This window comes from Triturus cristatus, chromosome 4_1 (genome assembly GCF_964204655.1).
Source record: "Triturus cristatus chromosome 4_1, aTriCri1.1, whole genome shotgun sequence".
In the NCBI taxonomy this organism is placed as follows: domain Eukaryota; kingdom Metazoa; phylum Chordata; class Amphibia; order Caudata; family Salamandridae; genus Triturus; species Triturus cristatus.
Window position 1 is genome coordinate 1038579571 of NC_140585.1, and position 994396 is coordinate 1039573966.

Here is a 994396-nt window from a genome sequence, read left to right on the forward strand (position 1 = left end):
GACGGCGGCGTTCTTAATTTATGCTAGTGTTTACTGCGAGAAGTTTCCCGAGCGCTGCGTAGCCATATTTAAGTATATGGACGTTATTCGAAAGGCTCAAATCACAGGTACTGGTTATGCTTGGGCTCAGTATGACGAGGAATTTCGGGCCCGTATGGCTTGGGATTCTGAAGCTAAATGGGGCGAGTTGGATAATGACCTGTGGCAACATACCATGGGGGCCGCGCCGGGGGGTAAGACGATTTTTACGGCTAGTGGTCTGCCGCTAGTTTACCGGCCCTTTCAGGGAAAGCCCACCCGGGGTGGGGTGGGAGGCTCAGCCGCATCACAGACTGGGGTCGGGGCTTGTTGGGATTTCAACAAGGGCCTGTGCACTCGGGAGTATTGTAAATACAGACACGAGTGTTCTAAGTGCGGCAAGCGGCACCCTCTCGTCAACTGCTGGGGAGTTAGGCCATCAGGAGGGCAGCAAGCAGGTGCAGGGATGGCTGGCAGTGCGCAGCAGTCGCAGGGTGGACGAGGGGGTAGGGGCGCACAGGGTTCTGGGCCAAAGGGCTCCTACACCAATTAAATTGGATCGGCTACAGGATACTTTGGATGGCTATGAGGACTTGGTGGCAAAACAGATTCTTTTGGATGGTTTCAGGTGGGGTTTTCATTTGGGGTACCACGGGCCCCGGCAGAGACGGTGGGCGGATAATTTGAAATCCGCCTCAGAGCACAAGCTGGTGGTGAAGGAAAAATTGCGTAAAGAAGTGCATGAGGGGAGGATGGCAGGCCCGTTTGGAGAGTGGCCAGTTCCTAATTTGATCATTTCCCCTATAGGTGTGGTGCCCAAGAAAGAGGAGGGGCAGTTTCGGCTGATTCAGCATTTGTCATGGCCTGAAGGGTCGTCAGTCAATGATTTTATCGATGAAGACGCTGCTTCGGTGTCATACTCCTCAGTTGACGTCGCCATGTCACTGGTTGTGGCCGCGGGCGCAGCTGCAGGGATGGCAAAGTGTGATATTAAGTCGGCTTTCCGGCTGCTTCCGGTTCATCCGGACGACTGGCCTTTGTTGGGAATACAATTTGAGGGTGAATGGTATGTGGATAAGGCGCTACCTATGGGTTGCTCGGTGTCATGTGCTCTTTTTGAGCTTTTCAGCACTTTTTTGCAGTGGTTTTTCACGCACCGCACTGGGCACAGCTGGGTCACACATTATTTGGATGATTTCTTTTTTGTGGGCTCTCCGGGCTCTTCGGAGTGCCGGCGTGCGCTGGAGTCGTTTCAGGAGCTTATGGAGGAGTTGGGGGTGCCTTTGGCTCCGGAGAAAACAATGGGGCCGGATACTGTCATTTCATTTCTGGGCATTGAACTTGACTCAGTTGCGATGCAGGCTCAGTTGCCCGCGGATAAGAAATCCAAAATGTTGGTTTTGCTGGACGAGATGTTGGCACGACCGAAGGTGACGGTGAAGGAAATACAGGTGTTGCTAGGCCATCTGAACTTTGCTTGTAGGGTGGTGCGGGCGGGGCGGACTTTCTGTCGGCGCCTGGGCCGGGCTTTAGCAGGCCGGCACCTGCCTCATCATCATGTGCGCTTGTCGGCAGGGGTGAAGGAGGATCTGCGAATGTGGTCCTTTTTCTTGCACTCATTTAACGGGGTGCCTTTGGCCCGGGACGAGGATGTACAGTGGGATGTGCAGCTGTTCTCAGATGCAGCGGGCAGTGAGGGTTTTGGCATTTACTGGCAGGGGCATTGGTGTGCAGAGCAGTGGCCACAGGAGTGGAAGAATGGTGGGCGGAGCATTGCCTTTTTGGAACTTTTTCCACTTTTGGTGGCTTTGACCATTTGGGGCAAGGAGCTGGAACATAAGAGGGTGCTTTTCCGTGTGGACAACATGGCGGTGGTGCAAATAGTCAATAGACAATCGGCCAGGGATGAGCAGATTTTGAAATTGCTGAGGGTGTTTGTGCTGGGCTGTTTGCGCTATGACATTTCATTCAGAGCTTTGCACGTGCCGGGCGTGGACAATGACATTGCGGATGCTTTATCTCGTTCGCAGTGGGGGAGATTCCATGGGCTGGCCAAAGAGGCGGACAGGACACCGACCCCGATGCCGGAGCACCTCTGGTCGGTCGGCAACGCAGGGTGTTTCAACTGGTGGTAGGTTCCTTGTCGGTTTCCACGCGTACGGCATATACATTGGCATGGAAGGAATTTTTGTCTTCAGGAGCTTGTAGGAGGGAAGAGCCGGGGCGCAGTTCAGAGGATGTGGTTCACTTTATCCTTGACCTCATTGAGAAGGGTCTGTCACGAGTCACTATTGCGGGGAAACTGGCAGGGGTTGCCTTCATGGGTAAGCTTTTTTGGGGTTATGCCCCGTCTGCTGGGGAAATAGGACGCAGGATGCTTGAGGGTTGGGCGAGAGAGCGGGGTGGTACTGGGGTGTCCCGTTTGCCGATTTCCTGGCAGATGCTGGCTCGTTTGCTGGCTGTGTTGCCTGCAGTTTGCACAGATGATTTTGAAGTTGCATTGTTTTCTACCCTTATGGTTTCCATGTTTTTTGGAGCTTTCCGGGTTTCGGAGCTTCTGGGGACCAAGGTGAAGCGGGGTATTTGTTGGCAGGATGTTTTCTTATCGGACACAGGTGTACACGTTTGGTTGTCCAGTTCCAAAACAGATCAGAAGGGGGTTGGTAAAGGGGTTTGGTTAGAAGCAGGATCCCCTAGTTGCACATGTCCGCTGCGCTTGGCGAGGCACTGGAAGACGCTCTCAGGGGGGGATGGGGGCGAGTTAGTTTTTCAACACATAGATGGGGCGCGCGTCTCTGACTATCAGCTGCGTATGGTCCTGCGTAAAGGGTTACAGCAGTTGGGATTGGATGGAGCTCAGTTTGGGACACACTCTTTCAGGATTGGGGCGGCGACTGAGGCGCATAACCGGGGTTGGTCACAAGGCGATATAATGCGCTTGGGGCGTTGGTCATCTTCCTGCTTTCACAAATATGTAAGGGAAAATCCTCCTTCGGCGCCTGCGTCCACTGCTTTGGTTTGAGTCTCATATTTGTTTTTCCTTTCAGGTTCGGTGGCCGGGCCACACACGAGGGAATTGACAGTGTGGATTGTGGGACATTGCTTCGTCAAGTGGGCGCACGTTCAGGCGTGCAAAAGTTATTTTGGGGGGAGTTTGGGTTTCAATAGCAGCCTTTTTCGCTTGGTATGGAAGGGGAAAGGGGGTATGCTTAGGAGGGAGCTGATCCCCTGTTTGAATAAAGCCATGGTGAAGGGACAATGCCCGGATATTCTTTTAATTCACTTGGGGGAGAATGATCTGTGTAGTGTGAAAGGGGTGGTATTGTTGTGAGCCATGAAAAGGGACTTGGCGTTGTTGAAGGAGCATTGGGCGGGTTGTCATGTCCTCTGGACAGAATTGGTCCCGCGGAGGGTGTGGAGAGGGGCTTTGAAGCCCAGGGCGATTGATAGGTCACGGAGGAAGGTGAATTTGGAGATCTCCAGGTTTTGTCGGGATTTGGGCTTTGGGAGAGTTACCCACAAAGATATCCGCTTTGAGGCGGTAGAGTTTTTTCGGGGAGATGGGGTCCATTTGTCGAGGTTGGGCATGGATCTTTACTTGTTGGAGCTCAGGGAGGTCTTGTCTCGGTGCTTGAGTAGGCATAATCAGGCTCGTGGTGTTTAAAGCCTTTTTTGTTGGGGGGCAGAAAGAGGGGATGGTAGTTGCACCGCCCCCCTCTTTCTGGGTGGCGGGGGTTATGGTGAATTCTGGTCAGTTTTACCGGAGGTTGGTGGAGTTATTGTGGTTGAGTTGGGTTATCGACAGGGAACGGTTAGTTTGGTAAGTTTAGTTCTGTTACACAGTTTGGGGGCAGATAGCTGTAAAGGGGCAGGCAGGGGAGTTTTGGTTAACAGAAGGTTTGGATTTAGAGATTGTTGGGGGGTTATACAGGAGTGTAATGTTTTATATTGTTGTAATGTTGTAATGTACGGGCGGGGGCGGGCTCGAAGGTATTTAGGGGAGGGGGCGGGGGGCGGGGCTAGGCATGTTATATATTTAGTGAGGCCTAGTTTTGGAAGGCGTTTCGGTCAAGGATTTTAATTTGTAATGTGCACCTGTTTCCAATAAAGCGGCCTTTTACACACAATAATCTTGTCAGTGGCCTGCTTCCCCCCCTCCACCCCTCCCTCCCAAGGGGGGCATTGGGGGGGGAAGGCGACCGTAGGGAGTCCCCACCCCCGGGCAGTTTGGGAGGGGGTGTGTGGAGGGAGGGGTTTGCTGGCCCTGCGCGGCCTTTTTTGAATTTGGGCTTGCCAGTAGGATAAATGTAGCCCAAATGCAGCCCAATTATAGCCCAAATGTAGCTAAATGTTGCGCAGGTATAAATACCTTTGGCGCCCGCTCCCGGCCACCATTTTAGGTTTGGTGACCTGGTGGCCGGGAGCTAGGCTAGTGGCGTGTTTTTTGTTCCCACCCTTACCCCCCCTCAAAAAACACGTTGTTTTGGCCCCCCCCCCCTTTTTTCGTTGGGGGGCTGGGTTTTTTAGTGTAAGTTTTTCAGTTTTTTCCCTTTCTTGCTATTTTTCAGGTGTTTTTTGGGGACAGGTGTGCAAGGGGTTTTTGCTATGTTTGTACTTTGTCGCTTGGAGCAGGTGCTGTGCGGGGGTTATGGTGAATTCTGGTCAGTTTTACCGGAGGTTGGTGGAGTTATTGTGGTTGAGTTGGGTTATCGACAGGGAAAGGTTAGTTTGGTAAGTTTAGTTCTGTTACACAGTTTGGGGGCCGATAGCTGTAAAGGGGCAGGCAGGGGAGTTTTGGTTAACAGAAGGTTTGGATTTAGAGATTGTTGGGGGGTTATACAGGAGTGTAATGTTTTATAATGTTTTATATTGTTGTAATGTACGGGCGGGGGCGGGCTCGAAGGTATTTAGGGGAGGGGGCGGGGGGCGGGGCTAGGCATGTTATATATTTAGTGAGGCCTAGTTTTGGAAGGCGTTTCGGCCAAGGATTTTAATTTGTAATGTGCACCCGTTTCCAATAAAGCGGCCTTTTACACACAATAATCTTGTCAGTGGCCTGCTTCCCCCCCTCCACCCCTCCCTCCCAAAGAGATTTCTTTCTTGCTTTCTTTTTATTACGGCGCCACCCGCAAACCTGCCAGCGCGGAGCCACGCCTTCCTCCAAACGTCCCGCCGCTTCCCGGCAGCACAATGTTACGTCCCCCGCGGCGCAATTGTAAGCAACATCATGCCTGGTCTCATTGGACACTACCTGGGATCATGACTTCAGGCTGCCGCGCCGCGTCTCTATCGGAGAAGATCACTTTAAAACACCAAGATCATGAGAATGATTCTTTGGTTAGCCTCCTCAGCAGCCCACAGTAATGGCAGTAGTTAACAGTGTGTGATTAGCAGCCACTCTGGAAAACGTTGGTTTGAAAGTTAATTTACTTCAACTACTACGTGCCATTTCTACGTAATGAGATCTACACTCTGGGTTCATGCTAAAAGCAAATTACTTCCCGGCATTTTATCATGCAAACGGCTCCCAGTTAATCACTTGAACAACATTAAATAAAACCTCACACGCATAACTTTAAAACTAGACGGACACTTGAAGTATTAGTGTACTGTGCGCTGTAGTGGGCTCCTGGAGCTCGGGACCCCGCACCGCAGGGGCTGCGGGGGCCTTTGTTACGCCCCTGCTCATCAGGGGTAGTAAGTGTTATATAAATGCAATTACAATTTACCAAGGTTCCCCAGAAATGGATTTCTGAGTCTTAGATATCTGTGTGAGCGAGAAGGGGGGATTGGGGGAGCGAGAGAGGGGGAGAAAGAGAAGGCTTTGACTGTTGAAGAGAGGCTAGAGAGGGCAGGCAGGCAGAGAACAAGACAGATGGAGAGTCAGAGGAAGGCGAGAAGGAGCAGGAGGGAGGGAGTGACAGGAAGTGAAGTAAGAGTGTGTAGAGAGAGAGGGAGGGGATTGGGTGAGGGAGTGGGCTGAGGGCAAGGTGTGTTTAGGAACATCACAGGTTCTTGAAATGAAGTGACATCATTGAAGATGGAGTAGGTGGGAGAGAAGTGTCATGGCGAGGTGCGAAGAGAGATGAAAGAGGTGGGATTGGTAAGAGCAGAGGGAGCTGGAGAGTGTTCAAGACAATAAGGAATTTATGAAGGGAGAATGATGGGAGCACGGGAAGGTAATGTAAAAAAGGAAAAATATGGCAGAATATGAAAGACGGGCGGGATAAAGAGATGGGCTATAAAGGGGAAGAAAGGTGTGACGAAAGGAGCGGTCAGAAGAGGGTAGACATAAAGTGGGAGAGAGGTAGGCGACAACGTAAGGGAGTGAGTGATGGAAAAGGACAATGCAGATATAAAAATAGGAAAGGGAAAGAGGAGAAGATGAGGGTTCGAGAAGATGGTGAAGTGAGGGAGAAAAGGGGGCGAAGAAAGCACTAAGTAGAAACAGGACCAGGGAGAAGAAGGGTTCAGAAGAGTGATGAGCAGGAGATGTAAAGGGGGACAGAGTGGCGGGAAACTGGAATGAAAAAGACAAAAGGTGGAGACGGGGCAAAGTATGAAGAGAGCGGAGGTTGAGAAGATGGGGAAAGCAATGAGAAAAGGAGAAGCTAGTGAGACCATGTATGATGTCCTGGCTCGTTCACGTATGGAGCGGAGATTCTGGGAAAGTGAGGGGAGGAAAAGCGGGGAGAGCCTGTGAGCAAGGGAAGAGAGTCTGGAATGAAAAAGACCAGCGAGAACAAGGTGTCTAAGAGGGGAGAGAAAGATGTCAAGGGAGCAGGAGAGGGTGAGAAAAGCGCTTCATGCGAGTGTGTGAAAGAGCGGTAGATTGGGTCGACAAGGACAGAAAATAGTTCGGGAGAGCATCAAAGAAAAAGAAGAGATACCCCGATAAAGAAAGGGATGAAACATAGAAGGTAGGATGGTAGGTCTAAGGGGGAAGAGAGACGGTGACTGAGAGAGCAGGATAGAAAATGAGAAAGGGGAACGACAGGCTGGAAATTAAGAAACGCAGTGGTGATGGAGTGTTAGAAAGCGAGGGAGCGAACATGTAAGAAGGAACGAAGGAATGGAACAAGGACGGGTGACATAAACCAGGGAAGAATGAAGAGAGGATGTTTGGAAACAAGAACAGGGAATCTTTTGTAGGCAGAGCTCCTTAAAATCACACGTTCAACCCTATCAACAGACGCCATTCAGATCTTTCTTGCGGCGTTTACATATGATTACAGCACATAAATGATAGTTTTGGCCTGCAGGTGGCGATAGGCGACCACGTCCAGAAATTAGTTTGGGGATGGTAACTTGTCTCCGTAACATCCCCCTTTTGAGTGTGCCCAAAAGTGTGATAAGGGCCCCACACAAAGTTTGCGCATTTAAAAAACATTGTGTGGCAAGAATGGCAAAATTATGGGACAAGAAAATACAAATTATGGAGCATGTTGCCACATATACAATGACAATGTTCTTTTTTTATTTTAACACCAAAGCAATCGGCAAATAAAACAAGCATTGCTTAAAAGCGGATGGCCATTACTCTCAGCGAGTGTGTGCAGACGGAGTGACAGGCGCCGGAATGACGGAAGCCATGAGGGGCAGAGGTGCGAGCGAGGAGGCGCATGCGCGCTAAAATAAAATAAAAACAAGCATTGGCCGCGCGGCAGTGAAAGTGACGCGGCCACCGAAAGTGAAAGTGATCGCGATCGCGGGCTGTAAGGATGCCCGCGAGCGATGCACTTAATGAGCCATGACGAGACAGGAAAGCCAGATGGCGCCTCTGCTCGTAACTGCACGCTCTAGGCCACACAAAAAGCTGTGGTCGGCTTTTTGAAGCCCACTTACTAAAAGTCTCGCCAGAGCAGCACATGCGCTGGGTCAGGAGAGACCTAAAAAAAAAAAATGCCTTAAGCAGCTGTGAAAGCTCTTCCCGAGCTCCTGTGGCTGAAAGAAATACAAAATAATCTCTGCTGTTTAGAGCAGAGGGATTTCAGACTGCTGTGCTGAGGATGTAATGGTTGCGTCCTTGACACAGCAGTACCGCAGCAGAGGACGTTACGTCCTCGGCATGGAAAGGGTTAAAAGAGAACATGAGACTGGTGGAAGTTTGTCAGAAGAGGACACTACGCACCGCATTGCGAGTGAAATTAGTGATCTCTGTTTAGTGGCAAAAGAGCCCATCTCAAACCCATGCGGCATACTAATAAGCTACAAGAGGGGTTCAATCATGATTTCACCGTGGCTAATCCTGATTTGAGAATAGCACTTGGGGAAAAAGCCCAGAGAGCAGGCATTAATTACTGGGGAAGCAATATAAGGCTGTCATGCCTAAACGTTGGCAGAAGGTAGTTATAAGCGATCAGTGGGACTCACTAACTCAGGCAGCCCACGTGAAAAATAGCAGCCATTTTTGGGCCATCATCTCGGATATGAGACGCAAAAACCAGTTGGTGTCCCCGGTTTGCGGTCACATTATTAGCGAAGTATGGGAAATCCATTTTTAGAAAAGTTTGTTTCTTTGAATGGTATTAATCATAATTGTAATTCTTATCATTTATTTTGGAAACCTATTAATTATTTATCTTCCTAAAATATATCGTTCTCTACTTATTTATTATTATAATTGCTTTAGTCTCGAATGGTTAGTAGCTCTACTTTAATTATTATTAATAGCATATTTATACCTGTTTCTTCTCCTTCCCTTTTAATTTTTAGTAATACTATATTGTACCTGTTTAAATTTAATTGTTCTTTATATCTTTGCATTCTTATTGGGTAATTTTTTATAGTGCTATGTTTTGTATTGTTATTGTTTATTATAAAATGTAATAAACTATTTTGAACACTAGACAAGTTTATGCTGCCTCCACACATGGGGATATTTTGAATATTGATAGCAGGAAACTGGCAGATGTCAAGATAACTGTGGTTGAGGTGGAAGAGGCCATCTCACAAAGTGTAAGGGGAGGAAGCACCTGGACCAGCAGACAGTGTTTTGTTTGATTTCTTTAAACACAACACTGACTTTTTGGCCACTTTTTTGACTAACCTGTTTAGCAACCTCGCACATTCAGATGTACTGGCTTCCTGGCGTACCTCAACCATTGTCCCTATATTCAAGAAGGGCAACAGAGATGACCCCACTTGTTATAGGTCAATCTTGCTGATTGATACCACTGTTAAAATTTTAGGATGTGTTATATTATAATAGAATTCAAGAGTGGGCTCAAGTGGAGTCTATCTTGCATCCTTCTCAACATGGGTTTAAAAACAAGATAGGGACAATCGCGCAATGCGTAAATCTGAATTTGGTACAAGGCAGATACAGTGTTGCAAAGCGAATGCCCTTTTATCTGGCATTCATGGATCTAACGGCTGCTTTAGATTGTGTGAAACGACCCAAATGATGGCAAGTTCTGTTACTGTGGGGTTTGGATGCTTCCCCATTGAGAATTAGGGTCCGAATTAGAGTCAACGGTGATGTAACCAATGATTATAGAGCTCGGCAGGGGGGTTAGTTTATATTATATATTAGAGATTTGCACCAGTTTTTGGCACTTGTCACCAGTGATGTTCCTGTAATCAAGGGGGTCACATACCTACACTCTTATATGCAGACAAAGACGTGCTTATGGCCTGCATGCCTAAAGCACTGCGTCTCTTAATATTTGCCTGTTGAATTTATGGCCAACTGTGATTTATGCACTAATTTCTTGAAGTCACATATTATGGCGTGTGGCCCAAGATGTATCCATCTCTCCTCTTTGAAAGTAGGCGAAAAACGGTTGACTAGCATTAATAGCTTCCCATATGTTGTAGTTATGTTTTTTGCTTCTGGCGCTTGGACACCTGTTATTGTACATCGCTGAATGCAGTTTTCTAAGACAATTGGCTCTCTTCTCTGCCTTCCTCAACCCCATGGAGAGGGGCAATTGGCATCTGTGTTGCAGATATACAAAACTAAATATGTCCCTATTGCCACTGATAGAGCCAAACTGTGGGGGTTTGCAAATTGTGAAGCCATACAATTTGAAGAAAATTAATTCTGCAGGCGGCTTCTTGGAGTATCAATTTCCACCCCTCATATCATCAGTCACGAAGAACTTAATTTACAATATACAATTGATTTCATTCGGGTCAACCTTTAATATTTTTTATTTTCTTTATTAAGAATTCTACAAGTACAATCTCGTTAGTACAGCATGTTTACATCTGAAACGTAGCCCATATACCTGTACACACAGTGTTTAGTTCCCTACCCATCAACCTCCATCTGATCTTAGCACCCAACCCTTCCAGGCCTCTCCTCAATGGTAGGGAGACAAGGGCACCGTCTTGTACAAGTCCTAGTAGCACTTTTCCTCCCTGGCATTCAGTGAGGACATCCCATACCACCGCCCTGCCCCTCCGTAGCCCTGTCCGTGCAGTTCGGCCACCAACTCAATCTAGGTTGTATTCCCGGTATCCAATGGATTTAGTAACATGTATGACTTCAGAGAGTCCCAGATATCTCTCGGTCTGGAGGATGGCGGTATCAGTTCAGAATATATTGATAGCTGTTCCTGGTAATACATCAGGTACCTGATCCAATCTTTAAATATGGGAGCTCTCATCTGCATGCCACCCTCCGCTTGGCCATAAGCAAACCAAGTGATAAGTATCGTCTGAATGTGACATCTACCTTTTCGGTATAGCTTAGCAATGCCACAAGAAGAGTAAGCTGCAGTTGCGTGCTTATCATCTGGGATAGGGCGCTCTCTATTTGCATCCAATCTCTGTGGACTTCAGGGCACGCTCATGCTAAATGTAGGTAATCCGCTCCACACCAGTTGTACTTATAGTTACGGCGCAATCTGTAGCAATTAAGCCAGGTATGGGTGCAGTAAACACGTGTATGAATTTATAATGTATGGAGTCAGCTACTGCCAGTTATCTCCCCTGACAGCAGTAGGTCCATTGCTGATCGCGAAGTGTGGTGCCTAACTCTGCCTCCAATCCCGTTCTGCGTCTAATCCCTATATAGTGCATCGGTATAGTAGTGCAACTACATGGGTAGTATTTGGTGTCTGCAATAGCCTGTGTAAGGGGGTGAGTGTCGAGGGCTCTCGGGCGTAGACGCTTTGACATTATGTCTCAGCCGTATATAGAAAAATATCTCCATTGGGGATGGCGCCCTGCACTCGAAAAACTATTCTCGACTCCAAAATGTTCCCTCTCTATACATAACTCCCCATGCATGTACGTTAAGGAGCATCTGCTGGCACCCCGCCTCATGAGTCACTGGGAGTTGAGGGTGATGAGACAATGGCAGGAGAGGAGAATAACCCATGCGGGTATTCAGCCTTCTGGCCAGGTCCTGCCAAGCAGCTGTGGAGCAATATATGGTGGTGGCATTGGCGCCTCCCTCCTGCGAGCATGTGCCCAAGAAGGTAGTCATCGGTTTGGGAGCCATATACCCCTGCTCTATTGCTAAGTGCAGCATATGGGGGGTGGGAATGGAACCAGTACGTTGCATTATGTGCTTGAGCATAGAGAAAGTAGAGTACAAAATGTGGGACTTCAAATCCTCCCTGTGAAAAATGTCGCACCAGCACATTCCGATAGAGCCTGGGTTGTTTCCCGCCGCAGGTTAATCGATTAAATTGGGTTTTTAGTAGTTTAAAAAGGGTGAGACTAAGGGAATAAGGAATATTGATAAAAAGATAAAGCAGTTTGGGCAAGATGACCATTTTAATTAGTGGGAGGCGATCTGCAGATGACAGTGATATGGACATCTACCTTGTAATGGAGTCTGTCAGAGCCTCCATCGTGGTGTCATGATTAGCTCGGATTAGGGCCTCCCTATCTCTGGTGACAACTATCGCCAGATATTTAACCTCTGCATCGCACCCCCCAGTAGGAATTCTGGGGTATGTCAGAGTGTTAGGGGTAAGAAGGAAGATCTGAGATTATTCCAAATTAATCATGCTAGAGTGCGCTCCATATCTGAGGAATTCCCGCAGTATTGGGTGGAGGCTCACTTGAGGATTGCGCACATAGTGATATCGTCTGTGTAGAGTGACACCAATAAATGTCTGGTCGGGTATCGTATCGCATATTCCCGATGATGTTGCCAGAGTTTGGCAGCCAGGTGTTCCACCGCCAAGGCAAATAGAAGAGCGGACAGTGGACACCCCTGTCTGGTGCTGCAGGATATAGGGAAGTATGAGGAGCATGTCCTGTTAAGAAGTACTCTTGCCTTCAGCTGACTGTATAGGAGTTTCATCCAGGAGAGGAACAGTGGGGGAGTCCCATACGTTTCAGTATTTCCAGTAAATAATCGCATTCCAGGGAATCGAAAGATTTGGTGGCGTCTAAGAACACGACCACCGCAGCTAAGTCTGGGTCAATGTCCTGTAATAGTGAGAAAAGGATACAGAGGTTATGTGATGTTGCCCTTCCTGGTATAAAGCCAGATTGATCAGGCAGCACCAAAGAGCTCACAAGTAGACTAAGCCTGTTAGCTAGGACCTTGGCCTAAATCTTTAAGTCGCAATTTATCAATGAGAAGGGTCTGTATGACTCCTAGTTCTTCACCGCCTTCCCCGATTTAAGGGGGGATATTATTAGAGCTTCCTGCATGGTAGGTGGGAGAGCCCCGGATTTTTGGGCCTCCTCATATAGAGTCATCTGGACAAGAATGAGATTATCTGCATAGGTTATATAAAACTCAGCTGGATAATTGCAGCTCTTAGCTCATCTTCCTCAAAGGAAGCAGAGATAGATGCGTGTTGAGCTTCTGACAGCCAACCTAAGGTGACATCCTCCAGGTTGTCGTCTAGTCCAGAGGCTGAGATCTACGGTAAGCATAGACTGGAGAATGTCTGGAGAATATCCTCCGTATCTTTGTGTAAGGTACCCTCGGAGTCCCTGACCTCAATTATAGTTCGAGAAGTGAGGCTCGCGGACCAGTTGTGCCAGGTTGCTCTCCATCCCCATACCATCTAGCCCCACGAGATCTGCTGCAAAAGAGGCATTCTCTTTTGGAAGTCTTCTCATATTCAGATAGTATTTCTCTAAATTTGATCTTGGCATCAACATCCTGGGGACCTTGATTCCGTGTTTCAATATCCTTTAATTCATCCTCCATTTTCTCTAGGTTTCTGCATAAATCCCGCAATATACCTCCACCTTTGGCCATGCATAGTGACTTTGAAGGCCTTAAATACAGTCTACGTCTTCGAAATGGATTGCATGTTGCGCTGAAAAAGGAAAATGCTACTTACCCAGTATGCATCTGTTCTTGGCATGTAGAGCTGTAGAATCTCATGCTTTGCATAAGATCACCATCTAGTGTTGGGTCCGGATGTTTGCACTTTGTTTTTCTGGAAGACGTTTTCCCTAGTCACGAGGTAGGAGACTCCTCCCTTGGGTGATGGTGTGCATGGTCATCAGCTCCATTTTCAGATTGTTTTCCGCAGAGGGTAAGAGAATGGCATAGTAGTAAAGAATAGAGATGTCCATGCGCAAGTATGTGTAGTAAAACAGAGAAATACAGCAGCTACAGGTACCCGTGGAGGTGGGTGGGCGCATGAGATTTTACAGCTCTACCTGCGAAGAACAGATGCATACTGGGTAAGCAGCATTTTCCGTTCCAGGCATGTGAGCTGTAGATCACATGCTTTGCATAGACGATACAGCAGTGTCCCCGAAGCGGTGGCTGTAACTGTTGGAGTTGTCTGAAATAAAGTTTGAAGTACTACTTGGCCCACATTAGCTTGTTGTCTTGCTAACACATCTACACAATAGTGTTTGGTGAATGTGTGTGGTGTGGACCATGTTGCAGCTTTGCAGATATCAGCAATAGGGATATTCCCTAAGAAAGCCATAGTAGCCCCTAACTTGCAAGTGGAATGTGCTCTAGTGGATACTGTGAGAGTCCTTTTTGCTTTTTGGTAACAAATCTGAATACACTTGACAATCCACCTAGCTATTCCCGATTTGGAGATAGGATTGCCTCTGTGAGGTGGTGCAAAAGCTACAAAGAGTTTGGTTTTATGAAATTATTTTGTTCTTTCAGTGTAATACAAATGTAAAGCTCGTTCTGCAACAGAGTCTGGTTGAGGGAAGAATAGAAGAAATTCAACCGACTGATGTGAAATGCAGATACAACCTTAGGTAGGAATTTAGGGTTGGTACGAAGAACTACTTTATCTTTATGTAACTGGTAAAAGGGTTATTCTATGGTTAGTGCCTGTAGTTCACCCACTCTCCTCAATCAAATGATTGCAATGAGGAAATCTGTTTTCCAAGCAAGGAACTGTTGTTCACATTTGTGCATGGGTTCAAATGACGGACCCATTAACCTTGCGAGGACTATGTTAATATTCCATACTAGGGCAGGTGGAAATCTTGGTGGCATTACCCTTTTTAGCCCTTCCATGAATGCTTTGATGATGGGCACTCTAAATAGTGATAAGTGTTGCCTATTTTGAAGGTAAGCTGCTATGGCAGAAAGATGCAGTCTGATAGATGTATAGGCCAATGCTGACTGCTGCAAATGTAATAGGTAGCACAGTATGTTCTGTATGGAAGCATCAAGAGGGTTGATATGATTGTTATTGCAATAAATAACAAAATGCTTCCATTTGACTGCGTTGCAGGCCCTTGTGGTAGGCTTTCTAGCCTCTCTAATAATTTTCATACAGTCTGGTGGAAGGTTGAGATAACCAAACTGAGTTCAGGAGCCAGATCGCAGGCAGGGTTCAGCTGTTTGGGATCTGGGTGTTTGATTTCTCCATGGCTCTGTGTGAGGAGACTGGGAGTCAAATGTAATTTTTGGTGTGGTACCAGAGAGAGTTCCAACAGGGTTGACATCCCCATGTTGGAGTTACTAGTTTTAGCATGAGTGATGTTTGCCTGAGTGTCCGAACCACTCATAGAAAGAGTGGGATAGGCGGAAAAGCGAAGGCAAATATCCCGGACCAATTCATCCATAGAGCATTGCCTTTGGACAAAGGGTGTGGATACCTGGAGGCAAAGCTTTGGCATTTTGGGTTTTCGGGTGTTGCGAACAGGTCTATGTGAGGGACTCCCCAGGTTTGGAAGTATGGGTGTAGAACTTGAGGGTGAAGTTCCCACTTGTGTATTTGATACCTCTGCCTGCTGAGGTGGTCCGCAATCTGATTGTTGACTCCTGGGAGGTGTTCCGCTAGGCGATAAATGTTGTGGTGAATAGCCCACTTCCAGATGTCCTGGGATAAGTGGGAGTGTGTGTCCCCCTCCCTGTTTTTGTATGCAATACATATCTGTCATGTTGTTGGTTCGTACTAACGCAGCTTTGCCAGACAGGTGATCATGAAAGGCTTTGAGAGCTAGAAATATGGCCATGAGCTCTAAAAGTGATTGATGTGGAGCATTTTCTGCTGGCAACTCCACAGTCCTTGCAGTGTGTGTTGAAGACGAGCTCCCCAGCCAGTAAGGGATGTGTCCGCTGTTAATATGGTCTGTGGAATCGGGTCTATGAACGACTGCCCTTTTGATAGGTTTTGTGTGTTCAGAGAGCGATGAGTATGACCGTTTACCAACACTAGATCGGTTAATAGATCTTGAGACTGGTTCCACTGACTGGCTAAACACTCTTGAAGTGGACACATATGTAGCCTGGCGTGGGAAACTATCATGATGCAAGATGCCATAATTCCCAGCAGTTGCATAAACACTCAAGCCGGAAGTGACGGATTGGGTTGAAATTTAAGAATGAGCACCTGAATGTTTCAAATTCTGGCTGCATTGGGATATGCTAGAGCCTTGTAAGTATCTAGAGTGGCTCCTAGGTATTCCTGAACTTTGCTTGGCTGAAGATGTGATTTAAACACATTTACTGAGAACCCTAGCTGTTGAAGCAGCTGAATGGTTAGTGAAGTGTGCTTGCGACATTGCTGGTATGTGCTGGCTTTGATGAGCCAGTCGTCCAGATAGGGAAAGACATGTACGCTTTGTCATCTGAGATGCACAGCTACTACTGCCAGACATTTTGTGAAGACTCTGGGGGGAGTGGTGACTCCGAATGGGAGCACTTTAAATTGGTAGTGTTGACCTGCTGCCACAAACCTGAGAAATTTGCGGTGAGCCGGATGGATTAGAATATGAAAGTAGTCGTCCTTTAATTCTAGAGTAGAAAGAAAATCGCCTTTTTGCAAAAGAGGCAGTATTTGTTGCGGTTTTACCATGTGGAAATGGTCTGACTGTATGTAAAGGTTGAGTTCTCTGAGATCCAGTATGGGTCTCAGAGAGCAGTCCTTTTTTGGAATTAGAAAGTAAAAGGAGTAAAGGTGTGGAGGTGGTACAGGCTTTATGGCTTGTTTCAGTAGCAGGGATTGTACTTCCTGTTTGAGAAGGTCTAGGTGATTCAGTGGAAGTCTGTGTGACCTTGGGTGAATGTTTGGAGGAGCGTTGATGAACTCCAGGCAGTAACCAGAATGGATAATTTGGAGAACCCATTTGTCTGTTATTGACTGCCACTTTGGTAGAAATTGTGACAGTCTTCCCCCTACAGTTGTTAAGTGGTCGGGGGGGGGGGGGGGAAACTATGGGCAAGTCACTGTTTTGTAGTGGATGGCGAGGTACGTGTGTTGGAACCTCTACCTCTGCCATTGTTTCCTCTGTAATTGCCTCAATAGAAACCCTTGGAACCTGAGGGCTGGTTATTGCCCTTATAGGTGGATACAGTGTCTGAAGAAGTAGTTTTAGATCTGGCCCGATAAAAGGAGCAACAAAAGGAACCACGCCCTTGTTGAGACTGAAGTGCTCCCATGGATTTAGCTACTTCAGTATCTTTCTTCATTTTATCCAAAGAAGTGTCTAAAAAGGTGTTCCTTGTCAAAGGGTGTGTTTAACATGGAAGTTTGAAACTCCGGTTTAAACTCTGATATGCGAAGCCAGGCATGTCTTCTTAAAAGAACACTAGTGTTTACAGCTCTGGCAGATGTATCAGCAGCCTCTAGGGAGCATCTAATTTGGTTGTTAGAAATTAACTGCCCCTCACGAACCAGGTCTTGCTCCTTTGATTTGAGTTCTTGAGGGAGAAACTGGATGAGTTTCTCCATTTCATCCCAGTGTGCGCGGTCATAACGTGCTAGTAATGCTTGTGTATTGGAAATACGCCAGAAGTTAGCAGCCTGGATAGCTATCCTTTTCCCTGAAGCATCAAGGAGTTTAGACTATCTGGTGGTGGTGCGTCTCCAGTAGTCTGGGAGTTTGCCCTTTTCCGTGCATTAGAAACTATAAGTGAATCTAATGATAGTTGACCTTTTATGTATACTGGATCTGATGGGGCAGGCTTGTATTTTTTGATCCACCCTCGGGGTAAGGATACGTGCTCTAACCGGATCCTTAAAAATGTCGTCTACATGTCTGGTCATGCCTTTCAACATGGGAAACGTGTGTAGATTTTTGTGTTTTGTTGAGTCTCAAAAAGAAAGTCCTCCTCATGGGATTCTTTGTGCAGTGGGACTCCATGGTAAGTAGCAGCCCTACTTAACTCTACAAATCCTACACTGTCATCTGGTGGAGAGGGTTTGGTAGGATACATGTCCGGGTCATTATCAGAGGGAGAATCAGTATTATAGTCATCCCACACATCCCCAGGCTGATCGTCATCATTGTTCTCCAGTATTAAATCTTTCATAGATTCACATGCTTGTATCTTCCCCATAGTCATGGTGAGAGTCTCACGGTAAATGAGTAACTATAGCAGTAAAAGAAAAACTGCATAGAAAACCATAGGGAAGTATAGAGTTTGGTAGCCTATCATTATTTTGTGGTCCAAATGCCAGCCAATTAGCTATCAGCCCAGAGATCACACTCCTCAGAAGAGCCACCATACCTCAGATTTCCAACCGCCGTCGTGTGAGAAGGAGTCTCCCTGAGCCTTGCTCAGTTTGAACCCTGGTGAACTTTTGACCTGTCTTGCTACAGTTTTTTCAACTGGATTTGCGGCATTCTTTTTCCTCTATTTTCTCAAAATGTCTGAAGGCTCTAAAAAGAGGGTTTTCAGACCGTGCAGATCTTGTGGGAAGGCCAGATTATATTCTGAGGACCCCCACAAAGATGGTTTGTATTGCCTTCATCCCAAGCACGTTCCTAAGGAATGCAAACATTGTCAAACCTTCTCTGCTAAGACTCTTAAGGACAGAGAGGCTTGTTTACTGTTGTGGCTTCAGAAAAAGAAGGCCACCTCAGAGACCGATTCAGAGGATGACTCGAAGGCACACTTCTCTAAAAAAACAGATGACAGAATCTTCTGATGAGAAAGCAGTTTAAAAAAATCAGAAGACTAAGGACAAAGACGCTTCTTCCTCTTCATTGCCTCATACACCTCTAAAGAAGCCCTCAGAAGAGAGAGCTGTGTCGTCGGCCCTGTCGACGAAGACCAGAGTGTCCCCGGCACATATGCCTACGAAGATGTCAACGAACTAGACAACGACACCGTCGACGGCAGGATAGTCGACGACACAGTCGACGGCAGGATCGTTGACGACAATCGACGGCAGGATCGTTGACAACACAGTCGACGAAGAGCATGAAGACTACCTTGTAGACGACTATCCTGGTTTCCCAGTCGTCGATCCCGTCGACCAGAGTACCGTCGACAGCGACGTTCAAACCTCCGATGACAAGATCGCTGACAATGATCTCGATAAAGAGGTTTCTGCCGTCGACGGAGAAGAAGAACACGGAACATACCACATGGACTAAAATCTCGCCGCTTCCTCCCTTAAATCTTCTGGATATGCAAGAGTCGGAAGATGACGGACCATATGGAGTGGCCTACAGCCCCTCACAGCTGCAAATTAAAAGCCAGGATACAAACGAGGACGAATACCAGGAAGTGCAGGAAGAACTATTTTAAAGACCGCCCAGTATCCGGCTCCAAGAGATACGAGTCTTTCCAGCAATCATACGATTATGAGGAGGAAGAAGACACAAACCCTAATGTGAGAGAAGAGTCAATTTCCGTGCCTCTCTCGGTAGTGTCTGATTTAGGACACATAATTAATTACTATTATCGCCGTTTCCCGGATGCCAACACCTCTGCCTCTGCCACCTCAGGTAGATCACAGCCTGCAGCACAGGCTCCTGTGATTCAACCTCCACCTCCGGTGCAGAAAGTGCGCACTCCTACAGTAATTACGATTCGGGATGACTTCGTGGAGAGCGAAGGCGAAGAACAGCCAGAGGAAGGGGAACTTCTTCAGGATGATCCAGTGGGCGAAGAATGGGATCAATATGTCATACCAACTTCTCCATCTCCGTCGCCATCCCCGGCAAGCTCCCCGCTGGAAGACATCGGAGGATTCCACGACCTCATGGAAAGAGCCTCCAAGAGGTTTGATCTTCCTCCGCAGTGAAGGAAACTGATTGTTTCCTCTAGGACTTCTTCAAGGAATCATCCAGGAAGTCTATCAGAACGATCCCAATGAACAATCATATCTGGGATGAGGGTTTAAGGATCATGAAGAACCGAGCCTCGGTACCCAGAATCGAGAAAAAATATCGGGCTCCTGAGTCCTCCCCAACGTGCCCGATTGGGCATCCAAGGCCTGAATCGGTGGTAATGCAGGCGGTGCAGAAGCATTTTAAGAACCCGGCCTCTGCTTGTTCAGCTCCTCCCGACAAGGAAGGAAGGAAGCTGGATGGCACAGGGAAGTGCTTTGCAGTTATGGCAGCAGCTTCGATTAAAGCTTCAAATGCGCTGGCTCTTCTCAGCCGCTATAACAGGCAGATGTGGTCAGACATCGCACCACTTTTATCTCATCTGCCAGAAGACAAAACAGAAGAGGCTACCATCATTTTACAGGACAGGGCTAGGGCAGCCTCCGAATCCATAGATATAGCCATGAACATATCAGTGGCTTTCAGGCAAATGGCCCGAGCAGTGGCGCTCCGCAGACATGGTTGGCTAAAGGCTACGTCATTTAGGCCTGAAGTCCAGGCAAAGATTGTCGATATACCTTTTGATGGGGAGAATCTCTTAGGCAAACACATCGATTATGCCCTTCAAGGAATAAAATCTGACACAGACACAGCGAGAGCGTTAGGTTCCCTACAACAAAATAAGTTCCAGTCCTTTCGTAGAAGAGGATCAAGAGGCCAGTATAATCAGAGATCCTCTTTCCAATCTAACAGGTACCAACCATATCACCAACAGGGGTACCGTCAATTCTCCAGCAACCAGCAGTTTAGTTCCTCAAACACTTCCTACCAGCCCAGAAGGAAGCCTGCTGCGAGGGGGAAAATCACAGGACTCCAATGGGAGACAGTGAAAATGCCAAGGCGCCGACCACCTCGTCATACCTCAAGCAGAACCATTACCTCTCTCGCTTTTATCATCAATGGCTGTCCATAACAACGGACAGATGGGTACTGGACGTTATCCATTCCGGTCATACCCTAGAGTTCATACAAAAACCTCCGGATCGACCGCCTGTTCGCAGAAAGCAACAATATCTCTTAGCTCTCAAGGGAGAAATTCTGTCCCTCATTGTGAAAGGGGCTATAGAAGAGGGTCCGTCTCAACAGCGAGGGAAAGGATTTTACTCACATTTTTTCCCCGATTCGAAAAAAGCAGTCTTTCAAATGGAGGCAAGTAATGGACCAGAGAGGCTTGAACAAATTCATAAAAAAGAATTTGTTCCATATGCTGTCTATACCGAAAATCCTCCTGATGCTGCACAGGAGAGATCACATGGCATCTCTAGATCTCTTAGATGCCTATTTTCATATTCCGATTCACATCAAACACAGGCAGTATTTACGATTGGCGCCACTACCAATTCAAAGTGTTAGCCTTCGGCCTCATATCCGCGCCAAGGGTTTTCACGAAATGCATGGCGCCGGTTGCAGCGCACTTGAGACAACAAGGCCACCAGATATATCCGTATCTGGACGACTGGCTAATAAAGGGTGCATCATACCAAGACACCTTGCAATCTCTACAATGCTGCATGGATCTCTTCCAATTCCTAGGAGAGAGGCTAAAGCAAAAGCGTATCCTTCAGAAGAACGCACCCAAAAATTCTTAAGACTGACGTCACAATTACAAACAAAAAAGTCCACTTCAGTGAGAATCATCAAATCCTTGTTGGGGATGATGTCTTCCTGCCTCCCATTAGTTCCCAATTGCCAGCTACACATGCGACCCCTTCAATAACTACTCGACATGCAATGGGTGCAATCCCGAGGGTCCTTCGAGGATCGAATCACCATCACTCCTCAAATTCAGACAGCACTGTCATGGTGGAGGGGGGGGGGGGATCAGGGAGAACTTATCAAAAGGTCTGCTGTTCGAATCACAATGTCCCAGTTATGTCATGACAACAGACGCCTCACTGCGAGGACGGGGAGCACACCTCCAAGAGCTCGAAATACAAGGCCATTGGACCATTCAGGAAGCTCAGCTACACATCAACTTGTCAGAGCTAAAGGCAGTGTTCTTGGGCCTACAGGCTTTCCTTCCCAGAATCCACAATTTGCCTGTACTGGTCAGGATAGACAGTACGACGACTATGTTTTATCTGCTAAAGCAAGGGGGTACAAAATCAAAGCCCCTATCGGCACAAGCTCAAGAGATTTTGAACTGGCTTCTGCTGCACAACATCTCTCTGCAGGTTCAGCACGTTCCGGGAGTTCACAACACAAGGGCAGACATTCTAAGCAGATCAGCCAGTGTTTCCCACGAATGGGAGTTAGCTCAGGATCCACTCTTGCGAATATTTAGCTTATGGGGCACTCCATCTCTGGACCGGTTTGCAAATCACCACAACAAGAAATGCAAGCAGATTGCCGCAAGCGGATCTTGGGGAAATGCTCAGCACCTCCGCTGGACAGGAATGTTTGAGTACGCATTTCCCCCATTTCCACTGATCCTGAGGGTATTGCGGATAATGAGGTCAGAACCGTGCCGCTTGATTTTAATAGCCCCGGCATGGCCGAGAGAGTTCTGGTTTTCGGAGTTCCTCTAGCTGTCAGTGGCTCCCAGAGTGCAGTTTCCTTTGATTCAAGATCTAATCTCAATGAACGAAGGAAACGTTCTTCCTCAGTTGACATCACTGAATTTGTCAGCCTGGAACCTCATGAGCATGAATTTCATTCCTTGAATATCCCTCAGGAATGCCAAGATATCCTCTCTCAATCTCGAGCAGTTTCAACAAATAAAACTTACACAGCAAAGTGGAAGCGATTTTGCCAGTGGTGTTCCACTCAAGCTCTGCACCCTTTTCACTCTTCTTCAGAGCAAATTCTTCCTTACCTATTACACTTAGCCAAGGCAGGACTCTCCCATGCATTGGTCAAAGTACATCTTGCGGCTATCTCAAGATATCGCAGAACACCAAATTGTCCATCTCTTTGGTCTCAGAGGGTGATTAAGGAATTTCTGTAAGGGCTATTTAGAGCGTTTCCTCCACTTAAGCATCCGTCAATCCCATTGCAGCTCAACACAGTCCTGACGTAACTCATGAAGCCCCCGTTCGAACCAGTTCACAAAGCTGAATTACAGTTCGTTTCTTGGAAGGTAGCTTTACTACTCGCCCTAACTTCAGCCAGGAGGGTCAGTGAGATCCAGGCTTTCTCGATCGCAGAATCGTTTCTTCAATTCAAACAAGATAAAGTCATACTCAGAATAAATACCAAGTTAATTCCCAAAGTCCCCTCGGCTTTTCACTTCAATGAACAAGTTGTGTTGCCTACATATTTTAAAAAACCCATCTTCTGCAGCGGAAAAATCTCTGCATACACTGGACATCAAAAGATGCCTCAAATTCTATATCGATAAAATGAAATCTTTCCGAAAGACAAACCAATTGTTCGTGGCCTTTACTGGGCCCAGAAAAGGCTTGGCTCTGTCAAGGTCTATTATTTCCAGATGGATAACCTCTGTCATTCTTTATGCCATGAGAAAGCCGGAAAGCCTCTATGATCCAGAGTTCGCGCTCATTCAACGAGGAAGATGGCAATTTCAGCGGCATTGTTCACGGGAGTATCGCTCCCGGACATCTGCAGAGCGGCAACATGGACAAATGCGCACACGTTTACCAGGCATTACTGTCTGGACACAGCGTGGAAAGCGGATGCAGCAGTGAGACAAGCAGTTTACGGCACCCGTTTCACTAAGGTATTTCTCAGACCATATTTAACCTGCTATGTTATTTCTTGTTAAATTTTCCTCTTATGTGTTCCATTGGATGGTCTTACTATGCACGGTTGGTGTTTTCAGTTATGTTCCCAATGTGATATGCACTGAGACATACAAACTTTTCTTTATTATACGTCATTTTGGTATTCTGGTAATAAGAAGTAGAGCCCTAAGAAAAAAGGGTTCTATCCTGGAAATGCAACAATTTATATGTACTGCTCTCTATTCTGATACAAGCATGTGAATCTATGAAAGATTCAATACTGGAGAAAAAACGAGTTAGTTACTTACCTGTACACTATGGTTCTCCAGTATTGATATCTGTCATAGATTCACATGCGGCCCGCCCGCCTCCCCGTATTCTCAGGTAGACCACTTTTATCTCTAGATACATCCTTGGCTCACACTTGGGGCTGGAAATCTGTGGTATGGTGGCTCTGCTGGGGAGTGTGATCTCAGGGCTGATAGCTGATTAGCTGGCATTTGGACCACACAATAATGATGATAGGCTACCAAACTCTATACTTCCCAATGGTTTTCAATGCAGGTTTTTCTTTTGCTGCTATTGTTATTCATTTACCGTGAGACTCCAACCATGACAACAGGGAAGATACAAGCATTTGAGTCTATGAAAGATATCAATACTGGAGAACCATAGTGTACAGGTAAGTAACTAGTTTTTTATCCCCATTCCCATCACCCTGATTGTCAGGTGTGTGTGGTGGTGAGTGCTCAGGTGAAGTTGGCACAGGTATAGTCTGGGGTAGAGAAGGTGAAGGAAGAGGAGGAGGGGAAGGATTTGTCCTAACTGTTCTCTTCTTCAAAAGGTATGTGATATTCCTTTTCTGTAGCTGCACCTCTTTTTAAAGTCACTTTAGTGGTGCTATGTCCAATCTTTGGGTGTATAACCAGGATGTTTTTTTTCGGATCCAGTTTGTCGATTGGATCACCGAAAACATGTTTTTTGGGGTACTTCGGTATCTCAGTGTGTTTCGGCGCGATGGTTTCTTGGTGGGGGTTTTTGGATCTGAAGTTTCAGTGCCAACGGAGGTTGTTCAGTGCCAGGCTTTTTCTTCGGCTCTGAAGTTTTTGGTTTGGTGCCCGATTTGGCATGGCGCTTTTCGGAACCGAAAGTCTTTTTAGTATGCTTCGGTACGGAGCCGGAAGGCGGGGCTTCGGAAGCTTGTTCTCTGCGCCCACCGGGGCAAGAGGGCGCAGGTTGGTGAGGAGCCTTTTTCTTGGGTGGAAGTGGAAGGTGGGGGCAAGGTAGGCTGTGCTCCCGGTACGTTGTCCCTGCAGGATGTCTTCATCCTCATCGGAGCCATCTTCGGAAACAAAGATGTCCTCCTGTTCTTCACCAGCTCCGATGGGCTCGTTGCCTTCCTCCTCTTCTGATTGAGGTCCGAAGAGGTACGGAATGGAACCTGCTTGTTGTCTCTGCATGTCGCGTCGTTGGGCCCAATGATCACGAAGAGTCTTTTTGAAGCGGAAAGCTCGGCACGCGTCGCAGTGGTCTTCTCGGTGATGGGATGACTAGCACAAATTGCACACCTCGTGTGAGTCGGTGCGCTGGTATTTCGCGTGGCACCGAGGACAGAACTTGAAAGGAGTTCGTTCCATCGACTGCGAGTTGAACCAGGGGCTAGGCCCGACGGCCTACAACAAGCTCTCCGATCTAAATTTTCTTTAGGAATAACGAGCCGCGATGAAAGGGAACACGAACGGAAACAATACGGTTGAGTGTGAATGTGATACACGCCGAGAAGGATCGACGTCGAACCGGAGCGCAGTGAGGTACATCCGAACCCAATGGCGGAAAAAAACAACCTGAAGATGGAGCCGATGACCATGTGCACTATCACCTAAGGGAGGAGTCCCCTAACTTGTGACTAGGGAAAGCTTCTTCCAAAAAAAAAACAAAGTGCAAACATCCAGACCCAACGCTAGATGGCGATCTTATGCAAAACATGTGATCTACAGCTCACATGCCTCAAACAGTATTTTACCTCCTGGCGTAATTCTTCTCGGAAAGGGGTGTCTAGCACAACAGTATGGGGAAGCCTCCAGAACATGTAGGGAGGGGGAGTGAGGTTGCGATAGTCACAGGTAGACTGGGGAGTGGTCAGAAAACGTGCAAACCAGATGTCGTGCCTGTATTACCCAAGCGCCCAACCCCCTAGATATGATCCAATAGTGGAAATGGGACCAGCTTTAATGCATTGAGGAATAGCATGTGCCCTGTCTCCGAGGGTTGATGGGTTCTCAAGGCATCCAGTAGGCCATTATCTCCGATGATGCCTTGGAGGTGGCGCTGGGCATTGGTGTCGTGTGGCTGAGGGTGCGATCGATCCAGTTGTGGGTAAAGTGTTAAATTGAAATCACCCCCCCCCCCAAATAATGTATGTAGACCCTACATTTACCACCAGTCACCATAATTTAATGTAAAAGGTTGCATTGTCAATGTTTGGCCCAAAACTGTTTACTAGAGTAACCGAATGGGCAACCAATCTACCCAACATAATGAAGGACCTTCCTGAGGGGTCTTGCAGGAAGCCTGCCGTGACGTAGGATGTATTTTGTGTAATGGTGACGGTGCCTCTAGAGTACGCGGAATAAGAGAAGCAGCTGTGGGATGCCCAACGACTTGCAATCAGGCGTTCGGGCTTTTGTGAGTCCTTTGAAGCACGGCTACCTGGATTTTATGCCCATCTAGACAAGCTAAAATGTGTCTGCGTTTGCGTGGATCTCCATGGCCCAACACATTCTATGTCAAGAAATTGTATCCTGGGCAAGATGGATTATCTATCGGGTAGTGTATATCTCTGCTGATGGAGCCTCACCGGGTAGCAATCCTGGCTCGCAATTGAAAATTATGGGCATTCATCGTGCGGTACAACATAACTTCTAGACAAAACTTTTCATCCCCAACCCTCCCCTCTTTCCACAACGGCAGTCCAATCCTGCCAGAGACAGTGTCCCCTCCCATCCCCAGGGTTCCTACGGAGCCATCACCCCAACTTCCGGACCCCCTAATGGGATACCGGGAAACTATAGAAAGAGAAGAGTGCAGCAAACGTCAGAAGAGATAATGTCCTGAAAGGTGTAGATAGGAACATAGTAGGTTATGATGTTGCAGAGTGTCGGGGGAGAGAAGAAAACAGGAGAGAAGAGAAAGTGTAAGCGTAGCCATAGTAATGAAGTACTAGAATAAACAGATTTCCTTCGTTAGGGGTATCCTTCCGGAATAGCGCCACAGGACAAGGCTGGTCGTCCTCTATTGAACAAGGCCATCTGGGGCATCCAGTCAAGTTCCCATATGGGTAGCAGGGAGGTTTGTAAGTTTGTTACTGCAGCAGTTGTTGCTGTTCTTTAGGGGGCTTCTGCATATGGGAGCAGTCCGTTATTCCTGAAGTGGTGCATTCTAGCGGCGACAATGAGGCAATCTGACATTGGTATGAGACAGTTGAAGTTCTTGTTTTTTGACAGAACATGATTTCCAGCAGGTAGTCCCCATTTCTCAGCCCAGGGCATCTCCAAAGCAAGAGGTACTAGTCAGACCAGGACCGATAAGGGGGACGGGGATCTGGTCTCCAAGTTTCGTTCCGGCTGAATCAGGCTACACGGTAGTTGTCGCAAGTAATCTGCAACATGTTGTGGGTTGGTAAAAATTCCTGCTTTCCTTGGTGAGTGATTCGGAGGCGAGTCGGACACATGGCGTACATGATATTGGCCTGCTGGATTCTATTTTCTTTACCTGGAGACATTTCTTCCTAGCTTCTTGGACTGCTAGAGTGAAGTCAGGGTATACGGCAATGGTGTTCCCCTCAAACTCAAGCATATGTCTTTCCCTAGACAAGCAGAGTGCCGCATCACAGTCTCTGTAATTTAACAGTGTGGCCACAAAGGGTCGCGGTGTAGTGCCCAGAGTCGGTCTGGTCAAGAGTGAGTGATGAGCCCTCTCCACTATCAACAGCAAGGAGAAGGCATCTGATCTGAAAGTAGTAGTGAGCAGGCGTTCCCCATACTGCTCCATTTTCCCTGTATTGGTTGTCTCAGGAACCCCAAGGATTCTGATGTTCCTCCTCCGTGAGCGTGTCTTTAAATCCCTATTCTTCGCAGGGATGACCCTCATCATGCGTTCCATGTTACTAACTTGATCCTCCCTTCACGCAGCAGCATCTTCTATTGCAGGGATTCTGTGCTCGGCCTCTTAGATTCTTCCATTGTGTTTTTCTAGTTTCTGCACTATGGAGTACATTCGTGTGCTCATGGAATCCACCTTGGCCTCCATCGATGTGAGGAGTGCCTTTCAGTCATCCTCACAAGTGGTATGTTTCGTATGCCCTTCCTCTGCCATATTCTGTTCACTGTCAGTGTTGTGATTGCAAGCCGATTTACGTGGCTCGAAATGCAGATTTGCCTGTTGGCTCTCTGGCTTGCCCTTTTCACGTGGGATGATTTGTAGCAGGCAGCAATGCAGGGAGGTTGCGAGAAATTGGGGGCCCTTGTAATGTCACCTGGCTGCTCAGGTGCAGTCACCACTGCTCGCCGGGTAGGGGGGGGGCGGGGCGTGAGTAGGACGAAATATATATATATATATATATATATATATATATATATATATATATATATATATATATATATATATATATATATATATATATATATATATATATATATATATATATATATATATATATATATATATATATATATATATATATATATATATATATATATATATATATATATATATATATATATATATATATATATATATATATATATATATATATATATATATATATATATATATATATATATATATATATATATATATATATATATATATATAACAGAAGTTCTCCCCACAGTTAGCCACACCGGTCTTGCTGGAAAATAAGGATTTATTCACACAAAGGGCAAAAGTCTTGCCTTCCATCCATGACCGGCAGGGAGTTCTTCGCCCTTACGCTCCAGCCGTAGGTGAGCAGTAGTCTGTGCATGATGAGAGGATCACTGGTGTTTGCTTTTCACCGCTCTCTCAGTGGTCGCCATCAAGGAGTTCTGTGAGTGGCTCAGGCCCAGTAACTTGACCTGACACTTGTGCCCCAGCCGTAAGTGTCTACTAGGAATTTTTGCGCCCAGAGGGAACGCAGCACCCTCACTGTACCATGCACTACAGAACTGGAGGACGTAGATGCATATAGGGCAGGATTATGGTGTTTGTCGGCCCCGAACAGCAGGTGCGGCCATTTTGCAAGCTTGCCCTCTAGCGCACCCGCGCTAGACCTTTAATATTTTGGTTGTCAATCTGGAGTAACGAGAAGGCATCGCTGACTAGAGATATAACACTCAATTGCCTCTCCTGTGAGAACAGCCTCCGGACTCCCTGGTTGGCTTATGTTGAATCAGAAATGGGTAGAATTGGTATGCAGATGGCCTATGTTGAGCCAGATTCATGGTTAAGTTTTAATAAAAAGAAAGTAATATCAGTTTTTAACTTTTTAAAAACATCTTTATTTGCTGTATCTATGTTACTTTTATGGGCGAAATGTCACCCGACAAAAGTTAATTTTGTTTTTGGGTGCAGTCACTGTCTGATAACAATATACTGCCATCACAAAATAGTTTGGTCACCTAATATTGAAATCTTCATTGGGTAATGCTGTGTCACATTGCTAAGAAAGAACTTTATTTAATAAAGTATTTTTTGCATTGAAAGTTATGCATAGCTTAGTGGACACATGTAATTTCAGTAGAAACCTACTCATTATTTAGTGAAAAGAGTAAATGTAAAATCACACATTTAGGTGAAAACAATTTCTCAAAGGGGTAAGAAGGCTAAATAGTTTATTAATCTCATGTTTGTGATGCACAAGATCATTCAAGGTACATCCAGCATACCGATCATATCATCACAAGTTTCACTTCTACCTATAACTTTCTACCATGCTCCATTTTTCCTGAAAGGCACTAGCTATAAATAAAAAAACAAAAATCAGGATTATGTGAGAAAACAGTTTTGTACGTCACATTTCATTTTTACATACATTCATGCTCCAATTGTAAATACATTGCCAACACTGTAAAGAAAATGCAAATTTGATTTTGGCAGCACAACTCCTGCAAGACATGCACAAATATCACACAGATCAACAAAGTACTCAGTGCACCTTGGTAGACATTAACAGTGCGTTATCTCAGTTAAGGGTGTATTCTGGGATTACAATCATGATACAAGGCAAAAGCAAAGAGTCCCTGGTCCAAAGTTCACATTACTGGCTTCAACTTCATCTTCAGGATCTTTGGATAATAAAACCTTTTCTGCAAGTGTAATGCTATGCTTTAAAAGTCTTCCTTGTGCGGCAGCTTACACAAGGTACTCTGATTCCAGTTACTGTTCTATCCAGTTACTGTTCGATCTCCAAGTTTTCAATATTAAAATCCGGTTGCTTAAAACTGACAACTTCTTCATAGGTAAGTTCTGGAAAAAAAAGAAAACACATGAACATTTGTGTACTGAAAAGTTATCTGCAACAATTTGGATAACAGCCTATTAAGTTAATAAACAATACCACCTGCACTGTATTCATACCTCCTGGTGGGGGGAGGAGGGCTATTATCAATAAATGACAAATTTAAAGATTTGGTATGTATTTTCAAATTGCTATATTTGGAAGAAAAAAAAAACCATAACACCTAATATCACAACATTCCATAACACGGATAAGAATTACAAGTTTAAAGAAATAAAAACCCATAACTGCAATAGAATCTAGATATGCAGTCGCAGAATACAGTAACTTAGATAACGGTCACAAATTCTGGAATTTTACTCTGATCTGCCAAGCAGTGTTTAAAAAGTAGGCAACCAAGAAACAGGGGTATTTCAGTGCAGTAGCAAAGCACATATACATGACTTGCTCTTTTTACACTGAGGGCCCTAAACAGAAACCGCTATTTCCTACTGACATTGCGATAAAAAGGCCAGCCCAGTAGGAGATGAAGGATAGTTTATATCTCATTTTTGTTACTACAGACTGGGATCTAGCATTGCTCCACTTACTGGTCACATCAACTGCTAATACTCCGCCTAAATTTGGCAGAAATTGAACAAACTAAGAGGGTTTTACATGTTACCAGATAAGACTTTCATCCACTTAACTCTTGTAGGACAGACCGGTGTTGCCTCTAGACTGGAATGGGGTAGACTCCATATTTGAAACTCTATCCTCCTATACCTTGCACTTGCAACATGCCTATCTCTAATATAAAGTGCGTCATGAGAGAGCTAAACCTTGGGGAGGTCAAAGTTCTACTTTTGATGTGATTAAACTATAGAAGTAAACCGGTGCACTTCTTGGTAAGCCGATCTCTCGGAGTGTCTTTAAATACTGCTACATAAATGTTAGTCTACAGTTGTATCCACCATAGAAGGTCTCCAGTTGGGTTCGTTGACAGACACTTAAAATGTCTAGCTCCTCATATATTATCAGGGTGGATGTAGTTTGGGAAAGAGACATCAACCTAGCATGCAAAAATGGAAATGTACGATTAAAATGCATGCATGCAGACATGTCAGTGAAAAGCTACGGAACCAATCGAGACAGTGCCCAATTACCTTGTTAAAATTTGAAAGAAGCCACCAGTGTGTCATTTTGTAACTCGTCGTGTGACGCAGTAAGCAAAGGTGGTGGTCTTTTTTAAAACTGGCATCGGAAAACTTCAGGGAACTCGCACAATAAATATACTACCCCCCTACAATATATGATGCCACGCACAGTCTGATCAAACTGACCATTATCCAGTATTAGGGTATCTTTCATAGATTCACATGCCTGAATCATTCCCCGTCGTCGGGATGGGAGTCCCCGGTAAATAAACAAAGCAATGTCTCAGTAGACATATAGAGTAAGAGGCCCAAAAGGCCTTATCTTAGTAACATATCCATGTCCTTATGTAAAAAGGAACAAAGTTTGGCGATTAGCCAATCAGCTAGCACCACCCTCTAGAACCTTCCTGGAAGGAGCTCTAGTCCCTCAGATTTTCTACCGCACGTCGTGCTAAGGGAGTCTCCACTGAGCTCTGCTCATTTCTACTGAATTTCCAGTGTTTCTTGCTTCACATTTGTATTTTCTGTGAGGATTTCTTGGTTCTTCATGGCTGACACTCCGAAGAAGGGCCTTTTCAGGGCTTGTGCTTCCTGTGGGAAAAAGAGGATTCATGTGGACGACCAACAGAAGGACTGTCTCTACTGTCTTTATCCAAGCCACTCTTCAAAGGATTGTAAGGTATGTCGTACCTTCTCCTCCAAGACCCTTAAAGACCGAGAAGGGTGCCTCTTAATCTGGCTGCAGAGGCTTAAGGACAAGGATACTGTATTGTCCTCTGAGGAAAGTGTGGGCTCTTCCATCTCCTCTCAGTCCTCTCAGAAGCGACAAAGGGTGGCATCTCATCTTCGTCGCAGCCACCTCAAAAGAAGACGCATAAAAAGTCTTCAGAGGTCCCTGCTAAGACACTGCCAGCGACAGTTTCTCCTCAGGAAGTTCCACATGCCTTTAAGAAACCTACTTCCACCTAGTCGACGGTGGCTTCATCGACGAGGAGATCTCCATCGACGGCAGTCCATTTTACCTCATCGACGACGACAGTGTCTACTTCTGTCGCGTCACATTCCTTGACTACATCGACGACAACAACTCCATATAGTCGACGGCCGGTAAATCTGTCTCGTCGACGCTGAAAATTAAAAAGAAATAGTCATCAGCCAAGCTGCTGTCGACACTGCGATCGCCGACGACAGCATCGACGACACCATCGACTAAAGCTACCTCGTCGACATCATTGTCGACTAGGACACCGTCGACGACAGCTCCGTCGACGAAGCCTTCATGGTCGAAGACGTCGTCGACGAAGCATTCATCATCGTCTTCGACGACGACTACACCGGACGATGGCCTCGACGACGGCGTCACAACTTTCAATGATGCCGGTCCACACATAGTCGACGACTCTACCGTCGACGGGCCCGTCGACCGCTATGGACTCCGATGTACAAAGTACATATGTGCACCTCAAGATTACGAAACGTGCACTGACACCGGCCCCGACTTCACCTAGTAGGGTCCAACTCTTGCCTCCGGCTCAACTTTTGGAGGAGGAAGACTCTGACGACGGAAGTATGTTCCGTACAGCGACAAGTCCGTCGCAGCTCCATGTGAAATATCAAGATAGCTCTGACTATGAGGATAACGGACAGGAATATCAGGATGTTGCACCTGAGGACTATATGCAACCTCCACCTTCCATGGTTTTTCTGCCTGCGTCCCTGGTCTCCAGTTCCATATATCCGACTACAAGCAGCGGTTTCCAACGCAGGGTCCTTCTCCGATACCGGTTGTGCCTCCAACACCAAGGCCACGACCTCCTCCATTGGTTTTACAGTCTGAGCCCATCACATCACCGCCTCGTCTCACTACAGATGACGAAGATGATGAGGAGCATGAGGAAGGAGAGCTTCAGGATGCCCAATCTCATCAGGATGAATGGGATGACTACATTCTTCCCTGTCCTGCTTCTCCCGTTCCTACCACAGCAGACTCTCCTCCAGAGGACATTGGAGGCTTTCATAATATCGCAGAGAGAGCAGCCCAGCGCTTTCAAATACTATGCCCTCGCACCAACAGGATTGTTTCCTCTACGATTTTAAAGAGCCTTTCAAAAAGTCGGTTCGCTCGATCCCTATAATAGACTACATTTGGGAACAAGGCATAAAGATTATGCAGAACCCTTCCTCGGTTCCTCCAGTTTTGCCTCGGCTGGATAAGAAATATAAAGCGCCAGATACTGCTCCAGCTTGCCTCACAGGCCATCCGAAACCGGACTGTCATTACCCAACCCGCTCAGAGAAAGTCAAAAAATCCATCTGCTTTGTTGACTGCTCCACCGGATAAAGAGGGTAGGCGACTGGATAACATTGGTAAGCGCTTTTCGTCCATGTCTGCTTTGACAGTGCGTGCTTTCAACTCCTTAGCACTGTTGGAACGTTACAATCTGCAGATGGGGGCAGATATTGCGCCATACCTAGCGAACTTACCTGAAGAGTCGAAAGAGTAGGTAAAGAAGATCTTATTGGAGGGGGAAGAGATCTGCCTCTGAAATTATGGATTGCGCAATGGATATTGCTTCAACCGGATTTCGCCAACTAGCGGGCGCAGCTGTGTTACGTTGCCAGGGTTGGTTGAAGGCAACTTCCTTCAGACCGGAAGTACAAACCAAGGTACTAGACATGCCATATGATGGCCAACTTCTCTTTGCCACACATATTGATGAGGCATTACAAGGTATTAAGAAGGATACCGACACCGCTAGGGCATTGGGTACCCTACAATTCCGGAACCCTTCTTTGAGGCTCAAGAGGGAGAGGTCAAACATTGACTCGAGGAGATTTCCAACACTGATCTTCCTTCCCTTCCTCTCAGCAATACCGTTCGCAATATCAGCAGCGTCAGCAACCCTCCTCCTACACTAAATCTTCCTTTTGTGGCAAGGGAGGGAGACAAAAGGACGCCACTCGCCGGCAATGACTTTCAACTACCGCCGGTCTCCAACTCCTCTCTGCCCTCCAAAGTTGGAGGAAGAAATTCCCATTTTCTCACAAATTGGCAAGAAGTAACTACGGACCGTTGGGTTCTACAATTAGTTCAATTCGGACATTCTCTAGAGTTCATCCAGATTCCCCCCAAACCCCTCCCCGTGCTATGCTTCACAAAAATGTGCGTGCTTTACTCCTGGAGGTGGCACTCATGCTCCAGAAGGGAGCTATTGAGAGGGTTCCCCCAGGACAAAGGGGAAAGGGGTTTTACTCCCGTTTTTTCCTCATTCGAAAAAAGGAGAAGAAATGGAGACAGATATTGGACTTGAGGGATCTAAACAAGTTTTTGAAAAAAACAGTTGTTTCGTATGGTCACCATTCAGGAAGTGTTGCAGCTTCTTAATGCGGACGATTACATGGTGTCTTTAGACCTGCAAGGCGCCTATTTTCATATTCCAATACACCGCAACCACAAGAAATATCTGAGATTCATGGTGGCGGGCAGGCATTACCAGTTTCGGGTTCTGCCGTTTGGACTCAAATCGGCGCCATTCATTTTTACCAAATGTCTAGCTCCAGTGGCTGCGTACCTACGACAACATCACCATCAAGTCTTCCCATATCTAGACGACTGGCTCGTGAAATCACCCTCTCTAGAAGGCGCGTCCAGGTCTTCCAGCGCCTGTCTGAGGCTTTTCGATTGTCTGGGGCTGACGCTCAATCGGGACAAGTCCGTCCTTCAGCCTTCCCAGCGCACAAGTTTTCTGGGTGCTACCCTAGACACCATGCAGAGGAAGGAGTTTCCATCACAGGAACGCAAAGACAAACTTCATTCATTGGTGCTCCGTGTAAGGTCCAAGAAGACGCTGTCAGTGCGTCTCTTCAAGTCCCTACTCGGGATGATGTCTTCTTGCATCCTGTTAGTTCCGCACTGTCGCCTTCGCATGCGGCCTCTTCAAGAAGCACTGTCGGATCAATGGGTCCAGTGTACGGGGTCCTTCGACGACGTCATCCAGGTGACACCTGCGATCAAAAAGGCTCTACGGTGGTGGACTTGCACCCAGAACCTTTCTCACTGCTTGCCTTTTTTGCTTCCTGCTGCTCCACATATCACCACGGATGCCTCCTTAGAAGACTTGGGAGCTTTCCTTCAAGAACTACAGATAAGCGGAAAGTGGTCCCCTTCCGAGAAGGCATTTCACATAAATCTTCGAGCTGCGCGCAGTGTATCTGGTGGCTTTTCTTCCACGAATCAAAAACTCCCAAGTGCTTGTCCGAACCGACAATACCACGACAATGCACTATTTGAACAAACAGGGTGGGACTCGTTCTCTGACGCTCTCTCACGAGTCGCAAAAATTTGGAACTGGCTGCTCAGTCACAACATCTCTCTCCGAGCAGAGTATGTTCCAGGCGCCCACAACGTGTTGGCGGATTCTCTGAGCAGAAGACAGGCGGAATGCCACGAGTGGGAGTTGGATCAGCCAGTCCTCAACAGTATATTTAGCTCGATGGGGCACCCCTCTTCTGGACCTCTTCGCTACCCAGCAGAACGGCAAATGCCAACACTTTGCAAGCTGGCATCCCCAGCAAGGGTCTCTGGGGAATGCATTTTCGATCGCATGGTGCAACGTCTTTGCGTACGTCTTTCCGCCAATTCCCCTGATTCCCAGGGTTCTCCGGAAGTTGAAAGCGGAGCCCTGCACACTCATCTTGATAGCTCCAGCTTGGCCATGCCAAAACTGGTTTACAGAGCTTCACCTTCTCTCCCTGGAACCGCCGATCAGGTTGAAACTGTTTCCATCTCTTCTAACGCTCAACAACCAACAAGTCCAGCATCCGGATCCGGCATCTCTCAAATTATCAGCTTGGCTCCTGAGTTCAGAGAGTTTCAGGGTTTAGACATTCCTCCTGATTGTAGACAAGTTCTAGCTCGGGCCCGAGCAGATCGGACCAACAGAACGTATTCATTAAAATGGAAGAGGTTTTGTATCTGGTGCAAATCAAACAAAATACACCCTCTCTCTTCCACACCGGAACAAATATTGCCGTACCTTCTACATCTGGCAAAATCTGGTCTAGTGCATGCCTCCATTAAAGTTCACCTGGCAGCAATATCGCGCTTCAGGAGATCCTCTACACGTCCTTCTCTGTGGTCTCATAGGCTTATTAAGCAATTCCTTAAAGGACTGTTTAGAACATTCCCTCCAGTAAAACCTGTACCTCCGGCTTGGCATCTCAACACTGTTCTGGCTCAACTCATGAAACACCCGTTTGAGCCAATACACAGAGCAGATCTTAAGTATCTCTCCTGGAAGACTGCGCTCCTTCTGGCCCTTACCTCGGCAAGGCGAGTGGGGGAACTCCAGGCTTTCTCAATCCAAGACCCTTTCCTTCAATTCAAACAGGATAGGGTCATTCTTCTTACAAATCCGAAGTTTATCCCTAAAGTTCCCTCACAGTTCCATCTTAACGAGCCTATCGTGCTGCGTTCATTCTTTTCAGATCCGCAGACAGCGGCTGAGAAAACCCTGCATTCCTTGGACCTTAAGCGCTGCCTAAAGTTTTACATTGACAGAACGAAACCATTTCGTAAATCTAACCAACTCTTCATAGCGTACAGTAGGCCTAGAAAAGGGCTACCACTAACCAAACAAAGAATCTCTCGCTGGATCTCTTCAGCCATTACCTTCTGTCACCAGCAAGCAAGGCGTCCACTACTCTCAACGGTTCGTGCCCATTCCACGAGGGCAATGTCTAGATCCATGGCACTGTTTGCAGGAGTGCCCATTGTGGACATTTGTAGAGCAACCACATGGAAGACGCCGCATACATTCACCAAGCATTACTGCCTGGATACGGAACTCCTGAAGGATGCTGCAGTGGGCCAAGCGGGGCTCTGTCATCTATTTCATTAAAGGTGAGCCCTTTCTTTCATCCCACCATACTTCCCTTTTTACGCACATTTCTCGGCTGTGATTGTTGCCTCTGCTATGTCATTGCTTTTTGGTACTTTTTAATTTTTCACATGGATATGTTGTTATCTGTGAATGTTTATATGCTGTACCTTGCGAAATGTGCTTTCCATTGCTTACTAGTCTGATTCAGGCATGTGAATCTATGAAAGATACCCTAATACTGGATAAGGAACGCGTTACTTACCTGTAACTGCGGTTATCCAGTATTGGAATCTTTCATAGATTCACATGCAACCCACCCACCTGCCCTGGAAGGGCTCTCTTGGATCTCTCAGTGATACAACTACTTAGCACTGTGCTTACGAAAATCTGAGGGACTAGAGCTCCTTCCAGGAAGGTTCTAGAGGGTGGTGCTTGCTGATTGGCTAATCGCCAAACTTTGGTCCTTTTTACATAAGGACGTGGATATGTTACTAAGATAAGGCCTTTTGGGCCTCTTACTCTATATGTCTACTGAGACATTGCTTTGTTTATTTACCGGGGACTCCCATCCCGACGACGGGGAATGATTCAAGCATGTGAATCTATGAAAGATACCAATACTGGATAACCGCAGTTACAGGTAAGTAACGCGTTCCATACGAGTTGCAGGGTCTGAAGATGCTAGCAATGATATTTATTAGCACAGAGCACTTTAAATTTCACAAACTGCCTCAGCCAAGTATGCCCTCAAATTACCTCATATTTATTACACTGTGGTGGTGTAAAGGTATGATGAGACATGCCGATATCTTTAAAGATCCAGTGCGTGCTCGTAATCTCAACCCCATAATTGATAAAAAATATAAGCCTGCTCCCTCAGATCCAGTCTTTATTAAAGGACAGTTAACAGTAGACTCCTTGGTGGTCTCTAATGCCCGTAAACGGTCCAATTCACAGACTACAGAGGATCACTAGACCAGCCACCCCAACATATCTAACAGATAAGATCATGTTCACTTCTGGGTCTTGGCACACCCGCAGTCAGGACACAGTCCGACGAGGCGAAGAGCAAATAAGAGAAGACAAGGTACGGGGCTTCTCTATGCAGCCAGGATATAGAAAACAACATTGCTGTATAAATCATGGCTGTTGCAATCATGCTCCAAGTCAGCAGAGAGCAGAAGACACACCTCTATAAAGAACACAACATCATAATGCAGTAGCAGTTGACTTCTGCTCACAGAGCACAGTTACCTCTTCAATCCACTGTGAGTGTATCTTTGACATTGTAAAGCACTCTGCTGCCCTGTAGCTAGGTTTGTGCCATACAATACCACATAATCACATACTATCTTAAATTTAAGGAGCATGTCCATTTGCACGAATTGTCAACTACCTCCTCGGAGATGGATAATATCCAAGTCACCGAATTTGATTAAGGGTCCTGCTCTCACAAACACTAGACATTAAATCATACCCTTATACTAAGATTGTTCTTAATGTTACCAATTTAATTTTTTTATATAGATAAAAATCCATTGCTTGCAGCCAGCCCCATGGAAGAGTTTCGAGTTAAAGTTCCTTACCTTTCCATTCCTCTATGGTACGTTCTTTATTCTCTATTGACTCATCGTAGACTTCAGCCTCTGGCTCATCATCCGGGTCATGATACTGCAGAAAGTAAGGGTGGGCAAGAGCTTCAGTGGCTGTTATCCGCTTATCACTGTCCAATATGAGCATCTTCTCAAGAAGATCCACCGCTAATGTTGACATGAGAAAAAATCCATACTACTGTTAGTTCCATCACATTTCGACATTGGTTCAGAGAATTATGTAGTTATAAAATGCAACAACTAAAATATTTGGATCACAAAAATAAATTATATAATTCACCAGTCTACTTTTTAAGGAATAAATAGGCATAAGCAATTATTTCATACTACCTGTTCTAATTTCATTTGGGAGGTACATTTCAGACTGAACGTTTGATATTATTCTATCAATAAGAAACCAAATTAAGGTAAATCACATTTTCTAGCATTACAAAGATGATGTTTTTGATTAGCTAAAAGTAGACCATTTGCTGCTGCTCATCTGGTGTGACTTGAGCATCGCACTGAAAAAGAAGGGAGGAACATTTTTACTGTGATTTCAGTAAGTAAATCATGTAGAACGGATAATGCTACTTACCCAGTAAGCATCTGCTCTTGGCATGTAGAGCTGTAGATTTACATGCTTTGTATACTCCCGCCATCAAGTGTTGGGTCCGGTTGTTTGCAAGTTGTTTTTCTTCGAAGAAGTCTTTCCAGTCACAAGGTAGGCGACTCCTCCTTTCAGAGATAGTGCGCATGGGCATCGACTCCATTGTTCAATTGTTTTCCCACAGAGGGTGAGAATGGAGTTTGTAAAGGTAGAATAGAGATGTCCGTGCGTATGTATGCAAAGTAAGAAAACTGCAACAGGTATAGGTACGTGGGGAGGCGGGTGGGCGCATGTGAATCTACAGCTCTACATGCCAAGAACAGATGCTTACTGGGTAAGTAATATTATCCGTTTGAGGCACGTGAGCTGTAGATCACATGCTTTGCATAGACTATACATCAGTAAACTCCCAAAGTGGTGGCTAACCTGTAGCTGTTGCAGTTGTTTGAAAAAGGGTTTTAGGTACTACCTGTCCTACATTAGCTTATATGTTGCCTCGCTAACACATCTACACAATAGTATTTGGTGAATGTGTGTGGTGTAGACCATGTTACTGCCTTACAGATGTCAGCTAGGATAATTCCTAAGAAAGCCATAGTAGCCCATATTTTGCGAGTGGAATGCGCTCTAAGGGGTATTATCAAGGTTCTTTTCGCTTTAAGATAAAATGTTTGGATACATTTCATGATCGACCTTGCAATGCCCAATTTAGAGATGGGATTGCCTTTGTGTAGTGGCGAAAAAGCAAAAAAGAGGTGTTTTGTCTTACGAAAATCTTTTGTTCTTTCCACACAATATATTAGAGCGCTTCTAACATCTAGTGTGTGTAGAGCTCGTTCTGCTACAGAATCAGGTTGAGGAAAGAACACTGGTAACTCAACTGATTGATGTGAAAAGCAGAAACCACTTTAGGAAGAAATTTAGGATTGGTTTGAAGAACCACTCTGTCTTTGTGAAGTTGAAAGAAAGGCTCTTGTATAGTTAGTGCCTGGAGTTCACCAACTCTCCTTAAGGAAGTGATTGCAATAAGAAAAGCAATCTTCCATGAGAGAAACTGTAGTTGACACTTGGGCATTGGTTCAAAAGGTGGACCCATTAGCCTCGTAAGGACTATGTTCAAGTTCCAAACTGGTGCAGGTGGAGCTCTTGGTGGTATTACTCTTTAGTCCTTCCATAAAGGCTTTAATCACTGGTACTCCGAATAGAGATAAGTGTTGTCTGTTTTGTAAGTATTCAGCTACTGCTGCTAAATGCAATTGAATGGATGTGTAGGCTAATCCAGATTGCTGTAAGTGTAAGAGATAACAGATGATGTTTTGCACTGAAGCATCAAAGGGATTGATACCGTTACAGTATATAGCAAATAGTTTCCACTTTGCTGCATAACATGCCCTAGTAGTAGGTTTCCTAGCCTTCTTTAGGATATTCATACAGTCTGGTGGTAATTGTAAATAACCAAACTCTATGACTTCAAGTGCCAAATCGCTAGGTTGAGTTCCTTGGTATTTGGATGCCTGATTTCTCCATGGCTCTGAGTGAGGAGACTGAAGTGGAGATGCAGCTTTTGGTGTGGAACTACCGAGAGCTCAAGCAGGATGGTGAACCAAGGTTGACGTGTCCATGTGGGAGCTATGAGAATGAGTTTGAGGGATTATAGTCTCAGCTTCCGAACTATCAGCAGAATGAGTATGAGAAGCGGAAAAGCGTAGGAAAATGTCCCTGACCAGTTCATCCATAGGGTATTGCCTTTGGAGAGTGGGTGTGGGAACCTAGAGGCGAAGCTTGGGCATTTTGAGTTGTGGCAAACAGGTCTATGTGAGGAAATCCCCATTCCTGAAAGTAGGGAAGAAGAATTTGCGGATGAAGTTCCAACACATGGATTTGCGGTCTCTCTCTGCTGAGAAGGTCTGCAATTTGTTTGTTTTCTCCCAGGATATGTTCTGCTAGGAGATACATTTTGTGATGTACGGCCCAAGTGAGTGAGTGTGTGTCCCCTGTTTTTGTATATAATACATAGCTGTCATGTTGTCTGTGCGGACTAAGATAGTTTTGCCTATTAGGTGAGTTTGAAAGGCTTTGAGCGTTAGAAACTTGTACTTTAGAGTCCATGATCCTTGGATTGTGTGACTTTGTAGGTGAGCGCCCCAACCAGTTAGCGATGCGTCTGCTGTTAGCACTGTCTGTGGAACAGGGTCTAGAAAGGGCCGCCCTCTGGATGCATTTTGTGGGTTCCAACACTGCAGAGAGCGATGGGTACAGCCATCCACTAACACTAGATCGGTTAACTGACCCTGTGACTGGTTCCACTGACTTGCTAAGCATTGTTGAAGGGGATGCATGTGAAATCTTGCGTGGGGAACAATTATAATGCAAGACGCCATCATCCCCAACAGTTGCATGAATACTTTCGCTGGCAATGAATGGTTGGGCTGAAATTGAGTGAGAAGGGACTGAATACTGTGAATCCTGGCTGTATGTACTGGGAGATGCTAGAAGCTTTGTGAGCATCTATTGTGGCTCCCAGATAAGTTTGTGTGTTGGAAGGCTGTAGATGAGACGTCAACACATTCACTGTAAACCCTAGTTGGTGAAGTAAGTGAACAGTGGTTTGAGTGTGTTGGAGGTGCACTTGGTAAGTACTGGCTTTGATGAGCCAGTCGTCCAGGTATGGGAAGACATGGATGTGTGGTCTCCTCAGATGTGCTGCGACGCCTGCTAGACATTTGGTAAATATCCTGGGAGTAGTGGTGACTCCAAACGGTAGTACTTGGAATTGGTAATGATGACCCGCTATCATGAATCTGAGGTATTTGCAATGAGCGGGATGAATTGGAATGTGGAAATATGCGTCATAAAATCGCCCTGCTGTAGAAGTGGGAGCACTTGTTTAAGTGTCACCATGTGGAAACGCTCTGAAAGTATATAGAGGTTTAGTTCTCGGAGGTCTAGAATAGGTCTCAAGGAGCCGTCCTTTTTGGGGATGAAAAAGTACAGAGAGTACACGCCTGTCCCTTGATATTGTAACGGCACAGGTTCAATGGCTCCTTTGAACAAGAGAGGCTGGACCTCTTGCTGAAGTAGATGTAAATGTCCTGGTGACATTTTGTGAGAACGTGGCAGAATGTTTGGAGGATTGTTGGTAAGCTACAGGCAATAGCCATGTTGGATAATTCCTAACACCCATCTGTCTGTGGTGATAGATTCCCAAATGGGGAGGAATTGTGGAAGACGTCCCCCGACAGGTGTTAAATGATCAGGGGGAAGCGTAGGCAAGTCACTGCTTGTTGGGGAGGGGGGATTACATGGTGTGAAAGCCCGGTCTCAACCTTTGTTGTTGTTGCTTCTGTATCTTCCTGTAAAGAAGCACCTTGTAGAGGAAGATTGACTGTTCCCATTGTAGGAGGCGGCAGTATTGGACATGGTTTTCGACCCTCTACGGTAGAAGGAGCGAAGAAAGGAGCCCCAATTAGAGGGAGACTGCTGAGCTCCTATAGACTTGGCTACTTCTGAGTCTTTTTTTTATTTTTTTTTAATGACTTATCTACTTTGGGCCCAAAGAGATGTTCCTTGTGAAAAGGAGTATTTAAAATAGACGGTTGTACTTCGGGTTCAAAACCAGAAAGCCTCAACCATGCATGTCTCCTTAACACACTAGTGTTGATCTCTCTAGTTGCGGTGTCTGCAGCATCTAAAGCACATCTTATTGAGGAACTGGATATGAGCTTTCCTTCCTGGACTAAATCCTGGGCTTTTGCTTTGTGCTCATATGGGAGGTGTTCTAGCAACTGCTCCATTTCATCCCAATGCACCCCATCATAATTGGCTAGCAGGGCCTGGGTGTTGGGAATGCGCCAATGATTTGCTGCTTGGGCGGCTACTCGTTTACCTGAGGCATCTTAAAGTTTTGACTCTTTGTCTGGAGGGGGGGGGGGGAACATCCCCAGTAGTCTGTGAATTGGACCGTTTATGGGCATTAGAGACCACCAAGGAGTCTACTGGTAACTGTCCTTTAATAAAGACTGTATTGGAGGGAGTAGGCTTATATTTTTTTTAATCAATTCAGGGGGTGAGAATACGAGCACGCACTGGATCTTTAGAGATATCGGCATGTCTCATCATACCTTTAAGCATAGGTAGAGTGTGGCTAGCCCTTTGTGTGCTACTGAGGGTTTCAAATAGGAAATCCTCCTCTAGAGCTTCTTCATGTAACTGTACCCTATGATATTCTGCAGCTCTAGCAAGTAATTCTAGATATCCTACATTGTCGTGAGGAGGGGAAGGCTTTACGGGGTAAAGATCTGGGTTATCTGTAGGTGAATCCGTGTTATAATCCTTCCAGGGGTCTATCGGGAAAATATTGTCCCATCCCCCCATCATCATCATCATCAGGTGGTGGTGGTGAGTTAGTTGGTACAATCAGTAAATGATGCAAAGGTGGAGAAGTTGGTGTAGGGGAACGTGGTGAAGGAGGAGGTGGGGAGGGGTTAGTACCTACATTCTTCCTCTTCAAAGGAATATATTAAGGGGTGTCCTCGGACTGCATTTCTGAGGTGATTTAGTAAGAACATTTCCTGTATCTGGATTTATATAAAGTTCCTTTTGTTTTGGGTACTATTTGTGTGTTAGGGCATCAAAAATCAGATCCTGCAGCTTCAAAACAGTTTTAAGGTTTGGAAACCGAGGATTTCAGTGCCAGGGTATAATGACTTTTCAGCGCAGAAGGTTTCGGTGCCAAAGGAGGCTTTGTTTTCGGTGTCAATGATTTCGGCTCCAAAGTGGTTTTCGGCTTCGAGCCTGAAGGTTTCCGGCTCAGTGCCAAACTTTGGCTGACACGATCCTGAGCCGGAAGGCTTAGTGACGTGTTTTGGTGCCGATCCGGAGGGCAGGGAGTCAAACATCTTGTCGGTGCAGACTGTGGCCCGAAGGCGGGGGTGGGACCGAAGCCTTTTGTTTCGGCTGAGTTTGAGAAAGGGGCATTCAGTACTCAAGGGACGGTGACCTTGTGGCAAGTGGTCTTCCCTCTCGGAGTCTGATTCTGGAATGGAAACAAGTTCTTCCTCGGCCCCTTGTTTGTCAAATTCGTGCGCAGATCCTTTGCCGAACATGTCCGGGATGTATTTGAGGTTTTGACTAAGCATCTCTGCGCTTGTCTGGCAGTGTGCTTGGACTGGCGCTCGTCTGGCAGCGTGCTTGGACTGGCGCTCGGCTGGCGGTGTGCCTGGGCTGGCGCTGGGCTGGCGGTGTGCATGGGCTGGTGCTTGGCTGGCAGTGTGTGTGGACTGGTGTATGCCCAACGATGTGGGTGGATTGGTGCTTGGCTGGGGGTGTGTTTGGATTGGTGCTTGGCTGGTGGTGTGCGTGGATGGCGGTGTGTGAGAACTAGCGCTGGGCTGGCGGTGTGTGCGCACTGGTGTTTGTTTGTCTGATGGTGTGTTTGAACTGGGTATTTTCCAGGCTGTGTCGACAGGCTTCTGGCTGGTGGTGTGTGGCTGGCATTTGGGTGATGATGGGGAGACATAGGGTTTCATAATGTTAATTTTTATTTCTGGTTATCATTTGAGATTGTAATGTTTTATTTCACCTTTTTATTAAAGTGTAAAGCTTTTGATTTCTTGTGCTGAGATTCCCGCTAGCGGTTTCAGCACTGGTAGATTTGGAGTTTATGTAGTTTAATGTGTTTGGTATTAAATGGTTTTTGTACTGTTTACTGTGAACAAGTATAATTTCCCTGCATAAATGTGATTTTTGAATACGCTGCAATAGCATATTTAGTTTCTGTTTTATTATGTGCACAATGTGTTTTGTGTGTAGTTTTCTTTTGTTCTTTTCTGGGGGATATCGTTAGTGCTTGCTGTGTCTCTGCATAGAAGGCACTGGTGAGTCTAGCTGTCTCTGGCAAGTGAGTGGTATTGTCTTTCAATATATAGGTTTTGGTGTGCTTTGTATTGATTGACTTTTCCTTGTAGATTACCAGTAGTTCTACTTTCCGTTTGTAAAAGCCAAGTTTTGTTTATTATTTATTTTACACTGTTCGGTATTGTTCACTTATTTGTAAAGTTACTTTTCTTAGCAAGGATTATGGCTAGACAGGATTACCACGCTGCAGGTTGTTGATATGCTTTCCAAGTCATCCTCTGACCATTATTATGAGACTAGGGGGGGGGGGCGGGGGGGGGGGGGGGGGGAGTCCAGGGAACTGTGACTTGCATGGATCCCCCAACGTTCTCCTACCAGGATTCCCTGCAAACCTCAAATTTATCCCCAAAAATTACATTTGTCTCACATTTCTAAGTAGGATCACCTTGCCAGCGCAGTACATTTTCGGAAGTTGTATTATTTGCAGATTGATTCTTTGAGAAACTGCTCATTGCCAGATTTGATGTGCTAGTTTGCTTAGCGGGAATGATTTTGTACCTCTCCGATTTTTGAGGTAAAACATTGTGGTGGTGTTGTCTGGTTGAATCAAGACAGTCCTCCTGCGAATAAGTTTCTGGAACTCTTTCAATGCTAGAAATACTGTTTATTTCCAAGTAATTGATGTGTTTTATGGAGATGATGTTGTTTCACTGGCCTCGTATCTTCAGTTGTTGGTAGTGCGCTCCCCATCCGTTGAGGCATGCATCTGTAGTGATTGTCACAGAGGGAGTTGGATTTTTGAAAGGTCTGCCTTGTTATTTTGTTGGATGCCCACCATTGTACTTCTGCTTGCAGTTTGTGCGTAACAACCACTAGATCCTCCCAACTCCCAGTGGCCTGTGACCAGTTGTTGGAAAGCCATTCCTGGAAGGGGCGCATATGTAGGTGGGCATTTGTAATGCATGATGCCATCATGCCAATGAGCTTCATGACTCTCCTCACTGTCAGAGATGGACCCTTCTGGTAGAGAGAAATCTCTTGTTTGATGGCTTGTATCTTTTTTGTGTGTTGGGTAAGCCCATGAGAGTTTTGAGTTGAGTCTTGCACCTAAGAAGGTTTTTTCCCTTTCTGGCTTTGTGGAGGATTTCTTGTGATTTATTGAGAATCCTAAATTTTGGAGTGTGGATTGCTGTATGAACATGGTTGAGACATTTTTGTTTTGTGTCTGCTGTTATAAAGCCAATTGTCTAGGTAAGGGTAGACGTGTATTCCATCCTTCCGCAGGTGCGCCGCAACAGCAGCTAGGAACTTGGTGAAGACACGCGGTGTTGATTTTATTCCGAAAGGGAGCACCTTGAACTGGTAAGGTCTTCCCTTGTGTAGGAACCGGAGATATTTTCTGTGGTTTTTGTTCATGGGAATGTGTAAATAGGCGTCTTTGAGATCTATTGTTGCCATGTAATCTCCTCTTTGAATCTGTGGTTTTATTTCTTGGGAGTGTAGCCATTTTGAAGTGTTGCGTCAGAATGAATTTATTTATGAACCTTAGGTCCAGGACTGGCCGTAGCAAAAGGTCCTGTTTAGGGACTAGGAAATACGGTGAGTAGTTTCCTTTGAAAAGGTCTTGCCTTGATACCAATTCTATTGCTTGTTTTTTAAGAAGTTCCTTGATTTAACTAGGAGTTGTAATTTGAAAAACTTTATCCGTGGGGGATTTTTGGGTTAGTTCTATGCAAAACCCGTATTTTATCAACTTTAATATCCAATTGTCTGTGGTGATTTTTCGCCACTGTTGAAGGTATTGCGATATTGTGCCTCCCATTGGTGTGGTGTGTGGGTCTTTTTCAGTGCAGGAGTCAATTTGAGCCATTTCCTCTAGAGGGCTGGCCTCTGCCTCTCCCTCGAAAGGATTGTTTTGGCTGCTGTTACCTGCTTTGGTACCCTGCTTGTTGGTTTATTTGTGGACCATTCCCCAGGCTCTGTTGTTGATGCGACATTTGCTGTCTTAGAACAAAGGCTCCTCTTCCTGTGGGTGTTCTCCAGTTAAACCCTCCTCTTTTGAAGGTCCCCCTTTGTTGCAGGGCCCCCATGGCTCCTGCAGTTTCGTGGTCTTTTTTAATCTGCTGGAGAGATTCATCAACCTCCTTTCCAAATTGTGCCTCCCCTTTAAATGGTATGTTAATGATGGAGGTTTGCACCTTCTGTTTAAAATCGGATATTCTAAGCCAGGCATGGTGTCAGTGTGGTACCAGTGCACATTGGTCTGCTGGCTGTGTCGAGTGCTGATTTAAGGCATGTGGTAGCGGTGTTTTGGCCTTCTTGGACAATAGATTTTGCCCTTTTCTTGTCTTCCTCCAGGAGCTTGTTGATGAGCTCCTCAATATCATCCCATTGTTGGTGTCTGTACCTGTTCAGCAGGGCATTAGCGGTTACGATGCGCGATTGTGTCACTGCCTATTTTTCCATTTTTCTGCCTACCATATCCATCCGTTCGCTCTCCTTCACTGGAAGTGGTCCAGTGTTAGAGAGGGCGTTTGCTCTTCTCCTGGTCGTGGTGACAATGATGGAGTCCGGCACTGTGTTGCCCTGGATATATTTTAGGTCCTTTTAAGAGGGTTTGTTCTTCTATTTGACCCTTGGTGTTACACCTTTGCTTGAGGCTGGCTCCTTGAAGGCTTCTTTGTCTTGATCCAGGATCCTTGGCAGCATTGGTAGATTGTGTCCCCTTGTTGGCTAGGACTAGTGTCTCTAAGAGGAAGCATGTGTCCTCCTTTTTCCTCCTCGAGGGCGACCCCGAAAGTATCAGCTGATCTCTTCACTATGCCATTGTAGAATGCTAGGTCATCTGGCAGCGAAGCCTCTGAAGGATAACTGCATATCTCCTCCTCTGGGCTTTCTGTGTTGGTCATTCCATTGGTCCTCGAACGTTTCAGAGGCTTCTTCCTCTTTGGGTGCCACAATGTATTCTTCAAGGTCTTCATCGCGTTTGTTCAGAGGTTGGCGGTGACTCAAGGATCTCCTTCTTCCCCTTTGGCATCTTCCGTCCCTTCGAAGTCGACATGGTCCGAGTCAGCGACGGGAATCTTTGGAATTCGGAATTCCTTGAGTGACGCGTCGAACTCCTTCTGGAGGAGCGTCACCATTTCGATTTAGAGTTTTTTCTTTTCGACCTAGAGGGCTCTCTCGGTGTCGGAACCGGAGACTTTATTTTCCTGCTCGCACTTGCCTCTGGCTTCGAGGGTGGCGTAGTTCCCTTCGAGGGTTCGTGTTCGACCCTTGGACGAACTTCCCTTGTCAGCGTCCCTTGGTAGGGTTCTTTTTTATCGCCACTGGCCTTCTATTGCCTTTTTCTTCAGTATAGTGTCTGCCTTAGGTATTGCCTTATTATCGCGGCCCTTCGGTCCCGATGGATGTGTATGCTATCTTACTTTATACGTCGTCTTCTCGGTCTCCTGCGCCATCTTTTTGTGGGTGTGGGTTTTTTCGTAGTCTTCCTCCAGAATAGTGATGTCCGATCCTTCGTGTGTCGATTCTGCTGGAACTCCTTGGTCCTCTTTGTCGCTGGAGAGGCCTAGGTGCTTCAGGGAATGTTTCTTCGGTGCCTGGGACATTGTTGCATAGTGGGCCTCTCTCTGCTTTTGGCGTGTCCGGAGGGTTTTCGTCAGGAACACCGCTCAGGCCTCACAGTCCCTGTTCTTGTAGTCCTTGGGCAGGTAGAGGTTGCACACGTCATGTAGATCACGTTGTGCGAATTTGTGGTGGCACTCAGAGCAGAATTTGAAAGGGGTATTTTCCATGGCCCCTACCTCGCCATTTGTCGAACCATGATGTCCTTAGTATTGGAGATGATCTTGGGGTGAAGTTGTGTTATCTGGCTGAGAGGTCGATGTTCAATGTTTTTTTTTTTAATTAGAAATCTTCTCATTTAAGGGACTTTCTGAAAACTTCAAAAAGCCTCCCATCTTGCTTCCAGACCCAACTGCAGAAAAAATCTTCTGAAGATGGATACCACGCAAAACAACCTCCAGGGTGCCATCTGATGTCACACAAGGGGCGTACCTTGCACCAAATGTTGGTCGACGACACCCAAAAGAAAAAAGAAAAAAAAAAAACCCAACCACTAGATGGCACAATAATGCACAGCATGTGAATCCAGACAAGGATTCACGCTGCAAAACCCACCTTACCTAGTGACTAGGAAAGACTTATTTGAAGAAAAACAACTTGCAAACATCTGGACCCAACACTAGGTGGCAGGAGTGCAAAGCATGTGTATATACAGCAAACATGCCTCGAAGCACAAGTTACTACTTGTGCAACGACATATCTGTAAGAGACATTAGTTAGTGATAGATTCCTTACCTTAGAATATCCCCAGGCGTTAGACTGGATCAGGAAGGTTTTGCTAGCAGTACCCCTGTGCGTCAGTAGGGGGCGTCATGTGGCTCCGTGTCCGTCGCTGGCACCGTAAGCGCCGAGATTACATCACGGAGACTACTTAGGCGCCACCCATGCACGCGGACATCAGTTTTGTACACGACTTTCCGCACCAGGAACGCAGAGCCATGCAAGAAACTGACCACTGGTGCCATGAAACTAGGGCCCTGAAAGAGGGATGACCTTAACCCTAGAATCAGTTCGCAGAACGGGGAGGATGGGTGGGGCGGTAAGGAATCTATCACTAACTAATGTCTCTTACAGATATATCGTTACACAAGTAGTAACTTGTTCATCTGAAAGAGACACGTTAATGATAGATTCCTTACCTTAGAATAGATACCCCAGCAATAAACAACCCCGGTGGAGGGTCTGCGAACAAGATCACACCAGAAAGTCACGGAGGACAGAACGGCCAAAGAAGCCGTCTCTCCGGACTGGACTTTCAAGGCAGTAATGCTCGGTAAATGTGTGCAACGAGGCCCACGTAGTTGCCGGACAAATGTCCTGCAAGGGAACGTCACATCCCAAGGCAGTAGTGGCTGCAGTTGCCCTGGTCGAATTGGCACGCAGCCCCACAGGAGGCTCCTACTTAGCCAAGGAGTAACATGCCTTGAAACACAGAACGACCCACCGCGAGATGGGCCGTTTGTGCACAGCCCGACCTTTTTTGGCGCCCCACGTAGCCAACAAAGAGCTGGTCATCCACCCAGAACTGCTGTGTACGTGTCAGATAGAACGCGAGCGCACGTTTTGGGTCCAGACGGTGGAGCCTCTCCTCCTCCCTTGAAGGATGCGGAGGCAGAAAGAAGGTGGGCAAAGTGATGGTCTGCCCGATGTGGAAGGGCGTGACAATGTTTGGCAAAAAAGAAGGATGGGTCCGTAAAACCACCTTGTCCGGATACACAGAAAGGAAAGGAGGTTTAGAAGAAAGAGCCTGAATCTCACTCACTCGTCTGGCAGAGGTGATAGCTACCAGGAAAGCCGGCTTGAGAGTAAGAAGACGCGAAGGACAGGTATGAAGGGGCTCGAAGGGAGCTCACATCAGATATGTCAAAACAAGGTTTAAGTCCCAGTGGGGCATTATGAACGGCACCGGAGGAAACGTTTGCAAAATGCCTTTGAGGAAACAGTTAACAATCGGGGACTTAAAAAGAAAAGGCTTATCTGGAAGCCATAAAAAGGCGGAGATGGCAGAAAGATAACCTTTGATAGTACCCAGAGCAGAGCCCTGCTGGGCCAAGGAAAGAAGGAACAGGAGGACTTCGGAAAGAGAGGCAGAAAGGGGATACACAGTCTTCGCTGTGCACCATGCCACAAACTTGTGCCATCTGCAGTCATATACCGTCTTAGTGGCAGGACGCCTGGCTCCCAGAATGACATCACAGACTTTGGGAGGAAGATCAAAAGCTGTCAACTGCCGCCGCTCAATCTCCACGCATGGAGGTGGAGGCTGGACAGGTTCGGGTGGAGGACCGTCCCCTGCTGCTGCGACAGAAGATCCTCCCGAAGAGGCAGTCGGATCGGAGGATCGATCGCCATGCTGAGTAGCTTGGGATACCAGTATCTTCGTGCCCAATCCGGAGCCACAAGCATGACTTTGGCCCGGTCATGCCGAATCTTCTTCAGCACTCTGGGCAGAAGTGGTATAGGCGGAAAGGCGTACAACAGACCGCAACTCCACTCGCGCCAAAAAGCGTCGCCGAGCGAGCGCCGCCTTGGAAATTCCAATGCACAGAACTGATGACATTGCGCGTTCTCTTCGGGGGCGAATAGATCTAACCAAGGCTCTCTCCACTGCAGAAAGAGACCTTGCGCCACATCCGAGTGCAGATGCCATTCGTGATCCATCAAGCACCGGCGGCTGAGTTCATCCGCCCTGGCGTTCAGAGAACCTACCAGGTGTTGAACCACCAAAGTAATGCCTTGACGTTCCAGCCATGTCCAGAGGCGCAGAGCCTCCTGACATAGGGTCCAGGACCCCACCCCGCCCTGTTTGTTGCAATACCACATGGCGGTGATGTTGTCCGTGAACACCTGCACCACACTTCTCCAGACAGAGGGAAGGAATGCTTTCAGTGCAAGCCGGATCGCCCGAAGCTCCAAAAGGTGGATATGGAGCCGGGACTCCGCCGGAGACCAGAGTCCTCTGATCACCGCCTCTCCCAAGTGGCCTTCCCATCCCAGGAGGGACACATCCGTCACCACTGTGTGCTCCGGGTGGGGAAGGGAGAGGGATCTGCCACTGACCCAATCGCGATAAGTGATCCACCACTGCAATTGTCGTGCAGTGCCCTCCGAGATCTGGACATGATCGGACAGGATGCCCCGATGCTGCGCCCACTTCAGGTCCCACTGCAGAGCCCGCATATGCCATTTGGCATGTTGCACTAGCAGGATGCAGGAGGCCATCAGGCCTAGGAGCCGGAGGGCCATCCTGACTGAAACCCGGGATAGAGGCTGAAAGATCGGAATCATAGACTGAATATCCCAGACTAGCTGCTCGGGAGGATAAACCCGACATAGCGTCGAATCCAGAACCGCTCCGATGAAGGGGAGCTTCTGAGAGGGACTTGTGTGCGACTTCGCCAAGTTGGAGAACCCCAGCAAATGCAGGAGGTCGGCCGTAGTCTGAAGGTGGGTGACGACTGTCTGGGGCGAGCCCGCCATCTACAACCAGTCGTCGAGGTAGGGGGAAGACTGACACCCCTAACCTGCGCAGGTGAACTGCGACCACCGCCATCACTTTCGTGAACACCCGAGGGGCGCTGGTAAGGCCGAAGGGGAGCACGGCAAATTGAAAATGCTCGCGGCCTACCGTGAACCGCAAGTAACGCCGGTGGGCCGGCACGACGGGGATGTGAAAAAATGCATCCTGCAAGTCCAACGCTACCATCCAGTCTTCAGGGTTGAGGGCAGCCAAGACCTGAGCTAGAGTCAACATCTTGAACTTCTCCTTCCGGAGGAAGCGTTTGACGTTCCTGAGGTCCAAGATGGGATGCAGGCCCCCTTTGACCTTCTTGGGGACCAGAAAGTAGTGGGAACAACAACCACGTCCTACTTCTGGCTAAGGAACACGCTCGATGGCCCCCTTGGCCAAGAGGGCCGTAACTTCCTGCTGGAGAAGCAGCAAGTGATCCCCCGACATGCGGTGGCACCGAGGGGCATGGCAGGAGGGGGAGGACTGAAATGGAAGAGAATAACCCCCGCGGATGAACTGCAACACCCACTTGTCCGATGCGATATCGTGCCAGTGGTGGAGGTGGCGGCGGATCCTGCCACACACCTGCGTGGGGTGCGCCATAAAGCTCAAATCAGGAAGGTTTAGAGGTAGAAGCAGCGGGGGCGGAGGTGGACTGCCCCCCACGCTGATTCCCAGAGCCGCCCCTGCGGAAGCCACATCCGCGCTGAGGCTGGTTCTGCACAGGCTTGTTGAGGGACCGTGCCTGGGTGACCCTGCCTTGGCCACGAAAGGAACGAAACCCAGGAGTGGCTGGGATCTTAGTGGAAAGACCCAAGGACTTGGCCGTGGCCCACAACTCCTTAAAGTGCTCCAGCACACTGTCGGCCTTATCGTCAAACAGGCGAGTGCCATCAAAGGGCATGTCCATGAGCGAGCTCTGGACATCAGGCAAGTGGATCGCAACCAGGCGTGGCAACGTAGCGCCACCGTCGTAGAAATCGCCCTGCCCAACGAGTCAGCGGTGTCCAAACTACACCGAATGACGAACTTAGCCGCATCCTTACCCTCAGCAACCGCCTGCGAAAGCACAGCATGGACCTCCTCAGGACACTGAGGTAACACCTGAGCAACCATGTCCCACACCGCGTGGGAATAGCGGCCCAACAAGCAGGTGGTGTTCACCGGCCGCAGCCCACAAGCTGGCCGACGAGAACAACCGCTTACCAAACTGCTCCAGCTTCTTAGAGTCCTTATCCTGTGGAGCTGTGGGAAAGGCACTCTGCGACGTCGAGGCCTGGATGACCAGACTCTCAGGCGTGGGATGAGTGGTCAGAAACGCGGGGTCACCAGGCGTCGGGTGGTGACGCCTGGCGACCTTCTTATCCACAGGGGCCCCTGTGGCCGGCCGTGACCAAGTGCCCAACAGGACGTCCGTGAGGGCGTCGTTGAAGGGAACCAGTGGCTCTGACGAAGTTGACGCCGTCTGGAGCACCTCAGTAAAGAGGTTAGTTTTGAGGGCCACCGTGGGAAGATCAAGGTTGAGGACCTCAGCAGCCCGACGGAGCACCATCGTGTAGGAAGCGCCCTACTCCATTGTAGGTGGGGGGGGGGGGGGGGGTCGGGGAGGCAAACCCCGGGTCAGAATTGACAGAGGTCGCCGGCGTCCTCCAGATTGTCCACACAGTCCTGCTCGAAGTCACATTGATGAGCAAGAGGGTCCTCTGACCCCTCCCAGTCATCCTCCACCTCCGTTGCAGGAGGAACCGGTCACGGCGGCAGAGCCGGAGCAGAGACATACGGCGCCTTAAACGGCAACGGCCGGGGCGGCGCAGTCTACCAATGCGAATCCCAGGTAGGAGCTAAATGGTCCTGGAACCAGGGCAAGGGAGGAACAAACGGCACCCGATGCGGCACCAGAGGCGGAGCCGAGGGCGGCGCTGGGGTCGGAGCCGGCAGCGCCGTGGTGCCAGGGCCGGAGCCAACGGCGTAGGATCCTGTGGTGCTTAAGCTGGATCCGCCAGTGGCGCCGATGGGCCAACAGGATCTGGACACGGGTCCGCGGGGCCCGAAGGCGCGCCGGCGGGAGCCCGAGGCCTAAAAAGGCGGTCCATGGTGGCAAGAAACTCTTGCACCTGTTCGGGATTCGCCGTCGGACCCGGGTAGGCCGCAGGACTCCCAGGCTATAAGGGAGCCGCAGGGGCAGAACCCCTGTCCCCCTAGTCTACATCCGAGGACAGACGGGGGGGGGGGGGGGGCGGGGGGGGGGGGGGGGGGTTAGGGACGTCGGAGAGCAAACACGCTTCAACTTTTTATGTCGTCGCTTACTGGAATCCGAGGGCGAAGACTTGGAGCCCGAGAAGCGACGACTGCGGCCCCGCGAGCGGTCCCTGGACCTGGAGCGGCGTTGGGACAAGTGCCGGACCTCCAGCAGCTTCCGGCGCCGCTCTGTCAAGGCCTTCAGGGCCATGGCTCGACAGTCCCTGCAGGACCAGGAGTCATGTTCGGTCTCCAGGCAGTAGAGGCAAACATCATGGGGGTCCGCCACTGACATGTTGCGACAGCAGGCCCCACAAGACTTAAATCCAGGCATCCCTACGTGCACCAGGAGAAAAAAAGGAGACACAAAAATCTCAAAAGAGTTGTCAAAAAGTGACTAAGGTACGTGCTCTATCCGGATCTGCGCTTGCTGGCAACGAAAAAGAAAGAACTGACGTCAGCGCGCATGGGTGGCGCCCAAGTAGTCTCCGTGACGTCATCTCGGCGCTTACGACGCCAGCGACGAACACGGAGCCGCATGACGCCACCTACTGACGCGCAGGGGTACTGCTAGCAAAACTTTCCGGATCCAGTCTGACACCTGGGGATATTCTAAGGTAAGAATCTATCACTAACGTGTCTCTTTCAGATCATTATTTTAATCGGACTATCGCCAAAGCAAAAAATGCAGGCCTGACCACTGAAAAGGCGGAAGCATTAGGGAAGATACGAGCTTGGACTGCTAGACATAAAATGTAAGAAACAAAATACAAGAAATTAAAAATCCAGAAAATTGTGAATTTAACAAACACCAGAGAAAACAGCGGACATTTATTTTTAAATGGTATACAGGGGTCTAGTGCTCAGATTTACAGATAGCCAGTTAGGAAATTCTCAATTATTAGAAGAACAATCATAACACGTTCATGCCAATTTCTGAAGAAGAACTCCGAAACATAATATCTGACCAATAAGGGTTCATGGTCTTCATAGAGAATCTGACAAGATGTTCACACTACAATTAATTGACCCTCTCAAGGAAAAGTTTAATCTCATTCTCAGTTGGGGAGAGCCTGGTCTTATTTTAAAGAAGGAGCCATAGTCTATTAAAATCAAGGACGTCACCTACAAAAAACTCATCAGCTATAATGATTAACTAGATTTTTTTGGGCAATCTTCTATTTAATAGGCTCCGGGTAATTCTAGATACATTTCACAAAGACCGGAATGACTTAATTACTCTCCTTGTGAATATTTCCCCAGTAATTCCAAAAACTCAAAAGCAGTACTTCTGCACGCAGTGGGTGGCGCTGGCAGCTCCACACCAAGGTAGTAAGTGACAATAGGAGCTGCATATGCACCACCAAGGCACACTGGTGAATGTCGCTTTCGAAGGAGTGTCCAGTCCCTCACAGGCAAAGTCTATTGGCAAATTGGCTTGACCAATGTACCAATCTCTAGGCTGGGATCTTTTTAGGTGGGAAGAGAGTCCCTTCCACAGAATGAGAAGCAGGGAGTTTCAGTGAGGAATTTTGGTTAGATACAATTACCACCAGAAAAAGCATTACTGAAGGCAAGTAACTTTTTCTTCTGATTGATACTTCTAACCACAGATTCCTTCCCTTGTGAATGAATAACAAAGCAGTACCCACCCAGGTGGGGAGTCTGTATAATGGCTACAGGACTGAAAGGGCAAAATACCCATCCCAACGGACTGTCTTGATCTACAAGCCAAGAGAGGCAGAGGCGGAAAGGCATATAGGAGTTCTGAGTGCCAATCTAGGCACAATGAGTATTTAAGAAAGCCTTATTGGGAACTATAAGTGTAAAAATGCCAATATTGCATGTTCTTTATGGTGGCTAAAAATAAATAAATCAAGCCAGGGTTCTGCCCATTGCTGGAAAATGCCATGTGCCACCTCCAGGTTCAACTGCCATTCGTGATCCGCCAGGTGTAAGCAGATGAGTTTGTTCACCATGGTTTTTAGAGAACCTGCCAGGTGGTTCACAACTGCAGAAATATCCTGGCGAGTCAACCACTCCCAGCTGCGCTGAGCATTTTGACACAGGACCCAAAACCCCACTCTGCCTAGCTTGTCTGTGAGAACCTGTACTAACCTACCCTTGAATGGTAGGAAGGCTTTTAAAACCAAGCAGATAGTCTGCAACTCTGACACGTTGTTGAGGTGGCTTGCTATCACAGACCAGATTCCTCTGATCTCCACCTTTTTCCAGATGGCCTACCCAACACAGTAGTGGTGCGTCCGTCATCACTGTTGACTTTGGATGATGAAAAGAGGGGAGCCCACCACTGGCCCAATCACGGTATAGCAGCCACCACTTCAGCTGATTTGCAATCTCGTCTGAAACCTGAATGGAATCATATAGGTTCTCCTGGCGCTGTGCCCACCAGTCCCATTGCAATGCCCATGTGGGCCATCTGGATTGGTTGACTAGCAGGATGCCATAAATCTGCCTTAATGCCACCCTCACTGAGAACCAAGATAAAAGCTATAAAAAAAAAATAGGGATCATACACCGAATGTTGTGGGCTCTACGCTCTGGGTAGAAGACACACAAGCTGCACCGTATTCAGGATGGCTCTGATGAATGGGAGTGTCTGCACAGGATTCAGGTGTAACTCCAGCATGTGGATAGTGAACCCTAACTATGTTAGGAGGTTCACCATGATCTGGAGGTGGTCTACAACTGCCTGGGGAAAACCACTCTTCACTAGTGGTTCATGATATGGGAACACCGATCTAAGTAACCTCTGAAAGTGCCCTTTGACCAACACCATCACTTTTATAAGCACTTGAGGGGCACTAGTAAGGCCAAAGGGGAGGACCACAAACTGAAAAAGCTCCTGGCCCACTGTGACCCACAGAGAACGCCTATGGTCCACTAGACTAGAATATTGAAATACTCGTTCTGCAGATCCAACGCCATCATCCAATTTACGGGTTCCAGGGCAGATAAAACCTTGGGCCAGCGTGAGCAGTTTGAATTTGTAGCTCTGCATGAAGGTGTTGAGAGTGTGGAGAGCTAAAGTAGGATGAAAGCCTTCATCCTTCTCAAACACAAGGAAGTAACAGGAGTAACACTGATTTTTCCTACTTCCGAGACCAGAACCCTCTCCATGGCCCCTATGTGCAAAGGAGACTGAAACAGACATGCAGCTCTGTCAGCTGCACGGATGGGGGTGGAAGGTGAGCAGGTGCGGGAATAGCCCCATTTGAGAAGTTGGGGGGCACATGCGTTTGAAGTGATGGGTTGCCACCTTTGGAGGAAGTGCCTTATCCTGCTTCCTAAATGGTGTGTGCGTGCTGAAAAGGCCATACTAAAGTAGTTTTGCCGTTGTTGGGTGGTAGGAGCTTGAGCTGTATGTTGTCCCTCATGCCCTAAATGTAATCTCAGACAGCCACAGCCTACACCACGAAATGGCTGAGAAGGTTTTTTGACAAATGGAAGAGTTTGGCATTGGCGATATTGGAAACCCCTGGCATAACTACAAAAGGGGTACAAATGTTGAGGGAATTGCCTGGTAAGGGCGGACAGCACCAGTGAATGCACTGTTGCATGACTTTCCTTAAAGTGTAACAGCCATCAACTGGCATGTTCATTAAAGATGTCTGGACATTCCCAGAGAAGGCCACAGACCTCATCTGGGTGGGGCTCCGACGCATCACAATTGTGCGCATTGCCTGGTCCAAGTAATCAGCTGTGTTGATGCCAGACCAAATATATTTTGTTGCATCCCGGCTGTCCTCTATGGTTTGAGCAAAAGGGCCCCCTAAGTCCTTTGGAACTGCTGATGAGTTTTGAACAACCATGTCCCTAAAAGAACAAATGTAGCAGGCCAGGAGGCACTTGAATTGACAGAATGTAAAGGAAGGATGACAGAAGAGATTAGGAGTTTACCAAAAGTATCCATGCGTTTAGACTCTTGGTCAGGAATTATCACAGGAAAAGTATTAGGGTTGACTCTGCTGATGGATGCCTGGACAAACAGACTTTTTAGAGTAGGGTGTTAAGCCGTTAAGGCCTTGTTAAATGGCAGGAGAGGTTCAGTGGATACCTGGCCAGGCTGCAGAATCTTTGTCAGAACATTTGTTTTGACCTCCATTGTAGGGATCAGCAAGTCAAGGACTTCCAGAGCCCGTCGCAAAAGTATAGCAAAAAAGGCACTCACATCAGTGGCAGGACCAGGGAGTGTCTGATGAGCTGTCCAAAACTCTGACATTCTTTAATTTGGCATACCAATGGTCCCCATTGTATTGTAGGATGAATTTGTCCCCCTCATCATAGTTGTTATTGTCAGAATGTGAACCTAAAAAGGTAAAGTAAGAGCTCTACCGCATGGTACAAATCAATGTATCGGAGTCAATAGAATTGGCCACAGGCTGCGCTCCAATTTGATCGAAGCATGGCCTCAGTCCAGGTAGAGAAGATGCTGGGCCACTATAGATAGCTGATCCTCTACCAGCTTCAACACTACCATCTATATGAAAAGACCCGACGCTGGAACTTAAGTCAGCACCAAAGCCGATGCAGAAACTGAAACAGGTTCAAGAGGCACAGACCGACAGGGCCCGTATTGGAGGCCTCTACAGATAACTGGGCCCAAAGGAGGGCCAGAGGGAGTCTGAAGTGCTGAGACGTCGACAACATACCCAGAAATTGAGGTTGCATCACGATCAAACTCTGAATTGGTTCTTCAGGCGTTGCGAGTGAGACCGAGAGGCATGTTGATGCCCATGCACCCTCTCTGGAATTCAAGGACAACAGCAAGTGGCCGATTCCTGCCTAGATTATTTGTGCTTCTTCCTGGACTTACCTGAAGTCTTGAACCTCAATAAATACTTGCTGCAAGAATGCCTTTGGGAACCTGACTTTTCTTTCGACTTCAAACAGTCAGCGTGCAGTGTCTTTGGATATTTGGCGACTTAGTTTTTCACCTCACATTCCCATTTGGATTTAAAATTCCTCTGGGCACAGTTGCAGGCCCTGAAAGCGTGCTCTTACCCAAGGCCAGACAGATATACAGACATTGGTTTACAGCAGTCCCTACAAGGTTTAAACACTCTAGTTTTGGGAGGTTATGCATTTCCCTTGTACAATAGAAAAAGAAAACAAAATAATTTTGATGAAAGGATCATCAAAAAGCACTGATCTTGGTCCGTGTCTGAAGGTATAAAAAGAAAGGAAGACATCAGCGCTGCTGTGTGGCACTTATATATGGCCCGCTTTTCCTTGTGGGTCTGTGGTAAGGTGCACAACAGCATATACAGGCGCTCAGGAGAAATGCATTTAAGTTTCTGGATCCAGTCCGATGCTTGGGGGAACATTCACAAGGGGAGGAATCTCTGGTTAGAAATATCCATCAGAAAATAAGGATTACCGTGGCCAAATTCCAACTTATAGGAAGCGGGACAAGATCTACCCTACTAAAAAGGACACTATATGAAGTGGCAACGATACGATATATTAATCGATTCTCTTCCTTCATATCAACAATTGTTTTGGTAACTTAATTCAAACATGCTGGCAGACCATAGTGTTCCTTGGGTCTATATGAAAAAGAATTTGAGTAATTAACAGGACAGGTATTTTTAATGCAAATCAGGTATTTCTTCTGAAACCCAGTAGTTTTCATAACATCAAAGGGTCAGCTATCTGTCTCCAAATTGTTTTCAGAAAAAGTCATATGTGGGTGTAGGAGAATACTACAAGTAAATTATCTCTAACAGATCATGGGTAGGGAAACACAACTGAATCATGGTCTTCAAATATGGGAACAACACTCCCACCTTCAGTATGGTTATACATTTGTGATGCCATGCACATTTCTCTCTCAAAGAGCACAATTTTTGAAAAATGCATTTTTTTCGAACTGGCTCTCATATTTAACCCCAGAAAAACTGCATAAATTCAAAATGACAATCTCAGAAAACGGCCAAGATCCTGCAAAAATAGATTTGGGAGCTGGGCTCATATGATCTGGCCCTGCTCACAGTTGAAGCATCTTCAAACTTCACTTTATGAATATATCTCAAAAGCACGAAGGCTTAAAGTTAAGCATAATTTAGTAACATCGATCCTGATGTATTTGCCCAAGAAGCTAATCTAACTAAACCAGATTGGAAAATAATATTCATAGGGATGTTTCTAGCATGATCTTTACAGCTCAAAAGTATTGGAAAGAGAAGGCCCCAATCATCTTCACTAATTGGTTTAAAATAAACAATGGCTAAAACAGAGACTAGAACAAAACTATGCCAAAGGCATATGAGCATTGGACAAATATTAAAGAATATGAGGTAAAATGTGAAACATGTCACAGTAGCTTTGGTCAGGATTAATTATAAAGTGTAATAGGTAAAATCAGGACCTCAGGGGAGCATATCCTGCTGAAATCAAATTCTGAGCAAAATCACAGTCGCCACAAACTGAAGACCGCAATCTATACCCATTTAGAAAAACCTTTATGAAAGTAAAGAGAGAAGTTTGAGGTGGGAGGGTATAGAATGTGTTCAGGGGGAGGGAGCAGACATGTTACGCCAAATAAGCAGTCAGTCAATGTTCTAACCAGTACTAAGATAAGGATTATAAGGAATGTATTAATAAACGTGTCAGGAGCTATCTAAAAACAGACGTATGTAAATACAGGTATATAGGTCTACATCAAAAGGCTTCTTATAATGTAGACAGGTAAGCTACAAACTAGCTCAGCATCTCTTCTTTTTCAGATGAGGTAACTACAGAAACTTCTAAGCTTCCGAATACCACTAATGGGTTTGTGCGGTCACATTATGAATACTTACCAATCCCAGTTTAGAGTGGTTTGGATTGAGCCTATACATTATGTTGGTTTATTATATTGCAAGCTGGTGCATAAGGTCTCCAACTGCATTCTCCATGTCCTAAATACAGTTTTGTATGCAATTAATGACCTAATTTGTGTTATGTCAAATGTATATGAGGCATCACATTTATGTAATTCTTACCGAGTGGATTGGCACCACGGAATACTTCTTTCAAATCTTGAGGAGGCAAATGTGGCAAGGATTCAATGTATTTTCTAGCCTGATGAGGGAATACAAAAAAAAATGGTTAAATTCCATCATTTCAGCAACTAAGAGGCTATTTATAAAAGTAATTAATGTAGTTAGAGCAATAAATTCCAGGTTTTCAAAGTGGTTTAGCCTTTGCACAGCTCTACGCAAAGATTCCTTCTACGCAGCACTTTTGATAGTCTACTTAGAAGCAAGGGAAGCAAAGGCATGCTTACCTACCTTTACAGAATGGTTACTTTTATGAAAATTGGATGCATTTTATAATTTTAATGTGTCAAATTCACTGCATTACCTAATAAGGGCAGCATAACAAACAGCAAAACAAGATAAAACCTTGTGCTGGAAGCATCCAGACAAAAATTACAAATGAATCACATCACTTGTTATGATAGGAGACCAAATGTCAATGTAAAATGTATGGGTAAACACGTAGTCACAGTAGAAGCATCTTTTGAATAACTGCCTGAATAGTAGTTTTTGAATAACACCTTCATAGGAAACAGGCATATCATGCCCTAAGTGTCTGAAAATGGTCATTTAAATGATCTGTAAATGGTCTAGTTACTAGGAGTATATACTGGGCTTTTCAGATGCCAGTTATGTTGATTGGTACAATTGGTTTATCTTGCCCTAAAGGACTGCTTTTACTGTTGTGTTTTAGCGCACTGATACACATACAGAATGTTAGAGTTTTTTTTCCTTAACTTTGAATTTGTCGTTTTTGTGAGGTTTTTAATTTTGTAACTGCTTGTATGTGATTGATTTGTGTACCTTCTAGTTTGTTTTTATGCGGTCAGGCTTTGCCCTACACAAGAAAGCTGCCAACTATCTTTCAAAGTGCCATGCAGTGTGGAGGGGAAAGGGAAACTGGTGAGGGTGAACGGGAAATTATGATTGCGTGCATTATAATCAAGGAGGAAAAGCAAAAGGGTTTTGTCCTACTTAAGGTTTGTGAGCTAGTAAGGAAAAGTGGGACTGAGAAGAAAACTCCTGAAAGAGTAGCTGAATGTTTTTTGTGTAGTAAGAGGAGAGTTTTACATGACTGATCTAGCAAGAAGAATTAGGTTGATATCTCCAGAAGATATCGGAGAGAACCTAAAATGGACTAGCGCAACTAAGTCAAATTCCAAGGTTTTCATTTCCTGGCAAGATCTTAATCAAGTTTTGGCAAGCCAGGAAAATAGAGGCCTGTGGGCTACACATCTTAGTGGAACACAGTCTTGTAAATAAGGCCATGCAGGGAGAGGGAGGCGAATGCCACAGTCAGTGCCGCAAGGGCAGGTGGGAATTGAGGAAAACAGGCTTGTAGTGTTTTCCTTATATGCCAACATAAGAAAACGAAGCCCCCAACTGCTTAAATACTTCAGAGATAAACTGCTTAAATGCTTCAATTGAGGTAAACGTTTAGTTAGGGAAAAAGTCTCCATTGTGCGAAGACCAAAAGATGACAGTTGCATCTGTGCTTACTGCTCATAGGTGAACGGCAACAAGGGGTTATTAAAAATTGGACGCCGCGGGGAATATATCTCCCCGATACCTGCATGTTGTGCAAAGAAGTGCCAAGCATACACAGTGCAGGTCACTGTATCTGCATGGATCCAGGACGGGGGACCCTCAGAGTGATAACAGTATTTGGGGACAGTCATGTTTCTTTCAACAGCTTAAGACTGTAGGCGGAAATTGGGATGTACCTAAAAGATGATATGTTTGGCTAGAGCCACCAGTTATTAATGTTGCAATGTTGGAGCAGATAACCCGCCTTTGGAATAAGGTAAAGTTAACATAGTTCATGTAATCCTGGGTGGTTTATTGACCCACACACAACTAATGAAGATGTTGTGCATAGTTTTGCAGAACCAGGTCTTGAGTGGGAATGAAATGTTAATGAGCAAGTGAGGAAGAAAATACATTTTTAATACAGCTATTCTACCTGCAAGGGAAAGACGAAGATGTGCCCAGTATTGTGCATGCTGTTTAATGCTCTGCATTACTGGGACGTAATTAGCCTGAATGACGATGGCAGGGCCATGCTTTATCTGAATACCCAGGTAACGTGTCAGAGTATCACTGCAGAAGAGGGGATATTCTGATGCTAATTTAGCGGTAGCATTCGACCAGGGACTCATAATGGATTTATCCCAGTTTATCTGAAGCCTGAGAATTGACCACATTTAAATAGCTCTTTTACTATTAGGTCACGGTTGGCATTTGGGTGTTTGATATAAAGGCTAATTTTATCAGCATACTGTGATGCAAGATAGGTCTTCCCAGCAATACATGGCCCCCATTGGAGGATGATGCTCCTTAAGGATACTCATCAGTGGGTCTGTAGCAAAGGCTAATAAGAGTGGGGATAACAGCCATCGTTAACAGTTGCCTCTGGCTATAGCAGCTGGAGAGCATAGGAACCCATTTATCCTATATTTTTCTGTTGATTGTAAAGCAATTTGATTCACCGCAGAAACCAGGTCTAACATCCACCCTCGACAACGTGCCAAACAAAATCACATGACAAGGTGTCAAATGCTTTTTGAGCATCCAGCAACCGAGCAATTCCGGGAAAAGTCAGGATCTACGTGTTGTGTAAGAGCAAAGAAAGTTGTCAGATGTAGATCACCCGGGTATAAATACAGACTGTTCCGGTATGCCTATGCCCCTCACTAATGGGTGAAGTTGGCAATGATTTTGGCAAACATTTTTTGGTGAAGATTAAGCAATGATGAAGGTCGGTAGGAGATGTCCTCAGGTGATTTACTAACTTTGGGCAGTACAGTATCGTCTTACAGAAGGTATGGGGAAGTATACCTGATAAACAGTCCTCATTATACATCTCCAGAGATCTGGGGGCCAACATTTAGGCATATTGTTTATTAAATTCCACAGTTAGGCAATCAAGGCCATGAGCTTTCCCTCCCGCTAGAGACTTAATAGATTATTTTATTCCTTCAACTGTAATGGGGGGCATTAAGTACCTTGCGATCCTGAGCCTGCAGCCAGACAAGGGCTGCTCCTGCTAAGCACTCATCAGGGAAGGAAGTGGTAGGGTTCTCTGTGTTGTACAAGGCAGTATAATATTAAGCAAAAATAAATGTGATATCCTTTAATGTCTCATGTATGGTATCATCTCCAATCCGAACACATAATAGGTCTCTAGTATAAGGATTTAAAAGCCTAGCAAGGGTTTGACCAGGCCGGTCCCCCCTTTTATACCACCTTGCCACTGCATTTGTTACCCACATAATTCACCTCCCTAACCGCCGCCTCCTGAAATTTGAGTAATGTTACTTGGATTTGGGGGTATCGAAGGTTCTTGAGATTGGGAATAACAATGTTCTAATTGTTTCAGTTTTGTGTCTTGTGCATCAAGTGCGGTGTGCAGTGCATGTAGTAAGCAAGTCTGCTTGAATATGCAATTACCACAACAATCAGATTAAATCCTCACTACTACCTCGACGGTATGGATTTTCACTGACAATGCCTTTAAATCACTAATTGTATATAGTGATGTAATACCCACCATAAAAGCCGTTTTAGGGTCACGTTTGGAATAGCGTTGTGCATTACTTCAAAATGTTCCTTCATTAGCCCTGCTAGTACCAGACTTATATTTCTTCGAGGTGGTGAAACACCATGTAAAGAATAGTATTTTTGACACCTTCAGAAAATGTTGATGACAGGTGTTCAGAAAATCTGATTTGGGTCTTTCATTGGCGTATGCTGCAATAACAAGTATATCTACTCTTAGTGAAGCCTTACTGAGTATGCAGTCTACCAAACATGCCAAGTATCGGGTTAACACCCATGACCAGTTAACTAAACCTTGAAATTGTCTTGTGAACAGCATTTAATGTATAGTGTCCATTTGCTGCATAATTGTTTTTTTATTACGAGTCTTCTAATCGCCGTGATACTACTTCACTTTTCTGGGAAAGTAAGGTGACTGAAATACATTACTTCAGGAAGGGTCCATACTGCTAGCTACAGATGTGGATGGAAAATCCTTCCTTCCAGCACTGTCAGTACATTCATTTGAATTGGTACCTTCACTACATTGCGTTGTGCCATTTGCTTAAGATGAGAAAAGCAGATTTGGTTTGACCATCCCAGTGTCACAAATATGAGAACCATTTTGGATACCCTCAATTTGTTGGTTTATTACAGGAGGGATAAGTGGTATTTGATGGAAATATTTTGTACCAGCTTATCAACCGTGCATTCCCGTGACTGTGGAAAGAAGTGCCTGTATAATAAGTTTTAGCAATCTAATTTCTCTTATGGCAAACAGATCTATGTTTGCAGCTCCCCAAGACTTGAATTTGCTTTCTACTACTGACTGTTTCAACTTCCATTCTTGGGAGTTGTCCATCTATCTACTAAAGTAGCATGTGTGATTTCTGGCTAACCCAAGTGTGTGGTTTGTCAATTCTAATATATATATCTGGAAATGGCCCACCTCAAAGTTTATTGTACTACATTCGACGGGGTTTTAATATTGTGCCCCTGTCTTCTTGAGGTAGAACTTTGCTGTTTTATTGTGTATGAATATTTGCACTACTTTATTGTGTGTCTAACCTTGGAAAGCTGTCAAAGCTCGCAATATTGTCTTCAGCTCTAGGCAGTTTATGTGTGTTCAGTGCTTCCTGCAAGGTCCATTTCCCCTTATCTTCAGACTGCCCATATGTAAGCCCCACCTAAAAAACATGTGCTGCATCTGTTATGATGGCCTGCAGGATTGGTGTTTTGAGATGTCCTTTGTAGGTCGGTTCAGCTCCGATTGCAGAGTGCTTATAACTACTAGATCCTCCCAGTTGCCCATGTTCTATAACCACTAGTGAATTGATCTCATTTCTATACTTGTACTTGTAAATGACGGCTTCAATGCGGTTTTTACTGTTAGAGATTGAGAGATATAGTAAGGGCAGATCTAAGCTTGCAAATGCCTCCTCTCTCCTTGCCCTGGGAAGAGCAAGCCTAGTGTTCTCTGTGGGTAATTCTGCCCCTATGAAAGCTTTCATCTTTGCTGGAATTAGTGAGAATTTATATGGACTATGGAACCCATTTTGTACAGCAGAGTCACTATTCTCAGCTACTCCTTGGCATTGTTGCAATAAATCCGCCTTTATCAGCCAATCGTCTAAGTAGAGAGTAGCTTGGTATCTCAAATGAGTTGCTCCCACTACTCATAAGGCATGTATTACGACAAAAGGTATTTCTTTGAGCGGGTAATATATCCTGCTCATCACAAACCTGAGAAATCTCCAGTGTGCCAGATGCATGTGGATAATAAGCCTCCATCTCATCCAAGGCCGTCAAAATATTCTCCAATAAGGGGGCAACTCTTGAAGGGGTAGTTTGAATCTTTGTGTCTTGATCAAGTTGTTTACAAAGTGCAAGTCCTGTATAGGGCACAATGTTCGATTCAGTTTCGATATTTGGCAGTAGACCAAGTGATCTTCTGTGTCTCTTTACTGGGTTGGAATACCTTCTACTGCATTCTTTAATAATAATTCCCGTATTTCCTGAACTTGTATGTGATCTATTTTGAATCTTTGCTTCAATTTTAGTGCAGGTGAAGTTATGGACTCCCACAAGCTTATGTAGTTAATAATTATGCCCATCTACTGTTAGAGGTTGTTAGGGTGAGCAGGATGAGAGTCATTTAGCGTTTGAGGTAATACCTCTAGAAACTGACCTCCAGTTTTCCTTTTGCTGCCACCAGCCTAGTATTTTAAAGGTGTTTTCTGGGGGTTAGAACCTGAAACAGAGTTGTCTAACGAGGTCTCACTTCTCTTGCCTGTAATGCCCCTATTACCTTAGCAGTTTCATTCGATTTGGTCATGATATAATTATAGGCCCTGTGGAGAGGATTTAGAAGACTATGAGCACGAACTACACATGACAAATTCTTCTTGTTCCCCCTCTACATGTACTCTGTAAGTGTCTGCTGCTCTTATTATCACCTCATAATATTGCAAAATCTCATTTGGTGCGGATGGTCAACTTTCTTATGTTTATATTCAGCATCTATATTCGGACATGCTTCCTTCTTAGGTTTCGCCTTGCGACGCAACGCATGTGGTGCTCGCCTTGGCGAGACCTATTGTCGTCTGTTTCTCTGCCGAAGGGGGACAGGAGATATGCACGCGTATGGACAAGAGATGTGCACTCCGTACGCATGCACATCTCCTGTCCCCGCGTAGGGCTGGCGTTTGAACACAGCGTGCGCATGACGCGCTTTCACTTAACCTCCCTCCCCCCGTCCTCCTAGTTAGTTTCAGTGTTGTGCTGCTCCCGTCACGCTTTCACTTTCCTAGACCACGTGCCCAGACAAAACCCCGCTTCAGGGACACCGCGCTTGGTTTATTTATTTATTTTTATAAATACTGAGCGCGGCACGCGCTTTTGGGGCACCGCGCTCGTTTTTTGTTGCTGTTTTTTTCCAAGTTTAGGACTAAGCGCGGCGTAAGTAGACTCCGGCAGCCGGGTAATTTCTTTAACAGCATTTAATCTAGTCTCTGTGACCCAAGGCTGCAAATCACACTGACAAAGAACTAAAGCCTCTGCTTGTTGGTAACTCTCTTACCTGTGTGATATTGGGCTTCTGCCAGTAAGTAGCCGATTTTTAACATACAAATCCGGTAAGGAATATGCTACTTACCAGTATGCATCTGTTCTTGGCATGTAGAGCTGCAGATCTACACACTTTTGCATAGATCGCCATCTGGTGTTGGGCCCGGATGTTTGCAGTTTGTTTTTCCTCTTGGAAAGTCTTTGGAAGTCACGAGGTCGGTGACTCCTCCCTTGGTTCGTACTGCGCATGGGCTTCGGCTCCATCCTCAGATTGTTTTTCGCTAACAGGGAAAGATGGAGCGTAGTAATAACAGTGAAGAAACCCATGTGTGTTGTATCTAAATAAGATAGACTGGAACAGATACAGGTAGCCGGGGAGGCGGGTGGGCGTGTGTAGATCTGCAGCTCTACATGCCAAGAACAGATGCATACTGGTAAGTAGCATATTCCGTTCGAGGCATAGGAGCTGCAGATTACACACTTTTGCATAGACTATATAGCAGTTCCCAACCTTAGCGGCGACCACCGGTATCTGTTGCAGTGGTTTGAAATAGTGTTTTTAGTACAGCCTGGCCCACACTAGCTTGTTGCTTGGTTTGCACATCTACACAGTAATGTTTAGTGAAAGTGTGCGGTGTTGACCATGTAGCTGCCTTGCAGATATCATCTAATGGGATGTTCCCTAGAAAAGCCATAGAAGCCCCTATCTTTCTTGTAGAGTGGGCTTTAGGGGGAACAGATAGCGTGCGTTTTGCTTTGTGGTAGCAAATCTGTACGCATTTTACAATCCACCTAGCTATCCCTGATTTAGAGATGGGTTGCCTTTATGAGGTGGAGAGAAAGAGACAAACAATTGCTTTGTCTTCCTGAAAGGTTGTGTTCTCTGGATATAGTAAAGCAAGCCCCTTTTAACATCCAGTGTGTAGAGCCCTTTCTGCAACAGTTTGAGGTTGCGAGAAAAAAAACGGTAATTCTACCGCTTGGTTTAGATGAAAGGGTGAGATGACTTTGGGTAGGAATTTTGGGTTGGTACGTAGGAGAACCTTGTTCGGGTGCATTTGGAGAAAAGGTTCTTGTATAGTAAGTGCTTGTATTTCACTGACCCTTCTAAGGGAGGTGATGGCTACAAGGAAAGCTGTTTTCCATGAGAGGAATTGCAGTTCGCATTTATGCAAGGGTTCAAAAGGCGGTCCCATTAGCCTTGTGAGCACTATATTTAAGTTCCACACAGGTGAGGGTGGCACTCAGGGGGGAATTATTAGTTTTAGGTCTTCCATGAAGGCTTTAATGGCAGGCACTCTGAAAAGTGATAGGTGCTGTCTGTTTTGTAAGTAAGGGGCAATTGCTGCGAGGTGTAGCCGAATGGATGTATATGCTAGGTTACATCTTTGTAGGTGTAGTAAGTAGCATATGATGTGCTGTATGGATGCGTCTAGAGGGTTGATTGTGTTGTTATGGCAGTAAACAACAAATCTTTTCCACTTGGCAGCGTAGCCCGAATTCTAGGATTTCAGGAGCCAGATCGCAAGGTTGAGCTGAGCTGGGTCCGGGTGTCTGATCTCTCCATGGTTCTGAGTTAGGAGGCATGGTGAGAGGTGTAATTTTTGGTGTGGAACTACTGAGAGTTCCAGCAGCGTGGTGTACCATGGTTGTCTGGCCCATGTTGGAGCTACTAGAATGAGTGTGAGGGAGTGCTGTTGTAGCTTTCGCACCACTAATGGAATTAGTGGGAGAGGTGGAAAGGCGTATGCTAATTTGCCTGACCAGTTCATCCATATCGCATTGCCTTTGGACAATGGGTGTGGGTATCTGGCGGCGAAGCTTGGGCATTTTTTGTTTTCGTGGGTGGCGAATAGGTCTATCTGTGGATGCCCGCACATCTGAAAGAACGGGTGAAGAACCTGCGGGTGAAGTTCCCACTCGTGGATCTGCAGCGTCTGTCTGCTGAGCAGATCTGCCATTGTGTTCTGGACTCCTGGGACATGCTGGGCTAGGAGAAAGATTGTGTGGAATTGCCCATCTCCATATGCTCTGTGCTAGTTGAGAGAGCTGTGGAGAGTGTGTGCCGCCTTGTTTTTGGATGTAGTACATGGCGGTCATGTTGTCTGTGCGGATAAGGACTGCCTTGCCTAAAATCTGTGTGTGAAAGGATTTTAGGGCTAGAAAGATTGCCAGTAACTCCAGATGATTGATGTGGAGTAACGTTTGTTGCGGCGTCCATGTGCCCTGCACTGTGAGGTGTAGTAGATGAGCTCCCCAGCCGGAGAGCGATGCGTCTGTTGTGAAGATTATTTGTGGAACCGGGTCCAGGAACGGTCGACCTCTGGAAAGATTTGTGGTGTTCCACCACTGCAGAGAGAGATGGGTGCAACCGTCTACCAACACCAGATCTGTCAGTTGCCCCTGGGCCTGGTTCCATTGGCGCTATAAGCACTCTTGGAGTGGACGCATCTGGAGACTTGCATGAGGCACTATAAAAATGCAAGAGGCCATCATCCCTATCAGTTGCATAAACACTCTTGCTGGGAGGGAGTGTTGAAGTATGAATTTTTGACGCAAAGCCTGAATGCTTGCGATCCTTGCCGGATTGGGGTAGACAATGGCTTTTGAGGTGTCTATGGTGGCACCGAGGTATTGCTTTATGTGGGATGGTGTTAGCTGGGACTTTTGGTGGTTCACCGTGAAGCCTAGTTGGTGAAGTAGCTGGATTGTAGTGGCGGTGTGGTGTACACATTGGTTGTAGGACGCAGCTTTTATCAGCCAGTCGTCCAGATACGGGAAGACGTGAAAGTGCTGTCTTCGGAGGTGTGCCGCCACTACCGCTAGGCACTTGGTAAATACCCGTGGTGCTGTTGTGACCCCGAATGGGAGCACCTTGAACTGATAGTGTTGCCCGTCCACTACGAATCTGAGTTACTTTGTGGGCATGGTGTACCGGAATGTGAAAGTACGCGTCTTTCAAGTTCAGTGTGGTGAGAAAGTCGTTCTCGGAGAGGATCGGAAGTACCTGCTGAAGTGTTACTATGTGAAAATGGTCCGAATGTATGTATGTGTTTAGAGGTCGGAGATCTAAGATAGGTCGTAGAGTCTCGTCTCTTTTTGGTATCAGAAAATATAGGTAGTAGACCCCTACATTTTGCTGATCGTGGGGGACCTGTTCTATTGCGTGTTTTTGTAGGAGGGAGATCACCTCCTGTTGTAGTAACGTGGAATGTTCTTGTGACATTGGGCGTTGCCTGGGTGGAATGTTGGGGGGGGGGTGGGGGGGGTAGATGTGAGTTCCAGGCAGTACCCTGAACGAATAATTTGGGTCACCCACTTGTCTGATGTGATGGACTCCCAGATGTGAAGGACATTTTGTAGTCTGCCCCCGACCGGAGTGGGATGGTCTGAGGGGAGCAGGGGAAAGTCATTGGGTAGGCGGTGTGGCAGAGCGGGCGGTATTTGTTTTGCCTCTGCCTTTATTGTGATTTCCTCTATAGCCGCCTCTTGGATAACCTTTTGTGAAGGTGGACTGAGGAAGGGATTTGTAGGACGTGGACGCGCTATCTGAGGAGTAGCCTCTGCCCGTGCCCCGAAAGGAAGAGCGGCGAAAGGAGCGTCTAGGAGGGTGTGACTGTAGGGCTCCCATAGATTTCGCCGTATCTGTATCTTTTTTCATCTTCGAGGGCCTCATCTATGTTTGGACCGAATAAATGATCGAACGGATGGTTTAATATGGAGGCTTGTACCTCGGGTTTAAAGCCTGACACTCTCAGCCAAGCGTGTCGACGGGTCACTCGTGTTAATGGCCCTGGAAGCTGTGTCTGCTGCGTCTAAGGCACAGCGTATAGAGGTATTAGTTATGGTCTTACCCTCTTGGATTAATTCATTGGCCCTATTTTTATATTTTTCTGGGAGATGGTACATGATGGTTTCTAGTTTATCATAATGCGCTCTGTCGTATCTGGCCAATAGCGCTTGAGTGTTGGCGATACGCCATTTATTAGCTGCCTGTGACGCAGTGCGTTTTCCTGACGCGTCCAGGAGCTTTGATTGTCAGGTGGTGGTGCTTTGCCTGACGCCTGGGTATTTGATCTTTTTCTTGCGGTGGATACCACTAGGGAATCCAGTGGCGCTGGCCCTTTGATGTAGGCAGGATCTGTAGGGGCAGCTTTATACTTTTTTTCTATGCGTGGGTTTAGGACCCTAGCCCTGACTGGGTCTTTAAAAACCTCTGGTGCATGTTTTATTACCCCTTTGAGCATAGGTAGTATAGCAGTAGACCCATGTGCAGTATCAAAAGTGTCTAGGAGGAAATCTTCCTCTACTGGGTCAGTGTGTAGCTCTACCCCGTGATAATGTGCCGCCCTCTGAAGTAGGTGGTGAAAACCTAGTGAGTCTTCTGGTGGCGATGGCCTGGATGGATAGAGGTCATCTTGTGGGATATCTGGAATGCCTGGATTATTATAATCATCCCAGGAGTCTGGGGATCCTGTAGGGGTGGGGTCTTGTGGCACATCTGCTGGGTCGTAGTATGGGTCCCCCTGATCATCATGGTCTGGAGACGGGGTCGGAGAGCGATGAGGCAGGGGTGGAGAGGGTGGAGGAGGTGGAGGAGGCGGGGAAGGCACTCTGAAAGGGGAGGTAGCACAGTCCTTCCTCTTTGGAGGTGGAGCTGGTTTGTCCAAATGTCTCTTTTTAGAAGACAGTGCCAAATGTCCAGTTTTTGGATCCTTGGTAAGTGTCTTTTGCAAAGGATCCGGTGTAAAAAGTTCTTGCGACACTGGTTGTTCGGTCGGCGCCGACTGCTTCTTCGGCTTGTCTGTGCCGTGCTTTTTGGGAACCTCCGATTTTTTGTTCGGTGCCGAGACAGGCTTCGGCGCGGGAGTGTCGGTGCCGAGGGCCTTATGATGTTTTGTTGGCACCGAGAGGCTGGGTTTCGACACCGAGGGCTTTGGTGTGGAGCTCAGTGTCAAGGTAGAGGCCGATCTTTTCTTCGGTGCCGAAGGGTGTTTTGCGGCACCGCTGGCAGGCTGGCTCGAGCCTGAGCCGCCGGAAGGCTTACTTGGCTTCGTCACCGGGCCTGAAGGTGGGGTGTTCGAAGCAGTGTCTTTGGTCTTGCCTAGGCCCGAAGGCGTGACCGAAGCCTTTTTGGGTGTCGGCGCAGGTGTGGGAGGGGATATTTTACTCACGACCCTCTGCGGCGGGGTGATGTCCTCCACATCCGAGTCGTCTGCTTCGGAAGCACTGACGAGGTACTCTTCGGTGTGCTGGTGTCCCAGAGCTTCAACGTCGTCCCCGAAGATGTCGACTGGAACGGAGGTCGAGGAGTGCGCCATTTTGTGTCAGGCCCTTCGATCTCGAATAGTCTTTTTGGATCTAAAAGACTTGCAGGTGGGACAGTCTCGAGCCTCGTGTTCAGGGGAGAGGCAGAGGTTGCACACCTCATGAAGATCGGTGTGGGGGAATTTGGACCCACATCGAGGGCACTTCTTGAATAGAGTTCTTTCCATCAGCCGGGACCGGAGCCTGGATAGGCCCGAAGGCCGCCGTCGATGACTGGAATCGACAGTGCGAAGAAGAAGGTGATTGAGGAGATCAGTATCTAAACAATACCGCGGAGAGCGAGGATTCCGCTTCGATCGTCGAACTGGAATGTTCGGAACCGGAGCGCGAAGTATTACATCCGAGCCCGATGGCGGAAAAAACAATCTGAGGACGGAGCCGAAGCCCATGCGCAATACAAACCAAGGGAGGAGTCACCGACCTCGTGACTTCCAAAGACTTTCCAAGAGGAAAAACAAACTGCAAACATCCGGGCCCAACACCAGATGGCGATCTATGCAAAAGTGTGTAATCTGCAGCTCATATGCCTCGAACACTAAATTTAACACAGATGGATGTCAGACTCTTGAATCATTAACATGAACAATGATCCTGTCCCAACTCCACACTAGGAGAGCGTGAATGTTTACAAACTTCCAGAGCCGCTTTAGGCCTGTCCATTTCAGCTCACATTTCTATTTGACCTGTGGAACCTAGGAATTATTTGCTAGGAGGCAAGGCTAATGTCAGCTATTGCGCTTCATATGCTCCACCTTACTTACCACAAGAAATCTGGCAGTTAATCACCGAGTTCTCCGGTTTTGTCAAACGTGACCAACCCAGGTACTATCTAGAAGCTTTTTATGTTGGACTACCATCTGCCCCAATTGATATTATCCTCCACATCTCTGCACCTCCATTGGTGGTGTTAAACTAATCTTACCACTGTCAAACAGAATCGTACCACCACCTATCTAACTCATTACCTGCCAGTGTGATTGCGTCTAAATGCTTATTTCTGAATACGTTTCTTAACCCCTATATGCCCAAGCGCTGCATCAACATGTCGATGCGCCAGTCGGAGCCACTCTTGCACCTGAAAGCAGCCCTATAAAGCAGCTCTACAGTAGCAGGATTCTAAAGACCCTATCTTTAGATACCGTAACTTCTTTGTATTGCAACTATAAGCAGATAAGAGATGGCTCATGGCTCCTTCACAAAAACAAAATTACTGCACATGTCCCTCTTCACTCTTCAGGGGCATGTCCTCCTATAGGGGATGCACCTGGAAGAAGAGAATGTCCAAAACAGACTACATTAGCAGGTAGATAATGACAGCTTGAACTGGGTATGAAGAGACCATAATCCTTTGATTATTGGTGTATTATGTATATATTACTGAGACCACAACTCGAAATCTGGTTATACACTGCTACGATGTAGTAATGACGGGTGATCAGTTTCCCACTGTTGCTTTGTAAACAAGCATTTGCAATGCAATAGGTCTCGTATTTGCGAGAGTTTGAGCTATTAGCATTATAAATAACAATGCCTTTTATCTATGTAAATAAAAGGCAATGACATTTACAATGCCAATAGCTCAAACTTGCTTAAATACGAGACCTATTGCATTGCAAATGCGTGTTCTAGATGTCATTACAAGTGTCATGCTCTGCAATATCGGATTTGAAACTGTGGTTTTTGTAACTACTGATTAACTTTTTGATCCTCTACTTCCTCCTATGTGACTGGGGGTCTGAACTGATGCTTTTGTTTAGTTGACTAGGTGTTCTTTTGGCCTTGTCATTCCTAAAGGCTTAGGCAACTTACATACTGCGAATTCATATTCAAATGACTGCCTCTTTTTAAAAAGACTGGAAACCTCAGTGTGGAGAGCCCACTCTTCCTTTTTAGACTTGAGGAGAAAGCCTAGAGGAGCCCCGAAGACTTTCTAAGGACCTTGGTTTTTGAGGTATCTTGCTTGATATTGCATCCATCTCTCAACCTCCAGTGTTTTCAGTAATTGAAATCAATGCCTTTCAGCAACTCTTTCTCGGTGGTAGGTCTTTGGACCAGACGAGATAGGGTTTGGTGTCACCTTCTACCGACAGTCGCCACCAACACTGAGGGCTTTGCTTTTTGCAGTCTTTCAATTTCGATGAAAGGCTTTGGCTGCCACACCTTATGTGGAGACTTTAATTCCTTTTCTACTAAGAGCTTGGGATGAGTTTATGTAAAGTACAATAGGTTTAAGGCCCTTTGTCCAGGACTACGTGTTCTAAGAGGATGCCTCCTCAAGGTTGATTGAAGGTGTTCTCCCCTAGTCTCATAATATGCCGTAACATTCACTTCCTCGAAAAACTCTTTAGCCATAGAGATTTTCTCATTTGGCTTTGAAGTTTTGTCTGACCCAACAGGTCCATCCCTATCCAACGTGCAGAAATACAGTGATAACAAGTTTGTCTTTGTGCTGTGTAGTCTCATTTCAGCCACTGTAAGAGTACCGAAAAGGCTTTTTCATACACATATGTTCAGTTTACCTATGGCCCTGGTTTTACAATTTACCTAAAATCCGTGAGCAGGAGCCAAAACCAGGCCCAAAACATAATTTAATTCCATACCCATACTAAACTAAGTAAGCCCTCAAATTGCAGCCCACCCCCTCACCTACTCTCTTCCCCGGGAAATGTTCAATATGGAGATAAAAATATATCTTACACCAGTTTCTGAATATAATGGGCAAACAAGCACAGGCTTTTATTACAGTTCTGAAGAAAAGCTCATGAAATATTCAGATGCTTCAAAAGATCTTGTATATTAGCCGGGATCTGTATTTATCCACAGTAGCTTGGAAATGTGTGTCCAGAGGAGCATTTCTTTCACATCAATTGCTGAGCTGTTGATCTTTGCAGCTGAACATGTTCCATATACGTCGAGTTTGTGCCAGGAATTCTAGGGCTGGATGGAATTTTCTTCCAAGGTTCAGCTTTAAATGGAAACTCTAGCACTACAGAACAAGTTACTTACCTTCGGTAACGATGTATCTGTAAGAAACATTAGTTAGTTAGATTCCTCACCTTAGAATATCCCCAGGCGTCAGACTGGATCCGGAAGATTTTTCGTCAGCAATACCCCTTGCGCGTCGCTAGGCGTCGTCTGCGGCTCCGCGTCCGTCGTCGGCGTCGTGCGCCGGAATGACGTCGGAGTACTTAGACGCCGCCCTTGCGCGCTGACGTCAGTTCTTGTACATAGCTTTCTGCGCCAGGAACGCAGAGCCATGCAAAGACCGACACTGGTGCCAAAAATAAAATCTAGGGGCCTGAAAAGGATAACCTTAACCCTAGATGTCAATTCGCAGAACGGGGAGGATGGGTGGGTCGGTGAGGAATCTAACCAACTAATGTTTCTTACAGATACATCGTTACCGAAGGTAAGTAACTTGTTCATCTGAAAGAAACACGTTAGTTAGATTCCTCACCTTAGAATAGATACCCAAGCAATACCATCCCCGGTGGTGGGTCTGCGAACCAAGATCACACCAGAAAGTCCTGGAGGACAGAACGGCCAAAGAAGCCATCCCTCCGGACTTGGCTGTCAAGGCAATAATGCCTGGCAAACGTGTGTAGCGAAGCCCACGTTGCCGCCTGACAGATGTCCTGCAAAGGGACACCCCGTCCCAAGGCAGTAGTAGCCGCTGTGGCCCGAGTAGAATGGGCGCGCAGCCCAACAGGAGGGTCCTTTTTTGCCAAGGAGTAACAAATTTTGATGCACAAAACGACCCACCGAGAGATGGTCCGTTTGTGCACAGCTTTCCCCTTTTTAGCACCCACGTATCCAACGAAAAGTTGGTCGTCCACCTGGAACTGCTTTGTGCGGTCCAAATAAAAGGAGAGCGCACGTTTTGGGTCCAGACGGTGGAGCCTCTCTTCCTCTTTGGAAGGATGCGGAGGCGGAAAGAAGGTGGGAAAGGTGACAGACTGCCCAAGATGAAATGGAGTCACCACTTTCGGAAGAAAGGAAGGACGAAGCCGAAGGACAACTTTGTCCGGATGAACAGAGAGAAAAGGAGGCTTTGAAGATAAAGCCTGGAGCTCTCTCACCCGTCTAGCCGAGGTGATGGCTACCAGAAAAGCAGTCTTAAGCGTCAGCAGACGAAGAGGACAATTATGAAGAGGCTCAAAGGGAGCACACATTCGAAATGTGAGAACAAGATTCAAGTCCCACTGAGGCATTACAAAAGGGACATGAGGGAACGTGTGAGTAATGCCTTTTAGAAAGCGTGTAACTACAGGGGACTTGAAAAGAGAAGGCTGATCAGATAGCCGCAAGAAGGCAGAGATGGCAGCAAGATAACCTTTCAGGGTGCCCAGGGCAGAGCCCTGCCGGGCCAAAGAAAGAAGAAACAGTAGAACCTCAGAAAGAGGGGCGGAAAGGGGATCCACAGCCTTTGCTGTGCACCATGCCACAAATTTGTTCCACCGGCAGGCGTATACCGTCTTTGTGGAGGGACGCCTGGCTGCCAGAATGATATCACAGACTTCAGGAGGCAAGTCAAATGGCATCAACTGCCGCCGCTCAATCTCCACGCATGGAGGTGGAGGCTGGACAGGTTCGGGTGGAGGACCGTCCCCTGCTGCTGCGACAGAAGATCCTCCCGAAGGGGCAGACGTATCGAGGATCGGTCAACATACTGAGTAGCTCGGGATACCAGTACTTTCGTGCCCAATCCGGAGCCACCAAGATGACTTGGGCCCGGTCGTGCCTGATCTTCTTCAGCACTCTGGGCAGAAGTGGTATAGGCGGAAAGGCGTACAACAGACCGCAACTCCACTCGTGACGAAAAGCGTCGCCGAGCGAGTGCCGCCTTAGAAATTCCAACGCGCAGAACTGCTGACATTGCACGTTCTCTTCGGTGGCGAATAGATCTAACCAAGGCTCTCCCCACTGCTGAAAGAGACCTTGCGCCACTTCGGAGTTCAGACGCCATTCGTGATCCATCATGCACCGGCAGCTGAGTTTGTCTGCTCTGGCGTTCAGAGAGCCCGCCAGATGTTGAACCACTAGGGTGACGCCCTGGTGTTCCAGCCATGTCCAGAGGCGCAGAGCCTCCTGACAAAGGGTCCACGACCCCACCCCGCCCTGTTTGTTGCAATACCACATGGCGGTGGTGTTGTCCGTGAACACCTGCACAACACTTCCCCTGACAGAGGGAAGGAAGGCTTTCAGTGCAAGTCGGATCGCTCTCAACTCCAACAGGTTGATGTGGAGACGAGACTCCGCCGGAGACCAGAGGCCTCTGATCTCCGCCTCTCCCATATGGCCACCCCATCCCAGGAGGGACGCATCCGTCACTACGACATGCTCCGGTTGGGGAAGGGAGAGGCTCTTGCCCTTGACCCAATCGCGGTCCGTGAGCCACCACTGCAACTGCTGTGCAGTGCCCTCCGAGATCAAGACATGGTCGGACAGGTTGCCGTGATGCTGGGCCCACTGAAACTTCAGGTCCCACTGTAGAGCCCGCATGTAGGATGCAGGAGGCCATCAGCCCCAGAAGCCGCAACACTATCCTGACCGAAACCCAGGATAGAGGCCGAAAGATGGGAATCAGGGCCTGAATATCCCGGACCCGCTGTTCCGGCGGATAGACCCGGAACTGCGCCGAATCGAGAACCGCTCCGATGAAGAGGAGCTTCTGAGAAGGACTCAGGTGTGACTTTGGCACGTTGATGGAAAATCCCAGCAAATGCAGGAGATCCACCGTAGTCTGGAGGTGGGAGACGACTGTCTGGGGCGAGCCCGCCTTCAACAACCAGTCGTCGAGATAGGGGAAGACTGGAACCCCTGATCTGCGCAGATGAGCTGCGACCACCGCCATCACTTTCGTGAACACCCGAGGGGCACTGGTGAGGCCGAAGGGGAGCACGGTAAACTGAAAGTGCTCTTGGCCCACCGTGAACCGCAGGTAACGCCGGTGGGCCGGCAGGACGGGGATGTGGAAATATGCGTCCTGCAAGTCCAACGCTTAACATCTTGAACCTTTCCTTCCGGAGGAAGGCATTGACGTTCCGGAGGTCCAAGATAGGGCGTAGGCCCCCTTTGCCCTTCTTGGGAACCAGAAAGTAGTGGGAATAACAACCACGACCTACTTCTGAGCTCGGAACGCGCTCGACGGCCCCCTTGGCCAAGAGGGACGAAACTTCCTCGTGGAGAAGATCCAAATAATCCCCCGAGATACGGTGGTGCTGCGGTGGCATGGCTGGAGGGGTCGTCTCGAAGGGGAGGGAGTAGCCCCTTCGGACGATTTGCAGCACCCACCTGTCCGATGTGATGGACCGCCATTGGAGCAGGTGATGGCGAACTCTGCCGCCCACTGGCGTGGAATGGGCCTGAAAGCTCGGACTAGGAGGGCTTTGAGGCGGATGCTGCCGGAGTGGATGTGGGCTGACCTAGTCGTCCTCCAGAACCGCCTCGGCGGAAACCACGTCCGCGACCGCGCGCAGGTTGGTTCTGCGGCTGGTGACTAGGCGCACGTGAGGAGGCACCCCTTCCTTGGCCACGAAAGGGGCGAAAGGCGGAAGTTTGCGACCGCGGGGCCGAGAGGCCCAAGGACTTGGCCGTAGCCCGGGAGTCCTTAAAGCGATTCAGCGCCCTGTCCGCTTTCTTGCCAAAAAGGCGAGTGCCATCAAAGGGCATGTCCATGAGAGTGCTCTGGACATCGCCCGAAAATGACGTGGACCGCAGCCAGGCGTGACGTCTAAGCGCCACTGTGGTAGAAATTGCCCTACCCAGCGAGTCCGTAGTGTCAAGCCCACATCGGATAGCATGTTGCGCTGCATCCCTCCCATCGGCCAGAGCCTGGGTAAGTCGTGTCCGGACCTCCTCCGGACACAGGGGCAGCACGTCCTCCGCCGCATCCCACAGAGAATGGGAATAACGGTCCAAGAGACAGGCGGTGTTCAAAGACCGCAGGCCCAAATTAAGGGAGGAGAACAGCTTCTTGCCAAACTGTTCCAGTCTCTTGGAATCCCGGTCCGGCGGGGCGGTCGGGAAGGAGGATTGGGAGGTAGAGGCCTGGATAACCAGGCTCTCGGGGTAGGGTGTTGGGACAGAAAACTGAGGTCGCCCGGAGCAGGGCGGTGGCGCCTGGTGACGTTCCTGTCCACAGGAGGAACTGTGGAGGGCTTGGACCAGGTGCCCTGCAGAACGTCAATGAGGGCCTCATTGAATTGCAGCAGAGGCTCAGTGGAGCTTGCTGCAGACTGAAGCACCTCAGTAAGGACGTTAGTCCTCACAGCCACGGCAGGCAGCTCGAGCCCAAGGGCTGCGGCCGCCTTGCGCAGCACCACAGAGAAAGCAGCGCCCTCCTCCGAAGCCACAGTCGGAGGAGAGACGAATCCAGTGTCCGGAGAGTTATCCAGGCCACTGGCCTCCCCCAGTTCATCTGCCCAGTCCTGTGACATTTGAGCCTGAACGGCCATAGGATCCTCGGATCCCTCCCAGTTGTCCCCATCATCCGATTCCTGGTATACAGGAGGAAGGAGCGGAGCCGGGCGATAGACATAATGTGTCTCCAGCGGCGCCGAACGCGGCGTCCATAGACGCCGTATCGGCGCCGGGCCCGGAGCGGGGCTGAACTGGGGCTCGACGTCGAGCAGCGTCGGCGTCGGAGGTGGTACCGGTGTCGACGCCGGCGGAGGAGGCGTGACGAGGTCGACTGGCGTCGGCGGGGACGGGTCCCTCGGGCGCTTGCGGCATCGAGGCCGGAGCCGTCAACGGCGCCGGGGCCGAAGCGCCGGCAGGCAAGGCAGCCCAGTCGGGTCCGCGGGGCCCGAAAGCGCGCCAGCGGGCGTCGACGGCGGAGCCATGCTCCTCATGGCCGAGAGGAAGGCACTGACTTCCGCCGGAGTCGCGTCAGTCCCAGGGACCGGTGGGTATGGGGACTTGCGCGGCGCCTGCGGCTCCGCCGGAGCCGCGGGGGTGGAACCACCCTGACCCTCGGCCGAGTCGCACGAGGGGAGTCCGAAGAGCGGTGTCGCCTCTTGGACTTCTTGGAGTGCTTCGACTTACCCGAAGACTTGGATCCCGACGACCGATTATGACGTCGGCTGCGGCTCCGCGACCGATCCTTGGACCTCCTCCTGGACCGGGATCGAGAGGGGCACGGAGCCGAGTGGCGAATCTCGAGAAGCTTACGGGACCGCTCCAGTCTAGCCTTCGAGGTCAGGGCCTTGCAGTCCGAACACGACTCCGCGTCGTGGTCGAGGCCCAAGCAGTAAAGACACCGGCGGTGATGGTCCGTAACCGACATCAAGCGGCTACAGTCAGCACAGGCTTTAAAACCAGGCATCCTACCGGCACCGGAGTCGAGACAAGATCAAAAAGGATCGAAAAAAGGTTAAGCAAAAAGTGACTAAAGGGGTAGCTCTCCCGGATCTGCGCTTGCTGGCGCGGAAAAAAGAAGAACTGACGTCAGAGCGCGAGGGCGGCGTCTAAGTACTCCGACGACGTCATTCCGGCGCAGACGACGGACGCGGAGCCGCAGACGACGCCTAGCGACGCGCAAGGGGTATTGCTGACGAAAAATCTTCCGGATCCAGTCTGACGCCTGGGGATATTCTAAGGTGAGGAATCTAACTAACGTGTTTCTTTCAGATTCAGTGTTTCGGGGAAGAACACAAAGCATTTACCATGGTTTTGGATCAGACTAGAAATGAATGTTTTTTCCTTTCATCTCCTCATTACTTATATTGTGAAGGCTGTGTTTGGCACTTGCTATCTTTTTGTAAAGTGCAACAACACAGCTACTGGTAAGAGTAATCTTTTATTAAGAATGATAAATGTTTCTCAATTGTGTATGGTGCAAGTTAAAGTCGTACACAAATGAAAATGCCTCCATTAAAAAAAAACAAATTAACACTATTCAAAAAGCCCTGTAAACGTGTTTTTTTCTTAGTATCTTAGTGGAATAGTTGAACTTCTCAGTCACTGGCAATAACCCTGCCCAGATGTTTTTGTTTGCTGTGTCAATATAGATAGGAACCAATCGTATGCAAATCAGCTCGCACAAAAGGGGCAATGTCACCCGCACCGCCAGGCCACGCCTCCTCTAAATGGGAACAAACGCAACCTGAAATCAGTTGGGGCCTTCCTGGCTCTCATTAGGGGCATCTTGAGTCCTGCGACAAAACAAGAAGAGAACTACAAATGGGCATACCAATTCAACTTGGGGCATCTTCTGAGGCAAAACAACAATTTTAAAGATCGCCATGAACAGTGAATACCAGACAAATGGGCTCACTTATCAACCTATAAGGCACATCATCTATTTAGTACAGCCTTTTGGGCTCACCAAACAAGATCTTCACCAAAAGCTCATTGATGCGGACACTTTCACCTAAATGAGGAACATATCCATTCACAAAACAGTGAGATCTTCACAAGTCATATCATTGCCCATGTACGATACAGTACACAAGTGGTAATAATGTAAAAATCAGCCATTTCAGCATAACACTTTGTTTTTAATGCAAACTTTATTGCATTTGTATATAATTAATAGTATGCATTACAGAAGAATGACTTTCCAAGTAGCGAATAAAGACAAAAGGAGTCAATAGCATGTACAAAGTGCCATGAGTATGGCATCAAAGTCCATTCTCGGTCAAGCCAATGCAGGGAGAAAAACACTGATTAAGCGACATAAGCAACCTCCCACCTGGATCTAAAACAAATTTCAAAAACTCAACGTGTCACCTAAGAGCTGTCGCTCAGAACCGAAAGGGGGAGATGTACATGCAAGTGTGATGCAGTCTAGTTATGGACTTGGTAGAACGGGTGGTATTGGAGCCTCTACAGAACACACCAATCGGTGTTGGAAACATATGGACAACCTAGCTGTGATTCAGTGTCTACTCAGAGAACAGGATCGTGTACCTTAAAGCCCTCCAACCTCATATCCCATTTCATGGCGATGGACGATTTGTGCAGCCCCCTATATTCCACCTGCCTGAGGACCATACTTTCTACAATACCCCCCAAAATGAACCTCCTCCTGCCAGTCTTCTAGTTTTGGGGCCAATGGGGACTTCCAGCATCTAGTGAGCAGGTGGTTCGCCAGCAGTAAAGCAAATTCTAGGAATCTCACTCCAATTTGGGATCCTCTGGGTCCCGTGGGCAGTTCTACTATACAGTGTTCAATGTTATCCCAGCCGGCCTGTCCCGTTACCTCTCCTATTGCTCCCGCTATTTCCGCCAAGTAGTCTGAAGGTTGTGGACAGGCCTACAGCATATGAATCAAGTCTGCCCCCCTCCACTTTGCAACGAGGACATAAAGGGCGCCGTAGGGGACATCGGATTTTGTGAGGTATTATGCCCTGTGCAAAATGGAAAATTAATAAGTTTGAATTTTGAGTTGAGACACTTTTTTGGGGTATTCTAGCATACACGCCTATTCCTTTGTCTGAGAGTACCCTGGTTGTCAGTCTCCCACCTTTCCCTGAAGGATGTAAGTGGAGTCATGAGGTGGTCCTGGAGGCCCTTATATAGTCACAGCACTTAGTGCTGACCATGCCCTATCGTGTGCAAATCCCGGAGTAGCTCATGAGTTGAGGGCTCAAGATAGTCCGCTGTCCAATATTTACAAAAACAACAATTGATGGACAGAATGCAGAACAATGTCATACATTCACCCCAGTACAGAGATCTGGGCCTAAATCCATCGTTTTTTTGCTCACCATGCCATTCCAGTTTGAACCCAGCCATATGCAAATCAGTCTTGACCCTGTGCCCCATGGGAACAGTCCAGCCCGAACTGCCAAGCCAGGTCCTCCCTGGACTGGAAACAAGCATCCTAGGACCGGTTTCGGGCTTTCAGCCCTCGTCAGCCAGGATAGCTTGATTCCAGTGGCATGGAGAGCAAGGGACTCACGTCTGAGCATACCCTTCCCACTCGGGGTGACAAATGCAAAAACAACAATTGATGGACAGAATGCAGAACATTCGGGCTGGACTGTTCCCATGAGGCACAGGGTCAAGACTGATTTGCATATGGCCATGTCTAAACTGGGGTGGTGTAGTGGGCAAAAGAACGATGGATTTAACCCAGATCTCTTGACTGGGGGAGAATGTATGCATTGTCAGCATTCCGTCCATCATTTGTTTGTTGTAACGCTTTTCGCCCTAAGTGGGATGGGTATTCCCAGACGTGGGACCCGTGCTCACTACGCCAGTGGAGTCAAGCTATCCTGGCTGATGACGGCTGATAGCCAGAAACCGGTCCTAGGATGCTTGATTCCGGTCCAGGGAAGACATGGCTTGGCAGTTCGGGCTGGACTGTTCCCATGAGGCACAGGGTCAAGACTGATTTGCATATGGCCATGTCTAAACTGGGGTGGTGTAGTGGGCAAAAGAACGATGGATTTAACCCAGATCTCTTGACTGGGGGAGAATGTATGCATTGTCAGCATTCCGTCCATCATTTGTTTGTTGTAACGCTTTTCGCCCTAAGTGGGATGGGTATTCCCAGACGTGGGACCCGTGCTCACTACGCCAGTGGAGTCAAGCTATCCTGGCTGATGACGGCTGATAGCCAGAAACCGGTCCTAGGATGCTTGATTCCGGTCCAGGGAAGACATGGCTTGGCAGTTCGGGCTGGACTGTTCCCATGAGGCACAGGGTCAAGACTGATTTGCATATGGCCATGTCTAAACTGGGGTGGTGTAGTGGGCAAAAGAACGATGGATTTAACCCAGATCTCTTGACTGGGGGAGAATGTATGCATTGTCAGCATTCCGTCCATCATTTGTTTGTTGTAACGCTTTTCGCCCTAAGTGGGATGGGTATTCCCAGACGTGGGACCCGTGCTCACTACGCCAGTGGAGTCAAGCTATCCTGGCTGATGACGGCTGATAGCCAGAAACCGGTCCTAGGATGCTTGATTCCGGTCCAGGGAAGACATGGCTTGGCAGTTCGGGCTGGACTGTTCCCATGAGGCACAGGGTCAAGACTGATTTGCATATGGCCATGTCTAAACTGGGGTGGTGTAGTGGGCAAAAGAACGATGGATTTAACCCAGATCTCTTGACTGGGGGAGAATGTATGCATTGTCAGCATTCCGTCCATCATTTGTTTGTTGTAACGCTTTTCGCCCTAAGTGGGATGGGTATTCCCAGACGTGGGACCCGTGCTCACTACGCCAGTGGAGTCAAGCTATCCTGGCTGATGACGGCTGATAGCCAGAAACCGGTCCTAGGATGCTTGATTCCGGTCCAGGGAAGACATGGCTTGGCAGTTCGGGCTGGACTGTTCCCATGAGGCACAGGGTCAAGACTGATTTGCATATGGCCATGTCTAAACTGGGGTGGTGTAGTGGGCAAAAGAACGATGGATTTAACCCAGATCTCTTGACTGGGGGAGAATGTATGCATTGTCAGCATTCCGTCCATCATTTGTTTGTTGTAACGCTTTTCGCCCTAAGTGGGATGGGTATTCCCAGACGTGGGACCCGTGCTCACTACGCCAGTGGAGTCAAGCTATCCTGGCTGATGACGGCTGATAGCCAGAAACCGGTCCTAGGATGCTTGATTCCGGTCCAGGGAAGACATGGCTTGGCAGTTCGGGCTGGACTGTTCCCATGAGGCACAGGGTCAAGACTGATTTGCATATGGCCATGTCTAAACTGGGGTGGTGTAGTGGGCAAAAGAACGATGGATTTAACCCAGATCTCTTGACTGGGGGAGAATGTATGCATTGTCAGCATTCCGTCCATCATTTGTTTGTTGTAACGCTTTTCGCCCTAAGTGGGATGGGTATTCCCAGACGTGGGACCCGTGCTCACTACGCCAGTGGAGTCAAGCTATCCTGGCTGATGACGGCTGATAGCCAGAAACCGGTCCTAAGATGCTTGATTCCGGTCCAGGGAAGACATGGCTTGGCAGTTCGGGCTGGACTGTTCCCATGAGGCACAGGGTCAAGACTGATTTGCATATGGCCATGTCTAAACTGGGGTGGTGTAGTGGGCAAAAGAACGATGGATTTAACCCAGATCTCTTGACTGGGGGAGAATGTATGCATTGTCAGCATTCCGTCCATCATTTGTTTGTTGTAACGTCCAATATTTAGGCACATATTGAAGGATACTGGCATGTGTGAGGAATAGGGAGTAACGGAGGTTATGTGTGTGTATTAAATCCATGTGTATCAAGAGGATGCCATTCGCAAACAGATTCTCCCCCCCCCCTCCACTGTGATCCCTTCTCGTTCTCAAAGGTTCAATTCTTTTTTACGTTAAGGTGCATAAGGTGGTAGGGAAGCCTCATAAGGGTATATTGGGTGCCTAAGGCACCTGGACAGATGTAAATGTTGTCGCTAGTTTCCAATACATTAGCGCAGTGCACAAGAGCAACGTATGTGTGGGCAGCGTCTGGGCATCCGGGCACAGCAGGCGGTGCAGCTGACCACGCTCTAGTTGAGCAGCGGTATGGTCTATTTCGGAGAGGTTGCATCCAGTGAGCCAGTTCGCCAACCATTGCAGTTGCGACTATACAGTATACCTTGAAGACAGGGACCACCATTCCTTCGTTATCAGTTGGAAGTTGTAGTTCAGCTAAGCTGACTGTAAGGCGCCCCTGCCTCCACCACACCAGCTCAGTGTGGTGTTTGGGAAATCCCTGCAGGTACTTAGTAAGGTCACAAAGTGGTATAAGAGGAGCGATAACACACCATTTTAGAAAGGGCTAGCCACCCGGCCACGGACAGAGGCAACAGAACCCAGAAGGCTACCTGCCGTAATCATGTGTGAGAGATTGCCTTCCAATAGGTCAGGGCCAGCTTTACATCTATTTGAACCCCAAGGTACCGGAAGGTGCAAGGGGCCACCGGGATCTCGTAATCGCCAAAGTACAGGATGGGTTCTGCATGCGTGCCGGCAAAGGAGTATGCACAGGATTTGTCCACATTTATGCAGAGGCCAGACAGATTCTCATAGGTGGATAACAACTGGGCCATTTCTGCTTGTGTCTCCTGAATATCTTCAAAAATACAAAATCATGTCATCTGTGTAGAGTGATATAGTATGGACTGCATTGCCCACAGAAATCCCCATATGACCAGACTCCTGTCAAATTGTCTCTGCTTTTGGTTCGACCCTAATATGAAAATAAGAGAGGACAACCCTGCCTCGTACTTTGCCATACCATGTAGGTTTCGGATACGAGTGGACCTGTTTGAGCCCGAGCAGTGTAGAGTAGTTTGACCCACCTAATGTAGGCAGGAGGTATTCTGAAACAAGTCAAGGCTCCTGCCATGTAAACGCAATTTAAGGAATCAAAAGCCTGTTGAATATCCAGTGAAAGGCAACAGGCATAGGAGTATAGGTCCCGGCTTGCATCCATTATCTTGAACAACCGCTGTATATTCAGCGAGGTGTTTCGACACTGCACAAACCTGCCTTGGTCTAAATGTATCAGTTGTGGGAGCAACGGAAGCAACCTGCAAGGCAGAATCTTGCTAAGTATTTTATACTCAGTGTTCAGTATCAAGACTAGCAGTGGCGGTGCGTCCATTGGGGGCGTTGGGGCGTTGCCCCACTAAGCTGGACACAGCCCCAACGCCTCCAATGGACGCACCGCCACGGCAGCTTCTGTTGAATTTGAGTATTTTGCAGCCGATATTGCGGTCTGTGGGTGTGACGTGTGTGTGGGGGCGGGGCTGCCGCTGACGTGGATAGCGGCGCGCAGCAGTCCAGAGGCAGCAGACAGCAGTGGGCAATGGTGCGCATGTCATGTTTTGGGCTGTATTCTGCAATCCTGGCCCGAACATGCGCAGACGTGTGTGTGTGGCACTGAAATTTTGAGAGGGTGCTTCTCCTAACGCAGGCCCCCGGGTCTCATTATGGGCAGGGACTAACCCTGCTCTTAAGCCAATCCTGGCGCTGCTGGCACAGTGGCGCTGGTAATGCAGCGCCAGGATTGGCTGAGTCTATTCACCGCGTATGGTATGGCCAATCACACTGCGGCAATGTGAAGCCATGCAGTAGTGATTGGCCATTTCAGTCTCTACGCTGTTCGGCGCACCACGTCACTGCGCCAGTGCCTGCTGCCTGCCACACGAGTCGACACACACGAGACGACACGACCACGAGGAGTCACGACGAGTGGAGCGAGCACGACGACGAGCAGACGACACAGACAGTGCAGCAGCCAGCAGCGAGTCAGTCAGTTTTGACTCGAGTATGTATGGCTTAAGCTTTTGTATTTTTTTGTAATAATGTGTGTACAGTACAACACCGCGTAACGTGTGTCACCGAGCCCTCCTTCAACTGAGGCCCAGTCCCTGACCCTTATTTATTATACATGTAACAAGAACCCCTCTCTCTCGCCTCACGCGCATCAGCTCCTGCTGTAAAATGGAACCCGGGGGGCGTCGTGTGGCGTAAAAGAAAATAACTGTGAAAATTAATAATTCAACATAATCCCCCTGGCGTGCCTTGTGTGATAACTTATTAGGCACACGATGTATGTTTTCTTCTGCTTCTCTGCAGCTCTGAGCTGCACTGTACTTGAGACACGTTTGTTTCTTGTTTTTAACGGACGATGGGTGTCAGTCTGGGCCTCCGAGGTCTTGCTGGGAGCACAGAGAATGTTGAATTCTAATTCTTTAAGAGTTTTTTGGCACTCTCTTGGCTCTTCTCGTCAAGGTCAAAGGGTGTCGCCATTAGTGTACATTACTGGGACTCTAGCTTGCAGCAACAGCAGGCCCCGCCCTGGAAACTGCTGAATTACAGTACAGTCTCGGACTCGGACATTCAGCAACCGGTGTCACTGGGTCTTGAGGTGGCGCAATCTTTCTCTGCCATCCAATGAATGGACGCCACGAAGCAGAGAAATGCGCATTCAGCTAATAATGTCTTTTGTGCTTGTCCAAAAGACCGGTCATATATTTACCCGCCTTTCCATTTCATTCTTGCTTTATTCATCCCCATTGTTGCTTCCTTTCATTCTTATCTTCCATTTCTTTATTTCTCTACCACCCCGTGCCCCTCTGCTTCCCTGGTGTCGTAGAGACGGTAGTCTAAGCTGTTGCCGTCTCAGAGACAAGTTTGGTGTTTTTCTGTCCACAAAGCGCCCAGAGTACGGCTGTCGGCTCTGGACACATTCCGTTTCCTTATAATCAAGACCTGAAGCGTTGTCCTTGTTGGTATGAGTTGTAATGCTTTTTTCCTGTAGTGACAGTACCTTAATATTCCTGCTCTCGCCGTCATGACTGACCCCGGTGTCTGTCAGACCGGCCTGGCCCCTTCCAGATGATCTTTTCCACCTTTTATAAACCTGCTGGGGACGTTCTGGCATTTTAATTGATAATTCTCTGCTGAATGATAAAAATAACTGTCTTGCGATATTTCGGTGCTCCGACCTGCCTGCTTGATACTCGCACAGTCGCACTTAGCAAGCAACATCCTACATAATTCATGCTGATCAGTTGACAGAGGTGTACTGTTATGACGCGCAACGTTTTCCAAGAAAGCCTGTTCCCGATTTGCTGCGACTGAGGGCGGCATCCTCCCCGTTTCTACCGATTGATTTCAGAAAGTATGAATTCCAATAATAATCCGTCTCTCGAGAAGCATCCCACAAGTACATCTGTATCATCAGGATGCAGCAATATTTACGCGATTTATTTCATCTGTGCAAATCGATGACGAGGAGAGGCCTGAAAGAGGCCCAGTGTGAGGTACTCAGAAATGCATTATATCTCAAAGTCTGTTATGAAGCTCTGTGGTTATACTGAATAAGCAGCTACCTATGTTATATGACATGATCTCTTTATTACTGTAATAACTGCACTTTCTTCATTGCTTTATTAACCTTTCTGCTTTCTCAAATTTGCTTGAAAATGCACCATTTTTCCACTCTTTTTTTCCCCCCCTTAGGTTGTTCGGGCTCGCTCGCTACGCTCGCTATGCTGAAGTATGACAAACATTTTACGCCCCTTCACTTTCAAATGTCACCGTCCGCCACTGGAGACTAGGCAATATGAGGACGACTTCCATGGGGGATTCCCTAGCTTCAGCAAGGATGCCACTAGTGCTTTTCTGGTGGAAGAGGGGAGAAGACCTTGGTCGAAGGATGGGTTAAACAAATGTTTCTAGTTCCGGGATCCATTCAGTTTAGCACTTAAGCGTCCTAAAAAAAACGGACTGAGTATACACTCATAAGTTAATGGAGGTCCCTAGATTTCTAAGTGTTCAAGCAGATTTACAACAAGCATTTACAATGCAATGGTCTCGGCATTGTTAAAGTTAGAGCTATTGGCATTTCTCATAACCCCCACCACAAATCTTCAACACAACACTTAACCAGCACTCTTAACCCCCTTTATTCTCCCGATGTAGGCAGCAGTAGAACGAAAGCACCAGCTGGCAGAGTTATATATTTATATGGCGCGAACTCGCCCGGAAGTTATTGGAGCACTTTACATAACCCTGTATTTACATTACACATTCAGGCACGGGGAGATTTGGAGCGCCCCGCATGAGTGCCGGCTACATTACACATTCAAGCACGGGGAAGGATGTGGACGCGACCCCGAGGGACGAACTCTGGCTTCCAGCACAAAAGTCGGCAGTGTAGCCGACGGACAAAGTAATGATATAGCGTGAACTCGCCCGGAAGGTATTGGAGCGCTTTACATAGCACCGTATTTACCTTACACATTTCGGCACGGGGAGATTTGTAGCGCTTAACATGAGCGCCGGTCACGTTACACATTCAGGCACGGGGAAGGATGTGGACGCTACCCCGAGGGACGAACTCCGGTCTCCAGCACAAAAGTCGGCAGTCTAGCCGACGGACAAAGCAATGATATAGCGTGAACTCGACCGGAAGGTGTTGGAGCGCGCCACATAGCACCGTTTTTTCATTACACATCTCGGCACGGGGAGATTAGTAGAGCCTTACATGAGGGCCGGTTACGTCACCCATTCAGGCACGGGGAAGGATGTGGACGCGACCCCGAGGGACGAACTCTGGATTCCAGCACACGGCGAGGCAAAAAACAGGCACTCAGGCAGCATCTGAATACAGAGAGGCTTACTCCCAGAAGAAAACAAGCACACCACTGCCTTTCTCCGAGGTGAAAGCAGAAATGCCTCGGAGAAAGGCAGCGGCGTTTTCGGATTTGGGGGCGTGTTTCTCGAACACGCCCAGAAGAAACAAAACAAAAAAAAAAAAGACAAAAAACACGCCCCCGAATTGCAAAAAGACAGGGCTTGTTTGGAGAGACAAGCCTCTTCTCCAATGGCTGACCAGCATTTAAGAGGCCAGCCAATGGAGTAGAGAAGAGGGGCGGGTTCAAGCCCCTCTTCTCCAAGTCATTAAATCTCGCGAGCGAGACTGCGCAAGCGCAGCCTTCGCTAGCCGAGACCTAAAAAGGGGCTGCTGTTCAAAGGTTTTTCAGTAATGTGCGTCATCTCTTTCAAGCTTCTCATTCTGGTTGGTTTCTATACTTTAAAGCATGCCATGATTCACACAACGCGATACCAAAGGAGATGGACGGAGCGTTTGAGCAAATCAAACACTCACCCCCAGTCAACTAATCTGGGTTTAATCCATCATCATTCTTTAGCTCACTCCACAACCCCAGTTCAGACATGGTCATATGCAAATCAGTCTGACCCTGTGCCTCATGGGAACAGTCCGGCCCGAACTGCCAAGCCATGTCTTCCCTGGACCGGAAACAAGCATCCTGGGACCGGTTTCAGGTTCATACCCTCATCAGCCAGGCTATCTTCAATCCAGAGGCAAAGTGAGCAAGGGACCCACATCTGGGCATACCCTGCCAACTTAGGGCGAACAAAGCGATACCAAAGGGGATGATTCACACAACAGTCTAATATCTTGTGATGTGACTAGAAAAAACTTGCATGATATTCATTCAAATTAATGTTTAAACAGTTAGGAACTCACATGCTCCGAGGAGATTTTTTTCAGAAGCTCAGAACATGGTGTACCCACAATTTCCATGATTCTTTTTAACTGGTCAATATCTGCAAATGTTAAGGAAATCCAGCTGATGATGAAAAACACCTGCCTACCCGTTGCAAAGAAATACAAAAGAAAGCACTCATTGCACAAAGCATACTGTTGCGACGAAATATATTTGCAGCACATCAGTTACAACTTACTTTGCAACTAGAGGCTTCTGGAAATTAAATTGAGTCAATAGCAGCACGTAATGTGTTATAAAAGCCCAGTATCTTCTCTTGGCTCCACTAGAAAGCATAAAATGAGCATTATTTTGGAAGCTACTGGATTTATTTTAGCTCAAGTACGCTCCAAAGAACTTTCAGATGCCAGGCTCAATTAAATGACTCAATAAAAAAATGAAAGATTAACAGATAACGAGAACTTCAGAAGCAAGATGAACCATTTGCTGCTTTGCAACATGATTTACTTATTTTTTACCACTCTGTTTATCAATTTAACTTATATTACCCCCAAAATCTTGAGGCATCTTTTTTGCGACAAATGGTAATCTCGTTTACTGCTTACTTCCTTTTAAAACGTACATTTAATTCTGCTTCATCCTAAATGCCTAAAAGATTATCATTCCCAAAAGCCTGTCCCATAACCTTCTTTTCCTACATTGAATGTACACCTGGATTAGTAACACTTTTCTAGTGGTATTTTTAGTTAAAAATCAATCATAAAATCATAAGCTATTTCAATAGTCTGACTGTCATTCTCTTTTTTGCAAGGGTGTCTTACAGTAACTGACATCCAGTTGAAGACTAAGGGGCCGATTACAATGTCATTAGGAAAGTATTCCCACCAAATCAAGTTAGGAATGCTTTTCAAACAATTCGTATTCGGGGAGTCCTACCGACCAATTACGATGTGTCCAGATGCTTACGGGCTCGGTTCGGTCGGACTCGCATTGACTTCAATGGGAACCTGTGTCTGGAACGAAAACAAAGGCTCCTATTGGAAAAGGGGTGGGGAAAACCTAGCACCCTGGAGCGGGCACCCTACGGCGCCTGCCACATTGTGCATGGTTTATTTATTTTATTTGCAAAGTTTTATATAGCTGGGAAGAGGGGTCCCTTGGGTACACCCAAGGGCCACATTCGGTCGGCTCCGGGTGAAGGGGGACACGCAATGGCCCCCAAAAGACCGATTACGAAAGTGGTTTCGTCTCGGTCAAACCGATATGGAGCGGCTGTCTGAATCGGTCATCGTACTAGCTCGTTCAGAAATAGTCTCCATTGGGCAGTACGACTCGGCTCCGAATGACTGGCTGCCTGAATCCCATTCAGAACTGTTTCGGACAGCTTCCTTTCATTGTACTCGGTAGTCCGTGAAGGTGACCGATTCGGTATAAAACAAGGATTCCCGAATCGGATTTGAAAATACCGGATCCCATCCGGAGCCCTTCTTAACGACATTGTTATCATTCCCTAAATGTCACCAGTCACGTATCCAGCATTAACAGGCCCATTACTGTCTGTAGGTTCTACTTCAACCTATATATCAGAACATTCTTACTACTGTCAAGCCTACCCCACATCTCGTCCTCTTTAATATGGACGTCACAAAATCAATTCCCAATTACATAGGCTCTAAAAAGTTATAACACGGAAAGGAGTTCTAAGCAGTAGCATAGTTATAGATTATTAATTAATGTCTCTCAATCAGAATACATGTCACAGTAATGTTTTCTGGGTACATTTGCAAATGAATTTACTTTTACAATTCCATGACAATAACAACATTTTTCAAGAAGCCTATATCCAGTAGGGGCTTGAGTTAGTTCACAAGTGACAGTTGCGTGTTCCAAAATTATAGGTGACAAAGGGTGAAAAAAAAACCAGTATGCCTTAAGGTGGAGTGCAAGGGTAGCAGACTAACTGCTTCTAAAATGGCAGGATCCTGAACCTACACAGATGAGGAACCTATATCTTAATCAAAGACTGAGGTAGAACCTAACCTGTGACACAAGCCTCAAAGAAGCATCAGGGTACCAGTCGCATGTTGGCTGTCGTTTGTTAAACATTTTATGTCTACTATACACATGCTGCTTAAACTGTGGATAAACATACTAGTGAACTAATGCAAGCCACTACTTGATAAATTTACTGAAGAAAATTGATGTTTTAATTATGGAAATTTTAAAAGTACATTTATATTCAAATGTACCCAAAAAACACTGCTACTGTGAGTATATGTAACCTATTTGAATACAGTTTGTTAATAATCTTGAAGAACACAAGTGCTTTGGAGTTCTTTCTATGTTGTATACCTACCAGATCTGGGTTAAGGCATAAACACACACACCAACCGAACACGACCCCCCCCCCCCACCACACACACACGTCTAAGGGGATAATCCACACACCAAGTAACTTTATTTTTTGTATTCAAGACGTTAAAAGCTAATATTGGACACTGTCAAGCGCCTGAGGATTTCAGAGCTATAATTGCAAAACGCTGCACTAGGCTCAACTGATTAAGCCAACGCTGCCACCTCCAAAACCACTCTTCTGAAAACAAGTCAATTTTTCCATCTTTGGTTATTTATCTTGTAAAAGATTTGTATTATTTTTAATGATCCACAAGATTACTAGCTGTTCTGCAACCCCACTATCGCTTTGACGATCCCTACAAAAACCCACATGTGCCTCATTTACTTCTTTTCTCCATCTCAGAACAAATGAAGATACTCACCGTCTCTAATCAAACAACCAGTTTGCAACTCAGTTTACCAACCTGGCTCATCTACCCAAGTGGTTAACCTTCTATTAAATAGCTTTCTAACTTCTAAGCAAATTACATACATTACTCTATATTACTTATAACGTCACTCCGTCAAAGAGACCAATAAGACATGTTTGGTGCGGCACGGCCACTTGTGAAACCACATTTACAACTATTTACAACGCGTCACCCTCTTTTCCCTTAGAAGGGATCCATTAAACATCCAACCATTGAGTACATGCATTCTCCAGTGAGTGATTAAACCGTTTTTTTTGTTCTGCTGTCTTAGCTCCTTTAGTGTTCCGGCATCTTACCGTCCTAGAAGACAGGCGCAAGGATTTATTTTATTTAACAAATGAGCTGCAGTCCACCTCTCAATACCTTGATTCATCTTTGAAGAGCGGAAACATTGTTTGCTGACCACTACTGCATTCTCTTGACCTCACTTTCATCACCACCTCCCTCTATTTAGATTAACATTTATTTTAAATATTTGTTTAATTGATTTTAAGATTTTCTCCTTACAGTTAAAAAACACAGATGTTCCATTTTCCATGGATTTATGCTCTATCTCCTGTCTTCTGACCAACGTACATAGGTTTTTCCACAAACACAAATTTCCATCTAGCTACTGAAGAGTGAAATGTTGACCATTAACACATTAATCTCTAAACCAGGATACCCTTTCTCTATTGCTTTTATTTGCTTTCCTAATAAATGTCTGAAACTTCAGCAGTACCCCTTCATCTTATTTTTGATGTCATACTTTTTCACACCACATTTACTTTCTCACCAGGGTCACCATGAGCAAATGCACCCTTCTTTGTAATAATGCTTCTGGGGGCCAGTACCTTGGTCTTATTTTGTACCACAGTTTGGTAGGATCCAAAGATGTAAAAGGATCGTGATTTCAATGATACAGCTTTGTTTTTACTTGCATCTAAATATAAATTACTTCTACCCCATCTTGCCTATTCCTGTGGCACATTCACTGTTACTAATATTCTCAAAATGCAAAGTAACCAAAGGATACAATCGTTTCCTGGAAAAAGGGCCTTGCCTTTCAGTAGTTCTGCCATGATGCACCCAACGGACCAAATGTCAACTAAAGAGAAAAGAGAAGCATGGTCACTTTAATAATACACTGGGTATTGGAAGTGTGAAATTTTTGCTGCAAATTTTCCTCTAGAGTTACCGGTTTGATTGTAGTGCATCCAATTTAACATGATTTCTGGAGCCCGGTACCACCTTGTTGCTACATATCCAGTCATTTCATCATCTGTTTGTCGGGCTAACCCAAAATCTAAAATCTGAAGGACAAAAAGAGACAATTTCTTAATATTGCAAAATTTGCTGGCAAAAATTGAAAAGGTCAGATAGATACATATCATTTAAAAGACCATCATGCCCCAAATCAATGACAAAAAACAGCTTTAAAACAGGCGCTCTTAGTGATAAGCTTAATTTACAGTCCTTCTATGTGCACCTTATAACTTCTAGATCAATCTTTTAAGAGTCTTATTTGGCATAATACGAAGGTTAAAATTAATGACAAGAAGAATGTTTATGGGAATATGTTCCGTATCAACTTGCACCAGAATGTAAAAGTATAGTCAACCAAAAAAATGTAAAAGACAATATGATAAACGTACAGGTTCTTTAAGTTCCGCTTTGAATGTACTTATTTAATTAAATCTTGAGGGAAAGTTTCTTCTGATATGATGAAAGGTATTTATGGTACTAAAAATTGCACCTTGTGTAAGTGTTTAATTTCTCTAGGGGAGGCTAGAGAGAAATAAAGCACGGAACTTATTTCGGAATCAGATTTAGAATGTGTCTTGCCCATTTCTATTTGGGATACAGTATTGTCTCTGATTCACTCTACCGTCGCTACAGTCTGCTTTTTGAAATACTAAAGTTAAATAAAATGGTTCTAGACGATGCAGAGACGCCGCCCTCATTGTATTCAATTTGTTGGCAGAGTTAAACTAAGTCTCCCAAATTCCATTACTTCAAGGTTGGCTTAGATGAGAATATGTGGTAGTGCTTTGAGATAGATCAAATTCTTCCTTTCTAATAGGGAACAGGCTGGATCAATTGACAAGTACTGCTCAGAAAAAAGAAGCTTAAATATGAGGTCCCACAAAGATCTTCATAGAGACTTTTATTATTCAATGCTTATATGGCGCCAATGGACACCATGATAGAATCATTTAGGGTCAAAGTGATTTCCTATGCTGAGGACACCCAGATTATTCCATCCTTGGAAAAACTTTCAACCAAGTCAGAACAAACATTCAAATACAGTTTCTCTAGGGTCATACAGTGAATGAAATAAAACCACCTGCAATGTAACACAGACGAGTCAAAAATACTGATCTATGGGAAGAGTAACAATGTTTCTTCCTTTGACTTGTCGCCAGTAGAATTACAGCCTTCTCCGCTGCCGGTGATGGTATCCAAACATTTGGGAGTGAAGTTTGATTCAGATTTTTCTTTTCAATTTCAAAATTAGCTCAGTCACAGGAACTTCCTGGATCTGCACCCAGTAGATTAAAGAAAAATTGACTAAAAAAAGCAAGGATTGACTTGGCCACTAACCTCTATCTTGGATTTCCAAAAAAAGCTAGTAATTGGCCTTCACATGTTCCAGACTACGGCAGCTCGTGTAGTTCAGAAACTCCCCCACCATTCTTTGTTAGCCAACCACATAAAAGAATTTCGTGGCCTACCAGTACAAAAATGTATTCTTTTCAAATCCCAGAGTTTTACAAATAGACCCTTTTTTGGACAGCCAGGTTTAAACACTCCACTACAACCAGGAACTTGCGCTCCTTCAATTCTAACTTCTTTCACATTACAAAGTTCAAGTGGTAAAGGAAGGGTGGCAAGTCATTTGCTTTTTTAGCTACAATCTCCCCACTAAACTACCTAGGATAAACAACAAAGCCCTGTTCAGAAAAAAAACGAAAACATCGCTGATTTCCACAACTCAATTCTTTGGTCACTTTCGGATAGTTTACCTTTTACAGGCAGCACCGGGAACCCTGCCGGGTCGCTGTTTGTGCTATACATACAACTTTCATTTATTTATTCATTATAACAGACTGTTTTATTTTCATGTATCTCTATTCAAAATTAAAATTATACAAAAGGCTCTACAGTGGTATTGTGGTCTACAGAGCATGTGTTTATCTCTTAAAGAGCATGAATTTTGGAAGGAGGTTTGGCAGAAAATTGTGATCTCTAATGTGTCAACTCCCTTGTCAGCTATTAACATTTTCTCAGGTACAGCTCACGATAAATGGTCTCATCATCACATGAGAAGTACTGACATTCTGCAGACTGTTCTGAACTAGTCATGAGCCACCAGGACACAGTTTCACCACTTAATGGTTTCCTTCCCCTTTGCTTCTAACTGCTTGTCTTCCAAATGAAACAAAGACTTAAGAGACAGAGTACTGACTGAGCCTTATTGTTTATTATCAAAGGTTAAATGTGTTGCAAATTACAGGTATGCCCTACAGTGAAGAGTGAAGGGGGAGGAGCTAAACTACGTTATTTTCAAACAATTTCCAAAGAATCAATTTTCAAGAGAAATTACAGATAAACAAGTAGTTCCTTTCACATTCATGCCGGCTCTCACCTTAGTTTTATACTTTCACAGGAATGTTTTTATTGATTAAACATTCTCCAAGAGTGTGGCTGTAATCGATTCCTATATATGTGATACTTATCTACAATGCCAAAAGATATTTGTCTCTAACGTAATGCCTTCTAGCAAACCAGAAGACAATAATACTGCCACACAGTAAAGGTTTTGGAATCCCATGCTAGTTCTTTCTTACTAAACACTAATTTAGGAGAACAATAAAGAAAGGAAAAGAGCTAGTGTATGCTCAAAATATCTTGTCCTACAATAATATCTGTTCAAATTACATGAATTGCGGTGTCTCTGTGGAAACGTGTTAGGTATTCCACATTGGTGGATTTTCCTGGTACCATTGACATGACTTTTAGCAATCACCTCAACCCAAAGTGCGCATTGCTTTCTGCTAGGAAGTAACAAACGGACTTAATGTGTGCATTATTCATTTACAATGCACATATTAACTTACAATGCTAATCAAAACAACTAAATCATTTGGCTTTTGACTTATCTGACAAAACATTGTGACTCACATTGACATAGTGACTCCAATGGTGAAATCAACAGAATGTAGGTTTTAAAAAAAAGCATTTAGATAACTAATTCCCCTAAAGATGATGTCACAGATTGGTATCAAACAGGTTTAAGGTTACAGATGGATATCCTACTGCTGCAGGGTATACAGCAAGACTACATTATATATTGCATCAGAAGCGAATCTACGTTGAGGCAGGCAAAATTACCTAACTACATACTTACAGCAAAACGGAATACTGCCAGCAACATCAGAGAAGGCTTAACAACTTTGCTCTTGGACATTAAATATTCAGTACACAGAGTACATCTCAGAAAACAAAGTTTAATCGGAGAAAATCTGTCCGACTGGCAATGCTCTCATGAACAGGAGTTAAAAAACATGGCACAAAACATGTACTACTAAAAATGAGGCACTACTTCAGGAACTCCGTTTCAGACAAAGAAAAATGTGTCACATCCAGATTTCCTGAAAAGGTGCCTCTGGGAAAAACATTGAGAAAGACAAGCGTTTTCTATCTAAAGTACTGCTTCTGAAATGTGTTCAGACATGTTAGCATTCCGTGATCATCTTCCTTGCTCTGGCATGGGCCCATCAACTTTGATTTTCAACCCTCCTGCGGGGTAATACATTTGTTCAAGAAACAGCCACACAGAGAACCTTCATCTAGGCTGAAAGGCGTATTTATCAGAATTGGAAGAGCCTGGACATAATAATTTGGCTCTTAAAGTTTTAAAATGTGTCCAAGTGTGTTTACCTCTGTTCTATAAGATGCCTGGAGGCTCAAAACACCTTTACAAGAATGCAAGACCTTTTAAAAAGAAAAGAAATACATTTTATGTTTTAAAATTAAAGGCATGACCTCATTAAGATCTGATGTTAATTCATGTGTTGCCATTATGGCTCTTGTATACAGGACAGAGCGGGAATTAACTTAGCTGTGCTCATAACTGATTATAAAAATGATGTAAACTTTTTAATATCGGGGTATATTATTAATAGTGTGTTCCTTTTTAGAACACAAGAGGAGGTTTCCAATGGTAAGATTCCTTGCGTCATCTTGGGACTTTGTTGTGAAAGTGACTATTACTTTTCTCACTACTTTAGATTGGTTCCAGTATTTTCAGCTTTGTTGAATTTGCTTTCCCCACAGACAATGTAATACTCTAACTGTGCCTGGCACTATTACATAAGGGAACACTACATTTGTAGATCATTCATCTCACAGTACATAAGATATGTACTTTCTCGTCAGCTTCCAGAGCTACACATGATAATGTGCTAAATGCAAGATTTTTCTAACTGCACTTAGCAATTTTGCTTACAAATTATCAATAGAATAGGCCCTTGGCAGGCATCAAAGGCAGCAATCTACAAGCATGAAAACAGCAACTGTACTAGTCTTGGCTGATATTCCATTGCGAAAAATATGAGCAGTGGCAACATGCTGCTTTCATTGCATATAGGAAAATTCCCTGCAGTTTTGATTTTGAAGCCATTCACACTTTAAGGAGGAAACAGGGGATTTGAGAAAATTGTTTAGGGAAGTTTTATTACTTTAATTGATGTTCACCTAACCAGTACTCAATGCATGGATGAGTTAAACATATCAAACATACTTAGTGAAAGGTGGCGGCGTGGAAGTCTGCATTGGCTAAATATATGTCGGCCGAAGTGGTGGTGTTTCAGGCTAGGGGCTGCCCGCAAAAGCATGGGAAGATCTGGACCAGGTGGGCCACATACCAGGGCATTGACCTATCTATCTTTCCAAAATCAGTGAATCCAGACCCTATCGACAGACTTATCATTAATGACTCTCCAGTCTAATTTGCGAATTGGCCAGCGTGGAGACATGCCTATACGCATATATAGTGTCATGTGGTAGGTGCGGTGCAAGGGAGGGGGGGGGGGGGGGGGGGGGGGAGTGGGAGGGGGGTATGTTGGTTCGAATGTTTTACTGATCCTCAGGTACCACCCTCACCAGCAGCTTATGTACCTATAATCTGTATGAACATTGCTTGTGGGGGGTCCACCCGTTGGGTATAAAACTATCAATAAAATTTGTAGTAAAAAAAAAATATATAACTTAGTGAAAAATGCTTCGGTATTATTGAATGCTTTAAAAGATTGTTCTGTAACATATTCCAGCTGAATATTTGATTCTATGAGTTAAGGAACTGTAATAAAAAGATTACTTGCATGTCAAATTAATTGGTTCTGCAGCTTAATAACAGTCAAAGTATATTTGCTGAGCATAAGCCTACCGTCCATCCAGAATGTCTGCGTGTTACTGTAAAGAGACTACATTGATGTGGACTGGCACTCCATTATGCTGCACACCATGAAATTTCCAACAAGCATTTGCAATGCAATAGGTCTCCTATTTGTGAGAGTTAGAACTATTGGCGCTGTAAATGACAATGTCTTTTACCCTGTGTTTTGGTTTGGAGTGGTGTAGATGTATGTGGTGTGGAGTGGAATTATGTTGGGTGGAGTGGAATTGTTATTTGTGTAATAATGTGGGCTAGACTATTGCGTTGTGAAGTATATTTGTGTAGTGGAACTATGTGGTATGGTAAATTGATAGGGGTGAGAGCTGCACAGAATAGATAGAAAGAAAGCTAGAGAGGGATGTAACTGTCAAACAAAATTAAAAACATAAAAGCATATTACTTCTCAAACAATATGTGTGAACATAATATATTATTCCTTAGGCCTGGCACTGTTAACATGCAGAAAGGAACAAATTATGCAGTACTATAAACTACACAAAATGTGCTGTTTTATGCCACATAATTCACCCGTTATCAAAATTGGAAGTAGCCTAAGACTACAGCTCACAGAATGCATGTCATCAAATAAAAGCTCAACACTGGATTTATGTAGTCCTAAATACATGAAACCATTTAGCAACAGGAAAAAAATTCCTAAAATTAGAACATTGTAATGGTAACAGCGTGGTTTTCAACATAAATTATTTTTGTACAGCTCAATATGTCCCAAACGGACCATATTGTTCCATTGTTTCGGCGGGTTTATAAAAAATGTCAACATTGTATGATTTATAAAGGTGTACTCTACTTGGTTGTACCCCAAATGTGACACCTTGGCTGCTTTGTATTTGTTCCTTTTGCGCTAATAAATTATTTAAACACTGAGGTCAACTAAAAGTGTCAGAACTGGATGCAAATTTGGATGAGTGATAGTAACTAATAGGGTAGTTACTAGAGTAAGCGGTTCCTGCTGAGTATGTAGGTATCCCAGTCTGCACCAGTCTGACCCTGCTGATGAGGGTGTCGTGGAACACCGTAAAGAAGTTTTATATTTTTAGCCCCTAAATCGGTCCTAAAGAGCATAGTGGATTATTTTCTGTTTATGTGCAGCCTTCCATTAAAGAAACTGATGTGCAAACAGAAGCAGAGCTCTTCCAAGAACGCCTGAGAAGGGGGCGGGTGGACAACTAGTGCTGTCCGAAAAAGAGAGAATGAAAGAAGAGTTGTGAAAAACGAAGACAGAGTGGTAAAGTTGCCGCAGTAAAAATGAGTGTAAACATATAAGAGAAGGAAAAGACAAGAGGAAGTGAAAGTGTGAAGGAAAGAGAGAGTGATTAAGAGAGTGTAAGAGAAAGGGAGAAAAGAAGGCAGAGTATAAGACTTGAGAGTGAAGGATACAGAAAGGAGCAAGGGTGAGATGGGCAAGGATACTGTAGAAAGAGTGCAGAAAAGCTGACGAGTTTGATAACTGCAATGTAGGGTAAGTTTGTCAAAGTTGCATGCTTGCTGATTAAAACTGAGTATCATGTTTAAAGAGAATACCTTACAAACAGCAACTTTTACAGAAACTGTAGGTGTTGTAGGTTGGCTGAAATTTTAAATGCTTTATTTAAGTTTTGGCCTAGAGATACTGTTAGCGGTCTTGCTAATCTCATGTATTGTAAACGTTAATAATAAAAGTTTTTGAAAATGAAGTAGGTGTTTAATGGGCACATACGGTATATTTCTAAAATGTTATCTGTATGTAATGTGTCGCCTACAAACGCTTTATGGGTGAACAGCTAGCAGGGAGAGCAGTGTGTGGCAGATGGCAAAGCAGCCGAGGCTGCCCGAACACATTGTAGTACAATCATGGCAGCCAGAGGCAGATTATACAACGTGATGTGCACTGGTAAAAAAACAGCCTACATTCCTATGCACCCAGTTTGCACCAGTGCACGATGGGATTATTTCCTGGGGACAAGGTAGCACTAGAAAGCCGCCTCTTTCAAAAGCACATGGTTCTCTTTAGTGTATTTACTGAACTGTACTGAACTATTTTTCTTTGTTTAACAAAGAAGGCGAACAAATTCAGGGGACCAATACAAGTGCAATTGGCTCCACATGCAGGACGGCGAATTGTATCTTATTATCCGTGTAAACAAAACACTGGATAAGGAAAAGTAAGAATTGTGGTCTACTCGTTTACATGAAAATGTATTAATGCCCTCCACTGGAGGGGCTGGGGTAGAGTCAGTCCTATGACAGTCTTTCAGAGGAACTGGTGGAAAAGAAGTCATCTGCATTGCAGTGAGCTGTGTCAGGAGTCACACAGCCTGAATAATATGGTTCCTATTAATGAAACTTGTTTCTTTAAGAGATACCTGGTTAATCGTTGCAGCTGACTGTCTTATTTTCAGCACTGCAGCATTTTAATACTGTTTATGCTGCATAATTACAATAACCATGGGCATTAGCGCAATCTAGCACCATAAATCACAAATCATTTATTATATTATTGTAGAAAAACAGTTGGGCATGCTTTTCAGCGTGCTGAGAAGCTTATAAAAACGCTTCCTTTAAAACACAAAAACATTACAAAAACGCACAAGCAGAGCGTTAACAAATGCAAACATTGCAATATAGCGGACGGGTATTAATAATTTTGCAGCACATTCCAAAATTTGAACAATCTCTCAACACAGTCCGCTTCGAAGATAAAAAAGCAAAATATACATATAAAGCTTTAAAAAAAAAAATATACAATTTAAGCACTTGGAAATATGCCTTTCAGCGTGCTCAAAAGCACATTTAAAATGCTATGCTTATAAAAAAAAAAAAGCATTACTAATACGCACAAGTGCAAAGTTAACGCAAACAAAAACGAAAATGGAAAGATAACCCTGGATATTAGCGCATTTTGCAGCATGTTACAAATTCGAAACAGTGACCCCACACAGTTCGTTTGAATCAGAAATAAACGTATTGTGCCGTAAATAAAGTAAATACATAACAAGTTTCAGACATAAGTAGATAAATCAAAATGCCACACAACCAGTTTCAGCCCTAAGTAAATGAATAAATAAAAAAAAGCATGCAACGTTCAAAATACCAATTAAGCACTTTCAACAGTCGCTACAAACAGATCGTGCACATAGAACAAAGAAACATCAACAGGAAACAAAACCAGTGGTGCGCGCGCACCACAGAGGAGCGGGGGCGAGGGAGCGCGGCAGCAAAGTGAATGTGCGCTAATTATAAACACATGTTTAGAATTAAAACCAAATGCCGCTGCTGCGCGTAACAGACATTAATAGGCCATGGGCAGTTACATTTCTAAAGGAAGCTGGGACATGCACCCGCCTTTCACCAACTGCGTGCTGTTTTTTTAAAAAAGACGCACGCAAAAGCCAATTGCAGCCAACTAAAACAAAAGCACACGCACGAGCGTGTGGTCAGCTTTCAGAAGCCCCTACATGAAGTCTCGCAGAGCAGCGCATGCGCGCTGCTACAGGCTCGACCTAAAAATGACATTTCCTACCACATTCGATGTTATGCATGTACTACCTGTATTCACCGCTTCACCCTGGGAGGAACTCACTAGAATCTCTAAGTTATACCAGGGGACACTATTTTTTAATTGTAAGTAATGATTCTTTTGCAGTGTAATCATTGGCATAATCATGAGTGGCCTACTTACTGCCATCAATACCTGCTTGCTCTTCTACGACCTAAAAGTGGCGAAACAATAGACTTAAGAGCCAAGCAGTGATTAAATAAATCGTACACATGTCCAAAATGCTTCATTTGGAAGCCATCACCCACTTTTACCATTAGCAGCGCCAACTTCTGCAACAGCACCCCCTACTCCCCCCGCCCCTCCACTACACCACCACCTACCCCTACTGGCAGTCCTTACTGTCTGATTGGACACAGCTCAAAGTGATATTGCAGCAAGCAGGCCCACCTTCCTCAGAGAGGTGTCGAAGAAGTTCTGCCCAACATATTTTGAAAACAGATAGTCACCAAAAAGTGCATTTTAAAAACCAAATTTTCAATTATGTTTGCTAAAAAGCCATAGGCTCTGAAAGGCACTGCAAAAAGCCACTTATGAAATATGCCATTATTTTCATGGTCCATTTTGAATGTAGATCAGAGTAGATCCCAACACAAAGTTAGACGCATTCCCGTCACAACTTTATGGAATTTGTTGCAACTCTACAGGGTGGGGGTGGAGTATCCACTTAGGTGTGGTATTCAGTTGGGGAGGGGGAGGGGACGGACGGACACTGAGCCAACTGTCTTTTAGAAATAAAGTAACATGAAAGTCAAAGAGGCAGAAAGGCATTTGGGTTTGTTTGTTTGGGGCAGAGCACGAGAATTGAACTGCTTCCTTGGAACAGGGTCAGTCAGAGGTTCTTATTTCCATTTGGTTGATTCGGTTTCATTAGAGCTCTAAAAGATCCCGATGGCCTACAATGCACAGATTCACTACCTGCGGATTGTGTTGTACTGTCCATCCCTGGCACAGGGTGGCATGGCTCCCAAATAGGATGCCAGATATCTTGATTTTTGGGAAATGTTCTGGCACATGAATTGTGATGTGCTTTGACAAGCACAGGATTGAAAGCAATCTGATAGCTCCTGGCAGATATTATATAATGGCTTTTTGGACCTGGCGGTGAAACAAACTCTGATGGTACAAAAATGCTGCATACAAATGCCTCGTAACCGGGCATTCCAACTTTTATCCTTCTGGAGCCTATTACTATTAATTATAGTCGTATAGATCAGTGTATAAGAAATGTTACAAGGACAACAAGGGGTGGATTCACATGTCAACCATACAGGTGGTCAGTATAGTTTAAGAGTACTTGGTCTGGGTCAGCACAAACTCTGAATTTAAAATGTAACCCAATGGATTGGGGCTCTCTGTAATAACAAGAACTGATTTGAAACCAAATTAATCCTTTTTGCAACATTAGAATAATGAAAGTTTTGGGGGGGGGGGGAATACATATGCTCTAATCTATACCTTGAAATCTGCACGCAGTTGCTTGACATTTTATAGCTCACTGTATACTGCCACTAACGAAAGGAAGTCTCTGACAAAAGCGGTAACCCACTGAACTATTGACATTACATTCCCTTTGTGATCCGCATGGTATACATTCTTTGCAGCACAGCAGACATATTAAACTCTCGGCGCTGCTTACCATGAATAAAAACTCCTACTACACAAGACTCCGATCTCGCCAGGAAGAACGTTATTCACTGGAGTTTTCTTGCATTTTAATTGTTTCTGAAAATGTAGATGTTCGCGGCAGCTAAAGCCCCGGGCCCCCTTTCAAATTAAAGTAAATCCATGGGCCGGTCAATCTTTCATCTCCCAGACGGTTTTGGGATGAAGTCACATAGGAATAGAATACCACCAATATTTAGCAGCACACGGCTAAATCATATTTGCAAAATGCCATCAAATTTAAGTGAATGCAGCTTGAATGCATCATTGCCCCTCTTTCCTTCCATCTCCTGTCTCTCCCTTCATAAGCCCTGCTTCATCTTCTTTATCTTGCCCAAATTGTGGCCCTGTTTATTTTTCTCCCCTTCCCCCACACCATCTTTACATGAACTGTATGCAGCTTACCTTGCAACCAACCAGAAAATCTCGCATTGCTCTGATCCTTATACTTTCGCTTAGCTTATCCACGAAACGAGTGTTTCTGCTCCCGATAACACTGCATAACCTTGAGTGTTCGCCACTAGTCAAAGTGACCCATTGGTGCTCCGCATGTGGATGAGGTACAGTGAGGGGTTTTGATGCCTCCCGTTGCTGCTTGGGTTCCGCACAAGGCTTTCCTGCGCCTGCCCCTACTATGCCCGCAAAGCGCAGAACCCTTTGCCCGCGCCAGTTCAAACCGGCCAGCGCCTGTGACCGAGTAGTCGATTTGAGCAAGTGGGACCGTCCCCAAAGACCCTTTCAATGTATCAATGCCAGCTGTTCAGGCAGTTTCAGATCCACATCAAGAAGACTTATAGGCCACAGTCTTCGATATTTTTAGCACTACGGACCAATGTGCTGCTCACAGCCCCGTCCCTGCTGCGCTCCTATTCTGGGGACTAACCGTGGCTGTAATGTGCCCCCACCCCCTGGTCCATTACTGTTAACAAAATAACGGCCTGTGCTCACCTTGTGATAACCGTTTCTGCCCAATAGTAAACAGTGCAAGGGCGTTGAGATAATCACTCTCTACCGCGCTGAGCCCTAAATAATGCCAAGCTGGATTCTCCCCGTTTGAAATCTAGAGCCTCCTGGTAAATCTCGGGCTCTAGCAACTCTTCCGGCACCCGAACAACTATACCCGGTACGCCAAAGCATTAACCCATGGCTAAACTGTGCTCCCGTGACCTACGTTATTAACCGGAACCTTGCTGTTGTGCTTACCTTCACCACATGATGTCCGGAGACATTGTCCTCAACCGTTTCGGGGGCACCAGCGCCGCAACCGACCTACATTGCAGCGGCTGGTCATCCGAAGGTAATGCCGCCATCTTTTACTGAGCACTGCTGTACTCGCTGCAGGCGCTGGTAAGTTCCAAGTCGTGAGATCATGAGCCTTCTGTCCATCCATCCTCCCAGATCACATGAAAGGGCCATCCTTCAGGTTCCTCGCTGACATGCATCTCTCCTGAGCACGCCTCCATGCCGCTGCCCGCTCCTATTGCTGGCTCTCCTCCTGCCCGCACTTGCATCCGGCTCAGTGGTGCTCCCCCCCCGCCGGTTCTTTTACGCCGCAACCAGGGCAGTGCGCTCACTCACGCCATTGCCTGCACCTCGCAAACCACAAGAAAGTACAAAATGCATTGGCGACGGAATACTATTAAAAACAAGCACGGCCAAAAGTATACAAAATTGTTACCAACCGAGGGGCCTCATGTCTGCGTTGTGGCGCTTTCTACGATGGGCTCCAGGCATCAGGAGCGCCTCTCAGCCCTGCTGGGCACATCTCTGCACCTAGCAGTCCTCCGAGGCTTCTCGGCACCGTCCCGGAGACCTGCATCCTTTTTCTCCGCGCTGGAACAGTCACGTGGACTTGTGTGGCGTGGGGGCTGGTGCCTGAAGGTCTGGCAGATGGCATGCAATGCTGGGGGCTTTTTCTGTTTACATCCCACAGGAAGTTGGTAACAAACTGTCAAGAACATGATCCGGCAGTACACGCCTCCTGAAGATAAGTGCTTCACGACAGCCGTGAAGCAGACTATCCAGTCCGGATGGGCCGGACGAAAAGGGCGGCAACCAAAAAGGCTCAGTTCCAACTTGAGGCCAGCGTTTTACATAAACAATGACGCCAGCCAATGAAATTGAGGGGCGAGGCTTCAAGTCCCCTTCTGAAAACCCCTCATCCACAATATCTTGCAGACCGAGCAGCGCATGCGCGGTGCAACGCTAGGCGAGACCTAAAACCACATTCGTAGGACCCTTAATTGGGACTATCCACCACCTACAATCCAACCAAAGCCATAATCCAAGTAGGAGGTTCTATCACCCGATCGCCCAGTAAAGCTTGTTCCACTGGGAAAAAGCCACTCTTCAGACAACAGTCTACACTAGACACCCCCTACAGCGCCAGAGGCCAAAGAGTGGATGAACATGTGCTCTGTAACATAACAAGCATTGGCAAATCCAATAAGTCTCGTCTATGTAAGAGCTATTGGCTTTGACAATGTGTAATAGCCATTATGTACACCAGTCCTGGAGTACATAATGTAAGGAAGTCCTTGTGAAGTCCTTGAGTACCGTGTTTTTAAGAACTGTGTAAGAACGAGTCACCAGCAGCCCACATGCTTGGAGTTACTCACCTGAGTGTGGAAATAAAAGAAGGGGAAATACTGGAAATCGGGTGTTTGGTGATAAGTGCACAACATACCTTTGAGGAAGGGCGTAGCCCGAAACGCGTCAGGTGGCGCTGTGACCGCAAGATCTTCCCTGTGCTGTGTGTGCCTCCTGAGAGTGCCTCTCAAGCGGGGGCAACTCTTCCGTCTATAAGTTATTACACTAATATACTATACACTATACAATATATTACACTAATATACATGTATATAGTACCTACTGATATATGTTTATTACTATCCAAAGTAACTTTCAGCAACATTCGATAAAAAACAGAATTGAAGAAAAAATGGTAAGGTTCTAAACACATGCCTTTATCGTTTGCATGCAGCTCCTGGATGCGGGGCCAGAACTCACTAAGCTGTCTGACAAGTTAAAATTCTGGTCATACAGCTTAGTGAGATAAGGTGCTGGTGTGACAAGGATCTACGATCTGTATGTTGCATGCTGTGCTTTACAGGGGGCACAGACACCCTTTATGCAATTTTATGTGGAATCGAACCTTAGACTAGAAAGCACACAGATCTAGTTATTAATTTAAGTGATATTGTAGCCAAGAACTTGCTAGGCACACAAAGATCTCTGTACCAGGTGATACTTTGAAATGGATCCCGTTGTGACCAAATAAGTGTGCCAAAACAGATTCTATTAAATTTGTCTACTTGTCAAATTCTTTGGGACCGAGTTTTTAAAAATAATTGTATACGTTCATCCTTTGCCCTTTTGATTCCACACACTTTCTGCTTTTCGCGATTAATAAAACTTGTATTTGCCTCATGAGTGCTAATTTTAAAAATACGTCTTTACAAAGGTAAATGTGCTGAATCATTTGTTCACAACAGTGGCGTTTTCTTAAAGAAATAACATCAACAATGCCCTACATCAATTTATTCTTCTGTGAATTCACATAAAGCACCTTTACTGCGACTTCCTCTAAGCATGAACACCCCCGACACGGATATTCTAGTATTGACAAATGTTCAGGAGTCTTATATTGCACCTCTATGATAATCTACAGATGTAGCACTACTAAAGCAAGTTGCTTTTTACGTTTATTACTTGAAGGTAGACTCTGAAACTTCTTACTTCTTGAATTTGGTCTACGTTCTTGTCACTCTTTCTTCCTTTCTATCTCTTCAAATTACTTTTTTGTTTTCTCTGGCTTTATCGTATCATAACTCTTGTACTACTGCCAGGTTCATGCACTCCCAGATTGTGCATATATCTTGCTATCTAATATCAACAGATGCCAGAAGATAGAAGGATTCATCAACAGCTTAAGTGAATGCATAGAGCCTACTATGCCAGAAGCAGTGTACTGAAATAATTACTTACTATTAAAAAAAAGCCAAATCAATGGTCATCATGCCATTTGAGGCACGATGTGTGAGGACTCCCACAAAATATGGGAACAGGGCCTTGGTAGCTCCCAGGTGGCGCATGCTATGTGGCATATTCATCCAGTACCCGATTTTACGATCAGTGCCATCTATACTGGACTTTTTAAAATCCCATTCTTATAACAAAAAAGGGAACTACAAATCCTAGAACGATAAGAATTTCCAGAAGAGTCATACATTTCATAGTCTCCTGTCACATTTAGTTTAGGGATGGTTTTCCATGTGAAACAAGAAGTTGCCGGTTAGTTTTAAATGCACTAGACCAGTCAGTAAAACTTTTTGTTTTTTTAAAGTTTGTTTTCCCTTTTATGTTTTTTCAAATCTTGGAGGTTAATCAGGAAATTGGTGGAGAGGGCAGAGATTGAATTTCAAGCAAAACAATGGGCATGCTAAAAAGCTGCACTGCTCACAACAATGCGTCCCACTCCTCCACCCATTAGGTTTTAACACCACATCTCTAACTTCTCTCTATGTAAGGGTTAAGGAAACATCCTGCAGCCACAAACCTCATAACTTTTATTTTAATTTTTATGGCGCCAAAGGTACTGGAGCGCTTTACATGAGCACCAGTAAATAAACTCACATTCCTGTGTTTTTTTAATTCTGGGGCGATATGGTGATTTGCCCAGAAAATGCAAAGACTACAACCCAATTACCCACTCCCAGATCAGCAGCTCTTGCCAGAATACCTCATGCTCTCACAGAAGATTGGTGTGTCTTGGGGACAAGAGCTGCCGTTCATGCACTTGTACTGCTTTAGCCTTCCATCGTGGTTGAAAGGCATGCTTGAACGGGTACAGGGCATGCTGAAAGAGCTGCCGAGGTAAAGGTTGAATAGAGCAGCACCACCTGGCCAGGCCCCTATGAGTACTGCATGTCCGAGGAGAAGTTCTGGTACTGAAGGGGAGAAAGTGAAAAAGTGCTGGTACTAGGTGCCAGTGAATACCGGCCCATTTAAAGCAAAGATTCTAATTAGTACTAAAACATATAGGCAGCTACACAGCAGCGACGTAGCTGGGGAGGGAAGGGAGGAGTGGGGGGTGGGAGCGCCAACAGAATGCTGTGTGAATTTAAGCAAAATAACCTGGAGGGAACTTTGGGGAGGGGGTTATCAAATGAGTAAAATGATGTCAAACTGGGCGGAAATGAGGGTTGGGGACATGGAAAGTAGCCACACATCTATTTAGGTCTTTCCTGTTGTTGAAGAACCCGTTGTGTACAATATTTAGAGTGGCCTTTGGGTCTGCCCATTGATTAATAGTAGGCTTCGTCAGTCTCATTTCCTTGTTTCTTATTGGAGGGTTTTCATTACTAGTGTTTCTCCCCCCCCACACTGGAGCATAGCTTCTTTAGTATCATTTTGGCTGGTGATTTGTATCCGGCCATGGCTGAAATTAGGGAACTACTTTTTTCTTTTAGCGTTCTGGGTGTGTATGCGTTTTACATTTCTCTTCCCCATATGCTACTTTCTACCCCCACATCCTTGCTCCTCTGCACTGCTACCCCACAGCTAGTCTGTCATTACCCCCCCAGTCATCCCCATCGACTTTACTTTTATACGCTTCGACAGAGCAGCTGTTAAATTGACCTATCACTAACAAAATATATAGTATGCTTTAGACCTGCCCCTTTTAACCACTGGTTTTCTTCAGCTGATCTCTTTCAGCCATTGTCTTGAGACTTTGTCAATGACTTGTTGGCTCAGCCCAATGGAGACTTCATCAGTCACAAAATACTACTGTGTGTTTGGATGTATCTTTCCGCCTCTACTCAGACTGCTTGCACTGAACTGCATAAGACACTGCTTTATACTCTCTTTCCTCTCTTAACATTCCCCATCTTGTCATGCTATAACATACCAACACTGCATGTGTTATGGCATTTCCAGATGCGTTGCCTGTGCCAGTGCTTGTTTTTAACATCCCCCCCCCCCCCTCTTCCTTTCTGCTATCCTCCACAGCAGTGGTAACAGCCCCTCCCCTTGCTCGACGGCTCCCTAAACCCTCCCAGTCTTTTTTTTTATCATCATCATCATCATCGTTCTTTTTTGGAGGGCCCAGCAGCTGTAATTTACAAACTTGACTGCTCCTTTTTCGGCAATGCACTTTTTACATATATTTTTTTTTAATTACCACTACAAATTGCAGTAGTAAATCTAAAGTATGCATGCATAGATTTTACCGCACTGGGGCAAGCAATCTTATTTTTTTTTAGATAAAGTATAGCGTCAGCAAAAGCCAAAATGCCGACTAACTCCTTTCACAGACAAGACATTGGCATTTCTGCCAATGCTCGTTTAAAGATGGGAATACCGCTTGCTGCTGGACAAATACACCTCATAAGCAAAGAAATGCAGAAAAGGAATCAAGGTTGGCACGCAGAGCAAAAATGACCCACATTTTGAGGCCAAATTTTAACTACTCCTGTTAGGCCGAAGGAGGCCCTCATTTTGAGCAGTGATTCTGGCTCCAAGCACCGCTTACACTCTTGAAGGCTCCCAAAAGGCGATGAGAAAGCCTTAGTAGGATCATGGCTCAGAGCCAACTCACGCTGAGGGTGAGAGATGAAGCTCTTGGTTGTTTGCTGCCCTGAGCGAATTGGCCCACCCCAAGTTACTGTTCTGTCATCACCATTCAATATGAGCCAAATGCTTTTTCTTGGATCCTAGAAACCCTTGCTCTTTCTAGTTATACACGAGGAGGCATGCTCCAGCTCTTCCAGAATTTCATCCCAGACAAAGTCCACTTTCTTTATTAGTAGCCAATGAAAATAAAGGGTAGAAAAAGATTGTAGTGACGAGAAACAGTCCTGCTAGTACAATCTTCACAATAAAACGATCTCTTCTAAAAAAAAAAAAAAAAAAAAATTACAGGACTAACCAGCGATTTCTCTGCCTCTTAACAATTTAATAACAAAGTAAGCACCTGTATATCAGCTGCCCTGACAACATTGCACTCTACACTCTTGCTTGCTCCCTGTTCAACAGTCAACAAAGACTGTACTAGGAAACATCTGATCCAAGGTTTATTTTTTCTAACATAATATTTATTGCCATCTTGTGCTAGAGTAACATACACTAATTATGCAGTCTGTGAAATTGCTACTTATTGATGTACTTCGTCATTTCTAACCACAATCCCATCAGATTTTTACAAAAAATGTTGAGATGGATTGCCTAGTGCAACATGATGTCATTTTAGTAACTATGTTGTATGCTCAGAGATACTGTCAATAACAATCTGGTGGCCCACAGTGGTGTAGGAGAAAAATACGGCAGTGGCTAAACTCAAACTAGTTTATCTGATGATCTAGTAGGTATATGCATTAAAGTCTATCTAAAGTGCTGTTTTGGGTTGAACACTACGTATAATGCCAATACATGAGGTCACGTGATACGTGATTTGCAACCAGTATTCGGCTATTTCTAGGCTGTCCCAAAAGATATGGCAAAGCCAGCCTGATCTTCAAAGTATGTATGGCATCTCGATGTAGAGTTAGGGTACATCTTATGCAGTGTATTGGAAGCAAGGTATGCTCTAGGAGGGATATTGAATCACTTAAATTTGTGTTGGCTTTATTCTACTCCTTTCCTTTTTCTCCTTTGAACATCACTATCTTTCCTATTTCCTTTTTCGTTTGTTTTCACAGCATCAAGCATGACACTCTCTGAAATGACATGGATTCCCAACTAAAACATTTTTGACCAAATGTACAATTTTTCCTCATTGTGGAGTACAGTCTCATGACAATGCAGTTTACTTTGTCTTTTCCTCTGTTGCGAATTATTACCCAACTAAACACCTCAATTATCCCAAACATATTGTGGACTATTTTTTCATGTTGATCCCGGATTTATTTCTCCTCAACTGCTATTCCTTTCATCACTTAAACCTTACAATGTGTACTTGTCTGTAAAAAAATAATCATCAACTTTAAACAACTAACTTTCATCCTAAATCTCGATTTCTCCTGGAAGGACTTCTTTACTTTAATTTGCACTTTTTTACCCAGGTTCTCTAATCTTCAATCTGTCTTTACCTTGGCTACTTATCTTCTTTCAAGATTGCCCTTTCTGTTACATTTTCCCTTATCCTGCCTTTTGCTCCCCAAGCTACCTTTTTACTGCTCATTTTCAATCTTTCACTTTGACTAGTGGTTTTAAGCTTACACATGGCCAGGTCCTGCCATAACGTATTACCTCGCAGCCCCCCGCTATTACCTAGATCTAGTTGGTCATACTTGCACAATCACTTTTCTAATCCCATCTTCTCACCATATAATCTTGTAATGATCTTCCTCTTTGTTCACACTACCTTTGTCCAGTTTTCGCCTCGTTTTAAATATCTGGTCTTATATCGCTCAGAATTAACTCCTCCATGATATTATAACTAATGTTTTCTACACCTAGCATGGGGTGCCTTATTACTTATAACTATACTTTGGCAAAATCACTTCCTAAACAGAATGAAATGAAAAAAGAGAAATGGCAGTAAGCAAGAGAAGACTTGGGAAAACAGCAGAAACATCCACATAGGTCAAAGAAACAAAATTTGTCCATATGCACCTAAAGGCACTGTTGATGTATGTGGCTGAGCGGGAGCACTGGAAAACACAAGATTATTCGACTAGTAATTTTCTCAGTAAGAATTCTCACACGCACACACCTATACTGAGAAACAACATGACTTCTTGCAAACTGGGGATGTGTGCAGATGTGACTGGTACATGTTTGTACCATACACATAACATTCTCTGTGTACACGGTCCTACACAGCATACAATCCTAAAAATACATAAGCATGTGTATGTACATCCAAGTGTGCCAGCGGGATATGTGCAAGTGTGCCAGATGAGCAACCCATATATGAATTGCAAACAAATGTAGATCTGAAACAGATATACACATCGTTGGGAAATCCATTCTCAAGTACAGCCACATTAGTAAAAATAGATAGACAGGGAACAACTGTACTTGACTCAAAGTAAAACATTACACACTAACAAGTTACTGAACTCTTATTCAGACAAAAACAATTATCTTTAGCATAGATAGTATATGAATAGTATTTCAAGAGGCAGTTAAACTTTTGAACATATACATTCACATCCCCAATGGAAATGAAAAAGGACATTTTGTACTGGTTCTTCTTGACAATCTGTTGCTGTTCCAGGTGCTTGCTAGTACTCAAAGGAAAAGTTAACTTCTAGGCTCAGCAGCATTTACATTGCATGTCACAAATCGCTCACCAATTCCATCTAACTGGCACTGGTCTAAGAAATACCCTTTGTGGGTGAAAAGAGAATCCACTAGAAAGAATTATGAAACAATTAACTTATTCTTCTGATCAATAACTCCGCCACACATTCCTCCCCATCTGAATTAGCACCAAAGCAATGCCCCTCAAAAAGAGGTGGGTTTCAGGAGTTGACTGATACTAGGGCATCCTGCTATACTGAATAGGCAAAACAGTCCTCCCAGTGGACCAGAGAATCAATTCAATAGTGCCTAATGAAAAACGGACAACATCCGTTAGCTTAAATTTTTAATAATAATTGTTGCATCACAATGTTGTATTTTCGTTTTTCAAGAAATTCAAACTACGATTCCCAGAATGCAGTGTTGCTGATCTACACATTTCATCAATCCCAACGCATTTCGGCTGTGGGGCCTTCGTCTGGGGATAATCTACAAATTAAATATGGGCTAATGTTAAGTTTAATTTGAAAGAAGAATGCCACCGATGAATTGTCAGGAGAATCTAACTGGACCTTAATTGTGACCCACGTGTGACGGAAAGTATCGGTAAATGAGAGTGATCATGAAAATGTAAGCAAACCTTAACCCTCGAGTGGCGGGAAATATCTATGAAGAAATAGTGAATCTTCCAGTATTCAGTAAGTGAGTGTATACATCGACAACTAATAACGACGCGACTACTAAACATTTTTGAAAACGTGCGTTCAGTTGTGCAATTTAAAACATTGTTCCCCATATCGGGTACGCTTCGAGTCGCTTTCTGGTGTCTCAGGATAAATGAAGCTTGAATATAACAGTCATTCCTACTCATTTCCTCCGTAACGGGGTGTATGGGTGCCTAACACGAGTGTGTGATTTAAATGACGTAGTCGTGATGACGTTTGCCGTGAAGTTAGTGAAGATGAAAGAACGACTAAAGGCCTACTGGTGTATCAAAGTTATTCACTACGGGCTGAGTCCCGGAGCTCATAGTGTACGGTAAAGTTAATGTTAGCGCTAAGTGCGTATTAGCGTCACCTTGTGGGAGTTAGGGGAAATATGGGAACAAAACTGAATTTACGCGGCGATATGGTGTGATATTAATGGCAAAATCCTCTTTTTTATCACGAAATTCTGGCTAATGAATGTTAACTGAAACTAAACACAGATTAAACATTAGTAATGCTTGTGAAAAGCCTGATAAACATAATCAGGTGAAGGCTCAATGAATGTGGGTTAAGGGCCTAAACATGCGTACTCAAGAAACAGTTCATTCATTCCGTTGGGTTTCAAGGAGTTCAAATGGCTGATCCAACAGTTTTCTTGTTGCAGTAAAAAATTATGATCTCTTCCTTCATGTTTCTCTCTCGTTTACAAAATACAAAAATTCAATTGACTGATGTTATGACCAGCCTCAGTGAAGTGATTGGCTACTGTTGATTTCGTTTGTCTTGTTCCGATGTTGCTTTTGTGTTCATTCAGACGTATTTTTATTTTCCTTTCTGTCTGACCAATCTACGTTTTGCCACAATGGCATTTTAGCATGTAAACCACATTAGGGGTATCACACGTGGCGTTCACCTTTAATTTTATTTTGTTTCCCTTCATAGGATGGGTGATATATGGTCCCTTCATAATGGTGTTACAGTTGTTGCAGTTCCAACAAGGGATGGTACCTTTATATGTGGTTTGTGAAGGTAGATTAATGGAATTTTTTAATATTTCACCGTTTTTAACTACTTATATATGCGAAGATGGGTTCTTGGTCAAAGATATGGTTGAAGCCTTGTTTAAGTTTTAAGACAGACCAGTGCTTTTTAATGATTTTTTTTATCTTGATCACTCATTGTTGAATATCTGGAAACCACTGTAGTTTGTTCCTTGGTGGGTTTTTTTTGTGTAGGGAGTAGTTCTTTCTTGGTCTTTGTTGAGCATCGATTTTTAGCCTGCAGCAGTATTTGATCAGGGTATCCACGTGTTCTGAACCTGTGTAACATATTCTCAATCTGTTCCTTTTCCTTCTCTGGGTTCGAAACAATTCTTTTTACTCTCAACAATTGTTTATATGGCAGATGTTGTTTAAGAGGTTGTGGGTGAAAACTTTCAAAGAGAAGGGTATTATTTCCATCAGTTTCCTTCCTGTACAAGTCTGTTTCAAATCCAGTCCGTGTTTTGGTGATCTTCACGTCCAAAAACGTGATGGTTTGTTTCTGTATTTCATATGTGAATTGAATCTGTTAATCTACCTGGTTTAGTTTATTGAGTTGCTCTACGAATGCTGTTGCTGTGCCTTCCCATAGTATAAAAATTTCAATGAATCTTAAGAACAGTTTTATTTGGGTTTTTCATGGTTGTACTGACAGAATATTGTCTTCCTCAAATAGATTCATAAAAATATTTCCTTTTTTTGCTAGAAGCAGTTATCCTGACATTTAAAATAGATGTGGAATAGGGTGAATTCTAAGAGCTCCTTGAGAAATATTTTTAGCCCTTCTCCATATTGTGTGTGTAATAGTGCATGCTCAACCGCCTCTATTCCTAGTTGGTGTGGGATTGACGTGTATAGTGAATTCACATCTATAGTACATAATAGAATCTCTTCGTCTTCTGTGATGTCAATTTGATTGAGCTTAAAAAAAAAAAAATCAGTAGTGTCTTATATGTACGATTTCATTGCCAGGACGCTTGGTTGCAAATGACTATCTAAAAATTTACCCACTGGTTTGTGTAGGCTTCCTTGAGTTAACACGATCGGTCGACATGGTGGCTTAACTGGATGTTTGTGTATTTTTGGCACCATGTATAGGGTCGGGCTCCTGGGGTTTGATTGTATTAGGTATCTTTTAGCCTTTTCATTGACGATTTCTTCGTTAAAAGCTTTAAGGATAATCAATTGCAAGATGTCTTTAAACTGTTCCGTAGGATTCACGTCTTGTTTCAAGTAGGTTTCATGATCTGGTAGGTGCATTTCCACCTGCGCTTTATAGTAACTGGTGTTCAAAATAACAAGGGCTCCCCCTTTGTCTGCTTTTTTACATGTTAGGTCAGTTTTCTGTGCTATGGACTTTAGTATACCAAATTATTTTGCGGTGAGGTTTTTGTGCTTGGGAATTTTTCTTAAAGTTTAGTTTGGCTATATCTTGTTTTACTAAGGACTCAAACATGTCCAAGCTTTTATGACTTATTGGGGCCATGTATGTACTTTTTAGTTTTCGATCTTTCAATAAATCTTCTTCTTTGTCCACAGGTTTATTAATGATGTTAATGTCGCAATCTAAGTTGTCATGAGTTTGAAAGAACTGATGTTTAGTTCCAAACTATTGGTGCGAGTAGTGGATGCTGTTAGAACTGGGGGTCTCTAGTTGGCAGAGGTAGGTACCTTTGACCAAATAGGGACCCTTGCTTCTAAGTCAGGGAAAGGGGATTACACTACTGGATAACCCCTGCTCACCCCCTTGGTAGCATGCCATGAGCAGACAGGCTTATCTCAGAGGCAGTGTGCTAAGCATTTGTGAACACATACAGTAATACAGTGAAAACACTACAGATGGACACCACACAGGTTTTATAAAAGTAAGTATTCTTTATATAGAATTAACACAAGACCACAAACAACAAAAATCCACAATACTGTACTCAAAATTGACTTAGATGGTAGAATTAGCTTAGTTCAAGTGGTTGGTAAATGCGATACAGTTCTCACAAAAGTACCTGGATGCGTAACGCAAAAAAAACAAAAGGCTTGCAGCGTTGGAGATGTGTTGGTTCCTTGCTTCGGGGGAGACGATGGGTCACGCCTCAATGCTTGCGCATAGTGGGGGATGAGTCTTGATCCTTACCGGAGAGGAGGTGATGCGTAGATTCTCGTGCTGCAGCCCGGTTGCGATGCGGCAAGATGGCGCCTTGATGCGATGAGACAATCCGGTGCGATGCGATAAGATGGCGCCCTTGATGCAACGACGTTGAGATGATGCGACACGCCCTGGCAGCCTTGCGATATGACTGTACTTTGGAGCCGCGACAGGCCCTGTGGCAGGCCTCTCCGATAATGCGACGGCAACCCTCACGGTTGCGACGCGCTTCTCCGGTGAAGCAACAGCAGACAGCTGCGACGAAGGCACGCTTCTGGGAGATGCAGCGGCAGCACGCTTCTCCGGCGATGCGATGACTACAACTGCGGCGGTGACCCGCTTCTTCTCGGTGTATCGCGCTTCCAGCTCCCAGCGACACGCAGGCTTCTGTAGATAGAATTGCCAACAAGGAAATTCAGAGGGGAGCTGGTGGTGAAGTCTGTTGTCCCTGAGACTTCAGCAAGAGGCAAGCACAAGTTCAAGCCCTTGGAGAAATATTCTGCAAGGATGATGAAAGTTCTGTAAAAGTTCCTTCTCCCCGCCTTGGCAATGAAGACACCACTGCAGGCCAACCCAGCAACACAGCACACGGGCATGGGGGCAGTCCACTTCTACAGCTTCCTTTGGTTCTTCTCCTTGGCAGAGGTTTCTTCCTGTTCCAGAAGTGATCTAAAATCTTGGGGTTTGGGTCCCCATATTTATACTACTCTTCTATTTGTTCTCTGAAGGCAGAGAGGCCTTTGCCTAGTACAAACCAGTTCTGGTCAGTCTTTGAGCACTTTGTTTACCGGACTCCTCCTTTCCTTTCAGAGTGCAGGGCAGAGACATCATACACCACAGGAGGTGGAGCCAGCATTGTGGAGGGAAGGCACAGGTGCAACTACTCCCACCCATCTACATGCAGATCTTCCTATTCAGCCTTGTGCTGACTCACCCTCTCCCCTGGAATCCCCAGCCCCTGTCACTCACAGAACCAGACACACAATACACAACCTAGCAGAGGCAGGCTTGGACAGTTGAGCAAGAAAATACCTACTTTCTAAAAGTGGTATTTTCAAACACAGAATGTTAAAACCAACTTCACTAAAATATGTATTTTATCATTCTGAGTTCAGGCATACTAAATTCGAATTACTACCATGTTCCCTGAGCCAGTTAGGATTATAAGATGTAATAATCAAACTGCCCATTCTAGGCTATGAGGAATTGGTAGCCTTGCAATAGTGAAAAACGAAATTGGCTGTAGTTCACTATTAGGACATGCCACACACACCAGGGCATGCCCTACCTTATACTTACAATGCACCCTGCCCTTGGGCATACCATAGGAGTGTCTGATATGAAGGTAAGGGAAGGTTTAGGTACTGGCAAGTGGGTGCACTTGATCAGCATGGCAGTACCAGACTGCACATAGGCTCTGCAATGGCAGACCTGAGACACAATCCACCTCGGGCATTATGAAGACACGCCCATGGCAAGCAACATTAACATCTCCCAGGAAAGGATATGAACATGATTAGCTGAAGCAGGCATGAAAACTGGTAAATGCGGAGGTGCATCCAGAAAGGGCAAGGATATGCCAGCTTGGATAATTTGCAGAATCCGCTGGTCAGATGTGACAGAACACCAGTGTAGTGGATCAGGAAATGCATATTCCCCCATCAACCAATTAAGCCAGTCTTGTTGAGTTGCCAGGTAAAGAGGAGGAGGAAGAATGTTGCTGCTGTTGCCTGCTCTTTTCAACACTGCTTCTTCCTCTAAAGGCCCAAAAATCTTCCCAGTATGCTGGATGTGTTGCAATAGCCAAAGCTGGAAGAAGATGAGGCCCTGAAGTTAACATATAAACTCCTGATACCTCTGGTGGAACTGACATGATGGGGGAAGCTAAACCCAGGACAAACTCTCCAAGGTAGTGTTAGCTTTCTCGCTAGTGCTAGGCCCGACTGAAGGGCATATCCTTTCATGAGACCTGGACATCTCCAATTCAGTGGAGCGCATCTTGGCATGCCTGCAGATGAGGACACTGAAGTCCATTGCTGTAGAATCCAGGGGAGAGCTCAAGATCTACTTGGCTGTGTCCTGACCATCATGAACTGTTTGCACACAAGACACGAAGGTACATAAGTGACAGGGGTAGAACCACACATGCCATTTCCCAAAGAGTGTGGAAATAGCGAGCCAGAAGACAACAATCATTTACAGAGCACAGCACCAAGCAGCCAGAGGAGTAGAAGGAAAAGAATTCATGTTAACTTTAAATACAGAGGCTTGCACTACTAGGCTCTCACACTTGAGGTACTCTGCCAGGAACTTCTGATCCCCAGGTGCCTCATATAGGGCCTCCAGCAAATAGACAGCTAAAAGCAAAAGAAGGCTTAAATCAGGCTGCTAATATAAGGTCAACCAAAACCTTATTGCAAATTAAAAAGTAGAGGACCGAGGCTAAAGCATTTCCTATAAGCATATTAGTGTTTTTATTTCTTCAGTCTCAAAAGTTACCTCCAACACTTTTGCAGTTCTCCAAATTATTAAATGACGACCATGTGGCAAATCTAGGCCCGAATCTGGCAATGTATGAAAGCCATTGGCGTTTAATGAGTCAGAGGCCAGTATCAGTACAATGCAGGGGGAGTAAATTGTCTTTTTCCTCTTCATCATCTTCATTGTGTGGATCTGTGTGTGGCGCTTCAATGACATCAGAATCGGAGCTGAAAATGACTTACAGCCTCTGAATAGATTGGCACTGTGGAATTCATGTAGGGACGACCTGTTTGACACAAGTCCACACTTCAGTGATTATTTTTTTTTTTTGGTAAAAGATTTTATTAATTTTTCACACCCAGGGTCCTGTAGACCAACATTACACATATGACCAGCAGACGAAGAATCCCCCCTCAAAATACACATCAGGAGAAATCCGTTCCACTGCATTCCTACCCTACATCCCCCACCCACCGCCCCCTCTACCCCCACCCCCCCCCCAGTCAGTGTGCCCGCAGTAAGTCCTCAGCAGCTACCTTCCATCTGGCCTTAGGCCTGAGACGTCCCAGCTCCGGGCAAACCCCTGCTAGTATTCAGCCCGATAGAGAGGGCCCCGCCGTGACCTCCCTCCGCAGCCCTGTTCCCACCTGCGCTCCTCAACCGCTGCCCAGGTAGAGTGCAGATAGCAAGACCTCCATGAGTGTAACTAAGTGACCCCGTCCTGCAAGTACTCCCCCGTGGCCCCCACCGACCCCGTCCCAAGTTCCACTCCCCCCATCCACGTCTACAGAATCCCCATCCTCCACAGCCTCCACATTCCTCGTCTCCCAGGAGCGCAGCTCTTCCACCAACACCCCCCACGCCCTCGCCACATCCAGCGCCTTCTCATTAGCTGTCCGCCTGGCCATCTGAAGCCGAAGCGTCCCTTCGCTTCCCGCCCAGGCCGGGAAACTCCCTCTCCATCTCCGAAAACTCAGGCCGGGCTTGGCCTTTCAATGCAGAGTGAGCTCCCGCTTCGCTAGTATCAGCCCCAAATCGCAAAACTTGCTTGTGACCTTGGTGCGGGGGGTGTGCATAAACCACAACAAAAGGCAAGTCCCCATCTCCACCTCCAACTCACGGTCAGTCACCTGATTCAGACACGCCACCACATCCGCCCAGTACGAGCCCAGGCCCCGGCAGGACCAGAACATGTGACCAAAATCAGCCCCTTCTATGCCGCATCGCGAGCATGGCGACTGAGAGCCTCCAAAATACCGCAGAATTTTGACCGGAGTGAGGTAAGCCCTATGAAGGGTGTAAAATTGGATCAACTGGAATCTAGCATTGCGCGTGCCCTTCCAGGCCCGCCGTAAGAGCTGTGCCCAAGTCGTCTCAGGAATGGGCCTGCCAAGATCCCCCTCCCATTTACCCCGCAAGACTTCCAAGGGTGCCAGCCTCTCCGTGGACAACCGTCTATACAGACAAGTGATGGCCTTAACCGTACCCGCCGCCATAGTGACGTATTGACATCCCTGGGAAATTGGGGGTTCCGACATCCCCATCCTCCAATGCTTCTGGATTCCACGCACCAAGGCAGCATGCAAAAGGTAGTCCCCCCCGTGGTAGGTCATATGCCCCCTGCAGATCCTGGAACGACAGCAAAACGCCATCTCCGTATAAGTCCCCAATCATGTGCACCCCACACTCCTCCCAGTGAGCCAGGGCCGACCAATCCCCGCCGTGCGGGAGGGCCGTGCACATGCCCAACTGGATCTCCGGGGCATACGTCCGAGCAAACCCTGCCCTTTTCTGACTACGGATCCAGCACAGCCGAAGCGTGCGTTCCTCGAGGGTAAGCTGATCCAATCTGAGCCTTTGCCGGAGCACAATGAATGACAACACATGGCGCGGAATGACCCTATCCTGCGGACCCTCTGGGCCCCGAAACTCCCGTGCCACGGCCTGCGTCAGCCACTGCAGCTGCGCAGCCAAATAGTACCATTCAAAATCGGGGGCTGCCAGCCCTCCCGCCTCCCGTGGCCTCAACAGCGTCGACATCGCCACTCGTCGCCTCCCAGTTCCCCAAAAGAACCCTGTCATTAAGGACCGAAGCGTCTGGAAAAAGGCGGCCGGAATCCAGATCGGCAAAGTACGGAAATAATAGAGCAGGCGCGGTAGCGCTATCATCTTCAACAGCGCCACTCGTCCAGCAACCGAGAGAGGAAGGGTACGCCAGAACGCCATACTACCCCTAAGCCCCCGCAGCGCGCCCCCCACATTCCCCTCAAAAAGGTCATTAGGGGTGTGGAATATACGAAAGCCCAGGTACGGCAAACAGCCAGGCTCCCACCGCAGGTCAGCCAGCCCCAGGGGCTGCCGCGCTCCCAGCGACAGAGGAAACAGGCAGGTCTTAGTCCAATTCACCCGCAACCCCGACAAGCGACCAAATTCCTCTAGCAAAGTCAGAGCACCCCGGAGGGAATCCCCCGTATCAGCCAGATACAACAGGAGGTCATCCGCATACAATGATATGTGTTGCAGTTCCTCGCGCCACCAAACCCCCCCGTAATACTGCCCTTGCCGGGCGCGGGCCGCCAAAGGCTCCACGGCCAGCGCGAACAACAGCGGGGAAAGAGAGCAACCCTGGCGTGTGCCTCTCCCCACCAAGCACGCCGCCGAAATAGTACGTCCCGTACGGATCCTAGCCGTAGCTGAGCTATACAGCAGCTCGGTCCAGCGCACAAAATTATCACCGAGGCCAAATTCCCGCAGAACCCGGAACAAATACGGCCACTCCACACTATCGGCACACTTCAGTGATTATTTAGCGTAACATGAACAAACTCTGGCTGAAAAAGGCTTGAGAACCAGGATCAACACAGCTGGATCTGGTATGGATATCGCTGAAGGTGGTGGCAGATCAGATGGAGCAACAACCGGCAAGGCCTTCAGCAGAGGAGTGCAAGCACGGCCTAGCACCAGTGGCCAAGTGAGCATACTCTTAGTGGGGTCATTTGGCACCGGGGAAGGCCCCCCCGTAAGACCTTCGGCAGCATGGCCTCCCAAAAGGCAGCTACTTGCCCCTCGTTGACTATGACCAGGATCAACCTTGTTACTCATGTTGGGCTATGAAAAAGTTTCTCCCACTTCCCAGTCGCCTTCATGTGCACCAAGGAGTACAGTATTTGGAGTAATTTTTGGCCAACATAAACCAGACAGATTGTGCAATCTGATCGGTTTCTGATGAGCGTAGCATAGTGGGACGTCTGTAGTCTTCAATGGCGACATACCTGCTGCACTGCCAGATTACATTAGGAGGAATTGAAAAAAACACTTTAAAAAAAGTTACAAAAAATAAACTGTGGAAGTAGAGGGGAGGCACCTATATCTGGCTGCATGTTATTGTCTGGGTAGGATGAAGTCCTAAAGGAGGCAACCAGACCCACCTACAGGTGTGCATAAGATATTGCTAAAGTTACTCATTTCAGTATGGCAATTGGGAAGCTTCAAAAGAGAATGAATGTAGAATTATTCATCACGAGTAGAGTATGTATTTAGGTTTGAATGAAAATGCTACTACCCTTAAGGATAAAAAAAAAAAAAGGATTCCAATTTGCATACCCTCATGGGCAGAAGGCGGAGTAGCCATCTGCGAAGGCACCGTCCACACCGAAGAGGGAAAGCAGGCAAAACTCAAGATTGTTTATTAAAAGTAATCAGGATTTTGTTAAGTAGTAAAGGGAAGGAAAGGTGTAATTAGAAAGCCTAACAAGGCAACATCTGTAGTGGTATAATATTGAATATGCTACTTACCAGTATGCATCTGTTCTTGGCATGTAGGGCTGCTGACATTCATATCTGTGCATAGATCGCCGCCTAGTGTTGGGTCCGGATGTTTGCACGTTGTTGTCCTGGAAGAGTCTTCGAAGTATCCTGAGATAGGTGACTCCTCCCCTGGACCACAGTGCGCATGGGCATCCTCTCCATCCTCAGATTGTTTTTCGCCATTGTGGCAGTGATGGAGTAGATACAGAAAGTGATGACCATGCTGTACAGTAATTCTGAGAGCTGCAGCTGCTACAGGCGCCGGGGAGGAGGGTGGGCGATATGAATGTCAGCAGCCCTACATGCCAAGAACAGATGCATACTGGTAAGTAGCATATTCAGTTCGAGGCATGTGGGCTGCTGAATTCATATCTGTGCATAGAATATATAGCAGTACCTCCCATTAGCGGCGGCTACCAGTGCCAGCTGCAGCGGTCTGAAAAAGTTTTGAGAACAGCCTGTCCTACAGCTGCCTGCTGTTTTGATTGCACATCTACACAATAGTGTTTGGTAAATGTATGTGTAGTGGACCAGGTGGCTGCTCTACATATATCATGCAAAGGAATGTTTCCCAGGAAAGCCACGGAGGCCCCTAACTTACGTGTTGAGTGGGCTCGTGGGGGAATCGTTAATGTGCGTTTAGCTTTTTGATAGCAAATTTGAATACACTTAACGATCCATCTGGCTATACCTGCTTTGGAGATGGCGTTACCTTTGTGGTGTGGGGCAAAGGCAACGAAAAGTTGTTTTGTTTTCCTAAAGACTTTAGTCCTGTCTATATAGTACATGAGGGCTCTCTTTACATCCAGTGTATGGAGTGCTCTTTCTGCGACAGTTTGTGGGTTTTGAAAGAAAACAGGCAGTTCAATGGTTTGATTCATGTGGAACTGCGATATCACCTTGGGCATGAATTTGGGGTTGGTACGTAGTACGACCCTGTTGGCGTGAACCTGTATGAATGGCTCTTGAACGGTTAGTGCCTGGAGTTCACTAACTCTCCTCAAAGAAGTGATTGCTACTAGGAAAGCTACTTTCCAGGTGAGGAATTGAATCTCGCATGAGTGTAGAGGTTCAAAGGGTGGACCCATCAGGCGTGTGAGGACCAAGTTGAGGTTCCACATTGGAGCTGGTGGGTGGCTTGGAGGAATTACTCGTTTGAGTCCTTCCAAGAATGCTTTGATGGCAGGCACTCTGAATAAAGAGAGGTGCTGCCTGTTCTGGAGATAGGCTGATATTGCGGTCAAATGGACACGTATTGAGGTGTACGCCAGATTGCATCGGTATAGGTGTAAGAGGTTACAAATTATGTTTTGGATGGATGCGTCTAGCGGGTTAATGTCATTATTATTGCAATAAATGACGAACCTTTTCCATTTGGCTGCATAGCAAGCTCTGGTAGTGGGCCTTCTAGCTTCCTTAATGATGTCCATACAGTCAGGTGGCAAGTTTAGGTAGCCAAACTCTAGGACTTCAGGAGCCAGATTGCCAGGTTCAGCTGTTGCGGATCTGGGTGCTGAATCTCTCCATGGTTCTGCATCAAATGCGCGGGTTTGATCCGCAGCCTTTGATGCGGCACCACGGAAAGTTCGAGAAAGGTGGTGTACCATGGTTGGCGTGCCCATGTTGGAGCAACTAGGACGAGTGTCAGTGAGTGTTGTCTGAGTTTGCGTGCCACCAGCGGTATCAATGGTGCTGGGGGAAAAGCGTACGCAAATCTGCCGGACCAGTTCATCCATATTGCATTGCCCTGCGACTGCGGATGTGGGAACCTGGCGGCAAAGCTTTGGCATTTTGCGTTTTCGCTTGTGGCGAATAGGTCTATCTCTGGATGACCCCACTGTTGGAAGTACGGTTGGAGTACTGACGGATGTAGCTCCCACTCGTGCATCTGGTGGCCGTGTCTGCTGAGCAGATCCGCCATCTGGTTGTCCTTGCCGGGGAGGTGTTCCGCCATGAGGAATATGTTCCTCTGAATGGCCCACTTCCACATGCTCTGAGCCAGATGAGACAACTGTGGAGAGTGTGTTCCTCCCTGCTTCTGTATATAGTACATGGCAGTCATGTTGTCCGTCCGGATCAACACGACTTTGTTGCACAAGTGTACTTTGAATGCTTTCATTGCCAGGAAGATTGCCATCAGTTCTAGAAGGTTGATGTGCATCTTCTTTTGCTGTATTGTCCATAGTCCCTGCACTGTGTAATTGAGTACATGAGCTCCCCATCCCTGGAGAGACGCGTCCGCTGTCAGTATTATTTGTGGAACAGGCTCTTGGAACGGTCGGCCCTTGCAAAGGTTTTGTGGATTCCACCAATGCAGAGAGTTGTATGCCCGACCGCTCACCAACACTAGGTCTTTTAGTTGCCCTTGAGCCTGATTCCATTGACGTGCTAAGCACTCCTGAAGCGGGCGCATATGTAGTCTCGCGTGTGGGACTAGGAAAATGCAGGAGGCCATCATGCCTATCAGCTGCATGAACACTCGCGCGGGAAGGGAGTGTTGGGGTTTGAACTTGGAAATCAGCATTTGCATGCGGTTGATCCTCGCTAAATTTGGCTGAGCTGTGGCTGCCAGAGTGTCTATGGTCGCACCTAGGTACTGTTGTACGTGGGCGGGTTGGAGATGGGATTTCAGGTAATTTAGTGAGAACCCCAGACTGTAAAGAAGGTGAATGGTGCGGGACATGTGGCTGGCACATTGCTGGGCTGACTTTGCCTGAACAAGCCAGTCGTCCAGGTAAGGGTAGACGTGAATTTGTTGCCTCCGTAGATGTGCAGCCACAGTAGCTAGGCACTTTGTGAAAACTCTGGGTGCTGTTGTCACGCCGAAGGGAAGAACCTTGAATTGGTACTGCTGCCCTTGAATAGTGAACCTGAGATATTTTCTGTGTGAGGGGTGAATGGGTATGTGGAAATACGCATCTTTGAGGTCCAGCGTGGCCAGGAAGTCTCCCTGTTTGAGCAGCGGGAGGACTTGTTGTAGGGTGAGCATGTGGAAATGCTCTGAGAGAATGTAGCGGTTGAGGGGTCTTAGGTCTAGTATAGGTCTGAGTGACCCGTCCTTTTTAGGTATTAAGAAGTACAGGGAGTACACCCCTGTACCTTGCTCGTGGACGGGCACGACCTCTATTGCGCCTTTTTCCAGCATACTTAGCACTTACTGCTGTAATAGCGCTAAGTGCTCTGAGGACATAGGACGGTGTTTTGGTGGTATGGTGGGTGGAGTGGAGGTTAATTCTAGGCAGTAACCGTGTTTGATAATATCTTTGACCCACCTGTCCGTGGTGATGGAGTTCCACGTGGACAGGAACCTTTGTAGCCTTCCCCCGACAGGTGTTATGTGGTCGGGAGGAAGGGAGAGGGCGTCACGGTTTGTTCTTGGGGGAGGACCTGGTATTGCCGTATCCGCGTCCTCTACCCTTTGTGCTGGAGCCACGATATCCACCCCGGGTGTTTTTATCGTAGGTACTTTGTGTGTTGCCCTTGTTGAAGGTTTGCTGTGACCCCTGTCCTCTACCTGCTCCTCTATTTCCGGGGCGACGAAAGGAGCCACTCCGAAAGGACTGTGTTTGGAGAGCCCCCATGGACTTTGCAGTGTCTGTGTCCTTTTTTATTTTTTCTAGGGTGGTGTCAACCTCTGGTCCGAATAAGTAGTCGAGGTTGACCGGCTGATTGAGGATGTTATTTTGAACCTCAGGTTTGAATCCGGAGATTCGTAGCCAGGCGTGTCGTCGTAACATGACGCTGGTATTTATTGCTCTAGCAGCTGTATCTGCGGCATCCAGTGCACACTTAATAGATGCGTTTGTGAGGAGTTGTCCCTCCCTGATGAGGATCTCTGCTCCCTCCTTGTATTGGTCAGGGAGATGTTGGAGTAGGGTTTCTAATGTGTCATAGTGGGCGCGATTGTAGCGAGCTAGGAGCGCCTGGGTATTGGCAATACGCCATATATTAGCTGCCTGGGCTGCAACCCGTTTGCCGGAGGTCTCTAGCACCTTGGACTCCTTGTCCGGGGGATGAGCTTCGCCAGTAGTCTGTGAGTGCGCCCTTTTGCGAGCATTAGCGACTACAATGGAATCTAGAGGCAACTGGCCTCTAATGTACGTAGGGTCCACAGGCGCCGACCTATATTTTTTGTCGATCCTGGGGTTTATTACTCTTGCCCTAGTGGGTTCTTTGAAAATGTCCTTTGCTGGTTTAAGGACACCTTTCAGCATGGGTAGAGTTTTGATATTCCTTTCTGAGGATGCAAAAGTATCCATTAGAAAATCGCCCTCGATTGTGTCAGAGTGGAGTTGCACACCATGATTGGCCGCAGCACGTTCAATGAGGGCGTTGAATGCGGCAGTGTCCTCTGTGGGAGACGTTTTCGCGCCATATAGCTGCGTGTCCTGTGTATCCATAGGCGCACCCGGGTCTACAGGGTCATCCCAAGCCTGGTCAGGGTCCTGTTGGCCTTCAGGGTCCATCTCTCTGGGGTAGGGGACATCGTCACCCATGTAGTCCTCCAAAGCATCGGTTTCGGAGGGTGTCGGAGAGAAGGGCTGTGGATCTAGGTAAGAGGTATGGAGACGTTCGTAAAGAACTGGTTCCGAATCCGCTGGCAGCTTTTTCTTTAGCGGGATCCGGTAGGAGTCCAAAGGCTGCTCGGAAGATATTCTCCGCTTGTGGAGCATAAGTCTGCCGGTGTCGGCATCGATGATGTGGGACGGTGACGTCTCCGTAGGAGAACATTCGGCAGGTGTGATCCTAGTTTGGGTGACACGTGTCCTGATTTCAAACAGTTTGGGTGCCGTGGATAGTGGCAGTCCAAAAGTGATGTTGGGTATTGCTGGAGAAGCTTTTTGAGCCTTTTTCGGCTCGGAGCCCGACGTGTCCTGGAGGGTTGCCTTTTCTTTGATGCGTTGCAAGGACGCTGCAACTTGTCGAACCTGTAACGCCGACGGTTCTTTGGCGCCGAGCGGTTCTGCAGAGGCAGGCGTGGACTTCTTCGGGGCCACGGGGTCATCGAGTCGAGGAGAGGTAGTAGCTGTCGACGACGTCGATGATTGGGCCTTCGGTGCCGCTTTCGAAGCGATGTGCGATGCAGCGGCCATTTTGACCTTCGTGGCCGGAGCAGATTGTTTCGGTGCCGGGGGCCGAGGCGGCTTGGCGGTACCGATGGCCTTTTTCCGTGTGTCGGTGCCGACGTCGGCTGCTGCGAGTTCGGCACAAAAGTCCCGTTTGGTGCGGTCGGTGCCGACGGGTTTGGCTGGCGGCGAAGGTGTAGAGGGCTTCGATCCGACCAGTGGTAGTTTCACTTTCGGTTTCTGTGGAACCGACACGACTTTTGGTTTCGGTTTCGAGGAAGGGAAACCAGTCATTTTGGGCACTAATGGCTGTCGCTGAATGTCCGAGGCCGGGCCAGATGGCGGGGCCGAAGAACTGCGGGATAGGTCTTGGGTAAGGCCCGAAGGCGATCCCTCGACCGGAGCCATTGACTGACGCACTGGGATATCCTCCGTCTGTACGGGTAGGCCTTGCTCGTCACCGGAGCTACTTTCTTCGGCCCCTACGGCCTCATCGTAGTCTCCTACCTCGGTGTCGGCTTCTTCCCTGTGAAAGAGTTGTTCTTCAATGTCTTCCTATCCGGAATCGTGTTCGGAAGCGGGGCTGGAGGGTAGGTTTTCCACGCCTTCCACATCTTCGTCCTCGGCGCTGAAGATGTTGGTCGGGGCCGGTGCCGGTTGCTGCGCTTCAAGTCTCGCCGCTCCTCGATTCCGGAGAGTCTTCTTGGATCGGAATCGGGCACAGGCCATACATGTGGATTCGTCGTGATCCGGTGAAAGGCATTTGTTGCACACCGGGTGGACGTCGACATGGGGATATTTCGCATTGCAAACAGGACACCGCTTGAATGGTGTCATCGATTCCATCGTCGATGTAGGGTCGATGGTCGGATACGATGCGAAAAAGTTGTTGTTGTTGAAGTCAGTAAACTAACAAGTAACTGTCGATACCGATCGGGAACAGTACCGACGCGAACTAAAGGCCTTTTGGCCTGAAAAAAGTTTTTCCTAACTTGAGTCAAGATAAGCACATCCGAACCCAATGGCGGAAAAAAACAATCTGAGGATGGAGAGGATGCCCATGCGCACTGTGGTCCAGGGGAGGAGTCACCTATCTCAGGATACTTCGAAGACTCTTCCAGGACAACAACGTGCAAACATCCGGACCCAAAACTAGGCTGCGAACTATGCACAGATATGAATTCAGCAGCCCACATGCCTCGAACTTGGATGTCCACAATACTATTATGCCTAATAAGAGGTTTTGTGGAAAAAGTTGTTGACAAGATATCAAAATTCAATGGGAGGATAGATTTTCATATTGCTTTCTAACTTTTGAACTACAAAGTAATTTCACTTCTCACAAAATTGCTTATCTATGCATTAAAAGAAAGATGAAGATGGAGTTTGAATTGATTTAGTTTTAAGTCTAAGCTTCTCAGTATAGCAATTCAGTAAAATTACACAGACTTTTGGCAGAAGAAAACGTTATGATACATGCACACCACTGTTTTGACCACTGTGTTGACAAAGTGGTGTTTACTTCTTTAAAACCGTAGTGAGGCTTTTAAGAGCCAAGTCATCTTAAAGGAGCAGGAAAACAAGCTTGATAAGCTGCTTATTATATTAATCATGTTTCATTACAAAACTAAAAATGATTGAGAGAATCAGTTCTACAAATAAAAATATCCTGATGGTATTTGCTTTAAAAAAAAAAAGTTTCCAGGTGGTTGCATGTTCAAAAGGGTAGAGTACGCTCACCCTTGCAATACTGAAAGAAACCTCTGAATCAATGGATACTGGAAAGTACACTTACCCTGAGCTCACAGTCTTCGTTCACGGCTAGATTGCTAGGCTTTAAGTCCTGAATTAGAATAACACAACAGTGTCAGAGAAACATGCTGCTCTTAAATTACCTACATGCATCACACACAGACTACATGAGGAAAGGATGAACACTCAAGGTTGATAGTACTCATGTTAGCATTTAGGTAGCACAATTCCTTAGATGGCATTGCCAGTCTAATGATGAAGTTACAGAGTCCACAGATTAGTGCTACAACATGACGGATAGAGAGGTGACATGTTTAATAACATTACGATTTTCATGTACCACTCCATAACAGTGTTCCTGCTTCTCAGCGCTTGAAATGGTAATTGTTCTATTACTTAATCTAAGGGTACTCAATGTTTAAACCTTTGAAGGAAATCAGGCCTAGTGGGCCCTTGCCACAATTTGAACGTAGGATGTGCAAGCACAAGATTGGCCACTGGGGAGTATCTTCTCTCATCTACCCATTCCTGCTGGTCTCATAAATGTGAGCATTATAGCACTAGAGAGGCAGCAGAGGAGATTACATGAAATGTGCAAACAAGAGATTTCACTAATACATGGAGATGAACTTACTCGGTGGATAATCCCAGCTGAATGAATATACTGTTGGTAGAAAAAAAGAAAACATTTTACAATAAGAGGTAGAAAAACAACTCATAACATTTGTATTATGTAATAAAATACATTTTTGTCTGTTATTGAGGAGTAGGAAATTACATCTGTGGTCATTTATTTTCGTTTGCCTGTGGGTAGATATTACAGTATTGGTGAGGGTACAGAACATTATTCTATTGGTTCAAGTGGTGCATGTTGCAGGGCAATTTGGAACACCATCACAATGCAAATAAAAATAGAGCATCCCTGCCCAATCACAGAGTCATCATTAGGTACAGTAAGTTTGCACAGCGCTGTAATTAACGAAGGTTCAAGTATAGAATGGTAAACTTTAAGCAGGAGAAATTTACACCGGTCACACAAAAGTCCTGTCTTCACACACAGTATTAATAGTAAAGAATTTATCATTTTGTATTGCAACATTTAAAAGGCTCTTACTACCCTTTTGTGGGGGAATGATGCACTTGCCTGCCAACATGAGCAGAAAGCTACGCCATTCAGGGTATATGGCTGTCTTTGTTTTTTTCAATCCTACGTGAGAAGAGTTTCCATGTTATGCGTAATGACTATGCAAGCATCATGTTATGTGACACAGCCTTAATGTTGTGGTGGATGACAGGGGTGACCAGAGAAAAACTACGTTTGTGATATTCAGTAAACTGGCAGCTTTAAGCAGCTCTCCTTTAATGGTATTTCTTATAATTATAATCTACTTAGCTGGTCTTCATAGTTAAGTTAGCTGGTTATCATAGTCTACTTAGCTGGTTACTGCACAGAGGTGTGCATAATCATTTTGGCTGAAGCGTTTTGTCCTAATTTAGCAGCCTCTCAATTTCAAGGGAGAAACACTTAACTAAGAATTTTATCCTTTGCTTGGCTCCTAAAAATACACACTAAAAAGACTGCTTGCAAGAGTGACTTAGGAGTGTACAGGCCATTTTTTTCTTTACATCAATCAAGAAAAACGAGAGGGGCAGAAAACAGTAATGTTGAATGCCCCCTGTCAGCTAAAACGTCAGGGGGAAGCATGCTGCTGTAATAAGGAAAATGTTACTTACCAAGTAGACATCTGTTCACGGCATGTGGTGAAGTAGCGTCACATGCTGTGAATACTTCTGTCATCTAGCGTTTGGCCCGGATGTGTGCAAGTTGTTTTTCTTCAAATACGTTTTGAGTCACAAGGTTGTGTGGCTCCTCCTCCTGTTGGGAACGCTCAAGGGCATAAACTCCATTGTTTGAGTATTTTCTGTCATAAGGCGGGCGAGGATGGAGTGGTGGTATTTAGAGATATCTGTTCATGCAAAAGTGAAAGAAATGGAAAAATACTGCAACAGCTACAGGTGTCTGGGGAGAAGGGTGGGTGCATGTGAATTTACAGCACTACATGCCACAAACAGATGTCGACTGGCTAAGTAACATTTCCCGTTCGAGCCAAGTGTGGCTGTGGATACACATGCTGTGCACAGACTGTAAAGCAGTCTTCCCTAAATAAGCGGCTTATCTGAGGGTGTTGCAGTGGATTTGATAAGTGTATAGATAACTGCTTAGCCAACTCTGGCCTGTTGTTGAGCTAACAAATCTACACTGTAGTGATTTGTGAAGGTGTGTGATGTGGACTGAGTAGCTGCTTTGCATATTTCAGCTATTGGAATGTTCCCTAGGAAAGCCACAGGAGCTCGCTTTTTAGGAGTGGAGTGAGCTTTTGGAGGGATTGATAAGGTTCTCTTTTGCTTTAGCATAGCAGGCTTGTATACATTTAACTATCCACCAGGCAATACCTGATTTTGAAATGGCCTTCTCATTATGAGGATTTGAAAAAGCAACAAATAATTGCAGAGCTTTTCTAAATGGTTTTGTTCTATCTATATAGTACATGAGAGCTTGTTTGACATTATGTGTGGAGAACACTTTCTGCAACCAAGTCTGGTTGAAGAAAAAAAACACAGGGAGTTCTATTGATTGGTTGAGGTGGAATTGCGAGACCACTTTGGGAAGGAATATTGGATTGATGTGGAAGACAAACTTGTCACTATGTACCTGAAAGAAAGGTTCTTCTAAGGTAAATGCCTGAAGCTTGCTAACACATAGTAATGAAGTAACAGCAACTAGAAAGGCCACTTTCCAAAAAAGGAACTGGAGTGGACATGAGTGAAGAGGTTTGAATAGGGACCATTAGCCTAGTGAGAACAATATCAAGGTTCTATAGTGGTTCTGGGAGGTATTACCCTTTTGAGGCCTTCCATAAAGGCTTTGATAACTGGAATCTTAAAAAGATACATATGTTGTCTATTTTGTAGGTAAGCGGCCACAGCGGCAAGGTGGGGTCTGAGAATGGCCATACATTCCAGTGGTAGTTTAAGATATCCAAATTCTAGAATTTCAGGAACCAGATTGTAAGGTTGAGTGACCTGGGGTCTGGGTGGCGTATTTCTCCATGGTTCTGTATGAGAAGGTCCGACCTGATTGGGAGCTTCTTGTGAAGAACCCAAAATTTCCAGGAGTGTTGTGAACGATTGTAGACAAGCCCAAGTGGGGGCTACCGGAATGAGGGTAAGGGATGTTTGCTTTAAGAGGTGAACCACAAATGGAAGGAGGGGGAGAGGAGGAAGGCCAATAACCCTGACCAGTTAATTCATAATGCATTGCCTTTGGACTGAGGGTGTGGGTATCTAGATGAAGACTGGGCATTTTGCAAATATGTCTTATTGGGGAAAGCCCCACCATTGGGAATCTTGGCGGAGGACTTATGGGTGGAGTTCCCACTCGTGGACTTGTTTCTGTGTCCTACTGAGGCAGTCGGAAAGTTAATTGTCCGTTCCCAGAAAGTGTTCTACTAGTAGGTATATTTTGTGACTGAGTCTCCACCTCCAAATTTGTTGTGTGGACAGAGTCCCCCCCCCGTTACTGTGTCTGTGGTATTGTCTGTGCGAACATGGAGAATTGTTCCCACTAGTTGGGGAAGAAAAGCTATCGACCCTAGCTGCACAGCTAGGAGCTCCAAGTAACATGTGAAATCTCTGGTGTTTGGGTTTCAGTAGCCTTGGACGGTCACGGTTTGCAAATGGGCCTCCTTCAGATGAGGAACGCATCCATTATGATGGGCTCCTGCGGAACTGGGTTGAGAAAAGGCAACCATGCAATATCTTTTTGTTGTTGCACCACAGGTGAGTAACATGGGTGGTGGCTGACCAATACTAGATCTTCCCAATGACCCTCAGCTGGAGACCATTGCTGTGCTAGACATTCCTGCAATGAATGCATGTTTAGTTGTGCATGAGGCACTATTGCAATGCAGGAGCCCATCATGTCTAGAAGGCGTGTAACTGTTCTGGCTGAAACCTGGCAGTTTGTTTGAAATTGTGAAGGAAGTGTCTGAAAAGACTGTATTCTTGCCACGCTGAGCTAAGTCAACCCTTTTTAAGTTGAGAACTGCTCCTAAGTATGGCTGAATTTGTTGTGGGAAGAGGTGGGAGTTTGGGCTATTGATTGTGAATCCCAATTGGTGTAGAAGATGTAAAGTGATCAAGTGTTTTTCTTTGATAAATGGCGAGTGGACCTCTTGATGAGCCAATCGTTCAGATAAGGGAAGACATGAATGCCCTGCCTTCTTATTTGAGCGGCTACTACTTCAAGGCACTTTGTGAACACTGGAGGAGTTGCGATGGCTCTGAAGTGAAGTACTTTGAACTGATCGCATTTGCCAATTGACCACAAACCTGAGGTTTCGCTGATGCGGTGGGTGTATCGGGATGTGAAAGTACGTCTTTCAGGTTGTGTGATTATAAAGTCACCCTGCTATAGAAGAGGTATGACAGCTTGGAGGGTGACCATATGGAAATTTTCAGAGCAAATGTATTGGTTTAGAGGCCTTATATCAAGAATGGGTCTGAGAGAACCATTTTTTTGGGGGTATTCAAAAATATAGAGAGTACACCTCTAACTTGTTGTTCAGGTGGTACTTCTTTGATGGTGTCTTTGAGAAGGAGGGACTGCATCTCTTCCGTGAGTAGTTTTATGTGGTCTGGTGAGTTTGCGCAAGGTGGTATTGTAGGAGGTATGGTAGTTAACTCCAGCAATAACCATTTTGCATAATGTCCAACACCCACTGTTTGGAGGTGATGTTACGCCAAATGGGTAGAAACTGTTGTAAATGGCCCCCCAACATGTGTTTTGTGATCGAGAAGGGGGGGATAGCATGAGTGGCAAGTCAGGGTTTGGTAGATGTGATTGGGTTAGCTTTTGCTAGGGTCCCTTACCTCTCCCTCTTAAATTATATCCCCCATAGGAGCCTCTGGAATAACCTCTACCTGAGGGTGCATGGTTTTGCCAGTGATTGTATGTTATGGAGGTTTCAGGGAAGCCCGTTTAGTGCCTCTAAAGAAGGGCTTGCGGCAAAAGGGACACGAAAAGTGTATGTTTCTAGTGCGCCAATTGCCTTTGCCATCAGTGCCTTTTTTCATTTTAGCTAATATTTGATCTAATTGAGACCCAAGATGTTCTCTATCAAATGGGAGAACTAACAACTTATACTAAACCTCAGGTTTAAAGCCAGATATAAGAAACCATGCATCTAAGAAGGTGGCTTGAATTGATGCCCTGAGCAGCCATGTCAGCGGCATCAAGGGCACATCGGAATGGTAGAATTTGAAATCAGTTTCCCCTCAGACACTAACTAATGCCCTCTCTTATGGTCTTCTTCAGGGTGTACTGAAGGAGATTCTCCATTTCATTCCATGTGGCTCTGTTATAATTTCTTAAGAGGCCTACAGAATTGGTAATTCATCAGTGGTTAACAGATTATCAGGCAAATCTCTTGCCCGCTAATTCGACTCTTGCTCGCTTTGTCAGGCGGGAGGGGCTTCTCTAGATGTTTGGGAGTTAGCACTCTTTCTAGCTGTATATACAACAAGAGAGTCTGGTGGAAGCTGAAATTGAATGTAAAGGGGGGACAGAGGGGGAAACTTTATTTGTTATCTATACAGGGAGTTATCACCCGTGCACGGGCAGGGTCCTGGAATATATCCCAAGTGTATTGCACTATACCCTTTAGCATAAGGAGGTATTGTGTCGTGTGCGTTGTGGAGGAGAGTGTCTCAAATAAGAAATACTCCTCCATAGGGTCAGAATGGAGAAGAACCTTATACACTGCTCCTCTGGCAAGTAGCTCTTGGTAACTGGAGGAATTATCTGGAAGGATCGGTGTCTGCTGCAGGTTCAGATCCAGAAGTGTCCCATGGGTCTAGTTTTGGTTGATATGGGGTTTGGGCCTTCACCTTATAATTTCTCGAGGAATAGAAATGGAGACCCCTGTGGTGTGTATGAAAGGGAATCTTTATGTAAGGATCTTGGAGAATGTGGTTCCTGCATTGGCTGGACTGGTGATGGAGGTGCAGGTAAATGGCTGGTGGTCTTATCTGCTTTCTTCCTCACCCTCAAGACATTACATGGAGTGAATGGAAGGTCCAAAAACAAAGGCACCGAAGGGCAAGGCTCACGTGGGGTGAGACAGATCCGAGAATCACCTGGCAGAGATGTATTCTTCAACTCAATAAGGAAAATAAATAAGGGATACACATCCGAATAACAAAATGTAAATGTCCAGTATTTGTAAACCGCGAACAATTACCAAAAGGTGTCAAGGCGCTGGGGGCCCTAGAGAAGATTAAGCGAGCTATTGCAACAATACTGATGGTCAGGAGTACCGTAGGGACAAAAAGAGAGTACCGATGACTGTCTCAAACTTGTGTGAAGGCACACGTTCGAACCAGATGGTGGAAAGAAAACCATGGCGTTGATGCCCACATGCATTACCAGCAAAAGGAGGAGTTATGTAAACTCGTGACTCAAAAGACTTCTTCTAAGAAAAACATCTTGCACAGATCCGAGCCCAACACTGTATGGCAGAAGTATACACAGCATGTGTATCTACAGCCACATCAAGCTCGAACACAGAATTTACATACTGCATCTAACTATATAATCACCAAAGCGGTGGTTTCAAATCACTGGCAAAAAGGAATAGGGGATTTCCCTAACTGATATATTTTGCTGCACAATAAGCTGTTCCCGCTTGCACTCAAGGGCCTGAAGACAGTCTAAAGTGGTTCTTGAGGAGGGACTACACTCTAGAATGATTACATGACATGGACAATAAAAAGATCGGACTCTTGTTGGCAAGATGAGGATCCTTATTGTATTATGGCAATGCTCTAAGCTATGGAAGTTTTGGCAGGATAAACCTGAATAAATTGTATAGACAGTTGGGAACCTCCTGGAATTCTATTGGGGTGGCTGTGTGAAACAGAATGGGGGTCCGGGTAAGGTTCCAAAGATCTGGTACTCCTTTCAGTCTTAAGTGCTAAACTAGTCATTCTGAGCTACTGGTTTATGGGGGTTGAGGGACTGCCCCCTCTAGAACTGACTGAACGTGTTAAAACCTTGGCATACCAGGAATAAATGCCCTTTAAAAATGGATTCCAACATTGGCTCCCAACTTTTTACTAATATTTAAGAGACCCTGAATTACGAAGGCACTTCAGATCCTCCTTTCTGAGGTGGGAGAGAATACAAATGAAGAACAATCCTTTTGGTTTAGGAGCGAGTTCTACATGGACTTCCTCTTCAGCGCGTTCTGTTATTGGGGAGTGAAATAGGTGTTGGATTCTGTGGATGGAGAGGGCAGGGCAAGGGGTAGACCGTTTCACCTTTTATCTTTGTTGGCCCTCAGTGGTGTGTTCCATTAAATCAATGTAAAAGCTTTATTTATTGAACCCTAATTGCTACTCTAAGATGCTGTTATTTACTCAATTCACTAATAGGGATGCCCACTTTTGCGGCTTCTGTTTGCCCACACAATTTAGTCACTCCGTCAACAAGTTGTTGTGATGTTATAAAAGCCCCTAAAATTTGGCTGTGATTCTCAATTCATTTACGTGCTGAAATCCTTCAAAGCACTTTTGCAATTGCACAGACCAATAAGACGGCATTGCAAATAATGAATGCCTGAAAAAGCTCTGCTAAGCGGTGCTTGTACTCAACTAGATGACAACATCAAAGACTTTCAAGGGAACCATAAAGCACTTTCTGCAGGTTTTAATCAATACGATTAAAAGGGCTTTGTGTGCCGATCAGCACTTTCTGTACTTCTTGCTTACTAAAATGCTTTTTATTCTATCCTCTCTCGTCTTATTGGCCACACCATTTCCAGCTGTTCTGTTACTATATTCAATTGTCCAGGCATAGCACAAGAGGACGAGAATCAAACGAATCAATTAGCTAGCTAACTGGAAATCAAGTTGATGGAATTAGACACTGAAAGCAGTGTAGACTAACCACAAACTTATTTCTGAACTAGGTGTATGATTTACAATAATACTGTGTTGCCAGATTGGCACAACTACAAACTGTTTACCAAGGCAGCATGAAGGGAGACTCATGGCCACAAATTAGATTTAAGCAACTAATTTCACTAATGTTTTCAGTAACTTGCATTGTAAATAATCAGGACTGTATTTAATATGGAGTATGTTTAATGTGTACTGGTAACAATAAGGGGGGGGGTATAAAGCATACAATGAATTACTGTTACCAAATTCACTGCTGTTAATTTTAAATTAACCCTTGAAATGTACATGCACAGTAAACTGGTGAGGCTAGAACCTGTGACTCGGAATGTACACCAAGCTTTGCAAGATTTTACCAGAAATAGGAACGGTGCAAGTATTGTCCGCTTTTTAGCCAAAATAGAATTTCTACTCTCTGATTGGTTTCCTTTTACATCTCTCCTTGTGGAACTGCCAGTCCTGCATGTTTAACCTAGTCAACAAAAACACTGCTAGTGTGAGTTTATAATTCCAGGGAAAAAAATCACAAGGGCTTTGAGATGATCCATGGATTAATCCCTTCCCACCTAACGGCCTGTAGCTCACTCGATAGGAATGATATATTTTAGATGACACTGCTAGACAAACACCCATGCACCGCAGTGTATGCTAACGTGCTGCAGGTAACAAAGTCTCAGATGGATTCCAAAAACAGAAGCCACGAATTGCCTTACAAGTAATCAATCATTTAATTTTGGAGATAAATATCTATCCTCGAGAATGCATTACAGCATGTCCGTGTCATATATAGTCTGTGCAGTAACAAATGCAGCCCTAGAACATTGCTACATGGGAAATGCCAGAATTAAAAGGACGATCAAAATCAGCAGTCTAACACAGGTTCGTACACATCTGAGCTATGGCCTCTAGCATGCAACTAGACCCTTTTCCATAACACACAAGCAGCAAACTGCCAGAAAATACTCCAATTCCATGCTGGTATTGGACCTATGTTCTGCCATACCCAATCAAAGGCGCATCCTCAAACCATAAGCACAGTTCTACCACATTAAACAGTATCCTTCAACACCAAAGGACAAAATTATCATACATGAACAAAGTTATCGGATGTAACTGGACATATGCTTTACACTGGTAAATCTTTAGGATTATGGAGTCATCCAGGAACCTGGTACAGGAACTGTAGAAGCGAGAGTTGCAATTACACTTCAAAAATGGCATTTAAAAAACGTGGCCAATTAACTGAAAAATCTGATATTTTTTAACCCTCAAAATGAAATGTTAGAGAATAGATCTGCTTAGAGGGGTTTACTTGCACAGCGTTATGAAGATATTCATTTTGAGCCACAAAAAAACACAAATTAACACAGCTTACAAAAAATAGACATCACAAGTTAGTACCTTAAGTCCTCGAAGCAACTGGTATATAAGAAACTGTATATGGTCATCTGTTAACTTCTGGCACTTCACAATATTATTCAAGTCAGCACCCATTAAATTTGTCACAAGGTAACTGCAAAAAAACAAATACTTCCTTTAAAAGAAAAATAAATGCCATAACAGCAACTTTTTTTTTTTTTTAAATACATACGTCTGAGATCCTGAATGCAACGGACCTGAATACTGGACATATAGTTATAAATTAAATAACATAGCAAATTTATATAACGTGGCTTATCACCACTGAGGGTATCCAGACGCTGTCCATGGGCAGGGGGAGATTAAGTGTTTTGCCCAGAATCACAGCATGTTGAGCCAACGCCGAGACTTGAACCCGAATCCCAGTCAGCAGCTCGTTCTTCTCGGATGGTTTCTCACTCCCTCTATAACTCCTTTTGCCTATTGAACCACATAACACTTAAATCGGCTAGTGAAAAGTCTGATTTGGTGTAAATGCATCAGCTGGATGTATTTACAACAGGAAATGTAGGCTGGATTTCCCTTTCTGGAGAGTCATCAGCTGGATGTATTTACAACAGGAAATGTAGGCTCTATTTCCCTTTCTGGAGAGTCATCAGCTGGATGTATTTACAACAGGAAATGTAGGCTGGATTTCCCTTTCTGGAGAGTCATCAGCTGGATGTATTTACAACAGGAAATGTAGGCTGGATTTCCCTTTCTGGAGAGTCATCAGCTGGATGTATTTACAACAGGAAATGTAGGCTGGATTTCCCTTTCTGGAGAGTCATCAGCTGGATGTATTTACAACAGGAAATGTAGGCTGGATTTCCCTTTCTGGAGAGTCATCAGCTGGATGTATTTACAACAGGAAATGTAGGCTGGATTTCCCTTTCTGGAGAGTCACGTCTGGTAGTCTATTTGGATGATTCCATTTCCTGCAAACCTCACATGAATGAGATTAGCCCCCAAAAAGGAACACTTAAAAAGGCACCCCTCTTTGTATGTGCTTGTAGACGGCGAGGACTGGTGACGTCAGTCTGTTTAATAAACAGATCAAACCTCGTTTTCCAAGGTGGGTTTACAACCAAAAAATAAACTTAGAGGTTGAAAAACAGATCCCAATCACACCCTACCAGCATTCCCTCAGTTTTATGATTTGAAATTAAGACTCACTTGCGCCTGCATTTTATCTGTGTGCGAAAGTTAAGGGCTGCCATTCAGTGTACAGTTTTAAAAAACGCTTCGAAACACATGCAAAGGGTGTGGAGGACTTATGCTATTTAATCTGCACTGCAAGGGAAGGCCCCAGACAGTTACCTTTGCATACAGTGGCAATGTTGGAATGATTTTATGAATGACATAAGAAAATGGGCAAAGAGTAGATAGAAGACTGCTTAATCCTTACGTACACGAAAATATGTATTCCTGGTTGCAGATCTAGCCTTGATACACCCTCATCAGTTTGGCACTGCATAATGGCACTATCTTTTCATCTGCTCACAGGTCAATGGGTGGCAGTGGCTCTGGAATATGGCAAGATGCTTCTCAGCTGTAACTAGCTGATACAATAGAGAAGCTGGTAACTTGGGAACTGGAAAACTGCCAAGAGATGTATGATTTATTACAGATGATCTAGCTCATGAAAACATGGGCATGTACTCAGATGATAATCAATATTAGGATATGAAATGTTAAACACAGATTTAAAGAGTCAAGTTTGGGGACAGACCTTTTTAACTCCGCTCTCGGTGGAGTGTCTTGTCACAATATTGTTAACTTGGTTTACTCGACAACTTGCCCACCATTACGGTTATCAGCGAAGCTTACACAAGAGGAGAAAATAAAACACGACTCCTGGCTATCAAAATGGAAATAATGTTTCGAGTGCCAGAATGATTAGTTGGTTAACATGCATCCTCCAGCCATTTTAACAACCCAAACTAATTTTATTTTAAAGAATTTAAAAAAACAAAAAAAACAGGCAACATGTGCACACTTGGAATGCAATATTACTTACACTTCATTAAAACTTTCATTTGAAGTTGAAGGCGTAAACACATCCAGCAATCCTATCACCTGAAATAAAAACATTAATTAAATAACAGCAGGAAATCAGTGTGGTTATTCAAAGACCACTATATCGATATCCTAACAGTACACCTAAAAGAGAGGTAATTTTGTATGCTTGCGTTGGTATAAGATGCAGTCCCTTCATTTAGTACAGCTTATTGCTCCAGAGAGAATGAGTTACTTTGCCTTTAATGTATTAACGTAAAAAAATGATATATGAATATAAACACACAAACTTTACGAGTTCAGAATTACACATAATGAAAATTACAGACTAGCAGTTAGAGCGGAAACAAATGGAAAGTTGCTTACCTTTAAGACAGCTTCCTTAGTATTTGTTAAGTGACAAAGAATATTTATGACCATATGCCCTGTTGACGCCCCAGGAACCTTTGAAATCATCCCAAGTTAAACAACCAAAGCAAGATGCACAAACTTATAGATATTGGTTTAGATTTCCAAATTTGCAAATGTTCTATTTTCCTGCTCTCTTATGGATCGTCGTCTCTCTTTATGTCCCACTCACAATATTTTCTGGGTATTAGCACATTTTGCCGGTAGCGAAATAATCTATGTTATAGCCTTAATCCTTTGGCCTCTAGTTGCATAAATGTTATTAGAACATGTTGAGAGCTCCACTGAAGTGTTTCAGGGCTAATAATAGCTGATATAAGACATCTGCTTCAACATTCCAATGCTTGTCTTACTGTTTCTCCCTTTAAATTTAGAACACTCTACCCTCAGTGGATGGACTGTTCCAATAGAATGTAGCACTTTACAACGAGTGCTTTTACCACGCGGTAGGTAACAACGTGGTCATTACAAGACCGCGTTGTTACCAGGCGTGGCATTACATCGCAAGTCGTTTCAACGACTTGCGCTAGGTGGCGCGCTGGACTTAGGAATAGTATAAATTACTATTCCTACTACAGTTAGCGCAACAGCAGGGAAGGTGTTGGATTTAATATCCAACAGATTCCCTGGTGTTGCACGCCACCTAGCGCAAGTTGTTGAAACGTCTTGCAATGTAATGTCACGAGTAATAACTACGCGGTTGTTGTAACAACCGCGTTGTTACCCACCTGCTTGGTATTGGCAGCGTTGTAAACTCTGTTTCCTGTTCCAATAGCCTTATAGCCCTTCTTCCTCTAGTTATTTTGGTTGTTGAAGGCACTCGCACAGGTTGTAGGCGCTAGTCTGCTGCTCAGGTCTATAACTCTGGTTCAGCCTTCCACAACGGGTTACAGGGCTTCAGTAATACACGAATAGCACATTAATCTTGAGTTTGCATTTTACAAACCTCAATAATGGAGTCTAAAATGAATGACCTAAATATTGAGTTTACCTTTTATTAGCCAAAATCTCAATATTAAAGGCGAGGATAGAACACCAGGGTCCACCTATCCCTTCCAAGAATTCAGAGAGCAAGTTCCAGCCTTGGTCTGCCATTTGCGCAAGTTAAGATAATGTAGCACAGATTTTTAATTACTCCGTGCTAAAGTAATTCTGTGTTGCTTACACATTACCAAAATGTGCGCTTTCAACTCCTGAGAGAGAGGTGTGGTCCCCAATAGTAAGCCTTACAGCTTCCTCGACTTAGATTGAACAATAATTATTTTGCTCCCCAAATGAAAAACTTTCATATAGAACCGAATGGCTGTTTCTCTTAATTCAGTAGTGAGCTCCTCCAACAACCTTCAGCAAGCAGCACAGCCAACATAACAAATGGGTCTCGCTTAGAGAACTTCAAAAGCACCTTATTCTTTTGAGCGTCTAATTTGAAAGCATCATTATGCTAAGCTGCCCAAATGTTAGAACTGAGATAGGGAGCGAAGGCCTAACAGCAGCATCTCATCAGAAAGCTCTAAAAGGCCATCTGTTTGGAGGTACTCAATAATCCGCTATTAACCTTCTATAGTATGGGAATTGCCAGTAGAAAACTTATCAGAAACAAACATAGAATAAAATGGAAAACTCCCACCCTCCGTTAATGTTCAGCAAAACTGATATTAGTTGCATCGATGAGCATTCCCACAGAGATGGGTTCAGCCTGTGCTTTCATTTTTTGTGTATTCTTTGATAAATGGCAGATCAGGATACATTGTTAATACGTATAAAGGAAACGTTCATGGAGAAGCAATTAATTATCGACAGAGTTATGAGGTCAGATGGAGAGTATGCCCTATGTGGCGCATACCAGCTTTCATTGACAAATTTTGGTTGCACATCACCTTGCAATAAGGGCTTGCTGAGAACGAGCCAGTTGATCACCACCTTGGCTGAGTGCATTAGGATACAAGAGAGGGCCTTTTGAAAATGTAGAACTTAGTACCCTGGCAGCAATGGCTACGGTAATGATGAACAATTCAATTTGCATATAGGGGTAAACGCCAAAGTTTCTGGAAGAAGACAAGAAGGTCTATGCATTGGGAGGGAAGTAGATCGGGGTAAGAAGTGAAGTGGATGCAGAGACTGCGGGAAAACACAGGACCTCAGTCATTGATGAGTTGTAAATGTAGGGACATTCAGTGACATATGGCAGCTAAGCCATTTGATGTGTTGGCCTGGAGGTGTAGGCAAGAAAGTAAAGAGAGGAGGTTTGTTTAGCATCTGCATAGAAGTGGTAAGTGAAGCCAGGAGTAGGGACTGGCATGGTTAAATAGGTTTTTTCTTGTTCATTGGACTACAACTGCTTTATATTGTCATTTTATCTACTGGGACTCTAATGTATTGGTATTCACGATGTCACTGGAGATCATTGTCCTCGATTTTTTAGCTCTCATGGAATGACACATACAGAAGATGCATGTAATATGTATAGTGTAATTTCCTACAAAAACAAAAGACTGCCTCTGTAGGATAAACATTGCATTATATAACTGTCAAAGTCATTAATAAAGTGAGTTAAAAAAAAAAGTGCTAAGTGAAGCCAAAAGAAAAGATGTCACAAGGGGGTAACATAACGAGAACAGGGAAGGGCTCTGAACAAACTCTCGAGGGACTTCGACTGATAGTGGAGAAGACTGGAATGCTTCGATTGCCACATACACGTACGTTATCTTAAAATGCATTCAAATCAATTCTTTCAATGCTGTTGCCAAGTTTCTTCACTTAAATTGTTCAAATCAATATTTCAATTCATGGATGTATTGTGAGATTAAACAATATAGTTCCTGTAAAAAAAAATCTTAATCTTGTCCTCTAAAGATAAAGCACAAGTATGAACAGGAGATTAATACATAATTATATAACAGAAAGCTCTAACACAAGAAAATGTCGCATTCGAAAATGTCTCATTTATGTATATATGTGGCATTTGTACAGTACAATTGTAGACAAAAGGCTACATTTTTTTAAATGGGCTTGGCTTATTCGTTCCAAAAAACTAAGAGAAACCAAAGTCTAGTTATAACTACTCTTACGTAAAGTTATTTTAGCGTGGCCCTGTGTTAAAATGGTGTTGAATTATTTGGTCTCACACATTTTATCGATGCATTTCTATGGTTTTATTGTGGTTTTTGTACTCGAGCCTTTTTATATGATACAAATTTTAGTACCAATTAATGTTTTTAGCGATATTTCTTATGATTGCTATTTACGGCGACTGTGTTCTTATCTTAAGCATTTTGACTTAAAACTGTTAGTGCTGTCTTTTATGATTATTTTAATCGAAATAAAGACTCAATGATGATGCTGCTATACAGGGTCAAAGATGTACACAATCACTGATTGGAGGGGAAGCTAGGTTCTGAGAGTAGAGACACGTTATTAGTTTGTGGAGATGCAGCGTTCTTCAAAGAGGTGTGTCATCGGCTCTTTTACCGGTTTTATGTTTTTTAACAACTAAACATACCCCAGCATGCACATTCCATAGGTGTGCACAAAATATGTATGGTCCTCTTTCTGAAGCTAAATACATTTTAATGACAGCTAATAAAGACAATACAACAGATACTAAATAGGTGGGGGCATCTAGGTAGGACTTGTGACTGCAAATCGGCAAACAGGTGCCATTTATTAGCTAAGCCTCAAGGGGGCCAGAGCCGTGGGCAGATAGGGGTGGGGAAAAATAGAGGTGGGGCCAGATGCAATATCAAGTGTCCCATCTATTTATTCACCATTCCAGTGGCAGGCAGAGCTCCTGGATGCCTCTCTCCATTCTGTGGATGATCTCAAAGCCTGTGTGCAAATTCCCTGCCTGTTTCCAGGGCGTGGCTTTTCTATTATTTCCAGTCAAGTTGAGCATCATCATTCCTCATTTCTGTTTCAAACAGCAACACTATGCTTTCACTGCTAGCCCACTGCATAACTAACTACTCTCATGAAAGTAAATGAGGGCTTCAGAAGACGTCAATATTACTCACGTAGCTATTTTTAACAACAGCAAGGCTAGGTCTACACCTTTATTCCCCACCTTTCTTGCTTGGGGTCTACAGAAAGGCCCAGCAAACAGAATTTCAGGGTGTAAAAGTTAGCTTGACCTACAGCTTCGGCTAGGCAGCTTGTAACTACACTTAAGAACTTACTAGCTATGGGGCAATTCACACCATATGAAAAAATCCAGCACCTGTGTGCATACATTGAGGTGTCCTATAAAACAAATACAGTATACTTATAAGAGTTCCAGACCTAGATACTTTATAGGCATAGTCACACATCTTCTGCCAGTCCCAATCATCCACTTTTTCCTGGGCACGTCTTTAGTTCGTTTCTAAATTGTAGCAAGGGTGGGGAAATCCTGATGGGGCACAGGGATGCTGTTCCAGACCTTGGTACGTAAATGAAGAAGATGCGTTATTGTTATTTTTTCTCCACTTCGTCTCCAGTATGATGGGGTCCTGGCGGAGAGCATTCATAAAACCACAAGAGGCCAGGAGCACATCACCCAGATACACGTGGATGCTGGAAGGGAATGCTTGCAGACAATGCAGCTGATTTTGAAGATGGTGTGGGTTGGCAGGAGGGCAAATGGAGTTTTATCTGTGAGGGATAATGTGGTCTTATTTTTTCAGGCCATCAATAAGGTATGCTGTGGTTCGTAAGTACCTTAAGTGGAGTCGGGAGGCAGTTAAGTAGAGCATTGTTATCATCCAGGTCTAAAAGTAATGAGGTTTGAATGACAGTTCTGAAGTCGCTTTATGGAAAAAATGGCTTCACGTCCTTTAACAGAGACAGATGGTGCCCTGCAATCTTGGTTTTCTACACAATATGTTCCTTAATTTCCGTGTCCCAATAGCTTGGCATTGAGATGAACGTTGGAGTATGAATCCTTCTGGGTTCAGGTTGCTGACCATGTTTAGACTAGTTGTTGCTTGCTGCTCTTGGTGAACAGCAAAAATGCTATCTTGCGGTGTTGAGCCAAATGCTATTTTGCGGTGTTGAGCTTTAGGTAAGTCCTTCTAAAGATGAAGCAAAGTGTTTGATGTATTGGATCCCTGGAGCGGAGGAGACTTTCAAACAGAGTTGAGAACAGTCAGCATATTGGATAGTAGAGATGCAAAGGATTGAAGTTGGCAGGAAACAAGATGGACCCATAGAGAACTCAATGGGTAAGGAGCATCTTCTGGGACCTCAAGCTGCCCCGCTGAACAAAATAGTGTCAGACAGAGGTAGAAGGAGCAGTGGAAGATGCTGCCAGTGAATCCCATTTCCGACTTTATGGTTTGGATGAAGCTGGCGAGATCATGAGGGCATAATGTATGATTTGTAATGCGGCAGTGACTGTGCTGCAACATGATCTGAAGCCCAGTTGGTAGTCTGGGAGGAGACTGTTGGCACTGAGGAGATTAACAAGTTACTTACCTTCACCAACACACTTTCTGGTTGATACCCTAACTTCAGATTTCTCACCTTAAGAATACCCCCAGGTAATTAAGTTGCTAAATAGATTATAAATTCTAAAGCTGGGCCCTTCTGAATAAACTATAACCCATTTGATAACATGTTGGCAGATATTCTTTCCATCCCTCATAAACCTTAGTGCAACAAAAGTAGCTGCCTCTCTAAAGATAAAGAATCATGCCAATTTACCCAAGTAATAAAGGAATGCAATTAGCATTATACCAAACTAATAGTATATCGTCATGAACACTATTGTATTTAATAATCAATACTACCCATGTTCACTGCATTAATGGTTCTACTTTAGTTATTTACATGACCCCGTAATAAAAGGTTTGATGATGCTTCATAAGCAGTAACTAGAAAAACTATTGCATCGCGTATTATGTCAAAACAAATAAATAAAAAAAAACCCTAGGCTGCATCCGGAGAATCTTCTCAGCAACACTACTGCGTGCCAATAGGAGTTATGTAGCTCTGGGGTGACTCCATACAGCACAGGAAAGTAACTTAGCACAGCTGCGCACAAGCACCACCTCTGCAAGCTGACATCAGTTCATAATATTGCTTATTAAACAACCTCAGACAGAGCCATAAGAAAAAACTTCAGATGACTGAATGAAACCCTTAAGCTGTTCAGGAGTCGACTCCACAGAACAGGGACGTAGGAGGGTATTGGGCCACTGTGGCTAGACAGAGTATCTATTAGAAACCGCATTAACAAGGTAATTTGTTCTTCTGATGGATACGTCTAGCCACAGACTCCTCCCTTTAAAAACACCAGAGAAGTAACCCCCAAAGGCTGAGGGTTTGGGGAGGATTGGGGGGACAAAATGGGCCTCCCGTTGGTCCTAGCTGCCAAATTAGTATTGTTCCATTAACTTGTGCACCGAAACCCAAGCGAAAATTTGGCAAGATGTCCAGAATCACCACCCATTCTCCCCCCCCCCCCACTCCCCAACGGTGAATGCTGTTGTAGTGGCCTTGACCCTGGTGGAATGAGCTTGCAGGACAATCCATCCATCCATCCATCTTGACATGGTCTGTTTATGCCCAGCCTTTTTTTTGTGGTCCAGAGAATGCTAGAAAGAGCTGGCCATGCTCACAACGGTCCCTTGTGCAGTCCATATATAAAAACTTGCCCTTTAAGGGTCGAGCCGATGGACTCTCTCTTTCTCTTCTTTTAAATGGGGAGGCGTAAAACTTTCGAAAAGACGTTCACCTGGAACTTCAACATTAACTTGTCCACAAAGAAAGTGGTGAAAGCAAATTGCACCAAGAGCACCTGCAATTCACTCATACAGTACACAGGGCTCATAGCAATCAGCAAGACTACATCTACATCTTCACAACACGGGCCCTACACACAAGGCAGGTAATCTACTTGACCCCATTTTTTCGAACCTTGACGTCATTACCTGCCTCCCCTCTAAACCTATTACCTGGTCCGACCATTACATTATCGATTTTAATATCCTGACGAGTGTTATTGCCGGTCCATCAGTGCATATTCAGACTCTAAGACCGAATAGAAATTGGAAAAAACTCAAGTTGTCACAACTGAATCACCAGCTTGCTTTAACCCTACCCTCTCTACCCAACAATATTACTATCAAAGATGAAAGTCTAATTAACACATGGCTTTCTTCAGCCATTGATATCTGTCTTCCGGCCCGTAATGGAAAACAAAGCTTCACTCACCCCCCTGCTCCCTGGTTTAATGACCAACTCAAATGCGCCAAATCCAAGTGTAAGAAACTTGAACGCATATGGAGATCTGCGTATTCCCCCAACGATAAAGAAATTTATAAAATGGAACTTCGAAACTACCACTCCCTGTGCAAATCTGCCAGGGCAAACTATGTAAACACCTTTATTCTATCAGCCCAAAACCGCCCAAAAGCTCTTTTTAGAGCAGTCCAAGAACTTTCTGGACAATCAAACTCGCCAAAAGCCCCCTGTTTGGACACAGTCCAATGTAATACTCTTGCCGAATTTTTTACCGAAAAAATTGACCGTATCTATGCCGGTTTTGATGTCTCCCCACGAGCATTAGATATCCCTCCCAGTACACATCCTGACAACACCATCGCTCAGGATACTACTACCCCTGTTCCTCACACTTCTATTGACAAATGGGATCCGATCTCTCTGGAACTCTTTTTCAAACTCATAGCTAAAATCAAATCTGGCTCCCCACTCGATGCCATGCCTCCTCAAATTTTAAGCACCCTTGACATTCCCGTTCTTTTACCCATCTTAGCCCTCCTGAACGCATCTTTGTCGGAAGCCACCGTTCCTGCAGTTTGGAAACACGCCATGGTGGTTCCTCTTCTCAAAAAAACCAACGCAGATCCCAATAATCCTTCCAATTTCCGACCCATATCTCTACTCCCTTGTCTGTCCAAGGTTCTAGAAAAACACATTAACCTCTGCCTCTCCTCTCACATTGAGGCCACCAAATTCCTACACCCTTCCCAGTCTGGTTTTAGGGCTGTATTCTCCACCGAATCCACCCTCTTAGGTGTCACAGAGGCCATTAGACAACAGGTGGACAGAGGAGAGACGGTGGCGCTTATCCTGTTGGATTTAAGCGCTGCGTTCGACACCGTCTCTCATGACATCCTCCTCTCCACCCTAAAGGCCGCTGGTATCCATGGCATGGCTTTAGCCTGGATTGCCAGTTTTTTGTCCGCACGCACTTTTCAGGTCTTTTCCCCCACTTCTGTTTCCACCGTTCTCCCGTCCCCTCACGGTGTACCCCAGGGCTCTATCTTGAGCCCCCTCTTTTTCAATATTTATGTCAGTCCTCTCGCCTCTCTGGCAGAACAATCTGGTCTCTCTATATTTTCATATGCGGACGACACCCAAATTATTTTCTCTCTCTCTTCTAATAAACACGCCCCTACTTCATCTCTCCGATCTGGGCTCATCAATATTGCCAACTGGATGCAGACCAATAAATTAAAACTAAACGGCGACAAAACCGAACTTCTTCTATTCGGTCCTGACACCTCTCTCTGGGGCCCGAAGTATTGGCCTCTGCAAATGGGTCCCCTGCCGGCTCCATCTACCATGGCTCGTAACCTGGGAGTTACATTTGACAACCAATTGTCCATGAAGCAGCATGCTGTGAAAGTCTCAGCCATCTGTACTAATATCATGCGATGGCTGAGAAAAATAGCATGGATGCTGCCGTCAGATACCCTAAGAACTGTGGTCCAGGCATTAGTAACCTCCAGGTTAGACTATGGTAACGTGCTCCTCCTTGGGGCTAACAAGGAAGTAACATGTAAATTACAGGTGGTGCAAAACATGGCGGCTCGCCTGCTCTGCAATTTGCCCAGAACTGCCTCTGCTGCTGTTTCCCTGCGCAGCCTTCATTGGCTGCGCATCGAATCTAGAGCAAAGTTCAAAGCTCTCTGTTATATGCACCGGATAAAAACAGGCAACTCCCCCCTCTACCTCTCCACTCTGGTTCAACCGTACTGTCCTGTGCGTACCCTCAGATCCTCCTCTCTTGGCACCTTCTCCGTGCCACGTTTCAAACGCACCAGAGTTGGTGGTCGCTCCTTTTCCTATCTGGCACCATCACTCTGGAACACACTCCCTATTTCTCTGCGCTTTGAAACTTGCTACCTGAAATTCAAGAAGGGCCTAAAAACCTGGCTTTTCTCTGCTTAAACCCCTCTTCCATCTCGCCTCCCTGCTTCTTTTCCTCTGTCAGCGCCGGGAAACCCCCGGGTATCTGTGCGCTTTACAAACCCAAATATAATAATAATAAGACTACTTTGAGCATCAGTCTCAGGGAGCCACTCAAAAGGTGTGCACGTAAGACATGTCAACTCTAAGTTCAAGTCCTACTGCAGCATGCCGAATGGTTTTGGGGAAAAACCTGAGCCAGACCTTTGATAAAAACCATTAACAGGTGATTTAAATGGAGATGGCTTATGATGTAAACACAGAAAGGCGAGACAGGTTACCCTTATATGTGCCTACTGCAAGGCCTTGGTGGGCCATATGCATATTTGGCCTGCAGAGAGTAGGTATGAGGAGTACCACACCAGGCAATGAACTTCCTAAGCACCCACCACAGATGGTTTGTGGAAGGGCATCGAGTTGCAATGAAAATGGATTATTGCTGCAGATCATAAGCATTTAACTGGTGACGATCAATCACAAAATATGGAGACAGGTGCACAGGACCCTACCGCTGTTGTGGAGATAAGTTATCCACTCGAAGTTGTAGCCAAATTAGAAGGCAAATATTGAAGAGTTCAAGATGCCTCACGGCCATCATCATTGACACCCAGGATGGAGTCTGTAACATAAGAATCATATCAAGAATCTTCCAAACTGGCTGCAGGAGGAAAAGAGCCATCCAGAGCAGAAATAATTAGAGAAAGAGTAAAAATCTTGAATTGATCTTTCCGTAGAAAGACATTCAATAGGTGGGATGCAGTACAGACTTGAGGTCTCTGACGTCTGTTCGAGAAAGTAGCATGAATAGCATCCCACTCTACTCTCCAAAACCGGCACTAGCTCAATGGCATACCTTGCCAGTAAAAGCTGGACTTCTTGCACCAATATTGCAGAATTGTCTGTTAACAATTGCTCTGATGTGGGGCAAAAACGACCAAGGAAGGAAATGAAAGCCAGAGCGTAGCCCCTATGACTGATTTGCAGGACCCATCTATTCGAAGTGATGGATCACGACCAGAAGGATAAATGTCATGCCTGCTAGCTGCTAAGTATGGTCCTTTGAGGGCTAGGTAAAACAGCTCGGCAGCTGTTGCAGCAGGGGAGGAAGAGGAAAGCTGACCTTGCTAGTGTGAATAGCCTCGTCCTACCCCACAACTTCTGCCCGCATCCTGAAATACTATTGTGCATATTAGATCATAGTTGTACCACTCCAAGAAGGTCAAAATAATACTTCTGAATTTGGTGACCATCATGGAATGATAAAACAATGATACGCTATTGTCAACAACAATCCAAAATGGCCGCCCTGTTTAGGAGTAGTTGTTGCGCTGGATGCAGCGCACAGATCATGAAATGGACAGCAAGCGAGTAGCCAGGTAAGTACAGTCTGGGGGAACCTCTATAAAAATATTTAAAAAAATTAAAAAATAAATGAGAACGAAACAGACTCTGAGGTGCACTTATTTTTAAGCAGATGTGCTTATGTGATCATTCCAGATTTGCCCTCAATCACATTGCAAAGAGAGACGGAGGTTAAAGCGGGCCCATACGGTTTGCTGTCTTGAGTGGACTCAGAATGTGAATTACACACTCAATCAACAAATGGCAGATGAGAGCTGGTTCAAACTCCCTTTATGCCTGTATGCATTTCTTCATATTTTTTAATTAGAAGGGCCTGGCCCACAATGACACATTGCAGCCCTTAAAACGGTCACATTGCAACCCTTCAACCACCACAATTCGTCAAATGGGATGACTAGAGATAAAACCCTTAGCTACAAAGGTAGTCTGTTAAAATTCATGTAATAAAGTGCATGTTTGAATACTGTGCAAGAACAATCCATCATTAAAAGTCTAGTGGCTTTAACATATGCTTTTCATAAGTAAATCAGACCTACTGCATTTGTGGTAACCTTTCATAATAAACAGATCTGACCTACGACATCTCACATAACTTTTGTCAATGAACCTATCAGGCCTGTAGCCTTTAAATTTCGCTTAAACCTCATCATTTCAGGCCTACTATATTGAGCATAAGCTTTCCCGCAAGGCAACCATCAGACAGTGTCATAAAATTATAAATATGTACCAATTTATAGTTGGCAAAAGAAATTGCAATCCATTTACCAGGCCTAGTATGGTTTCTAACAGGGTAAATCTCCTACCAGGTAGGTTGTTTGAGAGGGTAAGCAACACCAAAGCCCTTGCCTACTATGGTAATCAATGAGATTCCACATAACAAAATATCGGTCTACAGCATTTTCTAATACTATAATAACAATCCATCTTCAAAAGCATATTGCTTTAGCAACTGCTTTCGCAATAAAGGATTCCTGCTGTCATTGTCATAACTTTCAATGATAAGATACGACAGCTTGCACCTGAAATAATTTTTCCCAATGAACCAATCAGGCGCGGGCCCCACTGGCTGTTTTGAGTGTTGTCTCTGCCACAAGGTAACTATCAGGCGTACAATCAAAATAATAAATACACACAGAATTCCAGATGGCACAACAGTATGCAACCCATCAGAAGAGAGGCTAACAAGGGTTATCATTGTGAAATCTTTCACCCTCCATGGTTTGTCGGACGGGCTTACCAACACCAAAATCCTATCACAATATGGTAACATGCAAGATTTCATACAACAAAGTACCCGTCTACAGCCATTAACACGGTCCAATAACAATACACCCTTGAAAGCCTACTGCATTTTCACAAAAATTAATGTGAGGACTACTATCTTTGTCAAAATAAACCCATCAGACCTACAGAATTTATCATTGGCTTGCCACCATAACCAACACTGTTCTGGTATACTGAGGATAAGCTTTCCCACAGGACAAAAACGGCAATGCAAGCAAGCCTCTTTTCAGTCCAATTTCACAACCTCTGCCTAATAAAATGCTGATCTCAAGGTAGTCAAAATGTGAGAAGAGCCAAAGCCACTCTAAGGAGTACTTAAAGTTATTTTGCTAATGGCTAAATAAGTTAATTAAGCACCTACACCATCAAGCCATACTTAAAAATGTAGCGATTTGATTGGTTAAGCACAATAATATCATGCACCGCTTTCAGTATTTGTGACCTTAAAGAGTCTTTGTACAGTACTACGTTATCTTTCTGCCTCTTCTCTAATTACTCAAGTTTCTCAAATCAAGTCACTTTTTAAATATTCATAAAATACAGGAAACACATAATGGTCTAAACTGAATTGCCACAGATCAACTCCAAACAAAACCTACCAACAAGCCTACTATCTACTGATGCAAGCTAAAATCTGCAAACAATTTATTGCCAGCAAGTGGATTTATTGGTTTTAAATGCAGACACATTTATGACACTAGAGGTCTTATTAAAGAGTGTGCTGCAGGGGTGTAACAGTCATATGCACCTGCTTTCTGCACCCCAGGAGTACTTGGTATTACAGAAGAGTCCACAGATGCTTCTGCAGTCCCTTCTGTAATACAGAAAACGCAGGCTCTGCACGTGTGCCAGCATGAAAGCAAGAGGGTGTTTCCTCATTTGCAGAAGAGTGTGGCGCCATGCAAACAAAGAAATGTTTTGCCTGTACCCCACATCATACTTTGCTCCTTGAAGCATGTAGTAGCGAACATTCCTAGGAAGGAAAGACATTTTATTAAAACCTTCAGCTCAAAACACATGGTCACTTTCTCAACCTGTTCCTGGGAACTAGTGTGACCCTTAAAAATTTCACTGTTCGTGCTGGAGAAAAAAATTGACCTAATATATCTGGTCACCATCAAAAAAAGTGTAATAAATGGTCTGTATTTTTTCCATAAATAAAACAGAGAAATTCACACATGGGCAACGATGGTGAGATCCCATGCAAGGTTAAACATAGACAGGTAGATTGGTATAGGTCAGGGACCTCTGTGTTGGCGTGGTGTTTTCACAGATCGTCAGAGGAAGCTTTCTGCAACAATTCAATGATTTTCCTGCATGCACCACTGTAGGCCTAATCATGCATAAGCCTCTTAATGCATAGAGAGTAACTAGATTTGGGTGTCATTTCCAATTACATTAGGTCAGAAGGGGTTGTAATATTCATTTAGAAGATGGTGTTATGATGGTGCTGAATGATGCTGCATTACATTCTGTATTCTGATTTGTCGACCTATGCAACAAATTGATCAACTTACGCTGACACTGTGATTTTCAATGTGTATTTTGGTATCCAAGGGTCCATTCGAGAGGTGAGCCAAGTCTAGTTAGCCCCGACTTTAGAGAGCAGACCCATGTTAGTCCGTCTCCTGCTTGGGACTTAGAATATTTTTGTCCTGAAACTTGACTTAACGTCATTCTCTTTGAAGCATTTGATGGAGTCTTCTGCCTTATATTGACTTACCATGCATTTTTACTTATTTTCTCCTTCTGCATTGTAATTTGATTTTTTAAAAGCTGTTCATTGTTTCCAAACTTCACTGGGCTTGAGCCTTACTGATTTGAAGGTTATTCCATTGACTATGTCGAATTATTTGCCATAAGGCTTATATCTGTAGGACACAGTACCTCATTTGTGCTTGAAGACCACATCGTCCCCGATCCTGCGTAGGTGCTTAATCTTAAGATTAAGAGATAGTCTCCTGTTTCTTCCTTGCCACACAGGTTATGATAATGATGAAACTGGCCCTCCACGTTGTTCATGAAACCTTTACTTATAGCACTCAGTCTCTTGTATGTCTTGTTGCACTTCTGAATGTATTCAGTATTTCTTGCTTGAATCATAATGAATTCATTTTATCACTCACGTATGCTTAGTTTGGTTTTACTTGCCTACCCAAGTACTAAAAAATAACAACAAAAAGAAGTCTGGGTGAAAAAAGATTATCTGATAAGACAGTCTTCAACAATAGCATTCAGAGTTCCTGTCAGGCTTCTCATACTCCCTAAGAAAATTTAAAGTTCTGTTACTGGAACACTGTTAAAAGGCTATGGCGTCATATTAACACCTATTATTTACTGCATTAAGATTGTTATGAAACACCACATCAAAAAAAAGTTACCGTGAAAAAGTACCTAATTAAGCATGGAATTCATACTTCCAATTTCTTTTTATAGAGTACGATTACTAACACTACTTGTTCAAGCCGAAACTGCCCAGGGCCTCAGAAGCTCCACCTATGAGCAATTTCACATGCCATGAGCTGGCCAGGCAGTGATTCCAGTGTCCTTTTGGAAATGGCTTCATCCAAATGTGTGGTCTTCCTTTTCGCTTAATGTGTACCTTTTACTAATCATCAAAGGGGTAATAAATGGTAGACCTACCAGTTTTGTTTCAGAGCTCAGGGTATTTTACGAAGAACAATATTCCCTATTTTACTTTGTCTTATGTAATAACCTCTTTGTTTTATCCTGTTCTTGATCTACTTAAGGACTTGTTTACACATTCTCTACAGCCCTATGAAAACCAGTTGTGTTCATATCTAAAGGTTGAGTGTTCTGTGTCATCCACCTTAAAAATGTAAACAAATTCTTGCATGTGACTATGGTGACGAGCATTGCAAGGAATTAATAACGGATTGTGATTTTGTAAACATTATAGATCCAAGATTTGGTAACATTCCATCTAGACAGGTACATATCTTTCCTTATGGGCATGACGTGATGTGAAAGACTAGTTAAGTGTGTACATTCGTTACTGGCAGACACTGCGTGACTATGATTTTGGCTCTCAGCTGTAGGATTATGTGTCCAAATTGAAAGATACAAAACAGGGTGATGGTGAGCGAATAGTTTAATCAGCGTTTTGGTATTACATCCCAGAAAGTTAGAGATGTTGGAATAATTTCTTTGCTCACAGTGAATCCGAATTGATATAAGGCCCTATGAACCATAAAGTAACACCTATTATATTGTTTAATTTTGTAAGAAAAAGCAAGGAACCTATATTTTAATAATAGCTCATCAATTCATCCATCTGGTCCAATCATGCTATAATAAACTTAACTCTGAATTTTTCGCTCTGGTTGTTTGGAGCTTCCCCGAAAGGTTGTTTGTCAAACCAAGAGATAGAGTGAACGCTATACTTCAAAAAGTTCAAGAGCATTTCCAAGAATTAACATTTAAAACTACCGGTCTGCAATTTGAACAAATCTGTCAAAATAGCATTGCAACAAAGGTGAAGGATTGTCTACAGACTGCCAAAACTCCTTGGTACTCGGAAGAACTAAAAATGCTACAATGGTAAAATTATGAACTAAAAGTAAAAAAATGCACAACCAATCGCCTAAAAAATAGCCATCATGGTATCAATATTGATAAAGACTTTACCTGGAATAAATAATTACTTCCACCGCAAAAGCCTATGGTAAGGGTTTTGTGTAGTTTTTACACTTAACTCCAAGTCCAAGACCAATCTGAGACCAAATAGAAGTTCTCTTAGAATTTAAAATTCAGAATGTTAGGAAAAACAGAGCGCTGACTGAGAACAGGTATGTTCATGCATCACTGGGTAGAGCATTGTCCAAAGATCATCCAGTTTTCGGAGTTCAAATCTACAACAACTGCAATAGTAAAAACTATTCTCCACAATTTATCTAACTGTGTGCATATCATCAATGTCTCACTATGTGATGGTGTAGTGTACACTCATTACCATACCTCTTGAGAAAGTCTTACTTAAATAATATACAGTTAATGTTCCATTGAATGGATCCCAATGTCGAGTAGGATTTTGGAGAAACTTAGTTTATGTTCAGCTTCAAATACATTTATAATCAACACAACCTTTAATTTGTTAATCAGGCTTTCAACCAAAGCATGGCAAAAATAACACTGTTAAGGAGAAAACACTGGACTCGGAGAAATGAGTCAAGTATCCCTCTTCAAATTGGTTCACCAAACAAATGGCCCCTATTAAATGGAACTGGAGTTATCCAAGAGTTTTTACTGCCAGCATATATTTAATATCTGCATCTAAATGTTGCCATTCATTACTTTGAGCTTTTGTATATACACCAAAGTATGCTACTGATACCAAACTCATTTTCAAACTCAGTGAGTCAGTTTTTGCCCTTGGGGGTGGTTTTACAAATATCAATAGATGAATGTACTGAAGTCAGAAATCTCGAAGTAGGTCGGGGGATGCAGAAGATGTAGATAGTGTTACTTAGCCTGTATGGGGCAATTAAATGGCCCATTTTCTAAAATGGACTCAACCACTGCTGCGTACAACTCATTTATTATTACCTAAGTTCACGAAACAAAAAATTAAATTGTCTTGTCTTCTTGGATGAAGCTTTCCTTTCAACCCCAAGCAGGAAAAGTTGGGAGCAGTCTTAAAAGCAACAGGATATCTATCCCATATAGCTGCTGTTATGAGAGCAGTAGTATGAAAGCCACCAAGAATGTTGGGCTGGCCTATGAACACTCAATCTTGAAACAAACAAAAACAGCTCAATAAACTTGGGATAGCTCAAAACATTAGGGTTATGCAAATAGGCTTTGTAGAAGGTAAAGAGTACCTGACAACACAATACCTTTACACTGGCTACAAATGGAAAATCTGGTTTGATTAAGATGCCTTTGTCATATTTAAAGATGTGTTTGAGCCTGCCCCATGCTTAGGTTTGAGGAAAATAATGATACCTCAAATTAACAATGGTTGCTCAACTCCAAAGGCTCTTCTAAAACCACCAAGGGAAAAAAACGTTCTTTTAACTTCAATATTTTATTATGGAACGCTAATACTCCAAGATTTGAATTGAACCTCCAGTTAAAAGAATTCAAAGTTATACTAAGACCAACCTTGTTTTCTATGTACCTGGTAGTACCGCAGCCAACAGGGTGCTCAGTCCCTATAGACACAGAAGCATTTAGTGCACTACAGAAACATGATCCTAAGATGACTAATGGGCCTCATTTTGAGTTCGGGAGAGAGGGACTCTGTTCCAAATGTGTTAGATGTCCTGTCTGCAGCATTACACGTGTCAGAGAGGATAATACACTTGAAGTGCAGCAGATGGGACAACCGCCACATTTGTGACAGAGCACTGAGCCTGCCGAACTCTAAATAAGTCTGTAAGCGCTCAATGCATTCTCATTAATTTCTAATGAACTCCCAAGGAGTTTCACATCAGAGATTTTAATTTCCAGTAATTTACCAGCAACTTACCTGTGATGTGGTCATGTTCATCACATTCTCAATCTTTCTATTTGTTTTGCTGTAGGTATTGATATACAGTCTCCCTGCTTTTACAAGTTCAATATCTCTCATGTGCTTCCACTTATTTTCATACAATGGATTTCAGAGGAGGTTACAAAATCTAGCAACAAAAATCACAATTCAGCAATAGCTTCACCTAGACCACTGCAAATCTTACATGCGTTTTGCTTTTTAAAACAGAATGGACTAGTGTGCTGTTTTAATCTTACTACTGGCCTTCCGTCACCAGTAATCGTCGGTCACCCCATGCCAACCAAGCTTCCTTATATTACTGTCTAGGAATTTCAGCACATAGTCACACAACGCAAAGTAATACGCATAAATCGTACAATACGATTTTTCGTGCTTCGGTGTTGGTGCTGTTCTCCGTGATAGTGGATTATCTCCCTACAATGCAATTTAACTGACGATATCCTGCACTAGTCCCGGATGCCTCTCTGTCCCTTCAATTAACTACATTAACAGACAATTCTGGATAAACTTTACTATTCAGAATAATTACAGGCAGCAATCATAATTCTTATGCTCCCTTTTGTCCGGATGATGACCTTCTAAGTCATTAAAGGTCGAAATGCCGTCGATAGACTCCAGTCTGAGAAAGATACTCATTGTGCAATGATATACATATGGACTTCTGATTTATTTATCCAGAAAAGTGTAGATGGGACAAGAGGAGGGGTGTGCTCTGGAGGAAGCCAAGAGAAGTGCTGTCATCGCGACTGCAGGACGAGGAGAAACAGGATGTCGCCAGATGACAGGAGCACCAAGGTCGTGACTGCGTGAGTGGAGGACATCAGACTGCACTCAGAGATGGGCAGCAGCCCACCGAAGGATCCATGACAGCGTGACACGCTCCAAGTTCGAGGACTGGCTTGAGACCAAGACACTGAACAGCCCCAACAACCCATGAGAAGGAGGTGCGGGGATCCAGACCTCATATTTTTCCCCAGGGTCTACTATACTATCAATTGGAATGCTAAAAGGGTGAAGAGGGAAAATACCTGGTGTGGCCCAAGAGGAGTGAAGGAACTCTTGGAAAAGTCAAATTGACATTCTTATCTATGTTTATTTCCATCCAATACCCCAAACCCCTGTACGAATATTACTAAGTGCACGAATAAAAGACATTTCTAACACTGGTCTGTGTCCCACCTGTCTGTTAGACTGTTACAAATGGTGTCAGAAGAGGGATTTCGGTCTCCGTAACAGGCTAAAGACATGACATAACCAGTTACCATGGATCAAATGATCCAACAATTAGAAGAAATTCAGAGACAGCACAGCAGGCCAGAACATTTATTAAAGCAGAGTAGGTTGTCAGAACTACATTTTATTAAGAAACTTATATGCTACATGTTATACAGGAAATGCAGGTCACGATTCATTTCAAATCTACGTGTTTATATGCCAATGCCCACATGCAGAGTTAAGTGCACACCATTACCATGTACAGGTCAAACAGCGAACAGTGCAGAATGACGAAATCTAAGCGAGAGAGAAGAATTTACTTACGTTTTCATGTTTCATATGCTTGAGTAACCTCAGTTCCCTGTAAGTTCTTCTTGCATGAATAAGTGACTGGAAGGGCCGCGAAAGCTTTTTCACTGCCACCTTCTGCCTCGTTTTGGTATCATACGTTGAGCTGCAGCAAAACAAATACGAAATAAAATATTGGTGATGTCAGAGCTTAGATCATTGACCTCTTCAATTCTAGATTTTAAAGCTAAATCAATCCAAATATAGTGTCTGCTAAAAAAACCAGCTTTTCAATCTACTGACTAGCTTTGCTCTTCTACCTAGACTCCTTGAGAATCCTTTTTTTCACTCTTCAGAGCAGGGAGGGATGGGGCAGTAGAGGTGGGAAGAGTATGAGACAGAGTTGGACGGAGGAAAGGAGTATGGAGCTGCAAGAGCATAGTGGGCGGAGGGTGGGAGGAAATGCGTTACTTACCTGTAACTGCAGTTATCCAGTATTGGTATCTTTCATAGATTCACATGCCTGAATCATTCCCCGTCGTCGGGATGGGAGTCCCCGGTACATAAATAAAGTAATGTCTCATTAGACATATAAAGTAATAGGCCAAGGGCCTCACCTTAGTAACATATCCATGTCCTTTTGTAAAAAAAGGACCACACTTTGGAGTAGAGCCAATCAGCTATCACCACCCTCTGGAACCCTCTGGAACCCTCCTGGAAGGAGCTCTAGTCCTTCAAATTTTCTATCGCACGTCGTGCTAAGGGAGTCTTCTCTGAGCTCTGCTCAGCTTTCCTTATTTTTGGATTTCCAGTGCTTCTTACTTCAATTTTCCTTCATGGCAGATACTCCAAAGAAAGGCATTTTTAGGCCTTGTACTTCCTTCGGAAAATAGAGACTTCATGTGGATGACCAAACACAAGGATTGTCTCTACTGCCTTTATCCGGATCACTCATTAAAGGACTGTAAGGTATGTCGTACCTTTTCCTCAAAGACCCTCAAAGACCGTGAGGGTCCCCTCTTAATTTGGCTGCAGAGGCATAAAGACAAAGAACAAGTACTGTCTTCTGAGGAAAGTGAGGGCTCTTCCATATCTTCTCAATCCTCTCAGAAAAGTCCAAGGGAGGCTTCTCCAGGCCCTTCGTCGCAGCCACCTCAAAAGAAGGCGTATAAAACCTCTTCAGAGGTACATCCCAAGGCTCTTTCAGCGAAGATTTCTCCTCAGGAGGTTCTGCTCACCTTCAAAAAGCCTTCTTCCACCCAGTCGACGACGGCCTTGTCGACGGTGGCCTCGACAACGAGGAAATCTTCATCTACAGCCTTGTGTGTGACCTCGTCGATGACGACTGTTTCAACTTCTGTCGCGTCTTCTTCATTATCCACGTCAACGACGACTACTCCATCGTCGACGGCCGGTAGGTCTGACAGATCGACGCTTAAGATAAAGAAGTCATCGTCGACGTCCAAATTACAGTCGACGCTACGATAGCCGACGAATGTGTCGACGACGACACCATCGAAGACTATTGTTATTGTTTCTTGGTCTCCCTCTCCCGCCCCAATGAATTGGATCCATCAGATACAGTAGCCAAAAGACACTGGGTTGTGGTAATCGCAACCTGAAAGAGGCTGAGAACTTTTGCTCGCAGAGGGCTTCATAAAAATGGATAGGTGAACTTCTTACCTAGTGAACTTCGATTGAAAGGACCTAACTTGCAAGGTGAAATCTTATTAAGACTACGTCAGAGGGACTCTATGGCTCCTGTGATGCAAACCACAGAAAGCACTATTCCCTAACTCACTGTCCTAATGTGCGCATCATACCTCCAGCTTGGCCATAACTAACTTATTGCAAATGGCTGTTTAAGCTCTGAGACCAGGAGAGAGGAGCCATGACTGATGCAAACAGCTAACATTGCTTTTAATGACATTCTTAGCATTTTTAAACATGTGAATCCTACCTTGTCACATGCTAGCTCAATTCTAGCTCTAGAGAGATCACTGAACCTCCACCATCGTTTATTGTACAATCATTCCCCATTAGACAGCAAATGAGGGCTCAAAGCTATATTTTAAAAGCAAAAAAGACACTTTCAGACCTTTAGCTTGAGCAGTAGTGTCACCCTCGGACATAAAATGAGTGCCCTGCATGTAATAGTACACTGCCATTCCCTATCATTTTATATTGTACTCCATGTTAAAAAGCAGAGATGCAGTGGGCGAGCAAGTACGATGCACAATCACATGGTTCTGTGCTGTGATCTCACCCACCATCTTAGCCTAGTGGTGGATGTATTGTGCAACAATTGTGTGGTCCAGAATACCTGACGGATCTGGGCAATCAAAATTGGCAGGGGAGTTCCAGACAAGAAATTAAGTACTGTGGACACATTGGTCATAGACTTAGCATCATATGATTGGGAAGCTACAGGTCGGCTAATTGTGATGATGGAATCGAACGCCATTTTGTTTTGAATTGAAAAGGGCAAACATGAATCGTCATCTTTGGAGGGGCAAGAAGTTGGGTGTCTTGTGTATTTATGAAATCTAAAATCAAAATAGAGAGGACCCCTCACACCATAGATATAAGCTCAAGTTTCAAGGGGCTACGTAATAATTCCATGCCTTTGTTTGCCACCATTGGATGGCACTTAAACTCTACTATTTAACGCAAATCCTCTCACTTGTATTCCACACATACTTACATAAAGATAACATTTGCAATGAACATTAACTGTACAAATAAACATTTGAAAGGGAACGTGAATCTGTACATTCGAAAACACATAAGACTATCTTTTTTGTCAATTGCTGTTTTCTCGCCCAAGTTATATCAATACAAAAAAAAACACAAATAATGTTACATAATTACAAGACAATATTGCACATCAATAAAGACTTTGAAACACCGAGACCACGAAGTCAAACAGTAACTTGTTTGTACATACATTTAAATGTGTTGCTAATTCGTCATGCAATAAAGTACCAACATTTATAAGTGTCCAACATATAACGTATTATTAAACAAAATTAAAAACAAGACAATATCTAAATAAGCGTATCCCGTGCCCTAGTATATTTGGGGGGGGGGGGGGGGGGAATACACTATGGGATTGGGGTACAACACAATAATTCAAATAAACATTAAATGAATAAACAATCAGCTCATTTAATCCTGTACTAATTTAATCCGTTTTGAAGGATGCCAAATTCTCTCAAATTCTTAAATTTCGCTAACGCATTTCGACCTTCTAGATGGCACTAAGTTTGTTAAAGGTCTTCCGCAGGGCATATAGGTGGAGGGGGATACTGTGTGTGAAAAATAAAAAATAAGTAAAGTGAGTTTAGGTGAATAAAATTAATGGGTTATTAATTACAAAGGGCGTCCCTGCTAAAAGTCATGCCTCAACTGAATTCAGTAACTGTCCCCCTCCATAGTTGTTCACACGGATCCTGGATTTTCCCATGGATTATCCTCACTTTCAAATACATAAATAGAAATGGGGTTGGGCGGGGCAAAGAAAGGATGGGGGAGGAAAGCTCTGTCGAAAGCTGTTGCCTTACATGCAATTATGAATGTTCCGTTTAATCATGACGGTAGAAGGATGCTTCTTACATTTTACTGTGGGGGCCTTGTGTGTTATGCAAATTACATTTTACATGTAGCACAACAAAGCAGGATATACAAATGTATATATACACAGAGAAGTTACAATTCAGAAGCACACTGTTCAGGGTGATGTTAAATTCTGATTAATGCCCACAGTTCATGTTAATTTAGACGCTGTGTTTGTATCTGCAATTTTTCGATGCATTTGGATTCCGTTTTTAGCAAAAGGGATTCTATGGAACCTCCTCTTGTTTCTGTGTTTGCCTTTGGGAGGTGCTGGTGGTATTAGGCTTCAGCCCTTATTTTATTTCAAAGCTCCAGAGGATATATGAGAATTTGCCTGCCAGAATTCTGTTTAATGGGTCGCTGACTAGGAGTTTTGTTATTTACAGAGGCACTCCGCAGGACGGCTCCATGTCTCCTCTCCTTTTATATTGAACTGTTCGCCAAGTTACTTAGAAGAGATGCTCAGAAAATTCCTTTCTGCTCCTCCCAGTTTAGTAATAAAACTGGGTTATATGGGGACGACCTAGTCATTTACACACCAGATCCCATTCAGAGTATCCCCAGGGTGGAAAGCGTGGTGGAGGAATTTGGGTCTCTATCAGGATATCTAGTGAATAAGTAAGTCAGAAGTGATGTGTTGGAATGGAGTATACTGGACAGGGGAGGCACAGTGGAGATTAAGTACCTGTGTATTGTCAACCCCCTGGAGGCAATACCACAGCACAATATGGGGAGGGTGTCGAAGGAGGTGGATGCATTACTCGTTAGATGGAAGAATTTGCCATTGACAATTGATAGGAGAGTGAATTTGATTAGGATGTTATTCTCCTCAAACTTACATATATTTTTTTAACTGCATTCGCCTTATTTCCCAGAATGGCTGTTCATAAGATTTGAGAAAATAAGTTTCATATGGGCATCAGGTGGATCAAGGCTAGCGTGGAAAAAGATTAGGTGCTGGCTTAGGAAGGGTACCCTAGTTCTGCCGGACCTGAATTTGTAATGTATGGTCCTTCATTTGAAAAACTCTAGGATGCTTTTTAGGTAAGCCGGATGGTTCAACCAGGTGGGGTGGGGGGTGGGGGGGTGGGCTAAATGCTAAAGATTTTAAAGGACGCGCTGAGCTTATGGTTCAGAGTCAGGAAGATCTTGGATACTGGTTATCATTCCGACTTTGCACCCAACTAGGATTCCTCGGGTACCCCAGTGAGTTTGAGAGATGGTTGGAGCCTCCCACTAAGGAGGGCTGGGATAGCCACCTCGGGGACCTGTTGGTAGTGCAGGGGATATTACCCCGGGAACTTCTAAGCACAAAGACTGGGGGCTCCTTAACAAGGTTGAAATATCTGCAGTTGTCTTCTTGGCTCGAGAGTGCTACTGAGGAGATGGGGGCACCTGGGAACTCGAGTCTACACTAAAGGATGTGCGACCTTAAAGCAAGGAGGTTACCAACTGACATTGGAAGTTTTTAGATGCCGAGGATAGTAAAACAAAGGCACGATATTCAGCATGGGAAGGAATCATCCAAGAGACAGAATTGCAACTTAGATGGCAAACCTCCCTGAAGTTATTGTTCTCTGTGGTTAAACCAGACAACCTCAAACAAAATCACTTTTTTACCAAAAAACAGATTAGACTGGACCCCTCAAAAGATCGCCAAGTTTGTACAGGAGCCGACCCCCAGATGTAGGATTGGTTTATTAAGAGCCAACGATGAGCATGCCTTTTTCACTTGTCCTGTGACCAAAGGTTTTTGGAAGGATGTCAAGAACGTTTCAAAGGATATCTTGTGAGTCAATATCAAGTTAAGTCTTGTGTTAGTTCTAAGGGTGGTGGATATGGCCTTGCATAGACTTCAGAGTAGAGAGCATAGAGGTATTTTGTTCTATCTTGTAGTTCTAGCCAGGAGAGAGATCTGTAAGCGTTGGACTGATCCAACTCGTCCATGTGCAAAAGCCTGGCTCAAAGCGGTACATTGGACTTGCTGTATGGGGTGAGTAAGATATGGGCGGATTTTTCCAGGTGGAGTGGTATGTTGGCTGCGGATTCGATAGAATGGCCAGTCCTATGATTACACTGAGGCGCCGCCTGGGTGATGGGACAGTGGATTTGGTTGCTGCAGTAGGGGCCAGTGCCCATGCAGCAGGTTAAGGGCCAGCTAGTATGCCTGAGTGTGCATAAGCTATGGTTATATGAGGACAAACAAGAAAATGACTGACCCCTTAATCTCGGTTTCTGAATTATGAAGCGTGCCACTTCGGTGGATGAGGGTCTCTGTATCCTAAATAAGGGGTGGTCTCTTAACTTGAGACATTCCTACTTGTGGCCATAGAAATGATAATCAGATCACAAACAAACATATACACAGATATATCTCCGAGACATCATACTTGGTGTTTTATGTGTTATGACATGAAAGTGGGTATTCAGGTCTGGATTTGATTGAGTCGTGTCCATCAGTACGTGCATAATAAGTTGACCTACTGCAATTTACGCCAAGAGGAACAATCACTCCAGTGCAGTGTCTACTTGAGGCTACTCACGGAGCCCAGTGCTCTTTGACATTCACAGTCCCTCCAGATCAGTGTAGCTAAAGTCACAGATGCCAGTTTCTCTCATATATAGCAATATACATGTATAGAATTGCCACTGCTTCAATGCTCCCATGATAAATGGCTGTTAGACTTCCAGAATCTGACGCATGGATGCCCATAACTGCGAGCACTGAAGGGCAGCATGTCCTTTTGGGCCACACTCCCGCTCTCGATAACAGGACGAATCTCATTATTAAAAATGATAGCTTTGCCACGTCTCCTATACTACTTCCGCACGCTCCCGGTGTGGATACCGAGCTCTATTTTCCGGCAGCTGCGATCGTTATTAGTCTCGTTCCTCTGGGGCACGGGACGGCGCAGAATTGCGATGGCAACTCTGACCCGGCCAAAGGACGAGGGGGGCCTAGTGGTCCCGGACTTCGAGTTTAACTATCTGGCGGCGCAGCTATGGATCTTTACACAGGAGGTGGCAAGAGTATACCGGGGGCCGGAGCAAGACAGAGAGGGAGGCACCCCTCGCCATGTGCTGGCGTATATCACGCTGCAGCAGAGGCTGGTTGTCGGAGACTTGTCCATGGAGGAACAGACGTTCAGGCAATGCTGGAACCGATCGCAGCGTCGAGCGGGAGTGCGGCGCCCGTATGCGCCCGAGATACCGCTGGGAATGGTGGCGGCGCTCCCGCACGGAGGAGATTGGTCGGGATTACAGGTGTGGGAGGAGGCGGGCCTACAAATGTTGGGCGACTTGTACGAGGAGGGTGCGTTGATCCCTTATCAAACTCTGCAGGAGCGGTTTGGTCTTCCGAGGGGAGATTACCTGATGCACGCGGCAGTGACTGGAGCGATACAGGCGCACTGGGGAAAGGGGCTCGCCAATACACCATGATGTCTGCTGACACCTACAAAGCAGTGGCTGGTCTGTACTCCAGAATGATGCGCGAAACCTTACAGCCGATGGCGGCGCTGAAGGCGAAATGGGAGCAGGATATACAAACAGAGATCCCTGACACCACGTGGGCGGGTATAGTGAGGAGGGCCAGGAAGAGCACAAGGAACGCACGCTTCCAGTTGATACACTTTTATATCCTCCACAGGGCCTACCTCACACCAGGTAAAATTGGAAAATATTTTGGAGTGGAGGATGCGGCGTGCCCTAGATGCGGTGCAATAGGAGCAGAGTTAGGTCATATGCTATGGGACTGCCCTCACCTGCGCGAATACTGGAGGGAAGTGGGCGGGACACTGGCTGAGGTAACGGACAGAGAATTGCAATATAGCAAGGCGGTCTGTGTCCTGCACTGGTTTCCTCACACGCCCAAGAACAAGACCGCAAGTAAATGTATAGATATGGGCCTCCTCTTCGCAAAGAGGGAAGTGACGAGACTCTGGAAGTCGAAGGTGGGCCCCACACATGGGAGGTGGATTAAGGAACTGCAGAAATGGGCGGCAAGTGAAAGTACACTTAGATACCAACTGGCGAGTCGTAGGTCAGATGATAGGGCGCTAGAGGCGGCCACAGAGTGGGAGGTGTTGGTGCAGGCCCTGAGCAGCAGCGCGGTGGAGGAGGAAGAGGAGCCCTCTGACCCTGATGATGATCCCCGGAACGTCCCAACCACAAATACACAGTAGATAGTCATTTACTTCTGATACGTACCCAAGACTACATATTAAGGCCGAGACCAGTCGTAGACGAGGGCACTGGAGGGTGGAGAGGGAGGGGGATAGGGACTGGGGAGGGGGAGTGACTGGGTGGGGGGGAGAACACTTCAACGCGGAACGCAGACATCCTCTAATGATATGAACAAATGTACAGGTTGCAATATGGTTAAGTATGATGACCTACATGTTATCGCTGCCCGGCCTCTGGGATGTGGGCTCACAAGCTGTGTACGGAAGCCTCATGGCCAAGAAAGGAAACTGCACTGGCATTTGCGGTGCAGGGTCATTATGTATGCAAGCTGCTTATCCTATTGTTCTGCAATAAAAACGGTTTTTCAAAAAAAATGGATGCCCATAACTGGATGCAACACTGTGTTCAAGGTGAATAAAAGTAAGACAGGGGTGCTAGTGACTGGGGACGTGTCTCCACAGGGTAAATTAGAAATCTATACATCAAGTTGACGCGGAGCTCCGTTTCAGGATTCCAACCACTACTGCGATCAAATTCTTTCGTTATTCAATTCAAACCTTTAAAAATAGCACAGGAATCCGAAGGCAACAGCCATGGCATCTTTCAGTATGGGTAACTGCAATGGAGTGAATATACGTTGCTACAAAGTCCAAGTCTCTTAATTAAGTCTTAAAAATATTGCTGCTGTGCAGGTTAGTGGAGCCTGGTCGACCATTATATCTCTCTAGTTCTCAGACAGCTCCTCTGGCTTCCAGTGAAAGAAAGTAAACTTTAAAATCTTGTGTGTAATTCACAAAAGTACTGCATGATAATAGTCAAGCCTTATGCACTACCCTGTTTGAATGCTGTGCCCATTAGGTCTGCTCAGTTTCAGCAATGAGTATGTTTTCAAAGACTACAAGTTGCGCTTATACTGCATTCCTAAGACGTTCTAGGAGCATTATGGTGTAATTCAAGTCTTTTGTCACTAGGGGGAAACCTAAATTGCTTGTTCTTTCACAATTGAAGACATATCTAATTTCTCAATGATGCCTATCCCGTAACTTACTAATACTCTCCTCTCCAGGATTCACTTGCACAGCTAGTGCAAAAAGGTCCCAGTAACAGATAACCACTCGACAAGAGGAAGGAGAAAATATTTTTAAAAAGTTACGTCCACTAAGGTGATAAGCAAAAGTTACATGAAATTGTCTAAACATCTCTGTACTGCAGTATGACATGATTTCAGAACTCTTTTTTTAAATTCCCCAAAAATTCAGGCTATACAAAACTCCTTACAGACTAGCCTCGTACCCACCTCGACCACACCAGGAACCTCGGGATAATCAATGACAACAAGCTGGGCACGTGCTTCCACACCCTCAGGAATATCTTCAAATGGACCCCAAGCAACACCAGAAAAAACGTCACCTGTGCAGGCTGAACTACAGGAATGCCCATTACATCAGAATCCGCAACTAACTCACCAGAAGTCTACAAACAATCCAGAACATGCCAGTCATACTTGTACTCAACCTTCCATACAAGACTCGCATCACACCACATCTCAGGAAGCTCCTTTGACTCCACATACACAAGCATGTTCAATTCAAACTCCTCACCCCCACATTCAAAGGACTGCATAACAAAGGCCTGTACAACCTGAACAACTGTATCTCATTCCCTCAACCAGCCAGAGTCCTCTGCTCAGTCGGACTCCAACTTACGCACATCCCACATATACACAGAAAGAGTTGTAGGTTGATCCTACAGCTAGAACCACCTCCGAGCATCCTCCTCACTACCAGAGTGTCACAAGAAGCAGAAAATTCCTCTTTAAGAAACCCCACCATATCCCCACACCCTCGAGACCAGGCCCATACATGTACTCAACATCAAGATTAGTTCACTGGCGATAGCGCTCTTTACAAATGCACACAAAAAGATATAAATGAATACAACAGCTCCAATATTCCATTGGAGTCTAAAATCAAGTTGGTGGATTGGCCTGGTAATTAGTTATCAGAACAAGTAATGGCAGTAAACGATAAAGAACTGCAATATCAAATATAAAGAAAGACAAACAGACTACGTTATGCTGTTCTGATAAATGAGATTTGTAAAAGGATTTAAAAACGGTTCTCTAAAACAAAATCCCACTATTCAGAGGGCTGAACATATTTTCCAGCTGCCTTTCTCTCTGAATGTTATTAAGTCATTATATGACTTTTTTTTAGACTTCCAACATGATTATATTTGCTATAGCTTCGGACTGTGACTAGTCTTCCCATTACAGTAAGTATACAAAACAGTGATGGATGCAATGCTTCAATCAACACAGCCATCAGTAATCTCTCGGGCCGCATCCCAATCCATCATTATTTTGCACACCATGTCAACTCCATTTAGACCCAGCAATATGCAAATCAGTCTTGACCATGCTTCAATAGAAACAAGCATTGGCATAGCCAATAGGTCTCACCTTTGGGATCTTGTAAGTGTTTAGCCATGCAACAGTTGCATAACTAAATACTTATAAGGTCCCAAAAGTGAGACCAATTGGCTATGCCAAGCGGCCGTGAAAGTGATCGCGATCAAACATCAAAGCGGCCGCAAACGTGAAAGTAAGCGCGGTCAAGCGCGGCGCGCGCACCCGCGCACTTGCACTGTAGCTCTAGGCTGGCCTGGTAGCACTTTTTGGAGCCCTCTCAATAAGTCTCGCCAGACCAGCGCATGCGCTGGGTCAGGCGAGACCTAACAGTCCAGCACAACTGCCAAGCCAGGTCCTCCCCGATTTGGAACACAAGCAAACTAGGACCAGTGTCAGCCTAGTTAGGGCTCACCAGCCGGGTACAGCTTTGTTCCAGTGACAGTGTGCACGGGACCGACGTCTGGTCATACCTGTTCCACTTAGGGTGACAATAAGTATATAAAACAGTGATGGATGGAATGCTTGAATTATTCTCAGCAATAGGTAATCACTCGGGCCGCATCCCAATCCACCGTCATTTTGCACACCACGGAACGTCAGTTTGGACCCAGCTATATGCAGTGACACAGTGTGCACCGGACCCACGTCTGATTTGCATACACCTGGGTCCAAACTGAGGTGGCCTAGTGTGCAAAATAACATTACATCCATCACTTTCTGTATACGTCTTCCTTACAGCGCATGCTTCACACTGGGTTCTGCTCTCTGTGCAGTACTAAATAAAAGCAGATTTTGCTTTAAGTAGCGGAAGCTCTTACTAAAAAAATGGCAGACTCTTGGTGAGTATTTTCTTTTTACTTTACAAAATCAATAGCCGTCTCCGATCTGCTTAAAGACTAGAAAAGCTGCCGAAAGGGAACGAACAAGCCATTAAAATTAGCCACACACAGAAGAGAGGTGGAGTCCAGTGAGAATGACTAAAGAACATAAGATGGAAATATGCGCAATTAGTTTGTCATTTACTTCATGCTTGCTTCTGGGACTTCAAAGTATGGCGCAGACGGTCGTTGAGCACGGCTGCCACATAGTCTGGCACGCTGTCTCCACACCTACTGATGACACGCAACTATGAAACTTTTAGTAATTCTATTTACGGCCAATAGATTGGGCTAGAAGTGGAGCTCGCATTCAAAGTGCTCAATGCTGTGAAAAGATGCAGACGCGGCCCAGCGTCTTAACTGTGCTATGTCAAACGAGGTATAAAATATTATTTTCCAATTAAAAAAAAAATAAAAATACCCTCAACTGGGCCGAGTTTACGTAAACAAATTCGGCCTGAAAATACATTCACACACTTTGGAAAGACCCAGGTGCTTTTGTGCCCCACGAAAGTTTTTTCTTCCAATGAGCGACAGTTGGTTATTCTTTAATACTGCTCCGCGTATATCACCTGTGTTTTTTACGCTCCCCATTAAAAAGCTACGTACAGTACGGGTACATGTTGATATACGCCAAGGTGAATTGTTAGCAAGTGAAATAGCACTCCTACTATAATTTGCTGCGTTTTCGATAAATCACTTTTTTTTTTAGACCTTCTGCAGCTTCCCACCGATCCCTTCCCATGATCCTCTGCGAATCATGGTGTCACGTGCTGTGCTCCAAAACCTGCTTTCCCGGTTGGTTTCCGCCCATTTAAGAAGATGATGTATGAGAACACGCACAGCGAAAATGTTGCTCCGCTTTTAATAGCGGGCTTGATTGACCAACGGAGGAAACCAATACAAATCCGAAACTGGAGTCACAACTGAACACATCCACTACAAGAGGAGGTGTTAAAGACGAACTATCACACCGTACTCTTGGGCAGCAACTCGTTTCCTGTGCATGGATGGGCGGGCGAGGAGGCACTGACTCCCTAAGCAGCCAACTCCCTCGGCCAGATGCCATGCAGTGACGCCCTCACGCACGGCTGCAGGCCAAGGTGTCCACACCGGAGTACTACAAAGCATTCACGCGCGCGCGCGCACACACACACACAACTTTATCGCACACACGGCAATAACCATGGAGAAAATCAAACACTCCAAAGGTCGAGTGTTTAAATGGCTATTCCACATCAGCAGCTGTCATTGTTGCAGTGACGCACCAACACCGCACTTACAGTAACAGAAACTCGAAAAACCCTCCGAGTCAGACCTGTAAACGAGCACACACACCACCTCACCTTTAAGAAAATAATACACCATGGGGCTGTCCATTCATAGCAATGTATGTTGAAATGTAATTCCCAACTTCCCAGCACAAGGGCGTAACCTGTCACGTATTACACCAAAGCACATGCTAACTGGATCATGCACTTTACTCAGACTGAAAAACAGGAAGCAGAGCAATACGAATGCCCTGCTGTGTGATTACTTCCAGAAATCTGAGGAAAGACTGTAGCTGGGAAGGGATACCGAGCCTGAACAGGAGGACCTGGTCACAATAAATAGAGAAAGCATTTGACTACCAGGAAGATCAATCAGGGGTTTATAGAGCGTGGTTACTGGCCCATGAGGGTCTCAAGGCGCTGAGGGTAGGGGAGGAGGGGAGCTGCTGATCCATCTGGGCGCAGGAGTTCAGTCAAAGAGCCAGGTCTTGAGATCCTTCCTGAATAACACCCAGCACGGCAAGGAACAGCGTGACAAATATTTCATTATTGGCAGAGCAATAAGAGGCAGCAGAATAGGCATCGAACTCACAACTCTTACCATTTTTTTTTAATTTTTATATTCTTATTTGTAGAGTTTTATATAGGGTGAACATGACTCTCGCTGGTATCAGAGTGCTTTACAATTGTTAGAGAGGATATAGTTATACAATGAAACACGTAGAAAAATTAGAATAAAGAAATACAAAATGCAGCAGCACTCCAAAAAGAGGGTGGTGGCCTTTCAGTGGTAAGACAAATAGATTAAATAAGACAATATCAAAATAATCAAGTGGTAAAAATGGGGTCATAAACTAGAACAGTACAGTCTGAGACAACAGCCTGGCTGAGGGTGGTATAATCTCAGTGATAGGACACCGGTCACAGGATGCTTATTTCCAGTCCAGTTCCGGCTAGATTGCTCCCATAGGGAGAAGGGTCAAGACTGATTTGCATATGGCTGGGTCTATACTGGAATGGCATGGGGAGCAAAAAAAAACGATGGATTTAAGCCTAGATTGGGTGGGATTATACCTGAGAAAATTGGCAGCATGTCCAGCAACCCGTAAATATTCTCTACTGATAAGGGAGGAACCCAGAAAAACACTGGTTTCTAGAGATACGAGCTTGAAAGACGGCATTAGCTGAAAATAATATGAACTTTGTGTGAAAAACGGAACTACAACTACTACGATGATCTGGGTTAATGGCTCTGTAACATGCAAGCAGTGGGCTCCTACCCACTTTCAAAGACATTTATAAGCTGAATGAGCATTCACATTGTAGACCACATAAAAAATATGAACAGGGCAATTACCCAAGCCGAACATCTAAAATGGAATAGGATATTCCAAGATAGAAAGGACTATATGCCATCTCCTGGAATTTAGTTAAACACTAGACACACGTAGATCAAGTGATTGTAACTAGGGTACTTTGGGACACTACCTGGATTCCCTGGACGGACGCCAGATCTGGATGGAGACCAACTTACAGGCTCACTACTAGATATTTGGCATGATATTTAAAGAAGACCACTACTTAATACTTACACAAGACACCGATTAAATAGAAGCTTTACTTTAGGATGACACAAAGCTGCCTTTCACTGATTGGAGTGAAGGAGATTGCAGAGTGAAATATAGGTTTGGAAAGAATCATGTAAAATTCGAAGTGTATGTATACAAAGAAAGGGACTATGGGGTTTTTTCCTCTCTCGGAGGAGTGGGAGGGCCAGCATAAAAAGGCCCCAGTGTAAATATTCAAAAAGTAGGATTGTGCTGTTCCTCTAGTGTCAGGGTTTAGAGAGTCAGAAAGACCGGAACCAACTGTGTTTAGAATAGGAAATCCCTATATTGGATTGTAATGCCCTCACACACTCTTTCAGGTGCCATGCTTCATCATTTGGGCTGCTCCTCGTTGGGTCGTCGGTGCAATACCCAACGGGCTCCCTATAATAGGGACACTTTACCGGAGATCTTTTATGCATGTCTCGGGTTAGGGTGTCCTTGTTGAAAAGTGTAGGTCAACATGTTTCTCGCTATAAGTTAATTCTACTTGCGATTCTTCATAATTGCATATATTTGATTACATGCCCTTGCGACCTACACTACGTGGAGATAACGACTCGCCCAATCAAATTACGCATATCCGAACACCAAAGTAATTTTCGGTGTCACAAGAATACGAAAATGTGTGCCCACTACCTGGAAGAAAATCACACACCAGACTCTTTGAAATGGGTAATTCTGGAGGCATCCCCAAGAGTATCCAAGACAAGTCTTTTTGCCAAAGAACAGAGGTGGATACATCGATTATCAACGAATGACAAGGGGCTAAATTAAAACATACCATGGAGCTCTATTAGAATCTAAACCAACCAGGATATTTACCCAGGCTAAATTGATATGATCCTCAGCACTCCATCAATTTCCATCTTTAATAAGGGCGTGCACCCGGTTTGCATTAGGTTCCAATTAACCAACAACACAGGGAATCCGAGCTTTAGATCAGAATAACACACAGAACAACAGTTGCTCACGCGCTGTAATAATCTTGGGTCAAATGTAGCAACCACCCCACTTCAAAATGGCTGTCAATTTAGATAAAAGGAGCCTTACTGTGATGTGTCCAGAGAATGCAAATTAATTCCACCTGAAAATAGAGGTTAGATTCCCCAACACACCACACAAAAATAGACAGGTTGCAAACAGCGCGCATAATACATTGCGAATAACATACACCCCAGGTAATGTGTTTATGTAAAAGGCACACACCATTCCAATATGGCCACCAAATACTAGGTCTTACACTGGGTGAGTGTTTCACCACCAGGTCATGCTGGCCCCACCCCCTGTCACATGACACACAAAGGGGATAAAACCTTGGTAGCCATTTACCTCGCCACCTCCCGGACCCGGTGGAGTGGGTAGGTCGTGGACGAGGCGATAAACACATAACAGTGAGTAATCTTAAGTGCAACACTGGGTTGACACCAATGTTAGCGTGAGAAACGTTCCCGCGCTGGTGGTGGGGCGTCGTGCAAGCACACCATTTAGCCATTTTTAATTTAACAACAAGAAGCGCACTATCCGGTAATTGCATGCAAGACCAAGTGCCCTAATTTGGCAGTAGCTGGAAGGTGACGACTCCAGCTGGCAGCGCGTTTTTTAATACCCTGATCTGCAGTATAAACCCGATGTAGCCGGCAAGTCTTTCATTTTAAAAGCAACCTGCCCCAGAGTCAGGGGTAGGAGGCATAACCTTGTATCTTGATTTAATTGAACAGAAGCTCACCCCTTATGCGTAATAGCGCTGCAAAACAGTTTTTTTTTTTAAATCCCCCCCCCCCATCTTTATGTAACGTGAGGTGCAATGCATTAACTGTACAGCAGTGGTTTAAGCCATGATCGGTGAAACGAGTCTTACGTAGCCGGCAACACTTTGCATCAAACACAGACATGCCCCGAAGCCGACATGGCTCAGCGCTGACTGCATTACTTACACTTGACAACAGCGAGGCTCAGATAAACAAAACGGCAGGAACCACAAGTTAGCGGTTACACTGCTCATCCCAGAGGAACTGGGTTCAGACCTTTAGCACACTCCTAACTCTCAAAAGTACGCAAAGCATGATACAACTATCCCCGGGGGAGTTGAGAATAGACGGCTTCACTGTCCCGTGTGGGAGGAGGGCTTCATTTACAATGACCGCTCAAGATCCCCAATGCAAAACAGAACAGCTACGGGCACCCCCAGGGGGAGCATGGAACCCTTGCAGTTAATACTGTGTGTCTTAATTAGATGTGATAACACGGACCCCGGCAACAGCCACCGGTTAGCGGCCAATAGAAGAAATCAATGCATACACTAGAAACGTATATAGATTGGTTTCAATCCTCTAATATAAATACGCATGCCAAATAGACAAGAACCACTACTATGAGTATCCTATGTGAAATAAGGATGGAGTGAGTCTTACATCAGATAAAAGAACGCTGGGGATGGCTCTCGGACCTCACTGGGTGGTGTTGGAGAAATTAAACGTAAGAAACCATATGATGTTGGGGTCTTGTGCTTTCATTTTGATCTTCATTACTCTCTTGTAGTCAGTTACACATAGGAGCAAAACCTTCTGCGTGACCCACCGGGTACTGTTGATGCCCGAGTACTCTACAGAATTGGGTGAGTCCATATCAATGTATCGCCGCTGCACCACTGTAGTCCCACAAGGGCAATAATTCACATTAGCTCACTGTGTGAACTCACCACTTGTTTTAAATTTCAATGTTTTTAGAAGTCCTCAAACGCAACAGCGTTCACTGCACATGTGTAATGATAATAAGTCAGGGTCACCACAAAGACCGCATCTGCTTTTGTTATGTACCATATCAGCCTCAATGATACCAACATTTTGTCTCCCATTACAGGTAGATCCAGGTCAAAACAGGTACACTAATAAGTAGATTTTTTTACTGTGATAAAATACGATACCACAAATCCTAGGTGTAGATAGTTTTTCCTTTCCGGTCCTGAAGAATCGCAAGTAGAATTAACTTATAGCGAGAAACATGTTGACCTACACTTTTCAACAAGGACACCCTAACCCGAGACATTAGGCTTGGGCGAGTGCCTTGTCACTTGTTTTTACTTAGGGTAGGAGACCCCCAGAATAAAAGTTTGTCCTTTTAGGTACTCCAAACCCTATTTTAAGCACCTTCCTACATCTACACGGTTCTGGCCCCCACACACGCACTTCACCATACGGCTGTTGGATAAAAGATCTCCGGTAAAGTGCCCCTATTATAGGGAGCCCGCTGGGTATTGTACTGCCGACCCAACGAGGAGCAGCCCAAATGATGAAGCATGACACCTGAAAGGGTGTGTGAGGGCATTACAATCCAATATATGGATTTCCAACTCTAAACCCCTGTTGGGGCACAGTTGGTTCCGGTCTTTGACTCTCTAAACCCCGACACTAGAGGAACAGCATAATCCTACTTTTTGAAAATTCGAAGTGTACACACTAGCATTTACTGTCATGGGATGAGAAAGAAAAAAGTACTTTCAAGTTAGAGATTGTATAATACAACCACTGTTGAAAACAACATTTCAGGAGAAAGCACCCTTTGAGAAGTGTCAGGACGTTTCCTGGAAGGGTGGGGTAACAGATCTATAAAAAAATAATGGTAACCTGTAATGCATCATCAAAAAGAAAATACCTGGAAAAATGAGAAAGAGAACGGAAGTGCACATTCTAGGCTCCTAACTGCCCACTCTACAAGCAAGACAATTCAATATCCTTGAAATGTTTTAAAGAAAAAAGCTATTACATACATGCTGTACAGTTAAGGAGATCTACTACACACCAAAGTGACTAGGTGCCACGGATATATACTTGGGGGGCTGCAGACAGGAAAGCAAGGTTAAGCATAAGTGGTGAACATGAGAAAGATTGATATTTACAGGAAATAGGCCCGAGGCCACAAATAAACTAGACTTCCCTATGCCAAGTGATTCCAAATTGGTACTACTAGGGATGAGGCTGACGACCGCAAGTTACATTTCAAAAAGCTAACCGATTTTAACCCTATTGAGTCTCATAGCCAATAGGGATGGAGTATGTAACTGGAAGAAAAATAAAAGGCCAACCACTTACCCCACTCCACAACTCTCACAATAGACAGGTGATGTTTGAGACTGATGGACATATAGGCATAGTCATGGAACACGTTACTGGCTAAACAAACAGGATAAGTAGGACATTTCTTAATATTTAGCAAGGACTGTTGAATTTTAGGGTAAAACACCAAACAGAAAAATTAAACGACCTACTCATCTTTTGGTCTTTAAAAACAGAAACGAAACATTTGGATATGATAAAAACAAGACAATTTACTAATATAGAAAACTACTGAGCATAAAGGTTTTTACTACATAAAAAGCCTTCTCAAATAGCTACCTACATAAGCCGTACCAACAATGAAAAATGGCCCTCAAATTAAACCTAGAATTTTAAATTTAATAACAATAATGTTGGTAATGATTGTAAAACAAGCACAGGCAAAGCCAATAGGTCTCGCCTATGCCAGAGCTATTTGTTTTGGCAAGGAGTTTAAGCCATGTTGTACACCACAGTGTGGCTGCTGTTCAGCACAGCTACAAGTGGGAGGGATGGGATGTGGTAGATTGTGGCGAGGTATGGTAGATTGGGTACAGGGTAGAGTGGAGTGTCGTAGATTTGGATGGGCAGACTGTGGCACATTGGGGTGGGCAGATTGTAGTAGGGTACGTTGGGGTGGGGTAGATTAGGGTACATTTGCGTGGGGGAGATTGGGGTAGGGTAGATTGCGGCAGGTTGGGGTAGATTGGGGAGGGGTACATTGGGGTGTGGTTGAGACTGAGTTAGAGAGAAATTGATTGGGGTAGTTGTAGTGGGGTTGATTGGGTAAAATTGTGGTGGAGTAGATGGGGTGGGGTATATTGGGATATATTGTAGTGGGGTACACTGGGGCAAATTGGAGTAGGGCAGTTTGAGGTAGACTGGAGTGGGGTAAATTGGGGTACACTAGAATGGGGTAGATTGGAGTGGGGTAGACTGGAGAGAGGTAAACTGGGGTAGATTGGGTGAGGTAGACTAGAATGGGGTAGGTTGGGGTAGATTGGAATGAGGTAGATTGGAGTAGTGTAGACTTTAGTGGCGTAGATTGGAGTGGGATAGATGAGGTAAACTGGAGTAGGGTAGATTAGGTGGTGTAGATCTTAGTGGGATAAAATGGGGCAGATTGGGGGAAGCCGAGCAGTAGCACATGGAGGAATGTGGAGTAGTGCAATGAAGATGGTGGAGCAGTAGTGCGATGAAGAGGGAAGGCAGCAGTACTATGAGGAAGTGGGAATATTATTAGGATGAAGTGCACGTTCCTCTTGATTATTATTAGCTGTCTAGACAATTTGTTTTGAGAAGTGTAAAAAAAATAAAAAAAAATAAAAAAGGACTTTTCAGCCCAGGGCACATTTCTCCCACTGCAGGTACACGTAGAAAAATTGAACTATCCAGTTTCAAATGCTTGGGTGCCGTTTTAAATGTTGGTAATTGTGTTAATAAAGCATATTCATTTAGTGTTATTTTTGTCTGTACATTAAATTTGTATTGCTCCAAGCGAACAACTGCAATATTGACAGATTCTGCTTCACTACACATCAGCTTCATTTCTTACTAGTCCTAACTGCAATGTCAAGAGAGCCGTTTTATGGTTCAGTTTCATGCCCATAATGCAACTGGCTCCATCTCCCACATATAATGTGTTGTAGTACAAGATAAAGCATAACAAATAGTTCTAGGAGGGTAGTGGTTGCTGGGGTATCCGTCCTACTCCAGTGTTAGGCTCTCAAAGTGGGAAAAAGTCAGTGGATAACAGTTGTATGAATCGTTCTTCCAGCACAGTCCAGTTCTCTTCCTAGTGTTCATGCAAATTATCGACTGTTGCAGGGATTCTGCTTATGCACAGAACTATGCACAGGAAACCAGGACCTCAGTGAATTGTGGTGTACCAAAAACTCACCTCAGAACCCAGAACCCCTTATCCGACCAGCATCAGTGTCCCATTCGTTATCCGATTTTATCTCGGTGGTCCCAATGTATAGACAACCCAAAACAAGCGATTTAGTGTATTCTCAGGAATGGTGGGAATCAGAAATACTTGTTCGTAATTATTCTCATATCAGTCCACAACAAGAGTACACAGAGACACGGTAAAGTTTAAAGAGTTTATTTTATAAACCTCGTGCCCTAAGATGCAGTACTTTGGCTAACATAAGCAGACAAATGATTATAATAAAAAAACCATCAGCATTGTTACAATACCACAGAAAATGAAAGGAGAAATCATAATAAAATGACAGTGGATTACAGCCACCTTCCTTTCGCTAGTAAACTAATATTATTATTAGACTAATAGAAGGTCTCTAGGCTTGAATGGGGAACCCCATACCGTAAAGATCAGCTTAGTGGAATCACATCACAGGATCAGTTATACTCTGCGACTGGGAAAGCTCTTCTTCCGAATGTGTATAAAGCATGCAGCCTGCAATATTAAAAGCACTCGATTTTCAGGTATTTGCAGCTGCGTGCGTGTTATGGCTAAATAGTGGGCCGATCAACCTGAACCCAACAACATGCACCGTCTAGCGACCCAGACTGTTTCTTTACACAATGTTCAGACCAAGGTCGCAGCTCACTGTTAGGGATGTGAACAACAGACAGTTCTCATGTGAAGCAGAGGCGAGCAAGCATTTCTTAATTAATAACATGTAACTACAGTGTCGTGTGCAAAAGCGTCAAGATGGCTTACTAACATCTAACGCGGTTGTGCTAACTTAGCAATGTACGTATGTAAATAGCAGTCCTCACTACACCCCTCCCTTGATCGGACCACTAACCAGTAGGGGCACAATTAAGGAACGCAGAGTTCAAGTTCGATGGAACGGAACCAAGGGCACAAATTGTGAATCCATATAAGGGCAGTGAAAAGCTCGAAGAGAAAAAAAAGAGAAAAAAATAACCATTTAAAGGGGAAAAAAAAAAATGTTATCGATGGATGCTCAATGAAAAAATAAAAGGTATTCCACATGAATTTGGGATGATGTCCAAGCTAATCCATCAATGTATAAGCACAATAAGTTGCAACGGCTCCCAAGAGGAAATCATTGGAACGTTCTGCAAAATTATCTGCCAGCCAGTTCAGCAAGGGGAATGAACACACATGGTCTTCCACAACTGGAGCCTCCAGTACCATCATAGGACAACTGGCGTGTTCTTCAAGATAACTTCTTGCCAATAATTCAGCTGCAGCCGATCCGATGTCCCAATTCCCTAGGACTCCATGTGCTGCTCCACAGGCCATAATCCGGACACCAGAACAGTCCAACTCATGAGCCACTAAGGGGCTCATCGGTCGATCATAATCCGGGACGGGGGAGACAGAGTTTGACAAGCACAAATCCAGAGCCCATTGGAACGGACACTCTAGGCAATGAAAGACAGGCTGTACACAAGTAAAGTAGGGAAACCAGAAGGACAACCCATAGGCTATGCTCAATGTTGCCAGTGGCAGTGTTCCATAGTATTCAAGCATCCGGTTACGAAGATGGAGCAGCCGGGACATGCTGTCGTGTGACGCAAGTTGTGCATCCATAGCGTAGTATGAAGACCAACAACAGTACCCCAGCCACGAGGGCGAGAATCAACGGGAGACCTCCGAAGACGCTGGAAAAAATAGAATGAAAAAATGCCGGGATCACACCAAAAATAGTTTGGAAGGAGGTCACGAGGCCGGAGCCCACAATTTTGAAAAAATGTGCCAGGCCACTTGTTGACAATGCATTAAAGATAGTCTGACTCAGGGCACCAAAATGAAGTGGGAGATCAGTGTTCAAAAGCGCTTGCACCTCGGTGCGCGTGTTTGCTACGTGAAGGACAAATGTTTCCCGGGATGAAGTCAACGCGACTTCTTTTTGAGACAATAGAGCCCTTATTCTGCTCATCTTGTTGAACTCTGCTTTCAAGGTTGGAATGGAAGGCCAGATGGACACATCGAGCCGTCCATGCGAGGGTGGGAAAAGGACGTTATTACAGCAGACTACTCTCTGTGATACAGTCACTATGTAGGGAATTCCCACTAACATCCCACAGCAAGCTTAATTATTTAATAGCAAATAACTACCGTTAGCCAGCAGCGTAAAAGACGGTGTTATAACTGGCACAGGGATCCCTTTCAGGACGCAAGCTAAATTAGGGGCGTGCACATTACATGCACCATGCAATTGAATGTGCCTACACACTACAGAGTGATCCGGAGTGGAAGTGCACTCTTCACCTTTTAAGTAAACCTCTTTTCCGTCCCTCACGCACCTGTAGGTGAATGAGAGTGACCAAACTTCATGCAGGAAGGCAGTACCTAGTTGTTCATATCTGCCTAGCGCATGTTTCATGCAGGAACTGAACTTAAACAGGGGAAACGGTAATGTGATTAACCCGTGGATAAGCCACACAGCGGAGTTTAATTCGGCAACAGAGAAAAGGTAAAGGTTCTAACTTTTCAATGTGCAGCAATGAGTATGTTGCATCTTTCATGGACATGAACTGTTTTGCAGTTAAATTAAAAGGAAGGAACAAAGATGAAGTATTCATGTAATTCCATGGGACTTTCCCAGCCTTTAACGTTTGCAATGTCCATGCAAACTGTATAATAGAATGCAATTGATTTTGACCATGATATAAAACAGACAAATCATCCTGCACAATGTCAACAGATGAAACGATATTGTCTAACGTATAAATTCTGGAAGACAGGGTGTTAATGCTATTATCTATAACGGCCAATACTTTCTCCATATTGGCTTGATCAATAGCTCGTAATCTGGATGCAGCTTCAATCTGTGAAAGCTTCCAGACTTCGTTATAAACAGCATATACCCATCTTTTGGACCTGCCAACCGCAGGACCCTTAGCAAAATCATTCAAATCTATTTTGTCGTTCAATTGTGATAAATGAAGTTTAACAGATGGTAAGGTGGAATGTTGCAGCCAAGATTGGCATACCTTCCCCACTGAGTAGGTAGTTACAGTAGGAGAGGATTCAAAACGGGTGTCCACACGAACTTGCGTATACCCCGGATTCAAATCCAGAAACCGATGTTGACAGGAATCGGAGCTTGTTTGCCATATTAAACACCATTCCGGATTTAATTTGGAAATATTGAAGGATGTGTTAGAAATGTATGACTGCAACGTAGCAAGGGACAGATCCGTATGAGTATCCCAATTAGGATAAGCACCCAGATCCGGAGTGGAGGGAGAATTTAATTTTTTAGAAGTAGCCAATCTAAAACAGGTGGTCTGAAAAATTGACGAATTCAAAAATAACATGTGGTTTGGGATGAGGCAGGCACGATGCAAAGCTTCTGTTCCCTGTACCTGCCACGGTTTAGAACCCCAAACTGATTTAAGATCGACAGTAGCTTTCCACAGATCATAACCTCCAATTGCCAACTCATCCATAAAGGACTTGGAATACAACAATTTAGTGTGTGTCAGCCTAACTTTCGAGGTAGACTCAGCTGCCACTTTAAAGTAAAAGGAGGCAGGATTCGACACACTGAAATCAGAAAAAATGTGCGCCTAGGCGCTGGACAGCGTTCCCATTGCGTATAATTTACAAAATTTCTAAATGTATTTGCCTTGTGAAGGAAATGATTGCCATAATGTTGATAGCAAAACTGCTCATCATAATTAGCAGTATCTAAATACAAATCCTCAGCATCAAACGCAGCATAATATTTCAAATCAGAAAACAGTGCTTCTATGGCTTGAACATCCCAATCATCAGAGCGGATGTTCTGCTTAACGACATCACCCATAGAAACACGAAACACATTTGGCACATTGATTACTTCAGTGGGGCCATGAATTTGAAATTTAACAGCATCCCAACGCTATCCCATCCAGTACAGGCCAGGCAGTAATGTTCACAAAAGTCTGGTCCCTTTACATGATATGTGATGAGGAGTGGGGGGCCAAAGTACCATCAATTAATCTAATTGTAGATCTTTCTTTAAGGTAGTGTCCATTTAGAAGTCGAAAAAACGCTACCACAAATCCAAAGCGATAATGGTAACAAGAAGGGAAACCTCTCTGGTAATTTGTTCCCTTCTCTGTAGCAGCAATAGCTGCCAAGATGTCATCATCGATCTTACTTTTGGATCTTGTAACTGCTGCCACCAAGTATGTCGCCACTGCTGTTTTTTGTTGCCTCGTCAGCTAGGCTGTTGCCGACAGCATGGACACCAACTCGTTGGTGACCAAGAGTGTGAATAACATTCACGAGAGGCAGATGTTCTTTAAGTTCTGCCACTCGAACCCAAAGCATTTTATGCGTAATCGTGCTACCTTTGGAATCACGGTATTCATTTTGAGACCAAAAATGTAGATTGTCGTTGTAAGATTGAACACAATAAAACAAGTCACTCACTATAACAGTGGTGACCCAAGAATCAGCAAACTCCAGTGCAAGAACCAGAGCTCGTAGCTCTGCCAACTGTGCGGTACAATCACCCAATGACTGCGTATGATTGGATTTCACCATTCACAAAAGTACCCACCACAATTGCGCAGGCCGCTGAATAGGCATGCTTTGATCCAGTCGCCAGTTGCGCAGAACCGTCAGTGTAAATTACACAATGGTAATCCTCGAGCGGGCGCAAGGACAGAGGAGCTGGATGAACGAATTCATATTGTAAGAACTCCTGAGTCTGTAGTGCTGCGTCAAAGATATAGGTGACGTCGGGCGATGTCAACGAAGTGGCCCATTGTATCCACCGTGGATGCAAAGCTTTAGAATTTGGTACACTTGCTTTGGTCACTGCCTCCAGGGCAGGATATGGTGTGACCACCAACATGCGTTTCCCTTGCGATAGCGCTCGTTCTTTAAGAATTGCCATCTGCACTGCCGTCAAAACTTTCTCGACAGCGGAAAATCGCAGTTCAGCCGAAGTGTACAGATGCGATTTGTAGGCAATGGGGACGGTGTCGCCCTCATTGAATGTTAAGTACGTGAAACCCACTGCGCCTGGCACAATTCTTATGAGCAGGTTAGTGTGGTTATCACGCGTCAGTAAGTATTTTGAAGCGAGAAGGTCAGCTTGCAAAGATTGCAATATAGCTGAATGCTCTGGCAGCCAGCATGATTTGGAAAAAGTAGGTTATACCAAGGCATAAAGCGGCTTGATACGCTGGGCATAATCAGGAATGTACGTGCGACCGAAATTCAGAAAGCCCAGCAGAGATTGTAATTTTTTCAGTGTCGTAGGAGCACGCAGGCAGGCGCACTTCTCTAGGAAGTGCGGAGCCAATCCTCGACCTTCATTGTTGAGTTTGTATCCCAAAAACAACAATGTATACTCTGCAATGTGAGACTTCGCAAAGTTGAATTTGTAACCGAAGTCTGCAAACAAAACAATAATGCGATCAACGCGACACAGATGCGGCCATAACTCGTCATCTGTGAGATAAATGTCATCCACATACGAGTACGCATCAGGGTCAATGCTCTCTAACAGAGAGACTACACGAGCGGCAAAGACTCCAGGGCTGTTTTTATAGCCCATGGGTAATCTTTTAAAATGTTTTTGTTTACCGCCCGATGTAAACGCCGTCCATTGACTACTAAGAGATGACAGGTTATGGCTGTAAAAGCCATTGGAAATGTCAAGTGTGGTCTTAAATCGTTTTCTCACGAGACTATCGTCAAGAGCAGAACTGTGGGTATTCTGTACTGCGCATGTCCGGCAATGAGAGTTTAAATGCCTATAATCTAAAACCAAGCGGTACGACCCATCAGGCTTCGTCACAGTGAATAAAGGATTATTCATTGGTGACACACACGTTTCAATAACACCTTCATATTCCAATTGTTCAAGGATTGCCGCGACGTGAGGTCTTGCTTCGCGACGCATGGGATATTGGGGTTGTGGCGTGGACCGCAACGGAATCTCATGGCCGGGGGACAATTTATCCCAGCCCACCTGATTACGATACAAAGCAGGTGCTAGCACCAGAGCCCACTCCTCGGCGAACTTCTTAGCTTGGTCCTTTGGCACTGTGTGCGCAAAGGACGGGAGGATCACCTCCTCCCCTCTAGGAGCATCTAAAATGAAAGCCGGGGGCCAGTTTGCCTCTGCCAATAAAATAATGTATGAAGAGGTCAGATTGTCCAAAAAAGTCCCTTGAATTGTACGCTGTATGTCACCTTCAATTAAAAGGAGTATATTGTATAGTCTGTCAGGGGTAGCCACTCTAGTGTCAGCAGTTTCTACAGTAATGAACGTGTCAGTTGCTGTCGCCACCAGATATGGACGCAGTGCTTGTTGCACTACTGTAACTTCCGCCGTGCTGTCGAGCAGCGTTAGTGCCCATGTCAGGTTCTGAAGCTGCGTCCGCACTATCTGTGGCATACCTCGCTGTTAGCGCAGCAACCTCTTCTTCTGAAACGGGGATCTTTGACGTGCAGACTCGTGCTGCTTGCCTTTACAGTCAGTCTGATGGGGTTGCTCACGTCCTTGGGCACCCCGTCCTTTCCCACGGTCTCCGCCACCGGACTGTGAAGCCGATGTTTCCTGTGAACGTTATTCAGAAACCTGAAATCTATCAGGTGACTTAATACTAGATCGATCGCGCAGATCATATGTGCGTTCACTAGTCGTCTGTACGGGTGAGGCAGGACGAGACCCATGTTTCTGTTGCTGCTTCCCCTGTTTCTTTGCCCGCCAATTTTGTTTTGGAAAATTTGGCCGTTCGTCTTTACCAGACTAGCTCACCTTAGTTTGCTGTACCAAATCAGGAATGATTACAGTTGGTTTAACACCTAAGGCACTGCGGCCTATGGTTCTATAGGCTTCCGCAATTATCTTAGCGAACTCCTTAGGCCTATCGAGTTCGTCCACGCGGTCCAGCTTATTAGCCGATTGCCCATTACCATGGAAGCAACGACATCGAACACCCCAACAAGCCGCATTCCTAATTCTACAGCAGCCTCCGCACCGTGATTTTCTTGAAAACGTTTAATGACGGAGGGAAGTACAGACATAGACTGAGTGCCAAAGCACTTCGAGTAGGTCGCGGCAAAGACCTTGCCCCAGTTGTCACAATCAGGCATATCTGGGACTAAGTCTTTCGGCAAACTAATGGTGAGAATCCGGTGTTTCTCCACAGGAGTAGTATGCGGAAAAACCGCCTCCAGTTGGTCAAATTTCTCAGCAAGCCAATAAGGTAGATCATCCTTATTTTGGGGGCACTTGCCCATTACCGAATTAACCATAACAGGACTAATAACAACCGCGTGGTGGTCCGCTGGTTGTCCCGCAACAGCAGGTGCCCCCACCTGCACGTTGCGTGACACATACTGCACTAAAGCCCTATGCACTCTAATCAGGGCTGTGTGTAGTACCCACAACTCAGCCACCGCTACCGTGAGACGAGTCAGCGCTCACTACAAAAATAACAGCCATCCCATCTTCAGGTACCCCATACGTCGTCAAATGACGGCGCAGATGTGCACGGCTATGTGCAGCAATATCAACCGCCATAAGGACTCACACAAAAGATCAACGAGTTTAACAGTAGCACTAGGGTACAGAAGAAACCTTTTTAATGATCAAGCTTGAAAGAACCTATTAGTCAAGAAACAGGTAGGTTAAATCCGTCACTCCCGTTATCCAGAAACAAGAGTGAGGGAGTCGTGGACTAATATAAGCACTACTAAGGCGTTTCAAATCAATCGACCAAACGTTAGGTGCACCATGTTGCAGGGATTCTGCTTATGCACAGAACTATGCACAGGAAACCAGGACCTCAGTGAATTGTGGTGTACCAAAAACTCACCTCAGAACCCAGAACCCCTTATCCGACCAGCATCAGTGTCCCATTCGTTATCCGATTTTATCTCGGCGGTCCCAATGTATAGACAACCTAGAACAAGCGACTTAGTGTATTCTCAGGAATGGTGGGAATCAGAAATACCTGTTCGTAATTATTCTCATATCAGTCCACAACAAGAGTACACAGACACACGGTAAAGTTTAAAGAGTTTATTTTATAAACCTCGTGTCCTAAGATGCAGTACTTTGGCTAACATAAGCAGACAAATGATTAAGATCAAAACCATCAGCATAGTTACAATACCATAGAAAATGAAAGGAGAAATCATAATAAAATGACAGTGGATTACAGCCACCTTCCTTTCGCTAGTAAACTAATATTATTAGACTAATAGAATGTCTCTAGGCTTGAATGGGGAACCCCATACCGTAATGATCAGCTTAGTGGAATCACATCACAGGATCAGGTATACTCTGCTCCTGGGAAAACTTTTCTTCCGAATGTGTATAAAGCATGCAGCCTCCAATATTAAAAGCACTCGATTTTCAGGTATTTGCAGCTGCGTGCGTGTTATGGCTAAATAGTGGGCCGATCAACCTGAACCCAACAACATGCACCGTCTAGCGACCCAGACTATTTCTTTACACAATGTCCAGACCAAGGTCGCAGCTCACTGTTAGGGATGTGAACAACAGACAGTTCTCATGTGAAGCAAAGGCGAGCAAGCATTTCTCAAATAATAACATGTAACTGCAGTGTCGTGTGCAAAAGCACTAAAAGTGTCAAGATGGCTTACTAATATCCAACGCGGTTGTGCTAACTTGGCAATTAATTGAGGCACACTGTGTGGGATTATTTTATCCATTTATGTTATGTTGAACAGCCAGTATTTTTATTCTTTCATTGTGAGACATTCGGTTGGCAGCCATTTTCTCAATCGTATTTAGTGGTTGATGTTACCGATATACATAGTAAGTATTTCTCAAGATCATTTAAATCAGAGTACATCAGTGAAACGAAAAGAAAGGGAATTGGAATGTCCAGCTGGGTCAGTCTCAAGCATCCTATTTATTTATGAATGTTATTTGTTGCAGAATTTGGTCTTTTTAGAGGAGGACAAATATCAGTCACTGAGTCAATTCAATAATGCACCCTCTCCAGCACATTATGTCAAAGGACTTTTTAGTAGGTGAAATGCAAGAACTTAAAGTCAAAACGTACTTCGGGAATTTTTGATTGCATGAATGAGTTTCTCACCTTAAAATGTACATACGAGTAAATTAAGCGCACACTTAAACTGCCATAGGTCATGATATGGAAACAAGATTTCCAATTTTCTAGGAAACCAATGCAAACAATATGTTCAATATAATGTCTGCAGCTAAGAGACAACACTACACTGTTGCAGCCACAGTGGGAAACAACATGGGTGACATTTATAAACGTACGCAGGTATGTAAAAGAAACTGCCAAATGCCCTTAAAAATCTGAATTCTCGTTGCTTAACAGTTGAAAGAAGCGGCACTGGAACACACTCTTAAGGAGAACACTGATCTTGAAACAAGCACTAACAAAGCCAATAGATCTCGTCTATACAATGCAAGTGCCAAGTTATTATCTTGGGGAAAAAAATAAAACAAAATACAAGAGAAAAAGCAAACACGTATCTTAATGTGTTTCAAAACTGTACATTGCATTCACGTTTTTCAATCTTGGTAAACAATATGGGCTATTTTCCAAACGTTTTTGGCATGTAATACTCTGAACAAAATGTAAAAGAATGAGGAAGTGACCGAATTTAAAGGAAAACACTTGCCAATTTAATTTCCAAAGGATTAATAAGTGAAACAATCCCTCAAGTCTTTTCGCAACTTGCAGCAGCCTAAGGAACTGATTTATGGACCTCCAGCACAAGATATATGCATTTTCTTAAAAGTCATGCTAAATAAACTTTCTGCCCCAAACGCCAGCTGAACGACTGCAGCAGCCGACCTCTCCCCTAGTGCCATGAATTCTGCCATTATGTGGTATAATCTGTGCTTTCCTGAAAAATACAGAATGCAGGTGACAAAAATAAACTGATACGGGCTGCTCTTTTGTCAAGTCCTGGCAAAAAATAAACCTGTTATGCTTTTACTGGCAAGCTGGGAGGAGCGAGGAGTAACACAAAGCGAAGAGATGTGAGGGGGAAGCAGCACATGAAGTAGAGAACAAACAATTTTTAAAAAAAAACATATTCCCATGGAGTGCTCAAAGTAAAAAAAAAAAAATTTGATTTCAGCTGTGGAAGTATACCAGTCACTCAAAAAGTGGACAAAAATAAATACATTCATGCTTCAGAGGAGGGACAAACAAAAAGAGGAAGGGAAGCCATCTCATAAGAAGCAAGCAAAAGAAGCAAATGAGATTAAGAAGAAATCCAACCGATAAGCAATGGGCTCACCGAAGGCCTACTCCAAGTATGGGCATTCTAGAAAGTAGGTCTTTGACAACAAAACAGCCAAAAGCTGTCTGTAGGCCGGACTTAAAGTCATTACCACCCCTGGCAATCTTCCACCACCCAAAAAAATAACCTCATCCTCTGCCGCCCCCACCATTAGCTTCCAATAAAACCAAAATTGATTTGATAATTTACAGCATGCCATGACACTAAACCTTAACAAAACTAAAGCATCTACTAACACAAACACGTACCAAACACCAAATACTGGTACCTGCTCAACATCCAGGAGCTACTTTGCTCACATATGCCACTAATGCACATTACACCATCAACATACCATATGAAAAACAACCTTCATTTTACCTCACCACTTCAGATCACGGGCTGCATGATTACAGGAGTTTTATGTAGCATGAACTTGACCCAAAGGTATCCGGTAACGGTGCGCTTTACACGAGCGCTAGTTGAGTTACATGAGGACACATTCATTTTTGTTGGACACGGGGAGAATACGTGATTTGCCCAGAATCACAGAATGTAGAGCGTCCTTGTCGAGACTTGAACCCGGTTCCCCAGATTTGAGGTCGACCGCCCTAGCCGTTAGGCCAACTCCTCTCCTCTAATATTCAAACTGTGGCATGATAATCAAAGGTTGGGGTTATTCCTCAAGAAAGTACCCAAGTTCATGGCATCAAGGCAGCTTCAGTTGCTGTTCAGGGTCCCGTTAACTGAAATTATTAGCTGTAAAGAAGCCATAATGGCCACACCTTGTGTTATATAAACAGGATGCTTTTAATGACAGCAACAGCTCAGATGCTCTATATAAGCAAGTCTCTAGTAAAACCACTTACTAAAAATTGTGCATCAGTAAACAGCTCTACTTAACAATGAAAAGTTAAAAAAATCGTTCAATTAGCTCCATAATCCAGAAAGGAGTACCAGAAATTAAGGGACTACAATGTACATCGCATAATAATGAATGTGAGCCTAGTTCTTAGTCCATGTTCACCTAGATGCCCTCTGCTCCTCATATCTACCCGTATCACTAAACTAAACAGAGAAAAAGTCTCCTTTACAATGGTGAGCAGAACTTGCAGAGTTTTACTCTGTGGAATTCAGCAGAGTGACATAAAAACGTTGCTGTTCCATGGAGTTCCGCCCACCCTTACTTGCCCCACAGCTATGTTTTCATGTGCAAGTTTGCCTTGCAGGGAAGTTCCATATAAACTGCTCCAGAAACCTGGAAATACCCTGGAGCACATGTCTGTAGATTTCTGGAAACCTGTTGGGGTCTCAAGACCCCTGCTGGATTTTTCAGCACCAAGTATGGACACTTTCGTCACACTCACTTCAGGGTTTTTTAAGGCTGAGCCTGGGCAGCGCACGCACTGCTCTGCGGGGCATGCTGTATTCAGGTATGGACTCTATTCCCTACCCACTCTCCGCCCATCTTTTCAATTGGATCCTGTTACTGTCCTTTCTAAATGGTTGCTTCTGATTCGTTAATAGGCTTGTTAGTTCCTCATTAGTAATGCCTAGTCTGCATTTGTAACCTCCCATGAGGACTGGACTTTTTAATTGTGTTCCACCCATGTTTTCCTGCAACACATTTATTATTATTAGTAATGCCGGACGAGTCATATTTACAAAATGAGCAGCTCACCCAATTTACACCCGTCAACATTATTTGTTGGTTATTATTTTGTCCGCTTTTACTATAGCAGCCTCCCTCCTTTCTTTCTTTTCTTTGTCAGAGCGGCTGGACAAAATCTGTTCGGCATTCTGCAAGCCTGGCCTCGCCCCACTCCAGTGAAAGACGCGGCTACGAGGAGCAGAGGTAGCGTCGACTCCTTCATATGTGAGGTGGTGAACGGGGCGTAACGAACCTCACTTCGTCCCCTCTGTGGTAATGCAAAAGGTTTTGTTTCAAAGAGGTCTTCCCAGCTCATCTGCAGTTTTGCAGAAGGCAATCCTCGAGGTATCCAGTTGTCCTGGTAAGTGCGGCAATCTCCCGGGTGCTCATGTGAATGGTGTCGCCACCTTCAATCAAATTGAGTGCGCTTACCGGGTTGTTTCCATGTTAACTTTTTCCTTTTAGCTCGTTTTTTTCGTTCAGCAAGCTAGCCCGTGGGTGGGCTTGGATTGAAGCGTGTGGATTTGGTGTGCGAGGGCCCGAGTTGTGCTTTTTATATGATCTGGCGCTGCAGGTATGGAGTGCAGTGAAGCGAAAGGAATGATTGTTAAGGCGCTAGTGCATGGATGGATAAGTGTGTAAATGCATAACTTATGTAATAGACACCTGCTACCACTAAGGGTTCCAAAAGTTCCCATGTCTAGGGTGAGACATTTTCCCAAGATCACACATTCTTATTAAGATGATGATTAGTATTATTGTGCACCCGTCACCATTTAAGGGCCTCTTGGCGCGGTTGTAGACGTCTTCTATGCTCCGGTTTCAGGCAAGTTGAATGTGTCTGCGGTCTAAGTAGCGAAAAGCCAGTTTGTTATAATATTTTCCCCTTAGTTTCTTATGGGCCTTTCATTATGAATATTAGAGGGACAGGGTTTTTATTATTTTTCCTTAAGTGGACCCACTTTCATTAGGCTTAATTCTGCTGGCTTCGTGGACAATTTAGCCAGTACACCTCATCTTTTATCAATCGGTTTCCAGAAGTGGTTTGAGGCAGTGCCTGGAGTAGGGAGTGCCTGGGGAGCTTGGTTGTGTCCTGACACTGCCAGTGGTGGCAGGATTCAAGGAGTGGGACGCGAGAAGTTTGTGCCGCAATTAAACATGGACATCTAGAAGCGAAATGCTGCTCCTCACCCGTTAAATGTACTGGAGCCCTGCTGAGAGGTATTGCTGTTGTCAGATTAAAGGAGTGCATTTTCTCGATACCTGCCTATTTAAAGTACCGGCTTCAGCCAGAATTTAGAGCTTAATTTGTACACAATAAATAAATAAAAGTGCTGCATGCCTAAATACTCATAGCTTATAGATATATATGTTGTACTGTTACATGAAGTAGACGCTGATAGCCATGCAAGTTCTTTAGTACCTTTATTCCAGTAGTACAGCAAGTTGGTTTACTGGTACATCCAACAGGTAGTACAGGTAACAGGATAAGGTAAAGTAGGTTAGCCCAGTAGTCAGTCCTTGGTCCTCTGCCACAGCAAACACCTTTATAGTATCAAACCCCACCAGGAGCAGCCTGCCTGCTGCTCAGCCCATCTGTAACTGTCATACCTCACCCAGTCAGACTCCCAACGTTCTATGCATCACAGCATTCAACATTCTACTCCAAACACACACTGTGGCTGATCAGCAGGTGAACTAGTAAACTGCAAGATATGAAAATACTATGCAGGGCATAACAATATACCTATAGCTGCTTCTCTGGCATCATAGGTAATACCTAATTCTAAGTCCTCTAGGCAGTCCTGGAGCTGCTTCTCTGGTCCCAGTGGTGATTTCTCATTATAAGTCTTCTAGGAAGTGCTGCGGCTTTGTCTCTGCTCATACATCCACTACACTCCAAACCAAAACACACAGATAAAAGATAGAAATTTACAACGCCAATAGCTCCAACTCTAAACAACGCAAGACCTAATGCATTGAAAATGCTTGTTTAAATTCTCCGATGAGGGACAACTGGCAAAGTTCATGCAAGCTGTCAGTATGCTGGGGGGGGGGGGGGGGGGGGGGGGGGAGGATGGAGAAATAACCAGCTGAACTGGCTCCAAGCTGCCAATCACAGGTGAAACGTAAACATTTGGAGAAGCTTTACCTACGTGCATTAGATGCGCTCGCTCCGTGTCACACTCCTACAGGAAAGCAACCGGCGAGGAGACGCTGTATGCGTGGGACCATCAAGCAAAACACCAGCCATAAAGTTCAAACAAAGACCTAGAGTGTGAACCTCTTCCACAGATGGCTACACGGTAATGACTGATGGCTACACGGTAATGGTTGAGTAAAGTGCCTGCTGTAAAAACAATGTTCAGGGCAGTCAGGGCAGATGAGGGGAGCTCCAGTTCCGCACCAAGTTTACTTTATGCTTGGTAAAGGCCAAACCAGTCTAGAATTAGCCTGTTGGCCCCTTAGAGTAATGTGATCTATGGGCTACCGAATCCCTAAATGTAAGTGAGGGCTAGATCAGGCCTCAGTAACTGCCAATTACCGCCTACGCCAACCATGCCTCTCGTTCGTCCCCCCAACCTTCGCCAGAGTTAGTGCTGCACTGCTCCCTCCTGCACTCTGCAAGAGCTACCAGTGCCCACTGTACAAGGGCAAAAACAACAGTTGATGGACAGAATGCAGAACAATGTCATACATTCACCCCAGTACAGAGATCTGGGCCTAAATCCATCGTTTTTTTGCTCACCATGCCATTCCAGTTTGAACCCAGCCTGATGCAAATCAGTCTTGACCCTGTGCCTCATGGGAACAGTCCAGCCCGAACTGCCACGCCAGGTCTTCCCTGGACTGGAACCAAGCATCCTAGGACCAGTTTCTGGGTTTCACCCCTCTTCTGCCAGGATAGCTTTATTTCAGTGGCATGGAGAGCACGGGACTCACGTCTGAGCATACCCGTCCCACTCGGGGTGACAAATTCAAAACAGTTGATGCAAAACAATGTCATACATTCACCCCAGTACAGAGATCTGGGCCTAAATCCATCGTTTTTTGCTCACCATGCCATTCCAGTTTGAACCCAGTTTGCTCTTTTCCTATCTCCGCTCAAGCTAATTTTGTCACTAAACACCAGCCACTCTGAACAAAAAAGTATCTCGATATGTCTCACTCACGCCTACTCTACAGCACCCAAACAACTATTACCGTCCAGCTTTGCCCCGCCACCTGATGTACATAGGTATTTTGGTGCAGTTCTCATCCGTCCACGGAAGAGGCCAAATGTACTCTTAGAACTCTTAAAACTTTCAGTACATAAACTATGTATGCTATATAATAAATAACCTGCTGCCGTCACCACCTGTGTGCATTCAGGAATCGGATGCCTTAGCCCCCTTCCGGCCCGGACATAGAAAAAAAAAATAATTTTAAATTGCTCCCTTTCGTATTTTACACTCGGACTGCCTGGTCTGTTCGGTCCATGGTATTCTCTTACATCGGTTTATTGTTATTTCCTAGGATCAGTAAGAAAAGACTAAAGAATTCTCGAAAATTGACTGCATCTGTACTTCCTTTACCCTGAAAACCAAAGACACCATCAGCAATGTAGTAACGTGCGCCGCCATATTTTCAGAAAACACATGACTGAGCGCTAATGAAAAACTATAGCGTTAACCTACTTTTTACTTAAATAATGCACGAGTACTGGACGTCTTTATAACCTAGTCACCTTAGTTACGCTGGTGGAGCCGAGCAGCAGAATTTATTAGTAATTGCGCCTAACAAGAGTAATGCAGTATTACCAACTTAATCCAATTCCGCCGGCGGAATAAAAAAATTCCGACCACCCCTACTTCTTTATAGGAAACGGGGAAGAATAGAGGATGCACACTAATTTCCACCCCTGAAACAGAAAATGTTTGAGTGATGGAGACTGGCTCATGCTAAAGGACCTCTTTCTGAGGGGCAGGAATGCGTCCCTGACAGACTGTAAGTGTAACTTCAAAGTGACCCAAATAGAATGACTTAATTACGTTCAATTGTGTCACTGGGTATTCCATCATGTAGAAAAGTGGCAGTCAAAAGAAAGTGGTAGCTACAAGACCACTCACTGCCTTCGAGGCATTGCGGTCCAGATATGAAACCACAAAAGGTTTTGTCTCAAATCTATACTTCATCCTCAGTACGAGGGGAATTTTTTTTAAAAAAGGGGGAACCAACAACAATGGGAGTTAGAAATAAGGATAAGGAGAAAGATAATTAAACTCAACGGGGGAAAAGTTGGAACACTATGCTCTAAACCACAGAAGCATACATTATAGAAAGACTGAATACAACAAGCATTTGCAATGCACTAGGTCTTGCATTTGCAAGAGTTTAAGGTATTGGGATTGTAAATGACGCCTTTTATTTATCCGTTTTGATAATTAACACATAAATAAAAGGCATCGTCATGTACAATGCCAATAGCTCAAACTCTTGTAAATGCAAGACCTATTTCAAAAGAAGCGGCCACCATTGTCCCGGGCTGCTTGTAAAACGAAAGCACACATGGCGTGCTGAATATTGCAGGAAAGCACCTTGTGCCGGCAGTAGGAGAAACTCCTTTAGTCTGCAAGCACTATTTTCTTTAATAAGATATGCCATGTAACAGAAGTAAAAGAAGCCGTCCTCATGGGAGGTTACAAATTAAGATAAGGCGGTATGCCCCGTCCACCACCTCTCATATGAAGGAGCAGACGCTGCCTCTGCTCCTCATAGCCCGACCTGAAAAACTAGTTTGTCGAGCCGTGCCTTTCACTGGAGTGGGGCGAGGTCGGGCATGCAGAATGCCTAACAGAGTTTGTCCAGCCGCTCGCCAAAGAAAATAAAAAAAGGAGGTTGGCCGCTTTAGTAAAAGCGGACCACGCTGCCAAACAAAAACCTGACAAATAATGATGACAAAAAGTTGTAAATTGGTGAGCCGCGCATTTTGTAAATAAATGTGTTGCAGGAAAGCATGGATGGAACACAAGTAAAAAGTCCAGTCCTCATGGGAGGTTACAAATGCAGACAAGGCGTTACTAAGGAGGGACTAACAAGCCTATTAACGAATCAAAAGCCAGCATTTACAAAGGCCAATGACAAGCCAATGACAAGCCAATGAGATATATGGGCGGAGCTTCAAGTCCATACAGCATGTCTTGCAGAGCAGCGCTTGCGCTGCCCAGGCTGGACCTAAAAAGTAGCAAGGGTACAACACACACAGCACTGGCATGCCTCATAGTCAGCTACCACAATGCCAACAGCAACATCCAATATTAGGAAATACCACGCACTGACTCAGCTATACACAATGAGCAGACATTTTGGTACACGTCAAACACAATTGGGATCTCTCATATAGGCTAATATCCTTAAACACGACAGCATCGACCTAACAATGTATTTTTTAACTCTGTGCATATACACTTACAATTGCCTCCAAGTCAACAGAGCACGTTAAACAAGCCTTCTGGCAAACCTTAGTTCACAGCACAGCTCTAAAGCTATTGAGTTTTAGTTATTTATTATAGTTTTTTTGATATAGCACTATTTATTCCCAACGGGAGTCACAGCACTTCAATGTGCATTTTAGAGCTGGGTGAAGACAATATTACTACGACAGGGCGGTATTTACAGCAAAACATTTGGGAGAGAACAGGCATGATAAAGAACAGTCAGTCTACAAAATAGCAATCTGCGACAGGCCCAGGTGAGACTAGGGACCAAGACCCAAGTTAAGATTCGGTGCACCGACTGCCCAGTTTAGTTTTGAAGATCTAGAGGGAGGGTGCAGCGAGGGCAACCTATCTTATTCCGTGCACGGCTCGAAAAGATGCGTTTTATGAAGACGTGTTCTTGGAACTTGTGGAGTGATGAGAAGCATTGGGGTTTGCTTCTAAGTGTTCTGTTGCAGCAGACTCCCTGCCAGAGGTCGGCAAGTTTAACTGAATGACTGTAGGTGAGACAAGCTTGTGACAGCCAGGGTCTAAAGGGAGCAGAGTCTAGCGCCCAGATCGACGCAATGGAGGGAACGTGTGAATGATTTTTGCAAATACTGCAGAGAAACACAACTGCAGAAGGTGATTAAATAATAAACATATGCATTAACATGCAGAAGATGAAGCTTTCACCGCTGTAGTAGTGGGTCCACTTGTGCAACTCCCCCTCCATGGTGGGACTGGGAGCTCTATCCAAGCCATCCATCCAAACCAGGGTAACGAGCCACCAATAACCGATCCCTGTCAGAAACAGAGCGTGGTGTCTCCGAAGCGGACACCGCGCTCAGCATGCAAGTTTATTAATAAATAAATAAATACATAAATAAATAAATAAAGGTAAAAGAAAGAACGGTGCGGACGCCACAGTCTTCTTAAAAGTAATTTTTTTTAAAGTGTTGCCATTGTACTGTGGAGGTAGAGGGCAGGCACTTTTAAAGTTAGAGCGGCATAGCGCTCAAAACGAAAGCGGACGCCATTGTCCTGGTGGGTGCACTGCAAATACAACAAATAGCCATTGTCCCCATTAGTCAGCAATAAACTAAATAGTGCTCACCTACTTATAACGTACACCATGAAACAAACCAAGTAAACGGGCCAGTCGCCATGGGAGGTTACAAATGAAGACATGGCGGTACTAACAAGCCTATTTGCGAATCAGAAGTTAGCATTTACGAAGGGTAATGACACATGCCAATGAAAAATATGGGCGGGGCTTCAAATGCATACTCCAATACAGCATGGCTCGCAGAGCAGCGCATGCGCGCGGACTCTAGGCTCGACCTAAAAACGGTATGATATGGTACTACATAGATTACACAGCATATATCCACATGCATCCGATAAATGTTAGAGATGTAATATAGGTGTTGGAACAAGGCTACATATTTGGTGCGAATGTGCAAAAATTCGGATTTTCTGGACAGAAATGCTGAATCATGAAGATAACATGAAAGGGTTGATTGAGAGGACCCCTGAAAGTACTCTCCTCTATACAAACACTACACTGACATCACAACGTGGTCCAATTGTTGTTCCAGAAAGTAGCAATTTATTTTTTTGCTGCATTCAACATATCAAGGCGTATTCTCCTCATGTGTCACTGTGGATAGCAGAGTTATGGTGCCCTACAGCCCTAGAAAAGCTTACACATTATATACAACAGATCACAAAAGCCTTAAAGTAAATGTGGGAGACACGGATATGCAATTTTACCTCATTACAATTGCTGGGGGACTATCTGCCTGCGTTGAGAGTCCCGGGACTATTTAAAACAGACTATACGTGTAGTTTGACCTGGGGTACTGGTGGAATTGGTAGGGGAGGAAGCCCCAAAGAAACCATACATGCAGGCTGGTGTTTTTAAGTTGGATGGGGTGAATTGTAGTTGTTTATGCGGGGCAGGGGAGGAAGTTTTTATGGGTACACAAGCCCTGAACTCACATTTTGTTAATAGCTATTACTACGGTAGTCTGATGAAGTGAATGTTTGAAGCTAAATATGATTCGTGAAGGATCAAGACTAGTTAAGCAGGTGATTTTCACTGCTTAACTTGGCATTAATGAATGCCTTGTACTCGGTTCACAACAGCAAAATGTTTTGAAGTAAAAAAAAAAAAAAAATCGAGGCAAAGTAGGGAATGTAACAGGACACTATGTAAATCGTTATCTTCCCCAAAACACCCTAATCTCCCCAGCTACTGGAGCAATAGTGAATTACGGGTAGGCAATCTTGAGCAACTCGTTGGCTGGGAAGAAAGATGGGAGTGAGAGAGCTTAAGGGCGGAAGAAAACAAAGAGGGACTAAGGAGGTTTGGGGACAGAAGGAGGTTTGTGCTTATGCAGGAAATTAGGGCACAAAAAAGAAAAATACGTTTTGGAAACTCGTCAGTAAGAGATGCAGAGTTAGCTGGGAAGGTAGCTGCTATGACTGTCAATTCAAAACTATCCATTTTTTATTTCTAAGGTTTACACAAGTCAATTATAAAGATCAAACATACTTTACACCAAGAAGGGTTGCCCTCGATGTCCGAACCCATAAATTGTCTTTTTCCATATGGTATGTGCACACTTTCAAATATAGTGGTCCTCGGTAGTGAGGCAGACAGGTGGAATGGGGGTGGGGGGGGTGGGGGTGGTGGGGAGAGTTTACAAGAGAGAAGATGGTCCCATCGATCCACTGATCGGTCTACTTGGGGTAATGAAACACTAAACCATCAAGAAACGCAAGTAGGTTTATGGATTTATTACAAATTTGTACCAAAAGGAGCGTAGCCATGAGATGGAAGGTTTAGGTTGCTTCTGCCGCACATCCTGAGAAAGAGATATGCGCCAATGGACACTGGCAGTATTGACCATTATCTGGACTCAAGAGGTTAGGAGAGGGAGCGGGGGTGGGCAGTTCTAGAATTGGTGACTAGTTGGGAGAGATTCGCAACGCCTGTCAAAGCCAAGCCGGATGACCTTCCACAGCAGACTGCCATTGCTTATATAGACACCGAAGGTTCCCATTCCATAAATTACATTACGGGGGGGAACGGATGGTGGGAAGCCCATGAAACTTCCTGATGGATGGGCAGTGTGAGGGAGGCTGCTGGGCATGATGGTAATCAAGACTGAGACCTCACGTTTTACCAGTTCTTAATCATGCGACACAGATGCATCAAACAAAATGTTAATACTGTATAATACTGCTGCTCTGAGTGTGAGGGGGGTGGTTGAGTTAGTTATGTTGATTATGCTTGCTTCTCACTGTTCACAGGACCACTACGTGTGAATGATTGCCAATTATGTGTCATATACACAATATGTCACAACTGTCACGTGAAAAGACAAAACAGTAAAGAGCCATTTCGATAAATATTTGCACTCTGGCATTTACAAAAACTTTATTAAAAAGTTATTCCTTTTCCTACATGTTATGTTATCTGTGATTTGTAGAGCGCGCGGCTACTCCAAGGAGTGTCCCGGCGCTACGAAAGGACCACCAACAACTGACAAATGCCACCGTACAAGAGTAAAACTATAGCTGGAAAAGCCACGTCTTTAGGTTCCGTCTAAAAGTCAAAAGGTCCGGGCTCCGTCTCAGCAAAAGAGGGAGGTTATTTCAGAGGCGGGATGCAATAACCTGAAATGATCTTCCTCCCACCCGTGAGGGCCTGACCCTTGGGATCAGGGTCAGGCACTGGGTAGAAGATCTTAAAGAGCGCTGAGGCAAGTAAGGCTGAAATCTTTCCCTTAAGTACGGGGCCCCGATCCCATGGAAAGCCATACAAACCAGGACTAGAGCTTTAAAATAAATTATTTTTTGCACTGGAAGCCAGTGAAGTGAGGACAAAAGATGGGAGGTATGTGTTCTAGACTTCGTTAGGAAAATAGCCCTGGCTGCCATATTCTGGATGATCTGCAGACGACTCAGTAAATACTCCGGGAGTCCCAGATACGAGTTAACATAATCCAGTCTCGATATCACCAAGGCCTGGACCACTGTTTTACGGTGCGATACTGGCAGAAGTGGGAGGAAAATTTTCAGCATTTTCAATATCCCAAAACATGTACCTGCTACCGATTGGACTTGCATCTTCACAGAGTGCAGAATCCAATTTGACACCCAGATTTTTCACAATCGTGACCATGGGCGAATTATGCAAAAAGAAGTTGGCACACTCGTTCCTTACACCCCTTCTGTATTGTAATATAGAAGCCCCCCCCACCTCGGACAGCAGGCAGAGGATGAGGGTAGAATTTGTTTCTAACACACCTCCATTCTTTCCCTCCGAAGAGGCCAAAGTGATGTCTAAAGTGCTGTCTGGAACTATATAAACTTAGCATAAATGAAATACATTTCTCCTCTACCCCTTCCAATCTGCTCATCACCACTTAACAACGCACTTCTGCTGCCCACATATTGTCTTCCAGACTGCCCTTCCCCCATTTCCCCATAGTGGCGATACCTGCAATGGTCGAAAGGGTGTAGAACACAACATCTGAAATTAAGAACGGAAAGGCTGTCTTAATATGACAATCTGAACGAGAAGCATACTTCTGAGAGAGCACAACATGCAGCCAGAGCTAACCAGGTCTGACTGGAGACAGACAGTCTCACAGACCAGGCCGGCTTCAGGTCTCTGTACCTGGAAGGGCCATGAAGAAGCATGGGTGGGGCCAGGGAGTTGAAGGGGTGAGTGGGCAAAAATCAATAAAGGGTTATGAAAGGTCTGCTGTTTCAGACACTGAAAACATCTGTCCAGTTCGAACATGTCCAAGAAGCAAAAATTGCAAATAAAAATAATAATAATAATATAATAATAATAAAATAGCATTGCCCATGTCCTGTATCCAGCAGCCACTGTTTATTATGACTAAGAGTAATGGACATCAGTGCAGACCCTGCTGCTTGCTCACTGCCCTTTGGACACACCACCAAGCCATGCCTAATGAGTACTGTAAGAAAAGTACCTCTAGTCGGGGACTTTGTTTTGGACATAGGGTATATTCAAGTTCATGAGATGTAAATACGGACGATGCCTTGGTACCATAGTCAACCACAAATGAAAGTCAATGTTTTTCGGTTCTGGATCACAATTATAAGTTTCGGCAGTGTTACATATTCCATGTTAAACAGAAATAATGTCACAGCTAGGTATTTTTTGCTTTCTATAAGTTCCAAAATTACACTATCTATATGAATTATGGATTTCAAGATATAAGATGGACGGACAATGTTTATATAGCGTTTTCAATACACATTTTCTGTTTTGCAAAGATGCAATGTACACATGCATAGCACAACAGGTCCCGAAGATATAGTGACCTTTACCAACCACTATGCCTCTTGTTTAATTAACATATAAAAAAAAAAACACAGCTGCAATAGGGGACTATGGTTGTGCTCATTATAAACTTCACCCACTTCGGTTTGCTCAGCCCCGCTCTATTTTTCTACAGTTTGAAGTTCCACCTGACTTCGAGTTGAAGGGACATTGATTTCCCTGCTCTCTCTCAGGGTCTTAAGCCCTGAGTGACAGCTGGAAAGCGCAAGGGCCGCAGTCATATTAGCCTCATTCTTCACCTTCCAAGGTGTTGGAAGTTCCATCAGTTCAGTCATGGCACTTAAAGAACCAGGGAGGGGACACATGGGGGCTAGCAGGAGCCCGTTCGATACAACTGGCTTGCTACATCCCCGAAGAGGGATCTGGCAGCCTTTTTTGCAGTTTATTTTTCAAAATTTTGCCAGATTCGCACTTCAAGTAAGCACTTGTCAAAGAGCTTTCAAGAAGTATATGGAAAGTGTGCTGATAAACAGATGTAAAGAATACATATTCTGACTGCTCTGTATGGTGCACTACATAACTATTTATTTAGTCAAGTTTTCAGGAAGAGGTAAAGCTAGAGGGTGAGCAGACTACAACACTTAAGAACATATCTCAAAGGTACTAAAACACACCGGTAAAGTGGTTTTTGAAAGATCACATAACAGTGCGAAACAAAATCCTCAACTAATTCAGAATGATCACCGAAACTGCACTAGCCCACTCCTTACTTTTTCAGGAACCGTATAGTGCTTTAATTTTTATTCGATTTTTAAAATGTACCTTAATAAAAGCGTTTTTTTGGGTTTTTTTTAAAGACCTGCTATATTTTGTGATTTGTAGTATACATCCGATTTGACTGTAGCTTCCTTTGAAACCTTTGCTTTTCAACAGACCTATCATATTCTTGTTATGTAATGATAGTTGAAGCATTGTGTACTGTTTTCTAGCAATGTAAATAGCAAGTTTTCCTATTAGTTCAGTGATACCAGTTTTATCAGTGTCAGAAAGAGGATATGCAGAGATGTACAAACTGGAACGGAGGGCAGTGTCCTGCAAGTTACACAAAGAACCCAGAAGAAGGCGTAGTATTGGTACATATGTACATCGACTTGAACGTTATAGGAATGTAAGCAGAATCATCCATTTAATATTTTATTCAACCCATTGCCTGGATGCAATATGGCTTTAGCTAATTTTTAATTTAGTGCTACAATCTATTAAAATAAACCACTACTAACATAAGTTACAATTGTATTTACATTATTTATTTATTTTTCTTGGGAAGGCAAATGCTTTTCAGATTGCAGCTGTCATGTCACGGTCTGACTTTTACCACCTTCTAATAAAAGCTTGTATTTGGCCTTGCTGTACTTGGAGTCTAGGAGTGTACTACTGTCCAAATGTGAGTGGGCGCTAAATTGTGATAAAACCAGCTTTCATTTCTGCGGAGTTCAACCCTATCTACAGTAGGCTTTTCAGAAGTATCTTAGGTCCCATCCAGAGCAAACACATTTTAAAGCACATTGTGACAATCACTGGTCAAAAGTTGAGATTATTTAAAGCAATGTGTACACGGAGTTAGGAGTTACCTCTCATTGGGGGATTTTGGGGAAATGAAAGTCAAAAGAAGCATTTTAAAACAATGTGAGAAACTAAGAGTGATAAAAATAACTTCTTGTTAAGACTAGGCGGATTCCCCCAAGAAAATTTGGAAAAATGGCTGATTATGCAAGTAATGCATACAGGGCCAGCAACATTTTTTTCCAAAGAATGTAAACACAATTTTACACAGGGGTTGTAGTTTCTCTCCAAGGGTAACCTGCAAGCAGGTCAATGGCGAAGATGAATTTAAAACTACTTGGGTCAGTAGCAGTGATCAAAATCTGGCAGGTTGTGATGAAACGGCAGAAAATCAAATTATTTAAAATGTACTTAGAAATAGTAACATTTTGTAAGTTGAGGGTCTATGACAGGACAGAACTACCAAGTTTGATTCAGTCACATGTTGAGGAACTATGTAATCGAGCTACTGGCTGATATACAATTGCCTCTTTGCCAGCCTTCAAGAGACGCCACCTACAATGAAACAATAACACGGAATGATAAATCAGCAGCGTACAGAGTAAAAACGCTGCACTTACAGTGCTTCATCGTCAAATAAAGGAAGCATGGAATAGGTTAGAGCCAATAGCAAAAATCCACTCAGCCTGCAACTGCAGAGAGATCCACCGTTTGTTAATCTATGCTATGCATATATGTATAGCATGCTAATCACCCTGGAGGGTATCCAGATGCTTTGCAGGTCGGTAGGCGAGGACTCCTTGAAGGTTATTTGAAGAGGCAGGTCTTCAACTTTTTGCAGAACTCCAGAAGTGATATGAAGGCCCGATGCTCTGTGGGAGGTCGCCCCATGATTTGGGCGAGATGTAAGAAAAAAGGTGATCTCCTGCTCTGCTTTTCTGTATACAGGGTACATGCTCAAGTGAGAGTCCTGCTAAGCGGAGGTGTCGGGAGGTTTTGTGCAAGTCTATGCGGCTGTTAATGTATGCAGAGCCCATGTGTAGTGATTTTTATGTGTGCGTGAGGAGTATGTTTGTGTATGGCCAGCTAGTGGAACACTCGGATGTGTGGTGTGAGGTGGGTGCAACATAGTGGTGGAGCACGAGGCTTGCTGATGTGTTCTGGAAGGCATTGAGTCTGTTCAGGATTTGTTTGGTGGTTCCAGTGTAAAGGGATTCTGTAGCGCAGTCTGCGGGTTAGGAGCGCCTGTATGATTATTTTCCTTTTGTTTTCCGAAAGCCACTTAAAGATTTTCTGCAGCGTTCTCAGATGAGAAAACAGGTAGAGGTATCTATGTTGACCATGGCTGTCATGTCTGGTTTGTCTAAGATGATTCCTAGGTTTCTGGCATGGCCAGTGGGTCACAGGTCTTTTGCCAACAAGGTGGAGTCCCACGGAAGGGTTTTCTTTGTCATTACTGTCAATGTTGAGCTTGCAGTAATACAAATAGCAAAGTTGTTTTCTGTCACGGGTGTCTTGTTCGTGAGGGAGAATATATGCATAGGAGAGTATGTTGATGTAGTGCTACCTGATGATGTTTGCCAGTGGAGTCAAGTAGATTTTGAAAAGGGACGGGCAGACTGACGATCCCGGAGGGACTCCACAGATTAGATTCTAGTTTAGGAAGTGTATGGGTTCTTCCAATGAAGGAGCAGCCAATCCAGTTGAGGGCGGGCCCTTGGATACCTGTCTCGGGCTGTTTTCTGCTCAGGGTGGGGTGGGAGACTGTTGAAGGCTGCTGACAGGTCTAACAGTAAGTAACTTGCAAGAATTACAGCAACTGCTATTCACTGCCTCCACGCCAAATTAAAAGGCTGGATTTCCTGAGAATAAAACCTCATTCTGGTGGGGCCTCTTGAAACAGGAACCAAGGATATCAGATTTGGTTGCACCACCCTCGTGACAGCCCTGTCTTTTAAAGACTTTACTTGTCCAAAGGCATTAGAAGTGAGTGCAGTCCACAGGCAAACATGACACATGAAAACAACTAACCAGAGACCCTTCAGCTTGTGAATGGGCTGCAGAGTGGGCCGGGGGACTCCCTTGGGAGGGCCCCTCTAGAACCGGGCTCGAAACAGATGTGGAGGAAACAGCCAAGATACCAGAAGAACACCCTCCATCTACAAGTAAATCTGATCACGATAAACACAAAATGAACGCTGCGCATGCAGACTATTTCAAGAACAGAATTGGCCAACACTGGTCTTGCGACATGCACCACATGCCGGAAACCACAAGACTAAAGTGACGTGTGGGATAACACCCGCTCTTCAAACACGAGTACCATGCTGGAGTGATGCGAGAGCTCTCCATGTGTGCCCAGAGCTCAATGAGGAGACTCATCCGCATGCAGTACATTTATCCTGACGGCAACATACCTTCCACAGGCCAGGTGCTTCCCTACTTTGCTTTTCGTCATTACCAATAACAAGAATAAATATATAGTACTTTTCATCTCACATAAAGCAGTTCAATATAATAAAAGGGTCTAGACCAGAAAAAAACAAATAAGAATCTATTTTCCCTTTGTGTGGAGTATCAACACTGCTAGGGTAAAAATGGACCATGCACTTCAAATGATCTCACGAAGTTTAGTTTTCAAGGAGGATACTTCTTACGTTTTATATTTCACTCTAGTTATCATTTTAGCAAAATACCGTTATCAATTAGATTTTAGGACAGAAATCTGCTAAGAGGTTCAAGCAGAGACCCAACTTACCAGAACAACCAACGAATGGGCACAAGCTAAGATGCAACAGACATGTTAAAAAACCACAACCAGAAAATAAATTAATATGAGAAATGCAACTCCACTCAGAACAAAAACAAAAAAAAAAACAAAAAAAAAAAAAATTAAGCACAAACAACCAAAGCACTATTAAAGAACGCGGCAAGCGGCTCAATCTTGGCCCTGTTGGACACAACTGGCCACACGTGCTATCTTCCAAAAGAATATGATTGGCCGAGTACAGCAGCCAATAGTTGGCTGCACCCCTTCCTAACAGGCAAATTATTTCAGCACCTGCCAGATGACGTGGGGACTACCCAGGGAGCAGCTTGTTTTATCGATTTACCTTATCTGGTACTTTTAACCAGCTTCCACATCCAGTTATGGACTTCTATTTTTAGGTCGAGCCTACTTGAGAGTATTCACGGTCTGTGGCTTAGCTAAGACCATAGGGCGTTTGGAGCCCAACCATTGCATACCATTCGCTGTTTTTCTCACTCTCATTAGCCTGCTTCAAATTGGAGTCCCTGCTTGTCAATCTTGTGTTTGTGTATCCTGGCTGATGAGGGGGAAGAAGCAAGACCGTGAGAGGGGGGGGGGGGGGGGGGAGGGAAGAAGCAAGACCGTGAGAGGGGGGGGGGGGGGGGGGGGAGGGAAGAAGCAAGACCGTGAGAGGGGGGGGGGGGGGGGAGGGAAGAAGCAAGACCGTGAGAGGGGGGGAGGGAAGAAGCAAGACCGTGAGAGGGGGGGGCAGAAGCAAGACCGTGAGAGGGGGGGAGGGAGGGAAGAAGCAAGACCGTGAGAGGGGGGGAGGGAAGAAGCAAGACCGTGAGAGGGGGGGAGGGAAGAAGCAAGACCGTGAGAGGGGGGGGGCAGAAGCAAGACCGTGAGAGGGGGAGGGAGGGAAGAAGCAAGACCGTGAGGGGGGGAGGGAGGGAAGAAGCAAGACCGTGAGAGGGGGGGAGGGAGGGAAGAAGCAAGACCGTGAGAGGGGGGGAGGGAGGGAAGAAGCAAGACCGTGAGAGGGGGGGAGGGAGGGAAGAAGCAAGACCGTGAGAGGGGGGGAGGGAGGGAAGAAGCAAGACCGTGAGAGGGGGGGAGGGAGGGAAGAAGCAAGACCGTGAGAGGGGGGAGGGAGGGAAGAAGCAAGACCGTGAGAGGGGGGAGGGAGGGAAGAAGCAAGACCGTGAGAGGGGGGAGGGAGGGAAGAAGCAAGACCGTGAGAGGGGGGAGGGAGGGAAGAAGCAAGACCGTGAGAGGGGGGGAGGGAGGGAAGAAGCAAGACCGTGAGAGGGGGGAGGGAGGGAAGAAGCAAGACCGTGAGAGGGGGGGAGGGAGGGAAGAAGCAAGACCGTGAGAGGGGGGGAGGGAGGGAAGAAGCAAGACCGTGAGAGGGGGGGAGGGAGGGAAGAAGCAAGACCGTGAGAGGGGGGGAGGGAGGGAAGAAGCAAGACCGTGAGAGGGGGGGAGGGAGGGAAGAAGCAAGACCGTGAGAGGGGGGGAGGGAGGGAAGAAGCAAGACCGTGAGAGGGGGGCAGGGAAGAAACAAGACCGTGAGAGGGGGGCAGGGAAGAAACAAGACCGTGAGAGGGGGGCAGGGAAGAAACAAGACCGTGAGAGGGGGCAGGGAAGAAGCAAGACCGTGAGAGGGGGGCAGGGAAGAAGCAAGACCGTGAGAGGGGGGCAGGGAAGAAGCAAGACCGTGAGAGGGGGGCAGGGAAGAAGCAAGACCGTGAGAGGGGGGCAGGGAAGAAGCAAGACCGTGAGAGGGGGGGGAGGGAGGGAAGAAGCAAGACCGTGAGAGGGGGGGGAGGGAGGGAAGAAGCAAGACCGTGAGAGGGGGGGGAGGGAGGGAAGAAGCAAGACCGTGAGAGGGGGGGAGGGAGGGAAGAAGCAAGACCGTGAGAGGGGGGGAGGGAGGGAAGAAGCAAGACCGTGAGAGGGGGGGAGGGAGGGAAGAAGCAAGACCGTGAGAGGGGGGGGGAGGGAGGGAAGAAGCAAGACCGTGAGAGGGGGGGAGGGAGGGAAGAAGCAAGACCGTGAGAGGGGGGAGGGAGGGAAGAAGCAAGACCGTGAGAGGGGGGAGGGAGGGAAGAAGCAAGACCGTGAGAGGGGGGAGGGAGGGAAGAAGCAAGACCGTGAGAGGGGGGGAGGGAGGGAAGAAGCAAGACCGTGAGAGGGGGGGAGGGAGGGAAGAAGCAAGACCGTGAGAGGGGGGGAGGGAGGGAAGAAGCAAGACCGTGAGAGGGGGGGAGGGAGGGAAGAAGCAAGACCGTGAGAGGGGGGGAGGGAGGGAAGAAGCAAGACCGTGAGAGGGGGGAGGGAGGGAAGAAGCAAGACCGTGAGAGGGGGGAGGGAGGGAAGAAGCAAGACCGTGAGAGGGGGGAGGGAGGGAAGAAGCAAGACCGTGAGAGGGGGGAGGGAGGGAAGAAGCAAGACCGTGAGAGGGGGGAGGGAGGGAAGAAGCAAGACCGTGAGAGGGGGGAGGGAGGGAAGAAGCAAGACCGTGAGAGGGGGGAGGGAGGGAAGAAGCAAGACCGTGAGAGGGGGGAGGGAGGGAAGAAGCAAGACCGTGAGAGGGGGGGAGGGAAGAAGCAAGACCGTGAGAGGGGGGAGGGAGGGAAGAAACAAGACCGTGAGAGGGGGAGGAGGGAAGAAACAAGACCGTGAGAGGGGGAGGAGGGAAGAAACAAGACCGTGAGAGGGGGGGAGGGAAGAAGCAGCAAGACCGGGGGTGGGTGGGTGGGTGGGAGGGAGGGTGTCAGGGTTCACGGGAGGTTTCCTCCGCGTAATTCGGAACCCACCACTGTGAATACCATCTCCTCGGTTAAACCGAGTGATGGAATTCATGGGGCTCTCAGTTGGCGTATTTGTTGGCGCCGCAGGATTTCCAATATGGCCGCTGACGCATTCATGGGTCGGCGTTCTAGTCTTTACTGAATTCTAACGCAGCAGGTGAGGCGCGCCTGCCAACGTTCTCGAGCGCACTTCACCAGAGAAATTATCGAAGCAACACGTACCTCACCGTCGTGGAAGTTAGGGTAGGTCGCGTCGAAGAATTTCGTCGTGCTATCCTTCGACGGTCACCTTACATACTCAGGTTAGTGTATCTCGTTGTAACTTGAATAGAATGTAGAACCTATTCCTGTCAAGTAGGAAGTCCGAATTCTAGTCATGAGAGACAATGAGTAGTTCGGAGTCCAGGGACAATTCTGAGTTTATTCCGCAGAAGGAATAAGACTCTCTCAGAGTATTCATAAAGACTCTCTTAGAGTATTCATAGTTTAAACCTGAACAACGCGAAACCCTCCTCGCACTGTTCTTGTTTAATTCCTTTGGGACAAGACAGATAGTGCATTAGTCTTAGAGTTTCCGAGTAAATCTACCATAGTACCTAAGCAGCGGAAAGTACCTCAGACATTATAGATAAATAGGTTATCAAAACTAGGAAGTCTATTTACACCTGGCTTACGGTTATCTGTTCCTAAGGCTTTAGCTCAACGAAAAAGTACAACATGCTCACGGCTAGAAGATGAAGTAAGTTAACAGTTACACAACAGCAGTGTAGTTCTACTCGACAGAGAAGATTCACGTTACTCAACTGTTTAATTCTATTTCCAAGACCCGACTCCACCTTCACTCCAGTAAGAAAAGAAGAAGAAGAAAGGGTTACCAAGAGCCAGAGCAAGTCAGTTGTTACACACTCAAGCAACTGAGAAATAGAAGAGAGGTTTGGCCCTGAATACTTCCTGGTAAGACAAGCTAATTCATTACCTCATATACAGTAAGTTAATGCTTAAGGAATTGTGTAGTGAACAAATGCTAATTGTTACAGAATCGTTTCTCTACAACGACGAAGATATCCAGGGCTGTCTCTTCTCTGTCCAATTCCCCTTTCCCCCGTCGACACTTGCCCGTAGAGAGTTATACCTATTCTCGCGGAAACGTTCCGATGGGGGCATTGGGAAATTAGCATCATTCTGCTCCCGTGTTAGTTGAAGACTGTAAACGCCTCTGACAGAGGGAAGCAGCAAGACCGGGGGTGGGTGGGTGGGAGGGAGGGAAGCAGCAAGACCGGGGGTGGGTGGGTGGGAGGGAGGGAAGCAGCAAGACCGGGGGTGGGTGGGTGGGTGGGTCTAGGGAAGAAGCAAGACCAGGGGTGGGTGGGTGGGTCTAGGGAAGAAGCAAGACCGGGGGTGGGTCTAGGGAAGAAGCAAGACCGGGGGTGGGTCTAGGGAAGAAGCAAGACCGGGGGTGGGTCTAGGGAAGAAGCAAGACCGGGGGTGGGTCTAGGGAAGAAGCAAGACCGGGGGTGGGTCTAGGGAAGAAGCAAGACCGGGGGTGGGTCTAGGGAAGAAGCAAGACCGGGGGTGGGTCTAGAGAAGAAGCAAGACCGGGGGTGGGTCTAGGGAAGAAGCAAGACCGGGGGTGGGTCTAGGGAAGAAGCAAGACCGGGGCTTGGGTGGGTGGGCTTTAAGGAAGAAGCAAGACCGGGGCTTGGGTGGGTGGGCTTTAAGGAAGAAGCAAGACCGGGGCTTGGGTGGGTGGGCTTTAGGGAAGAAGCAAGACCGGGGCTGGGTGGGTGGGAGGGAAGAAGCAAGACCGGGGCTGGGTGGGTGGGTGGGAGGGAAGAAGCAAGACCGGGGCTGGGTGGGTGGGTGGGAGGGAAGAAGCAAGACCGGGGCTGGGTGAGTGGGTGGGAGGGAAGAAGCAAGACCGGGGGTGGGTGGGTGGGAGGGAAGAAGCAAGACCGGGGGTGGGTGGGTGGGTGGGAAGAAGCAAGACCGGGGGCGGGTGGGAAGAAGCAAGACCGGGGGTGGGTGGGAAGAAGCAAGACCGGGGGTGGGTGGGAAGAAGCAAGACCGGGGGTGGGTGGGAAGAAGCAAGACCGGGGGTGGGTGGGAAGAAGCAAGACCGGGGGTGGGTGGGAAGAAGCAAGACCGGGGGTGGGTGGGAAGAAGCAAGACCGGGGGTGGGTGGGAAGAAGCAAGACCGGGGGTGGGTGGGAAGAAGCAAGACCGGGGGTGGGAAGAAGCAAGACCGGGGGTGGGAAGAAGCAAGACCGGGGGTGGGAAGAAGCAAGACCGGGGGTGGGTGGGGGGGTGTGGGAAGAAGCAAGACCGGGGGTGGGTGGGTGACAAGAAGCAAGACCGGGGGGGGTGGGTGGGTGGGTGGGTGGGAAGAAGCAAGACCGGGGGTGGGAAGAAGCAAGACCGGGGGTGGGTGGGTGGGTGGACGACAAGAAGCAAGACCGGGGGTTCAAGAAGCAGGACCGGGGGTGGGTGGGTGGGTGGGTGGGAAGAAGCAGGACCGGGGGTGGGTGGGTGGGTGGGAAGAAGCAAGACCGGGGGTGGGTGGGTGGGTGGGTGGGAAGAAGCAGGACCGGGGGTGGGTGGGTGGGTGGGTGGGAAGAAGCAGGACCGGGGGTGGGTGGGTGGGAAGAAGCAGGACCGGGGGTGGGTGGGTGGGGGGGAAGAAGCAGGACCGGGGGTGGGTGGGTGGGTGGGAAGAAGCAAGACCGGGGGTGGGTGGGTGGGAAGAAGCAAGACCGGGGGTGGGTGGGTGGGGGGGTGTGGTGTGGGAAGAAGCAAGACCGGGGGTGGGTGGGTGGGAAGCAGGACCGGGGGTGGGTGGGAAGAAGCAAGACCGGGGGTGGGAAGAAGCAAGACCGGGGGTGGGTGGGTGGGAAGAAGCAAGACCGGGGGTGGGTGGGAAGAAGCAAGACTGGGGGTGGGTGGGAAGAAGCAAGACCGGGGGTGGGTGGGTGGGAAGAAGCAAGACCGGGGGTGGGTGGGTGGGGGGGGTGTGGTGTGGGAAGAAGCAAGACCGGGGGTGGGTGGGTGGGTGGGAAGAAGCAAGACCGGGGGTGGGTGGGTGGGAAGAAGCAAGACTGGGGGTTGGTGGGTGGGTGGGAAGAAGCAAGACTGGGGGTGGGTGGGTGGGTGGGAAGAAGCAAGACCGGGGGTGGGTGGGAAGAAGCAAGACCGGGGGTGGGTGGGTGGGTGGGAAGAAGCAAGACCGGGGGTGGGTGGGTGGGTGGGAAGAAGCAAGACCGGGGGTGGGTGGGTGGGAAGAAGCAAGACCGGGGGTGGGTGGGAAGAAGCAAGACCGGGGGTGGGTGGGAAGAAGCAAGACCGGGGGTGGGTGGGTGGGTGGGAAGAAGCAAGACCGGGGGTGGGTGGGAAGAAGCAAGACCGGGGGTGGGTGGGTGGGTGGGAAGAAGCAAGACCGGGGGTGGGTGGGTGGGTGGGTGGGTGGGAAGAAGCAAGACCGGGGGTGGGTGGGTGGGAAGAAGCAAGACCGGGGGTGGGTGGGAAGAAGCAAGACCGGGGGTGGGTGGGAAGAAGCAAGACCGGGGGTGGGTGGGTGGGTGGGTGGGAAGAAGCAAGACCGGGGGTGGGTGGGTGGGTGGGTGGGAAGAAGCAAGACCGGGGGTGGGTGGGTGGGTGGGTGGGAAGAAGCAAGACCGGGGGTGGGTGGGTGGGTGGGAAGAAGCAAGACCGGGGGTGGGTGGGTGGGAAGAAGCAAGACCGGGGGTGGGTGGGAAGAAGCAAGACCGGGGGTGGGTGGGTGGGAAGAAGCAAGACCGGGGGTGGGTGGGTGGGAAGAAGCAAGACCGGGGGTGGGTGGGTGGGAAGAAGCAAGACTGGGGGTGGGTGGGTGGGTGGGAAGAAGCAAGACTGGGGGTGGGTGGGTGGGTGGGAAGAAGCAAGACTGGGGGTGGGTGGGAAGAAGCAAGACTGGGGGTGGGTGGGTGGGTGGGAAGAAGCAAGACTGGGGGTGGGTGGGAAGAAGCAAGACTGGGGGTGGGTGGGTGGGTGGGAAGAAGCAAGACTGGGGGTGGGTGGGTGGGAAGAAGCAAGACTGGGGGTGGGTGGGTGGGAAGAAGCAAGACTGGGGGTGGGTGGGTGGGAAGAAGCAAGACTGGGGGTGGGTGGGTGGGAAGAAGCAAGACCGGTGGGGGTGGGTGGGAAGAAGCAAGACCGGTGGGGGTGGGTGGGAAGAAGCAAGACCGGTGGGGGTGGGTGGGTGGGTGGGAAGAAGCAAGACCGGTGGGGGTGGGTGGGTGGGTGGGAAGAAGCAAGACCGGTGGGGGTGGGTGGGTGGGTGGGTGGGAAGAAGCAAGACCGGTGGGGGTGGGAAGAAGCAAGACCGGTGGGGGTGGGTGGGTGGGTGGGAAGAAGCAAGACCGGTGGGGGTGGGTGGGTGGGTGGGTGGGTGGGAAGAAGCAAGACCGGTGGGGGTGGGTGGGTGGGTGGGTGGGAAGAAGCAAGACCGGTGGGGGTGGGTGGGTGGGAAGAAGCAAGACCGGTGGGGGTGGGTGGGTGGGAAGAAGCAAGACCGGTGGGGGTGGGTGGGAAGAAGCAAGACCGGGGGTGGGTGGGTGGGTGGGAAGAAGCAAGACCGTTGGTGGGTGGGTGGGTGGGAAGAAGCAAGACCGGGGGTGGGTGGGTGGGTGGGAAGAAGCAAGACCGGGGGTGGGTGGGAAGAAGCAAGACCGGGGGTGGGTGGGTGGGTGGGTGGGAAGAAGCAAGACTGGGGGTGGGTGGGAAGAAGCAAGACCGGGGGTGGGTGGGTGGGTGGGAAGAAGCAAGACCGGGGGTGGGTGGGTGGGTGGGAAGAAGCAAGACCGGGGGTGGGTGGGTGGGTGGGTGGGAAGAAGCAAGACTGGGGGTGGGTGGGAAGAAGCAAGACCGGGGGTGGGTGGGTGGGTGGGAAGAAGCAAGACCGGGGGTGGGTGGGTGGGTGGGAAGAAGCAAGACCGGGGGTGGGTGGGTGGGTGGGAAGAAGCAAGACCGGGGGTGGGTGGGAAGAAGCAAGACCGGGGGTGGGTGGGTGGGAAGAAGCAAGACCGGGGGTGGGTGGGTGGGAAGAAGCAAGACCGGGGGTGGGTGGGTGGGAAGAAGCAAGACCGGGGGTGGGTGGGTGGGAAGAAGCAAGACCGGGGGTGGGTGGGTGGGAAGAAGCAAGACCGGGGGTGGGTGGGTGGGAAGAAGCAAGACCGGGGGTGGGTGGGTGGGAAGAAGCAAGACCGGGGGTGGGTGGGTGGGAAGAAGCAAGACCGGGGGTGGGTGGGTGGGAAGAAGCAAGACCGGGGGTGGGTGGGTGGGAAGAAGCAAGACCGGGGGTGGGTGGGTGGGTGGGTGGGAAGAAGCAAGACCGGGGGTGGGTGGGTGGGAAGAAGCAAGACCGGGGGTGGGTGGGTGGGAAGAAGCAAGACCGGGGGTGGGTGGGTGGGTGGGAAGAAGCAAGACCGGGGGTGGGTGGGTGGGTGGGTGGGAAGAAGCAAGACCGGGGGTGGGTGGGAAGAAGCAAGACCGGGGGTGGGTGGGTGGGTGGGTGGGAAGAAGCAAGACCGGGGGTGGGTGGGTGGGTGGGTGGGAAGAAGCAAGACCGGGGGTGGGTGGGTGGGTGGGTGGGAAGAAGCAAGACCGGGGGTGGGTGGGTGGGTGGGTGGGAAGAAGCAAGACCGGGGGTGGGTGGGTGGGTGGGTGGGAAGAAGCAAGACCGGGGGTGGGTGGGTGGGTGGGTGGGAAGAAGCAAGACCGGGGGTGGGTGGGTGGGTGGGTGGGAAGAAGCAAGACCGGGGGTGGGTGGGTGGGTGGGTGGGAAGAAGCAAGACCGGGGGTGGGTGGGTGGGTGGGTGGGAAGAAGCAAGACCGGGGGTGGGTGGGTGGGTGGGTGGGTGGGAAGAAGCAAGACCGGGGGTGGGTGGGTGGGTGGGAAGAAGCAAGACCGGGGGTGGGTGGGTGGGTGGGAAGAAGCAAGACCGGGGGTGGGTGGGAAGAAGCAAGACCGGGGGTGGGTGGGTGGGAAGAAGCAAGACCGGGGGTGGGTGGGTGGGAAGAAGCAAGACCGGGGGTGGGTGGGTGGGTGGGTGGGAAGAAGCAAGACCGGGGGTGGGTGGGTGGGAAGAAGCAAGACCGGGGGTGGGTGGGTGGGAAGAAGCAAGACCGGGGGTGGGTGGGTGGGTGGGTGGGTGGGAAGAAGCAAGACCGGGGGTGGGTGGGAAGAAGCAAGACCGGGGGTGGGTGGGTGGGTGGGAAGAAGCAAGACCGTGAGAGGGGGGGAGGGAGGGAAGAAGCAAGACCGTGAGAGGGGGGGAGGGAGGGAAGAAGCAAGACCGTGAGAGGGGGGGAGGGAGGGAAGAAGCAAGACCGTGAGAGGGGGGGGGAGGGAGGGAAGAAGCAAGACCGTGAGAGGGGGGGAGGGAGGGAAGAAGCAAGACCGTGAGAGGGGGGAGGGAGGGAAGAAGCAAGACCGTGAGAGGGGGGAGGGAGGGAAGAAGCAAGACCGTGAGAGGGGGGAGGGAGGGAAGAAGCAAGACCGTGAGAGGGGGGGAGGGAGGGAAGAAGCAAGACCGGGGGTGGGTGGGTGGGAAGAAGCAAGACCGGGGGTGGGTGGGTGGGAAGAAGCAAGACCGGGGGTGGGTGGGTGGGTGGGTGGGAAGAAGCAAGACCGGGGGTGGGTGGGTGGGAAGAAGCAAGACCGGGGGTGGGTGGGTGGGAAGAAGCAAGACCGGGGGTGGGTGGGTGGGTGGGTGGGTGGGAAGAAGCAAGACCGGGGGTGGGTGGGAAGAAGCAAGACCGGGGGTGGGTGGGTGGGTGGGAAGAAGCAAGACCGTGAGAGGGGGGGAGGGAGGGAAGAAGCAAGACCGTGAGAGGGGGGGAGGGAGGGAAGAAGCAAGACCGGGGGTGGGTGGGTGGGTGGGTGGGAAGAAGCAAGACCGGGGGTGGGTGGGTGGGTGGGAAGAAGCAAGACCGGGGGTGGGTGGGTGGGTGGGAAGAAGCAAGACCGGGGGTGGGTGGGTGGGTGGGAAGAAGCAAGACCGGGGGTGGGTGGGTGGGTGGGAAGAAGCAAGACCGGGGGTGGGTGGGTGGGTGGGAAGAAGCAAGACCGGGGGTGGGTGGGTGGGTGGGAAGAAGCAAGACCGGGGGTGGGTGGGTGGGTGGGAAGAAGCAAGACCGGGGGTGGGTGGGTGGGTGGGAAGAAGCAAGACCGGGGGTGGGTGGGTGGGTGGGAAGAAGCAAGACCGGGGGTGGGTGGGTGGGTGGGAAGAAGCAAGACCGGGGGTGGGTGGGTGGGTGGGAAGAAGCAAGACCGGGGGTGGGTGGGTGGGTGGAAAGAAGCAAGACCGGGGGTGGGTGGGAAGAAGCAGGCCCAACGTGGGGGGGGATGGAGTGACGCAAGCCCAACATACAGGAAGAAGCAAGCCCAACGTGGGGAGGGGGTGAGAAATAAGAAGCAAGACCGACGGGGGATTCTTATCTTGTTCTTCTGGTAGGCAACATTGCCTGCTGCAAAAGACACTGAACTCTAAAGGGAATATGAAGCAGTAGCAATCGTTTAATATGAGAGAAAAGTCTATTAGGGTCTTATCTAAGTCTAGATAAGAAGCCTAAGTGAGCAAAGTGAAAGAAAGCAGTGACCTTTGAAGATAAACTTATATAAAGTTGAAATATGTGTACATTCCATGCAGGAAATGTAATTATAGTCTCCAAACATTAGAGCCATTCGCTCTTAAGGGTGTGGGCATTCATTTCACCAACAACCATACCTACAGAAAGAATTCAGTAATCATTTAAAGCTTTCCAGTTAAACGCGATCACAGCATGCTGCCCAGTACATTATCCACAGACATCTTTTCAAACAGTCAATATAGGGCATACTTTAACAGGTCAACTTGAGACATCTGGTGTTAATTACTTAATGAAGTAGGTCAGTATGTTAACAAGCATTCTTGCTGGCTAGTTTAAATTCTGCAGGGAAGACGAAATGCACAGAAGGGAGGAGGTGGTGAATCATTGAGGCTCATCACAATCTCAGCAGGATATGTCGACATAGGCTTGTTCACCTATTCTGAGAATGAGTGATCTTTATTGACTGTAGGTACTTCCTTGCACCCAATAAAAGGAAAAACACTTGATTTGATCTAACAACTCCAATCTGACACTCGTAGCAAATTAACACCCTAGTTTTCATCCACAAACTGACCACTACTAAAGCCAGCCTCAGTCGATTACTAAGTGACCACACTCACTGAATCTTTATGTAACATCATAGTTAAAAAGTCTCAATGCAACCAAAGAAGAAGCAAATCCTGCCAGAAAAAATAATCACATCCAGGAAATTGACTTCCACATTTTATCCAACACTCTTAGTGAGAGCCTTTGCCAAGCGGAAATCTCGGGCAGTGAGTTAACCTTACTAGCCCTAAAGGAAGAAATTAACCCTTTCGCTGAGAGGCCTCTTACCCCTAGAATGCGAAGCCTTTTTTTTTTACTATTTGGGTACTTCGCGTTTAGGCCTCCATAAATATTTTTCCACAAAGGTATCCACCCCAAATTTGCTTCTTTTTCCAACATCCTGGGGATTCTTAAGGTCCCCAGAGATTGTGGCTTCCCCTGGAGGGGACTATAAAAATAGCCAAAATATAGCAAAATGTTAGGTCTTTGGGGGAAAATAGGAAAAGGTGCTCCACAAAAAAGCAGCTTTTTTTTCTTCTTAAAAATTAAATCAATGAAAGGTTTGCTGTGCTGAAGTCACCATTTTACTGACTTTCAGGATCACACAGTTTTGGCATGTTTCAAAGAGGCACGTTTTTCCTAATTTTTGTGCTGTCAACCTACTGCCAGTTTGTGATGGAAATCTGAAACCCATGAGTGATCTGGGAAAGCTATAGATTTCTGAAAAGTAGACAAAATCAAATTTTAGCAAGGGGTTCATTGTGTAGATCCCTCAAGGTTGTCCCACTTATGAAATGAAAAAAAAAAAAAATGAGCAAGAAAAAACAGCTGTTTGTGACAGCGTTTTCATTTATAACTTCTTGCCACGATGGCCAATTTACAAAAGCAATATACCATTACATCCGCTTGACCCTTCTCATTGCAGGGTTAAATAGGGTTTGTAGGTTCTCTAAGAACCGGAGGTACCCAGAGTAAACAACTGAACTGCACCGTACAATGTTTTTTCATTAGATACATGGGTATGGGGCGATTCATATGGCAAAATATAAAGAATGAAAGATGGGTATAAAAAAAAAACCTATGTATTTCTGATTCAAAATATCTCTGAAATTGTGGGTACCCAGACTAGCATGCAACTAAGAGGGCATTTATCAAAATGCCTTTTCTTACACACTGCCTTACATTTGGAAAGCACGAATGCAGAGAAATACAATTGTTAATAACAAATCTTCTATTATTCTGTATTCCCACATGTCTCCTGATAAAAATAGTACCTCACTTGTGTGGGTAGGCCTAGTGCCTGCTACAGGAAAGGGCCCTTAACACATCATATTTTATCCATTGACAACGGATTTTTTTAATGTGGGTAGTTTTGCCCTAGCTAAGCAAGCACCTAAGGACACCTAGCACACCTGTACATTTTTGAACCACCCACTCCCCCCTTTCACCTCCTAAACCCTCCCCCTCTCTCTGGGTTGTCCTCTGAACTAACTCACTCAGACCACACTCCCTTCTTCCCAAATATTATATCTCCATCATCAGTTATAATGGCTCTCCTATGATCTATAAGTTTGTTTCTGTTCTACCAATATTTCAATGTAATTAAAGACCTCGTTCTCCTTTGGATTGTTTCCTTTGTAAAGCGGGCTAACACTATCTGGTATGGTGACAGTCAGACCCAACAAGGGAGACCAGAGGTAATGGGCCATAACCATGGTGTTCTGGGATGTGCCTTATTATAGCTCTACCTACTGGGCCAACTACACCCCTTCCGCATTTGACTCTCTGGGTAAAGAGAGCACGCAGTCACAGGCTTATCAGGGAGGTAGCGTTGGGGCCAAGAGCTCAGAACTCAAAAGTTAAACAACAGACACAATAATGCACTGTTCACCTCAGTGCCCATCTTGGTAAAAGAGAATGTACGCTACTTTCGCACAAAAACAAAGTACTACAGAGTTCAATAGGGTATCAGCTACATAAAATGCAGTAGCATCTACGATTCACATCAAGCATTTCAAATGCTGGTGCACTCTACCCATTCGAGAAAATTCCCCAAGTGACTTATTTAAGGGTACAGGCATAGACATATATTAGGCATAAGCGCAGTTCTCTAAAAATTAGCCACCGGGATTATTTGCAGAACAATCAGATAGCAAAAAGCAATAGACCGTGGCAACAGTTACTGTTGTCACAACAGATTTACCCCTCTGTGATCAGTTCAATCTTTTAAGTTTATATTCTACTTTACCTGCTCACAGATATGCAGCTTGTGTGGCATTGAAGGGGGCAGTCATTGGGCCTGCACTTTCAGCATTGACACTAGTGATTTAAGACAGCAGTGGTGGCCTCGCTAAGGCCTCGTACAACTTGAGATTGGGCAGCGCTGCAGGTCAGCTCAGCTGGTTCGGTCTTCCATAGGTGCAGCTCCTGGGTCAGGATCACGTGGGCGATCTTCACAGTCAGTTGCAGCCAAATGGCCTGTATCAGACAAGTGTTTCTCTTTTGCAATTGCAGCATGCTGGGCAGTTTCAGATGGTGTCCTTATTTAGAAGCTGCACTCTCTGGACCAATAACAGCAATTCTGTGATGACAATGGATACCTCGCAGGGTACACCAATGTTGGGCAGCAGCAGCACCGGTCAGTTAGGAATACTGCAGAAAAGTCAGATCACATGATGTTGCGTTCAGGTTTTCTCTTTTTATTCAGTTGGCGAAGGGAATAGCAATGGGAGACCCTGGACTTGTGGCAAGTTCCCTCGACTCCTGCGAGTAGCCCAACATGCTTCCATAGAGTACGAGCTGACAAGTCACTGGACTGCAAGGAGCAGTGAGTCCTGGTCTCTATAGACTTTGAGAAGGCCTTTGACTCAGTACATTGACCCTTTAAGTTTCGCTTCCTGGAGAGAATGAACTTTGGCCTGGTTCCCACGGTTACATAGCACTGCTGTACACGCGAGCATTAGGGTCAACGGTGTGATGTCTGAACCCTATCCAATCAGCAAAAGCACCAGTCAAACTCCTTTTCTCTTCATCAAAAACCCTAGTGGTGTGGACTATCATGTGGGTTTTAATGGCTATCCTCTAAAGAAGACGAATAGCATTATACACAGACTATCTTCTAATCTATATCAGCGACCCCTCACAATCACTACCTCGCTTAATGCGCATGTTACCGATCTGAGAGGCTACAGCTTAACCATGAACTGGACAAAGACTACCTATTTCCTAGTGTTTGGTGACCATAGTGATCTTCAATCGTCTAGAGACCTATGCTGAGACCCTGGGCACTTCAATAACTTAGCCATGCAGGTTATCTTTGATAAACAGTGAGCATGGGAGTCGAACATCATACCTTTGCTTACCACCATTAAGCGAGACACTGACTCCTGGACCTCGCTGCAATTAACATACCAAGGTAGTGGTGGAACTCTATTCAAAATGATCTCTCTTCCCCAATTGCTCTAAACTCCGCAGAACTTCCTGGGTGAACGGCTACAATCCTTTATACAATGCTTTGCACAGTAACATCAGTTTCCACAGTACCTGAATGTCTAACTTTGGTGAGATTTGCAAGAGCAGCCTTATCGAAACCAGCCCTTGACTGGTTGACCCCGGTTTTCCTGTGTGGTAAAGCCAAAGGACAGAACATATTTATCCTTGCAATACCTTCAATGAATAACTCCAACATCCAGTTATCCACCATCAATTGAATCAATAGCAGTAATCACAGTGATAAAACATTGTGATGTAGTAAGGAGTCAGCTAATCACTTCCCTCCCGTCCATCTTGACACCAATACTTTTTAATCCTAGGTTTCATCCTGGAACAACATTTCCAGTGCTTCGAAACTGCAGAAATAACTCTCAGGCTCTAGAATACGTTTTTGCTGAAGATCTAAAAGCATGGAATCTTCTGTACAGATCTTTAATTTGCATCACAAGACAAATTCAAATTAATACAACTGTCTCACTGGGCATGGACCTAGAAATGCAATCCAGAGTCTGCTAGAGACAACACTACTATAGAATCATATTTACAGTGTAGTACAGGTATATCAAACATGTACAATCTTAGAGGGCTCAATCATGGACTGCAAACATATATAGGGAGATGTGGAAGACCAAATTCAACAGGGAAATATTAGAAAATACATGGTCGGTTATTTGGAAGAGGGCAACAAAGTACTCCATATGTCCCCAACAAAGATCCTGCGATACTGGTACTTCATGGCAGTCAGATTAGGAACAGCGTTCAGTAATTCCAAATGCTGATGTAGGAGATGTGAAGACCTGGACGATAACACGTATTTGAAGGTAATGCCACCGTATTCTAATCTAGACATACTAAGAGCCAATAACGACCACCATAGACAGAACAGATATTTCTTTAACCAATGACTCCCTATTTCTACTCGAGGGATACAAAGGAGATGAGGGATGCTAAAACTCTTGCAAACTCTTTGGGGAAATTGATCACAAAAATGTTATTGCTAGCTATATAGGCTATCTATTGCTCAGTTTTGGAAGTCCTCTTCTGCCCCAAACTTTGAGCCTGTGCGGGGGAAAAAAATATGCAAAATGCAATAGAGAAGTTTAAAGCAACAGTAAGCTTCAATTTCAAAATTTGAATAAGTATGGGCTGCCTTCATAACGTACCTACAAGATGTGACTCCAAATGCAGCTACTTTGTTCTCTGTAGACCTAATTAACTGTTCCAACTTGGCAGCAATGTCTCCCACCCATGGTATTTAACGTTAAACAAGAATGTGTTGAATGTCCTTATGTCAGGGTCTGAAAGAATGTCGCACATGATGTATTGCCTACGTGAGTGTAATATAGATCACAGACTGTTATTTGAATCGGCTTTCACCCTGTGCGTAATATTTTTGGGAGAATCTCTTTTTTGCTTTCTACCGTGATGTGTGTGGGTCTCTGCTGAAAATCAAGGTAAAAAAAAGGGAAAGGGTAGACGCCACCGGTCCCTGGATTGAATAGGATTAGAACATTCTCTGATAGGAAATATAAAGCCAGGTGAACATCACCCCCTCATATGGAGCAGAAGATAAAGATGAATTTAAGGTTGCCGACAAGTCTAGAAAAACCAGGCCCCTCACAGCATTTAATACCCACCCTGGCAGGAAAACTGGAATGTGACAGGGAGGACCAGATTAAGCAGCAAGATTGAATGAATACCAAAGACTTTGGTAAAGGACATGGAACAGAGCCAGCCGCCATGCCGTGAGCAGCTCAGAGCTCGAGCTCCTTGCCAGCCCACAAGACCTCAGCCTTCTCTGGCCACCATGCTCAACATCATCCCGAGTGCCCCTGCACTGCTGGAGTCTCGGTGGAGATAGAGGGAGCAGGAGGGAGCCGCGCAAACCCGAGGCAGGAGAGGTGGCGAGTGCTCCCATTGGGCACCTAAGATGGTGCCTCTGTAGTGGAGAACAGACTGTGGAACTCTCCACATTGTAACACTGTACAGGAGCTGATCGGGCATCAAGCTCAGCAGCATAGTCTTGGGAGGGAGACACAGCAGTGTGGGGTCCTTTTCCCTTCCCCCTGCCTTTCCCTGCAGAGGGCCCAGAGGGGGCCCGACTTGGTCTGGACCACACCCCTTCCTGCCTCAGTCTGTAACACGTTTGGACACTGCGCCAGTTACGGGGGAGGCAGCGTTGTGGAAGACCTCCCCTGGACCCCTCTGACTTGCATCGTGGTAGACCTGGCAAGGGCCCAGCTTGATATAAATTGCTTCCCCCTTCCTGACATGACCGTGTGAAGGTCTGAGGAACATCGGGGACTCCTGACCCCCTGCAGATATTTTGGGGCCTGGCCTGGCGGTTTACCGGCCTGAGTGACGACCAACTTAGAGGGCCAGAGATGGCCGGCCTCCTTGGAGTAGTGCCTCCTGGATTGTGCTGTGGGGAGCCCCCCCAGAGCTACGTGGCAGGAAGTACGGTTGCAGACTGTTGGCCCTCCAAGACCCATGGGCCCCCTTGGTGTCCAGGTGAGCGGCTGTTGTGGATGAGCGGTTGTTGTGGACCTGGGGATGCTCGTAGTGGCGAGCTAGTAATTGCTGACCCCCCCCAACTTTTTTTTCCTTTGACTTTTGGGGATGTAGCAGTCTCCTCTGGAGGGTCCCGCACCTGCACGTGTCCCATGGTTTCTGGAGTTCTTAGATCATGAAGGACTGCGATACTGCACTCCTGGTGCCACTGTTCTCACCCGCATGTACTGACTTGGGGAGAACCTAGCCGACTTTTCCCTGAGCCAGACACGGGTCACACAGAGAACTAGGGACAAAGCCCTGAAGAGCACACCCACATCCCCCGAGAGAGGATCAAGCAGGGCACTGGGGAAGGGGACACTTACCTGCAATCCAAACTTGACTAATTGCTGGCTGCCATCGATGCTGCTGATGAGCACCTGGCGGGCCGGATTGACTATCGCTGTTGCGCCTAGCCTTATCTGGAAGGACTTAAAGAAGGTGGCTGGGAAGTTGTCGGCTTTGAAGAGTCAGTTCAGGCACTGGCACCCAAAGCTCAAGTAACGAAATGCCACCTCACGGAATTGGAGGCGCACACAAGGCGAATGGCCACCCGGCTCGATGATCAGGAAGGGAGGGGCCCACCGAAACAATGTTAGGACTGTTGGTCAACGGAGGGAGTGGAAGGAGACTATGCTCGAATTTCTGGAGGACTGGCTCCAGGAGGTAGTGGCCCCTGAAGGACTATGTATATTCTATGCCCTGGACCGGGCACACATGGTTCTTGCCTCGCCAACCAGGGCCCCACCTAGTCTAGTGTTGACCCACCTCCAGCACCTCAGGGACAGGGACTTTCTTCTACAGCAAGCCCGCCTCCATGGCCCAATCATGGAAAATGCAATGGTGTCACTGTATCCGGACTTTACTCTCCAGGTGCATACTCAGTACACCTTGTTCCTCTCAGTCAAGAGACTTTTCTGTGAGCTGAGGTTCCCATGAGGAGTAGGGTCAAGACTGATTTGCACAGGACTGGGTCCAAACAGGGTTGGAGTTGTGAGCAATAAAACATTGGATTAAACCCAGATTGGTGACTTGGGGTAAATGTTTGGTTGGTTCAGCATTCTGTCCATCATGTGTTCTTTCTGCTAGAGAATCAGACGTTACAGGCCTTGCACCATGAGCCGATCACTAATTTTTGGCTTAATATTCAAGGCTCTGCAACTCCATTGGGTAGTCTAATGGGAGGCCTTTAAGGTGGTTGTGCATGGTTACTGCATTTCTAGCAGGGTGGCGGTGCAAGCCCAATTGCACTTCAATATACGCCTGCAGGAATAGACTTGTGATTAAAAAATATATATAACTCCCTGTGAGTATATAAGCATATATACTCTGAGTGTGACTACAGGCTTGCCTTGCCACCGGAGGACCTATGGACTTCTGGAGCAAAACCTCTGCTTTGTGTATGTGGTGTCTTCCTTATATATTTGTTTGTATGGTTAAGTGTGTTGTTTGCCATGTATATTCAAATCACAAGGATTATCACTATTCCTAACAGATATCCTCACCTAAACACCTCATTAAACATCCCTTTCTAAGCATACACAGACTTTTATTCACTTTGAGGTGTTTTCAGGTTTAAATCTGTTTATTAATGTTAGAAATTAAGAAGAACAATACATAAACATCTCAGCTACATTCACCGGTGGGTGAAGAACAGTAGCTGGTGATAGAAAGAAAACAGAGTAATAGCAGATAGAAGGGGGGGGGGGGGGAGGGGGGGGGGAGTAAAGGGGGATGGCGGTGGAAGGTAGACAACCTATCTAATCATGGTAGTGGCCTTCAATATGTGGGTAGATGGTGATGCCCGATTCATAGATTGAAAACAAAAGCTGTATCGGAGGGGCGGATGGAATCAGTCGGTGAAATGAAGTACGCAAAAGTAGGCAGGGCATGTTAATTCCATGAATTCCTGTGTGAGCAACCGTAGGCAAGGTCCCACTGTCTTGTCGAGTTGGGGCATCTTTCGCTCCACAGAAGCGATCAACTTTTCCATACAAAGCAGATTCCAGATTTTATAAAGCTAGTTTAAGTGAGTGGGGATTTTGGTTGTGCCCCAAAGTGTCAGCAAAGCCTGTTTGGAAGCACAGAGGGCAAGAGTGATGGCTAGCCAGCTATCTACAACCTCTTCAACAATATGCATCACTGCCCCGCTTCCACTGAGTCGTACGTGCAGGAGTATAGTACCAGTAATAAACCACTTGTAGGAGTGTTTCTTTGCTGAGGAACTGCTCACGGAAGAGTGGACTCGCATCTGAATGTTTGACCATTCTTTAGGGGTAAAGGAGAACTCGCATTCCTTTTCCCAGCGAAGCTGTGCTGTTGATTTAACAGGGGCCTATGATGCGCCGAGAAAAGCATAGAGGTCAGAAAGGAGCTGCTTAACTGTAGATCTAGTAATAAGTCATTGCTCAAATGCCAATAAGGGGCGGCTAGCATGAGGGCGGATGGAGGGTTGAACGACCCAATGGCGGATAGCCAGGTACTGCCAGTGTGCGGTGGAGGGAATGTCATAATGGTGCTGGATCTGGTGAAAGTCCAATGGCCCTGTGTGATAAAAAAAAAAAAGGTCACCAACTGTTTTGCAGTTAGCATGCTGCTATTGCATGTAGCCGGAGCCCTGACTAACTGGGGGAAAGTCGGGGTTTCCATTGATCAGTGTTTGGGGGGGGGGGGGGGGGGGTGGAGATGTGAGGGGATAACTTCTTCAGTACCTGCACCCTATCCCAGGTCCCCATAGTAGCTTTAAAGACAGGTGAAATGTCCACCACGGGTGGTCTGTGGTGTCAGGGTAGCCAAGGCAACTTCTAGATATGGATGCCAGCGCCTACCTGGCCAATGTAACAAAAGTCCTTCTCTGAGGAGGACCTAGTACATTCAACTAAGTAAAGAAGTTGTGCAGCTTGGTATTAAGGTACAAGATGAGGGACCCCAAGGCCACCCTCCGCTGGGGGTAAGTAAGCCTGCTTTTTGACTATATGGGCTTTGCTACCCGCCCAGATGCAATATCTTCTTAAAGATGTAACTTGCTCCAGACTTGCGGCGGGTGTTGCCAATGTAAAGCATGCATAACATACAATATCTTAGGCAGCAGAGTTATCTTGATAGCTGTGAGGTGCCCCAGCCATGAGAGAGTATAGCTGTTCACAGACTGTAAGCCAGATAGCGCTTTCGAGAGAAGGGTGGCATAGTTGCTCTCTGCAGTCTGTGCCGGTGTGGAGTGGATTTGTAGGCCTAGATATACTACACCCTGCTTGGCCAATGTAAAGGGGAAGAGGAGTTTAAGGATAAGTTGGTCGGCATTAGTACTTGGAGGAGCATAGGAGGAGGACCTCTCAATAACCTGCTCTTCCGTCCCCCTTTGATTCAACGGCTGTTGGGACTGGCAGGTCGAGAATCTGCGATTTCTGGAAGTGGACTTTAAACACTAAAGCTTTAAGTTTCTTTTAAGGAGGGGAAGAGACTAGAGTGGATGTGTCAGGGCTATCATAACGTTGTCTGCCTAAAGAGCTAGCTTGTGGTCCCACCTCCTCATGGTGATGCCCATTATTGTGGGGTTTCTATGGATGCACTGCACAAACCGCTCCCTATACAGGGCTAAAAGGAGCTGTGTCAAGGGGAAACCTTGAAGGGCGAAGATGTCAAGCCATCAACCCAGTCGCCCGGGGACCCATATAGCTACACCAAACCCAGCATCTGAACTGCTCACTAAGGCCCACCCTTTGGAGCACCGAGTGTAGGTAGGGCCAGTGTACCCGGTTAAACGTTTTCTCTGTGCCCACCGACAATAAAAGTGCAGGCACCCTGGAGCGCTGGGTTTTAGCCAAGAGGTAACACAGGTGTTTGGTGTTCTCGCTAAAACCCCTTTCGGGAATATATCCGGCCTGATCAGGGTCTACCAGGCCCTTCATACAAGATGCAGTCGAGCCGCTAATACGGTATTAAAAATCTTGGCATCAAACATTTAATGATGAAATATGCCTATATGAAGAAGCAATGCAAAGGGTCATTGCAGCACCGTGATGTAGCTAGTTTCATAGTATCAGTTAGGGAGCTTATGGTGCTGAATGAGTTCTATAGACCGGTGTGTATGGGACCTAATGAAAAAAAAAAATCAGAGGTATAGTCATCCTGCCCCGGGGCTTTGCCCAACTGCAGGTGAAAGATTGCTGCCATTACCTCACCATCCGAATGTCACAATCCAAATGCGAGGCATCCTGTGACATTAAATACTCTGAGGTGGCCAGCGTCAAGAATGAGGTGGCATCCTCCGCCTCCAGAACCTCAGCGGAGTAAAGAGCGGCACAGAAATGCTGAAAGGACTGAGCGATTTAGTTCATCCTGGGATCACTGGATGCCTCTCAATTTCAGTCACTCGTTGTCCAACGGGATGGGCCCGTAGACAGTGTGCCAAAGGCATACTGCTTTATTGCCCCCCCACCCGCCATGATATTTATGCTTGCTCCGTAAAAGGGCATGGTCTGATCCATCCATGTATAGGGTTTTAAGCTGTTTGCATTCTGTGGTGAGCTGTTGGCATATTTTGTGAGAGCGATTGTTTGTGTGCTTTTTCCAGTTCCTTCACTCACCCCTCAAGATTGGGCCCCTTATCCCTTCTATCCTAGTTCAGGCAAGCAGCTATAGCGATTAGTCGGCCTTGAATCACTGCCTTCAAAAGTTCCCCATAAGAGTACTATGGGTGTATCATTGGCGGAAGTCAGACACAATAAGGATGTCATTGGATAAGGGGATCCCTACAATGTTAGTGCTCCTTGACCTGTCGGCGGCCTTCGACACCATCTCTCACAGCATCCTGCTGGACAGGCTGCAAGAGATTGGTGTCGGAGATATGGCCTGGGTCTGGCTACAAAGCTTTCTGAATAACAGAACATTATGTGTCCAATTGGAGACATATGTGTCACAGACCACGGTATTGGCCAAGGGGGTTCCCCAGGGGTCCATTTTAAGTCCCACCTTGTTCAACATCCATATGGCTCCTCTGGCTGCCATTATTCGAGCCTGCGGTTTTGAAAAGATCTCATATGAGGACGACACTCAGGTGATCATCCCCATGGAGAAGGACCCCGCGGCAACCAGAGCGAAGTTTAAGTCTTGAATGTTGGAAATAGCCACATGGATGAGCAAGAACTTCCTTCAGCTAAACTCCAATAAAACAGAGATTCTCTTGTTTGGGAAGGCTGAGGAACTATGGTCGGCCGACTGGTGGCCTGTAGAACTTGGGGAAGCACCTAGTCCAAAAAAGCAGGCAAGGAATTAGGGAGGATCTATCATCAAGGCTGCAAGTTCAAAATACAGCAGCGCGGCTGGCTCTCAACAAACCGGTACGCACCCAGTCACTACCTCTCTTGCAACAATTGCACTGGCTGCCCATTAAGAAGAGAGAAGTTTTTAAGCTCTGGACTTTTGTGTTTAAAGCACTGCAAGGGACGGGCCCAGCGTACCTTAGGAAGAAGCTAATTCCTTATGTCCGAGTACACCAACTTAGATCGAGTGATAGGAAACTGCTCTGTCCCAGAAAATCAGTAAAACTAAAATGGGTGGGCGTGCACTCTCTTATCTGGCCCCCCTCCACTGGGACAGACTACCAGAAGAGATCCGGGCCTGCACAACTATGGTACAGTTTAAGAAGCAACTTAAAACATGGTTGTTCTAACTGCCATAAGTCACCGGTAGTATGCCGCCGAGGTGCCGAGAGATCCATTTGGGGAGGATTCGTTGAACAACAACAACAACAACAATAATAATAATACCCCCTCCCACCCCCCAAAATAACCTGCTAATCACTCCCTTTATCGCTATGATATTCGCCTCATATGTTAAGAGTCTATGGTTAAGGTGCCAAGTACGGTGTTCGGGGAGGGGGGGGGGGGGGGTAAGGGCGGGTAAGTGTATATTGATATTAAGTGGGGAGTGATTAGAAAGTGCAGCCGCACCAATATCAACTGCTTTGGTGAATACCAACAGTCGCAGGGTCATGAGGAAGAGGTCTATCCTAGTGCAAGTCTGGTGGGCAGCTGAGAAGAAAGCTTAGTCCCTCTCTGTGGGGTGACGTTAGCTCCATACGTTTGTAAGTCAATATGTAGCTAGTTAGTAATGACCATGCAGGTAAATGTACCAATTTGTCCCACTCTCTGTAAGGACCGGTCCATGCCAGCATCGGGGACAAAGTTAAAATCCCCTCCAATCAGAACATCAGCGGCCATCACATGCCTCAGTGGCTCAAGGATAAAAGCCTCTTGGTGTACATTCGAGCATATAGAGTGGCAAATGTAAACATGTATGCCTGCATAGTAATGCGTAGAGACAAGAGTCTACCAGGAACTTCAGCCTACGCCTGGACTACCCTGCCAAGGAAATGTGAGGCTGAGAGAATCACTACCACTGCCCTCTTCCCTGTGCCAGATGAAAAGTACTGGTGATCAAACCAGCAGGATCGCAAGCGCCTCCAATTTGCCTTAAGATGTGTGTCCTGGATTAAACAGATGTCACACTTGGATTCCTGCAACATAGACAGGAATGCTAGGCGCCTCAAAGGTGTGTTGAGGCCCCTAACCTTATTGATTCTAACCATCGGAACTGCGTTGGGAACAGGCTTCCATTCGTTTCCTAAGGATGGATGAGTATTACATAATTAATCGTAGTGAAGACAAACCTCACACCCCTTTCCTGTGTAAGTATACGAGGAACTCCACGGTTATTATCCGCAGGGAAGTCCACCCAAAGATGTGGATAAATGTGAAAGAAGATGTAAGAAACAGGATTTCTCCTTCAATATATCCTGCATGTTTCAGTATTGTCATGCGCTGCTTAAAAATGGCTATAAAAAGTTTTATATAAAAAGGATGGAAGTGTATTGAACTACAGAGTTGCTTTTGGAGGGTAACTTTGCCTGAGCACGATCAGTCTCCTTCTAGAGTATCTTGCTGAGATCAGTCAGCAGTCGGATAGCTAATCGGAAAGATCGTCCTGGTACCACGTCTCATTTATTTTTCCTAGCACTACCATTTGAGCTCCCTACAGCGTATTTTTTAAAATTCGCTAGTGTGCTTATTTTCTACTGAGGGACTTCCAGGCGTAAGCTGGCCCTGAGGCAATTACGTTTGCCAGTGGCTGCCCCAGACTTTGAACTGTATTATCTGGCCGCCCAGTTGCAGCGGCTTGCTCAATGGTGATCTATGCTTTGGGGAGCAGTGGGTACCCAGGAGTGCTGAACTCCCTCCAGGACTCTTGCTCGAATTCTGACGTGCCCCAATCCTGTCTCAGTGGTACGGGTAAGAATATTTCGATTTGCACGGCGCAGTATGTGTGGGCAACGGACCTGCAAAGAACTCACACCAAAGCCCATTACACTTGCGAGCTCCCCTTACTGATGGCTCGTTATAGGCAACATCTAGAAGGTTGGGCTGGTCTGGGTGCACAGCCCGAGGTGGGAGTCACCATTATGGGGGACTTATTTGCAGGAGGCAAACTTAGCTCCTTCCTGGAACTGAGGGGGAAATATGACATACCAGTAGGACACCTACTATTGCATGGAGCCCTGCCGTGCAAGATCTGGGCCTGGTAGAGGGCAGGCTTCTGTGAACCCTCTGAGCACGAGTCATTGCGACGGGAGGAGGCCAGAGTAGTGCGGAGAGTCCCAATATTGCCCCCATGGGATGAAATACTGGTGGGCTTGCCTACAACTATACACCTTGGGGAAGATATGGCTGAGGAGGTGCACTCTGCGGCGCCCTCGCCGGAATTTCAGCTGCCATCACAGCCCCCTACCAGGCCTGCTGAGGTTAGGACGCATGATGCCCCTATTGAGCGACAGATGGCTGACTAGTACTGGAGTGTCTGTGGATTGAGTGTGACAAAGTGCTGCTGTAGCTCCTTTAAGTGTCGGAAGGGGACAATGCCACACCCCCGGACCGGTATAGCACAGAGAGCTGTCATATTAGTGATCAACTGAGTGCACAATTCACATGTTTCCTGTGTCACCCAATTCGACATTTCATTTGTACTGGCTATAATTGGGCTTCTATGCTGACTTCTGTTCAACTGCCTGCACACACCTGCCCTTTCTTTCCCTCTACGTTTCTTAGTCGTCTTTATTTGTACAAACTGTACTTTTTTTTAAATAGCAACTGAAAATGGCAGTAAAAAGATCTTTTAAAAATAAATAAAAAAAAGGATATAAATGAACAAATCCACAATAAATAATAGAACAGGCATTGTAATTACAATAGGTCTCGCGTTTGAGTTAGAGCTATTGGCATTGTAAATGACTGTGTTTTACCTATGTTATGGAGTGTATGTATGTGGTGTGCAGTGGAATTATGTGGGTTGAATTTGATTGGTTAGCTGTGGGATTGTGTGGTGTGGAATTGTGTGGAGTGTGTTTGTGCAGTGTAATTATGAGACATGGTGTGCTGTGAAATGATGTGGATAGTAATTATGTGGTATTGAGTGTACTGAAATTATTCGGAGTGGGATTGTGTGTTATGGAGTGTAATTATATGGAATTATATTTTGTATTGTCGAGTGGTATGCAGTGGAGTTTAATCATGTGGTGTGCTGTTGATTTGATGTGGTGTTTTGTTGTATTTTGTGGTTGATCATCGAAATATGTGTTGTGGATTGTAAATGTTTGGCGTTGAAGAGGGTGCAAGCTGGTAGGGTTCAAGATTTGGTACGAGAAAAAAAATTACGTTTGTAAGCAAAGTAGGGGGAGCTTACACAATGGCCTAGAAGACCCAGCTGATTAGGTTATAGTTAGCTGTAGCTAGCAAGGGCATGCCTAGCCAAAGTTTAAAAGCAACATCACCAACAATGTCCTGGTTCCTGATGAAATGGGAGGAGGAAGTGGAACTTGCATGTTGTAAAGATCCTCCAGCTCTTTATTAAGTGATAATCCCAGTATCAAGTGTAAAGAAACTACCATACATTTTTCCAATGTTTGTTACACACATCACACTGATAAAAACCAAAGTGGATTACATTCATCTGTGATTGTGGCACTTTGAGAGGGTTCTGTCTTTGCCCGACAGTGATACTGCCTATAAAATGCTAAATTGTCAGGTGTGTTTGCTTAGAATCTCTTAAGCAAAACAGCTGGTGTTTTCACAGCTTGGCATTAGCATATTCACAGCATCTGAGAAGAAATAGCATGAAAACATATATTAGCCTCTGTGCATTATGTGGCATTAGATTGGAATTCTATCTTTCCTGCAACGCAAAACATGATGTATGGGATGAATTCGTTGTCAGATATTGGCATTTTACAAAAAGACTCCTGTTACAGATCCTGAAGGTGCGCGGAGGCTGCAGAAAGCCAGCAACGGTGACCTCCTGAGGACCTGCATACATCAAATCTCAACAGGTCAAAGGCCACTCAGCCTGTATGACACTGGGGAAAATGCTGAAGATGATTTGGGAGCTAGCTAGCTAGCTAGCTAAACACAAAGGAGTAAGCGACGGGTGCTGGGAGGTGTCACGCGGAACACATTTATTTACCAACCATCACCATTTGTACAGACATTCACGGACGATTTCAAGCTTATTGGTGACAAATGTGGAATAGAATAGTTTCAATTTATGTTTTCAGCGCATATATAGTAAATATCGATAAATACAGATACACTTAAAGCTAAATATGTAAGCATTCCAGACGGAAATGTAAAAAATGTTTTAAAAAATTAAAAATCTTGAAACCTTATTATAATAATGTGGCAAGAAAGAATCTTGTGTTTGTGTGTCTAGACACGACTGGAAATGCAGGCACAAAACACCCAGGACCAATTAAGGTTTGTGCCAGATGGTGACCGCATTTTTCCATTTGATTACCGACTGTTTAAAAAGAGGTAGGAATTGACTTGAGACATGCAAATACATTTTGCGCAGTTTAATATCTCAGTTTTGAAGTTTTATGCTCGTTACCAGCAATGAACGTCCCAGTTAGCGCTGAGCTGTGCATTTTTGGTAGTCAAAACAGGTGTCAGGGAGCAAAAGGCCTGTGGGTACAGAGTGCCGTACATCCGGAAAGAGGCTCAGGGGCTTCTGAAATCGGGAGGCAAATCAGTGGCGGCTGGTCCATTAGGGGCGTTGGGGCAGCGCCCCACAAAAGAATCGGCCAGTGAACAGGATGGAATGTAAACAGACGAATTGACAGCTTACAATTAGTCTGTTTACATTTCCGGGCCGCCTGTGCGCTTCATTGCCGGTGAAAGTGCGCTGTGCACATGTCACGCACAGCGCACACAGGCAGAGACGAGCAGGAGTTAAAAAGATGGTTTGCGCATGTGAGAGAGGAGCAAAGCCACTCACTCACATTCACAAACCATTAGGTTTGCTGCGCATGCCCTGTGTAGAGCAGGAGTTTGAAGATAGGCTCCTGCTCGGGCGGTGATGCGTTTTGCGCAAAGTCGCCCCATGCCCTATCAAATACCAGGAAAGTAAAGAAGGTTCAGCCGCCCGGCCCCCCAGTCTCCTCCTAATTGGCAAAAGAAAAGAGCGGGGAGAAGTTACTTCCACCACGTTGCAGAGCAGCAGACGTGATGCGACGCGGGACCGGAGAAGATGACGGTAAGTTCTTTTAATATTGATTCATTTAACTTCCCTCCCCTACCCTCTCCAGTCATGCCGGCCGCGCCTGCTGAGTGCTGCAGGTACCCACTGAGCCAGAGACGATGCGGACCGATAAGTTTTTTAAAAATTATATTTCAATTTTAAACTTCCCCGGGCCCGCAAGTTTAACGTATCTCGGCCCTCGTGTAACACGAACCCTTTTCCTATAAAGATTTTGCAGGGTCTGACATTGTTGTATATGGACGCATGGTAGAAACGAAAGGCCAGGGACTCTCGTTTTAATTGAAATGAGTGTCCCTGGCCTTTCGTATCTTTGTACCATGCGCCCATGCAACATACACACACAGCGTGTGTTTGTTGTTTATGAAGGAAGGTATGGTAGAAACCAAAGGTCGCGCATTTCATGGTTTAAATGAAGTCATGAAATGCGCGGCCTTTCGTTTTGTACCATGCCTCCCTCCATATACAAAAGAAACACACACGTGTGTGTTTGTGTGCAGTGCAGGGCTTTAAGTGGGATGATCTCTGGGGGGGTCTCTGTGGGGGCGTCAGCTCAACATCCGGTGATTCAAAAAAATGATTATGTGCTTGTGTAATGGAACTGGTGCTCATGTAAAGCGCTCTAAGTTTGTGCCATATAATATGGAAAAAAGAGGCTCTTTCAAGTCACATCAAATGCAATGACCGGTGCTACTATTGCAGAGTTTCGTTTTTTTCCCCAACCCTGAGGGTAAAAAAAGAGGGCCCCATATAGACCCACCTCGGCACCTGCTTTTAAGAACTGCCGATGCTGAGCACCAGCAAGACCTGGCCCACTTAAAACCCTGTGTGTGTGTATGTAGGCATGGTAGAAACAACAGGCCTCACACACTGTGTGTGTTTGTTGTATAGCTTTAAAATGCTATATTTGGATCCCCTTTTTTCAACAATTTGCAGTCAATATGTGGTGTAAAACCAACCATTTAAATCCATTTGTTTCAAACTTTTCTTCCCAGCACCCTCCTTTTGCAGTTCGGGCTCGCTCGCTTTGCTTCGCTCGCACATTAGATTAGGGTACAACTTTTTCGCCCAACCACTTTCAAAATCCACCAGCCGCCACTGGAGGCAATTGAGCATTGTGCGCACTGAGCAGACTTGACCTTGTTAGGAATCCATGCTGAAGCTAAATTTCTTCGCAAGTAGTGAATCAGTGGATACTTCAAAAGGGTCATAGGATTGTTCCAAGTGTATAGCTTAATGTTCACGCTTGCACATCATACACCTGTTGCCTAGAGAAGTAACAGTATGTTAAAACCCTTTAGTCCTACCTTTGCTTTGCTAGATGGGTTTTGATGGACCTGTTCTAGCTGCTGTGGACCCAGCAGTGCCATGTAGACGCCTGGATTTTCCTTGCCTCGCTGTGATGAAGAGGGGTTCTAATGTGTTTGAGCGCACAGACCCAGGGGCTGTAGTGCGGAGTCATGTGACCATGAGCAGGCAGCCCATGAGAAAGCTCATAAAAACAAGTCATAAACTGGAATGTGACACTGGAACGAAAGACTAGTGTGTGCAGAGTTTTCTCAAGTGCCACTCTGTATGAGTTGCTGCTGCAGTCTTCCATCATCGCCTCATCACGAGTCAGTAAAAAAAAAAAAAAAATTTAAATCCTCCTGCTATGAAGCGGGCAACACTTCAGTTGGGAATGTGCGAATAAAAAGGCAAGTGCATGTGGGAGGAAGGGAACAAATGGGGGAAGAGATGAAACAGGATTTGGGTGGGTGGGGACAAAGTAAACAAGATAAAGGCATGCTCGAAGCCACTCAAAACACAGACACGTGTGTGAAGAGCGGTTTACAATGTCAAACAAGAAGCGGTCGCCATTATTGCTGAAGGGCAGAGTCCCGCGAGTGGTGTGTGCTGCCAGCACTGTTAAAGCGAAGTACTCTAAAACACAAACAAAAAGCATTTACCTCTGCAGCGTGGCAAAGCACCTTAAACCCAAAGCAATCTGAACGAAAATACGGTACAATTAAAAAAACTGCATTTTCCTCTGCAGCATCCTAATGCAGCTTAAAGCCAGAACTAGTTGCAGGAAAGGGAGAGCGTGCCATGGCTGCTACAGCAATATCGAAACTCACAAAATAGTGCACAGTAAGAGTAAATAAAATCTACTAAGTAACAACAGATATAAAAGGGCCAGTCCTCACAGGAGGCAACAGAAGAGCAGGAGGTAATAAAGAGGGACTAAGGTGCCCATTAACAAATCATAAGCCACCATTTAAAAAGGAAAGGTACAGAATCTAATTAGAAAGATGGGTGGAAAGTGGGCAGAGCTTCATGCCCATATCTTGGATACTGCAGGTCTCAACTAGACAGCGCAAGCACTGCCTAGGCGAGACCTAAAAACAGTCTTACCTAGATGTTAGTCCAATCAAGTCTCATCATCATGCCCACTTGCAATAAAGGATGAAAATGCACTAATCACCTTCCTAGTAAGCAACGTAGGAAGAACTTTTTAAGTAACGTGGCCAGTCCTGAACTTAACTAATGCAAGTAAACAACTTTTTCAGATGAACTTCCGAAGCTAGGTTCAGCCTGTACCCATCCTAGCCTCATCGAGTAAGATACAGATATCAACCAAGCGACAAGATGCTTTGTAATCACTTTATATTTACCCTTCAATCATAACTGCTCTCCAGAAACTTCCAGGCCCATGTAGTACTATATAATATATGACTTTTGCACAAGCCAAAAATGTAGAAAACAATCTGCTGTAATCGGTTATTCAAGAGCATCCTCGCAAATATCTTTACGTGCCCCCAAATAAAGGCCTAAGGAGCACAAACTATTACCGACAATTGCACTTGCGCTTCAGTTTTGGTGAATTTGAGCGTACTTTGCCAAGACTGAGCCAAAACAAACAGTTTAATTAAAAGCTATGCAGAACCACAAACCTGTGAACATTTTCACATAAATGAAAACCTTTTTAAGCAGCCTTTTGCTTTCCTTTTACATTCTTTACAACGTAGTACGTTAATAGCTTTATCTAGAGAAACTACTGTTGGCTGCTACCGTTTCCAGCAATAGAGCACTCACAGCAGACTACAAGCTTTTTAAAAGCAACGTTGTGCATATACGGGTGCTGAACACTGCTGCACTGACTAGCACTGCTCAAACTCAACAAGCCTGAACTTGACAAAGCTGGCGAGGGAAGCTCCATCATGTACAAGCAGTATTGGCAGGGCCGGAAATATCTGGAGTCGCATTGCAAATTGCAGACCGTCCCAGGCTCACTGCCTTCCAGGCGCCCGTCGTTTCTGCTCTGCACCTCTGTTTCAAGGCCTCAAGAGAGAATAAGCATTGACAAAGCTAGAGGCTTTGGCCTTTAAACAGGTCAAAGGTTCTCTCATGCACCGACATATACTGAAGAGGGAGAGTGCAGGCTTCCCTCAGACACAGTAGTAACACAATCCAGGATCGAAATAAATCATTTTAAAGAGAAGGCTTTTGCTGTGTAAATAATATTTCTGAAACAAATGAATCTAAAATGCATCTATAATTCTTACTAGAACAAAGTCACGATGGGTAAACCAATTATTCAAAATACCATTTTAAACTAATTGCTTATGAACTAGGCCAATGTTTTGTTCTTCTGCTTCTCTTTAATTCCTGGTGCCCATACTTGCACTTTCAATATGTGAAAAAACAGCTTCAAGATGCCCACCCGAACATCCCCACAGGGCTTGGATGCCATCTTGAAATGTAGCAGTAGCACTTTAGTATGTAAAGCTTTTGATGGGCCATCTCCAAGTCTCTTTATTTTTCCGGAAGAATAATTCAGTTGTATTTGAACAGAAACGATATTAATATTCAAATCATCATGTTGGCATTTCCCCAACAGGAGAGATCTACCCACCAGATTCCAGAGATGGGAAGATCATTTTAAGGTGTTATAACCTAGGCAAATCAAACCAACATAATGGGGTACATTACTCAGTTATTTCTTCGGGCAAGCTAGTTAGAAAGACTGGCACTTTTCTGGGATGGAGAAGATGGAACGGTTTACTACAGCCAAGCTTGGAACGTATGGATCGATTTCTAGCTAACCCTTTCAAGGTTCCCCTTGCCTTAGAAGAAGGAATACTTATCATACCAGAATGCAAACAGAAAGAACATTAGCTTCACGACAGCTGGCATACAAGGAGATCAAGAAAGAAAAGGGGTGCAAAGATGATGCAAGTCACGCTGGAAAATATTTAGTCTTGGGTGCTGTGGTTGGGTGAGGAAGAACAGGAATTTAATTACTGGAGGAGCTAAGTGAGAGAAGTTTGAATTTGAGTGTTAATACAGTCTTGGGAGTTAAAATGAGGAGTTGTGGGCGATAGTTCTCTTTTGAATTAAATGAGAGGGACAATGCAAGTAGAAACGTATCAACAATGTTCTTATTACATGGTGGTAATGACCACTGATGAGGTCATTTCATTAAAACCGATAAAAAACGAAAATAATTTAGTGTTGAATTGGCATGGAGAAATCCCTTAAGTGTGTAGAACAATTTGACGTGTCCACCGACAGCCCTGAGGATAAAAAATTTAAAAAATAAAATAAAAAGGAGTGCTGCATTTTGATCATAAATTATTTCAATCCATGCTTTCAATTTTGCTCATGTAAACTCTGGTCATGTTGGTAAACGTTTACCACGAAACTTTTTCCCCGCAGGGAATCACAACGCGGTTACAACGACCGCGTTGTCATTCCGCATAGCATTACTCCGCAAGTCGGAACAACGACTTGCGGAGGGAGGGGGGGGGGGGGGGGGGAGACGTGTTGGATTTAAAATCCAACACCTTCCCTAGTGTCCGCACAGACTGGAGTTGGAATAGTAAATTATACTATTCCAACAACCAGCACCCCCCCAACGCAAGTCGTTGCTCCGAATTGCGGAGTAATGGAATGCGCAATCACAACACGGTCGTCGTAATGACCGCGTTGTGATTCCCTGCAGGAAAAAAGACGGCAGGATGACGACAGATTCGTCATGTCACATTTCCTCAATATGCCCCCAGATGAAAGCATGTTTTTGACATGTAGAAATTATTATGCCAAGCAAACACATACGTGACAGGACATTATCACTTCCAAGAAGGACTTTGCACATGTACTTTTCATATAGTACTGTTCAATCCGGAAAGGTGCACTCAAAAGACAAATTCCAGCAGAACTGTGCTGGCCCAGTGGACTATGAACATAATCACATTTTCATAAAGTAAATACACAGGAAGTATTGGGTTCAAATAAAAAGCAAATAACAGAATAAGCAAGTAAGTATATCATGATGCAATATTGTAAGCAGCTTATTGAGTATGTAAATATATAATCAATATACAATGCTCAGTTAAGAATGGAACCAGACTAGTAATTACACAGCTTAAATACTTACAAGGATTCCATGTTTTTGTGTTAGTCTCCATAACGTGTCCTCACAGTTGTGCAATATCCACATGTGTTTTACTTTTAGTTATTGGAAGAAAAGCAAGCCATTTATGCGTGTATGCCAAGCTGAGATGTTTACCTCCTTCTGCTATTAGAGCAGGAACGTTCTCAATTCAGACCATTCCAGTTTTGGGAGAATACCGACTTTGTGACCTTTATATGAGAAGCTTTATAATGCTTCCTTTTATGTTGCATTATAAAAATGCTCATTTAGGGATGCATTTCATCACGCAGATTAAATAGCTGCAGCTTCTTGTCCATTTCTACCGCTATTTTGACACTTTGCTAAAATGTATTTTACGTGCAAATGCTTAAAATGCGTGCTTTTTTCTTTCCTTTTTTACCTGGTTCCAATTTGGAGTCCAATCATTCATGTTTCATCCTTTTCCTACTGTAGTTTTTGGTGTTGCCGTTCAAAAGAGTTTGTGTTTAAAACGGCATCCCTATAATTTGAGTTTGAAAAGGTTTCTAGATTTTTTTTCCGGCTACTGCAAAAAACAATTGCGTTCCTGTACTCGGCTCGTGCAGCTTTGTTTCAAAACTTATCTTTGTTTGTAATGGACTTCCTGTTTTCAAACAGGGTGTATAGCCCTGTTTGAAAAGACTTCATTTTTAACACTGCTTTTTGTTCGAAACTGTCACTTTTTTTTAATGTATTTTAAAGCCGACTTTGGTATGTTTTGAAATATTTTTCCTTCAATTGTTTATTTCTTTTCCTAATTGTTATGCTTTTTTCCCTTTTTTGGAGTATGTGAAGTAACAGTCAATATATTTGCAGACCAGCCCAGCAACAGCGCTCTGCAAACCCACGGTAGACAGAAAATTGCATAATAGATCTGACAAGTGAGACATAACTACATACGACTTCTGTCTTTCTTTCTGTATTTGAACTCTGCCACCACAGATTTGCCGCAAATGATTTCAAGTTCTCTTTGTTTGCCGTGGACTTCTGTTTTTAAACTGCATTTGCACATCATCATTTGAAAAGACTTCAATTTTCCACTAAGATTTAGTTTCAAGTCATTTCCTGTTTCTTTGCAAGTGCTTAAGACATAGTTTAGTGTATTATGGGATTACAGTTTTCTTAAACATTTGACTCGGCTTTGTTCTCCGATCGCATTTATTTTTTCCCCCCTTTTAAGTAAGTGAAACAAGGTTCATATATTCTCCGAACAGCCCTATGATAGTGTACCACACCCCCAAAGAGGACTGTAACTTGTGCAGAGGGATCAGACAAGTGTCACTGACTACAAAGAACTTTGGGCTCTAGGGAACAGCCAGCAACCACACTGAAGGTACAATAGATAAGTTAATGTAACCTTTGAAGTCTCGATCACATTCGGCTTTCCAAAGAACAAGACAAAAGCAAACCAGAGATTGCAGTGACGTGATTCATGCAGATTGCAGTGCGATGTCATGCTCTTTATGTGATGTAACAGTGGACCATGTTTGAAAGTATACATGGGATATGCATGTATGAACCCAAATCAAATTAATTGATGTGCTGGCGCTGCAGATCTCCACTCTTTCCCAAAACGTGCTCACCAGACGACTTCAAACTCCCTTTTCACAAAATATATAGCTGCCACCTCATCAAACTTTGAAATAATAAGCAAGTGGGTCAACGTCTGTACCACACTTAACATTCCATTTAGCAAAAGTGACCGTGCTGTGCAGATTCCTCAATGACGGAGTATGAAATCGTGGAGCAGCCCTAGGAAGCAATCAATCATCGGGGAGCAGCCCTAGGAAGCAATCTGCTTCAAGAACTTTATCTTCCATAAAGGTAATAAAGAGAGCAGTCTGAAATATAAGGCAACTGCAAATTAAAAAGATCGATGTCATATTTACTGAAACGCCTAATGTCAAGGGACACAGTACTGAATTTTCAATTTGCAGTGGTCTAAACATAGGGAGGCTATCAATTCCAAACCCACCACACAGATGCAATGTTCCTTCCACAGCGCAAGCGTGGGACTGTAGCATAAGCAGTTAGGAGGGTCCTGACAGATTACAATATTGCCTTTCAGAATGTTATTTCATTTAACACAGACAATGTTGAGCAGGTGCCCAAGGCACATACCACTGTGTTGAACAATCAATATACCATTTCAATACACATCACTTGCTTAGCACACATCATGAACCTTGTTGGGGAGTCATTCGGGAAGTCTTGTCAAGCTGAATGCTTTCCTGCTGTACTACTAGTACATTTTCAACATGGCTGGCACCAGAGAGCGAAGCTATCTGCAACGCCTTGCGGAAGCCCATGAAATGAAACCACATATGACACTTGCAGTACCCACTGCAATTTTTGTTTTGCTGCTGTCCAGTACCACTGCAAGTACTGTGACTCCTATGCTAGGTTTGTTGAGTCTGAGATGGAACTCAGCAGATCTCCCCGACTCCTTTGAGAATCTGCAAGGGATTCTGAACAGCGACAAGAACTGCACTGCAGTTCGATTGTTCAGACAAAGGTAAAAACATTTTAAGCCAGATGGAAATGTTCTAGAGTCAGACACGAGAGACATAGAAGGTGTATGATTATCTGGACCATGTGAACGTAACAAATTATTCTGAGCTCACTCCAGTGGCTGTTGCCATTTATTGATACTATTGTACTAATTGCGAAACTGACTCCTGCTCGGTCTTTTTTTTCCTTTCAGAACGGCTCAACCGAATTAAGTATTTGAAAAATCCGTCAGAAAGGCACAAGGGTAGTGCCCAACCAGGCATTGAATTCTAAAAGCAAGTCTGCCTGTTCAATCCTGCATGACTGCATTCCATGACAAGAGTAGGTATTCAGTCATTAGACTCTGAAAAATGTTTCTAATCAGGAGCTCCACCTCTGCTTTGAACATGTAGGCCCAGAACCAAAAAAGGCATCAATTTCGGAGTGATTGACAAGACCATCTTTTGGCATAATTAATCAGCCAGATGTTGCTGCTTCACGGTGCAAACTAGTTGTGGGCTATTGCCTTTACACTACAATCAACAGCAAGATATTGAACTAGATATGGGCCGCTTAGAAGGATATGAAGAAAAAAAAAGAGCCAGGATGAAGACCTAGATACAAAAATGTATTAAATAATTTACTTGTGGATAAAGACATTACAAAAATGTTCCCTCTGTTGGGTGCTAAAAGAAAAATATATAAAAAGAACTGTAATAAGATAAAATTCCACACAATTTTGCTGATGGATGTGTAATTATCTTGGGGGCATCTGACTCTACAACGAAAATAAAAAGATGGAAAGAACTAAAGCGGAAAACCATTCAGGAATATAGTCTTTATCATTCATTGGTCACCATAACCAACTAAAGCCTACTATATTTGAAATATGCCTTTCCACAAGGCAATTATGAGACATACAGTCAAAAAATTACAGTTATTAAAGCAAAATACAATCCCATATAAGAGGGTCTAATAAGTATTATCATGGTGCATATGTTCTGCCTAATAAGTATTATCATGGTGCATATGTTCTATCGCCTTAGTTTGTCATATGGGGCAACACCAAAACCCTTGTCTACAACGGTCTGTAAGATGCCATGTCAGAAATACCTTTCTGCAGACTTTGATACAGAGTAGTAACAATTCACCCTTAAATGCCTATTGACTAACATACGCTTATCACAGTAGATAGGTCAGTCTTACCACCTTTAGCATAACTTTTCATAAGAAGCAGATCAGGCCTTGCCACCATAAAAAAATATATATCCCCGTTTTGAACATAAGCTTCCCCATAACGCAAAAAGTGAAACATCTGTACTCTTTTTCAGTGGAAGCACACAACTTCTGCCCAAAATTGTACACAATCAAAACATGTGATTAGACACTAAGCCTCTTTCTAGTTACCACTTCTGAAAGCTATTTTGTATTGCTCAATTAGGAATGGAGACAGTGTACTTCCAAGCCTGGCCTAGAGGGACACAAACAGCACTGTAATAGGTTCAGTGTAGCTGTTTGGGCAAAAGAAAATAAGATACGTCACTAATGTTCTTTGGGGCTTAAAATTCGGCAGGGCTGTGGAGATACATTCCTAAGCATCTTACTTTAAACATAACCAAATATTAGAAACTGTTCCATAATTAAACGGAGAATTGTTTTTTTTTAAAAACTAAACACCACAACATCAGAAAAGTCAAAGAAATTAATACATTTGAAAATGTCCTCTGACCTTAACGGGACTGCTTCTGTTCCTATACGCTCAGACACCACTTCAAATGTGTTTGCTCAGTGTTTTTTTACAGCCAAAGTAAACACAGAGCAGAAAATAAACTCACTCTCCCCTTTTACTGCAACTTAAATCTCGTCCTTCCTGCTTACTGACACTTCACAATTGCAAAAAACAACTGTTGCACCACTTACTGTGAACGCCAAACAGTGCTTTGCCTTTTACAAACTGAAACTAATATAGCAGTCTCGCTACAAAGAACTTGTGCTATAAAGCTTACACACTTGCTGAAAAGTGGGTGCACTTCCGGAAACAACAAGCAAGCGATAGTTCAATAAGGACCAACTGCTGGACATTTCAATCGAGCTTGGCGTACCTTTGACCTTCATCGTGCAACCCTAGGACACTACAGGGCTTTCACCGAACTTCCAACTAGAGAACTTTTGTTCTTCCGCACGTTTATGCATCCAAAGCCACCCAAACAGAACAGGGGTAGAGCTTATCTGCACCAATGGGGGTCCACGCTACAGGATGGACTCAGGCGAAGTTTGCTTGGGTAATCACCAACAAAAACGGGGGGCTGGGGGCGACGACACTGACGATATTCTGACAATAAGCATTATTTAGTAAATGCCAATGGGAATATGGGAAAACAGGTGTATGCTGGTGGATAGGTTTATAGTTAAAACCACTTTACTCATTACGCTTTTTATTACCAAAAAAGGTTGCTGGTACACGGTAAATACGTACAGTACAACAACCGGGTATACTCCGTATGCAGTGGGATGACTGCATGTGAAGATGGCAGGTGTTAAATAATGCCATCTGACAGAAAAAGTTCACACAATCAATAATGCCATCTGACAGAAAAAGTTCACACAATCAACAAAGTCATATAAATTGAAAATTATTAAGTACTTCCAACTTCTATATACTGTCGTTTTCATTTCCAAACGAAAAACAAAACTCAGGGAACCCACGGGTTTAAAACGTGCAGGATTTGATCCATTATAAACAAGAAAGCCCTCATCCGAGAAGAATTTCAGTTCTCTATAAAAGAAGCAAAAAACTAACTTTACAATAAAATCAGGTTGCAAGTGCCACTGTTATTAATGGATAAAACATTTACCAGTGGGCTCTGCACACACCCAAAATCCCCACCCATCAGGTACCACAGACACATGGGGTTGGGAGCAGGCCATAAATTAAGATAATGCCTTCCAACAGTGGAGAAAAGTGACCTTTGAAAGGGATGGGATGTGATACCAATCACACTCACACTCAGTTTCACTTGCTAACTAACTAACTCACTTCCCCTCACTGACTCTCACTCATGGTTCACACAGTCACCACTCATGCTTGACACATTTTCTTTGACTTGCCTTCAGATGTCTTTTTCGCTCTGCTTCATCCCCTCAGCCCCTGGAGAAGGCCCACAGCAGCCTACCCAGTAAGAAGATGAAGCTGGCCACTGAAATCTGAAGGCTGTTCAGGACATACAGTGCAGGCTTCAGATTTCACCCTCCTTTTTTTCACCTCCTGCTCATCATGGGATTGAGTGGGTCAGTAAGGCTCCTTACCCCACACCTTGTGATGAGACCGGGGAGGTGACAGCCCGTCCATAATACTGCAATGTTTAAGTCCAAAGTGCCTGTGGCTACCTGTATGGGTGACTATGAAGCATATTACAAATGGGGTGGCCTGAAGGGTTGGCAGGCACCCGAGGCTATAGCAGAACATTTGTGAACTCTGGATAATCAGCCTGATGACTGGCACATGTGCATATACCCACCTGTACCAGCCATCAAGCTTCTGCTCGATACTTGCCCTGGTCAGCAGGAAATGCTGCACTCCATCAGAGTTTCTTTCACAGGTTCTTTCGCCCTTCTTCCGCAGCCAAACACCTCCATATGCAGAGGGCCACGGCTTCAGGACCTCAACTGCCTTGTGTGCTACAATTAATCTACCTTTTCACTAGGACAGATACCGCTCCATGAACTCGTCTATGTCTTATCCTACGCACTGTGTAGTCATTGCTTATGCATCCCTGTTCCTTGCACCGTTTTTTTAGTGTTAGTGTTGCACAAATGAACGCATCAACGTGGGTACACATTGATTTATCCTGTCAGCATTAAGAGAGAAAAAAAAGTTATATATATATAAATAGGTCTATAGGGTGCTGCTGTTGGTTTATGTACAACTTACTTATCCAAACTACACTCTTGTGGGACGCCATCAGCGCATGGGGCGGCAACTCAAGGAGGAAATACCAACTACTGGTTGCCTAAACGAGCGCTGCACGCACTGGTTTGATGGATAGTCGCGGGGAGTTCCAGAGTTTTGCAACTACTGCAGGGCGGCAGCGAGAACCTGGGGCTAGAGTGAGAATGCCTCGGCGCAGATGCATCAACTTGCGGCCAGGAAGCAGGAGTTCAGCTGGAGCACAGAGCCTCGGAGCCAGCTGCAGCCGCTGAGGCGAGCAGGGGCGCTTGAGCCTGCTGCCGGTCAGTGCATCGTGTCTGCTCAGGGAAGACCAGAGACCGTGGCAGACGGCTTTGTTGCATTTTCAGAGACAGCTCCTGGAAATAAAGCGTCTAGACCCCAATGCACCCGGAAGCTACAGATAGCCTGTCCTGGTTACGTACCAGACGGAACCGTAGGCGCCGGAGCCCACTGGGGTGAGGTTGGTGTAGCGCTCGGGCACTTCCCACACAGTCTTGTTCAGCTCCTGCCGGTAAAAGCCCGCTTTCGCCGACATCTTCAAGCAGCGGCTACGCCAGGCTCCGCTCCGAGTAAGGGCCAGGAGCTGCCGAAACGAGGCTCCTCCTCTTGCACAGACGCTGCCGCTGATTGGGGCGGAGCCTCTCTGAAAGGGGCGGTACCTCGGTGGTAAGTAGGCGGGGCATAGAGGTGAGAGAAGGGTTCAGCACGAGGCAGCTAGATCCCATAAGAGGAAAAGGTAACGACGCCTCCATACCACGTGACACATACGTCTAAAACGTCACAACACGTTATACCGGAGTTCGTTCCACGTACTATTTGCAAGTAGTGCAGTAGGAAGGAGCGAGTTACAACAGATGTTCCTTTACTAGAAGCTTTGTCCAGTGTTCTTCGTCATTCAACAGATATTCCGTGGTGACATTGACGGCCTTCGTGGGGCAGTATGTGTTGCACCTGTTCGATGCAGGGCATCACCGTTGTAGTGCAGGTGCTCCACCTACTTCCCAACTAGCTTCCTTCCTTCCTTTATTTATTTATTTATTTATTTAATGCGATCTTATATAGCGCGAACATTACCCGAAGGTGTCAGAGCGCTTTACAAAAGAACCAGTTGCGTTACATAAGAATTTTGGATTACATGAGTAACATAAGAGATAAAAAAAGAAAAAAATTGCAACTGTACAAAGGTGTAAAGTCAGTGAAGGAAGAGATATAAACAGGAAAAAATTGCACATGTACAAGTTGTAAAGTCACTCAGGGAAGAGATACAAACAGATAAACTCTAAAATCACATAGGAATGGTAGTAAGTACAAAGGTCTACTACATATACTAGTGGTTAGAGTTCTATTTATACAAACAGTAAATTCACTCAGGATTACATTTTAACAGCGATTAGGCTTGGTGAATTATATATTACATATATATATATATTTATGAGTTACAGAAGCATGGCGCAGGCAGAAAAAAGCAGGCAAGGGGAGCGAAATTCAGGGGAGAGAGGAAAGGAATAGGGGAGGTAGAAAGAGTGAGGGAGGGAAGAGGTAGGGGCGGGGGTGATGAGTGATGGGATCAGGGACAGGGGAGTCAAAGAAGAAAGACACAAAATGGTGGGGAGCATAAGAGTCCAAGTCAGAAAGTCAAGGGAGCAAGTTCCAAAAACACCAAGAGCCCATTCATGCCCTCGGCTCAAAACCAGCCGGCGCGCTCTTTCCAGCAACACCTCCAAATCATCATCCATCTCTAAGTCCCTGCCCGCCCAGCCGGGCACCTTCCTGTTCTCTTCAGGTGGAGCGGGGACTCTTTTCGCTCCCTCTCTGTTAGCCCTGTGAAATAGGTAGACCGTTGGCGTTCCCTTGGCTCTCTGCCTGGCATTACTTCCTGCTTTGCTGGTCCTGAGCGCTGCGAGTGCACTCTGTTGCTGCTGTGCATTTGCAGGTGCACCCTCCTTATTACGTTACACGCACCGCAATGTACACTCCGGAGCTGCTGACATGGTACTACACCAGCCCTCGCCGGAAGATGGTGTCCCTGGGCGCTGCGGGGGGCCCCATCCTACAACATAATTCTCACCCGGTGCAGGTGCTTTCGTTTGCGCCCTGACTCACCGGAAAATACTAGTGACCAAGGACTCTTTCCACCGCTGCGTCATCCCGGTCCCCAGGGTTCCGTCACTGCGGCACTCCGATTGCCGTTTGCAGGCAGTCACTACCCTGCAGCTACACCGGGTCACTTCTGTGCGTACCGGGAATGCAGAGGGGGCAGCTCAGGGTCTCGCCACTCATCCGATGTCGTCACCCAGGGAGATGGGATGAGTGTATTTTCCTTTCTCAAACATGCTTAGCTGAGGCTACTCGCAATCTTTTTGAAATAACAGCTTTTTATCCTGTCATTTTTATTCTAAGGAGTGATAATGTTATCCCCACAGGAATTTGCATTTGAACTGCTATCTTTGTCCTCTCACACACTAGGCCGCTTAACCATGATAACCTGCAAAGAAAAGGCATGAACTACATTATATTTTACATTTCACAAGTCTACCATCTGGCACTATGACGCATGATACTAATAGCCACCCCTGTCTTTTCCACCAAGTTCATCTTTCATTGTGGGGCTTGTAGTTTTGTTGTTGAAATACTGTGGGTCATGTATACGAGATTGTCACGCCGTGCTGCACTGTGTGACAGGTAAAGGGCAGGAATGTGCCGTATTTAAGGCAACTCAGCACATTTCTGCCTTTTCCCCTGCGCTGACGCCCCTTTGGCAGCCTAGCACCAACGTAGGCAGGATTGTTTTTGTGTATGAAGAGACACATATATGCACAATCTTGAGAGGCATAATAGAGCACACATAGAAAAAGGAAATAACAAGGAGAAATAAAGATATTTCTCATCGTAATGCCTCACGTGCAAAGGCGTATCTTTTTGGCGCATTCCCAGGTCTACCAGTTCTGGTACAGCTGGGAATACGTCAAAAACAGCAGGAGTTGCGTGATAATACCCATGGACCGCCTTCTTAGGGTAGAGTAAGGCAACGCAGCAATTCACACTGTGTTGCCTTACTCTAGATTTATGGAGCCACTCAGGCCCACTCAAAATGGCCTTGTGTAGCTTCATAATTCACACGTAAGGTTTGTAAGGTGCAAGAGTGACGCAAACCATTAATAGGCCACTTATTATTGGCTTAAAATCCTAGCATGGAAAGCACTGTTAGCTAAAATGGTACAGCTGGCTGAAACATCACATGGAGCCACTTGTCAGCGATGTTTAAAAATATTACAAAGTCATCTAGTACATTTCGAAAACTGTTTGACACATACAAGCAAAAGTAAACACTGCTCACATATAAGGGTTCATTTCTTCACTCGACCAGGGCCACACCGCAGCCTTCATCCTACTAGACCTCTTCGCAGCCTTCAACACCATCTCCCACCGCACTCTCGCCGCCAGACTCCACGATGCTGGCATACGGGGAACCACCCTTGACTGGATCCACTCCTTTCTCGCCGGCAGAAACCAAAGGATCAGACTCCCACCCTTCCTCTCCAAACACACAGAGATTAACTCTGGAATACCCCAAGGATTCTCACTCAGCCCCACATTCTTCAACATCTACATGGCCCCCCTCACCGCCATTGTTAGACAGCATGGGCTCAGTATAGTATCCTACGCCGACCACACCTAGCTCATCCTCTCCCTCACGAAGAACCCCGAAGACACCAGACTCAGCTTCCAGGAAGGAATGAAAGACGTAGCGGCCTGGACAGTTGCCTAAAGCTGAACTCAGAGAAGACAGAGGTCCTTGTCCTTAGACCCTCCTCCACTGCCTGGGACAACACCTGGTGGCCCTCCACCCTCGGAAACCCACCCTCTCTGACAAACCACACCGAAACCATGGCATCATTCTAGACTCCTCCCTCACCGTGACCTGCCAGATCAACACCGTCCCCTCCACCTGCTTCAACTCCCCCCACATCCTCCGCAAGACCTTCAAGTGGATCCCCCCGAATGCAGACAGACCATCACCCACACACTCATAACCAGCAGACTGGACTACAATAACACCCTCTACACCAAAGTCAACAAATCCCTGCTACACAAGCTCCAAACTATCCAGACCACCACAGCCAGACTCGTCCTCGGAACTCCACTATATGAGCACATGACCCAGCACCTACGAGACCTCCATTGGCTCCCCATTGAGAAAGAGTAACCTTCAAGCTACTCACCCACACCTACAAATCCCTCCACAACATCGGACCCAAATACTTCAACAAAAGAGTCTCCTTCCACGTACCCAAAAGGAAACCTCCGCTCCGCTGACCTCGCCCTGGCAGACCCCATGCATCCGCAGAACCAGAGCAGGTGGAAGAGCCTTCTCCTACGTTGCAGCAAAGCCCTGGAGTCAACCTTTGACGCTCCCCCACTCTGCACACCTGTGATTCTAGGCAAATCACTTTATCTCCCCGTGCCTAACAAAATAAACGTGTCCGTCTGTATCCCAACTGGTGCTCATGTAAAGCGCCCGATACCTGTGGGGCGTGGTTGCGCTATACAAAACTAAAATATATATATACATATACACATATATATATATATACATCCATATGAAGCTGCCCTGAAATTGAGGCGCCACACACAAGCGGTTGTCAACCTTTTATTTAGCAGGTAGCAGGGCCAGCAGAATCACCCCAACAGCTGAGTAGAGAGACCAAACACCTTTCGGGCTTCCTTAGCCCTTGTTCACTTGTGTCAGCAGGAGGCACAGCTACACAGTCTCGCGCCGCACTTGCAGCACTTGAATTTATATCCCGCCATAGTGGGCGTGGCTGTACTGCACTGTGGTCTTTGTAGCCTCAATAGTTTTGAAATCCTTAGTGGAGTGCCGCAGTGCCTCCCACAATTGGTTTAAAAACATTTAGTAGGTTGCTGTTAGTGGTTGAAACTGGGTCCCAGCTCGTATTTCCCCACAAAATTGGTCACGCTGTTCAAATTGACACCGCCACCCTTCTCTTGCGTACAGGAGCTGCTCGTCCGCAGTGGGGCACTTCGCGACTCGAGCCGGGCCGCTAACACATCCATGTGAAACTGCCCTGAAATTGAGGCGCCACACACAAGCGTTTTTCAACCTTTTATTTTGCAGGTAGAAGGGACAGCAGAATCCCCCCCAACAGCTGAGTAGAGAGACCAAACGCGTTTCGGGCTTCCTTAGCCCTTGCTCACTGGTGTCAGCAGGAGGCACAGCTACACAGTCTCGCGCCGCACTTGGTCCCAGCTCGTATTTCCCCACAAAATTGGTCACGCTGTTCAAATTGACGCCGCCACCCTTCACAGCGTACAGGAGCTGCTCGCACGCTGAACACATCCATCCAGAGCACCGCAGCCAGACTCGTCCTCGGAACCCCACGACATGAGCACATGACCCAGGACCTACAAGACCTCCACTCACTTCCCATCGAGAAGAGAGTAACCTTCAAGCTACTCATCCACGCCTACAAATCCCTCCACAACATCAGACCCAAATACTTCAACAAAAGATTCTCCTTCCACGTACCCAAAAGGAACCTCCACTCCGCTGACCTCACCCTGGCAGAGACCCCATGCATCCGCAGAACCAGAGCAGGTGGAAGAGCCTTCTCCTACATTGCAGCAAAGGCCTGGAACAAGCTCCCAGTCAACATCAGACACTCCCCCACTCTGCACACCTGTGATTCTGGGCAAATCACTTTATCTCTCCGTGCCTAACAAAATAAATGTGTCCGTCTGTAACCCAACTGGTGCTCATGTAAAGCGCCCGATACCTGTGGGTCGTGGTTGCGCTATACAAAACAAAAAAAATTATATATATATATATATATATATATATATATATATAGAGAGAGAGAGATATATAGATTGACAAAGGCTTCTGCGAAGCCAAAACGCGTCTCTCCTGTTGCGGGGTCGAGGGAGACCCGAGAAAATAAAAAAGGCCATATTCCTGCAGCTTTGGGTGCATGCCTTCTTCTTTGTTGAAGCTGGATTGTATCTTTGATATATATATATATATATATACACATATATACTGCGCTGCACAACATAATAAAGGTACCAAATGGACAGCAGCAATACAATTGACATTAACATATAGCTTAAGTAAAGGACAGGTGGCAGTAGAAGAAGGAACATCATATGATTGTCTAACACATACATGACAGGTACAACACAGGTAGCTAACACACTAAAGAGAGAGTGATAGGCAATAAAGTTCTGTAGTATGATTTCCGTAAACAAATATAAACTTACAAGAAATACAAGACTCATAGAAGAAATAGCCAAACCTATTATGGAATTAAAATACATCTATGTACTCATATAGAGTTATGAAATCTCAGCTACCTAGTTAAACAGTCCTCTAGTTATAGATGAATTAGTTCAAGATGCTCTCAAATGTGGGGATTATGGAAAGTAGGCAGTGTATCAAAGTAATTGCCTAGGTTCCCACAGTTTGGTAAAGCTGGGTTTGAAACCAGGTTAGCTACTGTGCAATTAAGATCCTGGATGTATAGCACACTCTTTCCCCCTTCTGCCCAGATGACAATTTTATTAGTGACCCAAGAGGTAAGTCAGTTGTTGTGGGCCTTCTATACAATACATTTATTATTATTGATGGAGCAACATTATGACTTATTATACCATATGCCATATACAAGATCGTTTTTTGTACTGTGAGCTTCCTAAACTGAAGTATTTCAATGTTCTCTCAAATGTGTTGATCACAGAAAAGTGCAAAGCAAAGAAAAGTAATTGATCAGGATCACACAGTTTGGCCAAGTTCGAAAGACAGAATTTAAACTAGCGTCTCTGGGTTAGGACACTGCAAATAGTTTTTGCACTAGGTCCCACAGAAGGTTCTCAATGGCCTGGATGTCTTATGGAAGCTCATTCAAAATATGCTTTGTTTTTAATAAGAGGGGGCAACAGCAGCAGAAACAACCCTTTTCATAGGACTGGTACATCCTTGGCAGCAACAATGCAAGCTTCCCTCTTTTAGAGGGCAGGTTCAACTAGGATAGCAGCAGCGTAAGATTTCCCCATCAAAAGAATGGTGCAAATCAGACAGCAGTGCAAGCTTTACTTCCTCACAGAAGAGGGACAGCATGACAGCAGCAAAGCAAGCTTTGCTCTCTTACAAAAGTCAGCAAGTGCAATCTTCAATTCACCGATGAACAGATTGAGCAGGGCAGAGTAGAACAAGCTTTCGTCAGTTACAGAATATGTACAGTTAAGGAAGGAGTGACATGTAAGTTAAAGCCAGATTTCTGGAGTAGGCGCTTAGGTCACTGAGAGCAATGTATAGGTGGGTGAATGATTGAATATATGACTTTTGACGCCTTTCACATGTAGGTGATATTGCACATCAACATCTTGAAGGTCCTGCTGCTGTCAATTGGAGACCTGTATGTATTAATTATTTGGTTTAGCATGTTTTGCTAAGTAGCCATTACCTAGCATGTCATAGGACCGGATGTACCCAACAGCTTTTCTGCCCAATCTCAGTCATTGGAGAAATGCATGGATACATAGGGCCATTGATTTTTGGAGCAGCCTCACCGCAGTCTAAATAACTATCCTCCAGACAGGTACACTAATGCAAACGACTTCAAACAGGTTTTTAATGAGCTCATACTAGACTGTGCAATCCCAAATTCGGTGCTGCACCTGTTCAAAATGTTGAGGGCTGGCGTGCAGTAGTGTGTGGCATGCAGCAGTGTGTGGAGTGCAGCAGTGTGAGGCGTGCAGCAGTGTGAGGCGTGCAGCAGTGTGAGGCGTGCAGCAGTGTGAGGCGTGTAGCAGTGTGAGGCGTGCAGCAGTGTGAGGCGTGCAGCGGCGTGCAGCAGTGTGTGGCGTGCAGCAGTGTGTAATGCAGCAGTGTGTAATGCAGCAGTGTGCGCAGCAGTGTGTGGCATGCGGTAGTGTGCAGCACACTGTTCCCACTAACCTGCGCGCGCGGGCGCGCGCGCACGACGGTCACCCGCAGCGCGCAGTGTCCTGCATTTGGCGCGCACACTGCGAGACATCCCTACAAGACCCTTCGCGCCGCCGTATTTTTAAACGCGAGCGGCGCGAAATCCCGGCGTGAGGCAGGGGGAGACACATGGTGCTTGCAGGCGTGCAAAGCCCATTGTGCTTAAAGGGCTTCTGCTTCAGCCCCCCACACCCCCGTCGTGTGTCAGCCCGGCTGAGCCAGCTTCCCACACCGAGTACTTCACGGGTCTTTAAAAGACCATTTGCATGTCAATGAGCTTTGTCGTATTGGACTCCTCTTCCCAATGGTTCCCGGACTACCAAAAGCACTCCGGCCCTCATTTGCACTCTGAGAAAAGTCACTTCTACTTCCTTTTCAAAAGCCCACAGTCTTCCCCGCACCGCGCTTTTCTAACGAAAGAGTAGAGCAAGTTTAAAAACACGCTGTGTTTTTAAACTTGCTCTACTCTTTTGTTGATGTACCGGAAGTAATTTAACCAAACCCCGCTTGCTGTGTATAAGAGGCCAATCACTTGCCGAACGACTTAAGAGTGCAGTCATGCCGTCGCCTGTATCACTGTATATTCAGCAATTTTATTAGTGTATGCTGTTTGTTCCATGACACAAACATCACACATTCTGCATAGAACTGACGAGTAAGTGCCTCCTGTTTTTATTTTTTTAACGCTCTTGGCTGTATTGTTTCTGTTGTGCCGAAGTTCCAAAGAGCAGACTTCCAACAATATGGTTTCAAGCACCTTTTCATATTTTAATATCCGAAAGTGATCAATATTGTGCTCCCAAAAAATGTTATGTCAGGGTTTTTCTGGAAGCCATATAAGCAATGTTCTTTATTTACTAGATATTTAACTTACTGCAAATACGTTATTGACAGTACATTTCTTCAGTTACTCCTATAAAGTGATTGAAAAATTAGGAATACGGGCACCTGAATGCTGCACAGGATGTGCCATCAGCACCAGGACTGCAGAATTCTCTCATCTAGCGCTTAGGGTATGTCCGTATGGAATTCTTTTCTGCTAGAACACTGCTCCTCTGCCATGCCACATGGAAGCGTTTCTCATAATTTAGCCATCGCCGTATTAAACAGATATTTCCACATTAGCAGCCTCTGTTTGTGTATGGGTGAGGGAGAGAGGCAGCTGTGTATGCCTGAGGTAGTGTGTGTGTTTGAGGGAAAGAGAGAAAGACATCAGTGTATGTGAGAGAGACATCAGTGTATGTGAGAGACAGCAGTGTAAGAGAGACAGCAGTGTGTGTGTGTGTGTGTCCTAGAGAGAGACAGCAGTGTGAGAGAGACAGCAGTGTGAGAGACAGCAGTGTGTGTGTATCCTTGGGAGAGCATGGTGTGTGAGAGAGACAGCAGTGTGAGAGAGGCAGCAGTGTGAGAGACAGCAGTGTGTGGGTGTGTCCTAGGGAGAGCATGGTGTGTGAGAGAGACAGCAGTGTGAGAGAGGCAGCAGTGTGTGTGTGTCCTAGGGAGAGCATGGTGTGTGAGAGAGACAGCAGTGTGAGAGACAGCAGTGTGTGTGTGTGTCCTAGGGAGAGCATGGTGTGTGAGAGAGACAGCAGTGCCAATAGCTTAAACTCTCGCTAATGCTATTGGCATTTTAAATGACAATGCGTTTTATTTATGTTTTTAAAAACAAAAGCAAAAAGAAAAGGCATTGTCATTTACGATGCCAATAGCTCAAAATTTCGCAATTGCGCGAATTATTGCATTGCAAATGCTGGTGTTTTTACTGTTACTTATTAGCTGAAACAACGTCCCTCGCTTTACCTTCCAGTGGCTCCCCTTACCCCCCACAACACTGCTCGCAGGCCCCTTGCTTTCCTTGAATCTCCCTGTGCATCCCCTCCCACCTCACCACCCCTCCGAGGCCAAGTGTCCACTGTTCATATGGCGTTTATGTTGTGATGGGCCGGGACCTCTGCTCTGACCTTAAATATCTTTTTATGCTGTCCGTGACTTACTCTGAGCTCCCCTTCACCTCCATCTGGGAGACGCAATTACTGCTTTTGCAATAACTTAATGGAAGGTACTTTCTAATTATAATAGGCAACATCTGTTTGATTTTAAAGAAAAATAATTACAAATCGTATCATTTACTGTGCTCACACCGGATCAGCTGTTTAAAAGGATGGCTAAATTGGGTTTTGTGACAATAGTGGGGTGTTTTATATAAAAATCTAGGCTTGTCAGTTTTTTGGGCACAAGTTTGGGCCGCAATATCACATGCAAATGGTAGAATCTTTTCACAAGTGTACGTTGTTTTTTGCGTAACATCTCTGACGGAATTCATTTACATTTAACTTGCATTTGCAGACAGTTGTCCTCATATATGCCAACAACAGTAATTTTGATAATTTTCGACAAAGTGTGGATTTTGTATAATTTGGATGTTTCAGGATATGAATCTGGTGTGTTCGTATTAGCATGTGCATTCGATGGGTCCCGGTTTCCATCCTGTGTGTGCAACCAGCATGTCTTTGTATTGGACTCCTATATGTTTTTTTTAATGACGATTATAGCAGACGAGTCCAGTGAGCACGTCTGGAAATTTCAAATGAGACCACGTCCACTTGCAAAGCGAACAAGCATTTGCAATGCAATAGGTCTCGCAGTTGTGAGAGTTTGAGCTATTGACATTGAAAAAGTCAATGGCTTTTATTTACCTGTTGGTTTTTAAAACATAAATGAAAGGCATTGTCATTTACAATGCCAATAGCTTAAACTCTCGTTCTAATGTGCGCCCGAGGGTTTCTTGGCACAGTATGGCAGATGTTTATTACACCACCATCACTAATTGCTAGTGTGTGCCTACATTGGCTAAATAATACAATCATGCCATGATCCATCTCCCAAACCACCATTAGAGTGCCTGAAAGAGTCCAGTTTGAAAACAAACTTGGTGTTGTTTTAGCACTTCCAAATCCCCTGTGCAGCTGCAGGAATTTACCGAAGTCTTGATTTTGCGTCATGGTTCTTCCATCCACCATCCGAAACTCCCTGTCCCTTTATTTCGCTCTTATACGGTCTTTTTCCTCCCTGTTTTCTGACTTAGTCATTGATTTTCCAAATTTCTCTTCCTCCTTCTTTATCCCTTTTGTGTTTTCTTTGCTCTTGTTCAAGGTCGAAGTTGGATGAGCAAAAACAAGTGCCGGTCCAGAAACAACAAGCATTGAAAATGCAATAGGTCTCGGTTTTGATAAAGTTAAAGCCATTTGCTTTGCTAATGGTACTGTATAGTAAAGCAAATGGCTTTAACTTAAAAAAAGGCGAGACCTATTGCATTTTTAATGCTTGTTAGAGGAATGGGACACATTTTTCAGACGGAGTACGAGATAAAGACGGAAAAAAAAGAAGGGATAGGAAAACTGTAAAAAAAGGAGAAAGCATAAACGAAAATGCACCTTTGAGAGGGAGATAATGAGACAAGCAGTGTTGGGGGGGTGGGGTGAAAAAACAGACATTAGTTATCCACAAGTCTAGCCACTCCAGCATTCGGCTGCTCCTGCAGCGGGCCCCTGAGAAAATCTTTGGGCCCCTGTGCTTGTTATTTTTTTAATTAGGCACAGTCTCTCTCACTAACTCATTTCCACGAGTTGACAGTCTATGCTTCCCAGGAGCGAGAACGGAAACAGTGAGGAAAGAGAGAGGGGTAGGGAAATAAAAGGAAAGGAGTGATAGGGATGGACAGGGCCTCTAGGAGAGGGGAAAGGGAGGTAAAGGCTAATGGACAGGAGAGTTAGAAGGGCAAAATGAGGGAGAGATAAATGGAATAAGGGGAAAGGGATGAGACAAGGCGATGATTGAAACAAAGATCACCTGTGTGATTGAAGGATCAGGGAAAACTAGAGAAAAGGAAGGAAAAGTAGGAAAAGAGAAAAAACAAGTAAGGCGACGAGAGGTGAGGACAGAAGAAGAGAAAAGCAAAAAGAAGAGGACGAGGGGAGCAATGGGAGGAGACAGAGACAAAAGGAGAAGCAAGACACATGAAAGAGAAAAGGAGAGAAAAAAAGGTTGGGTTAGAAGGAGGCATAGAGTCTTTGGGGGATCCACTGCCATTGATGTAGTATCTTAAAATAACTATCTTTCAGACGGGCCTCCCTTAACCATCAATCATGTTTTTCTAATGGCTCCTCCGAATCCCCCTCAAAGAATTGTGTCTGTAATTGCACTTCTCTCCAATTATGAAGTGCATTTGAGGTGGCTTGCAAGAAGAGCTTAGCAATTAGAGTTGCATATAAGCCAGAATCTGTCCCACCATATTCCTTCCAGGTGAGTAGATATTGAAGAATTGGGGACTGTGGTATGTAGATAGGTCATGGGCCCAGTTTTCCACGTATTGGGTGCACCAGTAGAGCATATCTCCACTGTAGGGTATGTGGGATATTATGAGATTGCACTAAGTCCTGGAAGGTTCTAACTAAAGTATGTCAGTTATCCCTGTCAGCTTGCAGGCTCTCCCCATGGCCCATCTAATTTCTTCTCCCCTAATTTCATTCTGACCATTCCGTTATAATGGCATTTTCAGCTGGAGAACTGCATGTACTTCAGGCAGTCTATGGACCCTCAGCCGTTGGAGTCTTGTGCTTTTCTAAACCTAAAGTGTACTTGCCTGTGTAACCAATTCATGTCATGTCGTTGCAAATCTGCCTTAAGCCCCTTAACGTGGGTTGTATGTGTGGAAATGCACCGTCTTTTCAGTTTTTTAAAGCAAACGTGTGGAGTGATATTTGGCTCTGCGCACAAGCGCGGTCTGGTTCCTGGCGCACACAGCCATGGCTGCAGCGCACAGAGACACATCACTGCCGCACACAGAGGAAAAAAATTAGAGGGAACATTGGTGCAGCAGTGTGCGTCGTGCAGCAGTGTGCGGCGTGCAGAAGTGTGCTGTGTGCATCAGTGTCGTGCAGCATGCAGCAGTGAGTAATGCAGCAGTGTGTGGTGTGCAGCAGTGTGTGCCGTGCAGCAGTGTGTGGCGTGCAGCAGTGTTTTGTGTAGCATTGTGCGGCGTGCAGCAGTGTGTGGCGTGCAGCAGTGTGAGGCGTGCAGCAGTGTGAGGCGTGCAGCAGTGTGAGGCGTGCAGCAGTGTGTGGCGTGCAGCAGTGTGTGGCGTGCAGCAGTGTGTGGCGTGCAGCAGTGTGAGGCGTGCAGCAGTGTGCGGCGTGCAGCAGTGTGCGCAGCAGTGTGTGGCGTGCGGTAGTGTGCGCCATGCAGCCGTGTGAGGCGTGCAGCAGTGTACAGCGTGCAGCAGTGTGCGGCGTGCAGCAGTGTGCGGCGTGCAGCAGTGTGCGGCGTGCAGCAGTGTTTCATGTAGCAGTGTGAGGCGTGCAGCAGTGTGCTGCGTGCTGCGTGCAGCAGTGTGCTGCGCGCAGCAGTGTCGTGCAGCATGCAGCAGTGAGTAATGCAGCAGTGTGCAGCAGTGTGTGCCGTGCAGCAGTGTGCGCCATGCAGCAGTGTGCGCCGTGCAGCAGTGTGTGGCGCGCAGCAGTGTTTTGTGTAGCATTGTGCGGCGTGTAGCAGTGTGCGGCGTGCAGCAGTGTGCGGCGTGCAGCAGTGTGCGGCGTGCAGCAGTGTGTGGCGTGCAGCAGTGTGCGGCGTGCAGCAGTGTGTGGCGTGCAGCGGCATGCAGCAGTGTGTGGCATGCAGCGGCGTGCAGCAGTGTGTGGCGTGCAGCAGTGTGCAGCGTGCAGCAGTGTGCGGCGTGCAGTGCGGTGTGCAGCAGTGTGAGGCGTGCAGCAGTGTGAGGCGTGCAGCAGTGTTTCGTGTAGCAGTGTGCGGCGTGCAGAAATGTGCGGCATGCAGCAGTGTGCGGCGTGCAGCAGTGTGCGGCAGTGTGTAATGCAGCAGTGTGTAATGCAGCAGTGTGTGCAGCAGTGTGTGGCGTGCAGCAGTGTGTGGCGTGCAGCAGTGTGTGGCGTTCAGCAGTGTGTGGCGTGCAGCAGTGTGTGATGTGCAGCAGTGTTTCGTGTAGCAGTGTGAGGCATGCAGCACTGTGTGGCGTGCAGCGGCGTGCAGCAGTGTGCGGCGTGCAGCAGTGTGCGGCGTGCAGCAGTGTGCTGCGTGCAGCAGTGTGCTGCGTGCAGCAGTGTCATGCAGCAGTGAGTAATGCAGCAGTGTGCAGTAGTGTGTGGCGTGCAACAGTGTGCGGCGTGCAGCAGTGTGTGCCGTGCAGCAGTGTGTGCCGTGCAGCAGTGTGTGCCGTGCAGCGTTGTGCGGCATGCAGCAGTGTGTAGCGTGCAGCAGTGTGTGGCGTGCAGCAGTGTGCGGCGTGCAGCAGTGTGAGGCGTGCAGCAGTGTGTGGCGTGCAGCAGTGTGAGGCGTGCAGCAGTGTGAGGCGTGCAGCAGTGTGAGGCGTGCAGCAGTGTGAGGCGTGCAGCAGTGTGAGGCGTGCAGCAGTGTGAGGCGTGCAGCAGTGTGAGGCGTGCAGCAGTGTGAGGCGTGCAGCAGTGTAAGGCGTGCAGCACTGTGCGGCATGCAGCAGTGTGTGGCGTGCAGCAGTGTGTAATGCAGCAGTGTGTAATGCAGCAGTGTGTAATGCAGCAGTGTGCGCAGCAGTGTGTGGCATGCAGTAGTGTGCAGCCTGCAGCGGTGTGCGGCGTGCAGCAGTGTGTGGCCTGCAGCAGTGTGTGGGGGGGTTTGTAAACAACAAGAAAAGCGGACATCAAAGGAAGGGTGGGAGGGAACGAGCATATGGGGTGTGAGTTATAACGAAAGTTCTGGCGAAAGCAGTCTGCTGCTTTCAAGTCCGATGCCAGATGCCAGCTTTGCGCTTGAATGCCTCGCATGCACTGGCCATAAACCGCATTCCTAAGGTATTGTGCCCCTTACTAAATCTCTCTGAATGCGTGAGGCGGCGCACGCGCAGGAAGTAGCTGGTGGCAAATGGAATGCGCGTGGTTGTGCGCGTAACCGCCACCCGATCCGCCTGGAAAGCCTTTGGGAGCATTTTCGGAAGCCCCTACATAAGTCTCGCTGGGCGATCGCTTATGCGATAGCCAGGCGAGACCCAAAAATGAGTCAGGGACAAGACCTTTAAAGAGGAAGGGACAGAATTATTGCGTTCAAGGAATACTTTTGGCAAGGCATGCACGCACAGCATAGACAGCACCTAAAACTGGCAACGTGTGCAAATGCAACAAAAAGTGGTTTGCAGAGATTTTTCAACTCTCTCACACTAAACATTGCAATCCTCCCAGATTCCATATCGACACCCAGCCTGCCTGGAAATGCGTCCACAGGAGCATGAGTCTGTAATGAATTTTGCTTTGTTGTGTTAGTATCTCCCCAGAAAACATGACTCCACACTTTCTTCCTCAAGTGTACCCCTATATAATCGATGTGCTCTGTGTACCACAGGTTAAAAAACGATCTCCTCAGGAAGACAAAGGCTCAAGAATTATATATTTCAGCTTCTAAAGGAGAATCCATGTAGTGGTCTTTTCAAATGTATTCTCCCTGTCTCCCTTGGTCATAGGAAGGGACCTGAGACTCCAGATCATCCTTTAACAGCGTATGCTGAGGGGGGCGCTAGAGAGCGCGCGGCCAAGATGGCTGCATCCGAGTGAGGCTCCTGAGCACCGGAGCCGTTTTCCTGCGGTTATCCTGCCCGGAGTGTGCTGCGGGGCCGCCGCGACTGCCTGTCCCTGCCCGTGGGCTCCCGGCACCCGGTGGATCGAGCGGTGGCGGCGGCCTCAGCCTGCGTGCCGCCCCCCTTGGGGATTTGACCGACGGACAGCGCAGAGAGTGCTGGAAGCGGCGTTCGGCCGCGCGCATCACCCCACGCCGCGGCCTGCCACGAGGCGGCTGGGCCGCACGCCCTGCAGCGAACCAGCGACGGGAGGACTGGGGACCTGTGAGGGGGTCCCCCCGGGGCGACGGCACGCTTGACACCTGCTGCGCTGCCGGCGCTGTGCTGACACCCCTCACGCCGTGCCTCTGCCGGTCTCGGGACATCGGGGGCCTAACGTGGTGGACAGAGGAGGACAACATTGTGGCTGGAGGCGCTGGGAGGGGATGTGACGCCCGCACCGCCCGGTGGCCTGGTGAGTGACCTGCTGTGAAGGACCCTTCTCTAGGCGTGGGGCCGGGGACGGGCCCCTGGCGAGCGCCCGACTGCTGTCTCCCGGAGACGAGGCGGACACCTGTGATGGCGGAGGCGGCCCTGGCGGCCTCGGTGTGACCCTGCTGCCCACGCCGGTGGATCGTGACTGGGGCGGGGCTCCTAGGGGACTGACCGCTAATCTGCTGCTGGACACGGGGAGGCGGCTGCTTCGAATCCGGCGGAGTGCGACCTGGCGCACTTGGACTACTGATTGTCTGCAGTTTGCGGTGCACTTCCCCTGCTGGCGACGCTGCCCTGCACCCTGACACTCTTGGTGCTGGACTGGCTCGTGGCGGCGGAGCTGGGACCCTCTTTGCTAACGGCGCCTGGTGGTGATTGGAGCCCCGACCGGCCTCGTGCATCACAGAGCCCTCTGAATGCCATCGGCGCAGCAACTGGCCATGGGGCGACTCCGGAACAAGCAGGCCGAGAACAGACTGAGGGTGGACGGCCCTGCTGCGACGGCGGAGCGCCCTGTAGCGATCGCGGCGCCGCCCGCATCGACCCTGGAGGCCAAAATGGACGCCATGTTGGCGGCGGTCGACCGCCTGAGTAACACACTGGAACAAACACGTACCTCACTGGAGTCCCGAATCGATAAAGTCACGGTGGACTTCACCCTGCTCCACGCCGATCATCGCCGACTGGCGGACACTGTTGCCGGCCACGGCCAGGCGCTACAAGATGTGCAGCCGATAGTGCGCAATCACTCCGCCACCTTGCAGGATCTGATCGACCGCGTTAACACCCTCGAAGACCGCGCGGAGGATGCGGAGGGCCGCTCTCGGCGCCAGAACATACGCGTCGTGGGCCTGGCGGAGGGTGAAGAGGGTCGGCGACCCGAGCAGTTTGTTGAGGACTGGTTACGAGGTATCCTGCCCACAGGAACGCTCTCCCCGCAGTTCGTGGTGGAAAGGGCGCACAGGGTGCCGATGCGGAGGCCTGTCCCCGGGGCCCGGCCGCGTCCGTTCCTATTTCGCCTCCTCAACTACCGGGACCGGGACGTGATTCTCCGGGAGACGCGGAAGATGGGAGCCCTTTCCATAGGGGGTGGCCCGGTGATGCTGTTCCCGGACTACACAGCGACTGTCCAGAAGCGGAGGAGCAACTACATGGAGGTGAAGCGCCGCCTCCGGGAGCTGCACGTCCCATACTCGCTGCTGTTCCCCTCACGTCTCCGGGTGGTCACGAAAGATGGGACGCGATTTTTCGATGCCCCGTCCGATGTCTGGGACTGGCTGGAGGAGACGGGCCAACATGGCGGCCCCCGACCCGTGGAGCCGGGGCCTATGGGGCGCAGAGAGAAGAGGCTGAGACGGCGGAGACAGAGGGACCGCCGCGGTGGGATGGGGCCGAGTCCCCCGGCTGCGCCAAGTCCGGAGAGGATGCGTGCGGAGCGGCTGGAGGCTCTGGAGGCGGTGGCCACTCTGGGGTCTGCGAGCAGCCAGGGGGACGTGGCGGCTCGCATTCACAGTGACACTGAGACTGACCTGTCCTCCTCCCCGTCCATCCTGATTCCAGAGGACCAGGTGTTGCCGGAGGTGACCCCACAGACAGCCGACCTTCTGGGGTGAACTCTTGCTGGTTTGCACTGTGTCCGCTGCAGGTACCCTGGGGGTCGGGCGGGTTGCTCCGTGCTGCTCCCCGGGGGGAGGGGGGGAGGCCTGCTGCCTCTGCTGTCCCCTGGCCTGCGACTTCCGGGGCCCTGTTCATTTCTGTGAGCGGGATGGGGGTTGCGGGGATTGGGGGGTAGCGTGGGTCCCCCTACACACGGGCCGGGGACTGGGGTTTCGAGCTTCTTCTGGGTGCGGGGGAACGGGGTGACAGCGATCCCTACACGCACTCCCCTGGGACACGACTGAGTGGAGGGCGGCCCTGCAGACACACGAGGCCCTGACGGGGGTAACACAGGGCTCTTGCAAGCCAGGCACAACGGTATTGCTCTTTAGCCCCTCGTCAACCCAGCCCTGACTAGGCAGTTCACAGGCATTTGAGCCTTATATGTTTGGACGAATACCCGGTTTTGGGGTTCGCCCCTGTGGTTATGGAATTCCTCTTATTCATACTGTTTTTAACTTTGTCTCTTTACACTCTGCAGTGTTCTGCAGCTTTCTCACACATCATGTTCTTGCAGCAGGAGATCTGGGTGGCGGTCCCTCTGGTCTTTCTTCCCCCTCCCCTTCCCCGGCTGGCCCGCTTCGGCCAGTGAACCTAGTGTTGTCTGCGCTCTATCCCAATGGCTGACACTGCAATAGTCACCTGGAACATTAGGGGCATGCACACACCAACCCGCCGATATTCTGTTTTTGCCTATCTCCAAAGACACAAGATAGGGGTGGCCCTTCTCCAAGAGACACATATGACACGGCCGGAACTGGACAGACTGCGCGCTCGCTGGAGGGGGCAACTTTTCGGGACTACATACTCTGCGCATGCTCGGGGTACACTAGTTTGGGTAAGGGCAGGCACACCCTTCATATGCTCCGAGACAGTGCTCGACCCTGACGGTCGATACACTCTGGTGCGGGGGCGACTCAATGGGCACCCTGTACTCCTGGGTTCTATCTACGCCCCGAACGTTGACCAACCGTCGTTCCTTGATCGCCTCTCGGTGGCCCTGACCCCGTATGTGGGTCTCCCCTGGTTGCTGGGTGGGGACTTTAATGCCGTACTGGACACGAGCCTTGATAGATCCTATCCACCACTCCGCAGTACACAGGCGGTCTCGAATGCGAGGAGCCTCACTGATTGGCTGTCGCGGTGGGCCCTTCATGACATCTGGCGCACCTTACATCCCGCTGACCGGCTCTATTCCTATTACTCTGCGGTACATGATCTTCACGTCCGCCTTGACAGGGTGGTGAGCTCCCCGTCGCTGGACCCTTTGATAGTCCAGGCGGATTACTTGGGCCGGACTCACTCTGACCACAACCCTCTTCGACTACGTCTCCGCTGGGATCCGGGGAGACCACCCATCCCCACGTGGCGCTTGCAACCGGCTGCTCTTGAGGACGCGGAGTTCCGGGCCTCGCTCGGCACGGCGATCGAGCAGTTCTTCGACCTCAATGAGGGCACAGCGGGGAGCGTGTTGACGGAGTGGGATGCGCACAAGGCAACCATGCGGGGACACTGTCTGGGGGCCACGGGAAATATCCGCAAGCAACTTACGTTGCTACTCACCGCTTTGGAGACCCGGCTACTGGCATGCGAACGTCATGGCGAGGGTGGTGGGCGTGACTCGATCAGGCTGGCCCGGCTTCGGGCACGCCATGCTGCGCTGTTGGAGAGGCTGCGCTGCCACAACTACGCTGCTCATTCGGCACGGGTCCACGCCACATCGGACAGGGCAGGGCGATTACTGGCCTGGCTGATCCGACAGGAATCGAGCTATGCGCCAATAGCCTCCCTTCGCGGACTGGACGGCACGCTGGTACACACGCAGTGGGAGATCCACCAGACGCTCACGGCACATTACAAAGACCTGTATACCTCGGCGGGACGACGACCGGCACAGGACCTGGATCTGTTCTTGGGGGCTGCTGGCCTCCCCACAGTACCGGACGTCCACCAGGAAACACTGGAGGGTCCCCTCACTCTGGAGGAAATAGGAGACGCAGTGGCCTCATTGGCCTCTGGCAGGGCGCCCGGACCGGATGGTCTCCCGGCAGAATACTACAAAGCATACCGGGAGTCTCTGGTGCCCCGTCTGCACACGTTATATATCACAGCCCTTGAGGAGGCCACCCTGCCTGCCTCCATGAGGGAAGCCTACCTGATCTCTTTCCCCAAGCCAGGGCGCGATCCTACTCATCTAGGGTCCTATCGCCCCCTCGCCCTCCTCAACACCGACTACAAGATCCTGGCCAAGGTCCTAGCGGAACGGTTGGCCCCTACCGTGCCTGTGCTGGTACACAAGGACCAGAATGGGTTTGTGCCGAAACGCAGTACCTCGCTCAATCTTCGCCGGTTCTTCCGGGTAGCCGTACACGGTGCGCAGCACTGGCCACGGGCGGGCTGTCTAGTGTTAGACCTCGAGAAAGCCTTCGATAGCTTGGAATGGGGCTACCTGGTGGCAACCCTCTCACACTACGGTCTAGGCCTTGGATTTCTGCAAATGGCGGCGCTCCTCTATCGGAACCCTGTGGTCCGGGTGAGAACTGGCCCGTACGTTTCTGAGGCCATCTCGGTTGGCCGCGGTACCAGGCAGGGATGCCCCCTTTCACCCCTCCTTTTCGCGCTTGCCATCGAGCCCTTGGCGGCCACCCTGCGGAGGGTATTGACGGATGGCATTCCAATGGGCGACGCCACCCACCAGGTTTCCTTGTATGCGGATGACCTCTTGATCTTCGTGCGGGATGTGGCGAATATCTCAGGGGACCTTGAACGGGTTCTCACGGAGTTTGCAGCGCTCTCCGGGTTAAGGGTGAATGCAGCCAAGTCGTGTCTCTACCCGTTCCGGGATGATACATTAGACCCCCGGTTTCAACTGGGAGGTGTGCCTGTCCGGTGGCAGCCAGACACTTTCCGTTACCTGGGCATTCAGGTGTATCGGCGATCCGCCGACTTAGTGGAGGGTAACTTGGGCAGGGCGGTGACGGCGAACAGGGCCCAGATGCGGTTTTGGGGCACCCTTCCCCTTGCAGTCACTGGTCGCATTGCACTGATCAAGATGGTGGCCCTGCCCAGACTCCTCTACTACTTTGCCAATCTGCCGACCTATATCCCGGCGTCCTTCTTCGCCGACCTGGAGCGCTCCCTTAGAGATTTCGTATGGGGCACCGCACGACACAGAGTGGCGCTCTCTAAGTTATACCTCCCCACGGGTCAGGGGGGACTCGCGATGCCCTGTTTTGCGCACTATTACCTAGCAGCACAGCTGCAATGGGTGGCCAGGTGGCTGGCCGACCGGGAAAGGGACGACACGGCGTCCGTGGAGCCGCCGCTCCCCCTGACAGATGTCATCGCGCTGTTCCATCCGACGGCCAGAGTGACCAAGCCAGGGCCCCTTTTAGTGGCGGTGGCCTGTCGGTGCTATCGGCGAGCCCTCTACCTGACACGGTCACACATTCCATACGCCCCTGCCATGCCGATTGAGGGTTCACCTAGCGGTCGTGGGATATTGCGCTCGGCAGAGCTTGCCGACTGGCACGCGGCGGACATTTGCACGCTGGGGGACCTCTACCGCGACGGTACGCTTATACCGTTCGCCCAGCTGGCGGAGGAGACGGGGCTACCGGCCGGTCAGTTCCTCCGTCACCGTTCGCTGGTCGTGACGCTGACGAGTCGGTGGGGTGCTCTTCAGGAGGAACCGGCGCAACACCTCATGATGCAGTACCTCCACGTCATGGGACGGGGCGGCCACATGACTCGCTGGTTCGCGGCCTCCTTGCGCATGCTGGTGGCGGCGGACCTGTCTCCGCTACGGGGTAAATGGGAAGTGGACCTGGACCGTCCCCTGACCGACAAGGAATGGAGGGATACGCTCCGGGGGCCTACACGGATCCCCAGGAATCTGCGGTTTCGCCAAATCCAGTACTTCATACTACACAGAGCATATCTCACTCCCGACTCCATTAATCGCTATTTCCACCGGGCGGACGCTGAATGCCCACGCTGCAGGGCTCTGGATGCTGGACTAGTACACATGTTATGGAGCTGCCCAGTGCTCGACTCATACTGGCGTACGGTGCATGGAGCGCTACGTACTTGCGCCGGTCCGCTGGCGCAGCGAAATTGGCCCGCCTGTCTGTTGCACTTGTTTCGTAGGACTCCCCCCACGAAGGTTGCCTGTCGCTTCCTCGATCTGGGCCTGATTGTGGCGAAGCGGTTAATTACCAAGCGCTGGAAGGCGCCTGAACCCCCTCGGGTGCAGGCGTGGCGTAGTTCCTTGCTGGTGTGGGCGGGGGCGGAGTTCACAGCTCTCTTGCGGGAGGAAACGCTAGGCCTCAGACTCACACCCATAGCGAGTCAATGGGACGTACACGTGCAGGTCCTGATGCGGCTGGATGGGGATGCCCTGACACTCTGTGGGACACATACTGCGGTGCCACTTCCTGGTGGGGAGGGGAATGGAGGCGCGCCTGGGAGATCCACTCCGGGGACTGACGGGGAGGTCCCAATCGAACCTGGGGGATGTGCGGACACTGACATTTGCCTCCCATAGTATGACCTGTCACGGGGGATGGGGGGGCCGGGGTTTGGGGGGGGTGGACCGGGGGGGGGGTATCCTGAGGGTCGTATGGTCTAAGATCGAACCTGCTGCTGTTGTCTCTAATGGACTGCTGTTGTTTAATCTATCTTCTGTGTTCTAAGTTCGGCTGTTACATGAATCTGTTCAACTGCGGGCGGTGGCCCTGATACTTATTTGATTGCATCAATCCACGCCTCGTAGTGGCGCTGGATCTGGCGGATCACCACGTTCACAATTAGCGGATACTCCTCTGAGTACCGGACTCATTGCCTGTGGGCTATTACATTCATGATGTATGTTATGTCTATATCAACAAATGCCAATAAACAGATTTCATAATAATAACAGCGTATGCTGAGGAGCCAGTGTAGTTCCAGGTTCACATTCAATCACCTTCCTGCAGTGAAATACGAGGCTTGTCATCCATGAATGCAGACGCCTTCGGTGACTTTTCCAGGTTCTGTTTTCTGGGAATAGTGTATGAATCGGATTCCCCTTCAAAGGACAACTTTGTTTTTCATCTGCTGCGTTTTTTCCCCCCACAGTGAAATACTTTGAAAACCTTTAGATCTCAAAACATGATGTGTACCTTGTACGTTTAGCCATCAAAGGTGATTCATGTTTAGACTTTTAGTTGAATCACCTGTTTAGGTGCTTCAGGAAAAGACAAAGTAGCACTTCTCAATCCAGGATTCAGAGCTCTAGCACCAGGGTAACTAAATTTAGCTGAAGGCATTATGAAATAGTTGTTTTTCAGGCTCTTTATATCAGGATCGGCAAAGCAAGGGCCTTTAAATCTGTGTGGTTTTATGCTTCATGACCACCAGTATTGGTTAAATCACTCAGACGGTTGTTCTTATGATGCTGCTATGTTTACCATATATTATGTGGTTTTTACTGTTCGTACATTCATGCTGGTATTACTGTTTTACTGTAGGGCTATCAGCTGCTTGCTGCTATGTGTATTGACATCCTAGTTTTTTAATATGTGAGACCGGCCTTGTGGCGTGGACCCTCCCGACCAGTAAGCAACCCTGCAACCGCACCAGATCCCCGGTATCACAGACTTCCGGCCACCATGGCCCAACAAACCCGATGGCCGGCCGGGGCCCCAGCAAAACCCAAGACACTACCATGCATGCCCGGCCGAGGGAGAGAGAAACCCCCAAGCAAGACCGGGAGACGCCGTCTCTGTCACACCTCTGATCTCCTCCCCAAGGAGGGTTTCGATCGGCCACCAGGCCCCCGGTGAGCGGGCGCCTCGCATGCTGGGCATCTGGAGTCCCTCCCAGACCAACCTGAACAGATCAAAGGGCCGAGCGGCAGGAAATCCCGACACACCGCCCCCAGGCACCAAGACCCCTCTCTGCGAGGACTCCGGACTTCAAAGAGGAGGGGGAGTATAACAAGGGGTGCTGAAGGGACAGGAGGCAGAGAAGACCTGGACCTACGAGAGCCCTGCTGACGCTGTCGCTGCTCCCCGAACTCTGAGAGCATCTGAGCCCTGCTGACGCTGTCGCGGCTCCCTGAACGCCGAAACCATCTGAGCCCTGCTGACGCTGTCGCGGCTCCCCGAACTCTGAACCATCTGAGCCCTGCTGACGCTGTCGCGGCTCCCCAAACTCTGAACCATCTGAGCCCTGCTGACGCTGTCGCGGCTCCCCGAACTCTGAACCATCTGAGCCCTGCTGACGCTGTCGCGGCTCCCCGAACTCTGAACCATCTGAGCCCTGCTGACACCGTTGCGGCTCCCGAGAATCTGAAACCACCTGTGCCTGTTGAGAGACTCGCGGCGCTCCCGTCCAGGAGAATCGGCGGAGATTGCCGAGCGAACCCAAATCCCCCAGCTCGAGGATTGAGAGCTGTGCGAAGGATACTCCGCAGAGACACTGAACTTAAAGACTGTCCCGCTACCCCAATACCCCCATCACGAAACCGCCGCCGCTTGTGGCATTGATTCAACAGCTGCATCTCGGATCATTAAGATCCCCTGAAACTATCGATAAAGTATACTGTCTGACTAAGAACTACTGTGTGGTGTCCCTCTGTCAAATAGTGTAAGCTCAGCGTGTACGATCCTAGGAACGAGACCCTTCCAGGAAGGGCCTCCCCGCCATTGCTCGGCCTAACTCTGGGAGAGGTGGGTCAAAGGGGTGGTTGGGAACGTATTCCGAAGCCCCCGGAGAACGCCCTTCCAACATAATATTACGTGTTTTGTTTTGTATTTTCATGCAACTTTTATGGATGCACACTACATCCAAATAAAGTATTCTGAATCACTCATGGAGCAGTTTTTGAGCCATCCAAAGAGAACACGTGCTTCAGGTCCTCGTGATCCCATTTACGATATGGTAAGTCCCACTACTCAACATAAACTCAAAGATTTCGGCTCCAGAAATCAGTTGCTCTGCACACCTTCAGGGAGATGACTGAAGCTTTGTTACAAAGCTTTGAAGAAAAAGCCTGTACCACTAAACTCTCAGGTAATATTGTAAATAGAACTTGGGGTCCCCGGAGGCTGGATGAGTCGGGCAATCTGACCATTCACTGCAGAAGACAGCTTGCTCCATGCAGTAAAATGGGGTCCATAACAGGCTCATTAAATCATCCTCATCATGATAACATTGTTAAGTATGTGGACAAAATCAGGATCTAACCCTAAAATATGATCATGTGTGCAAAACATGAGCTTGGGACAAAGGCTCACCAAAGGGTTTATCAGTTAGTCTGAACTCCGTGCCTTGCCTTGTCCAAAATGGCCTTCATTCTTGGGAATTTCAACAATTTTCAGATTGGATCCGATGTCAGCACTGAGATCAACATACACGGCAAGCCTTCGGCAACAAACGGGAGCCTCACTTCTGTTAAAAGTAAGATGTGGGTATTGGTAATTAAAAGTTTTAAGGGATGATACTTCCCTCCCCTAATTTTTGTAAGCCCCCCCCCTTTGTTACAGAAGTCCCTCCTTTCTTTTTCCAGCAGTTATGGCAGCAGTTGCTACACCTACGGGATCCCATGTTCTCCTGTCTAATCTCCAACAATCCTCTAAGGGTGTCTGCTCATCTTCCCTCGGTTCTGCTCAGACAGAGTCCTCCCTTCCCTCTGGGCCTTCTGTGTTGCCAGAATCAGACAGAGTAGGCCATGATCAGCAGTTGAACTCGAAGGAGACGTACAAGATCCCCTACCTACATTGGCAGTGATTGGGTATGGTTTCATAGACCTCGTCCTTGAAGTATCCAAGGCACTGATTCCACTGGAAACAGAGGTCTCAGTGAAGGACGGTCACCTTTAAAAGACCGTGCAGTTCTAGTCACAAGCACAAAGCCATCAATCACAGAAGACGAAGAGTTGGATGAACATGATTGGCTTTGAACAACAAATCCATATATATATATATTTTTTAAAATAGTTTTTATTAGTTAACAAACACATAAATTGCAGGCCCCTGAAGTCCCAGAGGTACCTGCCGAAGCATTGCAACCATATCATTGACATTTTACATTAGTAGAATACTTGAAGATGAACTTCAGTTGAAAAACAGACCCCCAACCCTCCCCCCACCAACTCCCGGATCCCCCCCCCCCACCGCACCATACCATACCTAACAAGCGACATCCTGTATGAGCATAGGCTAGACAGTTCCGACCCCAGTCTCAGTGTAAGCCCCCTCGCCCCCGGGGAACTAGATGGACCCTTCCTCCCGCTCCTCCGGAACTGGCTCCAGGGGGAGACCCCTGTAGTCTGCCCAACGCTTCCATATCTTATAATGTTTACGGGGACATCCCCTGGCTGCGAATATGGGGAGCTCCAAGCCCATGCTAAAGTCCAGACCCCTCTTCCACACATTCAGAGAGGGAGCTACCGGAGCCTTCCATGCCCGGGCGATATCTCTCTTGGCCAGTGTAAGGCCCAACAGCAGCAGATGTCTCTTATATATATTTCCGCCAATATCGTCCAAGACGTGCAGAAGTGTCAACTTAGGGTCTGCGGGAAGATCCCAACACCTCGGATAGGCAAGACAACACCCCTCTCCAAAAACGAGATAATGACCCACAGAGCCATACCGTGTGATAGAAGGAACCCTCCTCCCGCCCACATCGGAGATACTCCGGAGAAACAATCAGACCAGCCCGCCACAGCCTCCTACGGGTAAAATAAGACCTGTGCAAGTATTTAAATTGAATGAGGCGTAGTCGGATAGCTATGGCTGCCCCCGGGGCGAGGCCAGCGTCTCCATCCAGTCCGTCTCATCAAGGGGGCCAACGTCATCCTCCCAATTCCCCTTGAGATACTGGAGCTAGGGGGAGCTGTGAATGACAAGCGTTCTGTATATCTTGGAGATTTTCCGCTCTTGTAGGTCCCTCAAATTCAGCTATGGAGTCTAAGCCCGCTAGGCTGGGGGAGAGTGCATGACGGAATTGGAGGTATCTATAGAACTGTGTTCGAGGCATGCTGAATTCTTGTTGAAGATCCTGGAAGGACTTCAAGGCGCACCCCAGCACCACAGCGCCTATGGTGGAGATGCCTATCCGATCCCACCCATCAAACCCGGACAGGGCTGCCATCTGTGGTAGTCGCCCATTGTGCCACAGGGGTGTTTCCCGCGTGAGCACGTTCCACAACCCAATTCGTGTCAGCGCCTGGCGCCAAATCTGAAAGATTACCTGCGTCGCCGGTGGCAAGCGCTCCCGTTGCACGGCGGAGTATAACAGGGTGTGTAGTGTGTGTGGGACCATGAGCCGCCGCTCCACTGCGTATGCCGGGTCCCCCCTATCCCCATACCACCACTCATTCAGAACTAGCAGGTGGGAGGCCTGATAATAGGAAAGCAGATCTGACGTAGCCAGCCCCCCTTCATAGGTTGAGAGGAAGCAAGTCCTCAGGGCCACCCGAACCACCCCACCCTCCCACAGGAACTGACCCAGGGTTGAATTCACCCGACGGAACCAGCCCGGTGGAATCTTATACGGATGATTCTGCAGCTGGTACAAAAGGCAGGGAAGGGCCACCATCTTGAAAATCGCCATCCGCACTGGAGACGCCCACCCCTGCAACTGAGTCGGACCCCCCAATACCCACAGGGTAGACTTCCGGGGGTTCATGAAGAGACCCGACGTCTCACCAAATATCTGCATAATACGGAGTAGCCGGGGCCCCGTGCGGTCAAGGTCTGTCAGAAAAAAATAGGATTGTCGTCCGCATAGAGAGCTATGCGATCGGCCAGTCTATTCTCCCACTCAAAGCCGGAGATTGGCGCGTCCATCCGCACCCAAGCCGCCAAGAGTTCCATGGCCAGGGCAAACAGAAACGGGGACAGGGGGCACCCCTGGCGTGTTGCACGCTGTACGGGGAACGTCATTGATGACGCCCCCGCTACCCTGACCGAGGCCGTAAGCTCTGTGTAGAGAAGCCGCACGTAGGATATGAACCGCGGGCGTTGCAGCAGCAGGAACAGATATCGCCAGCTGAGGGAGTCGAACGCCCGATCCATGTCCGCCAACAACAGGGCTGCTGGAACCCCCAACCGCTGCACTTCAGCGATCGCCACATGGGCCCGCCGAATGTTATGTCGCGTAGCGCGGGAGGGCATAAAACCCGCCTGATCCGGGTGGACCAACGAGGTGATGTATGGCAGGAGACGATTGGCCAGAGCTTTCGCCAGAATTGTTGCCTCCACCTTGAGGAAACAAAACCATTTCTTAAATAGACCAAATCTTTTTTTTTTTTTGAGGTAGATAAATCTTCATAAAACAGGTACCCAAGATTGCCTCTACTTACCAAATTATCCGAGACAGAACGGATGTTTCAATTGACTAACAGTCCTAACTCTGGCAAAAGGATAGTTGTAACTGACTTTGATCAACTGGTCATACTTGTAGGGATGGATGAACAAGTTACTTACCTTCAGTAATGATACATCTGTAAGAGACATGTATTAGTTATATATTCCTTACCTTAGAATTACCCTCAGGTGTCAGACTGGAGCTGGAGAATATTTTCTCAGCAGTACCCCTGTGCATCGGTAGGGGGCGTTGGTCGACTCCACGTTCGTCGTTGGCGTCGTGATTTCCGGAATTACATTGCGGTATCTACTTAGATGCCGCTCCTCCGCATTGACGTCAGTTCTTTTACATGACATTCCACACCAGAAGCGCAGAGACATGCAAGACACTGACCATTGGTGCACAAAACTAGGGCCCTGAAAGGGACTCCCTTACTCTAGAAATCAGTTCGCAGAATGAGGAAGATGGTGGTAAGGAATCTAACACTAATATATGTCTCTTACAGATATATCGTTACCACAGGTAAGTAACTTGTTCATCTGAAAGAGACTATCAGTTATTGATTCCTTACCTTAGAGTAGTTACCCCAGCAATGCCAACCCCAGAGGTGGGTCTGCAAACAAAGTTCACACCAGAAAGTCCTGGAGAACCGAACAGCCAAAGAAGCCGTCTCTCCGGACTTGGTTGTCCAGGCAGTAGCGTTTTGTAAACATGTGCAGAGATGCCCAAGTAGCTGCCTGACAGATGTCATTGAGGGGGACTCCCCGTCCCAAAGTAGTGGTAGCTGCAATCACCCTGGTGGAATGGGCCCACAGTCCTACTGGAGGCTCCTTCTTTCCCAACGAGCAGCAAGCTTTAATGCACAAAACGACCCACCTAGAGATGGTTTGTTTTTACACGGCCCGACATTTCTAGATGCCCACATAGCCAACAGAGTTCATCGTCCACCCGGAATTGTTTTGTGTGATCCAGATAAAACGATAACGCAAGTTTTGAATCCAGACAGTGGAGTCTCTCCTCCTCCTTGAAATGATGCAGGGGCAGGAAGAAGGTGGACAAAATTATGCAGATGCTCCACTGTAATAAGTTATAACAGTTGAGTTGTGACATAATGCCTGCTGCCAGCCCCCAAGGTGAAAGGTGAACTGCCTTCTTCCTATCTGTTTTTCTAAATGAACAGTGATAACAGAAAGGCGATATTAATGTCAACATGTTTATTTTGTGCACACTGTAGGTCATTACAGAAAGATAGAATCTCACTGCATGTTTCCACTCATTCTGACCCACATTGTTTAATTCGACTTACATTAGTCAGATCCTAATAGCTTTTTGTAACAAAATACTAAATGATGGTGTGTTAAAATGTTGCACTACAGTTTCTACTTTTATTCTTCATGTCTGAAAACATCCTGTCACTTTCATAAGAAAGATCAAGAGACGAAGGACATAAGGGGTTTGTGGAAAGGGTGATATTGTGACCATGTATTATAAGAAAGAATGTATCCCCTGCCGTATAGTATACGGACATTGCAAATTACATTGTTGTTCTATGACCTTATCAGAGAACTTGGCCTTTGGTGATGGAAATCATCAGTGACTTACAAAGGCCTTATTGATGTCTGCATGGGTCTTACATTTTAGAATAACAGTTCCATTTGGTTGGAGATCATTAGATACAGTTTTCCCACATATCTAATACTAGTCACCTTATTGTCTGGGTATACTACTGATCTCTGGGTTGGGGGACAGGTGTCACCTCACGTCCTGTACCAACCAGTCTTCCAACATGTTACACTATTTACCAGTTACAAACTACTGCTCAGGTCTTCAAGCACAAGTATTGTGTCACCAACTTTCTTTGGGATAAACTCTTCAGAACCCATTTTGTTAATCACCTCTATGGTGACATGCTTGTCGGTTTCCTAGCTAATTTTGCTAAAATAGAGTCCCATACCATGTCGGATTGCATTTAATGAGTAATAGCGATCAGCTCCCTTCTGCACCTTGAATAGACCGGCAGAGATTATGGTCTCCAGGAGCTTCTCTTCCTCTGCCACTTAAGAGCTCGGGGAGGGGTCCATGATATGGCTATTTGTCTTTTTGCAACCATACAGGCTACACCCACAGATTTGCAGGACGATTTTATTTTTAGGTTTGGACATTAGGGTAATTAAACATGTCACAGACATGTGAATGATTGCCTTGCCAGTGAGTTTTGATATTATATTATACTATACTAGTCACCACTTCTCAGTATTCACCAAATGTTAATTAGTCTCATACAATGCGAAAGAAATTGCAGTTTCCTGTCCCATATCTAAAATATCTGACCTTTATAGTGGTATATCCTACTACAGCACTTTGAAGTAGATAATTAAACAATAGTAGCTTGACACTAGTATTTCTAGACACTGATGGTGAAACTCAATATATTTATCCACTCCACATCTGCTGGCTCCCTGCCTACATCGGTTGTCTATTTAACTTCATCATCTTCTTGGTTGGGTTTGGACATCCCTTGTATTGCTCTGTTTAATGGATTCCCCCACTTCTTCCCATGTCCCATCGTCATGCTTGCATGCTTTGGTGGTTCCATAGTCTCACATTCCCAAATCAGTTGTACCACTCGTGAATGAGCAATATTTTAAGAACTGCCCTATTTAAATATATATTCACTGAAAAAAACATAGGTTTCAGGGGCGTTATAGTTAGCTGGACATTTCCCTCGTACAAAACCCTAGAAATTACCCCGTTATAGTTAGTTCAGCTAATGTCACTGACCATGTCATGAGTAATGTAATATGTGACGTCCTCAGCAGTGCATTGCGGGGGCGCGAGTTATAGTTAGCTGAACTAACTATAACGGGGGAATTTCTAGGGTTTTGTACGAGGGAAATGTCCAGCTAACTATAACGCCCCTGAAACCTATGGTTTTTTCAGTGAATTTCTAAGGTTTTTTAAATGCCAGTTCCTAACTATAACGCCCCTGAAACCTATGGCTTTGTAAATGACAATTTTTTATGTATTAATTGTTATAATGTTTTTTTTGATAGTGATTTACTACATTTTTTAAACTATTTATTTTTAGATACATTTTTTAAATCACATTATACATTACAATACAAAATATACTTTCTCAGAACGAATTACTTTATTTTAAATACTTGGTAAATAGGCAACAGACTTTTAGGTACAGTAGTTACAGTTTTTGCAATGGGCAACACAATTTCAAACACAAAGCAACATTGAGCTCAATGTGAATTTCTAGTTAAATGCAATTAGTTACTTTATGGATTACTTTTCTAACCACAGGACTGGATCCTAGATTCAGTCCTTGGATATCTCCTGTAAACAGTTGAAAGAATGTGTTTAAGTCATACAGACGATTTTTTAGGAATATTTTTAGTTTGTGAAAATAGACACTTCGAAACTTTTCTGCTGAAAACCACACAATGGATTCCTATGGAAGGAAATACAAGTTACTGGTAAGTACGCTTAGAATTACTTTTCAGAGCCAGTGCTGGGCTAAAAGATGCAGCCCTGGGTTCTCTCCTGATAACAGGTGAGTAAATCGGAATTCGTAGTTCGGCTGATTTTAGAGGAATATTTGTACATTTCAAAAATGGACACTTAGAACATTTTCTGCTGAAAACCACACAATGGATTCCTATGGAAGGAAATACAAGTTACTGGTAAGTACGCTTAGAATTACTTTTCAGGATCAGTGCTGGTCTAAAAGATGCAGCACTGGGTTCTCTCCTGATTACAGGTGAGTAAATCGGAATTCGTAGTTCGGCTGATTTTAGACGAATATTTGTACGTTTCAAAAATGGACACGAAGAAAATTTTCTGGTGAAAACCACACAATGGATTCCTATGGAAGGAAATACAAGTTACTGGTAAGTATGCTTAGAATTACTTTTCAGGGTCAGTGCTGGGCGAAAAGATGCAGCACTGGGTTCTCTCCTGATAACAGGTGAGTAAATCGGAATTCGTAGTTCGGCTGATTTTAGAGGAGTATGGAAGGGGGCGGGTCCTGAGGTGACGTGTGCAAACACCCCCTGTGGCGCGTTTTAAGTTGGGGAATTAATTCCTCTTCAATCCTGAGGTCCCCTGGGGGCCACCTAGCCCACCAGGTACCTCCAATATGCCCCACGGAGCTGCACTGCAGAGAGGTGTTCAGAGGCCACACCTCTTTTTACAACACTCTGCAACGCAGCTCCGTGGCGCTTAGTGGAGGTACCTAGTGGGCTAGTTGTCCCCTAGGGAACCTCTGGATTGAAGAGGAATGAATTCCCCAACTTAAAACGCGCCACAGGGGGTGTTTGCACAGTATCACCTCAGGCCCCGCCCCCTACCTTCACCACTGTGCAAATGCGTCCCCTGGCGCATTTTAAGTTGGGAGATTAAGTCTCCTTGAATCCTGCGGTCCCCTGGGGTCCAACTAGCCCACCAGGTACCTCCATTAAGCACCACAGAGCTGTGTTGCAGAGAGGTGTAAAAAGGGACATGGCCTCAGAACACCTCTATGCAACGCAGCCCCCAGGTATATACTGGAGGTTCCTGGTGGGCTAGTTGGCCCCTAGGGGCCCCCAGTATTGAAGGGGAATTCGTTCCCCTTCAATACTGGGGGTCCAGAGGGGGCGTGGCCTCCTCCCCGATCAAAAAAAACAAACATGTTTTTAAGAAGGAGGGCTGTGTAGCCCCCCTTCTTTTTCTTATTTTTTGGCCCCTGGGGACCCCATCCCCCAGGGTCTGCCCCCTAATTTTTTAAACTGTGGAGGGGGTCCGGTGGCCCCCCTCCCCAGGCCTTAATCTGCCCCGGAGACTCCATCCCCCAGGGCATGGGCCTTTTAAAAAAAATATATATATATTTTTAGGGAGAGGGGGCTGCGTAGCCCCCCTCCTGTGGCCACTTAAGGCCCCGGGGACCCCTTCACCCGGGGCCGGCCATTCATTTATTATTCTTTTAAAACATTTTCTTAACGGGGGAGGGGGGCCGCGTGGCCCCCCTCCGAGGCCACTTATGGCCCCGGGGACCCCATCCCCCGGGGCCTGGCCACCTCGTTGGGGACCGCGGGGGGGCCCCAATCCCCCCACGGTCCCAGCTGGCTTCCGCTTCCTGCGGGAGCCGGCATTGCTTTTCCACATGGGGAGCAGCTCACATGCTGCTCCCCATGTTGTGACTCGCAAACCGCTTGTCATACCTTCATGTTGTATTCTTCTAATGCGCATTTGGGACGGAGCACATTCAGAGTGTATGCACGCTAAAAACGATAAACATGGATTAAAATGACTGAAATTCAAGGAAAGGTGTGCTCCAGGTCTATCGCAAAGCATAGTTAGCAACTGCACCCAGGCACTGCGGTGGCAGGCCTGTTACACTATTTTAGGGCTACTCCTGTGGGTGGCACAATCAGTGCTGCAGGCCCACTAGTAGCATTTGAATCACCAGCCCTGGCACATTCAGTGCACTTTACTAGGGGCTAACAGGTGAAACAAATATACCAATCATGGATAACCAATCAATATAACAATTTACCTAGGGAGCACTTGCACTTTGACACGGATCAGCAGTGGCAAAGTGCCCGAAGTATCTAAACCAGCAAAAACGAAATCCAGCACAGCGTCAAAAATACAGGAGGTAGAGGCAAAAAGTCAGGGGAAACCACGCCAAAGATGCCAGGTCTAACACGTGTCCCCTCCAGCTGTAAGTGGGGAGAACTACCCACCCTCTTGGGAGTTCTCATTGCCAAGGCGGAAAAACCTGGACAGACCATCAGCGTTGGCGTGTTCTGTACCGGGACGGTGTTCCACCGTAAAGTTCATTCCCTGTAGGGAGATGGACCACCTCAACAGTTTTGGGTTCTCACCCCTCATCTGCATTAACCATCTGAGGGGCCTGTGGTCTGTCTGAACCCGGAAGTGAGTCCCAAACAAGTAGGGCCTCAGCTTCTTCAGAGCCCAGACCACAGGAAAAGCTTCCCTTTCAATCGCACTCCACCTCTGTTCCCTGGGAAGTAGCCTCCTACTAATGAAAGCTACAGGCTGGTCCAAGCCCTTGTCGTTGATCTGTGAGAGTACCGCTCCCACACCATGCTCTGAAGCGTCTGTCTGCACTACAAACTCACTGGAGAAATCAGGCGCCTTGAGCACTGGTGCCGTGCACATGGCAGTCTTCAGGGCATCAAAAGCAGTTTGACAGGCATCGGTCCAATTCACTCTCCTGGGCTGCTTCCTTGAAGTCAGCTCTGTCAAGGGAACAACAATGGTGCCTTTGACAAATCGGCGATAATACCCGGTGAGTCCTAGGAAGGCCCTCACCTCTGTCTGCGTCTTGGGGGGCTCCCAAGCCAGAATGGTATCAATCTTTGCTTGGAGGGGCACCACCTGGCCGCTCCCTACCTGGTGTCCCAAGTACACCACCGAACCCTGCCCTATCTGGCACTTACTGGCCTTGATAGTGAGGCCTGCCCTTTGCAGAGCCTTCAACACTTCACAGAGGTGCTGCAAGTGTTCCTCCCACGTGGAGCTGAACACAGCAATGTCATCCAGGTATGCGGCGCTGAATTCCTCCAGCCTGGACAGTACCTGGTTGACCAGTCTCTGGAATGTGGCAGGGGCGTTCAACCCAAAGGGCATAACTCGGAACTGGAAGTGCCCTTCTGGCGTTGAAAACGCAAACCTCTCCTTGTCCCCCTCAGTTAAGGCAATCTGCCAGTACCCAGATGTTAAATCAAACGTACTGAGGTACTGGGCAGCTCCCAACCGATCCACGAGCTCATCAGCTCTGGGGATGGGGTGCGCGTCTGTCTTGGTGACCGCATTGAGCCCACAGTAGTCCACACAAAACCGGAGTTCTGGGGTGGCACCAGGCGCAGCAGCTTTTGGAACTAAGACCACTGGGCTAGCCCAGGGGCTGTTGGAGGGCTCAATTACCCCTGGCGCCAACATCTTGGAAACCTCTTCCTTGATGCTGGCCCTGACCTTGTCAGCTACCCTGTAGAATTTCTGCTTTACAGGTAGACTATCTCCAGTGTCCACATCATAGACGCACCAGTTGGTGACACCTGGGGTCAGGGAGAACAGGGTGGAAAACGGACCCAACACCTGGCGACAGTCCATCTGCTGTGCTAGGGTTAGGGTGGGCGAGAGTACCACACCATCCACTGACCCATCTTGCTCCTTGGCTGCCAGGAGGTCAGGAAAAGGGTCACTGTCCTCTTCCATTCCAGCATCTGTAGCCAGGAGCATGGTTACATCAAACCTCTCGAAGTGGGTTCACATGTAAGACCCTCAGGGGCTGCCTGGGAGTCTGCAAGTTAACCAGGTAGGATTCTTCGCTCTTGCGCTCCACCACCTCATATGGCCCAGTCCACTTGTCCTTGAGCGCACAAGACTCCACTGGCGCCATTACCCACACTTTCTGCCCAGGTTGAAATTCGACCAGAGTGGCATTCTGGTCGCACCATCTTTTCATTTCTTTCTGGCTGGCTTCTAGGTTCTCTTGGGCGAGCTTCCTGAAGCGTAGTGTCTGGTTGCGGAAGGCCAGCATATAGCTGAACACATCCTGGGGGGTTTTCCTGGGGGAATTCTCTCACCCCTCCTTCACCAGAGTGAGAGGTCCTCTAACAGGGTGGCCATACAGAAGCTCAAAGGGACTAAACCCTAAGGACTTCAGTTCAATCAGCTGTCACCCTTTGAAGAAAGAGCCTGCGAGCTCTGAAACGCGTTGGGATTGTTTGACTTTTTCAGAGATGAATGTGCCGGTTTCACATTAAAGGCTTGCAATGCCCTCAGTTGTTGGAAGCGTCCTTGCATCAGGGCGATCATTTGTGGGACATATACACGGCAGTCCGGCCATGGAGGACGCCACACCCTGTTCACTGAAAAATGGGGCCGGAGAGGTTGTGAAATGTCGGAACCTTTGGCACAGCAAGAGTTCATTGAAAGGAAACCGGAGTTTCTAATCCGTAGCCCACTGGGGCTGGATTATTCAACATAATTAATGACACCAACATGAACTGTGCCCACTGGGGCAAAAAATGCCCGAGGAAGACTACAGGTACCTGCATGCCTGAATCTGAAAACTCACCTGAGAGGTCAAAATGGCCGTACAAATTGCATGCAGTTAATGGTGCCTACGAGCGAGATTCAGTTCAATCAGCTGTCACCCTTTGAAGGAGCCTGCGAGCTCTGAAACGCGTTCGGATTGTTTTACTTTTTCGGAGCTGAATGTGCCGGTTTCACATTAAAGGCTTGCAAAGCACTCAGTTGTTGGAGGCGTCCTTGCATCAGGGCGATCTTTTGTGGGATATATATAATATTAGTATTACCCTGTGGTGGTTGCCAGTAGGTATAGTTAGGACCTAGTTTCCATAGGAATAGTGTTTTTTGTTTTGCTAATAACTTTGGCGTCATTTGATGATTCTACACAAACTTTTCAAAACCTGTGTGCCAGTCACTTCAGCTTCTGATTTGTCAAGCGGGAGAAAAGGGGCAGCGGTCTCAAAACTTGCTTTCCCCATGCAATTTCCCATAGGGATTTTAGAAACTACTACAGCCCGAACCGCTGAACAGAAAATTTGGCAGAAAGCTAGATCTTATTTCAAAAAGTGTTTTTTGTAATTTAGTGTAAATCTGTTCAGTAGTTTTGGAGTTAAAGAAAAAAGATTTATATCTATCTAGAGGTTAGCATTCACCACAGTGGATCTGTGCGCTAACAGCAATGCCGTGATTGGCTGCCACCACTTCAACCAGGCAGAGTCCCAAAAAGAAAAGCCCAAAAAACCATAAAAGGGCAGGTTTATTTAAAAAAAAAAATTCTTACTGCAAATTTGTGGCAGATCCGCTAAAAAAACAAATAAAATAAAACACAACATCCGTCTCCCTTACATGTTTTTATTTGTTTTTACACTTTGAGTGGGCCAGGTCCTGAGGGGGGACAATTGATCTATTTGGGGGAGAGGGGCACAAGTGATCCCACTCCCCAGGACGATGTTGGCCTTGGGGCCTCGATGATTGTAAGAAGGGAGAGTTGCATGGCCCTCCTCCCCAGACCACACCCCCCAGGATCTGTCCTTTTAAAAACAAGTGGAAGGGGGGGTAAGCAGCCCCCCTCCCTGGCCTATTTTGGCCCGGGGACCCCATCCCCTGGGACTAGGCTGTAATCAAAAAGAGGGAGGGGGCACGCTGCCCCCCACCCTGGGCCAATTTTAGCCCCAGGTACCCCTTCCCCTGGGAGCCGGTTGCCACTACTAATTGCACCCACAGCATTATACCTTATGGGTGAAATCTCTATCACCTCACAGTTTTGCTATAATTAGGCCTAGAGATACCGGTCATGTATCAATTCTAGCATAAACATGTACACGGAGTGTAGATCCATTGTCACTTTTGTGGTAACAGTACTTCATATGGCATTTATCTGAATGATCATAATTCCCCGTCTCAGACATAATCAGATTCTAGGCCTTTGGGCCCTCAACTGGGCCAAGTCTATCACTATGCTGGCCAGCAGAAGGCTCATAGGTATCCCTACCCAATGGAACCATTAACAGTTCTTGGTCCAGTTTGTGGGAATGGGTGGATTGGGGAGGAAATCTGCATGTGTTAATTTACTCTTCGCACTTCACATGGTCTGGGCAAGCCAAAGCCACAGAAACAAAGGAGGAAGGCCAGACCTTTGGAACCAAAAATAGGAGGGGCTCCTCTTTGGAGTTTTGGTGGGAAGGGGTCAGAAAGCAGTGTCAATAGGGCCAGGGGCTGAGGCTACCAGGGAAGGTCTTTTTATACACCACATCAGAATGCTATGCAATAGGGCTGGGCCAAAGTCATGATGTAGCACCTTCGGACTAGGAAGAGGTGCCGACCTTCAAGAACTTTCCACTTCCACTGCAGAAGCGAGAGACACTAGAGAAGACACTGGGCATAGGCCCGAAAGGCAGAATAATGCCCAGCTGGATGGATGAATACCCCTGAACTTCTGCAAGGATGGACTTTGGGACTCAAACTTTAGCAGTGGGAGAAGGTTTTCAGCTGGTTGGATGTGGAGGAGATGTGGAAGATCCCACCCAAGCAGGAGGCCAGGCAAAGGGCAGGCCCAGCAGCTGGAACAGAAAATAAGCAACAGATGCAAACCTAGAGGTCTGAAGAAATTACTCCTGGTGGCTAGAGCTCAACTCCACCAAAACCAGGAAACTCTGACCTACAGAGCTGGCACAAAACACTTTTGGCACAATGGACACCATTCCCAAGGTCTGTAGAGATCGGACTCAGGGGAACTAGGCCCCCTGAGCCACTATTGTGCTTCCACATTGTTGGGTACCTTTCCCCACTTTCTTTACCATGCCTGGGACATTTGTGATTTTGCTACGGTTAGTGTTCCATTAAGATAGTTGACAAAAAGAAATGTCCCGTTCAAATAGTCTGTTGAATGTGATCAAAGTTTCAAAGGAATAAAATATGCAATTGGGAATGCAACTTTGACCACAAACTACACACTGAGATCACAGTCGAAATCCTGGCTCAATATAATGGTCATCCGAATGCTCAGAGACACATTGTGGCCTATGCCAGTCGGAGCCTGACCGACACCAAATGTGCCTATTCTCAGCCATCGAAGGAGTGTGGCTGTAGTGTAGGCCTGCGAACATTTTCATGTTTCTGTCTGAAAAATGTTTCACTATCATCACAGAACACCAAACACTAGTTGCCATCTTCCAAAATCTGAAAGGCAGATGCCCCCTCCCATTGAAAGTTGGGGTCTGAGACTGCAAGAGTACGATATATAATTGTACACAAGCCAGGTAAAGACCAGAACTCTGCTGAATATTTTTCACGAGCACCGCTAAATCATCACAGTCCGACATCCAAGACAGCTGAGGAGTACATCAACTTCATTGTGAAGTCTAGTACGCTAGCGGCCATACCAACTGAACAGATTATCAGTGGTGGCTGACACAATGAAGAGGTGGTGAGCCGGGTGGAGGGGGCGCGGAGGAGCGTGGGAGGGAGGAGGACAAGGGGGGTTAATAATGAATTTAAAAAAAAAAAAAAAAAAACTTACCTGAAGCTGCCAGCAGCATCGCTCCTTGGTGTTATGCTGTGTTGCTTCCTGGTCCTAGAAGGCACTGGGTTTGCATCAGACTCCCTGTGCAATCTCCGTGCTACTCTCATACTATGAGAGCAGTGCAGGGATTGGCCTGAGCGGTCTGAAAAGATGGTCCGCTCAGGACAGAGACTCTATGCTGATTCTCCAGCCCGGCTTTTCAATACACCCGGGATGGAGAAACCTAAGTGCACATGTGTGTTTGGCTGGCCTAACATACATGTGCAGTTAGAGAGTGCACATAGCACTCCTCCTCCCCCCTCCCATGCCCCAGCCCTGCCCCTCCCTGCACAAGCTGGGTAAGAGTCGGTAAATGAAAAATAAAACAATTATGGTATATCGTTTTATTTTTCATGTGCTTGTTCAGAGCCAGCAGGGTGACCCTCCCCTGCCATTGCTAAGGAGCCACCCCTGCAGATTATTGAGGATACAAATACTGAAAGAACATGCATTTTCTCAAAGACATCATTCTGGCTCAGTCCTGGAAAAGGAGCGTTCGACCTCTTGTTGAAGATGTCGAATTAAAATAATTTAAGGATGAATTGTCTGTGACTAAAGAAGGTGTTATTGAGAGGCTCAATAATTGTTATACCGGACAGCCTGAGACAACTTGTCACTGAACTAGCCCATGTGGTATTGTAGCTACCAAAAGAGCCCTAAGAGACCGAGTGTGGTTCCTGCGCTTAGACAAGCAGGTTGAGAGGGAACTTAAAGGGTGTCATCTTTGCAACTGCCTTTCTGCCAAAGCTACTCAACATCCACTGACCATGTATGATCTTCCTACGAAGCCGTGGGAAAGGATTGCAGTTGATTTCTTTGGGGCCCTAGGGTACAGACATCATCTCATGGTAGTCAATAATGAATATTCATGTTTTCCTTTGGTAGAGGGTTTGTCATCAACAGCCCATGGCAAGGTAATTAAGAGGCTGAACAACATCTTGGCAGCATGAAGTATCCCAGCCATCCTCAAATCTGACAATGGTCTGCTGTTGCACAGCAAAGAGTTTAGAGAGTTCTTAGTCAGAATGAATGTCAAGCATCAAAAGAGTTCACCTCTGTGGCCCCAAGCAAATTGTGTTGAGGAACGTTTTATGAGTACCCTCAAAAAGATTATTCAGCGAGCATCCCTTGAGAGGAGTGAAGAACGCCCTGTGTCAACCCTCTGTGCTTATTGTTCAACTCCTCACTCCACAACAGGTGAAAGCCCCGCCACCTTGCTGTTTGGGAGGGCCATCAGAACCAAACTGTCACAATGGACAGCAGAGCTATCCTTGAGTGTTGACAAGGTTCATGTCACCAACACTTCTCGAAAGTGCAAGATGAAGACACATGCAGAGCAGCGTTGTAGAGCACAAGAGACAGTCTTCAATCAAGGTAACTTGGTTAGGCAAAAACGAAAGTGGAAAATAGACACGCCATTTGCTGTCGACCCTCTTCAGGCTGTGATGTGCAAAGCACACATGGTGACTGCACAATGTTCCATACAGTCCACCACATGGAACTCATCAAATTTCAAAAACCTACCCCCTGCGATTGTCAGCTCCTACACCTAGCGATGAGCCCATCCTGACAGTCGAGATCAAGCATCAGAACCTGAACTATTGGTGCCTGAACAGAGTGCATCTCAACCACTCCCTGTCACTCCATCTGGTCGACTAGTGCGAGCGCCTCGACAACTCATTGAAGAAAAGACTAACTGTTGTTTGTACTTTTTATTTAACAAAGGGGGAGATGTAGTGTTGTGGGACTATGTGTGCTAGGACCCTTATGGTTCTGGGGGGACTCAGTAGAGGAAGTATGTAACTGGTTGGGAGGTATAATGGTTATGACGTAATTCGAGAGCAGAGTGAGATTGTATGCTGAGGAATAAAGAAATAAAATCCAGAGTTCCATGGGTGCATATAGTTCTGCATGCTTCTGGGCTGGGAGGGATAATACAGTGTGAAGACTGTTCTTCATGCCAATCAATAAGAATCAGTAGGTTCCCCACTGTACCCCCTCTTCCTTTGTATTTACCTCTAGGGCTGAGTCAATCTCCTTATGTTGCTTTTTAGTTTCAAACATGGTTTTGGGTTGCCATTAGTCAGCCTTTCCCATAGCTAGATCCAGGGAACAGGAGCTGCGTAAATGAGAAAGAAGAATGTTGTTCTATCAGTGCTATGCTATTGTTTGAGGATCTCTCCATACCCGAAGCAACCCACCACCAAAGCTGCTGGGTGGTGGCTCAGAACAACTACCCAGGTCTCCTAAAACCAAAGGGCTCCAATAGATTCCAAGAGGGAGACCAAGGTCCCATGGGCTGTCCAAGACGACCCAGAGACCTTAGAGATGGTATGAATGAAGCAGGTCCTAGTAGACAGCAGACTGTCAGATGGAACTCCACCCTCAATGGGAACCAATCATGTAAATGGTTACAATGCAGTCGCCTTCTTGAAACCACCACCGCCATTTGATACTGCCAAAAAGTTGAATATTGGCGACAGATGGAATGCCTGGATTGAGACATTTGATGATTTCATTAATGTGATTGAAGCAGATAACAAAAAGATGATCAATTATCATAAGAATCTTGCTGGTGACGGTGTAAAAGAAGTCATAACGAAAATCTCTGGAGCTGATGAAGATACATCCAGTCAAAAAAAGCAGCCTAGTATCTTAAATTCAATCCATTGCCAAATGGAGATTACAAATGGTACATCTTCAGTCAAGAACGACATAATGCAGGTAAAACCCTCCACTAATTTGTTAAGAGACTGGATACGCTCAAACACTGCAAGTTCAAGTAATTTAAGGATGTCAAAGCTATACGCCTCAGAGTGATTGGCAGTTGCTTGTTAAATTCATTCAGACAACGATTGCTGAAAGAAACTCTTGCTCTGGAGCGAATTCTCATAGCTGCCAGAGCTGAAGAGCATGCTGTTCGACAAACTGCTGACATGAAGGCCAAAGGTGCCCAGAGTGAGTTAGTCATGAATGTGAAAAGTAAGCCAAAGCACAAAGTAGAGGGACACGGAGTAAATTTGCCACAGAAAAAGTAGTTGTGCTTCAGGTGTGGATTTTAGTTTTCACCCACAGGTAAATGTCCTGCCATTGGGCAGATCTGCAAAGGCTGCTGAAAGGAGAACCATTTTGTGATGGTGTGCAAGGCAAAGGACAAAGTAAGTGCATCAGGGCACGAAGACAAAATGGCTACCCCATCATTCTAGAAGCGATGCTCGACGTACACCCATAAGACAATCAACCACATCAGCTGAGGCAAATCGACACCAAACTATGTTGATCGACATCAAAATCTTCATCAAACAGTTCTTCCGTATCAATATCTAGCAAAAGTGAAGATGGTTGGGCCATGTCGATGTTTAACTCAGGGAAGCATGTGCATGTTGGACTGGCTGCCTGTAAGGAAAAACACTGGTCCAAGAGAAATCAACAGGACAAAGCAACAAAGTCATTCAAACATTGTCTGAAGATCACGCTAAAATTAATTGGTTATTCAATACCTTTCATTATCGATTGTGGTAAGTAAATAAATATCATGCCTGGGGAGAAATATCATGAATGGTCTCCATTGCCCTGACTTACGCCATTAAAAAATAAAGTGTATAAGTGGGCTGCCTCACGGCACTAAAAAGAAAAGGTTTATTTGTAGCAACAATGAAGCATAAGAAAACAAAAGTACATTTACTTCAAGGTACGGCATCAAGCGCCTGTTTACTAAGCTTCAGCACTTCTGCTGATATGGGACTGATATCCGTGAACTACAAAATGAATGCTCATCACAAAATAGTAAGTAAATTTCCTTTGTCGTTTCATGGGTTGGGAAAACTCAAGACTATGAAAGTGTAATTACAGATTAATTAGGACGTCCATTCTATTGCTCTAAGACACAGATAAACTGCCTTTCACTTACGGGAAGCTTTTGAAAAAGAATTTGAATCTTTACTCAAACACCTTCTGGCACATGCATCAAAGCTTTTTGCGATCGCAAAAGGTGCGATTCGCAAAAATTGACCGTCTGCGATCGCAAAATTAGCTTTTGCAATGCATCAAGGGTCAAGGCCCTCACAATTTGAGAATTCGCAATTAATTGCGAGTTCTCAAATTGCAACTGCATTTAAGGAATCACATTTTGCGATTCCTTTAATGCAATGCAAGAACCACTTTGAAGTAGCGATTTCGCTACTAGGGGGCGCAAATTACCATGAAGTTGAACTTCATGGTAATTTGCAAAAACTTTGAAAAATGCACTTAAGTGCATTTTTCAAAGTTGAAGGTTACACACACATGTCCTTGGGACGTGTGTGCGCAACATTTGTGCACAGATCAATTTCAGGGGTGTAACAGGGTGTCCTTTTGACACCCTTGCACCCTAGAAATTGCATGAGCAATTTGCGAGTACCAATTGGTACGCGCAAATTGCGCATGCAATTTCCCATTCATTCCTATGGGCCTGTAGGGGAAGCCATTCCTTATTTGCGAATTGCAATTTGCGACTCACAAATAAGGAATGTGTAGGAATCGCTATTTTTATAGCGATTCCTACATGCATAGGCTTTTGCGAGTCCTTAATTGAGATTCTTAATAATCGCAATTAAGGACTCGCAAAATCCTACCTTGATGCATGTGCCTGAATATCATTGAGCGATCCACTGGTCCCAACTTCATGGGTTTCTCCCATAGTGGTAGTACCCAAAAAGCACGGTGAAGGAGCTGTATGTATCTGCATGGATATGCAAACAAAGCAATTGAAAGAGAACGACATCCAGGTCCACACACTGCCGATGTGATAACACAATTAAATGGTGTGAAGGTATTCTCTTGCCTGGATCGGAGTAAAGGATATCATCAATTGGAACTCGAGGAGAATTGCAGGTATATTACAACCTTTTCTACACATGTTGGTCTGTTCCATTACAAGAGACTATGTTTTAGTATGTCATCAGCTGCAGAGCAATTCCAATATGTCATTTGACGTATCATACAGCCTGTCATGAATGCTTTCAATTACAGTGATGACATATTAGTTTTCGGAGGTACACAGAAGGAGCATGACAAAACTCTCACACAAGTGAGTCAGCTGCTCGGTGATGCCGGTTCAACTTTGGATGCCAAAAAATACGAGTTCCATAAGACAAATTTAAAATTCTTTGGCCATATATCTTCTAATGGGGCAGGACATCCGATGCAGCTAAAGTGCACAAGTTATCAACTGCCAGTCGCCCACAAGATGTTTCCATGTTACGTTCATTACTTGGCATGGCCAGCAATTGCTCAAGATACATATAAGACTTTGCCACTATGTGTGCAATTAGGAGTGTTGACGGAAAAGGAGGTTTCTTTTCTTTGGTCACATGAATGCGAGCAGAGCTTCCAGACAATCAAACAAGCTGTTGAAAATGCTACTGAAATGGCATATTTTGATCCAAAGCTTCATGGTGAGGTTGTTGTTGACACTAGCTCTGTTGGGTTGGGCGCCCTCCTTGCGCAGTGCAGCTTACACCCAAATGCTTGAAGGCGTATTGTGATGTATGCAAGCTAAAGGTTCTCCCAAACTGAAGGTGCTTATTCACAATCTGAGACAGAAAGCTTAGCAGTGGTGTGGACTTGCAAACATTTCCAAGTATTTTTGTATGGGAAGTCCTTCATGCTTGTGGTCTATTATTAACTATTGTTGACTGACTATCTTTAACAATCCAACAGCAAAAATACCTCCTCGCAATAAACATTGGGGTCTCTGATTGCAAAAGTACAACTATACCATCGTGCATCCTCCAGGGAAAGATCAGAACCCTGCCGACTACTTCTCATGAGTGCATCTCCAATGCCCTGGAACTCATTCTAAGATAGCTGAAGCTTGCATGAACTTCATAGTGAAATCAAGCACCCCAGCTTCCATTTCATTGGAACAAATTGTCACTGGAACAAGTCAAGATAACGACATGCTGAAACTGAGAGACATTATTATACATCAATCTTGGTACCAGCACCCTCGACCTCTTACCAGTGACAGTGACTATCAAAAGTTAAAGAATGTCAAAGATGAACTGTCTGTTACTCAGGAAGGTATCATTCTAAGAGGTTCGAGAATTGTCTGCACCATCTATGCAACGGCCTGTCATCGAAAACCACTCAACACCTGTTAAAACATGTTGAAGTTGCCAATGAATGTATTGGAAAGAATTGCAGTGGACTTCTTTTGTCCTTTTAACAAAGGACATCACCTGATGGTGATCATTGATGAATATTCTCATTTTCCATTGATTGAAGATCTCTCATCTATTACTCAAGAAATTGTCATTGTAAGATTAGATAACTTTTTTGTGACCGGGGGTGTTACTTCGATCTTTCAGCAGTTGAGAATTCCGAAACTTTTTCAGTAATCTTAATGTGACGCATCAGAAGAGCACCCCTCCTTGGCCAAAGGCTACTGGCCTTGTCGAACGTTTGAGAAAGCTGTCAAGCGTGCTGTATTAGAAAAGTTCAACCCGAAAGCTGTCTTAAATTCCCCTCTTCAAGCTTACTGCTTGACCCTTAACTCAACCACAGGTGAAAGCAACAGACAAGCAAATACTGAGGAAGGAACACACATGAGTCTTGTAAGAGTAAAATGAAGGCCAATGAAGACAAGCGTCAACATGCAAAATATGTCATGTTCCCAGGAGGAGATAGTGTACTTGTTTGTCAACATAAAAAGCGAAAGTCTGATGCTCCTTTTGATGCTGGATCATTTCATGTTTTGACCAGCAAAGGATCCCTGGTAACTGCCCAACTTCCTGGGAATACCATTACGCAAAACTCCTCGCGTTTCCAACATGTGGCTCATCGCTTGTCAGGCACTGTCATTGTAGAGACTGGGTCTGAATGGACAAGAAAAGTGCCCCTGACTGCTGCCGTTTCTCCATCACCAACGCAAGTCATGGACATTTCTACTGCCTGTCCCCAGTTTCCGAAGACACAGTCTGGACTCGTGATCCAAGCGCCATGAAGACTCATTGAAGAGCTCTAATTGTATATATTTGCAAATAGTTTAAGTTTTTTTTTAACAGCGGGGAAGATATAGTGTCATGTGAGTTGGTAATGACAAGACATTCATTGCTCCTGATGGACTTCGCAGAACTGTAACTAAGCATTAGAGTGTTGTGAATTGAATACAGGTTTAGAATCTTAAGTTCATAGTTACACGCAGAAGAATTAGGACGTGTTATTCTAATCTCCATGTGTGGCGTAGTCATTGGCGAGTACCCGGGCTGGGGAGGATGCTACATTGCCCAAATCAATATGTAACCAGGATAGGTTGGATACCCAGGAGCTCTGTAAGTGTTTTTCAATTTCAGTTGGTAGAACGTTACAGTTTGCCTTTTGTTGGGAATGTGTAGATATGAGCAGGTTTCACTGGTTACACATACAAGATGTGTGTGCTTGGTCCCTAAAACGTCCTTATCTAGACACTATATTTTTAACTGCCAAGATTTATCACTAAAAAGCAGGAAGTATGTTGTTATTGGCTACTCTACAAAAAACTCAATGCCCCTGAATTGAAAATGTTAAACTGATGAACACCTGGGGAAGAACTTTCAAAGTTCAGTCCAACGACCAGCAGAATGTATACACTTTCATGCTGAGGAGTAGTGCAAATCAGCTCAAATCCAAAAAGCAAGTAAATACATGGGTCCCCCCCCCCCCTTGTTGAGGCATGCTGCAATTAGGCTGTACAACTGATTTACTCTCCACTGTTCCATAAGCTCTATGAAACCTTTTGGTAGGAGTGTTAAACAGAACAGTAATGAAACTGCATAGTCAGTCTTTGTTGTGTGGCTTGTCAACATGTTTTTTCTTTTCTTGATACACCGATAAAAACACAAATTTACACAAAGAAATAACAAAATTACATTTCTAATATCAGCCAAAAACCACTAGGAAACATTTTGGTAGGTATGCAAAACAGAACATTAATGAAACTGCATAGTCGATCTGTGTTATGTGGCTTGTCAAAATATTTTTCAATTCTCAATATATTGATAAAAACACTAATTTATGTGAAAAAAGAAGAAAAAACACTTTTATTGCATCAGCCAAAGAATGCTTTATTCCATTTCAGCTGATTACACTCTCAGTCACATAACGCAGCAAATAAGAACAGTTAACATACAAGATTTGCCATATTTTGCTACATCAGTTCTTGCACGTCCGCCCCCTACCGGGTCATTCTATTTACCTTACATTTGTCTCATACCTACAGCTGGCAGCCCCGGAAATAACCCAGTTTTTTCCTGACAGTCATCATCTTTATTTTTTCATTAAACTTTATTGATCAGTCTTTATGATAATCACCAACCGATCATTGCTATGACTGCTAGTGAAAAAACATCCTTACTACTAAACGGATGAGCCACAGAATACAGTAACAGATCCCTCACTTTAAACATTTATTCTGAACCTAATAAATTCAGTATTCAATTTCTCAGAAATATCTCCATTCTGAAATGAATGACTATTAATGACAAGCTGTGAGATACACAAGCCTAAATCTTTTTTAGTTCCACAAAACCCTCGCTGTTTTTTTTCCCCAAAATATATTTTGTCTAAAATGTAAATTCTGTTCAGTTTTGTACCTCATTTTGGAAAAATTCTGTACAAAATGTATCCAATTCCTAAAAACAATTCCAACACGAGACAACACAGCGGCAGAAGAAACAAAACAGATGCTGCCACATTTCTAACATGCAAGACTAAATATGTTCTTTAAAGCTCCATGGATACATTCGTTCGACATTAGAATGCACTTTGGTCATTATTAAACATATTAATAAAAAAGGAAAACATTTGAAATGAATGTGTTGCTTTTTATTTACAGGTTATACCACACAATTTCAGCATACAACATTGTAATATTTACTTTAAAAAGCAGAAGTAATCAATGATTTGAAACAATTTCTGTGCATGTGTATTTTAATTCTGTTACTTAGAGATGCAATATTAAACTGTAGTTGGTGGTTGAGGGAGGCAACGGAGTTTATGTCTCTGGGTAATTCTAGCCTGAAGCCTCATGCAGTTCTTTCATAGGCAGTTATATGCATTCACAGACCATGGAGTGGAGTCATGGTAGTGTTATGAGCAAGAATACCTTTTTAATGGAATTACGTCACAATGTTAAATTTGTATTGGAATCAATTTACAAATATGACAGTTTAACAATTTCTAACAAACAAAAAACTGGGGTTCACGTAACCACTTTGGGCTAGAAAAGGAACACAGCTAAGGAAGGGGTAGCCAATGTGCAGCCAATGTGGAATCAAGAAGGCTAATTTCATGAAAGGATTTCAGGACATCCACAAATATAAATGTACATATGATCAATCTAAATGAAACTCAGTGATGCATTCAGTGGCTTCCTGGAAAATCATGGGCCCAGCTCTCTTGGACTTCCTTTGGGTACCCTTTGTCTAAGAAAGTTAATTACTTTAATATTACAGTTGACTCCCTTAAAAAAAGTGGGCCCAGAGTAGCCGATTTATTAGCGCTCGAGATGTTATATGGCTACACAAGTTTTCCAACTTTATAGTGAAAAATAGGTTTCACCTTGTGACAGTGAGCTGATTCACTGCCTCTTTACAGATTGAATTGGAGCGGTGTATTACGTTAGGATGAGGGCAAGCCGCCCCTGTAATGCAAATAAGAGCATTATGTTCTTATCATTTGGCACAATTTCCAGTGCAATGTATGACCATGATCAGCAATGGGAAATTCTTCCCATTTCTGTAGCATGTTAAGTCTTATTGGTGCTGTAGATCTGAGACAACCACACAAAAAAGTGATACAGGTTGAAAGACAAATTGACGTTTCAGTGAGAAAGTGACTTGACTTTCAATATTTATCATTGAAGATTGTATTGTTTTCATAAACATTACTGAAAAGGAGGTAAGCCTCCCTCGTCCCCCACACCCAATTTCTACGCTCCCTCAATACCCTGCCTGTAGAAACGGGAAACAGCCTTTACAACAAGGTTTTTGCCACATTGTACCTTTACCACGCATTTTTTTAGCACACGTTTTTACCATGCATGCCTTTATCAAGCATTTAAGGTAAGTTGAATGGTATGTATGTGTATATATATATATATATTCACTTAAAAAACCATAGGTTTCACATGTTATAGTTAGCTGGACATTTCACTCGTAAAAAACCAATGAAATTCCCCCGTTATAGTTAGTGCAGGCAACTATAACTCACGCGACCGCAATCCTCTGCTGATGACGTCAGATATTACATCACTGTATTTAGACACTTATTTACCCATGTCTTCTTCCATTAATCTTTAGCTATACATATATTACAAATATTTATTTTTCATAAAGACACATATGTCATCAGTGATGTAATATCTGACGTCATCAGCAGAGGATTGCGGTCGCGTGAGTTATATTTGCCTGCACTAACTATAACGGGGGAATTTCATTGGTTTTTTACGAGTGAAATGTCCAGCTAACTATAACATGTGTGAAACCTATGGTTTTTTAAGTGAATTTGCAAGGTTTTTTAAATGCTAATTCGTAACTATAACGTGTGTGAAACCTACGGTTTTTTCAGTGAATTTGTACGGTTTTTGAAATGCTAAGTTATGTATTTATTAATTATTTTTTTTTCCAGGTTTTTCACCACGCGCGCACCGTGAATTTTTTTTTACATCGCGAGGTGCGCGCACCGTGCACGCTTCGCGCACCGAGCACCCACGGTTCACAGTACGTGCTGTGCTGTGCTCGCGCCCTTGGGGGTCCTTCTGTGACCCCCTGACCATGGCTAGGGGGTCAGGAACTGTCCACTCTGCCCCCTTTTCACCTTCTCCACCTTTTTTTTTCACCCCCTCAGACTGCGAGAGACAAAATGGCGGCCAACACTTTCTGGTTTCGACCGATTCGAATGTTTACCGATATCTAACAACCAATCAGAATTGCGCTCGCGCACGGCAGGGTGAGCGCACAGTGCGAGCGTATAGATATTGATATGCTTTTAAATGCTATTTTCTCAGGAAATACTGAACAGATTTACACCAGACCTGCAAAAGGCACTTCCTTGACCTTATGGCTACCTCTCTGCCAAATTTCACGTAATTCTGTTCAGCCGTTCGGGCTGTAGCTGCGACTAAATGTCTTATGGAAAAATGCATGGGAAAACGCGTTTTGGGACCCCCTCCTTTTTCCTCGGCCCCCGCTTGACGAATCACCCCGAGACTTTCAGGGTAGGAGCTGAGCGGAGCGCCCCATTAGTTTTGAAAATTTTGCGAGGATTCGTCAACCGGCGCCAAAGGTATTCAAAATAGAATTTTGAGATTTCCTATGGAAACTAGGTTGTAACTATAACTATCTACTGGCGACCGCCAGTAGATAAATATATATATATATATATATATATACACACACACATATATACACATAAAAACAGTGCGTGGTAATGGCATACATTGCAAAAATATGCGGGGTAGGAAATACGTGGTTAAGGCATGCAATGTATTTCCCTGTGTTGTTCCGTCGCATAGCGGTAGAAACTTTAGGTGCCAAAACAAGGAATATTTGTGACCTTTTAGCAGGGGTTAGGTAGGTATGAAAAATCTGCAAAAAAAAGTAGTTTTTATCACAAGCACTATTATCAAAAGGTAAATCCCTAACTTGCCTAAAGGGTTATTTCAGCAAATTGTATTTTCGATAGAGGTCTACTATGATATATAAATTGAGTTATTTGGAGGTGAGGCCAATTGGAATACTCCAGAAAAATCAACAAGACAAAAATGGCTTTACCATCAGGTGACCACGTTGATCATCAGGCCATGCCACTGAGTTAAAGCAAGTAATACTTTGCACAGACATGCAGCAAGGACCAAGTAACTATAATAAAGCTTCCCAAAACTGAATCACACCCTAAGAAGTCTACTGCAGATATCAGATCTCGTTCAGTCAGCTAACAAAACCTCAGTCTATTAGATGTATCTCAGCATCCACTGATGCAAGCTGCAAGTAATGCACAGTATTGTACAATTTTTTTCACTCTGTGTAGTGCACTTCAAATGAGACCAATTGTGGGAAATATGCATGCCTGCATCACAGACATCTGTGGCACATTCAAAAGAGATGAATAAAGCTGCTTATGGGCTAAACTGTAGACTTTGAGAACCTCCTTTGAAGAAGTGCAACTGGTTAAAAAATGTACAATAATAATTTGACAAGGACAGCAAGGGAAGAAAGATAAAGGACATTAAAATCAGTAATGGAGTAATATAGGGCTGCGTTTGCCCGGCCTCCTCTCATCCTCTTTCCACAAAACTGTTTGCTTTATTTTTGTCTTATTTGCCTGGTACTTTGAAAGCTGCTAAGGGGTTTCCACCAATGGTCTTAGGCTGATGATTTGTGATTTTTGCCTAAACACCTATTTGGATGCAAAGGCAACTTAGGGAGCATTCGTCTTACTGTGAGGAGATTTAGCATGGAAGACAAAAGTAGCCCAGGTGATCTTTTAAAATCATAGGAAATCATCTTATAGTTATCTGGGCTCTTGTAAGTTGGATGTGGTTAAGTAATATAAATATCTTGGATGCATCTTTTGAATAACCATAGTTCCTATTTATAATGGTGGGCCACATCTAAAAGACTGACAAATTATTAATGACATTAGGAAATTCAATAATCTTAACTGATTAGACAACAAACCATTAATAACGGTAAACAAAGGGTTACATCTGTTGCCACCAATGGAAATTAACTCTTGATCACAACCATGATTTTTAGTCAAATACTTTTTCAAGAAGCTGGAAGGTCATTGTCTGATGAAAGTATGTGGTCTACCAGGGTTCTCCAGTCTTGATGATATAAGGATGGAAATAGTTTTTTCAAGTAGGACGGCAGATTTGGTTGCATTTTCTTTGTAGACTCATTAACTGTGAGGGGCAGGGGAAGGGGGACAGGGTTATGGTGGGGGAAGAATATTTACTATGGAGCTTGATTCTCAAATCAGTTTTCAACAGTAATACAGAAAACGCTTCCTCAAAAAGAGGTTATGTGTACATTTCTTTAACAAGTTTAAAATTGCGGACACTTTTTTGGTCACAATAGTACAGGTTCCTACGGGTCAGAACAAAATCATATCTGAAATTAAGTCCATTATGTTTTGATTCAGTTGGAAAAAGTACTTGAATGAAATGGGTTCAGTCTATGAAATGAATGTGCCGATTTTGATGTTGGCGGATGAGTAATCTCTAGTGGCTTGGCCAAGGACTTTATGTTCGACAGGGAGACTACTCTGCTTGCTAAATTTATAAATGACCGCGAAGCTGGTGGTCATTTATAAAGCAGTGGCAGGAACAGCCGGACAGTTTACTTTTCTTTATTTTCTAAAAAAGAAAACTCCGAAACAGGATATTCTTTTTGAAAATGAAAAAATAAAATGCTCCCCTCACGATGGGAGTTCAGGGGAGTATTTGGTAGTTTTCACTGCCCCCCATCACCAGGGTTTTCCTGTTGAACATGTGAAGTTGCCCATCTCCTCTGGTACAAGGGAGAACTATGGGAAACATGCATGATTTAGGCCTAGTCTTGAAACACAAATAAAAAAATAGCTAGCAATTCAAACAATAAGATGAAAAGCAATGTGTGTGTTTTACAGCCGAATTCATCTGAACAGTTTAACAAAGTGTGCATTTTCAAGTGTACTGGACATCTGCACGGTCATGCTACAGGTACATTTAGGGTATGTAGGGCCCACGTCTAGCAAGAATGATTAGGAGTGCATAGTAACCTATGGTATTATCACAACATGCTCCTTGTCAGTGATTACAGCAGACTTTGTGATGAGTATTCTGTCTGGCTATTTCACAAGCAAATGCTGCCCCCCAACACTCAAACACTGTCTAAAAAGATCTGAGGCTGTGTTGGTTTCAGTGATCCTAGAAAGCAAATGTGAATTTTAGAGTTTCATAATCCAATACTTTTTTTTTTTTTTTTAAATCAAATTTGTTCTGGAAGCTTTCACACCCCAAAGAGTGAGAAATTGTTTATGTAAATGCAAATTAAAAAAGCAGTTACTGTACTTTGAATTCTAAGTATTGAAAACTTTTAAGAACATCTGTCTCTCCTGGTTGGAATGCTGCTTCCTTCCCTGGTGAACTGCTATGAGAAAATCAGGCGTTGGTGTGGAGTGTCATCTTTTTAACTATTTAAAATAATTATAACATATTGAATTGGACATCTGCAGAACTAACACATGCAAATGGAGCTTTGCTGGGTGCAGCCATTTGAGAGCATTATTTCTCAGGGATGTCTTTGTGGTGAAGTCGATGTATTAAACAATAAACACCAATTGGACAGCTTTGGTCTATTCCATGGCTGTCAGTTAATTCCCTTAATATCTTCATAAAGCAGGTATCCCACCTCCCTGGGTCAGCTGTCTTAGAAACACCCAAATTCGTAAATTATCACAAAAAACTGGAGAGACACCGTCTCACGATCAATTCATACATCTGCTTGGCTGTATTTGATAAAAAAAATCTGAAGAATAGAGAAATTACTTTTAATAAAAACCTTCCTAAAACATTGGAAGCTTTAATTTTGGACTTGTTGAATTAACTGCGAAATGTTAAATTGATCACAAGACAATGCCTCTCCATTTTTACGATATTCATATGAAACAACACGAAGCACCCAGCATAATTAAGTGCATCCCTGAAAACAGGAGAACCTTGTAGTACGCACAAAGACATTTCAAACAACAGAAAAATGGCCCATTCCCAACAATGCTGCAGTAAAGCCCAACTGTTTATGCCAAATATCGTCTTTAGGAAAGGTGGAGTGCCAAAGAAAAGGATAACTTTATATGTTTTGGTTGTCTTAAGAAGTGACACAGCAGCCTGACAACATTATAGCTGTGAATATATTTTGGTAGTACATTAAGACTGCCGACTGCAGAAGGAGGCTGTGTATCACAAATTGTGCAGGCTTTATTGTAAGAGGTCATATTTTTAGAATTAAACCAATAGTCCTTTTTAGGAGATATGGTACCAGTTATCTCGGTTGTATGCCAAGTATTTAGACAAATGTAAAAAAATACATTGTGTGGATGTACATGCACAGATAAATGGAATAACCGCCAGATTTAAAAAGGATAAGCGAGTGAGCAACAGCAAGCTCTTTATTAATGATTCTATCTTCACGAATGAAGCCCAGATGAGACCATTTAATTGCCTTTCATCTTTAGAAAACCAACAGCAGAAGGATGCTGACTGGTGACTGGCTGCATGTATGTCGATGTTTCGGGTTTAGAATACAAGTATTAGAATCCCTATTTCCTCTACTGCGCTAGTTATTACAACATACAACAGTGAGATTTGGTCTGGCCTTCCAGAAAACTACAGTGAATTCCGGATTTACTTGGAGCCCTTCAATGCTATACGTACATTGATACCTTCTATAACAGGTAATAAGTTGTGAGGGCCTTTCTATTTGACCTTAGTAGATGTAATATTTAACATGGAATGCTGAATGGATATATGAATGATACAGCAACATGTCATTTTGTTAGTACTGCCCTGCTAAATTTGCTGTATGACATAAATGTGTCAACTTGTATACGAGCATGGTCTAATTTAGCCTGCAAAAGGCTTCACGGAATGGTGGTAAGATATTACACGAAAACCATATAAAGTTTTTAACCTGTATTTGTTTTGAATAAGAACCATTCTATGAACAGAAATAGCTCATGAAGGTCAAGGGCTATGTGCCAAGTAGATGGAACTTTGATATTCTAACATGATGGCCACATATGGATGAGATACCTTATATGAGAATATTACTTTAATAGTGTGTTCTGTGGAATTAAACTTGTGATTTTTCTTCCTCCATGTAAATGTTGCTATTGTTAAAATACTTGTTAAGTTTCTGAATAAATTTGAAGCTTTAAAGGATTTTACATAAACCCTGTCTGCTTTTATCTTTATCTTCTGAAGAATCTACAAGGGTGCTGGAAAAAAGTGCTCTGCAGGCCAACCAGAATTGTTGGAAGCTTGTGTGAGGAGTTAAATTGTCCGTAATCGCAAGTATGTTGGGATAAGTAAAGCAGCCGTAACAAGGCGATTTCTTCTGTAATTCATTTGCAAACATTGCAACATTTATTTTCATGAAATAGATCATAAATAATGGTGTTTACAACTGCAGTCATTCCTTTTTTTAATGCCCAAGAGGAGAAAATATATGTGTTTTTTAACAACATTTATAGCCTTGTTGGCCCATAATGGGTTTAATAAGAAAATAAAAAAGCTTAATAACCTGCTCATCAGACCACATAAATCATGCACTGAAAATCAACCAATGATATCGGCTCATTTATAAAGCAAATATGACCATTTCTCCTGTACCAATATGGTGCTGAATTCAACAAAACATCACATGATCAGATGCACCCTTCGAAAGCAAATGGTTAGCTTTTAATCTCCGCTGACCCTTACAATGAACTGTTTTAGTTTTACAGTGCAGATTAGCTGAGCTGTGTCACACGTCACTTTATGTAGTTGCCTTTCATTGATTATTTCCACCTCCTGAGATCAGCCCAACAATAGGAACGGCAAAATATGAGCCTTGCAGGGTGAACCCAAGTAGAAATTATTTATAAATCTGTTCTCTACGTGAAGCACACACTGCACACAATATGGTCACTGCTAAAGGTATAACATCATTAGCTTTTAAAACCCCACTACCTAAGGTTTCAACATTCTAATATGGCAGATGCATTACTTACTGTTTCAATTCCATTTTGCCACAATGAAAAACTCTGTGGCCGGAATATAAAGTAACAGACTCCTATTTTGTCGGAACAGTTTCTCAATGCGCTCTGGCTTTGCTGTAGATTTTATCACACCCCCTTTGTCCAAAACATTAGTGGGATAACTGTCCCTCTGTTGTTGTTTGTTAAACTTGCTTAGGAAATTTCCCCCCAAAACTATAGCCCACCCAAGTGTAATATCGGCATCTGCTAAATGGAAATTATTATCCTACACAAATGTCACACTATGTGGTTGAAAATTGGTCAGTTTTGATGATGTACCTAAAAAAGCACTGATACAGCTCCACCTCAGTTCACACACACACACAACCGTCTTTCAGCTGCTTATAGCCAGGACGAGATTCCAACATGTTTCTGTACCAACTTGTCAGTGAGTTCATTTCACTATTTACCTTCCTAAAACAGCACTTTCCAAAATGCTTTTTCATTCGAAGTTAGTCTTCAACCACATTATGAACTCGTAAAAACAGTATTTTATTCCTGAACAATTGAGGTTTGACCTATTAGTTTAATGCCTCATTTTTTTGTTCTGGTTTCAAATGTGTGGTACAATTACATCTACCATAGGGGACCAAGGAATAACATATTAACCTCAAGTGTGTTAGTCATAACATTGAGGCCCTCACATTTAATTTCGAAAACTTTCATATAACACTCAAAGGGAACATATTGCACCATAGTTCACCATGATATATACCATTTACTGTATAAAAAGCTACATGATAAAAATAACACATAAAAAAGTGCACTTTGAGCATTCCCAGTCTTACAATAAATACAGTTAGTACTTGCTAGTTTTATCAAAATATCATAGTCTTGTAACAATTTACACTTATTGCTCCAAAACATTTTAACTTGAGAAGAGCACTTACTGACCTTTTCAGTAATACCGTATCGATACTGACGGGTGATTAAAACATATCTTAATCAAACGGATCCAAAGTTTAAGTATAAAATAAAAGTTTTAGGATTACAACCAAGGCTTACATACTGCCCGCTACTCTTCTGAATTTTCCTTGGTACCTTCTGATATACAGTTTGAAGAAATGTTCGCAGGCTGGCAAGAAGGTCGTTTGCAAGTCAATAAGTACATCATTAACCTGACTAAATACTGCAATATTTAAATCAATTTATGCCGAGCTAGGATATATTCCATAAACTGGCTCATGGAAGTGATAGGAGGGAAAGCGCCCCCCAAAATCCACCATCCGGTTTGAAGGCAGTTTAAAAATATAAAGAAATAATTTGCCAGGATCCTATTTTGATTTATGCGGTTTGCCACCCGTTCAATAGCTAGGCATGTGAAATCTAAAAAAATAAACAATGTTAATGAAAATAAATGAAAAACACTGAAAAGGTAAAATAAATACAAGAATTGCACAAGTCAGTCATATGTAAACACTTAAATTTCTCAAACTATGCCCCTCTTTTAGGCCACAGCATTTGAAGTACGGCGTCAGTAACTCCTTTGAGGCAGCTTATTTAGTCAGAACTCTGATTCCAGAGGATTGTTCTACGATTTCTTCGGTGTCAAGACTTTATTTTCCATAACTAGAAAAGAAATTTTTTAAACAATATCAGCATACATAACACTGTAGACATACTTTATCTACTTGAACCAGACTGCATTAAGAGGTACTGAAGCGCTCAAATTCTACATATAACACGGTTTATGCGCAAATACAGATGTGCGTTATGTTCTGGCATATATATTATTTTTGCCAGTTCTATAGTAATACATGGCATAAGCTAAATCGTTGTCACAAATCTAATATCACCATCAATCATGGTAACTTTAGTCAGTGCTGCATAGAAAATCATAGTGCAATGGCCCCCTGCATTCAATGATTTCATAAAAAAGGGCAGCCCAAAACCATCTGGAACCTGGGGAATACAAATACATAAAGAACAAAAGTTCAGTGTGGCGCAATCAATTAGAAATGCATACATGTACAGGTACTCACAAGTTTACAATTCAGTAATTATAGAGATAACATTATTTATGAAAGTCTACAAATGTTTCTCCTGTTTTTTTATTTGCTGCTTCAGAATAGTGCTCAGATGATCCCACAGTGGAAAAAAGTAAACTGTGCTAGACTGTGCATTGCTTAGCACTGAATCAATAGTAACCTTATAATGTTTGTGCAATTTTGAGTCCTTAAGACTCCGGCACCATACCAGTTCATAGGTATTTGACTCAAATTGCTCTAATTGTCAACAGTATTTTGACCTCTAACAATATGAGGGTCATCATCAGGATAAAAAAAATTTAATGAAGCAAGACCAATGATTGGATTTCAAGTCAAGTATTCAATTTATGACAGGAACAAGCGAGTTCAATTCGCCAGAATAAAAGCAACAACTTGCTGAAAAAACATTGAAATTGGTGCTTCCAAATGTTTGTCAGGATGACCAAAGAAAGCTGCAAATATCAGCTGTTGCCTGAAGCAGTCATGTTGATTGATGTCCCGACGTCTCTCTGATCAGAAAGGAAATCTGTCAAACTGTTGCAAATTGTTAATGGTCAAAAAGCTGTAGATGATCATGGTAATTGGAACCAAATAAATATGAACTCTTATGGTGTCTGAGTTTTCAGGACCCAGAATTATGCAAAAGTTATAAAACTGCAATTGTCAAATTGTTAATTGCATCAAACACACTATGCGCAGATTATCTACATCCAATGTGCGATTACATTATTTCTAAAATGCCCTCTCTTTCCTCTAGCTATCTACTGGATTACTGCCCCATTCACATTATATAGTCCTTGGCAAATTCCTTAGCCCCCGCAAAAACGTATCTGTATAATCTTTCTCTTTCCAGTGGTAGAGTTCCAGAGACATAGAAAAAGACCGAAGTCACCCCACTATTACAACAATAAAAAAGTCCACGAGCCAGACACTATCCAATCCAATCCAATTACATTCCTTATTCTCAATTGTAGCCAAGATTGTCGAAGCTGGGTTAACACTCAACTACCTACCCATCTACAATCCACCTCTATTTCTGATTTACTTCAATCCTGGTTTTAAACCTAGTTATGGGGCAGAAACATCTCTTGTAGCAATATCCAACAAACTTCACATATCCTTAGACAGAGAATCCTATTTGGCCCTTGTTGTGCTCGATCTTTCGGTGGATTTTGACTTGGTCTCCCTCTCCATTCTCCAGCAAAAATTGCAGATGACTGGAGAGGGAGGTCGTGTTCAGGACAGGCAGGGCTCTTTTCTTGACACTCTCTCTCAGCAGTTATATTGTCAAGCCATTTTTTTAAAGGAAATTTACAGAGTTCCTCATCCCTTTTAACATGTGTGTGGTACCTTTGGCTTCTTTTATTCTTTCAATTTCTTCGCCTATGCATATGATACCCAATTCATACTTCGATTAAGGGAAATCTATTGCTCCTCCAAACCTATCTTGCTCATGCTATCTCCTCATTGATGGACTTAAACTCTCTTTACTTTAACTGTTCTAAAACAGAAATCCATTTATTTCTCTTCCTTATGGAGGTCTAGTCGGTGGCCTCCTGAATTAGGCCCATCTCTTATCACTGCTGATTCTGTGAGGAATTTGGGGGTTAGCTTTGATTTTAAACTCCGAAAATCAAATCCAGAAAGTAGCTTCTGCTGGTTTTCTACTTCCCATAATATTCAGAAGATTCTACCTCTTCTTCCCTCGAACTCAAAAAAAGTTGGTTGTTCAGTCTTTTGTGCTTTCAAGACTGGATTATTGTAACTCACTTTTTCTGAGACAGTCTCAATAACTGAATCAGCATCTCTAGATAATTCAAAATCCAGCTGACCATCTGATTTCGGGCTCGAGTAAGAGATCCAGAATTTCTATCCATCTGTGTCCCTTCAATGGCTTCCTTTGAAACAATGTCTGTTTGAAGCATTCTGCCTCTGTTTCCAAGCTGAGCATTCGGAGACACCCACAATTTCCACAATGATTTAGTGGGTTGATGCTAATTTCGCATAATATGGAACGAATGCTCGGTTCCAACAACCAATGGTAATTACATGGGGCGCATAACTCAGAATGAGGTGCTTATATGCGCAAAAATGAGAGTTCACACGGAAATGGGCACTGTTCATTCTAATTCTAAATAGATCATTTTCTGATTGCCCAGAACTGTATGTGCTTTTTTCAGGTTCATCTGTACACAGAGGACTCCTTGAACCCTTTTTACCACCCTCGCAAGTATATGTAGGTGGCACACAGACGCTCCAGGGTTGGATGCACCTTAGTGCGTGTAGACCGCCCGGTGTGTCGATAGGTCCTGACGAAAACCTGTGATTACACTCAAAGGTTGAAACATGTAGACCGTCAATATTTGGATAATACTTTAGGTCAAATTAAACCTACATTAGTATTACACTTCACCACTTTTTTAATCGTGACCCTGCTGCTCCATATTAAATTTGTTAGGGAGTACAGTAGGATTACTTTTAACTTTATTTCACTCACTCACACACGTCACTTACACGTACTGATATAATAACAAACCTGCTCCGCTGTAATCAGGCGTTGAAGCACACCCGAGTGGTATTCGACTGCTCGGGTGGACCCTGATGATGAAGCATGTCACCAACCAGGTTGGTGAGTGAGGGGTTTCATAAAAAAGAAATAATTTCTCTTTTTACTTCTCTGAGAACTCTCTAACAGACAGAAGGTCTTTACCTTCTCTCATTTAAGGATACCCCCTTCTTTGTTTATTTTGTTATTACAATTCAGACATGGATAGGCATCATTCTTTTGGGGTATCAATCAACCAAGATGAAGCTTATTTTTTTCAGTAAGGGCTATTATGACAATTATATTGTTGGGTCTTCGAAATGCAAGCGTTTTGAACAGGTAATTTAAGTATTTTAGTACATATAGACCTCTTTTGTGGTATCTTGAGATATTTCGGACAAAAAATGTTTACTTTTGGTAGCCATTTCTTTCTGAGCATCAATTTAAGAAAAATATGTTTATCCTTCATTAACTGGTCTTTAATTTTCCACAACTGGATCGGATATTCATCCTCATTCAATACAATCCTTTTAAGTCTTAAAGGCTGAGAGAATGGTAAATATTTCTTTAGAGAATAAGGGTGAAGGCTGGTAAGTGCAGAATATTGTTCCTATGAGTGGGTTTTGTTAATCTGTTGACTACAACTGCCTGTTAATAATTTTAGAATGTATGTCCAAGTAATGAATATCATCCATAATAAGGATTTCAGTGAATTTTACTTTGCCACAGCACGTATTCAACACTGTTATATTTGATTTCAGTTCTTTCTAGGAACCAGACCAAGGTAAAAACAAAAACAAAACACTATAACTCAAGTATAGCTTATTTAAAATATAATCCATTTTAAATTGTATAAGAAAATATTTGTATATGACTGGTCCACAGTGGACCACATCGAAGTGCATTTGTAATTTGTTAACACCGAAGTAAATATAAACATTTTACTATAGGTGAGATTTTTTAATCTTTAAAAACATAACTAGAATTTAATTTAATATAGTTACATTGATTAAATATTTTATTTAAGGTTAAGTTAATAATGCTGTAGCATTTGTTTTTATTTTGTTCTACATTTAAACTAATTGCATAAAATTAAATTACACAGAATATTTAACATAAAAATGAATTACTAATACAGGTTTTACAAGTGAAAAGTTGCTAGTAGTAACTTTACACCTTTAACTTAATTCTGAATTAAATATTTAATTTGTTAAAACATTAAAATTATTTTTTTAAAGATTTTAAAAACACAAAAATAAGAGGTTTATATTTACTTACTATGTACTAACTATAAAAAGTTATGTATTGAAACTAATTTAAATGAAATTGATTTTGTTTAAAAAAATTAACTTACATTTTTAAAATGAAAACAGGCTATTAAAATATTTGATCATAAAATTATTTTACATACTTATACATTATATATACACACAGCATTTATATATATGTATATATATTCATTAAACTTATACAAGTATTTAAAAAGTTAAAACAAATTAATTTATTTTAACATTTTGTGAGTTGTAGTTTAAGTTCCTACCTCCATTATTTTTGAGCTTGTTGAGTAGCAGTGGTTGGCCAGGAGTGGTGCTGGATATACTCTAGGCCTGAGCTGGATTATATTTACTACTGTCTTGGGTCATTTTTGGCTGTAGTAACTTTACACTTGAAAATTTGACTCCACTCCATTCCAGAGGATGTAGATATGTAAATCCACACTTTGTAATAAATTAACATTCGGAATGGTGAATAGCCAAAAGTAGTTTGTGTACTATAAAGTCTAAGACTACATTTACACATGAAGATGTACTCATATATACATTTACCTTTGGGATTGGGTCACAGTCTAATTCAACAGAATTAGGTTTCCTTACTTAGACTAAAGATCCAACTCGTGAAACAGGTTCACTGGCACAGGGCACATAGAGCTTTGAGGCATATAAAGAAACTGAAGAAGAAAGACCATTTTTGGAGGTAATATTCTAGAGGTAGTCTCTTCAAAAATTCCATGGAGCATGAGCCCTGTCAGTATCCTACCTCAATTAAAGGTTGAAATGGTCTGTTACATCATTTGTAACTTGTATTCCCAAATAACTAAAGTGTTTGTTTTCCCAAACCATCTCCAAGTCTGGAAGAGTGGATACGCAGAGATTACGGATTTAAATACATCCAGTTACCTACACAAGCTATACATGATCCCAGAGGGCACCCATAAGGGGTATGTAACGGATGCCTCAAATTGCCACAAATGTGCAGAGAGGTTGATGCAGACTTTTTCCATATAATGTGGGTGTGTCCTGGCATGACGTGTGAGGTAGGTAGAGGCAACCTTGAGTTAGAAGAATTTACGGCACTAGAGTGGTGATTACTAGTGCCGTTTCCACATCCAGACCAAACTAAGCAGGCACTAAATTCCCCAGCTTTGCTCAGCTACTAATGAAAGTGGCCACATCTATCTTATAAAAGTTGGTTGGGGCTCCCCATATCCAGCAGTAGTATGGAACAAGCTACTTGCCTTCGGTAACGATGTATCTGTAAGAGACATGCATTAGTTATAGATTCCTTACCTTAGAATTACCCACAGGCGTCAGACTGGATCTGGAGGATTTTTTTCCTTAGTAGTACACCCCTGCGCGTTGGTAGGTGGCCTCGGTCAACTATGCGTTTGTCGTCGGCATCGTGGTCGCCGGGATGACTTTGCGTTGTCTTAGACGCTGCCCCTGTGCGCGGACATCAGTTCTGACACAACTTTCCACGCCAGAAGCGCAGAACCATGCAAGACACTGACCACTGGTGTACAAAACTAGGGTCCTGGAAGGGAGTCCCTAGCCCTAGAAGTCAGTTCGCAAAACCGGGAGGATGGGTGGGGCGGTAAGGAATCTATAACTAATGTAGGTCTCTTACAGATACATCGTTACTGAAGGTAAGTAACTTGTTCATCTGAAAGAGACCATTAATTATAGAGGACTTACCTTAGAAGAGATACCCCAGCAATACCAACCCCGAAGGTGGGTCTGAGAACCAACTTCACACAAGGAAGTCCTGGAGAACAGAACTGCCGAAAAAGCGGTCTCTCCGGAGTGGGTTGTCCAGACAGTAATGTTTGGTTTGTCTGCCTGGCAGATGTCATTCAACAGAACTCCACGTCCCAAAGCAGTAGTGTCTGCAATCACCCTGGAAGAGTGGGCGTGCAGTCCTACTGGAGGTTCCTTTAAAGCCAAAGAATAACAGATCTTGATGCATAGGACAACCCAGCGAGAGATGGTACGCTTGAGCACTGCCCGACCCTTCTTGGTGCCCACATAACCCACGAAGAGTTGATCGTCCACCCGCAAGTCTTTTGTGCGGTCAAGGTAGAAAGACAACGCACGCTTTGGGTCCAGACGGAGGAGTCTCTCCTTCAGGGTGCAGAGGCAGGAAGAAGGTGGGCAATGTGATGATCTGACCTAGGTGGAAGGATGGAACCCCTTTGGGCAGAACAGATGGCCGAGTACAGAGGGCTACTTTCTCCGGATGGACAGCTGGAAAGGAGGTTTAGAAGATAAAGCCTAAAGCTCACTCACCCTGCGAGCAGAGGTGATGGCAAGCAAGAAAGCAGTCTTCAAAGTAAGGAGACAAAGAGGACAATTATGTAGTGGTTCAAAGAGAGTGCACATAAGATAAATGAACACAAGGTTCAAGTCCCACTGAGGCATTACGAAAGTAGAAGGAGGAAAGAGATGAGTAATGCACTTCAAGAATCTGTTAACAATCGGGGACTTGAAAAGTGAAGGCTGATCAGTAATGCCAAGAAAGGCCGAAAGATAGCCCTTAAGAGTGCCCAGAGCAGAGCCCTGCTGGGCCAAGGAAAGAATGAAGAGGAGAACCTCTCAAAGAGGGTGAGAAAGGGGATCCACAGCCTTTGCTGTGCACCAAGAAACAAATTTGTTTCATCTACAGGTGTATACCGTTTTGGTGGAGGGATGCCTGGCTGCCAAGATGACGAAACAGACTTCGGGAGGAAGGTCGAAAGCTGTCAACTGTCGATGCTCAATCTCCATGCAAGGAGGTGGAGGCTGGACAGGTTCGAGTGGAGGACCGTCCCCTGCTACTGTGACAGAAGATCCTCCCGAAGAGGCAGTCTGATTGGAGGATCGATGGCCATGCTCAAGAGCTCAGGTACCAGATTCTTCGTGCCCAGTTCGGAGCCACAAGAATTACTTTGGCCCGGTCGCGCTTGATCTTCTTCAGCACTCTGGTTAGAAGCTGAACAGGCGGAAAGGCGTGCAGGGGGCCGCAATTCCACTCCCAACAAAAGGCATCGCAGAGCGAGTGCCGCCTTGGAAACTCCAAAGGGCAGAACTGCTGACATTGCGCGTTCTCTTCGGTGGCGAATAGATCTAACGAAGTCTCTCCCCAATGTTGAAAGAGACCTTGCACCACCTCCGAGTGAAGACGCCATTCATGATCCATCATGCACAGACGCCCCAGTTCGTCCGCCCTGGCATTCAGGGAACCTGCCAGGTGTCGAACCATCAGTGATATGCCCTGATGTTCCAGCCATGTTCAAAGGCGAACAGCCTCTTGACATAGGGTCCACTACCCCACCCCGCCCTGTTTAATGCACTACCACGTGGTGGTGGTGTTGTCCTGGAACACATGTACTACTCTCTTTTTTTGTGTCAGAGGGAAGGAATGCCTCAAGTACAAGACAAATTGCCCGGAGCTCCAGAAGTTTGATGTGGAGCTCGGACTCCACCTAAGACCAGAGGCCTCTCATCTCTGCCGCCCCCATGTGGCCGCCCCATCCCAGAAGTGATGTATCCGTCCCTACTGTGAACACTGGTTGGGGAAGGGAGAGTGATCTGCTGCTGACCCAATCCTGGTTCGTGAGCCACCACTGCAACTGATTTGTAGTCCCCCCTCCCCAGAGACCTGGACGACATCGGAAAGATCCCCCTGATGCTGCGCCCACTGGAACTTCAGGTCCCACTGCAGAGCCCACATATGCCATCTGGCATGATCTATCAGCAGGATGCAGGGGGCCATGAGGCCCAGCAGCCTCAGGGTAATTATCACAGAAATCCGGGATGGAGGCTGAAACATCGGTATCATAGCCCGAATATCCCGGACTCGCTGCTCAGGAGGATGAACCAGAAACAGTGCGGTGTCCAGAACCACTTCGATAAAAAGGAGCTTCAGAGAGGGAATCAGGTGCGACTTCTGCTCGCTGATAGTGAACCCCAGCAAATGCAGGAGGTCCGCCGTAGTCTGAAGGTGGGAAATGACAGCCTGGGGCGAGCCCGCCTTCAACAGCCAGTCGTCGAGATAGGGGAAGACTGGAACCCCTAATCTGCGCAGATGAGCTGCGTCCACCGCCATCACTTTCGTAAACAACCGAGGGGTGCTGGTAAGGCCAAAAGAGCACGGTGAACTGAAAATGCTCATGGCCTACCGTGAACCGTAGGTAACGCCAATAGGCAGGCAAGACGGGGATGATAAAGTAAGCGTCCTGCAAGTCCAACACTACCATCCAATCTCCAGGGTCGAGGGCAGGCAAGACCTGAGCCAAAGTTAACATCTCGAAGCAGTTGACGTCTCTGAGGTCTAAGATAGGACGCAGGCCTTTGTACTTCTTGGGCACCAGGAAGTAGTGTGAGTAGCAACCACAACCTACTTCTGGCACAGTGACGTGTTCTATAGCTCTCTTGGCCAAGAGAGTCGTAACGTCCTGGCGGATAAGGGCCAAATGATACTCCGACATGCGATGGAGTGTAGGTGGCCTGGAGGGTGGGGTAGTCTCGAAAGGGAGGGAGAAGCCCCTTCAGACTATCTGCAAAATCCACCTGTCCAACGTGATGTTGCACCAATGGGGCAGGTGATGGCAGATCCTACTGCTCACTGACAATTGGTGGCTCTGAAAAGTCGGACTAGGAAGGTTTGGAGGCTGCTGCGGGGGGGCATTGGTGGACTGGCCTGCCCGCTGACCGCCAGACACACGACGTTGAGTCCCACGTCCCTGGCCGCGCAGAGGCTGGGTAGCTTGAGCAGGCCTGTGGCTCTGGGTGGAGCATGGTGGGGCACCCCTTCCATAGCCAGGGGCAAAAGGCAGACTGCATGGGGGGAGAGGTGGCAGCGAGACCCAAGGACCTAGCAGTAGCCCTAGAGTCCTTCAAACGCTTGAGTGTGTTACAAGCCTTATCGCCAAACAGGCGATGGCCATCAAAAGGCATGTCCAAAAGGATTGATTGAATATCCCCAGAGAAGCCAGTGGACCTCAGCCAGGCGTAGTGCCTCAGGGCTACTGACACTGAAATCGTTCTACCCTGTGAGTCGGCGGTATCCAGCCCACACCAGATGGCAAACTTTGCTGTGTCTCTACCCTCTGCGACAGCGCGGGTGAGCACGGCCCAGGCCTCCTCCGTGCGCTGCGGCAGCACTTGCGCAATTGTGTCTCACACAGTGTGTGTGTAACGGCCCAAGAAAAATGTGGTGTTCACCGACAGCAGTCCTAAGCTGCCGGAAGAAAACATCTTCTCAAGATGGTCCAGCTTCTTGGATTCCCTGTTTGGGGGAGCAGTAGGGAACGCGCCTTTTGATGTTGAGGCTTGGACCACCAAGCTCTTGGGGGTAGGGTGTTCGGAGAGTAAAAATGGTTCGTCCGGGGCTGGGCAGTGGCGTTGAGCAATCATCCTATCCACAGGAGCCCCTGTGCTGGGCTTTGACCAAGTGCCCAGAAGGATGTCAGTGAGGGCCTCATTAAAAGGCAGCAGGACCTCCGAAGAGGCCGCTGCCAGCTGAAACACCTCAGTCAGGAGGTTAGTCCTGACTGTCACCATAGGAAGCTCAAGGCCCAAGGCCTCAGCCGCCCTACATAACACTACAGCGTAGGAGGCCCCCTTCTCCGCAGCCACAGTAGGGGGAGAAAGAATACCAAGGTCTGTTGAGGCATCCAGACCACTGGCCTCACCAACTCCTCTCGCCAGTCCGGCTCCTCAAGTTGGTCTGCTAGAGGGTCACCAGACCCTCGCAGTCCTCCTCTGGCTGCCAGTCAGGGCGGTAGGGGACGCCAGGAAAGAACAGTGGTACAAAAGTACCGGTCTGTGTCCAAATCGGGGGTTAGGCTGGGATCGACGCCAGTTGGGGGCACAACCAGCGTTGGTGGAGTCGTCACTGGAATCAGCACAGGGGAAGGTACCGTGAGGTCGACCCGCACCGATCTGGATCCAGGCCTGGATCCTCAGGGGCCTGCCGGAGTTGAAGCCACCGGCCTCAAAGGCCCAGGGCCCCCAGCCGAGTCCGCGGAGCCCGAAGGCACACCGGCAGAGTCAGGCTGCCCAACGATGCTATGCAGCGCTTCGTAGAAAGCTCGAAGCTGGGCACAGGACGCTCCGGCTCTCGGAAAGAGAGGGAAGCGTGGAATTGTCCCAGATGCGGGCTACGAAGGTGGAAGAGGAGAGCGACGATGCTCCAATTCCCGTGTCGCGTCGGGCCGACGGAAAGGCAGAAGGCAAAGAGCGACGATGTTTCTTCGCCGTCTTCTTCTTGTGCTTTGACTTACCCGAGGAGTGCGAAGACTTCAATGACTAGTGGTGTTGGCTCCGCGTTCGGTCCAGAGACCTTCCTCTCAACCGGGACCTCGAGTGGCATGGAGCCGACAGCCGGGCCTCTAGAAGCATTCGGGACGACTCCCGCAAAGATTTCAGGTTCATGGCCCGACAGTCTTGAGCACCACTTTGGGTCATGGTCGCGCTCCAGGCACCAGAGTCACCCGAGGTGCTGATCCATGACAGACATCACCGTGTGACAGGAGTCACAAGGCTTGAAGCTGGTCTGACGATGGGACATCCCTACGTGCATCAGGAGTCGAAGGTCTCGAAAAAGATGTCGACAAAAGTCAAAAAAGTTTTAGTCAAAAAGTGACTAAGGGGAACGCTCTTTCCGAATCTGCGCTGGCTGGAGCAGAAAAAGAAAGAACTGGCGTCAGCGTGTACGGGCGTCGTCTAATTACACACCGCAACGTCATCCCGGTGACCAAGACGCAGACAAAGAACGCGAAGTCGACCAACGCCACCTACCGACGCGCATGGGTACTGCTAAGGAAAAAAATTATCTGGATCTAGTCTGACACCTGGTGGTAATTCTAAGGTAAGGAATCTATAACTAATGGTCTCTTTCAGATACACAGTCTGTACATGGGATTGGGGCAGTATTGCACTACCAGGGAAGAGATGCGAGTCAAATGCAGTCACTTGATAGCTTCATTTTGGGATGAAGTGCTTGAGGGTTTCAAGACAAGACAGGACCCACCAGATGAGTAACAGAAGACAGGAGTGAGGAAACTAGCATTGCTTCAGTCAGTAATTCCTGCAGTCAGAAGGACTCATGTCATTATAAAAGATGCCACCCTTCCCTACTTCCCAACACCTTAAGGTCCCCCCAAGACCACTCCCTCAATACAAAATGGCAGGATCCCAACACAATTAATTATCCAGGTGAACATAGACATCCCAGTGCATTAAGCAAGAGCAGAGACATCAAACTCAAGCAAAAGGTTTTAGGGAAGAGCATGGGACAAACTGCTTTGGTTATGGCAATGTAGGGACTCAGGAGTATATTAGACGCAGGAGGGAAGGCCGCCCTGATTCTATTGGATCTTTCGGCGGCCTTCGACACTGTGAACCACAAGATACTCTGTGTTCGGTTAGCTGATTTGGGGCTTCAAGATTCTGCATTCAGGTTGATGTAATCTTTTGAAGAGACAGATCATTCTCGGTTAAATTGGGAGAGTTTACATCCAAATAGTTTAAATCTCCTTGTGGAGTGCTGCAGGGCTCTACCCTGAGCCCTACGCTTTTTAATGTTTATGTTGCCCCTTTGGCAGAGATGATTAGGCAGCATGGGTTTCTTCCAGTATCATATGCGGACGACACCCAAATAGTGGTGTCAGTTACAGGCAACTTGGAGGAAACAGCTGAGCGTTTTAATGACTGCATGACGCAGGTAGATCAGTGGATGCAGCTAAACTGCCTGAAGCTGAACGGTGACAAAACCGAGGTTATGCTGTTGGGATCAAAGACAGATTTTTGGTCTCCTAACTAGTGGCCAAACAGGCTGGGCACCTGCCCAGTACCAGTGGGCAAGGTCAAAAATCTAGGAGTCATATTCGACAACAAATTGATTTTCAATGCCCAGATAAATAACCTCTCTTCAACCATTTGTTATATTTTAAAGATGATTAGAAGAGTCTGCCCTTGTATTCCCCTCGAGTCACGTAAAACGCTAGTCACCGCCTTGGCCTTATCCAGACTGGATTAAGGCAACGCCCCGTATGAAGGTATCCAAGCCCAACATCTTCCAAAACTACCGCGTCTGCAGAATGCTGCGGCAAGGCTGGTTCTGGATCTTCCCAGATATGAGCCAACTGGCCATAAATTTAAGGCCCTTCACTGGTTACCCATAAATAAAAGGATTATGTTTAAATCTCTGTGCCTAGCCTTTAAGGCCTTGCATGGGTCTGGACCACAGTTCTTGAGATCTCACTTGAAATGGTATGTGCCGACCAGAAGTCTGAGATCGGCATACACAAAACTTCTACAAGTCCCTAGGTTTAAGTAGGTGAGGTGGGGAGGGAGAAGTTTCCTGCTGCGGACTGCCAAAAAATGGAATCTCCTCCCGATTGCGATAAAAAGCAGTCCTTCACTTTTGCTGTTTAGAAAAGCTGTAAAAACGTGGCTTTTCACCTGCTACGGCAACATTATTATGTCCAGGAATCCGCTGTGCTTCGGACCCGGCACAAAGACGCCCTTGGGAAATCACGCACTTTATAAATATTCAATCAAGTCAAATCAAAGTCACCAGTTTTGTTCTGATTTTCTGTTGCTGAATAATAGCACTGTAGAAATGTATAGTAGTGTATATGAGCATTGTTAGAGGCATAGTCACTGAAACAACAGAAGTCATATACTGCCATGCCAACAATGTAGTAACTAGGATAGGCTACTACAATACAATTGTGTATTTTTGAGAACAGTACAAAACTGAATTTAAAAAATGAGAACTATAACATCTTGCAATCTCTTACCTTTAAATTAAATCCAAGTAAGTCACTGATAACACCAGAAACAGCAGACAAGATAACCACTTGGGTAATATTATAGAGCAGCGGATTCATTGTAAGCCCATATAACCGGAAAGGAGTGTCCAATTCCTAGTGTCAAGAAAAACAGTTTTGAATTCTTAGAGTGCAAACACAAAACGAACATTAATTATTAACTTAGATATTAGCTCATGCGAGACATTAGATAGAAGAATGTAATTAGTCCAAGTGAATCTAAGGGAGAACCAGGCGGACATATGAGGGTATTGGTTTTAAAATATTTAAGATTCCCCATCAAGCACTGGGTGACTATTCAAAATCTTAGAAACCTTATTTGGATGTCGAATCAAAGTTATAAAGCAGTAATTACACCTGTTATCGCCAAGGAACCATTCACTCATGTTCCTAGAACGTCCAAGTCAACCAACTGACAAGGAACATTAACTTGAGGAAATAGAAATAGCTGGGAAAAGGTAGGCACATTAGTAATATCCACATACTGCTCAATGTCATATTCTGACCATGGGTAACCTCAGTATTCTTTGTCAACACGCTTACTTTTACTGCTATGAACTTGCAAAATCAATCACCATTTGAATGGGTGCTACCTTTCCCAAGCATTCCTAATCTCTATCCCATCTAAATCAGGTTATATTTTTTAAAGTCCACTTTCAGACTTAAAATAGAGCCAGTGACATAGGTTTGGTGTTCATAAAATAAAAGTGTTGACAAACTAGGAGTGCAGCAGGTATTAGATAAGTGCTGAATTTAAATTTCCTCTGGCTCTCTCCAATTCTCAACCTGTGAAAACTGATTTGTCAAACAAAAGATAGAAAGGTGAAAGAAATTGTTATGTTAATGCGACTTGTAGAGCGCGCGTATAACAAGAGGCGTCTTGGCACTGTCTGCTCCTGAGATGGAGAGGTCAACTTGTTTAAAAGCCAGGTTTTAAGCTGTTTTCTGAAAGCAATAAGAGTAGGAAGTGCTCTGATCTGAGGAGGGAGGTTGTTCCACAACTTGGTGGTTCCAACCACAAAGCTTCTGTCCCCCCAGGTGGTTCTGTAAGTTTTGGGAGTGGTTAGCAGGTTTGCCCCTGAGGAATGCAACTGTCTACCAGGTGTGTAGATCCGCAAGGAGTGCTTCAGAAAACCAGGGCCTGTATTGTGTATCGTCTTATCGCCAATGCACAGTGCCTTAACTTTTATTGGGCTTCTAATTAGCAGCCAATGAAATGGTCTTATGAACTTAGATACAGAATTGTATTTGGGGGTGCCAGAGAGAATCCTTGCGGCTGCATTCTGTACCATCTGAAGCCTATTAAGAACAGTTTCCTGGACATTGGCACCTCACATGGAAGAGAGAAAGTGGCAGATTCAAAGTTGCCCAATCTAACAGATTGAATGTGCCCAGATAAAAAGGATGTCAGCAAAGATTTAGCCCTATTCCGGATGCCTAGAGTAGTGATACGGGTAATCAACAGCCCATGATCAACCGTATCAAAGACTGCTGATAAATCTAAGAGAATAAGAGCTGCTGCCCCTCCTCTGTCTAGGGCGACCCTAATCTCTTCAGTGGCTTTAATCAGTGCTGTCTAAGTGCTATGGCTGGCTCTGGAACCAAATTGAGTTTTCATCCAGCAACTGGTTGTCTTGGATGTATTGTGGGAGTTGACTACTCATTACTTTGTCAACCAGTTTCGCAGGCAGAGGAAGACGAGCGATGGGCCGGTAGTTGTTGGGATCCGACGCATCCAGATTGGGTTTCTTTAACAAGGGAAGAATAGAAGCCTTTTTCCATTTAGTGGGAGAAAAGCCTGTGATGAACATGGTGTTAAAAATGTTTGCCAGGTTAACACCAATTAGGTCAGGAATACGTTTCAGGATAGACTGTGGACAGGAATCGAACAGTGAGCCTGATTTCGCATTGCTCACCATAGCGGCTATATGTTCCGAGGTGAGCGGAGAAAATTCCGTAAAAGCCAAAGACTCGGACCGCTCTTTATCTACATTAGGCAGAATCTCAATGGAAGAGGAAGCCTCGAACTTGGGGAAAATTTTATCAACTTTTGCCTGAAAGCTCTGGGCTAGAGAGTCACAGAAAGCTTGAGTTACAATGTTGGAGTGGTTTTCTGGTAGAGCCACAAGTTTGGACACCACCTGAAACAATCGTTTGGTGGAGTCCTGAGCGGATTCTATTTCCTGTGTGAAATAGTTGCTTTTTTCCTTTATACGGAGGCCTTTACTTTATCAGCGGATTGTGAATAAGAGAAGGATCAGACTGATCAAAGGCTCTGGAACTCTAATCCACACTGGAATGCCAGCATAACATGGGTGAATCCATCAGGAGATGTTGCTGTAAATATTCAAACCTCGAGGGCTACATTAAGTAAAATTGTACAAGTATAACAAAAAAGCATCACGGAGTAAAGGTCAGCTCTCATATTACAAAATATGAGGGAATCAATTTAGAAAGCTTAACAATACTGGTTTGCTTGCCCACATCATTGACTATGTACGTAACCGCAGCAGTGAGAAAAACTAAAAGCGATAATGAAGGGCTCTTCTCCACCAAGTTGTGAAATTTGTGTCTTCTATGGGCTAATTCACATGGCTACCTAAGGATATATCATCCCCCAACTAATTTGGCAATCTAAAAAAAACTCCCCTTGGGGTTCCATGTACTGCCCACTGAAAACAGTGTATTGTGCCAAAGTGAGAAAGGTCTGGATTTCAAAGACTTCTAGCTGAAGTGATCGCTATTGAGTAGGCAGGCTACAGAGTCTGAAACTTCAAATCCCATGTAAACAGACTCAAAGCATGGAATTATCATTATATCCAAAATAATGTTTCAACTAATCACAACCATTAAGTACAAAATATTCAATGTAGTAATTCTATATTACTACTACTTTTGGGATAAGAAGGTAAAAAGTCAGTTGATTCACCTGTACTAACGCCTACATCTAGAACGACCCTGGTCCTTCAAACTGGTAGGAAGAATAAAAGCATAAACAGACTATGACTGGTGTCATGATGGTTTTATATTAAAAAAAATAAATAACGTGCAACTTAAAAAAGTATTTTTGCAGCCTGGCTTGTCCAAACTGGGTTTCAGAACTAGAGCGGACATCCAATACACTGTGCTTTAGATAATCGTGAAAGGAACCTAAACATCTGCCCAGTTCATAAATGCAATCAGTGCAAGATGCTAAAAAGACTTTGACAATGCCTTGGCAATTATTTCATGAGCGCTTGGGGGAATAATTCTCCTTCCTTGTAGCACTAAAATGATACAAGAGACAACATATGTTGCTAAAGAAGTTGCTAAGAAAAGGGTCGGCATACAATTGCAAACATCTCTCAATTAATCGAAAGATCTTCATATCATGTAGATCTAATGTACTTATAAAGAGCAAACCTAGCTGTAAAATAAGAGTCCTGTCCAAGATGAGGGATAGGATATATAATATCTTACTTGTCAGAACACTGCTTTGAGGTCTAGCACAGGTACTGTGGTTCTTGTCCAGTGAGACCAAAGACTGTGCACAGTGGGTGCTTCCAGGGGTCATACCCAAGTTAGAGAAGTCCCTGATTCTGCAAACCTTAAGAGAGGGGGGGACCAGAACATAATTATGTAACCATAAGAGCACAGAAAGTCTTAATTTTCCACCAGGGAGAACATGACCAGCAAAGTTTGTGGGCCAGTCCCTCAATTTCAGAACTGAAATGGATAACCTGAAAAGCCTTCTTTTGGAGACGAACAAAGATTAACTGTTTATGGGGCAGCATTAGGCAACATTAGGCCCAGAGCCCACTAAAACACCTCCATGGTGGCAAAGTAATCCTGGCGTGTAGAGAAACACCTCTCACTCCACTGTGCTGAATCCGGCTGCAAAGTAGGACAGGCACTCGCAAAATGGTAAAGACTTCAACGTTTAGTTGAAAGCCACAGACTAAATGGTGCTGCTAGCACACCCTTTTAATTTTATGAAACACATTTAACCCAGTAAAATAAATATGGCATTGAGTTTGTTTACAATCAGATTATATTCAGTCTGAAGTAGGTGTACTCCGTATGGTTCATATGAATTCAGCCACTGTATGTTCCCAACATATTCCCACAGTTAGTGTGGTGTTATTTAAATGAGTGGCATTCTTAAAGTTTGAAACTGCAATATGTAGGAAGCATTTTTGGTCCATTTTAATTTTACAAACAATGATTCTTATTTAGTTGTTCATGAATTTGTTTTTGTAATTTAAATTTACGCTGTTTAAGAGGAAGATTACATGGTTATGCAGATGCTTCAGATATTCAGTAACGTTTGTGGCTTGAAAGTGAACCTCTCTAACTCAGAGGTATACCAGATTCATACCAGGCAGGTAAACCTCCACTGGGCCACCAAGGCCACAGAAGGGTTTCAATACCTTGGGATGTATGTTGCACAAAAGAAGCATGAATAGGAGCATAAACTTATACCTTAACAGAGCAGACTTTAGAGCGACTTGACTTTGTGGTCGCCCCTCCGACAGTCATTAATGGGGCGAACAACCATTGCTAAGATGGTATCCCTTCTGTGCCTGTTGTACCAAGTACAAAACACACATGACATTCCATACAGTATCTTCACTCTCCTTATGGAAATATTTCGTAATGGCTTGTGGAATGGAGGTGCACCACGGACGTTCATGACTGAGTATTATAAATCCCAGTATAACAGCGGCACCAGGGTTGGCCGACATAGCTGCATACCATCAACTGCTCTTCTAATTATTGTAAATTAATGGCTCCATGGCTCCAAAGCAGACCCTGCATTTGCAACTGAGAAGGGTGCAATGGTAAACAAGCACCCATTGCACATGCTGTATGGGGGCAGGATACCCTTGACCCACTGGCAATAAAAACTGTAATAAAAATATGACAACAGACCCTTAAGGGTATCGGCAGGCCTAATACACTCTACAGAAACCCCATTGTAGTTTGGATAATATACAGAGCTCAAAAGTAGAAGGTGTGATGTCTGGCACAGCCACGTGTTCATTCACAGACCTGCAGGTCACCTATGAGGAGTATAAATATCTGTTTTTTAAATACTTACTTGCAACATATGTTACCCTCATATCAAAGACCTCACAGAACTCCCCAACTTTAATCACCAAGAGTAAAAATTGCTGATGTGAATATATACCACAAGATGATATCTACTGCATTCAGCACTCTGGTTATACACATCTCAGATACTTTTTATACCCTATGATGTGCCTGAAAGGATGATGCAGGAATCCTAACAGACAAAGGTGGCAAAACACGAGGACGGACATATTGAAGCGACTATTTACACTAGTTCCACACCAATCAGCTCAAATATCTCCACCGGGTATATTTTATATGTCACTGATGCACCAGAGGTTTGTCGTGGCTAAACGAGGCATCGTTTAAAATTGACGAAACAAAAATCCATCTAGTTTGAAGGGATGGGAAGACTGGCAAGGACCATTATATGTTCTTGGGAATCCGGATATACATCGCAAGGGGTGCACGAAAAAAAACCATGAAAATATGGGAAGAGTGGATGGCCTACCTGGGAACTAAAAGGGAACTAAATGTGACCGAAAGAAGTACTAAAACATCTAGTCTTGCTTGATGGAAGACATTTGTGGACTAGATCATTCATTCTGTACATGGGGGAAGACCTATGCATTACTCTTGATTGTGCTATGCTGATGATTGTGTTTTAAACTAGCAACATACTACCAACTCCAGAACAGACTTAATGAAGACACCAAAAGGATTAAAAACACAAAAATTGAATGATTTATATGCATAGGAGTCTCAATTGTCACTAATTACTGTGTTTGAGAGAGAGATATCTTAAGAGTGGGGCATTTATAGAGTAGCAACTTGACTGGTTATAAGTTTACTAGAAGAGCAACTCGAGTTGCGCTCCAGTCGTTTCTGAAAGACCACAAGGGCACCTTGGGTTAGGTCAATGTTGGAAGTTCTGTGTGGCTCCGAGATAGATGGCCATGAGTGATGTTTTTAATGTTTAATTATTGTTTTATTGCATAACAAAAACTACAATACCCAAACAATAGTGTATCCATTATACACAATGTGTCGCAAAGAAGGACATCCGCTGCTCAGGAGGAAGAGCAAACAAAGAGGACATTTAGCCCTATACTGTACTGATTGCACACTCCAAAGACCACATTATGACATATCCACACTACTACATGCCCTATGCCTTAGGTCCATGGCATAGGGTGTCATTAGCTCACTTTGCTTCAAGAGTCTGCATTTTGTCACACCCAAGAGTGAGTTGCCTCTCATCTGTGACCAGTGTGCCACAGTTTGAGGGTGCTGTCTCTTGGTAGCTGAGGAGGGCAATCAGACATAACATGAGTAAGTAAGTAGGAGTGCACTGGGACCCAAAAATCCCTGTTTCTCGTCGCTGGTGGAATTGTGGCATAGTATGTTTCTAGCTGCTCATTGCAGTATAACATGTCCTGCAGCCATATCTTGGTTGGTGGGTATGGTTGCTGCCCCAGGTGCAGGCAATGCGTATTTTTGCCTTGTGCAACGGCAGGGAAGTGAATTTAAGCATGTCACAGGGAAAGTGATTAGTACATCCCAACAGAGCCACTTTAAGGTTCAGTGTTAGGACTGTGCCAATCATGTCTGATAGGAGTTGGAACACCCTACACCAGTAATTAGCAATCTTGGGGAAAAGCCATGCTGCATGTAAGAAGTTTGCATCTTAGGTTTCACAAGGAGATTGAGTGGGCATGTCATTTCCATTTATAGAGTTTGAGGGGAGGGTGGTATATGCAGTGCAGAAATTAATGAGTTAGAAGCAGCCATTTGGAGAGAGAGCCCTGATCTCGCCACAGCCGTATGTCCACTCTACATGAGACGCAGTCACTGCACAGTGATTTGACATTAGGCATCGCTATGGCGGTCTCCGACTGCATTTCAGAGTACAGCCTGTTCACCAACTGCTTGTTGGACAAGACCGTAAGAAACAAGGTAAGCGATCTAGATAGAGTCAGCTCCTGGGGGAAGACTGGTATCGAGCTTTACAAAATGCCCAAAGGTGAAGAATTACACTGCCAATAGCCACTGTGACCTCTAGGTAGCGGGCGTTCATAAAATGGTCACCTGCAGACTTGATCTCCCATTTAGCCAGTCTCTGAAAGAATATTTGTTTCACTAGTACAAAGTAACAGTTGGAAATGTGTAAGAGGTTGCTCCGGTGAGTATAGTAATGGACAACTGACATACCTCACAGGGACGTCCCAGACTACCTATGTACTCGTCACTGTGTTGATCTTTGTACAATTGTTGGGGGTTGCCCTGTCAAAGCTCCCAGGAAGGTGGGGTAGACAATACCATGTTCAATAGAAAAATGGCTCATGTGGGGGTGCGGGGATGTAGCCATTGATGCTTAAAGTACGCTTGGGCACAGTAATAGTATAACTCGAAATCTAGCACCACCATCCCACCTTGGTCATATGACAGTGTTAGCGTTTCTCACTTTATCTGAGACGGTTTGCTCGCCCAAGCAAGGGTGATCGTAAAGGATTTTAGTGCTGGGTTAGGGGTATGGAGATGGTGTAGATAGAAAAAGGTCAATAACGTGGGTCATATAATAATTTTCATCAGAGCACTTTTTGCTGTGTAATCATGAAGGAAGTTGGGTCCATTTATGTACCCGCTCTTCAATGTTCATCATGACAGTACCATAGTTTTCGGTAATGATATTGGCCCGGTCTTGATTGACCCAGATATTTAAACTGACGTCAAAAAACAGGAGTGAGGGAATTCCAACTGTTAAATCTGCATTGCCAGTGTCAATAGGAAAATGGTAGATTTATTCCAATTTATCGATATACTTGAAAGTGTCTTGAACAGCGTGAATTATTGAATTACAAGGGTAAGGTTGCGGAATGGATTACATAAATATAATGTGATATTGTCAGCATGTAATGTCACAATTAAATTGCATGGGAAGAAGGCAAGGCCTCTATGGCAATGTAATTATCTTATGGCGCATGCCAATGCTCTGAAGCCAAAGCATACAGAATAGGGGACAGTAGGAACCTCTCTCATTGGCAAATGGGTCAGATAGCAGTCTATTTAGGCACACTGTGGCAGTGGGGCCAGTGTACAGAAGTTGCACGAGTTTAATGAACCTGGGGAGAAATCCCATATGGGCCAAGACAGTGAACAAATATTGCTAATCAAGGGACTCAAATGCTTTGGTGGTGTCAAGGAAGACCGCCACTGAATCATGGTCTGGCTTCACCTGGTGAAAGAGCAAATAGTGTTTTTAGATTATGTGCTGTAGATCGGTCAGGAATAAATTCTGCCTGGTCAGGGAGGTCCAGGTCAGGGAGGAATAGTAGCAATCGGTTTGCCAGTATCTTGGCAAAAATCTTTGTGTCAGTGTTTAGAAGTGAAAGCAGTCTATAGGAGTTAGTGTGCATGGGTGAAATCCCAAGTTTTCAAAGTATGATTGGGATAGCCTTCTTAAATGAGGGAGGGTGCCCCGCTGTAAATGCTTCCTCAAATTCTTGCTGGAGTCGGGAATCCAGCAATGGAACATAAGCTTTATAAAACTCAGATGGAAATCTGTCTTTTTACAGGGTTTTACATGTGGGGAGGCTCGGGATCACTGGAGTAATCTCGTCTAGTGTGATAGGTTCAGCTAAAATTGCCTCCAAAGGTCCTTGGTCCACGCTAAAGCTATGCGATCTAGATATACTGCATACTCGTCTTGCGATTTGGACATGTGAGTTGTATACAATCTGGAGTAGGGGTTTAAGAACGTGGTCAGTATTGTGTCTGAATTACATAACATGTCCCCTGCGACTACTATTTGTGTTAAAAAAGTATCGGAGGATAACTGACATGTCAACAGTGCCGTGTTCTTGCTTGGTCTATACGCCTAACCACAAGATCTGGTTATGGCTGCTTATATAATGTGCCCGACCTCTCATTCTGGCTCCTCCTTATAGTCTGACATTTTGACCGTAATTGCCACCAGGGTATGAGTGGTGGTGGAGGACATGTATTGTTGCTGTAACAACTGGAGGTCTCGCTCCAATTTGTCCCAAAGGGCCCCACACTGGCCATGCTGGTACATACCCAGTATGTATGCCATAAATGTGTCCTAAAATAGACCCAGAGATTATGCAGAACGCTCACTCGATCCCCCAAAAAATTTCGGGTGTCCATTTTTACCTCCCTTCTGAAGCCTTCTTCAACCAGTGCTAATGGTGAAAGGCTCCAAGTGAATTCACAATGTGTATTATGGAAGCCAAAATACAAATTTTCCATTTAAAACGTTTTACTATTTAATTGTATTTTAGTCTTCTTCATTTATACAAAACTAGGTTCTCTATGTACTCATGCGTTACACTTCGGTAATGCTCTTTCTGGTGGATACTCTATCTAACCACAGATTCATAATATTTAAAATACTCCTAGGCCCAAACTGGATCTGGAAATTTTCAATAGCAGTGCTCCTACGCACCGGCAGCTCTTCGTTGGCTTTGTAACATTAAAGAAATGACGGAATGAAGCTGCCTTTAAGGACCACCTCTGCATGGCCGACATCTGTTTCTTTTCTCTCTCTCTTTCCATGCCCTCAGGTGGGGAGCATAAAATCTGTTGGTGACTGTGTGGCGAGCTCTAACCTTTTTAGCTGTTAAAGAAGCCACTCCACAGAAGGGGCAGGTGGCAGGGCATTGAGGAATCTGCAGTTAGATAGAGCTTCCACCAGAAAGAGCACTACTGAAAATACATAACTTGTTCTTCTGTTGGATACTTCTAATCAGATTTCTCGTTTTTAGAATACATAGCAAAGCAGTACCTACCTCCCAAAGGTGCAGAATCCGGGGAGTGGACCAAGGTTAACTCTGGGAACAGAAAAAAGGCCCGGGCACTAAAATGAAAGAGGACCCTTACTAAGCAAATCAGATAACTGGAAAAAAGTGGCCAGTTTTCAAAGGTCAGTTGTCTACACACTGACCTTTCAGACCAGCCCATTGGGCACTGCCTAACTGCCCTATACGCCAATCCGACCCTGGAGTGGACCAAAAAGTCCTGTAGGATAGAGTGAGCAAAGACACTTTCTCGTCAGAATCGCTGTCAAGGCAGTAGTGCTTCATAAAAGCATATAGCGATAGACATGCCGAAGCTTGGTAGGTATCAAGAACAGGTACTCCTCCCCATCTTTTGTCGTAGTAGGGGCTTTGGGCCTGGTGAAATGAGCTCTTGGGCTGTTTCTTGACCAGTGCGTAGCAGATTTTAATTCAGATCACTATCCAACTTGACAGGGTTATCTTTTGCACCACCCTGCCTTTCTTTGCACCTGAGAAGCCGACTAAGAGCGGACAGTTTACTAGACTATTTGCCCTGTCAATGCAAAAGCTCGAAACCCTGTTTGAATCGAGGTGATGGGAGACTCTCCTCCTCTTTCAAAGGACTATGCAGAGCGAAAAATATAGGCAGGGTGAATAACTAGACAACATGGACGGCATCACAACCTTAGAGAGGAAATCTGCCAAGATCCTCAACACCAACTTGACCAGATAGAAGGTAGGACTAAGGTGATTGTAGCAACTTTGCCTGCAGCTCACTCACAGAGCATGCTTATGTGAAGTTGATAAGGAAGTCTGTTTTTCAGCATCAAGAGACATAAGAAGCAGTTGTGCACAGGTTCTAAAGGTGTGCGCGTTATAAATGTCAAGACTAGGTTAAGGTCCCACTGGGGCAGCACAAATGGTTTGGGAGGAAATGCATCTGTCAAACCATTAATAAAACTCATCACAACTGATCACATTAACAAGGATGGTTGTTCAGATAAACACAGAAGCACTGAAAGGCCGAAAAGTAACATTTCTCTGTGCCACCTGCAAGGCCTGGCTGGGTTAGGGAGAGAACAAATAAAAGAAAGCCGGAAACTTTGGCTTCTATGCAGTCTGTGCCTCGGACACCATATCAGAAAACAAATTCGTCCCAGTGCCCAGAGTAGATACACTTCGTGGAAGGGCCCCTGGCATCAAGGATATCATCAGTCTCCTTTGTCTGCAATTCAAATTCATTCAGCGGCCGCTGTACAATCTCAGTGCAGGGAGGTGCAATTTTTGGAGATTCAAATGCAGGACCCTGCCTTGCTACTAAATGCTCGGGATGAGAAGCTCTGGATACCTCTGCATACCACACGCTCCTAGCCCAGTCCAGGGCAATCAAAATGACTTGAGCTGGGAATTCCCGATCATCTTCAGAACCCGAAGCAGGAGAGGTACTGGAGGAAAAGCTTATAGGAGTCCTTCACTCTATTTTAGCTGGAATACGTCTCATAAAGAGTGCCTTGGAGGAAACTCGAGTCTGCAAAATTGCTCATATTGTGCATTCTGGACGTTGGCAAACAGATCTAGCTGGGGCTCCCCCGCTACCCCTGCCCCCACCAAAGTGTTTTAAGAGGACTTGCACCACCATGGGATGGTTTGTCTGCTCTGGTGCCCATGGACCCAGCCAGGTGGCCCTGATCGCAACCAAGAAGGCTTTTCATTTGTTTCATCTAACTCTTGAGGGGCAGAGTCTCCCGGTACAGGACCCAGGATTCTACTCCACCTTGCTTGCTAAAGTACACATGGCGGTAGCATTGTTCGTACGGACCAGCACAAGCATCCGTTTGATGGATGGCAGGAAAGTTTTTAGGGCAAAACAGATCGCCCAAAGTTCCAGAAGCTTCATAAGGAGGTGGCTCTGCACTCCGAATCAGAGGTTTCTGATCTCCACCTACCTTAATTGACCTACCTCCAATAAAAATAACATACAAGTGTGAAGGGTGGGGTTACCCTGACCCCCTGAAACTTCTGGTCCAGCGGGTCAGGGTACCTCTAACCCTCCCCCTTATACCTTCTTATAGGGTATTCTTACCGTGCCACTGTGCCACCATTTTCCAAATTTGGGGGTTCCTGCAATCCTACGGGAGTCAGCGCCACCCACTGGACTATCGCGGGAGTTCCACGGGAAAGCAGGGGGCCCGCAGTCTTAAGCGATTGGACAACTTAAAAAAAAAAAAGGGCAGGGTGAGGCCTGAGTGTCTACAATGGGATGCTGCGAACAGGCGATGGCTGTGTGCAGTAGGGTGTGAACAGCTGCCGGCCGGTGGTTGGATGCAGAGCCTGGTCGGGTTGCCTTTACGTATGGTAATAAAATATTACTTTACATTTAAAAATCCTAGAACTTCACAGAACAAAGGGTAAGGTGACATTATAGCTAGGTATGGTAATGATATCTTTCTTTACATTTTTTTAAAACTCAAATTCACTGAAAAAAACAAAGGTTAAAATGACATACTAGTTGGGGGAAAATGTCAGTTTAAACGTTAAAGTTTTAAACTAATAAAAACCCTGAAATTCAACAGCTATAGTAATTTCAAGTTGACTATAACTCGGGTACTCGCCATGGAATGCTTACGATCTCACATATCACAACACTCATGAGGTTCTGTGACATCACTGATAAAATTACTGATGACAAATTTACTAAAATCATTGACAAAAACACTGTGCATGGTGGGTGGAGGTAAGTTATAGTTACTTCAAATAAGTAACTGTTGGATTTCAGTGGTTATTGTTTCAGTTTAAAACATTCCGTTGAAACTGACATTTTCACCTAACTAGAACGTCACTTTAACCTTTTGCTTTTTCGGTGAATTTCAGAGGTTTTCTTTAATGCACAGTAAGATATTATTGATATATATATATATATATATACCGATATTATTGAGATTATTGAGATATATATATATATATATATATATTTGTTCTGTTTTCAAATATCTGTACACAACGCAAAGCCACTTAAGGAAACATTTAGAAACTTGTGCTCTGACAAAAAGAGCCAAGTGAAGTACTTCCTTCTCTTTCTTTGAAGTTCACGTATCATCAGCTATACAATCAACTGGATTACACATGGTATTGTGAAATAATGAACTGTACTTTTATCACTTACTTTTAATAACTTGGTAGCCAGTTTTAAAACATTGTTCACAAGTGTCAGTTCTTCTTTCTTGTTAGGCTTCTTCTCCATTTTCAAGTATAGGTTTATCTATTAAAGAAGAAGCACATTCAACAGTTGAAATAAAGAAAAATGCATCATATTTAAAAAGGATAAGACATGTCGAGGTACCATCGCATCAATTAATAAAAAAAGCTGTTGTTCCCCTCACCCTCATTTTACCTTCAGATCAAAGTCTATCCAACAAAGCAGCAAATAGGATTACTAGAGTATGAATAAAGATTAAAAGAGCGATCTTGACACAAACTTCACATTATTACATGGAATCTAGAGCTGATCTGTAACTTGAAATAGGGGTGGCCCAATGACTCTGCATTGATGCTAGCAACAAAGGTGACAGGCGTATATGTATGACATACAATTGGCTAGATTATTTAAGTGTTAGTGCTGCAAAATGCAATATTCTTATTTCACCAATGCCTGCACAGTTAGTTAACTTTTAGAACACATTCCTCAGTGGCCCTCACAACACAGCAGCATTAAATCTACACTATAGTAGGTTTTATACACAGATGTCCATCATCATCTCAAATACGGACTGATGACAAGATGCCAATCTCAGATTTATCAGTGTCACCACGGTGAGTGAAGTCAGGAATGAAGTTCTGCGGTGTGGTAGCCAGACATTTCATAATATCTCAAACCAGTTTTGTATCATGGAGGATAAACAAGGGAATTCACATACCCACCAACACTTGTAGACAAACAAATGTGGCAAGTACCAGAAAAAGGACACTTTAATTCGGATTATTGCCTTAATTACACAGGCTATGAGAAAGATCAGTTTCCCCTCCGAACTCCATTTACAAAAAGCAACTGAATACTAGAATGTTATCCCCCTCATGTATTTTGCAGGAGTTCAGCTACAAAAGGACTGAAATTTATGGAATACACATGACTGGCCCTAAACAATTGTTTTGCGTGTCTCATAGACAAAAAGACTGGATCTAAGATCATATTATGCTGATGTCAAGGACAAGGAATAACTAGCCACCTTTGTACACCCCAGCTACTCTATGTTTGAAGTATATGATCTACTGCTTTGTGGGACTGAGAGGAAGTACAAGGGTTGGTCCTGAAGACTATATAAAATCAAGCTGATATCACAACTTGTTTCTTAGTGTGTCTTACAAATCTACATGTCGTTCAGTAGCTCTTTATACGACAAATGTTACTATTATCCATGTCACCGATAATTTAGTACTTCAAAAGGAAAAAGAGCAGTGTTAGCCCTTTTGGGGGATTCCAACCTGTAAATACCAGGTGGAACACGAATCTCAGTAGTGAATGTTTAACCCACTGACCTACCCAATAGCTTGAAAAAGGGATTCGTTTTTTTTTGTTTACATATTCTTTCCATTCAGAATTTATTTTGGCATTTTACTCTTCACACAAATATAAAGTTTAAGTCAGAAGTATATTTTTCAAACCTCTGTATAGATGTTACTACTTTTCAGAAATTCAAGAAAGCTAATGATTTGATATTTCCAATACAGCAATAAAAATAGAATGTGATGCTGTGATGTCAAGGTGTCCTGCCAGTGGAATATGAAAGTTTTACTTGTGCCATGCACAACAGCAATACAACTACTATCAAAAGAGTGATCTGTAAAGGATGCTGAACCAGCCAAACACACGACAACAATAAAACAAGATACATGTTTAAGGCAAAAATAGATGGCCATGGTACAGAAACATACGAAAACCCCACACACGTAATTTAGTCAGGGTGCATGCTACCTTCTGGAAATGAGTCCTGGAAATTAACAATTTCAGCAACTGCTTTAAAGGTAGGGTAAACAGAGTTATAAGAGTTCTATATATATATATATTTATCAATGATAATATGAGAGGCAGACTATATTTAAGATTCTGGATCCGAGATGTACAATTATGCTGTTTCTTTGTATTTCGTGAGGAATAAACACATGCATGGGCTTTGAGTAACCATGAGAGAACTCAAATAATTAAAAAAATAATACATAAATAATGCAAGTTGGTTTTAAAACACACTTCGATGAAAGGCAGGAGAAATGTTTGATATATATTTTAAATGTTCTGAACACAGACAAAACAACAGCACATTAGTAATAGCAAACAGGCTTTGCTAATTAAGAAATTGATTACATTATTGGGGTTAAACCAAAGTTTTCAAGACTCAAAAGAACGCCCACCTGTTCGGTCAACAATATTGAGGTATTGCTATACTTCTTATTAGTTTCTGATCCAAGTGTAACAAATCTTAGCAGAAAGAGTGTAAGCGAAATACACCATATTACCAGTTCCCAATTGTAGTGGCATTCAAGGAAAACCTTGTGAACATGAAGAAGCTGGAAAGAAAAATAACACAATCTATTTAAATGGTCACTATGGGACCTGATCATTTTACATCTAATACTTTTTCATAATAGCTATAAAAAAACTGAAACGATACATTAACTACTATAATTTGCTGAAGTCTAATTTTGAACACTCTTCCCATTTAACTACAACATTACCTACTATCTTGTAATGTATTTTGACACCATTTTTACATTTTAAGGCTGTTTAGGCAAAATCATGTTACCTGCTATTTATACTTGTTCTCCGTTTGTTTAATTCAGAGTACCTTTACAGCACACCACTGCATGTGTTTGAGTGGTCAGCTTTGATCAGCCAGCCCTACTGACAAATACTGCTATTTCTAACGTTCATTCACACATGCACTTTAATAAAACATGTTGCTCAGCTGAACCAACAGGAAGAATCATGATTTTGTAGTAAATATTTCCTTATGTCTACGTTTTAATCTGTCACAACTCCTCATTTATAAACAGAGGTAGTCACTGTTCATGATTACAGCACAAAGTCCATCTCCCTTTTTCCAAACTCATAAGGAAATCTGTGCTTGCCTCACCATTTTTAAACTTTGACCCTCTCATCTATTTTCCTATCTCGTTATTACTGTCATCTATAACTTTATGCAGCAGGACTTTTAGTTTGAAAATGGTACACTGATAGTTTATAGTATGAATTTGTCTGTCTCTGTTAATCAGTGTTTCTCAACACATTAGGTATTTGTTAATTAATCTCCAGTGGTTGTAACAATTGTAAGAGAATATAAATGCATAAACTGAAAATGTTTATCTGGAAAAGGGTAGTGGCCAACAGTTTTTTTAGATGGAATGGGAAAACAAACTAAAGTTAATACAATGCCGACCTACTATGGAACTGATATAACTGGACAAGAGCACTTTTCTTGATGCAACTAATGACATGGTGTGGCAGCAGTTAAAGAAGGAGGAGCAAAGGTGCAAGTTCTACAGGGAGAAACAATGAGTAGCTGGAAGGAAGAGCATTGTGCAGAAATGTAGCCGGCAAGAGTACTTAAAAATGAGTAACCAGTGAAAATTTACAAGCAAAAACTTCCGAAGGCAAACACAGAAAGTAAGTACGGTTGAAAAGTGGATTATTGGTGAGGGTAAGTATGCACCAACCACTAATAAGACCAGAAACGCAATATAAGGTCCAGTCAAGGTCTCAATACATTAGTCCCTGGCTCAATTCTTGGTAGCTGGCTGAGAGAAGGCAGGCTTAACTTAGGAGACAGGTGTGTGGAGCATTTAAAAACACAAATACATTAAATAAGAGACAATAAAAGTTCATAACCTATTTATAAAAATAGTAAATATTCTTTTGATTAAAATGACACCAAAATGACAACCATCTAATGTAGGGAACTGGAGAAATGAATTTTTAAATAATAAACGCTTTCTAGTGCTTAAAAACATAGCACCAACTTGGGACATCTGGTCGCGTGTTTGACCAGGACAAAGTTTAAGGCCGACCGCGATCGAGCCCTGGTCGGATACACTAAGTGGGAGGGCCTGGCCAAAATTGTACCTTCGCATTTAGGAACTTTTCTGGAGGATATTCTCTCGTTGTCGAGCGGGCCTCCTCTTTAGGCCAGGATTAGAGTCAACGAAGGTGGCTTAGCTCAGGGCTAGGCCTCGGAGAAATTGTGGAAGTTTTGAGCTCCGGAGATTTCAACGGGCCGAACCTGAAATCCAGACAGGGTCGCAGTTAGACGTTGGCAGCTTATCTCTCGGCGACAGGTTGGTCACCTTATGGAGTTTTTTCCAAAAGGTGCTCCAAACTTCTGGAACATATTCCTAAAGATCCTCTTGAGAATTCAGTGTTGTAAACACAAATCCAAGGGTCTAGCAGCTCTGACATAGTCCTTGGAAGTTAGGACTACAATTCCCACAATGCTGGGGACTTCATGGAGAAGATGGAGCTCTGTTAATCTGTTGCTTTCAGGGAGTCTACTCCTTAATCCTTTTTAAACAAGGCAAAATCCTCAGGGCTGTAGTTCCAAGTGTGCAGCAGAAACAGAGCTTCAGAGTGCAATCATTTGAGGTGCAGACCAGGGTTCCAGCAGTGCAGTCCTTCTCCATGTACTTTCAGGCAGCAGATCTGAGTTGCTATGCAGCTCTCACATATTTAGCCAATGGTCTGTGGCGACAAGTAGGAAGGCACCCCTGGCCAATGGGGGACAGGGTGCCACTCAAAAGCAGAACAGCTTTCTACAAAGTGTGGTCTTGTCCCACAAAGCACTGCACTTTAAAATTCAGGATGGAGAATTTCTCTCCTTCGAAGTGAGCTCTGCTTTAGAAACGGGGTTTCCCGGTAGGCTAAGGCAAGGTCAGCAGACCGGGGGACAGCACACTAGGCAGAGCAGCAGTTCATAGGAACAGTCAAGCACAGCAAAGAGGCAATCCTTCCAGAATAGCAGCCTTTACTCCTGCAGAGTCTCTTCCAGGCCCTGTAGAGGGCAGAGGGGCAAAGTTGGGAACAGGGGCAGAGTGTCCCCTCCAAGTCAGCACAAGCACATCCTACATGGGGTCACAGCCCCTGTATTTATACACCTCCCTGCCCTACATCTAGAAGGGGGTAGAAGGGTCTAGGGGGTAGGGGTTTCTGGAAGGGTCTTGGAAGTTCCAGTCCCAACTGGCACTGGGAGGGGTGTTAGTAGGGGGGTGGAGCTAGCATTGTACGGGGCAGGCACAGACCTATTCAGGGACAGGGGTTTCCTCTGCCCACTAATCCAGTTGCAGACCTCCCACTCAGCCGGACCCTGCCTCCCTGGAGCCACCCACTCCTCACCAGCCCCGGTCACTTCTAGAAACAGACATGCAGGCAGGCACACAGCACACAGAAATGGCAACTTCTAAAAGTGACATTCCTAAAATAGAAAAAATAAATATGCGCACACCATTGCGCAGCCTTTATCATTTCCATTCCACACATACCAAATATGCCACACTTATTTTGTTCTATTTAGGAGTTATCCCATAAGGGGGGGGGAGATCCCAATGTTAGCCTATGGAGGGCAGACGCACTCTGCACTGCTAACCAGTGCTAAAGTGCCCAGAGTCCTAAAACCACCAACACCATGTTAGAAAAAAAAAGTTAGGAGGAAGGCAAAAAGCGTAGGGATGACCCTGCAAGAAGGGCCAAGTCCAACACTCTGGCTAAGCCAACACACTGGTGTGGCTCAATTCCCTTAACGCTCCTTGTCCAGACTACATGCAAATTCCATTCCTGAGGCTCCCATCTGGCTAGGGGTACAGGAAGAGGGCGTAGGCCTGGCTGTTATTTCTTACTATCTTGCTCTCTTTGAAGCCCAGTTTGTTTACCCAGCCCCCATCCTGGCCTGTTCTCTGCAGCTGCAGAGCCCCCCCACCAGTTAACCTCTGTGTCTATGCAGGCCACCTCATCAAAGCAGTTTGGGTAAGGCTGTTAAGGGCTGGCCAACCAGGAGAGGCTGCTAGAAGGCTGGAGCTTGGCTCACAGAAAATAAAGTTCTAGAACTTCTTTTCTGTATTAGTTATGATAAATTTAACAGTGGCAAGTTGTTGAATTTACAATTACCAATCTTTTAAGTCCTTGCATTATTTTTTCGCTCACTCTAGTCAATAGTTACACTGTATTACGGTATTCCCATGTTAGCCTACGGAGCTAAAATGCTTCAATGGGGAAAAACGAAATTGGTAGTTTTTTGCTCAACAGGGCATATAAAACAGGTAGTTAAAAACTTTGTAAGTACCTTTAAATTCAAAGTCGAATTTGCGTATAAATTCAAAGTCGAATTTGCGTATAAATTCAGTTTATAAGCAGCTTGAAACACAGGGCTGACTTTTAAAATGAGAGCTGGCAACACAGCAGTGCATACTTAAGGGCCTCTAAACCTACATGCCCTACCATATACTAGGTACTTGCAGGTTTTCATAGCCAATTGTATTACACCTAAGTAGCATATACCTTTTTAATCCGAGCACTGACCCATGGCCTGCTTAGCAGAGCCCAGGGCGCAGTCAGAGTCAGTTACCACCAGTATCATTCAACAAATGGGGTTGATTAGGGAAAAAAGGATACATTTCTCACAGGTATAATATATCTCTCATTATGAACAGCTGAAAACGACACACAAGAAGAAATTAGGCATTCTGGATGGTAATGGAAAATCTTTGTTCAAAATGTCTTAGGTAATTACTAAATAATAGAAATGTTACCAAGCACAACGATGGCATTTTCTGCATGCAAGAAATGACAAAAATGAATTGGAGTAGTTTGCATCCCATTTTTAAAAACTTTTATTTCAAATGTTAATGGAAGAGTTAGTTAACTTCGGTAACGATATGTCTGGTAGAGACACAGTCTAGCCGCAGATTCCTTAACTTAGAATATCTCCCCAGGAGTCAGACTGGATCCGGGTGTCAGACTGGATCCGGAGAATCTTTCCCCCCCCAGCAATACCTCTGCACGCTGGGAGGTGGCGTCGCCCGGCTCCGTCCGGACGTCGTCCACGGAAGTGACGTCAATGGAGCCACATAAGCCCCACCCGGCGCGCTGACGTCTGTTTTCTACAGGAAACTTTTCCGCGCTACAACGAGGAGCCATGCAAAAAACTGCGATAGCATAGGAACAGTGTGTGTTAAAAAAGAGCAACATCGTTGAAAAAACAACGATAAGTAACATGAAAATGAGAGTCAAATCATTTGGAATGAGAAACAATAGGAAGTAGAAAAAGCACCCAGTACCCGGAGGGACTGAAGGGAGCTCACAGAGCACTTTCTGCAAGCAGATTGCCAAGTCGTGCCCCACCTCGAGGGGGTAACGGCTGCAGCACAAAAAGATATGACAAGCCAGGCACAGCTTGTCTCCACAGGAGGGAAATTAAAACCACAATATCGAATCAACATGTTGCAAGACAAGTGACTAGAAGTGAACGACAACCAGAAAGTTCACTACACACACCCTCCAGAGACTGAATGACTATAGCACCAAGGAGAACACAACCGACTGCCATAGAAAGAAGGAGGCACAGGAGTGGGTGGTGGGAGGAAATAAAAAACAGAATAACTCGACGTGTGAAGAACACAGGTGGAGCAACATGAGAAGGCAGTGAAAAGTAAAGACCTTAACCACCTAAAAATGTGGACGGAGTGGAGAGCCAAAGGGCTCGAAAGCCAAACAAAACCCCCTGCGCCAAAGGAAGGTGCAAGAACAAGCCACCAACCAAACACTACGACGGAGGGGAGGTCGAAGGGTCCCACCTAGGAGAACACACCCTACCCCAGAGTGAGGTGCGAGAGTACACCACTGTAAGTCCAAGGCCACCAGAAAAGGGGCGGGGGGGGGGGGGGGCTAGGTGGAAAAACACCATATGAAAAGGCCTTCGCAGAGCGGGGAGGATGGGTGGGCGTTAAGGAATTTGCAGCTAGACTGTGTCTCTACCAGATATCGTTACCGAAGGTAAGTAGCTCTTCAATCTGATAGAGACATCTAGCCGCAGATTCCTTAATTTAGAATAGATACCAAACCCATACCCCATAGGAGGAGGGTCTGTGAAACAACCACCAAGTTCCAGGACAACATATTCGTCAAAAGGCTGATGAAACACGGTGGGAACCGCAATGCCAGGGCAACTGACATTAGACCCAGGGAACTCCACAAGAAACATGAACAAGGGACGGCAAAAACACCAAAATCCGACGAGGGACGGTGTGAGACCTCTCTCGCCTAGACACAGACGAAAGGAAATACAGAACTAGAAAGATCAGCGCCAACGTAAGAAACAATGCAGTGACTCCTTCAAAGAAGGATCCCAGCACCGGTCCCTATGATCCATGAGGAACAAAGCCCCAAAGGGGCAAAACAACATGACAACGGTAGAGCATATCGCCTGAACATACAACACAGTGGATGCCAAGATGAAACAGAGGACAGTCCGAAGACTGTCCGGCCAAGAACAGGACCCCCAACAGGAGGCCCGTGTGTGTAAGAAAAAACACACATCAAATGTGTACCCCTTAGGACATGTGACAACAATGGCAGGGCCGAACCCAGAGGCTAGTGCCAACAGAGACAGAAGAGCCCCCATTGAGCAAAAGCTCAGTAGGTAGGCATGCAGTCAAACATACCAAAAGGTACCACTGTAAGGGGATAACCTGCAAAGCCAGGAACACCTAGAGGACTCTATCCCGAAGGAGAGAGTGAGCAAGAAGGCCTGATACTAGGGTAATAAGAACCTAGTATGCGAGCACCCCTGTGTCGTGTAGAACCTACGACATATACACAAAGAGACAGGAATGTTGTCACACATACGTGAAGTGACGAATCCCTAAACAGGGAAGTTGCTCAATCACTACCACTGTTCCGGTGTGCGGCATAACAGTCACAGAACTCTGAAAAAACAACAGTTCCCCGAGGGGGAAGAAGCCTGGTCTCCCGTGAGGCAGGCAGAAACATAGACCACGATACTGCCAGTAAAGGATTGAGAGAAGACAGACAGAAGCCTGTCGCCAAAAAACATACACCGCCATAGACCGACACAGTCTAACAAAAAGGAGAATCTCGAGAAGAATACATGCACAGTAATGCTACCTTAAGAAGCAACTGTACCACAATGGTAAGAACCCACACACCGAGAAACAGCTGGGGTTGAGCACAGATTCGGTGGTAGAAAGTCATAGACAAGAGCCACTCCTTGAAGAACTAAGAAATAGGAGGCAACACACAGCCGAGGCAGAGCCGGCGGGAATTCCCCTTGCCCTAGGCAAGAACCCCGACAGTGCTTGAGCCACAAGAAAAGACATAGAGCACAACCTGTATGCACCAATACGGCAAGTATTCACAGAATACAGAAGAGACTGTTCTGGAACGAAACAGAGGAACCTGCCACCCAGGGGCGCATGTTCACCTGTAGACAGGCAAGACTGGCACAGCGAGGCTGCAAGAACACGCCAGGAAAGAACAGGCGAGACAAAACCCCAATGAAACAGCAGGGAAGAACGCCCCTATGGAGGCGGGGATGTATTACGGACCAACCGTAGACAACCAATTGTAACCCCCGGAGAGAAACCAACCCCATGGATCTCACCAGAGGATACATCCTACAACAGTAGGAAGAGTCAACTTGCGGCAAAAGTTCCTGGGTAAGGAAGAGTAGCAATATAACCGCCAACAAATACCCCACATAGGGTAAGGCAGAACCCTACAAAAAAAGGGTACCCCTTGAGCCAAGCCCGTAGGCAGAGGCTCAAAAGAAAGGTAAACACAGCTTAACCAGCTGTACCAGAATAAGGAAATAACACGGCTGAACAGCCACACAACCCAGAACATCTGTAACCCACAACGGGTAACAGAAAAGAAAGTGACGGCACCGTCACGAAACCAAAAATCCTCCACAAGGATTAAAACCCGGGAAGACAATCAAACAGACAGGAGGCGCCTGACTGCCGAATCAGCATAGGCGTCAAAAAGAGTGACCCCATTAAATGGTAGATCTCTATGCCGCTCCTGAACATGCTCTGGGAAAACGCCATTGCACAACCACGCATGCCGGCGCATGACAACCGACCTGGCTATAGCACGACCCACAAAGTCAGTGATGTCCATAGCGGACCGAATCGAAAATTGTGCCATATCATGGCCATCACGGATTAGGCGGGCAAGATCGGCACAAGAGCTCTCCGGCAAGGCGGGGAGGAGCTGCTCGACAGAGTCCCAAAGGGCAAATGTAGCCCGAGCAAACACACAACGTGTTTAGGGACCGGAGTCCCGAGCTGGGGGATGCAAACACATAGCGGTCACATGACTCCAACCACCGAGACTCCCGAGTGGGGAGATGCAACGGAACAGGAGTGGTAGAGAGAGCTGCCTGAAGCACAAGTCCTCCAGCCCCAGGATGCAGGGTCAAACAGGTGGGGTCTTCGGGAACTGGCGAATGGCGATGTGCCACAGCACGATCCACGGGGTCCCCCGAAGAGGGCCTCGCCCTCGTCCCGAGAAGGATGTCAAATAATGACTCCGCAAATGGCAACAATGGCTCCATGTCCCCCACGCCCGGGTGGAGAAGATCCAGCAAAGGTTCCGAAGGTCTGCAGCCCTGCAAACAGCCCTGACAAACGTCCCACTAGCCTCCGTGGCCACGTGAGGCAGTGACAGCAAGCCATCAGTAGGCGGCGTACGCAAGCTAAAACGGCCACCTAACAGAGGCTCAGCAAAAGGATGAGTAGGCCAATGCCCCACCGGCGTCCGCTCCGGAGAGTGTTGTAATGACTCAGGGGGTGGGGAATCCACTGGGACCACCTCCTCCAACAATAAAGACGGAGATGGTACCAGCGTCGAGGTGACTTCGAGCCGTTGTAGGCAACCACCAAAAAGGCCTCGACTGGCTGAGTGGAGCAAGCATCAGCGACCTCCGAAAAGGCCTCAACTGTCCGAGTCGATCCGGCGTCGGCGACCACCGAAAAGGCCTCGACCGGCCGGAGTGGGACCAGCGTCGACTCAACATCCCCCGAGGTGGAAACTTGCGGTGTCGTGCACTGCGCCGCAGCCCCTCCAGTGACGCCGCAGGGAGCCTCAGAAGGCTGTGCAACGGCACTGTGGAAAGGCTAGACGTCGTGGGATGCCCTTCCAGGCCGTGTCCAGATGTTGCATCTACTCCGGAGTCAGGGCACTCGGTTGGGGCAGAGGGTAAACCTGCTGGCAGAGTCCCGACCGGAGTCCCTATCCCCCCTGTGGGGCCCGAAGGCACGCTAGGGAGGGGGTGGGGCAAAGCAAGAAAGGACTGCAGGGCCATGCAGTAGTCCTCCATCCGAGGTAGAGTCGCCCCAGCACCCGGAAACGGGGGATATGCGGGGTCTGACTCCTGGGGGCCCGAGTCCAGCAAAGACTGGGAGCCGCGGGCCCCGACGTGATGTCGACGCAAAGCCGACGACTTCCGCGACTTCCGTTTATGCTTACCTGAGGTAGGCGAATGATGGTGACCGTCCCGGGATCTGCCCCGAACAGGAATGTTCTTCTGTGAGGACTGGCGCTGCGTGGATGTCTCCGTTGGAGAAGGAGACCGGTGTCGCAAGGGGTCCTTTCGGGACATCCGGGCAGACAATTTCATGCGGCGTTCCCGCAGGGATTTAGTCTGCAGCTGGCGGCAAGCGTCGCACTCCACAGAGTCGTGGTGCTCGCCCAAGCACCACATACAGATTTCGTGAGGGTCCGGCGATGACATCTTTCACGAGCAGGACCGGCATGGCTTGAAGCCCACAGGCATCGAACACACTGTTCCTTGACACAAAAAGGCGTCGAGAAGGCCTGAAGATAACAAAAACAGGCCAGAGGTATTACTTTCCCGGATCCGCTTTAGGATGCAGAAAAGAAGAAAACTGACGTCAGCGCGCCGGGAAGGGCTTATGTGGCTCCATTGACGTCACTTCCGTGGAAGACGCCAGGACAGAACCGGGCGACACCGCCTCCCGGCGTGCAGAGGTATTGCTGGGGGGAAAAAAGATTTTCCGGATCCAGTCTGACGCCTGGGGAGGTATTCTAAGTTAAGGAATCTACGGCTAGATGTCTATCATATAAAACACTTATAAAAGTACAGACAAGGGGGCGTGGCCAAGATGGCGGCGAGGTAGGCTGCGTTTTCCGGAGCTCCTGCCCGCCGCCTACCGAAATTAGCATCTAACGGCTTCTGCGAGGCCCGTAGACGGTCGCTGGCACTGGTGGGAGGCTGTCCCGGTGACTCTCTGACCTCGCCGGTCGGCGATTCCCAGTGGCCCGGTGCGGGCGGACGAGGGCACTGCCCGGTCTTCATCAGATGGCGCGCTGCTGAGGGTAAACGTGCAGCGACGTTGGAGGACAAGAGCGACGCAACAGTGTCGGACATGAATACGCTCCAACAGGAGATTCTCCGCTTGCAGGATCAACATCTGGATGTTCAAACCCACCTGGAGGACTTGGAAAACAGGTCACGCAGGAATAACATTCGTATCCGGGGAGTGAAGACATCGGACGACACCAAAGACCTCTTTGCATTCTCCACGGGCCTGTTCCGCCATATCCTAGCGGCTCCGGATGGCGCTGAGATCGTCTTGGACAGGGCGCACAGAGTTGGCCCGCCTCGGGCGCCCAACGCTCCTCCAGCGGACATACTTGTGTGCGTCCAAGATTTCAAAACCAAAGAGGCAATCCTCACGAAAGCGAGAGCCCTCCACCCTACCCCTTACCAGGGGCACTCTCCGGTACTCTATCAAGACCTGGCCCGATTACCCTGCAACGCCGACGACAATTCCGCCCCGTGACTGAACATCTTCGGCAGCAGGGTATTCCGTTTTCGTAGGGTCACCCATTCCGCCTCATCTTTCGACTCAATGGCAAGCTCCACCAGTTACGCTCACTCTCTGACTCCTGCCGAATACTAGGCCTGTCGCTGCCGAGTGGGGAAGATGCCTGCCAAAGCACTGGCTCGGGACCCGAGCCCTCTCCATCAGGGTGGCTGCGTCAAGGTGGGCGTAGACGAGTCTGGAAGCCCAACAAAACGAACATAGCAAAGAGCCAGCGGGATGCGTTGGCCTCCGCGACGGAAGCCCTGGCCGGGGCGAGCCCCAGTGCTGAGTGAGCAGCTGACACCTGTATCCTATCGCAAGTGGTCCAAGGATTCCCGGTGGGTGGCGGGGGGGGGGGGCCCCCCGAGACTCCTCTCTTGGTCACACTATGGTCCACACCCTGACGTTCTCCTGGTTATGCCAAGGAGACGGACAATTTTTTGGGATATTGACTTTCTTATTTGTTTTTGCCAGTGTTTTCATCGCTGGCACATTTGTTTTGAAGGTTTTTTTTTTTTTTGGGGGTATGGGTTCCCTCGTCCACTTTCCTCTGTTGCACCCCGGAAGCTACCAGACACTAGATTTGATGGTCTGTGTTGTCGCTCCCCTTTGTTTAATATAGCCAGCAGTCTACATCGCAACCTGCATTACCCCTGGACCCTAGATGCCACGCACCTCTTAAAGTCCTCACGCTAAATGTACGGGGGTTAAATAATCCTATCAAACGAAGAGCAGTCCTTAGCTACCTGGAACACTCAAAGGCAGACATATGCCTCCTACAAGAGACCCACCTTCTTGCTAAGGACCAACATAGATTGAAATCCCGGCCCTTCCCTACACAGATGTTCTCCTCTACCACCTCCAAATCAGCTGGGGTAGCTATACTGGTCTCTCTATCCTTCACTGGCAGGGTCTTACAAAAAGGGGCAGAGATTAAGGGCCGATTACTCACCAATCAGTTCCTATTGGGAGGGGTGACCTTTGGGGTGGGTTCCATATACGCACCCAATGAAGGACAGATTACATTCCTCCTCAATGCCCTCGATGAGGCTGCCGCAGCCTCGGATCGCCGCCTGTTGCTAGGCGGTGATCTCAATATTGTCTTTGATAACACTTTAGATCGTTCCTGTCGGAGAACCAGTCAAACGGGTGTTCTCACGGCTACAGGGCCGGCTCGACTTCGTGATTTGGGGTTGTCGGATCTTTGGCGCCACTTTCACCCGACCAGCCGCAGCTACACCTTCTACTCGGGGGCGGACAAAACATACGCACGCTTAGATTATTTTCTTAGCTCCACATCACTTCAGGCCCACGCACTGAGCACCGAAATTTTAACGGCCTCCCTCTCAGATCACTCACCGGTCCTAGCCACCTTCCAGCTCCCACCATCTTTGCGGCCTCTCCGACACTGGTGCTTGCGCGACACACTGCTAAATCACCCCTCTGTCATCGAACAGCTCCAGAAAGCCATCACAAACTTCCTTACTCTCAATGCTAACCCGGACACGTCTCTAGCGACGCAGTGGATGGCGCTGAAGGCAGTCATGAGGGGGGAATTTATAGCTATATCCTCTGCCCACAACCGCGAGTGAAGCCGCAAACGGGCGGAACTTTCCCAGAACGTCTCGGAGCTCGAACAGATGCATCAGAGAACCGGCGCTTCCCGTGCCTGGCGTCAGCTTTGCATAGAAAGAAAGCAGCTTGTAGCCTTAGACCAGGACAGGGCCGAGTTTGCAGCCATCAGGCTCCGTCACTCATACTATACGGGAGGGGACAGGTGTGGCCGCCTCCTGGCAAACAAACTGCGAGAGACTAGACAGAAGCAGGGGGTTCCCACAAATCGGGCGCCAGGGGGTGAGTCAGTATCTGACGACGCAGCTATAGCAGAAGATTTCCGAGACTTTTATGCAGACCTCTACACGGGTGAACCCCTGGAAGTCCAGGTTAGCGCGGATTACATAGCCGTGGCCCATATGCCTTCTTTAACCCCAGTGCAAGCGGACCATCTGGATAGGGCTATTCAGATAGAGGAAGTTATTTCTGCAATCTCACGCCTTAAGCTGGGTAAATCGCCTGGCCCAGATGGCTACACGGCTGCCTTTTATAAGACATTTTGCAACCAAGTGGCCCCACTCCTGACAGGTTTGTTCAATACCTTTGATCAAGTAAGAACTATCCCGGGGGAAATGTTAGAGGCCGCGATAGTGGTTATCCCAAAACCCGGGAAGGACAAGACAGCTTGCAGTGCATACAGGCCCATATCTCTGTTGAACATAGACATTAAATTATACACTAGCATTATAGCGACTCGATTAGCACCGTATATGGCCCACCTGGTTGAACCAGATCAAGCGGGCTTTATCCCACAGAGACAAACAAGTGACAATACTAAGCGCATTTTACACCTGATTGAAAAGGCGTCCCGTACACAAGGGGAATACATGCTTCTGGCCATTGACGCGGAGAAGGCCTTCGACAGAGTGCACTGGCCGTATCTGGAGATGGTCCTGGTGAGCGCTGGTTTTGGGGAGAAACTACGCACCAGGATTCTAAACTGTTATCGCTCTCCTATGGCGACAGTTCGGGTTAATGGTTATACCTCCTCCCGATTCCCTGTAGGGAGGGGCACTAGGCAGGGGTGCCCCCTGTCGCCCCTCCTATTCGCGCTCTACATGGAGCCTTTGGCTCTTCGAGTCCAACGACATCCCCTTATCACCGGGATTAAATTTGGAGGAGACGTTCACACCATTAGTCTCTACGCGGATGATATTTTGCTCTCCCTATCAGATCCAATACCTGCTCTACGCGCTCTCTTCATCGAACTGTATGGTTTTGCGCAAGGGTCGGGGTTTAAAATTAATATGGACAAATCCATAGCGCTTAACATATCACTCTCCCCGCACACTCTTGCCCACTTCCAGGAGGAGCACACTATCAGCTGGGCATCTGCCTCGATCCCCTACTTAGGAATTCACCTAGCCCCAACCCTCCAGGCCACTGCAGACATTAACTACTCTAATCTCCGCTCCCACATACGTAAAGAATTAAATAGATGGAAAAATTGCACAATCTCCTGGCTAGGTAGGATTGCGGCCACCAAAATGACTGTCCTCCCGCAGATCTTGTACCTCTTTCAGACCCTTCCCCTTCGCCCCACCGTCAGGTTGGATCCCACAGACTCAGGCGGACCTAGCGCGCTTTATCTGGCACAGCCGCAAACCCCGATTCCGACATGCGGTGGCAGTTCTCCCGCCGGAAAGGGGTGGGGTAGGGGTGCCTGACCTTCAACTTTACTTCCACGCTTCCCAGGTATTGTTGGGCGTTTGTATGTTTTTCCTATGTGTTTTCCTTTCAACTTTGTGGGCCCGCTCCACGCTTTTTGCCCTTAGTAATGATATGACTGGCAACCTAGTTGTCTCATTTGTAATGTTTTTACGGAGCTGAGGGTCTTGTCTCCTATGTTTGTTTGAAATCAATAAACAGATTTAAACCATAAAAGTACAGATAAAACAGTACGTGAGCAATAAAAATGAAATATCACTTTTGAAATAAACGACATGACCATAAAGTGAAATAACATTGATTTACAACAGGCAGAAGAATTCAGGAAAGCACCAACATGAAAATGAGTAGCCTCATCACTAAACACTTGTTAAAAAAAAAATAAAAAAAACACAAGGCAACTCTATAGGTTTTAAAACAATACATTTTGAAAATTGGTCATCAAAAACTCCTAGTAAAAATGTAATGGTAGTCCCAAACACGATAAACCACAGCAATGATTGACTGGAGATTCCAATACAAGAGCATAAAAGAATATTTGTGTTACTGTATTGTTCGAGTGGGATGCACAGCAAACATTGAATTATACCTGATCGAAATCTGAAGAGCAACGCTCTTTTCAAAGCACATGGGTACCCACTTTAAATAAGGTCCTACACCTTCATAAGTCTCCAATATCGCATGTTGTGTATAATTAATTCTGTCCCTTCCCTTAGATTGTACATATAATTCAAGAAATCCTTCTTTAGGCCACGCTTGTCCCTTTTAACAATAACGGATGGATTGGAAATTAGGGACAGGGCGCCTAATTTAGTAAAATATTTTCTTCCAACAAAATATTATCTTACACCAACCCATTGCCTTAAAATATTCTACCAGTGCTTGCAATTTGCTATCAAGCTTCTGATTCAGTCCACAAAGTTGCCAAGACAGCTTCTACATAACCATTAACACCCACAACTTTCCCGCCCACTCTTGCATTATTGGTACCATCAGAGATTTCTAATTCAGCACCAGGAGTTGCTTTGCAGCCAGGAGCATTTTAGTGATCAGTCTCCAATCAACATTTGGCATATCAGCAATATCAACAGGCCTTAAACTAAGAATGATATTTGAGTGGTCAGGGTTCTAAGGGTACCCCCCCCACCCCACCCAGTATGGCTAACAATCTCTTTCCAAAAAACTGACATTCTCTGTAGGAAGACCACCACTCTTGTAATTACATCTCCTTCCTGGCCCATCCCCTCCACATAAGCCATCTGCTGTCTCGTAGATATGTTTCAATTTGGCAGATGTAATGTGCCACAGCATCATAGGTTTGCACATTCAATCAATCTATCAATCAGGGTTTTGTAAAACACACTACTCACCCATGAGGGTCTCATGGTGCTGGGGGAGGGAGTGAGAAGCTCTGTTGGGGTCATTCAAAGAGTTGAGGTCCTTCCTGAACTGGTGCAGTATCGTGCTTCGTCAGAGGTGAAGGGGAAGTTCATTCCAGGCCTTGGCAGCGAGGTAGGAGAAGGATCTTCCACCTACTATGGTCAAGTAAAAGCACGGGACGGTGGCTAAGGAGAGGTCGGCTTTTTCTCTTGGGGCCATAGAAGGTGATTCGGTCGTTGAGGTATTGGGGTCCAGTGTTGTGGAGGGCCTTGTAGGCATGTGTGAGCAGCTTGAATGCTATCCTTCTTTCGACGGGGAGCCAGTGGAGGTTGCGGAGGTGTTGGGTGAAGTGGTTGTGCCGTGGGATATCTACGATAAGTCTGGCTGCGGCGTTCTGAAGGGTCTGGAGTTTGTGGGGGAGTTTTTGCTGATTCCGGCGTAGAGGGCGTTGCTGGTGACGAGTGCGTGGGTGACGGTTTTCCTGGAGTCGGGGGGATCCACTAGAACATCTTGCTAAGTAGGTCGAGGGTGTTGAAGCATGCGGAGGATACGCCGTTGATCTGGCGATTTCATGGCGAGTGAGGAGTCAAGTAGGATGCTGAGGATGCGTGCGTGGTCCGCTGGAGTAGGTGCGTTTCCGAGGGCGTGGGCCACCATGTGTTGTCCCATGCGGAAGAAGTGGGGCCAAGGATGAGGACTTCTGTTTTCTCAGTGTTGAGCCCGAGGCAGCTGTTGCTCATGCATGTCACATTTCTTTCCTATTTTGGATACTTTTACAAAGGGAAAGGATATTGATCAAAGATTTTTGCCACTGCGTTGTGGGAATGGGTTTTCCCAGAATTTAGGACCACCTTTTCTTGTATGTCCAGTTCATGTCTCGGCCTACGTCAGGTACACGTAGGGTAGCATAGACATTGGAGAAGAGCCCTTTTTTTTTTAATAATATTTTTTTAATTGGCATTTATATATTTTTCAATATTACCGTCCAGTCATTTACATATCCATGAGAAAAGGAACACATGGCAAAATAATTGTACATGAGAAGCAACTCGTTACAATATTTATGACTGTGGAAGCCTGAACACTTCCATCCATTTATAACTCCCGGTTATAGCCAGTTACTCTAAAATAACATCATCTTCCAGGTTCCGGGCTTCATTAATAGACACAATTAAAAATAAAGCAGCAAGAGAGAAGGATGCTCCCTCTCCATGGTATACTTGTCAATGGGGAGTAGTCAGGTTGGTCATCTACGATACCCACCCCTGCTGTACATAGTTCTAAAAATCCGAATGTACCACTTATCAATAAGTACAGTTATAGTATGGAAGAAATGAACAGCTGGAGATGTGCCCTTTGATTCCTGCACATTTTATGAACAGCTTTTTCCATCCTGTTAGAGATCTAGTCACTGCTAATTTGTTTATGAGGAATAGGGCCTAATGATGTAGAAGGAAGTATCACATACGTCCAGGTTCCTGTATATTATATTGTTGATCACTTTGGGCACATTTTTAATCGTTTGCCACTGAAACAAATCACACAACATTCTACAGCCACCATCATCCTAATATGTGAAGTCTCCTCTTATGGTCCCTGGCAAGAAATCCACATTGCCCTGCAATGAGGTAAAGGGACAGGGGAAGGTGAGCAATTTATGACCTCTGATCAGTGAGTTCCAAATGCATAGAGTTGGCCTAAGAATAGCAGAAAAGTATCTGACTTGGAGTCTGGGATATCTGGAAAGCTAAGGTATAGCCCAAGAGCCACAGCCCATTTCCGCCGCATCCATATAAATCCAATGGCATTCAGTTTTGTATATGGAGCACTCAAAAAGGGTTCGAAGTTGGGCCCCCTGGTTGTACTTTTTGATATTAGGGAGACTCAGCCCCCATGCCGCCTTTAAGGCCCGCAATATTTCCGTTCACACACATGCTCTCTTCCCGCCCCAGATAAGGGTCTATAGTTTGTTGTAGTCCTTTCATGTTGCATTTAGGAAATTTGAATAGGAGCGCTTGGAAAACATAATACCCTAAGCAGGGCGTTCTGCTTCATTACAAACTCTCTGCTCAACTCGGATATATACAGAGTTCTCCATTTCTGGAGGTCATTTTTGATGGTGTTCCGGTGTCAGATAGTTTGCAGCATAAAGCAGACAATGCTGTTGTTGGAGGCCGAGCGGGATGCGATCATGGTAGAGAACTTACTTTTAGTATCTGGGGACGGAGGGGACCCACACTAAGAACGTCCAACTTGTCAAGGTTCACCTTGAAGCCTGACACCCTTTCATAGGTTTCCAGCATCTGCATTATTTTGGAATTTTAACATATCAGATCAGTTAGTGTAAAGAGGATATTGTTGTAAACAGGTGTATTGTATTATGATCGCCCCCAAAGGACATGCCTTTTATGTCTATATGTTTCCTAATTACTGCAGCAAAGGGTTCACAGGGCAGCACAAATAAAAGTGGAGAGAGCCAGCAGCCTTGTTGTGTGCCCTAGACAAATGGATCTCTTCCTTGTGTTCCCCATTAACCAAAACCTGTGCTGTTTGGAGATTGTAGCTGGCTATCACTCAAGTCATCATTCTGGGCCCGAGACTGATCGTTTTTAGGACTGAGACGAGGAAGGTCCAGTTGACCAGGTTGAAGGACTTTTTTGACATCTAACAACCGGATCGTCATTGGAATGTTCCTTGGATTGGCTTTTAGGCCTCGTTTTGGCAGCGCTTGTGCTGTCTCTACAAGACATGTTGTATTCAGGATATGGGCATCAAGCTCCGCCCACTTTCCGCCCATCCTTTTAATTGCCTCCTGTCACTGTCCTTCGTAAATGGTGGCTTGTCATTGGTCAATAGGCTTAGTAGTCCCTCCTTAGTACCGCCTTTTCTCTTCTTGTAACCTCCATTGCGGACACCCCCTGTTACATGTGTTGTTATGCTGTATGTTTTAATTACAGTCTCCGAGCACTATTGTCTTAAAGGGCTTGCTCCGGCCTAGTGTTGCAGGCAGAACACACTCTTCTGCAAAGCTTTTTTGTTTTTATTCAACTAGTGTGGCACGCCTCAGCTGGATTAATGGCCGCCACGCCTTCCATTTGTTAGTTGTAGTCAGAGGCATTCTGAGGGCGCCTGTTCTGTTCACTTCCCCCTCCCCATCCACTATTGCATGGTTTGTTTCGTGTTGCGCAGCATAGAAGATCTGCAAATTAAATCCCGCTTTTCAGTTCATATGCCTGCACCATAATTTGGTTTAGATTATAAAAATAGTTTATTTCAAAGTATTTCTGTTGAAGCTTAGTTGTAGTCAGAGGCATTGCAAAGGCCCCTCTTCCATTCCGTGCACTTCCTCCACCCTTCCCGCTTGTTATATTTTGCCCCTGCATGGTTTGTCTTGAGTCGGTCATCTATCTTAGAACAGTACAGAGGGTCCCTTACTCTCTGAGGACTTGTAGTCAGGGTGAAAGGTTTTATTCCCTCCCACTGTGACTCTCTGAAGTCTCCAACACAGCGTCACTGAGTCCAAAGATTTAGTGGGTTGACCGTGGCAGCGCTTCAGTACCAGAAACACTAAGCCACGCCGTAAACTTGTAAATATAGATAGAATGACCTCATTTGTTCAAGGGAACCCGAGTCATGACAACTAGAAAAAGAAACACGATCGTGGGCGTTGATAGCAAATTACCGTTCTTTTCTATTGTACGATAGATAAATTGGACCCAAAAAGAAGTATTTTTCAGCGTAAATTGTTTTAGAGTGCGTTCTCCTTGAAAGAACCTTTATGAATCTCCTCATTTCTGTGTTACATGCAGTAGCGCAGCAAGTGTGTTATGGTCCCTAGTGCAAGAAAGGAAATGAGACCCTGACTGCTGCCTGAACTGTGAAAACAGCAAGTACTCTGGGTTCAGTAGCCCGGTAGACCTCAGGGCCCCGGTACCACTGCACCAATGGAAGTTACACCCCTGGTTACACATGTACAAAAAGAGATTCAATAGTTGATTGAGAATACAGTAGAACGGAATCTTTTTGTGACCATCGCAAACCCTTTGCGCCTCTTTTTCAAGGTATTGCACCCCAAAAAGTGGCAGTGAGTGAGAAAGGTTGGGGAATATTTTGTTTTTACTGCTTGCCCAAAGCAACAAACTTACATTTCACATAACGTCCAGCCCAACTGGCTTCATCAAATGGAAACTTTTTTTTAAAGGTGTGCTTGGGAAATCCTCAAAGGGCACTTTTGAAACACTTCCTGCCCCATCCTTGTGTGAGGATGTGATTGAAACAAAAATAGAAAGAGAACATCCTATACAGTAGTTCCACAAAATGGGGAACTTGGTGCATGCTCACAGCAGGTTTGAGTGGAAAGGTTTAGCAAATATTTTACAGAACCAATGAATAATTGCTGAAATGCCCACCCCCCCTCAACACTTCAGCCATGACCCCATGCCCTTATATTACTGTTGGTGTGCCAATATATGCAAGAAATGTGCCAGAGTAGTATCATATTGTCCTTATTTGAGCATGCAATGTTATCCCACGGCTTGTGAAATGGTTTTAACATGATCCTTTGAAAGTCTCATATTAAGGTGAAACTGTACCATGGAATCTACACATATCTCCTTACGCACACGAATTAGCCCACATATAAGCAATGAAGTGTCCTCAAAAAACCAACACAAAGTTGCCTTTGATAAGAAATGAAGTTCTAATAAGACAAACCAAGCGGCTTTTTCCCTTGGAGTGTGAAACTAGAACCATTTAAGACATGAAATTATTCACAAATTAGCATTAAACAGCACCTTTGTTCAGCAAGAGAAAGGCGTTTCTACCACTTAGTTTCTACCATGTCCACACTTTTTTCAGGTAGGAGAGTGAGTTGCTTTGGCACTGTCTCCATACATCTGCTTGTGTTTGGATGGCTGTGTTGATCTCCTTTCCTGCATGAGCGGAAGGTGTACCATTCTCTGTCACTAAATGCACTTTGCAGCGAATGAGGCACATAGCCAGAAGCTGTCCCTATTTATTTGCTCTCCCATGAGCCACACATCTCATTAAGAATATGTTGGTAGATAGCAACAACATTTGTGGTGAAGGTGCCGGACACCTTGGATAAGGAGATGACTGGATATTGTCTGGCGAGCGGGTTCTAGAGTTTGCCTACAGAACTAGGTGCCTATGCGGGCTTGATGAGATGGAGGTGATCCATGTCTTGACAAGGAGAAGCAAAAAGTATGTGTTGTGACCAGTTCCTGGTTGAGTTTCTGAAAATGTGCATCATTTCCACCCAAAAGGTACCAGCCGATAGCCTCCCTATCAGTGGCCATCCGCCTGCTTCTGCAGGAGTGGTACCATGCGTCCACCACCTTTTTAGAAGGAGTGCTCCAATTGGTGAACATATGGTGCGAAAAGTGCCATCTCTCAGACCGATTCTGAATGCATGAATGTTGAAAAGCACCCTTCAACAGGTAAGTATCTTGGCTGTAGGACAATCAGTTGGATTTGATCAAGAACCCAATACTGAAAACTAGCTAACTGCTAACTACACTAAACACTACGGGAGTTTGAGGCTTTGGACCAGTTTGATACACATGTAACTGGCCATCTATGAGGTGTGACAGACGCAAGCAGAGCTCCGCTCCTCGGCTGTGTGCACAACGGCACATCTTGGGTTGTAAACATACAGCTCTATGCAGGCCACACAGGGGTAGGCAGTGTGCAGAGATCTCCTTTATTTCATCCACAAGAACGCAATAACATGAGTACATTTCACCATACCACAAACATACATGACAGAACGTGACCGACATTCTGCATTACAATGACCTGTACAAGTAAAACATTAAAAAATAACCTGCTAGCAGCAGTCGAAAAACATCTGTGAGATAAAGTGTTTACAGGTGTCATCCTCACCAACCCCCCAGTCCCTTAAATTTAGCTACAAAGCGCATGCTTGTGCCTTTCGGCAGGGTCGACTAACCAATGGTAGATTAAACTAAACCCGCTTTCCAACGGCTTTGAACAAGGAACTGGTGGGGCCTGCTTGTGGCTACTTCAGAAGGCAAAGCAGTCATGCAGTCGGAAGGCGGCTCTTCAGCGGCTCTTGCAAAGCACCACTGACGTGTAGTACTCGTATCATATTGGAGTAGTACTCGTATCATATTTAGTGTGGCAAATTTCTTGGTGGCTGCTATGCGCTGTAAAGCGAAAAAATCCTTCCAACCTGTGCAATCAATGGGCAATTTTTAATGTATGCCTTTTTAAATGCTTGTGTGGACTTATTGTAATTACATTTGTACAGTATATGTCCTGGATTGCTCCTTTTTATGAATTTTGTACTTTTATAATTTTAATTAATCGAATAAAGGGTTTTGACTGACTGACTGACACCACTGACGTGAAACTGTATTTTGAGCAGTTATTTTGAAAGAAATATTGTGTTACAGCAGCCACGATGCAAGGGGTACCCAGAGGAAATATTCTGCTGTTTTTGAAACGCCAGTGAAATGGCGGCATTCCATTTTCAATGTAACTGAATCACTGTTTAGCATTGTAAAGGTGCTAGCTGCTTCTCCGGTCCCAGTGGTAATTCCATATTCTTAGTCTTCTAGGCAGTACTGCAGCTGCATAATGGGACCTCAGTTAACTACATAAGGTACTGCACCCTTAACATAATTATAAAAAAATATTGAAGCTGAACATACGTGTCCATTTGTTTTTATTGGAAGTGAAATGCACATTAAAAAACAAAGGTGCATTTTTAACACGAAAGCTAACCAAAATCGCACTTTTGAAAAAAAGAAAATGAAAACCTATCCTCAATTGCAATTCTTCACTTTATAATTGTATTAAGGGTGCAGTACCATCTATGGCTAATAGAGGTCCATTTACAACTCCACAGAGACACCTAGTAACAGCATTTGGTACAGCACCCTTTCCTTGCTTTGTGGATTTTCTTTTATTTCTTATGCTACTGCTGGGATATTTTTTTACCCAAAAAAATCTAACAAACATTATCATTTGCAAATCCAATAGCTAAAAGTTTAACAAATGTGAGACCTATTGCATTGCAACTGCTCGTTCTATTGGATACAAGACTCGTCAAATGTTGTCCGCGGCTCATTTATGTAGAATGACACTGGACTGATATTGGTCTATAAGGTATGGCAAGTGTGGCATGAGTCGGTTTTCCAAGACTTTATTGAAAATTTCTGCATAAGAGTTCAGCAGTGCAATAGTTGGTAGGCACCAAACTGATTAGCGGGTTTACCCAGTTTGTGTATTAAGGTGATGCTGGCTAAAGCCATCGAGGGAGATACAGTGTGTGAGGACAAGAAGGAATTAAACAGTGAGACCACATGGGGTACTAGTTTGGATTTAAAAAGCTTATAACATTGGTTGGTTAGTCCATCCGGGCTAGGGATTTGTCTGGTTGAAAATCCAGAAATGCTTTAGAGACTTTCTGCTTAGTGATTAGTTCCTCCATTACATTGCTGTTGGCTTAGGATAGTTTAGGAAGGTGGGCCTTTTTAATAAAGGCAGCAACCTCTTCAAGTTAGACTAAAGCCTTCCGATACAGAGAGACATAAAAAACATGGAAAGCCCTTACTTTATCTTCATTTTTATCAAGAATAATACTCCCGGGTCCAAGCAAGGTCAGAATCATCCGGGAGGCTGTCTGGGTCCTTAGTCTGCTTGCTAAAAGAGAACTGCTTCTTTTTGCCCGTTCACAGAACTTTTACCATAAGCACAGTAGTGACTTCTCAGATCTTTCCATAGCTCAGAGATTATCTTCCCTTTAATGGCGACTGTTTCCCATAAATCCTTCAAGTTGGCTGTCTGCCTGTGAAGTTGCGATGCTACCTTTCCTTGAGATGTGCTTCCAAAGATGCCCTATAGATCTTGTGAGTTTGCCAGAGTTTTGCCCGCTTACCTATAGTTTGATCTCTAAACACCGCCGTAAACACATCCCTCACTACATTAGGGGCTGCCTCTCCCATGTTATTTTCCTCAAAGTACTGCGCTATCACTTTGCTCAGTTCTGGCTGGACCAGGTCATCACATTGCGGGGATTTTGTCAAATCTCCAGGTGGCTTTCTATTCAGGGTCATGTACCGCTCACCCTTCCAAATGACCATGGCATGATTTGAAACTACTATTGGGCTGTGGAAGACCAAAACGGGGCCTTCATAACTAGGGTTTGCAGAGTAAACCAATATGTGAGTAAGATCAATGGACATGTGAGAAAAAAGTTACATCTTGCCCATCTGGGGTTTTTGTGTTCCCACAAGTCTGTAAGGTCTAGATCCCTCATGCCCTGTAGCAAAGTCAGGATTTTATTCCCTGATCTTCAACAGGAGGTGAGTAAGGGACTGGTCCTTGCCATGATTGGGGACATACACAATAAGTATATTGTAGGGATGTCTCCAATAGTGCCCCTCCAGGTAAATCAAGCACCCCTTAATCTGGTCAGTAACATCTTTTAAAACCTTCAAAAGAAAATCTTTGTGGATGGCAATCATAATTATCCCTTTTTTGGTGCCGGTGGCTGTATAGAATTGGGTGGGTTACATTCTATGTTTCATTAAATAGGTGTCCACTCACTTAAGATGCGTGTTGTGGCACTTAAAGGGAGAGTTTAATCCCTTATCCTTCCATGTGCTGCAGAAGATTAGTATGGAAGCTATATATATTATATGAGCCATTCCCCTGGCCACACACTTTATATGCAGGAGGTTAGTAAGGGCATTTTGGACAGTAACCAATGCAACAAATGAATAACTGATTAGAGCTAGTTTTCCTACCCTCCTTTCCTGGAAGAGTCTGGCCATGACCCAATACACGCAGCTCTATACCGCCAGGCACAAGTCCTGTAGGCAAGCGCATTGGGTTCAGACACTCCCCCAATTTCCTGTATGAGTGAGAGGTCACTTACCTCTGCCAAAGGCTGTGGTGACTATAAGTACCAGGAGACATGGTGGCACAAGGATTCAGGTGTAACATCCGTGCCATGGTAGACATCTTGAGTGACAGGCTATTTAAAGCCTTACACCGCAAGCATCAGCGCTTGCTATTTTGATTTCCTTACAGAGTTCCAGTCTATGTTCCTTAGAGAGGGCGTGGTTTTGATTCAGCAGTTGACCCGGAAGCAGTACACCGCATGCAAGGCGAGAGCAGGAGTTAGCCTTTGCATGCAGTCTGAGGCGGCATCTTTGTGGCTTCATTCTTGGCAGTAGCCCCTGGCATGTGGGCTGCCTATTTATTAGGCCACTGTGCCGCTTTTCAATGCTGCCGACTTTGAGGACAAGAAACAGATTGGCAGGTTTCCGTTTGACCCCAAAAAGCAGCTAAGAGAACTGGCAGTGTACCTGCCACATCCTGTGTACCTGTCTGTGACTGTGCTTTTAGTGGAACGCATTTCAGATATCCGTGGTCTTTGTTTATTTGAGAGTATTCAAGAGGCTGATTGACATTTCGAAGTGTTTTGGACTGGGCTTCAGTGATACAGGAGTGTCAAAGGTTAATTCCTTATTGTTCTTGCATAGAAGCAATGAAGAAGGATCATTGCGCACTTTGATTTAAGAGTGTCAAGGGTTTACTCCTCATTGTGTCTGCCTTTCAGTTTTCAAGCCTTCACTGTGCATGTGAGTGACTTTCATGTTGAATGCTTATATGTTTACTCTGTGAGTGGCCAGGGGAACACTTACATGTGTTCTACTATCTATCGCTACAGAGTTCACATGTACCAGGTGGGCTTCTTGCAGAAACATCCCTCATTCATACCCCTGACGAACCAGCATGTGCGCTGCCAGCCAGGCGTAGAGGGATCCAGTTGTTGTTTATTATTTTTTCCACTCCCCCATTCCCTTGATTCAACGTCATGGAGAGCTTAAATTCCTTGTTCTCCGTCCTAACACCAAAGGGAGTGGTTGGACTCTCTTCGCACCATTGTCTCTGCCAGCAACTCAAAGCAAGGTTAGTGTATCTAGCCATTTCCTTGATAACCTGTTTTGCCAACTTGTAACAAATCCCATTCCCCCTCCTGCACCCCCGCCCAAAAGAACTGTTCCAACTATCAGCCCTCATGGTGAAGTGATTAGATACATCCCTAACATGAGAATGAGTCGCATCATGGTCCACTTTTTTCAACCAGGACTCTCAGGCTGCTCAGCAAGGACCCCATATCTTGTTCTGGGCAGCAATCCTGTCTTATGGTGAAAGCACTAGGACATATCCTGAAGCCCAGTGTGATGAATCTAGCTTGGATCTCACTGTGGTCAGTATCCATAATGGTCAGTCACCATATCAATGTAACATTTGATCCAAAAACTTGTCCTATTCTGTCCAAATCTGGAGGAGTTTAGTGACATCAGCTGTGGATGTAAGCATACATCTTGACAAGCACTGGTCCCAGTACTCAAAGGATAATAGTCAAGAAAATCCAATTCATTTGTGTGTCGTTCGGTGTGTTTTGGGTTGCTCTAATTTTTCTTTGTCCTTCTATTAATGGCTATTCTCCTCATCAGTGAGTGTGGGTGATCTGGTGCTGATCCCAGGATTTTCTGGGCTTCCACCGGGCTGTGTATTGTGTGTGACTTGGAGTTGATATGTTATCCACAAAGCAAAGGGGAAATGCCCACCTACAACACATTTGTCATATGCGCAGTTCAGAAGTTACTTAGGCCAGTGTATGTCTCCTATTTAGAGTAGCTCTTGAAATGGATTGAGGTGTTGGTCCAAATAGGTGAGCTGTTCACTTTTTGTAGCTTTCCTCATTATGCAGTCTTTCAATAGGGACAAGTCAAGTCTAGCTATAATGTCTCTCGGTCTAGATGCTGGAGAAGGCCTTGGTGTCCTGACTCCGTGCATTCTTATGATGGGAATCTCATACGTTTTGCTTTCTTTGAGAACTGAGCGAATCAAAGATGTGCAAAACTGAACCACATCATCCCCTTCCTCCTCTTGAATATTTTCAATGCAAATGTTACCTTGCCTAAACCCATCTTCTAAGTCAGAGCATTTCTACATGATGCTTCCTGTGTGGTAGTGGGCACCGAATATACAAACTCGAAGGTATGTGAACTTGCAGGGACCCAGAGCTGGAATAAGTGTGTGAGGCTTTAAAGGTCATGTAAGGATTGCTCAGGCTTTGCTTAGGATGGGTGACCTGTGTGAGCTCAAAAAGGGGAAATCCAAGGCACCACCCAATATTCTATTGAGCTAGGCCCCGTCCCACCTACAGGAGCACCCAGCTAGAGGGATGGTCTGGTTCTCCACCAGGCTCCTAGAGCCGGCTTCTCTCTCATGTGTACAGGTCAGCTGTAGTTCCAATATGGCAGCACCTAAACGTGCTCTGATTCAGGGACATCACCGGCCCAAACAGCTCCGCCAATGATCCAGGAGCAGACAACCCAGGGCCGCCATGGGCCCGATGTCAGCAGCCATCAAATACTCCCGCAGAGTCAAGTTACGGGAGATGTCCCAGAAGGCCGAAATGAAGGCTTGGGATTGGAGTTTAACGGTCTAATGCTATATTCATCAATCTGCAGATCACACCCCCTCCAACCCCCTCTAAAATATTTTTAAACAAATGCAACCAAGGGAATTGCCACGCCTCTTTCAGAAATTAAGCAGCCATTAATAATTGATGTATTGACCCTTGGGGGTTGGACATACAGACCCATAATTTTAGGGGAGCAATATTTATTAAGTCCTCAAGACAGGAAATGATTAATTACTTGTGGCAGAGATAACTATAGGTACATTGAAGCAGTGAGGGAAGACTCCTTAGAAAACAATTTTCTTCCACTTGTAAAGGCATAACATTCAAGGGTCTCCAAACAATGGCTCTATATGTAGCTATGGGAATACACTTAAGTTGATAGATTTCCAAAACAGGATAATAGGCTTTCCTCCTATAGCTGAAGTCAGATTGAAAAGAGAGCCTGCCCCTTTAGACAAACATATTTCAGGAAGGTTAAGAGCCCAAGATAGAAAAGATGAAGGCAACCCCCAAGTATGGGAGATCTGTGACTGTGTCCAGCCTGTAATTGCACATATGAAGTGTGTGCAGATTAGAGCATCGCAGCCCACATGAGAGCCTTGCATAATCAGAAAAATATGCTTAATAACATTCAGTGTTACAAGAATCAACATGGTAGAGGGGACTTCAATAAAAAACACATATACTAGTTAATAGGAGAACCGCTAAATATTATCTGCATTCCAGAGCTGAAGTTTCTGAAGAGAAAAAGTAGCTATTGTAGTTTAATTGCAATAAAATCCTATTCAAAATGTAATGCACATGTGTGTGACTGTGTGTAATTCATATAGTACACTTACCTGGGCGCAGCAGATGAATACAACCGAGATAGTCAGTAGGAAGGCTGAAGAAACTATCACATCAACAGATCGCTGTGGGCCCCTCCGCTAGAAGTAAAGATTATAGTAATCAATATGTTTGTATAAGAAGAAAAAAAAAACCTTCTCCCCAAGTTTCGCAGTCTTACCATTATTAGCAAACAGAAAAAGGTAATCTACAAAGATGCACAACCTTGAGTGTGCATATGGTAAGGTAAAAAAAGGCTTGAAATAAAGACATCCAGGTCTGTAGGAATTACAGGGGTTCATGACCAATAAAACCAAATATACACAAGCTGTGAGGAAGCCTGAGGATTGGACAACCTGACTGAAAGAAATAGGTGAGAAGAGGAAACAAGGACGTGTTTGTGCGGGTATGGGAGTGAGCGAGTGTGTGTACAGGAAAATGGAGGGAGGAAAGGGGAGAGAGGGAGAATGAGGATATTATTACAGAGGCTGACAGAGAGACAATGGAAAGAGGACTGAAGAGAGGAGAAAGGAGAACCAGACCTTGATTTAGTGAGGGAAAAAACAGGACAATATCAGTACTGAACAGCTGGACAAGACTTTGAAGGCATGAACTGTAACACGTCTGTACTTAGGTAAACAGTTAAATCATTCAATCCTAAACTCAATCCATAATTATGTGATGCTGAAAAGATAACATTACTTGGGTCGTCGCTTTTTTCAGAACTTTTCCCCACGTGGAATATCACATACTTCATTCTGCCAGCCCGAGCTCTCACTCAAAGCAAAATGATAAGCTTTGATAACAGGCACATCAAAACTGCACAGTTCACAAAAAGTTGATCATTGGCAAAAATTATTCGTCACTATGTATACTTTATATAAAAACAATATAATAAAGAAAGATTTGACTATGCAATAAGTCCTCTATACCTAATTCATTAACTAAATGACTGACCCAAAATATCAAATGTCATCCACCGTCATTGGTGTGGATCTCGAAACTCTGATCCAAGCCTGTACCATTCCAGTAACCGGTCCAAAGGGGACAGACACCGCAGGGAAGTGACCATGCCAGCGGTAACCCAGCTGGTGGCCCCTGCGGTTCTGTGGGGCCTCAAGATGCATTAGAGGAAGACTAACTATCACTGTAATGCAGCATGGATTGTTTGAAGCACTTAATCTGAGCTGCAGGGTCCACAATGGACAGGAAAAGTCAGGGCACGTCAGGAAGAACTGAAAGATCTGGCCAGTAATCTCAATGGAATGAAACCGCTATCCTTCTCTTTGGAGTCACAGTGGCAGGAAGGGTCGTGTCCTGGTTCTCTTTTTTAGGCTTGCATTTATACTTGGACTAACCATAGGACTTGGAGTGGGAAGTGAAACAGTTGCAGAAACGGCTGTGTGACTAAGACCAGGTCCGCAATTTGTAGCAGGATCTATGCAAAGGCAACAACTTCTTTTTTTTTTTTAATGACATGCAACTTCAAATCACCATTGGTAACCTGAGGGTGCACTTATCACACAATGTCAAGTCATGTCCTAAGTCCAGGCACCAAAGGCACACCTTGGGCAGATCAGGGACCAACATCTGCCTTCTACAGTTGTGGCACAGATTGAATTTACATACATAGTAAAAGATGCAAAGGAGGTAACCATAAGCGGATTAGAATTTCTAAAACAGAGAAAACAAAGAAAGCACAGTGTTGAGTATGAGCCGATTCTTTCCTTCGTAAGGGTGTGCTGGCCTCAACCTTATGAATGACTTTATTTATCTTGGGATATGTCAGTCTCATTAAACTTGCTCCACCGCCAAAGTTTACTAAGTCTGGCTTGTTAACGAGCTTGTCAATGAGGGTACTTCAAACAGGTTATGGAAAAGACAATCACCAATGATGAAGTGGAAAATAAGAGAAATGGGCACAGTAAAATGTGTAAACAGTATAATATACCATGCATTGACAAAACAGCAGACATGGAAAAAGAAGTGAATGAACATGAATAGCGAAAGTTACGGAAGAGAGGTTAGACAAGTTCTTCTAATCAATGGGCCACTAAACTATGTGACATATACCACAACGCTCACTTGAACCTGTAGCAGTTGCACGATTATGTTAAACATTGAGGCTGCTTGTTTAGTTCACTGTTGATCACCAATGTTCGCAAGAGGCCACATTGTCATAGCCCCCAATGATGCAATCCATTGTGGGTGCCTTTCTTCAAATTCCCCTTACTTAACACAGTGGGCCTAAACTAGTTGCTCACGCAGGAGAGAACCTGGCTTCACAGAGGTTCACTGGATTCCCTAAGTCACGCCTGTCCATGTGTGTGACAATGAAGCTTCTTCTGTCCTGAAGTTCCATGACATTTTCATAATTTACATAGTGTGGAAAAATACATGTTAAATGAAGTCTCAATAGTTTATAGCTCCCTGACTTAGAATATCTAGATGGCATTACCATCCTAGACAAATAGTTGGTTGCTTCCTGCTGCAAGGTGCGTATGACTTTAAAACAAAAAATATTTTGTCCTTTCTTATTGGGTTACTTTTGAGCTGGTCAGCCTTTTACAATGCCTAGTGTTGCCCATTTCTACATACAGTTCAACCGTCAGTAGGGCGGGTCAAGCAGAATGGGGGTGTACTCCAGTGGACTCCTCTAGCGACGCAAGTGTAGGTGGTTCCGGAACGCTTATCAGCCCGCAAGGTCCACTACGTTTTCTTTCCTGGAACATTGCGGGCTAAAAAAAAAAACTGTTGCTCCCTGAGTGGAACACCTTTATAGATGATCAAGACATCTGCTTGTTTCAGGAAACGTGGAGTATGGTGCCCCTTCACAAGCCCGGGTTCACCACCCATTATATCCCCAGCCACTAGATCAGGGAAAGGCCGTCCTGCGGGGGGACTTCACATTTGGATTAATGTACATCTTAACTGGGTAGTTTCCTTTCACCCAACACCCTCGATTGACATTCTGCACTTAACGATAAAAGGCTTAAAAAACGATCCCAACTTAGAAATCTTTAATGTCTACGCCAGAGGCTCTTCTGGGGTTCAATCCTCTCCAACCATAGTATCATTAGAGAGTGAGTTATCTAAAACCAACCCCAAATCAGTTGTTATTGTGGCCGGCGATTTCAACTGTACATTTGAACCTCTTTGTACTTTGGACGCCTTGGGCACCGCGGACCAGGATACTAAATTTGCTATTCCTTCTCTTGGTTTGGCCCCCATTAAGAAATGGTCCCAAAGGGCAACACAATTCTGCGCCCTCACATTGGAGCACAACCTTAGAGCCGTTAATGGCAGATCACGCTCTGATATCTGTGGGGGCCAATACATACAATAGAGCTAGCTGCCCGTCCAGGATAGATATCTTGCTGGATCTACGACTCTGGCAGGATTTAGTTGACATGAAAATTTCACCTTCCCAGGATAGCGATCACAATCCGCTATGCATGCTCTTAACCAACTCCTGGTCGGTCCCTAAACCTGGTTATGCAATGAAACTGACCACAAAAGAGGTAGTCCCCTCTCATTGCAATAGACTCCTTAAATGGCATAAGGTTGCTCAAGACGAAGAGAAATTGTGTAAAATAAAAACCTTAGTTGAGCAGAAGTCTAGGGAGTTAGGTATCCTCCAAGAGCCCTCTATGGGTGCACTGAACCCCCCCTTCTTGTCTCAGTATCAAGATTTCATCGATAAAATGGGTCTTCTCCTTAACATCCCAGATTCCCATACCCACAAACCAATTAGCGGGTCCACCAATCTTTGGTATTCTAGGGAATGCAGGGAGATGAGACGTAAGCTAACAGCTGCCCTCCAAAGCAACAACATAATTATGGTTAGGCTAGCGAGGAGAGAGTACGTAAAGACAATTGAGAAAGCTAAACGCATATGGGAGGAAGCACACTGGCAGGATCTTTGATCCGCGGCCCTTTTGCGGGATGCCACGTTATTCTGGGAACTTATTGATAAAGGCAGTCGTATGGGTGAGGCTCCTATTCCCAACCACATCTCCTCGCATCAGTGGCATACACACTTTTCCAGCTTGTATAGCGCGGATAACCCTCAGCCACTTTTGACAACTTCCCCGTCTCTTATATCACCTGAGGCCCTTCCATCAGCTGCGCTTTCAGTGTCCGTTATGGACTCGGATCTCTTTAAGCCTAACGAGGTCTCTTTGGCCATCTCAGGGTTGTCCACAGGGAAGGCGGCAGGCCCGGATGGCATTGTGGGCGACCTCCTTCTTTACGCCCCGAAAATCTGGTCAGACTTTATTCTTGTTCTAATGAACTTGATCGCTAGAGGTCACCCTGTCCCAGACTCATGGAAGGGCGCCGAAGTTGTCGCGATATTTAAAAAGGGAAATAGGGAGGACCCTGCCAACTACAGGCCGATAAGCCTAATAGATGTCATTCAGGTGGTGGTAGGCAGGGTACTCCTCATGAGGGCCAGGACTTGGCTGGACGAAGCAAGTGTACTCTCTCACCTCCAGGCGGGCTTTAGACAAAGAGTGGGCACGATGGACCAGGTCTTCCAGTTTTTTACAATCTACTGGAAAGCGGTTGTCATTGGGAAAGGCAGCTTATATCTGGCCTTCATTGACCTAAAGACTGCTTTTGACCTGGTCCCTCGCTCCAAACTCTGGTCAGTGTTGTCTGACCTGGGTTTTCCCCCCCTGATACTGGATTTCATCACGCGCCTCCATGAGGGGAACTATGCAAAGATCAGGTGGGGCAACCAGGGTCAGCTGACTGACAGGGTGGCGGTAGACAGGGGAGTTCGGCAGGGTTGTGTGCTGGCCCCAACCCTGTTCTCTCTCTACATAAATGGGGTGGTCGACTACTTGAGAGAGATCCCTACAGACGCTCCAACTCTAGTAGGGGAAAAACACCTACACTCCTCTTTGCCGACGACACCCTCTTGATGTCAAAAAGCCCAAGCGGCTTACAAAAGCTGCTTGATAGGTTCTGCCAGTTCTGTGATGCATGAGGTTTAGTAATCAACACTTCCAAAACTAAACTAATGACACTTGCCCCATCCAAACGTTTTAAGAACAACATCTCCCTTAATGGTACTCCACTGGAATTAGTAGACTCTTGACTATTTGGGTATCAGGATTAATAAGTCAATGAAATGGAACGATCATATAGCAAAAATGTTCCTCAATCACAAGAGGGTGGCGGGAGCTATTTTAAGAAAACAGCGGCTCTCTTTCAGCAGACCAATCATCCCGGCACTGGAGATTTATGATGGGAAAGCACTGCCTTCGGCCCTCTACAGAGCGGAGCTATGGGGGTTTGAGAACCTATCCGTTCTGGAGAAATCAGAGAATCACTTTTTGAGAGGCTTGGTCTTCCCCTCTCTACTCCCTTGCTACCGCTCCGTATGGATCTGGGTAAACATCCCATCAGGGACATCGCAAGATTACGGCCATTGCTTTTCTGGGTCCGCCTAAGACGCACCCCTGAACTGGCTAGTTATGCCGACGCCTTGGATGAGAACCTCAAGATAAACACAGGCACTAAGATCAAATGGATCTCCAACCTCAAGCGTTTGGTGACTGATTATGGCTATGGCGAGGCATGGCTTAACCAGACCCCACCGCCAAAACAAGTCATCAAAAAAGCATACTGGGCCTGGGTAAAGGGAGAGGAAACAAGAAACCCCAAGAGAGGTTCTCTCACTAACTTGTTTCTTGAGCACAAGCTGGTGGCAAAAACTGAGCACTACCTTGACTTCATCCAATGCCCCCGCGACAGAACGCTATATATGAAGTTTAGGTTTGGGTCCCTCCCCCTGAATTCTTGGGTTGCAGGGTGGAATTGCCAGTCCCCTACAACCGCTGTTTGCCCGGGGTGCCCTGCCCCTAGCGAATCCATCCCCCATTTCCTCTTTGCATGCCCATTGTACAGGGCGGCCAGGAGGAAGTGGCTCAGACCCATTTGCAGGAATCTGGGGTTTGAGAATTACAAGGTGGCACTCCGCTCCCTCTCAACTGATGCCTCGTCCATGGTGGTGGTGTACAGGGTAGCCACATTTTTGGGATGCGCCTGGATGATCCGCTGCAAACTGTTAAAATCTCATAAGAGCCAGGTCATCGAAGAAACATGAGCTTTGGTCCCTGTTTTATTTTGAACTGTTTTAATGCTTTACTATCTGCCTATTACTATTTTTTTTTTTTTTTTAAAACCTTTATCGCTTTTAAATCATTGTTGTATAAATGGATCGTAGGACACTTGTAAATGTACCTACTTTTATGATATTTTTGTTATATCGAATAAAGTTATACAACACACACATACAGTTCAACCATTTTGCAATCTCACCATCATAGCCATTGTTCAGCAATTAAGATTAGACTCTCTCTTGCTTTATTGTCTATGCCTGTGGAGCTTCGAGATAAACATGCTGACCACCCCCATCACAATGGATATTTGAAAATTCGACTCCTTGGAGGGTTCCTCTGATGGTAGTGGAAGGCAGGGTAAACTGAATCATTGTTACTATTTAAATATACCTGTATGAATTCCCTCCCTCTCTGTCACAGGGGCTTTCTTGTGGTATTTGGGTATACCTGAGCCTCCAAGCCCATTAACTGTCACCACTGGAAGGAGTCAAAGTTGTATTACCTTGCAAACAGAAATTCGTTTCTGGTACATAGGTGAATAATTTAGGGCAGGTGACTGGTTGGATTAACGGTTCCCTCATTGGGTTGGTGAGGATATATCCTCTCTCTTTGATAAATGTCTGATCTTTTTTTAATGTTTTGAAGAATCGCCAGAAACATAAAAAAAAAAACATGGCATTAGGTTTGCTGTAGAGGAGAACATGTTAACAAATGAGGAAAATGTACTAATAAAAGGATTTTTGTTTCTAGCGCCACCTAGTTACCTTCATTGTCCCTTGGATGGTTTAGTGGCTTTGGTGCCATCTGCGAACCCACAATGCTTCTCTCATGCAAAAGCCCGTTTAAAGGTTCTGTCTTCCTGTGAGCTTAGAATGACTCTTCTCTCATCTTAATAAGGTCTCTCTGAGCTACTGTGAAAAATGGGCATAGACATAATGCTAGGATTTGTAAGGTTTTGATTGCCTGCATTCTCTTCTTCATAATACCAGAAACAATGTGTTACTCTCTAGTTTTGAACCAGTGATACTCAATGTACAGCCCGGAGGCCGCATGCCGCTGTCCTGACCTTTACATGCAGCCACCGGACAACAGCAGCACTGGGATGCTGTTAATTCAACTCAGTACTAACATTAATAAGATGTTAAATAAAAGATGTTAAATAAACAGGAAAGCATTTATTTAAAGGTTAATTGCAGTTAAAGAAAGTTAGTAACTAGGGTGTCCTGCACTGCTTAACTTTAGAAAAACCTTCATTTTTAAAGACATCGTGTAGCAAACGTGTAAAACTATGATTAAAGTATTGCAAAATTCAAAAAGTGTATTTCATTAACATGCAGAAGCGTTTCACCACAGTAAATCAGATTATGACAATGTATTTAGAAGCATTTTTAAATTATTTTCAAACATGAATGAGGAAATATTCATGCTTTCCTTCCAAACTTACAACAATGCCAATAGTGAACCAAGAGGCAAATCAGTTGTTATGTGCACCCTTTGGAGAGCTGGAGTTGCTATTAAACATGAACATTATAGCTTATTAAATTGTACATCCTGAAGTCATGTATTTCGAGGTCCTCCTATATATATGAATGAAGAAAAAGGAGGGAAAGTGGAACAAAATAATTGCCTAGGATCACACAATTTGATCAAGTCAAGAAGCCAGGATTGATCCCAGATTTTCTCGGGCCACCTTGTGCAATTCAACTCAGCCACTATATGTACATGCTTTGCTTCCCCTACACCCATCTTGCTTGTGGAAATGGGAAAGCTGTGCATGGAGAGACCAGTACCCAGATACAGCTGGATGGTGCTTAATTTTGAGAAGAAAAATTATTGTCAATATAAAAGAACCGTTCTGCTACCGATAGGAGCCTGGAAGGTGCTGGATCTGTTGTAAATGTTTTCGCGGTCATTTTTTTTTTTTTTAAACAAAAGCTTCTTTTGTTATCTCTGCCATTATCTCATTGGTGGTAGCTCAGTTTTAATATATGTGGCAAGAGTCCACTTAAAAGAAAAAAGTTATCAAATAAAGCAAACAACAGAAAGCAAAGGCTCTAAAATTAATGGACTGTCCAAATTCAGATGTACAAATGTCATACAAATCTACATGAAAAGTAAAGTATACAAACTTATGCATTCCAAACACCTTTTCAAATCACTCCCAGGACACTCAAAATCCAAAAAGAGATCTTAAGAATATTGGAGCAAACTTAAATACAAGTTCATCACAATGCCAAGTCCCTACACCCCCCCAGACCCACCCTCAGACCTCTATACCAAAGTGCAACCATACACAATTGATAGCCATACATTTTGCTAGGTACTGTTCCATGCTGAGGTTTTTCTGAGTAAAATGTCAGTCTTGACCGCCTGTACTTTCTCCATGTGCTCACATCAGGAGGATTTTCCAACAGCATGGACCTGAGCTTTATAGTAGAGTCCCTAAGACTCAAATGTTTAGGAAAAATAATCATACACAGGGATTCGGTTGTAGCACATTTCTGGCCTCACAAACTGTAAATCTTTACAATTCTTTATCTGCTGAACCCAAATGTTGAGCATGATGCAGCATGCAGTGGGGGGGAGGGGGCTGTCTCTACTAGAACCCCAGACCTCTGCCTAAATGAGTCCTCTAAATTCTAAAAGAATCAGACTAAATCCTTTTCCACACCATGCATCATCTTGATTGCCTGTGTGTTTACGTGGGTCTCTATTTCAACAGCTGACAAAGCCACTGGTATATGAGAAATAATGCCATCTTAGTAGGAACCAATGAGGTACCTGGCCACACACCAATGTTGCAGTGAGTAGAACAAAAGAGGCATTCAGAATGCCTATCCGACTTACCCTAAGTGCAGTGGCTAGATAGGCAAGGTGTAAATAGAAGATCCATTATGAAAGGAGAAAAGGGAAGATAAAAATGTTTGCAAAAACAATTACAGGGGGAAAAAATAATGTTTATGTGAAGATACAGGTTAGAAATAAAACTCAAATATCTGAGGGCACCATTTTCTCAACTAAATGGATACACTTTTTAGGTCTGGCTTGACTGAACAGCTGTCGACAGAACCTATGTGATCAAAAAAAGGAGCTTTAAGGGGTACTACAGAAGGGACTGGGGCTCTGCCAAGATGTTGGCTCATCTTTTGATTTCTAGTGGTTTTTCACAACAAAAAAAGTGCTACTTATTCATCCATCTATGATAATTTGATTATCAAGCTGCTTGAGACAGGCCCTATCAACAGCTATGTTTGTCATTTGGATCACACATGGCACTGTGATGGATAGAGCTTGCCCGTGCCATTGTGATGCTTACTAACAGCTTGCCCTAGATAGTTTTATAATCATGGTGTGTGTTCTTACCTGGTTTCCTTGTGCGAAAGCTTTTGATCAAAACAGCAGGGTATTGCTGGTTATGAAGGCAAGCCAAGGCTATAAGCTAGAACCATTTATTATGAAAAGATAAAGTCAATGGGCTTCATTTATTTCTTGTGAAAAGCATATGTTAATGTCAATGAGCATTTAAGGGTGGATTGTTGTTGCTCTATGAAAATCTGCAAAGAGGTATTTTGCTACATGAATCTCACAGTTTAAGCAATATAGAGGAAGGATGTTCAAGGTTTCTGTTAAAAAAGTTAATGTTTTGTACAGACACTAATGTTTTCTACGGACTCTTTAGTGGTGGTAATTTTATACGTTTTTCAAATTCCAAAACTGTGTTCCCTAACAAGAATGTGGTTTTAAAGGGACAGTCATCTTTCATCAATCGTGGAACCCTGATCAGTCAAGCAGAGTGCATAGCCGTTCATTCCACTTTTGAGGAGCTAAGCATCGCCATTTATAATCTCTTTGTGTGCAATGTATGCCATGTTTCCACTTGTTTTGGATGAATTGTTAATGTTGACATACTTCTAAAACCCTACATATAAAACTGACCTTAACGTACGAACTTTCTTCAGTGACAGTCTTCCATTCTCTGCATACCTTCTATTTCAGAGTATAGCCTCCTTTAAATCTTATGTCTGCCTACCTCAATCCTTCTTATTGTAAGCCTGCAATTGGCCGATTCCTCATTTCACAGCTCATATTCTCTCCTCTTTAAAACTGCATCCCTGTAATCTAACATTAGCTAATTTCCCCCAGCCTAACTATTCACCAACCATTCACTCGAAACCACAAGTAAATGCATGCAATTTTTCTTGAGAGCACATGACTAATCGCAATGACCACCAAAACCCACTATGTAAACCACTAACTTTGGGTTCCGGAGGAACCAGTTACTTTCGGTAACGCATTATCTGGTAGAGACTATCTAGCTGAAGAGTCCTTACCTTTGAATTTCCCAGGCGTCCGGAAACTTTTGCTCAAGCAATACCCCTAGCGCAGGCCTTCGAGTGGCTCCGTGAAACTCTGAGTGCCGTCGTCATTGATGTCACCTATGTAGGCACCACCCAGGCGCTCAGACATCAGTACTTTTCTTTTTTTCCACGCCAGAAGCGCAAAGCCGCGAAGTAACTGACGTAAACGTGTGCAAAACTAGGGCCCTTTAAAAGGGGAGTAACCCTAGCCCTAACTAAATCAGTAGGCAAAGCAGGGAAACATGGGAGGGCCTGTAAGGAATCTGCAGGCAGATAGAGCCTCTACCAGATAATGAGTTACCGAAGGTAAGTAACTTGCTCATCTGATAGAGACTTCTAGCTGCAGATTCCTTACTTTTGAATTAGATACCCAAGCCATACCATGCAGGCGGTGGGTTGCGGACCAATACTTTACACTAGGAAGTCCCGCAGGACTGAACGAGCAAAATGCCCATCCCTGCGGACCTGACTGCCCAGGCAGTAGTGCATGGCAAACATGTGCAAACATGCCCATGTTGCTGCCTGACAGATGTCCAGGACTGTGACACACAGAGCCAAGGTCGTATTCGCAGCCTTTCCCCTGGCGGAATGGGCCCTTAATCCCTCTGGGGCTGCTTGTTAGCCAGGGCATAGCAGATCTTAACGTAGAGAACGACCCAGCAAAAAATGGTCCTTTTCTGCACTGCCTGCCCCTTCTTAGCTCCCACGTACCTCACAAAGAGTTGGTCGTCCACCTGGAACTCTTTTGTTCAGTCAAGGTAGAACAACAACGCACTTTTTGGGTCCAGGAGGTGGAGACGCTCCTCTTCCTTAGAGGGATGTGAGGGAGCAAAGAAGGTGGGCAGTACGATGGACTGACCCAGATGGAATGGGGTCGCCACCTTCGGCAACAATGAAGTACGGGTGCAAAGCACCACTTTGTCTGGAAAATACATCATGTAGGGAGGCGTATAAGATAGCGCCTGCATCTCACTCACCCTCCGGGCAGATGTAATCGCCACTAGAAAGGCTGTCATGATGGTAAGCAGCCGGAGGGGACAGTTGTGTAAAGGCTCGAAGGGAGCACACAAAGAAAAGTGAGGACCATATTAAGGCCCCACTAGGGCATAACAAAGGGCGTGGGTGGAAACAAGTGAGCCAGCCACTTAAAAAATTTACAATTTGAGACCTGAAAAGAGAGGGTTGGTCTGGCAGCCGCAAAAAAAAAGTGGGAATGCAGAAAGATAACCCTTAAAAGCTGAGCAAGGGTTAGAATGAATAGAAGAACAGCGGAAAGAGAAGCAGAAATAGGGTCAATAGACCTTTCTGCGCAGTATAATACAAACTTCTGACAACGGCAGGCATATACCGTCTTAGTGGAGGGCTGCTTGGCCGCCAAAATAATGTTGCATACTTCAGAAGGAAGGTCAAAAGTCATCAACTGCCGCAGCTCAATCTCCATGCATGGAAGTTGACTTGACCGGTTCAGGTGGAGGACTCTCCCCTGCTGCTGCAACAGAAGATCCTCCTGAAGGGGCAGCCTGATCGGAGGATCGATCCTCATTTTCAGAAGCTCTGGATACCAGACTCTCCTTGCCCAGTCCGGAGCCATAAGAATGACTTGGGCCTGGTCCCTCCTGATCTTCTTCAGAACCCTGGGCAGGAGTAGTATGGGTGAAAAGGTATACAGCAAGCCGGAGCTTCACTCGCAATGAAATGCGCCGCCACGCAACAGCCGCCTTGAAAATTCCAGCGTGCAGTATTGCAGACACTGTGCTTTTTCTTCGTATGCAAACAGATCTAGCCAAGGATCTTCCCAAGGCTGAAAGAGACCTTGCGCCATCTCCAACTGGAGACACCATTCATGATCCACTAGTCCTCGACGGCTGAGTTTTTTCCGCCCTGGCGTTCAGGGAACCTGCCAGGTGTTGAACCAATAGGGTTATGCCCTGTTGTCCCAGCCTTGTCCAGAGACACAGGGCCTCTCGACAAAGGGTCCACCACCCCAACCCGTTCTGCTTGTTGCAGTACCACATGGCGGTGGTGTTTTAAATCTCCAACAAATTGATGTGGAGCCCCGACTCCGCCGGAGACCAGTGTCCCCTGATCTCCACTCTCCCAGATGGCCGCCCCATCCCAGAAGTGACTTATCTGTCACAACTGTGAGATCTGGTTGGGGAAGGGAGCGGGGTCTGCCGTTGACCCAATTGCGATTCGTCAACCACCACTGCAGATCTCTCGTAGTTCCTTCTGAGGTCTGGACCACGTCGGTGAGATTTCCCTGATGCTGTGCCCACTGGAACTTTAGGTTCCACTGGAGAGCCCACATACGCCACCTGCCATGCTTTACCAACAGGATGCAGGAGGGGCCCAACAGTTTCAGAGTCGGTCTCACCAAAATCCAGAATAGAGGCTGAAACATCTGAATTATAACCTGAATATATCCTGGACTCACTGCTCGGGAGGATCGGCCCGAAACTGCACTGTGCCCAGAACAGCCCAGATGAAAGGGAGCATCGGAGAAGGAGTCAGGTGTGACTTCAGCACTTTTATAGAGCACCCCAGTGAATGCAGGAGGTCCGCCGTAGTCTGCAAGTGGGAGATGACAGCCTGGGTCGAGGACGCCTTCAACAGCAAGTCGTCAGGGTAGGGGAAGACTGAGACCCCTAACCTGGGCAGATGATTTGTGACCACTGCCATCACCTTGGTAAACACCCGTGGGGCAGTGGTAAGGAAGAAGGGGAGCACAGTAAACTGAAATTGCTCGCGGCCTATCTTGAACCACAGGTAACACCTGTGGCCCGGCAGGATGGGGATGTGAAAATATCCTGCAGGTCAAACGCTACCATCCAGTCTTCTTGGTCTAGGACAGACGAGACCTGAGCTAAAGTGAGCATCTTGAACTTCTTCTTGAGGAAGAGATTGACGGACCAAAGATCTAAAATGGGCCACAACCTTTGCTTCTTCTTCGGAATCAGAAAGTAGCAGGAATAACAGACACTGCCTACTTCTGAATCCGTGACCCTCTTTATAGCTCCCTTGGCCAGGAGAGCTGTAACTTCCTCTTGGAGCAATTTGAAATGATCCTCCGCCAGCCGTTCTTGATTTGGCAGAATGGGAGGAGGAAGAGAAAGGAAAGGAAGAGAATAGCCCTTCTGAATTATCTGCAAGACCCACTTGTCCAATGTTATGGACCTCCAGTAGGAGAGATGATGATGATGATGATGATGGATTCTCCCACCAACCGGAGTGGTGTGGTCTTGCAGAGTCATACTAGGAGTGCTTGGAGGCTGCGGCTGCCAAGGGCAGGGTGGCCGACGACTTCTGGCTTCCATTCCTTGCTCGGAATGAACCACGTCCATGTCCCCGCACAACTTGGGAAGTCTGCGCAGGATGGTGGCTGGGATAGGGCTGACGTGGCTGGAAACCCCTTCCATTTCCACGAAAGGGGTGAAAGCTAGACTGGCTATGAGGTGTAGAAGAGAAGCCCAAGGATCTTGCCGTAGCCCGACAGTCCCTGAAACTCACTAGGGACAAGTCTGCCTTCTCCCCCAAAAAGACTGGATCCATCAAACGGCATGCCCATCAAATTTGCCTGGACATCGCCTGAGAAGGCAGTTGTCCTAAGCCAGGCATGGTGCCTCAAGGCCAGTGTCAAAGAAATCGCTCTGCCCAGCGAATCAGTCGTGTTAAGGCCACACCTTATGGTGAATTCACTGCATCTCTCCCGTCCTTAACCGCCTGAGAGAGCACAGCCCGGGCCTCCACCGGGACTTGTGGCAGCACTTGCACAACTGTCTCCCAAATGGAGTGGGAGAATCGGCCCAATAAGCATAAGCCAGGCTAGAAGAAGAAAACATTCTTTCCAAGTGAATCCAGCCTCTTGGATACCTTATCCGGAGGGCTGGAAGGGAACGCGCCTTGGGATGTAGAAACCTGCACCACCAAGCTTTCAGGAGTGGGGTGTTGGCTGAGGAACTTTGGGTCGCCCGGAGCTGGGCGATGGCGGCGTGTAATTGTCCTATTCACAGGAGCCCCTGTGCTAGGCTTGGACCACGTGCCTAGAAGGACATCAGTAAGTGCCTCAATGCAGGGCAAAAGGGGCTCAGAGGTGGAAGCCCCAGGTTGAAGCACTTCGGTCAAGAGATTAGTCCTGACTTGCAAAGAGGGCAACTCTAGTCCGAGGACCTCGACTGCCATCTTAACCACCATGGCATAAGATGCCCCCTCCTCCGTAGCCCCAGTTGGCGGAGGAAGCATGCCAGTATCTGGGGAAGAGTCCAATCCACTGGCCCAAGTTCCCCATACCAGTCCGCCTGCTCTGCAGAAACATCCTGGTATTCTAAAGGGTCCATAGACCCCTCCCATTCCTCTCCAGAGCCTAAAATATCCTCAAAATGTTCAGGCGACAACATAGAAACCCTGAGTTCTGTTGATGTCTAAATCAGCATAGAGCAAAGCAGTTGTGACTTCATGTAGTCAGGGATAAGGATGGGGCTGGCACCGTCGGAACCGACTTCGGGTCTTACTCGCTCAAATACGTGGTGGATGGCCTCGTAAAAATCTTTAATTTGAGCAGGGGTCGCTCCCCAAAGGGAGAGAGGCACGAAGTCGACCCTGCCTCCAGCTCCGCAGAAACGTACCTAGAGCGTCAGTGCTCCTTACCTTGTTCGTGGTCGGACGACAGTAGAGGAGAAGATAAACTCCGCTTGGATTACTTTTTTTTGTGGCTCTTCCCCAGAGTGTCCCGATGACCTCGATTGGGACGAAGAGGACTTGGGGCTCTGGAGGCAGTCCTGCAACCTCCTCTTCTTCGATCAGGACCTCCGGAGTCTCGCTGGTTGGTGTCAGCTGCCCGGCTGCCAGGAGCTTCATAGCCCGCTCCCGCAAGGCCTTTCTGAACCACAGCCCGACAGTACGAGCAAAACTTAGAATCGGGGTCGTGCTCGAGACACCAGAGACAGATTAGGTGAGGATCGGTAACAGACATCATACGGTTTAAAACCGGTCTTCCTTGAACACATCCTCCCACACGATGTTGAAAAAATTACAAAGTCGACAAAGTCAAAAAAGGCCTGTCAAAAAGCCACAGAGGAGTAGCCCTTCCCGGATCGGCACTTAACGGCCGTGGAAAGAAAAGAACTGACGTCCGCGCGCCTTGGTGGCGCCTATGTAGGTGGCCGCGACATCATAACGGACATCATAAAAGTTTCTGGACCCAGCCTGACGCTTGGGAAATTCAAAGGTAAGGAACCTGCAGCTAGAAGTCTATCACATTAGCATGCTACTCTCCATAAAGCGCTTCAAGATCTCTTCAGGGGTAGTAAGTGCTATAAAAATCCAATTGTTAGGTAAGGGTTTTAGTGGTGATTATCCCCAAACCGTGAGGATAGGAGAATTGTACTGTGATAATTTGTGTTAGGCCCTCTTAGGAGAGCTAGTATTTTGCTTTGCCAATGGTAATGTTTGCATATCTACTTTTGTGACTAAGCCTCAAGCCTGGCTTGTTTGAAAGGCAGTGCGGCCGGGACGGATCGGGAGTAGTGGGTGGGGGGTGAGGAGCGGTTTAAAAAAAAAAAAGAGAGAAAAACAAATTGCTGCGTCCCTCCTTGTCTCCCCTCTGTCGTTCTCTTCAGGCTGGAACAGGGAAGCAGGAGGCACCCGGCTCCCCATAGCCAATCACAATGCTGCAATGCAATCTTGTGATAGGTTTGAGCTTGTCTGTGTCCGTGGTTCGGCCCTCAACCAGGGACTGAGGGCCTGGGAAAGTTCTCCACCCAGGCTGTAATGCTGCCTGGGTGGAGAACATGCAAAGAAAGTGTACATGACTGTTTGGCCGGCCTGAGACGGCAGGCCAAGCATTCATGAGCACTTAGAGTGAGCAAACCATTCCTCCCCTGCCCTAATAGCAGAGCAGCCCCGCCCGCCCGGAGAACTGCCGCAGCAGGGAAACATAAAATGAAAATAACAATGAGTTATAACCATTTGATGTTTACTTTATTTATACTGCTAAAAAGCAGTGGGGCGACGCTCCTCTGCCTTAGAGGAGGAGCTGCCTCTGTTTAAAGGCATACGCTCAATGCAGTAGGCCTGTAGTGGAGATATAGACACACCAATGAAAAATTGTACAGGTCTGATTGGTTCACTGGTAAAAGTTATGTCCGAAGCCACAAATCGGATTCTCATCATCGGTGTGATTGCGAATGAAATAGAATTCATAGAGAGGAGGCTTTCACTTGGGGGTGATGGAGAAGCCCCCAAAAGTACAGCTAGCCTAGTTTCTCCTATTTGTACCGAGTTAAAGTCCCATACAAATATTGTAGCCACTATTGGCTCTGACAGAGACTCCAAACCTGGCAACAAAAAATTGCCCATAACCGTTTCTAAATCAGCACAAAGGAAATCCCAACAGGAAGTACCCCAACCTGTGATCAACGCAAAACGGGTAACTTCGACCCATGTCACTTCAACAGTGATGCCCAGACGCCCACTCTGCTTACGGGGAGGTGAAAATCTAGCTACACAGAGACCAGTTTGGATAGATGAGTTTGTAGGCACTGTAATGGGCCAACTCAAGGGGGTGATATGCCTTGAACTCACGCTGCTTCTGGACAAAATAGCTGTCCTCGAATCTCGAGTAATGGCACTTACTGGAGCCAATATATCACGATAATTCCCTTCCCAAAGCTTTACCCCAAAATGCAGACCAGCCTCATGGAGTTGGTACTTCAAGAACCAAACTATCCCAGACCCATAGAAGTATCATAGCAGCAGCCCAGGGTCTGGGGGAAGTAGGGACCATAGGGGGTAATGGTTTGAAGGAAAACACACGTCAGTCCAATTGACACTTTTAACAGAGACTCCGGAGAGCGACCATCAAGAAGTAACCGCAGAAATGAGAGTGGCCATTTGCAATCCACCTCAAAATAAGGCCCTTGTGACTATTGACTTACCTCGAGAGGCCTGTCCATATGTAGTTGTGATGTCTGGGGTCCCAGGTTTAAGAAATGGGCTGAGGGAAAACCACACAGAACTAAGAAATAAGTGTCTCAACTGGCTGGGTAAATACAGGAAGTTTCCAATCTCGATGGCCAGCAATATAATGCTTACTTGGCGTGTGGAGTGGATTGGGAAGGGGACAAAGGACCGTCACAGAGATTGTGTAGTCAACAACTTTAGAGACCATGCAGTTGTTTACGATTGTGTTTCTGATCTGTTAGGCAATAGTGCTTTTTTCTCGAAGACGTACCGGTGGGATTTTGCCAGAGACATATAGATCGACTTAGGATCTCTTTACGCTATAACTCAAGAAGACTCGTAAGCCCATTTGACTAATTGAAACGGCCTGAGGAAGCCCCAGGCCGGATGGCCATGTAAAGGGGCGAAACACGTGTTGGCTGTTTTTCACCCGTTATTAAACCTATACAGAATTCTTAAATCACCTTCATATAAAGAATTCTCACCATGAAACCAGCCTACTGGAATTTTTCCTTAATTAGAAAAACCACAAAAACTTGTCCAGAAATCCTTTTATGTTAAGTAATAGTGCCACTGATTACTTGAGGGGCACAGGGATGAACTTACTTCCCCTGGGATATTTTTATAAGCCTCCTTTGGCCTCTCAAATAAGTCTACCATGAGCTATGAAGAACGCTTCTTTTTTATTCCGCAAGTATCCTAGGGTAAATCAGTTATTGCAAGAAGATATATATATACAGTGTTCCAGTGTACAATAGGTTTGGTTCTTTAGAGCTTGTTGATTGACTTGCTAAGGATAGCAGTCACATCAGTGATTTACAAGCCCATTGCCCTAGGTAACCCATAGGAGAGTGAGGCGCTCACACCCTAATGATCAGAACATTAGCCAGAGGACAATGTCCAATCTGCCAAATGAAACTTCTAGAGTAGGTGGGGACCTCTCTCGGCCTGAATTTTTCCCTGAGTGCTATATCGTCATCTAATGCCCAAAATACCACATTAGTCACTAAGCCCCCTGAACAAATGGCTGGGAAAAGTATGGTGACTCCCAGGGGATTTCAGTTAAGTAGAACTCTGCAGGGGAACCCAAGCAAAACTAAGCATACTCTCCTGGAATGTCGCCAACCTTGGTTTCGAGTTGGGGGATCCTGACTAGGGAAATATATCAATACTTTCGATATTTGACTCTTGAGTGGCAAAGTCATGAAATTAGTTATCCTATCTTTGCCATCTGCAATATTAACACCAGGTCTTGTGGGAAGGGTCGGCCCTCAGGAGGCCAAATGACCTGGACTGGGGTATATGCGGGATGGGTGGTGCTTGGGACCGAAACAATTGAGGAAGATATTCTTTGTGTGACTACTAAACTACCTAACGGCTCCCAAGTAAACATCCACAACACATATTTGAGACCCACTGTTAAATGCTTGGAATCCACCATCACTGATAAGCTAATTACGCACACAGCAGGTCTCCATTCAAATACTCGAAAACTGATGGGGGGGGATATCTAAATTGCCAGTTTGAAGTACTGGACCTGGCTAATCGCCATTCTCTGGCAGAGGAGGAAAGGATATGGTCAATCCCTGTTCTCACTATTCTCCCCTTCTGAAGATGGTTCTCCATGGCATTACATTTAAACGTTCAATCTCTGAATAGTCTGATCTGTGCCTGTAGCAATCAAACCAAATCCGACAGAATGGGAACCCATACTTTTAATAGAATAGGAAGTACTAGTCTTATTGACTATCTATTTTTAGATGTTACAATGTGGCCGTTCCCTGTAGACATGGATGTGGTAATCAGGCATGATAGTGACCATAACGCGCTTGACATGGGTTTCGAATTCCCTAACAATTTAAATACACAAGCCATCCCACAGCAATTTGATGAGGGGTAGGCTTTCTAATAATAAATGTAGAATACATTGGCAGGCAGTGGTCAGGTCTGAGAGAGCCTTGAGAATAAACCGTATACGATAGGGTGGGCAAATCTTTGGAGGTATTTAGTACTCTTGAGTCAAGACCCAATGATGAACTAGTAGTACAAAGGGTTGAAAAAGTGAACAACTCCCTCGTTCGTAGCTTAAAGGAGGATTTTTTCAGAGCATCAACTAGCCAAGGGGGCCAAGGAGTAGTGTACCATCCTGTAGTCTAGCTAAAAGAGTTCTGATTATTGAAATCGAGAGCTGCAAAAGGGATGAGGTTCAGGAAAAAAAGAGCTGAATACAAATTAACTTTAGCAGTGGCAAAAAGGGAATGGGGCTGCCAGAATTGGGACCTTCTTTTAGCTGCTTCTAGGGAAAATAATCAAACTCTGTTCTGGAATCAAATTGCCACCGGGAATAGAGAAGGAAGAACTAAAATTATTAACAATGTAGCAGCAGAGGCATGGATAGCCGACTTCACCAACAAAACCCTGAGGCGAACATACTCCCCGACTCTCCAGTCATCTCCCTGTGTGCTGGAACACAGGTTTTCCCCTTATAATGTGTAAGGAGCTGGAAGATGCCATTTGAAAGATAGCCCTGTGGAAAGCACCTGGAATCAATAAGATCCCAGGAGATCTCTTTCTATCAGAACTAGAGGTGTGGTCACCATACTTCACTGTGGTTTAATGCCATTTGTAAAGGGTGCAAGTATACCCAAATCATGGGAATGGGCAGAGATTCTCCCCATCTATAAGAAGGGTTGTCCCTTGGACCCTGCCAATTACAGACAAATCAGTTTGATTACTACGGTACATTTTGTTTTAGCAGGGTCATACTGAGCAGGCTTTAACACTGGTTTGAAGAGAATGATATCCTTTGCCCTCACCCAGCTGAATTTTGATCCAACACTTCCACCGTGGATCGGGTCTTTAGACTACAGAGGATATATTGGAAGACCATTAACCTCAAGAAGGGAAGGCTGTATGCAGTATTTGTTGATCTAAGACCTGCATTTGACCTTGTTACAAGAGCAATGTTGTGGAATTGCCTTGCAGAACCCATTTTTTAAATAGCAATGAAAGGATGCCCGTCGTCTAGTGGGCATGAGGGTCCAGGCCCTCATGTTCGCTGACAACACTTTTGTTGTCAAAGTCTTCCATGGGGTTGTAGAAAATACTTAATGGTTTCAGCAGATTCTATAGGTCGAGGGGGTTGGAAACTAACATTAGCAAAACAAAATGTATGTTTTTTAACCTTTGTCCCTAAACAAGTTCCAAACTTACTTTAGATGGTGTCCCCCAAGAACAGGCGCGTCAATTTGATTATAAAGGGATTACACTTGATGAGAAGCTAGCCTGCACATCACATGTTCATTTTGTAAATTTGAGGCACATCCAACTATATACGTATCAGGCATTAGCGGATGCACTTTATGGCGTAGAGCTATGCGGCCATAAAAACATTAAACACCTGGAAATAGTTGAGAATAGATTTATCAGGCAAATGGTGTGCCTACCAGTCCGCACTCGCTTAATACCACTGAGGCTCGATTTGGGTCTCAGGTCAATTTAGGAGAAGACAGAACTTAGTCCATTAATGTTCTGGAGACTAAATCGGGGCCACACCAGAACTTCTGCCCTATCCAAATGGGCTGGTGGACATTTTTAGACATACATACGCTGTTAATTTACCATGGAATTACATTTTTGAAATACTCCTTAATGGGGATTGGTTATAAATAACCTCTTGATTGGCTTAGCAGGCTGTTGTATCAGTATCACTGTGAAGGAGTTAAACACATTTCCACAGCTATAAACTTAATATTATTTTAACACGGGCACAAGGTACTTTAACTACTTTATGTTTAAATATAAAAGACAACTTTTACCACAAAACATTTTTAGACGATATACGATATTGAACCAAACTTCGATAAAAAAATGATACATTCAGCTTCGACATGGAAACCTGCCCCTCAAAAGTTTCACGTCAAAATGGTCAAGGCCAAATAATATAGACCAGGATGTAGCTTGTGTGGTCAGAAGAATGAGGACATACCACACCTGCAAGAACCGATGGCCAAATGGTGGATTCCAATTTGTCAAAAGCTGGGTGTTAGTAGGTATAAGGAAGGTACCAGGATTTTCCAAGCCGACACGACTCCTTATCTAGTCTTTGCAATATCTAGATATTTGTTTAACGCTTGGTTAATAAGAAATAAAATATCAGCAAAACTCTACCTAAAATAGCCTTATCACTTTGAATAATTTTATAATCTGAATGCTTTTCAACTTGTATGTGAAGCTGTAAGGGGTCATGTGTGATTTTATGTCCATCCTAATGTCGCACTGAATTGCATTACTGCTTTAAATCTACTATCATTGTTTTTAATGTTTGGTTTTTTATTCTAATTTTTAATGTGAATCTTTTATGGTAGATTACCGAAATAAAGAGTATTTCAATCGAATCGATTCCCTTTATTATAAAATGTTATGATAAATGTAGAAAGCTTGGTTTATTTTTTGGGAAAAGCATTTGTTAAATCCAATATGGCTAGAACTGTGGATTGTTATCACTCTGGGTTGCACAATGTAGACAGGTGTTTTGCTTCACAAAATCTCACAGATTACCATAGTAGGCAAGGGTTTAGGTTTTCATCATCTCTTATGACAAACACAGGGGTAGAAGATTTTCATTACGAAAATCCTCGTTAGGTTCTTTTGAAAAGGGTTGTATATTATTTTGCCAAACTATATTTTTGCACATATTTGTAATTTTATTACTATATGCACGATAGTTGCTAGCATGTTGGTTTTGGAGTCCGGTAGCTAGTTGTAAAGGCTAACCCTTACAGGACCACAGGGAAAGGTTAGGTCAGATTTCATAGGTTTGATCTGTTTATTATAAAAGCTATGAGAAAGCCAGCAGGCCTCGCTTATTTATTGTGAAAAGAATAAGCTAAAGGCAATAGGTTTTTATTGGTGGATTATTACACTGAGGTCAAAGCCTATTGGCAGGTATTTTAACAAACTGTGGTTATAGAAGATTGCAATGTGCTAATCCTTATTAGGGAGTCTAAGGAGGGATTTTAAATGGTTTTGACGACTGCAATTTTGTATACATTTGTAAATTTATTACTGTGTATGTGATGGTTGCCTTATAGGAAAGTTTATGCTAAATACAGTAGGTCTGAAGTAATGATAAAGACAAGCTTGATTGGTTCACTGGGAAAAGTTATGCCAGAAGCCATAGTTCTGATCTTTTTTTTTTAATAAACATTAGAACAAAAGCACCAGGCCTAATTTATGATGCAACACATATGTTAAAGTCAATTAGCTTTTACGGTTGGACTTTTAATATATTGTGTTTATCTGAAAGCATGTATATTAAGTTTTATGAAATCTCACAGATCACCTTTGCAGACAACAAATTTGGTGTTGATTACCCTCTCTGACAAACTCAAGGGGATCGAAGTTTTGCAATGCAACAATTCATGCTAGAATATCTTCAGAAGGTCTGACAGGATCTTGCAATAAAACATTTAAAAAATCTTTACATATATCCAAATATATTGGAAATAAAAAGAAAAGGAAATAGATCAGAAAAATGCTGTCATTCACAGGGCAAAAGAACAATTGCAATAGACTCAATGGCTGAAGCACCCTTCTTGCAGCCATAATAACATTCACCATGGGGTAATAGGTTAGCCACTTCAGACAATGGCGCTTTCAGTTTTCCATATTTTCCTCTCATTTGTTTCCTTATCTTTTAATTGTGATTAAATTTAGAGCCTACTACAGCTCCCCAAACATGCTAACAGGATGCTAGCTTGCAGTCCATCTTATTTGCAATATGCGACATTCCACGAGGCACAGCCTCTAGTTCATCAGCAGCACGGAACAGTATTGTCCATAGTTGTACGGTTTACCCACTCCAAGATGATCAACATAGTGGTTCTAAACATGGAGGCCGTACTGACATTTCAAAACAACAAAACATGATGCACAATACCATTGCAAGATGTCCATTTGCTGCAATGTTACATTCTATTTGTTATTACAAGCATATGCCTACCATCGTTAGGCAGAAGCAGGTTTTCTTTTCCCATTTTTGTACTTTTCTTTTATCTTGCATATGTTGTTGAGTGTGAGTTTACTGTTATTGTGTAAGTAGTTGAATGGAAGAAAGAGCCAGTGGGTGAATGAATGAATGCATGAGTGACGTAATGCACATATGATCAATTATTGAATGCCTAACCCCATCATTGGCTAAGGAGCCACTTTTTTTTTTTAAACAGACCTATTGGCATTGATAAGGCATGTTAGTGTTTGCATAATCCAGCCATATTCAAGAATATCATTCCCCTTGCATTATTGCAAAGTATATGGTCATATGTGTCTTTTCACTACAAATGCAATTCACGTGTATTCTCTTTTTTCTTTATATATGTTTCAAGTGTTAGGGAACCGTTTGTTAGCTACCATTAGTGTTCTGGTTTAATATTTTCTTTTGAGTTTTTAACAAATACATTTGATTAGATTTGCAGAGAGATAAAAATCTTTCTTCAATGGACTAGCAATCTCTCGCCACAGCTGTTTGAATTGAGAACTCGTATTACATCTTTTGCAGTGACTTAAATGAGGAGAACCTGGAATTAAAAGAGATATCATAATAACAGTGTTTGCCCCAAACATTGTGAATTAAACAGTTTTTACGTTTATACTAAATTGTTCTCAGTAGCAGAATACAAACTGGTAGGGATGGAATCAGATTCTATAAATATTTTTGTAAAACTGTACTAATCCAAACATTTATTTTGCAAGTACTTGGAACAATGCCCCATAACACCACTATCCATTATGGAGAAATTAGTTTTAATGATGAAATTCATGTCTTTTGGGATGCAAAGTGAACTAAAATAAGCAAAACTTTTGCAATCAATTTACAATAATATGGATTCCATGGAATAGGTAAATCTATTTGATGGGCTCCCAACTGAGTATGGCAATGCAAACTCATGTGATGCAGCAAAAATATAAGCTTCATACAAATAACTTGAGGAAAATGTGGTTTGCAAGAAAATGAGTCAACAAAAATAACTAGGTGTGGTATTACATGTTGTATTGAACAAGAGCAGTTCCCATCAATTTTAAATGCTTGCTGCTGATAATTGGTAATGAACTATGGTTACTGCTTTCACAACAATTTCTAAGAACTGTATTTTGTATACAATACACTGAATAGTATCCCTAAGGTCAACAGTTTTCTTTAACTAAATCGATAGTGCACTAGACATTCATATGCTACACATACAACAGGTTGGACAGAAGTTTCAATCGTCCCTTAGAACTGCCAATTAGTATTAAACCCCTTCTAGAATCTTCAGTCTTCTGTTTATACATGTTACAATTCACCCAAGGGACTCTATGCCACTTCTCTATTGATTGCTTAATTTTTTTTCCTTCCTTTTGATTTCCAGATTTCTGTCCACTCCAAACACGAACACCATTTCCAATCCAGACATAATTGGGCAGAAATTAAACCAAATTACTGTTTCATAGGAACTGGAGTGGGTTTAAGGAACCATCAGATGTTGCATATTAGCTGGCGGGGCTAGCATGAATTAGCTAGTGCGAGTGTAATAATGTGACATTTTTATGAAAAGGCTTATAAAACTTAATTGAACTGAAAAGAACACCATTAAAGAACAGTTACTTATGTTTAGGCTGAGGGAATTTCTCACAAGCACAAAAGACAGTTATTCTGCATTTTGCATGCACAACCGTAGCTGGTGACCAACACATAGGACAGAAAAACAAGGTTTAAAAATGTTAAATGTTAGCTCATTTTAAATATGAGGCTTCTACCTGATTTTGAATGTCGTAAATTCATATCAAAAGTTTTTCTTTTATTATTCAACACAGTAGTGTAAAACAATTTACCTTCAGATATGACCGTAGAGAAAGCCACATTTTGATATTTTGTACTTTCTTCAGACGGAAATGAGGAACCTCAGATTTTCTGGCTCGTCGAGCTGATGTCAGGTGACCAAACAGTTTGGCAAAAAGTAATCTCTAAAAAAGAGTAAGCATAGATTGTAGTTCTGGGCTACTGGTTGGAAGCCTGTGTTGCTTGAGTGGGTCTAGGTCATAACATACAAAAATGTGCTATCTAATCAATATATTGTCAAGCTTCAGAATTATAAGAAGTGTGAATATGAGGAAGAAGGCCTGCTTTCACTACCACCTCAATGCTTCAGATCACAAAATGTGGAGTAATACCATAGAAAATTAACGACACAGGCAAAACGATCTGAATTAGAAACAGTGTCATGAAATATTCTCCCTTGGAGTATCAAGATAATTAAAATGTCATTGAGTAAAATAAACTGCCCATAATATACCCGAGTTTTCAAAATGCTTTAACTTGCTATTTTTTGGGGACTCTGACTGTGGACATTGCAAATATGGAGAAATACAATGCAGGCAACTGCAGCTTCGAATTTAGGTTTTTTGAGATAGTGGCAAGAGATTCAATATCTCTTAAATACAACTACAAAGTAATTGCATCACACCCGAGCTGCACTGGATGGTAAAGAAAGGAGGCCATGTTCAAGAGTAGAGGGTGATAATTTATACAACACTGGAATAATTCTTCCAGTCCAAAAATATAAAACTTCACATAAAGTATATTTTATCAAACATGCATATGATAAAGATTATATAATGTATAATTAAAAGTATTGTATAGCCGGCTATGCCACTGACCTGTTTGTACGTTCGTTCTGCAACACAAAGCAGAAAAAAGAAAACCCATACAAGGGATATACGGACCACAAAACTAATCAGGACCATGGAAATGACCAGATTGTCAGAGCTTGAACCCAGTGCAATAAAGTAGATTTCTGTAGCAGGGAGTGTACTTAGTTGTTCAAAGTCTTTAGATTCAGACAACCTGAAGACAAATGGAGTTAAACCTAAAATACAGGTGATCACGTTTCCAAAAATCTGATATCCGATTCCGGGTGTATAGCTGTTCACCTAGAAGGGGGAAGAAAAGTAATACATGAAATTAAATTCAACAAATGTTAATCTACTTTGAGTTATGAAGACACCATTATAAAAATCTATTACTTTTTAAATTAGTAATTTCCTTTAATAGGTTATATTTAAACGGATTCATCTAAATCATTCCACTACTGAAGTTTTATTTTTTGTTAATGGATCGTGGCGGAGGGGAGCCCCCTGCAGGGCAGCACTGTGCCTAACAGTTCTCTTCACTGGTAAAAGACCAATACATCAAGAAATAAATCAGTTGATTAGCTAATAGTCTATCATGTCTATGGAGCGGGGTGGTTTAAAATAGGCGCTCCACTTCCTAGAAATAATTTTCAAACTATTATGTCCTTAGTGGTTTGGTGAGGGCAAAGGAGTCTGTCTGTTATGTATCAATTACACGTAATGACTTTCTATTCAGGTTTGTGTCCCTTGAGGTTTTTATATTATTTGTAAATTGTCAGTCAAACGATATTTGAGATGGAACTGCTTTGCAGATCACATCTAATAATCTACTACATGTTTAATTTATCCTACTGATGCAGAATGAAAACGGCTACATCTCACTGTAGGAAAGTGTGGGTAGTTTTAAACACTAAATAATATTAGACGACCATGTTATATTAAAAATCGAAGCAGAGAATTTCAGGAAGTGAAATACGATGCAGGACATGTTAGAAAAAAAAGGTAGCAATGTGCATCCTCTGAATGAAGTTCTAGTAAAGATGCAAAAAAACATGATGGGTAAGTTTTCATATAGCACAAAAAGCAAAACAGTTTCTTTAGGTCTACATAAAGACATTTAGCATTATAAATTAGGCTGTAAATTAAAAAAAATGTGAATGCTCATTTATAAAAACCATTTTGATTCAAGAGGTTAAAAGCAAATCCAGAAACTCCTGGCATAGGCCAACTTACTCTGTTCATGATCATTCCACTGATTTCAAGGACTGACATATCCGCTTTCTTGCAGTCATTGCCTTCCCATACAATTGCACTCACTTTTTCCAACCCCGGTTTGGAACTATGAAGCCAAGGGGAATGGCTCTGGAAAAAGAATTTTAAAAAAGACAGATTCAAACCGGTCTCTAATGACAGTGAACAGAACTCTAGACAATTCTCAGAAAGGGAAAACCACCGATTATGACAGCTTTATTAGCTAAATTAAAACAGAGTAATACTTTCAATTCATTTTATGGTCAACAGTCTTCTAATGCTGAACAATTGTATAGTGGTTTCAAATGGAAATTTCTACTAAGAAATGTATTCTCAAGTAAGACTGCAATCCTGTTTCCTACAGTACATGTTACATTTGCACAATCTGAACCACCATCACATATCCTCACCCACACTCTCAATACCACTGGACACAATGACCACTTCATCAACCAACTCTGAACCTCCTCAACAATACTGCACATCCTTAGACATGCCCTACACACCCTGAATAATGGACAATGCTCTAAAAATTCTCATCCATGTTGTTCATACCCTCTATCACATACTGCACCTTTATAATTGCTCAATGCATAGCTAAGCCACTCATTGAACCCTTGCAGCTATCTCTGGAAACCCTTTCACCCACCCCAACCCACTTAACATTCACTGCATACTGTGCTGTGCAGACTTTGAACTGTGCCTTGCTGATCTCTTCCCCCACTAGCACAACGTGGACTGTACACTAGACACCAGGTTACACATTGCAGAATCTGCAACCAGGCTCTATGCTTTCACACACTGTACATCTCTGGTCAAACAAACATTTTTGCCACATTAGTTCCTTGAGCCTAGCCAAGGATGAAGGGCTCATATTGGGAAAGAGGAGGGAGGATGCTATACACAGACTGTGCCCTCAGGGCAGCAACCAGTATTATTTGTGTCCGGGATCACCACTGCATTTCTCCCAAACTCCTTCCTTCCTTATTTACAGGCCACTTACAAGATATATGCACTCCTCATTGTTTGTACTTGGTGATCAGTTTTAGGTTCAAAACTATGGTTCAGTCCCAAGACATCAGTGATAAATGACACAGATTGAGACAATCTTAGTCCAGTAACTCCCGACTGCCACAGGACTCCCAAAAAGGTTCCCCCAACTACGGTCATTGAAATAAAAACATTAAATTGTCCTTCATAACAGACTGCAAAACTCGATGAGGAAAACCTAGAAATCCGAAAGTCCCGAAAATATCCCTGAACCAGTAAACCCCTTTCTCACTTGACCCTTAAGATAGCAAGGTTGAGCAGTACAAGGTTTACTCAAAGAAGTGGTGTGGGGTTAAAGACTCAATACACCAACTAACACATTTCAATAACAGAATGTCCTGTTAGTACATACTCTTAATAAGAAAACATTACTTTACTTAAATTATACGCAATGGAATACTGAATATGAATTGTCCAGAAGCAATAAATCAAAGGTTAAGCAGTAATATTACTCTTCAGTGATTACTGCAGGAGGTAGCCTAGGGTGCTCTCATGGGATACTTTTGGGCCATATTCTCCCCTAAAGTCTCTGGGCCCCCAACACCCACATTAGTAGTTCACTGGAGGATTAAAAGTCATGGGAGAGGGACTAGCTATACTGGGGATCTGTTTCCGCTATTCCCACTCTTTGATGATATGGACCTCACTCTCCCCTGTCCAACCTCCCTTGCAGTGCACAGTACTTTTCGCTGGTGCAATGTTGGTGGTGCAGAGTGTGCCTGCGTAGGTAAAACGCCTCAGGGAGACCACACTCCATGTGGGCTGTCATCGGTCAGGACCCAGGCATACAGAGGGCAGGGACCACAAAAGGCCAGACTAGCGGATGTTCGGTAGGTGTTTATGGTGCAACTGCAGATGAGTGAAGGCAGAATCAGTTGAAGAGGTGACTGGCTGTGGGGTTGTAGTGCTTGAGCTTCGGTGACTCTTGCAGCTTATGAATCTTTCTCCGGCTCCAACACACAACGTGCCACCCAAACAAGTAGGTGCCCACACCTTTGAAGTACTTGGCTCCTGGTGCTAGCCTCTCTGTTAATGTGGATCTCCTACAGCATTTTCACTTTGTTCTTACTTAAGACTGTGGAATTAAGTCTGATTTTTACAAACGTCTCATGGATTTGCAGAGCTCAGACCTTGTAGGGCGAACTTGGGCTGGAGCTCTCAGGTACCCTCCGTTAATGTGGGGGTACACCTTGTGGTCACCCTGTAGTAGCTCCTCAGCTACTTCCAGGCTTCACATTTGCAGAGCAGTGCATATCCCTTCCTGGTGCATAGCAGATGTCTGCAGCTTGTCCCCACCTCCACTTCTGAGAAGTATCCCCGTCATGCAAGGGCACATCCAATGTCCCTCCTGAGCAAGTAGTTAGCTTGGTTCCTCAAAGCAGAGTTCAGAAAGTCTTTTCCAGCAGTATAAAGCAAAGGTCCCAGGATTCGGGTCCTGAGCCTGACAAGGGGACTTGGCAGCAAGGGGACTTGGAGGTTTAGACCCCAACCAAAGTGTTTTTCTGCCACTTCCGTAGAGGCAATGCAATCCTGTGGCAATCTTTAGGCACACTGGTTGGAAGACTCTCCCCAACTTTATACTAAAGTGGCAGACAGGAGTTGTGTATTCCAGTACCTACAGTCTTGAGACCAGTTCTGAGCAGTTCTGTCCTTCTGCTTATTCCTCTCAGACTGGTTCAGCCACAGTCTTTGTCTGTACGCAGGAGAAACCCAAAGCAACAACATAAAAGCAAGGGAAGCCTCACTACTTAAGTACTGTTAACCTGCAGGGGTAGCCCATCCTGAGAATGAGCTACGATAGGGCAGTAGGGAACTCCCTAGCTTCAAAGGCGCCCTCTCTCTCTCCTCTCCTCAACACGTCTGTCTGAACTGCTACAAAAGATCCCTAAAATGTACTGGGGCAAGCCCTGCAACTCGCATTTGCTGTCGGGTGTGGTGTTTCTCCAAGCCGCCACCTTAGGCACCATTTGAATGTAGCCACCTATGTCAAAGAAGGACTCTCTAGACTCGCTAACCAGTACACACACATGCGACATGTATGAACTATATGGGTCGGCGAAGGAAGTGGTTGCAGGGGACTGGCAGACCACTTTAAAAAGAAATTGTGGGAGATGCCAGTAAGTGACTTTCCATGGTATGGGCAGGTAAAAAAAGACCCGCCTTGCCACTATAAAAAGTACCACTGGCATGACTGAGTCTACTACAACCCAGTAAGCGGATGGTAGTAATGCTCAGTAAAAAGGGCACACACAGTGCGACCTCCGGATGAAAGAGCTCTGCTCTGGGTCTCAATCAGTTTCACAAAAGTACAACATGCTGGTTGTGTGTGCTGAGGCAGGGGTCAAAAAGCTGCAGCTTGCTATTATGCTTTTGTGAATTGTGCACACTCTCCCTAGAGCCATGTAGGGGACCTTCCTCAGTCTCAACAGTAGTAAAAAAAACAACTCCACACTTTCTTAGATGAACAGAACATTTTTAACTCAGAGTCACTATTTGTCCCACCCTTCATAAAAGGAAATAACCATCTAGAGAACTAATGCAGTTTAGTAGACTGCTGAAGGGCTGGCATACTTATATGAATGAACCATTTGTATTTTACATAAAACACCACAAAAACTTACTGAAAAGACTGCACCCGCACTGCACTCATTGGCTGAGGCTTCCAACCACTGCCTGACTGCCTCACCTAGATAATGTGCTATATGCAGTAAGAATATTGTGTGTACGTTAATGTGCACTAAGCCCCTTAAGAGCGTATAATGCCCACCCCAACTATCCCTTATTCATCCGACTAATCCCTTTGAAAATCAAATGGAATCCTAGTGACTGCCTTTCTTTGTAATCACTGCACTCACTAATCCCGACTTTTGAATTCCTCTGCTATTACCAATGCTCTGTGAACAACAGCAATAAACTAGTGTATCCAGCTACTGCCTCATGGTAGATTCACTGACTGATAGATATTGATGTCCAGATACAAATTTTTTATTTATAAGTATGCATATCATAAATCTTTACTGCCTGTAGAAAATATAGCTGGTAGAAGGATATATGTTAGTGGAAGTGTGCCTGCTCTGGTGTGATTCACATAATATCAAGCCTAATGTGCTTTAACACATGAATGTGTGCATTTAACTATTTGAAACTGATTTTTCTTTATCACTCCAACGTTCGTCATTTGCTGGGCACTATTTTCTGGTGGTCAGGGAGTCTTCTATTTCATGTTGCTCTGAGGTGCAATTTTTGTAAATCAGCAGGCATCTTTAAGTCATGTAGCAGTATAATTCTTGGCAAAATGATTTTTTTCCACAGCTGCTAAATTTTCCAGCCTGCTTGTTTGTGGAAGTTCATGTTTGCAGTGAGCTTATATGTAACCTATATCTTCTGTGTGACACTGCGTGAGAAGCTGTGCTAGCATGTATGCCACTGTACTGTTGTTAATTACAAAGAATAGTCCTTTTCCACAGACTAAGGCATTAGAAATCAGAAACATCCTAAAATCGTATTAACTTACTACCCTTTTCAAATAGGTATTTGGAAAGCTTTGCCACACCAGCAGTCAAATGGACATTGACTGATGCTATGTTTTATTATGAAACTGTGTGCTAAATGTCAGACTCTTGGTGCGTTGCCTGCTGGGCAGTATCCATCATGTAGCAGTAAACACTCTTAAGGAGGTCTCCCATGTAACATTCTATGACCAAAAGTAACTACATCAAGCTGGGGAATAAAATGTCTATTGCTTACACTTTATAGGCATTTCAAAATGGTCCTGTGTGCAATAGTGCACTCTATTATTGATAGTCAATCCAGCCTTGTTTTGTTTAGCATCCTATAGCTTAAACCTTACTCCACTCTCACCTTGATTGTACAAATGTAGGGCTAGAATTACCAGACTAAAAACATGACTGACGAAGTTACATTGGACATGGGAAAAATTGAGTGTTCTACATACCAAAGCACACTCCATGAACTAGCCACAGACTTTCTAAGAGCCAGATGCATCAAGCATTTTTCTCCTTTGCAGAATCGGCCCATTTGCGATCGCAAAAAATGCTTTTGCGATGCAAACCAACCCAATTTTGCGATATGGTAACCTGTTACCGAATTGCAAAATTGGTTTCCGATTCACTATTTGGAAGAGGCGTGTTTAGGGCATCCCTTCCAAATAGCGAACCCTAACAGTATGCATGAATGTTTTGTGACCTTGAATGCGGTCGCAAAACATTTGCATATTACCATCTACTTCAAGTAGGTGGTAAGACATTTGCAAATGGGAAGGGGTCCCCAAGGGACCCCATCCCCTCTGCGAATGTTTGTAAAAGCATTTTTAAGAGCAGGCAGTGGTCCCATTGATCGGCCTGCTCTTTAAAAATGAAAAGAAAACTTTTCATTTTTCTTTTTGTAAAGCATCTCGTTTTGCTTCAAGGAAAACGGGCTGCTTTACAAAAAAAAAGATTGCTTTATTTAAAAGCAACCACAGACATGGTGGTCTGCTGATCTCAGCAGGCCACCATCCCTGTGATTTTTGCGATTCCTAAGGGGTCAAAAATTGCGACCTACCTCATTAATATTCATGAGGTAGGTCATTTGCGACCCCTTAGGAATCGCAGAAAGTGTACAGCACACTTTCATGCATGCCGTTTTGCGATTCCCTAATTGCGAATCGCAAAACATTTTTTGATGCATCTGGCCCTAAGCCTCTAACTTAAAATTAGCTATACCAGCTCCCGATAATCAAAATAACTAAAAGGTACATAGCCTTGAATGTCAATAAATGTAATAGCTATTATGTGTACTGGACTATGTGTTTTATGTTCAGATGAATTTATTTTTTTATTCCTGAAGATCAACATGCACTGTAAGGGATGGGGACACGAAATTCCAGAGTAGAGTTGTATTGCCTAAGCTATATCCCTATATTAAAGTTCTCCGCTGGGTGCCCTTTTCCCACTTTAGGCAAGAGGATTGTTCTGCCCAGAACAAACGTCCCACAGAGATCGGGATAGAAGCATGGCAAATATAGGATTAGGAGTAAGAACGTCGTGGCACTTGTTTAAACCCCAGGTGATAAATGCAAAAGAATCAAATGAACAATGCAAACAGTCACCCCCAGTCACAAGGATCTGGGTTTAATCCGTAGTTCTTTTACTCACCACACCACCCCAAATTGGACCCATCCATATGCAAATCGGTCTTGACCCTGCGCTCATGGAAACAGTACAGCCCGAACTGCCAAGCCAGGTCCTCCCTGGACCCAAACAAGCATCCTGGGACCAGTTTCGGGGCATCACCCAGGCTAGCTTAAATCCAGTGGCGCAGCGAGCACGGGACCCAAGTCTGGGCATACCCTTCCCACATAGGGCAACAAATGCAAAAGAAACAAATGATGGCCAGAATGTTGAACAATGCAAACATTCAACGCTAGTCACAAGGATCTGGGTTTAATCCATCGTTCTTTTGCTCACCACACCAGGTGATATCATACATTAAGTGCCTGCTTCCATTTCCTCCCCCTGTCGAGTGGTTCGGTCTCTGTTCACTCACTGCACAGGCCACAACTCTCCTGAGTTGTGGCAGGCTGTTGTGTCCCTTCACAATGCTCTAACCAAAACTCAGCAAACATCTTTGTAAAACTTATCTCAACAGTCAACCCCCTGTGTAAGAGTGGTGGGGCATAAAACAGAAGCCCTACAAAAGACTAACTAATGAAGGAAAACTAAGTCAGTACTATCAAGACCTCTACAAATTATATGCTTTCATTAACAAAATCTCTCTAGGACAGATCCTCAATTTACATGAGCCCATCACAAAGACGAATGTGAAAAATGTGAACCTAACCAGAGACCACAGACTCGGATGGCTTGACTCCTGCATTCTAAAAGAACTTCTTTAAGTTTCTGCTAATCATAACCTCTATCATGGAAGCATCAGTATTCATGCTATTTAAACCAGGGAAGCATACTCGGGACCGTGGGTCTTCCAGGCCCGTATTCCTTCTAAACAAGCCATCAACCTGGGTGACAACTCTAAAAAAGGCTAATGCCAACAAAACAAAACGCCTCAGAAGGGATGCGGCACTCCTCTCCCAAGAAACAGAATGTGCCTTTGAAAGGATAAACCAAACCCCTTTTATGTTAGCAATTTCTACTGATCTGCTAGCGCAGAGCAGTTGAGTAAACAAAAATATTGCAGGAATCAGTGGGGAGAAAATTCCTTCAATGTGACATTTGTTGGTTTCACTCACAAACCTTGAAATTTCCCTCTGATACTCTTTAAGATAATTATGTCTTACCAGGAGCCAGAAATTCAAAGTATAAATACTCCAGCATGATGAAGAGATAACACCTGATAAAAATGAATGCTTTCCAAAAGAGCACCAAATTGTTAAAATGGTTTGGGATATTTTTAACTTCGAACATTCAGGGTATAGAACAGGCTGATTACTCAATACTGCTAGGATAGATGGAGCAAGAGCTATAATGTGGCACAACTTAACTAAAGCATAGATTTTCAGGATAGCGTTGGTCAAAATTATATTCTTAGTTTGGTCTATTCCAGATCCCCCCCGGTCTCACGTTCCAAGGTCATCTAACAGAGATCCAAGAGAAATACAATAATTTCACTGAACAGGGGAAGAAAATCAAGAGCGGCCTGTAAGCATTGCACTCTACACCTGAAGGGGTTATGATGGTCTGGGGTTCTTAGAATTGACAGACTGTTATAAAGCACAGCCCAACAGCTGCATCTTCTTAACTACACGAGCTTCAATGGTGCTTCTTTGATCACATGATGTTGGACATGTCATATTGGGAGATCCCAGGCCTCTCTATGATACAACGGCAGCAACACCAGTCACAAGCACTTCCCTCCAGGTTTGGGGCACAAGGGGGGAGGGGGGGGGGGGGGGGGGGCAGGGAACCTCATTTTTTGGCAGCAGTCACTTCTAATCAGACAGATAGCATGTCTGTGATAAGGAAACGACATGGAAGTCGCTCCACATGGACACGGGAAGATGGCCAATGCCAAGTGTAGATAGCAGACTAGTTAAAGTTTGAGCGTTTGTAGGGAAAATGAGGCAACCAGTCCTGAAACATCACTTATAAGTGGAGGAGGCTGAAAGAGGCAGGAGTAGAGACCATCAAACGACTGTCCATTAGGGATGCTTGGACATCCCCAGAGAAGCCCTTAGAGCACAACCAGTTATAGCACTAAAATGCCACACTCATACCTACTACCCAATCTAAGCAGTCAATCTTGTCCACACCAGAGCAAATCACGAATTTAGCTGCACCATGGCCATCCTGGATAGCTTGGAGGTGATCTGGAACTGCTAGTAAAACTTTGTCCACCATGTCCTATAGGGCACTGGAGTAGCCGCCTAGACTTCAGCTAGAATTTACTGATCACAGAGCAAGACTTGTGGAAGAAAAGATAAGCTTGCTAAATGTCTCTATTCTCTTACACTATAATCGGGTGGTGAGGAGAGCTTTGGATTTGCCTTAGTGGTGGGCACCTGCATCACCATGCTCTCTGGCATGGTATGTTGAGAAAGACAGTCAGGGTCAACTGGCAGTGGTTGATGGCAACGAGCTTCCTACCTATTAACTAGTGGTCCTGAACATAGTTTTGCCCAAGAGATTATCAGTGCAGGCCGCAAGAAATGCTAAGAGGTTCTGTAGGGGCTGACCAGACTGGAATACTGTTCCAAAAGTTTCCAGATCCAGTTTGATGCTTAGAAAATACTCACAAGGTGAGGAATATGTGATTAGAAGTACCCATCAGAAGAGAGAGAGATGTACTAGGCAAACAAGTGTATTGAAACAGAAGACTAGAAGAGGGAAGTACAAGTGGAACACAGTTCACCCAGAGAGAGATGTGCTGCATTCCCTTATGCCAAGGTCCAAGGGGTGGGCCATGGTCGCATTCAAGTACTACAGACAGTTATTACAAAGTTGTACAATTGGTGACACTGTCCTGTTGCATGACCCTGCACTATTAGGTGCACTACCGAAGGTGTAGGAAAGTGGCATGGGAAGAGGTCACTCTTTAATTCCAATGGAAACAGTAGCATTGAAGCAAGAAACTTGCATAATAGATGGTGGAACTGGTGTCTGAATAAGGGTAATCCGTGAGAACTGATACCAGCCTGTGTTCTGATTTCTTAAGGGAAATCTAACTCTTGAATAGTGGTAAACTCATGAGCGACACTAAAGGCTAACGGGGAGAAACCGAATGAGATAACCACAAGAAGAGAAAGAAAGCAAAGTGGGAATTACAATTTGAGCTGCCTGGTGGAGGATTTCTAGGAAAACTGATTACAGTTAAATATTCAACCTACTATTGACCATTGTTTTAAATAAACGGCCTTTAGAACTCAGTTTGGTTGTTTCCTGACTGCTACTTGTTGGTACAAAGGCATACAGAAAACGGGGGATACACAGAGGTTAACAACTACTTTGACAAAGGAAAGATAGAAAACTTTGAGTAAATAGAGGGAATCTAGAAAAACCAAAGAGAAAAAGATTCTGATGCGTGCAAGTTCGACTCAGGGTCTTGTTGTTGGAGAATGTGGACTCAGTGGTGTTAATCTACAAGTTGCTCCAGGATGTAAATAATGTAATTGAATAGGAATTTCAGGCTCTTGTGAAAGAGGGCGCAGAGATAAACAGAAAAGTTTTGTTTAGATGGCATCTCACTTCTGATAAATTACACCCTGTGGCTCACAATAGATCAGGCCACTGCTGGAGAGGGTGTGAAACTAAAGGCATGATATTTTATTTGGCTTTGCCAACACCTGCATGAATTTTGGGCCAAAGTGTTATGAGAACTAGAGAGCGACAATGATCATATTTCCGCCCAACCCAAGGGTTGTTGTATTTAGGCTGACTGCAACAAAACCCATCGTCCACTAAAACAATAGGCAATCTCACACAGTGTCTTAGAAAGCGAAGTAGGGCTTCCTAAGACACTTAGAATAGGTATAGGGAAGGCTCTAGTGTTGGATGAGTAGCGTCATAGAATTTACTACTAATACGAAATGGAGAAAACTGCTGCCGATATATACAGGAAACATAAGATATTTGGCAACCTACGTGCATCAATAATACCATACTGAGGAAAGACTTAAAGGCAGTGTTTGGTCAAGAGACAGAGTGCTTAACAGTTACCTCCCAATTTTAATTTACCATCATCTTGCCAATGTGTCCAATGATAATGTGCCTAAATCTGCATCAGTCTTGTTGGGAAAAAGGCTGGATACATGTTAAAGAAACATGGGAGGGAGTATTGTTAAGAGTGTGAAGGTGGAAATAGAACAGTAGACAGAAAGGGAGTTAAAGAGGCTACAACTGCGACAGTTAATTGGGTCACAGCCTTGGTTGATTGAGACGTAAAGGTTAAAATTAGACAGCAGGGTGTAAATAACATGCTACTACAAATTATTGATTTCAGCCACTGACAGCAAGGCTAACCTGATGGAAGGGGTCATCTCGGTATTCCTTTTTTACACACGGATTGATATGGGTGGTTTCTACATCCGTCTCACTGGTGCAGGAGGAGCGGCACTCTGCACAGTGCAGGAGGTCTTCCCATAAGACATCTTCAGTTTCGGATTCTGGCCTCGTACTCTCCGAATCCAGTCTTGAACTTGAGCAGCGAGAACTGCAACTGGTCCCAGATTTTGGTGCATCCTGAAATCGACACAGGCAGGTAAAATAAAATATTTCGTACTCATAATCCAAAACCCTACTAACCTCTCCAAAAGACAGTAAGATGTAGGTCGAAAACAATGACAGTATTCATTCATGCATTCCAAAAATTCAACCCTACTAGTAAACATTAAAAATGTTATTAGCATCAATATGCATCCCATCAGGCACAGACCTAGACAATAGATTAGGCCGCATATGTATGTGATGAATATATTTTGTTCTGATTTACACAGATTCTAGGTTAGGACCAGAGGCAAGGATTGTTCATCTTACTTTCTTCAATTTATTCTCTGGTGCCACATAAATCTACAACACAATAACTCAGTGGAGGACATCACCCATGAGTCCATTAGGAAAACGTCTAGTAAACATCCAATCAGAGATGAGACCCTCCAAGACTACAATCCTCAAGAAAACAGCACCAGTTTCTTTGCTGCTCAGTAGCAGGTTAGATGACTGTGTTGAGCGAGGACATTTGATTGTGATTTGGCTTGCAATAGTATTTATTTTGATAAGTTTTTTTGTGAGCACTGCCATATTATTCCTGATAACTTTGCTTATTCAGCTATTTTAATTAAACCCTTCTCTCTGAAGGCGGGTCCAGCTCAGGGACAGCTCGACCGCACTTGTGAGCAGTGTGGAGTATGTTTTGTGGTTCTTTGAAGCAGGAGACCCGCCTGCCCTCATGATGTGCACTGACAGGATGTTGAGGTGGGGTCTTAACTTACCTGATATAACAGGGCTGCAGCAAATGAGAGTGCAATAGCTCTCCAGCCCACCAGGGGGTTCTGTAGGTGGTGTAAAATGTAGTTCTTTCCTCTTTTGTTCTAGGGGCACAGTGGACCCCATAATTGGGGGAGAGGGCAGCTTCGAAAATATTGCTAAATGAATTTCATCTTTTTTTAAAAAACTTTGATACAAAGATGTTTTGATTCCAAAAGTTCTAACATAACATTTTTTGAAAATAAAGATACTAAAAAATAGGAGACACCAATATATAATAATTATACAGTGCACACATGAATATAAATTATTCAATACAAAGACATCTGATTCTAAAATGGTAATTACCTTAAAAGCTTTTGAAAATAAAGATGCTAAATAAATGGTTCATCACAGAGTCCATGGAGAGTTTTTGATTCCACTTGAAATACCACTGTACACCCACTTGACACCTGAATATATTTTTGATAGGGAGTAAACCTCTATCTGACATGTGGGTATTGCAGACCCTTTGGAAAAATTAGGGCATGGGTGCCTAGGCCCAGTGGGAAATTTCATACCTGATTCAGTGGGCCTAGGTCATAATACAAATATTAATACTGGGAATACAGCCCCGATCCGTCACACTTACTCCCTTGATAGATGGCAAAGTCCAAGTTCATGAAGGATCCCAAAAAAGGGATTAATGGACCCTGGAGAGTTTAAGATGCCCCACATTTCTGGTTGACAAACAAAGACTCCTGACGTGACTAAAAAGGCTAAAGAAACTGGTAATCTGATTTCCCCAGGGAAATTGTTGTATTGTATTGTAATTGCATTTATATAGCGCTTACCAGACCTGACAAGGCATCAAAGTGCTTTTTGGCTGGTAGCACGCTACTCTAGAACCCATAAAGGATTAGTGAGTGACATGCAAGTCTGTTAGTTGGATTGAAAAGGATTATGGGGGGTTAGAAGAGGGAAGAGTCTAGAAAGTGTTTATTGGGAGATCATAGTAGTAAGATGAGGTTTGGGATGAGTATAAGGAGAGAAGGAGGAGAAAAGAATCTCTATCAATGGATTAGGGTTATCATAGTAGTCAAGTGAGTTTTGGGATGAGTCAAAGGAGGGATAGGAGAGAGAAGAATTAGATGAGGGAAGAATTTAGATGAGTTGCTTGGGAGATCACAGTATTAAAATGAGCTTTGAGGTAATCCAAGGAGGGATAGAGAAGGGAAGAGTCTAGACAGGGTTATTTTGGAGATCATAGTAGTAGAATGAGATTTGGGATGAGTAAGACAGTGGAGTTAGAGGATATATTGAGAGAGGTATAGGGTAAAATAGAGGGTAGTGCATTGGAGACAACAGGGCTAAAACATATTTGCAAAGACAATATCTCTTGCATAGTCGAGACCTATTGGCTTTGCCAATGCTGGTTTTAATTTAACTTTTTATTTACCATTGAATTATAGGATTGTGATTATCTTGCTTGGTGCAAAGAGCAATATTATTTTTAGGAAATGCAAACTATCATTTTTACCAAATGGCTAACCTCACTTGTCTGCGGTAGGTGCAGTGGCTTAAAGAGGTATCTTTGGAGACTCTTTCATAACATAATTAGGGACATTTTTCATTACCTTTTCGTCACTGGACAAAGTCCAGCAATCAATAAGAAAAGTGTTTGGACAAAAGGTTTTTGATTGAGGGGGTAGAGGCAAGGTGCACTCAACTGTTTGTTTTTTCTTCCCAGCCTCCCAAAGAGGCTAAGAGCTCAAACATGGTATCCAGGTGCAGCATCAGAAAATGTTTGGTGGATTCTTCACATGTGAGGTGCCAGACGGGTTTGAGGGGGAAGAGGATAATTCCGGGATGCTTCCAATGCCCCAGGAGGATTCACAGGTAAAGATTACTTATTTTTCTCCAACTAAAAGTGGGAGGGACACTGACCCCCTTTCTTCACAGTTGAAAGAAGATAACAGGGGACGATAGGGTCCTATAAACAGTTATAGGGGTTCATATAGAGGTCTACAGAACGTGCTTTCAACAAAAAAACCAGACCCTTTCTGTTCTCTGGCAAGGAAAGTTCACTCATTGACAAGGAGGTAGAAACTTTCAGGAGTGTAAATGCAGGGCCCTGCAGCCTCTGCGATGCAGGGGCACCCCCAGGCTTGCAGGAGCCTTCAAAGGGAGCACCAGATTCAGCCCAAGGCCAATAATTATCTATGAGAAATGGGAGACACAGGGGCACACATCTCATATCCATTTTCTATTTCAATGGGAATCCAAACACAATGATTTACATTTCACCACCATGTACTTTCCTGTATGTTAATCAGCCCATTCCCATCAGTGTCCCCATGTCCTCAATTGAGCCATGACTGTACAGAATCTGTGGCCGTTTTCTCCTGTCGTTTGCCGATTCAGAACGTCAACAGTCTTCTCTACTTTTAAATGCCTACCTGGGCCCATTGTCTGCTGGTGTGCGTCTCCTAATGGCCTGATGGGCTCACCTGGTCTCCTCCTGATAAAACATTTCACCGGAGCCACTTTGCTAGACACTATTTTTCTGGGCCCCCTTGAACTATTCCAGTCCACTCTACTCACTGTCAGGGTGCCCACACCGTAGCTTTCACCGCTTTGGTAGCAGGCACTCTGGTAATGTGCTATGGCTTCTTCACATCAGGCGGGAAGCACTTAGCCAATACCCATACCTCCCCACTTGGGCTGTTGTCTGAATGATCCCCTCACTGCTGCACTGGAGCTCTGACAGCCTCTGTTGTGCAGCAGATTCCCACCCTACCACCTACCATCATGTTGGGTGAGCCCCATGACATACTGGTGTGTCTGAAAGATGGCCTGCCCTGCTCTCTAACCGTTAATACAATTACGCAGCTCTTTCCTTGGCTCAGCTGTGGCAGGCCGGTTTGCTCACTGTTCTTGGCCTGTTGATCCTCTTTCCCGCTATCTCCTCCAGCAAAGTGTCAAGGAGAGCTCTTTATAATTTCACAGACCGCTAAATGAACTCTTACCACCACCATCTTCATAACAGGCAATCCTGTTCCAATCCAAGGCTGTGCTTCTCCAGAATCCCCTCAGATTGTGTCAGGGATCAACATGTATATTTCCTGGATCAAGGCAGAGTCAAATCAGCAGCCTGATCCAGTCAATCAAAAAACATCCCCAACACAATGTCTATCTGAAATTTGCAGCACTTTTCTGGACAGTGGAGGAGCCTCTTTAAGATGCATCTAGCTCTCAGTGTTGCCAGGCCATGCACCATGCTTGTATCTGCTTCACAAACTATGTATTTTTAACTACTGTATTTTTCACACATCTTCGAAAATATAGTTAGATGCAATTTCTTTAAAAAAAAACATTTATGCAAAGATGTCTTGATACCAAAAATTGTACAGTAAAACTTTGTGAAAATAAATTAAAAAAATGGGAGAAACCAATATAATTATACAGTGCCCAAATGAATATAAAATCTTCAATACAAAGACATATGATTCCAAATTGTTTATTACCATAAAAGCTTTTCAAAATAAAGATACTAAAAAAATAGGATAAATCAAGATTTAATAATATTACAGTAAAGGCATGCATATAAAAGGAAATTAGCTCACTTCAGTAGTGTAATGCTTCTTATAAGGGTGTAATTTCCTGTTCCGAAGCACACTTTCGCTACAAGCACGATCCACATTCCGGCGGTGTGTATATCCAGTTTCAGGGTCCTCTTCACTCGAGACTTCATCTGAGACATTTGTGACTATTCTTTGTGCATCCTAAAAAAAACCAAAAAGCTACTGTCAAGTATCTGTGCAATATTCCTACTCTACAATGAATGCTGCATACTTGTCATAACTCTGCTCTCCTTGAATTGTTCTGCTTGCCTTGGTTTTTAGACTGAATAAACAGTTTTCCAACTGGAAGTATTAAACGAATATTAAAAAAATGTAATAAAAATAAACACAATTGAATGCCAGCGCACGGCCTTAGTGTATTTTTATTGCCAACAAAATGTCTTTTTGTGGTCTGAAAAGCCCTCACAACTCTATTACTGTAAAGATGTTCAACTGGACTTGCGACTTCAACCATCAGGAGAACTATGGCATTTATTTTGCTTCTGGAGACCTGAGTGGAACCTAAAGACAAGTGGTTACAATCTTATCGGTTGACTGAGCATTGCATTCTTATGAGGCTTAACAAATGAAAACCTTAAAGTTGTGAATTTAAATCCATGTAATGACTGGATTGGCTTTTGTAATGATAAATGTATCTCCTTGCAACAGTACATACGGCTAATGGGTACAAGGCATTGTTTCCCCAGTGTCCATGGAGGGAGTACAGAATGTCACATGGCCTGCGGGTTCTGGGACCAGTGGAGAAAGTACCAGATTACAAATCCTGATTTCTATGGGAGAATCCAGAAACGTAAGTGGGATTTAAACTTTGAATTAACTAACTACAATGCTTTTTGGTGATCAGAGTTTTTTTAATTTTTATAACAGGCTTTGGACATATACATTACTTGGTCAGATTATCGAGCAGAAAAGTGAGAAGACCTCAATATTTTGAGGTCTCTAGTTTGCTGATTTTGGTGGTGAGGGAGACACCTGGAGTGGTTTTTTGATTTAAACAAAGTAAAGCCAGACCACAACTCTTACATCAGATGGTTACAAGACAGCATCAAAGTGACAAACCGGTATCGAATAATACGCTTTCTTGCTCGTTCTGACAAAAGATTAGGCCCTACAGACATTTTTGTGGCCTGTCACTCATCTCAAACCACCGCCATCAAGTGTGACAAGCTACACATATTTCCTAAGGCCTCCTCATGTAGATATTTGTAATCCAAATTAAATGCTTCAAAGTACTCACACAAAATAATAGTAAGTAACCTGCCTTGGCTGGAGGGTGGGGGTGGGGGAGGGAGAGTAAGGAGTACAGCTTCTGAGCAGCACAACCTAGGGTCTTTTGGTGACTACCAACAATAAGATGGACACGCGCAATCGGGCTTAGAGAATGTCAAACGCACTTGCAGAAAGCTACAAGGCAGACCAAAAGAAGCTGAAAAGGGGTTGGGTGGTAGAGATCACCTTAACATACAAAGACATTTATTTCTACCTGGTACAAGCAGAACACCCCTTGGTAGCTAAGTGTAAAGAAACTATGAAGACACACATTTGCAAGATTCTTAAAAGAGAAGTGACCCTGCTTGAAAAACAAATCTTTAATAATAGACATTAAAGAGTCCAACTATAGAGAACATTTCAATCAGAGTAGAAGGAATTAGTCTGCTTCAGTAAGACAGGCTTGAGCCTCAGAGATGGTCCTAGTTGCATAGTAGCCCGAGGAGAAAACAGGTGCAAGGTATTAGCCGATTGAGCTACCACAAAGGAATGAGACTTTGCGCCCAAGCGCTAAGTTACAGCAGCCAACTTTGAGTGCCAACCGTCGAAAGTAACAGGGTACATTAACTGAATGACCTAATCAGGACCTATCCTATTATCTTTAATCTGTCACTGTTATAAGCATGTTGATCATTTTAAACTAAAAACAATGCCCTAATTTAGTACAGACTTGGTTTTGATACACAGATGCAGTTTTCAGCATTAGATAAAGCCAACGATTAGGCTTGAATTACTAGTTCAGGAATTAAGCTATGCCATGTAGGAAAGGTACAAAATCAATGTGATGAAAGGAGTACCTAAATTAATCAAGACCACTGACAATTGCTCAAGCCAGATCCCAACCCATTGCTTTTCAGCTAGTGTGTCACTTTAGGCAGAGACCAGCCATATGCAAATCAGTCTTGACAATGCTCCAGCAAATCAGTCCAGCCTGAACTACCAGGCTAGGAGCCCTTCGGGAGGCAACATAAGCCACCCCCTGACTGATCTACTTAAGCTAGGTCAGTGATACATAGCTTAAGGCCTCTGGCATGGAAAGCATGGGACCCACATGTGGGTATACCTGTACTGCAACAAAAACAAGTGGAAGTAATTAATCTCAGTCACTGGCAACGTTGCAACCTATTGTAGTATTTAAAGCCATGTTGCAATGAGTAGCTGACACTTCCTGGAAATAAACAGAAGGAGCTCAGATAGGAAGATTTCAGTTTTAAAAAATGACAGCCATTAAAGATAAAATGTTCTCAATAATGTTATGAGCCCCAATGTACCCCAATAGTAGTTGCACGACCTTTGTCCTACCTTACTCTACATAACGACTCTGGTGCTACCTTTTACCTAGTTAGGTGCCGAATAAATGTTGTGCGGTTTTCTTCGGAAAGTAGCCTCATTTATTCTGCATGAGGATTCCTAGTATCACAGCAGGATTACCATCTTCTGCATAATAACTCTGTACAAAGTCACCACCATGGTAATCCTTGGCCGACAGGCCCACAGTACCATGACACATCTAGGTAGATGCTCTGAGGGTACCTTTCAGGTATATAAGTACCACATCTTCGCTGGACAAACCAGAGGGGAAGCTTCCATGCTGACCCGAGACGCTGAAGTCCCTGCACGCAGACACTCCAGCACGCAGTTGTCGGACATCCCTTCTGGGGTGTCCAACTCGAGACCAAGACGGGGTCCTTCGTTCTCTCCGTTCAGGTAATGGGGTTGGTTCTTTCCTAGGGGATTCTTGGCTATACACCTACATACATGCTTGGTACATTTAGTTAGGGTTTGCATCTTAGGAGCACTCATTATTACTACCATGTAGCTATATGCCTGCATATATTCACTGTTTTAGCACCATGGTAGAATTCAACCTTTTATTTACTCTGTTGGTGCTTATAAGCGTATAAATCTGTTTCTGTCTAATGGTTTTTGCAGCACATGTATTTTTTTTTATTTTTTTAAAAAAATTTTTTATTGACAACACAAATAGTACAAAAACCGAAGATTAGCAGATAGTAATAACATATACATTTGATAACAAGTAGGCCATACACAAACAAATAAAGGCGTAAAAAAGTAAAAAGGGTTAAAGAAGAGTTCCCCAAATTTTATAAAATTTTTTCATAGATTTCAATCCCCTCGTTTTAGCAATGGCACGCTCCATAGTGTAAATTTCATTAATCAAAAACCACCATTCCAAAATATGTGGGGGTTTCTGGGAGATCCATGCCCTAGCAATGGTCAGTCGAGCACAAGAAAATAATACAGTTAATAAATCTCTGTGTGGGCCATTTATAGATTGTACATCTAATAATACAGATAACGGCGAGAGATAACCAAATATGATTTGTTTTTGCGATAAGATATTTTCGAATCCAGTCCAGAACTCGTGCAAGGCTGGACATGAAAAAAATATATGAGTAATATCAGCCGCCACTAGATCACATTTGGGGCACTTAGAGCATGGGCTTGATGAAGAGTTTTGAGACCAATTAGAAATTCTGAACGGGGTATAATATAAAAAGCAAATGGTTTTGTATAGCTGAATCCTCAGACTCGAAGATTGTACCACTTTGTTAATATTGCAAAGGGACGCCGAGATTTTAGTAGCGGTAATATTAATCCCTAGTCTAGATGTCCATTTCAGAGCAATTTTTGGACAGTTGTCCTCTTTGAAATTATTTAAACATTTGTACCCCTTGCTAATTAATGATTTCTGATTCTCCGAATAAAAACACGTCCATAAATCTGAGTCCGAAATTTGAATGATTTTCATCTTACAAATCAAGTAGTCTCTAATTTGCATATATTTAAATCGCATAGATTCAGTTAAATTAAAGAAAAGTTTAAGTGTTGTAAAATTTAAAAATCCCTGATTTCCATAAAGATCCCCCCAAAAATTAATTCCCAGATTGGCCAAGACAGTCCCAAGTCCATCATTAAATATTCCTGGTAGCCCAGGATTGCCCCACAAAGAAAGCTTTGAGTGAAAAAAAGAAGTCTTGCATGCTGGTCAATCCACAACAACATGGATTTATTACCGGCCGGGACACTACAGCCCATGTTAATATGGCAATTACCGCTTTTGACGTAGCAGCGGTCAATTCCACCCGACTCGGTATGATACTTTTAGATGCTGAAAAGGCATTCGACCGAGTCGGGTGGGATTACCTCTGGGCCGTAATGAGGGCGTACGGCTTCAATGGTCAATATCTAAGATGGATACAGGCCCTATATGATTCCCCAACGGCTAAAATTAGTTATTCAGGCATGATTTCCCCAGGTTTTAAAATACTCAGGGGCACGCGGCAGGGGTGCCCGCTTTCACCCCTGCTTTTTGCACTTTCGATGGAACAGTTTATAAATTCATTACTAACTCAACCTCATATTATTCCACTGGAATCCGGCTCTAACTCTTTGAAAATCACTGCCTACGCCGATGACATTGCCATATACTCCACTGATGTAGAAAAAGCTCTTATAACGATAATTAAGGAATCTAATGCTTTTGGTTTAATTTCAGGATACTAATTAAATTTAAGTAAAACACAGGTCATACTAAACTACAAACCATTGACTTTTGTCCAAGGTACTGGTCGGGTGGCGACATATTTAGGTGTCAAGATATCAGCTAAAATAAGCGACATAAACACCCTCAACTATGACGCCTTATTGAAAGAAGTAGCTGGCCTATTTAAAAAATGGCATAAAATACCTTTAAGTCTTATAGGCCGGATTAACTTAATTAAAATGAAGATTTTGCCAAAATTTTTGTATTTATTCAGGTCTATACCCTTACGTGTTAATAATTCTTTTTTTAAGAAATTAGACGGGATTTTAAGCAGCTATATTTGGGGGTACAAGAAAGCTAGAAGATCGCTTGCTCTGCTTAAATTACCAACCGACAAAGGCGGCTTAAACTTCCCTGATTTCAAATTATATTTTCTGGCAACTTTTTTTGGCCGTCTTCGTAGTTTATTCTATCCTAATAGTCAATACTATTACCACCAATTTATGTTAGGCAATGATTCTAACCGATTTCTTGCAAGAGTAAATGACCCTAATTATTTCAAGAGGGTTAAGTTTAAGATTGCGAGAGAGGCAGTTGCTATTTGGAAATCTTTATTAATTACATGCAGCACATGTATTTTATACTAGAATGACGCTGGCTCAATAAATGCTTATTGAAAACATCCCCTCCGTTTATTCTGTATATTTCTCTGAGAACGAGTGAGCACGAGTGACTGATCGAAAAGAAGTACACTGTTTTTATGATCCCTGAGGGGCAGGGTTGTCATGTTAGATAGTTGCCAGAAACAATTAGCTCCTTAGTAAGGTTGTGAGGCTTATAGTGGCACTGTGAGCTAGCTGGTCTGCAGATTAACATATCCTTTCGGGGTGTCTGGAATCAGTCTGGACATCAATCCCTTAGTTTATGTTGTCTAAACGTGCAGATCCTGTATAGATGTGTAGGAACTACATGACAATACTGCATCAATGAAATACTGGAGCAGACCTATACCTAGAAAGTCAACAGGTCCCTCAGTGGTTCCATCAGTTTATTAAATATCAAAAGCAAGAGGGAGAAAGTGCAAGGCTTGCAACTGTGTAAGATGTCAAAGAGAAGTCCATGACTGATCTAATTCAGTTAAGATTCGGCATAGGATTCATAACAATTTACACAAAACATACTGAAAAATACCAAGACTCCTAGGTAGGCTTCTTGCACCCCAGGTAATATAGGAGTACCAAACAACCTGCATATGCAAGAAAAAATACAGAAAACCTATAAGGTTTCGTAACCAAAGCAATACTGAGCAACATTTTTCCCACATGTGGAGAGTGGTAAAAATTATGTTGAGCAAGAAAAGTATGTAGGCCCTTTTCATTAACAGAAAAAAATAAAACAAGTAGTCGCGGGAACAATTCAGCTGACCATCAATATAAATGCCAATAAAGATAAGGAAGTTTCACTTAGGTATTCTTAACGTCTTATATGCAATAATTATTATATTTTTTGACTGTATAAGGAAGACCTACATTCTTATGAACATGTGCGTTTCTCACTGTTCCTGCGTTCCAACATGTCTCTTCAGATCGCAACGAATCACATACATGATCTTGGACGTGAAGACCATCTTCGCTCTTCTTGCCTCTCACCTTGCCATCAAGGGACACGTAGCCGTTGTCAGTCTCCGTTGATTTATCAATAGAATTCTTTGCTTTGTTTGCACTAAACAGAAAACAAATTCTTCACAAATCAAATCATGGGCCATGCATTCTCCATCCTTTTATCAGATGTCAATGAAGATCTAACTCAAAATCAACTTAAATATGAATGTGCTCCAAAGTTAACTTTTTGAAAACCTTCATACAAAATATATGTTCTGAAAAAAAGCACTTGTACAAACAAAGTTTGAAAATAAACAAGTGTACAGCAAAGAAAGAAGAAAATTTACTTTTCAAAAGAAATAATAAACTGCTCCTCAAAATGTCTCTCTTCGTAAAAGAACATTTGAGGAATAGATTAACTTTTTTGGAGGCGAGGCGCTGCGAAAATGGGGTGGATACAGCTTTACCAAAATATTTTAAAATGTACGTTGTTTTCCCTACACTTCAGAGGTACACCTTTTCTCTTCTTGCCCCATTATTGACTGTGGAACTATACACATTAACACCAAGGTATTCCATCCCCTGCTCGCATTATTGCAGGGCAGCCTCTTCCCCCTCATCCTTCATTCCATTATAGGGCCTCCGATGATCCTTTAATTAGTGCCTGGTCTTTACCTCTACCGTCCTTGCCAGCAAAAGGACATGATCTCATTCATCATCCACACCAAATATGATCTGGTTTCCACCTATAGTAGTGGTCTTCTGTGATACAAAGGTTTACTTCTGCCTACATATGTGGCCAAACGCCCACCCCTCCCAAAAATACAACTCTCTTCGCAACAAGCGATCCTCCTTGACATACTTTGTGCATTATGGCGGCCATGGTAGAAGATGCCTACATTTATTTTGTAAATATTTCAGACATTGTGGTGATCTTTCTTGGCATATTTTTAACATTTGAACTATTATGGTGGACATGGCATAAGGTGGCCCTCATTGGCATATTGTGGTCATTGTGCGCATTGCGGTGCCCTGGCAGATTTTCTGTCTTTGCATGTGGTGGCCATTCGAGAAGCAACTTACAGAGGAACTGGAAAAAAGTGTAACACCAGATCCACGGTGCACTAATCATACTTAGTAATGAAGTTCAACTCTTTGTAATTGTGCTTGATTTCCTCTAACAATCAAACTTAGAAACAATGGGGATCATACACACTACTCTTTACATCAGAGTCTGTCTTTGGCAACAGCAACAACTGTTTGGCTGTACTCTTAACGAATGCTATGAACTTCTCTCTGACCACCCAATAGCCTACATCATCTCTGGCCAAAAAGTACAGCTCCATCAGATCTGGTAAGCTACATAGCTCTCTAGCAAAACGATGAAGACATCATCATCCTTTAAGCCAAATCTCCCATAATGTACCTCTAACCTCAATTGAATGATGCCACAGTGCATTAGGTGTACTATTCAGCGCTTCTCATATCCTGATCAGTGTGTACTGCAGATTGAAGAACTGGTGGCTATCAACTGGAACTGCACATCCAAGCCAAAAATACTTTGCTACATCTCCCTCCATGGAAAGGGATTGGCGTTAGCCTGCAAACTGCAGAGATGATAGGTGCACATCCAGCTATGTGCCCCAACAGGTCCGGGTTATTGACTAGAAATGAAACCATTTTTTAAAGAAAGACACAGGCATCGCAAGAGTGGGTATATATAAATATAAAAGTTGCCCTCACCACTTCACTATTTAGGTGGATGAGCCTGCTCATTAAAGGTTTACTGCTCTCTTCCAGTAGCGACCTATAGTGCCCTCAGCCACTGTTATATCACTTGGGCTGCATCCCACTCCATAGTTATTTTGTACACCATGGCACCTCAGTTTGGACCCAGCCATATGCAAATCAGTCTTGATCCTGTTCCTAGGTTGCTTGTATTCCAGGTCCAGGAGGACCTGGCTTGGCAGTTCAGGCTGGACTGTTCGCAAAGGAGCAGGGTCATGACTGATTTGTATATGGCTGGGTACAAACTGAGGTGCCATAGGGGGTAAAAACAATGGATTGGGATGTGGCCCGAGCGATTGCCAAGCAATCCAACCATCACTTTGTTGTTGTTCCAAGGGCGGCAGGGGAACCAACTTCAATTTATACAAGTGTTGCAGGGGCTACAAGGGAGGACAGCAGCCTCTTAGGGAAGTTTTTTTTTTTTTAACAGCAAGTCTTCATCGTCACTGAATGCATGACCCCGGAGAGATTCTTTTTTTTTTTTTTTTAAAGTACTCCAAGCTGGAGCTGTATGCTCTTCAGCTTGAGTGTGGGGACCTCTTGTGGTTGGTTCCTTAAAAGCTTTAAAGTAAGACTCATACCCACATTTTGAGTTGATTGAAATAAAAATACTTAATTTTAAAGAGTTTTGTGAGAATAATTATTATGCATTGCCATGTGTGTATTTATAAGGATTACTTTGGAATATGGTTATTGGTAAATTATTGTGGTGACTATTTGACAAATCCAATAGGTCTGCTTTATATAGGGTGACGTGCTGACTCCTTGTTAAAGTCAGCAGACCAGCCTTTTAAATTTCGGTGTTCTAGCTTTTTGACAAAGCCAGTAGGTCTGCTTTACTTAACATTACATCTGTTTATACTGTTACTTAACGTTGATAAAAACCTTCGGGAATTCACTGGAAAAAACAAAGGTTTAATTGCCTCTATAGTTAGGTGATATTGTCAGTTAAAACTTAACGTTTTCGGAAAACACTGAAATTCATCAGTTATGTTTAACTGAAGTAACTATAACTTGCACCCTCACTATACACAGTTTATGACCTCACACATTACAAAACTCATGTTATGTTCTATGATATCACTGATAACTGAAATGACATCATTGATGATCACACAGTGCACAGCAGAGGCACTAGTTATATTTACTTCAGTCAACTATAGATGGTTAATTTCAGTATTTATTTATTTCTTTTAGTTTAAAACGTTATGTTTTCACTTACATTATCACCCAACTATAAACAACAAAAATAATATAAAAAGTTACCTTAATGGTGATTAAAGTCCACTAGATCCATTGCCCCCCTCGTAAGACCTTGTTGGAAATATTGTTTCTCAAGCAGCCCTGATTTTTAAAAAAGCTTCTTCCGCTTTCAACTGCTGAATAAACCTTTGTTGGACGTACCCCTCTATATGCCTGGTGCCCCAATTCCTTCCCACCATCTCTAATAGCTTATCACCTAAGAATCGCTTTCCAAAGGTTTATACGCCAAACCTAAACATTGGTACTTAACCTTTTTCATCACCATACGTCAGTGGAGATAAATTGGTGGGACTTCTGAAGAAGAAAGGGCACTGACTAAGAGTACTTTAATCATCATGAAGGTAATTTTTAATTTCTCTGATGACTTAGTATCACTCCTTACCAATTTGTTGGGACCGATTTAAAAAAAAGTTAACGAGGTAGAGCCAGGATGAGTTACCAAGTGAATGATCAGGATTCGCTGTAAGAATCTGGCAACCAATCAAGCTGAAGAGCATCCCTAAGAACCTAGACCCTTGCCCATACAGGAGACCAACTGTAGAGACTCTAAATAAACATTTACAAATTGTGTCCCCTGCTCATAGTGCTGTTTTGAGTGTCTTATTCATTTATGAAAGAGGGTTTGGAGTACTGCTGTGTTCCTTAACTTATCTAGATGGACTTATTGTGACCAGAAAATACTATCCGCACTGTATTGCTTGGTGGGTTGTGCATTAGTGAGCGTGCAACTGGATTTTACATTCCTATTGGTGCATTGAACTAAGTCCTTGCACCAGGGTGTTAGAAATCTGAACCCTACTGCTCTGAGGGGGACCCCAGATCAGGACACCACGGTTGGACATTACCAACAATAGGAATGCACTGTTATTAATGTCAGTTGGACATGGAAATATTTTTAGAGAATACATCTATCGTACACGCCATGATTTATGTTTGAATAGGCTATCAAATAAAATTGTGTATGGAAAAGTCAAATTTGTTTTATGGAGTTCATCTTTTTATTACAGCTTAGTTCTAGCACCAAAGTCTATAACCTTGATGCCGGTAGAAAGCGGAGAAAATGTTAATAGACAACAACCGATGCCCTGAACTAATAGAAATGTTAAATAAACCCCCCCTATCCAACACCTGTTAATCTCTGGCTTTTCTTCTTTGGTTATCCCTCCACAGAGCCCACATACTCAGTATCACACCTACTACAGCTTTGAACCCACATGAGTCAATATGAGGTGTCTAGCAGCTTGTCTCATCAGTGTAATTGGGATATGTGTAGCAGGATTCTTTTCAGCACTCTCAAGGTCAAGTTTCGTCAATATGGCTGTGAGATAGGCTCCATACTGTGTCAACCTCATGTAGGTCCAGCAATAATGCCAGCACAATCTTTTCCATCCCCAGTATTTTCCCTAATCTATGTAACCACTCCTGTAATGTAGGGGCGCAATCTTTCCCTCAAAGAGCTAGGATAGTTAGCTTTACTGCCAATAAAGCAAGTGATCTCAGTAAGGAAAATGTCATCTATTGCATCGGTTACGCTTTTCCAAAAGCTTTGGATTTTCAGGAAGGCCCACGGCAAATCCACCAGAGTCTCCTCAGCACCATATCCTCTAACATTTGTTTAAGTTACTTGGGTTCCTATCATTTTCTTTGATCGGGTGTGGTACTAGTAGCTTGACCGCTTCACTCTCAGTTTCTTTTACTGCTACTACGTATGTAGTGTTGGGTGCTCCGATATGTATCTGTGCCAATTCATTATTGGTTAAGTTGTGTCCTATTTCTTTATCCCATCTAAGTTGCTTGGAATCCGGTCTTGTACCTCGCTTTCTTTCAGAATTTGGTAAAGTTATGCGATTAGTCTATCGTTGATTTCCTTAAAAAATATTGGTGTTTCAAAGTTAGCTAGTTCAGCTGCAAGGCACAGATAGATTGTAGTCGGTCTAACCTCGAGTTGCATTATCCAATGCCTCACTTGCCAACAGAGGTAATTTTCTCCCTTTGGGATCCCAAAGTCTTTTTTCAACGTCTTGCTTCCATCTAAGCTTGGAATGCCTACGTGCCAAAGCCTGGTGGGAACATATAATTATCAAGGATAGGGGGTGAAAAGTGATGGGAAAGAGGTCAGTCCTTTCCTAACTGCAATTTTGTACAATTCTGCAAGAATGGACCTGGTTCAGCCCCTATATACTCTGTTTATTTAATTGAGCAGCATAATCTCTAAATGTGCGTTCCTAATATCACATGGTCCAAGACACCCCAATGCTCTTGTGGCCCTAAGCAACCCCATTCCACCATAAAGCATAACTGTGACGTCTGGTAGTATTCTTGTTAGGCCTGGGACTATCAACCATTCTTGCCCTGTTGGTCTGTGTACGTTTATCTGGCTACTCTGGTTCGCTTCCAACAGCACATTAATTCACTAACTGCTCTTTGTAACTTTTGAGCAATACAGGTGAAATTGGAAGCAGTGTGGTATACTTAAGGTACAAGATTCTGGGCAATATTGTTATTTTGATCACTGATATGTGGCCAAACTAGGACAAGCTCCTTGTGTGCAGTCTGAAGGTCCTTTCAAACGTCTTGCAGCAATGGTGAAGAACTTTCCAAAATAATCAATTAAATGATTAGCCCATTTATAGGAAATGGAGTTGAAAGTTCCGCCTCCTTCTTATATGTGCTGGACAGTTGAAGTACTTGAAATGTTGAGGCACTGATTTTAAAACACACTAGGCTGTATTCTTGCAGACTATACACCAGTGCAGGAACTGACCTGCCGAGGTCAGGTATGAGCATCAAGATGCTATCCGCATACACGGTGAGCTCAGCGGTATATCTATCTATGTTCACTCCTTAAACTCCTTGTTGCGACTAACTTCATTCACAAACAACTATTTAAACAGGACGAAGATGAGTAGGGAATGTGGCAATTCTTGCCTGACCCTTCTGATTCTAAAGGGCCTTCAGGTTGTTCAGTTTACTCTCACCCTTTGCAAAAGGTGCTTTATTATCAGAGCACCCAAGAAGTGCCTAAACGCGCCCAGAGTGTGGGACACAGGCGGACTCCTTATTCGCATTTCGGGCGAACTGGAAGGAGCTCTTCTGTTTTTTATAAACACTGTCAATGATGTGCATAATTTCTTTGGATCATCTACGAGGGTCCATCGGGGATGAACCCCGATTTGTCCAGAGCTCTCAGGCATGGTAGAACAAGGTCCAGCCTGGCCGCCAGCAAACCTGTATAGATTTTGGTATCTGTTTTTAACAAGGAAATGGGAAGATACCAGTTCCATCTTGTGTCGTTTTTAACCAGGCTTTGGTATCACTCTCGCTTCTAGCATCGAACCAGCAAATATACCTTGATCACTAAAGGAGTTAAACAGCTTTGTCAGTCCTGGGACAAGCAATGTACATTAAGGTTTATCGTACAAGACTCCAAACATATGCAGTCAAGGGGACATCCTATTTTGTAGTTTTGAAATACATTAAATTACTTTCCCCCGGCTTAATGAGCTGCCTCCTTTCTCTGTATGGACCTTTGGAAGTGGCTGCACTCCAGTTAGGCCACAATCACCCAGTTTGGAGGGACAGCCTCAGTGTAAAGCCTTTGTAGTATAATCAAACATGTTTGTGATCCCCGCCTATATTCCACATCCCTCCCTTCTCATCCATGATAAACTATAAGTCTGCAAGCCAGCAACATACTTGCATTATTGCCTCCACTATAAAACTTCTGCTATGTTCTTAGTAAGGCATGTTCTTCCCTAACATTATTTAAGATGAAGATTTGTGCGCTTATTGCTGTGAGATGTCTCCAGACCGGTTGTATCCTGTCCTCTCAAGTATCCCTTCTAATTCTTTCAGTTGCAATTCCAGTTGCTCCCGGACATCTGTTCTGCCTCCATTGTATTCTAAGGAGGCAGCTGTAGGATGCCATCTTATCCATGCCTTGAGAGCATACTCACATGTACCTCAATATTATAATTTTTCCAAAGATAGGACTTTATTGCCTCTGCTTCAGTTTCTATAAGGTATGTGTTGCAGGGATTGGTCTCCTTCAATGTCCATTGTCCCCTCAGCGATGTTCGCTTAATGTCTGGATTTCGATCGAGATTAGTTTGTGGGCTGGAAGTGTTGAAATCCCTATGATATATCTTTGGAGGGAAGAGGAGGCCAAGAAGTGGTCCAGTCTTGCATAAGTGTTATGTGTATTGAAATTAATGCAATGGTATTTATTGGGCTAGGAGGCAAATTCACGTTATCTCAATCTGGAGGATGCCAGGCAATAAGTGATTTGAGGATCCTCAGGATTAACTTTCCCTTTTGGGACCAACCCTGCTTGATATCCCTCTCTGTCATACTGAACTCCTGTTTACGCTGAACAAAGGATTTAACTACTCATCCAATAAACATGGCTCTTTGAGGACAGCCCCCACTCCCTCCAACTCTGCAAGGCTAGTGCTTGTAGTACCTGGGTGAAGTTTGGGTTGTGATGAGTGAGTGTAAAAGGTGGCTGATATGAAGTCATGCCCAATGACCGGTCTACAGAGTCGCAAGTGTGCTAGAATATACATTTTGGTTCTGGTATTTCAGGGTAACTACAAACAAAATCCTGTAGGTACCTACATGCTATGGCTTGGTCCATGAACATCCATTTTCATCAATTTCTTGGGCTGTCCATGCTTGTAAGAATGCATGTGGGGAGCTTAATATTTCTACAAACCTGGACTAGCCAGATGTACTCTGGCCCTAGGATGCAACATAATTTTTCTGGACACCTTGCCCTCTTTCACCCCTACACAAGAGTTTTAATTCTCCTTTAGATTTGTCCCATCTATTTTGGGATTGACACAGGTAAACCTGGAATAGTTATAGTTATTAGTTAATATGTTCATTTTTACCGGTGCCAGTCTTCCAGTCAGGACAATGGGAATGCTTCTAATTTGTTTAAGTCAGTCTGAATATATGCCTTAATCGGAGATACATTTGGAAAGAGAAGCCATGAGATTTATCCCAAAGTATTTAATATATCCGTGTCCAGTTGCAAGGGTATTGCAATTTCATTGTGTATCAAATTAAAGTAGGGAAATGAAATGGTTGAATGCACTTGCTCTGAATACTGACTGTGAAACTGACTTAAGGGAATTGCAGACATGCTGTGATCACATTGTATTTCGAACTGGCCCCCGCCTTCTATGCGGACATCTCAAACCTGCGAGTCAGTTGGGATGAGAGGCTAAGAAGGGCACTTACAGATATTGAGATGGAAAGGGTTTTGATGTACACCAAGGTGGTGTGTAGAAACCCTTAATTTAAATGTACCCAATTTAACTATCACACCAACCCTTAAAGAAATGCCTGCATGCACCAATAAACCTCTGTTGCCTGATGGAGAAGACAGGTGGCTCAAGCACATTTTTTAAAATGGTGTGGGACTGGCAAATGATCCGGCAGTCCTGGGTGGACTGAAGTGTCCAGTAGGGAAATAAAACTTAACCCTCTCATGTGTTTACTAGGATGCATGCCAAGGCCAAAGAATGCAAAACGTATCTGTGGGTTCATTGATTTAGCATTGGTAATTGCTAAGGAACATAGCGATGCAATGAAAAGGCTGTAGGGCACTGTGCACCAAGATGTGGTTGCAAGATATTCAGAAATGGGCTAGAGCTGAACTGACAACCAACTGAAACAGAGTGCGTAGAGAATTGGAGACGTGGCAATTATTGATTGTGACTCTATACTGATGGCACTGCTAGCCAAATTAGAAGAATGACCACTGGACAGTATACGTTTTATATTTGTTATTGATTGTGATATATACCCAGGTGATAATCCCTAGATACATCCTCTGTACTCTCTCTGGATGTTGTAGGCATCGATGTGTCGGATGGAATACTAATTAGGTAGTTATTACTGTTAACAGTTGATATGTTCATAGATTCTATTGAAGGCTGGATTACGGACAGGCTGCTCTATTTTAACTGGCTCAAAGGGGACGGTTTCCTTGTGTTCTTGTTTCTAGAAGTTATGCTATGGTTTGCACAAACATTAACAGACCTGATTAACTGGAAAAGGAGAAGCTTATGACATGCTGCCCATGAAAAATGTGAAGAAAGAGTAAGTAAAAGATTTTTAAATGTTGTGTGCTTTTCATGTTGGACTTTATAAGAGTGGCATTGCACTAAAGTTAGCAGTAAATGAAGAAATTCTTACCATACACAAATATAATCAAGACTTTTCAGAGATTGCTGGATATCTGACATACGAAAACAGGGGCAATACTGCTTCATGTGGGCATCTCTGATACTTTTTCAGAGCGGACTGTGCTTGAGAGGTATTTGGGCAGTAAGAGATTTATGCATTAAATAATAGGCCCACATTGCAAAGTACAGCAAAACAAATACAGTCTTGGAGGCGACACCCATTAGTGAACTCCTCGCCATCATGTTCAGACTAAATTGCAAGACACTTTGAAGACACTGAGACATGAAGCAAACCAGCAAAACCCAGGAAATTCATTGATAAGGCAGGCCTGTGGAAAATTCAGCAGAAATAAAGTTGTCAACGTAGAGAATGGTCATGGTGAAAAGAAAGGGAGTCATTTAATCTACTTTAAACACACTGTGCACGGCTATAAAACAAGAGACTGCAATTAAGTCTCTTCTCAAAAACATATGGTTTTGCATCCAAAATTGAAGACACTTTGTGAGACAAGCTAATATACACATATATCTATATGTTCAAACAAGTTTCCTGCACAACAAATGGTAGCATTCAGTCAGCTGGCACAACTTAAAAATTCAATGCTGAATTCTTTACTTGAAAAGAGTTGAAAAGCATGGGTGTTAACATTTTCAATAAAATACGAGACTGATTTGTACTGCTGAGTGAGTGCTTGTGATTTCTTCACTGCAGGAAACTTGTTTAGATATATGGACCGGTTTCTTGTTCCTGTCGACAAAGCAGTAACAAAGTAACACATCTATAAACATGCCCAAAGATCATAGTACTTCATGCCTTTACTAATTTAACATGTTAGAAGGTGCATGCAATTCAATAATTCAATGAAGAAACTACAAAACAAGGAACTCAAACCTCCTTAAGGCCTTTCATAAAACTTTTGCCTTTTTGTGCTAGAAATGTAGCTTCATCAGATTCAGAGAATGGACACTTACAGGCATTCCAAACAGTAATGTTGTTATAGCACATTAAACTCTTAAGACAAAACACAGAAACAATGCAATATACCTTTTCTCTTCAGGTTATCGCTTTTAAAGACATTCCAATTTTAAGGAACCCAATGTTTTCTTATTTATTTGCCCTGAAATGTCATGCACATTATGTCCTTCCAGTATAGTAGCCAATAGAATTCTCCTTTGTTGGATATTTGAATGATGCCAGTTATGTCAGTACATCTCGCCATCATTGGCATAACAGATTCCACTGTTCAATAACAAGTTGAGAGTGTGAAGAAGGAACAATCTAGTAGACAATTCAGTGCCATGGGCCAATTGTGCTGGTGCTATCTTAATCATTGTTAAGACAACTTTATAAAAAAAAAAGCTGCAGACAAGGCAAAATGACAACAAATAAAGGAAGAGCAAATAACTTAATAATAGTGATACTGTTTAATTCTCAAGCTGCAAAAAAAAAAAAGTTCAAAGTTTTTTAACCAAAAAATGTTTTTAATGTTTTTGAAAGATTATCCTGTTGCAGTAAAAGCCGAAAATACAATTGCCCAGAAGTTAGTTGAATACATTTAGAGAGTTTAAATTCTCATATAAACCTTCAAGACCAATATAAATTTGGGATTTGTTTTTGAATTTTTAATGTACTACCAATGATCAATGATCTTCTCAAGAAAAGGGATATTGCATCTCAAAGACAAACATACTCTTAAAAAAAATACAAACCCGGATAAATAGAAAGCAGCATGCCAGATATCCCTGAAGACGGAGCGAATACTGTAACAGTTGCTTGTACCATAGCTCGGCATGGTCCCCTCTTGTGTATTATCTGTAGTGCTAGAGCCGTCGCCTTCCCTATGCACTTCCAAATGTGCTGCTTTTCTTAATTTCCTTCAGCAGAAGAAATAAAGTGGAAGGCAACTTTATCATTGTTAACCATCACTGAAGCGACACTATTCGATCACCCTACTGATCATTCAAAAGAGGGCTAAAACATTCTCAACTATTGCCCGCCTTCCTACATATCCAGATTTAAACATTGTTAACCGATTTTTGTCTCTTATGAAACAACAATGTCTATGCCATACAGTCATACACGATAAAACAAAGAATTGCAGTCTTAAAGAGGGGTTTTAATCATTTTGATGTGAAAAATGAGAACTTAAAGAAAAATAAATTGTAACCAGAACATGCTGCAATGTTAATCTTGACATTTTTAAAGATTTATGCGTTTTTGACAAATAAGTTATGAAAAATCAATAGGTAAAATCAATGCTAAGCCTGTATGGGTGCTCAATGCATGTCCACGAGGGATGGATACATATCAGATTTTTTAGATAGCCACATTAAATAAATTTACATATAATGAATGTAAACAGCACCTCACTGGCTAAAAAAATAAGGTAATCTGATAGGAAGAATTAGTTATGTTCCTGTAAGTGTGGAGCTCCAGCATTAGTTTATTTCATAGATTCGTCTCCTATTTTGAATAGTTGCCACCGTGAAGCTGAGACGCTGTAAAATAATTTTGTTTAAACACAGTTTGAAACCCATTCATCCTTTCAGGACTTCTTCTCTTGATATATTCTGCAATTAGTGGTTGGAAAACATAGACCCAATCTATCCAGTGCTTTTGCCTTGTGTAGGAGCAGTTCCAGGCCACAGCATGTTTGAGCTGTTGGAGATGTGTGACTGAAGAGTGCCTGCGTGGGAAGAGCTGGATGTAGTGAATGAGGGTTAGATATGTGCCCGATCAGGTGTCAGCAGACTTGTCACTGCAATTAAGAGCCATTAGATAGCCAAGGAGATTTATATTCTATATTGTGCATCTTGTTATATGATAGACAGGAGAGATACTTGTTTGGAGGATGTAATGTGTGAAAAGAGAATGTTGTTATGTCCTTTGTGTCAGAGATGTACTCCAATTGTGTCACTGCTGGTAACCCTGCCGGTGTTGTAAAATAGGTGCAGGATTGGCAAGGGTGCATGGACCTGCACGAAAGGTTATAAGATGCGTAGTGTAGTTCCCCTATACAGAAAAGGTTAAATAAGACATAAGAGGACAAGACGTATGCAAGATCACTTTGCAGTTGTGAGTAGTTTGGAAGAAATCACCTTTCCTTCACAGCTCTCATGGGAATTCCTAAAAAAGTGTCTTACCAAAAAGTATTGAAATTGTTCCTTTATTGTAGTATTCATCAAAGTGTTATACCACTGTCTGCAGAAGTATGTTGTTTCATGTCAAATAATGTAATACAATGCGAAGGCCAAGAGCACCTGAAATCCGGAGTACTGCTGATAGCTCAAAGGGAAATTTTGACTCCAGCATGTGCTACTCTTTTTCAACTTCTGTCTGCAAGGGACACTGGACACATAATAACATCAAAATGTGGACAATATTTGGAGTAAATCATGCTAAGTTACTAGCTTGATATTATATTTATTAAACCCGAGGAAGAACTCTTGAAAACAGAATGTGACTTCACTCACTGATCCAATTATTATGAAGCAGGCATTTTTCAGCAAAGAAATCTGGTGACACAGTAGTGCTTAACATCATGATATATTTTGAAAGCATTGCTTGAACTCTCAAATCAATGCTGGTTTTTCTCATAAGTGGGATCTTGTGCAAGCATCTTCTCAGAAATTCCTGCATTACGAGGGCCAATAACAATGAGTATTTCTCCTGGTTGCTTTTTGTATTTAGCTACACAACTAAGATGTACTCTGATCAAGTACTGCTGGAAGCTAGACCTCATAAATTCAAGAAATTAAGGCGCAGTATGACACCTTAAGGTTATATTCCATGTTCTTGTAGCAGCACCTAATGAATGAAACACTTGCTAATATGTTGAACTTCATACAATTTTGGCCCATGCTTACGTTCACAAATATCAGTTATTTAGCAGCCATGCTGCCACGCTCACAGACAAAGGGCTCTGAGAAACATTTGCAAGCTCTTTTTGATGGCGAGGGTTGCAAACCCTGGCAACGAAACAAGGGCTATTCTTACAGTTGAGACAGATCTCTTAATTAGGGCCATCTTCCCTATGATGGTGTAAAGCATATTAACCTGCACTGTGTTACCACAGCTTGTGGTACAAGTGACAGAGGAGCAAAAAGTACACAAACTGATCATAATATTTAGTCGAAATCACATCACCAAACATGCTAAGCTAGGGGTTGTCTGGATGTAAAAATGTAAATGAACTGCTGTAGCAAGAGAATGAGTTGGTCTCCACTTTTCTGGATTGTTTTCTTCAACAAACATGCGACTGATTTTAACACTTGGTTGGGGTCATCCACTATTATAATCTTGATGCCCAGCACATGTTCGCCTACAAGTATAACCTGAGGACTGAGTGACCATTTACAAACTGCCTGAGTCGCTAATAACAGCTTTTGAAATCTCATCGTTCCTCACTTACCTAGGACGAATATGGTGGACTTGGTATACATCTGTATTTTCAATATAAAAAGAACTTGTGTGCCAGTAAAAATGCATTGCATTCTAAAATGTTAATATGCTGATATTTGCCTTGAGTACTGAAGATTCCCTTTAGTGTTAGATCACACATATGTGAAGTCCAAACTGATTTCTAAACATTGGTCTGAAGTGTTTAATCCGGTATTTGGTGTTGAAAAAGCATGCTTGCCTCCAAGCTAGTTTCACTCAGCCACCAACTAAACAATTTTGATACTTTTATGAGGAAAATGTCCTTTCAGTTCCCAGTTGGTGCTGTCCACTACATTTGAACACTCTTGTACACCACAAGGAATAGTTATCACATGCAGTGTCCATTGTAAAATTATCACACAGAACACAGAAACCCCAGAAGGGGCTTGAACTTGAGGAGTGAATGTGATAAGATCTGCTAAGCTAAAAGGAACGGGGCAGTTTGAGAGATTTTTCGTTGTTGACTGATAGGCTTAGGAGAAAGAACAATAATAAGCTTGTGTATAGAGCCACTTACTCTGCAGCCTGTGCCATAAATGTCCTTATCAATCAATCATCTGGATAGAGGTAACCAAGGGAATTCCTTTCATGAGAGTTGGGCGGCCACTAGAACCACTTAGTAAAAAATTTGGGAGAAAACTTGAGAGCAAACAGCAGCATGGTGACGGGGCAATATTGTTAACCGACCACAATCTTCAATATATCTCAATATTTTGTCAGTAATGTATTGGATATCTTGGGGTGTGAGACTGACCTATAAACGTTCTTCTCAGAAAAACCCTCATTCCTTTGCCCCTTTGGGCACCTTTTAGTGCTCTGATTACACTGATTTGGTAACAGCCAAAATAATATGTGGCCTGTGTAAAAATTCTAGGGTGTGTTCCGACTTGAGGATACCAACCAGTGACTAGTCACATATATGCAGACCGGGATATCAGGTGCTGGACCAACCTCCCATCCAGCTTGACCGAGGATTTTCTTAATTTTCAACTGGAAAAAGACTGGAATGAAATTTGTTGACTCAGTAAAGTATAGTGGTGTTATAAAAATAGCCTGGTATTGTTGGTCAAAGAAAGTATAGATAGTACATTTTATTTCAGTCTTGAAGGTTGAAAAATTATGGTAGATAGATAACGCGCCAGGCCGTCTGCGAGACTGCTTTTTTTGATTCAATAGCCTTTTCCTCTCACTTGTTTGAAGGAGTCCTCTCCATCTGCAGGCATATTCAAATTCGACTTCAAGCTACGTGACCTAAGCAAGATCAAATTTCTTTGTACTAGAACTTTGTTAATTTTATATACACCCATTTCTGCTACATCCAGTACTGAGCATCATACATGGTTTGAGGCTAGCATTACAGTAGTGTGGAAATCTGAAATAATTTTTGTTAGCATGAGCTGAAGCCATCTTGGTTATGGCATCCATTTTGTTGGCTTTATAATTCTCCAATCTCTGCTGCTCGTCTTTTTTCCTGCCTGTGCTGTCTATTTCAGTTGACTTCCTGACTCAGCTAAAAGCAATATGCATACTAAAGATTTTGTAGCTGCCAGAACACCTGGTCTCAGACTCAACTGTCAATCTCTTAGTGCTGCCATAAGCACTCCTGCTCCCCCTCCCACTTTGTTGACTAAGTGATCTCCCATCTGCCCAGGTTTGTTGGTAGTTATTCCTTGTGTATGCTTGTACCTTCTATTTGTAACTACATGCTTACTCTGCAACAAACTCTGTATAAAAGGACTGTGTTCTGGGACTTCAATGTACTACCTCAGGCAGCACTTGAGAGTGCTGTGTGGACGTAGTCCCACTCATGAGTGATTAATAAACTTGTTATTTGAATTCCAGCGTCAGTGCTAATCTCTATTTTGTTGGTCGAAGGCCCCGTGGACAGATAAGGGTGACGCCTGCACCGGTGAGCTCATTGAAAAGCACATTTCCACAGTAGCTAACGAGAGCCTCATCTTCCATTTGTTCCCTTCCACACGAAGAAAGTCAACTAAACCCAACAATTCACCTCAAACCTTTTTCACAGCTACATCTGGCATGAGCAGGTGTCCAAACCACCTAATCACATTCAGACATTTTGTACTTTATCCAGTCTGTAGTTGGGTGATTGCTAGTACAAAGGAGCCTTTATGGCCTACTTTGTCATTAGGTACAATGTCATTTCAAATGGAGATATTTATGATTGACATACTTAGTGACGGCATACTACTTGCCACCCTCATGTATGAGGCACTTTCTCATGAAGGAGTCAAATAGTTGTGAATCGTCCTACAGATATAACATGGTCCTTCCAAGGCTCCTCTTCACCTCCTTGATTGCACTTTTCATCCTCCTCTTCTTCCAAGGATATCTTATGAATCTATTCCACTTTGATGTGTGTGCTGTCAACTACTATGCAGGTTAACTCACATTCATTGCCACATCCACATTACAGTCCCTATATGCACGGGGAGGCATCTGTGGTTGTCAGAGTAATGTCCAAACGTGTACAATGACAGCTTTACCCTCTATTGTGTCCCTCTGAAGCAGAGCTAAAAGACTGGTACCAAGAGTGTCGAAGAAGGCCAGCATTAAGTGCAATATGCAAAAATGTAATGGAAATACATTTACAACATAATGCACATACTAGGCCATTGTGTCAAAGTGTACATAGTTTGGGCTTCTTTAGTAATATTGTTTTGCAAGAATGAACAGCATTTCTGAGCAGAGAGCCTGAAAAGCAATCGATTCACTGAAAAGCAAGAAAATAGCCAAAAGTAGGTGAATGGACTGCAAATGAATGATGTGCACAGCTCTCAATGTTCTTGAGGATGTAAAAACAACAAATTGTGTGAGTCTTTCAAAGATGATGGTGAAGATTATTTTTTTTAAATAAAATCCGTGAGTCAATGACTGACACAATACTGAAAAACCTAGTAGGAAAACAGAGAAAAAACTATCTAGCTTATGTAGTATAGAACCAGAAAACAGATGAAAGGATGGGATTTTTGTGGATGAAAATTGTAATAAATTTCTTAGACCAATATGAGAGTATACACTCAAAATTATGATAAACTAACTTTCTTCTAAATCTGGATACAGCTTTCTATAAAACTTTCCATTTTAAGTGACCAATTCAAGTGCATTTCTTTTTCATATGGAGTCTTTGAAATTCTGTGTGATTTTGCCATATATTAAGAAAAAAGACAGACCCTACTTATAGGCATGTACATAGTGGGCCACAAAAGCACAACATACACAATCAAACTTCTCAGAGATTTGCAAAAATAGCAAAAACTGCTACAGTTTGCATTGTTAAACCCATACAATGGACAGATCAACCTAAATTCTATCAGTGAAATCTGGCAAGAGTAGGCTTTGCAAAAGGAAAGCAATGCTCAAACGAACCACAAACAACGTGGTTTTTTAATTCACACATTACACAGCACATAAAAATTGGGTTCAAGGACCACAATTTTCCAACAGCATTCCATGCACACAAGTGAAAATGGTTACATAAACATAGTTGGTACCATACCTTCTTCTTTTGCCTCCTGTGCTCAGAGACGGTTTAGGAGTTCGTGTTGAAACAATCTGACAGTGTACAGCCCCCAGCAATAACATAAGCCATATTGGCCCAACTACCTCAGTCAGAGGCACACAATGTGGGCCTGGAGCTATGAAAAATAATACTATTGCGGTAACTGTGGAGAAAGCCAAGAAATGAGGAATGTTACTTTAACAAAGTGGCAAAAAAATACGAAGCAAGCACACACCTCCAATTGAAACAGTGTCAGTGCCAAACCAAAGAGCAATGCAATGAGATTTTTAAAACGCACATTGAAAACTAAGCATGGAGAAGCAATTTTATAGCAAGGCAGCAACAATATTCAGTTTCAATGTGAACATTTACAAAATAAAGTAATAATAAATTGTAAGCAAAACAAAAATGGCAGTCGTAACAGTCTTTTTATAATATTATTACGACATATTTTAAAACTGTAGCTAGCTACTAAAGCCTTAAATATTACTTAGGTTGACTACAGTAAAAAGAAGATTATTACTTAATTTGAAATAATGTTTGGATAATGGCAGGCAACAGGCAAACTGCTGGGCACAGTAAATAGGTTGCTTCAAGCCCGGTCAGCCAATTCTTAACTGAGTTTTCAGTCTGAATGTCTCTCCTTTGTCTTCCAGTATAAGAATATACTACAAGGTTCAAACTCATGTTTCTGAACTAGAACGTAAAGCTGACTCACTCCATGTTCATTGGCACAACACTCCTGTACAGTAGCGCAAGAGTTGAAGGATTGAAGAGCAGTTCTGAACTTGCTGTCTGGAAGAAACAGTTCCACTTGCTATAAAAGAGAGAGCTGGTATCAGGCATTTTCTTTTTTTTTTTTGGCAATGTGTTCCTTGAGGGTGAGGCTGGTAACCAGGGTGACTTTGCATTCATTGAAGTTGGAGTTCAAAGCTATCAGGGTTCATGTAATTGAGCCAGGTTTGCATTGTTTCGTTTTTATTGTTCTAGGCAGATAACAGGAACTCAGTCTTAGTTTGGATGAGTTGGACAGGAGCCCTTTCTGGCAGAGGAGGCCAGACGTTAGAATGAAGATAGCCCAATAACCATTGAGGACTAGTTTGATGTGCCAGCTAAAGCTGCTCGGCAGGCAGAGCCCAGTGAACAGGGTGGGCAAGGCCTGACAAGGAACCAACTCAGGGAAGTTATAAACTGAGGAGACGTGCCCCAGTGCATAGTCCTGAGCTTAAGGTGTCCAGGGTGAATCCAATTGACTTGGTATTAGGTGAAAGTTGGTGTTTGAAGCTTTCAAGTTTCAGGTCATGAGCCAGGTTTGTACTGTACCTTTATTGTTGCTATTGACAAATAACAGGAATTCTGTCTTGGCTGGGCTGACCTTCAGGTGGTTGCTAGATATCCAGGTGGCTATCTGAAGCAGAAGACTTAAATAGAGATTTGTGGAGAGACAGTGAGAAAAAGGCGGAGACAACATAAGTAAACTTCAAAATAGTTTCCCTACCATCAACAGCACCCAGGCGTCTTGTGAAATGCTTTTCAAGGCTTGAACGCCTCAACAGACTGCCCCATGCACCTGTTAACTGCCACCTTGTTCAACTGGGATATGGAGTCAATTGTACATCATCTGCTCTGCGCAGGGTATGAATTTTTAACAGGTGTTTAAGGAGGGGTGAGGCCTCTTTCTAGATCTGTTTGAGAAATCCACAGCCAGACCTAGTTGTTTGGCAAGGAAATGAATAATGTAGGACATCTGTGATTGATCAGTCAGCGTAGGGATGAAGATGTTATTTCAGAAGAGGCAAGATATCCGAGATCTGCTGTAGGAATTCACGCGGACACCCACATGTTTGGAAAAGCATGATTAGCCTAGGACATTTGTGATCAATCACCTTGTGCAGGAGGCAAGTAATGAAATGATCTGTATTGAGGTTTAATTGCCATCAATATATGCAATTTTTCCATCAACGCCATCTTTTAACAGAGGTCAAGTACCTAGTTTGTGACAGAGTGAAAAGTCCAGTTACTTCAACATAGAGATTCAGCATTTTATCCTGAGGCTTGCATTAGGAAAAGTGCAATCAGGTAGACTGACACCAGGAGCTTTCACCATGGACAGCTTTATCACTTCGATTACAGGAAAAGGTCAAAAAGCAAAATGTAGTAAAGTAACCACCGATCATCAGTATGCTTCCAATTCTGGCAGATAAAAGACACCAAGATTGCATTTATGCCGGTTTGAAGCAAGCGAAGGAAGCTATTTCGGAATAGAATCTTCCTGAGAGTCAATGGAACTTAGTTCCTTGTCAGGTGACAACGGTCATACATACTTTTTATTTGACTCTGCTGAAGTCCGCAGAGTTTACAACCAAATATAAAGGGGAGGTTGAGAAGAACGGGAGAAGCACAAAGGGCCTCAAACACAAATGCTCTTAATTTACTCTCCAGCTTCTTGCAGACAACCAAGCCAGAATGTGCTTCCTGACAAATTGTCATATCGCCATAGCCACTTTGAGATCGTACTCCTACAGGGTAACAGTCTATCTCTGTTCTGTTGTTGTGGCTTAAGGGGAGAATACTGATTCATACTCAAGTGAATGAAAGAGCCTGATCTTACGAAAGTATCCCTCTCCCACATTCTCCTCATAATCCTTTCCTGGTTCTCGTGCCACAACTAGGGTTGAGACTCAAGCATCCCACTGGAAGCTGGATATGCAGGGGCACGTCCACCAAAAATATAAACCTGGGGGAATATTGCTCAGGCAACCATCCCAAAATGGCCTTAAAGAGCAGAGTAAATATGGTTTCCTGGGACTCAGAAGAACAGGAAACACCAGAGTTAAAGGGAGAGCAGGAGTGGCAAATGGCACCAAAAGAACCAGAGGAGGTGCGGATTTAGAGAATGAGGGACTGGTGTCAATGACTGACGAGGTGAGAGGGAAACAGAGAGACCACAATGAGTACTCAGTAGCTATTTTAGAGCCTCCAAACAGTATGTTCTCTTTGTCACAGAGTGGTCAATGTTAGTGTCGACGAACTTCTCCACAGAGGGAGCATGAGCAGCAAATAGGACTTTGGTGTGTGGTAGACCCCTAGTTAGACTGTACTAGGATTATGTATTTCACCATTCCATTTTTACCCTGTGCTGGCTCCTGTAACCTCTTATATTGTATTCCTGCTATTAAGGACACCACAAAATCAATAGGCATCATTCTTAAAAGAAACTCAAATTTCAAATTTACAATCACAAATCAATGCTGGGGGAAAAACGTTCATCCTTACCACTGTGACGATTTCATCCCCGAACAATACCATAGTTTAATCATGTGAGTCATCAAGAAGTTATTATGTCAACTCTATCCTGACATGACTTACCTATAATACACCTCAAACCCTTAAGACAATTTTGCATGCAGCAGCTTGTTTAGCCACTGGAAGTAAAATATTGGATCACATCACCCAGTCTTACTTGCTCTACCAAAGCTGCCCACGGAAGCTTGATCATTTTACAAGCTGGCCACCTATTTATCTGGCCAATTACTTGATAATGTCTGGGAGTCAATAGTCTCTATGCAAGGCAAAGTCACAAAATACCCAGCTTTATTATTAAAAAAAAAAAATAAGAGGGGGGGGGGGGGGGGGTGGAGGGAACTACGGCTTAATCATTTTCAGGCACTGAAACTGGAATTTAGAACTAACTCCATCGAGCTCAATGCATCACCACTTTTAGTACAATGTGGAAGGAAGACCGGAAACATCTTGTATTCCTAAGACTCTTTCCTTCATGATTACACCCCATCTCCAACTTGAACCTTGGTGCTTTCCTCTTCTTCTCCTTTTCGACCAATGTATCATTAATTCCTGATGAAGATCCATCTATTTTGACTTTAAATTACGCTCTAGAACATAAATGTATTCTGATCCTCGCTCATTGGTGGTTCTCACATCTTCCCCAATGCTGTATTTACATATTCCAAGTCCTCACTGTATTTTGACTATTCAGGTAACTGTTCTTTCTACCTTCTCCCAGTTGTTAATAATCCCTTTTGTATTCACTCTTTAAGAATAAGTCTGTCCTCCACTTCATCCAGTAAATAGTTAAGGGTGTTGTATAATTTCACTCTGGAAACTCAAACCCACATGTGCTCTATACCCTTGGGCCACGTTCATGCTCATAAAACACCAAAAATGTAATTTTGGCTGCTGTGAGTTGCAGTAAATGTTTTGCACATAGCTGCACATAGCTTTAACAGAATATCATGTTTCTTAAACATTAGTGCAGAAAATTGTTATAAGTCATTGTGTGTGCTTAAATGTCACAAAATACACCGAGAGACAGTTCACTCTGGAACAATCCACCCTTCTTCGTATTTTGGGTAAATTGAGAATTATCTGAAAAGTTCAGTGCCACCAATCATACGAAAAGAGCTTCCACTTGGACGTTCTGTTTTGTGAGAAAAAGAGTTCATGTTGAAATTATGCCCTTTGAAGACTGCTTTACATAGCATGAATATTGGTACCTGCAACAATCAAGTTGAGATAGAAAGACATACTGAGTTTAGAAAATAGTCATTTAAAAAAAAGTAAAATGCTGCAATAGTAGAATGCTCTTGTTGAGCAAGGAAGAAAGGTTTAGGCATGGACAAAAATTTTATTGTGCCGGTGAAATCTGCAAACGCCCTGATTTTCGTGCAGTGCAAAACCTGTGAAATTTCTTCAAGTGTTACATACCTCTTTTTTAAGCCAGCACGTCCATGAGTAAAAAGGAAAATAGAAAAAAGTCTTGCAAGATATTAAAGGAAGAATGGTGATTCTATCACAAATTATCCCCTATTGAGACTAGAAATTTGTCGCCAACAGAAATTTTCTGATAGAACCTGCTTTTTGGAGTGTATCCCGGGATGTTTTAAGCTAGGTGTGTCCGTCCTTGCTTAAAAACGACATGTGGCATATCTACAAATCATTTTTTGTGATAAAAGTATACGTTTGATGGTACTTTCACGGATTTTCACAAACAATACACAATTTTACACCCTTACACTGAAATCTCTTAGAAAGTGAACAGGGATGATTTCTAAGGTCTTTCTTGGCCAGCAGAAAATAAATAAATGTTTGTGGTGTATCTGCAGTTCCACTCCAAGGAGGTAATTTTTCCAATCAGAACTTCAGCTTTGTAATGGTTATGGGGATCTCGCTAGAAAGATACATTTAATGACTGGAATCTGTAGAAGAAATAACATTCAAAGGTATGTATATGCGTACTTATGAAGTTACACGAATGAAGCCAAAGGGGTTGCTGTGAAAACATTCAGATATGTTCTGATGTTAATCTTAAATTTTGCAAATCGCACACTAGCTTAACAATAAAGATAAAGGAGTGCCTTAGAAATTATCAACCTTATATATATAAATTATGGGGAACAACCTGACTTCTTAACTGGTTAGCAGCGATACAGCAAATAAATATGCAGACAAACAAAGTTAAGATAAAATGTGAGCTTTGCAGGTTTTATTAGTCAGATGACTAACCTGATTAGTTCAATGCACAACTAAGCAAAAGTAACAACCAGATTTGATTTGCGTGTACAGTCCCATTACAATTTGGCAGAAAAAAGCCTGAAGTAAAGACTCTTCTGAACGTATATTAGCCTGAAGGCGGCAATATTCAGACATCAATTTAAAAAAAAGCAACAGCTCTTCAAACAGTTGTCCTCTTTTCACCCACTTCAGTTTTATGACTGACTGCATAAGGCTCCAGTAGAAATAAGATCCATTTGGTTAAACCATTTAGAAAAATCCCAGAACAGACTTAGCAAGAGTTGTTTATTTACCTTGAAGGAGGTAAAGGAGCAGCAACCAAGAAAAAATGAGCTTGGAGGTTACTTGTAACCACCACCTGAAGAAGAACGGGAAGAGGATAACTCGAACAATTCCCTTTCTGGTTAGTGATGTCCACGGACTTTCAGGTTTCGCCTTTGCGAATGCTGATCCTAGAATGCACAAAGACGAGAGGTTAGATGTTTGAAATTCAGATGAAATAGTCTGAAATACGTTCTATAATGTTTTTTAAAGTAAACATTTTTGGTAATGTAAAGTCCTCATAACCAGAGCACACCAGCACTCACCCTCCAGTGTAATTTCAACACGTTTATTAGAAAATACATGTTTGTTTAAAACTGACAAATTCAATAGGGTTTTTAAATTAACATATATATTGCGTCACTGCTCCTTCACAGGATGAAGACTGCAACCCTCCAGACAGCCCAGCTTCTACCACTGCCCATCATTCCATCACGGGCCCCTTAACAACAAGACGTGAACATCCTTCGACAGTTCAGCCTTTCCCCTGGGGCATCAAGTTGATCAACCTTTTTAGGGATGCCGAAAGGTCTAGACTGTTAGGCTGGAGTGCACCCCAGGGTGGAAGTGAATCCATTGGGATTTGTGTGGAGACCATTGCAAACTGTGTCAGACAGGGACAGAAAATAGCCACGGGCACAATAAAAGGACTCGCCATTATCAAATTAGATCGCTAAAAAAGTGCACCATGTTTGCAAAGTGGGGCACTTCTAAGCTTGTAAAGATATGCTGTACACGTGTTTTGCAAGGTATGGAAGACTGAAATGATTTGAGCTCGCTGCAGGCAATGTGTGTGGCAATGTCAGGGAAATCAACAGTAAAAACAAGCCCACCAGACATCAAACAGGCCCATAACCCTCCAAATACAAAAACGGCCCACGCACGGACATGTCAAACCAACCCCATGTGCATTGCCTGCTTTCAAAGTTATTAATGGTGTCCTTGCTGTAAACTTTCTTTTCCTATGTACTGTTGCTATTTCATGGTTTCTATACAAAGTGCTGAGGTTTTTTCCACTGCCAGGTTAACCTTTTCCCCTTTGCGGCTGGTGCAACATGTCCGGCCCTAAGGTGAGGCATATTCCCTTTTACACTGAATGAAAACGAGGGTGGGTAACCCTCAGAAAACATTTCTGGAGGTACTTAATACAACCCCTGCTACTTGACAATTATCCTAATCTGACCATCCCCTGAGGAAGGCCTGGGAGCAGGACCTCCTGCTGCCCTAGTCTGCTTGGTTGGCAAGTGTCCGGGGGTTCTGCTCTGAATGGACTGTGGTCTTCTGATCCGTACTGAAGATGGTTGAAATCATTAATCACCGGTCTTATATAGCAGCAACCAGGGGCGTCAGGAGCCCGCTCACTACAGCAGCTTAAGCATGGATTGGCGCCACTGTTGTATGTGCATGGCATAAAACCTGCAGAAAGTTGTTTATTGCTCCTCTGACTTCGATCACACTTGCCTCCAAACAAAACCCACAAAAAACACTACAAAAGACTAGCATGGTGGAGATGTGAAGTGGGGAAAATACATGCAACCAAAAGCACAAAACGAAAGAGACTAAAGGGAGGCGTGGGTGGAAAATGGATGAAGAAATGGCTAAGGGAGGATAGAGAGAAGGATGAATGCATTGAGGGCAAGATGAAGCGACAGATGTGAGAACGATGAATGGAGAGAAGGAAGGATGGAGAGAAGGGCAGGTGGAATGGATGAACTAACGAATGGACGGATTGATCAAAATAGAAAAGTAAGAATGGATTGGAAGACGGATGGACGGAGAGGAAGACAGATGGATATCAAAAGGAAAGTTAGATTGAGAGAAGAAAGGATGGATGGAGAAAGGAAGTATACATGGAAAGAAGGAAGGACCAGTAGGTAGGGGGGTGGAAGACATGAAAGGAAGGCTAGCCAAATTCTTTGAGAACTGATGTCTTAAATGCACCATTTAGACAGATTGTCGGACTCACTCGAGTAACTCACTCAGCGCGATTTGGGAAGTGGCTCAAAGTGGGGGGTATTTTATTATTCAGACTACTGCCTGGGCAGCAACTATATTGGTATTAATTTAAAGTAGTAAATGTATTCAGCAATAGAAAAACTCCAATTCACCTTCCACCTCATAAATTAGATTAAACCACGACCAAGGTGTCTTCAGGAAAAAAAGGTACTTTGACAAAAAATAGCTTCATTCCATTCAACTGGTGCTATTACTAGACTGCAATTAGCTCAGTGACCGCTAGATGGCAGAGTCAATGAGGAGAACATATTACACTGAGCGTTATCTCCAGGTCAAGCTCGCAGTTTAAACGGGAATGGTTAGCAAACATCTTTTTCTGGAAATTTGCTGTTAAATAACTCTTTGCGAACAGCTTTCCTCGTGCAAAGTTTGAGTGGCTCCACCCAGGCCCCGGGCCTTAAAGAAAACAGGGTACCTGTATTTATTTACCTGCCTCTACTTTGTTGCGCCCGGCTGTAGAAACGCTGCAACAAGTTACAACTAAACAACATTTTACTGACCAGTTACCGCGGTCGCCCTTCTTCCCCCGTAAAGAATTTAGAAAATCATTGTGGGCAACAGTGAAGTTTCAAACGCACGACATCATTCATCAGTTTGATGGCGAATTAGGATCACAAGTGAGAGCAAATGCACGATACTAAACAAGACAATCGAATGTAGTTGTGTATGAAGTGATTAGTGTTTGAGTGACCTCAAGAAAAAGCAATGTCCATATAAGAGGAAGTTTCCAGTAGATGGAAATGATGGGAGTAAAAAATACAAAATCTAAACATTAAAAAACAAAAAGTACAGAAACATGTTTTTATTATAACATCTTTAGACAAACCTCTGACAAGATCGACATCTATGAGGTCTGGTTTTACGTGGCCTGTTTTCTTTGGTTTGTTCTTCAAACCCTATGAAACAAAACAAAATAGTTCAATCAAAACACTTCAATAAAAACAAAACCTTACTTTTTAGGAAGATAAGCGACGTTTAACTGGAGGCCAATAACTGAGGAGGAGTAGGAACAGAAAAGGGATGACAAACACATTGACTCGTATTGTAAAGATTGCATAGAACCAAAAAAAGCAGAGACTTGAATCATCACACTAAATCTATACCACACTGAGTTTGTGATTTTAATAGAGGATGCCCAGGGTATTCATCTGGAAACCGAGGTGTTCAGGAAAATATATATCCCAGCCAAGAGGAAATGTAACTTGGCTTCATCGAACAGGATTTTAGGCAGAAAAGGAGTGCACAGATCAAGGTGTTGAACTACTTCGTAAAATACTTCAGGTAGTAACTTCTTTTAATCGCCAAGACCAACCCTGGTGGGTAGGAGCTTCTAAGCAAATTCCGACTATGAAAAAAGTGGGGATCTCATGAAGAGATCTAAATGGTTGTATTTTCTATGTGTTTATGAACATCTTGCTAGGTATTTAGTTGCTGTTTGAACCTATCTGTATGCACGAATCGCTAAACAGGGAGATTTGTGTTGCAAATTCTGTATAGGGTTGTAAATCTGTTGGTATAGACTTGCGGATAGTTTTCATCTGTGGGTATGTGGATGTGTGAGCTTCCAGGTAGTGATTTACTTTAGGGAACATTCATTTTTAAGAGGGTGCTACGTTGGGATCTTTGGGTAAAGTCAGTTTTAATGCATCAATCTAACAAGTAAATAATTAACTTTTCAGTTCACCCAAGGTCAATAATATGAAATTAAAAAGGATTCAAGCAGGAGCGGATTTGTTAATGCTGAACAACACACAAGCCATTCATTACCAGAGTTAGTACTGAACTTTTACAGCATTTACTCAGAGTAAAGTGGCAATCATTCTGCTTTTCTGAAGAAGAGAAAAAAAATCATTATGACAAACTTGATTTCTAAAGTGATGAAAGGCGTATGAAAATCAACAGTTGATGCAAGAAATGTACTCTCCTGTAAATCATAATGATTGTCGTCAAATGAGTAAATTAACTACAAAAGCCAGCTAATTGTTCTTGTATTTCAGTACAATCACTGTTCCATTTACCAAATGAAGAAATAAGTGACAAAGCCTCTCTGTGGCAAAACACAATGGTCCTTTAGCAAAAACATAGTTATTGTTTTAATACAAAGGAAATGTGCTCAACTTTTCTGGACGCGCCAGTCTCCACTCAGAAGATGGTGGTGTTGGTGGTGCTGACTGGGTGTAGGAAACTGATAACCCCCTTATATAGAGTGCTTTGCTCGGATAAACCGATGGGGCCGTTAAAAAATACAGGTGTGATGAGAAGACGCCATAGGCGAACCACTTAAGGGTAAAGAATGGAGTAAAATACACCTGGGAGTTAAACAAATGTCGACTACTGCCCGCTTCAAGCTTATAGAGAACAATTATGTCCACATGACGTACTGACCCGAATAAAACTGCATAAAATCGATCCAGAACACTCCTCCAGATGCTCTAGGTGCCCTGGAGAAGAGGCTCACTTCCCCATAGCATGTGCAATTGCCCTATAATACGAAGCTTTTGGTTAAAGTGATAATTAAACAAGCCTACTGACATTAACATGCACTTGTAAAAATAAATAGGTCTACTCTACTGCCTTTGTTGTAATGTAACATAATAAACACATCGGGCAACACTGACTTGTCAATGTAACCAACTCAACTGAATATTTTGAGCAGACATTTTCCCACAAGGTAGCCCTCAGACATCTAGCCTAAACATTGCAGATATGTACAAAATAACATTTGTCAAAACTATATAAACCCCTCCTAAGTGTCTAACAAGGGTTACATACTGGAAGTTTTCTGTCCCCTATGTATTGTTAGTCAAGAGTTTGGGGGGGGGTGGGGAGGGGGGGGGGGACAACACCAAAACTTGCTACACTGATCTGAGACCCTGTTAGGAGGGGTTTATATAGTTTTGACAAATGTAATTTTGTACATATCTGCAATGTTTAGGAAAGATGTCGGAGGGCTACCTTGTAGGAAAACGTAGGCTCAAAATATTGAATAGAGTTGGTCACATTCACAAGTCAATGTTGTCCGACGTGTTTATTATGTGACATTACAACAAAGGCAGTAGACATATTTATTATTACAAGCGCAAGTTAAAGCCGGCTTTTAAGTGTTGATTACTACTACACAGCATTAAGGCCTGCAGACTGGTAATTTGTTACCTCAAGTAGTAGGCAAGGGTTTTGGTGTTGGTTGCACCCATTGACAAACCACGGGAGTAAAACATCTGCAAATTAATAATCCTTGCGAGGCTGATCGAATATTGTTTGGCCAAATGCAATTTTTTTTTTTTTTTTTGTCCTCCTCTCACCTGATCAAGCAGCAGCGGATTTTATAGCCAACAAGTATAGATGGATCGGGGGGCCCAGTGGCTTACAGCGCTTGCTTGGGATCACCAGACCCATCCCTTCTGATGTTTCTCAGGGATATGGTGTAATCATTGGACTGATGGTATCAAGCTCAACGAATGACCCCAACACATTAACGGGTGCCAGATATTTAAAACCTTGTCCACAGAGCGCTCATACTCCAACCTAGCCATAACGAATGCCGCATTCAGCCAATCCTCTCTTTTCGGGGGGAGTGGATCCTTCAATCTCTTGCATATCTCTCTCCGGGCCAATAGTATCAAGTACATTAGTAACCCTTTATCCTGCTCTGTGGCGGAGCTAGAGAAATGCCCGTCGGCTCCAAAGAACACCAATGAGGGATTTACTTCCACCTTGGATTTAAAAATGTCCCGGAGGGATATCCCCACTTCGTTCCAGAATGCCTCCAGATGTTCACATTGTAAGAAGATATGCTCATCATTGGCTAATGGGGTATGGCACCTTGGACATTTAGGAGGGGGGATTGGGGCAAACTTAGCAATCTTATAAGGAGTGTAGTAGAGTCGATTTATAACAAAAAAGTGATTTTTCTTTAGCCAGGCTGGCTTTATAAATTTATAAAGAGTTTTTAAAGAAGGCTCGAAAAGAGCTTCAACTTGAGGGCCTATATTGGAGTATTTCTATACTTCAATCGCCTTGGGTATTTTGATATCATCTGCCGCTAGAAGAAGATTATACCAGACCGAAATCTCCTTCTTTATTAGGGGCCCTTGCTGACACAATCTCTCAATTTCCCTATTGCCTTTTATCTCGTCCTTCTCCTTTTCCACCCCAAACCAAGAGGTTATCTGGAGGTATTTAAATCTGGACAGACCAGGACCAATCCATATTCTTAGATATTCCCAGGAAAAAACACCTTCACCATCCAACAGATCTGACCAAATAGAAATACCAGCACGTTTTATTGGAATGGCCAGGGAATCCTTAAGCCAAAGAGGTGTGCCAGGAGAATCCCATATAGGAGCCAGGTCTGAGTAATAACCAATCCCCCAACTCGTTCTCACTTTCTAGCATAACTCAAATTCGGAGGATAAATTTTGGTTAGATGCTCCCATTACCGAAGAGGAAATTCAGGAACAAATTAGGAGATTGAAGAATAAAAAAGCGTCTGGTTCAGATGCACTACCAAGTGAGATTTATAAACTCTTAGCGGACGAGCTAGTTCCGGCCTTAAAGATAATCTTTAACTCTGTTTTCTCAATAGGAGGCAGGGTCCCTACGTCGTGGAAGGAAGCCATTCTGGTTCTGATTTTAAAGCCGGGTAAAGACCCCACTAAGGCAGATTCATATTGGCCGATCTCCCTGCTGAATGCCGATTATAAGATCTTTGTCGGCATTCTAGCAGGGAGATTGGCAAAACTGGCTCTGAAATTGATCCATTAGGACCAGATGGGTTTTATGGCCGGAAGACATTTAGATGACCCATATATTGATAGGAAATATAGATCTTGCAGTACAAAGGCAAGTTCCCATGGCTTTGGTCGCGCTAGACGCGGCCAAGGCCTTTGATAAAGTTTGTTGGATTTACTTGTGGGTTGTCCTTGAGGCGATGGGATTTGGTCCGGTTTTTATTGAGACCCTTAAGAGATGTTATCAGGGGGCCTCAGCCCGGATACTCCTGAATGGTGTGCTTACCTCTGTTTTTTACATCCAACGAGGGACTAGGCAGGGCTGTCCGCTCTCCCCAATATTGTTTAATATTTATATTGAACCATTGGCCCAAGCGATTAGGCTAAATAATCTAATAGTCCCTTTTCAATCTGGCCCATACAGCTCGAAGTTAGCTCTCTATGCGGACGACCTAATAGTATATACTGGTGATCCGGAAACCACGATCCCGGTTATTGAAAACTTAGTGGCCTCATTTGGTGCTTTATCTGGTTATGAAGTAAATAGCTCAAAAACGGAGGTCATGTGTTGGAACATAGACAGTTGGTGTGGGAAGGTGTCCACTGAGTTTAGATACCTGGGAATTACAGTGGTCGCAGATATAGATAGAATCCCTCAACTTAATCTAGATAGAGTTTCCAAGGAAATAGTCCGTCTGCTAAACAAATGGGGCAATCTTCCTTTGACGATTTTTGGCAAGGTTAACCTTGTAAAGATGGTCATTCTTCCCAAACTCTCTTTTCTATTCTCTACCATCCCGTTGTCATTTCCAATGAAGGGTATTAATAAAATACAGAGTAGGATAGGGAGTTTTATATGGGGCGATAAAGGAGTAAGGCTATCTTGGAAAAAGCTCAGGCGTAGACTCCTTAAAGGTGGGTTGGCTTTGCCAGACTTAAGCCTTTATGTAGCAGCCCATCAATTTAAGAGCATACGAATGTTGTTGGGGAAGCTGGATGATTCAAGCTGGGGCAAACGTTTAGCCGACATGGTGAGAACTGAGGGAGGGGATATAGGAGAGGCTTTTCTCTATAAATTTGGTTCCCCCAGATTTTTCAAGCAGGTTCGACTAAAGATATTGAGGGCTGCCTTAGAGTTATGGCCAAATGCAATTTTGTACATATTTGAAATGTAAGATGGTATGTCTGATGGGTGTATGTGGCAAAGCGAATGCGCCACAAAGTAGGCTTAACTTGGTTATGGCGATAAGGCTTCGTTCCTGATTGTTTGGGATACCACAGGTCTGATCTGTTTTTTAGTGAAAAGTTATGACACAGTCAGATGGCTTGGCCGGTTTACAGTGAAAAGCATATGCTAAAGCCAAAACGCCTTCAAGGGTGGATCGTTATTATGCAGAGTTAAAGCCTGTAAACAATCATTATGTTAAAAGGAAGTTAACAGATTCCATAGTAGAAAAGGGTTTGGTGTAGGCTACCCTCTCTGGCAAACCCTAGATGTGTAGAGCACTGTGCTTGGGGCAATGTTTTAAACCAATTCAGCCACTGGGTCTAATGCCCTGTGAGTGATGCCATTTCACTTAATCACATGTGCTTCCACCTGATAATGATTGGGCTTCAGGGCGGTTTATTTTTTTCATTTCCTCCCTTTACAGGTCCCCTTTCAATTAGTCCTACTCTTTTTTAAGTATTTAAGAATCCGCCCGCGTTCTGGTTATTTCATCTGTAACGCACTGCGTTCTGCCTGACCACTGCTTATGATGCGGGTGGCTCTTCGAGGTAATCCTGTTGGGACTCGCAGAACCAGATCAGTCGGGATTCTTGACCGGCAGAAACTGCAGAAATAGTTCCAAAAAGATGCTGCGCTTAGTGGCCAGGGTACACATGACCAATAAGTTGGCACTAATGGTCTTGCTTGATGCTTAGAATGTGTTTGAATATTTCCACTGGCGTTCTACAGCTCAAACTCTGGTCACCTTGGAGACAGTACTCAGATTTAGAAATTGGGTGCTGAGCAAGTACACAAATCCTACCACATTAATTGGTGAGTGCAATGCGTGCTGTTGAAAGGGTGGTCAGACAAGGCTGCCCTCTCTCAGCTGCCATTAGTCCTCACGCTGAAATCACTTGCAGAGAAAATATGCAGCAATAAGAACACACATGGCATTCACAGCGGTAGGAATGGTCTATAAATCGCCAACATACACAGATGACACCTTAGTCACACGGACTGTTCCAGATACTTCCACAGCCACATCAATGACTGACATGGTAAGTTACGGCATGGTGTCAGGTTTTATAATTAATTATTTATTATTGAAGCAGAGGTTCCTGTTTTAAAGGGTGAAAGATTCCATAACCTATCTTCTTATACATGTGCCCCTCCTCCCTCCCCCCCCCCCCCCAACTCTGTAACGGACCATAGAGACCAACTACAAATCTTTAGTTCATGCATTCCAACATGAGCTACAGCCCTGGTACACGGGGGTGAGGGGTCTACCATGGTACAGAATAATTGTGGCTGTCAAAATGATAACCTTAACTAATACTCTTTTTCTTCTTGCAGACGCTACCGTTACCTGCTACGATGCCAGACATTGTTTGGGCTGGAATAAATGGCAACTGCCAGGCACCGGAAGCAGAAAGAACCTGTAGGGGGTGAAGGGCATGACCTACTCAATTTAATAACATACTATCAGTCTGCACCTCTGTACTCATTTGACTGGGAGAGGGAAAACTCAGCGAAACAATGATGCTTCATGGATCAAATGATTGCAGGATGGCACATCTATAAGATCCCCTAGAAGCTGAAGAAGCACTGACCTTGGGGCCCTTGCTCCCCCAGTAACCAAAGCTGACTGGCAACCTGGGACTTAAAGAGGTCAGGATTGAAATAATTTCCTTCATCAATGACTCATAATTAGGGAATCCGGAGTTTACACTGAAAGACTATAGTGGGTCATTTCAGGAGTGGCATGGAAGGGGTTAAAGAATATAGGAGACCTATTTGATAGAGGATGTAAAAGCTTTTGAGAGTTTAAAAATGGATTATGCCTGGACTGAAATAAACACTTTCACTACATCCATGTCTGGCATTGGCTCATGCATCCCATGATTAGGGCCCTAGCCTACCAACTGAAGATGAGGTTCCAACGTTGGCCGATTATACCAAACAAGCAAACAAAAACATAGGAGATAAGAAATTTATCACAAAGATTCATAAGACTTTTTAACCCCCAAGAATAAGGTCGTGGCAGGGTTGCTTTCCCGCACCCTTTTTAGTTTCATTATATATAAATAGCTTAGGGAGCGAGTTAGCCAGTGAATGCAAGGATCTCCCACAAATTGGACACCGTCCTTTCCCAGCCCTCCTCTACACAGAAGACAATGGCACGTGCATATCTTTACGAGTCTTGAGCAAACACAGTAATACTATTGTGGCACTTGATTATCAAATGCAAAGAAAAAGGAAACATATACCAACTCATCTCCCTCCGAGAGACTCATTTTGCATCCCTGCTAATGAATACAGGATGAAACCCCATACACATTTCAGATTCACAACTGGTCAAGCACCAAGGTTGGTCTCCGATAATCACAGGAGGCGAAAATACTTGGGGCATGTCAATTCCCTGACATTCTGTGAGAGGAGAGACTGGGAAGGGCGCCACAGTTTCCCAAAGGAAGCCCCTTGGTTGGCGAGCATCAGGGAAATCCACTTCATGCCAGGTATGAGCCAAAGCTGATGCAACCATCCCAAAGGAGTGGACACCTGTGTTGAACCCTAACGAGTTAGAATATTCTGTACTGCGGTCCCTAGAGTCAAGCCCATCTGTTTACCCCGTCGAGATTTCAAAGGGTGTGTGAGAGGGTTAGGTAGGCCCAGCAAGGTGTATGCAGGAAATCTAAGTATTTGTGTACTGAGATGGAAATCTATCTCGTCGATTATCTGTGACTAATACAAATATTGCGGAGGGCAGTCCCACAGTAGGTAAACCAAGGTTCCCAGGACCCCGCAGCCCCTCCAAGCAATCATACAGGGGTAAAATACCAGTATGTAGCCATTTTAATAAAAGCTACAGTAAGGAATGTATTGCAAACGGTGTGCCGTGCCCTGTAGTATATGTCCCTCCATTCCCTATCATTCAGTTGCCGTCCTATATCTTGTTCCCACCTGGGCTGGCTGGCCTTGTAAATGTGTCTATTACGCTGATTCAGAAATGCATATATCTCAGATAAGCCGCTTTTCTGAAGATTTGGTGATCAGCCATTTATCGTTTGAAGTGCTGTGTCTTTGGATGTTAGGACTATTGCTCGGGTGCAGCAGCCAATGACGGAGCTGTAAGTAGTGTCGTCGTTCAGCTTCCGGAAGGGAGAAGTCTGCACCTAGTTGTTTGAAAGGAATCACACCCTCTTCATCAATCATGTGCCCCATTGAGCAACAATTAGACCGTCTCTATATCGCAAACGCTCCCGGGTCCAGCCAGGAAAGAATTCTGTATTGTCTAGCAGTGGTGTTAAGTGGGAGGGGAAGGTAGTCAGGCGGCATTTAACACTTGTTTGATCCCAGGCTTCCAATGTCACCGGCGTGATAGGGGATAGATATAGATTTTTCGGTCTATGCGCCTATTTATGGAAGGGGACCATTCAGCGAGAGGTGCCCTCTACCGCTTTGTCCTGGAATAGCCAATGTTTTTCAGATTCGGCATGATGCCACTCCCCAGATACTTCAGCTGAGCTGCCTTGTAGTATAAGTGGAGGTCTGGGATGCCAAGTCCCCCGTCCCGGGGAGAGAGGTAGCTAAGCTCCTTCTTCAGGTGTGGTGTCTTCCCCCACCCAGATGAACTAAAGCAATTCTGTTTGCAATTTAGTAAGCATAGCCTTCGATGGGGCTAGTGGGAGTGTTTGGAATAAATATAAAATCTTAGGGAGTATAGTCATTTTGACAGCGGCTATCCATCCCAGCCAGGATATTTGGTGGTGTCTCCAGTGGAACAAGTCGCTTTCCGACATGCCAGAATAGGGATTGGGTGTTGATGGATGAGGTTGACTGGAGTGTGGGTGCCAGTTTGATCCCCAGATTTGGAAGCGCAGTCGTAGTCCACTGGATAGGGTGCTGTGTCGTTAGTTGGTTCACCAATGTGGGGGGGTATGGAAAGAACAAGTGCCTGCGATTTCTCCACGTTGACCCGGAATCCTGACGCCAAGCCAAATGCTGGCAAAGCTGTGGCAGGTTTGTCTAGGGTCACTAGCACATCCTCAGCATACAGGCTTATAGTATGCTTAGGCTGTCCGGTTTTAGGTTTAAACCTATAATAACTGATAAAACCCCACTGAAAGTGAAATAGCCCTCACCAGTGAAAACATATAAACACTGAAAAAACACCTGCACAACCACAAACTAAATGCCATTCAAAGATAGGAAAAAGAGAGTGAAAGAGACATTTTTTTCTTCCTGAATGAGACAATACAATGTAACTTTGTTGTTCAAGCTAGCAGTAAGAAAGACTGGCCTAACATTATTCTGCTTGAGTTTTGTTGTTTAGGGATGCCACTAAAATATTGTTTCTTCTTTCCTTTGCTTTTTTCAGTTTTCTGGTCTTTGGTCTAAAGATATAGGGTTTTGAAGCATGTTTTAGGTCTTGTTTAATTATTTTATAAACTGTAGAGAATCAGGAAATATCAAAATCATATTTGATATTTTTGCTGCGTTTGATTCTTTCACTGATAGGTAAAATGGCGGCTTTCATAAGTATCTTTCCTGATATGTATCATCACATTTACCCACAGAGAATGGGTAAAAACCCTTAATACATCAGCCTCCAGTTTCTAGTGAGTCAGTACCGATAGTAGGTGAATTGCCAAACCTCAGGCGTTAAACATTCAATGCGAGATATTGAAAAGTATATGTGAAAAGAGCACTATCACCAAGCATCTTGGATAGTGGTGAACACATTACACCAAACTTTTGGAAAACATGGAACTCATTGTCACTTGGAATGCTCTGTAAAAAAAAGGTTCTTTGCAAGTTCAACAGAGATTGGAGTGATATTGTTCGTATGTTATGTGTATGAAAAAGTTGTGTGATGTCCTGTCACAATTGATACCTGAGCTGAAGTACTTTCCTGTAAGAGATCCTTGCCACTTGTTAGTTGGTATGCTGAAAGCATCTTTACAATCTTCAGAGTTAATGAGGAATGCTATTGACGTTTTAGTCCATTCTGGTGCACAGGAACTAAAACGCAAATATTTATCATTTCGTGCTTTGTGTGGCATCAAAGAAAGAGTCATCCCAACTGTGTCCCTTAGCTGATGGTTCTCAGTCCAAGGGGCTAAGAATGCTATATTATCCATGTGGCAACTATTTACATATTTTTGGCTGAGTGATGATGCCAAAGACAAGAAATGTGAGGATCTTTGGTCGCATATTGATAGTGATGTCAAAAAAAGTACACTCTACTGCATTCTTAGATTTGTACAGGAAAACATAGCTGCTGTAGTGGACATAATGCAAACACTAGAGTCTGAAAACACCCTTGTCTGCCAAGTGTTCAGCATAATTCGTGTTGCTATGAAACATCTCCTGGAGAGTAGACTGGGCGACACCTTAATGACTTTGGCATTGCATCATGTTCCATGTTAGAGTGCTTGCCACTTGGGAAGCAAAGCAATGTTGAGGAGCAATTCAGGAACTTTCATGTTACAATATATGAGAAATGGCTTGCAATTATGCATAGAAATGTCCCTTCACCACCACTGGCATTTAAAGTCAATGAAACGTCACTGTGGTACTCTGTAGAAGTTCTAGATTCCTTCCGTAAAGGGGAATTTCCTCCGTAGTTTCAAAAGTGCTGCTTCATTTTTGACCGCTTCAATAACTCTGAGGGCATAAGCGCCCAGCTCAATGCAATTGTTGCAGAACCTTCCCCGAGAATCGCAATTTTCAAATGCACCAGTATTGGCATGGGAAGCTATGTCAGTGGCCAGAGTTAACTAATTGTGTACTGGCTGTTTTGATGTTGCCGGTCTCAAGTGCCAATGTTGAGAGGGCCTTTTCACAGAAGTTTACATGGGAAGGAAAGAACGAGTGCACACTACCAAAGACTCACTGTGTAAGTATTGTGTACTACAATAAGTTTAATTTGCAAAAATCTATGTGGACCTCATATACACTATACGTACACTGTCTATATACCATGCACTATCAGTGCAGAAATCAATAATAAAAGCAAAATGTTCCATAAACACCGGAAAAACACTGTTTCTGTTGTTTTTAATGGCATGAAAATGTGTAACCACTGATAACCACTTTTTTTTTAAGGTATTGAAATCACTTGAAAACACTGAAAAAACCCCACCAGAATTTACCAAAAATAGAAACTGAAAACAGGAAAGTCTAAGTATGCTGTTCCCTCTAAAGACGGCTCCCGTAAAAGGCCAGTGGCTCCATGTACAGAGCGAATAATTGGGGCATGCCCCTGCCGATCGAAAAAGGAGTAGAAATGTGACCATTAACCCTCACTGTTGCAGAGGGTAGATGATAACTGTTCAAGACCCGCATCCTGAATTTCTCGCCTAGACCGAGGTGAGTGAGAACCTGTTCCAAAAAAGGGCAATGCACTCTGTTGAATGATTTTTCAGCATTGATCACTAATAACATTAGCTCGCCCGGAGTTTGCATCGCCTTCTCCATAATATGTAGAATACGTTTGTTGTTGTTACTTGTTTGTCGATGGGGTATAAACCCCACCTGGTCTGGGTCTACAATTGAAGGCATGTGAGGGCCTAATCTGCTTGCCAAAATGCCTGTGAACAATTTGAGGTCCACAATTACCAGAGAAATTGGCCGGTAGGAGCTACATTGTTGTGTATCCTTGCCCGGCTTGGGTATAACAACAACGGAGGTAGTCCGCCTCGCAGTAGGGATTGCGCTAGGAGAGGTGCAGAAATTGAATAGTCTAATAAGGATGGGGAACAGAGCGTGGCAGAAGGTTTTATAGGAAGCAGGGTGGGTACCTGTCTGGACCCGGCGATTTTGCGAGTTTTAGGCTTGAGATGGCAGATATGAGCTCATCTGGGCGAATCGTAATCTAGCACCTCTGCATGATTGGGCGTAAGACGTGAAGAGTGTGCATTTTGAAGACAGGAGGTCCAATATGCTGAATCAACGCGCTGACAGGAGTATAGGCGCGCATAAAAGTATTTAAAGGAGTCTGCTATGTCCTTATCAGTGACAATCTCTTTATCGTGTGTAAACAAAGAAGGCAATCACAAACTCTGTCGGTGGATACGCTGTTTATTAGCCAGGTGGCGGACGAGTTTGTGCCCTCCAGTGTAGTAGGAGTGGCAAAGGCGGAGTTCCGCTTATTTCGCCTGGTCTAGCTCTATACTAGCTAACTGGGAGTGGATAGCTGTCAGATGTTGCCAGATTATCGGCGAGCCAGTGCGCTGGTGTATGCGCTCCAGCTCTTGCACCTGGGCAGAGAGGCTATCTCTTTTCTCTTTGCGAAGTTTTTTGTCAGCCGCCGAGATAGCGGCCAATTCTCTCCGTATGACAGTTTATAGGGCTTTCCAAAGTGTAATAATGGAGATCTCAGGCGTGTCGTTGAATGTGAGGTAATTAGCTATAGTGCTTTGGATCTGGGTCACTACCTCAGGGCGCTGCAACACTGTCTCGCGTAAGCACCAGGTTCAGCATGGGGGTTCAACTGGGGTCAGTGAGAGTGTGACTACTGAGTGATCGGAGAGCACCGCCAGGAGAATCTCAGTCTCCGTGGTCAGGTTTTGTAGGCATCTCGTGGCAAGGGATTGCCTAACTAGCGTATGTCTAGTGCGCGTGGGAGAAGGAGTATTTGCATACCTGGGGTGAAGTTCCCTCCATAAATCTCGAAGCCCCAGTTCCCCCAGCCACCTGTGTCCTCCCTTCGACAGTGTCCTAGTTTGTCCATGTCACTGCAAAGATCTATCCAGGTCGTTATCAAAAATGTATTTGAGGTCCCCCCTATCAGAACCCCTAGCTTTTCAGTAAATAGTGCCACTCCCAGCACTGTACGGATAAATGCTTCCTGACCCCCGTTTGGTGCATATAAAGAGTGTAAACTGGTAGACGAGGAGTCTGCCCTTCAGTTCTGCCTCTTTACGTCCCACCTTCCCCTTAAAGGATTGCAACACCAATATGGCCACCTTCGCCATCTTGGTACAAGCGGAGGAGAAGAACTGGAGGGGAAACACCAGTGTTCGAAGGTGGGGATAATCCTTCGAGAGAAGGTGCATCCCCTGAAGTAGACATATGTCTGCCCCTGAGTTCTCTAAATATGACAAGACTACTTTACGTTTTACTGGACTGCTTAGATCCTTTACATTAAGATTGAGGATCTTAAGAGTTGTGGCCGCCATTAGGTTTGAATGTATAGTGAATAACTGTAGCACGCAGCAGCTTGTGGCAAGTGAGCGGCAGTCTGGCCTCTAGCATCTTTGCTCATGCGGGTGTTGTGCATTTATTATAGTGCATCCATTGCGAATCACAATTCCCAACTGAAAAACCCCAACCATAAAGAAACAAGAATACCAAGTGAGCGGAACATGAGTCCTGCATAAGAGCTACTGTCTTTTAGTTCTGAGAAGTCCAGATATGAAGGGTCCAGGATGTGGCCATCGGTCTACGCCCTTTGCCCCGTAGTAACCAGCAGCACTTACACCCTTTACGTTGCCAATTACCATATCGGCCATCTGTCTTGGCCAGGCCTCTGGGATCGACTTCAGTGCTGACTGCTGCCCCTCTGCTATCTCAGCTGGGTCAGGGAATGCAGTTCCTCTCCCCAACCTGCGCCCTCGAGGTCTGCGGTTCTTCGAGCAGAGTGGAAAGGGACTCATCACGTGTCCCTCCGCGTGTAAGTCAATGCCTAGGATCTGGCAGGCCTCTGTAAAGTTGGAGAAGTCTACCCTCCAGGCGAAAAATGATGCAGAAGGGGTTCCCCCAGGAATAGGCCACCCCCTTTTTCCGTAGATATTGTGCGACTGACTTGAATTCTCGTCGCCTCTGTAGCATAATTGCAGCCATGTTTTGGAATAGCATTGGTGACTGATCTCTAATGCGAAGTGGGTACTTCTCCCGGGCCCCGCACAGTATTTCTTCCTTTACCTGTAAGTTGTGGATGCAGACCAAGATTATTGCTGGGGAGGCCTTTTCTGAGCATGCCCTCCTCCCCCACCTTTTGATGCGGTGAGCGCGGTCGCTTTTTATGTACGTCTCTGGAGGTGCTTCCAGGATATGATGGAAGAGGTCCCTAATGTAGCTAAAGATGTCCGTACCTGCTGTCTTGGGGCTACGCCCCGTATGCAAATAATATTCCAACGAGACGTGTTCTTGAGGTCTTCAGTGTGGGCTTGAAGGTCTAGGTGATGCTCACGGAGGTGGTTGACCTCTTGTTGTAGGGACTCAATCGCTTCTTCACGTCCATTCCCTTGATCTCCCAGGGTCGCTACACCATCTCCCAGTGAATCCAGGTCTCTTCTGACCTCCCTGATGTCTTGGGATAGGTCCCGCTTGATAGCCTGCAGATCATCTCTGAGGATCGTGAACAGGGCCTCAAGAAAGAAGTGGATCACAGGATCCTCCACCACAGCTTCATCTCGGGTCCATTGAGAATGGCCGGGGGGCTTGGTCGCCCGAGAGGCTTCTGGTTGATCTGACATGCATGTCCTTGAGGGTGCGGTCTTTTTTGGCACAGGCAGTCACCATCTGCTCTAGCGAACAGGCCAGATCATGCGGTCTGGTTCTCATCTGAGGTTTTTCACAGGCTCACCTCGCTCCCTGCAACTGGTCCTCAAACAGTTGGCTATATGCTGAGCCGGAGAACGACCAAGAGTGCTCGGCCGCGGGCGGGCCCAATCAATAGACTTATGAGTGGGCGACGGCAGAATTCAGGATCTCACTCAGGAGGTGAGTTGTCTGCCTGGTCTTCCACCCAGGTCTTGTGGGCCCAGGGGTGGCCCTAGATTGCAAGTTGAAAACTCAATACCCCTCTAGGCTCCCACCGAGTATGTGCTGAGGGGGGGTGCTCTGTCCCTGTACAGGTGCTCGGTCTCTGCAAACCGTTGCCGCGGTTAATGAAGCTTCAGAAATTGGGCCACCCCACTGCGATCTCCGGGGGAGCGGGCTCACCACGAGGTGCAGCAGGTTGATCTCCCCTCGGAGTGCACTGATGGTGCCGGCCCTACACACCACCAAGCACAGGCACAGGCACGGCTTCCCCTGTGGTACTGGCCCGCTGCAATCCCCAGCGCCAGTGGAGGCCCACTCATTCCCGGCGACTCTAACTACCCCCGGCCTGCTAGGGAATCACTGGGCGGGGCTTCTATGGTTGGCAGTGGTAGGAGGCAGGTCTTCACGTCAGGCCTCCCGCCTCTAGAACTTGGGTGTCTCTCAGTCCTGGGCCAAAAAAATATATACCCCGATGACGTGTCCGGATTCCAGTGTTGCTCTGGTTCGACGTCGGTCGCGGGCGTCACCACTGCTGTCTCACCCCCACCCGTCCCATGAAGTCTTTTGCAGTCTGCTCAGCGGGCTGGTGCTGGCCTCTAGGATCAATGCAAAAACAGTTGATGGACAGAATGCAGAACAATGTCATACATTCACCCCAGTACAGAGATCTGGGCCTAAATCCATCGTTTTTTTGCTCACCATGCCATTCCAGTTTGAACCCAGCCATATGCAAATCAGTCTTGACCCTGTGCCACATGGGAACAGTCCAGCCCGAACAGCCAAGCCAGGTCCTCCCTGGACTGGAAACAAGCATCCTAGGAGGGTTTTCACCCCTCTTCAGCCAAGATAGCTTGATTCCAGCGATCCTCTATGATCAGCATACTTTCACGAGCCGAGCGTCTTCTGATGCCTCCCCCCTGACAGGGCGTAGGCCGCACACTCTGCTCTCTGGCCCTAGCCTGGATGGTCCAATCTGGTAGTTAGCTAGCCCCGGTGCTGTCCCGGGCTCTCAGCTCGTGCCTGGGACACAGGGAGCTGCAGCAGCGAGTCGCGGCTCCCGCAAGGCCGGCAAGCAACAGCAGGTAGTTGGGCTAGTGGCGGGGAAGGAGAGACGGGAAGGAGCCACCTTATCCATCCTCCATCTTGCTCACGCTCCCAGGATTTAGGACTTTTAGTCAACCAAACCAAAACATTCCCTATGAAATGTGAGAGAAGGTCAGCGAAGTGTTGTGATGATGCAAAGATAGGTGCCGCAGCAACCTTCTTGTATCTGGGTATATTATTTGATACGTAGTGTTCTTGTACTCTTCTAATGATAGGAAGCAGCTCGGGAAATCAATTATGGCCTTTTTGAATCTTGCCAGGAAACTAGGGACGAATCCCCCAAACGTAATGGTAAAGATTTATAAGGCCAAATGCTTGTCCATTGCCACCTACAGGGCAGGTGTGTGGAGACACACTAATTGTAAGGCTTTGCAAATGGAGATTTTTCTTTTTTTTTTTTTAAATCATCTCCTTGCTGTACCTTGTCTTTTGCAGGTCATGCAGAATTAGGTGTACCATTTCTAGCAGACATAATTAAGTTACAGCCCATTTTATTATGGCATACAATTTGGTCATCGGAGTTTATTGGTTTAAAATCGAGCCATTACTAGTGACTGCATTAATTTGAGCTTTTCTTTCAATATTCCATGGTTGTCTTATAATAACTTTCCTGTGATATGGGACACCCACAATTTTTTGAACAGCCTGAATCTTTGGAATGTATTAGTAGAAAATATTTGAAAATGTAATGCCTAGTGCATTTTGAGTAACTTAAGTTGCTGACAGAATTGTTGAGGCCCAGTGTATTAAAGAATCAAACTTTACTGATTACGCAAGATATGCAGCCTTATCTCAAGTTCATACTGAATGCTAGACATTGGTTTGGTCTTTCTCGGCTTAGAAATAATTTTCCACCATTTGATTAGATTCCACTTAATGAATGATTGGTCTGAGACATTAGCAAATTGCCTCTGTGATCATGTGTCAACCCAGAGCACCATGCATGTAGTGCTCTTTTGTAAAATGTACATCAGAGAAGGCGCTACATTGTTCCAGTGTTAAGGTCGGTCAATTTTTCACAAAGTCAACCTGCATATCTAATTTTACAAACCCTACCCACTTTGGATATATGTAACAGCATGTCAAGTTTCTAATTATTTGCAATATAGTCTTTATGGTTTGTTTTGAATCTGTATGGTTTTATTCATATTCTATTTGAATAACGTTTATGAGTAGTGTTTACGTTTCTGAATAAAGTTTTTACTGTACTGTTGGTTGCAGTGTTTATATACTTGCACTAAGATTTTAATGTATTGTGCTTTTATGATTTTAAACTAAATCGAATACAGTATTTAAACGACTAAAGTCGTGGGAGGCAGAGATTGGACAAACCCTCTAGGGAACTGAATGAAAGGAGATCTTTACTAGAACCCATAACCCAGCAAAATCAACCACTTGAGAGAAGCCCTAATAAAAGTTATCCACGCATTGGTAACACACTCTGTAAAGCTAGTGGAACAGGACATACAGAGCCGAGCAATTTTGGAGAGGTTGTGGAGAGAGGGTCACTCTCAAATGCATATAGTGGTTGTGCCCTAAATTCTAGAAGTACAGGGCAACAGTACTCAATGCAGTTAAGGACATTTTTACAAACCATGGTGCTGAGGCTTCCACACCACATTATACTGGGCCTATCTAATAAATAGACTTATCCTCTTCAACTCATGTAGTAGCACACAGATTTTGTTCGCACAGTGCATCTCAAAGATATCCTATCCCTTTTTGGGAAAAGAGAAGGACCCGGAACACATAGAGAGACTATATAGACTATGTGTCCTGAGGGGATGGAGAAATTCTCATACACCTTTTCAGGTAAGGGCCAAGGTTGAGAATCAGTCTCACTCCCTTTCTTAAAATATCTTTCCTCAAAATGTTTTGAAATTGTCAGTTCTCAATAGCTCACGTGTTAGAAATTGCAACTAATGATTGCGGGATGGGAACTCCTACAGTGGGGGTAGGGGAGGGGTGTTTAGCCACAAGCGTCTCAGGAAATTGCATAAGACATGATATGCATATAGGTTTACATATGCCCAATAGATTAGCTTCTCTGCAGGAATTGGACCGTGGTTGTGGGAGGGGAGGGGCCTGGTTGAATTTTGTTAGGGTGTTCCTTGCAACCTCTGACTGTAGGGTAGTGTGTGCGTTTCTTTACTTTTTCCGTAAAATAAAAAATAAGCTGGAACCATAAACTGAGTGGCCATCTTGGAATGATATTTTTCATAGTATTTTATCATTCCAAGGTGGCCACCATGTTTAGAAGCAACATAACAGATTTACTGTATAATGAGAATCGTGCCAGGTGAAAATCAATGGCCAGTAGCTTTTTTTTTTCTTTACTAGCATGAACTAGCACTATGCACCAAAACAAATAAATCACAAATTTGAGATCATGCATGGGAAACGGATGATAGGTGATTATGGATCGGACCCAAACCATTCCAACAGGCTATGAGAACCAACATCAGAATGATCTTAGCGAGTCTGAAGAGAATTTAATTATATTGGAAGTGTTGTTAAGTGCTACACAACACTCTTAATTCACCTCAGTACAACAGGTTCAAATTACTCACAGCAGTGACTCGTATAATTCTTCAATAACACAAGCAATGTTTACCCTGGAAGGCTGCAGTACAAAGTACAAGGCTGAGCACATTTTGGAGCCAAACCACATACAGCAGACTCTGTACCCTACCATGCTCGCTGACTTCTAAATTTTCAATCCACCAATCTGCACCAGGAGGAAGACTGGTGTATGAGCAAATGTGAGGTGAGCAGTGGGTGGGTTAGCTGGAGGAAATGGGACTCGGAACGATCAGTACAAATTTCAAGACAGTGAGTAATACTTGCTGGTACATCCAGGCCATCCTCCTCTAGGATTAAAAAATAATATCCCACAGACCTCTCCACACCAAAAGTAACTATTCTGACAGAACATTAAGTGACAATCTGCAATGAAATAACAGCCATTAGACAAATTATGACTGAACTGGCGGGAAGGGAAGTAAGAGGAATGAAGGCAAAATAGGAGGAACCTCCCCACAAAGGTTTTAGCTGAAGCAAAAGGAAGAAATAAACAAGAAGATGAGAACCTGTAAGATCTTACCCAATACCCCTAGTAGGGAAAGGGGCAAGTCAAGCAGTGCCTTAGAAATTAGACTTGCACTCCAAGAGACCAACAACAAAAGTTAAGAGGAAAATCAGAGTGGAATACTCAGAGCAGAAAAAAGGAACTTTCTCCTCCTCTGCATCTCCGAATTTCGAGACATCCAAAAGGAAGATGATGGCACTGCAACAGCAGGAGATGGAGAGCCAAAGAAATGATGTGTTGGGAGCAAACCTCTCCAGGAAACCTCATGCTTTGAAGCAAAGAAAACCCCCAAAAAGAACCAATTAACAAAAGAGGAAAACAAGTGCAAACCCTGCTGAATACATGAAGAATATAATGTAATACTGTGCTTCAAGAGACCGAAAAGGATATAATCCATTAACGGGAAACTTGAATGCCTGTCAAAGCGATGGCAGGGGAGAATTCTGTATATCTCTTTAATCAATACGCATCTAAAACATGCTTTTGGAGATAGAGAAAGAAAGAAGTGGATAACATGTTTACCAGCTGTGGCCTTTCGCCTCATCTGTCAGAAAATCTAATGAAGCCATTGCTGAAGCATTCCACAGTGTTGACGAATTAGAGGTCTGACCAACAGAAGAAGAGCTATTGGAAAACCTCAGCTTTAGGTAAACCATACCATTAAATGGGGGACCCAGGATCTCCTAGTAAACCTCTTAAGAAAAAAAAAAATATATATATATACATATTCACTGAAAAAACCATAGGTTTCAGGGGTGTTATAGTTAGCTGGACTTTTCACTTGTACAAAACCATTGAAATTCCCCCGTTATAGTTAGTTCAGCTAACTATAACTCGGGCGCCCGCAATGCACTGCTGATGATGTCACATATTACATCACTCATGACATGGTCAGTGACATCACTCATGACATCACTGATGACATCTCAAATGACATCACTGATGACATCACTGATGACATCATCCAGTGAATGTGTGTTTTTCTGAAAATTAAATATGTTTTATATATGTATATCTCAAGGTCGATGGAAGAATAAATGGGTATATAAGTGTCTAAATGGATGATTTGTTTTTGAAAAATTGATTGTGTAACTGACTGATTAAGTGTATCATAGTGAATACATGGCTTAGTGAGTAATGTTTAAATATGTAAATATCTGTATCAGTCTCTCACTTTGTGTAGAAGTGGCTGCATGGGTTGGTGAGTAGCTACATGGGTGTCTATATAGGTTATTAGTTGGTTTTTTGAGTATCAGTCTGAGTGTCTGCATGGTTCGGTGGGGGGTATTACGTAGTGCATAGGTGCATGAATGAGTGACTCACTGTTTGTATGTGTTGAACACAGCATGTGTGCAGGACTGTATGGGTGGATGAGTGTGTGTATGGGTGTGTTAGTGAGTGAATGACTGTCTCAGTAGTGTCTTTATGAGTAACTACATATGTTTTAAACTAGTATATGTGACTATTGGTGTATATATGTGAGTATATGTGAGAGTGAGAGATTGAAAGAGTTCCTGTATGAATAAGTATGTGTTTCTATAAGTGATTGTTTAAAAGACTAAGTATGTGTAAGTTTCCGTAGAAGTAAGTATGGTGGTGTGTGTATAACTGTATATGCAAGTAAATGTATGTTTGATTCTTTATTAGCATGAGTGACTATGTGTGTGAGTAACTCTATGGATGAGTGGCATTGTGTAACAGGATGTATAGGTGTATGAGTACATATGATGAGTGAGTACATGTATGAGTGACTGTATAGGACTGTTGGTGAATGAGTGGATGTGTATGTGGATCTTAGAATTACTGAAGAGGTTGTTGTAACTGGTATTGGTATGTCCATTGTTTTGAAAATTTTAGTCTCTATTTTTGAATGTGTGTATCAAAGGTTATATTAGGGTGAGAGGAGGTCTGCCACTCTATCACAAGGATGATGTCATCAGTGATGTCATCAGTGATGTCATGAGTGATGTCACTGACCATGTCATGAGTGATGTAATATGTGACATCATCAGCAGTGCATTGCGGGCGCCCGAGTTATAGTTAGCTGAACTAACTATAACGGGGGAATTTCAATGGTTTTGTACAAGTGAAAAGTCCAGCTAACTATAACACCCCTGAAACCTATGGTTTTTTCAGTGAATTTCTGAGGTTATTTAAATGCTAATTCCTAACTATAACGTGCCTGAAACCTATGGTTTTTTCTGTGAATTTCAAAGGTTTTTTAAATGCTAATTTCTAACTATGCCTACAGAGATAGGACATGTGAAGAAAGAAGAAAAAATGCACAGAAAGAAACAAAAGAAGTGCAGAAAGAAGCAACAGAAGTCCTCAAATACGAAGATAAGTGCAGGAAGAAGGATAACGTGCAGAAAGAACAAAAAGAAGAGCAGAAAGAAGCCTTGTTGCAAAATCATCCTGTACCCTCAACTTTTTCAGACGGATACTGGTGGTAACTGAGCCTGACTAACCAGTCCTAGAGCCAGTGCTATGTTAAAAGACACTTAGAATACAGTGAAAACACCTACATACACTAGGGAACATTATGCGTTGGGGTCCCCCTGTGATTAGCATGACCTCCTCTGTAAGCCCCTAGTATATAAGAGGGCATGGGGATTAAAACTACCTCTTAAAACAGGCCACAGGGCGTTTTTGCACACGTTAACTCAGGCCCCGTCCCCTCCCTTCACCAATGTGTAAACACGCCCTGTGTCCATTTTTAGTTGGGAGATTAAGTTCATTTGAATCCTGAGGGTCCCTGGGGTCCAACTAGCCCACTAGGTACCTCCAGTAAGTGCCACAGAGCTGTGTTGCAGAGAGGTGTAAAAAGTGGCACGGCCTGGACCACCTCTCTGCAATGCAGCTCAGTAGCGCTTACTGGAAGCACTTGGTGGGCTAGTTAGCCCCCAGGGGCCCTCAGTATTGAAGGGAAATTATATCCCCAATTTAAAACGTGCCATAGTGCGTGTTTGCACACGTCACCTCAGGCCCCGTCCCCTCCCTTCACCACTGTGTAAACGCGCCCTGTGGCTGTTCTAAGTTGAGAGATTAAGTCCCCTTGAATCCTAAGGGTCCCTAGGGTCAAACTAGACCACTAGGTACCTCCAGTAAGCGCCATAGAGCTGCGTTGCAGAGAGGTGTAAAAAGGGGCTTGGCCTCAGAACACCTGGCTGCAGCGCAGCTCCCTGGCGCATACTGGAGATACCTGTTGGGGGCGCGTTTGCAGAGTGCTGCACGAGGCATGGCCTCCTGCACGATGCCAGTCTTTTATTTATTTTAGTTTTTTAAGAAGGGGGGCTGTTTGGTTCCCCTTCTTATTCTAATTTATTGGCCCTGATGACCCCATCCCCCAGGGCCAGTCTCCTAATTATATTTTTTTGACCCCAATCCCCAGGGCCGGCCACTGTTTTTTATTATTTTTAAAAAATATATATTTATAGACACACCTAGGACATGCTGGACAAACCGTACGTACCTATCACCATGACGATTTGTGTGATATTCATTAAAAGGCGACTATGCATGCAATGAATCCACGTGGAATGTATTTACACCACTAGTGAAGCTCTGACATGTCTGATGCCCTACCGTGCCTAATCCCGGTAGACACCCTTGTCGTTTATTTATACAAACTTGGGTAGCTATTGACGGGCACATTTAATACACATGCACACCAAGCCATTCAAAGGGGATTCGACAAAAATTCGACCAAAACTATGCAAGAAACCCCCCTCACGGTTAATAAAACACACATCCACTGCCGGATGTGTAATACTTTTTATTTTACTCTCTGGAAAGGGGACGAACATCACTTGAGAGTCACAGCGCGCTCCTGACAGAGCCCAATGCTGTGTTACACCCACCATTGCCTGCCGTGTGCCACACACCTCTGTGTTGTATTCCACTAGCTAGTGCATATGCTATGACACTCTCTAGCCCATGTGCACTGTAACACCACCCCGTGAATATGTCATGCCACACTTGTCTTCGCACGGGTTATATTGCCCCATCTAACGTGCCTTTCTCGATGCCTATGTTATAACGCACAGTGCTATGCCATACATATTACAATCTGGGATCCATATCTTTGTCACAGTGCATATGCAACCTTACACTCCCCAGCACATATTTTATATTACAACTTTAGAGACTAGTTAGGTTACACAACACCGCCCTGTGCATATTACACTCCAAGGCGCATATCGCATAGCACGCGCTAGTGCTTGTGCTATCTCGCGCTCTCCAATGAATCTGTCATTGCGCACAATGTATTGCATATTATATTTCACGCCCGGTTCATCTTATATCACACTTTTTGGTGCATAGTTTATACCATACACTATATCTAGTTTTCATTTTCAATCGTGCTCTCAGGACTATGTTCTATATAACACTGTGTTCACCTACCCTTTTCACGGGCATTACATTTTGCGATAGGGGGTGGAGGGTCAGGGGGTGTTTCTGCCAAGTGAGCCCGGAGTCACAGTCACAAACGTCCTCTTCTTCCTGAATAAAAGTGAGATTATGCTGCATACTTGTTCATATTTTAAGTAGTTCGCACAGACACAATGTTTTAAAAACAATAAAGTTCCTAATACCCGCCTTCTCTGAACAGTTAGCTTGCTGCCCCATCCCCTTCCTCCCTATCCTCTGTTGTGTGAATCCATGGACTAGCCTCCTCCCTCCTGCCATGCATGGTCTGATGTGCTGCCACTGCCCTCAGTATGATGCACCAGTCCACTCCTCCTGCCCTCCATTGCCCAATTCTATGCCCCATCATTGACCTCCTGCTTAAACTCTGTGCTTAGCTTGCTGCCCCTATTCTCCTTCCCCCTGCCCTCCGATGTCTTTGTGCATGCCCCTGCTCCATCCTTTTTGCCCACCATGTCCCATGGACCTGCCACTCCTATCTACTCTGAGTGTTCTGTTGAGCTGCCACTCCCCTCCCACCTGCCTAGCATTCTCAGATGACTGTAACCTGTCCCTGTCACCTCCACCCTGCCTGTCCACATGCCATGCCCCTATCCTCTTCCTCCTGTCCTACATGGTCCATTGTACTGCCACACCCTTCTGCCCTCCCTGGTCTGTTGTGCTGCAGCTGCTCCTCCTGCCTGCCCCGTGTGGTCTGTTGTGAGGTCCCTTCCCCTGAACTTTCTTGTCTGTGCACAGGTCCTGACCCTCCCTTCTATCCTCCATCGTCCTTTGTGCATGCCCCTCCACCCTCCTTCTTGCCCATCATAGCCATTGTGCTGCCACTAACCCTCCCACTTGCCATGCATGGTCTTCTGTGCTGCCATGGCCACTCCCACCTTCCCTGTGTGGTCAGTTAGCTGCCCCTGACCCCCTCCCACCTTCCCTCCATGGTCTGTGTGTATGCCATCACAGTCTCACTGTTGCTCTTCATGGTGTGTCTTGCTTCTAGTGCCCATCCTGCCTGACCTCCATGGCTATCTTGCTGCTCCTGCCCTGCCCCCTTGCCCCCAGCCCTACTCCCTCCCTCCTGGCTTGTCTGTTCCATTGTAATGCCCCTGATCCGTCCCTCCTGCCCTTTATGGTCTGTTATGCTGCAGCTTTCTCTCCTGTCTGTCCATTATGGTCAGCTAGCTACCATTGCCTCTTGCCCCTCTGTTCTCTGTTGTCCATGTGCATGGTTCTGTCCCCTCCCTCTTGCTTTCTATGGATTGTTGTGCTGCACTCCCGTGTGGTGTATTGTGCTGCTGCAAACCCTGATGCCTGCCCTGCAGGGTCAGTTTGGTGCACCTCTCCATGTCCCTCCTGTCCTCTGTTATCCAAGTCCATGTCCCTATCCCATTTCCTTCCATGATCCAATGTACCATACTTGCGAACATTTTGAACTTGGTAAGAGGGAGATTTTGAAAAAAAATGGGGTATTGATTTTCCCCTTTGAGTTACATTGAAAAAGAGGATATTGTAGACAGGAGACAGATCAAATAAAGCCCATTTGAGCTTAAAAACATTGGACGTTTCCTGGCTGAATCGGGTCTGTTGGCATGTATGGTTGTACTACCATTGCCTCTTCCTTCTGCCCACAATGGTCTATTACATTGCCACAGGCTTGAAGGAGGGTAGATTTTGTATCACAGGGGGCCCCTGGCCCGTTCTGTCCACACCTGAAGTATGAGACCCTTGTCCTTGCCCTGCCAGCTGCATTTGTAGGCCGTATTAAATTGACCAGCGGGTCCTGTGTTGCTATATAATTATCCTGAGACATCCTTACCACTCAGCCAGTATAAAACCCCTGTGTAGGCCCTTCTGTTCAATATGTAGGCCTCTTTGTTGAATTGACCATAGCTCTGCAATTTTAGTGTATAGCAGTCTGAAGGCAGGTCTGCGAGGCCTTCTGCTCCAAACCAGTAGCCCCCACCCTACCCGAGTGCTCCGTGCTCGGTATCAAAGTTCAACATCCCCCTGAAGCTGTCGACATACAGTAGGCTGCATCCTGGACTGGTACTTGCTTCCTGGGCAGGTTTCCCGCTTTTAAGGAAGTGGCAACCGCAGAGCGTCAAGTTAGGAGAACTGAGGAGATTTTATACATGAATATATTGAATTCCCGTACAATACCCATTATTTTCTGCTTGCTCTATGGAACTTACGATAAGCGATTGGCCTGAGAGACTGACCTTTTCACCCAGTCCATTGTCAGCATTAAGTGGGTAAATGACGAAATGTCTGGTAAAATCTGCAGACGAAGCTTTTGGGTAGCATACGTAGGTAGATGTAGCGTGCAAAGGAGCCCACAAAATGATATAAAAAGGGAGCACCCACAGATATCGACGGACTACCTCGCCGTCTGTATGTAGGTTAACAGGCAGTGCAGGTTTTCCCCAAGAGCTGGGAGCTCTTGTCTTCCTTTGCTTAAAATGTCTTGCTCTGCTTTGCTTGAAGTATCTTATTCTATTTTACCTATATGAAATGTCATGTTATGTTTAACCATTGTTCTCTTTACTTTTGCATTTAAAAGATTTTGTATTGTAATTGCAGGAATGCTTGCTCTAAGAGTAAACGTGAGTGTTCCTAGGTAACATTTTCCTTGGTGTAACTTGTTTCTCATGATGCATTTATAGATGTGTTTTCTCTCTCTCTCTGTCAATACATTAATTGAGATACAGAGAATATCATGACAGCTGTATGATTATCTGGATTCTGTATTTTGTACTTTATGTCTCTATTCTGCGGTTTCTTTGAAGTTGCATCTTCTCATTAAACTGCCATTGTATTCTGCCTCCAATTCCATGTCTCATATGTCTGTTTTCTTCATTTTTGGAGCAAGCGTTCCTAGGCACCCCGGCTCAAATTAAGGTGCCCCTTTTGTCCCTGACTCACTCTCCTGCTCAGTTCTGTGGTGGCTCCCGGGGATCTGGGGACCGCCCCTAGCTTCCTTGACCCGTAATAGATCTTGCCTCCAACAGCCTCTCTTGCAAGTCCTGTATTGTTGGTTTGTTGCCCCTGCCCCCCTTTCCACTGCCCTCCATAGTCTGTTGTACTTCCACGGCCCTTCCTGCCTGCTCAGTGTGGTTAAATTGTTGCCTTTGCACCCTCCTACCTGCCTTCAATTTTCAGAGTCCGTGCCCCTGGCCTCTGCCTCTCAACAGTATCCTAATGAACAACTAGATTGCTAACATTCTATATTTATTACAAAAGTGTGGAACGCCTGACATCATCTTGATGTAATCAAAACTGTAATACCTAGAGCATTTCCTTTAGAAATTACATATATGAGAGGGTCTTATTGGCATCAAAATTATGGTTAGTGCTCTAAAAGGCTAAAATAAGGACATATTTTCTGAGTTTTCAAATAGCGACAAAGCACTTTTAAATTATTTGTTATCTTTATGTTTTTTTATCCAGTTGACCACTTGATTAAATGTTGCACTTAGGGGAGATGATGTGGTGTTACTTCCAGAACTGCAGACTTTGCAACTGGGGAACCAGGTTGAAGTTTCTGCTTCAGCTCGACATTCTGTGATTCTGGTCAAATCACTTAGTCTCCCCATGTCTACAACCAAAATGAATGTGTTCTTGTGTGATGTAACCAATGCTCATGTAAAGCACTCCAATACCTGACAAGTCTGCACTATATAACACTGCAAAAACACAAAATAATAAGTGTTTTGCACACTTCTGTCATTGGGCTATATTTGGGCTACATCTGGGTGATTTTGGGCTACATTTGGGCTCTTTTGTCTCCGGTGGCCATCTTGGGAGATTTATTTGTTATGAAGTTTCCTAATTTCCTCATGTACTGCAGTCTCCTCAGTAGGAAATGCTTTCAGTTTTTTACTTTGATTCCATCATGAAGGTATTCAGATATGTCACACATTTGCCATAAATTCTGAATGTTAGCACTCTAGTTGCTCATTAGATCATTGTAGTAAAACTACTGCACCATGGAAGTCTGCTCCTGGTATTAAAAGTGCATGTTTCAGTCTGCATGTCAGAATTTTTTTAATGAAATAGAAGAGGATTTGAGAAGTCACTCAAAATGTGCCCTCATTTTCTTTCTTCAGCATTAATCATAATTTCTATGGCAAAATGAACCTCCTCATTGTGTTCCTTTTTAAATTAAATGTTTTAAGTGTTACCAGTTTATTCCAATCAAGATGGCTTCAGGTGTGCCATACTTTTGTCATAATGAAGACAGTAAGCGCTCTAGTTGTTTTTAAGAACATTCTGGGACATTCTGTCATTGGGCTATACTTGGGCTACATCTGGGTGATATTTGGGCTACATTTGGGCTCTTTTGTCTCTGGTGGCCATCTTGGGAGACTTATTTGTTATGAAGTTTCCTAATTTCCTCATTTACTGCAGTCTCCTCAGTAGGAAATACTTTCAGTTTTTTACTTTGATTCCATCAAGAAGGCATTCAGATGTGTCACACATTTGCCATAAATTCAGAATGTTAGCACTCTTTTTGCTCATTAGATCACTGTAGTAAAGCTACTGCTCACCAGGGAAAACTGCTGCTGGTATTGAAAGTGCATGTTTCAGTCTGCATGTCAGAATTTTTTAATGAAATAGAAGAGGATTTGAGAAGTCACTCAAAATGTGCCCTAATTTTTCTTTCTGCAGCACTAATCATACTTTTTATTGAAAAATGAACCCCCTCATTTTGTTCCTTTTTAAATTAAATGTTTTAAGAGTTACCACTTTAATCCAAGCAAGATGGCTTCAGGTGTGCCATACGTTTATCATAAGTAGGACTGTTAGCGCTCTAGTAGTTCTTTGGAACACTCTGGGAAGCTGCAGTAGAACACAAAGGAATCAACTGACAGTCTCTGCCCTTGTTGGATGTACATGTTTTACTGAGAATGTCAGACTTCATTGTCACATGACTGAGAAAGATAATGTGAATTTACAGAAAATAAGCTCTCAGTTTAGCCTATAGATCACCTTCCAAACCTCTGTGGTAAAAGCATGAGAAAATATTTTTCTCTCAATCATGATATCCCAGCAGAAGGCTTTTTCACATGGTGAAATCACCTTAGAACATACCACAATTCCTAAAATGAGTATGGTACCATCAACAAATGATTTATAATGTAACTAAAGTCTTAAAACCTTCTATTAACTGCAATGCTTTTTAATGAGGTGCTATCATGTATATTGGTCCCAAGATGGCTGCCAACACTTCTTGGATGAAGTGCTGACAGCCAATCAGATCTCAGGATGAGATGTGTGGTTAGGCTCCGCCCACATATATATATGCTTTTAAATGCTATTTTCTCAGGATCTACTGAACAGATTTACACCAAACCTACAAAAGGCACTTCCTTGACCTGAGGACTACCTCTCTGCCAAATTTCAAGTAATTCTGTTCAGCCGTTCGGGCTGTAGCTGTGTCTAAAGGTCCTATGGAAAAATGCATGGGAAAAACGCGTTTTGGGACCCCCCCTTTTATCTCAGCCCCCGCTTGACGAATCCCCCCCGAGACTTTCAGGGTAGGAGCGGAGCGTAGCGCCCCACCTATTTTGAAAAATTCGCGAGGATTCGTCAACCGGCGCCAAAGTTATTCAAAATAGAATGTTGCGGATTTCCTATGGAAACGTGGTCCTAACTATAACTATCTACTGGCGACCGCCAGTAGATAATATATACATATATACATATATACATATACATATACACATATACACACACACACACACCAGCCAAGCATCTTAACAATGGGCAGGGTGGGAAGAGCAGAACTGTGCACAACCTCTAGAAAGGGGGAGCTGGCAACATCAAGTGGAAGAGGGGATAGAATCTACACTAATGCATGATCAGGAACTGACCATGCCAGTCAGTATCAGTGATGCATTGGCCAGATGAAGTTGCAATGAAACATTCTGGCAAATGACCTGCTAAAATCATCTACTAAAACAGAAGAACCAGACAGGAAAAACTTGTTGGGAGATTTCATGAGCATTTCCAAAGGTATGGTGGAAATTGTGGCTCAGGGATGGGAGGTAGGAGATGCAAATGGAATCTTCTGAAAATGTCCACAAATCAAACCACCGGATCACCAGAACATGGGATTAGCAAGAACATTAACATACTCCCACTTCGAACCAAAACTTTCATGGCATGAAGCAAGAGCCCGACCTTCCCCAGAAGAGCTCCCTTGTATCTTCTATCCAAGAATCTATCCATTTAGCCTTTTGCCCTTCAATACACACACTCATATCCACCATTTCACCTGTACATTCTGTCATCCATTCACTCTTTCATCCATCATCCTGTCCATCATCAATCCATCCATCCATTCTTTCACATATACTTTCATCTCTCCATCCTTTGAACCACCCCCACATCCTTTTAACCATTCATGCCTCTGTTAACCTACCTATGAATGCATCTTTCACTCATTCACCCTTTTACCACACACATCCTTTCACCCATTCATCCACCCACCCTTGCCCCCCACGGATCCTGTCACCCACATGAGAGCAAAGGAGTATTAACCCTCTGCTGGAGAGCAGAAAACATGAAAAAATGAAATGGTAATAAAACAAATTACCATTTTATTTTTCGTGCTGGCAGCAGCCAAGTCTGAGGGCGGGGCAGCAGCAGGGAGGAATAGTGTGCACTTCAGTTTAAAGTCTGCATGTCACGTTTGCCGGATGTCTTGCGACGGCCAGCCTGACATATGCACTTTAAACACTCCAACCTGGGCTAAGCCAGCTGGGTGGAGAGAATGCACAGGGCCCCAGTGCTTCAAGGAGCATCGAACCAGCGCACTTCAGCCAATCATGGATTGGTAAAGAGGTTAGTTGAACGAGGAACTGGGAGTTTGCTGCCTGTGCTGGATGGGCCACCGACTGCTGAGATGAAGACGAGCAATGGGTAAGTAAATCTTTATTTCTTTATTTATATTTAATTTAACTCACTGACAGGCACTGTGAGAAACTCGCAGAGCCTTCAGTCTCAACTCTTGAGCTCTCAATAATGGCTGTTATAAACACCATCGTTCTGTAGCTTTAATTATGAGCTTTTGTCTGCCGAGTTAAAGATGGAAAAGGCTAATAAAGAACTCCACTGCGGCTGTAGCTTGTAAAGCGGGGAAGCGGTTATTCATGATTCCCCTGCACCTGAACGGGAGCACAAAAGAAGGTCTCCATAGTTTTAATGAGCTTTATGATCACATGTTACAGCATAGGAACACCAGTGGTGTCCAATGAAGAAGGATACAGGGCAAAGCAATCTTCCAGAGGAGAGAGAGAGGGGGGCACAAGTCCCAGTCAATCAAGAAGGGGGGGTGGAGGGGCGTGAAAGAAAAAGCTGTACAAATTTCCAGAGAGGGGTACAGACACAGACGACAAAAAAGTTCTTCCATGCAGAAGAGTCCCTGGGTCTCACAATTCAAAGAGAAGACCGAGAGGCTCTCCCTCTTAGAGATGGAGGTAGTATAGGTGGAAAATAAAGATACCGAGGGAGGGACTCCAACAACTGCATACGAGACCTAGTCATAAGGACCCAGCGGGCTCACAAGGACGAACCAAGTAAATGTCACGGTAGGGAGTTAGGGCCCAGTGCCATGTGTGCCAGTAAACTGCTCTGCGAATCACAGAAACCCAAGATGGATGTAGCTCCAAACATAGGCTGGAGTCAAGAGGTTAGGGCTGCCATGACTTTGGAAGACTAAGGAGATGCATTGGTGCTCCAGGCTGAAAATGGGGAATCAGAGGTTCTGATTCCTAGACACTGCAACCTACTGAGGATGTGCAAGCACTGCTATTTACAGAGGGCATATCTAGTTAAGTGAGCACGGTTAGAGATGAGCTGCTACCTTCAAAAACATGAAAAAGCATCCTCCATGAGATCCTCCTATGAAAGGAGAAGGAAGACACAGACTGAGCCTTTGCTTTATACTTGCATCTCTGTACTTACTGAGTAAGTCTGAAACTGTAGCAGCCAAGCCTCAGCCGAAACGTCGGAACTAATAGGAACCATTGTCAGCAATATTCAGTTATATACTATCTGAAATTATGGAGGCTGAGTGCATGAGTTTTTTTATGAAAATCTGTTTGTTGCTTGTTAGGATCCTGTGCAGCATCTGCAAGCAGTAGGTTCCTATTATCCCAGTAGCACTTTAAGTGATTGATAAGGTGGTGAAAAGCAGGTTATGCCTGTAATTTTTTTCTCTACTTCTAGTAGCACATTTTGTTTTCTGGCCATTAACCAGAGGTCTAAAAAAAAATCCTGTTTTTGTATGTTCAGGTGTTTTCCTCTAGGCCTAGCTTTGGTTACTTCCTATGGAATCATGTTTATTGTGACTGTATAATTTAGGCCAGGATCAAGGACTCTTTAGTTAGTGATGAATGCTGTCTTGCAATAGAATGAGCTTGCAACACTGTTGAGGATCCCCCATTTAAAACTGACTTTCTATAACAAATCAAACATATGGCAGCCAAGATGGCAGTCAATTTTTTGTGCTCCAATCCTGTACAAGAGTGAGTTTTTCTTTCATGACGGCATAGAAATGGACAAGTGCAACTTTCGAAAAGCAGCAGGCTGGGGTAGAAGATTGGGAAAGGCAAAGTAAACGATTATGGATGCACTTTGCTTAGAAGTGCCAGGATTCCTCTATTCTAGGATAGCCAACATCTCCTTTATGGCTCTCATTCAGATCCTAAAAAGAGGAGAGTGGTCCGGGAGGAGAGGTGGTCTTTTGAATATAAAAACAACACCTGACTCAAGACCAATGTTTTAGAGGTGATATAAATATGTGGGTAAGATAAAATCTGCGAAGAGCGTTAACTTTAAAATAAATGTCCAGAAAAAGATCAAACTATCAGCCAACAAGCCTCCCCCTAGACGTTGTGATAAAAAACAGAGGACAAATCATTACTGCTTGGCTGTACCACTAGGTTCAGTGGACAGATTCAAATATAGAAGGAAAAGAGAATGAATTGTACCTGCATGTTACCATACTCAATCTGTAGAAAAAACTCCTAGTTTAACATAGTTGACCATGTAGTCCCGCCTCAGGAAGGGGATTAGAGTCAAAGTGTGGGATTAGGGAAAGGAGCTTCTGACACTTCAAGGACGACTGATGACGTTTGTGGGTAATCAGAAATACTCGATCTACAATACTGCTAATGGTTCTGATGCCTGGTTTTATTTCCCACTAAGAGCTGCCATCCATGTCAAGCAAACTGTAGAGATTCTCAGAGGACCAGTGTAATGAGCATCTCCAGGTAACTAACATATTTGATTCTGAACAGAACATCCGGTGCATGCAGACGCCGCAAAAGCAGGCCACACAGAATGCCCATGCAAGACTGCAGGATTAGTCTGAAAAACCGATTACTCAGTGTATGTGTAATTTGTACATCTATGTTGACAAGTTTCTTGAAGTTACTTTTATGTACTTCACGATCTCTGAACTTCACGAACCTGTCATAGTGGAAAAGAAATACAATAGTGTCTGACAACACAAGCGAAAAATCCTGAGATATTTGCAAAGTAAACAACCTTGGAAACTTTAGAAAGTTGTACATGTTGTTACAACACTTGTAAAATGCCTCGAAGGAATAAAATGGTGGCAGAAGCTGCAGAGTGAACTAAAACAGAGCTGAGCGGGGGACAAAAACACAGGAACTCTGGTGACTTAGCTACCAAGTCACGATAAAGACAGCAAGGTCACAATGTCAGTCCACACAGATCGGCAGAAAACTTAAAACGGAAGGTGAGCGTACAAGAGAAACATGGGGCCAAAGGCTAAAATACATGGTGAAGGATGCACACCTACTGCCAGCTAGGCTGCCAAACGTTACAGTATTGGCTACAAGGTTAGACTCTTCCCACATATGAACAAAGGGAGTAGTAAGCGAGACTAGCATTAAAATAAAACGTTTATCTTGTAGACATATATGGCTTTCATGCACGTTGTATAATTCGACACACATTTGTAGGATGCTTGCAGTGGCATAAACTATTTCATTTTCTCAATAATTAATAAATACAGGTGTATTGGTGAATTAAGGCATAGTTTGCAAACAAAACCATCTGAGTAACACAATGTTAAACACATTTTACATACTATGAGTGACACAGAAAGCACACTGAAAAAAATGCATAGGCACACTGCAGAACTCCACAAAACACGTCAGATGTGTTACCCTTTCTCTTTAGCTCTTTTACACTGGCATGCTTGCATCGGCAGTGTGATTTGCCTTTCCATACTTCAGTCTTTCAAAACATGTTTTTGATATAGTAGTAGAAAAAAAACTTAGCAGTTTAAAGAAGTCCCTTGCGTCAATTGACAAGTTATGGCATGCAGCTACACTGCACAACCATCATGTTAGGAAAGCCAGGATGCAGTGCCGTATATCTATCTACAGAGGTTTATGCAGGCTCACACAAGCCATCCTATAACACTTACCAGTTTAATAAACTGCAGAGAAAGACCACAGCATCAGAAAGAAGGAAAAGCAAACTGAAAGTGTAAGGTGACTACTTCGAAGGGAAAAACTGGCAAGCACAGATGTTATATGAGGTGTCATTAAAAAGAAAAGATAATGAGAAGACGTTAAATGACCTAAATGCTTTTATAGTTACATTTCTGAGTTCAATAAAAAGACAAATGTGAACATGCTGCGTAAATGCAGTCTACTAATTTTTTTTTACCTTTATCAAGCTATATATGTACTTATGTAGAGCATTTTGTAGATTATATCTTTACACAGAAAAGAATAAGTGGATCTCATAAAATTGCACTTTTATTGTTCAGCAATTAAAAACAATTACCATATCCCTGCATTACATAAAAGAAAGTGGTAAAAATGTTTTGGTACACCATTACTTTGCCACCAGTGTACACATTTCAATAGGATCTCAGAAAAAAATGCACATCTCCATGGGCAAACTTAACTTAGAATTTCTGGCACACACGTCTAAATTGTGCGGCATTTACAATGTAATCATTAATTTATAGAAAAACACCGGATTCACGTCCTATGAATAGCCTAGGCTGTTTTAGGCAAGTAAACGGCGCACATACCCAAAGCCTCGAAACTCAAACTACTGTTTGATTCAGCACCCGAATTCAAGCCCCATGTTACTGCAACCATAAACGGACCCATTGCCAGCTCCTTTGCTTGAAAAAACAATTATTTGCAATGCAATAGGTCTTGCATTTACGAGAGTTTGAGCTATTGGCATTGTAAGCCCAACACCCTATTATTTATGTGTTGTTTTTAAAACAGATAAATAAAAGGCATTATAATTTACATTGACAATAGCTGAAACTCTTGCAAAGGCGAGACCTATTGCATTGCAAATGCATTCGGCGCCCGTGTTATAAAGATTTTTTAAAAAGCGTTAGGAGAGAGCGTGACAAACCTATTTGAGAAAATAGTGCTGGGAGACTGTAATGAAAACATACCGCGTAATAACCCACATAACAGAGAATGTCCTCATGGAAGGTTACAAAATAAGAAAAGGTGGTACTAAGGAGGAACTACTAAGCCTATTGACCAATGACAAGCTAAAGTTTACAGTGGACAATGAAACAAGCCAATGAAATATATGGGCGGAGCTTCAAGTCCATACCTGAATACAGCATGCCACGCAGAGCAGTGTATGCGCTGCCCAGGAGAGGCCTAAAATGCTCCTACCAACCAGGACGAACAATGGGGAGTCTTAGGCACTCAGACGTCCATTCTGCCAGAGACCAACACCGAGGAGGTGAACAACTGACCTGGTAGCTGAGGTCATCAGGCTGGAGTGTGTAGAGGAAGCAGCGGCAGATTTAGAAACCACCAGGATATTCACTACAGGTATTAACCGATGACTCACACACTGAACTGAGGAGCTTCATGTGGTTGATCAAAGAGCGAGGTTCTATTTACTCATTATTATTAATAAACTCATTTCTAAAGCGCTCGATTGCCTGACAGGCATCCTGGCACTGAGACTTACCGGTACGGCAACCTAACCTTACCATCATTTATATGGTGAACAGCCAGGTTTTAAGCAACTTCCGAAAATGATTAAAGTCCGCTGTCTTGTGCAGTCCCTAGGCAGATTGGGCATACACCAGGCGGGAGACTTGTTTCAGGACGGGATTGCCAAAACGTGGGATGATGTAGTATCGACAGTGGAGACCAGTACACAATTACAGCGGTTTCAGTTTCCAAGAGTTAGAGGGGCACTGCGACAACATCTAGGAGATGATATAGCCGAGCCTCCGGAAGTCCCGGAATTGTCGTACCTCATAAAGCACAAGAGCCCTCGCAAGATGACATCCAAATTATATTCTATAGCTTTGTCACAGAAGTCCCAGAAATATACCAAGGCCCGGTTGGCTTGGCAACGAGACCTGGGCGCAGCAATAGATGATGCCATGTGGTCATACTGTTGTGCGGGCACGCGTCGCATATCGCTGCACGGCAGGCATAGACTTGTTCATTTCAAATTTATAAATAGAGTTTATTACACTCCGGAGCGGCTGTACAGGTATGGCTTACGTGAGGGGTCGGAGTGTGAAAGGTGTGCGCACCCAGTGGCGGATTTCTTTCATTTAGCATGGCACTGCCCCGGCGTGGCTAAATTCTGGGAGGATGTTTTTCGGCAGATTGGGGAGATAGCTGGCTTGGATCTGGTGCCGGATCCCGCGGTTGCGTTGTTGGGACATACGAGGGGGCTCCCAAAGGAAGCACGTAGGCTGGTAGATATGGGCATGTTAATAGCCAAACGCAGAGTTGCTTTGGGTTGGATGCGAGGCCCACGGCCCACAATGGAGCACTGGAAGCGAGACGCACTATACTGCTGTACGCAGTCGGAGCGGTTTAGTGAACTGCTCCCTCCGAGGAGCAGACCAAAGAACTTTTGGGGATTGTATGCGGACTATCTCAGGAGTGGGGAAATGGGTGCAGATCCCAGTGCGGGGGGTGGAGGAGGCGCCTGCTCCAGACTCGGAGCCAGGCTAAGTGTGCTCTGCGACAGCTAGCGCAGTTCTAACTTATGGCGCGCAGAGGGGTTCAAGCCTACCATGTTGCGCAACGAGAACTGGAGGGTATAGTGGGGTATGCGACACGGTTGGTATGTGCACGCAGCGGTTCGGGGAAACAGAGCCATTGGACGATAGGACCAGAGTGGGTATTGAGTGTGAGGGGGAGCCTCCGGGAGCAACTGACAGGGCCTTTCAAGAGTTGGGGGGGGGGGGGGGGGGGGGGGGGGAGAGGTGGGTGTTGATGTTAAGTTTGGTGATTTTTAAAGAAGAAAACTTTGTGCTCCCACATAGGGACTGGACTATAAGAATATACATGGGTGGGCGGCAGTCATGTTTAGAGATATTGCACTCTGGTATGTATATGACAGCGATACCCGACCTCCAGGATGTGGGAAACGCTGAGACATGCAATGAACATTGGATGCAAAGCAGCCGGCCCGAAGGGTTGTAGGCGAGTAGATGTGTACGCCACCCTGATTATTCACTCTAGAATAAATAATAAAAAAAGTGTAAACAATTAAAAAAAATAAATAAATAAAATAAAAAAAATAAAGTCCGCTGTCTGTCTGAGAAACTGATTGGCTGTTCCATATACGCACAAATTCTACCTAGAACACCCTGCCGCTTGCCCATGAAAGTCTGAATTTGAGCTAAGTTAAAAGACTGGCTTCTGCCGATTACAGCAGATGGCCAGGACACTACCTCATAAAATTGTTCAGGAAGTAGACAGGACCAGTCTCATGAAAGTCCCTGTGAACAATACAGATAGACAGGAAAAGATCAATTTTTCTACGGGTAGCCAGTGCAATTTCTTTAGCACAGCCGTTGAGGTTCATGGGAGTGCCACGACCAATGAAGCTGCAGCATTTAGTTTCAGAGAGACGTTTGATGAAACAATCTGAAGCTCCCAGTGTTGCATAGGCTAGGACTTTGGCGTTGCTCTACAAGATTTGCATTCCGACCCAGGGGTGACCTAAGTGAATTTAGTTCTATTCACCAGCTCTGAATGTGAAAGATGGATTATTGGAGTCTTGTAGAATCCAGTCAATATATAACTGAAGTGAAATCATTGTATTTGGGTTAGTAACAATCCCCATCAAGTTGATCAAGGGTGTCGTTGTAATGGTAAGCCCGTTTCGTTCTTCAAGATATCATATACACAATACTAAGAAGAATATCTTCGCAAGGCTGGACCGGTATGGGTCACGCTCAGGCTACACTATAAATTGGCATAAGTCGGTATTATACAATCCCGGAGAGGGAGACCTGGGCTCGGCTATACCCGAGGCGTTACGGGTGACCACGGAAGGGTTTCTCTACCTAGGAATATACATAACGAAAAATAGGGCTGTCTCCTATAAAGAAAACATCCAGAGGGTTCTGCTGAACTTTAAGGAGGAGGCAGGTAGATGGAAGACACTCCCACTTACTCTGCTGGGGCGAGCGGCGATGTATAAAATGATCACGCTGCCGCGGCTCCTCTATGCGCTACAAAATGAATACTTTCCCCTCCCGCGTCAGGTCTTCCAGGAAATAAATGAGGGCCTTAGGGAGCTGCTCTGGCTGGGGAAACAGCCTAGGATAGCGCTGGAGACCCTCCAGAGAAACCAATACAATGGAGGGATTTACCTCCCCAACGTGGAGGTATACTACTGGGCGGAACATCTAGCACCCATCAATGACTGGTTACATGCACCGGCGGATCACCCAACGTATAGGTTGGAGAGGGGGAAGCTAGACAGCCGATCCTGCCTGCACTATATCTATGGAGGGAAGGGGAGGGCAGCACTTCGGTCGGCAACAAGAGTGACAGTGGAAAACTGGGATAGGGCGACGAGACGCATCGGGTGGTGGCACAAACCATCGCGACAAACCCCACTCTGGAAGTGTGCTTGGCTAAAGGAGCTGCATAAGCTGAAGGGCTTCCGACGGTGAGACGATATCGGCATCTCGGTGCTGGGAGACCTCCAGCGCCGGGGTGCCCTGAAGTCCTTCCAGGACCTGGAGGCAGAGTTCGGCCTGCATTCCACTCAGTTCCTCAAATACGCGCAAATACGGCACGCATGGCAGGCAGAGGGGGCGCTAGCGGACCCCCTGCCGGAATATGCCCCACTGGAAGGCCGCCTGCTACAGGAGCAAGTGCAGGCCAAGCTGGGTTCCTTGACATACAAAACCCTCATTAATAACATCCCGGACGGACTGGTGAAATTGCGGATGGTTTGGGAGGCGAACGTGGGGGAGATGGACACACTCGATTGGGACACTGCCCTGATGCACCCTAGGGAGGTGGCGATCAAATCTCGACTCAGACTTATCCATCTCAAGATACTCCACAGAGTCTACTATGATAGACTCCGCTTACACCGGATGGGGCGGGCCATCGACCCTAGTTGCTTACGGTGTGGCCATACCGAGGGCAACTTCTACCACACCATTTGGGAATGTGAGGTTCTCCAAAGGTACTGGGCAAGGATAATAACAGAACTGGGGGACATACTTGAAGAGCCACTGCCCATGGACCCCAAATTAGTTCTACTGGGAATAGTGAACGATATAGATTTGACCCGGCCCCACCTCATCTTCCTGACACTAGCATTAATGGTAGCCAAGAGGGACGTGGCACGGGAATGGGGAGCCCCACACCCCCCTAAGCTCGCTGACTGGAGGAGGGGGATGGACATCTATATGGCGTCTGAAAGAGTGACATATGCAGCGAGAGGCTGCCCGAATAAATTTTCCAGAGTGTGGGGGAAGTGGAGACGATATCATGGCATGGATGGGGGGCTTTGAAGGGGGAGGGGGGCTACTTGGTCACTTTCATGGTAGGTGGAAGGGTGTTGGAGGCGGCTTAGGCACAGGAAGGAGGGTGATTTCCTCTCTATTATGGCACTGTCAGGCAATGAGGGGCACTGGGGATGGAGGGAGGAGGGTAGTGGCGGAGGTAGATGGTGTTGGACGATTCATTCTGACATGCTTGTTATGTTTCGGTGTTGAAAATGCAAATAAAAATATATTTTTTTTAAACATTCTAAGAAGAATAGACACGTTTAATTAAATATTTATTACAACAGCATGCACCTGTTTCACAGTACATCTAAAATATTCACACAGGATATCATTAAAACAGCAAGAAGGTACATTATACATAACGTAAATGGTTAAAATGTCATCTAAAAGCCCAACACCCTAAACCTACTTCCATGCGCTACCCTAGGAAAGCATTTAGTAGAGCAACTTGCAGACGAGCATTTCTTGGGAAGAAGCATCGCACATCATATCCTATTGACAGTTGGGCTGTCATTATTAGAAGAGTTCCCTGCAAAAGGCAAATGCGCAGCGGTGGCAGTCTTCCTCAGGTACTCGGTTCTTTTAAACTTCAGGCAAGATGCATTAGGTTTCTCTTAATGCCTGCGATAACCACGTCCGTCTTCGCATGGTTTCTTGCAGAATAATCTGGGATGAAGGACCTCTCTATGTAAGGGTCTGAGTGGTGGTCCTAAAATACTAAACGTTATCAGGGATGAAGACTTTTGACCTATTTTGAGAAATTTTGCGTATAAATTACAGGCACAAGAGAAGTGGTCCTGGATATATCTCTAAGAAGATGGGAGATACGTGGATGTCAATTTGAACTACACCTCTTTGATAAATTTTCCATGGAGGGTTCTTGGTAGCCTTGACATATTGACAGTGGAGCACCTGTTCCAGACTGAGTTTCTCATCAGGTGTTAGGTCTTAGTCATTAACAGAATGCTCTGTCACTTTCTGTTCCTCCTTCGGTTTGATAAATGATAAGGGTGACATTACATTCATGGTGTTTATTAACATATAAGAGGTTTTTTTCTGGTGTGTGATCCGGGATGGATTTGTGGCCTGCTTGGAATGGAGTCGGACCTCCGGGACTTTAAGTCACCAGGAACTCATATAGTCTAAGTATAGTAGCTTGAACAATCAGAGGTCTTTCTATAGCTGGAAGAAGAGGTAGAAGCTTCCGGAGGACTTTGAATAAAAAGACACAGGTACGAGTCAGCATATTCAGGTGAGAAGTCAAAAGATAGATGGCTATCAAAAAATGAAACCAAGATAGTTAACCTCAGAAGAGGAAAGTTGGAATGGGGAGGCCTAAAACCTACCAGCAATGCCGGAGGAACGTTACTAGCGGTGCAACAGAGTACCTCTGTTTTATCCTCATTTGATTTGAGGGAATTCAGTCAACCAATTGGCAATTTTCTGCATACATTGCTGGAAGGGGTCATACGATGCGGCATCTTAGGATCCACAGATATTACAAAATTGGGATTATCTACATAATTCCTAGAGACTACCCCCAGCTGGCGAAGTAGCTGGGCCAACGGACTTATGTAGATACTGAATAAAGAAGGGCTCTGCGCAGACCCCTGAAGTACCCAGTTTCATGCTTTAGAAGTCCGAATGATACAGTGGAAGATGGATCACTTGTGCTCTATAGTCCAAATAGGACGACACTATCTCAGAGCTTTACCGTTTATGCTGATTTTAGATAGTCTTAAAACACTGGGGTCCTTTAAGCAGCATATGGGGGGGGGGACATGATCCAGAGGTACCTCAAGATTGCTTCTATTGCCAACTTGGGAGTTCAAGGTGGAGTTTTTTGAAAATGCCAAAGTGAATAATATTCACATTCTTGTAAACATTCACATCCTAACTAAGGTTCAGCAGTTTCAAGAGGATGTCTTCTTGGAAGGTGAAGAGGTGGCCAAAGTGTCAGTGGTGAAATCCTTCCATTTGTCTATTAGGCATGTGGCTGGAAAGTTTTGGAGGGGTTGGTGAATTCTGGGCGGTGTAAGTTAGTCACTAAATTAGCAGCCAGTAAGGGTCAAACTGTAGTGCACAGTACTACACTACTTACCTTTCCAGAGTTTACTCTCGCTACCTTAAAACTTGGGCAGGATCTAAAGGCCATAAAAAACAGATTATTGCCTATGAATGTTGACGGCCTTATAGCTCCGGGGGAACCTATGAGTTTGTGATAAAGAAAAGGGGGGTTGGCAATGTACACCCACTCCAAGTAGCTGAGAATAATTTCCTCCGAACTTTGCTGGGGCTTGGGCCAGGTACCCCCCCCACCCCCCAGAGGCACTGTATGCTGAGCTTCATTTTACCCCTTTATCAAAAATCATTGCCCTCAGGGCAATTCTTTACTGGGTTAGACTGGTAAGAAACCTTAAGGCCGCAGTTTACTTAGAAACCCTAGAAGACGTCCCAGCTAGCTGCTCTTGCCGGGGCCATATATGGTCATCACATGTACAAAGGTTTTTAAAGGAGCTACAGTTGGTGTTTTCTGGGAAGCTTCTGGTAGTAGTAGACAGGATACTGCAGATTTCATTAAAGAATGGTATCATGAATACACGCAGATAAAAAAATACTGGGAGCTGAAGCCGAGATCTTTTATGAGCAATTAGTTGAGTAACATCTATGGCCTCCTGTGTCCAGAATATCTAGACATGCTGTACCCTGAATTGAAGTAAACATTACTTAAAATTCCGGCTAGGTATCCTCTTGACCAAGGATTTTCTTATACCTATACATATACTCAATGATAGATACAACCGCTGTGATTGTAGCTTCGGTGCTCTGGACAATCTAACCCATTTTAATTTGTTTTGTACAAAATATGTAGCCCCCCTGCGGAGGTGGTTCCTCCACCTTTTTAAATATTATGGGGTCAGATGTGTTAAACCAGCAATGGCGTTAGATATTAAACCAGATGATATGTATGTGGTCACCTCCATAGTGTCATATTTATGGGTTACTTGGCCTTGCCTGAGAGAGTAGCCCTCCACTCTAGGATTATGTTTAAGTAGGTATGTTCCACGAACCTGGTTGTTTTCCATAATGGAACACGCTGCCATCTTATGCATATATTGCACAATTTTGCACTATTTTTATGCACTGCACTTTTACTCCCTAAGTGGGTTGGCAGATTGTTTACATCTGAAACGAAGATAATTCCCAAATGTTCTTATAATTTTTTAATTGATAGTGATGAATATGTTTTTCTTTCATTTAGGATACTGCCTCTAATGGTAAGGCGCACCTTTTTCACTGCACTCGCACTTTACTGTATCTGAAGTATTTAAACATGTTTTTTTTGTTAGGTTGTATGCCTTTGATGGAAATGCGTATTTGTAGCACTTCATTGTACTTGCATTTTAATGCCTCAGATGAATTCATTGATAGATTGCTGTGCACATGTTTTTATGGAGTTGTGTTTTATAGCATGTTCTTAAAATATTGTAAGGCTGTCAGCTAAAACAATAAATAAATAAATAAATAAACTCTGATAAAGGAAAGTTCTAAGTGTTTGCTAATCTGAAAGAAGCAGTAGAATTTGTGATGTTAAGTGGGTCTGTGTCACTCGACCGAAGTAAGGTGATATGGCTGCACCAAGCTGCCTGCCATGTGATCGGTGTGTAGTTTATGGAAACAGTCTGAAGTTACTTTCCCTCCTGAAGGTCAGAGAATATGAACAATAGCATGTATCCTCTGTGTTGCACTAACAGCCTGAATTTGTGTTGAATGTTAGAGTGTATTGTTATGTTTGTTACCTTTCCCCAGCAGCTATTCCCTCACTGAGCTTTCACTGGGTGGATAGTGATGCTTGATGGACAATCTTGACTTCTCTTGCTATTTCCGAGTTTTGCTGTAATAGATTATGCAAAACTAAGTCTCAATGTTTATATCTTAGTAAATACTGCTGTATTGATACTCAATAAAAAGATTTAGACCATAAAATAATGGCTAACTATGAGAAAGACTCTGAAGGAAAAATAGAAGACAGTAAACAGTCCCTACTCATCAGGAGTAAAAGTAGATAGGACTGCTGGTTATTATTTCAGGGTCTTGTTTTTCTGTGAGCTGGCTTCACTAATCACAAATAGAAGTACAACTGCCAAACTGATGACATTACTGGGAATTAACAGAACAACAAGGCTATGGGAACAAATTAAACATGTAAAAACAAATACGTTGAAACATTTGATTGCCATATAAAAACAGACCATCTTATTAAGGAGAGCTCACCACAAAGGGTGTAAAAAGAAGATAGGTGGATCCATTATAAAGAGTTGAGAGTCAGAAGAAGCACTAGTTAAGAAGATGCATCAGATCAGCATTGAACAACCTGTTCACTACCTTAGGCTTCAACATGCCAGAAACGAGTACCATTGAACAAAACACTCAAACTTAACGAAGGACCCTTAAAGAGGGTTAAATCAAGGTTCTCGAGCCAGCTCCCCCCTCGCTTTATGATCAGCAGGCCTTCCTGACTGTCGATCACATTCTCTCTGCCACCGCTTGCGTCCCTCTTTGTCGCTCCCACATCTGTTTACTTTGTTTATACTGTTTACGCCTCTGTTTACTGCTGTTACTTATTCATTAGCCTTAACTTTGTCTTCATTGACTTTATGGTTATTTAGAGAAACTAATGGCAACTATATGTCTCTTTTGTTACACTGTTGTTCACATTTATTTTTAACCGTAATAGCCTCATTTTGTATCACTACTGTCACCATTTATATTGTTTAATATAGTAAAAGCCTTTTTGTAACTCTGTTGCTAATTCTGTCATCTTGGTGTCTGATACATTGTTGCCCGTATCGCTGTACTTGCTATTTTACTGAGCTGGTCCACCTCGCTGCACACTCTTTTCCCACTGTTTATTGCAGTTACCGCTTCCCACAACCCGGCGCCACTCTCTCCTGCCAGGACCTTCTAAATGGAGGCAACAGCATGGCCGTCCTGAAGGTGCACCTAAGGCAAGCCGTCTGTGCCCATCTGTGCCTGGACCGTGCTCAGTGCCAGGAACCTTGACCGTTCGTTGACTCGCAGATACACTGCCGCCGAAGTCCAAGCCCTGGACCCTAGGCTCCACAATACCAACTGCTGACATATCGCCCCTTAAGTCGTGGGAGGATCTTTCACTTGCCAGAACTGTCTCTGCTTCTGCAACATCAGAACACCTGCACACACACTAGAATCACCACCTTGCCGACCCAGACCACTTCAACACAACTTCACTGCCTCCTTCTCAATGCACGATCTCTCTGCAGGCACACCACCAAGATGTGTGACACCATCACCTCCCTTAACCCAACATAGTCTTCCTAAGCGAACCTGGTTCAACCCAGTATCCGCACCCGACATTGCCTCAGCAACGCCGGACAGCTACAAAATAGCACACTGAGACTGGATCAACAAACACAAAGGTGGAATCGCAATCATTCACAAAGAAACCATCCACTGCACCATCTCCATGGGCAACACCACCCCGATCATGAAACACCTCAACTTCCAACTCCACACCGACAGCAAAAACACCATCAGAGGCACCCCCGCCTACAGACCACCAGGACCTCACCCCAGGTTCTGCGAACCCACCCTCAAATTCATCCTCCTGCTCGCCATTGACTCCAAACACTAAATTTTCTCAGCAACCTCAATTGTTAACGTGATGGCCCCAACGACACCAACACTGTCAACCTCTTCGAAAGGATAGTCAACATCGGCCTCACCCAGCTAGTCACCAACACCACCCACACCGGAGAACCCACATTAGGCCCTATAATCAAGGCCAGCGACAGGGTCAAGTACAGCCATGTCACCGAACGTACCTGGATGGACCATGCAATCATCCACTTTACCATCAAAGGTCCCCCCGCACTTCTACCAAGCCGCCTAGCAATGCCCACCGAAACTGGAGCAAATTATTTGAGCCAGTGGTCAAACGCTCTCAACAGCTCCCACCCAGGCACCGCAACAAACCTAAAACAGGATGTCAGAACTTCTCTGCATGGATCACCAACTGCGCCAACAGGATCGCCCCGTCAAACCCACCAAACTTAAGATCTTTTAAAGAGGCCAGTTGGTACACCACGGAACTGAGAAGCACGAAACGAAACTGCAGGTGATTCAAAAGGAAATGGTGCACCAGCGAAGAACCCACAGACCGTGCCTCTCTCAAGACCTCCTTCAACCTATAGCACCAACTCCTAAGAGACAAAAAGAAGTGCCCTCGCCGACTGCATCAAAGCCAGTTCAAACCACAGCGTAGAACTTTTCAGCGTCACACAAGAATTCTCCAAACCATCAGCCGCCGAAAACATTATCAACCCTCCCCAGGAACTCTGCGACACTCCGTCGGACTTCTTTCACAACTAGATCTAAACTATCTACAAAAATGTTTAACCCGACTCACCACTACCGCCGCCGACACCCTCAGCCTCTTTGCTCCAACAGACATGAACCCCCACCTCCTGTTCACCACCTGGAATCAGGTCACAACTGACACCACCACAGCAATCATGAACTCCGTTCACTCAAAAGCACATATGGATCCCTGTCCTCCACCACGTCTTCTAACTCAGAAGTGAGATAATCTGCAATGAACTCACCACCATCTTCAAAGCATCCATCACTACGGCCACCTTCCCCAAAGAATAGAAACACCCGGAAGTCAAACCCCTTCGCAAAAAACCTTTCCTTGACCCCAGCGAACTAAAGAACTATCCTCCCATCTCCCTGTTCCCGCCAAAGTCTTCGAAAAGGCCATCTACCCCCAACTGACGGAGCACCTGGAGAGAAACATCCTTCTGGACACCTCCAAATACGGATTCCGCTCCAACCACAGCATCGAAACCACCTTGATCACTACCACAGATGTCATCAGAACCCTTCTTGACTGAGGCAATACGGCGGCCCTGATCCTCCTCGACCTCTCAGCAGTGTTCAACACCGTATGCCATCACACTCTTGTCAAGAGACTTCACCACACTGGAATCCAAAAGAGACATTCTCATATGTATTGCCTCCTTCCTCACCTGCAGAACCCAGAGAATCTGCCTATCTACTTTCACCTCAGTACCTTGGAACATTATCTGCGGCGTCTCTCAGCCCTACTCTGTCCAACACCAACATGAGCCCCCTTAGCCAGCCTCACCAGAACTCACAGACTAAACATCACATCCTACGCTGATGACACCCAGCTCATCCTCTCGCTTTAAGAATACCCCTATACACCCTGACCAACTTCCGCAGGTGCATGACAAGCACCTCCGACTGGATGAAACACAACTGCCTAAAACTCAACACCGATAAATCTGAAGTATTGATCTTCGGAGACAACGCCTCCACTTGGAGAGACTCCTGGTGGCCTTCTGAAATAGGAACCTCACCCATGCAGACAGACCATGCCCGCAACATTGGCATAATCCTCAACAGCAATTTCACCATGAAAAACCAGATCAATGCAGTCTCCTCCATCTGCTTATTCACCCTTGGCATGCTCTGTAACATCTTCAAATGGCTCCCTGTTAACATCAGACGAACCGTCACTCGAGCCCTTGTCCCCAGCTGGCTGGAAGACAGCAACGCAATCTACGTAGGAATCACCTCTTACCTCCTGAAGAGACTACAGACCATACAGAATGTAGTGACCAGACTCCTCGTCGACCTCTACAAGTGGACCCATATCACCCCCACCTCAAGAAGCTTCACTGGCTCCCCATCCGGAAGAGATGTCAATTCAAGATGTTGATTCACACCTACAAGGCCCTACACAACCAGGCACCAGCATACATCAACCTCTGCCTGAACCTCAACCAACCCTCCAGACACATGCTCCGAATCTGCCGTAGCAACAGTGGAGGACGCTGCTTCTCTGACCTCACTGCGAAATTCTGGAATGACCTCCCCCTACAACTTGGGACATCAGCCTCGCTGCTTAAATTCAGTAAAGGATTTAAGACCTGGCTGTTCAACTGATCCTCCATCGCAGCAGGGTTATCAGCGCCTGGATACCCTCATGGGTGCCAAGCCGCCCTACATAAATACTGTTCTGATCTGATCTTCAAGTTTACCGAAATAAACACCCTTTTCCCCAAACAATAACAAGGTCACTCATGGAAAGAGATTGCAAAAACAGCAACACTGCACTGAAGAGCACCAAAAAGGTGTTGGCAGAAATGCAGCTATGACTAGACAAGTTTACTGCTGGGGTGATTTAAGCAAGCTTTTTGCCAGAAAGCTTTTGCGAGTGCGATGCATATATGCCTCCCATGAAAACTGTTGAAGTGGACTCACTTGCCAAGTTCATGTTCCAAATGGCAGCAGAACTTCTCTGCAACCTGAGGTAATGTGGTTTTAAAAAAATCCCAAAAGCATTTCTAAAACAAAGTCGCTGTACACATGCACAATTAGCATCAAATATACTCAAGAGTATTGCTTGGCAGCAGTTGTCAAGGGCACGTGCACTTCTTGCTTTTAATGATGAGGAACAGTGATTTTAAGGACAAATTGATTCTTAAACAGTGCAATTCTGCAAGAAGACTGGTGTAGATTAATTAAGGGGCATGGTAAAGCCAGGTCGGTGTGTCACAAGGTCGATGGGAGAGAAGATTTAGTCTAAGATGATCACCTGTTCTACTCTTCCTTAGGTGTTCCAGTGTCGAAGGCTATGCTTTATATGGGTTCTTGTGAAATGGAAGAGCAACATTTTTGGTGTGCTCGGTCAGAATTGGTGACTCAGCCATGTTGGACTTCTAACCGATTATCAGGACTCTTTTGGATATACTCAAGGACCAATTAACTATTTGAGCTTATAACTATCAACAACTGGATTTATTATGTTGGAGACAAAATTGCGTCTAAATTCAGAGTGCGGTGAAATTAAGTTTGGAGATCCTCAGTTTTATAGGTTTATTTAATCAAGAGTAGATCCTCCTGGACTGAAAGTCCTTGTAGCCGTTTTCAACTTGGAAATCTGCCTTGTGCTAGGCCACCTTCTAAGTTGCTTTCCTTGATAACAGTTTTGTACAGTCCTAGCCTAGTGAAAATTAATCTTTGTGGTAGGAATGTATTTAAAAGCTTGAGAAACTGTGTGACAAAAGCTCTCCTCACAGTAAATAGATTTCAAGAACCCAATCATTTGACCTATATGAAAATTCTAAATGAGCAAGCATCATTATCTGCGGTCCAGATGCCATAGGCCCATGTGGACAATATCTAACACCTTATAAAAGATAAAGAATACATTACTTCTCTCACATTTTAAACGAGGCGGCACTGTTTTCAACAAATTGCGCTCTGGAAGACATTAAAAGTGATAGACTGTGGCTTATTTACACAATTACTGGTCTTCTGTAATCAAAATTTGATAAAATAACGGAATTACCTTGATTTCTCTTTGCTCTACTGATTTTTCCCATATTTGCTGATCATAGGCTCCAATCTAAAAATACAAAGTCATAACACAATTTAAAAGACAAAATAATTTCACATATTTCGTATACACTTAACATATTTTCGCCATATGCCTAAAGACCGAGCACTTCATCTTGTATAAAAAATGTCAGGATTGCCTGTACGGTTATAATTCTCATGGTTTTTCTCTTCTAGATATCCTCCTTTTTAGATTACATCTGTTCATCAGGTACGTATGAATGACAAATATATAATGCATTTTTGTTTAAGGTCACTTTTCTGGGCAATGTGATAATCAAGGCTGCTTAAATAGATTCATTTTTAAATCTCAGCTGCATTGTCTGTTCTAAAATAATTATTGCTGAGTTGAGAACAAGTGTTTCATAAAAAAATATAATTTCATTTGTCATTCAATATTACTAATCAAAGATTAGTAAATGTCACAGAATGAAAATATATAAAAGTTCATCAGGTCACGTTCTGAAAATTGTTTACTTTAAAAAATCAAAAAATGTCCAGATAATGTTATATATGTTTGGACCAGGGTGAGATGAAGGAATGAGGAACTTTGTGCCAGGAGTCTGAGAGGAGACAGATAATACAGAACAGCTACTTTCACTGAAGGTTTATGGGAGGCATATTAAGTCCTCACTTTCTGGGGACTTATCAGCCTCCGCTATAATAATGAATAATAATTTTACAGGTAGAGTGTAAACCATCTCTGAAACTCATATTAGGCTTTACTTTTGTTGCTGAGTTTAGTTTAGTAAGCCAAATATATCTGGGTGGATTGCTTTCAAGCTAAACAGCCAATATGACGGAATTTATTTTAATGTTTACACTACTGGTACACATTGCGACTACTAATCGGTTTGCCTTTATTGTAGTGACAATATATATTGTGTGCACTAGGATATTATTCTCATTTTAAAGTAAATCTTTAAAATGTAATCATTGTTTGCTAGTGTTCTTGAGTGTGTCTATCTATCATGAAAGGGGGTTTGGGTTCCACTAACCATCCAGGTGACATTTCACAGATTTGATCATTACCTGAAATACATCTCACTCAAGGACTGTAGGTTGCAGTCCAACTGGCTTTTTGTCCTGGTTTAACACATTGACAGAGCCCTTACTGCTGGGGAGGGTCTACCAAATGTCTGGGCCATTTTCTAGAAAATCTAGATAACCTATCAGTGCCATCCAGCTCTCCCCCTGGGGCCAGCAAGAACTTAAGGATTTACACTATTTAGGGCTCAGAGAGATGACTTATCTAGCTGAGGCAGTGGAGGAACTGCCCCACTAGCCCAGACACTTCCAGTTCGTCCTATTTAGACTTCCCCATCCATATCTGCAGGGACTGTGTGGTGAAAGTGCTTCTTCTGACAAGGTGGGAGAACATCAAGCCAAAAGAAAAGAAAGTTGGTGGCTAATCCACGATGTCTGCATAACAGTCGGGCAGACAAAAAAAATGCTAAAAGCACAAAAGTTAAGATTTGTTTTTAAAAGACAACACAAAATTTCCTCTATGGTCTGTGAGTTTTACCCCCATGTGTTTGAACATTTGTTGTGTTTTTGCTGTCTGTGACAGTCTTGTTGTAAATGGTGGTTCAGGACAGCAAATAAATAGATACAGATTGCAGAATTGGAGGAGCCTCCTTACATGGGGCAGTCCTAAATAGGGTGTCTCAAAACTACAACAAAGAACAGGTCAAGGAAATACAGGTCGCCATTAAGGAAAAGTACAAAGTGTACTCAAATGTCCTAGAAATACTATTTTCCCCGCAGCCATTATCCTGCTATAAAACCAGGGCAAATAGGGAGAACTGCCTTTGCTATTAGGCAGCACCCCGAAGATCAGGATAAACAAAGTCCTACAAATAGCTGGTGCTATTACACATTGAAGTAACACCTTACTACTACTATGAAATGTGTTACTTCATCCTAGACATAAGGGAACCAAATAACACTGATAAGAAATGCATGACAGAGACCCTTGTTACTGGTGGTAAAATTATATTAGGGTATACATTTCTTAACTGTTTTTTCCATCCACAAGAATATGGTCTCAGACGAAGGTACTGATGAAGTTCCCTCTGAGTGGCTACTCTCGCAAGACTCTTCAAGGAGATGGTGGGAAGCAGTTCACATCGTTCGAAAACTAGGTTCGTCTAAAAAGGTACAGCACTGATGACTTAGTGCAGAGAGGGGAGTGATCCACTAAGATGTATGCTGGTGTGGTTTCCGCAAGCTACTCGTCATCTCCTCCAACAAAATTACAATTATAGTTTGACTAAAATTTCTGATTACAGTATTGTCAATCAGACGAAAGGAAGGAAGGACAAAGCACTGAGGTGATTATTCATCGTCTTGGTGCTAATGCAATAAAACAAGCATAAGGTAGTAGGAATATATCACTACAGGTGTGAAAAAACTCAGGAACATGCATCCAGTCTTTTCTTAATTGGAGGGCAAGTCTTAACCGAAAACACGCTGTCCCTTCACACCCAACTGTTAGACGCATCAGCCTTAAGGTGGACTTCCCACAAACATTTTTCTCCCGCCTGCATTTTTGCTTATCTAGTTTTTTGCTGGCATTAAAACTCTGCACACTTTACCACTGCTAAACAGTGCTACAGTGCTTGTGCTCTTACTCCTAAACAGAACATTGGCTTACTTCCAATTTGCATATTTAATTTACTTGCAAGTCCCTAGTAAAATGCCACTACATGTGTCCAGGACCTGTAATTTAAATGCTACTAGTAGGCCTGCAGCACTGATTGGGACACCCACTTAAGTAGCCCTTTAAACATGTCTCAGGCCTGCCAGTGCAGCATGTGTGTTTAGTTTTAAACTGCTATTTCAACCTGACAAAGTATACCTTTTGCCAGGCTCAAACCTTCCTTTTTAATACATACATGGCACCCCTGGGATATGCCCCTGACAGCCCAGAGGGCAGGGTGCAGTGCATTTGAAAAGTGGACATGTACCATTAAGATTTACATATCCTGACAGTGAAAAAGCCCTAAATTCGTTTTTCATTACTGCAAGGCCTAACTCGCCCATAGGACAATATTAACTTACATAAGTATAATTTCCTGATGGAAGTAAGAAACCAGTTCATGTTTGGTGTTTCCGGAATCCTAATTTAAAATCCTAACTTATAGTATAGTCGGATTTTAAATTACAGTTTTCAAAATGCCACTTTTAGAAAGTTGGTATTTTCCTGCCATAGCCATTTAGTGCCTGTAGCCTGTCTCTGGTCACATGACTGGGTGTAGCTGACAGTTGGACTTTGTGTTTTCTTCCTCACCAGCCACATACAATAGAGCGCTTAAGTGTGCCTCAATGGGCCATCACTGGCAGGATGGGAGGGAGGGAAGAGCTGGGCACAGTCCCACTTACACCTGAATAGGCTGTGTCCTACCTCCACACAAATGGCTGCATACTCCCCGGGGTTAGTTAGGAGCCATGACGGGGATTGCAGGATTCCTGAGGACTTCAAACAGAAACCTCTTGAAGCTTCTTATAAACTTCAAAAGCACAACTGGGTGTATATATATTGGATGTCACACACCACCACTTTTGGCCCTGTGGATACTCTGCCAGGAAGAAGGAGTGCTGTGCTGCTGAAAGGTCTGCCACTCTGCTGATCTGAACGAACTGCTACCCTGCTGTGCAGACCTACTGCCTTCTTGCCTGGCTGAGAAAGATTGGACCTGCATCTCTTGAACCCAGAGTGACTCCTAGGGATAGTTGGCTGGCCTCCTATTCTGAAGCCTCAAGGACACAACAGGATTCCAAAAACCTTGCATTTGCACCTTAACTCTGCGATCTGTGAGTCTACCCTGCCAAGTGGTGCCACTCCAGTCCTGGACCCTCAGAAGTGTGCTTAAAGGTGCTCTACCAGCCTTTGTGGATCCAGCAGGAAATGCGCATATCCTCTACTGTGAGGCACAACCCTAAGTACATCCGACATATCTCTCCCGCTGCATGGAATGGACCTGTCGGAAAGACCCACATCGCCACTGCAGCCTGCATCACATTCCGACGTCGCTTATTTCATAGACGGCAGCCTTGACAATAACTCCAGAGTCCGCAACACAGTCGCACAGATCCTTGGAGCAGACGCATCGCCCCGACTGCGAAGCGCACGTACTACTCCACATTTTGCATCACAAGCACTCATTGACAGGATCTTCGAAACTGATGCAACAAGACCTCGAACTGCAGCCTCGTGGCATCTCAGAACTGAAGCTCAGATTGCGTAATGCATCTTTGAAGCGGATTCTCGCAACGCTCCACAAATCAGGATTGAAGGCACTGTTCAGTGGGCCTAACTGGGTCCATGTACCGGCTCACGCTACATCGAGGTCGGCCTGAGCTTGTCACTTTCTCCCTGTCTAGTGCGGCCAGATATCCACAGTTGGCGCTTTAAGCCATTTTAGTGCAATTTTTCTAAAATCTTTAAAATTGAATATCTTCAGTACTACTAATTGGATTTTTGTCGTTTTGGTCTGGTTTTATTTAGTTAGAAATACTCCATGTTTCCAAATCTGTTGTGGGCTACATTTGTGGTGCATTTTCATGTATTAATGCTTGAAATGCTGCACAAATGCTTTACACATTTCCTCTGAGTGCACCTGGATGCTCTGTGCCAAGCTAACCCAGGGTTGAGTACAGGTTAATTTAGGGTGTGCTTGTAACTGCTCTCTGAGAAGAATTGTGGTTGCTGCTTGAGAAGGGTTTCAACTCCCCCCCCCCCCCCCCTCCAAAACCAGTTTCTTATACCAACCAATTATGTTTTCTCCAGAGGAGAATTCTATGTACACCAGAAGCATTTTTTTCCTTGTGAAATGAACATTTAACTTCTTTCTAAGCATTTCAAAATATAGTAGGTGAGGAAAGACAGAGGGGAAACGTGTTTATTTGTGAAGGATCAGATGTGTGATCATGCGAGGGAGACAGATTAAAACTCGGGTCAGAATAAAATCATCGATTTAGTCACAAGACTATGGGCACAGCAGAGACTTTGTAGAATGTGTTTTGAAAACAAGAGATTTCCTAACAAGCCAGGATCTACAAAACAATGGGAAAGAAGTGGAGGGCCAGATGCATGTTATTACCCAACAAGGCCCTACATTGGTTATTCATCACAAGAAGGATCTCTTCTAAAGCACTCTGTATAGCACATGAGGTCACCCATGTAACATGGCCACTAATCTTATGATCTAAACTCGAACTAGAGTCAAAGGAAAAACCTCAGATCCAGAACCACCCATTCCTGATCACGAATAGGTGGGAGTTCCATCTCTGTACACACATCTAAGGTCTCTAACATATGTTCCCAAAGGGTATACGGATTAGAATCTGCTGTATATAAATCAGAAAAATAATAAAGTCCCAGTTATTCTTATATCAGGACTCACCCAACTCTGACTGCAGATCATACTGGTTTGTATACACAGCCTACAAAGCTATCTTTCATATTGGATTTGGCACTTCATGCACAAGATGTCCTCTGGAGAAGAACTCAGTGTCTTGCGCACAACACCAAGCATACCATACCTAGGTGATACTTTCACAAACAGTCTTCTCCAACCAAGCACAACAGAGTGACACTCAACCAAGCAAACGTGCTTTTATGTTGGACAGTTGTTCTTACCCTGTGGTCCACAGTGGCCATTCAGGGAGTTAGCAGAACCATATGACCTCAAACTTATATGTTGATCATTTTGAGATAAGTGGCTGTTTAAAGGTGTTTCCTACTGGGATGATAATAGTGTCTTGAAGTAGCAACAGTCTATTGTATGGCCTCCCCAATGTATTTGATATATCTATTTATAAAATCAACAGTAGTCTGTTATTGCCTGACCATGTAAAGTAGTGGATGGGAGAACGTGCAGCCTGAAAGGACTCCTAAGCAGCCTATCTGCATACACAGGCAGAGATCAGCGAGCGGTTAGAACGCCATCTGTTCTTAAATGAGCCGATGTGAATGACTTCTCAAAAGCTATAAACAGTTCAAAAGTGACTTTAGCTAGAAGCGGATTGTCAGTGCAGGACGGAGCAGGTGCCTTTGCGTGTAGGCCCTGTTTGTATTCAAACATGCTCCGACCTGAGCCAACAATCAGCTTCTGACTGAAAACACGTTTGAACTGCTTATAACTTTCAAAAAAATCATACACATCGGCACATTTAAGAACAGACCTTGTTCTAACCGCTCAGTGATCTATGCATGTATACACAGGCAGCTGCCTAAGAGGCGCTTTAAGGCTGCACATTCTCCAATCTACTACTTTACATGGTCAGCCCTTACAGACTCCAAGCAGCTGCACTTTAGTTATTAGAAAGGGGCATGCCTGCACTTTTCAGCAGAGCAAAACACGTCCACAAGCAGTCTCCCACATCCCAGCATGTAACCTCCAAACAGCGCCTCTGCCGACTTTTTTTTAGTTTTGTCCATACCGAGCTCCATTGCTGCCCTGTGTCTGCCCAATGCAATAGCCAATAAAATTACTACTTGTAACCCAATACTTCTGCTGAGAGGTCTGATTTCACATGATTAACTTCTGATCTGTGAATATCTCTTGGGTCTTATACAGGTGTGTAATCACTCTCAGATTTAAAAAAAGGTAGTTGCAGAGTAAAGTGAATGTGCTGTATTCAATTCATAAGATATGTACTTGTTTGAGTTTTACTGTTAAAGTTCAAATGCTAGAAATAGCTTTGGGTCCCAGGCTTCCAGGTGTTATTCAATCGGTCCACAGAAGTCGAAAGACGAAGAACCACTGGTGTAGAAAGCAGCCATAAAATTATTACAATATAATAAAACACGAGTAGCCAGACTTTTAATAAGATTCAGCCTGCCTCTGCGTAAAAGAGTAAATGCCAGTAACACCTCCGTGTTTGTACCAAGTTCTTTGGATATTACCTGGTGCCTGTGTTATGACAGCGTTTTTCATGAACTTAACACAAAGAACATGGGCAGTGGTTTCGAGCATTGCTGTTGAGTACTGTGCATAACCTGCAGGGTGCAGGTATGAATATCAGAAGGGCCAACTCAGCCTTTCATCTTTTCAAGGTGGAGATTTTAATATTAATTGAGCAATCTTGTAATATGGTACTCCTGCTCGCACACTGTTCACCTAATTGGGAAAACCGAATAAAAGCACAATATATTTTCCTACGTATCCGCTGGCATGCGTAAAATAAGTGCCATTATGTTTTCAGTCGTTTCTGAATTGTTTGGTAACACCATTGTAAGTGCAGAACTAACTTAGAACTTTGTTCTAGAGCAGCAGAAAAACCTCTCTGAACAGCTGTACAATTTAGAAAGCAGCGAGAGCCAAGTGACACTGATGAACATGTGAAGTGGGATTTTATAAAGGCGATTAAGCTTTATTTATTGGTAGCGTCCACGCTCTATTTAAGCAACAGATGTATCATTCAAGGATGCAACCAGAAACTGATTTGGGAACCGACCTACATCCTAACAGGTCTGTTCCAAAATAAGTATTCGGATACAGTCGGTATCTGGCCCACCTAGTTAATATTCATTAGGTAGGTCACAAATAGCGAGTCAATCCAATTGTCCATATTCACAGGGATTGTGGCCTACAAGAGTTAGAAGACTAATATTGTCTAGGAGTGTTTTTAAATTAAGTATTTAATTTTTCTAAAGCAGGCCAATGTTCTGTAAAAGAAACTTTAATGCTTTAAAAAAAAATATATATATATATATTTTTTTTAATGCTTCTTTGATACGTCTTCTAAAATTCACTAATTGGAAGAGTACAAAGGGGACCACTTCCCATCTGGGAATGAATTACCACCCCAACTGGTGGGGTCAGTAACTTTTCAATGGTTTTCAATCACAATTTTGGTTGCAAAACATTGATAGAGGCAATACCTAATCAGTATTCATTCGCTACACGAACCCACTTCAGGAGTTGTTTTTTTCTTTTTTAAGTACATTTTTATGACCAATCAGTCATACACAACAACACATCAACGACATATGATCATGCGACAGGAAAAAGAGACGAATATCCCCAACTAAACACAGTGTCTACATTGCTAACCATGCTGTGTCACATTTTTCATACAAGAGATAAAGAAGAGGAACATTCATAATGGGACAACGCATATCAAATGAAAAGCAAGGTGGTATCCACTTTGCGTTCCAAATGATGTAGGTCAGGGCGTCGGATCGCTATTGCAGGGAGATTAGATGGAGGACACTGTATCTTGGTTGGAGTTATCTTGCCACTGGGTCAATTGAGCCCCAGCTGCTGTATGAAGATGATAGGTGCGATATGGTCCCAATATATCTTGGGGACTGGATGCGGGTGGTTGCAATAACGCATATGTTTAAATTCTAATTATTACAAATTGTCATGGGCAAGATGTACAAAGCACTCTCCCACTCGTAAATGGTCCAATTAGCAGAATTGGGTCGTTTATGACTGGAAAAATGCTTTTTTAAATGTCCAAAATACGCATCAGTAACTTATTACCGAATCGCATTTTGCAATTGCAATTTGGTATTTGGAAGGGGCCTGTTTAGGGCGTCACTTCCAAATACTGAATCAGTATGGTATGCATTACTGTTTTGCGACCGAATTCCGGTAGCAAAACAGTTCTACTTTACCGCCATTTTAAAATAAAAATATTTTAGAGTGGGCAGTGGTCCCACGGACCACTGCCTACTCTTAAAAAATGAAACAGCAAAGTTTATTTTTTTCCTTTTTAAATGCAGCTCGTTTTCCTTTATGGAAAACGGGCTGCATTAAAAAAAAAAAAAAAAGATTGCTTTATCAAAAAGCATTCACAGGTATGGCGGTCTGCTGATCTCAGCAGGCCACCATCCCTGTGATGGTTGAGATTCCTAATGGGAGCAATTTGCGACCTACCTCATTAATATACATAAATATAGGTCCATTTGCGACTCACTAGGAATCACTAATGAAACTTGAGAGTTTCATACATTAGGAATACAGATTTCCTAATTGCGATTCGGAGAGAATTGCATTTATGAAATCTTTATTCCTAATGTTATTACATTTAGCCCAATTCCAGCAGGTCCCCGAGTCATTGCCACTCTGTGCTTCGCCAAAAGTACGGCCATCGCCGTGAGGCATCCAACTCCGGATGGACCCATTTCAGGAGCTGCTAAAGCTTTACCAACATTTAATTTGGGTTTTTTACATTGCCAGAAACGTGCAAACACAAAAACGTTTAGTACGGTTGCCCGCTTCTCCCATTGTTTCCCAAATATAAAGCCTCCCCAGTTATAGGAAGATATTAACAATATGCTAAGACCAGGTTCAATGGAATTAAGTGATTGTGCAGTCACTGAGATTCTTGCATAGGTATGGATGTGCCGTATTTGCAGAAACTGTAGTAAAATCACTGATTATCGCAGCCAAGCCAGAGATCTGACTACTAAACTAACTGATAGAGGTTACCCTGAACAAATCCTCTACAAATGTCAAAAACGAGCATGGAATCAGCCCAGAGAAGACCTACTGGAGGACAAAAATCTCCCGGGAAATGAAATACCTCTCACTTGTGTGACAACATATAATACAGCATCTAATCTGATGACGAAGTCCATCAATAAACATTGGTCCATCATCAATACTGGCAATCTACATTGGGAAAAGCCCTTGTTCTCTTTCAAGAAAGCAAGGAGCCTGAAAGACTCTTTGGTCAACACTCGCCCTACAGAAATAGGGAAGGTCAATCCATCTACAATACTAAATGCTTGGGGATTACCGGATATTGTAGGCCGTTATCCATGCGGCAACTGTAGCGTTTGCCACTTGACAAGCAATACTAAGACATTATCATTGGAACAAGGAAAGACATGGACCGAAAGAACCCACACTAATTGCAACAGTACCAACGTGGTTTACTTGATAAAGTGCTCTTGTAATCTCAAATATGTGGGAATGACAAGCAGAAAGATCAAACAGAGAATATGCGAGCATCGCAGTACCATCAGGTGAAAAAGGGTCACGACTAAGCTTACTGAGCACTTCCTTGAAAAAAACCACACTACCAATGATATAAGATGGACTATAATTGAGCAAATAAAATCCGGTTTCAATGTGCAACAAAGACTTTTCTAAAAGGAACAAAGGTGGGTGTATAGGCTATCAACCCACGTCACCGGCCTCAACGAGAATATTCCTTGGAACTCTGTATTGCCGAAATAACATCTTACTCCATGGTGATACTTTGGTACTTGACTGTTCCTTTCCATGTTTATCCTTCTTTTCATTTAATGGTAAGGACGCCAGAAAAGGGATATACTATTGGTTTACACATTCAATGGGAACATGTACATGTTATTTATTGAGTAATAAAATGCCTGTTCAGGAGATCCCACTCTTTCTATTCCAGGGATATGTTGTTAAATATATGTATCTAATGACCCCTCACGATTGAGACACCCTATTTGAACGACAACTTTGACACAACATCCCTTCATATCTTGGTGATGACAGTGACTGTGCTACCAAAGATATTATTCATTGGCGACTATGCTTTACACCAAGCGCGCTAACATTACATTTGGAATGTTATTTTCCTGCACTTTCTTTAGTTATAACTATTACATTCCGCACTAAATGCGTCTTTATAATTTTGTGAAGTTTTAAAATCCTCGACCCACTTAAAAGATACTGTGTCTAAAGAAACGGGGACTATCGATTTAATGTTCTTTTTTTGTATCACAGCCGGCCCATAACAATTACCACTAGGCATTTCATAACCTCTTATACGTGATCATTCATTTCTTTTTTTGTCACTGTTTTGCCGTCTAAACTTTATTACTTAAAAGACGGATCGTGTTTTGACTAGCGCGTCATGACGTGCGGACGTAGGTCACGTGACCGCAATGTCGCGCCACACACTCACGTGACCCGGAAACTTCAGCGTATCTAAGACGCTGCTGCTCAGGCTTCCGTACTCTAGAGGGAGATACGGCTGGTCCTAACGTTAGGTAAACCACGGACTGATTTGCCCCCCTGAGTGAGTACTTTGGCAATATACGGGTATTCCACGCTCTTTGTGCTCCGCTCACGTTTATACCCAACTCTTTATTGACTTTTCTCAATCTAGATCTTGAAGGTATCAAATCGTACGATCCAGACTCCCACGAGGCACGCAAATACCGCGTTCTCAGTAAGCGTCCCTTTCCTGTTCTCCTCCCTAAACTCGACCTTTGGTCTGGTACATAATTTACGAACCCTATTGCGCTAGCGATTTTGATTTCGTTTAAGCGACACGCTCACCGCATTGAGTGAGACTGTGTGATTACCCACCACTTAATCTGGATGCATGTGGGTTCATTTTAACCAGGGACTTCGGGAGATTTCCCGTTATGCCTCTAGGTTACACTGGTGCACTGGTACACTTTTACTCGTCAGAGTATACGGACGCCCACCGATTTGATTTTGAGGAGTGGGTATGTACTTTATGTGTGTGGCTCCTGATCGCTAATAGTTATGTGTGTAAGATCATGTGAGTCCACTTCCTCACTAACAAGGAGGTTCACTGAGTGCTGAATGATCGTCTCACGCACACTACTTTATTTGGCAACCACAATGAGCATTGATCCTGCAACGAATGATTATTACATGTATTATATGTCTGTCCTGTGTTTATATGTTTATTTTCACAGGATTTTTCCCTTTCGACGATTTGAAGGAAGGTAGTCCTAACCATGAGTAGACGGTTAGGCTCTAGTAGTGACCAAGGGCAGGGTACACCTTAGCGAGTGTACACGCCCCTGGATCACGTTCACTGGTCCTGACGAAAACCCGGTAATAGCAACTGAAGGTTGAAACATGTAGACCTTTTTTCACTTTTGACTCACTACAAGATACCATAGGTCAATTTAACCTATCACGGTATGTATACCATTTTTTAGCATTGTCCAAATTGCCCTAGAATAAATTATTTGGATTGGGTTCAATTTGGCCAATTTTAACCTAAATTCTCTATTCACCTTCACACAAAAACCAGCTCCACTGTAGTCAGGTGTTGCAGCACACCTGGATGGCACTCGGCTGTCCAGGTGGGACCCCGATGATGAAGCATGTCACCAACCAGGTTGGTGAGCGAGGGGTCTTCTTAAGAAAGATAATTTCTTTCCTCTGCTCTAATACCCCAAAGACAGTTTTCTGTCGATTGGGAGTACTCCTTTGCTTTGTTTGATATTGTATTTATAAGGGGACTAGGAGTACCCCCTCCAATGGTTTTCCATTGTGAGAATCCCTTTCTCTCCATTTTTGTTTTGTATTTTATGTGCCGTATTTGCCACATAATCCATCATCTGCTGCCTAATCTGCAGTTTGTAACTGAAACATTTTGTTTCTAGCCTAAACGGTTCAAAAGTTCCTAAAAGTTCCTAAAAACATTGCAAAGACATTTTGCTGCGCAGTGGATGGCCCTTTGCAAACGGGACTGGTCACCCTTATGTAGCTCATTGCTATAGTTGGATGTTAAACTAGTACTAAACAGATGCAATTTATGCCCAGAGAGTGTTATAAAGTTAAAAAAGAGCAAAATAATGAAGAAATACTATCACAAATGTGCCGCATAATGCCCATAATTTGGCTTTACTTGAAGCATAATTTACTCAAACCTGCTGCATAACTCCACTGGCCCTGGCTAAGACTCAGATGTGCAATGTCCTTGGGGCTGAAAGGGCATTACTTCTCCTCCACCCCACCCCCATCATGTCTCAGCCAGGGTTGACACCGCTGTCAGGGCACACGCATCATTCATGAGCACTGTGGGCTCGACTTGGCAGACACCTGACACCTAAACTCCGCCTCATCTAAGTATTTCACAGGTGTTTAAAAGGTGTTTAAAAGACCATTTACTTGTCAGCGAGGCTTTGTTTTTTTTTACATATCCCCTGCGTCCCCACTCTGCATATTCCTTCCAATTGTATATTCAGTTTGCTTCCACAAAGGATGTCTGATGATGTAAGAGGGAGGTCAAGGCTGAGCCTTTGGGGGATGAGCTGGAAAAGAGTGGTAAAGTGGTAGAGAAGCGGGAGAACTCATTTCGAGAAAAGTAACATTAGGCATATCAAGAGGCTGAAAGTTTGTTGAAGGGTCAACAAATCATTTAGTTCCCCCCACAACTGGTAAATACCATAATAGTAGTAGTTTAATTACATCGGAAACGCCACTTGCCAACCGTCAATACAGTGGCGTAATGCAAAATGATGGGGCCCCCCCTTCAGAATGTGATTAGGGTCCCCCTCCCCAGAGTCTCATATCACAGATATTCCTTGACCTTAGGCTGATTGGGTCCCCTAAAGGCCAGGAACCCACTGAAGGGTGAGGCCCTCTCTGCATTACGCTCCTGAAATGCAGGTGCGGCAGAATGGATAGGCATAACATTGAATAACGGAGCGCCACTGCCACAAGAGAAGTAACACAAGCACATTTTTAAGTTCCAGAATTTTGGGGTAATTTAGGAGAGACTGGTCCAGCACAGGTGCATTCTCAGGATATCAGTTGCTACCTTGGTGCCCAATTGGCCAACATTTAGAACTTGTAGATTCCTATATTACAATTCATATAATCATTAGAGAACTACAGGTCTTCTTCAATACTTAACATTTTTTTGTTTTATTATCTTCAATATAGCAATTTATTTAATTAGATTGGATTCCATTCCCTATTGTTTGCTTTTCATAACACCACTTTCCATACAGCCAACATGTGCAGCGCGGTTACAAAAACAAGACTTTCATAAGAATGTAACTGAAGCCAATATATACAATATAACAAATCAATTTCCATACTTAGTTCAAAATAGATATTTGTTCATTACACTTATCTTAAAGGTGACACATTGAGAGCCACTAATAAATGTTTTGAATGGCCTGTAGTGTCAACATGTCAACATTATAATATTCCTAGAGGGTTCCTTCCTTATGATAATACCAATGCTGTGGTTTTGTATCTGCACATTTATTTCTAGTTTTATATTTTACATTTCTAAATGTTATTGCTTCCATCATAGCAGGCTTCGGCCTATAATCTTTCAGATAAAGGCATGCACACCCTGGCCTGCAGCCACAGTTTGCACCTCAACTTTCCACTTCATACAGGGCGTGATAAAAAGCATTTCAACAGCATGTGTGTTAATAAAACAGTGCACATTTAGATCACACACTTTACAGTCTGACATTTTTGCGGCATTTCAGAGTATCAGAATTAACAGAGTATCATTGATACCACTGGAACATAGAGCATGATGCAGCTCCCCTTGTCAATCATGTGCCACTGGGCAGGCAGCACACCCAAATCCACCCATTTCTGTGCATTCACACCAAGTGACTGAGGAAATAATCCTAGCCAATCTACGCCAACCCAGCCACTACCCCACAAAACTGGCTTTCTATTCTTCAATCTTAACGCATAGAGCTCGGCTCCATTAACACACTCTTTCATCACCAAATCCGCCTGTTTTCCATTTCTATCCTTCCACTCCCAAACAACCTTCTCAAACATTCTTCTGCACTGTGCAATCATCCTAGTAGGATCACCTCTCTATCTCATGGATGACATCCTAGATGGGCATACGCCAGGGGCCCCCGCCCGTGCACAGTGGCACTCAGTCAGTCAGTGTACTGTGCTGAGGGGGTGAACTGGAGCTCTGGCCCCCAGACATACCACAGGGGCTAATGCGTAAATAACATGCTGAATCATTCAGTATCTGGGAATACATACTACATTCGGACAACTCGCCCATCATTTTCATCGCTTACCCTTCACTTTTATGTTTACCCTGCACTCACGCAGTTGCCCCTGCACCTACTGTGCACTCAAATGAGCACACCACTCACCCAGTACTCATATGACACTCTACTCACCTATCACTCTCACCGCTCACTCAATCACAAATGAGCGCATCACTCACCATAGATTGACTCCTCCCACTCTGCACTGTCACCTGCACCCAAACTCAAATGGGGACATCACTCCCCTGCACTCAGATCATTCACTCACTCCTTTCACCCTACTCTCCCACAGGCACATCGCTCACCCTGCACTCACATAGGTACACCACTCACCTTGCACTCACACCTCTCAAACAGGCACATCACTCACCATGGACTCACACCCCTCACCCTGCACTCACCCGGCACTCACACCACTCACCCGGCATTCACACCACTCACCTAGCACTCACACAGGCTCAGTGTTTAGCCTGCACTCATACAAGCATTCTATGTACCCTTCACTCATGCAGTTCACAAGGCCTGCACACAGGTACAATGGTCTGCCAGAACTTGCAGGATTTTAAAGCAAATTTGACTGAAACTTATTCAAAATATTCTCGGGGGAGGAGTACACACCTACGAAAAGTCTGTTTACTCGTTTTGCTTGCTGGGATTCAGGGCAAGGATTACATCCCACCTCTTACAAAGATCTTTAGGTGACACTGATGAGCAGAATTGGCAGGGTGCAGAGGGGACAGTGAAAGAGTGAAGTGAACACTGTATGCAGAAAGGACAGGAGCAGGTATTTGGCAATTAAGTAACAGCACTGCCTAATCTTAAAATTGACATAATTACTTGCATTTCAAAAGTGGCCAAGCTTGTCACTCTCTTCTCCTACCTGTAATTGTTCCCGATTTAAAGTCAGAATTGGGCCATGTGGCCCAGCTATACCAATAACTCTCTGAATCCTGCTCCTATGGCTGAAAGGAGCTGGTTGTGTGTGGGCTGCTGCAGTAAGGGAGAGTGAACTGAGACAGTGGGTTGGTGAGGGAGGAAGGAAGGATGGCCATGAGACTGTTGGGGCTTCAGCAACTGGCCTGTCTGTCGGCACACTGAGATGTAAGGGGAGAACAAACTGCTTATTCTGCCAGCACAAATTTAAATGGGGAAGGAAAAAAATATGCTCAGAAGCCTGTGCAGCACTGTGGTAAATGCCAAGGTCTTTTGAATAAGGGAACATTCTTACTGATAAGCTCTATTTGCCAATACGATTAGCCCATCAATAAATACATAGTACACACTGTAATTCATGCACATAGTGAGCAAATCATGATGCTTCAGCAATATTATTAGCCAATACTATTACAGCATGGTAGAGGAATTCTCCCATTGCAAACTGGCACTTGTTTACGTATTTTAAATGACCGAACTCCCTTCACAAGCCAATAGGAGTATGACGAACACAACTTCTTGATGGCAGCACACGCCACCTGTCAAATAAAATAGTGTACTCAAGGTAACAAACATGCGGGAGGAGACAAAGCCACTCTCTCCGGTGCGCTTCTTAAAGCCGTTTAGCTCACTCTTGCAGGTTTCTTTCGTATTTGTTTTCTCCCTTTGTTACAATTTTTCCATCTTTCTCTTCCCCCTTTTGTGTTTTTCACACTTTTGTTCTGAAACAAAGCCTAGTGAGGAAATTTAAGTGCATGACACCAAAAATGAGTGCAAACGGATTCCACTTAAAACCACCAGCTCAAATTAAGCACTGCCACGAAGCCTAATATTTTGAGACCTGTATATGAGAGCAGACTCACCCATGACTATTTTGCAACATCCCACTGCGTAAACTAAAATTGTAACTTCAGCCGATAATGGGTCATGAGCATTATCTGGACTAAAATGATAAACAGTTCTCAAGCAGATAGTCCTGCCAAAAACCGAATCAATTAATTGGCAAAAAGGGTGTTGTTGAAGAGCACTGTCAGTAGCCTAAGAAAAGTGTGAAATATACAAAAACATGTTTGTTATAATATCAGGGTTGTCCAATATGTTTAAATTGCACAGTCTGTCACTTTTGCCTCTCATATCGTCTAAGAGGATAGATCTAACCCCATTTCTGGAAAATTCTTGTCCTGCCCTATTGGAGGAAGTGTTAGCTGAGGCGCAGCTAGACCCGAACTTCGGGGGAGCTAAGATTTCTTAATGGTGCTGGAAAAGCAACCCTCAAAAGTGCATGCCTTATTGACTGCGCCTAGCCTTTACATACGGATTAAACGATCATCTACAAAATTAGTGAGTGATCGCACTAAGACATAGCATTTCACATGTTACATCAATTTCACACGTTTCTTGGCTTTTATAATGTCAACATGCAGCATAATGGCGTTTCATAAGAACAATGTGGTAAGGCGCTCACGTGTGATTGTGTGTCTCAGTCATGCATGTCACAGTTTCAAATCGAAGCAAAGCCCATTTCTGTAATTTACAGTGCCCGAAAAACTGAAATATGGAACAGCAAGTGTTCTAGAAAATTATAATATCCATACGCCACATGTATACAGTAGGAAAGTACACGAAGCTGCTCTGGTTATACTAAGCCTTATGTTCATTTATACAGTAATTTGGCAATATACGGACATTGTAATTAGAATGTTGAGGTGAGGACTGTTCAGATGTGGCTCAAGTTAAAATGATCTTTTGCCAAAATGGCTCGTAAAATTGTGAGACAGGCAAGATGACAATAATATAGGCGGCAGAGGATTTAGAAAGGTGCAGCACGTGATATTAGCACCCAGTGCTTAGTGGTAATAGAAGGAAAGGGGTAACACAACTGCAAAGTAACTGTTCATAAAGTATACTCAATAACACTGCTCTCCATGCAGACACTATGGCCGAAAAAACGCAAACGGATTGAAAAAAATATTGGGAAATAGGTATGGACACCAAGCATCGGTCATAGAAAGTATACACGGCTAAATAATGCCTTGGTGGTTTTATGTGCAGTCATACATTTTCGTGAAAGTATTCTGAGAGAAAGGGTTATCTACAGTCAATAAAACTCGCCCTAGGCAAACCTCTCGGTCATCCGGATTAAACAATCGCTACCCTCTGTTCACCGCACCCCAGCAAGTACCAACTGAAATGGATTTTGCAAGGCTTCTCTTAGAAAACAAAAGGAAAATTGCTTGAAGAGAATGGCTTTTCTGCGTACATCAAATCTTGTTCCAAACAGAACCGAGCATTTGTAAATCAGGTTTAAACACGAGCTTCTGAATGATATGCAAATTTACTTTTGACTGATTCACCAACACTGCATTACCTTCAAAGACTGGAGATTTCAGTGGCAACCATGAATATTTCAGGAGTCGTTTATAATTTATTGCCAACTAGAAGTGATCAGTATAGAGAACGTCAATGTCTAGCATGCATATTTCAGGAATTCCACGCGCTACATTTCAATAGCAAAACAAAGCGCATACATAAATAAATCTTTCACAGTAAGCAATGTTCTGTGACATGAACATTGAGTGTGTTCATCTGCTACTAGTAGAAAAAACGGCAGGAACAATTATTTCACCTTCAGGGTCTGCGTGAAAAGTGTGTGGCGATGGCAGAATGACAGTACAGCCCCCATTTACAGCCTCATCAAAAACAGTGCCGTAATTGCAAAAAGATATTTATATCAACTCCACCTGCAAGCTTTGGGGAGACCTCACGCACCGCTTACCCACCAATCCTGCACGTTCTCATCATTTCCATGCCGTAGCCACTAGCCCTCTACATGCCTAGCTTGTAGCCTTGTTACTCTTACCTCTGTACTAGGTGGAACGACCCACTTGCACTAGGTTGCAAACCAGCATTCACTTCACGTGCACTGACCTGTAGCCTGCCCACACAAGCTTTATGTCATCACCCTCCAAACACGGACCTGTAGCCACCCTACCCGCACTATCTTATAGCTCTATTTGCCCTCATGAGTCTGTAGTGCCTACCTGCAGGCGTCTGTAGTGCCTACCCACATCAGCTTGTCACTGCCCCCACTCTGGATTAAGTTTGTACCCCAGTTACAGTCCCTATACTGACCAATGGCCCGCCTGTCCCACCTATGTGCAGTAGCTAAAAACCCTGTTCCACTCCCTGCAAAAGCCCTCGACCAATATCTTCATTAGCCTGTAGCCCTGCTGGGCCTTCAGCTCTCTCCTCTGCACCCCACTGGCGAGTGAGTAGCCGAGTGACCATCCATGTACCGACCTGGAGCTTCTCTGCAGCCTCGCAAACTGCACTGCTACCCAGTATACAGTTGGCTCTCTCCACTGGTGCAGAACTACTTTGCCATATAAATATAGGGATTGACAAAGCCAACAGATATGGCCTTGACAGTGTTTTTTGATGTTTTGTGTCCTGTTCCGTAAATGTAGCAAAATAAAGAGAACCTTGGTTGTTGTGATAATTCTTATCAAAGTATGAATTTGTTTGTACTGTAGTATTTGGATACTAACATTCCCCTTATGTTGCCACGTTTCCGCAAATCTACATACTGGGGCTGAAGATAGTGGTAAGCAATAGTTCCAGGGTTAGAATGCCCTTTTGAGTTTCTGCAAACTTACTAACTTGCATGTTTTAAGGATTTTCAACAACTCTTCACTGATCTTTTCCTATACTGAGCAATGTTGGAAATTTACTCCAGACAATGGCAGATACCTTCTTCCAGAGTTGGGAAAAAAGTGGTTGGAGGGAAAGTAAACTTGCAAACACTCAGATTTTCGCATGAGCAAATCTACACATGCATATTTCTTCATGCTAAAATGCAGTTCACAAATATTTTCTAGGAGTACTATTTCTTGTCCTACTTCTGTAAATTCTTGGGAATTCACAAAAGCTGTATAGCTGCACTTTATGCAAGGACATATACCATGGGTCAGACCAACGGCCACAGGGACCTGCTTAATGTCTGATGACCGCGGCGGGATGTTCCTTGTGATCCAATGCATTGTTTCCCTTTTGTCTACTGATATATGATATTGAGGAGATGTGTGGGAGGTGGATGATTGGAACAGAGCTAAGATTTGAGAGGCGGAGAGGTTGATAATTTGCCGAAATGTGTATCTCGTACTACTTCAGCTGCGATGGGAATGGGCCCTCATGTACTCGACTCGCACAATCCTATGATGGACAAATACGGACTGGTCTGGTTCACCTCATGTTTCCACCGGGGTTGCAATATGACAAGCGAGAATAGACTGACTGATGGATTTAAGCTACAGTGACAGTGTAATGGATTCTTGTATATGAGAAAATTCATAAATAAATGTTAACTTTTTTTTTTTTTTTTTAAAGGACATATACCATGGGTGCACTTTTGAGACTTTCTTGAATAATTGGGCCCCTATTTTGGTCTGGCGTTGACCACGACCTTTTGCGTTTATTAAAATTCTGTCTCTCTGTTTCAGCTGGCTTCACAGTGAGTGACAGCATTTTGGTCTTTCACAAGAAGCATTTTGACACACAGAGTAGTTTTGTTCAGTGCCAGTACCTACTGTGGCAGTATGTGCTTTTTGAGACCCATAACAATTTTTGCTTTAGCCAATGTTTGTTATAAGGGTGAGGGCCTGGCAGGTCCCACACCAAGAAGGTTTTACAAAAACCATGCCAAAACAATCCACACATTGACAAAACTAAAAAGCTGACCATCAATTTGAGACCTACTGGCTTTGCCAATACTTGTTTTTTTCTGTGTCTTAAAATCGTATTGAAACTGGTGAGACTAATTTTCCATTATGAACATTTTTGGGAAATACTCAACACGTGTTATTATATGATGCTGCAAAGAAATGGTACCTGAAAGTTTACAGTAGTGTAGCTAAATGTTTTTTTTCCTGCTTTTATGAACATTTTATTTTAAATGCAAAGAATCATCAATCTTGCTTTCAAGCTTCAACAAATATCTGCATCGAATCAGAAAGCATTCTGGGAGCATTTTACATAGCCTCCTATTGCTAAACTTTGAAAACGTGTGTACACATTTTTATACTAGAACCACTGTCAGTAGTGCTGTCAGAGCTTACCACGTTTACTTAGAGTGTTCACACTAATAATAAAGGCTTTCAATTAATGAACCATAAATACAATTTTGTACAGCCTTAACATATGGACAAAAATATTACCTCACCTGCAGACAGTGCCCTTCACTGATTCATAATGTGGTACTACAAACTGGCAGCCAAAGGGTTTGTGCTGCCGGGGGTTGAGCCTAAAATACACATGAAAACTTGTTGCCCTTGACCCCAAACAATATATTCTGGGAATCGGGCTATAGGAATTCCACATCCCCGATTGAAAAATAAATCCCTGGTATCTACTTGGCTTTCTGCTCCCTTGGGGCATGGGGGATTGGATCGGGTAATTTCCTCAAACTGCTCCCCCACAGGGAAGTAGAAGCCCTATCCCTGGTGGCTAGTGAGTGGATCCCTGCTTGGGCTGTGGAAATTCCCAAGCAGGGATCCACTTGGTAGAGGTACCACTGGAGAGGGGAGATGCTCTCCTTTCCAACAATATCTTCCTGTGAGAATCAGTGCTCGGGGTGCTGAGATATGCCCCAGAGCACTGATTCAGTGAAATTAAAACAAGCCCATCAGCTCGTTTTAAATTTCACTTTTACTGTAATGATGGAGGGCGCCCTGCACCCTGATCGTCATTACAGTAAAGGAAAGAAAAAAAACACATCGGGCTGCTCGGAAAGCTCTCCCCGAGCAGCCCGATAAAAAAAAAAAAAGGCCTCCCTCTTGTGCAGAGCACAAGAGGGGCCATTATAATGCTTTCTAGAGCTGGCCAATGACCAATACCCATAAGGAGGAGGAACCAATGGCCGAAACCCGCACTGGGTAGGGGGTACGGCCGTCGGCTATTGGCCTGTATAATAAAGAGCACTCATAATTACTCAACAAAACACCTACCAACCAACAAGATTTTCAGACCTTTGTGCATCCTTTATTAATAACCCATGTTCTTTCACTAGTCGAACTTGTTACAACTGCTTTAAATTAACTCTTTACGATGGAAGGAGACATTTGCCTCCAAGGAATTAGTTTGTGCAGCAACCCACAGTAATACATTTTGACCATGATCAGTGAAATGGGTTGTTTGTGAAATTAACTTGTGACATCCCTATGCCGCAGGGCTTGCTAGCACTGGGTGGACAAATAACCCAAGGTCTAAAAAAGACCAGGTCAGTACATGAAAGTTTAAACTAGGTGAAATAGAAAAGAGAGAGAGCAGGAGAGAGAGAGGGGAGAGAGCAGAAGAGAGAGACAGAGTGCGAGAGAGAGACAGAGTGCGAGAGAGAGACAGAGTGCGAGAGAGAGACAGAGTGCGAGAGAGAGACAGAGTGCGAGAGAGAGACAGAGTGCGAGAGAGAGACAGAGTGCGAGAGAGAGACAGAGTGCGAGAGAGAGACAGAGTGAGATAGATAGATAGATAGATAGATAGATAGATAGATAGATAGATAGATAGATAGATAGATAGATAGATAGATAGATAGATAGATGGGTGGATAGATGGGTGGATAGATGGGTGGATAGATGGGTGTATGGACCGGACAGAGGCAGACAGAAATAGACCAAGATCAGAGCCAGGCAGATAAAGACGGATGGAAAGCCAAAGAATAGGAAACAGGCAGAACAAGCAGTGGCAGTGCCAATAGGGCTCTCCTTTTGGACCTATAGGCTTTGGTAAAGGTTTGTAGTGATTCTGTACACCATGGGTACTCGTAAACATTTTTCCAAGGGCGAAAGGTATGGTCTGTGGTGCAGCAGAGGGCTGCATTGATGCCAACAGAGTAGGAGGCAGTGGACAGGTGGATGGATGTAAGGTAGGTGTAGGGTGAATTGAAGGATGTACATGGTGTGCACTTTGAGTTGTGGAGTTCTTTTGAGGTTTCCATTCCATTCTCCCCTGTAACTTATGTCCCGAATCTCTAGAAGAAATACAGATTTGACAATACTGTAGTATGCTGTAGCTGAGTCACTGTTCCCCTACCACACCCTGTTAGGGGGAACAGTGCTCTGTTTGCTATAACTACCTTTAGCAGTCAAGGGGGCAAAGGAAGCAACATGGTTATTTGAATTGGAATGAAACATAATCTTAGACCTCACAATCTCCTTATTCCTTAGGTCTCTCATCAGTAAATATTAGGAATGCTAGGAAACAGGTTTTGTAAAGGTAGCAAGAGCTGTAAAATATTTTGGCAAAAAACCACTCTTTGTCAAGACCTGCACTAAATGTGCTGCTGATTAAAGGAGCATATTGGGTGGTTCTTCTAACTGTTGTTTCCAATGTCCGTGCACATACTTAGAAATAACACAGTATATTTGGTGTAGCACTTGTGTGTTACAATTTAGAACTGAAGTAAAAGCTGAGAAGTGCCTGCCGGATATTTGAGCAAATGTTCTTTAAGGTACAGTACACAGCTTTCTTCAAGACCTACGTAGAAACAAGACAGTTGAAAAGCTGTGTACCAACAAAGGCTGACTCATGAACGGACATTTCACAATTGGCATGCGGCAGTGGTGCTAGAACAATTTTTAGAGTTGGAGAGCTGCCAGCAATGTTGCATCACTGGACGTAGCTTTAGGGGATGTGTTTATATGCAATAAATGTATTTTCTGATGAATAGTTGGGTACATGTGTTCAGTCGGGGATGATGAGGTTTTTGTCGTATTTCACCTTGGATTTTTGCACTGTACACAGTGACAAAGACAAACAAGCATTGAAAATGCAACAGGTCTCGCCTTAGGTTAAGTTAAAGCCATTTGCTTTGCTAATGGTATTGTATAGTAAAGCAAATGGCTTTAACTTAATAAAAGGCGAGACCTATTGCATTTTCAATGCTTGTTTTTTTGATCCCTCGGATCCGAGTGGCACAAGCAAATCACAGCTGCTTACCTGACCAAATTGTGTGATCCTGGGCAAGTATATCCACGCCCTTGATTTTGCATTTTTAGCAGCCCAAATTGGGAATTTTGGAAACAGACTAGTCCCAGGTTAAAATATTTTCCGAAAAACTGGATATATCGTTTACATCTTTAATGCCTATATAAAAAGACCCTTGAGATGCGCGAGCAGCAGGGAATAAAAGACATGGCAGTCTGGAGGCAGCCGGCTGCATACCAAGACGGGAGACGCTGTACCTCAACGCCTGCTTGTGACCGTGAGTTGAGATAAGCCGCATCTATTTTCCGTGAGTTTTCTTTAAACCCTCTTTCTAATTTAGACCCTATTAAAAAGAGACTCCGGGCGGTATTTTACTGGCCGCTTTAGTTTCAACCATCCATTAAGACGGATTAAACAACATTAGAAACAGCCAGGGTGGAGGAGCCTAGCGCGCAACCAAGATGGCCGCGTAGGTGCGAGGCTCCCAAGGATCTCCGCGACCTCCTACATATATCCTGACAATATCCTGTCCTAGATGAGGGGACTGTGTTGGTGAGCCCGAGCTGAGGTGGCACCCGCTTTCCGCTTCCAAATTGGACCTCGGACTCCGGCGGTAGCACTGATTGAGATTTCCGGCCTTCTCCACGCCGGACCCCGGATTGGAGTTGTGGGGTGATCCGGAGGCAAAGTCAACAACAGCGGCGGGCTGGGCGCGGCGGCTCGCGTACCCCGCACTTTCACTTTCGCTTTTGCACCCTCCTTGCTGTCTCGGCGAGGTTGGGTCGCGGGGCACTGTGAGGTAGTGTGGCCCCGTTGGGGTGCCCTGCCGGCCCGCCGGCTGTGACTTGCCCCGTGGCCCAGTGGTGACCCCCCCCCCGGATCCCGTGAACCGGCTTGCCCGCCCTCTACGACGTGCCTGGCACGGCCGTGGGACTGGAACCATGTCCACAAAGCAAGATGGAGATCGGGCAAAGGTGAAATCGACCCGACGTGGCGCAGTCCACCAGTCTAACAGCATGGACCGCTATACCCTCCAGAAGGGATCTCCCGAGGTGCCGCGTAGGTCCCCTGAGGGCCCGACTGATGCTCCTGCTCTGCCCGCGGACCTGACCCTGCGAGACGTGATGGGCGCCATCGCTGAGATGAAGGCCTCGGTGGACCAGCGTTTTGATACACTGGCGCAGAAAATTGACTCGGTCCTTGTGGATGTTGGCCTGGTAAGGGCTGATTTATCCAATACTAATGACCGGGTCGATTCGTTGGCCCACACCACATCGGGCCTCACGACGGATGTGGCAGCCCTCCAAAAGGAGGTGCGCCGGCTTGGCCAGGCGAGCGCGCTGATGGATCGTCGCCTGGAGGATTCTGAGGGTCGGGCCCGGAGGAACAATGTCCGTATTCTCGGGGTGCCTGAGGGACGGGAGGAGGCGGCGGCGGATCTATTCGTGGAGGACTTGATTCTCACCCACCTCCAGCCCCGGGGACTGAGTAAATTCTTCGCGGTGGAGCGGGCCCACAGGGTTCCCGGGGGAAGGCCCAAGGCCGGAGCCCCCCGAGGCCTCTCATTGCCCGGATTTTCAACTTTCGGGACAGGGACGCTATCCTGCAATCCTCCAGACTACAGGGGCCGGTCAGACTCGACAATATGGACATAAATTTTTATCCTGACTTCACCCCAGCGGTCCAAAAGCAGAGACTAAGCTTTCTCGGAGTCAAACGTCGTCTACGGGACCTAAATCTCAAGTACGCTATGCTTTTCCCGGCTAAGCTGCGGGTGGAGTTGGATGGCCGTACGCACTTCTTTGATCGTCCCGAAGCAGCCGGGGACTGGTTAGATACCTTGCCTGGGGATTGGGATCGGGGGGGTGGGGGGGGAGCGGTGGGGGGAGAGGGTCCGCCGGATCAGGACTGAGGGATTAATATTATGCCTCGCTCTGGACAAAATTGATGTCACTTTTGACTGTTCGCCTGTTCGAGTAAGTCTCCTCCTGTGGAGGTCGTGTGGGGTCTCTTGGGGGTTCTCCCTCCTCCTCTGGGGGTTTAGTTAGTTTCACCATCTATGGGGCGACAGGCACACTGCACTTTGGGGGGGCTGTTTGGGCTCGTGCAGGGAGGGGGGAGTTCTGTTGGGGGGGGGGGGGAGTTGGGGTGGGGTGTTGTTGTTCGTTTTTACCACAAGGCAAACCCTTTTCTGTATTGTTTTTAAGGTGCTCTCCGGGGGACGATTGATGGCTCCTGTGTGTGATGGGGGGTAGGGAGTTGACTTTGTTGTCTTGGAACGTTAATGGACTGGGGGATAGGATCAAACGAGGTGTGGTCCTGCAGTATTTGAAACGAATCTCACCCGATGTAGTCTTCCTGCAGGAGACACACCTTATTGGAAACTCTTTTTGTGCCATGAATCAGCGTGGCTATCGTTTGGTGGCCCACTCGGGCTTCACATCGGGCTCACGGGGTGTGGGCATTATGGTGAAGAACTCGCTCCCGTTGGAAATTGATGAGGTGCGCCATGATGATAGGGGACGCTATGCTGTTTTAGTGGGGAGAATGGACGGCAAAGTAGTGGTTTTTGTATCGGTATACGTCCCACCGGGGTTACAGGCGACCACTTTTGCAGACTTGGGGCGCCTCCTCCTGGGCCTTCCGGGGGGGCTCCTAATGGTTGGGGGGGGACTTCAATGCGGTGGTTTCTGGGACTCTGGATCGTCACCCCCCTAGGGACCTCCCCCGGGCCCAGGCGTGGCTATCTGGCCTCTTGGATACACTGGGATTGGTGGACTGCTGGCGCTTAAAACATCCCACGCAGCAGCAGTACACTTTCCACTCGGGGGCACATGGTAGCCTCTCACGGCTTGATCATGTCCTTGTCCCGGCGGCCTATGCTGGGAGTGTGGGGGAGGTGCGCCATCTGGCGCGGGGTATCTCAGATCATTCCCCGCTCCTGTTCCATTTTGATGTCCTTCCGAGGGGTGAGGGCAGGGTAGTTCCCATCAATGCCTGGTACCTGCGCGACCCCACCATTCGCGCTGCTGTGATTAAATCCCTGCAGCGATACTTTGAGGAGAATATGGGGTCCGTCCTTTCGGCTATCTCCTTGTGGGAAGCCTTCAAGACAGTTCTCAGAGGAGAGGCCCTGTCCCTCATTTCCCATGCCCGGAGGCGCGAGCGGGAGGAGGTTACCCGGGTGGAGGCCGAAATTGCTGAATTGGAGGGTGATTTAGAGGGCGGAGTGACGGATGCTGCACTGCATGTCCTACAACTTAAGCAGGCGGCCTACAGGGCTCTCGTTACGGAGGCGGCCAGGGGCCTCAGTAGGGAGCAGCAGGGGCGACTGTATGATGTGGGTGATAAGGCGGGCAAACTGATAGCGTGGTTGGATAAAAAGGAGAGAGTGAATCGTGTGGTCCCGCTGATTGAGAGGACGGATGGTGTGAGTGTCACCGAGCCAGAAGAAATTGTCTCCTGTTTCGCGGATTATTTCCGCGAGGTGTATTCTCCGGTCTCTCCTTGCTCGGAGGAGGACTCCCATTCCCTGCTTAGGGATATCGCGCTGCCCTCCCTCTCGGAGGAGGACAGGGTGTCGCTGGATGCCGCTCCTACATCCGACGAAATTGCCCTCGCCATACGTTCGGTTGCCTCTGGCAAAGCCATGGGCCCAAATGGCATCCCTATCGAGTTATATAAGTTGCGACCAGATGTACTGGCGCCCCACCTCCGCGCGATGTTCCTGGCGGCCCACTCGCTGGGCTCCCTCCGGACCAGCGTCTGGCTACTATCGTGGTGATCCACAAGGAGGGGAGGCCTCGGGACCGGGTCACATCCTATCGGCCTATCTCGCTTTTGAATGCGGAGCCCAAAATTCTCGCCAAGGTGCTGGCCAATCGGCTGGTCGGCGTGGTGGGCGACCTGGTTCACCAAGACCAGTCCGGCTTTATCCCCCATCGCAATACAGCCCTTAATCTGCGGCGCTTGCACGGGGTGCTCGCACGTGTCCCATTCGTGCGGGAGCCGGCCATTTTGGCGTCCTTAGACGCCACTATGGCGTTTGACACGCTTGAGTGGCCATACATTTGGGCGATGCTGGCGAAGTTTGGATTCGGCCCGGGCTTCATCAGTTGGGTCAAATTGTAGTACTCGGGCCCATTGGCGCAGGTGGTGGTGAATGGAAGAGTTTCGGCCCCATTCGAGCTGGGCCGGGGCACGCGACAGGGCTGCCCCTTGTCGCCGCTCCTGTTTGCGCTGGCCTTGGAGCCCCTGGCGGAGTGGCTGCGGTGGCACCCCTCCATCCGTGGACTCCGTTGGACCCCCGAATATGAGGACCGTGTGTCCCTATACGCTGACGACATCCTTTTGTACCTAGCCTCCCCACGTAAGTCACTCATAGTCCTGGTTGATGTTTTACGTTCATTCGGCCGGAACTCTGGCCTTGTCATCAACTGGGCTAAATCATGCGTGTATGTGCTCTCTGGGGAGGCTCCTGTCCTTCCGCGGGGTTGTCCGATTCAGATTGCCTCTCAGGGGTTTCGATACCTGGGTGTCTACATTACTCTGGACCCAGAGGCTCGCTACGAGCGGAACTTGCTTCCCCCTCTCCAGCGCTTGAAGGAGGACGTCGTGCGCTGGCGGCGTCTGCCGCTTTCGCCGCTCGGCCGGGCGGCGTTGTTTAAGATGATGTCGTTGCCACGTTTCTTATACGCTCTCCAGAACACTATGGACCCAGTCCCGGCGCGCTACTTCAGTGAGGTGGAGAGTTTACAGCGCCGCCTGTTCTGGGACGGGAGGCCGCGCATTGCCCTGGCGAAGTTGACGCTTCCATGGTATGACGGGGGGATTGCCCTCCCGGACATTAAACGGTATTACTGGGCCTCCCAGCTAGCTGCAATTAACCATGGCCTCTATGGGCCCGCCTTGAACCCGGCGTTTGAGATGGACAAGATGCTACTGCCCGGTGGCGACTACAATCGAGCGCTCTACTCTGGCGCGCCCGACGCTCGCTTGACGGGACCTACGCGTGTCATGGTCAGAGTATGGCATGCGGCTAATGCAGCTATGGGGTGGAAGGACCGTTTGACCCGGGCGTCACCGCTGTATGCGTCTGAGAAGTTGGGCTCTCTCTGGACCTCGAAGGGCTTCGCGAAATGGGACATGATAGGCATCAGTAAAGTGGGGGATCTCTGGTTGAGGGGAGGATTTAAAACGTTCGAGATGCTGCAGACGGAGTTTCAGTTGCAGGGCAGTGAATACTTTCGATACCTGCAGATCCGTCATGCACTGGGCTCCGTCTTCCCAGATGTCGCCTCCATCCCGGAGTCTTCCCCCCTGGAGGATAGAGTGCTAGATGGCCACGTCCCAGACAGTACGATCTCCCTTATTTATAAAAAACTGATTAATGATCGATCGGGCTTGCTGATTGGCCTTCGCGAGGCTTGGGTTGCCGACGGTCTGGAATTGGACGATGAGGACTGGATCTCCGCGGTGGCCTCTCCGAAGGAGGTGGCTATACCGGCTCGCCTTCGCTTCGTCCAGCTCAAGATACTCCACCGGGTCTACATGACGGGGCCAAGGCTTCAGCGCATGGGCTATACTGTGGATGGATTGTGTAAGCGTGATTGTGGTGCCGTGGCGACCTTTCTGCATATCTTATGGGAATGCCCGAAGGTGGAGCGATTCTGGCGCGGTGTGCACGAGGTCCTGCGAGTGGTTACGCGTGTTGCGCTGCTGCCGGAAGCGAGGAGATGCCTGTTGAATGTGTGGGAACCAACTGACTACTCGGCTCCGCAAACGTGGTGGGTGACTCTGGGATATATGATTGCTAAGCGTGACATTGCGCAACTGTGGGGATCCCAGAACCCCCCCGACGGTGTCGGCCTGGAAAGAGCACATGGACTGGTGCATGTTTCGAGAAAAGGTGGTGTATGTGGCGAGGGGTAGGCCTGGGACATGGGTGAAAGTGTGGGGCCCCTGGAACGCCTACCGTGGGAGTATTTGCGTGCCACCATTGCTGCCTGCTGCCTCACCAGCCCCGTCCCCTTAGCTGATCCCTTCCCCTAGCCCCGGGCACAGGGTTCCCCCAGTCCTCGCTCTGTTTCCCTTCCCCTCCTTGGACTCCTCTGATAGTTGGGGTTCCCCATTGGGGAGCACGTGCTGCTACTTTCTACTGTAGGGTAGCCTTGTGGGTGTTGTTTTCTTGTTGTTTGTATAAAATGAAACCGTACTGTGACGTATTATGGCTGTGGCCCATGATGTTGATGACTCCTGCTTATGCTCCTTTGTAACGCCAAGTGTTCTATGAACGTATGCCATATGTTTCTGCCATTCCTAGCGGCCGGCCGGAAGGTTGTGGGCCCATACTTGTATATTCTTGAGATTTGTAATAAACGGTTTCAAAAAAAAAAAGAAACAGCCAGGGTGCTAGGAGCAGGCCAGGGATTGGACGACCTCTTTTCGGCGTCGCCCGCAGCTGCAATCGTCCTCCCTTGCCACAGAGTGAGTTAACATGTTAAGCCACTCACTGCCCTCGCCAACATGGACCCCACTCCTGCCCCAAGGGGGGGGACAGAGGCAGACTGTGGCACAAACTCAGGCAGACAGGGCCCGAAGATCCGGCCGGGCTGCTTATTGTGTTATCCGCTGCTTCTTATATTCCGGAGGTCGGAGGTCACGCCGAGGTCGGCCCATAAATGTAATAAGACTAACGAGAAGGGATATATTTTAATGTGGTTTTAGAGGGTTGGCACTCTGCAGCACATAAATCTGTTTTTTTTTTCGTTTTCTCTGTGAATGCATATAAATAACTAAGTATACCTCAAAGACCTCAGCTTGCCCCCATTTTGGGCCACAGGTGTTTCCGTACAGAATGAGGTCAAATTCTTGCCCCTTATTCCGGCTGAGAAGCCCATGCGAGGAACAGTATAGCAAGATGGCCGATTCTTTCAGTACAGTAAGAATGCTGTTTACTAGTGATCCATTCAGATATCAACGGAATTCCAGGGTACGCTCCAACCATTGATAAAAGTGAGCAGAATAAGGCTGGTAATCAAAAGCGTTTCTGTATTGAAGGCAAAAGTAGGCAGATGAAAACCTGCTCAACTACTGTGCCCTCGGTCCATGCCCTCCACACCCTGCTCGTAACTCTGCTCATCCCTCCACCCTATAAGTACTACAAGCCCGGTGCGAGCACTTCCTCACCTCTTGCTGCCTGGTGCCACCATGCTCGTTTTTCCTTTCCTGCAGCGTGCATGTCATACACTTCCGGTTCAACCTGCAAGTCATAAGGAGGGGCGTGGCTTAAGGTGGACAGAACAGAGTTGACTGTGCGAGCCTCTCACAGAGAACAGTAGACTCATCAGTCGGTCGGGCTGCAGGAGATTGTACTTGTTTATTTAATGCGTTTTTATATAGCGCAGACTTTACCCAAAGGTGTCAGAGCGCTTCACAATAGGAACAGCAGCGTTACATGAGGAGAAAATTACAAGTGAGCATGTTTCAAAAGCAAACGTTACATTACATGAGGCAAAAGTGACAAATGTGCATGTATCAAAAGCAAACAAAATACAAGAAGAGGTAGCAAACTATACGTTACAAGAGGAACAAGGCAGAGCAACGCAGTCCCGAAAGTGAAAGAGGACCGCGCTGCAGCCGATCTCTTGTCTTTATGGGGCCATATGTTTGAAACACATGGCCCCATAAAGATAAGAAACCTTTTACCACAAACGTAAAGCAACCGAGCCAGTCCAACTGGGACGGCTCTAATAGAGAAAAGTGTACGTCACTAGACGCTCTTTTCCAATGGCTGGCCACCGTTTAGCATAAACGGTGACACCAGCCAATGGAAAAGAGGGGCGAGGCTTAAACCCTGCTAGTGAAATCTACCCTAACTCATTAAATCTCGCCAGCGAGACTGCGCATGTCTGCGCAGCCTACGCCAGGCGAGACCTAAAAACACTTTCTCTCATCTCGGTTTTGAAAGCCCAATAAAATGTTGATTATTTTACAAAGTATGGTCTCTCTCACATAGTACTCCTACCAATACACATTCCTCTAACTTTCCACTGCCTCTTAAGCCCCTCTCATGCACCCTGCTTGCATTTAATGTATTTTAACATTATGTGCCAGCCTGATTGTCGGGATATCTGAAGGCCCCCCCAAATGTTACTGACTAAACTAGCCCTCTGGTTACAGGGATTGTGAAAATCCATGTGTCACATAAGTGGAGCAAATGAATTTAGCAGGAAAGTGGTAAGCGTGCAGTATGTAGATGGAAGTACAACTTTAGGCCACGCCGCAGCAAATGTATTACTAAAGCGTGGTGGTGCATTTCCATTACAGACAACACATTTTACATTGAAATGACCACTGAATTTGCACAAACATAAGTTTTACAGATAAAACCATACAGTGCACAACGAATAATGTGTGGAAATCAGCATCACCTAGTGTACGGATTTGTTTTGATCGTATTAAAATCTTTGCTCCCACCACACTTCAGAATTTCAAAAAATGTGCTTCATTTATACTTTCCTAATTCTGATATATTCTGACATATATACACAGTTAATTTACAGGCATTTATATGTTTTTGTTTACTAGAAACAAATGGATATCCTACATCCTTTCCTTTCACACTCCTAGCACCCATATTGTCACATAAATTCTCTCACTTTGCAGTCAGAGAAAGAAAAGTAAACACCAAGCTCCCTTTAAAAAGAGTAAACAAAGATTTGTCAGAAGACAGAGCCTAACATTTGATCTTTGTCTTTGAACGCAAAGCAAATGTGACAAGGTAAAAATAACATTTAAAGGTCTCTCCAGCAAGGCTATTTTGGGATGTTTCAACAACCCCCACTCTCTTACTTCCAGCATCTATGGCATTGGCGTGAAATTTAGAAGAGGCTTATTTAAGTTATGCTAGTCGTAAAGAGCACTGACCAAAATAAACAAGTTTGTACACAGAATATTGTTCCTCATATGCGAGTGAGATTGATAAACTGGTTGTGGCAAAGATAAGTAGACTCAATAAAGCAGGAAGATAGGTGGCAGCAAACCTTTTCGAAGAAATACAGCATGTTTACTGCTTCCTGTACTGACTTGTAGGAGAGACAAATGAAAACACATGCTGGATGGCCTAAAACAAATAAAGCCAGCAAACAAAGAAAGGAGTTGTCAGTTACGAAGCCAATAGCAAGAAATGGGGGGGGAACACGATCATAGGTCAGCGTTTAGCACGTGCCCAATATGTCTTAGCAACCAGACAGCAGCATTGTATGGTATGGTAGGCTTCAACCTATAAATTATTAATAACACATCAAGAGAAACCAGGAGAGATAGGGACATATAGGGATGAAGACGGGCTGAGATACAGCGACATATACAGAGAAATAGATGAAGACAGGCAGAGCTAGAGACAGATAAATTTAGATAGAGGCTGATTAATGGATTGAGAAAGATATGTATGCAGTCAAAGACAGAGAAAAATAGAAGCCAATAGAGAGACTGATACAGACAGCAAGACAGAGTGACAGAGAGAAAAGGACAGAGAGGAACAATGAGACATATGGATAGATGCAGATAAAAACAAAAATGTAAGTGAGTTGGAAACCGAACAATAGAAAAAAGACAGATCTAACTACAGTTAAAAGCAGATAGGCAGACACAGTCTGATATAAACAGAGGCAGCTAGCGACAGAGACACATCACCATCCAATAAAATATGACTCAGGTGATCAGGCAAATGCTGTTTCTCAACTTATCTGAAAAGGAAATTAGTTAATGGTTACTACTTTAACAAACCAGAAATTAAACTAAAACTGGCCAGAAAACCAATGGCCAAGAAGGCAGACCCATTCCAACATTCCATCTATGGTCTTGAAGGCTTACCTAACTTTTCATCGGCAGTCAACTAACCAATGGCAAAAGAAGCTGACCCAAAACACACATTTTTATATATGAAGATGTATTGTTTAAAGAAAATATGAAGCTGACAGACAGTTAAAGCTGTCAGCATGGCAAAAGAAATATAGTTAAAATGAAAAGATTTCAGTTAGTGATTAGTACATTAGATGCAAACACAGGGCCCAATTCACAACAAAGTCACACTGAGGAACACAAAAAAATAGATTGGTGGAATGGTCTGAATTAATCTCAGACACTGGTAATTACTCGAGGCGGCATCCTAGTCCATAGCTTTGCTTTTCAATCCACAAAGAAGCTCGTATCTGCACATAAAGGAATACTAACTAAAGAGACAGAGTGACAGAGATAGAAAAAGATACAGAGACATATAAATAGAGACATATGAATAGAGGAAGGTAAAGACAAACAAGAGGGATAGACAAATAAGACTGAGAGAAAAAGGGAGACATATTGACAAAGACAGAAAGAAATTGAGTCGGATACAATGAGACAGATATAAATACAGATAAAAGCAGATAGGCAGAGACAGATGGATATAGACAGAGGCAGCTAGACATTAAGACAAATCACCAGCCAAATAAAATGATTCTAGTGCACAGGCAAATGACAAGAAAATTACCCAACAGCTGCTCTGTAAACAAAACAGAAATAAGGCAAAACAGCCAAGAAAGCCAATGGTTACCAAGGCTGAACCATTCTCATGGTCTTGGAGGTGGACCTAACTTTTCATCAGCAGTCAAATATGATGGTAAAAGAAGTCTGAACAAAAAACAATTTCTCCATATATGAATATGTATTATTTTTTAAAGAAAATATGAGGTTGCCAGACAGTTTAACCAGCTAGTAGGGCAGAGCCAGCAAGCGTTCCAAAGTATATTGAGTTAAAATGTACAACATTTTAGTAAGTGAATAATACTTCAGACACAAACACAGCACAACAAAGTCACAATGAGGAACACAAAACACTGAAGGATGTAATCGGTGCTTAATTTGTGCCGGTGTGTGCTGGTGTTTAGCAACGGCATTTATTTGTAAACACCAGCAGATATTTATCACAGTCTACCACATGGTGGAACAGCCGGTATATTTTTTAGCACAGCGCATCAATAATACAGTCAATACACTTAAAAAAAAATATATAAAAAGATGTGAGTACAGGCCATATGTTCCCTGAGAAGTACCTCAGGCACTAGTACTTACATTTTTGCAAATTAACCGTTGTGTCAAATGTTTAAAATAACCTGAGCCACTGGTAATAACTCAAAGCCGCATTTCAGTCCATTCTTTTGCTTTTCAATTCACTAAGAAAGTCATAAATCTGCACTTGTAAGTTTACCCTCTGAGGCAGGCCAAGAAAAAGATGCACAGACTTATAAATGGGGACTTGGGGAGGCAGATAAAGACAGGACACACCAAACAGCAGCAGATAGCTAGGATCAGAAAGATGGATCAAGACAGGTAGATAGAAATAGACGGAAAGAGACAGATACGGATAGAGATAGACAGAGATAAATAAAGTTAAAGACCGAGAAAGATACAGAAATTAAAAGAGCTCAAAAATATACATTAAAGACAGACAGCAACAGACAGAGGAGACCTATGGGTACATAGACATGGACAGAAAAAAGGTAGTGCCACATAGAGATAGAGACAAAGAGAAATTAAGACAGGTAGAAACACACTGACAGATGACGCATATGTAGAGACTAACACAGCCAGAGCAAGATCAAAAGAGGCACAGAGGCAGATAGGACAATCTGGCAGAGACTGATACAGAGAGAAAGATAAGAGCCAGAGAGACCAGGGTAGTAACAGATAGTTAGAAATATAAAGACAGAAAGGGACAGAGGGAGAAGCATTGAGACAGATCGAACCAGTGACCGAGATATAGAAAGGGAGATAGATTCGGATTACAGGTGGATACGGATAGAGACAAAGAGAAAGAAGTACAGACACAAAATAGAGAAAGTAACAGGGGAAGATAAAGACAGGCAAAGATGGAGAAAGAACCACATTGCACGGGAGACAGTGTCATAACCCCTTTCAGAAGGCCACTGAGCCCCCAGTGGTTACTGGGACCAAGCGTGGTGGTTGAGGCGTTTTACTCCTTATGTCCCGGGGTCTGACCTAATATGAACATGAACAACTGGGCCAAATACCTCTTCTGCACTTGACTCTTAGAGGTAGCTGTGGATTAGAAGTCAAGGGCGCCCACGGAGGGAAATGTATAAACAGGTTAGTGAACATAGCTCGTAACTCAAAGTGCACTATTTTATTTTTAACTCTTTACAGTCAAAGAAATAACATTCGTAAGCAACACAATCCCCTTTCGGTCAGGGCTCTAGTGTTTATCTGACAATTCCCTGTCCAACCTTCTTTCTTGCAATGTGGTTGGCGTATTTCCCATTTACTGGTGGACGCATCCAGGGAATGCTCACTAGTAGGCCGTACTCAAGAGTTCCACTTTGACTCTTTAGGAATTACTCCAAAGTGTCTATGGTGCTGCAGCAACTTCAACAGCATGTTTCCCAGGACCTAAGAGGTCCGACTCAAGTCTTACCCACTTCTGCAGTACGGAAACGTTCAGTGTTTCATAACATGTCCTGACCGCAGGAACTCGCAAGCTCTAGTACTGTTTGGAGAAGTCAGGCTGCTCACGCTACATAGTGCAGCACACGGTAGGCACAGGCTCTCTCTGAGTTGGCACTGCCGACTTTTCCCCCAGTGATCAGAGTTGCTCCCAGCCTGCAAAGACACAGTAAGTCAGTTTTCCCCACACAGGGGTGGGAGGTGGGTGGGGGCATTGGATTCATTCCTTCAGCTCCTGACCAGAACCCAGCGATGGAGCAACATCTTATTCGCTGTCCTTCATAGTCCTTGGGGGGTCTGACAGGGACAGATCTCCATGAGCGGGCTTGACCCATTTCCAGGGCAACGGCTCGGACTCTTGGCAAAGTTAGTACTGGCATCCCCTTCTAGCATTCGGGGTTGCAGCGGCACTTTAGGGTCAAGTGCAGACTCCTCCGGTGCAATCGCCCACACCACGGAAGCCCCATCAGTCATACGGGGTCACCACTCAGGCAGGGTGCAAGTCTTTGGCACACTTGTCACAAAATCACTCCAACTGTGCCCCCCATCTCCCATACGGGATCGGTGCTGGCTTGGTGCTGCCAGCAACGTGCTCGATGCACGGCTCGGTTCACGGCAGCCCTCTCCTGTCATACTGGGGTCAATGAAACAATCCTGCACATGCACAGTGGACTGCTGTATCCTCACACCTCGCACAGGAAGTCTTTTCGGTAGGGCTCCCTGCTGGACCTCGCTCCCTTCAACACTTTCCTCTTCCTCACATGGCACACTGGCTTGGGGAAGCAGGCAGCAGTTGGTGCTTCAGGGCAGGTGGTCTTGGTTTTCCTGGGTTATGTACTTTAACCCAGCAGGGAGACCTGCAGACCTTGGCTACCAGTCATGGTCACAGGCAGAAGCCTAGCAGAGCTTCCACTTTTCACACAGGCTGTTTGGCAAATTACACATTATGGGGATTTAACCTCCCCTTCTTATAATCCATTTACAAGCACCAAATTTGATTTCGGTCGGAGTCTTTAAAGTTATATATCGGAGTTCTTCTTTTGAAGTGTACACTTTTCTTTCTCTTTTTTACACTTGAAAGGCTGTCTGTCACAGCAGGAGTGCCAAAGTTCATCTCCCCACAACACAGGCCATGGGAGTGACTAGAGTTCACACCTGGATGTTAGCCACAGTGATATGCGCATCAAAGGGTTAATCCTGGGCTCCCAGCCCTACTCTTTACGATTCCCTTATCAGCCCCATCTCCTTCCTGAGATGTGTTCAGGCCCCTTCCTTATGATCCACTACTGATTCAAAGAGCATCCTTTTGAAGTCTTACAGGAGAGCCTCTTTCTCCCTTTCTCCAGTGTGTCTCACCAAGGTCACATAAATGCAGCATACACAAATCTGTCTGGAGTATTTCTCCACTCCTCATGTCTTCACTAGGCAGGCATGGGCTTCAAAAAAATGGAACCCAAGGTCCTCCATGTAATGAACCATTGCTGGCATACTTCCACTTAGTGTATATACACAGCACACATACTGTCAAGCACTGTTACCTCCATGTATTGCGCCACCACAAATACACATACATTCAGCACACACGTTCAATCTGCTCACACTGTTTAGTACAGCAGCCTTTCTGTACAGTACCAAGGTGTGCTATTTGTAAACACACATCATGCCAGCACACACACTGCCCATGTACACACTGCACAGCACTTCACTCTTCATGTATTGTACTTCTCACAAGCACACATGCACTCACCACATGCTTTCCATTGCGCATGCACTGCACAGCACTACTTCTCTCATGTAATGTATTCCCCACACACATACATATACTCCGTCCATGCACTAACCATACATGCACTGCACTGTACTGCTCTATCCCTGTACTGTACCCTTCACAGGCATGCATATATCCAGCGTAGAGCAGCTACTCTTGCTCTGCGCAGCACTCTACATCTGACTTATGTAGGCCAAGGGTGACTTAAGCACGCATCAGCGGAACTTTAAAAAGGTGAGTGAACCCGTAGGTCTCACTCCAGTGACACAGCATACAATGGACCTGTTCACTAATGATTACTAGACAGTATACTGCCACCACCATGGTCGAGCTGCTTAACTCTTGGTGAAGGCCATAGCCTTCCACTGCTATGAAGCTACGCTTTGGGTGCCCCTCCCAGTCCAACAAGACCACAATCAGTGAGACATGCGTATTTCAGGGCCACACGCATAATCTGCGTTTACCCATGAAACCAAAATCAGTATTAAGGAATCAGACAATAGTGCAGTTGGGCCCCCATGCAGGGGTACCCGTCTTTTAACATGCAGAGGACTTTTCAGTTCCAACACAGGCAAACAGATGGAGAGAAATAGGTAGAGACAGACAGCTGTAGACAAAGAGATAACAAGCATTTACAATGCAATAGGTCTCGTATTTACATGAGTTTGAGCTACTGGCATTGTAAATGACAATGCCTTTTATTTATGTTTTGGTTTTTAAAACAAAAATAAAAGGCATTGTAATTTACAATGCTAATAGCTTTAACTATTGCAAATGCGAGACCTATTGCATTCCAAATGCTTGTTTGAAAAGGCGCCCTATGCCATGCTTTCACTTTAATGGCAGCCACGCCCCTTTCTTTAGACGTGGCTCGCGGTATGGGGCGCTTTTACACAAAAAAAACATTTGTTTGTCAATGATCTCCCTAACACTGTTTTCATGACAGCACGGTGCCCAGTCATGGACGCAACGCTTTATCTTTTAAAAATGCTCTGTGCACAGCGAAGTACTTCTGCATGCACTATGCTGCTTAACAATTTTTTTTTGTGCAAGCGCTCCATGCTGCGCTTTCACTTTAATGTCGGCCCACCCCTTTCTTTAAAACGTGGCTCGTCTAAAGAAAGGTGCAGCTGACATTAAAGTAAAAGGTCGGCATGGGGCGCTTTTATCAATAAAAAGTATTTGTTAAGCAGTATAGTGCGTGCAGAAGTACTTCGCTGTGCAGGGAGCATTTTTAAAAGATAAAGCGTAGCGTTCATGACCGGGCGCCGTGCTGTCATGAAAACAGGGTGTGTTAGGGAGAGCCTGTTGTGCCTGCAAAAGCTGCTTGATTAAAGACATCAAAGGAAATAGTGCTCACAGACTGTAGCTAAAACAGACTGTAACAACACAAGTAAAAAGTCCAGTCCTTATGGGAGGTTACAAATGCAGACAAGGAGTTACTAAGGCGGGATTTACAAGCCTATTAACGAATCAGAAGGGACCATTTAGAAAGTACAGTAGCAGGAGCCAATTGAAAAGATGTACAGAGAGTGGGCGGAGCTTCAAGTCCATACCTGAATACAGCATACCTCACTGAGCAGCGCATGCGCTGCCCAGGCTGGACCTGAAAACGTGGTACCGAAAGTACAATCTATCATGAATGTAGACGCCTTGTATAAAGAAGACCCTAACCGCTTTTGCATGAGCCAACCCTCCTTTCTCGCTGGACTCAATTGCTTCGAAGTGGCATTAACACTTTTTAAAAGAAAAAAAGACAGAGTAGAGACAGAGAAAAGATTCACTGGTTCAAATAATTTTTTTAAACTTCTACATCGATATGTGGAGGCCTGATATATTAATACAACCCTGGTACATTTGAAAGACAAGCCTTGGGCTAAAAGGGTATTCCCTAAATTTAGAGGCTTGGACAGAGATTAAGAAAACTTCAGTTAGCTCCCGCGCATTACTAAAATGGTTACTAACAAAATTCAGAATGGATAGTATGCACTATCTTTTTCAAAAGGTGGTGCAATAGATGATTTGTCTATCCCCTGTCCTTGTGATAAATTGTTTGTTCAAAGTACGGTGCACTTTTTTTGCAAGTTTTATAAAAACCCCTTGAGAGAAATATTGACATCCTAAAGTTTCACTAGTTATAGGACTGCATTTTTATGTGCAACTGTCAAGCAAAGAAATTTGTTATTCATTAATGAATCACTTCAGTACATGGCTATTAACTTTACAAAATTCATGACCTTATCAATTTGTGGATTTATTGCGGTTATATGGTTACATATTATAAACAAGCCTATTCACACGTCAGATATCCTGCCTCCTACTCCCCCAACGAACAACTCAGTTACAGTTTGGCAGTCCTGATGTCAAGTAACTCATCAATTTGTGGATTTATTACTGTTATATTGTGCTATTTATTATTTTTAAAATTATATAAAGTATATTTTAAGGTGTATTTAAACCGAAATAAGCTTGTTATGATGGTCAGAAGTGTGGCCACACAACATATACTTGAGCATTAATAAAGACAGCGCCTATAAAGATGAAGGAATAGTCCAGAAGAGGAGGCAAGACATGGGTCCAGAAATAGATATAATGCATCAGGCGAAAACGTTTTTTGATTAACTCCACATATGTTTGATGCTTGCCTATTCAGGAGGGCAGAGTGAGCCAGCTCTATTGCAGAATGATTTATATGGTACACCATGAACAGTTCACGATACCTAGAGGCTGCCCACTGCCGCAGAAATAAATGTGAAAATATGCAGAGTTATTATTATTTTTTAACATTCTGCATGAAAATATGTGGGACCAATGTTTGAAAATCATATGAATGTTTATTAGACAAATGCCAAAATGAATTACAAATGTACATCAAATTGCACCTCACTATATTAAAATGGTAAACATAGTTTATAAACAAGCCTATTCACACGTCGGAAATCTTGCCTCCTACTCTCCCAATGAACATCTCAGCTACAGTTTGGCAATCCTGATGTCAAGTAACGCATCTCCACATTTGGCACACTGCGTGACCTTCAACAAGATGTTTTTTTCCTTAAATATAACGGCCCTTGCAGTCGCCTTAAATGATAGATATGTGAACAGAATTAAAGGTGCGCATCTTTTATTTGTTTTAAAAACAGCCTAATTTCCAGCTGCCCCTATACTCCTGCTTTAATCTTTTCTAGAAAAGAAATCCAGATCATCTGTTGTCTCGGAAGTTGGAGGGGTAGGTTCAAAATATTCGCACACTCTGCCCTGTTCTCTAGCCCTCCTCACTACATTCAGTTGAGTTTTAGTGATTAACTTGTCGGTGGGGAAGCTAAGGCAGCTTAACTATTTTTCCAGCTTTCCCTTTTGACCTCATAGCGAGCTCCTGGGCAAATCACGTCATCTCACATTACCTTAGTTACTTATTGCCCCTTCCAAAACCGAAAACGCCCTGCCCAGCTATTAAGTACTGTACAGACGCTCTTGCACATATTATTCAGAAACAGCCGGGCAGGCTGAGGTGACAGTGAGCAGACAGACTCCCTCTCTAGCCCCACAAAAGCTCTCATCACTCCTGGGTTCGTGGCCTATTCTTATGGAAATAATGGCAGCCCACATCAATGGACTGCAGGCAAGGAGCAGCCTCAGAAGGGCTCTTCAAAGGCACCGAGTAAACGCCCATAGCCTTCCAGGAATCTTCAATGCGCTTTTAGTTTATCAGAGTTTGTGCACGGCCCTTCTAGTCTATCTACATCTGCTCGCATCTAGTCTTCATACTAACGGTTTTAGAGCCCAAACTTGAAACGTAACCAGCCCTAACTACATTGTCATTAAACATTAATGGTTTGGGCATGACGCAGTATTGGCCACACAATTATGCATGACGGATGAGAAGATTTCAGGGGCTCAATATATTCTGGAAGGGGGAGGGCCATTATCCAGTAATGTGTCCTCCCGTTAGCTGACAACGTTATTACATTGCAATTACATCTTTATAGTGTGTACTACTCCTGACAGAGAAAGTGTGCTTTTAATGTGCTCCCGCAGAAATACAGAGTAATAAAAAGAAAGGCATTTCCAGCAGATCATACACACGTGAGTGGAAACATGGCGTGTCCGTGAATCGCAGCCTAGCATGCATGGCTCGTTGTTGAAATTTTAACGGATGTCATCTGTTCAACACTTTCAGGTTGTCTGAGACCGGTCTCAAAGCAGAACATTTACGGGCAGTCGCTCAGCCGTGGGAGGGACTGGTATTTTGTAGTTTACCTGGGATAGGATCATCTCAGCCAATCCTAATGTGCTGCAGCATTTTGATATAGTGATTGGCTGTAAAGTATACCAGCGTCCTTGTCCAGGCAATCCTCTAAAAGTTAGTCAGTGATTACCCCCCGCCCTATTGTATGGAGCGGTTTTAAAATGGTTAGTTTGTGTCGGACCAGAGTGGGTTGCTGATACAGCGGTAACAGCATCCTGTCTCAGCCTTGCGGGTGCCGCCCAAATCTCTGGATAGGAAAAAAAAGCGATCACTGCTTGATGCTGTTTGGGAGGTGGGAGGGACACAACGCAGCATGACGGACGACTTGCGAGCAACAGATGACGGGTGGGCAGGGCCTAAGGGAGACGGGTGGACACCAACCCCGCTTCCAGAGAAGCCGGACAGAAAAGCAACAATAGATCTCACCAAGGCGAAGCAGCGCGTGCGCTGCAACGCAGGCGAGACCTAAAAAGGGACAGAGATGGAGACATAGATGGAGCAACTGGTACAGATAGAAAATGCTAGTGATAGATAGAAACAGAACAGAGTGAGAAAGGTCGACAGAAAATTAAATCAAAACACCTGGGACTTAACAGAGAAAGCAGAGTTCAGACTTACTGTGAAACACATTTTCTAAATTCCCAATAATCAACGGAGCACTAGGTTATAAAAGAAATCTAGTCTAAAAAAATAAATGTGGAAAACTGTCTTTAAACTGCTTAGTCAAAATATTCCAGTAAAAGGTCAAAATAACGTACAGCTTGGCAGCCAATACAGTACGACTTATGTGCACATTAAACTGGCCAGGAAATCAATTATAGGCTATACTGTTACTATAACAGAAATAAAGTTGACACTGAGAAGGTGGTCAATGGCAAACAAGCCACTGGCTCGTTTCCACATTGTATCTATAATCCTAGAGACTGACCCAACATTCCCCTGACAGTCAACTGACCAACAGCTGAAGAACGACTCGAAAGACATTTCTCTATGTAGGTGTAGGACTATGCTTTACAATAAAATGAAATGAACAGAAATTTTTAAAAAGCTAGGAGACTGGTAGAGAGTTTAAGAAGTCACTAGAGGAGAGCCAGCTACTGTCCCCAAAGGGAGTTTATCTAAAACGTAAAGCATTTTAGAAGTGAGTAGTTCATTAGTTGCAAACACAGACACTAAATCACAAAGTCCACACCTTCAGGGTTACTTTCTGAGTGAATGAAGATGTAAGTCTTTCAGGAACTCACATTTATTTTCAGAGGTATGAAAAGCTGAGGGAGTAGGAACACTCCAGTCATATTTTCAGTTACGGATTCCAGTTTGCCCTAATGCCTACAATGAGAATGCAGCACCTTTGTCTAAGGGTGTATCTCCGTACCATGCCCTATACCCTCACCCCCTCCCCCCCCCATGGAGAAACCCCTTCTCTGAAGTCCCACCAGTTTTTGTAAGTGGTCCCTTTCCCTTCTAATTTTGAAAAGGTATTTAATCCTGCCCATTCTGGCTATTTTTTTTTTAACATAAACTTTATTGTATTTTCATACACACACATATGCCACTGCATAGTATATAGTAAGAAATGTACAAACACCAATCCTCAAGTCAAGAACATTAAAGTAATGACGTTTGGTAAGGTTGATACAAAGAACAAACATGTTGTGAGAAAACTAGAACCCCATTCACATGGTCCAGAGAAATAAAGCAAAATAAGTAGGAAATATATACATTTACCCCCACCCACTCCGTTTCCCCAAATTAGGCATCATCACAATAGCAATATGTACATAGACCATGCACAGCTGGGCGGATTCATTCATATGGCTATCTGAGTGGACAGACCATGTAATCCCTCAAGCCATGGTTTCTGACCATTTCTGTGGTGGGAAAAGGATCAAAATGAACTTTGAGATTGCTTGTAAACTCTGAATTTTGTAGGTTTCACAAACATTTCATGGAATCCTTGCCATGAAATAGACTCTCTCTGATCCTTGAAAGGGATTTACTCTCTCAGTATAACTCCACCAAACAATATACCTGTGAGTAAAAGGATTTACCAGTGCAAGGTCACTTTTGTGAATACCTTGCAATCGTACCAGGCTACTTGTTGTGTAAGAGAACAAGCTTACTCTCCATTCATAGTGGGCAATTAACGTGGCAAATAGGTATATCCTTAACCAGGTAACACAAAAAAAATGCATGACATCCACATGCAATCTATTTGAAGATTACATTTCTTGTCCTTACAATCACAAATAAAAGAGGAGACTAGCGCAATATAAAAATCCAGTCATAACCTGGGGACTTCAAGAGGACAACTGCTTGGTTGCATTGTGAATGCTATTCTACAAGAGCAAGTTCAGCAGGAACAATGAAGCAACCATTTCTGTGGGTTTGTGGGAAGTTAACCATTGTAGGATTCTCAGGTACGCCATGTCAATGTATAATGGGAAAGGGCCCCCTGCTAACAATTGTAAGATACTCAGGTATGCTATGTCTATATATAATGGAAGAGGATCGCCCCTACGCCAAAGTATGAGTCCATCACACCTCCAACATAATAGTCTGTTAAATATGCACACAACTTGCAGTGGCTTATTCCGTAAACGTTATTAAGGCAGACCATGTATGGTCTGGCCAATCAGAGAAGAGAACTTGAAATAAAGAATGCAGGTTGAACGCACTGAATTACCTTTTTGGAAATGTAATACTCAAGTGCACCATAGATTACATGTGATACTGTCAGTTCGTACACATAGCCTCTTCTAATCACTACTAGCTAAGCCCCAATCACCTTGCATACTGGTGAAGTACCCACATGACCACAGGTCACCTTTCCGTTTGAGGTTGATCGGTAATTACTAGCCCTCCTCTGACTAACATTTTAATGTCAAGAGTGTTGCTATTGCCCCTATAAATATGTAGCAATTCAGTTTTGAGAGAAGTGGTAACCAAATAATGAGACACAGGAACCTCGTGTGAATAGATACTCATGCGTCATGCAATTCAATTGGGAAAAGAGTTTGTATTGTACTTTTCTTCATTGGCATGGCAGGAGACATTATTTGCTTTAGAAATACCACAATGTATATATATATATTTCAACACAAATCCCTGTTCCAGGAGTCTTCAAAGCTTCAGGGCGGCCTCAGAAAACCGAGGTCCGCCAATCAATGAAAAACAAAACAGAGGCCCAATTCCGGAGCTGCAGTCTTTTTATTCAGGGAAAAACAGCACAATGCCTCCCGTAGCCCCTACATTTTTCGGCATGCGCCTTGATCACAGGAAAGAGGCAGTTCACAAAGTGCTTACGTGCATGTTGTTTTAAAGGGTGGTCTTAACTCACGTGACTTCTTTGGCCTATGTCTCCCACAATGCAGCAGAGAACATTAGGTAAGTGATGATATTTCTAAAGATAGTTCTTATTATGATGCACAAATTGTCCATTGCATTTTTTCATTTTCCGCTGCAAAAAAATGTTCCTTTAATCCAGATGGAATGCCGGCACGTTGATCATGATATTGCTAACAGTTTGCAATTATGGATGACCTCCCGTCAAAGGACCTGGGCCCGAAACGTTCGGTGTAAGAGCACATCCTCCCCAAAGCCCTTCCGTCGCTGCTGCTTCGTTTCACATCTAGTAACACCACATTTGGAAAAGCAGCAGTGCGTGGGTGCTTTAGAAATACCACAATATGTGTGTGTATATATATATATATATATATTCCTGAGCCCAGCACTCTCTGAAGGTTCCATGCAGGGATCTTGCAGCTTGATTGAGAGTGGTATTGGGGGCATGTGATGTCTATTGAACTTTTAGGAGGAGCCAATGCTATGTCCCAGGAGGCAATGCCTTACTGAAAAAGTAGCGTCAAATGGCATGAACATCTAATTGGGGCTTGTTGAAGAGGAATCGAAGTTCATAAAGGTGTTCATTACAAACAGCAGACTTATCGGAGTTCTATCTAGTTACAAACTGCCAGTAACTTTGCTGTAAAATCTTGTGCCACAGTCATCTTCCTTAGATTGAATCGGTGTGCCAAACACCAACCCAAGGGGGTTGAACTCTTTCCAGACCAATGACTTAGGTGACTCTAAAGTATTACCTTGACAGGTAAATCTAGATTGCCGTTACCACAGCAAGTTCCCTGGGTTTCTGATATCCCCGATACATGGGATTGTAGATTTTTACGTTGCTTAGTTCTAATATTTCCTCAGTCCTGATAATGACCCTTAACTTACTGTGGGTCGAAACAATGTCAACACAGTAGGCAATTGCACCTTGTTTATTAGATTAGTTACTATTTTACATTCGGATACTAAAGATTTGTATTAAAAAAACAATTTAAATATTTGGGCCACTGCTTTTACCCCCTTTTTTGCTACACATACTGCTTTTGGATTTCATAGTTCTTCATGTGCTGTGTGATCACTTTAGCACTACACACGAAATATGATCAATTTAAATATTTTCTTAAACAGGCTCTAGCTAATGTTATTAATTCATATTTGTTTGAACAGCTCCTTGTTAAATCATATGTACTCATTTTTTAAATTAAGTGAAGGCAACTATTTACTTTTAAAATAACTGAATGTTATTACTAATTGACAAGTATTGATCTTGTAACCTTTCCACAAGGAACCATTGTTCTTAGATTCAAATCAACAGCAAAAGTGCTGTACTGACATGGTTAGCACTCTACTTCGAATCAAGTGAAGTAAACCTGTTACTACAAAACTGAAATGTACAGGTACTAATTTAATCAAGTATGATGCAACAGGAGTCACTCTTAGCACCAGTAAATATTGCAATTTTACAATGCTAAATGAGTCTGGAGGAAACTGAAATAACGCTTAGATTCAAAAAGCACCTCGATGAAATGACCTGCATGATGAAGAAAAGTGAATACCGTTTCAGCGATGCACAGAAGTGATGAATAACACCTTAAAGCCATTCGGGGATTTGAAGTAATATTGCTGCTCCATCTAAGAGTGATTTAGTGATTAGAAACTGATGTTCAGTCATTTGGATGTGCTGGAAGATTAAATATTTGTGCATTTCAAATCACGTGCATACATCTTAACTACAGGTGACCAGTGGAGAATTAGCTTGGTCGACAGCTACCCTATTTTAGAACAGCATGCCTTTCTCATCTCAAGTCTTCTCTCTTCGTCCAGTTTGGTATGAAGACAAAGATGCAAAACCTTGCAGTTTCTCACAGGAGCATAAAAAATTACGGGCTATTGTGGGAGGAGAGCTGTTAGTCCAGCTTTATCGTTTGATTACTTGTATATTACGGCAAGAGGGTTACAGTGGCTATGTGTTCATATCCAGAATAATGAGCAAAGTAATTGTCCACCATAGAGAGTTACACAAACCTCTTGAAGACCAGGGTGGTCGGGATTGCACACTGGTTTCCAACAGTAGTCTAGTTCCTATATCCCTGATAGGCTCTGCGCATTGGAATAACATACACTATAGATCTGACACAGGACTACGGTCAGTATGTCTCTATCGAGTATATTAAACTTAATTACTTGTGTGAGCCAGCTAACTCAGAGGTCACTAGAAACTTCTCGAATACACAAGAAGGGATTATTCTCTGACAACCGCATAAACATGACAACTTTGTTTCCCTTTAGAATCGAAACAGTCTCAGAATCGTGGAAACAATAGATAACAGTTTCACTCAGTCAATCGTGCATGCTTTGTTTCTACAGAGTTGCACAGAAATAGAGACAGGCGTTTCAATAAAAGGGTTTATTGAACAGTCTTATTTCTCATGCAAGACATATTAATTGCTACAATCGCAAGACAGACTGTGAAGTACAATATGTAAGAGGTTAGCAGTCAGATAAAATAATACTGCAATAGCATGGTTTGTAGCTATGACATATATTAATCAAAATACATACATAAATAACAAGCTAAAATGTGATACTCATCTGATGCTTGTAAATTGTTTTACCCCAGTGTACCTAACCTAAGTGCAGGATGAGGTTTGAAGTAGGTGCCATTTCTAAAGTATAGCTAGCTATATTTTTAGTTTAGCCAAGAGTTGCCAAAAGTTTCTCTAAGTTCTAGTCAGTCCCATACCTTAGAATGAGAGAGGTTGGAATCTCTTTTCTTGACTCGATAGTCTAACCCCCGCAAGGGAAGTCAGAGAGCAATGGAGCTGGATTCTTTGCTGGAGGATGGCAGAGTCAGGTCAGTGCATCAGGCTGGAACTCGATCTCCTTCCGAACTTGCCGTGGCGAACCGCGGGTTGGATCGAATCCTCCGGGAACCGCAATTTGCCAGGGCAAGTGCTGGTATATTTATACCTTGAAGGTGTCTAGGAATGCCAGTATTGACGTAAAAGTCGGGCAGAGGAACATCATGAATGAACCCGTAAAGAATAGATGTTCATGCATACTTAATGAGTTCTTGGAGAAATCAATATTCAAGCTGAGGGAAATTCCTAAAGACTTAACCCCTTCCATGCTGCGCAAATTCCGCCGCTGTGCTGACGGTTTCTTGCGCGGGCGTGGTCATGACGGAACGGTTCCGTCATGAGCACAGCTCAACCGTGGCTCATGACGGAACCGTTCCGTCATGAGCACCGAAGGGGTTAAGGGTCTGGTTTTCCAAGAATTCGTTGTGACGAGGATGGATGGATGGATGTAGGTGGCCATGCCTGTATTTGGTTTGTACGGACAATGTATAAATAAGGGCCGGATTTCTATGTCCAAATAAGGGCAATGTGAATTGTACCTATAGAAGGGCATAAATCAGGAAACCTATATACGGAATCTAAATCTGCACACAACACAACATTACGTTTTCCTCCCAGTTTATCTATGTTGTTTTCTTTAGCAGTACCTTATAAGATAACCTCCACCTGCAGGGTTTGACTTCATCAATATTTATTTTCTTGTATTTTATTTCATATATATGTTTGCAAAGTGTCATTATTTCAAACAAAAGAAAGTTTAAACAAATTGCCCTAAAGGAATTTGTACATCACACACCTATTAGATAGCAAGCTAACCAACCTATGTGCTGAAAAAGGTGCTTCTGGCAGCAATAGTGACCTACCCGAGCAGTCACTTAGGAAGAAGCTTCTTCACTACACCAGTGATAAAAACATTTCTAAAAGGGGACAACAGGATAGCCCCACCAAGGAGTGCATCAACACCTACATGGAACCTACATGTAATTCTGACCCAACTGATCAAAGAATCCTTTGAAACACTCCACAAGGCCACACATAAAACATCCTTTATAGTTGCAATGACATCTCTCCGTAGAGTTGCAAGCACTCACCTTTCCGGAACCATGCATGCAAATACACCATTACAGGATAGTCATGAGGCCCAACCCATGTTTCCTACCGAAGGTCATATCCCAGTTTCACATAAACCAAGCAATCTGAATACTGAGTTTCTTCCAAAAACAGAAACTAAGGCAGAAAGAGCTCTACATACTCGATGCCAGACGGGCAATACATGGAGAAAACAAAACCAATCAGGAAAGGATAACAACTCTTCCAATCATTATCAGACAATAACAAAGGGAAACCAGTCACTAAGAGCACCATCACAAGGTGGATTTCTCAAACAATCGGGATGTGTCTCGGGACTGCTGGCATACAACTAGAAACTATACCAAGAGCTCATTCGACACGTAAAAAAGGCAAATGTTCTGTTAAATTACATGCCTGGCAGCCATTTGGTCATCAGTACACACGTTCACTAAACACTACTGCATCGACATGCAGATGAAGGAGGCACAAGTAGAACAGAGTACTGAAACATTTGTTTACAAGCTCAAACTCACCCCCAACCCAGTCTCCAGAATGAAGAAAACTGCTACAAAATCAATGCACAGCATGTGAATCCAGAAAAGATTCATACTGCAAAACGAAATAATTACTAACATGTAAGAGTAGTTTTGCAGCATGAGGAATTGTTTAGATTCACATGCAACCCACTCGCCTCCCAAGGAGAGGAGATGAGCAGAAGTGGACACGGAACTTAAAGAATATACCGTAAAGAGGAAGACCATGAAACCCTGAAAAAACTGTTGCAAAAACAACAAAAAAGACTCTGAAGATGACGACCATGCATGGAGGCTTCTGGGAAGTGCGGCGGACTTCAGGAGAGGATGGACAAGACACCAAATGGTGGGGACAGTCAACGCCCAACAAGAAGAAGAAAGAGGAAAGAGAAGAACTAATTTACAAGAGGAGAGTTCTGCACCCACCCACTAGAGGGTGGAATAATGCACAGCATGTGGATCCAGAAAAGATTTGCGCAGCAAAACTAATATTGGAAGCTGCCTGATTATTAGGTTTTAAATCATCCCATCTAAAAGGTAATCACATTATGACCAAACCAAAACAATTGGTTTCTGTGACAAACATATCTACATTAATGTCTAATATGAGATCGGTAACATCATTAGCATGTTTAACAAGTAACTGAATTTATAAGACACCTAATTAGACTGTGATTTTGTGGTTCAATAATGGTATAACCATACAAAAACATGTGGGAGTCCTTTCTCAGTTTAAATTCAGTCATGACTGGTATATCACATTTCATACAATATAAGGGCCCAAAGATAGATTGTACCTGTAATTGATTTTTATGGCCCAAAGTTGCTCCTATTTCTTTCAGCTTTGCTGAAAAATAAGACATTTTTTTAAAATTTGGTTTTTGTTCCACACGGGTAGTGTGGCTGGCGCCAGCTCTGGACGAGACGGACTTGCCTTTGTGCACCCATGCCATTGCCATTCTTTTAAAGGGTGCAGGTATTTGCATCCCTGTAACCACTGTTGCGCTCAGTGCCACAAAATGGCAGCTAATAATGTAAAAAAAAAAAAAACAAGGAAAAATGTATGCCCAGAACCCGGCTGTCCGCAGCAATACTTCTTGGACCCAGGTGACTAAAGTGCCAGTGCAGAAATCAGTGCAAGTTCTTCAGAAGGCTTTATACATAAAACGAATACCCAAACTACAAAAATACAGCACTGCACAACGCTGTATGCACTTTTCCCCTAAAGTATCATACTTCTCCTTAAACACTGTATTTGAACATAAAAAGAAACACTTTTCATCTGAACTCCACACGGACATACGACATGGTCAGTTAAGCTCATGCTAGTGAAATGCATTTATAAACCTGATTTTTAATGCTGCTGTAACCAACTGTCGAGCGTTCAGCCAGGGAATTATTGGTACTTAAATCCAAAAGGCCGGACTTACAATCACAGGTGACGCTATAGTTAATGTAGTCATATTTTCAAGTATCAAAAGATCTTGATCAGTCCAAATAACCAGCAATGTGCTTTAGCCTCGATTGCTGGCCATTCCAATAGTTTCTTTCTAACATTTATAATCATGTAATTATTAGTATGCTTTTTCTCTGTATTAATGAACATTTATTGACATTTATTCTATCATTTATAGTCATTTGTTAGTAGACTTTGTAGCTTTATTAATGAACATATATGAACACAATAATGACACCTTGTTAGGCAGTTTCAATAAGAAATTAACGTCATTATTCAAATCATTTGATTGTAATTTGGAGAAATGTATTTTTTCTTAATTACAGAGATGGTGAAGAATACAGAGCATGTGTGGTAAGTCGCAATGTTGCATTCAGCATATAGCTACCCACCCGGGACAATTTCATTATCAATGTTCATCATTTTGACATACATAGGCATTTTTGGATAGTTGTTGATTGGTTGGTATCACAGATAGGCGAGTGCCTAGAACAAACTGTACCTATCTCCATAATTATGGAAACGTCTCACAGAGAAGCCACAAACATGCATGGGATTGTCAACAGCTGGTCTTACGAGTAGGGTGCAGTGACCCCTCCTTGTTTCTAAATAATGCCTGCTGTCTAGTTCCTTCATGTTGACCACTTCAATGATCACAAGGGAAGCGGGAGGAGGGAAGAAAACAGAATCCGGAAATTATTCTGGTACCTTAAGGTGAAACTTGCAAGCAAGGGAAAAAAGGCAGGCAAATTTCAAAAAGACAGGAATCATAAGTAACAGAAGAATCAATGAAATGCTCACAGGCAAAAGAGCAAGCAGTAGCTGAAACACGCAAAGCTGTAACGCACCAAGCTGAACGATACATTTCATTTTCTAGTCCTGAGCAAAGGAAGACCTAGAAGGATATTACTGGAAATAATTGGCAGTATCATGCATTGGCTTTCTAGCTAGAAGAGTAGAGAACTATAATAAAGCATCCCAAACAGCTCCAGAAGCATGAGTCACTGTCTGTGGTGTCTTCATCTGGTGTTCCCCCAGCCCCATTTATTGCCCTCCCAGTTAGCGTTGTTAATGATATACTTTTGAAAAAAAGGTCCATAATGTGGATTGGGAGTACCTAATGAGTGTTCAAAAGGGTGAGGTTGGGACCACCATTCTGAGGTCTGATCCAAGTTCTCCACTCCAACCCGACAGACAGAGTGCACATTAACAGGGTGGGTTCTGCTGAATTTCTCATACGACGTGGAACCCGCCAAGGTTGCGCCTTTTCCCCCCTCCTTTTGCGCTAGCTTTTGAGCTCCTTGCAAGGCTTATGCGTTGCAATGTGCAGATACAGGGATGGGAATGGGCTGCAGGACACAAGGACGGCACAGCTCTCTATGCAAACATTCTCCTGTACTAGGCAAAGCAAATTACTAGTGGCCCTCGATGCCTCCAGCTGCTGCAAATTGTTACAGAGGCCTCGGGATTAACAGTTAACTCTGCCAAATATATGCTGGTCCCATTGGCTCACTCACTGGACTGTGTGGATTGGCAAATGACTATCCCAATACGCCTTCTTAGTTTCTGGTACTTGGGTAACCAGGTGGCCCTGGACCCAGAGCTAACATGGTCCCTTGACATAAACCCTCTCACTCGTAAGATCAGGGAGGATCTCAGGAAGTGGCAGACACTCTAACTGAATGTCATTAGGAGACTAGCACTGTGTAAAATGATAATATTGCCATGATTCCTCGATATTCTGCAAAATGTCCCTCATGCAATTCCCCGTCACTGGTTTCAGGAGATGGATTCAATAGTGATTGCCTTCTTATGGCACTACTTCAGATAGTGTTTGGCACCTGCCAGCGTGCCCTATATGATATTTTCGTATTACCTGGTAGCTCACCTTCCGATTGTTAACGACTGGCTCAGTGGCAGGTGGCCCGACCCATCCTACAGGTTAGATCTCAACACGTTGGGTTTCCCCAAAATTCTGGCAATGCTCTATGGGGGAAAAATTACCATCACACTTCCAGAAGTACCCCAGGCTGGTATTTACCGGGTGGAAGGCAGCCCATCAATACACAGGATGGTGGTCCAAACTCACCCAGTACAACCCTTGTGGCATGGCTGAAAGAAGTTGTATTCCTAGATGGCTTTGCTCGGTGGGACACCATCGGCATTACACTCCTAGAAGGCATGTGGAAGGGTAATCATATGCCCTCCTTTCAAGATTTCAGCATGCTTACACCCTGTCTGGAACGCATTTCCATAAATATTTTCAACTGCGTCACGCCCTGTGGGTCCATGTCCCCCCCTGATACTCTTGATTCCAGAATTCAATCCAATAAAGGCTAAGATTATGATGGGTGCTTTGAGCATAGGGGGGTATCGAAGATTTATCGCACACTGATCATCAATGCCCCGGACACACTGTCAGCCCTTAGACCCTGCTGGGAAGGGTGGCTCGTACCTATACAGGACGCAGATTGGTGAGATGCCTTGATGGCCCCAAAGCTTCTCACCATCTCATCTCGGCTTTGTTTAGTACAAGCATATTATCTTCTCACCTCATATCTCTCTCCAAATAGGCTCCATAAAGCTGGGCTTCTCGCCAGTCCTGCATGTTTTTGATGCTCACAAGTCCCAGCTGATTTCTTTCACATGACATGGTACTGTCTTAAGACTGTGAAGGCATTGGGAACTAGCGATTGCCGAACTGTCCGATGTTTTGAACCTGGAGACAGAACTCTCCCTGTTACTGATCCTGCTGGGATTAGCTGAGAGCATGGGAGGGACATGTGCAGACTGAGCTGTCACGGGGACAGCACTGATAGTGGCTAAATGTAATACAGCTACTCACTGGAAGGCTTCCAAGCCGCTAACATTTACACAAAGGAGACGTGGGGTAGACTGGTGCGCACAGCAGGAGAAGCCAGTGCATGAGGCGCGAGGCTCCCCTGCTAAAAATTCCAAAGTATGGGAGAAATGGCTTGGGGCGGTGAACGCGGGATCATTGTGAGGATGATGTGATAATATTGATGTCATTTTCTTAGTGTGCACCTTTACCCACTGTAATCTTTATTTTTATATTGCTATTGGCCTAGCTTGGGAGCAGAGTGTCAGTGTTGATGTGGCCGGTTGTAACTGCCAACATTAATAAAAACTAGTTTATCAGAACAAAAAAGTATCCCAAAAAGGAAAGCCTGGCTTTAATTCATGCAAAGCTCAAAAACAAACTGCTAAAGCAAACAAGCATTGGCATGGCCAATAGGTCTCGCTTTTGGGACCTTATAAGTATTTAGTTATGCAGCACAAAATCCTTAGTGCAACAAAATTAACTGTTGCATGGCTAAACACTTATAAGGTCCCAAAGGCGAGACCTCTTGGCTATGCTTGTTTGTTTGTTGTAATTTACTAACATTTCCACTGGGGCTCTTCATAAAAGTTGCAGCTTTTCATGAATATTCAAAAGCTTAATTATGTGTAAATGTTTAACACAAGTGCGCTTGTCCCAACACTTGCTTTCCCACAGGAAAAATGTTTTCCAACCGTTTCTAGATTAGGAATGGGCCATGATCATTTTGGGAATAGCAACAAGCAGTGGCCATAAAATGGGGCAGTTGCTGAAGGCCTTTTCACCAGAGAGATAAGCGGCAGCATTGAGGAATCCTGTGTAAGTGACACGTGCTGCTCAAATCACAGTTTGCAAATGCTGCCTGAGATATCCTGCCAGATCTGTGCTGGTTTCCAGGCGCTATGTCATGCAGCTTCCTATTTAAACTTTCTCTAACCTCATCCTTTGGGGGGGGGGGGGGGGGGGGGCTAGTGGGGGAGGGAGAGGCTATGGGGCACCCAGCTCTAGAAACAGATGAAAAGATGCAAAAAAGCATTGGCAAAACCAAAATGTTGCGCCTTAGGGCGAGCTATTGTCTTTGCCAGTTGGGTGGGTGGCGGTGAGTAACGGAAGGCTCAGGAGGGAGAAACAAGATGAGTGTGCGTAGGGAGAGAAGAAACCGGTGGGGGAATGTAAAAATATAAAACACAATGATGCAGCCAGCATTGACCTAGTCATAACATTTTTTTTTTTAAACAAAGAAACAGTACCTGAATCACAATGCGAGCAGCAGAGGCAAGTTAATTACGTTTAATTAATCTGTGCTTGGTGCATGCGCCGCTGACTAAAAAAGGAAGTAACGCATGGCAAGCAACTGCCCAACTAGAAGGCAGAAAATAAGAGTGACAATGCTGCAAACAACCGGCCGTTTCCAAGTCAGCCCACTATAACATACAAGAATCTTGCAGGCGAGAGGGCATGCACTAGCGCATTCTCTCAAAGGCGAACAAGTCGAGCTGCATGTAAACTGGTGCACGTGTACGGCGCTCCAATGCCTTCGGGTCGAGTTCGCACTATATAAATGCGTGCGCACTCTGTAAAAGGAATTAAAACAAGGCGGAAGAAGCAGCAGCGTGACGGCGGGCTGAGCTCATCGATTGAGCAGGAGCGGCGTCCGGTGGCGAAACATCGTCCACGGGACCATACGTGAGGTGAAGAACGGCAACGAGGAGCATTTGGCAGGCCAATAGGCAGGCGACGCACTGAAGAGGCTTGCCAGAGAGGGGCGGCTTCACAAGTGCACGAGCGGCCGCTGCAGAAGCAAAAATAGTCCGTAGCATGCCCAGCGGTGAGTGAGTAGCGACGCACGGGGACAGCGCACGAAGCACACTACACTCAGGGAGTGGCACCGATATCTGTCACCGCGGAGGTGGCGAGAGAGGAGAGCGGAGAGAGCATGTGGCAGCAGTCATAGGAGAAGGCAGTCAGCGGACCAGCGCGACCTTCAAGCATGGCAGGGTGCGCGCAGGAACAAACTAAACAAGCATTGGCCACGCGCGAAAGTGAAAGCAGCACGGCGGGGAGGGGAGGTGCAGAGGAGCGTTGAGGAAGCAATCAAGTGAGAGGAAAGACGGATAAAGCTGGCGGTTGCGCACGTGACCGCAAGCGCTAGGCCAGCCAAAGCAGCTTGTGGCAGCACTTTTTAAAGTCCCTACTAAATGTCTCTCAAAGCAGCGCATGCGCTGGCTCAGACGAGACCTAAAAAGGTCAGCAAAATTGAAATTTCACACTGGCTGTCTATGAAGCTTTCTTCATGCGGAAACGCCATGCTGGAGAACATCATGCAGACTCACCAATGAAACCAAAAAATGGTAAGAAAGCGGGCTTCACATTTACAAAGATCATCTAATAATAAATATTATGGGCTTTGGTTCCTTTAAATGTGATTGCCTGTGGAGCCCTGAGAACAGTGGTTACCTGCACAGGACTTACACCATGGTTGCCCACCGAACAAAACAATAACTATTTCGGCATAACCCATAAAAGTAGACAAATAAATACACGTCATATATACAATGCCATTATGATGTTAGGTAGTCACATAAAACAACATATTCATATCCACATTGTGCAAGAGTCGATTCTCCCTTAGACTAAAAGGAGCATTCAAACTGAAAAATATAATTTGAAAATCATTATGAGAATATTCACTACACGATAAGAGATACGAACCCGTAGAATTACTGAGCAGCAAAGATAGTCCTGCTTTTCACCCACATCAGACCCAAGAATTTTGCAACTGCGCATACATACATTGGAAGTGGGTCTCTGCATAGGATTCTTAATGGTACAAGATAGCTAGCTAGCAGTACCTAGCTGCCTACACACCGGTGCAAACCAAACATAGCCTTGGCTTAGTATACAAAGGGTATGCAAAACAATTGTCTCTTTTTGGCCTCCGCAAAAATGACAATCCTCAGTAGATGCATCCCTCCATTTCGCAGTAAACGCCTTTACAGGAAGTGTGTCCACTCTAAACTGATAACGTTTCAACCAGATGGAACAGTTGACAAGTCCAGATACTGCTCTAGCATGTATGCAGACTTAAAGTTATGCAAATTTATTTGTGGGCTCCTGGGAGAAGCACGTGGCCTGGTCTGGCAGAAATGAGAAATGGTTGCAAAAGATAACTTTATGGTCTTGTTATATAGAAGACCTCTTCGTCATTTGGAAGGGGACACATGAAGACATTTAGGTATATGACAGCCCTAAATGATAATGACCTCAATTTGAAATTCACTGACTGTATTAGCTACACATAGGCGTCATATCTGAATCCGCTTGTCTATATCGAATTTAACACCTTACAAACAACACTTAATCGTAAACCTACAGCAGGAAAAAGTACACTGCATGCAGGCAGTTTCCACCCTCGGAGTGTGATCGGTAGTGTCCCTTATGGAGAAAAACTAAGGATCAAACGAAATTGTTCCACAAAAAATGAATTCCTGAAATCAAGAGATCAGGCTATCTGTAGATTCAAGGAATGGGGACACACCGAGGGGATACTTACAAAAGGCAGTGAGGAAATCAGATCATTTAAATAGACAGGATCTCCTACTGGATAACAAAGATGAAAGACAGGACAGGGGGAACAGGGTGAAAAGGAATCAGAGAGAATGATAACAAAATATACAACCAGTTCCTCCGAGGTGTACCAAATCTTTCGTAAGAACTGGAGAATATTGAAAACAGATAATATTGTGGGTCCATATATTCCAAAAGCACCACTCATTACGTATAGAAGAGGTACCGCATTGAAAGACCATTTGGTTAGGAGCCACTTCATAAATGGTCAAAGAAAAAGAGATATGGTGACTGAGTTTTACCCATGCATGAGATGCAAGACTTGAAAAAATAGCCAGAAGATCAAATAATTCCAGATATAAGGCAGGAAGACAAAACGTAGAATTAACAAGTTACTAAATTGCAATTGCGAATATACGTTTTATTGCCTCACCTGCCCGTGTGGAACGCAAAATATTGGGAGCACAATACACCCCCCCCCAAAAAATAAATTATAGAGCATATGATCCAACATACCCAGTGGCCCGCCACTTTCAGGATAAACATAACAGCAATCAAAATGTATTAAAAATGTTTTGCCTAGATCAGATACCCAAAGAAGAGGAGGGGATAGAACTAAAAAGCTCAGAGCATTAGAATCGAGATATATCATTGAACTACAGACAAAAACTCCCAGGGGTCATAGCAACGAAGAGGAGTTGTGGGTACACATTCCGTAGAAGTATAATACATTGTAAATAGCGGATTGTGTTTTGATTGTAATACTCATGATTTAATATCACAAATTAATTATGTATGTGGGATTGTATATTGTGGGATTAATTGTTGTGGGACCTACGTTGAAATCTATCAAAGAAAATGAATTACGACTCCAGGAGCGTTTGACCATTCAGGGCTATATTAATTAACATTGCCGGTTAATAAGCGCCAGACATATTTTTGTTCCCTACAACTATTGGATCGGACAGTATAGGATTCCACAAATTTGAAAATGAATAATATTGTGATATATCATGGAGGTATGACAGATTTATAACCTTTTATCAACCAATGTATATTGCAATCAACCTAAAATATATCATGTGAAGATGGCCGACAAGGAAATTTTTCTCTGTGATTAGGAAGAGACTTCTTTTATGTGTATTACCAAAATGAACTTCTTCCTTTCTCTATGTTTAAGATAAATGTTATTGAAAAGACATTTTTTTAAATTACGTCGATATTGAAGAAGGCCTTAAGCTGAAATGCGCCTGTTCGGTGCTGTGGTCGCACTGCTAATTAAAATCTGAAGTAAGATATATATGTCAGATCTCTCTGACAAAAGAAGTAACCCACAGACCTATTTACATTATATACACTTTGTTGTCTGCATGGTACATGTTCTTTGGACATGTACCAAGTCAGCGCCCGGGGCACCGATCACACCGCCCTTGAGCGGACCCTGGTAGCATTTGATTTGGAAATGATACTGTCACTCATTGGACCTCCATTCCAGTGTTTAGGGCAATACTGTCTTGTTAGCTTTCAGACACCAAACGAATCTATCTTATCTTGAGGAATTTCATGTAGGCTTTTGTCCAGGAGTATCCCATGGCAAACTAACAACATTTAGACCACTAGCACCACCTGCTACTTAATTTGGGAAAAGCAAATAAATTAGATTTTAACAAATGGAGCATTAAACTCATTTTCAGGACAGGTCAGTTCAGAAGAGGCAGAAATGATCAGATTACTTGGTCTCCAATTTGGAACATTACATGTTGGATATCACAAAGAGAGAGAACAGTGTAAGTATGGTCACTCAATTACAAAATAAAGGGCATGTGAAATAAAGAACCAAGGTTCTTCTGCCATGTGACATTCACATGATCAATGCTGATGATAGGTTCAACTATACACGAGTAATGCTGGTAGAAACAAAGCAACGTCTGTTTTGTGAGCGTGCGCTGTTTGCTCACTGCATAACGATTTGTGTAATACGCCATGTATTTGTTCTTGGTGAGCCATGTTTAAAATGAGTTCAGTGCAAGAGTTAATTTGATGCACATTACTAACAGTTTAAGATTCTCCGGTTGTGAAACAGCATGATGATTCATCCTTGACAGTGAAAAGGGAGCAGTGTGTTTATATCTATTTAGAAACATAATTAGTTACAGCCGACAAAGGGTTGGATTGTTTTTACATTTATTATAATAAACATATTTGTCTCAAACATTGCAAAACGCCACAAGTTAGGATGCACCAAAATAGTATTGTCATCTACATTGCTAGTTTGGTGAAACCTTTCATCACTCCCATTCAGTGATCACTTTGAGCAGAAAAGATGGACAGAAGATATAGAGAAAACGATTAAAAGCACCAACAAGAATTGTCACAATAATCAAACTGTTTTGGCAAGGTATTAATGAGAGGAAAAAGGGATGCTATTTCTCACAACTAAGGTTGAGCAAATGAAATGTAGGGTAAGCAAAGCTCTCTATCACATATTTTGCATACATAACTAAGATTATTAAACAGTCCTTGTCCCAAAAACCTACAGTAAAAGAGACCCGTTATATGTATTACTCTATGACAAAGATTTTTGGTCCGACTATCAACCTCAAAATATACTAAACAATTGTTCTAGAAAATATAGTGCAGTCCAAATACAGGATAGATGGGTTTCCGTTGGTTCAATGGAATAAATAAATGACTTCATGTAATAGGTCAAGCCGAAGTCCATGTTTTTAGTAAAAGTTTAGGGGGGCCACGTTTTCGATTGTGTGGAACATAAGAGCACTTCCTTTTGTCCATGAGAACGTTAGAGTTCTAAAATGAGTGCATTAACAATGGAATCTAGAGGACATCAGACATTTAACTGCTGCTCCAAACAAGGAGCCGAGTCAAGAGGTTGTGACCTCTGTAATATCCAACGTCATATTTCCTTCCAAAATGACACCACCCTTGATCAACAGCATCAGATATTAGGGCTCACCTCCCTAGCGCCAGGATGGCCTCTGGACTCCTGTGGAGACCCATGGAGCAGTCGGGGGCTGCACTGGCTTCTGCAGGAGTCTTGTGGGATCGATTATTATTATTATTTTTTTTAATGGGAGAGGCTGCGCCCTTCTGTGGTGGGTTGCCGCAAACAGGTGTGTGCAGCAGGTGGTTGGGTGCCCACAGGGGGTTGAGTACAAGGGCTGGCAGCAGACTAAGCCCTGTAGCCAACCTCATGCCTCGCATGTCAAAAGGTTGCGTGTAGTTGGGGTGGGGGGTGGTTGGCCTAATGTATGGTAATAAAATATTACTTTATGTTAAAAAAAACCTCGAAATTTACTGGGGAAAAAAACGAATGCTGAAGTAACGTTATAGTTAGTTAGGTATACTAATATCTATCTTCGCATTAAAACTATATATATATATATATATATATATATATATATATCAGAAATTAGTTGTACAAAGTAAAGGTTAAAGGGACATTATAGTTAGGTAAAAAGGTCAGTTCTAACTTAACTTTTAAAAAGAAAACAAAAAAAAACTCAAATGTAACAGTTCGAGATATTCCGAGTAACTATAACTCGCGTCCCTAACATGCACTACTTATGACCTCATATTTCACAACACTCATCACAAGTTCTGTGACCTCATTGATAACATTACTGATAAAAACTAAACTGACATCGACGACAACACTGTGCATGGAGGGGGCGCAACTTATAGTTACTTGAAATATCTATAACTGATGAATTTCAGTGTTTTTTTAAAAAAATGTATAACGTTATGTTTAAAATGACTTTTTCACCCAACTATCATAAACGTGTGCACAATTTTAAATGAATGCCTGTTGTAGGTGGCATCGTCGCTTTTATCTGTTGCCCCTTGTGTGCCCCCCTAAAACACTTCTAAAGACGCCGCTGTTCTTGGGTTATCAGGCAATTCAAAAATATAGTTTCCAGGTTAGGCCGGTTGAAGTGTGGTTTGTTTTCTAAACATGGAGATTTCCAATTCAGCGCCAATATACACCATGCAGTCTTCCGGGTCGAACCTGAACAGTATCTGCGATCTATAAAATGACCACCGTCAAACTGAGGTGGCATCAATAGTTCGGGCCTAACTACAAGGTCCGTGGGGCATCCAATGCAGTAGTACTGCAGCTAAAAATCCCAATGCCACGGGGTGAGGTAATTTCTGGCTGCAATAGTACCACCACACCTTAATGAATTTGAGCATGAGGTCAGGGCGGTAAGCACGGGAATTTCTGCTTCAACGTGGATTACTTGTACAATTTTGCCTGTGCACATTTCACCATTTCTTTTTCTTGGTGAAATGAGTGCCAGTAAAACAGAAGCTTAGCGTTTCCACAATTATCATAATCCTAGTTCATAATTTAACACCCTTTACCACCAATATTGGGATTTAGGCAAAATAAAGACCCAAATATTCACAGCACTTTAAACCAACAACACTGTGGTAACAATACTACTTAAGATATGCATATGTTTGTCTATTACACTATTAAGCAATAGGTTAACCTTTGGCTAACTTCACTATAGGCAAGGGCACTGGAATTATGTGATTCTGTGGCTGCAGATTTACATAGTTAAGGATTCGCCGCAATTGCCTTATAATCCATCATCTGCTGCATTTTCTGCACATTTTAACAAAACAAAAATTGGTTTCTAGCTCAAATGAATCAAAAGTTACTAAAAATGTGTTGATATGTGTTTACCCGCATTGGAAGATCCTTCTCGAAGGTTTACTGGTGATCTTTCAGTTGCTTATTTATGTATTTGGTTGTTAAACTGGTACTCATGAGGTGTAATGTTTGCCCAGACAGTATTGCCATGTGTAAAAATTACAATATAATAATAAAAAAAAGAATTATATATATTGTGATTCCTTGTTCTACTCTTCTCGCAGAAAAAACGTGTGTGGACCCAGATCCGTACTTCTAAAATAATGTATTTGTATGCCACCAAGCTAGTCCGCCATGACGCGTTTCGGCTGTCCCTCGGCCTTGATCACATGACACGCTTCGAACTGTGATTGTCATTTTTAAAGTGCTAGTGCATAATTTGCATATAGTTGACATAGACAACATACTATAATTACATTATGTAGAAAAACTTTTCTGCATTATATATATATATATTTGTATAAATACATTTTTAAATATATGCGTATAGATGGCTACATTATGAACAAGCATTGTCAATGTATCCATACATAATTGTCCATATTAACTATACAGGTCCCTGTATAGCCCAATAATGTAATGTTGTCTGAGATATATATATATATATATATATCAAAAGAGTATACTCTCCAAATTCCACTTCACTTCACTCCAGGCGGAAAAGAGAGAGACGGACCCCCACGGCTCAAGCAGGTAGATGTTTGTTCAACACATTCCCCTCTGCGACGCGTTTCGAGCACGAAGTGCCCTTGGTCACACTGGAAACGTAGCGCCCGATATTGTTTTGGACATAAAATAGTAAATCACATGACCTTCACCACCAGACATAGAAGAAATACTCCGCTGATTGAACATTCGTTTTTTTGGGAGAGATGTCACATTGCATTTGGCAAATTCATTTTGTCACTTTGGTTGTTTGTTATAATTTATAAACCGCATAAATGCTTCAAAGTGTAACATGGCAGATTATATAAATATATAAAAAAAATATATAAATATATAAATATTTTAAAAAATCAATTTCATCTGCATCATGGGACCCCAAAGTGTATACATAATTAAAATACCAATAAATATGTAAACAAAAGATGGTGCAAAATATGGCAATATGTGCAAATTTCGCAAAGCTGGGTCACAAATATCTATCATGTAGCGATAAACTTCCTCCTTTCAACAACCAAACAATTCCTGCATAAATGCATAATGAATATAACCACTTAGACATCATTGTCCAACTTTATTCGGCGGGCTCAAGTTTCTACAAAATGTCTGAATTAAATTTTTCTAGGCGCTATCTAACAAGTGATTTTTAAATAAAGTGCTAAAAGTGCTTCTACATAACCAAATGAGGATATATAATTATAAATCTTTTTGATTTTTTTTTTGTATGTGTACTCAATTTAATAATTTATATACAAAACCCTCACTACCATTGCTATAAAAATACCCTAATGTTCAAAACAATCATATTAAAAATTCATATTAAACAAAGATACGAGAATGATTGTTCTAATACTCAGCTTACTTGATGCTGGCTAAAATTCAAAGATACAGTTATAGTAATTTTGATTGATTTATGCACCCATCCGTTCTCTAATGGTCCTGAAAAAATGTAATGATAAAAACTCACTCAGTTATACACTCAGCATGGTTACCATTGATTTGCTGTACTGTCAATGACTTTCTCATAGCATACTTATAAATAGTTATACATGTCTTCAGTTGTGTTCAACCCATTAGGACTTTTACTATCCAGTTCTAAAATCATGCAGGTCTCTAATTTTCTCAAGAGCTTTTCTCTATTGTCTCCCCTTCTCAGGGGGCCTATTGCATTGACGACATAGTATGAAAGGCAACTCAACTCATTATCATGTACAGATCTGAAATGTCTAGCGACCGGATACGCATTGTCATTGTTCACGATCGCTCTGAGATGCTGCAAAATTCTGACATGCACCTGCAGCGTAGTGCTACCCACATAACGCAAGCCACAGGTGCACGTCAGAACATATACAGCATACTCAGTCCTACATCCATAGTTTCCTTTGATCGCGACATAGGTATCATAAAAAGGAGTTTTATCATGGGTTGTGTTGATGCCAAATTTACTAGGTCGGCATGATGAGCATTTGTGGAAACCTGCTTTGGGTTTGAGCCATGTATTGGCCACGCTGAGTTAAGGACTTATTTTTACCAGTTGGCTCCTCATAGATCTATATTTTCTCTACGTGATGGTAGGTAACTCTGGCAGTCTACTGCCCAGAACCCCATCCGTAAGTATGATAAGCCAATTCTTCTTGATAATCTACTTTATTCTTCTCTCTTGTTTACTGAATGTAGTAATGAAGCGAGGACTCTCTTCTCCATTGTCAGTTATTTCTTTTTGAGCCAGTAGAGACTCCCTGGGCCTGTCATCTGTCTTCCTCAGTGCCCTTGAGAGGATAGAATTGCTGTACCCTCTCTCTTTGAGTCTCCCTATTATATTTTTAGAACATTTCTCATATTCTTGTTGTGAGCTACACATACGTTTAAGTCTTAGTAGCTCACCAAATGGAATGCTCTCGATAAGATGTCTAGGATGTCTACTGCTAGCGTGAAGTATTCTGAACAGTGTTGTTTCTAGATTGTGGTTATTAATTGACACTTGTACATCCAAAAAGTCTACTTTCACTTTGCTTATATTGGATGTAAAGTTGAGATTGCTAGAATTGTTGTTTAATGTATTAACAAACTCTTGTGCACTAGTTTCATCTCCATCCCACACACAGAAAACATGATCTATAAATCTTAACCAATGATGTACATGATGTATATTAGGTGTTTTTCTCAGGACCTGTTCCTCCCACCAGCCAACATGCAAGCATGTGTAGCTGGGGGAGAAACAAGATCCCATAGCCGCGCCCCTTTCTTGTTTCTAGGTAACTTTGTCAAACATGAAGAAATCATTATTGAGTCACCAGGCAGTCAGTTCACATAACATTTTGTTGTGGCTATAATATTCACATGGTCTTTTATCCAAAAAATGCCTTTAATCCTGCTTCATGCTGGTGTACAGTGACTCAATGTCTAATGTTATTAGACACCAGCCACTGGATAGTATTTATCTTGTTCAAAAAATCCCCAGTATCTTTCACATAACTGGGTAGACTCTTGACAAAGTCCTGTAGGTAAAAATCGATATACTGGGAGATATGTTCACCAACGCTATTAATCACAGATATAATTGGTCTGCCAGGTGTTGGGGAGACCATTTTATGCACCTTAGGGATTAAGTACAAGATAGGAATAACTGGGTGCTCAATATGGAGATAATCGAATTCTGTGGATGAAATCAGACCTGGTCTCTCATATTGACACAGTAATTGTTTTAGCATTTCCTTAGCCCTCTTGTACTCAGATATATATATATATATATACATTATCTACTGGCGGTCGCCAGTAGATAGTTATAGTTAGGATCGTGTTTCCATAGGAAATCTCAAAATTCTATTTTGAATAACTTTGACGCCGGTTGACGAAGCCTCGCGAAATTTTCAAAACAAATGGGGCGCTCCGCTCAGCTCCTACCCTGAAAGTCTCGGGGTGATTAGTCTGGCGGGGGCCGAGAAAAAAAGGGGGGTCCCAAAACGCGTTTTCCCCATGCATTTTTCCATAGGACCTTTAGTCGACGGTACAGCCCGAACGGCTGAACAGAATTACTTGAAATTTGGCAGAGAGGTAGTCCTCAGGTCAGGGAAGTGCCTTTTGCAGGACTGGTGTCAATCTGTTCAGTATTTCCTGAGAAAATAGCTTTTAAAAGCATATAAATTTCCCAAGGGGAAAAAAAACATTTTTATTTTTTAAATCGCGGGGTGCGCGCACGGTAAAAAAAACTTTAAAAAAATATATATTAATAAATATATAACTTCGCATTTAAAAAACCGTACAAATTCACTGAAAAAACCATAGGTTTCACACAGGTTATAGTTAGGTGGATATTTCACTCGTAAAAAACCAATGAAATTCCCCCGTTATAGTTAGTTCAGATAACTATAACTCGCGCGACCACCACTCTATCACAAGGATGATGTCATGAGTGATGCCACTGACCATGTCATGAGTGATGTAATATGTGATGTCATGAGCAGTGGATTGCAGGCGCGCGAGTTATAGTTATCTGAACTAACTATAACGGGGGAATTTCATTGGTTTTTTACGAGTGAAATATCCACCTAACTATAACCTGTGTGAAACCTATGGTTTTTTAAGTGAATATATATATATATAGAGAGATATAGATATGAATCACTTTCATTGGGTGGAATTCCTAATATTATCTTGGAGGTCAGAAGATTTCAACAATATATTAATTTGGTAAAGAAAATACAACAACTTTAAGTTTGTGCTTCTGATTTTAACGATGTAACCCAGAATGTGCTTACAATGTGCTATAATTACCAATTGGATGAACTTTAAGCATCATTAACTTTTACTGTGCAAAATAACTACCCTGGACGATTACACTTTTCAGCTTATGCACTTACCTATTCTTCACTTATTTGGGCTAGTCAAAATTCGCCCGCAACACCATTGCCACCTCTCCAATGCCACCTCTCCAATGACATCTACTCCCAAGATGTGTCCCACAATGCCCACTGCCTAGGTTTCAGCATCAGAAGGAAACTATTTATTTGGTGCTGCAAGAAAATGTCCGTAAGGCCACGCGTTAGGGAATCTTCATATTTTCTTGCCAATTGCTTTGCAGGCATCGAGCAATACACACCAGAGTAGTCTAAACATCGTGTTTTTCATAGCAAATTGTTTGTTTAGGAACTTGAAACTGGATGCACAGGAATGGGAAGCACTCCCCCATATCTCGACTTGAAAAGCAATGTAATTGTCAAATGCAGTACTACTTCTATAATAATAATAATAATAATAATACTGGAGCTTATATAGCGCAACAGCTACTTCAAACAGAGGTGTCCCGGCGCTCTAGCAGCAGGCATTATGCGTGAAGAGGCTAAGGCACTAAAACCCAAGCCTAGTCAACCCTAAAGAGCCAAGTCTTCAAGGCCTTTCTGAAACAGGTCTCCGATTTAGCCTGGCGAAGGTTCCCAGGCAGGGCATTCCACATAATGACCGTTCTAACTGGGGGTACTCTACCGCCCAGAAGTGCTTTCGCAAAGCAGGGAGTATAAAGCAAATTTTGAGAATTCGACCTCAGAGCTCGATTTTGCTTATAACAACAGAGTCTTTGTTTAAGATAGCCGGGGCATTTTCCGTGGAGGGCCCGGTAGGCCAAGGTCATGGCCTTGAATTAGATTCTTTTGGCTACTGGGAGCCAATGGAGCTCATGTGAATGCAGAGAGACATGGTGCGGAAACGGAATGCGTCTGACCAGCCTCCAAGCCGCATTCTGTATCATCTTGAGGCGGGAGATAGAATATTTAGGAAGGCCGAGGTATAAGCCATTTGCGTAGTCTAGCCTAGATGTCACTGTGGCATGGACCACGGATTTGCGGCAATCTTCCGGTAGGAAGTGTAGAAATTTCCGGAGGTTTCTTAATTTGCTGAAGACCTGCTGAATTTGGCCCGAAAAGGAGAGATCAGCCTCCCATCTCACACCTCGATTTCTGATATTAGAGGCGGGAGATGGAGGTGGACCCAATTCTGATGGCCACCACAGATCTGAAAACGGGACTTGGCCCTTTCCGAATAACAGCACCTCTGTCTTTCCTGCATTTGTCGCTCAAACACCCTTTAAAGTTCTTGAATGCATCTACCGTCTGCTCTTGAAAGGGGAAAACCAACTGGGTATCGTCAGCTTAGGAGATCGCTTTCACTCCCCCAGTTGGCAATCAAAGAGAAAAGCGGAGCTAGGTAGCGATTAAAGTGTAGAGGGCTCAGCCTTGAGGGACACCATATCAAAGGTGTTTGGATTTTCATTCAAATGGTTGTAAGGCGACTCTCTGGGTGAGACCGCACAAATATGATTTCAGCCAGGCCAGCACCTTCCTCCCCAAAGCCCGCATCTTGTAGTCTCTGGACCAATATGTCATGATCGACAGTGTTGAATGCTGCAGACAGATCCAGGAGCCCCAGCAGCGCAGATCCCACTGAATCCAGCGGGTATCTCACTGACTCAGCCACCTCGAGGAGAGCCATTGCTCTCGATAAAGTTAGTCAGTTGGCGTTGGACCAGCTTCTCTAACATTTTACCGATAGCGGGGAGCAGTGAGATTGGCCTGAGATTGTTAAGATCTCCTGGGTCACCATTTGTTTTTTTTCTCAGGAGGAGAAGAGTGGCGTGTTTCCATTTGTCTGGAAAGACACCAGTATCAAGAGAAGAGTTCCAAATATGAAATAGCGCGCCAGTAAAAGAAAGGGACAGCATTTTCCAGAGGTAAGGAGGGCATGGATCATCTGGGACGTCTGATCTACATTTCTGAATTTCTGCTAATGCATCTTGATGCGAGATAGGTATGAAATTAGTAAACGGAGGAACATCCACCGCTTCCAATGGCGTATCTAATTTCTCCGTTGCCTCTGGTGCCGAGAAGGAGTTGTAAAACTTTGAGATTTTATTATCAAAGAAACAAGCAATATTTCCACACAGAGCTGGAGACGGTATCACTTCAGTCTCTATTGCTTTAGGCTTAAAAAAGGTCTGGACCACCTTAAAGACCTCTCTACTGAAGTGATCTGCGTTGTGGATACTTGAGACAATATAATTCCTCCTGGCTTCCTACTTTTAGTGACTTGTGTAAATCTTTCAGTGCTTTTTTATAGATTCCTTTTGCTAAGTCGCAGTAGCTCGCTCTCCACTGGCGTTCTAGTCGTTTGCACCTGCTTTTTGCTTCTCTAAGGGCGTTGGAGAACCAAGGTGCGGAGGGGGACAGTCTGAGGGACTTCACCACTGTAGCCGGAGCAACGGACGCCACAGCAGCGGCAATCCATTGATTTATAGCAACGGCATCTGCATTGGGGTCGGAAGATCGAGAAGGATAGTTATCCTGAAGAATAGGGCTTAGAGATGCTGCGGTCAGATTTTTCCAATTTCTTTTTATAACAGAGCATTTACCCTTAACTTGGCCGGGTTTGGACAGAATAACCAAGAAAGGAATCAAGTAATGGTCTGACCACACCAAAGGACAAGGAGTCTCCATACCTATGGAAGTAATATTAGAGAAAACTATATCCAGGGTGTGGCCTGCTTTATGCGTCGGGGAAGATACCAATTGCATAAGATTGGCCCCTGCCAGGGACGAGACCAGCTGAGCTGCTTGAACAGAGTAAGGATCAATTACATGCAGATTATCGAGCATTATGACTTTAGCAGTTAGAAATGATACATTGTGAGGTCATGCCTTTGCCAACTAAACACTCCACAAAGTAGGGACGGCGCTTGCTACCTTTCAGGCAGGCTATTTCCTTGGAGATTGGGGTGCCAATAAGTATGAGCATAACCTTACTCCAACTGGATGGAAAAAGGAATGTTTTCAATATGAGGGAGCACAGAGTCACTCATAACTGACTCATTCGGCTTCCTCCCTACCAAATTCTAGCTGCTAGGTTTCATAGATGCAGGGAGGGGCTCAGATCTGACCTTCCCTCATCCTTAAAAGACTAGGCTAGCTGAGATGCTGCCCTTTCTTCCTCCTTGTGCTCACCTTTCTCTGCATGTTTCTGCAGGTGCTCCCCTGCCTGTCCCAAGATTCACCATGCCAGACTCTCCTGACTGTGTTGTTGCCATATCCTCAATGTAAAATGCCGGCGCCCTTGTGAGCTCCATTTGCCCTCTAACACCTCCATGATCCACGGTGCATTCTGTGGTTTCTTCGACACTACCTACCCTTTGCTTCTAGCTCCTCACTGCTAGTCTTCGACTGTGACTCCCTGCCCTCTGCGCCTTCTTTCCACGTTCTTGTCTCTCATGCTCATTCTCTTGCATCACAGTGCTTCCTGTGCCCCTCAGCAAACTGACCTTTTGCCTCTCTGCATGTGTCCGGTTATGCCTTGGGACAAGTAGTCTTCTATATGCCTCTCCTGAGTGTGCTTCTAGGTCCTATGTTGATCTCCTGGCAAGTCATTAGAAAGCTACAGTAGATTTCCTTGATTTCTACCTCAGTGAACATGACAATCATGCGTGTGAGAATCTATTGCACGTCTTTTTGATCTGAACCCCCAAGCAAAGTGTTTTGAAGTTTTGTCCTTCTCCACCCTAAAACATTATGGCCATAATTGGGGTTAGGGGAGAGCTCAGACGGCAGACTTATGACACCAATTCAGGGGTATCTTTTCTGTAGCTCATAGTTCACACTAAATGTGAGATCTATTAAAGAGCAAATATAACAAACAGAAACAGACCAAATAAACACTCCCCATAATCGGGGTGTTGTGAGCCCATCACTCTCCATGACCCAATCCAACAGCACCAGCTGCATTAATAATGATAGCTGCATCCCTGAGAAGTAGGTGGTATACTCTCACTCAATCCTTTCCCACCATTCCTGGCCATCTTGAAATAAGACTCTGTGCCTTTTAGAAAGAAATCAGCTCATGTTTGACCCCTCTTTGCAAAGGGCCACTTGACCCTAATGCTAGCATATAACATGAGCTTCCATACCCCTTTTGTTTAGGAAGGCTATTATAATTGTGATGCAGTGAATCTATCACACCCCTGCTTCACTAATGGCAGTGAAGGCGCTTAAAAACAGCACCTATATGTCCTCACATTCCTCAGAGCATATCCCTGAAGAATATCTCTGTCCATTTGTAAAGGAAAAAATTAGCCCCAACTTAGCGCCCCCTTGTATGAGCCATCTCTTTGACTCTATGAACAGATCTTGCGCCTTCCCTCTTTCTCCTGGGCGATTACTCGGAGCTCCAAGGGGTCTGCATCTGAATTCTACCCTGCTGCCCTCCTCCCTACCACATCCTTAACTCACACGTTGGCAGGGGGTTGACAGTGTAGGGGGGGGGGGGGGGGGTCTCCTATGCTGTGAAGCCACAAGAGAGACAGAACTGGATAAGAAACAGGCCTTATTGCCAATATGCCTGCTACCTGAAAGAAATGTTAAATGTGTGCAATTTGTTAATCACCAAATGCAGAGGCTACTCCAGAGCCAGGGTGGCCTTTAATTGATGGAGTCATTTGAAGCTTCATGGTAAGATTTATTCTTTTTGGGAGTTAATGTAAGGTTGTTATCAGCTGAGGTTTGGGAAGCATACTTTTAATGAGCACTTACAAAATTGTGTGCAATAGGTACAGTTTGATTCCGCTTTGCACCACTCTGGATTCAACTGGGAGCCTCTGATCACACAGTGATCCAATTAGTCAACTGAGGTTTCATAACTAATTAGCATAACTTGCACTTATTTTTCATTTACGGTTTGTGCATTATTTTATATGCAGCAAACTGAAGTTGAAAAAAGACACAATATTTTGTTCTTTTTAGCCACATATCTGGCCCTGCCACCGCAGCACTCAGGACCCCAGTTCCCATTCTTTATAAGCGCTTCAACTGATGCATGTATATGAAGCCAGCCTGAAAACGTGCCAATTGAACAAAGTCACATTTCGAGTCAATGTTCATTTACAAGAAGTTGAGGCATTTGTGTCCCCTGGAAACACAGCCACAGACCCCTATGAGGGTGCTCCCTAGAACTTAAAGTCTTCTGCCCCAGAGATTGGCTCCGAGATCTGGGCATGCATAGTGCACCCCTCTTTTACAGGGAGTGGCTAATGCTCTCTCTACACAGGCTGTGGTAGAGGGGTGGCATCAATAATCTATACTTGGGGCACCTACACCCCTGTACCCCTTATGTGGGGTTGTCTACAAGTTCCCTCCTAGCAGAGTCTGGGTAGTCTGCCGCACCAGGGTTCTTTTTGAGCCCATCATGTCTGGGTAGCATGTTGTCAGAGCTAGTGAGTTCAATGGGTGAGGATGGGGAGCCACAGTTTAATGCGCTGCTGGACATTCTGGCTCCCCTATAATCACACCCACCCACTCCCTCCCCACCCTACCCAATCTCCTATAGTCCTTGTAGAAGCTAAGCGAGTTCGGGAAGGCACAAGTTTCTGTCTGTGTTTAGTTCAGATTTCTTCTGTTGATACAATCCCTCCCATTCAGACGGGTGATGGAACTCCAGGATTGGAGTTAATTCACATTCCTTTCGAGGAACCGCCCAAACAGGTACCAAGGGACCAGGTACATGGGTAGCATGCTCAGACAAGGGCAGCATGTTCTTTTCATGCTCCAATCACGCAGTGAACATGCAAGACATATGATCCAGGATATGAGGGACAACAAAATTTAAAGGTAGCAGCCCTGATAAGCATGTACATCAGGGAATGATAAAGACTGGCCTCATCGGACAGTGGTTCGATCTACGCTACATTATTTTTCCGACCAGGCACACAGCAGGGTCGAGGAGTAAGCAGAATTCTGGGAATGGAATCAAGGAAGTGGATTTCAACTTGGCTGCCAGACTTGGGAACAGGGTCTGTACTTGATAAGGTGTCTCTGTGACAGATTACCTGTGAAAGGAATTGGACAGTCTGACTGAAGGAGCTGGGCTTCAACTCATCATGTGGCATCCCAGCAGAGAACAAGCTATCTCTGAGGCCTGTGGAGGCAGTTGGCGCTTTAAAGCACAAAGAGACTCCAGGCAGCCCCTCAAGAAAAGGAAACTTGCTGTACATCAACATCTGGGGAGACAGGGGAAGATCTATACTGTTATTGACGGTAAGACTGCTTTGCCCCTGATCTCTCTCCTATGCTGTAGGAGCGTTTGGTTACCATCTGTACCTGAGACAGAGTTACCTGTTGAAGAACTTACCATTTGAACCCTTGGCCCCGGCTCAAGAACTTTTATACTCTACAGATTTATCCCTACTTGTACTGCAATAGTAACCAGCAGTGTCGCTCCATGGGTCTTCTGCTGTTAGAAACTCTAGACAGCGATCAGTGGGCTTTGTGTTATCAGCCCTTATCCCTTTTTGTGTCATCGGAGGACTGGCACTCTGGTTAGCCACTACCATCATATAAGCTATCCCAGTGGCTATTGTAATAGTGGGACTTAAGTAACTGTGCCAAGACCTCTGACACCACCAGAGAGGCGTCCTCTCCAAGGAAGGGTGGGTTCATTCTGTTGCTTTGTGTGGTGGGATAGTGGGTGGACCAAGAACATTTGAGTTCTATTGACGATCGGTACCATTGCTCTAGCTTTGAAGAGTAACCCTGTGCAACATGGTTTGTGTATTGCAATGTTACCTGTTTTTTTTTAATAAGGTTCACCGTCTAGGCCTGGCATCTCAAACCTTTTCTATAATAAAAGCTATTTATAATCAATGAAAATCGTCCTGAAGTTCTATTATTAGTGTTGTACTAGTGGCCATATCAGACAAGATTACATTAGTGGCCATCATATACCAGTAGTAACGTAGAAAAGGCTTTGCCAACTTGATATGGCTCAGTATGAGTGAGATCCAAAAATTCGGTAATGCCCTCGGCACCAAAGTAATAATATTAGTAATAGGTTCCCCAACACCACACGATTTAGCACTAAAAAATCAGCTTTAAATAGATGTGATAAATTTAACCATTTTTCTCCAAACATCAGCTTAGGAGTTCTGAAAGCACACACATTTTCGTCTAGAACACTCTTTTCAATTTTTGAATGCATATTTTAATTCAACCAAGCAAAAGCTTCAAATTTAGTAGGGTGGGCTGGACGCAGTAGAACTGACTTGTACATAGCTAGAGACCTACCCTTAGCTCACAAGCTACTCGTTAGAGAAGCCTGGTCTAGGTGGCTACAACTACTGTTTGGGGTTAGAACTCTGGCCCAGCAGGTCATAGAAACATCTTGTTTTCACCGTATATCTTAGTTTTATGTGTAGTATATTTTTCTTGCGTGTAATAAAGTAATTTTATTTTATAAGCTAAAGCACTGACTGGACATTGATCTGATTAGCTGATATTATGTTGTAAACTGTATTGTGAATGTCTAACCCACTTTGCCTCTTCGAGTAAGCCTTGGACTGCTCTGATTTGCTAGCCTGAAAGAGTCAAGGGCTGAGGAAGAGCGCCTGGTTTTTACTTTATTGTTGGTAAATTAAAACCTTACAATATAAAAGCATGCATCATGTTCATAAAATGGATACATTTCTTAAAATTGTTGGAATAACATTTTGGTTAAAACTCTACTTGACTTCTTAACTGCTGTTAAAAGTCTTGTGGACCAGGTTCGAATCAACAATTTGTTGACAGCCGACAAGGCGCTGGTGTGTCCAAAGATGGAGTTTCCCTCAGCTCTAATAGGACAGGGTTGGCAGCCCCGATTACTTCCAACTGGCTTAATACTTTAGTTACAAATTTTGTTAGATATTCAGCTTTGTGTTATCCGGGTTCAAAGTGGCTATTATAGCTTGGCGGCAAGATCAAATTCCAAGTCTTAGCCATTATTCTCGCAATAATGAGCATCTAAAAGTGAGCATTGTTTTTCCGGTTTGGGTTCACACAGTACTGTGGTCCCAGAAAAAGAGGCGCACAACTCCGGCTGATGTAACTGGAGCCTAGCAACCCCTGGCTGCCCAGGAAACCGTTGATCATATGTGTCCTCGTGCCGCACTACCCATGCTTCCTGTATGCTTTTCTTTATACATCCCTGAAGCTCCTTATTCCAGAGTCTAACTGCCCACCCTATCCAGACCCACTGCGCCTCTCTACCACATGCTCCTCCTTGCACTTCTGATGTGCCTCCTTACCTGTGTGCCCCAAACAGTCTCAGCCATGACGGAGAAGCCACCTGGTCACCCACCAGATGATGCAGCAATTGTTAATTTAATCTTTTTGATTGCACTGCTGCTTTCCATGATCTAATTCTCTATTCTGTGCACAAGGGTTGCTTGCAATTGGTGCCCGGTCTGTGTTTTACAAAAGGAATAGCTTGGTTAATGTTTGTTGTGCAAGCTTTGTAGCTCTTCGACCATAATTTCCCTTAGTCACTTTGGAGCAAGAGTGAGCGTTGGATCCTTTGAATTCCTGTCCTGCGGTTACCTGCTTCCTGTTGAGTCAAGCAATTGCTCAACTGCTCACGTTTGACTCCGCATTTCTTCTCTGTTCTTATTCTCTTTTATTATAGTTACTGTCAATTAGCCGCTCTACCGTGCGCTGCATATATCTTTACGTGAATTCTTTGCACACTCAATTCCGGGTATTACTATCCGGGATTTGTTAACTAGTTATGCCTATTTCTGCATGCTATATGTGGCTGCACGCTAGTCTTTTTTTAGGATGCATCCGTTCTGAAAGTAGAGTCCTATACTATGAACATCACGCATGGAGTACAGTCAGACGCTGCCTGAAAATATTTGTGTTTTATAGCATAGGATGCCGGTAGTGACCAGCTCTTTGCAGCAGGAGCCGTAAAATAGGAGAGGGGTACAGAAATGCAGTAAATTGAGGGAAAAGAGGTGCAGGGGGTAGCAGCAAACTGAGTGGAGGAGCCTTTAACAACTGTTATAGCCCTACCCTCAACACTACATTGCCTTCGAATGACAGCCGCTATCCCACTCCTTTCGGTCCATTCCCACCCTAAAACGTGACAGGCTCAATCCCCACTAAACATCCTAAAACTCTTCACTCCGACCCTCAAAATCTTATTTGGGATCCCATCATATTCTCTCTCATTCACAATTCTCTTTCTTCATGCTACACAACTGAAGATTAACATCCAACCACTGCACTGAAGTTGCTAACTTAACTGTCCCACAACCTCGACCTTCTTTTTTTTAAGCAAAACATGTCTTTCAGACACCTCCCCAACACTTACTCTTCTGAACTCACCCCCAAGTTTCAACATCACCCGCCAGTACTCAAAATTGGAGGAGGTGTACCTCTTTATCTGTAGATTCCCCAATAAATGTACAGACCTAAAACAACCCCAGTCTCTGGGTTTGGAGTGCCTACCAGTTGAACTGGATCACATTAATTGCTACAAGACTAACAAACAACTCTTAAAACATCTTCCTCAGAGATCTCAACTTACACTGGGGTGATTCTCTCTGCATTATGGATAATGGAGACTCCTTCCTGCCTTCTTGTCCTATTAGACTTATGCTCAGCATTTGATACAGTTGATCAATCATCCCTAAGAATCCTAGAAGATTGAATTGGTATCAATGGTTCTGTTCTATACTGGTTAGAATCGTACCTATCCAATCGCTCACAACAGGTCAAAATTGTAAACTCTCTTACAAACTCTCGACATCTGAGCCAAGCAGTACTACAAGGCTTAACTCTATCTCCAACACTATTCAATCTTTATATGGAACCCCTCTGCTACCTCCTGGAGAGTACAACATATTTCCATCTATATCCAGAAGACCCCCGACTCTGTCCAAGAATCTCTACCCCAAACAATGTTTCGTACCGGTCAGAAAATTCACATGTATCTACAATCGTGGGTGTCGCTCCACCATCTGAAACTGAACCGCACTAACAGAATTCCTCCTGTTTTCTCCTACACACTACAACTCACCAACTAAGTTCCGGATAACCTCCTCAAACCTTCTTGGCTTCACCTTTCTACCTACAGACAAGGCTAAATCTCGAGGCTTTACATTAGTCTAAATTTAGACTTTCATATTAATACTACAGCAGAGAGTGTCCAATTCCAACTCAAGCTTCTCAAAGGGACCAAATCACTAATCCCTGCTGATGACTTCAAAACGGTAGTTCAATTGACGGTCTTCTCTAATCTGGACTATGGCAATTCTATATTAATTGGTATTTGTAAAATCTACCTTGCCCCCTTGAAGGGAGCCCTCAACTCTGTTGCTCGCCTGTTTTTGGGCACAAGACGTCCAGACCACATCACCCCTATCTTCACAATACTCAAGTGGCTGCCCACTGAAGCAACTACCCTCAAACTGGCATTCATTATCCACAAAACCTTACATGAAGGCTCTTCAAACTATCTCACAAATAAGCTAACCATTTCAGGTGGCTCCCATTCCCTCAGCAGTTCTAACTCAATGCATCTGACTTACCCAACCATCAAAAACCTAACAACTCCCCCCAAAAAATCCTTCTCTGGTACCACTCCAAGATCTGGAATGCCATCCCAGGGACCATCAGGACAATCCCCTCGCATATCCTCTTCAAAAAGGAACTAAAAACCCTAGTCCTACAGTAATACTTACCGACATAATTGCCTGGCTATAAACCTGCTAACTGATAATTCTCCCCTCTCGATAATGTTGGACGGCATTACATCCTGTTAGATAACACTCCACTGTATCTCTGCTACTGTACGGATCTGTTATGCTCAGTAAAGTACTCAGCTACCCCTTTGTAGTCTGATTCGCCCTATAGAAGACTGAAAACAAATAAAAATATTGACCTGCTGCTACTCCACCATCTAAAGTGGTGCTCCCAATATTCAAATGTTTTAACGAAGCATTAATGCCAACTTCCCAACCGTATTTCACGCCATCTGCAGAGGGCGCAGTCTTGAAACTGCCCACCTCACAATTATACCCACCAGCAAAGAGCACATAAAAAGGGGAAAGGCAATTAACAACAGTTAACGTCGGACAGCATGTGGTCACTAGGTTATTACCACCTGCCCCATAATCTGCCATACTGAGGCAAACAAAAAGGCCAACTGTCCTATCTGTTCAATGCCACTGTTTCATACTTACTGAAAGTAGAACACAGGCAAACACAGTAGCTAGTACCAGCTTCAGACTGGCTGTCTGAAGATTAGTCGTGCACAAAGGGTGCTAATAATACATCTGTGAAATTTACTTTCACTTTAATTAAATGTTCAATCTTAGATTAAAAGCCAGCTCCAGCAACCTGGTGCAGAGTTGAGAACATATGTTAAGAGAATTACATTTTCAGGAACAAAACTATTCAGCTGCAGTTTTTCATCATTTGTAAAGGTTGCATTTCGTACATCCTATGAAGGTTGTAAACTTGAATCAAACTGAGGCAAAGAGGGATCGTGAAGCTGATAGGGGAAGGCGGATGCAGACTATACGTGCCCCAAGACACCAGTGTAGAGTAAGTCCAGTGTTAAAAATCAACAATCTGACAGATTTTCTAGTCTTCTGCACAAGAAAGATACTACCGAATGCGCTACGATCCCAGAAAAAGGACAGTCTGGGTGATACAACAACGAAAATACCAAATAACAATACAACAACTAAGTTAGACTCAAATAAAATAAAAAACTTTAATTTTCAGTCAATTTGGTATACCAGTCATAACAACTATACATTTATCTCTGAACTCGTTCATTGGTAATTTCGCAAGTGGATGATTCCAGATAACTTTATCAAATGCCACAGGTCAGGTATAAATAATTCAAATAATAAACAAAGTCAACAAATTACCAAATACACTAACTACTGCTAGCCTACAGATCGTGTCCGCAAAGTAAACAAGTAGCTACAAACAAAACTCCAAAGTGTACATCTAAATTTTCTCAGTTTGTTGGCAGACAAACAATAAGAGCATAGTAAGTATTTTGTGAGTGCAATACATTGCTTCTTTTAATAATATGAAACTGAATTAGTAGAGCTAGAACTCAAGAGATATCTGCCTTTCATCTTCTACAGCTGCTACCAGTCACTTTTATGTTAGAGAAACAAGTTGCTTACAATATAATTAGTAAACAATATTTTTCTTCATGAAGCAAATACTTTCAAATGAATATGAAATGAACAAAACCCTCGAGCAAATTAAAAGAAAGTTGAAAACGAGTGACAGTTCAAGGATAAAATGTAATTTGCAGACAGCCTGCATGCCCCACAGAATGGAATAGCTAGCTACCAAACATTATCTGTGGTGGAAAAAGGCCAAGTCGGAATTATAAAGCTGCCCATCAATGCAAAGTCTGTGTTAACATGAATACCCATTCCCAAATGAAAAGCAAGCAAGATGACAAAATAGAATAATCGGGCCAAAGCAGATAAAGCAAAATCCGTTCTTTTAGCACTTACCTTTTTCTGGTACCAGACTATAGCATCGGTGACTTTGGACGCCATTGATTCCTCGACGCTCACGCGGGCTTCATTTTAGGCTGCATGGGGAGAAAGGGCGGGAGAGAAAACAAGACGAACTTTACTTCAACTCTCTCCAGAGAAGCACTGACGACCAGACGCTGGCAGCGCTTTGGTTATCCGAACACCGAGGGGTGGATGTTGGGACTAACATTACATCCTACCTCATTACTATTTCAGCAACAGGTTTGACAACGTCACCGCCAATCTGTTGCTGTAACAACAGCACATTCATGCTGCTGTCAACTAAACAGCTCCACCTCCGACATTTAATTAGCACGTACAGACGCAAAACCACGTTTCTGAGAAACTGCTAGTCCAGGACTGCCCAGGTTTCAAACAATAAAGGAGTACTATGTTGGAACGTTAGTATATCAGGCAAGACATTTCACCTTCGAGGAGACACATGTCTGACTTTGTGTGTATATTCGTAGGTTTTTGTGGAATCCTTCAAATGGAGTCTACTGCGTGAGTGACTAATAGGGGAGGATATTCTGGGCAGTGGTCCAACAGAGATCCGAGGACAGGTGCATTACTTTGTCTTTCACAACAACAAAAATTACCTTAAGAATGCATGTGTAGAATCCCCAGCCAACGTCCACGTCTAGCCCACTGGCCAAGTGCTGTTCCTAATAATGCACTGACAATAACTCCTATCACACAATATGGCATTTACACATCGTGGAGGCCAACGCCACACAGCATTACACAGGTTAGAAAGCTTTTAAAAGGGCGGTATTGGAAGAAACCAAGACAGATCAGCGGGCATGTGTGAAATAAGAACTTCACAACTAAGTTTAATGCGGCTTACCTGCAGCATACTTTGTACAACATAACAAAACATCGCCTGCATGTGAAAATAATTGCAAAAAGTTTTGGGTGCAAGTATGTGCCACAAAAATGTTTTCACAAGCTACTTCTCTAATGATGGGTATTCGCAGAGTTTTCCTACAAAATGTGCTTATGTGACATTTAAAAAAATGTTCGGAACATCAGCCTAATTTGAATAGTTTTCGATATAAAAACACAAAATATGCAGAAGAAAATTTGAACCGACATCGTATTGAGTTTTATGGATCTGTCCAATATTGCAGTCATTTGTGTAGATCACGTATTAGAAGCAGTAGAACATGCTGTGAATATAACAAGCATTAAAGCACTTAGGCTGGTGATACTACAAGGGCCATGGCAGAGTTTCAGGGAATGCACCACATAATAAAAAACATCTGTAAGGGAACCATCTGCAATCGGCGGCTATCTTGAACATCTAGCATGGCTCCAGCTCTCGAGGTCGTGTTCTGTCTACGAATCTTTAGAAAACATATTTATACCGGAGATAGTAAAAATATACAAAGGCGCATTCTGAGCAACAGCCCCTACGAGATTGAAACTCCATTTGTTCGCTGTAATGCAGACACCGGGAATGAAAGCAATGCCTCAAATTAAGCTCCAATGCTATCTTAATATAAATAGTAATAACATGATCATTTTCCAGCACTTTTCAGAGTCGTTCAAGTTTCCTTTTGGCTGGGAAGCAACTCAAACGTGTTTCATGTAGGAACTTTTCAATCAACTTTATTAACAGCAAAGGCTATACAGGGGTCATTCCTTAAACCAGCAGACCAGAAATTCAGCCCACAGAGCCTTTGCGTTGAGATGCAGATTGTAAATTTAATCCACGAATCGGAGAAAATTATGGCCAGCTCCTCCTCTCTCTGATTTATGCAGTGGAGGATCCATAACTTTTAATGGGGCTTCAAAGGGCACTCCATCTAAATTATAATGCTTCACCCAACTAAATTAGGACATTTTTTGCACAGGTCTGTTTCTTCTCCGAGAGAACCTGAAAGATGGATCACAGAGGTAAAAAAAAAAAAAAGAAAAAGAAATTATTTCTCCTAGCATTCATTCACCAATATCAACATACAACAGAGCATGGCTAAACAGAATTTTGGAGAGCGAACTAGACCCAAGACATCGGGTATCAGAGCGCTTTACATGAGCACCAGTTTAGTTACAGATGGATGCATTCATTTTTGTTAGGCACCGGGAGATTAAGTGATTTGCCCAGAATCACGGGATGGTGAGGGTCGTTGCCAAGACTCGAACCCGCTTCCCCTGAGTCGAGGTGGACTGCTCTAGCTGTAAGGCTACACAATACCCATCCCACACAACCTAGATAAACCAGCAGAAGTCACCAACACCCCCCAACTACGGCCAGTTAATATTCACACATGCACACCTGCTGGGCAAAGTGAAAGCCAAATCATTCAGATAGCATGGAATCTTGGCTAGGTCACACCCCACACCGAGCAAACTCACAACATACCAAATGATCAACAAACATCTACAGCTACCCCACACTCCAGAATCCTTGAAAACTGGGCGAGACAGTACCAAAGGCCAGTGTTTCGCTGCAAGGCCATACCGGGGACAAAATGTGTGCCAAGCAAATATATAACAATGTAACAGAGGAGTATTGCTATCAACAGTGTAGCAAGGAGTTTGCATATTAATGACACCAATATTTTTCATTTATATAACGTACACATGGAAATATGCCCCATGTATTATGCAACTTATTGTCACTGTTGGAGTGTTGGAAGAGGCCATGACTTCCAAGAAGCAATGCCCCAAATAGGTCACCCCCCCCCCAATGAGGACAATAAACAGTAAATATCCGTGGAGGATATGCATAAATTGTTTATGCTATACTGTTCTTTCATGTTAAGTTAAAAATAAAGGTATTCTGCCTGATCAAGAACACAAAGTGTTAAATCAGACCAGTGATTTGTTAAGTACGCCTGGTGAGCATGAGCCTATTTTAGACACTCCGTAAAGTGAAAAAAGAAGGCAGTATGTGGGTGTTACCCAAGTTAGATATTATGGTGACTACACAGAATTTGGACTTTGTCTCATAATAATACTCCTGAATATCCATTTATTAATATACAAGTCCCAAATAATATTTATTTTTACTGCCATGGCGTGTGTATATGCCTGCATAGGTATAGAGTATGTAGGACAGCTAACTGTAATAAGGTCCTAAATTGCCATCAGGGATTATGGTGACATAATAAAACAGAATGCCAAAGGCCTTATCTTAGTTGTGGTGTCAAAAAATGTTGATAATAGAAACGATGCATCCACATTTAACTGGTGAGACACCCTCATCCCCCCTCCTGTGCAGAGCCTTTTTTGATGTTTGGTGAACTTCGCTCTTAAGTCTCCATACGTTTCGTCCACAATAGGTATCCTGGCCACATTCACATGCTTTTTTACCCACATGTTGGGGTTTCTATAGTTAACCGTTTGGTATTCCTTAGAAGGTAACTGAGAAAAGACAGAAGTGAGAGTGAGTGTGTGAGAGAGAGAGAGTGAGTGAGTGAGTGTGTGAGAGAGTGTGAGTGTTGGGGGGCAATGTGACAAAAGTCTGGTGCAAGAAAGAGCATGTTCACTTTCTAAAAATTACATCACCAAAGAGTTTGCTGTGCTATGATCACTAATTTACCACCTTTCAGGAACAAGCAGAGTTGCAAAAACATCTGCATTTTTCCTACAGTGTTTGCATTTCTGTAAGTGGTAGTTGACTTTACCTATTTTTTGTAATTTCAACCTACTTGCAGTTTGTAGTGGAAACGGGTGTTAAAACCACGGGTGAAGCAAGAACGCTATGCATTTTTGAAAGCTGGACAAATTCGGAATGCAGCAAAGGGTCATTTGTGTAGATCACATAGTCAGGGTCCTTGGAATCGTGCAGCTACTGTGTTTCCGCATTACTGTAGATTTGCTGCATTTGCCACATAATCCATCATCTGTTTAATAATCTGCAGAGTTTAACCCCAAAACATTGTTTCTAGTTCAAACAGTTCAAAAGTTACTAAAAATGCAGCGACTCGCTTTGCCACACAGTGAAGGCCCTTTCCAAAGGTTGACATGTCACCTTACTGTTGCTTGTTGCTATATTGGAATGTTATACTGTTACTGAGGAGTTGCAACAAATGCTCAAACAGTGTACTAATGACGACATAATGTAGTAATACTATTACAAAATGTGCCTCATTAAGCTGCATAATTAGATTTTTCTTGCTTCATAATTTACTTAACTCTGCTACATAATTTGGCCATCCACTGCCGCATAATTCCAAGAGTCCTGCTGGGAGTTTTCTCAAATAAACTAAGCACTAAACAAAACCAAAAATGAAAGTAGGAAAAAATACAAATAGGTAACAATGTTTTCATCTGTAATTTTGTTGTCCCCCTGGCCAATTTACAAAAGTAGTATATTGTTAAATCCATCAGACTGTTCCGGTCATAGGGTTATATACTGTTTGTTGGTTGTACAAAATGGGCAATATCTAGAGCCAACAACTGTGCTGCAGCTTATAATATTTCATTGTGAACTGGCCATGCACCAATACATATGGAAAAATCTGATGAATGAAAACGAAAAGTTTCTTACCTGTCGGTGTAGTTTTGCAGCTTGAAGATCTTTCTGGATTCACTATGCTGTGCATTATTCCGCGATCTTGTGGTTGGGTCCGGATTCGTAGTCTTTTCTTTGTTTTTTTTTTTTTTTTGTAGCCCAGGTGGGCGTCGACGTCCACCATTTGGTGCACCTCCCGTGACGTCGTCGTGCTTCCTGCGGAAGCCCCACCTTTGGGGCGCCATCTTCGGGTTCTTTTTTCCCTGTTTTTTGTTTTTTTTTTTTTTTTTTACCCTAGGCGATTGATTAATCCTTTTGTCCATATTTCTGTACGTATCCACTTTTTTGTTCCTATCCATTTCACCCCCTCTTCCTCCAGCCTCATCTTCCTGGCGGAGGTGGGTGGGTTCGCTAGTGAATCCAGAAAGATCTTCAAGCTGCAAAACTACACCGACAGGTAAGAAACTTTTCGTTTTGCAGCGTGAATCTTTCTGGATTCACTATGCTGTGCATAGATTTTGTAGCGGTTTTCCTATTTTTGTGGTGGCTGGGTGGAAGATGATCGCTGGTCGTTGAAAATGTGTTGTAGCACCTTCTGTCCGACCTGTGCTTCCTTATTCATTTGAATGTCCACGCAGTAGTGCTTTGTGAACGTGTGCACAGATGCCCAAGTTGCTGCGAGACAAATGTCTTGGATGGGCGTGTTTGCCAGGAAGGCAACTGTGGCCCCCTTCTTCCTTGTGGAGTGAGCTTGTGGCCCCTCCGTTAGCTCCTGTCCAGCCTGTTTGTGACAGAATTGGATAGTGAGGGCAATCCACCTAGCGATGGTGCCCTTGGTCACTGGTCTACCCATGAAGCTAGTAGCAAAGGACACAAACAGCTGCTTCGACTTCCTGAGTTCTTTGGTTCTTTCAATGTAGTGCATCACCGCTCTTCTGGCATCGAGGGTGTGCAGGGCCTTTTCTGCATTTGTAGTCGGGTTTTGGAAGAAACTCGGTATCTGTATACTCTGATTCATGTGAAACGCCGACACTACCTTGGGCATGAAGTGTGGGTCCGTCCTCAGGACTACCCTGTCCTTGTGAATTTGAATGTAGGGCTCCTGTAGCGTTAGTGCTTGAAGCTCGCTCACTCTGCGTAGTGAGGTTATGGCCACTAGAAAGGCAGTCTTCATCGTCAACATTTGTAGATTGGCCTTGTGAATGGGTTCAAACGGCGCCTTCATGAGCTCCGTCAGAACCACGTTTAAATTCCATGCCGGCGGCGGCAACCTTTTCGGGGGTGCCATTCTTTTGGCTCCCTCCATGAATCTCTTCACCACCTGCGAGCTGAAGAAACTTCCACCCTTCTCACCTCTGGTGTAGGCAACGATCGCTGCTAGGTGCACCCTTAGGGAGCTCGAGCAGAGGTTACTCTTTAGAAGGTGTGTGAGGTACCTCAGCACCGTTGAGTCTCTTGTCATTCTGTTGTGTAGGCCCTTCTTCCTGCACCACACCGTGAATCTTTTCCACTTTGCGCTGTAGCACTTTCTTGTAGTAGGTTTCCTTGCCTCCCGTAGCACTCGCATAGTGCTCTGAGGTAACCTTAGGTGTGCGAACTCTAGGTCTTCAGGAGCCATGCTGCTAGGTTGAGGGTCTCTGGTTCTGGGTGCAGGACCTCCCCGTTTTGCATTGAGAGCAGGTCTTTTCTTCGCTCGAACCTGTACGGATTGCCTTGCGCCATTTCTTGAATCTGTGAGAACCATGTCTGCCTCGCCCACTGTGGGGCCACCAGGATCAGAGTCATGTTGCTGGTTCTGCACTTGTTGAGCACTCTGTGCAACAGGGGTATCGGTGGAAAGGCGTAGGCAAATGTCCTCGACCAGCTTATCCATAGGGCATTTCCCTTGGATTGCTGATCTGGTTGCCTGGACGCGAAGCTTTGGCATTTTGCATTGTGGCGTGTTGCAAAAAGGTCTATTGTGGGAGTCCCCCATCTCCGGAAGAGTTTCTCCGTTTCCTGGCCATTGAGCTCCCACTCGTGCGATGCTGAGGTCTGCCTGCTCAGCCAGTCTGCCTCCACATTGTCCTTCCCCGGTAGGTGAATTGCCAGTAGATCTATCCTGAGAGGTATGGCCCATCTCCAAATCTCCTGAGCTAGGGATGAGAGGGGAAACGACTGTGTCCCCCCTTGTTTGTTGATGTAGAACATCGCCGTGGTGTTGTCTGTCTGCACCAACACCCTCTGCCCGCACAGGTGTCTCTGGAATGCCTTCAGGGCTAGCAGTATTGTTTTCAACTCGAGGTAGTTGATGTGGCGGACCGCGTCTGCCGGAGCCCATAGACCCCTCACTCTGAGGTTGTCCATGTGCGCTCCCCATCCCATCTGCGATGCGTCCGTGGTAATGGTCACTGTTGGGCTTGGTGGTGTCAGGCTTCTCCCTGTTGTTATGTTGTCTCTGTTCCACCAAGTTATCTCCTCCTGCACTGCGTGCGTAACAACCACTAGATCCTCCCAACTTCCGTTTGCTTGTGACCATTGCTGTTGCAGCCATTCCTGGAATGGTCTCATGTGCAGGCGTACATTCGGCACCAGCTGGATACAGGACGCCATCATCCCCATCATCTTGCTCACCGCCCTCACTGTCAGAGCTCGCCCCTTCTGGTAGAGCTGCGTCTCCTTCAGTAGGGCATCTGTCCTCCTGTCGCTGGGCATTACTGTACTGTTGAGGGAGTTGATCTGTGCCCCCAGGAAAATCTTTACCTGCTCCGGTTCCAGCGATGATTTTCCCCAGTGGATGGAAAATCCCAGATTTGCGAGGGTGTCCGTTACGCGTTTTGCGTGCCTCTCGCACTTCTCGCGTGAGTTTGCCTTGACCAGCCAGTCGTCCAAGTAGGGGTATACGTGTATGCCCTGCTTTCGTAGGTGTGCCGCTACCGCCGACAGGCATTTTGTAAAGACCCTTGGCGCTGATTTTAATCCGAAGGCCAGGGTTGTGAACTGGTAGTGTTCCTGTTCGATGTTGAATCTTAGAAGGCCCTTGTGCCTTCTGTTTATTGGGATGTGAAGGTAGGCATCCTTGAGGTCCACGGTGACCATGAAGTCCCCTTCTCTTATCTGTGGCAGTACCTCCTGCAGTGAAGTCATTTTGAACCTTTGTGTTTTGACGAACTTGTTTAGGTACCGGAGGTCCAGTATGGGTCTGAGGTCTCCGTCTACCTTCGGAACCACGAAGTAGTTTGAGTAGACCCCTTTGTTGCGTTCCCTGAACGGCACTGTCTCTATGGCTCCCTTTTGCAGGAGTTTCCGTGTTTCTTCTCTGAGTATTGCCAGTTCTTGGGCCGATCTCTGTCTTCCCTTCGGCTTTCTGTTTGGAGGTCTTTTCTCCAAGTCTACGCAGTATCCGTACTGCACGATGTTCCGTATCCACTTGTCTGTGGTTATGCGCCGCCACTCCTGAAGGTAGAACCTCAGCCTTCCGCCTACCGGTGACGTATGCTCGTAGGCTCTTGGATCTTCTCTTCCCCCTGATGACACCTTTTTGCGCCTCACCCTTGGGGGCCTGACGAGGGTGGGCGTCTTCTTGCGTGCTGAGTCACTTCGAGGAGGGCTGATCGCCCCCTCTCCTCCTTTGGCCACGTCCGTTCCCTCTCCCTCGAAAGGACTGGCCCCGAGGTTGATATTGCCAGCTTTGCTTCTGCTGACTTTGTCCGTGACCTTCGCCCTGCTGACCTTGTTGGAACGCCTGGTGCGACGTCCCCTGTTGGCTTCCACCCCTACCGTAGGGTCTCCTCGAGGGATTTCCTCGTCTCATTCCCCTCAGCTGCAGGGCCCCCATGGACCTCGCTGTCTCGTTCTCCTTCTTGAGCTGGGTGAGCTTCTCGTCCACCGTTGCTCCGAACAGTGTCTCTCCGTTGAACGGAGTGCCCAGGATGTTGTTCTGCACTTCCGGTTTGAATCCCGAGATTCTTAGCCATGCATGCCTCCTTTCTGTGACCCCTATGGCCATGAGTCTTGCTGAAGTCTCTGCCCCATCCAACGCCGTCTTTATACAGGAGTTGGCGATGTTCTTGCCTTCATCTACCAGGTGAGAGGCTCTCTGCCGGTATTCTTCGGGGAGGTGCTTTACTAGCTCCCCCATTTCATCCCAGTGTTGGTACTGGTGTCTATTTAGGAGTGCATTTGAATTCGCCATGCGCCAGTGCATTGCGGCGTTCCTCTCGACCTTTCTGCCTGTGAGGTCGATTCTCCTGCTCTCTTTATCTGGAGGTGGGCCCGAGGTTGCTGGCACGTTGGCCCTTCTCCTGGCCGTGGAGGCAATGATGGAGTCTGCGGTGACGCTACCCTTGATGTAAGGTGGGTCCAGGGAGGAGTGTTTATACTTTTTCTCTGTCCTGGGCGTGATCGACCGACAGGTGGCAGGCTCCTTGAAGGCTTCTCTCCCCTGGTTCATCACGCTTTGTAGCATGGGGAGGAACTGGCTCCTAGTCTGGATGGGGAGCAGTGTTTCGACGAGAAAATCTGCTTTCGGCCTCTCCTCGTCGAGCTTGACGCCGAAGGCCATTGCTGCGCTCTTCACCACCATATTGTACACCCCGATGTCGTCTGGTGGCGAAGGCCTCGAGGGGTACGTGTCCACGGCCTCCTCCGGGTTTTCGGTGTCGAGATCTTGCCATTCGACGTCGTTGCCGGTAGATGTCGCCGATTCGAAGAACGATTGTTGGTCTTGTTCCTCGGCTTCTTCCTCATAATAGGGCTCCTCTTCCTCTTCGAGGTCCCTTGTCAGCCCTTCGGCGTCGAACTCCTCCTCGACTTCGACGACGTCCGCCGATGAAACCGTTGGAATCTTGAATTCCTTCATCCTGGCGTCGAACTCCTTCTTCCTTTGAAGGATGTTCTCCATTTCGGCCTCGAGCCGCCTCTTCTTTTTCTCCATTTCGGAGATGCTTTCGGCGTCGACCGCGGGCCTTTTCGATGAAACTTGCGTCGACGTCGAACGTTCTTTCTGCGTCGATCGGCCCGTTTCATGGGATGATTTCGACGACCCTTGCCTTTCGGCGTCTTTCTGCGCCAGGGAGTCCTTTTGTAAGGATCCGCTGGGCCTTTTGTCCGAAGTTCCCCCTTTGGACGTCGAAGTTTTCGGCGCCGGGGCTCCCTTCGTGGACCTTGACTCAGTTTTTCTCGAGTCACCCTCGTGTTTTCGAGGTGTTTTTTGATTTGCGCTCGACGATTCTCTTACCTCGTCTTCTTTCTTCTTGTCGGTCTCTACGACCGTGAAGTTTTCGGCTGCCTCGGCGACGTTGTCCTCGTCGTCCGTGTCGAGGCCCAGCGCGTAGAGTGTCGGGGGTTTTCCTTGGCCCTCCATGTTGGCGTTGGCTCTCCTCTGCCTCTCTCTCACCCTGAGTGTCTTCGGCGCGAAGACTGAGCAGGCGTTGCAGTCGATACTCTGATGATCCACCGGTAGGCAGAGGTTGCAGACCGGATGCAGGTCTTTCTGCGCGAACTTGTGGTGGCAGTTTGGGCAGAACTTGAATGGCGTCTTGTCCATTTCGCTCAGGGTCTCTGAGCGTGCATTCTCCAAGGTTGTCGAAGAAAAAGGCTCGCTGGTCTTCTTTCTTCGCGTTCCTGTCGAAATCTGTTCTTTCCTGATGTCTTCTCTTGATTCTATCGATGAAACTCGCTTTTCTTCCTTCTTCCTCCGAGTGAACTTCTGGAGCTTCCCGATGACGATCCAGACCCAACGGCGGAAAAAAGAATCTGAAGATGGCGCCCCAAAGGTGGGACTTCCGCAGGAAGCACGACGACGTCACGGGAGGTGCACCAAATGGTGGACGTCGACGCCCACCTGGGCTACAAAAAAAAAAAAAAAACAAAGAAAAGACTACGAATCCGGACCCAACCACAAGATCGCGGAATAATGCACAGCATAGTGAATCCAGAAAGATTCACGCTGCAAAACTGGGTATGACAGAAACCTATGCATCTTGAAATGAGCCCAAGATACTCAGTCTAGAACTAGTGGTTAACTGTCCCTGTGGGTTACTGTTTTTATCGGAAGAAGTGTGGGAATGCTGGATAGTAGGAATTTGTGGATCCCGCAGTTTGAGAACTTTCCCTCACAGTAAAGTAAGGGAAATGCACAAATGTAAGCAATGTTTGGAGTCTGCACAGCATTCGGGATACGAAAACGTAGTAAGATGCACACAAGTCACACCAACCTGGATTAACTGGGACTATAGGTTTCAGAAATGCGAAGAATTCATAGGATCCCATGGTTTCCAGTTGACCCAGAGTCTGAATATGGAGGCCATTCACCACGGCAAGTGAAAGGAAATTGAATTCCCACTTTACGGCCCCTACATCAAAATTGCATCCAAAAGAATACAAATTTCCTCTCGCTTAAACATGGGGACATTAATTCTGTAGGCCATGGTGGGAGGGCAGCACAGAAAGACTGTTGGGGCTTTATGAGTACAGGTGCAGTCTGATGTCAGGATGGGCCATCCCCAACAAATTAGGTTTTTTAACTATTCCTAGACTTCAATAAATCAATCAGTGAATGTAAGCCTGTTACTCACCCGTGAGGGTCTCTAGGTGCTGGGGGGGGGGGGGGGGGGGGGGGGTTGCATTCCATTCAACCTGAGAGCCAGGTCTTGAGAGTCTTCCTGAAGGTGTTCAGGGAGGGGGCACGCCTGATGTCGATCAGTAGCTCGTTCCAGGTCTTGGCCAAGGTGTAGAAGAAGGATCTCCCTCCTGCTTTGGCTCTGCAGATGCGTGGGGTTTCAGTGAGGACGAGGTTGGCTGATCGGAGGTTTCTTTTGGGTACGTGGAGGGTGATTCTGTTGTTTATGTATTGGAGTCCGGTGTTGTGTAGGCATGGGTGAGAATCTTGAAGGTGACTCATTCTCAACAGGGAACCAGGGGAGATTCCGTAGGTGTTGGCTGATGTGCTCGTGTCGAGGGATGCCGAGGATGAATCTAGCGGCGGTGTTCTGTATCGTCTGCAGTTTGCGGAGTAGAGACTGGTTTATGCTGGCGTAGAGGGCGCTTCCATAATCCAGCCTGCTGGTGATGAGTGCGTGGGTGACTGTCTTCCTTGACTCAGGGGGGATCCATTCGAAAGTCTTGCAGAGGTTGTAGAAGCGATGGAGGCGAAGGCGTTGACCTGTCGGTTCATGGATAGGGAGGAGTCGAGTACGAAGCCAAGGTTTCTGGCATGGTCCGTGGCGGTAGGCGGGCTGCAGAGGGCGATGGGCCACCAGGTGTTGTCCCATGCTCATGGGGTGGTTCAGAGGACTAGGACTTGTCTTTTCGGTGTTGAGCTTTAGGCAGCTGTTTGTCATCCAGGCTGCGACGTCCTGCACTCCTTCTTGGCAGTTGAGTCTGGTGGTGGCGGGGTCCTTGGTGAGGGAGAGAGTGAGCTGGTTGTCGTCGGTATAGGATACAATGCTGAGGCCGTGATTTCGGACGATGGCGGTGAGGGGGGCCATTTAGATATTGAAGAGTGTTGGGCTGAGTAATGACCCCTGTGGGACTCCGCAGTTGATTTCCGTGGGTTCGGAGAGGAAGGGCGGCAGTCTTATCCTTTGGCTTCTGCCGGTAAGAAATGATCTAATCCAGTCGAGGGCGGTTGCTTGTATGCCGGCGTCGTGTAGTCTGGCTAGGAGTGTGCGATGGGAGATGGCGTCAAATGAGGCCGATAGGTCGAGTAGAATCAGGGCTGCGGTGTGGCCTTGGTAGAGGAGGGTGCGGATGTCATCTGTGGCGGCGAGTAGGGCGATCTCAGTGCGGTGGTTGCTACCGAATCCAGATTGAGACGGGTCGAGGATGGTGTGGTCTTCGGTGAACCTGGTCACTTCTGAGTTGACGATTTTCTCCATGACTTTCGCCGCAAAGGGGAGGAGCGAGAAGGGCCGGTGGGATCGGCTGAGGGCTTCTTGAGCAGGGGCCTGACTTCTGCATGTTTCTAGTCGTCGGGGAAGGTGCTGGTCTTGAAGGTGGTGTTGATGGTGTGTTGTAGTTCGGTGCAATGGCGGCTCTGTGGTAGATGTGTGGGAGGCAGGGGTCGGTGGGGGCCCCTGAGTGGATGCCTTTCATGGTCGAGGAGGTGTCTTCGGACGTGATCGGGGTCCAGGAGGGGATGGTGGGCTGGCTGGTGTAGCCGGAGGGCGGGCTGGCTGCAGAGTCAGGCGTGTGGTCGTTGAAGTGGTCGTAGAGGTTTTTGATCATTAGGTGGAAGTAGGTTCCGAGCTTGTCGCAGAGGTCTTGGGAGGAGGTGATATCCAAGGCTTCGCTGCGGGGGTTGGTGAATTCCTGGAGGACGCTGAAGAGTTCCTTGGAGTTGTAGAGGATTTTTTCAGAATTCAGTCCGCTTTCTGCAGAAAGCCTACCGGGCCAGTTATGGCATGGGGGTATGGTTCAATGCTTGGGAGAACCATAGCAACCCTCCACTTTTTTTGTTTAAACAATATTACTGGTGTCTAGTGGGCTTTCTTTTGCCTCTCAATCCCCACAGAGGTGGTGGAGGAGAGGGGGGGGGAGAATATGCGTGAGAGGGGCTGAATGTGGGAATACACCCACCAATCAGCTCTGCAGGGTAGGCGGAGTTACTGGAGGGGATTGAAATTTGTACGGTCAAGGAGAGAATTATATTTAAGAGTCGTAGGTGAATGCGCAAATATGAGAAAATCTGGGGGACCTGGGAGGGGATGGAGCTTGGCGCAAGTCCTGGAGACGGACAGTCCGGGGTGATGTGAGATATGGGAGACCAGGTCACTGGGTGGGGGCTGGTCATGGGGGGGGGGCGTCAATGATCTACATGGTGAGGGGGACATGGGGAGAGGTGGGGTCTAAATGGACTTCGGTTGTTCTATAATGTCTGCTAAGTTTGTTTTGTAAGGTCATTTCTGAGTCCTGTATAATGCTTTAACCTTTGAAAATTACTAAAATATCCTGACAAAGAAATATCTACAGGAGCTTGTAACCGCCCTCCCAAACTTATCATGCATACAGAAAGGGGTTGTAAGGCTGCAGTGCCAATGTCAACATCAACATACCATCGTAGATGATACAGAGGAAAAGGTTGCTGGTTACCCTCATAATTTAGGTATCATCATGAATATCATAACACGCTGTTTTAAGCCTGCAATACTACAGACAACATCCAATTGTTCCCCACGTAAAATATTCATAAAAAAGGCTGCTACAGACACATTACACACACAATTGTTAAACAATTTAAATGGGCTTTTAAGGCTGCCGAACCACTAGATGTTCATTCAGAAACTGTATACAGGGGGGGGAAAAGCATTTTTATTGGCAGCAGATACATTTAGAAAATTGCAAACGTTTGTTGTTTTGTTAAGTTACCGATGAAAGAATATGTGCTGTCACCAGTGATGTCACTGACATTGGTTATAATGTCTTTTGTGATGTTAGATTAAGTTAGAGGTCAAGAGCAGAGAAATGGCGGACGGGGGAGGGGGGACGTTATATTTGCATAGCTAACCATAACCATGGAAGTTTCGTGATTTTAGATATTGGTTCATAACCATAACATTCCATAAAGTGAAGACTAAGGGGATGGTTTATGATGCTGGTTAGCTGCAAACCTTTCTGTACAAAACGAAGGTTTAGTGTAAAAGGTGTACGCACAACACGTTGTGCTAGCCTGTAGGAACACAGTGGTGAATGCCATAATTATGATCGCAAAACAGTGGGAAACGTGTTCATGGGCACTGCACAAATGTAAAGAGAAATCTATTGAAAAAGGCATGCTAATAATGCCATTACCTCGCTGGGTTTACTGCTGTGCGATAAACGTATAAAAGGTAGAACTAATTGTGACTCAGATGTATATAATGGACATAAGTTGAAGGGTATTATCTTGAAGGATTTTGTGTAGGACTGCTAACTTATGGTGTGAAAAATTGCATAAACAAAGTTTTTTTTTAATAATAATGCCAGTACCTCACAACCGCGTAAAAAATATTTTCTTGTGGAAAACAATTTAAATGTATCCATTGTTTCCATTATTGTTGTTAATTTCTTATGTGAACTCTGTCGTATCTGTGGTACTTGTGTTTTTGTTTGCCTTTTGACCTTTCTGTTATGAATCAACCAAGTAATTCCGCATTTGCATTGGCAGATACCCTAATGCACAGCGAAACCAGCGAGGAGGGCGTTTTCGGTTTGACTCAATGATTTTGTGGTTTCACCATCTCCAAGACCTTGCTCCTAGCTGCGGAATAAATGATTGACTGTTCCAATACAAAAATATACGAAGGCAAGTCTTGGTGCACAAAGTCAGGATTTTGTGAAGCTATTATCTTGTCGCTGGAATCTCCAAGTTGATTACCAGCCACTCCTCGTTTTTTTATTATTTATAGCAAGGCTGCGGCTGAAGGTATGGATTAAACTGCATGGATATTGTTGGTCAAGAAAGCCAGATACAGATGCCAAGGCATAAATACACGTCAGTCTTCAGACTCCCTAATCATCTTGAATCATATAACTGCTAAGTTGCTATGATGTGCTGAACACATCACACTTGGGGTCAACCCATGATCTATGTGGTTTTTACTCTACCGTCGTGGCTTTCTAATTAGGGAGAAGGCTACATTGCTGACAATTCAACGCAGCCCGCTTTCTGAGACGCAGTGTCTTTATGGTTTTGCTTATGCTTTGCAATCTTGTCTGAAAATATGATGGCATTGACGTACAAAATTACTTTTGCATTGTTCCTGCGGTTTGACGTAGACACAGAAGAACAAGTCAACATCTGCGTTTCTGCAGTTGGTTATACAAACGGCATTTAACTTAAAGCTCCTGTGTCTACAGTTCTACGGTGTTTGGCTCTGAATGCCTCATTATTCGCCCTCAAAACATGTTCAGTCAGGAAGCAGCCATGCCCTGGAGCTGCGGTGTTTGCCTTGCACTTGGCCCCTCTGTTCGGTAATATCGAGTGTGGTCTGCCTGTGCCTGCAAAGGTATCCTTCCACCTATGGGCTGGCGGGCAAAACAAGCCCCTGTCGCTGCAGTCATGAGCGGGGGCAGGGTGGGAGGAGCATTTCCAGGATTTAAGGCAAAAATACTACCTATACTAAACATAGGCTCTTTCTACGTCCATCAAAATCCAGGGCAGGACTGGCAGCAGGAGAATGGGTTCTGACACCTCCCTTTGGTGTGCTCGACAATCTGTATTTTATAGGATTTCTTCCCACAGTTGTTTACTATTTGTTTCATGAATTTCCTTTAAAAACTGTTTTTATGTCATTAACTATAGTTAGCCTTTGTGTGAATGGTCGCACTTGACAATGCAGTACTGTAACCTTTTATCGCCACAATTTCATCACTGCTAATAGCTCTTGCATGTTAGATTTTATACAGCTGGGCCCCAGTGCATCGGCTCTCTCTTCAACATCTCGTGCACGTAGAAGTCTGAAATATTTCAGGAGCCCCCGTGTTTCTGGAGCCAAATTCATCGTTAATGACGCAGCCTGAAGGCATGTGCTTGGATAAACACTGGACCCAATCAATAGTCATCGTTGAACAAAAAACATGGTGTAGCGTGGAATATGCTAGTGAAAATCCAAATTGTGTTTAGGAAAAGCTGTGGGTCTGCTGTCAGACAGGGTAGCGTGCAATGGCTAACATCTATTCTCAAGTCAAAGAATGGAGAGGGGGGACTAGGAGCTATTCAGAGAAGGTCCTGAACCAATGCTCCCAAAATTATTGCTTATAATTACAATGGATGGTTTCAGTTCCTATGGGTTAAGGGGAACACAGCCACTAATTACGTGGTGTTATAGAGAAGAGGGGTAGTCTCCTGGGATAGATGAGTGTGCACAGAAAGAGGAAGGTACTCCTTAGTTTGGTACGTAGTGCCCTCACACACCCTTTCGAGTGTATAGCATCATCATCGGGCAAGGTTGCTCCTCGTGGGGGTGGCGCTGCAGTCCCTCACGGGCCCCAAGGGGCTCTCTGGCGGAGATCTTTTAGGAGTTTGCCACAGTGGTGAGTGCGGGTATGTGGGAAGGAAGTGTCAGTGAGTGTGAGTTAAAAATGGAACAGAAGGCCCTGTAAATTTTATTCGTGGGACCCCTGCTCCAAAATAAAAGTCAACGGGGATGGAGATGCACATTTGTGCTGTTGCGAGAGGGGAAACAGAACCAAATAAGTTCCCACTTCTCTCAACCCGAGTGTTGTGTGATAAGGTGCGGTTTTAAAAGGGGGTCGACATGTTTCGCGCTACAGATTGGTCCCTAAAGGATCCTTCAGCGCTTCATCAGGACCAGTTGGAGAAAGAAACCAGGGATCAGGAAAAGACACACTGTATCCCTAGAAAAACCTGGTTAAGGTATGTAACGGTAATAATTATAAGGACCCGTTCTTATACTAATGTCCTAGTTCACAGCCCTCCCATGGTCTGAGAAGGGCTCCGTCGGATGTACCGCGATGTGAAGTTCTGATATGGCCTCACGGAACCGGAAAACTACCGGCAGTACCGATGGACGGGTAGGTTTCCGGTTCCGTGAGGCCATATCAGAACTTCACATCGCGGTACATCCGACGGAGCCCTTCTCAGACCATGGGAGGGCTGTGAACTAGGACATTAGTATAAGAACGGGTCCTTATAATTATTACCGTTACATACCTTAACCAGGTTTTTCTAGGGATACAGTGTGTCTTTTCCTGATCCCTGGTTTCTTTCTCCAACTGGTCCTGATGAAGCGCTGAAGGATCCTTTAGGGACCAATCTGTAGCGCGAAACATGTCGACCCCCTTTTAAAACCGCACCTTATCACACAACACTCGGGTTGAGAGAAGTGGGAACTTATTTGGTTCTGTTTCCCCTCTCGCAACGGCACAAATGTGCATCTCCATCCCCGTTGACTTTTATTTTGGAGCAGGGGTCCCACGAATAAAATTTACAGGGCCTTCTGTTCCATTTTTAACTCACACTCACTGACACTTCCTTCCCACATACCCGCACTCACCACTGTGGCAAACTCCTAAAAGATCTCCGCCAGAGTGCCCCTTGGGGCCCGTGAGGGACTGCAGCGCCACCCCCACGAGGAGCAACCTTGCCCGATGATGATGCTATACACTCGAAAGGGTGTGTGAGGGCACTACGTACCAAACTAAGGAGTACCTTCCTCTTTCTGTGCACACTCACCTATCCCAGGAGACTACCCCTCTTCTCTATAACACCACGTAATTAGTGGCTGTGTTCCCCTTAACCCATAGGAACTGAAACCATCCATTGTAATTATTAACATCTATTCTCATCATGAGAGCCCGCATAAACTGGCATCTGTAGATAGCACAAAGACAGAAATAGTAAGCGCGCTGCGCAGACAACAAACACAAGCTAACAGAACGCAACAGTACCTTTCTCGTGGACAATGAAAGCTAAACTCTGAAGGCGTAGACGAAATAGATCCCGCAAGCAGAGGAGGGAACTGAATTACAACTAAAAAAGTGTGAATCCCATTGGTCTTTGAGACTTCCACAGCTGATAAGGGAATCAGTCAAGATACTGAGTTACACATTTTCCTGCTGTAATGCAGAACGACCAGAAAGTAACGTTCTCGCCAATGAGTTTGATCATGAGAAGTTCAGAAGGAGTTAGAACAAAGACTACTCGTGCATTTGCCACCATTCAGTCTACCCATCAATTCTACTTATCCATCAGGGCTAGCCCCTAAACAAATGATGAGAGATAAGGTGGGACATGGCTGATTTCCGCTTTTTCATGAACACGGTGGTTGTGGGTTTTCCTTGACAAGCAATAGCTATGTCCTAAACTGTGAGAGGTCTTACTTGTGGGGGCATTGAATTGATCTAGTTTTGTGTCTACAGACAGACACAAAAGGAATACATAGGATTGTCACCATAGACTAATCAATAACATCGTCTCGAATCTGGGGTAGGTACAATTACACAGAATTTGGACAGTTACATGGGAAGATACTTACCCACCTTATTAAACTCTCACTCTGCCATTACCATTGAGACTTGTGCCCTGTAAACGGGCTCAATGCTCCACTGGAGAAGCTGGAAAGGCCTTATTTTCAGGCACATATTAGACATTGCTGATGCAGACCACTAGATTTCTGCAATCTATATTTTCTTGCGACCAAGAAAGGGTATTTTAATAGAATATTAGGTTTCTAATACAGTCCTGCTAAAATATGGTGGCCAAATATTGGTCAAAACAATAACCACAATGTTTATTAAGTATGGGCAGAAATAGATTTACACTTTTTACATCAAGATCTCTCTCTGCAGGTGCTGGCGATGGACTGAACCTTAGAGCCCTGAAATAAAATTGGTCTCCAAGAGGACGCCGCTCTCCGTACGATCCTCATCAATTCTCGTTTATTTGATGGACACCACTGCTACACCAACACGTTTTGACCTCGCAGGGTCTTTGTCACGGTAGGGGAGTCTTCCTTCACTCGTGATTTTATAGTGTCTCCCATCCTTAGCCATTTATGAGGCATGATGGGAGTTGTAGTTAAATTGTTACAGATTTACATCAGATCCAAAAACATTTTTGTTGTAAATTTTAACAAGCTTTTCAGTGTTTAAATTGGCAAGGTATGGGGCGTGGCTAGGAGCGTCAAGATGGCGGTCGACCTCTAAGAGTGCTCCTGACCCCTCTATCATCCGCTCCACGATCCGCCGCCATCCGCCCTCATCCAGCCACCCTCACCTGGTGTCAGCGCTCCTGCTTCTGCCGGTGCTGTCGGACGACCGGCGAAATCACAGATTGCTGCCGGCGACGCCTCAATCTCGGCGGCAGACTGCATCTGGGTCCGGGCCTAAAATGGCAGCTCCTCTCTCCCGGCCCGCGAGAGCCGCTCTGATTCTGGTGCAGTGACCCCTGGCCCCCTGACGATGGGGCAACGGGTCGGACCCACCAACGGTGACGGGGTGCTGTCCTGTCCCCGCTTCACAGCGCTCCGCGACGCTGCTCTGTACCGTGTTGCCCGGGTGCAGGCCCTGCCCACTGCTCGCCGCTGCGGACCGCGGCGGGGGTCTGCGGCGCCTGGGTCGCGGAGGTGGGGCCCAGGGGACCGGCTGACGGATCGGGCAGCGGGGGCGCCGCGGGTGCTGGTGCTCCCCCCCCTGGCAGCGCGACCCTGGAGACGGGCGTCGGAGCCTGGCGGCGCTTCCTCACTGCCTCCTGTGTCAGCGGCTGAGACGACCCTTTGGTCTGGGGCCCGGAGGTGAGCCGGGGCAGTGCTGCTGTGTTTGAGGCGGCGGGGCGGGGATCTTCGGCTGCCATCTCGGGCAGCGGCGGGCTAGCATACTCATCTTCTTCCCACTGCAGGCCCCCGGGCCCGTGGTGGTGACCAGGCCTCCGTAGGACGGCGCCCCGGTGGGGCCTTGGGACCATTCCAGACTGTGAGCTGCGCCCCTGATGCTGGCATATTTGTGAGCCATCCGGGGGTGGACCTGCGGATCTGTGCAATGCGATACCGGGCGGGGGCCCTGCATTCCCTCTGTGGGCCTCATTGCTGGATTGAACTGGGCCGCGCCTGTGGCAAGGGTGCCACCTCCTCACCCCCGCTGCGGTGGTCGGACCATTCTTCCGGGTCCCGGGTAGTGCCGCTGTTGTTCCCTGCGTACCCTGGGGGCTCGGGTGCTGCTGCCGCAGATCCGTGGGCCCCATCTCTGCCTTCTGGAACTCCCACGGCTCGGCGCCGACTGGCCTGGGGTCCCCCCTTGGGACTTGGTGCAGCGCCACGGCGCCCACGGGGGCCGAGTGTCTTCTGGAGTGGGTTCCCCGGTTCCTCCTTTTTGCTACGGCATGGCTGTGCGCTGGGGGGGGGGCCCAGGTCTCCTTGGATTCACCTCGCTCGGCCCGCGGTTCCCCCAGGCCGTCGCCGGAGTGCCGCGCAATCCTGACCTCCGCCAAGACCTTGGACCAACTTGTCCGGGGGTGTGCCCTTGACTCTAGAGGTGCTCCCGGGGCTTTGGAACGGCCGCCCGGGTGGGGGTGCCCTTAAGTTGCAGTCGCGGCATAACCGACTACGGAGTCATCGAGCTGGGCTTGTCCCTCCGGAGTCTGAGGGGGACTATTAGGCGCCCGGTCCTGAGTACCAACGGACCGGGTGTTGGTGCTCCCCCTCCTCCTCTGCGGACTGGTGACCCACCAGGCCATAGTTGATAGGATCTGACACTGGTGGCCATGGGCAAGAGTCGCACCCAGCAGGCTTCGGCCCCCCCCCAACCCAAACGAAAATGGACCGATTCACCACATCAGACAGGGACCCTGGGGGTGCGGCACCCGGCGAGTCGGGTGCCCCCAGGAGCGACCTTACCGCCATCCTGCAGGCGATAGGTGCCTCGCAAACATCTGTTGAAAATAAGATTGGAGAGGTGCGAGTTGACATTTCTCTCCTTCGCCAGGATCTGCGCAATGCGACGGCCCGTGTCTCGGAGGCGGAGGCCCGTATCTCTACAGCGGAAGACGACATTGGCCAACTCAATACCCAGGTGGCGCGCCTTCTGTCTCAGACCTCGGAGCTCCATCGCCGGGCTGAATATACCGAAAATAGGTCGCGACGCAACAACCTCCGCCTCGTGGGCTTTCCGGAGGGAGTGGAGCAGGGTCGAGTGGACACATTTGTGGAAAACTGGGTGCACTCATGGATGCCCAAGGACTCCCTCTCGCCCTGGTTTGTCATCGAGCGGGCCCACCGCTACCTGGCGTCCAAGTCCCCGCCGGGGGGCCCTGCCCGTCCCATAATCCTCAAGGTTCTCAATTTCCGGGACAGAGATGCTATCCTAGGGGCGGCCAGAGCACGGGGCCCGTTGCAGTTTCAAAACACCAGAGTTATGGTCTTCCCGGACTACACCAGGGAGGTGCAGGCACAGCTGTGAACCTATGATGAGGTAAAACGGAAGCTCCGGAGCATGGGTCTACGCTATGGTCTTCTCTTCCCGGCTCGGCTTAAGGTACTCTTTCAAAACCAAACGCTGTTCTTTGATACCCCTCAGGCGGCCTGGACCTGGCTTACGGAGGAGCGGCCTCTCCTGGCTCGGTCGGCCCCCTCCGCGGTGCATCGGACCCCTTCACAGCCGCTTGTGCCTGCGCCTCGGCCACAGAGACGTTGGACCAGATCCTGCAAGAAGCAGGATCGTCGAGAGGGAACATCTCCGTCGCCGGGTGTGTCGCCCAGGCGGCCCTGTGCCTGGCCTTCGCCCCGGGGCTCCGGTTCCCCGGGCCCCCCTACACTGCTGCCGGACCAGAGCGTTGGGCCAGGACCCGCAGAGGCCTTACGCCCTACGATATCTGACTCTGATTTATCCAGGAGTCCGCCGCTCCAAGGTTCTGGTGACGATGAGGCAGCCTGACAGGCACTGACACTACACGCTTCCTAAATGGCCTCTGCACCTCCGGTGTATAACTGCTCCATCACCCTTTCAAGCAGAGGTGGCGGGGTCCTGTGAACGCAGCCGGTATTGGTCTCTGGCCCCGGGCAGTTCTTGTCGCTTCCTCTTCCCCTTGTGTCGGCGAGGGGGGGGTGGGGCTCTGGTCACGGGGCTCACACAAGACGTTCATCCTAATTCTTCCACTCCCGAGACTTTCTTGCAACTCCTAACGTAGGTGGTTATGGATGTACTGGCAACGGATGGTGTATCTATAGCCGTACAAGAGGTGGGGGGGTCCATCTACACCATGTCCTTTTTTGCTAACCGTTTTAGCTTAGCCCCTAGTTTATTTTAGCACTGTTTTTCTCTTTAGGGCGACAGATGCTTCATTTTCAGAAGTGTAGGGTGGGGGGAGTTGGGGGGAGTGGGAGGGGGGGGGAGGACCGTTGTCCTCCGATTGTTTGTTGTTTTTGGCCGCCCACGGGCCGCCGTTTTTAATTTTTATTGGCAGACACCCACGCACAACTGCCCGCGATGTGGGTAGGAGATCCACCAGCTCCCGCGCTCCCGCCGTGGCGGCCCCGAGACGCGGATTCTAGTCTCCCTTGGGATCTGGGGTTGCCCGCGCAGCCCCTTTCCCTTTCACACACTATGCTTCCCGATGGCACCTACTCTATATAGAACCTTACACATCCTTTCCTGGAACGTTAAAGGTCTATTGGACCAGATCAAGCGCACCGCGGTCCTTCGCAGCGCCCAGCGGCATGCCCCAGATATCTTGCTCCTGCAAGAAACGCACCTCTTGGGTTCCCAGTGTAATTTCCTTGCCAGGTACGGGTTCGATAGGGCTTGGCACTCTGGTTTCGCACAGGGCTCCAGGGAAGTGGCAATACTGCTCCGGAGGGGACTTCCTTTCACCCTGTTGCAGGCTGTATCTGATTCGCAGGGCCGGTACGTGGCCCTGACTGGCATGATCGAGGGGCACCCCTTAATCTTCTGTGTGTCTACATTCCCCCCGCCAGCATGGGTTCCACTCTTAGTCAGCTCACTTCGGTGTTCGCCTCCCTTCCTGGGGGTCTGACGGTGGTGGGGGGGTGACTTTAATGCGGTCTTGCAGCCCTCCCGCAACACGACAGGCGCCCCCTCGGCTTCTCGTTTGTCTTCGGCGAAGCGGTTATCTGACTGGTCCTCCGCCCTTGGCCTCTGTGACGCCTGGAGAGTGTGGAACCCTCGTAGGGAACAGTACACTCACACCTCAGCGGCCCACCACACGCACTCTCGTATCGATCTGCTTCTTTTTTTCATAAACAAATTTTTTATTTTCGGCATCAAGGACAATATCAAGGATGATACACAACAGTGCATTGAACATGGCATCAGTAACATCAATCAGGGAAGCATTGACAAGCAGATGTAAAGACCCCCCCTTCCACCCCCATCCCCCGCCCCCCCACTCCTCAAATTATGCCCCCAGCCATTTCCCCCATATCTTGCGGAATTTTTTGGGGCAGCCCTGGGCAGCGTATAACGACCGCTCCTGGGCCGCACACCAATCCACCCCTCTACTCCAAGTAGCCCTTCTAGGTGGGTCTGGCTGTGACCACACGGCCGCTATATCCCTCTTAGCTACCATTAGGGCAGTAGTGATAAAATACTTGTCGTTACGGGACCCATCCAGCCCGTCCGTGATGCCCAGCAGAGCCATTTTAGGCTCATGGGGGACCTCCCATCCCAGGACCTCCGCTAGGTCGGTCTCAATCGCTGCCCAGTAGTCCTCCAGGCGGGAGCAAGACCACACCATATGGAAGAAATCCGCCGGAGCCACCCCACAGCGAGCACAGGAGGCGTCCACACGGAGGCCCGCCCGGTAGAGGCGGTCCGGGGTCAGGTAAGCGGCGTGGAGGTAATAGAGCTGGATGAGCCGCAGCCCAGTGGAGGTGGTAAGCGATCGAGGGGCCATAAGGGCGTCCCTCCAATCCGCGTCATCTAGGGGTCCCACCCAGACCTCCCATCGCTGCCTCAGTCCAGTCCAGTCTACCGGGGTATTGTTAATCAGGGATTTGTAAATGCGGGATATTCCACCCTTCCCCAGGCACCCCAACATCACCTGAGCCTCAGGTGGGCTATGAGAAGGCAATCTGGAGTCGAGAGGGACGTGGGCCCGAACCTCATGGCATAGCTGAAGGTAGCGATAGAATTGGGAAGACTGCAGCGAGAAGCGGGTCTGAAGCTCCTGGAAGGAACACATGTTGCTCCCCCGCCATATATCGCCCAGAGTGGAGATCCCTAGGAGATCCCATTGCCGAAAACCCGCCAGTCCCACCACCTCCCGAAGCCATGTCCCGTGCCACAGCGGTGTGAGCTGTGTTTTCGTCCCCGACCATCGGGTGTGCCTCAGAGCTGCACGCCACGCGAGAAAAGGGGCCCGCACGACGCCAGGGAGCGACAGGGGGACCGATGCACCATAGAGCATGTTTTGGATAGAAGAGAATCCGAGGCACTGCACCTCGAGGCGATAGGCCGGATCGCCCCATCCACTTGAGAACCAGTCGTGGATCACCAGCAGCTGGGTGGCCAAGTAATATAGATATAGGTTAGTCATGCTCAGGCCGCCGTCGTAGGAGGGGACCCTGCAGCGATCTAAGGCCAGCCGGGGCCTGCCGCCGCCCCAGAGGAATTTGACCACCATCTTATCCAGTTCCCGGAACCACGGGCGCTGAAAGGGGCACGGGGTGTTTTGTAGCATGTACAGAAACTTGGGGAGGATCATCATCTTATAAAGGGCGACTCTCCCCAACGGATTCAATGGGAGTGTCTGCCACCGGAGCATATCTGATCTGGTTTTGTTGACTATGGGAGTCACATTGAGGGCCCAGCAGAGTTCCGGAAGGAGGGTGACCCAGATCCCCAGGTATTTAAAGGAGAGTCTCCGGAGGGGAATGTCCGATTGCCAGTCGAAACAGTCCCGTGACGGGTGTAGCGGGACTAGAACGGATTTTTTAGGGTTCAGATGAAGACCCGACGCTTGGCCAAACCGACGGAGGATCCGGCGGACCTGGGGCCCCGAGGTCGCTGGATCAGAGAGATAGAGGAGGACGTCGTCCGCATACAGGGCGATCTTATCGGGGGTCATACCTGGCCAGTCCCACCCGCGAAGAGCGGGATCCGAGCGAATCAAGACCGCCAGGGGCTCCATGGCCAGAGCGAAAAGGAGGGGCGAGAGCGGACATCCCTGGCGCGTTCCTCGACCTATGGGAAACGGGCGGGATAGAGCTCCGTTGACTAAAACACGGGCCCGCGGGCTCGCGTATAGGACCGCAACCATGGCACGGAACTGGGGGCCGAAGCCCATAAGCTCCAGGACCTCGCCCAGGTACTCCCACCCCACTGAGTCGAAGGCCTTTTCAAAGTCGACCAGCAGGAGGGCCAGATAGGGGGGAAAGGCGGCTGCGGTGCGCTCGAGCGAGGTGCAGGCGCCGCAGGCAGTGTCTGGTCCCCCGTTCCGGCATGAATCCACATTGGTCCGGGTGGACCAGGGAGGCAAGAGATGGGCGCAGCCGCTGCGCGAGGACCGTGGCATAGATTTTGAGCTCGGTGTTGATAAGGGATATCGGTCGGTAGTCCGAGCAGGACTCTGAAGGGGGCTGCGTCTTAGGGAGGACAACTATGGTTGCTGTGTCCGTCTCGGGCCGGAACGAACCCTTCTCCACCGCGTCCGCAAACAGGTCCAGAAGCCTCGGGCCAGAGTCTCCCGATAGTGAGCGTAGTATTCCTGAGGGAACCCATCAGGTCCCGGGGTTTTCCCGGGAGCCAGGCGGCTGATCGCGGCCTCAATCTCCTGCAGCTCGATAGGTGAATCGAGGGTCTCCGAAACCTCGTGCAGCAGCCGCTTGAGCACCGCTCCATTCGTCCCCAGCAACTCCTCCAGGGAGAGCGTGGACGGCCGGCGTCGGTACAGCCGGGAGTAATAGCCAGCGAACGCCTGGGCCATCGCCACCGAGGCTGTGTGGAGGCCGCCCGCAGAGTCTGCGATGGCTGGAATAATCCTGCCTGCCCGAGGGTAAGTGGCCAGCCGGTGGAGAAGAGTACCGTTTTTGTCCCCCCAGCCGTATACCCGGGCCACCGAGGAGCGCCACAACGTCTTTGCCGCCTCCAGGGAGTGTAAGCGAATTTCTTCCCGCAGGAAGGCCAAGCGACGCGACCGGGTGCTGTCTCCCAACTCCCCCAGGTTGCGCTCCAGTTCCAAGGCTTGAGCTTCGCAATCTGCGAGTTTCTGGGATTGAGCTCGCCGTTGCCGTTGCAGATGCCCCTTAGCGGCCCCCCGAATAGTCGCCTTGCCGGCCTCCCACAGGACAGCAGGGGAGGAGACGGAGCCCGCGTTGTGAGAGTAATAATCGGCTATCTCGCCACCGATCACCCGCCGAAAAGCCTTGTCGTGGAGGAACCAAGCGTTCAAACGCCACATCGGACGGGCAGAGAGGGGGGGGGGGGCCAAGAGCCAGGAGCACCGGCGAGTGGTCCGAGAGGCCCCTCGGGAGAATGCGCGCATCCTGCACTCCGGCACAGTCGGTAGATGGGACGAAGATGAGGTCGATCCGGGCATGGGAGTGATGTGCCGCCGACGTGTGGGTGTACTGGCGAGCCCGCGGGTGCCAGATCCTCCAAACATCACAGAGGCCCTGAGATTCGGCCCAGGTCGAAAGCTGCTTTGCCCGAGCGACGCGGGCCAGGGATACCGGACCTGTCGAGTCCAGGTGGGGCGCGTAGACCGCATTAAAATCCCCGCCGAGGATGAGAGAACCCACCGGAAGCTTCGGGAGGAGGTCCCCGGTGTAAGAGAGGGCCGACGACAGGAGGGAGGGAGCCGCGTAGAGGGACATCAGGGTGAGGGGTCGCCCTTCCAGAGTACCACATACCACCACCACCATGCCCAGGGGGTCCAAGTGCACCTGGGTCAGGACGAAGGGAAAGGATTTGCGGAGCAGGATAGCTACCCCTCGGGACCCCCGCGCAAAACCGGAGTGCCACACCCTGTCATAACCATAGCGGGACAGAAAAGGACAGTTATTGCCCAGAAGGTGAGTCTCTTGGAGGAGGAGCACATCAATCTCCGCGCGTTGCGCATATTTGAGGACCGCCATGCGCTTAAAACGGTCCAGAAGACCATTAACGTTCCAGGACAGTACACGCACGGCGGCCCTAGGAACAGGTGGGTCAGCCATAGTCCAGGACAGAAGAGGGGGCCATTGGAGGCGCGGCTGGGCACGCCCCTACAAGGAAGGGACAGCGGGACATCGGGCAGAAGAGCAGGTCAAAGAGTACAAGATGCCTTGGCACAACAACAAAGAAGGAGTAACCCCCCACCAACAAAACCTTCCCCATGAGGAAGAAACAACCCCAAACCAACCCCAAACCCCCACCCCCCACCCTATACTTCGAAAACAGAAGCATCTGTCGCCCGAACCAAGTGAAAGAACCACCAAGCTAGAACGCTCGGGCTTGAGCACTAGTGGACCCCTGGTGCAACGGAAATCAAGCCTGATTCACCTGCCCTGGCCAAGAGCAACATTAACAGCGGAGCACTCCAGCCCCCGCCCGGGCACCCCACACCCTCCCCCCCCCAAAGAAACACAGAGAGTCAAATGGCAGGACTGCGAGAGAGGTCTGAAGTATCCACCAATTCAGCCGGGTGGGTCGCAGGGCCCGTAAGCCGGGGCGACACGGCCCGTCGCCCGTCAGCCGCGGGACTGGCGGGCGCAGTCGAGGAGGCAGAAGATGCTCTCGACCCCCGGCGCGGCCGTCCCCCAGAGCGCGTGGTGATCACCTCCTCCGCCGTGCGCTCCCGGGGTAACGTGCGGTGCCGCCGGCGGGTCTTCGATGTCCGGGGCCTCCCCCGTCCCCCCTGCACACCCGCAGGCGAGCCGCGCCCAGAGCGGTGCAGAGGATGCTCTTCCGTCAGCCAGGACCAGGCCGCTCGTGGCGTGTCGAAGAACAATGTCTTGTGCTGGAAGATGACCCGGAGGCGGGCCGGAAACTGAAGCTGGTACTGGAGGCCCAGAGAACGCATCTTCTGCTTCACTTCAGTGTAGGAGCGGCGCAGTTCTTGAACTTCGCGAGTGTAGTCCGGGAAGATCATAATTTTGTGGTTTTGGTAGTGGAGGGCGTCAGTGCGCCGGGCCTCGCGGAGAATGGCGTCTCTGTCTCTGAAATTCAAGAGCTTGAGGATGAATGGCCGGGGGGGCGCCCCAGGGGGCCTGGGGGCCAGGGCGCGATGAGCCCTGTCCACCACGAACGAAGCAGAGAGGCTGTCCGCCGGCATCCAGGATCGGAACCAGCGTTCCATAAAGTCATCCACCCGGCCCGATTCGACCCCCTCCGGGAAACCCACCAGGCGCAGGTTGCTGCGCCGAGCGCGGTTTTCTGCATCTTCGACCCGGCGATGTAGCTCCTTAGAGTGGGTGTTCAGCTCCCGAACCTGGTCTTGGAGATGGCGGATGTCATCCTCCGCGGTGGATAATCTGGATTCGGCTTCCGAGATGCGGGTGGTGGCATTCCGCAGGTCCTGCCGGAGGAGAGCAACATCCACCTTGACCTCGCCCACCATGCCTTCAAGGGATGCACGGGATGAGTTGATGGCCTGCAGGATGGCAGCAAGGTCCGCAGCGGGGGCCGGGGCCGGTTCGCCAGTGGGGCCGGACCCCTTCTCAGAGGTCGTGAATTTGTCCATCCTGGTTTGGGTGGCCCCGGACGCCGGCTTGGTGGCCCTGTCTTTACCCATGGCGGGGGCGGCGTTCAGCGAAGCCGGGCAACAGGATGAAGACCCCCCCGCGGGATGAGGACGAGTGCCCGGGCTGAAGCGGAAGCAGAAGGAGGAACGGCCGGGGGGTCCCGCAGCGAGAAATGGAGGGGCACCGCCCGCCCCAGCAGTCAAGCCCCAGCGGGACTCCCAGCGGGACAGCCGATCTGACCCCCGGCCACAGTCTCGCCCGTTGCCCTCCGCCGACAAGGTGAGGGCCAAGGTCCCGGGCCCTTAGAGAGTCCCCCGAGTGCCCCGCAGCTGAGAACCTCCAGGCCTCGACTCCTGCGCACAGTCCACCTCTCCGGGGCTGCGCCTCACCGGTATGGTCCCCCCACAGCCCCAGGGGGGGGAATGTCGTCACTCGGCGGGTCTCTTCGGCCGGGGCCCAAAGCAATGGGAGGGGGGGGGGGGGAAGGACGGCACACACGCCCCCCCCGACCGCCGATGTGCGGCCCGAGTCAAGAAGGGCGCCTCTGCGCCCGGAATCCAGCAGGCGACCTCGGGCCCGTAGGACCAGTGCAGCACTGCAGCCAGGGGGAAGAGGGAGAGAGGGGGGGGGGGGGGGAGCTGGGGGCCCGAGCCCCCAGCTGCCGATGTACAGCCCGATGGGGGGGGGGGGGGTCTCCCCTCCGCACCCGGTCCCACGCAGCCGCACTCACCGCCCGCCCCACAGCTTCAGTCCACTCAGGGGGGGGGGGGGGGGCTGCAAAGGCAGGACTGCTTACTTCTTTCTGCTGTCATCTGTTACAGGGGGTCGTCGCCCCACTCCCGGGTCTCCGCGATGTGCCAGTGGGGGAGGGCCGCACCCCCCCCGGTGCCGCCAGGACCCGCGGAAGCCTCGTGGCTGCCCTCACCTCGGCCTCTGCAGGATCCGGCCTGTGCCCCTCGTGGGCGCCGCGGGCTCAATTGCTCAGCGCGGCCGGGCCAGAGCTCCGCGGCCGCCACCATCCGCCGCCGGTCAGGATCCGCGATGTCAGCCAGGTCACCGCCACCCAGAGCGCGCCGGCCAGGGCAGTGCAGGAGTGAGTTAAGAGGATTAGCGGGGACCGGCACCGGGAGCCTCACGGAAAGGCATCCATGACGGTCAGGCGCCACCTAGCGCTCCTTCGATCTGCTTCTACTATCTGCCATAGACTGTCAGTTGGTGTCCGGGGCCCCGATCCTACAGAGGGGCATCTCCGATCATTCCCCTGTCTCTCTCAGTCTTGGTACCACCTCTAAAGGCACTCGCACGGTACGGCGGGTGGAATGCCTGGTTCTTGCAGGATGCGCATTTTGTTGAATCCCTCGGGCAGGAACTGAAACACTACTTCTCTGCCAATGCGGGCTCGGTCTCTTCGCAGGGGACCCTGTGGGAGGCCGGCAAGGCTGTGATGCGAGGGATGGGTAGTCTGGTCCACGCAAAGCGTAAGGAACAATCCGCCCGGCTGGCCCAGTTGGAAGCCCTGGCGGCGCGCCTGGAAGGCGCCCAAACTGATCACGACGAAGCAGATTCCACTCGCCAGCTTACCCTGATCCGGGACGAGATCTACCAGCTCTCCATGGAGTCCACCAAAACGCTCTGGCGCTCCTCGGTCGTGCGCGTGTACGGTTGGGGCGACAAAAATGGCAAACTGTTGCATAACTTGGTGTCCTATCCTAGGGCCAACCGCATTATTCTGGAGATCCGGGGTTAAGGGGGGGCTTCTTGCACCACCTCCCTGGCCATTGCCCACACGTTTGCCGACTACTAAGCAAAGCTCTATGTTGTCCGGGCCCCAGGTCTTACCTGGCGTCACTATTGGCGGACACCGGGACCCAATTACCCAGTCTTTCCCCGACTGACTCCGAATCTCTCGACCGTCCAATCTCAGCAGAGGAAATACAGGGAGCCATTTCATTGTTGTGCTCTGGCAAAACGCCCGGGCCTGACGGTTACCCCCAAGAGTACTATGCGACCTACCGAGACACTCTGGTCCCGTACTTGCTAGAGCTGTTTAACCACATCATCGAGGTGGGGTCATTCCCGCCAGAGACGGACATAGCCACTATTGTCGTCCTTCCTAAAACGCAGCTGCCTTCCGTCGCTTGCGCGGACTACCGCCCTATCTCCCTCATCAACACGGAGATCAAACTCTTTGCGGCGGTGGTGGCTCAGAGACTCCGGCCCCACTTGCAATCGCTGGTGCACCCGGACCAATGCGGCTTTATGCCTGCCCGGGGTACTAGGCATTGTATACGCCGCCATCACTTCACTCTGGCTCACCGTCTCACCCCGTATCTGGCCCTGCTCTTCTTAAACTTTGAGAAAGCCTTTGATACGGTGGATTGGGAGTATTTGGTGGATGTGCTGGAGAGGATGAGTCTTGGACCCGCGTTCCGTGGTCTCATCCGGGTCTTGTACTCCGCGCTAGAGTCCTCATCAATGGCGTGCTCTCGGAGCCATTCTCTGTCCGGAGGAGCACTCGCCAGGGCTGTCCACTTTCCCACTTCTATTTGCCCTGGCAATGGAGCCACTGGAGTGCCTCATCCGACAGGATCCCCTCATCCGGGGTTGGACCTGGGACCAGACCCAAATTGAGAAAATAGCCCTGTACGCCGACGACGTTCTCCTCTTCCTTGCTGATACCGAGGGCTCTGGGCCGAGATGTCTGCAAGCTCGAGGCCTTTGAACAAGTTTCTGGGCTGCGGCTCAACCCGGCCAAATCCACGTTGGTCCCCTTGCATCCCTCGCGTGCGTGCTTCGACTGGCAAACATCCATCCCCCTGCGTAGGCAATCCTTTAAGTACCTGGGGGTGTGGATCGCTTTGCATCCGGAGCTTGAATGGGCCTTGAACATCACACCTTTAGTTACCAGGGCGAAGGCGGACCTCCGGAAGTGGCAATCTCTTCCTCTCAACCCTCTTCCTCTCAACCCTCTTGGACGAAGTGCCCTTTTCAAAATGATGGTCCTCCCCCGCTTCCTATACATATTACAGAATGTTACCTTGTACCTCCCGGGGAGCTGGTTCCGGGAGTTGGATGGGACCCTTATCAGCTTCTTATGGGGAGGAAAGAGGCCGCGGATGTCTTTGGCGCACTGCCGCAAACCACCATACGACGGGGGCATGGGGGTGACCAATCTTCACCTCTACTATCTGGCCATACGGCTCATTGTGCTCCACGACTGGTTCGCGGGCGGCTGGTCCGACCCGGCGTACCAAGTGGAACTCCGGGCATTGGAGTTTCCATGGCTCCAAGCCTACCTATATGGGAGCCCGGTGCCACAGGATCTTCCCCCGTCACCCGGGCGGTGTTTGTGGCCTGGCGTGCCGTGCAGAGACATGTGGGGTGGAAGCAGAGACAGACCAGGCAGACGCCCCTGTGGAATGGGACGTGGCTGGCGGAGGTCTCCTCTCTCCAGGACTTCTGTAGGTGGGATCTCATAGGGATTTCGCTTCTGGGAGACGTTTGGGTGGGGGACCATATCAGATCATTCGCAGACCTACAGCACCGACATTCTCTCCACTCCTCCCAATTCTGTAAGTATTTACAACTCCAGCATGCCCTCCGGGTCCATATCCCCTCCTCCACATCCCTCCCTGAATTCAGTCCCCTGGAGGCCCAAGTGATGATGGGAAACCTGGGTAGAGGGGGGTGTCGCGGATTTACCGTCCTCTGGTGAACAACGGCCCTGCGATCGCCTTCGCGCTCGCTGGGAGTGGTGGCTGGGTCTCCTGGACGAGGCGGACTGGAGAGATGCCCTTATGGCCCCTAAGCTGCTGATCACCTCCTCTAAGCTGCGGCTAGTCCAGCTTTTCTATCTACATGTGGCGTATCTCACCCCCGCACGCTTGTATAGAGCTCGCTTGCGGCCCTCTTCATCCTGCGCGCCCTGCCAACAGGCCCCAGCTGATTTCTATCACATGGTATGGCAATGCCCGGCCCTCGCGCCCTTTTGGGCAGGGGTGGAGCTTGAACTTACGCGGGCCCTTGGGTGGGAGATACCCCATAACCCGCTGTGCTTGCTCCTGGGGGTGTTTGACGGTCTGGACGGTTCCCGGGCTAATAAACGGTTTTTGGGAACGGCTTTGGCGGTGGCAAAAAGAGATATCGCGGCACTCTGGTCCCAGGTTAAACCCCCGACAGTTCGGAGGTGGAGAAGGGGGGTGGACTGGTGCGGTACCCAGGAGGAGCCCCTTTTTGAGGCTAGAGGTTGCCCTGAACTCTTCGGCAAGATCTGGGGCAAATGGTTTAACTCCTTCAGTGCCCATGACGAGATGGTCTCGTCATGGAGCGCGGTTGCGCTGTGCCCATGACGAGACTATCTCGTCATGAACCCCGCCCGCTAATGCAACGCCCGGCACAGGGCGGGGAAAGGGAGGGGCACTGAAGGGGTTAATTTGTTGCTGTCATGAGGTTGCCATGGCTGTTGTCTGTGGCCATAGATAAGCTGGTGGTCTCCGTACCACAGGACTTTTATGGAACTCTGTCATTCTCAAGAACTGCATTGTGCGCGTCTACTGTGTCTGCTTTGTTGTCAATGAATTTATTGTTGTCCTTTAATACAATAAACTTGATTATCAAAAAAAAAATTGCCAAGGTATATTTTGTAGAGACCGGCTGATTCACATACCCTCAATTCGTATTGAAGGAAATAATCAAACCAAATAATTCATTGGCACATTAGAATTGACAGTATAGTACAGATTTAAATGTAGGCATTAACAATGTTGATCAACCAATATGGAAGATGTTACAAATACATGTATGTCTGTCTGTGTCTGTCTCTCTCTCTCTATATATATATATATATATATATATATATATATATATATATATAGAGAGAGAGATAGAGAGAGAGAGAAAGAGAGAAACTCAAGATGCACAGATGTGGAGTTAACAATAATATATCTATACTTATACATATGTACCTACATGTACAATACTTTGCTAATTGATATGGTCCCAATCATTAGGCAGGACAATAAAAGTTATTCACAATAGTCAGGACACTTTCGAGCAGAGGGTGGGATGCCAATGAAGTTAGCACCTTGATGAAAAGCCATTGAATGGCATTTACCACAAAAAAAAGTGCCTTTGGTTTAAAATAATGGTTCCTCTTCGTGGTCCTTAGGCAGTAGGGGGCTGCAGGAGGAAGGCATGGAACTATGCGCCTTGCAGGTCTACCAAGTAAATCCAGTACCCTGCATAGCAGCGGCCGGAAATAATTCAGACTGTAGATGGCTAAAATGGGCATAATGGCACTTCACATTTCCCTTAAGAGCATCTGATTCGAGTAGCAGGTAAAACGCTCTGCTAAGCTCAGTTGATGTTTGAGGGCCCGGCAACAGCACCCCAAGGAATTAAACCTTCTTGAATAATCAAAAAATACAAAAGTTTTAGGTGACAAAGGCTCACTGTGTAGCCTTCCTTTCCCTCATGGCGGTACGCCACTTTCTACAATTATAACATGCGTTTTACACAGCACTTGTTACAGCAGTTTTCGATTTCATAGTTCTGTAAAAGTTACTTTTGTCTATTTTTTCCCAGTAATCAGTGGTGGCAGGAAAACAAGCAGTGGCAATGCCAACAGGTCTGGCTTATACCTGCAATTGTGTCCACAGTCTGGCGAGTTTTGGCACAAAAAGCCTCATAATGTTTGCAATCTGTCGCTCAGCCATACACTCATACATCAATTCATCCATCCACTGACTCGTTCTAGATCTCACACACTCAAACAGCCACAATTAAGAACACAGAAACTCCGCAAGCAAATGAAAGATCAATTCAAATAATAAAATTAGTAAGTCAAATAATGCTGCCACCCCAGGATGACCATGTAACTTTTTAGTTTGGAACTTCCTGCATTGTCCGGAGAAGCAAATGAGATGGCCTGTCTCTCTGTGGGGCTCCACAGAAGGAGAAGAGGCCAACGGACAATGGGCTGTGAACTGGAGATCCATTGGCGGGCGGGGAAGGTGGGGGGGGGGGGACCTCCTGTGGGGGTCAGCCTGCTTTGCCTGCTGCGACAGGTAATTCACCGTTCTTGAGGTACAGGTTGGGGGGAGGGGGGTCTGTTGGGCTGTGTTTTGGGTGGGGGGGATTTGCTGGGTTGCTGCACCGTCTACTTGTGTTCTGGAGTCTGTTTTCATGTACAGAGGATCCTTGCTGCTGCTATTGATCTGAGGGGGCGTACACAGTGTAGGAATGCCTGACGATACACGGGAGGCCTCTAGTCTTCTCCAGGTCCGCAGCTAGAATGTTAGGGGCACTCAACAAGATCAAACGGGGGGCAAACGGGGGGCTATTCTGAAGTTAGCCAGGCGCGCCCGCGCAGATGTGTTGCAGAAAAGGCACCTCATGGGGAATAAGGCGTTATGTTTCCAGCACTTCGGGTTTACTCAGGTCTTTCACTCTGGGTTTGTGAGGGACTCCAGGGGGGTTGCAATTTTAATCCATCATCGAGTTGCATACACATGTGAAGACCTGTGAGGATACACAGGGCTGGTACCTGTTTGTACAGGGCACGGTGGGTGGAGATGTCCTAGTCCTAGGGAGCATCTATGCCCCACCACCTCTTTCCTGAGGGCTGGCGGAGAAAATCATGACCCTGTGGGCGACTATACCTGAGGGTTTAGCGGTTGTCGGAGGTGATTGGAATGATGTTATGGATGTGGCCAGGGACAAATGGAGGTCAGGAGGTCAGCTGAAAGTCCGTCATCCCACTAAATTGTATTTTCTAGTGCTGAGCCATGATTGGGTTGACCCCTGGCGCAGATTACATGGCACGACACAGGGGTATACGTACCTTTCGGCAGTTCATGGTTCCTTCTCCCGCCTAGATTATCTATTTATCCCACGGGTCTTTGACAGCAGGGTGGTGGCGGCGGACATTCTCCAGCGGGGACTCTCTGATCATTCCCCAGTGGCTCTTACCTTACGTGCCGGGGGGCATGCGGGCCGTTCCGATGGCGCTTATCCACCTGGAACCTCCAAAAGGAGGATTACAGAGACCGGATGGAGGACGCCATTGGTCAATATTTGGCCACTAACGTGGGCTCGGTCCCGGGGGCTGGGACTCTTTAGGAGGCACTGAAACCCACGATTCGTGGGGTGGACATTTCCTTCTGCGTGGCATCCCGAAAGTTGCGTAGAGAGGCTCTGGTTCGTGCAGAGGCTACTATCCTCGAGCTGGAGGCGCACAGCCAGGAAGATGGGGGACGGCTGGCCAGCCACCAATTATTGCTAGCCCAACAGGAATATTCCCATATCCTTTTAGACGAGGCTCGCCAGGTTTGGCTGCCACCCGAAGTTGGCTCTACCAATGGGGTGACAAATCTGGTAAAATGTTGCATAGACTATGCCAGGGCTCTCTTCGTCCCCAGGTCCTCCCTGGTATCGCGGGGTCGCCTTTATCTGGCGCGTCTGCTATTGCCAGTAGTTTTGCGGAGTATTATGCGCAACTGTATGCCCCCGCGGAATGTCTATAAGCTATTTTTGGATGATCTCCTGCCTAAGGCCCTCCCGGATGATGTCCGGGAAGTGCTGGAAGAACCACTTATGGAGGAGGAACTGGGGGCGGCGTTGGGTGATCTGAATACCGGCAAAGCACCTGGCCCAAATGGCTTCCCATGCAAATTTTTCAAAAAATATTTCCTGCAGTTGGGCCCCCACTTTCGCAGGGTGGTGGAGGAGGCTGGGGACCAGGGGAGACTGCCTAGTGATGGGAGGCATGCAGAGATAGTAGTATTTCACAAGTCCGGTAGACCGCCAGAGCATCATACCGTCCTATTTCCCTCCTGAACGTTGAGGCCAAGATCGTGGCCAAGGCGCTGGCAAATCGTCTTCGACCCCATATAACCTTGCTCGTACATCTGGATCAGGCTGGGTTCATGCCCCAACACGCGACGCGTCACATTAGATGAGCACATGTAGCGGTCGCGACGGTTCAGGGACTGGGGGAATGGGCAGCGCTCCTACTGGCAGACATGGACAGGGCATTTGATTCTTTGAGCCTGTGGGTGTTGGGAGGTGGGGGCAGGCTCGGTTCCTGGGCGTCGTCGGTTCAGGTGGTGCATGGGGGTTTGAAATATTTGGGGGTCTATCTGTCCAATTCTCCCACCACGGCCTGGGAGCGAAACCTTGCACCAGTGTGGGAGCGGGTGTGTGAGGATCTTAAGACCTGGTCCCATATGCCTCTGTCCATTTACGGCTGGTCAGCTATTGTATCAATTACAGAATCATCCCTATCCGATTCCCCCGCGGTGGTTCCGACAGGTGAACTCTGCCGTGGGTGAGTTTCTCTGGGATGGCGGGGCGGTTCGAGTGGCGATTCGGACTGGTTTTCGGTCGACGTATTGCGGAGGGCTAGCAATCTCTGATATTTGGTCTTATTATGTGGCCTCACATTTGCTTGTCCTGAATGAGTGGTGGTATGGGGACAGGGCGGACTCTGCCTACGCCGTGGAGCGGCGCTGCATGGGGGACCTGTCGCTACATACTATTCTGTTATCTGCCCAGTTGCAACACTCTCTGCCGTCCGCCACAATGATTGTTTTTCAGATTTGGAGGCAAGCGCTCCATAGAATGGGCTGGTGGAACAGATTGACCAGGTAGACCCCGCTATGGCATAATGTCCGCCTTCCGCAGTTGGGGAGTCTTTCCGGATTCCATGACTGGGACAATTTTGGGATATCTACTCTGGGGGACGATTTGCGGGATCCAGTTTTGAAGTCTTTTCAAGACATCCAGAAGGATTTGCATTTGCCGAAGACACCATTTAAAAAAAATATTTTCAGCTTAGGCATGCCATTTCCCCCAGTTTGGAGGGCCTGGACTCGCTACTGGAGTCCAGCCCAGTGGAGGCCAAGGTGTTTATGGGCGACATCCTGGATCAGAAGATCTCAAATAATTATCAATCTTTGGTTCGGCACTGTTCCCCTTCATTGCAGTGTATAAGGGAGGTGTGGGAGGGTGATGTGGGTTAGATGGATGAGGAGGATTGGACAGAAGCTATGGCCTCCCCACATGGGGCGGCTATTGCAATGAGGCTGCGGCTTATTCAATTTAAATACCTTCATCGGGTGTATTATACCAGGGTCCGGCTCTGGAGGGCAGGCTTGGTGGCTTCCCCGGTGTGTCTCCGTTGCGAACATGAGGAGGGGACCCGGCTGCATACTATATGGCATTGTACTGCATTTGCACGATTCTGGAGGGGAGCTCTGGCCTATCTTTCCGAGGTGCTGGGGTGGGAACTTCCTAGCTCGCCGAAATTAGTTCTCCTAGATGTGATGGAAGGGATCGGGGGTAATGTTTACAATCGTCATCTCATGCTCCTAGGTTTCACCCTGGCGAAGAGGGACATAGCTAAAACCTGGAAGGCGGCAGTGGCTCCCTCAGTTTCGGCCTGGAAAAATAGTATGGACTTTGGCATGGGCTTGGTGATCCCCATTTTTGAAGCTAGAGGGTGTCCCCGGAAGCATTATAAGATCTGGAGGCGCTGGGCGGATTACCGCGGCTTGGAGATTGAACCACCGCAGGGAGATCGAGACCCAGTATGACCCCCCTCCCCCCCCCCCCGAGTCCCTTATTTCGGGTTTCCCCAGTTCTTAGCATTCCTTGGTGGGTTGCCCATAATCCCTCGGAAGTATATGGTGATGTGGAAGGTGGGCTCTTGTATTTACCAATGGCAGTTCGAGTTAGTGCTCTGCTGCTCCGGAATAGGGGGACGGTGCGTTGGGGCATTGGGAGGGTGGTGGATTAGAGGGGTTGATTTTATTTGTATTGCCTTTTATATTCTCCTTTCTTTAACATATGTAAAATGGTCAAAGTACATTTTTGCATCTTTTATGCGGCAGTTGTGTCTGGGATTCAGAGATCTGTGTCATATGTGTAATTTTGACAAATAAAATCTGTTTAAAAAAACAAATAATGCAGCCACAAACACGGTGGGTATGTGCTTAGCAGTGGTGGCAATCTTGTATAGTACTGTGCATAGTGTATTATTTCTGTACAGCTCCAAAATGGCTGAAATGTTGCTTCTAAACATGGTGACCACCTAAGATACAAAATGGACAAAATCATCAGAGGTGACCGATACAAGAAGAAAATGGAAAACTAAAGGACTGGTGCACAATCTCTAGCAAGGAAGAACACTAAATTTGAGACAGATGTGCCCATATGATCAGGCAAAATGCTGTAATTCACAGGACAACAGAGCCAATGGTTGAAATGGACTGACCACTGTACCATGCTGCAGGCTGTCAGCAGTGGAAGAAGAATGGCACTCGAATAGAACAGTGGCTAAAGAGGACTCTCCGAAAGGCCATCAAAATATGGGTATGTACATATGTTTATTACAAGAGTTTGGCAGACATCGAAAGCGGTCAGGTCCGATCTACAAAGTAGCTTAGTACACAAGCTAAATAGTACACATAAATTTACGAACATCTACAAGATTGTTGTTGCCAAACAACATACGACCCATGATAAGAAGGTGTAGCATGGTATTATCCCAGTGCAAATCTACCTTCAATGTTCGTCACCAAAAGAAAAACATCAAAACCCTTATCTACTGTGGTAATCTATGTAACTAAACAGCTTTTTACAGGCTCTACAATCATGCGATAGTTATCAGCCTTCAAAGGCCTTTTGGTTTTAACATATGCTTTTCATAACAAAAAGGTCAGACCTTCTGCTTTTATCATAACTTTCTAAAAACAAACTGATAATTATGGCTGGCATCTGACTTAACTTTTCCCAATGAACTAATCAAGCCTATAGCCTTTATCATTGGCTCGTTATCATAACCAACTCAGGCCTACAGTAGTGAGCATCAGCTTTCCCACATTGCAACCACCATGCAGACCTAATAATACAAATATTGACATAATTACAGCTAACTAAACAATATAATCACCTCCTATTAGGGCCTGACCATGATTATCACAGTGCAAATCTTCTATCCCAGGTTTTGTCAGAGGGGTAACTAACACCAAAACCCTTGCCTACCCTTATGATCCATGAGATCACGTCACAAAACACCAATCTTTAGGCTTTAACTTAGTGTAACAATAATCCACCCTTAAAGGCAAACTGGCTATAACATAAGTCACAATACAAAAGTCAAACCTACTGCCTTTGTTATACTTTTCAAAATAAAATAAAAAAATAATAATCTGAATGATTTCATCTGACATAACTTTTCGCAACAAATGAATCAGGCCTATAGCCTTTAACACCGACTTGTCACCCTAAACAACTGAGGGCTGCTGCACAGAGCATAACTTTTCCAACAAGGCAAACCTCAGGCAAACAGCCATACAATTACAAATATATGCAAAATTACAGTTGACAGAACAAGATACAACGCCTCCTAATAAGATCTAATAACGATTATCATATTGCAAATCTTTTAAGTCCCAGGGTTTGTCGGGGGTAACCATTACCCAAGCAAATGCTTAATATTCTGTGAGATTCTACGTCACAAGACACGAGGCATCGTTTTTATGTTTATATTACCTGTGTTTAAGGGAACTTTGTTGTTATGTATTTGCAAAGATTTTAAGCAAACTAAATATTACCTTACCGGGCTTTAATACAGTGACTTAATAAGCCACCCGTAAATGCATTTTGGTTTGAACATATTCTTTTCACAATAAATAGTCAGGTCTATGGCATTTGGTGTGACTTTCCATAAGTAACCTACTTAAGTCTACTGTATTGAGCAGAAGCTTTCTCCCCAAGGAAACCATCCGGGATACCCTCTTAAAATTATAAGAACAAAATTACAGCTAGCACAATAACATCAAACACTTCAAAGTCCGCACAACGGGGACTGCCACAATGCATAACTACTGCGAGTGCTGGTAACCAACTCCAAAACCCTCGACTACAGTAATCTAAGAGATTCTAGGTCACAAAATACCCATCTGCAGGCTTTAACGCAGCGGAATGATAATCCACCCTTTAAGACCTATTGATTTTAACATATGCTTTTCACAATTTCGGTCTTCCTTCTGCACTGGTAAAACGTCCCATAATAATCACATCATACCCGGGTCATCTGGCTTATGGCATCACTGGTTTGTCACTGTAACCAATTCTGTTCTACTGCATTGAGCACAGCTATCGAACAAGGCATGAACTGCGATACAAACACTCAGTAGAACACACATTCTTTCCTAACAAATGATGTAGTTAGGGGAATCAACATATAAGCAAGGTCAACACCCCTCTCTGAGTACTGCTTCTTCAAGCTCTTTTTCTGTTAATCATACATGTACAGCTGTGCGGTCTAGTTCAAATCTAGAAGTTCTTAGTCTCTCTGCCGGCAGTTGATACTGTGCTCTGCAGGTCACACAGGTATGGGGCTAGTGTTTAACTAGGTGGGCGAAAGAGTGAGCATTTTCAGATCAGGGAATTGTACATTCTTCTTGTGCGGGCTGGAAAGAAGATTGGGGTTTTAAATTACAGTACCTCATTTCAGGTCGAGTCTGGGCAGTGCATGCGCTGCTCTGCGAGGCATGCTGTATCAGACGCCACTTTTATTTGGCCACTTTATTTAGACACGCCCACCACTTTTGTTTGGTTAGTTGGGCTGCTTTATAACATTCCTTTTTTCTAGTTGGTTAATATTGAGCATCTGTCCTGCCTTCCGGTGCTTGGTTCCCTCCCAGGGGACATCACCAATTGATTATTTTGGTTGGCAAGCTCTGGCCATCTTTTGACTCCTCACTTGCACACCCTACCCCCCACCTCCCACTCCCCACCCATCACGCGCAAATGCAGCATCAATCCATGTCGTTATGTGGAGGGGAACATTTAGGCCCTTTACTACAGGCCACTGGCCTGCTGAAGAAAGTCATGGGATCCCAGAGGTATGATCAAGATTACACAAGCATTTGCAATGCAATAGGTCTTGCACCACTGAAAGTTTAACCTATTAGTGGTGCAAATAATAATGCAAAGCCAATAGCTCAAAATTTCCCTAACACAAGATCTATTGCAGTGCAAATGCTTGTTTGACTGAACAGTGGAGATCGAGAAGTGTCCAGAGAGTGTTTAGGCTTAAGGGTACTCTTGCCCTGAATTATTTTAAACCATGTGCTAATAACAATCAGTACATGAAAAATAATTGGTTTTACTCTACCCCTCATGGTGTTGGAAGTTAGATTAGAGAAAAAAAACAATTGCCCAGAGAACAATTATATATATATATATATATATATATATATATATATATATATATATATATATATATATATATATATATATATATATATATATATATATATATATATATATATATATATATATAATCTACTGGCGGTCGCCAGTAGATAGTTATAGTTACAACCTAGTTTCCATAGGAAATCTCAAAATTCTATTTTGAATAACTTTGGCGCCGATTGACGATTCCTCGCGAATTTTTCAAAACTAATGGGGCGCTCCGCTCAGCTCCTACCCTGAAAGTCTCGGGGTGATTAGTCAAGCAGTCGCAGCTACAGCCCGAACGGCTGAACAGAATTACGTGAAATTTGGCAGAGAGGTAGCCATAAGGTCAAGGAAGTGCCTTTTGCAGGTCTGGTGTAAATCTGTTCAGTATTTCCTGAGAAAATAGCATTTAAAAGCATATCAATATCTATACGCGCGCACCGTGCGCGCACTGTGCGCGCACCCTGCCGTGCGCGAACGCAATTCTGATTGGTTGTTAGATGCCGGTAAACATTCGAATCGGTCGAAACCAGGAAGTGTCGGCCGCCATTTTGTCTCTCGCAGTCTGAGGGGGTGAAAAAAAAGGTAGAGAACGTGAAAAGGGGGCAGAGTGGACAGTTCCTGACCCCCTAGCCTTGGTCAGGGGGTCACAGAAGGACCCCCAAGGGAGAAAAAAACAAAAAATTTTTTTGTAAAAATCGCGAGGTGCGCGCACGTAGCGTGCACGGCGAACCGTGGGCGCTCGGTGGAAAACCTGAAAATAAATAAATAAATAAATCCACCATACTCCGTCCTCTTTACAAAGGAAATGTGACACTGCTCCGGGGGGTAGATCAGCTTACGAAGGACTCAACTTACCAGAATGCAGCAGTGCAAATGAGGAGCGCCGAGTGCCTTGCACCTGTGAGGCAAGGGTGGGGCATGTTCACGTGACTTGAAGCAGTCACGATGGGAACAACTACAAGTAAGGAACCCCCGGAAGAGCAACTAATAACCTGGATGGGCACTGATGAAGCCATTAAGGCGGAAACGCGTCTGCCCTGCGTTTCCAGAGACTCTTTAATGCAAGCGCTGTTTTTAAAATAAAGCCGTTGCTGATCTACCCCCCGGAGCAGTGTCACATTTCCTTTGTAAAGAGGAGGGAGTATGGTGGACATATGCGGCCAGCTGCAGGTGCTGGCGACAAGTGGCACGCCCTCTCGTTCTGGAGCTACGTGGATTACCTGTGCCTTGGTGGTCATTTGAAACGCGTCGCCCCCCCCAGGCGTTGAAAACCCATGAGGAATACATCGCCAATATGGGGAGAGAGGAGGCAAATATTTGCTGATAAGGGGGACTCAGGACAGCTTTACCATCTGCAAGGCTGCGATGGTGGGGGGGACCCGGCCCGACACTGTCTGGAGCATCACTTGATGTCTTAAGAGGCACCATCATTGAATGGACCCTTACGAAGGACTCAACTTACCAGAATGCAGCAGTGCAAATGAGGAGCGCCGAGTGCCTTGCACCTGTGAGGCAAGGGTGGGGCATGTTCACGTGACTCGAAGCAGTCACGATGGGAACAACTACAAGTAAGGAACACCCGAAAGAGCAACTAATAACCTGGATGGGCACTGATGAAGCCATTAAGGCGGAAACGCGTCTGCCCTGCGTTTCCAGAGACTCTTTAATGCAAGCGCTGTTTTTAAAATAAAGCCGTTGCAGATCTACCCCCCGGAGCAGTGTCACATTTCCTTTTTTTTTTTTTTTTTTTTTTTATTTTATTCGAGCAAAATTCATACAGCATAATAAGTCAAAACAGTACATAGAAATACAATAACAGATCTGAAATGGGGATTCAAATAAAAATTTAAACAAACAAATAAGCAAGTAGAAAGCCAAGCAGACAGCTTATTTAGTTCAAGAGAGGTGGATCATTAGATCTATGTTTTAAATACCATTTAGAAATAGGAGCCCAGATCTGGGCCCCAAGAAGCCGAGCTTTTTTACCTCTAGAACTATAAATTAAGAGCTCTTGTTTATATGTTGCTAAAAATCGGCTAAGCCACATCTGAAAAGTAGGTGACTCTGTATCTTTCCACCGTGCGGCTAAAATAATACGAAAAATAGCAGTACCCAAAAAAAGTATCCTTTGTTCTTCCGTATTATGACCGAGCGAATCATCATGCCCCAATAAATAAAGAGTTATTGAATCTTGAATATGATGACCAAATATTCGGTTCCAAAAGCCCATGAACGAACCTTTTAATAAATCTAATTTGGAACAACTTGCAAACATATGTACTAAATTTGCTTGGGGTTGATTACATCTCGGACAGCAATCATCAGCCCGAAGACCCCAAGAAAATAGCTTAGCGGGGGTAAAATAGAGGTTATAAAGGACTCTGTAATATTGGGCTTTAAGATTCGAGGGAATAAAAAGCTCATCTGAAAGAACCAGGCAAAAATCAACATCAACATTTGAATTAGCTAATCTTATAGCCCAGGCCTGTTCAACCCGTTCTAAATCATCTGGAGTACTTTGGTTCAGCAATTGATAAAATGTGCCAATCCTAGTGAAATGTTTCCCAATAATAGAGAGCAGCTTAATATCATCCAATTTAATACTGGGAATCCGGTCACGAATGCTTGTAAACACCTGCAGATATTTCAAAAAGTCAGTGGAAGGAACATTAAATTTCTGTTGTAACCGTCCAAATGACAGAGTAATATCATTGCCAAAGAAATCATCCAATGTATTAATACCTAAAAGTTCCCACCTACGGGTGGTAGAATCATTAAGACTAATAGGTATAATTGCACTGCGCCATAAGGGGGTGTATTTCGAGTATTTTGGAATCGCTAAGTATTTAGATACAGATTTCCAAACCTTCCAAGCATCCGTGACTACCCTTAATTTAATTTTTTTATAGTATAGTTGCTCAACCTGTCTTAAAAATAAACCTCGACAGTTATTACCAAGACTCAGCTCATAAATAGAAGGGATATGATATTCCATACTAGGCAAGATGTTAGTTTTATACCTAAATAATGGAGCCATTTGTTGAAGAAAAGTTGCCCATAAGTATAATTTTAAACTGGGAATACCAAGCCCGCCTCTCCTCTGGGGCAAAGTTAAAAATGGTAGGGCTCTTCTAATCTTTCCAAAGCTCCAAATAAACTTAGACATGGAGGAATCAATGATCTTAATAAAGCTGTCTCCAGGTAAAAGCGGTATTGCACGAAACAGATAGAGTATTCTTGGGAAAATATTCATTTTTAAATAATTGGCCCTGCCAATTATAGATAGATGTAAGTTATCTATTCTCCTAAGGTCGACCTTAATTTTATTAATCAAGGGAGTATAGTTAAGATGATCAATTTCGCTTACATCAGAAGAGAGACATATACCTAAATAAGTAGCTTGTTTCACTCTTAGGGGGCTATCAAAGACCGTATTATTTGTGCACAGAACCATTGTTTTATCCTTGTTGAGGGAATAGCCTGAAAAGAGCCCAAAGGACTGAGTGATTGATTCGATTTCCTGAATGGCCTCAACAGGATTTGTCGTTAAAATGGCCACATCGTCGGCATAGGCCAATACTTTCGTCGATGACACACCAATATCAATAGGCCGAATAACGGGTGAAGAAAGCAGTTTGACAATTAATGGGTTAAAATAAAGAGAAAATAATATAGGAGAGCAGGGACATCCTTGCCTCGTGCCTCTCTGTATATCAACAAAATCTGACTCAGCACCGCCAATGGAGACTTTTGCTTTAGGATCAATATACAGGGATTTTATAGCTCTGACGAACTTATTCCCAAAGTTGTTAGAATCCAGGATATTCCAAAGAAAACTCCATGATACGCGATCAAAAGCCTTCTCGGCGTCGAGAAGGATCAACGACATCTCGCCCCCCGTGCTGCCCATGATATTAAACAGGGTGATGGCTCTCCGCGTATGGTCCGTGGTACCCCTGCCTGGGATAAAGCCATGTTGCCATGGGGAGACAAGATGTTCAATGATCCCACTCAGCCGATTAGCTAAAATTTTAGCATATAATTTTGAGTCAGAGTTTATCAGAGATATAGGTCTATAGGACGATGGATTATGTGGGGGTTTGCCTTTTTTCAGAAAAATAGTTATGTTGGTATATTTCCATGACTCCGGTGGAAGTGAGTGGTATTGAACCCCCAGAAACAGGTCCAGTAGATAAGGTAGAATTTGTTTGCCTAGGACCTTATAGAGATCAAGTGGAATTTTATCCGGTCCAGCAGCCTTCCCATTTGCTAAATCGTAAAGTGCAGACTCCAGCTCTGACATTGATATTTCTCTTTCGAGATCTGCTTTAACTAAATCATCAACCATCGGGTTAAGGTCCTGACCCGATAGCCAATTTTTAAAAAACGTTTTTAAGACATTATCAGAGTGTGGATTATCATTGTGATACAATTTTTGATAATATTTTCTAAAAGCCTCTACAATCTCGGTTGAAGATTCATATTCCTGACCCTCGTACTCAATTTTCTGAATCTTGTTTTGAGATAGCTTTTGGCGTGTTCGAAGAGCTAAATATCTGCCTACATTCTCTCCAGATTCATATAATCTATCTTTATTAGCTATATATGTTTCTGTCGCTTTCCTAGTTAGGGTACCGTTAATTTCTGCTTTTAATACCAGTATTTTTTGAAGAGTATCGAGAGTTGGAGCTCCCTGTTGTATCTGGGTGGCATGCTGTGTCTCGAGGTTTGACAATTCTCGCATTAAGCTCCGATTAATATTGTCTTCAATCTTTTTACGTTTAGCAACAAACGCAATAGTCTCCCCCCTTAATGCAGCTTTAAAAGAAAAATGATGATGGATTTACCTATTTCTCATATCCACACAACAAGTATGTCCGAATCGATTATATTATGTCATCATTAGAGCCCCAGCTCTTGGTAGATATAATTAAATCCCCGAAAACGATCTCAGATCATAACGCACTTACCCTTATATTTGATTCCCCAAACAATATGAAGCCTAAAACGCAATGGTCCTTTGATAGGAAGTTACTTGTTAATCATCAATACATAGCGCATATTACATCTTGGGCCCAGGAATTCTTCGACTGTAATCGGTTTAGTGCCTCGAGACTGATCGTATGGGATTGTTTTAAAGCTGCATTAAGGGGGGAGAGCAGTGTCACATTTCCTTTGTAAAGAGGAGGGAGTATGGTGGACATATGCGGCCAGCTGCAGGTGCTGGCGACAAGTGGCACGCCCTCTCGTTCTGGAGCTACGTGGATTACCTGTCCCTTGGTGTTTATATATATATATATATATATCACTGAAAAAACCATGGGTTTCACACACGTTATAGTTAGGAATTAGCATTTAAAAAACCTTAGAAATTCAATGAAAAAACCAAAGGTTTCACACATGTTATAGTTAGCTGGACATTTCACTCGTAAAAAACCAATGAAATTCCCCCGTTATAGTTAGTTCAGCTAACTATAACTCGCGCGCCCGCAATGCACTACTGATGACATCACATATTACATCACTCATGACATGGTCAGTGACATCACTCATGATGGGGGGGCGACGCGTTTCTGCAGGTCAGGTGAGCCCTTCATCTGTGGGGGGAGCATCTCCTTTTTCTGGTCCTCTGGAAATTAACCCTCGGTTTGCGAGGGTTGAAGTACGGTGCGCCCATTGTCACGATCTAATTACTTATAGGGAGACCAGTGTTTCCCTAGTGAACAGTAAAATAGATCAGCACACTTGTCGTACCGTCTAATATTCCCAATCTTTCTTTCCTCTGTCCCTGCATGAACACAACGGCTCTTTTAAGAGCCAACCTTACCTTTCATCTATTTTTTATATATGTTTTTAAAAACTTTTTTTATTTTTTTTTTTACCGTACGCGTACGGTACGCGTAATTTTTTTTTTTTTTAAAAAAACACTAAAAATCAATTATCACATTACAAGGTCCTTGAGAGACTACAATTAAAAACTGCAAATGTGATTGTAGAGAAGTGGAAAAAAGGGACCATGATATTATTGACTTACCATACCCACTCAAAAAAAGATTTATTCATTTAATTTATTTTTAATTGCTTTTAAAATGGTTATAGTTTTCGAAAATTTTCTATCTCAATCTGAAAAAAAAGAAAAAAGTATTATTTAATAAAATATTTAATAATACAGTACACATATTTACATATTTTTCAAAAAATATTTTTGCCTTTTTTTTGCTGTTTTCAGAAAATATTGCATTTCACTATAAATTGTGTAAGCAATTGCATTCATCATTTAACAGCAGGCAAAAAAAAATTAACAATCTCAAAGATTGTTTTTAAAAAAGCCCAGAATCTCTTTTTTCATAAACATAACTTTAAAGAAATGCATAATATTCTAAAAAAATATCATCTAATATCTATACGTATTTCTTTAAAATACCGTCTGATATTTTTCTTTCAGAAGTATAATCACAATAATATATGTCAAATAACTCCACAATACATCTGGTTCCATTTCCTTTAGGCCAAATAGTAATTTTAAAATTCTTTTTTTGTTTAATTTCCAATGGTAATCCAATAAAAAACAAAAGTTTAAATTGTACAGATGTCACCGTTTCTCTGTAACATTTTGGTTTCCGAAAGATTAATTAATAATTAAATAAGTCCACAATAGAATTGTTTACTTTTCCGCATGGCCAAATAGTAATTTTAAAAATCTTTTTTGAAAAAATTTCCAATGGCAATCCAATAACATTCCAAAATTTAAATTGTGCAGATGTTACAGATTTTTTCTAAATTTTTGGTTTTCCAAAGTTTCCTTAAAAAATGGTAAAATTCCACATTACAATTGGTTACCTTTCCATTAGGCCAAATGATAATTTGTTAAATCTTTTTATTTGTAAATTCCAAATGGTAATCCAATAAAATGGTAAAATTGTTTTCTCCAGATGTTGTCAAATCTCTCTAAAATTTAGGTTTCAGGAAGATTAGATAAGAATTTGCTAAATCAAAAGGCAAACGTTGCTTAAAAATCAATTGGGAATCATTACACAGTGTCCGGCCTTTTTCACATTTAAGATAAACTGTGTAATGACCAGAAGTTACAGTAGGTCCATCATGGAAAATTATTGCAACTGTTACAAAAGTTTTTCCTGAAATTGATAATTGCTGTCCTGTAAACTTCTTTATTAAAGTATCCAATTTTGAACCATCAGCTCTACATCGTTGCATCATTAAAATTACATACTGTCTGTATTCCTTTAAAATTAATGTTGAAAACATGTCAGATTTACACTCGCTGCATTGCATGCTATGATTAGCATCTTTAACTAATTTAGCAAAAGTGACTGTTTTACTCTCTGGCAATGTTAAATAAATAAACCTTTCAGAATCAACATTAGAGCCACATATATTATAACAGTTTTCAAAACTATGTTCCCATTTATAAGAGAGACCAAACATATTTTGTATTTGTACCCCTTCCTCTTCCAGTACCTGAAGAAAATAGATCAAGAATTCCTGTGCATCTTGCTGTACATTTTGAGAAAACTGTGTTCGTCCTGAACATACATCTAAAACTTTTCTAATTTCAGAAGCACTTTCTATTTGAGTTTTATCATTACTCAGCTTTTCAAAAAGGAGACTCAGCACAGTACAGAATCCTTTTCCCTGATTTACTATTATCTGCTCTTGCAAACTTTCCAGATAAAATGCAACATTCAGCACTACATTTGCGTAGCAGTTGACACCAGAGCTATTTTCTAAATAACATCCTACAACCTGTTCTTCATTTTCCTTATTCTTTTTGCTTGCAATTACATCACTCCTCTTTTTTTTCCTCCTCTCTACATCTTCATTACAGATATTCTCATTTCTCCTTTTACGAGAAACTACACGTTTCTCCAACACAGGATACTGACCTAAATGAGGAGCATAGCTTCTTCTTAATCTATTATACTCCTTTACACAGTTTGTATCAGCACTAACTTTTGAATCATCAAAGTCTATCATGAATAAACCTGATAACGTTTTCACTCGTGACAAAGCAACATATGCCATACCTTCTTTGAACACAGTTGAACCAATGTTCACAAATGCACAATCTACAGTCAATCCTTGAGACTTGTGAATAGTTACAGCATATGCTAGAGAAAACGGAAACTGCTTCCTACGTACATATAAGTCTTTCACAAGCATGAAACGAACTGTACAACGACAAATATCTTTAACTTCTTCTATCTGATCAAATTTTATTTTTAAACATTCAATTCCATCTTTTTTCTGATAATTAATAAAACCCACAACTCTTCCCATAGCTCCATTAACTAAACCTTTTTCAACATCCAAATTTCTCCTTAAAAATACTCTACAGTTCATGCAAACATATAGATTTTTTTCTAATCCAGCTGTTTTGGAAATCTTCTTCTCTAGTGAATCCAATTTATTTTTCAGTGTGCCTGTTAATGTGACAGTAATTCTTCCATCCTCAATTTTGTCCACTGCTTCCAATTTCCTGATATCTTCCTTTTCCAATTTCAAAAGCTCCTCATTGAATATTGAGCATTCACGTAGAGTTGGCATTAAGCAGATGACACTTTTCTTTTCTGCAATGTTCTTGTATATCTTCTCTGCAACTATTTCTTCCTTTGGAAATAAATTATGTAGCAGCCGAGTCTGTAATGCTTTTTTGCCAGCTTCTGTGAGTAGTCCAATCCTGATATCTTTCAGAATACTTCCATATTCTTCATCGTTTGCTTGCCTCATATTAGTTGTAAGTTCCTTGTACTCAAAGAAGGACCAAATATTTGCATTACCGATGCTTCCCAATGACTTCTTCGTGTCTTCATGTGTCACAGTATTAAACACTGGTTGTCCTTTAACTGGAGTAAGTTGCAAAAGATCTCCAAAAACTATGACGTGTTTTCCTCCAAATAACACGTCATAGTCTGACTTCAGAATTTGCTGCATTCTTAAATGCACAAAGGCAAGCATTAAGTTCGATACCATGCTCACCTCATCAATAATGAGAACTTGCATCTTCTTCAATACTCTTGAAACTTCCAAGCATGCTTCTCCAGTTAGCTTGTTGTATTGTATTTTGTTCTCATGCTCCACTGGTAACATTAGCAAACGATGTAAAGTGATTCCTTTTATGTTATATGCTGCTAACCCAGTTGGAGCAGTAACCACACAAGACAAAGTAGAATCCGTTTTTTGCTGTAGGTAGCTTCTGATGACTTTTATAAGGAAACTTTTTCCAGTTCCAGCTTGTCCGCTTACATACATCCTGATTGGATGAAATGATGTGCATGAGCACTCTTTTTTTTCATGTAGAAATCCGTGATCAATTTTGTTTCTGATCTCTTCATAAATTTGTTGCTGCTCTTGATTCAGTTGTCTTTCCAAATTTTGTAAGTCTATAAATTCTTCTTGAGCTTGATTCATAGCTGTTTCCACTTCATTCATGGCTATTGATGCTTCATTTTCAACGATTGGTTGTCCTAGGGGATCTTGACTGAGTGTTCCTGAACTTTGGCTGTCCTGAGAACTGTCTCTAGCTATTTCTGCTGCAATTGTAGTTTCCTGTTCAATTTCTTCATTTAACATTTGCAGATAAGTTGTGAATGTTCTGCATTGTATGCTGTCTTTGCAAGCATTAAATGAATCTTCATAGCTTTGAAATTCTCCCAGTAGTTCATCCTCTGTACGCCATGGTTTAAACAGCTGTAAAAGAGCCAAGTAGTAAAATTCCTTTTTGTCAGTAGTGTCGCAACTCAGCTTCCGGTGATTTATCAAACTTCCTTTTGTTTGCTTCACCAAACATCCTTCCTCACCAATAACTTTATATTTTCCATTGTTGATGTCTTCTGCGGCTTTCCGTGAATAAATGTAGTTCTGCAGCACTTCATAGAGACACATGTTCTCCAGATGATGACTTCTCTTTGGGTAATATGTATCCAACATGTTTGATTTCAAAATATCTGTACTTTCTGGGTCATTCTCGGCCAAATATTCAATTTCTCCAACAGATTTCAGTACCCGATTTCTCATTGCTGCAAGGCCTAAACTTGCCCAAATTATTCTTCTTGATTTCGAGTAGAGACTTGCAGAAGATAACCTATCTGAACATTCGTAGGATCCAATTTCTCGATGCGATAACATCTTCAAACTGAAACTGTACAGCTTCTTACTGACAGTTTTCTCATGAGAAATCTCTTCCCACATTTCCTTCAATTCTGTTTTTTCTGATTTCGTAATGTAAGACGTTACATATCGAGCAACAGCAATGGAATTGTCAGCTACATACTGTATATCCATGTTAGCGTTCCACATGGATAAAATCACTGGGTTGTAGTCATTTATATTTTTTGATTCTTCTTTTCTTTTAAGGTTGTAGGTATTCTTAGGTGATTTTCTTGTGATAGTATGTCTCACAGCTGACATAAAACTGTTAACTCTTCCATTTGAAAGAACAGGTCTAGGAAATCCAAATCGACATTTAGTGTAGTATTTATCTTTGCTCTTGTATTTCCGTCGACAGTATTTTCCACACCGATGACTTTGGAAACGTAAAACTTGCTCCTTTAACTTTTTCTCTTCTGTGCTTTTTGGTATAGCACATGTTGCATATTCTTCAATGTAAGATAACACTGCTTCATCAGTATCTGTTCCAAACTTTGGGGCATCCTTGATCCACAACAGCATATGAATATGAGGAGCACCTCTTGCCTGATACTCTTTTCTCCAAAAGAAATCCACTACTTCTCCTAGAGGTGGATTTTTTTTATTGCAGATGAAGGACATCATAGCCTCAAATCTATGATTGAAATATCTGCAAACATTAACCGGATCCAATGAGCACAGTTCTCCTGCTGTTTTGTATTCGATGTTGTTAATGTTTGAATTTGCCTCTCGTAGAAAATCCAGTAAATCATCCCAAGCGTACTCAGCACAGCTTAGGGTAAGGAACCATGTTGGTGTTCCTAAATTCCGTAACATGCATTTTAATTCACCATGGCGTCGGTACCAATATTCATTTGTCCCACGCTGACAAGCCATCAGATTGATCAGTTGTGTTTCCAAATGATCATCTCGGTGCTGCACTTTCTCCATAAAATCCTTAGCAGACACATTTTGTAAATGTACTCCACTTTTTAAAATGTGATTTACTGCACAAGACAATGCAGACAAGTCGCTTTCAAATAAAAGATGGAACAAATAAGGAATACTTTGTCGAAATCTGGGATCTTCAGCATATAGTCTTGTAGTCCGATACTCAGAAGCTGGAATCTGTTCCGGACGTTCATCGTATCGTCCTCCTTTTCCTTTAGGAAACAGCTGGGGAAAACATCGAGCTTCCAAGCTCTCCTCCCATACACTCACGGGAGTTCCTTTTGCTTTCTTCATCTGAAATAGATCAATATTGTCTCCCATAACTTCTTTTGAATGAAGAGGATGTATGCTAAAATGTTCATAAATTTCTTCTTCCTTTGACTTGTCCACTTTTTCAATTTGTCCAGTTGGTGTTTCTGTGTCTTCTTGTAAATCTTCTTCTTCTTCTTCTATATAAATTGATTCATACCATTTGTTATTCCTTTTCAAATACAAATTTGCTCTTTGTACTTTCCGTACATCTACCAGCTCCTGCCAAATCTTCTTATTCTTTGTAGGTACACCATTAACCAGAATAATTAATGGTTCAGTTTCCAAAGTATCCGCATCAATAGTTGCCATATTTTTTTTCAAATCCAAGGGCAAATACACCACTCTACCTTTTAAACCTCTCAGTAAATCTGAAGGAGGTAATTTACCAGTTTTGGGCTCCATACGTACTATGGTCTGGAACGGATGAACACATTGAATGAGTATAGACTCATATGTATTTAATTCAGAAAGTTCAGCAGGAATAGCATCCAATTCTAAATTATTATGTACAGCTCTGGTCGGCATTCCATTTTCCTCTAACTTGTTGTAACAGTATTTACAAATACGCTGAACTTCACCCAATTCAAAACAATTTTCAAGAAATATATAGGTGGCAAAATCCTTCCACTTATAATTATCTTCATTTTCACTCTTTCTGTAGAGATCAACATACCTGGTTTGTTTTCTATAATGAGTTCTGCGGCAACAAATACAAGTTATATTTGGTCTTTCATTAGAGATTATTGCAAATTTTGTTATGTGATCATTAAATGTCTTACTTACAGAGGGTTCTACATTTTCTTCCACTTCTTCCTCATTTACTGTGTCCTTCTCTGCACTGTTTTGTTCAGGACCAAAGTAACAAAACTGAATTTCATCAACAACCTTCTCTACATCTGATACCGTTCCACGGAACAGAGCCCTATTCAATTCATCTAACTTTATTGCTGGACTTTTAGCAAAATACAACCGTCTCACAAACTTTCTCATTTCAGTATGATGAACAGCCAGCATCCTAAAATGATGGAAAACACTATTACACACTTTTCTAGATAGACAAGCCAGAGAATGACCCTGCAAACCAGTATTCTCTCTCACTCTGCATGGATCTAGACTTTGAAGCACCTTAATCTTCTGTTTCACACTTTTTTTGGTATATTCTCTTAGAAACTCACGAAATTTATCAATAGATTCCTGACGCACAATGCAAATACTACTACAATTCCAAGTGTACACTGGGGCTTTAGGACGTCTCCCCATAGCCTCATCCGCCATCACTTGTACCTCATCTCTTGGAACCATTATCTCCTTCTCCATTATGCAACCATTTTTCACTTCATAAGCACGACCTCTGGTGTCAACTGCATGCAGCAAACTATTACTTTGAAAATAGCTCTCTTCATTAAAAAAAGGTTCACTACTTGAACTATGCATCCACTTTCCTAAAAACACTTTACAAAAGTTTGTTCTGTTCACTACTCTTTTCCTTTTGCTATGTGATTTCAGTACATTAACCATTTTGTCTAATGTACGCATCCTATTCAAAATTAAAATGAATAGTTTCCTTTTTAATGCTAATGCCTTTGCTGCAATGGCTTCAATTTCTTTTTTTCTCTTATAAAACTTTGCCTTTTGCTTATATTTCTTCACATCCTTTATCAAATTGGACATAACTCTCCTCTGAAACATTTTTCTACGTATCTCTTTAAACGCTGTTTTTCTGTTTAAGTTTATCTTTTGAGTTGCAGAAGGTATATTTGCATTAACTAAATTCTCAATTTTTTCCTGTCCTTTTCGATTCAAATCATTCTTTCCAGTACAGACATTTTGTACATTTTTCCTTTTTTTGAATATGTTCCTTAGAAAATCTTTTTTTTGCTTACCAGAAGATTTTTTCTTCTTCCCAACATGAGCATCTTCAACTAACTTAGGTCCTCCAGTTGTCTTCAAATATAGGTTTTTTTTCTGCTCTTTTTTTACTCTGGATTTTGTAGGCATCTTAAATTTTGTTCACTGCTCTTCAGCAATACCTGAAAAAAACTAAAAAAAAATTCCTTTATTTTATTTAAATATATTACTACATTTGTTTTCACATTAGTCACAAAACGAAATTTCTTTGCCAATTTGAAAGCACACTTACTGCTCTTTTTTTTGGCAAGTGATAAACACTTTTACAGACTGACACATTTTGAATCCACTTTTCAGATTTTTTACAAAGCACATGTCCAAACTGCTTTTTCAGACCAGCATCATTTGTAACCTGGGTGTCTGCCTACACTCTAGCAAGGGCAACCAGCCTTAGTGATGCTGAATGTATTTGCATTACTGACTGAAACCTCAAACCCCACCCGCTTGTGAATACTGTGCATGATTCCACATGGTAAGCAGCTACCTGTGTGCTAAGAGTCAGCTTCTGCACCAAAAAATGTCTCCCCCTTTCCATCTAATGCAACTGTGAAATCACCAGAGCAATACGCAATAAATCTCTGCCTGTAATTCCTATTTGCACACAGAGTCATGTTTTCACATTAGTCACAAAACGAAATTTCTTTGCCAATTTGAAAGCACACTTACTGCTCTTTTTTTTGGCAAGTGATAAACACTTTTACAGACTGACACATTATGAATCCACTTTTCAGATTTTTTACAAAGCACATGTCCAAACTGCTTTTTCAGACCAGCATCATTTGTAACCTGGGTGTCTGCCTACACTCCAGCAAGGGCAACCAGCCTTAGTGATGCTGAATGTATTTGCATTACTGAGTCCAACCTCAAACCCTTAAACTATTCTTTTTTTATACCAGCACACCTTAATTTATTGTGAAAACATAGTCCATATTATTTTACATGTTCCTCACATTTAAATTTCTCCCAAAACAGAAAATAATAAACACAACTTCAACAAAAAGAATTGCATTTCTATTATTCATTTCTTAATTTACCATATACATCCCCTCTCAGACTCTAAACTCACCTTTAAAATTAGTTAGTTGTGAAAGAAATGTGGCACTCAAACAGCAGATTATCAGAGCCAGGATCTCTGTTCTCTACACCTCTCTCCTCTCAGCAGAACCAGATAATGGCAAACTTTCCCTCTCTTTTTCCACACATATACATGTTAGTTTCAAATCTCAGTGCTTGCCCCTTTTTTTCAAATGTAATCACACATTTCTATTGGTTGAAAACCAACCCTTTTCCAAAAGTACCCTTCCCCCAACTTGACTTCTGCCTAGTACCCTTCCCCCAACTTGACTTCTGCCTGCTACCATAGCAACAGCTCATGGAACACTGCTGTGTGGAGTCAGGTCAGAAGTTCGCCAAACAATGTTTCAATTCCAAAGAGCAAGAGTGCTTGACTTTTCAAACCTAACAGCAAATCCATAGTACTGTTCTTTGGTAACACATTTTTCTGTACCAATACAAAACATGCTTCTATTAATTTACACATACAGTCTAGTTTTTATTCTAGAATGGTATGAAACAGCCAATCAGTTCTTTTTTTTTTTGTGGAAAAAAATATGTATGCCTCCATTTCCAAACTGTCTTTCTTTTCATATTGCCATTCTACTGAAAGACACCTCCTGAGTGCATCCAGTTCTCCTTTGAAGATGTTCACAGTGTGGATTGTAGGGCACAGCTATGTCTTCTGGAGTGAAAAGTATGCAGAGAAAACAGATATGGTGAGAGACCTTGCTTTGCCAAATGTAGACATTAAATGGATTGGTCAGAGAGGGTTAAATTGGCACCAATTGATGCCATTGGTGAAATCCTTCATGCACATCCAACACCCTGACCTCATAATAGTGCACTGTGGTGGCAATGACCTAGGCACTTTGACTGGGGTAGGTCTGGAAATGCTTATGAAGGAGACCTTTGCACAACTGTTTTCACTTTTCCCTAAAACTGCCTTTGTGTTTTCTAACATATGCCAAAGGCAAAAATGGAACTGGTCCAATCATTTCTGTCCGCAGATTGACAAAGCAAGAAAGCACGTCAACAAATCTGTTTCTGCTTTCCTCCGTGACTATGGTATGGGTTCCATTTACCACAACAACTTGCGTTATGACATGCAAGACATTTATAGAGGAGATGGTGTACACTTCAATGATGAAGGGAACAGAGTCTTCCTCTTGAACCTTAGACTCTGCTTCGGTACTTACTTGTAGGTACCACTAAAAAATCACTTAATAAACACAACGGCTCTTTTTAGAGCCCCCTAATATCTAAACACTTAAATCTGATTTTCATTTCTCTTTTTTTTTTTTTTTTACCGTACGCGTACCCCGTGATTTTTTTTAAAATCAATAAATGTTTTCTTTGTACTTTTCTGTCCTTCTTTGACCCCCTTACAAATGTTAGGGGGTCTGTAACTCTCCTCCTTGCCCCCTTTTCTTGTTATCACTCTTTTTTTTCTGAGTGAAACACACGAAATGGCGGCCGCCGCTTCCTGGTTTCGACCGATTCGAATGTTTACTAAGATCTAAGAGCCAATCAGAATCGCGCTCGCGCACGCCACCGTACGCGTACGGTAAGCGTACCGTAAGCGCACCGTAAGCTGGCTCAGATATATATATTGATTTAAAGGCTATTTTCTCAGAATCTACTGAACAGATTTACAGCAAACCTACAAAAGGCACTTCCTTGACCTGAGGACTACCTCTATGCAAAATTTCTAGTAATTCTGTTCAGCCGTTCGGACTGTAGCTGTGTCTAAAGGTCCTATGGAAAAATGCATGGGAAAAACGCGTTTTGGGACCCCCCTTTTATCTCAGCCCCCGCTTGACGAATCCCCCCGAGACTTTCAGGGTAGGAGCGGAGCGTAGCGCCCCACCTATTTTGAAAAATTCGCGAGGATTCGTCGACCGGCGCCACAGTTATTCAAAATAGAATGTTGCGGATTTCCTATGGAAACGTGGTCCTAACTATAACTACCTACTGGCGACCGCCAGTAGGTAATATATATATATATATATATATATATATATATATATATATATACACATACACACACACACACACACACACATACAAACATACACACAAAAGCGTGAAACTATCCAGTTGTCATTGGGCTCTTTGCCAACAACAGAATCTTGTATGCAACGCTTTTGATTGTGAGTTTGAACGCTATACATACTGTAGATGCCTATGGACTTTTGGTGTATTTTTAACACTTTGCATGTTACTACGATGGGGCATTATGGGACTAGTAGTCCCCACTTGTTTCAACATGCAGTTTATAGGTTAGCTTTAGAGTTCCCAAGCATGCATTATGTGTTACAATGCGATAGTTAGTCTGATGTTTTATTGACCTATAACTTCAATTGTGCCTATCTGTTTATATTTAACTAGGCATTGATCCGTCACGCTTCTTATTGCAATGTGAGCGAGTTTTACAGGCACATCCTTGAGTTGTTTCTATGTCAATTATGGGATTGTTTGAGATTAATCATGTCTCCCTGGCGTTATATTTTTACGCAGCATGTTCTATTTTTAAAGTGCTACCTGAAGGGGTTTGCACAATTTTTTAGAATATGGGACAACTAAAGCATGTGTTCCAAAATAATGAAAAAGATACATTTCCAGTGTATTTGTCAATTGTATACATTGCTTGTATGATTTAGTGGTCTGATGATGCAATACACATTTAATGTATTTATTTTAATGCACTATGCGTTTTTATCTTTTTCCAGTTACAGCAGTGTCCACTAATTATACCTAATGAATTACACGTAAATGTATTTTCGTGCACTTTTATGTAGTTTGTATCTTTTTAATTTGGAACCAAGAAATTCTTGTCTATTATAGTGACATAGTATAAATGTTTAAAGAAAAAGAACGATCACCAGATTGAGAAAAGCAGCTGTGTCCGCCGAAACGCGTCTGTTTGCTGGGTCGGAGGAGGCCCTATGGAATAAAAAAGCCTCAAACCCAGCATTACTCGTGTACGTGCTCTCTTCCATGTGGAGCAGGGATTGTTTGGAGAAATATATTATATATATATATATATATATATATATATATATATATATATATATATATATATATATACACACACTCACACAAAATATATATATGTCCAAGATTCATCCGCAAAGCCTCTTGATACGGTGAAGGATCACAGCACCACGTTGGAAGGCAATCCAAAGCGCTTTATTAAACCATAGTGCAAAATACAAACAGTAGAGAGCGGTCTACGCGTTTCGGCTCCCAGCCTTCTACTGGAATATATATATATATATATATATATATATATATATATAGAGATTAGGACAAACACACGACAAAACGCGTTTCGGCTGCCGCCTTTTTCAATTGTGGTCCAGATATTAAGTAATATGTATTATGTTAAGACACAATCATTGTGGGAAGATCGCCTATTCAGGGCTGGATATGAATATCTGGTATAAAAATACAAGAAATGTAAATAGGAATTCAAGGCGGCAGCCGAAACGCGTTTTGTCGTTTGTTTGTCCTAATAAAGATCAAGGACAACTGTTCCCGTGAGCGCTGGTATCTTTACGTTACCGCAAGCCTGTTTGTTATACGTGGTGTCCATTACCGCGTCTGAAGCACCCGACCGCGAGTGAAGAGAAAAAGACGAAAACCGGAGCGCAATATATATATATATATATATATATATATATATATATATACATACACACATACATATATATATATATATATATATATATATATATATATATATATATATATATATATACACATATACACACATATATACATATACACACACATATATTGAATATGCTACTTACCAGTATGCATCTGTTCTTGGCAGGTAGGGCTGCTGACATTCAGATCTGTGCATAGATCGCCGCCTAGTGTTGGGTCCGGATGATTGCACATTGTTGTCCTGGAAGAGTCTTCGAAGTATCACGAGATAGGTGGCTCCTCCCCTGGACTACAGTGCGCATGGGCATCCTCTCCATCCTCAGATTGTTTTTCGCCATTGTGGCAGTGATGGAGTAGATACCGTAAGTGATGACCATGCTATACAGTAATTCTGAGTGCTGCAGCCGCTACAGGCGCCGGGGAGGAGGGTGGACGATATGAATTTCAGCAGCCCTACATGCCAAGAACAGATGCATACTGGTAAGTAGCATATTCAGTTCGAGGCATGTGGACTGCTGAATTCATATCTGTGCATAGATTATATAGCAGTCCCTCTATTAGCGGCGGCTGCCCGTGCCAGCTGCAGCAGTCTGAAAAAGGGTCTTGAGAACAGCCTGTCCTACAGCTGCCTGCTGTTTTGAATGTACATCTACACAGTAGTGTTTTGTAAATGTATGTATAGTGGACCATGTGGCTGCTCTACATATTGCCTGTAAAGGAATATTTCCTAGGAAAGCCATGGACGCCTCTAACTTTCGTGTTGAGTGGGCTCTGGGAGGAATCGTTAGTGTGCGTTTAGCTTTTTCATAGCAAATTTGAATACATTTAACGATCCATCTGGCTATCCCTGCTTTGGAAATGGCGTTGCCCTTGTGTTGTGGAGAAAAGGCAACTAACAGTTGTTTTGTTTTCCTAAAATCCTTTGTTCTGTCTATGTAGTACATGAGGGCCCGCTTTACATCTAGTGTATGGAGCATTCTCTCCGCGACATTTTGTGGATTTGGAAAGAAAACAGGCAGTTCAATAGTCTGATTCATGTGGAACTGCGATATCACTTTAGGCATGAAAGTGGGGTTAGTACGTAGTACAACTCTGTTTGCGTGAACCTGTATGAATGGCTCTTGAATGGTTAGTGCTTGGAGTTCACTAACTCTTCTCAACAAAGTGATTGCCACTAAGAAGGCTACTTTCCAGGTGAGGAATTGAATCTCACAGGAATGTAGAGGTTCAAAAGGTGGACCCATTAATCTGGTGAGGACCACATTCAGGTTCCACACCGGTGCCGGTGGGCGAGTTGGAGGAATCACTCTTTTGAGTCCCTCTAAGAAGGCTTTGATGGCAGGCACCTTGAATAAAGAGAGGTGCTGCCTGTTCTGAAGATAGGCCGCTATGGCGGTTAGATGTATACGGATGGAGTTGTATGCCAGATTGCATTGGCATAAGTGTAACAGGTAACAGATGATGTTCTGAATGGATGCATCCAGCGGATTAGTGTCATTGTTTTTACAGTAAATGACAAACCTTTTCCATTTAGCCGCATAGCAAGCTCTGGTCGTGGGTCTCCTGGCCTCCTTGATGATATTCATACATTCTGGAGGCAGGTTCAGGTAGCCAAACTCTAAGACTTCAGGAGCCAGATCGCCAGGTTCAGCTGTTGCGGATCTGGGTGCTGAATTTCGCCATGGTTCTGTGTTAAAAGTTTGGGCGTTAGCCGCAGTCTTTGAGGCGGCACCACGGACAGTTCTAGTAACGTGGTGTACCATGGCTGGCGTGCCCACATTGGAGCAACCAGGATAAGTGTCATTGAGTGTTGCCGTAGTTTGCGTGCCACTAGTGGTATTAACGGCGCTGGGGGAAAAGCGTACGCAAATCTGCCTGACCAGTTCATCCATATCGCATTGCCCTGCGACTGTGGATGTGGAAACCTGGCGGCAAAGCTTTGGCATTTTGCGTTTTCCCTTGTGGCGAATAGGTCTATCTCTGGATGACCCCACTGCTGGAAGTACGGTTGGAGTACTGATGGATGTAGCTCCCATTCGTGTATTTGGTGGCTGTGTCTGCTGAGCAGATCCGCCATCTGGTTGTCCTTGCCCGGGAGGTGTTCCGCCATGAGGAACATGTTCCTCTGAATGGCCCACTTCCACATGCGCCGAGCCAGATGAGACAACTGTGGAGAGTGTGTTCCTCCCTGCTTCTGTATGTAGTACATGGCAGTCATGTTGTCCGTCCGGATCAACACTACTTTGTTGCACAAGTGTAGTTTGAATGCCTTCATCGCCAGGAAGATAGCCATCAGTTCCAGAAGGTTGATGTGCATCTTCTGTTGCTGTGTCGTCCATAGTCCCTGCACTGTGTAATTGAGTACATGAGCTCCCCATCCCTGGAGAGACGCGTCCGCCGTCAGTATTATTTGTGGAACAGGCTCTTGGAACGGTCGGCCCTTGCAAAGGTTGTGTGGATTCCACCAATGCAGAGAGTTGTATGCCCGACCGCTCACCAACACTAGGTCTTTCAACTGTCCTTGAGTCTGATTCCATTGACGTGCCAAGCACTCCTGAAGCGGGCGCATATGTAGTCTCGCGTGCGGGACTATGAAGATGCAGGAGGCCATCATGCCTATCAACTGCATGAACACTCGCGCTGGAAGGGAGTGTTGTGGTCTGAACTTTTTTATCAGCAGTTGCATGCTGTTGATTCTCGCTAAATTTGGCTGAGCTGTGGCAGCCAGAGTGTCTATAGTCGCGCCCAGGTACTGCCGTACGTGGGCGGGTTGGAGATGTGACTTTGGATAATTTAGTGAGAATCCCAGACTGTGAAGAAGGTGAATGGTGTGGGATATGTGGCTGGCACACTGCTGGGCTGACTTTGCCTGAACAAGCCAGTCGTCCAGGTAAGGGAAGACGTGAATGTGCTGTCTCCTTAAGTGTGCGACCACTGTTGCCGGGCACTTGGTAAAGACTCTGGGCGCTGTTGTTACTCCGAAAGGGAGTACTTTGAACTGATAATGCTGATCCTGAAGAGTGAACCTGAGATATTTTTTGTGTGATGGGTGTATGGGTATGTGGAAATACGCATCCTTTAAATCTAGTGTTGCTAGGAAGTCTCCCTGACTGAGTAACGGCAGAACCTGCTGGAGGGTGAGCATATGAAAATGCTCTGAGAGAATGTAGTGGTTGAGGGGGCGGAGGTCCAGTATAGGTCGTAACGACCCGTCCTTTTTTGGGATTAAGAAGTACAGAGAGTACACCCCTGACCCCCGCTGTTCCATAGGCACGCGCTCTATGGCTCCTTTTTGCAGCATACTTAGTACTTCTTGCTGCAATAATGTCAAGTGCTCTGCGGACATAGGACGGTGTCTTGGTGGTATGTTGGGTGGAGTGGATGTTAATTCCAGACAATAACCGTACTGGACAATTTCTCTGACCCACCTGTCTGTGGTGATGGATCTCCAGACTGGCAGGAACTGTTGGAGTCTCCCCCCGACCGGTGTTATGTGGGCGGGGGCAGCGACAAGACGTCACTGTTTGTTATTGGCGGAGGACCTGGTGTTGTTGTGTCCTCGTCCTCTGCCTTTGGTGCTGGATCCACGATATCCACCCCTATTGTTTTTATTATAGGTACTCTGGGTACCCCCTTTACTGTACTGCTGCTGGGACCCCTGACCTCTAGCTGCTCCTCTATTCCCGGGGCGACGAAAGGAGCCACTCCGTAACTGCTGCGACTGTAGAGCCCCCATAGATTTCGCAGTTTCAGTGTCCTTTTTAATCTTTTCCAGCGTGGTGTCAACCTCGGGGCCAAATAAAAAGTCTGGGTTGACTGGTTGATTCAAGATATTATTTTGAATCTCAGGTTTGAAGCCTGATATTCTCAGCCATGCGTGCCTCCTCAACATCACACTAGTGTTGATTGCCCTTGCTGCAGTGTCAGCTGCATCCAGTGCGCATTTGATGGACGCATTTGTAATGAGTTGTCCCTCTCTGATAAGGAGCTCCGCTCCATCTTTGTATTCATCTGGTAGGTGCTCTAGCAGTGTTTCTAGTGTATCGTAGTGTGACCTGTCGTATCGGGCCAGGAGTGCCTGAGTGTTGGCAATGCGCCAGATGTTGGCTGCTTGCGCCGCTACCCTTTTGCCTGATGTTTCTAGCATTTTGGACTCCTTGTCCGGAGGAGGAGCATCACCTGTAGTCTGCGAGTTAGCTCTCTTGCGAGCATTAAAAACTACCATGGAGTCCAACGGCAATTGACCCTTAATGTACATGGGGTCTCCGGGTGCAGGTTTGTATTTCTTCTCTATTCTGGGGTTCAATACCCGTGCCCTGGTGGTTTCCTTAAAGATGTCCTTAGCATGTTTAAGAACTCCTTTCAGCATTGTTAGAGTCTTGACCGTTCTTTCTGATGTGGAGAACGTGTCCACCAAGAAATCCTCCTCCACAGTGTCAGAATGGAGTTCCACTCCGTGATTGGTAGCCGCCCTTTCAATGAGGGCGTTAAAAGCAGCAGTATCTTCAGTGGGAGATGGTTTGATATTGTAAAGATGTGTCAGAAGCATCTTGTGGGTCCACCTTGGTCAGTAGGGTCTCCCCATGCTTGATCTTGGTCATCAGGGTCATTATCCACAGGATAAGTGGCATCATCCCCAACATAGCCCTCTCCTGCATCTTGTTTCGAGTGTGTAGTAGAAAAGGATGGTGGTTCCTGATGATAGGTGTGGAATGTTTCTACAAGCACTGGCGTCGAACCTGATGCCAGTTTCCTTTTTAGTGGAATCTTGTAGGAGTCCAAAGCCTTCTCTGGAACAATTCTCCGCTTGCGGAACAGCAGCCTACCAGTATCGGCGCCGATAAACTGGTCCTGCGAGCCCTCGACATCGGTTCGTTCCGTGGGCACTGTTTGTGTTTGTTTGAGACTCCTCCTAAGTGCGAACATCTTCGGTGCCCCCGGTGGCGGCAATCCAAACTTGATCGGTGCCGGCGCAGAGTGAGCTTTAGCGACTTTGTGTGGTTCGTTACCCGGTCTTGGTTCGAGGGTTGCCCGTTGCAATGTGAATGCAGACGGTGCTTTTGAACCGATAGGCTCTTTGGAGACAGGCCTGGACGCGGTCTCCGGTATCTTCCCAGCCTTCGGGTTCTCGATCCGAAGTTTGGGATCGACGCCTGGTTGATTCGATAGTTTGGCAGTAGCCGCACTCTTCGGTGTTGACGTAGTCGGATCGACCACCGTGACCTTGGTGGTCGGTGCTCCAACCTTCGGTGCCATAGGCCGTTGCATCTTCTCGGGACCGAGGGCCTTCCTCTGGGTCTCGGTGCCCAAGCTCTTTTTTGTCTTCTCGGTACCGAAGTCCTTCTTTCTTTGGTCGGCTCCGATGTCCTTTTTCTGTGTCGACGGATTGGAGGGCTTCGATGGCTTCGATCAGACGTGAACCAGTTGCACTTTCGGTTTCGATTTGACCGGTGCTGGCTTTGGTTTCGGTTTCACTGTATCGAATCCAGTCTTTTTTGATAGTTTTGGCTCCTTTGAAATGTTCGAAGCCGGGCCTTCAGGCGGGGCTGTAGAACGATCCGACTGATCTTGGGTAAGGCCCGCAGGCGATCCCTCGACCTGAGCCTTGTCAAGACTGTGTCCTTCGGCCTCCGCATCGACGGATTGGCCTAGCTCCTCGCCCGAGCTATCTTCCTCGACCCCAAGGGCCTCATCGTCGTCTCCTACCTCGTCGACGACGTCTTCGTCCTCGAAGATCACCTCATCATCGTCTCCAGATTGGGATTCATGCTCCGAAGCATGGCTCGAGTCTATCTCTTCGACGCTCTCGACTTCCTCATCCTCGGTGCTGAATATGTTAACCGGGTTAGGCGCCGATTGTTTGGCCTCCAATCTAGCCGCCCGTCGATTGCGAAGTGTCTTCGACCGGAACCGGGCGCAGGCCATACACCTTGACTCATCATGATCCGCTGATAAGCATTTGTTACACACCGGATGGACATCGATATGTGGATATTTTGCATGACATCAAGGACATCTCTTGAAGGGAGTCCTCGATTCCATCCTCGAACGCCGATCGATGTTCGGACCGAGACTAGGTCCGAGAAGTGTAAATAAGACCGAGAACGAGTATAATAGTTAGTCGATACCGAACGCAAACAATACCGACGATACCTAAAGGCTTTTGGCCTTAAATAAAGTTTTCCTAACTTGAGCTAAGATAAGCACATCCAAACCCAATGGCGGAAAAAAACAATCCGAGGATGGAGAGGATGCCCATGCGCACTGTAGTCCAGGGGAGGAGCCACCTATCCCGTGATACTTCGAAGACTCTTCCAGGACAACAATGTGCAATCATCCGGACCCAACACTAGGCGGCGATCTATGCACAGATATGAATTCAGCAGCCCACATGCCTCGAACATACATATACACACATATATACATATACACATATATACATACATACATATACACACACATATATATATATATATATATACACACACACACACATTTTTTTCACACTGCTGTTTACAAGCTTGAACACGCACTCAATAACGAGCGAACCCCCTAGTTTCCAACAGAGTCCTTTGATTCAGTAAAAACCGGCATTCATTCTCAAATGGATTTAAAAGCCCTACGCGTTTCGGAGCGCCTGCTCCTTGTTCACGGGCTTGCACATGCAGTTTTGCAGATTCACGAGAGAGTACACGTCACCTCGTTAGTTTCTTTTATCACCCCCTGGTGGACCTGCTCCAGTGCATTGATGAGAATAGCATCCTGGGACTTGTAGTACTATCTCGCACCGTATTGCCCTTCGGTGGGTTCTGCCAAACAAGCAAACACTCAGTGCCATTTTTCTGCTCTTCAGTGAGCCTTCAGAAAGCAAACCGGTTCCCATTGCTACCAGAAACTTGTTATTCGGCTGCTGTGATTACACTATCACACAGCAGTCCATATTTCATTTCAATGACGGTGCGATCTTCCCGACCTGGACTGGCCGGAATACATCATCACACTGCTGTTGTCCACGTTTAAAGGCACACTAAAAAACAAGCAAACCCCTTAGTTTCCAACAGAGTCCTTTAATTCAGTAAAAACCGGCATTCATTCCCAAATTGATTTAAAAGCACTTCGCGTTTCAGAGCGCCTGCTCCTTGTTCACGGGCTTGCACATGCAGTTTAACAGATTCATGAGAGAGTACACGTCACCTTGTTAGATTCTTGTATCGCCCCCTTGTAGTCCTGCTCCGGTGTACTGATAATAGCATCCTGGGACTTGTAGTACTACCTCGCATTATTGCCCTTCAGTGGGTTCTCCCAAACAAGCAAACACTCTTTGCTTTTTTGTTGCTATTCTGTGCTATTTTTCTGCTCTTCAGTGAGCCTCCAGAAAGGAAACCGGTTCCCACTGCTACCAGAAACTTGTTATTCTGCTGCTGTGATTCCAGTATCACACAGCAGAGGAGGTAGCCCATCCAGGGCTGTCTGTTTGCGAGGACACTCCCATTCAGGGCAACATTAGACTACACCTAAGATGGCGCGCACAACAGCACAGTGAATCAAGCATCCCGCCCATCTCTAGATAGAAAATGACATGGTGATTGAACACCTTGAAAAGAGTTTTTGCATTTGGAAGAGCATTGAGAAAAGCAATCACCAAAACTAGTCTGCTTTTTTAAATAAACCATCCTGAAACCCTGTGAGTGCTGACCCTTTCTTTTGGAACTAGGAGTGTTTATAAATATGAGAGTTCCACCCTCTCATGGAGCACCGGCCCAGGAAGAGTTCTACAAGTGATATATATATATATATATATACACATACACACACACACAAATATATATATTTTAACTATACCCAGACAAGGGCTGATATATATGTTTATGAGAAAACTTAAACTAAAAAAATATAATTACCAACGTAATGAACAGAGTGACTTTGATAATATAACACAACCAGATATGGATTCAGAAACATCTACGTTAATGGTATCAGATTATGGGTTATTACAGGACCTACAGGATCTGGAAAAGGTGCCATTGGAATACCTAGCACCAGTGAGACTCAAGGAGATCCAATAGATCCCACATCTCAGCAGAATCAGTCATTTATGACATACGCTAAGCCATCTACACCCTTCAAGACGAAATCCAAATTTGTCCCAATTATGGCCCGAGACTCCATAGACGTTTTTAATGAGCAAATTGTGGCACACATTGAAAAGTTAAACATCGCCATTAACAAATCTCAAAGGAAACATACCAACCAGGAGAGAAAATACTATCAATTAACTGCCAAGTTAGAATGGAACATAAAGTGATAATTAGTAATTCAGACAAAGGTGGGAACATTGTTTTATGGCCTTAAACGAATACATGGATGAAGCCTACAGTCAACTAAACAATGTGGAATGCTACAGAAAGTTCTCCTATAACATTTAAAAACACACAGGAACTTTTATTTTCACAATTGTTAGCTTGGAAAAGCATGGGCCTGTTAAGTTGGGAAGAGTTCAAGTATCTTAAGAAAGAACAACCCACGATCCCAGTGATCTATTTTATTCCAAAAATACATAAAAACATTCATAGACCACCGGGAAGACCCATAATAGCAGCCAGTGATGGACTTTTGGAGAACTTGTCCAGGTATATTGACTTTTTTCTACAAGACTATGTAAAGAGTTTGAAATCATATGTGCAGGACACATGCGATTTCCTAAGAAAGATTAAGAATATATCATGGAAACCGACTTATTTACTTGTAGCATTGGATATATCCTCCTTGTATACATGCATTAGAAATAAGGATGGTATGAGGGCTGTAGAGTACTTCTTGATGAGCAGATCGATTGTGTATGTCCAACACACTAATATGCTTCTTAAAATTTTGCTGTTTTGTTTGGAAAACAATCTATTTTTGTTTAATGGCAGAATGTACCAACAAATACAGGTAGTTGTGATGGGGGCCAGCTTCTTCCCTAGTTATGCCTGTTTATTTATGGGCTGGTGGGAGGAGCTGGTCCTCATGCAACAATACGAGCAGACAAACGGAACGAAGGCAATAACCTGGTTGCGTTATATTGACGATTTATTTATAGTTTGGGATGGTGATGCAAAGTGCCACTGAATTTATTGCTCAGCTTAACGATAATGCAATCAATCTACAGTTTACTTCTGCTATAAGCAGGGACACAGCAACATTCTTAGATGTACAGGTCCAAGTGTAGAATCACAATCTGTCCACTACATTATTTAGAAAACAGACTGCAGGCTACACTTTGTTGCACGCATCTAGCGCGCATCCACTCCATCTCATTACAAGGATCCCTTATGGGGAAATGCTGCGCATTAGGTGCATATGCAGCAATGAGTTAGATAGTAAAAACAAGCAAGAAGAAAGCCGGGCTCGGTTTATATCTAGAGGATATAGAACAGAAATAGTGGACGTGGCTGTAGCTAGATCGAAAGAACAGGCGCAGGAAGATCTGTTGCGATACAAAGAACGAACTAGCAGTGAAGCTAACAGCAAACAAGATGAGGCCCAACAACCCACAAGACTTATTTTGTCTTTTTCCAGGCAAGAAAAACAAATCAGGGCGATAGTTAGACACAATTGGCCCATTGTGAGGGATGATCCGGTGATCGGTACATTTTTAACATCAAACCCAGCAGTGACATTCAGAAAAACCCAATAGCATGGGCGGTATACTGGTTAGGAGCAACTTTGGGGAACAGGGCAAAGAGATGTGGCTTTCAGCTAGAAAGGGATTCTTTAAATGCTCTACATGCAAGGCTTGCCAATATGGCATTAATACCACGTCGTATACAACTGTGTTTTAATGCCAAATTACAAGATATAGGGCAACATCTTACCTGCAAAACAGAATTTGTGGTGTATGTTCTACTTTACAGTTGCAACCTCAAATATATTAGCAGCACAAAATTAACTGTACACAAAAGGATTCTTCAACACATTCGCGCCATCAATAATAATGATGCTAGCTATCCAGTGGAGAGACACTTTAAACCTGCCACAATAGCAATCCTAAGCATCTTAAGTATTATGTTATAGAGGTCGTACCACCAAAGAAAAGAGGTGGAGATAGGGAATCGAAACTAAGACGCTTAGAAATCAGTTTGATTTTACAGTTTGATTCCAAACAACCAGGCGGCCTTAACACCAGTGAAAACCTATATACATTTTTATGATCTATATTGACATATGTCTACTGTCTTTGAGGGAACTAGATTCAAATAATAAGAAAGAATACATAAGGTATAAAATATGGAGTATAGTCATGGCCTGAATTGTTCGTAAATTACTCTTACAGTGATCTAAATATATTGAATGAGATTTTTTAGGACTTTTATAGTTTTTGTATACTGTTTAATATATTTTTATACTTGATTTTTAGATGATATATTTATATGGACAGTGTATTTTATATACAACATTATGTATTTATGAATCTACTGTGGATCAACTATGAATTAGTAAGTATATATGGATTTGTGACAGAAATATGGAGTCCTAAGCACTGTTGCACTTTTGTTTCACTAAGCACTTTATTACCTGCCACTAGATGAGACTGAGTATTTTACAGGAATAACTCATCATGGGTATAGGGATATAAGAAAATTTGATTGCAGTAGCATATACTCTGATCTGTTATTTAATAATAGTATCTCATGAAATTAGGCACATGACTTTTTGTTTTGGCACATATTTAATAGGTTTTGGAATGGCACTATTATAATTTTAGCTTCACAAGTGGATTGGAATGTTTTTAGAATAATTATAAGGCATTTAAGCCATTATTATCATGATTAATATATTTATTATGAAAATTATCCTATATTGATTGTATTTTATGGTGACCCCTTTACATTCAAATTTGAAAGTTATAATGACAATGTTGCAACATTTACATGTAGTATTCTGTGGGACATTTCAAATGAATATGTTTTCTATGTCTATTGTGAAGTCACTTGCACTAGCACTTTAAATAGCAGGTTTTATGTCTAAGCTATGTCATGTGATCAAGGGCGGGATCGCCCGAAACAAGTCATGGCAGACTGAAGAGGTGGCAATAAAATAAACAGCACGGGATTTGGGTCTACGCTCGTTTTTTTCCTGGTGGAGCAATTGGAGTGCTAAACGAGTATATGTATATATATATATATATATATATATATATATATATATATATATATATATATATATATATATATATATATATACACATATATACACATACATACATACACACACATATATATATATATATATATATATATATATATATATATATATATATATATACACATATACATACATACACACAAACAAACCGAAAGAGTGCTACTATCCATTTATCATTGGGCTCTTTTCCAACAACAGAATGTTGAATGCCTTTCCTTTGTAATTTTGTAATCAACACCATCAAGAACTCGTGCTAAAAGATGGAAAATGCACAAACTGGGATGAAATTGTCCCGACAAATTTCAAACTTTACAAGTCACGAGTTCGGTGACTCCTCCTTCGGTCCGTACTGCGTATGGGCTTCGGCTCCATCCTCAGATTGTTTTTCGCCAGCAGGGAAATGATGGAGCGTAGTAATAACAGTGAGAAACCCATGTGTGTTGTATCTAAATAAGATACATTGGAACGGATACAGGTAGCCGGGGAGGCGGGTGGGCGTGTACAACTCTGCAGCTCTACATGCCAAGAACAGATGCATACTGGTAAGTAGCATATTCCGTTCGAGGCATATGAGCTGCAGATTGTACACTTTGCATAGATTATATAGCAGTACCCAACCTTAGCGGCGACCACCGGTATAAGTTGCAGCGGTTTGAAATAGTGTCTTTAGTACAGCCTGGCCCACACTAGCTTGTTGCTTGGGGTGCACGTCTACACAGTAATGTTTTGTGAAGGTGTGCGGTGTTGACCATGTGGCTGCTTTGCAGATGTCATCTAAGGGTATGTTCCCTAGAAAAGCCATAGAAGCCCCTAGCTTTCTAGTAGAGTGGGCTTTAGGTGGAACAGATAATGTTATTTTTGCCTTTTGATAGCAAATTTGTATGCACTTTACAATCCACCTAGCTATCCCTGATTTAGAGATGGGGTTGCCTTTATGCGGTGGAGAGAAGGAAACAAACAATTGTTTAGTTTTCCTGAAAGGTTGTGTTCTCTGTATGTAGTACAGTAAAGCCCTCTTAACATCAAGTGTATGTAGAGCCCTTTCCGCAACAGATTGAGGTTGCGAGAAAAAAACAGGTAATTCCACCGATTGATTGAGATGGAAGAGGGAAATGACCTTGGGCAGAAACTTTGGATTTGTACGAAGTTTCACTTTGCTGTGATGTATTTGTAAGAAGGGTTCCTGTATAGTGAACGCTTGTATTTCACTAACCCTTCTAAGGGAAGGGATAGCCACTAGAAAAGCTGTTTTCCAGGTGAGGAACTGTAGCTCGCATTTATGCAGTGGTTCGAAGGGCGGACCCATTAGCCTTGTAAGAACTACATTTAGATTCCATACAGGAGAAGGCGGTGCCCTGGGTGGAATTATGCGTTTAAGGCCTTCCATAAAGACTTTAATAGCGGGCACCCTGAACAGTGATAAATGCTGTCTGTTTTGCAGGTAAGCAGCAATCGCTGCTAGGTGTAAGCGTATGGAAGAGTATGCCAGGTTACACCTTTGAAGATGGAGCAGATAGCATATAATGTGTTGTATGGATACATCTAAAGGGTTGATTGTATTGTTACGGCAGTAAACAACAAATCTCTTCCACTTTGCGGCATAGCATGCTCGAGTGGTAGGACGTCTGGCCTCCTTGATAATATTCATGCAGTCAGGGGGAAGGTTAAGGTACCCAAATTCTAAGATTTCAGGAGCCAGATCGCAAGGTTGAGCTGCGCTGGGTCCGGGTGTCTGATTTCTCCATGGTTCTGAGTTAGGAGGCATGGGGACAGGTGCAGTTTTTGATGTGGTACCACTGATAGTTGTAATAGTGTGGTGTACCACGGCTGCCTGGCCCATGTTGGGGCTACCAGAATGAGCGTGAGGGAGTGCTGTTGCAGTTTCCTGACCACCAATGGAATTAGTGGGAGAGGTGGAAAGGCGTATGCAAATCTGCCTGACCAGTTCATCCATATCGCATTGCCTTTGGACAATGGGTGTGGGTATCTGGCGGCGAAGCTTGGGCATTTTTTGTTTTCGTGGGTGGCGAAGAGGTCTATCTGAGGATGCCCCCACTTGTGGAAGAATGGGCGAAGAACCTGTGGATGCAGTTCCCATTCGTGTAGTTGTTGCGTTTGTCTGCTGAGCAGATCTGCCATGGTGTTTTGTATGCCTGGGACGTGCTGTGCCAGGAGAAAGATGTTTTGTGGAATTGCCCATCTCCATATGCTCTGGGCTAAGCGGGAGAGCTGGGGAGAGTGTGTCCCCCCCCTGTTTTTTAATATAACACATTGCAGTCATATTGTCTGTGCGAATGAGGACTGCTTTGGCTGAAATCTGTTTTTGAAAGGATTTTAGGGCTAGAAAGATCGCCAAGAGCTCCAGATGGTTGATGTGGAGCGACTTTTGCTGTGGCGTCCATAGACCTTGCATTGTGAGGTGTAGGAGGTGCGCTCCCCAGCCGGAGAGTGATGCGTCCGCTGTTAGAATCACCTGAGGAACCGGGTCCAGGAACGGCCGCCCTTTGGAAAGGTTTGTGGTGTTCCACCACTGCAGAGAGTGATGGGTGCGGCCGTCCACCAACACCAGATCCGTCAGCTGTCCTTGGGCCTGGTTCCACTGTTGTGCTAGGCACTCTCGGAGTGGACGCATGTGGAGTCTTGCATGGGGCACTATGAAAATGCAAGATGCCATCATCCCTATTAGTTTCATAAACACTCTCGCTGGGAGAGAGTGCTGAGCAATGAACGTTTGGCGCAAGGCTTGTATGCTTGCGATCCTGGCTGCGTTGGGATAGGCTATACCTTTGGAGGTGTCTATAGTGGCCCCGAGATATTGCTTTGTGTGAGATGGTACGAGGTGGGACTTTTGGTAGTTCACCGTGAAGCCTAGCTGGTGGAGCAGTTGGATGGTGCTGTTTGTATGTTGCACACATTGGTCGTAGGACGCGGCTTTTATCAGCCAGTCGTCTAAGTAAGGGAAGACGTGAATATGCTGACGTCTGAGGTGTGCTGCTACTACCGCTAGGCATTTGGTAAACACCCGTGGTGCGGTGGTGACCCCGAAGGGGAGAACTGAGAGTTGGTAATGCTGACCGTCCACCACAAACCTGAGGTACTTCCTGTGAGAAGGGTGTATTGGAATGTGAAAGTATGCGTCTTTCAGATCCAAGGTAGTGAGAAAGTCTCCCTGACAGAGGAGTGGGAGGACTTGTTGTAGGGTGACCATGTGGAAATGGTCTGAATGTATGTATGCATTTAGAGGCCGGAGGTCCAGAATGGGCCTCAGGGTCCCGTCTTTTTTCGGTATTAGAAAATACAGAGAGTAGACCCATTGATTTTGCTGATTGACGGGGACCTGGTCTATAGCGTGTTTTTGGAGGAGGGAGAGCACCTCCTGTTTGAGCAGTGTGGAATGTTCCTGAGACATTGGACGGTGCCTTGGTGGGATATTGGGTGGGGTAGACGTTAGCTCGAGACAGTACCCTGACCGAATAATTTGGGTCACCCATTTGTCCGATGTTATGGACTCCCAGGCGTGGATAAAGTGTTGCAGTCTGCCCCCGACCGGAGTGGGATGGTCTGGGGGGAGCGGAGGGAAGTCATTGTGCGGGCGGGGTGGCAGAGCGGGTGGTGTTAGTTTTGCCCCTGCCCTTATTGTTGTTGCCCCTGTATCCACCCCTTTGGTAGCCCTTTGAAAAGGTATTTTGAGGAGGGGACTTGTAGGAGGTAGAGGCGCTATCGGTGGAGTAGCCTCTGCCTGTGCTACGAAAGGACGAACGTCGAAAGGAGCGTTTAGGGGTCTGTGATTGTAGTGCCCCCATAGACTTTGCTGTGTCCGTGTCCTTTTTCATTTTTTCTAATGCTTCGTCTACCTTTGGCCCAAAGAGATTTTGTTGGTCAAAGGGGTGATTTAGTATGGATGCCTGGACTTCTGGCTTGAACCCTGAGATCCTGAGCCAGGCATGACGACTAAGCAGGACACTAGTATTTATGGCTCTAGAAGCAGTGTCCGCTGCATCGAGGGCACATTTAATGGAGGTGTTAGTAATGAGCTTTCCCTCCTGTATTAGGTCATGAGCTTTAAGTTTGTGTTTTTCCGGGAGGTGCTGCATAAGAGCCTCAAGCTCATCGTAGTGTGCTCTGTCATAACGCGCAAGCAGCGCTTGTGTATTCGCAATGCGGCAGATGTTAGCGGCTTGCGAGGCGGTGCGTTTACCAGACGCATCTAGGAGTTTTGATTCCTTATCTGGCGGTGGGGCCTCACCTGAGGACTGGGAGTTAGACCGCTTTCTAGCCGTGGACACAACTAGGGAATCTAAGGGAGCAGGGCCCTTAATGTATGTAGGGTCTGTGGGTGCTGCTTTGTACTTTTTTTCTATTCTGGGGTTTAAGACCCTGGCCCTGACAGGGTCTTTGAACACCTCTGCAGCATGTTTGGTGACACCCTTAAGCATGGGCAGGATGGCTGTGGACTTATCCTGAATATCAAATGTATCCAGTAAGAAGTCGTCTTCCACTGGTTCGCTATGTAGTTCCACCCCGTGGTAGTGTGCTGCTCTCTGCACTAAGTGGTGAAACCCTAGTGAGTCCTCTGGGGGAGATGGCCTGGATGGGTATAGGTCATCTTGAGGCACATCTGGTATGTCAGGGTTTTGGTAATCTTCCCATGGGTCTGGGGTCCCCGGTGGTGTGGGGTCCATTGGGGCGTCCGCCGGGTCATAATCTGGATCCCCGTAATCCAGATCTGGGGACGGGGTCGGGGAATGATGAGGCAAGGGTGGCGGAGACCTGGGAGGGGGAGGAGGTGGAAGAGGTGGAGGAGGAGGAGGAGGAGGTGTAGGAGGTGGTGGGGAGGGCACTCTGAGATGAGATGTGGCAGAGTCCTTCCGCTTGGGTGGTGGAGGAGGAGCTGGTGCGTCAAGACGTCTTTTCTTGACAGTCAAAGTCAATAGCCCAGTCTTTGGATCCTTGGATAAGGTTTTTTGATAAGGATCGGGTGTAAAAAGGTCTGGTGGCGCCGAATCGTCCGCTGGCGCCGATGTTTTCGGAGCCGAGTATTTGGGTGGTTTCTCTGCGCCATGTTTTTTTGGAACCTCCGGTTTTTTCGGCGTCGAGGTAGGCTTCGGCGCCGGAGCGTCGGTGGCGAGGGATTTGTGCTTGTGTTTCGTCGGCACCGAAGGTCCAGGCTTCGGCACCGGTGGCTTCGGAGTCGAGCTGGGCGGCACTTTCTTCGGTGCCGAACGGTATTTATCGGCACCAGGAATCAGCTGGCTCGAGCCCGAGCTGCCGTGAGACTTGTGAGGCTTCGACACCGGGCCCGAAGGTGGGGTGATAGAAGCTGCGTGTTTGGTTTTCCCCAGGCCCGAAGGCGAGGGTGTAACCGGAGTCTCTTTGGATTTGGGCGCGGGGGTGGGAGGGGGTAGAGTACTCACGACCCTCTGCACCGGTGTGATGTCCTCCAGGTCGGAGTCGTCGGCCTCGGAAGCGCTGACGATGTCTTCCTCCTGCTCGGTGTGGTGTTGCCCCGAAGCTTCGGTGTCGTCTCCGAAGATGTCCGGTGGAGCAGCGGTCGATGAGTGCGCCATGGTGCGTCGAGCTCTTCGATCCCGGATGGTCTTTTTTGATCGAAAAGACTTACAGGCGGGGCAGTCTCTAGCCTCGTGTTCTGGAGAGAGGCAAAGGTTACACACCTGATGGAGGTCGGTGTGGGGAAATTTAGACCCACATTTTGGGCACTTTTTGAACGGAGTCCTTTCCATCGGCCGGGACCGGAGTCGAGGAGGGCCCGAAGGCCGGTGCCAATGTGTGGAATCGAGAAAAGTGCCTCTTCGAGAGATGAAGATAGATGAAGAAACTCGATAAACGAGGATTTTCCGTCGAGGCTGGAACCGTAGAAGTTCGAAGCCGGAGCACGAAGTATCACATCCGAGCCCGATGGCGGAAAAAAACAATCTGAGGATGGAGCCGAAGCCCATGCGCAGTACGGACCGAAGGAGGAGTCACTGAACTCGTGACTTCCAAAGACTGTCCAAAGAACAAAAACAAACTGCATAGATCGCCATCTGGTGTTGGGCCCGGATGTTTGCAAAGTGTACAATCTGCAGCTCATATGCCTCGAACATATCTTTATCACTAGGGCTGTGGAAGGGTTATTAACAGACTATAATCTCATAGAAAATGCTGAGTTAAATAGCTAACTGGTGCCATATTATGCATAGTGGCCCCGGGGGTGCACAGTGAGTGCGCGCCTACTTTGTGTTCCCCCAGGAAACTATAGCAATACAAAAGGGGGTCGCCAACGATTGGGCAGACCCTACTGTAAGTAATAATGATAGCGGAGTGCACATGTATCACCCAACGCTTTCTTGACAGATTATGCAATCATTCAAATGTAGGTGTGATCCCACAAAAATAAAGGAATCACTTTGCCTCTGAGGGCGCAGAGGCAAACCGGTCCATAGGAGGCACAATAACCATGTGCCACAAAAAGTCGGGGCAGTGGGTGCACCCCCGAGGGCAGCCCTCTGGAGGCCGAAAAGGGGTCCCATGGACCCTGCCAGATATCTCCCTATAGGTGGGCGCAGTCACTTACTGAATCTGCCTGCAGGAGTATCTGTGTCTCCTCTTTAAAGCTGCCCCCAGGGTAGGCACGAGTTTGGGACTGGCCTGGGGACAGCGTATTCATGATAATATGAGACACTATCCTGGTTTGTCTGAGGAACACCTTTTGAAAGGAGCGCCATGGCACAAACTGGAACAGTGAGCCCAATAAATAATACAGGTCCTGTTGTGTAACATCTTGTGGTTTTAATAGTAAAAAATAATGCTAAATCCCTAGCAGACAGGCAATAGGACATCCAGACCAGAAACAATGCAACAAAATCATCTGGTCCAATGGTTCCTTAATCTAGTGCAACATAAAATTTAAACAAGGAATAAGCATAAAGCATTTAATAAAGAGAATTGACTTGGGCATATTTCTTACAACAACAAAAAATGTTGCCCTAGTACTAAATACTCTGTCTATTTAACAATCTGGTCAACAATTTAAAAACTATTTATCAAATATGAGACACTATTCCTTTCCCCGAAATGAGATCAAACATGTTCTCAATTAAAAACATTAAGCACAATTACTCTAAGTATTTTCCCTGTGAGTGGCGAAGTCAGCATGGTACTGTGTGAACCGATCTTGTAACAGCTCAGATCAACACTCATCTTCTGAGGTCGCCATGCTGGCCCCAGAGCTGAGTTTGCCTTAATTGCACAATGACCCAACAGGTGAATTAAAGGAGCATTGCGGTTTGTTCCAAATGAAAGAGAAGACAGGATGGGATCTGGTGATCTGTCTGCATAGCAAGAAAAGCATTTTACATTTAAATTCACTGTATATCAATTTAACAAATGCGGATATACCAGCAAATTTGACATAGCACAAGCTCTTGTGGACCAATGTTGGACACCCATGCTCTGAAGTCTTAACTAAAGAGAGTTAAAGTTCTACACAATTAATATTTGTCTTCATGTGACTAACAGGGTTTCATGATAACTCACTTGTATGCATAGAAACATTGTAATAAGTTATTTATTCACAAGTTGAAATAGAAAAACATTACATAATAAAAGCACGTTAATGTCCATTGAGCAACGAATCGGAGTTAAATCATCCAACAGGAAACACATTTTAAGACAGATGTCACTCCTGAAACATTAACAGATCATTGGCAATGTGACTATTTAGCTATCATTGTCTCTCCATGAATACGTCAATTTTGCTTAATTAAGGAATACATATGCCGATTAGGTTTAAGTGGTGTAGTTTGCCTTAAAGTTATACTGGTCTTATTTCAATTCATGCTTTCAATCTGTTGCCTTACAACCCAGCATATTTTCAATGAAACTGATAAGCTTTGAAAGGAGGTTTTAGGCTCTGTGTGAAAACATACACTATAGTGATAAATACAGAGACTCGCACCACATCAACGTTGGTTGACATCTAATGTTTATGAATAATTAAACAGCAATATTTGGTGGATGTGAAGTGAGGGGCGAAATAAGTGCTTCTTTCGTTCATTTATTAAATGCTTGATACAACAGATTTTGTTTAAATCTTATCTGTAACTTCCTTAGTGTTGCTGCTCTTTAGGATTAGTTGAAATTAGTCGAATACATCTATTGGTGGAACTACACTTATGTTCTAAGTAAATCTCTATCCATGTAAGGTACACAAATGTTTTTAGTCTTACGGATCTAGAGATTATATAGCCAACAAATAATCAGCAAATTCTATAGTCAGGGCAACCAAATTTGTCAAATTTAATTATCCTGTACATCATAAACATCAAGAAATTAATTGTTTTATGGAATAATCAGGAATACAAAAATGACTATGGGAACCGGCAGAACCATACTTGAATGCTTGATGAGATTAATAGACTCTCCTCTTGCAAGTACTGTATATTTTTGATCATGACATGGAACCCGCTAATTAAAGTTGGCTTAGCCGGTTCCCATAGTCATTTTTAATTCACAGTATTCCCACATTCTACTCACCTGTGCATATACACCTCACATACCACACACACCCACTTCATCATTGGCCAAGATCCCAGGTAGAGATCTCTGGCTAAGAGCACCCCTGTAGGGCCCGTTGGGTATTGCAGCACCGGCCCAACGAGGAACTGCCCTATGATCAAGCAGGACATCCTTCGGGGTGTGTGAGGGCCCTTGCTCCTTATAGGAGCACTCCCCTTGTTTAAGACATTAAAACCCAACCCTCTCCCTTCTCTCCGGAAGGACCAGGACATCTCTTGTTTTCACAGTGATGAAACTGGTCAAATCCCGTAGGGAATGAATAAACCTGCCTAAGAGACATTTGGCACTGAAAGACTTTAGGACTAGACTCCCAACGGCAAAAACGTTTTTAGACCAGGAACCAACTCATTTTGACTCTCAGTCTGTCGGAGTCGTAGAAAGGAGGTTGCAGAAAACTTTGAGGACAAAGACACCTGAATAACCAGATTTTCAGGAAAAAAGTGTTCTGAAAGAAACTTGGGATCACCCAGTGCTGGTCAGTATCTCCTGGCTATCGTCCTGTTAACAGCTGGTGTGGACCAGGGTTTGGTCCAGGTAGCAAGGACAGGGTCCAGTAGGCCATCATTAAAAGGAAGGAGAGGTTCGCCGAATGGGATGTAGATTGCATCACCTCGGTCTAAAAAGTAACCATTGGTTTCTACTATGTGCAAGGATAGGCCAAACAATTCTGCCACCTTCCTAATGGTTTTAGGACAGTTGGCCAAACATGGGAGCATGGAAACTGAAGGGTCAACAAATTCTAGCTCAGGTGAGGTGTCTAGTACATTGACCTCCGCAAGCTCTAGAAAAACCTCAAAGTTATCACAGGGGTATCCTGCTTCATCTGGATCTGAATCAGTGCCAAATAGCCATATAAGGAATAATTTTTTAGGTCTCGCTGAGTCAGCGTACATGCGCTGCACGGAGAGACATTTAGTAGGTGAGTTTTCAAAGTGCTGCTGGCTGGCCCAGCGCTTGCGTTCACGCGCGCAGCCGGCAGCTTTGCAATATGCACAGCCACGATCACCTTCACTTTCGCGCGTAGCCTAGCTTCACTTTTCCCATCGCGCGCACCACTCGCATCTACTTTTTGCTCGCGCTTCTTGTTAAGTCCAGGTCTTGTTTTTCAGGAACCTAGCAATCACTATAAATGTGTGCCAGAACCGCATTCCTGCAGCCCAATTTTTTTCCTACTCTGTCATTTCCATTATCTCGGAGCAATCCCCTTCATCAAAATTTTGGTCGCCATTTAGTGCCGTTCGTGCTCAATGGCTTTTCAAGTAAATGCTGGTCTGGGTTATTTATTAACAAGATTGCATGTACACTGTCAAAGAGAATGCTGAGTTCGCTCAAAGGACCCATGTGTTGACAACAGCGAGTGACCAGCAAGGTCACCACGTCTTTCAGAAGAAACACTAACCTAGTTAGCCGGAGGCTGAAGGCGGTTCCCAGTCACAACGATTAAGTCGAACGGGGTTAATTAGAAGCTGCGTGGCTGAACGCGACAGCTAACGTGTGTATCCGGGTTCGCGGGAGATTGTGTTTTCATATGCACGTGTTTCGAGGAAAACCTGCAAAGCACGCAGAAGATTTGGGTTAATGACACGCAATTGAGAGGGAGTAAAATACAGCACGTTAGTATCCCGTTCGCAAGCCATTCTCATTGCTGAATCATCAGGTTGCTTAAGTGGAAATATGTTCTAACCTCCAAATTCAGAGTGATGTTATGTTTTTCTGAAAAGTAACTGCTCCATAGAGGCCTCTTGTCAAGCGATTGACGGTTTATTTTTTTTCATTTTCTTTTTACTTGCGATAGGTCATCTTTTTATTGGCCCTTCACTTGGCCACGGGCTAGTTGCTCACAGGAATGTTTTGTAAAGCTAGAACACGCAGGAAGTGGGTCCGAAGGCACTTCCCTTATCAGCATCACTAACTCTTCAAGTTTTATTGAGCCTCCTCCCACGGTTGGATAGATTTGAGGAGCAAAATGTCCTTGAGAGTTGCTAGAGAAACAAGCATTGGCATAGCTAATAGGTCTCGCCTTTGGGACCTTAGAAGTATTTAGTTATGCAGCACAATAGCCTTACTGAAACAACATTAGCTGTTGCATGACTAAACACTTATAAGGTCTCTTTATATTGCTGCTCCTTCAGGGGGAGCTGAGGCCTTCTTCTTAATCTCAGAGCGGTCTCTAAAGCCTGTGAAGTCAAGTGGGCCAGTCCTGGAGTTTATATTGATATAAACAGTGTCAGAGCCATGACTGGAACCAGCTTCTGTGGCACTGGGGACAGGTAGGGTCTGGCCAGGGTCAGTGTCGGTGCCATCAAAGTCAGCAATGAACTCCACAGTGCCGCTGATTGTGGCATGAAGGGTACAAATGGAGCAGTAGGAAAACATGCCAGCGGAAGTCTGTGGGACAACCCAAAAGGACCCGTGATGCAAGGAGACACTGCAGCGGAGACCACAGCCTGCCTGAATACTTTTAAATATGGCATTCAGCTACGATGCTCGATTCAAATTTGGTGCCAAAAAATAAGTCTAGTGTTGTGTGCTTGAGGTGGCGTTGACACCAGGAACTTTGCCATGCCGGCCGCGAAGTGGTTTGAATTTCGACTAGATCCTGTTCCCAAGAGGCACCTGAGGGGAGTGGAGAACCCCTCGGAAACTTGCATCTCTTTCTTCCCACTACTATATTCTTTCTTCTTCCAGTGATGGGAAGTCCTCGAAGTCAATGACCCTGGTGACTTTTGCCCCTTCTGTCATCCTTGGCCTGGGACAAAGAGTTTGGCTTCCCTCTGTTTAATGGCTTTGGGGGCATACTTTGACATGACTTGCAGGCCTGTGAGTCATGGTCGAACCTAGACAAACAAGTTATTTACCTTCGGTAATGCTCTTTCTGTTGGATACTCAACCTAACTGCAGATTACTCACCTCCAGAATAATCCAGAGGCACCTGACCGAATCAGAAGCTTTCAAGCCGTGCTCCAGCGCGTTTGCAGGTGGTGTCATATGGCTCCGCTCCGACTTCGTTCCAACCAGAAGTAATAAAGTGAAGCCAAACAAGGCATCACCACTATGTGCGGATGTTACTTTCTTTTTGGACTCGTCCTTGTCCTCAGACACAGAGCCCAAAACATAATCAGCAGTACTGATGCTCTGATCTCTACACTGAGGCCTTTTTATAAGGGAAAAGAGACCATTTCACAGATGGGGAGGTTGGGGGTAAGTGAGGAATCTGTGGCTAGATAAGAGTATCCATCAGAAAGAGAGTGACAAAAGATGGGATTTTGATTTGGACACCTGAGATGGTGAATCACTTTGGTGGTTGAACAAAATCCTCTCTCAGGGTTGTAAGTGAGGACCTGTGTATCCGCGAGTCAGTCCTGCATTCATATTTGCAATGTTAGAAGCAAAGCATCTAGGTAAAGGTCTGAGCAAAGGAGAAGCAGCGAGAGGAGGGATACATTTTCCCAATTTGTGGTTACTCTGAGGGATTCCAAATGAAATGCAATCATTTTATTTTACCCAATTTATAACAGCAGGAACTATGCTAGTGGGACAAGTGACTAAGTTGGTGGCTTCTAAACTGACCACCCTCTTATATTTCTCTAATAAAAGTCATCGTTGGGGAATAAGCTAGCTCTCTGATAAAATGCAAATGAAGAAAGAGAGTAAAGGTGAATGATACAGAAGTCAGTCAATTACAATTCATCAATAGCCTTTAGATACTGTTGCATTGATAAATAGTAGAAACTGTAACAAGCAGATCTTCTGAGCAATTCTGTCTGATCTGCAGCAAGATTCATGTATAGAGAAATTTCACACTTCAATGTTACAGTATATTGAAGGAATATCTAATATAATCACCTCTTCCAGTGCATGGTAGGTGCCATTCTTGTCGCTTCCCTCTGGGATCCAAGTTTAGCCCGTAGCACTACAATAGGATTAAACAAAACACGTATTAAATAATTCATCATTTTTTTGTGCTGTTTTGACAACCAAAACAATGCAAACACACTAAATGCACATTATCAACACAATTTAAACTACTGTAAAAATTATCAAAATCTAAATGGCCCACTGGACAGCAATTCTAATCACTGTAATGCAAAATGCATAAACAAAAAGTATTAACAATTTCCATAAAATGTAGGCAATTTTTTATAAACTAGCAAATGGATTTCTGGATATAAATATTCATGCAGAGTCATAAAAAGGGGCTAAAGTTATAATAACAATACAATGTTTTCTTATGGACTAGCAATAGTAACAAGAAAAAACAGAGTTTCTATCAATTATGTTGATATTTATACCATGGAGGCGAGAACAGATGTACCACAATACGCACAATTAATTAAAAAATAAAGTTGTAATAAATTTGAACAATGCCCACTTTAAAAGCACAAGCCATAGCGTGGCTCAATCTGATGAAACAACACGCACATCAGATTTACACAACGTGATTGATTTACTTGACTGCACAATGTAAAGGGCTACCACGCGTAATTTATCGGACAACACAAAAAAGTTGTAAGTACAGTTCTAAGATCAATGTTCGATCCTGCGCTGAAGTATTTATTATTTTTGTCCTGAGGCAGCGCCTTAAGTGGGGTGGCAAATGGGTGTGTGGGAGGGAGGAGTCTGTGTAAGAGGTGGGGTGGGTTTATAGGACCGTGGCCACAGAAGCGAAACTTTCCAATAGAAGTGCTCTATGCAATTAAGAGCCTGGCTTAACACATGTAAACTACAGACCTGTGCTTTATACAACGAACAATTCAATAAGTATTTCAGTGCCATCTTTCTGTTATTGCATTCAAACATACAACGATAACGGGCGTATGCCTAAAGCAAGCCAGACCTATTACCAATGTCAATACTTGTTGGCAGTACCAGATAAATGAGTTACAGTACTGATAATGCTGTGAAGAATCGGAATAGAAAAGGTTTCAATTCTGAAACCGAGACTGTGAATGAAACATGACTGAGGTCTGTGGAATGAGGTAGTTGTCTTCAGTGTCACAATCGTTCCTCTACTTCCCTTCACACCACTTTCCCCTGAAGCCTCTCTATGAACTCTTGCGTCTTTTTCTCCCCACATCATTCTGACATTCTTCCTCTGCATGGTCCACACCTCACCTCTTCTTTCCTCCCTCCACCAACTCTTTTCACTCTCCTCTTCTGCAGGTACTTCCTTGTGTCTCCTTCACTTCACCTCCCCCTCACACAAATACAGTGCGCCCAATCACCTGCCAGCATTGCATTGCTTTCTACTTTCATCCTGCCAATAGCACAACTGCTTTGTACCTCCGTCACACACTTTGACGGTTAATCAAAATTGCAATTGGCACACCATTGGTCTGTGCCCAGTGAAGGTTCAAGGATTGGATGAGCATGTATTCGGAACACCTTTATGACACACTGACAGGCACAGGCCGGCAAACCTCACATTTCCACTAATTTTAATACTTAATTATGGCCCTTTTTAAACACCCACATACAACCAGAACTCACAGATACCTCCAGAGGACCTAATTCACAGTGCACACAATAGAAGATTAATATGCTGCATGAAAAAAACTGCAGAAAAATATCACCCTGGGAAAAGTAAACACTCTTAGGAAACCAAATAAAGTGAAGCATGTGAAATGTAAACACTAGCAACCTAACCGACATGTATTACCAGTATGGTTTTGATATTGAGAGGAATCGATCAGTGTTTTTAGCCTATAAAGATCATCAAAGGAGGGCCCGAGAAGGACCCGTTTTAAAGTCCGATTTTAATTACTGGGGGTCTGAGACCCAAAGGGATCGACCCTACTTAGCGCTTTGTCGCGAGGTCGCCAGATGCCCTGAGGTTAAGTCATTCATGTCTTAAGATCACACAAACATGTTTTCCCTACCCATCATCCGTAGCTACTCCTCACAAAGGGCACTGCTGTCCAACAAAAATCAGATGTATTTGCATTTCCATTAGCAGGGAATGAGACAGACCGAGAAGCTATCCAATCAAGAGCAGGGAACTGCCCGAACGCCTAATATTTATATTCATTTTGATGTGCTAAAAGCCAGAGGTCTTCCACTGTTGTGTGTAGACTTAGATTCCGTATATAGGTTTCCCAGTTTTATGCCCTTATATAGGTACAATTCATATTGCCCTTATTTAGGCATAGAAAATCCAGCCCTTATTTAGGCATTGTCCATGCTATCCAAATACAGGCATGGTCTCCTACATCCGTCAATCGACGTCACAAAAAAAACAGAAAACCAGACTCTTAAGCCTTTAGGAATTTCCCTTGCTTGGATACTGATTTCTCCAAGAACTCATTTAGTATGCATGAACATCTATTCCTTAGGGGTTCATTCATGACGTTCCGATGCCCGACTTTTACGTCAATACAGGCATTCCTAAACACCTTCAAGGTGTAAATATACCTGCACTTGCCTTGGCAAACCACGGTTCCGGTACGGTCCAGTTCGACTGCCTACTTGCGGTTCGCCACAGCAAGTTCGGAAGGATATCGAGTTCCCGCCTGATGCACTGACCAGACGCTGTCATCCTCCTCGCAGAGAATCCAGCTCCAGTGTTTCTGACTCCCCTTGCGGGGTGCTAGATGTCAAGTCCCGGAAAGAGATTCCAACCTCACACACTCTAAGGTATGGAGCCGACTAGAACTTCGAGAAACTTTTGGCAACTCTTGGCAAAACTAAAACTATAGCTAGCTATACTTTAGAAAACAGCACCTACTTCTTATCTCGTACTACACTTAGGTTAGGTACACTGGGGTAGAACTATTTAGAAGCATCAGATGAGTATCCACATTTTAGCCTGTGTTATTTATATATGTATTTTATGAATATAGGTCATAACTACAAACCATGCTATTGCAGTATTATTTAATCTTACTGCTAACCCTGTACGTATTGTACTTCGCATCCTGTCTTACGATTGTAGCAGTTCATATCTCTTGCATGAGAAATAAGACTGTTCAATAAACCTTTTTTATTGAAACGCCCGTCTCTCTATTTCTGTGCAACTCTGTAGAAACGAAGCATGCACGATTAACTGAGTAAAACTGTTATCTATTGTTTCCACGGTTCTGAGATTGTTCCGAATCCAAGGGAAACAAAGTTGCCATGTTATGCAGTTGTCAGAAACTAATCCCTTCTTGTATATTCGAGAAGTTTCTAGTGACCTCCGAGTTAGCTGGCACACACAAGTAATTAAGTTTAATGTACTCGATAGAGACATACTGACCTCAGTCCTATGTCAAAACTATAGTGTATATTATTCCAATGCGCAGAACCTATCAGGGATATAGGAACTACACTACACTACAACTATCGGCTAAAGTGGTCTCTTGTCTAAAGCAGTCTGTGGGCGAAACCTAAAAAAGGACACAAATCACAACTCGCATTAGATCGGTGTAAGCAGGCAGCTGCAGTCCCATCTGTCACGTCACCAGCAGTGGGCGATTAGGTAATGTCCAGCACGAAAGCAGATCAAAATGCATCCTAGATTTTGATGTGACTGAAGTGTGCGGTGTTGGTGAATGTCTAGCATCAAACAAATGGGACTCCTTAGCTGCCAAATGTGGCAGTACGTGCAGAGTAGCTGTTGAGAAGTACTGGACAGAACTGCTGACAGGATGCATAGCTAGAAGTGGCCTAATAGTTGTGAAAAATACATTTAGACAGTCCAGGCTTTTAGGCATCAGCACCTCATCTGGCTAGGTTTTGTTCTGCCTGCTACGCTGCAGGTCGCCCTCCTCCACTGGATCTTTAAATCAATGTGGGGATGATTATAGAACAGATATCTCCAAGATCTATACACAGCGCAGGCTCGCCTGAGCATAATCAACATAGAAGTTGCTACTATGATGAGCCTATTTGCTCTAAAACAGTTCTATCGAATAACGCCATTTTTTAACTGTGCATCAGATCCAAATTCAATATGCATTTCATATGGGTCAATTTGATACATGGAAAATGCGCCCGGTGGAATTTCATGTAACTGTCAAAGTTAAATGTAAAAAAGGCTTGAGAACAGACTTAAAAGAGCTTTACACTTAACTGCTGCAGCAATTTCGCATTTCAAAGGTGTAGGAACATGTGTGATCTAGTCCCCGATAAACAATTTGGTGAATTTACCGCAAGACCTCAAAACCAACAGGCCAAAACTGCATTGTGGATTTCTTACGGTAATAGAAAATGTATGATTAACTACAATCCGGCCCCAGCTCCAAGTGGGAGACAGGCCACATCAGCCACTGTTGGCAGCCCGCAAGCCCACCAGCTACAGAGGTCTAACTAGGAATACATAGAACTGACAGGCAAACCAATCAACCAAATGCTAGTGGCCTCTACTAGGTGTACGCTAACATTTAAACAATAAGAACTGGCCTTAGGTTAAATCGTTACTCACTGATGAGTCAAACAGTGCTCTCAACAGACAAGGTGAGCGGAGGGACAGGAAATGCTCTGCTCCCTCGCCTCCAGAAAGGAGAGAATGACGCAGATACCGCTTAAAAAAACTCAGTCGGTAGGTGTGTTGTCAGTCCCAGCCCAACAGTGAAGGGGATTTAGGCTGACGATAGCGAAAACAATTAAGTGACGAAGCAAAGATAAATGCCATGGGCAGCAACGCTTGATTATTAAAAACAGACGAGTATAATAAGTGAGCAGCTCATGTACTAAGGGATACACAAGGAGCATATGCAGGCGACTACATCTCTCACATGGGCCATCACAGGCATGTGAGCAAGATCACACATTGTGTGGACTGAGGGCACCACTATGGTCCACTGACTTTTTGTTGTTCTGTGCAAAAATGTCATGCAACATCTGGCAGATTTGTAACACTGCTGCCGTAAAAGGAATTTAAAAAAAACTAAAATCGCAAGCTCTAAAGTTCTCCATTATTGCATCTCTTTCGATGAGGTTTAGGTATCGGTCCCTTCACAGGGCAAACCTAGATTAGAAATAACAGAACTGTGATGGTCCTGATTGGGCAAGGGTGGTGAGAATAGGTCACTTTGAGTACTGCTCACAGCACTAAAGGAGCTTGGTGGTCCCCATAAAAGACATATTAATGCATTTTCATCTCCTTTCTGAAGTGAAGGAGAAAAGCAGCTAGTTCAATCTGTGGCGAGATGTGTTTTGAGAAATGTATGCGCATTGGAAAATTTTACATTTCAGCACGAGATCGCAGAACATTTGATAAAAACATTTTTAAGACTTAAATCATTTGGCTTCAATATCCTTTTTAGAAGACAGTTCGAAAAATAATTTAAAAGCACCACTATGATTTGTTCTTCCCTTTTCAAAGCCATACCTGGAGGGAAAAATATGTAAGAAACAGATACAAATCTGACGTTTTACAGAGCCAGGGCAACCTTTATCTAACAACCAATTCCAATTGCATCTATTGCCTGGGTTAATTCTTTTCTTAACTGAAACAAAAGCATGTAGAATTCCTAAGATATGCCTTTTATGATTTTTCTTCTTAAAAAATCAACTCTTATTTACTAACAATCATAAATACTCTGTTGTCCTCTATGAACAGTACATAGGTAGGCAATCTTCTAGGCACTAGGCAGGCCCACAGCCTCTCCACCAAGCTTCACAGATGTTAAGTGGTATCACCTCATCTCTGAGAGTCTAGCTGTCATTTAGACAATAGCCTTGGTCTCACAACAGCCCTTTACGTATTCTGCGGAGCACTACCCTGGTGAATGAAACGGCTTAGAACTGGAACCAGGTGGAATGGCTTGGGTTCCACTTTTATACTCTGTTTGCAGACAGGGGCCATGGATTTTCTGCCCGTGGCCCTGGACACAGTTTAGACTGACTGCCTATCAAATGCCATTTTCTGGCTGTTATCTAGACACTGCCTTTGTGCATTGTGAGGTCTCTCATAGCAGGCAGTGAGGGTGCTAATCAAAGCAACAGTATCCAAACATCGGGCGAGGTGTGCATTTTTAAGACTATGCCCTTGGCTGTCATCAGCTTTCCTTTAGTAGCAATCAGGAGCAGACAAAAATGCAAATCCTGTCTAGAACTCACCCCTTTTTTCATCCACCAAATGACAGGGCTCAAGAATGACCAATTAGCAATCACCTACTAAAAAGAATTCACAGAATTTCTAAGGAGAGCCATAACTCCATACTGCCTCACATCAATGTCTTGGTCTCCGCCCAGACCCCCAGAATATTACAGCATGAGTTAGGTAATTTTGCAGCAAAAAAAAGGAAATGGTGCGGCACACTCTGGAGTTGTTTTTATTTTAGGGACATTCAGTAGTTATGCAATCATTTTTCTACTGCCTTGTTGATACCTTTTCGTAATAAATCAGATCCTTGACATCTGACATACCTTTTACAATAAACCAATCAGTCCTATAATCTTTAAAAGTGCCTTGTCACCATAACCAACTGCTGCCAGCTATATAGATAGAGCCTAAGCTTTCCCATGAGGCAACCTTCAGACATAACGATATATAATTATGAATATATACAAAATTACAGCTGGTAAAACAATACAACAATGCTCTAACAAGGGCCTAAAATGGATTCTAACAGTGCCAATCTTTCGCCCTCAGCATTTGTCAAAGAAGGTACCCAACACCAGCAATCTTTGACAAACATGGTGATGTGTGACCTTCCGTGAAATAAAATGCCTGTTCAATGTCTTTAGCACAGTATAATACCAATCCACATTTCAAAGCATTTTGGCTTTAATAAATAATTTTCCCAAAAAATAAGTCTGGCCTACTTCCTTTGTCATAACTATTCAAAGTAAACACATCAGACCATTGGCATCTGGCCAGACTGTTTTCAGTGCACCTACAAACAAATACACAATTACTGCTGGTAGCAAAGCATCACGTAACCTCTCTCAAAAGGGCCTACTAAAGATCATCACATAACAAATCTTCAACCCCAAACGTTTGTCAGATGGTGTGACAAACATACTGTAATCTGTCAGAATCCATGTAGCGAAATAGCTGTTTAAAGCCTTTAACATGTTCTAAAAACAATCTGCACTTAAAAGTGTATTGCTTTAATACGCGCTTTTCACAATAGTTATGTTAGCCTTTGACGTACATTTTCATAATAAACAGATGAGAATGAGAAAAACCAACAACTTTTTCTAGTGAACCAACTTCAGTCAATAGCCTTTATTGTGGTCTTGTCACCTAAACCAACCCAGGTCTACTGCATTGGGCATAAGCTTTTCCACAAGGCAACAATGAAGAATAAAGTCATAAAATTTTAAATATATGGAAAATTGGAGTCAGCGAAACAAAATACAACCTTCCTAAAAGGCCTACCAAGGATTATCACAGTGCAAACTTTCTGTCCCCAGGTTTTTCTCAGAGTGGGTAAACACCACCAAAATTCTTACTTGCCACAGTAATCTGTGAGATTCCATGTAACAAAAGAGCCGTCTGCAGCCTTTTAACGAAGAGCAATAAGCAGCCACCTATAAAGCTCTATTGGCTTCGGTTTTCACAGTAAATTACTGTTGCCTATTGCATTGTCATAACCGATCACCCTTTCGACATTGCCCATAATTTCCCCAGTGAATCAATGAGGCCTACAGCCTCTCTGGCCTACTGTATTGAGCATATGTATGTACACAATGCAACCACCAAGCACACAGTCATAAAATATAAATACATACAATATTACAGACTGCAAAACAGTGCTTTCCAACAAGGCGAAAAGTACAATTCAAGCCGCCTTTGTCACTGGAAACGCACAGTGTCTGCACAATTGCATGCTATACTATTGCCCACTGGAATTATGCGATTGTGCAGCTGCTGCGATTTTCACATTATCCATATTTTGCTGCATAATCTGCAGATTTTAAACCCCAAAAAATGTCTATTTCAAACAGTTCAAAAGGTACTAAAAGCGCAGTGATAAGTGTTGCTGCTCAGTGGAAGGTTCTTTGCAAAAATGATTGGTCAACTTTCTGTTGCTTATTGCTAGAATTGAATATTAAATCAGTACGATTGAGGTGCAAGTAATGCCTAGTGATTAACAAGGGTAAAAAAGACTTATTACAAAATGAGCCGCATTTAGCTGCATAATTAGCTTTTTCTTGCTTCACTCAAACCTGCCGAATTATTTGACCCTCCCCTGCCGCATAATTCTTATGGCCATGGCTTTAGTCATGGATATCAACATGTGGCTACAGCCAGAGCTCCCAGCTCAGTTGGTCACGACAGACCTCAAGAGTAATTACAGGCCGCCAGGTGGCAGCATTTAATATGAAAGCAAACTGCGCTGTCATTACGGAACGTAAAACAGTTCGCTTTCTTTTACCAACTTGCATCACAGACCGTGCTTTCCGGCAACCATGCGCCTAACAGTTCTATTTATCGGCACCTGATCACACGCTTTAAGGCTTAATCCCATTGTCTTATTTGTCTAACTGAAAATTGCTGAATAAAATCGGTTTACAAAAAAAAAAAAAATCACAGACCGTGCTTTCATTAATCTGTGTTGCCAAACCGCTTTTGTTGAACTCTTAAATGAATCACGAGCTGCCTTTACGTCACACAGACGATAGCTGCCTATGAATCAACATTACAAATCTGTAAAACTCCATAGCAGCCAATCGCGCTTCGTCGAGGTTTGTATGTGGTGTTTTCACTTAATACGTTCTGCTGGCACTGGCTACGTTAATGCCAACCAGAGTACTGACCAGGTATGAACACAGTCATTTAAACAAACGTGGTGTTCGCAGTTTCACTTTTGCACGACGCACCCACTATAGTGCTTTCTGACATCAGCAGGTCTCCCCATTGCAATGCATTTGAACGAAGCAATGTATTTAAAAGATACCGGCATTAGAAAAAGACATTGCTAAAGGCCAAATTCAGTCCCTCAAACTTGTGATTGCCGCGCAGTCTTTGCAGAGACCTCATTCTCGGTCCTTCCCTCCTGCTACTTGACGGGCACAATCCGAGGGTGCATGGTTTGTCTTTAGTATCTGTCCTATCACACCCGACGGTACAACCGAGAAATGTTTTCCTCAGTTATTTTTAATGTTTTGGGGTTCCTGCGCGGATTAACAGTGGTCGGTGATCGGCTACTAATCGCTCTACTCCAGATCCTGCTTTCGGAGAGCTGCAGGAGGCCCCTGTGGCACTCACGGCCACCAGCCTTAAGTCAAGAGGCAGGTGGCCGAGTCCAGGACTTGTGTCCACGCCTGCCTTCGCCACTCCAACGGCTGTGAGGTGGGTGGGCATCGGAGGGGCGGATAGAAGGTAGTGCACTTCAGAAGAAGAACAAGCATTGAAAATGCAATAGGTCTCGCCTTTGATTAAGTTAAAGCCATTTGCTTTGCTAATGGTATTGTATAGCAAAGCAAATGGCTTTAACTTGAAGGAGAGACCTATTGCATTTTTAATGCCAACCTTTGGTCCTGAAATTTGACCTCATGTACTGATTTTTTGTCCTGAATTTTGACCCTTTGTCCTGAATTTTACACTCACCGTCCTGAATCTGCACCCATGCCAGTTGGTCACCCTACAGGGGGAATGGCTGCTTTAAGAATGGCTGCTCCTGTTCCACAATGGCACAGATGAGCAAAAGAATGATGGAGTGAAATGCTACGCTGAAGCTACCAGTGATTCAATATGATTCGAGCATTCTCTCCCTCTCAGTGAGCCAGCCTGGGCCATGTGCCAGGAAGTGGGCACTGTAGCTCGCTGCGTTATGAGAACTCAAGCTTTCTTCATTGGTGAGGTCCAAGAAAGCCAAAACACGCCCAGAGTTCTTGTTCCCCATATGAAGACAGACGAACCCAAATCACTTTACAATCCCCCTCGCGGCGTTTAAAAAATAAGTATATTTAAAACAACATATTAACAACTTTTTTTGTTTTTTCAGCCCCGGAAGGTCGCCGCCGCAGTGTGAAAGGCTCGTGCAGCTGAGTAAGGCCGATCCTCGTGTATAAGGCGTCACAAGCAGCAAGGCAGCAACTGTACATCCTAAAAGCCATAGGTACAACTGGGTTCTGCTCACACCGCACTGAACCCTGCCCCGTAGCCCACCGCGTATGCCCCGGCGCTGAAAGAAAAGCTGCTCGATGATGCCCCCCTCATAGCCCTGTACACCTCTGCACAGGGGCGGCACCGCAGGCCAAACACAGCTTTCCCAAGGGGTCCAGGCGCAGCCGTGCGAGCAGAGCAGGACGCTGACTGCAGCTTCGACTTTGAGACATAGCAAAGTGCCCCCACCTGACCTTCCCCTGGTGAGAGCGGCCACACAGACTCGCTGGCTGTCTCAAAGCAAGGCTCGTCCAGAGAGATACACGAACAGTCTCTTGGAAACAAAGTGCACCTCACAGGATGTCAGTGAGACCAGTGTCAGGCGTCAGGTCACGCCACACCGTCTCTCTTAGTTCGAGCGAGACCCAGGTCAAGGGTCACATCCTCGGCGGTCTACTGTAAAGATAACATCCTGTGCCACATTAAAGTGCATCAACGACTCGTCAGGAAAGTAAGCGCTATATAAATACAATTATAGAGGATCAAATCTATCTCAAAGTGAGGCCACGTCCAGTGTCAGGTCCCTACTAGTGAGAGACATACCCAGCATTAGGGATCACGCTCAGCTCCCCATGAGCCTTAATGGTCCCCACCCCACCATTTACCCCAATGCAGTGCTTGGAAAGCTTTAAATCTACGAATACACTGGGGGTGCTGTGTACTCACTAAAGTGCAGTGCACTTTTTTTGTGCAAGCATTATACGGTGCTCCGAGATCTCGGCAGTTATTACACCACAGGCTGGAGTAAAGGACCCCACAATCCCAGGTGTTCTACGCCCCCCCCCCCTCCAACACAACCCAAACCTGCCAACTTTCCCCGAAATGCAGTGCAATTCCATGTGCTCAAAGCCAGTGTTCTGAGCCCCGGCAGTTCGGCGCCCTGAATTAAATCCAGCCCCCTCTAGTCCAAGACACACGCAGGCGCTCTGGGCCCCAGGTAGCGCAGCGCCGCCTGGACTCCAGTGTAGCGCTGCGCCGCCTGGACTCCAGTGTAGCGCTGTGCAGTGGCGTCCCTAACGCAGCCCTCGGGGGCTGCCCCTTCCCTCACGCTCCGTCTTATTCCTGCTCTCTGACATCAGCGGGCACTGCCAGCCTCTTATTGTGAATGAGTCCCACATGCCGGTCTCACTCCAGAAACCATCTTGTGTGAGGGCAAGCTGTATCCCGGCCCAGCCTTGCAAACTGGCAGCTTCAGCAGGGGGTGCATCTCGCTCCGGGGGAGGTGCGGCGAGAAATACACACCTGCCTCCCCCGTGGCACGCAAATACACCTCCGTAGATTATGCACAAAAACAGAACTCGCCCCGGGGCACACAACCTGCTGCTCTCTACCAGAGGCGTACATCTCACATGTAATATATACACGTGTGCCGCGAGAGTACATGACACGCGGGTGTGTGTGATGGAAGTACAGCTTTTGGCCGCATCATATGCACGCCTCTCCTGGCGGGAAAACTGTGTGTGTGGAAGTGCAAAATTGACAAGAGACGTATTTTTGAGCCCCCCCCCCCCCACACACACACACTCTACAGATTCTGAGTTAAACAAAAGGCGTGGCTCTCCTGGGGTCCATCGTATAAAGCTTATTGCACTGTATACACAATAAGTACATCTCTCTTGGGGTGCACCCTTTGCAACTTTCTCGGGAAAGTCACCACACGGAGCTCTCTGCACGTTTCTTCAGAGAAGAGACATTGTGAGGGGCCGCACCGAGGGACGCAAACATTCGTTTTCTTTAATGATGTGTTCGCAATATGCAGATCGCTCCAATAGGTACAACCCAACGCATGTGTCACCCGTCGATATGTTTTATGTGGCTATCCACTATGCAGTAAATAAGAATGGAGAGAGCAAAATTAAACAACACACTGCGGGAAGGGAGAAAGAATGGAGGCAAGATGGACTAGACGAAATAAAGAGAAAGCAAGAGACAGACAGAGAGAACAAGCATGTGGACGGCGCTGCAAATGAAAAAAATAGTGCTTACTGTCCTTTAAAGGAAAGAGTGTAAATCCGCCCATAAAAGATCCAATCACGGTGGGCGGGGCCAAACGCGGACAGGGTGGTAACCAGGAGGGACTAAAATGCCTCCTGAACAATCAGTACACACCGTTTAGCATATTTGGTGACGTCAAATGACGCACACCAATGAAAATTACGTCCGGAACCGAAAGTGAACTTCGCAAACCGTATCGATTCCAAAAGCCTCGCATGGCAATGTAGCACATGCACGCTGCTAACGCCAGCCGAGACCTAAAAAAGCAGGGATACCTTGATAGTGGCGATCGAAAGTCAATGTAAAAACGTAAAGGTTGTAAAGAACCTATGCTCCAAGGGAGGGACAAACAATAATACGAAGGAAAGTCACTGAGTGAGAAGCAAGTAAATGAGATAGCCAATTAAGTTAATCAATCATGAGCAATGGGCGGACTCAAATCCCCCTCTACAATTGGACACTGTACACAATCCGTATTGTAGCATTTGTGTAGCGCTTAGTTACAACCCCTATGTCGGGTGCTGAAGCGATTACCCACATTGGAAGCACACTACACATCGTGCAGGGTGTGTGCTTGGAAGGGTGGTTTTTTTTTTAAGCTAATGTGGGACATGGGTCGCAGAGCCTACCAGTGTGATGGGTGAGGGTATGCGAGGAACAGACGTGCAATTATAAATAAATAAATAAAAAAGTTGGTCTTTAAATGAGACCTAACAAACGGGCAGATAGGGGACTGTTGAGTTTACACTGCAAAGGGAAGATGATCACATCAGAGATCACACAAACATGAAGTACGTTTTTAAAAGCCAAAAGTCTTCCCACAAAGGGCACATCACAAAGTAAGCACAGAGTCCATACTAGGTCTGTACCGAGACAAACAATCTCAAGAGGGCAACTCATTCAAGAGTATAAATGTATGCACCAAATTGCCATGATTTATACATATATACTGGCTACAGGGGCAGCCGGCACGGCTCACGGGGGCTTGCAGGCTTCTTTAAAAAAAATATATATAATAAAATGTAGTTTTTAAAAAACGTATCTTGCCGCCGGGTCTTGCGTATTCTCTCCTGCTTGCCTGTGTCCGACTCCACGTTGGAACAGGAAGCAGGCAGCCAAGCTCCCACCCCTAAATCAATCACAACGCTTGTTGTGATTGGTCAGAGCACTGTGACACGGCGCTCAGCCAGGGGCTGTAGGGGTGGGCATGTTCTCCATGCAGGCATAATGCAGACTGTATGGAGAACAGGGGAGTGCACATGTGTAACGCCCTGAACGTCTCAGGATCGTTTAACAGACACGATAATGAGAACGCAACCACTTGTGAAGGTTTAGTTATTTTAATGAAGGCAAAAATAATACAAGGAATAAACAAAGGTTATAGTCACTGGAATCCTCCAGGCTAAGTACGTTACCAGCCCACAGCACGGATGGTCCTAACCGTCCTCTGCATATACGCCGATCCCGGCGTATGCCAACAGAGGGCAGAAATGAAATGGCCGACAATGCCAATCGGTAGGCTGTGAGGGGCACGAAGAGTGTTGGGGAGAATCGAGGAGTCAGGGAAACACCCAGCCGGGGTCTCTACCTGAAGGGAGCAGCCGCTCAACCTCTTCCTCAGACTGCACCGGGACGCGGAGTCACCTCCTGGTGATGCGTCACCGATACCCCAATCACAAGCAAAGAAGACTGAACCGAGAGCAGCCGCTCGATCGATCCTGTGGACTTCCGAGTCTGTAACGCGGCAAACACCTCCTGGTGTGCGTTACAGCTGGCAGTCCCTGTATCTCTGGTCGGGCTGGGAGTTACGACTCCAACCAGCAAAAGCGCCACTGCGCTTTGACTCAGCCGAGTCAAAAAGCGAAGCTCAATGGTTATCCGGTAGAGCTTCCGGGTCCTTCACAGGAGACGATGGGGCAAGACACGGCCCAGGGAGTAACGACTCGACCTACCTCCGTTCTTGCCTTACTGGAGCACCACTCCGGAACACTGCTCTTCACTAAGCAGGTACGTCGGTGTAAACACAATATCCGACAGCGTTGTACCTCCCGGTTCCTCCCTTTATGGGGCGTGTTTTCCTTGAGTTATGTAACAGCTCTCCTGTTTACATAAGGGCGCGTTTTCCTTGAGTTATGTAACAGCTCTCCTGTTTACATAACCTCTCAACCGCTAAGCATCCTGGGGGATGTAGTCCGTTTTCGCTGGTTACCGTTTTCCTCCCCTCGCATGACAGGAATTCTTGACAACATGACTGTTTTGGGCGGCCCAACAGGGCAAATCAAACAGTCAATTCGCACAGGAGTGCCTACCACTCCTTCCCTGCAGCTACGCCCAACCCTCTCACACACTGCCATGGCAGGAGGAAAAAATAAAATGATAACATTCCATTATTATCATTTCACTTTTTCCTTTCTTTGCTGCTAATGGCAGTGGGGCGATGCGCAGGTGGTTCTTGACCTTGCTTAGACACAATGAAGGCCAGTGGGTAACGTGCCCAGATATCTGGCATGGGAAGCATGTGATCACAGCGTGTGCTGTGTCCTGACTGGCTGAGTGTTCCTAACTTCATGTAGCATTTAACTTTATGGTGTTTTAGAAATGCACGCTCCTCCGGCCATGTGCGTTTTATTGGAGTCAACCACCCCGGACCATTGTGGTGTCGCTGCCTATCTCTGGAACAAATATGGGTTTTTACCGTTCGTGCATGTGTCCTGATATTTGCGTGCCACCCCACCGGTGATCTGTTAATCAGTAGCCTCAGGCCTAGGTCGCAAGGCCTGCCTGACCACGTATTTCTGACTGAGTTGATGGAGAGGTCGTCTTGGGAGGTTTCGACAAGTGATCCAATTTCATTTTTAAGCATACCTGTACCATTGCGTACATCAATATTAACATGTAATCATATGAATGATACCAACATGATATCCATTTACTCATGAAAGGCTAGTAGGGACGGGATAGAGTCAGTCACATTAATTGGGGGGGGGGGGGGGGGGGAGATTTATTTTTCGCATATGGTGGCATGTGTGCTCTGTATCATCGTGCATCAGAGCTGCTGAGGCAAAATAAGTCTAAAGGCCTATTCTGTTATTGGTAGCTCTGCTGCTTGCTTAGGCTACTAGGTGACATTAGGGCACTATTAACAGTTTGGTGGCCATGCTGAGAAGAACTGGTGCAGTTTGGCAAACCTGGCGTAAAGCTCCATTATACCTACGCAAACCTTGCATAAACCTGACAGTACTGGCCAATTAAAAGCAAACACTGGCAAAGCTGGGCTGTTGCATAACATGGCTAAAGAAACATTGACAATGCCAAAAGCATTTCAGACGTTGTACTGCGGCGCGGCTGCTGTGCAGCATGACAGTTTGAAAAATACTGCATCCTAATGCTTTCATTTCTGGCGAGGAGGGATGACGCAAGCAACAATGCAGATGGTGGGAGCGAAGTGGCAAGAAACAACATGGGGTGCGGCAAGCAACAAAGCAGGAGCAGCAAAGCAAGCAACAAAGCTGGAGGGGGGTGGGCGGGATGGAGCAAGCAACAAAGCAGGACTGGGTGGGGAAAGAAACAAAACAGGAGGGGAAGAGCAAGTAACAAAGTGAGAGGGGCAGATGGGATGGGTCAAGTAACAAAAGCAGGAGAAGGGTGGAACGGGTCACACATCAAATTAGGAGGTAGTAGGATGATGGGAGCGATTATAGGGCAAGCAATGAAGTCGGAGGGAGCGGGAGAGACAAGGGCACGAAACAAAGTGGCAGTGGGAAAGACAGGGATAAGCAGCAAAGTGGGTAGAGTGGGACAAACTAAAAAAAGTACAGCAGAAAGTGTGACCTTGGAAGGACACATGCTCATCAAATAAGCAGTAATTTGGCCATGCTCCAGGAGAGGGACAGAAATACAAAGAGGAAGTGTAATAGGCTGTCAATCACAACAATACTCCAGAGGTTGTCAGGAATTAATGTTTAATAGTTTAAGTTTTGAAAATATAGTTAAAGTCTTAAAGAGTTCCAGTTTGAGTTCCCGGTTCACAGCGGTCTTGCTCGGTCTTCGTGGTTATCCTCCCAGTGAACAGTGGCTCTCTGGAAAAACAAAACAAGATTGAGTTTTTCTCTCACGGTTTCATTTCGCAAACCTTTCACCATCATGTGCCATTGTCACCATATCAGACTCCGTGAGTGTTTACACGCCATGTAGTTTCCGGTCTGTGCTTAGCAGAGCACCCCTTTCAGCCTATAATGCCCCTCACATTCCTCCTATGGCTGACTTCAAACCTTGCCACCTCTCTAGCCACCCAGTGGTTGTTATAACGGGCACTTGCCTGTGGCCATGGCTCTGGGTTAGGACTGCAGCAGTTGGGACCGCAGCACTCCTTAAAGTCGCTGGGTGCGCATGGTATGTTTTTAAGTTCCTGGAGACTTCTTGCCCCGTCCTCCGCCTTTGCTCTCTCTTCATCCTTGTGGTGGTCCGACAACTTCCTGGAATCAGTCACTCCACTCTCATCCACGTTAGTCACTCCATTCTCCTCCGCGTCAGAACACAACTAGCCTCTACGTCATCCTGCCTCGTAGCCCTTGTGGTCTCCGGCATTCTCGGACTTCTGTCTTCCTGTTAGTCCCTCCAATAAAAAACCTTGTAGGGAGGCTGCTTCCTGTCTTCTGTACGCAGGCCACCTGCTAGAACTTCGACCTCTTTAAGTCTTGTCCATTTAACGTTGGCCATGTTGGGTGTTAGCAGGGGACCGTTCGGCTCCCGGTCACAGGAAGTTAAGACGGCATGCGCGGAACACAGAGAAGCAAGGAAATGAGTGACGATGAAGCCAACCAATGGTAAGCAATGAGAGGGCTCGAAGCCCCTAGTAAGGAAACAAAATGTCTTGCAAGCAACAGAACATGTGCTGTCTCAGGAGTGATCTAATCAAAGGATTACTCAGCTTCACTGGGATACAAACACCTCACCTGCGTGTTGCATACACACAGATCTCTACAGCTTTAACCTAGCATTTCAGAACTCTTGGCATCTGGGACTGACATGTTACATACAGATATCTGCAGCTGGTACAATAACCAACCTGGCGATCTTACCAAAGCTGGCACATGGGACATTCGTGTTAGACAAAAATCTGAGCAACAAGCACATTAACGCCCTTAGCTAACATTTACCAGCAGACCAGTGTCTATGAATGGCTTGGAGGACTCGGCCAGAGTCAGAGATCGAAGAGCGCGGACATGAAAGATGCTATAATGTGATCACTATGTCTTGAAGTACCCTCTAAGCAGTACAAACATCTCACACTGCCCATAGCGTGCATCGTTCCCGCTGAGAAAGGTAAGCAGGACATTAACACTCACGACGCGTTCAGTCATTTGGCTTTCTGCTGAATCTACTAGCGGATGCCATTCTTGAGCCATTACACGTGCAGGAGCTGCATTGCAAGTAACTGCTGAAAGGGGCTTTAACGTTTCCTCGCTGCCCACAAGGCTGCATGCACAATGGTATACCCGAAAATGGCAATGAGGTAAGTGCTCTAACTCCATGCTCATTCAGTTTTTGCACTCCCTGCCGAGACTACTAACAAGGACCATTACCACACCCAGTCTGGTATTTTAGAATAAGCACATGGCACTTACAATAGTCCGTGTGGACAATGTGCAACCGGACAGTAAAACATGTCCTGTTCAAACCTGCATTACCCAACTCAAGAGTGAACGTTTTCATGTCAAGTCATGCACGTGATGTTGACAAAAGGGAGGTAATTCCATGATGGAGTTGCATAGGGGAGGTTGGTATATTTGACCTCCCTTGCACCATGACTAACAACAAATAAAGACGGCCATGAAGGAAACACGGATGCCACAACAGAGCGATGCCACGCATTGTTATTTTCACTCAGAACGCGGACGTGAAGATAGCCTCCCCGTGGCAGGTGAAGACAGCTTGATGTCCGGTTTATTTATAAAGTTTTATATAAATATAGCGCGAACAAGATCCCAAAGGATATCAGAGCGCTTTACAAAAGGATGGTTCTAGAGGGGAGGGCAAAGCCCTCCCTGGGGGAGTTCATGCACCAAGGATGTGCAGGGATGGTATGGCACCAGCTTTACTCCATCCTGTGGAATACAATGTAAACTCTAGATAGGACAGACTGCACTCGAAAATAAAAGCAGCACTCAGAATGTTTTTCTTTTTTTAAAGTAACCTAAAGCTCGTGATCAGAGGTCTGGAGTGTAGAGTTCCTTCCACAACAAGCACTGCTAAAGGCAACAGGTCTGACTTGGATGTGCCAAAGCGTGTTAACAGAGGCATTCACAGATGCCGTTTGTATGCACTGAATGCATAGATGTGAAAGCCAACCCTATTACCTTTGTCAGTGCTCGCCTAAAAAGAGCAGGGAGCGCTGCAACGTTAAAATGCTAGTTTGCCTTGCACTAGTGCCGGGCGAATCCCTTGTACATTTAATATATTTCTTAGAGAGTTCTTTTTAATTAAGACTTGTTTACACCACGATTTTGTAGTAAAAAAGGGGCTCTGAAGTCCCTAAAAAAATTAAGTGCAACACAGAGCTTTGGTTAATAAAACCCATAATGCCCTAGCAAGTGTACTGTTAGGGCTTGGTGGAGTGGGGGCTCTGGAAGAGCTAGTAGAGACCAGCTGGCTGCAGCTTTCTCTGTGGAGCTCCCAGGAATGGGCTAGTCCAAAGATAAGGACGGGGAGACACCAGTGCTGTGCTCTACCAGTTCCCCAGGAGATGGACTAGGTGCGTTCAGAGATTGTGACCGTGGTAACTCAGTGTTAAGTGCTGTCCTGACCTGAGGCCACCAGGGTCAGCAGCAGTCACTTATGCAAGAACATCCTGCTCTGTCTGCCTCTTCGTAAGGACAGAAGAAGAACACAGTAAAGCCTGCTTACGTTTTTAAAGACCTTATACAATGTCAGGGAGCCTCAAAATAACCTGAGAGCGAAGGAATTTCTAACATCCTTGTTTTGTAAAGACATCAAAAGTGGGCGAGGCTTTGCGGCAGAGAAAGGGGGAACTGTAAATGTAAAAAATTGCATCCTTTTGTTGTATTCTGGACTGAAGTTACAGATCTGCAAATTATCAAATCTAACCGCAAGGTGCTCCCCATTTCAACAGGCAGGCTGTGCAATTCAGTTGAGTGGACAAATATGGCGCCAGACCTGGGGGTGCTGAAGCGTTCACACCCTTCTTACACAATGCCCTTCTTCCACAAGGAGATAACCCTGCTTGCGTATGGTCTCGCTCGTGGTGGCCCCTGCGCTGTTGGGGGGGAACGGGGCATACCTTTGCTCTAATCTACAGATTGCTCCGGAACTAGGACTGGGGCAAGAGCCAGGTTGGAAGATCGTGCTTGAGATAAGCTGGTGTTATGGGGTGGCCACGGCAGCTGGGCCTGGAGGGGTGTGGATGGCTTAGGCTCGTGAGGTTATTTCTAATTCCCACCACGTTCACTATCATCCTTAAAATGGCCATCTCCAGAAGAAAAGGGACAGAGGCTGTTGACAGGGCACAAACAGTTGGCTGCCTGTACACTCCTAAACACGGTTTTCACCGTGGTGTTCACCCCAGCCTGGCTGAGCCGCACTAAAGCTACTTCATGGTTGTATACATAGCTGGGAGTGTGCTGCATTTATAGAATTCCCCTCAAAATAATGAAGCAGATTCAACAGAGCATCTTTATCAAGGATAATCCTGGATCAGTTACTGCCAATAACAGAATTAACCCGAAACTAGCATGCAAGCAACAACATAGAAGCATAAAGCATCTATATTAATGAATACCCCATAATTGACCATGGATGCACTTCTCCTACCACCTCAACTCTTTGCTGTTAGTGATCCAAGAGCCAAGTCAGTTGTTATGTGCTTCCTAGATGAGGTGTATCGTTGAAATATAAATGGAGAAAATGTATAGTCATGGAAGATTTTTGTACAGCACACTCTGAGCTGATGTAATGAAAGGTTTTCTCAAATGTGGGGGTATAGGAAAAGGAGGCAAGCGTAACAAGATAAATGCCTTGAATTACTCATTTTGGTGAAGTACAGAAGGCGGGATTAATCCCTGCGTTACAAGTTCTTAAGTTTATCTACTGGGTGGATATCTACTTATCCTGTTTTACGTTAAAGGCTAATTCTTTATCTTTAATTCTCGGTGGGGCTACAGAAGTACACCATATTTTATTTTAATTGCATTTTTATAGCGGTTACGACCTATGATAAGGTGCTGAAGCGCTTTGTCAAAAAACTGACCGCACTACATAGAGGCCAGTCCCACATAGCGTATGCAAATGCTACACCACAGGAGACCCACAGCTCCTTTACTCATTCCCAAACAGCAGTGCCTGCTGTGTGCCCCTCTGCCCCTCCTTCGGCTGTTGAAGTAGCAAGTTGGCTTTGATCCGTAGTGGTAAATACAGATTAGTATGGTAATGTGCATCTTGCCCCCCTCACAAAAACTCCCACGGAAAGGAAGTGCATCAATAGTCCTCTTTCCTGTTAGAATCTATCCAAGACACTTGCCCTTTAAGCAGGACTTAACTCTGGTGGGAGAATAAGATGTGCACATCTGACGTTTAAACAGGGTTGTTGCTCAGGCTCCTGGGGCCAGACCCCATATGAAGTGTACCTTAAGAGTAAATTAAGCAAAAAGCCCTTTGAGGTTGCAGCGATATTCTTTTTTTTTTTCATAAGGATCAACTCAAAACAGAGGTCATTTAGTCTAGTTGGTAATGTGCTATATCCAAAAACTGGCAGACTTTTAAAGCCATACGACGAGTTCATTCTACCTGCCTAGGTTGATGCTGAACATTATTTCTGACTTGATGGCCTTACCTTATACGCCTCACTAGTTCCCAGTATAGTGCAACTATTTTTTAATGGGAAATTCTTCGAACCCATATGGGTTTATATTTTCTAGCTAAACACTATGTACATAAATTAATAGGTTGTCTGCTGGATGTGATGCATGTATAGCACACTGTGTACTTGAGTGCTGTGAAGTCATCTAAGACCCCATCACCCTCAGCCCCATTGATTGGATACAACAGGTTAGACCATAAATAAAGAAAACTTAGCTATAGGGTAATGTAAAACACACAGTGTCCGTCAGCGCTACTACTGCCGTTCTTATCCTCACATACACACCTCTACAATGTAGGGCACTCTTATTGCAGCACAAATCCTAGGCGCAACTATGCCAAGTGCACTTCCATCCTCTCCTTGCATAAAGACATAGGCTCAGCTGCTGTACCTCAAGTCTACAGCAAGACTTTACATCACAGTGCTTGAACCTTTTAATGGCTCTGCCAGTGCTCAGTGACACCTCTTGACTTCCCCGTATTTGGAGTCGCACACATGGTGCCCAATATAGCTCTGTCCTGCACACGTGCCTGCCACCACAATGCTTAGACTCGAGCATAGCTGTCAATTTACCCCAATCATGCAGCGGCATTTGCAATTTTAGTGTAAAGGCCTATACACTGCTAGCTAGTCAGCTGCCCCTCACTAACTGCCACTGTACATGCAACAGCAGATTAAATAATATTCTCTGAAAAGTACCTGCTGCCTGACAAATAACATCTTCACAAGTATCCAGCGCTGTGACACTCCAAATAACATCTAGTTGCTTGCTGCTGGTCATGCTGTTAACAGTAAACAAAAAGAACTTTTCCTCTTCCTTACGAAGAGCTCGATTTTTATTTTATGTATCTGGCATCCTGAAACAGAAAGTAACACACATTTCTGCAGTTTATTTATCTGCTAGTTCAACTTGAGATGTTTAAGATGATGCTGCACTATTCTTAGTAGACAATCCCCATCCATTTTCCTGTATGCTTCCTCCTTAAATTCTTAGTAACACTGATCTCTGCATGCAACAGACACCTTGAACGTGCTTGGGTAGTAACGTGCACCTTTGAATAAGAGCTTTCAGGAAAGCTGTTATAACAGCGTCTAGAACCAATTGTAGCTACTACGCCAGTGACACCAAAAGATTTCACAATCCATATTTTAAAATTAGTTTCAAAGCGATTTTTGGTATTATGCACACATTTCCTAAACATTAGTCCATCCCATACCATCTCCATTTCTGAACACTGGGTGTCTAGCAAATTGTACTAAAGGAATAAAAAATAAAAAACACCATTCTTTCAAGGAATGGCATGTTAACGTATGTAAAAGTGTATGCAAATTATTGGAGCCCTGGGCATAAAATTCTGCTCTCAAAAACACAAATGCCCTCTAAAGTCATAAGTTAATAATGGAAAGGTAAGAGGAGGGTGCTAAGACTAGAAAATAGCAATATATTCCTTGTGACGGCCCTCCTGCCATCTGCACTGCTGCCAGAGAACACCTTAAATGATCTACTTAGCTAAGACACTTGAACAGCAGTACAGTGCCAAGTGGTGTTCCCCGAAAGGTTAAGCTCCATCCCATGACTGTTAGTCAGGCCATACTGTCACTAGCTCAGACCGATCGAGAAATAAAATAATCACAGCTGTGTAGAGGGGAAGCACACAGCTTCTTGCCCAATCAAAACATGTACTCCTGCCCACCAACAAGCGGTAGGGGTCAAAGACCCTCTCTGTATTACAACTGAAAGTTCTTTTTTTCGGTTGATCACATCAGGTTAAGGTCAATTTCCCTTCCAAGCCAGATCTAAAAACTACAGCGCTGGGGAGAAGGAAGCCAAACGACTCCTACAGGACCCATGCACAATATTTATCTGAAGCAGCTCACAGGGACATTATCTCACCCCGCATATGTCCCAGTCTGGCCAGTTTCCCATGTCCTCGCCACGGTTTCCGCGTACTGTAGTGAATTACACATAGCTTAATTTGTACGGATTTTTTTCTCACTTTTTATTTTCAGCATGCACACTTTGTCTGAACGGTCTCCAAAGAATTGCTCGTTTTTTGTGCAGGCACAAAACAGTTCCATGATGCAATTAACTTAATCTCCCGTATTATATTGACACTTTCTGAAAGCACCTTAACATAAAACTGCAAGCCTTTAGTATATAAGCAAAAAACCGCTATCTTTAATACATTTTATTAAATGTTTAGGAGTAGGAAGCAGAATATACTTTATTCAATCACATAAATGATGGTAAAAGTGCAAGAGCAAACAATACATACAATAAAAAGCACATGATTAATATAGCACATTTAAAAAAGAATTAGGCCCGGACATCTCAGAGGATATTTTTAAAAAGACATAACAGCAAAACAAACTTCATCCTCAGTTAACAACTGCAAAATATAAAGGGCGGGTCTCTACTGTCTAAAATGATGCCGCCTCAGCAAGGGTATTAAAAAGCACTTACAATAAAAACAGTAAAATGTACAAAAAATGACAAAAGCACAGCAAGGATTGGATCGAATACCCATCACAAGGACAAATACAAATAGAAGCCCTATCATATCAACACAGGGGGAAAACACAATTGACAACGTATGACCCCCAACCTAAAACGCATAAAGAAGGTCCGCTCTCAAAGCCCACCTACTTTAAGCAGAGAAGGCTTCGGGCCAGGAAAGGTTTGAAGTGCCATGTATTCCCATATAGAATGTTTCACAAGTGTCTCCTGCTCCTTTTCAAATCGCCTTTAGCCATAAACAAGGATTTCACATTAGATCTGCTTATTATGGATAAATAGTAGAAAAAGATGAGGCAACCACAGGTCTTCGAAAGCTCCTTTAACATATAAGAGCCAGGGTATATTGAGGCCCTTATCACCTTGTAGGCAATCTCCAATAAGGTGGTTAATGTTTACTCTATCAAATTGGCCCCCTTTAGCCTATGGCTGACAGTGTAGCAGAATCTCAAGAGTCCTCTAAAATGGCATGTCCAATTCCTCATGACAAACATAACTGGGATGGGGGGGGGGCACGAAAGACGGCGAAGTCCACGATTCTCCTCCATTTGCAGAGCACCGATGTCAGCATAGCCCCACACCCCGGTCCCATACAAAACCACTGCCACACATTGTCGTCTATCAATTTTTAACATGGGAAGAGTGGCCTTCTTCCAATCACGAAAGAGATGTTAAATAGAGCATCCACGGACTGCATAAATTATGGTCTACGTATTGAAAGGTTTCTACTCCAGCAATATGATGAAACAAAAACTATCTCCGTATAGGGAAAATAATGTATCATCTGCAAACTTCTCAAGATGGAGCTGCACAGCCCACAAGCCATGAAAACTGGATTCTAACTGTAGCTCTGTCAAACTATGATTTTTTTCCTTCTAACTCTAGCTCCCATACAACATTTACCCAGAATCAAATGAAGATTCAGGCATGTGCCAAAGTACCCATGCCTTCACAGTGCCTGTGCTGGCAAGGGTTGATTATGTTATTATCCTTCAACCCAACTCGGATGCTATTAAAGAGGACTTAATCCAAAATGTTGACCATAGAGGCAAAAAGTCTGTAGCACCCTGGTTGAAAACGGTTCCCTTTTTAAAATACAGGCACGATTATAGAAGACTATAATTTCGGAATACAGTTCCCAGTAATGATACTAAAACATTAATGAGTAGAGGGACCCACAAATCGGTGTTGCACTTAAATAGATCCATCGGGAGCTCGTGTGGCATTGGCGTTTTGCCAGAGAGACATTCCTGTAAATCTTGAACCCAGCACAAAAGACAGCCGGGGCACTGACACATCATCAACACAGATAGCAGTAACATTGTTATGACAGCGATTCTGTGGATATATACTAGAGAGGTGAGTGATCCATTAATCAGACATAATGTGGACACTTAAAACTTGTTGACCGGTCATCACAGGCCATTAAAGAAAGTAGTGCTCCAAAATGCCTTGGTGTCTCGATTTACACAGGCCATCAGCATCTGATTTCACCTTAATTCTTTGAGTTCCCTGTTCCTAAATTTGATTGCTGCCTTGTAGGAGGTGCGACAAGCAGCGATGAGACTTGTGTCCCTCAGTGTAGACTTCAAAACTTTCCATAAATGTCTTCTAGCAGGCGAACAAGGTGCATCAAGCCATTTAATGGTAGAGTTGAGCTTATTACACACAGGCTTTAAAAAGGTTGCATTATTTAATCTTACAAATCGTGTTGAAGCCGACGGCCAACAAAGTCTCATTAACCCTGCACGTCAGGCAAAGTTCAAAATGACTGTAAAGATTTTGGACTAGAGAATTCAATACTACCTCAGGATCCTTTTATCTCCAAATCAACCTGAGTCCATGGATGAAGTCAACATGACAAAGGTGTCTCCGGGAAGGCAATCCAACCTTGGCATTGGAGGGAGGATCTCAAAATCAATGGGAACATGGTGGCTATATAGATTCTCAACCACATTACAATGGGACACATAATTAGAGCGATCCTGAGAGAAACAAATATAATCAGCCACCAATTGGCATCCCCGGACGGTGTAAGTAGGGACGGAACTACATCCGGTGAAGTCCATACTTTTTACAAGCAACGCTCACAAACATAGTTAGAGATTTCCGAGCCCCTGGAGTCTTGAGATTCTATCACCAGAGCATCGACACCACAGGTGTCCATAATGATTAAAAATGGAAACTCATCCTGTAATTTAGCGCTGAAATCAAAACTAATAGCCATGGGCACCCTGCTGAGAGGAAAATGCTTGAAAACAATTAAAGTATCCACAAAAGTAAACAACAATCTGAAATTACTAATATTAGAATAAGAAAATCAGTTATAAAAATCGATTTAAAACAACCAAAACCTCCTGAACATGAGACCTGAAATCTCTTGATAGAACAGGAATTTGTGTACAGATATAATACTGAAATGTTCAAAGATAGCTTAAACCATGCACAGAGGATGTCCTTCTTGCCCAAGCTGGAAGGAAGAGCTGGAATCGAGTGACCGTCAAAACCATTTACAGAGAAGACTATTCACAGCCCAGTTTTCTTGGAATAAAACAACATCAACAAATCTATGAATGGTCTCCACTCCTCAGAACTCAGTTTGGCTTTTGGGCCATCAGTGTTCCAGCTTAAAACGTTCAAAGTTGGAATTAGATTGGGTGCCCCAGAAGACAGAGCTGTGGGTTTCTCTCCAACGGATTCAAGGCAATTTGTTAAAGACATCTGTGCTAGACAATTCAATCTAAACTTGCTAAAGGAAGAAATCTATGATGTGTGGCACTAAAGTCAATTAAACGGATGCGCAGAGTGTGGGATATACTCTCCAGTGATTCATTTGTAAAACAACAAGAGCTGGAGCTTTCGTCAGGCGGCAGCTTGCTCCAGCCAGTTTCTCTGGTTAGTGTTGCCTAAAACAAAACCAACTACTAACCATGAAAGAGGGGAGAGGGGGTGGCATATTGGCCAGAGCAGCCAACTTTGGAGCTGGAGAACCAAGTTCGAGTCTCAGCCTTGGCTCTCCTTCCTGTGATTCTGGGCAAATTACTTAATCTACCCGTGCCTACTCTAACTAGTGCTCATGAAAAGTGCCGATGTGGAAGATTAAGTGCCGGCGCTGAGCACCAGAAACCACCGGCTCAAATTAAGCACGGATACTCTCTGATCTTGGGCTGTACATCTATGGGCTTGTAGAAATAACCAAGGGGCAGAGCTTCAATGTGAGTTTCATGCTTGTGGTAATATCTGTGCAACAATGGTGTGCACGTAAATGGGCCTGCGGAAATAAACAACAATACAAAAACCGACTAGTATTGCGCGGAGGGCCCACCCAGAACACTACAGGCAGCCAAGATTTCATCAGAATCATAATTCAAACTCAATAAGGCTCTCAGCTGGCAACACCGGAATGTTGGCCAGAATCAGAACATAGGGGCATGCATCCAGTGGGAGGCTTAAAATGGGCAACTTTCCAGAAGGACAGACCAAGCCTGGCATCATGATAGGCTCATGATTAGCAGCCCAATCGACATACTATCGGTGGTTGCCAGATGTGAAGGAGGATGAGGAGGCACAGTGTCCGTGATGTACTCCCTGATGGGGCCAGATCTGGAATCTGCCTGAGGGGGAGCAGAATCAACTACTTGCAGAGGAGGGTCCAAGAGGGAGCATGACGTTGGTTCAATATTACCAACCTGCCGTTGTCCCTTATTATAACCAACTGCTAATCCCACTCCTATTTTGGCTTTATGTCTTCCCCCCCCTGCAGCAAAGACTCATTTCTGTCAGATCTGGCAGATAAGGGAAGTAAAAAATCCTTGAGAGCGTAACAAACCACGGAACAGGATTTGTTCAGCAAGGATTCCTCCAAAACAGGAAGACTATCTTGCCCAGTGCAAATATTTGCAACCTTTTCCCTTAGATTTTGGGGTGGGGCTAGGGGTATTAAACTGCCTTCCTTTAACATTTGTCCACAGGCTCAATTATGGGGGGGGGGGGCATAAGAACCCTGGGCCCCCTCAGTCGTTGAGTGGTTACTCTGCTCAGAGACTGCTTCATCTTCAACAATAACAGTGGAGCTGGGAAGAGAAGATTGTGGGGAGGGAGAGATATTGCCATCCCCAGAGATTCCTTTCTGTCAGTTTGATATCTATCAGTTTGAGAGCACCCCCACTGCCTTTGCCAAGTAAAATGTCAATAATAGTTCCCATATCCTCACTTTCAGGTATAACAGAAGTGCATGAGATGTTGTGCTCACCCATCGTTAAAGGGAACTTCCCAGGAAAGATGAAAGAGTGGGCCCTGCCCAGTCTTGTACCGACATGGGCGGGAGCAGACTGGCCCGCTCTTTGCCTGCGCACGTCCGTGCTGCGGGCCTCAAGCCAGGCATATGAAGATCCTCTCCGTCTCCAGACCACAGGGGACACTGGTGTTTGATGTCTGGGCGCCTTTCACAACAGAGCTGAAGAGAGCGCCTCCCCACACAGTGGGCCTTAAGCCTGGCTTATGAAGCTCCTTTCCACGCCTCAAGGCCCCAGGGGAGACGGGTGTTTGAAGTCCAGGCCCCCATCACAACGGGGCTGGAGAGAGCACTATTAAATGTTTAATTTTAGTAATCTTTCAAAAATGTTTATAAAGAGCTCCACATTGCTGGTAAACAGCAGCAGCAGAGCACTTTAAAGCGCAACCATAGAAAAACTAGAAGGAAAATGGCATGAAGGAAAAGAGAAGCATCGGACTTGTGTTCCAGAAAATAACTAGGGAACAAGCCAAACCTTTCATTATATCCATGGCAAGAAAGCCTAACAAAGGTCAACAAATGTAGCGGTCACTCAATATTTTCATGATAATCATCCCTATGTAAATAATCCTCAATTAGATCCATTTCATGGAAATAGATCCCACAAAAACAAGCACTGACCAAGCAGGTAGGTCACACCTTGGCATGCCGATGGGAGTTATTTTTTTATTGAAAGCATATAACACAAAAATACACACACAAAAAAACCTGCCACAGAAAGTAAAGACTATGTGCTTGCAACAATAAATTTCAGATAAAAAAAGCTAACAAAAAAAAGAAAAGAAAACAGCCCCTGCATATAAGTTTTGATAGAACAGTAACGGTGTTTGCTAGGAGGCAAGTGGACTTAAAACAGGCTTTTAACCCATTTTAATTTCAACACATCATAGAAACATATGATTCTTATTATATCAGAGTAAATTTATTATTGACTTTAATTTACGGCAACCTAAAGACATAGTTTAATTACACACAACTGACTACAACAAATAATAAAAAGGATGCATAATAAAAAAAAGCAGTGGCAACATAAACTATGGCCCCACCAGCCCCAGCACTGAAGTAGACTTCTATTTAGGGGGTATGCGCAAGTGATCTAGTAAAATGCAGTCACTCATTGTGCCAGAAAGCCAATGGTTGTAGTGGGCATACCCACTGCAACACCGGATATGCTGTGATGAGCAGAAGCCAAATGTGAATGACAGGATAACAGCCGAATGAATAAAGATTATTGACCCTAAGCACCTCTGTGCAATGTATATATGCATGTATTTATTTTAATTTATGAGCCATTTTGATTACAAATGGCTATCGAGGCCAGACCAAAAAAGCAAGTAGGAAACGTGCGTTTTCCTTTAAATAAGACAAACGTTTGGACATTAACAAGTGTAAGTGTAATGTATGTTGTGCTTTTTAGGTCTCGCCTGAGCCAGCGCTTTAGCGCTGCTCTCGCTAGAGTTTTTGTAAAAGGGGGATTTGGAAGTGCAAACCAGTGCTTTCAGGCCGCCAACTACAGTGCATGTGCGCCGGGCGCGCGCACCATTTGGCAGCCTGCGTGATCATTTCGCGGCCGCTTTGATGTTCTCAGTAAGCTGCGCGGCCACTGAGAACATCAAAGCGGCCGCGAAAGTGCACACCATTTGCCACCCCCTCCCTTATCCCACTTCCTGCTTGTTCTCACTTGCCTTCCACGATTGTCCTTTCCACAATGGGCCCTCTCGAGGTATGTTTTATTCCATATGGGAGGATTTTTTATTTGGTGCCACACTTGCATTGACGGGCCCTCTTGAGGTAAGTTTTATTCCATATGGGAGAATTTTTTATTTTGTGCCACACTCACATTTCTCGGCAAATGCATAAAGCATTCATCACCTCCCTCCTACAATGCACCCTAGAACATACTGAAGTAAGATCGATTACATGTACATGTTGCTATTATACTGAAGACGAAAGTCAATTAGAACGCTCCTCCCCCTCGACAGATCGCGTCTTGCGGCCCAGCGTCTTGTTGATTTTTCTCACTTCCCTTCCACCGATTGTCCTTTCCACAATGGGCCCTCTCGAGGTATGTTTTATTCCATATGGGAGGATTTTTTATTTTGTGCCACACTCGCATTTCTCGGCAAATGCGTAATGCATGCATCACCTCCCTCCTACAATGCACCCTACAACATACAGAAGTAAGATCGATTACATGTACATGTTGTATTTATACTGAAGACGAAAGTCAATTAGGAAAACCTTTAAACTGAATAGGAATCGGTACCCTCTTTTGTGACTGTGATATGGGTACCAAGAGACAGATTCGTTTCTGCTGTGCCCTATCATTCAAAGTATCAATATGATTATTCTATGAGAGGCACCATTATTGTTAAATGAAACATACATTTGAGGCGTTTGTATGACGTGCACATTGTGTGGTTTGAGCAGTTTCCATCGTGTCAGATGAGGTAAATGAGACACAGAGATTAAAATGATGTGCCCAAGACCACACAATGCGGTGAAGTAGCAGAGGCTAGGATTTCAGCCCTGATTTCCTTGTCTGCGATGTAAACGCTGAATCGGATCTTCTGGTTTACATTTATATACAGAATTTATAGAGCGCGAGCAGTTACCTCTCGAGGAGGTGTCCCGGCGCTAGAAGCAGATACCGCCATGCAAGTCAGCCCGATTAAACCGGTTGGTTGAAGAGCCAGGTTTTCAACATTTTTTTAAAGCAGGGTTCAGAGGGAGCCTGTTGGAGCTCAGGGGGGAGAGAGTTCCAAAGCCTTGCTACATTGGCCGAGAACGTTCTCCCACCCAGCCGAGCCCTTTTCACTCGAGGGACTATTAGCTGGATCCGGTGGTTAGAGCGGAGAGCGCGGGACTGCGAGTATCTTGGCAGCCGACCCCTCAAATAGGTTGGGCATAAGCCAAACAAGGATCTGAAAGCTAGCGTGAGGGACTTAAATTTGATTCTATTGGCTACAGGCAGCCAGTGAAGTGTTCGAAGATGCGGAGAGACCGAATGTTTAAATGGAATATGCATTAGCAGTCTCGCAGCCGCATTCTGAACCATTTGCAGGTGTTGAATTAAGTATTTGGGCAGACCTAGGAGTAGGCCATTCGCGTAGTCCAGTCTAGATGTGACTGTTGCATGGACTACAGTTTTCCTGCAATTTACCGGAAGAAACTGCAAGATTTTGCGAAGGTTCCTGAGTTTGCCCAGACAGCAGCCCATCAGCTGTTGTGTATGCGAAATGAAAGACAGATTGTTGTCCCATCGTACTCCCAGATTTTTTGCTGAGGGGCTGGGGGAAGGGGGGAGCCCATTGCCATTGGCCACCAGAGCTCAGATGAGGGCGGAGTGCCTTTGCCAAAATACAGCACTTCTGTTTTACCCGCATTAAGCTTTAGTTTATTGGTATTCATCCATCGTGCCACATCAAGGAGACAGCCTCTAAAACTTGACAAGGCTGCTTCAGACACCTCTGCAAATGGAAACACAAGCTGGGTGTCGTCGGCATAAGATACTGCCTTGACCCCCCAGTTAGCAATAAGTGTGAAAAGTGGGGCCATATAGATATTAAATAATAGAGGGCTGAGCGCTGAGCCCTGTGGCACGCCGCACATATTTGTACACTGCTTTTAACATTCTAGAGTTTCTAGAACTAAAATAGTACTCTGTTGGAAAACGATAGAAGCATTCATATAACCCCTGAAGCTCATTGCACCAAGGTACGCTGTGCTGTTGCAAAAGAATCATTTTGAAACTAGCTTACTTTGAAATTCCTTTTTGGTGCTGGGCTCGTTACATTGGTAATATTAGTGTTTTTCATCTTTCTGTAAATGAAGTCATCACAAAGATAATGTAACTGACAGTGAACCAGCTTGCAGTCAAGTCAAACACCTGATACACTGCAAGACTAGGAGCAACCGGGTCAGGGGCATGAGGTCAGGTCAAATAATTACAAGCTCCCAAAATAGTCTGAAGTTAACATGTGCAACGAAGCTGCACTTACAATACCCCCGGAGCTCTGTTCTTCGGATGCTCGTGCTGGCTGGAAGATAAACGTGTTCACAGAGCAGCAGGCACACAAGAAACAAGGAGCTTTGGGTCACAGCCTAGCCAGGGGAGCTACTCACATGTCAAAGCTGCTGAGGGCAACAGCGGTCCTCAGCAGGTGCCCCCCTATCCAGTGTCCTGTGCCTAGAGGGGCCCCTGCCTTCACCCCATCATCAAATTACTCCGCCCTGGTTACCCATTTATAATCCCAATTCACTCCATGGGATCTGTTTTTTGTGTGGAGTTTTATGTAGCGCTAACTAGACCCGGAGTTATCAAAGCGCTTTACATGAGCACCAGTTACCTTACATACGCATTCATTATGTTAGGCACGGGGAGATTAAGAGATTTGCCCAGAATCACAAAATGTTGAGCGTACCTGCCGAGACTGCCCTACCCCTTCGGCCACATTCTCTCCCCCTGTCTGCTGCGCCCTTTGGGTTGCCGCCTAATAACCTTCAAATCATTGATTTCAGGTGTGTAAGTCTAATTAATTTGAAGCAAAATAAGACCACAACGCCCAAAATGCATTAGACTCTCATACAAAAGTTCAGGATTGGAAACTGTGCATGACCTGGAGGGAGGTGGCCACCCTCTGTGTACCAACTGTACAGAGAGCTCTTTATGTTACATTCTAGTTTGAAGCTTTGAAGAGTGCGTAGGTGTTTCTTGCTCAGTCCAACTAAATGAAAAATGTATACATATTTTGTCAGTACGCTGTCAAATAATATCGACGCATGATAGCGTCGTGACCATCCGCACACGGAGGCATTCTATAAATGTATCAGCAATGTGACAGAATCACAACTCGTGAAGATGCCGTTAAAACGGCTTGCCAGTATATATTCTTTACCATTTTTTAAACCGGTCACTTATTTAGTTTTCATTGTTACATAGTTCGACTTAAGACGTTAAGCGAACGGAAGCTTTACGATTTAACTAAACGTTTATGCATATCTGTTCCGTTGTCTCTCATACTCCCTTTGACATTGTGAGCCAATGTGTTTAGTTTCAAATATTTTTCCAAGCAAGCATGAATATGTATTTACTTTGCTGTGGTACCAGGGGAAACGTGTTGTTAATTATTTAAGAATGTAAAGTCACAGTACCACGTGAAACATTTCTGCATGTAATAAACGACTTTCTTCTCAACCTGTGAAGGTTGTGCCTCAGAGCTGGCCCCGGACAGCAGTAGATTTTAATTACTCCTAAGTATTTCCATTTTGTAGCATGATGTGTGTCTCACACATTTTTACATTCCTCTGGCCGCTCATCATGGTAGCTGAAAGGAGCAGGTCTTTCTTTAATGTAGTCATTGCATTATGTAGGATCACAGCTTGTGAGTGGATTGCCTTATGGCTGCAGCAGGGCTAAACAAATCTTCATACCAACCAAGATAATCAAACACTGCTAGCTCTCAATAGTTTTCTAATATTTAAGGAAAAAAGCAGTATACGTGCCTATTCTGTTCTTTAAATTTGGGCGTACTGGGTGTATTCCTTGCCTCCAAATGGCATTGGCAAATCATTTTTAGAGATACACCTGAATATTAGGCAGGTTAAAAAAGGCCCATGTTTGTGAGCTGCAAACATATTTAAAATAAAGAACAGTTACAAGTTGTGTACAAAGCCATTGAGTCATTTAAAATGTCATGTGATTGGCCTATTCCTAGCGTTCAATGTTATGCTGCCTTGAAAAGGGAGAGCAGAGTTCTCTAGATGTCCTTCCAGCTAAAAGGTTTTAACTCGAATGGCGTAGTGTACGCCTGAAAAAAATAAACCCTGGAGCTCTGATTATGCCGAAGTGTTTGACCAGCAAAAAATGTTTTGTTTCTCTAAAAAAAAAAATCAAGCATTTGCAATGCAATAGGCCTCGCATTTACGAGAGTTTAAGCTATTGGCATTGTAAATGACACTGCCTTTTATTTATGTTTCACAAAAGAAAACAAGAATAAAAGTTATTGTCATTTGCAAGGGCAATAGCTCAAACTCGCATAAATGCGAGACCTATTGCATTGCAAATGCTTGTTCTGTATGCTTTCCAATTGATTAAATGAAGGTAGTTCAGGATTGAAAATCCCGCAACAAACTAGGGTGTCATATAACAATATGTGACTGGAAACTTGGCGTCCTAACAACATGAACCTCCGCTGTATTTCTAACACTGCTTTCTATCTAGCTGTTGCAGCATGAACGAATGAATGAGTTAAGCATTTATTTAGCACAAAAAACCTCAGAAAAAAGTGTCTGGGCACTTCTTAAATCACTCTACAAATAAAGGGAGGAATAAGGAGCTGGCAGAAGAGATGTTCTTTGGCAAACAGGTGAGATTTCAGCCCTTTCCTGAAGCGTTCTTAATTCGGTTGGGCACGAAGAGACATGGGCATGTCATTCCTTGCCTCGGCAGTCAGTACGGACAGCCTTGACCTCTGTCTGGTTCTTTTGTATTTGGGTGCATTGATCAAATATTGGTACTTAGGTCGTAGAGGACGAACACGAGTAGCAGTAGAGCATGGTAGAAATGTATGAACCAGGTATTGTGCAATAGTATTTAAAAAAAAAAAACTTTTTGTATTGTTGTGAAAGACTTTTGTATGTGATTTTAGCGGTCAGTTTACCCGACTTTCCCCGTAACCTTTCACTTCTCCAATAATTAAACTAGGTTTCTTTTAAAGCTTCTGCGTACCAGCCCTAGCATACGTTTAGGGTGAAGGAGCTCCAGTGAGGCAGATAATCACTCATTTATCAGATCAGTATTGTTATCCGGGTCTGACACTGCAAGTGAGAAACAGTATTTCGTAATTTATCCCCCAACCATCGCAAACATCCACTAGGCTAATCTGATAGTGAGAGGAACAAGCATTTGCAATGCAATAGGTCTCGCATTTACAAGAGTTTGAGCTATTGGCATTGTAAAATTACAATGCCTTTTATTTATGTTTTGGTTTTAAAGCAAATAAAAGGCATTGTCATTTACAATGTCAGTAGCATAAACTCGCATAAAAGCAGTGTGTGGAGTGCAGCAGTGTGCGGCGTGCAGCAGTGTGCGGCGTGCAGCAGTGTGCGGCGTGCAGCAGTGTGCGGCGTGCAGCGTGCAGCAGTGAGTAATGCAGCAGTGTGCAGCAGTGTGTGGCGTGCAGCAGTGTGCGGCATGCAGCAGTGTGCGGCGTGCAGCAGTGTTTCGTGCAGCAGTGTGCGGCGTGCAGCAGTGTGAGGCGTGCAGCAGTGTGAGGCGTGCAGCAGTGTGAGGCGTGCAGCAGTGTGAGGCGTGCAGCAGTGTGAGGCGTGCAGCAGTGTGAGGCGTGCAGCAGTGTGAGGCGTGCAGCAGTGTGTGGCGTGCAGCAGTGTTTCGTGTAGCAGTGTGAGGCGTGCAGCAGTGTGAGGCGTGCAGCAGTGTGTAATGCAGCAGTGTGCGGCGTGCAGCAGTGTGCGGCGTGGTTTGTAAACAACAAGAAAAGCGGACATCAAAGGAAGGGTTGGAGGGAACGAGCATATGGGGTGTGAGTTATAACGAAAGTTAATTGTTGTAAGAGGGGATGCAGGAAGTGAGGCCGAGCACGCGCTGGCGAAAGCAGTCTGCTGCTTTCAAGTCCGTTGCCAGATGCCAGCTTCGCACTTGAATGCCTCACAAGCACTGGCCATAAACCGCATTCCTAAGGTCTTGTGCCCCTTACTAAATCTCTCTGAATGCGTGAGGCGGCGTATGCGCAGGAAGTAGCTGGTGGCAAATGGAATGCACGTGGTTGTGCGCGTAACCGCCACCCGATCCGCCTGGGAAGCCTTTGGGAGCATTTTCTGAAGCCCCTACATAAGTCTCGCTGTGCGATGGCTTACGCGATAGCCAGGCGAGACATAAAAAGGAGACCATGTCCAAGTTTCTCTTTGCAGAGAAGGTGGAATGAAATTAGCTTATGGTCCGACCAAATCACCGGTGTCGGAGTATCCAAAAGAATGTTAGAGGGGTGGCAGAAGACCAGGGTCAATCTTTGTCTCAGTAGACAAGGGTTGTGGATCCAAGGCAGCAGAGGAATTTATTACATTTTGAGCTTATTTGATATTTGCATTATCAAAATGTGGATTAAAGTCACCTGATAATAAATCGTCAGTATTCAAAGAACATGTAGAAAGGAGCTCATAAAGTAATGCACTGGTCCTGGTGGTCTATTGATTAAAACGCATTTAACAGCTGAATTGTCTGTGATCGTGCGAGTGACTGCTAAGTATTGAGCACGCTGAAACTCCGTGTAATGTTACAGGCCATCGCTTCACCTCTTTTGTTTGGGTGATCTAAATGTTGAATATGGTATTCTTCATGTGCAGCCTGTTGCATCTCAGACGCAGAGTTCTCTTGAAATTCTGTTTTGGTAATGAACAAACAGCCCAGGCCTTGATCTTTAATGAGTTCATTGCTTTTTAGATAGTGTTGAACTACGGATCAGGCATTTATGAGAGCGCACTTCACCCTCTTGTAAGAGCTCGTTGTTTGTTTAGCATGTTTGGGAAGTGTGGGTATTTTCATAAAACTATTTATAAGTTTCAGACAAGGAAGTAACTGACAGATGTTGTTTAGCTATGGGGGAGGGCAGTAGCTTAGCGGGGTGAAATGGCAAAAAAGCAAAAATGTCCCCAGCAGCCTTCCAGATGCAACTAGCAGCTTGACTGTTCGAGGACTGGCTGACGTATAGGCGGGCTTGCCTTTGGCGTACCTTCAATACGCAATCGCTCCACACTCAAATTTAAATAGGGTTGTTAGTCATAATCTAGACCGCAACAGAGCCAACAGGTAGAAAAATAAAGAAAACGATCTTAAAACTAGGAAAATAAAATGTACAGTCATAACAGGTCGTGGCATTATAATCTTAGATGGTAGTGGTTCACCGTTCAGGGAGTAATGTGCAAACGCCTTTAAACTCACCACACCGAGTATTTTAGTTCTTCAAGCTTGCCACTGGTGAATAGACATATCAAGTCAATTTACACCAAAATAAAGAATCTCAAAATTAAGGCAAAGTGTAAACTCAGTAAATTGTTTATAAAAGCACAAGAAATACTATTGCCACATGCACTCCAGCCGAGAACGTTGTTAAGGGGCAAAGATTTTGGGAATGTGGCCATTGATGATCTTCTGCTTTAGCCTCGAAGAAGACTATGTCATGTGTGCCACCTTCTGTCAATGGTTTCTTTCCAGCCAACAGCTCTTTGCAGATGGATCTGGTAGTTTCAATGTTTCCATTAGGACTATGGGCTTAAATGTTGAAATGTTGGTTTCCGTCAAACGCAGAACACACACTAGCATGGCTTCTGTCTCGTCAACACCTCAGAGACCACTTTCAGCAATGATGTGATAATCAATTAGGGAGACATGCCGTCGTGCTCCATTTATGTACTTCTTAGTCACCTATTACTTAGTAGATTGCATCATTTTAAACCAGAAGTCAAACTTAGCAGGGAGAATAAGCCTCCCCGCCAAATCAAGTGTAAGCTCCAGATACGCTTGATCAGTGAATACATGACTGCCAGGTTTTAAAATTAATGTTTTCCACTCTTTCTTCTCCAAAACTGTGCCAAAAAGGGAAGGGGACCCGAACCCTGTTACCACAACTTTTAGGGACACTCCATAATACTCAATGTTTAGTATGAAAGAGCCTTTACAAATCTTGTCCCTAATCATAAGCTCATAAATGCATTTAAATGGCAACCAGATGTATGTCTGAGTGGCCTTCCAAAGCCATCCATCAAAATTGTCAAAAAACTGAAAGCAAAACTTGCTAAGATGTGAAGTCTGGCATAACATTGATGAGCTGATGAGTATTTGGGAGACCATGTCTCGCCTAGGATGATTTTTTAAAACCTTCATGTTTGACTGGGGAAACAGAATCAACACCGATGAGACAATACAACCAGTTAAGTAAAAGGTTTAACATCCATACTAGCTAAATGATCAATGTTGCTGCTCTTTGAAAGTGCTTAGGCACTGCACCCCATGAAAATTCACTTGTACTCTTGATGTCTGGAATCACCTTAACACCCTCATCTTTAATGTCACAAAAGACACATTTATTCAAAAGACCCACAACATAATTTCATGTGGTGTAAAAATGATGCTGAGTTCACATCAAAACATCTCTAAAGAGCATTTTAAATACCAATGGGGAATAGAACAGTTCCCTCTGTCCCACGGTCTACACCACCACCGACCACACATCGGTCGATCTGATGTTTAAAAAAAATAAAAGCATTGGCATAGCCAATAGGTCTCGCTTTTGGGACCTTATAAGTATTTAGTTATGCAGCACAATATCCTTGTTGCAACAACTGTTGCATGGCTAAACACTTATAAGGTCCCAAAGGCGAGACCTATTGGCTATGCCAATGCTTGTTTTATGAAGGCACAGAATGTATGGAGTAACACCGGAGGAGTTTCGGAGTGGGCTGGCGCAGGGGTTGAGGCGTTCCCTAAGAAAGAAGGCTGCTGAAGGATGGGTGGGGTTTTGAGTGTTGAAACGGGACGAGAGCATTTAAGAGAGATAGGGTTAAGTGTGGCGGCGGGAACTAAATGAGAGTACACATACAAAGTTGCCATTTAGATATAAATCTCTCTCGCCTTTGACAAACACGTTCGCATATCCCCTAGTTTTACTTCCTCTCTCGAAAAATATCCGTCGCTTCACTGCAAGTCAAATGGAAAATAAAAGTCATGCACTTCCTGCCGTAAGATCTCTTTTCTGTGGGGACTGAAGGCTTAGTATATTTGTCAGGGGAGGGGATATTCATCGGTTTGAAACTGAATCTCAGTTCTAAGGTGTAGCTGTGCGAGCGTCTGATGAGTGCTTAGTAAAACTGCTGATAGTTAGTCTTGGGACACAGTTTGTTGGGGAGGAGGGGTGCTGGCTTGGGACAAATGCTGAAGGAAGCTATGGGAGTGGTTAAATGCCAAAATAGGGGTGCAGAACAGGATGAGTTTTGAAACAAGGCTGTGGAAAAGAATATAAAAATGGGTGGCAGCTGAAACAACTGCGGATAGCGATGAAACAACAGTTTGTTTTAAGAAGAAAGCGGCGCTGAACAGGCGAAACAAAGTTGGGGCTACTGGAGTAAAGGATTGAAAATTAAAAGCAGGCGGGTCCTTGGTGAAGTAGAGCAAACTGGAATGGGGATCCAAAGACGAATAAGTAGATGTGTGAATGTTGGGGTTGTGGGCTGAAGTACAAGGATGGAGCGCGCTGAAAAGGGCAGGTTGTGCGCTGGGATATAGCGCCAGTGGTTAAAAAAAGGAAGGAATGATGAAACAAGCGGTGCGCAATGGGGGGGGGGGGGGGGGGGGGGGGGAGTGTATTAAAACACTGTTCATAGTGTAATACGAGTGGAAACTGAAGGCAGTACCAAGTATTAAAACATGGTCTAAAGAACCGTTAAAATGGCTAAACACTGTGAATACTGATGTTAGAGCATTGAAAACGAGTAGAAAACTGCACAGTAACAGTAACGGGCACTGCGAAAGTGAAAGTGATCGTGAAGCACTTCACGTAATGACCCGTGAAAGACAGATGGTGGCTGCGCGTGTGCACGCTCGCGTGAACGCAAGCGGTAGGCCAGCCAAAGCATGGGGTAGCCTTTCAAAACCCCGCTTACTAAATGTCTCGCCAGAGCAGCGCATGCATGCGCTGGCTCAGGCGAGAACTAAAAAGGCATGAGTTCGCACAGAGGGTAAGGGAGTTTGAGGGATAATAGGTCAGCTGGGGGAAATGGTCTTAATCTTTCAAGGCTTTACAGTCTCCCAGCCCGATTCCACACAAAGGACCATGGAAGACAGCCAGTCCATAGTCTTTTTCTTGCTCATCATGCCCAACTTCAAACAAGCATCCTCTTCAACTTTCTTTAACGAAAGTCCTTGCTACTGAATCCCCTCTAAGCACCAACTCCACGCATTTTCCATAGAAGTTCTACAAGTGATTGCTCTGCATTATGTTAGTCTAGGTGCTAACAAAACCTTTAAATGCCATACACTGAGCATAAAAGGAATTCAGTGTGCATTCAGATGTGTACCATTCACATCTATATCAATCTAAAAACGCACAGAAATTCACTGGTGACAGCAAATGTCATACAGTCTATCCGACATTCCCACACTCCCCACAATAAAAGGTTTACCCCATACGCTGCCCACAAGGTAAGCAGTGAGCTGGACTCTTAATCCATACAACAAGGCAAATACATGCTCCTGAAAATGTCGTGTAAAACATGCAGAGCCACTGACCTGCTCATATGTCTACATCATTGACCTCAGTGGCAATGTGACATCTGATGGCACTTTAATATTGTTATGACTTGATCTGAAGAGGGTCTTACAAGTGAAACTACTAGTTTTCATTTACATACACTTCAACCTACTGAGAACGTGCTGATTACAATACATTTCTACTCACTTAAAAATACTTCAGACGGTAATGAGCATTATTTTTTTACTCATTAAGACCTCATTTTACATCCATTTTCGAAAATTAGATAGTAAATGCCGGACACCAAAAACGTATCATGTGCTCTGCTTGGGGTGCAATATATATTTAATTATGTGCTTGCTTTCTGAGAACAAGAGCACACATTGTGTACAATGAAGAACAGGCAATACGAGTTGACGGGAGGCAATGCAGTCCGACATACAACGAATAAGTCCCATCGACTTAATTCCTCAAGGTAATGCATTTGTTGTAACATTCACCAACTGGTTGGTGCATTGGTTTTAGATTTTCGTGAGCATACAGAGGCAAACTATTGTGGGATTTCCTGTTGGAGGGTCTGTGAAGGAGTGGAGTAGGGTTTTCAACATTCATCTGCCCTGCAGTAAGTGCATAATGGAGCATGTGGCCTGACAAACGACCTAGGTGGTTGTGTGTCAGAGTTCAAGCAGTGCAGTGTTTGTGGTTATTCCGTATGTCTGTGGCAATTACTCTTGAATAGAGTAACCAGCATTTCCTGAAACACAATTGGGATTACTGTTTAAAGTCATTGAAAGGGCACGTACTACTGCATCTATGGAAACATGGGTGCGATAATGTACAAGTATCACTTTAACATCAGGTTATTCAGTCTGAAACAATCTTTCCAAGTCTGCAACATCTTATCGATCTTATTCAGAACAAAAGATAGAGATGGACTGTTAAAACATGTAAACATGTCAGGAAATGACTGGGTGTTACAGCTAAACACCACCTGCTGCAGAAAATGCACAAATCTCTTAAGATGCTCACGGGCGACCACAGACCCATTAGATGGTAAAGTGGTGGATAAGAAAGACCCTTTTAAGGTTCTTGTGGGAAAGAACTAATCAGTACTACATTCAAGTGAGGTTTACTTTCACAAAAAACAGAACATTGACTCCCAATCACCACATAGGGTCTAAAGAAGTACGTTCTCTCAGTTATCTGGATCTGGTAATGAACTGATCGATGTTGATCAAACATGGAAAAGCTGACGCAAGCCTTGGTACCAAGACATCAATTACAATAAAATAATCTGTCAAAAGGACAACCTCTGTAAGTGGGGACATGGAAATGGAATTAAAGCATAAACAATAACATGAAAAAAGACAGACCATGTACAGTTGGTCCACGTGTGAGGACTCTTAAGACTAAAGTAACAATCCTGGCTGCTCTTTAAACAGGGAAGCTAAAGCAAGACAATACTTTAATTGATCAGCACAAGTCTGAACGTGCGCAGATTTGACTCTGAACGCAACTCAAGACCCTCGGAGTGTAATAGAGAGTGTGCATAGCACTGTCCACCCGGGGTTTAATGCTGGCCAATGAAATGATGATTGTGGTAGCAATGACAAGATTGTACCCAGACCTTGTAAAATACTGGACCTACAAGGAAGAATTTATTGACATATAGTGGACACCCATGGGATGATGGTGCTCACCTATGGTAAAATGATAGCCAAGGCACAATGGTGGGACTTGCAGGTATATTGTTAGAATCGTTGGCACAATGGTCCCTATACCTGCTACAATGCTGTCCCTAGCCCAATGGTTGCTATTCTTCCCTATCTCCCATGATGCCCATCCCTAGAAAAAGGCTGGCCCCTGGACAATCGTGGTATTTCTTGTAATACTGTGGGCATTTATGGTGTAATAATGCCCAACTCCAATAAAAAGCTGACACTGGCATAATGGCTATGATTCCTGGCATACTGTGGGCACCCAAGGCATGATGTTGTGGACGCCTACTATAATGCCAACCATTGCATAATTGTGGCAATTCAGAGTATGCTACCTGCCTCCATTATCCATAACATGAGGATAACGAGCCCGGGAGTGGTGCGTGCGCAGTCTTCACTTTTCAAGCACTGCACTCGTGGCGTGCTGCTGCTCGCTCCCGCAAGGTGGATGCCGCCACAAGCACGAGTGCAGTGCTTGAAAAGTGAAGACCGATGGCTAAAGGCCCTCCTAGAGGCGAGACCTAAAAACTAGCCCTGGCATATACTGGAAATTCTATGCATTTTTACGGCATGGATTGCATAAGATGACAACGCATGAGCATACACCCGATAATCCATCCATACATTTTATTCAAACTAAAGTAACAATCCTGGCTGCTCTTTAAACAGGGAAATTAAAACAAGACAATACTTTAATTGGTCAGCACAAGTCTGAACGTGCGCAGATTTTTACATTCAAGTGCTTGATGAAAATGATGAATTGATATTTCTGCAACAAACGTGTATTCACTTAAAGTAAGCTGGTGCACCCCGGAACTCAGAACGACGAAACGTAGAGGCAAACAACTGGTAAGAAGGTGGCGAACCAGCATGAACAACAGTGACTGAGCCACCTTTAAGTGAGCCCTCAACAACTACCACCGCCAGCTCAAAGCCGTGAAAAAGGAGGCCCTGACACACCGAATCGAGACCAGTACCAACAATCCCCAACCCATCGACCCCCTCAACATCCTATCGACCTCCGCTGCCGACCACCCAATCACCACATGGGAACTCAGCACATCAAACACTCTAATGAACTCCATCCACTCAGGACACCCACCGACCCATGCCCCCACTGTCTTTTCAACCTCGGAAAAGACTAAATCAGCTGCCAGCTCACCTACATCCTTAACACCTCCAACACCACAGGCACCTTACCCGATGCCTGGAAACACACAGAGGTCAGACCGTTCCTCAAGAAACCCTCAGCAGCCCCCAGCGAGCTCCAGAACTACCACCCCATCTCACTGTTCCCATTTCCCACCAAAGACCTAGAGAAGGCCATCAACCTCCAACTCACAAACATCTTAAGAGAAACAATCTGCTGGACCATTCCCAATCTGGATTCAGAGCTAATCATAGCATTGAGACAGCCCTGATCGCAGCAACAGATTACATTGCACCCAACTCGACAGAAGAGAATCAGCCGCCTTCATCCTACTAGACCTCTCTACAGCTTTCGACACCGTCTCCCCCCCACATACTCATCGAGCGACTACACCAGATGGGAATCACAAACTACGCATTCAAATGGAGGACCTCCTTCCTCACGGGGCGCACCTAGATAATCCGTCTCCCTCCCTTCACCTCTCAACCCAGGAGCACCAACTGCAGCGTCCCTCAAGGCTCATCCATCAGTCCAACCCTCTTCAACATCTACATGACACCACTCACAGACATCGTCAGAGCCCACCACATCAACATCGTCTCCTAGCCAGATACCCAGCTCATCTTCTGGCTGTCAGCGGACTCCACCAAGACAAAGATAAACTTCCACAAATGTATGAGGAACGTCTCAGCCTGGATGAAGAACTGCCTTAAGCTCCACACGGACAAAAGTTCTGATCTTCGGCAGACACCTCCCTCTGCAATGATCCCGGTGGCCATCAGAACTCAGACCCACCCCCACTCCAAAAGACCACATCCAAAACCTTGCCATCATCCTGGATAGCTAACTCTCAATGTTAAAACGTCAGATCAATGCGATCTCCTCGTCCTGGTTCCACACTCTTCGCATGCTTCTAAAAGTCTTCAAGTGGTTCCCCATCAACCCCAGGAAAATGCGACGCAGGCCCTCATCACCAGCCTACTGGATTATGGCAACGGACTCTATGCAGGCACCACCACTGAACTCATGAGAAGCCTCCAGACGAACCAGAATGCAGCAGTCAGACTGATCCTCAACCTGCCAAAGAGGACCCACACCACCCAGCACTGATCTTCAGTGGCTCCCCATCCAAAAAACATGCCAATTCAAGTTCCTGACCCACGCTTACAAAGCCCTCCATAGACAAGGACCAGTCTACATGAACCACCACCTGAATTTCCCCCTACCGCCCATTAACCTTTGCTCACCTCGCCCTCCCACAGATACTACGCATCGGCCGCTGCTGCACCGAGGATGCTCCTTCTCCCTCCTTGCCACCAAGTACTGGAACACCCTTCCCCTCCGCCTCTGCACCTCTCCCTTGCTGACCCACTTCAGGAAGGGACTCAAGACCTGGCTCTTCGATGGACTCTGTAGCACAGTGCCTGGATACCCTCGAAAAGCAGCGCTTTAGAAATACGGATGATTAAGAGCACTGTTGCATAAGCCTTCAAAATCTACAAAAACCGCAGTAAACATCCCAAGACTGAGATTTGTCTATTTCTTTTCCTTGTGCTGTATAAAGAACTTGTCAAGTCATACCATATGAAAGAGAATCTTTCAGACTTTTAAAATGAAATGGTGCTTGAAAATGCACCAATTTACCACCATTTCCTCAAATGACCCTGCTACAGTTGAAATGAGCACAGGTAAAGCTATTAGGTTTCACCTCTTCAACCTATTGGCTTTGCCACAGCTTTCTGCTGATGTTGCTCAGCATCTGCAAACAAAAAAGCAAAGGTTATGCCGGTGCTGAACAGTACCAACAAAAAAAGTGAAATAATATATGTGTACACGTGTCATCGTTCATGGGCACATATGTGCCATACAGCTTGGGTGGCCCCAGCATTGCAACACATTAGCGTGCATGAGTAATTATGCATTAACTATTTTCTTAGTTGTTAGTGCAGTAACTTAAAAACACACACACACACACACTCAGCCATTTACACATAAAAAGTGTAACAACGTGCTATTGTTTTTTTGGAAGGACAGAGCAGCCTGGCAGCAAACTGCAGCTGCCAAAAAACACACATTTTTTTCTAAAGAACGATACGGGGAAAGGAGTGCAACAGCAGAAAGAGGTTGGATGGAGTAATTGCTGATGAGACAGAAACAACCAATGGGGAAGGGGAATGAGGGGAGCAACACAGAAACTTGGCAACAGAGGAACCTTCAAAGAGAAAACAGACAGGACAGTGAGGTGAGGGGGAAGCAATGGACGAACTGTGGAGGGTAAGAGGGGTAGCAGCATGGATAAAGCAAGAGGGGGAGAGGTTGAGTCTGGAAGCAGACCGAGGTAAACAGCATGACAAAAAATGCCCTCCTGTCGAGAGCAGCAAGAAGAGTGAAAAAGTTGTCCTCTTGAGGCAAGAACTGGAAGGATACAAGTCATCCAATCCGAAGTCCAAAGGATGTAAAAAAATGTATGACTCAGATGCGAGACAAAAACAAGAAGGGGACGAAAAGTCATAAAATAAGAAGCAAGCAAATAAGAGGGAGAAAAAGCCAACCAATGGAAAGCAATGGTACAAGGGGTAGGAGCACACTGCGTAACATCCCAGCGCCATTACCCCTTTTCATCCTGGTTACTGTAGTACAGGATTTAGCACTTGCATCAAAGTTCATCCTAATTTTTACCAAAGCTGGTGTGGTCATTGCCACATCTCTAGACACATGTTTCTGGATTATTCCACCAACAGTAGAGAATTATCATGGGGTTGAAGGACATGCTGCCACAAATTAGCTCAGGTCAATACCACTCTGGGGTAATGGCACTCGTATGTGAGGCAGTGTGCTCCTACCTACCCCCCCCCCCCCATAAATAGTAATCAATGGCCTGGCCCAAAGCCCATTTTGAATTGGTATTTATCCACCAAAGGTGGATAAATACCAACAAGCTTAATAGTTTTTGTTTTTTTTATAAAGGACTAACAGGTCAGAAATCCAACCTGGACATATTCACGTTTTGTCACCCAATTGTACATCCATCTTTATAAACAAAGTTTTTGCAGATTTTGGAAACGGGGATGCTGGGTTTCTTATAATAGTAACAAACAGAAACTACAAATAAAATGTATCAATATAAAAAACCCTATCACAGATCCCAAAAGACCATCTCTTTTTGGGCTGTGTCGCCAACATGTAAACAGTTCCACAGAAGCAAGAATGCACACAGATAAAACAATACAGGCTGTGCCTGTGAAAAAAGAGGCACATGCACTGAGTGAGAGAGAGCCAGGTGAAATATGCCTTGGGAGAATATTTCTTGCAGTCAGAGCTGCTAACCTCTGCAATTCCTCGCTTAACGTGCAATAACAAGCAGCTTGGCTAAATTGGAGCTATAAAATACACAAGGCCGTTGGCTCTGGAAAGCAAGGCAACATCTGGTTTGCACATTTCACTGCATGTTCTGTGCCAACAAAAACAAACCTCTTCCACGGCTCTAAATATAGTCTGCGAAATGTTATTTCCTTTTTAAGCTGGAAAGATACACTGGTAGTACACACTGGCGTTGCAGGATAGAGCGAACGGGCTGAAATGCGATGAAGCACAAAATTGTCTATGAAAGTGGCAAGCTTCTGGAAAAAAGGCTTCATAAATGTATAAGCTATGCGATTGACTATTGTCATCTTCAACTTTTAACAACCGGCTACTTACTGTGTCTTAACGAATACTCAGTATGTTTAAATGTTACAATGACGATTGCCATACAAAGAAAGAGGAAATCAATGGATATGAAGTTGAAAAACAAAAGTTCAACCCAAAATTTATCTGCCACGTTCCTGTGCTGCAGCTGTGCCAGAATGGTCAGGAGACAGTTTCCCCCGCAAAAAGTGACCAAGGAATTTCCATTGGTTCTAAAGTATTCAAGGAATGCAGTAATCTAAAGTGACGCCGCTAAACCATCACAGGAAAAACAAACTCTGTTTCCCCGTCAGTCCTGGGTTTTAGTCGAACTCCACGCTCTATGGCCTGCAGAGATGCCAACATGCCTTCTGCCACATTAAAACACATCATATGGTAATAGGCCCACAGAACCAGTGAGCAGAGACGCCATTTCATCTACCATTTTTAGACACATTTTACCACATCCAATCCCAGCTCTAATATTAAAACGAATGGCAGCATCGTTTTCTTAGTGAGCATCACAGGTTTGTTTGCAAGACACGATGAACTACAATAAAAAATAAAAACACTTGACAGTACCGGGTAGTCTCTTTCAGGTATTAGCTAGTAATATTTGTGTACCAACTACAAGACAGTACAGGAACTGGGGACGGTACACCAAATTTCACATTTATAACTTTTTTAGAATCATCTGACTGAAGTAATGACCACAACCCACACCCCAGCTATAGCACCACTATAAAAAGTATGAGATGTTTCCATCTGTGGGGTTGGTAAACAGATATCGGAGGCCAGAAGACACACAGGGAAGGATTCAGAACCATGAATCATACCAGTTCCCTTTGTGAAAGGGAAAGGTAGACAAAAACAGCAATACAACCAATGGAAGGTCCCAAGGCAATGACTGAGACCAACATGGCTGCTCTCAGTTTCAACAGACAGACAGAAACTGGCTCTTAATGAGGTATCCTTGCTCGGTTATGGTCAGTCATAAATAGTTCGAGAGAAGACTCACTGAACTGCAGACAAAATTGCTACAATTATTTTGGAAGGTCAATCTGCATAATTTTTTCAGTGACAACGTGTACACTGGCAATGTTTACGCCACAGGCTTATGCCACCTCTCCGCATTCAGCTCTTTCACACAGGCTTAAGCTGTTGAAATAATAACTGCTTAACACAGTTTTGAGGGAGATTTAACAAATAAGGATGACACGACCATGTTCACTATAGCATATAGCATGACCAGAGCTGGAAGACAAGCACTCCAGAAACAACAACAAACATACTCCATTTACGATTAAACCTCAACATAACGGGGGTGACATTGTTGTTCAGAATATGTACGATTACAATGTAGAAATTCTCAGTTAACTCAACACCACCACTTACCAAACATCACAGAGGAACCCATGAGCAGACCTACAGACCAAAATCCTAGTACTAATCACTAAGCTAGCCAAATGAGAAAGCTCCTGTCAGGAAGCGAGGGCACCTCGGGAAGCAGCAGGAGCCGGCCCTGGGGGGTGGTGTTCCCGAGGGCCATCTATGGCTCCCCGAGGGGGGGCCACGCAGCTCTCCTCCATTGTAGTATTTGGCCCCGGGGAGGTGGTAATACCTGCGTCTGGGGTTCAACGACAAACCCCCTACATATAATTTATTTGGGCCCCGGGAAGGTGGTGGTCCCCAGGGCAGCGGTGAGGCCACTAGTCAAGCTGCCTGGGGAGGTGGCAGTGTTGAACAGTAAAAAATGTATTCTGTTAAGTTAGCCTCTACTCCTCTTCCATTTTGTCTACCAGCCCCCATTTTGTGTTTCTGTGGGGCCTCTTTTTGCAAAGTCAGAAGTTACGGGTTTACTAAAAGCTGGTTGTACTGATAATACTCGTGTGTCACAGTACGGAGCCCTGCCCTGCCGAAGGGCCTAAGTGAACAGATGCTTTATCTGTTAGCCCACCAACACCTGTAACCTCCCTTGCCTATCTATGAAAGTGACGTGGGTAGGGGTTTATTAGGATTCTACAGTTCAGCATGTAAGCATTATAAAAAAGGGGTTGTGTAAGGGGTAGCGTAAGCATTATGTAACAATGACGAAGTGGTTTCAATGTGCTTCACGGGGCACCGAAAAGTATAAATGCCATGTTTGAACTTGTACTGGCTAGCCCTCTCCCTTGGGCACTTGCAGTGACTGAAAGATGAGACTCTCTCATGAGATGAAATAAAATTGTGTTTGGTTTCCACTCCAGTGTCGATCCTCATTTACTGAACTCGTAGACTAAGGGTGTCCCAACACCAGTGAGACAGATACAAAAATCTCACTTCTACAGCAGTCTCCGGGGATGCAGTAGAGTTGCGTGGGACTCCAAACAGTAATAGATGTTTAGCCCCGGGGAGGTGGCAGTACTTGGGTGTGAGCGGGGACAGCAGGCCCAACCGTCAACATATTTTTAAATGCTCCGGGGAGGTGGAGGATCCTGGAGCTGCGCGACCTCCCCTGCATGTATTTGAGATTTTCTCCTGGGGAGGAGGCCGTCCCTAAATAGGAGGCAGTCCCTAGGGCTTTTATAAGCCAGAGGAGGGGAGGCCCAGTGCGCCTCCTTCCTTTTTGTAACTCCTCATGCCCCTGGGCCTGGCCCATCCATGGGCTAAACACAGCAGAAACGCGGGGGCATGCATTTCATTTGGTTTTTAAACAATTCAGCAGGAGCCACAGGTCCAGCGCAACTGCGCTGAAAAAAATGCTTTTTGCCCCAAACAAGGTCCTGGCCTAGGGGGTCAGCCCCCATTTCTTTTTTTAACATTTTTTTGGGACTCAGTTGAAGTCAAGTCCTAAATGGATGCCAACACTTCCTGGTTGAAGTGTTGGCAGCCAATCAGACTTGAGCACAGGGGCTGTTGAATCCTCAGAGGATTCGCAGCCCTAGATATACAAATTGGTTTTTGTTTTTTTAAATTTCTCCAAAACGGATTTACACCAAAAAACCAAAAACACTCTTTCTGGCCCAAGAGCTAGCTTTCTGTTGAGTCTGGTGTAATTCCGTCCAGAGGTTTGGGCTGTACTAGTGTTCAAAATCCCTGTGGGAATTAACTTTGCAAAAACGTTTTGAACCCCCTTTTTCTTGGCTTCCGCTTGACGGATCATCCCAAAACTTTCCATGCACAAGACTCACTATATATATATATATATATATATATATTCACTGAAAAAACCATAGGTTTCACACACGTTATAGTTAGGAATTAGCATTTAAAAAACCTTGCAAATTCACTTAAAAAACCATAGGTTTCACACATGTTATAGTTAGCTGGACATTTCACTCGTGAAAAACCATTGAAATTCCCCCGTTATAGTTAGCGCAGGCAACTATAACTCACGCGACCGCAATCCTCTGCTGATGACGTCAGATATTACGTCACTGTATTTAGACACTTATTTACCCATGTCTTCTTCCATTAATTTTTAGCAATACATATATTACAAATATTTTTTTTTCAGAAAGACACATATGTCATCAGTGATGTAATATCTGACGTCATCAGCAGACCGCGTACCGTACGCGCAAGGTGCTTCACGCACCGCGCGCCCACGTTACGCAGTTCGCGGAATTTTTCGCAAAAGAATTAAAGGAAATTTTGGCCCTTGGGGGTCCTTCTGGGACCCCCTGACAAAGGCTAGGGGGTCAGGAACTGTCCACCCTGCCCCCTTTTCATGTTCTCCACCTTTGTTTTTCACCCCCTCAGACTGCGAGAGACAAAATGGCGGCCGACACTTCCTGGTTTCGACCGATTCGAATGTTTACTAAGATCTAACAACCAATCAGAATCGCGCTCGCGCACGGCAGCGTGCGCGTACGGTAAGTTTTACCGTACGCGCACGGTGCGCGCTTATAGATATATATATATATGCTTTTAAATGCTATTTTCTCAGGAAATACTGAACAGATTTACACCAGACCTGCAAAAGGCACATCCCTGACCTGAGGACTACCTCTGTGCCAAATTTCAAGTAATTCTGTTCAGCCGTTCGTGCTGTATAAATGGCAACAGGACATTAGCGGTATCCCTCTAGAACAGCACCGGATTCCTGCTGTAGCTTGGACTAAAGGTCCTATGGAAAAATGCATGGGGAAAACACGTTTTGGGACCCCCCCCCTTTTCTCAGCCCCCGCTTGACGAATCCCCCCCGAGACTTTCAGGGAAGGAGCGGAGCGCCCCACCTATTTTGAAAATTTCGCGAGGATTCGTCAATCGGCGCCAAAGTTATTCCAAATAGAATGTTGCGGATTTCCTATGGAAACACGATCCTAACTATAACTATCTACTGGCGACCGCCAGTAGAATTGAATATGCTACTTACCAGTATGCATCTGTTCTTGGCATGTAGGGCTGCTGACATTCATATCTGTGCATAGATCGCCGCCTAGTGTTGGGTCCAGATGTTTGCACGTTGTTGTCCTGGAAGAGTCTTCGAAGTATCCTGAGATAGGTGACTCCTCCCCTGGACCACAGTGCGCATGGGCATCCTCTCCATCCTCAGATTGTTTTTCGCCATTGTGGCAGTGATGGAGTAGATACAGAAAGTGATGACCATGCTTACAGTAATTCTGAGAGCTGCAGCTGCTACAGGCGCCGGGGAGGAGGGTGGGCGATATGAATGTCAGCAGCCCTACATGCCAAGAACAGATGCATACTGGTAAGTCGCATATTCAGTTCGAGGCATGTGGGCTGCTGAATTCATATCTGTGCATAGAATATATAGCAGTACCCTCTATTAGCGGCGGCTACCAGTGACAGCTGCAGCGGTCTGAAAAAGAGTTTTGAGAACAGCCTGTCCTACAGCTGCCTGCTGTTTCGATTGCACATCTACACAATAGTGTTTGGTAAATGTGTGTGTAGTGGACCAGGTGGCTGCTCTACATATATCATGCAAAGGAATGTTTCCCAGGAAAGCCACGGAGGCCCCTAACTTACGTGTTGAGTGGGCTCGTGGGGGAATCGTTAATGTGCGTTTAGCTTTTTGATAGCAAATTTGAATACATTTAACGATCCATCTGGCTATACCTGCTTTGGAGATGGCGTTACCTTTGTGGTGTGGGGCAAAGGTAACGAATAGTTGTTTTGTTTTCCTAAAGACTTTAGTCCTGTCTATATAGTACATGAGGGCTCTCTAGTGTATGGAGTGCTCTTTCTGCGACAGTTTGTGGGTTTTGAAAGAAAACAGGCAGTTCAATAGTTTGATTCATGTGGAACTGCGATATCACCTTGGGCATGAATTTGGGGTTGGTACGTAGTACGACCCTGTTGGCGTGAACCTGTATGAATGGCTCTTGAACGGTTAGTGCCTGGAGTTCACTAACTCTCCTCAAAGAGGTGATCGCTACTAGGAAAGCTACTTTCCAGGTGAGGAATTGAATCTCGCATGAGTGCAGAGGTTCGAAGGGTGGACCCATCAGTCTGGTGAGGACCAAGTTGAGGTTCCACATTGGAGCTGGTGGGTGGCTTGGAGGAATTACTCGTTTGAGTCCTTCCAAGAATGCTTTGATGGCAGGCACTCTGAATAAAGAGAGGTGCTGCCTGTTCTGGAGATAGGCTGATATTGCGGTCAAATGGACACGTATTGAGGTGTATGCCAGATTGCATCGGTATAGGTGTAAGAGGTAACAAATTATGTTTTGGATTGATGCGTCTAGCGGGTTAATGTTCTTGTTAGTGCAATAAATTACGAACCTTTTCCATTTGGCTGCATAGCAAGCTCTGGTAGTGGGTCTTCTAGCCTCCTTAATATGTCCATACAGTCAGGTGGCAGGTTCAGGTAGCCAAACTCTAGGACTTCAGGAGCCAGATTGCCAGGTTCAGCTGTTGCGGATCTGGGTGCTGAATCTCGCCATGGTTCTGCGTCAAATGCGCGGGTTTGATCCGCAGCCTTTGATGCGGCACCACGGAAAGTTCGAGAAAGGTTGTGTACCATGGTTGGCGTGCCCATGTTGGAGCAACCAGGATGAGTGTCAGTGAATACTGTCGCAGTTTGCATGCCACCAGCGGTATCAATAGTGCTGGGGGAAAAGCGTACGCAAATCTGCCAGACCAGTTCATCCATATCGCATTGCCCTGCGACTGCGGAAGTGGGAACCTGGCGGCAAAGCTTTGGCATTTTGCGTTTTCGCTTGTGGCGAATAGGTCTATCTCTGGGTGACCCCACTGCTGGAAGTACGGTTGGAGTACTGATGGGTGTAACTCCCACTCGTGCATCTGGTGGCTGTGTCTGCTGAGCAGATCCGCCATCTGGTTGTCCTTGCCGGGGAGGTGTTCCGCCATGAGGAACATGTTCCTCTGAATGGCCCACTTCTACATGCTCTGAGCCAGATGAGACAACTGTGGAGAGTGTGTTCCTCCCTGCTTTGTATGTAGTACATGGCGGTCATGTTGTCCGTCCGGATCAACACGACTTTGTTGCACAGGTGTACTTTGAATGCTTTCATTGCTAGGAAGATTGCCATTAGTTCCAGAAGGTTGATGTGCATCTTCTTTTGTTGTATTGTCCATAGTCCCTGCACTGTGTAATTGAGTACATGAGCTCCCCATCCCTGGAGAGACGCGTCCGCTGTCAGTATTATTTGTGGAACAGGCTCTTGGAACGGTCGGCCCTTGCAAAGGTTTTGTGGATTCCACCAATGCAGAGAGTTGTATGCCCGACTGCTCACCAACACTAGGTCTTTTAGTTGCCCGTGAGCCTGATTCCATTGACGTGCTAAGCACTCCTGAAGCGGGCGCATATGTAGTCTCGCGTGTGGGACTATGAAGATGCAGGAGGCCATCATGCCTATCAACTGCATGAACACTCGCGCAGGAAGGGAGTGTTGGGGTTTGAACTTGGAAATCAGCATTTGCATGCTGTTGATCCTCACTAAATTTGGCTGAGCTGTGGCTGCCAGAGTGTCTATGGTCGCACCTAGGTACTGTTGTACGTGTGCGGGTTGGAGATGTGATTTTGGGTAATTTAGTGAGAACCCCAGACTGTGAAGAAGGTGAATGGTGCGGGACATGTGGCTGGCACATTGCTGGGCTGACTTTGCTTGAACAAGCCAGTCGTCCAGGTAAGGGTAGACGTGAATGTGTTGCCTCCGTAGATGTGCAGCCACAGTAGCTAGGCACTTTGTGAAGACTCTGGGTGCTGTTGTCACGCCGAAGGGAAGAACCTTGAATTGGTAGTGCTGCCCTTGAACAGTGAACCTGAGATATTTTTTGTGTGAGGGGTGAATGGGTATGTGGAAATACGCATCTTTGAGGTCTAGCGTGGCCAGGAAGTCTCCCTGTTTGAGCAGCGGGAGGACTTGTTGTAGGGTGAGCATGTGGAAATGCTCTGAGAGAATGTAGCGGTTGAGGGGTCTCAGGTCTAGTATAGGTCTGAGTGACCCGTCCTTTTTTGGTATTAAGAAGTACAGGGAGTACACCCCCGTGCCTTGCTCGTGGACGGGTACGACCTCTATTGCGCCTTTTTCCAGCATACTGAGCACTTCCTGCTGTAAGAGCGCTAAGTGCTCTGAGGACATAGGACGGTGTTTTGGTGGTATTGTGGGTGGAGTGGAGGTTAATTCTAGGCAGTAACCGTGTTTGATAATATCTTTGACCCACTTGTCCGTGGTGATGGTGTTCCACATGGACAGGAACCTTTGTAGCCTTCCCCCGACAGGTGTTATGTGGTCGGGAGGAAGGTAGAGGGCGTCACTGTTTGTTCTTGGGGGAGGACCTGGTATTCCCTATCCGCGTCCTCTGCCCTTTGTGCTGGAGCCACGATAACCACCCCGGGTGTTTTTATCGTAGGTACTTTGTGTGTTGCCCTTGTTGTAGGTTTGCTGTGACCCCTGTCCTCTACCTGCTCCTCTATTTCCGGGGCGACGAAAGGAGCCACTCCGAAAGGTCTGCGTTTGGAGAGCCCCCATGGACTTTGCAGTGTCTGTGTCCTTTTTTATTTTTTCTAGGGTGGTGTCAACGTCTGGCCCGAATAAGTAGTCGGGGTTGACCGGCTGATTGAGGATGTTATTTTGAACCTCAGGTTTGAATCCGGAGATTCGTAACCAGGCGTGTCGTCGTAGCATGACGCTGGTGTTTATTGCTCTGGCAGCTGTATCTGCAGCATCCAGTGCACACTTAATGGATGCGTTTGTGAGGAGTTGTCCCTCCCTGATGAGGATCTCTGCTCCCTCTTTGTATTGGTCAGGGAGATGCTGGAGTAGGGTTTCTAATGTGTCATAGTGTGCGCGATCGTAGCGAGCTAGGAGCGCCTGGGTATTGGCAATACGCCATATGTTAGCTGCCTGGGCTGCAACCCGTTTGCCGGAGGTCTCGAGCACCTTGGACTCTTTGTCCGGGGGAGGAGCATCCCCAGTTGTCTGCGAGTGTGCCCGTTTGCGAGCATTTGCGACTACGATGGAATCCAGAGGCAACTGGCCTCTAATGTACGTAGGGTCCCCAGGAGCCGACCTATATTTCTTGTCGATCCTGGGGTTTATTACTCTTGCCCTGGTAGGTTCTTTGAAAATGTCATTTGCTGGTTTGAGGACACCCTTCAACATGGGTAGAGTTTTGATGTTTCTCTCTGAGGATGCGAAAGTATCCATTAGAAAATCGTCCTCTATTGTGTCAGAGTGGAGTTGCACACCATGATTTGCCGCAGCGCGTTCAATTAGGGCGTTGAATGCGGCAGTGTCCTCTGTGGGAGACGTTTTTGCGCCATATAGCTGCGTGTCCTGTGTATCCATAGGTGCACCGGTGTCTACAGGGTCATCCCAAGCCTGGTCAGGGTCCTGTTGTTCTTCAGGGTCCATCTCTCTGGGGTAGGGGACGTCGTCACACATATAGGCCTCCAAAACGTCGGTTTCGGAGTGTGTCGGAGAGAAGGACTGTGGATCTGGGTAGGAGGTATGGAGACGTTCGTAAAGAACTGGTTCCGAATCCGCTGGCAGGTTTTTCTTTAGCGGGATCGGGTAGGAGTCCAAAGCGTGTTCGGAAGATATTCTCCGCTTGTGGAGCATAATTCTGCCAGTGTCGGCATCGATGATGTGGGACGGTGACGTCTCTGGAGGAGAGCGTTCGGCAGGTGTGATCCTAGTGTGGGTGACACGTGTTCTTATTTCAAACATTTTGGGCGCCGTGGATGGCGGCAGGCCAAAAGGTGATATGGGGTGGTGCTGGAGAAGCTTTTTGAGCTGTTTTCGGCTCGGGCCCGACGTGTCCTGGAGGGCTGCCTTTTCTTTGATGCGTTGCAAGGACGCTGCAACTTGTCACACCTGGAGCGCTGACGGTTCTTTGGCGCCGAGCGGTTCTGTAGAGGCAGGCGTGGGCTTCTTCGGGGCCACGGGGTCATCGAGTCGAGGAGAGGTAGTAGCCGTCGACGATGATTGGGCCTTAGGTGCTGCTTTCTAAGTGGTGTGCGACGCAGCGGCCATTTTGACCTTCGTGGCCGGAGCCGATTGTTTCGGTGCCGGGTGCCGAGGCGGTTTGGCGGTACCGATGGCGTTTTTCCGTAGGTCGGCGCCGACGTCGGCTGCTGCGAGTTCGGCACCGAAGTCCCGTTTGGTGCGGTCGGCGCCGACGGGTTTTGCTGTCGTCGAAGGTGTAGTGGGCTTCGATCCGACCAGTGTCATTTTCAGTTTCGGTTTCTGTGGAACCGACACGACTTTTGGTTTCGGGTTCGATGAAGGGAAACCAGTCGTTTTGGGTACTAATGGCTGTCGCTGAATGTCCGAGGCCGGGCCCGAGGGCGGGGCCGAAGAACTGCGGGATAGGTCTTGGGTAAGGCCCGAAGGCGATCCCTCGACCGGAGCCATAGACTGCCGCACTGGGATATCCTCCGTCTGTACGGGTAGGCCTTGCTCGTCACCGGAGCTACTTTCTTCGGCCCCTAAGGCCTCATCGTAGTCTCCTACCTCGGTGTCGTCTTCATCCCTGTGAAAGAGTTGCGCTTCGATGTCTTCCGATCCGGAATTGTGTTCGGAAGCGGGGCTGGAGGGTAGGTTCTCCACGCCTTCGACATCTTCGTCCTCGGCGCTGAAGATGTTGGTCGGGGCCGGTGCCGCTTGCTGCGCTTCAAGTCTTGCTGCTCGTCGATTCCGGAGAGTCTTTTTGGATCGGAATCGGGCACAGGCCATACATGTGGATTTGTCGTGATCCGGTGAAAGGCATTTGTTGCACACCGGGTGGACGTCGACATGGGGATATTTTGCATTGCAAACAGGACACCGCTTGAATGGTGTCCTCGATTCCATCGTCGATGGTGTCGATGTCGATGCGAAAAAGTTGGTTTTGAAGTTAGTAAACTAACAAGTAACTGTCGATACCGATCGGGAACAGTACCGACGCGAACTACAGGCCTTTTGGCCTGAAAAAAGTTTTTCCTAACTTGAGTCAAGATAAGCAGATCCGAACCCAATGGCGGAAAAAAACAATCTGAGGATGGAGAGGATGCCCATGCGTACTGTGGTCCAGGGGAGGAGTCACCTATCTCAGGATACTTCGAAGACTCTTCCAGGACAACAATGTGCAATCATCCGGACCCAACACTAGGCGGCGATCTATGCACAGATATGAATTCAGTAGCCCACATGCCTCGAATATATATATATATATATATATATATATATATATATATATATATACACACACACACACACACTTAAACTGTAACTTACGTACAGTGCTTTAATGCACATGGTGTCCGTGCTACATGACATGACCTTTGTGGCCTAAACAACTCAATAGGAGAAGGTGCAGACTGGACAACGCATGAACCCTATTAGATGCAAGACCGTTGGTGCTACTCTCACCAAGCACTTTATTGCCAAGCACAGAGAATATGATGTAAAATGGCAAATAAATGCATTTGTATCTGTTCACTTATAGATTGATGACATAATGAGGATTCTAAACAGACAAACATAAATGGATCCAATGCTCAAATTCTGTAGTCAAAATGTTGAATAGATCTGAAGAAAGGAATGCTGTGGAGACAGGAGCTATTCATCCAATATTTCTGCACACGGCCTATGACATATGATGCCACTTTGGTTATGCACACTTAATTATCTCCTCTACTCTTATTCACACAGTAATTCTTCTCTCTGTTTGCCCACATAAACACAGAGTACAGCGTTGAAAACTGTAGTAGTACTGACTGATGTTATGTTCAAGTATTTTAATTATGTTGAATAATAAAATACTGGATTAGAGATAATGGCTTGCACTAAAGTACTGAACTGCATATTTCACTTCCTTGGGGCAGTCCCCTGTCCAGAACACATTCTGACTGAGTCTAAACACACAGGACTATGTTGCAATATGCACACGTAGTTCAGATCGATAACAGTAGTCCAAAAAACTAAGTAATCATCAAGCAACTCGACAGGGGTAAATGTTGTTCCTTCTAATTATTGACTTAGATCCCTGTTGCCATATTGGGAAAAGCTGTTTCTTGTTAAAATGACTGCACCAAAAGTTTAGGGAGTAAGGGACAGTGTCATTTTCACACACGACATACAACTTAAAACACTGTATTTGACTTTCGTTTCATGTACATAGCACTTGCTATCCCTGACCAGGTCACAAAGTGTTTTGTGCATGAGCAGCAAACTACTCCATTAGGCATCTTTGGCTTTGAAATTGGTTGGTTTGAAGACAGGCCTATGTGGGACATTTTTCTGTATTGTGCATGACGGCCAGAATTGTGTTCTTATCAGCATGTAGAATTTGAAACTGAGTTAGAGATCAGTTGTGTCTGGTTAGGGTTGGTGAGGGAATACAGTGTTGTCTATACAGAGTCTTTTGGTGTTGTGTGTGATCAGCAATGGCAGCTTATCGTTTGTCATTGCAAACACAAAACTGCTCTTAAGCATGGAGTGGATGTAACGAGAGTCAGATAGCGGTCAATGTTCTTTGCCTACAAACTCCGTTTCAGTTCCAGGGTGGGTATGAACCTCAGTTCTGCTGCACCCATGTCCTCCTTAATTCCCTGTGGTCTTGGATGATTTCTGTCTTTTTTCCCCAGTTCTCCCCTTTTTTCTTGATTTTCTTTTTTCAACCCAAACTCTCCAATCCCTTTGCTGTACTATTTGTACACTTGTATTTTCTTACCTTTGTATATATGTTTTTAATCTCTGATAATTAACTGTAATGCGCAGCCCTGAGTAAGCCCCAGGCAGAAATAGCAAATGTGAGGGGGTGAAACACGTGTTGGCTGCCACACACTCCTGTTTTCTCTGGAAATTAGGATTTGTCCTTGTTTTGAATGAATTTAGAAAGAGTCCAGCACGGCTATAATACCACAGAAGAAATAAGAACAAATGTTACTTGCCTGTAAACTGTGGTTCTCCAATATTGGTGTCTTTCATAGATTCACATGCTTGAATATTCCCCGCCGAAGTGGGAGTCCCACGGTACATAAAAAGCAATAAGCCTTAGCTATATATTATCTACTGGCGGTCGCCAGTAGATAGTTATAGTTAGGACCGTGTTTCCATAGGAAATCTCAAAATTCTATTTTGAATAACTTTGGCGCCGGTTGACGAATCCTCGCGAAATTTTCAAAACTAATGGGGCGCTCCGTTCAGCTCCTACCCTGAAAGTCTCGGGGTGATTCGTCAAGCGGGGGCCGAGAAAAAAGGGGGGTCCCAAAACGCGTTTATCCCATGCATTTTTCCATAGGACCTTTAGACACAGCTACAGCCCAACGGCTGAACAGAATTACTTGAAATGTGGCAGAGAGGTAGCCATAAGGTCAAGGAAGTGCCTTTTGCAGGTCTGGTGTAAATCTGTTCAGTATTTCCTGAGAAAATAGCATTTAAAAGCATATCAATATCTATACGCGCGCAAGGAGCGCGCACCGTGCGAGAACCCTAACGTGCGCGAGCGTAATTCTGATTGGTGGTTACATGTTAGTCAACGTTCGAATCGGTCGAAATCAGGAAGTGTCGGCCGCCATTTTGTTTGTTTTCAGTGCGAGAGTGAAAAAGGAAGGTGGCGAACGTGAAAAGGGGGCAGGGTAGAGAGTTCCTGACCCCCTAGCCTTTGTCAGGGGGTCCCTGAAGGATCCCAAAGGCAAAAAAAAATTATTTTTTTTGTAAAACCGCGGGGGTGCGCGCACCGTGCGCGCACGGTGAAAACCCAAAAAAAAAAAAAAAAAAAAAAATTTATACGTAGTTTATTGTAAAATAAATTTATAAAAAAAATACATAAATAAATTAGCATTTAAAAAAACGTACAAATTCACTGAAAAAACCATAGGTTTCACACATGTTATAGTTAGGTGGATATTTCACTCGTAAAAAAACCAATGAAATTCCCCCGTTATAGTTAGTTCAGATAACTATAACTCGCGCGACCGCCACTCTATCACAAGGATGATGTCATCAGTGATGTCATGAGTGATGCCACTGACCATGTCATGAGTGATGTAATATGTGACGTCATGAGCAGTGGATTGCGGGTGCGCGAGGTATAGTTATCTGAACTAACTATAACGGGGGAATTTCATTGGTTTTTTACGAGTGAAATATCCACCTAACTATAACATGTGTGAAACCTATGGTTTTTTTTAAGTGAATGTATATTACCTACTGGCGGTCGCCAGTAGGTAGTTATAGTTAGGACCCTGTTTCCATAGGAAAACCGCAACATTCTATTTGGAATAACTTTGGCGCCGGTCGACGAATCCTCGCGAAATTTTCAAAACTAATGGGGCGCTACGCTCCGCTCCTACCCTGAAAGTCTCGGGGGGATTCGTCAAGCGGGGCCTGAGAAAAAAGGGGGGTCCCAAAACGCGTTTTTCCCATGCATTTTTCCATAGGACCTTTAGACACAGCTACAGCCCGAACGGCTGAACAGAGTTACTTGAAATTTGGCAGAGAGGTAGTCTACAGGTCATGGAAGTGCCTTTTGTAGGTCTGGTGTAAATCTGTTCAGTAGTTCCTGACAAAATAGCATTTAAATCAATAAATATATCTGTGGCAGCTTACGGTGCGCTTACCGTGCGCTTACGGTAAGCTTACCGTACGCGTACGGCGCCGTGCGCGAGCGCGATTCTGATTGGCTGTTAGATCTTAGTAAACATTCGAATCGGTCGAAACCAGGAAGCGGCGGCCGCCATTTTCTCTCTCGCACTCTGAGGGGGGGGAAGCAAAACAAAGGTTCAAAACATGTAAAGGGGCATGTTAGACAGCTCCTAACCACCTAGCCTTGATCAAGGTGTCCCATAAGAACCCCCAAGGCCAAAAATTCAATTTTATATTTTTGCGAAAAATCGGCGATTACGCTTAAAAATTAATTATAAAAAAAAAATATCCACATACCCCCCCCCCTGTGCAAAAGGTGCCCGCATGGCACCTTTTGTGCATGGCATATATCAAATATGAAAATTGAATAGTTTACCTTTCACGGCGTAGCGCATAATATGTCCTCCATCGTGCGTACATGGCCCATCGAGCGTAACGTGGGCACGCGGTGCGCGTAGTGCACCGTGCGTGCACGGCACTAACTGCGTAAAGTGGGCGCGCGGTGCGCACGGAACGAACTGCGTTAAGTGGGCGCGCACGCCACGAACGGCGTAAAGTAACTTAGCATTTAAAAAACCGTACAAATTCACTGAAAAAACCACAGGTTTCACACATGTTATAGTTAGCTGGAAATTTTACTCATAAAAAACCAATGAAATTCCCCCGTTATAGTTAGTGCAGGCAACTATAACTCACGCGACCGCAATCCTCTGCCGATGACATATGTGTCTTTATGAAAAAAAAATATTTGTAATATATGTATAGCTAAAATTTAATGGAAGAAGACATGGGCAAATAAGTGTCTAAATACAGTATTAGCATCAGCAGAGGATTGCGGTCGCGTGAGTTATAGTTGCCTGCACTAACTAGAACGGGGGAATTTCATTGGTTTTTTATGAGTAAAATGTCCAGCTAACTATAACATGTGTGAAACCTATGGTTTTTTCAGTGATATATATATATATATATATATATATATATACACACACATTATATATTGTAAAATAAACTACAAAGTCAAAAGTACCGGAGGATAACCTTGACACACAGGAATGCATTGAAAAAGAAATCACTTTACTGACATATCCATGTCGTTTTTATAGTCCAAACTCCAGCCAATCAGGCGCAAACACCATCTAGAACCTTCTCCTCAGAGGCTCAGGCCCTCAGATTTTCATAACACAAGAGTGACAAAAGAGTCTAATGAGGAGAAGAGAGCCTCTGAGGGTCTGAGGGGAGGAGGGTGGGTCGCATGCGAATCTATGAAAGACACCAATACTGGAGAACCACAGTTTACAGGTAAGTATCATTTGTTCTTCTCCAGTATTGGGGTGTCTTTCATAGATTCACATGCTTGAATAGACTAGTGAGCAGTACTCTGCATCCTGAAGAGGCAACATCGAAGTAGCATGAATACAATGACATATCATCAAAGAATCACAAAACTGATAACAACCCAAGGAGGAGGGAAGTAACAGAGGCTCACCTTATTTGAAAAGATTGAGAAGAACTGCTTCGGCCACTGCTGTATTGGCTCCGTTGATCGCCTCCAGGCAGTAGTGCCTCGTGAAAGTATGCCTGCTGAACCACGTAGCTGCCTGGCAGATCTGATGACTGGGCACACCAGCGAATAAGGCAGTGGAGGAGGACATCACCCTCGTAAAGTGCGCCCTCACTCCGGAATGAAGAGGCTTGTCAGCCTTCTGATGGCAGAAAGATATCGCTAAAGAAACCCAACGCGCAATTGTTGGTTTGGTAACAGAATGTCCCTTACAGGTACGCCCATAGGCAACGAACAGTTGGTCAGATTTGCGAAAAGGTGCCGTTCTGCTGATATAAAATTTGAGACACCTCTTTAAGTCCAAAGAATGTAGACTCTGTTCCGCTGGAGATTGCGGATGAGGAAAGAAGGTTTTCAAGATCACAGGGTCATTAAGATGAAAGTCGGATGGCACCTTCGGCATGAAAGCTGGATTAGATCGAAGGATAACACAGTCCGATTTAAATTGGAGGAAAGGAGGCTGAATTGTGAAGGTGTGAATGTCACTCACGCGACGTGAGGAAGTCAGAGCAAGCAGGAAGGCAACCTTCCAGGTTAAGAATTTAAAATCTGCTGAGTGGATTGGCTCATAGGGCGCCTTCATAAGTTACGCCAATACGATGTTAAGATGCCATGTGGGCGGAGGACGCCGAATGGGTTGAAACATCCGGAACAGTCCCTTAAAGAACTGTTGAATCAACCTAGATGAATAGAGAGAGGATGAGCCGTCCTGGCGAAAACGATAAATTGCTGCCAGAAAGACCTTTAGAGTGGAATGAGACAGTCCAATCTGTGCCAACTGCAAAAAGAAAGGCAGAATTTGTGCCGGAGAAGCGTGCACTGGGTGGATGTTAGCAGACGAACACCAATGGCAGAAGCGTTTCCACTTTAGTTTGTAGGTCTTCACCGTGGATGGCGCCCGCGCCCTGGCAAGAACCTCTCTGCAGGCAGGCGAAATATTCAAGTGAGCAAATTCAAGGTGGTCAGGTTCCAGGCCGACAATTTGAGCGAACTGGGGTTCGGATGGCAAATCAGACCGTTGTTCATTGTGAGAAGGTTCGGCCGGGGGCGAAGAAGGATGGGCTCGCATTGCGAGAGGAGCAGTAACTCCGAGAACCATGCCTGCCGAGGCCACCGGGGAGCAATCAGGATAATGTGACATGGTTGTCTCTGCATTTTCCACAACACTCGAGGAACCAGCGGGATCGGCGGAAAAGTGTAGGCAAATATCTTGCACCAGTCCATCGAAAGGGCATTGCTGCACGACCCGGTGTGGGGAAGACAACTTGCGTAAGACTGGCATTTGCGGTTCTGTGGAGCTGCAAAGAGATCCAAGCCCGGGTGACTCCAGAGGCTGAAGACGAAGTCCAGAGTCGGCTGATGCAACTCCCACTCGTGGGTCGATGACGCGGCCCGGCTGAGAGAATCCGCCAGAATGTTGGAAATGCCTGGTAGGTGGACTGCTGCGATCATGATTCGATGGAGTATGGCCCAATCCCAGATCTTCTGAGTTAGCTGGGAAAGCAGCGGAGATTTGGTACCGCCGTGCTTGTTTAGATAGTGCATGCTGGTGGTGTTGTCTGTTTGAACGAGCACTGATTCCCCTTGAAGCAGAAGACGGAACAATTTGAGTGCAAGGAAAATTGCCATCAGTTCTAGCCTGTTGATGTGCAAAGAACGTTGGGACAGGTTCCACTTGCCTTTGATGGACAACCCTTGAAGGTGACCGCCCCATCCTTCCAGGGAGGCATCCGTGGTAAGAACGAGTTCTGGAGCCGTTGGCAAGAAAGAAGTGCCAGCTGCGATGTTTCGAGGTTGCGTCCACCAGCGCAGAGCTTGATCTATACGAGGATCCGGTCGCAGAATGAACCGGAGACCTGACGCCACTGCTTGTCTAGTTCTCCCTGAATTGGTCGACTCTTCAGTCTGCAATGCGGAATCAAAGAAATGCAGGAGGATGCCATCCCCAGAAAAGACTTCAAGATGCGGACTGAAACGGACGTTTTGATCTGATGTGAGCTGCGAGCTGCAGGATCCGTTTCTGCCGGTCGTCGGAAACAAAAGCCATGGCCATGGAGGTATTGAAAGTAGCGCCTAGGAAAGTCCTGTGAAGAGCTGGCGTGAACTGAGATTTTTGTGTGTTGACTGAAAGTCCCAAAGAGTGGAACAGAGTCCGACAAAAATGAGTGTCTAAGCATGCCTGATGGTAAGACTGAGACTTGATGAGACAATCGTCCAAATATGGGAAGATCTGAATGCCCCGCAATCGTAGATAGGCCTCCACCGGGGCGAGGACCTTCGTAAAGACCCGGGGGCGGAGCGGAGCACAAAGGGCAGGACTCTGAATTTAAAGTCTCTCTGGCCTACACAGAAGCGCAGGTATTTTCTGTGGCGTGGCAGAATCGGCACATGGAAATAGGTATCCTGTAGATCGATTGTCGACATGAAGTCGTGTTGAGAGAGGAGCTGAAGAATTTCCCTCAGTGTAAGCATACGGAAAGTCTGATCCTTGAGAAACTTGCTCAGAGCCCTCAGATCGAGGATAGGGCGCCACTCTCCAGACTTCTTTAGTACGAGGAAAAAACGGGAATAGAAACCCAGCCCCTTTTGAGACCTTGGAACCACTTTGATTGCCCCTTTATTGAGCATGAGTCTGATCTGTTGGACAAGCTCCTTGAAATGAGCGGGAGGAGGACCGGTTGGGGGGGGTGTTCCGAGGGAATTTGACAAATTTCAAAGCATGGCCTTTTGAAACAATGCCCAACGGTCTGAAGTTATTAGTGACCAATTTGAAAAGAATTTTGAGATTCGTCCTCCAACTCTGATAGGGGAGGCCTTGAGAGGAGGGGGGGGTGTAAGGATAGAAAGTCATTGTTTTTTGGAGGTGTTTCCTCGATAGTTAGACTTTCCCCTGTAGGACTTGTTAGTCTGTGGTCGATAAGACTGTGGACCTTGGGAGGAAAAATGTTGATTTCCCTGATGGTATGAGCGGTATTGTGACGATCCGCCACGAAAGGAGGAGATGGTGCTGCGTCCACAAGCACCCCGAAAAGGCTGTCTTTTAAACAGCAGCGTGCCAAGGGAACGAGCTGTTTCTGTGTCCTTTTTTATTGTTTGGAGCGTCTCATCTACGTGCTGGCCAAACAGCGATTCCCCATCAAAGGGCATGTCGAGGATCTTCGCCTGGACTTCCTGTCTAAAAGAAGTAGAGCGCAGCCAACCCTGCCACCTTAGAACAGCTGCCCCAGCTAGCTGGCGAAAACCAGTTGAGGCAATATCCACAGAGCAATCGATGATCTCTGAAGATGCTCTTTCTCCCTCCTGAAGAATCTTGAGAGCATCTGCTCTAGAAGGCTCTGGGATGAGGTTGATGAAAGCAGCCATGTCAGACCACATTTAGCGGTCGTAGCGACCCAAGATGGCCAGGGAATTTGCTGCTCTGACAGTTGTAGAGGCCATGGTTGAATTTTTTTTGCCAATGGCATCCAAGCGACGCCCATCACGGTCAGGTGGAGAGGTAAGCGGAGAAGAGGGATTCTTTGAGCGACGTTGTGCCGCCTGGGTGATCACGGAATCTGGCTTTGGCTGGGATACCAGGCAAGCAGGAGAAGAGTCCGGAGCCTTATATTTTTTCTCCAATCGCGGGAGAACTGCAGGAACTGAATTTGGTGCTTTCATCAAATTTATACCCTCGTTCCATTTGAAATCAATTATGGGCACAGCCCGAACCTGCTTCTGCGGCTGAGTTTTAAAATCATATAGAAAACAGTCCTCCTACCATTGGGAGATGAAAACGCTTCGCCGCCCTCTCCATCAATTGATGGAAACCTGTAATATCAACAGGAGGAGAGTTCACTGGTGACCCTGGAGGTGGAGACGGCGAATTGATCTGGTAATCGTCCCAGTCAGCCATAGTATCATCATCGTCCCCCAGGAGTTCACCTTCTTCTGGAACCGGAAGGACGTCAGCGTCATCTGTAGGAGGAACTTGTAAAGGAACAGATGGTGTTTGTTCCGCCGGCGGCAGAGGAGGTGCTGGAGTATTCAGAGGCGCTTCTTGTGGAGAGCCATGGGTAGAAGATGGAAAACGGCGATTGTAATCCTCAGGCATAAATTGGAGATTAGAAATGAGGGATAAAGGCAACTGCGCCATCGGAATCTGCGCAGGAGGTTCCTCCTCCTCCTCCTGATCCTCATCGTCGAAATCTTGACATTTTATGAAAAGCTCCGATGGACTGCGAGCAGCCCGGAATGTGTTGTCATCATCCGAGGCAGAATCTTCCTCATTGCCAGAGGGAAACAGTTGTTGCGGCGGTCGAGTGGCTGGTGGCAGTGCAATGGAATCCAAAACAGCATGACGACGCTGCAGGAGCGAATCGTCGACAGGAGCAGGCGTTGGTGTAGAAAGAGGCAGCAATGGAAGAGATGGAAAATTTGACGTGGACGAGTGACCTGCCGTCGACGATAGAGCCACCGCCGTCGACGAAGCCACCACCGTCGGCGAAGCCACCACCGTCGGCGAAGCCACCACTGTCGACGAAGCCACCACTGTCGACGAAGCCACCACTGTCGACGAAGCCACCACTGTCGACGAAGCCACCGTCCCCGTCGACTAGGAGGCTCTCTTCTTCTTTATCGTCGATGAAGATTTAGATATCGACGAGACAGCCACAGGTTTCTTTGTCGTCGACGAAGATATAGGAATCGTCGACGAGACATCTCTCATGGAGACACAAACCACCGTCGACGAAGATAGTGTCGACGAAGCCGCCGGCGCCGGCATAGGAAATCTGCAGGAAGCCGTCGTCACCGAAGTAGTAGAAGCTGCAGATTTCGTCGACGGAGTGACCGTCGACAAGCCCGTCGACGGTCTGGCACGTTTATGAAAGGAAACATGCGCTGGAAGAGCCACAGACGCCTGAGAGTGAGATCTCGGGGGCGTGGGCGTAGCAGTAGAGTGCATTGGCACTTTAGCAACCTCCAAAAGTTGAAGCTTCCTCTTTTTAAGAAAGGGGGAGGGCAAGTCATGGACACTGCTACGCTTAGAGGAGGCTCCAGTGCGTTCAGAAGCCACACTTTCAACATCAGAGAGAGGGTTATCTGAGCCTTTTAACTTCTGTAGCCACAGAAGGAGGCAACCCTCTCCATCCTTTAGAGTCTTCTGTGAAAAAGTCCTGCAAATTTTGCAGTTTCCTACCTGATGGTCAGGGTAGAGGCAGTATATACATTTTTCGTGAGGGTCCTCTGAATAAAGCCTCAACTTCCCACAAGAAGCGCACAGACGGAAAAGAGACTTCTTACTAGAAGACATCTGGAAAAGTTGAAGGAATCCAAAACCAAAGACGTGCGGTAGAAAATCTGAGGGCCTGAGCCTCTGAGGAGAAGGTTCTAGAGGGTGTTTGCGCATGATTGGCTGGAGTTTGGACTATAAAAACGACATGGATATGTCAGTAAAGGGATTTCTTTTTCAATGCATTCCTATGTGTCAATGTTATCCTATGGTACTTTTGACTTTGTAGGTTATTTTACAAAATATAATTTTTATTTATACTTATTTTGTTCATATATATATATATATAGCTACGGCTTATTGCTTTTTATGTAGCACCCCAATACTGGAGAAGTGGAATTATCTCCATATAAAGAACAACTTTCTCTACTTGTCCTGGCATAATTTGAAATGATTCCTGTATTTTCCCTGCTAGTTGCCAATACAGAGATGGAGGTTCCACCGATATGTTATTTTTTTTATAAGAGGTGCGATCAGTCTGGAATGAGCTGCAAGACATTTCTGCAGTTGTACATAGAAGGAGGAAGGGTTCTTGGCAATTATTTATCTGTTGACATTGCAGAGCCTTGAAGTGAGGCTTTTAGCCAGAAGAGTTCTTTGACGGCTACCAGGCCTGCTGGATGCACTTATAGGACATAGCAAGAATAACGAGCAAAACTGTCTGATAGGTTGAAATACAGAGCCTGGAAAAAGATACCTACAGCAATGTAGAGTAGATTTCTAGTCAAGTGATTCACACATCAGGAACATTAAAGCTTCAGTGAGAGTAGCAACCCTGGTAATCAGGAAACATGACATCCACAAAGTAGGCAAGCCAGGGTGATCTCTTACCTGAGTGCACAAGACATTTCAAAGTGGGCGTAGAATATTCGAGTGAGGAACAATCTAGATTGGCTTGCTAGATAAACATTGTTCCTTTAAACTAGGGTAGGGACAACTACACAGTCAACACAAGTGATGGAAAGAAGATTTGCATTTGATCGCCTGATGATCCTGCTAAGATAATATTGAGGTACAGGTGGAATGTGGATTATCAACTAAATCTCTTGTATTCTTGATGGGGCTAGTAGTTGTGACTGCTAGTATGCTTACAGAGTTCACTTAGAGGAAAACACGCTGATTGCAATATATTATATATTTTACACACATATATACATACACACACACACACACACACACACACACACACACACATATATGTATATATGTTTACACAAAAAAAAATGTATTTAAACATAAAATATGGATAACAATGTTGCCAACAATCCCTTGTGTAGGGACCGTTGTGCATCCTTCACCTAGAGAACGCCAACCCGTCCCTACACCCAAGCATGACTGGGCTCTCTTGGTGCTGCAAAAAGGGCCGTAGGTCCAGCTGTAAAGCCGATCCTGAAAATTATTTGAGACACCAAGTGAGGGTGAATGTTTGAAGCCAAAGTGGACAGTACAGAGCAGGGACACTGTTGGTTAAAAGGGTAGCTGCAGCATGCAGAGGGGTGGACCACCTGTAAGGGAGGCACAATCTCACAAGAATAGGCTACCATAAAATCAGCTTATGCCACAATAGCTAGATACAGCTCATGTGTTGGCTTACCACGTGTGAAGTGGAGGAACTCTTGTGACATTTGTAGGGTATGTACAAATAAGACGAGGACCAAACTGGAAATTGGATCAGAGTTGCAAAAACTATGGGGGAGGTGATGTAACAGGAGGTCGATCCCAACACATACTTTCCTAGTTACCAAAGTCAACTTTTAGTTGACTAATAATTACAGGGACAAAAGCCAGCAACAGGAATTCTGATTTTTTTCCAAGAGATGGGTGGATTGCACATAGGTTGCCAAATGTAGGGATGCAATAACAGGCAAGGCTAAGTGAACAAACAATAGCTCGGCGTATTCAGAAACTCCCTGGTATCTAGTCATGTGAGCTGACAAAACAATGATGGCATTAAGAATAGTGTAAGCAAACAAAAAGTTATGATGCTTGAAAAAGGAAACGATAAACTTGCAGTGAAAAAGGAGCCAGCATATAGAGTATCCGAAACCGAAATGTAAATATGCAGTTATATAGAAGGTACTTGAAATCTTTTCTATGGCTTTAATTGAACAGTACCTAAATAATAAACCTTTACTGCTATAAGGGAGAATAGAGGGGCAGGCAAGTGTTTTATCTAACCGTATTCCTTCTCCCGTTCCCAGTTCCTTTGCCTATCAGCTAGGTGACTAAAGCGGACTACCCACAATACACCACTGCTAGGTCTGCTGAGATCCTAGCATTTTGTAGACCACCCTGTCTACAAGGCTTCTTCATCTTGCCCTCCATCCTACCCTCTCGTTCTAGTTCCTTCATTTAATATCCGGTAATCATTTTATACTGCAAACCTAGCTGAGGAGCAACAGAGCTGATCGAATGGCGATACCTATAGCCTTTTTTAACATTATGTACAATAAAGCAGAAAAAGTGTACATTCACATTGTGTAGCGTGGTAATGCTCTTTAAAGAGATGAGTTTTTCAATTCCTTTTTCAATTTTAGGATGGTGACAGCAGTCTCTTTGGTCCATCATCAACACTTAGAGGCAACCTTGGGGTAGCATAAGGCACTATATGATTAACATTACCTTTCTTTTCACTTGTGGAGGGTCTGGCGCCACCATGGAGAGATCACCTCGCTTGATGCACAGTGCTCACTGTTTTTACTATAACTGTTTTGATACCGCTATCTCTTGACACTTGTGTAGGCTTACAGGAGTTGACGTGCCTGTAAGGCTGAAGGTCAAAGCTATTAATAAAATAGATCATTTTCTCATTAAGCAGTCCGTGTAAACATGATCACATTCCCTCAGCCATGACACTTCTAGACACATCCTCATGCAGACTCACTCGTTGTGCAGCCCCTCTGTCTACCACTACAGAAATATCGAGTCTTCTGTTACTCGTCACAGGTGTGATCTTCAGAACAAATCTATTATTTGCGTACAATGAAGTCAACCAAGACAAAGAGAAGGACTAAAGCAAAGTTAGGAGGCAAAAAATTTACACCACTGAAGAAAAAGCGAAGTTAAAATAAAAGGGAGCTCTAAAGGAACAGTGGCAGACTGGAGAGACTACGCAGGTTAATGTTGGACCGGAAAAGATGCTGCTGAAAGAGGTAGTAGTGAAGATGGTCACACACTGAGGCATAAATGTAGCTAGAAAGGCAGTCAAAGAAACGTATGCGGCGGATGCCTTGATGGCCACATACTTCGGACTAAGGAGGAAAATAGGGGAGGATAATTTGTTGCATGTGCAAGAATGTACAGAAGTGACAGACAACAGGAGAGGCAGAAATAGGCTGTAATATTATAGACATGTGCACCTCTTAAGGCAGAACTTCCAGGTCCGATAACGTCCACAGGCACACAGCCTAGGAAGACACACTGCTGTCTACAATTCACACTGTGGAACTCAAACATATCCTAAGAAAGACTGGTCAAGCATTCCAGACTGCTGTTCCTGCTAAGACTGAAATAACACTGCAAATAATCTTCATGTTTGAGATCAGTCTTAGGCCTATAAGTAGCACTGTCAAAGAAAAACATTCCAACAGGAAATGAAACCTGATCAGCCGAAATTAAATACAAAGCTGTGGTCAGGACTCCAAGCATAAGTCAAGAAGGGTGAGAAGTATAACACCCCCCCCCCCCCAAATGCTACTGCCCTATCTCATTGACTGATGCGGTTGTGAAGGTCCTTTGGAGGGCTATAATTAACACTGCAAATAATCTTCATGTTTGAGATCAGTCTTAGGCCTATAAGTGGCACTGTCAAAGAAAAACATTCCAACAGGAAATGAAACCTGATCAGCCGAAGTTAAATACAAAGCTGTGGTCAGGACTCCAAGCATAAGTCAAGAAGGGTGAGAAGTAGAACCCCCCCCCCCCCCACCTCCACCCCCAAATGCTACTGCCCTATCTCATTGACTGATGCGGTTGTGAAGGTCCTTTGGAGGGTTATAATTAATAGGTTGATAACTTGGTTGGATGCGAATGATTTTCTCACGAACGTCCAATATGGCTTTCAGCCAGAGGTGAACATCTGACCAATGTCGAACCTCTACCGAATTGTAACTAAGTATACAGTAGCTCGCCCTGAATCCCCTGCCTTGGCACTTATGGAACTCACGTCAGCATTGGACAGGGTGAATCGTGCTAAACTGTGGGCCCCGTTGCTCGAGTTAGGGGTGGAGGTAAAATAAATTAAATAAAACAAACTAATACCTGGTATACAATGTTTTAGCTTTGGCTCGTGCATATTTTAAATTTCCCTTCTGACAAATATGCTGCTCTTGAGGAATTGTAACCGAACGTTTTACTCACGAAACAGGAGATGTGAACGTTATCGATAGCAAAGCATTGCTTGCATTTCTGGGCCTCACCAACTTGACAAACCACAAGGCATGTGTCACGTGCACTCCCCGAGGGCAATCCGTGGCCGTTCTCTTAACCGATAATTGTACTCTTTCGACAAAAGAAAGAAAGTCACATGCCAAGTTTAGACTTGCGCTTTTCATTTTTCAAGGTCTCAGAGGTTAACTATAGTAGTGAAGGACGTAAAACTCTTAAGGGCGGCTATTAGGCAACCAGGGATTTTACTTATATAAACAACTTTATAGGCGTTTCTGAAAATGCAATCTACCTCTGCAATGACCACACTCGGCAATTAAAGAATAAGTAACCTATGCACGTCCAATGTATAACTGCGACCGCATTTCTCACAGACGTCAGCCAAAATGCAGCAGTGCCTTAGGGGCGATTCCCACTCATACCAAAGTCCCACTACGGTGGAATACTGAAATGCTCCATCCAAGAACCCAGATCCTGGAATACATCCTGGAGGACACCTCCCACCCTAGGTACACATATGCTTCAATCAATAGGAGACCTATGTACTTTAGGCGTATAGGGTTGTAAAATTAATATTTTTGCCCTCAAACGGAGACGTTTCTCCAAGGCATCACTCCTACCTATTGAAACCAAATGATTATCGTAATGAAATGATAAGCAGGTGCCTAGCAAAGTGAGCCACATTCTATTATAAGCTATTTGCTAAACAGTTCTAGAAATCTGTATCAATGTAATTGAAGCAGTTTTTAAATCTTCAGCAGGACCGGTGGAAGAAACAGCAGCCTAGAGCCAGTCTAGCAGGGGTGTCATATCATCATTGTGCGGAGTGTCTTTCACGGTGGCTCACGCTTGGGCTCTCATAATCGGTTGCTTGGCTTGCTTTTATGGATGAAAGTTTCCACACTGCTTTTTGTTTTTGTATTGCTCACTAGTAGGGCTCTGCTGGATTTGGTGTGGGGGCAAAGGAATGCATACCTAAAATCTACCACCAAGAACGAAGATTAATTGACTGGTGCTTCGACACCAGGCTATAAGGTGCCGATGAATGGAGGCAGAAGAGACTCTAGTGAATGGAAAACAATTAACCTTTTACCAGCAGTCCCACAACTGGAGTCCTTCGCTTACTTTTGAGGGGGTGTTGGGTATTTGGGTTTATATGTGGCGTACATGGAGACCAATACAGGTATGAATAGTGCCCTTTTAAGAAGACATGCTGAAAACAATAAAAATACACTTTCGTGGACTTGGAGCAGCACCAGGGTGGCACCAGAGAGATACCAGACCAGTTTCACCCTGGTCTTGTTTGCACCAGCGCTATACATTTAGTTCACAGCCCTATCAGAACATAAAGGAATGATCAAACCGGTACTGCTGCCTAGCAGCACTACATGCATCTGAGCCACGATTCAGAGAGATTTGTTAGGCACCTAGTCCAAATCCTGTGGCCATCGGTTCCTTTGCCTTCTTGCTCTCTGGAAATCACAACATATTAGTGCCAGCCACATTTTTGGGACCAGTTGGTGTTTGTCTGTCCCCACCTTAATGAATGACATACTTTGTGCATAAATTGGCAGAGGTTCAAATATTTGAACCTGCACCCCCACACCCAACTTGACTGATCTGGTCTACCCAATCGTGTACCCGGTTTTTCATAAATATTAGTCAAAAAACAAGGAGAGCAAGGAAAGGAAAAAGGGATTGCGTCTGTATCCCCTGTATAATGTATGAATCAACAATAAAGGACGAACCCAAATATGTGAGGTACAGTCACTGTTAGGCAGTGGTGGGGACCCACTGGGTTAGTTAAAAGACCCCTCACACACCAACCTGGTTGGTGTCATGCTTCATCATTGGGGTCCCAACCGGGTGGCCGAAAGCCCCCCTACAACGCCTGATTACAGCGGAGTTGGTGTGGTGCAAGAGTGTGATGTGATGTGGGTTAAAAATATCTTTGAGAATCCTTGCCTTTCTATTTTTATTACTGGCGGCTCAGGATAGGATTAAAAAATCCTTCATGGTGCAACTAAAAACAGAAATTATTTATCTGGTAGTTGTCTTATGTGATGGGTGTACATGTTTCAGCCCGCGGTGGTGTATGAGAGGGGCTTCTTCAGGACCGGTGACTGTGGTGAGTGGCAAAGTGTGAAGTGCCACGTGAAAAGTGAAAAGAGAGTACCAACACACGCGCTAAGGTGTGTGGACTATGGTGTCTACTTACTTACGGACACCAGAACGTAAAAAACACTATGGCTGAGCATATGTAGCTGGTCGGGGCTCGGGAGGAGTGCGCTCCTCTGGCAGACTTTGATATCAGAGCGTCACCCGCCGTAAACCTGTGCTGGTCTCCCGCCGTCCCGGATGGTTTCATAAATATTAGCCTTCCCTTGAGCTAGTGGGTTATATCCATCTGGACTTCAGAAGAAGTACTCCTGAACCAATACAGAGGGGTGTCTAACCGGTAACAGGGCTGGAAGTTGCTATTTTCCCAAAGGCTGGGACCAAGCACAGGGTGTGGGAGGAAGCCCTGTGCTGTGACATGCCAAGGATGAAGAGAAGGCTGCACTGCTCAGTGTCTCTAGAGGAACGGACCATGACCTGAAAAACAAGCAAAGCAGCAAAGGCCTTGCAGTCCAGCTGGCCAGAACTAAACTGTAGACGTCTGCTTTTAACAACTGTCTGCACCAGACATACCAGGAATGCAAGAGACACGAGCCTGTGTCACCATCACCGACCCTGTACCATTCCCTGGATTTAGGGGAGTGTGCATCCATTTTATCCAGTTCCAGAAGGATACAAGGGATTTTCATTTCTATATAGGTCTTAAGGCACGGTCATGTTGTTGGCTATGGATGGGTGATCTGTGAGAACCAAATTCCTAGACCTTACAAGTGATATTGCTGTTAACAGATGTGAATAGACCACAAGCATAATTCCCACTTGTCCAAGCTGCTATTGGGAACAAATGAGTTCAGAAAGTGCCCTATGTCCACTGGGCAACTCTGCCATCCAAACATTTCAACTCTAAACAGTTGGATGCAAAATATAAATAGCAAAAGTTTGCCATCTCCAGGAGACCTACAGTGAGCATTACCTCATTTGCAGCAGTAGTTCTTATGTTTGATTCTTTGAAAACAGTTGGAGTGCAATTAGGCTCACGCTCAACAGCATCCACAGCCCCCTCTGTCACCAAGCACGGGAGCCAGATAGAACCAGTAACTGGTCACTGCAGCTTCGACTACTAGGATATAGCAACTTTGGCTAGTGCTCATTTTCTTGGGCATAATTCCCTGTTCACTTTAGGGTGGGGAGTTTCTGGGAGTACAAAACACTTTGCGATTTGTGAAAGAAAGCTGCACCTCATTACACCATAGGGTGCGGAGAAACCATGACAAAGGGCTGACTTATCTCATGATCCTTCTCACACAGGGCAACATTGCCTTAGACCCTACTTTACATACTTTATTTGGATGACATATTCTATGGAGTAAGTATTAGGAAAAAAAAGTGCCGTCATATCTTAGCCACAACAGGTACGGGAACCTGCAGCATTGTTTTTATATCAATTTGACTATCCTACACTCCCTGAATATATTTGGGTGGGTTTGTGTACATATTCCATCTATCTAGATCGAGAGAGAGAGAGATTGTGTGCGGCTACATACAGCGCTCAAGTTCCTAATCTACTTTCATCGAAAGGAGTTAGCCTTGTCTGTTTGAACTAGTTATAATTGGAGAGTCAAATGTACAAAAAGGAGTGTGACCTGGTCAACTAGCCTACATTTAATAACATAAATGAGAGCCCATTCTCAAGATATTGCCTATTAACAACTAATTGTCCTAACACCCAGAGAAAAACACCAAACACCTACTGTCTTCTCCCCGCTCCCCGACATAGCTGGCACTCAGATTTGTACAGCCTGTTCACCTCAGTATAAGGGAAGTAGTAGCAGCAGTAGAAACAATATGGTTGGTACTCGAAAAGGCAGGTGGAGAGCTACAATTGCATGTGTGACTACCCATCACCTTATGCTCCATCCAGGGCTGTAGACCCTTTCAGTAGCAAAAGATAGAAGAACTACTTGGAGGTTTATGGCCATGCAACAAGATCACTGCTGCAACCCTCAATGCCATAAATTGCAAGCAATGTGGCAAAAGGACAACAGCCAGGCTCGCCTGGGCTCAAAAATGCAATAGACAATGGTTATATATTGCTCACAGTGTCTCATTCACTCACCTTGAATTCTAACAGCAACAACCACATGAAAGGGGGCCAAAGAACACAGCTATAAGCGGGCCTGAGCAGAAAGTCTTTGACTACTTGAGGTGTTGGCTGGAAGGAGTCCATCTTGTACAGTAACACCAACTACAGTTATAAATACCTGCAATGACTGGTTGATGATTTGTTAAAAGGGAGTTAATGTCTAATGATGTAGAAGAAAAAATTCTACACGCTAAACAAAGGATAACTCACAAGCAGTGCGTTTGTTGACTGGTGAGAAGACTAGCGGAAAACGAGGGGTCAATTGCTAATAAGAGTAAAAATTATCAAATGCCGCTGATTGATGTGGGTTAGAGATTAATGGGCGCTACAATCTAATTGGTGTGCTTTGGCAGTGTGGTGACTGCAAATAGCCTGCAAGGGGCCAACTTTGGAGCAATTCTACAATGCAAGAATACTGTCTCATGGGAACTTCTAGCCTATGGGAACTATTAGCTATGGAATAACTGCCAAGGGGAGGGCAAATGGCTAACTAGTGGAATACTGGCTAAAGGCACAACTAAAAGAAGCAAAAAGCTATTAGGAGGCCTTCTGACTAACAAGTTGATACCAATGTACATGTGTGTGGCTACAGCACAATTTTGGAAGCAGGGTTTAAGGCCATGTTGTAGGTTCTGTGAGAGGTATTGTTGTACCAGGGGAGGAGAAGATTTCCATCCATGCAGCCCTGGATTGTTCTTCCCTAAAATATATATGTTAGTTGGAACAAAAGTAGCACAAGTGAAGCAGTCACAAATGAAACTAATCACAGACTGCACATGGTGAACAAACGGTTATCTTCACGGAAGGGAGCCTAAAAAAAAACCCCGCAATTAACCTAAAAAAGATTACAAATAAAATTAATCTACAACTGCAACAATCCTAAACCACAGGAGAATTTATCAGTAATATGCTCACACAGAACTTTATTCAGGAGCCCTATTGACAATTTTTATCGAAATGAAATGACAGTGCAGGAGATGGACGTACACGAGTAAGATTCATTTGCACACAACAATTAAATACAAAAACTAGAGTCAGTCCTACAACGCCGTGCCTTTAAAACAAGTTTCTTTCTGCTGTGACCTTCTACTCGCCTGCTTGCCTTTCGAACTCAACCTCATCCACTTGAAATACAATTAAAAAAAAACCTCACGTCACGTGGCAGTCTAAAATTACCAACCGACCGCTGCTAGCCCCTTCCTGTTCACTAGCACCGGCACGATGCTGTACAAACGTGCAGTATCGACTGTGCTTGCTCAAAGAAGCCAAATCAAGAAGAAATTGGGTTTTATTTCCCATTAAAACCATCAAGTACTCAGCCATACAGCTGCCCATGCCTGCCAATAACATTCAGATACTAAAGAACTACAGTTGGTGTGACTTGAACAACTACGTTTAAATACCCAGTTAACACAAAGGGCCCAATTCACAAAGAGTTTGTTAAATCGGTGTGACTTACTCCTGTTTGTGCTACTAGATCACTGCTCAATTTCAGGAGTATTTCAAAAGTAAGTCGGAGCCAAATCTTTGCGAAGGGGACCCCGATTCTTCAAGCTCCTGACACTACCACAAAACATTTAACATTTTATGCAAATGAAAAATTCTTTATAAAAACTGGAGTAAAACATGTCCAAGACTACAAGAAATCCACGACTGCATGCACTATGCTTTGTGCAGTTGCAATGCGCACTTTCCACATCTCAGGAGCGTCAGGCCTCAGGATTCGAGAAGGGGAATAACTTTGTGTCTCAGATAGCTAGTACTGGCCCAGGCATGGCTTTACAGATTCCAAGCTCCCTGCACCCACTTTCTACGTATACACGCATACCTTCTGACAGCAACTAAGGGAAATGTGATCGACTGGGCCTTAACGGGCAGGATATCTTCAGAAGGGATGAGTGCACGAGTATTTACTTTAGACCAATTACGGTTTACTGATAATAAAGGGTAAAGTATGTGAGACAGAATCTACTATCTTATTACTTTGGTCTGACCCAAACAGGGTAATTGTGATTGAACTTCAAATTGTTGCTATTCACTCGGGCTTAATCATAAAATCAGTCACTACCATGAATAACGGCAACATTTTTTGAAGGAGTGCACTATGCAAAAACATGAAGCTGTCATTAGAAAGCTTCTCAAAGAGCAGATTTTAAAATAAAACGCAAAAACGTTGGGTAGGAAAGGACTGGGCTAGAGCAGAAAGGATGGATGAATATTGGACCGCCAAATAAATAGCGCTCCTAATTTTTCTAATATTATGGGAAATACTTTAATAGTGCTACAACATTCAATAACAATATAGAAATCAGAATTATGTACGAGTCTAATGAACATAGAGGCCTTATTTTTGCCTGTTTTCTTTATGACAAAAGCTTAGAAATCATCCACAACATGTCGAATGCTCCCAACTACAAATACTTTGCTTATCTAAATAGGCTACATTTAACAAACAGCCAAATATTTGCTAGGCTAACATTTTGCATCGCCGAAGTGTGTGCCAATGATTGCGCTGCATAAACACAGAAGTTGGTTATTTCCGAAGCTGTAAGGTGCGTGCATGTTAGGAAGCAGGTCTCCTCTTTCCATCCTTCCATGCCAGGTACACCATAACTGAACTGATAAATATGGATTAAATAAAGGTGAGACATTTCTTTGAGAGAATACATTCTTTATATTTTTGGTTATTGGCCGCTACTAAAGAGATGGTTTACTCGATGATGAGTGTCTGGTTGCCAGGTGACTTCACTGCACAGCTTCTGCATCAGAATATCATACAAACACACAGTAGAGTAACACATTCAAGGACACAGAGTCCCTGCTTGTGGTGGAGTGAGCCCGGAGATGGGAGAAGAGATCATAGCTTCTGTCCCTTGGGAACTAATTGTGCCACCTGCCAAACAGAAAACAGAAGCACTTTGCAAAGAACTTTAACTAGGCTGCAAGACCCTGCATCACCCATGGGTGGCAGGTGGCCCATCGCAAAGACTGTGTCAGAAGGCATTTCCCAGGTGACTAACGATTTCCTCTGCACTCTGGAGCGTTCTACCCCTGAATCAGGAAGTGTACCGAACTTGAAAAACTAGGGAACCATTACTGCATGATCTTGTGAATGGACCAGACTTTAGGGTCGCAGGTCATTTAAAAAAAGAAGACTCTTAGCAGATGTCCCAGCCCCCGATGTCCTGTGTGAAGTACATGAAATGAATGAAATCCAGTATTTGTAAAGCGCAAACAAATACCTGAGGATGTCAAGGTGCTGGGGGCTGTCGGGAAGATAAAGCGAGATATTACACAGAGTCACATGGTGCTGGGCTAACCTGCCGCCAGTGCTGGGGATCGAACCGTGATCCCTCGTGTTCCAGAGTCAGCCGCCCTGGCCGATGTGCCACACCTCTCCCCCATATGCAAAAGAAACAATTAGATCTGGGTTAAATCCATCATTCTTTTGCTCACCACACCACCCCAGTTTGGACCCAGCCATATGCAAATCAGTCTTGACCCAGTTTCTTGTGGGAACAGTCCAGCCCAAACTGCCAAGCCAGGTCCTCCCTGGACCGGAAATAAGCATCCTGGGACCGGTTTCAGGGCATCACCCTTCATCAGCCAGGCTAGCTTGAATCCATTGGTGTAGTGAGCACGGTACCCACGTCTGGGCATACCCTTCCCACTTAGGGCAACATATGCAAAATAAACATTTCTGGTTCTAGTCCAGGGGAAACCTGGCCTGGCAGTTCGGGCTGGACTATTCCCATTGGGCACAGGGTCAAGACTGATTTGCATACGATTGTGTTCAAACTGGAATGGCATGGTGAGCAACAAACGATGGATTTAGGCCCAGATCTCTGTACTGGGGTGAATGATGACATTGTTCTGCATTCTGTCCATCAATTGTTCTTTTTGCATCTGTGTGAAGTACAGGCATTCCAAGTTAAAAGTGAACCTGCTGAGATGGATGAATTGAAATGGAGGGAAGGTGCTGGCAGTATGAGATAGAGGACCCAGAACCCATCTGAAGGTTAGCAGAACCTTATGAAGTTACATGGCCAAACACCAGGTGGCAGACGACTATTGTGTGTCTTCACCCTTGGGCAGAGGAAAGAGTATCTCAGGACTTACCAAATGCTATAAGGGCACCCACACAAATGTTCTTGCTTGTAACCCAAGACATTGCCAAACCTCCCGATACTGCGGTGGGCAACCTAGCTGTGTGTGTCAGGAAATGTGATTTAGTGGATGCCTTGTTGGTCTAGGAATCTGGAGGCCGCCCGCACTCTATTCCGAGCTGCAACACCTGATCAGAAAATTGTGCAATTGAAGGCAAGTCACTTCAACTCTCTACGCCTCAAATTAAGATGAAGGAGGATGTAAAATATTTAAATAAATGAACAGGGGTGACGTCCAGGATGCCCCTATTTTCATGCCCTCCCCATCACATCCTAGTTTCTGTAGACTCCGTTCCAACCAGATACCACACACCATATAGTCTCATTACGTGTAGAGCACATTATGTCTGAGCAACTACAGTAAAATATTCCCTGCATATGCTCTGTTGCACAAAGGAGGGAAGTCAATTAAAAACAATTGAAATAAAAAAGTAGGGACAGCAAACGGCCACTGATCATTCTCTACACGCAAAGTAGCCTCAATGGCTATCTCTCCCCGCCTGAAGAAAGAGGTCAGTCTGGTAGACATATTTTGTGGGGACAATCCACAAAGGGTATCTTTCCCCCTACCATCTTAAGAGGGAGACTGATTGCAGGAGGCTTGTCGCCTTCCCAGAATCCAACCTAACCCTGTGAGATGTGCTTCCCTCTTCCTTCCTCCAACTCAGAGTAAACCAGAATGAAAGTGCCAACTTTGAGCTCCAACCGAGCACCAGTTAATTATTATTTGTCGGGGCGGAGCATGCACAACATGCAGTAGTCATTCATTCTTTATTCAGTAAAAAACATGTACTAAGGTACTTAAACCAACCATACTAAAAAGATGTTTGAGGAGCCATAAAGCAAACCATTAGAATAAACAGTTAGCAGCTTAGGGATGAAAAAAACCCACTAAGGCTCGGTCTCAGGGGAAATCTCAGGGAGGCATCTCCTCAACCTAACAACACACTTTAAAAAGTTAGCCACAGAAAAAAAGTGCAAGTGCAGCTGCTGTGGCTATAATATAGCAGGTTTACATTGAACAAACGCTAAATCCTTCAACAAAGGTAAAAAAAAACGTCTCCCTTTGCGTATGGTAAAAAATACAAGATGTAAAGTAGATTGTTAGGGGAAATCAACTCAAGGGCATGCTGGTAAATAAAACAAATCCTTGGCCTAGCCCTTAAAAGCTATATGCATACGAATCATATTTAAACTAAATCTTGTCAGCAAGAACTTAATACAGAAATTCTTGATACAACTAATCCAGGGAATTCGATTAACACATCCAAAGGCAGACAATCTCTAATTAGATCTCGATTCAGCTCAGAGGTAGGATTTGACCAACCTCATGCCGCAATAAATGAGGAGCAATAGAGATTGAAGCCTCGATGAAGGGCCTTTCTAGTTCCGTATGACAAACATAATCCGCACAGCTAGAGGGCATAGTCTGTAATCTTTTTAGAAACCGGTTTTCCACTACCTGTAATGGTACAGCACTAGCATTTCCAATTATTGCTGCTCCATAGCAGACGCTCATACTTACACTAATATATATAATATATACTCAGGAATTCTTTAGTCAGCATCCGCCCCAATCTTTCAGTGATCCTATCCACCACATGTATTGTTTTCTCGAAATACAGTTTTTTGTTGGCCATGTGCTTGGACCATAGGTTTGAGGAATTAAATGTGATCACTTGGTAAGGAAAAAATATCCATCTCCATCATTTTTGCACGTTGTATAAAATATGTCCTGGCCGTTATTCTTTACATGCCATACAGTCATAACAAATGTTTTCCCCCAATTAACTTTCAGCTCCAAACCGTCCATAAATGCCATGAAGCTATCTAAAAGTGTTTGTAATGGACTGCCTGTGTGAGCCCTCAATACAGCATCATCTGTGTAAAGTAAGACAGGAGCGAGATGAGAACCTATATGTAGCATGTCCATGGCCTTATCTGCCTAAAAATGTATCAATTCCACCAACAAAGAGTAAAAAGAAATGGGGCCAGTATGAACCCTTGTCTGACCACCATTCCCACTCTATAGTGCACTACATATTCTCCCTTATAACTGTAGCGAACCAAAGCCACAGTGTCAAGAGTAGAATTGACAAAGGAAATGAATAAGGTCCAAACCCACCCCTAGAACTGATAAAAAGATCCCACAGCAGGAGTGGTCAACTAAATCAAATGTTGTGGAGACGCCAATTAAGGACATATATACAGCCTCCTCTTTGGCCAACGTATACTTATGGATAAGAAGTGCTAGGTTTAGACATTGTTCAATAGTGCGGATACCCTTTCTAAAATCAGACTGTACATTGGACACTACTTTATTTTCAAGTGCCCAATCTTCTAGCCGAGACAGAAACATCCTATCTGCCACCTTAAGAGAAGAGTCCAGAAGCAATATTGGCCAATATCATGCCAGATCTGCTTTATTCCATTTCTTAAAAATTGGAACAATCACCGACTTTTGCCATGACAAAAGAGGACCTGCTTTCACAATAGCATTTAAAACATTGGTGAGCAGTAAAGCTCATAAATAAATACATCTAATAAACAAATCTAGTGGCACCCCATTTAGCTAAAGGGCTTTATCCCTGCGGAAGTCTTAAAGTGGGCAATTAACTTCCTAAAAATCAAAGGCAGAACCATCATCCCATTTCCCCCAGCTTAATTTACTTAAGTCGCCACCGAGTGTCCCGCACGGAAGGGAATATAGCAGTAAAACGGGCCACCCACTCAACAGGATAAATAGGGGTTTCTAAAATAGGGTCTGAAGCCTACTATAAAAAAGGGTTATTCATAATTATCCAGAATGCAAACTTGTCAGACCACCTACTTGCTTCCATTAAATCCTCCTAGGCCTAATCCCTGAACTTTTGTTTCCTACATTCCAATACATGCAGTATTTATCATACTATTTCTCCCATTTAAGAACAGAATGGGCAGACCTAGTACTTAAGAACTGAGGTTTCCATTCATTTATGCACTACATCCCAAACTCTTCACTTTTAGTGCACAAAGACTGGCGACAATAAGAAAAGATGTCCAGAGAAGACCTAAACAGTGAGTTTATGGAGGTACTAAAGGGGGGTGCCTTTCAATACTTTACGATTTCACTCCTCAAAGAAAGATTTTTTGTATAACCAAGAGTTTTCCAAGTCAGGAGATGTATAGACTTCTGTCTGATTGGCTGAATCCAAGTCTTTAAATCCGCAACCACAGATTTCCAACAAGTAGTGAAACCTCACTGTTCAAAAATGTAGAACTTATCTGAAGTCCCATGAAAACACTAAAGCAAAAAAACCAGCACCAGATCTTCCAAACCTTGGTCAGTACTACAGTGTGCTAGAAACTTTCTTCATCTCAGAGATTCTGATCACTTGCCTGCACAACCAGATCCAACCTACAGCATAAGATGACCTTACATACAGTGTCACCATCTGAGAGGTGCATGCTGTTAACTTTGAACTTTTTTTCAATAAAATCAGTGTGGTTGGGAAGTAATGCAATATTCTGTTGTATAACCTTTATTAGGATCTATGATTCTTGAACTGCATTGCTTTCTGCACCTGTAACCCACTTTTAGCACCTCACTAAAAATAATTCCGGAGAGCAGCCTACACTCGTAAAGGGTATGACAATGACACTTTAAGGAGTTCTTTGGTGAGCATCTGTGAGGTCAACCTTGAACAGGTTTTGGGGAGAGCTGTAACCAACCAACCAAACACACCCAAACAAAAAAACACACACACACACACACTAACTTTTCCCCCTCAGCCGGTCACATGGGTTTCGTAAAGCATCACTACCCAAAATCTAATTATAAATTACATCACGCAAGCAACCCTTTGTTATCCTAGTCTACTAGCCTTAGATAGCAAAACAACTAACTGGGGCATATCACTTTCATAACCAGCTTATTTTTTACGAAATAATGCTACACTAAATTTCAGGCAGAATACAATTGTCTGGCTTTATATCACTGTGAAATCTTGATGGTTAACCACCTAGTCCCATTGAGATTCAAGTATGACAAAATTATTATGTCCCCCCTTTACAAACAACCCACCGTCCACTATTACTGCCAATAAAGGCACCAGCTATTGCTTGAGATTCAAGTCATTTTACATGCAGCCACTATTATCCATTTCATTGCAAACAGTACACACGGATTCTCCTGTAATTTGTCTCACGGAACAATAAAGAACACAAAGAAAAATAAAATTACAGCTATTAGTGGCCATTTTACAACGCTATTGTCTATGTCCATAGAAACTAATTTATGATCTTAATAAACTGTCAGTCTGATCTCTGCCAAATCCATTTGAGACAAAGCCCTTTACTGTGGTAGTTTCCCTAGCACTGGCCAGTCATTACTAACCTGCTATTTACCCTCAATGTTACCCAGGCCACCTACTATCAATGTTGACATTAAGCATGCTCCGCTGAGGTGCATTTCACATAATGGTTGACAATAGGGTGACTGACAATTCTGCACATGTGCAACAGGCATGAAGGCGAGGCCAGTGGCAGGCCCGATATGCCTGGGTAATTTAGCATGCTTACTCAACTAATATTAACTCGCATGTAGCAACTGTAGTGGTACACATCTAGGAGACAACATTATTGTATGCATCATGAACAATAATCACAAAGTCGAAATGTATTTTATTATTTTTATGAATGTAAAAGAGGATTACAAGAAAAAAAAATTACTGATGTGCTCTTAACTGACGAAAGACTCCTGGGACCAACCTAGCGGGGTGAAAATTTGGAAGGCACCTAGAGACCAATTACGTGGGAAGTCTTTTAGCTGGTAACTGGGAGATTAAACAATTACTTTCTTTTGCATTCAATTGCGTTTCATGTTACATAAACAACGAAGATGTAGCCTTCACCGAGGGAACGAAAAAATGTGCATGAGGTGGCAGCCGAAAAATTACTTAAGACTTTCCCTCAGTCATATGTACCCAGCGATCAGGTAAATGACAGGGTGACCTTGACTAGTCAGCCACAGTGGAAAGAAATACCTGCGAGACTTGATATCAAAATAAACAGATAACGTTCTTCAAAATGATAAATAACTAAAGATATTAACCCTCCTGTGCTTGGTCAAGTTAAACTAAAAAGACACGTTTTGAGGGGAAAAACATGACAACTCACAATACCATCAGTCCTTTACCCAGAGTAAATATGCAGGTAGCAAACACTGCACTGCCTTGGAAAGAAGAAAGAGCACTTGGAATATGGTAAGAAAAGGCAGATTATTTTTCCGAAGCACACGATCACTTTTGAAAGTGAACCAATCGTGTTTTTTTCCACAAGGTTATCCCGAGCAGCTGGGAAAAAATATAAAAGGTGCTGTTCCTTGGAGGAATTTTAGTAACGAACACAATGTTTTGTAAGCTACTCGAATGAATTTTCAAAGGGTCACTTACAAGTGTTTTGTAGGTTTAAAATGCTCTAGGCGTCCGCATACTACGAGGTATTCGCTGAAACCTGTAATTCAAGAAAAATGCCTTTCACTGACAATATGTTGCCTTGAGAAGGACCAAACAAAACAGATAAAACCGAGATAACAGTTTCCTACTTTACCACCATCTAAAAAATTACATTTGTATCGTCAAATTAAAGTTGTTTGGGCGCTTGGCATCATGTGGCACACTTTTTTATTTTTCAGTCTTATATAGTGCGAACTCGACCCGAAGCTATCAGAGCGCTTCACATGAGCACCGGTTGCATTACATTACACGTTGCAATACAAATGTGTAAAAGCCTCTTAATTTTTCTGAGTGAACTCTTTCAAGGGTATCTGGGGGGAGTTGCAGCACCTCCAGCGCCCCTAGTTCCAGAGCCCTGCTGTTTAGTATTCCTCCTTCAGGTAGTTTGGCCTGTTAAAGTCACAGTCTTTCTGAGTTCTTGCTCAAGCACCTTTGATTCTCAGTGTGTAGGAATGAGAAGCAGACCTCCACGGGGAAGAACTGACTAGCTTGGTGTCAGAGCCTTAGCTACTCAACCTGAACCAGCTTTTGATATCCTTAAAAGTGACAATCATCCTGCAATAATGAGGCCACATGGATGATCATTAGTTATGGTCATTCGAAAATGGTGGCTTTGTAACTTTCTGTATTTGATTAGCATTTGTTTTCTCCATCACCCATATAGCCAATCAGTACCTTTTTGTCCTGGACAGATATCCGTTGACAATAATGGCGATACTGAGGTGCGGGGGGCAGGAAGTGGCAACTCTGTGAGGGTTGTGTCTTCCTCAGGGAATTGTTGAGTTTCATAGTCCTGGAGTGCTTCTGGATGGGAATTGGTATTTTTCTTAAGTATGGTCGATCCCCAAATAATTCAAACAGCAGCAACAAATGCTCAGTAAAACACAGCTAGGGAGGATGCTACGGTATGTAGAAGAGTAGGATCTGCTTCTTATAGTTACCCCCACTCTTTGTGGATGTTTCACTGTTTTCGACTTAGTCTAGTTGGGATCCTGCTATCCAGGACCCCAGCCTAGCTGCTTTCTCTCTAAATTGATTGCAAGTACTTTAGGTACACTTCAGATTGGATTCTGGGGTACCCTTACAAGTCCCTAGTATATAGTATACTATGTACCTAGGGCATAGGTACCCCAGAGGCCTCTCAGGGGCTGCAGCAGTTATTATGCCACCCCTGGGAGACCATTCAAAATGACACCACAGGTCTGCTACAGCAGCCTGTGTAATGTGGTGCATGCACCCCTTACTTAGATATAGGTTCACTATATCTATCCATATCACTGCACATATAAACCTATCAGTCACCCCTATGGCAGGCCTTATCAATCCTGAAGGCAGGGTGCTGGGTTTTATGTGAGAGGGTGCCCATGCATGAGCAGAGACCCTCTGCAGCTTTCGAAACCAATATTCAGGGGTTGTGATGCAGCCAACCATATACTCTTAAGTGCATTATAACCTCGCGGTAAATGCTAACTTTAAAACGGCTGCATGGAAACATGACGTGTTTGGTGTCAAACACCTTGGAATCATACCTCCACACCAGTAACTGGTGTGGGAGGTATGATTTTACCCTAATAGAGGGAGAAATATGGACAGCACCGGTACACCCGGTACCAGCTTTACAGAACCAGGAATCACAAAATGGATGCTGCCAGCCACAGACACATGTCTGTCCTCCTGCTGCTGGACGAAACTCCGGCAGGGGATGGCTGGACAATAGGTTTCCTGTCACAGGGAGGTGTGACCACCTCCCAGACAGGCTTTAGTGTATTGGGGTTGGGTGGGTGCACTCAGAGTGCTTTGTTGTCTGCACTGGGGGGACATTTGGTGTCCCTGTGCATAGTCCAGCTCAAACCGGTTGCAGGGGCTCTCAGCCTCTGCTCTGGCACGAAACTGGACAAAGGACATGGGTGTAGCCACCCCTCTGTCCTGACCCTCTCATAGGTGGGTCCCCAGAGTTCGTCCCACCCTTTCCTTGGGTATAAAGTAGGAACCCCTGACTACAGGACTTTAGATTTACCTGGACGAAACTCTGCTACAGAAACCAAGTACTTCAACTATCTACACTACGTTGGGTGACCGAAGAATCTCCCTTGGAGTAAAGGAGATACTCCCCTGCAAGGCAGGCACCAAAGACGCATCTGACCGGTTGGCATCTACGCAGCTCCTGACGGACTCCTAAGATTTTGCAACACAGGAGGTGGGTTCCTAAGCTTCCCCATAGCTGACCAGTGCTCTCAGCAAACCGGACACCCGCAGCCCTCGTGGGGACCGCGCAACCCGAACCCCAGGACTCCATTCACATTTGCAGCAGCATATGATTTGTGGCGATACCTGAAGCTGTGCTTTCGGCTACTTGTAGTCCAGACCGCGAGCAGTGACTCCACCGAAGATTATTGGCCTACACTCCACGAGTGTTCCGTGGGCTGGTATTTTATGATTCCTCTCGAGGTCCCTTCGCAATCCCTGGTCCGTCGACCAGTGGGTCCCTGAGAAGGGTACTTTAACTTTCAGAGGGCTTTCCTGGTTGCTCCAGACGTGCTCTGACTCTCCATCGCATGGGGAGTCCACAGGACCTTGCTGGTCCACACCGAAGCATCTTTTCTCTGACCGCGTGGGTTGCAGTTGCCAAGGCTTGTTGGTCTCCAATCCGGACACTGACCCTCCAGCACTCAACATCCTTTGTGGGACAGCTTGCCTGTGGACTTTGGTTGTTGTCAACGTCTCCTGGTCCCAGAGTCAAGCTTCACCTCTTCGCACCCGACATCGGTGGGCATTAGTCTACCGACCCCCTGGTCACTGGCAAGTGACCCAGACTCTGTCCCCTCTGCTTTCAGGTTCTTTACAGCTCCAATCCAGGCTTGGATCACATCAGACACTTTTCCTATTCACGACAGCAGCACTTTGCAGCATCACGCCATTGAAAACGACGAAGATTCCCGACACCATTTGATACCTATGTACACGGCTTCCCTGGGTTAGGTAACACAAGTACTCTGGTGCTCACATGGGTGCTGGCATTAGAACCTTCTAAGTTTGAAAGGGTTTGCTCAAAGTCCTCTCCTAAGTGTCCTTAAGCTTTAAAATTCCAACCGCGACTTTCCCACAGGATTGTACGGAGCTCGGGGCTGTGTTCTCACACTGCACGCGTTCCCCGTGGGTCCCCTGTGTCACTACCTTGGGTGGATCCTTGGGGTCCCAGCAATTCTACGTGCTCTAGGCACTGTATCTAGTCAAGTCATGGTGGTTATACCACTTTCTTAATATATGGTTTGGTCTCCCCCTGGGGCCCGCTGTATATTGTGCTATTTACTGTCGTTCTAGTGCTTTAATATTGTGTATCTTGATCTCTAATCTCCTAAAGAGTTTAGCAGAGAGTGTTTAGTAATAAATACATATATATATATATATATATATATATATATATATATATACACACACACACACACACACACACACACACACACACACACGTGTGGTTCTCCTTTCATTTGGTCATTCAAGGGGTTATAATCTGGTAAACCAAGCTGCTTTACATTAATTCGAGACTTAGCCTAAAGGCTGCTCTCCATAGCTACCACTAGGATAGCTTTCCATAAAGGTTGTCTTTAACCTAATCATCAATAAGGGTTGTTTGGACTGGTACAAGGTGCCCACTTTAATTAGTGGACAGCATATACCAGGCCAACTTCTCACACGGTAGACCATAAATTTCCTTACTCAAAACGAGGAATATTTGGGCAAATAACCCAGAACGAGCCAAGAACATGGCAAGGGTCCACGAGAATAGAGATTAATAAACTACACCAACATCTACTAGAAAACTGGACCGGCGATGGCACAGAGACCAAAATATGAAAGAAAAGAAACTATCAATTACATTTTGAACAGAACCTTCTCACCTACCACACGTACCCCAACCAGATGCTTGTACAAAAATGTTGAATCAGCAACACCAAGGAAGGTGTGCAATGCCAGCGAGCCCTAAAATGCATATTTGGGAGACTGGTGGCCCTGGTCATTTCATGCCACACATATGTCAGCTGTCACCCAATCAAAACTGCCACTCTAATTTACTAGTACTTCGCACAGAACTGACTATCCTAAACTCAACTCAAATCTAACTTCAAAGTCTCCAACTAACACTAGTTGGGAACGAAATTCACTTTATATGGCAAGACTTAAACAAGCATTGGCAAAGCCAATAGAGCTCGCCTATGCAGGAGCTATTGGTTTTGCCAATGTGTTTTAGCCATGTTGTACACCAGTGTGGCTGCTGTCCAGCATGGCTAACAGTTAGTGGCATAGAGGAGATAGCCATGCCACAACACGTCAAACAGCAGAGTGTCGTACAGTGGCCCAGAGTGTTGTGTACTGGAGTGGCATAGAGTGGAGTGGTGTAGAGAGGCGTACAGTGAAGTGGCATAGAGTGGAGTACGTTGGCATGGAGTGTTGTAGAGTATAGAGATGTAGAGTGCAGCGACAAATAATTCAGCAGCATACAATGCAGCGTTATAGAATAGTGGTGTAGATTAGAGTGTTGCATAGTAGAATATAGTGCCATAGAGTGCAGTGGCATAGAGTGGAGAGCTGCAAAGTGCTGCTGCGTAGAGGGGAGTGATGCAGAACAAAGTGATGTAGAGTGCAGTGGCACAGAGTGAATTGGCATAGAACGCAACAGTGGAGAGTAGAGTGGCATATAGTGCACTGTTGTAGAGTAGAGTGCACCAGTTAGAGTGGCACAGAGTGATGTTGAGTAGAGTAACATAGGACCTGATTCAAAAAAGTAATCGGAGACAAAATCCTAACTTTATGGCTTTCAGTATTCACAAAAGGCATTCAGGAGTAGTAAAGTTAGGAATCCTAACTTTACTACTCCTAAATGCCTTTTGTGAATACCAAAAGTCTTAAAGTTAGGATTTTGTCTCAGATTACTTTTGTGAATCGGGCCCATAGAGTGCAGTGGCGTTTAATGCAGTGGTGCATTGGCGTAGAGTATAGTGCTGGAGAGTAGAGTGGAGTGTTGTGGCGTAAAGTGCATTGGCGTAGAGTGTTGTAAAGTATAGTGATGTAGAGTGTAGTGGCAGTGAGTGCAGTTTACATTAAATTCCTTAGCATACAATGCAGCACTGTAGAATGCAATGGCATAGATTAGAGTGGTAAACAGAGCGCGGAGGTGCAGAATGCAGTGGCACAGAGTAGAGTGTTACAGAGTAAAGTGCATTGGGGTACGGGGTATTAGCACAGAGTGCAGTGTTGCAGAGTGTCAGAGTTATGTAGAATAGATTGGAGTACACTGGAGTGTGCAGAATGCAGTGGCAAAGAGTGCAATGTAGAGTTTAATGGCACATAGTAGAGTGCAGCGGCGTGGCGCAGAGTAGGGCGGTGTAGAGTACACTGATGAGGAGAATGGCAGAGTATAGTGGCAGAGTACAGTTGCATTGAGTGCACCAGCATGGAACTCAGCAGCTTACAATGTAAATGTAAATGTATGTGTCTTGTAAAGCGCACTGCTGCCCTGAGGCGTCGTGGCGCTGTAGACCGCTGGGGAACCCGTCCTGGATATCCCTGTGAGATGGTCCCTCCTGGGTATCTCCAAGGTGAAACCAGGCATCCCCAGCGAATGTGGGGGGCCGTTGTGGAGATGAGGCAAGCTAATGCCCAGAGTTGCCGAGTGTGTTCCTAGTTAGAGTAGGTACCGAGGCGAGAATTATCGAGTCCGTTTGGACCCTGGTCCACAAACCTGCCGCGTCGGGAATTGAACCCTGGTCCCTGGCCGATTCTCTGCTTGCGGATCTGCCGCCTCTAACCAGTGAGCCACACCTCTCCACATAATAAGAAGACTTAGAAGGCATCATCCTAGAATGCAGTGGCATAGATTAGAGTGGTGCATAGTAGAGTGCAGTGGTGTAGAGTGAGGTGGCCTAGAGTGCAGAGCAGCATAGAGTGGCAGAGTGCAGCGACTTACAGTGGTGTGGCGTAGAGAGGAGTGATGCAGTGTGCAGTAGCATAGTGTGCAGTAATTAAGATTAGAGGGGTGTAGAGTGCATTAGCATAGAGTGCAGTAGTGCAGAGTAGAGAGGCATGGAGTGCATTGTTGCAGAGCAGACTGTTGAACAGTGCAGTAGTGTAGAGTGGCATAGAGAGCAGTGGCGTAGAGTACCGGGGTGCAGAGTAGAGGGCAGTGACGTAGAGTACAGTACAGTGGTTTAGAGTAGAGTGGAGTGGCGTAGAGTGGAGTTGTGCAGAGTAGATTGGAGTGGCCTAGACTTGAGTGACGTAGAGTAGAGTGGTACAGAGTAAACGCATAGAGTGAAGTGCCATAGAGTGGAGAGGTGCAGAATGGAGTAGAGTACAGTGGCATGGTGTAAAGTGGAGTGGTGCAGTCTAGAGTGCAGTGTAGAGTGGTGTCTCTTAGGCTGGAGTGGTGTAGAGTGCGGTAACCAAGAGTCCAGTGGTGAAGAGTAGAGCGGTGTAGAGTAAAGTGGCATTGAGGACAATGATATAGAGGACAGTGGCACAGAGTAGAGTGCTGCAGAGTAAAGTGCAGTGGTATAGAGTGGAGTGGTGTAGAGTACAAAGGTGTAGCGTGTTGCAGAGTATAGTGACAGAGAGAAGTTGCATTGAGTGCCAGCACAGAATGCAGCAGCGTACAATGCATCGTTGTTGAATGCGGTGGCGTAGATTAGAGTGGTGCATAATACAGTGCAGAGGTGCAGAGTGAGGTAGCCTAGAGTGGAGTAGTGTAGAGCAGAGTGGCTGAGAGAGCAGTGGCGTAAAGTGGAGCGGAGTCCAGTGGTGTGGTTTAAAGTGGAGTGGTGCAGTGTAGAGAGCAGTGGTGTGGAGTGGTGCAGAATAAACAGAAGTGACTTAGAGTGGAGTATTCATGGTGTGTTAGTACACTGCCATTACAGACAACACATTTTCAATTGAAATGACCATTACATTTTCACAGAAATACAATTTTACTAATATAACTATACAGCGCACAAACAATAATGTGTGGAAATGACATCACATAGTGTAATGATTTGTTTTGATCATATTAAAGTATGTGTCCAACACACTTCAGAATTAACAAAACAAGAAAATCTTAGTTTGTGTTCCTAATTTTGTGCCAAACTGACAAGATAAGAACAAGACTTACAGGCCCGTTTACAGAAAGGAGCACTCCTAAAAGAATACAAGGGCAGTTGGTGTGAAAAGGTTTGGCTTCTTGGGAGGGACAAACTAAACCTGGACAGCCTAAAACAAATAAAGCTAGCAAATAAAAAGCCAGAAAATGTGAGTTACAAACCCAATTGTTAGCAACGGTCCGAATGCATTCCCGGGGAAGCTTTCGGCAATGTCACTAAGATGTCTTTAGCAATCCAGAAAACGTTGCCGTCTGGTAGGCCTCAGCCTTAAAATGCACACCTCAAGAAAAGGGTCCTGGGCCAAAATGTAATTTTCCAACAAACAGATAAGCAACAGCTTGTTTCTGGTAGAAGGGATACAAAGAGACTTTATAATGGCAGCTATTGAGAAACTCAAGCTGGCACACACTGTGGGGATGGTAGTGGGATACAGAGAAAATGAACAGCAAAACTGATCACACATTTGTGCACACTTGTGGATTGTGGGATAAATCCTCTCGTGCAGAGAGAAGATAAAATATGAAATATAAGACTCAATTCTCATGCTGTGGAAACACGTTCTCAGGAAATGCAAAATACAGACATTACTACACACACAACTAACCTCTGTTTATACCTTTGTGGCCACCCTTTATGATAAGCCACCAGGTCTTGATGAGCTAATGGTTAAATTCTATAAATAGTTTGAGGAAGATGTTAATCAGTTGTAGAAGAAATCTACAAAATTATAATTTCTGATCAAACATCTCCCTAAAAATAGTTTAAGTTATTGCGATGGCCAATCCCAGCTAAGACCATTGGAATGTACCAATTAGAAGCCAACAGTGCTCATCAATACAGATGTGGAAATCCTGACAACACCTGGGTATATAGAATGGGTGTAGTTATCTGAACGTTAGAACAGGAGGAAACAACACAGGAGTGTTTCAAACTCAACTTCCGTTTACTGTGGCCTGGAACCATTCGAGATTCAACAGACTCAAAGTCCATCATAAATAGGAACATGTTCGCACCACTAGTATTAAATAATTATGTTCAAAATGAAACACTGGAATTAATGGAGGGGCTAAAAAGCCATTTCTTAAAAAAAAAGAAACATAATTAAAGTTGTGAGTTTGCATACAGATTTGCGATTCAAATACCAATATTTTATTTGGAAAAAAAAGGTGCTTGCACTTATGATGATAACGAATGTCACAGAGAAGAGGTATTGTGTACGAATATTATACAGCAAAGTGCTCTGGGTACAGGGCATGGCCAAGCCTACAGTAATGAGGGTGAGATACTTGGAAATGGTATAGCTAAAGAACACACAATGTGCCCTTTGTTAGCACAACCATGTTGAGAAGTCTAAAAGTATGTCTTTCACAGACCTGCTTGATGGATGAGGCTTTTCACTTCCTTAATGAAGGCTTTTTTGTTGGAACTGGGAGGCCTATGGAGGAGAAAGTGGCAAATGATGTGCTCCATGGATTTTATGGTAGTAGGTGCATGACATGGAGGACCTGTGGACAACAGTGAGGCTTGTGTGTGCAGTCAATGAGTTGTATTCTGTAGCATGGGGAAATTAATACATATAGAATGTAGATGTGCGAGCGAGCCAAGCATTTGCTAAGAAAACTGCACTTGTCTGATACAAAGTAAAGGCGCCTTTGATAAGATGAGTGTGATCTAAGGAAGAGTGTGTGATAGTGAGCATTAGATGAAATGACTGTTCAACATAAGAGCTGTAAATGGTAGTAAGTGGATAAAGTTGCTGGCGATTTGTGGTATATGGCGATTGTGGGTGTAGTGCTTGGGTGTACCTATGAGGACGTGAATTGTGCATGGTCGTGGGACTGGACACAAATATTCTACTCTAAACAGTATACACTTGTCCAGGGTGTATAATTCCTATTGTGCGACGCCCAGGACATGTTTGCGGTCAAGAGCAACTAGTTTTCATGTTTACATTATCTGATGGACAAGTAGGCCCAACTCCCTGAAGCACAAACCCTTTGTCTGCCAATTTAGAGTACTGATCTATGAAAGGATTGTGAGATTTGTATGTGTAAAAGATTCAAACTTGTATATATGACTTTTTAATGCGAAGTCTTAACTGTTAGGGCTAGTTCTGCAAGGAAATACAGCGAGCTCAGTAAGCATGCATTACTTTCAGTGATTCGAGTACAAAACATGTACATGCTTGCAATGTTTGACAATCTGAGTCTACTTACAATGCTTACAGAATTCTCCATGATTATAGGCAGAAGCCTGAAAGAAAGACAGAATTTTTGCTTTCAAAATAAAATATATACATGAAAAAATGCAATTGGAAAAAGGTAAGACTTTCCGGAATTTGCAAATGTTTACCAAATTATGGCTGGAAACCGTACTCCGAGCAAAATGTTGTAAATACTATTTTTGAATGAGAAAATATATTTGGGCACGGTTTTCCAGTCCGACAGGTCCACTCCGCATTTCTTCCTTCCAAGGGTGATAAAAATGCATACCATTGTGTTGGGTAACAATAAATAACTGTTTCAGTGGCAAGAAACCTTAGGCTGAACATGAGACATACAAATATGCATGTCATATGTTCTCATGTTAAAATCAGCTAAACCGTTGCAAATTCACTTTTTCTATACCCACAGAAAGAAATAATCTGCCTCTCGGATAGACAGATTGACTCCAGGCCCATGCCGGGGACCTCCAGAACAGGTCGCGACGGAACAACATCAGGATCCGAAATGCTCCCACCTCTGTGGAAACTGGGAATGTGGAGGAATACATGAAGGTCCCATTTGCCCAGATCCTAGGTGACACACCCGAGTCAGACATTCGCTTGGATAGGGTCCACCGGGCTGGGCCTCCTAGAGCTCAGAATATGCCACCCCGGATATCCTAGCCTGTGTGCACAGTTTTCCCTTGAAGGAGCGTATTTTTCGGGCAGTCCGGGGCTTCGACTCGACGCATTTTCAGGGTCACCTGCTCCAACTGTATCAGGATCTGTCAGCAATCACGCTCCAGAAAAGGCGAGAATTCCACCCAGTGACTTCCTTTCTCAGGGACCATAACATCTCGTACACCTGGGGTCACCCCTTCCGCCTGATCTTTACTATGTAAGGGAAAATTCACCAGCTGTGATCCTTCAGTTCGGCATGTGCCCTCCTTCAGATCGAGCAGCCGGAGGCATCATCGGGGGTGGGGGTGGGGGGGGGGGGGGGAGCGGCTGGAGCAGAGACTGGAGCTGGCGAGACAACAACAGAGGCCGAGGGCTAAGAGGCCCCTAAAACCAGATCCAGAGACAATGGCACAGGAAAGAAAAGCGGTCCTAGAAAGCCTGGCGGGTAATCGAGCATCTGGAGGAGCAGATTGATTCTGCACAGCTCGCCCTGCCTGCCGCTGGGGCACACACTGGACGCTTTCCGGGGCTGTTAGAGGGGTGATCCCCACAAAGATTTCAGGCCACCAAGAACCCCACCCTGTTGTTCTCTCGTTGTAGGGCGGAGACCGTTTCTATAGCCTTCTTCCTTCCAGAGACTGTGTTCAGTATCCCCGGGAGTTCTTTCTTCTTATTTTTGTTATCCAATGTTTGTTTGTTTTGTAACGTACCACCATGCTGCACAATCAGGGGGGCATTACTGTATCACATTTCAGGTTCTCGCACTGCGCTATACCACTGATAGGGGAAGACAGGACAGGTCAGTTCCTCACAGCAAGACCTCACTCACCTGCAATGACTATAGGCGACACCTTAAAGGTCGTCTCCCTGAACGTCAAAGGGCTGAATAACCCAGTGAAACACCAGGCTGTCCTTTCTTATCTAGAGCACACCGGGGCAGATATTTGCCTCCTACATGAGACCCATCTCCTGGCTGGGGACTCTCAGCGACTTAAATCTAGATCCTTTCCGCAGCAGCTGTTCTCCTCATCAGGGCGCAAGGCGGCAGGGGTGGCTATCTTATTCTCACGCACTTTAGGAGGCTCAAATCGGCCCTATACTGATGGAACTTAAAGGCCGTCTCCTGGTTTACCAATTACAGCTGGTTTCACAGACGCTAACACTGGACACCCTCTAAGCACCAAATGAAGTGCAGGAGCACTTTATCCGGGAGGCATTTGCGGAGACGTTAACATCGCAGGACCATTTGGTCCTGATAGGAGGCGACATTAACATAGTTCTTGACAAGATTATGGACCGCTCTGTACATAGGGAGTGGAGTTCCATGTCTCCGTCGGCAGAGGACCTCACTTGGCTAAAGGAGGCCGGGTTTATAGACTTGTGGAGAGCATCCCACCCTAGCACTTGGGACTTCACAATTTATTCACACGCTCATAAGTCCTACGCCAGTTTAGATTACTTTCTGGGTACCCAAGACTTACACCAACTTCTCCACATGGGCAAGATAGGGCCAAGAGCTTTCTCCGTTCACTCAGCGGTGGTACTTAAAATACGCAATCCCCAACAACAGTATGAGCGACGACACTAGCGGTCCATGGAGACCCTATTGCAGAGACCGGAGGTGACGGCGCGGCTCAGAAAGGCCATTGGCGTCTATTTGGAAGCCAATGACAACTCGGAGGTGCCGCTCCCGGTCACCTGGGACGCATTAAAGGTGGGGGTTAGAGGGGAGTCGATGTCGCTTTCAGTCGCCGAGAACAGACAGAGTAAGCTTAAGCGGGCTGTGCTGCATGAAAAGGTTAAGGAGCTGGAGTGTGTTCACCACCGAACCAGTGCCCCAAGGGTCTGCGCCAGCTGGAGGCCGCACGGAAGCAATTGGTCGGCTTGGACCTTGACAGGGTGGAATTCGCCCTGTTACACCTAAAACACTCATTCTACTTGAATGGGAACAAGTGCAGCAGACTCGTGGCCACCAAGCTCAGAGCCCAACGACAAGCCAACCCAGTCCATTCCCTCCTGACAGAAAATGGAGAGGAATTGATGAGTGACACCTCCATAGCGGCCTGGTAGGGACTTCCAGTGGGATTCCCGTGAAAGGGGAAAAGCACTGCATCAGTTTGCACGCAGACGAGGTTATGGTAATGCTAGATAATCCGCTTTTTATTCCAGGCCCTGCCACTGGGCCCCCAGCTGGCACGATTACGATCATTCAAGCAGCATTGAGTCACTTCATATGGGCTAGCAAATGGCTTGGAATGAGCAGGGAACGGAGCTGGCTTCCCCCGGCGGAGGGGGGTCTGGGAGTTCCCTGCCTCATTAGATACTACCAGGGTCCAGGGCAGAGTCAGAGAAGCGTTGGCTGTTTCTGGACAGGGCCCTGGCCGGAACATCGCTGGCAAAGGTCCCGTTTCTGCCCGGAGTTCACCGAGCTCCCAGCCTCTACATCTCTCTGATAACACATTCACTGCTACAGGTTTGGGACGGTTGCGCACGCAAGGGGAGACTGACCTCTATACCGTCCCCCTTGACCTCAATAGCTGATTGCTTGGATTTTACACCGGGATTAGGAGCACCATTCCAGGTGTGGCGGGAGTCGCCCTGCAGGGCAATAGGAATTTTTTTGATTAGGAAGGGTTGGTTCCATTTGCCACTAAGATCGGACTACGCTATGCCCGAATCTGAACGCTACCGAGATTTCCAAATAAGACACTGGGTAGCACACCCATCGATACGTCCAGGGGCAGAAAGGCTGCTGACAACATTCGAGAAATGGCTTCTGGGTAAACACAGACAAACGCCTCATATTCAACTATATGACCTACTCCAGGCCCCTCAGACCAGCGATAAATCCCCCTCACAGAAGCGCTGGGAATCTGAACTTGGCCGCCCACTCACCCCCGAGCCAGTCGCAATATTTACTACCAAGCCAGACACACTACCTACATTATGGCGAGCACCGAAACAGCGGTCAAACTTACCTCCTATTGGTACTTAACTCCGGTGCGACTTCAGAGGGGGAACTCGGCTCGCAGTGCCGCATGCTGGCGTCAATGTGGGGCAAAAGGCACGCTCAGGCACTTACTTTGGGATTGCCTGGGGCTCACAGCATTCTGGGCTTCAGTCCTGGATGATACGGACGCTCTCTTCTCTACTCAGCTCCCCAGATTTCCATCATACACACTACTAGGCCGTCCTAACCAGGTCACTTATCCTGTCATCCCGCAGGGGGCACCAGATTAGCATTGCCCTGGGTTCCACTCATCAGACCACCCAGGTGCTTTGGGGTACACCCTCTGGTCTGACTCATGTGACATGGCTTATCCGCCTATGGGACATCCTGGGGATGGAAAAACTCACCCTCACACTGATGTCACGGGGCGAGACATTTAGAACCATTTGGCAACCCTTCCTAGCTTTGTTAACTAAGGAATTTAGAGAACGGACCTTCCCCAGTTATTTGCGGCTTCGGCGCTTAGCTGACTTAGAAGCAACCTAAACTGTTGAGAGCACATATGCAAACCTAACAACTACCCTGACATTATAGATTACATAGCAAGTCGTACCAGGGTCGGGTGGGAAAGAGGTATAAGGGTGGGTTGGGGGTGATTAGTTCTTTTTCCTTCTTTTTTCTTCTTATTGAGATTGAAAAGTTGCATTATTATTCTGTGATTCAGAGAGATCTTCTCTCGGAGTGTATGTTTTTCTTGATTTGCCAATGCGACAATAAAACAGAATTAAACCCAAAAAAACTTTTAATAAATACATAACTAAAAGCATAAACAGGTAGCACACTGTCATTTGTAATCAGCAGATTTTCCACGGACATGGCAACAAAATTTCCCACCGACGTGCAGTTTTACTGATGAAATTATACATAGTGAACAAACAACGTTTGGAAATAGAGTTTCTGCTAATATTTGTCATTTGCACATCTACAAGTAAAGTGTTCTGATTTCTTCTGCTCCTATTTAAATCTTTGTTTGCATCACACTTATGAATTATTTTTTTAAAGTGCTTTCGTAATGCCGGATATATTTTGAAATATTTGTACATTTAATTTACAAGCTTTTTAAATGTGTGTTTGGGAAGAAAATAAAGGGACATCTTAAGCCTTCTGTTTCACAATGATTGTTAGACAGCTCACTTGAGAAAAACTTCAAACTGTGGTAACAGAAAGAAAAGTAAACACCATTTTTCAAGATGAGACAAGTAGCAATTAGTTTAAAGGCTGACATTTGACCTCTGACCTTGAACAGACAGCATATCTGTCAGGATAAAAACTATATTTAAAGACATCTTTATTGCCCATTCACTTTCTAAATAAACAGAACACCTGTTCTTTTCCAGCCTTAGTTCACTCGCCAGACTGGACCAATAGGTCCTAAAACTAGCTCGACCTATAGATTTGTCTAGGCCTGGTAATAGCATTGCCTTAATTTGTTACCTCGTGGAATGCACAAAAAGAGGCAGGGTGCTTTTTAGAGGACAAGTACATTTCTGAAGCATTTCTTCCCTTAGCCAAGTAGACATTTTAAAAAAACTCATCACTCCTACTGGCCTCTCAAACACAGTGCCAGACTGCAGAGTACGAAATCAGGAAACAAGACTGTTTTTTCAACTGGGCATATTAATCAATCCCCGAAAGCTCTTCACTAGCTCCAGGCTTAACGTTAGTTCAAATACAAAACCCTATTCATTATGCACAAATATGTTGTGGAAAATGTCCCAGATGCCTTTAAAAGGTTGTAGACCATAATGTCCAACCAAGACCCTGTGATCCTCTTTGGTTCATTTGATTCAACAATGTTCCTTTAAGAAACTGAAGTAGAGTGCAAGATTCTTGGGAGTCCAGAGACCAAAACTCATGGAACGGCCTCAGCCCTCAACTCCGCAGAGAAAGAAGGGTATGCTTCCTTCAGTTCTGGAAACTTCCGCAAACCAAACTGTCCAATTAAGCCTATCACCTACCAGGGAGTGATCACAATATTGGATATCCATGTTCAGCAAGACTATAAATCTGTTTCTTTCTTAAGTATCTATGTAGATTTTGTCTATCTGTGACAGTGCTCTGAAGAGGCCGGCGTGACATGCAGCATTTATAAAACTTCTAAATAAATAACTAACTAAACATAAGGTTGATTCAGCTGAGGTGCAAGATATGGAGGATCTTGTTCCTCACACGTTTTAGGCCCTAACAGAACCAAACAGCTTATGACATATGTGAGACTCTTATTCACTTTCACCCTGTTCTTTGCACTCTTGCATTAAGATGCCACGAGAACTGTGCCTTCTAGATTTCCCCTTAAAGAGTTTATTTTGGGTGAGAGTATGGAGGTGCACTGGATTCAACTTCATCACATTGCTTTGTACAAAGGCCTTCTGCCCTATTACGGTCCTGAACACAAAAAGTTACACCCTCTCCCTAACAGCCTACTAGCAAGCTCCTTTAAAAGAAAAAATAATTCTGGATGCCCCACCTACAAAAGGCCGGGCCCCTCTTCTTTTTTTCTGTCATTCATGTTGCAGTTTAGCAAGTTCCTAGAGGTAAGTGCATATATTTCTAAATGCTTTTGCTTTATGTTCCTGCAGGTTAACATACTTGCAATTTGGACTGCCACAGACTTTAATTTGTGGAGGTTTGGACAGCAGGCACGTATTAGTATACTTGGTGACCAATTGCTACGGCATTAACGGTTGGTCAATGTAGAGTGAGCATGCTGGGGGTTCCTGCTGTGCATCTCTCCTCCTTTTCTCACCTTACAAGACAAGAGAAAGCTCAAATTCGGACAGTAGATATGCCCTTTTCCATTTACAGGTATCAATGGTCAGCAGTAGCCAGTTGAAACTCAACAGGGCTACATTGGTACTGTTGCCCAACGAGGAGGTAGGAGTGCTAATTGTTATTAATTGTTACTGGATGCATATCCTTGGTTCCGCTTGGTAGTTTTATTAACTTGTTGATATATGGAGCCTGTGAAATGCTCTGACAAAAAGCAGAAATGATTAAAGACCAGTTGAACGACATGATTGAGTCAACAGTCCTTTCTGTTGTGGGTGCTAGGTTGCCAGACCCTTTGTTCTCTCCTATTCTCTCTCATAGGACATTGCCAAAGAAAGAATATGTGCCACAACCACTGAAGAACTTGCTAAGGATCAGCCACTGGACAATACCAAAGACGATGAGGGCAAATATTTGAGGAAGGAAGTCATGGCTGGTGTTTTGGCACAGAATAGTGAAAAAGTGGCTCTTCAGAACATACCCAAACCTTTCTCTTTCTACAGACCCTTCCCTTCTTCTATGCTATTGGTAGATGATGTATTCATAAGATATTGTCTAATACCTGTGGGTTTACTTTGTTGACTAAGAGCTGAACCTTAATTTTGCAGAACTGGGCAAAACCTGATACATTAATGGCATCACGGTATTAGCAGACACTGTCCCCCTTGCAAAGGTTTTCTGAAGAGTTAGTATAAACACCAAAGATTGATTCCCTTCTCCCTAGCCTAACAGGTTATACCAACATTGCTACTCAGGACTGAAGATGGTTTTTAACGGTCCATTCTGCAGTGTTTTTTTCTCTTAGATCAAAGTTCTATTCAGTGTATATGACGCAGTTCTTGCTTCGGGATTTCCACACTTTAATGATAATCATAGACGAGAAGAAGGCTGTAGCCACTCCTAGAGTTTACATAAAAGCAGCTAAAGGTGGCATCATATTAAGCTTCAGCTGACCGAAAAGCAGTGGCCCTCTAAGCAGTGTTAATCAAGCAACAATAGTGGATGAGGGCAAGGAAAGGGAAGACATCACACAAGGTGTCTCTCATGACACCTTCTCTCGTTCTACCGAGCGGCCTATATTACTAACAAAATGAGGGTCACCGTCACAAACTGAACATTAAATCTTACGCTCAGGTGGCTGCATGAAAATAACTACTGAAACGAGATGTCGTTGGGCATAAATATCCACTAGAAGGTATTAGAGCAGTGGGCTCTTATTGATTGGCTCATGTTATTATGCGACTACAAAAAGACATATTATATATATATATATATATATATATATATATATATATATAAAATTACGCATGAATTAGAGGATTATAGTCACACGATTATACTCCTTGGCATAAATACATCACCCTCTCGAGAGAACGAACAATAATATAGAAGACTTGAGTAACCCGTGTTAGAATTATTCAACCACAGGGCTATTTCACATTGACTGTACCATTTGATTCTGTTGAGACGATGATTGACAAGATAGGAGACTTATTTATCCTTCCTGTTTGAACATAGAATTGTTCTTGCCTACATCATATAGCATATTGTTTTAAATCTTTTATTTTTGATAGAGTGTGGCTACAGGGGGATGTTCCCACTCTATCCCCAGGTTTAACCTGCGATCAATGAAACTCTGGTAAGGAGGTGTGCATATTAGCTCTAGGTAATTTAGCTTCCATTGATTTTATTATTGATACATTTGGTTACTTTGAAATGTATCTCATCACACGTGGTGTTGCGTTTGGACATTTGTTGTGGTGAGCACAGAGTAACAGTTGAACTCTGTGTGTATTGCGAATAAAATATTGGCTAACAATGTAGGAAGGATTTCAGCTGAGGGATGAAGATTAAAATAATGATTTTGTCTCGTTTTAGGTTTGTAGGTACACGCTATTTGAAGTGTGTCTACTAAGGGTAAGTATGGCCATATATATCCTGCCTACCATATAGTGATTGACTAGGAGGGAGTTTAACAAAGTATAAGGGATCTGTATCTGGAGGAAGGCCTTACCCCGTTAGACGATTGTGATAGCCTGAAACATGTTGGTACAGCAGACAGGGTAATGGGGTCGTACATGTGTAGATTTGAACTGGACTACGCAGGAGGGCACCAAGTGCCCTTCAAGCAGACTGAGTAGCGCTGGCAAGCGTCCCCACCCCGCCCCAATACACTAAACCCTGTCTGGGAGGTGGTCACACCTCCCTGTGACAGGATACCTTTTGTTCTGCTTTCCACTGCTCGAGCATGGCTCAACAGCAGGAGGGCAGAATCGTGTCTCTGGTCGGCAGCAGCCATGTTATGCTTCCGGGTCTAGAAGACTGGTACCAAGAGCACTGAGCACCTCCCGGAGGAGCTTTACAGTGCATGGAATCATACCTCCCACACCGTTTATGGTGTGGCTGTATGATTCCAACATGTTTGATACCAAACATGATAGGGTTTGATACAGCCAGTTTCAAGATGGTTATCGCGTAATGACGGGTGCCCCTCTATATGTTATATTGCTGGCTCACCTACAACCAGGGAGAATGGACCCTAGGCTGTAGGGTACTCATGCAGGGGCACCCTCACACTTGGAACTGAGCACCCTGCCTTCCGGATTGTAAGGCCTGCCTTAGGGGTGACTTCTAAGTTTTGAGTGCAGTGACCTTAGATATAGGTGAACCTAAATCTTTTGTATGTTGTGCTAGCACCAGCTTACAAAGGCAGGCCTGCAGTTACAAATTGAGTGGTCTCCCATGGATGTCATATATGCTTCAGCCCCGGGGGAACCGCTGGTGTACATATGCCCTGGGTACCTTAGTACCATATACTTGGGACTGGTAAGTGTATACCAGTGTCCAATCTGGGATGTACCCAAGTACTTACCATACCAATTTAGGAGAGAAAGCACAGAGACTGGGGTCCCGATTAGCAGGATCCCAGTCAGACTAGTCAGAAACCTTCACAGCACCAGGCAAAAAAAAGGGGTAACCATGCAGAAGAATGTTACCGTCCTTCAGTCCCTTTAAAACTCTTAGTACTTAATGATTTTTTTTTTATATCGCAATGTCTTGTGAAAGGCAACTTGGGGAGTTGGATTGCATAGGGAAATTTTCATTAGTCCAACACCTATTCTTTTTCACAATCCTTCATCTCTCTCACCCACCCACCCACCCCTTGACGGTTAAGTACAGTAGAATTTTGACTATATGTTATTTACAGCAAGAAACAGAACAGCCTTCTATAGGCAAGGTTCACGTGAAAGTTAACAAGCATTGGCATAGCCAATAGGTCTCGCCTTTGGGACCTTATAAGGGTTTAGCCATGCACAAGTTGATGTTGTTGCACCAAGGATATTGTGCTGGATAACTAAATACTTATAAGGTCCCAAAAGCAAGACCTATTGGCTATGCCAATGCTTGTTTAGTGCTGTACTGGCGTTTCCTTTGGTACAGTGCTATACACTGTATTTTAAAATAGGGTTAATACATATAATCAAATAAACGTTGCCTGTGCAAGATAGTTTCCCACTGCTTTTGTAGTGTTGCTCTGGTGTTTCCTTTCTAATTATTTAAAAATATTTTTGTGACAAGGATCAGAACGGCAGTGTTCAGCACGCTGTTAAAGTCACCCCAAGGAGTCAGGGGATGTGGGTTTAGTCTGCCTAAGTCAGAGAGTGAGTGAGTGTGTGTGTGTGTTACTGCCTAAGACCACCAGATTGACGTCTACTTTCCCCACGAGGAGCAGGTATCTGCTCCTCCATATCTACAACTGATAACTGTACTATGAAGAGGATCTCTGCGACAGCCCACCCTCCCTCACCGCAAAATGTATAGGTGGAGAAGTTGATGTAGAACACCGGACCCCTACAGCGTTTCTGCAACCGAAGGCCTTCAACACAGTAAACATGAGATTCTTGGAGATAAATGAAATGAACTTTGTTGACCTGTAACACTGAGTGGATTTTATAGCACATAGGAGGGTTATTCATGTCTCCGATGTTCAATGTAAAGGAGGTGTACTTAGGTTGACAAGCCATGTTGCATCCAGTAAACAGTTAGGGGATTTGTCTCAGAGTCCCCATCCAGGGGCCCCCCTTGCCACCGAACGTGCAGGACAGGTAAACATAGGAAAAAGTGAAAGGGAGGTGGGGGGATGGGGATAGGCATCCACACCCTCCCAACAATTGCAACAAAACCATGGTGACCACGAAACACAGTTAGTGAATGCACCGGGTAGCCTGCAAACGGCAGGCAGTCCAAATGTTTGAGAAGGCATATAAGGCATGCTATGAAGAGTGAAGCAAGTTGAGGGATGGAATCATTCACAAAGGCGTTGGCTGATAGCCCCATCGAGGAGGGCAAAGTCTCGGTCCATGCCACAATGGACCGGATACTGGTCGGCAGTGCGTCGCTAAGGTGTGTAGGAGGTCCTAGAGAGCGTTGACTATGAGCAACGGTAGGAAGGGAGCTCAGAGACATGAGACGTGACCTCAGAAACAGGAGACGTGACCTCTAAGGCAGAGATCATCAGGGGGAGCTCAGGTTCAGGTGAAGGCTCTCCACTATCCAGGGGCTCTGTATGTGGGGTACTTTGTCAGCTTCTCACATAAATTCATCACTGTTTGTTGGGTCATGAATAAAGGACCCCTCCCAAGCACGGGGCTGGGACGGAGTCTGCTAGAGGTCTTCAGAGGGGGGCCCAGCTTGTATAGTAATAAGTATTTCTTCCATCTAGTCTGGTGCAGTAGTTTTGTGGTCTTCTAAAGTTTTATGGCCTAGTTTGAATTAAGCAGCAAGGTGAGAACAGCTTTACTACACAGAAGTCATCTATGTACAGTTATGTAACCCAAAGGATGGAACACTACTTGGACATTCAAGATGCGAGAAAGATTAGTGAATGGGTCTGTGGAACTCCGCTGTTACGAGTGTTTAAATAAAACAATTGTCCCTTCTGGTGGTCTCATTGTTTCCTACACTAAGTGAAACACTTGGAAGGAGAAAGCAAGCTCTGAAAAACACCTGACCAATAGCTTTCCTCACCCACCCTTCTGCAAACGGACATGTCCTTACTGGGTGAAATCACTGCGACATGATGGGTTCCATCAGGAGCAGGTGAACGGAGAGCAATAGTAGTTTCTCGGTTAGCCATATCCAACATCACTAGATGATGACAATGGTAAAGAATTGCTCAGGCTGGAGGAAGGAATCTTTTATAGTAATAAGGATGATAGATGCCCCCCTTCACCAGGGCCCTTTGAGGACCCCCTTAATGTATAAGTAGTCCACAACATAACTTTAAAAATAAAGAAAGAAGACAATTTGTGAGGAGGCCCCAATCTAAACAAATTGATAGCCCATATTTTAGGAAGGATTAGTAACGTCACAGTTACGTCATCGAAAAATGTTTCCAAGAGTCCTATCCCAACCTATAACTTGGAATCAAAATGGGACGTTTTAACAAAATATGAAGTAGCCTGCCAATATATCATCTCAACAGGAGAGGCTTGGGGTATGGTATCACAGACGTTTCCAGCAAACTTGCCTCCGCAATCGTAACATAAATAAGACATCCGGGTGTACCTTTAGGGCTTAAGGTGGTGCAACTATACAAATGAACACAATCTACAACTTCTACTGCACTGCAGTTGAGGTACAAAAGAAAAAAGGGAAGTGGTGCATGCGATTTGTGATGAGATGTGACAACACAGGCTGGCATAGAGTACACCAGTGAAGTGAGTCACAAAGTTATCACAGTTGAGATAGGATAATCATCATTAATAGATCAGTATGAGCTTATCTCTAAGATAAGTTGATATACTGGACTGTGGGGGTGGAGTATCCGAGTGCAGAGCAGTAAAGGAGAGGGGCACTGTATGGTTACAGAAAGCTTATCTACTTCCATCTAGATGCCAACACAATGCAACAGAAGTCGCCCCTGGCTGACCCCATTAGTAGCACACCCAAGTGTGGTTTGCTAACATGCACAACTTGCTCTCCTACTCACTGGTTGGTACTTAATAAAACACAATTACAGGATGCGTACTGGACTTGTCTAAGCAGTAGGGACGTGCGCCCTCTGCAGGCCAAGACATTGCAGCCCTGAAAGAGTTCTAGAGCAGAGGGGTTGCTTCGGGGGAGAGAGAGCACAGCACAAAGTGAGATAGTAGCTCATGAAAGTGGCCAGGAGAACAACTGCTCTCCAGCAAAAATAATCATTAGACACGTGCAGGGGGTCCAGAGCATAAAGCTCAATGTAGCCTCTCGCAACGCTCAGGCGACCATGCAGAGCGCTATTATTATTAACGACAACAGCCTTGATTAGCGCACACCTTTTAACATTTTTAGGTAGAGAGGGAGATAACCAAAGCTAATAAAAAAGAAAGCACGTCGATTTGCGTTATTTAATTAAACAGGAACCACAAAAGATTTAAAAGATTCTTAAACTAAAGAAAAATGTCAAATAAGAATCTAGGTCGCAAGTCAAAAATCATCGATCCGAAGTCTATCTTCCATATTGGGGAACAAAATAAAGACGAAGCACAGCAAACTCCCCGTCAGTTCATTCTTAGATGCCCCTTGGAAACAACGTCAGTGGCCCAATGTTGAGCGCCAGAAGTATTCACTTCAAGAAAGAGCGCTGGCTGCTTTGTTTCAGCGACTGCAATCCAGGAATGTGAAGTCAGGCGAACTTGGAAAATATGACAGTCTGGAAAAAGGAAACATTTCCGACCTAATTTCCCCCCAAAAAGCCCCCCATTCGCCTTGGTCAGGTTTTACATTGCACATCTGAAACAAGTGCTGGATCGCCGTTTACAGACGGGCACGTCCAGCCTCTCCGCAGCAAGTACATTTCTATTTCCAGGAAATAAGAAGTGAGCAGCGGCAGAAAGTAATGTCATCCAAGAAGTGCAACAGAGAAGCCGCCACCACTGGAAGGCAGGGCGTTTGCCTCATTAGAGAAGCCACCTAACCCAATTCCGAGAGATCTAATACCGCATTCAAAAACAATTGAAAGTAAAAACTAGCATTGGCCGCAAAAGCCCACTTACATGAAACAAGATGCGGGGCCGCGAGACAAGCTCTGTGGTGAGCTCTCTCTGTGGTGGGGGGGCGAGCAAGACAGAGAGGCGGAGCGAGGCGCGCGCGCTTGGGAGAGCAAAGCCATATGGTGCCTCTGCTCGTGCGCGTAACCGCACGCAGTATGCTACACAAAAAGCTGTGGTAGGCTTTTTAAAGCCCACTAACTAAATGTCTCGCCAGAGCAACACATGGGCTGGCTCAGGCGAGACCTAAAAAGGAACTTCAATGAAGCCTGTTAGGAGGAGGGATAAACCTTACTTGAAGGGCTGTTCCGAAAAAAAAGCAAAGTTCAGAGTAATAAAGATTACCAGTAAGCAATGCAGCCAAACACATCTGGGGGTTTCAAGGATTTTATTAGAGATTTAGATCTTACAAATTAGATTAACAATATGCAAAATTACATCACTTACTCCAACTTTAAAAAAGGAGCAAAACAATTGAAACATTGTATACCACATTAGTTAATTAATGGACAATTTATCATCTCCATAGCAGCTCTTGCAATGCCATATTTTTTAGAAAGTGGTTTTAAGAATCTCAGTTGATAATTTTTTTTATGCAGAACAGGTGAATACATCATGTTCAATGGTCTGTACATTATTATAACTTAAGCTGCATATTCTTTTGTCCCAATTCATATTCTACCATGAATCTGTCACAGTTTTTAACAGTAAATATTTCAGAATACACAGCATTATGCATCTTTGCACTGTATGTTCCAGATTCCAGTTAATGTATACTTGAGGGATTGCTACTTGAAATTATTGAGCAATACAATGGAAATGACGGTTTGCTCTGCATATCTCTATCATTTTCCATGGATCAATGTTTCATAGCATATTTTAGATAATTTTTAAGATGAACATACGTCAGATTCTGAATATCTAAACCAGCTATGGCAAAGTTGTTATAAGACCACTTATACTTTGTATTTATCTGAGACCCCTTTGGACGAAACCTCCTGACCTTAGTTTTATTTACATTTACTTTCAGGAACTGAGCATCTGAATGTGATGACAAAATATCAAGACGTCTCTGGAGACCTTTAGGGGTCAGGTCTAGCAGGACGATATTGCCTACATAAAGAGTGCCTACAGGAGAAGAGCCTAATTTTGGGGCATCACCAGGTACCCTACTCAACACATCAAGCAGATCCACCATACATAGTGGAAAAGGAGGGGGAGCAGCTGACATTTCTGTTTTAACCCCTTGTGTGCCCATGACGAGCTGGACTCGTCATGGGCCGCGGTTGCGCTGTGCCCATGACGAGTCCAGCTCGTCATGAACCCCGCCCGCTAATGCAACGGCCGGCACAGGGCGGGGAAAGGGCGTGGCACACAAGGGGTTAAACAGTTTCTGGTAAGGATTTTTGGTGCCATAACCCACCTACCTCCTAACAGAACATGATACCGAGTAGAATTGTGGAGATCAGTAATGAGTTTCAGAAGACCCCCTGGTATACCCATGGTGCTCAACTTCCTCCAAAGGGCCCGCTTGTCTGCGCAATCAAAGGCAGTTGAGTAGTCAATATAGGTTGGCTTATCAGGCATACCCCTTTGTTTCACATATTTCTCCAATATGAGATGTATGACAGTTATAGTATCCAGAATCTAGTGGCCTGCTCTTAACCCCATCTGCTCCAATGGAATAATATCCACCCCCCGCCCCCTATCCGTTCTAGTAGATTACATAATACACATTTAGAGAAAATCTTTCCTGTGGCATCCAACAGGGTAATCTGCCTAGAATTACTAGGTATGTTTAAGAGGCCTTTTTTATGTAGCATGAAGATGACAATACCCTTCCACGAACTGGGATCCTCTTCTGAATAATAACGGTACCAGAAGAGTGCCACCAAGTAGGAGGCCCATAGGTCCAGATTCGGTTTTATCATAGTAATGGGTAATTGTTCTAGGCCTCTTGCCCCGTGTTCCTGGCAACCTTAAGATAACATCTCCTCTTTAGAAGGAGGGGAAAAGGGAGGACATCGCCCAACAAATATCTCACCAAGGGACTCCATAACATGATTGCTATCCATTTTATTATTCAAAGCATAGAGGGAAGTTATGCATTTCTGCCATTACATGCTTGTAAAAATATTTATCTTGGGTTTAGAGAAAGAGCCGCTATTCTGATTTTGAAACCCTGCACAAACCTATGAATATTACACACAAAGACTGGGTGACTTCATAAGACCTGGGCGCTCACTGGAAAGCCACACAATATCCAAATTGGTTTGTTCTCTCAACTGCGGTGCTCTCAAAAGGGGAAAGTTCCACCTAACTACCCAACTTCAATCCAAGGACTGACAGAAAAATCATATGACCTTAGGCACGCACTAACAGTTCACATGCCAATACAATATGAGTCATAAACATTGATGTATTTTTCAATACTTGTATTTTCGGCCCGTTGACCTCTTCTTTTTAGCCATAAGTGAATTGTCCTCTTAGGGTATATCCCTACAACTTCATCGTGGCTAAAACAACAGAGTACAGCTCCAATTGTAATACTACATGTAGTCCATAAATATAGTCAAATTACCCATGTTCTGGTGACATAAGTGTGTTGACTTCGAAACGTTATGTTGCATACTAGTGGAAACCCGTGCACAATATTTATAAAATGTATTATATTAACTTAGATTGAACACTGTCTACATACAAAATGGATTTTTTTATAGATCATCCCCTACTACATCATCCTGTTTAAAGTAAACAAGTCAGGCAATAGTGTAAGCACCATATATCTCATTTCATCATCAAATGTCATGCGCAATTTAGCTATCCATCAAGGCAGTGGGGCTAGTAATGCATGCCAAAACATCATCAAACGTGGCAAATGCTGATGGTGCACAATCAGAAATTAAAAGTGCAGATCACACACCCGTGTTAATCACCAATATCCCCAAATCGGTACCGGTCTAACTATACGTAAACCTTAAAGGCTTTTCCAGAAAAAAAGAATACGATCTGTCATCATATTGTTCCTAAGTGTCCACATCGTACACATCTGACATTTTTAACCCCTTCATAAACATATGAATATTACACACAAAGAACGTGGGGACTATTTGATGCATATGGTGACTTAAGAACAACTGTTTCAACAACAGCTATCAAGAACGCAAAGTCAAATCTACAATCAGATTACAAAAGGTAAGCACAAGTACTCATAACAAAGGTAAGCGACAAAGGCAGCAAAAACAGAAAAGGCGTAGTTCTTATTCTACTTGGAAGAGCGCACTGTTGACACATGCAACAATCTGTCCAAAAAAGCAGCCTGGTACACACAGTAACACATACTTGCTAGAGATTATGCACAACTAACAATTAAGCCAATTCAAGATATGTTGGAGAAACAGATGTAGGCAAAGATAGTTCACTAGCTAGTGGAGCGGAGCTGCATAAAACACTGGCAGAAAGATATTGCACACATTTCTAATTTTAGTTTGTGAGGTCAAACCAGGAAGCAAAAAGATCTTGCTAAATGCAAGTAATACTTTATTTGATTCAATTAATTAAAATTGTAACAACAAATGTAGTTATTCATAAAATTCGAGAAAAAAAAAAAGACGATGATCCGGAAGAGGCTTTGGGTATGGTCTCCTGTGCCGGTAAGAAAACCATAGCAGGGTATTGGTCTGGTGAGCCGTGAAGTAAAACCATAACTAGAGCACGTTAAAATGCATTTCATATCAACGGTGTAAAAACAAGAAGAAAAAAATACTTGTTAACGAACGCTACAAATGCACGATAACTGACAGTGCACCTAGGTTAATCGTACTTCGAGGGGCTGCATCTAAAAGTGCAATATGCTATAAGGTGTATTACTGTGCAAACCAGTCCAAGTCCGTTGAGCACATGCAGTACTATTGAGGGCACGCGGTATCTTTTATTGCGACCGGTCCGAACCTACATAACTGCCTTGCTTTTGACCAGGGGCGGCTGGTGACATTTGAAAGTAGTGAGGTGAAAAATTATTGTCTTATTGCACAGCGGCATGCCAGCATAGCGAGCGAGTCCGAACAACCTACAGGGGGTTCGGGGGGAATTTCCCGCCTAGAAAATTTTGAAAAAAGAGTGGACACATGGTGCATTTTCAAGCAAATTTGAGGAAGCAGGAAGGTTAATAAAGCAATCCCAATACGGAACCAAATGGTTAGGTTAACTTCATGTAGTTTGAGAGTAGACTATACCAATATATGAATATAGGAACGGGTGGAGAGTTACTCCCGAGTGATTTACAATGGATACGTGGAGCGTAGTCACAAGTCCACCAAATACACATGGCTGTTTCAATGTTAACCTATGGGCTTTGTGCGCCTGCATGCATCTTAATAATGACTTGCTTCTTGCAACATTGTGTAATAGCATTCGCCATGGCCTGCGGATTTCGAGATTTAACAGAAGAATATTTTACATGCCCACAAGCCGTGCAGCCCAGGGTCACATTCCTCATCATTCAGCACCTGTATTCGTGACTCACAAGCGATTTAAAGTAACACATTATGGTCACCGAATGACACTACAAATTAAAAACAAGCCTAGGCATCACACTCTGCAGCGGTCGTGCAGACTTAGGATACTAATTGTGTACCCTTTGTTAACTTATCCTTTACCAAACAGAAAGAGGCTTCATTCTGAATGTAATGCATTCCTGAAAGCAAGAAACCTGACAACTTCCTGAGGCATTGGAAAATTAAAAATTCATCTTCTTTTAACACAGCTGCTGCACATCTAGAAACCCCAGAGTCGCAATTGTGCCCGACACAGAAAATGAAAATGCTGCCCGTCGTGATGCGAGGAGGAACAATAGATTTATCCATGTTCAACCACGCGCAGGAAGGCAACCACACGGCCCAAACTCCACCCCAGTTCCATATCTAATCAAGCAGTGGCATTTATCTGTTCACACCAGCCCTGCACATTTCATGATAGGTTGAGGCTTGGCACTGGTTCGCATTTATGCCGTAGCACAATGTTTAGCACCACGCTAAAATTGCCCAATTTCCCCAAAACACAGCGCTGCACATTTTTTTAATGTTCGCTCAATGCAGTTCTGCAGATTTTCACACACCACTGCATTGAGAGTAAGTCAGTAAATCTTGTGCGTAGTTTCCTGGCGTGTATAGACCAAATAAATGTAAATATTTATAAGTTTAAATAGGAAAAGGCTGACAGAAGGAGATCTTTTTAATGTTTAAGGCTCCTGACACTGTGCAGGAAGAGGTACGCAGACTCCAGGAACCCTACAACACATTACATTTCAGTTGCTGATTGAGGCACTGGTGTTTGACAAATATGTCTGACAAATATGCCCCCCAGGGGCACGTGGCAACACATTTGCATAGGCAGACAGTAGATGTATTCCAACACTTATTCCAAACAGCCCAGAACAACGACACAACACACTTTTACCGGGGTAGCAGGGCTGAGAGGCAGCGCTTAAAGAAGGCACGTGCTACGAAATTAACGCAAATACCAACTGCATGGCATATTTTGTGAGGGTTCAGGAGTGTCACTCCCATAAATCGTGCATGCCTGTCGCAGACACGACCATGTTTGGGGATATTCTAATGTCTCTGCAGGCCGGGCTGCCACTAGCTCTGTGACCTGGCCTGCTGCTCGCACACTGCTGTGATTCATGGTGCAGCACCACCAGGTACTGCTAAACAGCCCAGATGCCATTTGACACAGTGCATACAGTACAGGCGCACACAGCACTCAAAAGCACCGCCACTCACCCACATGCTTCCAGTCACGCAGCCTTCATCGCTCATCCATACACACCACACCAACTAGTACCAACGCTCTTCCCTGTGGTCACCTTTGTCACTATAGGACACACTCACCAGCACACTACCATTCACTCGGTTCTCTCATTCAGTCACACACTCACCATAACGCAGCTTCTTCCAGTCATCGAAAAACTCCTTATCACCAACATTTGGTTGAGCGGCAGCCACACTTGATTGAGGGGGTCCCGTGGTTTATTCCTCTGTACGGGGACTTCGGATTCTAGTATCTTTGAAGCTCGCCCACGCCTTGATGTGGGAGTCGTAGTAGCAGTGGCGGCCCTTGAAAAACAAGGCAAGGCACACTTGTACTCACCGGTTTTAACTTGGTCAGGGACACGGTGTTTCTCCCAGAGGTGTCTCAGGGGCCCAGATGCAGCTCTTTGAAGGAAGGAGGGAAATAGGAACCATTACCCAGCACAGACCGAAGGAAGCAGTGTTGGAAATCCCGCCTCCTATTCTCATAGGCTGAGAGCAACAAGGGTCAGCCAGTCACAGGAGGAGGCGGGATCCTCGAATAATGTTATGAGTTACGTCATAGATCCGGTCGAGCCGCGTATTCGACCAAAGTACTGGCAAAACTGCTGCACTAAGTAGCGCCTGCTTGCCCTCACCACTGCTTCACAGACACACACTGCACATGCGGGATTTGGGCGGTATTGAAGTCGTCCACCTCGTATTCGCAGCGTGTGTATGTACAGGGCTGTGCTGCACTGCCACCAGAATGGACAGTGTGAGTGCCGCAGCCTCAGACCTGTCAATCTCCTTCTCCGTCCTCTGGAGACTGGTGGGGCTCCGCCCCCTACAGGAACCGCCGTTGCTTTTGACATTTTTCCGCATTCAGCGGAATGCACAGAAACCTGTGTTGGATACCGTGGTTGTAATGCGTGGCAGCTGGTAGCGGCCAGCCACCTCAGAAAGTTTAAGGTGCATCATATAAGAAGGTTTGTGCTGGGTCTTCGTAATTTCGTGAGGCATATGCGGCCATGGCTTAAAGTACAAGTAACTAGATTACTTATCGGGTACAAAGAAATACCAAAAAGTGTGACTGAGCACGTGTATGACAGCAAAAAAGCATACTTGGCAATCTGGAATAGGCCTCGTTTCTGAGAAATGTTTGATATCAGATACAAGAAATCTGGAAGTAATTCAAAGTGTGATCTAACATCATAGAAATGAATGAGAAACATTCACCGAGCCATGGGACGTTATGTCTTAGTTGTGTTTGAATGCTTATATTGTTTGCTATATTCAGTGTTTTCTGGCAAATGCGTATTTTAAACTCGGCACATTATTCTCCCCCTTTCAGTGTCCCCCAGTAAGGTCTATACTGTGTTTAAGTATTTTGATAAATCCACATTCTTCCTTCAAGTATGCAATCTGAATTCTTATGATTGTTTGTTGGGCCTTTCATTGTTTAACTTCGTTACAAAAAATGAGTCACATTATGGTAAACTTTATATTAGCTGATAAAAAAAACAATACTTAAAAATACAACCCTCCCCTCAAAATGATATTTTTCTATTCAGCTGCCACCCCCTCTTTAGATAACACTTTTTTGGATGACGAGATGCTCTCCTACCTCTACCCTCTGATGTCCCTAGCCCATACTTACTATAGGTCCCCTCCGATGCTTCATGTGTCTCTTTACATTTTGTCTTTTTCAGGTGGTCACGCCACCTTTCATCTTAAATGTCCCCTCGTTCATCTCATCAAATTCCTTCTCTCTTGCTTTTCTCGGACACCCCTCCCCCACTTAAAATACCAGTCTCTGCCACTGCAGCTGTCGCTCTCTGCCCTCACTCAACTGGCCTCTTCCACCGACCTGTGTAATTCTCGAAAGCCTCGGCTCTTTCTTGGGATACCTACCCGCCCCCGACTCTCAGCAGATGATCCCCATCTCATCAGGTGCTTTATCTTAAACCCACTGCCCCGCGCCCAGGATGTATTCTCTAATCTCGTTTGCTTGCCCCCTTTCTTCTTCTTCACTTAACCCCTCTATTTTTTCAGCTGACTGTGCTTCTACCCCTTCACTTCTAAAAGACAGCTCTCCTCAGTTGTCCCCCTTCTCACCCGCCAGCTGCCCTGCTATCCTCTCCCTCTTTTTCGCATAGCATGGATGTCCTCGCTTTCCTTACCCTTGGTGGCTCAAATAACCTCAATGTCCCCACGTCCTTATGATCTCCACCACCCGTCCCTGTACCTCTGTTTCCTGGAAGGCTGGCTTGACTGTGCTCTTGGAGATGAAGGAGGGGGCTTATCCGAGTGGGGGCTCCCCCGTCGCAGCACTCGCGCCACCAAATAACTTGCGCTTGTAGCGGTAGTTCCCGTGTGCACCCGTCTGACGGCAGCAGCATTCGTAAGTCGGGAGACGGCGTCGCTCTGGCTTCGATCGCCCGCTCTATTGTGTTTTAGACCCTGGTGTAAACCAATAGAAGCCTTAAGCCGGCCGGCCAGTCTTCCAATGACAAAACAGTCGTCACGGGAGAGGGCGGGCCATGAATGTTGTGGAGTGCGTATCAGTCTGTCTCTGGAAGCTCCCCCTCCCAGTCCTTGCGCATGCGCGGTACGTCTGATTCCGGGTCTGCGAGTTTGCTATTGCGAGGGTCGTTATCCGTTGTGTCCGGGAGTCGGAAGAAGGTTCTCTGGGTGTCTGTGTGCAGCCCCGACCGAAGCATGGATGGCAGAGGCTAGCCATAGGCCGCGCCTGTCCCGAAGGCCACGAGGTACCTATTACCGTCATTCTGTAGTCCCTGACGTCACAAGCAGAGTCTGTGATGGGCAAAAGAGGACAGGACCAGCCTGGAATACGGAAACATGCCAGCTAGGGTCCTGACTTTGGTCGCCCATACGTCCAACTTACCATAACGCCCTGAATGCTGCTGAATGCTGCCATTTTAACGCGACCCCGTCCACAACAGTCCCCCGCGTGTCTCTTAAGTCCTGGTTTCTCGGACTCTTGATGTCATTCACCATAGTGTACGCCATTGCATCCTACGTCGTGTTATCACCTAGACCCCATATCCACCTTTCCGATCATTGTCTCCCACGGAGGTTTGAAGCGTTTTGCATAAAAGGGATTGGTGAGTGCGTCTAGTTAAGGAGGTAAGATCAGGTTTGTTTAGGAAATGGCATCGAGACCTTAGGCCACGTCTTCAAGGGCAGTGTTTTCAGGGCTTCTAAGCTATACATCCGTGCTGCTGGCTGTGCTTCCTCATTTGTCCATGGGCAAAATCAAAATTGCAGTGTCCAGAATTCATTACTTTGGAACTTGGAATCCCATACTGGAACGTGTCTCGTCCTTATCGCGGAGTGGGGTGGCCACTCCATTTCTGCTTCGAGTGTGCAGTTTCTAGCCCTGTGGCAAGTTTCGAGGGTCAATGCCAAAACTGACATCCAACAATGTTGTGGATTTTGGGGTGTGCACTGTTAGCTCATGTTGATTGAAGTTGTCCTGTTCAATTGTTGCACTCGGCATGGAACTAACATCAAGACAGAACTTATGCCAAGCAGTCACTAGGACACTTTATGGGCTCTTAGTGTCCTGTTCACATCAATGATGCAAGAAGTCACCTTCCTCTTGCATATGTAACTAAAGAAGACGAACATTTAGGTAATCTGTCTTTTGGCAACTACTTGGTAGAATCGGAATTGATCTGCAACTGGACTGTGCCTCAGTTGGGCTTTTGACTGGTCTCGTTTTAGATTCAACTTTTGATTAGTGTGTTCTGGTGTACAGTTTCATTGGCGTCTATCAATGTTAATGTTGTGTGCTTTTACTCGGATTAGGATAAGACCAGTCAGAGCTGTAGTGTGTCAATTATGCATTTATGAAATATTGAGACTGGAGCTGACTAACGGCTGGTGTAGGAAGTACGAGAGAAGGACTAAGACTGAGCCGTAAACTGAATTAAGTTGTGGCCAGTGGCCCGTGAATAAACTTAATTTGGGGTGGTCCAAGGATACAGTTTGCTTTTTTAAACTCTGGCTGTAGCATCTCTCTTGTTAGATAAAAAGAAAGGTCCCACGTTCCTACATTTGGTAGAACTACTTTCTAAATGGAGTGATGGTGAGAGGTGGGCCCCGTGGTCACATTTGATTTCTGCAACCTTAACATGAGATTTACTTCACAGTATTGGTGGAATGAGCCATCAGATGGAACTGAGAAGTGTATGCAAGGGCAAATGTTTGTTCCATTTGACAAGTATACATACTTGGAGACATGGTGTAGGGCTAATTAGAGATTGTTCTACACAGTTATTACTGGTCTGAGGTTAACATTAAGGACTCGACTGAATAAGGACATGCAGAAATGTCTAAGCTCTCAGGGATGAGGTTTCTCATTGGCCCTTTGGGGAATAATAAGCTATATATAGCCTGCACTAATAATTATAATGGAAAGGGCCACTACTCCTGAATGTTTTTCGTAACTGTCTTGCTCGTTTGCAGGGCATGGGTCTGTTTTAAAAATTTGAAATATTGGTAAACAAAATCAGGATAGACGCAAACTCAGCAGAAGATTTGATGGAATGCCAGACATACTAAATATGCTTGTAGTTCCAACAAGGGAGAGAATATTACAACTTATGATGTAAATGACTATAGATTCCTGCATCCCTTATAAGTACAAAATGCAACCACTGTGGTTTCAGAATGATTCTGGTCTGTGGAGCTAGGTAAGAAGACCCAGTGTGTGGAGTAGTACTTAGATAGCTATACGACTTACTCTCCAGCCTGTGTAGTCCCAAGCCACACTGTGACACAGAAAACCCTTTGGATTTTAACCAATCGTGACTGAAAACTAGTGATCATGCTGGGGGTTTCTTTCCGTTCGGTATGTAGTAATGCTGCCGGTCCCCTGGGATGTCGGCAAAATGGCTGTGTAAGAGCGCCCTCAACTGCATGCGTGCGGAGCTGTGCCTTCGCATTGGGAGGGTGATTCTGCCTGTATTGTTCCTTTATGTTAATAAAGGTTTTAGAAACGGGGAAAAAAAAAATCGTGACTGAAAACAACTGTGAATAGCCACAATGTTTCTCTCTATCAATGTACATTTTATGTGTACTTGAGGATCAGGTATCCATGGTGGGAACTATTCAGGGGAAGCTTAATCAGTATAATCTCTAAGAAATCTCAGTAACATGTACATAGTTCATTTCACAAATAGAATGCTTTATATTTTGTGACAGCGATATGGACAGTGTTACTTTGACTGCTATCGTACATTTAGAAAGTTGTAGATGGCATCTCTTACCCATCTACATACCCGGCAGATTAGAAATGCCAATATTTGATTCTAGTACTTGTGACAAAGAGGCTTTCTTACAATAATCTTATTAACCCACAGCGTCAAACAAAAATGCTTTGTGTATTATCTAGTACTAGGACACAAGAAAGAGTACGTTTTGCCTAAGAATAACACACCTATACAGGGATTTACCCATGCCCTATTGTCATAATATTGGTGTCACTGAAACTATAAATTATGTTAATCCAGACACCAGTGGCTAATATAGTTAAACAAGAATGTGGCAGAGCCTTTTGCGCAAACTTTATTCCTCCACCATCAAAGATCAATAGTCTCTATTTTGGTGCTCCAAGGAAGAGGGCTGCCACTATCGCCCACATATAAGAACTGGAAACCTCCAGTCTTGTACAGTCAACAGATTGTCCTGAGCACCAGCAAGTGTACGAAAAAAGTGTGTCCAACTCTTCTTGTTTTCAGATAAGTTAATTTCCAACAAAACTTTTTTCAGAAGCCATAGCCTCTCTTCTTCAGAAGCCACAGTCTTTCATCAATGTTCTTCATAAAGCCACAGCCAACACGTGTTTCGTCAGATTTTATGAGTATTCATCACTGACTTCATCAGGGCTACAAGTCAAATAAACACCAGGAGTCTAAGATCCTACTGTATTATAGTGTAATACTCTGTCACCAAAACACCCTGGTGCTTCATTAGCTTGGACAATTGTCCAAATTATAAGATTCATTATCCACATATCATACAAAGTGAAGGAGGGAAAATAATAAGTGTTATACTGGAAAAAAAAGTCCTAAACGGACGAGGGTATTTCTTAAGTAATCCCAAAAGGATGGCAACCTGTGTGTATAAAACCAGCACCATGCATATTGACATAGAGGTGGAGTACATTGTAGACATGCTTCACTGTATAGCCCAGTGCATAATCACAACGTTCTAAACCAAAGTTAATAGCTGGGCTCACCTCTGGTTTTTTTTTAAAACACATTTTATTGGGTTTAATTTTTTTTACATCCATTAGAAAATAAACATTTATAACGGGTACATCGGGTTATACAGTAGAATTAGAATGCTGGGCTCACCATTTTTTTTTAAAACACATTTTATTGGGTTTAAATTTTTTTACATCCATTAGAAAATAAACATTTATAATGGGTACATCGGGTTATAAAGTAGAATTAGAATACAATTGGGTATTTCAAATTGTTCCACTGACAATGAAAACATGGAAAGGAAAAGAACTACATAACTTGACCCACCCCTCCCACCCATACCCCAACTCAGCTGGTCCTACTCCATCACACTATCCCACCAACTAGCCCCGGCTAATGCCCACATCAGCCTACATATAGGCAGGACTCGTCTACTTGGTAACTTTATATTGCATAGCCATGTACAGGGTTACTGTATATACGTGGGGGACTGGTCGGTTAAGAACATTTACACATCCTGTGCTGCAAGGACCGGTGCAGGTTCAAGTGTCATGATTATGTCCCAGTCCATTGAGAATACTGGTTTGCACAGTCCACAGGCTTCCTCACGCCTGATACCGGCACTTTCTGCACTACCCCATCTCACCACCTCCCTGTGCCATGTGTGAACTGGTGGAGATTTGGCTGATTTCCACCTCATTGTTATAGAGCGTTAGCCATGAGCAATATATTGATAAAGCGAAGTTGCACTGTGTGTGTTTTGGAGCGCCGGGTCATACCCAGTAGGCAGCTGCCATCTGTTTTCAGTATTGGGAATCCTGACGCCCGTTAACGTTGGTGATTCCTGTTGTCCAGAATTCAGCGAGCACCAGGCATAGCCATAGCATGTGTAACATATCTGCTTCCGCTGCGTTACATCTAGGGCAGCGGTGTTGCGTTGCTGGAAACATTCGCTGTAGGCGCTGTGGGGTGAGGTATGCCCTTTGTAATATCATATATTGGATACATTTAAATTTGGCCTTCCGGGGTATTTTTTTGGGGTATTCTATTATCATATTCCATTCGTTGTCAGTTACATCTTTCTCAAGGTCCATGGCCCACTTAGTGCCTATATCGGTAAGGAAGGTCCCGGCGTGTGCTCTAATGCCTCTAAACAGCCATGTTGTGAGGTTCCAGGCCTTCCCCCATAAGGTATATTGCATGTACCAGTTCGTGTTGTGTGGGTTCCACCCTGAGTGGAGCCCAGTGTTTTTTGACGTAATGAAGGACTGCAGCGTGTGTAAGGCAGAGGTCTTCAAACTTTTTTTACTCTGAGCCCCCCCTAAGCAAAATATTTTGAGGTCTGGCCCCCCTCCAAAACTTTATGACAGGGATTGGGGGAGCTGGAGGGACATGGCTGCGTGCATGGAGCAGGGCTTATGAGATGATTTCAGGAATATTTTTTCTATAGCTTATGAATTGCACCAAATATGAGACTTATAAAACAGCAAAAGCATCAAACAAAAACTGATATCCCAAACAAACTGCTCCACATAATTGGAGTGTTGTGAGCCTCTCACACTCTTTGACTCTAATGCAACTATACCTGCTGCACTAATGATAACTGCAGTCCTGAGTATCAGGCTATCTCCTTTGCCTTTTTTACCTCTTCCCCTCCAGGATGGATCATCACCTCTGTCCTAATGCTTGAAAGGAGAATAAGCTCTGATGCCCCTTTTTTTAAAGGTAGACAGTCATAATTAGGATGCAGTGGGCTCCCAAATCCCTGGGCCCCAGTCCTGCTGCATCTGCTCCTTTATGATAACCAGCAGTGGCCACTTACACACTTGGCAGCAGTAACGGCTTCACTAATTAATGTCACTTAAAAAAAAAAAAACACTTATATTGTCCCCCTTCTTTGGGGTATCTCTCTTTAGAAGGGGTCTCTGGCCATTTGTAAACATAAAAATTAGTCCGCATACAGTGCTCCCTATTCTGGGCATTCTCTTTGACAATATCTATGAATCGCGCTTTCCTCTGTCTCCTAGACCATTACTGTGAGGCCCCAGGGATCGAGAAGATTAGGGCTATGCATCCGAATGCAACCCTGCTGGCCTTCTACCTGCCACCCCATGGACCCAGCTTTCACAAAAAAACTGCCCCTGAATGGTTAATACTGACTTTGAGATGCCTCTGCCTGAAATCGAAGTGTGGGTGGTAGTGCAGAAAGTTAAAAAAGAAACCATGGAATTATGAGTGTCTGCAGCAGCAGCGTTTTCCACATAATTATCAGTGTACTGCATTTGCTACATAATCTGCAGATTTCAACAAAAAAATCTTGATTCTAGCTCAAACGGAACAAAAGTTACTTAAAGCGTGACAAAGTGTTCTGGGGCAGTGGAAGGCACTTTGCAAAGATTGACTGGTAATCTTGTAGTTGCTTACTGCTGTATTTGGGTGCTACACTGGTGCTAATGAGGTGAAATATTTCCCCTGACGGCGTTACCGTGAGTTAAAATGACAAAATAATGAAGCAATGCTAACCACAAAATGTGGCGCATTGTGCCGCATTATTTACCTTTTCTTGCTGCATAATTTAGTCAAACCTGCTGCATAATGTTGTCCTCTTCTGCTGAATAATTTCAGTGGATCTGCTTAAAGCTTTATGGTGGCAAAGATCTATTCTTTTTAAGATGTAACGTAAAAGAGTTTTCAGATGGGGTCTGGAATAGTGGAGACACAAATGTCTGCATTAGATACAGTTTGATTACTTATTACTAAAAAGTATGTTTTATAAGAACTTGTTTTATCTCAATCACTGAATCCTTTTGCAGTGGCCTAGCTTAGAGTATGTAAATATTGTTTTTAAAATAATGACTTGTATATTCAGTGCTTTCTGCCACAGGCAGGGACCTCATAGCACTAGAAACAGGGCCATTGGAATCATGCGGCAGGAGAAGGCCAAATTATGCAGCATGGTTGACTAAATTCTGCAGCAAGCAAAGGCGAATTATGCTGCATATTTTGTGATAGCATTACTGCACTATTTTGCTATTTTTACACTTAACATTGTCCTGGCCTTTATTGCCCCTCATAAGTACCACATTAACACCCACATATAGCAATAAGCAACAGAAAGGTGACCAGTCAACCTTTAGAAAGGGCCTTCCACTGTGAGGTAACATGTGTTGCTGCATTTTTTAATCTGCAAATTATGCAGCAGACGATAGATTATGTGGCAAATGCGGGAAAACCATAACTATGCGTTGTGAGTGCAGGGTGAGCGTGAAAGTGAAGGGTGAGAATGAGGAGTGAGTTGTCTGAATGCAGGGTGAATTCCCAGACACTTGAAGTTAATCAGCATGTTATTGACGGGGCATAGGGTTTCAGATATAAATTAAACTATTGCTATTATTGAATTAATCAGGGAATCGAGGGTGAAGGAAATAATGTGCTGATCCTGCAGCAAACTTCCAGTCTTATGATTAGGATTGCCAGCTCATTATTTTGATGTTGCAGATGGTACAAAAATAAACAGTCACCTAAAGTCCTATTTTCAGAACTTATCTGTGCGTACTCCGAGAAGCAAATATAAAGCACTTTTAAATGTGTTCTAGGGCTGCCTGAATGTTTCATGACTGAAAATAAAAGGAACAGACAAAGTCAAATTACAAATGAATACATACTTTTTTATTTAAGACCCTATTTAGTATCAAAGCAAGGTCTTTGCAGGCTCTTTAAACATACATGGCAGGCATTTTTTCTATTGGCAACCCTTTTTTATATTCCTTTTCATGAAATGCATTTTCACACTACAGCAGTAAATTTACATTACAAATGTAAGGAAGAGGCAGGGCCCAGGGGGTACTGGAAAAAGAATAAAACTAAGCCTCCGTAACCAGTTTCCAAAGGTATGCATATGGTCTTTAAAGACCTGTGAAAAACTCGCATGCTGGAGTCTTAATCAGACTCCAGACTCTGCCCAGCCGAGCCCCCAGCAGCACACCCACTGACCTCTGGCCCCACGGCACTCTGAGGGCTTCGGAGTAAATGAAGACAGCCTGGAAATGCAGCAAATAAACATCGCTGCACTTCCAGGCGTCTTCATTTACATGTCCTTGCAGAGGCCTTTGCGCCCCCCTGGGCACCCATCCACGCCCCCCCCAGGGGGGCGCGCCACACAGTTTGAAGACCTGTGGTGTAAGGTATAGGGTTTCTGATACCCCGTTTTGCCTGGTAAAATGACGGTGATCCTTTAGGGTGCCGTTATTCCCCCCCCCCCCCCCCCCCCCCCCCGACCAAGCAAGAGACTTCTTCCAGTAGGTAAGTACACTTCGTAGTAGTGTCGGGCACACAGAAGCAGTAGCATGTGTAAAACACCTCGGTCGATCGGGGGTGCTTGTATCCAATTTCATGTAGGTTATGTCCCGCAAGTCAGTACGACAGCCATTGAAGTTGGCTCGCATAGTAATAAGCACGTAGATCTGGTGCGCCCAGGCCACCCTTGTCTGTGTCTAATTGTAATTTAGGCAGTCCCACCCTGCGGCGGCCAAATTTGATAGTAACGTATCCAGCGATTTTAAGTATAGGAGTAGGGATGACTACCGGTAGGTTTGTTAAGAAGTATAGCAGCTGCAGGAGGGCCACTGTTAGACCTGGCATCTTTGGCGTGGTTTCCCCTGACTTTTTGCCTCTACCCCCTGTATTTTTGACGCTGTGCTGGATTTCGTTTACTTTGCCACTGCTGATCGATGTCAAAGTGCAAGTGCTCCCTAGGTAAATTGTTATATTGATTGGTTATCCATGATTGGTATATTTGTTTCACCTGTTAGCCCCTAGTAAAGTGCACTGAGTGTGCCAGGGCTGGTGATTCAAACGCTACTAGTGGGCCTGCAGCACTGATTGTGCCACTGACAGGAGTAGCCCTAAAAAGGTGTCACAGGCCTACCACCGCAGTGCCTGGGTGCAGTTGTGAAAGGTAGAGCATGTGGTGTAGGTGACATGCTCTGGTAGTGAATTACAGCCATTTTCGTTTTTTAGGTCTCGCCTGACCTAGCGCATGCGCTGGTCTGGCGAGACTTTTTGAGAGGTCTCCAAAAAGTGCTACCAGGCCAGCCTAGAGCTACAGTGCATGTGCGCGTGTGCGCGTGCCACGCTTGACCGCAATTACTTTCACTTGCACGGCCGCTTTGATGTTTGATCGCGATCACTTTCACGGCCGCTTGGCATAGCCAATAGGTCTCGCTTTTGGGACCTTATAAGTATTTAGTTATGCAACTGTTGCATGGCTAAACACTGATAAGGTCCCAAAGGCGAGACCTATTGGCTATGCCAATGCTTGTCACTATTGAAAGGCTATCTTGCCCATAGGCTATAATGGAGAATGCTGAGTATAATGTTTACCTGCATATCTTCCCATAGGAGCAAGATAGAAAATTAAAGTCTGGTATCCCTGAACTCAGAATTTAATAACACATCTTTTAGGAAAGATGTTTTTAAAATCCTGTGTGTGAAAACTGCACTTTTAGAAAGTGGCTTTTTCCTTTTCTGCCCTTTTTGTGTGCCTTGGCCTGTTTGTGAATAGACTGTCTGGTTTGTGAGGGACAGGGGTGGCTCCCAGAGGCTGGATGAGTCAGCCCAGGGCTGAATAGGGAAATTCCCCTGTAGATGGGTGGGAGGAGTAGCACCTGGGCCTGAATAGGGCTGTGCCTGCCTTCCACAATGCTGGCTCCACCCCCTGCTGGGGGGCTGACGACCCTGCCCCTCTCTCTCTCAAAGGAAAAAAGAAACCAAGTAAACAGAGTGCTCCAGGACTGGCCAGAACTGGTTCTGACTAGGCCAAGGCCCCTCTGCCTTCAGAGGACAAAAGATTTTGGGGTATAAGTATTGGGACCCAGACTACAGAAAATTAGATCATCCTGGAATCAAGAAGGAACCTCTGCCAAGGAGAAAGCTGGAAGACTGAAGAAGGGCTGACCTGCAGTTGCTTTGCTGCCAAGGAGAGGGGAAGGACTTTGCTGTGTGCTGTGTCACCTGGCTTGAAGGAATCTTCAAGGGCCTGAGTAGAGCTGGCCTCTTGTTAAGAAGTCCCAGGAACAAAAGGACTTCACCCCCAGCTTCCCCCTGAACTCTGCTGTGTGAGTTCTGCCCTTCCTAGAGTGCTTGATCCAATTGTGGGGCCTCTGGGAGTTGTGCCTGCTGCTTGGAAGCTGACCAAGAGAAAAGAAGTGAAAGATCTGCAACTTTTTCACGCAACGCCGGCTTAGCAAGAATTTCTGTTGCCGCGATGATAGGGCAGGGTTCTGCGGTGTACTTGGAACACCAGGTAGGGAGCGGCTAGGTGGCGCCCCTCCAAGCGAAGATTGATACCATCCTGGCTTGGGAGCCTCCTAAGACCCAGACACAGGTGAGAGCCTTCCTAGGACTCACCGGGTATTATCGCCGTTTTGTCAAGGGATATGGCACCATTGTTGCCCCCTTGACAGAGCTGACTTCAAGGAAGCAGCCCAGGAGAGTGAATTGGACCGATGCCTGACAAACTGCTTTTGATGCCCTGAAGACTGCCATGTGCACGGCACCGGTGAACTCTTTTGAAACCATATTCTTGAACTGTGTATGTTGGATTTTTGTCGTTTTGGTCTTGTGTAGTTTATATAAAAGTACTTTATTAATCTACACTGGTGTGGAGTCGTTTTGTGGTGTTTTCACTGTTACTGTGAGTGTTGGTACAAATACTTTATACATTGCCTTTGATAAGCCTGTCTGCTCATGCCAAGTTACCAAAGGGGTGAGCAGGGGTTATCTAAAGAGTGTATCCCCCTTACCCTGACTAGAAGTAAGGGTCCCTATTTGGACAGTGGTACCTAACTCTGCCAACTAGAGACCCCCAGATCTAACAGCCACCATTTTCGAGTTCGCCAATCGACCCATCTCTGATAGCGGTAGTGAGGTCCAGAATATTATCTGTGAACGCAGTGCCCTTATAGTTTTGTTTACGTTACCCTCTATGGGGTCCTGTGAGCTTCTGTAAATTTGGATGCCCAGGTATTTGAAGGTGTGCAGGGCTACCGATAGGGCAAGCTGCCCAAACCGGATCACAGTTGGTCGTTCCCCAGGATGGAAGAAAAAGGCTTGAGATTTAGTCTTGTTTATGTTGAGGCCTGAGAGTTGTGCAAAATGTGAAAAGATCTCTGGTGTCGGTGTTAGGTCTTTGGTCAAGTCGCTAGCATATAGAATTATATCATCTACATAAGTGGACAGCACATACGTGGAATTACCCAGGCGAATGCCCATCTGTTCCGCTGACGATCATAGCTTAATGGCCAGGGGTTCTAGGGCAAGCACGAATAGTAAGGGAGATAAGGGACAACCCTGTCGGGTGCCTCTGCCAACTGGATATTTGGCGAGATTTGACAGGCAGTGCGGGCCCTCGCCGTAGGAGCAGAGTATAAGAGTTTTACCCATTTCAAATAGACTGTTGGTATGCCTAATTTTTCAAGCACCTGAATCATATAGTTTCATCTAAGGGTGTCAAATGCTTGTCTAGGGTAATACAGCCGGCGTTGTTACAATCTGCAGGGGTAGATTCCATGACATGGTAGAGTCTCCTGATATTGAGTGAGGTGTTATGCGCTGGTACAAAGCCGCATTGGTCTGGGTGAATTAGCTTATGTAGGTAAGGGAGTAAACGGCGCGATAGGACTTTACTTAGTATTTTGTACTCAATCGCAAGAAGCAACAGAGGCTGGTATCCTGAAATGTCTGATGCCAAACGGCCCAGCTTTGGGAGAGATATTACTAAGGCCTACAATGTGGTGTGGGGGAGTATACCCGTGTCGAGTGCGGATGTGTTGAGGTGTTCTAACTGCGGTACCAGAGCTTCTGAGAAGGTATCAAAGAATTCAATTGGTAGGCTGTCTAGGTTAGGTGCCTTATTTCTTGGTAGGTCCCGAATAGCCGCTTTGATTTCCGCCTTTGTGATGGGGCCGTATAAGTCGTCTTGGGCTGTTTGGTTTAGCTTTGGGAATGTTAAGTCAGCTAGGAATGCATGTTAAGAGTCCTCCGTCAATGGTGGTTGTGATTGATAAAGTGCTTGATAATATTCGCAGAAGGCTTCATTGATTTCCCACTGAGTGTACACAGTGTCCCCATGCATTGTGGTTATCTCATGTATTGGTGTATGTGGGGGTTCATCCCGAACTATGCGTGCATGCTTTATCAGCCTCGGCATGCTCGGTCTGAGTGTATACTGTGTAGTCCATTTGTCTATGGGTTTCCAGTAGCTCGGCATGTTTTATACGGGCCTCTTGCAATGGTGCTACCTTGGTATGGTCCTCTACGGCTTCCTGTTCCAATTTATTCATAGAGCTTTTGACTGCTTTGAGACTGTTGTACGTTTCTTGCCTAGCCCCGGCTGTGGTGCTTATGGCTATGCCCCTAATCAGTCTTTAATTCATCCCATTCTATGTGAGGTGTGGAGGCTGTGCCAGCATTTTCTGTGAAGTAGTTTGTGGTTCCCGTAGACGGAGCGTTACGGAAGACAGTCTTCTAACATTAGTGGCCATAATTTCCAGGTGGGTACTGGAGTGGGAATTCTGCCCCAGGCAAGGTTGGTTGTGATTGATATCTATCCGGGTGTGGAGTTGGCGTGGATGTGAAAAGAACGAGTGCTCCCTGCTGGTTGGATTATTTAAACGCCATACATCCCCCAACGCCCAGCCTTCTGACCATCTACATAGTGCCTGAGCCTGTCTTATAGACCCTACGCCTTGGAGTGGGGGGTTGTGAGTGATCAATGCTTATGTCCATTACAGCATTATTGTCCCCTCCTAATATCCATGGGTTTGCTGCCCAGGTCGCTAGTACAGGATTGAGACTCAGAAGGAACTTATCCTGTACGAATTTAGGGGCATAAATACTACCCAGCACCACTTGTGTGCCGTCTAGTGTGTCTCTCACAAGTATGTATCTCCATAGTGGATCCGTCGGTTGCTGTAGCGCCTTAATAGGAACCCCGCTCCTGACCCATATCGTCGCGCCACGGGCAAAAGCTGAATATGATGTGGAGAAAACCTGCCCCTCAATTTCTTGCGCATTTTGATTGCCTCAACTGCAGTGAGGTGGGACTCCTGTAGGAATACTATGAGATTGACGCCTTTTTAACTGCACGTGTATTCTATGCCGCTTGGGTATGGACCTCAGCCCCCGCACGTTCCAGGTGATTACGTTGTAGTTACCCTGCATGTGGACATATGACCATATCTATTATGCTTGTGTGTCTGGTGTGAGGGAGCCGGCGCCATGCGGCGCAGTGTAGAAGGTGGGCCAGGGTTCAAGTACTCCTGAACATCAACATTAAATACACGGTCCAGCACTAGAACTGTGCTGGTCCAAACAACTTTCGCAACAGTGCAAACGTCTAAAAATGTAGTAGTTGCTTTCGCCATTAGGAGGTATTTTCTAATGATCTGGCTATTGAGGTGAGATACAATGATTCAATCAACTAATGATTGGCGCTGCGCACTGTGCTATTTGTAACTGAGTTACTAACAATTAGTCTCAATTCCCAAAAATTTACGAAAGATTATAGATCAAAATATATCCAACACAATTATTCGTTTAAACATATATTTTCAACATATATGTAAACAACAGCTTCAAAACATAACATTGTTAATACATCAACATTTTTACAAGAAACGGTAGACAACTACCATATACACTACAATGTTTAAACATGCCACATAATGTTTCATGGAATCACAATGAAATGCTTGTGATGAGCCCAATGCATTTCGGGACTTGGCTGTCCCTTCGTCAGGGGCGTTCTGTGAAAGAAATATATATTATTATACTCAATGCAACACATTGTTACACTCTTTACACAAGAAGGATACATGGTGGCAGATAACTTAATTCACATAATGCAACCGTGGAACACTATTGTGGTAAAACAACTCTCCTTTTTAGACAGACCACAAGTCTTGACAGAAGAAATACCATCACCCAATCGTGCAAATAAAAATTAAAATGTAATTAGAATGAAGATAAAAGCGACCATTAGCTCCAGAGGAGAACATCTGGTTAGATAAGACATGAGTAAAGTAATGAAAGGAATACTGAGAGATAACTATGTGGATACGACAAATCCGCCGAATAAATAATGATGCAAGCTCACCTCAAATATTATGTGGGTGTGGCCTTAATGCAAATTGAACTATGTGCGCAGGTTGACTGGTTCTGAAAACCAAAAGACGTGCCTCCATCAGAAAAAGTTCTAAGGTTAACTCAAAACGCTTGTAAACCATATAAAAACAACATGACTTACCCGCCAGGCAAGGCGATAATTTCAATACGAGAAAAAAGTGATGTGGCGTCTGAATATTTTAAATGTCGTCTAAACCAGACAAGAAAACTTCGTCTCCATCACAACACGCTGAAAACATAATAATAGAGAAATATTGTCTAAGTGCTACCGCTTCTTTAGCTGAGATGAAAAACACTGTAGCTCGGTTTTTAAAAAAATACGAGAGTTTCTACTTACTATGGAACCGCGGCGGGGTACAACCAGCTATCACGTATAAGTCCTCTCTTCGTTACGAAAGTTTTAAACTGACGAAAAACGCGCCAAATTTAAATCCGCGACGATCGCCAAGTCAGTAAGGAGTTCATAGTAATGGAAAGGGGACTAACATGTAGCGCCATGATATGTAAAACGTATTTAGCTTGCTGAGAGCGAGGTAATGTAAAAAGATCTAAGTATCCCAAAGCGCACGATTATTTAAACATTATGTATACGAACTCCCATTCAAGAAAAAGAACGCAAATGACAATTTAATATCGAAATATGCCCGCGCGTCAGAATGTTTCAATGTGTCAATGGTGATTGTATCTTCAAAACGTTCATTATACTAAAAAAAGGGCTTCACACGTTGTTGTGAAAGAAAAGGAGAGGGTGTAATGTGCTATCCATATAAGGGGCAGGATAAAATGAACTATCACTTTAGACATTAATGCATGAGATAATGCCAAGTCTACTCGATCGTTAGAAAAAAGACCGGAGACATCAACACGCAATGAATGGATACTTTGTATCAAAAACACCGCAGTCAATTGTGGCCACTTAAAAATTGTCAATAAAGTTATAGAGCATGAGAGCAAAGTCTAAACGCCACAGAAAGACAAAAATGAAAAGAAAGAAAAGGATTAACAGAATGAATATCAGAATGGTTAGAAAAATGTTGTGATGAGTGTTTGATAAAAAAATAATTAAATAAAGAAAGAAGAATTAAATAAAGAAATAGCGTTTTGAGTTAACCTTAGAACTTTTTCTGATGGAGGCACGTCTTTTGGTTTTCAGAACCAGTCAACCTGCGCACATCGTTCAATTTGCATTAAGGCCACACCCACATAATATTTGAGGTGAGCTTGCATCATTATTTATTCGGCGGATTTGTCGTATCCACATAGTTATCTCTCAGTATTCCTTTCATTACTTTACTCATGTCTTATCTAACCAGATGTTCTCCTCTGGAGCTAATGGTCGCTTTTATCTTCATTCTAATTACATTTTAATTTTTATTTGCACGATTGGGTGATGGTATTTCTTCTGTCAAGACTTGTGGTCTGTCTAAAAAGGAGAGTTGTTTTACCACAATAGTGTTCCACGGTTGCATTATGTGAATTAAGTTATCTGCCACCATGTATCCTTCTTGTGTAAAGAGTGTAACAATGTGTTGCATTGAGTATAATAATATATATTTCTTTCACAGAACGCCCCTGACGAAGGGACAGCCAAGTCCCGAAATGCATTGGGCTCATCACAAGCATTTCATTGTGATTCCATGAAACATTATGTGGCATGTTTAAACATTGTAGTGTATATGGTAGTTGTCTACCGTTTCTTGTAAAAATGTTGATGTATTAACAATGTTATGTTTTGAAGCTGTTGTTTACATATATGTTGAAAATATATGTTTAAACGAATAATTGTGTTGGATATATTTTGATCTATAATCTTTCGTAAATTTTTGGGAATTGAGACTAATTGTTAGTAACTCAGTTACAAATAGCACAGTGCGCAGCGCCAATCATTAGTTGATTGAATCATTGTATCCAGTTTTTTCTATGCCTGATAGACAGCGGGCATTACGCTGCAGCACCTATATCATCGAGAGAATACTTAGGGATAAATCAGAAAATTAGGAGTGCTCTGCTTACACTGTTTCGTATTGAGGTGAGAGCCATGCGAGCTCAAAACACCCTGGACCAGACACATTAGCAGGTGTTACTAAATCGGTAATAAGAGAAGGATTGTACACCAAATTTGGCGGCTGAGCGTTAGCTTGCCATGTTTGTCTAGGCTCTGTTATGCCCCCCCCCCTCCCCCCCCCCCCAAATAGCGTGCTACCCCAGGAACCCATCAGCAGTTTGAGGCATTACAGTTCGAAACAGTGCCAGGCTGCCCTCCGAGTCGGAGTGGACAGTGTTGTCAACTGAGGAATTCGAAGTCGTGTGGCGTTTACCGTCCCGAAACATGCCTGCTGCTGCCAATGTCTCTTTGCGTCCCTTTTGGGCTTGTTCTGGCGTTGGATTCCTGGCTTGGGATTTAGTGCTGAGGGTTTGACGACGTGGTGGTCGGTTCCATTAGTCTTTCGGGGATCTGGGTATACTTTGCCAGGAGGGCCCGGACTCCGATTGTGGGAACACGATCTCCAGCCATTCCTCCGCTTCTTCTGGGGTGTCAAAAAATTGAGTTTTTTGGTCGTGAATGACTTTTAACCTGGCTGGGAATAGTAAGGCATACTTGATATCCAGCGCTCTGAGATTTTTCTTGGCCTCTTGGTACAGGGAGCGTTTACGCTGCACCAGCATAGTGTAATCTGGGTATAACGACGCGTGCTGATTCTCGTACTGGTTCTGAGTCAGTTCCCTTGCTTTCTGCAACAGTACTTCCCTGTCTCTGAAATTCCATATTCTAGCAATCTGAGGACAGGATAAGGCTCCAGCTGTCGGCCTGCCAGCGGGAATTCTGTGCAGCCTTTCTACGCAGAAGTCCGATGGGCCCTCCGGGGCCACGTGTTCCCTGAACCACTGTTCGATGAATTTGGCTGCATTTGGTCCTTCACTGCGTTCCGGTAGGCCTATAACTCGGACGTTATTCTGTCGGGTTCGCGCTTCTGCGTCGTCCACCTTGTCCTGGAGCCTAGTTACCTGACGTTGGAGTTGTGCGATCTGCTCTTCATGATCTTTATGGTGTGGCAATATCTCCGCTTGGGCAAGTTTATTGTCCTTAACAGTGGCGGCAAGTTTGGTGTGGTCAGCGTTCAGGAGGGTGAACCAGTTGTCAGGGAGTCGATTTGTTGCTCAGTGGATGTCCTCGAGTCCTGCAATTCCTGCAGGGTGAGATCTAATTTGTCCGAAGGGGACTCCAGATTGGTAGGTGGGATACAGTTTGTCAGCTGTGTGGGGGTATCCTTGTCCTCTGTAGGTTGAGTATCAGTGGCATTGGTGTCCGGTATTTTGCCATTTGGGCGCCCCGTAGTTCGGTAAGTCCTTGCGTGGCCCAATGGAATGGATTGTGGAGCCCGCAGCACGAGTGCGCTGGTGGGGGGCACCAGTCGGTTTCGCCGCACCATGGTGTAAGGGCCCAAGAACAATAGACGCTAGTGGGTAGAGGCCGCTTACTGCAGCTGGCGCTGCACTTGTACTGATCACACAGCTCATGTATGCACCAGCCGCAGTAGAAGAGGGGGCACTCCCAAAGCTCCACTTGTGCAACTCCAGTGGCAAACAGAGCCCTGTGCTAGCGCCAGGGTCAGGGGTCCACAGTGATCTTAGTGCCACAAGGCGGGTGCTCCGGGGAGGGCTGCAGGGGGGGCCAGTCACCCACCGCCTCAGAGCGCCACATACAGCCCAACACGGGCAGGCCCACCACTAAAATCAGGCCCAGGATGCGCAGCGGCCAGCACACCGTTCACAGTTCACGCAACTGCAAAGGAGCCCCAAAGCAGGGCCGGGCACCTTGGAGGCAGGTGGAGGAAGTAGGGAGACCAAACCGAGGCCGCAGAGCCACTGTTGCATGCACTCGCCACCTCGCAGGTTAGTGGTCAGCAGGGGGCCTTATTGTGGGCCATGGCTCCATAGACGTTAAAGCGGCATCATCAGGGGTGCATGTGGAGCCACAGTCCAGGCCCGAATCACGGTGGTGCGCGGCTGTCTCCTACTGCATGCGTTGGGGCCTCGGCGATGCAGACAGGCCTCGCAGGCGCACCAGCAAGCACACCGCCAGCGTCCCAGGCTATAGTTCATGTATTGTAGAGGGGTGGCCTCCCTATGCTCCGCTGCAGCCTCACACAGCGTCCCTCGATTTGGATGCCGCAGGGGACCTCTTCGTGGGCCACATTTACAGGGGTAGCAATGCAGTGACTTTAGGGGCTTTCGCTGGGTTGCGAGCAATGTCTGCAGCCCTAGCTGGGCGCTTTGGGCAACACAGTGCCCAGCCGCCTCCTACCTAGTGCGCCATGCCCCACCGGGGCAGTCCGGTCCCCCAGCCGCGTCCCACTGGCTCACCGCAGAGGCCGGGGAACAGCGCTTGTTCAGTGCAGGGAGGGAGCCACACTGTACAGCGGGAAGGGTGAGCAGCAAGGCAGTCTGGCAGGCCGCACCCAACAGCAGGAACACCAGGCGGCCACCGTCAGCGGGCCCCCGCACACCGAGACTCGCACCGTCCAGCAGCCGGTAGTTGTATCGGAGGGTGAGTTGGGGCTCTGCACCTCTGCCATGTGTCTCAGTTTGTGCAGTGTATGGTAGCTGCCGCTCGGCGCGTTCTTCACCCTCGCCAGGCTCCGAGGTCTCCACGTAGCACCCGAACTCCGCCGCCAACTCGCTGAGACAGATGGCCCCTGGTGGGGTGACTGCGGGCAAATCGTGCTACAGGCACACTGCAGGTCCGTCGCCAACGTTTCCAGGGCCGATTGGGTCCTATTAAGCAGGATTACGGCACAATTCGCTGGTCGGGGCGCGGACCTCGCTCACAGCGCGACCGCCATGTTTTTGCGGTTAGCCACGCCCCAGGCTCACCTCTCAAAACATTCCCAAAATAGTCCAAGCGTCATTTTATTTTTTTCTAGATAACAAAAATGATGTATACAAATATTGATAATATATCTTGTGCACCACTATTTCCCATTACTCCTAATAACAAACTTGACCAGTTAGATAAATGTGTTTCGTCTCACCTCATAATTAATTTCAATCTTCTTTATCCATATCCATGTATGCCCGTATTGATGCTAGTTCACCTGTAAACAATATATATGTACGTTAGAGAGATACGGAAACTGTGGCATTACCCAAAACGTAGTTCTCTCCCTGCTGTCTAAATATATATTAAATATGTCAAAGGGAATTACGGACATCCCCATCGGTCACACACCTCATTCTAATTTGCTTTCATCAAGTCAACTATATTAAAACACGGAGTCCATTTGCTACATACGTCGCGGCTTCCATGTAAAAAAAATCACCCGACGTCTCTCACTGTAGCATTACCCAGATCGTAATTCTCTCTCTACTGTCTAAATATATTACATACATCAAAAGGGAATTGCGGACACCCCCATCGGTCTCGCACACCATTCTAATCTAATCTAATCTACTCTCATTGAGTTAACTGTATTGAAACACGGCGTCTATTTACTATGTATGTCGCTGCTACCATACCGAAAAGCACTCGATGTCTCATGTCTAAAAATCGAATTTCTTAGTTCCCACATAAGCACGCATAAACCTTTGCCACCACATACCTGTAAACTGCAGAGTACTCCTGGAACGATCAAAGACGGCATGGTGAACAAGCGCCATATTGGTAATCCTCTTTATAATGCGTTTGATGAACTGGGTCATTGTGTTAACTATCGACCTTCCATTTCACTCGTGTTACACCATTATTCACATAAACGGTCTATCCACCCAGAGCAACATGCCATAATTTAAAGTTAAGTTCACTTGTATTACTTCTTATTCCTGAAAGAATCACCATGAAATACTTACACAAGATGTCCACCCGTGCCTTCATCATATCTACCCATTTGTTATACCAAAATGGCATGCCCGGTGTCCCGTTATCGGCACATCTCCAACCAAAATGGAGTTCCTAAAAAGATCTATATCTTTTTTTTGTTCGACTCATTACACTGATGCTCCTATATTTAAAACACCCTTCATAACGGTCCAATTATGTCATCGTTCATATGTTCATAGCAAAGTGCTCTGCCCAAATACCAGTATCGTAAGAGAATATTTTACTAGTGATTATCGTCACTTATTTACACAAGGCGTCTGCATCGATTCCCCACGTTCGTGTCCACTCAAAGATGGCGTGCCCAGCAACAAACCATATTATATTACAACTAAAAGTATCCGTGCTATGCGACAACTTATTTCTACCTAAATCACGTAAACGCTAAAATCCCAACATTTTTTTACAAACTAGAAAAATATACCTATAATTTTCAACACCGAGGATAATTATTCCCTAAATGCACTCTGATCTTCACATAATGTATCATTAGTTCAAGACCAAATCGCCATCTTGTTAAAAAGCTTCATTCAAGATGTCCTCCAGTCTCAATCCACAACTGCCGTGCTAATGTTGTCTATGGTCAGACGCAGGTCTCTATTGTAACTCCATAGTTCCAATGTAATCTAGACTACACACAAATGAGTATACATCCATATCTTGACGTGTGAGCCCAGTTACCAATGTGTCTATTATGATAACCATTATCTAGGGGCATATATCACGTCGTACAATTGCGAGCTGTATTGAGGATTCTATAAAGGATTTCACAACATTGTCACCCATTATGTTTGTTCCTATTTATGACATATACCATACTCTTGTTTACCTGTCATACATCAGTTACAGTCTGCCTATAAACATTCTACGTCTAACATTGATATCCTCTCAATTGACATTTCAGATATCCTCCGGAGTACCTAAAAAGTGCTGCATTTCTTGATCAATGTTGAGCTCCTTCTCCACAGTTTTCAAAATCCTGATCCATCAGGCTTCACTTTCTCAACATGAGTTCCCTGTTGCCCCCTCTATGGTTGCTTGGTATCATTTGCAACCCATGAAACCTGAACTGTAAATGTTTACCTTGTGCCGTACATTCACACATATGTTGGGCAATCGGGTATCTCATATCTCGCTGTTTCACTGCTCTGAAATGTTCAGTAATTCTCTCTCCCACTGGTCTGATTGTACTCCCTACATATATTCTGCCACAACCACATATGAGTACGTACACTATATATTTAATGTGCAATCAATATGTGTCCTGATCTGAAATGTACGTGAACCATTGAAGCTGAACTCCTTGACTTTTTCTAGAGCCAATTTGCACATAGTGCAATGTCAGCATTTATAGAAGGCTTTGCTTCTTGAGTGTAGCCATGTCTTGCGTATAGGTGGTGTCGGATAACTGGGGCTCAAAAAATTTCTGAATTATGCTCCCTTTCCTGTATGTGATGCAAGGTCGTGCTCTCTGAAACATTTGTAAATCCTTGTCTGTTGTCAGTAAAGTCCATGGTTTATTCAAAACGTTGTACAGCTCATGTGCACAAGGATGATAGTTGGTAATCAATCTGATCGGACCCCATTTCTCCTTCCTGCTCATATCTTTCCTGTCCTTCAAAGTATTGGCATGGTTCAATTTTCGTGCTCTGGTATCAGCCTTATGGACCACTTCCTCGCTATAGCCACGTCTCACAAAGCGTTCCTTCATATCCTTCAGGTTCTTATTAAATGTTTTTTCTTGACTACAATTCCTGCGTGCCCTAAGCATCTCCCCAGAGGAAACTGAATTGATTTGGCTCTTGGGGTGCGAGTTATCAGCGTGCAGAAGAGAGTTGCAAGATGTAGGCTTAAGTTGCGTTCGGCTATGTATTTGGTCTCCTGAGAAATATTTTAACATCTAAAAACACCATTTCCGTTTTTGCTGCTCACCATAGTGAATGTCATATTGTACTCCTGATTTAGAAAGTCATAGGACTGATTTAACTTGAGTGGAACCGGTCCAAATCATCATACAATCGTCGATAAATCGACCCCAATAAAGTATGTCATCCACCTCTTCCCGGCCACGAGGTCCCCAGATGTGCTCCGCCTCAAAGCAGCCCATTAACAGGTTGGCATAAGACGGTGCAAATCTGGATCCCATTGCGGTCCCACAGAGCTGCCTGTACCATTCTCCGTTAAAGAGAAAGGTATTATTTCTCATTATTAGTTGTGCCATCTCCAGCAACATCTCAGAATGTGCCATATAGTCAATCGGCTGGTTGTCCAAAAAATATCCCAATGCATGTGTAACTCTCTCATGTTCAGTGTTGGTGTAGGTTGAGACTACATCAAATGACACTAAAGTCATACCTGGCTCCCACTTCACATCACATAGCAGGTTGAGTAGCTGTTTCGTATCCCTTATGTAGGAGGGTATGTTAGACACGAACGGTCTCAAGTATAGGTCAACATACTGTGAAAGTTTCTCAGTTGGACCCCGATTCCCAAGATAATTGGTCTACCCAGGGGAAAGGGAAGTTTCTTGTGCACCTTGGGCAGGGTGTGGAGGCATGGAAACCTCGGATGATTGATTGTTAAGAATCTGAACTCATCCTCACTTATCAGGCTAAGATCATACCATTCCTTCAAGCGGCCATTGAACGTGAAATGTCTGGCATGGGATTACCATTCAGTTTGGTGTAGCATTTCACATTGTTCAATTGTATGAACATTTCATTATCAACCTTGCACATCACCACCATACACCCCCTTTATCTGCCTCCCTGATGATTATATCACGATCCTGCGTGAGTTTCCTAAGAGCAGCTCTCTCCAGAGGGATCTGGTTCTCCTTTACATAGTTACTTTCTCTTGTTCTCTTCCCACTTATCAATGTCTTGTAATACCACCTTGTGAAATAGATCAATACTGTTGCCAGTCTGTAACTGTGATGTCCACCTCGAATTTACTTTGAGGCCACTATACTCACTCAAGTCATGACTCTGTTCTAGCTCTTGTAGCAGTTTGTGAATACTCACAGGGTCCTCCTCGCTTTCAGTGATTGATAGCAAAAGTGCTGTGTTCTTTAATATCAGCAATGGTGCACATGCTAGAAGGCTTTCCACATTCAATACTCTTGTTAGACGTGTCCATACATGCAAAGAAGTTCTTTATTTCAACTGTCATACAAACCTGTATAGGTCTATCTTTATGTCAACAGTGTCATAAATGTTAACAGGACAATAGCTCTTACCCTTACTAAGTATAGAAATAATTTCATTCATAAGTCTTTTGTTTGACAAATTAACAACTTTCATATCCAAACCAGACCTCATTTACTTTGGCTTGTTCCAAGATCTGGTTTGCATGCCCCGCCTCTCTCCTGGTGTGTTTCCTCCCTCTGCTCCCTCTCCTTGTTTTTGTGCCTTTCCTCCCTTTGGTCTTGTATTTAGGTCTTTGTTACCAATCCGTATCCTCCACACTTCCCTTAAAGTGTTGGATTGATTTGAGGTGCCCTCTCCAGGGTCCTCATCCCCACTGCTAGACACATTGCTAACTGAGGTCACACATTTCTCACTAATAGATGATGCCCTACTTCTACCTGCGGTTAAGAGGGATGAGACAGACTATTTGAATGGAAGGGTATTCACATTTGCCAAGAACTTTGAATAGCTGACCAGACAGGATGCAACCGCAGGTACAAGTAGGGCATCATCAATTAGTGAGAAGAGTGTGACCTCAGTTAGCAATGTGTCTAGCAGTGGGAATGAGGACCCTGGAGAGGGCACCTCAAATCAATCAAACACTTTTTTAAGGGAAGTGTGGAGTATTCAGATGGGCAATAAAGACCTAAATACGAGACCAAGGGGCGGAGAGGCACAAAAACCAGGAGAGGGTGCAGAGGGAGGAAACACACCAGGAGAGAGGCGGGCATGCAAACCAGGTCTTGGAACAAGCAGAAGTAAATGAGGGATCTGGTTTGGATATGAAAGTTGTTAATTTGTCAAACAAAATACTTACGAATGAAATAATTTCTATACTTAGTAAAGGTCTGAGCTATTGTCCTGTTAACATTTATGACACTGTTGGCATGAAGATGGACCTATACAGATTCGTAAGACAGTTGAAATTGAAGAACTTCTTTGCATGTAAGGACACCTCTAACAAGAGTATTGAATGTGGAAAGCTTTCTAGCATGTGCACCATTGCTGATATTAAGAACACAGCACATTTACTATCAATCCCTGAAAGCGAGGAGTACCCAGTGACTATTCACAAACTGTTACAAGAGCTAGAACTGAGTCATGACTTGAGTGAGGATAGTGGCCTCAAAGTAAAATCGAGGTGGACACCACATTTACAGACTGGCAACAGTATTGATCTATTTCACAAGGTGGTATTACAAGATATTGATAAGTGGGAAGAGAACAAGAGAAAGAGAAACTATGTAAAGGATAACCTGACACCTCTGGAGAGAGCTGCTCTTGGGGAACTCACACAGGATCATTATATAATAATCAGGGAGGCAGATAAAGGGGGTGTATGGTGGTGATGTGCAAGGTTGATTATGATAATGACATTTTCACACAATTGAACAATTTGAAATGCTACACCAAACTGAATGGTAATCCCATGCCAGATACTTCACGTAACATCAATGGCCGCTTTAAGGAATGGTATGATCTTAGCCTGATAAGTAAGGATGAGTTCAGATTCTTAACAATCGATCATCCGAGGTTTCCATGGCTCTACACCCTGCCCAAGGTGCACAAGAAACTTCCCTTTCCCCCGGGTAGACCAATTATCTTGGGAATCAGGGGTCCGACTGAGAAACCTTCACAGTATATTGACCTATACTTGAGACAGTTCATGTCTTACCTGCCCTCCTATATAAGGGATACGAAACATCTACTCAACATGCTATGCTATGTGATGTGAAGTGGGAGCCAGGTATGACTTTAGTGTCATTTGATTTAGTGTCAATCTACACCAACATTGAACCTGAGAGAGGTATACATGCATTGGGATATTTTTGGGACAAACGGCAGATTGATCATATGGCACATTGAGATGTTGCTTGAGATGGCAGGGCTAATATTGAGAAACAATACCTTTCTCTTTAACAGAGAATGGGACAGGCAGCTCTGCGGGACTGCGATGGGATCAAGATTTGCACCATCTTCTACCAACCTGTTCATGTGTTGGTTTGAGGCAGTGCATATCTGGGGACCTCATGGCCAGGAATAGATGGATGACTTACATTATTGGGGTCTATTTATCGACGATTGGATGATGATTTGGACCGGTTCCACACTCAGGTTAAAGCAGTTCTATGACTTTCTAAATGATAAGGAGTACACTGACATTCAATATGGCCAGCAGCAAAACAGAAATGGTGTTTTTAGATGTTGAATTATGTCTCAGGAGACCAAATACATAGCTGGATGCCCCGTAACCCTACATCATGTAACTCTCTTCTGCACGCTGATCGCTCACACCCCAAGAGCCTAATCAATTCTATTCCCTATTGGGAGATGCGTAGGGCACACAGGAATTGTAGTCGGGAACACACATTGAATAACCAAAAGAATATGAAGGAACGCTTTGTGAGACGTGGCTATAGCAAGGAAGTGGTCAATAGGCTGATACCAGAGCACGAAAATTGAACCGTGCTGATACTTTGAAGGACAGGAAAGATATGAGCAGGATGTTGAAAGGGGGCCCGATCAGATTGATTACCAACTATCATCCTTATGCACATGAGCTGTACAACATATTGAATAAACATTGGACTTTACTGATGACAGACAAGGATTTACAAATGTTGGTGAGAGCACGACCTAGCATCACATACAGGAAAGGGAGCACGATTTGGAATATTTTGAGCCCCAGTTACCCGGCACCTCCCATACAGGCGACATGGCTATACTCAAGAAGCAATGCCTTCTATAAATGCAGACATTGCACCATGTGCAAATTGGCTCTAGATTAGGTCAAAGAGTTCAGCTTCAGTGGTTCACGTACATTTCAGATCAGGACACATATTGATTGCACGACGAAATATGTAGTGTATGTACTCATATGGTTGTGGCAGAATATATGTAGGGAGTACAATCAGACCAGTGAGAGAGAATTACTGAACACTTCAGAGCAGTGAAACAACGGGATATGAGATACCCGATTGCCCAACATATGTGTGAATGTACGGCACAAGGTAAACATTTACAGTTCAGGTTTCATGGGTTGCAAATGATACCAAGCAACCATAGAGGGGGCAACAGGGAACTCATGTTGAGACAAAGTGAAGTCTGATGGATCAGGATTTTAAAAACTGTGGAGACGGAGCTCAACATTGATCAAGAAATGCAGTACTTTTTAGGTACTCAGGAGGATGATATCTGAAATGTCAATTGAGAGGATATCCATGTTAGACGTAGAATGTTTATAGGCAGGCTGTAACTGATGTATGACAGGTAAGCAAGAGTATGGTATATGTCATGAACAGGAGCATATATAATGTGTGACAATGTTGTGAAATCCTTTATAGAATCTTCAATACGTCTCGCAATTGTAGCACGTGATATATGCCGCTAGATAATGGTTATCATAATAGACACATTGATAACTGGGCTCACACGTCAAGATGTGGATGTATACTCATTTGTCTGTTGTCTAGATTACATTGGAACTATGGAGTTACAATAGACACCCACGTCTGACCATAAACAACATTAGCACAGCAGTTGTGGATTGAGACTTGAGGACATTGCAAATTAAGCTTTTTAGCAGGATGGTAATTTGGTCTTGAACTAATGATACATTCTGTGAATATCAGAGTGCATTTAGGGAATAATTATTCCCGGCGTTGAAAATTATAGGTATATTTTTCTACTTTGTAATAAAATGTTAGGATCTTAGCGTTTACGTGGTTTAGGTAGAAATAAGTTGTCACATAGCACAGATACTTTTGGTTTTACTATAATATGACTTGTTGCTGGGCATGCCATCTTTGTGTGGACACTAACACGGGGAATTGAGGCAGACGCCTTGTGTAAATAAGTGACTATAATCACTAGTAAAAGATTTTCTTACGATACTGGTATTTTGGCAGAGCACTTTGCTATGAACATATGAACTATGACATAATTGGTGGGTTATGAAGGGTGTTTTAATATATGAGCATCGGTGTAATGGAGTCGAACAAAAAATCTGTAGATCTTTTTGGAAATTCTTCTTTTTTGATGGAGATGTGCAGATAACGGGACACTGGGCACGCCAGATTGGTATAACAAATGAGTAGATATGATGAAGCCACGGGCGGACATCTTGTGTAAGTATTTCATGGTGATTCTTTCAGGAATACACAGTAATACAAGTGAACTTAACTTCAGATTAGGGCATGTTGCACTAGGTAGATAGACCGTTTTTGTGTGAAGAATAGTGTAACACGAGTGAACTGGGAATGTTGATAGTTAACACAATAACCCAGTTCATCAAACGCTATATAAAGAGGATTACCAATATGGCGCTTGTTCACCACGCCATCCTTGATCGTTAGAGGAGCACTCTCCACTTTACAGATATGTGGTGGCAGCCGTTTATGCGTGCTTATGCAGGAACTAAGAAATTTTACTTTGAAACATGAGACGGCGAGTGCTTTTCGGTATGGTAGCAGCAACGTACGTAGCAAAAGACTCCGTATTTCAATACAGTTAACTCGATGAGAGTAGATTATAATGGTTTGTGAGACCGATGAGGGTGTCCGCAATTCCCTTTTTGATGTATGTAATATATATTTAGACAGTAGAGCGAGAATTACGATTTGGGGAATGCTACAGTGAGAGACGTTGGGTGATTTTTTTTTTTTTTTTTTTTTTATATGGAAGCTGCGACATATGCAGCAAATGGACTCTGTGTTTTAATATAGTTGACTTGATAAAAGCAAATCAGAATGATGTGTGTGACCGATGTGGATGTCCGTAATTCCCTTTGACATATTTAATATATATTTAGACAACAGGGAGAGAACTACAGTCTGGGTAATGCCATAGTTTCTGTATCTCTCTAACGCGCAAATATATTGTTTATGTGGGGTGAGACGAAACACATTTATCTAACTGGTCAACTTTGTTATTAGGAGTAACGGTATATAGCGGTCCACAAGATATATTATAAATATTTGTATATATCATATTTTTATTGTCTAGAAATAAAACTAATTGACGCCTGGACTATTTTGGGAATGTTCTGAGCGGTGATCCCAGCTATTAACTTTGGTATAGAACGTTCGGATTATGCACTGGGCTATGCATTGAAGCATGTCTACTATGTACTCCACATCTATGTCATTATGTATGGTGCTTGTTTTATGCACACAGGTTGCCATCATTTTGGGATTACTTGAGAAATATCCTTGTCTGTTTGACTGTTTTTCACTATGACACTTATATTTTCCCTCCTTCACTTTGTATGATGTGTGGATAATGAATCTTATGATTTGGACAATTGTCCAAGTTAATGGAGCACCAGGGTGTTTAGGTGACTGATTATTACACTATAATACTGTAGGAACTTAGACTCATGGTGTTTATTTGACTTGTAGCCCTGATCAAGTCAGTGATGAATACTCATCAAATTTGACGAAACGCATGTTGGCTGTGGCTATATGAAGAACATTGATGAAAGACTGTGGCTTCTGAAGACGAAAGGCTGTGGCTTCTGAAGAAGTTTTGTTGGAAATAAACCTATCTGGAAAGAAGAAGAATTGGACACACTTTTATCGTTCACTTGCTGGTGCTCAGGACAATCCAGTGGCTAAGGTGTTGGGTGAAATCAAATGTGCGCCAGTAATGGTGCAGATGGAAACACTAATATAACAAGCAAGAACGAGTTCGCTACCTACTTAACTAAAGATTAGAAGATTAAGTATTCCTTGGAACCCAAAGGGTGTTTTTTAAGAACCCTCACTCACCAACCTAGTTGATGACATGCTTCATCATTGGGTTCCCACCCTGGTCGCCAAATGCTTCCAGGATATGCTACGATTCCCGATTATAGCAGAGCACAAAAGGACTATAACACAGCCCTAGAGGAATACAAGGCAGCAATAAAAAATGCTAAAACTGTATACTTCACATCCAAAATCCAGGCGGTCAAAAACTCCTTGAAGGAACTCTGTCAAAGTGCCCGCAAGACAGTCAATTTTCGCCTGACCAAAACTTTGTGGATACGATTCCCTCCTTCTTTCAAAATACAATTCAGACAGTTTATAATGAACTCCATAAGACAGTATCTGATCCCGCGGGGAACAGTGATGATCCGTCGAAGAACATTCTAACACATTGCAGTCTGTTATGATTCCCTGTTTTAGCGACAGTGCGAGTCACAGATCTGCTATCACAGATTAAGTCCAGCTCGCCCCTGGACCCCTTATATACTGCACTTGGTTCCAGAGGAAAGCAGTGCTCACTTGACTCCCCTCCTAAACGAGGTCATCAGCTCGGGGGTTTCTCCACACTCCTGGAAAAAGGTCTGCATCAGGCCTATCTTGAAGAAAGTTACTCTGGACCCCACGGACGCAAAACATTGTCGCCCAATATCCTGTCTCCTGCTACCTTCTAAAATTTTTGAAAAGGCCATTGACTTGGAACTGACTGATTACCTAGGCGTCAATAACGTTCTTGATCCCACCCAACACGGCTTCAGATCCCGACATTCCACTGAGACAGCCCTCATCATGGCCACTGAAGAGATCCGCAAAGTGATGGATGGGGGGGGTGGGAGCCGTCTTCATCCTGCTTGATCTATCTGCTGCATTTGATACCGTGAACCACACTGTACTGATGCGGCGGCTGAAGGCAGCAGGTATTAGAGAGATGGCTCTAACCTTATTAACATCTTTCTTGGATTCAAGGGAACAGTTTATTTACTGGGACTGCCTGAAGTCGGGAAATTTCTGCCTCCCTTCTGGAGTCCCACAGGGGTCACACCTCTGGCAAGACTAATTAAAGATCATGGTCGAATGCTTGTATCGTATGTGGACAATACCCAGATAATGGTATCGGTCACACAGTGTGGACACTACAGCTGTCAGGTTTCGTAACTGTCTAAACGCTGTTATGGCATGGATAAACTCAAACTTTCTAAGGCTCAATACTGAAAAGACAGAGGCTATTGAAATTGAGCAGAGGCCTTCTGTATGGAGCCAATTATGGTAGCCCTCTGAGGCTGGGAATTGTCCTGTTTCCGTGACCAAGGCCAGGAACCTTGGATTTATGTTTGATAGCGATCTAAAGTTTGCTCAACAAATTAATCCGGTATCTTCTGCCTGCTTCTTCATGCTAAAAGTCCTGTGCAAAATCCTGCCGTTTATCCCACTAACTCTTAGGATAACCGTAGTTGGGGCTCTGGTTCTCTCTAGAGTCGACTATGGCAACGCCTTATACCTGGCAGCAGATAAAGGTCAGATTGCCAAACTGCAGTCCTTACAGAATGTGGTGGCTCGTGTGCTACTTGATCTCCCCAAACACCACCCCACGTCTGCCAGTATTAAACTGCTCCATTGGCTCCTAGTTCGGCAGCGAGTGGATTTCAAGGCCCTCTGTCTTGTACACAAGGCTCTGTATGAAGGGGGAGCTGCGGACGTTCAACATCTATTCCCCCGGTATTCGCCACAACGCTGTCTCAGGTCACCAAGTACAGGACTGAATCTGGTCCCCAAGGTAAAAAGAGCCAGATGGAGAGGAAAGGCTTCTCATATCGAGCGACCAAGCTGTGGAACTCCCTCCCCACACTGATCAGATTACAGCCTAACAGGACTCTTTTTAGAAAACTGATAAAGACATGGCTTTTCCCCTAAGCTCTGATTAATCGGCGTAAGCCTCGGTATCCACTCACCTTAGCGCCAAGACGCCTCGTCAATCGTGCGCTTTACAAGACAGTCAGTCAGAACTGGTTTTCTTTGTGATTGTGACAATGTGAGTGGTGGTGATATGTGATTTAAAATTCGATCAGGAACTCCTAATACATGTAGTGATTTTAATAAGGGCGGTCCTGGTCAAACTTAAAAACAGTGGTAGATCTTTGAGGCTTAAATTGATCTCCGTTATCCTCCATGTGGTCAACATGTTTCAACCATCTAACTTGGTGCCTCAATGGGTCAGTGTGGCTTTCGTCAGGACCTGAAACCGTAAATGCATGTGTGTTAAGACATGCAAATAAAGGTTTGTACTTGCCCTTCAATCATGGAGTAAAATTCACCTCATGGGACAGTTCATGCGGAATAACAGACCATGAGACAACATATGTTATGTACGCAGCCATGCCTTGAGGCTGTGTGCAACCATTTGAGCACCGGCCCTAATAAGACCATGCAACAACTCCTCATTGTGCCGGAGAATGTTGTAGATAATCCACAGCCACACTGTCATTTGTGGATAACATTTTATTACATTCTATGTTTTCAAATGGAGCATTTGCCCTTATTTTTAGATGACGATGCATATTAGACAAGTAAAACAAAAGACACACATATATACAAGGTCCCTCTCGCTATTGTGGACACACACAGATAGAAACACGTCATAAATAGTATTTGTTATCCATTAGATTGTGCTGGCGTTTGGCAAAGTGTTCTTACCATGTTTTGTATTGGCGTTTTATTGTGTAGGGGACCAATAAGTGGTTGTGAAGTCAGAGTGAATTTGTTACTCTTCTCTAGAGTTTAAACTCAAGATGGCTGCTGAGTTGAGCAAGAAGATTCTTCAGTATAAGTATGTAAAAGCTGTGAAATAATTGTTCATGCGTCACTGCCTCATCATTGTAATTCTATGTTGTTGGTAATTACCTTAGTTTGCTTTTGTCTAAAGTCTGCCTGTTAGTTATAGTCATACACTTGTGCTTAGATATTTTTACATTATGTATAATTGTTCATTAATGTTTGCCATAGTTAATCGATTGACCTGTTCATCTAATATAGTTAAAACATAAGATGGCAGGGAAAACTTGGAACTTCCCTTAAAGGTTTACCAGCAATGGTGGCAAACACTTGTAAATAGTATTCTCTTCATTAATATATATGCTAGGTGTATTCGCCAGTATGTTTTTTGATCGTCTTTGAAATTTCACAAAGCCGTGCTAGGGAAAGAATTCGAATGCAAGAATCTGCAGTAGCATGTACGGGTACTAACTAGGTGCACAGTGCAGTGTGTCTTATAATTATAGCAGTTGAGGGGATGTAAAACAATAAACAGCAGATTAAACACGCTGAAATACAGTATTATTATCTGCACATTGGCAAAGTCTGCGCAATTTATAGGGATTTTGATCAAAGAGAAGTGACTAGGACTGCTCAGCATTTCTAACTGTACAGACACGCATCTAAATTACCACCGATTTTCAGACAAGTTAATCTCAAATTTAGGGCCTATTAGGAAGACTTAATTAGAGGAGTTGTATAAGCATAACTTCATGTCATACATACATTGTATGCATATGTTATATTTTTTTACATCTGTATTGCACTAATTGCAATTATTACTGTATTATTGTCGATTTTCTATCTGGCTGTCCATTTATTGGGATCTGGAAAGGCAATCAATTGATTGGTAGTTTTTGATATTTGGTTGTGAGTTTTCTAGACCTTTTAGTTTGTGGTTGTTGTTTTATTGCATGACCGGAGCAAAGTGTTTTCTAACTATGCCTTCCAATCAATGTGTACAATGATGATATAGTGTGTTGTGCATGATAGTGTGGAATGTTTAAGCAAACTAACTTTTCTTTGCCATAAGTTCAAACTAGTCTGTTACGTTTGGTTTATTTTGGTTCTGCCTCGACCTGTTTCACTTTTCTTCACCTTTTATGTCAAGTCGATACAAAGTGGCCATTTTTCCACATGTAACGTCCATTGATATTACTACACACTTTTGATATTTTTATGGCTAATATGGGTTCCAACCTGGGTCTAACCTCCTCATTGTACTCCTTTTGCACTGTACTCCAGGCTCCACATTTAGTGGAATGCTCAATAATTTTTAGCAATGGCAAACATTTCGCCTGGGGTAGTAGGGGCTACTACCATAGCAGCCTTTATTGGAACTTACAATTTAGGCATGCATGATTGCTTGTCCGTGAAATATTCAGTTACTGCAGTCTATTTGTATTCGCAAAGTAGACTTTTGTTGGTGTGGTCCTGGTGATGTTAAATTCTGGCCTATACAGCACACAACCCATATGGCAGGACACTGAACGGGTAACTGAGTCCTGATGAAGATTCATCAGCGTTATTGAGGCAAGATACAAGTGCCAACTGGAGGAGAGTATTGTGTACCCCCACATAAATTATACAAAATCATTTTTTTTCTTTCTGCTTGCAAATCATTCTCATGTTGACTAGATCTCTGTTCATATTTGACATTCGTAACAAGGGGCTTACGAGTTGCATTTTGTCTAAAATAAAACTCTGCACTAGCATGTGTGTGCACTCATTTAAAAAACGTTCAGCCATTCCCTTCCTGCAGGGAGGGGACATAAGTGACAGTAGGATCTCCTCTTGTCTGCAGTGTATATACACACTAGAGTGTTAAATTGCCCATCTTCATTGCAAAACAAGTGTTTCTAATCTTCTCTTTCAGGATATTGTTACACTGCACGACCAACTTCAATACAATGAACCATTGTTGGGCTGCTCCTATAATGTGTGTCCCTAGTAGTAAGTGTCTACTGAGAAAATTGGTTTGCTTAGGGTATGTTCAGCGCTATCTGGCAGTGTAAACGTATACAAATTAAATCTTACAGGTGTTCACTGTTGTTATAAATGGGATTTTTGGTAGGCTAGGGCATGTGCCAAAGCTAGGCAGAAACCACCACTCTAGTCCGGATAATGGAGTTACACTCGTAAAATAGCCCCTGCTCACCCCCTTGGTAGCTTGGCACGAGCAGTCAGGCTTACCTTAGAAGAAGTGTGTAAAGCATTTGCACAAACAGTAATACAGTGTAAGCACTACAAAAGGACACCACACCAGTTTAGAAAAATATCCAATATGTTTATATACTTAAGACAAGACCCAAAAACGATAAAAATCCACAATACAGTACTTAAATCTTCAGTTGTCAAAATATGCTTGAAAAACAGTTCCCTGATGTTGATAGCCTGGACGGAGCTATCACGGCATTGTGAACAAACTCATCCAAACCGTTCTGGCTGACCGCGTCGTCGCGGGCCAACTATGTTGGAAAGACCCACAAACAGTACCTTTTAGAAATGGAGGGCGTCGGCGACCTCTCATTGAGCTTCCACAAGCACGGCGTTTGCAGGCGTCTGTTCTGGAGGTCTGTGCAGGAGTCGTCTGGGCCCTCGAAGACGCACAAGTTGCAGATCGAACTCCTCTCTGTTGAAGTCAGGAGCGCTGGCATCAGGTGCTGCGGTGTGAGGTGCTGCGGTGCGAACTGCAGCGGTGCGGCATGCGGTGCCCTCAGGTCGCAGTGCGAGCAGCGGCTCAGTGGCGGCGTCCGATGGCGTTGGTGAGACCAGGGTCGCCGTGCGAAGTGAATGCGGTGCTTTTGGTGGTGCTGGCAGGTCACGGTGCAAACAGTGGCGTCGTTGCTGAAGCACTGTCAGCTGACGAACGGGAGTAGATGGCGTCCGTAGGACAAGGCTGTGATGCAGGAGGAGGGCGGTGCATCGTGTAACTTTACGAGTGGTGCCCTCAAACCACGGTGCAAGCAGCAGCGTAGATTTTGTCGTGGAGCTGCAGCGTCGGGAATACCAAGGCGCCGTCGTGAAGCGAGGTGGTGCGGAGTGTTGTGCCCACAGGTCGTGGTGCGAGCAGTGACTCGGTGGTGATGTCAGCAGGCGTCAGTAAGACCAGGGTCGCGGTGCCCTGTGCGGTGCCGTCAGGACACGGAGGCGGCATCGTCTACGTCGGGTTGCTTTTTCTTCTGTTGCAACACAAAACACACAGTCCCCAGTTCTGAGGGCAGAAGAGCTTGAAGTCTTTGCTGTTCCTGAGACTTCTTGAACATTGGGCAAGCTCTACCTCAAGCCCTTGAAGAAACTCACAAAAGTAGATTGCAGAAAGTCCACTCCAGTCCTTTCACTGCCCAAGACAAAAGCAGCCACTGCAGACCGACACAGCAATGTTGTAGTTCCTCCTCACTGCTTCTCCAGCTCTTTTTCTTGGCAGTCTTCTTGGTCCAAAAGAGTTCTAAAAGTCCGGGGTATTGGCCCCAATATTTATATCCCAAAATCCTTTGATCTCTTAGGCAGAGAGTGTCTGTTCCCAGCCAGAGCCAGTTCTGCCTTCTCTGCTGTGACTTCCTGGCAGGAGCTGGAGACGGCATGGTCACAGGCAGACCAGGCCCTTTGAGGTGCAAGGAAATCCCCCCCCCCCCCTCCCCAATTGCAGCCCAGGTCTATTCAACCCTTTCCTAACCTATCTAGACTATCTGGAGCCACTCCTGCTCCCCAGCCTTCAGTCATCCAAAACCCAGACAGGCAATCCACATTCCAGCAGTGGCACGGGATGACTGAGCAAGAAAATACCTACTTTCTAAAAGTGGTATTTTAAAACGCAGAATGTAAAAATCACCTTCACTAAAAGATGCATCTTTAGATTCTAAGCTCAGGCCTACTAAACTTTATTTTCCTACCTTCTTCGCTGGGCCAGTTAGGTTTATAAGATGTTATAAACAAACTCCCCATTCTGTCCTATGGGAACAGGTAGCCTTGCAATAGCGAAAAACGTAATTGGCTGTAATTCACTATCAGGACATGCCAAACACACCAGGGCATGTCCTACCTTTCACATACACTGCACCCGGCCCACAAGGGTTCCTTGGGCCTACCTTAGGGGTGGCTGACATGTAAGAAAAGGGAAGGTGAGGGAATGGCAAGTGTGTGCACTGGCCAAGTCGACATGGCAGTTAAAAATTGCGCGCAGACTCCGCAATGGTGGGTCTGAGTTACCTTTCAGGGCTACTCACGTGGGTGGCACAATCGGTGCTGGAGGCCTGCTAGTAGCATTTGATTCTCAAGCCCTGGCACCCTCAGTGCACTTTACTAGGGACTAGCAAGTAAATCAAATATCCAATCATAGAAACACCAATCCATAACACAATTTACCACAGGAGCACTTGCACTTTACCAATGATCAGCAGGGCGCAGAAACACTACGCCAACAAAAACAGAGTCAAAACCGGGAGGTCAGAACGCAAAAACTCTGGGAAAAGATGCCAAGTCTAACACATGTCCCCTCCAGTTGAAAGTAGGGAGAACTACCCACCCTCCTGGGAGTTCTCTCTTCACTATGGGGGAAGAACCTGGACAGACCATCTGCATTGGCGTGTTTTGTGCCAGGACGGTGTTCCACCGCAAAGTCCATTCCCTGTAGGGAGATGGACCACCTCAGCAGTTTTGGATTCTCACCCCTCATTTGCATCAACCATCTGAGGGGCCTGTGGTCTGTCTGAACCCGGAAGTGATTCCGAAACAGGTGTGGTCTCAGCTTCTTCAGTGCCCAGACCACAGCGAAAGCTTCCCTTTCTATGGCACTCCACCTCTGTTCCCTGGGGAGTAGTCTCCGGCTAAGTCTAAACCGGGAGGTCAGAAAGCAAAAACTCAGAGGAAACACGCCAAACGATGCCAAGTCTAACAACTGTGTTCCATAGTAAGAGACAACTCTGCTTATATGATCAGTGGTAAAGGCTCTCGCCGTGGACACCATGTTTTTTTTTCACAATAGAAACAGAAGTAATCCTGTGGTTTCATATTTACTCTTTCACTCATTTCAGTAACCGTCTTAAATTAAGTCTCTTAAATATTGTAAAGATGGTTTCTCACTAGGTTTTTTGGGAGCTACTCTGTCCCTGTCCTTAAATACAGCTACATCAATGCCATCTTCAAAAATCGACACAGCTGCCTATGCAGGGTGATACTACATGAGGGGTGGGGCGTTGTGAAGTCCGGTAGACCCTTGGAGGAGCAGTGGGAGATGGCGAAGTGACGCCTCCCTTGAAGCCACGGAGGCCTACCAGTATTGCACCAGGCGTTCCTGAGCACAATGGAACGCCCTTGTGGAGAGACGCCCTTGTGGAGAGGCACCCTGTGCTTGAAGATTCTAGTCACATCCATGGTCCTCTGTCAACGACGGCAGAGGGACCATGTAGAGTGGTGCTGTACCGAAGGTTGTGTGGCGCTACCCTCCAGGTAGGACCCAGAGCCTGGTGAGGATGTAGCTGAAGGTGTGCTAACCCTATTCATATACTCTGTAGAATGACAAGGCTATCTTTTAGAAAGCTGTAAACACAGAGAAACCTTGCGGCACCACAGACAGGCAGATGATGGAGTATTGTGGGCTGGACATAGACGCACTAACAGCTGATGAGCAGGCTACAACTAATCAGGAATTTCACCTTGGAGATAGTTTAAGAGTGCGGTAACCCAATAAAAAATTGTCACAAATCAAAAGGCCAAAATATTGCACCTTTATTAGATTGCCACATCTGGTTAAAATATGAACCTTAATACTCTTGGTTGTGGGTACTACACTGAAAGGATAGTGGTGCCCAACTTTATAGTGAGTTTGAGTTGGAGACTTAAGGTTTAAGGTGGTCTGAGTTGCTGTCTGTTGCTTCATGGTACTGTGGCCTGCTACGTTCTGTGTTCCACACAGATTATCCTGCAGTGAGCATTTCAGTACACTAAAACGTGCATGATGGTGAAAGACAGGCAGGTCTGGGCACGTTAGGCTAACCAAATAATTAATTGGTCTTTGCGTCAGATGAGTATAATCAAAACAAACTTGTCAGTGGCTAGCATGAGCACACGCAGAGATGTGTCCACAGTTTACCTGCTAATTAGGATTCAAGAGCTGCTCTTGAGCAGAAAATAGCGGTGGCCACCCTGGAAACTAACTTGGTATGCGTTGACGTTAGGTTGTGGAAAGACCAAGCCTCTAAAGAATCATTGAACCCAACACACTTGTCGCCAAAATGGCTGAAATGCTGTCTGTTATCAGACTCCAGTAGGTTATTCGAACCCTACTTGCAGGAGGAAGATGAAGACAAAATAAATGGCATACCCCCCCCCCATATAAAAAGCAGAGGGCCAGTCAGCTCCTCTGCTCCGGAGAGTGAGGTAACCCTACTTCGCTGTAAAACAGAATACCAGGTGAAGGGATTTTTAGACCACTATACCCTTTGGCTTACAGTGGGAGGATGACCTTGCAGATTGGGGGCAGGATAAATGTGTGGGATCTACGAGACGAGGTGATTGCCTACAAAATCAGAGTAGACTCCCAGCTATACTTCCATGAAAACAAGGACTCCGTGTCTTCAGTGGTTGTCCTGTGGGAGGCTTACAAAATCGTGCTCCGAGACAGGGCACAAAACAGTAAAAGAGCTTACCCGAAAAAGTCACAACAGCAATAGGTAAACAAAAATACGGGACAACCCCGGGTCCCAATGGACTGCCGGCAGAATTATTTAAGGCACACGCTGGACTGCTAAGTCCACACTTATTAAAGATGTTCCTGGCGGCTCAGGCAGAGGAAACACTCCCATCAGATCTCCGTAATGCCAACATGGAGGTTATCCACAAAGCAGGGAAGCCTGCTAGGGACTGTGGCCCGTCTGCCAATCTCGCTACTAAATGTGGAAACAAAAATATTGGCCTCTGTCCTGGCTACACGGCTACTTCCGGTTATTTCCTCCCTCATCTATGACGACCAGTCTGGATTCATGCCAAAAAGGTCAACTAGATTTAACCTCAGTCAGCTACCTATCTGGCTAGAGATTGTGAAAGGCTGAGCCAAGTTGAAAATATTTGTAGAGCGCGCTGTGACCAAGCGGTTTCCTGGCGCTGAGTGATTACAAGTGACGGAAAGGAAAACATCGGTGATCAGTGAGAAGGATATGCTTGGGCAAACAAGTGCGTCTTGAGCGCCTTGCAGAAGTGCAGATAAACAGTAATAGATCTAATAGTGAGTGGAAGACTGTTCCAAAAGCGAGGGCCAAGAGTGGAAAACCTAGTGCCACCTGCTCTGGACTTGCGGAAGCGGGGAACTGTAAGAAGAGCCTGGCTAGAGGAACTGAGATTGCGGCTAGGGAGGTAATGGGTGACCATCGAATTAATGAAGAGAGGGGCCGTACGGGCGCGGGCCATGAAGACTATGCATCCCATTTTGAAAAGGGTTCAGTACAGAATAGGGAGCCAGTGAAGGGACTTAAGAAGGGGAGAAGTGTGGTGAAATTTAGGGAGCCGTGGATAAGGCGAGCAGCCTGATTCTGAATGGTCTGGAGATGCCGCAGCTCGTAGGCGGGAACGCCCACATACAAGCAGTTCCCGTAGTCCAGACGGGAAAGAACCATGGCTAAAATGATAATTTTAAGGGCGTCGAGGGGGAAAAAAAACAGGCGATCTTGCGAATAATCCGGAGAGACAGAAAACAGGATGAGACCACGGTGCTGATCTGAGGGCGCATGGAGAGGTCCTGGCGGATTTTAATGCCGAGGGTTCGAACTGAGGCAGAGGGGACCGGGGGGGGACCACAGCTGGAAGGCCAGAAGGCAGAAGTCCAGGGGCTGGAGGAAGCACCGGTCAGGACCAGCTCAGTTTTGTCCGGGTTAAGTTTGAGATGGTTTAAGCTCATCCAATCAGAAATAAAAACAAGTGTGGTTTGAAATTTAAGAAGGGAATCGGTAGAAGAAGAAAGATCAAAAATTAGCTGATGGTCGTCGGCGTAGTTATACACGGAGACCTCCATTCTGAGCAGGGAAACAATGATAGGATAAATGTAAAGGTTGAAAAGAAGAGGGGAAAGGGAAGAACCCTGGGGGACCCCACAGGACACCGGGCGAGACGGGGCAGAGAAACCAGAGAGCCGGACAGCCTGCGACCGACCTTGGAGAAATGACGCGAGCCAAGAGAGGGCGGTGCCCTGGATGCCCGCTGCCCTGACACGGTCGAGAAGGATGGAATGGTCGACCGTGTCAAAGGCAGCGGACAAATCGAGAAGCACCAAGGCTTGAGGACAGTTGGAGTCCGCCTTGCTCTTTAGCTCGTCCAGGACCGAGAGGACAACCGTTTCGGTCGAGTGAACTGTGCGGAAGCCCGCTTGATAGGAAGCCAAAAGACGGTTGTCCTCAATGTGGGTCGACAGGCAGGAAGTGATCTGGCTCTCTAGCATCTTGCCTAAATACGGAAGCAAAGAGATGGGCCTAAAATTAACAGGGAGGGTTGGATCAGAACCAGGTTTTTTTTTAAATAGGGATGACCATGGCCAATTTAAATTGGGGCGGAACTGTTCCCTGAGAGATAGATGAGTTAAGGAGGGACAAGGGGGGATCGGGGCAGCCAGCAAATAGCTCCCTTAAGATGCGGGCCGGTCCACAATCGGCAGGGGAGCCGGACTTGACCTTCCTAAGCAAAGCAAGAAAGGATTCTTTCGAAATAGGGGGGAAGTGAGTAAGAGATGAAAACAAAGGGGGGAGAGAAAAAGGAGGAAGGGGTGAAGATGGTGGGGAGATGTTCCGTTTGATACTGACAATCTTCTCAAAAAAATAATCATTAAGGGAAAGACCGAGGGCTTGGGAAGGGATAGGGTTGAGGTTGACTCTATCGGATGCGGCCAGATTATGGACGATAGAGAAAATCTCCTTAGATTTATTAGCCGCTGAACACATTTTGCCAGAGAAATATTCTAATTTGGCCGAAAGAATAGCTCTCTTGTAGTTGTTTAAGAGAGACCTATATTGATCCCTCAGAAGGGGGCAGTAGTTGCGCCTCCACCGACGCTCTGACTGATGGAGAGACCGTTTGAGGGCTTTAAGATCGCTAGTAAAACATTTATTGGCTTCATGGAGACGACAGGCTTTAACCGTCCTAAGGGGAGCGACCAGGTCGCAGGAAGTAGATAGCCAGGTGTTAATGGCATCTACTTGATGGTCGAGGGGGCGGGCCGATAAATCCGGGTAAGAGGTCGCCAGAGAAGAATGAAGAATATTGAGATCCACCCGATTCCAGTTCCGTGCAAAGACGTTCTTGGGCAGGGGGGGCTTGTCTATGGCTGCCAAATCAATGGAGAAGGAGATGAACGAATGGTCAGACCAAGTACAGGGAAGAATGGTGGTCGAAGAAATGACCTGACTGGCCGACCAAATCTGGTCAAGAGTGTGACCATGAACATGGGTGGGGGCGTGAATGTGGGGAGTAAAGTTGAAACAGCGAAGAGTGTCAGAAAAATGTCTTTAGAGGCCTGATCTTCCCTGGGGTCACCAGGCCAATAATTGAAATCGCCCAGTAAAAGAACTGATGAGTTATTGATCACAAGAGTGGCCAGTAGTTCTTGCAAAGCGGGCAGAAAGTGAGGCATTGTTTGAGGAAGGCGATATACAAGAACTAAAGTGAGGGGGGGCGGAGAGATTCACCGAGCGGGCCACTAAGAAGTCAACTTTAGGTATGGGAGGGAAGGACAGGGGTTGAAACTGAAGAATGGACCGAATGATCAATGCCACACCTCCGCCAACTTTCCCATCAGGACGATCGGCCCGAAGGATGTAGTACGAGTCGGGGAGTGCAGATAGAACATCAGGCTGAGAATCTGCGGAAAACCAGGTTTCCGTCTCAAACAAGAGATCAGGAGACTCTGTGTCGAGGAGGTTGTAAAGTTCCAACTGATGCCTGCCCGCTGAGCGGGTATTAAGAAGGTAGGCAGAGGCCACCAACGGAGGACAGGGGGGGGGGGGGGGGGGGGGGGGGGGAAGGGGAGAGTACACGGGAGGAACGGTAAGCTGCTGACTAGACGAGGAAACGGGAGGGAAGGGGCGGCAATGTTCAGGGCATGAATGCGTATAAGCGTGAAAGGGCTGAGGGGCCAAGTACCTTGATATGTGAGGAGCTGCCCGGAGGTGTACCTTAAAACAGAGGCAGGGTTTGTGGCCCCGGGTCCCGACCGGGCGCAGACGGGCTTTCCTTTGGCGCGCCCGCTGCGCCGTCGGGGAGCAGTATTCATTTTATAGGAGGAGAGATGTGCGGGAGGCAGCCGCGACTAGAGCGCTACCCCTGCCTACTCCCAAAATGGCGTCCACCCTCGGCTCGATCCAGCACCAGATCTGCCGAACGAGGGATGAAGCTGAGGTAGGAGCAGGACAATGAGCAGAGATTTTTAAAAGTACAAAGAATGTTCACTTTTAAAAGAGGAAGGCGATCACGCACAAATTAATGCAGGGCTAAGAGTAACACAGCGCACAGCGCTAATGAAATAAAATCAAGCGTCTACACACTCACAGCCCCCGGCTTCCGCTCAGGGGTGAAACACAAGCCAACCCCCATATGTTCCTATCTCTTGATGGCCAGAAGGCATTTAATGCTGTTTACAGGCTGTTAGAGACTCCTACCGGGTGACCACCTGGTATGACCTGGAAAGGCTCCAGTTCCATTCTCCACTACATGTACGGGGCAAGGGAGTTGGACAATTACTGCTGACTACCCAGAGGACGCTAGATCCCTGTAGGAGGGAAGAATGACAAATGAGGTGGGACAAAAGACTCCAAAGGGAAACCCTGCTGTTGGAGAGAACACACATGCCAGAACTTGGGAAGCTACAGGGATACGGAACTTGGGAAGTGGTTGGGATATCTAGGCTGGGCGACCTTTTGGAGGAGGGGTCCCTTATTTTCTTCAGATCACTCCAATGTGAGTACCAGCTGAGTGACACCCAACTGTACAAATATTTGCAATTACAGCATGCATGGAGGGCGTAGAGAATAGACGCGTCCGACATTGCTGAGTATTCACCCTTGGATGGTAGACTACTTCAAGGAGAAATACCAGACAAAGCTGTCTCGTGGACAAGTCCCTAATAAATAACATCCTGGACAGTTTGAAGGCCCCTCAGGAGCCAATGGGAAACTACCACCGGGTAACTGGATAACATTGACTGGGAGGCCACACTAATGCACCCGAGAGAGGTGGCCATTAAATTAAGGCTGCGACTGATACAATTTAAGATCTTACACAGGGTGTACTTTGATAGGGTCCACCCAATTGTCTCCGTTGTAAGATGGAGAGAGGGACATGTATCCACACATTATGGGAAATTCCCGCACAGACAGTCATACAGGACCACAATAGTAGAGGAACTAAGCAAAGTAGTGGGGAGGGTGCTGCTGCCAATGGATGCTAAATGCGGCCTGTTTGGCATATCCTCAGAGGTCGACGTCCCCCGGCACATACTCCTTGGCCGGTAGTTGCCAAATACTTGGGAGCCCCCCCCCCCACCCCCACCCACACCCACCCATTGACCAAATGAGAACAGCCATGGTCCTTTACATGGGAGCATAGAAGGCAACATATTGGGCGAGAGGGAGCCCGATTAAGTTCTGTAAGGTTTTGGGGCCCCTGCTGAGATACTATGGGCTAGAGATGGTTGGGGAGACCCATGAGCCCCAGCCACCAACCTTAGAGTAGGAAGCGAAACGGTATGTGGAATTTTTTCGTCCAAGTGCACATTGTGTTTGTATCGAATATGGGATGCTGTCTTGTGGTAGCTATGCCAGTCTCAACTTGTAATTGTACCACTGCTGATTTGATTCAATGTACTATTGCTTTACGATGCTCTTCATTCTTAATGCCAAGTTATGTACCATACTGTTTCCCAAAACTGTATCCAGAAAAACATTAAAAATAAAAACAAGAGATTACTGCTAGCTTCCTTTGGTTTAGCAGGGTATCATGGTCATGAGCATTTGACCACATCGTTTATGTTGTTGTTTGAAGTGCCCTGCAAAGGTCCACACTTGATAATATTGTTATCCCAGGTGTGGGAAAGGATTACAAAGAAAATAACCAAGCACACACCGTTTTGCACAGACACAAGAGGGCTGGGGATTGCCCTGCTTTACAAAAAGAGGAGAGTGTTGTCGAGTAATGGATCTGAGATAACCGTAGACAGGTGAGCGATTATGTATAATGATGATAGGTTCCTAGCTTTTGAAGAGACGAAAAAAGGTTTGGGGTTTACCTGGGCTCATTTTCATATGCTTTTTAGCAGAGACCGCTCTATTCACATTGAGCCACTTTCTAGGCAGACTTTCAGCTAGCCTGATTTACTCTGCTCTCTAAGGAAACGAATTGAGAATTGGAGAGCAATGTGAGGTACACCTAGGCGAACGTATGATCGATGTGGAGTGGTGCAAGGTACTAGTAAACACAAAAGTGGTGTCAAGTAATGCTCACTTTCAATATATTTGAAATTTTACATAAACTATGCTACTTTGGCTGTATTGAATAAAATCTACATGAACAAGGCGCATACCTGTGTTAGATGTTCTGAGGTGAAAACAGACTACATCAGGGATGTGGAATTTAATATAATATCTACTTCTCCATGGGGCAGGTTGCTTCATAAATCTACTTGTCTGATAACAAAATCCCCTTTTCCCTTTTGTGCCATGTAATGTGGCGACTAATTATGGCAGCAATCTCATTATATAAGAGCCATGATATAGCCTTTTTGATTGTGCCAGGGCTCATACCATAGTAGGCTTTGAATACTAGCAATTCCCTTATGATGCCACATTTCCGCAGATCTACATACTAGGGCTGAAGTTAGTGTTAAGAAATACTTTCAGGGTTGGAATGCCATTATGAGTCTGTCCAAATCTACTAACTTGTATGTTTTTAAGGGTTTTCACCAACGCTTCGCTAATCTTATCCCATTCTGAGAAAGGTTGGAAATTTACTCCAGACTATGGCAGACGTAAAACTTCTTCCAGGGTTGGGGCAAGAAAGCGGTTGAAGGGAAAGTGAACTTGCAAACACACAGAATTTCGCATGAGCAAATCTGCACATGCATATTTGCTTATACTAAAATGCATTTCACACATTTTTTTCAAGATTACTATTTCTTGGCCTACTAATGCAACTTCATGTGAATTCTCGAACGCCGTATATCTGCCCTTAACGCGAGGACATATACCATGGGTGCACTTTTTGTTTAATTGGGCCCCTAATTAGGTCTGGCGTTAAATAAGATCTTTTGTGTTTATTGAAATTCTGTCTGTCTCTCTCTCTTTGTCTATCGGCTGGCTTCACTGTGAGTGACAGCATTCTGCTCTTTCAAAAGGAGCTTATTAGCACATAAAGTAGTTCTGTTCAGTGTCAGGATCTACTGTGGCAATGTGTGCTTTTTTTTTAACACAATGTTATTAAGTTTGCAATTATGTTCAATACATATCAACATGTCATTAGGTCTCGCGCCTAGCGTTGCAGTGCGTAGCATTGCTCGTGCAGCGAGAGACCTCATGTAGTGGGTTCTGAAAGCTGACCACACTCGTGCGTGTGCTTTTATTTTCGTCGGCTGCTATTGACTTTTGCGTGCGTCTTTGTAAAAAAAAAAAAAAAGCAGCACGCCATTGGTGAAAGGCGTGTGCATGTCCCAGCTTCTTTAGAAATGTAACCGCCCATTTCCCAGTGGTGTCTGTTACGTGCAGCAGCGGCATCTGAGACCTAATACTAAACATGTGTTTCTAATTAGCGCGCGTTCGCTCTGCTGCTGCGCTCCCTCGCTCCCGCTCCTCTGTGGTGTGCGCGCACTAGTGGTTTCGATTCCGTGCTTTTTCTTCAGGGTGCATGACGACAGCCGCACTGCACAACAATATTGTTGTTTGTTCGGAGGAATGCTTTAAACCCTAATCCCTTTCAGCGCGCCGCACAACATTAAAACAGTGCCTCTGCCTCATCTCGGTTCTTTCTTGTTTTAACTTGATATTACGGTCATCCGTCATCAAGGAAGTGCTTAGAATGCTGGTGGCGTCATGTGGCATGCCTGCTAAAGGTATTATATGATTTCAAATACGAAAAACCTGTTCAGAAAGCGCGCTATATAAATCTGCACCAGTGCAGTACGGCTCTTTGGTAGTTTTGATAGTGCAGCAGTCAAACTTGTTGCTTACAATATAAATAGAACGGGCATTGTGTCCAGCCCTACGAGCAATTTACTTTCTTCGACCAGCCTAATGATATTGTCTGTCTGTGCAAATACTTCCACTTTCACTCTAGTAGGATCTATTTTACAAATATAGCAGTCTGTCTCATACTCCATGGGAATAGATATCTATTCGTGTGGAAGAAAAGAACTCTAGAATGATATTGGTGTAGGTTAAAAAGTCAGGCGACTAATGCACTGTTAAGTCAGACCTAAAAATCCATGTAGGTTAATGACTGTCTTCCCCCATCTGTTGCTGCTGCCAGAGAGAAATACTCTAAATTATCTAGTAAAATGAGACACTTTAATAGCATTTCAATGCCATGTGTGTGCTCCTGAAAGTTTAAGCTCAGGTAGCTGGATAAATAACAAGCATTTGCAATGCAATAGGTCTCGCATTTGCTAGAGTTTGAGCTATTGGTATTGTAAATTACAATGCTTTTTATTTGTGTGGGTTTTGAAAACAAATAAAAGGCATTGTCATTACAATGCCAATAGCTAAAACTCTGGCAAATGCGAGACCTATTGCATTGCAAATGCTTGTTTTTCCTATTACAGTTGGTATGAGGCATGAAGCAGATCAATCAGAATTAGGCCAGCATTGTAACACGAGTATATGCATTCACTATATTGTCAATAGTACGGCTAACCTACTGTAGACCCAGTTTCATATGCAGAAACCAATTGTATACATCTGTAGTAAAAAAAATGTAATAGCAGTGCGATCTTCCCAAATCCCGTTCCGAACCCTATCTTGTAATAACATACCCCTACCCTCCTTTAACCTCACACTTGTGTTCGCTAACTTGCAGCGTTCTGTACAGTGCTCCTACAGATGATATCTACGTATGTAAGGCATTTATGATGAAGGGTTACCTGGGATGTCCGTGCGTTCCTGGATGGGAGTAGTCGAATTCTGTGTTTGGTCAGAGGAATGTCCTACACAGTTTGGGAACAATCAGGACCCATCAGGTCCATAGCCTTTAGTGACTCCAGCATTTGGTCCCACTCCCGAGATATGGGTATTTTGAGCTGTCCCCTTTGTTCCTCCCGCCGGAGTGTGGCACTCTCCGCCCCTCCTTGCCAGACCAGCACCGTATGCCATACATGTATCTGGGGAGGAAAGGAAGACTTCCACTTCGTGGTGATGGCACGCTTTGCCAGTGATATGGCCATATCAGCGAATCTGTTTTGTGTTTTCTGGTCTTTCGGTGGGGGTGTAATCCCAAAAGGCAGCTTTCCGCTGTGTCCCATTCTGACTTGCCTGTTATGTTCCTCTATATATCTCCTATTTTGGTCTAGAACCTCCCTAGCTTTGGGTAGTTCCAGGTCATGTGAGGCAGATCCGTGTCCGATATCCCGCACCTGGGGCAACCAATCTGAGCGTCTGTAAATATGCAGTTAAGGCGGTGCGGTGTAAGATAGGCCCTGTGTAAAACCATATATTGGATGTACTTGAATTTAACTTTGCGGACACCTTTTTGGGGAACTCTAGGGTAAAGGCCCATTCCTTATCGGTGAGATTCCGCCCTATGTCCCTTTCCCATTTTGTGCGCAGGGGTCCAAGTGAAATACCCACATGAGCTTGGATGCCCCTGTAGAGCCAACGAACCAGATGTCGTCCTCTACCCATCAAATGTACTGCATGTACTAGTCCATGCATTGGGGGTTCATTTCCATTAGGGGACCAGTGTTTTTTGACGTAGTGTATGATAGTGGCATGAATTAAGAACAAAGTCTGGGGAACTCCCTGGGTCTGGGCAAAGATATGATCTGCCAATACTCTGTCTGTGAATAGGCTGCCTATCGGTTCCACACCCTTCCGCGTCCAGTGGAGAATACTGCGGCTAGTAATCAGACCCGTGTTAGTTGGAATACCTAGTAACGGGATATTAGCTGAGTATGGAACAGCCGTCTTAGTGTATTGCTGAGAACGTTTCCAATATGCCAGGGCAACCTTAAGTAGAGAGAGGCTGCAGGGCTGGCACCGGGCAGAAGCAGTGTCTGTAGAACTCCCCTGGCCAATTTTTGCAGTGTGTAGTCAATTTCTTGCAAGTTACGCCTGGCCAACCAGTACGATAACCACTGCAGTTGATTGGCCATGCAATATGCTTTAAAATCGGGGGGGCCCCAGTCCTCCCTCCTCTGGTTTCAACCTGGGTTTTGCCAGGCTGATCCTCCTACATCCCCTCCCCCATATCAAGTCTGTCAGTGGGGTGTCTAAGCTATGAAAGGGCCTCTGCGGATTCAGGAGCGGTAGGTTGGTAAAATATTATAAGAGTCTTGGGAGGAGGACCATCTTGAATATAGCTACTCTCCCCATTTCGGAGAGGGGGAAGTGATGTCCAGAATGTAACCCGGGCCTTTAGCAAGCGAATAGCTTTCATGACGTTTCCTTCTAGCAGGTCCTGGGGTGTTCTATAAATTTGTATACCTAGATATTTGAAGGTATCTGATGCCACCCTCAGGGTCACAGGGCCAAAGGGAATAGGTTCCGGATCTTCCCTATGTTCCATGTAAAATGCATGTGATTTTACTGCATTGATGGCTAACCCTGAAATGGCCTCAAACTGTCTAAATATAGAGGGGGTGGGTTCGAGGTCTCCCGTTAAGTCATGAAGGTATAATTTAAGATCGTCAGCATAGGCTGATACTACATGTTGAGTCCTCCCCAGTGGAATCCCCTTCCCTGCTCCTTCCACTCGAGTTTTAGAAGGAGGGGCTCTAGGGCCAGTACGAACAGGATCGTGAGAGGGGGCAGCCCTGTCTAGTACCTCTTGCCACCAGATATGGGTCAGAAATATGAGAACCAGTATGAACTCGGGCAGTGTACAATAGTTTGACCCATTGTATATATTTAGGTGGTATGCTAAATTTACTCATGGCTACGAACATATAGTCCCAATATATTGTGTCAAATGCCTGTTGGAGATCAAGGGAAATACACCCCTTTTTGCAAGAGAGCTTGGCGGCCGCCTCCATCACGCAGTGGAAACGGCGTATATTCAGGGATGTATAACCGCCCGGAACGAAGCCACATTGGTCTAAATGGATCAGTGTAGGGAGGTTGGGGAGGAGGCGACGGGCCAAAATTTTGCTGAGTATTTTGTACTCTGTAGATAAGAGGGAAAGGGGACGATATCCCACCATGTCGCATGGGTCCCTGTTCAGCTCAGGGAGGGATATGACTAGTGCTTGCATAGTTGTCAATGGGAGGGTACGCGTTTCATGTGCTGCCTTGTATAAGCATTCAAGGTGGGGAGTTAGCTTACCTGCTTAGGTGGAAATAAAATTGTGCTGGCAGTCAGTATAATCCTGGGGTCTTATTGCGCGGGAGTTCCCCTATGGCTTCCTTGATTTCAGACTTGGTGATGGGACCCTCCATCTACGCCTGAGCTGCCCTTGACAATCTAGGGTATTGTAAGCCGTCCAAGAACCCGTTACCCTTTTCTGGTCACACTGGTATGGGTGCGCTGTACAGATTCTCATAGTATTCCTTAAAGGCTTTGTTTATTGCTGCTTGGGTATACACCACAGTGCCATCTGGCAGGGACACTTCTGGTATCGTTACCGGGGGGGGGGGGGGGGGGGTGCATCTCGTGTAAAGCGTGCCAGCAAGGTGCCAGATATGTCCGCCTCAGCGTGAGAGCATTGGGTATATGTTTCCCGTAATAGGGCTATGTGAGCCTTTCTCCTGTTCAATTGGGCATAGATCCGGTGCCGCTTATGTACAGAGCCCATCCCTCTAACGTTCCAGGTCACTATATTGTATTTACCTTGTGTAGACATGTCTGAGTGTACCTGTGAGTAGTATACCGTTTTGAGTCTGTACAACAAGTAGAGTAAACATAGCAATTGAAGGTTTGAGCCTCCCTCCCAAAACATTCAAGTTGTCAAACTCTCCAATTCTATGACGAGCACAAGAACTTTGCTGGTCCAAACATTGAACAGAACATTGTGAACATCCACACGGTTAAGTGTTGCGATACTTGCAGGGGGGGGGGGGGTTGCTCCCACAGATCACATTACATCTCCTTACCCGACAGAGCTACACACTAACAGGGACCCACACTTTGACACATCACCTAGGGGATACCTGGGGGGTAAAGATACATTAGCAGAGATAGGTAACATTAATCTTACTTCCCTTTCACGTAGGTTCATACTCTGTAACAGTGTCCGGCAAGCTCTGCGCAAGCTACATTATCCAAAAAGTGTCTGTACTACTTGCGGGGTTGATGGATGGGAACATCAGGTCATTGCTATCAGAGTCTGAGAGCTCTATGTTGTCGTCCGAGTGTTCTGAGGGGGATGGTGGGGGAGGATCTCGCAGGGCAGTCGCAGCAGCTATTGCAGACTCTTGATCACTGTAGTTGCTAGCCCTGCGCTCCCAGTTGCCCCACAGTTCGTTCGCGAGCCCAGATTATAAGTACCAAAGTGTCCCCTTCCCACCTCTTACATGCCAGATCATCATGCAGGGTCTTATGTGGTTATTGCGTGTCCAGCCATGTTCTTGACAATGTCCAGATGCCAGCTGACTGTGTGTGGCCGTAGTTACACGTAGGGGGTTGAGCAATAAGACTGTGCTTAGACCGGCAGAGCGTATTGATCAGCGGCCCGCGAGCTCTCCCAGCATGTCGGACCTCGCCCGCAACCACTTCCACCCTGCCTCTTCGCCGTTGTCGTTACACACAGTCCACTCGTAGCGGGTATCGCGATCCCGGGTCCGGCCCCAAGATGCAGTCAAGGGTCCAAGCCCCAAGGTGCTGTCAAGGGTCCCAGCCCCCGCCAGCATATCACACCGGAGGCCAGCGGCTGGGATTGCCATAAGCTTCAGCCTCAGTCACGCCGCAGCCTCTGGACCGGCTCCGATCCCATCCGGTGCACTCGGCACAGACACAGCTCGGCTCACCCACAGTCGAGGGGTTTTCGTCTCCGACATGGGTAGCAGGATAATCCCTCTAGGCCTGGGCTTCAGTGCAGGCCGTACTTCACCTCGGCATGGCACATCACGGGTCTCCGCAACGCGGCCGGCCTCGGCCAGTCGCATCCATTCATCTTCGGTGCACAGGTGATATTCCTTAGTGAGGGAACTCCCATAGGCCGTCAGGCGCGACAGCGTGCCGTCGCTGGGTATCGGCGGCATTAATATAGGCGTTGTATTGCCCCTGTATGGATTCCGGTGCCGGGGCCCGCCATCTCAGGCCTCCGCACCACGCCCGGTTAGGCTTCGCAGGGGCAGGCACTCCTTCACACGGTATTTCTCCGTGAGTGTTTCGCGTTCCACCTTCATAGCGGCTCTGCACCATACTGCCGCGCTTAGGAACCGGTAACGGGGAAGAGCAGATAGAATTGTCCCACGTATCCAAAGTATTCAGCAGGATTAGTGAGTCCTACAGCAGAGCTCCGTCAGGCTGCGGCCGCCATGCTTGGCGGTTAGCTGGCAATGTGTGCTTTTTGAGATGACAAACCATTTTGCTTTTGCTAATGTTTGGTATAACGGTGAGGGCCTAGCAGCTCCCACACCAATAAGGTTTTACAAAAAGCATGTTTAAATAAGACATGCAGTGACATAACCAAAAGGCTGACTACCAATTTCAGACCTACTGGCTTTGCAAATGCTTATTTATTTTTATTTTCCCATAATCTTATTGAAACTGGTTACACTATTTTTGTATTGTGATATTTTTTAGCACTGCCACCATACATCAACACACTTTACCAAATGATGCTGCAAAGAAATGGTATGTGAAAATTTACAGTAGTTTAGTGAAATGTTTTTTTTCCCTACTTGCTTTTTTTTGTGAACATTTTATTTTGAAAGCAAAGAATCATCAATCTTGCTTTCAAGCTTCTACAAAGATATGCATCTTTTAACAGAGCATTCTATATATAGCCCCATATTGCTAAAGTTTGAAAACGTGTACACATTTTTATACTGGAGTCACTGTCAGTAGTGCAGTCGGAGCTTACATTTACTTAGAGGGCTCACACAAATAATAAAGGCTTTGCATGAATGAACCACAAATACGAGACTGAACAGCATTAATACTTGGACACAAATATTACCTTAACTGCAGACAATTCCCTCCTCTGATCCATAATGTAGTATTGTAAGCTGGGCAGTTAAAGGGTTTGTTATGTAGGGGTTTGGGCCTACTTTTCCCAAGGACAAAATACACATGAGAACTTGTTGCCCTCGATCCTAAACAATATGGCCTGGGTTTTGGGCTATAGGAATTACACACCCCTTCGTCGACACATGATTGGCAGTGTAGAACGGTGCAAGGTTACTGGAACAGATTGATAAAATGTCTACAGCAGACCCTCAACGATTAAACATTGGGTATTGGGATTACACACACAGCAAAATAAAGGGAAAATGTGACCCAAATGACTGCTTTATCCCTGCATGTTTCAAAGAGGCTTATTACCATACAAAACAAAGGCCCCTCTTTCTACGAGTGGTGGAAAGATCTAACTTGTGGATACTTGCTGAAGAATTGCTAATGAAATGAGTTTGAGCCGACGATAGGGTGGGAGAGGACAGCACAGATTGGAGAGAAATGTGTGTGAATTTGACAGACAGAGACAGACTTGGAATTCACAGAAGAGGTGAGGTTGAGGCAATGTAAGCTGGGAGGGAGCCAGTTTGCAGCAAAGGAGCCAGTTTGCAGCAAAGGAGCCAGTTTGCAGCAAAGGAGCCAGTGGGGCATTGATGTCATGTTAGACAATCGGATTAAAATGTAAATATTTTATAACTGCACTATGGGGGTTGAGGACTCAGATTTCTGTTTATTTTAATTGCATTATTAAAAATATTAAGTGTTAGAAAAAGTCTTACCATTGTTCTACCTTGATGTTTCATGCACCCTTCCCCTTGTATACTTATACTTTGTGGTTTGTAAAGTGCAGAAGTGAAATTTTAAGACTTGAATCCTTTTTTATAACCCAGAAAATGTCTGTCAACAGAATATCATTTAAGTTGTCTGTGGCTTTTTATAGGTGACCTCCTAAAAGGTTTTGAGTCAGATGGATATTTTTCTGTCAAAATACTTATTTCACATCTTTCTTGTCTACTGTCCAATTGCTGTAGTCATGTTGGGCTTCTCTTTGGTTCAGGGAGACGCTTATGCACTATAAAAAGGTACCCAGTGGCAACGCTGGACGTTTTCTAGGACGTGGTAGTGTTTAAACACCCACCTGTGTTCGCTAATCTTTAATAAACTGTTATGCCCCACAAAACTGTTTGACCACAGAACCCATATTCCTACATGTGACGCTATGTTGCTCCTTTACTATATGAAATCGATTCGTCTGTCTTCCCCCATTGCAATCAGTTCAGGTTAACATAATGGAAACCGACCACACACAAAACGCAATCACACTCCTTGCCCTACCTTAACCACGCCTGGGACCTCACCCCAAGTTAACATAGTATCTTGGTATGGTAGCAGACACGCTTGATTTTAGTGAGAGTTCACCAGCAACTGTATTAGTACTTCATTCCATAGGTTAAAACTCCATGCAGGAAGTTGTTGTAGAGTCATCTGTTGACGCAGCATATGCAAAGATCAATCTTCATCACAAATACAGGGCCATTCTCTTTGTCGCATTATATCATCCATTAAAAAGGCAAAACCTTTTTATTCGGCAAAATCAGTTCAGACCTTTCAGTTACTCTCCAATTATAGACCACCAGATGTTCAAATTACCATTTTTATTGCTCTTTATAACATTTTGAATGTTACTTTATGGATGCTCATGACAATTAAGCATTTCACAGAGGTCTTTTTTTCCCTGCGCTTGAGGAGACTTCATAATGCCTTACCGACAATCGCTGCTGGCTCCAGAGTGAAGATCAAGGTCCGTGGCGAGCGCTGCGGTAACCGGAGGTGTGCGGCCTTCGCGAACTGGGCTGGCGACTTCCCGTATGGAGGGGCCGGTGAGCGGCGGCTCGAGCGCGGTTTGTTGGGGACAGCCGGCGCTGCATACAGAGCTGCTTTCCAGCAGGTAGGAGGGCCTGCGGCGGTGATTTGGGGCCCCTGCCGATTTGCATCTGATCTCTGCTGCTGTGGGAGTCTCGGCGGCTAACTTTAGCCTCGGCGGGCCTGCGGACCGTGGACACCGGTATCCTCTGGGTCCTAGACAGTGAGGTCGGCCGCGCGGATTTAGGCGCCCCCCTCTCCCCCCTCCCCCTCCTCCTGCTGGACGGCCTTCCTTTGTGAATCTGCAGTGGTGGGATGGGCGGGGTGTGGTGCCAGCTGATTCTGCACTCCAACGGCCTTGTCGGGCCGCGGTGGACGGCCGGGCGGCCTTGCTCGCTGTGTTGCCAGAAGCCCCGATCTTGGCAGTGCTGTGCTCCAGAGTTGCTGCCGCAGCGGGAGGCCCTACCTATATTCTTGGTGGCAGCGATCGGGGAGTTGGGCTCGTTCCTGCGTGACACCCTGCTAATTAAAGGAGAGAGAGTGGGGGGGGGGGGGGGGGGGCTTTTCCCTGCATAGTCTGCTTGGCGGGCTGACCCCCCTCCTGCAGGAGATCGAGGGAGGGTGGGATACCGGGCCCCACCTTACCGTTCCATTTGCCAGCGCGAGCCTTGGACCTCTGTTGCCGCTCCTCTGTGCCTGTGAATTTGGGAGCTGACCGGGGCGGCTGCTGGACCACTACTATCCCATGAGGGGTGTCACGAGGGGCCTGGTCACATTCAGCCATTGTTCCTCCCTCCCCCCCCCCCCCCCCTCTGAATTCTTGGGCCAATATTCGCCAGAAACGGGTGGGTAAGTTTCCGTGCAGCTTGTGAACGTGTGCCCCCCCCCCGCCGCTTAAATCAGATATAGGAGTTGCGGCGTGCCAGAGGCTCGCTTTGGACTGTATCGTGGAGACTGAGCTTGCTGGGCTCGGGTGCAGGAGAAATGCGACTTGTATATCCTCTCAGCATGGCCAAGGATAAACCTACCGAAATGGCGTCCAAACAAAGTTCACTCGATAAGTTTACTGGGGCGGTATTGCAGGATCCGGGCTAAGGCGATACTGAAGCAGCTATGTCCAACAATGCGGCAATCGCACAATCCCGGGAGACTTGAGGCCATGATCCGGGCTGTTGGCTCCGACGTCATACTCCTATGACTGGACCTCTGGAACGCTGTGCAGCGCATTACAGAGACGGAGCCCCGGATCTCCACTGTTGAAGACACAGTGACCGGCCTTCAAAAGAAAGTTCACACTCTCGAGGCACTAACGAAAGGCCTGGCATCGAGAGTGGAAGATGAGGAAGGGTGGGCTTGCCGCAACAATCTGTTTCATCAGATTTCCTGAGGGCATCCACATCGAAGACTTTCTGACCAGATCATTGCTGCACTGGCTCCCCCCAGATGCGGTCTCTCCCTGCTTTATAATAGAGCACGCGTATCGGGCTCTGATGCAGAAGCCGCCACCTGGTGCATGTCCCTGGCCGATAATCCTACGACTCCTCAACTATAAAGATTGGGACACCATATTGCAACAGGGTCGCCTTAAAGATAAGCTGGTATTTGACTCCCAACATATCCTGATCTTTCCGGATTACACCAGACTGGTACAGCAGCGTAGGCAATCGTTCATGGAGGCGAAGGCACGTCTCCGTGGCCTTAAGATTCAATACTTTCTGCTCTTCCCTGCCCGCCTTAGAGTGATCTACCTGTCAAGAACGCACTTCTTGAAACACCCAAAGTGTTTCGCTGGACCAACGAGACTATCGGGGCCAAGCCACACCTCCCCGACTTGACTCCGATTCTTCCTCTGGGGGCTGTGGAAATAATTCTCTGGGCGAGGTTGGAAAACAGTGCCGCCGCTCACGCTCCAAGAAGTGCTCCAAGACCTGTAGCCAGTCTTGCCGGTGCCTGACAGAGGACCGACCAGGGCCAGCTGCATCCTGAATCCTGTTCTGGTCTGCTATGGTTGCAAACTAAACTTATCTTGGGATGACATTATCACTTGGGCTACTACTTACCAGTTTCCATCTGCTATAAGAGACTAATATGTGCAGGGGTTTGTTTCAGGGGATCCATTGGCTGCATGTTGCTACCATCCCACGTTTGGGGTTGGCCGCACTGCATGCCGCGATAGATACTTCTATGTTTGAGGTATTGGGGTGCGGAAAGGAGGCGTGGGGGTTTTCTTTGGGAGTTTGTTGTTGCATTTACTTTGGGTTAGTGCCATTTCAATCCGCTTCTGCATAGTCTTAAACAGATCAACTACATCTATAGCTCATACTTTCCTGTAGGATTCCCATGCCAGGCGTGTCACATAATCAGGGGATGCCAGAGGGCTGAGTCCTCAAAATCGTCAGTTGGAATATCCGTGGTCTCCTAGACAAAATTAAGCGCGGGGCGGTGCTGCGACAAGCAAAGCGATAAAGAGCGGATGTCCTGCTACTGCAGGAGACCCACCTATTGGGCACCAAGATGCCATGCCTAGCGCGCTTCGGATTTAAACAGATATTTCATTCTGGTTTACCAGGTGCTCCCGAGATGTAGCGGTCGTTGTTCATCGCAACATTCCCTTTGACCACAGTAAGTCATGGTCTGACGCCCAGGGGCGGTATATAGTGGTCTCCGGATCGCTGTATGGGGAACCTCTGGTCCTTGGTAGCATGTATGCCCTCCCCCATTGCCATGGAATTTGATGGAGAGATTGACAGCATTATGGACCGAGATCCTGTCCGGGTTCACGGTGGTGGGAGGTTATTGGAATGATGTGACGAGTCCGACGCTGGATAGATGGCGTAGCGGTGGTAGGCAATAATCGACTCTGGAATCTAAATTGCTGCCCATGATTCAGGGCATGGGCTGGACGGACACCTGGCGGGCTATGCACCGACTGCACTTGAATAAACACATTCTTCCAGGGTACACGAGTCATTTACTCGCATCGATTAGCTGTTTGTCAGAAGCTCTTGTCCATAAACTAAAATCCACAGAGATATTGGCACAAGGTCTATCGGATCACTCACCTGTATCTATTCAGCTGACCTTGGGCCCGAGGCTATCCTCGTTCCGATGGCGGCACTCTCCCTGGCTCCTTCAGAATAAGCAGTATCGATTACAGATCCACACATCCAATACCGACTACCTTTCACTCCATGCTGGGACTGTTTACTCCCTACAACACTATGGGAGGCTATGAAGCCTACACTTAGAGGGATAGACATCGCCTTTTGCGCAGCAAGATGTAGACAATGTCGGAAGACGCTAATCAGGCCGAAGCCAGACTGATCGACCTGGAACCTAACAGTCGAGGGTTCAGGGAGGGGGGGGCACTGCGCGTAGACAGCTGCTCAATGCTCAACTAACTTATGCTACCGAGTTCCTGGATGAGGCACGGCTTTATTGGCTTCCGACACGTAGATGGATATACCAGTGGGGAGATATGTTGAGTGCTATGTTACATCGCTTGTGTGAGCGATCAGTGAAGCCGCACTCCCAACGATACAGGACTCTGAGGTAGTGACGCTTACAGATCCACAGCTAATAGCGACTAGCTTTGCTTCCTATTTTACCACCCTATATGCTTCCAGGGAAATGTCTGCTGATGACTATCTTCCCCCACGGTCTCTCTCAGACACGACACGGGACGTCTTGGATGCCCCACTGTCGATGAGATACAGACAGCCCTAGTTAGCATGAACTTAGGCAAGGCGCCGGACCCTAACTGTTTCCCCTGCAAATTTCTCAAATATAACCAGTCCCAGTTAATGGCATCATACCTCGCGGCCCTTAATCCAGCAGCCGAAGACTGTTGCCTCCCGGAGGACTGGAGGCACTCCGAAATAGTAGTCTTCCTCATTTCAGGTCGCGCACCGGAACTTCATTCATCCTATCGTGCGATCTCGCTTCTAAACGAGGAAGCCCAGCTATTGGCCAAGGTAATCGCACATCGCCTTGTTCCATACCTTTCAGATCTTGTACATCCTGATCAATCGGGATTTATGCCCGTCCAGGCTACATGCCACAATATTCGTAGAGCGCATAATGGTATTGAGGCAGTGGACGACTTTGGGGAGCCTGAGGCATTACTTCTGGCTGATATGGACAAAGCCTTTGACTCACTTAGTTGGGTCTATCTTTTCGCCCTGCTCAGTCGCTTAAATATTGACTCCACCTTCTAACGCACATACGGCTGCTATACACCGACTTATCGGCGTCTGTTAGGATCGCGGATTCCATCTCCGGCACCTTTACTATCGCACGGGGCACTCGTCAGGGTTGCCCCCTGTTAGAAGGGGACCTCAGAGGGGCCCGGAGGGGGCCCTGACTGCCCTGAGACCCACCCTCAAAGTATCGTAGCCGGGCACTGGCGGGAGACTCCGCAGGGGAGGAATCTCGTATCTAGGATCGTACACTCGGCACCACACGACAAAGAGACACCACACCTAGGGTTCTTAGGATTCAAGCTTTATCAAATCGAAGTGGTAGGATCTTTATGATCAGCAAGGCAGATATTTACAAGCAGAGCGTGGGCTCACAGTCTTGGCGGGGGTAGGAGGTAGCGGGACAGTCTTTGGGGGGATATGGATCAAATGCAGGAGCGTACCTGGCGCACAGCTCACAATCCTTGAGCCGGGGGATACGCTTGTCGACGTGGGGTCCGGCGGGACCAAAGAGAGTCTGGGGGAGCCGCGAGTCACTCAGCAGGCTCAAGCACGAGTTCGGAGGTCTTACGATCTTCAGGGAGCCGGCGAGTCACTCAGCAGGGCTCAAGCACAAGTTCGGAGGTCTTACGATCTTCAGGGAGCCGCGAGTCACTCAGCAGGCTCAGGCACAAGTTTGGAGGTCTTACGATCTTCAGGGAGCCGCGAGTCACTCAGCAGGGCTCAAGCACAAGTTCGGAGGTCTTACGATCTTCAGGGAGCCGCGAGTCACTCAGCAGGGCTCAGATGTTCCAAAGAGAATCTGCCGGACAGTTCCAGAGCACCCCTTGTTATAGGTCGACCCCTCTTTGATGTCCGGAGTCTGTGCAGGCAGGGGTCTTGTCACCTGGGGGTCGCTTGTCGAGGTTTCCTGCCCTTGTCTTTTGATCCTTTCAGGGCCGGGTCGGGAGGAGTCCCAGACACCCAGCAGGCGTGGAGCCAGCCCTCAGGGAGGCCGGAGGGCCGATCGGAACCCATCGTCCCAGGGGAGTTCAGAGGTGCGATAGAAACTGCTCCTCCCTCTCTCATCCCCTGGAAGCGTGATGTCCTCCAGCCGGAGTGGCGCCTCTAGGCCCGGGATGTGCTGGGGCCGGGCGGCCATCTTGGTGCATGAAGTGGGCGCGCGTGCCCGGGGTGGCCGAAAGGAGAGAGGCCATGGACGGGGATGCCCGGGTCGCGTGTGTGTGTTCTGGTGGGGACGGATCGGCTGGGCCGTGTGCTTGGGGTCCCAGGTACCAGGTTAGGTAGTGCGAGGACAGGAAGAACCATGCTACGAGTCCGGGTCTAACACCCCCTATCTCCATACTTGTTTGCTTTGGCTAAGGAACCATTGGCGGCGTGGGTGAGGATCGATGCCCAGATCCGGGGCTTTGAGTGGTTGAGAGAGGTGTCTGACCGTATTGCGTTATACGCAGATGACATTCTGTTCTTCCTCACCCGACCTGAGTTGACCGGCCCACGTCATCTTCGAGTCATGCAGATATTCGGGGAGACCTCTGGCCTCTACATGAGTAGTAGCAAATCGTATCTGTGGCCGTTGCCTGGCGGAGATCGTCTGGGCGCCTGATCTCATGCAGTCACCATAGTTCAGGATGGTTTTAAATATCTGGGGGATTTTCTATCCACATCCCAATCTATTTCATGGGATAGGAATTTGACTCCTCTGTGGGCGCAAACAGCGGACCAGGTTCGCGTGTGGTCTCCTTTGCCGCTCTCATTACTTGGCAGATCTGCCATATTCAAAATGATATCCCTGCCCAGCTTACTTTATCAGCTTCAGAACCACCCTTATTACATACGGCCGACCTGCTTCCAGCAGTTAAACGCGATCCTTGCTTGCTTTTTTCTGGGAGGGAGGAGCGTCGCTCTGAGAACCTGCTGTCAATCTACCTACGGTGGTGGTATTGCCACTCCAGATCTTCAGGCTATCATTCAGCCTCACACACATTGGTCCTTAACGACTGGTGGTATGGAGATCGTAGAGACCCAGCATATGCAGTGAAGCATTGGCGAATGGGGGCCACGTCTCTACACCACATCCTATATTCCAGCTCGCAGCTTAAGGCATTACCGCTGGAGACCAAGACGGTATTTGCGGTCTGAAAAAGAGTGCTGCATGCGTTGGGCTGGTGGGGTAAACTGACAAGGGAAACCCCCTTATGGCGCAATGGTCAGCTATCCCAAGTGATGCAGCTATCTGGTTTTCGGAGTTGGAAGGCCATTGGCATCGATACAGTAGTGGCAGTTATACGTGGAGGTTGCTTGAAATCTTTCCAAGAACTACGGACAGACTTTATTTTATGCCGCACAAACCATTCTAAAAACTTACAACTGAGACATGCCCTCTTACCATATTTGGCGCAACAAGATACTATACCTGAATTTGACCCCATCGAGGCCAAAGTCTTTATGGGCAATCACAAAGATTGATCGTACACTCAGAAATAATACCCCCACCACACCGCACAAAACACGGGAGGCCTGGCAGCTAGACCTAGGGCCCCTTGACGAGGATGATTGAGTGGAGGCGCTCGAATCCCCGCGTGGCGCAGCGATTGCTGCCTGCCTGCGGCTGATCCAATTCAAGTACCTGCATCGGGCGTACTTCACCAGATATAAGCTGTGGCGGGCGGGACTGATTGCGTCCTCTAGATGCTTGCGATGTGGGGCGACTGAGGGCAACTTCTTCCACACAATATAGCAGTGTATGTCCATGTCGTGGTTTTGGAGGGGGGTTGCTGCGTGTCTTTCGGAGGTCCTGGGTTAAGGCATTCAGCCAATGCCTCAATTATTCATGCTCCATATAACTGAGGGAATAGGCAGCAATAGATTTAAGCGCCACTTACTGTTTCTCGGCCTCACGCTGGCGAAGCGTGATGTGGCTAGGGTGTGGAAGTGTGAGTCTCAGCCGTTGGTTGCAACCTGGAAAAAAGGACTCTACTTTTGTATGGGTCTAGAAATCCTGGTTTTTGCAGCTAGAGGTTGCCCCCAGAAACACTAAGATATGGAAGCAGTGGGTGGATTACAGGGAACTAGACTTAGATCCTCCTCCTTCGGTCTCTGATATCGAAGAATTGTTGATTTAATGGTATTTTGCTATGCTATGGATGTTGACCTAATATATGTATGTATTAAATTGCATCGACCTACATGTCTTGGATCGTTGGAGGCCTCCAGCGATATTGTTATGGCACTATTGTTTGATGTTAAAATCTTATTTTCTCCTTTCTCTGTAATGTGTTTTTACACCAACACAGATATTTTAGTATGGAAAATGTTGAAATCAATGCTGCATGTCATTATCTTTCGCTGGCGCTCAATATGACGTCGGATCTGTATCTGCTTTCAACAATAAAATTGAGTTGTGAAATAAAAAAACCATAGCATAACTATTGCATAGCATGGGCGGGAGGGTGGTCTGTTTTGTTCACTATTATGTCCTTCATTTGGTATTTGTTCAGTTGGAATTTATGGGGCATGGACTGCTGAATTGGGGTTTGTTCCCTTTTAACTGCATCTTAAAGCCCACCAAAGTTAAGCCAGACACAATTAAACTTGACTGAAATAATGGTGAATTGCATTTTCAGATCTGGAACTGTATTATTTGGCGAGCCAACTTCTACATGCACCAAAGTGCTGACCTTACGATAAGGTAATACTTTGTTTAGTTAATTGAATCTTGCAATATTATCACAGTCAAATCACGAGTTAAAAGATCATCCAATAGATATCCTAAAAATACTGTCATCATTCAATTGTAATACCAGTTTTTTGCCTCACTTAAACACCCAAGTAAGAAAGGAAAGATCTAACCGAAGTCATGAATCATGTGATAACATTCTAGATCTTAAAACCACCAACTATGAAATATAAGCATACTAGGTTTACCCATTCAAGAGTATTTAAAATAGAAGTGCTTTGTGCATTCAAGATTTTTACAGGGAATACAGGGTAATTCATATATGATATGTATACACAGTTACAGATTCACAACTAGACGACACAACTAAAAATAGTATTATCTTAAGTGTCCAATTAGTGCAAAATACTCAGGAAAAAAGTGCTAGGTGCATATCTTAAATGTCCTACTAAAACTATTCTTTTGGCTACCAAACTGAAGAATACAAAACCTTCTAGCTTAGCATGAGCAGTCATGCTTTGCACGTTCAAATTTGAAAGAATGAACAATAAAATTCATGCTTCGTTTGGTCACAAATACAGATCCTTTAAAAAAGAACAGTTTCGAAAGCCATTACACTGTTCCTGCTAGAGGCACCCCTTTGCAATGAAAATAGTTGGGTAGTGCAAAATACGAAATACTGGTCTTAGAATTCGATTCCACTACAATGTGAAAAGTAAAAGTGCAGGAATAGTCATAGCTGCTGTCATTTTTATATATAGTAGAATAATGTTTTATTGTTTAACTTTAGTTATCCTGTAATTTGACCCAAAGTAGAAGACTGATTATTTAGCATCTCCAGCACAGTGCAAATGCCACAGGAAAATTTCCATTATGGCTCCTACTTTACTAGTTTTAACTATGCAATGCACATAAATGTAAGGAATTTCCCACAGAACATCGCATCATCCCCTTGGAGACGGGCTATAACTGCTTGCTGACACATACGTATGGTGTTTATGATAAAGAAACATCTCACCAGCCCTTCTGTTCGGCCACTAGTGCTGGGCAGTATGACCAATGTCTTCTTAGGATAGTTACAAAGCCGATAGGAAGTCTCTACAGTTGATCTCCCTCAAAGAGGGAAATTAAAAGGTGTTTGCTAATCACCAAATCAAAGACTGAGCAGCCTGAGCTTTGACTTTAGGCCCGTACAAACACCCTAAGTATGTTTGAAATTTGAGGAGGCCGTTTGAACCTATTGCCACCAATGCATGATATCTTTTAGACAGCACAATTTTGTCCAATAGGGATGAGATCTTTTTCCCAGATGAATTTATGACTCTATTGAATGCAGGTTGTGAGAGGGTTAAAGTCCGAACTCCTCAGCCTTGTTGATGGCCAAGTACAGGCTTAAATAATCCTATGCTGTGGTGTTTCTTGGGTCACTTATGGCTTCCCACACAGTAGAGCTTAAGGTAGGTCCTAGGTCATTTATTGTGTGTAGCAAACTCAAGTAAGCGCCCAAACTGCTTATTCTCTACCTCCTAAGGCCGAACTCCAAACTAATTTGGACAGGAGAGGCCTGGCGAAGAAGATTGAACAATCGTCAATATGTCTCTTCAATTGTATTATCAATTGTTTTGGCTGCTTTTCCTCTCAAAGCCTCAATTCTGTATGTAAGAGAGGGGACATGTTTAGCAGCCATTATTTGCAGGAGTGGCGGGAGGGACAGGCCTATTAAAGAGTTCCATAGTGAATAAAAAGCCTAGTGTGTTATTTCTTCTTTATTTTTCACTACACTGATTAATAAATGCACCTCTGGAGTAAACAATCGCCCCCAAATACGTATATTCTGTCAGTTTCCAGGGCTGACCATCTATGTAGAATGTGGGTGGTAAGGATCTTCTCCTGGTCACTAACATAGTTTTCGTTTTATTACGATTAACTCAACCCATGCTCCATGGCATACTGAGCGGTTGTATTGATTAAGTGCTGGAGACCGATCTTTGTATAACTAATCAGGACGACATCGTCAGCATACAACATATGTGAAGAATTAAAGCCAGCCAGTGTAGGCGAGTGAGAGTTGACCCTATTTAAAGCAGATGTTCTATCCTCAGATACAAGTTAAATAAAAGCGGTGCCAATAAACAGCCTTGCTACAAGCCGTTTCTTGTTGGGATTTAAAAAATAAAAATCTCCATACCCTTTCTCAGCCTCACCCATGTCCAAGTAGCTGTGTATAGTAATTGAATAGCTCTTACGAGGAAAAAAGGAATTCCCCAGCTTAGCAGCTTGAACCACAAGATGTTTTGCTGTACCACATCAAAGGCTGAAAGAAAGTCAACATAACATAGATGCAGATTTAAAGAGCAGTACCTTGACTGTTCGATTAATAAGGCCAGCATATGGAGGGTGTTGTGCCAATTCCCTTAATAAACCCCATCTGATTCATTGGCACCAATGAACTTGTCGGCCCATTCTGGCAATTCGGCAAGAAGACATTTTGAAAAGTATTTTGCCTCTCCAGCCATTCAAGCAATCAACCTGTAATTGGAAGGTAGATTAGTTTGCCCTGCTTTAAAGATTGGTGCCAGAATACACCCATAGACCCACGCCAGCTATCTGGGATTTTCTGGTTATTAAGGACCTGATTGTATAGGGTGACCAGATGTTTGGCCCAAAAATGGTGATTTTGTTTAAATATCGCCTGTAGTCAGCCATTAGGACCAGGGGCACCGCCATGGCGACTTAGTGAATATTTTCTCCACTTCTCCTATCAAGACTGCGTTTAGTCAAGCTACCCCTTCCAGGTGTGAGAACACTATTTTTTGGGCACCATGTGATGATTCTACACCACCATACATTTCCTGTAGATAGGCACCAGGAGGCTTCTGAAATGTTCAAAGTTGAAGGAGACATCCTCGGGCCTGTAGCTAGATTCACCAACCGCCGAAACTCTCCGGCATCATTTCGTCTGGTGGCTGAGAGAATTTTGCACCAATATAGATCAATCTCGTATTTGGCTGATTCCTACAAGACTTTTTTGGGATAATAATCTTAGCTTTAGGAGGGTCTCACTCAGTGTGTTTAAGTGTGGATTATTTCTAAATAGCTGTAAAGAATGATTAAGCTTTTTTCTTTGCTGTTATAAGTTGGGCTGAGACTCTTCTAGGCCGAGTTTGTGCAAAGGCTGAGATGTTAGAAGCCTTTTGGGAACCATCTTGGTTCTCCAGAAGTAGCTTAGGGAGTTGGGCCCACTGGGCCAGTGGGTTAGAGAGTGTTTCACATAACTGTTAACCTTTGGAGTCTGCCTTTGTGTTCCACTTTCTTGATGGAATCTGTTGTCCACTGCAACCTTCTTTAATTGGTCGTAGAGACTATATCAATATCCAGTTGGCTTGATCGTGCAAGGAAACATGCAGATTTAAATGCATGCTCTGCGATTGACGGTCACTTTCCAGCCGGCTTCCCAGAGCATAATGAGCTCACAAATTAAATTAAGGGAGTGACACTAAAGTATAGTCAATAATTTAGTTGGAAGTTGCCAAGTGATGAATTGGATGCGCGGGAATGTCAGGTTCAATGCGACCATTCAAGACTCTAAGACCCAGATGCTCCCCATTGTTTATAAATTGTCGCCCACTGGTGACCTTCCTCTGCTTTTAAGGTTGAAACAAGGGAATATGCCAGTTCTGGTCGAGTGTTTTCACGATTTGATCCCTGATTGTCACCTTCAGCAAATTCATGTTAAAGTTGCTGGACATTAGGATAAGAGGTACTGGATTTATTATAGATTGGGTGGTTCCGAAATCCAGTAAGATATCAATGGTTTCATTCTTTTTTACCAGCTAGGGATGTATATCCGCATTTAAATCAGCAGGGAAAGTGCACTAGTTGGAGAATATTCCCAAACTTTTACTGCTTGCAAATTAGGATGGTCGATAATCATCTCCTCTATTCTGCCATTAACTTCAGCCACTGCATAAATAGCAAGTCCTCCAGCAGGGCGGCCCATTGTGAGTTTTAACTGCTGGTCTACTGAAGCTCAAGTATGCTGGAAAGTCTGTTACCTCTTGAGCCCAGGTTTCTTGGAATATTACCACATTAAATGTTTTAATAAAAGCCAGAAAGGCCTCGTTCTCAATTTTACCTGATAGTCTTTCTGTATTTCAGGCACAGATTGAAAGACTCTCCATTGGAGAGCTATCAACTAAGTAGTTATGTCATTATTCTGGCTCCTGTGTGAGACAGGAAGTAGGGCACCCGGAAGGCAAGACCAATCCATTGCTACATGTTGTAGTTGGTTCTTGGGCTGTACAGCATTGCCATATCCCTTTGCATTGACTTCTTGGCCACATGTCCGTGTAACAGAATGGCTCCTGCCCCTCTATGATGCTGGCTGAGTCTGTACATTGTAGCCAAGTATCTTGGTCTGACCTTGTAAACCCCGTTTTCCCACATAACCTGGGTGAAAATGATGTGTCCTAGGGCTATGGGGCAAGAGAAGTTAGGGGTAGGCTTTGGCTGCCTCTCAGGAGATTTCAATTCCCCATTTTGCAAACGCCTGCTTCTCTGCCCACATCTGTCCTGTGAGCAAGTCCGTTGTCCAGCCAATGACTGACGATTCTTCCCCAACAGAATTTTAAGGACCTATGGAGGAAACGGAGTGGATGTCAGATGATTTGATTTGTCTTGGAGAAGAGATTTCTTGAGCCATGCGGAGCATAGTGCCTCTATTGATGTTTGTCAAAATACCCCCTTGATTTATATATAGGTGTAAAAAAAAATGCATTGCAGAGTTTGTTAGGAGGGCAGACAGTATTCAGTGTTGATGCTTAGAAGGAGGTAAATTATGTTCTGAAGATGGTTGTTGTATGAGGATACCTTGGGGATAGGTGTTATATTGTTGTTTGTCATTGGAGAATCTGTATACTGTATATACTGGCTGCTATGTATGTGCCTGCATTTATCTGCAGGTTGTTCAATGAGAATTTGTGCTCCCACCAATGGAAATTTGTGCTCCCGTCTTGAGAGGATGTTGATCGTGGTAGTTGACTTGTGAATCTACCATACTGGCTACAGTTGTGGCTTGGTTGTTAGTTAAGCAAGTGCCCCCTCTTGAGATCAAGTCACATGCTGCTAAGACCCACTCTTGTTGATTACCGAAAACAGTGGTGCCAGTCTCACCCTCGAGGGCGATTTTTTTATTTATTTTTATTGCATACAGTTCGCTGCCAGGATGGATTTGAAATGGAGACAGTTTCTTTAATAGTTTATTTAACAATGTAATTAACAATGTTTTAAGAAATATTTGCTTCTTAAAACTGGACCTCTTCTTCTCTCATGCCATTGACTAACTATTTTGGCTTAACAGATGGTCTGAAGATGAAGTAGACTTGATCAATCTATTCAGTCTGCACCTTTACCGAACCTGTAGCTGAAGTTTTTATTACAAGTTTTCCTATGCCTCTTGTGCTGCCTTTCGTAGGCTGTGCAAGTGAGACTGTTACTAGGACGGGGTTTATATCAAGCTCGCTACACACCAAGTTAGTATTTAAAAATATATGTTGCCTGTTCCTCACATCGCATCCAAGCTCCACAAGGGACTTACTAGTGGAGGACCATATAGCTGAATTACTCAGTTGATTTCTTGAATCCTGTTAAAAGAACTAGCTGTAGTTGGCTGACAAATCACCGAGGACTGTAGCCTGGCAATTCTGTGTCGCCCATCTTTATATAGGTAAGTTTCCTGCTGCTGGTCTTTAGTAGCGCATTTAGCAGGCTTTATTCGATTTTCAACTGCTTGTGAGTCGGATCTCAGCTGCAATTTGATGTCTGTTAACACACAATCTCGAATTCCTGGAATGTATTCCATTTTTCAAGTACCTGGCTGCATGCGCAGGATGAAACTAGTTGTACTTCAGCTTGAGCCCGCTGTACGAGTTTAATGTCCCCATTTTTGAATCCATAGGGGTGACATATCCATTGTATTAAGAAGATCCACCAGTAGAACTAACTTGCTTGATTGATCTATTCAAGCATGTACTACTGCCTGAAAGGAACGGAGCAAGACATCCCATGTTTCATCAGTCTCAGCTTCCTTTTTTTTTTAAAATAAATAAATTTTATTGAATCACAAAAAGTGATAAATACAAAAAGAATACATTGCCAAATGATTAAAAAGATGGATATAATGCTGAAGTAGGTATACAGAGTAAGAATTTAAGTGCAAAAAAAGAGAAACCTGTTGTAGGTGCAATCTTTTGGCAAACATAATTTTAAGATCGAAAGAAGAAAGAAAAAGGGACACAGAAATAGAGGAGATAATAAACATTGCCTTGAAAAGATAGAGCGTGACAAGTAGGTAGTGAGCGGCAAGTAGGTAGTGAGTGGCATCTATTATTGATTGCGCTTGATAAATAGCTGCAATGAGTCCACCTTATAGTTGTCTAACATGTGGTGATCAATCGTGTCTCAGCATTAGGCATTGGGCACAAGGTCACAGCCCTTCTGTCCTCAAGTTTCAAGTTTAAGTTTATTATGTTTTGGCTCTCTTAAGAGGGCCACATAAAATAAACACACAATTATACAACAATACTTACAATAAAATCACAAGAGGGCGAATGAGAAAGTAATACATCATATTCACTGGTCAGACAATTGTCTAATATTTCTCTATATATCATTCAATAAATATCTAAAAAGCCTTTAAAGAAGTTAAAAACTTTAGAACAGAACATTTCATTTGGCGGACAATACAGTGCATGGAAGAAGGTATTTACATTTAAAATTCCTAATTGTAAACAGATAGGTTTCAACCATTTGTAGCGCAATGAGCGTAAAGCGGGACAAATAAACAATACGTGATTGCGATCCTGTACCGCATTATGACAAATATTACACACCGATGAAACACCGTACCATTTAGCTAAAAGGGTATTTAGCGGGAGCAAATCGTGTCTTAAAAGGTACCATAACCTACGGACTCTGTGGGGGATATTCCATGTAAGGTATTGTTGTGCCAGCTTTGGTAAGTATGAATTTAAAAGGAATTGCCTTTCCGTTTTTCCTTGTTGGGCAATCATATCCAGTTTATAACTGAGTTCCCAAGATACACTTTTTAATTTAGACTTTAGTTCAGAGGGAGTAAGTAAAAACAAAGTGCTTACATCCAGCTCTAACAGAGTAGCTGCTTTTCTAAAGTTTTTTACTAACAGGGAAAACTCGTTAAAATTGCCCAGAAGCTCATTTTTAATGGCTTCCCGTAAGGAATTCTTTTTACCTCTAGCTAAGCAAGCTACCCACCTTATAAGGGCAATCAACCCCTGTACCCAACAACTTCGGAGTCCGAATTCCAGTCTACATGAGGATATAGAACAAGCTGTGTTAATAGAAGTAATTCTTCTTAATATCTTTCCTTCCGTTCTATGTAAAAATCCCCAATGTTTTAACTCCACTAATTCTAACCCATACAGTAGGGTTGCGGGGATCTTTGCCCTAAATACATCCAAAAATAATGTGAAATGTCTCTTCCCTGTAGCCTTATACAAGGAGCAAAGCCCCATACCATGAGCCAATGCTTTACGCGCATTATGGTCTGTATGGGGTTTCTCACTGAGGTTTGCAGAGATTATTTTACCTAAGAAGGTGTAGGTTTTAACCACCTCTAAACTATGGCCACCTATGGCCCATCTATAATTTTCAGACCTACATTTTTTCTTTCCAAAAATGCACACGATTTTACTTTTCGAAGCGTTAATCTTCATGTAGTTTGCTACTGCGAATTGATTTAATGCATGTAAGCGGTTAGATAAGCCCTTCGGGGTTAAGTCTAATATGAGGATATCATCTGCGTACATTAATATTGATACTGATGATCCTCCAATTATCGGGCCTATCCCATCGCACACTGAGATGGAAGAAGGAAGGTCTGCCGTATAAAGAGAAAACAATATAGGGGCCAGTATGCACCCTTGTTTCAGCCCATTAGGGGAAGGTATAGTTTGAGACAAACCTCTTTCTCCGCCTTTTAGTACCTTACACCACGTGTTCGAGTGAAGGGATTTTACAAGTTCAAGTAACTGTAACGGCATTCCTAAAGTAGCGAGCTTTCTCCACAGCGTTGGACGGTCCACCTTATCGAACGCTGTGGAGAAATCAATGAATGCCGCATATATTCCACCACCACGTACGTATTTATCTACAATCACCTGTAATGCTGTTAGATTATCAAGTGTACCATGCTCTTTACGAAAACCAGTTTGTTCCAAGGGTAAAATATCATTTAGTTCCGTCCATTCAGAAATTAAAATCAAAAGACATTTAGCAAAAATTTTCCCTATAGAGTCCAATAGAGCTATTAGACGATAATTCCCCGGATTATCCCTCTCTCCCTTTTTAAATATCGGGATTAATATACTTCCCCTCCAAGAGTTAGGGACTGATCTTGATAGAAAGCAAGCATGAAATACTGGAAGGAGAATCCTACTCCAGGAAGTAACGTCTTGCTTTATTATAGACATGGGCAGCTCATCCGGACCCATAGCTCCAGAAGCACTCATACTCTTTATTACTGAAGCAATGGTTTTCTCAGTCGGAAGCTCTATATTAGGCTGACTAATCAGGGTTGGGACCCGGCTGTCACCCTCTTCGCTGTTAGGGGCATACAAACTAAGTATAAATGATGTCCAAACATCTTCAGCAATAGAGATAGGGATAGGGGAAGTTCTTACCCCACATCCTTTCCCTATTAGGGACCAAAATTCTCTAGAATTATTAAAGGCCGATGCCTCTCTTAACCTAATCCAGAGAGCGTCTTCTTTTTCTCTTTTTAATTTTATTCTAAGTCTAGCTCTCCTTCTTCTTAATAGGGCTATCTTGTGCTCTTTTTCCTTAGTTCTATTAAGGTACTGTTGTCTTACAAGTTTATTTATTTCCTTATTTAGGGGAAGTAATAAACTAGGAGGGAGGTGTAATTTCTTAGGTATTCTTACTTTCTTAGCTCTCGTAATAAGCTTTTCCTTAAAAATTTCAAAATATAGAAATTCCCTACCCTGCCAATCATCTAATTCAATTAAGGTTTGGGCAAGAATTTTTTGTACATCTTTCATAGAGGAAGGGTCCCAGAAACACCTTCCAGACTTGCAGTGAATAGAAACACCTTTATTAATTATAGACCAGGATTCAGTGTCTGGGGGTTGTAATGAGATTATTAAGTTAATCACATTATGGTCGCTCAAGCAGGATTGAGAGATCATCATGTCCTGAACATAAGAAAATGAGTCATAATCTGTAATTACATAATCCAAAATGGATTCACCCCTATAAGAACTGTGTGTAAACTTAGCTGGGGTGTCAGAAGGCATCCTACCATTTACAATTAGCCCCTCTAAATGACTGAGTTCATCAAGTAATATCTTTCCTCTTTTATTAGTTTTTATTTTACTAGGAAAGATTGCTTGGGGTATATTATATGCTTCTTCCTTAAATTTAGTTCTGAACATATCTATACTAGAGGTGAACACTTTACTATTTAGGTCACCCATAAGTAAGATATATGGGGGGTGATCAAGCTCTAGTAGTTGTTTTACATAAGAAAACATTCGCTTCAGAACAGTATTAAAGATATCTTCAGGTGGAATATATGCATTTAAAATCACAAGAGAAGTCCGTCTACCTGTGGACGCAAGATTATTAATAGTTATAGATTGAAAAAGATTACTAGTATCCTTATAATGGGAGAATTGCCATTGTAATGAATTTGATAAAAAACAGGCTATTCCTCCCTTCGCATGCCCTTTTTTTGAAGGTAAGGCGGCAGCCTCAAATACAAAATAATCTTTCCCCCCATAAAGGGAATCTTTGCACCATGTTTCCTGAATGCATAACACATCTGCATTCAAAGAGAATAGATATTCAAGCTTCTGAGGAGAATTATGTAATCCTGCGGCATTCCAGGATATGATTTTTAATTGTCTGTTAAAGATGAAAAAGCGGTCTTAAATGATTCGCTGTATTACTAGATAAAATTCCTGGGAGCCAATTCCATTGTTGATTATCTTCTGTTAAGGAAGGAACCAAACTTTCAGGGGGAGGAAGTACCTGAGAGACCGTACGCTTTCCTCTAGAGTCCCGTATCTTTAGATCTTTAATATGGGTGGTTGGATCTTCTTGCCGACAACCCGGCTCTACAACTCCTTTTCTAAAAAACGTATGCCTTCCGTTATTAAGAAAGGGTAACACATCAATCCCTCTACATTGGAATATTTCCGCTTGTTGAAGGACAAGATTCGCTATTATTTTTTAACAAAATTTTACCCTTATGCGCGGACCATTTTCAAACCTTATTATAGAAACCAAATCAATATCGCTTGACAAAATAAGTTTTAAGCTTTCAATGTCCTTAAAGGAATTCAGCAACCATGATCTGTTCATATTAAGGTCTGAGTCAAATAAGGGGAGAAAATCCAGTGACAAGGTATCCACACATGGGTTAGACGTTTTTAGTGATACAGTAGTTAAATTTGTGGGCACATTCACTGAAGGGCAAAAAGTAGATGCCGATGGATTAAGTACCCTTATTATTGTTGGTATATTACTTATAACTTCATCCCTTAGTACCGAAGGCTCTATCCCACCACCCTCGGAACATAGGACTCCCCCATCCATAGTGCTGACATCAAGGGGACCATCAAGTATAGGGTTGGTGAGACCACCAGCAACCTCTATAGAGGGAGTCTCCAATAATAAACTTTCTGGAGTTTCTATATCATCAGGTACTTCTGTATTTTCATGCTTTTGAAAAATAATTTGCCTCTGTCTTTTCTTCTTATATTTGCGAACTGGTTTCCTATTTTTCCCTTTATTCTTTCTGCTTTTTTCTTTTACTTTCCCCGTAATCACTGCGGTGCCTTCAGGTTCTTTTTTTATCCTGAATAAAAATAGGAAAAAGTTCGTTTCCAGCGGTTAAATTAACCGCTGCCAATTGTTCTTCCTTCAGAGTCGGTTCCAACTCTTTCCTCAGATTTGAAGAGAGTGGTGGAGAAGTCGTTGAGGGCTCATGAATGTCTACTTTTACTGACATCCCCACTGGTAAATTTTTTCTTAATGGAATGTTACTATCAAGAACATTCTGGACAACGGGTTCGATAGGGAAAATAGACCCGTTCACAGCATTTTTAACAGTTAGTACTTTTAATATTTCAGTAACTGAGTCCAGAATACAGTCAGTGCTCCCAACAAATTTACCCAATAGACCTAATATAGAGGTCAGTAAATGTTCAAGTGCTATCAGGGAGTCAGAGATTGGTTTTTCATTTTTTATATATTCAGGTGCAGTGAGAGAGCAAATACCTGATAGATTAAATTGCGGAGATTTCAGATCACTCTCCAATGAAAGAATATCATTAGATGTAATAGAAGGAGTACTACTATATAACCGTAATCCTGAAGGCGTTGCTCCTTTTAGGGAAATACTAGGATCAGGCTGTTTCAAAATCCTCTCACTCATATATCGACCACACAACTCTAGATCAATACTAGACGGGATAGAGATTTCTTTTGTATCCTCCACCTGATCTTCTATATCCTTAAGAGTGTTAATCTGAAGACCAATCGAATCTGCTTTCATAGGGACAGAATTGTCTCCTTTAGAGAAACATGTTGGAATGTCTACATCTTTAGTCAAGAATGGGGTGGAAGAGACTTTTTTTGTAGTTAACATAAAGTTAATATCGGAGGCTACCTCTAACGGTGGTTCCGTCATAGTTATTATTTCATTGTCAGTAATAGCTGGAGCTTCCATATGTTTGTTCTCTGTTTTTTCCCATAATTTAAACAGTTGCATCTGTCCCTTCAATTGTAAGCTATGTTCAAATTTATTCCTCATGGGGTTGGATCTAGTTTTGATACATGATCTCCCCCCTAAGACTCTTCCAGAGCGTAGTTTTTTTGCTGTCATTTTATAAAAGAATAAAACAAGGACTACCAATAAACGAATAGATAAACCAACAATATATTGAGAATCAACAGTCAGAGTAAAATAAATATGCGACCAGTCAATAGTTGTATCACTCTCACCGTTTTATCGCCTTCGATAGCTGTCCAAAATGTACATGCGATAAAACATAAATATGAAAATAACAGGGCCCTGCCCGGCTGACCTCGGCCACTGAGGGCCACAGAGGGCCCGCCCTTTGCCCGGGCTTAGCCCGCGACGCGGGGAATGATTCCGATTTTAAAGCGCCTCCTGGCGCAGCTTCCGGGATGTTGGGGTCCGGGGAGTCTGGGTAATGTAGTTCTTCCCCCGTTACTCCACACAGCGGCCACACAAGAAGGAGCGCGGCGGCGGGAGAAAGGGGGCGCCAGGTGTAGTAGTCTCAACGCCTCTCTGGCAGGCACAAGGTAAAGCTCAGCAGGGACAGCCAGGGACAATGCTATGGACGGCACACCCGCTCCACCGGGAATGATTCAGATTTTAAAGCGCCTCCTGGCGCAGCTTCCGGGATGTTGGGGTCCGGGGAGTCTGGGTAATGTAGTTCTTCCCCCGTTACTCCACACAGCGGCCACACAAGGAACGCGGCGGCGGGAGAAAGGGGGCGCCAGGTGTAGTAGTCTCAACGCCTCTCTGGCAGGCACAAGGTAAAGCTCAGCAGGGACAGCCAGGGACAATGCTATCTATCTAACTGCACCCAGTTAGTCTAGGCGATTTTAATTCACCAGTTGTATCACTCCCATGTACAGTTCCACAAGGATCCTCGCTAAGTCCGGCTATAACATTTACGTCACTGACTTAGCACGAGTAATCAAATCGTTTGGGATGGGTCTCACATCATATGCTGATGACGCACACTTGGTGCTTGCTGTGCATAAAAATGGGGACGCAGTTTCGGGCAGCTTTCTTGATGGCATGTTTGCCATCAGTGCCTGGATGTCAAGTCACTGCCTTAAACTAAACTCAGCCAAGACCGTAGTAATGGTCTTTGGAAATGTATCCCCAGGATGGTCTTCGGGCTGGTGGCCAGATAAATTGGGATCACCTCCAATCCCTGTCAAGTAAGCCAGGAACTTGGGTGTCATTTCTGACGATAAACTATATTTTAAACATCATGCTGACGCAGTGGTCTCCTCATCCTTTTATGTCTTAAGAACGATAAAGAAATTGTTGCCTTTTGTCCCGGCTCGTAACAGGAGAAAGTTAATTTCCGCTCTGGTCATGTCTAAAGTTGACTACTGCAATAGCCTTTTAATTAATGCACAGGAAATGGTCCTTAGTAAGCTGCAGTTAGTGCAGAACGCAGCCGCTAGGATACTGTCTGGTACTCCCAAGTTCAAGCCCATCTCTAATGTGGTGCGACCGCTCCAGTGGCTGCCCATAAGAAGCAGAACAATATTTAAAGCCCTCTGTATTGCCTACAAGGCAATTCACAATTCAGGACTGCAATTCTTGAAGAATTCCTTTCTGGCTTACGTGCCCATCAGATCTCTTCGCTCAGCAGATGCTAATCTTCTGGTCGTCCCTAGAACCAAGAAAACCAACTGGGGCGACAGAAGTTTCATAGTTGCCACAGCCAAACTGTGGAATTATCTTCCCTCGCAGATGAAGGCTTGTCCCGCTCTGCTATCGTTCAGAAAACAAATAAAAACTTGGCTTTTCAAGCAATAGGCTTTTTACCAGCTTTACGCCTTACCTTTTCAGCACATAGCGCCGAGACACCTATGGGTATTTGTGCGCTTTACAAGTTGTTTAAAATAAATGATAAGCCTACTCTCATCTTGATGGAACTCAGTTTATTGGTGGACTGTAGTCCAGTAATTTACCAGTTGCTTTGTTCGAGCACCAAAGGTCATGAGCAATACCCAGGAACAATAGGTTATGTGAAAATGGTACATGAATTTGAAGAATGTCAGTAAAAAAGTAGACTAAGTGGGACAGGAAAAGAATGGAAGTCTGTACCTGTGAGAGTGTGACATTGCTGGCAAGTGTCAAGTTGCGAACGTTTCAGCTTAAAAAGGGAAGCTGGAGTGTAGAAGTAGAAGAGTAGCCTGAGACTCGAAGTGGAATACGTTTCTATCCATATTTTGTCCCAAATCGGAATTTGCCATTGGAGAACAAAATCAGTCTCCCATAAAGTCTCAATATGTGTTTTGGCTCTGAAGGTCGGTGTAATCAGGAGCTTATGGATGTGAGCTTTTGGAGTGAATAGTATTGGCTTTTGGGTGAGAAGTAGAAAAGGAATGAGATGTCTAAAGGAAAGTGCTGTGAAATAGTGTTTGAATCAAGGTGCATAGTTCACAGTATTGAGAGTGCTTATGGGTACGTGGATTATAGGTGGGAGATAGTACGGAAAAGGGAATAGGAGAGCCATTATGATACAGTTTAAAAATTAGCAAAATGCCTGTATTCTTCCAGGTCGTGTTTTTTTATTTTTTTATTTTTTTTTTAAGAAAGTTACTGTACCAAATATGACTATTAAGGAATTGATCAATGGGGGATAAGGTAAAAACATAGAAAGTTTTCAGAAGAGTACACACATTATAAATAGTAGTGGGAAGCCAATATTTAAGAGGTTTGGACATAAAAAGAATATGTTAATGGGAAAAGGGTGATATCATAGCTTGTTCCATTAAGAACCATAACTTCAGAGGAGTATAAAGCGGTGTAGACAGATATGGTTGGATTTGCTTAACACCAAAAGCCCTATTTAACTGACGAGGTCAGGAATATTGACAACCCCCTCCCCCTGCAAGATTTCACAAGCTTTAACTTTGATAAAGAGGTTCTAGTATCGTACTCGAGAAACCTGGTGTGAGGGGAGAGGACGCTTCTCGGCAACTCTGATCAAGTCTCTGAATAATGATATTGAAGGAAAGGATTTTATAATCGTAGCCTACCAGTTATACGAATTACCCCACGCTACAGGACAGTGTGGGTTGGAATTATCACCACACTCAAAACGTTATCAAAGTGAATATTGAAGGCTTGAAAAAGTCGCATGTACAACCATACTGAGGCGACAAAACACGTGTTGGCTGGGAATCTATTCACAAAGAAACGGTCAAAAAAAGAATAAAAGAGCAAAGAAATAACTTAGATTGATTATTTTTTGCAAATTCTATGTGACTAACAATTGCAACGTATGTCATTTTATATATTACGTGTGCTGAGGATCAGTAATTACGTTGTTTGTTGCTTAGGCCACATTTTCTAGAGAGGCTGGTGGTTCTCTCTACCTTGCAGCACCGTGTCAACTGTGGAAACAATTAGAATATTAAGTGGAATTACCCTTTTAGGCGCCTATTTCCTACCAATTATACCACAATTCTTCTATATACTGTAGATTCTAGGAGGTTTACCTTGCCAACGAAGAGTTTTTGGGATTTCACCAAAAAAGCTTTTGGAGAAGTGAATAGGAAGCATCATGAGATGAGAATTTATAATAGGAAGCAGCATCATTTTTATGGTATGAAGAAGACCCCACCAATTAAGATGGAATTGAGACCAGTTCTACTAGAACTTCACAATTAATTTTTAGTGTATCCTTGAGTCTTCCCATACTATATTTCTTAACATTTGCTCTTGATATGATTCCAGGAAAGACCTGCTCCTTCAAAAACAACTTTGGAGTAGTATTTTGTTGAAGGGTAAATCTATTGTTTTATCCATGTTTAATGTATATCCTGATGCGGCAGAGTAAAGATCAAGTTCATGGAGGAAAACAGGAAGAGATATGTTTGAGTCAGGACATAAATAAAAGAATGGCATATGCTGTAAATTTGACGTGTCTCATGAATTATGAATCATGAAACATCTGGAGAAGTTATCAACTGGTGAAGGAAAGGTTCCAGTGCTAAAACAAATAAGAATGGAGATAAGGGACACCTCTGGGAGTTCCTCTTCATAGATGAAAGGAATTGGATAATACTGAGGGGAACAATAGAGCAATGAAATGAATTTAATAAAGTTTGGTCCGATACTGTGCAATTGTAGAGCCTTAATTAAGAATTCCCAATTTTGCTGCATCTAAGGATAATGCTCTAATGCAATCCTGTATTTTGGGCTTGATTTATAATGTTAAAGAAGGTTTGATAGTTGTCTGCGACATTTCTATTGGAAATAAAGCCAGATTGTGAACATCAATATGGTTAAACATTAAAGGAAGAAGGTGAATGTCTAAAGCTTTGGCAACATTTTTACAATTCGTGTTAAAAAAAATGGGCATATAATTTTTACGTTGGGTCATGTCGCTTTCCTTGATGAAGTAGGAGAAAAGCTTTAAAAGTTTAGGAAATAAAAGCTGAGCAAAATGAAGATAATTCTACCATAAAGCTGTTGGGCCAAGGGCTCTACCTTTGAACAGCAGAGTATTTTTTCAATTTGAAGTGGCCGTTTCAAGGCAGAGAGACTGTATGTGGAGTAGTCATCTGTTTGAGGTTAGAAAAATAGGCATTAAGTGATTCCTCAGATAGTGTAGGCTCTGGGGAGATCCTTGTAGTAAGAGGCAAAGCATGCTGCAATATCTTGAGCCCTGAACATCTGTTGGCCGTTATAAGATGTGATGGACTTGGATAGATGATTTTTCATGTCTGCATTTTAAATAACGGGCAAGGAGTGAACTAGCCATATTATTATCTCCATAATACTTGCCATTGATTTTGAGCAGAGTGTCACAGCCTGTTCAGTTGAAAATGTGTTAAACTCGATCTTAGCATTATTTAAGGCGTCTAGATCAAGTTTATGATTTTCCATCGTACAATAAATGTGTTCAGAATTTCTGATATGAGCCAGAACAGAGGCAGATTTCTGTTAACTAGTGTTTTTCTTAGAGTGAAGAAAACCTATTATGAAACCTGGAAGCATCCTTTAAAGAGTCCGATATGAAAAGAAAAAAGTCTGATCCTTGTCGTTAAAACTTTTTAAAAAATCATTAATGAATGCAGTATAACATTTGAGAAAAACCGCCTCTAAAAGTAACAAATTATTAAATCTCCAAGAGGATTTGTTAGATGTACTGGCAAGAATATCTGTAAGCACAGGGGCATGGTCTGAGATTAATATAGCCCCAGTCTCTGAGTTAACTACATGTTGCATTAAATTGTTGCTCAAAAAACATAGTCCAGGCATGATTTTGAGTGGTGCGTAGGAGAATAAAATGAATATTCCTAGAGCTCAGGATTATAGAACAGTCATGAGTCAGAAAGTGAGTGGTGAGAAATGAGCCTTGAAGGCTTTGTTTAAGGAATGGGCAGCGAAATGTAAATTAGAGCGTTTGCATAGAAAGGGATCGTAAGCTTGATTAAAGTCCCCTCCCACTAATCAGTTATTAAAAGTGTGTTCCGAGATAGTATGTGATAAGTTCTTCCAGAAATCTGTGACATTCCATGTGACTGTTCTAAGTTGCATTTGAATGGTAGAAAATATACAATTGTTGATTACTTAAAAGTACAAGGCAAAATATATCTGTCAGGAAAAAAAGAAATAGAATCGGAAGAGGAAAGAAACATCAAGGAGCATGTAAGTAATTAAGGCAAGCAACCTTCGGAAAACAGGATAAACCAAGAGATGCCATCTCAAGAACCAAGGTCCGCAAATGTTGAAGAGGAAGGAAAAAAGCTCAGAAGATTCCGCATAGGGAGAGGAACAGCGGAAACATCTGAGGAGATAGGTACAGCACAATCAGCGCAAGAGTGATAAGGAAAAAATATATATTATATAGGAACAGGACAAAAACATGAATATAAATATATATGCCGGAATTCTAGATGGTCGACAATTACTAAACTACTGAAGATAAAATGGCTGAAAAAAAGATACTACACTTAACCATTGAATACAAGAGGAGGACACCGAAAATGCAACGAGCAAACCAGAGCGAGTGGACTACACAGGGAATCCACAATGGGGTCCTACTGGAACAATAGAAAGGGAACATATGAAAATGTATTAGTACATGACATTACACAGAATGAGCCACTATAAACACATTGAAATATGCAAAAAGTATCCAGAGGAAAATATAACAATTAAAACAAGTAAAATGGCATCAGTACTTAATCATTGCCTTTAACCTTATTTAAGAACAGAGAAAATGAACTTCCGAAATTGAGAAGTGAGAAAGTCATGTAATAGAGGATGCCCCTAAGTCCATGGGATCTAGTCTGTGATGATTGATGAGGGATTGCATATCTGCGGGCTCCTCAAAGGAATAGGACATATCCTTAAAGGTGATTTTGAAGAGGCATAGGTGTAGCAGTCCATAACGTCTATTCATGGATCTCAATTGTGGGTTGAGATCAATAAGTTACTTGCGGCAAGCTGCAGTGGCATGGGATACATATTGTGTGAAGCATACTCTGAGCTAACCATTGTAGAGATCTGGCCTTCGTAGCTACAGAGAGCAAGTGCATCATCTCAGTAAATTGCAAAAAGAGGATGATGATTCCCATTGGGCAGGTGTTGTTGCCCAGAAATGGATGAGGGACGAGACTGTAGGCCCTTTTTATAGAGAGGAGGACTGAAGATTCAAAATGGAAGGGATCACTGTCTGCAGGAATGTAATCCTATTAGAACCTTCGGAGCCCTTTGAAATCCCAAAAAGGCAGAGATTATGGCTTTTATTTTCACTCCATTTTCTGTAAGTCGTTTGAGTTGAACAATGTCCTTAGTTATGTGAGAAGTAGCAGGAGAAGAGTCTTCAAGGTTGCTTACTCTTTTTTCCAGAGTTGAAATATGTTGAACATGCAGAGTGCAGTGCACTTAAGGGAGGTTTCTTTGGAATGGTACCAGTATTCTAAGGTAAAGGAGTGCATCCCCTTAAAAAAAAAATCTGAGGCTTTCTCCATGTTAGCAGGGAATTGGATTTGCTTGGATGAATGCGCTGAACACAGAGAGAAAAAGCAGGTTTGTAGAAGTTGGGTAATTTATAGCAATTTTGACCGTTACTGGGCCTCCGTATATAGATATTCAAGCTCAGCTGCATAAAACATACAAAAATGTGTCTGCCAGGAGTGAAGCAATGTAGAATGCAGTTAGAGCAGATGGGACTTCTACCAGGAAAGCATTACCTCATAAAACCAAATAGTAAGCCACCAGTTCAATACCATTTATGCTTGGGCTGTAGGAGGTAAAAAACAAACAAACAAAAAATATATATATTTATATCTATATATCTATATCTAAAGTTGGATATAACGGCTCAGGCGCTCCCAGCAAATTGGCCTTAACACCTCGCCAATTAAAATAACATATGCCAGCAACTCAGTTGTTTGCTGTGAGAAGAGGAGTTCACCTCATGTAAAGCAACAGCTGTGCTATCTTCCATGTCAGTGTAATAGAGTTTTATCAGGAATGCTGTCACTTAAAGCACCAATTAAGGTCGAAGTCTGCTTGAGACATTTGCGACCGACGCAGAATGCTGGGAACGCTGCCGGATAAAGGAGAGGTTATCTTGGATGCGCTGAGGCCTCCGAGGCACGCATCATAATAATGAGGAAATGGCATGTCATACCACCACACAGGTGAGAAATACGGGCAGAACTTGACAGCGACTGGCCTCCGACACCCATGCACCAAGAGAAGAGCCAGAAGAGACAAATTATTTGATCGTGTTCTTTTATTTATGCGCCAACACCGCACGGCGCTCTAGAGAGCTGTGGCCATGTCGGCGTTGTCCAGGCCACACCCACCAGTCTCCCCTTTCTGTCGAGACATTTTATAAGGAGGGTTGTCTATGTGGAGAGAGATATCCGCGCCCGCAGATAAATGAGAGCCTACCGAAATCCTCCTTAAATCCATTGGTGCCGCAATCTCTGCCTGAGAAGCAGGAAAAGCCTCTAACGGCTCCCTAGAAAGATCTACTTCTTGGCCGAGCTAAGGATGCTGCACCTTTTGGTCAATGACTGAGCTGTTGTAACCCAGGCTGTTTCCACTGTATCATACCTTTAGAAAGAGTCACGTTGTTACTGTAAAGAGGATGATTGACATCAACTGCTACCTGAAATTCCTTATTTTTAACCAGGGCTTCATTAGCCTCCAAGATGCCATTAGAAGGTTCTGAGTCAGTAATACAATAGACATTTTCCTCCAAGTCATTTAGCACTAAAGTCTGCGAAGTCACAGATCCGCTGCTTCTAATGAGAACACATGTGTCCTGGGATAGCCTCTTTTCTCTTACTTCTATATCTCCTTCTTTTTTTTTTACCCTGTCATCCCAGTGGATGGTATTCTTTTTCTTTGGTTCCAAGGGGGCTTGAGCCCCCAGAGCTGCCCTGTTTAGGTCGAGCCTGTAACAGCTCGCATGTGCTGTTCAGGCAAAGACTTCATGTAAGGGCTTTCAAAAACTGACCTAACAATCGCACACGCTCGTGCGTGTGCTTTTTGTTAGGTCCCACGCTATTGGCCTTTGCGTGCGTCTTTTTAACAAAGACAGCGCGCAATTTACCAAAGGTGGGCGCATTGCTCCGCCCATGGCCTATTGGTGTGGGTTACCCGCACGACTGCCATGTGGTTTCAATTATCGTGCCCAGACAAGGGCGCGATAATTGAAACCAGATGTCTCGCTGTGGCGCGCGCTCCACTGGTTATAGGCAGGGTGCTGCTTCTCAGTCACTTGTTTAAAGTGAAAGTACCGCAAGGAAGGGAATATATAGGTCCCGGTGCAATGCTGTTCACCAATGCCCTACAAACTTTGTTGCTTTCTCTCAAAATCATTTGCAAAGAAAAATAACAGAACTTTAGCATTTTAAAGCACTCCTGCCTAGTCTTATCGCGCAACATTTTTTATTTATTTCAGAGACACCATTAGGTGATATCTGCCATAAAACATTTTTAAATGCACAAAAGAGGGTGAAATGTTAAATTAACATGAGTTTGATTTGCTGGTTGAAATGGTTCTGTGATAAAGCTGTTCTACATTGAACGAAAAGTACAAAATTCTCTGTGTTTTTGCAAAACAAATTAGAAAATATTGCATTTTCAACACATGCTTCTTGTTTCTATGGGTAAATATTTAGGTATTAAACACAGGTTTTGGAACGGATTTGTGGTTTTGAACCAAATACCGATCACATTTAAGCGCTTTTGATTACATTGCCAAATGACATTAGAAATTAAATTGAAAACATTTTTTTTTAAAGTACAAACTGATGCATATTTGAAGCACTTTTGGTCCAGCAAAATCCTAATCAATAATTATTTTTTCCAGTCAAAATGCAATTTCCTCTCTAATCTCCATCTGGAGAACCTGCTTTACACTGAGCAGGAGATTATTTCCTTAAGTGTCATAAACTAATATCCCACATTTTACATAATGTTAAGTACCAGAATTTCGGCAAAATACACGCGAGTGGCTCAATGTTATCTTAACCTCTGTATCAATTAATCAAATAGTCTTTATTTTTGGTTATATTATAATCATAAAAGTACATACAAACCAATATAAAACATTTCATGAATAGACCGCATGCAAAACAATCAAAATGCACATAACAAAATGAATGGATAAAAAAACTCAGCTAAAATACTGTAAACACAACCCTCAAATTATAAAAACAGAGGCCATGAGCACGAATAATCAAGCATGGAATATCTTACTCTTAATACAGCTCTTACAAAACAATACACTTTATAAATATGATCATCATATAATAGCTGGAGAAACATCAGGGCTGGTCCTGCTTGTTTAAAGTTAAAGGGCTTCAGGTAAAGGCTTAATAAACATGATCCTAGGTCTGGTAAAATTACTACAGTACAACATGAAGTGAAGGGTATCCTGAGGAGACGGTTGGTCGCAGCCACAAGGACCTAGGGAGCCCAGAGGGCTCCAGCCCCTCGGCGAGGCCAAAAGATGGTGCATCATGTTGAATCTGAATGTAGTCAGTAAAAATATGTCCCTATGACTCTCAAAACTGAGCAGATATGGTTCCATGCAGCATGCAGTTTTTAATAACATATGCGTGCTAATCATGTGTATCATCGCCTCAGTAACGGCAATCGTTTAGTATTACTGGTTACTAAGTATTATCAGTATCTCCGTATCATCAGTAGTTCAATATCATTAGTGCTTCAGTATCATCAGCAAATCTTCTTATGACCAAAACTAGTTCAGTAGCATTAACGGATAACTAGTGGGTGAGCAGTATATGTGACTCAGCATCATCAATGACCCAGTTTCATAAATGTCTCAACACAATGTCACTCACTCACTTCAAGTGACTCTCTGATCCCTTTAACTGTGCTTTCCTGTTGCATGATTTTTATGCTTTGCCCTGACCTCCCAGACCTCTCTAGGGATGGCAACTTTCATATTGAAACCCTAATTGCAAGAATGCAGCGCAATTACTGGGGACTATAGAAGATTTTAACTTAATACAAACGGATACGGGCCCCACACACAACGGTGGCTATACACTTCATCTTATATTTACTAATGTCCCCTCATTAGTTGCAGAAAAACCTTGTTCACTAATTTAAACAATTTTTAGTACAATTTCAATGGGACAATATCTGATATTCACCAGGAAGTAGCTAGGCGAATCAGTGTTTCTTGCCCTTGGCATCGTATATCGAATGCAAACTTAAAAACAAATCTAATCACACATTAACAATAATGTGTCTAAGGGAATTGAGTAAGCAGTTTACCTTTTTTTTAATTCAGCCCTTGTTCAAGGTCTTAATAAGTTAGCACCTATAAACAAGCATTTGCAATGCAATAGGTCTCGCATTTACGCGAGTTTGAGCTATTGACATTGTAAATAACAATGCCTTTTATTTCTGTTTTCGTTTTCAAAACATAAATAAAAGGCATTGTCATTTAAAATGCCAATAGCTTATACTCGTGTAAATGCGAGACCTATTGCATTACAAATGCTTGTTTTCATTATGCCATGTCTCAAATGCACTATGTGATTGACATTGTAAGGGAGTTTGTAGGGCAGTTGTGTCTATTGTAAGAAAACCACGTATCCATTGGGTGTTTTAAAAAGACAAATTTAGTCCGAGATTTTGTCAGTGAATCTTGGCTGAGAAATGCCGGTTCTGGCAGGGGAAGGTGGAGCCCCACTACTTGTTCTTCAATGCTTATCATAGACTATGCTGGATTTTTTATTGCTGTGTTGTTCGTTGGCTTACTAAAACGCTTCTGCTAACGATTGTAGGGCCAGAATGCATGGCAATTACCAGTTGCCGTTGGTAGGCAGACCGTAACTTTTTGGGCACCCAGGAATAGAGAAGCAGAGGGAGCATACAACGTAGAGCAGGCTGTGCCACAGACCCAGCTAGACCCTTCCACTCTCAGCCAGCTCTACCCGGATTAGGTGCATTTCCTGAAAAGTAACCTTAGGCTTTGTCATTTTGCAGTTTTATACAAGTCGAACTCCACCCGAAGGTATTGAGGCACTTTTGCATGAGCACCAGTTACATTATACAAGAACACATTGCTGGAAGTATTCTCCCCCCCACAGTTTTATTCTCGTTGTGCTCCTGGCCCCGATAATCCTGGCTCCACGGTAGTACCAATGCAGCTCCTGCCCCACCACAGATTTTACCCACCCGACGCCTCATAAATCAAAGAGGATTGCATCTGCTATGGGGGCGGCGCTATGGGCCACAGGTGCGCAGACTCCAATCTGGAGCAGTTTGGGAGCAATACGGAGCCAAGCATGCTGCTGCCTTGCTCGCAGCGTGACATCAGCGTGTCCGTCAGCATCAGCTTTAGGGATATCCTGACAGAGGGACCCAAACAGCAGTGCCCAAGACTTATTTCTATGGCAAGATTATCTCGACATGGGGTATAACTGCTTCACAAGGTAAGGTAATCCGTGTAATTGGAAGAAAGGGTAACTACAAGGATTGTTAGAGCTGAATCCCTCCCAGTACATCTTACTGAGGGGGGGAACATAACCGAATACCCGTACTTGAAAAGACAAATGAGGAACGTATGGAAGTTGGCAATTAAGAAGGTCTTGTGCCAATCCCCCATTCTCTAGAGAACTAGACATCTGGTGGCTGCAAGTTTGAAATTCATATTCCAAGACTTGTCAGTGTAGTGGGAATATGGTGGTTGTATTACTGTAGGAGATTTACATCCAGGCAAGCTGTTTGTCCCCTTATCTGAGGCGCAGGAAGTCTTTGAGGTAAGGCTTACTCAGTTCCTGCAATATGTGAAGCTAGCGGGAATTGACAGGGAAGTCTGGATGGAATTCCCACAAGTACCCGTGTGATCCCAGACTGTAGAAACTCTGACTATAAGACTGTGTCCCATGTATTCCTTGCTAATCCAAAAAGCATTAACATCAGATAGGATAAAGATGCCCTTAAACGCCAGACAACAGTGGGAGGATAATCTATGGTATCCAATCTCTGAGTTCTAGAAGCATCATTCTTTCACCTGACATTGTCTTGCAGAGAATTATTTAAATATTGGGAAGGGATTGTGGGGAAACTACATTTAATGACATCAATATCACTAGAATGTACACCTAAGCGGTGTATGTTGTGGGTGAACCCACGGCCGGCGAAAGCTGTTGTGCAATATAAATGTGTTATGGAATTTATTTTAGCAAAATGCAGAATAGCAGTACACTGCTGCATCATGAGGTCCCAACAGTGAAGGTGTGAAATAAGGATATGGCGGAGTGGGCTATGGCAGAGGAAATAGGATTGAAAAGGGTGAGGAGACATGATAAAGCGTCAGAAGTTCTAGCTGAATGGGGAGGTATGATTAATGATTTAGCTGCAGCTTTTGATGTTGAAACTTAAAATTGCCAGATATGAGCTGTAGATTGCACCCTATTATGGGAAATGAGCCCCACAGGTGGTATCCCAAGTAAATGATTATTTCTTATACTTACCGATTGTGCTCTGTTGTACTGATGGATGTCTGGTGTGCTACATAGTGCTACATAAATGCTATAACTTAATACTTTTTTTTTTAACAACCTTTATTCATTTCCACAGTTACAATACAGGCGTAGAGGAAGAGAAGGATGTAATTTCCATCATAACATAAGCAGACACATTTTTTTTTTTTTTTGAAAATTCTTTTTATTGGCATTTAAGAATATAAGCATACATACATCACGTTCCGTGGAAATGAGTATGTTACATGAGTAGCAAAATAGACCAGCATCAATATATAAAGTACGTATGTGTCGTGTTCCGTGTAGAAGTGGTCTGTACTGTAGCAGATCATTGCCCGTATAGAAAACTGGGGAGGAGAACCGAACTGGGAAGTGCCATGAAGTTCTGAATGACGAGGCCTAGGCTATGTCCCGAGTCTGCCATTGCCCATTTGACCGTATAGCTGCCTCCCATCTAGGGGGGGGATGGGTGTGTGCACAATCCGGGATGAGGAACCGTGGGGTGCATCAGGTGAGCAGGGGGGGGGGAACCCATCTGGCCCGAAGGTGGGGTGGGGAGACATTGGGGGGGGGGGGGGGGGGGGGGGGGGGGGGGGAATCCCGGACCGCGTGAGGTAGTGCGGTGTCGGGGGTATGCATGTCGGGCAGCCGGGGTCTGAGATTGTCTGAATTGGTGTAGTAGGAGCGCCCATTCTAGAGAAATTGGGGTTTTACGGGTACCTTTGGCCTCCTCCTCTCGTATTGCGTCCTCCTCAGCCGCAGCCCATTTAAGAACCGCCCCTACCCAAGCTGCAAGTGGAGGACCAGTAGGGGACCGCCAGTGCTTGGCTATACAGCGTTTAGCCAGTAGGTGGGCTAGGAAGACGAAGCGCATCGGCACCTTGTATCGCTTTCTCTGCCCCAGGATACCCAGCGCGCATCCCTCCCAGGTAGTCAAATGGGTCAGCCCAGTAAGATCTCTGAGTGTCGAGTGGATAGATGACCAATAGTTCTGAATGCCCGGACAGGTCCAGAACATGTGAATGAAGGCAGCATCCCTCGCTTGACAACGAGGGCAAAGGAAGGTAGTGTCAGGATAAAAGCGTTGAAGACGCGCTGGCGTCAAGTAGGCCCTATGTAGGATGTGGAACTGTATATTCTTAAAGCAGGCCTTCCTGGATACTTTTTTAGGGAATTCTATCGCCCTGTCCCATTCGCTGTCATGAAATGGTCGTCCTGTCTCCTCCTCCCATAGAGCTCGGAGAGGCACCAGCAGTGGGGGGTGTCAGGTCCCTGATTGATTTATACAACCATGTAATAAGGTGCCGACCCCGTCCCATTCGTAAGATTGTGTGGAGGACTGGGTGTGTGGGAGGCTCCCCCTGTGCGAGATCAAAATATGGTCGAAAGTGGCTGAGGAGTTAATGGTGAAGCAGGAACTGGCCTGGGGGCAAATCGTAATCCTCCATGAGCTGCCGGTATGGCCGAAGCTGTCCCCCCGTCAAATAACGTTTCTGCTTCGACAATGTCCCTCGCCGTCCACTCCCGAAGCATGGCGGGTGTGAAAAAGCCGTCATTTCTGGGCCAGCCGACTAGTGGTAGTAATGGCGTGTATGAAGGGCAGCGCGGTGCCATGCGATGGATACGTTGAACACATTTCCGGGTGATGTCTACCTGCAGGGGGTAGGTTCGCGTGGGGCGGGAGCCCGGCAGAAGCAGGCGACGTAACTCGGGCATGGGCACACATCCTGTGGCAGTGCATGTCTCAAGTGTGTATCACTCCGCCGTCCAGTATGAGAGCCACTGGAGCTGCGACGCCAGGAAGTAGGCTTCGAATGAGGGCGCCCGAGCCACCCTTGCGTCGTGGGCAGTCTTAGCTTGGCCAGCGCGATTCTGTGCCGTCCCTGCCCCCATATTAGAGAGCTGAGGAGTGTATCTAAATCTTTGAAGGAGCGGGGTGGGATCACTGGAGATTGGTGAAGTAGTACAAAAGCCGCGGGACCAGTATCCTCTTTGCCAGGGCTACCCGGCCAATCTGGGCCAACGGTAGACTCCACCAGATCCCAATGGAGGATCGTATCCCTGCTAGTGCCCTCCGATGGTTACCCTCACAAATGTCGATTGGGGAATGATATAATCGGATCCCGAGGTATCGGGGACCCTCCGTCGCCCAATGCAGTTTCCGGTCACCGATCCAGACCTCCCGGGAGGGAGCGGCCGGGTGGAGGGGGTAGACCATCGACTTGTCCCAGTTCACCCTCAATCCCGAAACCTCCGCAAAGTCCGCCAGGGTGGTCTCAAGTGTGGCGAGATCCGCTGTCACATCCCGTATATAAATGAGAAGATCGTCCGCATACATGGATACACAGTACGTGACGTCCGCCAGTGGGATACCCCAGGCCTGCCCGTCCCTACTGAGCCGGATTGCCAAGGGTTCTACCGCGAGTTGCGAACAATAGGGGCGAGAGGGGGCACCCTTGTCGCGTGCCCCTGTGTATCGCGAATTCCGGGGAGATATAGCGACCGAGGCGAACCCGGCACGTAAGATTGGTATAGAGTAGGCGAGTATAGGCTATGAGCGTAGGGCCGAGGCCCGCCCGCCCGCCCCAGGACTGCAAAGAGGAATTGCCATGTTAGAGTGTCAAACACCTTTTCAATGTCCAAGATCTGACACGCCGCATGAGGAAATCGGTCACCAATCTGATCCTGAATGTGGAAGAGGCGCCGGATATTATGAGAGGTATTCCATCCCGGGACGAAACCGCATTGGTCCGGGTGTACTAACGGGTATATGATTTGAGAATATCTGTCCGCCAAAATTTTCCCTAGAATTTTACAGTCGGCTGTGAGCAGTGTGATGGGACGGTAGGAGGCTAGGAGTTGAGGGTCCCGGTCGGGTTTCGGAAATGTCACAATCACCGACGCTCTCATAGAGCCGGGCAGTTCGCCGAGTCTAAGCGCCGAGTGTAATACCGCTGATAGACGAGGGGTTAACAGCGGGGCAAAAGTGGCGTAATATTCAAGTGGGAGCACGTCCAGGCCAGGGGCTTTGCCGCGGGTCAGTGCTCGCACCGCGCTTGTAATCTCAGTTGTTTTTATCTTTGCGTCCAACCCCTTCCGGTCTGCAGCGGAGATTCGTGGAAGGGGAAGAGGGTCGAGGAAGTGGTCGATGGCCCCGGGATCGAGAGACGAGGGAACAGTGTAGATTGTCGAGTAATGGGGACAGAACGCCTGGAGGATCTCGTCCTGAGACTGCACAAGAGTGCCCTGGGGATTTATGATTGCGGTAATAGGCCGGATTTCGCTATCTTGCTTAGCAAGCCATGCCAGGAGTGTGCCCGACTTGTCACGGTCCCTGTGCATTCGGGTTGCATATGCCTGAAAATTGTGACGACGGAGGTCCACGCACGCCATCTGGTACTCTGATTTGGCGTGGGCGACCTGAGCTACCGTCGCCACTGATTGATCTGTGGCCTTAGTGGCCGCCGCCAGTTGCTGCTCCGCCTTCTCTAGGGCTTGCTCCAGGATGTCACACCCCGGTTCTGTACCGAATGCATTCTCCCCGGGCCACTACCTTGAAGCTATCCCACTCGACCAGGGTTGACGACGCAGTCCCCGCATTATGCGTAAAGTAGTCTTGGATGCTATGCTGGTGGTCGTGCGTGAATGTCTGGTCTGTGAGACAGTCCCGTGATAGTCGCCACGTGGGGACAGGGGGGTGCGGGGGTCGCCACCGGACGCCGAGAAGGTGCGCATCATGATCGGAAATGACCCTACCCAGATAGTCCGAGTGACATATTTGCTGGAGCAGCGCTGCAGTGCATAAGAATCGGTCAAGCCGGACTCGCAGATTATGAGGGATGGAGTGGAAAGAGTAAATGCGGGTCTGGGGATGATGCAGCCTCCATGCGTCCGTGAGGGACCAGTGTGCGGCCCACGCTTTAAAGCGGTCTATTTGTCTGTAGGTGGGGGAATGTGGGAGTGGAGGGTGTGAGCGATCCAGCCCCGGGTCCAGAATACAGTTGCAATCCCCTCCCAGTAGCCAGGGTACCTGCGTGAATTGAGCTAGAGAGCTTGTGAGTCGGTCCCAGAATTTATCCTGGTCGACATTTGGAGCGTATATACTTCCTAAGAGGATAGCCCTCCCGTCTAAAAGACCCTCTAGTAGGACGTATCTGCGTTCGTCATCCACCACCCGTCTAAGTTCCCGGAAAGGGGTTCCCGGACGGATCCATATCAGCGCCCCCCTGGCAAACGAGGAGTAGGTCGTGGCGCAGATGAGTCCGCGCCATTTTACTCGTAGTTTGCCGACTTCGATTGAATTAAGGTGGGTTTCTTGTAAGCAGAGGATAGATGCTTTCTGTCGTTTCACATAGGCGTATATCGCGTAGCGCTTACGTGGAGTATGTAGACCACGTGTGTTGAGTGTGAGTATATTAATGTCTGCGTTAGTCGTGCTATAAATGGTTGATTCTGTGTAGGGGCTGGGTGAGGTGCCCATTAGAGAACTCGTGTAGTGGACCCTCAGGGATGCGCTGCGTTGGAGGGGGGCAGGCAGACTGGAAGCCTGGAAAAACAGATGTGCTGTGGTGTGAAACTCCATGGCGAAGTGGGACATATGTGAACCGAGGTGTAAACAACGTGTGGGGATGCAGGAAACTGTCCCAGTACTCGGGACTCATCGTGTGGGTAACGGTGTGTCCAAACTTCCTCCCGTAACACTGGAGGGAGGAGAACTGCTTTATAGGATAGGGGGTGACTATGTGCTAGTGCGAGGCCGCACGCTGAGTGGGCATGTAGTAGGATCGGTGTGTATCGGAGGCAGGGTGACAGTCCCCGTGGGTGCAATATCATGGGTGCTAGGTGTGCATCACAGATAAGGATACCAAGAGTCCGTGTGCCTGAGTTGCCTCAGGGCAAAGTAGGAGAGGTCAGTCCATCCAATAGTCCAGCTGCAGTTTGCGGAGTGGCGTGGGGGGGCGCCGCCTGGTCTGCCCCCGAGACGGTGCTGTCGCTGTCGTTTTCGCCTTCGGAGGAGAACAGGTGCAGAGGTCAATCTATAGAGTCTGAGGGCTGTGTGGTGCGCAGGTCGATCACTGCTTGTAGAGCTTCCCGTCTTTCTCGCATAATCTGTTCGAGATCCGGCGAGTCGTGGGTGCCGTGCGTTGGTCTGGACTCGATGTTACGGAGCTTCTTGGGCCGCTTCCGGCCGTGGAAAGTTTTGAGAGGGGAGCCCCTCTGGGGACGAGGATCGGGTGCCCGTGGGCAATGTTGATCTGTCCAATCTTGTGCGGCCTCCGTGGATGCGAAGAAGAGGGAGGACCCCTTATAGATAATCTTGAGGCGGGCCGGGAAGAGCAATGCGTATTGGATCTTATTGTCCCGCAGTCTCCGCTTTACGTCCAGAAAGGAAGATCTCTGCTGTTGCACCGCTCGAGCATAGTCCGGGAAGATCATGATGTGGTGGTTTTCCACTCGCAACGGTGCAGCCAGTCGCGCCGCCCGAAGCACCGCATCTCTGTCCCGGAAGTGTAGGAACTTGGCGAGAAATGGTCGAGGAGTCGCGCCGGGCGGGGGCTTTCGGGCCGGCACTCGGTGAGTCCGCTATATGGAAAAGAATGGTGTGCGGTCTGATGGCGGGGTAAATGACTTCAGCCACGTGTCCATGAATGCTATGGGGTCGGCACCTTCGACTCCCTCCGGCAGCCCCAGCACTTGGATGTTGCAGCGTCTCGAGCGGCCCTCCAAATCCTGTGCGCGCTCCTCCACCGTGGCTAGACGAGTAAGGACCCCCTGGAGCGTCTGCTGTTGCTCTTTTAGCATGGGCTGTATTTCCTCAAGTGTCCGTTCCACCGCACGCACCCGGTCCGCCAGTTTACGGTGGTCATCGCGAAGGAGATTAACATCCATCGCCAGGGTACCAAGGCATTCTTCCATAGACAGGCGGGACAGTTCAATGGCGGCGAGGACCTTATCCAACTTGTCTGAGATCGATAGGTCCGTGGGGGCCACCGTGTTGGGGGACCACGTCGAGGTCCGAGGCATGTTCTCCGGGGCCGTCTCCGGGATCACTTGATGCTGCGCGGGTTTTGACTTCACCATCGTGAGTCCACGTGGTCTGGAAACATAAGCAGACACATATGAGAGATGATGGTAGCGCTAGAGAAAAAGAAAGAACATTACATATCTGCATAATACAACCATGGCCTCACTTCCACTAAATGCTAGTCTAACAGTCGTCTATAAAACGGATCCTCCCTTCATGCCATGTTGTGTCCCAATAATCTTATTACCTGAGTAAATAAATGAACGATAACATCTGTTTTAATACCTCCCCCACCCACCACCCCTGTTGACGGACCCTTACATTCCCACAGCAGTCTCAGTCCAATACACCATTGCCTAGTATCCAGAATAAGCACATCCATTAGGTACGAACCGAAATGAAAAAGAAGGAAAAAGAAAAAAGGGGGAGGTACACTTGTACAAACATCAATCAGGCAGAAGATAGTCATTGAGTTATAGCATCTATAATTGCAAAGTATCAAAAGCTTTAAAAGTTTACAAAAGCTGGTCCCAGCTCATTGCAATAGGGTCCTTCCTTAATCCCTTTTTCTCCTCCCTGCGGATTGCCCCACTCTCTGTCAAACCCCATTGCTCCACCTCGCCTTTCCAGCTGAGTGTTGTAGGAGACTTTGGAGATTTCCACCTCCGTGTGATACCACGCTTAGCAAGTATTAGGGCCAAGTCAGCAAACCTGATTTTGTTCTTTACGTTCTTTATGTCTTTTATATAAACCCAGTATACTTGTTTCTACTTTATGCCGGCCCATGTCTCCCACTACATCCCATAAGATAGTGATTATTCCCCCCCCAATATACTTTCAAGGTAGGACAGTCCCACAGCATATGTAACAAATCAGCGTCCTGCTTAGGGCATCTAGGACAAAGTGGTAGAAGGGTGGGGAAGATGGCGTGAAGTCAAGGGGGGCGGGGGGGGTTTCAAGTATTCTCTTTGTGTAATCATGTATTGAATGAACTTAAAGCGAGAATTACGAGAGGTTCGTTTCGGGTATTCTAATACTGTTGCCCACTCTTTATCAGAGAATGATGTATCAATATCTTGTTCCCATTTGGCCCGTGTGGCGAAGAGAGGGTTAAGACGGTGAACACGTATGCCCCTATAAAACCGTCTCGTCATGTGGCCACCAGTCCCCATATGGTGCATCAAATGAACCAGCTCATGAGTGTCTGGTTCTGTACCATGGGGTGCCCAATATTTTTTGACATAGCGTGTCAAGCTCACAGAGGTCATAAACAGTGAGTCTGTGACACCCCTTTCATTAATAAAATCAGTATGTGTGAGTAATGTTTTAATCGCCAAATAAATCCCCTATCGCAGTCACTCCAGCCTGTGTCAATGGATCAAATCTACAAGTGGTAAGTGTTCCTGAAGGTGTTGGGATGCCCAGTAGTGGAATATTCGACACATATGCGGGGAAAGTATTCGTATACTTTAATGCCTGTTTCCAATAAGTAAGGGCAGTTCTGAGAAGAGTTCCAGCTGTGTGAGGTAAGGTGTCGCTCGGAGAGAGCAGCCTGAGCAAGGTACCCTGGGCTAGCATTCGTTCTGTATACGCTATTTCTTGTAAATTGCAGCCGGCTATCCAGAATGAGAGCCATTGTAGCTGTGGGGCTCCCATACCCCTGGCATCAGATGGTAGTAGCAGTTTGCCAGGCTCAGGTGTCTCCTGCCTGAGCCCCAGATTAAGGAAATCAACAGCATGTTTAAGGTTGTCAATACAGTTCTAGGGATAACCACTGGGAAATTAACAAAATACAGAAGTCGCAGGAGCATGACCATTTTGGAAATTGCCAATCGTCCAGCCACCAACAAAGGGAGCGAAGTCCAGAATGTAATTTGTGCTCTTAAGGACCGTATAGCTTTATGCAGATTGCCTTCGATCAAATCTGTTTTGGTTCTATATACCAGTATCCCTAAGTATTTAAAAGTGGTATGTGCAATAGTTATTGCACAACGTCCGAATGGCATAGTCTGGTCAGGTATATCAGAGCCAAAGGGAAAGGCTTGAGACTTTTTGTAGTTAATTGCCAAACCAGCTATACGTTCGAATTGTGTGAACAAGCTTGCTAAGGGGTATAAATTATTCCGCAAATTCCTGGAATATAGAATGTTGTTGTCCGCATAAAGAGAGCATGATGGGTATTATTGATATCTATCCCCCATTCCCTAAAGGGCGCTCGTAGTTTGAGTCAGTGGTTCGAGGGCGAATAAAATGGGCGAGAGAGGGATGCCCTGTCTAGTACCTTGTATATGGTACGGTTCCGAGATGTGTACTCCTGTACGTACTCTTGCTGTAAGGAGGTGATATAATAATTTGATCCAGCGAATATAGTCTTGCGGGATCCCAAATTTCGATAGTGTGGACAGCATATAGTCCCAACTCAGTGTGTCAAACGCTTGAGTGAGATCCAGGGCTATGCAGCCTTCTTCAGATGTTTCCTCATTACAGGAATACATAATGCTGCATAATTTGCGTATATTCAAGGATGTACTACGTCCAGGGACAAAGCAACACTGGTCAATATGTACCAGCCTCTGTATTAATGGTTTTGCAGCGTGAATCTTTCTGGATTCACTATGCTGTGCATTATTCCGCGATCTTGTGGTTGGGTCCGGATTCGTAGTCTTTTCTTGGTTTTTTTTTTTTTTTTTTTGTAGCCCAGGTGGGCGTCGACGTCCACCATTTGGTGCACCTCCCGTGACGTCGTCGTGCTTCCTGCGGAAGTCCCACCTTTGGGGCGCCATCTTCAGATTCTTTTTTCCGCCGTTGGGTCTGGATCGTCATCGGGAAGCTCCAGAAATTCACTCGGAGGAAGAAGGAAGAAAAGCGAGTTTCATCGATAGAATCAAGAGAAGACATCAGGAATAGAACAGATTTCATCAGGAGCGCGAAGAAAGAGGACCAGCGAGCTTTTTTCTTCGACAGCCTTGGAGAATGCACGCTCAGAGACCCTGAGCGAAATGGACAAGACGCCATTCAAGTTCTGCCCAAACTGCCACCACAAGTTCGCGCAGAAAGACCAGCATCCGGTCTGCAACCTCTGCCTACCGGTGGATCACCAGAGTATCGACTGCAACGCCTGCTCAGCCTTCGCGCCGAAGACACTCAGGGTGAGAGAGAGGCAGAGAAGAGCCAACGCCAACATGGATGGCAAAGGGAAACCCCCGACACTCTACGAGCTGGGCCTCGACACGGACGATGAGGACAACGTCGCCGAGACAGCCGAAAACTTCACGGTCGTAGAGACCGACAAGAAAAAAGAAGACGAGGTAAGAGAATCGTCGAGCGCAAATCAAAAAACACCTCGAAAACACGAGGGTGACTCGAGAAAAACTGAGTCAAGGTCCACGAAGGGAGCCCCGGCGCCGAAAACTTCGACGTCCAAAGGGGGAACTTCGGACAAAAGGCCCAGCGGATCCTTACAAAAGGACTCCCTGGTGCAGAAAGACGCCGAAAGGCAAGGGTCGTCGAAATCATCCCATGAAACGGGCCGATCGACGCAGAAAGAACGTTCGACGTCGACGCAAGTTTCATCAAAGACCCGCGGTCGACGCCGAAAGCATCTCCGAAATGGAGAAAAAGAAGAGGCGGCTCGAGGCCGAAATGGAGAACATCCTTCAAAGGAAGAAGGAGTTCGACGCCAGGATGAAGGAATTCAAGATTCCAACGGTTTCATCGGCGGACGTCGTCGAGGTCGAAGACGAGTTCGACGCCGAAGGGCTGACAAGGGATCTCGAAGAAGAAGAGGAGCCCTATTATGAGGGAGAAGCCGAGGAAGAAGACCAACAGTCGTTCTACGAATCGGCGGCATCTACCAGCAACGACGTCGAATGGCACGATCTCGACACCGAAAACCCGGAGGAGCCCGTGGACACGTACCCCTCGAGGCCTTCGCCACCCGACGACATCGGGGTGTACAATATGGTGGTGAAGAGCGCAGCAATGGCCTTCGGCGTCAAACTCGACGAAGAGAGGCCGAAAGCCGATTTTCTCGTCGAAACACTGCTCCCCATCCAGACTAGGAGTCAGTTCCTCCCCATGCTACAAAGCGTGATGAACCAGGGGAGAGAAGCCTTCAAGGAGCCTGCCACCTGCCGGTCGATCACGCCCAGGACAGAGAAGAAATATAAGCACTCCTCCCTGGACCCACCTTACATCAAGGGTAGCGTCACCGCAGACTCCATCATAGCCTCCACGGCCAGGAGAAGGGCCAACGTTCCAGCAACTTCGGGCCCACCTCCGGATAAGGAGAGCAGGAGGATCGACCTCACAGGCAGAAAGGTCGAGAGGAACGCCGCAATGCACTGGCGCATGGCGAATTCGAATGCACTCCTCAATAGACACCAATACCAACTTCTCCCCTATCTTGGACCCCAACGGTTCTATATACATGTTACAAGTACATGTATGTTCCCTCCAGTTCCAGTTTCTAAGACGCAAACATATGTGTGTCTACCGTCAACATGTTCTCTGTCAGATCCGCCATCAATGGGCTGGATATTCGATTCCTAAGTATAAAAGGCCACCGACTTTATATGGCTAAGTTACTTCATTTTTACAGTTCAGGCAAGTAGGCCCGATTCTGTCCTCAAGCCTTTCCCTGCTCTCTGTCTCTGACAGCTTCAGCTTGAGCTCGCATCTGTATCCATGAACTTTGTCCTACTCCCTGTGCAGCTAACGGTGCCTGCCTCGGCCAGTTTTCGCCTGTCTGCCAAGAAGTTGTATTTCACCTTCGAATTATCTATTTTGCTCTCCAGCCGATGCATTCCTGTCCAGTGATTTAGGTAAACATTTCCTTTAGCTCACAAGCAGAGGACTCAGCCTTTCCGTCCTCCTGCAAGTGATTCATAGCCCTGTTGCCATGGAAAGTTTTCTGCCCCTCGCATCTCATATAGACACTTAGACGCTTGTACACGTACACAGTCAGTATAGAATAGATTCTGTCCGAGAGTCCTTCCTTGTGGATAACATAGTTCTTTAAACATAGGATGTTAGATATGATTTGGGATTAGGTTGACTTGACCCCAGACTTCTCGTCTCCACATGTAGAGCTAAATGTCAAGTCCCCTTCACCCCCTAGTTGCACGTCAATTACACGTCATGCTGCCGCGCGCGCATCTATGCCAAGTATTATCTTATAGATCCACCTATGTCTGATAATTCTAACCAATCATGTTTCTTTTATTCCTTATTACGCCTAGTTTCGATTATGTCACTGTCACGTCATTTTTCTTATCAAATGTTACGCCTTCTACATTCGTTTCATTGTAATGTACTTATTATAAAAATACATGTCTGTTAATAAATTATTGTACTTCACTTCCTGAACCTTCGTGGTGACGGAACCTGAGGGCCGCGACTCGAGTCGGCCATTTTGAATGGAATAAAGCCCATTAGAAAACCTCTTATACCACGGATTCTGCCTCTTGTTATTTTGAGCTATTTTACTTTATTTTAAGATTCCGCATGAAATTCAGTCCGGTAATATTTATTTTATTTACCACATAATGGCGCCCGAACAGGGACACTTTCTCATCTCACGCGCCGGCGGTGCGTTGCAGGCCCGGTCTCCTGCCACAGCTGGACGGACCATAAAACGCGTACCAGCAGGATTTCCTGTAAGCTCCCTCCGGTCAAGCGGGGGCGACTGAGGCTGCGATCAACCCAGACGAGGCGGTGAGAAGTGCGAAGTATCCCGACCAGAGCCTAGCTGAGAGAGCAAGATCCGAGGTATACAGAGGCCCACCAGGTTTTCCGAAATTCCGACGTGCAGAGGGTCCGATGTCCGCAGTTATCGAGTCCTGTCCATTCTCTGAGGCCTTCCGTTTCAAGGAGCTACTCGGTGAGTACCATCGCCGGGGAGGCGTGTTGACGCGCACATAGGTTGTGCCGGTCAAGACGGATTTGGGTACACAAATCCGGTCTGCACTGTTTAGCAGTGTATATGTACTGTTTAGCAGTATATCAAGTATTCCGAAGTATTCAGTTATTGTCGAGAATTCAGCGTGGTGATTAGTTAAGCAGACTGTCATCATTGTCGATCATTGTTATAATGTTTAATGTTTAATGTTTAAAGTATTCAGAAAATGTCTTGCATATTGTGGTATGAATGACTGTTCATTGTTCACTGTTCATTATTGTGTTTCTCGTATTAAGCAAGTTCAAGAGTAAGTATCAGATCAGTTGTCAATATGCCGCTCTTCTCGAAGTTAAGACAGATTACTACCAGAAAAGGGGTGCTTGAAGAAGCAGTTCCTATTCCTCCTAGGGACACTCCAGGACATTTCATGTACCATAAGCATGGCTTAGATGCCATATTGTTTCTTGATCTATGGGTAGATTATACCAAAGGATTACCGGAAAGTCAAAGGTGGCCCATAGCGGGAACCTGGGATGCAGAGTGCATCATGAAAGTGGAGGAAGAGTTATGGAAAAGAAAGGTCAGACAGTCACAGAAAGACGCTGTTGAGTTATGGCGTAAATAATCTCATAGACGAACAGAAAAAGCACGTAGACAAGAAGAGAGGAGTAAAGAAAGTTCAAATAAAGTTCAAGAAAATCTATTAATTGAGGAAGGTATCCGAGTGAAATCAGAACAAGTGAATAGACAAAGAAATGCTCTTATGAATGGTATGTATCCCCTTCTAGCCGAAGGACTACCTAAGGCTGTTACGGAGGTGCCAAAAGACTTGCCACCCCCATTATTTCCAATTAAGGTACATCCAAAGGGGCATCCCAGAACCGCAGAAGATGTTTTTTCTTTCCTCATATCTAGACGATGCAGCCCCCGAGTATGCTAACGCCACACCACATAGACCGTCTGGCGGAGGGGTTCGACGTCAGGATCAGGTATCTGTCCCCGTGCAACAGCAAGTCCCGATACAAGCTTCGGCAAGCACATCTGTTTCCGCATCTGTCTCCGCAGTCGACTCTACAGGGGTATCAACACCCATAGTTGCTGTGTCACGTTCGACGAACCCATTCACACCCGACGCCCCAGATGGGGCCACGGGAGGTGCTAGCAGTACTTTCACACCACCTAGAATAAATAAACTTGTTTTTCAAGAGTCAGCACATTCACGTACACCTAAGTTCGTAAATGAACGTACGCTTAAGGAACTCCTTGTAAATTGTAGATATGACCCAGTGGTTGGTAAAGAGGACGAAATGGTCCTGGCATCATTACGTATCAGGCGAGCCGCAGAGTATTTAGCAAGGTTACCAGGAATGACTACGCATCTAGATAACATATATCATTTTGTTCAAACAGGACGAGATCCAGGATGTATTAACAGAGCTATGGAATTCCAGAAAGTAGAAATACAAGGGGAACTGTTACGTTTCCTCATAAACTGTGTGATCAGAAATCAAGATCGTCCGGGGGTAGACCCGAATGCAATGCTTATTCTTACAAGATGGAGTCAGAATATATCAGAAGGGAGACACGATAAGCAAAATTGTATAATAGCCATGTGCCGAAAAATACGTAAAGAAATAGAGCGTATTCATGAAGAGAGATTGGGAACAGACGAGTTTGAGCAAGACGAAGTGTCCGAATCAGGGAATTCTGCAAGACAGTCAGAGACCATAGCCTATGTAGGCAGAGGAAGATCTTGTGAAAATACTAGATGTTTTTCTGATCCAATACACCCTGTATGTCCAAATAATAGCAGAACGTATCCGACGCCTGTAATAAATCTGAAATCTCCTGAACATTTGTTTCAAGCCGCAGATAAAATACTACGAGAACGAAGAGGTTACCACCTCCTCGATTCCATAGATGAGCAAGAATTAGCCAGATCAGCCGTTCACTGGATTGTTAGTCCTGAAAAATACGGTGATGAGACCGTAGCACACACGTTTCTCAACCTCAGTACAGATGAACAACGTTTAGCTGGAATCTATATGATTCAGCAACTCCTCATATTATATAAGAGCCAACATGCTGACCCTGGTCCTTTACCTGATATATTAACGGAACTACTCACGAACAGATGGAGAGGTTCTAGTAACAAGCTAATTAAAGAGATATTAGTGTCACGTAAGCAGTATGTCCTTTTTGTAAGTCCGGATTCTCTCTCGCTGCCCCACAGAGAGAGAGCGCCGTACTATATGGATAGACAAAATCCCCTACGAGAAGTGCACCCAATAAAAGGCGAAGACAATGAGTTTCACCGTGTATTTGTTTACACACCCATATCAAAAATGGAATTATTAGAAATGAAGAAAGTAGTACCTAGTCATGACAAAGACCCAGCGGGTTTCCACCGAGAAATTAAAGACATGTTACTGATGGGAGAGTACACCTTTCCTGATATTATGACGATATTAAAGGTGCTTTTGCCTGCTGGCATATATGAAAAACTGAAAGAAAAAGAGTGGGAAGTGGGAGACCAAAAGATAGACTGGACAGCATTAGCAGAGGAAGAAAGGGGCCGAGCCGCAGGTTCAGGGCTCGGGGATAAAGTTAAACTATTGCCAGGTTTACTAGTACAGGTACTGCCACGTTTATTAACTACAAAGAAGGAAGATTGGGGTGCAATCACAGCCTGTAAACAAAAGCAAGATGAAGACACAAGCGATTATTATGCTCGATTTGAAAAATGTTTTGGTATAAATAGTGGTATAAAAGCAAGTAGTGACTCATATCCACATCTATTTGTGACAAAATTAGTGGAAAATGCATTGCCCCCAGTGAAGAATAGAATATTGAAATTCGAGAGTACCTGGCAAAGTAACACTCCGTCGCAAATGCTACAAATGTTACAGTATCATCACAATAGAATTAGGGATGAACAAGAACACGAGCATAGACGCATGAAGGATACAAAAATGAAAATGCTAGTTTCTCAGACAGTACCAGCAGATGGTCACAAAAAGGGTGTGACACATTCTGGTGATTCTGCAGTTCCTGTAAAAGGAACCTGCAATTACTGTAAACAACTAGGCCATTATGTACATGATTGTCAAGTCCTAAAACGTAATATAGCTACAGGTATTGCAAAAGAGAGACCACGATTAGTTAGACAAGATCAGAATGAACAAGGAGCTATGCAGCATGGACAGTCCGTGCCAGTTCAGCAACAGTCTATGCCAGCCTCACAGCAACCCATACAGTTTGTGCCAGCTGCACCACCGTTGCCTGCTACTGCCACACAAACCACAACACAACAAATGTATCAGACTGCACAGTATGAATACCCTGAGTATCAGCGTTACGCATGAACCAGCCTAGAGAGGGAAGTTGACTTACCGCTTATCGAGATTCCGGTAGATCAAGAAGGACCTTATGTACATAGTGAATTATTAGGTCAAGATAGAAAATTCTTACTCGATACAGGGGCAAGTCGAACAACCATAAAACGTAGTGAAGTTCCAGGGGCACCCCTCTCAGGCTCTCAAAATGTTTCCCTTGGTTTTTCAGGAAAACCTATTGTTAATGAAGTATCACAGCCTCTACCACTTACGATAGGACCTTTGACACGAACTACAGATTTATTGCTTACTAAATCATGCCCAGAAAATTTGTTAGGAATTAAGACTCTGAAAGCACTAGGAGCCATAATATGTTGTTCTCCGGAAGGAGTAAGGTTGTTTTTGCGTGATTTTAAAGGTCACTATGTGTCTAGAGACATGGATCCCCGACTACAGACTTTACCAGTACATCTATGGGCACAAGGCCCTACGGATGTTGGCTGCATGAACATTACACCCTATCGAGTTACATTGAAAGCAGGAGTGGTACTACCACGAATGCGACAATACAAGTTACCGCATGATGCTGTAGTGGCTTTGTTGAAAATCATTGATGAGCTAATTGCCCAGGGAGTAGTTGTAGAAACAGACTCCAATGTATGTAATTCACCGATAATTCCGATTCTTAAACGAACTGATCCTACTGCCCCACCAGTGTACCGATTGGTTATTGATTTGCGTGAACTAAACAAGTGTATTGTACCACAATTCCCTGTGGTCCCTGATATATCATCATTGTTGACAGCAATTGATTCCGAAGCAACATTTTTTACTGTAATTGATCTCAAGAATGCCTTTTTCAGCGTCCCAATAGATCCGGAAAGCCAATACTTGTTCGGATTCAGTTTAAATGGGCGCAGCTTTAAATTCTCACGCGCTCCTCAAGGATTTACAGAAAGCCCCAGCATCTACAGCCAAGCATTGAAACGAGAACTTGACAGTATCCACATGCCAGTCAATACAGCACTGCTTCAATATGTCGATGATCTGCTGATCACCGCGAGAAGCGAGCCAGAATGTGAAAAAGCTTCTCTGACAGTTTTACATTTCCTAGCCGACAAGGGGCACAAGGTGTCCCCTTCTAAGCTGCAATTCTGTGTTCAGCGAGTTATTTATCTTGGTCACTCGCTGTCCAAGGAGGGAAGGCAGCTTACACCAGATCGCATCCAGTTAATTGCTAACATGTCAATACCCCAGACACAAAAGGAAGTGCGGGCTTTCATAGGCCTCACTTCATATTGTAGGCAGTGGATCCCTCAGTACGCATTTCTAGCAAAACCACTCATTCAGTTAACCACACAGGAGGCAGCCACATCGACTGTTCTCCCTTGGACTCAGGAACATACACAAGCTTTTGAAAGCCTAAAGGAAGCTTTATGTCAAGCACCTGTTTTAGCAACACCATGTTATAGCAAACCTTTTACACTCTTTGTTACAGAACGCGAAGGTACTGCCTTGTCTGTACTCACTCAGGATCAAGCAGGATCACGCAAGCCATGTGCTTATTTTTCCAGTACATTAGATCCCGTAGCTCAGGCTTTGCCTGCATGCCTGAAATCAGTGGCAGCGACAGCTTTAGCAATCAGACAAAGCGATGCCATAGTATTAGGACACCCATTGACAGTACAAGTACCACATGCAGTAGAGGTTCTTGTGAACCGAACACAAACACAACACTTGACCATAGCAAGACTTACCGGTTATGAACTGACATTGTTTCAACCACACATAGAGATCCGACGGTGTAATACATTGAATCCTGCTACACTATTACCTGTAATTGGAACAGACCCACTAGCTCATGATTGTGTTGAAATCATTGAAATAAAGACGAAACCTAGACAAGACTTGACAGACGTTCCATTGTTAGATCCAGACCTGACGTTGTATGTAGACGGATCATGCATGAGAGCAAGTACAGGAGATTTAGTGGCCGCGTATGCAGTCACAACAGACACTGAAGTTATTGAGACACATTGTATAGATACTCTGTCAGCCCAAGCAGCAGAACTTATTGCTCTAACGCAAGCCTGTATTCAAGCCACAAATAAGAAAGTTAATGTATACACTGACTCACGTTATGCATTCGGAGTTGTACACGACTTCGGCGTGCTGTGGCGAGAGAGAGGTTATTTAACGTCCCATGGTGCCCACATTCAGCACGGGCCCCTCATTCATGCCTTGTTAGACGCAATACATCTACCCACTGCTATATCAATTATGAAATGTAAAGCACACACGAAGGTTACTGATACCATTTCTCAAGGCAATGATTTAGCTGACAGAACAGCTAAACAGACTGCTCAGAATCGCACATTAGACATGACAAAGCCAATAGTTCAGACACCAACACAGTGTATGACAATTAAGGATCCCACACTTGACGTAATTGACATACAGACACATGCCACAGCAGAAGAAATAAAGAAGTGGACTGAACTAGGAGGGATCCAGACAGATCAAGGATGGATGACGAAGGAGAAATCTGTATGGTTTCTCCCTGATTCCATGGTTCAAGCCATTATAGCTACAGTTCACAGTCCAGCACATTTAGGAGAGAAGGCTATGCTAGACAGCATTCAGCACATTTGGTTCAACAAACATTTACGAGCAGCAGCTAAACAAAAAGTTCGTACCTGTATGATATGTTGTCAGTTTAATCCAGGAAAGAGTGTTCCCGTAGAGCAGGGTGGATTTCAGCCTCCTGACCATCCTTTTGAAGTCCTCCAGATGGATTATATTCAGATGGAACGTTGTCGAGGATTCAAATATGTCCTCGTAGTTGTCTGCGCTCTCTCCCGTTGGACAGAGGCGTATCCCGTATCAGATTACACTGCCCCGACTACTGCCAAGCAGCTAGTTCGAGAATTCTTCCCACGGTACGGTTTACCACGTGTTGTATATTCAGATAACGGTCAGCCTTTCTCATCCGAATTAATGAAACATGTCTCACTCCTGTTGGGATATCAGTGGAAATTCCACTGTGTCCGACACCCCGAGGCAGCAGGTGTCGTAGAAAGACATAACCAGACACTGAAAATCAGACTGTCCAAAATATGTAGAGAGAAAGGTGTCGACTGGATAGTAGCATTACCAGTTGCACTCTTTTACATGAGAATGGTAGCACACTCTAGAACAGGGCTATCCCCGTATGAGGTGATCTTTGGTAGACCACCGAATATGTGGGGGACGCCTATACCACGTAAAATAACTGATGTTGACTGTAATATGCTGACAGATTACCTGGCTTCCTTGATGTCTGCACTACAATCTTCTCGTTCACAGGTAGCTGCAGCCTTTCCCGACAACACTGAGGCGAAACCCCATGACGTTGTTCCGGGTAATCTTGTCTTTGTGAGAAACTTCGACAGGAAAAGTCAATTGGAGCCCAGGTGGAAAGCACCCAAGTTGGTCCTGTTGACCACAAGAACAGCCGTGAAGATCGAGGGACGAAAAGGGTGGATTCATTCCAGTCACGTCAAAAAATTTCATGGACTTCCTCTTGACACAGACAGTACTGCCCGTGTGTCTTCCCCCATTGACTCAAAGCTACCTTTGGCTGAGGCCAGTAGCACCGAACTCTATAAACAGAAACTCAGGTCCAGATCTAAACTGTCGGACGATTTGATTGTTTAAGTCCTCTCCAAGGTGAAGCGGTTGAATCTGTCCCGACATGTATCCCTTAGGTCTGAATCACGTAGAGTCCAGAATCATAATGAAACGACATGCTTATTGTAAATTACTGCGTAACCACTGTATTGTGACTTTATTAATTTTGTCTTCCTTGAGTTTTTTAATAGTTACTGCAAGTATATTGTTGCACATATATTATCCTGTTTCTAAACGTGTTTTCAATATAACTGATGAACATTCTTTTAGTGACCTACCGCCACATGAATTATCTTATAGACTTGCGCTGCGCAATAACACATTCATTAGTATGTTACATCATTCCCATCAGACTAGTAATGCGACCAATTGTTGGGTGTGTGGCCGACTTCCTCCCTATCAGAATAACAAAGGAGTTCTGCCTTTCTTTCCACATCCATTCACACACAATGGCTCCTGTGGAGCATGGTTTAGTTTATTAAATTCCATAGACCCAGACACAGCAGTTTATCAACAACATTGGATATGGGGAAATCTGAATCTAGTTTTATTCAAAGTCTGTCACCCTAATAAGGAGGGTCACCTCAGTAGAACAGGAACTGATTTAGAAAATGAAGTGTATAAATTAGGTAATTTTACGCCTAATCTTATGATTCTGAATGTCAAATCCGAAGTTGAACTAATTCTGCCCACTATGTCAGTATTTCCAGTTAAGGGTGAATTATGCGTAAGAAAAGTTGGTTCCATACATATGGGCCATAGCCAATGCGTTACTACAGTAGAATATAGTGATCAAGGTAAATCTTCATTTAGAGCTTCTCGCCATTCTTACTTCATATGTGGTCAGACGGCATATATGCGTCTGCCTCTAGATTGGGATGGTACCTGTTACATAGCATTCCTTTTGCCACCTGTTTTCCTAGCTCCCCCTGATTATTATCGAAATGTTCATTTAGTACACAATAGAGAGAAAAGAGATCTCCCAGTTGTCGATTATACTGAGACAGCATGGGACAAGTATGTAGATTTCAATAAAGGTATCTTTCCCTATATAGGTACAATATCAAATAGTAAGCTGATACGCAGACTCACCAAGACTCTTGAAGCTGTAGTAAACGAGACTATAGCCGCCCTAGGCAATCTGACAGAGGAACAATCAGTGATGAGAATTGTTGTTCTCCAGAATCGTCTTGTCCTTGACGTCATCCTGGCCGATAGAGGCGGAGCTTGCAGGGTCATCGGATCCAGCTGCTGTATATTCATACCAGAAAATTCGCCATCCGTATATAAAGCTATAACACGCCTTCATAAGATTGTAAGCCAGATACACGAGAATCCAGGCACTTGGACGTGGTCCGGGTGGTTTTGGAGTGTGATATCAGCCTGGGGATGGAGAGTTCTATCCTTCCTAGGTATTGGCCTTCTTATGCTCTTCAGTTGTTGTTTATGCCTACAATGTGGACCAGCGATTTGTGGTCTGTGTGCCACATCATGCATTCCATATCACAGTTCTCGTTCAAAATGCCGGAAGGAAGAAGAAATGATGCTCCATGAGCAAATCAAAGGAATGATGAAGATTGATGTCTCGTGAAGGGCAAGAAGGGGACAAGGAGGGAATGTGGAAATGTGGATTTTCCTGATCAGTTATGTCCCCTATCTTGGACCCCAACGGTTCTATATACATGTTACAAGTACATGTATGTTCCCTCCAGTTCCAGTTTCTAAGACGCAAACATATGTGTGTCTACCGTCAACATGTTCTCTGTCAGATCCGCCATCAATGGGCTGGATATTCGATTCCTAAGTATAAAAGGCCACCGACTTTATATGGCTAAGTTACTTCATTTTTACAGTTCAGGCAAGTAGGCCCGATTCTGTCCTCAAGCCTTTCCCTGCTCTCTGTCTCTGACAGCTTCAGCTTGAGCTCGCATCTGTATCCATGAACTTTGTCCTACTCCCTGTGCAGCTAACGGTGCCTGCCTCGGCCAGTTTTCGCCTGTCTGCCAAGAAGTTGTATTTCACCTTCGAATTATCTATTTTGCTCTCCAGCCGATGCATTCCTGTCCAGTGATTTAGGTAAACATTTCCTTTAGCTCACAAGCAGAGGACTCAGCCTTTCCGTCCTCCTGCAAGTGATTCATAGCCCTGTTGCCATGGAAAGTTTTCTGCCCCTCGCATCTCATATAGACACTTAGACGCTTGTACACGTACACAGTCAGTATAGAATAGATTCTGTCCGAGAGTCCTTCCTTGTGGATAACATAGTTCTTTAAACATAGGATGTTAGATATGATTTGGGATTAGGTTGACTTGACCCCAGACTTCTCGTCTCCACATGTAGAGCTAAATGTCAAGTCCCCTTCACCCCCTAGTTGCACGTCAATTACACGTCATGCTGCCGCGCGCGCATCTATGCCAAGTATTATCTTATAGATCCACCTATGTCTGATAATTCTAACCAATCATGTTTCTTTTATTCCTTATTACGCCTAGTTTCGATTATGTCACTGTCACGTCATTTTTCTTATCAAATGTTACGCCTTCTACATTCGTTTCATTGTAATGTACTTATTATAAAAATACATGTCTGTTAATAAATTATTGTACTTCACTTCCTGAACCTTCGTGGTGACGGAACCTGAGGGCCGCGACTCGAGTCGGCCATTTTGAATGGAATAAAGCCCATTAGAAAACCTCTTATACCACGGATTCTGCCTCTTGTTATTTTGAGCTATTTTACTTTATTTTAAGATTCCGCATGAAATTCAGTCCGGTAATATTTATTTTATTTACCACACCAACACTGGGATGAGATGGGGGAGCTAGTAAAGCACCTCCCCGAAGAATACCGCCAGAGAGCCTCTCACCTGGTAGATGAAGGCAAGAACATCGCCAACTCCTGTATAAAGACGGCGTTGGATGGGGCAGAGACTTCAGCAAGACTCATGGCCATAGGGGTCACAGAGAGGCGGCATGCATGGCTAAGAATCTCGGGATTCAAACCGGAAGTGCAGAACAACATCCTTGGCACCCCCTTCAACGGAGAGACACTGTTCGGAGCAACGGTGGACGAAAAGCTCACCCAGCTCAAGAAGGAAAACGAGACAGCGAGGTCCATGGGGGCCCTACAGCTGAGGGGAATGAGACGAGGAAATCCCTCGAGGAGACCCTACGGTAGGGGTGGAAGCCAACAGGGGACGTCGCACCAGGCGTTCCAACAAGGTCAGCAGGGCGAAGGTCACGGACAAAGTCAGCAGAAGCAAAGCTGGCAATATCAACCTCGGGGCCAGTCCTTTCGCGGGAGAGGGAACGGACGTGGCCAAAGGAGGAGAGGGGGCGATCAGCCCTCCTCGAAGTGACTCAGCACGCAAGAAGACGCCTACCCTCGTCAGGTCCCCAAGGGTGAGGCGCAAAAAAGTGTCATCAGGGGGAAGAGAAGATTCAAGAGCCTACGAGCATACGACACCAGTAGGCGGAAGGCTGAGGTTCTACCTTCAGGAGTGGCGGCGTATAACCACAGACAAGTGGATACGGAACATCGTGCAGTACGGATACTGCGTAGACTTGGAGAAAAGACCTCCAAACAGGAAGCCGAAGGGAAGACAGAGATCGGCCCAAGAACTGGCAATACTCAGAGAAGAAACGCGGAAACTCCTACAAAAGGGAGCCATAGAGACAGTGCCGTTCAGGGAACGCAACAAAGGGGTCTACTCAAACTACTTCGTGGTTCCGAAGGTAGACGGGGACCTCAGACCCATACTGGACCTCCGTTACCTAAACAAGTTCGTCAGAACGCAAAGGTTCAAAATGACTTCACTGCAGGAGGTACTGCCACAGATAAGAGAAGGGGACTTCATGGTCACCGTGGACCTCAAGGATGCCTACCTTCACATCCCAATAAACCGAAGGCACAAGGGCCTTCTAAGATTCAACATCGAACAGGAACACTACCAGTTCACAACCCTGGCCTTCGGATTAAAATCAGCGCCGAGGGTCTTTACAAAATGCCTGTCGGCGGTAGCGGCACACCTACGAAAGCAGGGAATACACGTATACCCCTACTTGGACGACTGGCTGGTCAAGGCAAACTCACGCGAGAAGTGCGAGAGGCACGCAAAACGCGTAACAGACACCCTCACAAATCTGGGATTTTCCATCCACTGGGGAAAATCATCGCTGGAACCGGAACAGGTAAAGATTTTCCTGGGGGCAAAGATCAACTCCCTCAACAGTACAGTAGTGCCCAGCGACAGGAGGACAGATGCTCTACTGAAGGAGACGCAGCTCTACCAGAAGGGGCGAGCTCTGACAGTGAGGGCGGTGAGCAAGATGATGGGGATGATGGCGTCCTGTATCCAGCTGGTGCCGAATGTTCGCCTGCACATGAGACCATTCCAGGAATGGCTGCAACAGCAATGGTCACAAGCAAACGGAAGTTGGGAGGATCTAGTGGTTGTTACGCACGCAGTGCAGGAGGAGATAACTTGGTGGAACAGAGACAACATAACGGGGAGAAGCCTGACACCACCAAGCCCAACAGTGACCATTACCACGGACGCATCGCAGAAGGGATGGGGAGCGCACATGGACAACCTCAGAGTGAGGGGTCTATGGGCTCCAGCAGACGCGGTCCGCCACATCAACTACCTCGAGTTGAAAACGATACTGCTAGCCCTGAAGGCATTCCAGAGACACCTGTTCGGCCAGAGGGTGTTGGTACAGACAGACAACACCACGGCGATGTTCTACATCAACAAACAAGGGGGGACACAGTCGTTTCCACTCTCATCCCTAGCTCAGGAGATTTGGAGATGGGCCATACCTCTCAAGATAGATCTACTGGCAATTCACCTACCAGGGAAGGACAATGTGGAGGCAGACTGGCTGAGCAGGCAGACCTCCGCATCGCACGAGTGGGAGCTCAATGGCCAGGAAACGGAGAAAATCTTCCGGAGATGGGGGACTCCCACAATAGACCTATTTGCAACACGCCACAATGCAAAATGCCAAAGCTTCGCGTCCAGGTAACCAGATCAGCAATCCCAGGGAAATGCCCTATGGATAAGCTGGTGGAGGACATTTGCCTACGCCTTTCCACCGATACCCCTGTTGCACAGAGTGCTCGACAAGTGCAGAACCAGCAACATGACTCTGATCCTGGTGGCTCCACAGTGGGCGAGGCAGACATGGTTCTCACAGATTCAAGAAATGGCGCAAGGCAATCCGTACAGGTTCGAGAGGAGAAAAGACCTGCTCTCAATGCAAAACGGGGAGGTCCTGCACCCAGAGCCAGAGACCCTCAACCTAGCAGCATGGCTCCTGAAGACCTAGAGTTCGCACACCTAAGGTTACCTCAGAGCACTATGCGAGTGCTACGGGAGGCAAGGAAACCTACTACAAGAAAGTGCTACAGCGCAAAGTGGAAGAGATTCACGGTGTGGTGCAGGAAAAAGGGCCTGCAAAACAGAATGACAAGAGACTCAACTGTGCTGAGGTACCTCACACACCTTCTAAAGAGTAACCTCTGCTCGAGCTCCCTAAGGGTACACCTAGCAGCGATCGTTGCCTACACCAGAGGTGAGAAGGGTGGAAGTTTCTTCACCTCGCAGGTGAAGAGATTCATGGAGGGAGCCAAAAGAATGGCACCCCCGAAAAGGTTGCCGCCGCCGGCATGGAATTTAAACGTGGTTCTGACGGAGCTCATGAAGGCGCCGTTTGAACCCATTCACAGGGCCACTCTACAAATGTTGACGATGAAAACTGCCTTTCTAGTGGCCATAACCTCACTACGCAGGGTGAGCGAGCTTCAAGCACTAACGCTACAGGAGCCCTACATTCAAATTCACAAAGACAGGGTAGTCCTGAGGACGGACCCACACTTCATGCCCAAGGTAGTGTCGGCGTTCCACATGAATCAGAGTATCCAGATACCGAGTTTCTTCCAAAACCCGACTACAAACGCAGAAAAGGCCCTGCACGCCCTCGATGCCAGAAGAGCGGTGATGCACTACATTGAAAGAACCAAGGAACTCAGGAAGTCGAAGCAGCTGTTTGTGTCCTTTGCTACTAGCTTCATGGGTAGACCAGTGACCAAGGGCACCATCGCTAGGTGGATTGCCCTCACTATTCAATTCTGTCACAAACAGGCTGGACAGGAGCTAACGGAGGGGCCCCAAGCTCACTCCACAAGGAAGAAGGGGGCCACAGTTGCCTTCCTGGCAAACACGCCCATCCAAGACATTTGTCTCGCAGCAACTTGGGCATCTGTGCACACGTTCACAAAGCACTACTGCGTGGACATTCAAATGAATAAGGAAGCACAGGTCGGACAGAAGGTGCTACAACACATTTTCAACGACCAGCGATCATCTTCCACCCAGCCACCACAAAAATAGGAAAACCGCTACAAAGTCTATGCACAGCATAGTGAATCCAGAAAGATTCACGCTGCAAAACGAAAAGTTTCTTACCTGTCTGTGTAGTTTTGCAGCTTGAAGATCTTTCTGGATTCACTAGCGAACCCACCCACCTCCGCCAGGAAGATGAGGCTGGAGGAAGAGGGGGTGAAATGGATAGGATCAAAGAAGTGGAAACGTACAGAAATATGGACGAAAGGATTAATCAATCGCCTAGGGTTAAAAAAAAAAAAAAAAAGGGAAAAAAGAACCCGAAGATGGCGCCCCAAAGGTGGGACTTCCGCAGGAAGCACGACGACGTCACGGGAGGTGCACCAAATGGTGGACGTCGACGCCCACCTGGGCTACAAAAAAAAAAAAAAAAATAAAGAAAAGACTACGAATCCGGACCCAACCACAAGATCGCGGAATAATGCACAGCATAGTGAATCCAGAAAGATCTTCAAGCTGCAAAACTACACCGACAGGTAAGAAACTTTTCGTTGTAAGCGGTTCGCCAAGATTTTGCTCAGAATCTTAAATTCCCCATTCAACAATGAGAGAGGACGATATGAGGCTAGCAGTGAGTGGTCCCTCCCAGGTTTAGGGAGTGATGTTGTTAATGCTTGTATTGTAGAGGGGGGAAGTGCGCCCATCTCGAAAGCCTCCGTGTATAATTTATGAAGTTGTGGGGCCAACTGTTGTATATAAGTTGCATAAAATTCCACAGGCAAGCCATCCAGTCCTGGGGTTTTATTCCTAGGGAGGCCCCCAATTGCCGCCTCTATCTCCATAAGTGTTATAGGAGCGGCTAACATTGTCTGCCTTCATCAGACACCTATGGTAGCTCTATGGAGTCCAGGAATCCGTCAATTTCTGAGTAGGGGATCAGTGGCAGGGTGGTGTACAATGCTTTATAATATTTGTAGAAGGCTAGATTAATGTCAGTTTGTGTGACCGCTTTAATATGCTGGGAGGACCAGATCGTAGTGACAGGAGTGGGGGAAATGGCATTCTCACTATCCGTGCCAGCAGGGTTCACGGTCTGTCAGATTCTGCGTGTGTTTTTTGTAGATGTGTGCAGTGATCTATTCTACGTAATTGCTCCAATAGCTCCGTATATTTAATGCGCGCTTCTTGGAGGTCTGATTTGGCCAAGGGGTCTCGGGATGCCCCAGTCTCAAGTGTGTGGAGTGTACCTTCCGTATCTTGCAGGTCTCGGTGGATCTGGTGTCGAGCCTCAGTGGAATTGCTAATGGCTGTGCCTCGTATTCCCATTCCAGTTCTGTCGAGGATGACGTACCTGCATTTTCAGTAAAATGTGTTATGGCGGAGTCAAGTGTAGCATGATAGACACTATCCTCTAAATGACTAGGGTTAAAGCGCCATGTGGGTACAAGCGTTGGGACACAGCCCCAGGAAAGTTTAATTTTTAATGCACTATGGTCAGATATTGTTTTGCCCACAAAGACGGACCAGGTAGTTTGTGTAACGAGCTATAAACTACATAGGATATAGTCGATTCATGTGCGAAGGTCCTGAATGGCTGAGTAAAATAAATACTCTTTCATACCCTTGTTATGCCCGCACTAGACGTCCGCCAAGTTCCATCCCTGTGCCCAATTAAGTAATGTTTTCGAATGGCGTAATGCCTGCACCCCAGCCGGGGAAGGGTGAAATCTGTCCATAGTTACGTCCATCACTGCATTTAAGTCGCCACCAAGTACCCATTTGACCAGTCCGCTAGAGCAGCGTTAACGCTGGCATAAAATGCTTCGTGTTCAGAACTAGGCGCATAAAGACTACCTAGGACTATTGGACTCCCATCTAGATTGCCCCAAAGCAAGACAAATCTACCCTCTTTATCTGTACGTTGGTCCTGTACCTCGAATGGGACCCCGGATCTCAACCATATAGTGGTCCCTCAGGCACAAACAGAATAGGTCATATAATACAGTTGCCCCCTTAAGTTGTAACTTAGTGGCTTCCTGTGCAATAAGGTGTGTTTCTTGCAGAAAGACTATCTGTGCAATGAGAATCGGCCCGCCCACCCCCGTTGAAACACCCCAATACACGGTCCAAATACGGAACTAAGTTCAAACAAACTAAAATAACGCACAAAAAATAGAGAGTGCGCATTTGCAATTGCAAATGGGGGTCATGGCTAAAAAATACGTTGGGAGTGGTTAATACTCCACAGCAGTCGTCTTACCTAAGCCAGACAGGGAGGGGAACCGCCCCCACCCCCCTTGCGGTCACGGGGACCCCACAAGGCACCACCCATCATTATCCCAATTATAGTAAGGATATATATTAAACACAGCACTGGCACCCACCCCCAGTGGGGGAGAATCCACATACATGAATCTGTCACAAGTGGGAAGTATATAAAGTCCAAGTAATTGTCCTACCTGCTCAGCATGGGCAGCTCGTTTCATCCCAACCAGCGGCATTATATTAACTTACAATTTACAGCGATGGAAGTCCGCGCTATCATGTAGAACCAACACAGTTCTAAGGAATCGATCTGCGGGGCTGTCAGTTGAGTGCATTTTCCTTATGCGATGACAAGGACGAATATAAGGGCAGGCTATGTTCCAGCTCAGATTGACCCGCATCTCCTGTGGAGGATGCGTCGTCTGTGATTGTCCTTGTGTCTCTGAAGGTAGCAGCAGAGATGATAGACCTCATCTGGTCCTCCAGGGCTTGTGCGGGTGTTGGAGTAGTGTCATCTTCATATTGTTGTGGTTTAGTGCGCCGGTGCTGTGATTGTCGCCTCCTGGGCTGGGTTCCTCCCGATTGTCAGTGCGATGAGTCAATGGACAGGTCTGGGAAGGTATGTTTGATCCATTCCCATGCCTCCGTTGGGGTGTCGAAAAAATGTTTGTGCATTATTTTATGTTTGGCCGGATACTGAAGGGCTTATTTTACATTGATAGCCTGTAAGTGTTGTTTAATCCCCTGGTATTGATTTCTCTGCTTCTGCACGTGGATGGTGTAGTCGGGGAAACAGAGACACGTACATTGTCTTTTAGTATCAGAGCTTTCTCTCTTGCAGTTTGCAGTATCACATCATGGTCCCTATAGTTAAGTACCCGAGCTACCACTGGTCGTGTCGACATACCCGGTACCCGTCGATGTGCGGGGCCCCTGTGAGCTCGCTCAATGCAAATGGTATCAGACAAGCGTCCTGGTGGTATAAGAGATTTGAGCCAGGTTTCTATATAAAGCGTAGCGTTTTGGCCCTCCACGTTCTACGGCAAGCCAATAATGCGCACACTATTGCGACGCGATCTGCCCTCCACATCCTCCACCAGCTACTGGAGTTGCACTACCTGGTGTTGCAGTCGTTCCAATTCAGTGGAGTGTTCCTTCTGCTTTTGGAGAAGGTCCTTTACTGCCACTCTGTTAGCAGCAACCTTGTCAGCTAATTTCATGTGATCATCACGAATGAGAGCGATGTCCATTGTCAGAGCCCCCATTTGTTGTTCCATCAGCGCCTGAGATTGGCGAATTTCCTGTAGAATTAAATCCAGCTTGTCTGGTTGGGTTTCCCCAGCTGTGGGCGGTACCATCTCCACAGAAGTAGCGGTTGAGGCAGGGCTAGAGTCCTCCATGTCCTGGTTCTTGCCCTTCGTCTGAACCATCTCGTCACAAGAAATGTCAGAGTCAGCAAGAGAAATGGTAAGCTTGCGTTCCTTAGTGGCAAAGAGCTGTGCCACTTCAGGGGCTTGAGTAAGATTGTCTCATTCAAGGATCTAACTCTCCAAGTCCCCCAGTGCAGGAGTCATGAACATAAATGTCCCAACGTAGGAACCCTTCGGGAGTGTCCGACACCCTGCTGTAGATCGCCACCTGGGTCAGATAACAGCAGGGCAGGGCTTACGCATAACCAGACCACCCCAGTCCAGTGCCAGATGTGGGCCTCCATCTTTGTTTGGACCACTGTAGACTGCAAATCACCAGTGCGAAAAACTTTCAGTGAAATATCAGTGGAGTATTAATTAGGGAAGAGGTCACTGTGTAGATATTGATGCATGCAAAGACCTGGGTAGAGGTAGGAGGCCAGTCAAGCATGCACAGAGCAGGGTCAATGCCCCAGCCAGTCCCAAACCAGGTTGAGGAGCATGCTGCATAACATCTACTTCTCTGCGCTCCCATGGATGAGAAACCAATATAGGCCATACCTCTAGTAGGCTATTAGGGTAGTCCTACAAAGCAATGACCAGAAAAGGTTAAGGCATATGTTGGGCGAATTGGGAGTGGACATAGTCCAAGAACCCTGATGATGCGTGCAATACCTCCAGCTCCAATGTGTCCGGCAGTCTCACTGCAAATGTATGGGGGCCTGCAGGGTCACAGCGCTGAGCCTCCTGCCCATGCACGCTTCTCCAAGTGCAATATGAGCATGGTGTACATGTGCGAGGGTCCCGCTGCTCGCTTCTCACAGCGTGACCCCCGCAGTGGCAGCGCACAGCATTGCCAGGCCACTGCAAATGACCGCTTCACACCTCCGAGCCCCAGAGAAAAAGCTGGAACGGACTCACCAGGAGGAGCGCCCCCGACAAGGCAGCAGCAGGTCAGTTCGTGCCCGCATCAACAGGCAGCAGCTGGGCCATCGAGTCGAAGCAGCAACCCGTCGTAGCTTCGCAATGATAACGGAGCCGCCAGCTGGCCCAAGGTCGCACCTCCGTCGCGGGTGAACGCCCAGGGGGGGTCCGATGGTCCGCAACTCCCCATGCGGAGCCGGTCCCCCCTCCGTCGATCGGGAGAAGGCAAGCACCGGGCAAGACAGGCAGCCCCACGATGCATTGCAGCCGCAGGACTCCGATGAGGGGGGCGGACCAGCAGGGCTCCTACCGCTTCCCTCCGACACTTTGTGGGGAGCGAGCGCCGTCTGAGACCGGAGAAAGGACGCCAAGAGGGAGCTCCAGCCGGTAGCTCGGCAATTAGGCAGCCGCCATACACGGCGGTTAGCCACGCCCCTCCTTTAACTTAATACTTGGTGATCATGTCAACATTGTTGTAGTATGTGATACATTAAAAATAAAGATTTAAGAAAGCACTTCTTGACACTTCACATTTTAGTTACTTTTGTGTTATTTTGTTGGTCAGTTCTGGTATGGTCCAATGTTGTATCTCGTCTTCAATCTATCTGTGGGGAACTAAACAAGGGTTTGTCATCATTCCTATTGGTACTTCTGTGTTATATTGGTAATTCATCCTATTGTTGTGCTATTGTGTATTCTCTTAGGTCCCTCTTCCCCATCCGTGTAGTGCTTGGCTTTCTGCCACTGCCCACTTTCGTACTGCCTGCCTCCACCTTGTAAGTGGGGCAGACATTCGATATTTCCTGGGCGCAGTTTAAATTCTTCTGGCCAACAGTAGTGCGAGGTCTAGAAATTTTTAATTTGCCTTTCTCTCCGTTTGGGTGGCTGAAATTCCCTAGCACACTGCATTGCATTCTCTGCAAATCTGTCACCTATTCATTTCTCTGATATGTCTATAATATACATCCAATGCTTGGTTATTAATGGGCATTGCGACATCATGTGCCGGAATCCTGCATGTCTTTGCCTACACCAATGCCGATTAAAGTTTGCTGCTGAGAATATCTTGTTTATTATCCTTGATGTCATGTAAGTTCTGTTACGGTTATTGATTTGAATATATTTGAATGTGGCATTTCTCCAAATTCTGTGTGGATATGCCAGCATTCACATTTATTCCATGTCCAGTCCTGTGCTGAAATCAGTCTCCCACTTATCCCTCAGTCCATCTAAGGGGAGGATCCCTGGAATTGCTAGGAAAAAAATTGCCCCTTGTGAAGTCCATAATTTGTCATCAGAGTCAAACTACATTAGGGATCTCCTCTGAAACAAATCGTGATTACCCTGGTAATACCATCTCTTTCCATTTTACAAGATCTTGATCCATGTAGTAGTAGCCTTGGTGTCTAGGATGCCCTGCAAAAGAGTCTCTGCTGAATGTGTTGATTACCACGAAACACTTTCTGTAGACTACTTGCATCAGTCAGGGGAGTATTGGGGTATGTCGGAAACCTTTAGGAACAGACAAAGTAGCCTATACTGTCGGATTGTGGCCTCAGGGATAATTGTCTCAGAAAGGTGACCATTACTTAATCAACATGCTCCTCCATTGCAGCTGGGCTGCCAAATAATGTAGTTCAGAATCTGATACTCTTAAACTCTTTGACCCATCCTCACCCATCTATCTACCCAGGGTCCTCCCTCTGCCTGCCACGTTGCTGAGGGTTCAGCTTGGAAAACGTGACCCTTCTTCAACTGCGTAACAAGTAAATCAGAAATAGCTTCAAATGACAAAATGTTGGCAGTACATTCAGGAGATGGAAAAGCAGTATAAAAAGGTGGGGGAGCATCATCATGTCAGCCATTGCGATCCGCCCAACCACTAATAATGGCAGCGTCTCCCGAAAGGATATCTTGGAGTGTAGTGATGAAATCACAGACCCTGTATTATTGTCAGGCAGTCTAGGTTTTGATCCTTATGTATACCTTTCCCCCAGGTAGTAAAATAAAGTGCTACTGACGGTTGGACAGATGGGTAGGCGTGGCCGCCTGAACCAGGCGACACCCCTGTGGCACGGTACACATCTATGCCCAGATGGCAGCTCTAACGGGATTCCGCAAATGGGACCTAGTGGGCATATCTACACTGGCGGGATGTTATGCAAGGCACTATTCTAAAGTCCTTCCACCAGTTACAGGTAGAACTTCAGTTGCATAAGATACAATTTTATAAAAACCTCCAATGCCCCCACGATTCTCTTCTTGGACACCCTGCCGGAGTTCCACCCCCTTGAGGGTCGCCTCCTAATGGGAGACCTGGGTGCACATAAGATCCATCAGATCTATCAGACCTTACCGACACACCCCAGAACAAAGTTACATAAAACTAGAAGGGCGTGGCAGGACGACATACCAGACCTAACTGATGACGACTGGGCTGAAGCCTTAGCTAGCCCCCAGGGAGTGACGGTGTCTTCTTGATACTGTCACATCCAATATAAATACATACACCGTGTCTACTATAAACTACTCCGTCTCTGGAAGATGGGGGTCAGTCAATCCCCCCCCCAGTGTTTGTGTTGCGAAAGGGAAGAGGGTACATTTATTCATACGGTCTCGAGCTGCACAGTATTACAGCCCTTCTGGCGCAAGGTCTCAACCTGTCTGGTATTATCCTGGGATCTGCCATACGAACCAAAATTATTCCTACTACATAGCACTGACTGGATGGGAGGAACCGGTATAAACCGCACCTGCTCTTTCTGGCCCTCACAATTGCTAAGCGTGACATTGCTCAGGTATGGAAGTGGGCTTCCCCCCTGACATTGGGAAATGGAGAAAAGACCTAGACAAGTGCATGGGTGCAGAGATTGCAGTGTTCCAAGCACGAGGCTGCCCCCAGAAACACGGGAAAATATGGCCCCGATGGGCAACATTTCGGGGTATAGACTTACCTCCCCCTTCACTCTCAGACCCCCTGATGGAAGATTATTTCCACTCTCTCCTGACCACAATACAACATACACTACATCATTGCCTGTACATGTACTCAGCTGGACTTCCTAAGATACAAGGGTGTTGGATCTGTCTGCTCCAAGTTTTTGTTGTGTTATATGCATGTTTTGCCGTTAATAATGTATACATATTTGGTACATCCAAATCATTTTTGTTTTTTATATGTGTATGCAGGGCTACGGCCCAGACTGTACCATAAACATTCAATAAAATGTGTTAATAAAAAATAAAAATAAAGTGCTACTTTTCGCGGGAAGATTTGGTCTAGCAAGTTGCGATAGATTTCAGTCAGAGGCCAACTAACCCTGGTGTCTACCCTGCAGATGGTTCTAATATTGCCTAATTCCAGTGCCCCTGAATATATGAGCCTGTATATTACCTTTTAATCTCCAATTGTCGTTTTTGGGGATTTGGTCGTTTCGGATTTCATTAGTCTCAAGCAATTTGCTTACTATGTCTCCTACAATATGTGAATGGGTTTCATATGTGGAATAGTCAAGACATTGCAATCTTTCTGTTAGTGACATACTCTCTAGCTAGGGTCAATCTGCCCTTCAATTCACTATTCGACCTCAGACAACCTCAATAATCCCTACATTAATAGGGATCCTTAAATGCTATCATGGCGGATAGATTCTTAGATGTATTCAGTAGACCCAAATAGACAGGGCCTTGTGAGTAGCTCACATCTCGTGGTAATGTATGTGTTTCCAGTTCCAGCCCGTGTTTATAAAGAGTGCAACATTGCAGAATATGTCATAAATCCCTCTCCGTCCACAGGACCTGTCAGCTCATCAGTATTCCAGAGATCACACAATGCATCGCATTTCTTTTTAATTAATCTACATCTCTTCTTTGCTCGTTCCTGTAAAGCCTTCTTCTAGTCTGTTCTACATTTGTGCTATATGACACGTCTACTGAGTAAATTTATTACATTTTCTTACATCAAACAGTTACTTCAGAGTTTTACTCTATATTGTGAAAAAATAAAACAGATGTTTTGAAAGGATGAAAAGTGTGACTGTACAAGATGAAGAAAATGTTGGCCAAAGGTGTGAATGCGCTCAGCGTGTGATGTTTACAGTAGGAGAGGGTGGTGCAGCGACTTGGAGAAAGTGGTTATTAAAATACAATTTTGAAGGTGTTCATGGAGTTAATCTTTGCTGGTGGAGTGGTGTTGCAGTGCAAGTGTACCATTGTCAAAGTGACCTGAATCCCAGAGAGGTAGACATAGGTTTGTCGGTGTCGTATGATATTCACTTTGTAAGGAGAGAAGCGCCGCTGTGATGTCTGTGACGTGATCCGAACGTGCTGCCACCGAAAAGTGGCTGCCATATGCTTGCAATAAAATTATTAAATTCAAGAAATATTCACAGATGCCGTTTTACTAGTAATGTTTTTTAATATCCAGCCTTTCCGTTGTGCCATGCATTTTTGTTATTTTTATTTGTGAAGGAGGCAAAAATAAATTACCTAATCAAGCACTGAAATCACAGGAAGCTATGTTACTATGCTACCAACACACTTTATAACAGCAACTCTAACGAGCATTGGGAAAGCCAGTAAATCACGCCGCCAAAAGGCATTTGTTGAACATTTGACTTTGCCAATGCCTATTGCAGATGCTAAGCAGCATCAGCAGAAAGAAAAATATGTTTAGTGCCAAGGCTGAACCGCATTAGCTAAAAAAGTGAAAGAAAAAAAACCCTGCCCCACTCTGGCTTATTCACATATTTGATTCACTGTGCATGCACACGTATGTATCAAGATAATACAGCTGACTTTTTAAAATTTACTGTTCAAAGATGACATGCTGATCTTGGATAAGCATATCAAAATCATAAAGAATGTGCAGGCGATATCGGAAAGGAGCTGCCAAGCCCTCAAAAACAGAAGCTATATACTTTTTAGTTTTCGCCCTCGCAGCGCGCAAGCGCTGCTTTGGAGACCTTTTGAAATCGCTCCAGGCTTTTCTTGAAACTCGTGTATGTTTTGCACTGTTTCCTATTGGTCCTCGTGCATGTTTGTCGTTTACCTTGCGGGAGCAAGCAGCGGCGCCATCTGTTAGCAATTATCACGCCTGCTGCTGCTCGCTCCCGCAAGGTAAACGCCAGACATGCCCTCAGCGTTTGGGATGTCTTTACAGTCACAGTGTATATTGTGTCTCTGCCGTGTGTTAGAGGCGGAAAGTACTTTGAACTACTCCCGAAGCCCAGACATTTTGAATCAACGACGAGAAACATTGTGAATGTCCTTCGGGGTCGTTCCAACAACACTCGATTTAATGCGATCGCTCCCGAGTTTTAAAGCTCTGCTGTGCCTGCGTGTTTTTTTTGGGTCATTGTACTCCCAACAAATCCAAATACCAGACTCGCCCAGAATTTTTTTTCTTCTCTCAAAAGTAACTTCCTTCCAACGTTGACAGCTAAAAGTTAACCCTTTCCGCCACCCTTCTCCCTCCGTTGTCACATTTGTACATGTCCCCTATAAAGTAGCAAAGTGATGTGTAACTGCTCATTTGCGGCAAAAGTTTTACTCTCTCGCTTCATGCACTTCACTGTAAACCAATAGGGACATTGTGTCGCCCCCAGTTCCTTCCCTAGAAATCAAACCGAGGTGTTCCCAAATGTTGGCACGTACGATCGAGGAGGTTGCTGGGTAACGTGTTGTGCATAACCAGAGCCTCTTATGACAGCTTGGAACTATGGGGTGTGAGTCACGCATAAATGGCCTCTCCTCCAGTGGCCCTGTTACTGAATCTTATCTCTGAGACTTCAGACTTTGAATCCCTTCAATCTGCTCAAAGCATTGTAGTGCAATTGCTTATATAACGCACACTCTCTCTGATGAGGCCTTGAAGCGTCAGTTCATCAGCAAGGTTCGGTTTTACTGGGTGTGGTGGACCCGGTATAACGCGCTGCTTGTAAAAATGGGCTGCATTACTGTCGCTTGTATATTTAAGAATTAAAGCCTCTGCACATTACTATTCCATCCTATGGCATCAATTGACGATCGGGGAGTAGGCTGCTCGTGAGTGTGTATTGGGAGAGCGAAGGGGCGGGGGTTGTTCGAGTGGCGAGAGGATGTCGTTTGAGGAAAAGAGGAGATGGGGGGGGATACCAGGCCAGGGACAAGTATAACTCATGCTCTGGGAAGTTTTTATTTTTTATTTGCAGCACCGCAGATGTTTTCCTTTCTCGAAAAGCACACTTTAGCTCACATCTCCGCTTCTGAGAAGAGCAGTCCTATGGCGTGTGTTAATGTACAGCTGTGTTTATGTGAAACATGTCAGCATGCGTATGTGCCAGCCTATGTTTGCTGAAAGAAGTCTCTGGGAGGTCATCGCTGTGTGTCATCTTACCCAGGTAAAGACAATTGAGGCCATGTTTGCAGTGTGTCCTGTGCAGGTTATCAGGCTGATAAGTAATTACATGTGTCTTCAGTGGGGCTTTTATATTGCCCTGGTTCTATACTTGGTCTAGTGATTACCCCTTGCAAGTATGTGCTGGTATGTTAATGAGCGCACCCACATTGTTGCCAATATGCCACTGTGACCCTTCCTTGTAGCTAATATCTCACAGGGATCCAAAGCCCTTCATATTCTTATCAATAAGAGTTATTATCACGTCCGTGTTGGTAATATTGGGCAGTGTCATTTTTGCCACATCAGTGACAGAAATTATTTTAAACCATATTTGTGTCGGTATAACTTTTTAAAAGCTGTCAGTCTAACCAGTAACTATATTAGAACCAATATGATACAGATACCCTGTGCATTCTAGCCAACCCATACATGTGCAAAAAGGCATACAGATTTGTTGCAAGGAAAATCCTACTTTCTAAACTGGCTTTGTGAATGGCAAAAATAGTAATTGTATAGCTATTCAATACCTGGCGGCACACCACTCAGGATGATCTACTGCATTGCTAAGCACTTATAAGGTCCCAAAGGTGAGACGTATCGGTTATGCCAATGCTTGTTTAGAATAGAAAGTGACTGGGAGCACACAAGTGAAAACCTGATGTGTGGATGGAGCAGCATGGGAGCAGCAACGCAGATGGGGTGAGGAAAAAGACCCCAAAAAATGAGGAGCAGGACGTGGGGGGGGGGGGGGAAATTGCTGGTAGGAGAATCCTCAGGTGAACAGATGATGGGGAGATAGCCCACGGGTGGGGATTTGAGAGAGAAACAGACAATTCATGGACTCCCAATGAGTGTAAAAAGAAAAGAGTAGTTAATTGATGACTGCCTTGAACTGCTACAAGTCGTGCATTCAAAAGGATGGTAACAAATCTATGCTCCAAGGGAAGGACAACCACAACAATAGAAACGGAAACCATCAAATGTGAAGCAAACAAATGAGATTGACAAGAAAGATTACCAATGATTAGCGTTGGGCTCACCCAAAACCCACTCTATGTATTGGTATTGTATATAATAGGCTTTCAATAACCGACAAGTAAAACCTATCTATAGGCAAGACCGTTTATCCGCAGTCTACCATAAGTGCACTATTGTATGTGCCAGAGACACTTCACTAGAAGAACAAATAACAGCGGTTCACCTACTTCCAGTAATTTTGTTTAGGAGCCTCGCTTCTTTGCACTGGAGACCTCGAAGGCTGCAGTGCAAAGCACTCGTGCAAATACTGACCGCACGACCTCCGTAATATGGAGGACCCATACAGGTGAATACTCTTCCCCCATTTCCATAACGCCACATTTCCAGGCAAAGGAAAAAACACCCACTTTGTGCTGCTTGGCTGCTAACTTTCCCTTCCATACAGTACGTGTTGCAAAATGACAGTAAAAGCTGCTTTTACCCCTTCTGTAATACAGAATTGCCTCCACAACGCAATAACCGCGCAAATGCCTATTGATCTCACTCAGGCGATGTGCATAATCCGGCCCTTGAAGCTGACTGTTAGTTAGTAATTTAAGTACTGTGCTATCAGACTTAACGATTGAAATCTAGAATCATCCTTTATCACACACTAAGTAATCTAAATCATTGAACCCTCAGTTGAACATGAGTGGCGTGCCCCAGCAAAGCAACGTCTTCCTAAATTCTATCAAATCCAGGCAGTTGTTGGGTAGATTGATGGAACATTCTTCTGGTCAAAGGTAAAGGGAGAACGAAAGGCAGCACCTCGTGCTTTGTCATTTGATTTAATTGCATGAAAAGCGTTGGTTCAGAGTTCGGTCATGCAGTGTACAGATTTACTAGAGTGAAACTGAGGCCTCCCCTTTGTGGTTCTAACAATTGTTGCTAAGGCGTAGGAAAATCGTAGCAAAGCTACACGCCATTTGAGAACTGAGTGCAAGTCTAATCCCTCACTTGAACTCTGTCTACAGCAGGGGAGACACTGCTTCAAGGGTTGGAAGGTGTGCTTTGAAGTAGGGAAAGTAGTGTGTGTAGGATGGCCGTTGAAATCTGTGCTTGTGATATAAATAGACCCACCAATTGGACCAATGGATTTTGTGTTATAAATGGAAGTTGGCGATTTAGAAGGGGGGAAAGTTTCACTTATTCGCTTACAAACAAGAACCTACTCATCCTTAAGCGCCTCCATCTCCAGAGTACACCGGGAATTTATTTTAACAAGGTTCTGTTGACATGTTGTCAGACCGCATCAGATAACGTATACATTCACAGCGCTGTCCGGCCTATATCATTTATGCATACAAGCTGGACTTCTCTTAGCCAAGAATTGTTTTTAAATGGGAGCATATTTGTCGGTAAATACTCTGTCAAAACCTCAGTGGATTGTCCATGATGTGTACATAGGTAAATTTATTACAATGTGTTTTTCCTTTTAAAACGGAATCTTATTTTTATATGTAGACCTTGCGCTAGTTCCATTTCGCCCACAGCAAATGTCGTATTGTAAGCTTGGCCACAGCAGTTGGGAGCAAGAGTCCTTTGCCCAGCCCTGTTCATTATAGATTTTTTTTTCTCCAAATTCTTAAGGTTTGTACAGTTAAACAAAAGGCTCACAGTTTCGGCATTTTATTTCACCGCCATTGACGTTAAGCAAATTATTATTTACCACTTCTCATTTCAATATATAATAACTAATGATATTCAAATACCCTTGTTAACACATTATCGCACTCAGTTTACTGTACTTGTGCCCCTGGGATTAATGCCACCATCTACCCAATATTGTAGAATGCTTTTAGGAACATCCTCTTGCCCTTTATACCAATTCTTCTGTTTTGGCACAGAATTCTCTTTTCCTCTCCCTCGCCATAGGGACCCTTTCAAAGCACCAGTGTTTAGATGCATCTTGTTTGTCAAATAAACCCATACGCACCAATATTCTGACAGCACATGGTCCACCACATTCATTCATCAGTCCCAAGAGCATCATCATTCGATCTAAGTCTGTTCTCCTTCCTGCCACTTCCCCAAGGACATGTGTTCTTCTTTGTCAATGTTTTGACATAACCGGGCATTCCTAAATCGCGTACCCCTGGATATTTTACACCTCAAGCACTGGGAATCTTGGGCTCTCCATCTTCCAGAGCGTGATGGCTGCTAGTAGAATCTATGAAAATATTGAAACTAGATGGAATGTAGGTGTGAGGATATCACCAGGGATTTTATAGCTATCTTGGATTCCAGCCATTTGTCATCATCCAACTCTCCCAATTCTCTATCACTATGGATAGTAACCAAAAATAACTATTTTGCACCATTTCCTCTTCAAATTGAACGGTGACATTTACTTGGGAGCCCTTCTTTAATATAGATTTTTTTTTTAGGTCTCGCCTGAGCCAGCGCATGCGCTGACCTGGCGAGACATTTAGTGAGTGGGCTTTAAAAAGCCGACCACAACTTTTTGTGTGGCCTAGAGCGTGCGGTTACGCGCACAATTACGAGCAGAGGCGCCATCTGGCTTTTCTCTATCGTCATGGCTCATTAAGTGCATCGCTCGCGGGCACACTTACAGCCGCGATCACTTTCACTTTGACGGCTGCGTCACTTTGACGGCCGCGCGGCCAATGCTTTTTTTTCGTGTTCCTCAGCTTGTTCATAGTTGATTGCAGTCTTCTTAAGAATGTGTCATATTTGTTCAGAACAGCGTTTCTTCTTTTAGCAGTTGCTCTCATTCTGTATGCTTTGGCTGCCATCTTCTGACGTAGTAGGGAAAAGGTCTCTGTTGTCATTTCATAAATTAATAATTAAAATATGTGCAGGGCCAATGGAGTTACGCAATTCTGTGGGTGCTCGTGTTCTGCTTAGTTAGGGATTGATCCTAAAAAAAATGTGTTTCTGGATCAAAACCATTGCTATTCAGACTACAGAACAACCAACAGTTCATGGAAAAATGGTATTCTATATTAAATAAATGTTCGCTGGACCTGATCTTGTTAATAATCGAGGAATTGTCTAAAACCATACACGATCTAGAAGAAGAAATACTAATTTTGAAGAATGATCTATCTCTCAGAATGAAAGAAGAACCATGGGGTAAATTTCTTGAAGACCTTAATTGTAAACTTGCTAAATACGGTAAAGGGCTACAAGAAACAAAATTACGAAAATTCTAAAGAGACACTATAGATTACAAGTTAAATGAGGCCTACACATGGGCAGATGTTTACGCACAACGACGATTTACAAAAAAGAACACCCAAGCATCTTCAGAAGAAAGCGTTGTTTCTGAATCTGAAATTAATACAGCTAGAACACCTTTTGCTAGTAAGGAGGGCGCTAAACCATCTGAAGAAAGCACATTTGCTACTACCTCCAGTGCCTCTTCTTCTTTTTTAGAGAGAGGCAAGGATCAAACCGACCACCATATCGAACTCAAGAGAAGAACCTAAACATAACAACAAGCAGCTTGTCAAGACCAGGAGAGGACAAAGAAAAAGAAAAAAGCAAGAAAGGTTTACTGAGCCAGACCAAAGTCTCATAATTAACATTTCTACTGTTCGACTGACAAAATTTGAAGAAAAAATATTGAACAAAGGTACATCGTTTGTGAGTACCTACAACACAACTGAACTTGAAACAGAAATTGCATTCTACAAATTCATGAGACTACTTAGACTACGGAATGTTTTCACTAACATTTGTCCTAAAGAATCCAACGAAGATACACCATTACCCATCTTCAAACCTAAGAGTACATTTATGGCACCAGTAGTCCATAAAACCTTGGATACCTTTGAGTTACTCGTTAAAGATTTGAAAACCATCCAATACTCTAAAAAATCCAAGAACCTGAGTAGAGCCGAACACAGTGCCCTGTCAGCACTAGCAAGAAATCCTAGTATCTCGTTCCAAAAAGCAGACCAAGGTGGTGGTCTCGTAATGATGGATACAGATCATTACGAGAAACATTTTTTTGAACACGTTAACAATGAGGCAATCTACGGACACTTACCAGAAGATCCCACAATGGAAATCACCAAAACGTTGAACAAAATCCTAGAAAAAGCAGAGGAACTACACTGAATTGATTCATCCACCAGAAAATACCTCTGCAACCAGTTTCCACGGAGATCTAAAATCGATCTACTTCCCAAAGTACATAAAAGTCTGGTCGACCCTCCATTTCGACCCATTGTTTCTGGATGCGAATCAATTTTTGAAAAACCAGGGCGATTCATTGATACTTATCTTCAACCATTTGTTCAAAACTGGAAATCTTACATTGAAGATACTACGGACTTTCTACGGTCTAAAGACCATCCAAGAAGAACCTAACGAAAAATGGATTTTATGTACCATTGACGTGGCGGCACTTTACACCTCCATACTGCACGCCGATGGACTTGAGGCAGTTGAATGGGCTTTACTAAGCCAAGAAGATCTGAACGCACCCAAAAGTTTTATTCTCCAATTACTGGCATTTTGTCTTCAGAATAACTACTTTTATTGGAAAGAAAATGTTTACATACAGCTAAACGGAACTTCTATGGGCTTTCCAGGAGCTCCTGCCTATGCCAATATATTCATGGCCAAATTTGAAAATGATTTTATTTTTTCAGACTCTACATGGCAAGATGGCCTGGTATTCTTCAGACGATACATCGATGACCTATTCCTCATTTGGAACAAATCAGAGACAGCACTGATAATAACATCTGTACTCTCAACCTTATTGATTCCAGAATACAATTTACTCATACCATCAGTAAAAACGCACTTTCTTTCTTGGACGTTTGGATTAACATCGAATCAAGGGAAATTAACACCAGCGTGTTTAAAAAACCTACAGATAAAAACAACGCGTTGCTATTTAACAGTTTTCATCCGCCGTCCCGCGCCACATTTCATCTACGGAGCTAGCCTGCAAAGAGACATGGCAACAACAAATAAAGAATTATGATGCAAGAGGGTATCCCATAGATCTTCTTAATGAACAACTAAATAAGGTGCAGAATCAACCCCGCGACAAACTATTAACAAAAACCACTAAACAATTGAATACATGCATGGTATTTGTGTCTAAATATTCTACCGCATCACCTGCTATTAAGAAGATTATATGTAAACGGTGGGATTTACTTGAATCTGAAACAGATTTCAACAAGCTATATCTGGAGAAACCATTGTTTGCATACACTCGAGCACATAATTTGAGAGAAATGCTATCAAGAAAGAGTAAACCCTCCACGACCACGGAATCCACAAATCTTAAGAATGGCACACATGTGTTGGCACTGTATCCACTGCAACAATGCAATTTTATGGCAAGACCGGAGGCTCCTATTATGCTTTCTTTTCTTGCTTTATTCCAATAGCAGCAAGATAAAACTACTCTTCCCAGAAGGCTTGGAGAAACAACTACCAGCCAATGGGAAACAAAGAAGCAAATACTGACCAATCACAACATAGATAGCAGTATAAGGTGTATCGTGACTGCAAACAGCCCTCTTTTCTTGCTGCTCGCAGTCAAGATAAGTACCTTTTTCTGTTATATGCATTAATTTGAAGTACTTTTTGGTATTGTTCGGTTTAACTGTATTATTGGCCTGTGTAGCGCAACTCCGTTGCTTCTGTTTCTTCGCGCTCTCACGCGCGTATAAATCTTTCAGTTTTCGTTTCCCCCCGCGCCCTGCACGCTTTGCCTGCCCCTCGCGCGCCTCTCTCACCGGTCCCCGCCTCAACTGTGGCGCAGCGCTTCAGACCGGCTCCTCAGCTCGACGCGCAGTTACCGGCTCCTCTCCACGCTTCGTTCCTTCCTTCTCTCAGCCATATTTCACACGCCCCTAAGGGGAGGGGTTTCTATTTTCATACGCCCACTCCTTTTTCCTCTCATTAACCCTTTCTGGTCAGGTTTTGAGCAGACTCTCTGTCTTTGCTCACAATGCAGGTTTCTAATGAGCCTCATGACAATGAAGGGGACGAGTTCAAAGAGGATTTGAGCTCTTTTATTAATTCCTCAGTGGAGACTGCTGTCGAAGCTTCTATGAAGCGTTTTTCTAAGTCTATGGAGAACTCTCTCTTAAGTGTCATGACCAAAGCAATGGCCCAATCTGCGGGGGATAGCAGAAAACTTACAGTGGTACACTCCAAGGTTTCTTCTTTGGCGTCAAAAGTGGTTGGTGAGTCTTCCTCACATATGACAGAGGACTTGGTTCCTCCCAGGCCTCCTATTCAGGAGGGGTTAAAAAGTGTAGCTGGTAAACGTAAGGCTAAGTCTAACAACCCGGAGGTACCACAAAAATTGGTCATTTCAACAATTTATGACACAGATGACGATATGGGTGACGCCACTGACCTTGATGATATTTTTGATATTGTAAATCCTTCTTCCCCTCCTAAGAAATTAAAACTGGACGCCTTTGCATCGGAACCGGTGCTGGATCCTGACGGTACCCCTCTTTTTGACCCTGCATCTATCAGACACCCTAATTCTACCGAATGGTTCCCTATTGACCATGTCGGGGAGTATATAACCTCCAGACTTCGTCTCCCTTTAGACAAAACTGTCCGGGCTAAATTGAAGTCCGAGTGTCCCAAGCCCTCTCTCCCTTCTCACATAACTTCTACCCCTGCCATTGATCAACCTCTCCTCACTTTCTTCTCGAAGTTTGGCAAGGATCCGCGCAAAGGCGTGGACAAAGCTTGGTCCTCCTGCCAAGACAAACTGCTTGATTTGGTGGGGCCACTGGCCCGCATATTTGATTTAGCTGAAACAGCTCGCCTGGATGGCTCGGACCTTAATCCAGAGGAGATTTCACTGTGGGTCCAACGCGCTTTTTGTCTCCTGGGCAATACTAATGCGGCCTTGACTCATGAGCGCCGCAAAGGTCTCTTAATAAAGTTAGATCCCAAGCTTGCCAACCTTGCCCCCCTCGATCCTGGTGTCAAGGCTGATGGTCTTCTCTTTGGAGATTCGTTAGTAAAAGACTTAAATCGGTTCGTCACCACCTTTGCCTCCTTGGACAAGGCGCAGCAATCCATCAAGAAGGTCTTTCCTTCTCGGGTTTTTGGCAGGGCCGGAAGAGGCAGGAGCCGCTCTACCGGCCGTGGTTTCCAGTCCCAAGGCTCCCGTGGTACCTTCAACTCCAATCAACAGGATTTCAAGCCCCAATTTTACCCCCAAAGAGGTCGAGGTTACAGGGGCAGGGGCCAACGTGGCTTCCGCCACAACAACAACAATTCCCAACAAGGTGAGTGCAGTTATTCCTGTGGGGGGTCGTCTAGCCCTTTTCCTGCACAGATGGCAGTCTCTCACTGCAGATCCATGGGTTCTCGACACAGTCCAAGGTTATCGTATCGAGCTTTACGCTCCTCCTTTTCAACATGTTCTTCCTTCTCCTCTAGTGTTCTCAACCGAAATGTCCCTGCTAGTCACCTCGGAAATACAGGCACTTCTTTCCAAAAGAGCTATTCTAGTTTCCCCCTTCGATCCCTCAGGCTTCCTCAGCACGCTTTTTCTCGTTCAAAAGAAGAACAAGAAGATGAGACCAGTGATCAATCTCAGATTCTTCAATCAGTTCGTGGTTTATCGTCACTTCAAAATGGAGACGATCCTTCACTTACGAGACACTTTGCGTCTCAACGATTGGATGGTCCGCATAGATCTCCAAGACGCTTATCTATCTATTCCTATTCACGAATCACACACAAAGTTCCTCCAATTTCAATGGCAAAACGTCACTTATCGTTTTCAATCTCTGCCCTTCGGACTTTCTTCAGCACCCTGGTGCTTCACAAAGGTAATGAGACCTGTCGTAGCTTACCTACGATCTCTAGGGATAAGACTCATCATTTATCTCGACGACATTCTCCTCATGAATCTAGACAAATCGGCACTATTGAACGATCTCAACACTACACGTTCTCTTCTTCTCGAGTTAGGTTTTCTCCTCAATCTAGAAAAGTCTTCTCTCATCCCGACTCAGAGCATGGAGTTTCTAGGCTTCCGTGTAGACTCCCCCCTGGCTTCCCTCTTTCTTCCTCAATCCAAGATCTCCACGATTCAAACGGAGATTTCCCAGGCTCTGCGCCGTCCACTCATTTCTCTCAGAACTCTGGCGAGATTAGTCGGACTTTTATCGGCCTCCATTCAGGCTATCTTCCCAGGCCCCCTCCATTATCGCGCTCTTCAGCGCCTAAAGATCAGGCATCTTCGGCAAGGTCTCGCTTATTCCGATCAAATAGAGTTAGATCTCGAATCTCACCTGGAACTGCAATGGTGGTTAAACCATTTGGAGGCCTGGAACGGCCGAACCATCTTCGCTTCCGCCCCAGATCTTGTATTAGAATCCGATGCAAGTCTGACGGGTTGGGGCGCCCGTTGTGGACCAATATCGACTGGCGGTACATGGTCAAAAGAGGAGTCCAAATTGCACATCAACTGTTTAGAGATGCTTGCAGGTTCCTTTGCAATCCAGAGCCTAGCAAAAGACAGAGTAAGCTGTACCATCCTCCTACGCATGGACAATGTTTCTGCGGTTCGTTATATAAACCATCTCGGTGGCACAAAATCAAAGGCTCTGGCAGATCTAGCAAAAAGCCTTTGGGAGTTTTGCCTTTCCAACAGACTATCGCTCTCCGCGGAATATCTCCCAGGAGATCTCAACGCTGTGGCCGATTGGCATTCTCGCTTCCTCCGGGATTCCAGCGACTGGAAGCTTCTTCCCTCCGTGTTTCTCTCCCTCTCTCAGTTGTGGGGTCCTTTCTCAATAGACCTCTTTGCTTCCCGTCTCCATTCCCAGTTGCCTCATTTCTTCAGTTGGCGTCCGGATCCTTTGGCTCTAGCGACCGATGCCTTCCTCCAAGATTGGTCCCTTCACCTCAATTATGCCTTTCCTCCTTTTCTGTTGATCAACAGGGTCTTATCGCAGGTGCGTCGCCAGATGACATCTCTGGTAATAGTGGTTCCCTTTTGGCAGTCCCAGATTTGGTTCCCGTCTCTCCTGGAATTGGCGGTAGACTTCCCCGTCCTTCTTTCTCCTTTCCCCAATCTTCTCTCGGATCCTCAGGGCAACCCCCATCCTTTAATGGTCAACCAGTCTCTGACGTTGTCCGCCTGGAAAATTTCCAGCCTTCCTCTTCTGATTTCGTCATTTCACAGGAAGCTTCAGTCTTTATTAGTCGAGCATGGGCCCCTGGCACCTCCAAGGCTTACAAGTCCGCCTGGTCTCTTTGGTCAAGCTGGTGTCTGCAGAAATCTGTCGATCCCGTTTCAGCCTCTTTAAACTTTATGGTTAACTTCTTAGCCTCTGAGGCTAGCTCGGGTAAATCCTATCGTACCATCAATCTCTATAGATCTGCCATTTCACTCAATCATTCCCACATTGATGGAAAACCTGCGGGGGCGCATCCCTTGGTATGCAGACTTCTAAGAGGAATTCGTTTTTCAAAACCTCCTTTGGCTAAGTATTCTAGTTTATGGGATGTCAATTTGGTTTTGCAATTGTTTTCTACCTGGCCTGATAACTCTGCTCTTTCATTAAAAATGATCTCAGCCAAACTTACTATGTTATTATGTTTAATTTCCATTAAACGAGTATCTGATGTGAAAGCCTTAGATGTTTCTTCTAGACAATTTACTCCTACCGGTGTAATGTTTCATGTTCATAAACGTACCAAGACCAATTTACAGTCTGTGTTCTACCCCTATTTTCCCTCCAATCCCAAATTGTGTGTAGGCCAATGTTTAAAAGTTTATGAAAGTAACACCTCTGCTCTCAGGACTTCCTCCAGCTCCCAACTCCTTATTTCCTTTCGTAAACCCTTTCATCCTGTTTCTGCTGCTACCTTGGCCCGTTGGGTTCGTTGGGTCATGTCCCTGGCAGGTATTGACGTCTCCGTTTTCGGAGCTCATTCCACTAGAGGAGCCATGGCTTCTAAAGCCTTTTGGGCTGGCTCCCGTCTGGAGGATATCCTGAAGTCAGCAGATTGGTCTAATGATTCAGTGTTCCGTACATTTTATTGCAAACCTGTTCTTACTGCTTCTTCTATGGTGGTTGATATGCTTTAAACAAGCATAATAGGAGCCTCCGGTCTTGCCATAAAATGTAGATTTTCCTAATAATTTATGACGGAAAGTCCTAATTTTATTAAAGACACGGAGGCGAGTATTATCCCGCCACAACACTTCTAACTGGTGTTCTCCCTCCCCACAGGAACTCCAGCGCTGCCACCGGCATCATCCTGAGGTCCTCATGGATTCCATCAAGATCTTTCCTTCTGATACGGCACCTTCTGTTCTTGGACTGGATCTTCTCTCCGACTCTCCTCTGGTGGTCTTCGGAAAAGAACTTTTTACGTGGACTTTGACCTTTTGCATTTTGTTCTCTGTTTCTCCTTTATTTTTCCATACTCTATGATTGCTCGCATAAGAAAAGAGGGCTGTTTGCAGTCACGATACACCTTATACTGCTATCTATGTTGTGATTGGTCAGTATTTGCTTCTTTGTTTCCCATTGGCTGGTAGTTGTTTCTCCAAGCCTTCTGGGAAGAGTAGTTTTATCTTGCTGCTATTGGAATAAAGCAAGAAAAGAAAGCATAATACTCGCCTCCGTGTCTTTAATAAAATTAGGACTTTCCGTCATAAATTATTAGGAAAATCTACATTCCGGGTGACATTTTGTTACACCCTCGCACTGGTGCCAAGATTCCAATTTGCAGTAGGACGCCATGCAATTCCGAAAACATAGTTTACGTGATAAAATGTCCTTGCGGACTGCTATACGTAGGCAAAACTGAAAGGAAGATGAAAATACAATTAACGGAACACAAACGCAAAATCTGTACGAAAAGCACTACATCAAGTCTAGCAGTTCATTGGGAAGAACAACATCACCAAATTGCTCAGTTAAAATTCCAAATCATAGAAGAAGTACCTAAAACGTTTGACAGAGATTTCAAAATATCTCTTACAGAGAGAAGCATATTGGATAAAGAAATTACAGACCCTGACACCGTACGGCCTAAATGACAAATTTGAAAAGCTTGCTTCCTCTAAATTTACACGCTAATTACCCGTTGAATCACATTGGGCTCCATACGCGGCACAGTGTGACATTCTACATGCATACATCCACTGGCACTCTCTTTACCATGACTGAAACTTCACATTTGATCAAACACCCTCCTAGTGATGTACTTTTTATTAAACCACATGACTTCTTCTTTAATGTTTGCATAACCATTTTGTGTGCATTGAACTGTACATTAGGATTATTCATTTATCCATTATTACTGTAAGTTCTTCATGCTCTGATCCAGTTTTCATAAGCTCTAACACTAGCTTTCCTAAAAGCACATAGACGGTTATCATCTCACCCAACTAATCAGACTCTATTTTACATGACCACGCACTTCGGTAACTAAATGTATAGTGTGTAATTCCCAAGAATTTACAAGCTGGAATTTGTCTGCCCTTTATGGCATTTTCGGATTGTGTTTCTTTCAGTTTGGTTCTCAGGATGCAATATATATCTAGGTGACGACATTTGGCTCCTAGTCCGGTTTCTATGTTTGTCGTTTCCGTCACATGCTATTGTGTACATGGAGTGCGCATGCTCCATTCCCTAGACTTTAGTTTAGTCCTTTTTCAGTTTTTCTGTAATTTCCTTTAAATCCTCCTTCGCGTCAGTTTCTTACACCAAGAAGTTGTACCCCTCTTGGAGCAGAGACGTTGCGTTTCATTCATCGTCTGTCTGCCAGATTATCAAGGTTTTTTCGGTAAGCTTGGGTCTACGTTTCAGATTCACATCGTGAACTTTTACACTGGCAGTCTATCCTCAACCGTTATTCTACTTTCCACAGGTGCCTCGTTGCACTCGCATTTCCCATATACGACCTGGTGCCAACTTTTTTTCCACGAACGGCTGCCTCACCTCTACACATATTCACCCCGGGAGGTGAGTTCAATATTCTCCGATCTTCCACGGTTTTTAAACATCATGGTCTTTTTTTAAGTGTTGAGCTACCTTCATGGTATTTTGTATTCTTTTAGGCATCCAACTACGTGGGTTTGACACGGACATACTGAACTTGAAATACGCATATCCACCAGGTATACAATTTGACTTGATAGATGTTTAGATTATTTTTCTACCATGCGGTTTATATGTACTAGAATCCGGTTGTCCTTTTCTTTTTGTGTACAGAGGGCACTAAGTTTCGGAGTTACGTCAGTAGGTGTTTGAAGAGTAAGGTTTTCTGTTGCATGAGATCACTGTGGTGAAGGGTGCATGACGGGTGCACACATTACATCAGCTTTTCTTCGCCTACTAGATATCTAATGTGCATTCATTTGAATATAGTCTCCTTTTCTTTCAGAATACCCCTGACGAATGAACCTTGAGTCCCGAAATGCATTGGGTGTGAGTGCCGCAATAATTTTGTGGCACTTAAAGAAATATATTATGTGAATAATTCACAAATATTGTATAATTGTTTTCCTACCGAAAGTTCATTTTCTAGATATATGTGTGGATAATGTTTATGATGTCTATATAACATTGTTCATTCATGAATAAATAGAATTGAATGTAAGAAACATTACAAACTGTGCAGGTTGCAGCCCTAGTCACCTAGACGGGTCTAGGCCAGTTATTTTGTTTATTGCACATATGCTTCGTAGGCATAATAGCAACGAGCACGCATATCATTACACACTCACTAAGTTCTAAAATTGAGTGCGCTTTCCACCACACCGTTTCTGGATCAAAACAGATCACAAATTCATTACAATGCGGTATACATCTACAAACTGCTAAAATGTCAAATAATTCAATCGTACATATGTGCACATTGTACTACTGTACTACAGGCGACAAACATTAACAAGCATTGGAATAGCCAATAGGTCTCGCCTTTGGGACCTTCTAAGTGTTTAGCTATGCAACAGTTGCATAACTAAATACTTATAAGGTCCAAAAATCGAGACCTATTGGCTATGCAAAGCGGTCATGCGGCCGCGAAAGTGATCGCGATCACGATCCGAAAATGAAAGTAATCGCGGTAAAGCGCGAAAATGAAAGTACTCGCGGTAAAGAGCGGCGCGCGGGCCCGGGCACATGCACTGTAGCTCTAAGCTGGCCTGGTAGCACTTTTTGGAGCCCTCTCAATAAGTCTCGCCAGACCAGCGCATGCGCTGGGTCAGGCGAGACCTAAAAATGCAATGACACATTTATATTGCAGCTCCCGTCCTCCACACGAAATCACGTAATCTAGTGTTTAAGCTGACACTAATGAGGTGAAACCTTTAATGTGTGTTAAGGTGAGAGAATAGTTAATTCTGCCAAGCAATGTGGCACTTTATGCCTCATAATCAAGACCTGTGGAATTATGCACTTTCAAGGCTGCAGTGTTTTCCCCATAGTTATGGGTTTTACGCCACTGCCATATAATCCATCACCTCACAATGGGGCCACACACTGTGCACGATCAATATCTTTTTAAAACTCTCCCTCCCCGCTCCACAGCCGTGTACATAATATCTCTGTATGTATTTCCTTTGAACAGCACGGCCTGCCGCTAAATGTATTTTTTTTTAATAGCGGGCCAGCCCTTTCATTTTCCCCTCAGCTTCCAGTTGGTTGGCTACTTAGTAGGTGCACACGCACTGCGATGGCGCTGTTATTACTCTCACTCTTGCGGCTTACTCTGTTCTCTCCACAGTCCTTATGCACATTTTACAAAGGGCGAGGCCACCTCGAATAGTGGGACCATATGGGTTTTGTGAGAGTTGCAGGCTACGTGCATCTTCTTCATGGTGCGTTGTCTGTGCATGAAGGGGTTGTAGTCTGGATTTCCTTTGGTACTGGCAGTTTTGTAGCCGCCCTCATGGTCTCTTGGGCATTGATGCCCCTCGGGCCAAGTTTGCGCGTTATAAATTTATTTCATTTCATAACTGCGTGTGATGGCGCCGATTCTTAATAGCTACCTCGTATCTCCCTCCCCCAGCCGCCATGTTGGGTGCATAGACTTTACAAACTGAGCCGCTGAATATTTAGCAGCTGAGACTCTATATCTTTCGTTTGCACACAGAGTTCTTCTTTAAGCAGGTTATTTTAGGTGAGTGCTCAGTAATTCGCTATCGGCAAACGTAAAGCAAGTGGTCCTGCTACTGATAACATGCTGCTAAAAAGGGTGGTGGGGGGGTCATAACTTGTCAAATTGCTCTGACTGAACGTCATTTGTCACTTAACCAGGGGCAAGTACTTAGGGTAGTAATGAGTACTGATGGTGTTTCTATCATTGGTGCTAGTGAGGAACAGTAAATTGTGGTAAGAATTATGATCGATTACTCTGTGCGATGAATAGCACATCTGTTTCACCTAGTGTCAAAGCAATCTAGTCGCCTCACAAACCTGCAATAAACTGAAACAAACATTTCCAATGCAATTAGTCTCGCATTTACGTGAGTTTGAGCTATTGGCATTATAAATGACTGCAATGCAATAGGTCTCGCATTTCTGAGAGTTTAAGCAATTGGCATTGTAAATGACAATGCCTTCTATTTGTTTTGAAAACCAAAACATAAATAAAAGGCAAATGCTTGTTTTTATAAGGTTATCTACTAAATACAAAGCATATCTAGTTTCGGTGGGATTATCATTGCATCAGGAGCTTCTTAAACAAGAGAGCTGTGTGTTTGTTGAGGTGAAGGGGAGGGGCAAATTGGAGAGAATGTGGAGTTTGCTTGAAAATGCATTCTGGAAAACGAATCATAGAGCACGTTAACAAACACTCTATGTAGTGGGATTTAGATTGTTAGGCACAGTTGCACAATTTTAGGCATGTACATTACTCATTTACAAGCAAGATGGTGTTCTGATCTACCCAAGGAGCATGGTTCTTGTTTAAGTCGCAAAGCGGCTGGGAGATGGGGACAATTACATAGGTCCCTCGCTTCTAAGTCAGCAGCTCTGCATTAACTAAAATGCGCAGAATCAATCAATCAAACATAGCATTTGTAAAGCGCACTACATACCTGTGAAGGTCTGAAGGCGCTGCGGGGGGGGACGCTGCTACTTTTCGAAGAGCCAGGTCTTGAGGAGTCTCCTGAAGGTTAGGAGGTCTTCGGTCTGCCGTAGGCGGATGGGGAGGGTGTTCCACGTCTTGACGGCGAGGTGGGAGAATGCTCTGCTGCCGGCGGTCACTCTTCGGATGCAGGGGACGGTGGCGAGGGCACGGTCTGCGGAGTGGAGCTGGCGGGTGGGGGTGTAGAGGCTGAGTCAGCTGTTGAGGTATGCTGGTCCGGTATCGTGGAGTGCCTTGTGTGTGTGGGTGAGGAGTATGAAGGTAATCCTCTTGTTGATGGGGAGCCAGTGCAGGTCTCTCAGTTGGGGTGTGATGTGGCTGCGGCGGGGAATGTCGAGGATAAGGCGTGCGGAGGTGTTCTGGATGCGTTGGAGCCGTTTCAGGAGTTTGGCGGGGCTCCTGCGTAGAGTGCATTGCCGTATTCCAGTCTACTGCTGACGAGGGCCTGGGTGACCGTCCTGCTAGTTTCGGTGGGGATCCACTTCAAGATCCTGCGAAGCATACGGAGGGTGTTGGAGGAGGAGACGGCGTTGATCTGCTTCGTCATGGAGAGGGTGGAGTCGAGGATGACCCCTAGGTTTCGTGCGTGGTGTAGGGGGTGCTCCTCGTGCCGTCGCCCACCAGGAGTCGGACGACGGGGTGGAACCGAGGATGAGGACCTCCGTCTTGTCTGAGTTCAGCTTCAGTCTGCTGTTCCTCATCCATTCGGCGACTGCCTTCATTCCTTCATGGAGGTTGGTTTTGGCGGAGTGGGGGTCCTTGGTGAGGGTGAGGGAGAGGATTAGCTGGGTGTCGTCGGCGTAGGAGATGTTTGCATACAGTGAACCTCGAGCTAATGTTAGCAAGGTCAGCTCTAAAAACAACTTCAGTATTCTAAAACATCTTTAATATTAACACAGCCATTTGCTTATATTTTTGTGTACTGTATAACCTCCTTTCATAGTTTGATGCAATACAGAAGAAGGCCGCTACTTATATGTGATCTGTATTGTTGAGTTACCAAATTCGATACATTTCTCCTATTGATTTTCAAAAGTACAAATGACACGGCTACAATGAGCTTCTGTAAACTTTGGAAGAAGTCCCTTCTCAGACAGACACCTGTGTTCCTAATTGGACTGTAGATGGCAGACTTTCCCTGTCCTTAGCATCAGAGGAAAAACTCCTTTTCATGCAGCGTGTGTGTCATTATCAAGCAACTACTCGGGGAAACAAGCATTTGCAATGCAATAGGTCTCGCATTTATAAGAGTTTGAGCTAGACAGGGGTCGGGGCAGAGAGCAGGGAGGAAAGGAAGCCGAAACCTAGGGAAGTGTGAAGGTGAATGTGACAGGAAGTGCAGGAGGCAGCGAGCACGTGAAGGGACAGTGCACAGTGAACCCCGAGGGTATAAAGGGTAGAGACAGAGTGCCGTGGGGCAGAGAGGAGAGGTGGAAGAGACCCCAAGGGTAGAACAGGCACGGAGTACAGGGGGAGGGAAGACAGGATAGGGACAGTGAGTAGAGGCAGAGAGCACTGAGGGACAGTGCACAATGAACCCGGAGTGTATAAAGGGTAGAGGCAGAGAGCCGTGGGGCAGAGAGGAGAGGTGGAAGAGACTCCAAGGGTAGAACAGGCATGGAGGACAGGGGAGGGCAGACAGGACAGAGAGCACGTGATGGGACAGTGTACAGTCAACCCCGAGGATATAAAGGGTGAAGGCTGAGAGCCAAGGGGCAGAGAGGAGAGGTGGAACAGACCTCAAGGGTAGAATAGGCACGGAGGACAGGGGGAGGGCAGACAGGATAGGGACATTGAGCAGATGCAGAGAGCACGTCAGGGACAGTGCACAATGAACGCTGAGGGTATAAAGGGTAGAGGCAGAGAGCCGTGGGGCAGAGAGGAGAGGTGGAAGAGACCCCAAGGGTAGAACAGGCACGGAGGACAGGGGGAGGGCGGACAGGACAGGGACAGTGAGCAGAGAGAGAAGATGCAAGAGTTCGAGGGCAGAATAAACCAGGAGAACAGGGAGGAGCGGGCAGTGAGCAGAGGGCAGAGATCGAAGGAGACAGATGGCGTGAGGGTGAATGTGACAGTAAGCAAGTAGCAGAGGGCGCACAAAGGATAAAGGGAAGGTAGCACAAGGGCAGTGAGCACAAGAGTACTGCAAGAAGTCAGGATAGGGCAGAGAGCACAAGAGTACAGTCCGAAGTTAGGATAGGGCAGAGAGCACAAGAGTACTGTCAGAAGTCAAGATTGGGCAGAGCACGAGAGTACAGTCATAAATCAGGATAGGGCAGAGAGCACGAGAGTACTGTGAGAAGTCAGGATAGAGCAGAGAGCGCAGAAAAGTGAGAGGCAGAAGTGAAAGTGGGTGGAGAGGGAGAGCACAAAGGACAGAGGACTGTGGGTAGACAGGACGGAAGCAGTATCGGAGCACAGGATGGACAATCGAGTGGGGGCAGAGGTGACAACAGTAGGGGACACAATAATTGGGGCATAGAGCCCCTCACTGCTTACCAGCTCCTGCCCTTGGGTATGTACCGCACCTCGCTGCTCACCAGCTCCTGTTCCAGGGTATCTACAGCGCCTCGCTGCTCCCCAGCTCCTTGCCTCCTGGGCTTTGCGGTGTTTCATAGCTGAAGGGGAAACCCAAGGCGGGCAGAGCCGGGGAGAGAGGAGAGACAAAGTTGTGAAAAGCGGGGTACTTGATTAAAGTAAATGGAGGCATTTTGTTGTCAAGGGAGGAATAGAAGTAAAATAAAATAAGCATTGAAAATGCAATAGGTCTCGTTTATGTATCACCTCTCAATGGCTAAGTCCGGACTCACCGTCTTTTTCTATTTGGAAGGCTAAATTTTTAGCTCTGTATAATTTGGAAATTGCTTTGTATAAACTTAAAGGTAGAAGAAAAAAGAAATTTGAGTTAGCATTATGGGCCCCAATAATTAATTGGATTTGACTGAGGTTCTCCTTATGTATTGAATATGTATAGAGTAAATTTCTATGAATGAAAGTATGAAATTATCAATGCTGATTTTCAAAAGAAAATGCAATAGGTCTCGCCCTCGCTTAAGTTAAAGCAATTCGGTTTGTAATTAGGTGGCATTTTAGCTTTGCTTTTATTAGTGTTTTTCAAACTTTCATATACATAACATGCATATATGTATGCATGCATTTATATTTATATAGATATGCAGATGTGTATATATGTTTATGTATGTAAATCTATATACACATACATATATATAAATGCATATATACACACACACACACATATATGTGTGTGTGTGTGCGGGTGCGGGTAGAGGGAGGTAGAGAGTGGTAGAGTAGTAGAGAGTGAGTAGTAGAGAGTGAGTACTACATAGTAGAGTGAGGAGTAGAGAGTAGGAGAGTGAGTAGTAGAGTGAGTAGTAGAGAGTAGTAAGTGAGTAGCAGAGAGTAAAGAGAAGTAGAGAGAGTGAATAGAGAGTGAGTAGTAGAGAGTAGTAGAGAGTGAGTAGCAAGCTTACATTAAAGATCTTCAGCAGGGGGAGTTACTGCAATATTTTGGTATTTATGTAGATGTTTAAAAAAAAATGCTACATAGTCCCGCAGAGTCCACATTGACCTGCCATCCTTACACCTTAATACATACATTTACCTAATTTTGAAACCATTTTGTGTTTAGTCTGCATCCGTGCGAATGGTAATGTTGGCCAAAGCATGGAAATAACACAATCTCTTGCTGAAGCGCTGCACAGGTCAGGCCAACAGCACGAATGAAAACAGAACAAGGCACGCACATCAATCACTAGAACGTAAAACATGGCTTAAATAAAAAAAAAGCACCCCCATAAAAAGAAATTTAAAAGACAAAAACGACAATCATCCTGGGGCAAAGAATGGCGTCGAGACTTTCAGTATTTGCCCTGCAGTGAAATGTCTGCAAATCTGTTTAACACATAAGGTACTGAATTGTGACACATAAGTACATTGTAAAGAGGGGCTTATGACACATAAGCAAAGCAAAAACTTGTCATGGCGCTTCTAGGATACATGGACAATGACCTGCAAGCTGGTTTGTAAAATATATAAGTGATGGCTTCACCGAAAGCCATACGGTCCCATACAAATGATAGCAAATGCTATGCTTTTTCCATACAACGTAACTTCAAGAAGCCTCCATCTTGTCGGTAAATGTAGACACAGTAATGTGATGACTTAACCGGAAGAACTAATGTTGGAAGAGATTACAACAACACTGATACCAAATCTATGGCCGCGATAAATGTATCCGCTATACATTGTAGTATGCAGTTGTAATGTAATATGTATAACTCCCATTGCATCGGCGCCTGAGCTCCAATGACCCTTCATGCTGGGATGCTGCCAGTTAAGCCCTTGTCAGCTGACCGTGAACTGCTGAACCCCGATCTGCACGCCACGTGCAAGTGTTTTAAGATGTTGCGTGGCCTGCCATCCTTACACCTTAATACATACATTTGCCTAATTTTGAAACCATTTTGTGTTTAGTCTGCGTCAGTGCGAATGGTAATGTTGGCCAAACCATGGAAATAACACAATCTCTTGCTGAAGCGCTGCACAGGTCAGGCCAACAGCACGAATGAAAACAGAATAAGGCACGTGCATCAATCACTAGAATGTAAAACATGGCTTAAATAAACAAGCAACATGACCGCTGACTTCTGACCGAGGGTAGTAATGACCAAGGAGTACTAATAGATGAGTTATTGGAAGGCCAGAAGTAGTGTGTAAGTGTATGTTTTAAAATTAATTAATCATACCGGGGAAGACCGCCAATGTAGCAGCATAGGCACCGTCGCAGGTTGCCAGGCAACAGGGAGGAAGCAGCTTTGAGTTCAGAGGAAGCGCCTGGTACCTTCTAATGACCGGGGCTTCCCTACGCCCGCAAAGAAGATCAGACTGCGCCCAGGACAGAAGAGCGCCGCCAGAAAGGAAGCTGCTTCGCTGAAGGAGTGTGGACAGCCTGATGCCATCTTTGTCCCTCCGTGCGCGTGAAAGCTGCCATGCGCGCCCATGTGGCCATCATACGCGAAGAGTTGCCATGACAATGGCAAACTTAGCACAAGATGGTGTCAAACTGTCCACAGTCCGTAGGGGCGCGCGCATGCTGTCTGCATTGGACAGATGGCGAGAGCAGCCATCTTTGTCCATGCAGGCACGTGCATGAGCCCACGGCGGAGAATCGATTCCAGAAGGTCTCTCTGACGAGGGCAGCGCATGCGCTGCTTTTCGCCTGGCGGGACTTAAAAAAGCCCCCCGAGTGCCTGTGTAGACGGTGCTACGGCTCTTGGCTTACAGCCCGGGATCCCTTCGTATGAGCACTATCTTGCGAAAATGTAGGGGCATTGTGAAGGGAGGAAGAGGGCAGGTAAAGCATAACGAGAAACGTACCCTGAGCCACGGACTCCACCCGGTTTGATGGTAATCTTTCCACCCCTGTGTGTGCGAGTACCGGGGGCAGAGAAAAGCAAGGGGCGCTTCCAGCAGCTCCACGATGTAAACCCATGAACAATGAACAGCGCAACTCTGGGGAGTTTGCTTTTGGATGGGGGAAGGGGAGGGAGGAGCTGGTAGGATTTCCAATGAGGAGCCAGTGTTTCCCGTAAACAGAGCTAGCAGCACACCCTCCTATGTCACGCCAAACAAAGATGGCGTTGGCCTGTCCAGATGGGCCGTCCTAAAATTGGACAGGGCGGTAACAAAAAAGCCCGATTTCCAATCACGTGCCAGCGTTTAACATAAACGATGAAGCAAGCCAATTGAAAACAGGGGCGTGGCTTAAAGTCCCGTTCTGAAACTGTATCGATTCCAAGAAGCCCTCGCAGAGTGTGCAACGCATGCGCGCTGCAACACCAGGCGAGACCTACAAATGAAATCGTTCTTATATGTTCAATTGTCCAGTAGCAAGAAAATAAAAGAAGGACTTTTGTGCATTAAGAGATTTCCAGCCGAGCCTCGTGGGGCAAAATGGATGTCTGTGTGCTTGCCCCAAAGGTACATCCCTCTGCCTTCGGCACTCGCATAGGGATTCGACTGGGCAGACTCCAGACCTGTTTCGTCGCCGTGTGGCACAGCTCACTCTCCCTGTTTTTTAGGGGCATTCAGAATGCTTCCCTGGGAGTGCATTCCGCCTGTTGCTTACCATTGGTTTTGTGGTATATAACTGATATTTTCTGTCCTTCTATTTGCTGCCTTTATTTGTTTTAGGGTGTCCAGCGTGAGTTCATCCTCCCAAGGAGTAAAGTCCTTTTACACTACCTCTCCTTGCATTCTTCCACAAGTGCTTCTTTTTGTAAACAGGTCTGTAAATCTTGTTCCTATTTTGTCACATTTGCTGTGCTTTCAAAGACAGAGGTCAAATGTTAGGCTCTGTCTTCTGAGCGAGCTTGATGTTTACTTTTCTTTCTTTAACTTCAAAAAGGATTTATGTGACAGTCTTGCTGGATACTGGGTGCAGGAAAGTTTTTTTGTTGTTTTTTTCTTTCTGGCACACATTTGTATCAACTGTACAAGTATTTCGGAATATATCCGAATTAGAGAAGCACAAATGAAGTACACTTTTTGTGTTGGAAACAAACACGTTAATATGATCAAAACAAATCAATTCCCTAGCTCATGCCATTTCCACACATTGTTTGTGCGCTGTATAATTTTATTAGTAAAACTGTGTGCCTGCAAATATGATCATTTCAATGGAAAATGTGTTGTCTGTAATGAGAGTTAAAGTTTAGTTTTATTAGCCGTTTGATATCATGCCAATAAGGCAATACAAACACTACCTTTACAATGTATTGGCAGTGTGCTATCACACCATGCATACATCACTTTACTCCACGCCACTCCAGTCTTCTCTGCGCTACTTCACTTAACAACACTCCACTTTACACCACTCTGTGCCACTTTACTGTATGCCTCTATATTCTACACCACTCTACTCTACACCAATGCACTCTACTCTACACCAATGCAGTCTTCGCCTCTACACCACTCCTATCAAGGCCACTCTACTCTGCACGGCTCCACTCTACGCCACTCTGCAACCCTGCACTCTATTCCACTGCACTCTGTGCCACTGCACACTATTCTATACCACTACACTATACGCCCCTGCACTCTATGCCAATCCATTGTAAGCCACTCTAATCTACTGTGCACCACTGCACTTAATGCCACTGCACTCCATACCACTTTACTCTACATCATTACACCCTACACCACACCACACCACTCCACGCTACTGCTCTATACACCACTGCACTTTATGGCACTGTACTCCACTTTCGTCCACTCTACGCCATGGCCCTCTACTCCACGGCCCTCTACGCCACTGCACTCTACTCTGCACCACTACACTCTACTCTGCACCACTGCACTCTACTCTGCACTCTACAACACTTTACTCAACACTGAACTCTATGCCACCCTACTCTGCACCACTGAACTCTGTCCATTGCACTCTGCATCACTCCACTCTATGCCACACTCCACTCTACTTTGCACCATTGCACTCTATGCCACTGCACTCTACAATGCACCACTCTATTCTACGACTCTGCATTGTACTTTACTCTGCACCACTCGACTGCACTCTTCTCCACTTTACTCCACACCACTGCACTCTATTGCGCCACTACGCATCTATTGCGCAGCTGTAGTCTACGCTTCTATACTCTGCAGTATTCCACTATAATGCACTCTTCCTTAGTCCATTCTACGCCACTCCTCTGTACGCTACTACTAGACTCCTCTATGCCACGCCACTCTATGCCACTCCACAACACTATACTCAACTCTACCCCATTCCACGCTTCAACATTCTACTCCATTGCTCACCATTCCACGCTATGACACTCCATGCCACTCTCCACTATGCATCTAACTGAACAGCAGCCAGGCTGGTATACAACATGACTAAAACACATTGCCAAAGCCTATAGCTCTTGCATAAGCAAGACTTAATAACTTTATCAATGCTTGGTTCATTCTGTGTCTGAACAAGCAGCAAATGAGCCTTTGGGAAGACCAGCACAAGCTGGATGACCTGCTTTCAGAATGTCTTTACAAACAACAGCTGCTCTGTCTGGTGGGCTTCAACCTTAAAAAAAAAAAAAAAAAAAAAAAAAAAAAAGAAAACTGAGATGGAAAATAAATCATCAAAGTGTAGGTGAAATGTATAGTAGTTAAGGATAAAATAAATAAAAAATCACATTTTGAAGCAGCTCTGTTACTGAAGATAGAAAGTATTTTTAGGTGAATGTGGACAATATGTACATGCTTTGTGCTGCCGCTCAAAGTGAAGGGAGCCTATAGATGGTGTGTTGACCCACTGCCCTTGTTCTATGCAGAGGTGGGAAGAAGCAAAATGTGAATCATAATTTTTAAATCCCATTAAATGAAGCCCACTGACCCAAAAACATTATATATGAATTTAAAACTAGCATTGGCATAGCCAATAGGTCTCGCTTTTGGGACCTTGTAAGTATTTAGTTATGCAGCACAATATCCTTAGTGCAACAACATTAACTGTTGCATGGCTAAACACTTATAAGGTCCCAAAGGCGAGACCTATTGGCTATGCCAATGCTTGTTGTGATAGCAATCTGAATGAAGACTGCTGTTGCAGTGACGAGGGGAGTGGCTGCTCTCGATGATTTCACTGATGGCGTAACAGATGGCTAGAGATTGTCTGTTATTCTCAGTTACTTGCTCATAATAAGGTCACCTAAACTGGATGACTGGTCACTCCGACCGATAGTGCAATCATTGCGACTCTGCAAAATGTAGAAATACCTGCAAAAAGGATTTTGTAGGTATTTTTTTCTGCAAAATATTAAAGATCAATCTATAGCTTGCAACCGAAAGCTATACTTCCCCTAACATCTGTTTTTGAAAAGGTGACTTATTGTAAGGAAAAAAAACTCAGATTGTTTGGACTCCTCAAAAACAGCATATGTAAGTCCTCTTTTGGCAGGATGTATCTTCACGGTGAGATTAAGTGACATTGAGGGGTGTTAATTTTATAAAGGGTTTCCTCATAAAGCGGTCGAACAAATGGCAGCGGAGACTTGCGGGGGCCACATTGCCTAAATGTATTAAATAAGAAGGCTTTTAACAATGTAGTATTTCCAACCCCTCTCACAGAATTAATAAAATGGTTACTTGATGGAAAATATGGGCTGAGGTGATAGATTCATGGAGACGTGAATGAGTTATTTGCGAGAAGGACGGTTACTGGGCAGGCTAGTGTATTTAAAAAGTTTTAGCGTTCCAACTCATGTCACACGTGCTTATTGTATTTATGCAATTGCTGGTGCTTTTGCAAGGCCAGTCAAGCTGGGAAAGAATCGTCACATTTCCCTTTATGCTGTCAGCAGAAACATCAATTTAAACTCTAACTTTAGCACTTAATTTCAGTTTGGAAAACGCGTACCTGAGTTTTCCATAATATGATCACCATCTAACTTACACGTTACAAATATAATATACTGGTAATCAACCTGCTTTTTAATTCCATTTACCTATTGTGTGATATGAGGTGCCTCGAGCTGCTAAAGGTTGCCTTGGTTAACATACATCTTATATAATGCTTTTTGGGGTGGAGGGGAGTTAGTTGATGGAGGATATTATTGAGGTGCACAACTACAGCTTTAAAAAATCCGTAAATATTCATATATGTTGTCTGCAACAGGGCTTCAGGAACCATATTTATGGAAAAAAGACAGAGCGAGCCACAGAGCCCTCTGCCACGCAGTCTCATGATGATGGCTCGAATATCTTGGCCTTGTCGCGTCTAGGAAAAACAGCATTGGCAAAGCCAATAGGTCTCAGTTTAGCTATGCTGTACATGCTTTTATGAAGCTTCCTTCAGCCTAGCTGGTTTGAAAGCCTGGCAGGCTGAGGCAGCAACTGTGCAACTGTTACTGACGCTTGCAGATGCAAGGTCAGTGTAAGCACCAAAACCTGATAACCGTATTAAACTAATAGATAAGAAACATGAGGGACAGAGAGGGTAAATAATACGACCGGTGGCAGGAGGGGGACTGGGAAAAAAAAGCTGCTGGAGAGGCGAAACTATGTCACGTGAACACCACGACAGAGAAGTAAAAGCCCAACGACTACCTCCTTCGTCTTTCAAAAAAAAAAAACTGCAAACAGGAAGCCTGGACATGAAACAAAGGAGGTGTATCTCAGTGCACCCACGATCGTGAAACATGCATGGCAACCCTTCCCAAACCAAGCGAGAGGATACCGTATCTGGGACTTAGATCCTGTTTCCTCTGCTAGAATCTTAATTGCATGAAAAACACTGATAGACTTGAATAAGTGAAGGCAAAGAAAGGCAATTAGAAAGTCAGTTTAATGTGATTGACAGACTAAAGAGTTGTCCTGGAAGTGGCTCAGTTGCTGTTTTTCTCTCAATAAAGAGTGTTATTGGTTAGCAAAAAGCTACGAGCACCACTCACCAGAACGATCCACCCACTGTTACCTCGGAAGTAAATGTGCTGCAGATTTTGTAAGTAACTGACCAGCCCACTCTGAAGTTATCGCTCAGCTGTATTTGGACGTGTGTTTGGTATAACGTGGAATCTGTGTAGTCTCTGTTCTTGGGAAAACAGCAGACCTCATGTGTTTCATATCCAGATGTAGGTAGCTGATTTTTTTTGGGAGACTTTAACGGTCTGGGACAATCTGAAAAGCACCGGGCAAGCAGGCACGGGACAAGAGAGGGACGAAGCAACCGCGGGAAGAGGGATTGGAGGACGAGGCAATTCAGTTGGATGTGATGCTCCTGAGGCTGGGTCTGCTCTGCCAATGCGCGTTGAAGTGAATGTCCTCCCACAGCGCAAGGCTGTGTTCGTGCCTGCCACAAAGTTTGCTCTGATGGCAGTGTTATACATAAAACCAGTAACCCCACTTAGGATGTAGATCAACTCAATTTTGCAGAGCCTACTGTGACACATGGCCCCCAGGGTGGCATTTAAAAATGTTATGCTAGATTATAAACACTTGTGTATCTCGTATGTGAAAGTAATATCGTGCGCTGTGAAAATGAAGCTGACGAAGAGGGAGGGGGATAAGGGAGGGGAACGGGTGCCTGCGAGTGGTGCACACGGCATAGGAAAGACAGATGGCTGAAGCTGACGAAGAGGGAGGGGGAGAAGGGAGGGGGTAATGAGAGCAGAGAGACAGAGGGGGTGGAGGAGCATTGTAAGGCTTAATGAGCCATTACAAAAACCAGATGGCCTGTGTACGTTCACGCACGCGGACATGCATGCTTGAGGCCAGCAAAAGCTTTGGTAGCACTTTGAAAAGCCAGTTACTAAATGTCTCGCAGGGCCGCGCATGCGCTGGCTCAGGCGAGACCTAAAAAACAATAGGCGCCGCAGATAAAGCTGTCTCACGGGCCAGACCAAAAACGAAGGAATACCTCCTCTCAACTCACCTTCTGAAGGGAAACTAATTGCCATTTTTTTTTTGCAGTTAACCTTTGCCTCTGGTGATGTAGTACTTTCTTGGAAATGTCATATTTATAACTGAATGCGAACATGAAATAAAAATTTAGCTGGGGGCCAGCAATGACGTTTGCTGTTTTTCGGAGGCAGTAAACATCCTAAAGTGAGGAGAGTCGTAAGAAAGATGAAAGGCGAGGCAAGCGGACGCATGGAGCTGAAGCTCCGTGCAGACCCCGCGCACCGCAGCTCACAACGGCATCCAGTCATAACCAACCCTGGCACAAAATAAAGAATTTGGTACCACGGAGTATGCAGAAGCAGCGGGGCCAAGGACCGCTGCCTGAATTGAGCATGTAAACCCAGTATCGGCTGCTGTGTGATCTGAGACCCGGCTGACAAAATGGGGCCTGCCATTCGTGGATGCGTTACAGGCCGGGCCAAGAATGGAACTAACTTGCTGGTGTACTCCTGGCACTGGAATGGACCTCAAAGTAACCATTCCTACTCCTGCTGAACCTGCTCCAATTTAATCACTCTCACCCCAAAACGACCTGCAGCCTGAGCCCTATGCGCAACAACCGCCCACCAAGCTAAGTGCCTTGTGACTCAGCACCGGAGCTCACCTGCCTGATGAGCTGCGCTCCGCTGGTTTCGCGGTGCCCAAAAGCCTACCGCCGCTGCTCCAGTTCCTGGGGGGGGGGGGGGGGGGCGGCCTGCACTGCACCCGTGGTGCAGCCGATGGCTGGTTGATCGTGTCTCTCTGCCACGAACGGAGCCAGCGAGCGATTTTACTTCAGACCTCTGAGCACGCTGATATGCCGTTGAAGATCCCGGATAGCGCTAGGATGCGAATGCTCGATCTTTGTTCTGCACGCAACAAGGTATTTACACCCCGAAATAGAGTCCCTTTCTGTACCGGAGCTTTTTCTCCCGAATGCTGCCTGACCTCAATATGGCGGATCGGGTCCATCTTAGTCCTTAAGTCTTCTAAGTGTCCGCAATCGCATAGCGATTCTTGATCCTACCATGCACTAATTTCTCTGGGCCCTTTCGGGCTTCCAACTAGGGGTGGCGCGTTCACCTCGTACGGAATGCTGCAGGACCCTTGGTGTTCATGGGGACCAACGCATGACCCCAAAATGGCGCCCAAAACAAATTGACATTCAAGCTGACCTGGGCGATCTAACGCTGCATCCGGGGATCCTCCCTCATCTACACAGCTTCTCCTGGCAAGAGCTCCTCGGCGGATGTCATGGTGAGTCGTTTCTCACCCTCCTACAGCCCTGTGTTAATTTACTAGTCCTACAAAGTATGAAGTTGTCCGCCAGTTCCACCACACTTGTTTCCGCAATCTTAATGGCGTGTAGAGTATCCGACATGTTTGATACTTACCTCGTTTTCATGGCTCCATCATTATATAGATCAACTAGTTCCTATTGCAAAAGAGAGGGATATAGGAGAAGCCCCGCCTGATCCGATAATGGCGGCTGTCTCTCCCTTGTTGCCTCCTCACAACAATACTCTCCTCCATGAGAGACTAGCGGACACTGACTCTGGCCTCTAGCTGCTCCTCGTTCTTCAATCACCTCACCTCGAACGACAGATATAATTGGGTATGGCTGAATGTAACACGAAGGTCAATAGTCCCCTGCCTGACCCAAAGATGTCTGCATAGTGGTCCCCTCCGCATTGTTTTACTTCCCTGGGACAATAATTGGACATTGACCAGACCTTGAACCTATCACATAACTTGCTTGCACATCAGGACTTGGAACCTGTGGAACTTACCCCATACTGTAGGGACCAAGCGAATTGGCCGATGCCCGGTGGAGCTACCAGATGGCTAAAGAGAAGACTGGTTGTGGACTCATCCCCCACCCCTCCCCCGAGCTGGACCTTGGGCAGATTTTCCCCTCGTCTCTACGTCCTTTCTTCCTCCTACCCCTTTACCCTATCCCCTTACCCTTCCTTGCTCCGTTAACCTTGTCCCCTAAGTTCTTTAAATGCTTTTCTTGATACTTATGTAACTTGTCACTGATGTAAAATTGTAGCATTAGTGTTCCTCATGTAAAACGCTCGCTCCTAGCCCCTCTCCCCCGAATCTCTCCCTACACCTCCTAGCCCCCTGTCCTTTGTGCCCTTTGACTAAGCACTCCTTCTCCCCTTGTTTGGGGAAAGATCCGATATTTATACTCTGGAGTCTCAGCGAACTCGCTGAGAGAGTCCACAGCGCCAAGGGAGCCACTCCCAACTGAGGTATGGTATGGCCCCCCTTGCCAAAGCACTCCCTCTCCCCTTTTTGGGGATGGATCCAGTATGTAGGCCTTGGAGTCTCAGAGACCCCTCTGAGAGAGTCCACTGCGTAAAGGGAGCCTCTTGCAACAGAGATGGGGAAATTATACCACTTCCCCTATGATCACAGCTTACTGGACTTTGGACGCAGCTTTGACTCGTCTACCGGTTTGTGTCCCCATCGCCCTCCTCTTTCCACGCTGTGTCTCTCCCCCTCCCCTCCTCTTTCCCTCCTTCATTCTCTGTCTACTTCCCCTGCCCCTAACCCCCTCCCCTGAATCTCTCCCCTTGCCTGCTTTTTCCCTTACGTATATGTGCTTATTGTTTATCTCGACCTTACAAGAAACTATGTTGCCATGCTCTAATAACTGTGTAACCTTTGTAATGATGTAACCTGCAACTATGATCTTATACTCATGTAAAGCACTCGGATACCTCCGCGTCTAGCCAGCGCTATATAGAACCTTTAAAATAAAAAAATAAAAAGTGTGGAGGGAAGTTTTGAATATCAAGGCAGCTTCCATGCAGGCAGAGAAGCGGGTCAACCTAAACTCCTTTCCCCCGAGCCTCGGTAGATTAGCGACAGTTGAAGTGTCCCTCAGAAGCATTTCATTTTCTGAAAAATAATGGGGCGCTTGTTTCTTGTAAAACCTATTGATATTTTACTATTGGCAGTTATAATGCATGGCAAATGCATATTTATCTATGATTTCAGTTTGTACAAATACAGTGACAGTTATTTGAAAGCACACATTTATTTACTATGTTGAGCCATTTCATTAATCAGAATGAAGTACACATTCATTGTTTCGGGCAACTGGCATTTAGACAGTTGAGTTTAAAAGTATTTTTTTTCAAACAAAAAGAAGGTGGAGCACACTGCCTCGCATACTAGCACTCCGTTCACCTCATTACATCACGTTAAATGCAGGTTAACGCAACACTTACTTCGGTAACTACCTTTAGTTCTTCACCCTTGTTTGTGCAGCCGGTGCTGTGCATCTCTAGACACATTTCAGGATTGCTGCCCTTCAGTAGAGAGCAACACAATGCAGTGTGCTTCCACCTGCGCCCACATAGCACTGGCTGCACCAACAAGGGTGAAAAACTAAAGACGGTCAATGAAGTAAGTGTTCTCATGCACGGCCTTTAGCATAATGTTTTAGAGCGGACTGAGTGCTGCCATATGAGGTAATGTGCTCCTACCCTCTTTTTGTTTTCAATTTGATTTAAGTATGTGAGTTAAGGCAACTTTTAAAACTGAGTGAGGGGTGTCAATGATTATTTGAGACCGTAAAGGCTTTTTCAAACAGAAAGAAAAAGTGCATCTTTCTTGGAAGGGGGTGGAAAGCAACAAGAACGTTGCTGGTCTAGCTTTCCCAGTAAGCCTATAATAATAATAATTTAGTTTTTTCGTTTTTGTACCCAGTTGTGACCATATTCTGGGAGGAGGATCAAGAGCATATGGTGGAGGCCATGTCGCAGAGAGAAAAAATAATGATCTGTCAGCCTAAAATATGAGGTGAGTGAACACCAAGGACTACTAGAAGTGTTGTCTGTTTATTAAAAAGCTAGGTTCTCATCACTTATATTCACAGCCGGTTGCTAATATTTTCAGATAAACAGAACACTACCGAAGTTGATACAAAGAGGGAAGGAAAATGTAAAGTATTTCTATCTCATTTAGATGGCTATCAGCGTTTGAAATTAGTATATGAGGAGGGACCTGCAAAGCCTCAAATATATATATGCCTAAAGTGGGGTTCACTAAGTTAAGATGCCCTTGCTGGCAACTACAGTGATCTGACAGTTGTGAGTTTGAATGTTAGGAAGACTAACCCAGCCTTTCTCTCTTCCAAGTCAACACACAAATTACAGGCAAGCAAGTTGGGTAATCACTCACCTGGTATTTATCGTCCTATGTAATGCAAAGAATGCTGTACTTGTTGTTAAAGAAAACGTTCCTTGTTGTTCCATAGTGTCAAGAATCTGCACACATTTTGGCCATACATGACGGGGCATATCCTTATCCTATTTATGTTGAATGTTCCTTTCTATGTTTTGTTCCCTGTATCAGCCTCTACTATTTCCTCTATATATTGCATATCTTTCTATAACCGAACCGGGTCGATAAGCATGCATGTTATATTCTACACTTTTTGGTCTTCTCTTAACAAAAGGGATAAAAAAGGTTTCGCTCTCAAAAGATAAAGGGGAACTTGAAAGGGAGAAAGATGGGGATATTGTTTTCAGAAGTGGTCTATGGTGCAAGATGCCACTTAGGTTTATTTTCATACCTCAAACCTACCTATGAAGTTTCAGCCTTGTACAATAGTGAGGGAATGCAATATATCAAGATGTGACCATGGTTTGGGTTGAGATGGCCATTCAGAGACCGAAAATGCTTTGGGAAATGATATCCCTCAGTAGCTTTCACTACCTCAAGCTAGTATGTGGAAGTGGTAAGCGTGGGGGCCTTTGAAGGAACACAAGAAAAGTAGTAGGGAAACCCACAAAAACTATACAATACTAATATGAAACGGTGGCCCAGGCTTTGCTGAATGTAAACAAAAAAATGTACACCATTAAGTTGGCAGCTACTGTTTAGGGCAAATGACGTCCTGTGCCACATGTCATTACATACATCGTTACTGGAATGATACCACCAGCACTGATCAAACCGTACCACAAGCGTAACTACACAGCCACTCACAGAGCACAAGTGCCTACCTCCACCCGTGCACACGTGTCTACAGAAATGCATTTGTAAGAGGGCTCCTATCATCACTTAATAAATGACTAACTGTGTTTTTCACTGGGTTTTACAAAGCAGTGTTTTTTCTAATACATTATGCATAGAACAATAACTAACTTTCACTTCACCCACCTCAGAACCTTGCTTCTTCACATGTTGGACACCGCTGACTCTAGAACACCACCTCTTCGCCAGTTATGATGCTAAAGTTCCATTTTAATGCTTAAGGAAATAGCAAAGGGCTAAGGCCTGCCACAACACGGAATACTCCGATTAATTGATGGTAGGTTGATAAAATGCTGTATGATACAGCTTGTAGCCATCTTGTTTTTCAGTGATTATTCCTAGCAGACATTCCTCCGAGAGGTGTAGATTATAACAGGACGTAGGAGAAAATGCTGTTTTTAGGTCGAGCCTAGCAGCAGCGTGCATGCGCTGCTCGCTCTGCGAAGCATGCTGTATTAGGGTATGCAGTGGATGCCCCGCCCACTCTCCGCCAATATTGTCATTGGCTTGTGTCATTGTCCTTCCTAAATGCTGGCTTCTGATTCGAAAATAGGCTTGTTAGTCCCGCCTTGGTACCGCCTTTCCTCCATTTGTTACCGCCCATAAGGACTGGACCTTTTACTTGGCTTGTTACACGGTCTGCATTTTAAGGTGGTGAGCACTATTTTGTTTGAGTGATGGGGGCAATAAAGGCCAATTTTCCTATATAGTGCTATGCGCTCTAAATTGTATGCTGAGCGATGCCCACTTCAGGGACACTGTGCTCAGTTTTCTCTTGTTTTTTTTTTTTTTCTTTTTTTTTTTTTCTTAAACTTTGAACGCAGTGCCCGCTTCAGGGACACGCTACCATATTCAGGTTAATAAATAAATATTTGTTTTTTAAAGCGCTGCAACGTCGCGCTTTAATGTTTAATAATAATATTTTTCTATGTGACACACACTATGCATATTTAACAAGGCAAGCGCACATTTCATTTGGGCTGCAGCTCGCCAAAATCAACTTTTAAAAATCCTTTTTTTTTCCAACACAAAATTGCCGCACTTTAACAATCGCGCCTGTGCGTCCATTGTCAGCAGTTAGGCGGCTTCTAACATTTGCGCCCGCTTTCCCTATGTGACTGGTTTGGCGCTGTTGTGTTACCTAGACAAAGTGCAGAAATCCCTACAGCCCCTGCAGACATAAGGACAGGGGCTGAAGGTTTGTTTGCTTCAGATGACCCTTCTCCCTTAGTCAGAAGATATTTCGGGTAACTTGAAGGCCAGGTGTGAATTAATAGGCAGGGGTGGCTCGGTTTGTTTTTCACATGCACTGTACTGTGGTTTCATTGTTTACGTAAAACTGTCTTTTTTTGTTTGTTCACTGTAGTTGAAACTTAATTTCTTTGTTTTTATATTACGAATTTTAATTAGGTTTGTTGTTAGTTTTGTACAGGAAGGATTTATGAAAGGAAACATACGTTATTATATCGATGATGTACCACTTCCTCAGTGATTGTGTATATAATTTATAAATTTGCATAGTGCACGTTTCACAGAAGATCAGAGCAAAAGAAGGCATAGCCCGGACTTGCGCCTTGAAACGGCTTTTAGTGTACCGTGCGCTACAAGTGACTTAAAAAACATAATGTAACATTCTTGTCTGTATGTGAAAGGTAGTGCATGAGTGGGTGCTTAATAGCAAACTATCATGTTTGAATTTACGCCTATATTTTTAAATAATAATTTTTTTGTTTTGTTATTTCTGTCGGGATCAAAATAGATTTGGTGCTGTTGGTTGCGTTGTCGTCTATTTTGTACCAGAAGGACTTCAGAATGGGAACATAGCGTAATACATGAATGATCGACCACTTCCTTAGTGATTCTGTATATAATTTCTAAATTTGCACTGTGTCAATCTGACGGCTGCTGTGTTTTATTCATTATTGCAGTACGTTTATAAGGGGAGTTTTTGTTGGCAAAAGTATTATTACATTTTACAGGATACTCACTTTTGCTTCATGAGCGCAGCAAGACTTGACAAATATTGATTTACTTGCTTTATTCGGTATCCATCAATACCATAAAAGTACCAAACAAATATTTAAAACACAGACAGTAAACAGTCTACCATTATTTTAAATAATTTAAAAACAGTATATAACCTGTAAAAATACAAAACATCATAAAATGCAGGTAGAATAGACTAGACTTAATTTTTAGGAAAATTATTTGAGATAAAAGATCAGTGTAAGATCATGTGTAAGACGGCACGAGAGACCGGAGTCTTATCGTTTTCCTTAATCTAGCAGCCATCCTTAAAAAATATAAAGTACAAAAATATAAATGCTGCAATATAGTATAACTGCTCCGGCACAGGCCATCAGTTCTCACTATGTAGAACATGAATAAAATTATTTAATAATAAACCTTTCACTGTACTTTGTATTTAGTTACAACCTAGCCCATGCCTGGTGATTAAACTACAATATCGCTGGTCTCTGGGGCATAGGCTTGCGTCATATGTGCAAGCTTGAGGGATAGCCCTGCTGTTTATAAAATGGCACGCATAGAATGTAAGGAACAACAACAAAGAAGGAGTAATTACGAGAATGGATTACTGTAAACTGTGGTCAAAGAAAGGAAAGCAATTCTTTTTTTTAAGAAGAACCCTCACCCACCAACCTAGTTGGTGGCATGCTTCATCATTGGGTACCCACCCGAGGGGCCGAGTGCCTCTAGGGTGTGCTGCAATGCCTGAATTACAGGGAAATTGGAATTTCTTGTGGGGTGAGTGAAAAATGAGCTATTTTAAGATTGCCTCTATACCTGCTCAAAGGTATTTAATGGTGGGCTTATAGGGCAAGATTAAAAGCAAAATAGGTGGAGGTCTTCTGTGGCTTTCCTGGTCACAGACATCCATTATAAAAAATGCTGACAAGGTCTACATGTGTAAGCCTTTGGATGCGTGGTAGCAAGGCTTTCTTCAGGACCGGTGAAAAATAGAAATGAGTGCACACGCTAAGGTGCACTCATGAAGTGCTTATTTGCCGCAAAACGTAAGGTTTAGTCATCAACGATTTGTTCTGAAAAACCAAATAACATGATATCAAGCATACTTCATTCAGGCAGTTAATGTATTCCTCAGTAGTAAACACAGTTAGGTTTATTAGGTGCGATACAAAAAATATCCACATGCTAGGATCTGCATTCACTTATTCACCTGTGTTACCTAACTAGTGTTGCGGCAACAGAGTCCGTACATGACTGTAGTGCCATAGCAAAACCACTCTTGTGGCAATCAATGTGTGGTTCATTTTACCAGAGAAATGGTGCCAATAACCCAATGCTCCATTTCAAAGAGAAGCTAGTCGCGATTGAATGTATGCCGCGTCCGTAATTGCTGTGAAACTTTCTCTGAAAATAACCACTTGCTGTGGAATATAAATGTATCCATGTAGTGGTATTCGAGATTTAAAGTCAAAACTTCCATTAAAAGCAGTGGCAGAGAAAGTTATTCAAAGTTTACGTGAATCGTAAGAATACAATACCCCATGGACCCTGCCGGTGGTTGTTGCCTTTAGTCAAACCCTAGAAAAACATAGATCGAGAGTCTTTTAGCAACAACCCAGGCTGGTTGTGGGTAATCTTAAAGTTAGATCAGGCCTTTCACTTACTTCATCAAGGTCAAGCACCCGCCTGCGGCACCCACTTAGTGCCGGTTCAGGATCCCGAAGATAAAGAGGTTGCCAGCATGGGTGTATTTGAGAAGCTGGTGTTTCTGGCTGCTTCCTTATACGTCATCACGTGAGGGCGTGGTGACGGCAGAACGTCTCGCTCGTTCACGGGCTGGTTAACCCTTAACCCGGGAAGTGCGAGACTCTCATATAGATTTAGAGATGATGTTCCAGGTAGTTTCTCTTTGTGATTAACTGCTCTGGTTTATTCGTAATAAAAAATGACCACCGGTGGACCTCTCAATTTATGATGTCATACACAATAGCACCAGTATACAATTGGTCATTTGTGCACATAATCGAGGTCTTCCGATTGCTGCACATCAATAACAGAGACTGGGTTATCTCTCTGATTATTTTTGATCAGCATTCCATACAAATCGGACATAATCTTTATTAGAAGACGGATATGTCTAGTACATGTAATGAAGAGTCTATCAGATTATTATTGATCTAAGACCCGTATAGATCTGACATAATCCCAATTTGAGGCGGGAACTGTATAGTGTATGCCTGTAGATTCACTATCAATGTCCTAAGAAAAATCATGTTAGCAGTGCCTTGGTGCCAGATGGTATCATCCAAAGATCATTTATTAACAAGGTAATCCCAGACAAATGATAATTATGGGCTATGTAGGGAATGACACGTAACTACATGTTCATTCGTGATAAGGTCATATACGATTGGAAACCCAAGAAGTATGGAGAGTAATTTCTGATTCAGTGTGTTCCATGGGATGTTATCGTTGAGGCTCTGCTTATGGATGGAAAGTCTATATATCCATCTTTGTTCCTTTTCCAATAATGTCTTTTGTACATTCCCAGTAGTCCTTATTTGTTCAACGTCTGTCCATCTGAGGTAATTTGTAGTGTGCCCTATCTGTAGGAAATGATCTGATATTTTGGTGGTGCTTCTCTTACACCTAATGGTGCTGCGGTGTTCACAGATGCGTTGTTTGACCTTTCTGGTAGTCATCCCAAAGCATCTCATATCACTGGGGCACGTTATTAGATACACCACATTTGTTGAGTTACAATTAGTGTGTGCTCGGAGTTTCCAGGTCTTGTTGGGTTCCAAATCCAGACCCTTGTTTGAGGACGTAAGGTGACGTACACTACAACCCCACAGGGAAAATGTCTGGTCACATTTGGCAGGCCCCAGGAGTTGAGCACTGTATTTGTTTGAGCTTTGTTTTCCTTTCTTGGGTGGATAGAGAACAGACAGGCTTTTAGGCTTCTTGCTCTCTTGAAAGAGGAAAAGTGGGTTTTCTCACTTCATGTTACCCTCTGTAGTATTCCCCAGTGTTTGTTGATGGATTTGGTAACCTGGTTCGAAATAGTACTGAAAGTAGTTGCACAGTTGAGTGGGATTACATTTTTGGGCCTTTGGTTGTCTTTCAGAAGTACATCTCGTGGTTAGTCCTGAGCCCTTTTTTGGCAGGTTTGGAGTATTTTGTTGGGTATCCCCGGGTCTTTAGTTTATTCGCCTGTGTCTGATATTCCTCCAGTTTGCTAAAATTCTTCCTCAACCAGAGGAATTGGCCATACAGCAAGTTCTCTCTTAAAGCCCTAGAGTGGAAGCTGTTGAATCAGTAAGTTGTTTTTGGAGGTAGGTTTGTGGTATGTTCTGGTCTCTAGTCTACCATGCTCTTTCGTGATGGTTATGTCAAGGAAGACCATCTCTTTCTCGTCAATGGAGTTGGTGAATTTGAGGTTCCTGTCCAGTCTATTGATCCACTCCAGAATATCTTGGAGCTCATCTTAGTCCTTGCCATATCAGAAGGATATCGTCAGTATACCTTCTCCAGAGGGTGATATGAGTGCCATAGTGGTTCTCAGCATAGAGGATATACTTCTTCTCGAAGTCATAAACAAAGTCCTGCCACACTGAGGGCAAAAGCACTGCCCATCGAAGTCTCATTAAAAAAAAATCTCCTTGAGGGCCAGTTTGCACAGTCGATGATAAATGCTTTAGGGGTCCAATATTCCCAAGTGGCCTCAGCTAGAGCCCTGCTGATGACCTTGATTGTGTCATCCTGGGGAGGCTCGTGTACAGACTGTCGATGTCAAGACTCAAGAGAAAGGTGGAGTCTCCCTCCACATTGATTTCTTTTAGAAGATTCAGGAGGCAGTGTCCTTCAGGTACGTTGTTGTGGTCTGTACAAGAGGCTTAAGGAAAAAGTCACAGAACCGTGATAGTGGTTCTAGTAGAATTGATCCCCGAGACGATGGGCCGTCCTGGGGGAGGGGGATCTATTTTTAGGTATCTTTCGTAGCGTGTAAAAATAGGGGATCCTTTCCACCCCTGTTACCAAAAAATCAGCTTCTTTTTTAGAGATGTGGCCACTTGTTTCTGCACAGTCGACCAGGGATTTTATCTTATTTGTTAGGGCCTGAGTAGGGTTGGATTTTATTACCTGATAGTTTTTTTGGTCATCCAACAGACGACGACTCTCCTTTTGGTAATGCAATTTGTCCTGCAGAACTACTCCTCCACCCTTATCTGCCTGTTTTATCACTATTGAGTCCTTGTTCTGCAAATGCCTCAGAGCTGTAGATTCCTCCTTGCTCAGGTTATGAAAATGAAATTTTTAGGTCTCGCCTAGCTATTGCGTTTACGCAATAGCTATGCGAGACTCTAGTAAGAGGGGCATTTCAAAGTGCTCCCAAAAGTGGATTGCATGGCGAGCACGCGCACAATCACGTGCATCGTGCCGCCATGTAATCCGTTTGGGGAAGCGCTTCAGCCCACTGGCGCGTGCACGTGTAGCCACAGCCTCGGCATCATACTTCAAAGGGTCCGCTCCCCCTCCCCTGCCACAGCATGCCGAGAGATTGTTTTCTCATGGCGCCTCTCACAACTGTCCCTCCCCCACCACAGGGCTAGTTCTTGTTTTTTCTGACAACGCGGCACGACGATAATGGCACCTGTGCATCTTCTTTTTTAAATGTGTGGCTCGCAATGGTGCACGTGTGTTTTTCTTTTCCTTTAAATGCAGGTTAGGTTAACAAAATGTATATATATTTATTTTTGCAGCGCGGGACGCTTTAATAATAGCGTCCGCGTGCCTTACTTTTTTTCGGCTTTTAATACGGGCACACTAGGATCCTGCTCAATCTGGTCAGCCGACGCTGCCTTACAGCCCCCTCCATGCCGATTCCACAACAAGAGGGCGTGAGGCACAGGATGTAGCGCGCGTGGCCCCCCCAGCCATGTCTGGCTCATTCCCTTCCTGCGATCTCACCTCCCCTCCCTCTCCCCTCATAGCACGCAGTCAGCCCAAGTCTTTGCCGGAATTCCTTCTGAAGGGAGAGCAGACACCCTGGATGGGAACTGTGCGTGTGTGTTTTTTTTCCTGTTTCTTTTTCTGCCTGTCACAAGTTGGGGACCCCTGTGCAGAGTATGCGCCTTCGTCTGTGTAGGAAGGCATCTTTGCGTTTGTACACCATATGCATGTATGCACGCAAACATTGTTTGAATGGTGATTTTCATAGTACTTATCTATAAGCAGGATATGTTTACTAAATAGGAAGGCGTCTCCTGTTAATGCGCACCGTACGCAGTATATGCAGTTTATGCACGGGAATCCGTATAACAAGTGTGCACAGAGCCTGCGTGTCGAGTGTGCAAGCGGATCTGTGTGTTAAATGTAAGGCTGATGTGTATACTGTGTGTTTGGCTGTATATCGATGTAGAGTACACAGGCGAATGTGTAAACTACATGTGAGACTGTACACTGAGTACTCACACGGTTCATAAAGTAAACTAAATATGTGTCTGTATACTGGCTTATATTGAATGTACACAGGGGTATTGTACTAGGGACAGTGTATTAGGGGGTCTGCTCGGCGTGACCATCGTGAAGGGAAGTCAGTATTTTATGTGTGCATGCGGCTCTGTATTTCTAAGTGTTTCCAGATGTCTGCTGAGCGTGATCACGTCTGTATTCTAATATACCGATTGGGACTCAGTTTGTATATTGATTTCCACGACGTTCAGTATACTTACTGGATAAACACTACACTAGCCTTACTGTGTGACAGCGGTTATGTTCAATCAAATCCCTTTTCGCAGACAGGTATGTGCCAAATCCAATATATTGGCATCTTTAGCGCAGATAACAAGGGCCAAGCGCAGCTAAGCACATGTATTTGCATCAAGCAAATTCCAATGGGCAAGTCATTCCCCATAAAACTCACAATTTCAAAAACGTTCTCCGTGTACAGTAAAGGTCTACTATCTTAAATGTAAACCGAATCAGATGTTGTTGTTCCATCTGAAATGGTTGTAACCAGTGATGGAAGAATACAAAAAGAGATTTTATAGAGAGGCACATTTGCAGATGATAGTGATGGTGATTGAGACCACAGTGTTTGCCGGCTGGGGATTCTCCCACTCAATTCCGATTTTGGTGCATATCAAAGCCCACTGTAGGTCCCTGCCCCGCCAGGCCATCTGTTCACTGTGTGGCTTAACAGTGTTTAAGTGCTCCACCATTCAGGGGTTCAACTCCATCCCTGAGTGAGTATTGCTCTTCATTTACACGACAATTGGGTTTCTTGGGGTGACTGGCCTTGAGATGTGTCTACACCGTTATTGTCCTGGCGAAACCCTTTTACAGGTTCGAATTGTTGTTCATTATTGAACAACAAGCAAACTTCTTTTGATCCGTTGGAACAGTATAATCTGCTCAATTTCTGTGTTGTAAAGAAACGTACAAAGATTCATGACATTGCACCTATTTGTTGTCACTGTGGGTTCGTTGTGGTTGTTTTGCATTTGGCACACATTGCACATACACGTTTTTGGACAACGTGAGTTGCTTGGTGGATAATTTAAAGTTTAAAAGATTAATTAAGATTTATTCTGGGCAGCTGTATTGCTGGTGTGTTGCAGGATCTTTGATTTGCGTGAGTTTGAACTATTGGCATTGTAAAGGGCAATGCCTTTTATTTATGTGTTGGTTTTTAAATCATAAAAGGTATTGTCATTTACAATGCTAATAGCTTTAACTCTCGCAAATGCGAGACCTATTGCATTGCAAATGCTTGTTCTTCCATGTCTTCAATGTAATTGAAAACAGCCTGCTCCAAGGTGAGGATTTCCACGGGTGTGGTGTTGAGAAGGGGACAGAATGTGTATTTTAATCTAAATCCAGTGTCGCCTGTATCTATGGTGTGTTCTGCCGGAGTCTGTTTTTCAAAGAAAGCCTTTAATCTAAGCTTTCTGAAAAAAATGGGAGAGTTCACAATGCAAGTTGAATTTATCAAGGCGGGCAGTTGGAACAAAACCCAAGTCTTTATTTAGCACCATCTCTTCAGTGCTTGTTAAAGTAAGGGATGATAAGTTTGTTATCACACTCTGTGAGTGCTTGTTCCTGCTTGTGGTTCCCTCATTTTGCTCGTGGTAAGATTCCCTACTGGGCTATCCTCTTCCCAGTGTACCTGGTTGCTCCCCTTTCTCCTTCCTCTTCACCTCCCTAAAACAGGAGGCCTATAAGTGTTCGCCTGGAAAGGATTTTGTGTGTGTGCGCAAAGGCTGGGTTCCACCTAAATATAGGATGTTGGGGCGGTGGATTGTATTGGCCTAGGAATCCCCCCCCCCCCCCCCCATCACAGGTGCTGGATAGTTATGGCAGGGTTGTTGCCCATTGTGGGGTCTGTTTCTACCTCTGTCTTGATTTATAACTACCTCCGCTCGAGCCACTGTTGGTGGAGGGTTTGTCATCAGAGATATCAGAAAAATCCAAATTCCTGTCAGTTTTAGCTGGTAGTTTAAACTCTGGGTCGGCATAGGGGTATGTTTTCGTGTAGGAGAAATGTTTCAGATCTTTTTGGAATTTTTGGATGTTTGACTGGGTTAGGTTGTCTTTGTACTCCTTAATCTCCTTATTTAGTTCATCCACCTTTTTTTGTATTTAAAGCTGTGATTGTAGTCATGAAGTGGTTCTCTGATATCTGGATTTCTATGACCATGGTTTCAGATAGTCTCACAGCCGTTTTAATAATTGGGACTATCCAGGCCCTTGTGCATGCCACACAATTTGGGCCAGAGTCTTTTCTAAACGTGGCATCCTCCTCCTTTTATCATGAAGAAACAAGAGCAGTTAATCTTAAAGAGAAACTACCTGGAACATCATTTCTAAATCTATATGAAAGTCTCGCGCTTTCCGGGTTGTTAAGGGTTAACCAGCCCGTGAACGAGCGAGACATTCTGCCATCACCACGCCCTTGCGTGATGACTTGCGTGGAAGCAGCCAGAAACACCGGCTTCTCAAATACACCCGTTCCGGCAGCCTCTTTAATTTTGGGATCTTGAACCGGGACTAAGTAGGTGCCGCAGGCTAGTGCTCGACCTTGACGTAGTAAGTGAAATGCCTGATCTAACTTTAGGATTACTCACAACCAGTCTGTGTTGTTGCTAAAAGACTCTCGATGTATGTTTTTCTAGGGTTTGGCAATAGGCAACACCCCCCGGCAGGGTCCATGGGGTATCGCATTCTTGCGAATCACGTAAGCTTTGAATAACGTTCTCCGCTACTGCTTTTAATCGAAGTTTTGACTTTAAATCTCTAATACCACTACATGGATAAATTTATATTCCACAACAAGTGGTTATTTTCAGAGAAAGTTTCACCGCAATTACGGATGCGGCATACATTCGACCGTGACTAGCTTCTCTCTTCGAAAAGGAGGATTGGGCTATTGGCACTATTACTCCGGTAAAATGAACCACACATTGAATGCCGCAAGTGTGTTTTTGCTTTGGCACTACAGTCATATTGGGACTCTCCGTTGCCCGCAACACTAGTTGGGTAACATGGGTGAATAAATTAATGGAGATTCTAGCATGTGGTGCTTTTGTATCGCACCTGATAAACCTAACTATGTGTTTACTACTCTGGAATACATGAATTGCCTGAATGAAGTATGCTTGATATCATGTTGTTTTGTTTTTCAGAACAAATCGTTCTTGACTGAACCTTAAGTTTTGTGGTAAAGAAGCACTCCATGAGTGCACCTTAGCGTGTGCACTCATTTCTTTTTTTCACTGGTCCTGAAGAAAGCCTTGCTACCGCGCATCCAAAGGCTGAAACATGTAGACTTAGTCACCATTTTTTATAACAGATGTCTGTGACAAAGAAAGCCACAGAAGACATCCACCTATTTTGCTTTTAAATTTGCCCTATAACCCCACCATTAAATACTTTTGAGGAGTTATTGAGGCAATCTTAAAATCACTCTCCTTTTTCACTCACCCCACAAGAAAACCCACTCCGCTTTAACTCTGCCCCTCGGGTGGGAACCCAATGATGAAGCATGCCAGCAACTAGGTTGGTGGGTGAGGGTTTTTAAAAAAAAGAATTGCTTTACTTTCTTTGACCACAGTTTACAGTAATCCTTTCTAGGAATTACTCCTTCTTTGTTGTTTTTAGCTCTAGGAGACCAGGAGTAGTTTCCATTATAACCTTTCTCTCTTTTTGTTGTTTTGTATGCATAGTGTATCCACAGTCTCATGGCAGCTGTCCTCTGTACTGAGCCGGGCTGTGTTCAGCCGTGTGACCAGCCGGTCAACAATCTGTTGTCAGTGCAGTTTCCAAGCATATCCTGAATTTTGCTGTGTATAAAATTGACTGTGAAAAATCTGGTGATAGCTCTGCTGTCTCTTGAATCCAAGGCATAATCCAACTCTTCTGTGGAGCCAGATTGCGCAATCTGCGTTTATTTGTTGATCATCTTTGTCACCCAGGTTATCAAAAGCGTTATTCGTACACATTTATTGGATAGTTCTGCTGTCTCCTGAATCAAACTGCACCAAGCTGTCCACATTTGTAGTGATAGCTTCATTGTATAATAAAAACATCTGATCTCAAAATATGTGAACATTTATAGGCTAGTTATGCTGGGTAATATGTCAACTTTAACAATCTGTTCTAGTTGTTGGGGATGAGCTATCTAGGCCATTACATGTGTGAACATATATGGATAGCTCGGTTGCCTGGGGAATCAACCTGCACATAATGTGCACATATAGGGATAAGCTCTGCTGCTTGAGGTATCAGCCTTTACATTGCTTGCATGTGTAGGAGATACTTCTGCTGTCCAAGGTGTGAACTTGTATTGTGTCCAAGTGTTGGTGATAGCTCTGCTGCCTATGGCAATAGCATGTACCCTGTGTGCATATGTAGGGAATAACTCTGCTGTCTAATGTATAAACCTGTCCATTCCGTGCACACATACAGGATAGGTCTGCTGTCTAAAGTATTAGCCTGTCCATTGTGTGCACACTTGGAGTATAGCTGTACTGTCTAATGTTTGAGCCTGTCCAATGTGGGCGTGCTACTTTCGTCACTTTCATTCCTGGCTGAGACAGCAAACGAACTTGTAATAACCCCAGCATCACTCATCACCAGCACAGCACCACATTAGCACCATTGAAACGCCACCGCAGAAGTGCATCAGTGCAGCACCACCTCAGCAACAACTCCCCATTAGAGAAGCACCACTTCAGCACCAGTCAGCGTCACTTAGCATCACTCAGCAGCACCACTGCAACACAACCTAAGCATCACTCAGCAGCATCTTAGCTCCATCTCAGCCCCAATGCAGCACCAGCTCAGCACCAGTACTGCACCATCTGAGCACCAGCACAGCACCACCTCTGCCATCAGTGCAGCACCACCTCAATACCAGCACTGTTTATGTCCCCTCTCAATAACAAAACAACTTTAACCTCTTCGGTGCCCGTGACGAGCTGGACTCGTCATGGGCCGCGGTGGCGCTGTGCCCATGACGAGTCCAGCTCGTCACAAACCCCGCCCGCTAATGTAACGGCCGGCACAGGGCGGGGAAAGGGGCGGGCACCGAAGGGGTTAACAAACTAGCATTAGAACAGGCAGGAAGATTTTGCCAGCATTGCAAGGACAAAAAGAACGGGAAGACATTTTTTATGATGATCTTTTTAATATGGTTGTTCAGTTGTACATAGTATCTTTTTGTTCATATATATGGTAACAAAATGCTTATAAAACTTTTTTATTATTTTTCAACATGCTGCACAGCAGCCACCCTGCTCTACAACATAGCTTAAAAACATTGGCTAAGCCAATAACTCTTGCTTAACAATTACAAGGTCCCAAAGGCGAGACCTATTGGCTATGCCAATCCTTGTTTGCTTAGGAACCACAAGAGGTGTTGAATAGAGCAAATGTGAACCCCCTCACCCATTTCTTGTTGCTATTTAAACTGTTATTCTGTCCATAGACTGTGTTATCAAGATTCTTTTTAGACTTAACGTATTGGATTATGAGGCATAAGGGAGACGGACATTGCATCTTGGGAAGGAACGGAAGCGTAACATTAATTTTTAGTTGTATTTTTTGTCTTGTGTTTTTTTCCCAAGGACAAGTCAAAATAGTAAAATATATTAAACCTGTGTTGCCCCAGTGGTGTTCTTCTAAGATGTGCGAGGCATAGTGCGCCACTGTGATTTTAATAAAATCCATGTCCTCCTAAGCTCACTTTTTAGAAATGTGATATTTTGTTTCCCAATGTGGATATTTATTTCTCAAAAAAGTAGGACTTGTCTTCTAAAACGGAAAATGCCCTGCTCACTCGAAATCCAGGGCGTCTCAGTTGCTTTCTTACCATTACTTAATTGTAGCCAAAGCTTCGTTGTAAGGACTTTGTTTCCTTGCACTGGGACGAATTAGAATTTTAGGCTAAAATCGCGACTGTATCAAGCTATCACCAAAAGTGAGGAGTCTTCTTTTTCTCGCATCTGCATTGCTTAGAATCAATAGTACTCTTCCTGTGTTATTTCTGAACGGACTAATGTATTTTATGTTACAGAGGCTGTGAGTGGCAGATAACTTGTTTGATGCACAAAGTGACAGATCAAGTGCTTTTGGGGAAGTGGATACAGTGACGGTTCTTCCAGCCTTGATGCTTTGCTACAGGTTCACTCATTACACTGTCTTCAGATATTATTCGGCTGCTGTGTGCAGTTTTCACAGTCCCATCTATGTGGTTTTGCTTGAACTCAGATGATGCACAACTGCAACTGACTCTCTAGGGGGATATGATGTAAGATGTGAAAACATGTTAATCTTATGTTATAAGAGTTTTAAAGCTGGATACATGCCAGCAAACCATTCAAGTCAATATTGTAATTTCATACAGGTTTCATTCTTTAAAAAAAAAAAAAAAAAAAAGTTTTGTTAACTGGTACTTGAATAGCATGCAGTCTGCCGTTGGCATGGTGTATTGCAGTGCATTTGAAGTGGAGTATAAAAGAAAGCAAAACCTTTTTTTGTTTAACTTTGTTTTTCAACAAATTTGCAGTTTACAGTGCATTTTTTGCTTTGATCAGCGTGGTTAATTAAAGTCAGATCATGGCCTTACAGAAACTGATTAAGTTATTGTCATTGTACATGCTGGTCAGTAGCGTCTGTTATAGGTTTCTTGTTGCATTTATTCGGTTTAGCATCATAGCATACTGTTTTAACTTGCTTATTCAACAACATAACACAAAACATTGTACCCTACACCTGGAACACTCACTGTAATATTATACATTTCTATGAACCTGGAGGTCACTTTGTGTTTTTTGGATCTGGGGTACAGCCCCAAAACACACTGCTCCCACGTCCAGTCCAGCTCCCGTTCTGTGCGCTGAGCTAAGCAACTGGTGACCGCGCCCCAGTATGTTTGAAAGGCAGCGCATGACCACAACATGTGTATTAGGTCTGCGCCTGCTTTGTCGCATCTCGCACATTTGGCATCCATGCGATCAAAATACCTATTTATATGTTACGGTGTTAAATAAGCGCTGTGAATGATATAATATTGAATGAGCCGGAATCGAACGTTCAGAGGTATTTGAACCGGCTTCTCGAATATTTTCCCACTCCTGGTCCGTGGTGGGCCACTGCAGGTCCACGTCCAAACGAGCTCTGAGGGAGAGCAGCTGCGGTGCCGTGTGCGTTGGGAGAGATTCCGCAAACCACTTGGTTAAATGCCAGCCTGTGCCCAGCTCATGCAAATACTGCATAGTTAAGCGGGTGGCAGGTTCCTGCGTTATATTGCCCCACAGTGCGCTAAGTGAATGAACTATTGTCGCATGTAGAAGGAAGTGACCCTGTGGCAGTTCCGAGTCCTCAGCTAGTTCTGCAAACGGGAGGAGCAGTCGATCGTTATATAGGTCAGTCAGCGTCTTCCCAGTGCGCAAGCTCTTCGTTGGTTATTGCCTGGAGTCTTCTGAGGGTACCCAGTATCAGGAGTGATGCCGCATATGGTGTGACATGGCGCTTAATGTTAAGACTGCGCAGGTAACATTGATAGGCCACCCCTACCAGGATCTGAGTATGTGTGAGCTGAGACTCCTGTGTTGCTGTGTACATCAGCTGGCTTGCGCTAATCCAACATGCCACCCATTGGAGATGCGCCGCTAAGTAATATTGTTCCAGATTTGGCAGTGAGAGTCCACCTTGGTTGGTAGGCGGGTACATTTTAGCTAGTGACACTCTGCTTAGCGTCCCATGCCATATGAATCGCCGCATGTCTGATTCCAGAGTTTTAAAGAGCGGTGGTCTCCGGTGTAATGGCAGGTTTGTGAAATAGTAAAGGAGGCGCAGCAGTAACACCAGTTTTAGTAGCGCAATCCTGCCCATGACTGCCAGCTACAAGGTAGACCAGAAAGACATCTGCACTCTTGTTGCAGTAACAGCTCTGGTCAGGTTCCCCTCAAGAAGGTCCTGTGAGTCTCTATTTATCAGGATCCCCAGACACTGAAACGCCTCGGTCTGCCAGTGGACACCTCTGTCATTGATGGCCAGGTGTGGATCGGGGGTAGATTCTGCGAATGCATATAAGCACGACTTTTCCCAGTACACCCTCAATCCTGACACTAAAGCGAACTCAAGGAGTTTGGCCTCAATCGCTCCATGCCCCTGCCCCATGTCCCTAAGGTAGATCAGTAGGTCGTCTGCATATAAGGAGACTGCCTGCATACCGTCCCCCATTGGTATTCCCCATTCATCTTGCGTAGAGCGAAGTGCCTCCGCCAATGGCGAGCGCAAATAACTAGGGGGAAAGCGAGCAGCCTTGTCTCGTATCACGTTCTATGGAGACACGCCCCGAGACATAGTCTTAACTCTGGCCGTGGGACACGTGTAGAGCAACTTGAGAAAATTCAGAAAGGCACCCCCCAGGCCGTAGGGAAAAGAAAGCAAAACCTTATTAGCAATCATTCTGTGCATTAGTCACGTGACCGATAAGGGGGCGCCTTTAAATGTCTATTTCAAATCCCTATGAAGAAAGCGAGGTTCATAACAAACATACCCAATTAAGTGATCATTCTGACACCTGTCCTCCATTTTGCATTTTAATTATATTTATCATTGCCGAGGTTTAAATCTTTAACATGCCCTGAAAAATATACAAAAGAATCTCCCGAGATGCAGTTCCATTTGGCAGCAATTACATGGCCTTAAGAAGAACCTGATTACTCCCTTGATTCTGATCAGGCATGAAGAATAGATTAATGACAAAACGTCAATCACTGCATTATGCAGCAACTATGAGCATGACGGAGATAGATAGTTTTCAGCACGAGGCCAGTATAGAAGTAATTGCAGTAGTTTTTTTCATTAGTTTGCCAGCTTAAGTAGCAGATGTAAACGCCTAAAGAACTTCTTTGAAGGAGACTTGAGTAATTACGGGAATGTTTCGCTGTACCCCAGCTGGATAAAGCATGAGGTTTACTTTGTGGTGCAGAGTTTATGATGGACTGGATTGCGGCTCATAGAAATTACCAGTGGCTAAGATTAATAAAAGCAACCCATCCATCACTTTTTTGTTTTGTTTTCTGCAGGGTTTTCAGAGGCGTATGCCAACAAAGAGATCAATCATTTGAAAAAGTCTGCCACAAAAATGTTGACGATTAAATCTCTTCCCAAAAACATTGTTATTGGAGGTTGGTGGTTTTATGTGCCACCTCTGTGTTTTGTAGTAATATCTGCTCCAGCTCTTTAATGCATTAGTGATCCAATGCTAATTTTGAATGTTTTAAAATGGAGAAAATCCACCGTTTCATATTCTCCCTATCAAAGCTTACCTTCACAACACAATCTAGATGCGAGGTACATTCCTACTATCAGTTTGTGACGCATCAAGTAAACCCCTAATTCAGCATATCATTTAGCTGGTCCTGGTGTACTGTTACTAAGGGCTCTACTCCTGGATACGTCAGCTATGAAAAAGACAGACAGTATATGACCTGTGCACAGCTGAACATCTTCCTCTTGCTCGTTCAAAATTTAAGATTGGTACTACGTTAGCCCAAATCGTAGCCTTCCCATTGGAGGGAGATGATTGGTGTACAGCAGTGAGATGCCTGCATCCACATCCCAATCTGGAAAATGTACTTCCAGTGTAGCATTTTTGTAGTGGTAGGCTAGCACAGACCGTACAAGGCTAGTGTTCAGGCCTACATGTAGCCCTTGCTAATTCATTAATTTGCTGTATTGCTAGCCAGTCAATATTTTCTAGGTTGTGAATGGTATTTCTTCCTTGTACTACTGACTAATCCGCACCCCCAAACATAAACACTCATTGGAAAAGCCTACAGGTGGTGGTTTAATATACCAGTCTATGTAAACATAGGCATTTCCTAATGCTGTTTCCATGCATGGCTGTTTAACACATTAAAGTCTACCCATTGGCATTGGCCAATGCTGAGAAAAAGGATTGTATTCTGTATAGAATGCATATAGAAAATAAAGAATTGGCTGTGACAAAAAACGTGGTTTGAGTGTACTTGCACATATAAAATAATTCCTTATGCCTTCCAGTGGAAGTGTTTCCTAAAAGGTGAAATGAGATGCCAAACAGTCAATAGCAAGATGATTGTGAGTAATATTCCTCTGGGTAAAGCCAAAGCCCACTCAATGTGTATTTTAAAGAATTGGTAGCACTATGGCTTAAAGATGGGTGCACTCTCATGTCAGACCTGAAAAGGAATGGTGCAGTTCTGGCAGGATACCATGCTTCATGCTCAAAAGATAGTATTACTTCTGCTTCATGAGAGAGTTCTTGGCCTGAAGTTCTCATAAGAAAAGGTGATTCACCACAGTGTTATGTGGAAGACTACACATTCTATGAAGGGGATGTTACCAGAATTCATCCTTCAGTTGGTCCCGGTAGTTCCTAAAGTTCACTTTGAGACACAAAATCCATGATCTCTAGCAATGCCTATGTCAGAAGTCCAACAAAAACAACGAGGTGATGCAAGTACCCAGGTAAAGTCGTGTCCCTGTTCCGGAGCTCTCCCAGAATGGCGGGCCGTTTAGAGAGGTTATTAAGACCCCTGACATTATATGTGACTACCCGTAGAGTGAGGAGGCTAGTGGTGGCTGAGGAGTTCCCTATGGAGGACTACGGGGTTATTGGGGCGGCCAGAGACTTCGGTGTAAACCACCCTCCATTCCCTCTCAAACCCTAACCGGTAACTACAAATATACATTTAGCCTACAGAACAAAGAAGAATAAGGTTACGAAGTGTAGAATTCTAATCCTGTGAAGGTCCATCGGGCCATATCACGGTCAGGAGTGGAACAGGAAAAAAGGGTTCAGTGGCTTGATGGTGACAGGAGCCAGAAACTGCTTAATTCTTTTTTGATAGGGCTAGATTGAAGCTGTCCCCTCCAACAACCCTCTCAGCCGGAGACTGTTTGTCACCCAGAGGCTGATGTCCGGGGTTTCACCCAACCTGCAGGTGCCACCAACTCCATTGACCCTAATGTTATCCCCAGGACGAGCTTTGCCTCTGCTAGGGTTGTCTGAGGGTGGGCCTGGCCATCCCAGGTAAAGAGGAGATGGAACGGGTGGACCCAACGAAATTTGGTGTTATGATCGATGAGGAAATCAGTTGGAGGTCTGAGGGCGCGTGGCCTGGGAAAGGAGGAGCTAGCTGGCTCTGTTGAATGAGATAATGCCATCCTGCCACGCCTTGAACATGATCAACTCCTTGTCGGTAAATTGGTGGATGCAGGCCAGGACATCTAGTGTGCACTTGCCTGCTTGGGAGAGGGGAACCACTCTGTGAGCTCTGTTCATCAAAATGTGGTCCCCTGTGGAGCGCTCCAGGACAGCGTAGAGTAAAAGAGGTGTTTGGAGCGCTTCACATTCAGAACTGTAGTTGCCCCCACCCCCGATGCAGATATTGTAGTGGCGTGACCTGTTCCCCAAGTCCTCGCATTTCTCCTGGAGGAGGGAGAACCGAGCCTCCAGCTGGATGAGATGTTATCCGGTGACCTCCCCTTCTTCATTGAGTTTGTCGATGGAGGTCTTGGTTTGGGCCACTCTCTCCCCGAAGTTGTCGATATCCCTCTAGACGGTGCAAAGATCTAGTTGTAGGACACTTAAGATGGTCTTGGAGTTCCTGAAACAGTTTGAGGAGTAGGACCCTAGTGACCTGTTGCGACTGGCTGTCTGGCAGGTTATCCGGCGGATGCCTCCCTCCTTTAGCATTTCCTATGTACAGTGTCTAGCTCAGGCAGGAGAGTGCAGCCTGTGCAGGTCTGTGCAGCATGGGTCTATGTCCCTCCTGAGGTCCCCGACCGGTGATGGAGTCAGAGGTGGGGGTAAGTCTAGTCTTCTAGGCCCCTCCCTTGGGGGATCACAGGAAGGCACCCACCTGTGTGAACGCCCTCACTTGGTCACGAAGGCCTGCAGTCGCCCACAGGCATGATAAAATGATGTGTGTTCTGGCCCTCGAGAGCAGTCGTTGATTGGCGAGACCACCAAGGGTGTGCAGGGATGAATGGTTGAGGGCAGGTTGCAGTAGGCAGCAACCGCAACCCATGCAGTGCCACAGCTTTCGGGTCTGCGGCACAATGGCCATCTCATCGTGGCGGGCCGGATGGTGCTGCCCCAGGCAGCAGGAGCAGGTAGCTGGTCTCCAGGTGTAGCCGGTGGCCACTGGTGGAAGTCTGGGTACTGGACGAGAGGCAGCTGACATCTGTCATCTTGGTGGGCTTGGCCACACCCTTCTGAGATTAATATAAGCATTCCATCCATCACCTTTCTGTTGATGCCCTAAGAGAATGCCCAGATGTGGGTTCTGTCATCATTGTCCTAGGACTCAAGCTATACCTCAATGAGACATAAGTGGTAAACAACGTTTACCCCACAACTTTTTCAATGCAGGGAATCACAACGCGGCCGTTAGAACGACCACGTTGTGATTCCGCATCCCATTACTCCGCAAGTCGGAACAACGAGTTGCGGAGAGGGGGTGTTGGATTTAAAATCCAACACCTTCCCTAGTGTCCGCACAGACTGGAGTTGGAATAGTAAATTATACTATTCCAATATCCAGCGCCCCCCCCCCTCCGCAAGTCATTCTTCCGACTTGCGGAGTAATGTTATGCGGAATCACAACGCGGTCGTTGTAACAACCGCGTTGTGATTCCCTGCGGGGGAAAAAGGCTGCGGAATACTGTCATAGATTCGACATAAGTAGGTTGAAACTGGTCTGGGGTTGCATGTTGTCCGTTCTGAAGGATATCTCGCTTGGCAGTTAGGGACGGAATGTCCCGTGAGGAGAAGGGTCGGTACTGCTTTGCAAAAAGCAGACCTTTGTCTAGAGTTGCATGGAGGATGAAAAACAGACTGGAATGTGGCGCAAGCTATTGCCAGTAGCTGAGATTAATTTAAGCATTCCATCAATCACCTTGTTGTTGCTGCAGTTGGTACTTCGGAATCCCAACAGTGGGTCACTACAGAGTTAAATATAATTTCAACTAAACAAGGGAAACCCAAGGATACCTAGAGACCAAGGATCATTAAGGCAAGCTGGAACAAGAATACGTAAGCAATGGATATGATGCAATAATACTCTGGGTACACAACAATAATTCCAAGGAAAGTTCTTCAGTGAGTTATTTAAAGAATAGTTTACTTAAAATTGGGTTTGTAGGAGTATGTACACCTACGGTGCGTGTTAGACCGGTCAGCCCTTTGGCAGTTTCCTCCTCATTTTTATTATTTTTGTCCCTTGTCCCCTTCTCATTTTTTTTTTTCTGTCTACCAAACTTTTTAGGTGCTAATGTAGAGGGTCTGGGCGCCTCACCCTCACTACCTGAGGGAAAGGCGCAAGGTGCTCCTCTGAGGAAAATAGATGAGGTAGGTGAAATCCACAAAATGGTGGCTCCAACTGTCACCTCAGCACCTGGGCCATGACTGTCATGAGAGGTTCCGGAACCTTCCGGGTCCATCTGGCAAGTCCGACCCAAGGTGATATATAGGGGTGACAGGAGGGCAGCCATTTTAGGTGAGAAGAGACTGCGTGGTAATCAGGAGTAAGGCGCCTGTGTGAGGAGGTGGTTGTACTTGGGAGGAAACGGACTGATCTGCGGATCTGCACAAATTCCCAATCCTAGTGACATCATCCCTAACCTTGCGACCGGTCCCTGAGCGCAGTCAGTGATCTGGTTGAGCAGCGTTACTGGGGTTCTCACAATTGGCCAGAATCCCCCAAGGAGACCCAGGATTGCTGGCTGGGATCATTCCATCCCGCATACCTTCGTGGTTGAAGCGGAAGAAGTAGACTGGCCATGGCAATGCCCCTTCATCCCTAATCAAGGAGGAGAGGTTCGCACCTGTAGCTAGAAGGGCCGTGACATTCCAGACAACTGCACCGGAGAGCTCCCGGTGGCGTCTAGTACAGCCTCCCCCCCCCCCCCCCCCCCTCTCCCCTACTCCTTCCCGTTGTACTACTTGGCCAAGTTCCTACCTGGTATGGACCCCGCCACCACCCAGTGATCGGCAAGTGGCCAGTTATCCACTGGGAGGGCTCGCTGATGTCCCGAGTGCTGAAGGGGTGAGGGGCTGGGAGCCAGCGACACCGCCGATCGTCTGAGGAGAGTTACGCCAGGAAGGAAGGGGGCGTGACTGACCCGGAGGCCGCCGTCCTCCGATCACATGGAAAGGGGCTGAAGCGCCGCCCTTCCCTTTCCGTAAAGTTGTGGAAAACCGCGCCCCCAGCCTGCGTCGGAAGGCGGTGAGCAGGCAACTTCCAGGTCCCCGGTTTGTATCGACACAGTGTCCGGCTGACAAGAGGCCGCAGAGGGGGAAAGCCGGTATTGTGGAGAGCGCTCGAGTGTGGATCACCTTCCCGGAGGGGAACTCCCATTAGGTTACTCATCGGGGGTGGGGATTGGTGGAAATTACCTGATTCTCATCTCCGTGGGGAGCGATCACTTCATCGGCGTGAGGCCCGACTCTCACAACGTAAGAACTCAACTCCAATTCCGGCTGGACTCCGAGAACAGAGGACACCGGGACTGAACAGTAAGCTGGGCAATGAGTGAGGAGGGAAGGGGGAAGAAAGAGAGAGTCCAGAGTAACACGTAGTTAAGTTCAGTCATTGTCGTGATTGACCCCTGTAATCTCTCACACGCAAAGTTCCCGGATAGACAACAGAGACATCTATGCGAGTAACGCCTAGGTATTGTGGAAATGAAATGTTGGGAATAATTGTAAACCGCCAGTTGCCAGGGTGATGGAAAGGCCGATAATGTATGCCTTGTTAGCGGGTGATGAAATAAGTTGCTATAGTGCCTAGAGGTCATCTGCTAAAGACCGTGAACAAAGTGAACCTTGCATTTACTGCCAACTGTAGTAGTCATTGAGTAGAGGACAACCTTAAGGTCCAGAAAGGATAGTTAAGGGAGCCCGGTTCAGTAGAATGTTGTATAGACTGTGAACCATCTGATGTACCGGGGAATGTAAATGCTTTGAGAAGCGTGTCTAGGTGGAATTAAATTGACGCTCCAAGAGCATAGAGTTGGGGTTGGGCAACAATGGTGGGGTGAAGATGAATGCTACATTGGGGCAATGAATATCAAACTAAATGTATTGTAATGTTTCATTCAGAGAAATGAGGTTGTTTTACCACAGTTAAAAAAAAAAAGAAAGGATAAAGACTCCTGGTAATCCTTAACATTAAACAGTGTAGTGTCTTTTTTTTTAGTAGTGCTGCGCTAGATTGCGGACTGAGTAGGATGCACGCACGAGACGCTATGTTGAGAGGTATGCCTGTTAACTTGAGCCAAGCTACCCCCCGGACCTAGGTCCAACAGTGCGCAACTAAAGAGGTGCTACCTAAAAAACAGGCAAGGAAAGGTTTTCTTTTGTGACAGTAAGAGTTATACAAAATCAAGCGTCACATTTCTGTTAGACAACGCTACTGCACCCAAGGAACCATTTTGCATAATCACGCTGGTCAGACTGATTCATTTGACGTTTCAATCCACTACACATATGGAATCATCATCAGGACAATACAGTGTTTGCTTGTATACATAAATCAATGTGAAAACCACTTAATAAAACCTGTATGAAAAATAAGGGGAAGGGGAGAGAAAGGAAAGGAAAAGAGAAATGAATTTGGTCACTTAGGTAAGTATAACATTTTTGTTCTGTGGACAAAAGTGACTCAGTCGTGGCTAACACGTGGAAGGTTTTGTGTGGTGGTTTTGCAATGTTACCTTCCGAAAGGGCCAAAGTTAATGAGTGCTACGCAGGGTTGACCTGGTCATGCTTTGTACCAGGATAGCCTGTGAGAGTAGAGTATAAATATGCAGCACTCTATACCAATATTGGCTCCCGCCAGATCAGACTTTACGGTAAAAATCACATGCATAAGAAAGAATATCCAATTACCCAATTCAAATGGCTACACCATGATCTATTCCTACCAAATGTCCAATCATCCAGTCAAGGGGACACCCAGTGGCTCTATACAAGAGTTAGAATTATAGCATGTGACTGCAAAGCCTATTATGATGAAAAATCTTTAGGGGAACTCAACAACAACATACCTATTGGTAATGCAACAAACAATGTGCCGATCAAGGAACGACATGACACCCAATTCTAACACTTCACAATTACAGACTTGCTGATTTTGCTAACGCAAGGATCAATGTGTGTCATCAAGAAACAGCTGATACCCAATTATTCCGACACTTCACAATTACGGGCTTGCTGGTTCTTTATTTAAATAAACTATTCTTTAAATAACTCATTGAAGAATTTCTGTGCATTATTGTGAGACCATTGTTCCTTATAGCCTTAACTACAGTTGGTCCCCAAGTATCATTGGCTGTTTCCTGCTTTAGATAAAATAATGTATGTGCAATCGCTCGATTGCAAGGGATGTTGAGATTCCTCCTACAAAATAATAGTGGGCATCCCTACTTTACCAATAGATCCCCCCCCCCCTATTCCCCTCCCCATTCACGAGTCTCCATTCTCATTAGCATGACAGAATATACTCTCATGTACATGCATGAATATATTAGAAAAATACTGGAAGGTCTTCTTTTTGTTCCGATACAATTGAAGCAGTACAACCTGCCAGCTTGACAGAACAGCTTAAGAAATGTAAAAAGAAATATACTAAATAACACGCTATGATTCGTATGCTTATTGCATATCTAAAATCTGACACATCCCACGGGGCTTGCAAGTGAGCAATATTTCAGGAGTATTCACAGATGATAAAAAATATCAACATTGCTTCAGTCATATCTGCACTACCAGCTCACAACACTGGATGGTGCTGGGAATTGTCACAACCTTCGAGCACTCAAAAAACCTACTAGAGAAAATAGCAGACTTAGAAAAACAAATCAATAATCCAGTCTGATCACGGATGCAAAAAACCTATTTGAACAAAACTGTGAAATAGATTGCTGAATTCACCAGATTAGAGCAAGAGAAGGAATCTAACAAAGTCAAAGAAAAGATATTTGCTTCTATTCGATTGAGAGATCTTACCCATATCTTAATGATGATTTCTATACTAAGCGTAACTTAAAGAATCCAGACTTTTGAACGCCCGTAGGGAAGATTTAATAAACAAAAGAACCGTGTAACATAAACGGATTCATTCGAGAAATCAACTGACAACTCAGACGCAGGTGAAGGGACCAGTTCCTCCAATACAACACCTAACCCCAATTCTTTCACGACAGGTCACCCAGGGCGCCCCAGTCGAGGGAGAGGACATGGCCATCAATGGTTCAACACACCTGGCGAATGACAGACACACCAGAAATACTATCAGTGGGGACACCAGTAGATATGGCCTACTCTAGTGACATTGATTCTAGGATGGACACAAGTTGTGTGGATGATACACAGCCCATTCCTACTTTTTAAGCTCTCAAAACACAGCCTATCCCAGGCGGAGACTTCACTATTAAGCCAGGGATTATCATTTGTCCTTACTGTGTGTCCAAATTTCCTAAATTTGCAAACTGACATATTCAGATTTTTTCACAAAATCAGACTACATGCCTTTTTTTGGGACAGTCCATGTACTCCTACAAGTGCATACACTGACTTTCTTACCACCTAATCCGTCCTTGCCTGGGATATTTCTAACCTTGAATAACAAAGGACCTTTATCCTAAACCACATACTCCTATCACAAAAACATGCCCTGACTGAACTTAAAAGAATAGTTTACGGGTTATCAAGCCAATGGACAAAGGCGGGCAGAATAGTTTTACAAGACACTTACCAATACAAAAATGAGATTAAGACCATTTTTCTACACTGAACATTACGTAAGGCTGACAACTGATCCCACTAAGGAACTTCAGACTAAGATATTAACCAAGAGAGTACTTGAGTTAGGTTTTATTAGCAAGCATGAGCTCCTGTTTTTGAATACACGAAACCCCAGAACACCGGTAATTTATACATTACCCAAAAATCAGACATGGCCTCCAAGGAGACAAATCGACTCCGGCTGTGCTTACATTTTTGGAATCATTGGTTGCTACATTGATTTTTCCATTAATGACTTGGTGCCAATCACAGAATGCTACGTGAGATATAGCATGCACCTGATTAACCAAATTGAACATATGACTTTTGACTGCAATATGTGCCTTCTCTGCACGCTAGATATAGAATCCCTATATACGTATATCCCTCAAAATGATGGAATAGAGGTCATACAACAAATTCTTGAAACACGTACACACCCACATAGTCTCCACTGACTTTATCCTTAAAGTATTACACCGGACCCTCACATAAAAACAAATTCAGTTTGATGGGGAATTTTATCAGCGGATCAAGGGAACGTATATGGGAGCAGGTTATGCTCCCAATTTTGCCATTCTGTTCATGGATATCTTGGAAACTGCAACCATTCTATCTGACAACAACCCATTTCACAACACGATAGTAACCTAGAAACGTTATATTTATGAAATTCTTTTGATTTGGAGAGGAAGTAATATGCTCACCTCATTTCTAACTTGGCTTAACAATAACTGCAAAGGTTTGAATTTCACCTTCCAATACAGCAGAGGGGATTTCATTTTTAGATTTGATAATCAGGACACACAAAGGGGGAACTGTACTCGTCACTGTACCGGAAACTGAAGTATTCAGATCATCACCCTAGGGCCTTCCGTGATTCCCTCCCATACTCCCAATGCCTTACAATCAGAAGAAATTGCTTCTTCAAGCAAGTCTTCTTCCGAGAAGCAGAAACTTTAAAGACCAAATCACCCTCTAGAGATTACCCCCACATACTGGTTACAAGATCCATTAAAACGGTGTGGTACAGCCCACGCAAGGCGCTTTTGACCCCCGAGTGAGAGATGACACGAGGAAGATGGTTTGTGTGACTACATTTTCTCTCATCTCCAATCAAATAAAGAAAACTATTTTACACCACTGGCATATTCTAAATACAGAAGAGTTGTCCATAGAACACTGCACCTTTGCGTTTCACCTAAAATATGAACATGTAACACTTACTGCGAGCATGCCTACCATCCTGTAGTACAACTTGACGCTGCATGAAATTTGGGGCATTAACTCCGTGGTGGGCCACCGAAGGTGTGGTCAATGCAGTGTGTGTGAATATATGATTGAGAAAAAGGAATTTGTTCACAAATTTAAAAACCGCACTCACATTTTTCTAAGTGCAACACTGCACATATAATTTATGCATTTTTTGGCCATGTAATTTGACTTATGTGGGCCAAACCACGCAAAAAGTGAGGGTCAGAATATGCCAGCACAGAAGCCGATTGCGATGCAAAGTAGCACACGCACATCTGGTGGAGCATTTCGAAACATTGGACCATTGCGATAATGATCTGTGATGGCAATTTATTGAAATTGTCAAAGTACCTAAACATGGTGGTGAACTCGCAGCTATTCTCAATAAAGAGAAGCTGAACTACGTCCTGAGAACTGACTGCTTCCACAGCAGACTCAACAGACTGGAAGATTGGGCGTCTCTTATATAAATCCTTCTGGTGGATCAGGACTGATGACCAGACGAATGTTACTTATGTGCACGTCATTAATAGATAAAGATTTTGTCCTCTCCACCTGTTGAACTCTGAGTACTCAAGGAGTTGTTAAACGTTCATTTGGGTCTCTACTCTGAAATGTGTGGGTATGTTACATTGTCTTGTTTTATGCTACCTTGGCACTTGCCATGTACAGGCTATTTAGACCATATTCCTTCCCTTTGTAGTCATCCACTTTTTCCCCCATACAAGGGAACATAGCAAACAACTATGATTAAGTTTTCATGTAGTTCTTATGACGTACAATGTATTTGAATAATTCAATTCAGTGCATAATTGCTGCATAACTTTCCCTTAAGTTGTGTGCCACCAATTTATGGAATAATGTTTGGAATTCCTTATGTTTTATATGGGATATGCACCATGTTTTGTATCCTTTGGTCAAAATTTTCCTTTTTCCCCCGCTGGCATATTACCTAATTGGGATCTGTTTACACAATTCTTTAAATGTATTTATTTCCATTCTTGCTGACCACTATGGAGATTTAGTGTAATTCCTATTTCATTTGATGTGGTCCATTACGTAACAATACGGCCGCCACGTTTTTATGGTTTACTTGGGGCTCATTGGTTGAGTCTGCTTCTATTTCTACCTCTTGAAGACGTAGGCGTCTTCAATCACAACTGCCAGCTCACCGACAGCTTCTTCCAGCACACCATGCTATGTTATGGTAAGATGGACTGCCTCAGCCAGCATGCTTTGTTTTGTTCGGCAACACCACTATTACCTTTACATTGAACTCGCTTGTCTTTCCTTAGAAGCGGTTCATCTGAATTCCCACCTTGCCCTGAACCGCGCTACTGATTCCGCTAACCTTGGTTTTCTTGCCAACAATGTAATTGGATACTTTTATCAGCTATGCAAGGTGCATATTGTTTTTTTTAAATTTTATTTATTTTATTGCACTTTTCAAAGAGAACGATCAATCAGAGAGTGCATGGTAAAGTACCGCTTGTGCTGTCCATAAAGTGCCGTAATGACAATATATAACACTCCCATATCCCAACAACCAAACAGAATACAGAGGAGCAATTCTCAAGCAAATGTACAATTATAATCACAATACAGTATATCCATTACATTAATCATAACAATGTCCACAGTCCGGTAGAGTTCGTCTAATTTTTAGTGGTTGTAGTTTACGAGCCTCCCAGTTAGCACCCATGTCCAATTTCCTAGCCAGGCATTTCGCACGGTTGTATATGTATGCCTATTTCAATTATCAAGGGGGTAGGTATGTAGATAGTTCTTCAGCGGTTGCCAGATATCGCAAGGGCGTGTGGTTATGGGTAATAATGTGGCATAGACCTCACTCATGGTGTTACAGTGAATAAGGTCACGGAGCCAGACCTTTACCGTTGGCGTTTGTGCTTTGCCCCAATGCAGAGAGATTTTATGTTTTGCAATGAGTATGGCAATTGCGGTGAATCTCCTAATACTTCTGTTAAGTGGTTTAACATACCCCAATAATACCATCAGTGGTTTGGGTTGTACAGTTTGTTCCATCATTAGAGACAAGTGGCAAAAGATTTCTTCCCAATACGCCCTCACTGGTGTACAGGTCCATGGGAGGTGTGAAAAATCAACCTTAGTTAGCGTATCTATGCACATGTGCTTCATACGGTAGGGTTCATCTTGGATAATAACTTCAGGGTTACATACACTCTATCGAGGTATTTAAAATGTAATAATTTGTCTAGGATTATTCGAGATGTATCATGTTTGCGCACAGCAATAATGCCACATACTGTTAGTTATTGATGTGCCAAGGTCCCGTTCCCAGGCCGCCTGTGCTTTGGCGCCTGCTGCAGGGCGGAGGGATTGCGATAAGTGGTATATGCGTGAAACTAGGTGAGTACTGTCCGGCGAGCTTATAACAAGCAAAAGTGGGGGGAAATAGTCTGGTTCAGTCGATGCATTCGGTATAGCCTGTAGCAAGGATCCCCAGGTTCTATGGGGGAGGAATCGATCTGTGTATGTGGCATCCCCCGGGCAGCAAATTCAGCTGTCGTACATGGTCTTGAGTCTTTGAACAAGTCTCCCACCTTCTGGAGTCTGCTTGGCTAACATCCTTTTGGTAAGCGTTTCTGTGGTAGGGGGTAACCACAGATTATTTGCTAATGGTATGTGTGCAGTGTATGAAGACTTTTTTTTTGTAAGTACTGTCGCAATTTGGTCCATGCCCAGCAAGTCGTGGGTAATGTTTGGATTTCTGTGGGGCAGTGCGGTAGGCCCTGTGGCAATATCGTAGAGCGAGCTCTGATGTATCTGAGATCTTTTGGGTTTGAGATATTGAAGTTGTGCATCTCGGTGATACCAATGATATGTAAAGTGAACATGAGCCACCAGGTAGTACAGGTATAAACCGGGGATCCTGAACCCCCTGTCCGTAAGGAATAATCAAAGTGGTCCAGCTTATAAATGGCTGTTTACCTGCCCAGATAAATCCACTTGGGTAGTCGCTAGGGTCAGTGGAAAAATTTCCGACTTGGTCCAGTTAATGCCCAATCCTGAATATACCCCAAGACGGACCACCTCTCTCAAGAGAGGAGACATGTTCTCAGCCGGCTTCTGTATAAACATTACATCATCCGCATAGAACGAAGTGATGAGTGGACCCGTATGCAACTGTAGGCCACGGTGGAGGTGTCACTCCTTTATGTGGCGGGCAAGGGGGTCCATACCTACAATGAATAATAGGGGTGAGAAGGGCACCCCTGCCTGGTGCCATGTGATGGGGAACTGAGTTGTTGTTACCCCATTTACTTTCAGCCGAGCCATCGGGTGAAAGTACAACCGGCGGACTAGGTTTTAAAAGCCGATAAGGATGCCTAATTTCTGCATCACAGCATATAGAAAAGGGCAGTCTAATGAATCAAAGGCCTTTTCGGCGTCTAGTAGAACGACTGCTGCAAGTAGCGCGGGCTCAATTTGGTTCTTTACTGAGAAAACCGCTCGCAGGTTGAGTGCTGTAGATCTGCCAAGAACGAAACCAGCTTGAAAGGGGCATAATGTGGTGTCTACTAATAGCGACAGACGGGTGGCTAATATTTTAGAAATATTTTTATAGTCGTGAATGAGTAATAACGGCCTGTAGGACTGACATTGACATGGTGATTTGCCTGGCTTAAGCAGTAGTGTAACTATGTCCTCACGCACAGATGGAGAAAGGGATCAGTTTTTCAAAGCTTAATCATTCACCTCCAATAGACGTGGAGCCAATTTGTGTTGATAGGCTTTATAAAATTCCTCAGAAAGGCCATCAGAGCCAGGGGCTCGGCTACTAGCCAGATCTTTTATTGCTTGTTTGATTTCATCTACATCTATCAGGGAAGCCAGGAATTGACGCTGCCCCTCCTCAAGCCAAACCATAGCTATCTCCTGCAAATAGTCCATAAGGGCCTGCCCCGCAGGGGGATCGCATGTAATGTATAACTAGGTATAGTATTTGAGAAAGGCTGCTGAGATATCTGCTCCTTTTGTCAGTGGAACGCCAGCTTTGGTGTCTAAATGTGTGACGAACGCTGATTGATATTGGGTTCTGAGGAGGCAGGCGAGCATCCTCCCGGGCCTCTTACCCTCCCCGTACACCCGTGCCATTGCATATTTGCAGAGATATTTAACTTCTCGGGCAGGTGCATCAGTGAATTCTGTCTTTAATGTTGAGCGGTCAGGTAGCAATCTGTGCGGCTGTGTCTGTCTTTTAGTTTCTGTTCTATTTTCTCCAACTCTCCCTGTATAGAGCGAAGTTCACCGGCATGTTTCGAGATACAGATCCCACGAATGAATGCTTTAAAAGCATCCCAGAGTATCAGTTGTGAATCTACCATCCCCTCGTTTAGTGTAAAGTACTCCCTGATGGCGTCCCCTATGCCACTACAAAACAGAGTCGAGCAGGTTGGCCGCGGAAAATCTCCATACTGGTCGCTGTTTGGGGATCATTGGAAAACCCACCAAAAGGAGGACAGGGGCATGGTCGGATATCATGCAGCGCAAATATTCAATCTTTTGTACCTCCAAAAGTTGTTGTGGCATAAGGTACCAATGATCTATTCGGGACCATGAAACGTGGGGCAGAGTAAAATGAATAGTTACCGACTCCCAGGTGGTTCACACGCCAGGGATCTTCCAGCAGTGCTGCGTGGTGTGTGGTTTTGTAATGCACCCAGAGCCAGTAGTGTCCGTAGTGGGGTCTAGCGTGAGGTTGAAGTCACCTCCCATCAGTATATTATCTGCACCTAAGCGGTCAATATATGCAGTTATTTTAGGAAAAAATTCATAGGTGTCGATATTTGGAGCATATATGTTAAGGAAAAGAACTGACTCTTCGCCCCCCCCCCCCCCCCCGCAATCCCTGCACAATGACCTATCTGCCCGTGGAATCGGTCACCACCTCTGTGGCCTGAAAAGGGAGGGAACGGTGAACCAGTATACACACCACACGTGAATATCTCCTATAGTAGGAGAAGAAGTGGTTACCACCCCACGATGCCGCAAACCCATATGTTGGGAGTGGTGCGTAGTGCGTCTGCTTGAGGAAGGCGACCTGAATAGAGTGGACGAGTATGCCAGGACCTGTATACTTTTTTTAGGACCAGCAGTTCTCGCACATTCCAGGACAGGCACCTAAGGCGCAGGCCGGGGCCGCTTTTGTCATCAAGAATCCTCTAACCACTAGTGGTCCAATCATTACAAGCTGTGGATATGTAGCAGTGATATACCGCACCATGTAGATAGAGTTTGCTCCAAACCAACAAATACCAAAACAATAACCATCATACAAGAAAACCCCACTCCAACCCATCACCCCCACCGGATACGTAAAAACTAGGCACCCGGCGAATCCCAATCAAGGAGTAACAAACATAAGGTAAGGGGGGGAAAGAGCAGGAGAACATCCTGAGGGGGAAGGCAACACTCTAATGGAGCCATCAAGTTGTAGGATAGTCAATGACGGGGACTTGTCCACCCACCATGCGCCCGCATCTCGACAGTAAGTCTTTGCTGCTTGAAGAAGCAATGGAGGAAATCTTCGGCTTCTGAATTTCGTGGAACATCTTCTAACCTTCACATACCAGATTTAGTTATTGCTCAAACGTCTGCCCGCTGCGGAAAAGTGTTCTAAGTGTATGGCATTTTAGAATGCATCCGTTAGCCATCAAGAGCCAGAGCCAGATTTGCCATCTTGTCTTAGCTGTTTATTCTTGGGCTGTTGTTTTTCCCAGAATTCGACCGCTTCATTGGGGGTGTCGAAAGCATTGGTTTTGCTACCGATCTGAATATGAAACCGGGCCGGGTACAGCATGGCGTATTTGACATTCGCCTTCTGGAGGGACCATTTAATGCCAATGTACTTGCGACGCTCAGCTTGCACTATTAGCGTGAAATCCGGGAATATAGAGATGTTTGAACCCCGATAAGTGAGCGAGCCACGCTCTCTTGACAGCAGGAGCCACCACATCTCGATCGTGATAATTGAGAATTTTGGCTATTATTATCCTCAGGGATTCCCCTGGTGCAGGGTGGGGGTCCCAATGTTCGGTGCTCACGCTCAACTGCAAAAGTCGTGGAAAAGGCCTGTCTCCCGAATATCTCCACAAGTACGGATTCAACAAATCTGGTCATGGGGCAGGTGTTAGTGGTCTTTGCAATACGGAAGTTGTTTCTGAGCGAACGTGCCTCTATATCTTCCGACTTAGTAGCGGGCTGCTTGAGTAGGCCTTCCGCCCTCTCCAACCTACTCTGAACAGAGGGTTGTGTGCCTTTGAGATCCGAAATCCACTGTTCAGCACTGCTAACCGGGTATCCTGTGCCTCCATTCGGACGTGTATGTTGTCTAGCTGACTGGTGAGCATGTCAAAACGGGCATCTATAGACTGAAACCTGACCTGGAGTTCGGTCAATATGGCGGCTGTGCCCTCCAGCTGGCTCAGCTCTGGTTCAGTAGCACTATCAGCATCATCAAGCCTAGGGGTCTTCCCACCCTCAAAATTAAGTTGGCTCTGTTTGGGATTGTTACGGTCCATTTTGCATTGCAGGGGTAGGAATGGAGCCCCCTGGGAGTGACCCATAGTCCGGATCGGCAGAGCGTTACGCGGAGTCAATATGGTTCAATTACACCAATTTCAGGCTCCCCTCACTGTACAGTTCACATCAAGCATATGGTATGTAATTAACATATGCAGAGGCTTACCATGCTCCGACATTAAGCAGGAGTACAGCACTTCACAGATTGAGTGGCCTGAGGAGTAGCAATTATATCAGCTGAGAGACCGGATTCATTTATGCAGCGGGTCAAATCTTTGCATGGTACCGCTTATCCAAGTACAGAAATAGTTCAGGCAGACAAGCGAGCGTTCATCCTGAGCCCATGGCAGAGTGATGTCTGGAATCGCCGCAAATCCGTCCAAGTTCATACGGCCTACCAGGCTGCAGGGCAGCCCCCACCTCCCAATCTCACCAGATTTTTGGGCGGGGACGGCATCGCAGGCTCCCAGGGCCCTCGGGGCAGTTCCGCAGGCGCATCCAGATTGCGCAGCAGATGGTGCTCGATAGCTCCGCACACGCTTACTGGATCCCGCCCTCATGCGCGCTCGAGACCCCTGTCGTCTCGGGGTCTCCGAGGGCCGCGTCATGTCTGGGAGCGTAGGAGGCCGGATCTTGGCACGGCAGGCGACATTGGAGACCACGTTCGGCTCAGCAAGCTACCAGCTCCTCATAATCATCTGCAGCAGCTCCCCCCCCCCCCCCCCCCCCCCTTATTTTCGTTACAGGTTTTATTTGTACTCACGTGATTTTCAAAATGATTTATGTATACAGGCAAACATTTTATTGTTCTGATGAGGATTCCATATGTGTGGTGGCCCGAAAAGTTGTCTACTGAATCACTCTGGCTCGCGTGATTATACAAATTGTTTATTGGATGCAGAATTGTAGCGTTTGATTTTGTACAACTCTTATGGTCCAAAAAATCCTTTCTTTGCCTGTATGTTTAGGCAACACCTGTTCAGTTGTGCCCCATAGGGTGCATACTCCTACAAACCCAATTTTATTTTTATATAAATAAACTATTCTTTAAAAAACTAATTGAAGAATTCCTGGTAATTATTGGTGTGTATCCAGAGCATTATTATTGTATCCTATCCATTGCTTAAGGACTATTGTTCCTTATAGCCACTATAGAGTTCAAGGCACCCTGTGGGCCTGAAATGATAACCTGACCCGGGGATCAAGATATCCTTGCACTCTCTATAGTTTCTATTGGCCAGGGTACTATAGCTCTGAAACGGTTATTATTCCAACAAGACCACTGTTTGAACCATGCATTATTGAAGTAAGACAGAGTAAGCACGTGCTGCAATTACCAGCCTTTCTTAACACTACTTTAAGGCTTTCAATGTACCAACAAAAAGCACCTATTTTCCCCACTCTATCCTTTCATCATGTATCTATGGGGTTAGGCATTAAGCTTTACTATATTTCTGGTCACCATATCTAGTGGAAGAATAAATCATATGGGGTTAAGTGCAGCAACCTTAAAGTACCATTGTAAAAGCGAGATGAATGCCAACTATTAAAAACACAAATGTAGATATATCTTCATATTTGCCCCTAGCAGTGCTGATTAACACATTCAGGTTTTTTAGTTGTTTTTTTTAACTTCCAATGCCGACGATACCCAAGTTGTTTCCTTCTCAGACCCTCTTAACACCGGCCAAAGATTTCATAATTGCATGCTAGAGATTAGTTGTTGGATGGACCGTAACTGCCTCAAATTAATTTCCAGCAAGATGGAGGTTCTACTCTTCGGGAAGGATACTTCTTTCTGGATGCCATCTTGTTGGCCTACAGAGTTATGAACCTTACCTACACCAACTAGCAAAGTTAAGAATTTGGGTATCCTAATGGATAACAGACTTTGGTTCGGTGATCAAGTGAATGCCACAATATCTGTTTCGTTTTACACACCAGATAATCAAAAAGTCCTGCAGTTCATTCCCCCTACTCTACAACTGTAGTAACTACTCTTGTTTTAGTATAACTTTTCTACTGTAATGGTTTATTTCTCAACTTCTGTTTGCAATATGCCGACAAGCTACAGGTTATCCAGAACGCAGCAGCCAAGCTGCTACTGGGAATTCCTGAAACTCAGTCAGCCAAACACGCCTTACAGAAGCTACATTGGCTTCCAGTAAAACATAGTGAGTTTCAAGGTCTTGAGTATCACTTATAGGACCTTACAGCACTTTAGCCCTAAATTCCCTAAAGATAGGTTTAGATGGTACCAGCCTGAAAGGTTGCTACGCTCGAGCACTGCCTTGAATGTTGTGCCTAAGTTTAGGCTTTCTGCTTGAGGTGGAAGGAGTTTCGTAGGAGGGACCTAAAAACTATGGAACTCCCTCCCTGCACACGTGAAGTGCCTGCCCGACCTGATGTCTTTTAGAAAGGTTCTCAAAACCTGGCTTTTTAATAATTAATGGGCATGCACTTCTCCTTACCCTAGCAGCGCCAAGATGCCTCCGGGTAATTGTTGCACTTTACAAAATCTTTTTAACATAACATTCTCTGTGAACTTTTGCAGTAGACCATGATCGAACTGTTCATGGTATGCCTTAAATAATGATTCCTGAACTAATTTTCTCTTATTCCAGTCAGTCAGAAAATATAGTACTCTATGATCCACATTACAAGGTACATGTAATTGGGGGTATTGAATGGGCATCCCTGAATTAATCGTGTTTGGGGGGGGGTTGTTTAACTTGGGTGAGCAACAAATAGTGCAGAATAAACATTCTTGGGTGAACCCTGATAGTCCCCAGGCTAACAAGGAATTACCTGAGGAATCCATATTTAAGGGTACGATTTCCCTGACTAAAGTGGTTTCGAGCCCCATTGAGAATTATACACTTGTTGAAATTAGGGCCTATGTGCGCTAGATTGATTTGGTTGGTCAAATGTCTTGCCCTGATCAAGACAAAAATCTACACCTAATGAGGGAATTTCCTTCGCCTGTACTTCACCTTCCTTTCACTTGCATAAAATAACCTTTTGGGTGCTATGACTTTGTGGTCCTTTTAACTTGTGTTTGAGTGACATCGTGAGATTTTATAGAATGAAACATTTCCTAGCTAACGTAACAGAAAGTTTCAATTCTATTAAGGACTTGGAGGCGAGGATTATGCTATTCTTTCTCCACTTTATTGAATAGGAGCCATTATGAAGTTAACAACACAAAACTAGTATTCCCATGAAACATGGAGAATAAGAAAATGATAGTGTCCATGGACAGAATGTCCCCTCTTAACTGCACCAATCACAGGGCACCTGGGTGATGGTAGTCCTCTGTCATTGTCCATTCCCCTCTTTCGTCGCTGAGGTCAGCCAGTCAGGAGGCTTCACGAATCTTGTTTTCCAGAAACGCCTGTAAAGCAGAGTAAATGGATAAGCGACAGCAATGGCTAATGTTTAGCCTGTAGGGGAAACGATACAGTGAAACAACAGCAATGTCAGCTGGTATTAAAGACAGAATAACAAAACCTCTTACTTACCCTAAAACAAGGGAGGGAAAGGTACGAAAGACAACCTTGTACCCTGGGTGGGATAGTCCTCGCCTCTGAGTCCTTAATAGAATTGAAACTTTCCGTTAACGATAGCTAGGAAATTTTTCATTCGATGTCCGGACCGGAGGCGAGGATTATGCTTGTTTAAAGCTTGCTCACCACCAAATGAGCCATATCAATAATCGGTTCAAAATAAAACCGCTTAAAGGTAGAGTCTGAAGACCAATCTGCTGCATTCAGGATGTCTTCCAGACAAGCTCCCAGGGTAACTGCCTTAGAGGCCATAGCTCCTCTGGCAGAGTGAGCACCTAAGACTCGAAGGTCAATTCCTGCATCACCCACCTTACCCACCGGGCAATAGTGGGGGAAGAAGCCGCCTTATGGGGCTTCTTGAGCGCAATAAGCAATTGTCGCTCGCCCGGAGGACAGAACTCCTCTGACATTGCCCTGTACGCCTTGAGGCAAGAAACCACACACAGCTTCGGAGTATCCAGTAATGCAGGATAAGAGACTTGGTTTGCTTGCGAATCGTAAAGGTGACTCCCGTGGGAGAATAGATTCTGCTAGAAACATCCAGGGCCCTAACGTCCGAAACTCTCCTGCAGGCAGAGAAGCATCGCCAATTTGGCTGACAGTTCTTTCGTAGAAAGGAACCTGTTCGGCTGCCAGGACAGAAACAAGTTTAAAACCTGATTAACATCCCAGAGTTGAGAATAACGAGGTTCAGGAGGTAGAGAGAGGCGAATGCCTCGGAGGAGACGACAGACTAAGGGATGTTCACCCACAGGAGAACCGTCCACCATGGTATGACCCGCCGAGATGGCAGAACGGAAGGTATTAATGGTCCTGTAAGCCAAGCCCTCCTCCACTACGCTGGCCAAAAAATTCAGTATAGAGGTCCCATCTGTTGCCACAGGATTGAGACCAGGTTGCACACACCGATACCACCTCCTCCAGGTAGGACGGTATCGTTTGACGGTACTGTCGACCCAGACCTTGGACATGAATTTCTCAGCCACTCCCAAAAGGCCTGGGACCGCCCAGCGTCCCCTGTAATCCGCCACGCCATCAGGGTGAGAGAGCCTTGTGCTACTAGCGAATGCAGAATTCCGTCCAGATTGAGAAGAAGAGTCGGAAATCGGGGGAGTGTGATTGGAGAATCCAAAGAAAGTTCCATAAGAACCGAAAACCAAACTTGAGACCTCCAAATTGGAGCAATGAGGACCACGTCCGCTCCTTGGCGTTAAACCTGGGCTGAGACCCTCGTGAGCATGGCGAACGAAGGAAAGGCATAGCCCCTTTCTTCCTGCCAATTCTGAAGGAAACAGTCTGTCCGCGTTGCCTTGGGATCCGGTTTCCAACTGAAGAACCGGGAAAGTTGGGGGTCCAAACGGGAGGCAAACAGGTCGACTGAGAATGAACCCCAGATACTCTGGAGATCCGTGAAGACCCCCGGATACAACTTCCAAAGACTCCCGTTGTGAAAATGGCGGGAATGAAAATCTGCTATCTGGTTGTCCTGACCCGGTAGGTATTCCGCCGTAACGGAAACCTGATGATCTAGGCAATACTCCCCAAAATTTGCTGCCATGTCCGAGAGAGCTTTTGAACGCGTGCCCCCAAGATGATTGATGTATGAAACTGCCGATATGTTGTCCATCTTGAGCAGGATGCAGGACCGAACCGAATCTTTGGTCCAACATTGGATTGCAAACGACCCCGCCAGGAGTTCCAAGCAGTTGATGTGCAACTGCTGCTCCTGTGGTGACCACACACCTCCCGTAGTGAAATCTCCACAAAGCGCGCCCCAGCTGGATCTGACGGCGTCTGATTCTATAACGATATCCGACGCAGAACCGAAAATCGCACGCCCATTCCAGGCCTCCATGTTGGAGAGCCACCACTGAATTTCCTCTCTTGCTTCCGTAGAGTGACACCTTCTGAGAGTAGGAGAAACGCTTGCGAAGGTGTTGGGCCTTGAGGCGCTGGAGGGCCCTGTAATGGAGTGGCTCCAGGAAGATAGCTTGAATCAATGCCGAGAGAAGACCCACAATGAGGGCCAGTTGCCTGCGGGAGCGGCGTTGAGTGAGAGCTCTCCTGAGGTTGTGATGAATTTTCGTCATCTTTCGGGAGGGAAGACTGAGCGTAGCTGCCACAGAGTTGATAGAAAACCCAAGGAAAATGACCCTTTGGGATGGAACGAGGGTGGACTTCGCCTCGTTGATCACGAAGCCCAGGCTTTGGAGCAAATTGACCGCTGTCTGGAGCGGATGCGTCAACTCGTTGGGACACTCAGCCATCAACAAGATGCCGTCCAAGTAAACTATGAGTCTCATACCGGACACCCTAAGACGCTCGATCACTGGACGGAGAACCTTGGTGAAGCACCAAGGCGCGGAGGAAAGACCGAAAGGCAGAGTGGTGAACTCGTACATCTTTTCCCACCAGTGAAATTGAAGGAACCTCTGGTGAGGAGGAAAAATGGGTATGGTCAGATATGCGTCTTTGAGATCGAGACGCGCCATCCAGTCGTTCAGCCTGAGGAGGTCGCTAAGACGATGGATTCCCTCCATCTTGAAGTGGCGATAAGCCAGCCACTCCTTGAACTCGCGCAAGTTGATGACGGGCCTCTGGCCCCGTACGTCTTGTCCACCACAAAGAGGTTGCTTATGAAGCCTCGGGGATGGGGCAGAGTTTCTATAACGGCCCCTTTGCCCAGAAGAGATTGGACCTCCTGATCGACCAACGCGGCGTCTGACGAATAAGCAAGAGGATGCGGCGGAACCAGTTGGAAGGGATCCCCGTGAAACTCTATCAGAAACCCTTGAACAGTTTGGAGAACCGAGGCGTCCCCGGTGACAGAAGTCCAGACCTAGAAAAAACGTGCCAGACGGCCCCCTACTTTTAGAAGGGAAGAAGGTGCTAGTTAGGTGCACAGCAGTGGAACTTCACACAATTGGGCCTTTAGGGCTCACTCAAGTGACACAGGGGAAAAGGTCTTTATACTTTACTAATCACTGTCACAAAAAATTGTACATTGCCATCACTGTGCTCGTGCTATTTAACCTGGTACTGGTAAAGGGCTGTTGCCTTTGCCCCGAGTTAACGCACCCCTCACGGTCTAACACCGAAATCCGTGAAACATTTTTAAGTCATGGCTCACACAAATGATCCATGTTCATTCACGAAGAGAAATCATTACCAAGGATCCTGATTCCACTGCAGGGGTGCACATCATTACCTTTTCATTAACAACTGAAGGAAATAAAACAGAACATTGCAAAATGCCCAATTCTTAATTTAGCATCACTTGTGATTTACATGAATAAAAAAAATCAGTATGATGATCTTGTTTCTCAGTCCCTTGATTGCGAGCTTCTGCTCTGCGTTATCGTCCAGTACTTAGAAATGAGTTACGCTTGACATTTTTATAATTGAATAATCGCAGTGGCTCATTTTTCTTTGGAAAGTCTAAAACCGTTATTCCAACTTTATCGAAAGCAATATATAGAATTATAGCCGGTAACGGTGAATTGCAGCAATATTTTTCACTAGGGGTTCTGTGTGACGTAATAGTGACAAGAGCGAATCTCGAGTTGTCTGTGATGTCACTCGGAGCCTCAAACTGAAAAACATCCCTGTTATGAAATTTTTGTTCAGCTATAATTTTATGTTGTGTATGGCCCCCAAAACCATATGCCTCTATCTTCAACTACTGTGCAGGGGCAGGTATAGTGGCAGTGTCGGCTAACTACTTTTAAAAGTGTTGGGGCACATGCAGCACATAAATCATTAAATCAGTCAGTATGCCTTGTAAAAATAGGCAAAGCAAGGGAATGCTTACATTTAAAATGTAAATAGTAGCAAACTTTCAGTTAGATATAGTAGCATACGCTGACTTTCTATGTTAAAAGTGAGTCAACAGCCAAACTAAGTGTATTCAAATGGTGCAGTTTTAAAAGCATATTTATCTCTAACTTTGGCTGTGAGAAAGATAGGAAAGGCATTCAAGGGCTTATAACCAATAAGTGAATAAAAACCAAGAATCCACATGGATGTGCAGCGGTAAATAATTTCCTAAGGTACGTCGACAGAACCCAGGGGTTCTATGTTGTCACCTGAGCACTTTGTGGACGTGCTAGGCTGAGGAGAGGAATGGGAGGAGTCTGGAGACCCCATAGAGAACCAGGAGACTATGGACTGGTATGGGGAACTTGGGGAAGCCAGTGGTCTGGATACTTCCCCAGACACTGGCATGCTCTCCCACCTACAGTGGCTAAGGAGGAGGGGTGTCCTATGCTGTGGTGGTTCAGAGGGCAGCTGAGGTCCTTGACTGGAGCTGCCCTCAGTGCAGGTCAGGACTAATCTCCTGACCGAAGTGCTTCAACCTGGATCTTCCACCTCTGAACCCCTTTTGCCCTTTAATGAGGCACTTACGGACGTCCTACTAGGAACTTGGTCCAAACCTAGCACAGGGGTTCCTGTTAACAGGACGGTTTTACGCAGTCATCGCCCAGCACCGGGCGATCCAAAGTTCCTCAGCCAACACCCCACCCCAGGAAGTTTGGCGGTGCAGGCCTCTACTTCCCAGGGTGCTTTCCCTTCCGCCCCTCCGGATAGGAAATCCAAGAGACTGAACTCTTTGGGGGAGGAGATATTTTCTTCCTCCAGTCTGGCGTTGCGGTCGGTGAATATCCCATGCTTATTGGGCCGTTTCTCCCACTCTCTTTGGGAGATGGGTGCGCAAGTGCTGCCACAAGTCCCGGAGGAGGCCCGGGCTGTGCTCTCCCAGGCTGTCTAGGACGGGAGAAATGCGACAATCCACCATTCGGTGTGGTTTGGATATGACCGATTCGCTGGGCAGGTCTATTTCATCGGCAGTGGCCTTGAGGCGCCACCCCTGGCTTCGTACATCTGGCTTCTCGGGGGATGTCCAAGCCAATTTAATGGAACCCGCCTTTTTGGGGGAAAGGCTGACTCGACCCTGGTCAGGTTCAAGGACTCCCGAGCTACAGTCAGATCATTGGGCCTCTCCTCCACTCATCGTGGCCAGCCTTCCTTTCGCGGCAACGGAAGGGATTTCCAGCCGTGTCTGCCCTATCCTTGCCACCGTCCCGCACAGACTTCCCAAGCCACGCATGGACGTGGTACATTCCATCCTCAGAATGGCGGTCAGAAGTCGTCTGCCACACTGCCCCCAGCAGCCACAGCCTCCAAGCACTCCTAGGCTGATTCTGCAGGACCACACTATTCCAGTAGGTGGGAGAATTAGTCATCATCTTCCCCGCTAGAGATCTATAACAGACAAGTGGGTCTTGCAGATCGTCCAGGAGAGATATTCTCTTCCTTTCCTTCCTCCACCTATTCTGCCAAGTCAGGAACGGCTGGCGGAGGATCACTTAAAACTGCTCCAAGAGGAAGTTAAGGCTCTTTTGGCCAAAGGAGCTATAGAAAGGGTTCCAGTTTCAGAAGTAGACAGTGGCTGTTATTCCCGTTAATTTCTGATGCCGAAGAAGAACAAGGGTCTTCGGCCTATTTTGGATCTTCGGATTGTCAATCACTTCCTCAAAAAGGAGAAATTCAAAATGCTTACATTGGCTCAGACCAAGGAGATTGGATGGTAGCACTGGACCTGCAGGATGCCTATTTTCACATTCCTATCCTGCCGGGTCACTGGTGTTACCTACGGTTCAAGGTAGGCCGTGAGCACTTTCAGTTTACGGTGCTCCCCTTAGGCCTTACAGTGCCCCTCGGATGTTCACCAAGGTGATGACAGTGGTTGCAGCTCATCTGCGCAGGTTAGGGGTTTCAGTCTTCCCCCTACCTCGACAACTGGCTGTTGAAGGTGTCCTCGCCCCAGGCAGTTGTCTCCCACCTTCGTACTACGGCGGACCTCCTGCATTCGTTGGTTTTATCTATAAACGTGCCGAAGTCACACCTGACTACCTCTCAGACACTCCCTTTCATCGAAGCTGTTATGGACACAGTGCAGTTTCGGGCTTATCCTCCCGAGCAGCAAGTCTAGGATATTCAGGTTATGATTCAGATATTTCAGCCTTTATCCTGGATTTCGATGAGGTTGACTCAGGCTGTTGGGCCTCATGGCCTCCTGCATCCTGTTGGTAAGGCACACGAGATGGCGTATGCAGGCTCTGCGGTGGGACTTGAAGTTCCAATTGGCACAGCATCAGGGAAATCTCACCGAAATGGTTCAGATCTCGGAAGGAACTGGAAAGGTGTGGAGAAGTGTGGCTCAATGGTTAGAGCGGCAGACCCTGATGCAGAGGTCTGGCCTGGGACCAGGGTTCAATTCCCGCCTCGGCGGGTCTTGGGCTCAATTTCCTCGGACCTGTTAATTCTCACCTCAGTGCCTATTCTAATCATGGGTCCCACTCTGCAACTCTGGGCAATAGCTTGCTTAATCTCCACAACGGCCCCAACAGCGCTGGGATGCCTGGCTTCACCTTGGGGGTGCCCAGGAGTGGACATTTCACAGGGAAAAGCCAGGAAGGGTTCCACAGCAGTATGAGTACAAGCGCCAAGACACCCCGGTTCGGGGTATAAGTGCTCTATACAAGTACAAATTCATTTCAAAGGATCTGCAGTGGTGGTTATCAAACCGAGATTGGGTCAAAGGCAGACCTCTCTCCCTTCCCCAACCAGATTTCACAATTGTGACGGATGTGTCACTTCTGGGATTGGGTGGCCAATTGGGAGAGATGGAGATCAGGGGTTGCTGGTCTCCAGCTGAGACGGGGGCTCCATATAAACGTGTTGGAGCTCCGAGCAATTTGTTTGGCATTGAAAGCATTTTTCTCCTCTGTCAAGGTGAAGTTGGTGCAGGTGTTCACGGACAACACCACCGCCATGTGGTACTGCAACAAGCAAGGCGGGGTGGGGTCATGGACCCTTTGTCGAGAGGCCCTGTGTCTCTGGACGTGGCTGGAACATCAGGGCATAACCCTGGTGGCTCAACACCTGGCAGGTTCTCTGAACGCCAGGGCTGACTATCTCAGCTGTCGATGCCTTCAGGATCACAAATGGCGGCTCCAGTCTGAAGTGGCGCAAGGTCTCTTTCAGCAGTGGGGAGATCCTTGGTTAGATTTCTTCGCCTCCGAAGAGAAGTGCAATGTCAGCAGTACTGCGCGTTGGTGGAGTTTCCAAGGCGACTTTCGCTCGACGACGCGTTTCGTCGCGAGTGGAGCTCAGGCCTGTTGCACGCCTTTCCTCTCATACCACTTCTGCCCAGGGTTCTGAAGAAGATCAGGAGCGACCAGTCCCAAGTCATCCTTGTGGCGCCGGACTGGGCAAGGAGAGTTTGGTATCCAGAGTTTCTGAGCATGAGTGTATATCCTCCGATCAGGCTGTCCTTTCGGGAGGATCTTCTGTTGCAGCAGCAGGGGAGGATTCTCCACTCAAACCCGTCAACTCTGCGCCTCCATGCGTGGAGATTGAGCTGTGACAGTTGATGGCTTTTGACCTTCCTCCCGAGGTCTAATGTTATTCTGGCAGCCAGGTGGGCCTCCACTAAGTCTGTATACACCTGCCGTTGGTGTATACAGTTGGTGTTTTTCTTTTTGTGAGGCACTTGATGTGTTGTATTACTTGGAAGAGGTTTCCTGCCTCCTATCTTTGTGCTTGACTGATTCTACTTATCTTTGACACTTTGATCATCAATCTTGCATGCCTGTGAGGAACAGTGTTCTGTCTAAGAGCTTGTTTACTTTGAGCCGCGCTCTTTACTAATAACTAGGCATGGGCAGTGAACTCCGCTCTCTTCGCTGAGTTTTACGCACTCCGTGGAGCATGCAAAGTTCTGAAAAAATCCACTCCGCGAAGCAGAGTAGAGGTCTTTTTGCGCTTGCCAACGTTAAGTTGGTGCAAGCAGGGAAAATGCAACGCTAGACCATCTCCCAGCGAGATTTCTCAACGCAGGCGTTTGCTGGTGGTTGTTATCGCTCGCGTTGAGAAAGCATCCATTCGCCCTGAGGAAGCTGCAACCAGAGTAGAAAATATGCTCGAGCGGCAGAAAGAAGCAGCGCCCTTCATGCACTGCATATGGCGCAGTTCATGCTGATATTCCCAGCGCGGGCCAAACAACCAGTGCTAAAAATCTGCGAGAATGCCACTTGCGGAACAGTTTTTTGGGTCACTTCGCAGACTTCCGCATCGCAAAACTTCGTCCAGGCCTACTAATAATATAACTTAAACTTACTCAATTTCAATCTCATGCCATAGGCACTGGAAGTAGGGGAGTGGGGGTTGCTGAAGCACCTCCAGAATAACGATGCTGGGGTTCAGAAGCGAATGAGCAATAAACATGCCTTTAACCCCTTCGCCGCGGCACGAATTCCGCCTGGGGGGGTTTGGGGGCAGCGCGGCGCCGCCATGCTCATGACGGAACCACGCCGTCATGAGTCACGGGCGAGCTGTGCTCATGACGGAGTGGTTCCGTCACGAATCCGCCCACTCGCGCTAATCGCCCGCACAGGCGGGGAATCAGCGCCGCGTTGGCGGAACGGCCGCCAAAGGCCGCAGCATGACGGAACCACTCCGTCATGAGCACACGGCGCCCGTGGCTCATGACGGAGTGGTTCCGTCATGAGCAGCGATGAGGTTAAAATTCGTTTTTATCTTATCACATTTGCTATGCATTCACAGAGGTCAAATGTTAAGCTCTGCCTTTTAAGGAAGGTTGGTGTCTACTTTTCTTTCTCTGACTGCAAAAAGAGAGGATTTATGTGACAATTTTGTGAGTCCTGGAGGGGAAAGGCTGTAGGATGTTATTTTCTAGCACACAACAAAATTGAAACGCTGGTAAATAAACTGTACAGATATTTCAGAATTAGGAAAGCACAAATGAAGCACTTTTTTCTTGTAGTTCTGAAGTGTGGTGGAAACAAATATTTGAGTACGATCAAAATAAATTAATACACTAGGCGATGCTGATTTCTACACATTATCAGTTGTTCACTGTTTAGTTTTATATGTAAATCTGCATGTCTGTGCAAATGTAATGGTAATCTTAATGGAAAATGTGTTGTCTATAATGGCAGTGCTTTACTGTATCATGAATACTCCACTCTATGCTCTTCTACCACACTCTGCTCCATGCCACTCTATCACAATCTACTCCGTGACACTCTACTGCCCTCTACTATGTCACACTCTATGCCTTATAACGCCACACCACTCCACCCTTCACCTCTCTTTGACACTGCATGCTGCAACACTCCACCCTATGCCACTCCACTAACCTCCATCTACATCACTCTACTCCACCCCACTCTTCTCCACCCCACCCCACTTTTTACCCAACTCAACTCTACCACACCTCTACTCCACTCTGCGCCACTTCACACTACTTCACAGCACACCCCACACTCTACAACACTATACTCCCCTCTTTACCACTACTGTGTGACACTAGTTCACTCAACGACCCTCTGCCTTACGACACATCACCCTACAGTGCAGCGCTGTACTCCACTGCACTCTACCACACTCTGCTCAACTCTATGCCACTCTACTCCAACCCACTCTGCTCCACTCTGACACTTCACTCTGCTTTACTCCACACCACTTTACTCTATTCCGTGCCACTTCGCCATAAGCCTCTTCACTCTGTGACACTCAACTCTACAACACTACTCCACTCTACAACACTACTCCACTCTTCGTCATTCAACAGTATGCCACTCTACTCTATGCCACTCAACAACACTCCATGGCATTCTTCACCACTGTACGACACACTTCTGACATTCTACACAACACCACAACACTACTTCACTCTATGCCACGCCATGCCAGTAAGTAGTCTATGCCCGATTTGAACCTAGGCGTGAGGGCTCGGATACATGAGCTGGACATTTGGACTTTGACCCCTAGTGCCGTGGGAGTAAACCACAATATGTGTGCTCTGTCTGATTGTCAAGCCTAAAACACATAGGAAAAGTTAAGAAGACTCTCTAAGATGAATACCAGGCCTCCCCAAAAGATTCAACACATTGAGGGAAAAAAAGGAATCATTGGGATACAAGAAAACTCTGTAAAGCTGAAGAAGCCCTGACAACACCCCCTTTAGGGATGACCATTTTATAAACAAAAAGAAGGGAGTAGCTAGAAAGGCATCATTGAGGAACTTTTGGAAACAATATTTTTCAAACGTTTGTGAAGCAATGAAAATCTCATGGTACACACCAACCCTGATAGACAATCTGGAAAGTGTTAAGGCTTCCAAAATCCCTATAACACCCAAGTGATGATAAAATAGAAAAAGCAACAAAGAAAAATAAGTTTAAAAAAGGAGATTTGCCAAACGTATAGCAAACTTGACTAAATGTTTAAATAAAGAATGATCAGACTCCAACCAGCATATCAACCTCCAAAACAAGGTCAGAGGACATCGCCATCCCCATATTCCATAAACGTTAACAAAGCTGATTGTTTTGCCTGTTCTTTCTTCTTACGTAAATGTGTAGATCACAGCTCTACACTCTTCCTACTTCCATTGTACTCTTCCCCCTTTACAGACTTTCTACTCTTCAGAATTAGAGGATTCTGTTATCTTCCCTACAAGTCTCTATTGCCTGAAAATATGTTTGGCACATTCAAGTGTTCTGCTTTGATTAAATTCTGCAAATGAGTTTACTTGCCATCCTTATAAAAACGTCCTGCATTTACTTCCAATTTTCTTCGGGAGGTGGCCTTATGACCTAATGTTGAGCACATATATAAGTGCTGAAACTGTTAAGTTTATGCAATAGATTAATCTCTGTCCTTGTTAGTAGATAGTTCTCTATCTTTGTTTTTATGTATCTCCTTCTAGTCTTCGTTCACTATACTCTTTGCTATCTCCTCACCACTTTATGCTCTTTAACACTAGCTAACCCCCTACGTCTTTTCCAGTCCTCACCCTTTTTCCTCCTTCAGTCTTGACTCTTCACTCTTCCTAGACATCCCATCGATTTTTAGATGTCATCTGTTGACAACGCATTGCTGGACTGGCATAATTTACTATAAATAGGCTGTCCGGTTTTAGGTTTAAACCTATAATAACTGATAAAACCCCACTGGAAGAGAAATAGCCCTCACCTGTGAAAACATATAAACACTGAAAAAACACCTGCACTAAATTCCATTCAAGGAAAGGAAAAAGGGAGTGATAGTCATTTTTTTTTTCTTCTTGAAGAGGCCAATACAATGTAACTTTGTTATACAAGCTAGCAGTAAGAACATCTGGGCTAACATTATTCTGCATGACTTTTGTTTAGGGATGCCACTAAAATATTTTCTTCTTCCTTTTGTTTTTTTCAGTTCTGTGGTCTTTGGTCTAAAGATGCAGAGTTTAGAAGCATGTTTTAGGTCTTGTTTAATTATTTTATATACTGTAGAGAATCAGGAAATATCAAAATCATATTTGATTCTTTCACTGATAGGTAAAATGGCTGGTTTCATAAGAATCTTTCCTAATATGTGTCATCACATTTACCCACAGAGAAAGGGTAAAAACCCTTAATAAATCAGCCCCCAGTTTCTAGTGAGTCAGTATTGATAGTAGGCGAATTGCCAACACCTCAGGCTTTAAACATTCAATGCAAGGTATAGTGACAAGTATATGGGAAAAGAGCGCTATCACCAAGCATCTGGGATAGTGGTTAAAACATGACACTAGAATTTTGGAAAACATGGACCGCAGTGTCACTTGGGATGCTCTGCACAAAAGGTTCTTTCATAATTCAACAAAGATTGCAGCTACGTATGTGAAAAAGTTGTGTGATGACCTGTCAAAATTGATACCTGAGCTGAAGTGCTTTCCTGTAAGAGATCCTTTCCACTTGTTAGATGGTATGCTGAAATCTTCAGAGTTAATGAGGAATGCTATTGACTTTTTAGTCCATTCTGGTGCAGTGTTTTCTTATGCACAGGAACTAAAACGCAAATATTTATTATTTTCTGCTTTGTGTGGCATCAAAGAAAGAGTCATCCCAACTGTGCCCCTTAGCTGATGGTTCTCAGTCCAAGGGGCTATGAATGCTATATTATCCATGTGGCAACCGTTTACAGAATTTTTGCCGAGTGATGATGCCAAAGGCGAGAAATGTGAGGATTTTTGGTCACATATTGATAGTGATGTGAAACAAAAGTTCACTCTACTGCATTCTTAGATTTTTACAGGAATACATAACTGCCGTAGTGGACATAATGAAAAACTAGAGTCTGAAAACACCCTTGTCTGCCAAGTGTTCATCATAAATGGTATAGATGTGAAACATCTCCTTGAGAGTAGGCTGGGCGACACCTTTAGTGACTTTGCCACTGCAACATGTTCCATATTAGAGTGCTTGGCACTTCGTAAGCAAAGCAATGGTGAAGAGCAATTCAGGAACTTTTATTTTACAATGTATGAGAAATGGCTTGCAATGATGCATAGAAATGTCCCTTCACCATCAATGGCATTTTAAGTCAATGAAACCTTACTGTGGTACTCTGTTCTAGATCCCTTCCGTAAAAGGGAATTTCCTCAGTAGTTTCTAAAGTGCTGCTTCATTTTTGACCACTTCAATAACTCTGAGGGCATAAGCGCCCAGATCAGCACAAATGATGCAGAACCTGCCCTGAGAATGGCAATCTTAAAGTGAACCAGTATTGGCATGGAAAGCTATGTCAATGGCTGGAGTTAACAAATTGTCTACTGGCTGTTTTGGCGTTGCACATCTCAAGTGCCAATGTTGAGAGGGCCTTTTCACAGAAGTTTACATGGGAAGGAAAGAGCGAGCACACATGACCAAAGACTCACTGAAGAAGTATTGTATGGTGTACTACAATAAGTTTAATTAGCAAAAATCTATTTGGATCTCATAAACACTATACTTACACTGTCTATATACCATGCGCTACCGGTGCAAAAAGCAAGCAATAATAGAAGCGAAATGTTCCATAAACACCGGAAAAACACTGTTTCTATAGTTTTTAATGGCGTAAAAATGTGTAACCACTGATAACCACTGTTTTTTAAGGTATTAAAATCACTTGAAAACACTGAAAAATCCCCACCAGAATTTACCAAAAATAGAAACCGAAAACAGGAAAGCCTAACTATAAAGGACTTGGAGCTCTCCCATTGCTTACCATTTGTTAGAATCATTGCCCTTCTTCTTTGCTGCCCTCTAATTGTCCAGCACTTGCCAGGCATCACTTTATTTTCTTTCTGTGGAGCATGGGCCAAGCAAAGACTTTCATTTTAATTAGGGCCCTTCTGCTGATCATGCGGTCATTGAGGTACTATTTCTTCTCCTCCTCCACCCCAACGTCTAGTTCCACAACACTGCTGTCAGCTGACTCCATCATCTTTATCCCCAACCTGTACGATATATGTTGCTTGCTCTCTCAGTAGCCCCCCTTTGTCTAAAACTTATTTGTAAACAAACTTGTTCTCTGAGAAGTATTGTACATACTAACAAGTTCCTACATCTGAGCAAAGGCATCACAGGTTGTGATAATTGGTAACATATTGGATCATAATTGCATTGATATAGCACAAGGCTTTGAAGTGCTACAGGTCAATTCAAACGCAATTCGAGCAACTTTCCATGCCATTCCATTCAGTGCCACTCCACTCATTGCCACCCCATGCCTCTCCACTTAGTGCCACCCCACTCAGTGTCTAGCTACGCCATGCTACCCCACTCCGTGTCAATCCACTCAATACCACTCTACTCAATGCCACCCCACTCAATATCACTCTTCCCCACTCCACTCAATGCCACCCCACCCAATGCCACTGTCACGTAAGTGAGACTTATTGGTTTTGCCAATGCTTGTTAAATTAGCTGTTGAAAACCATCTTTGATCCTTCTTTTTTTCTCCCAAACAGGAAGCTATCTTTTTCAACCGCGTAGAAAGAAGCAACAACCAAAGCTGTTTAAATGAGAATGTCCCTGGCGCAGAGGGTGCTGCTCGGCTGGCTCTTCACCTTGCTGTTCCTGATTATGCTAGTGCTGAAACTGGACGAGAAAGCACCATGGAACTGGTTTCTCATCTTTATCCCAGTCTGGATATTTGACACCATTCTTCTCATAATGCTCATTGTGAAGATGGCTGGGCGTTGTAAGTCTGTTTATGATCCTCGGAATGGCTCACAGAACATGAAGAAAAAGGCCTGGTGCCTTGTGGCTATGCTTCTCAAATTAGCCTTTTGTCTTGTACTATGTGCCAAACTGGAGCAGTTTGACAACATGAAACTGTGTTTTGTCTTTATTCCATTGTGGGCCTTGCTTGTTGGAGGATTGGTCGAGCTTGGCTACAACATCTTTTATGTTCGAAGGGAGTAAGTTTTATGTTGACACAACTACGAGAAACCTATCCATATTCTACAGCAGGCCTCCGCCTACAAATGGTAAAATCCTAAAAAACTAAGAAGTCCTGGACTTGCTGCTTTGGTGGTAACATGCAAAGGAAAGCTGTGTTGGCTTTGGCTCTTCAGAACCACTTATCTTTCCCCTGTACAGTTTGTAAATAAAAGTACTATTGACATTCATTTATGATTGGTTATTTGATTCAGTTACGATTGGTTATTTGATTCAGTTACTTAAGCCTGGTGCTTCTGTGCGACTTAATCTCGTATAGCAATCAAGTTGACATTTCTCAGCTGAGTCATGACAGTAATCTTGTTTTAGACAAAAGTACATCACATGCTGCTTCCAGTACACCACTGGCACTGGCTGTAACACCACTTCAATATATAATCCGTAAGAGACTATTAAGTCCTATGAAATGCTTAATCAGAAGTACCAAGAGCTGAAAAATAAGGTGGAGAGGTATCATGAGTTCTGTGCCTTGAAGAATTATCTGTATTCCCCAGAACTGGTATTATAGAATGACCACTTTATCTTATTCTAGACAGTTCAAGCTTTAAAAGCTTGTAGATTTTCTGGTGTTGAGTGACCAATAAACTGAAAGGTGTTCAAAGTGATAACATGGTTTCTTAACAGATGGGTCTCTGTCCTGGTCTTATCAAGGCAGCCACAGAACACTAATGTAATATGGTGTTGTGTGGTTTAAGGGAGGGTAACAGCTCTCCAACAACCTTGCATGCAAAGATTGAGGCCTGGAACTGCACATCAAGAATGAGAGGCAGCAGAATTTGGTTAACCTCTGGAAAGATGCGCACCACTGGCATTTAAAAGTTTTGTTTATTTCCTACATCTCGAGACAGATCAGTTTACTTTTTGGGTAATGTTTTTCTCCACGATCAAGGTTACTCCTCTGTACAGTGCATTTCCTTTGCCCCACCTGTAACCTCACTGGGTTGCCTTCATTTTTTGTCCTTTGGAGCTGGCCTTTCTGATTAATGGAGAAAATGCAGTGTAAGGAGTGTCTCCCAAGTGTCCTCGTTTTCCGGCCCATAGCACATCTCCGAGTGTTACTATCTCCCTGTCCTGGGTCTCCATTCCTGTGTCGTCGTCTCCATGTCGGCACTTCCATCCAAGAGTCTTCCTTTCATAGTTAGCATCCAGTGTCTTCAAATAACATTGTCCCCCTTTCCAGTTGTCATCATATCCTGGTGGTGTCTATTTCCTACTGTTGCCTCAATGTACAGCACTCCGTTACTTTTCGCTAGGTTTACACTATGTAAATAACGACCCATACCTTTGCCTGTCCCAATGTATGTCTTCCTACTACAGCATCACCCTTTCCCAATGTTTCCCCATATCTATAGAATGGTGAGGAATACTGCATCTGATTTTCGAACTATATAAAGAATGTGCTCTTATTTAGCCTAAAATCATCTGCTGCTGTTTAATTCCCCACTCTAAAAAAAGTTAACCAGGATCATATTTGTGCCTCTAGCGCTTATGTAAAATACAAGTTCACTATGTAAAGATTTTACAGCAAAAAAGAAAATGTGCCTATTCACGCAAAAGGCAGTCCTTCAGAAGCAGGTTGTTTTGATTCTTATTCATGGCTACACCTTCATAGGACCATGGCAGGATAGTCGCTGTTCAGAAAACGGTCAGTAGGGCTTGATGTAAAATATAAATAGAATTAAAAAGACAATAACAAAAGAGAAAATCAAACTACTAAACCTTTTTAGAAAAATGTATGAGGTATATGGGATTAGGAAGATGTGTATAATTATGTTGAGAAGTTGATGGTTAGAATAAGGTATGATCTAAAGAAAAGTGTTGTGGTTAGGGTTGAAGTAAGAGTTTGGAATGGAACGGGGGTGGGGTCCCAGTGTCATTATGTCGATACTTATATCCTGGCCACATCGTCTTCCTGTGTTGGTTTCTTAATGTCTTTGTCTTCCAGCTGGAATTCAGTGTCTGCATTTCTCAGGCTATGATTTCACATTTACCGGGCAGGTGTGACGCAGTAATTGCTTCTCTGGAGGTTTGGCAAATGAAGGCGAAGGGAGAGGAAAGACTCAATCGGCCCACAATTCTCTCAAATTAAATTTTCTAATCTAAATCACTTAATTTCATTCTCAAACCAAAAAAGATATTGGACTTTGCTTTTTAAGAATGGAATATGCATTTGTGGCCCAGGACAAAGTCCAAATTCTGTAAAATCAACCGAAATAAGGATTTTTAAGGTAAATGGCTCAGAAAACATGTCAAAGAAAGACTATTGCCATGCAACACATCAGTTTCCATTGTTTGTGTGGTGTCAAAAAATTAAATTGGCGTTGATATTGCAAATTATAGAGCACAAAGGGGATGGCGTAGGAAAAAGTATGAGTAAGAGTTTTATAATGTTATTGTAACTGTAATATGCAAATCAACAACAAACCAACCTTGATTTTGCAATCTGATAGCAACACGTTGGGTATGGACTCCTTACCTTAGAATTACCATCAAGGCGTGCGCTGACGTCAGTTCTTTCTTTTCCGCGCCAGCCAGCGCAGATCCGGGAAGAGCGGTATCTCCAGTCACTTTTTGACTGACTTTTTCTCGACTTTTGTCGACTTCTTTTTCAAGTCTTCGACTCCTGAGGTGCACGAGGGATGCCCGGCTTCAAGCCATGCGGTTCCTGTCATCGGATGATGTCGGTGACGGATCAGCACCACGTGTCTTTTTTGCCTGGAGTGCGACCACAACCCCAAGTCGTGCTCAGACTGCCGGTCGATGGCGCCAAAGGCTTTGCGGGAGCGGTCCCGAAAGCTGCTTGAGCACCAGCAGTCCGCTCCGCGCCGTTCGGGGTCCCGGTCGCGAGGGAGGTAGAGGGACTGGTTGCGGAGCCACCATCATTCGGGTTCCAAGTCTTCGAAGTCTTCGCACTCGGGATCAGGTAAGTCGAAGCATAAGAAGTCGAAGAAGCATCATCGCTCTTCGACTTCTCGTCGGTCGAACCGACGAGGGACATGGATGGTGGGGCTCCGTGCGCTGAGCCTGAAGAGTCAACTCTGCATTTCCCACCCTTTCCGGGACCTGGAGCGACTACCGCCCAGCTTCGTACTTTCTACGAGGTGATTCACACCATCTATGGGCGGCCCAGACCCGCCGGCGCGCCTTTGGGCCCTGCGGACTCGGTTGGGGGGCCTAGGCCTTCTCCGGCGGTGGCTCCGGCCATGGCGCGCCGCACAGCCCCCTTGGATCCAGATCTGGATCGGCGCCGGTTGACCTGATTATGCCCCCCCCCCCCCCCCCCCCCCCCCCCCCCCCTGGCCGGCATCGACCCCGGCCTCCCCCCTGACATGGAGCCGGACCGGTGTCGTCCGAAGCTGGATCCGGCACCAAGAGGGTTTTTTTATGCCCCTGTTCACTCCTGGGACCCCATTTCAACCAGAATGGCACCCAGATGATGATGATGACTATGAGGAGGATTGGGAGGGGTCAGGTGACCCTCTAGCTCACTAGGACAGTGAACAGGACTGGAGAGAGGAACTGGGGGATGCCAGTAGTTTGGACACCTCACCTTGGCATGTTGTCTCCCCCTACCATGGCTACGGAGGAGGGAGCGTCGTACGCAGTGATGTTGCGTAGGGTGGCCGAGGCTTTTAACCTTCAAGCTTCCTATGGTGGCGGTCAGAACTAACCTCCAACTGCTTCAACTGGCTGTGAGCTGAACTGGCTGCGAGCTCTTCGGAGCCCTTGCTACCCTCACCGACATCCTTTTGGGCACATGGTCCAGGCCCAACACTGGGGCTCCCGTGGACAGGATGATTGCACGACACCACTACCCAGCTCCGGGCGACCCCACTTTGCTTTCCCAACACCCCACCCCGGAGAGCTCGGTGGTCCAAGCCTCCACTTCCAAAAGCGCCTTCCCTACCGCTCCACCGGAATGGGAATCCAAGAAGCGGGACCATCTTGGAAAGAAAATTGTTCGAGGCATATGAGCTGCAGATCGTATACTTGTGCATAGATCGCTATCTGGTGTTGGGCTCGGATGTTTGCACTTTGTTTTTGTCTGTGGAAGAAGTCTTTGTAGTCACGAGATAGGTGACTCCTCCCTAGGGTGATAGTGCGCGTGGGCATTGACTCCATCTTCAGATAGTTTTTTTTCCACCATCGGGTTCGGATGTGATTTGCTGTGCTCCGGGTCGGTGTTGTCTTCGAACTCCCTTTGACCCGCAATTCCTCACCACTCGACGGTATTGTCTCGAACGAGTTTCCCTTCTGACGCGCATCTTCAAAAAACTATAATATCCTCGACCTTCGACTTCGGCCGTTGGGCCTATCTACGCCAACTACGTCAGCTGTCAATGGAGAGGACTCCTTTCAAAAAATGCCCCGTTGTGGTGCTAAGTGCCCACACACGGACTTACACGAGGTTTGCAACCTCTGCCTCTCCCTGGAGCACAAAGACAAGAACTGCGAGGCCTGCTCATCTTTCAGGTCGAAGCAGCTCGGTTCTGGACATCTTCGAAGCAAATCCCGATGTCCATACAGAACAGGAAGCTGATGGAGAGGCCTCCGTCTCCGAAGCCGACGACTCCGAAATCGAAGAGGAGGCAGTCACCCCGGCTTAACGGTCCGTGACTACAGAGACCCCTCTCCCAACCAACCCCAAACAAAAGGTTCCGGTAACACCTTCGCCCTCGGGCTCAGGTCGGCACTGGCAACACATTTTAGATGCCCCGCCCTCTGGCCCGGCTACGAAAGCGAAAGAGAAGCCTTCCGGCTCGGGCTCGAGCCAACCCCATTCCGGTGCTGAGAAGTCACCGAAGCCAAAAACCAAACCTGTGCCACACCCTTCTTCATTGGCACCAAAAACAGCCTCGGCACCAAAGCATTCGGCGTTGAAACAGTCAAAGGACAAACCTTCGGAGCCGAAAATGGTCTCGGAGCTGGAAGCTCCTTCACCCAAACTTAGAGTCCAAATCTGCGCAGAACGCTTCTGACACCAAACCGAAAGAACATTCTGACCCTAAATCTTCGGTGCCGAAGGAGGACAGTGTTCCCAAACAGGTACCAGATCCTTCGGATCCGAAACAAAAGACTTTACACATTGACCCAGTAACCGGTCATGTTACCACCAAACCTCCTAAAAAGAGGAAACTGGACTATTCAGAAGACTCTGAAATACCCACTAAACGGAAGGAGATAGGCACTAACACTTCTCCACCTTCCCCTCCTCCTTCACCTGATCCAAATCTTCTAATTTCTCCAGCACTCTCCCCTCCGCATACATTTTCACCTCAACCACAGGGGGATGAAGAGGATGACCTAGGTGGGGATGGGATCACAGATACAGATAGGGATGATGACGCACATACAATCCCACAAGATACAGATCCATTGGATGACTATAATGCCGATCCAGATCCACTTAATGACCCGGACCTCTATCCCTCTAGGCCATCACCGCCTGATGATGATATTGGGTTTACGCAACTAAATAATAGGGCTGCACAATACCATGGGGTGCAACTACACTCTGATCCATTAGAAGAAGACTTCTTATTAGAAACATTTGCACCCTCACAAACTACACACACCCTGCCAATGCAAAAAGGTATGCTCAAAAATGCACCAGAAGTGTTTAAAGACCCAGTCAGAGCCGGGATCCTCAAAACCAGGGTGGACAATAAATATAAGGCAGCTCCCAATGACCCAATCTACATCAGAGGTCTAGTCCCTCTAGATTCTCTTGTAGTGTCTTAACGCACGCAAGAGGGTTAACTCACAAAGCACGGGTGATGCCCCTCCTCCTGATAAGGAATCAAATCTAATAGATGCATCTGGTAAATGGATCTCATCACAAGTGGCTAATCATTGGCTGATTGCCAATGCCCAAGCTTTGTTGGCCAGATATGACAGGGCTCAGTAAGATGAGCTTGAAAAACTTATGCAACATCTCCCTGACCAATATAAAAACAAAGCTAACGGTCTTATACAGGAGGGTAAGTTAATAACGAATACATCTATCAAATGTGCCCTCGACACAGCTGATAACGCATCTCGTGCTATTAATACCAGCGTTTTATTACGCAGGCACGCTTGGCTTCGAATCTCAGGATTCAAGCAAGAGGTGCAATCCACTATTTTTTTTTTTGTTTTTTGAAACCGTTTATTACAAGTCTTAAGAGTATACAAGTATGGGCCTACAACCTTCCGGCCGGCCGCTAGCAATGATAGGAACATACGACATACATTTATGGAACACGTGGTGTTACGGAGGAGCATTTCTCAGGAGGTAACAATGTCAAAAGCCACATCATCCAGACCCCATTATACGGTTTCATTTTAAATTAGGAACAACAAGAAAACCACACCCACAAGGCAACCCACAATCGGAAATAGCAGCACGTGCTCCCCTAGAGGGGGGATCCCAACTATCCACAGAAGTCTAAAGAGGGGGAAGAGAACAGAGCGAGGACTGGGGGAACCCAATGCCCGGCAGCGGGGGAATGAGTCGGCTAAGGGGATGGGGCTGGCAAGGTATCAGGCAGCATCGGTGGTGCACAGATACCCCCGCGGTAGGCGTTCCAGGGGCCCCATACTTTCACCCATGTCCCAGGCTTACCCCTCGCCCACATACACCACCTTTTCTCGAAACATGCACCAGTCCATGTGTTCTTTCCAGGCCGAGACCGTCGGGGGTCTCTGGGATCCCCACAGTTGAGCAATATCACGCTTGGCTATCATATATCCCAGAGTCACCCACCACGTGTGCGGCGCCGAGTAATCAGTCGGTTCCCACACATTCAACAGGCATCTCCTCGCTTCAGGCAACAGCGCCACATGCGTAACCAGTCGCAGCACCTCATGTACACCACGCCAGAACCCTTCCACCTCCGGGCACTCCCACAAAATATGCAGAAAGGTCCCCAAAGCACCACACCCACGCTTACACAACCCATCTCCAGCATAGCCCATACGCAGAAGCTTTGGCCCCGTCATGTAGACCCGGTGGAGTATCTTGAGCTGGACGAAGCGAAGGCGAGCCGGTATGGCCACCTCCTTCGGGGAGGCCACCGCGGAGGTCCAGTCCTCGTCGTCCAACTCCAGCCCGTCGGCAACCCAAGCCGCACGAAGGGCAGTCAACAGGCCCGAGCGGTCGTTTATCAGCTTTTTGTATATCAGTGAGATCGTGCTGTCCGGGACGTGCCCATCCAGCATTCTATCCTCCAGGGGGGAATATTCCGGGATGGAGGCAACGTCCGAGAAGACGGAGCCCAGCGCATGACGGACCTGCAAATACCGAAAGTATTCACTGCCCTGCAACTGAAATTCCGTCTGCAGCATATCGAACGTTTTAAATCCTCCCCTCGTCCAGAGATCCCCCGCTTTACTGATACCTATTATGTCCCACTTCTCAAAGCCCTTAGAGGTCCACAAGGAACCTAACCGCTCAGACGCGTATAGTGGTGACGCCCGGGTCAAACGGTCCTTCCACCCCATAGCTGCATTGGCCGCGTGCCACACTTGCACCATGACACGCGTGGGGCCCGTCAGACGAGCGTCGGGCGCGCTAGAATAGAGCGCTCGATTGTAGTCGCCACCTGGCAGGAGCATCTTGTCCATTTCGAATGCCGGGTTTAAGGCGGGCCCGTATAGGCCATGGTTAATTGCAGCGAGCTGGGAGGCCCAATAGTACCGTTTAATATCCGGGAGGGCAATCCCCCCGTCATACCATGGGAGCGTCAACTTCGCCAGGGCAATATGCGGCCTCCCGTCCCAGAACAGGCGGCGCTGCAGACTCTCCACCTCACGGAAGTAGCGCGCCGGGACTAAGTCCATAGTGTTCTGCAAAGCATACAGGAAACGCGGCAGAGACATCATCTTGAACAATGCCGCCCGGCCGAGCGGCGAAAGCGGCAGGCGCCGCCAGCGTGCGACATCTACCCGCAGGCGCTGGAGGGGGGGAAGCAGGTTCCGTTCATACCGGGCCTCCGGGTCCAGAGTAATGAAGACACCCAGGTACCGAAATCCCTGCGGGGCGATCTGGATCGGACAGCCCCGCGGGAGAATAGGAGCCTCCCCAGAGAGAACATACACGCACGATTTATCCCAGTTGATGACGAGACCGGAGTTACGACCAAATGAATGTAAAACATCAACCAGCACTATAAGTGATTTACGTGGGGAGGCTGGGTACAGAAGGATGTCATCAGCGTATAGGGATACGCGGTCCTCATACTCGGGGGTCCAACGGAGACCACGGATGGAAGGCTCCCATCGCAGCCACTCCGCCAGGGGCTCCAAGGCAAGCGCAAAAAGAAGTGGCGACAAGGGACAGCCCTGTCGCGTGCCCCGGCCCAGCTCAAACGAAGCCGATACTCTTCCGTTCACCACCACCTGCGCCAATGGGCCCGAATACAACAATTTGACCCAACTGATGAATCCTGGGCCAAATCCAAACTTCGCAAGCATCGCCCAGATGTATGGCCACTCAAGCGTGTCAAACGCCATGGTGGTCCAAGGACGCCAAAATGGCCGGTTCCCGTATAAATGGGACGCGCGCGAGCACCCCATGCAAACGCTGTAGGTTAAGGGCTGTGTTGCGATGGGGAATAAAGCCGGACTGGTCCTGATGAACCAGATCTCCCACCACACCGACCAGCCGATTGGCCAGTACCTTGGCGAGAATTTTGGGCTCCGCATTCAGTAGTGAGATAGGCCGATAAGATGTAACCCGGTCCCGAGGTCTCCCCTCCTTGTGGATCACTACGATTGTAGCCAGACGCTGGTCAAGCGGGAGGGAGCCCAGCGAGTGGGCCGCCAGGAACATTGCGCGGAGGTGGGGCGCCAATGTATCCGGTCGCAACTTATACAACTCGATAGGGATACCATTCGGGCCCATGGCCTTGCCAGAAGCGACCGAGCGTATGGCGAGGGCGATTTCGTCGGAGGTGGGAGCGGCGTCCAGCGACACCCTGTCCTCCCCGGAAAGGGACGGCAGCGCGATATCCCTGAGCAGGGCACGGGAATCCTCTTCAGAGCAAGAAGAGACCGGGGAATACACCTCGCGGAAATAATCCGCGAAACAGGAGACAATTTCTTCTGGCTCAGTTACACACACACCATTCGTTTTCTCAATCAGCGGGACCACACGATTCGCTCTCCTTTTTATCCAACCACGCTATCAGTTTACCAGCCTTATCACCCACATCATACAGTCGCCCCTGTTGCTCTCTACTAAGGCCCCTGGCCGCCTCCGTGACTAGGGCCCTATAAGCCGCTTGTTTGAGTTGGAGGACATGTAGTGCAGCATCCGTCACCCCATCTTCTAGATTACCCTCCAACTCAGCTATTTCAGCCTCCACCCGGGTCACCTCCTCCCGCTCGCGCCTCCGGGCGTGGGAAATAAGGGATAGGGCCTCCCCTCTGAGTACTGTTTTGAAGGCCTCCCACAGGGAGATAGCCGAAGGCACTGACCCCACATTCTCATCAAAATAGCGCTGGAGGGATTTAATCAAGTCAGCGCGAATGGTGGGGTCGCGCAGGTACCAGGAATTGATTGGGACCACCCTGCTCTCACCCCTCGGAAAGACATCGAAATGTAACAGGAGCGGAGAGTGGTCCGAGATACCCCGTTCCAAATGGCGCACCTCCCCCACCCTCCCGACATAGGCCGCCGGGACAAGGACATAATCAAGCCGTGAGAGACTACCATGGGCCCCCCGAGTGGAAAGTGTACTGCAGCTGCGTGGGATGTTTTAAGCGCCAGCAGTCCACCAATCCCAGTGTATCCAAGAGGCCGGATAGCCACGCCTGTGCCCGGGGGAGGTCCCTAGGGGGGTGACGATCCACAGTCCCAGAAACCACCGCATTGAAATCCCCCCCCACCACCAGAAGCCCCCCCGGAAGGCCAAGGAGGAGGCGCCCCAGGTCTGCAAAGGTGGTCGACTGCAACCCCGGTGGGACGTACACTGACACAAAGACAATCACTTTGCCCTCCATTCTCCCCACCAAGACAGTGTAACGTCCCCTATCGTCGTGGAGCACCTCATCAATTTCTAACGGGAGCGAGTTCTTTACCATGATACCCACACCCCTTGAGCCTGACGTGAAGCCCGAGTGGGCCACGAGGCGGTAGCCGCGCCGATTCATGGCACAGAAGGAATTGCCAATAAGGTGTGTCTCCTGCAGAAAGACTACATCGGGCGAGAGTCGCTTCAGAAACTGCAGGACCACACCTCGTTTGATCCTGTCCCCCAGTCCATTAACGTTCCAAGACAACAAAGTTAATTCCCTACCCCCCATCATACACAGGAACCATCATTCGTCCCCCCGAGAGCACATTAGAACCAACACAAAAAAAGGTTTGCCTTGTGATAATAACGAACAACACCCCATCCCTGCCCACCCACCCCAACAGAACTCCCCCCTCCCTGCACCCCTGCATGAGCCCAAACAGCCCCCCCAACGTGCAGTGTGCCTGTCGCCCCATAGATAGTTAAACTAACTAGACCCCCAGAGGAGGAGGGAGAACCCCCAAGAGACCCCACACAACCTCCATAGGAGGGGAAATTAAGCGAACAGACGTATGGTCAAAAGTGGCATCATTTTAGTCCCGAGCGAGGCCTAATATTAGTCCCTCAGTCCTGATCCGGCGAGCCCTCTCCCCCCGCCGCTCCCCCCACGCCACCCCGATCCCGATCCCCAGACAGAGTATCCAGCCAGTCCCCGGCCGCTTCGGGACGATCAAAAAAGTGCGTGCGTCCATCCACCTCCACTCGCAGCTTAGCTGGGAAAAGCATGGCGTATTTGAGGTTTAGGTCCCGAAGACGGCGTTTGACACCGAGGAAGCTCAGTCTCTGCTTCTGGACCGCTGGGGTGAAATCAGGATAAAAATGAATGTCCATATTGTCAAGTCTAATCGGTCCCTGTAGTCTGGAGGATTGCAGGATAGCGTCTCTGTCCCGAAAATTAAAAATCCGGGCAATGAGAGGTCTCGGAGTGGCTCCGACCTTAGGCCTTCCCCCGGGAACCCTGTGGGCCCTCTCCACAGCAAAGAATTTACTCAGCCCCCGTGGCTGGAGATGGGTAACAATCAGGTCTTCCACGAAAAGATCCGCCGCCTCCTCACGTCCCTCAGGCACCCCGATGATACGGATGTTGTTCCTCCGGGCCCGACTCTCGGAGTCCTCCTGGCGGTGATCCATCAGCGCACTCGCCCGAGCAAGCCGGCGCACCTCCGTTTGTAGGGCCGCCACATCTGTCGTAAGGCCCGATGCGGTGTGGGCCAAAGAATCGACTCGGTCGTTGGTCTTGGAGAGATCGGCCCTTACCAGGCCAACATCCACGAGGACCGAGTCGATCTTCTGCGCCAGTGTATCAAAACGCTGGCCCACCGAGGCCTTCATCTCGGCGATGGCACCCATGACATCCCGCAGAGTCAGATCTGTGGGCAGATCGGGGGCATCAGTAGGGCCCTCAGGGGACCTGCGTGGCACCTCGGGAGATCCCTTCTGGAGGGTATATCGATCCATGCTGTTGGACTGATGGGCTGCGCCACGCCGGGTCGATTTTATCTTTGCCCGGTCACCATCTTGTTTCGTGGCCATGGTCCCAGTCTCCCGGTCGCACCAGCCACGTCGTGAAGGGCAGGCAAGCCGGTCCACGGGCTCCGGGGGGGTGCCACCCCAGATCTGTGGGGCGGATCACAGCCAGCGGGCAGGCAGGGTCCCCCGGCGAGGCCACACCAACACACAATGCCCCGCGACCCAACCTCGCAGAGACAGCAAGGGGGGTGCGAAAGTGAAAGTGCGGGGTACGCGAGTCACCAAGCCCTGCCCGCCGCTGTTGTTCACTTTGTCACTGGATCGCCCCACAGCGCAAATCCGGGGTTCGGCTAGGAGAAGGCCGCAAACCTCAATCGGTGCTAAAGCCGGTGTCCGAGGTCCGATTTGGAAGCGGAAAACGGGTGCCACCTCAGCTCAGGCTCACCAACACAGTCCCCTCATCTGGATCAGGATATGTTCAGGATAGTCATAGGAGGTCGCGGAGGTCCTCGGGAGCCTCGCACCTACGCGGCCATCTTGGTTGCGCGCTAGGCTCCTCCTCCAATCCACTATTCTTAATCAACCTTTTGACCAAGAGCATCTCTTTGGGCCCCTAGTCAATACATCTTTAGAACAGATGAAAAAGGATACCGAGACTGCCAAGTCCATGGGGACCTTGCAATTACCTTCTTCTAGAGGGTCATTTTATCACTCCTTTTACAGGGCCAGCTCCAAAACCACTGGCCCAGAGCATCCCTCTACCTCATACAAAAGTCCCAATCAAACTACCTCCCCCAGAGGATATTTTCGAGGAGGGTACAGGGGTAACAATGGTAAGGGAAGAGGTTGTGGTGGCAACACCCGCAACTCCCCTACCACCAAGCAGTGACTTCCCTTCACTTCCCCCTGATCATTCCACTCCTGTCGTGCGACGTCTCTCACAGTTCCTAGCGGTCTGGAATTCCATCACAACAGACAAGTGGGTAAGACAGATTATCCAGTATGGTTATTGCCTGGAACTCACCTCTACTACTCCCCCCCCCCCCCCCCCCCCAATATCCCTCCCAGACAACGTCCAATATCCTCGGAACATCTGACTCTTCTCAAGCAAGAGGTTTTCTCGCTATTACAAAAACACACAATAGAACCAGTCCCCTTGCCTCATCAAGGCACAGGGGTTTACTCCCTTTATTTCCTAATCCCAAAAAAGGATGGCTCTCTCAGACCAATACTGGACCTCAGAACGCTGAACCTCTACATTCAGTCGGATCACTTCCACATGGTCACTCTCCAACAGGTGCTTCCAGTGCTTCAGCAAGGCGACTTTCTCTCCACTCTGGATTTAAAGGACGCTAATTTTCATATTCCCATTCACCCCGCTCACAGGAGATATCTCAGGTGTGTGGCAGGCAGACAATACTACCAATTCAAAGTCCTCCCATTCGGGGTGACTACAGCACCCAGAGTCTTCACAAAGTGCCTTGCAGTAGTGGCGGCTCACTTACGAAGACCGCATATTCACATGTTCCCTTGTCTGAACGACTGGCTCAAAAGCCAAGTCACACAGCAGCTGTGTGCATCAATCAATCACTACCTTTGTAAAGCGCACTACTCACCCGTGAGGGTCTCAAGGCGCGGGGTGGGGGGGTGCTGCTACTGCTTGAATAGCCATGTCTTGAGAAGCCTCCTGAAGGTTAGTAGGTCCTGGGTCTGCCGTAGGAGGATGGGGAGGGTGTTCCAGGTCTTCGCGGCGAGGTGGGAGAACAATCTGCCGCCGGTGGTCGCTCTTCGGATGCGGGGGATGGTGGTGAGGGCTAGGTCGGCGGAGCGAAGCTGTCGGTTCGGGGTGTAGAAGGTGAGTCGTCTGTTGAGGTATGCCGGTCTGGTGTTGTGGAGCGTCTTGTGTGCGTGGGTGAGGAGCTTGAAGGTGATCCTCTTGTTGACAGGAAGCCAGTGCAGGTCTCTCGGGTGTGGTGTGATGTGGCTGTGGCATGGGATGTCGAGGATCAGGCGAGCAGACGCATTCTGTATACGTTGTAGTAGTTTCAGGAGTTTGGCTGAGGCTCCTGCGTAGAGGGCGTTTCCGTAGTCCAGCCTGCTGCTGACGAGGGCCAGGGTGACCATTCTTCTTGTTTCGGTGGGGATCCACCTGTAGATCTTGCGGAGGGTGTTGAAGCAGGAGTAGGAGACGGTGTTGACTTGCTTGGTCATGGAGAGTGTTGAGTCGAGGATAAACCCCAGGTTGCGTGCGTGGTCAGTGGGTGTCGGTGCTGCTCCCAGTGTGGACGGCCACCAGGAGACGTCCCAGGCTGAGGGGTTGGAGCCGAGGATGAGGACCTCTGTCTTGTCAGAGTTAAGCTTCAACAAGCACACAAAACAATCCAGCTGCTTCATGATTTGGGATTCACAGTGAACCTCACCAAATCCCACCTCCAACCGTCCAGCACACAACAATACCTAGGAGCTACAGTAGACACTTCAAAAGCTCTAGCATTCCCCAACCCAGTCAGGATAAGCAACATGCAAGCGCTCATAACAAAATTTCAGCCTCAACACTCTTTGCCAGCTCGAGTGTTCCTGCAGATAATCTGGATGATGGCCTCTTGCATTCTCATCATCCCTTATGCAAGATTCCAAATGCGTCCTTTACAGGAATGTTTGGCACGTCAGTGGAACCAGGCTCAAGGTCAGCTAACAGATCTGGTGTTGGTAGACAGCCGCACGCATCGCTCTCTGCAGTGGTAGAACACATGAAACCTTTCCAAAGGGCAGCCGTTCCTCGACCCGGTTCCACAGAAGCATCGCTCACTGGCTGGGGGGCTCATCTTCAAAATCATACCATTCAGGGCATCTGGACACCTCAGAAAAAAAAAAATCCACATAAATCACCTGCAATTGTTGGAAAATTTTCTAGCTTTAAAATCCTTTCAACTCCATCTTGTAGGCAAAGCTGTCCTGGTCTGTACAGACAACATGACAGAAATGTGCTACATAGAAAAAACGGGGGGGGGGGTGCACACTCTCTGCAGCTTTTACACCTAGCTCAAAGCATATGGAAATGGGCCATTCCACAAAACATATCTCCTTGCGGAACAACTCCCAGGGCTACACAATCAAATTGTGGATCTACTCAGTCGCCAAAAACAGCAGATCCATGAATGGGAACTTAATCCTCAAGTTCTTCTTCCATTCTTTCACATGTGGGGACACCCAGTAATAGATCTGTTCGCCACGCACCTAAACGCCAAATGCCCAAGCTTCACGTCCAGACATCCACACCCACTGTCCAAAGGCAATGTACTATGGATGAACTAGTCAGGCAAATTTGCCTATGCTTTTCCGCCTCTCCCGCTCATTCAGTTAGTGGTTCGGAAACTCAAACCGCATTCCCTCACAATGATCCTGGTTGCTCCAACATGGGCCCGACAACCATGGTTCACAACCCTCTTGGAACTATCAGTAGTTCCGCATCAATATCTACGCCTCTCACCCAAGCTTCTTACTCAGAACCATGGAGAGATCAAGCATCCAGATCCCAACCAACGATCTGGCACCTGAAGTCTTGGAGTTTGGCTACCTCAATCTTCCGCCAGACTGCATGAACGTCATTAAAGAAGCTAAACGTCCTACCACCAGAGCATGCTATGCAGCAAAGTGGAAACAATTTGTGATTTATTGCACGAATAACAATCAATCCACTAGATGCTTCAATTCAGAACGTTATCTGTTATCTCTTGCACCTACAACAATGTAACCTAGCATATTCATCTATCAGACTACATCTCACTGCAACAGCAGCTGATCTCCAAAACAGACATTTGTCTTTGTTTTGGGTACCCGCTATTAAAGCATTTATGGAAGGACTTAAAAGAATAATTCCACTCAGAGTTCCACCCTCTCCAGTGTGTAACCTAAATGTGGTCCTTACCAGACTTATGGGTCCCCCATTTGAACCGTTGCATAAATGCGATTTACAATTCCTCACTTGGAAAGTAGTCTTTCTGGTTGTTGTCACAGCTCTTAGAGTTAGTGAACTCCAGGCATTAACCATACAAGAACCATCATAACAGAGTGGGTAAAAATGTAGGGTTAATTTTAAGAACCAAAGTCATCTCTGCCTTCCACCTTAACCAGTGGGTTGAACTCCCGTTTTTTTTTTTTCCCCCTCAACCAGACTCAGTGGTAGAAAGGGCTCTTCACAAGTTAGACTTAAAAGAGCAATATTCTACTACATTGAAAGAACAAAATCCTTTAGAAAGACTAAACAACTATTTGTGGCTTTCTCCCCACCTCATAAGGGCAATCCCATTTCAAAAGCAGGGATTGCAAGATGAATTGTTAAATGCATCCAAATATGCTATATCAAAGCCAAACGCACATTAAACATTCCCCCTAAAGCTCATTCAACACGCAAACTAGGGGCTTCAATGGCATTCTTGGGGAACATTCCCCTAGATGACATCTGCAAAGCGGCAACTTGGTCTATAACACACACTTTCGCAAAACACTATTGTGTAGATGTGCAAGCAAAACCAGCTAGTGTGGGCCAGGCTGTACTAAGAACACTTTTTCAGACCACTACAACAGATACAGGTAGCCACCGCTAAGGAGGTAACTGCTGTACAGTCTATGCACAAGTATATGATCTGCAGCTCGTATGCCTCGAACGGAAAATGCTACATACCAGTATGCATCTGTTCTTGGCATGTAGAGCTGCAGATTCATACACACCCACCCGCCTCCCAGGATACCTCTATCTGTTCCAGTACTATCTTACTTAAATACATCACACATGGACCTCCTTTTCTATTTCTTACTAACACCATCATAACCCTTTATAGCAAACAATGTAAAGATGGAGTCGATGCCCATGCGCACTATCACCCTAGGGAGGAGTCACCTATCTCATAACTACTAAGACTTCTTCCAAAGACAAAAACAAAGTGCAAACATCCGAGCCCAACACCAGATGGCGATCTATGCACAAGTATATGAATCTGCAGCTCTACATGCCAAGAACAGATGCATACTGGTAAGTAGCATTTTCCTTCTCTTCCGCCAGCTTAGGACTGCGGTCTGTAAACACCACATGTTTATTGGGCCGTTATTCCCACTTGGTGTGGGATACGGTGGCGCAGGTGCTGCCTCAGTGTCCGGAGGAGGCCCAGGCAGTGCTCTCCCAGGCTGTTGCAGCCGGGAGGGATGCAGCAAAGTTTGCGATATGTTGTGGGCTGGACACCGCCGACTCTCTGGGCAGGACTATTACATCGTCAGTAGCACTTTGTCTCTACCCCTGGATGAGGTCGACTGTTTTTTCAGGGGATGTCCAGAACACCTTGATGGACATGCCCTTTTATGGCCGTCGCCTTTTTGGCGACAAAGCAGACAACGCTATAGAGCGTTTCAAGGATTCACTGGTTACGTCCAAGTCCTTGGGCCTCTCCACCCGCCCTGCACAGTCAGCTTTTCACCCCTTTCGTGGCTACAGATGGGGAGCGCCGCTACATCCCGCCCAGAGCCACAGGCCGCAGCAAGTTACCCAAACTTCGCGCGGCCGGGGACGAGGGAACAACCATTGTGGTTCTAGGGGCCTGCGGGCGGACAGTCCACCAACCCCCACTCTGCAGCATTCTCCAAACCCTCCTAGTCCGACCTTTCAGGCCCATCAAACGCCAGTGGGTGGCAGGATTCGCCTTCACCTCCCCCACTGGCGCACCATCAAGTCGGACAGTTGGGTTTTGCAAATAGCTGAAGGGGCTACTCCCTCCCCTTCAAGACTACCCCTCCAGCCATGCCACCAAGATACCACCGCATATCGGAGGATCATCTGGCCCTTCTCCAGCAGGAAGTTACAGCTCTCTTGGCTGTCAGAACCCTCTAGTCTTCGCAGAAGCAGAACGGACGATGCTCCAAATGCCTGCCCACCGGTGCCGCCACGCTACTCAAGTGAGCAACATCACCAATAGGGGGGGAAAGGGGAAAGGGGAATGGGAAAAAGAAGAGACACTCCTTCGGCTACCACCCTCGTACTTCTCCCTGGACTCGTCTATGTTGAAGTTCCTGGATGCCCAGAGGGTGCCTTATACACAGAGGGGAAGAGAACATAAATGCAACAACCAGTTTATTTTCTATTATGTTTTTACCCTATGCGTTCTTAGATTAAATAATCTCCCTACCAGTCTAAGCAGGAGTATATGCCTCTCTTCGATATTTTCTGTGTTGTAAGATGTGGTAATGTTCTATCTGAGATAGTGCAGGGATACCTGAAACTGAAAGAAGATTACATGTGCTAATCATAATCCAACATTTCTACTAACTGTGTGTGAGGATCTAGCTCTAATATACCTTCTATTTCAAACTGCATTTATCATAGTTTTACATTCCATTAAAGTCCCTTTGAGTTGGGGATGGTTCTTCTTGAAATTCTCCAGTCTTTAGCCAATGCTTTACAATCCTCATTTCTATTACGCGCAAAGAGGTACAAGGCAGGGAAAAGAGGGAGGAAAGAAAAGGTAAGCGCAACAGAGGGGACAGAAGGGACTACCTTAGCGCAAGGTAGGAAGAAGTCTGCAGAATGGCACAAAATTGAAGTAAGCGCTACTTTCTTGGTTGAGTCTTACTTGAAAGACGAATCCCCAGGAGAGTTGTTCTGGCGCTATAGTTCAAACGCCCTGCAGGAGTGCCCAGGAACCTGAGGAGAAGCACTACTGGCTGGTGCGCTCAACTCTAGTGACGATTGCGCTGAAATACTGCATACTCGGAGGTGTTGAATCAACCTGGTTCGATACTCTGAGTCTCTGAAAGAATGCGTGAGTAAACACTCCCACGACAAACTCTACTTTAATAGTCTCTGAACGCGGAAAACTCCGTTCCCGCAAACTCCTCACCAATCTATGAAATCTGTTCTCTCACTCTACCACAAGCTGAGGAGAAACGGAGGAAACGTGCTAACTCTAACAAACTTCAGTTGAAGTGCGCAGCAGGGATCGCGCGCACTTCCCTTAACCGCTAGACTGCACAGGTGCTTACAGAGTGTGTGGATAACTGCTACAAATGCAGCGGCCATCTTGTAATGTCCAATTAATCCCAATGTAAATCTTTCCAAAGATTTACCAAACGGGATTTGACAATGACCCTTGCCTTTTTCAAAGTACTGCGCTGATTCTGATTCATTACTGTGGCTACCATGAACTTCCTGACACTTGGCCAAAGGGGCCATCAAGCACGTTCCTGTCCCAGCAGTAGGTCGTGGTTGTTACTCCCACTACTTTCTGGTCCCCAAGAAGGACAAGGTCCTGCGTCCTATCTTGGATCTCAGGGACGTCAACCTCTTCCCCTGGAAGGAGAAGTTAAAAATGTTGACGCTTGCTCAGCTCTTGTCTGCCCTCGATCTGGAAGACTGGATGGTAGCATTGGACTTGCAGGATGCTTATTGTCACATCCCGTTCTGCCTGCCCACTGGCTTTACCTACGGTTCACGGTAGGCCACGAGCATTTTCAATTTACCGTGCTCCCCTTTTGCCTTACCAGCGCCCCTCGGGTGTTCACGAAAGTAATGGTGGTGGTCACAACTCATCTGCGCAGATCAGGGGTTTCAGTCTTCCCTTATCTCGACAACTGGCTGTTGAAGGCGGGCTCATCCCAGGCAGTCGTCACCCACCTCCAGATTACAGCCGACCTCCTGCATTCACTGGGGTTCTCTATCAATGTGCCGAAGTCACACCCGATTCCCTCTCAGAAGCTCCTCTTCATCAGAGCGGTTCTGAACACGACGCGATTTCGGGTCTATCTTCCCGAACAGCGAGTCCGGGATATTCAGGCTATGATTCCGATCTTTCAGCCTTTATACCGGGTTTCGGTCAGAATGACTCTGAGGCTGCTGGTCTCATGGCCTCCTGCATCCTGCTTGTCGATCATGCCAGGTGGCATATGCAGGCTCTGCATTGGGACCTGAAGTTTCAGTGGGCGCAGCATCAGGGAAATCTGTCTGATTGCATCCAGATCTCTGAGGGCACTGCTCGACAACTGCAGTGGTGGCTCACGAACGGGGATTGGGTCAATGGCAGATCCCTCTCCCTTCCCCAACCAGACCACACTGTGGTGACAGACGCATCCCTTCTGGGATGGGGCGGCCACATGGTAGAGGCAGAGATCAGAGGCCTCTGGTCTCCAGTGAAGTCCGGGCTCCACATCAACCTTCTGGAGCTCCGTGCGATTCGTCTTGCACTGAAAGCATTCCTTCCCTCTGTTCGGGTAAGAGTAGTTCAGGTGTTCACGGACAACATCACTGCCATGTGGTACCGCAACAAACAGGGCGGGGTGGGGTCTTGGACCCTATGTCAAGCGGCCCTACTCCTCTGGACATGGCTGGAACATCAGGGCATATCCTTGATGGTTCAACAGCTGGCAGGTTCTCTGAACGCCAGGGCGGATGAACTCAGATGCATGATGGATCGGCAATGGCGTCTTCACTCGGAGGTGGTGCAAGGTCTCTTTCAACAGTGGGGAGAACCTTGGTTGGATCTATTCGCCACCAAAGAGAACGCGCAATGTAAGCAGTTCTGCATGTTGCCAATGCGGCACTCGCTAGGCAACGCTTTTCATCGCGAGTGGAGTTGCGGTCTGTTGTACGTCTTTCCGCCTATACCATTTCTGCCCAGAGTGCTGAAGAAGATCAGGCACGACCAGGCCCAAGTCATTCTTGTGGCTCCGGATTGAGTATGAAGAGTCTGGTATCCCGAGCTGCACAACATGGCAATCGATACTCCGATCAGACTGCCTCTTCGGGAGGATCTACCGTCGCAGCAGCAGGGGATGGTTCTCCTCCCGAACCTGTCCAGTCTCCACCTCCTTGCGTGGAGATTGAGCGGCGGCAGTTGACATCTTTTGACCTGCCTCCTGAAGTCTGTGATGTAATCTTGGCAGCCAGGCGTCCCTCCACTAAGACTGTATATGCCTGCCGGTGGAACATGTTTGTGGCATGGTTCACAGCAAAGGTTGTGGACCCCCTTTCTGCCCCTCTTTCTGAGGTTCTCTTGTTACTTCTTTCTCAAGCCCAGCAGGGCTCTGCTCTGGGCACTATCAAGGGCTATCTTTCGGCCATCTCCGCCTTCCTTCGGCTTCCAGCTCAGCCTTCCCTTTTCAAGTCCCAGGTTGTAAGTCACTTCATGAAAGGCATAACTCACCTCTTTCCCCCTATTCCCTTCGTTCTGCCTCAGTGGGACTTGAACTTGGTTTTAACTTCTCTAATGTGCGTTCCCTTTGAGTCGCTTCACCTCTGTCCTTTAAGGCTTTTGACTCTCAAAACTGCGTTTCTGGTGGCCATCACATCTGCCAGATGAATGAGTGAGCTCTGGGCGCTTTCTTCTAAGGCTCCTTTTGTCTCTGTACATCCGGAAAAAGTTGTCCTTAGGATTTGTCCATCTTACCTGTCCAAGGTTGTCACTGCTTTCCACATCGGGCAGACTATCACTTTGCCCACCTTCTTTCCGCCTCCACGTCCTTCAAAACGTGTACTTTCTTTCTATCTGGATCGCACAAAACAGTTCCGGGTGGATGACCAACTCTTTGTTGGCTACATGGGTGCCAAGAAAGGTCGGGTCGTATACAAGCCTACCATTTCTCGATGGGTCGTTTTGTGCATAAAAGCATGCTATTCTCTGTCTAAAAAGGAGCCTTCAGTGGGGCTACGCGCCCTTTCC

At 45.1% G+C, this 994396-nt stretch overlaps 4 protein-coding genes across 21 annotated transcripts; 2 read left to right on the forward strand and 2 right to left on the reverse strand.

Moving 5' to 3' along the window:
* Window positions 1–28690: 28690 nt before the first annotated feature.
* MAPK11 (mitogen-activated protein kinase 11) lies at window positions 28691–250619 on the reverse strand. Of its 3 annotated transcripts, XM_085653983.1 has the most exons (12): window positions 250361–250619; window positions 163484–163613; window positions 144188–144246; window positions 142171–142282; window positions 133385–133414; window positions 132794–132841; window positions 96023–96137; window positions 95861–95932; window positions 92041–92120; window positions 61133–61211; window positions 38278–38451; window positions 28691–29681 (listed from the first exon to the last, which is right to left on the reverse strand). In XM_085653983.1, exons 1-12 carry the CDS (start codon window positions 250471–250473, stop codon window positions 29608–29610), a joined length of 1086 nt encoding a protein of 361 aa, XP_085510109.1. In that variant the 5' UTR covers window positions 250474–250619; the 3' UTR covers window positions 28691–29607. The 3 variants fall into 3 exon arrangements, with proteins under 3 accessions (XP_085510109.1, XP_085510107.1, XP_085510108.1); XM_085653981.1 differs by lacking the exon at window positions 133385–133414 and having other exon boundaries at window positions 250361–250593; XM_085653982.1 differs by lacking the exons at window positions 132794–132841; window positions 133385–133414 and having other exon boundaries at window positions 250361–250593.
* Window positions 250620–306460: 55841 nt separating this feature from the next.
* On the reverse strand, window positions 306461–820664 carry PHTF2 (putative homeodomain transcription factor 2). Of its 6 annotated transcripts, none has more exons than XM_085653986.1 (19): window positions 820420–820664; window positions 649859–649925; window positions 566372–566451; window positions 486790–486846; window positions 438050–438119; window positions 435180–435338; window positions 429352–429517; window positions 423101–423265; window positions 412074–412266; window positions 405750–405908; window positions 401182–401400; window positions 390641–390769; window positions 389435–389707; window positions 388610–388741; window positions 363306–363392; window positions 335832–335987; window positions 333592–333687; window positions 320551–320676; window positions 306461–307523 (listed from the first exon to the last, which is right to left on the reverse strand). In XM_085653986.1, exons 3-19 carry the CDS (start codon window positions 566414–566416, stop codon window positions 307503–307505), a joined length of 2253 nt encoding a protein of 750 aa, XP_085510112.1. In that variant the 5' UTR covers window positions 566417–566451; window positions 649859–649925; window positions 820420–820664; the 3' UTR covers window positions 306461–307502. The 6 variants fall into 6 exon arrangements, with proteins under 6 accessions (XP_085510112.1, XP_085510111.1, XP_085510114.1 ...); XM_085653985.1 differs by lacking the exon at window positions 820420–820664 and adding an exon at window positions 766574–766860; XM_085653988.1 differs by lacking the exon at window positions 820420–820664 and adding an exon at window positions 766574–766778 and having other exon boundaries at window positions 412194–412266.
* On the forward strand, window positions 766926–973337 carry TMEM60 (transmembrane protein 60). Of its 11 annotated transcripts, XM_085653994.1 has the most exons (7): window positions 902149–902284; window positions 902369–902463; window positions 902559–902618; window positions 902713–902754; window positions 902885–902928; window positions 920774–920866; window positions 972675–973337. In XM_085653994.1, the coding sequence occupies exon 7, from the start codon at window positions 972727–972729 to the stop codon at window positions 973129–973131; it is 405 nt and encodes a 134-aa protein (XP_085510120.1). In that variant the 5' UTR covers window positions 902149–902284; window positions 902369–902463; window positions 902559–902618; window positions 902713–902754; window positions 902885–902928; window positions 920774–920866; window positions 972675–972726; the 3' UTR covers window positions 973132–973337. The 11 variants fall into 11 exon arrangements, with proteins under 11 accessions (XP_085510117.1, XP_085510124.1, XP_085510127.1 ...); XM_085653993.1 differs by lacking the exon at window positions 902885–902928; XM_085653996.1 differs by lacking the exons at window positions 902713–902754; window positions 902885–902928 and adding an exon at window positions 911807–911899.
* LOC146856020 (uncharacterized) lies at window positions 896361–954615 on the forward strand. The gene is made up of 3 exons (XM_085651197.1): window positions 896361–899829; window positions 938695–938796; window positions 954461–954615. Exons 1-3 carry the CDS (start codon window positions 896448–896450, stop codon window positions 954613–954615), a joined length of 3639 nt encoding a protein of 1212 aa, XP_085507323.1. The 5' UTR covers window positions 896361–896447.
* Window positions 973338–994396: the final 21059 nt, after the last annotated feature.

Coding starts and splice junctions, on each gene's coding strand:
- TMEM60 (XM_085653991.1), top strand. CDS start 972,727: ATGAGAATGTCCCTGGCGCAGAGGGTGCTGCTCGGCTGGCTCTTCACC.
- LOC146856020 (XM_085651197.1), top strand. CDS start 896,448: ATGCAGGTTTCTAATGAGCCTCATGACAATGAAGGGGACGAGTTCAAA. Junction 899,830..938,694: donor AGCCTCTGAGGCTAGCTCGG/GTAAATCCTATC, acceptor TGTTTTCTGCAG/GGTTTTCAGAGGCGTATGCC. Junction 938,797..954,460: donor CAAAAACATTGTTATTGGAG/GTTGGTGGTTTT, acceptor TGTTTTTCCCAG/AATTCGACCGCTTCATTGGG.
- MAPK11 (XM_085653983.1), bottom strand. CDS start 250,473: ATGTCGGCGAAAGCGGGCTTTTACCGGCAGGAGCTGAACAAGACTGTG. Junction 96,138..132,793: donor ACGAAGACTGTGAGCTCAGG/GTAAGTGTACTT, acceptor TTTGTCCTTCAG/ATTTTAGATTTTGGGTTAGC. Junction 92,121..95,860: donor CCTTTTTCCAGGAAACGATT/GTATCCTTTGGT, acceptor TAACATTTGCAG/ATATTGACCAGTTAAAAAGA.
- PHTF2 (XM_085653986.1), bottom strand. CDS start 566,416: ATGGCGTCCAAAGTCACCGATGCTATAGTCTGGTACCAGAAAAAG. Junction 423,266..429,351: donor ACAGGAGGCAAAAGAAGAAG/GTATGGTACCAA, acceptor CTTCTGCTGAAG/GAAATTAAGAAAAGCAGCAC. Junction 390,770..401,181: donor GAGATGACCCCTTCCATCAG/GTTAGCCTTGCT, acceptor TTCTTTTTCCAG/AGCCATTCCCCTTGGCTTCA.